Source organism: Rhodnius prolixus, unplaced genomic scaffold, assembly GCF_049639745.1.
Source record: "Rhodnius prolixus isolate KJV_2025 unplaced genomic scaffold, Rpr scaffold_6, whole genome shotgun sequence".
NCBI classification, from domain to species: domain Eukaryota; kingdom Metazoa; phylum Arthropoda; class Insecta; order Hemiptera; family Reduviidae; genus Rhodnius; species Rhodnius prolixus.
The window spans coordinates 2878069-3910186 of record NW_027411634.1 but is presented as its reverse complement, the minus strand read 5'-3'; the positions used below and the strand labels follow the sequence as shown (position 1 = coordinate 3910186).

At 34.4% G+C, this 1032118-nt stretch overlaps 29 protein-coding genes, 15 long non-coding RNA genes and 1 other non-coding gene across 133 annotated transcripts; 29 read left to right on the top strand and 16 right to left on the bottom strand.

The window, feature by feature from the left end:
* The first annotated feature begins 37037 nt into the window (after positions 1–37037).
* LOC141461360 (uncharacterized) lies at positions 37038–41694 on the top strand. 2 transcript variants are annotated; one of them, XR_012462804.1, is made up of 6 exons: positions 37038–37495; positions 39098–39193; positions 39539–39706; positions 40347–40437; positions 40914–41086; positions 41495–41694. It is a non-coding gene; the product is annotated as an uncharacterized lncRNA (long non-coding RNA). The 2 variants fall into 2 exon arrangements; XR_012462803.1 differs by having other exon boundaries at positions 37041–37495; positions 39539–39722.
* An 18378-nt stretch (positions 41695–60072) lies between these two features.
* On the top strand, positions 60073–81603 carry LOC141461357 (uncharacterized). Of its 3 annotated transcripts, XR_012462787.1 has the most exons (4): positions 60073–60443; positions 66130–66261; positions 66354–66466; positions 79495–81603. It is a non-coding gene; the product is annotated as an uncharacterized lncRNA (long non-coding RNA). The 3 variants fall into 3 exon arrangements; XR_012462786.1 differs by lacking the exon at positions 66354–66466 and having other exon boundaries at positions 60146–60443; XR_012462785.1 differs by lacking the exon at positions 66354–66466 and having other exon boundaries at positions 60160–60443; positions 79527–81603.
* A 4452-nt stretch (positions 81604–86055) lies between these two features.
* On the top strand, positions 86056–88778 carry LOC141461361 (uncharacterized). The gene is made up of 2 exons (XR_012462805.1): positions 86056–86557; positions 86687–88778. It is a non-coding gene; the product is annotated as an uncharacterized lncRNA (long non-coding RNA).
* LOC141461352 (CD151 antigen-like) lies at positions 86954–193501 on the bottom strand. Of its 13 annotated transcripts, XM_074142338.1 has the most exons (15): positions 150070–150086; positions 149765–149827; positions 148483–148681; positions 147166–147288; positions 147006–147089; positions 143885–144100; positions 139958–140206; positions 137627–137716; positions 137266–137490; positions 133247–133438; positions 130260–130397; positions 117149–117340; positions 91242–91415; positions 90422–90574; positions 86954–89320 (listed from the first exon to the last, which is right to left on the bottom strand). In XM_074142338.1, the coding sequence occupies exons 11-15, from the start codon at positions 130371–130373 to the stop codon at positions 89177–89179; spliced, it is 777 nt and encodes a 258-aa protein (XP_073998439.1). In that variant the 5' UTR covers positions 130374–130397; positions 133247–133438; positions 137266–137490; positions 137627–137716; positions 139958–140206; positions 143885–144100; positions 147006–147089; positions 147166–147288; positions 148483–148681; positions 149765–149827; positions 150070–150086; the 3' UTR covers positions 86954–89176. The 13 variants fall into 13 exon arrangements, with proteins under 13 accessions (XP_073998439.1, XP_073998440.1, XP_073998443.1 ...); XM_074142339.1 differs by lacking the exons at positions 148483–148681; positions 150070–150086 and adding an exon at positions 193313–193501; XM_074142342.1 differs by lacking the exons at positions 148483–148681; positions 150070–150086 and adding an exon at positions 150331–150382.
* LOC141461358 (uncharacterized) lies at positions 150518–199569 on the top strand. 14 transcript variants are annotated; one of them, XR_012462799.1, is made up of 7 exons: positions 150518–150779; positions 189219–189387; positions 189455–190110; positions 191288–191511; positions 192794–192949; positions 195911–196342; positions 197105–199568. It is a non-coding gene; the product is annotated as an uncharacterized lncRNA (long non-coding RNA). The 14 variants fall into 14 exon arrangements; XR_012462798.1 differs by lacking the exon at positions 150518–150779 and adding an exon at positions 188982–189086; XR_012462801.1 differs by lacking the exon at positions 150518–150779 and adding an exon at positions 188993–189162 and having other exon boundaries at positions 189236–189387.
* Positions 199570–200876: 1307 nt separating this feature from the next.
* Positions 200877–203119, bottom strand: LOC141461342 (uncharacterized). Of its 2 annotated transcripts, XR_012462777.1 has the most exons (3): positions 202247–203115; positions 201893–202045; positions 200877–201158 (listed from the first exon to the last, which is right to left on the bottom strand). It is a non-coding gene; the product is annotated as an uncharacterized lncRNA (long non-coding RNA). The 2 variants fall into 2 exon arrangements; XR_012462776.1 differs by having other exon boundaries at positions 201893–203119.
* A 1006-nt stretch (positions 203120–204125) lies between these two features.
* On the bottom strand, positions 204126–211291 carry LOC141461334 (uncharacterized). Of its 3 annotated transcripts, XM_074142288.1 has the most exons (6): positions 211150–211291; positions 210440–210629; positions 210059–210175; positions 209514–209574; positions 209228–209422; positions 204126–206063 (listed from the first exon to the last, which is right to left on the bottom strand). In XM_074142288.1, the coding sequence occupies exons 1-6, from the start codon at positions 211179–211181 to the stop codon at positions 206053–206055; spliced, it is 606 nt and encodes a 201-aa protein (XP_073998389.1). In that variant the 5' UTR covers positions 211182–211291; the 3' UTR covers positions 204126–206052. The 3 variants fall into 3 exon arrangements, with proteins under 3 accessions (XP_073998389.1, XP_073998387.1, XP_073998388.1); XM_074142286.1 differs by having other exon boundaries at positions 204126–209422; XM_074142287.1 differs by lacking the exon at positions 211150–211291 and adding an exon at positions 210944–211095 and having other exon boundaries at positions 204126–209422.
* Positions 211292–211543: 252 nt separating this feature from the next.
* Positions 211544–215648, top strand: Hap40 (Huntingtin-associated protein 40 kDa). 3 transcript variants are annotated; one of them, XM_074142291.1, is made up of 8 exons: positions 211656–211749; positions 211892–211978; positions 212062–212108; positions 212660–212847; positions 212933–213146; positions 213763–213865; positions 213944–214065; positions 215014–215648. In XM_074142291.1, exons 2-8 carry the CDS (start codon positions 211914–211916, stop codon positions 215187–215189), a joined length of 915 nt encoding a protein of 304 aa, XP_073998392.1. In that variant the 5' UTR covers positions 211656–211749; positions 211892–211913; the 3' UTR covers positions 215190–215648. The 3 variants fall into 3 exon arrangements, with proteins under 3 accessions (XP_073998393.1, XP_073998392.1, XP_073998390.1); XM_074142289.1 differs by having other exon boundaries at positions 211660–211682; XM_074142292.1 differs by lacking the exon at positions 211892–211978 and having other exon boundaries at positions 211544–211682.
* A 5778-nt stretch (positions 215649–221426) lies between these two features.
* On the bottom strand, positions 221427–229839 carry LOC141461339 (uncharacterized). Its single transcript, XR_012462771.1, has 4 exons — positions 229555–229839; positions 227410–227745; positions 222896–223081; positions 221427–222037 (listed from the first exon to the last, which is right to left on the bottom strand). It is a non-coding gene; the product is annotated as an uncharacterized lncRNA (long non-coding RNA).
* LOC141461337 (uncharacterized) lies at positions 225239–444757 on the top strand. Of its 4 annotated transcripts, none has more exons than XM_074142294.1 (5): positions 225239–225844; positions 310568–310648; positions 428463–428653; positions 432023–432126; positions 435892–444757. In XM_074142294.1, the coding sequence occupies exons 2-5, from the start codon at positions 310579–310581 to the stop codon at positions 436172–436174; spliced, it is 648 nt and encodes a 215-aa protein (XP_073998395.1). In that variant the 5' UTR covers positions 225239–225844; positions 310568–310578; the 3' UTR covers positions 436175–444757. The 4 variants fall into 4 exon arrangements, with proteins under 4 accessions (XP_073998395.1, XP_073998396.1, XP_073998398.1 ...); XM_074142295.1 differs by lacking the exon at positions 225239–225844 and adding an exon at positions 371017–371084 and having other exon boundaries at positions 310591–310648; XM_074142297.1 differs by lacking the exons at positions 225239–225844; positions 310568–310648 and adding an exon at positions 427629–427721.
* On the top strand, positions 337498–341480 carry LOC141460494 (uncharacterized). The gene is made up of 4 exons (XR_012462078.1): positions 337498–337653; positions 337858–338097; positions 338193–338380; positions 338911–341480. It is a non-coding gene; the product is annotated as an uncharacterized lncRNA (long non-coding RNA).
* On the top strand, positions 386056–418239 carry LOC141461336 (uncharacterized). The gene is made up of 3 exons (XM_074142293.1): positions 386056–386324; positions 411350–411618; positions 414139–418239. The coding sequence occupies exon 3, from the start codon at positions 414140–414142 to the stop codon at positions 414971–414973; it is 834 nt and encodes a 277-aa protein (XP_073998394.1). The 5' UTR covers positions 386056–386324; positions 411350–411618; position 414139; the 3' UTR covers positions 414974–418239.
* A 2032-nt stretch (positions 444758–446789) lies between the features above and the next one.
* LOC141461332 (spermatogenesis-associated protein 20) lies at positions 446790–462768 on the top strand. Of its 4 annotated transcripts, XM_074142284.1 has the most exons (14): positions 446790–446923; positions 447074–447195; positions 448099–448230; positions 448832–449051; positions 449141–449284; positions 449376–449720; positions 450418–450597; positions 451837–452013; positions 453380–453605; positions 454159–454324; positions 455454–455662; positions 456912–457111; positions 458612–458870; positions 459537–462768. In XM_074142284.1, the coding sequence occupies exons 3-13, from the start codon at positions 448130–448132 to the stop codon at positions 458858–458860; spliced, it is 2217 nt and encodes a 738-aa protein (XP_073998385.1). In that variant the 5' UTR covers positions 446790–446923; positions 447074–447195; positions 448099–448129; the 3' UTR covers positions 458861–458870; positions 459537–462768. The 4 variants fall into 4 exon arrangements, with proteins under 4 accessions (XP_073998385.1, XP_073998384.1, XP_073998383.1 ...); XM_074142283.1 differs by lacking the exons at positions 446790–446923; positions 447074–447195 and adding an exon at positions 447343–447583; XM_074142282.1 differs by lacking the exons at positions 446790–446923; positions 447074–447195 and adding an exon at positions 447672–447959.
* TRNAV-AAC (transfer RNA valine (anticodon AAC)) lies at positions 458201–458273 on the bottom strand. Its single transcript has one exon. It is a non-coding gene; the product is annotated as a tRNA-Val (tRNA).
* A 785-nt stretch (positions 462769–463553) lies between the features above and the next one.
* LOC141461338 (uncharacterized) lies at positions 463554–473373 on the top strand. 4 transcript variants are annotated; one of them, XM_074142302.1, is made up of 8 exons: positions 463554–463901; positions 463982–464095; positions 465008–465320; positions 466373–466480; positions 466718–466962; positions 467655–467890; positions 468454–468535; positions 471766–473373. In XM_074142302.1, the coding sequence occupies exons 6-8, from the start codon at positions 467864–467866 to the stop codon at positions 471969–471971; spliced, it is 315 nt and encodes a 104-aa protein (XP_073998403.1). In that variant the 5' UTR covers positions 463554–463901; positions 463982–464095; positions 465008–465320; positions 466373–466480; positions 466718–466962; positions 467655–467863; the 3' UTR covers positions 471972–473373. The 4 variants fall into 4 exon arrangements, with proteins under 4 accessions (XP_073998403.1, XP_073998402.1, XP_073998399.1 ...); XM_074142301.1 differs by lacking the exon at positions 465008–465320; XM_074142298.1 differs by lacking the exon at positions 465008–465320 and having other exon boundaries at positions 466296–466480.
* Positions 470376–477015, bottom strand: LOC141461340 (uncharacterized). 4 transcript variants are annotated; one of them, XR_012462775.1, is made up of 6 exons: positions 476882–477015; positions 475938–476156; positions 475379–475527; positions 473371–473521; positions 471240–471420; positions 470376–470425 (listed from the first exon to the last, which is right to left on the bottom strand). It is a non-coding gene; the product is annotated as an uncharacterized lncRNA (long non-coding RNA). The 4 variants fall into 4 exon arrangements; XR_012462773.1 differs by having other exon boundaries at positions 473360–473521; positions 475383–475527; positions 476882–477011; XR_012462772.1 differs by having other exon boundaries at positions 475383–475527; positions 476882–477009.
* Positions 477016–480731: 3716 nt separating this feature from the next.
* On the bottom strand, positions 480732–1013324 carry wake (ankyrin repeat and fibronectin type III domain containing protein wide awake). 19 transcript variants are annotated; one of them, XM_074139711.1, is made up of 25 exons: positions 1012990–1013324; positions 989069–989187; positions 872211–872347; positions 840394–840453; positions 834418–834622; positions 817551–817732; positions 505657–505743; positions 498220–498298; positions 496963–497066; positions 496347–496505; positions 495520–495633; positions 494099–494287; positions 492896–493094; positions 492376–492508; positions 492156–492269; positions 491659–491874; positions 491408–491574; positions 490480–490635; positions 490249–490390; positions 489046–489159; positions 488244–488462; positions 487880–488081; positions 487026–487173; positions 485635–485752; positions 480732–485508 (listed from the first exon to the last, which is right to left on the bottom strand). In XM_074139711.1, the coding sequence occupies exons 2-25, from the start codon at positions 989185–989187 to the stop codon at positions 485173–485175; spliced, it is 3699 nt and encodes a 1232-aa protein (XP_073995812.1). In that variant the 5' UTR covers positions 1012990–1013324; the 3' UTR covers positions 480732–485172. The 19 variants fall into 19 exon arrangements, 14 of the variants coding, with proteins under 14 accessions (XP_073995812.1, XP_073995822.1, XP_073995823.1 ...); XR_012461714.1 differs by lacking the exons at positions 817551–817732; positions 834418–834622; positions 840394–840453; ... (1 more) ...; positions 989069–989187; positions 1012990–1013324 and adding an exon at positions 682754–685182 and having other exon boundaries at positions 480732–482408; positions 482519–482638; positions 483152–485508; XR_012461713.1 differs by lacking the exons at positions 817551–817732; positions 834418–834622; positions 840394–840453; ... (1 more) ...; positions 989069–989187; positions 1012990–1013324 and adding an exon at positions 682754–685182 and having other exon boundaries at positions 480732–482638; positions 483152–483228; positions 483317–485508.
* Positions 507814–517070, top strand: LOC141460077 (uncharacterized). Its single transcript, XM_074139742.1, has 8 exons — positions 507814–508078; positions 508182–508383; positions 508653–508894; positions 511393–511564; positions 513353–513503; positions 514116–514382; positions 515719–515910; positions 515991–517070. Exons 7-8 carry the CDS (start codon positions 515832–515834, stop codon positions 516332–516334), a joined length of 423 nt encoding a protein of 140 aa, XP_073995843.1. The 5' UTR covers positions 507814–508078; positions 508182–508383; positions 508653–508894; positions 511393–511564; positions 513353–513503; positions 514116–514382; positions 515719–515831; the 3' UTR covers positions 516335–517070.
* Positions 509708–526648, top strand: LOC141460307 (uncharacterized; the record flags this gene model as incomplete). Its single annotated transcript, XM_074140197.1, has 5 exons — positions 509708–510790; positions 521796–521934; positions 522032–522303; positions 525395–525536; positions 525645–526648. Coding segments are annotated over 5 exons (2373 nt in total), but the record flags the coding sequence as incomplete, so codon positions are not given.
* On the top strand, positions 519942–520774 carry LOC141460074 (uncharacterized). The gene is made up of 2 exons (XM_074139739.1): positions 519942–520103; positions 520186–520774. The coding sequence occupies exons 1-2, from the start codon at positions 520034–520036 to the stop codon at positions 520692–520694; spliced, it is 579 nt and encodes a 192-aa protein (XP_073995840.1). The 5' UTR covers positions 519942–520033; the 3' UTR covers positions 520695–520774.
* On the top strand, positions 531385–533773 carry LOC141460079 (uncharacterized). The gene is made up of 2 exons (XM_074139744.1): positions 531385–531492; positions 533319–533773. Exons 1-2 carry the CDS (start codon positions 531426–531428, stop codon positions 533570–533572), a joined length of 321 nt encoding a protein of 106 aa, XP_073995845.1. The 5' UTR covers positions 531385–531425; the 3' UTR covers positions 533573–533773.
* On the bottom strand, positions 536257–538628 carry LOC141460080 (uncharacterized). Its single transcript, XM_074139746.1, has 2 exons — positions 538470–538628; positions 536257–536852 (listed from the first exon to the last, which is right to left on the bottom strand). Exons 1-2 carry the CDS (start codon positions 538540–538542, stop codon positions 536611–536613), a joined length of 315 nt encoding a protein of 104 aa, XP_073995847.1. The 5' UTR covers positions 538543–538628; the 3' UTR covers positions 536257–536610.
* Positions 538983–540375, top strand: LOC141460072 (uncharacterized). The gene is made up of 2 exons (XM_074139736.1): positions 538983–539216; positions 539368–540375. Exons 1-2 carry the CDS (start codon positions 539147–539149, stop codon positions 539925–539927), a joined length of 630 nt encoding a protein of 209 aa, XP_073995837.1. The 5' UTR covers positions 538983–539146; the 3' UTR covers positions 539928–540375.
* LOC141460073 (uncharacterized) lies at positions 543612–544566 on the top strand. Of its 2 annotated transcripts, none has more exons than XM_074139737.1 (2): positions 543612–543770; positions 543857–544566. In XM_074139737.1, exons 1-2 carry the CDS (start codon positions 543698–543700, stop codon positions 544372–544374), a joined length of 591 nt encoding a protein of 196 aa, XP_073995838.1. In that variant the 5' UTR covers positions 543612–543697; the 3' UTR covers positions 544375–544566. The 2 variants fall into 2 exon arrangements, with proteins under 2 accessions (XP_073995838.1, XP_073995839.1); XM_074139738.1 differs by having other exon boundaries at positions 543613–543770; positions 543878–544566.
* On the top strand, positions 548336–550329 carry LOC141460075 (uncharacterized). Of its 2 annotated transcripts, XM_074139741.1 has the most exons (3): positions 548336–548494; positions 549569–549829; positions 549914–550329. In XM_074139741.1, exons 1-3 carry the CDS (start codon positions 548419–548421, stop codon positions 550030–550032), a joined length of 456 nt encoding a protein of 151 aa, XP_073995842.1. In that variant the 5' UTR covers positions 548336–548418; the 3' UTR covers positions 550033–550329. The 2 variants fall into 2 exon arrangements, with proteins under 2 accessions (XP_073995842.1, XP_073995841.1); XM_074139740.1 differs by having other exon boundaries at positions 549569–550329.
* On the top strand, positions 552496–556480 carry LOC141461326 (uncharacterized). The gene is made up of 4 exons (XM_074142273.1): positions 552496–552520; positions 552596–553190; positions 555319–555410; positions 555503–556480. Exons 1-4 carry the CDS (start codon positions 552496–552498, stop codon positions 556339–556341), a joined length of 1551 nt encoding a protein of 516 aa, XP_073998374.1. The 3' UTR covers positions 556342–556480.
* LOC141460069 (uncharacterized) lies at positions 558281–560082 on the top strand. Of its 9 annotated transcripts, none has more exons than XM_074139730.1 (3): positions 558281–558540; positions 558619–558828; positions 558952–560082. In XM_074139730.1, the coding sequence occupies exons 1-3, from the start codon at positions 558474–558476 to the stop codon at positions 559845–559847; spliced, it is 1173 nt and encodes a 390-aa protein (XP_073995831.1). In that variant the 5' UTR covers positions 558281–558473; the 3' UTR covers positions 559848–560082. The 9 variants fall into 9 exon arrangements, with proteins under 9 accessions (XP_073995831.1, XP_073995832.1, XP_073995834.1 ...); XM_074139731.1 differs by having other exon boundaries at positions 558619–559059; positions 559183–560082; XM_074139733.1 differs by having other exon boundaries at positions 558619–559107; positions 559324–560082.
* LOC141460097 (uncharacterized) lies at positions 562401–563787 on the top strand. Its single transcript, XR_012461727.1, has 2 exons — positions 562401–562552; positions 563561–563787. It is a non-coding gene; the product is annotated as an uncharacterized lncRNA (long non-coding RNA).
* LOC141460078 (uncharacterized) lies at positions 566427–569571 on the top strand. The gene is made up of 2 exons (XM_074139743.1): positions 566427–566768; positions 568566–569571. Exons 1-2 carry the CDS (start codon positions 566672–566674, stop codon positions 568799–568801), a joined length of 333 nt encoding a protein of 110 aa, XP_073995844.1. The 5' UTR covers positions 566427–566671; the 3' UTR covers positions 568802–569571.
* On the top strand, positions 572299–575221 carry LOC141460071 (uncharacterized). Its single transcript, XM_074139735.1, has 2 exons — positions 572299–572442; positions 574531–575221. Exons 1-2 carry the CDS (start codon positions 572358–572360, stop codon positions 575127–575129), a joined length of 684 nt encoding a protein of 227 aa, XP_073995836.1. The 5' UTR covers positions 572299–572357; the 3' UTR covers positions 575130–575221.
* Positions 580153–582377, top strand: LOC141460095 (uncharacterized). Its single transcript, XR_012461725.1, has 2 exons — positions 580153–580283; positions 581605–582377. It is a non-coding gene; the product is annotated as an uncharacterized lncRNA (long non-coding RNA).
* On the bottom strand, positions 616772–619093 carry LOC141460090 (defensin coprisin-like). Its single transcript, XM_074139760.1, has 2 exons — positions 617310–619093; positions 616772–617208 (listed from the first exon to the last, which is right to left on the bottom strand). The coding sequence occupies exons 1-2, from the start codon at positions 617401–617403 to the stop codon at positions 617036–617038; spliced, it is 267 nt and encodes an 88-aa protein (XP_073995861.1). The 5' UTR covers positions 617404–619093; the 3' UTR covers positions 616772–617035.
* On the bottom strand, positions 632760–633484 carry LOC141460084 (defensin-like). Its single transcript, XM_074139755.1, has 2 exons — positions 633313–633484; positions 632760–633219 (listed from the first exon to the last, which is right to left on the bottom strand). Exons 1-2 carry the CDS (start codon positions 633401–633403, stop codon positions 633026–633028), a joined length of 285 nt encoding a protein of 94 aa, XP_073995856.1. The 5' UTR covers positions 633404–633484; the 3' UTR covers positions 632760–633025.
* Positions 635639–636347, bottom strand: LOC141460085 (defensin-like). Its single transcript, XM_074139756.1, has 2 exons — positions 636187–636347; positions 635639–636096 (listed from the first exon to the last, which is right to left on the bottom strand). The coding sequence occupies exons 1-2, from the start codon at positions 636275–636277 to the stop codon at positions 635903–635905; spliced, it is 285 nt and encodes a 94-aa protein (XP_073995857.1). The 5' UTR covers positions 636278–636347; the 3' UTR covers positions 635639–635902.
* LOC141460082 (defensin-like) lies at positions 638654–639219 on the bottom strand. Its single transcript, XM_074139752.1, has 2 exons — positions 639036–639219; positions 638654–638927 (listed from the first exon to the last, which is right to left on the bottom strand). Exons 1-2 carry the CDS (start codon positions 639124–639126, stop codon positions 638734–638736), a joined length of 285 nt encoding a protein of 94 aa, XP_073995853.1. The 5' UTR covers positions 639127–639219; the 3' UTR covers positions 638654–638733.
* Positions 639417–647859, top strand: LOC141460081 (defensin-like). 5 transcript variants are annotated; one of them, XM_074139749.1, is made up of 6 exons: positions 639417–640193; positions 640284–641035; positions 645668–645793; positions 645901–646037; positions 647344–647420; positions 647633–647859. In XM_074139749.1, exons 1-2 carry the CDS (start codon positions 640103–640105, stop codon positions 640475–640477), a joined length of 285 nt encoding a protein of 94 aa, XP_073995850.1. In that variant the 5' UTR covers positions 639417–640102; the 3' UTR covers positions 640478–641035; positions 645668–645793; positions 645901–646037; positions 647344–647420; positions 647633–647859. The 5 variants fall into 5 exon arrangements, with proteins under 5 accessions (XP_073995850.1, XP_073995849.1, XP_073995851.1 ...); XM_074139748.1 differs by lacking the exon at positions 647344–647420; XM_074139747.1 differs by lacking the exons at positions 639417–640193; positions 647344–647420 and having other exon boundaries at positions 640900–641035.
* LOC141460098 (uncharacterized) lies at positions 650060–655371 on the top strand. 3 transcript variants are annotated; one of them, XR_012461730.1, is made up of 5 exons: positions 650060–650126; positions 650236–650480; positions 650591–650785; positions 652514–652645; positions 653227–655371. It is a non-coding gene; the product is annotated as an uncharacterized lncRNA (long non-coding RNA). The 3 variants fall into 3 exon arrangements; XR_012461729.1 differs by having other exon boundaries at positions 650236–650593; positions 650679–650785; XR_012461728.1 differs by having other exon boundaries at positions 650236–650785.
* On the top strand, positions 656489–658206 carry LOC141460088 (defensin-like). The gene is made up of 2 exons (XM_074139759.1): positions 656489–656649; positions 657877–658206. Exons 1-2 carry the CDS (start codon positions 656559–656561, stop codon positions 658068–658070), a joined length of 285 nt encoding a protein of 94 aa, XP_073995860.1. The 5' UTR covers positions 656489–656558; the 3' UTR covers positions 658071–658206.
* LOC141460086 (defensin-like) lies at positions 660791–661361 on the top strand. Its single transcript, XM_074139757.1, has 2 exons — positions 660791–660952; positions 661050–661361. Exons 1-2 carry the CDS (start codon positions 660862–660864, stop codon positions 661241–661243), a joined length of 285 nt encoding a protein of 94 aa, XP_073995858.1. The 5' UTR covers positions 660791–660861; the 3' UTR covers positions 661244–661361.
* Positions 663167–667738, bottom strand: LOC141460099 (uncharacterized). Of its 4 annotated transcripts, none has more exons than XR_012461733.1 (3): positions 665819–667735; positions 664658–665236; positions 663167–664178 (listed from the first exon to the last, which is right to left on the bottom strand). It is a non-coding gene; the product is annotated as an uncharacterized lncRNA (long non-coding RNA). The 4 variants fall into 4 exon arrangements; XR_012461734.1 differs by having other exon boundaries at positions 663167–663944; XR_012461732.1 differs by lacking the exon at positions 663167–664178 and having other exon boundaries at positions 664658–665034; positions 665109–665236; positions 665819–666286.
* Positions 677025–677716, bottom strand: LOC141460087 (defensin-like). The gene is made up of 2 exons (XM_074139758.1): positions 677463–677716; positions 677025–677371 (listed from the first exon to the last, which is right to left on the bottom strand). Exons 1-2 carry the CDS (start codon positions 677551–677553, stop codon positions 677178–677180), a joined length of 285 nt encoding a protein of 94 aa, XP_073995859.1. The 5' UTR covers positions 677554–677716; the 3' UTR covers positions 677025–677177.
* Positions 749104–749720, top strand: LOC141460083 (defensin-like). The gene is made up of 2 exons (XM_074139753.1): positions 749104–749263; positions 749359–749720. The coding sequence occupies exons 1-2, from the start codon at positions 749179–749181 to the stop codon at positions 749556–749558; spliced, it is 285 nt and encodes a 94-aa protein (XP_073995854.1). The 5' UTR covers positions 749104–749178; the 3' UTR covers positions 749559–749720.
* On the top strand, positions 788289–806203 carry LOC141460092 (uncharacterized). Of its 7 annotated transcripts, none has more exons than XR_012461719.1 (11): positions 788289–788397; positions 788535–788750; positions 788861–789012; positions 789106–789287; positions 790228–790314; positions 791046–791221; positions 792147–792364; positions 795183–795342; positions 802538–802734; positions 803961–804174; positions 805972–806203. It is a non-coding gene; the product is annotated as an uncharacterized lncRNA (long non-coding RNA). The 7 variants fall into 7 exon arrangements; XR_012461720.1 differs by having other exon boundaries at positions 788290–788347; XR_012461718.1 differs by having other exon boundaries at positions 788302–788474; positions 788545–788750.
* Positions 807680–810988, bottom strand: LOC141460091 (uncharacterized). Its single transcript, XR_012461715.1, has 3 exons — positions 810615–810988; positions 808364–808513; positions 807680–807830 (listed from the first exon to the last, which is right to left on the bottom strand). It is a non-coding gene; the product is annotated as an uncharacterized lncRNA (long non-coding RNA).
* On the bottom strand, positions 914861–916845 carry LOC141460096 (uncharacterized). The gene is made up of 5 exons (XR_012461726.1): positions 916674–916845; positions 916316–916578; positions 915633–915873; positions 915464–915545; positions 914861–915167 (listed from the first exon to the last, which is right to left on the bottom strand). It is a non-coding gene; the product is annotated as an uncharacterized lncRNA (long non-coding RNA).
* Positions 1013325–1032118: the final 18794 nt, after the last annotated feature.

Genomic DNA, 1032118 nt, shown 5'->3' with positions numbered 1-1032118 from the left:
AACTTTACTGTTACTAGTTTTTGTCCTATTTTCTTTAGTATAAAATGCATTTTTTTGTTTTATTACTTCGCTATAGATTTTAATAATATATCAACAGTTCTTGCGATGGAGATATTTTCTTACTTATTTCCTGGTAAAGGAAATTAAAGTTTTTTTTAACTTGAAAAGAAATGGTGTGACACGCAACTGAGCGAGGCGGCTAGTTCGCGTTAAAAATGAGTTCATTTCATAGAAATCATGAATTCCACTCCAACCATTTACTAAGCAGCGATTAATTCGTTATTCTACAAAGATGGGCTAGCTTTAGTGATTCTTTGACTTTTTATGGAAACAGGAACTGAAGGACATATATTTGGTTGGCCTTTATTATTCCACGAAAGACAAAATAATGCAGTTTTTCTATTTTGTGTTTTTACCGGAGAGCTCTACAATTACCCGTACAGATATTAGAAAAATAAAACATTTGGTTGTCTTCTATGTTCTAAAAAGTGGATTTACAAATTGGTTTGTGTAGCTGTGTAATAGGATATCAACCGCAACTGAAAAGAGAATCGCAGAAAGTTCAAATTTGACCAACAAACCATCCATCCAACAACCAACAACATCACTGTAGTTTCTGATCGAAATTGACAAAAGAATAGATTTTTCAGTATTTTTTTAAAGATTTGTTCAAAAATGTTCATGAACGATATCCTTTAAATTTGGATATACTGATTTGCATCTACGTAGATCTGATTTTCCTTTAAAAAAAACATTTTAAGACAGTTTTGCCTGAGTAATGGCAAAATCTTGAAGAGCAGTAAGCTGAACAGGGAACAAGTCTAGATTCCTCTATTCCCTGCCACTACCGATAAGCACGTTGATTGGTACAATTTCCCTTAGAGCACGATGGTTCTCAGAACTTGTACATCTTAAGAAAGTTCAATTTCAGTATTTGACCTTGTAATATTTTGCTTCTGCAAGCAAGAAAAAGTGAAATAAAAGAAATGTAGGTAATATTTATAAAACTGGCAAGTGTATTTTGACTCATTTAACAACACTAATCGCACTTTCTTCAGAATAACAAGGTTTGGATGATAGCACGCGACTTCTCGATTTGATGTACAACTAACTGGATAAATTACAAACCAATTACGTTTCGCCTATTTTCTTGAGTACTGTTCATTATTTTTTTCCTAAAGAAAATTCGGGAATTATATTTTTATTATTATTATTACCACGCAGTGGAGCAATAAAATATAAATGATGAATCTAACGTAAGGTAAATCACAATAGAGCACAATTTTGTGCTTGATTTACGACTAATTATGTTTTTATTAGTTTGCAAATCGCAAAGCCTGAGAGCTAAACCTGATCTGTACTTCTCGTATCGCCCGAGGAGCTGCTTCTAGGATCAGACTAACAGGAAATCATTTTTATATGAATATTCTTATCTGGAAATATTTATTTTATGATTTTATGTTTTTTTTATGTAAAGGAAGATAAGAAAGAATGAAGAATTGATGGAAGTATTTGGTGAACCAGGTTTAGTCGTCTAAATAAAGAAAGGGAGATTGAGGTCCACGTGGAGAGGAATGCCTGAGGAGAGATTACCTCAAAAATTGATGAATGGTAAACCAGGAGATGCAAAAACTCGAGGACGCCTACGACTTAGATGGTTGAATGACAGAGGAAAATATCTGAAGTGAGAAGATGGCGCTTCGAGAAGAAACCGTAGACGTAACGAACGCGGAAAACTTATTGAGGAGGTCCAGGTGTTACTCTAAGGACTGTTGCTCCATTTAGTAAGTACATATTATAGTGAAGATGCATAATATAGAAGATATCTACCATTTTATACAAATTTTAAGTTTCTTTTGATTGTTCGTATTAAATTTTTGTTTTTTCTAGCTCCACTAAATTTATAATAATAAGAATCAAATGTGAGTCTTAATTTCTAAATTTGCAAAAAAATTGATGACATGAAATGCCACTTTCCTAATAGATTTTCCTGTTTTTTTTTCGAGATTTTCTCGGAAACTCTTCTATGATTTTAATTTACTTTGTGTAGTGGTTAGAGATACATTAAATCTACAATGGATTCTTGATAAAGTTTCCTGAAAATTAGAATAGATAATGAGAGATGGGTGGATAAATTTATTCTTAAATTATGAGATAACTTATTCTTTAAACGTTCTGAGTTAGAAGAAAATTTGCATGATAGAACTTTTAGAATAGTAATCAGAAAAAATCAAGTGCGGGAAACACAAGATTTTCGTTTGAAAATACATACTTTGTATCCCACTTAGATTTTGAATAAAATTATTGCTGAAATTACTGCAAAAGGATTCCATCTGAACTTGTACTCATGTATGGATGAAATCTAATTGTGACCAGATTAAGTTGAGAATCGATCACATCAACTTTTTTTTAATTAAATAATAATAGAAATAATTAGGAAATTGATTGTAAGATAAAATCTTAGTAGTTTTAATATATCGATCTCGAATAAAAGTCCACCAAAAATTGATCTGCAGACTATTTATAATTTCTAAAGGAATTGGAAATCATCCCCAATTTTATTTGATATTTATAACATGATTCATGAACAATAGAGAGTGAGTCACTAAAGCGTTGACCTTGACACGAATATAAAAGCAAATTGAATACTTGAATAGACTTGACTTTTGCTAACAATATTGCAATCAAGGAAAATCGAATAAATGGCTGAAAATGATTGGGTTATTAAAGTTTCAATGCTTTTTCAGTGAATTAGAGACTTTTATTAGACTAGTATTACCATTTTATTGTTGCCGCGAGCAGCACTAACGGTCTGGCAGATATCCCATACTGAGTTATGGTTTAAGGTTTTTTTTTTTTCAATTTCCCCCCAAAAAATGTGGTTTGAACCCCTTTTCATTCTAAATTCACTCGTTAAAACTCTTTGATTTTCTTTTAAATCATATTTTTAAAGCATATTTAATTCTTACTACCATTATAAATTTCTAAAGTCGTGCAACAAACTTGAATATCATTTTTAAGGGAATCCTCTTTCACCATACCCTCCGCAACTGTTCTAGATCGAATCTGCGTAAAAAATTTATTAAAATAAATAAAAGTTATAGGTCTAAAAGTATCAAAAGTTTAGGAGCAAACATTGCAACCATTTTTAAGAAAATTAAAAAAAAAAAATGCATTTAGTAAAGTTTAATGTTCCAGTTGAGTCATTTGCTTTCAACTTTGAATTTTAGCAAAAGAACTTTTACCCTCCCTAATTATTATTTAAGTTACTAGACCATCAATTACATTAATATCAAAATTCATGAAGAAATCCAACACCACACGCGTAAAACATTTTTTTAGGTTGCAGGGCTTTATTTGGTTTCTAAAAAAATGTATTCCCTTTATTTAGGCGTGTTATTGTGAGTTTCCTCTCGTCGGAATTAGGGAAAAAGTAAAATTTATCAATTATTACTGTAATGATAAGGACAAGAAAATTCTGTGAGTGGTCATCACAAGATTTTTGTTTTTAAATTCAAGGCGCTTCAACATCTGAGATCATTGGTGCACTGATAGAAAGAGAAAATCTAAAGATCAGCAGCTGGAGCTCAGATTTGTGTAATAAATAAGTCTGAACTCTCTGGCGCGAACGTTTAGTTTATTCTTTTTTTGTTTTCTTTGAGGAAATATATGTGAAATAACAGATGTAAATCTTAAGTTGATATAATGCGAAAATAACTTAATTTTTCATTGTTCACTATTTTGGCACAGCTCCTATTAAATTCCCATTGGCATAGTTCTAAAAACGCATCTTCCGTTCATAATCTGCATATAAATTCTTTTGTATAATCAATAATTTTCCTTTTTGTACTTTCTGTTATCTCTCATTAGAGCAAATTTTGCTATCTCAAAGATTTTTTAATTTGAATTTTTAGCTTTCCTTTTTGAGGCATTAGAGATATATAAAAAAACTAGTTTATACAAAGTTTTCGGTATGTTTATGTGCACTGTATTTTTCCCTCTCCAAAAATACATCTATCGAAGGAGAATTTATTTTTTCTACTTGCTCCATGATACATGGTACTTGTGTTGCTTACACAATCTATCTACACAGCGCAGGGTTTATTAGTGCAGACTAGTAAGGAGGAGTTATTTCTAGTTCAGGACCCACGTGTTCTTTATTTGTGGAAAAAATGTTATTAATGGTAAAGTATGGTCCGTCCAAGACTCTGAGTTCGATAAGTTGACCTTAAACCTTCATACCAGAAACGCCCCAAATAAGAATTTTCCAGAAAAGTTGTGTATAAATGTTAATAAAATTCATAGGGACTAGTTTCGAGAAAACCATAACAAAATTGGAAGATCCGTTCAATGAATTGCGACTTTCTGTTGAAAATTTTCTTTAAATTCGAAATTTTAACTTCCCCTTTAAGCTTCGATTAGTACCCAAGTGACGAGACTTATGTACATAGCATGTACATACATACATATATAAACCGAAGTGTCACGTTAAAGGAGTACAATTTGATGTATGAAAGTATCATTTTTAAAAATTTGATCTCTCTTGCCATGAAATGTTTTGAAATTTTTTCTCAGGATCTGATAGTTGTATTTCTGCATGGAAAGGCTCCAGGTTAGGTAGGATAGGGTTATCGTAAATATAAAAAAAAAATTGTCCATAGATGGTTAGAAGTCAGACAGGTTATGATAGGGTAGGTTATTCGACCAATTTCACGCAATCTGTACTCAACCAGGAAAGTGACTGCAGCTTCAAGTTGAAAATAGTGGCCTAAAGTATATATATGTGACTAACTATTTATGAACATAGAAACGTAAATTTTAGAGCTAATTCAAAGCAAATATGAAAAGAAAAAATATCCATTATTGCAAGAAGAAATAGTATAACTATTTCAGGATTTTGAAGTTTCTATGAGAAAAAATATTCAGACTTCTTGCGAAATATAAAAAGGTTATCTTTTAGTATATTTTAGTAAGTTTTGCATGAATTTAAGTTTCAATTTCAGCGTGAATTGTTTTATTAGAATACGAAAAATTTGTCGAATGAGATACAGGATAATTAAGAAATCTACATAAAATATATAGCCAATTCTAGAAAAAAAAAAAGTTTTCGACTAGAACGTACGATGTTTTATTAAACATAAATTTAGTTATTAAAAATGTAAAAATTTAAGACATACAATTTGAGTGGAAATATGTTACTGTAACGCACTTAACATAATCTTTAAAAAGAAATAAGAAAGAAAACAAACGTCTCTTTAAATAATAAGTTGGAATAATGTTTGTCTCCATAAATTATTACTGACTGCCCAGTACAAAGAGCAGATGAATAACTTAGATAAATGTTGCCTCAAAGTTGGCATATTTTCATTTGGCTAGTGAATCGTATTTTGTTGATTTCAAGTATAATATTTTGTAGATATGATCTAAAAAATAAATGAGCACAGAAGTTGTAATGTATTGCTAGTAAATTATATTTTTATTTTTTCAGAGAGCTCACAAACGATGCAGAAGATTCATACTCTGAATTTAGAAAAGCAATACCTCCTAATGTTATGCATGTTCAATAACAAAAATGAGAAAATACTGTTCACAAAGAGGAAATTTAACTGAATGGAAGTTAAAACATTCCAGAATATAAAAGTTTTATCCATGTAGAAGAGAAATGAACTCATAAGCGTGAGCATGTAAGCTTTTAATTTCTTTTTCTTTTAATTTTCTTTTGCTACAAGTAATAAAGTAAACAGTTAAATTTTCGAAATAGAGCTTTCACTAAGAATAAATATTTTAAGATCTTGAGAAAACGAAAAAAAAGTTTGGGTTGGAAACATTTCTCAAAAACTAAATATTGCAGAAAGCTCAAACTGTGTAAGGCCCGGTAGTCTAGAAAATGAAAGCTTTTCTTTTTCTTCTTGTGTGCGTGTAATATCAGCTTAACTAAAATCGGAAAATCGGCAGATAGATTGAATATATGGTTCTGGTTCCTGTTTTTCATAACTCTCTTCCCTCACACTCTCTCTCACTTACTTTGCGAGTTTTCAATTTAGAAACCAAATCTCCAAAGATTTATACTGGTTAATAATTACACATTTTTTTTTACATATATGATAATTTGTACGAAAGATTGTTAACCTTACAAGTCAACAAATCTTTCCTTGCTTCTAATGGATAACGTCTTACAAGCAATTATAACAAAGCTTCTCAATTACAGCATTTTCTTTCTCTTTAAAAGCAGTTTTAATCACTTTCCTTCAAGTTCTGTTTAATCCGGTTACCGTGCCAAATAGCAGCTAATACTTATAATAATTTATATGCCTTCTAGTTCAGCTGTAAGCCGCTAATGAGAACAAATGTACAGAATGTTTAATGGTTTGTTATTGTTATATCTTTACGCTTCCGTGAAAAAGCTTACACCCTTTTGGTTGGGAATCGTTGGTTTTGAGTTGTGCAAGTCAATCAATAAAAATGCTACGTTAAAAGAAAGATTTAGTAAGTGGTAGATTTGGTATGCATGATCTTCAGATGCGATGTTATTTTTGCACATCAAAAAGCAAAACAATAGATGTTTAAATAATATGCTTCATTAACCCAAAATTAAATCAATAAAGTCGCCATTTAATAAACGTTAATAACAGTAATGAATTAATCCAAGTTGTAAAATAAAGTTATAGATATTTATAGAGTATTCTAATAAATATTTAGAAATTGAGGTACCGAAATACTTTTAAATTGTTAAATTTACGAAAAAAACATTTTCTGTGCCAAAAAATTAAATTATGCGTTTATGATGGATACATAGGTAGAGGTAATATATTTCGATTAATTAAATTAAGGGAAATGATAATAATAAAGTGAAGCAAGGATATTTTTGTATCAGTCAAGGTAATATGGTACCAGAAATTGGGGCAGATATTTATTATTAATTCTTTATAAATTTTTATTATTAAAAAAGTGATTTTTTACAATTTGGTTTGTGTTAGAATAACTCTAAAATGAAAAATCGTAATGTTCAAATTTTAATACTTCGAATCGGTACCTGCATGCATGACTGATAATATGCTTTTGGTCAAAATTAGTCAAGTGCCACTTTTACGGACTCAGATGACCTCAGATCGTGTACTTCGTGTACAAAATGGTTATAGAAATACTACTCATAGGTATTTACGTCTACGAAATAAGTAAACGGTAGGTTAATAGCTCTCTAGTAAATCTTATCTGTTCCAAGTAATGATTAAAGGAGAAAAAAATCTTATTTTGGCATTAAGCCCAAAATATAAAAAGTAGGAACTAACATGCCAAAAATTATTTAGACACCTGGCTTCAATCATTATCGAAATTATATTTTGTTAAATCAAAATTTTGATCTTAATTTATACTTCAGTGATAGTTAAAAGTTGCTTAAAAAGATTTTTTTTTCTTTTACCTTTACGAATAATCTTTATTCCACTACTTTTATAGAGTCTATCGAACACTGCACTTTTACTAAACTTTCTCCTCATAAGATTTATTAGTTTCGCCCACAAAAAAAAGAAAAATAAAAGAAATATTCTGGGAAAACTTAATATTGAAAATGAAAAAAAAAAAAAAATTGCAAAACAAAATAAAAGGAGATGTTTTCTATGCAAATACTGAACCATGAATAAGTAAGTTAATAAAATAACAGATTTATGTTTTACATTGGTAGTTTTCCTTAGGAATCCAAGTAGAAAAAGAAAAACCATATCACGTTATATTTCTAAACACGCGAGATTGGTTAGGAAAATTTGTTTTTTTCTATGTAAAAAGTATTTTGTAATAATGGACATAACATGTATGTGTATAAATGTAAAAAAAAAACCTTGTGAGAAACCCACTCAGATGACTTGCTCTTACTAAGATCTCATTGTATTCTTAAACTTGGAGTTTTTCTCTAAATGTATGTTGTTTCATTTAGGTTCGTTATAATTCAAGGAACTAAGAGGCATTTGGAGAAAGCGTTCAAGTCCCAGATCCGCTCGATGTAATTAATTTCCCTGAAATGAGGTTTACAAATGCTAAAAACAAGACGTTCAAGAGGGTTTCACTTCCGGCAAGCAATTTACTTCAGACTATGAATTTTACCAACTTTCGTAAGTAATGCTTACTATTATTATACACTATTATTTACATAGATGGTAGCTCAGCATAAATCAGCGAACTGGCCATTTAAATGGGGGAAGCTTACCCTCTGTAGCTTTCCTAGAACTTCGCTAAAAATGATTTACATTGAAAAAAGTTTATAACAATAATTTTAGCTTTTTTTTTATATATAAGACCAGTTGACATACTAAGATTAGAAATCAGCTGAAATGGTTTGGAGAAAATGTTAAAAAACTGAAACATCCACGAAGCTGACAGTAAATCAAAGTAAAGAAGTTGAAAGAAAATATTACAACTATGAAAACTTAAAAACATAAAAGACGATATATCAAGATTTTCTTAAAATTAAAGCACGTAATTACGACCTTATGAAATTATGCTTACTCGAATTTAAAAATAGAGCAACCCTTGTTGTTATATACGCTTTGCTTGACTTTAGAAAGTAGAAAAGGGATTAGAAATTGATGAAAGAAATTGGAAGTACAAAAGAAGAGTATCGAAGTTGGAATTGTCAGCCAAAAATCGTAATAAATTTGAAGTAGTTTTTAAGTAATTTCAATTTTTTTTTCAGGCGTGCTTTACATCCAACTACCGACAAGATGTGGATAAGGCTTGTAGCTAACATAAATTTGTTTTATCACATTAAATAAATTCCAAGGCCAAGAACCCTCGAATCGACCAGTACCACAATACATGTTGGCTTTACGCAATCTTCACTTTCGTATCTAACCGTCCGGATATTGTGGCGTGTCAGTATATTTTTGCACATGGCATTGAGGAATACCGTGAATTTATTAAAATACCAGAGGGAGTAGATATCTTTAGTGGGATTAGAGAAGAAAAGAAGTTTGGAAGTTTAAATGCTCCTAGAAAACCCTGGTGTTTTATCTTATTACTTTTTCATAGTGCATTTTGAGTAAGTTAAGTAATTTCAAAATTCTGCTAAACATCATGTAATTTGGTGGGAGTTTACGCAAAATTATGTATTATTCCGCCCTTAAGGTTTTTGTTTTTCTTCTTCTACCTCCCTTTTTTCGTTTTCAGGATCATATTGACAGAGCATATGAACAGTTTTATACCAACATTTAGCTAGTTTTGAATTATCCATTTAAATCATATGATTTTTATTAAGTTTGTCTCTTTGTAGGTATTGTATATGTGAAATACGGGATGTCACGTGAAAGTGAACTTCCACCTCAGGGCATCTTCATCTGGGCGTTTTTAACAAAGAAGGGGCTATCCCAAAGGCTACACGATACATTTGTGTATTACATAAAGGAAGGAACCATGGACTCCGAGAACTGACAAGGAATGGTTTTGCCCAGCTTCGAAGGGCAATTTTGACATCAATGAGTCTCCACGCTCTGGTAGGCCATCATACATTGATGAGAATTCGATTGAACAATTTGGTGCTGAAGAGAACCTCACCCTAGCAAAGGGGGCAGAGTAGACGACGAAAAAGAAGAAAGGTAATTGTTTAAAAAACTTCTTAAACTGTATTAGAAGTAAACTTTTAAGGTTAATGTCCTGATCTTTTTTTAAATCAATTTCAAACTTTCGCCAATCAAATAAGTTGCCAGTTTACTGAGATTAACTAGACATGTAATTCCCATGAAATTATAAAACTTAAATAATAATGTTATTAGGGTCTTAGTTTCATTTTAATATAATTCAGGCACCAAAGTTTACAGCTTTCCACTTTTTTATTTTCTTTAACTACTATAAGAACTTCTTTCACAACAGCCCGCGTGTGTTGCTGTTGCTTTTTTCCCACTACAAGCGTACACAATCTCAGCGTTTTTATTTTGTATTTGAAAATAAGGCTTTGGTAAAGTCGATAAACTTGGAAGAACCCCTTTACCGTATAGATTTTTCCGTTTACCCTTAAATACGAGATGCTTAAATTTGTATCCAGTGCAGTAATTTATGGCCAGCAGTTGACACAGAATTAAATGACTACGATATCAGCGGTTTCCAAATTGTGGGACTCACAGAGCCTCTTATTTCTTAAGGAAATCTTTTATTGCAAGGCGGTCACCCTAGCAATATCTTGCAATTATCTATGCTATAGTCAGTAATCGAAATTAATGACACTGGTTAATACCGCTAATTTGCTCAAGAAATGTAAGGTTAGTATTTGTAAGGGGAGAAATTAGTTCAGCGGTTAAAGCTCCTGGATACCCATGGGCACGAATCCAGTGGCCTCCTTTCAGATTTTCGCTTCCTGGAAGCCTTTACCTCATTCTTTTGCCTGTAACGAGAGAACACTGGAAGCCAGCTTGTAAAACTGTAAAAAGCTCTAAACGTCAATGACGTTGACTCACTTTACATTAAAAAAAAGAATATTTTTTTAAAAATTAAACTGTTGAAAAATGCGAGGACACAACAATTTATTATAAAGAAGAAGAAAAGTGATGGTACCCAGAAAGTTTGGAAACTAGACCTGCGTGATAGTTAATGATTCTCACTTCCAAGTCATGCCCATTATCTTAAAGAAGTAAGAAAAGCAAAAATAATTTTAAAAATTACCTGAGAGAAAGTAATACGTGATCATCCTAGTTTAATTTCAAGTATACGAGTACATCTTCCGTGTATAGTTGGATGTAAAAGTTAACCATTTTTTTACGATATATATATATATTTTTTTTCTTGAACTCTGCGTCACAGGGTTTGTTTACACTTGTGATACAAATAGTAAATGATTAGAAAACAAAAACTAATCACCCCTACGTAACATATTGCCAACACTAATAAAAATACATCTTTTAAAAGGTATACTAGAGTTACATATGTTTTTTTACAAAATATAATATAATTGATTTTGTTTACACCTAAAAAAATTGAATAATGAATGCATTTCATGTATAATATTAAATATTGTGCTGGAACTTATTATGTTTTTACTTCTCAATATGTTACGATCGTACTAAATTTTTAAAATTGTGTTTTCAGTGGAAACATGCGACAACTGGTCAGAAAAAGTTGTCTGTAAGTTTATTAAAATATCTTAAAAACCAAAAATTTGCTTGAAGTTCAAAAGGTATATTTTGATTTGGCCTCACCAGGAAACCTAACTGTAAGTTGGTAATTCACGAAAACCTATTCATTAAAAATGGTAATTCCGGTTCAGGGTATTTCAACGCCAGTTTAAAGTGTCCAGTCTAAAGATTGAGCATCAGCTTCTATTTATTGAGATATGCATGTTCACATATACATAGACCTACTTTCTACATTAAAAAATTTCATTTTTGGAGTGCGGGGGCCTCAAAACGGATATTTCTAGTGAAAACTCGAGATCATAAATTTGGAATGAAAGCAATACTTTTCTTACTTCGTAAAAGAAAATAAAAAAGTATTTTTTTTAGTAAAAATTTAGAATCTTATTCTGTTCCAATAAGATTCACTGGATATTTTAGTATTTTTTATCTATCTTCTAGTACTTATTTTACCGAAGCATGAAGTGTTCTTCTCTCTGCAATGTTCCTGATAATTAATTGCTATTCGTCTTCCTATTTCCTCCAAATAGATAATTATCTGCAGTAGTCATTCGGATATGACTGTTCTTAAATGAACCAAACTATTTAAAGGTAAAAAAAAAGCTGGCAAACATTTTCTTATCTCCCACTTTTAGTAAACAAAATAGTTCTAATTGATATTTTTTAAAATTGATGTGTTCACGTCTTTAATTCTGTGGAAAATATTTACAGATCGTAGGTTATAGAAATTTAGGTCACTAGAGGTCATTTTCCTTCTTACTACTTGTTAAATATGTTCAGATTTTCAAGGAACCTTTCTTTTAGCCAAATTTGAGTGCTTCTTGCTCATCTTTTTTGGTTTGACTTGATCTCCTTCCTCTTGCGTACGAAGATTGATGTATACTGTGCTTCGCTGTACTTTACTGAATTATTTTAATATAATTATATCTCTTCGAGTTTTCTTGAATGTCTTCGATTATGGGGGTACTATGGGATTGTTAAAAACATATCAGAAATAAGAAATTAAAAAAATAATCATTACGTTTTATATGTTACATTTAAGCCATATATGATTTTTCATACAATGAAAATTGAGTTATAAGACAAATATATTGTTATTTTTGAAAATGTAATAAACTTGCAGTGCAAGATAAATATTTTTGATTTTATCCGTTGCAGTCCGCACTTTTATTGTATTTCTGACCTGTTTCGGACTTTCATCCATCTTTAGGTTAATCAGGTGTATTAATCAGAAAAGAAATTTCGACTTCACTTACGTTATCGTCACGCACCACACTTCAGTGAGGATTTTGTAGTACAATGCAATTCTAGAATAAAAAAAGAAATCGTTGAACTAAATAATCCTCTTGAAAGATGGTGACTCTCTCTGTTGTGGAACAGTTTTCTTTTATCTCATAGTTTTGGCTTATGATGATAAATTGTTTATAAATTTGGAAAAGATAAATGGTTATTATTATTCTCTTAGCTTGCTAACTGTTTTTTAGGGCACAAGTTTTAATCTCATATGACTGGACAACAACTGGCGAAAACTTAAGGCTTAAAGCCATGTTTCATGTTAAGCCTAGCTTAACTGATTTCTCCTGAAAGGCTACGAGTACGCAATCATTCCTAATCTTCAAATTAATATTTAATCACCATTAATCTACATAAAATTCCTCTCTACCATCATGCGGTGTGAGATGCCTGCTGTTTCATTTAAAACAATTTAATTCTCTTCTATACTTTCAATAGTTATAAATTAGAGTTTCAAAGATAAGCCTAGATTAGATCCCAAGAGATATGGCCTATTGTGGCTCAGTTAGCGGAACCACTTCTCTAAAAATTTGTCTAGGCCTCCTGGACGAATTGCGAAGGCATTCTTCTACCTATATTCCTGATTCTTACTAGTACTGCGCACTGGCAAATCGAGTGCAGTGCTGTTTCTTTCAGTGTCAGAACCTTTTACCAAGTCTCTGCCAGACTATGCGATGCATGTGTATCTTTAAATCCACAGTAACCTGTGAAAAGGCTTATGGGCATCTGAATAGCCTCTGCTCTTTGTAAAGTAATGCCACACAGTTTTGGGCAAGTTCCATTAATAAAGTCCTCCGCCTACTTTGGGCCTTTGGTTCTTAAATGTTCAAAATTCCTTCCTTTTAACCTAATGATTATGATTTTTATTAAGACGCGTCAAAAACTGTAATCATTGTCGCCCGGAGCTTTTTCAGTGATTTATCTTTAATCTTAACTTATTACTTTTATTCTAATAATCCCTGAAAAATTGTTTTTTTCTAGGTACTGGAGAAACTGGAGGCTTTAGGAGTACGTACGCTGCAACATAAGAGAAGCAGAGAGATGCTTATAAATTAACCTCCCCGCTTAGCCTAGAGAATATAAAAAGCTTTAGGAGACTGCAGGAAACATCTTAATTTGATTTCGGTTAGTTTTTTTTCCATCTCTGCGCGTACAGGTGAAATGAGAGAGAAAGATGGTGGCTAGCAAATTGAGATTCTACTAAAATAAGTGGCTAGTTGTTAGAACAGATTCTTAAGAGTGCAAATTATCCAAGCAGTTATGTAGATGCTACTAAGTAAAGTTTAAATAGACTTGCCCAATTGGATAAAAGCAGTAGATCATGCGCAAAACAATAGATGAAAGTAGGGCAAATCAAATATAAATAAGTAGAACAAAACAGGAAGTTAAATATTGCCGAGCTAACTGAGAGGAGGTTCATGTATTATCAAATCTAGGATACAAACTAGAAAAATAGTAAAAGAAAACATTTTAGCTTACCTCTGTGGCATATTGGAAATAAAGAAGCTTGTAAATCTCTGACATCAGCCAGAGAGTACATTCCACGTTTCCGGTAAACAGTGTTCGTAAAAAAAAATAAATAAATACTTCCGGTAATATTATAATTCACACAATGCACAAAAATGAAAAATTAGAATAATAATAAACAAAACAAAAAAATGGAAAATAATAAAAATAAGTAGAGAGCGTAAACAAGAAGATTGACTGACAGTCACTATATTTCTTTCTTTAAAAAAAACGAGTCACTCACACTTAGTACAGCTGTTTTATCGATAATTGTTTCTATAGAGCCACATTGGTGTGCGCGCTTTTGTTAATACTTCCACTACTTCTTCTTCTTCGGCTAGGAAATGTGTCTAGAAATAGGGCGGGGCACTTCTAGAAGTGTTATTGTGATTGTCGGGGGCGACCTGGTTACCACGAAAACTTAGGTTTCCATCTTCTACGATTCATGTTAGGAGGAAACAAACCCAGACAGACATGACCAAAATAATATTGGAAATAAAGTAAACTATAGCCTAGGCAAAACGTAATACAACTGTTGGTTGGTTAGGCTAAACCAACCATATCTTTCATCACCGTAATGTCGTCTATCATTGCGCACGATAGTTTAACCTAAAAATATCTTAAATATTATAACAAATAATATTGCGACTCCCCTCCCTTCATGGGCAGATAGTTTAGTTTCAGGGTCGAATATATTTGCCATTTTTATTTCTCTTTCTTTCTGTCTACTTATTTCAAGAAATAAAAGGATTCTTGGTCAAAGAGTTTTGCCCCTTCCCTGCCAAAAAAATTTATAATTTAAATTTTAAATCAGGTGAGGAAACTCACACGACGTTCTCTGGCCTTAATTTAAGTTATTAATTTTTTTGAAATTTACACTGTGTTCTAAAATTAGCTGCCTTCAATTTTATATGTATTCATCTTAAAGGTGCTACTTCCGAATACATTGCTGAAAACCCCGTAAATATTTTCAGCGCAAGCACTTCCAGTTAACCGATGTTCCAAAGATAGAATTTTATGTGGCATCCTTAATTTGTAATAATTTAATTTAATTGATTCGTACATTTCACTGAAATGTACCAAGGACAGTTTAACCGCCGTAACCCCTTACAGTGCCCTCATTCAAATTTACCTGGAAAATGTTTCGAATAAAAGATGTAGAACTATGCTCAATAAATTTACTATCTAGTTAGAGCTAAGAGGCTCTTTCTTTAGCTAATTTGGCCTAAAATCGGAACATGATCTTTCATTCTTAATTCTTTCTACTCGAGGCACTAACTTTTAATAATTATTCAAAACACTGATTCCTCCTAAAATTGTAGAACTGCACGCGTTACACTAAAAATACATTCTCAACTTCATCGCTTCTCAGAATGCCCTAAAATATATTTAAATAATAACATATTATTTATTTATCATAAATTTATTTGGTAGCTACGAAGTTTAAAAAGAAACGAAGGAGCTATTTCAGAAAATCGTCCCAGAAAAGTGAAAAATCTTATTAGTGAAGTGGTTTTTCTTTTGTGGAATTCTAGTCTTAAAGAAGAACTTCTTTGAACCCGGAATTTTAGCCCAACATCTAATCCTCATTTGCAAGATTATAATACATAACACAGGACCGACTAATTAAACTAATTAAATTTGGGGGCTTTCTTATTGTAGGAATTTGACTAGTTTCTTTTTTTCCATAGCACTTGTCATTCCTGCAGATATCCCAGAACATGAACAACAAAAGCACCCATCTTAGGTTGGCTTGCGAGGTCATAGATGTAATTAAATTGTTTATTATTAACATATGTCATTTATATCACATATATCATTTATTTATAATTTCGTGTTACAATTATTTTCATAATGCTTTCTTAATTTAAACATTGTTGTGGAACATTAAAGTGTTACACGTCTGCCAGTCGGGTTGACAATAATTAGTGACCAGGAATTTTGCCAAAACGGTCAGTTCTAAAATAATGTGTGGTATTCTAACGTATAATCGCTACAGCTCGACAACGGAAATCGCATTTCCTGCTATAGTGTTTATAGGATTCTCTACTTTGCTGATTATTCGGGTGGCAATCAAAGTCAGACTGGAGTTTCCAGATAACTCTCCTAAAATAATCATTTCAGAAAGGTTGATTGCCTTTTCAGGTTACCGTGTTTTTTTCTCCATCAATCTTAAATGTTATATGACTGATAGAATCCGAGACCTGCAAAGCTAATATGCATGGTGGTACTGGGTTTAGCTAGTCGCCTCCGTCCACGACACCTAAATGGTAGTTGGACGTTAAGCCCCGCCTGAAAAAATAGGCGATTACTTTACTACTGATAGAATCGTTCATTGTCATGTCAGGGTTACTTTAGAGGATGCTTTTAATTTACTGAAAATTCGTCTCCTAAAATCAAATTGCCTGGGAAAAGCGGCAGTTAGACTAGCTGCTAATTCTTTATGAATCTAGGCTTCCTTGCCCTAGGATATTCAGCCTAACAACACGAACAACTTTTATGTACAAAACTAATATATTTGGAGAAGCATCTCGAATGAATTTAGGAAGATTTGTTTCCCTGCAAAAGGGCAAAAATCCTTTCAGGTACTACATCAGGTCTTATTTCATTAATTTATCAAGCACCAGTTTGATTTGAAAAATAGAACGTTTAGAAAATCATGAAAAAAAGTATATCAAATCATTAGGCATTTCGGCCGGAGTTCATATTACATTCATATTTTATTAAAAAAATTATTTTATTTATTTATAGGTGTTTTATCAAAAGTTCCAACCAGAAAAATTTAATCCGAGTGACATAAACTTCCTGCCAAATTGATCGGTGGAACTGCCATAAAATCTGTTGATCGATCAGCTGTTAGATGTTAGATAACAAGTTTAATGGTAGGTTATTCGAGGAAGGTGATTTTGTTTTGTGTCTATTTTATTTTGGTTACTCAACTTATTTATAATATCATAGAATGCTTATGATCATAATCAAACTTTCATTTCAGCTTAAACAGTTTTCAGTGTTTGTTCTGTGTTTAAAAATTTTCCTTCTTTTTGAGACTTCCGAAACATGACTACTCTTAAATCAGTTTTAGGGTTCGTTTACAACGGAGCTGTGAGCATAGATGATAGCGGAGATGATAGCAGTGATGCATCAGCGCTTATAGAATAACCTAGTACATTCTTATGTGAGCGTGCACAACGAAGCTTCGACTAGTGACTCTATACGCGCTGCTATAAACGAGCATAGATGATAGAATTGAATTTTTCATTTTTCTGCTAGCTGAGCTCCAGTATCGGAGCTTCAAAATGGACGTCGAAAAATTATTTAGTGCTGTCTTTACTCATTATTTTTGGTTATTATTTTATTATTTACTTTTAAACAATATTTTGTTTTTTAAATCGTGTTTACATTTATTTTCATGTGTATTTATTTGTTGTTTTTTTTTTCAAATAAAATCATTACTTACCTAAAGTAATCACTAGTTTTTCTTCTATGGTTATAGGATTTCCATGACAATTTTTCCAAAGTTTTCTTAATTTTGACCTTACTTTTTCTAAAATATAGTCGAATGTGGGTGGACCCATCCTCACATATTCAAAAAAACGATCCGGATAATTTCTAAGTTCCTTATATAAATAGTGAAATTCACCCAAAGTACTTTGTTTTTTATTTATGGGATGTACATGATATTTTCTGAAGCGTTTTTTCTTTAAAATATACCATTTTGTTGCTGGTGAACATAAAAACTCTTCTTCACTACTCGACATGTTGCATGTACCACAGCTCCGTTGTGCACACTAATCAGCGATTATATTTTACTATCATCTCTGCTATCATCTATACTCACAGCTCCGTTGTAGTATATCCCTTATTAATTAAGACATGAACTTCAAGGATAGTTAAAGAAAGCAGTAAGTTTTTTTTTGTTTGCTGTTTGTAAGAACTGTGGTAGTACATCAACTTGCAGACATTATAAACATTGCTCGCTGATAAATAAATTTTATAGTTTTATTCTTAGAAATTTCTTAAGAACATCCATGTTCATATCGTTTGGACAAATGATGAGTATGTGAAAATAATTGTAAGAAGGCGGCAGTCAATTGGACCGATTACTCTAGTAACGCATAATCTACACCTCTGTATATTTTTGTAACCTGTTATAAACACGCAACATTATCATCCATTTCACGGATGGCACGCTTTGTTCAATATTGATTCTTATAAGACAATATGTTGTAATAGGTTACTAAAAAAAACAGTTCAACCAAAATTATATTGAATCGTTTATCACTTTTCAGTATTTAAAATCATTAATCGTGTATTTGTAATTACATATAGATCATGCATCCTTTATCAGTATTTCTTTTTTTTCAGCATTTCTTAAACAGTAAGGACAACTTTGGACGTTGAATTTAAATTTTGTGTCGTAATTTTGGAGACTGATGGATAAAATAAAGTGCAGAAGGGTTTCTAGCTGAAGAAGTAAATTTTCAACTAACCTAATGGTAATTTTTCTGATTTGTTTATACATATGTAAATTTTAATGAATCAGCTTTTAATATTATAAGGAAGAGGACCAATGCTTTGTTGCAATCTATAGATATTTCTTTTTTTTTTGCTTTACCAAGTAAAAAAATGGTATTGTTTTCGTATAGTTTGTTTAGTTCTTTCGGTTTTGTGTTTTAATCGTAAATATCCATATTGAGGCGCTTGTGTCCAAAAAAGTGGACTTTACAAACTGATCCGTCTCTTTCTGCGAGTATGTGTTTGTGTGTGGATGGTGTGTATACGTATTTGTCCACCGTAACTCAAAAATGAAAAAATTGCTGTTAGTTCAAATTTGAGATACAGTTTAGCTGCCAACAGAGATTCGCCACGATAAGGGTTTGGTCACAATCGGTCAACCGGGCGAAGTAACTCATTATTGAACATTGATTTTTCAATATTTTAGGTTTTTCTCAAAAACGTCTTCTACGATTAGCTTTAAACTTACTGTGCTAATAGATCTAGAACTTTTATTTGAAACATTTTACTGAGGAATTCAATTAAGTATATTTCTGTAATCAAGGGAAGGTAGAGATTCTTTTTAAGAAGTACATAAGAATCAATTATGCCACAAACGTTGGGTGTATGAAAAATAAAATTGTTAGTGAAATTTTGAGAATGAGGTCAAGAGAAAATCGAGTCATTGTTCACTTTTCCCCCTTTTTTTTATTTCTTAAGATGGTGATAATTTTTTAAATAATATGTTAGTAATTTTATATCACTAATGGAGTTAATGGCTATATTTGAAATCGAACGAGAAATCATCCTTGATCAGCGATTACCTCGATCTTGGTTTTAACAATTTGAGGTTGAACACTTAGATCTTAGAAAGGAAAACATGATTCATGGCATCCGGTATCGAATCAAATCCAACTAAAAGTAGTTGCCCGGAACTCCAGCTCTAGAACTTGGCAGTGTTAATTGCACATTTAGTAGTGGCTGGCTCTCTTTTGAGGGAAAGATGGACCCGAAGATGTAGGTAGGTAGTAGGTATTCCTCAATCAGCTGCAAGGGGCTTACCTTTCAAATTTTCTTTTTGGAAAAATGTGGTGAGTACACTCTAATAACTTTCTTTTACTGCTGTTTCCATGGTTCTAACTCGACAATTTTCCGACAAACTACGAATATTTGTGTCATGTTTAATTATTACTAACATTATATTATTCGTAACCGTATATTGCACTGAAATGAAATGTTTAGGGGACCATTCTGACCTTTTCCCGAGAATTAATCTCTAAAACGAATTTTTCCGCAAAATGATAAAGAAAAAGTTGTTAAAGAAAATCCTTAATGTACTACTGCTAACACCTCTTTACAGTGCCACTTCAGGACAAGTTTCATTGTCCGCAGAATTTCAAGTAAAGTTCTGCTAGAATTTTTAAATTTGAATAAAATTGGATAGTCGAAATAGAAGAGACTTTATAGTAAAGGTTTCTCTGTTTATTTACTAGGTCGTATGAGTATTCCACTTTTTGGAGTTATCAGGGAATTTTCAACCGAAGGCATTTTTCTTAAAGGTTGTTCAAAGGTTTTTTATGATTCTACTACTTAATCTAATTTTACAGAATTAAGTGATTTGCTAAAAAAAATGTAGAGCTTAAAGAAATTCGGTGAAGTGAAAGTCTATTTTTTCTGTTTTAACGCAATTTCTGTGAATTCTGCTATTTAAGCTGATGTTCTTCTGATAATATTAGTGAGAATGTGGTATATTGCATAAATAATGTAAGTTATAGGTACTAAATACTATCCCGTTGTAAACCTGGCTCTTTTCTGGTTTAGAGAACCTAGCGCATAATAATGTTCCATGAAAACTGCCTTCTACCCAAAAAGGGATGAAAAGAAATCGTGTTAAAGTGCCGTTATATAACTTATATAACTATATAGTAAATTCTTTTGCTTTTTGTGCTTTTTTTACGGTTGTAGGAAAAAGTAGGTAAACATTTTATGTTACTTATGGTGCTTAAGAAATGTTTAAATCTGATTGTAGACTGGAAGAGAAATAAAAACTAAACGATATAAAACGGAAGTGTTTACGTACAGTGCGTGAAATATAACATGCGTGTCGACAATAAACAAGCACTTGCTTTTCCTTTCTCTTATTCTGCCTAATTGGATTTAGATATCCACTCACCTTTCAATTGATTCACTCCAGTCATAGCGAGGTCATAGTAACGAATGGCAGTCTATAGTAAGTAGCAGCGTTCACTTCGACAGATGGTGCAATGGAAATAGCAGCACGGAATCTATAAAGTCAATGGTTCTGTCCAAACCACAAAAAAAAAAAAAAAAAATCGGTAGCATCGATTTCAAGCCAGATGGTCGACTGTATATTTTGTTTTCCTTTTATCAAATGTTATATCAATCAACTGTTTAATTTAACACATAACAGTTTATGTTAGTCATTCTAGAAAAACAGTTTTACTTTATTTCCGTTCCATCAAAATATATTTTCAATTTTCCCAGCTACTATATGCGTTCACAGAATATTGCACGTGTCTGCTATTCCGGTTTGGCCCAAATGCTTTCTATAATCTTGCTGCTTTTTCACCCCCCCTCTGTTTGTTACTGCCGCCTGCTATTGTCATTTCCTTGTACCTCCCTCTATTCAGAGGGCACTTTCCGGCTCTATTCAGCTTGGACACGCAAACCTCTCCTTCCGGATTAGTTTTCTTAACTATTATCATGAATGATACTCTCCAACAGTAGGTTCTTTCCATTTAACTTGAAATTCGTAAATATATCCTTATGTTTAATGAGCAAATCTATTAAAGCAATATATTGTGTTTTATTTAACGAACGTTCTTAATTAATTAATTCAAATATTTTTTTTTGTTTCTCTTTAAATTGTAACATCTTCTAAAGTATAGCAGAAGTAACTTAGATGGTGATGTTCAAAATTTCTGGGCTTGTATTAGAGCAGACTCGCAATTTCTATGTAAAAGGAGTGTGCATCTTTTAGAATAGGCAGGTTGGTTTGAAGGCGCTTTGATAGTTTTTACTTCCAGACTGGTGTTGGAATGTTCTTGGAGTCTGGAATAGCTCGATTCGTTCGAATAGCTATGAAGACAACTTAGGGTTCGGTACTGGACTTTCCGTTCTCTACTCAGCTTGAGTAGGTTTGATGTTTTTCTTTGAGGGTAGCTACATGGGCCCAATCCGCCTTTGGATAGCTTAGATTTCCCTCCTCACTACTTTCTTAACAAACATGGGAAACATACTTATTGCTGAACTCTAATTTTGTGGAATTTGAGATAAAAAAATTTTATACGTTTTAGATTTGAAATTCTGTTGATGGTGAAGTGACTCGCTTCCATCACATGGGTTACATATCTACGAAGATTTGAAAATTTTAAAGACTTCCTAATGTATTATTTTTGTAATGAAAATAGCGACACTTTATTGTCACAAGAGTTGAGTAAAATAACTTCTCGCTTTGCTGGCGGAGAAAATCTGACGTTTCTATGTTAATACATCATGTAGCGAACCCGCTTTCTTGATTACAGTTCCTCCACGCCTTTAAGGTGTTACAAAAAAACTCTAGAGGTACTATTAAAACCTTTAAAGATCTCCGCCCTAAAATTTATTTGGGCTAACTAATTTGTAGTTAGTATTGTGGGTTAAAGTTTCCTCCAGGATAATTTTTATAAAACTTAAAAACTTCTTTTGCTAATTAGCCCTTCCATTTACCCTCTTTTCCAGACTTTTAGGAAAATTTTACTGTGCTTAACGCACCAAAGTGATTCTGTAGTCTTTGATCACACTTTGCTGCTCATATAACATAATATGATTTAATATCTATTTTTTAAAAAAATGCATGAAAACATAACCGTAACGGCATTTACTAAATACATTCAATGATTTTCAATAATGTGAGCTTAGCATGTTAGTTAATAGGAAGGGTTAAGGTTATTGCACCGAGTGACCTAGAAAGGTTTGTTAGCAACCTTCAAACATCAATTTAGCTGGGAACATAATGGAGATCAGTGTATTGTAACAAAAGGTTTCTAAAAGAATATTAAAATAAAGTATGGAAGAGCATTGGGTTCGCCTCTGTGGGCTGGTATTTTTCATTATAGTTGTGTATATTCAGTCTTTGAAAAGAAGATTTATTGTTAAATAAATAATAGATTTTTTTTTTAAATTTCTCATTCTTACATTGCAGAAGCAGAAGACGTCATAGATCTGTTGTGAAACAAGCTTACCGCTGCAATTATATTGCAACATTCCCTTGTAAGATTAATTGACTTAACTAATTGATTGACTAAAATTCGCCACACCCCTCAGACATAAAATTGATATAAAAAAAAAAACGAACGCAATCATGCAAAGATACGACTTCTTCATCTAGTTTTTTTTTTTTCTTACTTCAAATTAGATGGAAAAACTAACTTTTACTAAATTAGTTGGCTACTTTATGTGTTTACAATCTCTCCATGAAGTTGTTTAAAGGTGGTCCTCAGTGTAATTGGCACTGGAAGAAGAGGTATTCTGTTAGTGGTTATCCCTGATATTACGTAGTTATCCAAGTAGTTATAAGAGGACATTCATTTCTCTATAACTTTTCTAGATATCTCAGGTAACTTCACTTCAAGTAGGTATACTGTAGATCGTCTCTTCAACTTCACCATTGGAAGCATTAAAAACACGAGCAATATCAGTTGGAGGTTTTTTTATCGTAAACTATTTTGTTGGATGTGAATTTTTAAAGTGCATTTAAAATTAGATGTAAGTCTATGTATGTATAAAACAATGAAAATTTACGGTAATGTAAAACGTGGCAATATCCCTATAAGCAGATAAATAAATCTATGTATATTACATCTTAGCTTTATGGATCTCCTAACCAACCTCGGCTACTGTGGTAATTGAAATGAATAACTTTAATTTGTTACCCAACTTAAATAAAACGTTATAGACTTATAACGTTTAACTCATATTCATTTGATTTTTTTCATTGATTTTCTATTCTTTAAACATGTATTCTATATTGTCTTAACGTCTCGTTAGATTCGCCGCGATTCCACACAGTTCAAGTAATTCAGCATCCCTTCCCAATGGCTTTATAATATTTCTCCATTGAGAACGATAAGGATAGATAGAGCATATATAGTAGTTGATGAAGAGCTGACTGGGGAATAGGTATTTATCGGAGAGCCACAGTAAGAAACTTGCGCGTGTTCCAAAGACAGTTTAGGACTGACCTGAGTTCTTTTGCTTTTAGGGGACACAAGACATCCATTTTTGAGGGAAAAAATTGATCATAGTTAATAATGCGGAGTAATATTAGATTAGCTTGAAGTTTAGGACACACAGAAAGTCATTGCTTCATGTGGTTGTTGAGCATGATACCAGACGATATTTAATTTCAAATGGGTAAATCTTTTATTTTATTTTTTTATCTCATGGCTAGGTTTAGGAGTACTAAAAAATTCTATGTTTGAAAAAAAAAAATTAATAATTGATGTAAACAAAATAATTTTGTGTGTTCGACACTTAGTTCTTACATACAGTCAAGCTATATCTTTGTAGTCGCCGGAAGCTGCCTTACTTGTTTACAAATAAACACGGAACCCATATAAATAAATCATCTCTTCTAAATAAACTCATCTCTGTCTTTATTTAGTGGTCCGAGTTCAAATTAAAATTATGCAATTTTTTTTTTATAAATTATATTTAGAAACTTTCATGATTACCAGGCCCAACTTTATTAATAAACATGATCATAGTGACAGATTCTTGAGGACATTCAAGTTAAATTATTTTTCTGTTACATCATAGATGACGTCAAATACAACATTAAGACTAAATTTAAAGTAAAAATATAGTTAAAGAAGTTTTTTTTGTATTTTAATATTTGTCCAACTTTTATGATGTTGCTTACAAGGGTAGAGACATTAGTCTCTACAAATTAACTATATTTATACATCAAAATTTGTAGTTATTGGCGAATTTTCCGAACAAAGTTGTTTCAATTAAAATTGTAATACGTAAACTGCGTTAAGCAGAGGCGCACCCAGATTTTTAGTCCGGAGGTTTTGGTTTAAGAAGTCAATTCATAACTTTTTTCATTTTATAACTGCTCTTTCATTTATGGTGCAACACAATCACTTCCTTAATGACCTAGCTACAAAATAATGATAATAATTGTCAATCATTAATAATTGCTAAGTTATTAAGTAATTGCTTTAAACTTGATACGCGGTTCGAGGACAGAAGAGTGAACCGATAAATGTCTCCGTAAACTAGCTTTTCCGACAGTTCTGGTTACAACACATTGGTCTACTGAGATTATAAAAGATTATAAAGAATTCTAGAATCGTAATTGTATAGACTTGCAGACGTAGCTTCTATCTACTTAATTCGTGGAGTGTTAAGACATACTTCAATGGTTTCCAGACTTTAAGGGCATAGCCTGAATGAGAAGGCAGTTTGCCTGGCCTGGATATCCTCCCCATGATATCTTCCAAGAACCTCAGCCATTTAGGGCAAAGGTAAACGTAACAGTTGTACAGCAACGAAGAGTTGAAATAAGACAAACAGTTACAGTATTGGTAGTTCAAAAATCCACAGGCCATAGGCGGAAAAGTTCTTTATTAGTTGCTGAAAAAAATTTTACGGTATTATGTCATTAAAGCCGGCAAAGCATTCGGTTTAAGGACGATCCCGACGGAGGGTTCTTGAATAGGCCACGGCAGACTGCATAAACACATGCATTGCATGAGTCTGTCAACAAATGGTGTTTGTATTGTAGTTGTAGGTACATTTTTATTCTGTATTATTTGCTTTCAATCTGAAGACCGTGAACAGCTAAGAGTTCAGCACTACAAATTCGTCCCTTCAGCTTCTTTAAAAGTCCATTTCTAGACATTTAAGCCTAATCTAATGGACAGGACTGGAGAGGTGTTCCATCTTAAGGGTGCTATAACAAACACCTAGGACGCGATGGAATTTGCTGATCACAAAAAAATGTAATTTAAATATGCGCCCAATTTTATGTTTAAAGAATTATGTGTAACACGTAGACAATAGATAGATTCATGTTTTTATAAAAAATTGGGGAGAGTTAAGCTATATTATCTTGTATCAGAGCTTGAATTTCTTAAATAATGTGTGCAATATAACTTACATTTAATTTTTTTGTGTTAGAAAACTTTCATTTTTTGAGGGATGACCCTTAAAACATCGCGGATGCCGATTTTACACTAGACTTCTAATTTTTTTAGTTAACTGACATTTTGTGTCATGGAAATCCAATTATTTTCACTTTCAATTGTAATTTTTCGTAAAAAAAAAAAAATCCGAAAAATGAAAAATGCATTTAGTAAACAGTGGTACTATTGATTATAGAATTTTCTTCAAAAGTTTTTTAGCAATTCATTTTAACCACCATATTTAAACGTCATCATACTGAACTGGCTCTTTTAAGGGTTAGCCCATTCCATCTTATTCTCCCAGAAGTTCCTCAGTAAAAATGTTTCATAATATGAACAATGGGCGTACGAAGTTTGAAGAAAATTTGAGGGAAATGCAATTAAAAAAAAAAAATCATAAAAAAAGGTGAAAATTCATTCTTCCAGTTACGAAATTTTGATCACGAAGTTAACAGTGGTGTCCTAAAAGCTAAATCGATATTTAAAGTTTCAGCTCCCTGATGTTTTGTTTGTCTTACTCATACATTTCATTTTCTAAAAACTACTACTTCAGATTCAGAGGACCTCAAACTGGATATCGAAAGGAGACATGATCTTAATACTTTATCAAATAACAAGAAAATAAAATTTAAAAAAAAAGTAATTGTAATAATTCAGCTAATAATGTTGTGCTATTTCACATCAAAATTATATAAATGCAACCATAAAACATGCCATCGTAAATTATATAAATCATTAAAAAAAAAAAAATCTTTGGAGTTACTTACCGCTTAACTCCGCAATGTTAAGTTATATAAGTAATAAACTACAATAATGTGATTAGTTAATAGTTGGCACACAGCAGTAATAACCCACTGACAGAGTGACTGGGCTGTAACAGCACTGTACAATCTACCTTAGCCTTCCACCTATTTAACTGTTCAAAACATGCGATATTGCATTCTCATTATCGGCAACATCTCCTCCCTATAACAGCCGACTATTTTTTGATTTAAAAAAAAAAAAAAACCTACAAACAAATGAAACGCTTAAACTTTGTTTACTAATTTTCTTTCTTCACCTATAGTTTACAAAATTTAATCAATATTTTATTACAGAAATAAGACTATGCTGGGAAATGTGAAGTAAATGATAAGATTATGTGGTGGTGAGCCTAAAATCAAATGCCTAAGCACTTCTGTGAATTTTCTGTGCTGAAAAAGTTGCCAGAAGCTACACACCATTCCAAAACCTATTTGAAAGAATTTTATTGCAAGCTACTGCAAGGGAAGTGTTTAAATCAAAAGAAGAATGCTGTTTTAAGGTAGGCTTAAGGTAAAAATCGTTAATTTTTTAATATTGTATTGAAATTAAAGGATATCCTGAAGAAATCCTTCAGTGTTATTGGTACTTTTCCGTTAGCCGAGCGCAAATGTCGCTAATTGTGAACCAAACTTGAGCCAAGTCAACGGAATAAAAGTCGAAAACGTTCAACTATAAACAAATATTAATTAATAGTAAGCAAAACAATCAACTATAAACAAATATTAATGAATTGTAAAGAAACCGGTTTTACCCAAAACTGTTTTTCGCTTGCGACCGGCTAACGGAAAAGTACCGTGTTATTAATTTATGAAATTAGTGGATGCATTTTAATTTGATAAAATCTCAGTTGGAACACCATGCGAGACCCTGGTTTTGATATCCCAGCTTAGCTCTTCATAGGAGCTTCTTACAATTTACTGTCCTGTGATGGAAATTGTACGGAGGCCAGCGGTGCACAGTAAAAGGTTCCGGGCGCCAATGATCTCAGATGTCATCGCATCTTTATTAAAAAAACCCAAACCTTAAGTGAACACTTCGCTTACTTTTTCTTATGTAAGAAAACGCAGTTAATGAAGCATAGAATTTGTATTGAAACCATAGTTGGTTCAGATATTAACCAACTTCACTTCAATAAAATGCTACTTTTAAAAAATAACTATTAAAGCAATGTTCCCTCCCCAGTATCTGTTGACTTAAACAGGCTCTTTAAAGCAGCCTTAGGAGGAGAAAACGTGCTTCGCTGAAGTGTAAACATCGTTTCCATACTAAGTATACCCTGGAGTACATCCTCCTCCATTACCATCTGGTAACTACCCAGGCTAGATTGAAATGGTCCTGAGATTGGGCTAGGGAAGTTAGTTCTAAGAAGCTACCTCTCCTTCCCAATCGTACTTTCTAGATGTTCAGACGATTGGCTCCATTTGCTAAGTTATCCACTAGATGGAAAAGCTGTGAGATTAATGATTATCTCAATGTAGGAGCTGGGAAAAATTCATCTACCATGACTCTTCGGCCTTCTCCTAGGAGCAGTTATCCTGTGGCTCTATGAAGAGGTAGAAATTTCGAATTTGTTTGCCAAAATTTCTCCTTTCAGCAGCAGAGACTAAGTTTTTAATAGTCTGAGATGGGCATCTAGCATTGGCGATCCCATTAATTTGATCCGGAAGCGAAAAAAAAAAACTTCATTCTTCTATTATTGTTTTCATTTATTTATTGGGACAAGGGACGCGTTTTGTCCTCTAAGACTACTCTGTGGCCAAAGAGATAATAGCAATTTGGGTGGATTTAAATAGTTAACGAATTTACAAGAGACCCAATGGAAGTTAGTCATTTTCGTGAAAAATGTAAGTAGGAGATATTCTATTAACAGCCAACCACGATCCGCTTCTTATGCCCCTTAATTGTATGAGAAAGTTTAAAAAAAGAAAAATATAGTTTGAATTAAAACTATAAAGAAGTTGCTAACCGATAAAATGATACTAGATTTATGTCGATTTCTTTTTCAAGTCGATTTTCTTAGGTCATTGAAAATCGAAAAATATGAAAGCTTATAAATATTTATTAAAGAAATTTAATAAATGTAAAAAAAAAAGCACTATCATTTTAGCTAGCATCATTTTAAATTACATACGGAAAAGTAGCTTTGTTGTTAAAAATAAAGTAGACCAATCTAAATCATTAATTAGCCATAAAAAAAAAAACAGTCCAAAGAAAAAAGCACATTAAAATAAGAAGTTAAAAAAAAATATGATGTACGAACTTTCCATATTTTTGTAAAATCTGATGTTTGTATGTAGGTTTGTGGATCTATCGTTTAGAACTGAAGGCTCTGACTAGTTTATATTTACAAACAGGCTAGCGCGAGTTGAGTTTAAATAAAACCGTCCCATCTGTTCTACGATTGGTAGGGGTGGACTGGTAGGGAAGAGTGAGGGGGTGAACGCATGAAGGCAGCAAAAGAAACAAGGAATTAAGAATATAAAAACGTACTGACGGTCAAGTTCAAAACAGATACAAAAACTTTTGCCAATTCTACTCTGCACCGATGTACTTCTTTCTTCTCTACAATTTCAATCAAAATTAAATATATATTACAGCTGTATTATATTGATCTAATAATTTTCATCGAAGCAATGTTAGTAACATGAAAAAAAATTAGCTTTCACTTAAGCTTAAACTTCCAAAGTTAAAGTTTCACATCACAAGTACAAGTTAAAGGAAGGCCAAACACCGAAAAAGTGATTCATTTGACTAGAAGCTCTAGTACGTAACTGGAGATATTTATCTTGTTTCGTTAGTTTTAATATTTTAAACAATTGTTGCCTTTAAGCGATAGTTTTCGAAAAGTTTCTTATATAATACAAGACTGAATCTGAGATTGAATTCTGCTTCTAATTGGCTGGAAACTCTACTCTATTTCGAGATGAAATCCCAAATATTTATCTGTTTCAGTTTCTCTCAATCCTGAAAAAGTACTGCTTGCTGAGCAATCCGATGTTATTTCCTCCTAAGCTGCCTAATAAAGCAAGTAAATGAATAATTTTATATTCTCCAATTTGTAAATGTATAAATTTGTGGGAATTTAAATATGATAAATAAGGTAAGATAAGGTAGATGAATGGTTGTTCAATTGTTAGAACCTTGAGTTAGATTAAAGTAGGTACTAGGATCTGTTTGGTACCTGGCTGGTACTGCCTTCACATACACGCACTTCTAATAGATATTTACCATATTTCCTTGGTTTAACGGAGATCAGAAAATAAATAAATAACATTTAACAATTTATAAGATTGCAATTGTTACATATTTTGTAATGTACTTTAATACTCCGTTCAAAAAAGCTACCGCTATTCTTGTCTTAGGATATTTACTTCCTTTTTATTCCACTTCCTCTTCACACCTAATATAGCGGAAGCATTGTAATTGATCGTGGCGAGTTATTTTAACTTGAATTGTGCGTTCCGACATTTTTGTTGCAATGATGTGACATCTGTGCACCCTTATTAATAATTAACTACAGTTATATATGTGACACAAACCAAAGACTTTCTTGTCTTTATTAAAACATTAAAGAACTCCTTTTGTGCCGAATTCGAACAATAGGATTGAGTACCTGTTTGGGGAAACCTGATCGTATTGTATTTGATTAGTTAAAAGCGAGAAATATAGTAGGGCTCTTTAAATTATTAAGATTCATAATCTTTCATCAAAGACGCATTAATTGTGTAAATAAATAAATAATTTACCTGGGAAACCATAAGTTTTATCCACATTAGGTATTAAACTAATGATTAAAGCATTATTTTTAGTATTTTTTTAATTTGATTTTATACATACGAATATTACAGAAGAGTTAGCTTTATATCAAATATAAAACAAAAATGATACAAAAAATACTTTGGAAATAGAAGTATTGATAGTAAAACCTTATGTCCTGTGTAAAACATAGTAGAATAAACGTTGAGCAGGATTATTGTTCAGAGTTGTATGCATAGAGATCTTTTTTGTTCATTTTTCTTTTAAAGGAGATTATCGCTATCGAAATTATTCAGCATAAATTAGTAAGCACTAACGATAAAATAAAAATTTAAGTGAAGGAATCTAAAAATAGTTTATATCATTTACACAGTCTAATATTGATATTATTCATAATCGTGTAAATTGTTAAAGCAATGAAACATACTTTTGACCATATCAGTTTATTAAAGTTCTTTTTTGGTTAATAAGTTTTATTCAGACCATTTCATCGGCTTCATAAGGTATTTTGCTTATCTTTGTCACTTATCCCTTTTCTCATATTTACTATAATATCCACTAAGCACTCGTTACAATTAAAATTTTAATTTTTCTTACCGATATTAATAACGAAGTGTTACGAACAAATAAATTTAGTTATTCAGTTTTCACGAGACATATTTGTTTTCGATAAATGTTTTTTACGAATCGGCAAGTGTAGTGTGCGATGAAAATCAATAATGAAAATTCATAGAAAGTTCAAATTTGTTTATTTAATAGCGTATTATCATTAAATTATTACATCTTGAGTCTAGAGCTTGTATTGAAATGTTTACCTGCCGCCTTCTGTTCGCTTCCTTAAGCTGAACCTTTGTGATTGCCCTGGATATTACAAAAGTGTCCGGATGTGGAAGGAGTAAGAAATCAGAGTTTGCGAAGTAAGCATCAAGGACAACTTTATCAGTCATGTATTTGCCTAATCCTATACATTCTCTGTACGAGCTGGTGTTCCTCAAGGCTCAGTTCTCGGTCCCCTTCTATTTATTATTATTTCGCAATGCCCTAATATAGGACCGTGTACCTTTGCCAAAAAACGTAACAGCCATACATTTTTTTCCAAATCTTGATCATTTTTGCCGCCCATTGTTCATTTAAGACTCTTCTCAGCGTTATGCTGACTTCGCTTGAGAAGAATATAAAATAAACGCGGGGAAATGCAAGGACATAAAAATTTTCTATGGGTCCGCGAAATTCTCCCACTCCTTCACATAACTGTTTCTCGACTAAAGTTTCACTTCGATCTCTCACACTACACCGAAAAGAAAGGAAACTCTGCATTTAACTTCTTTTAAGCCTTTTCGACAGACGCTAAAAACTCTTTTATCAATAAGAGACTGCTAACAGCTGCTGCTTGAGAAAAATCTGTACTTATGACAGAAATCATAGGGTACTAATTTTCTAATCCTCAGTGAATCAAAAATCTTTAGGATCATAGTAAATGCTCTTCGGTTCGCATTGATCTTACCATTCATAATGACCTCCATATCGCTTTTATCCATTATCTAGCGAAATCCTGTTTTCCCGATTTTATGGTTTCATATTTTATAATACTTAACTTGTATAATAATATTGAAAAACTACTTCATATTGTATTTTAATGAAAATGGTATATTTATAGAAAATTAAATAAATCCATAAGTTGTGACGAGTGAAATTTGTGAATGCTCCCACCAGAATTCGTAGGTGTTTACTTATTAGTGCATCCACTAAACTAAATTTATTTCTGGTTTTTGCATTGTAATCTGGAGCATCTTTATAATTTCGTTGTAAATGCTGTTTTGTTTCAGTAATCCGTTTGCAGTTATTCTAGTCTTCAATAAGAGCAATGCTTCAAGAGCTGAAAAAAACTTGAGACGCTTGGTTCTAGAAAGGATCGCGAAGTCTTCCTGTGGTAATGGTTAGACAAAATTAATAGTAAAACTTAAATTTTCGGTATTGAGCTGAGTGAAGTTTTTAGTAAGTAGTAAGTGATATTGTCATCCGATAAAAGTTTTACAGCAGTGCATTTAAGTACGAAGTCACCTTTGAGCCAATCTATTATCACCTTCAATGTATTTTCATATTATCATAAAGTAATTGCAGAAGATTGAAGTCTTACTGTTGATTGATGGATACAATGGATTAGAATGGCTGAGGAACAACGTTGTCAACCTTTTGCTCCACGTCTTCAACTTCTTATAAAAAAAAGTTAGTTTTTACTTATTTACTTATTGAAATTTACTTACGTTACTTGTAAATAGTGAAATATTAGAACATCTTATGGAGATTTATTAAGAATTTTCCTCGCTTGTTGAACCAATATTATTGTCTCATAATTATTAAAATAGTTTCATAAGATTGGTTGGTTCTATTATACGAGTACGTAGCTTGTGAAGAGAGTGGAATTTATAAATATATTATTTTGGTATTTGCTCTTTTTCAATCAAAGAAAAAAACAGAAATTGAAGTTCTTATATTTAAATTAAAGATATTTTAATGAACCTTATTGGAAATTCTATGCATTATGTTCTTACTTTAAAATTTGAAATGGAAAAAATAGACATTAAGGGCATGCCAATGCTATCTAGCGGCAATAGCTTGAACTAGGAAGATGTAATTACACAGGTACTACTTTCAGTGATCACCGCTAGGTAGCATGAAGATGTACTTTTACACTATTAAAATAAACATTGAATAACCTAATAACTGTCCGGTAATATAGCCGGATAAAAAGTTGAATCAACTGTAATAATTTCCTTTATTTATTAAATGTTCTTCACCCACGTTGATAAACATTTTATGTCGTCAGTATTTTAAAAAGAAGTTTTCCTCTAAACAAAATTTCCTTGTTTAAAATTCCTTATTTACCTCATAATTTGATGTTTTTTAAATTTATTGTTGATAGTTTTAAGTTGATGCTGCTGTAACAAGTCAATGAGAACTTTACATAGCTTAGAAAACTGATTGTATTATCTACTTGCATTAAGCGATAACTTCCTAGGAAATTAAAAAACTTGTTTTTGCACCATTATTACGTTAAGGACTTCTGGCTGGTAAGCAACATTTTTTGTATATACTTTTATTTTTAATTACGAGTTGATGTGATTAGAAGTTTTTATGAAATTGACATGTTTCCAAGAAAGTTGATAGTAGATGCATTTTAAGTGCACGCATGTAATTTTAAAAAGTTGATTTTAGTATTCATTATTTTGTTTCATAAAAATGTTTCAACGGACATAAATAGGTAGATTTAGTTCGTAGCATGTTAATAATTTTTGGTCGTCTTTATTACTGTAAAAGTAAATTGCTAATTACGATTATGTATTTGAGAATTATGAACTTCCACGTAAATATTCATTCACATTTCTCTCATTTAAAGGATAGAGTAATCTCTATGAAGTTCAAATTAATAATGTAAAGTTTAATAACGTCCCAGAATTATGGACCTTGTATTTTGCAAGGTTCGCACTATTAGTTTTAAATTCTAACTTAATGAAAATTGGTTTCTAAATATTTGTGAATTACAATGAAAACAATTGTATAAATAATAGTTTATTTAATTTTGTTCTCAGCGTTCATTCGACATTTTAATGGTAATTCTGAACTAGTTCAATTAAACAAATGGCTGGGTTGATGACATTGATGACATTTTATCCAGTGTAACACATTTTAACTCCTACAGCAACAGTAAGTACATTCTTTCAGCTTACAGCATGTTGTTTCTCAGTTAAGATATTACGTCGTATTATTCAAACTATCCAGAAGGTACATGAACTTAATGCATGTGCTTACACTTTTAATGATTCTCTATCATCTTAGAAATAGAAATAGAAAAGAAATTTATTATTCTGGGACAATTGTCCCCTAAGAATAAATACAGGAACAAATAGAGGCCTTAGCAGTTTGGCCTGTGATTATACAGAAATTAAATAAATATTTACAAAAGTGAAAATATAATAAGTGAAAATGAAAGTAAAAATAAAATAATAAAACAGCAGAAATTAAGGAATTTCTGGTCGACTTTATTACTGTAAAAGTAAATTGCTAATTACGATTATGTATTTGAGAATTATGAACTTCCACGTAAATGTTCATTCACGTTTTTCTCATTTAAAGGAAAGAGTAATCTCCATGAAGTTCAAATTAATAATGTAAAGTTTAATAACGTCCCAGAATTATGGACCTTGTATTTTGCAAGGTTCCCACTAATAATAAAATAAATCTTAGTGCTTTTTAATGATCAAATTGATTTACTGAAGTGAATTAACTCATAAACATTAGTGTTTTACAGATTGTACGTTCAAAATATTTAATTATATAATTTGATTGGACCTTATACTTCTTCAAAACTGAACTTTTTGCAACAATTAAGTCAAGTATTTGAAATAGGCAGATGGAGCGTGTTGTATTTCGCTATTATAATTATAGATCTTTGCTTATAATTATACATAATATGAATAATGAATATACATAATAATATAATAAATGAATAATGAAAGGTATAATGAATGTACATAAAGTCACATAATGTTGGTTGTACAGCCGTTACAGAGTGGGTCAATCAACTCAAATATTTATATTCAAAATAAATAAAAATTATAACCAAAAGGTAAAATAAGTAAATTGTACTAATAAAAAATAAAGACAAAAATAAACCATCTTTAGCATGTTTGTTGTTGTATTGTTCAATCAGAGTGATCTTTTTGATAAATAATAAGTATGTTTTTTGAAAATATATTTCATTTTCTTTGAAAGAAAGGATTAGGTTCTTTAAAAAATGATTTAAACTTTCATATCAATGCTTTAGTTTTATTGCAGTCACATTTATTTAATTTTTATGAATACATAATCAATTATTATAATTTTTTTTTTTTCTTAGGTTCTTAATACAAGCTTAACTCAGTAAAAACTAATTATTTTAAGAACATTAATATTGTGGATTGTACATTATGTTGATTTTCAGATTAAGTACCTCAGATACTGGATTACTGCCTGCAAAACTGTTCACCAATAGAAGCTCAAGTGAAATAGACGAAAATCATCTATCCTAGGAAATTTTTGTGAAGAATCAATTAATAAAACAAGTATTATGTATTTACTATAAATAATATGCACGTTAATTTCCCAATGTAATTGTAGAATTTTTACTTCAAATTGCATGTGCTTTGTTTTTAATAAAATGTTTAATTTGTTTGCTGTGTAAAAAAAAATTATAAATTTTAAAAAAGAATCTTATTTATTATTCTTTTCATCTCAAAAAATAACCGTTAATAAAGGTTAAAAAACCATTGGAAAAAGTGGAAATCGTCTCTTAATTTCACAGTAATGATGCTGCTTCTGCATTTGATTGTTAATAGTAAAGGCAATCCTAGATTGTATATGTTGTTGGGTCGATCTGTTTTGAAAATCAAGAAGTAAAAACCATTGGAAAAAGTGGAAATCGTCTTCTACTTTCGCTCAAACACTCCTGTTTTGTATTTGATAGTCACTATTAAGGCCAAGGGTAAATTGTAGGTAAGACCTTTTTTAAAAAGTAAGAGGTAAAAAGCTATTAAAAAAAGTCAAACTTGTCGTCTAATTTTGCTTATTTGATAGTAGTAAGACGAATGCTAGATTGTAATTGTAATGTCTATCATTTTTCAAACACATAACGTAAAAAGCAATTGGAAACATTGAACTTTTACCCCAAGTTCACTGATATGCTGTGGTTTCTGTATACATTAGTTAATAATAAGGCAATTCTAGTTTTTATAGCAAGGGACGATCTGTTGTGTAAAACAAGAATCAAATACCATTGGAATATGTAGAAATCTTCCTCTAATTTCACTTGAACACTCCTGTTTTGTATTTGATAGTTAATATTAAGGCCGATGTAAGAGTGTTGATGTAGGTGTGTTTTTTTTCAAGTATGAGGAAATAACCATTGGAAAAAGTGGAAATGGTATACTAATTTCACTGAAATGCAGGGATTTCGTATTTGATAGTTAATAATAAAGTCAATGTAATTTTTCCATTCATTCTGGAACGTAACTTCTAATTAAAGGCAGGCAACCCTGTGTGTATTTTCCACATTTGGCTATTTATTCATAGACTTAAGCAGAAATATCAAAGTTTCCAGTCAAACTAGACGAGTAATTCAACGTATAAAGCAGAAATCTTAATATTTGCATTTAAATTATTCAAGAATTTTTTATTTTTCCATTCATTTTACAATCGTAACTTCAAATGTGGGATAGCCTGTGTGAACAATCTACCTGTGGCTTAGTTATTTATTCACCGAAGCCAAAATCTCAATCTTTGCACAAAACTAGAGGATATTTTCTTAATTTTCTATTAATTTTGCAATGGTAATTTAGAATGTGGGCTACTCGGTGTGAACGAACAATACTCCTCGGTCTTAGTTATCAAAAGTATGAGGGAGAACATCGAAGACTTATTGCAGATTACTTATCACAAACATTTCTAGATCAACCGAATAAATAAAATGTAGTATAAGACTTAGAAAGCTCCTTTGGAGAAATCCAATCTGAGCCACTCGTATGTCCTACAAGAACCAATTTCATAAATTTTCTGTTATATAAAAACAGAAGTGTTTCTGCTACGGATAGAAATGTAAGTTATAGTAATGTGCAGACAGAAAGCTATTCACAAAGCTTGAATATGCCAGCATATTTCATGTTCTAAGGTGATTAAAAGTTTTCCTTTAAAGATTTTACTATTTTACTTATTTTTAAAATATTAGAATCACATATTCATTCATATTTTACTTAACAATAATTATTTCGAAGTGGAAATGCAACAATGTCCGAGTTTTGAACTTAAATTCAAAACTCCTTCGTATAAAATACATTTCCAACTTCTCAGTTCTAAAATATTACTCGCTTAGAATTAGAAAAACAAATTATTTTAACATGTACTAGATTTCAATTATTTTAATTCATAATTTTTACAGATGTTTGACAATTCGTTAATATTTTGGATAACACCACGTAACCTCCCTTAATCTGCTCAATTAGTAAGTGTTGTGCGGCCCAAGGAGAGCAGTGAATTCGAAATCCTTATTCTGATCTGGTTATTCTATCTCTGAGATGGTTGAAAGACCAAAAACGATATGGGGTATAACAAAAATACGTCCTACTACGGTCAGAATTACAAATATTATTACGCACTGCGGACGTAACCTCATTTTCATGAGACTAATAAATTCTTAAGCCTTTAAGAAGACCTATAAAAAGTAAGGTTCCAGAAGTGTTAGTTCTATATGGAAGTGAAGTAACGAAAACCACAAGTCAAGATTCTAAGACGAGGAAGATGAGTACGGTAAGCTTAATTCGCTCGTAGAACGAGTATATGAAATTGACTACTTATATTAACAGTATTACTGAGGAGTCATTAAATCAACAGATATAAAAAGGAACCTTATTTAATGATATAAGTAATTGTTTATGTATTTTGGGAGAATCGTTTCATGTTTTTGTTATTGTTGTACTTCGTGTTATATAGCGTGTAAGAAAAAATAACAAGATGACAACGGGTATATGTCATAAATTTTAGGGCTTAAAAATATATCGAAACTTGAGTATTTATACATGATGGTGATTTCGGCAATTCAGATAAAAAATTAATTGGCTTCGTAGATAGGAATGATAAGAAGTTACTAGCTCTGTATTTCGCTGGTAATGGTTTTTGACTATTTCATAACAAGAGTGAAGAGGTAGTAGTGCCTACAAGCAGGTGTAGAATGAGAAGTACTTGCTGGAGCAAGTGTTGAGTGAACAAGACCTTTCCTTTTGTATCGACTTCATAAGGTATTTTGCTTATCTTTGTCACTTGGCCCTTTAATTTTTCATTTTTACTTTAATATCCACCAAGCACTCGTTACAATTCAATTACTTCTTCTTGCCTGTAATAATTACAAGGTGCCTTCAACGGATATATTTGTTTTCGATAAATGTTTTTAGCAATCGTCAAGTTTCGTGTGTGATGAAAATCAGTAATGGAAAATTCAAATTTTGATATTTAGTTTAATGGCTCCTTTTGGCGAAAATCTGTCAATCTTACTACAAATTTACTGAATCTGATTTTTCGTATTTTCTCTTGAACAGCATTTACGATTTCCTATAAACAACGTACTTTCATTATGTCGTTATGATCTAGAGCATTTATTGAAACATTTTCCTCAAAAAATTGATAAAAACTAAAAACTTTCCGTAATAAATAAAAGACTGCTATAGCAGCTGGTATGGAGCAATCTGTACTTTGACAGAAATCATGGGGTACTTAACTACCTTTCCAATTGTCATCGAATTCAGTCTCCCCACTCATAAATCTTTAGAAAAATAGTAAATGCTCTTCGGTTTGCATTGATGTTACCATTCATAATGACCTCAAAATCTTTTATCCTCTATCTAGCGAAATCCTTTCTTTGCAAAATTATTGTTATGTGCTCATCATTGTTTAAGTTTACTTACAGTCACATTTATTTAATTATATGAATAATATTTCATCAGTAGTTATAGATATTAAATGTGTTTCTTAACTTTAATGAATTAAATGAAATAATTTTGAACAAAATTGAACTTGAAAAATTGTTTATTTTGGTTGACAAACCTAATAAACTAATTATTTCAATTTATGGCAGCTTGACTAAAACAAGTTTAGTATAACAGTTTAATTGCAACGTAATTTATGTTATAACAATTTAATGTTTAATGAACGAATACGTTCTAAAAAATTGATCCGTTTAAAAGATTTAAACTAAAATTTCAGCATTCATATTTTATTTATTTTTTAAATTTTTGAAAGATACAAATTTATCTTGAACAAATGGTTGCATTTTAAGTTGTAGTATCATTGAATTGAATGCTTTTACTTTAAGATTGAATCTATAAACTGTTTATTTCATTGAATAACGATTTTCAGATTGGAAACAGCCAATACTGTGAGCCAATAACTGTAAAACCGTTCAACAACTGAAGTGGAAATGTAAAAGACGCTGAGAAAACATCGATCAAATGAGTAAGTACAATCAACTTTTCTTATGAATCAATTACTTAAAAAATGTACATTTAGGTATATGTTGCATGTTTGTATCACAATTTTATTTATTAAATGATTTTTTTACTTAAAGTGAAAATAAAAAGTATTATTTAGTAGGAGAATAAATAAAAACTTATAATTTAAAAGAAAAATATTTATTTGCTTACCTATTTTGTTTTTACATAGACTTCATATATTACATTTGCATATAATTGTTTTAGTTTAATTACAGTCACATTTATTTAATTTTATGAATAATATTTCATCAGTAGTTATAGATAATAAATGTGTTTCTTTACTTTTTTTATACATATGTCTCTTTAGGTCGGATAGTAACTATTCTCTAGGTTAGAGAGGTAAACTGGAGTCACAGTAGAGTAGGTAGTAACCAACGTCGGTTAATAAGTGCGCAGTTATTCTTAACAAACAAACCACCTGAGAGAGAAGAATGAAACTAATATTCTACAAAAATAAGGAAACTTTAAGTGCAAAGTTAGTTGAAAAACATGTAAGATCTTAACCTTACATAAAATTGCATGTGCATGGCAGGAACACCTCCACAAGTTCACTGATTTTCTGTACTCAATATTTCTACGCAATATAAAGTATAAATGATAGATCCCTTTAGCTCCTACTTTTTACTCTTCACTTTGCTCCCCTTCCTCTGCCGTCTTTAAGTTTAATTATTATTTCTCAGAAAAATTAAGATCTTTAAAACAATTTTCTCCCCATAGGTGTTTGATAAATTATCAGATATGCCATTAAAATTATATAAAAGAGATAATATGTTCGGTTTGTCTTATATATGCTCAAGGGAAGTGTGCTAAATTACTTTTGTCCTGGCTCTACATTATGTAATACCTACCTGTAACGTAATATTAATTATGAGTTTGATTATGAAGCTTACTCAGATTACATCTCCTTTACAACATTTCAACTTCTATCTGATAAATATATCTTCCAAATTGGTTATTCGGTTGCAATGTTAATTGTTTATATTGAAGTCTTGGGTCCCATATAGTGGACTGTTTTAGAGGCTATGCCTCAACTTCAACTAATGTTTCAATATCAAAATTGCATTAAAAAAAAAATTATGTGTTTTAAAATGTAGTATGTATTTCTCTCCATCCAGTTTCTTTGCTCAAGGATCCTTTCTTCTCTTCGCTGGCTATTCTTGATCATGGCCCTTCTTTACATCCAGCAGCATTCCTACATAAGTTGAGGTAATTCACATCTAATTTCTACATTTCGTTCATGAAACAAATCAGGAAATCTTCGAAGGTACCTTGTTAATTTGTAGAATTCTACTTCAGATAGTCTTAACTATTATTTATTGCAAATAATTTGAGATAATTCGCAACTATTTCTACATTCAAATAAATCAATGATGAAATCTCCATACTTACCATGTTACCTTATGGAGCTGATCTTTATGTTATCTTATCCATTATTGATAAGCATCTAAAGCATTTTAACATCAATTAAACCTTCATTCCGATAAATTAAATATTTTCCTTTGAATCTGAATAAAAAGTTATTTTGTGCAATAGATGGTTTAAATTAGATTTTCCGAGTTAGTTGCAGAATGGTTTAATTTGTTATAAACAGAATTAACTAAGATTTTGTATGTAAAATGCTACCGTACTAGAATAAGTGTGAATGAAATTCAAATCATTTACTAAGGTATTAATACTTTCAGCCCTTGGCCGACTCACAGCCCAGTAAAGCTGAGACATAATCTAAAATGATTACTTTTGAGGGAATTTCTTTTAATGCTGCAGCACTTCCTTAAATAAGAGGTGATTCCCATCCATGTCTATCCCTGCAATATCCAAATAAGGAAATCTACCTATCTGTGGTGTTATCTTCCAGGTAATCTTATCCATTATTTGTTAAAACTTGAGCATTTTTACGTGATTAAACCTTTTTGTTCATATATTCCTGTAGAATCGGAATGAGTACAGTAAAGATTTTGTGTTAAAGAAAGTATTAATTTGATTGGAAAATTGAAAGGTACAAGAAGAAAAAATGACGAGTGTTTATTTAAAAAATGTTTATTTCACTTAAAAGAGTGCAGTAAACTGCTATTTTGAAAATGAATTAAATTCATATAATTACTAACACTCAGTTTTACTTTCTTGCGTTTTCTTTCTAAAAGATTGATCTATTTTTATTTAAACGTATAGAAAATTAACATTGATTTTCAAGGAAGTTGAGTTTGATTTGTAGGAAGATTCAGTAGACGAACAGTTTATCTCATTGTATAATGTTATTTTTCAGAGTTGAAACAGGCGAAACTGGAATGCTTCCTGCCAAACAGGGTCATCGAATTAAGCCAAAATGAAAAAGACGTTGGAAAACACCTATCCAACTGCAATTCTTTATTATTTAGTCAATTATTTGTAAAAAAAATATATTTGAAGTTTGAAAATGTAATGTAAATTTTAATTTTGTTATGTAGGTAATTTTAAGAATCATTACCTAAAAGATGTAATTGAATTTAAAATGTTTTTGTAAAAGGAAAGAAAAAAATGTATAATTGGTAGCAAAATAAAGAATTATCTATAAATTATTAAAAAAGTCATTATGTATTTTCTCTTTTCCCATAGTCTTGTTATTTTTATTATATTTGCAAAGTTACAACTAAAAAAACAAAGTTAAAAAAGACTAAAAATGATAAGAGGCAAATTAAAGTAATGTAAAACTAAAAATTCCGTTTACATTAAACAAATAAAAAATAAAATAAAGTAATAGTAGTACGAAAAAATGGCGTCAGTGAGCGTTAAAAAGCAGAAAAAGTAAAAAAAAGTTGAAAAAATTGCATGAGAAAGACGTAAAACAAAAAAAAGAAATTTAGTTCACATATTTGCCACCAGGTTGCAGCACTTACTGGACTTGTTTACTATGTAAACAAAATTTAGTTCACATGTTTGCCACCAGGTAGCATTTAAACTGTTTATATACTACTGTCAAACAAGATGTCTCCTCAGTACGACTGCAGAGTCGTACTCGTGAGGAGGGGGCTATGTCGCTCGTCGCTCCAAAAATATCTAATCCAGTCAAAACACCTCTCTTCTACATAAACAATCTTTGATAATATGTCATGGTTAATGGTTAGGGAGATGCGTTCACCTCGACGGTCGGAAGGCAAATAATCGCCCCACCCGGCCCGGCCCGCGCCGCGAACTTTCTTATATACCCTCTAGATGGCGTCCTATCACCATGACAACGGGCTCCCCACCACTAATATTAGTTCCACCAGCTGTCACTAGATCGCTCGTGCTGTCTGTTTTACCTCTCGTAGCCTTCCTTGCACACTCTCAAGACTTTGGCAGCCATTGTTGTAACCTTGGTTAATGCTTCCTACACACTCTCACGACTCTGGCAGCCATTGTTGTAACCTTGCTATCTTCTTACACACTCTCTAGACTTTGGCAGCCATTGTTGTAACCTTCCTTAATGCTTCTCACACACTCTCACGACTCTGGCAGCCATTGTTGTAATCTTGCTATCTTCTTACACACTCTCTAGACTTTAGCAGCCATTGTTGTAACCTTGCTATCTTCTTATACACTCTCTAGACTTCGGCGGCCATTGTTGTAACCTTCCTTAATGCTTCTCACACACTCTCACGACTCTGGCAGCCATTTTTAACACTTTTCTATATTTTCTTTTAGTTTCTACGCAATTTTTTCATTTTTTATTTAATTTTTCATATTACTGAGAGATTAAAAGGGAAAATAAATACAATATTGTTATAAATAAATCGTTTATTATTTATTTTTTAATTATTGATACATTCTTTTACAATAAATTTTATAAAATCTTTACAACCTCATATTTAACTATGAGGCTATCTTACTCACACATTTAACCATGTTTGTGACTCTCAAGACTTATACAGGACCTCTTTAAACTCACATTTAACCATGTTGGTGACTCTCAAGACTTATACAGGGCTATCTTACACACACATTTAACCATGTTTGTGACTCTCAAGACTTATACAGGACCTCCTTTCACTCACATTTAACCATGTAGGTGACTCACAAGACTTACAAAGAACTTCCTTAAACACACTTCTAACCAAGTTGGTGACTCACAAGACTTATATAGGACCACCTTACACACACTTAACCAAGTTGGTGACTCACAAAACTTATATAGGACCACCTTACACACACTTAACCAAGTTGGTGACTCACAAAACTTTAATAAAACCACTTAACACCCACTTTTAACCAAGTTGGTGACTAACAGGACTTATAGAGGACCACATTACAATCATGTTTATCTTATTTTTTACCATGTAACTTGTATCCTATTTGTTAATTTTGTCAATATATATTTAAAAAAATTAAAAATATTTCATCATTAAAGCGAAAACATCGAAAAAAAATATGTAAACTTAGCAAAGGTTTCACTTTTTGTTTTTTATGCATTTTATAAATTCTAAAGGAACAGGTGTGCTTGGAACGTAGAATACTTTTCATTTTTTTTTGTATAATAAATTGACAAAAGTAAACAAATTAATAAATAGGTTACATGTGAAGCGGTAAAAAAATAAGCTAATAGCGAGTATAAGATAGTCCTGTATAAGTCTAGTAAGACGCAAACAGGGCTAAATATGAGGGTAAGTTGAACCTATATAAGTCTAGTAAGACGCAAACAGGGTTAAATATGAGTATAAGTTGAACCTATATAAGTCTAGTAAGATGCAAACAGGGTTAAATATGAGTGTAAGTTGAACCTATATAAGTCTAGTGAGAGTTTCTAACGTGGTTAAATGTGAGTGTAAGATTGTTTAGTGAGTCGTCAACATTCTTAAATGTAAATGTAAATTGTTCTATATAAGCCTAGTGAGTCGTCAACTTGGTTAAATATGAATGTAAAATTGTTCTATATAAGCCTAGTGAGTCGTCAACATGGTTAGATATGAGTATGAGACACTTCTATATAAGTTTAGTTAGTCAGAATTTGCCACCAGGTAGCAGTGCTGCAGCCTTCCTCTAATATATAGCACAAATCCTTCTTCTGGCAACAGCACAAATTCTCGTCAGTACGACTTGAGTAATGCAGGGGGGGTAGGTCGCTCTGTCTCTCCAAACGTGTTATCTAGTCTAGTCTAACATTCATCACCTCTCTCCCAAAGAATCATGAGTGAAGGAGATGTTGTCGCTTCGACGGTTCATATCATTTTTAATAGATTCCTAACCAAATTAGTGGGAATATTCACACTGGATTGATGTTTTACGTCTTTTTCACTTGGGCTTCCATTGATGGACAGTTTTGCAGGCAGTGCTCTGGAATCCCCAGTATTTAATCCTGAAAATTAACATTATAGTAATTAAAATGTAATGAATTTCACCCAGCATAAGAAGCTATAGAAACACATCTGTAACAGTTTATGTATAAAAAAAAATTAAATAAAGACAAATGTAATTAAACTAAAGAATTTATTTATTTTTTAAACCTAAATCTTTCATTCAATGATAATCAAATATATTTCTAAACAAACTCACATTCCTCAGGAAGAAAATTAATTTGATTGAAAAAAATAGAATAACACAATCTACTAGTATTATGAAATTATTTTTTTGAAAATTAATTAAAAAATTATAAGCTTGACTAAAAATAGTTCTATGTGATTGGAAAATTATGCAGAATTCACATGCATGTTTGATGTTGAATTTTTCACTTAAATTACTGCTACCTACAATCAACATAAAATAAAACTTCTTTCAGATACAAAAAAAAGTTTTGGTTCTTGTTGTATCACTCCTAAAATAATAAATAATAAGATAAGACTTTCCTGGATGTGAATAACTTCATACTAATAATGGTCGTGCTGCTGGAAGTACAGAAGGACCCTTAAAAATTCATCTCTGGTAAAAGCTGCAAGTTTACAACAAGCCGATTGATGTTAGCGCCGCATGAACTTTAACAAATATTACATTAAACATGAGTAGGAGCGTTCACGAATTCTCGTCACAACATACGTATTGAAATTTTCTTTAAATAAAAAACTTTTCCTTAAACATAATAATGAAGTAATTCTATATTTTACATGCTAAGTATTATAGAATTGAAGAGCTTCTTCAAAACAATAAAATAAAATCGGGTAAAAAGGATTTTGCTAGATACAGGATAAAAAATTATCAACGCGAATAGAAGAGTATTTACTATTTCCCAAAAGATTTTTGATTGGGGAGAGTGAATTCGTTGACAATTGGAAAGGTAGTAGTACCCCATGATTTCTGCATAACACCTTGTAATTATTATAGGCAACAAAAAGTATTAATGGTGTATCCACCAAGTGCTTGGTGGATATTAAAGTAAAGGTGAAAAATTAAAGGGTCAAGTGACAAAGATAAGCAAAATACCTTATGAAGCCGATAGAAAAGGTCATGTTCACAAAACACTAGCTCCAGCAAGTAATTCTCATTCTCCTCCTGCTTGTATGCACTACTACCCTCTTCACTCTTGTTACGAAATAGTCAAAAATCATTACCTACGTAGGTTACTTAATATCATAAGGTTCCTTTTTATTAAATCTATATCTGTTGAGTTAATGACTCCTCAGTTATACTGCTAATGTAATATAAGTAGTCGATTTCATGTACAGGTCTAACTCGTGCTACAAGCGAATTAGGCTTACCGTAATCTACCTCGTCTTAGAATCTTGACTTGTGGTTTTCGTTACTTCACTTCTATATAGAACTAACACTTCTCGAACCTTACTTTTTATAGGTCTTCGTAAAGGCATAAGAATTTATTAGTCTTATGAAAATGAGGTTACGTCCGCAGTGCGTAATAATATTTGTAATTTTACCGTAGTAGGATGTATTTTTATTATACTTCTTATCGTTTTTGGTCTTTCAACCATCTCAGAGGTAGAATAACCAGATTAGGGAAAGGATTTCGGCTACACTGCTCTCCCCGGCCCGCTCTACTCTTACTAATTGAGCAGACTGAGTAGGGGAGGTTTCGTGCTGTTATCCAAAATATTAACGAATTGTCAAACATTTGTAAAAATTATTAATTAAAATAATTGAATTATAGTACATGTTAAAATAATTTGTTTTTCTAATTCTAAGCGAGTAATATTTTAGAACTGAGCAGTTGGAAATGTACATATTTTATACGAGGGAGGCGCGAGGATTTAAGTTTAAAACACGGATATTGTTGCATTTTCACTTCGAAATAATTATTGTTAAGTAAAATATGAATGAATATGCGATTCTAATCATTTAAAAAAATGCGTAAAATCTTTAAAGGAAAACTTTTAATCAGCATAGAAAATGCAATATGCTGGTATATTCAAGCTTTGTTAATGGCTTTCTGTTTGCATATTTCTAATACTAACATTTCTATCCGTTGCAGAAACACTTGTTTTTATAAAACAGAAACCTTATGAAATTGGTTCATAAAGTATAAGATTTAATTAATTGAGAATGAACGATTCTACATTAAAATAATCAATGCATTATAAGACATACAAGTGGCCCACATTGGATTTCTCCAAAGGAGCTTTATTAGTATTATTCTACATTTTATTTTTCGGTTGATCTAGAAATTTTTTTGATAAGTAATCTGCAATGTCTGCGATTTTCTCCTTCATACTTTTAATAACTAAGACAGAGGAGTATTGTTTATTCACGCCGAGTAGCCTACATTCCAAATTACCATTGCAAAATTAATAGAAAATTGAGAACAACTCTTCTACTTTTGTACAAAAGAATAAGATTTCTGCTTTAGCGTATTAATAACTACGACAGAGGTGGAATGTAAATACAGGGTAGCCCAAATTCGAAGTTACGATTGTAAAATTAATGGAAAATAGGTAATTCTGGCCTAGTTTGACTGGAATGATTAAGGTTTCTGCTTTATCCTATTGATAACGGAAGTTACGATTGCAGAAATTATGAGAAAATGTTTTTCTTAATGATTTTGCTACCTTTCTCATTCTATTGTTCAAAACTAGAAGATAATTTCTTATTTATCCCTCCATTTTTCAGACGTAACTTCAAACTTTGGGCTACCCTGAGTATACATTCCATGTCTGGCATAGTTATTACTTCACTGGAACTGAAAACTTAATCTTTTCAGTGAATTAAGGCGAGAATCCTTCCACACCACCTCTGGCTTATTTTGTAATTCACTGAAATTTAAAATCTCCGTCTTTCCGGTTAACTAGACGAAAATTTCTCATTAATTTATCATTATCTCATTTACTTTTATCTTGCAATCGTACCTTCAGATTCAAAAGCCCCGCTTGAACAATCCACTTCATGCTTGAATTTAGAATTACTATTACAAAGCAATTGGAAAAATAAGTAATTATTGTCTAGTTTTAAAGAAACATATTTTGTTTCAGCTTCAGTGCATTAATAACTAAGGCAAAAATACGTTATACAAACAGGTAAAACCAAATTAAAAGGTACGATGGCAAAATTAATTAAAAAAAAAAAAAAAATTCTCGTCTAGTTTAACTGGAGAAATTGAGATTTCTGCTTTATACATTTCATTACTACGAGTAATGCCAGAGGTGGAATGTTCACAAAGGGTAGACCAGAATTTGAAATTATGATTGCAAAATTAATGGCAAAATAAGGAGTTCTCATCTTGTTTGACTAGAACGATTGAGATTTCTACTTTATTGTATAAATAACAAAACCAAACTTTGGTAGTACACGAAGGGACGGCCGCATTTGAAGTTACGTGTGAATACAAAATAAAAGGAAAAAGAATGAATTCTCGTCTAGTTTGTTTGGATAGATTGAAATTTCTGCTTTATACATTTCATTATTAAGCAAGAGGTGAAATGTACACTCAGGGTAGCCCGAATATGAAGTTACCACTCCAGAATTAATTACAAAATTAGGAATTCTCGTTTAGAGTTACCACAAGTATTAGGATTTCTGCTTCAGTGTGTTAATAGTTAAGCCAAATGTGGAATATATTCTCAGGGTAGTCTGAATTTTTAGTTACGATTGCAATATTAGTGAAAAAATAAGGAAATTTCGTCTATAGTTACTGAAAAGATTGAGATTTTGACTTCGGTGAATAAATAACGAAGCCACAGATAGATGTTCACTCAGTGTAGCTGCATTTGAAGTTACAATTGCAAAATGAATGGAAAAATAAAAAATTCTTGAATAATTTTAATGCAAATATTAAGATTTCTGCTAGTACATTCAATTACAAAGCAAGAAGTGGAATGTTCACACCGGGATATGAAGTTACGTCTGAAAAATGAATGTATTAACATTCCAACATTAATGAAAAAATTAGGAATTCTCGTCTAGTTTGAAAGGAAAGTTTGAGGTAGGTTACCTAATATTATTAAATAAGGTTCCTTTTTGTTAAATCTATATCTGTTGATTTAATGACCTTAGTTATACTGTTAATGTAATATAAGTAGTCAATATTATGTTCAGGTCTAACTCGTTCTACAAGCGAATTAAGCTTATCGTACTCACCTGAGGTTATTGTTACGTCCGCAGTATGTAATACTATTTGTAATTTTCAACCATCTTAGAGGTAGAATAACCAGATTAGTGTAGGCAATTCCACTTCACTAAACACTCCCGTGCCTCACTACACTTACTGCTCAGACAGTGTAAGAGAGGTTACGTGGTATTAGCCAAAATGTTAACGAATTGTCAAACAATTGTAAAATTTATTAATTAAAATAATTGAAATTTAGTACTCGTTAAAATGAATGTTTTTTTGTGTTTCAGTTCTGGTCAAGTAATATTTTAGTACTGAAAAGTTAGAAATGTATTTTGTGCGGAGAAGGGGGAACGAAATTTAAAATATGGCATTTTCACTGCGAAATAATTATTGTTAAATAAAATATGGATGAATATGTCAAATGAGTAATATGATTAATTTTTCTCCTAATTACACTGGAACTGTATTTTTCACCGGTTTCTGTATTTGATAGTAATTATTAAGACCAGGGCTAGATTGTGTAACCTAGGTCGATCTATTGTAAAAACCTGAAGTAAAAATGATTAGAAAAGGTACATTACTCATTACTCATAATTTCACTAGAACACTTATGTTTCCGTATTTAAAAGTTAATTTTAAGACCAAGGGTAGATTATGTAAGCTAGATCAATCAATTTTGGGAAACAAGAAAGAAAAACCATTGGAAACGTGGATCAGCAGTCTTCCTGGAGACAGTTTCTTCTATATCCAATACAATCAAGGATTGACTTTAATATTAACTATCAAATGCAGAAACAGCAGCATTACAATGAAATTAAGAGACTATTTCCACTTTTTCCAATGGTTTTTATCTCTTGTTTTTCAAAGCACAACAATCCAAAATTTACCAACTTGAAATAACTTTATTATTAACAATCAAATACAGAAACAGCAGAATTCAGGGAAATTATGCAAGAACTTCAACTTTGTCCAATAGTTTTAACGCTTTCTTGTTAAAAAAAGATCGAACCTACATCGAAATTAGAAGACCATTTCTACTTTTTCCAATGGTTTTTACTTGTATTTCAAAATAGAACGTCCAACTTGTACTATCTAGCATTACCCTTAATATTAACTAACAAATGCATAAACAGCTGGATTCATGTGAAATAAAGAAATAAATTCAACGTTTTCAAGATAGAGAGACTCAACATATCTAGCATTGACCTTATAATTAACAATCAAATACAGAAACAGCAGTACTCAGGCGAAATTAGAACTTAAACTTTTTCCCAATCGTTTTTACTTTTTACTTTTAAAAAGATCGTACCTACGTGTACATTGTAACATCAGCCTAAATAAATATCTAATACAAACAGGAGTTTTCGTGAGAAATTAGAAGACGATTTCTACATTTTCAATGGCTTTTAGTTCATAATTTTAAAAAACGTTTGAACCTACATGAAAATTCTTACGCCGGTCTTAATATTAACTAACAAATACGAAATAGGAGTGTTCGAGTGAAATTAGAAGGCGATTTCCACTTTTTCCAATGGCTTTTACTTTTTGTTTTTCAAAATAGAACAAGCTAATTTGCACATTCTTGCAATGGCTTATCAAACAAGGAAACAGCTGGATTCATGTGAAATAAAGAAATAAATTAAGCTTTTTCTGATGGATTTTACTTTTTATTTTTCAAAATAGATCGATCCTTCATTTATAATTTAGCATTGACTTTATTATTAACTATCGTATACGAAATCACTGAATTTCAGTGAAATTGCGGACCATTTCCACTTTTTCTAATAGTTTTTACTTCTTGATTAAGAAAAGAGATCGTCCCAATATATATAATGTATCATTAGACTTTATAGTAACTATAAAATGCAGAAACATCAGCATTTCACTGAAATTAGGAGACCATTTCCACTTTTTCCAATGGTTATTTCTTAATACTTAAACGTACCTACATCTACATTCTTACATCGGCCTTAATATTAACTATTAACTACAAAATATATTACCATACATACATCTCAGTGAAATTGGGATAAAAGTTCAATTTTTCCAATTGCTTTTTACTTTATTGTTTTTCAAAAATGATAGACTTTACAATTACAATCTAGCATTGATCATAATACTAATTATCAAATAAGTAAAATTAGACGGAAATTGACTTTTTCTATAGCTTTTTACCTCTTACTTTTAACAAAAGATCGTACCTATATGTACTCGTACATATTACCATTGGCCTCAATACAAAATTCAAATACTAAACAGGAGCGTTCGGTTGAAAGTAGAAGACGAATTCTACTGTTTCCAACGGTTTTTACTTTTTGATTTTCAAAACAGATCGACCTAACATATGCAATCTACGATTGCCTTTAATATTAACAATCAAATGCATAAACAGCACCATTACAGTGAGAAATTATTGTAAGAGACTATCTCCAATGGTTTTTTAAACTTTTTTAAAGGTTTTCTTTTTTATCCCTTCCACTCTCACTGCTACTTCTAACCTTTTTTCAGCTTTTCCTTTTTATTCTTCTTTAATTAAACGCTTTTTAACAATAAATCTGTACAAACATGTTAATAAAACATGTTTAACAGTTTATTTTTATTTTTGAAAATTATTTCTTTCATCCTATTGTCTGTTCGCTATCGAAGTTTTTGGGACATTATAATTTTTTTTTTATTTGAGATGAAAAGGAGAATAAATAAGATTCTTTTTTAAATTTATATATTTTTTTTTTTATACAGCAAACAAATTAAGCATTTTATTAAAAACAAAGAATTTGCAATTTGAAGTAAAAATTCTAGCATTACATTGTGAAATTAACGTGCATATTACATATATTAACTACAAACCCTTATACAACTGTCCTACCGGACTGTTTTAATAACACTTGTTTTATTAATTGATTTTTCACAAAAATCTCCTAGGATAGATGATTCACGTCTATTTCACTTGGGCTTCTATTGATGAACAGTTTTGCAGGCAGTACTCCAGCATCAGAGGTATTTAATCTGAAAATCAACATTATGTACAATCAACAATAAATACTTATGTACTTAAAATAATAAGATTTTACTGAGTTTAGCTTGAATTAAGAACGTAGACAAAAAAAAAATTATAATAATTGATTGCGTTACATAAAAATTAAATAAATGTGACTGCAATAAAACTAAAGCATTGATATGAAAGTTTAAATCATTTTTTAAAGTTCCTAATCCTTTCTTTCAAAGAAAATGAAATATATTTTCAAAAACCATACTTATTTATCAAAAAGATTACTCAGACTGAACAATACAACAACAAACATGCTACTAATATTCTAGTTTTTTGTTGTTTTTTTAAATAATATAACAGAATTTAAATCAAATTAAAACCTTTCAGGAAAATTTAAACTTTTTTTCAGCTACAAAGATAAAAATTTATATGAAAAAAGTATTAGTTTAAGTAGTATTACTCTGAACGTAGTAAATAATGGACAAGAATACTTGAAGAACAGTCCCACAATTAGAGAATCTAGTTTAGTTTATTATCAAAATAGAATGGATGCGAATTACCTCGTAAATAAGGTCGTACTTGCTGAAAGTATAGGATCCTTCAAAATAATGAAATGGGTTATAATAGCGGAAGACAACACGCCAAGCTGCCTATTTGAGATACTTGACTTAATTGATGCAAAAAGTTCAGTTTTGAAGAAGTAAAAAGACCAAATTATATAATTAATATTCTGAATGGGCAATCTGTACAACACTAATGTTTAAGACTTAATAATTCACTTCAGTAAACCAATTTGATCACAAAAAAGCCTTAAGATAATAGAGAATCATTAAAAGTTAAGCAGAAGCACTTTTTTTAAAACTTAAATCTACGTTCCAAGTTCATGTATCTTCTTGATAGTTTAAATTTAAGCAAATCATTGCACTTTCTAGGTATCTAATCTATTACTGTATACTTTATTATTTATCTTTAGATAATACGACATATCTTAACTGAGAAACAACATGCTGTAAGCAGAAAACTTACTATTGCCGTAGGAGTTAAAATGTGTTACACAGCAAAAAATGTCATCAATGTTATCAACCCAGCCATTTTTTTGGATTGAACTAGTTCAGAATTACCATTAGAATGTCGAAAGAACGCTGAGAACAAAAAAAAAACATTATATAAACTATTATTTATACCATTGTTTTCATTGTAATTTACAAACATTTTGATAAAAAACAATTTTCAATAAGTTAAATCTACTGGTGCGAACCTTGCAAAATCCAAGGTCCATAATTATAGGACGTTACTTAACTTTACATTATTAATTTAAATTTCATGGAGATTACTCTTCCCTTTAAATGAGAGAAATTTGAATATTTACGTGGAAGTTCATAATTCCCAAAAAAATAATCGTAATTTGCAATTTACTTTTACAGCAATAAAGACGAAAGGAATAAAGTATTACCATGTTGCGAACTAAATCTACCTACTTATGACCATTTTTATGAAACAAAATAATGAAGTGTAAAATCAACTTTTTAAAATTACTCGCTTACACTTGAGAAATGAATCTACTATAAACTGTCTTGGAAACATGTCAATTTCATAAACACTTCTAATCACATCAACTCGTAATTCGAAATAAAAGTATACTCAAAAAATATTGCTTACCTGCAAGAAGTCATTAACGCAGTAATGAAGCAAAAACAAGTTTTTTAATTTCCTAGGAAGTTATCGCTTAATGCAAATAGATAATACAATCAGTTTTCTAAGCTATGTAAAGTTCTCACTCAGTTACAGCAGCATCAACTTAAAACTATCAGTCCTAAGTAAAAAAACATCAAATTATGAGGTATACAGTGAATTTTAAACCGGAAGTTTTGTTAGAGGAAAACTTCTTTTTAAAATACTAACTTATCATCGGGGATGAAGAACATTTAATAAATAATGCAAATTATTACTGTTGCTACATGATTAAGAGAATATTTGGACAAAACCGAATAACCTATTTACCCTATTGCCGTACCGGACAGTTGTTTGGTCAGGTTATTGAATGTTTATTTTAAGTGTTAAAGTAGAGATCAGCTGGTTCGCCATTGTACGTGTCAGTGTGTTTAAATTTTGCTCTGCAAACTTATTAATTTATTAAGTGTTTCTAGTGACTATTTAATGTTAAATTGTTTCTTATTTTGTTTATTGTTATTGTTTCTTTTTGTTAGACATTGAAGTGCGATGACACATTGACAATTTTTGTAAATAGTTTAATTTGAATAGACTTATTTTTCGTAGGTTAGGTAAGTTATTTGAATTTAAAATTTTTAGTAGTGATTGGACACTTAGTTCCAATAGTAGCCGCATGGCTCAAATGGAACTTACAAATTCACCAGGCATTGAATCACATGGTTCGTGCAGTGCTAGTGGTATTTTCACTAGTAATAATAATACAACTAGTAATGATGTTTTGGATAAAACAAATAAATCAGTGAAAAGGTCAAGCACTAATAAATCTGAAATTCTGAAAAAGAAAAATAAAATAAAAACCAAAAGCACTGATGGGCAAAGAAAGTTGACTCGAACCCAGTCTCTACAGTCAGTTAATTCCGCTGTTTCCACTACCCCTTTCAGTAATACTATCAATTTCTGCACACCTAATCCTTTTGCACCTTTAAGTGTAAAAGATGACGGAGAAATCCCGAACGCTAATGCATCGGCCGGTGAGAAAAAATCACCTAAGCCTCCTCCAATATATATCTCAAACGTGGAAGACTACTTACAATTCTGCACTACACTAACTCAACTTCTTGGACCTTCATCTTTCGATTGTAAATCGAGAGTTGACAAGGTAATGTTATCAACAAAGACCATTGAGGGGTACAGAGCAGCAATTAAGTTCTTACAAGAAAATAAAGCACAATACCACACTTATCAGCTAAAGCAAGAAAAGGCGTTTAGGGTGGTATTAAGAAATCTACACCACACTATTCCAACGGAAGCCATCAAAGAGGATCTGGAAAGATTAGGGCACAAAGTGAGAAATGTCAGCAACGTGAAGCACCCTGCTACTAAAGCATCACTTCCTCTGTTTTTTGTAGACTTGGAACCACAAGAGAATAACCAGGAAATATTCAAGATCACGTCAGTCCTGTACACTCGAGTTAAAGTTGAGGAACCCTACAAAACAGAGGAAATAATTCAATGTAAAAGATGCATGCAGTATGGCCACAGCAAATCTTACTGCAATTATACTCCTAGGTGCAAAAAATGCGCTAAGTATCATTTTTCCTCTGAGTGTCTCCAGCCTAGGGACATCCCACCTACATGTGCGCTGTGCCAAGAAAGGCATTATGCTACCTACAGGGGCTGCACAGTGCATAAAGATCTTCAGCGACTTCGGAGAAAGTCAAGGGACCAAAACGGCCGCAGTCCGCAGTTGCGTTCACAACAGGGAGCTGCTCCACCACCTACTCCAAAAGACTTTCCTCCATTACCTCAGAAGGTCCCTACAACTACAACTTCGCATCCGCATCCATCTCAGCCTCCAACTTATCAAAGGCCTTCTTACGCTGGAGTCGCGGGGTCTCCGACTAACCTTTCATCCGCTTCTACTGACGTTACTATTGTACTGACCTCTTTCATTTCTGAATTCAAATCACTCATCAATCCTCTCATCAGCCTTCTCACTACCTTAGTGACTGATCTCATTCCTCGACTTGTAAAATAAATTCCTCTTCACTTCATTTCCCCCCACACTCACTAGCAATACTTCTTTGGAACGCAAACGGGCTGAATTCCCACAAAGACGAACTAGACATTTTCTTACATGACAAACTAATTGACGTAGCCCTAATTACGGAGACACACTTTACCGGACGATCTTACTGCAACGTAACTGACTACACTACTTATAGAGCAGACCACCCGGACGATACTGCCCATGGTGGCGCAGCCATTCTCATCCGCTCCTCTTTAATTCATAGCCTGCTCCTCACTGAGCAAACTGATGCTCTCCAGTCCGTGGCAGTTACATTGTCTTGCCAGCCATTCTCTCTGAATGTGGCAGCGGTGTACTGTCCGCCTAACAAAGCAATATCATCACAAGAATTTAGTACTTTCTTTGGCAAACTGGGGCCAAAATTCTTGGCAGGTGGGGACTATAACGCTAAACATCCGCAGTGGGGTTGTCGCACAACTAATCCTAGAGGACGCACCCTACTCAATGTTCTTTCTTCCTCTAACTACAATGTATTGTCTCCTGATCAACCAACTTACTGGCCGACAGCTCTCTCTAAACTGCCTGACATCCTAGACATTTTCGTTACCTCTCAGACTTCTTCACAGTGTACAGACATCTACACTCTTACTGATCTTTCTTCTGACCACAGTCCTGTGCTGTTGGTACTAACTGCGACACCTAAGACACTTCCGCCTCGCCCTTCTCTAATTACGGGACCTGTTGACTGGGACAACTTCCAAACTTTACTTGACACTAAACTTAATCTATCTCTCTCTTTAAAAACTGCTGACGAAGTTGATGAAGCAGTTTACACTCTGACCAACGCAATACAGACTTCCATCTGGGAATCGACTACTCACTTACATCGGAAGAATACTAGACAATATAACTTACCTATAGAAACACGAATACTCATAAGAGAAAAAAGGAGAGCTCGAGCCCTCTGGCAACGGACTCGTTATCCTAGTGACAAACGGATATACTTTAGACTCACAAGACAACTGAAAAGAAATTTACAAAAGCTAAAAATTGAAAAATATGACGCCTTCATTACAAACCTGACTACAAACCGTAAATCTCTCTGGACAGCTACACGCAGGCTACTGTCCTACAAACATACTCCTTCTCCACTCAGACGGGAAGACGGGACTTGGGCGAAATCGGACGAGGACAAAGCTACACTGTTTGCTCATCACTTGACAAATGTCTTTACACCTCATCCTGATATGACGGACGACATACACATGGATGAAATACAAACAGACCTGGACGTTCCACTTCCTCTCGCACTACCACCAAAAGCCTTTACTCCTTCTGACGTTAAATACACTATCAAGAATCTTCCATCTAGAAAGTCTCCAGGATATGACCTCATCACCTCTGAAATTCTCCGCCACCTACCTAAAAAAGCTATCATCTTCCTCACCTACATTTACAACTCTGTCCTTCGTACTACATACTTTCCGCTATCCTGGAAGTATTCAGTGGTGCGAATGATTCCAAAACCTGGAAAACCAGCTCACCTACCCTCATCCTACAGACCTATCAGCCTACTGCCGACTCTAGGAAAAGTTCTTGAAAAACTGTTACTTAAGCGTATTAACCCCATATTGTCGGAGTTTGGTGTTATACCAGACCACCAATTTGGTTTCAGGCGTCATCATAGTACTGTTCAACAATGTCACCGGGTTGTTGATGTTATTGCTTCAGCACTGGAGAGAAAACAGTATTGCTCAGGGGCATTCTTAGACGTAAGCCAGGCTTTCGACCGTGTTTGGCATCCTGGATTACTGTTCAAACTAAAAAAGCATCTTCCCTCAACATACTACCTCATTTTGCGCTCCTATCTTTCAGATAGGTTCTTTCAAGTCAGTACTGGCTCAGCAATCTCTTCTTTCTCCACAGTGAGGGCGGGAGTGCCGCAGGGGAGTATACTTGGCCCCGTTCTCTACACAGTATACACATCTGACATACCTGTACAACCCTCTACACTACTCTGTACATATGCAGACGACACAGCCATACTAGCCACAAGTACACATCCTACATCAGCTTCATACAAGTTACAGACACACTTACATAAAATAGAATCCTGGGCAAAGAAGTGGCGGATTAAAATGAACCCACAGAAATGCCAGCACGCCACGTTTACACTCCGGCGGGGCTCCTGTCCACCTGTCCTCTTCAATAGCAATCCTCTTCCTTATACAGATCTGGTGCGCTACCTTGGGCTCTACATAGACAAGCGACTCACGTGGAACCCACACACTAGACTTAAAAGACAAGCATTGACAAAACGTGCGAAACTACTTTACAGACTTCTTGGACGACGCTCCAAATTACCCATTGAACTCAAACGATTAATATATAGTACTATCCTCAAACCTATGTGGACTTACGGACTAGAGCTGTGGGGTTCAGCCAAACCTACAAACATACGGACTGTACAGACATTTCAATCAAAATTACTTAGACAGATAGCTGACGCTCCTTTCTACGTAACTAACCTCACTCTACACAACGACCTCAACATCCCCTTCATACGCCAATTAGCCAAGACTAAATATCAAAAATTCCATACTGCTCTCTCTACTTGCTCCAATCCTCTAGTACAGTCTCTCGCCTCCTCTGACATTTCTGACAATCCTCCTCGCCGACTGAATCGCCAGTGGCCCCGCGACTTCCTCGCAGTCTGAAGGCCTAAAATTAATATCCTCTAGAAAGTGCTGCCGCTGGGCAGTTTCTTTCCTCCTGCCTTTCACGCCTCTATACTTCTACCTCCCTATTTACTTATTGTATAGTGAATTATACAGATTGTAAATAACAAAATAAATTTAAAAAAAAAAAAAAAAAAAAAAAAAGTGTTAAAGTATATGTTCATGCTACCTAGCGGTGATCACTAAAACTAATTCCTATGTAATTACCTCTTTTTAGTTTAAGCAATTGCCGCTAGAAAGCATTGGCATGATTTTAATACGTCAATTTTCTTTCCATTCCTAATTTTAACGTAAGAACAGAATGTACAGAATTTCTAATAAGATTGCCCAGTTTCTTTAATTTAAATATTAGGATTTCAATTTCTGATTTAGTCTTTGATTTAAATAGAGCAAATACCAAAGTAATATATTTATAAATTTCGCTCTCTTCACAAGTATAATAAATAGAACCTATCAATCGTAAGAGAGTATTTTAATAATTATGGAACGATAATTTTGGCATAACAAGCGACGAAACTTTTTAATAAATCTCCTTAAGATGTACTGATATTTCACTCTTTACAAGTAATGCAACTAAAATTTCAATAATTAAATCAATACAAACTATTTTTATAAGAAGTTGAAGATGTGGAGTAAAATGTTATCAACAAATCTAACGTTGTTCCTCAGCCATTCTAATCCATTGTATCCGTCAATCAACAGTAAGACTTCAATCTTTTGCAATTACTTTATACTAATATGAAATACATTGAAGGTGATAATAGATTGGCTCAAAGGTGACTTCGTACTTAAATGCATTGCTGTCAAACTTTTATCGGATGACAATATCGCTTACTACTTACTAAAAACTTCACTCAGCTCGATACCGAAATTTAAATTTTACTATTAATTTTGTCTTACCCTTGCCAAAGGAAGACTTCTCAATCTTTTCTGCAGCCTATCTTTTAGATTATTCAATACAACATTTTTCATTTATTTATATTTCAAATATGTCCAATATTCAATCAAAATAACGAAATTCATGTAAAAGTAATGAAGATTATGCTTTTTTCCTTTCTTTATGAAACTCTACATCCAAAATTGGTTGAACTAATGAGTATAATATGCGTTTGGCATTAATGTACAATGTTAGAAACCGACCACAAGGAAACTATTGCAAAAGTAATAAAAATTATACATTATTCTCTATTTTCAGAATCTGCAAATCCAAGAATAGCCGATCTAATCTGTATAATTTATGATTGGCTAAACAATACAATTAAAGAAACAGAAAACAAAGAAATACCAGTAAAAGTAATGAAAATTATTCAGTTTTCCATTTTCACATCCAAAACTAGCAAGCTTAGTGAGAACAAGTTACAATACAGAGAAAAGTTGAAAAAAATTAAACCCCGCTTGTTATATATTCTACAACCCTTTTAAAACTGTTACAATTTTTAGTTTGTTGTCTTTTCTCTTATCGTTAATGAACACCTTTTGTACTTATAAAGTTTAATTAAATTTGGAAAACATTTTAATGAAAGCTATTTCTGAGCTTTGGAAAGTGTACTGTCTCTGTTAGCCTACTCCCGGGGGGAGTAGTTGCCCGGGGAGCACCTCGAGGAGGTAGAGATCAGATTTCGCTCCCCAAAAATTATCTACCGATTATCGGAATAAGAAGGATATCTTTTCTTATTAATGCAATGTACAAATTTAAAATCTAGATATTGTCTTTAAAAATTGAGACGTTTTAAGATTAGCAGTATCGAAGTGTATTGAAAGAACCTTGACAATTATTATAGTAAAAGAAAATCGCGAGGTAGTTCTCTTGAATTTTTTTCTGTTTATGATTTAGTGATTTAGATAAAAGTCACTGAATCAAACTCAAGTGAATCAAAGTAAATATGTTATCTTGATTCGTTCACAGAAACAGTATAAAGAAATAAGAAATTATTTTAAACATTATTATAACTACTTCTCAGAAGGTTTTATAAAAATGATTTTATATTTAAAATTTAAAAATACTTTCAATTGATTATAACATATTTCATATTGTTAAATATTAAATATATAATTGCTACACTGTCTTTCTGAAAAGTGGAGACACATGATTCTAGAAGTTTCCCTCCATTTGTACTATTTGGTGTATTGTGATTTTTGGTAATAAAGAACAAAAGTGGAATACTTTGGTTTTTAAACAGTGCTTTGGTTTTTTGCAATAAATATATAGAATTTTAACAGAAATGCAGTCAAGAGGTGTACAAGACTGCAGGCTGTTTCATTTGGAAAACGTTGTGAAATATGAGTTTTCTGTTTCCCAGTTTAATCACCTAGCAATCTACATTTTCTTTTTACGACTTTAGGAAAGTAAGTAATAGATATTCTTTAACTTTTTTAGAAAACATTAAGAATTGTAAGTCTAGTTTAACTGCATTTTTTTTTTTTAAATTTGCATTAAAATGAGCCTATTGTTCGTGTTGTTAGGCTAGGGTACCCGCAAGGACGTTAAGGTCTCCAAAGAAGTGGCTAGTCCACTTCCCCCGCACGGGAGGTTTTATCGTCAATAAAAACCTTAGTATTTATAAAGTTAAATTAAATTTGGAAAACATTTTAATGAAAGCTATTTTTGAGCTTTGAAAAGTGTACTGTCTCTGTTAGCCTACTCCCGGGGGGAGTAGTTGCCCGGGGAGCACCTCGAGGAGGTAGAGATCAGTTTTCGCTCCCTAAAGAACGCCTTTCTACGCACATCCGCATTCTAGTTGGTCTTTAAAACAGGCATAGGACGAAGGAGAACTCCAGTCAATGGAGTTTGTAAAAATGGATCAGGAGAAAATTGGAGGATAAGGGGATAGGGTAAATAAATCGTTTAGTGAGTGAGGGATATACAGGGAGATCTGTCTGCATAGACCAATGACTAGAATGACGTAAACCTAGATTTCTAGGTTACGTATAAGATAGGATGATTAGGGAAATAGGGGGTTATAATCAGAAAGGCGTTCGGAAAGAAAAGGGTTTTTGGACTGGTGGGTATTTGGCATTATAAAAAGATACAGACTTGAAGAAAACCAAGTCTGCAAAATCAACAAAGAAAACGAAATTCAAGAAACAATTATTAAGAACTGAAACCCCAGCCTGAAACTAAACAAATCAACCAAGAAACAACAAATTAAAAAAAACTGAAACGCGTAATGGGTAAAATCGGAGCTAGTTTTTTTTCTGTCACGAAGTGTTGTGCAGAAAGTGTATACTTAATGAATCTACTAAAGATCAATAAGTCTGCGTAAATTGATTCACAGTTGCTCTTAAAAATCCGAGTAAAAACATTGTTAGTGGCCACTAAAATGTTTTAAATAATTATAATTCCAAGTATTTATTTAGGTGATTAGTGAACATGCAATTAGTGAAATGATTTAATTATTTCATGCATTATTATCATGCTATTAGTTACACCATATTAATTAAATATGAAAATGTAAAATAAGTGGAATTAATTATTATTAAAAAGCAAGATTGTAATAGAAATTTGTGAAAGTAAGTGAATCAATTATTAAAAATAAAAGTCCCGAAAATTTCCGACAGACTGCAAAGCTATTAACGTAATACTACCAGACTCCTGGGAACTATCTTTTGCTAGGGTAGCTATCAACCTGTTCAACCGTTTTCTTCTTCTAACCGATGCCACTCTTTTACCTAAATACAGCGTTATTTTTAGGATTAAAACAGACATTAATTAATAAATATAAACTAATCCAACATAAAACTAATCTAACTTATAAGCTAATAACTTAAGGCATCTAAAGAGATCCGTAATATGTATATAGTTTCCTCTTATATGACAAGTTCATGTAGTGCATCTAATTACATAAGGCATATCCTAAGATATGGTTTCTTCAGATATTGCAGGGGCTTGTTGCCCAACTTAAACTAAGCCACCTTATAAACTAATTTCTTAGTCATCCATTGAAATTCCTAATATATGGTTTCTTCTTATATAGCAGGGGCACACTTGCCCAACTTACATCTAAGGTTAACCTAACTTACAAACTAGATACTTTAGCCATCCATTGAATTTCCTAAGATATGGTTTCTTCTTATATGGCAGGGTCTCTCTTGCCCAACTTACAACTTAGCTTAACCTAAATTATAAACTAGATAATTTAGTCATCCATTGAAATTCCTTTGATATGGTTTCTTCTTATATGGTAGGGGCACACTTGCTCAAATTACAACTACGTAAGCTTAACCTAACTTAAAAGTAGATACTTTAGCCATCCATTGGAATTCCTAAGATATGGTTTCTTCTGATATGGCAGGGTCTCTCTTGCCCAACTTAACACTAAGCTTAATCTAACTTACAAACTAGATACTTTAGCCATCCATTGAAATTCCTAAGATATGGTTTCTTCTTATATGGCAGGGGCAGTCCTGCCCAACTTACAACTAAGGTTAACCTAACTTACAAACTAGATACTTTAGCCGTCCATTGAAATTCCTTTGATATGGTTTCTTCTGATATGGCAGGGGCTCACTTCTCCAACTTACAACTAAGCTTAATATAACTTACAAACTAGTTACTTTAGCGATCCATTGAAATTTCTAATATATGGTTTCTTCTTATATAGCAGGGGCACACTTGCCCAACTTACAACTAAGCTTAACCTAACTTAAAAACTAGATACTTTAGCCATCCATTGAAATTCCTAATATATGGTTTCTTCTTATATGGCAGGGGCACTCCTGCCCAACTTACAACTAAGCTTAACCTAACTTACAAACTAGATAATTTAGCCATCCATTGAAATTCCTTTGATATGATTTCTTCTTATATGGCAGTGGCACACTTGCCCAACTTACAACTAAGGTTAACGTAACTTACAAACTAGATACTTTAGCCATCCATTGAAATTCCTAATATATGGTTTCTTCTTATATAGCAGGGGCACACTTGCCCAACTTACAACTAAGCTTAACCTAACTTACAAACTAGATAATTTAGCCATCCATAGAAATTCCTAATATATGGTTTCTTCTTATATGGCAGGGGCACTCCTGCCCAACTTACAACTAAGGTTAACCTAACTTACAAACTAGATAATTTAGCCATCCATAGAAATTCCTAATATATGGTTTCTTCTTATATAGCAGGGGCAAACTTGCCCAACTTACAACTAAGCTTAACCTAACTTACAAACTAGATAATTTAGCCATCCATTGAAATTCCTAATATATGGTTTCTTCTTATATGGCAGGGGCACTCCTGCCCAACTTACAACTAGGCTTAACCTAACTTACAAACTAGATAATTTAGCCATCCATAGAAATTCCTAATATATGGTTTCTTCTTATATAGCAGGGGTACACTTGCCCAACTTACAACTAAGCTTAACCTAAATTACAAACTAGATACTTTAGCCATCCATTGAAATTTCTAATATATGGTTTCTTCTCATATGGCTAGACCCACTTGCCCAACTTACAACTAAGGTTAACCTAACTTACAAACTAGGTACTTTAGCCATCCATTGAAATTCCTAAGATATGGTTTCTTCTTATATGGCAGGGTCACTCCTGCCCAACTTACAACTAATGTTAACGTAACTTACAAACTAGATACTTTAGCCATCCATTGAAATTCCTAAGATATGGTTTCTTCTTATATGGCAGGAACACACTTGCCCAACTTACAACTAAGGTTAACCTAACTTACAAACTAGGTACTTTAGCCATCCATTGAAATTCCTAAGATATGGTTTCTTCTTATATAGCAGGGGCACACTTGCCCAACTTACAACTAAGGTTAACCTAACTTACAAACTAGATACTTTAGCCATCCATTGAAATTCCTAAGATATGGTTTCTTCTTTTATAGCAGGGGCAAACTTGCCCAACTTACAACTAAGCTTAACCTAACTTATAAACTAGATACTTTAGCCATCCATTGAAATTCCTAAGATATGGTTTCTTCTTTTATGGCAGGGGCACACTTGCCCAACTTACAACTATGCTTAACCTAAATTACAAACTAGATAATGTAGTCATCCATTGAAATTCCTTTGATATGGTTTCTTCTTATACGGCAGGGGCACACTTGCCCAACTTACAACTAAGCTTAATCTAACTGAAAACCTAGTTACTTTAGCCATCCATTGAAATTTCTAATATATGGTTTCTTCTCATATGGCTAGACCCACTTGCCCAACTTACAACTAAGCTTAACCTAACTTACAAACTGGATACTTTAGCCATCCATTGAAATTCCTTTGATATGGTTCCTTCTTATATGGCAGGGTCTCTCTTGCCCAACTTACAACTAAGGTTAACCCAACTTAAAAGTAGATACTTTAGCTATCCATTGAAATTCCTAATACATGGTTTCTTCTTATATAGCAGGGGCACACTTGCCCAACTTACAACTAAGGTTAACCTAACTTACAAACTAGATACTTTAGCCATCCATTGAAATTCCTAATATATGGTTTCTTCTTATATGGCAGGGGCACTCCTGCCCAACTTACAACTAAGCTTAACCTAACTTATAAACTAGATACTTTAGCCATCCATTGAAATTCCTAAGATATGGTTTCTTCTTTTATGGCAGGGGCACACTTGCCCAACTTACAACTATGCTTAACCTAAATTACAAACTAGATAATGTAGTCATCCATTGAAATTCCTTTGATATGGTTTCTTCTTATACGGCAGGGGCACACTTGCCCAACTTACAACTAAGCTTAATCTAACTTAAAACCTAGTTACTTTAGCCATCCATTGAAATTTCTAATATATAGTTTCTTCTCATATGGCTAGACCCACTTGCCCAACTTACAACTAAGCTTAACCTAACTTATAAACTAGATACTTTAGCCATCCATTGAAATTCCTAAGATATGGTTTCTTCTTTTATGGCAGGGGCACACTTGCCCAACTTACAACTATGCTTAACCTAAATTACAAACTAGATAATATAGTCATCCATTGAAATTCCTTTGATATGGTTTCTTCTTATACGGCAGGGGCACACTTGCCCAACTTACAACTAAGCTTAATCTAACTGAAAACCTAGTTACTTTAGCCATCCATTGAAATTTCTAATATATGGTTTCTTCTCTTATGGCTAGACCCACTTGCCCAACTTACAACTAAGCTTAACCTAACTTACAAACTGGATACTTTAGCCATCCATTGAAATTCCTTTGATATGGTTTCTTCTTATATGGCAGGGTCTCTCTTGCCCAACTTACAACTAAGGTTAACCCAACTTAAAAGTAGATACTTTAGCTATCCATTGAAATTCCTAATACATGGTTTCTTCTTATATGGCAGGGGCACACTTGCCCAACTTACAACTATGCTAACTAAAAACTATTTACTATCTAACTAAACTAACTGCAGATGATGTGAATAAAAAACTGAACTCATTGGGCTAATATCGCTTACTAGACAATAAGCTTAAATCATTCTATTCTCATACAAACTAATCAGGTGTGGCTTTTATTAATATTCTAATGATATGGGTTTTGTCTAACATTGAGGGTGTATTTTGTTCAACTTGCAGCTAAATGAACTTACTAACTAATCACGTTTAACAAACGTTGATATACCTAAGATAAGGGTTTCCTCTGACCTGAAGGAGTATTTTGTCCCACTTACAGCTAACTTAACTTACTAACTACTAATCAATCACCTTTTGCAGCCATTGAGATTCGCAAGATTTCGCTTTCGTTTGAATTTGAGGGTGCATACGGTTTACTTTTAAATTACTAAATTACTTAAAAAGGGATGTGAACACCAATAGGTTAAGTCTTAATATATAAACGCGAACTTTGAAAGCTTAATGTAAACCAAGGTTTGGCAACCTTTGCGATTCTAAGGATATTACATTCATCTGGCATAAAGGGGTCATTTCTCCGGTCTTGTAGCCAAGTTACATTAGAGCTGTTTTCAGTTGGCACCCATTGGAATTCTAATGATTTGTCATAATAGGTAAAATTTCCTTAACTTATAACTATGTAAACTTAACAACTAATGATTATTCTTTTCTAATTTTTGCTAGGCTGGAGTTTCATAAGACGTAGATTTACGTAATGCGGTTGTTTGAATTAGTTCCATGTTCTGGCTGCATAGCAGAAATAACAGCCTACAAAGAATCTATGAACCAAGAACATCAATGAATCATAAAAAAGAGGTATCAGGTTTACTTCCATTTACTATCTACGTTACAAAAGTAACAAACTTTAAATATACAATTAATTTACAATGGACCATTTTTGTCTGAAGAACAGCTATCGAGAATTCACAAAGAACACAAACCAAACAAAACGAAGCTCTGTGTACGCCAATCTACTCAGATTTCGCAGATCAAGGTCAAAGTAAACACAAAAGGAAAAGAAGTACTTGTGCTTCTAAATATTTGATTACTAACACGTTTAAAATTTACATTAACCATAAAAACAAAAATACTTTTATTTAACCTCACACGTTTCGAATCTAAAAAAAGGATTTCATCTATTTAGAGTTTAACCCCTATGGATTGTTAATCTACTGCAGCGAAAACAAGTCCATGAACATTAAACTCTCAACAGAAGGAAAAACTATCCTAAAACATTAAATTCAAAACGTTGAACGTATTAAATAAAAGCACATTTTTTGAACTTTTATAGAATTTAAATTCTACATAAATGTTTAACCAAAATTATAATATACTCATAAAACCGTACAAATAGACTGTTTGAGACTGAAGCACTCAATTCGAAGTAAGACAAGCAATTTCACTAAATTAGAACTACTACATGCTCTGCGCCCAGTTCTGCTTGGCACATTAATAACAGTAACTTGATTGTTCGGCGACGTATGTCGTATATAAATGTTCTAGAGATCACATACTATAGAAATACCGGTAACCGATTTAGTTCCGTTTGCAACACCGAATTACTTCCCGAACACGCTCTGTGCCGAATAATCTTTTAAGGTCTTAAAAATAAAATAGTAACTCGGACGGTGGATATTTAATAGCGAATGTTTTGACGTTTACGGATTACCTAAATACCCGGATATCCGATTTTATCGTTCCATAGAAGACGCGCTAATACAAATCGCACCGTTTTATTTTATATTCGCCCGGATATTAGTAGTATGGTACCATACTTTTAAAAATGTCGTGTCAGTAGTGAACTCTAGAAGAATTAAATCTCACATTTAAGCAAGCAATTATTTTTTTATTAACGTGCAAAAGAGCGTAAGGTGCAGCTAGTTTTAGAGGAATAAAAGAGTGAAATTGCATGTCTGGAAATTAGCTTCAAATTCTCTTATCTTTAATTCGAAGTTGGGGTAAGAGCCAGTTTTATGAAGGTTAGTAACATAATGTAGGAGGAGTAAGAATTTTATACAAATTAGGTTAGTTATGTATTAAAACTGCATCTCTCATCACTTGAACTTTTTCAATGAATATAAACTGATATGATGGCCTTTAAATGTGCTTAAAACTATACCTACTTCTATTACTAATTCGTTAAAACTATACCTACTTCTATGACTAATTCGTTCAAACCATACCTACTTCTATAACTAATTCGTTAAAACTATACCTACTTCTATAACTAATTATAACAGAATTATAACTATTATTTGAAACTAGGGAACTTAATTACTGAACGATGTTTGGTTTCCTCATGACAGCATTAGCGCTAGCGTTTTCTTAAAACTAGCTTATAACTATCTATCGATTAAATTATGAGTTTTTTCCACATCCCAACTTAGGTCTAGCGTTTCTTATAACTAACTTATTAATAATCAGCTTATAAATGGTATTTGGCTTCCTTATCGCAGCTTGGAATTAGCGTTTGTTTAACTAATATCTTATAACTAATTAACAACTAAACAATAATATGTCCCCAGAATAATTTAAGCTTTTTTCTAAAATTAACTTATGTTAACAAAATTTTTTTCTCAAAATTCACATCAATGCATCACAGTTATAGCTACAAAATTACTAAATTAATTAATTTAATACTATGTTTGACTTCCACATCACTGAGTGTCAGGATTTGGCTCACTTCTATAGCTTCTTATTTATTTAATTCGTATTAACCATTTTTGGCTTCCATATCACAGCTAGTTGGTGTTTAATATTAAGCGGATTAGGGAGAAAAATAGTAAGAGATATCTTTTTTCTTCTCTTTTAATACAATGTACAAAATTAAAGTCTCTTAAAACTAACTTAACTAAACGAAGTTTGTTTTCCTCAACCCAGCGTGGGATTAGCGTTACTAAAAACTAACTTATAACTAAGTAGCATTTAAATTTTTTGGTTTCCACATCAAAGCTTGATACAACATCTTCATTATCATTGGATGTTCTTCATTATGCTTGATCTTAATAATTATCTTAACTATACTTAAAACTAATTGTTTGGAACATGAATAGTTTAATTTGTTCGGTAAACTATAAAGTTATTTCAGTGTAACGTCACTAAATAAACTACACTTAAACTAACAAAAGGCTTTCTTTAATTCTGTCAGGTCAGAATGTTTATTCTGCTATGAAGTATCGCTATGTACATATTTTTCTGTTTATCACTTTTACTTGTTTTTGTAATTAAACCATTATTGATTGTAAAAGAACGCTGATTCTTATATTAGTACAGAAATTTTATATTTAGCTGGCAATGAATTCTTCGCTAGTTTTGATCATAAAAGGAAAAAGGCAAATTTAAGTGAAAAGAAGATATCAATACAGAAAAGAGTTGAAAAAAAATTAAACACGCTTCCTGTAGAAATAACTTGACGAAATATTATTAGTTTTATTTTAAGTTCGAGCTGGAGCAGTTGAGGTATATTTTTTTTAAGCAATTTTTCATATATATCTCGAAACTTTCGCGAAACAGCAGGAGATAACACTTTCATATTCTATAACCCTTTTAAAACAGTTCTAATTTATCATATTGCTTATCGTTAATGAATATATTTCTATTTATAAAGTTTAATTAAATTTGGAAAAAATTTAAATTGAAGCTACATTTGAGCATTAAAAAATGTACTGTCTCTGTTAGCCTACTCCCGGGAGTAGTTGTCCAGGGAGCACCTCGAGGAGGTAGAGATCAGTTTTCGCTCCCCAAAGAACGCCTTTCTACCCACATCCGCATTCTAGTTGGTCATTTAAGCAGGCATAGGGATACGTAGAACTCCATACAATGGAGTTTGTAAAAATGGATTGGGATAAAATTGGAGGAAAAGGGAATAGGGTAAGAATATCGTTTAGTGATTGAGGGATATACAGGGAGATCTGTCTGCATAGACCAATGACTAGAATGAGTTAAACCTAGATTTCTAGGTTATGTTTAGGATGAGGCAATTAGGGAAATAGGGGGATTATTAGAAAGGCGTTCGGAAAAAAAGGGTTTTTGGACTGGTGGGTAAGTGGGCTTACAAAAAGATATAGACTTGAAGAAAACAAAGTCGGCAAATCCAACAAAGAAAACGAAATTCAAGAATAAACAAGAAGACGATTAACGACTAAAACCCCAGCCTGAAATTAAACAAATCAAACAAGAAACAAAAGATTTTAAAACAATGAAACGTGTAATGTTTAAAATCGGAGCCAGTGTTTTTTGTCACGAAGTGTTGTGCAGGATGTGTATCCGAGATAAATCTAACACAATAATTAATTAATCGGTATAAATGATTCACATTTAGACTTAAAATACCGAGTAAAAACATTGTTAGTGGCCACTAAAATGTTTTAAATAATTATAATTCCAAGTATTCATTTAGGTGAGTAGTGAACATGCAATTAGTGAAATGATTTAATTTTTTCATGCATTATTATCATGCTATTAGTTACACCATATTAATTGAATATGAAAATGTAAAATAAGTGGAATTATAATTAACATTGAAGCGAAAGATTATACTAGATAATTTTTAAAAGTAAGTGTTTCAATTATTAATAATAGAACTAAAGATTTTCGACTGACTGCAAAGCTATTAATGTAGAGACAATAAGAATGCTTTGGGCAGGCTATCAACAATAACTAGAAAAGATCTCATAACCTTGGACGAATTTGAAATGATACCATCCCGACAAGTTTCTCAGTAACCAGCGTACGCTTACAACGTACAACGTACAACCTGTTTAACCATTTTCTTCTTCTAATCAATGTCACTCTTTTACCTAAATACAACCTTCTTTTTAAGATTAAAACGAAGATTAATTAATAAAAATATATTGCCAGGAAATATATTCTATCTGTTCCAAAAGAAAAAAAGCCACTTAAATGCACCAATAATGCTAAGTATAAAAAAAAATGTAAAAGTGAAATTTAAACATATACCAATACTTCATAAGCACTTCAACAGTCTGCAAAACAAAATTGTGTTCACTTAAATTAGTTTAAGTTGTGCATTTATTAGATGAAGTGCACTGAAATTACTATTATAGTCAGTATGTAACTAAATAAACTATTTGATCCAAACAATTTCCTTAAATACTACTTATCAACTACTTTGAGATCCACTACTGAGGTTCCAAAGATATGGTTTTCTTCTGAGCTAAAGGACGGACACTTAACTAAGTTAAAACTAAGCTACCTACTAAACTAATTACATCAGGCATCCTTGAAATTCCTAAGATATGGTTTCTTCTTATATGGCAAGGGCACACTTGCCTAACTTACAACTAAGCTTAACCTAAGATATAAACTAGATACTTTAGCCATCCTTGAAATTCCTAAGATATGGTTTCTTCTTATATGGCAAGGGCACACTTGCCTAAGTTACAACTAAGCTTAACATAACTTATAAACTAGATACTTTAGCCATCCTTGAAATTCCTAAGATATGGTTTCTTCTTATATGGCAGGGGCTCTCTTGCCCAACTTACAACTAAGCTTAACCTAATTTATAAACTAGATACTTTAGCCATCCTTGAAATTCCTAAGATATGGTTTCTTCTTATATGGCAGGGGCACACTTGCATAACTTACAACTAAGCTTAACCTAACTTATGAACTAGATACTTTAGCCATCCTTGAAATTCCTAAGATATGGTTTCTTCTTATATGGCAGGGGCACACTTGCATAACTTACAACTAAGCTTAACCTAACTTATAAACTAGATACTTTAGCCATCCTTGAAATTCCTAAGATATGGTTTCTTCTTATATGGCAAGGGCACACTTGCCTAAGTTACAACTAAGCTTAACCCAACTTATGAACTCGATACTTTAGCCATCCTTGAAATTCCTAAGATATGGTTTCTTCTTATATGGTAGGGGCAAACTTGCATAACTTACAACTAAGCTTAACCTAACTTATAAACTAGATACTTTAGCCATCCTTGAACTTCCTAAGATATGGTTTCTTCTTATATGGCAAGGGCACACTTGCCTAACTTACAACTAAGCTTAAACTAACTTATAAACTAGATACTTTAGCCATCCTGGAAATTCCTAAGATATGGTTTCTTCTGATATGGCAAGGGCACACTTGCCTAACTTACAACTAAGCTTAACCTAACTTATAAACTAGATACTTTAGCCATCCTGGAAATTTCTAAGATATGGTTTCTTCTTATATGGCAAGGGCACACTTGCCTAACTTACAAATAAGCTTAACCTAATTTATAAACTAGATACTTTAGCCATCCTTGAAATTCCTAAGATATGGTTTCTTCTTATATGGCAGGGGCTCTCTTACCCAACTTACAACTAAGCTTAACCTAACTTATGAACTAGATACTTTAGCCATCCTTAAAATTCCTAAGATATGGTTTCTTCTTATATGGCTGGGGCTCTCTTGCCCAACTTACAAGTAAGCTTAACCTAACTTATAAACTAGATACTTTAGCCATCCTTGAAATTCCTAATGTATGGTTTCTTCTTATATGGCAGGGGCTCTCTTGCCCAACTTACAACTAAGCTTAACCTAACTTATAAACTAGATAATTTAGCCATCCTTGAAATTCCTAACATATGGTTTCTTCTTATATGGCAGGGGCACACTTGCATAACATACAACTAAGCTTAACCTAACTTATAAACTAGATACTTTAGCCATCCTTGAAATTCCTAAGATATGGTTTCTTCTTATATAGCAGGAACTCTTTTGCCCAACTTACAACTAAGTTTAACCTAACTTATAAACTAGATACTTTAGCCATCCTTGAAATTCCTAAGATATAGTTTCTTCTTATAATGCTGGGGCTCTCATGCCCAACTTACAAGTAAGCTTAACCTAACTTATAAACTAGATACTTTTGCTATCCTTGAAATTCCTAAGATATGGTTTCTTCTTATATGGCAAGGGCACACTTGCCTAACTTACAACTAAGCTTAACCTAACCTATGAACTAGATACTTTAGACATCCTTGAAATTCCTAAGATATGGTTTCTTCTTGTATGGCAGGGGCTCTCTTGCCCAACATACAACTAAGCTTAACCTAACTTATAAACTAGATAATTTAGCCATCCTTGAAATTCCTAAGATACGGTTTCTTCTTATATGGCAGGGGCTCTTTTGCCCAACTTACAACTAAGCTTAACCTAACTTATAAACTAGATAATTTAGCCATCCTTGAAATTCCTAACATATGGTTTCTTCTTATATGGCAGGGGCACACTTGCATAACATACAACTAAGCTTAACCTAACTTATAAACTAGATACTTTAGCCATCCTTGAAATTCCTAAGATATGGTTTCTTCTTATATAGCAGGAACTCTTTTGCCCAACTTACAACTAAGTTTAACCTAACTTATAAACTAGATACTTTAGCCATCCTTGAAATTCCTAAGATATGGTTTCTTCTTATATGGTAGGGGCAAACTTGCATAACTTACAACTAAGCTTAACCTAACTTATAAACTAGATACTTTAGCCATCCTTGAACTTCCTAAGATATGGTTTCTTCTTATATGGCAAGGGCACACTTGCCTAACTTACAACTAAGCTTAAACTAACTTATAAACTAAATACTTTAGCCATCCTGGAAATTCCTAAGATATGGTTTCTTCTGATATGGCAAGGGCACACTTGCCTAACTTACAACTAAGCTTAACCTAACTTATAAACTAGATACTTTAGCCATCCTGGAAATTTCTAAGATATGGTTTCTTCTTATATGGCAAGGGCACACTTGCCTAACTTACAAATAAGCTTAACCTAATTTATAAACTAGATACTTTAGCCATCCTTGAAATTCCTAAGATATGGTTTCTTCTTATATGGCAGGGGCTCTCTTGCCCAACATACAACTAAGTTTAACCTAACTTATAAACTAGATACTTTAGCCATCCTTGAAATTCCTAATGTATGGTTTCTTCTTATATGGCAGGGGCTCTCTTGCCCAACTTACAACTAAGCTTAACCTAACTTATAAACTAGATAATTTAGCCATCCTTGAAATTCCTAACATATGGTTTCTTCTTATATGGCAGGGGCACACTTGCATAACATACAACTAAGCTTAACCTAACTTATAATCTAGATACTTTAGCCATCCTTGAAATTCCTAAGATATGGTTTCTTCATATATAGCAGGAACTCTTTTGCCCAACTTACAACTAAGTTTAACCTAACTTATAAACTAGATACTTTAGCCATCCTTGAAATTCCTAAGATATGGTTTCTTCTTATATGGCAAGGGCACACTTGCCTAACTTACAACTAAGCTTAACCTAACCTATGAACTAGATACTTTAGACATCCTTGAAATTCCTAAGATATGGTTTCTTCTTGTATGGCAGGGGCTCTCTTGCCCAACATACAACTAAGCTTAACCTAACTTATAAACTAGATAATTTAGCCATCCTTGAAATTCCTAAGATACGGTTTCTTCTTATATGGCAGGGGCTCTTTTGCCCAACTTACAACTAAGCTTAACCTAACTTATAAACTAGATAATTTAGCCATCCTTGAAATTCCTAACATATGGTTTCTTCTTATATGGCAGGGGCACACTTGCATAACATACAACTAAGCTTAACCTAACTTATAAACTAGATGCTTTAGCCATCCTTGAAATTCCTAAGATATGGTTTCTTCTTATATGGTAGGGGCAAACTTGCATAACTTACAACTAAGCTTAACCTAACTTATAAACTAGATACTTTAGCCATCCTTGAACTTCCTAAGATATGGTTTCTTCTTATATGGCAAGGGCACACTTGCCTAACTTACAACTAAGCTTAAACTAACTTATAAACTAGATACTTTAGCCATCCTGGAAATTCCTAAGATATGGTTTCTTCTGATATGGCAAGGGCACACTTGCCTAACTTACAACTAAGCTTAACCTAACTTATAAACTAGATACTTTAGCCATCCTGGAAATTTCTAAGATATGGTTTCTTCTTATATGGCAAGGGCACACTTGCCTAACTTACAAATAAGCTTAACCTAATTTATAAACTAGATACTTTAGCCATCCTTGAAATTCCTAAGATATGGTTTCTTCTTATATGGCAGGGGCTCTCTTACCCAACTTACAACTAAGCTTCACCTAACTTATGAACTAGATACTTTAGCCATCCTTAAAATTCCTAAGATATGGTTTCTTCTTATATGGCTGGGGCTCTCTTGCCCAACTTACAAGTAAGCTTAACCTAACTTATAAACTAGATACTTTAGCCATCCTTGAAATTCCTAATGTATGGTTTCTTCTTATATGGCAGGGGCTCTCTTGCCCAACTTACAACTAAGCTTAACCTAACTTATAAACTAGATAATTTAGCCATCCTTGAAATTCCTAACATATGGTTTCTTCTTATATGGCAGGGGCACACTTGCATAACATACAACTAAGCTTAACCTAACTTATAAACTAGATACTTTAGCCATCCTTGAAATTCCTAAGATATGGTTTCTTCTTATATAGCAGGAACTCTTTTGCCCAACTTACAACTAAGTTTAACCTAACTTATAAACTAGATACTTTAGCCATCCTTGAAATTCCTAAGATATAGTTTCTTCTTATAATGCTGGGGCTCTCATGCCCAACTTACAAGTAAGCTTAACCTAACTTATAAACTAGATACTTTTGCTATCCTTGAAATTCCTAAGATATGGTTTCTTCTTATATGGCAAGGGCACACTTGCCTAACTTACAACTAAGCTTAACCTAACCTATGAACTAGATACTTTAGACATCCTTGAAATTCCTAAGATATGGTTTCTTCTTGTATGGCAGGGGCTCTCTTGCCCAACATACAACTAAGCTTAACCTAACTTATAAACTAGATAATTTAGCCATCCTTGAAATTCCTAAGATACGGTTTCTTCTTATATGGCAGGGGCTCTTTTGCCCAACTTACAACTAAGCTTAACGTAACTTATGAACTAGATACTTTAGCCATCCTTGAAATTCCTAAGATATGGTTTCTTCTTATATGGCAAGGGCACACTTGCCCAACTTACAACTAAGCTTTACCTAACTTATAAACTAGATACTTTAGCCATCTTTCAAATTCCTAAGATATTTTTTCTTCTTATATGGCAAGGGCACACATGCCTAACTTACAACTAAGCTTAACCTAACTTATGAACTAGATACTTTAGCCATCCTTGAAATTCCTAAGATTTGGTTTCTTCTTATATGGCAGCTGCACACTTGTATAACTTACAACTAAGCTTAACCTAACTTATAAACTAGATAGTTTAGCCATCCTTGAAATTCCTAAGATATAGTTTCTTCTTAAATGACAGCGTTACTCTTGCCCAACTTATAACTATGCTTAACCTAACTTACAAACTAGATACTTTAGTTATCCATTGAAATTATTAAGATATGGTTTCTTCTGATATGGCAGGGTACAGGCTTGCCCAACTTACAACTTAGCTTAACCTAATTTATAAACTAAATCCTTTAGCCATCCTTGCAATTCCTAAGATATGGTTTCTTCCTATATGGCTGGGGCTCTCTTGCCCAACTTACAACTAAGCTTAACCTAACTTATAAACTAGATACATTAGCCATCCTTGAAATTCGTAAGATATGGTTTCTTCATATATGGCAAGGGCACACTTGCCTAACTTAAAACTAAGCTTAACCTAACTTATAAACTAGATACTTTAGCCATCCTTCAAATTCCTAAGATATTTTTTCTTCTTCTATGGCAAGGGCACACATGCCTAACTTACAACTAAGCTTAACCTAACTTATGAACTAGATACTTTAGCCATCCTTGAAATTCCTAAGATATGGTTTGTTCTTATATGGCAGCTGCACACTTGTATAACTTACAACTAAGCTTAACCTAACTTATAAACTAGATACTTTAGCCATCCTTGAAATTCCTAAGATATAGTTTCTTCTTAAATGACAGCGTTTCTCTTGCCCAACTTATAACTATGCTTATCTTAACTTATAAACTAGATAATTTAGCCATCTTTGAAATTCCTTTAGATATGGTTTCTTCTTATATGGCTGGGGCACACTTGCCCAACTTACAACTAAGCTTAACCTAACTTACAAATTAGATATTTTAGTCATCCATTGAAATTCCTTTGATATGGTTACTTCTTATATGGCAGGGGCTCTTTTGCCCAACTTACAACTAAGCTTAACGTAACTTATAAACTAGATACTTCAGCCATCCTTGAAATTCCTAAGATATGGTTTCTTCTTATATGGCAAGGGCACACTTGCACAACTTACAACTAAGCTTAACCTAACTTATAAACTAGATACATTAGCCATCCTTGAAATTCGTAAGATATGGTTTCTTCTTATATGGCAAGGGCACACTTGCCTAACTTAAAACTAAGCTTAACCTAACTTATGAACTAGATACTTTAGCCATCCTTGAAATTCCTAAGATATGGTTTCTTCTTATATGGCAGCTGCACACTTGTATAACTTACAACTAAGCTTAACCTAACTTATAAACTAGATACATTAGCCATCCTTGAAATTCGTAAGATATGGTTTCTTCTTATATGGCAAGGGCACACTTGCACAACTTACAACTAAGCTTAACCTAACTTATAAACTAGATACATTAGCCATCCTTGAAATTCCTAAGATATGGTTTCTTCTTATATGGCAGCTGCACACTTGTATAACTTACAACTAAGCTTAACCTAACTTATAAACTAGATACATTAGCCATCCTTGAAATTCGTAAGATATGGTTTCTTCTTATATGGCAAGGGCACACTTGCCTAACTTACAACTAAGCTTAACCTAACTTATGAACTAGATACTTTAGCCATCCTTGAAATTCCTAAGATATGGTTTCTTCTTATATGGCAGCTGCACACTTGTATAACTTACAACTAAGCTTAACCTAACTTATGAACTAGATACTTTAGCCATCCTTGAAATTCCTAAGATATAGTTTCTTCTTAAATGACAGCGTTTCTCTTGCCCAACTTATAACTATGCTTAACCTAACTTACAAACTAGATACTTTAGTCATCCATTGAAATTCTTAAGATATGGTTTCTTCTGATATGGCAGGGTACAGACTTGCCCAACTTACAACTTAGCTTAACCTAATTTATAAACTAGATCCTTTAGCCATCCTTGCAATTCCTATGATATGGTTTCTTCCTATATGGCTGGGGCTCTCTTGCCCAACTTACAACTAAGCTTAAACTAACTCATAAACTAGATACTTTAGCCATCTTTGAAATTCCTAAGATATGGTTTCTTCTTATATGGCAGGGGCTCTCTTGCCCAACTTACAACTAAGCTTAACCTAACTTATAAACTAGATAATTTAGCCATCCTTGAAATTCCTTTGATATGGTTACTTCTTATATGGCAGGGGCTCACTTGCCCAACTTACAACTAAGCTTAACCTAACTTATAAACTAGATAATTTAGTCATCCATTGAAATTCCTAAGATATGGTTTCTTCTTATATGGCAGGGGCTCTCTTGCCCAACTTACAACTAGGCTTAACCTAACTTACAAACTAGATACTTTAGTCATCCATTGAAATTCCTAAGATATGGTTTCTTCTCATATATGGCAGGGGCATACTGCCCAACTTACAACTAAGCCTAACCTAACTTATCAACTAGATATTTATCTATCCTTTGAAATTTCTAAGTTATGGTTTCTACTTATATAGCAGGGGCTCTGTTGCCCAACTTACAACTAAGCTTAACGTAGCTTACCAACTAGATATTTTAGTCATCCATTGAAATTCCTAAGATATAGTTTCTTCTGATCGGACTGGTGGGTAAGTGGGCTTACAAAAAGATATAGACTTGAAGAAAACAAAGTCGGCAAATCCAACAAAGAAAACGAAATTCAGGAATCAACAAGAAGACCATTAACGACTAAAACCCCTGCCTTAAATTAAACAAATCAAACAAGAAACCAAAGATTTTAAAACAATGAAACGTGTAATGTTTAAAATCGGAGCCAGTGTTTTTTGTCACGAAGTGTTGTGCAGGATGTGTATCCGAGATAAATCTAACACAATAATTAATTAGTCGGTATATTTGATTCACATTTAGTTTAAAAAATCCGAGTAAAAACATTGTTAGTGGCCACTAAAATGTTTTAAATAATTATAATTCCAAGTATTCATTTAGGTGAGTAGTGAACATGCAATTAGTGAAATGATTTAATTTTTTTCATGCATTATTATCATGCTATTAGTTACACCATATTAATTGAATATGAAAATGTAAAATAAGTGGAATTATAATTAACATTGATGCGAAAGATTATACTTGATAATTTTTAAAAGTAAGCGTTAATTGAAGCTACATTTGAGCTTTGAAACGTGTACTGTCTCTGTTAGCCTACTCCCGGGAGTAGTTGCCCAGGGAGCACCTCGAGGAGGTAGAGATCAGATTTCGCTCCCCAAAAGTTACCTACCGATTTTCGCAATAACTACAAGGTTAAGGAATATCTTTCCTTTCTAATGCATTGTACAGACTTAAAATCAAGATATAGTTTTCAATAATTGAGAACGTTTTAAGATTTACTGTATCGACGTTTAATGGAAGACTTATTATAATAAAATTTCTCATAAACCTTGAATAATATTTTAATTTCCTTGAGTCTAGTTTATTATATTTAAGAACATAAGAAATCTTTTTAGGGAAACGAAGTGCCCTCCAATTGTTTTAAATAGAAATTGATGGATCTTTCCATAGCCTTAAATTCACCATTACTCATAAGAATCATATAAATTCACTTAGTGGATTTTAAATCAAAGATATTTATATCTTTCTTTTTATTCAATGCTTAACTCCAAAGTGAAGGTTGCCTTTCTTATTGTGCGCTTTAAAATTATTTCAAAATCGAATCAATTGTAGATTGTAGCATGTTTCATTTGAATCCTTAATTGATTTCATTAATTAATTTTATTTTAAACTATTTGAATTTCTATTATAAAATTTTAATTTGCAGTGTTCTTATTGAATAAAATAATAAATATTATTACTTACTTATTTTTTTCCAGAATTTGCTTAGCTCCTGCTTATTCTGTTCAAGGTTGGTAAAGACTGTTGGGGATGACATACTTCACCAATCGGACTATTGATTGTTTTAGAAAAGTTGTTAAGAAATGTCCCAAGGTCTAAAGCTATCTCAAGAGACAAGTTACTGCAAAAAAATCAATAAATAAATTTAAAATTACAATAAACATATATTTAAAAACAAAATGTAGAAAAGTGAATAAGAAAAATGATTAAAGCAATAAGAATCATTGCTTGTCCAGGCATGCAAGATTCGTTGGTCGACCACATGCTGAATTGTTTAATTTTTTATTAAAAATTATATTTAAAATAATAACAAAAATTAATTTCATGTTAAAATGTAAAAATTAATAAAGTGAAATAGAAATATAATTAAAGAAATACGAATCATTGCTTGTCCAGGCATGCAAGATTCGTTGGTCGACCCATGCTAAATTGTTTAATTTTTTATTAAAAATTATATTTAAAATAATAACAAAAATTAATTTCATGTTAAAATGTAAAAATTAATAAATTGAAATAGAAATATAATTAAAGAAATAAGAATTATTGTGTCCAGACATGCAAGATTCATTGGTAGACCACGTGCTAATTCAATTCTTTTAATTTTTTAGTAAAAAAATATCTAAAACTCTGTAAATTTAATATAGTTGTATCACTTTATTAATTTTTATAAAAATTTGATTGAATTTAATTAACTAAACAATAAAATCTTACTTACGTGAACTGCATAGATGTTCACTGGTCGGGAGCCCAATGGCAACTGACTGCAAAAATCCGTTAGTCGCCATATTTGAACTTGGATTTTTTTTTAAATTAAATTTAAGCATAATTCTGTTTAAAATGGATTAATAGCAAGTTAATTTAGATAAAAGAAATTATTTTCCCACACTATTAATAGTTTTAAAGTCTTTTTTTTAATAATTAATTTGGGACTACTTTATGACGTCACTCAAAAGCACATGGTTTTGCGGAAGAATACAAAAAGTAGTTCCAATTGAAAATTAATAATACTAATACTTTTCTTTTAAAAAATGAAAGAATATTAAATTATCAAGTTGAAATAAGTAGTTAAATAGTTTATTTTCCATTAGAAATAGTTTTTTAAGGCAAAAATGAGCACCTGTACTTCTGACCTTCTTTGGCTAATTCTTGAAAATCTGCTCCATAGATTTTCTTCAAATTTGGAATTTTAATTAAATAATAGGTAAAGTTTAATAAGAAATTAGTGGTAAAACTTAAAATTTTATTTAAACGCTATTTTACGATGTTGACCTAGGGTTGAAGTTTTACTCCAAAAGTGGTCTCAAAATAAGTTTTCAGAGAACGGTTTTCAGTAAAATTTATGTAAAACGGCTTAAATAAAAAGTACACAAAGTTTAAACTAAATCTTTGAAGCTGTTTTTAAGAAAATCCGTAAAAACTACTTAACCTATTATCTATCCTTGTACGTGGCGAATTTCCTCGAACCTACGCGATAATTTTCTCTTTTAGGTTATTATTTTTACAAAATCTTCATTGTCTGTTATTCTATATTAGTAGTAAGATATTAATCTTGTGTTGAAATTGTTCATGTGTAAGCCCTAAAGAGGAAAACCTAGCCACGTTAATATCTTTCACATTGAAAAAAGTTGTTTGTACATACTCATTTGACTGATGTTTTCTCAACGTCTTTTTCATTTCTACTTCAGTTAATGGACGGTTTTGCAGTTATTGACTCACACAATTGGCTGTTTTCAATCTGAAAATCATTATTCAATGAAATAAAAAGTTTATGGATTTAATCTTAAATTAAAAGCATTCAATTCAATGATACTACAACTTAAAACGCAACTATTTATTCAAGATAAATTTGTATCTTTCAAAAATTTAAGAAATAAAAAAAATATGAATGCTGAAATTTTAGTTTAAATCTTTTAAACGGATCAATCTTTTAGAACGTATTTGTGGCATTGTAAAACATTAAATTATTTTAACATAAATTACGTTGCAATTAAACTGTTATACTAAACTTGTTTAAGTCAAGCTGCCATAAATTGAAATCATTACTTTATGAGGTTTGTCAACCAAAATAAACGATTTTGCAAGCTCAATTTTGTTCAAAATTATTTCTTTTAATTCTTAAAAGTAACGAAACACATTTAATATCTATAACTATTGATGAAATATTATTCTTATAATTAAATAAATGTGACTGTAAGTAAACTTAAACAATGATGTGCACATAACAATAATTTTGCAAAGAAAGGATTTCGCTAGATAGAGGATAAAAGATTTTGAGGTCATTATGAATGGTAACATCAATGCAAACCGAAGAGCATTTACTATTTTTCTAAAGATTTTTGAGTGGGGAGACTGAATTCGTTGACAATTGGAAAGGTAGTAAGTACCCCACGATTTCTGTCAAAGTACAGATTGCTCCATACCAGCTGCTAAAGCAGTCTTTTATTTATTACAGAAAGTTTTTAGTTTTTATCAATTTTTCGAGAGAAATGTTTCAATACATGCTCTAGATCATAATGACATAAGTACTTTGCTTACTGGAAATCCTAAATGCTGTTCAAGAGAAAATACGAAAAATCAGATTCAGTAAATTTGTAGTTAGATGGCCAAAAGGAGCCATTTAACTAAATATAAATATTTGAATTTTGCGTTATTGATTTTCATCACACACGAAACTTGAAGATTCGTAAAAACATTTATCGAAAACAAATATATCCGTTTAAAACTGAATAACATTCTACTTGATCGTAACACCTTTTAATTATTATAGTGAAGGTGAAAAATTAAAGGGCCAAGTGACATAAATAAGCAAAATACCTTATGAAGAGGATACAAAAGGAAAGGTTTTGTTCACACAGTTGCTCCAGCAAGTACTTCTCATTCTACTCCTGCTTGTAGGCACTACTACCCTCTTCATTCTTGTTAGGAAGTAGTCAAAAACCATTACCAGCGAAACACTGAGCTAGCAAGTTCTTATCAGTCCTATCTATGAAGCCATTTAAGTTTTCATCTGAATTGCCGAAATCACCATCATGTACAAATACCAAAGTTTCGATATATTTCACACTTTTCTCAAGCCCTAACATTGTTATCTTGTTATTTTTTCTTACACTGGCTATATTCTACGAAGTATAACTATAACAAAAACTTGAAACGATTCTCCCAAAATTCATAAACAACTGTGTGTAATACGTACATAGGTTACTTAATATCATTAAATAAGGTTCCTTTTTATTAAATTTCAGAGGAAGAATAACAAGATTTCAACTTCACTGTTCTCCCCGGGCCACACTACTTTATAATTCTTAAAGCTAATTTGCACAATCTTGGAATGGCTTTTCAAACACGGAAACAGCTATATTCTTGTGAAATTAAGAAATAAATTAAACTTTTTCTAATGGATTATACTTTATAATTTTCAATCGACCCTTCATTTGTAATTTAGCATTTATTATTAACTATAAAATGCAGAAACATCAGCATTCCTGTGAAATTAGGAGAAAATTTCCACTTTTTCCAATGGTTATTTCTTCCTACTTAAATGTACCTACATCTACATTCTTACATCGGCCTTAATATTAACTATTAACCACAAAACAGGAGTGTTCGAGTGAAATTAGAGGACGATTTCTACACATTCCAATAGTATTTGATTCTTGTTTTTCACAACAGATCTTCCCTTGCTGTATAAACTAGAATAGGCTGATTATTAACTAATTTATACAGAAACCACTGCATCTCAGTGAAGCGGTGATAAAAGTTCAATTTGCTTTTTAGTTTCTGTTTTTAAAAATGATAGACCTCACACTTACAATCTTGCATTGGTTTATTATATAAGACTTCCTTTCACTCACATTAAATCATATTGACGACTCCTTTCATTGGTTAAATGTGTGTTTAAGAAGGTCCTGTATAAGTCTTGAGAGTCACCAGTCGATTGAAGTTTTCCCAAACTCTTATTGTAAAAATTAAACTTATTGTAAAATTTTTTTATAAATTATTTTTAAATAATAAAAAAAGTAGTTAATTAATAATATTGTATTTATTTTTCCTTTTAAACTATTAAATAATAAGAAATTAAATATAATGAAAAAAATACATAAAAAGAAAACAGTTAAAAAAGGTCTCAAATGTCCAGAAAGAGAAATCTAATCGTTAAAATAGTGATTTTTCTGTTAGCTAGGAGTGACTGTTAGAACTGCAGTTCATTCGTTATTAACTCCGTGGTTTTTATTCATTATTATGTAGCTCGAGCTTTTTTTTAAAGGGTTTCTTTTTTATTCCTTCCATTGTCGCAGCTATTTCTAATCTCTTTTCTTAATATTCTTTTTTTTTAATAAATGCTTTTTAACAATAAATCTGTACAAACATGTTAATAAAATATCTTTAACAGTTTATTTTTATTTTTGGAAATTATTTCTTCCATCCTGTTGTCTGCTCCTATCGAAGTTTTTTGATCTTTTTCCTTTTTACTGGAGATGAAAAGGAGAATAAGATTCTTTTTTTAAATTTATATATTTTTTTTATACAAATTAAACATTTTATTAAAACAAAGAACATGTAATTTGAAGTAAAAATTCTAGCATTACATTGTGAAATTAACGTGCATATTACATATAGTAACTACATAATACTTGTTTTATTAATTGACTCTTCACAAAAATCTTCTAGGATAGATGATTTACGTCTATTTCAGTTGGGCTTCTATTGATGAACAGTTTTGCAGGCAGTACTCCAAGATCAGAGGTATTTAATCTGAAAATCAACGTCATGTACAATCAACTATATTTATGTACTAAAAATAATTAGTTAAGCTTAAATTAAGAACCTAGAAAAAAAAAATTATAATAATTTATTATGTATTCATAAAAATTAAATAAATGTGATTTCAATAAAAGTAAAGCATTGATATGAAAGTTTAAATCATTTTAATTAATCCAAAGGTTTGCCTACAATGTTATGTGATGTGAATTTGTGAAGAATATATTGGCAAGAAGATATTTTAAGAAATAGCGGCGATTGAAAGACACTAATGGAAGAGAAAAAAAGGTGAAGATCTTTTATTAAAGATGAGTGGGTCGTGCCAAACGCATTGATAAAAGTGTATGAGATTGGAAAAGTAATTCAGCGTGAACTGAAAGTGATAGTTCTGTGTTCAAAAGTAGTGTAGTGGAGCTTTAAGGTCGTCATTAAAAATATATGATGTACTTTAAAGCAGTTGTGAGTTAATTTTATAGTATACCAAATATTTAAGTATCGGTAATTTTTTAAAACTGATTGTGAATTAATTGTAATAACATAATCAAGAGAAGAGGAATTATTTTACTAATTTTGAGCTTTTTTTGACACGCTTTCCATCTACGGATTAAGCTATGTACCTTCAGGGTAGGCATATTGGTTTTGATAACAAATTTAAACTCACTTTTTTTTTAGGTGGTAGCTGGCTAACTTACATATTGAACGGACTAGATTATCTTCAGGGATTACACTTATTAACAATTACGATTTGTTTTACTTAGTTGGCATTAAAGGTAGGAATAACTTTTGTCCTGATTGTATAGGGCATGTCTATACAGTGAGGATGCCATTCCTTAAGAATCTCCCACCCAAAAATTAACTTTTTTGGAAAAAATCTTCAAATCAGTGTAAGAATATTAAGGAAAGTTTAAAGAAAAACATGATGGAGCTATGTTTGGAAACAAAATCTCATAAAAAAATATAAAATCGCAACAGTAAATTCGCATTTCAGCCAAAACAATAACATCGGATGCGTGGAATAAAACGCACCAAAGATCATGCTAACACTTAACTAAATTACGCCCAACTCAGTCTTTGAAAGAACTTTCTTTTTCATCTACGACTTGATTTCAAATTTAGCAAGACCAGCGATAATCAAAATCACGTACTAACAGTGCGATATGGTTATTTCTAGTCAGATTGTGTCTTTTCGTCTGCCAACTTCGTGCATTTTTAAATTACAAAATTACAAAACAAATGCTCATTTTTTTTTAGAAATTAATGAAATAGAAATAAATTGGGAAATTATTAAATTACAGAAGGAAGATCAATTGATGGAACATAGCAAAGAGCTTGGTAATGACAAACGTTTTTGAGTTCTAAGTATTATTTACTGTTATTAATCACAGAAAATTAACTTTGGGCAAGTAATATAATTCCTCTTCAAAAGCACTAATGCCTTAGGATACAAAACATTCACTACTTACATGCTTTTACCTCTACTTCCAGAGTAAAATGATTATTCCATAAAAGAAAACCATGGATAAGAATAAACTGAGTCCAAATTACTCGCCCAAAGAGGACGGTCTGGGCAAATAAGTTTACCATAAATTAAATAAATTCGCAGTAATTCCTCTTTTCAGTTAATCGTATAAGAAGTATTCAATTTATAGTTCAGGATTTACCAAGAGTTGAAAGCAGTTTTTGTAAGACTAACTATGAAAAAGTACTTAAGTAATAAAACACTAGTCCGATTAGATAATTGAAAAAAATGCTATTCCATCTTGCCTGGACTATACGATAAAACAGTCACTAATACCCACGCTGTGCCTTCACTTCGAACAATTAATGAAACAGAAAACTAAATTTACTCTTGAGGTCTGCAATCTGCAATTGATAACTAATGAGGTTATAACCCTTAAATTACCTTCTTGCCCATATGGGTACGATACGCCAATGTAGACGTGATAATTTTTATTCTTTTGGAGGTAATCCTCCGAGAATGAGAAGTACCAATAAATATACTTGAAAAATAAGCCTGGCAAGGATTTTATCAAAAAAACTTGAGAGCTGAAAAAGGCGCTAAATACGAGTGAAATTAGTCGTACTTTTTTTTACGTTTTCATTACACAATGATCAGTTTTTAATTTAAATGATCATCTTTAAACTTTAAATTCTTTCAGATTCAGATATTAGCTGTAAATCATGCATACTAATAAGAGGGACTGCGACCAGCTCTTCTCAGTCTTAGATCAGGATCAGAAATCCAATTAATACCTATCCAAAGCTTACGACTTACAATAAATGGTAAGATTTAGATCTTTCCTTGAAGATAGTGCTATAATTTTCCAGATCAAATTAGGTGTTCTTCGTGCAACTCTAGGCGCTGGGTCACTTTTTTTTAGTAAAATAAGGAAGTACATAATGTCTGCTTAGTTTCCAGAAATCGAAAGACTTCACAGCATTCATACTCAGGCAAAGTGTCCGAATAGAGTTGCTATTAAGAAGAGTTAGATGAAACACCTATTCACCTCAAGAGGGATTTTTTTATTGGTTGTGAAGCTTTGGATCGGAACAGACAGGTGAAAATTTTTCACTATTTCTCCTTAAGAATATTGTCTTACATGTTCGGGCTGCTGAGAACACTCAGGTATGGATCTGGATTTTCGATTAATAAAGAGGTTTGGAAAGAACTTAAAAAGGTAGTTATAAATCTGATTCTTTATTCTTCTACAATATTTACAAATTCATGTATAATAAAAATATAAATATATAATGTGTTGATTTATTTACAATAATTGTACTTTATTGTCAACGCTTATAATAAAAACAAGTAAGAAAAACATGGACAGTGATTTATTTATTATTTTTTAAAAATTTTTAACATTAATTAAAAAAAATTAATTTTTTTAAACTGCCTTCAACCAAAATCAATGTGTTACTACTAAAGGTATACCAAAATTATCGCATCACCTCTTTAGTTAACATCGCCAAACATCAAAACAATTTCATCAATATTTTCTTGGCCTTCCTAGGACAAACTAGAGACTTTCTGGATGGGCGATGTACATCTCTCGGCCATTCTTTTTAGACCTTGTTGAAATAGACAACTATCTAAGCTTTCTAACAAGAATAAGAATATATAGGTTTCGTGACCGTAAATTGTTAAACTTAGGGTTCAAGATTGGCGAGGAATCGATCAAATAAAAAACAAACTCGTATTTTTGGCCAACATTTCGACAAATATATTGTCCTCTTCAGGGCGTGGCTATGCGGGTTGGTTGAGTTACAGAAACCGAACAGAAACTTTCTACCAAGGTGAAGGCAAGCAAAGTTGGAAAGAATATAGAAGCTCATTGTTGCTACATCAATAACTGGGGATTAAGATACGACAAATAAATTTAAAAATATGTCATTATTATTTTGTTCAAAAAGGGATTCTAAACTGTATCTGTTACCATATTTACTGAGGAAGGACAAGCATGTGATCAGTCTGGAGAAGAAACCAGTATTAGTTCTGTTCAAAATAAAAGTTCGGAAAACTAGCCTAAACAGTACCCTGTAGTAGAGGCGGCTTCTGTTACCAAACGCCACCGCTGACAACTGTTGCGCAATGTGTTGATTCCTAAAAAAGCAGAGTTGTAATCTTCCCATTATGCAAATCCAAAATTTTTGCCTATTATCCCAGTGTCAGGAATCTAATGTTGCAAACTAAAGATTGAAACGCAATTAATTTTTTCACTTCTTATCACAGTATACACAGGCAGCACCCTCTCTAGCATCCTGTAGAAAGAGCTAATCTAGCAAGGCCATAAATGGCTAGGAGATGTTTCACTTACTTTTACCAACAAAGGGTAAAGGGAGATGATGGGACTTTTTTGCTACATACGACTATTCTAGCCCTAATCCTCTAAGAGCCTTAGAATTGCCGCCAGGTATTCGACAATAGATTCAAGTGATGGAATCGCACAGGACTTGATACCCATCCAACGGCCAATGGCCAACCCCGTTCCTGATACCTTTTTAGTGACATCACACAGACCAGGAAATAATGAGAGTAACAAATAGTTTGGTTTTTCATTTGCTTCCTCTATCAAGGCTCCAATTCGAAAGTTGACCCGTTAAGGTCACTTTATTGAAAAATTCCTCTTTACTCCTCAATTTGCATAGTTTTCTTTCTATTCTCTCACCCATAATCTCTTCCTATCTATCTAGGAGATAAAAAGGAGTGCACTATTTTGGTATAACGCAGTAACTGAGCGAAATCTTGCTCGTTACTAAACACTTACCTGTCCCTGCCATCATCAGTTCTCATACAAGATTGATAAACTATTCCTCCGGGTAACCTGGATGCCACAAAAGGATGAACTACAAAGTACCAACAGGCGCACAAAGCAATATCACTTAAAACACTATGATCGAGGATCTCCGAAGAAAATTTCATGTCTGGGAGAAATAAGATCCAAAGAGCAAAATACCTCGTACCAAGTTTTACCTAAAATCCTATCGTCCACCGATCAAATTCGAGGGTTTGGCCAAAAAGTGCGACAGAGGAATTCTTGGTGAAAAGATACATATAAACAATTTTTAGAAGAATCACAAATCATGTTCCTGCAACAGTCTTCTCACAGATAGACTGCTGGATTAATGACTCATTGAGAACCAGTAGAAGTGAGATGTCTTACAAGCATCAATGAAGTGCCCAATAGCCCATCACATGAAAGTTTTGCTACAAAATAGTTGGACGGAGCTCTAATTCATAAATACATTTTGCATGTTTGAGCACCAAAATAATAATATTTAATCGATCTTGGTAATGGTGAGCCCAGTTTTTGTTATTTGACGATTTGGTTTGACATTTTCAACATATATTCCAGGTAATGCGAAAATCTCGGCTCAGCGATGCTTAGTACTTACATTATCTGCTCACTCATCATCTCCTTTCAATTTAAAATACAAGAAACAGGATAGTACCATGCCAAATATCTGTATTACACTGAATCCAAGTCCAACGGCGAAAATGATAACCAATTGTTGTTTTAGTTCTTCAGTAAATTTATGTACACAGCCCTGTAAATAAATAAATAAAAAATATATAAGCATATATTTTTACAACTTATTTACCTTACCACTATTACTGTACAATCAACTCCTGTGATTGATAAGACAATATTAAATACTTATTTTTTTAAACTTAATACACAAATAATTTGAGCAAATAATAAAAATTTGGTAAGATAATAGCTAAATGCAACCTCTCTTCTCTAAAAGCAATTTGTTTGAAAAACTCAAAGCTATTCGTTTGAAGATGAAAATAAGGAAATAACTTCACAGACTTGATTTTTATTTTATTTTATTTTTTTGTGGCCTTCTGTACTAAGGCAGATAGCCACAGACTTGATTTACAATAATAAAATGTTAAAATAATTTACAGAAGAAAAAATTGACAACAAAAAAGGACCAGATTCAAAAAAAGAACCTACATTGCGGAGAACTATTCATCTTTATTTTGATGTCTGATTTATCTTATAATGGAGGAGAAATTATTGCCAATTTCAACTTCTTATTTAACTTTACCCTGCTTTCGACGACCGAGGGACTAGGCCATGTTCAGGGATTACACTGATTGCACATTACTTACATAGTAATAATTATAATCACAACAATAATAGACCATCTCTAGATGTAAATGTGGTTAGGTTTACTGTACTGCTGACCGGTTCGGGCTTTCAAACTTTATCTAAGATAGATAAATCAGTTTGGTGTAGAGATTTCGACTTCACTCACTTATCTAAATTATATAGCTCGTGTACATGCTACTTATACTTAGCTTGAAACACTTGTAAATGTTCAATTAAATGCACAGGATGGATAATAAAAACACTAAGAATGATGTAATGGTTGAGTAAGCCACAAATTTCGCCTAATATTCCTCTTGTTACTAAATTGAAGATGGACGCAATTAGCCCGAAACGTTGTAACATTAAACAGTAAACCTAATCTTGAAAATGAATAATCCAACATAGCATGCTTGTTGTTAAACAATAACATAAGTTCATCCATTTTCAGTGACTTGATCACTTTAGATTTAGGTAGAGAATTATAAATTTCACTTCTAGTAAGATAAACCAAGAAACTAAGTCAGATAAAAGTCTTTATCTAGTTACTCACCGTATAAGAGATATTACTCGGATGATTCCTTTGGCCACAACCAAAGTCTATAGTTTTACAACAAGAATCTGGGACTAAATTTGTTGTATTACTCTCTTTTCTCCAACGACTTTTGTCCCAATTTTCAAAACTAGTTGCACCGCAACATTTGTACTGAAACAAAAATTAGTTTAAAGAAGAAATAAGTTATTTTAATTAACATTAAGTAAATCGCAAATTGTTTATGTGAATATTTTCCTAGACATGTTCAGGAAGATTTTTAAGAAAATGGGCTGTTATAAAGTACACAACAAATAATATACAAACACATAAAAGCTTAAAATCTGTATTACATTTTGATTATAAATGAAAAACAACTGTATTATGGCGAACAAATCCCTGTATTTTCAATATGAATTGAGTTTACACTAACGTAAGCAAAAACTTAATAGGTTTTTTTTTTTCACTACTTAAGCACCCATTCCGAATTGGAGCCCAAACTGACAAAAAAAAACTATAAGTATATCAAATTTATTACATGAATGAATCACATTGTATAATAAAATTACTCTCACAATAACGCAAACACATTCAAAATAACACACATTTACCACTTTGTATAACCTACCCTAAAATGATTACTAATATTGCCGCTAGAGTGTGCGGGCATTCACTTTTCGACTATAATCAGCTCGAATTTGTTTACTAGTATTGCCGCTAGAGTGTGCGGGTAATCCCTTTTCGACTATAATCTCTCATATGAACTAATTTTTTAAAATACATTTCAAATATTAATTGTGATTAAATATACCTCAATAAATAATGAATAAAATTCTTATACCTCTTGTTGCATTTTATCTATGGATAACGTTTCACTGAGTGAAATCCCATACTTCTGTATAAATGTATTATCTAAATTGTATTTTAAATCAACTTCAAGTTGATTTCTATAAACGTAGGCTAAAATGCCGATCATCAGTTCAACCAGAAATATTAACAACAGCAGAAACATGTACTGTAACAAAAAAAAAAATGAAAAAAATTAGAATTACTATTAAAGCTTTTATCTTCATAGGTGTTAGGTTTTGAACATTTTAATATTTAGGTGTGTGACCTAAACTTTATCGCTTAAATTAATGTTTACCCTTTGACAACTTTGTTATCTAAAGTACATTACTTTATCAAAGTAACTACAGTAACTGTAATATAGCTTGATGTAAAAAAAATATTTAATAATTTATAACCGACTGGAGCCGTCCAACATTCCAGTTATCTTATTATTATAAATGAATAAATGGCAGAATTATTGTTATACCAAAATATTCCTTTATGACAAATTTTCTTCAGACTTGTAATTTTTACTTGTTTTTCATGTGCTTTCAATATTATTCCCAGGTGAAAGGAACTATAGTGTAAAAAGAACCATGATGAATAAAAAAATAAAAACTCTGCTTGAATTCCTTTCAAGGCTAAGGATGTATTTGGGCTCGTGGACTTTAAAGTCAAACATGTAACGTATTTAAACGTAACATTATATAATCTTCTTAACAAAAACTTACAGTTTTAAAAGTTAAGTATAAGGGTTGATTAAACGCCAAAAAAAATTGTGAATTTTAATTTCATGTTCGGCATTAAGATTAGGAGAAAATACTAATGAACCAGTAAGGTCCAAAACAAAGCTGGAGTATTGTGGCATTGGGTTTGATTTCTGAATCTAGGGTCTTGGATATATTATGTAATGGGTAATATGAGAAACTGAGGGTAAAGCAAGTTGGCTAGTCGTCTCCGTTCAAGACACCTAATATGTGGTAGTTGGACGTAAAGCTCGCCTGAAATAAATAGGCAATTACTTTACTTAGAACAGTTAAGTGTTGCGTCACAATCCACTGAACTCCCATTATACCAAAAACAATAGCTGCAAAAGGGAAGGGATTAGCTATGAGGTTAGCATACTGGACTCCCACGCGGAGGTCCCGGGTTCGAATCCAGCAGCTGACCCTTAGATTTTCTCTTCCTAGGAGCTTCTTACAGCTCACTGTCCGGTGATGGACAGTGTTGTCTGTAACGAGAGAACACTGTCCGGAGGCCGGCAGTGCACTGGAAAAAGCTCCGGGCGCTAATGACCTCAACTGTTGATGCGCAAAAAAAAAAAAAAAAAAAAAAAAATAGCTGCAAAAATTCCCTAAGGAATTTAAGGAGGGCTAGCCTTTTTCTAAGGCTAGAGAGGCTATGATGTTGGGGAAAGCCTTTGCTGTTAGGATAGAGATCAAATTTAAGTAACGCTGCTAGTAGGTTAAACGCTGTAGTGCTATTTGCAAAAGGTTATTCTTCGAACTGTCCAAGCACTCTATTATACATTTAATAGTTCTTAAATATATTACTATTATTTATTTTTCCTTTCCCAAATAAAGTACTGTAACACAGGCTGTACAAAAACCCATGACTTAAGAGGTTTTTGAAGTTGATTATTTTAGGGAACTGTCCCTAAAATATTATACTAATAAGACTCCACCATTTTTGAAGCAAGCTTACCAGTACCTCAGGACAATTTCACATATAATGATGACACATTATTTTTTGTTTTCCAGCAGGAAGTAAATTACTAATGTGATTTAAGACGAATTAATGGGAGCAAAAAAAAACTCACAAGTGCAATTAATTATTAATTAAATCCGTATGAGATTTTAACGCCAAAAACAATAATTTTGTTTTAGTAGAAAATGTTGCCGATTTTTTCCTTCATTATGATTCCACAGGATGTTGAATATGCCAACAAAAGATTGTACATATTGATCTAGAGTTTTCAGGAAATGATGTATGATTCTGGTGTAATAATAATGAAATCAGAGATATTTATCTTTATATATTTTCTATTTATCATTCAGTAATACCAGCACAGCATTTGTGGAAATATGAAACTTAACATTTTTAAAGAATATGTCATAAATATTGATGATGTAATAAAAAAGATCCAAGAAAAGTTATTAAAGCTAATGCCATCAAAAATATTAATTTATTATTTTTATTACTTAATTAAAATTTATTCTCTTCATAGCAATGAACTTTGAAGTTGAAGAGATGACGTTTATCTATAAATAATACGCTTAGACGTAGTTCAATTGAAAGTTACTAGCGGTTAATTATTTTGTTTTATGCTCCACAAGCGGTTTATTATTCTCACTTTATTGTGCTTATTTGAGCATATTATGCAGAGGATAAAATGTTATAATGATAGTTATAAACTACAGAATGAGGTTGATGATATCATCCAGATCTTTCTAAGCAATTGCCCACATATTATTTACTAATCTAGCAATGTTAGGGCGATTTTGTTTTTGGTGAAGAAGCGTTTTTAGGTGAATGACCCTCTATCCTCAATCATAGTACCTCTGTGATCATAAAGTTCTCCACCAAAGTCCAAATCAGAGACTAAATCCAGACCGGGCTTTAAGTCATCTAAGGTTTGAACAAATCGGAAAATAAGTTTTGAAGTGAAAACAGACTCAAAGGGTCATCTTCCATCTTCAGCCTCTTGCCACTACCAGAGATACTGATCTCCTCACAGTCTGCACAAGCCGAGATGAGATGAATACAAGTTTTCATTCCTTTTTTTTTTTTTTAACCACAAATACTACAAAATAGATCTGATCTAAGGAGGCTGCTTAAACCACAACTAATCTAAGTTGCTGAGCAACTTAGAGGCTTAAAGTCCAGTCCGGATTTAGTCTCCATTGGACTTTGGTAACTTTATGATCACAAGGGGGCTACGAATGGGGAAGGTCATCTCTTCGGCTTGAAGTTTCGTCTAAGAACGCCATTGCTAGACTAAATAATGTGTACGCGATTGCTTTTAGATAGATCTGAAAGATGCTGCTGAAAAACAGAAAATGTTTTTAACTACCAGTCCCTGTATGGACAATTTAGACTACCGTCATCCCATGGTTTCTGAGAAGTCATCCATCTATTCCTGGAAGTCAGGCAGTCACGTGTTCCGAGACACCATCAGCAAGATCCGGGACCAATATAGGGGAATTTCACGATTAAAGAGAACTAATCAACATATAAAAGGGACATAAAATCTGAGAAGACTCTAAAATATGACAAATGGTTGCTTAAAACTATTACTCCTATCATCAATCAACCAAGCTACCAAATGTAATCAGATGATTGGAACAATCAATCAACCAATCAGATTGCACATCACTCTATTTGAACAGACGAGAGTATTTCCTGATTGGATAACCACAGAGTACATCAAATTATTGGCCCCAGCTATGATTTATTGGTTATTGTTTTCTTCCGAGTGCCTACGTTTGGCTTACTTCCTTCCTTAAGTGAATAAATATTGTGAATGTATCGTAGCAAGTGGAATTTCCACCGGAAATGAAGTTTATTTAGTGTTTCCTTCTTTTTTTTCTTTTTTTAAGGAAAATTATTACGTTTAAGCGGATTTCCCAGTCAGAGTATTTTGGGAAATTCACATTTTTGAAGACCACACACGTTTAAGTGCTTTCAACAAATTGGTCTGGCCTTTCTGTCAGTCTAATCCCCAAACTTACTCAAAAACCAAAAAAATTTCAGCGAGTTTAAATTTGATATTTAATTTAGAAGCCATCAATAGCCAAACTGTAACTTTTACTTTACAGCATCGAGTTTTTTCGTTTCTTTAAAGTTCTTATTTCGTACTAACTGCATCTCTGCAACTTAAAGTTCAAATATTTTTTTCGTGGATACTTCATTTAAGCACTATACTTAGTTCCGTTTCAGTAAATTGCAAGATTCCCCTAGCACTTTTTTTTCCTTCTTGAGTATGAAATATTGAATTAAAATTTCAAGGTTGCAACAAAGCCAGTCCACCGGAAGTACAACTTTTTTTTTTTTGAGTTTCCTGCAACTCTTTTGCCAGAAACAGGGAGCATAAAATGGGGGTTCCATTTGAATTTTTGTAGTTTCCAGAAGTTTTCCCAAAGGATATTGGGATTTTAATGGAATTCTTGGGTGGGAGCTATGAGTTTTCAGTTTCTTTTCCCATTTTCACTGTAATGTGTAGATCAGTATTGAAGAAGTCTCAAACTATTTTTTTTTTTTAATAATTCCTAGTTTCAATAAAATATTGTACAACATCATTTGCAGTAGGTTCATTCCTAGATAATTACTAGTAGATGGATGGTAGAATCTAGTGCTTTTACTCTGTATTTATGCAGCTTTACCAGCATATGACCCCTCAATATGCTAGCCATATGATTCATAGCTGACACTCTTAGATTCTGAGCAGAGGATCTGTGGCAGTAGCACTGTCGCACAGCTGTTTGTCTAAGAGGAACTAGTAGCAATGTTATTTCAGTAAATGCATGTTTCTTGTACAGCATAAACGATCCTAAACTACAGCGGTTTCAAGCAATCAATGATACGTAGAGGCTTGAAGATTATATGATGGGAAGCCCATCAAACACTGAAACTGCATCCCATAAATGGTAGCAAAAATAAAGAAAAACATGATAATTCAATGAAATATTCGTTCAACGATCTAGGACAATGGCCATAACCAATGAATGTAGTGCTGCAGCAAATACCAAGTCTTTTATGTAGGAATACATATGAATAATGTACACGAGAGAGATAGTACTTGTTTATTTCACTAGAAAAACGTTACATTCATTTATTTATATACATTGCAGTTGTAGCGTACGTATGTAAGTCGCGGGTTTACATCTACGACCACCAACATAGTGTAGAATATTCTCTCTTACTCTACTATACATGCACAACTTGGCAACATTACAAATAATGTCCTATTTTCATGCACATACTAGAGACAACTTAGGTTCCTTTCCTAGAATATGGCACAGTTTTCTATTTTATTTAAATGTAGATTTTAGTTTTCCTCTCTTAACTCGTGTAAACAGGAAATATTATGTTAGGTTTTGAAATTTTCTCTGAGAAATGCCATTTTTTATAAAAGAAAAATACGAAATAAAAATGGTTTTTTAAAAAAGTTTGTCTGTGAGTACTCAAAGTACATTAAAAATCGAAAGATGGCAGTAAAGAATTCTAATTATATAAATTGCGTGTTTAGGTGCTTACCAGAGATCGCGACTATATTTAGTTTAGGTCAAAATCGATCAAAGCGGAAGTACCACTTACTGAACTTCTTTTTTCTTGCCAGTTTGTTGAGATTTTATCACGAATACAGGGGGTTCCATCAAATTTTGGCCTTTTTAAACTTGCTTAAATCTTGTTTTTTTTTTTTGCGCTAAATTAGTTCGATTAAAAAAAATCAATATAAAACTATCGAATGACCAAATAGTTTTATTCGATTAAATAGTAGGTGAAACCAAAATTCTATGGTTCAAGGAAAAATCAACTAACCTGAAGTAAGTACAATTTTACTGAATTGATTGTTTTTGTGGTTTGTTGAAACGCAATTTGGCCACTATTTGGTCCACACAAAATGACTTGGCGGCATTTGTTGAGAACCAAAAAGCCTTCAGAATAGAGAGAGGTTATAGGGAGGTTATACTTTCCTTTGATGTCCAGCTGATTTTTATACATTCTTATACATTATTTTATGCCGCTTTTTATGTCAACGAAATTATTGCTCTTTATTGGCGTGCCATTTAATCAACGACATATATTTTTGTTATAGTTTTCGACTAAATTTTTTTGAAGTCAAATAGCTTATTGGTACGAATTTAAATTTTAAAATCGCAGACAATTAGAATTTGATGTTTGACAATTTACATCTCAATAGACGCGCCTATTCCGAAACGGCACTATCCAATAAAACCCTAAGGTTTATAATATTGGTAGAAAATAAAAGTGCTGGAAAATTTTAACTTCGCGCCATAGAATGGAAATCATTTTACATTGTTCATCATTAAAGGAAAACGGAAGTTGTTCATAAAAGGAGAGGGGAGATGTTATAAATTCATGTTGCAATTAGTCAAATGTTGCTAATACCAGTATTAATGCAGTAGTATCTGTCCTGCAGTAATTTTCCACGGGCTATAATATAAAACACTAATTGTTGCTAAACTACAAATAGTGTTGCCTTAACTGCGTAATTGAATAGTTCCACTTTGTAATTCTTTCGAAAAACAAAAAAAATAATTTAAACAATAATATGCACAAAATACAGCGCTTCCGGTTACGAATTAAAATTAAATTAACAGTTATATTTAAACAGATTTCCTTTCTGTTTTACTACAAGTAACAAAATATTACTACAAAAAATAAAAATAAATAATCTTTACTACTTCCTCAAGAAGTTGACACCCAAAACAAACAGTCGAATGTTACAAGGAAGTGTAAAGACGAAACAAACAGACTGAGTTGAATATTAATAAAACTGACGTCGACTAGAGAAGAGCCGCGGTCAAACGATTCAATTAATTCAATTGAACGATTCACATACAAAGAAATTTTTATTGTTGTTGTAACCATAAATCTATGTAGTTAAAAGGACGGCGAGCTATATCAATTGACTTGATTTGAAATAAGTTAATGTAGGCCAACAAGCAATTTAGTTAAAACATCGTTTACCAGATGATGGGAATGTGTAGAGAGGGGAGGTAAATCTGATGTAAACACGCACATTACTTCCTCTAACTACAACTTATCGAAGTTATAACTAAAGCATTGTGTTCTAACTTCGAAAAAGCTCTTCCAGGTCAATCGATTTACTTCAGATTTGGAATTTGGGTTATTAACCGGTGATTAAGCCCTTTTATTTCAGTGAAATTGCAATTTTGTGGCATCCAACGAACTTGTCGTCTCGTTCATTTCCCTAAGAGAATGTTATAAATCTTACAGTAATACGCACGAATAAGAATGCCAAGCTTAAGAAATCTACGTGATTTCTAAGAAATTCACACAGAAAAAAAAAATAATACTGAACTTGATGACTGAATAACCCAGTATTAATATTCCATCTGATGATGGGTGAAATTCTGAAACAGGACCAGAGAGTTAAAATTAACGTGCGTTCTACGAACTCATAATATCAAAGAGATTAAAAACATGTAGGGGTGAGTGTTGGTCTAGTGGTCAAGAGCTTGGACTAGTGTGTGAGAGATCGGCAGTTCGGATCCCGCGTATGTGACTACTTTTTATTTGTTAGAAAAAAAATTGTTTATAGTAAATTATGTTTGCTAGTCGCTCCCGTCCACGACACCTACTAATTGGTAGTTGGGACGTTAAGCCCCGCCTGAAAATAATAGGTGATTACTTTATAAAAAACATGTTAGTATAAATTTCTATGTTTGAAATAATATTATGGGTTAGAACTTAAGGAATTACAGATGAATGTGTGGGGGTGTTCCCCATCATATTTGTTATATTTTTGAAATAGTACAACAGACTATTCGCTGATTTTTTTTTTTTTAATCCTTTAATTAAACAGAATTCAAAAATTAAATAAAAATAATAATGGTGTAATTATTAGCTTTTCTGCTCTTTATATACCAAACCCTGGTCACGTAAATCTGAAACAAAATCAAGCATGCGCAATCTATGCCTGCAAACTATATTTTTTCCCAGAAAGTTATGACGTGGTGGAGGAAGAGGAAACGTCAGAAGAAGCACGTATTCACGCGTGCTTCATCGCCACTCATGAAGATGATTTTTTTTTTATTTTTCCTACATTCAGCTAAGAATTACCATTTATTTTTATTATTTTTTTTTATATGCGCCATCTTATTTTTAAAAAATTTAACTATCTAAAAAATTCGCGAGCCAACTAGATCGCAGCATCTATAAGTAGATGAAGGAAAACAGCATCATAAAACAAATACAAACACACACATACCTACTATGAAGATAGATCATCAGTAACCCATGTTTGTATTTGAATGCTATTCTCGGCGATGATGACTAACAACCAGCTTTCTTGCAAATGCCAGCGGACTTTTAAAACTAACCCGGAATAGATGTATGACGTCACTGTCTTTTTGTTAGCAACAACCAAAAAATCTGGTGCAAAGTACTCGTATGACTTCCTTTTTATTATAATTCTCAAGGTTTTCAACTAATAAAAAATTAATCTAAATTCATTTTATCTATCCTTAGAATGTCCTGAAAAAAATATAATAATATAAAAAATAAAATGGAATCATTTTATTCTAAACAGTACGCATGTTTCTTGTATCCATAACCGGTTGCGGAATTTAATCCACCATCAGTGGCAGACTAATCAGTTTGGTGTAGAGATTTCGCCATCACTTGACGTCATCACCAGTTCTTCCTATACTTGCTGAATGCTTTGCGAATATATTAGCCCTGTCAGCAAGCACAGTTCTTGATAGAACTAGTAAGGTGTTTGTATAGATCAAAGTTAAGAGCATTTCTCTGATAGTTTCAAGTTAATCGTTTGCCAAGACGGAAGTCAGTAGATAACGGACTTGACTAAAAACAGCTAGGCGGGAAAGTTTTTGACTGAAATATTATTTGGCGCGTATTGAAATTTACTTTCTTTTATTTGAAAATGTATTTTTTTTTCTTCAAAAAAATGAAATTAAATTCGTCAGGGCTTTAGGAGAAAATGTTTGTTTGATTGTGCGGAAGTGCAGAGTCAGAATTTTTTTTTTTCCGTCGCTTTCTTTCACTGTTCCGTGATAAACAGTGCTTGTATTGAACGCGAGAACACTGTCCAGAGGCCAGCAGTGCTCTGATAAGAGGCCAATCACCTCAGATGTTAGTTTTAAAGTATTTTCTCAGTAGTGAGATTTTATATCTTTTTTTTTCAATTTTTCCCAAATAATTTCAGTTTTTGAGTTTCCTTGAGTCCAAAATAATGTTCCGCTTTCACAATTCCAGTTTTGTGTGGTGCATTTTACTCGGAAAATTTGGAAAATCTTGGACTTTGATGTTTAGAATAAGCTTGCTGATATTTATTTTGGGAAATTGCCACTTTACTTATAGATTGTCCAGCATGAGAGGTTATACACGGCTTTGACGACTTTAAACTTAAGTATACTTCCAGGGAAAAATCTTGTTAAAAACAGTTTTTTTTTTAGGTGGGTGGTGTGGCTTAAGTTCACTTTAATCTGACACTTAAACTTGAGGTGTGGCCTCATTAACTGTACTTAATATTAAAGAAATTTGAGAAAATAGCTGAAACTGCCAAATCTGAAGGAAACCAGAATTGCGGAAGTGGACTTTTTCATCTGGCGGAAATAAACACGTGCATTGTGCTACGAGAAAGTCATGTTAGGATTCACTCTAGAGTTTTGTATTTCTAATAAAATGTTAAATAACTGTGAGATAAATGAGTTCATCACGCCCATAATTAGATGCACTTTTGGTAATGATTATTACCAGATGTTCATCATCTGGGTCAAGAAAAAAAAAAGGAGAGGGGAATTGAGAGCAAAGAAAGGAAGGTATTTCTTAAAGTTTATCTCCTGAGGATGGTTTTAGCCACAGGTGAGAGATGATGATGATATATATGCTCATCTATTCTGGAGGGAGGAGAACATTAAACCACATGAAAGGAGCGGAAATTTTAGATTCAAAGAGCGGAGGCTGTAACAGGAATGTTAAAGAAGCGTGGACGGACTTGCCTCTTCATTCTCTAGCTAGCATAACTCTTCCAGATACCGCCTACCTGGTTACCATGACACTATCGTCCTCCACAAAGGGAGAGCACCATCTGAATACTACACGCTCTGTAGTCAAAGTAGCGAACTATTTGTTATTCTATTTTTATTTTTTTTTAAATGTAATTAATGGAGGAAAACAGCTGTGTGATCCCAAGACTATATCCCTCAAGGAACCAATTCCAAAAATTTTCTTCAAACTCAGAACAAATTTTTCCAGAAAAATGAAAAAAAGAAAAGCTGTGTTTTTTTATTTTGAAAACTGCGGAAAAGGTTTTTGAAACTCGGTGTACGCGAACTGTATGTACGTAATTCTGTAAATTTTCCTTTAGAAATGCCTCTAAAGTGCCATTTGCCTGTAATGTACGGTTCTATCTCCATTTACGAACCTTTATCTACTAAGCTCAAATATGGGACGACTTATGGACCTGCAACTAATGCGGGATACTGCCAAATGTACAAACCTGAATCACATTCAATCCTTAGAATCCAAAATCCTACCCAATCATGGTCAAAAAAGCTTCTTTTTACATCGCAAACCTCACCATCCACACCGACTATTCCTCCCTTCGTTTCCACCTCTAATCCAACATTCCTTTACCAGAAATTCCAGCCCAAATTGCACCCCACTTATCCAAAAGGCCCTTTCGACCCCCAACTCTTCGATTGAGGCAACGCTGGACGTTTGACTATCGCCCCCCAAAAAAGACAGTAGCCACTCTCTAACGTCTTAAAAGCCTATTAAGGGCTGTCATCGCTGGATGGCCACCGTTCATGAAATCAAGCCAAAGTGTTAATGTTGTCTGGCGTTAAGCCAACGCACATACTGTAATGTAGATTTCAATTTCATCATTTATTGTACTTGCTGTTACAATTTTAACATTCTAATAAACAAAAGATATTAAATTTTAAAGAAATACGTAGGATCCATTTTAAAAACAATCTAAGGAAAATTCAAAAATCCATGCAAGCAAAGCGTGGTACTTCTGTTTGTGGAATTGTCTTCAAACAGTCACAAATTTGACCCTTCTCACTGAATACTTGGACACAGAACTGTACATTACGTACTGTCACTTGCAGCGAGAAAGGTAATTAAGAAAAGTTAAAGCAATTGCCATTTTTAGAAGTGTAATGAATAAATAAAAAAAAAAAAAACCTCAACATTCATTCAAAGCTAAATGGTAGTTCCGGTAAAGGGATTACTATGCTAGGAGCTCTATATATCAGGCAAACAGAATGATGCGTTAAACACGAACTCAATGGCTGAGTAGTTGCACTTGAAAAATGGGGGGAAAAAATGGCAGTAAAGATACAACTTGTGACGCAACAATATCGGAAATATGTGAACCTGTCATCACCTCAACTCCTAGGTTCACAACTACTGACACCTACAACAACTACTATAGAGTTTAAACAACAAACAACTCCAAAGTAATAGGAGAATAGAAGAAATGAAACTAAAACACACACAACACACACACACACACACACACACACACACACACACACACACACACACACACACACACACACACAGAAAAGATGGTAGGCGAAGTGTACTGTGCCGACGCCAGAGTTCAGCTCGTTCGACACTGAGAACAGTGTGCTGACATACCATGTCCGCCACTAAACATTACGTCATAGTAAGAAGGTTGCTTGCGTAATAAACACAACCCACTATGGTTACACAAATCAACAAACATCTGACGCCTACAAGTGTATTTGATTTTCTCTCTCTCTCTCGATTTATTTTTTTAAAATTATTATTACGTATTAAACAGTTCATTAACGTGGCAAATCCGATTGGTCGAAAACCATGTTTTAAGACTGCACCAAAACCAACTATGAGTTACACCTTTAAACACAATCACACCAATAAAATGATACGTAGAACCTCATTACGCCAAATATTCCGGGAATAAACTTTTCGCAAAAAGGGGCGCCTAACTTACGCGACGTCCAATTACAAACGAAAAAATCCATTAACCAATTACAGTTACCCATTCTATGCATTCCGGTGTGGCTAATATCTTTCTAACTAAAAATTCTGTTTAAATGTTCCTAAACTGGTGTTAGAATGGCTTTATCTCAACAAAACTGGAAATGGGCTAAGTGCAAAATACGTTCACTAATTCGCTGAGGCTCTCTCCTCCACCTTGAACAAATAAAGACTTGAACGCACAGTTGGTACTGAAAAGACGATGTCCTTCATTTATGCACCTATTATTTTACCTTATAATAATCTTGAATGCTGGTTCCACCCCATTATAAGATATCTCCGATTGCAATCTTTTATTTTCCATTCTTCTTTTATTTCTTTTCTTTTCCGAGAACCTCTGGAGCCCCAAGTAATGGCACAACAACCGGTTCTTAATGTTCGGAGTAGCTCCTCCTACTTTCCCCCTTTTTTTTTTTTTTTCTTAAGACTATGAATAACCAAGGTGTGAAGGAAGAACTGGGACAACCCCTTCAAAGAACAGCTGGTCTTGCTAAGGTAGACATTTCTTCCAATGCTAATCAAATAAAATCAGTCTTAATTATATTTATTTATTAAAAATATTTGAGTTTGACAATTTTATTTTTTTATAAAGAGTCTTCGTATTAATTTAAATAAATCTTTATTTTATTTTATTTTTTACTTTATTTTCACAACTGCAGTATATTTCTGCAATAAGTGAAGCTGACACAACATGATACATAGAATAAATACATGAATATCATGAGGGGAGAATTTATCTCATTGGTGAAACTCCCAAAGAGGTTCAGTTCACACTATCGTCCACAGGCACTTACTTCATTTAGAAGATCGCGTAGCCACCTGCTCTTAAACCGTCTTAGAGGGATTTCCTGGTAGAATGGTAAGTTGAGCTACTAGAGGATTGGGATGTGAGGTAATTGAAGTGTGGAATTTAATGTAACGGGATCTTACAGCTTCTGAAACATAGAGGAACAAGGGAAATCTCGGTGCAAAGTAGAGTTTTGGATACAAAGTAAGGAGCATTAGGGATTCTAAGGAGTGTTTTTGTCTGGAAGGATTGGATTTGTTGTAGATATTGGAAGGTCTGGCTGAGCCCCAAAGTTCCATTCTCGTAAGTCCAGGCAGGTTTCAGTATCATGGTGTAGATAAGTTGTTTATTGTGAAGTGAAAGTTTAGATCGTTTGTCAAGAAGTCTAGAGAGAAGTTTAAGTCGTCTGCTTAGTTCTGGATTCCAGGTTTAGACGTTTGTCCATGAAGGCTCCTAGATACTTACCATAATCTGTCGTAGAACTTTAAATTGAACTCATTGATTGATTATTGATCAATTATGGTTGGAAGCTGTGAAAAATGATGGCATTAAAGGAGTTGCGGTCTGCTTGAGATGGGTAAAACTATACTGTTTCTATTTTTAGTTACTGTGATAAGAAAAATATTGAGATATGAGATTATTTATAATTATTATTACTATTATTATTATACTCTGGCCCCTCTAAATTAGGAAGCATCATCATTTCTGCCCAAAGGGCCTACCTTTTCTTGAATAACATCAACTCCACGCCCTAAGAATGGTCTGACGATAAGACTGAATCACAAACTCCAGTTTCTAACACATTTACAATCCAGAAATTGAAAAAAAAAGAAGCGATATCTTCACCAGATAGTCCCTTAAATTCACGAAATATCTCCTCCTCTCCCCGGAACCACACTGGCTAAATAAATAATAATAACAGGAAATGACCCTGAAATGTCAATTATCTCCTGTGCTCTACTAAATTATCATAACATCTGGTTTATTACAAATAATCAGGTTATACAAAACTTTCTACTGCGCCGGTTTCATGCGCATAAATCAACTGTATTCACATTGAATGTATTAATTCCACCCCCTCATCCTCCTCATCATCACAAGGAGTTTTCTATCTGCTTTCTCTTACTGGCAAAAACCGGATGTAGGTCTTTAAGTGATTCCTTTTTTTTTTTTTCCAAACAACAAACAGACGTACATTTGGAACATATTTTCCGGAAAATCTAATATTCTTCTAATAGTAGCAGCAAAACGGAAGTCTTTCCTTTTAAAGATTTCACACCAGAATGTTTTGTTACCACTGCCGCTTAGCACCTGAAAGTATTGGTGATAGCTTCGAAATTTGCTTCAAAACTGCTTCACTTGAAATATACTGCTTCATATCATGTACAGTTATAGGAAGTCATGTGAGTGTTCAGGTCAGATGTTTTCCGCTCTATAGATGTGAACAGTTTCCGGTCTTTACTACGCTCGACCAACAAGTCGTACCCAGACATCATGAACATCAGGAACGAGTACGTTGTTTTCCCTTGTTTAATTTATTAATATGCTCTTATTTCTTATTATGGTAATCTTTAATTTTTTTCTCAAAGATATAACATGGTTGATTACATGGGAAGGAACACGACGGCTATAATGTAATGATGACCGGTCTAATAAAGGTTGTTGAAAAATGGACGGCCCTTCTACAAACTAGCAAGAGATCACATCATTCCAACTAGTTGATCGCCTACAGCGAAATAAACTACAACGGTGCTAGGAGAGCCCTTCATGCCCTTCCAGTTTAAACGTGATAAAGGGCTGCCACCAACAGATCTCTGTGACACCCTTACATTATATTCGGTCTTTTTTTTTTTTTTTTTTTTACTTCAACAAACATCTCCGCTTCTACATCCTTATAAGGATCTCTTCCCCCGTCCCTGGCTTGGATTAGAGGTAGGAAGGAAGGATGAGAAGTGAAGGGCTCGAGATTTAGTTTGTGTTCAACATGATAATGATATGCGCTCAATAAATTTATTCAAACTTTCACTCAGGATGTTAAACAAAAAGGACCAATAAATATCCCAACTAAGTAGAAGACGAAACTCATTATACTTGATTATCATTTTCGATTCACTAATCGATATATATATTCGATTAAGTTCGATGCTTTACAATGTAAGGTAATGGCTATTTTTCCCAAGGCGGGTTAAGCACTCTTTGCTACCAACTAAATCCTCCTCCTTCTGAATAGTCTGAAGCAAAAACTCCACCAAATTAAAGACATAGGATTCCAGCAGATGGGGGTAAGTGCATCCCCCCCCAACCAACGGCCTGGAGAGTCCTGGAATGAGAGAGAGAGTAGCCGGAACAAATGGGGGGCATCCACTCTCTGATTTCCTGAAATTCGCTTGCCCACCCACCATCCAGGAACAATGTAGACTTTGCGGGCTAAGTCGAATGCCTTTACCATCTCACAAGTCCCTACTTGATGGCTTAGAACTGATCATTCTTCAGCAAGAGGGTCTCATGACACCTTGAAATAGCGCTGAACTCAATCGGTGGGCCCACTAAACTCACAATAGTTGCTCTCTCACCAACTTTCTCAGCATGGAAACTGGATATATCAAGAAAACCGTGTCTTGAGACAAGTTACATGATGATCACAAAAACGATCAAGAGATTTTGATTGCTCGCTAGTTAATCTGGAATGCTGCCACTTTTCATCGTACGAGAAATGCGCATAAAGTAGGAATTCGCGGCCTTTACTTTTCGCCTCGCATTGGATAACTCAGCCAGACATGAATTTGGTGTTTGTTTTAACCTTTCTCATGGGAGGCCTCAATTTTTGTTGCTATTTTAGTTTAAGACACGTCAATATCTGAGATCGTCGGCGGCTTCCTTTAAGTGAGCTGTAAGAAGCTACTCGGCCAGAAGCTGGATACGGACCCAGGATATCCGGTTGGGCTAACTCCCACTACCGCATTTTAAGTCAAATTTCGAATATCTGACAAGATTTTTTTTTTCTTGGAGCAATACGAGTCAGCAATAAATGCGTGGGTGTCTAAACCAGATTTTACCACAAACTGGTTGACGTTCTCCTCAGACTCTAACCCACTTAAGGGCTTGGAATTTATATGGCCCATTTTATCTTATAAATACTTGGTAACTTTTTTTCTTTTTTTTTGTAGCTTTTAAGCGTGTACCCAGCTATAAGAGAGTTACAGAAGGGGGAAAAAAAGGACACGTGCGCTCTTAAGTAGAGGTAAGTTTGTGCACGTGGTCAATAGATAGGACCACGTGTGTAAGTCAAGGAGTACGGGGATGATAAAGCATCACTTGAAGTCAAATCAGTGTGCGCCCCCCTTCTCGACTTCCTCAGCATCCATTTATTTTCAATTAATCCAAACACTTTCAACAAAAAACATCATCATTCATTCACCAATTGGCAGCTTTGTCCACTAACAAGTCCATAAATTTCTGCAGCAGAAAAAGTCCCCGAAATATTTTTAGTTAGATCTGGAGCGTTTCCAAGATGGGCCAATTCTTTAAACTGTACCAATCCGCGGTCGTCTAGTTAGTGGAATCCATTTAAAAATGCTTACCCTCCACCGTCCCACAAACAGAAACAGACGGGCAGAGCTATTTCTGTTAGGCTTTGATTAATGATCGCTTAGTGCCCTAATATTAAAATATGAAACTACGGATAACAGTTTAACCAGTGATATTTTAAAATGTACTGGTATTATTTTAATAAATAACGTTTTGCGCTGGATTCCCATGAAGAGATCCCCGGGAGATAGGCGTCCCCTAGAATTTACTATTTGCCCTTTCTTGGAGCTTTATTCAGCTCACTGACCGATGATAGTGAGTTGCCCATTGAATGCTCTGGGCACCAATAAACTTAGATTAATCAATAAACGAAGATAAGTGATTAGCATACTGGATCCACAGAGGTTTTATATGCTCCCAATGTTTTACTAAGAAGCATTGAGTTCTTGATCGATTTTTTGGGTACCCGAAATATCCGTTTAAGGATTCCTTTTCTTTTTTTCAACTAAAAATCACAGAATTTTCACGAGTTATAATTTTCTGGATAAAGAAGTGTGACAGTACTTCTAAACCAGGAGGTGGTTTCGCTTTTCTTTAAAAAAACAATATCGTTGTAAAGTAAAGCCTATTTTTTCAGGAAGCCTTTACGTCCATTAAAGTAGTTGTCGTGGACGGAGGCGACTAGCAAACATACTTTACTATAAGTTTCTCATATTAACCATTAAATAAAATCCAAGACCTAGACCAGGGGAATCGAATCCACTAACCAACAATACATCTTAGCTTTGCGGGTCTAGCCTACAGCCGCCTAACATACTTTACTATAAATTTCTCATATTAACCATTAAATAGAATCCAAGTCCTAGACTGAGGAATCGAAACCACTAACCAACAATACATCTTAGCTTTGCGGGTCTAGCCTATAACCGACTAACATACTTTACTATAAATTTCTCATATTAACCATTAAATAGAATCCAAGACCTAGACCCCGGGAATCGAATCCACTAACCAACAATACATCTTAGCATTGCGGGTTTAGCATATACCCGCTCAGCTACTGGGCCTCAAAAGTCATGTCCAAATTTGAAGAAAAGTGACCAACCGAAAGCATCATTTTACCAACAGATTTTTTAAGTCCAGTAAATTTAATAAAGAGGCACTCAAGTCCAAATTTCATTTACGCAAAACAGTACAAACTATTTTTAAACACCTCTCAACATTTTTTTTTTTGAAAACAAACTCATTTCATAACGGTTCTAATAAAAATAATCACATGAGAAATACAAAATATATATTAAAATAGAATTCTCACCAGAAATAAATATGACGCAAGGAATTAAAAATTATATAAATATCTGAAATAAAAATGAGGCCACACTGTGTAACACATGTGTGTTAGACTAGAGATCTCTGTGTGGAATATAGGGCATACTTTATTAATAATTACGAAAACATCTAGCTAGGCTACCGAAACATGCAAGTTCATATAAATATATTATAATATAAATTGTAGACAGAAACATGAGACAGTGCTTTGGTACGTGAGAATTAGTGAGTGTGGGCAGAGGGCAATTAATTAGATTTGATACTAATCTGCTCACACCAAATTGGTACTTACCTGCTCATAGAGGGGGAATGGACAACAGTAAAACGGAAAAAATACAGGAAGCTCAATTTTAGGGCTCAAGTTTTTGGTACCAACGTCAAAAAGCGGGAAAATGAAAGTGTAACCTCATTGATTTCCGGTTTTTATCCTACTTTCTCTTTTAGCGATTCTCTTGCTCTAAACATTAAACATAACAACTAATAGCACAGGAGCATGTTGTATACAAGTAGCGTAACATTTGTCAGCCAAATGATAATGGAATGCGACCTTGGTAAGTGCCCAAGGTTGTTTCGTAAAAAAACGAAAGAATTCAAAGATACGCTAAGTAACGGAAGCACTTAGTAGCACAGCTTGGCTAAAGACAAAACAAAACGCCCGTAGCGTCGCTTACTTTTCTAAACCTAATTGGGTGAAATGTTACCTTTATTAGCCGCCCAAGTTCGCAACATTTCACAAGGGAAATTATTTATTTATTTTTTAAGAATAGTTATTGGGGTACTGTACAAGCTACAGGTAACAGGAAATGAAACACACGTCCCTAAATTTTAAGTGTTTTCAAAACATTCTATTAGAAAACAGTTGATTTGCTCTACTTTTTATTAGATAAAACCGCAATATTTTCTCTTCACGGGAAATAGAAAAGTGGATCAATCAATTAATTAATGATCGATTCATGAAAACTAATCATTTATCGATGACTATGAATCATATCAATTAACTAAAAACTAGAAATGGAACAAAAAAAAAAAACGCTAAGCCTGAACCTGTTAAAACATGAAGAAACTCATGACGTAGCAAAACTCTGTATTTACAAAAAAAAAACACAGTTCTAACTGAGCCAGCTAGAAATCACTGTACTGAGAAGCACCAACCACGCAATCAACGTGACTCAACAGCCCCCCAACCAAAAAAAATGTCTCTCCATGCCTATTCATTGAAATGTGTAGAGTCATCACAATCTATAGAATACGCCATTCATATAACGTAATAATAACATGAAATGCTGAACTAGTTTTCTAATTTTAAAGGGAAATCATGGACCGGAAATAGAACAACGAGTTTCGAAAACACCTTCAGCGTATTATCATCTCTTTAAACTAGGCGTCATCCCTCTGCTTTAAGGGAATCCTTTATTTTCATTATACTGGGTACAGGAAAGTACGAGAAAAAAACGAAAAATACTCGTATTTTCAAAATTGAGTTTCCCTCTCCTCCGCAAATAAAAAAACAAATTCTAAGGAAATTTAGCGTGAAAAAATTGCAAAAAAAAAAAGAAGATTACGTCGAGAGTTTTCGAACCAAAATAATGACAACTCATTCCATCATACTTATTAAACCACTTACTTCTAGAATTATTACTAACTTAGTAAGTACCCCTTAATTGATGGCCATCAAGTTGGTGTACTGGTAAGGAAAGGTAGCCCATAACTCCCCTTTTTTATGGAGTGGGGGAACCATTTCGCAGGAGCTTTAGAAAGGGGAGGACAAAATTTGCAAGAGCAGACTCTCTGTACCAACCGCTCTCCTGATCTGAGGCAAGCGGCCCTGATCTGAGACGATTTTTTTGTGGACTGACTTAAAAAAAAACTAAAAAAACCTACGAATTTGCTTACGTAATTAATTAAATGAGTCTGCGAATTAATCTCAAATTAAATAAAATATATTAATTAACAATAATAGCGTTACGAAAGTGGGCCACTAAATAGTCCGAGTTTAATTCAAATGAAAGAAATTGATTTACCAACACGTTTCCTAGCAACCATCATGTGACCAATCATTCATTCGCACGTATTTCCTCACTGTTTTAATGAGAAAATTCCACCATTAACTGCAGTGAATACGTGAGAGAATTTTTCCATTCATATTCAATGACTTAAAACAATATTTATCATTGATAATTTATCGTTTTCGCACATTCTTTGGAAGAGGGTTCCACAATTTCCGCTGCCAGAAACGGCAGCACTTCCGGCGCTTAAAGCAATTTAACTGATACGATATTTTAATTTCTTACAAATAAATTGCATTTAGTAGTAATAAAATCAAGAAAAATTGTGTAACTAAAATTAAAAACTCGAAAATATAAAACTATAACGATCATCACGTAATCTCGAAGAATGAAAAAAAAAAAAGTTCGGGAGTAAACAAGGAATGTTTTATTTAAAATCAAAGCCATATGTTTTATATGAAGATATGTAAGTACGATAATTATATTTTAAAACACATTCAAAGTACGATAGTTTTTTTTTGTTTTTTTTTTATCTAAACGTGGCACACTGGGGCACCATTTTATATTGCCACCAAGATACGCTTATCTTATTGGCTGTTCATTTAATGGGCTCCTAGTTACGAACATACAAACTTCTAAAAGATTGTAAGCAGTTCAAAAAAAAAAGCCAACGGCAGCTATCAAATATCGCTAACTAGATAACAAATTATAATTATTTGACAAGCAGATCTAAATAGAGAGTGGGAGAAAGAGAGGGAGAGAGAGAAGGGATGCTTAGTAAGCACAAACTTGGGAGAGGAATCTCTGGCGCCAACCTGCTTACAAGAAATTAGAAAGCCGCTTAGTTAATTTATGTGATGTTTTTTTTTTAAAAATCAGACACAGTCTGCCGCGTTAGTAACATCACACTTAATACCAATCCCGTCAGGTGTACCAACTCACTTTTATAAGAACTAAAAAAAAAAAAAATTATCTTTAACTATTACTGCCATTAAATTTATAAAGAAAAATCGATCATATTTTCTTTAAACAATGTTTTTGTTTTTTTTTACATTAAACTGAAATGGTACTTTAGAGGCATACCTAACCCACCCCCATTTGATCCAAAAATCAATTTTCCATCGGGAAAAACGGAAGGAAATTGATAAATCCATTTATCAAAGTGGAACTTCCGACTTAGAAATCTACTTGGTGGCCAAATTTTGTACTAATTCTTTAACACAGAAAGTATTTTTTTCGCGATAAGAATGGTTCTTAGATAAAATTACGATTTTGGTATCGATTATGGTATTAATGAATATTGATTATTTATCGTCTAGTAATTTTAGGTAACTTCTAGAGGTGATTTTGTTGAATTTTTTTTCTCTTAAGTGTAATTTCATTATTACGTATAGTTTGGTAAACTGTATAAACTAAAAAATTATAGATACTTTGAAAATACAAGTTAATGGAAATTTTGTAGACTCGAACATTTTATGGAAATTTTAATAAGAGAAAATCGTGGGCCGTTTTTTTCGTACCAGATTTTGGTTTGTTTTAACTTCCAAGAGACTCAGAGGCGATATCGCGACATGGTCATGTCCCAAGAGAGAAAAAGCTTCAAATACCATTGGTCATTACAAAAGATACGGACACTCAAGGGAGCCACGATATACGAGTATGTAAGCAATACAGCATCGCACAAGATTTAGGGCTTATGGTTACTTCTGATCCATTGGAAGACCATGGACTATAGGAGAAGCTGAAACACTAAGAGAGAACTACTTAAGTCCGTGAAAAATAAAAACTACTTAATTTTTTGGGGTAAACCTTTTTTATTTTTCAACATAGTCTCCTTTTAGGCTTATACAAATCGTCCAACGCTGCTCTAGTTTGTTGGTCCCTTCCGAATAATAGGATTTGTCCAAGTCTGAAAAATAGCCATTTGTTTCTGCAATCACCTCCTCGTTTGAATAAAATCTTTTTCCCGCCAGCCATTTCTTCATATTGGGGAACAAATGGTAGTCCGAAGGAGCCAAGTCTGGAGAATAGGGGGGATGTGAAACGAGTTGGAACCCTATTTCCATTAATTTTGCGACCACAACTGCTGAGGTGTGAGCTGGTGCGTTGTCGTGATGGAAAAGGACTTTTTTGTGGGCCAATCGTGGGCGTTTTTCTTGCAGCTCGGTTTTCAAACGGTCCAATAACGATGAATAATATGCACCTGTAATAGTTTTACCCTTTTCCAGATAGTCGATGAGGATTATTCCTTGCGAATCCCAAAAGACAGTCGCCATAATCTTTCCGGCCGAAGGAACGGTCTTCGCCTTTTTTGGCGCAGATTCCCCCTTGGTAACCCATTGTTTAGATTGTTCTTTGGTCTCAGGAGTGTAGTGATGTATCCATGTTTCATCCACAGTGACGAAACGACGCTTAAAGTCCTGCGGATTCTTCTGGAACAGCTGCAAACCGTCCTTGCAACACTTCACACGATTTCGTTTTTGGTCAAACGTGAGCAATCGCGGCACCCATCTTGCGGATAGCTTTGTCATGTCCAAATGTTGATGCAAAATATTATGTACCCGTTCATTCGAGATGCCCACAGCACTAGCAATCTCACGCACCTTCACTCTTCTATCATTCATCACCATATCATGGATTTTATCAATGATTTCTGGAGTAGTAACCTCAACAGGGCGTCCAGAACGTTCAGCGTCACTTGTGCCCATATGGCCACTCCGAAAATTTTGAAACCACTTATAAACTGTTCTAATCGAAGGTGCAGAGTCACCATAATGTTTATCAAGCTTCTCTTTAGTCTCCTGAGGCGTTTTGCCTTTCATAAAGTAGTGTTTAATCAACACACGAAATTCTTTTTCGTCCATTTTTTTGAAAATCACTCGACTACCTCGATTCAAACGAATGCCAAACACAAAGAAATAGACCGATCTAGCTGAAACTTGGTGTGTGTTCTTCCAAGAGATGCTACTAACTAAACATAACCTCGATACGCGCCAGTAGTGCTATCTCTCTGACTTTGCACGGACTTTTCAAACGACCCTCGTATTTTATCAATATTTCTGTCCAACCTCTGGCCACGAAGAAGCTCCCAACGTCTTTCAAAGTAAATGACAAAGCACACGACTATAAAATAACCCATCAATTAAGAATTATCACCATTGACCTTCACTAAACTTTACAACTTCTTAGGCATTAAATTTCATTACTTCCAGTAACAGCTTAATATTCTTCTAGTAATCAACTTGTCAACTTCCCTAGTATTCCATTAAAATGAGCGAGGAATGCCAAAGCATTACAGCTATAAAATAATAATTTATTACTCGTTATTCTTTTAATGTCTCAATTATGGACATATCTATTTTAAAAAAAGAAACCATTTCTATCAATACTGGTACAGTGATAGGAACTCACAGTGCATTTAAATGACAATTTAAGAGGGAAGCTAACCACCAAGGCTCGCCCAAAAGTGCCCTAAAAAAAGTGTTCACCTGGAATCTTCCACGAGGGAATGAACCCATTCCAGGGAAGGTTTCCGACCGGAAGTGCAATTATCCCTACTCAATGAATTTATCAACCCAATTATCCCTACTTCCTCCAACAGGAACACTTCAATTTAATTAAGTACAAACTCTTCCAAAAAATAGAGACATCTCTCAATCCTTAGTGAATGCGGTAAAAATACAGCGCATCGTTTTGACCATACAGAACCGAAGTTGGCTTCAGCTAGATTGGCGGTTTAAGGATAGATCCTTCTTTCAGCATCCAATCACAACATAAGATATGGAAAGGATGACCTAAACTTACACTCAAGTCTTGAAAGCTTACACAAAAAAGTGTCGACAACAGTGTGTATTAGGAAAGTTAAATCAAGTACAGTCAACCAATATTGAACACCTCACAACAATGTTCCAGAACCTTTCACACATTGTAACCCTACTAAAACCTTCACTAATGTTGATGATGTTTTGCTGTCTTACTTGGATGATGTAAAGGGCAACAACGTAGATAAATGTACTGTGTATAGGGCGTCTAAGAGAGAGAACCCAATCAATCAGAGCTGTCTTAACGATAGATAGAACCAGTTTCGTTCCCAAAAAAACATGAAATATCGTATAATAAACTGAACGAATCACCACACGTAACTGACACAGTTATATTTTTACAAATAAAGATAGAAAAATTCTATTTTTTTAACTATAAAATAAATTAGAAATAGAACAAGGACCACCAGCTGATATAAATAAATTTTTTAGAGGTCGAATATCGAACAGCTGTTCAGAGCATCTGTAACGAACATGTAAATTGTTTCATAAAAGCATTAACTATTTTTTGACTTATTGTTTTCTTTATTTAACTCCCCCCAGTCCCTGATTTTGGGTTTCAACTGTTTCAGAGGTCCTCTGAATTCGATAAAGGTGGGTTTTTTTTCAACATAATTGTGTCAATGGCTTTTCTATTCAGGGGAAACTCTGTAGCTATTCGGAAGAGCTCTAGACTTTTTTACTTCTTCAGATGATGAATTGGCCAAATGTTTTCTTTATAAGGAACGTTTTTACTTTTACGATCGATTAGAAAATTTTTGAAAAATTCATGCAGTAACTCTTATCAAACTGTACGGCTAGGTAATCAAGCGATAAATTTAAGCAGCAAAAAACTAACTAGAAAATGTATCAAAATCTCTGTACCATATCAAACAGGCACTGTCCAATGAATAGCCAAAGATTCTACCAGAACTGGAGAGGAATAACGGAACAGAGTTATTTATTTATTTTTATTTTTTGCAACGTAATGCGAATATAATGTAACGGAATGACTTTTTTTCAAGTTGATGGAGCATAAAATTTTCTATTTTTCCTTTTTATGCGAGGAAAAATGGATTTATTGAATAAAAAAATATATATTATATGTATAGATACGGAGCCAACCAAGATTGCTATAATGTTTTCCTTTACTTGGCAGCATCAAAGAAACGGGAAAAATCTATAAATTATGAGCGGAAAAACTGCTGATCAGTCTTCCTCCATCAGTTCTACTTTCAAAGTGGCAGAGATTTCCGGTAGAAATTACTTTAAAAAAAATAATAAAGTATTTATCCTTGCAGATCTCTTTAAACCGGATGTTTCCGGTAGTCGAAAAATCTGTGCAATTTTATTGTAATTATTATTTTAAATAATAATTTAAAGTTTAATGAAAACTTTCAAAAATTGTAGCCAGAATTTTGAAACATCTATTTTCGGCGAATACTAAATATTCCTAAAATTTTACGTGATCTCTAAGTAGACATTAGTGAAAGTCTTTGATTAAAGAAATCTAATTACGTAATAAAGGAAAAGTTGGACAATCAAAAAAAGAAAAAACAGAGAGGATGAGGGAAATTAAAGCAACTATCTATTCTCGAGGGAGCAGCGTGACGCGAGTAATATGAAGAATTGTACAGAGAACTGGACACGACATCTACTTAGCAATTGAAGCCGAAGACGGAAATGCCTACCTGAACAGGTAACCTGGTTATATGTTTGTAAGGACGGAGAGGAGCGTAAGGCTAGAACTAGTAATAGAATTAGAAAAGGTAACACACAACATGCACCTTTCACTATGTAAGCTACTCAATTAAAGATTTTAGGCATCACATGTTGCAGAGAGAACAACACGTCACGCTGTTGACGTCACGTACCACTAGCTTTCATTACGTCATTATCTAATATAGCTGTTACTTTTTTTTTTGATAATGTAATCTGCCATTTCTCTGCTAGACAAAAAAGGTTCCTCAGTTTCGGCGTGAGTAAAAAAAAGGTCATTTATTCTCGATTTGAGTTCTGGAATCTCGAAAACTTAAGAGCTGCACTGGAATATGAAATTTAGATATTTGTAAGAAATTATTTGAAAAAAAAAGAGAGCACATTCTGAAGCAACTGAAGCAAACGGAAACGGTAAAAAAAAAGTTAAAGGGGATGATAAAGAATTTAAGGGCTGCAAAGGGATTCATGATTAATAATAACTTGGAAAAGGAAAACTTGGAGGTCATCCTAAACATGCAATTATATACGTCACACGCACAAAAAACAAAGCGACGAAATAAAAGTTAAGAATGAAGAAGACGAAGAAACGCAAAAAGAGTAAACCATGAAAAGGAAGTTAAAGGAACGCACAAAGATCCCACCCTTAAGAAGTCCCTATTCTAGGAGCTTCTTATTTCGACAAAACTGTCTATCGCCGGAAGTGAGTGAACACGCAAAGATGTAGTTAACGGTAGGACACAAAAAAAAGAAGGAGTCTGCGAAGAAGTGGGTAGGATGGGAAGATTAGGTTACAAGAAATATTGAGAGAAAGTCACAGTTTCAGTTAAAACATGCTCTGCTTCTAGATCTAAGAAGCAGAATCGTCTAGAAAACCTACAGTTCGCGTGAGTGTGGTACAATGATGGGTTGTCATGGGAATTATTAAGATTACAGTACTCCTCTCCATTAATAATAAAAGTTAAATTAATAATAATTCACTACTCACCAAAATGATGGAGCACCTATTTTGACGTTGCACCGAATAACAGCCTATGAAGGCGGTGAGGAGAGTAAGGCCTCCGGCTGCTATTAACAGGTATGCCGTCAGCGGATATGTAATATTGGTCAGCAGACTGACATACTGATGTTTTGTTATCACCGTCCATAGTCCCACTCCCAGGACGCTGCAGCCGGCCAGCTGAAATACGAAAAAAATAAATAAATAGAAATCTGTTAGAAATAAAGAATTAAATTTGATTCCAATCAATTTAGAAAATTAATTATCCTGACCAACAGCGCACCTAAGATCACGACCTCAAAAAAGAACCTAGTTTCAAGTGAAAGGTTGCAAATTAAAAATAATACCCACGCGGAGGTCCAGGGTTCGAATCCAGCTGCTGACCCTTAAATTTTTTCTCTTCCTAGGAGCTTCTTACAGCTCACTGTTCGCTGATGGACAGTGTTGTCTGTAACAAGAGAACACTGTCCGGAGGCCGCCAGTGCACTGAAAAAAAGGTCCGGGCACCAATAACCTTAGATGTTGACGCGCCTTAAATCATTAAAAAAAAAAAAAATACGTCTCTTTATGTGTTACTTCCGTTTGTTCTGAAGAGAATCAATTTTTTGGCCAAATCAAAACTCCGACATCTGAAATGATACGATCAGAAGACTTTTCTGTGCTTACGTAGCAAGAGATGGCTGAATCTTCAGTAGAACAACCAGAGCGTAATGCATCATCGAAATACTGAAACATGGATTACGTATGGAAATCAGAAAAACAATTGGCTTATTCAGGGAGTTGCTGTCTTAAGATAACGGAGCATTCTGACATATCTCAAAATGACAAATGATCCATCTGGCATGGACAAATGGACTCCATTTTGTTTACTGGTCTACTGAAACTGCTACAGCAAGGCTGATTCTTTAAGGCACTGAACTTCAGCTAAAAATAGTAATCTAAGATTAGCCCAGTTCTATTTCTAGGACTAGAAATGGGATAACTATGCCGCTACTACAGGAGGTAATTTATGGAAAATATCTCAGCAGTGGAGTCTTCATTTCATGCTACATCTACGCCTCTAAATGAGACGTCTTCAAACTATTTTACTGCAAACTATTTAAAAAGAATTCATGAAGTGGGTTCTAGAGGGATCAATTTCAGGATGTACCTTCCTCTATACCACCATAGTTAAGTACCAAGTTTCCCAGAGGAAAGCCCCCACAAAATCTTTCTGGAGTCAGCATTGAGAACTACCTAGGTCCCAACATACCCCTGCAGCTCCCAAGTGCACCTAGAAGAATCTCGCTCCTCCCACCCTAAAATAACTGAAAATGTTCACTAGGGCAACAAATCTGGGGACACAGAATATGGCATAACCATCCCATATTAGCCAAAGCTCCTACCACAGACGATGTGATATCTATACTTATCTATGATGTAAAATGAATCCTTGTGGCTCGTCTATTATATTTTTTTAATGAAACCAAATTATAGATCTTTTAAGATGCACTGAAATTAACTCTCAGCTCATTTTGCGTCTAAAAATTCCAATTAATTATTCTTAAAAATTTAAAATTATCGCCCTTCTATAAAATGGAATATAAAAAGAACCTATAAATTACGTATACAATATAGTTTGTTGTCCAAACATGTAAAAAAAAGTCTTAACTAACCCAAGGTTATTCGAAAGATACATTTAAATGATAAAATCAGAGAGACAAGCTCCACTTGTTTGCCTTAAAAGTTTCCAACTTTTTTATAAGATGAACAAATAAATAAATAGAAGAGAGAAGAAATAAGAAATGGCTATAAAAGGTAGCACAGTAACTAAATTATGTAAATAATAACATTAAAGTAAATAAATACTTATTCCACAAATAGTAAGAGAAAAACGCCAGGACAGTTGATTACCCTAACTACAAACATTCTCCTAATGTTTACTACACACTGCGCTCTGGCGACACAAACGAACAACTTGTCAAACCGGATATAATAATAATATAAAATCGTATTTACCTTGAATATACTTTCCAAGAGCAATCTATTTTTCAAAATTTCATATTTCACATAATCTCATTTAAAGGGAAATATTTATGGTACTACTTCTCAAGTTTTTGGGATTTTTGGGTTTGTTTTTGTTTTGTTTGATCCCTCTGTTATTCACTTCCTGTTACCTCTACACCGCGGATACGCACAAGTTGAGGTTCTCTTAGTTCGAAAAAGTTTGGGCTTATTAAGTTCAAAAGCTAACATACGGTCTTGGTCTTGTCTAATAGGCAAACCTAATTTTTTTTTTTTTTAATCTTTTATTGAAATTTGCGACTGCAACGGTTGTTGCAACAAGCAAATGTGATGTAATATAGTGTCTTGATTGAAGATTGGAGAAGGCACCCAGTGGCGACACTCCATCAACGTGAACAGATCACTATACTGTTACGAGAAGAGTAGGTCGCGAGGCCATTTTCTCTTCAATCTCCTTGGAGGATTGCCTGGTAATGTGGAAGAAGATAAGTGTTCAATTGAAAGGATTAGGATGAGCTGCTGTAAAGGAATGAAATTTTAAGAAATGAGTTTTAGTAAGGTCCGTTAATGAAAGGGATTTTGAGATCATTATGAATTGTGAGGTTAGAAATGTAGAATGGAGCGTTTTCGTAGTATTTTTGACGATAATTCCTGGAGGCATAGTGAATTGGAACGTTTAGTCGATCCCCATACCAAATAGATCGCAGTAACAACAGGTATAAGAGTCTCTTGTTGTGTAAGTTGAGTTTAGATCGTTTGTCAAGTAGTCTGGCGAGAAGTTTTGTAGCGTTGGTTAGTTTCTTGTCTTTTCAGTCTAGTATAGGGATGATTCCATGTCAACCGTTTGCTTCTAGTTACAGTCCAAGGTAGCGTACTTTGTCCACAGTTGGTGCAGGAGTTTGGTTCAAGATGATGGGAGGTAGGATTTTTCGTCAAGAATAAATACTATATATTTTGATTTGGTAACGTTAGTTTTGATTCGCTACGAGTATTTGATAAGCCAGTCCTGTAAGTGGTTGATGTGTGTTTGTAGAGTTCGTGTAGCAATACTAGGATCGTAATGAGGAGATAAGATAGCAGTATCGTCAGCAAAGGTGGAAAGAATGGTATTTGGATATTGAGGTTGTAATGGGTTCAGATGACTTGAAGAGGAGGTTTATGATGCGGGAATTAGATAGAGATTTGATAGATAGATAGAGTTGATATTCGGAAAATAAATATATATATTTTAACAATAATTTAGAATGATTTAAATTGTAACTAGAATGCACCACTATAACGACGTTGAATACATATATGTTTAAACACTTAGATAGGGACGCGCTCGCGGTGTAACTCGCTGGTAGAATCTTGAGGTTACGGTGGTAAAAATCTGAAGAATAATCATCGACTGATGCCCCACTTCCTGTAGAGAGACCATATATAGCCCTCACCACACATTGACAAGTCTTGTAATTACGGGTCTCACTCAAACATCTCTTGCCGTGTGTTGACCCTAGTCTTGAATAGGCCGGTGAAAGGTGTTGGATGTTGTCAAAGGGCTGTAGCCAGGTAGTCACTGTATACTGACCGTATAATGACCCTTTTGAAAGCGGTGTGTCTTTGGCGGGCGGTCCCTTTTTGCCCGTGCACTGACCGCGGCACTAGCGTCTGACTGGCACCACTAGTTATAATTTTTATAATTAAAAATTATATTTTTTTCTTCTGTTATCACATCACAAGGTATATCTGCTGTATATAAGAAGTAAAGAAGAGGACCTAGGACACTGCCCTGAGGAACACCAGCTCGAACTAGATGGATATTAGAGTCTGCTGCTCCACAGTTGACTCGGAAATATCGATCTTCTAGGTAGGAGGATTTTTATCCTCAAATCTAAAATTTAAATATAAAATTTGAAATGAATCTGTTGGTACGTTTAGTTGCGCTAAACCCTCATTGCAGAGCCTAACACTCGTACACATACAGAGGGCCAATTTAAAAGAGATACCAACTTAAAACCCACTTTTATTTTGTGACCAGCGGATTAAATATTGTTATTTCCGATAAGAACTTAATTTAGATAAATTGTTTTGATCGCTTTACTGCAGAAGAAGGAAGTATAGAATCTGCTAACGTAATTAAAATAAATAAGAAAATGTTTAAGAATAAATTAGGTAAAAGGACCAACCGGAAGATGTACTAAGAAGAGAGAAAAACAACAAACAACCAAAGTCTGAACAACACTTCAGATTTGTTTAGTTACTTTATGAGTTTAAAAACAAAAAAGAAACAAACTTATAATTAAGAACAGTAACTTCCTGTTTAGATGTTTGTAGTTTAGAATGTGTACAGAGAGTAGCATTGCTTGGCTTTAAAAGAGGTGGATTTTTTTTGTAGGAGAATTTAAGGTGTACCACTGAATTCGTAACAACGAAATTGGAAAGAGCATTTGGGAAGCCAAAAAATAATAGTGCGGTAACCTAATGCGGGATGGATGAAATGAGCTAAATCGACGAAAGCGCTGGATGGAAACCTGAGGAACAAGAGAACTTAGGAAGGTGGTACGGTACAGCGATGATAGGAGAAGGTAGCCTGGAGAGTATTGGCAATTTGACTTCCTAGGGACTGGGCAGGACTCAAGACAAGAAGGAGTAGGGAAGACTTCAAAAACTCTTCCCAAAATTACTGAGGGAGAGTAAAAAAAATAAATAAATAAAAATTCGTCAATTAGAGAATCATGATGATTGCAGTACACCTGCAATAACACACCTTGCTGCAGGTCAGAAGATAAGTTGCATTACAGGTAACCGGGAATGCCCATTAATTAATTAGTTTTGCTTTTTTTTTTTTTTTAGTATAAATTCTGAGTTTTAGAAAAAAGTATTTACGTAAACTGAAGTAAAAGAAAGTCGGTCAACGTGTTCACTTTCCCCTTAATATTGTCCAAAGCATAAGACATTTTATAACTGTGGGGGGGGGGGGACCTCTAATAGGGTAATAGATGGGAGAAAGGTTATTTAAGTCCCTTTTGCCTACTCCTTTGACGCCTACACCATTATCCGCCCAAGAAATACTACGCACCCACAAAAAAAAAAAAAAAAAAACACCTGAGTTAACCAGATCTGTAACCTCCTCGCTCCACCCCATAAGTACAACCCTTTACAACACGTAATTCATTCTTTTGGCGCAACTATTGACTAAAGTTACAGATTCAGGATCGGAAATACTACTCTAGTATAAATCATTTTTTTTTTTTTTTTTTACGAAGAATTAAATTAAACCAGAAGGGAATAGTCCATACTTCCGGTTTGAGAATTTTTTGTACAAAAAAACTTTTCTCTCTTTCTTTCTGGGAACTTGTAAATATTTACTTCCGGGTGAAACTCATTTGTAGGTAGCTAGATCGAATGCAACGATTCTTCGGTTATTCGAACGAATCATCGAGGCTCTCACAAGGATCGAATCAGAGCAATGCAATGAAATACAAATATAATTAAAATAAAAAATATTTCTGTTATAAAGTTAGAAATCCTAATAACAGATCATATCTCCCACCATTAATAATAGAACTATCCCACGAATTATAATAATACAGGAATACTTAATTCGACTATTAAATATGTATCATTCTTCGAGAATAACAAAAACAAGGGCTTTTTAATTTACCGCTCTGTAATTAGAGGAAACGATGGAGTAGTGCGTTTTATTTCTCCTTGCTCCATTAATAATAGTCTTATTTCCGATTAGAAATACTTGTAGACCAGATGAAGTTCTGGTGGGGAGCGATGATGAAGGGGTAGGCTTCTCTGAAAGAGATCATTTCCGTTCAAAATATTTGTTATTAATAAATAATAATTAATTCACTTCCTGTTACCTCTACACCGCACAAGTTGAGGTTCTCTTAGTTCGAAAAATTTGGGCTTATTATGTCCAAAAGCTATCATAGGTGTACCAGTGTACCAGAGATAGGTGAGGGAGGGGAAGGAATTAGCTATGCGGTTAGCGTACTGGACTCCCCACGCGGAGGTCCCGAGTTTCAAATCCAGCTGCTGACCCTTAGATTTTTTCTCTTCCTAGGAGCTTCTTACAGCTCACTGTCCGCTGATGGAGAGAACACTGTCCGGAGGCCGGCAGGGCACTAAAAAAAAAGCTCCGGGCGCCAATAACCTTAGATGTTGACGCGCCTTAAATCATTTTTTAAATAATTAATATAAAAACAAAATTCTGATTGCCATTTTTTCCCCTCTATGTTTCTCTTTGTAGAACATGATCGTGAAATAGGAAACTTTCATGATTCCTTCACCAGCATAAGGAATATCCTACAAAAAAAAAAATTTGTAAAATAAAAAAAGAGGCTAAAGAATCGAGAAAACACTGACGGAGACCCCGGCAGTGCACTGAAAAGGCTCTGAGAGTGCTAATAACCTCAAATGTTTACGTGCCCTATAAATTTAGAAATAATAATATCAACAATAAAACAAAATCTTATACGTAAACAGCTTAAAAGAAAACACACTGGTTATATATTTGAATCTGTGACGTGGGCACCGGTCCAACTACCACTGGGGAGCCACATAGCAAATAGCTTGCACAGTTCTCTAACGAGTTTATTGCTATACTTCCTTCCTAAATAAAATATTGATTCCTGATTAACACACTCATAAACCAGAGAAAAGATAACCACCAATTTCACAATCTTTAAAAGAAATAGCGAACAGCGTGTGCATATTTTTAAATATGCAAATCAACTTTACTCCTATTACGTAATTCCTTTCAATCATTATTCCACTGCATCAAGGTTAATTGGTATTCTAACCAGCTAATAACACAGTAAAGTTTTTCTGTTGGACAAAATAACATCAACTAGTTAGATAAAAAAAAATTCTGCTGAAGGTTAATTATATTTTGTTTAGCCAATCGAAAAACTTTATTTTATCTACACACGCTTTCTGATAAACTTGTTTACTGAGAACGTACTATCACTAAAAAGTACAAATTTTAGGAAAACCTGGACCAAAACTGTAAAACATAATCGATCATAATTAATACAGAAGTTTAAAACGAAAAAGCTTGCCCCTCCCCCACCAACGGTTGCATCTGAATGGACCATTTTTGGATTTCTGGCTATTTTCAAAGTTCGAAGAACTCATCTTACATTGACTAATTTGTAAAAAAAAAAACATATTTTATTTCTAACTCGAAAGTATTTCAATACGTAAAACGTGAAAATCCAAATTACCGTATAATCGTAGTATTTCCACTTAAGCTGGGTGAAATTAGTAACTGATGATGGTTTAGGAGTTGCAAAAGAAAATAGAAGTGGGAAATAAGATCAACGCAAATAACAACCTGGATTCTGGCCAAATCAACCGTAAACACTGCATCTTTTGTGAAGGTTTTACTTAAAAATAGAAACGCCTGTTCTGCGTTACACAAAAAAATTAAATAAATAAAAATTAAACAAGACCCGCAAAGCTAAGGTGTAATGTTGGTTAGTGGATTCGATTGCCGGTCTAGGTCTTGTATTCTGTTTAATGGTTAATATGAGAAATTTATAGTAAAGTATGTTAGGCGGTTATAGGCTAGACCCGCAAAGCTAAGATGTATTGTTGGATAGTGGATTCGATTCCTCAGTCTAGGTCTTGGATTTTATTTAATGGTTAATATGAGAAATTTATAGTAAAGTATGTTAGGCGGATAGATACTAGACCCGCAAAGCTAAGATGTATTGTTGGTTAGTGGTTTCAATTGCCGGTCTAGGTCTTGTATGATATTTAATGGTTAATATGAGAAATTTATAGTAAAGTATGTTTGCTAGTCGGCTCAGTCCACGACACCTAATATGGTAGTTGGACGTAAAGCCTGCCTGAAAAAATAGGCAATTACTTTACTTTTTTTCACTTTAAAAGATAGTTAAAAGTTAAAAGAACGTCGTAGGAGCCATTTGCATGAGATACTCAAAACAGTGAACGAATCATTCAATGGTACTTCCGTTTGTAAGTTACAGTACGAATGCTCTCTAGTTTAAACGTGGAGCTTAATGATTAAACGTTCAGCTTCCTGTGAGTTCTGCTGGATATGTTTCCACACATACATACACACACACACGCAGAAAATAGTTATTTATTTAACAAGTGCGGAAAGTAGTACTTTTCCTCACACGAGGCGGGGTTTGCACGCACGAGCGAGCGAAGCAAGTGCAAATTGCCGAGTGTGAGGAAAATACTTTACACTCGAGTTAAATATTATATTTTTTCTGCAACCATTAGGGTTATTAACTAAAAAAAAAAAACTAAACAGGCATCACTAGAATCCATTTTAAATTTCTATAAGGTAACCCTATAACCTTTTTAACTGTTATAATTAAAAATATCTAATTATTTATTAAAATATTATTTTTATTTTATTTTTTTAATATTCGTTTTTTAAGTATTTAGACAACATCAATTTAAATAAGCTTATTAAAGTTTTATAGAAAATATTTAATAACAAAACTTCTTACATCAAGGAAACACAATAAAGTTTTTTCACTCACTAGTGAGGAAAGTGACACTAATGGGAATTTTTCCCCACTAGTGAGGTAAAGTTGGGCATTACACAGCTGATTTTAATTGAGTAATGAGAACATTCCTACATGGTTGCAGAAAAACTTCTTTTTCTCTCACATATTTCTCAAATCACCTATTTTAATTGAAAAAAAAAATATTCAATTTCAAAACATTTTAATACGTAACACTTCTTTTTTTTAGCCATTAGCGGAAGTAATAGAGTGAACAATGCAAACACAGCACTGTTTGCAATTTCAATCATTTCAATTAAACAAAAGCGTGGATGAAAAAAAAAACACAATTTCAGTTAAAAGACATTAAAGTGCATAATAAATATTACAAAAAAATGTGCATAATTGCAAATTAATGCACGTGAGAACTTCTAAGAATGCAGACCAGACGACTAAACAACAAACACTGGTAGTCTCCCCCCCCCCGGAGTATTGCCTGCCCTCTCTGTAATCTGCTGACTGGCTGGGAGTCTGCATCATTGGCGGCCTAGACAGGGGGCGCAGTGGTGGTGGTGGCAGATATAACAGAATCCGGGTCATTAACATTTAGCTTTCATTCAGATCTGATTTGGCTACATATATATACAGAACCACACAAGATGTGCTTCACGATTGAGAAATGCAAAATATGTTGTTAGTTCCGTTATTACTTTATAAATCTTGAAAGGAACGGTTGTTCTCTTCATTGCCGTGATCTTAAGAAGAAGTAGAAGAGACTAAAATTTGGAATCAGGATTCTAGTCTGGGATGCTAGTTGGAAGACTGGTCCAGGTTTGTCCTACTAGAACTGCAAGGAATCGTACAACAATAGGCCTCTTCTCTCGACAGGATCATTAACCCAGAACCATTGCGCAGACTCCGTCAGAAGGGAGAGAAAATAAGATTCTCGTACATACGGCTCCTACAATCAAATTTTACGCCTTTAAACCAATCAGTGACAATGAATTTACCATCTATAATTGGTGATCAGCAGTATAAATGATTGCAAAGGGCATTTTTAATTTCTTTTTCACCGTAACTTCTGAGTCACTGTTTAAAAATAAAAATGTATAAAAGAATTCCAAAGAAAGTTACAATCTTTTTTTATTTCATTGAAGCAATAATTCAACAAAGAATTTCATCATTTTTTAAAAAAAAGGAAATACTGTTAATTATTAGTCATAAATATAGTTAGAACTCTTTGTTCAAACTATTTCTGCATAAAAAAAACCAAAGAAAATAAAATGAATCAGCTAACTCAATATTTTCATTGCGCTATAATGAATTTCCCAAGAAAAACGATTACAATAAAGATGGAAAATCCTTCGTAAACATAGTTCAAGTTTAGGAAAAGCTGAACAGTTCCCTTCTACTTTCCAGTACATTTTAAGTTCATTTAAGTCCGCCCTCATAGTATTATGCAAATGATAGGATTGGAAAATTAAACTGAAATCGTATTTAAAAGGGAATTTTAAATAACGAACCTCTTCTAAAATCGTCTCTTCATTTTGGGTTCACTAGCAATATATTTTTTTAAACAATTTATTTAGTAATTTACTATTATTATAAATATATGCAATAAGTAAGTAAGATGGCGATGATGTAAATAGTTGCGTGAAGAGCAGGAGAGGAGAGAAACTAAAATGCGGTAGCACTTTATGTTACGATGATCTTAAGACGTCAAGGAAGTCCCGGAAATACTGACGATTAAGTCGGCGAGGATTGTTAGGGGTGACAGAGGAGGCGAGAGACAGTACAAGAGGATTAGAGCAAGTGGAGAGAGCAGTATGGAACTTGTGGATATTTAATCTTGGTGAGTTGGTGTACGAATGGGGATGTTGAGGTCGTTTGTGAAGAATAAGAAAGAAGCATCAACTATCTGTCGCGAGTAGCTTTGACTGTCTGTACAGAGTCTTCTCCGTGTGGGACCAGGTGAGAATAGTCCCCACGGTATCCCCTGCCTGTAGTAAGAGGCGACTAATAGGGGACGTCGTGTACGGAAAAACCGTCTCACCTGGAATGGTGTAGTAAGCCAAAGCTGACACCAGGAGGGTGTAGAGAAACCGGTAAGTCATGAGCTGGGCATGGCTGGGCCATTGTGACCATTCTAGGCCTTAAAATAGGAGACAGAGTCTCGAGATCGTGTATCGGCCCGTTGGAGTTCTGTCTTCAGGTTCACAAGTTGGAGAAAGGTTTCGTGGTGGTCGTGGTAAAAGCAGGGACGATGGTAAGAGTTCCCCTTGGTCGTGTGGGGGGGACTTCGGGAATAGTTGCGCCACCTTCTCATTCACCGCAAGAACAAGTCCTGTACAGTCTGTAAGTTTTTTAGGTTTGGCTGAAACCCCATAGCTCTAATCCTAAAGTCCACATAGATTTAAGGATATAGTATTGTACATCAATCGTTTTAGAGTTCTATGGACAATTTTAGAGCGTCATCCAAGTAATCTAATAGTTGCGGACGTTTTGTCAATGGATTGTCTTCTAAGTTGATTGTATTTATAAAAATCCCTTGTTTAAAATAGACGAGGTATTTCCGGTAAAATCTAAATTCGAATTCCTGCGTGATTCCAGTAATTCTTAGTACCAGGAATTAGAGATACTACAGAATTTTTCTCTTTCTTTAAATCCCTTTCACGCAGAACGAAATAAATGATCAACTCCCTATGAACAAAAACACGCTCTTAAGCACGCAGAACAAACCTAGGCAGAGCACTAATTCACCTATTAAAGAAATTAAAGCCAACTAACCTTAATTAAGTAATCATTAACAAAATGAAAACATGAAAACTAATTTAAGAACTCCCCTCTCTGTTCTGTTAATTGGCTGGAAATTAAATTGCCAATTGTTGTGTTCCCGATAATGATAGGCCTTCTTCTTTTCTTTTTTTTAATTTAAAGCGGATAGTGGAGGGGGAACCACCTGTTGTGTGAATATTAAACAGCCTAACAAGCATCGTTGCAGAGTATAACTGCGACCCAGTTATTTTTTTGTTTTTAATTATTCAATAGATACATTATGCATGCCCCTCTATTTAACTTTCTATTAATGTTTAAAAAAAAAAAACGGAAAAAGTGGCGTGTATTTACGTAAAAATTGAACAAATAAAATTTTCACCGGAAATAAGTGATCTGAAGAGGGGAGAGGAATAGGGTTCAATGGATAGCGTATACTGGCTTCCAACGTGGAGAAACCGGATTCAAATTCAGCTTTTTAGAACTTCCTGCGAATATTCGTTATGGACTTATGCGGAAATTATACACAGACTAACATACTATCAGATTAATTCGTAAAAATGACTGTTTTGGATTCAGGACATGGATATTTCCGGATACTGAACTCATAATCGAGCTTATTTGACACGATCACACTACTTCCCTTTACGTAATGCAGAGTGGGCGAGAGAAAGAGAGAGAGAGAGAGAGTTCATTTATTACAAAGAGATAAATTCCATAAACTCTTGAACTTAACACCAAAAAGAACTGAATATAAAGGACAAGCCCATATACGATGTACGTTAATTTACAAGGAGAGAAAGATTGTCTGTTTGTAGCTGTGTCCATTATCCCCGAAGCTTGTTAAAGTTGTGAAATCTCTCACGAACTTGTTAATTAAGGTTAACAAAATAGTTTTGCCAGTAATGGTGTTACAGCTGTGAGGAGAGGGGCGGAGCCTTACTTTAGTCGAACCCATCTCCACTGCCGACCAAATCACCAGCTGTTACTCAGCATAACCAAAAATAAAATTTACTCACAATTGGTTAATGGAAATATTTACTTAAATTTCTTTAAAGATCTTTTTTTTTTTTTAAATTAATTAAGACATCAAAACCAGTACTTCCGGTAAAAAGTTAACTTTGAAAATTACTTTAATCAAAATGAAATTTCTTCGTCACTCCATTAAGAGGAAAGAGTAATGCGTTAATTGGAGATAACAGATAGCGTTATACTCAATGTAAAAACGAAGTAAACATTTAAACTTACAGAAACATTTAAATGTTAAAAACTTACGAAACAAATGATGATAAAAATAAACAAAGAAGAAATAACAGTCATTTATGTTGAAACCTACTCCTTTTGTGTACATATATAGATATATATGTTTACATGATTACAGGTTTTTTTCTGTTTTTACAGTTTTATGGGGTCCATATATACGTATATACGTATATAACTAACTTACGTGGACAACAAAAAAAATGCGTACCATCGTAATGACGTTTGTAATAGAGCCCCTCCATCCACCCCGTTTGAATACGGTTGACAATAATCGTAAAAGGGTATTTTTACTGTTTGGAAAGCTGTGTATGTGTAGGCGGTTCTAAGGCTCGTTCTCACTCACAACACACCCACGCGCATGCGTGCCTGTCCTGTTTACTTAATATGTTTGTCCGTACGTGCGTCCACAGTTTGTAGTATATTTGTTATACTTTTTTTTCCTCCCAGCTGTAGGTTAGGAAAGGCTGGCCATGAACAGTGAGAAAAGACTGTCCAGAGACTATAATCTCAGATTTTGATGCGCCTTTATAAATAAATAAATAATAAATTTAAAAAAAATAAATAAAATAAAGTCTACTCACAAAGAAAATGAAATTGTATACATGGAAGAAATTTTTGGCAAAATTAACAGAGCAACATCCTTCATTATGGCGCCTGTTCTTTACGTTAGGATTCTTTACATTAGAATTCTTCATCGTATCATGTTCCTAACCGCCCATCTGCAAAATACAGAGAAAAAAAAAACGTATTAGAAATTGTTTTGACAACAGGGAATCAGAAAGTATTTAAAATTTCAAAAATACTCATATTCGGAAGCTCGCTACCAAAGAAACACAGTCTAAAATGGGTTCTATAACTCCAGTTCGGTTAACAGAGTTGAATTTATGAGAGATGCCATACTTGTAATTATTATTTGGTTCATTTTTCCACATCCAAAACAGTTCCATCTTCTTCGTCTGAAATTCTAGATTTTGTATTTCCCCCGAAATGAACATACAATATCGCTGGATTCACTACCCAGTCTCCTCCACCCTCGCTAATCATTGCTGGCTTTCTTTTTGAGAGTGGTCCAATAATATCCACTACCTTCACTATCCATTATCCATTTTCGGGATCTGAATAAGGATAATACTTACTAAAAATAACAATGAAACTATTATTAAAAAGTAAAGTAATCGCCTATTTTTTCAGGCGGGGCTTAACGTCCAAATACCAATTAGGTGTCGTGGACGGAGGCGACTAGCAAACATACTTTACTGTAAATTTCTTTTATCATCCATTAAATAAAATCCAAGGCCTAAGACCGGGAACGGAACCCAGTACCACAATACATATTAGCTTTACTGGTCTCGCCTCTAACCGCACGGCTAAAGTAGCGCCTGAAACTATTATTATACTGACCAGGTGTTAATTTATTATACCGTTATAAATCTAAGTATGTACGACTAAATAAAAAAGGCAGTTCTCGTGTAATTGCATTAATTTCACAATTTGAATAACGGTTGTTTAGTTAAGAGTTGAAGTACAGTATTACCAACACGAAAAATAATAAAATGTAGCAAGTAGCACACAGTATCTCAGAAAATTTAGTAGACGTGCGATGCACGTTATTTTTCAGTATAGGAGAAAATTATCAAAGACTTACATTACAAGCCCAAAATAGCGTGCAAGAGATTAAACCAAAACTCCTCAAAAATCGCAGAATATTATGGAAATTTAAATAGAAATTAATCTTCCATAAATTAAATAAACTATAATTGCAGTTAAATGAATTGAAACTCAAGAATATACTAGGTTTGAAGAGAGAGAGGGTGCGGCCTAACTCCAGAAGAGTGGATCTCCTTTACGTACCCTAATTTGATATAAAATACAGGAGGAAAAGGGACAAATGTGGCGAAAAGTCAGAACATGGTGACTCATTCTGGACCCCACCACACATAATGTACATAATAGTCTAGAACGAATCAATAGAAGAACCTATTTGTGCATGCAATGGAGGCCACCAGTTGGGTCTCTCACCAGTTGGAGTACAGCATCACCTTCAGCAAGTAGAAATACTAGAAATCATCGTGTAACCGCGTCAGACTCGAAACTGTTCACATTTCGCACACCTCAAATGTTGTCTGATAAAGTTACATTTATATAATAGAAGAGTAAATCCAAACAGTAGACTGGGAGTGAAAGATTTATGTGCTCAGACAAGACTGGGGGAGAACAATACACTTTCTTCGCTGTTTCTCTCAGTTTTCACTTCCGGTCTCTGCAGTGCAGAGGAAATGGTGATGTCCTTATCCGGTATATAGTTTTGGACGATCTGTGGAAGAAGGGGTGCCAAGCATAAAGAACTTTTACTTCTTTTATTGAACGTTTTTCGTCCAGATATAATCCAGTTATCTGAACCGGGAATAACCAGACAATTTAACCATTTCTTTCGATTATCTGGTGTTATTCCTTCAAAACAAATAAATTCTCTTCTAGTCTTCTACCAAATAGTTTGACTTCCCTATATAGAAACAAGTTATCAAACAATAATCTTGAAAGTAAACGAGATTTCGTTCACAAAGTTTCAGAAAAATTGGAACTATATTTGAATAATTACTACCAGAAAGAAGCATGCAGAGTTCGCCCCGGAAATACTCAGTTTCAGAAGGTATTTTACTGAATCGTACGTAATTTCAGTTATTTGGTAAAAAAACAATCTTCAAAAAAAAGTTGTTGCACTTATTGCACAAAATTACATTTAAAATGGTTTAATTAAGACATTTCCGGCTGACAATTTTGGGAAAATTATTTCCGTCGCTTTGCCAAGAATCCGTAATTGGTTTCGAGAAAATAAGCTACTCCTGTAATACTGCAACGGGTTAGGCAGATGTTTTTTTGTTTTTTCTGTTTGTGCCTATGCAATGCTTGAGCTTGCTTTGTCGAAGCAGCGTTGCCTTGCTGCAGATTAGTATAAGAGTAGGTTGCTCAGGTTGATTATCAGGTCTACTCCCCGAGCTTTACCAGACTTACACACTGCTACCAACAACACAGGCTATGTGCTCACCGTAGTTATTACCACGCAGAACTTTTTCGCCATGAGCATACAGAGTAAAAAAGAGAAGAAGAGCTTTACAGAAAGATTGGGGAATAAGTGAAGTCGAAATTCTCTATACTAGATTGATTAATCACCTCTGATTATGGATGAAAATGCGAAACCAGTCAAGAATACAATAAATATGCGTGTTACGACTGGTAAAATAAAAGATAACCTAAAAGTAGGTTACATAGCGTAAGTATAAGGTCTAAGTTTACGGTTCCCTCTTACCTTTACCACTTCATACGCAATAATAAATTAAGTAAGAATATTACCGGGATTCTTCTTAGATCTAAGGGTGACTCGACTGACGTAATGCTATTAATATAAAAATACTTTTTTTTATAACAGCGCCATTTGCCATTAATAAAATAATAAGAAAATGTAATATTGCTTCAAATTACAGAAAAGTATATATAATGTTCTAAAACCAAATATGGAGGTAAAATACCATGCCTCCTCAATCTTTTTTTTTATTTTTAGTACGCTCACCAGTGCGGTAGAATCTAGGTTAACTTCTTTGCCGTATATAGAATCGGAAACAATATAGCACTGAAGAGGAAAACAGATTAGCTCAATGGTTAGCTGAATACTGGACAGCGACGCGGACATTCTGGGTTCAAATCCAGCTGTTAGGCCCCTTAGATTTTTCTCTTCATTGAACTTCATTGAACCGGATGCTGTCTGTAATAAAAGTGTAAGAATGTTGACGTAAATAAAAATGAATAAATAGAGCCAAAGAAGAGGTTATATCATGGGAACGTGGATTAAATTTGTTTATTACGTAATTAAATGTGCCCATTTAGTGGTCCTGCAGCATAAACAAGTTGTCTATTACAGGTGATATGTCGCAAAATAGAGCAGGCGGAAGTGGTTAGGCAGTATTATAAAGGAAATATAAAAATATTTCCTTTATAATGTTAAAAAATAATTTTTTTTTTTCTTCATTTTAATCCAAATTCTTTGAAAATATGATGAACGAAAGTATGCTGAAGTAGACATGTATTTTTTTCGTAGAAGCCTTATTTTTTAATAAAACTATTTTTATTGCTCATTCCATTAAAGTTATTGATCGCGTTCTGCCAGAAATCATGACTCGTACAAAATAATTCGCCACCATATGGTGAAGGTCTTTTGACCTTCTCTAAAACAGAACTATTAATTATATTTCAAATAGTTTTGTTTTAAACGACAGGTACCGCTGTACCGTTCTTAGAAAAACAATGGACGTAAACGATCACAAACAGTTTCATGTCAAATCAAATGAATGATCGATATCAAGTATAGACGACACAGGTGTGGTGTAACAAATACAAACGATGAGCGGCTCGTTGCACAGAATAAGCTGCACCCACATGCTGCACACTCACACAACAGATAACAAAAAGCCAAAGAAAGAGGCAGATGGGCACGACGACACCCATACATGTATATTGTTCCACGTGCCAATATCTCTCCCTAACTCGTGTCCAATACAGCTGACTCTAGATTTTGCCAGCAGTGCAAATTTTTTTTCACTAAAGGCCCAAATGTCCTTTTGTATGGACAAAAATAATTCCATTCCTGTAATTATTTATGAATTTTAAATCATTAGACGATCTATTATTTAAATTCTACGCAAAACTGATACAACAAATATAAACTTGAAAATTACTAATATTCAATAAATTAAATTTAAATAATAAAAAATATAAATAAATAAGGCTAAACTTATCAGTTACAGCCATCTTTTAACAGCTTCATTAAAATTATAAACATAAAAATCAGATTTAAGTGATGCTATTGTTGTTTTATTGATTAAATATGGAGGTAAAGAGTTCTAAAATAAAGACAATTGAATTAAGAATGAATTTTTGCTCGAAACTGTACTGAATGGTAAAATATAGAATCGAGTATTAACTTCTCTGGTGTTTCTCAAGATCTTATTGGGCCTTACTTGCAGTACATTACGAAATAAAAATATTGCGTCCGATTCTTGAAGGAGCATGAACCGGAAATTGCATAAACAAGAAGAGAGAGAGAGAAAAAACCAATTTATTACTCATCCGTCATAAAATGGGACATTTCCGGGAAAAATTCAAATAGAAAAGCTACCTCGATCGCAGTTCCTTCTCTTTCCGGGCAGAATAAAAATGAGCAAATAAATGGAAAAATATTTGACTAACACTTTAAATTAAGATAATGGCTATACAAGTCAATCTTCTTATCTTTAGATAAGAATCTCAACATAAGAACCAACCAAAAATAACTACGTCTCAAAGCTACAACCATTAAACAAACTGATGTACCCAATTCCAAAGAAGAATTCCAAATTATCAGACATCTGGGCTTGTTTTGATTCAATTAAAAGAAGAGCTATAAAATACGACTCGAATTAAGATAATATTAAAAAGAAACAAAAAATTGTCAAATAAATTTAATTTAAATAAACGAAGAAGTTGGACCAGAAACTTATTAAAAAGAATAAAAAATGTATCCTCTCTCTGCCTCGCACAGACAGACAAACCAAGTTTTATAGTCTGGACAAGGTACTAAACTTGATAGTTACATGTAACTGTGTAACTTCTTACATAGAATAAATTACAAATTACATACCCATGTAACTAATCTATAGTGATTGGTAATTTGAAGTCAATAAAAATGAATACTTAAAATTTTTTAATAAAATAAGAGTTGATAAATATCCAGTTTATCTAAAACTATTTCTTAAAAAAATAAATAAATACTAACTAACACTTTTCGACTTTGAAAACTGCATTTAAAAAAAGCATTCATTCTGCAAGTTTTCTAGACCGGAAATTCGGAAGGAGGCGTCTTTTAGTGGTTATTAGAAAAATACCTGAGAAATAGGTACAAAAGCCCTCTATACTACAAATACGATCTATTGTCAACAAATAAAGGGACCAAAAAAAGGTTTTTACAGGCAGGACAGGACAGAATGGGAAAAATAATATTGGAGAAAAAAATAAAATAAAATGGAATTTACCAGTGAGGGGCCACCCAATCTATTACAGGTACTGTACCTGTGACTCGCATAAGAACGCATATATACACTCGGGACAAAATCAGACCCCACAGCCTACATTGATCCGGTTGTCCTTGAATTACACACGTTTGCCACGTGGGTAAGAATTTAAAATATTTCATGCATTCACTTAAATTAAAGTAAAATTTTTTGTACTAGTCAAGGTGATGGCAGAATTATGGTTCCCCTAAAATGGGTAAGGAAAAATAATGGGATCACTTTTTTTATCTAGGAAATATCCGCTGAGTCAGAAAAAAAAAAGAATTTTGTAAATTGATGTATGAAATTGACTCTCTGATGATGGGCGGAAGTCCGAACTCCATCAGAAATGCAATAAAAAGCAAAGACGAACGAAAACCAGCGATATTATCCGCATTTATCGAGAAAAATTAGTTTTAAATCAATTTCCTGGATATCGATAGGTTTTCCTGTAAAGAATCACTTTATTGTAAAATACGATATTTAAAAAATTTATTATATTGGCAAGCATGAAATATGATTCACGTATTGGGGGGAGTTAGAAGATTATGAATGAGTTAGATGCTAAAGATAGTCGTGAGAGTCAAAATCAAACTGATTTTTTTTTGTTTTTGTTCCAATTCCTTGGTCTAGGAAACCAAAATATAAGGTTTCAATCTTAAAAGGTTATTGTATTCTGGTACAGTGAAGAAAAGCGGTGCAGCTAAAATCAAGAAAATGATAAATGGAAACTCAAAAATATATCTTCTGTGATGTTTGGAAAGAACTCGATTAATTTTGGACCAAAATTATAATCTACTTCCGGATTAGTCAATTTCTGGTAAAAACAATGAATTCCAACATTAAAATTCAAGTAATGAACATTTCTTAGAATTTTCACAAAATTCTGTTTAGCTTATAGCAGTTACAATGGAGATATATGAGCAAAGACCTGCTTGCCCCAATCATAGAAGAGAATAGAGATGGTCAAGCTCCACGATCTGACTACACAGAAAAACCTGGAGTTCAACGACCCACCAAGAAGCAAGGTCTATCTATCGGCCTACACCAGCGAGCTCACAGTCACGGCCCGCCCAACTTAGAATACCGAAAAAAATAAAAATCAACATATTAGATAATGGACTTTAAGTAGTAGTACATACATATAGGGCTTACTAAGTACATCCTTCTAAGCCATAATTACCTAGGGTTTCCACCAATTTCACACAAAGTAAAATAAAAACACTTAATTATAACTAATAATAACGTAACTACCTTAAAACTGTTTTCCCTGGGTTACCCCTTATATTATATAATACTTCTCTTAAAAACTGGTAACCGTTCGCTTTTTTATTTGACTAAACAGCTCGTAATTGTATTCAATTGCTTGCTTACCTAGTGGTCAATCTATCAACCATAATTGAATGTTTACTTTAATAACTCCCCTAGGAACTCTCTCCTAATACCTTCAATTCTTATCCTAGTTTATTTTATTTTATTATTTTTTTTATTAAGAGTAAATCCTTACGAAGAATTGCGATCCATTTTCCGTTTTAGGCGATATAGATAAAGTACAGTTCACTGAACTGAACAGTGAAAATATTATTAGCTCCGCAACGCTGGATAATGTCTTTGATTTTATTTCCGTCGTAGCACGCATGTTTATTGTATCCCTGACCGGTTCCAATCATTCATTCATCATCAGAGGTTGGAATAGAGATTTCTACTTCACTAATGTTCACGTTTCGCAAACCTATAAATTAAGAAAAACAAAAATAAATAAATAAATAAAAAGACACCTTTAATTCAATTTGGAAGTAAATTAATAATGAGATCTTTGGGTCTGATGTTGCGAAATTAAAATTAATTAATTAATTAAAATTAATTACCTCAATAGATGAAAGTTCGAATCCGTTCAGGGATGCAGTAAACATGCTAAGACGGAATAAAATGGAAGAGCAACATTCTGAGCAGAGAGTCTATTAAAATAATGAACTAATTTGAAATAATAGGGTAATTAATTTCTAATAAAAATTATTTAATTTGAAAAAAAAAAATACTTTTAAGCGTTGAAGGCAGGAGAAAGCAACTAGTGCTGTCAAACAATGGTGTTAACAGGTGGGAAGCAGAAGCTTTTTAGATGAGTGATGACTTTGGTAATTTAGTTTTTGTTTGGTTTCAGTATTAAGTGATTAATATGCACGGTAAACAGCTATTAGTTGTGGGTCTGTACACAAGCACGCTTCGAGTAGGGGGGACAAGCTGCACGCCAGGAAAATGTAGGCGCTTCGAAGGGAGATAGGAAGTCTCGACGAAAAGAGTGGCGATGCGACATGCGCACAGAACGCACTGATGTTTGCACATACACCTTAACTGCCCACAGTCCGTTGTTGAACATGCAACAGCAAGACTTCAAAAAAAAACAACAACGGGGCCTAAAATACAGCTGGTTGAACACAAGCACAAAAACTAAACGGAGAATTTCCAAGACACTAGCCCCAGTTAGCCTCATTCCCATGGTACAATGGACCGAGCAGACGAAGAGAGAGAAAGACCCCGTTACTGTACACGGTAGATAGACTTGCTTATTCAAATGTACAATGTACAACAACCTCTGGTTAATGAGATGTAATAATGCTTAAAGGCATGAATAAAAACACCAACCTACCTACCTTGTCTCCACCATGTTCCCGACGATTAAATTTTAACATGATACTGCACGGCACAATAATACGGCGTTAACAACTCCACATTTACGTAGTATTTAATTTGAAAATAACTTCATTTCAAATATTTGTAATAATTATAAAAATAATGAGCCTCCAGGAAATGGATGATCTGAATGGAAAATAGATTTCCTCAGTTGTCTACTACAGGACAAGCACTGTCAAGACCAGTTACCATCGCGTGGGATACAAGGGTGCCACATTTTACGGCTATTTTGCGTATTATTTATTAATTAATTTATTTCATGCAAATGACCCGAAAGGTTAAAATTATTTTCTTTCATTCCTAAAAATGATTGTAATTAAATAACCTGTCAGCAAAATTTTTTTCGGCGAACTACTTTTAAGTGGGGGGGATTATAAGGGAAGAATGAGGTTAAACTATGACCTAAAAGGTCGCCTAATGTACGATTTCAAAATAAATAACATTTGGTGGTTCTATCACACAGGAAATCATCAGAAATTTAAAACAGCAACCTCGTTGTATTGCAGAAAAGGTGGTCTATTAGATAGCCTAGAAGTACAAGAAATTTAGGCCAAACTTTCACACTAAAATTATTAAAGAGCGTCAAAAAGAGAAAGTGAAAAAACATGGAGCTGGAATTAAACGCAATAGAAATAGACTGCTGGGGTTATTAGTGCGGATAAGGATGGCATCTGCTAGTCATAACGTGATACACTGTAATGGTTGGATACTTGGAGAGAATAGGTGAGAGTAGAATCCAGGGTCATCCTGGAGTGAGAAGAGAAACAACGTCATGCAGATGTGTTAACTGGGCAATGCAGAGTTGTAGCAAAACAAAAATTGCAATTGAATAAGCAAAATCGGGTAGCTTAGAATGGAAGAAATGAAAATTATTGAAGAGCTAAACTCATGTTAAGAGTTGCGACTTTCATGAAATCAAAATAAAATCAACCCCGAAACGGTACTTCGCTTTAATATTCAGCAGAACAAAACGAACAAGTAAAAAATACAAACTAAATGAGCATCTATTACTGATGCAACACGATTCAAACTAGCTGAACACTGTTATAGAAACATGAAAGTGGACCTAAACTAAATTACAGTTTTGTTAAAGATAAGAGAACACTTAAAAAAATTATTTCAAACTGCCGCATATATTGTGTGCAAAAAGAAGTCACAAATGGATAACAGTTTTTTTTAAGTATGCACACTACCCAGTTACGAAACAATAAATCTTGTCCAAATTGTAGAACAAAAACTATTTAAAGAAACTAAACATTCGTTAAGGTATTCTATGTTCTATTCACATTATTTTGTTTATCAACTTGTGTTTTGTTACTTCTTTTCTATTCTCAGTAGCTAGTAAACCTTAAATGGGCTAACATTAAAAAGCTATACTTTGTGATAGACTACTACATTATACTATAAAACTAACTTTTAAACAGCATGCATGACCTAATTAAATTGTATAGAACATCTGCATGAGGCAAATACATTGCTGACTAAAATACAAATTTATATGAACTCACCTGTTAAAATAAGAGTTAGTTTAATCTTTCTCCAGTTTTCTTCTGAAAACATTATTTTGAATAATTCCATTGATGTTGAACCCAAGACATTGAATTCCGACTTGTAACGCTAAGAAATAATTTCCAATTTGTTTGATGCACGACTTTGAAATTAATAAAATCCTTGCTGATTGTTTTAAATTTCATAGCTACTTATGTTTGATAAATTATCAACACACCGTAAACTACTTCATTACAATCCAATTTAACCTACAAAACAAAACGTATTGTATAAGATGAGTGACAGCCATTTTATTGCCAATGCCAGCATAATTGCCAACTTATACAAAAAGAATCCCCCTGGTAAAATAGACTAGACTTTTTATTTTTCTTTTATTATTCTCATATTGCGATCTTGTCATTTTTTTATTTTTGTTTCTTGAAATTGTTTACTCACAGAAAGTAAGTTTAGGTCTCCTATCAAATAATAAAATGGTGTTGCCGTAAATTAATATGAATACATCTCAAAAAATTAATACGAACGTTTTGGTCGAAATTCGGCAATCTGAAGTTCGACTTTGCAGAAACTTTTTTTTGTTTTAAGTTTTTTTTTTTTTTTTTTTTTAATGGCATTAACAATGTTTTGGAAACATCTTATCCTGCGGATTCAAATAAAAATCTATCAACTTGTTTAAAACTATTTCGCCGCAAACAAATTAATTTGGAGGTTCTTGTTTAAATACGTTGGAAGCTCAAATTTTACATTATATTTAAGAATACAATTGGGTGTTTGTTAGCAATTTGCAACAAAGTAACCAAAGTACAACTTTTAAGAATAGATTTTATATGCTTTCTAAGTTTTTTTAAGAACGATGTTTTGTTTGAAGTGAACAGATTTTCATGTTGCACAGAATTTAGTCTTATAAAATATTAACTAATTATTGCATTCATTCCACATCAATCTATCACAATAGATCAAACTTAAACATAAATAACTTCTTGCAACCTTCCCTATGAAAAAAGACATTTAAGAACATAAGGAAGCAGTAAAAATAAATTACAATAGATAAATGTTTAGATGTTTTTACAAAAGCCTAAAATAAACTTTACAAAGCAAACCGAGAACGAAGTTACGTTACTTATGATTCTTAGTCATGTCCGCTCAACCATAACGCTGAGTTTATTTATAGAAAGTTTTTTTTTTCCTTTTTTTAAACATAGAAGTGACCGCAACTCAGAAATTAACGTGGAAAACTGAAAATCAAAACCTTACAACACGTTCTCAGAGCAGAGTAAGAGAGAATTCAAAAAAATAAAAAAGTGACCCTTCGTGACTAATGTTAATGGCATCATGGCGGCAACATAAGTGTATTTATATTTATTCAATATATTTTTTATAAACGATAAGCAGTGACTATCAAGAAAGTAGATAACCTTCAAGCTGGGTTATAATATATATACATATGCAAAAGATAATCACACAATGCTGATTCATATAATAAATTAGGTCGATTCTAATATTTGTATTCATTCTACTACTGAGCGTAAAAACAAGGAAAATTGAAATTTTAATTTATCAATGGAATTAGGAGATTTGAAGTCCTTTGAACTCGAAAAAACAATCATTATCCCGAAATATTTTTTCCCTTTATCTATATTTATGTTAGAATAAATATCTCAAATAATCTCTTATAAAGGAGCTGAGAAGATGATAAGGCAATGGTTTCGGCTAAAATCTATCATCCGGAGTACAACTTCAGAATTCTGTGGTACAATAATGAATATCTTTCAACATTTTGGATTATCATCTAAGAATATATTGGTTTCGTGACCGTAAATTGTTAAACTTAGGATGGATGATTTGCGAGGAATCGGTCAAATAAAACAACTCGTCTCTTTGCCAACGTTTCGTCAAATATATTGTCCTCTTCAGGGCGTGGCTATGCGGGTTGGTTGAGTTACAGAAACTGATTTGAGTTACAGTTTCTATAACTCAACCAACCCGCATAGCCACGCCCTGAAGAGGACAATATATTTGTCGAAACGTTGGCAAAGAGACGAGTTGTTTTATTTGACCGATTCCTCGCAAATCATCCCTCCTAAGATTATCATCTAACTTTGGATGTTCAAGAGGTCTTATCAAGCTTTATTCTGCTTGTCTATAAGATTACCTGAAGCAATTTCGAAGTTACTTGATCACTTCCAGGTCATTACTAATGTTTGCAGTGAGTGTTCCATGTTATATAAATTTTTTTAAATATTTTTTTCAATAAAATATCAAGGAGTAAAAAAAAAGGTGGATAATAATGCAGTAAGGATTTGATTGCTATTAGTTCCCAAGTGTATACCTAAGTATACACCTAAAGTTTAAACTTGCTGCAATTTCGTGTTACGAGGAGTTACAGAGTTCCCATGACACACACCCACCCTCACTTTCTAGGATCAAGGAGGGGGAGGGAGGAACCTGTAATAAATTTACGAAGATTCTAGAAGCTTCCTGCTAATAGATAGCCCGGTCACGACTTTGATCCTTATTACATCACTAGTTCACCTTTGTAAGGTTAACCAAGACTAATGCATTTTACCAACCAAAACGAAAATATCATGATTTACAGTTGCTCTAGGGCTACAGAAGAGCACCATTCTAGATAGCAGTTTTAAAGTGGTTATTTACTGCTCACATCAATTGGTTAATATAACCGGAAGATTAGTATAGAAAAAAAAAAAAATAAAAAGGAAATGGATAATAATTATAGACCTCCAGTGAAGATAGGCAAATCAGGATAACTATGTTGTGCAATCTTGGCAGGATATCTAGTAGTAGTATAACGGTTTAGAACTGGAATGTCAAGTATTGAACAATGCCCAACCAATCTATAGGTATCTGTAGTGAATCAGTTTTTAATATGGCACAATCTAATTTTATATTTGACTTTCTTCATTTTAAAATACAATGTCTTAGCATAAATTTAATAAAGAAGGACCATTATGTTTCGCTGTTGATAAAATATTATGGTGATGATGAGCCCGTACTTTTGTACATAATTGATAATTTTGGGCAAAGCTTATTAAAAAAGAGTAAGAATTTTTATTAAAAAATATGATTTATAATTCTATAATAAAATGTTACGGAGGTAGGAAGCATGATATCGTAGCATCCACAAAACCCCGCACGAATCAGTATTCTCTGTGAAGATGTTTTAAATTAGAGTTTCATGCTTAGAACTTGTTTAGAACGAATTCATTTGCGAAGGACTTGGACTTGAAAACCCAAGAAATCCATACTGCTGAAGAGAGGTTAACACCTGTGGTGCACCTTGGGCAGGTATTCTTCGCGCTTGCAACAAGATCAGGAGATCAGGATCATAATTTTTTAAGGCGTCAGAGACCCATCAGCGGATAGTGAGCTATAAGAAGCTCCTAGGAAGAGAAAAATTTAAGGGCCAGCCAGCTGGATTTGAACCTCAGCGTGGGAATCCACCAGTATCAACTACCAACACAGCTAATCCTCTGTTTTTAATCATGGTTATGTCACAAAAAAAGTAGTTTTTTTTTTTTTAAATCCCACGCTCATATCTCTATTTTAAATCTGAGGGCAGCCGGAAACAAAGCCTTCTCACACTAACTCTGGAAGTGACGTTTGACGCGATTTAATATTTTTTAAAGCCATGACTTAGAAATGTTTAAAATCTAGAAAATACAGATCTTTTCATGATAACAGTACTAAGTTTAAGCGCATGTTTCAGAAACAAGCACTATACTCGTAACAGTAGGACAAATTAATTAGTGAACTTATCGCTAAATTAAGCATGAAATTAAAACCGTGCTTTATTAGTTCCTCTGCGGCTTTTAATAATCTTCCTCTTTTAATAAATCCAATAGAAAGTTCCATCAACCAAAATTAAATTTTAATAAGTTATAATTTATCTTCAAAACAATTTTAATTACAAAAAGAGCTGGATGGCCGTGACGAGTCTTGATTTAAAAATCTGATACTTTCTTCCGCCCCCAATGCTAAGCTTCTCGGCTGAGAGATTGTCCGGTATCTTGAGCCCAATAAACTGTAAAATCTTTGCACATCTGAAACTTGGCATTTCCATTTACTTTTCCGGAAGAGAAAGGACCTCTAGCATTACGGTGAAATGTTCGTTTTGGTGTTTTAACCTGAAATGAAGTAAATAAATGTTCAGTGGACTTAAACATGTAATCTAAAAGTGATGGTGCGTGGAAATTTATCTGTCGCATTTCGCGAGCCTAGGAGATGATCCAGCAACTTAAATTTTGGAAAAAAGTGAGAAGAAAAATATGTAACTAATGGTAAGACACAGATTGAGTCAACCCTTGGCATACAATAAAGTAATGCCTACTTTTTGCAGGAGCACTTGTAAGTCCAACTACCAAATTATAGGTGTCATCGATGCAGGTGACAAGCAAGCGTACCTAAGTAAAAAAGTTTTCATATTAAATAGAATCCAAGGCCTTAAAATTGAACCCAGCACCACAATAAATCTTAGCGCTGATGGTCTTGGCCCTTTATACCCTAACCCTCGAAAAAAAAAATTTATAAAAAGCTGGAATCTCGAGATTAACCAATTTACTTTTTGGAAAAGGTGAGATAAACAATAATTAATATGCTATCTATTCTTTTCAGGAGCACTTTACTTCCGACTAACAAATTATAGGTGTCGTTGATGGAAATATGAAAAATAAAAATAAACAGAAAATGTATTCAAACCCTATAACCAAATCTAAAATCTGTATATGACTATCTAATCATCAAATTTGAAGAATTGATGATGTGTCTAATGATGGAGGAAATTTTACAGTAATGGCCATATTTACTCACAGCATAATAACGAGACCCCTGCTAGGCTGACCGTTCACTATTATTGTCACTGCAAAGCCTAGATTATAGTATTCTAGGCTATTGTCAAAAACCGAAACATCAAAGGCTAGTACCGTTTGAAATCAAGACTACAATGAAATCTGGACAATACTCTGCCCAAAGCGTAATTGTAGTTTCCCTAATCCTGGATTTACTTTCTGGCTGGGAGTGCTTCACATTAGTGGCGCATTACTGTAGAGATTTAACCAGTTTATAAATCCAAATAGGGTTTGCGAAAGTCTGCCAATGCCATTGTTATACGATTCTTAAATTTAAAACTCATGTGAAAACTTACGACTTTTACTTCATACGATTCCTACTAAGGTTCTAACCTAATACATTTCCAAACTTAGAATTTTAAACCAATATTATAATCGATTGTCAAACTGCGCATTTCACAGAAATTACAAGAGTAGAGAGAACTACTCCCATCTGTCCTCAAAATGCCTTAAAAAACAATTTCTCCGAGAAAAACTATTCATACAAAAGTTTACAGATCTAAATGGGATGTAAGTTCAAAATTTAGACCAATCGTAGGAGCCATTAAATGAGAAAAATTCATTCAGTAATGCGATACTGCTAGCTACACATTTAACCTTTCTTTCTTTTTTATTGTATACGTAGAATTTTACAATAAATTGAAAACTTAACTAAAAGTAAGTCTACCCACCGCCCTATACAAGAAAAGCTCTTCATTGAATTTTCTTTTAAAAATCTAAGTGGTAAATCACAATGTGTACAAAATTTGAACACATCTCATATTCACAAAGAAATACTTCTTTTTTTTCGAACTCAATAAACATATCTTCATGTAAAAATTCAATTTCCAATATTACACAAGAAGAATATATACATTCTTAGGCTGGAAACATAGTGGAGCGGCGAGCAAAGCGGCGAAAACAAACCCAAGTTAACCGTATGGGACCGCGCATAGTGGAGTGCAAAGCGAAGATAGAGCAAAGCGTTATGACATGTTTAATATCTTCGCTCTCATCGCGCTCAATTTTTAAAGGTTATTGCTCATAGGTTATGAATATTATACATTTATTGGTTTAGTTTGTCTAAAGAAACCTCTGTGGAACCATAATATTAGCGAAGCTACAATAGTTTTTAATAATTAATAGTTAAAATTATTTAACAATTAGTAGTTAATGGAGAATTCAGGTAATTTTTGCTACATTTAATTTGGTTCTCATTCCCTTAATGCTAACTTTCATCTAAATAATAGGCAAAATTAAATTACATTTTCACGTCCTACTACTTCTGATCAGAATGAATTTTCCAATCCTTCTTCTGTAGCGTCGTACTACTCCAGTTTTTCAGCTGAATAACATTAATTTACGACAAATCATGGTGTAGTGATTTAATAAAATTATTGTGTTTTTTTAATTGACTAATTTCTTTTTATCTGCATATATTTCTATTTATTTTTATTTATTTTGAATTTCTTACCTTAAAGTAACTGCTAGGATTAATGGGGTTACACAGATTTGTATTTAGTTAATAATTTAGTTAATTTTTCTATATTGTGCCTAACTCATGTTATGAGTTGTATTACTCAAAAACAATAAAATTTGATTTTGATTAATGGGGTTACACTGGGCTAGTATGTAATCAAATGTTGATATAGATATTCGAAAACACGCATGAAACTTGCCAGGATGCTCCCGAAGTTGTTGGTAAAAGTGATGAAATTCACCAAGTTCATTTCTAAACTTATTTATGTCATGTACACTGCAGCTCCTACTAATAAGCTGCTGCAAATACCAAAGTTTCAAGGAAGAATTTTCATATAAAAATAGTTCCTCCATCTTGTTTTGTCAAAAGGAGAACGCGACTAAACTCGTCACTATGTGCATGCGAATCTTTGCTCACTGCTCGTCGCTCTCTTTGATTTGAAGCAGCTATCATCGCCGCTTTTCTCGCCGCTCCACTATGTTTCCAGCCTTATGCAGCGATGGCGAAGCTACAAATTAACGAAACGACACTCTCGAGATATTAATGTTTATAATTTATTTAACGATATTTACTTTTCAAGCAATAATAAAACCTTGTTTGATTTATAGTGATTTTGATAAAATTACTTGCAGTTTTCATTCATTTCCTTTTCTTTTTAGTTATGGCTAAATAATACGAAAAAATACAAATAAATAAATACAAATTTGTATAAGCAATAAGAAATACCTTGATTTGCTTTTGTGATTTCCCAAAAATGACAATCGATTCATCATATTAGTAATCATTTTATATTTAAATAAATATCCCCGCCTAAAAAAAAAGAACCTACAATAAATTATTCATTCAGTTAAAATAAATTCTAATGCATACAATGAAACGATTTAACCTGTCAACTTATACAAGCGTGATACAAATGATCCCTTCTATTGGCAACACTAGCTGGGAGGAAATCATGGTTATATGCATCTTTAGGTGGTAATGTCTTGCGCCATAATACACAAATAAGTTTCTGTAACAATGAATAAAAAAATAATAATAATAAAAATACTCTGGTCTGTGAAACTCTATATGGTTCCCTCTTAATGCGTTTATGTTTGGTAATCGTGAAGGCTCACTATCAATATACCGTCAAAATCTTCAGGAAGTGATGCTACCGCGTTTAAGCAAGACCCCCCTAAATACAGCATGCTGAAGCTAGATCATGATGTTAGAAAGAACGATCTGTTCATAGAGAGTAGAAATTTAAAATTTAAGTATAAAAGGGGTGCCCCATTTAGCCTAATTTGGGTTTTCAATAAGTTATTATAAAGTGAGAGATAAAAAAAAAACAACAAATTCTGGTTGGCAATAGAACGTATTTGTACCTTACCACCTCCAGCTGCGTGTTGTCTAAGAGTATTTGAAAGAAAAACTGGTGAGGGAAATAAATGAAGATGGCATACAGCTTAAACGAAATCAAACTGGAATTAGGAATATATTGGGAAACTAAGATACAAAAAAGCTGGACATATGGAAAGAATATCAGAATGACGCGCACAGTAAACAATTTTCCAAGGAAGCCTGGACGGAACTAGGATCTAGACGGAGGTAGATCGTGGAAGCATTGGCGAGATGATTTTTAGAGAGATACAGAAAGTTCCGGGAGTGACATGAGATAGGAGCCGATGGTGATCTGTGGTTTGTCAGGCTATATTTTGGGCTGTAGCGCCTGTGGGTAGGAAGGGATAAAAGTGATAAGCCTTTAAGTACCTTTGCAAACCCAGAATTCGATTTATACCCCCTCTCTCAAGCTTACTCTTTCTCACAAGCATATATTTTAAAATTATGGTGACCCACCTTTATGAGAATTATTTAAAGACCATCAAGACCTTGGCATTTGTTTACAAAAAGTTTGAAGGTAAACATTTTATGATCGTAAAAAAAGGAAGCAATCTTGCTGCGACAGACTTCGACACGGGATGTGGTCTGTTAAGCGCACATCTTATTGGCTATAAAATATTGTATTTAAATTAGTTTCACCAAGAGAAAATAATTTTTAAAAATATGACCATATTTATAGCTTTGTGTGGGTGAGAAATTTATATTCTGCGACCACCCATGTTAACTATATGATTCTCTAAGAAATGAATCTTTGCCATAAAATTAAAACAAAAAAAGGAAGGAACACTCTCAAAACCTTACTATTTTCAAATTTATAACTCACATATAATCTTCAAAACCCTGTCGAATTTATCTCTCATTCAGACGTTTCTTCAATTGAATGTTCCGGAAAAATTGTTTTATAAAGATAGACAAATCAACCCACATACAATTAAAAACAACTTTTAGGGTTTCTGCAAATAAAGTCTATCATTTCTTCAGTAATCAACACATTTTTGTAAATTACACACTAGTAAGTCATCCTGCACAAAAGTAAATATCCTAAGATAAAAACAAAAAACAGTTTGTTCAACTTACATACGCTCATGTTTACACAGTTATGACACTAAATTTACACAGGTGTACATTCCATGTAGCTAGTTAATAGACAAATAAGCATATGTTTTAGGTTTTTGTGAGAAAACTTCATAGTATACCTTCTCCAAAGTATAATGTTGAAAAATACAATAAGCATAACTGATAAACTGACTTCGAAATTTTGTAGAACAATTCGTAATTCGCTTTTGATCAAATGTAAAGTTTAACCAACACGTATTCATGATTAGGTGATGGAAGGTTATATTTTATTAGGTTTTAATTATATTTTTGATGAAAGTTGATTACAATGTTGCCCAGAAGAAAGCGCTTTCGAACAATCCCTGATTTATAACAGACCCTCCATCCCCACAAAATTTTTACAAATATTTGTAATAAATCTGGAACTTTTTATGAATTATTTTGCGACAATTAGTCATTGGCGGATCCAGATATATTCTCTCAGTTGCTTAAATTTCATTATGATGAATGTATTTGTTTTCTTTTTTTTACTAAGAGTAGTAATTTTTATATTTAGCCGCAATACTTAACATTACCGCTTTAAAATAAGCTTAAAAATTTGAAAAACGCAACAAGGCTTATTCGGTGATAAACCCAATTCTAAAATATTTAATATTCTCTTTTAGCAGTACGAAAAATAGCAATAAAAAATGCCACAGGAAGTGAGCTATTAAACTTGAATTAGTTTTTCAATCAAGATAAAAAAAAGGAAATAACTAATGTGAACATTTTTTTTATTTACGGCCCAACAACTACAATAACAATAAACTGTAAAAAACATACACGTGGTCTGTTTATAATAAAATCATCCAACCGTAACTATGTACACGTGTCATTGGCCCCAATATATTGCGTTCTATCAACACGTACATTTTTATAAAATAAACTCATTAATCTATAACGTGTAAACAAATTATAAAATATTCTTACATAATTAATTACAATAATGAAAAAAATTATAGCGTGAGAATCAAAATAGTTAAGAACTAAATATGTATGCATGTACTTACTATTTATTTATTAACGTAATCCGATATAATTTCATCACACCATTCTGGAAAGTGATACACGACCTGAGAAAATATAAAAAAACACAAATTAATATCAAGTATCTATTTTCTAAAAAAAATCTGCCTGCAATGATTGCAATTCTACTTTATATATAATTTTTTAAATTAAACGTAAACTTGTACACCTAATAAAAATGGTGGTGATAGCAAATAAAAGAATCTTGCTAATGTGTATTTATAATTGGGCCCACATGTGCATTAATAACCATCTATTATTATTTATTGAATTTAAAGAAAAAACGTACCATATTTATTAAATAAATTTGTCGTAGTAAAAGCAGTTGTAATAAAGAAAGATCATTGAATTTATTACGTTGAATTGTATCTTAATCTTATGGAACAAGTACCAATCGATTACATGCTATGGTATAAAATGACTGAAAAGAATCATATAACTGACATTAAATAACATGGGAAAAGTTCTCTTTTCCAACTATGAGAACAAAGTATTAAATGTAATCATAAAAGAAAAATAATTACAATTAATATCCAAGCTAACAACTTACATGTGAACATAAACTCAGAGCAACTTTACGACCTCAATTCTTATTCTGCCTTCTAGAACTATAATCGATATTATGCAATTAAAAATAAACTTCTCATAATTACTTTTTTAAAAATAGTAAATAATCTACTTATTGTAATAATTATAAACTTTAACAATTATTCTTTGCGCATAAAATGAATTGATGAATTGTTTTTAATGTACAATTTTTTTAAAAATATTTCAATGAGGGCAACTGGCAATAATGTAACCCCAGTGAAAGGTTACATGATTATAGTATAAGTGTAATAAAAAAAAGAAGTTTTTAAGTTAGGCGAGATGTAGTGTTCTATTTTGGTTTTTCTATTGATTTGTAATATTTGATATCTTTGCATTTGACTCTCTCTTCCTTTTAGTCACTGAGATGATCACAGTTTTACAGTGCCAATTTTCAAGCAATCTCAAATTCTGGTAAGTACCAATTTTTGTATAGGTTTATCTAGTTTTCATTAGTTTCAGTGAATATCAGTGATTTCGTCTGTTACAGCATTTAGAGTAGAATAATGTGAAGTTTTTTGTTAAAGTTTCTCTTGTTATTAACATACTATTAAACCCTTTGAACGTTTAGTGCAATCCCAGCTTTCTAATTACCTCGAACAAAACAATCTCCTTAATCCACTCCAATCTGGCTTTCGTCCTTCTTATTCCACTCATTCTGCACTCTTGAAAATTACCCATGACTTGCAGACGGCTATTGACGACCAAAAACTTACCATCCTTATACTCCTAGACTTCTCCAAAGCCTTTGATACCGTTGACCATCATATCCTGCTATCTAAACTACAATCCCTCTCTTTTTCCAATAGCACCCTCCGTTGGTTCCAATCCTTCCTGTCTAATCGTTCCCAATTCGTTGTCACTCCCGATAGTAATCCTTCTTCACTTCTTCCTTTGTCACGCGGTGTACCTCAAGGTTCTTCCCTATCTCCCACCCTCTTCTCAATTTACATCAATGACCTTCCTCTTTCCATCTCTCATTCCCAGTATCACCTCTATGCTGATGATTTTCAGATTTACATATCCTTTTCCCCGTCGGATTTGTTTGAAGCTGTATTTAAACTTCAAGAAGACCTCAATAACATCTCAGCATGGGCCACGAACAATAAGCTTACCCTGAATGTAGAAAAGACCAAAGCTATAGTTATTGGCTCCAACCCACTCCTTAAATCATTGGCTCCTCTTCCTAATCTTTTCCTTTACAATACCCCAATAAAATATTGTTCCTCTGTGAAAAACCTTGGTATCACCAAACCAATGTTAGAATGTACACACAAGGTCGATCTTTTTCGAAATAACAATCGCAAATAGTAGAGGAAAAAGTGGAAATTGGTGCCCAGTTCGTATGATTGTAAGGTAATTTCCATCTCTGAAGTCCCAAACCAAACCAATGTTAGAATGTACACACAGGGTCACTCTTTTTCGAAATAACAATCGCAAATAGTTTAGGAAAAAGTGGGAATTGGAGCCCAGTTCGTATGATTGTAAGGTAATTTCCATCTCTGAAATCGCAAACCAAACCAATGTTAGAATGTACACACAGGGTCACTCTTTTTCGAAATAACAATCGCAAATAGTAGAGGAAAAAGTGGAAATTGGTGCCCAGTTCGTATGATTGTAAGGTAATTTCCATCTCTGAAGTCCCAAACCAAACCAATGTTAGAATGTACACACAGGGTCACTCTTTTTCGAAATAACAATCGCAAATAGTAGAGGAAAAAGTGGAAATTAGTGCCCAGTTCGTATGATTGTAAGGTAATTTCCATCTCTGAAGTCCCAAACCAAACCAATGTTAGAATGTACACACAGGGTCACTCTTTTTCGAAATAACAATCGCAAATAGTAGAGGAAAAAGTGGAAATTGGTGCCCAGTTCGTATGATTGTAAGGTAATTTCCATCTCTGAAGTCCCAAACCTAACCAATGTTAGAATGTACACACAGGGTCACTCTTTTTCGAAATAACAATCGCAAATAGTAGAGGAAAAAGTGGAAATTGGTGCCCAGTTCGTATGATTGTAAGGTAATTTCCATCTCTGAAGTCCCAAACCAAACCAATGTTAGAATGTACACACAGGGTCACTCTTTTTCGAAATAACAATCGCAAATAGTAGAGGAAAAAGTGGAAATTGGTGCCCAGTTCGTATGATTGTAAGGTAATTTCCATCTCTGAAGTCCCAAACCAAACCAATGCTAGAATGTACACACAGGGTCACTCTTTTTCGAAATAACAATCGCAAATAGTAGAGAAAAAAGTGGAAATTGGAGCCCAGTTCGTATGATTGTAAGGTAATTTCCATCTCTGAAGTCCCAAACCAAACCAATGTTAGAATGTACACACAGGGTCACTCTTTTTCGAAATAACAATCGCAAATAGTAGAGGAGAAAGTGGAAATTGGAGCCCAGTTCGTATGATTGTAAGGTAATTTCCATCTCTGAAATCACAAACCAAACCAATGTTAGAATGTACACACAGGGTCACTCTTTTTCGAAATAACAATCGCAAATAGTAGAGGAAAAAGTGGAAATTGGTGCCCAGTTCGTATGATTGTAAGGTAATTTCCATCTCTGAAGTCCCAAACCAAACCAATGTTAGAATGTACACAGGGTCACTCTTTTTCGAAATAACAATCGCAAATAGTAGAGGAAAAAGTGGAAATTGGTGCCCAGTTCGTATGATTGTAAGGTAATTTCCATCTCTGAAGTCCCAAACCAAACCAATGTTAGAATGTACACACAGGGTCACTCTTTTTCGAAATAACAATCGCAAATAGTAGAGGAAAAAGTGGAAATTGGAGCCCAGTTCGTATGATTGTAAGGTAATTTCCATCTCTGAAGTCCCAAACCAAACCAATGTTAGAATGTACACACAGGGTCACTCTTTTTCGAAATAACAATCGCAAATAGTAGAGGAAAAAGTGGAAATTGGAGCCCAGTTCGTATGATTGTAAGGTAATTTCCATCTCTGAAATCACAAACCAAACCAATGTTAGAATGTACACACAGGGTCACTCTTTTTCGAAATAACAATCGCAAATAGTAGAGGAAAAAGTGGAAATTGGTGCCCAGTTCGTATGATTGTAAGGTAATTTCCATCTCTGAAGTCCCAAACCAAACCAATGTTAGAATGTACACAGGGTCACTCTTTTTCGAAATAACAATCGCAAATAGTAGAGGAAAAAGTGGAAATTGGTGCCCAGTTCGTATGATTGTAAGGTAATTTCCATCTCTGAAGTCCCAAACCAAACCAATGTTAGAATGTACACACAGGGTCACTCTTTTTCGAAATAACAATCGCAAATAGTAGAGGAAAAAGTGGAAATTGGAGCCCAGTTCGTATGATTGTAAGGTAATTTCCATCTCTGAAATCCCAAACCAAACCAATGTTAGAATGTACACACAGGGTCACTCTTTTTCGAAATAACAATCGCAAATAGTAGAGGAAAAAGTGGAAATTGGTGCCCAGTTCGTATGATTGTAAGGTAATTTCCATCTCTGAAGTCCCAAACCAAACCAATGTTAGAATGTACACACAGGGTCACTCTTTTTCGAAATAACAATCGCAAATAGTAGAGGAAAAAGTGGAAATTGGTGCCCAGTTCGTATGATTGTAAGGTAATTTCCATCTCTGAAGTCCCAAACCAAACCAATGTTAGAATGTACACACAGGGTCACTCTTTTTCGAAATAACAATCGCAAATAGTAGAGGAAAAAGTGGAAATTGGAGCCCAGTTCGTATGATTGTAAGGTAATTTCCATCTCTGAAGTTCCAAACCAAACCAATGTTAGAATGTACACACAGGGTCACTATTTTTCGAAATAACAATCGCAAATAGTAGAGGAAAAAGTGGAAATTGGTGCCCAGTTCGTATGATTATAAGGTAATTTCCATCTCTGAAGTCCCAAACCAAACCAATGTTAGAATGTACACACAGGGTCACTCTTTTTCGAAATAACAATCGCAAATAGTAGAGGAAAAAGTGGCAATTGGAGCCCAGTTCGTATGATTGTAAGGTAATTTCCATCTCTGAAATCACAAACCAAACCAATGTTAGAATGTACACACAGGGTCACTCTTTTTCGAAATAACAATCGCAAATAGTAGAGGAAAAAGTGGCAATTGGAGCCCAGTTCGTATGATTGTAAGGTAATTTCCATCTCTGAAATCACAAACCAAACCAATGTTAGAATGTACACACAGGGTCACTCTTTTTCGAAATAACAATCGCAAATAGTAGAGGAAAAAGTGGAAATTGGTGCCCAGTTCGTATGATTGTAAGGTAATTTCCATCTCTGAAGTCCCAAACCAAACCAATGTTAGAATGTACACACAGGGTCACTCTTTTTCGAAATAACAATCGCAAATAGTAGAGGAAAAAGTGGAAATTGGTGCCCAGTTCGTATGATTGTAAGGTAATTTCCATCTCTGAAGTCCCAAACCAAACCAATGTTAGAATGTACACAGGGTCACTCTTTTTCGAAATAACAATCGCAAATAGTAGAGGAAAAAGTGGAAATTGGTGCCCAGTTCGTATGATTGTAAGGTAATTTCCATCTCTGAAGTCCCAAACCAAACCAATGTTAGAATGTACACACAGGGTCACTCTTTTTCGAAATAACAATCGCAAATAGTAGAGGAAAAAGTGGAAATTGGAGCCCAGTTCGTATGATTGTAAGGTAATTTCCATCTCTGAAGTTCCAAACCAAACCAATGTTAGAATGTACACACAGGGTCACTCTTTTTCGAAATAACAATCGCAAATAGTAGAGGAAAAAGTGGAAATTGGTGCCCAGTTCGTATGATTGTAAGGTAATTTCCATCTCTGAAGTCCCAAACCAAACCAATGTTAGAATGTACACACAGGGTCACTCTTTTTCGAAATAACAATCGCAAATAGTAGAGGGAAAAGTGGAAATTGGTGCCCAGTTCGTATGATTATAAGGTAATTTCCATCTCTGAAGTCCCAAACCAAACCAATGTTAGAATGTACACACAGGGTCACTCTTTTTCGAAATAACAATCGCAAATAATAGAGGAAAAAGTGGAAATTAAAGCCTAGATAGTGTGATTAACTGTTAACTTCCGCTTCTAAGGTCTCTAAACCAGACCAGTATTAGAATGTATAATCAGGGTCATCCTTTCTTTGAAGGTAGAGGTGCAAATATTTGAGGAAAAGTGGGATATTCAAGCCTGGTTAGTATGATTAATTGGTAACTTCCGTTTCTTTATTCCATTTCTTAGAATGTAAACACATAGTTACACTTTTTTTTGTTGTTGTGGAATGATCACGCTAGGAAGAAGTTGGAAATTCTGGTCTGTTTGTGCATGAAAAATATATCTTCCGTTTCTTGTGTCTTAAAACCGCTTTTATTAAGAGGTAGAAGTTGAAGTTCACGATGAAAAAGTAAAAAATGTAAAATTAAAAACAACTTCGAAGAAATATTTCAAAAAAGTGGGAAGAATTTTATAAAATGGTATTTTTAGCAGAGGTTTTCATTGCTTAATTGTCAGTACCTATAATGGGCTATTGTAGCTTCCGGCGTTTTTTTTTTTTTTTGAGTTACGTTGGGAGAAAGAATGTGATTTTTTTTTTGTTTACAAAGATTTTGAGATTTCGATGGCCCCTCTCCCAACTAGAAAGCAGTCATATGACCCCTAAAGTAGTCTTTAACTGAATAGCGTACATAAATACTTGAACTATAGAGATAAAAGACCAGCACTTTAGTTTACCACACGCAGCTCTCTTTTACAGGCTTATCTGATCAAACCGGAAATACTTTACCTTTTACAACGTAGGTTTACAAGGTATAGTTGAAAATTTCCAAGCACTCGTCGTTTTACTTTTTGTATTATATATTTAATAGTAGATGTTTATCTAAATGGAGGATAATAGACGGTTTTTAGCAGAAACCTGGTGGGCTCAGACTAAGGGGTCTTTCTGATGTTACGGGGACTACAAGAGACCAAGAGAGGATACTGCACTATTTGTTGGTGTGGTGGGGGACTATTTAGGAAGGAGATATAAGGTTAGCGGATGTTTGGAAAAGATAAGATTGCCCATATATCTCGTACAGAATGGTTATGTTGGAGGTGAGGGCAGCAGTCAAGGTCGAGTTTGCCTCTCTACCTGAATCACCTAAGGTGCGTCACCGTTTCTTATTTGAAGTTCTCTGCCACCTACAGTTGGATTTATAACCTGGGCAGTGAAAGAGCCGTTGTTTTAGTGACTCCTATACACTAATCATACTTCTCGTGAGAAGTTCTACCTTTCTACAGTGCTAAGTCTGCCTTTTTGGATAAGTCCCTCCTTCTCCAGCTTAAATCTAAAAACATTCCTTATGAATGAAATAAAATATGATCTGGCAACACTCTAGATTCTGGAGGTACTCAGAAGACAAAATAGTTTTCTTTTCCAATGAAAAAAAAACTTAATTTCAGAAATTTGATATGAATTTTCCTTATAAAAGAAAGAAACTTATTAACCTAATTCCCAGAAAAATGCACATAATAATTTACATGAATAAAACGAATGCAAACTGAAAATAATTAACTTACAAATTAAAAAAGTTATAGAGAACTTTCACATGAAAATAATTGAAGCGTACAGAAACACTTGAATAAAATGGTATAAGGTTAATGTACTTTGGGAATTGCAGAAGTCGTACGTGTTCAATTTTGAGTCAGCTGTAATACAAATTAGTTTTTTTTGGAGGGAAAAATGATAATTTGAGTTGATTCGTTCAAGAAAAAACGAATCAGCTCGAAACGACACATCATTAATACATATTAAAAACTAAAAATGTTCTTTGAATTAATTTTATTGATGAGCACACCTTAGTTTTGCTTTACGAAATGCGAACTGTGATTTCCCTACCGTCTTAGATATTCCCTTTTTTTTTTTAGTGGCCTCCAAAAATAGACTCATATTTCTGTGTATTAAAGGGAGAAAGGGAACAGTTTTAAATCCAATGGGGCATTTAGTTTCAAAATTGATTTAGAAAACATGACTTCAGCATCCCGTTTCATATTTAACTTTAGGAATGAAATTACTCCTACACACTCCAGAGATGCTCGTGAGAAATTCTCTCTTCCTTGGTGTACGTATAAAAGACCACCTCCGTTCTAATCTTAAAACCTATCCTTCATTTAAAAAAAAAAAAAAAGAAGAAAAAAGCCTAAATATTTACATTCAATCGGAAGATTAATGCAACAGGTACGACCTAAACAATACAGTAATTACTCTTTGACAGTATAGACAGCCAAACAACTCTCCCTAAGTGAATCCTTAAGACTCCCTTTCTCCTCAACCATTCTATGGGTGTATGTAATGTATAGTCTTTGTAGAACAAAGAAAGTAAAAAAAAAAGGAAAAAGTTTATGTATTGTTGTTCTCTTTGTTACGGTACAATAGGCTGATTTGTTCCGAACTTTTGTTCCGTTATTTTCTTCCTGAAGCGGCAATACTTCCACATTCCTTTCTAAGAGAGAGCCTAATCAATCATTTTAATTACATTGATTTTAATTAATCATTCACGAGCATAAAATTAATCAGAATTTTTTTTTTTAAAGACCAATCAAAATCATTTTTAGAGATTTAAATAATTTTGTTGATGCTTGAAGTTGAAAGTAATTGGCTATTTTTTCAGGCGAGGCTTAACGTCCCACAACCAATTAGCTGTCGAGGTCAGGAGCGGAAAGCTTATACCTTTTACTGTAAAACATTTTTTTCTAACAAATAAAAAGTAGTCCTATGCAAGATTCGAACTGCCGATCTCTCACACAATAATCCAAACTCTTGACCACTAGACCAACACGCGCCACTGCTTGGTGATTCATTCAAAATTATAAAATACTATAATAAAAGTTAATACAGGTTTTTCGTCATAATTTTTTTTACTAGTTCTGATCATTTGTGAAAATCAGCAATCCGTCGGAAATACGTAATATGAGCAGATAAGATGAAAAGACAACGTTAACATTTTTATTACTTCCTCTGAAAAATTTATAAATTTAGATAGCATTTAGTTCCAGAAACGAAAACGGTAGGTAATGTCGACTTAAAATATTTTATCTTCAAACATAAGAACAACCAATTGTTATAATAATAATAAAAATAAATAAACAGCAGTAAAAAAGATATATACATCAAGTACAAAATAACTATTATTGGTGCCTCAAGATCAATATAAACGTGTGTGGTCCACAAAGCTTGATACTTGAGGTGTAAAACATGTAACCGATGGAGCGTGAATCGATCTCTGATGAAGGGTATTGATACGAGACCTTCTCCAGCATCACATAGTGAGCAGCTGTAGGTGTAGCACTACTGTGAACTACTACAACACTATTTTTTCTAATAGAAAAATTAATTTTATTTTCTACGTTGCTATTGGTATCGAAAGGGAGTTTTTACAAAAATTAATATAATTATGATACATTAAATTGGTAAATAACAATTGCGAAAATGCGAACAATATCACGCATTCACACTTATTTAAAGTACAAATGCACATACATGAGAAAATGTAGAACATAAACCTTAGATAGTGAGATTTAAAGGTACTTAATCTGAACTCCCAATATCAGACTAGTGTTAGAATGCCCACACCTCGTCACCCTATTTTGATTGTGCCATCGCCAATAATCAAGGAAAAAGTGTGAGAGATAGGAAAAAGGAAATAGTGGAAATTGAAGCCCAGTTCGTACGATTCAAAGGTAATTTCCGTCTCTGAAGTCCTCAAACAAAACGAATGTTAGAATATACACACGTGGTCACTCTTTTTTGAAGTTACTAACGCAAATAAGAGTGGAAGAAGGTGAAATTGAAGCCCAGTTCGTACGATTAAAAGGTAATTTCCGTCTTTGAAGTCCTGCAACGGACCAGTGTAGAATGTACACAGCTGGTCACTCTTTATCGAACGTACAATCGCAAATAAACCAGGAAAAATTAGAAATTCAAGCTCAGTTCATATGATTGATAGTAATTTCTGTCTCTGATGTCTCCAAACCAGACCAATGTTAGAATATACTCACGGAGTCACTATTTTTTGAAGGTACCAACGCAAATAATCGAGGAAAAATTAGAAATTCGAGTCTAGTTCTTATGATCAAAAGGTAATTTCCGTCTTTAATATCCCCAAACCAGACCAATGTTAGAATGTACACAAAGCGCCACCATTTTTTGAATGTACTAACGCAAATAATCGAGGATAACTTAGAAATTCAAGCCTAGTTCGTATGAATGAAAGATAATTTCCGTCTCAGAAGCCCAAAAACCAGACCAATGTTAGAGTGTACAAGCAGGGTCACTCTTTTTCGAAAATACAATCGGAAATAATAGAGGAAAAAATGGAAATCAAGCACAGTTCGATTGATTGTAAGGTAATTTCGGTCACAGATGTCCAAAAACTATTCCAGTGTTACAATATATACACCTGGTCGTACTTATTTGAAAGTATAAGTGCAAATAAACTAGGAAATAGTGGAAATTGAAGCCCAGTTCGTACGATTCAAAGGTAATTTCCGTCACTGATGTCTCCAACCAGACCAATGTTAGAATCTACTCACGGAGTCAATATTTTTTGAAGGTACCAACGCAAATAATCGGAGAAAAAGTCTAAATTTAAGCTTAGCTACCGTGATTAAATGTAAACTTCCGTTTCTAAGGCCCTAAAACCGGATCTGTGTAACAATGAATACTACTTGTCGTACTTTTTTGAAATTAGAAGTGCAAAAAAAACGGGAAAAAGTGGAAATTAAAGCCAAGTTCGTACGATTCAAAGGTAATTTCCGTCTCTGAAGTCCTCAAACCAAACGAATGTTAGAATATACACACGTGGTCACTCTTTTTTGAAGTTACTAACACAAATAAGAGTGGAAGAAGGTGAAATTGAAGCCCAGTTCGTACGATTAAAAGGTAATTTCCGTCTTTGAAGTCCTGCAACGGACAAGTGTAGAATGCACACAGCTGGTCACTCTTTATCGAACGTACAATCGCAAATAAACCAGGAAAAATTGGAAATTCAAGCTCAGTTCATATGATTGATAGTAATTTCTGTCTCTGATGTCTCCAAACCAGACCAATGTTAGAATATACTCACGGAGTCACTATTTTTTGAAGGTACCAACGCAAATAATCGAGGAAAAATTAGAAATTCGAGTCTAGTTCTTATGATCAAAAGGTAATTTCCGTCTTTAATATCCCCAAACCAGACCAATGTTAGAATGTACACAAAGCGCCACCATTTTTTGAATGTACTAACGCAAATAATCGAGGATAACTTAGAAATTCAAGCCTAGTTCGTATGAATGAAAGATAATTTCCGTCTCAAAAGCCCAAAAACCAGACCAATGTTAGAGTGTACAAGCAGGGTCACTCTTTTTCGAAAATACAATCGGAAATAATAGAGGAAAAAATGGAAATCAAGCCCAGTTCGATTGATTGTAAGGTAATTTCGGTCACAGATGTCCAAAAACTAGTCCAGTGTTACAATGTATACACCTGGTCGTACTTATTTGAAAGTATAAGTGCAAATAAACTAGGAAATAGTGGAAATTGAAGCCCAGTTCGTACGATTCAAAGGTAATTTCCGTCACTGATGTCTCCAAACCAGACCAATGTTAGAATATACTCACGGAGTCACTATTTTTTGAAGGTACCAACGCAAATAATCGAGGAAAAATTAGAAATTCGAGTCTAGTTCTTATGATCAAAAGATAATTTCCGTCTCTGAAGTCCTCAAACAAAACGAATCTTAGAATATACACACGTGGTCACTCTTTTTTGAAGTTACTAACGCAAATAAGAATGGAAGAAGGTGAAATTGAAGCCCAGTTCTTACGATTAAAAGGTAATTTCCGTCTTTGAAGTCCTGCAACGGACAAGTGTAGAATGTACACAGCTGGTCACTCTTTATCGAACGTACAATCGCAAATAAACCAGGAAAAATTGGAAATTCAAGCTCAGTTCATATGATTGATAGTAATTTCTGTCTGTGATGTCTCCAAACCAGACCAATGTTAGAATATACTCACGGAGTCACTATTTTTTGAAGGTACCATCGCAAATAATCGAGGAAAAATTAGAAATTCGAGTCTAGTTCTTATGATCAAAAGGTAATTTCCGTCTTTAATATCCCCAAACCAGACCAATGTTAGAATGTACACAAAGCGCCACCATTTTTTGAATGTACTAACGCAAATAATCGAGGATAACTTAGAAATTCGAGTCTAGTTCTTATGATCAAAAGGTAATTTCCGTCTTTAATATCCCCAAACCAGACCAATGTTAGAATGTACACAAAGCGCCACCATTTTTTGAATGTACTAACGCAAATAATCGAGGATAACTTAGAAATTCGAGTCTAGTTCTTATGATCAAAAGGTAATTTCCGTCTTTAATATCCCCAAACCAGACCAATGTTAGAATGTACTCAAAGCGCCACCATTTTTTGAATGTACTAACGCAAATAATCGAGGATAACTTAGAAATTCGAGTCTAGTTCTTATGATCAAAAGGTAATTTCCGTCTTTAATATCCCCAAACCAGACCAATGTTAGAATGTACTCAAAGCGCCACCATTTTTTGAATGTACTAACGCAAATAATCGAGGATAACTTAGAAATTCAAGCCTAGTTCGTATGAATGAAAGATAATTTCCGTCTCAGAAGCCCAAAAACCAGACCAATGTTAGAATGTACACAAAGCGCCACCATTTTTTGAATGTACTAACGCAAATAATCGAGGATAACTTAGAAATTCGAGTCTAGTTCTTATGATCAAAAGGTAATTTCCGTCTTTAATATCCCCAAACCAGACCAATGTTAGAATGTACTCAAAGCGCCACCATTTTTTGAAGGTACCAACGCAAATAATCGAGGAAAAATTAGAAATTCGAGTCTAGTTCTTATGATCAAAAGGTAATTTCCGTCTTTAATATCCCCAAACCAGACCAATGTTAGAATGTACACAAAGCACCACCAATTTTTTGAATGTACTAACGCAAATAATCGAGGAGAGAAAGTCTAAATTTAAGCTTAGCTACCGTGATTAAATGTAAACTTCCGTTTCCAAGGCCCTAAAACCGGATCTGTGTAACAATGAATACTACTTGTCGTACTTTTTTGAAATTAGAAGTGCAAAAAAAACGGGAAAAAGTGGAAATTCAAGCCTAGTTCGTATGATTGAAAGGTAATTACCGTCTCAAAAGCCCAAAAACCAGACCAATGTTAGAGTGTATAAGCAGGGTCACTCTTTTTCGAAAATACAATCGGAAATAATAGAGGAAAAAATGAAAATTTAAGCCCAGTTCGATTGATTGTAAGGTAATTTCCGTCTTTGAAGTCCTGCAACGGACAAGTGAAGAATGTACACAGCTGGTCACTCTTTATCGAACGTACAATCGCAAATAAACCAGGAAAAATTGGAAATTCAAGCTCAGTTCATATGATTGATAGTAATTTCTGTCTCTGATGTCTCCAAACCAGACCAATGTTAGAATATACTCACGGAGTCACTATTTTTTGAAGGTACCAACGCAAATAATCGAGGAAAAATTAGAAATTCGAGTCTAGTTCTTATGATCAAAAGGTAATTTCCGTCTTTAATATCCCCAAACCAGACCAATGTTAGTATGTACACAAAGCGCCACCATTTTTTGAATGTACTAACGCAAATAATCGAGGATAACTTAGAAATTCAAGCCTAGTTCGTATGAATGAAAGATAATTTCCGTCTCAGAAGCCCAAAAACCAGACCAATCTTAGAGTGTATAAGCAGGGTCACTCTTTTTCGAAAATACAATCGGAAATAATAGAGGAAAAAATGGAAATCAAGCCCAGTTCGATTGATTGTAAGGTAATTTCGGTCACAGATGTCCAAAAACTATTCCAGTGTTACAATGTATACACATGGTCGTACTTATTTGAAAGTATAAGTGCAAATAAACTAGGAAATAGTGGAAATTGAAGCCCAGTTCGTACGATTCAAAGGTAATTTCCGTCACTGATGTCTCCAACCAGACCAATGTTAGAATCTACTCACGGAGTCAATATTTTTTGAAGGTACCAACGCAAATAATCGAGGAAAAATTAGAAATTCGAGTCTAGTTCTTATGATCAAAAGGTAATTTCCGTCTTTAATATCCCCAAACCAGACCAATGTTAGAATGTACTCAAAGCGCCACCATTTTTTGAATGTACTAACGCAAATAATCGAGGATAACTTAGAAATTCAAGCCTAGTTCGTATGAATGAAAGATAATTTCCGTCTCAGAAGCCCAAAAACCAGACCAATGTTAGAATGTACACAAAGCGCCACCATTTTTTGAATGTACTAACGCAAATAATCGAGGATAACTTAGAAATTCGAGTCTAGTTCTTATGATCAAAAGGTAATTTCCGTCTTTAATATCCCCAAACCAGACCAATGTTAGAATGTACTCAAAGCGCCACCATTTTTTGAAGGTACCAACGCAAATAATCGAGGAAAAATTAGAAATTCGAGTCTAGTTCTTATGATCAAAAGGTAATTTCCGTCTTTAATATCCCCAAACCAGACCAATGTTAGAATGTACACAAAGCGCCACCATTTTTTGAATGTACTAACGCAAATAATCGAGGAGAGAAAGTCTAAATTTAAGCTTAGCTACCGTGATTAAATGTAAACTTCCGTTTCCAAGGCCCTAAAACCGGATCTGTGTAACAATGAATACTACTTGTCGTACTTTTTTGAAATTAGAAGTGCAAAAAAAACGGGAAAAAGTGGAAATTCAAGCCTAGTTCGTATGATTGAAAGGTAATTACCGTCTCAAAAGCCCAAAAACCAGACCAATGTTAGAGTGTATAAGCAGGGTCACTCTTTTTCGAAAATACAATCGGAAATAATAGAGGAAAAAATGAAAATTTAAGCCCAGTTCGATTGATTGTAAGGTAATTTCCGTCTTTGAAGTCCTGCAACGGACAAGTGAAGAATGTACACAGCTGGTCACTCTTTATCGAACGTACAATCGCAAATAAACCAGGAAAAATTGGAAATTCAAGCTCAGTTCATATGATTGATAGTAATTTCTGTCTCTGATGTCTCCAAACCAGACCAATGTTAGAATATACTCACGGAGTCACTATTTTTTGAAGGTACCAACGCAAATAATCGAGGAAAAATTAGAAATTCGAGTCTAGTTCTTATGATCAAAAGGTAATTTCCGTCTTTAATATCCCCAAACCAGACCAATGTTAGTATGTACACAAAGCGCCACCATTTTTTGAATGTACTAACGCAAATAATCGAGGATAACTTAGAAATTCAAGCCTAGTTCGTATGAATGAAAGATAATTTCCGTCTCAGAAGCCCAAAAACCAGACCAATCTTAGAGTGTATAAGCAGGGTCACTCTTTTTCGAAAATACAATCGGAAATAATAGAGGAAAAAATGGAAATCAAGCCCAGTTCGATTGATTGTAAGGTAATTTCGGTCACAGATGTCCAAAAACTATTCCAGTGTTACAATGTATACACATGGTCGTACTTATTTGAAAGTATAAGTGCAAATAAACTAGGAAATAGTGGAAATTGAAGCCCAGTTCGTACGATTCAAAGGTAATTTCCGTCACTGATGTCTCCAACCAGACCAATGTTAGAATCTACTCACGGAGTCAATATTTTTTGAAAGTACCAACGCAAATAATCGGAGAAAAAGTCTAAATTTAAGCTTAGCTACCGTGATTAAATGTAAACTTCCGTTTCTAAGGCCCTAAAACCGGATCTGTGTAACAATGAATACTACTTGTCGTACTTTTTTGAAATTAGAAGTGCAAAAAAAACGGGAAAAAGTGGAAATTCAAGCCAAGTTCGTACGATTCAAAGGTAATTTCCGTCTCTGAAGTCCTCAAACCAAACGAATCTTAGAATATACACACGTGGTCACTCTTTTTTGAAGTTACTAACGCAAATAAGAATAGAAGAAGGTGAAATTGAAGCCCAGTTCGATTGATTGTAAGGTAATTTCCGTCTTTGAAGTCCTGCAACGGACAAGTGAAGAATGTACACAGCTGGTCACTCTTTATCGAACGTACAATCGCAAATAAACCAGGAAAAATTGGAAATTCAAGCTCAGTTGATATGATTGATAGTAATTTCTGTCTCTGATGTCTCCAAACCAGACCAATGTTAGAATATACTCACGGAGTCACTATTTTTTGAAGGTACCAACGCAAATAATCGAGGAAAAATTAGAAATTCGAGTCTAGTTCTTATGATCAAAAGGTAATTTCCGTCTTTAATATCCCCAAACCAGACAAATGTTAGAACATACACAAAGCGCCACCATTTTTTGAATGTACTAACGCAAATAATCGAGGATAACTTAGAAATTCAAGCCTAGTTCGTATGAATGAAAGATAATTTCCGTCTCAAAAGCCCAAAAACCAGACCAATCTTAGAGTGTACAAGCAGGGTCACTCTTTTTCGAAAATACAATCGGAAATAATAGAGGAAAAAATGGAAATCAAGCCCAGTTCGATTGATTGTAAGGTAATTTCGGTCACAGATGTCCAAAAACTAGTCCAGTGTTACAATGTATACACCTGGTCGTACTTATTTGAAAGTATAAGTGCAAATAAACTAGGAAATAGTGGAAATTGAAGCCCAGTTCGTACGATTCAAAGGTAATTTCCGTCACTGATGTCTCCAAACCAGACCAATGTTAGAATATACTCACGGAGTCACTATTTTTTGAAGGTACCAACGCAAATAATCGAGGAAAAATTAGAAATTCGAGTCTAGTTCTTATGATCAAAAGGTAATTTCCGTCTTTAATATCCCCAAACCAGACCAATGTTAGTATGTACACAAAGCGCCACCATTTTTTGAATGTACTAACGCAAATAATCGAGGATAACTTAGAAATTCAAGCCTAGTTCGTATGAATGAAAGATAATTTCCGTCTCAGAAGCCCAAAAACCAGACCAATCTTAGAGTGTATAAGCAGGGTCACTCTTTTTCGAAAATACAATCGGAAATAATAGAGGAAAAAATGGAAATCAAGCCCAGTTCGATTGATTGTAAGGTAATTTCGGTCACAGATGTCCAAAAACTATTCCAGTGTTACAATGTATACACATGGTCGTACTTATTTGAAAGTATAAGTGCAAATAAACTAGGAAATAGTGGAAATTGAAGCCCAGTTCGTACGATTCAAAGGTAATTTCCGTCACTGATGTCTCCAACCAGACCAATGTTAGAATCTACTCACGGAGTCAATATTTTTTGAAAGTACCAACGCAAATAATCGGAGAAAAAGTCTAAATTTAAGCTTAGCTACCGTGATTAAATGTAAACTTCCGTTTCTAAGGCCCTAAAACCGGATCTGTGTAACAATGAATACTACTTGTCGTACTTTTTTGAAATTAGAAGTGCAAAAAAAACGGGAAAAAGTGGAAATTCAAGCCAAGTTCGTACGATTCAAAGGTAATTTCCGTCTCTGAAGTCCTCAAACCAAACGAATCTTAGAATATACACACGTGGTCACTCTTTTTTGAAGTTACTAACGCAAATAAGAATAGAAGAAGGTGAAATTGAAGCCCAGTTCGATTGATTGTAAGGTAATTTCCGTCTTTGAAGTCCTGCAACGGACAAGTGAAGAATGTACACAGCTGGTCACTCTTTATCGAACGTACAATCGCAAATAAACCAGGAAAAATTGGAAATTCAAGCTCAGTTCATATGATTGATAGTAATTTCTGTCTCTGATGTCTCCAAACCAGACCAATGTTAGAATATACTCACGGAGTCACTATTTTTTGAAGGTACCAACGCAAATAATCGAGGAAAAATTAGAAATTCGAGTCTAGTTCTTATGATCAAAAGGTAATTTCCGTCTTTAATATCCCCAAACCAGACAAATGTTAGAACATACACAAAGCGCCACCATTTTTTGAATGTACTAACGCAAATAATCGAGGATAACTTAGAAATTCAAGCCTAGTTCGTATGAATGAAAGATAATTTCCGTCTCAAAAGCCCAAAAACCAGACCAATCTTAGAGTGTACAAGCAGGGTCACTCTTTTTCGAAAATACAATCGGAAATAATAGAGGAAAAAATGGAAATCAAGCCCAGTTCGATTGATTGTAAGGTAATTTCGGTCACAGATGTCCAAAAACTAGTCCAGTGTTACAATGTATACACCTGGTCGTACTTATTTGAAAGTATAAGTGCAAATAAACTAGGAAATAGTGGAAATTGAAGCCCAGTTCGTACGATTCAAAGGTAATTTCCGTCACTGATGTCTCCAAACCAGACCAATGTTAGAATATACTCACGGAGTCACTATTTTTTGAAGGTACCAACGCAAATAATCGAGGAAAAATTAGAAATTCGAGTCTAGTTCTTATGATCAAAAGGTAATTTCCGTCTTTAATATCCCCAAACCAGACCAATGTTAGTATGTACACAAAGCGCCACCATTTTTTGAATGTACTAACGCAAATAATCGAGGATAACTTAGAAATTCAAGCCTAGTTCGTATGAATGAAAGATAATTTCCGTCTCAGAAGCCCAAAAACCAGACCAATCTTAGAGTGTATAAGCAGGGTCACTCTTTTTCGAAAATACAATCGGAAATAATAGAGGAAAAAATGGAAATCAAGCCCAGTTCGATTGATTGTAAGGTAATTTCGGTCACAGATGTCCAAAAACTATTCCAGTGTTACAATGTATACACATGGTCGTACTTATTTGAAAGTATAAGTGCAAATAAACTAGGAAATAGTGGAAATTGAAGCCCAGTTCGTACGATTCAAAGGTAATTTCCGTCACTGATGTCTCCAACCAGACCAATGTTAGAATCTACTCACGGAGTCAATATTTTTTGAAAGTACCAACGCAAATAATCGGAGAAAAAGTCTAAATTTAAGCTTAGCTACCGTGATTAAATGTAAACTTCCGTTTCTAAGGCCCTAAAACCGGATCTGTGTAACAATGAATACTACTTGTCGTACTTTTTTGAAATTAGAAGTGCAAAAAAAACGGGAAAAAGTGGAAATTCAAGCCAAGTTCGTACGATTCAAAGGTAATTTCCGTCTCTGAAGTCCTCAAACCAAACGAATCTTAGAATATACACACGTGGTCACTCTTTTTTGAAGTTACTAACGCAAATAAGAATGGAAGAAGGTGAAATTGAAGCCCAGTTCGATTGATTGTAAGGTAATTTCCGTCTTTGAAGTCCTGCAACGGACAAGTGAAGAATGTACACAGCTGGTCACTCTTTATCGAACGTACAATCGCAAATAAACCAGGAAAAATTGGAAATTCAAGCTCAGTTGATATGATTGATAGTAATTTCTGTCTCTGATGTCTCCAAACCAGACCAATGTTAGAATATACTCACGGAGTCACTATTTTTTGAAGGTACCAACGCAAATAATCGAGGAAAAATTAGAAATTCGAGTCTAGTTCTTATGATCAAAAGGTAATTTCCGTCTTTAATATCCCCAAACCAGACAAATGTTAGAACATACACAAAGCGCCACCATTTTTTGAATGTACTAACGCAAATAATCGAGGATAACTTAGAAATTCAAGCCTAGTTCGTATGAATGAAAGATAATTTCCGTCTCAAAAGCCCAAAAACCAGACCAATCTTAGAGTGTACAAGCAGGGTCACTCTTTTTCGAAAATACAATCGGAAATAATAGAGGAAAAAATGGAAATCAAGCCCAGTTCGATTGATTGTAAGGTAATTTCGGTCACAGATGTCCAAAAACTAGTCCAGTGTTACAATGTATACACCTGGTCGTACTTATTTGAAAGTATAAGTGCAAATAAACTAGGAAATAGTGGAAATTGAAGCCCAGTTCGTACGATTCAAAGGTAATTTCCGTCACTGATGTCTCCAACCAGACCAATGTTAGAATCTACTCACGGAGTCAATATTTTTTGAAAGTACCAACGCAAATAATCGGAGAAAAAGTCTAAATTTAAGCTTAGCTACCGTGATTAAATGTAAACTTCCGTTTCTAAGGCCCTAAAACCGGATCTGTGTAACAATGAATACTACTTGTCGTACTTTTTTGAAATTAGAAGTGCAAAAAAAACGGGAAAAAGTGGAAATTCAAGCCAAGTTCGTACGATTCAAAGGTAATTTCCGTCTCTGAAGTCCTCAAACCAAACGAATCTTAGAATATACACACGTGGTCACTCTTTTTTGAAGTTACTAACGCAAATAAGAATGGAAGAAGGTGAAATTGAAGCCCAGTTCTTACGATTAAAAGGTAATTTCCGTCTTTGAAGTCCTGCAACGGACCAGTGTAGAATGTACACAGCTGGTCACTCTTTATCGAACGTACAATCGCAAATAAACCAGGAAAAATTGGAAATTCAAGCTCAGTTCATATGATTGATAGTAATTTCTGTCTGTGATGTCTCCAAACCAGACCAATGTTAGAATATACTCACGGAGTCACTATTTTTTGAAGGTACCATCGCAAATAATCGAGGAAAAATTAGAAATTCGAGTCTAGTTCTTATGATCAAAAGGTAATTTCCGTCTTTAATATCCCCAAACCAGACCAATGTTAGAATGTACACAAAGCGCCACCATTTTTTGAATGTACTAACGCAAATAATCGAGGAGAGAAAGTCTAAATTTAAGCTTAGCTACCGTGATTAAATGTAAACTTCCGTTTCCAAGGCCCTAAAACCGGATCTGTGTAACAATGAATACTACTTGTCGTACTTTTTTGAAATTAGAAGTGCAAAAAAAACGGGAAAAAGTGGAAATTCAAGCCTAGTTCGTATGATTGAAAGGTAATTACCGTCTCAAAAGCCCAAAAACCAGACCAATGTTAGAGTGTATAAGCAGGGTCACTCTTTTTCGAAAATACAATCGGAAATAATAGAGGAAAAAATGAAAATTTAAGCCCAGTTCGATTGATTGTAAGGTAATTTCCGTCTTTGAAGTCCTGCAACGGACAAGTGAAGAATGTACACAGCTGGTCACCCTTTATTGAACGTACAATCGCAAATAAACCAGGAAAAATTGGAAATTCAAGCTCAGTTCATATGATTGATAGTAATTTCTGTCTCTGATGTCTCCAAACCAGACCAATGTTAGAATATACTCACGGAGTCACTATTTTTTGAAGGTACCAACGCAAATAATCGAGGAAAAATTAGAAATTCGAGTCTAGTTCTTATGATCAAAAGGTAATTTCCGTCTTTAATATCCCCAAACCAGACCAATGTTAGAATATACACAAAGCGCCACCATTTTTTGAATGTACTAACGCAAATAATCGAGGATAACTTAGAAATTCAAGCCTAGTTCGTATGAATGAAAGATAATTTCCTTCTCAAAAGCCCAAAAACCAGACCAATGTTAGAGTGTACAAGCAGGGTCACTCTTTTTCGAAAATACAATCGGAAATAATAGAGGAAAAAATGGAAATCAAGCCCAGTTCGATTGATTGTAAGGTAATTTCGGTCACAGATGTCCAAAAACTAGTCCAGTGTTACAATGTATACACCTGGTCGTACTTATTTGAAAGTATAAGTGCAAATAAACTAGGAAATAGTGGAAATTGAAGCCCAGTTCGTACGATTCAAAGGTAATTTCCGTCACTGATGTCTCCAAACCAGACCAATGTTAGAATATACTCACGGAGTCACTATTTTTTGAAGGTACCAACGCAAATAATCGAGGAAAAATTAGAAATTCGAGTCTAGTTCTTATGATCAAAAGGTAATTTCCGTCTTTAATATCCCCAAACCAGACAAATGTTAGAACATACACAAAGCGCCACCATTTTTTGAATGTACTAACGCAAATAATCGAGGATAACTTAGAAATTCAAGCCAAGTTCGTACGATTCAAAGGTAATTTCCGTCTCTGAAGTCCTCAAACCAAACGAATCTTAGAATATACACACGTGGTCACTCTTTTTTGAAGTTACTAACGCAAATAAGAATGGAAGAAGGTGAAATTGAAGCCCAGTTCGATTGATTGTAAGGTAATTTCCGTCTTTGAAGTCCTGCAACGGACAAGTGAAGAATGTACACAGCTGGTCACTCTTTATCGAACGTACAATCGCAAATAAACCAGGAAAAATTGGAAATTCAAGCTCAGTTCATATGATTGATAGTAATTTCTGTCTCTGATGTCTCCAAACCAGACCAATGTTAGAATATACTCACGGAGTCACTATTTTTTGAAGGTACCAACGCAAATAATCGAGGAAAAATTAGAAATTCGAGTCTAGTTCTTATGATCAAAAGGTAATTTCCGTCTTTAATATCCCCAAACCAGACAAATGTTAGAACATACACAAAGCGCCACCATTTTTTGAATGTACTAACGCAAATAATCGAGGATAACTTAGAAATTCAAGCCTAGTTCGTATGAATGAAAGATAATTTCCGTCTCAAAAGCCCAAAAACCAGACCAATCTTAGAGTGTACAAGCAGGGTCACTCTTTTTCGAAAATACAATCGGAAATAATAGAGGAAAAAATGGAAATCAAGCCCAGTTCGATTGATTGTAAGGTAATTTCGGTCACAGATGTCCAAAAACTAGTCCAGTGTTACAATGTATACACCTGGTCGTACTTATTTGAAAGTATAAGTGCAAATAAACTAGGAAATAGTGGAAATTGAAGCCCAGTTCGTACGATTCAAAGGTAATTTCCGTCACTGATGTCTCCAACCAGACCAATGTTAGAATCTACTCACGGAGTCAATATTTTTTGAAAGTACCAACGCAAATAATCAGAGAAAAAGTCTAAATTTAAGCTTAGCTACCGTGATTAAATGTAAACTTCCGTTTCTAAGGCCCAAAAACCGGATCTGTGTAACAATGAATACTACTTGTCGTACTTTTTTGAAATTAGAAGTGCAAAAAAACGGGAAAAAGTGGAAATTCAAGCCAAGTTCGTACGATTCAAAGGTAATTTCCGTCTCTGAAGTCCTCAAACCAAACGAATCTTAGAATATACACACGTGGTCACTCTTTTTTGAAGTTACTAACGCAAATAAGAATGGAAGAAGGTGAAATTGAAGCCCAGTTCGATTGATTGTAAGGTAATTTCCGTCTTTGAAGTCCTGCAACGGACAAGTGAAGAATGTACACAGCTGGTCACTCTTTATCGAACGTACAATCGCAAATAAACCAGGAAAAATTGGAAATTCAAGCTCAGTTCATATGATTGATAGTAATTTCTGTCTCTGATGTCTCCAAACCAGACCAATGTTAGAATATACTCACGGAGTCACTATTTTTTGAAGGTACCAACGCAAATAATTGAGGAAAAATTAGAAATTCGAGTCTAGTTCTTATGATCAAAAGGTAATTTCCGTCTTTAATATCCCCAAACCAGACAAATGTTAGAACATACACAAAGCGCCACCATTTTTTGAATGTACTAACGCAAATAATCGAGGATAACTTAGAAATTCAAGCCTAGTTCGTATGAATGAAAGATAATTTCCGTCTCAAAAGCCCAAAAACCAGACCAATCTTAGAGTGTACAAGCAGGGTCACTCTTTTTCGAAAATACAATCGGAAATAATAGAGGAAAAAATGGAAATCAAGCCCAGTTCGATTGATTGTAAGGTAATTTCGGTCACAGATGTCCAAAAACTAGTCCAGTGTTACAATGTATACACCTGGTCGTACTTATTTGAAAGTATAAGTGCAAATAAACTAGGAAATAGTGGAAATTGAAGCCCAGTTCGTACGATTCAAAGGTAATTTCCGTCACTGATGTCTCCAAACCAGACCAATGTTAGAATATACTCACGGAGTCACTATTTTTTGAAGGTACCAACGCAAATAATCGAGGAAAAATTAGAAATTCGAGTCTAGTTCTTATGATCAAAAGGTAATTTCCGTCTTTAATATCCCCAAACCAGACCAATGTTAGTATGTACACAAAGCGCCACCATTTTTTGAATGTACTAACGCAAATAATCGAGGATAACTTAGAAATTCAAGCCTAGTTCGTATGAATGAAAGATAATTTCCGTCTCAGAAGCCCAAAAACCAGACCAATCTTAGAGTGTATAAGCAGGGTCACTCTTTTTCGAAAATACAATCGGAAATAATAGAGGAAAAAATGGAAATCAAGCCCAGTTCGATTGATTGTAAGGTAATTTCGGTCACAGATGTCCAAAAACTATTCCAGTGTTACAATGTATACACATGGTCGTACTTATTTGAAAGTATAAGTGCAAATAAACTAGGAAATAGTGGAAATTGAAGCCCAGTTCGTACGATTCAAAGGTAATTTCCGTCACTGATGTCTCCAACCAGACCAATGTTAGAATCTACTCACGGAGTCAATATTTTTTGAAAGTACCAACGCAAATAATCGGAGAAAAAGTCTAAATTTAAGCTTAGCTACCGTGATTAAATGTAAACTTCCGTTTCTAAGGCCCTAAAACCGGATCTGTGTAACAATGAATACTACTTGTCGTACTTTTTTGAAATTAGAAGTGCAAAAAAAACGGGAAAAAGTGGAAATTCAAGCCAAGTTCGTACGATTCAAAGGTAATTTCCGTCTCTGAAGTCCTCAAACCAAACGAATCTTAGAATATACACACGTGGTCACTCTTTTTTGAAGTTACTAACGCAAATAAGAATGGAAGAAGGTGAAATTGAAGCCCAGTTCGATTGATTGTAAGGTAATTTCCGTCTTTGAAGTCCTGCAACGGACAAGTGAAGAATGTACACAGCTGGTCACTCTTTATCGAACGTACAATCGCAAATAAACCAGGAAAAATTGGAAATTCAAGCTCAGTTCATATGATTGATAGTAATTTCTGTCTCTGATGTCTCCAAACCAGACCAATGTTAGAATATACTCACGGAGTCACTATTTTTTGAAGGTACCAACGCAAATAATCGAGGAAAAATTAGAAATTCGAGTCTAGTTCTTATGATCAAAAGGTAATTTCCGTCTTTAATATCCCCAAACCAGACAAATGTTAGAACATACACAAAGCGCCACCATTTTTTGAATGTACTAACGCAAATAATCGAGGATAACTTAGAAATTCAAGCCTAGTTCGTATGAATGAAAGATAATTTCCGTCTCAGAAGCCCAAAAACCAGACCAATCTTAGAGTGTATAAGCAGGGTCACTCTTTTTCGAAAATACAATCGGAAATAATAGAGGAAAAAATGGAAATCAAGCCCAGTTCGATTGATTGTAAGGTAATTTCGGTCACAGATGTCCAAAAACTATTCCAGTGTTACAATGTATACACATGGTCGTACTTATTTGAAAGTATAAGTGCAAATAAACTAGGAAATAGTGGAAATTGAAGCCCAGTTCGTACGATTCAAAGGTAATTTCCGTCACTGATGTCTCCAACCAGACCAATGTTAGAATCTACTCACGGAGTCAATATTTTTTGAAAGTACCAACGCAAATAATCGGAGAAAAAGTCTAAATTTAAGCTTAGCTACCGTGATTAAATGTAAACTTCCGTTTCTAAGGCCCTAAAACCGGATCTGTGTAACAATGAATACTACTTGTCGTACTTTTTTGAAATTAGAAGTGCAAAAAAAACGGGAAAAAGTGGAAATTCAAGCCAAGTTCGTACGATTCAAAGGTAATTTCCGTCTCTGAAGTCCTCAAACCAAACGAATCTTAGAATATACACACGTGGTCACTCTTTTTTGAAGTTACTAACGCAAATAAGAATGGAAGAAGGTGAAATTGAAGCCCAGTTCGATTGATTGTAAGGTAATTTCCGTCTTTGAAGTCCTGCAACGGACAAGTGAAGAATGTACACAGCTGGTCACTCTTTATCGAACGTACAATCGCAAATAAACCAGGAAAAATTGGAAATTCAAGCTCAGTTCATATGATTGATAGTAATTTCTGTCTCTGATGTCTCCAAACCAGACCAATGTTAGAATATACTCACGGAGTCACTATTTTTTGAAGGTACCAACGCAAATAATCGAGGAAAAATTAGAAATTCGAGTCTAGTTCTTATGATCAAAAGGTAATTTCCGTCTTTAATATCCCCAAACCAGACAAATGTTAGAACATACACAAAGCGCCACCATTTTTTGAATGTACTAACGCAAATAATCGAGGATAACTTAGAAATTCAAGCCTAGTTCGTATGAATGAAAGATAATTTCCGTCTCAAAAGCCCAAAAACCAGACCAATCTTAGAGTGTACAAGCAGGGTCACTCTTTTTCGAAAATACAATCGGAAATAATAGAGGAAAAAATGGAAATCAAGCCCAGTTCGATTGATTGTAAGGTAATTTCGGTCACAGATGTCCAAAAACTAGTCCAGTGTTACAATGTATACACCTGGTCGTACTTATTTGAAAGTATAAGTGCAAATAAACTAGGAAATAGTGGAAATTGAAGCCCAGTTCGTACGATTCAAAGGTAATTTCCGTCACTGATGTCTCCAACCAGACCAATGTTAGAATCTACTCACGGAGTCAATATTTTTTGAAAGTACCAACGCAAATAATCGGAGAAAAAGTCTAAATTTAAGCTTAGCTACCGTGATTAAATGTAAACTTCCGTTTCTAAGGCCCTAAAACCGGATCTGTGTAACAATGAATACTACTTGTCGTACTTTTTTGAAATTAGAAGTGCAAAAAAAACGGGAAAAAGTGGAAATTCAAGCCAAGTTCGTACGATTCAAAGGTAATTTCCGTCTCTGAAGTCCTCAAACCAAACGAATCTTAGAATATACACACGTGGTCACTCTTTTTTGAAGTTACTAACGCAAATAAGAATGGAAGAAGGTGAAATTGAAGCCCAGTTCTTACGATTAAAAGGTAATTTCCGTCTTTGAAGTCCTGCAACGGACCAGTGTAGAATGTACACAGCTGGTCACTCTTTATCGAACGTACAATCGCAAATAAACCAGGAAAAATTGGAAATTCAAGCTCAGTTCATATGATTGATAGTAATTTCTGTCTGTGATGTCTCCAAACCAGACCAATGTTAGAATATACTCACGGAGTCACTATTTTTTGAAGGTACCATCGCAAATAATCGAGGAAAAATTAGAAATTCGAGTCTAGTTCTTATGATCAAAAGGTAATTTCCGTCTTTAATATCCCCAAACCAGACCAATGTTAGAATGTACACAAAGCGCCACCATTTTTTGAATGTACTAACGCAAATAATCGAGGAGAGAAAGTCTAAATTTAAGCTTAGCTACCGTGATTAAATGTAAACTTCCGTTTCCAAGGCCCTAAAACCGGATCTGTGTAACAATGAATACTACTTGTCGTACTTTTTTGAAATTAGAAGTGCAAAAAAAACGGGAAAAAGTGGAAATTCAAGCCTAGTTCGTATGATTGAAAGGTAATTACCGTCTCAAAAGCCCAAAAACCAGACCAATGTTAGAGTGTATAAGCAGGGTCACTCTTTTTCGAAAATACAATCGGAAATAATAGAGGAAAAAATGAAAATTTAAGCCCAGTTCGATTGATTGTAAGGTAATTTCCGTCTTTGAAGTCCTGCAACGGACAAGTGAAGAATGTACACAGCTGGTCACCCTTTATTGAACGTACAATCGCAAATAAACCAGGAAAAATTGGAAATTCAAGCTCAGTTCATATGATTGATAGTAATTTCTGTCTCTGATGTCTCCAAACCAGACCAATGTTAGAATATACTCACGGAGTCACTATTTTTTGAAGGTACCAACGCAAATAATCGAGGAAAAATTAGAAATTCGAGTCTAGTTCTTATGATCAAAAGGTAATTTCCGTCTTTAATATCCCCAAACCAGACCAATGTTAGAATATACACAAAGCGCCACCATTTTTTGAATGTACTAACGCAAATAATCGAGGATAACTTAGAAATTCAAGCCTAGTTCGTATGAATGAAAGATAATTTCCTTCTCAAAAGCCCAAAAACCAGACCAATGTTAGAGTGTACAAGCAGGGTCACTCTTTTTCGAAAATACAATCGGAAATAATAGAGGAAAAAATGGAAATCAAGCCCAGTTCGATTGATTGTAAGGTAATTTCGGTCACAGATGTCCAAAAACTAGTCCAGTGTTACAATGTATACACCTGGTCGTACTTATTTGAAAGTATAAGTGCAAATAAACTAGGAAATAGTGGAAATTGAAGCCCAGTTCGTACGATTCAAAGGTAATTTCCGTCACTGATGTCTCCAAACCAGACCAATGTTAGAATATACTCACGGAGTCACTATTTTTTGAAGGTACCAACGCAAATAATCGAGGAAAAATTAGAAATTCGAGTCTAGTTCTTATGATCAAAAGGTAATTTCCGTCTTTAATATCCCCAAACTAGACAAATGTTAGAACATACACAAAGCGCCACCATTTTTTGAATGTACTAACGCAAATAATCGAGGATAACTTAGAAATTCAAGCCAAGTTCGTACGATTCAAAGGTAATTTCCGTCTCTGAAGTCCTCAAACCAAACGAATCTTAGAATATACACACGTGGTCACTCTTTTTTGAAGTTACTAACGCAAATAAGAATGGAAGAAGGTGAAATTGAAGCCCAGTTCGATTGATTGTAAGGTAATTTCCGTCTTTGAAGTCCTGCAACGGACAAGTGAAAAATGTACACAGCTGGTCACTCTTTATCGAACGTACAATCGCAAATAAACCAGGAAAAATTGGAAATTCAAGCTCAGTTCATATGATTGATAGTAATTTCTGTCTCTGATGTCTCCAAACCAGACCAATGTTAGAATATACTCACGGAGTCACTATTTTTTGAAGGTACCAACGCAAATAATCGAGGAAAAATTAGAAATTCGAGTCTAGTTCTTATGATCAAAAGGTAATTTCCGTCTTTAATATCCCCAAACCAGACAAATGTTAGAACATACACAAAGCGCCACCATTTTTTGAATGTACTAACGCAAATAATCGAGGATAACTTAGAAATTCAAGCCTAGTTCGTATGAATGAAAGATAATTTCCGTCTCAAAAGCCCAAAAACCAGACCAATCTTAGAGTGTACAAGCAGGGTCACTCTTTTTCGAAAATACAATCGGAAATAATAGAGGAAAAAATGGAAATCAAGCCCAGTTCGATTGATTGTAAGGTAATTTCGGTCACAGATGTCCAAAAACTAGTCCAGTGTTACAATGTATACACCTGGTCGTACTTATTTGAAAGTATAAGTGCAAATAAACTAGGAAATAGTGGAAATTGAAGCCCAGTTCGTACGATTCAAAGGTAATTTCCGTCACTGATGTCTCCAAACCAGACCAATGTTAGAATATACTCACGGAGTCACTATTTTTTGAAGGTACCAACGCAAATAATCGAGGAAAAATTAGAAATTCGAGTCTAGTTCTTATGATCAAAAGGTAATTTCCGTCTTTAATATCCCCAAACCAGACCAATGTTAGTATGTACACAAAGCGCCACCATTTTTTGAATGTACTAACGCAAATAATCGAGGATAACTTAGAAATTCAAGCCTAGTTCGTATGAATGAAAGATAATTTCCGTCTCAGAAGCCCAAAAACCAGACCAATCTTAGAGTGTATAAGCAGGGTCACTCTTTTTCGAAAATACAATCGGAAATAATAGAGGAAAAAATGGAAATCAAGCCCAGTTCGATTGATTGTAAGGTAATTTCGGTCACAGATGTCCAAAAACTATTCCAGTGTTACAATGTATACACATGGTCGTACTTATTTGAAAGTATAAGTGCAAATAAACTAGGAAATAGTGGAAATTGAAGCCCAGTTCGTACGATTCAAAGGTAATTTCCGTCACTGATGTCTCCAACCAGACCAATGTTAGAATCTACTCACGGAGTCAATATTTTTTGAAAGTACCAACGCAAATAATCGGAGAAAAAGTCTAAATTTAAGCTTAGCTACCGTGATTAAATGTAAACTTCCGTTTCTAAGGCCCTAAAACCGGATCTGTGTAACAATGAATACTACTTGTCGTACTTTTTTGAAATTAGAAGTGCAAAAAAAACGGGAAAAAGTGGAAATTCAAGCCAAGTTCGTACGATTCAAAGGTAATTTCCGTCTCTGAAGTCCTCAAACCAAACGAATCTTAGAATATACACACGTGGTCACTCTTTTTTGAAGTTACTAACGCAAATAAGAATGGAAGAAGGTGAAATTGAAGCCCAGTTCGATTGATTGTAAGGTAATTTCCGTCTTTGAAGTCCTGCAACGGACAAGTGAAGAATGTACACAGCTGGTCACTCTTTATCGAACGTACAATCGCAAATAAACCAGGAAAAATTGGAAATTCAAGCTCAGTTCATATGATTGATAGTAATTTCTGTCTCTGATGTCTCCAAACCAGACCAATGTTAGAATATACTCACGGAGTCACTATTTTTTGAAGGTACCAACGCAAATAATCGAGGAAAAATTAGAAATTCGAGTCTAGTTCTTATGATCAAAAGGTAATTTCCGTCTTTAATATCCCCAAACCAGACAAATGTTAGAACATACACAAAGCGCCACCATTTTTTGAATGTACTAACGCAAATAATCGAGGATAACTTAGAAATTCAAGCCTAGTTCGTATGAATGAAAGATAATTTCCGTCTCAAAAGCCCAAAAACCAGACCAATCTTAGAGTGTACAAGCAGGGTCACTCTTTTTCGAAAATACAATCGGAAATAATAGAGGAAAAAATGGAAATCAAGCCCAGTTCGATTGATTGTAAGGTAATTTCGGTCACAGATGTCCAAAAACTAGTCCAGTGTTACAATGTATACACCTGGTCGTACTTATTTGAAAGTATAAGTGCAAATAAACTAGGAAATAGTGGAAATTGAAGCCCAGTTCGTACGATTCAAAGGTAATTTCCGTCACTGATGTCTCCAACCAGACCAATGTTAGAATCTACTCACGGAGTCAATATTTTTTGAAAGTACCAACGCAAATAATCGGAGAAAAAGTCTAAATTTAAGCTTAGCTACCGTGATTAAATGTAAACTTCCGTTTCTAAGGCCCTAAAACCGGATCTGTGTAACAATGAATACTACTTGTCGTACTTTTTTGAAATTAGAAGTGCAAAAAAAACGGGAAAAAGTGGAAATTCAAGCCAAGTTCGTACGATTCAAAGGTAATTTCCGTCTCTGAAGTCCTCAAACCAAACGAATCTTAGAATATACACACGTGGTCACTCTTTTTTGAAGTTACTAACGCAAATAAGAATGGAAGAAGGTGAAATTGAAGCCCAGTTCTTACGATTAAAAGGTAATTTCCGTCTTTGAAGTCCTGCAACGGACCAGTGTAGAATGTACACAGCTGGTCACTCTTTATCGAACGTACAATCGCAAATAAACCAGGAAAAATTGGAAATTCAAGCTCAGTTCATATGATTGATAGTAATTTCTGTCTGTGATGTCTCCAAACCAGACCAATGTTAGAATATACTCACGGAGTCACTATTTTTTGAAGGTACCATCGCAAATAATCGAGGAAAAATTAGAAATTCGAGTCTAGTTCTTATGATCAAAAGGTAATTTCCGTCTTTAATATCCCCAAACCAGACCAATGTTAGAATGTACACAAAGCGCCACCATTTTTTGAATGTACTAACGCAAATAATCGAGGAGAGAAAGTCTAAATTTAAGCTTAGCTACCGTGATTAAATGTAAACTTCCGTTTCCAAGGCCCTAAAACCGGATCTGTGTAACAATGAATACTACTTGTCGTACTTTTTTGAAATTAGAAGTGCAAAAAAAACGGGAAAAAGTGGAAATTCAAGCCTAGTTCGTATGATTGAAAGGTAATTACCGTCTCAAAAGCCCAAAAACCAGACCAATGTTAGAGTGTATAAGCAGGGTCACTCTTTTTCGAAAATACAATCGGAAATAATAGAGGAAAAAATGAAAATTTAAGCCCAGTTCGATTGATTGTAAGGTAATTTCCGTCTTTGAAGTCCTGCAACGGACAAGTGAAGAATGTACACAGCTGGTCACCCTTTATTGAACGTACAATCGCAAATAAACCAGGAAAAATTGGAAATTCAAGCTCAGTTCATATGATTGATAGTAATTTCTGTCTCTGATGTCTCCAAACCAGACCAATGTTAGAATATACTCACGGAGTCACTATTTTTTGAAGGTACCAACGCAAATAATCGAGGAAAAATTAGAAATTCGAGTCTAGTTCTTATGATCAAAAGGTAATTTCCGTCTTTAATATCCCCAAACCAGACCAATGTTAGAATATACACAAAGCGCCACCATTTTTTGAATGTACTAACGCAAATAATCGAGGATAACTTAGAAATTCAAGCCTAGTTCGTATGAATGAAAGATAATTTCCTTCTCAAAAGCCCAAAAACCAGACCAATGTTAGAGTGTACAAGCAGGGTCACTCTTTTTCGAAAATACAATCGGAAATAATAGAGGAAAAAATGGAAATCAAGCCCAGTTCGATTGATTGTAAGGTAATTTCGGTCACAGATGTCCAAAAACTAGTCCAGTGTTACAATGTATACACCTGGTCGTACTTATTTGAAAGTATAAGTGCAAATAAACTAGGAAATAGTGGAAATTGAAGCCCAGTTCGTACGATTCAAAGGTAATTTCCGTCACTGATGTCTCCAAACCAGACCAATGTTAGAATATACTCACGGAGTCACTATTTTTTGAAGGTACCAACGCAAATAATCGAGGAAAAATTAGAAATTCGAGTCTAGTTCTTATGATCAAAAGGTAATTTCCGTCTTTAATATCCCCAAACCAGACAAATGTTAGAACATACACAAAGCGCCACCATTTTTTGAATGTACTAACGCAAATAATCGAGGATAACTTAGAAATTCAAGCCTAGTTCGTATGAATGAAAGATAATTTCCGTCTCAAAAGCCCAAAAACCAGACCAATCTTAGAGTGTACAAGCAGGGTCACTCTTTTTCGAAAATACAATCGGAAATAATAGAGGAAAAAATGGAAATCAAGCCCAGTTCGATTGATTGTAAGGTAATTTCGGTCACAGATGTCCAAAAACTAGTCCAGTGTTACAATGTATACACCTGGTCGTACTTATTTGAAAGTATAAGTGCAAATAAACTAGGAAATAGTGGAAATTGAAGCCCAGTTCGTACGATTCAAAGGTAATTTCCGTCACTGATGTCTCCAAACCAGACCAATGTTAGAATATACTCACGGAGTCACTATTTTTTGAAGGTACCAACGCAAATAATCGAGGAAAAATTAGAAATTCGAGTCTAGTTCTTATGATCAAAAGGTAATTTCCGTCTTTAATATCCCCAAACCAGACCAATGTTAGAATATACTCACGGAGTCACTATTTTTTGAAGGTACCAACGCAAATAATCGAGGAAAAATTAGAAATTCGAGTCTAGTTCTTATGATCAAAAGGTAATTTCCGTCTTTAATATCCCCAAACCAGACCAATGTTAGTATGTACACAAAGCGCCACCATTTTTTGAATGTACTAACGCAAATAATCGAGGATAACTTAGAAATTCAAGCCTAGTTCGTATGAATGAAAGATAATTTCCGTCTCAGAAGCCCAAAAACCAGACCAATGTTAGAGTGTACAAGCAGGGTCACTCTTTTTCGAAAATACAATCGGAAATAATAGAGGAAAAAATGGAAATCAAGCCCAGTTCGATTGATTGTAAGGTAATTTCGGTCACAGATGTCCAAAAACTATTCCAGTGTTACAATGTATACACATGGTCGTACTTATTTGAAAGTATAAGTGCAAATAAACTAGGAAATAGTGGAAATTGAAGCCCATTTCGTACGATTCAAAGGTAATTTCCGTCACTGATGTCTCCAACCAGACCAATGTTAGAATCTACTCACGGAGTCAATATTTTTTGAAAGTACCAACGCAAATAATCGGAGAAAAAGTCTAAATTTAAGCTTAGCTACCGTGATTAAATGTAAACTTCCGTTTCTAAGGCCCTAAAACCGGATCTGTGTAACAATGAATACTACTTGTCGTACTTTTTTGAAATTAGAAGTGCAAAAAAAACGGGAAAAAGTGGAAATTCAAGCCAAGTTCGTACGATTCAAAGGTAATTTCCGTCTCTGAAGTCCTCAAACCAAACGAATCTTAGAATATACACACGTGGTCACTCTTTTTTGAAGTTACTAACGCAAATAAGAATGGAAGAAGGTGAAATTGAAGCCCAGTTCTTACGATTAAAAGGTAATTTCCGTCTTTGAAGTCCTGCAACGGACCAGTGCAGAATGTACACAGCTGGTCACTCTTTATCGAACGTACAATCGCAAATAAACCAGGAAAAATTGGAAATTCAAGCTCAGTTCATATGATTGATAGTAATTTCTGTCTCTGATGTCTCCAAACCAGACCAATGTTAGAATATACTCACGGAGTCACTATTTTTTGAAGGTACCAACGCAAATAATCGAGGAAAAATTAGAAATTCGAGTCTAGTTCTTATGATCAAAAGGTAATTTCCGTCTTTAATATCCCCAAACCAGACCAATGTTAGAATATACTCACGGAGTCACTATTTTTTGAAGGTACCATCGCAAATAATCGAGGAAAAATTAGAAATTCGAGTCTAGTTCTTATGATCAAAAGGTAATTTTCGTCTTTAATATCCCCAAACCAGACCAATGTTAGAATGTACACAAAGCGCCACCATTTTTTGAATTTACTAACGCAAATAATCGAGGATAACTTAGAAATTCAAGCCTAGTTCGTATGAATGAAAGATAATTTCCGTCTCAGAAGCCCTAAAACCAGACCAATGTTAGGGTGTACAAGCAGGGTCACTCTTTTTCGAAAATACAATCGGAAATAATAGAGGAAAAAATGGAAATCAAGCCCAGTTCGATTGATTGTAAGGTAATTTCGGTCACAGATGTCCAAAAACTATTCCAGTGTTACAATGCATACACCTGGTCGTACTTATTTGAAAGTATAAGTGCAAATAAACTAGGAAAAAATGGAAATTGAAGCCCAGTTCGTACGATTCAAAAGTAATTTCCGTCACTGATGTCTCCAACCAGACCAATGTTAGAATCTACTCACGGAGTCAATATTTTTTGAAGGTACCATCGCAAATAATCGAGGAAAAATTAGAAATTCGAGTCTAGTTCTTATGATCAAAAGGTAATTTCCGTCTTTAATATCCCCAAACCAGACCAATGTTAGAATGTACACAAAGCGCCACCATTTTTTGAATGTACTAACCCAAATAATCGAGGATAACTTAGAAATTCAAGCCTAGTTCGTATGAATGAAAGATAATTTCCGTCTCAGAAGCCCTAAAACCAGACCAATGTTAGGGTGTACAAGCAGGGTCACTCTTTTTCGAAAATACAATCGGAAATAATAGAGGAAAAAATGGAAATCAAGCCCAGTTCGATTGATTGTAAGGTAATTTCGGTCACAGATGTCCAAAAACTATTCCAGTGTTACAATGCATACACCTGGTCGTACTTATTTGAAAGTATAAGTGCAAATAAACTAGGAAAAAATGGAAATTGAAGCCCAGTTCGTACGATTCAAAAGTAATTTCCGTCACTGATGTCTCCAAACCAGACCAATGTTAGAATATACTCACGGAGTCACTATTTTTTGAAGGTACCATCGCAAATAATCGAGGAAAAATTAGAAATTCGAGTCTAGTTCTTATGATCAAAAGGTAATTTTCGTCTTTAATATCCCCAAACCAGACCAATGTTAGAATGTACACAAAGCGCCACCATTTTTTGAATGTACTAACCCAAATAATCGAGGATAACTTAGAAATTCAAGCCTAGTTCGTATGAATGAAAGATAATTTCCGTCTCAGAAGCCCTAAAACCAGACCAATGTTAGGGTGTACAAGCAGGGTCACTCTTTTTCGAAAATACAATCGGAAATAATAGAGGAAAAAATGGAAATCAAGCCCAGTTCGATTGATTGTAAGGTAATTTCGGTCACAGATGTCCAAAAACTATTCCAGTGTTACAATGCATACACCTGGTCGTACTTATTTGAAAGTATAAGTGCAAATAAACTAGGAAAAAATGGAAATTGAAGCCCAGTTCGTACGATTCAAAAGTAATTTCCGTCACTGATGTCTCCAACCAGACCAATGTTAGAATCTACTCACGGAGTCAATATTTTTTGAAGGTACCAACGCAAATAATCGGAGAAAAAGTCTAAATTTAAGCTTAGCTACCGTGATTAAATGTAAACTTCCGTTTCTAAGGTCCTAAAACCGGACCTGTGTAACAATGAATACTACTTGTCGTACTTTTTTGAAATTAGAAGTGCAAAAAACAGGAAAAAGTGGAAATTCAAGCCATGTTCGTACGATTCAAAGGTAATTTCCGTCTCTGCTGTCCCCAAACCAGACAAATGTTAGAATATACACACGTGGGTCACTCTTTTTTGGAGGTATTAACGCAAATAATCGAAGAAAAATTAGAAATTGAAGCCCAGTGCGATTGATTGTAAGGTAATTTGGGTCTCTGATGTCCAAAAACCAGTCCAGTGTTACAATGTATACACCTGGTCGTACTTATTTGAAAGTATAAGTGCAAATAAACTAGGAAATAGTGGAAATTGAAGCCCAGTTCGTACGATTATAAGGTAATTTCCGTTTTTGAAGTCCTGCAACGTGACCAGTATAGAATGTACACACCTAGTCACTCTTTATCGAATGTACAATCGCAAATAAACCAGGAAAAATTGGAAATTCAAGCTCAGTTCATATGATTGACAGTAATTTCTGTCTCTAATATCCCCAAACCTGACCAATGTTAGAATGTACACAAAGGGCCATCCTTTTTTGAATGTACTAACGCAAATAATCGAGGAAAAATTAGAAATTCGAGCCTAGTTCTTATGATCAAAAGGTAAATTCCGTCTCTAATATCCCCAAACCAGACAAATGTTAGAATGTACACACGGGGTCACTCTTTTTTGAAGGTACTAACGCAAATAATCGAAGAAAAATTAGAAATTGAAGCCCAGTGCGATTGATTGTAAGGTAATTTCGATATCTGATGTCTAAAAACCAGTCCAGTGTTACAATGTACAAACCTAATCGTACTTATTTGAAAGTATAAATGTAAAAAAACAGGAAAAATTGGAAATTCAAGCCAAGTTCGTACGATTCAAAGGTAATTTCCGTCTCTGATGTCCCCAAAGCAGACAAATGTTAGAATGTACACACGGGGGTCACTCTTTTTTGAAGGTATTAACGCAAATAATCAAAGAAAAATTAGAAATTGAAGCCCAGTGCGATTGATTGTAAGGTAATTTCGGTGTCTGATGTCCAAAAACCAGTCTGGTGTTACAATGTACACACCTGGTCGTACTTATTTGAAAGTATAAGTGCAAATAAACTAGGAAATAGTGGAAATTGAAGCCAAGTTCTTACGATTAAAAGGTAATTTCCGTTTTTGAAGTCCTGCAACGTGACCAGTGTAGAATGTACACAGCTGGTCACTCTTTATCGAATGTACAATCGCAAATAAACCAGGATAAATTGGAAATTCAAGCTCAGTTCATATGATTGATAGTAATTTCTGTCTCTGATGTCTCCAAACCAGACAAATGTTAGAATATACTCACGGAGTCTCTATTTTTTGAACGTACGGCCGCAAATAATCGAGGAAAAATTAGAAATTCGTGCCTAGTTCTTATGATCAAAAGGTAATTTCCGTCTCTAATATCCCCAAACCAGACAAATGTTAGAATGTACACTCGGGGACACTCTTTTTTGAAGGTACTAACCCAAATAATCGAAGAAAAATTAGAAATTGAAGCCCAGTGCGATTGATTGTAAGGTAATTTTGGTCTCTGATGTCCCAAAACCAGTCCAGTGTTACCATGTATACACCTGGTGGTACTTATTTGAAAGTAGAAGTGCAAATAAACTGGGAAATAGTGGAAATTGAAGCCCAGTTCATATGATTGAAAGGTAATTTCCGTCTTTCAAGTCCTGCATCGTGACCAGTGATAGAATGTACACACGTGGTCACTCTTTATCGAAAGTACAAACGCAAATAATCGAGGAAAAATTGGTAACTGAAGCCTAGTTCTTATGATCAAAAGGTAATTTCCGTCTCTAATATCCCCAAACCAGACCAATGTTAGAATGTACACAAAGGGCCACCCTTTTTTGAATGTACTAACGCAAATAATCGAGGAAAAATTAGAAATTCAAGCCTAGTTCGTATGATTGAAAGGTAATTACCGTCTCAAAAGCCCAAAAACCAGACCAATGTTAGAGTGTATAAGCAGGGTCACTCTTTTTCGAAAATACAATCGGAAATAATAGAGGAAAAAATGAAAATTTAAGCCCAGTTCGATTGATTGTAAGGTAATTTCCGTCTTTGAAGTCCTGCAACGTGACCAGTGATAGAATGTACACACGTGGTCACTCTTTATCGAATGTTCAATCGCAAATAAACCAGGAAAAATTGGTAATTCAAGCCTAGTTCTTATGATCAAAAGGTAATTTCCGTCTCTAATATCCCCAAACCAGACGAATGTTAGAATGTACACAAAGGGCCACCCTTTTTTGAATGTACTAACGCAAATAATCGAGGACAAATTAGAAATTCGAGCCTAGTTCGTACGATTGAAAGGTAATTACCGTCTCAAAAGCCCAAAAACCAGACCAATGTTAGGGTGTACAAGCAGGGTCAGGATTGTATTTCGAAAATACAATCGGAAATAATAGAGGAAAAAATGGAAATTCATGCCCAGTTCGATTGATTGTAAGGTAATTTCCATCTCTGTAGTCCCAAAACCAGACCAGTGTTACAATGTATACACCTGGTCGTACTTATTTGAAAGTAGAAGTGCTAATAAACCAGGAAAAATTGGAAATTCAAGCCCAGTTCGTACGATTTAAAGGTAATTTCCGTCTTTGAAGCCCTGCAACGTGACCAGTGTAGAATGTACACACCTGGTCACTGTTTATCGAATGTTCAATCGCAAATAAACCAGGAAAAATTGGTAATTCAAGCCCAGATAATATGATCGATAGTAATTTCCATCTTTGATGTCTCTAAACCAGACCAATGTTAGAATCTACACACAGGATCACTATTTTTTTGAAGGTACCAACGCAAATAAATGGGGAAAAAGTCTAAATTTAAGCTTAGCTACCGTGGTTAAATCTAAACTTCCGTTTGTAAGGTCCTAAAACCAGATCAGTGTAACAATGAATACACATGGTCGTACTTATTTGAAAGTAGAAGTACCAATAACAAGGAAAAACTGGTAATTAAAACCTAGTTGGTATAATTGAAAGGTAATTTTCGCATCTGATTTTAAAAAAAATGCCCCTCGGTAAGTTAAACAAACCCGGTCGTACTTATGTATTTAAAAGTAAAAGTTCAAATAATCATCGAAAAAGTGGTAAAATTCACGCACAGTTAGTGTGATAAAAGGTAATTTCCGTCTCTGATGTCCCAAAACCAGACCAATGTGAGAATTAATCAGAAGAAAAACTTAGTTGAAAGACGAAAAATTAATTCTATGAAGGTTTATTTGGGAAATAAATATACATACATAAGTCATCCAAATTCAAATCATTTGGTTGGTTTGTATTTACCAAAATGGTTAACCATCACTTAAGGTTTTTAAAATCTAGCCTTAATCGTTTGTGTTCGGTTTCTTTCGGTATTCATCGGCTTATTAACTTTCCACTTGTATGACTCGTTTAATTTCTTATGCATGTTGTTGATTCGTTAGGTTTATCTTAGTAAATTAAAGTAAATTCTTAAAAAAGGTTTTAATGTGTATGTATATTCTGTAATTATAAGTAATTACTATATAACATGAATATACATTATTCTTTGATACAGTGTTTAAAATGTGTGTATATGTAAAGAAGATCAGGTGTGAATTTCTGATGCCATTTTCTCTAACAGCAATCCTTAAGTTGCAGACTTAAAAATGAGAATATTTTAACTTACACTTGTAAAGAAAAGCCTAAAATGAATTTTCCCAAAAAAATTATTCAAATACAAATTTGGACAAATATGTACGAAGTTTTATAGGAAAATTTATAGGAAGCATTTTCGAAACAAATATCATCAGGTATGTGACTTCATTCTTTCTTCTTTTTTTTAAGTATATTTGCTGTGAATTTTCTTTTCTTTTATAGACAATATTTATTATGGATATCATAAAAAATATTATTTTAATATTTCAATCATTTCATTTTGATCTTAACAAGTTACAGTTGTACTAAGTTATTTTCTCGCAAACTGCTTACTAGGATCTTTCAGGGGTAAGTAAATACTTCTAGTTGTTAACCTCATTTTGTTTTTATCAGTGTTTTGTTTGCTACTAACTATACTTGTTCCTCGATTTAAAAGTTTTTTGTTCTTTTTTATCAAACGATTTCGAAATAATTTTTTTATGATCTGTATTTCTGTTGAATAAATTTCATGTAATATTTGTCATCTATACATCCTAGGTAGTGAAATACAGTTCACTGGTTTATAAAGACTAGGTAAATGAATTATCTATTTGCACTGCTTTCTACACAAAAACAATGTCAAGTGAGATTGTTCGTTTGTGATTGTGTTCACAAGTGATTGTTTTTAGGAAATTTTAATTACTAAAGTATAGTAATATGATTTTTTTGTTAGAAAAGTATCCAGGAACGGGCATACATCTTTGAAGTGAAAGCAATTAGGGCCTGAACGTGATTTATGACACCCCAGTCAGGAGAATCTAGGCATTCCTAAAGGATACTTTCACCAGGTGTCATCAAATAAAAGGGGCGCTTGCAGAGGTGTGATCCTTCTTACCCAGGTAAGCAATTATTTATGAAGAGTTTTTAGTTAACTAATAATTTGAAATTTATCAGACTTTAACTTTAGTTCAACTAAACGCTATTTCAATAACTTAGTGAAATTAGTATGAAAAATTACAGATCAAACTATCACTAGATATTTGTTAGTAATTTGTAACTTTGATTGGGCCACCGGCGTCGTTCCAGGCGCGAAGATTTCTGTAAAAATTTATCGTGGAAGTCCAAATTGACTACAAGTTTATTTTTTAAACCTTCTTAAAATAGTTCCAAAGATTTTCTTTAATCCTTTTTTAGAAAGTGCTCTCAAAAGATGTCTTTACTTACATCTCGATGAATTTCTACAAAAAGCATGCCTCCAATGTGCTACGCCATTAGAAATGATGCTTTTTAATACTTATACATTATAATATAGCTTCAAGTGCTTTACAGAATTTTGTCAAGAAAACAGTTTCATCGACTTTTTCACACGTTCGAACGAAAACATTTTAGCCAGGGACTATTTATTTGTCCTGTATGTTTTTTTTCCATGCAATTATTTTAGAAATTAAAACATAAACATTGGCTTAACATTGTTTTTGTACCATGATAATATCTGCTATAAAAACCTGAAAATTCAAGGCTAGCGTCTAATAATTTATTTACTGACGTATTGCTTGTAATTGTAGGATAATAAAATAAACTACAGTATTCACAAATTAATGAGGTCACTAAAAAAAAAATTGATGATAAAGCAGTAATTCCATTTTTACATAAAAACTTTTCTTTCTAGTCAGAAAAATAAACGTTTTCTGACTTTAGAAGCATTGTTGTCAGAGAGCTTTCTGAATTGATATTTCCGGGAATTTCATCATATCTTTGTTTCCCATTTGTTGGGAGTTGGTTAATGCAATTTTTAGCGAACCTCGACAAGGTTTCTTTCTGCTGTCAATGCCATTAATTCCACAACACTTGCGTGGCGGGTACTTCCTCTCATTTAATTCAAGGCCTCCCACATCTTCTGCCAACTCTGGGTTAGATACGGCTCTCTAGGCACATGGACTTGGGTGCATAAGTAACAGGTGTTCCAGCCCAACTCAGCCTGTTTTATTTGTTCTTTTCAATGATTACCTTTACGTTGAGATTTTTCCTACTACACTATGTCTCTAATCTATGTCTCTTACTTTTTACTTTTCTTAGGTTGTTGCCCTTCGAAAGATGAGTTTTCGACAGAGGTCAAGAAAGTAATTAAAAATAATGGACTAAAAATAGATTGGAGTAGAAGGTACATGTCACTTACGCATTTTAGCTTACTTATTTCAAAACGATTTCCGGAGCCACTTTTGTCAGTCCCGAACATCCTACATGCTGCATCTACTCTCTCAGAAATTTCTTGTTCCAAGACTCCTTTCTCTTGCTCTCAGGTACTTGAAGGTTACTTAAACATTTTTTAGCATTATTCAGGAACTCCTTGCCATCATCTGTCCGCCATGCTCCTACCCTATCTATCTTTAAATCCCTCCTACCCTATCTATTCAGTTATCTCCTTTCTATTCAGCTTCCTCCGAAATTCTAATTGTTTTAATTTATTTCCTTAATTTCTGCTGTTATTTTTATTTTCACTTTTTGTAAATACTTATTTATTTATTTTCTGCTTAATCACAGGCCAAACTATTAAGGCCTCTATTTGTACCTGTTTCTAGTCTTAGGGGACAATTGTCCCAGAATAATAAATTTCTTTTCTATTCTATTCTATTCTATAGTTTTCTGCTAATAAAACTGGAAAGTTTGCAAAAGTGAAGATTGGGTATTCCTCAATGGTTTTTAATTTCTGTTAACATATTTAAAAAAAAAGAAAGAGTCAATCATCGCTGCTTCCCCATTCATTTAGGATTTACTACATGTTATTGGTACTGAAAAATCTTTTTATCGTAACTTCCCTCATTTCTTAACATTTCGGGTACTATTTCTTCTATTTTTTATCAATGTAAATTGTGCTCTTTGTCTTCTTGCAGGCGCTTCTCCGTTCTATCGTTATCCTTGCCAATCCTCTCTAAAAATCCCTTAAAATACTCAGCCTAGTGTACCTATTATTCTTTTTTAGTTGACGAAAATGATTCCACTTTAATCCATCTCTTTCTTCCACAATTCAATTCAGTGATTTGGTATTTAGCTCTCTTGTTTACGGTTCCGCAATTTCTCATTACTTTTTGTAATTACTTTTGAATATTCTCTCAGCTGATTGCCCATTTTTCTTTTGCGGGGCAATTTTTCACGTAATCACTGATTCTTTCTGTCTCATTTTCACAGTTTGATGTTGGTGTGATATTCGTTGAAATAGGTTTTAATTTAGTTAAAAATTTTAAAGCTGATGTAACTGTACGTTGCAAGGACTTGGCACATTAGAGATACCTTCCTCCAGATGAGCCCCCCTAAAAAAATCTATAACCAAACCGCTTCTCCAATTTCTTTCCTACCAATTGGATCACTGTTCTACTGGCATATATCTGCATTTCTATAGAATTAATTCAATAAAATGACTTTCATGTTAATTCTCCTAAGTTCTGTTCACATTTTATTCCAATTATACTGATTATATTTATCGTCATTCGTTAGCCGTTCGAGGTCTTTTCTCAAAATCTAAAAATGTTATTATTCACAGTCTTCAAATTTCTAGCATTTTCTAATTCTTACTTTATCTTCTAGGGCCACTTCAAAGCGTGAAGGATTTATGCTGCCTTGCCGCTAACTTTTTCCAATTCCGCACATTGCTGGTGCGGACATCGTGTATGAAAGATATTTAGACTGTTTATGGTCTACTTAAAACTCGAGAACTGAGTCTGAAAGCCAAGGTCGATCAAGGTAAGAGTAATCTCTCGATAATTGCCAGAGTTTTGTCCAAATTTTTTCATCTTTATTCGATCTAACGGAATATTCATTAACGGAAATACAATCAAATTAATTCCTCCTACTTGGAGTCAATTTTTTTAAAAATGTCAAAAATCTCTTAATTAAAAATTTCAAAAATAAAGTGAAAAATGATTAAAATAAGTAACCAAAAGCAATTTTTATATATATATATATATATATATATATATATATATATATATATATATTAAATAATTGAACTGGTTGACATTATCTCTAGTGATACTGATAAGATTATCAGATTGAGTTGGCGATGTTATTTAAAAAATACAAAATAAATTTTTAAAAGACTCTTACCTTCAAAAGCCAAAATTATCAACTCTTTAAGTATTTTATTTCACTAAAACAGATTCACACGCGTAATAATTTCCACAATTTACGAAACTATTCGTAGTTACTAACTGCCTTGGTGAGTTTGTAATCACTGGCGCAAAAACTAGTTAGTGAACAGTTTTGTAGCTATATACCCACTCAACGAAAACCCCGCTCACTTGAGTTGGTCACTCTGGTGGCAGAATGTAGAACCTCCGGGGATGAGTGGGTGATTCTTGTCAGTTGTCCATGTAATGCTATCTATCGGATCTTGGGAATAATATTAATATAATTTTTATACTCGAATTTTTATACTGCTTTTCGCGATATATCTTTGATCTTACTTGCAATACAAATTTTTTTGGAGAATTTTCAAAGATTTAGAGTACAATCTGGCTACATTTAGTCGAATCATAGTCGAAGGAGAAGATCTCCTCTTGTTTACGGCATGATCTCCCTAACGGCTTTACAAATCTTTGCACTATTTTCATATCAAAAGGCTATAAAGATACCTTGGAAAAAATTGAGAAGATTTAGGAACTGGCTCTGTTAGCCTGCTCAGAGGAGCAGTTGCCCGGGGGGCACCTCGTGGAGGTAGAGCTCAGAATTTTGGCCCCCCAAAATAATACCATTCTTGCCTTTAAAAAAACCGCATTCCAGCCAGTTTTGACCCCCTTAAAAAGCAGGCTTATTAGGAAGTGTCAATAGTATTATTGGCATCCATCACCTGCGAAGGCAACGGGGTGAAAACTAGTGATTTTGGAATACGGTTTGCCGCGAAAAAAATTTGGCATGAATGGCGGAAAACAAATTATTCGCGTTTGGGGGAAACAAAGAAATAGAACAAGAAAAACCAACACTACAACCAACAACAAACAACTGAAAATCGAAAAACGAAAAGAATGAAACAACAAAAGAACTGAAACAAAACCAACCAACAAAAACAAAATACAATATAAAAACCTGAAAAACATAGTAAAAATACATAATTTATATAAATACATAATATATAAATAAGATAAATATGAATAAATATTTAAAATAATCTAGAAGAGAAAGAAAACATGCTTAGTAACATGCAGAATTGACTGACCTGCTCTGCTCTACTTGGACTTGAAGTTCCGAAGAAGGATATTAGTAGTGGCCATATAAATGAATAATTATGATTCTATTTATTTATAAAATGACTAGTGTCATTTTGTCATGCATTAATAGTATATCGTGCACGAAAGGTTGGCTGGTTGATGTGTAGCTGAAAACCCTAACTTAAAAGCAAATTCTAAACTTTAATTTTGAAATGACTTTAAATATCTAACTAATATGTTGTTACTTTCCAAAGTAGCTGGTTGATGTGTAGCTGAAAACCTTAACTAAAAAGCAAAATCTAAACTTTAATTTTGAAAATTACTTTAACTATCTAATATGTTGTATTGGTCCACCTGAAAACCTTAACTAAAAAGCAAATTCTAAACTTTAATTTTGAAATTACTTTAACTATATAATATGTTGTGTCATCCTTCTTCTTGAAGTTCCTAACATGCCCTAATAAATTGAATCATAATTATAAATAAATCCCAAGTATTTATCGTTGACTGAAAAGATAGTTCGCAAATAAAATTTGGCCAAGTATAAAAAAAAAAAATTTTGATGTGGAGATTATAGAGTGCCACTCGCAGCAGGCGAGCCTAGAGCGAGTGACACGCTACTAATCGCGCCCGAACGTCATCTACATAACCACTATAATTCCCCAGTCTACCTTTTATGCTGTAGGTTGGGATGTGTAACAATATCTTGCAGTTACATATCCATCGATGTAGTCCTTTGCGTCTTTGTCTTGGCGGTGGGGAAGAGCAGCAGTCCTCGTCAGTCGTCGACTTGGCACTGGGCACTTGACACTATTTAAAAATATATCGCCAACAAATACTTCGCAGGCTTTACTTTAGCGGAATTTGGAAGAACCCGATGCTATTACTTTTAAATGCGCACTGGTTAAATATCAATGATAATAGTAGTTAATAAAAAGTAAAAAAAGTTCCGAAGCAATCATTCCCGGGGATGTTAACACGAACTCGGTTCCTGTAACAATAAGGAAAAAAGATAAGTACATATGTAACTTTAATGAACACATTTTTTTGAACTAAATTTTGACCAAAATATTCAAGTAATAAAACTCATCCTTGTTCGTAAATTCATAACATACTTTTGAAACAATTTAGAGGCATTTGAAATAATTTGTTTCTTCAGCTAAAAGGACCAATATGCCCAAAATTAATTCAGAAAAGTTTCATTCAAACCTCATCAAAACGTTCATACTAGTTGACATAAAAATGTATTTATATTCCAGTCATTTAGTAAAAGAATTTAAAACTTATGTGTACAGGCTTAAATCAAAAAAATTGGACTTAGTCTGAATTCATTCTTACTAATTGTAATGGTATAAATCATTCAAAAGAACAACATTATTTAAATTAATTAATGCTAAAAATTTAACAAAAGTAATTTTCAGTTAATACCTACCACAAATTCATTAACTACCTAATGTCTTAAAGTTCACCTATTTACTTAAAATTAAAAAGTATGCAGTTGCAGTGGGTGTAGCCGCAGTAGCTGTTGTAGTTGAAGCAGATTGCAGTGGCAGTAGTAGAAGTTAGATGAGCTGTAGTAACAATTGCTGTAGCAGCAGTTTCAGTGGGGAGCAGTGGGTGTAGCCGCAGTAGCTGTTGCAGTTGAAGCAGGTTGCAGTGGCAGTAGTAGAAGTTAGATGAGCTGGGGTAACAGTAGCTGTAGCTGTAGCAGCAATTTCAGTGGGGAGCAGTGGGTGTAGCAGCAGTAGCTGTTGCAGTTGAAGCAGGTTGCAGTGGCAGTAGTAGAAGTTAGATGAGCTGTAGTAACAGTAGCTGTAGCAGCAGTTTCAGTGGGGAGCAGTAGCTGTTGCAGTTGAAGCAGGTTGCAGTGACTGTAGTAGAAGTTACATGAGCTGTAGTAACAGTAGCTGTAGCAGCAGCTGCAGTGGCGGTAAGTAACACCTTTAAGTTACGGAAGTTTCAACAGGTGTTGCTTTAAATAAAAGTTCGAGACAAACAGCTGAATTACGTCGAAATTCCCTTATATTGTTGAGAGTCTTTCTTTAGGTATTGTAATAGTTTAAAGGTGTATCTTCAGTTTCACAGTCATTTTTTTTATTAAGTAATTTTAATCCATTAAAATCTTCGACCATATCCATCCGTCAATAGTACACTCAAAATTTACACAGTAACGCAGTTGATGTGTACAACTATTCAATGTTAGCAAGCCTATAGATAAACTGTCATGAACGTCATCCTCTCACAATCAGCCGCATTTACACTTAAACACCTTAATATCACTAGGAAATATGGGCAATCTAAAGAATCAAAGTGGATATTTAGTTTGCAATGGGTTAGGCTTATGGCTTCTCACTCTAATTCTAGAACCTAACCACTAAAACACTAATCTACAAATATAAAACCTTTTTTTCATATTACTGAATATTTTTCATCTTTACTTAGAATGAGATAAGATTTAGTTTTTTTGAAAGTAACTAAAAATGTAATTTGTTATTTAAGTTTTTTTAAATTCTAAACGTTGTACTTGTTTAATTTCATTTTGTACCATTGATAATGAAACAGTCTTTTAGGAATTAAATATTTACAGTTACTTCAATCAAGTTAACTTCATTTAAATCTTAAAAAAGTTCAAGGTACATGTAAAATAGTTTATTTTATCAGAATAAAGCTTACAATAAGTTTTTTTTTCTAGGATTGCAACAATATTAACGTAAGGAGTGTATTAAAAGGAATTTTTGAAGATTTTGCCTTCCGATTTCCCGGAAAACTCCTACACAGGAAAGAAACAGGAATTGTGGACTCATAAATGGGTACATATTCAAATCATGGAGAAAATTATCGCCTAGATTTCCAAACAGTGAGCTTAATATGTGAGTAAACCAAATTTTACATTCAATTTCCTTGAAAAAAAGAATAAAAATTAGTTTTGTCTAAAATTAATTATTTAATATTAAAGTAACTGCAAAACCAAAGTAACTGCTTTGCTGTTTTATTAGATATTTTCCACGTTAAATATCGAAAAATAACTAATAGAAAACGTTATTATTAAAAATAAAATCTTTCTATTGATGAAATAGAATTAAATTTCAGTAAATACAAACGATTAAATTGACAATCTGGTTATTTTGTCTGAAAAAGACAAGTTAAATTATTTATGCATACATAATATTACAATTTTTTAAATAAAATTGAATATTTTTTCCATGGCTTTCCTAAAAGTAAGTTTTGTATGATTGGAAAATTCCTTTATAATTCACTAAAACTATTGAAATCGTATTTTCCTTTTAACAAATTGAAACTTTTCTCATACAGACAATGGAAAAGATGTAGATAATCTGTAAAAATGTTTTATTCTATTAAAATGCAGCCTACTTATAAAATTATAGATGATGATACCTGAAACATAGCTTCGAAAGAATGCTCGGTAGAATTAGTACTTCTTTATAAATGCCTAGAAATGTTTGCTAATCTCTTAAACTTTAAAGTACCAGATATGTTGCTGGATGTTAAGAAGATTCTCAAGGTGGGTACGGTCCATGAGTAAAATTGTTGGAAAAGGAGTAAGAGGAAAGAATGTACGTAAAAAATATAATTTTATGCTAAATAGGATGAAAAAATAATTGCCATTTCAGTCGTGATACATTTATTCTGCCGAGCTTTCGACCTAGGGATTTAGTTCATCTTCAGGGCTGTGGAACATGTTTACAGATAGTTAACAATGATTCTATTAAAATAATAATATAATATGTATAATATATTGAAATTTACAAAAATTATTTACCTAGTTTACTTACATTACCGGGTTGGTGTGTCTTCTGTCTTATCTGTTCATGGACTGAGTGTGACTGAGGGATGACACACAGACCGATCACACTCAGTCCATGAACAGACAAGACAGAAGACACACCAACCCTGTAATGTAAAAATATTACTTTGTAAACTAGGTAAATAATTTTTGTAAATTTCATTATATTATACATATTATATTATTATTTTAATAGAATCATTTGTTAATAATCTGTAAATATATTCCACAGCCCTGAAGATGACCTAGTCCCTAGGTCGAAAGCTCCGGCATAATAAATGTATCACGACTGAAATGGCAATTATTTTTTCATCCTATTGAATCTATGAATCAGTCACCAAAAAGAATGAACTACAATTTATGCAAAATCTATTTTTGCTTCTTAACATTAATATTCAAATAATAATGTTTATGTACATTCTTTCCCCCTTACTCCTTTTCTAATCAGGGATTCTAATCAGATTAGTATTCAGGGACCGTACCCACTCCGAAGATCTTCATCACATCCAACAATATTTCTGCACTTGAAGTTCAAGCATTCATTTCTACATTCTGGGCAATGTAAGGAAGATAGAATACTAATTCTAGCACGCATTCTTATGTAGTAATGTTTCAGATATAGTAGCATTATCTATAATTTTATAAGTTGGTTGTATTAAAAAGAATAAAACATGTTTACAGATTATATACATCTTTTCCTTTGTCTTAATGAGATAAGTTTCAATTTGTTAAGAGGAAAATACAATTTCAATAGTTTTAGTGAAGTACAAATAATTTATAGCTATATGGAGCTATATTTATATTTACGAAAATTTTATTTCTGGTTCATCAATAAAAATATTGTATTCTTAATAAACATTTGGATATCAACGCAATAGTTTTCTTTTAGTTATATTTATTTAATTTGAGTGTAAAATATCTAATGAAATATAGCGTAGCAGTTACAATTGCTTTAATAGTTTTGTTTAATATTAATAAATAATTTTAATCCAAACTAATTTTTATTCTTTTTCAAGGAAATTAAATGCAAAATGTTTAATTTAGTTTAAAAATGACTTATTTTAAATGAAAAAGTATTTACATTTCAAACTAAGTTTGATTTTCTTGGATAATATGTAGAAAAAAGACAAGTTGCTTCAGTATAAACATAAAAATGAATTAAGTTTAAATACTTAATTTAAATTTACTATTGAGTTTTTATTTGTTATTTCATTGAAAAGAACATTTATCCAAGGAAAAATACAAATAAATTTATCATGTATCAATTTTAAAGAATTTAATTGGATTGTAAAGTGTAATTGTACTATTATTTTATATCTTGTTCATTTTATGAATTTATGCTTTAAATTGTTAACATAATAAATAAAACCTATTACTGCAAAAAATGACTATTTATTTGCCTAAGTGGACTTTAAAAATATATTTTTAAGTTGACATTAAAGTAAAAGATGTAAATAGCTTGAAAGTGATAGTTTTTAGTACTGCCTGGTGGCCATATCTTGAATTAACACACATTTCTTTTATTAATCATTGTTTTCTTTAATTATCTAGTATTTTAATTAATTTTATTAATTAAGAAAAATTATAATTAGGTGGTATTATGTCTTTGTTAAAAGATTTAATGAGAATTAATCTGAAATAAATTGTATTCGCTGAGAAAAAAACAATAAATGGATGTTCCTTCCATTGAGGCCATATTGACATTGCTTCTATATAGGTAAGTTAAATTCACATGGGAGGGAGGGTGGGGCGAATAGTTTTTATGGTTTAGTAACGTTCGTTACTAAAAGACACTTTGCCTTCGATTGTTTTGTACTCATAAGGGAAGGAAGAAGCCATCTTTAATTCATTTTTATTTAAATAAATATATTTATTAATTCCTTAAAAACTTTTATCATCAATACTAGAATCTTCTTAACCAACATTTTTGTTCTACTTCATAGAACTCGTTAGACATTTTCAGAGGATCTTATTACCGCACTCTTACATTAATTTATAACCAACATTGAGCCACTTGGAGATTTGTTAGATATATTTCGGGTGACCAACAGAGCAGTGTTCTCTCCTCCATCTTCTAGAATCTTAAAGTAATTTGTTTGTGTGATATTCACAGACAAGACTGACATATTTAGAGAGACCGACGACAGAGTGTCCTCTCCCCTTGAAGTCTTAGATCGTACTGAAGGTAATCTGTTGTTACCATAACTATATATAGAGGTCTAGTTAGTGCTGCTACCTGGTGGTGCTTATTAGAACTATAATAATTAAAGAGACCGACCACAAAAGTTCCTCTTCCTTCGATCTCTTGGATCGTACTGAAGGTAATTTTCTGTTACAGATCCTATATACAGATGTCCAGTTAGTGCTGCTACCTAGTGGCCATTTTAAAAACTATTTAGACACTAAAAATAATTTTTTATTGTAACGATCCAGTAAGTGCTGCTACCTGATGACCATTTTTGCAACTATTAAAATAGATAATATTTAATGTCTCTTTTTTTTCAGCATGTTTCTTGTCTTATACATTTCTTTAAATGTCTTTTTTCAATAGAATTTTCTAATTTATAATTATTTATTTTTAATTTCTATATTTTAAAATATAATATAAAATATTAAGTTTATGTGCAAATTAGGTGAATAAATAAAAACGTTTTTAAAATTAATTGATTTCTATTTCATTTAGTTAGCAATTACACATTTATTTTCACAAAAAAATGTACAAATTATTGTACAAAATGTAAAACTGTAAGAATAATAGATAATAAATTAAAAGTACAAATTACCTTTTACAATTTTATAATACATTTTGTAATAATTGATTTTAATAAAGAAAAAGAGTTTAATATTTTTGAATAGTATAGATATTTCATCGTCTTCCTCACTTTGGCTTAATTTGATGAACAGTTTCGCAGGCAGTACTCCATTATCGTTTATTTTCAGTCTGAAAAATCAAATCCACATCAGTCAATACAATTCTTGTAAACATGTAGCTTTCTTTTAAATGATTCTACAAATTTAAATTCAATTGTAGGTTAAGATAAACTAAGGATAATAGACAATATAAGAAATATTTATCTAATTGTAAGATTGGCTTGATGGCGTGATTGACGCATAAGAACTCTAGTTATTCAAGAAAAATATTGAATGAAAGTAATTTCGTAATAACCAGAACACTAAATTTGTAAGTGAATGTCACTATCTTTACAGAAAGCTAACGCAATCACAATTTGTCTGAAACTGCAGGCAAAATTGCTGGAAGAATATGGGCAAAAAACTGTTTAAAAAACCTGCACATCAATTTCATTATAAAAATATAAAATCTGCAAAGCTCTTGCTGCACATAACTCTAATTACATCAGAAGGAAATATTTTGATTTGACCATTAGGATACTGTCCTGTATTAAGTACAGTTAGGATTAGCAAATAGCACAAATCATTTCATTAACGAAATAAATTTTGAACATTGAATTTAAACTAGTTTCTTTCTATATTCTGAAAGAATTAAACGTTCATGCAAGAAAACAGTGCAGATTTCATTGTAAGCTTGGAAACACTAACGTAGAACATCAAATAAGGCAAACTGAAAGAGGTAATGTCTTTATTTCTTATCTCTAATACTAATAAAATAAAAAGGGCATTCAATGAAAATATGGTGAGCAGTTTTTCAAACCTTACCTCACATTAACAGCTACTGTTCGAGTATATCCTGTAGGTATTTCAGGCACAATTAAAGGTGTATGTGGTGAGTGTTCAAGAAAGGAAGTTACATTCTACAGGTTAAATGTTGTGTCCTGTCACGAAGATGAAGTTGTTGATTCACATTTTGAACTGAAAGCAGGCATGAGAGAATATACTATATCTTTTTGTTAAAAAATTTGCCAAATTTTCCTTCTCTTGATTAAAAAAAATAACATCTATCCAGGCAGCGAGAGCTAAGAAAACATATATTTTTGGGTAATAATAACATACAACAAAAAACAAAGAGAGTACTATAAATAATTCTGGTACAATAATGAATTGTATATTCACTTGAGATGAAGTAAGACGAACTATGAATAACAATTTTGGATCTTACTGCTAAATTCTTACTACACACGGCACTAACCTGATCTCGCTGTTACTGCAACCAAGCAACAGTCCACAAACCTACCTTCATACATTCCCTGCACTCTACCAACAAGCTACAAAGCTGTTTAAATTCAAACTAATTTCGGCCATTCTTGGAAATCTTATTTAATATAATTCATTTTTTTTTACTGATCATTAATATATGATTGAAGGTAAACAAAACGTCTTAGGGTTGCCTTAAAAGAGCTACATTAAAACTCTTTGGGGAGAAAGGCGAATCTAAAATCTAAAAGAACAGCATGCGAAACCATGCACAATATCCATTAATATTGAAGTATTTATGAAATATTCAAGGGTTATCATTATTGTCAGCAGTTTAATCAATACTGTCAGGCGGATATATCGAAAGTATATATTAAAGAGACTGAGGAACATCCTCGTTACAAGTTTGAATGAAATTTTTTTATCAATATTAAGAACTTCGTGAATTTACTGTCTTCACTGAGTGGATCGGTGGTATTACGAACAAGCAAAACGTCTGGTAGTTCGTGAAAATTAAACTCTGACTACATTTCTGCATTACCTGTATATGTTTAATTGATTTGGCCGAAATTTAAGCGGACGCTACTAATCTGATTCATTACCAATATAATTGTTCCCAATTGTATTAAACGGGATCCTCTCTTATAGATACAAGTTGAAAAAAGAATTACAATTACCTAAGTGGTAATTTCCACTTTATTAATCATAAAAATACAATAATTGAAAGAAAAAACCTTAATTTTTTTCTTTCTCCCTCTAGAAACACGCAAATATGTTTTCTCTCAATTTAAGGCTTACCATCATCTGGCCTTCTGGAGCATTCGTAGCCTTCAAAGAATACTGCCGCTCTCCGGACAGTATTTAATTGTCACAGGCAACTATGTTCATCTTCACACAGAGTAACTGTAGAGGTGAGGTGTGCATGTCCAGTACACAGATCTCTAATCATCTCTGCTCAATTGTATTTCTATCCATAAGTAAATGCTGAAACTGTTTCTGAAAGAGAATATTTGTCAGATTTTTTTTTTTTTTTTTTTTTAAGCTACAGCTTTAGCACAGAGAGGACAGAGTTCAAGAAAGGGAGCGAGTGCTTATAGAGTCCAAAACTTCAAGATTATTCTAACATATACTGAAACAAAAAATCTCTTACCTACCAAAATTCCTGTAAAATTTGTTCTTTCCTTAGGATCTAGAAGCTAAAGATACAAAGTAACAGATAGATTCCCATAAATGCTGAGCCAGCTTCAACCCAAATAAGTACCCGCCCATAATAAATTCACTATTATTAAAATATAATTCAACTTTATTAAAATAATACAGTTAATGATTTACATATCAATTAATAAAATACATAAAATTTCCAATTTCTTTTTTATATTAAAGACTGAATCTTGGTTTACAAATTTTGTTATCACATTTACAATATAAGTATATATATTTTCCTTTTAAAGTATCAAAATTCCAAAAAGTCGTCTTATTTTATAAGATTGGAAGAAAGACTTATATAAATTTATTGAGTTAAATTTGTATTTACTCACATTTAAGATAACTATAATATAAGACAAAATATATATTTTTTTGTTTTTAAAGTTAATAATGAATGAATAATTCCAACGTACATATAATTCAACTTCAATAAAAAGTTTTGACAATTAGGTGAGACAAATCTAATGTCTTAATATAAGATGTAAATCAAAAAAGCATTAAAATTCTTTCAATACTTATAATTATAATTCTGATTACTTACTCCGTCGAAGCATTTATTGAACCCCGTTGACCGATTTTGGACTTTCAATCATCATCAGAGATGGACTAATCAGTTTGGTGTAGAGGATTCGACTTCACTTATGTTTCCAACTCACAGTACACTTGCTGACTGGCGATAGATATATCAGTAACAGATAGATATATATATAACAGTGCAGACCTAACCACATTCTCAAGAGTAGTACAGTTGAAGCACCGGGAGCACCACTTTAAGCGCCTAAATTTAACACCTAAATCAACTACTACCTAAAAGATCTACAATGTTTGCTTCAAGTGACATCGATTGTAAGCTGGTGTTTTACCTGAAGTGTCTGCTAAACGCAAATAGTTTCAGTACTGACTCTGCCATACTCAGATCTCTGTTATGTTTAATATTAGTGTATATTTGAACGATAGTTAGTGGGATAAAAAGAAAGGTTGTTGGTGTTTAACAAACTTTTCACAGAAAATAGATCCCTTATGCTGTATTTCCCAAGTGGTGAAGATATCAGTTTTCAAGACCAGGGTGTAGCAACAAATTTATAGTCTGATCGTAGTATATATATCAGCAACCAAGAACAAACGAAAGAATTTCATCCAGGATCTTTGCTTAAGTTAATGGCAGTCCAGTTAATTGAGAGGAGCATCCGCATGGATGTTAACGAGTCATACTGAGTTTTCAGATCGGGCAGTGCAGACTCGAGAAGATAAATCAACCAATAGGGACACGTTAAAAAAAAGATTGTTGCAAATTTTGCTAGGATAAGAGAAAGCGGAACCACTTCCACGTCTTCTACTGTTACAAGGGCGTGGAAAGAGCGAGCTTCCTTCTTTGAGGTTTCAATGCGAAGAGCTCACTTTGAGAATAGCTTCTAAGCCGGAAATTTTGTTAGGCTTGAATACAGCTAGAACAAATACACTTTTCATATTTAAATTTGGATTTTGTAAAAATCAACCCGTTCTAAACAGTTCTTTTTCAACAGTCTTTATTGATTATAGCTATTCTCCAGTAGCAAGCAATTAGGCAGGAGTTTCTGGCGTCCAGATTTCGTTCATTTCTGTTTCGCCAAGTGACAAGTGATCCTCTTGTTTCCGAAAAGACGAGCCTACAAGTTTAAATAATTAAAAAGGTCAAAACTATTCCAGAATTAGTTTAATTCTTCATTAACTTTGAACTCTTCTGCGGAACCTCTTACAGAACCCGCTTTGAGGAAGTGACCCATAAAAAAAAAAGATCCATAACAGGTTAATAATAAGGATCTACAATAGGACAAAACAACTCCAAGGTGTTCCTTGTCAGGCTCAGTGGGCCACCTTCTCTAACAGGAAGAAAAATTCAAAAGAGATAGTATTTTCATAGTTGCAGAGTACATTTCCTCTACAAGATATATTTAGTGCATACTTGTGTTGCAAGTGCATACTTGGTTAAAAACAGAGTCAGAAAAAAAATTACCCTTGCATTATTTTGCCAGTTCAAGGATCCACAGTTTGTGGTGGAAATACAACCGAAATCTCTAACTAGGAATTACGAGAAAAAAAAAAAAATTCTTGCCTAAATTCTGTGCGTTGTGAGACGGAAACCTAAGTGTATCACAGTACCATTGGTATCACAGTGAGCCTCCCCATAGGCCTAAGGCATCAATCTTAAGGGAGGTTCCAGTCCTTTCTAATCAACTACAAAACAAGTTTCAAGCTATTCAGCACTTATCAACAACATCCACCTTTTAATTGGACTTATGTTTAATGAAACTATGTAAATGTTCCTACAATTAAAAAAATTAAACAACAGATACAGTAAAACTTATAGTTTTAAACTTACAATTTAAATAATTTGAAAATTAGAATAACACTTTCTTAACGATTTTATAGAAAAGAAAAATAAATGTAATTCAATATTTAAATTAATAAGTAGTAACCACACACAAAATGAAGTAACTTCAGTATCATCTCCGCATTTCTTAATCCACAGTTTGGATAACTTAAGCCTTTCCTAAATTGATAATTCATGATTAGACAGGCCATAAAATTGCTTTAAGAATAAGATGAACGATAAAAAAAATATTAAATTAATAGATACAGAGCTGACAATTCTCTCTAAGTCATTTAATATTACCGGCAAAGTATGAAATCCTGTCATTTTATGAAATACCTCTTTTATTAACCTCCTCGAGTCTAATGCGAAACAGTAAGTTTAAAAAAAAAATTATCTGATCCATATTTGTTAATCAATTTTACGTTTTCAAATTACAATAATAATTAAAATAAGGTAGAAAAAGCATAAAGAAAAATTGAACTCAATTTTTCAATATTCATTTCAAATAAAAGTTAACCTGAAGCTTCAGTGCTTATCATTTTATGCAAATCTCAATTTAACAATGCCAATAATTTTTTTTTTGTTCCGTACTTTCAATTTATTTATCTGTTATTGAAATTTAACTTTTGGGAGCACAAAAAAAAATGAAAATTTCATGGCCAAAATGTTTTACAAAGTTAACAATTTTCTCTTTCTGACATTTTATAAGAAACCTATATGAAGAATAACCATTACATTAAAAAATAATAATAACCCCGCTTTAAGGTTGAATTTCAATCGGATAACAGACGAAACTGGGTAATTTAGGCAATTTCTTGAATTTTCTAAATTGATTTAGGTTAACTTTCAGAAGATATCTAGCCAAGTATTCAAAGTACTTAAACCTAGTTTCCATCACATAAAATCACACACAATAAGCTAACCAATAGACATTAGAGGAGACCCTCAAAAAGCTGCAGTGGCCAAACACAATCTAGCTATTCCATATGGAATTTAATCTAGGGGCAATTATTCAAGGGTCTATGTTTTGTGGTAATAACAGGTCTATGTTTTGATTTTTACCTATTTTCGCGCTGTACGGGTTGATCACTATGGTCTTAAAAGATTTAAAAGTAATGGCTATTTTATTTTCTCTCACTTGTGAGTAAAAGTACAACTCCACTTTATTATTTTTAATATAATAATGGTTGGCACCAAATAACCTCAGATGTTGACGCGCCTTAAATAAAAATAATAATAGTCATAATAATTGTCGTCATTTCATAATTTTTTTTCACCCTTATTAGGATAGCTTGGAGTTTTTTTTTTTGTATTCAATCAGAGCGGTTTCGAACTTTTATACAAACTACTCATCTAAAATCTTAAAAATAATCTTGCCACTTGGTTAAGTCTAAACTTATAGATAACAAAAAAAAAAGATTAAGATTTCAATCACCACTAAGTTGTGGAAAATGCCTGCAAATGAGCACTCTTTTATAGAATTCAAACTCTAAATCTCTGGGGATATTATTTGTTTCTCCAATAAAAGCAAAAAAATTAGCAAAAATAAAATAGTAATTTGTAAAATATATGATCTAAAACTAATCTTATTGTTTAAAATGGTTAGTTTTTATTTATTTTTATTGGTTAAACCGCAGAACTTATCTATTTCTTATCTTAACTATTTCTGCTATTTTTAGAGCCTTAAGGGTTATCAAATCTATGTATAAAAGAATAGTTATTAAATTTCTGGACGAACAGCGTGAGGGGAACTTAGAAAGATGAGGAGCTAAATTATATTATAGAAAAGAAACAACTGAGGGTTGCTAAGAGAAGAATAGTTAACAATGGGGAGATTTCTCCACTTATAACCATTTTTTATTTTACGAGCTAATTTATTTAAGGGAGCTGGTGAATGAGGTGTTGAAACAAAATGTAATGATTGGGAAGAGAGGTTGTTGAAAGTTGAACTAAAAGAAAAGTTAAGTGTTTGGGCATTAGTAACGAAAACGAAGAAAATTTGTTTGCGTTTGACATACCAAAGAATAATAAAACGTTACGTGAAACAGAGAATAATTACCAATGCTGTGATATACTCTAACTTCCGGGACAAGCTGCCAGAGGGGGGGGGGGAAGATGGAAACCAAATCGAAGTAAATAGACCGCTACAATAATTCATCTTATGATATTGCCAACACCCGATACAAGCAACGAACACTCAACAAAGAAAAATTAAATAATTACAATTGTAATGATAAAATTAATAACTGAAATCAATAATATAGCTCGCAAATAAAATTGGATTAAATTTTTTATAAGTTTGGCAACAAAGGTTAGTTTTATAAAACGCCAAGTCATTTTAGTGAAAGTATACAATAGCGTTTAGGCCGTGTTAAATTCTTTAAAAAAATATAAAATGTGTGAATTTATTTTTTTTAACTTTAGGCGATAATGAAAGTTCACTATGTGAAAAAGATTATTCTTTGAGTGTGGCGCAATACGAGTTAGTTCTCGATAGACGAGCTATCCCATCTGCACTCTAATTGAATAAGAGTTTGAGATGTCTTATACCGAAAAAGTATCCACCTTTTGGCATGATAATACACCATTATCAGATTGTCTACAGAATTAATGCCATAGAGTACGTGAAAATCTTTCTCACGCTGTTGGCTCATCTGGAGCAACAATTATTCTATGAATGGTTAATAATTTTTTGAAGAACAAACTTAATTATCTTCAGTAAAAATTATAACGTCCGAAAAAACAAAAGCAACAACTTTTTGTAAATTCACATTTATATGAGAGAGCATTTATTTTTGAGAGTACCTAAACTCAATACAGATAGGTTTTCAATAAATTTTCTCAATTTCAGGTAGATTTTGCATGTTCAATTTTGTTTCTATTTTGATTAAAAAAAAATTAATGTTAAAGAGCTGGAAAATCATCTTCATCATAAACAAAGGAATCACTATCCACACGACGGTTACTTTTTACTCTTTGTTCGTCTTCTAACCTACTACTATAAGAAAAACTATTATTATGATCGCTAGTGGACACACTATGAACATTGTTACAAGTAGAAAAATTTAGGAAATCACTAGGTGTTTTTAAAACTATTGATTGACTGATTTCTTTTCTTTCTTTATCTAAACGTTCCATCCTATAGATACTGTTCAACAAAGCGTTCCTACACTTTTTCGTAGTAGGACGTAGAAGTGGCAATGGCGATTGTATTGGCAATTTCTCTTCACCAACATCACTCCCAGCTAGTGATGAACTACGTCTTTGTTCGCTATCACTACCAGTACTAAATTCTAACTCGTTTAAACTAGTACCACAATCTAGTGGAATTGTAACAATACCCAGCTGTTGATGAGCTAATGGTGACGATGAATTTGATGTAGATTTTGTAACATCTGCTTCTAATGACAACGGTGGACTACAGCTTCTTATATCAATTTCTTCTTGTAAAAAAAGACTTTGAGGTGCAAATCCTATTTTTGATTCAATTTCAATCAGCTCTTTGAGATCAGCATCCTCGAATTGGTCTTCATCAACTAAATTAAATTTAATAGAAATATAATTAAATTAAATTTACAGTATATATACTATAAACATATAAAGTTTTCTGAAAAATTATACATTTACCTTTATCTCTTGGGCACCAACGTTTTTCAATAACTTCATTTGAAAAACCGTGTGGGAACATCTGTTGAAATAACAGCAATGATCGTTTTAAAAAAAAGATTTTAATTACAAATTTCTGAATTATCAGATCTTATAAATTATGAGGTTAACGTTTCAAAAGATAAGGTTCTTATGGATATATCGGAAATTGTGCTGCATGGTGCAAAGAAAAAGAGCCACAAACTGTTATTCCTAGCACTCACCGTATTCAGTGCTAGGGGGAAACTAAGTAGTTACAAAAGTGAGAAGATCTTGAATGAAGCGAATTAGGAATCTTTGATGCTGGTACAATCATACAAGAATTTGCTTAAAAGTAGTGAATGAATTATGGTTTTAGATCTCATTACTCTTAATTTCGAAATACAGACAGCTAAGGAAGAATCACGACGACAACCTATTTAATTTTCTAACAATGAATCACATGAGCAGAATAACCAAAAAATATTTTTGAGGATTTTGGCTGGTATAAAGTAAAAAATAAACTAAATTTAGCAATATCTAATTACCATGTCTAACTCCGCTTGCAAGGCCATATCCTTATCACAGGGAGCCCTCTGTTTGGTTAATTCTTTAATAAATTTACCTCTTCCCAACATATAACAACCACTTGATATAGACTCCTCCTGGAATAGTTGCAAAATAAGTAAATTAAGTACGTTATTAATTATATAAGAAAAAAAACAATGAGTTTCGATATAAAGATGTTTAAAATTTCAGGTTACTGTGATGGAAACTAAAGGTAAAAAATATTTAACAAAAAAGTAATTCATAACAATGCTTGCAAGGGAATATGTAATGAACATTAGAGATAAAAGTTAAGTATCAAATCTTGGACTTAAACTGAAAAAAAAAAAAATAATAATGATGATTTAAGCAATTCCCTTTACCTCTTTATTGTTACCTTGACCATTATGTGATCTTGCTTCAATAATTGCAGATGTGTCATTTAGATTAGTATTAGTTATGGTATTTAAAACTGCATTTAAGCCAGAACTTGTTGGTTGTCCTCTATTGATTAAAGACAAAGCATCCAATGTGGCATTAACATCGTCAATGGTTTTCCACACTCTATCGCTTCTACAACAATTATATATTTTATTATATATATATATATTTTTTAAAAAAAGGTTAAACACTGGCAAAATATATTGAATGTTCACAATTTTGGAGCAGGTTTATACAACAAATAACTTGTCTTTTTTGCCTCTTGTGCCAAGCGAATCAGCCAAAAACCTTATGTTAAAAGTTTATTTAAAAAAACATTATTTGTATACTTCTTAATTTTTTTTTTATTTGAGACAGAACTCTTTTAAGACGATCAGTGAGTTCAAGGTCTCGGATAGTTCTGCTTTTATAAAATAATATCATCATATACAAAAAACGCTACTCACTTATTTTTTACCATTTCTCTTTCAAATATTCGATTCAACTAAACTTTCACGTAAATTGTTCTCAATTTATCAATTGTTTTAGTTTGAAGTATAAAACAACCCAGCTGATTTCACTGCATGGCTCAACTGAACTCCCCAATTCCCAAAAATCATGAACTCAAAATAATCACGAGATAATTACTTAAACTGAAAAAATAATTACTTACTCGTAATCAATAGGCTGACTGATCTTATTCATTTCTGTATTTAAAAGAATTTGTTCCAAACTATGGTATCTATCACAATACGCACAAAATTTTAATCATAATGATAGAAAATGCAATACATTAATGCGCGACCACTAGCACTGTCCCTTTTTTTGTACGCAGAGTGAGCTTTCATTAAAACAAAAGATTTTATAAATTTATCATTTAAACTGTATACTAAGAATTTGCTGAGGTAATCAATTTCACCCTACTATAGAAATATACACCTAATCCATGGTTGTTGAACACTTGTAAATTAGTTTGGACCAAAAATAGAGACTTAATCACCACATAGTTTCTTTGATAAACTTAATCAAGAATTCTTTACCACATCCTCCACTTCCCTGTACTTTTCTTTCACATATTGATACACTCTAACAATGACTCGAGAGGTTCGTACAAGTTTATCAGACCACTACTCGTCTTACCCGACATCACCTGCTACCTAGCGGCAACTAGATGCAACAGATTATCGGAAGGTTTTAAATGGTTACGTAAGTAAAGTTGTATTCGCACAAACGCAATCCAATATACTTATGCCCTTAAGTTAATGCTAATATGGTAATTTTATCAAGTGTAATGTTTAACACTTAACTTATAATTGATAAATGAACATTTAATTAAATTATACTATCAAATGTAATCTATACAGTTAAAAGTGTTATGGCCAGTTGTAACATGTGATTCATGCATTTTTTTGAAGATTACACCATCCATCATTGGAAATGGGTGAAAGAAGTACATCTGACTTTCTTACACAATACAAATCGATATCAAACAAATTAAAAAAGTTCGTTTATTGTTAATTAGTTCAGTTTCCATCAGTTTATTCCAATATGTTTCAAGTAAATAATCGAATATGTTCAATTTTAGGCGATTTTTGAGGAAACCAAATGCATCCGAACCAAGCGATCAATTTGGTGAGTTTTATTAATTATTTGGTTAATGTAAGAAATTGTGGGAGTTTGCTTTCTGCTGTTGATTCTGTTACAGTCTAATTCTGTGCAGAAACATTCCAAGATTATGTGAGGAGCTATATAGCGAAACCTCAAATTCCCACTTTTTTGTATGTTCATTTTTGGAGTTATTTGGAGCAGTTCAATTGATTTTCATATTGCTGACTTCAAAAAATAATTCTGGGAAGGTAGCTTCTTTTAAGAGTTCATGTTTTCCGTAAGGATAATAGTTTTGTTTAACCTCCTAAAGTAATGTGTTTTACTATCTGACACTAGTCTAGTCAGGGATACCTTCTGTCTTGAGGGAATGGTTATTAAGCAACCAGCACTCGTTGCTGGCGAGGATCAGCACACGACATACAACTTCATCACAATAGCCTTGGTTGGTCAAGGCAAATCCAACGATAACGGTCGCACTATTGCAGTAACTGCTAATTTTGTCACACGAGGCAAACAGAGACTAGAAAACCCATTCGTGATTTATATTTATTTAGATTTAATTTTTTTTTTTGCAGCAACTCTCGCTGCTCAATGTGAGAGATGTGATTTACCTCAATATGCAGGATTAAGTTGGCTAGCGGTAGCCAAATGTGAATCTTCACTAGGTCATGTTAACGAGGAAGCATCCGCACTTGTAAAAGCTGGCAGATTATACATTCAGGCGGAAAACAAAAATGTAATTGGATGTGAAGAACATTTACAGGTTTGTATTTTAATATTGCAGTAATTAATTTGGTTCTGATTTTTGTTTACTGAGAACGTGACATTGTTTTTTTTTTTTTTTTTAGGGAGGAATAAGCTGTTTGAGTCAAGCAGAAAGATTATGGGGAGATGCAAGTCCATTGGCGGCTGCACTTTGTCTAGAAACCGGGAATACTTTGAAACGTATTTCACCACATACTGCGTGCGGACATTTTGCAAAAGCTAGTACACTGTTTTCTGAATCGCCTCAGTTACAGCTGATTGCCTTAGGAAAGCTAGCATCAACTCAAATTTCTATTGGTATGTAGATAGTGTGTATTGTGATATTACAAAATTTTATTAGGAAGGACAGATATAAGGGTAATTTGGTAACAAGTATCGTGTAAGAGAATGTATCAAGGATTTCTTTTAGAAATTCGCTCAATGAAGTAGGTTTAATCTCTGGGCTACATATTTTGAAATAGGTTTGGTTAGATTTGTAAAAAGCAAAGTTATAGAGCCAAATCTACGGCTTCTGTGAAGTGTGCAATGAAACTTTCGAGTATACGTCTCGTATGAGAAACGATGAGCCAAAATCCCCCTGAATTTCGTGAATATTATGTCTTACATAATATTTAAAGCTGAAAGTGTACAGCTGTTCACTCAGAAACGTATCTGTTTCACCGATAATTATTTAGAAAGAAAAAATCGAATACTAAAAAAAAGCAAGCGTAGTGGAGGTGGTTATAATCTTTGTTGGGTAAAGAGAGATCTTCAATATTGAAATGCTAATAGCGCTTTAAAGTATGTTGTTATTATTATAATATAGGTGGTACTCTAAAAGAGCTTAACTCTGCAGACATCTGAGTAAATCGCTTTCTCATAAAAATTTCACTTTAAAAATATTACAGAAAATATTCATGCTTAAAATTTCCAGGTGACTATCATGGAGCATTACAAGTATTCACGGACATGGTGTCGACAGTTAACAAAATTCCCAGTCAACCATTACTTGGTATATATAATGATGTTTTAGTCCGGTAAGAGATTTAAATATTTTTTTCCGTCAAATTTTTTGGATTTAAAGAAATTAAAAATAAATTTTTGTTTTTTTCTAGTTGTGAAATTTCAAGAATATTATTAATTTTATTACTTAGGCCATCTCCGCAGAAAATATCCCCAGATTTAGCTAAATTAATTGAAAAATATACTTGGATTGGTGAGCCTGATAGTAAAACTAGTAAGCAGTTGTTAAATTAATATTATTCATTTGAATGTTCGAAAAGTTTTCGGCCTTGTTTTAGTTGAATGTATTCATATTTCTTCCTAGGCCTATAGTTTTAAAAAAAAAGTACAATACGACCGCCTGTGACCTCATTATTTGATTCGAAACGTTTTCCAGTCCAAAGTTTCTAAATACTTTGGAATCGGAGGAAGTCAGAAGGTGTCAAATCTGGTTAACAACATATATTTCAACTCCCATCCTATTCCTTCATCTAATTAGTCCAGAATCCCTATTTTTGCATCCCAGAGAATGGAGTCCTCTTTTTTATTTATCGCTGTTTCGATTCTAGCTTGTAGTGTTAGTTACATTTGCGGTAAATCAATTACGTTCTTTTTAAAACAATTCAAATATTGCTGGAAAAATAGTTTTCGCATTTGCTATTAGATATATCGTTTAACCAATCTTGTACACATTTTCTCATACTTAATTCTATGATGTAAAATATGCTGCACGCTTTCTTTCGATGTGGCTGACATAATACCGTATCGAACACCTTCTCGATGTTGCAGTTTTTGGGAGCACCATCTTCAAGTAAAGTTTAAACCCAGTCTTTCCCATTTTTCTAAAAAATCCATTCCTTCAATACTGAAAATGAATAAGAGGGGATTCCTTCTTTTTGTAAATCTTCAACTTAGAATTAATTTCTGAGGGCGATAAAACGATCAGAATTCCAGTTTATCCATTTTTTTTTAACGAAATTCACGTAAAACCTATCTTAAAACCACCTTTAAAAATCCATGTAAAGAAAACTATTCAGACAGATCAAGTGGTCCGTTGGGCGTATGTTGTTTGAGTACGCATATCGTCAAAAACAGAAAGAAAATTTCTATACTCGGCCGATTACTTTTCACTTTACTCCCCAAGCAGATGGTTAATTTAATAATATTTTTTTTCTTTTTTTAGTTTCCTGGCTTGGTGAAGAATTATTTTTCCTTTTACAATCACTTGTAATGGCTAGCCAGTGTGAAGAATTAGAAGCAATCAACGAACTTGAAAGTGATTTATGGAAATACTTTAGCAATGAACAGAAAGATCTCTTACTGGCAATTATTGACGATATGAAAAACTCCGAGAGATAGATATGAGTAGAATAGATTAAAAAAAAGAAGAAGTATTATTTAAAAAATAAATACAATAAAAAATAAAGTTAGCCAGATAAATTATAAAGATAAAAAAGTATTTATTTATTGTTATTTTTTAATTATTTGATTGTTATTTTTTTTAATTATTTGTTATTTTTATTTTTTTGATTTGTCGCTCAAAAAGTTTTTTTTTTTTCTTTCATTAAAATTTATGTATTCATCTAAAGGAAAGCGTATGCTTTATTAAATGAATGAAGTTGTAATTTTTTCAGTCAAGTATTGTTTTAATTATGTTTTAAATAAGATGTACAATGAGTAATAACTTATAAATGAGAAATGTATAATAGAATTTGTAAAGTTTTATTTTATTAAACTCAGGTGCTTTATAGGTCACAGCTTAAGACTGTTTGTATCTTATTTTTGATAATCAGTTACGTCAAACTAATTTTTGCATATCCTGAAGTTTGATCTGAACACACAGAAAAAAAAAAAAAAAAAAAAAAAAAAGACCAAGGCGTTGTAGCTGTGATCATTATTTGTTTACAAAATAAATTTGTGGTTAATAATTATTTGATTTAGAATTTGTTTTAATATTTGAAGAGAAAGTATTAAGTAATAGGATCGTTAATCAAAAATTCTGTGAAAACTATTAAACTTTTATGTACAAATAAAAATTTTATACTGATTATAAAAAAAAAAAGAATTGGAATAAAAAAAAATTAAAAACTAAACTATTCTTATTATTTAAATTAAGATTTGCTGTGAATTTATATAACTAAAAATCACACATACTGTAATTAATCCTGACCAAAATATATTTAGATCCTAATAATAGATCGAATTAGTTTTGTTATATTAGGGAGAGAGTAGACAAGGAACAAGGAGGAGACACTACCGTTCAACAGATTATTTTTGTTTAAATTTGGCAATTTCTTTGCACATTAAATTTCTATAAGTATTAAAACTGTCCGGTAGGACAGTTGTATAAGGGTTGACCATCAAAAACTGCACGAAAAAGTGTAACGTTGAAAAACACCCAACTTTGACAATTTTTTTTTTCCTCTTTTTCTATAAAAGATAAAATTCCCAAATTTTCTTTATAATGTAGGGCAAACCCTCCTTTATGACTGTAATTTTTTTGCAACCACCCAGACCTAATAGATTTCGAGAAAAAAGTTGCCGAAAATGAGCAAAAACGGCTTTTTCAAAAAATGTTCTTGTTCTTGTTCTTCTTCTTCTTCTTCTTCTTCTTCTTCTTCTTCTTCTTGTTGTTGTTGTTACCTTTTTTGTAAACAACGTAGCGCCTAAACGCGTGAACCGATTTTCATGAATGAGGTGTCATTCGAGTCGGAATGTTATGTAGATGTGCCTTTTGGGGGTCTCGATGCTGCACATCGAATGGGAGAGGAGTTAGCCCCCTTTATGTAAGGCCCCCTCCAAAATTATTATCATTAATTACTCTGTAAATCTTAGCCCGATTTTGATAAAATTTGGTAGGATGACAGGGTTAGGGCTCCCCTACGTAACATTAAAGCGACGATCTGCTCTTACACTTGTAAAGGGGAAGTATAGCAATCGTTTCAAATTATCGAAACGTGAACCGATTTTCATGAATAAAGTGTCATTCGAATCGAAATTTTGTACAGATTTGCACTTTAAAAGTCTCGACGCTGTGCCTCATAAGGAGGGGAGTTTGCCCCACCCAAGTAAGGCCCTTTCTAAAACTATTATTACCAATATTTCTATAACGGTTAGGCCGATTTTGATAAAATTTAGTAAGAAGAAGTGGTTAAAGCTCCTCTACGTGGCTGTGAAGTGCCATCATGCTCTTACACCTACTAAGAGGAAGTATTGCAATCGTTAAAATTTTCAATGAGTGAACCGATTTTCATCAATGAATTGTAGTTCGATTCAAAATCTTTGCCTCTTTGCCTTTTAGGGAGAAGTACTGTAATCGCAGTTTATTTTTCTTACTCCTCTTAAAGGGAAGTACTGAAATCGCAGTTTAATTTTGCTATTTACGTACAAATTACCTTCCTATTTTATTCAAAACGCTTTCTCAAAAAAATTGTTATTGAGGATGGCTTGGGGACCGCAACTATAATCATTCTTTAAAAAGATCTGTCCAGTGGTAGTAACTCCGACTTAACACCTTTTCAGGTTATAATGATAAAATTAAATTTATTATTCCCAATTTTAATAAAATCTGTAAAGCAGATATGTAACTTTGCAAAACATACAAAAAAGAAAATCTGTCCAAAAGGTACAAAAATCTCTTTAACAAAAACTTACAGTTTAAAATGTTAAGTATAAGGGTTGATTAAACGCCAAAAGGTACACAAATCAGCTAGTACCCAACATTTCATTAATACTTCATTGATATTATTTTAAGTAATTTTACTACATTAATTTTCATTAATATTTTTTTGAATTTATTAGATGTTTCACAGACCCTTATGCTGGCCAGTTCATTCATTTTCTTTTTCTTTTTTTTTATGATTTAAGTCGCTTCAACAACTTCAACAATCTGCGGTTATTGGCGCTCGCAGCTTTTTTCAGTGCACTGCCGGCCTCCGGACAGTGTTCTCTCGTTACAGACAACTCTGTCCATCACCCGGACAGTGAGCTGTAAGAAGCTCTTAGAAAGAGAAAATCTAAGGGTCTGCAGCTGGATTCGAACCCGGAACCTCCACGTGGGAATCCAATATGCTAACCGCATAGCTAATCCCTTCCCTTTGTTCATTCATAATATTTTATTTTTTTGTTATAATTATGATAAAATGTATATTATATTTTCGTAATTAAATAGGTACTTTATTTTAGCTTTATTCCAAATTATTCTTCTGATTTATCTTTATTATGCTCTTTATTCTGAATAGTCACATATATCGTATGTATGTACATGCACGTTAAAGTAAAAAAAGACAAAGGCAGAGTCGGCTACTATTTAAATTTGAATCACGGATTTAAAACAATATTTCAGTCTAGAATTCGTCTTTCCGAAGTATTTGTGAGCACAAATAACGCGTAGGTAATATCAAGTAAATTATTCAGCAATAATTATTCATTTCTCAATTGTAATTTAATTTAGTCCCTCTAATTTTACTTATAGTAAAATACTGGAATAATTATGTTAGCTGTCATAAAAATATGCATATCTTATTTATCTTATTACAGTCAATCTAAGTTAAATGGTGTTCTACTTGAACAAATATTTTGTAGATTAAAATGGCCAGCATAAGGGTCTGTGAAACATCTAATAAATTCAAAAAAATATTAATGAAAATTAATGTAGTAAAATTACTTAAAATAATATCAATGAAGTATTAATGAAATGTTGGGTACTAGCTGATTTGTGTACCTTTTGGCGTTTAATCAACCCTTATACTTAACATTTTAAACTGTAAGTTTTTGTTAAATTAATACAGGTAATGTGACACTAAAGCGAAGTTTAACCGCTCCCCGGACACAGAACTGCCATAAGAAACAATGTGTTCTGTGGGAATGGAAATTGGTTTGCAAAGAAAATGAGCACCATCCAAAATGGCAAATTTTTTATTTATTTATTTTTCATCTCAATGACTTAATGTTAATTTAAAGACTTGTGGAAACTTTTCTCAAAATATGTGTGGGGTCTGAGCTGGGATTGAACCCGGGCATTTTAAATGAATATAATGGAGAAAGAATGAAAATTGAACGAGCATAATAACTGAAAGGATCTTTGCTTGAAAAAAAAAAAAAAAAAAAAAGTCTAGGGAGATTACTTCGTTCGTCTCGAAACCTCAATTGAAAAATTGAGGAGGCATTGGCCCTTCTTAGGATGTAACATCAAGGAACGAAGAAAGAATATGTTTCAAATAAAACATATTTTACACATGTATTATTATAGAAGTTTAACCAATGCTTAAGCCGTTTTCAATTAAATCCTCCTGAAAAAAGACATTTCCAATTGGCTGATTCTTTTTATTTGTAAAATACACTTTTGTTTTTGGACTCAGAGGAAGTCAAAAACGGAGATAATCCGGTAAAGCTCAAAATCGAAAGTTAGCATGATGACAAATAAGAACAAGTAAAAACATGAGTTTGTACTTCCGTATTTTTATTTATGATTTAGATTTAGTTATTAAAAAAAAAGAGATTATTTTAAAGAAATTAAGATGAATTTAGAAGATACAAAATTTTGATGCCAAAAGAGCATTTGTTTTTAAATTCTGCACACTGTTATTGTAACGAATGTAACACCTAAAATATTTTGTCTACAGTTTAGAAATAGTAAAATGGGCATTTGTCCCGTTCTATATAAATATCCAATTTATTAATTATAGCTTAGTTATACTTGGCAGCAGTTTCAACATTGTGTTCACTAATTATTTTTTTAAAAAAAAGACCAATTTCCTTTGTTGCAATGCAACAATAAAAAGGTTAATCATCTTTAAAGTAACATTTTTTTTCCGTTGATTCTCGGGTAGGTGCCAAAACTTGAGCGAAAAATCTTTCTCTTACAATTCCCAAGGTATACAAAACTAATTTTCTTCATACTCCGAATAAATAAAGACATAAATTACAAAGAAAAACACCGTACATTACACTGAAATGTAATCTCACATGGAAGTCTACACCAGTCTTTTCCCGGGAACGGCTCTAAAACGAATTTTTCTGCAATGTATAAATCTGAGTGTGTTTTTATGTATACAGGTAATCCTAGATACCATTTTCGAGTAAATCTCAATCTTGCTGAGCAAAAATAGTTGATACCAAAATTCTCTACATCTACCTGATCAATATGCTAGTGGATGAAAGTACGAAAAAATATAGTCAGGGAAACAATAAACATGCATACTTTGACGGATAAAATCAGTAATATTATCCAGTACTATAGATCTAACCACAATTTTCAATTTACAATTAATAATTGCATTCTTACCTCAAGACTTGTGCAAATTTAATTTTTTTTGTTGGTTTAAAAGAAGCATTAGAATTGGGACGAATCTGGTCCCTGAATGCCACTAAAAAGAAATATTGTGAAAGCTCTGGGATCAGAATTTCAGGACTAAAAATGATACCCTTTATTAACTTAGAGTAAACTTTAGTTTGGCAAGCTAGTATTTCAGCCATATATCTTTGTCCAGCCGAGATCAAAAGAAGAATCATCTAGTTCCAGAATCATCTCAGAATATCCTGACGGCTTTACAGGCTATCAAGTCTTTATAAAGATTGGTAAAGATTAGTAGGAACTGCTTAGAAATTCGGACGAAAAATATGTATTTCACGTATGGATCTCAAACCTTCGTGATACAGTAGGAGCAATGAGGCAGAAGTGCTCTTGGACTACAAATCCACAGTTCTGACGGGATTAAATTTGAAGACGAACTGGCCAAGGCAAATTTTCTACCTCTAAACCTCTGTGAAGAGTTCCCAAGTGTAATCTCGCAAAATTCTTGTTATTATTAACTTTGGGGCAATGACCCAAACCCAATTCCTGTGGCAACCTAGAACAGTCGTCTCTTTTCACAGTCAATCTTTGATTTTTTCGCCATAGACCAAAAGAAAAAGGCATGACCTACAATAGGAAGTTCTTGCTTTATGCATACCGCCGATTCTTCCTATTAGTAGTTGTAATCGCCTATTTTTTCAGGCGGGGCTTAACGTCCAACTACCATTTACTAGGTGTCGTGGACGGAGGCGACTAGCAAACGTACTTTACTATTTCTCATTTAACCATTAAATAAAATCCAAGACCGAGAATCGAACCCAGTACTACAATGATTCTTCCTATTAAAACTTGGGGCAAACTGCGTTTTACTCTGTCTTCTGGCAAAGCAGAAGTTAAATGGTGTATCATCTTATAAAACACTTGATAAGGACCAATTTTTGTATCTAATGAACCATCAAGAAAACTTCCTTTGTTTAATAACGTGACCTTTTTAGTATAATGTCTACACTTCTTTTTTTTAAGCGCATAGACTGCCGCAGTCATCATTAATGGTTCAAGTTAATGTTGTCATTTAACCTCCCATTTATTGAACTAATATCACAGCTAAGGTTAATCTAAATAATTAGTTAGTTTCTAGTCTATGAGGTTATTTTATGTTATTTTTTTGTAGGCCATATTTAAAATTGACCCATTAAATATATCAAAACTACTATTTCCATATCTGTTTTGTGTTCACAACTAATGAGAGATAAATATGGAAATAACTTGGCCATAAATACCATATAAAATTAAAGTCTTGGTAACTTTTGTAATTTCTTACGCTTTATTTTCAACCTTGGCAACAGTTTATAGTTTTGGCAATACAGTAGAATAGAATTTGATAATAGTTTCATCTCTTACCATTGTGAACTATACATATGTATCTTCTGAATTCTATAATAGTATAAAATTCATTAGCTATCTACATAAATGTCTTCAAAAAAAATTATTGAGTTTCATTAGGAATGAACCGGATCCTATGATGGTACCCATATGAAATTTAAGTAACTTGTTAAGTTTTAGTTTTAGAGATATTTAGTCTGGACTGACATATTTGTTGTAAACACATGCTTATCATTTTTGTTTTTTTTTTTAATACTATTTCGACCACAGCGTCATAAATCAAACGCAGTTACTACCAATACCATGGAAATACAAATTTAGTAAATACCAAACCATTAATAATAACAAAAACATTATTGAAGTGAAATTGCGGTAAGTGCAACAAACTCCAGCTGTCGCCCTTAGATTCTTCTCTTTCTAGAATGTGCCTCCTTAAAACTAAATGTCCGGTGATGGACAGTTGTAACGAGAAAACGTTGTCCTTATATTTGCTTAGCTCCGATTAAAACTCCAGGCGTTAAGACGCGCCCTGAATAAAAAAAAATATATATTAATGATTTATTTATTGGTACAAAGGGTCGTCCCTGTTTACCATGGAGACTTATAGTACCTTTCCCTTTGAAAAGTTCTAGTTGATCAAGCTTTCCCTCTTACCGAGATTCACGGTTCCACCTACTAGTTCTATTTGCGACTCGGTCACAGAATCTACAACCTGACAGCAATCTAGCAACCTAACGCCATCAAACAGAAAGGCCACTTCCTCCTTCATTTGCTCACACAATTTAGTCCAGAAGTTCTTACTTAATCAGCCCTTGCTCCGTCAAGGCCGTGGGGCTATAAGGATAATTGTAGGCCTATTAACCGGCCACTGCAGGCTCAGAAAACACATGCATCGTATGGACCTGGCAGATGATAGTCTTTGTAGATTCTGTGAGGAGGAGGAGGAAACGGCACTGCACGTGTTGTGTCAGTGTGAGGGGCTTGCCTGGGCTAAGGATGTTACTACTCGGGGAGGAAAAACCAAGGCCTGCAATCTTTACCCAAGAGTCGCTTTCCAGAATTAAGAGTCTGATTAAACGGACGGGTCTGGAAGGCGATCTCTAGAAATGGGAGCCACAATAGATCCAAAGGAGTCGCAGTGGCTTGGGCCTTAAAGGCTGCCCTATTAGAATCTTAATCTTACTTAATCAGCCCTATCTTATTTTGCAGAAAGACTATTTTTTTTTGTGGTTCAAGTGAAACAAACGTTTTGTACAACTTTTGGATAAAATTGAAATTGCCACTTTGCTAAATCGATTTTTTTTTCCAGTTATTTTGTGCGATTATCGAAAACGGTTTCAATGTATGCTCATAGTATCTTATAAATTTAAGTTTTGGTTGCTAATACCTTCTTAATATTTATGAGCGAAATTTCCAAGGATATTAGTCCACCGGCTGTCTATAGTTTACTGGGCACACGCCAAACAGTTTCATTTTGGAGTTGGACGTAACTTATCTTCATGAACTTTCCTTACTCTTATCATTTTATAGCAGTTCTACCAATTATCTTTCTTCAGATAATAAATATGAACATCTGTAAAAATAAAATAACAAAATGAGTATCAACCAAACAGTAATCACTGATTAAGATACGAAAAATAAATCAGACAAAGAACAATATTCTAAAAAAAAATGTATGAAGTTCGAAAAAATAAACGTTCCTCCTGTTTTTTTAAAGAAAATCTAACTTAAAGTGGGCGAGATTTGAAAAGATTTTGGTCCAGGACAGTCCAAATTGAATGCTCTAACTACCAACCTACCCAAAGTAATTAGATTTTTCGCATAAAAGGGAATGTATAACATATTTTAACTTCAAAGTCTTTTTTTTTCAATTCTTTTTTCTTTTACATTGATTTATTTTACTGAGTTAACTATAAATTATGTCCGCTATGTTTAAGCTAACCTTAAACATAAACTCAAGTAATGCGCACTTTGAAAACAGTTACTGGGCTATTAACAGTTATTTACTTCAGTAAACAAGTTTCTTTTTTCTTTTTTTTTATAAATAATTTCTTTTTTAAATCTCTTCTTATCTAAAGAATGAAATAAACTTTAGTTTTAATCGACCAAGAAGGTCGTGATTTTTCTTTTACACCATTCTGTTGTCCACTAGCCAAACTTGTTCAACATTCCGATGTATGTTTGGAAGTTTTGAGATATGTACACATGGTCAGCAATATATTTAGACAAATATCTAGAAAACAAAATATCTGAGTGAACCCTTAAACGACTTCTACTTTAAATATTTTTTAAACATTTAATTCTTTTTTTATCCATATTTAGTTTGAAAAAACTTGTACACATCGATGAAATGAAGGCTTTCAGGGAAGCCAATTCAAATCCACCATCAAGAATTGTCCAATTTTGCTAAAATTGGTTAAGAGTAAAAGTTACTCAGAATAGTTGATAGTTTACAGAAGAAATGAAGCGCCACGGTCTCCGAGTGGTAAGAAGTCTACAACATCTATGATACATTACGGTACTGGATTTGATTCTTGGTCCTATGCCTTGGATTTTGCTTGCTTTGATGGTTAATAGTAATGAGAATTCAGAATATCCCAATTATCCCTTCAAACAATATCCTAAATAGAATTTTCCTAGAAAAAAATGATTCCCGAAAAAAATTGTTGATCAATATGAGCATAGAGTTTGTATAAAGAAAAATCATTGTACAGTCGAGCCTCCCATAAAGGACACCATTTACGGACAGTTTTTGGATTTCCCCGTTTTACCCCTATACACTTTCTATATAAAAGAACCTCCGTCTAACGGTCACTCTACATAGCGACCGCGGACATGATTTTGGGGAACGAATTATATGTTTCACCTCCCCACCAACGACCATCTTATTATTAAAAGTTCGTTTGACGCGGTGATCCAAATAATTATCCCCTCTCAAGTTTTTGTTTTTTTTTCTGGTTTTTCCTAAAGTTTCCTATATAAGCTACTTACATCTTGTACCATTTTAATCATTTTTCAATATAACTGTGGACGAACAATATTATGTTTTCCGATATGTCTCTCAAACGAAAGTGGTTAAGTCTAGAAGAGAAAATAATTGTGTTGGAAGATTTTGCAAAAACCAATTCGAGCCATCGTCAACTTGCCGAAAGGTTTGTTCTATTTTTCTAGTAATAGATGGTAGTATGATGATAATTTTACCATAAATTATTATTGTTATGAGTAAATGTGATGATTATTATAAAAACTGTTATAAAAATTATTAAAGAAGTCAATAATATGTAGTTTTTTGATAAATATTTTGGATAATTAACAAAAATTAGATGCATATTCTAACGACCACCTCCAAACAGCAACCACTTTGCTTTCCCCCGAAAGTGGCTCGACTGTAGTCAATTTCGAAAGAATCTATTTAAAATCAAAGGAGGAAGAGAGTGAGAGAGGTGACAACAACAACAAAAATTACTCTACGCTAAGACACTTTCCAGTAAAAGCCATTTTCTAATTGTACATCAACAGGTATTTGTTTTTAAAGAAAGGGCAAGCTAGTTGTGTTAGTGTATTTTGGGGGGGGGACGGCAAGGCGCGCACATCCCCCCCATAGCTTGAATCGATGAGGCGCTTTATATCTCTACAAGCCGCCGGCGGGAGGCTCTTGGCATGTCGAATTCCCGCTCAAACCACCTTGTTCACAGTGCGCCCGCCCCCTTCCCAGTTAGCGCGCCACCTATGCGGGGGTGGTCATGTGCTCTACTATCCTCGGCTGGGATAACTACACTGCCCGAGGTTCGGTTCAGTTTCCACTCATCTGAGAGTGCTCCTGGTCGGTCGGTCGGTTGTGTATGAGGAATATACGGCGCATGTCTTGCTTCGCCTAGCGTATGGTTCTCTTTTTGTTGTTGTGTATATTTTGTGTATTTAGTGTAAGTGTGTGTTTCAATGTGAGTGAGTATATGGCGCACCCGAGCGGCATCCTTTGTAACTCAGTAGTAAACAAAATAGACGGGGTTAAGGTAGTACGTTTTTCTAAAAACGGAAAATAGTTTACACTGTATTTTTAGCGATCGTCATATTGTTTTAAACAAAAATTTGTTCCCTAATACTTATTGCTGTTCCATTTTATTTAAAATTTTAAATTTATTTATTTTTTTAAATATATGTAATTTAAATTTTCTGTGAGTTTAAATCGCAAGTTAAACAAATAAGTTACATAAACTTTTTGAGGCATGTGCTTCAATTTTCATCAACAACGTACGCTATATCGTCTTATCAGTGAAACAGTACATCATCAACTTTAATATCGTCAACTTCAGTTACTACAATTGAGATAACATAAGTAAGACATTTTCTTTCACTTTTTTCCCTCCCAAAAAAATATAATACTTTATTTTAAAATTTTATGTATTCTACAAAATAATTTTTTTTTTTTTTAAATTTATTAATTTTTTTTTCAATTTAATTAAAGGATTGTTAAATGAAATTGGTGAAGGCATGCCCATATACCTGGTAAACCTAATTTACGACGTTTAATTAATTATATTGGCTTTTGCCCAAATCTTTTTCTTTTCTTGAAAAGGTTAATTGTAAGTTTTGTAGAAGCTCTTTTACAATTAATTTATTCTTCAAAAATATTATTGTAAGCTTAAACACAACTTAACTTAATCAAATTTCAAATTAAAAGTTTCTTTCCTAAAACTTGGAGTTATAAATAAATTCTAATTACTTTTTTAATATTGTTATAGAACAAAACGATTTAATTTTTAAAAATTCACTACATAAAAGCTTCCCTCCGAAGACCATAAACAAAAAAATATTTTATTTATTTCTTATATTTAAGGCGCGTCATCACCTATGGTCATTAACGTCAGGAGCTTTTTATTTTCAGTACACTGCCGGCCTACGTACACATTTCGTTACTGTCGAGGAAGTGAGCTTAAAGAAGCTGCTAAGCTTAAAGTTGCTGTTTAGAACTCAGAACTCTTTATTTTTATTCTATCTAACTCAGAACTCTTTATTTTTATTCTATCTATTTTAAGTTTCCCTTACTAGATAAGAATGAATGGAAACAACGCGTTTTTTTTTCAATATCGAGGGTACGACAAGATCTCTGAAGAAGTGGATTGTCCACTTCCCTCTGCGGCGAAAACAAGATGATAAAAACAAACATAAGAGGTTACATATTGAAATGACATTTTAGAATTGGGCTCTACTTTTTCCTCCTTGAACCTCCCCAAAAATGGGTTTAATTCCAACATCTGTTTTGAGTTCAGGGAGTCAAAAAAAAAGGGGGTTATGAAAATTCATATTTTAATTTGTTCTCCATAAGGTTTTGGTCTGCAATTTAGGGAACAAAATAACAGGAAATACTACAAATTGAAAACTGGATTCCAACGTTTTTCTTAAAAATTTTTTATACAAATTGTCCTTAGGTTGATCTACATCGTTTATTTCAAATACTTTTCCAGGGCACTTGATGGATAAGTGAGGGATTTTAAAGTTTTGAGTCTTATTGCATTATGAAAGAAGGATAAATGTGAAGCTTTTGAAGAAAATTCAGAAAGCACCCCATTACTGAATGAATTTTTCCACCGTTTTTATAAATATTTAGTAGACAATACCTCCCACAAAGTAAAATTAAATTCCTACGAAGATCCCTACATCATTTTGTAGATACATAGATTTATAAATTTTAATTCAAAAATTTTCCAAGGAAAATTCTTTTTAAGGCGTTTGTGGGAGCGAAAGATTTGGGCCTATTTTAAAATTGATTCGTTGTGAATACTAATTTCCTTCAGTAAAATGAATATTTATTAAAACTAATGTTGCCTAAAAATTAATAAAATATTAAAAACGATTCAAGACTTGCATTTATGCAGGAATTTAAGTGAGTGATCTGCTTACTCTGTCAGAAACTGAACTGGGTATGTCTTAGTTTTCTGTAAATCGGCAGCTTCCCAGCTTTTTTGAACGGGAAGGTGAATTGTCATCAAGGAGCGATGATTCCAGACAGCGTATTACCTGTTTTTTCATTTTTCTAGAATGTCCCCCACCGATGTGGTCTCAAAATATAAAATCGAGTGATATGTGTTGTAGTTGTGGAACAGACTTTGGTCTAGTTAAGGGCTGATGATCCAGGCTTCAGAATCATCATTTTGTTTTTTAGAGCAGTCTTAATCCAGGCTTCAGTATCTTCATATTTTTTTTTTTTTAGAGTAGTCTTTGTTTTTACCTTCACACCTACAATATAATAATAATGCAAATAAGATTTGAACCTAGTACAAGAATGACATCTATTTGACAACATATAAAGCCAAAAAAGAAAAGAAACAATAATATTCAAGAAAAACAAAGAAAATTTCTTGATGTACATATAATAAAAATAGGTTTTTGTATTAGATGTTTGGCCAGAAAATATGTTCTTTGGAACTCAATACTCCGTCCTTCAGTCCTATAGAAGGTACTACGTCACTGAGGGTTAGTGAAATATGGACAGGCTAGGCGATATCCCATGGGATTACCAGGGATATATCTCATGTGCCCCACTATCCCCGTTAGCCGCTAGCATGGGTATGTATGTACTTCACTTCAAGATTCTTATATTGAAAATGACGGCCTTTCACTGTACAAACAACCAGGAAGTAATGGAATTCTAGTGTGAATTTTTCGCCTAGAATTCTCCGTACTGTATAATACTATAATAAAAAAAATTGTCCTTAAAATATCTAATTTTTAATAAACTTTTCTTATCTTAAGGTGGCGTAGTCCAGACAATAAGTAAGCAGTTTTTCTATTGCTAGGTAACATTGGATTTGCCCAGTTTAACTTCGAACATAATGTATAGAAGTATAGGAGTTAGAAGTTAGTGATCCGAGAAACTCGAAGAGTGTAATCTATAAATTGCCAAACTTTTTCACGTGCCATGCTTTTATCCAGAAAAAATTTAGTTACCACAAAAGTATCTTTTATGAGCAAATTAGACGTACCAAGCTACTACACTTCAGTTGAGGCACTTAACATCAATTGAATGTATATTTTGTTGCAATTATGACACCTCAGTTACTTGATAAAGTCAACATAGAATGAAAAACAAAACTAGAATGAGTTCATGAGACAAAATCAAAGTTCCATTGCACATAACATTAGTAAAAACAATATAACAGCGTAACCAGTTTAATGGGAAGCATGAACTTGATGCACTCTATTAATACAATTTTAGAAATGTTTCTGTTATCTTTGATTGAAGTAAGAATGGAAAGCATCCAAATGCTGACAATTTGTGATAACATCTTGTTTTACTACCTTTAATAAATTTGGAATATTTTCTGAGATAATTAAATTAGCTCTTAAAACATTGTCTTTGTTTTCAAAGATCTCTATCCAAAAATCGAAGAGAGTATAAAATCTATTGAAACACCAATTAGCAATAGATTATAGAATTCCATCATTTTAAGAAAATGCTTTTGACTTTCTTTGACTGCTTAAATGATGTATCGTATTGATCTGTTCAGGTAAAAGTAAGAAGAAAAGTTTCAACTTAGTTTTTTTAATGCTTTCACCGCCCCCTTTATTATAAAGAACTCTCCCAAATTGAACCAGAGCCAACCAATGCCCCCTGAGTTAGTTCATCGCCCCACCAAAATGATATCGCCCTGTTTGAAGTCCTATGGTCTAGGACTTTGGCTCTTCTAACACCTTTCAGTTTTCTGCTCATGGCAAATACTACAACAGAACTCTTATCCAGATTCAAGGATAATCTGAGGCCCTTTAGATTCAATACAATGAATATAACTAAATAACAGTCTCTTATGCTTAAGGAACACTTCCCTTAAGTGTTCAAGTTTCAATGATTCAGAAAATGAACTCTAAATCTAACTTAGAAAATCAAAATAAATGAGACGAAAAGGCTACCCGTTCTAGGTTAGGCAGGTGGTTGAATTTAAAATATTTGATTAACTTGACTTTTTAGAAGAGTAGAAACAAAACTTATAAAATGCATTCTAATTTTACTTTTTACAGATTACATTGTTTTTATACAGATTTACTTACAATGTTTTTTTTTAACTGGCGATGTAGGTAATTTGGTGAAGTTTAGCTACTACGTATTATGCTAGTAAGTTACATATTAATTTTCTGCAATGTATTTAAAGTTAGCAAAAGTATTTTCAAGAAAAACATTATTTACTAACACAAGAAGTTATTCACCATATCGCGCTGCTGTAGGTTAGTATTTTCTAGAAAAACATTAATTACTAACACGAGAAGTTATTCACCATTGCACGTGTTGTAGGTTAGTCCAGTCCGAGTCCAGCAAGAACAATAAGGTTTCTCTTAGGTTACAGTTCAGGGATGCCTCAAAGTTTCTAATTTAAATAATAAATTATAAATAAGTATAAAATAAATTTGGAATAATCTGAAAATGAATCTTTCTTATTGAATTAGTTGACAACTTTTGGACAATGATCCCGTAAAACTCCTCTAAATAATCTAAAGTTAATTATCTCACTTAAATTAAAATGTCTTGAACCTCTAGTTAACGTCCTCACAATGACTGTATTATGCCAGTAGGAACCCTTTATTTACAAGTACTTTGGTACTCTCTCGATTTTTGGAAAGTAAGTTGTAAGAATGATGAATAAAAAGAAGTTTTCTGACACTCTGTCAAAAGGAACTCTTGAAATGGAGATATCATTGAAGTATGATGGAATAGAATTTTCATGCTCACCAAAAAAAGATCGCATTGAAGGGCCCCCTCAACATTTGCATATATCCCGTGAAATTTTTAATTTTGAATCACTTTCACACGTTCGCAATGTGGTTCCTTTTTATTCAGCCAATAATACAAATTTAAAAATGGAATATTTTCGTACTAAAGGTTGAAAATCATGTTATGCCCTAGGAGATTTCTATGTTATCCAGTTGTCACAGTGTATTTTCTATGTACCTTAGCATATAGACGTCGGGAAAAATAACACATATTGGAGAAATTGTGGGTTGTGTTGTTTTGTAAGCGCGTTACTTTGCAACATCCGAATATAAAATGACACATTTCACTTATTCGAATGAAATATAGGGCGTTAGTTCATACATGTCCGAAAGTTTGTCTTTTTGTGTTACTGTTTTTACATTATTAACTTTCATAATCCAATGATATTCAGAGATGGACACTGATTAAAAATACAATTAAATCATTAATTTAAATCTAATGGCGTACTGAAGCTTAAATGTCAGTTTGGTTTGTAATATTATCTCAATTAACAGTTTCGTCCAGAGGGTATGTGTCGCATTCTATCAACTTACTTTTGAATGGATATTTTCTCCTATTTGTGCATGCAATTCTATTGCAAGAAAATTCAATGATATTCGTAAATTATGGTAAGAAAAAGTCTTGTGAGTTTTCAGATGAGCTTCTTTTCATGAGAAAGTAAAGTGAAACTGTCGAATATTGGCGAAAACTGTTCGAAAACGATCTTAACTTAATAAAAAATTTCTTGAAAATTGAGAATGATATTTATTCAAATAATTTTTTAGCATTTATTTATTTCACAGTATTCTCGTAAGAATAATCTTATTTCTAAAATCGCAAAAAAGTTATTAAAATATGAGAAAATAATGAAAGTAATATAAAAATGAGTGAAAGGTATTGAAACACTATTGTTAATACGCTTTGATGAGCCCATGACTCGTTTTCATTGTGTGGGGCGTGATTACACTAGAGATGGGCGTGACTACACAGAGGTGGGCGTGATTACTCTAGAGGTGGGCATGACCCGCCCACTCTCTGCATTGTGATTGGCCAATACTTTGAACTCAATAATTTTAATGAAATAATTAATTTAAAAAATTTTTGACAACATTTCTCCCATAGGTATTTGATAAACTTTCGAATAAAGCCAGAAAAAAAAATCCCTTTAAAAATACGATAAATAATATTTCTTTTAGAATAATACTTCATGTTTTACACAATTATAGTTAACAGAATCAAAAAACTTCATAATTTGTATTGTTTAATCGTGAAATGGATAAAAGAAAAATAAGCTTGATAGCCGCCATTAAATAGGAGGTAAGCTTACTTTACACTCTATCCGGTGGAGAACTCTAGCGGCAATTTCTGTAAACATAAATGGAATTTCTACATTCACATTTAAAACCATGTTGACGACTCACTAGACTTATATAGGACTATCTTACATTCATGTTTAACCATGTTGACGACTCACTAGGGACTAGAGTTTTATAGAAGTATCCTACACTCACATTTAACCATTTTGGTGACTCTCAAGACTTATATAGGTCCACCTTCCACGAATATTCAACCATGTCGACGACTCACCAGTCTTATATAGGATTATCTTACACTCACATTTAACCATGTTGGTAACTCTCAAGCCTTATATAGGACTAGGATCTTACACACACATTTAACCATGTTGGTGACTCTCAAGACTTACACAGGTCCACCTTCCACGAATATTCAACCATGTTGACGACTTACCAGTCTTATATAGGATTATCTTACACACACATTTAACCATGTTGGTGACTCTCAAGACTTATATAGGACTAGGATCTTACACACACATTTAACCATGTTGATAACTCTCAAGATTTATATAGGACTAGGATCTTACACTCACATTTAACCATGTTGGCGACTCACTAGACATATGTAGGTCCATTTTAGACTCATATACAACCATGTGTGACTCTCATGACTTATATAGAACTACTTTCCACGAATGTTTAACCATGTTGACGACTCACCAGACTTATATGAGATTACCTTACACGAATATTGAACCCTGTTGGTAACTCTCAAGACTTATATAGGTTTACCTTATTAAACTCATTTTGAACTTATTTTGTATAGCATTAAAGGTAACCTACTGCACATCTTCATGTTGGTGAAGGAAGTAATTTGAGATACTTCTTTTTCACCTTTGCTAATTCCACCTCTGGTAGGACCTTGTTTTGTAGGACGTTGCTGGACTAGTAAGATCCCAAGTAAGGCTATATTGCTCAGTTAATTTGTGAGTAATTATTTCAAACTTATGCACACGTTACAGTAAATCTCCACTTTTACCTTGTATTGTACCAACCTTAGTTTGACTTGTCACTACAATAGGCGAATACTACATTAATTTAACCATCTTTTTTTAACTTTTTGAATCGACTTAGATACTCATTGTGGATAGAGAGGATGTGTTTCATTCCTCATTTATCAGTGTTTCCCGTGAGCTGGTAACACTTTGCAAGTTGAAAAGTATTACTTGTTACTCCTCCGGTAAACTATCTATTATGACTTTACTAATTACAAAGACTAAAATCATGGCGCCCACCCACAAGTTGTATTATAAAAATTTAATTACTTAAATTTGGATTAAATTAAAAAATAGATCTTCACTTAAAAATTCAACGTTGAGTTTTTACTGGATTTATTTAGTGATGGGTGATCAAAATATATTGAAAAGGTTCTAGAAAGACTCGTAGAAAGGTTGTCATTTCATTTTTTACTTTCATTTATTTACAGAAATGCGACGTACTCCTATTTTCAATATCGAATTATCACCGGGAAATAAGTTTTCAGGTCTTGTGAAAAACATACCCACACACAAAAAGGTTTTTAGAAAATTTCCTGAAGAAATTTATGAAGAATATTTAAAAAAGAAAAAATTGGAAAACTTAAGTCTGGTTTTGGGTACCTCTCTGGGAAAGTGAAAATTCAACAGTTCTTGCAACCAAAAGCAGCAATTTTACTAAACAGGTTTTTCACTTTTAAAAAATGTTTTTTCGAAACAATTTTTTTTTTACTTTCTCGTGAGGAAAATATTGGGAGAAAATTTTCGAAACTGAATTTTTTTTTTCGAAATATCTTTTTTTAATTCAAAAATGTGTTCACAATTTTTTTGTCAAAAAATGACAAATAACGAAAATATTTTTACTTTATTTTTTGCGGAGGGGCCTTCTTTTTTTTTATAACGACTCAAAAGATTTAATTTAATCTTGGTATGCACATTGCTAACGTGTCTTTCTAGAACTTCTATTCGAAACATTTCCGCCCTCCTCACAGAGATATTTGATTTAAGGCTGCTCCAAGAAAAATTGTTAGATAAATAATGTTTCCTCTAACGTTCCATTTACGGCATAAACACTTATAATGATGATTAAAAAGGGTTAAATGTATTCGTTAAAAGTGTTAAGAAAATTTCCAAAAACATGAAGGATCTTTGTACTAAATGGGCGTTCCAATTTTTTGCGAGACTTTTTTTGAAAAATCTCATTTAAGACTTCCTGAATACCAAGGTCAGTATTTAAGAATTTTAAAAAAGAGGAAATTGAATCAGTGTTTGCACTTTATATTTTATTTATTTATAGGTAATTTTATTAAACATTTTATTTCTTTAATTCAACTTTAAATCAAACAAAGATTTTTAGGTAATCCAGTCATAATCAGATTTAGCCTGAAATTCTACGCGCTTTGTTATTACGCAATCTATTCGCCATTTTTGTTTTGTTTTGTTTGTTTGTTATCTAATCCAATTTATTTGTTAAAATCAGACCAGCTGGCGGCATTGTATAAGTTGTTACGTCAGAACTGAATACATCGTTTATTGAGTAGGCCCTGTCTCTACGATAAAAAAAATAAAAAATTTGTAAAAAAAATGTAAAGACGTGGTGAAATTTAGAAAAATTTAATTTAATTTAACAAAAGATTCTTCAGAAATTAATTTACCTTAAATAGGGGGGGGGAAGGCACAAGAATTACAGAAAAGAACCATCCAATCCCAAAATTAAGGTCATCTTTTTGGTAAAACTTTGGCAGCAGGCTAGTGCGGGACTGTTTGGAAATACTGAGCAGAATTGGGTGCTAGCCTAAATACTCTTTCTAATGTTGATGTCTGGTCATTAGAATGCTCGTTTGTTCCTTTGAGAGGTTCCTGAACAGTTCCCACAGGACCTAAACCCCCCCCCCCCGCAGGTGTGGTTGAAGGAAAGTCCCAGATTAGAGGATAAAAAGTTTATTAGCGGCTACACGTCTAAACGTATTCGCGGGCATTACTTCCGCGAAGTAACTATTAGGTCGATCGTATGGCATTTCCACTGGCCAATAATAGCTTAAGAAACACATACGCATCGCATGGATCTAGTGAAAGAAAAATTGTACCATATTCTGTCACTGGAAGACAAGGAAACAGGAACTGTGATATAATGGCTGGCCCATCTGAGATCATTGGCGTCCGGAGCTTTTTTTCAGTGCCTAAAAAGGGGCACCGTTCTCCTCTTTATAGTCTACACCAGTCTTTCTCAAAGTGGGAAATTCAAAGTTCGGCTAATTCAGAGTTCCCACGTTATCATACAGTTTCCCAAATTCAGGAATGGTAGCTTAATCTAACCTCTAATGATGGTTGAAAGTCCAAAACTGGAAAAGGTTACAATAAACATGAGTACTACGCTGGAGAAAAAAAAAAAAAAAAATCAAAGATATTCTTCCGTTTTTAGTAAACTAGCTAAAACTAATTAGGATATCAAAACTATTGGATCTTCATAAAAATAATGCATCAATTCGTAACGATATGATTAGTTCAACTAATCAATTAGTGATTCGATTAATTTTAATTCAGAAATCAATTTAAATTGAGGAAAAAAAAAATGTTCTAGAAAGGGTTAATTAATTTAGCCAACAGCCTACTGACACGTGTACGAATAGCAAGGTTTACCAAATGCTCATTAAGAGAAGCAATGGATCAAATTTCCAACAAATGGTTTTGGAATTATACTACAATTATTTAATAATAGAATAAGGAGAAATAATATTTTCAAACAGGGCCGATGTATACGGAATTTATTTTAATGAAACTGAAACCTTAGTACCAACTTCCAATTGGCTTCCCTTTTAATGAATGGTATTTCCTTTAACAAGTAATACCAAATTGAGCACTATTCATCGCTTTTATTTAATAAAAATAAATTTCCCTTTTCAAGCGGAGATAATTGCTTCAAAATGTGGTTAGGTTGGCAGTGCTGGATATTATATTTAATTTGTTATCAAATAATCACGTATTGATTCTTTTTTTGTTCAGACGGGGGCTTAACATCCAACTACCAATTAGTATTCTGTTCAAAGTATCTACAATAAAAATAATATAACTTAATAAGTAATGAACATACTGTGGGGCCGGGGGCACATCGGTGTAAGAAATCAATTCATTTAGTTCAGGAAACAGTACAGGTCGGGTAACCTGGTAACCTGAGGTATTCCCTGCGGGATCGGGAGACCATTCTGTTATAGTCCTTAATAGAATTTCCTGGTCTCTCTCTATATTGTTAAGGATCTTATGTACCCTTTCTCATATCTCCCAAGTATCTTGTGTACTCCACTTACGTGTACATACTTCTACGAACTCATACATATATGGAGGGATCCCTCACATAGAGTGGCTCTTCCTTTTTTGTCCCCTTAATATGAATCTACATCAAGAGAAAATAGCTTATTCCCTTTTTTATTTTTTATTTTTATCATTATAAAGTAATAACATGAATATTATTGTTACTAATATTTTGTTTTATAATTATTTTTAATTTAAGGCGCCTTCCGGCCTAAAGGGCAGCGTTCACTCGTTTTAGTCTACACCAGTCTTTCTCAAAGTGGGCGATAATCTCTGGTAAAAGGCCCAGAGAAAATTAAGAATGTTGAATAGGTTTAGAGGGGTTAATAGCTGATTTGTGTTTTTTTTTATAATATTTTAAAACAAAATTTATTATTATTTCGATTATTTCGTCGTTTTTTTCGATAATTTTGGTTACAAAAAGTCAATCTGGATTCTGGTCGATTTATTCAACGATTTTTTGATAGCATTCCCATCGCCATATTTGTGGTGAACGTGGATTTTAGTGCGCAGTGGCAACGCTGCTAACTAGAAAGAGAAGTCGTTTACATGTTACCGAACGCGATGACTCACCGCTGTTTTTGAGTAAATTCGAGCCTGATATTAACCAAACTTCCAAACTTGTTAAAAATCATCAGATTCATTCTTCACATTAGATTAGTTTTAAAATTTAAATTAAAATGTTTGTTTTAATTTGAATAAAAGTTTTTCTGAATATTATTTATATAGTTGGGTTTTATTGCTCTGATTAGAACAGTCTCATTTAAAATGTAAGTTCGAACTCAAAAACAGGATAAAACTCATATGGCAGGCTATCAATTAAATTAAAGTAATGGTTACGATTGTGATTTTGAAGATGTGGAAAAGTTAACAATTTTAGGGGCGCTAGAAAATAATTCGATCCTCAAAATGGGCGGTAGACGAAATAAGTTCGAGAACCTCAAGTCCGCACAGTCCATTACTGGAAAAAGCTCCTAGGAAGAGACGAGTATCTAAGGGCCATTACCGGGATTCGAACCCGCGATCTCCGCGTAGGCATCCAAGTACACTGAGATTAATCCCTTCTCTGTAAAAAAAACAAGTTATTCTCTAGTTTATTTTACAATTAGCTTTTCCTTTTAGATTTTCCCATTAAACCAGAAAACAATCTATTTCCCAAGCTAAAAAAGAAAAAAATGACTCATCCGGATAAAACTGTATTCACCACAACTCCCTTCGCACTTGAGTTGTATTTCATTGGAAATAGTTTTCATTCTGCAGTTTTACAACTTCCTGCAGGCGAGTAATTTTTCATTTGTTTACTGGTAATAATAATTTAGGAACGCTAATAAAAATGTAACGTGCATTCCTCCCTCTCTATGTAACAGAAGAGCTAAGTTCCTATGTTCACATTTTTAAAATTCTATTTCAGGTTGTTTTTTTTTTAATTTATGAAGGAATAAAACTTTTTTTATGAACATCTTTCCTGTTTATTCTAGAAAAAGAACACTAAAAACTTGGCACGTTAGAGAAATTTATAAAAATAAACTAAGTTTCGATAAAAATGCTCTTAAACAAGACCTAGACCGTGGAAATCGAATCCACTAACCAACAATACATCTTAGCTTTGCGGGTCTAGCCTATAACCGCCTAACATACTTTACTATAAATTTCTCATATTAACCATTAAATAGAATACAAGACCTAGACCGGGAATCGAAACCACTAACCAACAATACATCTTAGCTTTGCGGGTCTAGCCTATAACCGCCTAACATATGTACATTACTATAAATTTCTTATATTAGACCGGGGGAATCGAATCCACTAACCAACAATACATCTTTGCTTTGCTGGCCGCGCCTCTAAATCACTTGGCAATCATGTCACACAGTATGAACCTGTGACTTCATTGAATCTAAATAACGACTACATATAAGAGTTATTCTGGGTTGCCCGCTGTACGCCAAGATCTCTAAAGAAGTGGCTGGTCCACTTCTATCCTACGGTTTACCCAAAGAAAGCGACAACAATACCTTGTGAACTTTAATTCATCTTTCCCTGTACGAAAAGAAATTGGATGAGCTTAGTTTTTTGGGGGGAAACAATCTTGGATTAAATTCAATCCCACAGGACTGTTCCAAATAAGAGTTAAGTTTTCGTGAAGGCATTTTTATGATAAAGAACTTCATGGCGTGAATCGGCGCCTTTGAAAGCTCCCTTAAATGTTTTATGATTTAAAACTTTAAAGTTAGAAGTACGTAAGTTAGAATCTGGAAAATTTAAAGCAGAAAGCTAATCATGTGGGGGTGTTCCTATTAGATTTATTTTTTGCACAACCTATCAGTCATCAGTTCTCGAAAATTATCACTGTCTTGATGAATTCCAATGTTTTCATCATGACCGTTTCATCACAGCACTCAAACCAAAAAAACATTGGTACAGGTAAAAATCATGAAAGTTTAGGTAACTCGCCCTTATGGATTTCAATAAAGAATTTATAATGAACTAAAAGTTCGTTCATGTTGTACATGTATAATTATTATTTTATTTTAAATTTATTTATAAAGTGAGGAAGGGCTGTTAATTTGACTAACAACCTAATTAGGGCTCTTTACCTTTATTATTATTTACTTTAAAAAATTAATTAAATTAAAACATTACTGGGATTCCCATTTTTAAATTTTTAAACACTGACAATTCTAAATTGCAATTTTTTTACATTATTTTATTTTGCAAAACAGGAAAACTTGAAATCGTGTAGATTTTTCACCGGATGTACGTGCTATACCTCTCCGTCTTTCTCCTTTTTTCTGTCCTCTTTTATTGATTGGATGGAAGAGAAAATTTGCAAGTTAATATACAGGACAACTATTGGGCTATATGGCTTTTGAAAAGGTACGTATCTAACTCGTACATGTAGAACAGGTTACATCCAATGGTCGCCATGGTGACGTGTGATGAGAAAGTCCCCGGTCTTTGTTACGTCACTTTCAAGCATATCCAAACGTTGACGTGAGAACACACTCACACACACAAGCATGTTTTCGCTTCTTTATTTTACATTATTATTATTATTATTATTATTATTTATATATATATATATTTACGTACTAGTAAGCAATCTAGATATCCTTTATTCTATTTCAGTACATAATATAAAGAAGAGCTTTTTCAACTTAAGGGGGACATTTTGACAAAAAGTTGTTCAGCTTTTTCTGGTAGAATTACATTCTGTCGCTGCATTAAAATGGTAGTATTTTATATTTATATCCGATTTGTTAAATTAGTTTTCTAGGAAAAATCAATTTAGATATATTTTGATGGGGGCGCCACGGTAGCCGAGCGGTAAGAGTAGAGACCCGCAATGCTAAGATGTATTGTTGGTTAGTGGATTCGATTCCCGGTCTAGGTCTTGGATTCTATTTAATGGTTAATATGAGAAATTTATAGTAAAGTATGTTAGGCGGTTATAGGCTAGACCCGCAAAGCTAAGATGTATTGTTGGTTAGTGGGTTCGATTCCCGGTCTTAGGCCTTGGATTTTATTTAATGGTTAATAAAAATAATTTACAGTAAAGTATGTTTGTTAGTCGCCTCCGTCCACGACATCTAGATGGTAGTTGGACGTTAAGCCCCGCCTGAAAAAATGGGCGATTACTTTACTTATATTTTGGTGGCCTCTAAGTTTAAAAATTTTTGTTGAAAATCAACGTGTATTATTATTTTTAATATTCAAGGGGCGGGTTTATAAAAATAGTTTACTGTAAAGTATGGAGCTTCCGCACCCTTCCACGATACCTAATTGGTAGTTAGACGTTAAGCTCCGCCTCCAAAAAAAAAATGGGCGATTACTTTACTCAAGAAATCTGACAGGAATTAAAGTCATCTAGTGGGACCAGGGCCGGATTTTCCTATAGGCTAACTAGGCTTCAGCCTAGGGCCTCAAGATGAAGAAGGGCCTACATTCAAATTGTTTTTTTTTTTATTTATTATCCATGCCACATTTTTTATAAAGGTTAGTACTACCAATAACAACATGTTTCATTTAACATATTGATATACAGTATATCACAGTAGTGATGTATTTTATTATCTCTCATGTAATTTACAAAACTTAAAAATGGGAGGTGAAAGGGGCTCATAAGTGGGAATAGCCTAGGGCCTTTTTTTCATCTAAATCCGGCCCTGATTGGGACTTGGAAGAAATATGTACAATTTTTAGATTTTCTTTTTCTCAGCGTTTTTTACAGCTCACAGTCCGTTGATATTAAGTGTTTTTTGGTGACGAGAGGTTGCTGTCCGAAGGCAGGCAGTAGAGAAAAAGAGCTCCGAACGCACTCAGATTGGTGGCCAATTGATGGCTGCCATTGAATTGGTGATAACCAACTAAAACAATGTGTCCAGTTAACAAGTGGACTAAACAGTAGATCTGGGAATATTCTAAAAGCCAGAAGGATCGTCCCAGTCAGACTAAGAGCTTGCTTAGGGAAGCTTATGGGCTTTCCATATCTCCTTGAGTCTTATTTTGGATCTATTGCTCCACTTTCTTTCAAAGAATTCGATAGAATTCTGGAAAAGCTGGTTAGGATGTCAAGTTAACCAATCAAGTTCCTTTTCTTGCCTCTTCATCAGTGGAAATGGCCCACAGGACCACACAGGACACAAATCAATACCTGAAGGAAGTTCAATATAATTTTTATAAGTTTAAACGTTGAGTGTTGAATTCAAAGGGTGAGAAAGGACCAGGAATGTTTAATGATAAATTTTCTGAAGAGGCGTCTCTTATATTGGATATCACAAAATTGTGTCGCCCTAAACGGAAGAAACTGTCGGCTATTGAAGAATTTACGACCTTAAGATAAAATTGTCTCACCGGAAGATTGTGACAAGGATTACTTAAAGTGTAGCTCCGTGTGTGCGTGTACTCCTTACACCAGGAGCACAATCCATTCGCCCAAGAAGGAGGACATTAAATTCTATACCAAGTAGTATTCGATTTTTTACAGACAAGTAGAAGACAGGTTTGCTCTGTTTAAATTTTAAATTTATAGCAAGCTTTTTTAAAATAAAAGCACGTATTCTGAACACTTATACTACGTTTTTATAAACTGCAATTTCTAACAATTCTTAAGTAGGAGGGCCTTGACATCTCACGGTTGTTGATAAGCGAATAGTTCAGCGAAATTAATATTAGTATAATGATACAATTTGAACGGAAGTCAGGCAGCCAGAAATTACGACCCTGGAAGAAATTATTCGATTACGCAAGAGTATCTTTTGCTATTACACGAATAATCTTCATGGTGACACCATGTTGATTTCTTTTAAAGTACTGCATGCTTTTAATACTTGTGCACAGGTAAGAGACGTCTCCTAAAATTGTTATCTCACTCAGTACAAAAGTGAACATGCAATCTTAACATGCACGATGAGGATCACCAAGGGTTCGCGTGCGGCTCTCAGAGACTGGGATTTGGAGAGAGAGTATGTAAAGAACTGGGTGATGTGTCATGGGGTTAAACACAACAAGACCAAGATGCCTTGGCTGCGTGAACAAACAACTGGAGAGACTCTGTGCTTGGGTAGGAATCAGATTACTCTGATCACAGGCCTATTCACGGTTCAAGGTGGGGCTTACTAGCTCCGAACCGTTGTCAGGGAGAGGAGGAAATGGCCTCTCACCTGCTGCTCGATGGCGCTATGAAACCTTAGGTACTTTGAGAACCAAAGGAGATAGTAGCGCAAAAAGAACTAGTAGGGAAAGTCCTCAACCGTTTTAGAGGTTTCGACTATTAGTCTCAAAAGCTGACTGCAGAATTAATCCATCAAGGCCGTGGGGCTATAAGGATGATTGCAGGCCTATTAACTGTAGGCCACTGCAGGCTTATAAAACACATGCATCGCATGGGCCTGGCAGATAATAGCCTCTGTAGGTTCTGTCAGGAAGAGGAGGATACGGCACTGCACGTGTTGTGTCAGTGTGAGGGGCTCGTGTTGCTAAGGATGTTAACTTCTCGGGGAGGAAAAACCAAGGCCTGTGAGCTTTACCCAAGAGTCGCTCTCCAGCATTAAGAGTATGATTAAAAGGACAGGTCTGGAGGGTGAGCTTTAGAGTGAGGGGAGCCACAATAGATCCAAAGGGGCCTCAGTGGTGTTAGGCCTTGAGGCCGCCCTAGTTTAATCTATCTATCTATCTATTAGACTCAAAAAGAGGAAGGCACAATAAGCCTCTTGTGGCTGCGGTGCCGTGACGCATAGGTCTCGTCCCGTTTTCTGTTTCTAATGAACGTCGCGAACTCAGGATTTACCCGATACACTAAAAAGACCGCCCTCTATCTATGCCTTCAGCGAGGAGGTGCATAACTGCATTTGGATGCCGTGTTAAATAATGCAAGTGCATAAATTATATTTGTTAGATAAAGTGAAATGAAATTTACGATGTTTTTAAAGGAAGTAAACTTTAAACGAGAAAGATCGTTAGTTCCTTTCAAATTGCCTTAGCCAAGTTTACCATTATTCTGTCTCTCTCAGACACTCTCAGTGTCTCGCTCTTTCGGCTCAATCAACACCTTGTTAATATTAAGCTTCTGAGATAGTACTTTCGCTCCAACTACTCCAAAGTCTGCATCTCTTGTCCCGAATTGTATTATGATATTCAGATCCTGTCTAATCCTGTTTCTATCTTTCACAAATATTACCTTCACTGTAGAATGCTATTTGTACGCTGTGATTCCTTCTTCGTCATGCGCAAGAATACATTTGTTTGAACGCTCGCATGATCTTTATTATTATTATTATTTTTTAATTTAATGTGCGTCAACATTTACGGTTATTTGGGAGCCCTGAGCTTCTTTTTTTTTTTAACTGTGCTCTGTTCTCCTGTTACAGACAACACTGTCCATTTACCGGACAGTAAGCTGTTACAGAACAGAAGCTCCTAAGAGAAGAGAAAATCTAAGGGCCTAGCAGCTGGATTCGAACCCAGAATCTCCGCATTGGAATTCAGTAGTCAGTAGTCTGGAGAATCTGTCATCTATCATGTTCTAGTTCCAGTTTTTTTTGTTTTTTTTTAGGGCGCCCTCAAAGACAATAATGCTCTCCTAGGGGCAGACGTAACCAGATTTGGCATATAAAGGGGAACCTATTGTCACACGCTCGATCTGAATTTCACGAGACTTCAAAATTTATTTCCGTTGTTAATGTATTTTTTTTTCTTTTACTGACATTATTAGTTAATATTGTTACGTTTTGTGAATATCATTTCCTACTGTCGTAGTTCCAATACTAGGAATAATTTTCCATTAATATTGTAATTTGTAATTAATATATTACGGATATTATTAATTTTGTCTTTATACTGTAAACAATTTTAGCTGAGTACATAGAAAGCAATAACAAATGGTAATGATATCGCAAAATAGAGAGAGAGGGAATAATTAATATTGATGAACACATGATTCGTGGAATTTCCATTATCTTGTGTAAATAACAATTATAATGAACTAACTACATTGTGCAGCTATTTAATTCTGTAGCTAATGGGTTTTCGTACTTTATTTAGTAACACTTATAACAATAGAGTAATAAATGATTAGGTAACGAGTGGAGAAGTTACCGCAGTGGTAACACTCCAAAACAATATATGGTTAGTCACTCTCTTCACTTGAGAGGAGATCACGAGGCCACTGTCTTTTAAGACGCCTTGTCCGGGTTATCAGGAAGAGTTCTAGAAGAAAGATTTTTGAGCTAGAGGATTTATATGAGAGATTGCAGGCTGAAGTGGGAGATTTCTGTATCGTGTTTTCAGCGACAAAAGGAATGTTAAGGTCAGTGTGTATAGTCCCAGGATGGGAGACATAAAATGGAGCGTTTACGATGGTTCGAAGTATTTTAAGATTGAAAGAGATTGAATCCTTTCGGAGATTGGAGCGTTTGGTTGAACCCCACAGCTCTATTCCATACGCCCAGATGGGTTTTGTTGTCTAGAGAGTGTTTTGATCTATCGTCTAAGAGTCTTTTAGCGTCTATTTAGTTCAAATGTTAATCAAAATTTCAAATTTGAGTAAAAATCAATTTAAGTAGAAATTTCAAGTTACAAAGAAATTTAATTACCTAAATTTGAGTAAGAGGAAGTCATGTTTGCTCCAAAAAAAATTTTTTCATTCAGAAAACCGGAACTATTTGTTAGCTCTATTCTATATTCAACTTGCATTCGCGTACAATGTCTCTTCTTTCCATGGCTCAAAATATACAAAATAAATAGAGATATTTAAATTCAATGTCAGTTATAATAAAATAATATACAAATACGATTAACTATAAAAAAAAAAAAAACGGAAGTAAGCAAAAGATCGAATCAAGCAATAACAAGCAAACAAGTAGAAAAAGTTGTATAAACTTCTCTTTACATATCTTCAAATATGGAAATTAAAATAAACAAGCAAAACCTAATGCATGTTTTAACAGGCAAAAACACCATAAATCCGCACACATTTGCTTGCGTAAACTCATGACTTTTTTAGATAGTCAATTGAACATGCTTGTGCTTTTCTATTTTCTATGCTAGCATCAAGTCGCTATGTTTGTCCATATGTGTGTATGTGATTCTATTATTATTTTTTTATTATAGTTAGAATATAATATTCATGAAATGCAAAATATAACCCAGTTATGACATGGTCGTTATATGTGCAAACACATAAATATAAACGCATAAATATACACATTCATGTGCACAGACATACATACACATAAATATATCTCATACATTGCGGAAGAAATAAGCGGGGGCTTTTATAGAAACAGGACAGGAAGTAACTAATGTTCATTTATAACTGTGTACAACTTACTTAAGACTTTATTTCCTTTCTGTAGATAACATTTTACTCGTATGATTGTACATGCTCGTTGAAATAGAGGATTTGCATTTTGTTGTTTTTTATTTAGGATTAATTTTGCTTCCTGTCTACAGAGAATATAGAGAGAGAGAAAGAATAGAGAAACACTCGAGCGAATAACGACCAGATTCCTCTTTTGTGTTCATAATAGGAAGTGAATTCGCGATCTGATTAGATCTTTGTTCGTCCATTACATGATGGTTTCAAAGGTCGAAGAAAAGGATGCGGATTCGCTGTAAATGGAAAGTTGATAGAGCAGATCCCCCAGTTTCAAGCACTTTGAGGCAATATTTAGTGAGAGTGGAAGGGTTAAGCAGGATGAAATATGATCAGTTACCTAGCAAAAACCATGGAGAATAGATACTCCAGCAGGAGACCTCCAGGAGGAGAAGAAGAAGGATCAGTTAGAGAGAAATCAACGGTCGAGAAAGGGGCAAAGTCCAGGAATGCTGCCTGTTGGATAAAGATAGGATGGCGCAAATTTCTGTCAAACAACTAGGACCGCAAGGTACATGAGATGAGTACTGAGTAAGTAATTATTCGTCAGTGCCCTACTTAATTGCCTAAACCCTTTGCTATCCCTCCTTCTGGGACCTTCGTAGTCCAGGAAATAAAAACAGTAGCAACACTCGCCTAGCCTAAGACGAGACTAAGTTCCTTAGAAACCAATGCCAAGGTAATATAAAACAGTAGTTCGAACAGACTCGAAGGAAAACCTTAAAGAAAAAAAAAAGGCCTAAGATCCTGGACTCTTAAACTCTGTCTCTCTCAGAAGAAGAAGAATAAATATTTATTATAATAAATATATACATAAAATAAATATAGAAGTATAAATGTACAATACATTTCAACCTTCTGAACTAAGAGAAGTAAGAGAAAAGTTAGGTGAGGAGGATTGGAATGCAGGGAAAAAAGGAGAGGAAAAACCTGCAGCTAGTGTAGAGAGTTAGAGTAGGATATGTTTTAGTCTTCTGTGTCTGTATGTTGTAGAAGGATCTGCAGGAGGCTATGTCGTGGCATAGTGGATTGGGATGGCAGTCTAGGTTGGAAGGGAATTTCAGCAAACGATTTTGGATTTAGGAGTGCACGGGGAATAATGAACGCAGTCTCGTGGAGTGAGTCAATTCTAGTACGTCGTGGAGAGTCTGTTGCGAGTCTGAGAAATTTGTTTTGGGTTATCTGAAGTTGTTTGATGTTGCTACTACAAGTCAGACTCCAGGCGGAGCAGGCGTAGAGCAACATCGGCCTAATGACTACTTTGTAGAGGAGGCGTTTGTTGGTCACAGTCATTTTGGAGTCACGTGAGAGTAGAGGAAATAATAGTCTTGCAGTCCAGTTTGCCTGCGTTTACTTTGTCCTGAACAGGGATAATGAAGAACTTAGATTTTGTGAAGAGGTATATTGGAGTTTCTTCAGTATATCCTCACAGGATCTGCAGGCGCCATTACGTGAGCAAACAATGCCCCCCTTGAGTATCCTATAAAGCTTATTAGATCTGGTAACTACCCGAGGAAAGCGGGAAACTTTAACAAGAGAAAGTCTAGGTGTGCAGATTAAGTCCAGATCTTCCCCCCACTTCTCCATTTTCTTGTCTGTTTAATGATGCAGTTCTATTAATACATCTTTATTTTTTTTTAGATGTGTTTATCAAATAAATTTCATTTTAAGTTTGTTGTTGGCCTCCATTAACATCTGGCTACTTTATCTGATTTATGTTTTCGTATGTTGCTTACTCCCAAATACATGTTTACACACTCATTTGTTCGCAATATATTTATCCTACCAAGATTATTCAAGTGTTCGTTGTTGCAAGCAACTCAGGTTGTTGTTGTTGTTTTAAGGGTAAACATTATTTAGACATTAAGTTAGGCGCTTCAAAAATGGTTTAGATAATAGTTTATTTTATTAACTCGATTCTTACTGTAATGTGCTGGTGTTATGTTTTAGTTGTATATGTGAGGTTGCCAACATCAGAGCTAAGAAAGGAATAATAACCCTTTAATAAGACCGGAACCACCCATTGTATGACGGAAATCATTATGGTTTACCCAATAAGAGTTGACGATTCAGGTGAAATTTCTGAGATCTACTAAGTCTGATAAATCATTATTTTAGTTTCCTTGAACTGTAGTTTTCAGAGTGACTAGTAATTAATTAATTTCCACCACCAACCCCACTTTCTATAATTATGTTAATGACAACTAAACGTTGAATAAAATTTCTTTGTTAAATTAATTTAAATAAAATTGTAATTTTATTACTAAATTGCAATTTAATTTATTGATTTTAATAAAGCTTAGTGGACGGCGAAATGTATAGGCAATGTAGAGAATCGGCTATGTAATGAAGGTTTAGTATAACTTTTCTGTAAATACGTATCATTTCATTGTATAATGCTCGTTAAAAGTAATTTATTAATTTATTAATTTATTAATTTATTTTTATTATTTTTATTTTTATTTTTTTATTTTTTTTATTTATTTTTTTTAAGGGAAGGGATTAGCTATGCGGTTAGCGTACTGGATAGTTGTCTTTGAGGGCACCCTAAAAAAAACTGGGACTAGAACATGCTAGATAACTTGACAGATTCTCCAGACTACTGAATACTGAATTCCAATGCGGAGATTTTCTCTTCCTATGAGCTTCTTACAGCTCACTGTTGTCTGTAACGAGAGAACACTGTCCGGAGGCCGGCAGTGCACTGAAAAAGCTCCGGGCGCCAATAAACTTAGATGTTGACGTGCCTTAAATCATTAAAAAAAAAAGAAAAGTAATTTTCAATTCCGAATTAAAATTGCATTCTCCCTAAGGTGAACTATTCTTCCTCTCGTTTACCTGAACCTCACTCCTCTTCCTCCCACAACCGATTGGGGTAAGTACTTAGGACTCTTCATGGACAAACGGCTAAACCTGGAATCCACGTGCTCAGACTTAAAAGAGAAAGAACTAAACAGACGATTTAAACTTCACCTCTAGACTTCTTGACAAACGATCGAAACTTTCATTAGACGACAAACAACTTATCAACACCATGATACCCACCAAACCTGTCTGGACATGCTGAACAGAACTTTGGGGCTCAGCCAAAAAAAAAGCTTCCAATATCTACAGAATCTATCGCTAATACACCTTTACTTTGTAAGAGCCTAACTCTACCTTGCACCAAGGATCTCCCTTGTTCTGAAGCTGCAAGATCCTCCGCTTTGTCCAAGTTTCAACGCATCAAATTTCCTCACTTCCTAACCCTCTAGTTTCCCCAGCTTAACAGGAAATCTAACAAGAAATCATCAGAATCAAACAATCGTAAACGACCAGATTCCTGTTTTGTGTTCACGTTAGGCGAGTCATTACGTCATGTAATCATTACGTTTCCCTTTTTTGGACAGATCAGCCACCCTTAAAGGATTTCCAATGTTAATATCTACTTTAAATAAAACTATTTCCGGTTTAGTTATTTTTTCGACTAAGTTTTGTTCAGCAAACTGAAGAATCAACTTCTGGTGATGAATGATAACCCAAAACCAATCAGAAATATTAAAAAAAAAAACACTGATACAATATCTTAAATCAATTATTGTTTTAGATTGATAAAGTCTAAGATGTTATATTGATCGAGAACTTGAGCAGAGATCTGCGTATATAATAGGGTTGAATGGGGAGGCGCGGTAAGGGACGTGCTATTATCCAGTTGGTGTAACAAATTGCCCAGAGTTTTGAAGGATATAAGTTAGTTTCAAGAAGTTTACATTGTTACATTCATGTTTAACTTTTGGGCCTCCTTTAAATTATTCACTAAATTGGGACACAACCTGGAATCTCTTTGCTTCCCCCTTTGGAGAATATGTTGCTGAATTTTGGGGGGGGGGTGAGAATTTGGATTGTGCAGCGCTGTTTACTAGAAACCTTGGGCTTAACGCTTGATTAACATTCAGCAGGCTCAGGAACAACAGTCTGAATTTGCAGAATATACAGGAGTCGATAGCGCGAGCACTATCCCAGAAGAATGCCCTTGCTTTGTGCAATACAAGATTTAAGGTCTTTTGGAATGGTGGTGATTCAGAGGGATAACTTCATAAACCTCTCCATAAACGGATTTGTTTCATTGGGTAGGCTAGGAGCCTAGGCCATATGCCTTAAGGCACACATCTAGAACCATATTAATAATCTAAATGGAGTATTTATTATTTGAATAATTCTCTTTTTAGGCATTTTGTTTTAATTACAAAATACAAACAAAAGTTCAAATACTCATATAAACACTACTATAGACAATGGACATTTCTCCGTCTGCCAAGTTAACCTCATAAAAACAACTGAAAATATTTACTTCTAATTTTAGTATTTATTACCTAATTAAATAATAATTCCACCTTTTTTTTAATACAACAAAAAAAACAGTAAAACAAAGATGAAGAACTTAAGGAGTAGAATAATTTGTGCTGAAATAAGCTTACCCTGAATGTAGAAAAGACCAAAGCTATTGTTATTGGCTCCAACCCACTCCTTAAATCATTGGCTCCTCTTCCTAATCTTTTCCTTTACAATACCCCAATAAAATATTGTCCCTCTGTGAAAAACCTTGGTATCACTTTCGATCAAAACCTATCCTGGAAAAACCATGTTTCCCAAATCTCTCGTCGTTCCATCCATATCCTTAAGCAGTTTAATAGTTCCCGTCACCTTTTTCCAATTAAGACTCGGCAACTCCTAGTTTCCTCTCTTATATTCCCCCATTTCGACTATGGTTGTTTAGTGTATGGCGGTCTTTCTGGTGATATTGAAGCTAAGCTTAAGCGCCTCATGAACTGCTTCATAAGATTTATTTTCAGCATTTCCAGAGACTCTCGCATTTCGCACTGCTACGATGAGTTGAAGTGGCTTTTTCCTGTCTATCGCCGCCAATATTTTTTGGCTTCTTTCCTCTTTCAAGTCATCCAGTCTCAAAGGCCTTCCTATATTTTTCAACTCCTTAAGTTTAAATCCTCCATCCATTCCCGTAATACCAGATCTCGCTCATCTGATCTCTATATTCCCTCTCACCGTACCTCATCCTTTGACAAGTCCTTCCTAATACGTGCTACCTCTCTCTCTGGAACTCCTTGCCTTCATCTGTCCGCCATGCTCCTACCCTATCCATCTTTAAATCCCTTCTATTCAGTTATCTCCTTTCTATCCAGCTTCCTCCGAAATTCTAATTGTTTTAATTTATTTCCTTAATTTCTGCTGTTTTATTATTTTATTTTTACTTTCATTTTCACTTATTATATTTTCACTTTTGTAAATACTTATTTATTTATTTAATTTCTGTATAATCACTGGCCCAACTGTTAAGGCCTCTATTTGTTCCTGTATTTATTCTTAGGGGACAATTGTCCCAGAATAATAAATTTCTTTTCTATTCTATTCTAAAATAATTAGGGTGGGCTTTAAGATGCCCAAAATATGTTAAATAAAAACACAAAAAGAATAGAATAAATAAAATTAAACAATTGAAAAATATAATAAAATAATCCATTATATTGTGCGATCAAGAATACCCTGTAAACGGAAGCGGTCTGCAGGAATGTATAAAAAGGGTACCAATCGCCCTTTCCTATTGCGATGGGCAGGACATGTAGCTAGGATGAGTGAAGATGAGATTCCTGAGAAAGTACTGGAAGGAAGGATCCAGGAGAGTGGGCAGGATAGAAATAGAAAATAACTTTATTATTCTGGGACAATTGTCCCCTAAGAATAAACACAGGTACAAATAGAGGCCTTAATAGTTTGGCCTGTGATTAAACAGAAAATATACGTAAATATTTACAAAAATTGAAAATAAAAATAACAATAGAAATTAAGGAAATAAATTAAAACAATTAAAATTCCGGAGGAAGCTGGATAGAAAGGAGATAACTGAATAGAAGGGAATTAAAGATGGAAAGGGTAGGAGCATGATGGCGGACAGATGAAGGTAAGGAGTTCCAGAGAGAGAGGTAGCACGTATTAGGAAGGATTTGTCAAAGGATGAAGTACGGTGTGAGGGAATATAGAGATCAGCTTAACGAGATCTAGTATTAACGGGAATGGATCGAGGATTTGGAAATTGAAGAGTTGAAAAATATAGGATGGACTAGATGACTTGAAAAAGGAAAGAAGCCCAAAAAATACTGGCGGCGATAGACAGGTTAAAGGATGCTGCATCTATGTTAGGATTCCGAAATTGGAGAGCGTCTGCACAGAAAAGAGACGTCTGTCTTGAGGAGGCCCAAGATTCTACATGAGTTGTAGCACCACTTAAGAAGAAGAGAATCCCCCTTTCCGTTTTTAAAATTCTTTGAATAATTCTTTTTTCTTTTTTTTTGGCACTCTAACGTGTCTTTTTCGGCGTTCTTAAGGCGGTTTTTCGCTCTAGATAATGTTAGTCATAATTAGGTATATTTTTAAAATTTGTATTCGGAAAAAGAGGTTTAAAAGTTCAAAACTTGAGAGTGATTGTAAGGGAAAATCGTCACATCAGAGTTTTCTTTTTGGAGATGGCGGAGGAAAGATCATTGTAGGGTCAGAATAGTTGCGTTAAGCCTACGCCCTTTGCGGACCTTTTTTTTCTTTCGAATTTTTAGAAAATATAGTCGAGAAAACCGATTGTAAATAAGGGAAAACCGTAAAAATAGATGATGTAAATTTTCACCCGGAACTTTTTCCACTTTAAGGTTCGCTAAAGGTCATAGAGTGTTTGTCGGAAAATTGTACCAGTGAGAGGAGGGGTGGCGAGATAAGATGTTAACCTTGATATAAAGTGTTATCTCTTCGTTTGAGCAACATCGCTCTAACCTCACCATTAAAAGCGGTTCTACTCCGGAATACAATGTTCCCCCTCACAATCTCTCTCTCTCTCTCAAGTGATTCTAGAAATGTTCTGTATAGAATGGGTTGATGATGATGATGAGGATATTATTGAGTTGTCGCTGGTTCTCCTGCTGTATTACCGTCTCCAAGTCGACGGCCCAGTGAAGCAATATTACTTCTGAATTCCGCCATTACTTCCTACCCTCTACAGCTTTGCACTGCCCTTAATTCTAAAACCAGACTATTCTGCGTTTAACCTTTTCCCTGCTTCATCCTCTTCTTCTGAGGGCAGATTCTCTTTTTAAATCGGCCTATATTTCTCCTCATCCCACGCGTACACTGAAATAATATAGATGATCTATTTTTACTTTAGTCCCTAGTCCCTTTTATTGGCATTCTTCCTTTTCTATTCATCACATCTTGCTGAAAGGGGTCAAAGTAAAGTCCAAAACAAAGAGAAATCTGTTTTTTAACTCACTCACATAACCTTCGCCCAAGGTTACCTTTAAACTTTCAACTTTATGCTATAATCTCTAAAAAAATACCATTTTTAGTAAAGTTTTTCACGAAATCTATTTAATCTATGTTGTAAAAAAATTGCACTTAAAAGACGAGAATTTGCTCTTTATTTTTAAGAAAATTTGGAAATTTTTATACTTTTTTGGGGGGTAAAAAGAAAAAAAGGAATGTTCAAAGTCAACATTACGTTGCTCATTACGATTAACATAAGCACCTAAGCAGTTAAGACAGAAGACAGACCAATTAAAGTAAAGTAATGCCTATTTTTTCAGGCGAGCTTTACGTCCAACTACAAAATAAGGTGTCGTGGATGGAGGCGACTAGCAAACATACTTTACTATAAATTTCTCATATTAACCATTAAATAAAATACAAGACCTAGTCAGGGGAATCGAATCAACTAACCAACAATACACCTTAGTTTTGCGGGTCTAGCCTATAACCGCCTAACATACTTTACTGTAAATTTCTCATATTAACCATTAAATAAAATACAAGACCTAGTCAGGGGAATCGAATCCACTAACCAACAATACATCTTAGCTGTGCGGGTCTAGCCTATAACCGCCTAACATACTTTACTATAAATTTCTCATATTAACCATTAAATAAAATACAAGACCTAGTCAGGGGAATCGAATCCACTAACCAACAATACATCTTAGCTGTGCGGGTCTAGCCTATAACCGCCTAACATACTTTACTATAAATTTCTCATATTAACCATTAAATAAAATACAAGACCTAGTCAGGGGAATCGAATCAACTAACCAACAATACACCTTAGCTTTGCGGGTCTAGCCTATAACCACCTAACATACTTTACTATAAATTTCTCATATTAACCATTAAATAAAATACAAGCCCTAGACCAGGAATCGAATCCACTATCCAACAATACATTTTAGCTTTGCGGGTCTAGCCTCTAACCGCTCAGTTACCGTGGTGTAAAAAATACTATAATCTGAATACTATTATCTATAAACCCTGAAGATGATCTAGAACTCCCTAGATCGTAAACTTTCTTTCCTTTAGAATATCGCTTTGGAACAGAAACTAAGCTAACAGCTGTTTAAGATAAGCTCTTACCCTAAGTGATCATAAGCCCGGTTTATAATAAGTTTTCAAAGTTAAAACTCTAAGCCTAAGTCCACCGAGATAATCTAAGTCATTATAATATTTCAATTACAATGAGATATAAATGATGATAAAAAAAAAAAAAGCGTGGGAAAGAAAAAGAAAACTTATTGTGTAAGTGGAAAAACTGTACCAGCAATTTTCATATTTATTTTCGGAGAGATTTTCCGTCTGTATTAATTTTATTTTTTGCAGCTGGGATTTTTCTTATAGAAATTGAATTTCTATTTTTATTATTAGTATGGGGCTCTTTTAGGAAAACTTATTAAAGTTTTTCGGCTAGTTTTCTCCAAGAAAAAAAAAAGAAGGAAAATTCTTTTATTAGAAGTTTTTCTTTGAGCGAAATGCTATTAAATGACTCATAAGTTATGATTACAGACTGTAAATTTAGGATGGCTGGATGCTGAGTTAAATTTTTTTTTTTTTTTCAGTTTTTTCGATCTTTTTACCCCTAAATTGCTATGCCCCGTTGTAAAGAATCTGAAAGATGGGATTAAAAGATCAGTTTCTGATTCCTGCAAACTTCAGTACTTTCTGCCTTTATTTTTTTTTTTGGTCGACGCGGTGTACTTAAAGTATCAGAGGAGTACTATGTTCGATTTAGTGAGAGTCCAGACCATTCTAGGTTCCATCACCGGATTAAAATATCTAAGAAATCAATAAAATCTGGAAGATTCTAGGTCTTTCCAAATATCATACTCTAGATTGACTTGAATAATATCGCAAAGTTTGGTCGATTTTATTTCCTGTTCAAACTCTGCTCTGCTGTTAATGGAACCCAAATTCCATTCCGTGAATGAAAACACTGTGCAATGTTGTTTCTAGGAATTCCAGGCTGGAAATTTTGACCCTAATATTAACCCACGTACCGGTCGACAATGATCAACCAATACATGTCATTAACTATTGCTTACGTGCAACCAAATATAATACATTTTTGGATAAAAATCATGATTTGTGATGAAAAGCAAGAAACGTTCAGGATAAGGCTGAATTTCCCAAACACTTCTCAAAGTCAAAACAACCTTCAGGAAAATAACATGAGTGTTGGTTCTTCTAAGTATCCTTAACAAAAACTTACAGTTTAAAATGTTAAGTATAAGGGTTGATTAAACGCCAAAAGGTACACAAATCAGCGAGTACCCAACATTTCATTAATACTTCATTAATAGTTAAGTAATTCTACTGCATTAATTTTCATTAATAAGTTATTTTTTAGAATTTATTAGATGTCACAGACCCTTATGCTGGCCATTTTCGTCTACAAAATATATGTTCAAGTAGCACTGTAGATTGACTGTAATATCTAGTTATTTATAATAATGAAACTACTAATTACAGGTTAAAAAGAAAAACGTTACAAAAAATAAAAAAAAGTATGAGGCTAAAAAATTCAAAAACTTTTTTAAAAAATGCTTACACCAACATACATCAATGATTTTGTTTATTTTATTTATTTATTTGTATTTTTAAATAAAAATCGTCGGTTTAAGTTCATTCTTCGATTAAAGCAATTGTTATTTTATGAAGTAGTCAAACGTTTATAATAATACATAATAATTATCTGGCTTTATCGCAAATAGTAATATAGTTTTCTTCAAGTACACTCTCAATGTAGCTGTTCTTCTCACAATGTTGTATATATGTAATATAAAGTAAATAAGATATGCATATTTTTAGGGCAGCTAATTATTCCAGTATTTTCCTATAAGTAAAATTAGGGGGACTAAATTAAATTACAATTGAGAAATGAATAATTGTTGTTGAATAATCTACTTGTTATTAACTGTGTGTTATTTGTGCTCACGAATATTTCGGTAAGACGAATTCTAGACAGTAGCCTACTCTAACTTTGTCTTTTTCTACTTTAACATGCATGTACATATTTATGTGATTTATCATAATTATAACAAAAAAATATTATAAATGAAGTGGCCAGCATAAGGGTCTGTGACATCTAATAAATTCTAAAAAATAACTTATTAATGAAAATTAATGCAGTAGAATTACTTAACTATTAATGAAGTATTAATGAAATGTTGGGTACTCGCTGATTTGTGTACCTTTTGGCGTTTAATCAACCCTTATACTTAACATTTTAAACTGTAAGTTTTTGTTAAGGAGATTTTTGTACCTTTTGGATAGATTTTCCTTTTTGTTTATTTTACAAAGTTACATATCTTCTTTACAGATTTATTTAAAATTTGGAATAAACAATTCTATCATTATAATCTAATAAGGTGTTAAGTCGGAACCGTAACTACCAATGGAGAGATCTTTTTAAAGAATGATTATAGTTGCGTTCCCCCAAACCATCCTCAATAACAATTTTTTTGTAAAAGCGTTTTGAATAACATAGGAAGGTATTTGTACGTAAATAGCAAAATTAAACTGCGATTTCAGTACTTCCTTTTAAGAGGAGTAAGAAAAATAAACTGCGATTGCAGTACTTCTAGGCAAAGAGGCAAAGATGTTTTAATCGAACAACAATTTAATGATTTAAATCGGTTCACTCATTGATAATTTTAACGATTGCAGTACTTCCTCTTAGTAGGTGCAAGAGCATCAGCAACGTAGAGGAGCTTTAACCACTTATTCGAGCTGAATTTTATCAAAATCGGACTAAGCGTTATAGAAATATTGGTAATAATAGTTTTAGAAAGGGCCTTATTTGGGTGGGGCAAACTCCCCTCCTTATGAGGCACGGCGTCGAGACTTTTAAAGTGCAAATCTGTACAAAATTTCGATTCGAATGACCCTTCATTCATGCAAATCGGTTCACGTGTCGATAATTTGCAACGATTGCTATACTTCCCCTTAACAAGTGTAAGAGCAGATCGTCGCTTTAATGTTACGTAGGGGAGCCCTAACCCTATCATCCTACCAAATTTTATCAAAATCGGGCCAAGATTTACAGAGTAATTAGTAATAATAATTTTGGAGGGGGCCTTACATAAAGGGGGCTAACTCCTCTCCCATTCAATGTACAGGATCGAGACCCCCAAAAGGCACATCTACATAAAATTCCGAATCGAATGACACCTCATTCATGAAAATCGGTTCACGCGTTTAGGCGCTACGTTGTTTACAAAAAAGGTAACAAGAAGAAGAAGAAGAACAACAACAAGAACAAGAACATTTTTTGAAAAAGCCGTTTTTGCTCATTTTTGGCAACTTTTTTCTCGAAACCTATTAGATCTGGGTTGTTGCAGAAAAATTACAGTTATAAAGGAGGGTTTGCCCTATAATTTAAAGAAAATTTGGGAATTTTATCTTTTATAGAAAAAGAGAAAAAATTTGTCAAAGTTGGGTGTTTTTCAACGTTACGCTTTTTCGTGCAGTTTTTGATGATCAACCCTTATACAACTGTCCTACCGGACAGTTTTAATGTAGGTGATGCCCAGTTCGAATCCAGTGTTCAGTATCTTTTTATTTATTAGAATTTTTTTTTTTTTAAAGTAGAGTATATACTTCCGCCTCTCCCGTCCATGACACCTAATTGGTAGTTACGACATTAAGCCACGCCTGAAAAAAAAAAATGGGTGATTTTTCTTTACTTTATTGGTGAAAATTTTGAAAATTGACTCTTATCAAACATTTTAGTTCAAAAACCAAGTTTGAAGAAACAATTTAATTGAGAAAATTGCACTAGGAGAAAGTTTTCCGACTTTTCTTATTGATATTTTATGGCTACATTTCCCTATGAATAGTTTTTCCAGTTACGTCTCTCCCAAGTGGTAGAAAAGTAAAGGCTTAAAAATGAAGAGGTTTCCCACTACGAAACGTTTTTTTTTTTTTTTTTTTTTTAATTCAATTTAACCTAAATTACGTAGTAAAATTTCCCGTTGCAATTTTAATAAATTCCTCACTCCACCACCCCCAACGCTTAGGTAATTTGTAAAACCCACATTTTGAGCTCTCCTTCGGGAGTTTGGCTAATCTCGTTTAATTTTCCGGCTGTAAATTCTATTAATTTGGGAAATTGCATTTAAAAGTAATTGTCTACGCTGTAGGGAATGTAGGTCTACAGTTCTAATTTTAGTAAATTGTACGGATTATGCAATTGTGGTGGACATTTAGTCTAAACCCAACTAAATTTTAAGTCTATACTATATAATCTTCATTTTAATTGCAGCCTAATTGTAATTTGCTTGCATTGTAAATGTAAATGTTGTTTTGTAACTTTAATTATCTGAGCCTGTAAAAAGCACACCTTTCAATTACAGAAAATGAGCTGTAATTGCTGTCTATTAGCACGTTTACTACTCACAATGAATTTTTTCTGAACACATAATTTAAGTTAGGACAAAGGGTGAGAACTGTTAAAGAGTGGACGGATATGTAGGCTACATTAAAACCGGGAGATTGGGAAGGCTGTAAACAGAATGAAGGAGATTTGATGCCCGGAAAATTGGTACTGTGTTGGCATCTCCCGTTGGGAAAGATGCCTCTTTTAAGCAGTCCTGGTATGAGATGGACGGCAGGCGTTGAAAGCTTATTCTTAGAAGGCAAGAAATAGGAATGAATGCAGAGGTTATTGTTGTCTGCACTCTGGTCTTCGAAGATCTTCCTGGCCAGGGGAGTAAGTAGTTAATGGGGCTTAGTGATCTATGATTCAAGTCCATTTAGCTCCCACTGGTACCAGCTAAATACTACACCCAGATGAGGACACCTTTCAAGTGAAATTGTCGGAGAAATGGCAGAATCTGGGAGTACTCTAGAGACCTTATATCATCCTCTAAACACCTGGTGGACTAACTCCCAGGCTCTCTAAGGAAGTGCAGGAGGCTGAAGAGGAGCACCCACTTCCTAGATGAGTGGCAAAGACACAATCACTTCAACAGAAATTATATTCTTACAGCGAACAATTTTATATATTCAAAACAACTTTTATTAGTACAAAATTATAAGTTTCAACTAAGATTTAAATGGATGAACGGCGAAAATTGATCTCTCTGTAGAATTTAAGTTCATTAAGTATCTGAGCAATTAAAGAAGTAATTAAAATTAAGCAATTAATGTGTTTTCATTTGAAAATTGTTCGGAAAAATTTATTCCATTTGGTAAAAAAAATTTATGAATCGAATTAAATAGTCAAATAAGCTTTTCTTTTATCTTTTTTTTTTAAAAAAAAGAAAACTAAATTTTGTCGGAAAAGTTCCCTTTTTTATATTCACTTCATTTATTCATTTTCTTTTTACATCTATCTACCTCGAACTAAAGAGACGAATCAATTTTGTATAAAATATAGAAAGGGTGGAGATGCAAATATTGACACACTCTTGGTGCTTATTGATAAAAAGATTACTTAGGGGGGGGCGCGGAAGAAGGGGAGCGGAAGAAGATAAGAAGTAAAATAAAATGGCCAGTTTTTGCTATCTTCCCAACAGTCATATTTATTGACAAGTTGCTTTAATTTATTGTTTTCTCACTCAAATAAATTTCTTATCTTTTCTTCACTGGGTTTAAACTGGGAAAAATCAACTACGGACCATATATTTACGCTCTCAAAAAATTATGGGTTAAGTGTAAAAAGATATTTTTAGATTGGAACAAATGTTTCGTTAAAGACATGGAGCGTTGGCGTAGTATTTGTGACTGTAGGGTCTAGGAGTCCGTAGATGTTGGGCTAACTTGGCTGGAGAACTTTTAAGTGTAAGTCCGTAAGTTCAAAAGTGGTTTCAGTAGCATGTTATATATAAGTTATAGGCTAGACCCTCAAAACTAAGATGTATTGTTGGTTTGTGGATTCAATTCCCCGGGTCTAGGTCTTGTATTTTATTTAATGGTTAATATGAGAAATTTATAGTAAAGTATGTTAAGCGTTTATAGGCTAGACCCGCAATGCTAAGATGTATGGTTGGTTAGTGGATTCGATTCCCCGGATCTAGGTCTTGTATTTTATTTAATGGTTAATATGAGAAATTTATAGTAACGTATGTTAGGCGGTTAGAGACTAGACCCGCAAAGCTTAGATGTATGGTTGGTTAGTGGATTCGATTCCCCGGGTCTAGGTCTTGTATTTTATTTAATGGTTAATGTGGGAAATTTATAGTAAAGTATGTTAGGCGGTTAGAGACTAGACCCGCAAAGCTTAGATGTATGGTTGGTTAGTGGATTCGATTCCCCGGGTCTAGGTCTTGTATTTTATTTAATGGTTAATGTGGGAAATTTATAGTAAAGTATGTTTGCCAGTAGCCTCCGTCCACGACACCTATGGTAATTCGACGTAATGCTCGCCTGTAAAATTAATCATTACTTTACTTTAAGTACTTTGTTGTTGAATGTCAATTTTGATCGCTTGATCGTCCATCAAGGAGTGTCTTGCCAGTAGGTAGTAGTCTTTTTGAAGTTCTTGTCTTTTAAGGCAAGGCGTTTATTCCATGGCAAAAGTTACAGTCCAGATACAGTCCTGTGTTAGTACAAGGAAGTACAGTCTGGCTAAGAAAGTACAGGTTCGTCTAAGAAAGAAGTTTATGTTCTAACACATTTTTATCTTTTATACTTTCAATTTCCCCTACTTAAACCATCCTTTTAGGGAATGTAACTGTCGTTGAAAGTAGCGACTATATTCATAATAGAGTGGGTCCAAGAATGCTGCTTCCCTGTAGGAACTCCTTCCTTCACAGGATGAAATTAAGTATTATTCTGTGCACCTTGCAGAAAACAGGTAAGCTGTGAGAATTTATTAGTGGCTATGAGAGTAGTTTTGTGTTTCCACAGTAACTCCAGATGCTAAACTCAATCCGTATGCTTGCGCAAAATCGAGAAATTCAATCGATCAAGGTAGTGGTGAGAATCCAAATTGATGGGTAAGGAGAGACACTTCGAGAATCGAGAATAGAGGTGGAGGCAGTTTAAGATGAAGCCAAGTATTTTTAAGTTAAATTATTTCAGCCATAAAAAATGAGCGCTGAATATTTTCAGAATTATAAGCGTGAATAAATTGAGTGAAGTGAAGATACAAATTTTTTTTTTTTTCTTAAAGTAAAAACAAGATCGTTACCGTTGAAATGTCTGTCATTCAACAAATCTCTGTGATATTTTTATTACGTTCAATAAAACTCGTCAAACAAGACAGATAAATACACAATCAAAATGCTTTAGAATCTCTGCTAGTTACTGAATTAAACAAATATGACGTGCTATATAAACACAGCATAACGAGAAGCTAACAATAGAAGCATACAGCTTCCTCGTCAATTAGTTTGATTGAATAAGTAGTCAATTTTTTTTTTTATTTTTTTTTTTTAATGACGGTTTTAATGTGATCGTCAATGCTGTTTCGTTTCCTGTAACTACTAGCAATATTGTAATCGTGTCAAAATTTTCCAACTCGAGTTTCCACCGGAAGTACATGTTTTCCAGGTTTTCTTGAATCTAAACACTAAATCTGCAAGTGTGTGCGTACACTGAAAATTAAAAAATTCACCGAGAAAACTCTAACTTGGTTTTCTTTTTTTACATTATCTCTTAATATTAACAGTTTTAATATTTCCAAAACTGGTGAAATTGAAGTTTCAATTCCATTTTATAGATGCAGCATCAGATGTGTGGGTGGGTGAGGCTGTGTAGCCGCAGAACTATTGTTAATCGTATCTGTTTTGGGGGCTGCTTATTTTACCTATGCAGCATCAGATGTGTGGGTGGGTGAGGCTGTGTAGCCACAGAACTATTGTTAATCGTATCTGTTTTGGGGGCTGCTTATTTTACCCCAAGCTTAAGGTTAAGACAAGGTATCAATAATTCCAGGAGAGGTAATTTAAGGTATAATTAGACTATTTTAGGCATCAAATTTAAATCTAATTGCACTTATTAAGTAATAATAAGTATTAAATTTTAATAATAATTATACTTCGCCCTGCAGACTTAATCCATAAAGGCCGTGTGGTTATCACGATAATTGTAGGCCTATTAACTGATTTGTTGGCCTCGTGAAGGCGCTGCGGAGAGTCTTCGTTGGCCCGGAGCCCTATTTTGGGGGTCTCCAAGTGCTTTAAGAGAGTGCGGCCATCAAGCTGGTATCAAGAGAGTGGTGGTTGGCCATCATCACAGGGCAGAGACAGGCGAAGAAGTTCATTATAGACGCTGTATGCCTAGGCTGATTGCAGAATTAATCAGTCAAGGATACCCGTATGCTGTTCATTATTTTTGGTGACTGATTCATAGTTTCAATAGGATGAAAAAATAATTGCCATTTCAGTCGTGATACATTTATTCTGCCGAGCTTTCGACCTAGGGACTAGGTCATCTTCAGGGCTGTGGAACATATTTAGTGATTATTGTTAACAATAATTATTGTTCAGCCCTTCACAGCCCTGAAGATGACCTAGTCCCTAGGTCGAAAGCTCGGCAGAATAAATGTATCACGACTGAAAACTGTCATTTATTTTTTCATCCTATTGATAACCGTATGGTTATCAGGATATTTGTAGGCCTACTGACTAGCCACTGCAGGTTCAGAAAACACACATGCATTGCATGGACCTGGCAGATTGATAGCCTCTGTAGGTTCTATCAGGAGGAAGAGGAGGAAACGGGCACTGCATGTGTTGTGTCAGTGTGAGGGATTTGTCCTAGCTAAGGTTGTTACTTCTCGGGGAGGAAAAACCGTGGCCTTAGCAGCTTTACCCAGGAGCCGCTCTCCAGAATTAAGTGTCTGATTAAAGGGACGAGCTCTAGAGTAGTGGAAACCGCAGTAGATCCAAAGCGGTCGCAATGGCGTAGACCTTTAAGGGCGCCCTACAAGAATCTAATCTACTTCGTCCCAAAAAGGTTAGAAATTACATCAAAAGATAAGACGAATTTTAGAGTAACTAAAATTTAACTGTTTGATTCATAAAAGATAGCCAAAAGCAGAAAAATTTTTGCTAAATTAATTGAAAATTGATTTAACTTTTAATTAATTATTTTGCAGACAATTAATTTACACACACAGAGACAACCAATTAAAGTTGTTTTCTTTTTTTTAATTTGAACCAAAAGGTTAGGTGGATAGCTTTTAGTGTAATCTATATTCTATTTTTAATGAAAGCTCTGTGAGCTTTAAGCTTTAATTAACAAATTTCCTTGGCAGCAGTTCGGGATTCTATTTAATTACAATCCTGTAAATTTTGTTCATGTATGTGTTTAAGAAAGCAACATTTGACCAAAATGTGTATTTAAAGAGGAAGAAGATCAGACTGTTAGTAACTGTTAAGTTGGTTAGACTGTTGTTGTCAGCCCTGCCTCTCTTCCTTAAATCACTTAAAGCACACAGGTTAGTAATGTTGAGTGCTTTGGAGAGCTTTTAAGAATGTTACTAGTTTTTTTTTTTTTTTATACGGTAAAAGTTCCCTTCATTATCGTTCAAGGAGCACTCATCAAATAGGGAATAGTGGGGATAACGTTCAGGGATAAAAAAAAACTGACGTAGAACATTAACCCAACTTTTTTTTTTTTACTTTAATTCTCAAGGTTTTTCTGCCTTTAATCTTCTAATTATTACTAAAGTCCTGTGGGATAAAAGCGGAAATTCTTTCATTTACAATATAAATAACCGATATTCAGGGTGAACCAGTAAGTATTGTCCATAGACCTACTGTGTGTAGTACATCTAAAGTGGAGTTCAATGACGTATTGGCCAACTTCATATTTTCCACTGTTCTTGAGTGACGTCACTTTAAATTTTCTTTTTCTAAAATCATTACTTTTTTCCAATAAAAATGTTATTACCCAGAAAGTTTTAGTCCGAATTTGATTCTGATGCCACGTTTAGAAAGACAGATAAATTTTCTAAAAATTGATACCATTTCGAAGCATAAGTTATTCTCCAAAACAGCCTCAATCTTCCTCCTGGTTACTTGGGAAAAATAAAAGTAATCGAAAATTTTTGAAGAAAACTCATTAGGCCCTTATGGGGATCATTATCAGACCTAGGTGCTGGCCACTTTTTAGTAAAAGATTCCTTGTCTAATGTGGTAGTTTCTAACGCGGTATATCATTTTCCAGGATTCCTTTTACGAGAAATTACGTTTGTTTTTGCAAGAAAACGTGTTCAAGAGCACTCAAACAGTGTTAAGTTTATCAAGTTGTTTAATTCATTGAAAACTCTTTTTAGATGGGCCAGTAGTCCAATTTTTAAAGTAGATTGCCTTAAAATAAGGAAGTCAAAGGTTACTAATTGCACTTTAAAAACAAGAAGAAAAAGGGTTGTTAAGGTTTATTCACATACTTATCTTTTTCGACAGTGTAGTTGTGTGTGAAATTGTAATTTGGAGTAAGTACAAACTAGGTATATGTTGTTTTTTTATATAAAAATAGCACTTGTTTAAAATATTTCCCAACATTTTCTCAAATATTTCAGATAGATCAGATTTTTTTTTTTAAGTGCAATTTGTAACCTTTGACTTCCTTAATTTAAAACAATCTACAATTACTTTAAAAAATGACTACTGGTCCATCTAAAAGAGTTTTCAATGAATTAAACAACTTGAAAAACTAACACTGTTGAGTGCTCGTTAACACGTTTTCTTGTGAAACAAACGTAATTTCTCATACGAAGATAAAAGGAATCCTGGAAAATAATATACCGTTTGAAAGCCCATTAGACAAGGAAACTTTTACTAAAAAGTGGCCAGCACCTAGGTCGGATAATGATCCCCATAAGGGCCTAATGAGTTTTCTTCAAAAATTTCGATAACTTTTATTTTTCCCAGTATCCAGGAGGAAGATTGAGGCTGTTTTGGAGAATAACTTATGCTTCGAAATGGTGTTAAATTTTAGAAAATTTATCTCTGTCTTTCTAACCTCTGTCATCAGAATCGAATTCGGACTAAAACTTTCTGAGTAATAACACTTTTATTGGAAAAAAGTAATGATTTTAGAAAAAAAAACTTTAAAGTGACGTCACTCAAGGACAGTGAAAAATGTGAAGTTGGCCAATACGTCATTGAACTCCACTTTAGATGTACTTCACACAGTAGGTCTATGACATTACTTACTGATTCACCCTGTATATATATATTTTTTTTAATTCAGAAGGCACAAAAAACATGTATTTCCGGTGCAAACTGTTTTGATCTTGAACGATTAAATAATTGCAATTAATACCCCATTCAATAATCATTATCATCAAAAAAATGACTCTTGATATTTTAGAAACAGCATATTTTTCATCCCCTATAACTGGATCATAAAGCATATCGCTGATTGGCCACTCGCCTATTTATAATCAAATAAAAATAACCAATAGAGACCAAAGAACATAAAAAAAAAACATTCCCGAATGGCTAGAATGTGTCGTTAATTTCTCCTCAGGGGGTTAGCCCCGCCCTTTTTTGTTGTTGTTACCACAATTCACAACACAAAGTTTATATTTATGGTTAAGAGTTTAATAGGGCTATAAAAATGTCAACTAGGAATTGTCCACATGTCCCTTATGTGTTCAGGAATTTGGTGGCTATTTGAAGGAGTGAAATAAATAATTCAATATTTTTTTTTTTTTTTATTTACTTCCTTTTTCTGTAAGAGCTAAAAGGAAGTAGTATTGTCAAATTTTGGCTTTTCAACGGAAGTATCCTTTTATGGGGGTCTCCTGATTATTAAAAAAGAAAACGGAAGGAGTGGATTTTACAAATTGGACGGTGCGTGTTTCAGTTCTGTAAACTGTGTGCACAAATACGTAATTATTATATTAACTATATCTCCTATTATTCAGCCAATGGCATGAAAGCATTTTTTTATAGGAGAGTAATGGCATTTAGGTCTTCAGCCTACAAGGAAGCCGCGGGGCCACTGGCGATTCAGTCGGCGAAGAGGAGTATTAGGGATGTCAGAGGAGGCGAGAGATAGTACAAGAGGATTTGAGCAAGTAGAGAGAGTAGTATGGAATTTTTGATATTTACGAGTAGTCTTGGCGAGCTGGTCTATGAAGGGGGATATTGAGGTCGTTGAGAAAGAGTGAGGTTAGTCACCGTGTCAGCTATCTGTCGAAGGAGTTTTGTATTTAAAAAAAAAAAAATAAAAATAAACACACACACTCACAAACATATTAAAAAGAAGCCCTAATCACCAATCCAGGGATACCGGAAGTACGCGTATCTGATTAAGGTTTTCTGTAAAAAAAAAAAAAGGATGGGGTCCTTTCTTCTGAAATAATAAATATCGATAATTCGAGCGGTAATGAAGAGAAAGGCATTCACAGTATCGTGAATTAGCATTCGAGCCTGAATTGTTTTGATTTGCAAATTGGAAGAGTAAATCAACTTTGAATGATTAAAGTACGGAGATGAATAAATTGATTGATTGATTGATTGATTGAATAAATTTGCCAATAGACGCTCATTAATAACAATAAAAAAAAAATGGAAAATGGATTTTATTAAAGAATATTGTTGAAATCGATTGTTCCAGCAATCAACAAAGTTCTTAAATTAAGATTTATAGACCATAGTTTATTAGATGTACTCCTTCTAAATTACCCATTTTGAGTTCCGCTGTTTTGTATGTTTTTTGCACCAGTTATGCGTGCGTATGCAGGGCAAAAGTTTGGGCACTAAAAAGAGAGAGGGAGTGAGAATGAGACGGGTGTTGAATGGTGCGAGGAATAACTATCAGCTATGGATGCCAAGTTTTAGTATTCTTTTTAGTTCTGTTGTCTAGTGAGTTCTAACCAAAACTTTTGTATGTTTTTGTACGTATGTGATTCTATTTTAAGAAACTGTTGTAGTTTAAACGAGTTCTTTCTTTCTTCTCCTTTTTCTTTTAATATATATATATATATATTTCAGCTCCCAAATTCTGCTGCTCTTCCCTGTTAGTACTTTCTAGTTATTGCAGGTACAGGAGGGAGACAATAATCCTAGACTGAGTTGCCAAAACAGAGACTGTCTGGCCAGATGTATTCTATTTAGCCAAAGCTGTTTTATCTTAGCTAATATTTCTGACAGAACTGGCAATAGCTAATTAACCAATGAGATTTTGTTTTAATATTTATATTCTTTCTCTTACTTGTTATGTCGTGAAAAGTTTTCTTCCATTTCCTATTTCGGAAGGAAGTATCTGTTTTGAGAAGTACAGCTCAAAAAGGAAGAAGCTTTAAATTTAGCTTTTTTATTACGGTTCCACTAACAGACTCGATAATAAGCTTTTAAATAAGCTTAGCCAACCAGAAGTTTCATTTTTATGATTTTTTTTTTTTTGGGGGGGGGTTGCTGCTCTCTTAACAAAATACTGCTTTACCATCTACAGTCGAACCTCCCATAAAGGGGCACTCTCACTAGCGACCACCTCCATTTACGAACCAGTTTTTGGATTTCCCCGTTTTACCCCTATACCACTTTCTATATAATAGAACCTCCCGTCTAACGGGCCACTCTACAGAACGACAGCGGACATTGATTTTGGGGAACGGATTAAATGTTTCACCTCCCACCAACGACCACCTTATTATTAAAAGTTCGTTTGACGCGGTGATAAAAATAATTATCCCCTCTCAAGTTTTTGTTTTTTTTTCTGAGTTTTTCCTAAAGTTTCCCATATAAGCTCCATACATTTTGTACCATTTTAATCATTTTTCAATATAACTTTGGAGGAACAATATTATTTTTTCCGATATGTCTCTCAAACGAAAGTGGTTAACTCTAGAAGAGAAAATAAATGTATTGGAAGATTCTGTAAAAACCAAATCGTGTCATCGTCAACTTGCCGAAAGGTTTGTTCTATTTTTCTAATAATAGATAGTACGAGTATGATGATAATTTTACCATAAATTATTATTGTTATGGATAAATGTGATGATTATTATAAAAATTATTAATCAAGTCAATAATATGTAGTTTTTTGATAAATTTATTGGATAATTAAGAAAAATTTGATGCATATCATATAGCTGCAATAATTATGCAATTATGTACGTTATTAAATCTATTAATAATAAACAATTTTTAAATAGATGTTTGGGAAAAAAGCCCATAATTTTTCATTATGAAACTAGCCTACACTCCATTTAACGGCCACCTCCAAACAGCGGCCACTTTGCTTTCCCCCGCCAGTGTCCGTTGTTGAGAGGTTCGACTGTATTACAGTCTTGTGGTTCATCCAAGCGCTCCAACATTCACCGCTTCCGAACTCTTCAATCAAAAATAATACTGATTCCATTATTTTTGCGTATCCAACAAAGACGAAAATTCTTTCCATTCTTTAGAGCCCCAATTTATCAAATCCTTTAATCCATCAACTTTCCTGATACTGAACGACACGCAGAATCGCTGACGTGGATAATATTTATTTTTAAGCTGTAAAAGCTGATTATTATTAGATATCTTTTTAAAAAAAACTTCAACTCTAACAAAAGTTGGAATTAGCAAAAATCACGAGGTTGAACTAGATTATATTTGTAAGTTGAATTAATATTTTAGACTGAAATATTGTTATTTTGAAAGTACTTTTCATGAAAGTTTAAGAAGTATCTGAAGTTTATTTTGTCCCTGAGACTAAAGTTTAAGCTAAAATATGAAGTTTGTTGTGAATAAATAAGTTCTTAAGTTGCTTAAAAATCAATAAGTGGTATAAGAATGGACCTCCATTCATTAATAAAATCCTTTTAAAAAATAAGAATTCCACATCATTAAAGATGATGTATTTTCTAAAATTTCATGATTGAGGAAATTATTGCGAATTCCCAAAGTAGTTCCTTTAAACGCGGTGCACTTCCGTGTGAAAAGAACTACAGTTTTTCGTCTATTAAAATTTTTCCTATTAAGTTTAAAAATATTTAAGGTGGATAAATTTTTTATTTCGTTCTTGGCTTCCCTAAAAAATAATCTATGTTAAATATAAAAAAAAGTGAAGCTCTCATATTAACCATTAAATAAAATACAAAGCCTAGACACTGGGAATCGAATCCACTAACCAACAATACATCTTAGCTTTACGGGTCTAGCCTATAACCGCCTAACATACTTTACTATAAATTTCTCATATTAACCATTAAATAAAATCCAAGACCTAGACCGGGAATCGAATCCACTAACCAACAATACATCTTAGCTTTGCGGGTCTAGCCTCTAACCGCCTAACAAACTTTACTATAAATTCCTTTTATTAACCATTAAATAAAATCCAAGGTCTAGACACTGGGAATCGAATCCACTAACCAACAATACATCTTAGCTTTGCGGGCCTCGCCTAAAATAGCTCGGCTATTGTGTCGCCAGAAACGGAAAGATATAGAGTTTATAGATGAATAAGAAAAAACTGTGATTTCCGCCACTTCTGCTGGATAAGAATATAAGACAATGAAAGCCTCTTGTGGGCAAAGAGAAAAAGTTTGGAATCTGAGAGGCTATGACTACAATAGGATGGTGCTGGGGCTAGATTAGCTGGGTCATACAGTGGTAGCTGAAGCTGGAAACAACCTCTTAAGACTTCGAACTGGAGATCTGAACTGACAGAAAAAAAACCAAATAAGTTTTAAGATAAGTTCAAAGTAGAGGCTATGTTTTAAGGTTTAATTTATTTATACGTCAAGTTCAGCTGGAGGAAGTCGAAATATTGGCACGCTTTTATTGAATACAGCACTTAGAAGTTTCAGCTTTAGTTTTTTTTTTTTTATCTACAAGAAAAATGTAATGAAAATCTTGAAAAGAAGTTTGTTGTTGTTTTTCTTTTTCAGTAATAGAAGAAGTTCCAAAAGTTCTTCGGCGGCTTCTAAGAAGGACAATGTCCTCAAGGGATAACACCGGAATTACTCTAAACCCAACCAATCCAATGATTACTTGGAACTTCCTGTCCAATGTAGGACACAGCTTTCACTCTGGATTACATCTAGTTTTTATTATCAAACACATACACACACACAAATACACATTCATACCAACGAAATTCCAGTGAAACCCAATCCTTATTATCCCTTTACTAAGGGGGACTAGATGGGGTGGAGGTGAAACAAAAGAAAAACCTTCATAGAGAAACACAAACTGAAAACAATAGGAAAAAATTGAAATGAATAGAAGTGTTTTCCTCGTTTTCTAACTGGCTAAATATGAAAAATTTTCAGCTATAAAATCTGCAAGATACTTTTGTGGGAAAATAACTCAGAAAATAACTTGTGGGCGGGAAATGGATTCAGCTACCGTAAAGTAGTATTTCCTGTGGTTTACTGGCGTAGAATCAAATTTGAACATCAACTATTTTCTGGTAATTATTTTTGTTAAATACGCCAATAGGATGCAGAGAGCAAAGCTTTTCTTTAGAGGGCCACAAAAGGCCTTTCCCCCCTCCAGATAAAATTTAAAAAAAATGAAAATCTGTACGATCATAATTTCATTAAAAAAAATTAAAAAAAAATTTAATTGTATTAACTTCCGTTCAAGTTAGTTTTGTCAGGGAGGTTAATTCAACATTTCAACGTTTCGAGTGTTTAGATTAAAGTGAGCTTTGTTTAACTTTAGCTCTACTTGAGCGGGCTAATGGCTTCATCGCCATGTCCACTAAGGTATACATTAGTCACATCTAACCTTTTTAATATGTAAACTACATACAGGAAGCATTCCAAAGGAACTCCATTTAGGCACAATTTCCGGTAGGAAGTTTTTTTTATGCCTAAATTTGTTACGCAATACATCTTAACTGAACCTTACAGTTTAAAAAGTTACATAATAAGGGTTGATTAAATGCTAAAAGGTATAAAAATTAGCAAATACCCAACATTTCATTCATACCGCAGCCTTTTAGAAACGTACGAAAAAGCGTTTGGGTTTAATGCTAATTTTTGTAACAATTGATATCAATTAAATAATTTTACTGCTATAAATTTTCATTAATATTTTTTAGAATTTATTTGATGTCACCAGACCCTTATGCTGGCCATCTTCATTCGTAACAATTCTTTGGTTATAATAATGATAAACTGTATATTACAATCCTATTAAATAAATAGGTACTTTATTTTAACTCTATTCCAAATTATTCTTCTGATTTATCTTTATTATGCCCTTTATTCTGAGTAATCTCATATACGTGCACATTAAAATAGAAAAAAGACAAAAGTTATACCTAGTTGGTTATTATCGAAATTTGAGTTATAATAAAAATTGAGTCTTGAATTCGTCTTACAGAAGTATGAATGCCGATTGAGTCCTGGACAACCAATTGTATTATGAATTGAAAGCTATGAGTCTTTGTGAATGTAATGTTTAAAATAAAATTGCAGAAGTTTTTTCAAGGAATTTAAAATAAGTAGATAGAGACAGTGCAAAAGGCCGGAACCAATGAAATAAATGTACGGAATTTACCTTGTAAGTGGATTGGCCATTTGAACAGAATGATGGATCAGAGAAGCAGATTATGGGTAAGGGCGGCCTTAAAGAGAGATGAATAATATTGAGGACGAGCTCCAGAAGATGATAATGAGTGCAAACTGGGGTTTCGAACTACGGCTGTACACAGCAACTGTAAAAATAGTTACTTCAATGAGGTCTGGTTTCTTGCGGGAGCATAAAGTCTCTGGGATGCTGCACACAGTCAGATTTGTGCAGCATATAGGGTCTAATGGAGGCGAAAAACCCACTTAAAATTGTCCTGTATTAGCTACAACATTGCTTCACTTTCACACTTGGATTGCTATTGACCTGAGTCTTTTACCAAATTGTAGACTCAGGCTTCCTTGAGGGAATGTGGTACTGGCTCTGTTAGCCTGCTCTGGGGAGCAGTTGTCTGGGGGCACCTCGTGGAGATAGAGCTCAGATTTTAGACGCCCCAAAAAAGTACCATCCTGCCTTTACGAGTAATATCGGTATTCCAGCTGGTTTTCATCCTCTATTAAACAGGCTTAGTAGCAAATATCAGTAACTATGGAGATGCATTACCTGCGATGTACAGAGAGGGGAGGGCAGAATAGCAGCAACGGTTCCCGTTAAGGAATACGATGATCTAGTGTTTGGGTGAGGTGATAGTCATATGGCAGGAATGGTGGAAAACAGGTCGCTTATTTTGGTAGACCGCGTTGAGAAAGAAAGATTTCCAGAAAATGGACTAGATCAAGCAATGAACACTTAACCGAAAGATCGACTAAAGGCAGCGAAGACACTGCAAAAGACAAAATGACAGAACACAATCTAGAACTGACTAAAGAACCAAACTTGAACCAAACTGCAGCAAAATTGAATAACAACGCCAACAACAGAAATTAAAAATAACGTAGAATACGAACATGAAGTATTTAGCATCTAACAGACTAAAACGTCCCCAAAACTGCTGAAAATCCCAACAAAGACATACGCATACATTTCGAAATACATAAATGATAAAAGGGAAAAAACCATGCAAAACAGACATGCAGAAACTGACTTACCTGGGCTGCTCAACTCGGTCTAGAAGTTCCGAAGAAGGATATTAACAAGTGGCCATATCATTGCTTAAATAATTATAATTCCGTTTATTTTTCTAAAATGACTAGTGCCATTTTTTTTTCATGCAAGCAAAATAATTGGAACTATAATTATTGCAGATAAAGTTATTATTTAGATGACAGATCTGTCGCAGGAGTTCTGTACCATTCCGAAGAATAACACTTAGAAGAGCTGATCAGAGTCATAAATATGGACCACATAATTAATTCCTCACCCTACCTGGTTTAGCTGTCGGCTGGAATATGCACCAATCACTTGCAGTAACATATCCATCGATGTCTTCTACAGCTCGTCAACACTGGACACTGGACACAGTTTAAAAGATCTTAACGGAAATGAGACTGTTACGTATTTTTACTGTCTGTGACGGAATTTTGGAAATAACCGGAACATTTTTTTTTTTTTTTTAAATTTTTAAGCGCACAGGTTAAAAGCAATCACCTCCATCTTAATAAAAGGTAATAAAGCACTCCCGACACTAGCACTTCCGGGGATTTTAACACTCCCGCACTCCCGGCGATTTGAACACGCGCACTTCCTGCAACAATAGAAACAGAATTACATTTAAGTTTGATAAGTACAATTTATAAGTTAAGAACAAAAGTTGTAATTTTAGAGGAACAAAAGCGGAACCAAGTTAGTAACCGATTTGTAGAGAAACAATCTAAACTAAGTGGCGTGTAAACGGAAATAGAATTGCAGACAACCGACTAAAGATATAGCGTAATGAGTGAGAGATTCGGAAAGAGAAAGACTATTCTAAGATTGTTAGGTAATGTTGGCGAGAACTGCTGAAGAGGCTCGACTAGGACTCAGGTGGTGTTGGCTACTATGTGAACGAACATAGTATTACGTGTTTATGGCACGTCTGTGGAAGGAGGGGACAATCTGACCTAAGCAGGCCTAAGTTCCGATGGAGGGTAAGCTGTCGGACTCAGCTCCCTCAATGCTTCCATTCAGCTCTCAGGAGGAGAGAACTTTCTCAGAGGCGCGTTGAGGAGTTGGTACTGTCTCTGTTAGCCTGCTCCAGGAAGGAGCAGTTGCCCGGGGAGCACCTCGGGGAGGTAGAGCTCAGATTTTTGCTCCCCAAAATTTATTCCTGCCAATTATTTTAACTAGTTATGGAACTCTTATCATACAGGCGTGGTAGCTGCATTCAATATGATTGAAAATGCATTACCTGCGAATTTAAGAGCGGGGAAACTAGCTGAGATGGTCAAAGGGTCATTTGGTCCAACAGAATCGATGATAGTCGCATGAGAAGAGAGAAGATTGCAATGGAGGATTGGCAGGAATAATTGAAAACAGGACCAGGAGGATCATTTGGGAAAATATAGGGGAAAGAAATGTAGATTGAATGTGGAGTGAAGAAATGAAGAGGTACTCTATGATGAGGATGTCTAAAGAATCGCGACCAAGAAGACCTGGATCTTTACAGGATTCCAGAACATTGATTAGTAATTACCCGAACTAACCTATTACTAAACTAGATGACAACCAGCAAAAGAATCAAGTAACAAACCGTGACCATACGACGAAGTGGAAATCGAGGATTTAGTGTAGTGAGATGAACATGATGACTCGTGATGTATGGTACATCGGATAGCTTCACAAATAGCTTGTGAGTGTGTGTTACGACGAGCCGGAATTTGTAAGGCCTGTGGGGTCGCTAAGCCCAAGTAGCTGCACACATCAACTATCTCCGCAGGCCAACGTATATTTGTTTTTGTTTTTTTTGTTATATTTATGTTAATGATGTATGATACATCGTACAGCTTCACAATTTACTTGTGAGTGTGTGTTTCGACGAGCCGGAAATTGTAAGGCCTGTGGGGTCGCTAAGCCCAATTAGCTGCACACATCAACTATTTCCGCAGGCCAACGTATATTTGGTTCTCTAATGCTTTGGTTATATTTATGTTAATGATGTATGGTACATCGGATAGCTTCACAATTTACTTGTGAGTGTGTGATTCGACGAGCCGGAAATTGTAAGGCCTGTGGGGTCGCTAAGCCCAAGTAGCTGCACACATCAACTATCTCCGCAGGCCAACGTATATTTGGTTCTCTAATGCTTTGCTTATATTTATGTTAATGATGTATGGTACATCGGATAGCTTCACAATTTACTTGTGAGTGTGTGATTCGACGAGCCGGAAATTGTAAGGCCTGTGGGGTCGCTAAGCCCAAGTAGCTGCACACATCAACTATCTCCGCAGGCCAACGTATATTTGGTTTTTTATTACTTTGGTTATATTTATGTTAATGATGTATGGTACATCGGAAAGCTTCACAATTTACTTGTGAGTGTGTGTTTCGACGAGCCGGAAATTGTAAGGCCTGTGGGGTCGCTAAGCCCAATTAGCTGCACACATCAACTATTTCCGCAGGCCAACGTATATTTGGTTCTCTAATGCTTTGGTTATATTTATGTTAATGATGTATGGTACATCGGATAGCTTCACAATTTACTTGTGAGTGTGTGATTCGACGAGCCGGAAATTGTAAGGCCTGTGGGGTCGCTAAGCCCAAGTAGCTGCACACATCAACTATCTCCGCAGGCCAACGTATATTTGGTTCTCTAATGCTTTGCTTATATTTATGTTAATGATGTATGGTACATCGGATAGCTTCACAATTTACTTGTGAGTGTGTGATTCGACGAGCCGGAAATTGTAAGGCCTGTGGGGTCGCTAAGCCCAAGTAGCTGCACACATCAACTATCTCCGCAGGCCAACGTATATTTGGTTTTTTATTACTTTGGTTATATTTATGTTAATGATGTATGGTACATCGGAAAGCTTCACAATTTACTTGTGAGTGTGTGTTTCGACGAGCCGGAAATTGTAAGGCCTGTGGGGTCGCTAAGCCCAAGTAGCTGCACACATCAACTATCTCCGCAGGCCAACGTATATTTGGTTCTCTAATGCTTTGGTTATATTTATGTTAATGATGTATGGTACATCGTACAGCTTCACAATTTACTTGTGAGTGTGTGTTTCGACGAGCCGGAAATTGTAAGGCCTGTGGGGTCGCTAAGCCCAATTAGTTGCACACATCAACTATCTCCGCAGGCCAACGAATATTTGGTGAATGAAGTCCGTTTAAGTAGTAGGATTGGGTGAAAAACCGAACCTCTCCTACGTCATCTGATACACTTTCTTTCACAAATCACTTTTTTTGGAAACCACTTCCGCGTTTTATGCAATTAGAACCAGATTACTTTCATGCTGATCCTTCTTTGAACCAAATTGCTCCCAACACCTCTTTTCGGAACACCATCTCCCACTTTGACTCTCCACTGATCAACACTAACCAATTCTTTTTGAACCACTCAAAAAGTTGTCGATCAAACGAATCATCGTAAGAGAGCAGCGAACCAAAACTAACCAATGAGGCAATGAGCATTATGGTTTAAACAAGGACTGGCGCAAATGCAAACCAGCTCGAATTGCTAAAACTAAAAAAGGTTCAGTGCAAGAGAAGGGTGCATCGAATGGCGCCAAAAAGGTATATGTAAAAGGGTTATCGGAAGGAAGTGGACTCCTACTGAGGCAATAATGTAGTTCTAAGACCGGAAATAATGGTTTTTAAATACCTCTCCTACGTCATCTGATACACTTTCTTTCACAAATCACTTTTTTGGAAACCACTTCCGCGTTTTATGCAATTAGAACCAGATTACTTTCATGCTGACCGTTCTTTGAACCAATTTGCTCCCAACACCTCTTTTCGGAACACCATCTCCCACTTTGACTCTCCACTGATCAACACTAACCAATTCTTTTTGAACCACTCAAAAAGTTGTCGATCAAACGAATCATCGTAAGAGAGCAGCGAACCAAAACTAACCAATGAGGCAATGAGCAATATGGTTTAAACAAGGACTGGCGCGAATGCAAACCAGCTCGAACTGCTAAAACTAAAAAAGGTTCAGTGCGAGAGAAGGGTGCATCGAATGGCGCCAAAACCCAATTTCCCCAAACCGTGGCTGCTTTGAAACTACCTGAAGATGTTCAGCGAACGTGAGCATATTTAGGGCAGGGAACAGCTTAAGAACTTTAAGCCTTGACGGGTAATTAGGGATGATTAGGGACTGCAGGGATCAGTCTTCGCTACTGATCCCCCCTAGGCGCCAGAGCCCTTTTAGCCATCTCGCCTTTATTCAAGTGAATCTTTTAATAATGATCTTCACGAAAAGAAAACCCGTATTTTCCCCACTGGATTCACTGCGGAAATTGAAGTAGGCGAGATGCCCAGACCACACCACGAGGAGGTTGGGTTGGCTTGAGGATTAAGTGAAGAAAGGCTAAAAGTGCCTCCACTTCACCATCCCCCTTGTGGTCCACAGGAGTAATCATCGATGACCAATTTCCCCCAACTGTAAACCTCACTGAGATACCAACTGAGATAGAGACAGAGTGACAAACCAATTTATAAAATCCACTTCTCCAGTCTCAAGTTAGATTGAAAGCGGATATTTCCGGCTATCAAATGCATGATGCCAAAAATCTGCATGATTACTATGGCAGAATGAGAGGAAATGAAAATCAGATGGGTACTATTGCGAGGAAAAATCCTGGAAAACAGGTTTTCTTCAGAAAATTCGCGTATTTAGTCATTTGGAGATTGGACCTTTTATTCTAACTATGTACTCCCGTATATATTTTATTATTTATTACGTATTTTTATTTTATATTTACATTTATGTTCGATTTTATTCGTCGTGCCATGCATGTTTACCGGATATCCCTGAAAACCTAAAATTAAAAATCTACGTGATCCCAAGTTATCTCCTCTAAGTAACACATGAAGCTGTAACACGGTTTTCATTAAAGATGTACTAGATTTTCGCGTTAATTTTTTTTTCCTTTTTCTCATTCGTAACGGTGTAATTGTGTTTTCCAAGTAGGAAAAGTTGTTTTCACTTACTTTCCGGTAAGTTCTATGAGTAGTTCTAGTTTAGTGTCCTAGTTTTCTAAACAATTTTCATGTAGTTAATTTGATTTTTTTTGCTTTTCTTTTCAACTTATTGTTTTAAGATGACGTTTAATAGATATTGAACGGAAATCATGTATAAAACTTAAAACAAGTTTTTTTTTTAAGTTTTAATAAGTTATTTGAAAGTGGAGTAATCGCTTATTTTTTTTCCAAGTCGGCGTAAAGTCTAACTTCCGTATTATGGACAGGAGCGGAAGTATTGCAGTTTTTAAGTAAATCAGTTGGGATATACGTTCTTTGTACTCGTACAAAGGAAAGATAGAACAGTACAAGGTAGATCGAAGATTCGTAACTACTTTGGACGATTTTAAAATGAGTTTCCTTTCGGGTACGTAAGAATACAGAATAATTTTTTTAAGGTGCTTAGTAGAACAGCTTCCAGCTTCCAAAAAATGTTTATGTCACACGCTCATTTGAAGGCTCTACGTGTTTGTCCGTAGTAATTATTCTTATACCCCAAGAACTTCTTCTTTTTTTTTTATCCAGCCCAATATAAAATATTATTTTTTTTTGTGTGGGTCCGTGGGCATATTGTCCCGGACATCCTGCAGTTGGGAGCATGCTAGCAGGTGAGGACCATTCATAACATCTCCTCCACAAAGCACACAGATACTGCTGTCCTTAATGCCAATTCGGTGGAGATGCTTCTGAAGGTAATCATGTCCCGTCAATAATCTAAAGCATGCCACAGCTGTTGATCTAGGCAGATCGGTGGGGAGTCTTCCTTTGATATTTCCAAGCACCTCCCACTGCTTCCCTTGTGCTTTTCCCCTTCGTTCTTCGGCCATCTTCGGGCGAAATCGGAGCCGGATCTCTCTCTTAGCAGTTTTAAGCGGCAGCGGAGTCTTGAACTGAACTTGATTTGTCCCCTCTTTTGCCAATCTGTCAGCTGTCCCAAGAACTATTCTTGATTGATGTTCAAAACGCTTTTGATATATGTAGACGAATGGTTATTTCTAGAAATCTGAATTGAATAACCTACTCTTGCAAGTTAGCGTTGCGTTTCTTGACAAAATACTTCCTTTATAGAATTTACACCGGAAATAACAGTTTTAAAACCACTGCCTGAAACGAAAAAAAAATGGATTTTACGAATCGCTCAGTACCGTGTTTATCTGTCTTCCCGTAGAGTATGTAATCTCTATGTATTTAAAAAAAATCACAACAAAAGAAAAACAGACAGTTCAAATTTTAATATCCGGTTTAGATCAAATTCAACCAAACGGAAGTACCACACTTTTTTCTGAATCGATTTTTCAGTTTCATGAAATTTTTCACATAATTAGCTCCTTTTAATTTTAATTCAATTAATTCCCATTGACCTAATTTTTTTAATAATTCCCGTAAAGTGCGTTAAGAGAAAGTGGTGTTCCTTTCCAGAGTTTTCTTGAACTGGTTTTTTTTTTAGGGATAAAAAATATTTTGAAAAAATTTGGGAATTTAAGGCTTAATTTCAGCTTTCAGACAATAATCTGGCCACTTTTTTGTTCGCTCATTAAGATGAGGACTTAAAGTATATTACTTTATATTATTTAGTAAAATTGTGTAAAAAAAAACAAGCATCTCTATCAGCTAAGTACTACATCACTGTCATAATTCTGAACAAGACGAATTGCTAAACAAAAACCCATTGAATGTCAAAAACAAAATTAAAGTAGATTAAGAAATTAAAGAATTTAATTACATTAAAGAAAACTTAATAAAATTCGATTTTTCTGCTGCTTTTCCTTTATAAATTAAAACCGGAAAATTGGGTACGTCACGGGAGATAACAGTATCACGTAATACCGGTACGCCCGTAATTTAATCATACGAAATTGGGGCAGGAAGGAGAGAGGAATAGATATATTTAATTATCTTCTAAGGACATCCCTGAAGAGGAAGGGATAGCCTAAACAAAAGTTGAATTGGTGATAAGAAAGGACCTTGGTACGCTTCTTTGTCCTTTGATAAAAATTGATAACATTTCAGATAACATGCTTTAACTAAATTAATACAACACAGTCTGGGACAGAACATGTAATAATATTTCACGCTAAGTGGCTTTATTGTGTATATTAAGGAGCTAAATGATAACGTCATTCTCTCTGTGAGGAGGGCTAGTAAAGGCGGAAATAATAAATCTTTTACATTTTAATTATTTTATTCGAGGTTACAGGCAACACTGGTCCATCATCCGGACAGAGCTCCGCTAGATACTGTAAACCTGTGGGCACCAGCAGCTGGATTTGAAGCTGCGGAATTTGGGTAGTAGACCCCCCCTCCAAAAAAGAGCCAAGTCCTAAATATAAGTTGATCGCGCGTATAGATTGACCCCCCCCCCCAATTTTGTGGAAGGAAAAACAGGAGAAAACTTCGGCTTATATTCGGGCAAATACGTAAATATGTATTTCCTTTTTCTTATTTTTAAAGTTCCTTATAATTGCCAAGATGTCGACTTAACAAATAGGTCCGTGATTACAAACCTATGGGGCACGTGCCAGCGGTGGGCACGTGAACTCATTTTATGTGGCACGCATTGATAGAGACGAAAAAATAATTATATACTCGTAATATTAAATAATGAGGATTTGTACTTTGAAGGAATTAACATACGGTATTTATTGAGAATAAGGATCTGACAAATTTTTCTCAGATCAATGATCATAAAGTGGGGTCATTTAATAAATGTTTTTTTTTTCTACTAAGGTAGAGAATTTCTATATGTGACACGGCACCAGAGTTAAGGTAAGGATTTTACCAAAATTTGGACAAGCTCAGCTTAAAAGGTTCGCCATCACCATTTTTCAGGCGAGCTTTACGACCAACTACCAATAAGGTGTCGTGGACGGAGGCGACTAGCAAACATACTATACTACAAAATTTCTTATATTAACCATTAAATAAAATCCAAGACCTAGACCGGGAATCGAATCCACTAACCAACAATACATCTTAGCTTTGCGGGTCTAGCCTGTAACCGCCTAAATATACTTTACTATAAATTTCTCATATTAACTATTAAATAGAATCCAAGACCTAGACAGGGGAATCGAATCCACTAACCAACAACACATCTAAGCTTTGCGGTTCTAGTCTATAACCGCCTAACATACTTTACTATAAATTTCTCATATTAACCATTAAATTACATCCAAAACCTAGACTGGGGGAATCGAAACCACTAACCAACAATACATCTTAGCTTTGCGGGTCTCGTCTCTAACCGCTCGGCTACCGTGGCGCCTACTACTGGACTAGGGTTTCACTTCTTCAGGGTTTAACTGAGCTTAATGCTTTCCTTTAAGTTGAAGAAATTACTTTAATTTGTGAATAATTTTGGGAAATTAAGGAAATTTATTTTAGAACATTACTGAGAATACTATCAAGGTGTTATAACACCTATTACAAACTCTGTAATGTTTAAAAACAAAAATGTTAGTATTAAAAAATTTAAAACAATAGTAAGAGAAAGATTTCTGCTATCTTTCATCCTGCGGGAACCCCTTGTAACCAATGAAAAAATGGTCATGTGACGGTCAATAACCCCTTTTTAGTTTCCCAATTTTCCACCAACCAATTATTTTTAGCCATACATAAAACGAGCTAGCCACGAAGTTTTTTTTTTTTTTTTTTTATCAAAATCAGGGAGGTAGCAAGAGGCTACTTCAGAGATGGGAATGAGGGAAGGTCCTCCATCTAATATATTGGTAGTTTATTGATCCCTGATTTATGAATATAATTTAGTTTTTTCAATAAAAGTCCTTTGAAGCTGTGAATTGTAAATATCATGGAAATGTAATCATAGAATTTAATTTCATTCAAGAAATTCTTTCATTGAAAAGTCGATATAAAATAAATAAATAAATAAATAAATAAAGTTGACGTAAAAACCTTTGATAGAATTTGATTTAATAAATTCAGGTCGAACAATTTTTTTCGTTTTTATTAATGCTCCAGAATTGGCAACATATTGAATTATTTGCATATCGATTGGCATAAATTTATTTTCTGTTCTTTATTGTTTTCTGATTTTTTTTTGCGGAGGATTCTTTATTTTTAATAAATTATTGGCGGGAATCCATATCTGTTAGATCAACACATGTCTCTAATTTCTCTTTATTCCTTCCCCAGCTGGTTGATGACGATTGAAAATAGTGTATCTATCGCTAAAATACGTAGCTTTTCACCATTAAACGTGTACGTATGAATCGCTAAAAATAAAGTGGAATGTTTTTAGGAGGGGGGAGAGGAAAGAAAATTTGATGATATCATTTTTCTTTTCTTTTTTATTGAGTACTTTAAATTTTGCGCTTCTTTTATGTTTATGAAAAATAAATATGGCTTCAGTGTCGAAGTAATGGCTTTTCCAAGGAATAACCCCATATTACCCTTGCAGCTGGTGAGGTGGTTAATTGTCAAGGTGTACGTCATCCCCCTCCTAAAATCTAGATGGAAATTGGTCCTAGCCGGCACAGTTTAGAACAGGATGAGACCAAATTAAGATTCCTATTGCGACCGGTTGCTATGGTTACTACTTTCTCTTAGAAAAGTTATAACGATCATGGGGAATTTTCAAATTTGAGTTTTCCACTGTCTGAAAAAAAATTGTGGGATGAATACTTTCCTGACAAAATCTGCACAACAGTTCCGAGATAATAAGCCGCACCTTATTATATGAATAGGCCTGTAATCAGAGTAATCTTATTCCTGCCCAAGCCCCGAGTCGGCTTCGGCTCTTTGTTTACACAACCAAGGTATCATAGTCTTGCTGTGTTTAACCCCAGGAAATATCACCCAGTTCTTTTCGTGTTCTCTCCAGATCCAGCCTCTAGGAGCTTCACGAACTACGAGACATCCTTGGTGGATCCCCAGGACTGGTTCCTGGCCAATGGAGTAATGGAGTGTTAGATCCATTCATTGGCTAGTTGATCGGCTGTTTCATTCCTCTATTAAATTCAAATAAGTAGCATTTGAATTTAATAATTTTAACATCAAAAGCAAAAATAGACTTTAGAAAATGTTACTCGTATTTGGTCCACAGCTGATTTTATCCATCGCATATTTATTTTATCCACCATCAGTGATTTAATCCATCAAGTAAACTAGACTGAGTTTCTGACAGACGTATTCCACAACCGGTCGAATGCTTGGGCAACCTTCTAAGACACGCGAACAATTCTGTTCCCTCTCAAGAGGAGCTTATAAAATACTTCAAAAACATCTGTCTCAAGGTGAAGAAACTTTTTGTTCCAATTTGGCATTTACGAGTTCAAAATTTTCCACTCCAAAGTGTTAAATTTATTTGATTGCCCATAAATAATGATAACCATGATTTTGTGAACAAATTACAGGAAATGATGCTTGCTTTATATCGATGAGCCCAATCGGATATAACACTTTTATTTGCGCACTTCAAACGAGGCTAAAAGAACCTTGGTTTCTCAGAACAGTTCTATTTGGGTTCTTGGCTCTTCCCAAGAACTACTCTTTGTTCTAATCTAACCATTCCATTTGGGTTTTTATCACTTTTAAATAAAATTTAAATTCAGTTCTAAATTTTATGAGCTTTTCTTTTTAGCCAATAGTACACTTTGTTTTAATATTTCCTTATTTTATTGCAACCAATTAAAACACGTCACAAAGTAATAAAATTATATACGCTCTAAAAAGCACGGCAGTTCTTTTTTTTAAAGGATGTCGTGGTTTTTAGTTTAAAAAGAAACCAATTAGGTTGGCCATTATTTTATAATCTTTTAAGCCCTGAATTAAGAATGGTTCACGAAATTTACGTAAACTAAAGTATTTAAATTTGATAGGTTAATTGTAAAGTTCATGAAATAACCTGTTGACCTACTTTTTGGGGGGGGGGGAGGGGGTTTCTTTCTTAAAGCCACCCAATAAAAACCCATCAAAATTGTGACTCACTAAAATTTAGTAGCCTTAGCCTAAAAACGTTTGGCTCATATTGTCTCCAAAAATTCTCGGTAGAAAATTACCAAAGAAATTATGGTAATTACCAAAGGAAGACTTTCTATTTTTTATTCAAGGATATTCATGCTAGCCAATTATTAAAACAGGACTTTCATGATGAGTTATGTTCAGGATGATGATAGTAAACAGCATTTATTCTTGTTGCCCATGAAATGAAAGTTTTTTTTACTATTGTTTACGCAAAAAATAAATTTACGACTGTCTGTCTGTCAGTTAATTATTTACAATTGAATGTATAGAGAGACTGTTTTGTAATGGAGATCGATCTTTATATTGTTCCTTTAATCTATTTCCTATTTGATCATAGCTTTTTGATGGCTTTTCAATAAATGAAATAGGTTTTTCCAATATCGTAACTGTAACTGTATATGGTTCTATTTCCTTTATATGAAATATTTTCCCCGGAAAATAAAGTGGAACTTTTTATGTTTCACTAAGAGCCACATCACGATGCTGTATATTATTAATGAGCATTTACTAAGTGCAGTCGTTAAAAGTATCGCATCAGTAAAGACTCACTTCCGTTTTATCAGATTTTTTTTTGGTTGAAACGTCAATATTACCAAAACCAAGTTAGACTTCCGCATGGAGTTATAAGGCTAATTGTAGGCCTATTAACTGGCCACTGCAGACTCAGAAAACACATGCATCGCATGGGTCTGGCAGATGATAGCCTTTTGTAGGTTCTGTCAGGAAGTGGAGGAGGAAACGGGCACCGCACGTGTTGTGTCAGTGTGAGCGGCTCGTGTGGCTAAGGATGTTACTACTCGTGGAGGAAAAACCAAGGCCTGCTGTGCTTTACACCAGGAGTCTCTCTCCAGCATTAAGATTCAGATTAAAAGGACAGGTCTGGAGGGTGAGCTTCAAAGTGAGGAAAGCCACAATAGATCCAAAGGGGTCGCAGTGGCGTAGGCCTTGAGGCCGCCCTAATGTAATCTAACCTAATCTAAAGACTCACTTCCGTTTAATCAGATTTTTTTAGTTGAAACGTCAATATTACCAATACCAAGTTGGACTTCCGCACTTTTAAGATATTCTGATTTTGTATGTATGCCCGTCATATTCGCACAGCCTATTCGCGAACAAAATAAATTCTCTATTTCCTGTGAATACTGAATTTCCGTTTGACACGATCGCTATACGTAGATATACCACAGAAAGAACATAATTTTGGAGTTGTAAAAAGAAAAAACTAGGAGCATAATAGGAAGTCGTAAGAGTCTTCTGGGCAGATTTTTTGTATTTATTGATTTTATTGAACATAAGTAAAGGGCCGAGCAAAGGAGCAGGTGTTTCCGGTAACTGAATTACCTGGTTAGTCCAATCAGGAGAGTCGTTTGTACCTCCGCTAGAATCCTCACTTCAATTACTCGCTGTTATTAGCCCAGAAGAGACAACCGACTACGCTATTGCCGGCTTGTAATTTATTGTTAAGGTCTCTTTTGGCTGCCGAACAGGAAATAAGATACCTTTAAAGGGAAGATTGTACAATTAATCAAATATTTAGCCCTTTTGTTCATTTTAAAATCTGGGTGGGAGGAAGATTTATAACTCAACTTAAGTTGAGTTCCAATGCTTTTTAACGAACGTACCAACGTTTTAAGTTGCGATCTCACGTTGTACACCTCCAAGAAGATTTATCTCAAAGGAACACGGATTCGTGCAGTCTAAACTAACATAAACTGCATACAGCTCCATTTGCAATACTTTTTCTTGCATCCAGTCAGTGGAATGGCTACGAACGAATCAAATGAAGTTTTGAACACCGGAAGTGCTTGTTTTGAGCTTCCTCTGAAGACGTGTAAAAACCAATGTGATCTGCACGCTCATGGAGGAGGTTCATGGAACTTTTTTATTTTGTATCGCAGAAATCGTATCACTTTATTAAAGGTTATCTGGGACCAGGAAACACAACTATTTTAAACCTTTAAATATAAAACTTCCTTGGTTCAGCGTTTTGGACACCTCGGGTTTCCGTTTTTTTTTGGGGGGGGGAACTGGTTATGAGAACTAGTTGTGGTATTATGGAAGGGTTCTTGGTTTTTATCTCATAACTTCACACGTCTGCTTCCTAAGACAACGTGTTCTGAGGGTATTGTGGAGAAGTGATGGGCGTTACTTCAAAAAGAGGTTACTGCCAAATGGCGGCCACCTTTTGGGTGTTTTTTTACCCCCAATTTGGGGCACTCGTCTTAAGAATATCTTGAATATCAATGGAGTGGTACGTTGGCCCTGCGAGGAGTGACTGGTGAATCGTTTCATCACTTGAGGATGCTAGAAAGAGTCAAGAGAGTTGAGGACTCAATAGATCTAATTTGGTTGTAGCAAACCTCGAACAAAAAAACAAAAAACAAAAAACCCTTTGATTTAGGAATTGATTGATGGAACAAAATTCCGCGATAGCAATTAGTACGTAAAAAAATAGGTACCCAAGATTTCGGTAAAGAAATGCGTATCCCATCCGTTTCCGCTATAAGTGCCCTTAATCGCATTTTTCTGAAAAAAAAAAAAAAAAAAAACTGACGGCAACTTTGCAGAACAACACCATGGACCCATTTTGGAAAATACAAAGACTAAGAAAATCTCTAAAAAGTCGTAACTTCCGGTCCATTAAGGGATTTTTGATTAACTTACACTCTAGTCCACTGGTGATTTCCTAATCGAAGTATTAAAGTACCACTTCCAGCAATTTTTTTTGTACACGTGTCAGACAATTTTCTAATTTTTCTTTTTTGACTCAGAGGACATCAAAACGGTTATTGTCAGAGAATATTCGAAAAGTTTATTGTGACGCAATACTTTCCTCAGCTAGTAAGAGAGACAGTAAAGAGATAAACGTTGAAAGTAATCGTTTCATTACGTAATAAAAACATTAAATATTGACGGGGGGAAAATTGAAGTGGTAAAAGTTATTGTTGGCTAGTGGCTTCAAGTGGCTTTCTAGGGTGAAACGGATGGACGATAGATTAGAAACTGATGTCGGCTGGTGCTTTTGTTTGGTGTGTATGTGTGTATGTCAAAGGAAAAAGAGGAAGTGTATGATAAAGTGGGTGGAGGGGTTTCTGATACTTCTCATATTCCCTTTCCGTTCTCTTCTTCCTCGCATCGATATTTACTGGGTGGTGCCACGGCTCAAAGAGCACCGACAGGGTCAAAAGAGTACAAATGTCAGCAGAACTTAGAAGGAGAAGGAGCGTCTTTGTTTAGGGGACCCCAACTTTTCCTGCTGTTCGTCTATCTTACTTCTACTCCACTTCTCAGTGAACTAGCTTCCCTTCACTCACACTCACTAAGCACAATCTCCTGGAGTTCACTCTTCAGTAGAAATAGAGTTCACAGTACTTTAAAGTATACTCACTTTAGTACTGAGCACCCCCCCCCCCCAAGCCACCAACACTCTCTTACCAGAGAGAATCCGCTTTACACAACAAAACACCAACAGGTTGTTCTTTATTCTTAAACCCTTGCACAATCCCTAGAAGCGACTTGATCCCTTTGTCTGAAGAAAGTAATTCAAAAAAAGGGAAACATTATTAAAAGAAATAATGAGGAAATATGAAGCCCTTCTATCCATTTTAAGCAAAGGGTTCCTCGGAAAATAAAAAATTTCTAGAATTACACTTGCGCGAAATTTTTCTTCTTCAAACGGTTAATTTTTCCAGGACCACGTGACTAACCAGATTTCTTACTAACTTTTTTAAAGCATTATGTTACAAAGAAATTACACTTTTAGGTGAAAATTTACTAACATGGAGCCCCAGCACCCCCCAAAAATAATATTTTCCGAAAAAAATTATTGAAAGAACAGTTATAGATTTATGTACGGAAAATTAGAAAAACTCATTGTGATTATTTTAATGAAAAGTGAAAATTGTATTAAAAAAAAGAAAAGTGATTTTCTTAAAAATGATTTTTGAAATAGTTGGGTCTAGAATTTGATGATGGTACAGGCAGATTATGTGAGGAAATGGAGGAGTACTCCATCTCACCTTCTCATTGACTTCCATGCTGATTCATGCTGAAGAAAGATTCAATCATCTGGTTAAATACCAAGGGTTGGTAGAGAACTAAAACCCTCACTGATTCTGGAATTTACTCATCATTAGGGAGTGAAGGTGATGCTGTTAGCGATTCGTCTGGTGCTGGAAATGGAGGCACAATAGATCTTTGAGGTCACAGTGCACAATCGTACCCCCCTCCAAAACCTTGGAAATTAATTATCAAAACCCGGTCATAAGGGAAACGGAAGCGGCAGATTTTTTTTGGCCTCGTGAAGGCGCTGCGGGGAGACTTAGCTGGCCCGGAGCCCTATTTTTCGGGTCTCCAAGTGCCTTAAGAGAGTGTGGCCATCAAGCTATAGGTGCAGAGGAGGTCACAGGAGTGGCGGTTGACCATCACTGGACCGAGACAGGCGAAGAAGTTCATTATAGGCTGTACGCCCAGGCTGATTCCAGAATTAATCCGTCAAAGATTTCCGAGTAGATATCAGGATAATTGTAGGCCTATTAAACTGGTCACTGCAGGTTCAGAAAACACACATGCATCGCATGGGCCTGGCAGATGATAGCCTTTTGTAGGTTCTGTCAGGAGGAGGAGGAAACGGGCACTGCACGTATTGTGTCAGTATGAGGGGCTTGTCCTAGCTAAGTATGTTACTCCTTGGGGGAGGAAATAGCAAGGCCTGAGAGCTTTACCCGGGGAGCCGCTCTCCAGAATTAAGAGTCTGACCAAAGGGACTAGCTATAGAGTGGTGGAAGCCCCAAAACAGATCCAACGGGTCGCGGTGGCGTAGGCCTTTAAGGGCGCCCTACAAGAATCTAATCTAATCTAACCCCCCAAAAAATTAAAATACATAATTAGTTACTTTGTTAAATCAATGACATTTCGGGCAACTCCGAGCACTTCACCAGATTTTTATGAAAACAAAATTCAGCTTCAAAAATCTGTCACAATTACAGAAAATTAAATTCTTTATAAAAATATAGGATTAAATGTTTCAGAATAATTTAGATTAGGATTTAGATTTTTACTCATATTAGGGATTGCATAAACTTAATTAGTGGTGATAGACTAATATGTAACAAGAAGGCGGGGCAAGAGAAAATCGGAGTATCGCAAAGCTTCGTGCTTTTAGATCAAGTGGAGCTTGTAATGAGAAAGCCGAGAGCTTCACAAAGCTCCTCTGCTAATCAGAAACTACTTGAGTAATTTAATGCGTCAATTACACTAGCATAGAATCAATTGTTTAGTAGAGCCATCAGCAGCTTAGTAGAGCAAATCAGATTGAGCTCGAATCTGAGAATGGTACTCACGGTGTAGAAGTATGTGATTCTTAATTTTTTTATTCATGCAAATTTGGGAACAAATTTGTTAAAGACCGTAGTAAATATTCAACTTTAATTGTAGAGTATTCTTCGTGGTTTTCGATGACTGATTCATTGAACCGATAGGAAGTATTTAATTAACTTCTTCTTTTTTTTTTAAGCTTAAGATAGCTTAAGCCCCAAAAGATGACCTAGCCCGCCCCCAGATCGAAAGCTTGGCAAAAAATAACTAACTAACAGGCTAACAAAATTAGAAATAGAAATAGAAAAGAAATTTATTATTCTGGGACAATTGTCCCCTAAGAATAAATACAGGAACAATTAGAGGCCTTAACAGTTTGGCCTGTGATTAAACAGAAATTAAATAAATAAATGAGTATTTACAAAAAGTGAAAATATAATAAGTGAAAATGAAAGTAAAAATAAAATAATAAAACAGCAGAAATTAAGGAAATAAATTAAAACAATTAGAATTTCGGAGGAAGCTGAATAGAAAGGAGATAACTAGAATAGACGGGATTTAAAGATGGATAGGGTAGGAGCATGGCGGACAGATGAAGGCAAGGAGTTCCAGAGAGAGGTAGCACGTATTAGGAAGGACTTGTCAAAGGATGAGGTTCGGTGAGAGGGAATATAGAGATCAGATGAGCGAGATCTAGTGTTACGGGAATGGATGGAGGATTTAAAATTAAAGAGTTGAAAAATATAGAATTACTGCTCTAAGTGGAGAATTAAAATTAACCACGATTAGACTATCGCTAAACTCTTCACCAAACGCAAGACCCTTCTTTAATCGACAAATTAGACTCTGATCCCGTGGTCTACCCAAGTTAAATACCTGGACCTAACTTTAAACAACAAACTGAGTTTCACTACACACTTGCAGGACAAAGTAAACTCAGGCAAACTGGACAGCACGACTGCTATTCCCTCTACTCTCACGTGACTCCAAAATGACTGTGACCAACAAACTCCTCCTCCTTTACAAAGTGGGTCGATTAGGCCGATGTTACTCAATCGCCTGCTCTGGAGCCTGGAGCCTGGACTAGGTAAGTAGTAACATCAAGAAACTCCACAGGACAACACAGAGCAAATTTCTCTGAGACTTGCGACAGACTTTCCTCGATGCACTTAATCATTGACTCACTCTACGAAGACTGCATCATCCATTATCCCCCGGTACACTCCTATTTCTAAAATCGTCTGCTTTTACACTTCTTTCCATCCTAGATTGTCATCCTAATCCACTCTGCCGCGATATAGCCTCCTACAGATCTTTCTATACCCTACAGACACCTTAGGAATAAAGCAGATCATCCTCTAACTCTCTACACTAGCTGCAGGTTTTTCTTCTCCTTTTTTCCCAGCATTCCTATCCCGCTTATCTTAACCTTACTAAGATTAGCACTAATATGAAGGTTACAATGTTTTGTACATTATAAAAACTTCATTTATTTATTTATTTTATGTATGTATTTTTATTGAAATATTCTATTCTATTCTAGTAGTTACCACTCTCGGCCGGCCGTGCAACATTGGATCTCAGTTCTTCATAATAACAGTTTTCATGAAAACCTCAGTAAAAGAAAATCATTTTGAAAGTTCACATTATTTTGCTGCTGATTATTGGGCCAAGTTATTCATGTTCAGGCTGATCAATTTGCTGAAAATCTTCTTCTTCTTGTTTTCTGTTTTCAGAGAACCAAGAAACCATAAATATACGATACTTTCTCGTAATACTTTCAAAGAGAAAGAGACAGGAAAAGGGAAAAAGAAGAAAATCGCTTCCAAAATGCAATTATCCTCTCAAACCTTCTTTTTGTACCAATAAAAATCGTTCAACCTTAGTTAACAGGTATTGATCTACCGCCACCTATATCTCCTATAGACTAGATACTCAACCTAAAGGAACGAACATCTATCCACAGTTTTTTGCAAAATAATTTTAACCGTTCCCAATTGTGAAAATAAATAATTTAAAACAAAAAAAAAGAGATGTACATTCTTCTTCCCAGTGTAAGAGAAACATTTACGACTGTGAGAAAACAAGACATGTGAGAGAGATGAAATGAGTGATGAACAGGAACACCTTAAAATGCTCAGGAAGAGGGAAATTCAGTTTTCTCATTCTAGAGAATACGTCACTCGATTACTTCCTGTCAGAACTTCGTACTTGCTAATTCATCATGCTTGGCTTCTACCGTAAATTCGTTTTAAAACGAAAAAAATCATTTAAGGTGTATCAACTTCTCAAATTTAAGGCTTGCCTTATGAAAGGCGACTTATAATTTATTGTTTATAAGTTTGTAATTAAATTTTTTTTTTTCTTAGAATCACTTTTGGAAAGACGAAACTAAAGGCATCATACCAAAGTACTATTTACTATTCGACTTATTTGTTCCATGTGTTATTGAGAGATATATCGCTAAAAGCTAAAAAAAATCGCTAGAACGGAAGTAAGAATCTCTTAAACGGTGTTTTTCTTTATTACGCTTTCATTTCTACAGTAAGAGAGAAAATAAAATTTTCTAATCCTAGCCGCCATCAATCCCTCCAATCGATAATCCTTACTCACCGTGGTTAACGCACCCTTTAGCCGCCAAACTCTGACGTAAAAAAGAAAAATCCTTTTTGTACTTGACCTAAATCCGGTAACACCAAATTTTCTACCCGCTCATCCACAGCTTTTGTCCCAAACAACCTTTCCCTCGAATCGTTTTTACAGGATGAAGCATCGATTGAAAAGGCCATCCTTCCGCATTAAATTCATCGGTATCCTGTATTTAGCTAAATCGATAATGATGGTATCGTTGTTTGGCACACATTCATTTCTTTCAATTTACCTTAATTTTTTATGTTTTATACGCAATCGTATTTAATTTTTGCTGACTGAATTTTTTGTAAATTAATTAGAGATTTAAATAAAAAGAAAAACAGTAATCCGCAATACGTGGTGAACAATGGCCGAGAATAGGATACACACCCACCAGTGATGGAATTTAGAACAAGTTTGATAAAGAAGAAGATAGTCTATAGATAATGACGTGAATAACGAGTGAATAAACGGCAATGTAAATAATTTGCAATTAAATGAATTAATTCTGTTTCCGCTGGGATGACTGTGACCATAAATTTTATTACTAAAACAAATGAAGGATTCGATCAAGGCACCATTACTAAGATACTATTACTACTCATAGTGCCATTGCACTCTCATGAGGGAGAGAGACAACGAGGCAGAGAGAGTGAGAGGGCACTAAGTGTAATTACATATTACATGTTATGTGATGACGCTCGGAGGTTCCATTAGTTAGTTGATCAGTATGCAAGAGGCTTGCCAACTAACGTGCTCATGATAATGATGATGATGATGATGATGATGATGTTGCTGATGAAGAAGGTGGTGTGATGATGATGATCATACTCTTGTCAAGATATATTGATCCTCTCAGCATCATTCTTAGTATATACAGACAAGATATTCTTCCGCGCTTTATTGGAAATTGATGATAACGTACAACTTGTCATCTAAACATAAAATATGTTCATTTGTAGATTCTTTGACGTATGCCATCATAAAAAAAAAGAATTTGTCTCTTCAAGACAATAATTTATCATGTCTTCGTTTTTTTTTGTGTTTTATTTATTTTTCTGTGAGTAAAAAGTAAGGTAGAAACTGGTTTAGTAAATAGAATCCAAGACCTAGACTAAGGAATCGAATCCACTAACCAACAATACACCTTAGCTTTGCGGGTCTAGCCTCTAACCGCCTAACATACTTTACTATAAATTTCTCATATTAACCATTAAATAGAATCCAAGACCTAGACTAAGGAATCGAATCCACTAACCAACAATACACCTTAGCTTTGCGGGTCTAGCCTCTAACCGCCTAACATACTTTACTATAAATTTCTCATATTAACCATTAAATAGAATCCAAGACCTAGACTGGGAATCGAATCCACTAACCAGCAATACACCTTAGCTTTGCGGGTCTAGCCTATAACCACCTAACTTACTTTACTATTAATTCTTTCATATTAACCATTAAATAAAATACAAGACATAGACCGGGAATCGAATCTATTAACCAGCAATACATCTTAGCTTTGCGGGTCTAGCCTATAACCACCTAACTTACTTTACTATTAATTCTTTCATATTAACCATTTAATAAAATACAAGACATAGACCGGGAATCAAATCCACTAAACCAGCAATACATCTTAGCTTTGCGGGTCTAGCCTATGACAGCTCGGCTACCGTGGCGCCTGAATTGTATAATTATTTAATGCAGTTATTTAAAGATGATGCCAATTATTGTTGTATTTATTTATATTTAAATTTAATTTAATAATTATTTAAATTTTTAGGATTATATTCATAATGGTTTACCAGTTTTGCACAGTGAGTTTTATCATATTTAATTTTCTCTTTAATGTAAATTATCTTTGAGTTTATGTACGTATGCGCGTGTGATTACAATGTAACTTGAAAACAAAACGAAAATCGCAGAAAATCCAAATTTGTGATTAAATTCTGATGCTACAATAAGCATTTTGGTCAAAATTAATCACCGGATTATTCCAAATTCAATAATTTATGTACCCTAAAAAGTTTTAATTTTAATTTTACTATAAATCAATCCTTATCCGTTATAACTCCGCGCGTAGATCCCCTACATTGTAATATACGAGAAGCCTGAATTGGGACCCCCCCCCAAAAAAAAGCCAAGGAAGATGAATAATTGGCCAGCTGATTTTACAAGAAACTGCGGCTTTGCGGCTAAGTTAGAATGGGCAGAATGCCAACAATATGATATTTGGCCTGAAGATGGCATTAATTTAGTAGTTATATAAATTAAAGAGATAAATTTTTTATTTTTTGTCTTCTCATAGCTGGTTGGCAGGACTGATGTTTTTATATGCATTGTAAAAACTTTACGAACTTATAATAAAGTGTTTTTTTTTAAAACTAAAACTTGTTTTCGAAAACGGTAAGTTTGAGGTAAACGAATTCTAACTGCAGCTTTAATTCCTCCCAATTTATCTTCTTTCTTTGGTTTTTTCTTCTTTTTAATTCAAGAAATTTATGTGAGAAAAACGCTCGCATCTCCTTGAAGCGCCATATTTTCTTGCACAATACTTTGCTGACGGGGCTTATCTCCAGCTAAACACCTGTAGCTGAGCTCTAATTCCTTCCCCACACATGACTGGATGATATATTATTGTATTTCTGCTGCTTCCTCAATGGCAGCCACTATCTTCGCTCTTTCCACCATTTTGTAGGTTAGGCTGTAAGTTGTTTGTTGGTTTTAACAACATTACGCTTTTTCCATGCAGTTTTTGGCAGTCAAACCCTTATACAACTGTCCTACCGGACAATTTTAATTAAACTATGTTCTATTTTATAAAAAAACAGATAACTGAATTTAGATTAATAAGATAAGAAAAAAAAATAGGTAAAATTAATTACGTAATATTGTGGTTTTTTATAGTTTAGCAAGTGAGGAAATCGTGGTTAAAAAATTACCAGCGCGATTGGCCTATTTTAAGCGCTTTTTTGCAAATCAAAGTAAAAGTCAACATAAAAATTTGGACGCTTTATGATTGATAATATAACGAAATACAAAGTTTAGGTGAACTAAATCTTATTGGTCGTTGATTTTATCTGTTAGAGAAATCGACTTCAATCGTGTTTCCCTCTTAAAATCGCTGAATTCAGTCTAGTTTACCTGATTGATTAAATCACTGATGGTGGATGAATACCCGAAAAAAGTAAATATGCGATGGATAAAATTAGCTGTGGGCCAAATAATATTTTCTAAAGTCTATTTGCTTTTGATGTAAATATTAATAAATTCAAATCCTACTTATTTGTGTGTATTATAAACAGCCGAGAAACTGGCCAATGAATGGAGCCAACACTCCATTGGCCAGGAACCTGTCCTTGGGGGATCACCCAAGGGTGTGCAGTTCGTGCTGATCTGGAGAGAGATCATGAAAAGAACTGGGTGATGTGTCCTGCTAGAATTAAACACAGCAAAGACTATGATACCCTTGGCTGTGTAAACTAAGGACCAAAGAGACTCCGTCCTTGGGTAGAATCAGATTACTCTAATCACTGGCCTATTCACGGAAGCATGGACGTAGCCACGCTGAGTATACAAATATATACTCGTATTTGTCGAAAAGTTGGCAAAAAGACGAGTTGTTGTTTTTTATTTGACCGATTCCTCGCCAATCTTGAATCCTTATTTTAAAAAATGTAGTGCAATGTAATGGTTGTGGGTGAATAAGGATAAATTTGTTTTATCATCAAATAAAAGTAACCATCACATCATGTTAATGCACCCAGTATGCAAGAGACTTCTTGACTTCTTGATTACGGTAAGAATATCTTGCCAGGGAGGGGCGCCTGTTGGTCTAGAGCTTGGCTTTGTAAGTGGAAGATCCCTAGTTCGAATCCTAAAAGTATTATGAATGACTGCACCCGCGGGATTTAGTTTTTATAATCATTGTCCAAAACCAGTGATCCTTATGAAATCTCGATCAGGTTTTTGCCCGTAACTCCGCCAAAAATGAAGATACAGCATCTTGGGTGGAAAATTTGAAAACTAGACCAAAAAAACAAACATATTGTTTACTTCGTGGGTTTTTTTTCGAAATTCCGCTTTCTTAAAAAGTTATTAGCGATTGGTACGTTTTAAATCGATCACCCTGTATATCGTCACTCAAAAAAATTATTATTTCCGATAAAAGTGAACGTAAAAAAAATCTTTAATCAATTGATTAATTAACAAATTAACCTCAAGTTTATTATTGAATGATTATTTGCACTTTTTTTGGAAATCACAGCTGCCAAAAGGTCGAACCTGTAAAGCTCAGTATGACCCTATTTCTGGAAACAATAGGGTTCTATACTGGGCGATTGGAGCCGACAGGAGGGAAGGGAATACGGGGGAACATTTCTCCCGTGCAGAATTGTTGGTAACCGCCCATGTTTCTGGTCGCTATTGTTACCAACACCACCTGTTGTTTGTTAACATTCCCACTGAAACTCATTTCATTATATAAAACGCGTCAAGGCTAACCAGCTATTTCTATAAACGTTTACTGGAAACATTTGCATCTGTATTTAACCTCGCTGGAACGAAAACATTATCCCCTCCATAATACCCCTCACAAATACACAACCACTCAAGTAGATTATACGATCCAATCAGATCTATTTGTTCGGTTAAGCATGTATATATATATATATATATATATATATATATATATATATATATATATATATATTTAATTTTCTCCCAGAAAAGCGGAAGTATTGCAAATCGTGCAAATTTTCAATTTTAAGTTTTCCACAGAAATTTCAATTGCTCCAGAATGGGTAGAGGGGGGGAATTTCTACGTCTAAAGGCAGAAAAGCTCTCTTTATCACACAGTTACGAATTTCATTATGCAGTTACTTTACTCACGATAATTAATGTCAAATATACGTAAAATAAGATCACCATGTTGTAATTACAATTATCTAATTATAAATTAGGCTTATTTATAGCGGGACGTGACCCCACTGTACCGCAGCCACAAGAGGCTTATTGTGCCTTCCCCTTTTTGGATCTAGTAAGTGAATCCTTCCCCTCCTAAAGAGGTTGAGGACTTTCCCCTACTAGTTCTTTTTGCGCTACTATCTCCTTTGGTCTCAAAGAGCCAAAGGTTTCATAGCGCTTGAAAGCAACGCAATCGAACAACCAGTGAGAGGCTGTCTCCTCCTCATCCTGGCCACAAAATCTGTGCACAACGGCTCCCCGAGCTAATAAGCCCCCCCCCCCACCTTGTACAGGTGCTTCCTGAACCTTTCTGAAAGAAGCACAGAAGAGTCACTTTGGATCTCTTGTTTACACAGCTAAGGACATCATAGTCTTTGCTGTGTTTAACCCTAGCGACACATCACCCAGTTCTTTTCATGATCCAGATCCAACCACTGAGAGCCATACGAACTTGGCGAATTGCCAGGACAAGTTCCGGGCCAGGTTGGTCGGCTATTTCATTCCTCTAGATCCGGCCACCCATTCCAGTCGAACTCAGTTAGTTATTCCAGGGCAGACAGACAGATAAATTTATTAAAACCACTTTTTTTGTGGGTGGGGGGGACTTAGAGAACCTAAAACAGGTTATTTCCGGGGAAAAACTAAAAATTCAAACAAAAAAAATGAACTCGATCGCGAATACTTCCTTCCCCCGGACTTATTTTAAGGTAAAAGAAAAAATAAAGTAAAAGATATTTGAAGCAGTTTATCTTTTTTAAGAAAAAATAATATTTAAATTCTGAACATGGTTAAAATAAAGAATGCATAATAAAGTGTATAATAATAAATTTATGAAAAAGTGTTCGAACTAATGGAAGTTTAGGAGCCGTTTTTTGGAGGGGGGGGTTGCTCTGAAGAATTACTAAAAGTACAAAAAAAAAAAAATAGAGAAAGTAAAGAATGGCCCCTTAGTTGACAGAGTAGCAAGCACCAAGTATGAAGAAATGCTATTAAGCTTGATGCAGTTCTTACCGCCTCCACCAGTTTTATAAAACGCTCAGAGCATATAAAAAAAAGAACAAGTTTATGCTTGGGTATTCCGTCTTCTACTATTTCTTTTATCTCAAGAGAAAATAACAGCATTTTATTTTATTTAAATTATTAAATGGATATTTTTTATTTCTTTAAAAGATGGTATGACTCGATAAGTTTAGCGAGAAAAATTATGTTCTTCAGCATAAGAAGATAATGGTAAATGTGTTTAGGTTGGCAGTACTGGATAATGTCTTTGATTTTATCCATCATGGCCGGCATGTTTACGGATTTCGTATTTTCATCCATTATCAGAGGTAGATTCAATCAGTTTGTTGTCTCAGAGGTAGATTCAATGGACTTCATTTACGTTAATCTCCTTAACAAAAACTTACAGTTTAAAATTTTAAGTATAAGGGTTGATTAAACGCCAAAAGGAACACAAATCAGCAGTACCCAACATTTCATTAATACTTCATTAATAGTTAAGTAATTCTACTGCATTAATTTTCATTAATAAGTTATTTTTTAGAATTTATTAGATGTCACAGACCCTTATGCTGGCCATTTTCGTCTACAAAATATATGTTCAAGTAGCACTGTAGATTGACTGTAATATCTAGTTATTTATAATAATCAAACTATTAATTACAGGTTAAAAAGAAAAACGTTACAAAAAATAAAAAAAATTATGAGGCTAAAAAATTCAAAACTTTTTTTTATAAAAAACTTACACCAACATTCATCAATGATTTTGTTTATTTTATTTATTTATTTTTATTTTTAAATAAAAATCGTCGGTTTAAGTTCATTCTTCGATTAAAGCAATTGTTATTAAAACTGTCCGGTAGGACAGTTGTATAAGGGTTGACCATCAAAAACTGCACGAAAAAGTGTAACGTTGAAAAACACCCAACTTTGACAATTTTTTTCTATTAAAACTGTCCGGTAGGACAGTTGTATAATAAGGGTTGACCATCAAAAACTGCACGAAAAAGCGTAACGTTGAAAAACACCCAACTTTGACAATTTTTTTCTCTTTTTCTATAAAAGATAAAATTCCCAAATTTTCTTTAAATTAAAGGGCAAATCCTCCTTTATGACTGTAATTTTTTTGCATCAACTCATATCTAATAGGTTTTGAGAAATACGTTGCTGAAAATGAGCAAAAACGGCATTTTCAGAAAATGTTCTTGTTCTTGTTCTTCTTGTTGTTCTTGTTGTTCTTGTTGTTACCTTTTTTGTAAACAACGTAGCGCCTAAACGCGCAAACCGATTTTCATGAATGAGGTGTCATTCGATTTGGAATTTTATGTAGATGTGCCTTTTGGGGGTCTCGACGCTGTACATCGAATGGGAGAGGAGTTAGCCCCATGTATGTGAGACCCCCTCCAAAATTATTATTACTAATAACTCTGTAAATCTTAGCCCGATTTTGATAAAATTTGGTAGGATGATAGGGTGAGGGCTTCCCTACGTAACATTAAAGCGACGATCTGCTCTTACCCTTGTAAGGGGAAGTACAGCAATCGTTTCAAATTATCCACACGTGAACCGATTTTCATGAATGATGTGTCATTCGAATCGAAATTTTGTACAGATTTGCACTTTAAAAGCCTGGACGCTGTGCCTCATAAGGAGGGGAGTTCGCCCCACCCAAATAAGGCCCTTTCTAAAACTATTATTACCAATATTTCTATAACGCTTAGTCCGATTTTGATAAAATTCAGCTCGAATAAGTGGTTAAAGCTCCTCTGCGTGGCTGTGAAGTGCTATCATGCTCTTGCACCTACTAAGAGGAAGTACTGCAATCGTTAAAATTATCAATGAGTGAACCGATTTACATCAATGAATTGTCGTTCGATTCAAAATCTTTGCCTTTTAGAAAGAAGTACTGTAATCGCAGTTTATTTTTCTTGCTCCTCTTAAAAGGAAGTACTGAAATCGCAGTTTAATTTTGCTATTTACGTACAAATACCTTCCTATTTTATATAAAAAGGCTTTCTCAAAAAAATTGTTATTGAGGATGGTTTGGGGACCGCAACTATAATCATTCTTTAAAAAGATCTCTCCAGTGGTAGTTACGGTTCCGATTTAACACCTTATCAGGTTATAATGATAGAATAGCTTATTCCAAATTTTAAAAAAATCCAATCTGTAATGCAGATATGTAACTTTGCTAATAGACAAAAAGGAAAATCTGTCCAAAAGGTACAAAAATCTCCTTAACAAAAACTTACAGTTTAAAAAGTTAAGTATAAGGGTTGATTAAACGCCAAAAGGTACACAAATCAGCAAGTACCCAACATTTCATTAATACTTCATTGATATTATTTAAGTAATTTTACCGCATTAATTTTCATTAAAATTTTTTAAGAATTTATTAGATGTCACATACCCTTATGCTGGCCAGTTCATTCATAATAGTTATAATTGTGATAAAATGTATATTATATCTTCGTATAAATAGGTACTTTATTTTAACTCTATTCCAAATTATTCTTCTGATTCTGAAGTTGTCACATATACATGCATGTTAAATTAGAAAAAGACAAATTTAGAGTCGGCCACTGTTTAAATTTGAATCACGGAGGATTTAAAGCAATATTTCAGTCTTGAATTCGTCTTACCGAGATATTCGTGAGGACAAATAACACACAGTTAATAACAAGTAGATTATTCAACATTATTTATTCATTTCTCAATTGTAATTTAATTTAGTTCCTCTAATTTTACTAATGGTAAAATACTGGAATAATTAGCTGTACTAAAAATATGCATATCTTATTTATTTTATATTACATATACACAACATTGTGGGAAGAACACCTAGATGGAGAATGTAATTGAAGAAAACTATATTATTTGCGATAAAGCCAGATAATTATTACCTATTTTTATAAACGTTTGACTACTTCATACAATAACAATTACTTTAATCGAAGAATGAACTTAAACCGACGATTTTTATTTAAAAATAAAAATAAACTAAATCATTGATGTATGTTGGTGTGAGCAATTTTTAAAAAAGTTTATGAATTTTTTAGCCTCATATTTTTTTATTTTTTATAACGTTTTCTTTTTCACCAGTGGTTAATAGTTTGATTATTATAGATAAATAGATATTACAGTCAATCTAAGTTAAATGGTGTGCTACTTGAACAAATATTTTGTAGATGAAAATGGCCAGCATAAGGGTATGTGACATCTAATAAATTCTTAAAAAATATTAATGAAAATTAATGCGGTAAAATTACTTAAATAATATCAATGAAGTATTAATGAAATGTTGGGTACTTGCTGATTTGTGTACCTTTTGGCGTTTAATCAACCCTTATACTTAACTTTTTAAACTGTAAGTTTTTGTTAAGGAGTTTTATGTAGTAGTCAAACGTTTATAATAATAGGTAATAATTATCTGGCTTTATCGCAAATAATATAGTTTTCTTCAATTACATTCTCAATCTAGGTATAATTAAATTAAATTACAATTGAGAAATGAATAATTGTTGTTGAATAATCTACTTGTTATTAACTGTGTGTTATTTGTGCTCACGAATATTTCGGTAAGACGAATTCAAGACAGTAGCCTACTCTAACTTTGTCTTTTTCTACTTTAACATGCATGTACATATATGTGATTTATCATAATTATAACAAAAAAATATTATAAATGAAGTGGCCAGCATAAGGGTCTGTGACATCTAATAAATTCTAAAAAATAACTTATTAATGAAAATTAATGCAGTAGAATTACTTAACTATTAATGAAGTATTAATGAAATGTTGGGTACTGCTGATTTGTGTACCTTTTGGCGTTTAATCAACCCTTATACTTAACATTTTAAACTGTAAGTTTTTGTTAAGGAGATTTTTGTACCTTTTGGATAGATTTTCCTTTTTGTCTTTACAGATTTTTTCAAAATTTGGAATAAGCTATACTATCATTATAACCTGAAAAAGTGTTAAGTCGGAGTTACTACCACTGGAGAGATCTTTTTAAAGAATGATTATAGTTGCGGTCCCCAAACCATCCTCAATAACAATTTTTTTGAGAAAGCGTTTTGAATAAAATAGGAAGGTATTTGTACGTAAATAGCAAAATTAAACTGCGATTTCAGTACTTCCTTTTAAGAGGAGCAAGAAAAATAAACTGCGATTACAGTACTTCTCCCTAAAAGGCAAAGATTTTGAATCGAATTCATTGATGTAAATCGGTTCACTCATTGATAATTTTAACGATTGCAGTACTTCCTCTTAGTAGGTGTAAGAGCATGATGGCAACTCACAGCCACGTAGACGATTATTAATCACTTCTTCGTGCTAAATTTTATCAAAATCGGACTAAGCTTTGTAGAAATATTGGTAATAATAGTTTTAGAAAGGGCTTTATTTGGGTGGGGCAAACTTCCCTCCTTATGAGGCATAGCGTCGAGACTTTTAAAGTGTAAATCTGTACTAAATTTCGATTCGAATGACACTGCATTCATGAAAATCGGTTCACGTGTCGATAATTTGAAACGATTGCTATACTTCCCCTTAACAAGTGTAAGAGCAGATCGTCGCTTCATTGTTACGTAGGGGAGCCCTAACTCTATCAGCCTACCAAATTCTATCAAAATCGGGCCAAGATTTACAGAGTTATTAGTAATAATAATTTTGGAGGGGGCCTTACATAAAGGGGGCTAACTCCTCTCCCATTCGATGTACAGCGCCGAGACCCCCAAAAGGCACATCTACATAAAATTCCAAATCGAATGACACCTCATTCATGAAAATCGGTTCACGCGTTTAGGCGCTACGTTGTTTACAAAAAAGGTAACAACAAGAAGAACAAGAAGAACAACAAGAAGAACATTTTTTGAAAAAGCCGTTTTTGCTCATTTTCGGCAAAATTTTTCTCGAAACCTATTAGATCTGGGTGGTTGCAAAAAAATTACAGTTATAAAGGAGGGTTTGGAGTAAGATTTAAAGAAAATTTGGGAATTTTATGTTTTATAGAAAAATAGAAAAAAATTGTCAAAGTTGGGTGTTTTTCAACGTTACGCTTTTTCGTGCAGTTTTTGATGGTCAACCCTTATACAACTGTCCTACCGGACAGTTTTAATACCATCGAAATGTGAACGTATACGAGGGGGTACCCAAAAAAAACCGGAATTATTTTTTAAAAGCTATTTATTTACAAATTTTTTACAGAACAACCTTATCCCCTTCAAAATACTCTCCATTACAACTAATACATTTGTCTTCAGTGCTTTTTTGTAGTCATCTTTAGAAATGGCTGACAGCTCCTTCTTCGTTTTTTTCTTGACCTCTTCAATGTTGTCAAATCGGTGACCTTTCATGCCCTTTTTCATGCGTGGAAATAAGAAAAAGTCGCACGGAGCCAGGTCAGGCGAGTAAGGTGCGTGGGGGCAGCGGAACCATGCCATTTTTAGCCAAAAACTGTGTAACAGAGATGGCTGTGTGTGCAGGTGCATTGTCGTGGTGGAAGAACCAGTCTCCTGTTTGCCACAAATCGGGTCTTTTTTGGCGAACACTATTGCGCAATCTTTTCAAAACTTCCAAATACAAGGTTTGATTGACGGTCTGACCTGGGGGGACAAACACTGAATGGACTACGCCTTTGGCATCAAAAAAGCAAATCAGCATTGTTTTGATGTTTGACTTGACTTGACGACATTTTTTTGGTCGGGGTGAAGATGACGTCTTCCATTGGCTCGACTGTTGCTTTGTTTCTGGGTCATAACCATAGCACTATGACTCATCACCAGTAATGACCTTTGACAGAAAGTCTGGATCAGTTTCAAGCACGACATGTTTCAACTCGATGTTCTTTTTGATTGTCAGTCAGAACTCGAGGAACAAACTTGGCAGCAACCCTTTTCATCCCCAAATCTTCCGTTAAAATTCGCTGAACCGAGCTCCAAGATATCCCACTACTCTCTGACAGTTGATCAATTGTCTGTCGACGGTCTGTGAACACCAGCTCTCGAATTTTTTCAACATTTTCGTCGATTCGGTCAGTTGATGGACGTCCAGAACGAGGTTTGTCATCAATCGACATGTCGCCATTTTTAAACCGAGTAAACCACTCGTATACTTGAGTTTTTCCCATAGCGTCATCTTTGTAAGCTGTTTTCAACATTAAAACACTTTCAGCAGCATTTTTGCCGAGTAGAAAACAAAATTTCAGAGCTGCACGTTGTTCACTTAAACTTGCCATCATAAAAAACGAAAAAAGAACAAAACAGCGCTGGTAAAAACAATCACTGCAGATGAACAGAACAAGCCAGGCAGACAACACAGGCAGGACTGAACTGGCAAGGAATTGCGCTATACACGTCTAGCGGCAGAAATGCGTACTACATAAGCTCCATGCGCGGCAACGCAATTCCGGTTATTTTTGGGTACCCCCTCGTATAGTTCATATTTTTATTTCTATGCCGAGCGGTTATAGACTAGACCCGCAAAGCTTAGATGTATTGTTGGTTAGTGTATTCGATTCCCGGTCTAGGTCTGGTATTTCATTTAATGGTTAATATTAGAAATTTATAGTAAAGTATGTTAGGTGGTTATAGGCTAGACCCGCAAAGCTTAGATGTATTGTTGGTTAGTGTATTCGATTCCCGGTCTAGGTCTGGTATTTCATTTAATGGTTAATATTAGAAATTTATAGTAAAATATGTTAGGAGGTTATAGGCTAGACCCGCAAAGCTTAGATGTATTGTTGGATAGTGTATTCGATTCCAGGTCTAGGTCTGGTATTTCATTTAATGGTTAATATTAGAAATTTATAGTAAAATATGTTAGGAGGTTATAGGCTAGACCCGCAAAGCTTAGATGTATTGTTGGATAGTGTATTCGATTCCCGGTCTAGGTCTGGTATTTCATTTAATGGTTAATATTAGAAATTTATAGTAAAATATGTTAGGAGGTTATAGGCTAGACCCGCAAAGCTTAGATGTATTGTTGGATAGTGTATTCGATTCCCGGTCTAGGTCTGGTATTTCATTTAATGGTTAATATTAGAAATTTATAGTAAAATATGTTAGGAGGTTATAGGCTAGACCCGCAAAGCTTAGATGTATTGTTGGATAGTGTATTCGATTCCCGGTCTAGGTCTGGTATTTCATTTAATGGTTAATATTAGAAATTTATAATAAAGTATGTTAGGCGGTTATAGGCTAGACCCGCAAAGCTTAGATGTATTGTTGGATAGTGTATTCGATTCCCGGTCTAGGTCTGGTATTTCATTTAATGGTTAATATTAGAAATTTATAATAAAGTATGTTAGGCGGTTATAGGCTAGACCCGCAAAGCTTAGATGTATTGTTGGATAGTGTATTCGATTCCCGGTCTAGGTCTGGTATTTCATTTAATGGTTAATATTAGAAATTTATAATAAAGTATGTTAGGCGGCTGTAGGCTAGACCCGCAAAGCTTAGATGTATTGTTGGATAGTGTATTCGATTCCCGGTCTAGGTCTGGTATTTCATTTAATGGTTAATATTAGAAATTTATAGTAAAATATGTTAGGAGGTTATAGGCTAGACCCGCAAAGCTTAGATGTATTGTTGGATAGTGTATTCGATTCCCGGTCTAGGTCTGGTATTTCATTTAATGGTTAATATTAGAAATTTATAGTAAAATATGTTAGGAGGTTATAGGCTAGACCCGCAAAGCTTAGATGTATTGTTGGATAGTGTATTCGATTCCCGGTCTAGGTCTGGTATTTCATTTAATGGTTAATATTAGAAATTTATAATAAAGTATGTTAGGCGGTTATAGGCTAGACCCGCAAAGCTTAGATGTATTGTTGGATAGTGTATTCGATTCCCGGTCTAGGTCTGGTATTTCATTGAATGGTTAATATTAGAAATTTATAGTAAAATATGTTAGGAGGTTATAGGCTAGACCCGCAAAGCTTAGATGTATTGTTGGATAGTGTATTCGATTCCCGGTCTAGGTCTGGTATTTCATTTAATGGTTAATATTAGAAATTTATAGTAAAATATGTTAGGAGGTAATAGGCTAGACCCGCAAAGTTTAGATGTATTGTTGGATAGTGTATTCGATTCCCGGTCTAGGTCTGGTATTTCATTTAATGGTTAATATTAGAAATTTATAGTAAAATATGTTAGGAGGTTATAGGCTAGACCCGCAAAGCTTAGATGTATTGTTGGATAGTGTATTCGATTCCCGGTCTAGGTCTGGTATTTCATTTAATGGTTAATATTAGAAATTTATAGTAAAATATGTTAGGAGGTTATAGGCTAGACCCGCAAAGCTTAGATGTATTGTTGGATAGTGTATTCGATTCCCGGTCTAGGTCTGGTATTTCATTTAATGGTTAATATTAGAAATTTATAATAAAGTATGTTAGGCGGTTATAGGCTAGACCCGCAAAGCTTAGATGTATTGTTGGATAGTGTATTCGATTCCCGGTCTAGGTCTGGTATTTCATTTAATGGTTAATATTAGAAATTTATAGTAAAGTATGTTAGGCGGTTATAGGCTAGACCCGCAAAGCTTAGATGTATTGTTGGATAGTGTATTCGATTCCCGGTCTAGGTCTGGTATTTCATTTAATGGTTAATATTAGAAATTTATAGTAAAATATGTTAGGAGGTAATAGGCTAGACCCGCAAAGCTTAGATGTATTGTTGGATAGTGTATTCGATTCCCGGTCTAGGTCTGGTATTTCATTTAATGGTTAATATTAGAAATTTATAGTAAAGTATGTTAGGCGGTTATAGGCTAGACCCGCAAAGCTTAGATGTATTGTTGGATAGTGTATTCGATTCCCGGTCTAGGTCTGGTATTTCATTTAATGGTTAATATTAGAAATTTATAGTAAACTATGTTAGGCGGTTATAGGCTAGACCCGCAAAGCTTAGATGTATTGTTGGATAGTGTATTCGATTCCCGGTCTAGGTCTGGTATTTCATTTAATGGTTAAGATTAGAAATTTATAGTAAAATATGTTAGGAGGTTATAGGCTAGACCCGCTAAGCTTAGATGTATTGTTGGTTAATGGATTCGATTTCTGGTCTAGGTCTTGGATATTATTTAATGGTTAATATGAGAAATTTATAGTAAAGTATGTTTGCTAGTCGCCTCCGTCCACGATACGTAATTGGTAGTTGGACTTAAAGCCTGCCATAAAAAATAGGCATTACTTTACTTTACTCCCAGTCCTAATACATAAATAATGTTGAGATTGATATCACGACTCGTAAGAGGATACCCTTTTTCTGTAGTGGGAATTATCCCTTTTTTTGAATAGCAAATAATAGACAAAGAGGACAGCCTCATTGTTAGTTATGTCAAATGCAGAAATGGTAATCACAATATAGACCCTTCATTCATGCACTTATGGCCGCATAGTTAGGGCTTATCTCTAGAGATCTGTGCTGTGGTGGGGGGTAAGTGGCTCTGAGAGTGAGCACCAGGAAAACCTGTTGGCTGTCCTTGTTCTACGGTAGGGATTTTTTTTTTTTTTTTATCGATAAAATATCCCGCTCCGTCGATATGTCAGTCAGTCCAGTATTTTCTGGCCTGGATGTGTTTATGTGTCCTATAATATAAATTGGATAGTTGCGTAGTTTTGTATAAACACAGAGATGTGAAATCCGGTGGGTTAGAAGTGGGTGTTATGATCAACAGTAAAAGGGGGTAGAGGTGGGTATTTTAAAGGTAACCCACTGGCAAATCACCTCTCTCTCACTTCCATTGACCCAGATCAATAATCTATTAACCATAAACACACCTGTGCTTATCAATACTATGAATACTATGAAATACCTTCTTCACACATGCGTACTTACATAGAAAGATTTATTTTAGATACTTTTATCTTGACTAAACAAAAGAAAAAGAAAAATATTTTAAAATCTAGTACGTCACATCACGCGACTTACTCTCAGTAATAATTCTCAAAATATTTTCTTAAACGGATGCCCTTAAACAAATTTTACTAAATTTCCGGGCCACCCCCAAAAAATAAATGATGACGATCTACGTGTATGCAATTTATATTGTGGGTTATAGAAAAAATGGTATAGGACGTACACTAAAAAAGGAAAAATACATAATAATAAAAATCAGTAAAGGCGAACTATTCATTTAGTGCCACTTCCGGTTTTGAAAGTTTCGAAATTATAGGATAAACAAGTGCCACCGGAAATGTCCACAACCTATTTTTCCTGGGGATAAATTACAAATAACGGTTAAAAAAAAAAATATATATGCACGCTTTAAAGAGAAATTCATCTAAGCCATTTTCTCGTGAAAATCCCCTATGAAAAGTTGGAAAATTCTTGAAATAAAAGTGGCTACTTCCGGTTGAAGAATTAGTGATTTGCTTGTGGAGCAATATCGATAATAATGTTTCATCTACTTGGGTTTTTTTTCCTCTAATCTCTACACTATTTTGTAAATACTATTTTTGTTTTTCCAACAAACTTCGACATGAACGTGATGCTTTTCTTTATCTTACAGAAAAAAAAATAGATTTTCAGTGTACTGTGATTTTCCTTTTTTTTTTGAAAAAACAACATTAAGGCCAATAGGCCTTTACTTCAAGTAGCTTATTAGCTGTGAAAACGCTAATTCGAAAATTTCCACGATTGCAATACTTTATTTTTGAATTACGTAAAACTGGAAAAAGAAAAAAGGGAAAAAAGGAAGAAAAGAAAAACTGAAATTGACAGCGTAGATATCAAAACATTTATTTTTTTTAGTAATAACTCCATGTGGAAAAATTTTTGAAGTTAAAAGCAGTTCAATTTAACATGATTTATGTATGATTGTATTTCAGTTCAGAAAATAGGAATAAATATTTATCTATGTACAAATTTACCTAGCCAACACAGCAGGTTCAGAAAGCACCTGCACAAGGTAGTGCTTATTAGCTCGGAACCGCTGTGCAGATTGTGCCAGGAAGAGGAAGAAACAGCCTCTCACCTATTATTCGATTGCGTTGCAATCGAGAGAGTTCGCTACGATATCTTTGGTACCTTGAGACCAAAGGAGATAATAGCGCAAAAGGAACTGGGTAGGGAAAGTCCTCAACCTTCTTAGAAGAGGAGGTTTCATCTACTAGACTTAAAGGGGAAGGCACAATAAGCCTCTTGGTGGCTGTGGTGCCGTGGGGCATAGGTCCCGTCCCGCCCTTTAAAATCTAAAATCTAATCTACATAGCCCATACCTAGGCCTAGTTAGATGCTTGAATTTTAGGGTATTTTTCTTTTAAATTATTTAAGGCACGTCAACATCTGAGGTTATTGGCGCCCGGAGCTTTTTTCAGTGAACTGCCGGGTTTCGGAAAGTTTTCTCTCATTTTACCGAACAGTAAGCTGTAAGAAGCACCTAGGAAGAGAAAAACCTAAGGGTCAGCAGGTGGATTCGAACTCGGGACCTCCGCGTGGGAATCCCAATACGTTTACTGCACATAGCTAATCCGCTCACTAATATTGGGGTATTGTTTAACGACTAAAAATGTCTCCAGCAAATTTTTTTGCGAAGGATAATTGAGAAGGAAAAGATAGAGGAAGCGGATGCGGAAAGGATGGGGGGAGGGGTAATAACTTTGAGATGATAGAGAAGGCTGTGTATTTACGACACTTCCGGAATTTTTCCCTGCTATCTGTTGATTGTATTTTATTCTTGTTATCCAGAAAGTGAGCAAGATGGAAATCTCTTTCGCTTAAGATTAAAAGAATCCCTAATTTTTTCCAAATTAGGCCGAAATTGGGGACGCAAGATTGGTGGGGGGGGGGGGGGTTATCACATTTGTTTAAAGGCTGAACAAAAGAAAAAAAAAAGAATCCAGATTTGTTTTGGGCGCCAATAAAAACAGGGATCAATTACAAGCATCCGGAAGCCGTACATCAATCAAAGCTTTGGGACATGAAGCCGGTGAACATGAAGCTCTGCATCCCCCCCCCAAAAAAAAAAGATATCATCAATATTATTTTTTAGCGTGAATTTTTTTTTTATTTTTTTTTAGTACGCAGGTCATTAGCGCTTAATATCTTTTTTATTATCTCGCAAAGAGGCTGCAACAACAACTACGAAAAAAACTGACTGACGTATACTGCGCAAGTTTTTTAGGACCATCTGGATGGGGGAAAAAAAAGTGCGCAAGGAAAAGCTTGGCTTGTAAAAGAAAAATTGTAATGTGAAAACTTAACATTAAATCTTTTTTACTTTGAAATTTTATTTTCTGAAAACTGAATTTTTGAAACATTTTTCTCTTTAAAAATTCTAATAAAAGTTTGTAAAACTGTAACATCGATGACGAGATTTTTGCCATTAAAACTTGCGCTGGGGAAAATCTGCGAATGAATCTTAGAAATAGGGAGATTTGCATTTTTTCGGACTGTCAAGCGGCACTGAAGGCCTTCTCTTCCTTCAGAACTACCTCTTCCCTGGTCTGGGAATGTAAAAAGGCCCTAGGTCAACTGGCTCGGCACAATAAAGTTCGGTTGGACTGGGTGCCGGGCCATGTGGGGATTAAGGGGAATGAAATAGCTGATCAGTTGGCCAGGAATGGAGCTAGTACTCCTTTCATTGGCCCGGAACCAGTCCTGGGGATCACTAGGGGTGCAGTTCGTGAGGCTCTCAGAGATTGGATCTGGAGAGAGAACATGAAAAGTACTAGGTGATGCTTCCCGGGGGTCAAACACAGTGAAGAGGGTTACGCCCTTGGCTGTGCAAACAAAGAACCAAAGTGACTCTAGGTTTGGGCAGAAATCAGATCACTCTGATTATAGGCCTATTCACAGGACACGGGAGCACCTGCACAAAGTAGGGCTTATTAGCTCGGAACCGAAGGTAGTGCCAGGAAGAGGAAGAAACGGCCTCTCACCTGTTATTCGATTGCGTTGCAATCGAGAGAGTTCGCTACGATATCTTTGGTACCTTGAGACCAGAGGAGATTATAGCGCAAAAGGAATTGGGTAGGGAAAGCCCTCAACCTTTTTGAGAAGGGTAGGTTTCATCTACTAGACTTAAAGGGGAAGGCACAATAAGCCTCTTAGTGGCTGCGGTGCCGTGCGGCATGGGTGCCGTCCCGCCGTTCAATCTTGTAAAACTGTACAATGCATTGAAATGGCACGTTAGAGAAATCTTAGATTTATTACAGTTTAGAGAAACTCATAGGAGTCAGTTTCTAGGGGGGAAAAACAAAATAATTGAAAACAAAATGCATTTCCTTAAGAGGTATACTTCCGATTGCAGAATTTCCTTCTAACTCCTGAATTTCCGCAAATTCCCTTTACTGCAGAAAGGACTTAGCACCGTAAGTTATATTGGGAAATGCTATTTTTGAGGATGTTCTCCCGCCACCCCATTTTGTAAAGTTTAAAGAAAATTTGTTTGGATATATTTTTGAGAAAATCTAAAAAATAAAAAAGTGAGACTTCCGGTGTGTTTTTTTGATCGTTATGATTCAGCCGATTCCATTCTAAAGAATCAAATTTATAAAATTACAACTTTTCTGCGATTTTTTCGTTTTTAATTAATTTTTTTGAGATAAAAATCCACACACATGGACACCAGGACCAGGATAAATCCAGTTTACCTGTCACAGGAGATCTCATAAGCGGTATTTCCGGTATAGTTTCAATAGTTTCCGCATCTAGTAAAAGTGGAAGACAAAAAAACACAGCTTCTTCACTGCTAAAGCCAAGAACTTAGTCAATCAGTGATAGTCAATCAGTTCTCCATAGCCAAAGCGGAAAAATTCAAGCAATCAGGAAGTAGTCCCAGTTCAATCAATGTCGATATCTCACACAATCGATCGCTAGATCAGATTTTTTTTTATACAAAGAGCGTAGAAGATTTTTCGAGTCACTATGACTTTTCTTTGTACTTACTACTTAAGAAGTAAGTACAAAACATAATTAAGAATAACTCAATAAAACTTAATAAAGGCCACGACAGTACATTACGGTACCAGTCCTCATCATTAAATTCCCAAAATTCCCATCTCTAAGTGCAACAAAATAAGGCGATACTCAATCCAACTGTTTCTACTCTGATTTCAGACGAGCTGTGAATGCTTAAAAGGAGAGCTGGTCTCATCCTACAGGTTGTACTAGCCGGAGGCACTTACAAGGAGGCCCAGAGTAAGCATTTACTTTATTTATTTATTTTTTTTATTAACTTTATTATCTCATTTATTAATTTATTTTTAGAAATATCCCAAATTTCAGTTTACATTATCACTCATATTATTTATTGGCGAATTTCTATTAGTCTAACTCAAACTGTTCTAAAATGTTAGCCGAAAACAGTTTTGACCAAATACTCAAATAAATAAATAAATAAATAAAATAATAACCCATTTCCAAATCGTCCGAACGAGATAGACGATTAATCGAAATAGAAGCTAAGGCTTAAAATAACACATCATTTTTATAAAATCAAGAGTAATACTTCATTAACCACTCGATTCTTCAAAAAGAAAAAAAAAATGCAATTGCTACAAATCGATATATATATATATATATATTTTTTAAATTTATTTTGTAATTTACAATCTGTATAAATATATACAATAAGTAAATAGGAGGTGAATGAGATGAACTGGTGCGGGAAGAGCAGGAGAAGAGAAGCTACCCAGCGGTAGCACTCTCAATCTGAGAGAGGAGAAACGTGAGGAGGAGAATATGATTGGGAGAGAGGAGAGATTTAGGTCTCAGACCTCAAGGAAGTCGCGGGGCCACTGGCGATTCAGTCGTCGAGGAGTATTAGGGATGTCAGAGGAGGCGAGAGACTGTACAAGTGGATTTGAGTTAGTAAAGAGAGCAGTATGGATTTTTTGATATTTAGTCTTGGCTTGTTGGTCTATGAAGGGAATGTTGAGGTCGGTGTGAAGGGTGAGGTTAGTCACCGTAGTAAGGTGCGTCAGCTATTTGTCGTAGGAGTTTTGACTGAAATGTTTGTATAGTCCGTATGTTTGTAGGTTTGGCTGAACCCCACAGCTCTAGTCCGTTAAGTCCACATAGGTTTGAGAATAGTGTTGTATATTAAACGTTTGAGTTCTATGGGTAATTTGGAGCGTCGTCCAAGAAGTCTGTAGAGCAGTTTTGCACGTTTTGTCAACAAATCGATATATTTTGTTTGATAAGTGTTGAGGTTCCTGAATGATTTTTGGATTACAATTTGTCTTTAATCGATAGTTTAGTTCAACATCAAAACTATATTTTTCAAATACATCGATCAAAATTAAAAAAAAAGGTAAGTTATGTTTTTAATAATATTTTTAGTAGCACATTTATATTTTTTAATTTTGACAGGATGTGACGTCAGTCAGTCAATCAGAGAAACTGGCATTCCATTTTTGGGACGGCTTTAGTTGTCTCTAATTGTCTAGTTTCTCTGACTAGGGAAGTATAGTTATAGTATGTCCAATTATCGATATCGATTGTTCGCCGGAAATGTCTGTTTTGAGGGTAACTGAATCCCCCCAAAAAAAAATTATCTTAAAAAACGAATAATACAGGAAACAAACATTTTATTATCGATAGGGAGTGACGTAGCGATCGAAAAAAAAACATTAATACCGGAAACAGCACTTTACTGAAACCATTTTCAATTTTTATGTGTTAGTTTTCCAAAATGCTTTCTTTGATTTTCCTTAAACCTTCATTATATTCATTACGGTTACATATATCAATAACTTATAAAATTTTAATTCTGAATAAGGGCAATTTTAAAATTCTGACTTTAATAAAACGTAATAATTAAGCCTCTAATTCTAAGCTCTTTTTTAAAAAAAGTCCAAAGCTTAGTTTTTTTTTTTAAAAAAAAAGCACCACATTGAATAAATTATTAGACAAATAGAGCCACCATTACAATTAAGCAAAGGAACTAAAGTTTATTTTTCTTATTTCCACGGTAGAGGGTGTTTTACACACGCTATTTCTTGTTGCGGAAGTGCGTCAACAGTTTTTTTTTTTTTTTTTTGGGTGTTGACAAATAATCATTCTTGCAGTCATTGTGCTTTAAAAACTGATGTATTTTTATTGTCTGTGGCCATTTTTAGTTATAGTTCAAATATAGTTGAAACAGTTTTTTTTTTATCTTGGTTTTTAATATTTATAATAATTCATGGTAAAATAGTTTTCAACTAGCAATAATCATAATCTTGACGTGATTAAAATTAATGAATTTGCTCATACAGGCCACGGTAACCGAGCAGTTTTGAGGTTGGTTAAGCCCGCAAAGCTAAGATGTATTGCGGTACTAGTCTATATTCCTAATGGTTAATAAGAGAAATTTTGTAGTGAAGTAAGTTAGGCGGTTAGATGCTAGACCCGCAAAGCTTAGATGTACTGTTGTTTAGTGGATTCGATTCCCCGTCTAGGTCTTGTATTTTATTTAATGGTTAATATGAGAAATTTATAGTAAAGTAAGTTAGGCGGTTATAGAGGCTAGACTCGCAAAGCTAAGATGTGTTGTTGGTTAGTGGATTTGATTCCCCTCTAGGTCTTGTATTTTATTTAATGGTTAATATGAGAAATTTATAGTAAAGTATGTTAGGCGGTTATAGGCTAGACCCGCAATGCTAAGATGTGTTGTTGGTTAGGGGATTTGATTTCCCTGGTCTAGGTCTTGTATTTTATTTAATGGTTAATATGAGAAATTTATAGTAAAGTATGTTAGGCGGTTAGATGCTAGACCCGCAAAGCTAATATGTATTGTTGGTTAGTGGATTCGATTCCCCTGGTCTAGGTCTCGGGGCTTTTATTTGATGGTTAATATGAGAAATTTATAGTAAAGTATGTTTGCTAGTCGCTTCCGTCCACGACACCCAATTTGGTAGTTACTACTTTACTTTTTAGTCCATGGTAAATTTAAATCATATGAACAGTTTAAAAACAAAGTGTTCACACACTATGCGTATGGCACATATCGTACTGTAAGAAAGAGACAACGGTTTTTCTAAAAAACACATTTTTCGACTTCTGGGAACACCAAAACAAATATTTCCATTGAAATTTCGTTTTAATGAATTTGACATGATCATAACACCCATACTAAAGAGGGAAGTAATACGTCAGAAATTACGCCAATTGTATTTTTATCTAGTAACTCTAGCCATGGGTTTATTTTATTTTTTTTATTTTTATTTTTTAGTAACTTGTGTGTGTGTTTTAGCATTGTTTTATAGTTTTAAGTAATCGTCTCTAGTTTCGGCTAGATGCCAGATTAGCTAGTTGGCAAAAGCCGTGCACATACAGCGCAGACGGGCTATTAAGGACAGAGCTCCTGATTTGAAGGCCAACGGACTGGCATCGTATCTACCAACGTGAGTTCATTCACTATAATAAACATTTTAGTGGTAGTTGTGGCTAACATAAATTACACCATAATTAGGTTTTAACATTTTTCTTCATTTAGTTGCGTTTTCTTTTTCTATTTTTCTGTCTTTCTTTTTCTTTTAATCGCCGTAATTTATTCTTAATCTTGCTGTCAGATGGACGAAGGAAGCCATCCCTAGAGAATCTGTGGGAGGGATGGGAGCTAGAAGCGCTAGGGAGCGAGATATTCCTGAATGCTGCTCGCTACTTGACCTAGTATTTTCCTAACTCAGTTCAAAAATTATTATGCGGCCCGCAGTGGGAGAGGTAGAGAGACTGTGACGCGGACGGGACTTCTGGAAAGCCGAGCTTAGTGTGAGCGGGCTTGGAGGAGGGAATTTTGAAATGGATATATCCTACCAAACTTATTGATATCCATAATTGGAATTTAATTTTTTTAATTGTCATCAACCTCCACGATAGACTTTTTCTTTTTGTAATTTACCACTGCAACAGTTGTTGCAACAAGCAAATATGGTAAAAGAAAAAAGAAATAGAAGAAAATCATGAGTGGAGAAGGCACCCAGTGGTAGACTTAAAAGAACTGAACATAACAGACTACTTAAAAAAACTCATAGACGATAGATCAAAACTGTCTTTAGACAACAGAAGACTGGATTTATACTTCTATTTTGAAACCCAACTGGGCGTATGGAATAGAGCTGTGGGGTTCAACCAAACGCTCCAATCTCCAATGGATTCAATCCCCTACAAACTAAAATACTTCGAACTATTTGTAAACGCTCCATTTTATGTCCCCCAACCTGGACTATACACACTGTGACCTTAACATTCCTTTTATCGCACAAGTCGCTAAAACACGATACAGAAAACTCCCACTTCAGCCTACAATCTCATATAAATCCTCTTGCTGGAAATCTTTCTTCTAGAACTCTTCCTGATATCCCGGACAAGGCGTCTTAAAAGACAGTGGCCTCGTGATCTCCTCTCTAGTGAAGAGAGTGACTAACCATAAAATGTTTTGGAGTGTTACCACTGGGTAACTTCTCCACTCGTTACCTTATCATTTATTGCTCTATTGTATCATTGTTACTTATAGCGCTAACGCGCTGATTGTAGCGCTAATAAACGCAAACAAAAAATTGTTATTATTATTATTTAAACATTTAGAATTTTGGTATTTAGTTTTTACTAATGATATCAAACCAGGGAGGGGATTAGCTATGCGGTTAGCGTATTGGATTCCCCCGCGGAGATCCCGGGTTCGAATCCCAGCTGCTGACCCTTAGATTTTCTCTTCCTAGGAGCTTCTTACAGCTCACTGTCCGGTGCTGGAGAGAGAGCACTGTCCGGAGGCCGGCAGTGCACTGAAAAAAACTGTGGGCGCCAATAACCTCAGGACGCGCCTTAAATCTTGAAAAAAAAAAAAATTATATATATATTTACAGACCCTTAGAGAAAAGTACAATCACGACCATAAGAGAGAAGGAATCACGGCCAAAAGAAAGCCAACAGGGGCCGACGAAGGAAGTTAAAGAAGAATGATAAAGCTAACCAAGTGGAAGTGGCCAAGATAGATCGTGAGAGTGGAAAGCAAGTAGGGTGGTCGCTGCCCTAAAGAAAGAGAAGGGTTGAGCCGACAAAGAAAGAGATGGATGGATGGATGGACGACATTACGGGTTGGACCCTCATATGAGATGAGAATTGCGAAGGACAAGAGAAGCGGAGAGAATGGAGGGAGGTCTTTGTCCAGCAGTGGGCCCTTCATGAAAAACAAAACCCTATACAGGGAGAGTGTGAATAAATGAAAGGTTTTCTTTAGTTAAAATTTATAAATTTTCCATTAAATTCCAGCGTTTTTCATTTAATTTTTAAATTTTGTAAAAAATAATTAATTTTGGTTCATTTTACTTTATATCTTTGTAAATATTACGAAAACAAATTTAAATTAAAACTGTCCGGTAGGACCAGTTGTATAAGGGTTGATCGTCAAAAAACTGCACGAAAAAGGGTAACATTGAAAAACACCCAACTTTGACAATTTTTTCCTCTTTTTCATAAAAGATAAAATTCCCAAATTTTCTTTATAATATAAGGCAAACCCTCCTTTATAACTGTAATTTTTTCGCTACAACCCAGATCTAATTGGTTTCGGGAAAAAATTTGCTGAAAATGAGCAAAAACAGCTTTTTCAGAAAATCTTCTTGTTCTTGTTGTTGTTGTTACCTTTTTTTGTAAACAACGTAGCGCCTAAACGCGCGGACCGATTTTCGTGAATGAGGTGTCATTCGAGTCGGAATTTTATGTAGATGTGCCTTTTGGGGGTCTCGACGCTGTACATCGAATGGAAGAGGAGTTAGCCCCCTTTAAGTAAGGCCCCCTCCAAAATTATTATCACTAATTACTCTGTAAATCTTAGCCCGATTTTGATAAAATTAATGTAAACGACTTAAGGGACGGTATTAGATGAATTGTTAGCTATGAATGCTGGACTCCCACGCGGAGGACCCCGGGTTCGAATCCAGCTGCCGGCTTTTAGATTTTCTCTTTCTAGAAGCTCTCTTTCAGCTCACAAGAACGTCAGTATTGCCAACCGTAAGTATAACTACAACCGAAGTACACATTTTAACTGGAATGGACTTTTCTCTTTCTCTGGGTCTTTTTTACGGGAAACGGCTCTTCCGATTTTCTTTTAACTTTGTACGTAGATTCCATCTATAACACTTTTTGCAAAATTCGTGCAAAATATAGAATTTGGAAAGTCCATTTCCTGTCGTCCTGAGATAGGTTCATTTTCGTGTACAATTACACCAATTGGATGTCAGTAAGAAATAAATATGTTTCTAAAATCTGGAGTTTGAAAAAATAAAAATTCAGACACTTCCTGTACCCAAAACTCTTCTGTCAATCTGTCAGTTATAAGAAGACGGAAGTTTATTTTTGTTACGTCATTCTAAGTAGTTTATTTAACTGTTATTTTTTTCTCTCGTACTTTTTTTTGTTGGGTGTTTTTTTATTTTCTTTGTTTTACGTTAAATTTAGAGTGGGAGAAGTAAAAATCAAGAAAATACATTTGCGAGCTCTAATAGAACACATGGCTTAGCATCTATTTCTTCCCTAAATATACACTAAACTACGAAACTTCAGTATTCTCCACCACCACCCTTTGCATATGGGTCCGGGGCCCAAACTTGTATTCTATCGTATCTTTTTGTCTATTCTTAGATACAGATAGAGCAATAAATGTTTGCGTGGTAGTCGTAGTTTGGGATATACATTATGTAATGTATTTGAAGAAGAGTATATATTTATGTGTTAGAAGGAGGAGCGCGCGCCTGCTCCTTACGTTATTTTCCTTATTTTTTTATTTCCTGTTTACCTCCCGTTGTTCCGCTTTTTTATTTTATTTTTATATTCATGTGCATCATATTTTTTTACATAAAATGAAATTTATCGCTCCAAAATGTATCTAGTAAAGGAATATATAAGAGTAATAAATTTACCTCCCCTTATAAGCTATGTGTTTTTGTTAGTATGAGTGTGCCTGTTTAAATAAAAAATTTAAAAAAAAAAACGATAACAAACAGGAAACTATAGCTTAATATCCGGTCATTGCCATAATGCGAATGCAATTTTATTTCATTTTTCTTTATTTAAGGCTCGTCAACATCTGAGGCCATTGGTGCCCGTAAGTTTTTTTCAATGCATTTCCGGGCCACTGGGCAGTATTTTCATGTTACAGACGAACATTTACCTACGATCGGAAAGTGAGCTGTAAAAGAAGCTCCCTGTAACAAAGAGAAAAAAAATCTAAGATCCAGCCGCTGGATTCGAAAAAGCCCGGATCTTTGAGTTGGAATCCAGTACGATTACTTCCGATTTAATTATTGCCCTTGCAATTGCATTATTCACTGAAGATTATCTAGTCCCTAGCGGTCGAAAGTTTGGCAATAATTGAAATTATGACTAAAATTACAAAATTATGAGTAAAATTGGCTTTAAATTTTTCTTCCCTTTGTATTAATGAATTAGTCACCAAAAAGAAAAAGATTAACAATACTCTAGAATGAGGCGCCACGGTAACCGAGCGGTTAGAGGCTAGACCCGCAAAGCTAAGATGTATTGTTGGTTAGTGGATTCGATTCCCGGTCTATGTCTTGGATTTTATTTAATGGTTAATATGAGAAATTTATAGTAAAGTAAGGCGGTTATAGGCTAGACCCGCAAAGCTAAGATGAATTGTTGGTTAGTGGATTCGATTCCCCCAGTCTAGGTCTTGTATTCTATTTAATGGTTAATATGAGAAATTTATAGTAAAGTAAGGCGGTTATAGGCTAGACCCGCAAAGCTAAGATGAATTGTTGGTTAGTGGATTCGATTCCCGGTCTATGTCTTGGATTTTATTTAATGGTTAATATGAGAAATTTATAGTAAAGTAAGGCGGTTATAGGCTAGACCCGCAAAGCTAAGATGAATTGTTGGTTAGTGGATTCGATTCCCCCAGTCTAGGTCTTGTATTCTATTTAATGGTTAATATGAGAAATTTATAGTAAAGTAAGGCGGTTATAGGCTAGACCCGCAAAGCTAAGATGAATTGTTGGTTAGTGGTTTCGATTCCCCAGTCTAGGCTTGGATTTTATTTAGTGGTTAATAAAAGAAATTTACAGTAAAGTATGTTTGCTAGTCGCCTCCGTCCAAGACGCCTAATTGGTAGTTTTGGACGTTAAGCCCCGCCTGAAAAAATAGGCGATTTGAAAAGAAAGGTACTCTGGAATGAGTTTATAAGAGAACGATAGTCATTTGGAGAGAGGTTATGTTCTCCCCCATGCAGTCAACTCTAAAGGCTATCTGGTACAAGTCAACGCATTGGGGGAGTCTGACAATGAAATGGTTATTGGTTAAATATTGCCCGTATTTGGTATACAAACACTAGATGAGAGATAACATCCTGCGTGAACCTAAGAGGTTTCTTATGATATCCTTCAAGCATTTCCAGGAGAATGCCAAACAAAGTGTGGACACACAAACAAAGCCAACAAAGATTAGCCACTCGCCTCAGTTTACTGCGACATTATATCCCAACAATCCACCCTAAATAAAAGGCTACTGTATCCCTGAATAGGATGTTACTTATCGGGGGAGGAAAAAAAAAAGACCAACGTCTGTGAGCTTTAGCCAAGGAATTAAGAGTCTGATTAAAGGGATGAGCTCAAGATTTCTCGTCTTCGGAAGGTCAAAATGTTTCCCTACCGGAGATTGTGGCTGCTGGTAATCTTTACCAGAACTTTCTAGGTTTATTCCAGGGTGCACTGTGGCGATTGAGTCGTCATGCTCCCCTAGTGTCCGGTTGCTACTTTATTAGTTTATTGTATTGGCATCTGGCAACCTTTAGCCGGATGTTTGTTGTTTTAAAGCCCCGATATCTCTGATGTGATGGAAGGGTGGGCGGGGAACAATGGGAACCATTTTGGATTGCCCGCGTTCCTTCCCCTTTTCGGTGGAACCGCCCTTCTAATACAATCTGCAATGGGACGAGTCGTGGGAGCCACAATAGTTCCAAAAAGGTCGCAGTGGCGTGCGTCTTAAGGGCCACCCTATTAAAATCTTGAATCTCTTATCCCTGAATAATCAAATGCATCAGATTGCCCTTTATAAATATTAGGGCTTCATCCCCACCCGAAGAACTTAACAGGATTCCTAAACGGAAATCACTTTCTGCTGATACGTACTTAAAAAATATTGTCAGCATATTAGTAAATAACCCCAGGGGTTATGCAAGCGATGAAAAAAAGAAGTTTTTTACCACTGGGGAGATATGTGTATACAAAAATAAACATATTATATAATAAACTAAGTATATGGCGATATATAGTCGACAATATCCTATCGAAATGAATAATAAGTTACGTAAACAAAATGTTGAAGTAAGCTGTAGTACGATTTTTTTTTTTTTTTTTTTTAACACACATTCTCATACTCTATACGATATAATCGATATTTGTATATAATATTCTGTAGCAATAATAACCTTCTCAAATGTTTACCTCTTTTTTGTTTTTTTATTGCGCTACTATGGGTAAACAAACAATTTTATTACAGTATTATACGATTTTATCTATCTGTGGAATTTATTGGCATTGGAAAAAAAAAGTACTAATCAACATCTTTTGACGTGAATACGTCTTTAAATTTGCTATCATATGGTGGCAATCCAAAAAAACCTAATGATAACAAAATCGGGGGATTCAGTTTGGCCTTATAGTTTCGAATCTATCGTCTACATCCAAAATTAAATTAGACCACTGGATAGCTAAAGGATCAAAGAATTCATTACGATAAGCGAGGAATGTGACGCATCGCGCGCGGTGGAGGGGGAAGCTCTGCCATTTTGAGATCATTTTGCTGCGTATCAAGATTTGCAATTAGTATAACTTTTGACTCGGAGAAGCTACGATGTTCGTTTAAGTTTTAATCGTCAGCTGTCGTCACAATCTATCGATTGTATATAAAACATTAGTGTAAAATAGTGACAGTGAATATAATAAGGAGTTATAATAAAAAAAAATATAATGTCGGCCTATACGCGTCGAAAAGCCAAAACGAAATACAGAGATCATATAAGAGGTTGGAAAGGGCTTCTCAAGAACAATAATGGTAATAATAAAACACCATATGACCGAGTCAAGCTGTGCCTAGGAACTTAAAAGAATGAATGCGGCCGAGCGGATCAACGACGGTGTCAGTACATCTGTGCAGCTGGGGCGGTTGAAATTATGCAAGTCGACGATGATGAAATCGCTTCTACATCGACAACGGACAGTATAGGCATAGATTGTGTTCGATCGTCGATTTGTTTCCTTGATTTCATCCTAAATACATAAATAAAAATATTTTATATAAAAAATATAACACGTTACCTAAACGTATTCACGTACAACACTCGGCCGTGACCATGACGCAGCTACAGTTGTTTTTTTTTCTCACTAAGATGTGCACCATTACTTGATTTTTCCGGAAAAACCAGTTGTAGAACCAGATGTGAGCGATGATTTTGACAAGTTTATTAGAGTTCAATAAATTCGTTTTTTTTTTTGAGGAAATTCTCAATAAAGTTGGAAAAACGATTCTTTGAAGTGGTACTTCCGGTCAAGGGGTTTTCTTTGGCAGACTTTTGGGGGAAAGGAAGTGATTACTCTGAGCTTCTAGCTTTGTGGGGGGGGGGGCGCTTTTGAGGGAAAATAATCATATACATAGAGACCCATTTCTAAAAACTACGTTAATTTTTTAGGGACCTCAAAAAAAACAACGTATATTTCCGGAGAGAACTGTATCTCAAAAAATTTTTGTATGTCCACAATCACTTCCCTTTAACAATAGTAGAAGAAAGAGTAGAAAGGAAATCGTCAAGAATTTGAAACTTCCGGTCTTACAGTTTTCCTTTTAAACTCATGGAATTTTATAGAACATTGGATTCTTTCATAAAATAAATGAGCGCAGACTCTCAATATTTTGACCCTTTTTTTACGATATTACAAGTTTCCGGTAAAAAAAAAAAAAAATGGCACTTCCGCGATATAAATCAAAATATTGGATATAATAAAGGGTAAAAAGGATGGTAAAAAATAAAAGATAAAAATTCTTACAGCCTTATCTTTCCAGAAAATTGATCCCTTCCTTACCAATGTTCTTACAAGAAATACGACAAGCGCCTAAGACCATGCACCATATGGACGTGTGGCCCTACCTAGTACTGTAGATACTGTCAATTCCACCCTTTACTCGCTATAAAACTCCAAGAAATATTGGCGCATTAGTAGGAGAAGGTGTTTTAGCCCCCTGGACAAACCAACTCGAGAATGTACAGGATGGGAAAAAAGATTTCTGTAGCCATGGCTACACGTTCTAGAGGAAAATTGGAAAGGTCCTATAAGGAAAATTACTTATAGAGAATTGGATAAGAAAATAATCCTCTTTGAACCTTATAAATCAATTAATTTTCCTTATTGTTGAATTAAACCCTAATTTTGATTCATCCACTTTCCTGTTTAACTATTTGCGCGAACACTAATAACATTAATTAAGTAACATTTACGGAAGATCTTGATTAAGTTAATTTGCAATCGATTCAATTTAATTAAATTCGTATTAATACGCAACAGGGATTGTTATCAATTATGGGATTACTGACTAAATTGTATTTATTAATTAACGAAAAGAGACGTCATTGACTTGATCGAAATTTATAGTAAAGTATGTTAGGCGGTTATAGTCTAGACCCGCACAGCTAAGGTGTATAGTTGGTTAGTGGATTCGATTCCCTGTATAGGCCTTAGATTTTATTTAATGGTTAATATGAGAAATTTATAGTAAAGTATGTTAGGCGGTTAGAGACTAGACCCGCACAGCTAAGGTGTATTGTTGGTTAGTGGATTCGATTCCCTGTCTAGGCCTTAGATTTTATTTAATGGTTAATATGAGAACTTTATAGTAAAGTATGTTAGGCGGTTATAGGCTAGACCCGCACAGCTAAGGTGTATTGTTGGTTAGTGGATTCGATTCCCTGTCTAGGCCTTAGATTTTATTTAATGGTTAATATGAGAAATTTATAGTAAAGTATGTTAGGCGGTTATAGGCTAGACCCGCAAAGCTAATATGTATTGTTGGTTAGTGGATTCGATTCCCAGTCTAGAGGCCTTGGATTTTATTTAATGGTTAATAAAAAGAAATTTATAGTAAAGCATGTTTGCTAGTCGCCTCCGTCCACGACACCTAATTGGTAGCTGTTTATTATTGAGGAGTTACCACTGGAATAACTTCTCCACACTGAATGTGTAGCAACCATTATACAGGGTGTATACGGAGGAGTGGTCGAAACTTCGAGAAGTGATTCAGCAGCTCAAATGCAACAAAAAATATTCTCTTCACTTTGGCCCAATTCTCAATAGTGTCCAAGATATTTGCATTTTTAACTTTTCCGTCGGTGTTCACTTTTTTCACCATAAAAACGGCCGTAACATTCCTATCCTTTATCCTACAACAAATCTGCTTATTCCAAACGAAAGAGCATTAAATTTCCTATAAATTTGCTCTACACAGAGCCTCAAAACGTTTCTTATAACAATGAAATTTTTACTTGAATGTCTAAAAATTTCGTTTTTGATGATTTTGTTAAAATTTTTAACTGCATTTTTTCAATAGTTAATGAATCAAGGAATCACATAATTTCAGAAAAAGTTGCGCATTTAATGAGCTTCAAGATCATATGGATTTTTTTGGTTTTTAATAAAGCCCTACCCCGAACAGAGGGGTGTAAATGCAGAAAACTGGGATTTTGCGAACTGACTTTTCATTACTAATTTACTCAAATATCAATTTTTACCATTTTAGAAACCATTTTAGTTTAGAACAATTATTATTTTATAAAACGGAAGTAAAAAATAAAGTAGTAATAAAACACAGAAGTGAAAAAGTACAATAGGCAGGTGCCTAGTTAAAATTGTTCCAAAAATCGTTCGCACTATTCAAACAAGGAAGTGGGAAAGAATTGTGGCAAATTTTTAGTTTCTTGACTACAATTGTTTGTGCAACATATTTTAACGACATAATGGAGGTTTTTTTTCATCAAAGTTAATTAATAATAATTCAAAACTAATCGATTTTTGGAGAAGGAACAAAAAGAAAATAACCATTTTATTTTTGAATTATTATTAATTAACTTTGATAAAAGAAAACCTCCATTATGTCGTTAAAATAAGATGCACCAACAATTGTAGTCAACTACTGCGTTTTATTGCTACTTTAATTTTTACTTCCGTTTTATTAAATAATAATTGTTAAAAACTAAAATGGTTACTTTTCTTTTTTGTTCCTTCTCCAAAAATTGACATTTGAGTAAATTAGTAGTGAAAAGTCGGTTACGCAAAATCCCAGTTTTCTGCATTTACACCCCTCTGTTCGGGGTAGGGTTTTATTAAAAACAAAAAATCCATATGATCTTGAAGCTCAATAAATGCGCAACTTTTTCTGAAATTAGGTGACTCCTTGATTCATTAATCATTGAAAATTTTAACAAATATCATCGAGAACGAAATTTTTAGACATTCAAGTAAAACTTTAATTGTTATTAGAATCGTTTTGAGGCTCTGTACCAAGCAAATGTATAGGAAATTTAATGCTCTTTCGTTTGGAATAAGCAGATTTGTTGTAGGATAAAGGATAGAAAAGTTACGGTCGTTTTTATGGCGAAAAACGCGAATATCGACGGAAAAGTTAAAAATGCAAATATCCTGGACACTATTGAGAATCGGGCCAAAGTGAAGAGAATATTTTTTGTTGCATTTGAGCTGCTGAATCACTTCCCGAAGTTTCGCGACCTCTCCTCCGTATACACCCTGTAGATTAGCCTGTTTGCTTTCAGTGCAACAAAAGCGTTAATTGTAGTTACTAAAGAAACTATTAGAAAACAAAGTTTTCTAAAAATATTTTCCGGACAATGAGACTGTATATTGTTCTAAATTAGAGGAAAACCAAACTACATACGCCTTTCCAAAAAAAATGGCTTTCCCATAAATGAATTCTTCCAGGAAATGTTTCAAAAAAATAAGAAAAATCTATTTAGAGAAATTGGTACTGTCTAATTGGTTGATTGTCCCGTTTGTGAGTTCTGCTTTCCATACGTGATTCAGAACAATTTCATAATAACGCTTTCTGATACTTAGAAACTCACTCAAAAAAACGTGAATTTAACGTTTCGAAACGATGAAAACCCTAAACGAAAATATTATCGCGTCAATTTCTCAATAAAATGTCGTAAATAAAGAAATTTAACTAACTAAAAAATAAAAAACCTTTAAATTAATAAAATTTTTGAACTCCATTTAATCAAACAAAAAGTGGCAAAATTAGAGATCAACAAGTTATTTCTGAAGTCTCACTATGTAACAGTTTTACTCCGACGGAGCTCTCTGACTGTTCTAAATAAACATTTACAGGAATATCAATCAATACACAAATCTGTGGTGTGTCCAATCACCGCGGCTAAACAGAGTCTGGACCTATGGACCAGGATGTTATTACTCCCTCTATTTCCGGCGACTAAAGTTCTCACACTATTCTGGCGGGTAAATAAGATTTGCTAGCTCGCTCTCTCTCGCCTTGTATTTATTTCCTATATAACGGAAGGAAGTGCTGCGGTAAATTGTCAATTTTTTTAACTTCCTCTTATTCCTTGTACTAAAGAGAAGGTAAACTGGTGATCGTGCGGTTTATGAAACGGAAATTTCCGTTTTATGTGGCTTGCATTATATAAAAAAAAATAATAACCTGATAAAAATATACATTTGTGCGTCTATCTGGTCATTACAACTTAAGAGAAGGGAAATCACGGAATGTTCAAATATTTTGATTGATTTAGTGCCATCGGCGAATCTATCAATAAGATTTTAAATAGAATCAGGCAACCGGATGTGACATAACACGAAATAGTTTTGATTTCTTTAGTATTTAGAGATTTACCCAAAAATGGGCCCCTCACCCAATGATTTTCTATAAATATAGTACTCTCATTGCACGTTTTCTCATGAAAATGCATTCTGGGTGAAAAAGTTGGGTTAATTTTCCTCTAGGGTCATTTAGGTATAATGTACGTCTTGATTACTAGTGCAAGGAATTAGGTATTTCGTCTGAATTTGGTAAAAAATGTTTGACTTTTTGAGGAGGAAGGGGTAAACTTAGCGGATATCGTATACAGCATTACAAAGCGGAAAGCCCGGGTTCGAATACATCTGCTGGCTCTTAGATAGATAGCGTTGTCTGCAACGAGAGCACACGGAGGCCAGCAGTGCTCCGGAAAAGCTGCAAGAGCCATTGGTCTCAGATATTGACGCGCCTTAAATAAAATTTTAAAAAAAATGCAGTTTAGATTATTATTGGTATTTTCGTCAATTTGAGAGCGATAAATATAACATTTGTAAAATACGTAATTTACAAGAAAAAAGATTATATTAAATAAAATAAAATACTGACTTACCGACTCTCCTCTACTTGGACCGGAAGTTCCGAAGAAGGATATTAATGGTGGCCATATTAATCAATAATTATAATTCCATGGACACACAATATATCATGCAAAAAAAAACTAAGATGGAATCATAATTATTAGTTACTATTGGTTAAAAAAAAGACCCAAAAAAGGTATTGGAGAGAAGCGAGAACGGTTAGCATGGTTCGGAAGCTGGGCTATTTAATATGGACCACACATGAATTCCCCGTCCTACCTGTTTAGCTGTTGGTCGGGATATGGTACCAATCCCTTGCGGGTTACATATCCATCGATGTCTTCTTCGCCTGCATCATCCTCGCGCACTGGACACTGGACACAGTTTAAAGATAATGTAGAATGCAACAAAATGGACTTTAAAACGGAATTTGGATTAGCCGAATTACTTTTGTTTTTATACGCACTATTTAAAAAATCAATTCTTCGTTTTAAAAAAAATAAAAGGGATAAAACTTCCGCTTCCCAAAAAAAAACACTCCCGGAAGTTATACACTTCCGCACTGCCTGGAAAAAATAAAGAAAAATAATATTATAATAAAAAATTTTAAACTTTTTTAAAAAAATAATTAGAACTTATAAATAAATAGAATGAATTTTTCAACTTTTTCATTTCGTAAATGATGAAAATGTGATTAGCTGCGCAGTACGAGATAATATCTTTGATTTTATCTATCACAGTGCGCATGTTTATTGAAAGGTTTCGGATTTTTCAATTCAGCATCAGTGTTAGATTATTGAGCTGCATTTATGTTTTCGTCTCGCACTTATACTTGCTGCTTCTAAGTTGAAACCGGCCAAGGTGTACAAATAAACGTGCGTGTTCCGAACGATAATTCGTAAATGCCTATTGTGGTTTTATCAGAACGTTATATTTACATACATTTATGGATCAATTTGATTTTGTTTGATAAATATTTCAAAGGAAATTCATTTTAGAAGATTCTGGAGGACGGTAATGGTTCTTTAAAGTGTCATTTCCTCTTAATGTGTATTTTTCGATTTTGGATAATGTTAACGGAAATCGTTCCTAAGTGAAAAACGGAAACGTTGATTTCTTTTTCTTAGTTTTAAAAATAGAACGATTTAAAAGTCAAAATATAGGCGTAAGAATTTCTACAGACTGATGTAAGGGTAAATGAAAGATTATTTAAAGTAGAAGACGACCTTTACAAGACGGCCGGGTTTGGTGGTTTGACTTTTATGTCGCTTAGAATTGTCTTTTTTTTTTAGAGAGAGAGAGAGGGGAAAGATAGAGAGAGGAAGAGGTGACCATCCCCCATTTAAAGTTAAGAATTTTCTCCCAATTTTATTATTGATTTTTATTTTTATTTTAATGTAAAGGTCAGCGCCATCTGTAATTGTGTGTGCTGTTGGTAAAACTGCAGGTGGAAAAGGTAAACGGAAGTTCTAGCACTACGTCCGTTCCCTTTAAAAAAAAAATACCCCCTAAGCCATTTATATAAATGTTTGTTGGCGGGAAAAAAAAAAACATTTTGCAGCCGGAAAGCCAACACACAGAATTGTTATACAGACAGACATACATACCGGAGGTTTCTAAAATCGTCACAGGCTGGCAACTTTGTTTTTTTTTATTGTGACAGAAAAGTGGTATTTTATTTTTATTCTTCCTTTTTTATAGAATTTTTTTACTTCCTCTTTTACTGAAAATTTAAAATTTTAAGTGGCTGCGTCAAAAAGTTTTGAAACTATAAAAAAATTAAATAAATGTTTTGAAGTTTATTTTATAGAAAGAGGGCGTTTTTTTTTATCGCCACAGGAACGCGACAGGTTCCGGTCAAAAGCGATATCACCGGAAGTACCACTCTAGTGAATGAATTTTCGTAATTTCTTGTGGAAAATAACTCTACAATTTTCTTTCAACTTTTGCATTCTCATTGTATCCATCTGAAATTTTGTATTTGAAACATTTCCGCTAGAAAATCCATTTTTTCGTAGGAGAGTAGGCAAGGGTTAAGAGTTCCGGTAAAGTTCATTTCAAGCTAATCAGGAGAATAGGAGGATATAATAGTAGCTGACTTCCTTTATTGCACGTCAAAAATTCTGTCCTTAAGTAAAACGTGTAGGAAAGTAGCAGTTTTTCACTTTTGATTATCCGGCTTTTAAAGATTTGAAAACGGAAGCACAAATGATAGGTAAAAGGGAATTGAAGGGAGTAGAAATGGTATACGAGGTGTGTTCAAAAAGTAACGGGAATTTTCGTTTTTTGAAAAAAAATATTTATTTATTCATCTACATTAATATTGTCGCCTTCAAAGTAGTCCCCTTCGCATACAATACACTTGTGCCAGCGCTTTTTCCAATCCTCGAAACACTTCTGAAACTCGATCTTTGTGATAGCTTTCAGCTCTTTCAGCGATTCGCTTTTAATGTCATCTATGCTTGTAAAACGACGGCCTTTTAATGTTCTCTTTATGTTTGGAAATAGAAAAAAGTCCCAAGGGAGCCATGTCTGGCGAATATGGAGGCTGGGGCATCGTTAAAGTTTTGTTTTTGGCCAAAAATTCACGAACAAGCAATGAAGTGTGAGCAGGTGCATTATCGTGGTGCAAAATCCATGAATTGTTTTGCCACAAATCCGGGCGTTTTTTTCGGATTGCTTCACGCAAACGGCGTTGAACTTGTAGGTAGTACTCCTTATTGATTGTTTGACCTTGTGGCAAGAATTCATGATGCACTATGCCATTAAAATCGAAGAACACAGTGAGCATAACCTTCACATTCGATCGCACTTGTCTTGGCGATCCAGAATGCCTCCACTGGGACGATTGAGCCTTAGTTTCGACATCATATCCGTAAACCCATGTTTCGTCACCTGTTATAACACGTTTCAGTAGATCCGCATCGTTGTCGACTTCATTGAGTGACTCTTGAGCAACTTCCATTCTCCGCTGTTTTTGTTCGAAATTCAACAATTTTGGAACAAATTTTGCTGCCACACGTTTCATACCCAAAACATCCGAAAAAATTTCATGGCATGAGCCAATTGATATGGCAACATCATCAGCGACTTCTCTGATTGTGATTCGGCGATCGTTCATAACCATTTCTTTCACTTTTTTCACGTTTTCATCGGTTGTTGATGTGCTTGGACGTCCAGGTCAGGTCGTTCGTCATCTTCAACGTTTTCGCGGCCATCTTGGAAACGCTTATACCACTCGTAAATCCTTGTTTTACTCATAGCAGACTCACCATATGCCTTTATTAACATTTCACACACTTTATTACACTTTATTTCATTTTTTACGCAAAATTTAATACAAATTCTTTGATCCATTTTTTTTAACAAACAAAAATCGCCAAGCTCGAAAAACACGTCTAACCTTAACGGCTGCCACTTAAGAAGTAAACAATGAATATTACTGAAAATTTTATCGTACTTCAGGGGCATGTGTACCAACATAATAAAAAAAAAAAAATTTACAATCAGACTCTCCAAACCCGCGAAATTTAAAAATTTCAGACAGAAAACAGTTTAAATTTCAAAACAGACACGAACAATTTAAACAACATATACGCAAACTTACTACAAAATACTTGACAATTGGCAACACTGACTTCCACACAACCAAACAAACAGACCGATCACACTCAGTCCATGAACAGGCAAGACAGAGGACACACCAACCCTGTAAAGTTAAATATTACTTTGTAAACTAGGTAAATAATTTTTGTAAATTTCGTTACTTTATACATATTCATTTTAATAGAATCATTGTTAACAATCTGTAAATATATTCCACAGCCCTGAAGATGACCTAGTCCCTAGGTCGAAAGCTCCGGCATAATAAATGTATCACAACTGAAATGGCAATTATTTTTTCATCCTATTGGAGTTGAACACGTTAATGGTTTTGCTGAACGGACGCTAAAAAAGGTTAAATGATGAAGTTGAGGCCTGTGACGCTCTGACACTCGTAGACTTAGAGTCCTGGACGAAGATGTAGTGACGCTACAGGGAAGGGATTTGTTAAGTGATTTTAGCGAAGAGGATTCCTAAACAGGAGTTTCCGGGAACAAGTTCCCAGCTGCTGATCCTTTTCTTACTTTTTCTAGGAAGTTTCTTACAGCTCAACGTCCGGTTTTGGACAGTGTGGCATATAACCGGAAGCCGGCACTGCTCTTTAACATGAGATTGGATTCTTTAGGCTAAGTGTCATTTCCATGTTTTCTTTACTTTTTAAACCAAATAATGGTACAGCGAATTTAAAATACTTTAAAATGATTTCCCAGAAATTCAAGGACAATTTGTCACTTCCGTCCATGAGAATTTATTTACAGAACTCTTGTGGGTCTTATTATTTTTAAGCCCTCTGCATGACCCTTTTAAAAAAGAAGCGTAGGTATGAAGTTGTCACTAAAAGGAGTGAACTGTTTGTTGGACAAACAGGCATAAGTGCTATTATCCAGGTCAAGGGAAACAAACCTAGTACTAAAAGGGAATGGTTACTTACCAGGACAGCCCTCTTAAAGGAAGGAATATTATTATATTGGCCCTGTATCCAGGAATTTGTTTGCCCAATTGGGGTCATTTTTCTCATATTGTTTTCCTCCAACTATAAGCAAGGACCTTTTTTGTTTCTACCATTTCTAGGAAAATAAGTTTTTCCAGTACTATAAAGAAAACTATTACATCTTCGCATTTCTCAGCGCTACAACAAAACAACTTTTTTCTTTCTTTTACATCAATTTTGTGATGTTTGTAAGGGACAATGAGAAATTGCCATAGGGCTGAAAAATGCTCCCTAGCAATAGCTTACACTTTAGATACCAAAGCGTGGCTGCTTAGACTCGAAGGGCATATATATATATAAGCCTAATAATGAGTTGGGAAGCAAAAACATGCTTATATAGGGCTTGTCATCACGTAGCATAATAATGGAATACATGCATCTTGTACAAGACGACAGACACTGTAGTAGTAATGGGGAGCATGATTAAAGATAATTAATCTACAAATTATGTAATAATTAATTACTTTGCTGAAAGTGTCATGCTGATAAGATCGCGACTTTTCATGCTGATATGGTAGCATTGACATACTTTGGGGAAGCCTCAAGTTAATTGGAGTTGGAGTCCTTTTTAAACGAACCTCATGTACGCACTTCTTGTTTATAGATGAACATTCATTCTACACTATTAGCCGTTCAAAACGGGTACAAGATCATCAGGGAACCCAGAAAAACTATGTCACCAATCGAACACTCACTCCATCCTTGAAGTCCCGATTCCTAAATTTTCCCCCATAAGCTTGCAGAATCACTCAAACCCTCTTGCCCAATCTTTATCCAAACACTCCCATCCGGATAATCCTCCAGCTCGTTTAAAACGACGTTGGCGACGCGATTTCCTCACTTTTCAATCCCCTCAACCCAGAAAGTGCCAGCGCTGGCTGATTTCTCTCAGTACATCCCCCTGGTTTTGGCGATGAGCTAGCTCAGGGCTACCAACATAAATCATGTATCTTGCATGCATAAATTAGCTGACGTATGTAATTTATGTTGCAAATAAACAAACAATTTTATTATTAGAATTCATCAGCCATTATTCTGAATGAAACTGTTTTACAAATACAATAATGAAATTTGAAATCAATCTATTTTACGAGTACATAATTATAAATCACTTCGAAACTTTGTTAATACAACCGGAACTATTTTCGTATGCATTAAACTATTATTAAATTCAGCAGTTTAATATTGTAAACCCCACTACCGCTTCGGCAATATCGGGCATTATTAGTAAACTGTTATATAGGCAAATACCGGAACGCTTTACAAGAGGGAAGTAAAATCATTTGTTCGCCATTCTATTGTTTAATGTTGGCATCATTCCAGTCAATAAACCGGATATCTCTCCTAGTTTTCTGTCTCCCCCCCCCCCACTTCCATGCTATGCTCGATTAGTTTGGGAAATTACCGGCCGCCTATAAGGGCTACAAGGTCGAATCGCTGATTTCTGTTCTTTACCACTTCTTGTACTGGGGCCCTTCAACTATTCCACAATACCTTCAATTGCTAAGCACCGCCTATTATAGGTTTTGTTTTTCATTGAAAAAAAAAATCAAATTTACCTAAATTTATTGCTAATAACTACCAATTACCATCCGGAAAACAATAATTCAGATCAAACAAAGCCATCACAACCACTCTAAGCCTGCTGGATTTCTTGCATAAAACAATTTGCCCATATCAAGATATGGGTCTCTCTCTAAGAATGTTACTTCTTTGTGTGTAAGACTGTGACTTCTAGCCAGATCTGAAGACCACTTGAGTAAAATGTTTGCAAGATTTAGAAAGAGCGGCGGGTCCGTGACGTTGGTCCTTAGTGTCTGAATTACCAAAAAACTAAAGTCATCACAAATAGCGGTGGTTAGTCGGATAAGAATATACAGCATCCCAGTATTGAAGTTGTTGAAGATGGGTTGTTTATCTGGGTCAAACAGTTTCTTTTCAAAACAGGCTCCCAAAAGAAATTCAGAGGCGCATCGCTCTGTCTTGGAGAAAATATTGGTCCTTGAAGTGCATAATGAAGGCAAACATAGACATTAAATGGAAGAGCAACTGCAATATACTTCCTATCCTGGATGCCAAACTTGATAGACCACAAAAGCAGTAGAGAAGAGAATGGAAATTTGGCAAAGAAGCGTTGAGAGAAGCATGCTAAGCATAAAGAGAAGAGACAGGATCAGAAGCCAAATTATAAGGGAAAGAACTTCAGTCAGAGACGCCGCTCGGTGCTTTAAGAAGTTATAGTGGGAGTGGGCAGGACATTTGGCCAGAACGGATACCCACAGATAGACAAGGATGGTTAAGGAGAAGGAAAAAGGAAAAAAGGTAGACAGCGTAAAAGATGGTCAGACGAGATAAGGGAGGAAGAGGGAGTCAGCTGGATGAGGAAAGCGGAAGACAGAGCCTACTGGAACAAGAAATGTGAGCAGATGAAAAAATCGGGGAACTCTTATTCTTAGGTACGGCTGGTCACCGTCAAAGGACCAAAACTCCCCTATGGGAAGGCCTACATATTTTACAGCAGAATGGATCAATGAACAATGATTTAATCAGCGTAGTTTTATTTTATTTATTTTTTTTAATTTTTGTCTTGTATTTAAACTCAGCGATTGATATTTACTTGTTTTATTATTTTTCTGTAAAATATGTAAATAAAGGCTTATTATTATTATTAAGACTGTGACTTCAGCACTGTTTATCAAGACATCCTGAAAAGAGAGGAAAAAAAACGGAACTCCTGAAATGGCAGACGATGGTCAAAAAATAACCATTCCTAAAATCTATTGAATAAAATAACAATTACCTTGACCGATATTCTCCAAATTTGACTTTCATTGATACGTACGAATGATAATAAGTTTTTTTAATGCCTAATATGGCACAAGTGGCGATAAAGCGTTCATTCTAAAGAAGCATTTAGAGAGAAATTTGGCGAATTGGCGACGTTAAGCGGTTCCATTTCTATTATAGTCCATAGAATGACGCATCAATGGGCACAGTAAGTGCCCTGATTCATATAATTATTTTTTTTTATCATTATTGTGTTAAAGCACGTCATCTGTTGAGAATATTTGCGCCCGAAGCTTTGTTTTTCAATACATTGTCACTCTCCGGGGCAGTTTTCTCTCATTTCAGACAACACTACCCCCACCACCAGAGCTGTAAGAAGTTCCCAGCAATAGAAAATTTTAAAGGCCACCAGCTGAATACGAATCTGAAATCTCTGTGGGAGAATCCAGTACGCTAACCATTGATAACGGAAGTGAAGTCGGAAATCTCTACTACCTCTAATGATGGATGAAAGTCTAAAATCGGCCACGAAATACAATAAATAACCGGTCGACCACGAATAAAATCAAATATATTTTCCATTTTTTAACAGAGCTAACCTTTCCCTAATTGAACAACTAGCCGTACAAATTACTTGTGAACATTTAAAACCGGAAATCAGCATGATCGCATATAAAAGGAAGTTAGAAGACAAAAATATAAATTAAATTAATCGATGCAACAATTTTTTTTTGAAAAATATCGATTAGAAATTTCAGTTGATATTTTTGCAATAATTACTAATTTTTTTTATATTTTTTTTTTATTGGAATTTACAACTACAACGGTTGTTGCAACAAGCAAATGTGGTACCTGATAAAAAAAATACGGTGAAAATCATGAATGGAGAAGGCACCCAGCGGTGTCACTCCAGTAGCGTGCTCTCACGATAAGAGTAGATCACGAGAGGCCATCTTCTCTTCAATCTCCTTAGGAGGATTACCTGGTAATATGGAGGAAGATAGGTGTTCTATGAGAGGGTTAGGGATGAGGGCTGCTGTAGAGGAATGAAATTTGAGGGAAACGAGTGTTAGCAAGAACTTGTAATGAAAGGGATTTTGAGATCATTATGGATGGTGAGGTTAGATACATAGAACGGAGAGTTAAGAAGTTTTCTGAAGTATTTTTGGACTGTAATGTCTGGATGCGTAGATAGTTGGAACCCCATACTTTGATGCTGTCTAAATTCAATATAATATTTTGCTGCAATAAATTTGAATTATAAACACGTAAAGAGGAGGGATTAGCTGTGTGCTTTTCGTGCTAGATGGATACTCCAGGTTCGAATCCAGCTGCTAGCTCTTAGCTTTTCACTTCTTAGGAGCTCCTTACAGCTCACTGTTGATGCACACTGTTCGGAGGCCAGCAGTGAGCTGCGAAAAACAGGTGCGGGCGCTAATGACCTTAAATATTGTCGCGCCTTAAAAAAACACGTAAAGAAATATCCTTTGTTCATTATTTCCTAGAAGTATCATCACTTCCTTGAGAATATCTCCTAATTATTTCTATAACTCCTGTCTTAGTTATCCAAAATTATCTAACAGAGTTCGTATAACTTTCTTTTTAAAATATTACAAGAAGATAAGTTCTTATCCAAATCATTTCTTTTATTAAAAGACGACTCCAGATCTTCCAATTCTAAAATTGAAACTTACAAAACTTTTATACTTAAAACAAAGTTTATCTTCATCCTTTGTAATGTCTTTTACAAAGATAAAGGGGGAGGAGGTATTGCGGTCGTGTCAGATTTTCGATAACGAGTTTTCTCTGGCTTTATCTGGCCGGCAAAATAAAAATTAGAAAGTTTGAAAAAATTGTCAAGTTCGACACCTTGAAAGCTCGTGCCTTACTCCTTGTTTCATGCTCTTCCGTAAGGCAGGACATAAAAAGGAAGTAGAAAGATTGTTGAATAATGTATTCAGACAAAATACACCCATTAAAGTAATTACTTCATTAGAACTATTAACTTTAATAATGGGCGCTCATAAATTTACTCGACAAATTACTGCCCATAGAGAGAGACAGAGAAGGGGAAGAACGCTTAATATCTTTATCATATAATAGAACAGATTATCATTCAAGTTAAGTTAAACATGAACATCCGATTTACAAATTTGAAGTCCAAACAAAAGGAAAGCATTTTAGAGTTTAGCTTATAAGAAAAACGGAAATAACTTCTTTTTTTTTAATATCCGCTCAATTATAAAACATCGAAAAACGTTTTATCCTCAAAAATACCACCGGAAGATGATGCCACTAATTAGTCGCTCCTCACAGAGAATTTTTAAAAAATAATTATCCTGTAAATAAACGTTTGAACAAATCGATTGTTGAGCTAATATTCATCAGTTTACGAGGTTTTTCCTTATGTTGAACATGAACTTGACGGTATTACAATTATTCTTTAGAGGATAGGGAAGCCCTAAGCTATATAAAGAAAAACCACTACAACAACCTAGACCAAGTAAGACTCCCAAAGTAAAGTAATTGTCTATTTTTTCAGGCGTGCTTTACGTCCAACTACCAATTAGGTATCGTGGACGGAGGCGTCTAGCAAACATACTTTACTGTAAATTTCTTTTATAAACCTTTAAATAAAATACAAGACCACACCGGGAATCGAACCCGCAATCGAACCTGGGAACAGCACCACAATGCATATTAACTTTGCAGGTCTCAAGACTCCCAACTCATTGTCCTCGTTACTTGAAATCCACAAATGATCTGTACTAGAAGAATACTCTTAATAGAAGCTTTTGTATTGTCCTAGAGCTGAAGGTGACAACACAAGAGATCAATGCCTTCAACACAGTCTGCCTAATCCGAGAATACAAAAAGAAAATCCACTACAAAATAAAAAATTCCAATAGGAAATGAAAGATCATCGCTGGAAATTTAGCCTGTATCTATGAAGAGAAAATCTAAGATCCAGCACCTGGATTCGAACCCGTTGGAATCCAGTATGCTAATTACCGAGCAAAACTTTTCCATTTTTAAGCTATTATTTTAAATACGAGTAATAACCTAACTTTTAAAAAAATATGTTTATCCAGCCATTAAAAGTGCATAATTAAAATATCCAAAACTTAAAACACATTTTTTGGGGGGGTCGATAATGTGCACACACACTCAGTTATTACTCTCAGTCAATAAAACCACTCAATTGAAGAAATATTTGCATCAATAGACAAACTCTTATCAATTTTCAATGAGCAACAAAAAATAATAAATCTTCAAGGTGAGCAACAGGTCCCACTAAGTTGGGAATCTCTTATCTTAGATTTTAATCTCATTAGATGTTAATGTTTCCTGAAAGTTAACTGTAAAGTGAAATTTACTATGCCCTTAAATTAGCTAAAGAGGTTTCCTTTTCTTGTAATGTTGAATTCTTAAAAATATAGTTCCACTATGAGTGAGATATGTAAAGCATCGTGTGAGGAAACGTTTGTCTACACTCTACAGGTTTGGCAAAACCCAACTAACAGTATAGATAACATCCTCAACAAACCCTCAGTGCAATGGGACAGTGTAATGTCAGTGCAAGTGCTGAGGAAAGCCTGAGTAACGCCCGAAACTGTTGAAGTAATGGCTGGCCCACTTCTAATGAAGAAAGGAACAGATCATTTGAAGATTATAACATTAAAGTGATTATAAAGTCAAAACACCTGCGTTCTAAAAAATTAATTAAAAGCTCCTCTAGAATTCCATGTTTGTTCAGAGACAGTAGCTTTATTAAAAAGTATTTGCAGAAGATAGTGTACATAGTGATAAGAAAGTTTGTCTCCCAGTTAAGCCCAAGATCCAATTACTTGTGGTCGTCATATCTGCAAGCCCTATCTGAGAGAGTGTTATTGGTTCGATATTTAAGATGTGTCAGTTAATATTTAAGATCCCTGAAGAATTGGCTATCCCAGTATCCCACAGGGGGCAAAAGATCTAAGTAATTTCCACAAATATGTCACTATACTAACCGATATTACTGACAAAATACTCGTATTCTTATTCTTTAAATAATTTGTTAGTATTGCCTAATTTTAGGGATAGCAGCGCAGCCGCGACCCCTTCCCGAAGCATCATTTAAATTTCAGTTTCACACTTGATAAGATGTAAATATTTCAATTGTTAAGTGTTAAGAACATTTAATTTTAATTTATTACTGCATTATTGTTTGTAAAATAATTAAAGAAAAAGTAAAGGCATAAAATTTCTAAGCAGCGCAATCTTGGAAATTATAATTGAATTATATCATGGCCTCAGTCTCAGAGTGGTAACAAGTTAGCTGATTGCTAAGATTTGTTTTGTTAACTGTGTTAGGCACTTTACGGTGATGGAGGACATGCCCATTGGGTTCATAATTAATTAATTAGATCTACAATCAAATGATATTAGTTAGTGATCGTATAGTTAACACTAATTTTTGTAAAATACTAAGTTTAACCTTTGTTTTTAATGTTTAAACAACCAAAAAATGGATGCCAGTTAACATCATTGTTTTGCCTTTTTTCATTAAACAGTTTTATTATTTATTGGAATACTGTTTATGTAAGTAAAATCAAGTAATCAACAATTCATAAAATCATTTTAAATTTTAGGTACAAAGATGTTTTTTGGTAAATACCTGTTGACAACTGGTGTAAGGTTAGAAGTGCATCTTTAGCACGTGCATCAAGTAAGTCGTTTCTTGTGTGAGAATACTTGGACGACACAAATACTGCTAGACATTTTCAGATACCTGCAGAATTGAAAATAAAATAAGTATTTCCCAATTTTTTCGTTACAAATTAAGAATTTTGAGCATTGTTCCAGCTTTGATGAAAAAAATAATGGTTTGGGTATGTATTCATGTTGAAAATTGTTTACTTTATCTTTTATTTCCAAGTTGCTACGTTATCAATGAGTTCTTTGTAAAAAATTTTTTTTTTTTTAGAATAACAGAAAAATGGAATTATCTGCCTTAAAATGTATATTCAGCAAGTGTATCTTCTGTAATGGTTAGAGAAAGGTTAACCTAAAAAGAAAAACTCTATAAGAAATGTCCTTGGGCTTCTGCAACTCCAGTGTATAACAATTATGGAGCAAATGAAAAAAGTTGGTTTAAAATGCAGAGACAAAAATGTAAGTTTGTATGAAATAATAACAATAGTAGTTATCCTTCATCAGTGAAACACTAAACTTGAAAGTTTTCTTGTTTTAATCAAGCTAGTTTATAATGAAACTCTTAAAAAAGTTTATCATTGAAAGAAAACCTAACAGATCAGTGTCAAATTATTTTCTTGGTTGAGGAAAATTGTCCTTGCCTTTTTTTTGTAGCTTACTTTCCACAGACATCTAGAACTGTTCAAGTTCATTTTCAATCTAAAATTATGTTTTATTATACCTTGTCCCAGGTTCCTAAGATTTAGATTTAACTTACAGGTTACAGAACAAACATTTGGCTATCAAACAAATTCTTCTTTCCAAAAATCCTAAGGTTAAGATAAACCTTGTCATTAAAAAACCTGTATTTTAAGAATTACTTGATTGATAGTAGTTTAAAACTTCATGATTTTTCTTGAAGATTGGAAGAAATACTTTTGTAACTCCCTCTTTTTAATTTTATAAACTAGAACGGAGAAAGAAAATTGATTCTTTTTGACATTTTTCAGCATGATTGAGCATGAACTTGTGCAGGTCGAAATTTCTTAGAGAAAGGGTGAGTTGTAAAAGAACAGTTCCTAAATGAAGAAAATTATTACGAGACATAGATTTTTATTTCAATTTAGATCATCAAGCTGAATGCTAGTATGAGCTTCATTTTAAAATCATGAGAGATCTTATTGTAAAGGAGTCTGTGCTGTTATTCATTACTAACTATGAAATATGGATGAAAACTACTCCAAAAAAACTGGTATTAGAAAACAAAATTGAACAGATTATCTTTTTTATCTACTTTTTTAAACTTAAATTCAAATATTTTTAAAAATGTATATGAAACCACTTACCTTTTTTAAAAAAACCAATATAATGAACTCCAAGATGTAATTTTTCTTTATCATACTTAAAAGTCACTTTTAAAGAGACCATTTTAAACCTTGTCCAAGTGACCTTGGTCTGAATCAAGAAATCTTTCAGCATCCAGAAAAACTGTAATTAATCCAAGTTATCCATTAATGGATTTTATAAAGTATTAACTAATACCATTTTTAAGATGTATTACATCATTTAATTCACTAAATTTAGTTAAACAAAATGCATTTAAGCTGAAACTTACAAGTCTAAAATATTGCATTTTTTCATCAATTATTTTAAGATTAATTCTTCACTTAGCTTCATAAATTTTGTATACTTTTTGTTCTTACAGTTCTCTTAATAAGTTACCATTTAATTTTGTTTATATTACTTTAATAAATAATCAAAAAAATCTTAAATTAAAATACTTGCACATAGAATTAAGAACTCAGTCCATGATGGCCGTGAATTGTAGGTCAATTAAAGGGCACCTACTAGCTATATCTTCTTAAATTGAAATATACAAATAAAAGTTTTTGTTTTTGTTTAATATTTATTAAGTTCGAAAAAATTATTTTGATTCAAATGATTTTTTAAATGATATTGTTTGTTATTTTGTCAAGTTATTTTGTCGAAAGTCCAAGTCCAAAAATGAAAGTATTTTATTGTAAATTTAAAATTGTATCAATAAATTTAAGTTTTTTTAAGTAGTTTTTTAAAATTATACTGTGTCAATTTAAAAAATAAAAATAAATTAATATATTTTTTTATTAATAAATGAATTTCATTTTGTCACTTCCATGTAGTCGCCATTATCACAAGTGAAATGAATTATATCGGATTTTTTTTGTGTAATTATGTATTCTATTTCATGTCCTTTGTGTAATTTGTGAATAAAATTTGTGTTTCATTAAATTTAAATGATACGAGGGCTTTTAACTGCTATAAAAAGTTTTGGGTGAGTAATCATTTACAATTTTTTGAAATGCATGCTTACTTTTTTTTTTTTTATACGAATTAGCGTTTTGTATTCATTATTTCATCTTCAAGATTTATATTTTCAATACCTGAGAATTCATTTATTAATAATGACGAATCAGTGATTCTTGATGAATATAATGTAATGATCTGAAGTTACATTTGGTCTTTATAATTTAAAAGATGATGGGGAAAGTTTTTGGAATAAATGATCAGCTTTGCATTTCGATTATTTATTGATGATTTTTAAGCTATAAACCAATTAGAATTACAACTTATTCTAATAAAGATATAAACCAATTATATTATAAAAAATTTTAGAGTCGAATTCAGCCAAAATGTTAACACACATAACTCAAATAATTTTATGTTAATATTATTAACAACTAGCTGTACCCGTACACACGTTGCTGTGTTTAACAAAAAGGCAGTTTTGATACCTCAAACATAATTTATTAATGATCAAATGTATACAATACATCGAAATGAAAATTAACAATAAAATTATCCCTACTTCAGAGTATAGTAGTGTCCTTGCAAAGGTATCATTTCTACATAATGTGAAAAATTCAGTTAATGTTGTTGGCGGTGGTGACATTGCTCTTGCACGTACATTTTCTGATGTAAAATACACACGATGTCCATTTTCTGCTAAATGAACAACCGTTGGATATCGCTCATGATTGGAAAATGATAAAATACGCCATACGGCCTCATTGCTACTTATGTAGCGTCCCAGTTGATATTGGGTGACTTCATCGTTAGATGCAGTTGTATTTTCCTCTCCAAACATTGCCATATCGCTTCCTTTGTTCACATATTTGCAAATATACTTTATAGCTTTCACTGAATTGCAGTACTCAGCATTTATGTGTGCGTTATACGTTTTTAGTAGTAATGGAGAATATGGTACTACCCAACGATTATCAACGTCAATAGTATTGTTGAGTACTTTTAGTTTAATGGATTTTCTACCATCTTCGGTATAATTTATTCTCGTATTAATAATTGCAAAAAACTGTTTTTCATGGTTTTCATGGTTACACTTTTAACAAATATTACTAATTAATTGTTATTTTGATATTTTTGGGATATTTGTTCGGGAGCACCTAGAGCCCCAACTCTGATTTTAAAAAAAATTTGCAAAAACCTTCCCGGGGATATACCTAATAATTTCCCAAATTTTCACGGCGATTGGATGTATGGTTTTTGAATCTATCGAGTACAAACAAACGGACACACATTCATTTTTATATATATAGATTAATCAATTATTTGGTCAATTTCACCATATAATAATTAATAACTCAAATCTTGCAAATGTGAATATTGCAAGCCGTACACGGCCAGAAATGTTTCTTTGATCTTATGAAACATTAATAATCGCCATTTTTTAGGAAGTTTTTAAAATTTTATCAGAATTTTGACTCATGGTACATTATGAGCGTTATTCAAAGAGGATACAGATTTATTAAAGTTGTGATTTTAGTCCACAGCCTTGAACACTAAATTATAAGTATTTGACTTTTAATCCAGTTTTTATTTAACAGTTTTAATTAATTCTCTCTTAAAGCTAATAGATTTACATCAAACCATTTCCTAAATCGTTGCAGCAAAATCTTTCACATTTATGCTTTATTTTCTGTATTTTAAAAATTCAAAATAGAAACAGCTTGATAATATTTTAACAGCAAAAATCTTAATAAATGCTTCCTTAGCCAAGAAATTAGCTTTATTTTATTAGGGTATTCTTTGTTCCTGGTACTTTGATGGGAATTGAGTTTCTGGAAAATACTTCAGTGACTCATTTTCAGAAAAATAGTAGTAACTTTAAAAAAAAAAAATGGTAGTTTTTATCAGATTTATTTTATTAGATTTGTGTGCCTTTGATTTCTTTGCGTGTGGCTCAAAGATTTGCTGGAAAAGTGCTTTGTCTTCAGTGTCTTCTTTCTCATTTGATCCCTAACATGTTAATACTTGTCACTAGCCAAAATCGTCAGCAATTGATTCAGATTAGCGTTTGGATACCCGATTCTACTATGTCTAGATTCCTCAAATTGAAAAAAAAAACAAAAGTAAAGTCTACTTTAAAAGAATCTTCATCCATGTTAAGGTGCTTTACGTCTATAAATACAACTTATTTGCTTAAGTTAGGGTTTTTGCCTTCATTTATTTCCATAAAATGGGGTCAGCCAACCTGTAATCGTAGAGCATCTTTTAAAGACGTCGAGTTAGATATGGGAGCCAACTGGATTCGTCTGGACTTATAAGTTATTTAGTAGTTTATTTTAGTTACAATATTCGTGACGGGGTACTTACAGTTTATAACTTTAATGATAACTACCAATAAATGTTTTTAATTTTTCCAGTTACGGTAAACCATGTTTTTTAACATTATTTTCTTCAAATAATAGTTATACATTTACTATTAGGTAGTAAGTAGAAAATAATCTTTTATCTATCTTGATGTAATGCCTCCTACGAGAATTATCCCTCTGACTTATCATCTATAGCATTTACTGTTAAGGGTTAAGAACAGTTAGGATAGACAAGATTAAACAGGGAAAATAATTATTCTTTCCAATAATTATTTTTTCAAAAATTTGAAATATTCTATTATTTGGGAGTTCCTTGCTAGATAGATAACAGTTATTCTATTGTTTGCTTCCAAGATAGATATTGTTAAATAGTATAAATATATAGAGGGGATTTGGTACTAGGAAAAGCACGGATGGGAAACTCTGGGCCCTTATACACGGATGGGATCGAACCTTTTTTTGGCTGCAACGCCTAGGAAGCGGGCTCCATCTTATATTTTATATACTTCGGACCATGATAATTTGCTCCTACGATAATATCACGTGTGGCTCTTAATCACAAAGTACCAAGAGACGCTTGTTTTTGGGAATAACAGCAATAAAACAAACAAAAAAAATCTCTCTAAATCTGTTATAATCACAGAGAATCTTTCTCAAGGCAAGAAATATAATGTTCAAGATGGTTTAATTTATTTATTACATTGAATCCGTGTTAATTACAAACATAACATTTACATCTTAATCAACTACAACAAATTTATATTGGCTTAACTAAGCAAGCAGCACCAGATAGATAGTGAAGGACAAATGCCTGTTAGAACATGCTCGAGGCGACGATTCTGTTTGTGTGCTTATAAATGTAAAGTTCAAGCTAAGGGAAATTAACTTGACACTGTTACTCCCTCTATAGACACACAGATAATTCCACTTAGTTTGAGACACTGGTAAGGCGGTGACGTTAAAACATCTAAACCTAACCTTGGGTTACAGCACAATGGTGGCGTTATTGGCGGTCCTGTAGAAGGACGAAGTGCGGCGGGTGATGTACTTTATCCGTCTGTATTTAAATGTATCAATATCACCTCCCAACCTGTTTATTATCACATTTTCCCTAATTTTCCGCTTGTCACGTAAATATAGTAGATTTATTAATACAAGAATAAGTTGCTATTTGATCAATTAATACTTTGTTTAATTAATGTGGGTATCTACTTTACTAGATTTATGCGTTTCTATTTGATGAAGGAACTTTATTACTTAAAACTTGACATCTGAGAAAAAGAAGGAAAAATGAGTTGATTTGAATTCGCAGATTCTCATTTCCAGGATTATTACTAGTGTAATTGTAACTATTGTGGGATTTTACTACACTTTTAGTTGCCTTCAATGGCGCCAAGGTCCTAGCCCGAGCGGTTAAAGGCTAGACCCGCAAAGCTAAGATGTATTGTTGGCTAGTGGATTCGATTCCCGGTCTAGGTCTTGAATTTTATTATTTAATAGTTAATAGAAGAAATTTACAGTAGAGTATGTTTGCTAATCGCCTCCGTCTGCAACACCTAAATCGGTAGTTGGACGTAAAGCCGGCCTGAAAAAATAGGCAATTACTTTACTTCACTTTTACTTATCGTTACCTAATTGGTGGATAGGACTGTCCAATTAATTACAACTGAAATAAGTAAATGTTACTTTACCCATCAATCATCGTCACATTAGGTAGTACAATTTCCAGCTGCGTCTACCTAAATACATTCTATCTGGAAAAGCATTTTCTAATAAAAGTAGTTGTAAAAAAAAAAAAGAAACAAGTAGATAGCACGCTACGTTTAATGAAAATTATTCGAACCCTTTTCCAGAAAATTTGGAAACATTCAGAAATCTAAGGTTTCCACTTTTCGATCCCATTTTTTTTTTTTTTTAATATGGAAAATTTCTTGGTTTGGAATAGACCGACAAAAACATCCTCCCAAATACTTGCATCCTATTTGTACTTTCAGGTTCATTTAGGGTTCCAACCACTTTTCAATCCAGTCCATAGATGGTAAGAGTTTCTGTGGGTAATGCCTCTACATCCTATCATAGCTCTTTCATCCTATCACAAACCAATTCTCCTATACCTATGATGATACAGCGGATCCGGTTACTCCTAGAAATGCTTTACGAGATCATCTAACTGAAGAATGATTTTAAACAGAAAATAAAACCCACTTTGATCTCTTAAATTGTAGAGGAAAATACTGTAAACCTAAAACATATTTTAAAAAACAAAAAACCGCAATTATTTGATCTGGACTTATGGAGCTTAAATGGGATTCAACTAAGTCTAAGTCAAGTCGTCTCTACTTTCCAAAATCCTCCAGCGAATCCTTTTTCTGCCTTACCCTCCATTATAACCGAATTTCTTTCGTGCCCGATTTAGTTAGCTCCCAGTATAGAAAATTTCAGTCCAGATTTTAGTGAAATATTTCCCAATTTGTTGTAGATTGTGTCTATCCTCCAGAAAGAGGCTACCTCGGAGTTTTCCTCACAGCCCTGCAAGTTGAAATGCAGATTTATGTGAATTAACTTCGTGAGAATGAGGTATAGCCTGCAGTGTCTGAGCGTTTTTGACCGTAACTTCTCAAGAGATCAGAGTGTTTTTGGGAATTCTTCCACTACATTAAGTAAAAAGTAATGGAAGAATAAATTATCAATATTAATAACTTTTAGGTAGTCTTGGAAGGAATTGTAAAATATTGAAAATAATATTGTCACTTGGACAACGAAATTATAATTTTATTTAAATTAACATAGTTTATAACCGAATACTTATTTATAAGCCATGCTAAATCAATTGTTTACTAAGATGAGCAAGTGGTTTACATAATTTTACTAACTTTGAAGCTATTGCGTACGAATTGATATTAATTTCTACCTGATAATTATCACTGACAGTAGGTTTGATAATTAATCAGAAATTAAATTAATTTCTCCGACCTTAATTATACAACTGTCCTACCAGGCAGTTTTAATATAACATTAGCATAAATGAACTCAGATTAATTAACACAAGCACCGTACTCAGCGGAGGCTGATTCAAGATTAATTTATACGTGTAACAAAATTAATTTTAATTTTTGAGAATCGTAATAAATGAGCTATTTGTCCATAGAGATTAACTAAAAATAGAATAATTAGTTTTCTTATATTATATAGCTTATAGCATCAGCGACTTAAGATGCTACTTACTCTAAAATGAATAAGATAATCATTTTGGCCGATTTCCAGTCAGATTTTCCTTTATCTTCACGCCTTTCTTGTTTCAATGTTTTGTTATTTTCACATTAGTTCACATTTATCGTCTTAGAGCTTAAACTGATCTTCATTGTTTTATAATCACCGTTGTATTCGTTCCTCAATGAGCTAGTTACTTCTAACTTAGAGAACTTCACCATCTACCCTTCCAGTGTGCTTTCTGTACTCTACTTATTATCTAAATAAGTCCATGTTTCACACTTTACTGTATATTATAATTTATTGGTACATTGTTTTGATTTGAGAGAATGAATTGTATTTTCAGTTTTTTGAAACCATCTATGTAGGTGAATGTTTGTATTCTTAATATTTATTTACTTAACTTTAAGTAAGTTACTTTGTCCAAACCTTCGCTTCAGAAGTTAGTATAAGTCAAGAAATATAAATTTAAAAAAATAGAATAAATAAATCAGAAATTGTCTTACGTGAGAAATGTATTTATTGATAAAATTATTATTGAACATGATGGTGATGTTGGCCTGATAGACGATTCTATCTAAGGAAGGAAGAAGCAGAGAGAATACTGTCCATTATTCCCTGTCTAACCCTCATCTTCAATAAAAAAGAAAGAAGCCTCCTTTGCCTGAAGACATTCAGTATAAGGATCTCCACCTCTTACAGTGATCTTTAAAACGCTTCTGCGCCATCTACGTTCTGAAAAGGCCGATAGGGTGATAATAGGTTTCAGTGTCATAGTGTAATCGATGAAGCTCCCAAACCGTACTGTCTCATCCGCATACTCGTTCTCTAGAATCCCAGAATGCCTACGGGGATCTGGAAACAAAGACTGATATGATTACCTTATGAGTTATTAGGAAACATTATACATTATCTGTGTCATCATGCTCAGGGTCAAAGGCAAATTAAAATTTGGCTGAGCAATGTACATACATTGTCTTGTAAACTTACCAGAAGGGCGTATTTGTTATGAAGTTCTTTGTTTATCTGGTTCTCAAATAAATAACTTTCTCCTTTGCCTGGAAATTCATCATCACCATCCTGAGCTCCATAACTGGATTCTCGCCACCTCCAAGAATTGCCCACCACTCATCTCCATCCGGAGCGACGACCCACCAATTCCTGATACCCAAAGATCTGACGAGGCCATTCTATACTATCTAGCCATCTCAGATTCTGTCTTCTCACTTTCCTTTTACCGGCAGGTTCTGCGCTAACATTTTTCTTTGGCGGCTAAGATCTTATCCATCCTTAGAAACATCCTCCGCCCGCCCATCTCAAGACTTACTAATCCGAATGTACGTACTTGTACCACATCTGACTCTCATACACGCTGGCCAGTTCATGGTTGTGCCTTATTCTCCATTCATTGTTCTCTTTGACCGCGCCATGTATCTTCCAGAGTACTTTTTCTCTTGAAACCTAATAGTTTTCTTTCTATGGCTTTAGTCATTGACCTTGTTTCTGAACCATATGGCAGAGAACAGGTCGTAGAGAAGCAGCTTTGTAGATTGCGGAAGCTTTTCATGTTTCAGAAGTTCATAGTAACAGTTATTGGCGGCAATAAGCCTATGCTTTATCTCCTGGTGCATTATCTGCCGTTACCACTGATTCTAAACATTTTAGCTTTTTCAAAGTTATATCTAGCGACTTGATTGGTTTGGCCAATCACACGGTTAAGTTGTCATGTACCTAAGTATTAATATGGAAATCACCAACACTAAATTTACCCCAGTTAGGTTCTTCTCAACTTTCTCTAATAGATGCTTATAGTTAACTGTGATCACTCGTAATTACTGCGAGTCCCAGAAATCTTCAGCTGCAGGAGTTAGACCCAATTGTAGGGCATGTCCAGCAGTTCCTTTTGCCCCATAAAAGAGATTATAGGAAACTCTTTTGATCATATTTTTATCTATTCTTAATTAAGCATTTTGTTTGGAGAAATATAAAATTTTATTATCAAATAGTTTACCAATTGGTGAGCACAGTATCAGCCTGATTAGGCCATCGTCACTAAGCTGATGAAAGCCTAATCAGGATGAAACGTTTATTAAAGAGAATCAAAACAAAGAGATGTTTTTTCTACTTATCTATTCGTTGCATTCCTAACTATTTATTGAAAGACTTCTGGAACAAAATCCTGCTCTCCAATAATTCCATTCCATTTTTATAACATCTTGATTCACTAAACAAATTATCAAAACAGTGGAACTAATACCAATCAGTAACCTGGGTACTACGAAATGGGAGGTTATATAAGAATTAATAAAGTCAATTAAAACAGCTGCACTCTGTTGTGAAATATTGTAATCTGCATTTTTGTATTGCATAATTGGGATTGACTTCATTATTTTATTAATTAATGATTGTTTTGTTTCCCATTAATTATTTATTTACTTTTTAAGAGATAATTCTATTTAATGATCTATTAAAGTGTACTTATCAGTTCCTTCTTTCATATCCAGACAACTTTATTAAATTTTTATTTGCTGAGAATTTTTTTTTGCAAATAATGGAGAAACTTTCTCATTTTAAATATAAAATTTGTAATAAAATTCAAAGTTTGAAAGGAATGAAAAATTAGTTAAAGTCTATAGAATTGTAGTTATGGAAAGTGGACAGAAAACCACGGTTTCTAGCCTTGTTTGTGGAGTGTTCTTTTAATAAAAATAGATCTATTGTATACCCCAATGGTGCCAGATGAGACCATGTATTACTACAGCTCCACTAGGTGATAAAACCATCAACTCTGGCTTCCCTAGAGAGGATCTAGGAAAAGTGAACAGCCGGCAGTCAGCAATAAGCTACTTCTTGTGCTAAAACACCTGTCCCCTTCAAAGCCTAGACATCCTGCAGGATGGTTCTTCCACATTTACTAAAAACTGCAAGATATTCTAGGTTCTAGAGATTCTAGGCAAGATATTCTCTCCTCCAACCTCCAATAACTTAACTGCCACTTCAAGAAAGAACCAGAAAAAAACGGGGAATCCAGTGCTAAACCATTCCCTGATGTCAACAACACTCCCTACCACTGACCCCCAAGCCTGACTGGTTATAGTATATCCTATTAAAGGGAACTAGGCTCCCATTTAAAGTTTTTTTTTTTTTTTTAAAAAAAAGGGAAGCCGGCTGTCTAGGATAATCTACCCCAGTGACAAAAAAAAGCTGTGATCCCTAGCGTCTCCAGTGAGGGTATATGCCCTCTAACTTCTAGTAACCATCCAGGTTTTCTAGGGATGCCCCAGAAAGAGCGCGACGTCGTCAGTTAGCCAAGCTCTTTCCCTCTCCCATTCAAAAATCCTTTTTTCAAAGAAGGTTTTTTTTCTCTCTATCCTGGTGGTAGACCTAGGTAGTCAGGCTGTTTGCCTACCTACAAGAAGAACACTTCGGGGAGTAGTTCATCGGTATTAAACCACCTTTTGTTTCCAATTAAATAACTTTAAACCTTAAAAATGTCCAGTTATTTTTCACTATTACAAGAAATTTTGTAAAATTACCCGTTCCTTGATTACCATTCTTTGGAGTATTTTTTAAAAAAATTATTCAGAACCGCAATAAACAATTAAAACTAACAAATTAATTCTTAATTATGTTTTATTAATTGCTTTCCAAATTACAGACCTTAAATTGAATGACAACTTCAGAGATGATCCCTGATTTATAAATAGAATCGTTAATAACATCGGATGTCATTAATCTTTGATGATGTTACAGAAAACGATGACGTCTCAACATATTTATGTTATTATTTCCGCTTCAATAATTTCCGATTGGATTTTATTCTTTAAATAGGATTTTTTTTGGGGGGGGGGGTGCAGCCTTAAATGTTATAGTGTCAATTTCTTTTCACTTTATAAGATACTGGAGTGTTACAAAAATAGGTTTCGATGCTTTTTAAATATTTTCAGAAATGGCTTCAAAGATTTGGCATGCTATTCATTTGATTACTTAATAAAACTAAGAACCTTTAATTGTAATAACTTTCCGGGACAATATATTATTTTTGTGGGTGTATTGCGGAAAGATAGAATTTAAAAACAATCTTCCGGTTTTGACGGTAGAATGATTAGGTTGGTGGGTGATAAGCAGCGTTACTTACTTACTTAATTACTTGCTCAAGGGCTATAACGGTCCATGAAGGACCTGAGCCCTTAGCCACTACAGCTCTCCACCTCTCCCTGTCTCTTGCCGACGTTCTCCATCTCTCTGCAAACCAAGGGCTTCCAAATCGTCCTGTATGTCGTTCAACCATCCTAGTCGAGGCCTACCCCTCGGCCTTTTTCCACCAGGGTGTCCATACAGTGCTTTCCTGGGACCTCTCGTCTCCTCCAAATTCGGTGCAAAAAGCCTTAGCCATCGTAGTCTACCATACTTTATAGTGGCTACATATATCAGGCTCACCAAACAGTGCAACGACTTCTAGATTCGTCCTGATTTTATAGCCATCTTGGAGGTCCGAAAATACTTCTTAATACTTTTCTTTTCCCACATCTGCACAACCTTTGTTTTATACCCATGCTTCCGAACCGTAGGTAACGATTGGACGCAGTATCACCTGGTATATTCTTAACTTTATTGCTCGGGACAAGCAAAAACAAGGCTGCAGCGCCCAGAGAGATCTATTGCCGGCAGCGATTCTCTCGTATAGATCTTCCCTAACACTGTTATTAGAAGTTAATACTGCCCCAAGCATTTAAATTCTTTCACCCCCATCAAAAGAATATTCCCCCACCCGTAGGTTCCGGAATATTCTTCTTCTCCTCGTATTGACCATATACTTGGTTTTTTCGATGTTAACCTCTAAACCAAATTCCTTAGCAACCATTTCCAGCTCCAGAAAAACTTAATTTTAAGCTCCTGCTGCGACCTTGCCCAGTATAGCCACATCATCGGCATAAACTATTCTATTATAAAGATTGCCCACTAAAATTGGTTGTATTGCGGAAAGATAGAATTTAAAAACAATCTTCCGGTTTTGACGGTAGAATAATTAGGTGGGTGGGTGGTAAGCAGCGTTAACTTTGTAATTTATGATTGGCCCAAACAATACTTAAAGGCAACTTAATCCGTCCAATAAACTACAGTATTTTTAAACAAAACAAAAATTATTAGCGCTATCTTTTTATCTATTGGATCTAGTCATTAAATTGGATATTTTTTTTAAAAAAAATCTATCTACACTTTACAACATTTTATATTCTTGATCCAATTCACTTCCGCCACTGGCACAACTTTATGGCATCTGTAGTTGATCAACCGTTTGGCTTTTGTTTTCATTGGCTACATAAATCAGTCCAAACTGAGGAAGAGAGAGAGAGAATATTAAATTGAGCTGTTACTGTGGATGCAAAGCCATTGTTTGCTTGTCAAACATTTGTTTACCTCATCTTAGCAAACTGTTTAAGAAATTATTGTTGATTATTATTTACTTTCTAGCATTTCTAATTTAGATGTAATTTATCTTTATATCCTTTACCCTCAACATCTCAACGTACGTTTAATCAGCTGTTTTTGTACTAGTTCTATTTTAAGTTCGCACCGTCTCCTTAGACATTTGTTTATCAATTCCTTTTTTTTGACTTTGATTTTCTACATTTGGTTAAGAAAAAGTAAATAAAAAGAGAATTTAAATAAATGGATTTCTTATTCCCCTTTATCAAGATTTGTTTTCTTGTTATTGAGCTCATTGAGAGAACATTATTGATCTCATAACTCTCGTCCTGGCCAGCCTCTCTTCAGTACATCCATTTAGGGCAGCCCTTTCTGTGGCCAGCCAGTATTAGGCCTTAACACCCAAGACTGTGAAACACTATTAACTAAGCGATGATAGATGTTTTAATCACAAACTTACTGAGGCTTATTATTGGATTACACCTTTCTTCACACACTTGCACCAAAAATATTTGTTTGGAATAGGCGCCACGGAAGCCGAGCGGGTTAAGAGGCGATACCTGCAAAGCTAATATGCATTGTGGTACTGGGTTCGATTCCTGGTCTTGGCCTTGGATCTTATTTAATGGTTAAATGAGAAATAGTAAACGTACGTATACTATTCGCCTCCGTCCGCGTCACCTAGTAAATGGTAGTTGGACGTTAAGCTCCGCCTGAAAAAATAGGCGATTACTTTACTTTACTTTTAGGCCCATGTGATTCTCCATACCATTTCTCCAGAAGGGGTTCTAGCTAAACTAGCTGAAAGATATTAAACGTTCCCTGTGATTAACCTAGCCTAAATTTACCCAACATTTTGTGCAGTACAGAAGAAGGACTTGCAGAATCATCATCATTAGCTAGCAGACTCTAGCTGATAGATTACTAAACCCTAATATGAACTTGGTGTGCAGTTATTCTGCAAATACGTTTGGCGCTCTATTTTGGTCAGCTAAGATCTGTTTCGCTACGTTTAACTATTTGTAATTTGTTTCTTCTTGTTTCTTTGGCTATCAGAGTTTTTTTTTTTTGGCATTGACTTCCGCCATACAGCCAGCATCGTCTAGGTGCTTATCACTAGAATATCACTCACTCTCCATTCTTACCTACAAATACATTCGCTTCACACATTCATCATTCTACTATATACTGCTATTTACATAAACTACTGCTAATGGATGGAGCAGCACTCTGTGCTCCTGCCATCCTTATAGCTTAACCAAAATTAAAATCACGTAATCCTTCTCTAAGCATTTTCTTCCCATCATTCTAATTCGGCTATAGCTTTTAAATACATTCACATTTCATTGCTAGCTCTGCTATCGACTTAAGCACATAAATGTTGGTGGAGAATATAATGTCTTCGTAGCGAAATGGTGCATCTAAATACCTGTATATATCGTCAAACATTCGTTTCCTTTCTACCACATAACGTGGACATATCATTATTACATGTTTGAAATCCTCCTCCTCATTGCAATCTACGCAAAGAGGAGAGGACCTTTTGTTGATCCTGTGTAGATACGATCCGCACACCGCGTGGTTCGCTCTCAGCCTGCTTATTGTCGTAACAACCCATCTCTCTCGTCGTAACTATCAGAGTTGTGATTGCACTAAATCTCATGCTTCAAACACTTTTAATAACTTATATTACTGCAGCCCTTAAATCAGATTGCCGCTCAGATATCTGCTGCTGTAGCCCCCCCCCCAAAATGTTGTTTATCAGGGTTTTTAAAGTAGCATTTAAGTTTCTCATTTGCTGCCAGTTCTATTAATTCCTCTTGCAATGATTTTATAGGGTTCAGTAAAGAAGCAAAACATCTTGGGATTTTTGCAATTTAAAGATAAATGCTTTTGATATTGATGACCGCTATACTGATGCTGATACTGATGAATGTCTGCTAGTTTTAGAAAATGTAAATTTGGGTTTAAAAAGCGGGGGAAATTCGGATTATGTCATAATGGGAGGTGATTGGAATGCCAGAGTGGGGAATTTAAATCAATTATCGGAAGATATATTCGAGGGCAGCTGTTTGTCAGGGCAGAGAGATTCACTGGATGAAGTCTGTAATGTTAGAGGGCGGAAACTTGTTAACTTTATGGAGGATAGTGGTTATTTTATATTAAATGGTAGATCTATTAGTGACACGCCGGCTAAGTACACAGATTTTACTCCAAGAGGTACTAGTATTGTAGATACAGTGTGGATCTCTCCTCCAGTTTTAGATTTGGTCGCTGATTTCGAAGTTGTGCCACTCCCGGAATTAACTAATCACCTTCCCGTGGCATTGTATTTGTCAAATTGCCATAGTGATACTCTTAATGTAAATAGCACTAAAACTAATCGTTTTATTGATAAAGAAATTTCTGATTTTAATTTAATCAAAGTTCAGAACTATTTATGTTCACTATTATTAACTAATAATATTTATTTTAGTTCTACTGATGTTAATTATCTTTATGAAAATTTATTGAGCTGTTTCAAAGGTTGCGCTTATGCTTCTGGTTTGATAGTAAAAAAGAGAATTCCTATAGGGAATCTAAAATTAAAAAATAAGGTTTGGTTTGATGAGAAATGCCAAAATGCAAAAAGGGAAGTTAGATTTGCATATAGAAATTTAGTAAAACAGAATTTTTCTGATGCTGAATATTCTAATTTTTTAAAGGTTAAGAAGAATTATAAATCTATAGTTAAATTCAGTAAAAAAATATATTATACAGAATGTTTGGATACTCTTAGTAATGTGCGAAATACAAAAGATTTTTGGTTGGCGATTAATAAATTTAGGCGCAAAAACCCACTGAATGATTTTATTTCTACAAATGACTTTGTGGAATATTATTCTAAATTTTATGGCACTCGAAGTAGATATAGTCTTCCATTTGATGTACGGGTCTCAGCACTGGATGGCGATATTTCTTTAGAGGAATTACAGGCAGCTCTAAATTGTTGTAAATCAGGAAAAGCTCCTGGCACTGACGGTTTAAGTTATGAATTTTTTAAAATAATGCCGGCCGATTGGGAGCATTATCTGCTTAATCTTTATAATTCTGTATTAAGTTGTGAAAAGGTCCCGGATAAATGGGCTGAAATTTTTGTCTTCCATCTTTTTAAAAAGGGTGATCCGAGGGACCCAGGTAACTACCGGAGTATTGCCCTAATTAACACCGTTTTAAAGATATTCACCTCAATATTATCTACACGTATCATGGTTTGGGCAAACAATATTAAAGTTATACCGGAAGAACAAAATGGTTTCCGTCCTGGTAGGGGCTGTACAGATAATATCTTTATTTTGTCTTCAGCTATACATATTGGGTTGCGAATGAAAAGGAGGACAGTTTATGTGGCATTTATCGATTTTCAGCGGGCTTTTGATAGTTTGGTTTATGATAAGCTATGGCCCAAATTGCATGAAATTGGTTTGAGTAGTCGGGTATTGAACATATTAATAGATTTATATAATAAGGCAACAATAGTTTTAAAAGACCACTCAGGAGAATACAGGGTAGACGTCACACAGGGTGTACTTCAGGGAGACTCCTTGTCACCCCTGCTTTTCTCTTTATATATTAGTGACCTAATTCTCTTTTTACAAAATAGCGGCTGCAAAGGCATACAAGTTAAAAATGATGAAGATATTTCGGCTTTACTATACGCTGACGATTTGGCTCTAATTGATTATAGTTGGTCTGGGATTAATAGTAAATTAAAGTTTTTATCAAAATACTGTTCTAATAATGCCCTTACGGTTAATATTTCTAAAACTAAAATTGTACCATTTAGAAGAGGCGGTAGAATTAAGGAATCACTAGCTTTTTATTATAATAATGAAAAAATTGAAATTTGCAATAGATTCAATTATCTAGGTGTTACTTTTTCATCTTCAGGGGTTTTTTCGGTGGCAGTAGAAGAGTTTATTAAAAAGTCAAAGATCGCTTCAACCAAAGCTAGAGATATATTAATTAAATCCAAATCGGACGCTTGGGAAACAAAATTTGAACTCTTTAGATCATTAATTAGCTCGACCTTACTCTATTCATCTGAGATTTGGGCACCATTATACTGCAATAGAATTGATATAATAAGTACGCAATTTTTTAAAACAGTTTTCAATTGGCCCCGTAATACTGCCAACTATTTGGTTCGTTTAGAAACAGGCGTTGATCACCTTGAAAATTTGGTTATTAAGAGAATGTGTAATTGGTTTATTAAAGTGAAAAAGATGGAAGATGATAGACTGCCTAGAATGTGTTTGCAAAAGTTGGTTGAATTGGACTCTGCGCCTACAAATAAAATACAATTTAATTGGTTTTCACAATTTAAATCAAAACTAATACCGATTGGAGCTGAAAACATTCTTCACATGACCAATGTAAATTTAATTGAAAAAGAAATTTCTAACATCTCAGAGAAAGTTAAAAATAATAATATTTCAATAGATATCAACTCTGTATTCAATTCAAACAGTAATCCGTTATATAAACATATAAGCAATCTAGGTTTTAGAGAATATTACTTAGAAATCAGATCTCCAATAATAAAACATAGAGTGATAAGCCAGTTAAGGCTTGCTAACCCTTTAAATGCAAAATTATATTATAGAAATCACAGTTACAGTTTTAATGATGAGATTATATGTGATCTATGTAATTTAAAGGAACCTTGTAATGTTTTTCATTTTCTATTAGTCTGCCCTACATTTAAAAACATAAGAAAAAAGTATTTAGACACATATTTGAAATCTAATTTGGAAAAAGAAGAAAATTTACAAAATTTACTTGTTATAAATGATTTAAAACAAATGGATAATTTATTTTATTTTGTGACTTCAGCTTTGAAGTTCAAAGATTTTTCTGATAATTTGTGAGCTGTTTTTTATTATTATTACTGTTATTATTAGTTATAAGTAATTATTTACAAAAGTTTAAACAAGGGTAATTTTTTATTTATTATTGGTTTATATAAACTGTTTGTTTCATATTATTTTAGTTAATGTTGTCTTGTTGGAAGATTTATATTTCTTTTATTTTCCTTTTTGATGTTTTTTATCTTTTACTTTTTGTATTATTATTGTATTATTATTTTTTGTGTTTTGTTTGTTTTTTCTTCTTTTTCTCTATCTCTCTCTCTCTGTCAGATTATACACTCTAATTGTATTGTTTTATTGAGGAGAACCAAACTCCATTTTGTATGGGTCTTCCCAAATACAAATAAAATTATTATTATTATTATTATTTAATAGAAAGAAAGAAGTTGGTATAATCTAACCCAGGAGGGGTCGCCAAACGTTTATGATCATGGACCCTCCCCTATATAATTTTTCGAAATCTCCAACAGACCCCCATAAAAATAATTTTCAGTTAATTAAAATAAAAATATATCGGATAAAAAATTAAAAATTAATGCCAGTTTCAGTCAGTATAAACTTTATTATGCCGAGCTTCTGTCACATTCAGTCCATGAACAGACAAGACAGAAGACACACCAACCCTCTAATGATGTAAAATATTACATTGTAAATTAGCTCTGAAGATCACCTAGTCGCTAGGTCGGAAAGCTCGCGGCTTAATAAAGTTTATAATGACTGAAAGTGGCAGTTATTTGTTTCATCCTATTGATACTATGATTCAGTCACCAAAAATAATGAACAGTAAAACTATATCAATTAGGGTACTGAGTTTTGTACATTTATTTTATGATTTTTAAACATTTATTAAAGTAATTTTACATTTTGTAACAATAGTTTTATAAAAAATATCTTAATGTTGAAATTTAAATACCTTAATATTTATTAAATAATAAGTAATTATAAATAAGACCTCCAATCGACCTCCTGCCACAGATCGACTCCTACTTTTGTTAAATAGACCCCTGGTGGAGTCTATATAGACCACTTTGGCGACCTCTGGTCTAATCCAATAAATTGACATTACATTAAGCTTGGTTTAAAAATCTAATTTTTTTAATAAATAATAATAATTTAGTTAAAACATTTCAGACCAATTCGCCATTTATATCTTTCTCAAGTAAAGAAAATAGGTTCACCTTGTCTTTTCAAAGCTTTTCATTGCATTTTTCTCTGGACGGGAAAAAAACCGACAAAAGGAAAAGTTTTCTATGAACTTCCTGTACAGGAAGATGGTCGGCTACAAAAAAGAGTGTACAGACACTCCTTCCTAATTAATTAACTGGAAAAAGCCTAATGATATAGAGAAGAGGGTTCGCCTGCGTTTCTATTTTTTACCGACTAATGACCTTGATGGTGGTTTTCTTTGCTCGCCATCTCCTCGCAGACCCCTTTGTACTGGTAGTAATAATGGTCAAATCACTTTGAACGGTGTTAAAATATTGATGAGTATTTTATTAGGGTAGTTTTTTCGTCACTAACTTCGGTTAAGTAGCGGAAGTGTTGCGATAATCTTCTCTATATCCAGTTTTTTTTTTTTATCGGAAATATCAAATTTTGCAAAATTGAAAAATTGCAGTAACTTCAAATTTGATACTAAATCGATATATCGGCTTTTAGATAAAAAAAAACAGCTGTAATTAAAAAGGATGGTGAAGTTAAAATTAGTTATAAAATCCAAGACCTAGACCAGGAATCGAATCCACTAACCAACAATACATCTTAGCTTTGCGGGTCTAGCCTATAACCGCCTAACATACTTTACTATAAACTCATATTAACCATTAAATAAAATCCAAGACCTAGACCAGGAATCGAATCCACTAACCAACAATACATCTTAGCTTTGCGGGTCTAGCCTATAACCGCCTAACATACTTTACTATAAACTCATATTAACCATTAAATAAAATCCAAGACCTAGACCAGGAATCGAATCCACTAACCAACAATACATCTTAGCTTTGCGGTGCTACGCAAAAGAAAAATTATGAGCCCCTCCCTTTGGTCACTCCATTTACCGCCAAGCCAGGTTAGTTTTAAGTTAGGTTTAGGTTTAAGTTATGTTAGGTTTAAGTAGAATTAAAGGTTAAGTTTAGGGTTTAGGTAGGTTTAAGCGGCTGTAGAAAATAATTAGATTTAGATTAGTTAGGTAGAATAGGTACTTAGGGTTAGGATATTAGGATAAAATGGATTGCGCGGAGAAATAGAGAGGACTATGGCTGGAGAAGAAGAGGCGGTGTGGAGGAGAAGAAGAGGCGGTGTGGAGGAGAATGAAGAGGAGGAGTGAAGAGGAATGGAGAGGAGTAGATGGTGGAAGGGAGAGCGATCACGCGCAGTAGTGCGAGGAGTCAGTGTGGGTTGGCCAACCGCAGCGACTGATTGGTATCACAGTGGCGATACGATATTTAACCTTCTGCTTCCCGTACGGAAATCCGTAAAACGGCCGAGCCGGACTGAGGGAACAGAAGAGACGGAAATTCTGTTAGGAGAGGAGACTACGACCAACACAGGTGCTCAAAACGGGAAGCTACCCGGTATCCATCTTGGTTTCGTCGGTGTGGGGTTTTTTTTTTAGACACTATTAATTAAGAGGATTATTAGTATTATTATTATGATTTCTATCTTTATTGTGAGTATTATTATTATTAGTTTAAAGTACTAACTGGGCCCTTAATTTATATTTTGGTTAATTAACATATTTTTTTTTTTATCAAGGTGATGTATTTTTAAGTTACATAATTTATTTTTATTTGTGTTTTTTTTATACCTGGTTTAGGGCAAATTAGATTTTGTTGTAAAGAGTATTTCCTTTTTTTTTGTTATATTTTATGTAAATACATGTTTATATATATAGGCTGGAAGTATAGTTTTATTATATAATATTGCCCAATTACTTTGTGAGGAGGTAACTGGAGTGGCCGCAGAAGGTAGGTTTGCAGCAGAGAGCGGTGTGGTCTAGTGGGCTGGATAACTAGCTCACGTCACCAGTATTGCAGGATCGCTGCTCGCTGAGCGTGGAACTCTACCTTTTCTTTTTACCCAGTTAGTTCTTTTATTTATTTATTTCTTTTCTTTTCCCCCTTTCTGCTTTCTTTCTTTTCGGTCGTTTTTTTTTTTATTTGATTTATTTCTAACCCGGTTCCCTGTCCCAGCCTCTTTATTATCGTCTCCTTCCCGAACCTCCCCACCTCCACTAAGCTGGCAGGCACTTAGTTGCCTCTAAACAAGGTTTTCCCGGAGGAAGGAAAATCTCTATTTTAGGTAGGTAACAAATGGCGCCCAACGTGGGGCTCGATAAGATGAAACTTTATAAATAAAATAAAAATTAATAATTTCGAAGTGGACCGGAAGTTGACACTTATTGTGGCGTAATTGGGAAAAATTTAATTTCTTCATAGGTTTGACCTTTTAGGATTTTTTTGATCCATTTAGTGAAATAAAAATAGGATCCGAGAATATTCTCGTAATAAGATAATTTTGATACTTCCTGGAGTGAGGTTCCTGAAAATAGTACTTCGCAATTTTTTTTTTATTCTTTTTTCTTCAATAGTAACAAATTTCAACAAGAACAATTCAAGAACATAACTACAATAAATAGAATATTATAACATACAGATAAAATAGTAAAAGCAATAGATCAACAAATAAATAAATCAGTACTTAATAAATTAATAACAATCTTATTCTATATACACAAACTAAGGTTTAACTCAAACAATTGCTTCCTTGCACGCATGAACAGAAGGTCTCCCCATCCTATAGCATATAATATTGTGTTGTGGCTGAAAATGGATATTTACAGACTCCTGAAAGAGGAAGTACAGTATGAGCTTCGCATTAGAGGACTAGATTTCGAAGGCAATTGCGTTGATCTTCGGAGAAGGCTAAAGTCTGCACTAACTAGAAACATCCCCATTGTTCCGGATATTGTTAGTTCTCTAGACGTCAAAAGTGAGCTCGAAGTAGCTCGCCAAAAATTTGAATTTCTAAGGCAAGCTGTATCAGACCTGGATGAAGATATTGAGGTGTCTTATCTCAAAAGGTTGGACGCACGGTTGTGGCACTTATATGGTAGGCTTAATCGGCTCTCAGGGAATGAAGTCGAGGAAAGGCAGTTGAGTCACTTGATTACTGACGTGAAAGACCTGTGGGACGAAGTACAGGAAATTACTCCCGGGACATCCTCTGGTAGGGAACACCATGTGGCCGGGGACCAAGCGGCTAATATAGAGTCCGCAGAACCGGAAGGTAGAAACACGGCTCGCCCACGCGGTGCAGTACTGGTAGCGGAGCCAACATTGCTTGCGGAGATGGCGGACATGTCCTTAAAATGGCCACCCTTGCAGGAAAGTAATCCTCAGGTAAGACCATCCCCGTATCAGCAGTTAAGGGATCCAAAACTTTATAAATGGGGGATCACGTTTTCGGGGGACGGTGCTGAACATTCCTTAGGCAACTTTCTCGAGGATATCGAGGAAAAAAGGCGCAACCGAGGGGTTACCGAAGAGGAACTGTTTAGGGGAATCTCTGATTTGCTTTCCGGCTCAGCGAAGATCTGGTATAGGGCAAACCGGGATCATTTTCGTTCGTGGGATGACCTGGTAAAACAATTTAAAAGGGCTTTCCAAGACCCAGACTATGATGACCGCCTACTACAGGAAATCAGGCGCAGAACCCAGGGGTCGGATGAGCCTCCCCATATTTACATAGCAAAGATGAACAGCCTTTTCGGTCGGTTAAGCGAACCCCTTCCAGAAACCCAAAAGCTCCGAATGGTAGAGAGAAACGTAAAAAGGGAACATTTGCCATTCCTGGCCCAAGCAAACTACTCTACCGTAAGGGAACTTGAGGAATTTCTCAGTCGCCTCGAGTCATGGACCCAGCTGGCCGAACGATACAGGGAGCCACCAGTTAAAGGACTGTTAGAGCCTGCTTTGAGCCATCGGAGGGGGAAGGGAAACATTTCACTGTCCACTGCCGAGGAGAAACCTGGTATATACCAGAAGAAGGAGGTCTCTAAGCCGGTAACGAGAAGCGGTATGGTATGTTGGAATTGTGATCAAAGAGGTCATGGATTCCGATCATGCCAAGCGCCAAAAACAGTCTTCTGTGAGGGATGTGGGAAGAAAAAGATCCGAAAGAAGGATTGTACCCGTTGCACCCCACCCTCACAGGGAAATGGAGAAGGGGGTCGGGCCTAGGTAAAGAACGGAGGACCCGAACTTCCCCAAAGTTCTTAATGCCAAACGAATGGAAAGAGTGGCTACGATTCGTGGGCAACTTTATGAGAGGGGAAGTTAAAAGCCGAGAGAAGTCACCGGCTCAGGTGGTGGACCAACGGCCCCATATAACGGTAAAGATATTCGGAAAACCCGTAACAGGGCTTTTAGATTCGGGAGCTTCCAGATCGTTCCTTAGCCAGGAGGGCTTGGAAAAAATGTCCCTGTCCAAAGGAGAGGCCATGCGCCCGAGCAGTACAACGGTGGCCACAGCTAGTGGATCACGGATGCCTGTTGAGGGGATAATGGTGCTACCGGTGGAGCTTGAGGGTAGGATGAAGCTCATAGAATTTTTGATTGTTAAGAAGTTAAGTAGCCCTCTCATTTTGGGAGTCGATTTCTGGAAAAAGATGTCCTTACTGCCGGATATTTCCCAGGGCATGTGGAAGTTCTCGCAAGAGGAAGACACCACCTTCCACTCTCTAGCTGCGTTGCGCTGTGGGGAAAGCCTTACTCCTGAAGAGCAAGTCCAGCTTGAACAGTTGATAGAACGGTGGAGAGCGAAACAACCTGCACAATTGGGAGCGACAAGCAAAGTCCAGCATATTATTGACACCGGGGACAGTCGCCCCATTAAGCAGCGTTACTATCCCATCTCTCCCCATAACCAAAAAATCATGGACCGGGAGCTGGAGGATATGCTAGCACAGGGGATTGTGGAACGCTCTAATAGTGCCTGGTCCTCACCGGTGGTGCTGGTTAAGAAACCGGATGGGTCAGTACGCTTCTGCGTGGACTATAGGAAGCTTAACCAGGTAACCAAGAGGGACGCGTATCCACTTCCCTATGTAACAAATATTCTAGATAGGCTGCGCGATGCCCGAGTCCTGTCCACGATTGACATAAAAAGCGCTTATTGGCAGGTAGCGGTAGCGGCAGAATCCAGGGAAAAGACTGCATTCACGGTGCCAAATCGGGGACTATTCCAATTTAAGCGAATGCCATTTGGACTTCACAATGCGCCGGCTACTTGGCAGCGCCTGATCGATGAGGTTCTGGGAGCTGACCTTGAGCCATATGTATTTGTCTATTTAGATGACATAATAGTGGTCTCGTCAGACTTCCGGACCCACATCCAGACGCTGAACTCGGTGTTGGAGCGCTTGTCGAAAGCTAATTTAACGCTGAATTGGGAGAAGTCTCAGTTTTGTCGCCCTGAGTTGCGCTACCTGGGTTATGTGGTGAATCAAAAGGGTCTCTTAGTTGACCCACAGAAAATCGAGGCAATCATGAAATTCCCTACCCCCAAAACAGTGAAGCAGGTTAGGCAGTTCATAGGTTTGGCCTCCTGGTACAGGCGATTTGTACCCCACTTCTCGACTCTGATAGCGCCACTCTCTGCCCTAACGAAGAAAAAACAACGATGGGTTTGGGGAAAAGAACAGGATGAGGCGGTGACCAGCGTCAAGGAGAAGCTTATTGCTGCTCCCGTCTTAAGTTGTCCCGACTTTACCAAACCGTTTTTCCTCCAGACCGACGCGTCTAAAACCGGGTTAGGGGCTATTTTATATCAAGCGTTTGAGGAAGGGGAAAAGCCTGTGGCCTATGCCAGCAGATCTCTGAACTCAGCGGAACGGAAGTATTCCGTCACTGAGCAAGAGTGTCTCGCTGTGCTTTGGGCGGTGCAGAAATTTAGACCTTACCTGGAGGGAACCCGTTTTACGGTAGTGACTGACCATCAAGCACTAAAATGGCTCCATAATTTAAGGGATCCGCAGGGCCGTTTAGCGAGATGGGCTCTCCAATTGCAGGAGTATGACTTCGAAATATTACATAGACCAGGTCGTCAAAACGCGGCAGCTGACGCTCTTTCCCGGGCCCACGAGGAAGAATTGGCCGCGATAGAACTCTCATATGATCAACTGGATCCGTGGTATGAGAAAATGCTGGGTAATGTAGAGAGGGATCCTGGGAATTATCCTAGCTGGAGAAGGGAAGGAAGGAAACTGTGGAAAGAAGTAAGAGCCTTCCGCGGTATGGAAAATCCCGAGGGGCAGTGGAAAATGGTAGTACCAAAGAGCCAGAGGGTGCCCTTGCTAAAAGAGCTGCATGATAGCCCGCTATCTGGTCACTTCGGTACCTACAAAACACTACGCCGAATTCGTGAGCGGTATTATTGGCCCGGAATGGCTTCGGAGGTGGCCAAGTACGTGCGACGCTGTGCGGTATGCTTAGCGGTAAAACCATCCCAGCTGCAACCAGCAGGATTGATGGGCGGGCACCGCGAAGTGTCGAAGCCGTGGCAGTTGGTGGCGTCTGACATAATGGGACCGTTACCTATGTCCAAAGCAAGAAATCGGTTCATCATCACCTTCACGGACTGTTTTACGAAATATGTGGTGATGAAGCCCGTACGCACCGCGACCGCTGGAGCTGTTACGCGAGTATTAGAGGAGGACGTAATTTTGATGTTTGGAGCCCCAAAAGTCATCTTGTGTGATAATGGCCCTCAGTACAAAAGCAAGGAGTTTCGGAAGAAAGCTGAGGAGTACCAGGTCAAAATATGGTATACCCCCTATTACCACCCGCAAGCTAACCCCGCGGAGCGTCCAAATCGGGTGATAAAGACGATGTTGGCCGCGTATGTTAAAGATAATCAAAGGGATTGGGATAAGCAGCTGCCTAAAGTTGCCTTCGCGATGAAGACCGCGGTTCACGAGGTAACCGGATATACCCCCGCGTTTCTAAATTTCGGCCGGGAGCTAGCGAGATCAGGAAGTCAGCACCCTGACGTGGAAGAAACTGAAGGAGTTCCTGAGATGGCCGATAGGAACGAATATGCAGGCTTAATGAGAGATAGAGACGAGCTACATAGGGATGTAGCCAGCCGATTAGCGCAAGCCTATGAGAAATCTAAAAATACGTACAACCTTAGGAGGCGACCTCAAATATTTTCTCCAGGAGATACTGTTTGGAAGCGGAACTTCCAGCAGTCGGACGCAGCAAGCTATTTTGCGCAAAAACTTGCACCAAAATTTATCAAGTGTAGAGTAAAGGAAAAAATAGGAAGGGATACGTACCTGTTAGAGGATTTCAACGGAAGTTCGTTAGGCACTTGGCATACCAAGGACCTGAAACCCAATCCCACCTAACATGTCCCAAGTACAGATCCTCACGTCTCTGTCCTTCTTCCGAGGGAAAGGGGGAGTTGCTACGCAAAAGAAAAATTATGAGCCCCTCCCTTTGGTCACTCCATTTACCGCCAAGCCAGGTTAGTTTTAAGTTAGGTTTAGGTTTAAGTTATGTTAGGTTTAAGTAGAATTAAAGGTTAAGTTTAGGGTTTAGGTAGGTTTAAGCGGCTGTAGAAAATAATTAGATTTAGATTAGTTAGGTAGAATAGGTACTTAGGGTTAGGATATTAGGATAAAATGGATTGCGCGGAGAAATAGAGAGGACTATGGCTGGAGAAGAAGAGGCGGTGTGGAGGAGAAGAAGAGGCGGTGTGGAGGAGAATGAAGAGGAGGAGTGAAGAGGAATGGAGAGGAGTAGATGGTGGAAGGGAGAGCGATCACGCGCAGTAGTGCGAGGAGTCAGTGTGGGTTGGCCAACCGCAGCGACTGATTGGTATCACAGTGGCGATACGATATTTAACCTTCTGCTTCCCGTACGGAAATCCGTAAAACGGCCGAGCCGGACTGAGGGAACAGAAGAGACGGAAATTCTGTTAGGAGAGGAGACTACGACCAACACAGGTGCTCAAAACGGGAAGCTACCCGGTATCCATCTTGGTTTCGTCGGTGTGGGGTTTTTTTTTTAGACACTATTAATTAAGAGGATTATTAGTATTATTATTATGATTTCTATCTTTATTGTGAGTATTATTATTATTAGTTTAAAGTACTAACTGGGCCCTTAATTTATATTTTGGTTAATTAACATATTTTTTTTTTTATCAAGGTGATGTATTTTTAAGTTACATAATTTATTTTTATTTGTGTTTTTTTTATACCTGGTTTAGGGCAAATTAGATTTTGTTGTAAAGAGTATTTCCTTTTTTTTTGTTATATTTTATGTAAATACATGTTTATATATATAGGCTGGAAGTATAGTTTTATTATATAATATTGCCCAATTACTTTGTGAGGAGGTAACTGGAGTGGCCGCAGAAGGTAGGTTTGCGGCAGAGAGCGGTGTGGTCTAGTGGGCTGGATAACTAGCTCACGTCACCAGTATTGCAGGATCGCTGCTCGCTGAGCGTGGAACTCTACCTTTTCTTTTTACCCAGTTAGTTCTTTTATTTATTTATTTCTTTTCTTTTCCCCCTTTCTGCTTTCTTTCTTTTCGGTCGTTTTTTTTTTTATTTGATTTATTTCTAACCCGGTTCCCTGTCCCAGCCTCTTTATTATCGTCTCCTTCCCGAACCTCCCCACCTCCACTAAGCTGGCAGGCACTTAGTTGCCTCTAAACAAGGTTTTCCCGGAGGAAGGAAAATCTCTATTTTAGGTAGGTAACAGCGGGTCTAGCCTATAACCGCCTAACATACTTTACTATAAACTCATATTAACCATTAAATAAAATACAAGACCTAGACCAGGGGAATCAAACCCACTAACCAACAATACATCTTAGCTTTGCGGGTCTAGCCTATAACCGCCTAACATACTTTACTATAAACTCATATTAACCATTAAATAAAATACAAGACCTAGACCAGGAATCGAATCCACTAACCAACAATACATCTTAGCTTTGCGGGTTTAGCCTATAACCGCCTAACATACTTTACTATAAACTCATATTAACCATTAAATAAAATACAAGACCTAGACCAGGGGAATCAAACCCACTAACCAACAATACATCTTAGCTTTGCGGGTCTAGCCTATAACCGCCTAACATTAAAACTGTCCGGTAGGACAGTTGTATAAGGGTTGATCGTCAAAAACTGCACGAAAAATCGTAACGTTGAAAAACACCCAACTTTGACAATTTTTTTCTCTTTTTCTATAAAAGATAAAATTCCCAAATTTTCTTTAAAATATAGGGCAAACCCTCCTTTATAGCTGTAATTTTTTTTCAACAACCCAGATCTAATAGATTTCGAGAAAAAAGTTGCCGAAAATGAGCAAAAACTGCAATTTCAGAAATTGTTGTTGTTCTTCTTCTTCTTGTTGTTGTTGTTGTTGTTTTTACCTTTTTTGTAAACTGCGTAGCGCCTAAACGCGTGAACCGATTTTCATGAATGAGGTGTCATTCGATTCAGAATTTTATGTAGATGTGCCTTTTGGGGGTCTCGACGCTGTACATCGAATAGGAGAGGAGTTAGCCCCCTTTATGTAAGGCCCCCTCCAAAATTATTATTACTAATTACTCTGTAAATCTTAGCCCGATTTTGATATAATTTGGTAGGATGATAGAGTTAAGGCTCCTCTACGTAACATTAAAGCGGCGATCAGCTCTTACACTTGTTAAGGGAAAGTATAGCAATCGTTTCAAATTATCGACACGTGAACCGATTGTCATGAATGAAGTGTCATTCGAATCGAAATTTTGTACAGATTTGCACTTTAAAAGTCTGAACGCTGTGCCTCATAAGGAGGGGAGTTTGCCCCACCCAAGTAAGGCCCTTTCTAAAACTATTATTACCAATATTTCTATAACGCTTAGTCCGATTTTGATAAAATTCAGCTCGAATAAGTTGTTAAAGCTCCTCTACTTGGCTGTGAAGGGCCATCAAGCTCTTGCAAGAGGAAGTACTGCAATCGTTAAAATTATCAATGGGTGAACCTATTTACATTAATGAATTGTAAATCTTTGCCTTTTAGGGAGAAGTACTGTAATCGCAGTTTATTTTTCTTACACCTCTTAAGAGGAAGTACTGAAATCGCAGTTTAATTTTGCTTTTTACGTACAAATACCTTCCTATTTTATTCAAAACGCTTTCTCAAAAAAATTGTTATTGAGGATGGCAACTATAATCATTCTTTAAAAAGATCTCTCCAATGGTAGTTACAGTTCCGACTTAACACCTTATCAGGTTATAATGATAGAATTGCTTATTCTAAATTTTAAAAAAAATCTGTGAAACAGATAAGTAACTTTGTAAAATAGACAAAAATGAAAATCTATCCAAAAGGTACAAAAATCTCTTTAACAAAAACTTACAGTTTAAAATGTTAAGTATAAGGGTTGATTAAACGCCAAAAGGTACACAAATCAGCTAGTACCCAACATTTCATTCATGCTTAGCTGATATAATTTAAGTAATTTTGCTGCATTAACTTTTTCTTCACATTTTTTTAGAAATTATTAGATGTCACAGACCCTTATGCTGGCTAGATCATTCATAATATTATTTTGTTATAATTATGAAAAAATGTATATTATATCTTCGTTTTTAAATAGGTACTTTATTTTAACTCCATTTCAAATTATTCTTTGGATTTTTCTTTAATATGCCCTTTATTTTTAGTAGTCACATATACATTCATGTTAAAGTAGAGAAAAACAAAGTTAGAGTCGGCTACTGTTTAAATTTGAATCACGGATTTAACAGAATATTTCAGTCTTGAATTCGTCTTACCGAAATATTCGTGAGCACAAATAACTCACGGTTAATAACAAGTAGATTATTCAACAATTATTCATTTCTCAATAAATTGTAATTTAATTTAGTCTCCCTAATTTTACTTATAGTAAAATACTGGAATAATTAGCTGTCCTAAAAATATGCATATCTTATTTACTTTATATTACATATATTCAACATTGTGAGAAGAACAGCTACATTGAGAGTGTAATTGAAGAAAACTATATTATTTGCGATAAAGCCAGATAATTATTACCTATTATTACAAACGTTTGACTACTACATAAAATAACAATTACTTTAATCGAAGAATGAACTTAAACCGACGATTTAAAAAAATAAATAAAATAAAATAAACAAAATCATTGATGTATGTTGATATAAGCATTTTTTAAAAAAAGGTTTTGAATTTTTTAGCCTCATAATTTTTTTTTATTTTTTATAACGTTTTTCTTTTTCACCTGTAATTAATAGTTTGATTATTATAAATAACTAGATATTACAGTCAATCTACAGTGCTACTTGAACAAATATTTTGTAGATGAAAATGGCCAGCATAAGGGTCTGTGACATCTAATAATTTCTAAAAAAATGTGAAGAAAAAGTTAATGCAGCAAAATTACTTAAATTATATCAGCTAAGCATGAATGAAATGTTGGGTACTAGCTGATTTGTGTACCTTTTGGCGTTTAATCAACCCTTATACTTAACATTTTAAACTGTAAGTTTTTGTTAAATACTTTACTATAAACTCATATTAACCATTAAATAAAATACAAGGCCTAGACCAGGAATCGAATCCACTAACCAACAATACATCTTAGCTTTGCGGGTCTAGCCTATAACCGCCTAACATACTTTACTATAAACTCATATTAACCATTAAATAAAATACAAGACCTAGACCAGGAATCGAATCCACTAACCAACAATACATCTTAGCTTTGCGGGTCTAGCCTATAACCGCCTAACATACTTTACTATAAACTCATATTAACCATTAAATAAAATACAAGACCTAGACCAGGAATCGAATCCACTAACCAACAATACATCTTAGCTTTGCGGGTCTAGCCTATAACCGCCTAACATACTTTACTATAAACTCATATTAACCATTAAATAAAATACAAGACCTAGACCAGGAATCGAATCCACTAAACAACAATACATCTTAGCTTTGCGGGTCTAGCCTCTAACATAAAATAAAATTTATCAATCTGAAGTAACTAAGTTAATGAATAGTACTCTTGAAAAAATGTGGTTAGGTCCACGAAGTACTGAATGATATCTGTATCTTGTAATTCTGATCGGCTTCTTCGAGCTTTCATTCATCGTCAGTAGCTAGAATAATCAGTTTAGTGTAGAGACATATAATTTTCTAAATTTCAATTTGAACATTTTTTTTTTTTTTCATTTTGTGGTAGTTCTAGCCAATGTTCGTGTAAAAATTACATTTCAGAGTACGGTAAAGTTTTTAAAAAATTGTATTATAACCCAAAAATTTAGAATTTCAAAGGAAAATTTGCAATTTAGAAACTTGGGAATAACCTGAAGAGAAAAATCGTTTGACTGTTCGTTCCAGATTTTTCCTGAAAAGTGAAAACTGGAAACAAGTTCAGGAAAGACGTAATCCAAATGAAAAAGAATTGTAGCATCATTAATTTCCGTGTTATCTAGAAAGCAGAGAGAGAGAGAGAATGGGTTCCTTGTTCCTTGTTCCGAGTTTAACTAGTTGCTAGACATCATTTCTGCTACAGCCTCTACTACCACTGGACCTATAAAACATACGATTCTTTTGCATGTCTGGAGTCAACTTTATTCCTTGTACTGAAGGAGAATTAAGTTTTGTGGAAATTGTGGATAGAATTTTAAATAAGATGGTTGGGAGATAAAGGAAGATTGACTGCAGCAGCAGCATCAGTGGTGGGTTTGACGTTGTGGTCCAGTATTGTTAAGTTCTTTTGAAAGTTTAATCTTGTAATTAGAAATTTCTTTTTTTCATTTTCACTTACTTTAGTGATATTGTGATTGTAATATATATTTTTATTTATTACAAGTGTAATTTCATTTGAATAGCTTTATATAATCTTCCATAACTTGCACCATTATTGATTTTTATGAATTTGTATTAGCTTTTGAATAACGTAAAAATTATATATTAAGGATTCAATTTGGCGAGGAATCGGTCCAGATCAAAAAACAACTCCTTCTTTTTGCCAACGTTTTTCTACAATTCCAATTCCTCGCTAATTGAATCCTTAATATATAATTATTGGTTTTAACCAGTTAAGCGTGGAATTTAATTTTTTTAAAAAAAACCCACAGTGTACGGAATTAAAATCAGACAATGACGTGTATATGACGTCGAACTCAGGGCAAAACAACCATCAGTTTTGCTACGTCATAATAGCCACTGCAAGCGACTTTTTCTGCAATCTCTTTGGGGCTTGAGATTACCAGAGCCCCTCTGTGCTCATTCAAAATCTTGTACCGCTTCACGTATGCATTGCTTTAGTTAACTAGGGACGCAAGAGCTTTTTTACAAAGAAGAAAAGAGCTTTGAATTCTGTGTAAAATGGAAATCAAGCTCGTACTGAGGTCTGAACCTCCTATCTAAGGTAAAAACGGGCATTGCACAAGGTTTGAGAGCTTCTATTTGTGTGCGTAATTCCCCAATCTCTAATGCGGAGACCAAACATGTACCAACCACTTATCATTTGGCTGACTCCCACCAACCCCCTCCGTATAAAATACTTGGCAGTTCTATTGGTAAGATAAAGGAAACATCCCACCAAATAATATTCTTATTGTATTTTATTAAAATTTCTAGAGTTTTTGTAGTTAATGGCAATTTTATATTTTTCACGAGTATACACGTCGAACGCACCGTAATAGAGATTTGGTTTGACCGTGTATATACTGGTTAATCGACCCCTAATGGTTCCATCCCTACCCAATCATGTTGTGTCTTTATATCGTTTTCTTGTATACAAAATAATTATTAAATAAAATGTTATTAATAATATATATATGTATGTATTTCTTATTTAACATATGTTTACAGTTGGAGTAATCGTTGAAAACTACCGTTTAGAAAAATGAATATATTTCACATATCGACGGCCGCTCTAGGTAAAATAAAAACAATCATCTTCATAAGACTAACCCATAGTGTTGTTCCGTCTAACTAGAAAAACTTGTGAAAATGGGAAAAGTGTCAATCATGAAATCCCATGGTTTTTCGTCCCTTTTTTAAATTCACAATACTATAACCACTCTCTTAAAAGAAAATTACTGAGAGTTTTCCCTGCCTCTTTTTTTTTTTGTACCCTTCCATTTTCATCATTAATAAACAAGAAAACTGTTATGAGCACAGTTTTTCTTTATTATTATTAAAAAGGCATGTTTGTGAGTTTGTCTTTTTCTATTCATTACTTCCGTTTTGCAACTTAACGGCTTTCAAAAAAAAAAAAGAACCTCTTCTGTATTATTGCTTAAGTTATTAATGAACGTAACTTGAAAGTTACTTTATAAAAAGTAGTTTAATAAATTAAACTTTTTTAAATGGTTTCATTTTTAATTGAAAAAAATATTTTTTTCAACCCAATTATTTTTTCTAATTACTGCAATTCTTTAAAAACTCTGCTACAGCAGATGTTATTATGATATTATTGTTAAGATATTATATAATAAATTATTATAATATATGATTAGGTACTGCAACAACTTATGCGAGTTTTAAAAAAGACCCTTTATACCCAACTTCAATGGGTTTGAATTTGAACTGAAAGTAAGGATTTGATGCGCGTTTCATTAAAGTTGATATCCAGTTATTTTTTTGCGGGAAATATTTTGCTCCCTTTCCGTGATGAACTCGCAGAATCCAAGAAGATGTTTACAGAGAAAGCATGTTCACCCACCAGCACCTTGTAGGTTCCCTGGTGTCCAGTTTAGGATAATGATATCACAAGTAATTAGGGGACTTATTGGAGTTTCTTTTATCTCCTCACAGATTCTGCCGGTGTCATCATTTCAGATCTTCGCTCTGGCTTAGGAAGAATCCTGTTTCAGAGTAATCTTTTTCCTTCCTCTTCAACTTTTCTCCGAGAAAAAAAAAAAAACCATCGCCCCCATCTCACTGAAAGGTTCGGCGCATTACCCAACCACATGTAAGGCATGCTTGGCATTATCTCTGCCAAGATCATTGAGTTTGCCAACACTTTCCTAGACCATCTTCCAGCTGATAACACAGGCGTTCATAGCTTTTTGGAAAGCCTAGCCTGTGCAGGCTGTCGATTAAGAAATTTGTCCCAAATATACTTGTCGAAGTTAAACTGAATTCACCTTTCTTTTGCGAGAATTTTTTCACCCTACAATGAGTAGGGTAACTTCCTAATGGGTTCCAAGTACCCATTCTTATCGTCCAAACATTCCAGCCAGTTCCCTCAGGAGTCTTGGACCCATCATTGTACCATACAATCGCTGTTCCTGAAAGCCAAAGAAGGCTAATTTTTTGCTTCCTACTTCTGACGACGTTATATCTCTTGATCAAATCCTTTTCTTAGGGAATCTGCTTCAAGGTTAACCACTTCCGGTAGGCTGTGCTCCCTCTTTCCTTAGAAAACGGTTTAACAACCATTTAATCGATACCATGAGGAATGGCAGGTTAAAAAAAACATCGATTTCCAATATCGATCAAAACTTACCATTTAATCGCGTCTGCTATTATACGGACATGGCTATTATAGCATTGATATCAATACTAATTAAATAACATTATAGTGAACAGAGGGCGTGCATGTTGTCCATAATTTATGCTGAAATTATGTTGCAACCATTATACGTCACTATCCAAACGAATTTTCTTATTATCTTTCATGTTACATTGTGCATTAAGAGTCATTTTCGTTGAATTCGAATTCATTACGTTATTAAAATTTATGTTTTTATGATAGCCAATTATAAATTAGGCTTAGTATCAACAATGACGTAACAAAGGTAGTGCCTAGGTGCAACGAAATTGGGACCCATGAGTTTGTGGCAGGATTCCGAAGCTTAGGGTTACATTTTAGTGTAAGGCATGCTTTTAAAAGCTGTATTATGTTCGTAAACACTAAATATGGATGAAATATTGATGTCTCTTTTGACCAGTTTCGGATTTGCATATATCGTCAGACATTGATTCATTGTAAGGAATTTTCAGTTCCGTTTTTAATTATTTTTTTTTTGTGTGTGTGAGTGTCTCACGCGACACTTAACGACTCTTCTAAGCGATGAAAAATTTGCAAAATGCGACTCTTATGAAGTGACGTAAGAGGAAGTCGTGTATGTGATAACAGCAGAGTTTTTCCTTTCAATAGAAAACCTAATTTTCCTTAAACATACACCAATGACCATAAAACTAACAAAATTATTTATAAAGTTGTAAAATTGGAAATCCCTAATAAAACTAAAAGTTGTCAAATGAAAAACCTCCCGTATTATTTGTAAGAATGGTAAGAAAAACCCCACCATTAGTACCAGCTTTTCTACTCTAATCATTTATACCAACATTCACTAGCCAAATACACAAGGCGGAAAAAAGCATTTTCATTCTTCTAAAAAAGCTGTGCTTTTTGGCCAAGAATTTTTTTTTGTTATTTCCTCTTAATGTAAACGTAAAAGAAGGCAATATGAGAACATTGTCCGGAGGCCGGCAGTGCACTGAAAAAAGCTCTGGGCGCCAATAACCTTAGATGTTGACGCGTCTTAAATGATAACAATAATATAAAAAAATAATAATATATGAATACGAGGGTCGTTTGAAAAGTCCGTGCAAAAATAAAAACTACTTAATTTTTTGGGGTAAACCTTTTTTATTTTTCAACATAGTCTCCTTTTAGGCTTATACACTTTGTCCAACGCTGCTCTAGTTTGTTGATCCCTTCCGAATAATAGGATTTGTCCAAGTCTGAAAAATAGCCATTCGTTTCAGCAATCACCTCCTCGTTTGAATAAAATCCTTTTTCCCGCCAGCCATTTCTTCATATTAGGGAACAAATAGTAGTCCGAGGGAGCCAAGTCTGAAGAATAGGGGGGATGTGAAACGAGTTGGAACCCTATTTCCATTAATTTTGCGACCACAACTGCTGAGGTGTGAGCTGGTGCGTTGTCGTGATGGAAAAGGACTTTTTTTGTGGGCCAATCGTGGGCGTTTTTCTTGCAGCTCAGTTTTCAAACGGTCCAATAACGATGAATAATATGCACCTGTAATAGTTTTACCCTTTTCCAGATAGTCGATGAGGATTATTCCTTGCGAATCCCAAAAGACAGTCGTCATAATCTTTCCGGCCGAAGGAACGGTCTTCGCCTTTTTTTTTGGCGCAGATTCCCCCTTGGTTACCCATTGTTTAGATTGTTCTTTGGTCTCAGGAGTGTAGTGATGTATCCATGTTTCATCCACAGTGACGAAACGACGCTTAAAGTCATGCGGATTCTTCTGGAACAGCTGCAAACCGTCCTTGCAACACTTTCACACGATTTCGTTTTTGGTCAAGCGTGAGAAAATCACTCGACTTCCTCGATTCAAACGAATGCCAAACACAAAGAAATAGACCGATCTGGCTGAAACTTGGTGTGTGTTCTTCCAAGAGATGCTACTAACTAAACATAACCTCGATACGCGCCAGTAGTGCTATCTCTTTGACTTTGCACGGACTTTTCAAACGACCCTCGTATAAGTACTTGGGAGAAAAAAAATGGTTAAATGAAATTCTAGGAGCCCTCTTTTCGTGAAAAACTGGAAAATTGGTTTCATTAAAGTGCTACTGTTGATTGGGCGATTTTTTTAAAATGAAAATCGTATTTTCTCAACTCTGGATGGTAACAAACACTTAATTTAATAAAAATCGGTTCACGCGTCTAGGCGCTATGCAGTTTACAAAAAAGGTAACAAGAAGAAAAATTACAGTTTTAAACGAGAATTTTCCCTATATTTTAAAGAAAATTTGGAAATTTTATCTTTTATGGAAAAAGAGAAAAAAAATTGTCAAAGTTAGGTGTTTTTTTGAGCGTTACCCTTTATCCGTGCAGTTTTTGACGATCAACCCTTATACAACTGTCCTACCGGAACAGTTTTAATACAAATTTGAAAATATAGACCAATTTGAAAGAATAAAAATAAATAAATAACAGTTTCGCGTACCCAGATAACCTCTCGTTAGTTCTCAATACGTGAATTTCCTGTTTAAAATTCCCAAAAACGGAAGTCACTTACGTCACAATACTTCCTTTAACTATGGGGTAAGAGAAAATTTAAAAAAAGAAAAAAGAAAAATGCATCATCATTATTCATAGCTAAGTTTTCTTTGCAAAAAAAAGTCGCTTTCCCTTCATTTGCTTTTCCCGATGAAATAATGGTGAAAACTGACTGCACGCTTTCGCCTTGATTTAACTTCCTCCTAACCCAGTTTCCATATTTCCACTCCTTGGAAGTTATTTCTGCCCCTTGCCCCTCACCCCAATAAACTCTTAACATTCCTGGAACTTCATCCCTTCTCCATCAAACATACACACACACACACACACACTGCGACTGGAATTTTACGAGTAGTTGATTGTTGGTAAGCCATAATTCTGCGCCAACACATCTCCTTCTCCACCCCCACCCCCACAAAAAACCCCACCCCGTTGTCAACTTCCCATCCATTAATAAGAAGGAAAAACCACAAGTTTTGTTCAAATTTGTAGCTGCTGGGAAAATTAATTTCCCTACGACGAATCGCTGGAGAATAAGTTTATGTTGGAGTTTTCCATTCATAATAAACCTATAAACAAAAACTTTTATTTTTCCATACTAATGCCTTGTTAACGAAGTATGAAAAACTCAAGTTCTGTGACTTTATTCAGTTAACGAGCTTAATCCTTTTTTTTTTCAAGTTCCTCTTAAATTCTGGGAAGGAAAGTATAATTACGATGATGCTCAATTTTCTAAATTATGTTTTCAGGGGGAAAATCCCTTTTTTGAGGTCCTCCGTGTTTAACACTAAGCATCGGACAGTAAGCTGTAACAAAGCTTGTAGGAAGTTTAAAAAAAAAAAAAAAATCTAATGGCCCCAGCAGCTGGATTTGAACCTATGATCTCCGAGTTGGAATCCACTAACCACTGAGCTCCATTCCCTTCTACTTTGCTGTTATTATTTTTTTACAAAAAAAAAAAAAATAAATAAATAACTGCTGTACACGGGATTCGAACCGGGGGTGATCTTACACTTTTAGATTCTGTAACATCTACACCAACATCATCCTCTTGTGTATGTAATATCTCAATTCAATGGAAGAAAAGTTGCATAAATGAATTTGTCGGAAACTTCTATAGAAATTATTATTTTTATATCTTATTAAATTAACAGTGAAAGGAAACCCAAACATAGTAGCCGCCTCCATCCGCCCCCAAATGCGAACATGTCCATCTTCATTTGGTACTGTACACAGAGAACCCTAGTGGGCGTAACTCCGATTCTATTTTTGTAATCTTTTGGTTTACCAAACTGTATGTTCTTAAAATAGATATGTATATACATATTTCGAGATTCTAATTTTTACTTTCACTTTTAATATTGTCCAATTTTCGAAAAGTTTTTCTCAGAAAATTTTAAGGGGTTCACTGAAAAAAAAAAATGTGGAGTGACTTTTATTTTATTTTTTTTCCAAAGGGTTTTCCACAAATCGTGGTTCCCTTCATCCATCGCGAGTAAAAGCTTTCTTCCAAGCGACACGATCCTCTGCCTGTTCCTCTGTCAGACCATATCCCGGCCATCATCTCCTTCACCTGGTCCCTCCACCACACTTTTGGGTCTTCCACTCTTCCTCCTTAGGCCATCCACCTCGCTCTGTCCATCACCACCTTAGAGGCAATCTCTCTGGACCCATCCTCCTTACATGTCCTTTACCATGTGAGTGCCTTAGTCTCTCTCTCTCTCTCTCTAATTTCTAGGACGTTTCTCTCCACTCCCATTCTTTTCCTGATATCAACATTCCTCACTTTGTCGTGCCTCGAACATCCTGCAAAGTGGAGTGACTTGGGACACGAATTTCTCTAATTACAATTATCTATACTCGTATAATAAGAAGATCTTGATGAAACTGAATACTGCTGAACATTAAGTCTAACTAAACAGGTTTTTTTTTTAAAATTATCAGAATATAAATTATTTCAGTACGAGAAATAAAATAGTTTACACTAAAAATATTGCTAAAAGAAGTTATAACTTATTTACTTTCTTTAAAAATAAATATGTTGTGAAAAAATGTGAAATTTATTAAAATAAGTCCCTTTTTTTTTCTTTTTTTGTTCACTCCCCTTTGGGTAAATAATAGCTCGGTTGAAGTGAGCTGACAGCGAGGGAGTGCCGACCTGGTAATGCCCTTTACCCTTTCAAAGGGACAGAGGAGCACATGTTATTGGTTGGATGCCCCGCCCTGATCGTTATATCTATCATTCCAACATTTCATTGAAATTATTATGCATTTGGGATGGAACCAGATAGAGAGAGAGAGAGAGAGGGATAGAGCAGTCTTTTAATCCCTTAAATAAATTCTAAAAACAGCTGGATTCAATTTATTATTCCCAATCTTTGGGCGCTGAGGGGGGGAGACACTCGCACGACATTATCTTATTAAAAATTTGTATGGTTCTAGTCTGCACTTTTTCTTTTAAAAACATACTTAATACGGAAATGGCACGTTAGAGAGATGCCTATCTCGCGACACTTTTTTTTTTTTGTAAGTATTGACCAAACATGAATATTATCTGTTGCAAAATGATTCAAATAAACAGTTGCAGTTTAAAATATTCCCTAAAATTTTCTCAAATATTTCAGAGATCAGAATTTTTTTTTTTTTTGAAGTGCAATTTTTAATCTTTGACTTCCTTATTTTAAGAAAATCTACTTTAAAAATTTGACTACTGGTCCATCCAAAAAGAGTTTTCAATGAATTAAACAACCTGATAAACTAACACTGTTGAGTGCTCGTAAACAAGTTTTCTTGTAAAAACAAAAGTAATTTCTCGTACGAAGATAAAAGGAATCCTGGAAAATGATATACCGTTAGAAAGCCCATTAGACAAGGAAACTTTTACTAAAAAGTGGCCAGCACTTAGGTCTGATAATGATCCCCATAAGGGCCTAATGAGTTTTCTTCAAAAATTCTCGATTACTTTTATTTTTCTAGCATCCGGTGGAAGATTGAGGCTGTTTGGAGAATAACTTATGCTTCGAAATGGTATCAATTTTTAGAAAATTTATCTCTGTCTTTCTAACCGTGTCAACAAGAATCGAATTTGGACTAAAACTTTCTGAGTAATAACATGTTTATTGTAAAAAAGTAATGATTTTAGAAAAAAAAAAATTAAAGTGACGTCACTCAAGAACAGTGGAAAATATGAAGTTGGCCAATACGTCATTGAAGTCCACTTTAGATGTACTACACACAGTATGCCTATGGACAATACTTACTTGTTCACCCTGTAGAGCGTAAAATTGGGGTACTTCCGGTTTAAAAAAAATTTGTGACCGAACGTTACACTTTAGTGGGGAAGTTTCACCGGAAATATCCGATCTGAAGCCCCCCTCCCCACACGGTCTTCGAAAAAAGTGATTTTTTTACCAAAAGTTTGGGTATCACTTTCACTTTCGGGAGTAATTTTGACGGATGTTCTTGCAAGTTGGTGTTTTGCAGGGGCTTATTTTCGAATCTATAACTTTTATTCGATTCATTTTGGGTTGTGGGGCTGGGAAAGGAAGTTCCATTAAGGGCACTTCCGGGAGAATTAGGTGGTTAGGCTACGCCCTAAAGTACCACATCCGTTGGCTGTTCTATCTTGCCACCTATATAATATTATGACATCATCATTTTACGCCAAATTTAATGTTCTTTTCATACGTATAGTTCTTAATCCCTGAAGAATTTAGACCATTTTAATGGGAAAAAAATTCTTGAGGCTTTTTTTAATTCAAGAATTTTACAATTTATACAAAAAGTATGTGCATTGGCTTAAAGCCAGCCAAGACACGCTGGCTTGAATACGTTAACTACAGGTCTTCTAACGATTTAAGGGGTTACGGAGTGAGAACTGCATTTCTGGCATTCATCTATGATCGCACGGCCAGCGATGATGCCTCAGACGTCTTGGCGCGTTCCTGGATCGAAGAATAGGAATGGAGAGGATTTGGTTAATCGGATTAGGAATTTGAGTAGCCTAGTTTGGATTAGAATGGATACGAAGAAAATTCATAGATCGGTATGAATAGGTTTTGTTAGATACGTAAAATGGAACATTGACCATGGTACATCGGATTTCGGATTAATTCAATGTTTGTTTTCAATTTTGTGTTCAGTTCTTTTTATTTTAAATCTGTCAAGTCCATATGGAAGGAAGCTAGTAGGGTGAACCATAATTGTCGTTTCTTCTGCAAAGTAACTTTGGTGCATTTCGCCTTCCTAGTTTCTTTGGTATTTTGTATCTTTGATTCAGTTCATTCGTTTTAGTGTGTGTGTGTGTGTGTGTGTGTGTGAAGATTCCTTATTAAAATTTTGCTAAGTTGGAGTAGATAATGGTAGTTAAGGTTACCAGATTTTTTTTACCTGAAATCCAGGGGACACCTGGGCAGCTCCATGTTATACAGATGATCGTATAGTTACTGTTGTCATCCACTGATAAGAGTTCAGTTTCCCAAAGTAAATTCAATACTAACTATTATTATACAATATAAATATAGTTATTAATACTTTGATAAAAAATAGTATTCTTGTTCTGACACAATTAAAGTCACAAGTATTTTTGCGATGAATGTATTTTTTTGTAATATGTCATCTCTTGAACTAAGTTTTGTAGCAACTTCTTAGACAAGTCTTAGGAAAGTTAGTTAGATGATAGTTAACGGTGACATTTCAGGAACACTTTTCAATCGGGGCACAGAAGTACGAATTCAGGGGACTTTCCCCCAGGGAAACAGGGACGTCTGGTATCTAGAAGAATGATAAGTTTTTAAAAATGTTTTAAATAAATGACGTAGATCTGTAATTATAATACCAAGTTTAAAAAAAAATCAGTGACGCCGTATTCCTGTAAATCTTCCCCAAAAAAGTGGGATATCGATTCAGAAAACAGACATTTTGCAATATAAATTCCTTTTAGATTAACGAATAAGTCCCCCAAAACTATGAACAATATTCTATAATACGCAAATACAGAATTTTATAATTAAAAAAAAAAAATTAATAGACTGTTAAGCAAGTTTTGGGGGAAAAAATAGAATTTTAAATAAACTAATTTTGAGCTCCTAACAGCTGGGTATGATGTGTGTCAAGATGTCTATTGCTATGAAATAAGGCAGCAAGAGCGCTCTATGAGCAGTTGTAGGTACTAGCTTCTGTTCTCTGCTTGCTTCTCGGTTCTGAATTGGATTTATATTCTTTTTCTTTCTTTTTTATTTACTTAATTATTTAATTTTTGGTTTTTATAATATAATATAATTTAATTACATTATTCTCGTAGTATTATTTTTTTTTTTTTTTTTTTTTTTTTTTTGGCGCATCAACAGCTGAGGTTATTAGCGCCCGGAGCTTTTTCCAGTGCACTGCCGGCCTCTGGACAGTGTTCTCTCGTTACAGACAACACTGTCCATCACCGGACAGTGAGCTGTAAGAAGCTCCTAGGAAGAAAAAATCTAAGGGTCAGCTGCTGGATTCGAACCCGGGACCTCCGCGTGGGAGTCCAGTATGCTAACCTCATAGCTAATCCCTTCCCTTTCTCGTAGTATTATATTCAAATATAATTTTGTTTTTGATTCCCCCTCACTTCCCGCTCTGAGAATCTAATTTCAGGCTAAATTGCCTAATTAGAAGGCTTATTTACTATATAGATTTTTGTAGTACATCAAGATTGTCTGGAAAACGGCTCCTACAATGAAATTTAAACTATTTATCATGATACACGTAATCAAATTTAAATAAATATTACGTAGCTTATAAAAGAACAACTATTTGAAATATTTTTTGCCTGAAAAATCCGAATAATTTTAAATATGAGAAAGAGGATGAATAGATTCTATCTTACGTGTCATTTTAAAATAGTGTACAATGCTATCCATTTTTGTGGCTTGGACTAAGATAGGATACTTAAATCTGTTGCTAGATAAATGGCAGTTTGAGGGAAATTCCTCAACTCGAAACAACTCATTGGATTGTTCCGTTTTTTTTTTGAGATTTTCTCTCGGAAAATGGTTCGTAAAGTTTTCTTTGATTCTCTAGTACGGGGGGGGGTTCGCTTTCCTGTTTAGCATTTCAATGTAATGTACGGGGCTGTTGTAACTTTAAAATATTGTTAATAATTAAATATGTTTAAAAAAGAAAATGATGTTCGTGAGTCAGAACCTTTAGACTAGCCGGAAGTGGAAGTGCCAGCTTTTTTCACTAATCTCCCCCCCACCAAAAGAGAAGATTTTCATTTAAATTTTCCGCTCGTTTTAAAAGTTTTCTATACAATATTAACTGCTGTTATGATTATTACATTAAAAAAACAACAAAAGTAAATATACATATATACACACACGCAAAATAAGCAAAATTATTGTTTACATATTAAATGACCTAGCTGGGTTTCCAATCTTCCTTCTTGCGTAATTCAGGTAGCTTAGGCAGACTTGTTACCATGACAACCTCTCTGATGAAATATCTCTGCTTCACTGCGTAAATCAGTAAAAAAAAATGAAGATAATAATTTTATGTAAGCTCTTCATATAGTTTTAGTTCAAATAAATATTTAATATTTATTTAAATTACGAATACGAACATTTTTTGGGTTTGTCGATTCGTTGGTCAATTACGAATAGTAAAGAGGAGTAAAAAAATTACAGCGAATCTTTTAGTTTCTCTTTGGAATTCAGTATTTAAACGGAAATGCATTTTTTAAAAAATAGGCTAAATACAGTTCAAAGAGGCTAGCGAGCCATTTCACACCACTATTGTCCCTTTATTTTGTACCGCGTAAGAACCACCTAAACTTTTTTGACGTCTTAAGTATTTATTTAAAGCTAACTACCCTCAATAGATGTATTACTGACGTGTTTTCCTCATTGCAGTTAGTTTAAATGTAAATTTATGCATGAACAATAAATGTTATTGGAATATGGCTACTTAAAAAAAAATTAAATTCAATTAGGGCGTTTTACCAACTGAGTTCATTGGCGCCTAGTGCTTATTCCCGTAAACGGTCGACCTGAAGGACAGTGTTCCCCTAGTTACAAGATAACAAGGTCCTGGGATTTGTAAAAAGCCCCTAGAAAGAGAAAATCTAAAGTTCAGCAGATATGGATTTGAAACTGGGATCTTCGCATGGGTATCCAGTACGCTAACCGTGCTGTGCTAATCTCTTCCATCTTAGAAGATAATATTAGATATAGAAAACTAAATTTACTTTTCCAATACTTTGTTTGTTTTTCTTTTTTTTAAATAGATTTACAAAGTTTGGTCGCCATGTTTTTGTTTTGTTTTTTTTGTTAACTAAAAACCGATTTGTTTTCACTAGATAAAACTGCACAGTAGATTTGAGTTTATTGTTCCAAGAGCAATAAATCTGTTCCTCCATTACTGTTTGGACTACACTAATTTAAACGTTCACCCATTTAGGTCAATCATTGGACAGAGTCCAGTGTTAGTGAGTGCTTTTAATGCCTCATACACACTTGCATACGCCCACGCTATGCGGGTAATTATTTATTCACACACACACATATATAGCGTTAAATTGATTCATCGTATATTCTCCCTTTGAACAATACGCTTTTGTAAACATTCACGAAATTAATTAGTTTAGTTAATTAACTACAAATAATAACTACGTATTTAGTTTTTATTCTCAGTTTAAAAACTTGTTAGTGAAGTAATGAAGTCTTTTTGTTTTAAATTTAGACCGAAAAATAAAGTTTTAAGGTTTCTGTGTATGAATACGTGTTTTTATATTTTTATTTTGCCATCATCCAGGCGCCACAATAGCCGACCGGTGGTAGGCAAGGCCAGCAAAGCTAAGGTGTATTGCGGTACTAGTCTATATTCCCAAAGGTTAATATAAGTTTGCAGTAAAGTATGTTAGGCGGTTAAGAGACTAGACCCGCAAAGCTTAGATGTATTGTTGGTTAGTGGATTCGATTCCCGGTCTAGACCTTGCATTTTATTTAATGTTTAATATGAGAAATTTATAGTAAAGTATGTTAGGCGGTTAGAGGCTAACCCGCAAAGCTAAGGTGTATTGTTGGTTAGTGGATTTGATCCCCGGTCTAGATCTTGTATTTTATTTAATGGTTAATAAAAGAAATTTATAGTAAAGTATGTTAGGCGGTTATAGGCTAGACCCGCAAAGCTAAGGTGTATTGTTGGTTAGTGGATTTGATTCCCGGTCTAGACCTTGCATTTTATTTAGTGGTTAGTATGAGAAATTTATAGTAAAGTATGTTAGGCGGTTATAGGCTAGACCCGCAAAGCTAAGGTGTATTGTTGGTTAGTGGATTTGATTCCCGGTCTAGATCTTGTATTTTATTTAATGGTTAATAAAAGAAATTTATAGTAAAGTATTTTAGTTAGTCGCCTCCATTCCGAACATAGTTCTACAAATGAATGGTTCTAGTTACAGTAAGTCGAGTGTATGTAGTCATGAGATTATTATTTTTTGTTCTTTAAGAAAAAATCGGAACAAAATGTGCATTATTTACAAGTTATTCAATTTTAATATTAATAGAACTTATTAACGTTCCCAAATTCGTTATCTCTTTTCACTTGAATGATCCTTTCGTAGATCTGTATAAACTCCATTAGGGAAATCTGTGGGACTTTTAAAAAAAAGAGAAAAGTTTCAGCCAGTAAAGAAACTAGAAAGAAAAGCATTTAACTTTTCCATTCAGGATAAAGTAAATAGTTTAGTATGCTTGGGAAAACTGTTTTAGTTTCATTGTTATAGTTAATTCTGTTTTTTTTTCTTCCGGCAACCGGAAGTGCCAGTTTGGAAGTCGATTTTTTTAGTTTTTACTTCCTCTTAGTGAGTAGATTTTTTTTGTTTTGGTTTTTGTAGTGTGTGTGTTGTGTGGTGGTTTTATGGTACTTTGTGTGTGTATATACAGGGTGTACACGGAGGAGAGGTCGAAACTTCGGGAGGTGATTCAACCGCTCAAATGCAACAAAATATATTCTCTTCACTTTGGCCCGATTCTCAATAGTGTCCAGGATATTTGCATTTTTAACTTTTCCGTCGATATTCGCGTTTTTCGCCATAAAAACGGCCGTAACTTTTCTATCCTTTATCCTACAACAAATCTGCTTATTCCAAACGAAAGAGTATTAAATTTCCTATAAATTTGCTTGGTATAGAGCCTCAATACGATTCTTATAACAATGAAATTTTTACTTGAATGTCTAAAAATTTCGTTCTCGATGATTTCTGTTAAAATTTTCAACTGCATTTTTTCAATGGTTAATGAATCAAGGAATCACATAATTTCAGAAAGAGTTGCGCATTTATTGAGCTTCAAGATCATATGGATTTTTTTGGTTTTTAATAAAACCCTACCCCGAACAGAGGAGGTGTAAATGCAGAAAACTGGGATTTTGCGAACTGAATTTCATTACTAATTTATTAAAATGTCAACTTTTGGAGAAGGAACAAAAAGAAAAGTAACCATTTTAGGTTTTAGCAATTATTATTTAATAAAACGGAAGTAAAAATTAAAGTAGCAATAAAACGCAGTAGTTGACTACAATTGTTGGTGCAACCTATTTTAATGACATAATGGAGGTTTTCTTTTATCAAAGTTAATTAATAATAATTCAAAAATAAAATGGTTATTTTCTTTTTGTTCCTTCTCCAAAAATCGATTAGTTTTGAATTATTATTAATTAACTTTGATGAAAAAAAACCTCCATTATGTCGTTAAAATATGTTGCACAAACAATTGTAGTCAAGAAACTAAAAATTTGCCACAATTCTTTCCCACTTCCTTGTTTGAATAGTGCGAACGATTTTTGGAACAATTTTAACTAGGCACCTGCCTATTGTACTTTTTCACTTCTGTGTTTTATTGCTACTTTATTTTTTACTTCCGTTTTATAAAATAATAATTGTTCTAAACTAAAATGGTAAAAATTGATATTTGAGTAAATTAGTAATGAAAAGTCGGTTCGCAAAATCCCAGTTTTCTGCATTTACACCCCTCTGTTCGGGGTAGGGTTTTATTAAAAACCAAAAAAAATCCATATGATCTTGAAGCTCAATAAATGCGCAACTTTTTCTGAAATTATGTGATTCCTTGATTCATTAACCATTGAAAAAATGCAGTTGAAAATTTTAACAAAAATCATCGAGAACGAAATTTTTAGACATTCAAGTAAAAATTTCATTGTTATAAGAATCGTATTGAGGCTTTGTGCCAAGCAAATTTATAGGAAATTTAATACTCTTTCGTTTGGAATAAGCAGATTTGTTGTAGGATAAAGGATAGAAAAGTTACGGCCGTTTTTATGGCGAAAACGCGAATATCGACGGAAAAGTTAAAAATGCAAATATCTTGGACACTATTGAGAATCGGGCCAAAGTGAAGAGAATATTTTTTGTTGCATTTAAGCTGCTGAATCACCTCCCGAAGTTTCGACCACTCCTCCGTATACAGGGTAATAAATACTCAATATAGTGAGAGAAAGTTGTAAACAGAAAAAGGGAAGAAAATTAGGTCAATTGAGTTCATCACATGTGTCACACCTGGGTTACCCTACTCGACGGCTCCTCCCTCAGGCACCCTGTACCCCACACACATCTCGAAGTTAATACAGTGGCGCTCTCTGAAAGAGAGAGAGCGAGTGAAAAAAAGATGAAGAAAAATGCACATCATCAAACAGAGGAAATAAAAAATAAATAAATAAAATAGTAACAAATAGTATATACAGTTGAAGGGACCAAGGAGCCGAAGCACAAAAAAGCGCATGCTCTATTTGTGGAATTGGTTCAACCAAAAAGCTGATGGTGCGCCCCAATCAATAAGCTTTGAGGTCGGACTAGCAGCAAGCTTCTTAGTATATACGAGTTCAGTGTTGTTACAGTATTCAGTCTGTTCAAGACATAGTAAACAGTTTCTTATCATCTGATAGTGGTGCAGTTTTCTGTCATTTTCTCTACCTCCCCCTAAGGGCACTTTGAGGGTACCATCAAAAGAGCTTCAAAAAAAAAAAGAAAGGGAAAATCACTTTGAAGAATTTGGTCCTTTTGATTTGCAATTTTTGAAGATACAATTTCTGCGTCACAGAAAGTGAAAACTGGCGCTACATTAGAATGATTTTCAAATTCATCAGGTTCTATATTTTAATATTATTATTAATAATAATTAACATTGTTCTTATTATTATAAGAATAATTAATATTAACATTTTTGTTTAAACATTATATTTAAAATTGATTAAGTGTTTTACATAGTTATAAATTCAAATTTGTTGTGCCAAATTCAGAGTTCTATTTATCTAATTTATCTTTCTTGATTCAAGAATTCTTTAATTCAAGAACACTTGATTAAATTTAAACATTTAATTAATATTTAATGTTAATTCATTATGAAACAATATTTCCAAATATAAGTTATTTCATTTTACTTTTTTTTTAATCAGGACTAAAATAATCTTGCACAAAAAAGCAATAAAAATTCCCATTTTCAAACAAAGTAAACACCCCCCCATACCTTCATCAAGTTGTGGGGGGTGTGTGGTATGTTAGTTCTGCCAGGGTGGGCCAACAAAACTACAGGGTATATCGTTGTAGAAGGGAAAGAATCTATGGAATTTCTCTGCTATGGATTAAGGATGATTTCTCTATTTGTGGGAATGTGTGCATGAATTTTCTTTTTTTGGGGGTGGGGGGTGGAGGAGAGTTGCTTATTTTTCATCCCTGGATTGTTTTTTCTTGCTTTCCCTAACACATGTTGTTAAAAAAAATGTCCTGTAGGGTTGATCGTCAAAAAAGGGCACGAAAAAGCGTAACGTTTGAAAAACACCCAACTTTGATAATTTTTTTCTCTTTTTCTATAAAAGATAAAATTTCCAAATTTTCTTTAAAATATAGGAAAAAATCCTTCTTTATAACTGTAATTTTTTTGGCAACAACCCAGATCTAATAGATTTCGGGATATTCAGAAAATTGTTCTTGTTTTTGTTCTTCTTCTTCTTCTTGTTCTTGTTACCTTATTTGTAAAACAACGTAGCGCTTAAACTCGTGAACCGATTTTCATGATTGAGGTGTCATTCGATTTGGAATTTTGTGAAAATGTGCTTTTTGGGGGTCTCCACATTGTACATCGAATGGGAGAGGAGTTAGTCTCATTTATGTGAAGCCCCTTCCAAAATTATTATTACTAAATAACTGTGTAAATCTTAGCCCGATATTTTATTAAAATTAGGCAGATTGTATGGATTAGGGCTCCCCCTACGTAACATTACGTTCTGCTCTTACAGCTATTAAGAGAAAGTATGGCAATCGCTATCAAATTATCGACGAGTGTACCAAATTTTCACCCTCTCAAATTTAATAAATATGCCAAATTTAAAAAAAGAAATCGTAACGGGAAATTTTCATGAAAATCTAAAAAAAAAACAAACGGAAAAATAGATGGAAATCATTTAAATGAGATTTCCGGTAACTGCTTTGCACCGAAAGCTTATTGCCTCGGTCTATAGCCTAAACTACGAATTGAACTCTTTGTGATTTTGAATTCTGCTAACCACACATTTCACAAAAAGACAGATAAAACATTGGGATCAATGTGTAAAAACCACTTTTTTGAAGGGATTCAGGTACCGGTGGAAAGTCGAATTCAAAAATTTGACAAGATTTGAGAAAAAAATAATAAATGAAAAAAGTTGTCAACGTAATTAGCTATAATTATTTAATTATTTTATTGATTCATACTGTTAACATTTTTAATTAATTTGAATTAATATTCTATCAAAAAACGTGCACCGTTTTTCCTTTAAAACTAAAATAAATAGAAATAAAGAACGATCTAAAATTCCCAGTTACTACGTCAGATACTAGCAAACAGGTTATCCCCAGGTTCCGATCAATGGGATACCTTTTTTCTCCCTGTATTCCTCTCCCTTCCCAGAGTCATAAAACTGCAGACTTTTTTTTTTTAACGACATTTCTCAAGTGTACGGATCAATGTGTTTTATTACCTCTGACTGGCCGCCATAACTTGAGATAGTTTTTCCATTTAAAGTGTCAGTGTGTGTGTGTACATTACTCTGTACCGGAGCACAGGGGGGAACAGCTCTTTGTTTTTCTTAATGAGGGTCTTTTGCTTGTTTCCCATTTCTAGAATGTTTACATATCATTAAAAACGTTATACCAATGTTAAAGAAAATTTTAATGAGTTTTTCTATTGAATACCGCAGTTGTTAGCGAGGAGGTTTTCTATTTTTTTTTTATTCCAGATATTTTCCCTGGAAAGCTTGTTTGACATGAATAAAAGGGATAGAGTTATGCAAATGTAAGGTATCGTGAGGTTTAATTAAGGTAAACCAATGAAACACTAGATTCTATATTCTCAACTTAATTTCACCAGCTGATAAAAGTATAACGATGAAATATAACTACAACACATCGAAATTTCAATTTGAAATTATGTAGACGTACTAGTAGTGCTTTTTTTCTTGGAGCATTCCTTAGATGACAGGGTAGATTCCTCCTAAATGGTCATTTTGGAGTAATGCAGAGTAAGTTAAGTAAGTGTGAAAATATAGGCACAATAAGTAAATATTTTGGCGAAGAGCAGGAGGAGAGAAAGTACCCCGTAGTAGCAATCCCTATAGGATATCGGTGATGACGATGAACTCAAGGTAGTCCCGGATCCACTGGCGGATCCTGCCGACCTGGTGGATGGTCAGGAATGACAGAAGAGGAGAGAGTCTGAGCGAAAGGATTAGAGCAAGTGGAGAGAGCAGTGTGGAACTTGATTTTTTATTTTTGGCGAGTTATTTGTACGAATGGGGATGTTGAGGTCGTTGTGAAGAGGGAGGTTAGTCACCGTAGAAAGGAGCGTCAGCTATCTGTCGGCAGGAGTTTTGACTGAAATGTCCTATACAGAAAGTATGTTTGTAGGTTTGGCTGAACCCCACAGCTCTAGTACCTTAAGCCCACATAGGTTTGAGAATAGTGTTGCATATTAAGCGTTTGAGTTCTAAGGGCAATTTGGAGCGTCGTCCAAGTAGTCTTTAAAGCAGTTTCGCACGTTACGTCATTGCTTGTCTTTTAAGTGTATTGTGAGGGTTCCGCATTCATGGGAGGAAATGTAAACGCTCTTCAAAAAGTCAGAAAGACAGGAGCCTCGCCGGAGAGGAAACGTGTTGCATCCTGGCCTACCTATGGGTTCACTTTAATACGCCACTTCTTTACCCAGGATTCTATTCTATGTAAGTGCATCTGTTAGTTGTATGAAGCTGATAAAGGATGTGCACTTGTAGCTAAGGCATGGCTGTGCCACCTGCATATGTACAGATATTAGTGTAGACGGATGTCTGCTGTGTATACTGCGTAACAGGACGGAACCAAGTATTCTTCCGTGAGACGTCCCATTCCCACTGAATAGAAAAGAGAACAATAATTTTTTCAAATTCGGAATTTAAAACCAAAAGACGAGTTATTGGTTAGAATATCGATAATCGAAATTAGAGAAAGCCTGTATTCACACCGAATTCTTATAATTTATTTATTTAAGAAAATTAATAATAAAAGATACACATCTTTATATGTTAAATGTACACTTGTACATACTTCTGTATAAATCATAGAACAATTTTATAAAAAGACGAATTATTTACAATCATTTTTTAAACGTGTATGCAACCTGTTATATTATTGGTTATTGATTCAAATTTATTGACAATATCTGGTTGCTATTAGAGAAATCCAATATTTGTCTTCTTGTTTCTATTTATTTACATCAACCTCGGGTCGGCGCTGTCTTTATTAAGCCAGTGAGCTTATTACTTTTATTTACTTTATGAGCTTGTTTATTCTTTAAAAAAATTGATTTACATATCTTTCGCTTAAAGTTGATAACAATTATTTTTTTTTTATAGCTTATTCTTCTTTTAAAATGATTTCTCAATTGAAATATTAGGAAAATCGTAACAGTACTTGTTATCGAATTATCGATAAGTAACATCTGTTGGAAAACTCATTTTGTCTAAAATTTTGGGTGTGTTTGTGAACAGAAATTAGCAAAAAAAAACCTCAGACTTGGTATTTTTATACTAATCATTTGGAACTACTGGTCTTCCAGTCTGAAGTCTGTGTATTTTTTATTGCATTTCAGATGATTATGGAGCTCAGCTTCTAAAAAAAGTACTAAATTCTTGTATCTTGACCCTTGAATTGGTGTTTAAGAATATTTTTATTATTATTGATTCTCAGGGCGAGTCTGATTCCTCACTCATGGTCTGTTTCAGTCTAAAGGCAACCACCTAGATTAGCCCTAAAAGGTAAATCCTGCTCCTATCTTATAAGGACCATAATCCTACTCACTAGTAACGCAAGGGATTGAATCCTGTTCCCTAAGACAGCGCATCCAAGAGGCTTATTTTATCCATACCCTACAGTAATCTGATAGGTAATCCCACCACTTCTTACTGTGTCCAGGATTAGTCACTCATCCAGGATAATCTCTTACTAATACTGGAGAATTCAAAACTATTATCAGGAGATGACTCTGTTTTGAAAATATGTGACACGATCATCTATGTAGTAGAAAGAGAAAAGACATTGCAATATATTCTGTAATAAGAGTAAATATATTAATTTCGTTTATAAAAAACTCTGGGACTATTTCGTCACTTGGAAAAGCTAGCAGTTTTTCCTTCTTTTGCTCACAATTTGTTGTACGTATACATCAATTTTTCCCTAATTGACTTTTTACCATCTAGTTTTCCTTCAAAGTCGTCACATCCGCTTCTCTTTGACGTCACCACTCACTTACTCAGTTTGTTTCATTATACACTGCATAGTAAAGGGATTTTTCACAAAAGAAAAATATCCCAACCTTCATGAATATTTTATTTTCTTTACCCCTTTTCTTCGTCAAAGAAAATAATTCTGTATAATTAATTAAAAAGGTTAGAGGGGGAAATGCATTAATTACAGTAAATTTTATTTAAAAATAACACTTGCGCAGTGTTGACCTTTATATGAATGATTTATTTAGTAACATGCTTTTTTCTTCTAAATATTTTTTTGCCTTAATGCAAACTTAAAAGCGTACTTGTGGAAAATTTATATAATATATACGACGTTTGCATGTTTTCTAGGCGAATAAAAGAAAATTGGATTATGTATGCAATATATGTTGGCTGTAAATCGTATGTTTGTCAATCTGTAAGCTTACGATATTTAGATTTCTTTTGTACTTCACTAGTATTAAGATCGTGCAGATTTGCTATTTTATAGTTTTCGCGACCTTTTAAGGTCCCCAAAGTAGGCGCCACGGTAGCCAAGCGGTTAGAGGCGAGACCCGCAAAGCTAAGATGTATTGTTGGTTAGTGGATTCGATCCCCGGTCTAGGTCTTGGATTTTATTTAATGTTTAATATGAGAAATGTATAGTAAAGCATGTTAGGTGGTTATAGGCTAGACCCGCAAAGCTTAGATGTATTGTTGGTTAGTGGGTTTCGATTCCCGGTCTAGGTCTTGGATTTTATTTAATGTTTAATATGAGAAATTTATAGTAAAGCATGTTAGGCGATTATAGGCTAGACCTGCAAAGCTAAGATGTATTGTTGGTTAGTGGGTTCGATCCCTCAGTCTAGGTCTTGTATTTCATTTAATGGTTAATATGAGAAATTTATAGTAAAGTATGTTAGGCGATTAGAGGCTAGACCCGCAAAGATATTCCTTCCCTAAATTATTACAATATTTAAGAATTATTTGTTTTTGGAATTAAAATAAATTCCCCATCTATCGCCTGATTGAGTCAATTATTTAGTAAGTGCTCTGTTTTAGTTTGTGTTAGTTACTCTGTTACAAAACCGGAAATCTCAATAGACTGGAAATTACTGTTTATCTTGGTTAAAACTGGTTTTGCATATCAATTGCACTTAATTTTCAGAAAACTGGTAAGCACGCAATGTTTCTCAACTTTCTGGATAGTGGTAAAAGTTTAAATAAAATAAAACAAAAATAGGGATGCTTATCTTTGCAGTAAATGCATTGATTACTTTGCGTAAAAGTTTACTGTCCCTTCCTTTAGTATTGAGATTGTGCCAAAATTTTTTTTTTTTTAGAAATAGGAGTTTTTACTAAAATTACATGTTTTGGAGATCCATGGATTCAATAACCGATGGTGGGGGGGATTGTGAATGAGGGGAGTCTGTGATTGAGCGGTTCGAGATGGAATCATTTTAACATAGAGTCATGGAATCGTTTAGAGGCAGTTTTTAATAAATTGTTCAAAAAAGAATTTGAGGCCAGTATTCAGCGCCACTACTGATTCATAGAACGAGGCGCTGGTGATTTTCCTGAGCACTTTTGACAGAATACGTCAAAACGGAATTGCGATTCTAATTGAATGGAATAATTTTTGGTTTCAAGTCTCCATAATTTTCTTGGAGTTTTTGTTTATTTCTGGGAAATTTCCATGTACACATGTAATTTTTACTTTTCTTTTATTTTTCCTCGGGGAAAAATCATTTAAGGGCACTTTTGGGAGAGGAAATAGGGGAAAGTAGCTCTCTAAAGTACCATTTCCGTGTAAAGTACGATCTCATTCATCTCTTACCTGTTCTATCAACTAATCTCTGTATCCCATTTTTTTCTAAAATGGTTCCAATAGCATTTTTTTACAATTTATAGTGCGGTTTCAGTGAATTGTACGGTTCTAACACTTTGTATTGTCTATCCAAAATTAAGAATTAGGAAAAATATCAGTTCACCACCGGAAGTACGAACTGAATCATAACGTTTTATTTTTAGTATCCTCAAAGTCATAGTCCAAAACGTTCTATTTTAACTAAGAAACAAATAAAACTCCGTATTAGGAACGTATTTTAGAACTATCAACTTTATATGTAGGAAGCAGATGATATCGCGCATCAATCGATACTATCATTTATATCGATGAATCGTAAATATTGAAATTAACTTTTTCAATACAAATTATCAGTTTCAAGAGAATTTAATTGCGTTTAAATTGCACTAAAGAAAAGCTCATGTTCAGACAAGTTTTTCATTCAATTTGGTGGAAATTTTCTGCCTACAAAATTGTCCTTCGTCTTTTTTTTAAAGGGTTTTCTTTCTACCTTATTTTAATCGTTAATTTAAAAAACCCAACGTTAAAAAATGCAATTACTATTACAGAATTAAAAAAAATTAAGTATCTAAAAATATTTTGTCTCTTATCTAATCTTTGAAAATTCTACTTTTCCCAGGTTGCAACAAGTTAAGAAACAAGATTAACAAAATTAGGTTTTTCCAATTTTCTAAAAAAAAAGAGAGAGAGAGAAATTCGAGTAATTTTCTTTTCCACTTTGAAGTTAGCTAGAGGCTAACTAACTACTTAACTTTACCTCCGAACTTTAAACTGAGAAAAAAGTCTAATCAAGTTTGTAATGGCCAGGAAATTGATTGAAAATTGTCTACAACGGAGTTCATTTAACTTGGCCAATTCAGTCTCACCAAGACCATCTCTTAGACCGGATATTAAAGTACAGGCCCGCTTCCCCGTCTACCGCCTAAATTGCACTGTAAAGAAAAAGGAAATTAATAATAAATAAACCGGATATTTTGTGGAAATAAATTATTTAAAAAAAAAAAAGTCTTAATTTAGATGGCAGTGGGCTGGAGCAGTTAAATTTGTTTTTGTTTTATACAAATATATGAGGGTCGTTTGAAAAGTCCGTGCAAAAATAAAAACTACTTAATTTTTTGGGGTAAACCTTTTTTATTTTTCAACATAGTCTCCTTTTAGGCTTATACACTTCGTCCAACGCTGCTCTAGTTTGTTGATCCCTTCCGAATAATAGGATTTGTCCAAGTCTGAAAAATAGCCATTCGTTTCTGCAATCACCTCCTCGTTTGAATAAAATCTTTTTCCCGCCAGCCATTTCTTCATATTGGGGAACAAATAGTAGTCCGAGGGAGCCAAGTCTGGAGAATAGGGGGGATGTGAAACGAGTTGGAACCCTATTTCCATTAATTTTGCGACCACAACTGCTGAGGTGTGAGCTGGTGCGTTGTCGTGATGGAAAAGGACTTTTTTGTGGGCCAATCGTGGGCGTTTTTCTTGCAGCTCGGTTTTCAAACGGTCCAATAACGATGAATAATATGCACCTGTAATAGTTTTACTCTTTTCCAGATAGTCGATGAGGATTATTCCTTGCGAATCCCAAAAGACAGTCGCCATAATCTTTCCGGCCGAAGGAACGGTCTTCGCCTTTTTTGGCGCAGATTCCCCCTTGGTAACCCATTGTTTAGATTGTTCTTTAGTCTCAGGAGTGTAGTGATGTATCCATGTTTCATCCACAGTGACGAAACGACGCTTAAAGTCCTGCGGATTCTTCTGGAACAGCTGCAAACCGTCCTTGCAACACTTCACACGATTTCGTTTTTGGTCAAGCGTGAGCAATCGCGGCACCCATCTTGCGGATAGCTTTGTCATGTCCAAATGTTGATGCAAAATATTATGTACCCGTTCATTCGAGATGCCCACAACACTAGCAATCTCACGCACCTTCACTCTTCTGTCATCCATCACCATATCATGGATTTTATCAATGATTTCTGGAGTAGTAACCTCAACAGGGCGTCCAGAACGTTCAGTGTCACTTGTGCCCATATGGCCACTCCGAAAATTTTGAAACCACTTATAAACTGTTCTAATCGAAGGTGCAGAGTCACCATAATGTTTATCAAGCTTCTCTTTAGTCTCCTGTGGCGTTTTGCCTTTCATAAAGTAGTGTTTAATCAACACACGAAATTCTTTTTCGTCCATTTTTTGAAAATCACTCGACTTCCTCGATTCAAACGAATGCCAAACACAAAGAAATAGACCGATCTGGCTGAAACTTGGTGTGTGTTCTTCCAAGAGATGCTACTAACTAAACATAACCTCGAAACGCGCCAGTGGTGCTATCTCTCTGACTTTCCACGGACTTTTCAAACGACCCTCGTATATTATTTTTAGGCCTAAATAGTTAATTTTGTTTTATTGATTATAAAATTAATTATTCTGGAAATGGTCAGTTGTGGAAACTCATACGTCATTATTTTACTGTAATAATTACGGCTAGTCGGTCACAGAATCTGTGGTCTCAGCTGAGTTACTCTGCTGCCACCAATGCCTGCCTGATAAATAAGTGATAAGTGGCCACTGCCTCTGACGTCTGTCTAAAATGTAATCAGGTGCCACTGAGGGATCCTGAAATACTTTTCTAGTCCATTTATTACATATGAAGGTGTTTGCGTCTTTAGGCATTATTATACCATTGTGTATAAATCGTACCTTCGATTGGTCGCGAGTATTAACCAATTAACTGTTTATGCCGAAGATATTCATCATGAAAAAAGTGTAAAAATCTTGTGTTATGACGAGTATATTCGTCATGCAGTTTTCAGTAGTGACCATCGGCCGTTAATTTTACAATTTTAGTTAAAACTAAAATATATTTTCGTAAATATATTTTTGATGTATTTGGTTTCTATTTATGTTAATATAAATAAATAAATAAATGTACATGAAATAAATAACGAAAAAAAAATATATAAAAGTCATTTCTTTGCAACCCAATTTCATATCAAACATACTCTGAGTTTGATGAAAATATTCGTCATCGCTTAATTTGTATGACGCACGTTGGGGACACATTTTCCAACAACGTGGAAACAGTTAACTGGTTAAGTTAAGCGCCGTCTAATGATTCATCACTACTTTTTGATTGGTCTGTTTATATCTATCTTTTGTAATTTTAGAAATTTCCGCTTTGATATAAGGTTAAGGTTCCAACAGAGAATGCTACAATGAGGTCAAAAACTGACAACCAAAAGTATTACTTGACTCAATAGATTCAGTGTTAATTCTACATAAGGGAAGGGATTAGCATTTTGGATTCCTCACGCAGAGGTCCCGGGTTCGAATCCAGCTTGCTGGCCCTTAGATTTTCTCTTCCTAGGAGCTTCTTACAGCTCACTGCCCGGTGATGGACAGTGTCATCTGTAACGCAAGAACACTGTCCGGAGGCCAGCAGTGCGCTGAAAAAAGCTCCGGGCTTCCAATAATAACCTTAGATGTTGACGCGCCTTATATCATTTAAAAAAAAATTTTTACATAAGTAGATACTTTTCTTCTTCTCCTTATTGTTGTTCTTCTTCTTCTTTATCTGCAAAAATTTTTAAGGAAAATCCTAAGACGCGAAAACTTTACATTTTGATTAGTTCTCATACACCAACATCCCACCTCTATAACTGAGCAAACTAAAAAGATAATGCATTCAATAGTTTAAGACATACAGGAAGTTAAATTTTTTAAAACAGAAATATGGGATTGTACTCCAAATTTTAACAACTCTTAATATCTCACTTTGTCATGTCCGGTTTTCCGTGGAATTTTGGGCCAAACAAAGAGAATGTCTACATCTACTGAGTGAAATTGGAAGATTCTAGGTATTATAGATTAAAAGGAAACTTGATTCATACATAGAGAGAAGTTCGTTTCAGCAAGCATTAAGCTATTAACATTTTGGCTGAAATCTTCTTCATGGGAACTGCATCTTTACTGATACGATTTTTCAGTTTTCCTTAAGAACGGTTCCTTCTAAGTATCCTTATTATCTAAGTATTCTAATTTTTGATAAGTAGTTGTGTAAAATTTTGTAAGCCTTGTGTATGTTTTTGGTAACCCCCAGTTAACTTACTTTCATAACAATACGATGTTATTAATCATTCCCTGAAGTACAAAGTAAATCTTGCAAGAAAGCTTCATGATTGTTTAGGCTGTTCATGAAACTTTAATAGTACCAATTAAACTTTGTTTGATGAACTTTGGCTTATTACTAAAAGTGATAGGGGAGTTCTCCAGTTTACCTAAAGGGTGTTTAAAAATTCAAAGGGTATTTGGTAAAAAGATTAATTATTTCTATTCTAGTAGTTTGTTGGTCACGAGTTTGATGGATTTTTTCATGATCTTTCTAGTTGCTATGGTTGGATCTTATTTGATGAGGTAATTGTTTTTTTTTTCTTTTTAGTCTAGTTTTAACTGCTTTCATACTTTCATCCATCATCAGCCATTGATTAATCAGTTTTGTGTAGGAAATTTGGTTTTCATATTCCAAACATTTCTCGTTAGTCCAATTTAAGAACAAATGTCGTAGAGCACAGTACTGAATATTTTAACATATAATTGCTATATAGAAACCCCTAGACAGCGACTAGGATACAGTACCGCAATACATCTCAGCCTTGCTGGCGGCTCTATAGCATTCTGTAGCGGCGCTTTATAACTGCTTTTAAATGAATGAACAATTAATTTAAATAATAATTACTAATTAATAAATTAATTAATCATTAATTGATTTATTAATTAGTAACTATTAATTAAATTAAATAAAATTAATTAATTATTTTATATTTATGCAGAAAAATTAATAAAATTTGTCCAAAAGGCATTAGAAAAACATGCATGCCTGAATTTGTTGACTAAAATACAATAAGATAATTTACATTCTCAGATGCATTCCTCTCTCTGCTTACTCGCTAGATCTAGAAAAAGAAATATGTAAGAATGGAAATGACAGTTGAATAACAAACTTTAGTATAGGAGCTTTTTAGGGCAAGCTTGTCGAAAGGTATCTATCTTCTAAAGCATCAAGTGATCCAAGTCTGTCTCGGATAGAAGATAGCACTTCTAAAGTGCTATTAAAGTGTGCCGTTGAGTGTAAACACACTTGAGTATGAGCGCTCTACTTTTCCATTTTTGTGCTTGGAGCCTTTCTATCCCTATTCTGCCAGGCTTTTTTTTTCTTTTTTTGTGTCACTTTTGTCGGCAGGAAGTTGACGTCACTTTCACGGTAGGTTCATGGTTTAGTTTTAATTTTAAATAAAACCTATTTAGCAAAAGAGGCTACCATAGTTGTTGGAGTCCATTTCAAATCTCCCATTTTGGATCATCCTTATTAACCAATTGCTTTCAAAGTTATTACCAAATATTTGTATCTCCATCTCTGTTTCTTTTAAGATAAAATACTGTAGACCAATCAAATCTTCGAAATGTTTCTTTCAGTTGACTCCTAAACCAAAGAACAAAAATAATAATAATTGAAGATTTTAAAGAATGTAGTGTGATGTAATGGTTGTGGGTGAATCAGGATAAATTGGTTTTATCATCAAATAAAAGCAATGATCACATCATTTTAAAGCACCCAGTATGCAAGACTTCTTGACCTATGATTTCTGGAAGAATATCTTGCCAGGGATGGGCAGGTATTGGTCTAGTGGTCATGAGCGTGGCTTTGTAAGTGGGAGATCCCTAGTTCGTATCCTGCGTATACAATCATTCTTATTACTTAAAAAATAATAATACTTTTTTAAATAAAATGTAGTCTTAGGCGGGATTCGAATTGAGGATTTCCCACTTACAAAGCCACGGTCTTGACCACCAAACCAACAACCTGGCAAGATATTCTTACCGTAATGTTAGGTCAAGAAGTCTTGCATACTGGGTGCATTAAAATGATGTGATCATTGCTTTTATTTGATGATAAAATCAATTTATCCTCCTGACTCACCCACAACTATTACATTACACTACATGTTTTAAAATCTTTAATTATTATTATTTATTTTATTTGCGTCACAATTAACATTTTTCGCAGTCAGAGGACCTCCCAAAACGTTTATTTCTGGTAGAAAATTAATATTGAAAACCATTCACGAATAGATAAAATTATAAATTTGATCTTAAATAGCTCAACAAAAATTAGGGATATCGAAACGGGGTTAACGCCATTTTTCATAATTTTTTATGTAGTTTTTATAATCATTGTCAAAACCAGTGGTCCCTATAAAACCTTAATTGGGTTTTTGCCCGTAACTTCGCCAAAAATAATGATACAGCATCGGGGTTGGAAAATTTGAAAACTAGACAAAAAAAAACATATAGCTTACTTCGTGGGTTTTTTCGAAATTCCGCTTCCCTAAAAAGTTATTAGCGATTGGTGCGTTTTAAATGGATCACCCTGTATAATCCTTTTTCTAATCATCCTGCCTATCGCCTTCCCTTTCTTAGAGAACGGAAACTAAAAGTTAAGCTAAAAAATTTTTCATAGACGACTTTTCCAACGTTCGATGTTTTTCAGTTGGCTGTGTTCCTTATATCTAAATTTCAAAATTAATTTTGATACCCCCTAATAAAATAAAACTCTATTTCGGAGCGTGAAGGGTTAAAAAAAGTGATGACTCTGATGATGACATTAAAATATTAGGGCTAGATTTGTTGGATATTCTCTTCGGGCAGGGAGATTTGGTTCCAAGAGGTAGTTTATAGAATCAACCCTTCTGGTGAGTGGGTGGTTGACGCAGTGATTGAGGACAGAGAGCCTAAATAGTGCGGGGAGTTCAGTGGACAATTTTGTTTTGGCCAACCTCCAAAATGAAAGATACTGGGTTGTTTCTGCGGCTTTGGCTCTAATGTACGTTGTAATCATCTGCAAACTTTCGCTGTCATTTTTTTTTTTTTTTTTTTTCATTTTACAGACACTTCCGGCCTGCAAGGTAGAAAGAAAAAACATTTTTTTTTTTTTGCTACTTAATCATCAAAACTCCTTTTCGTTCTTTTCTACTCGGATTTGGTGGTCGCCTAGCAACCGAACCTAACCTAACAAGTCTCTTTGTCCCTTGCAACGAACAAACAAAATCACTTTGTAATCCTCGCTACATTTTTACGATTCTTGTATTACTTGTTTTTACATTGAATTACTTAACTTAAATTCAGTTTTGGGACAGTTCGGGAGGGGGAGACTTCCCATTTTTTTTTTTAAGTGTTATTTTATTGTTTGTGTCACATTTTATCGATTATCAAATAATTGGGACCATTCTTGTTTTGGATCCTTATGAAAATAAGTTCGTTCATTAATATTAGTTGTGTAACAGTTGGGAAATTGATTGCAAACCCTCTCTTGGGTTTTTAATTAGTGACCAACAAAACGTAGTTTATGTGGTCTATTGGAGTCACCCAGGGCACTGCACAAACCTTTATTATCCACTGGGTAAAGTTCAACATGTAGGTCATCCATATGACCCCACTTCTCTCTTTATCCTATTTACTGGATAATGGTCATTTTTAATTGAAAATAAATTAATTCTGATTTAATTTAGCTAAATAAAATATATTGAGTCGAATGCGGAAATTGGTTTATTCTTCCTCTTACGGTAAAAAAATGAAGTACTGCTATCGTGCCAAGTTTGCACCTAAAATATCCAATTTTGAGGGCCCCCTAAGCTAGAAAAAAAAAATGTTTTGTTTTTTGTTAAAGAAAATTATGGATATTTGGAGGATTTTAGCCGCGGACCCCGACTATAACTTGGCGATCAAAATTCTTTAACCGCAACTTGTAATCTTGTAACAAGTAATTACGCTACTTGATTACGTAATTTAAGGATAATTGAGCGGAGAAGGCACCCAGTGATGTCGACTCCATTATCGTGAACACTTACTATACGGCTACCCACGTTAAGAGTAGATCGCGAACGGCCATCTTCTCTTCAATCTTCTTGGAGGGATTCTCACCGAAAGCGGAAGAAGTTAGGGTTTTTTTTTTTTTATTAAAGGTTTTGGGAATGAGCTGCAGTAGAGGAAGGAAATTCAAGAAAATGAGTGTGTATGTTCGTATTTGTGGGGGAAAATTTCCAAAAAGCAGAGATTTCAACAGGAAGCTTAAACTTCAAAGTTTGTTTAGTTGCTGACCTTTAAACGGAAGAACCATTTTTTACAGAATATATTTTTCCATATTCTCTGGAAAATTAAAACTGTCCGGTAGGACATTTGTATAAGGGTTGATCGTCAAAAAGTGCACGAAAATAGTGTAACGTTGAAAAACACCCAACTTAGTCAATTTTTTTTTCTCTTTTTCTATAAAAGATAAAATTCCCAAATTTTCTTTAAAATATAGGGAAAATCCTCCTTTATAACTGTAATTTTTTTTTGCAACAACCTAGATCTGATAGATTTTGAGAAGAAAGATGCTGAAAATGAGCAAAAACGGCTATTTCAAAAATTGTTCTTGTTCTTGTTGTTTTTACCTTTTTTGTAAACAGCGTAGCGCCTAAACGCGTGAACCGATTTTCATGAATGTGGTGTCATTCGAGTCGGAATTTGATGTAGATGTGCCTTTTGGGGGTTTTGACGCTGTACATCGAATGGGAGAGGAGTTAGCCCTCTTTATGTAAGGCCCCCTCCAAAATTATTATCACTAATTACTCCTGTAAATCTTATCCCGATTTTGTCAAAAATTTGGTAGAATGATAGGGTTAGGGCTCCCCTACGTAACATTAAAGCGACGATCTGCTCTTACACTTGTTAAGGGGAAGTGTAGCAATCGTTTCAAATTATGGAAATGTGAACCTATTTTCATGAATGAAGTGTTATCATACTATAGTGTGTAGAGGATAATGCAAATAATTTAGATCTATAATTTTGATTTGAATCATTTTCCGAGAAAAAACTTTCCATTAAGGGTATAATTGAAATGACGTCATTCTAAAGGGCTATTACAGTGTAAAAATAATGTACCTTTAACCCTTTTTTCTTGTTATGGTGGGTTAAATATGTTACCATCCGGCGATACAGGAAATGCTTTAATCAGGAAGTACTTTTCATATTTTTCTTTCTGGAAGGATTAGCAGTAGTACAAGGAAGTACTCTCCAGTGTCCTAAAAAATAGATTTTTGGGAATCCATCCTTCTGGTAACCTCTCCATCAGTTGTTCTTTAGTATCTGGAAGGATGGATTTACTGCTCCACTGGTATTAAGCCTTGAGGCAAAGTTGTTTACAAAGTTGTACTTGTTTAATTTCATCCCTGGGGAAATCCATCTCTGCTAATGTAACCATATTTTAGAAAGCTCTCTCTCTGGAGCTCCTCTATTATTCTTTGACCACCTCTTTCTTTTAGAAGTAAGAAATAGCGGGGGGTAAAAAAGGCCGCTTTACTTCAAGTTAAAGTTAATGATATTGTAGACCAAGTAGTTGAGTAGACCAAGCCGCCGCGCTAACGATGTACACGAATTGTGGGTAAAAGTAACGAAGAGAGAGAGAGTGACAGAGAGTGAATGAGGAGAGGGATAAAGTGGTAGGGAGCCAGAAAGGGAAAAAAATAAAGCAGAAAATGTTAAAGTGTCAAGCGGGGATGGCCCTTTATAAATAAAGGGCGACTTAAAGGGCTAACATTACCATCTTTATTACCTTGCTTTCATTTCAACTTTACATCTAGTTACAGCTAATTTTCTTTTTTATTTTAAATTCACCGGAGCTGAGAAAAAGGAAAAAAAAATTTCCCTCTTTTCTTTACTAATAATTGAGAGTTTTTCACATTTTTTCGTACATTAATCTTAGCAGTTTCCGCCATAAAAAAAGAAAGCCGGAAACGATTCCTTCCTTTTTATTTAATCTTCCAAAAACTTTTATGTTTTGCGATCTCCCCAGAGATTTCATCAGTCTTAAAAAAAACTATTCTACAGAAGGGGACGGATTTATATCCTAATTGGATATACCCAATTGGAGAACTTTAAAGGAAAAAAGATTTCCCCAGCTTTAATCTAGGCCATACTTTTAAACCTATTTTCTCTCTCTATTGACTTGTCCCACTTATCCCAAGTTCGATGTTCACTTTTCTCTTTCCCCCCCCCTTAAGAGAGAAGGTCAAAGTTCAAGATTTTTTAACCCTTCCCCTCCAAAAAAAAAAAAAATCTTTTTATCAATCTCCCTATTAAAGTAACCCTATTATTTGCTGGAGCTGAAATAAGAAGTGTGCTAGAGAGAAGGTAGATATAAAAAAGGACAATTTTAGCCCTTTCAGTAAAATCATTGATAAGTGTTAAGATAACCTACACACGCGCGCGCGCACACACACACGTTAATCTAAGATAACTAGTTAAACGTTAGATAAACGTTCTCAGAGAAGCCGTAAACTGTGACAAGTAATGGGCCGTGGAAAGTGGGGTTTTCACTCCCCCCTCAGTCGATTAACCGTAATCGATATTCTATAGTTGTTGTTCAATAGTATAGTCTGGCTTGAAGATTTTTTTTTTTTTTTTACAGAACTATGTTGGCAAAACTGATTTCAGTCAATAAATGAATTAAATGGGACAGGTTTTTTTTTTAAATTAAAACACGTGTAATAACCATTTTAAGGCCCGCTGAGACAGGAAAAATTGGGTTTTTACCAAAATTAAGGATAAATTGTGCATATATTAAACATCGAAATTAAATAAATAATGTTTAAAACATCAAATTTAAATAAATAATGTTTAAAACATCAAATTTAAATATATCTTAGTAATTAAGAATTTATTATTATATTTTTTAACTTTTTCTAAATTAAACGGCGGGGCTTCTGTCCACCTGTCCTCTTCAACAGCAATCCTCTTCCTTGTACAGATCTGGTGCGCTACCTTGGGCTCTTTATAGACAAACGACTCACGTGGAACCCACACACTAGACTTAAAAGACAAGCAATGACGAAACATGCTAAACTACTTTACAGACTACTTGGAGGACGCTCCAAATTACCCAAAGTTACCCATAGAACTGAAACGCTTAATATACAGTATTATCCTCAAATCTAAGTGGACTTTTACGGACTAGAACTGTCTGGGGTTCAGCCAAAACTACAGACTAGATACAAACATTTCAGTCAAAACTACTGCCGACTGATAGCTGACGCTCCTTTCTACGATGTCTAACCTAACTCTTCACAACGACCTCAACATCCCCATTCGTACAAACAACTCCCCAAGCCTAAATATCTTAAATTCCTCAATGCTCTCTCTACTTGCTCTAATCCTTTCGCTCAGACTCTCTCCTCTTCTGTCATACCTGACCATCCACCACCTCGGTAGGATCGCCAGTGGATCCAGGTTCTTCCTTGAGTTCCGATATCCTATAGGGATTGCTACCACAGGGTTGTTTCTCTCCTTCTGCCCAACATCCCATTCGTACAACTCGCCAAGACGAAATATCAAAAGTTCCATACTGCTCTCTCTACTTGCTCAAATCCTCTAGTACAGTCTCTCGCCTCCTCTGACATCCCTAACAATCTGCCTCGCCGACTGAATCGCCAGTACTATACTGCTCCCTCTACTAGCTCTAATCCTCTAGTACAGTCTCTCGCCTCCTCTGACATCCCTAAACAATCCTCCTCGCAGACTGAATCGCCAGTACTATACTGCTCTCTCTACTCGCTCAAATCTTCTAGTACAGTCTCTCAGCCTCCTCTGATATCCCTAACAATCCTCCTCGCACGACTGAATCGCCAATGGCCCCGCGACTTCCTTGAAGAAGATATCGTTAATTTTTAAGCATTATTCTTCTGGATTTTTTGAAATGATTACAGGAAATTATTAAAATATACGAGAAGGGTTCACTTCCTTGGTGGCCGAACGTCATAAAAGAAAACTAAATTTATCTAAATTGTACATAAAAAAAAAACTAATTTTCAATTTTATCTTTTCGACTTTAATGACGTAATCAAATATGAAAATGGGCACTAAAGCTATTGCCCAAATTAAAAATAAAATGAAAAGCTTTAAAAAGAAAACTGTTGCAGAAAAAACAAAGAAAGAAAGAAAAAGACTTTTCCATTAATGACAGTGAAGGGGTCACAGCCTTCCTGTTTGTCATTGTGTGCTGTTTAAGTTTACAGTCATGCAAAACTAGGGCAAATATGCTTCTCTTGAATTGCAATTCTTTTCTGACTTTTTCACTGCTGCAGACAAAAAAACCATTTCCTTGCTGAAAACATGGTTAGGAAGAAAAGTAGGAGAGTGTATTTCCGCTATTGTTTGAAAGGATATTCCTAGTTTCTGTCAGAGTGAGAGGGAAACTCGCTAGTACATCATTTTATCTCTTTTTCAACCATTCTGTTCGTTATTTAGTCATTTTGTCATTATTTATCGTCGTTGATGAAATTAAACTCATTGAGTCTCGCGATTTAGAACCCAACAGTTGTCGATGTAGAAGCGATTTCATCATCCACTTGCATCCAGCTGCAGATGTGACTGACACCGTCGTTGATCCGCTCGGCCGCATTCATTCTTTTACGTTCCCGGCACTGCTTGACTCGGTCATATGGTGTTTTATTATTACCATTCGATTGTACTTGAGAAGCCCTTTCCAACCGTATACAATCTCTGTATTTGGTTTTGGCTTTCCGACGCGTATAGGCCGACATTATACATTTTTGATAATATTTTTTTATTCTAACACCTTATTATATATTCACTGTCACTATTTTAAACTAATGTTTTATATACAATCGATAGATTGTGACGACAGCTGACGATTAAAACTTAAACGAACATCGTAGCTTCTCCGAGTCAAAAGTTATACTAAATTGCAAATCTCGATACGCAGTAAAATGATCTCAAAATGACGGCTCTTCCCCCTTCACCGCGCGCGATGCGTCACAGTCCTCGCTTATCGTAATGAATTCTTTGATCCTTTAGCTATCCAGAGGTTTAATTTAATTTTGGATGTAGACTATAGATTCGAAACTATAATGCCAAACTGTATCCCCCGATTTTGTTATCATTAGGTTTTTTGGATTACCTCCATATGATAGCACATTTAAAGACGTATTCACGTCAAAAAGGTGATACATAAAATTGTAATGTAAATTTAATACTAATTTAAGAAATTTCAACTTTAAGTTAAGGTTAAATACATTGAACTCTGGAACAAATTTGCATAGAAACATGAATGCATCAGTTTATGCATAAATGCTAAACATGAATTCCCTTGAACCAAAAAAAAAAAAAAAATTGGACATAATCTCAGTTCAGTTTCCATGGGATTGGGCCAATCAAATTTTCTGTAGCGGCATCCTCTTTTCGAAAACATCTTTAAAAAAAAAATTATGAATTTAATATTCATTCCCGGAAAAACCTTTCAGAATTTTCCAATTAATTTATTCTTTTAAGGATGCGTGACTTTGTGGAAATTTTTTTGTTAATCTACAAGGATAATTAAATAAATGTTATTTATATATATATATATATAAAGGGCCTGTTAGAAAAGGGGTAGCGGTACGTCCACGCCTCCATTTATATATTAACTAATCCATAATGGTGACCTCATTCTATTGGCGGTTAAACGAAGGCTGTGTTAGTGAGACAAAATGTATACATACACTAAATCTACTAGGGGGACGTATATACATCTGTATTTGTGGTACAATCAGTCATCTATTAAAATGACTGATGGCTTAAAAATGATAAAGTTTCATGATTTGTTGGTAAGTTATGATTTTAAAGGTACATTTGCCGAATGTGGCACTTTAGAGAGATGTCTGTGGTTGCCCTTTCCTAAAAAAAAAGTATAATTTAAAGGTATTACGCCTTTGTGTTAGTCTAATAAAAAAAATTGATTAATCATACATTTAAAATAAATAAATATATAAAGCCATTAAATATTAAATAAATATCAAAACGAAACATATAAGTTGAATACAAAAAAAAGAAGATAAAAACATAACTGCGATAAGCGAACAGAAAATATCGATTTAAAGTAAAAGACCCCGCAGTGCAGGAGCTGTCATTAGGTGCCAACTGGACCGAGCCAAACTTTTCTCTATATCGAGTTTGGGTCCGAGGTTCGATTAATGTCAGAAAACCTGTTTTTTTTTTTGTTTTTTTTTTAAGGTCGCTTTATTTTATTTTTTGCAAATTTATTATTAAATTTTATTTGGTTTTTCCCTTCCCCCACTTTTTCGGTTCTAAAAAGGAAGAACTACTGGGTGGCGGCCGGATGTAGCTAAAACTTGCTTTAGCCGGGGTTCGGCACTTCCAATTTCTGCTCATCCCTGTATCCTACTACAGTCGACTCTCTATAAATCGAAATCCAAGGGACTACAAGAAAAATTCGAATTATCAAGAAGTTTGAATTATCAAGAAGGGGGAAAAAAATTCGAATTATTAAGAGTTTTTATTATGTATATATGTATGTACATACGTATATTGAAAATACGTATGAGCTTACCTAAGTTTTAGACATATATAGCCTCAAGTAAAAAAGTAAAAATAATGAAAACGACAAAAAAGAACAAAAAAATTACATATGTATTAACATTTCAGTAAATAATAATATACATATGTACCTAATTAAAAAAATGAAGAACAGTTTTTTGTTACAATGTGGCTTGACTTAGTCAAGTGACTTAGAATTGTAGAAAGCGTTGATGGTGGAATATTGAAAGTTTTGGCGATATCTTCTTTTTTTCGAACCACTTTTCACGGCCACGATACTGTTTTCTTTGTAGGACACAGTAAGGGAGACGTACTTCCTATCGTGACAAACTAAGAAAGAGAATTGTAAAGTTAAACTGGGCTGAAAGGTGGGAAACATTACGCAGGAAATGAACAATAAGCGGAAAATGAGAAGTAAACATTACTAGGGAAAATTCGAATTATAAAGAGGGGAAGGTGGCCTCGTTCGAGTTATAGAGCCTTCTCTCTCCCTGTTGTTAAGAAAAGGATTTCGAGTTATCGAGCGTATCTAAATACACTGAATTTTTTCGATTTACCGAAGTTAGCAGCTGTAGAGTTCGAATTATCGAAGAATTCGAATTATCGAGTTTCGAATTATCGAGAGTCGATTGTATTTGTTTGACTAGGTGCGCTCCCAAAGTTGGTTGCAAGGTCGAGCTTTTCGAAGCACTTCAAGGTAGTAACTCCAGAGCCCAACCCTTTGTGAACACCAAAATTGTGTACCTCCCATTCTTCGCAAAACTTAACTTACAGCGTGGGGGTCAATCTGACAATATAGTTCTTCCTCAATACACCTCCTATGATAGTTCGTTCGAGAGTCGAATTTTAATTAAAGATTTAATTCAGTAAAGAGGCATTTTTTTTATTTAAAGACAAATTTAATTTTAGTTGTAACAGAAAAGTGTACTTTATTTTATATAACTATATTATAGAAATTTGTGCGAACAGTTGTATAAATAACACCTGAACGTAACATGCAAAGTTCACATTTTATATCTCATGTATTCATCTAGTCAAATAAATCAATATTCATCCAAAAATGGGGGACCCATACTACAATTATGGGGTTTTAAAAAACAGATTTAGAAATTTAGCCTTTTATTAAAATGTAGAATAAACGACAGAAGTTTGGTAACCGGTGATACCTGAACAGTAAAAGCAATACAGGCAAGTAAGGAAGGTTTAGTATAACCTCTCTAATAGCTAAACTGTAACCATTTAAGGGAATTATTTAAATAGAACTCTTCTTTCAATTATGTGAATTACAATTACACGAATCAAAAAAAAAATACGTGAACATAGTCCACCAGTTTTTTGTGATTTCTTTTTTAATTTTGTAATTTAATTTAACCTTTTATTAAAATGTAGAATAAACGACAGAAGTTTGGTATAACCGATGATACCTGAACAGTAAAAGCAATACATGCAAGTAAGGAAGGTTTAGTATAACCTCTCTAATAGCTAAACTGTAACCATTTAAGGGAATTATTTAAATAGAACTCTTCTTTCAATTACGTGAATTACAATTACACGAATAAAAAAAAAACAATACGTGAACATAGTCCACCAGTTTTTGTTGTTTTAATTTGTTACATAAATTACAATTACACGAATCAAAAAAACAATACGTGAACATAGTCCACCAGTTTTTTGTGATTTCTTTTTTAATTTTGTAATTTAATTTAACCTTTTATTAAAATGTAGAATAAACGACAGAAGTTTGGTATAACCGATGATACCTGAACAGTAAAAGCAATACATGCAAGTAAGGAAGGTTTAGTATAACCTCTCTAATAGCTAAACTGTAACCATTTAAGGGAATTATTTAAATAGAACTCTTCTTTCAATTACGTGAATTACAATTACACGAATAAAAAAAAAACAATACGTGAACATAGTCCACCAGTTTTTGTTGTTTTAATTTGTTACATAAATTACAATTACACGAATCAAAAAAACAATACGTGAACATAGTCCACCAGTTTTTTGTGATTTCTTTTTTAATTTTGTAATTTAATTTAACCTTTTATTTAAAAAAAACGAGACTTGAGCCTAAATTTTAGTATTAGTTTCTCATGTCAGTAAGACAAGTGGTTACCCAGCAACTCAGTAGAGCGCCTCACCCCAAACTGAAAGACAGGCCGAGGTCACTACCTGATTTACTTTTGACACGCAACGCTAGTGATAATTAATGTGGAAATATCATTTTTCCTTGGAATGAATGATATTTCCCAATAAAAGTGAAAATGTCTGCATATTTTTAGAAAAAAAAAATAAAATAAAATCCACCCACAGAAGTTGGTATTTCCGGTTGAAGAATTCTGTTACTGTTAGGTTCTAAGTAAACGATCTACCATAAAGTTTGAGCTATATACTTTGGATATGGTAGCATCCGCGGTATCTAAAACAATAACACAATAAATTCTCTAGCTCTTACACAATAATGGTTAAACTACAGTTACAATCAAGATTACTTTTAAACATGTAATGCATTTATTTTACCGGAAATGAAAAAATTATATTATTTTTTATTTAAATAATTTTTTCATTTACAGTCATTTATTTTCTCTTTACTGAAATTGAAGATAAGAAAAGGACTTTATAATTAACAATGATGTAATTATTATTGCACAATTAGTGCAACAAGTTTTACTTTAAGAACTTATCGTGTTAACTTTGAGGGGTAACTTTTTTCCCCCATATCATTTCCTAAATCGAATTTATTGATCGATTACATGTTTACTTTCAACTTATAGTGGTGTGCGAAGTGTTGCAATCGAGTTTGTCAGTGAATTCTCGCTTCATCACTACTCTACATCCGGTATGTGGCTGATCATCTTTTTCATTCCCACAACTTCAATTTATTCGTATTGCGACAATACTGCCTTCCTTTCCCCTAATCAGATCTCTAATTACCATCCAGTCTTATCTTCATATCCTCGAACCCTGGTTTCCGTGACCAGATCATACCCTCAAACATCAGAACCAGATATTTATGCTACCGGCAGATAAAGTGCTCATATCTCGGACTCTACCTCAAACAATCGTCTCAAATGGAAACCCCCGTACCCCCCCCCCAACTAAGGCGACAAGAACTTAAAACTTATTTTACCAAATTATTCGTAAAAGACTAGTCGAAAAATGATCCAAACTTTACAGATCCCTACTAACCATAATCTGAACAAATGAAGTTCAACTTAAGGTACTGCTAAAGGGGCTCAAATCTTAGCCGCATCCAATCGCTCCTTTCAAAACTCTTACGCACCATACTATGTCATAATATTCACTCAGACCTAAAAAAAAAAAAAAAATAAATCCCTTATATCCTTTAGCTAGCCCTAATCCTGTTGCACCAAACTTCATTCCAAACTTTCCTAACAATACGCAACCTGTCCCAAACTACACTTCCCCCTGGAATTCTCGCCACTGTACTCGCAAACGATTCTTTAACCTTTGGCACCCATAATGGCGAAGCCGAACTTCCCAAGTCCGAAGTCGGTTCTAAAAAAACTCTCGATCTTCTGGACCTTTTTTACAGAGCTGAAAGGAGGCTGTTTTCTACGTGGAGGAAGGGTCACAATGGGCCTACGTGTGACCTAAGGGCAAACTTCTCTATGTAGGAACCGATTCTAGACTAGATTAGTGGATGAACTACGAATTAAATGACTTAATGGTGGGCGGGGCAAGAATTGCCTTTTGTTGTTTCAGTCATTTTGAATCAAAACAGAGAGAGAAAGAGTAAACGAGTGGGGGGGGACTGTTTTGAATGATGTTATTGGTCTATGAATAAATTTACACTTCAGAATTGATCAATTAATTTTCTGTTCAGTGAAGCAGAACAATAAATTTGTTCTCTGTTTAATTCATTGTTTCATTTGAAAATAAACCAGAAATTTATTTTTAATTTTTAAAAATATTTATAAAATAAATAAAACTAAAACCAATTTTCTTCTGTTTTAACCAAGGAAATTTTCATAATGGATTAACTAAACTTTTCTTTACATATTTTCCTCATTATTTCTACCATCTGTAAAACAAATTTATTCATGATTTTCTTCTTCTGTTTTCTTTTTTTTCTCTTTCTCAACTTCAGGAAGTAATTTCTTTCATGAAAATTTAAAAAACAAAACTTCAAAAAACAGACAATGAGTTGAACCAAGCTAAAAACTTTTTCATTATGGAAAAATTACTGGAAATATGAATTTTAAAATGAAATAGACCAACTGGAAAAGTTTTCCCATTTAGTTTTACTAGATTATTAAAAATAGAATGTGAAGTTTTAAATTTGTAAAGTCCCAAAAAAGCTCAAGGCAAAAAAAAAAAAATAAACTTGTGTCAGAATCGAAGCATCAATAATATTAGGTAAGTTTATTGATTCATTTTTTTAAAAAATAATTAAATAAGATTTGATTGTAAATTAAGTTTAAGTTAGTAAGCTTAGATTTCTTTTATTTAAGCATCACAACAAGCTTAAAGGAATTAGCTTAAAAGCATCCAATTTTTTTTTTTTCTAATTCTTTTCTTGAAGAAGGCTTCTTAACCAGTTAAGCGGTGGAATTTAGTTTAAAAAAAAAAATCCCTCACAGTGTGCGGAATTAAAATCAGACAATGACGTGTACATACACGTCGAACGCAGCAGGGCAAAACAACCAAAAGTTTAAACAACGTCCGTAATAGTCACTGCAAGCGACTTTTTCTGCAATCTCTCTAGGGCTTACAGATTACCAGAGCATTCTGTGCTCATTCAAAAAAATCTTGCACTGCTTCTTCACGTATGCATTGCTCTAGTTAACTAGGGACACAAGAGCTTTTACAAGGAAGAAAAAGAGCTTTTTGAATTCTGTGCAAAATGAAATCATGCTCGTACTGAGGTCTGAACCTTCTAACTAAGGTAAAAAACGGGCATTGCACAAGGGTTGCGAGCTTCTATTTGTGTGCGTAATTCCCCAATCTCTAATGCGGAGACCAAACATGTACAAACCACTTATCATTTGGCTGACTCTCTCCACCTCTCTCCGTATAAAATACTGGGCAGTTCTATTGGGTAAGATAAAGGAAACATCCCACCAAATAATATTCTTATTGTATTTTATTAAAATTTCGAGTTTTTATAGTTAATGGCAATTTTATATTTTTCACAACGAGTATACACGTCGAACGCACCGTAACAGAGATTTGGCTTGACGTGATTAACTGGTTAAAACGTTTTGATTACTTCATCCTACTTTATCAGGAGAGTAATCTAATTTATTACTTTGTTTCCTGTAACTTTGTTGGGAACAATTTCACTACCTGAATTTGAAATTCGTGGATAAGCTCTAAATAATCTAAAGTAGTTTTTCCAAAAATATCGTGTTATGGGCAGCTCATAAATTATGTTTTGAGCACATCAATTACAATTGTTGAGACATTACGTCACATACTTCAAGTGTCTGCAACGTCTTCAACTTCCCTAATTTGTGGAGACAAAAGCTGTGGCTGAGACCTATGTTTTCAGCCTGGAAGTTAAGTTTCTAAGTCTGGTTACGAATTTGGGCCAATGTGAGGACTTCTTGAGCGATCTTTAGGGCATCTTAACTGTAGGCTTTCCTCTACTCTGATCCATAGGCGAATAGAAGACCAACCGTCCGCCCTAAAAGGTTTTTTAAAGCAGTGCAAATTTGTTTTGGGAATACCTCGAGAATGGGAATCTTGGCGTTCCTGGTTATCCCATTCTTTCATCATTTATCATCCCTAAACCTCCAAATATTTACGCAGATGTCCGCAGCGATAGTTAGTGAGCAACCAATTGGATTTAAGGCACTCAGGGACAAACTCCTTCTCTTCATCTGAGGCGGTCTCTTCACTTATACGTGTGTTAAAACGTAACACCGACGCACGTACATTCTACGGTGCGCAAACACTAACGAATTGGGGTTACAGTAGATCTACGTTTATGCCGCAGTAAATTTGGATTAGTCACTTCCTTGTAATAATCTTATTTGTACACAAGCTTATCAAGTTACCTCTTAAAGGTCGCCGGAAACGATCCAAAACAGCCTGTGCCTGTGCTAATTTAATTTGTGTCTTACGCCTTCTTTTTAAGGTCAAACATAAAGTCTTTGCTTGCACTAAAAGGCTTCTAGTATTTGGATTCCAGACCGCAAAAAACTTGTTAGGAAAACCCTGGTCTATACAGTAAATGGAAAGGTTTTCTGCCACTATAACCCCAAACCTCGATGATTTAATATAGTTCTTCTCATCCAACTGAATCGTCAGTAACTTTTAGATTTCCTGCGGAACTAAAACGGCCAATGTACGAAGTTTCTGTTTCTTGGCATATCCAGAAAACTTGTTCATCACTTTGTACAGACTTGAACCTTTAAAACAACTATAGAGCTGAGTACTTATTTAAAATAACACCTTATGCAGGTACTTATTCAAGAAAAGATTAGAAAAATGCGAGCCTTTGGATGCTGAGTAGCTTTCCCAATCTTTCAATTAACTTTATTAATTAATACAATCTTAATATTGTATTGGTTATATATTATTAAAGCATTTAATTAATGATAGTCCAACTTAGTAAACAAGTTGTTAACAGCTTTGTTTACTTTAGTCGAATTAACTAGGTCAATTAAGTTTATATAAGCTATAAATAACATCATTTCTAACATAATTGAATAAACTCTCTCTAATGTCTTATTGTTCAACCATAATTTCTATGGTTATCCATTTGGATATGGTCAATTATTTATTTAATGGCCATTTGAGAGGGCCAATTAGATTTTTTTTCTGTTAATACGTATCATCATGAGGAGTACTGTGGTCATGTAGATGTTTCTAATAGCAGACGAGAAAATAACTTCTTTATAGTTTCTGGATTTTTTTTGTTCTGTTTTCAAGGATGCACGCCGTTGGTTTACATTCTGCTTTGGCCATAAAACGGCAAAGAAAACGACGCGATGAACAAAAACGAGCACGCGAACGACGCTACAGTTCACAGTCCACTGAATCCGGACTGGGTGAATCGCGTTCATCATGCGCCAGCCCACGCGCCAGTACAGGCAGTCTGGATCGCAGGAGGTTCTCCAGACGTGGATATCGCCGCCCAAAGGCGACTGAAAGTGACAAAGTTGTGTCCAGTGTGGGCATGCTGCACATTGGTGTGGTATTCTTGGTACTCGGCCTTTTTCTTTTCGCTTCCGGTCTTATACCGGACGATCTAGACAATTGGAGTAAAGATTATAAATGGTTCAACGAATTATTCATTTCCGGTGTAGCTATAATGTTGCTAGGTATTTTTTTCATTATTTTAAATAAGATTATTATGAAAAAAGAGGAAGAAGATCTGACCGAGTACGTACAAAGGCAGTTGACCCGTTCAAGATCTGGTCATCGTTTAGTACGCGATCTGGAAACCGGTTGTCTGACCACAAAGTCAGAATCAAAGTTGCGCAACGATGCGGAACGATCAAGCATCATAGAATCACAGATGAATGGTATCATCACGCCAGTACATTTTTCACCAACCGTTAAATCGCCGCCACCGTTGTCCGTGTCCACGCCTAGATCAGATCTAGAGCGTATCCTCGAAGAAGAGATCTCTGTGAAGAGCGAAGAAGATAGATTGGACAGATTCGCCCGGGAGAATGTCGTCAACACTAGTTATTCACCGAGTCCTGAGGGTCGAGAATTGATTACGGCCCGATATTATGATCTGGAGTTTTATGAAAAGTAATGGTAGGAAATCAATCGAGTGTGTGAGGTATTTTTCGAATTAAAAGTACGAGGTTTGCGGAAATAAGATCTTTTAGTTATCCATGATTTTTTTTTTTTAAAGCTTTTCAACCCAATGATTATTGATTAATGATGAAATTGCCTTTAAAATGTTCATTCAATGTCTATAAAAAGTTTTAAGTGAAATTTCTATAGTGAAGGTCTAATCAGGCTTCCGATTTGCGTTCTAAAGCTTTTTCAACTACTTAAATACTCATAAGCAAAGTTTTTGCTTTATAAGAAAGCAGAACCCATGGCAATTGAACTACTGGGGTTTAGTGTGCAATTAAAAAAAAAGCTTTGACTCGAAAATAATTCATGTCCTGTTCAAACATGTTAAACATAAGCATAATTCAAATTAATAATATTACTTTTTTCTAAAAGATAATTCATGGATTCCTAAAAGTAATTGAACAAATTTTGTTCTAATTATTGCATTAAGAAGAAAAACTCTTGTATATCTAGAAAAATTTATTGAAAAATGGTTTTTCTAAAAAAATAAGCACAAAAAGAAATGAAAATGGCTAACACCGCTAATTTATTGTATTTATATTTAACATTTTTTAAAAGTAACTATAAATAAAAAAAATCTGAAAATATATAACTTATTATTATTCAAAGTACTTTTAATATTTCAACTCTTTATTAGAATAATTATGCCAGAGATATTTCGTAGCTTTTTGAAACAGTAAAATAGACAAAAAAAGAAATGTTAGTAAAATAGAAATAGCCTAAAAAAAAATCATTCCCTAATATTTTTTACTAAATTTTCTACCAATTTTACTGCAAACCAATAAAAAGAAAGAAGCAAATTAGCTAGTAAGACTTCAGTTTAAGTTAGAAGTTTTTTTTTGTGAGGTTATTAAAACCTATTTACCAAAAAAGAAAAGGTAAATAATTTGCTTGTTTGAGAAAATATTTCTATATCTTGAAGTTCCTTAAATGTTTAAAGCTTATAAAAACTGTGAAATTCGATTCCTGAACTTAGGAATTGAAAAGGTTGAAAAAAAGAACAGTAAAATAGCTTAAAGTTAGTTGTTATTCGCTTCTAAGAGCTTTGAATTAAATCACAGATCAAAATTCAATTTTATAGAAGTTCAGTTGTTCTCAGTGGCTAAGCATCCAATCATCTTTGGGTTTCTTTCGGTACCCAAAGAGAAAAAAAACCTGTAGATTCAAAGTTGTATTTAGAATTGGATTTGAAGTTGGTTTTATCCCTTGAAGAATTCTTTTTTTTTGGTTAGCTTCTGATTGGGCCATTTTTTTCTGTCTTAAGATCCATTCATCCATGTCTTCAGGTTGTTATAATGAAAAAAAATGCTGTGCCAAGCTCAGCCTTGTTCGTTCATCAACGAATCCATTCTTCATTCCTTTAAGTTCATCCTTAAAGCTCTCACCAGAACTTAGTTATCATTGTCTAACTTTGTGATGGCTTTCCTCTTCTCTGGGCTATCACCAGTACGGCCATTAACATGTTCATTCTTGTCCAACTGGTCTCTCTGCCCTTAGCTTAAGCATTCCTTTCTTCATGTTATAACCTTTATTTTGATGTTTACTTGATGACGTAGCTTAACCACATTCTTTTTTTTTTTTTTTTTGCTGGCATTAAACTCTTTTTAAAAGGAAGTAAAAAAAGTAACAGTACAAAATGGATTTAAAGAAACTTAGTTTTAATCGCTGTGGAGTAGGCAGTTCTGGAGGATCAGGATATTGGTGCGAGTCCAATGTATTCAATTCCCAAACTGAGATCCTCTCCAATTTCTCTTAGAAGTCCTGCAAAGCTGGGTAATCTTCTTTTTTACAACGATTGATTAAGTTTTTGTAGAAGCTTCTACAATTCTGCTCAGGATGAAATCGACTATTTAGTAACTTCATTCCCAGTCCCAGACCCCCCCCTCTTGAGAGGAACTCTTCACAGATTTTCCAGGAGATCTTTTCTCTCCAGGGAGATAATACTCTCCTAGTTTCTTCCAGCTATTCTTGAGCTCCTGCCTGCCGGAACAGGACAGGTCGCGTTCATCTCACAAAATTAATTACAGGCAATTTATATTGCCTGGAATAAGTTATCCTATATAAAAATTTTCTATAAAGATTAAAAAATTATATGTACGCTAAAGAAAAATGTTCATCAATGTTTTCTATTCGATCTTTGTGTGCTTACATCAAGAAAATATCCATCAAGTTTACGAAATCATGAAACAGGAAACTGTTATTATTATAAAGCCTTTAGTGCCCTCATTTTTGTCTGTTTTAAACAACTATATTTTTCTAATTGATCTGGTACTTTATTAGAGAGAGAAATAAAAAAGCTTAGACTATGATGATTGCTTTAAAATAAATAAATAAATAATAAATATTTTAAAAACTCAGCTTGTAAATAGTTTTTTAAACCAATAAAATAATGAATTTGCTTCATCAACTAGAACTTGCTAAAAAAAATGAAAACCAAGTAATTTGGTTTTATTAATTTTTACCTATTTTCTGATGAACATTATTATAGTATTATTATACATTATTATAATTAATTTATTAAGCAAAAAAAAAGGAATGTAGCCCTCCAGAAGAAATAAATCTTGAAAATGAATACAACGCTTCTCTACATATCATACAAAAAAATAATAAATAATCAAAAATCATTAAAAATTTTAAATATAAAATAATTTGTCCAATTGTGTGATAAAATGGCAGCAAATAATGGTTATTTATTATTAAAATTATTAATAAAACAGCATTATATGAGTGTAATGTAATGTTTTATTAATAAAAATTTGAAAAAAAAAAAATCTAATATATTAAACTAGCTTAAAAAATAAAGTACTTTATTAATAAAATAAGAGAGAGAAAGATCTTTTGTCTTCTAAGCAACTTTATTATTTTTTAAAAAATGCTATTGTTTGCAGCTCATAAAAAAATAAATAAATAAATAAATAAAGAATATATTTATACATTTATTACAGCTTTTTAAATAAAGCTAAAATAAAACTTTATTTAGAAAAGCTTTTTTTAAAAAAACAAAAGCTACTTAAAATGTACTAGAATTTAAAATTAGCCTGCCCTTACTGAGAATAATAAAATAAACTATAAAACAAGCCAATGAATGTAAAGAATAATTATTAATGAAGAATTAAACAAAAAACAAAAAAAAAGAATATACGGTTTAGATTTATTCTGAAAGAAATGAATATCGTGAGAAATATTTAATGAAGAAGAATAATTTGTAGAATTAATTTATTTTAAGGGGTCCAATGTGATCATTTATTGAGTAATGAGGAATAAAAAAACCAAAAAAAAAAAGGTTCAACAGGTTTAAACATGATTTAAACAAGCAAATGCTAAGTGTTTGTTGCAAGGGTAAAATTATTACTTGTTTAAAAATTTAAAAGCTAAATGTTTTGTGCACGCAAAAAAGAAAAAAAAAATCAGAGTATAAATAAGATTACATCGTATTAAGGAACATTGGCTGGCTCTTGTTTACCTGTGTGGCGTTGCAGCCAAAAGAGGATTAATGTGGCGTGTCTTTGTTTTTAAGAAACACTCTTCACCCCCCCCCCCCCACCAACATTGTGTATTATGTAACCTCAACAGTAGTTCTTGCGTAATATCTTGTAATGCTTGAAGTCTCTCATATTGCAAAATTAGCGATTGAATAGCAATTTAAGGAGGGGGATGTACGAAGGCCTTTTCACTCTTCTCCTGACACACACACACACACACACACACACACACAGAGTCTGTGGGAAAATCTCCTACCGAAGGAAAAACTATTCTATGTTTTCTGAGAGCTCTGTGGGAGAAGGAGGGAAAGTAAGGATGAAATTTTGAAGTCAGTGTGAGGCATTTAGTATGGTCTGGGTCTACTTCTAAGGGAAGTTATTCGTAGAGTGTTTTGAAACATCTATGGTCTTTAAATAGCCAGGCTTCTGGAATAAACTTCTGGTCCAAACTAACCCAAAAAAACTGGGAGTGTCCTCGGATCAGTCGTCAAGGCTTTTGCCCCCTAATTCCGAAGGCTTGGAATCGCCCAGTATGCCAAATAACCACCAAGAGGTCTATCATTTTGGTCTAATTTAGACAGTTTAACTGGCAACCCCGTTTAGAAGCTCTGCTCTAAAAAAACTGTACCCTACTTTTGCGACAGTCCCTGAATTGAAGACAGAAACTTGGAAGACAGAGTTGCCTACACGCTAACCATCCCCAAAGTTCATTCCCAGAAACTTTATCGGGAATTGTCTTACGCTACACTCAAGTTAGTGTCTCACTGGTTCCTGAAGAATTGGCCAATCTTCTTCCTTCATACGGTACTCCTGAAAGAATCAAGACAAAAGAGATCGAGCAAAAAGCAAAAAAAAAAAAAACACTAGAGAGACTTAAAGGAGATTTCTCCAGTTTCAGGCTGAAAAATCACTCAAGGGGATGAAAATTATTTTCAACCCGGAATAAAGGGAATCCGAGGTTTGAAGTAATAAATCGTCTTTAGAGATTTAATCACTATAAAACTATAGTCTAATAAAACTATAACTATTTTGAGGGGAAAGAATCACTTAAGTTCCTTTATTTCAATAGGATGAAAAAATAGTTTCCAGTTTTTAGTCATGATATATTTTTATTATGCCTAGCTTTCGACTTAGGGACTAGGTCATCTTTTCAGGGCTAATTTACAAAGTAATATTTTACAACATTACAGGGTTGGCGTATCTTCTGTCTTGTCTGTTCATGGACTGAGTGTGAAGTCTCTCTCAGTCAGTCCATGAACAGACAAGACAGAAGACATGCCAACCCTCTGATGATGTAAAACATTATATTGTAAATTAGCTTTGAAAAGATGACCTAGTCCCTAGGTCGGAAAACTCGGCATAATAAAAATATATCATGATTGAAACTGGCAACTATTGAAACTATTCATCCTATTGAAACTATGAATTAGTCACCCAAAAAAAAATGAACAGTAATTTCTTTATTTCGAAAAAGTAGGCCTTGTTGTCGTCGAAGATACTGAAACATTCTTTGGAAGTAGATGTAGCAAGTTTGATGTTTCACTTTGGATTTTTCTCTCTCAAGTTGAAAAGAAATCCTTCAAGTTTAAATCCTCTATAGCTCTAGCTTCTCCTCTCAGTCAAAAGATCAACGGAACACGGAGAAGTCAAAAAAGAGTCTGGATAAAACTAAAGCTACTACATAGGTTTCACCAAACCAACTAAATCTTTTGGTTCCATGTGAATCGCATGGGTTTGCGAGGTATTCCCCATTGTATCGTTAACAATAAAATAGCTGAAAAAAATCAGCAGATCTGGATCCTCCCTGGAGAGGTTTTGATTTATGGTTCATAAGTATCATTTGGCTTTATGGATTTTTTTTTAATTATAATTATTTATACCGCGAAAATTTGGCACATAAGAAGCTTTAGTTTTCCCATAAATGTACAAAAATTATTTATTTATAACCATCAGTCTTAAACTGTACTTAAATTATATCCTAATTTTTTATAACCCTTTTTTTTGTGTGATAATTTTATCCCTGCAAGAAAATCAATTCGAAGATTTTGATTAGAAAGAGAAATAAAAATAGAAATAAAAAAGGACGGAAAAATTAAAAAAATAGGTAAACTACAAAATACCTAAAATAAAATCGTAACAATCCTAATACCAAGTTTAGTAAAAATGTAGCCAATTGTTTTTCTTCTTCTATTATTTTGTGGAAAATTTTATGCATGTTGTCCATTTTCATAATGAACAATTTTTCTAATGAAGAATTTGCTCAATTTTTTGAGAAAATTATTAATGAAAAACAAAAAAAAAAAGAATCTATCTTAAATATAAAATTATTATTAATAATTCATATTTATATAAATAAAAATTTGATGGCGTACCTCGTAAAATTTCAAAAAAATAATTAGGTCTAAAATTTGATAAATTATTCATTGATTACATGTTCATTCTTCCCCAATTTCCCTTAGGACAAAAAAAGAGTAAGGTTTTTGTTGACCCTCAAACTGTAATTGACCTCAAAATGAACTTAAACCTAAATATCTGTAATCTTAAATTACACTTTGAACCCTGATGACCTCATTAGAAGAAGTATCTACCAAGTTTAATTTCAGTTTGTTTCATTAACCAGGCCGGTCTCTCTCTCTGGTGTGATATGAATAACTATTTCAGGAAGTAATACAGAATGCAAGGAACAGCTGTTCAATGTTTTGCGTTTTGGAGGACACTTGGTTATAACACTTGTTAAACGGACAACTCTATTCCATTGTTGAGTTCTACGCTATTTTCTTGTTGTATTTTTTATGAGTGGGACACAACTTCTAAATAGATTAGTACCCACTCAGTTAGACAGGTTGCGCTGAAAGCAACAAAGTCTCATGTATTTATCCCGAAATTGGTGCTGGATGATCTTCTACCAAGCGTGTTTTTTTCTGAATTGGGAGCCAACAATATATGGAATGTTTCCAGGAAATGAGAAGAAGAATTGGTGTATACTCTCTTCCTTGTATTGGATCCTGATGCATCTGGCATGGCTTTGGACACTTATTTGTTTAAGCTACTGGAATGTGGAAGCTTCACAGCTTTTAGTAACCTGTAATGGTCATATTCTCAGAATTGAATGGTTGAATCCTTCATTAGACTTCATAGATTTCAGGGAGTCCTCCACATAATTTACACTTTATGGTACAGAAGAAAGCACCCATTCATCTCATTGCAGATTCTCATAGGAGATGAGAGCAAATAAAGTTTAAAATTTTAGGTGGATATATATATACGTATAAACAAATAAAGAACTTAAGCTGTTTATTAAGTTTACTGTTTCGATTCAGTAAATCTGTTAATCTTTTGGTTGTCCTAAGTCCACGGTCTAGAGCTTTATTGATTTAGTTTTTGTTTGGGAAAGCTGTACGGGCTTAGAGGGGCTTTAGATAGCATAGTGCTTATTAAGCTCCACCACTCGGACGAATAAAAATAATTCAGTGGCTTTCACGGTAGGGGTTTTTCGTAAATCTAAATTTTGTTTCAGATTCATGAGAAGTGAATGAAAAATCTACACATTGTTGTTGAATTTTCCTTCTTCTGGACAATGCCTCTCTGCGAGGAAATCTTGAAAAAAATCATTAATACCAAAGTAGTTTCCGTTTACAATCGTTGAAAAGTAAAACACTGCCCAATTTTTCCCCAAAGTAATTAATTTTACGATTTTAATTTTATGACTATTATAATTAAAATATTAACTTAAACCTCACAATCGGACCAATAAAATAAAGTAAAAAAAAAAATTGTTTTATCTAAAAAATTAACAACCTAAAAATTTGTAAATACATTTCTTTTTGTTTAAATAATTTATGTAAATACAAATAAATAATAATAATAATGTAGCGGGCAGAAATTATAGCACAAATTAAAGAACAAATAAACAGATAAAATCTTAATCTAGCTTTACTTCTTAAACTTATTCATCAAAATTTCTAATTTTGTCTTAGGCAATTAAAAAGAAAAAACTTCAATTTTAATTTTAACTTGGTATTAGGTAATTTTACTAAACTGGAATTACAGAGAATTAAAAGAAAAAAATCTTATTGCATAAAAAATGCATTTCTGCTAAAAGAAATATTTAATTTACAAACATTTTAGAATTTTAAAATAGATTAGAAATAAAATAAAATTGTATGCTAATAAAGCTAAGCATAATGATTGAGAATAACAATATTAATCTAAAAAAACAAAAAGTGATGTGCCCAAATTTCTGTGAAAATAAATTAATGAAGTACCTCAAATATTTTTTTAGAATTGTAATCAAAGATGACATTCAGATATTGTCTTCAAAAAAAATGTTTAAATTTTGAAGACAAATTGTGTTGTCATTTTGCCAGAAATTTTCTTGAAAGTTATGTCATGCTGGAAATTAAACAGTCGAAGAAAGAAGAACATTTGAACATTAAGGGGTCCATATTTTAATTTTCATTAAAGGTAGCTTTATTTTATTTATGGATATGATGCCCTGGAATACTGGAAATATGCCTCTCTGCTGAAGCTGTTAAAATGGACAAGAATAGGAACAATTTAAAAGGGAGGCTCTCCTGGTTCTGGGAGTATTGAAAAGATTTTTCCGCCTGAGGCGTTTAAAAAGGGATCCCTGATTGATAGAGAATCTTTAATGGTTCAGTTCAGGGATAGAATTTTTTTTTTTACAGAAGCTGTTATTGTAGTCCTTCAGGATAACTGTCCTGCATGGGTGCCCAAAATAGCTTTGAAAAAAAATCGTAGACATTTTTTTTTGCTTCAGCCAAATAATAATATTCCTTCTTCGTAGGAGTCACGTTAAGTTCTCTTCGTAGGAGTTACGTTAAGTTCTCTTATACCTGAAGAGAACACTGAAGATACATTGGGCAATAACGGTACTAACGTTGTTCTTCAATTTATACTCTCAACTCATTTTGTATTCTTAGAATTAGTCTAGAAGTATCAACAAATGTAGAAGATACATTTTCCAGCCTCAGAAATCATTCTGAGCCCCAATAATGCATGAGAAGAACAAACAATACTTAGTGCATTTAAGTCGTACCCTAAAACTATCCAGACACAAATATAAACCATTTTTAATGGCTGACTACAACGATTGAATACATCACTGATTGAATACATACATGAAATATGAATATATTTCTTACAGTCATTTCAAAAAAAACTTTGAAACAATTCTAAAATCATCTGGTGTAGCTTCATAAAAATCACATCAACATTTTTCCAAAAATAAAAATCTAAATCAATCAAATAAATATGCTCACATTAAATTTTTTTTCTTATTGTGTTTATAATTAACAAATTTTATGAATGACATAGATTTATTCTCATTAATCAATAGAATAATTCATTGATGAATATATTGAACATAATTATTTTATTATTTATTTATTTTTTCAAATTAATAATACTCAAATATGTGATTAATATGTGTCTATATCTGTAATAATCATTTAAACTAAAGAAAAAACACTTTATTTTCCTTACCTTGTAAAAGAAAATTTTTTTTTATAATGAAATAATTTTCATTTTCAAGGAATTCTTGAACTTGTTCCTGTTTTTCTTTTCATTTACTTTTTAAGGATTGAAATTATACGAAAATGGAAGTCAATTATTGTTGGAAACGTTAATGATTATTAAGAAATGAAACAATATTAATGATATTCAATGTAAGGAGATCTAAATGTGTTTTATTAAAATTTATTTTACAGATTTTTGTGTAATATTGTCCATAAAAAATGTTAAAACATGTATAAAAAACATTTTCCCTTTATTCTCCTTCTCAAAATAAATTAATAAGAAAAGATAATCTATAAATTTCATAAAAATTATTTGTGTAAATATGATTAAAAAAAAAAAAATTGCCTTTTATTATCACAAAGAAAAAGTTAATTATGTAATTAATAAAAAATCAATCATTAATTACTTTCTATAAGTGGTGTAATAAATTAATGTAAAACAAAAAATTTTTTAAAACTATTTATTATTGGTAGTGTTTCCAGAATTCATACTTTAGCAAACTCATTGACCAAAACGAAGTAAATAAATAACAATTCTTGCTTTATAAAAATGTTTTTCTCCCTTATAAAATTAATAAAAACTAAACACTCAAGATTAATATTAAAATATTAGTACCTAAATGTTTCTTTTTTTTTTTTCAATGTTTATAAAAATTCAAAACTATTTGATGAACTAGCCTAGCACAAGCCGTATGTTTTTTCACATAAAGTAGATTTGTTTAATGATTTAGTTTTTTTTTTTTGTATTTATAAAAATAAATTTTGTACCAAAATTTTTATACTTTATTATAATGATTATTATTTATTAATATCCTCGGCAGCTCTTCTTGAACCTCGAGTTATTTTAAGACAAGGGAAGTATTTGGTTCTGTATGGTTAGAAGGAAAAATTAAAAGTTTGAATTTTTTTTAGAAGTTATTACTTACAAGTAAAGATTATGGTTCAAGCCATCCTTGCAAGGCTCCAAAATTACTGGGACATTCAACAGCCTAGCCCAGAGGAGTAATGGGTAGTTCCTGAAGATTACCAGGATGGAAGGCAATGAAAGCCACTGTTCTGCATTGGAGGAGGGTAAAAATAAATGGTTGTTTTCTTCAAGAACTTTTTTTTTTATCATTGATTCGGATGCAATAGAAAATTTAGTTAGGATTGCAAATTGGGTTAGCTTGGCTGTCAGCTACCCAAGATACGCAGTAAGGTCAGTCAGAATTGCCAGATTTGTGGACCTCTTTTTAGTTTAGGGTCAGTCCGCCGTCTGTTTCACCAATACTACATTTACAAAGCGTACATTGCGTACCCAGGGATATCTTACAATAGTAGGGTAGACTGGTATGGTTTTTTTTTTTTTGTCTGTGAAAGGTTTCTTGGAGTCTTTTGTCCCGAGGGAAGCGATTAGGTGATCACGCTTCATGGTCGAGAGAGACAAGGCATATCCTGTTGCTAGTTTTACTTAATTGGGGAGGAAAGATTGTAAAGAATACTATGATCAACGTAGATCTAAGGCGTCCCTGCCATTAATCCACAATCCAACTGTATACTCTCCAAAATAAGATATTCTGAGCAACACCAGAATCTAGGTAATGCCTCCATCTAGGCCAGCAAATCCCCTTTGGATGTCGCATAGATACCTAAATATCCTCAAGATACGCTGTTCAGATCTCTTCTTTCCAATCAACGGTAGACTGAATACAATCTTTCTGTTGTATTAATTTTTCGCCTAGAATATGGAAAATTTTGCCCACAGAACGTACTCGAATCAAGCGCTAATACGCTCGATGGTTATAGCCAATAGAACTCAAATCCGGTGGGTACATTTTCTGCTTCAGAGTTTTGTGAAGGATCTTCGTCCTTGCCCTTGTACTTTTCGAGGTATCATCTTTGTTTGCCAGCTGTGGACAAGCAAAGAATAAGTGGTTAACCATCTCTGGTTCGTAATTATTATTATCATTATCAATATTAATTAATATATATTACTTTATCATATGTGATACTGTATTTGCTTCACGCTAATACTTGCTTACCCAAAAAAAAATTAAAAGACTGACAATTCCTGTCGTTAAATATTTTTCATTTTATGTATTTATTAATAAATATAAATTATATAAATATTAAGAATTATTCCTCAAATAACCTCTCGAAAAACAAGAAAGTGTTTTTTTCTCTTTCTTTTTTCTTATTTTGTAAATAACTATTATCAGATATAACAAAAATCAGTTTTCTGAAATCATTTTGATTAACATTTATTTCGAAATAACAAAAAGAAATCATATGTACCTGCACAAGATATTGTTTTTATTTTAAATAATTTTTTAATTTATTGTATAATATTTTATTACTGTATAAACACAAAAAAAGTACATTGAATTTGTTCAAAATTGTGGAATTATAGCTTGAACAAGTTTTGTTTATAAAAATTCCATCATTTCTTTGTTTAAATGAAAATGAACTATTTATTGTGCACAACTTTAATTTTTGTACAGTTTTTTATAAGCTTAAAATATAACTTTGAAAAAATATTTGAAAATACAAAAATTTTTATGTTATTCCTGTAGCAAACATTACGCGGATCTTATGTTTAAAGAACCAGAGAACGTTTTAGACAAGTAATGTCCTCCAACTTCTATTACGAACTTACGACTTTATAATCTTTACTGAATGATTGTTCCTCAGCTTTCAGGAAAAGTTTTACAGTTTCCAGCCATCTTATTATCACGACCCTTGCAGTATTCTTTGAGAAAATCCTCAGAATACGTAGTATAATTTTTTGTTTAGAAAAATGCCTCATTCCGTACTTAGCCTACCTCAGTCTGTTGGCTTCAAGAAATTCATCTTTTTCTGGGCATTCTGCTTGTGTTTTTTTAGTTTTTCTTCTTCTGGAAATTGAGCATGCTTGAATTTTGTGTACTGTGCCTAGATTTTTTTTTTTTACCAATTCCGGGATTAATACCTGTAACAAAAAAAATTGCATTTGTTACTAGCCTTCTTTTGTTGCTGCGGATCCTTCAGGACTTTTAATTAAAACAAATTCAGTTTCTCTAGAGTAAAAGTTTTGTTAATTTCAAGCAAAGCGTTGCTAGAGGATATCTACCATCTTCGCAAGGTGATAAGTGCTAAGGAATCCCATCCTTACACGCTGTTAAAGAGGTTAAGAGACGTTAAGTACCATAAACTCCAAGACGTGCTTAATAAACGTCTTCTTTCTACACTAATGACCTAGAATGGATACAGGTACGACCTGAATTCACTTAGCTCGATAATCTGACAAAGGTGACACGTTGTTGCACTGGAGGTTTCTTTTTTTAACACACACTCTCTTAGCGATCGATTCTGTAAGTTTTAGGTGATACAATTTCTTTTTTTTTTAAAAAAAAACTTTTCTTACTGGCTGTAATCATTCTTAGTTAAAACTAACATAAATCTGGAATCTTATTGGTGAAATTAGTTCCAATTGCAATTAAACTAAATCACGTTCACTTAAAATTACGTAGTTTAATGGAGAGGTACTTTTCTATCTTATTTAAACGTACATTTAATATATGCGTTTGTATTTTTTATTTTGCAATGTAACTAACCACAAATTACCTCCTTGAGGAAGGTTATATGCGATAAGAAAAACCACCTGTAAAGGTAGTGTAAGGGTTCTTCTACCCAGCTACGAACTGCGTACTTCTTCCAACCGGTTAGTGTGCACTTTTGTAAATTTATAATGTTTCTTTATTTTACTATTCTAAAAGATTTTGCTGCAGTTCCATTTTTGTTGGAATTAAAAGAGAAAATATAAGGCTACTCAGGAAGATTTATAGAAGTTAAGTCGTAAAAGATATTAAATGAAATCAGTCGCAAGGAAAAATGTTCTCAGTAACCAGCAAAAATATTGTTTTGACTGAAGAAAAAAAACATTTATATAATGGATTACTAGTCTGCCAGCAGCTTCGTCTTTTGTGGAAGATAATAAAGTATGGGCATCGGCAATAAGGTAAGTTTACAATTACTGAATTAAAAAAAATTTGTAACAGAAGTTTGCTGCCTGTTAACAATTAAATAACTTGAATTCTTATACTGATTTTTATAATTGGCAATTAACTATTGCCTGGGCTAACCTAAACATTTTTCTCGTAGCATTGGCTAATGATTTGTCTTGAATTATTTTATTAGTTAAAGATAAGTAATTCAAAAGTCTATGGAAGCAACACTGTGCAGTGATTTCACAAATTAGCCTAGAATAAATATCTTCTCTTGCGTCCGTGGTTAATGTACATTTTCCACTCTAAATTAAAAAAGAAAGAGTTTTGGTCAAAACTTTAAAGCAAAATTTGTAATTATCAATCGTTATGTGTTTAAAAGATTTTTCAATGTATGGTTTTTAAAAAAGAGATCCAATAAATTCAGCCGTTTTTTTTTGCATTTTTTGTTTTTATAGACGAAGCGGCCATGATCGGGGCAATGCCAGCGGTTGCCGTTCGGCACGAACGACGAAGACAGGAGAAAAGGAATAAACGACCCAGCCTGCTGTATCTACAATCGCCACACAGTAGGTCGGCCACACCAAGTCCATTACAAAGTCCTCCGGCTTCACATCATTTTCCGCCTGAATTGTATGTTTGTGGGAAGGTAAGTGATTCTTTTTTTTTTACAACTTAAGAGTCTGCAGTAAAAGTTTTCCTGTGAATCTGTTGTACAGAATGTAATAAACTTAAAGGCCTACGTACACGTTAAGATTTATTATGCAATTTAAGTTCAGTTATACAAGAGTCGCCCAATTGTGCTCGAGCGAGTCTTGTTGCAAAGATCTGGTTGTTCAACTCGATTCGAAAAAAAAAAGCAAATCGAAATAGATTTTTGTGTTCTACGAATAAGTTTGTCTTGGGTGGATGCGCTGTACAACAAGGTTGTAAGAAGAGTTCGCATTTAAATTTTTATTAAATTCATTATTTGATTAGAAACTAATAAGTTAAGTAATCGCCAATGTACTTAGGCGGGGCTTAACGTGTAACTACCAATTAGGTGTCGTGGAAGCGCTCATACTTTACTATAAATAATTTTTGTTTCTAACAAATATAAAGTAGATGCATACGCGAGTTATATGTTTGTACTTTGTAATTTTGTAAATAAAAACACTATCTATGTAGTCATAAGCAGGATTCGAACTGGGGATCTCCCAATTACTTTACCAACGCTCTTGACCACTAATATTTAATTGTTCTAAATTCGTGGATTTCAGTAAAAAAAAAGTTCGTAATTGCAGTTTAAACACATCGCCTAGATAGACTTGAAACCGCTATATTGTTTGAAAGCGTTCCTTTACAGTTTATTGCATTCCTCTTCTAAGCTTATTTCTTCTATAATAGAAAACGTAAATATTTCCAGAAGTTCCTAACAAAAAATGCCATTTTATAATCTTTCGGTAAAGTTATCTTCAGTTCAAACAGCTGATTTTGTTGAAGGAAATTTGCCATTTTTCTTTTGTTTTTTGTCTTTAAGACGAATCTTTGATCTATTTTTTCTCATCTTGCGAGTTCTACTTCCTTCTGTGCACGCAACTATAATCATTTTACATATAATTATTGCTTCAGTTAATCCTGGCAGTATTTAGAAAAAAATATATAGCAAAAATATAGTAAAAATTTAGATTTTAAATTTAGCCTGACTCATGTTTGAGACGACTAGCATTATAAGACTTCATTGGACGACCAATCTTAACGTGTATGGGCTGTTTAAAAATTTTCTAAGAGAAAACCCAGCTGAGAAGACTTCAATTATCAAACCATGATATTTAGTTCTTCTTTTGAGTTGAGAAATACCGCAAACACACAGAGACTTACTAAAGTAAGTACTTTTTCGTACTAAAGAGACCTAAGTTCGTGTATTTCTTGTAGCCAATGTCAAAAAGCAAAAAGCCGAAATTTGCACGATCTTAATTATTAGTGATGGCAGGTAAAAAAGTCTAAGTCTGATTAGGGAATCAGGTAATAAGATAGATATTTTAAGTTCCCCATTATACTGTGAAGTATACCAGTATACTGTTTTATTGAAGTATCATAAATTAATAAAATATTTAAATCGGTTATTAACTGGTTTCATGAATTGTTCTTATCGGCCACACTGTTTATGTATCACTGGCTTTATATGCAAATTTTTAGAAATAAAACCTAAATTAAAACTTTCATTGGTGGGTTCTTTTATTACGCTGGCTTCGAGATGCTAATCACTTTGGCATTGGACGAACTGTTGGGCACTGGGAACAGCAATAATCAGTTCAGTTAATTATTTCCAATTTAGATTTTTAACGAGATCTCTGAGGTACAATTATTATGAAAATCTAAAGGAAAGAAAAAAAACAAACTGTGATACGTTTTTTGATTGGTACTTTTCCAGTTAATAGGGTTTTTCTTCTTTAAGTAATATACAGGGTGAACCAGGAAGTCAAAGGTTACAAATTGCACTTTAAAAAAAAAAAAAAAGGTTAAAGTTTATTCACATTCTTTTCTTTTTCAACAGTTTAGTTGTTTGTGAAATTGTAATTTGGAGTAAATACAAACTATATGAATTTTTGTTTATAAAAATAGTACTTGTTTAAAATATTTCCTAACATTTTCTCAAATATTTCATAGAGAGGTCAGAAGTAACTCTTTTTTTTTTAAGTGCAAATTGTAGCCTTTGACTTCCTTATTTTAAGACAATCTACTTTAAAAATTGACTACTGGTCCATCTAAAAGAGTTTTCAATGAATTAAACAACTTGATAACTAACACTGTTGAGTGCTCGTGAACACGTTTTCTCGTAAAACAAACATAATTTCTCATACGAAGATAAAAGGAATCCTGGAAAATGATATACCGTTTGAAAGCCCATTAAACAAGGAAACGTTTATAAATAGTGCCAACACCTAATGATGATCACGTAAGGGCCTAATGAGTTTTCTTAAAAATTTCGATTACTTTTATTTTTCCCAGTATCCAGGAGGAAGATTAAGACTGTTTTGGAGAATAACTTATGCTTTGAAATGGTGTCAATTTTTAGAAAATTTATCTGTCTTTCTAACCGTGACATCAGAATCGAATTCGGACTAAAACTTTCTGAGTAATAACACTTTTATTGGAACAAAAGTAATGTTTTTAGCCAAAAAAACTTTAAAGTGACTTCACTCAAGAACAGTGGAAAATATGGAGTTGGCCAATACGTCATTGGACTCCACTTTAGATGTACTGCACACAGTAGGTCTATGGACAATACTTACTGGTTCACCCTGTATACTTTAGCATTAAATAATGCCTATTTTTACCAAGCCGGTCGCAATAGTATTGGGTGTTCTTAATCAGGGGAGAGACGAAAACTCAATAACTTTTTTCTAACAAAAAACAAGTTGCAGTATAGATCAATTTTTTGCCTTTTTTCTTAGACGAATTATGAAAGAACTTATATTACAGAAGAAATATTATAACGTAAATTCCTTTAATTGACAAATAAGTGAAATATTGTGAAATATAACTGTATGGGACATTATTTACAATATCTATAACTTGTCATTCTATTCTTGTAAACCAAAACACGTATGTGGAAATGAACAATTATTCAATAATTAGACAAAGAGAGTCCAAATAGAGAGTGAGGGAGAAAAGAAATGTCAAATAATTAGTTTTTGTCATGCTACCGGATATATTTTTTCCAATAATAGTAACAATAATTTCATACTTTGCCTTCCTGTTATAAACACAAACAATTCATGTGTTATTTTTATTGGTAGAATGGCTAGTGTAACAAATACATGTCTTATTTTATGTGAAATTGTTATTTTAAATTATGTTAGAAAACATAATTTAGAACCTGGTTTTACTTCAGAATTTGAAAGAAATATTAATGATCAATTGAAAAAGGAATGTTGCGCTCATTTTAATTTAAAAAAAATTAATAAACTATTGTGTAATTCAAAAATTTTGTACTTTTGAAAGTTGAGTGTTTAATTTACCAATTTTTTTGCAGGTTTCTGTATTACATGTTGTCGTGGTATCATTACTTTTGGGTGCTGTTTTACTGATTGTTGGATTAGTGCAGCTGAAACCAGGTGCTGATGCTTCACAGCATAGGTGAGTAATTTTGTATAGTTAGATAGATAATTCATCAATTTATCATTTTTAATGCCATTATTAAAAAACACGCAATGGATAACGACTGCCTATGGCAGAGTGATCGTTATCTATCGCATCCATGTTACAAATATATTCCATTATTATCTTTTTTTCTATTCAATATATTTTTGTTATTTATTTCATTTGAAAGCTTGATTTTTATTAAATTCTGACATTATTAAGCTTTCCATAAAATTACTGAAGAGAGACGAAAATCCGAAACAAATCATAATTAAACAGCGTGTACAGAATGAAAAAATCAATCGATCCAACTTTGCGAGTCGCAACACCACGTAATGAAATTTTTGATTACTTGATTAAAATTTTTGCCAATGGGTTTATTAAACCTAAGTCCGGTCCCCCCCTACCCATCACTTGTTTGTGTAGGTTTGACTGCCCGTTATTGTTCCAAAACCCTAGTGTTTCGTAGGAACTGGGTACTTGCTATGAAATGTGAATTTATTTTTAAATCCGTACAGTCCGTGCATCAGACATTTAGATTATGTGTATATGTAGGCATCCCTGGGCATAATTGCTGAATTTTTGCCAGCTTTTAATTATAATTTACATTTTTATTGGTTTTCTGTCATTATTATTTACTTATTGTTTCGTATATATATATTTTTTTTATTGCAATACGTATATTTAAGAACCATCAAGTTTCGAAACCAGTTATACATTAATTAGAGCATAAAATTGCAATTAATTAAAACTGCCTGTTAGGATAGTTGTGTAAGGGCTGATCGTTAAAAACTGCGCGAAAATGCAAGATGTTGAAAAACATTAGATTTTGGCTATTTTTTTCTCTAATGTATGTTTACATATTTATAAAGCTTAAGATGAAACTGTTAAGGTTTTCCTAAGTAACTTTAAAGGGCTATTCTCCTGTTACTGTTACTAAGCTTAAGTACTACAGTCGTTTCAATTAGTGATGCGTTTCATGAATAAAGTGTCGAAACTGTTCAAAATTGTTCGTAAATGTGACTTTTAGGAGTCAATACGCCTGTATATCTTACTTTCAGAGTGAAGTTTGCCACACATTTTAATTGTGGGCTTAATAAACCCTAAACTTTGTTTTATTATGCCTACAAAAGTATTTTGGCTAAGAAGGCGTTTTTGTTTTCAACCCCTTACTTAACGTCAGCCTAAACATTAACATGCATTCCTGTAATTTCTTGTTTAATATGGCTTGGCCACGCCCTCGGCTCGGGAGATCAATTGTGTTTGCATGCATGAGATATTTGCAATGTTTTTACCATAAGCGTTCGTATAGCGTGCCGCTGATCCTCCACGACACCACAATGGTGTGTTCAACATCATTGAGCTCACTAAGCTCTGTCATTATCGCTCTTTAAGGAGCCTTTTTAGAGAAAAAATGTTTAATTTGAATTTTTAATTATAGGCGGCGCCTCAACCACTGGTAGTCCTTATTGTCTGAAACTTTTTGATCTCTGGTCAGTGTTCTCACAATTATTCACAGATTGCACTGCCCATCAATGAATCTGCGATCTGGGAGTAGAGGAAATTTACAGACAATTAACTGGAATGGAATTAAGAAGTTCCGTGGTAATTGCACTGGAATTAATTCACCTTCCTAGAGCAGTTTCAGTTTGGGATTTAAAAAAAAAAATCCAGGGTATTTTTTCTTATTTTTTATTTTCAAATTATAAATCAATTCAAATCTTTTTCATTCATTGAAATTTTCTCGTAGAAAATAAGTTTAAATCTTAAAACTAATTCCGAACATTTTTTTTCCTAACATATTTTAAAATGTTTAATGTCACAATTTCTTGCGCAAATGTGTGAGAGATTAATTTACAGGTCACCGAGCTGCTAAATATAGAGCAAGTTTTTTTTTTTTTTTAAATTATTATAAAGCTGCAATTTTTCTTTCATGTGAAGCTTTATTTCTTATATAACAATTTTCTAAACTCTTCGCTTTAAATATATGTATGTAAGTACGCGTAATTGAATCCACACACTCCGAACTTTTGATGAACAAATTAAGGAATACAAAGTTTAAAGTAAATCGTGAGAGCTTTTTTTGAGACAATTTGGAAAAAATTATTTAGTCATTTAAGACTTCCGGTTGAAGTAGGGTTTGATGCAGAATTATTAATTTGTGAAGCCAAGCGGTCATACTATGGGTACAGTGCATTATACTGCAATGCATTGTATTGCTCCGTATTCCTAGCAGCATTAAATTACAATCTTTGTTTGAATTTATATTTAAAAAAATAACTATTTTATTAAAATGAAACTTGAACATAATATTACAAACAGCTGATGCGAGTAAAAAAAACGCTATACAAACACAGAAGATTATAAATCAAACACCTAAAGATTAACTACTTGACATTTATTTTTAATCTTGAGAATGTCGTAACACGAAAGCGGAAACGCAAAGAGGACAGACAAGAAGAAAGAGGCTCATATGGCAGTGGACAAATCGTACAAATCTGTACAGGCTTTTGCTTAATTTGCAGTAGTTACAATAGAATTCAATTGCATTGTTATAGGTTTTGATTGAATAAGGGTTCAATGAAATCGATCCGTACTCTAGTAAAGGAGTCACCTAAAGTACGGCCCACGGGCCGGATCCAGCCCGTGACGTCAGTTTATCAGGTCCCGCCGACGGTTTTTGAATCTGCTTTTTTAAAGGAAATAAATGTGTAGGTTATCCGGGTTTTTTGTACTTGGTTTTTCGTCTTTACCTCAGTGCTTTCTTTCTGGTTTGCAAGTTTTGTACATAATGATTATGAAATTTAATTATAATATAATAAAAACTCTTACTGAACAGTCATGTGACACTGCTTATCTAAATTTTATGTACAGATAATTTTTCCTTCAAGTCTAGAAAATATATATTCTTTTTTATATGCGTTAAATCCACTCTGCTGAATCTCTGCGAGATTCAGCCTAACTGCGAAAACTATTTTTACGCCAGTCATTGTGGGATTAAAGGCTATCCTACTGTTGCTCTTACTAAGTTAAGGAACTACAGCGTTTCAATTATTGATCCGTCCGAAGTGTCAAACGGTTTAAAATTGTTTGTAAATGTAACTTTTAGGAGTGACGACACCTGTGACTTTAAGAGTGAAATTCGCCACACACTTTAATTATGGGCTTAGTAAGTCCTAAACTTTATTTATTTTAATATACATACAATTTTATTGAGGCTAAGAAGGCGTTTTCCTTCTACTGAAAAAGTACCCTTACTTAACACTACTATTAGGATCTGATGCTTTATTTTGAGCTAGGCAAAAGTTTGCGAATTAGTAGTAAGTACTTCGTTGAAAAGTTGTCGAATGTCTGATTTCTCTGTCACTTCTAGAGTAGATGAAAATGTTAAATCATTCGTGGATGCGATATCCTACGATTCATCGATTGTTATTCGACGATCAGACGAAAAGAGTCGCGCTTATCATTTTGTCAATATTATTTTTGAAATAATAATGGTAAAGTAAAGTATTTGCCTATTTTTTCAGGCTGGTTTTACGTCCAACTACCAATTAGGTGTCGTAGACAGAGGCGTTTGGCAAACATACTTGACTGTAAATCTCTTTTATAAACCTTTATATAAAATCCAATGCCTAAGACCCGGGAATCGAACCCAGTACCACAATGCATATATTAGCTTTGCAGGTCTCGCCTCTTAACCGTGGCGCCTGGAATAATAATCGTAATTATTAATTAATTTTTTCAATATTTTTTCTTTCTCAGGTACGTCCTATTGGGAAGTGGAGCATTTTTACTGGTACTAGGCGTAATAATGGCCATAGTAAGATGTTGTTTATTACCTTGGAAACAAAGGCACGATCTAGCATTAGAAGCGGGACATCATTCATCCGTACGAAGGGATAGTGTAGCGCATGCAAAAAGGGACTCAATTATACAAGCCAAAACAAATGTGTCAACAAATAATGATGTAAGTACAGCGGCAACTACACAAACAGAAGTTAAATTACACGATGAACAAGTTGCTAAAGAAAAAAGACCAACCTAAATTTTTGCTTTTAATATAAAAAATTTTAAAAAAAAAATTAAAATATGGAAAAACGTGGGAAAGTGTCGTCTTTTTTTTAAAAAAAATAAATAAATAAAGCCGACAGTTTGATGAAAACAGATTTTTCCGAGTTAAAGTAATGTGATAACACAAGCATACATTTGAGTTGTGTTATTCATACTTTATATCAATTGATGAATTATTTAGTAATCTAAAGTTTATATATAGATAAAAATAAATTGCGCTAATTACAACAAAAACAACAAAATGCATTAAATGTTTGAAAATATTGGAAAACAAAAGCAAAAAGTTATTTTACCCAATTTGTATAAGCATTTATTACTAATCAGTGTTAATATTGGCACCTTATTATATAAAATAAATCTTAAGATATTACATAATATATTATTATATTATAAAAAAAAAAAAAAAAAAAAAAATTAACTCATATTTTATATTTGTACGGCAAGAAATGTATAAAAAATTATTAATCATACATTGTATATTTTGACGTTTTGTTTAAAAAAAGAAAAATACATACAAAAAACTTACAAGAAAAGTAGTGTTATAGAGGGAGAATAATTGATCAAAATAAGAAGGTAATTATAAAAGTAAAAACGCACAATCTAAAAATATTGTATTACTTTCTATTTGATTTATTTGTAATAACAAAAATAGTAATTTATTTCTAATCAAATTTATAAAATACAAAAATTTTGTAATACAAAAAAATATTTTTAATAGTGATGAAGACAAAACACTTCATAAAAGACATAAATATTTTACTAATATTTTAGTTTTTTAATAAAAGAAAAATGCTAATGCAAAAAAAAAATTATTATATTCCAATTTTTACGTTTTTATACATAGTTATGTATTTATTTTATAAAATTTAGTAATGGATTTATATGAACACTTATTTATTCTTTATCTTGTAGTAAATTCAATAATTTTATTGCATTTAAAAATTACTATACTGGTTCAAAATTTATTATTGATATTAGATTGAATTTATCATGAATAGTATTTCTAAACAATCTAAATATATCTAAAAAAAATTTGCTATTAATTTCTGTAAGAAAATCAAAGTAAGTTTTTCTTGTAAATTTCGAACATCACATTGTGTATGAACCAGTTGAAGCATACGAAGTCTATTCAGAAAGTTTGTTAACTTCATTTTTGTTACAAGCATTATTTACTTTCTTTCTACCAACGAAAGCTAGTTGTCTCAACGATGTTGATTCCATGGGTAGAGAATCAGTCGTTTGGTAGAGGCTTTATATTGGAATCGTATTCAATTCGTTTTGTAATTTTGCTTTTATGGGGTTTTTGAAGTTTCCCCACACTCTAATTGGTGTTTTGAGTTATAGGGAAGAAGACTAATGACCTTTCCTTAAGGTTTTGGGGGGGGAGAAGCTAATTGAAGACGTTGGAATAAGCTGGGATGTGTTTCGGAATGATGATTTTTTTTTTTTAAATCCAAACTTTAGGTCATTTGGTGAGATTTTGTGTAACGAACTAATTGAGATGCTGCAATTTCTGTAAGCGATGAAAACAATTTGTAAGCCTAAAAGTTGTTTTTTTTTTTTTACATTAGGTAAAGTTCCAAGAAATCATTGGATACTTTTTCTTTTCCGTAAAACACTCTTGAAAAGAAAAACGCGAAGGGCCATAAAGGAAAATCGCTAAAGAGTACTAAAAACGATTGCAGAAGAAGCTTCCTGGAATGCTTCCAGAATGTTATCGTTTAGAAAGGACATTCGTTGAGCTGGATAATCCTTTCTGTAGGTTCAAGGGGGTAAAGTGTAGATTGTTGAATGCCAGTGTAATGTTTAGAAAATTTCTGGTACTTTTTTTTGAATGGACTTTGTGTACTGTCTACAGCTGGCACAAAGTGACGTGGTGATTTGTTATTTTGACTTTACCGATAGGTTACGCAAAACCCGTGGTTTAGATTTCAAAGGACAAAAAATTATTTTAGTGTTCAATTATCCTCTGTACTAAACATAGTGCAACGGTTTGTTACAAATTACTTGTAAACTTGTATATAACTTTTCCTGATTTATCCAAAACGTTTTGTATTTATATAGTTTAATATACATTTTTCATGATTCCAAACATCATCTAAAACTTCAACCTTGATCTGAGGCTTGAGATTAGAGATAAATACCTTTATTACTCGAAAGAGCCGAAGGTCATCATGGAGCCTGTGATTTAATTCTTCCTCTACTCTGGTTCTTCCACTTAAAAACTTGCATTCAATGCACAACTTTCTTCCACAATTTCTTTATGTAATAATCTTTTAACTACTCTTTCATTAAACGTCTGTTTCAACAACCGCTGTCTCACACTACACAGTGTTGTAGAAGATACTATCACAGCCAATAGTTCACCGTTTAGCTGTTTTCTTTCTAAGGCTTGGCCGGCTACGTTGCGCCTTTCTTATTAAGTCTTTAGGACTTTTCTTAAAGTTGAACAACTTATGTGGGTGGCTTACTTAGTTCTCTTAAAGGTTAGCGTGTTGCCTGACTATCCGAATACATTCTTCTCTTGCTCCCATTGTTCTCATTTTCCAAATAGGCTACATCATCTTGAAGCTAAGGATTTTTAATTTTGTACTATTTTTATGTTTTTCCCCTCCCTTACCAGTAATAGTTAGGACTGATCAAAAACTTTAAAACAGCGAATGTAAAAACTGATTTTTTTCGAAATTTCATTTCTTTTTAATTTTTTGGACCAATAAAAAAAATTATTCGTCAATTGATAATATTATTGCAAATTAAAATGCTTTTTTAATATTTTTGGATTTATAAGTTTGGGCAATATGTGTTATATATTCTGAATAGCTTTCACATGTTTTGGTTTTAGTTGCTTTAAGAACATCCGTCGTGTATGGTACAAGTTAATTTTTTTTTTTTCTATCTCTGAATATGAGAGGTGAACTTGTTTTCTTCAGTCATTCTCTAAAAATTAAAGGTAAAAATTTATCTAGATTTGATTGGGGCCTATATATATATATAAAAAAAAATGCTGTCGGGTATTCATTATTAAAAGAATTTAAACAGAAAAAAAAATAAAAACATTACTGCCTCATCTTTTCTAAAAAAAAAAAAAAAAATGTCCAAATTAACTAAAATTGACGTAAAAGTCAATCAATAATACGAAATGTGGGTAATAAAAATATTTTAAGAGGATCTCCCCTGTCTCCTGGTGAAAACGTATCTACACAATTTCCTATGTTGAAAACCTTCACCCACTCCACCATACCCGTCATCAACTATCCCGGAAACCCTAACCTTCCCGTGCCCTTCGTGGCTATTTTTTCCCCCTCGCAAACAAACAAGCCACCGTCAAAACTATTTAGAATGTTCTCTAAATCACTATTTCTGTGTTTTTCTCAGTTTTCATTTTTCCAAATCCCTCCCCAAAAAATCTTGAAACTAATTGAAGTTTATTATAAAAGTTTATAGTTTCATAAAATATTTACAATCCTTATCTTTAAAAAAATACGTTCAGCCATAGTGTAGTGCTAGCAGGAGGTACCCTCTCTAAAACTTTATCCAGAAAGGTTTTTAAAAATGCAAAAACTTAATCATAAATTATATTTCATTGTTAAATTTCAAAATAAACTAAACCATTAAACAGCAGTGTAATCTAGATATAAGATGTAAACTATATAAATTAATGGACACAAGAAAAAAATGCATTTTTATTTTGGTTTGGATATTCGAGGCAAAGAGTAAACTAGAATTTAAATAGAATTGAAAGAAATGAAAAAAAAGAGAATTATTTAGAAAGTCAATAGCCTTTTATAGAATATCTGTGATATACTTTTTCTATACTTGAAGAAAAACTATTTTCCCCGTGTTTTCGAATTAAAAGAAACATAATAGTATATAATGATAATAGTTACGTACAATTGGTCTTAATTCGTTTATTTCACTTTCAATTATTTTGTACAACATGAGCTTAAATATTTCTGAAATCTTAATAGTTGACAAAATTAACTTATTGTACTTTTTCTCTTGATGCCTTGAAGTAGAAGATTAAAACAAATTTATTGTAAATAGTTGACATCTGTCATTTTATTTTTTAAAAAAGAATTATTTATATCTTTCGATCTGGTAATTATACAGATGTACAAAAGAAATACAGATTCGAATTTAGATGGAAGGGTGCATTGAAGTTACATTTTTTTTTTTTTTTTTTTTGTAAAAGGTATTTTAAAAAATTGTTGAGAAAATCTCTTGTGCCTAGAATTTATTTTTCGAGCTCAAATAGCAGAACTTCAGCCATATCAAAAGTAAAAACACAAAATTTTAAAATAGAAAACTAAGATAATCTCTGAAAAAAAAAGTCGATAATGAAAATAGATAAACTTTTTTTTAAAAAAAATGTTTTTAGAATGATACTAGATTCTGTTTTTATTTTTAGTATTTGGATTATTACAAAAATGTTTGAAAAAAAATATAAAATTATTGTTATAACATTTCAAATATTATAAAATATTGTTTGGGATCATACTCTTTTGAAGATCCCATTGTAAATAAATTTTTAATGCACTGATTTCAAATTTAGAATTATTAAAATTGTTAAAATGAAAAGCTGTAATTCAAAATTTATTTCTTATTGAAAACATTTATTAATAATATTTTGAAAATCTTCGCGTACGTTGAACATCATCAATGTAAAAGAGATGATAATTTATTGTCAATTAATTTACAGTACAGACACAAATATTAAACCAAATATATCCATAAACAATATTCAGAACCTCCTACCTAGAAGGCAATAGTTTTACCAGAACATTGTTCTCTATTTTTTGTGAAGCACACTTTAATTGTGCCCGTCACCTTGTGATGAGAGCACCCAAACGTTTATAACATTTATAACAGTTTATAACATGAGAGATTAGTTTATAACAGTTAGCTTCACTGAATAAACCTAATTTTAAGCAGGGCATAAAGAAAATGATCAGGAAGTAAGCATTATATATTTTTTTATGATTGCCTGATAATTAGGCAATTTCAAGCTTAGAATTCAGAACTTTATCAGAAATATCTGCAAGGGATTATGCAGGAATTATTATTATTTTTTGGATTACAGCTTTTATTTAAGATTTCTCTTGTTAGTTTTTTTTCATCATCTATATTCATAGTTTCATCTTTGGTTTTCTGCTTCTCCTTCAATGTCAACTTTATTTTATTTTTTGAAAAACCGTTGTTATTAAGGTCGTTTCTAAAATTATTAAATCCAAGGAGGTAATTCATTCCGTAAGATATTTGTGGGATACCAGAAGGCATACTGATTAATTTAAAAGAAAAAATAAAACAAAACAAGTTATTAAGCAAAAATCAAATTGAAAATATGGGGACATCATTTTAAAAAATAATTTCACTTCTTTTGTTTTTTAAAAAAGGCATTTTTTTTTTGAAAATTGTTCATAATTTTTGTTTTTTTCTTATGCCAAATTTGTTTGCCAGATAATAAAAGCTTAAAAATTACATTATTAAGGGGAAAATGTACTTGAAACATTTAAAAATGTCCGGTTTATTGTTTGATATACTTTCAAAAGTACTCGTATTCCTGAATAGTAAGAGACTTTGTAAATGGTGGTAACTTTGTGACACAACTCGAAATGAGTACAGACTTTAGAAATCTCTGAGATCACTTAGGTTTTTTTTCCTAATTCTTAATTACCTTTTTTGCTTCATATTGTCTCGAACGCTTTCTTTCCCTTCTGTTATTGTTTATTACAAAATACATTTTTAACAGGTTCTTGTAGTAACATTTCCTTACAGCTGAATTTTTTTTTGTTTTTTTTTTTTCACAACGTTTGAAATCTTGCAGCGCAGTAACCTTTAGATCATCATCACTCTCCGTTGTAGAAATGAACACTAGGGTCCCTCAAAGCAGAGTACGCACCAAGATGTCCCACCAGCATAGAATGCAGAGGTGTATTAGTACGTTTTATCACATTCTGCTGCCGTCGATAGCTAGCTTGGAATTCTTTTTCAAAAGTACATGCTACAGATTGAAATTTGCAGATAAAGACTCGACAAATTTTAAACATTTCAATTTTTCTCTTTGATATTTTAATCTCCCGTCATTTTAACTTCCAGGTAAATTTAGAACATTTTCATATATTCGCATCAGCGTTTATTTAGCAATCGGTATTAACGTTATGCCATTCCTTCCTCCATTATGTCGTGTACCTTCTATTTATGTTTTCCAACGCGAATGTTCTCATTCTGCTCTTAGGAATTTCTTCTGATTAAAAAAAAAGATACTAAAATGTATCTGAAGCTCTTGTAGCTGCTTACTTTCAATCTAGGAAACTATACTTGCTCAGGGATAAGAGGAAGTTGGAATACAAATAGAATGAAGTGAAACCTAACTCTGGCCTAGCTGTAATTCTAGGTCTGTTCGGTTGTTATTGCCCAAACAGATCTTTGCTCGCTTCAGACCAGTATCTAGTCCAGAGCGTCCCTCTGCAGACCTCTTTCTTCCTTCTTCAACTCTTCCCGGAAAATACCATCGCCTATCCCGCTGAAGGATTTACGCCCCATGTAAGAAGGTAAAGCCGCCTTAGCTCTCGAAGGCGTCGCCCATTACCGTTCCCACTGGCATGTCTTGCACTCACTATTAGGGTAGCCATTTCGGTCCAGGTCATTTCTGTTTATCATCGAGCTGATAACATTACTGTTTGGTGGATAGCGTTGCAAAATTCTGCATTTACTCTCACTAATACGTGCTACTCTCCTAAACTAATTCACTTTTATACAAGCTGCCATCATTTGCAACGTCAAAATTCTCTAATATTTTTTATTTTTATTTTGTAAAATTATAAAAAGAATTTTCTAAATTTTTAAGCGCATCCCCCCGTAAAATTATCAAATTGATTAATTTTTAAACTGAAAGCAAAAATCATAAACCAAATAAAAAAATATTCACGTGCCAAAAATAATATAATTTTTTTTTCCATGAAATACCTTTTGAACTTAACTTAATTCTTAACTGAAGTTAAATTGGATAGTTTATACTTATAAATGTTTAAACAAGTTAACTGTATACAATTTTAAGTCTCATTATTAAGTTACATGTAAGAAATTAAATTATAATAATATATAAATTAAATTATTAGAGGTTAAATTCTGAAATATAATCGAGGCATGCTATTAGGTCTGAAAAGGGACCAAAACAAAAAAATTAATTACTGCTAATATTTTATAGTTATTTACTCCCATTTATTTTAATAATATTATTTATTTATTTTAAGGGGAAAAAATGATATTGTCGCCACTCCCAAATATTTGTAAAAATTACAATATATTGATAACATGATAAAATCTATCTTTTCTTTGTGATAATTTTATGTGCGTGATTATTCTCTTGTGATTTAATTGTTTAATTTTAGTTTATCATTTTGTATTATTTGGTATAAAAAGTAAAAAAAAGAGAAGGAATTCTCAATATTATTTATTATTCTATTATACAAAGTTCATAATTATCATATATTTAAATTATTTAAGCTTCTACTGTTATAATATTTAGCTAAATAAGATGAATAGTTATCTTGGAAGAGCCTGCCGAAGTTTGGATCTGTTTGTTATTTAAATTTGGACTTTGTCCCATCGGTCCGTAAACAGGCAAAAAAGCATAGGTAAAACCATTGAGAAGAAAAGTTACAGAACGAACTTAGTACCATATATTTTCTTGCTCTACCAATCGTAATGTATTTGGGAGATCAGATGCCTTGACCAACAGAAGGTTGTACTATTATGCCTCTTGTTGGCTTAGAGTGAGTATCCGCCAAGTCCAAAACTCCCAAGTACCGCGTAATTGGTAGAGAAATCTCCCTAAAAGATGCCGGTTCTTTCGGATGTAGGCGTTCGTCTTGTCGCCAGAACTGGGTGTAATGGGAGGATTCCAGCCTGCTAATCCTACGGAAAATTTTTTTTTTTTTAATTTTAATTTTCTTGTGAACGTAATTATTTACACTACACCAAAAAATAGTCCTGGCATTCCCAGGCTTCATTGACATCATATTTTAGCTTAAGTTCTTAATTCTGTACCGGCCAATACACACTAAGGCTGGAAACATAGTGGAGCGGCGAGCAAAGCGGCGCTGATAGCGAAGAGCGAAGCGGCAAAAACAAAAACTAGAAATAGATAGAGTTGCTCTATCTTCGCTTTGCTCGCCACTATGCGCGGTCCCATATGTTTACTTGTGTTTGATTTCGCCGCTTCGCTCTTCGCTATCAGCGCCGCTTTGCTCGCCGCTCCACTATGTTTCCAGCCTAAGGATAAAAAGAAATTGGGCCTCGCTCTATAAACACAAACGAAGTCACGATCGTGTAGTTTTCGAGCTGCATCCAGCTGTTTCGATAATTATATTATTTGATAATTTTTACCACCTGGGAAGTCTCCTTTAAAATAATTATTCTTTGTTGCCATTCAAACGTATCTTCCTCTTCAACTGAACTCTTTTAAAACTTTTCTGTGTGAGAAATAATCTCAAAACAATAAGATATCTGTTGATTATTTTCAAGAAAACTACCGCTAACCAAAAAAAAAAGAGAATTCTCATTACTGAAACAGATTTTAACATCTCTATTGATAAGTTTTCGATCTATCTTAGCATTTCCCGAATTCAGTCTATCTGTTACAGAGATGGGTTCATCTGGTTTTATCCTAAGTTTCATTCTCAGTATTTAAATTTGTCCTCTATTTCTTCCAAGATAGCAATTTAAACTTTATTAATATTATTAATAGACGATTTAGGTTTTAATTTATTTTTACAAAATCTAAAAATTTATAAATACTTTTGGAAAAAAATGCTGTAATGTAATGTTTTGTATAAATTAAAAATCTAGCACAAAATAGATTTTCTATCTTATATATACAGATATATATATATATATAAAAAAAAAATGCTTGTAATTATAAAATTGATTTGTAAATATCACAAAATATTGGAATAAAATAAAATTATGAGAGAGAGAGAGAAAATCGCATATTGCCACGTTTTAATTTAATATTTGTGGCAATGCCTATTCATTTTCCAATTTCGGTTATGCAATTGTTTTTGGTTTTATTAACCACCGCCCGCAGGGATACTTTTCATTTTGTGCCGGGTAGCTAATATGTTAGGCTTTATAAGCCCAATAGTTCCCTCATTTTCCGTTTTTCCTTAAAGCAAGATGTATACGTACATCGAGAGACTTGGGAGTTCTTTACTTTTGAGCAAAAGGTGCAAATTTCGCGTGCGTGGCGCACATTCCAGAAAAAGTCCTGTAGGTAATCATGTCAAGTCATGTTTCCCTTTAAAGTTAGCCAATATGTGAGCCCATGGCTACTTTTACTCCTGCGACTGAATGGACTGAATTCTGTTTCCAGTAAGCCGCAACAGTATGCTCACCTAGTTTTTTGGCAAATCAGCCAAGTGGCAGGAAAACTGATCGTGCTCTCATTTCTTTACAAAATACTCGACCATTTCATTCTCGGAAAGACCTATGTGCCGAATATTCTTTGTAACCAACAACTTAACAGATTTTATTGGTTATCACTGACAGATGAGTTTCTTACTAAGCGTTCAGCTGGTTTTGTTGGAGGCAAGATTAGCGCTAATATTGTCGCTTGGGAAATATACAGTTTTTGTTTTTTTTTGCAGCCTGCTGTAAAACTCCATCAAAATTTCAATGTTCCTTGCTCCTAGAATTAAACTTCTCTACCATTAACGTGCTTCGACCAAAGATACTGAGGTACATTGATAAAAGAAAAAAAAAGGTGGGGATTATTTGAGCAGGTACGATTTAAGAAAACCACCAAGCCACTTGGAATTTTCACCTTAACCTTTGAATTATCAAGCTTAGAAGTGGAAGGACCATACATTTCTCTGAAATTGCTCTTTAAGAGAGAAAGTGCTCCCCTTCAATGTGTGTTTAGTAATGTACGAAAACCCAGTTGAGTTTTCTGGTTTCAAAATCAATAATAGATGTATTTTTGATACGCAATTTTGCTATAGAAGTTATTTCAGCCTCATCACGCAAGAAGTCGTAAGGTAGTCTTAAAGTAATCTTTCCACCAAAAATAAGTTCTAATTGAATACGTTTAGATTCTATGAGGATTGATAAGAATGCCTTCGCCACCGCGTCGTCCCAGAAGGATCATTTGCCTCTTCCTGAGTAAGTTGGAGATCAAAGGTAAATGTATGAAGTCGTCCCACTTAACTTCACTCAATTCGGCAATGTTGAAAAAGCCAAACTTTCCAGGAGTTAAAAGTGAAAGCCAACACGAGTTAAACAAAAATTTGGTAATCAATGAGAATTACTTTTGTAAATTATTAGATTTTTACATTTGTATTAGTAAGTGTACTATAAATAAGCAATAAATTCGCTGTACAAGGCTGAGCGAATTATTATTTTCATTACAAATAAACCAGGATCCGTAAGTAACTATTCTGAGAACATAGTTTTTTAATGCCCTAATACGTTTAATCTTGTGAATGCTGCTCCTCTCATGTATGTTAACATTATCCCGGATCAGCGAGATGTGTAGTAACTATTGAATTTTTGTTTGTATTTTATGTAAAAAAATGGTACAGTCACGCAGCTAGGCGTAGACTAGATTCAACTTGCTGTTAATGTGTTGATGCCAAGAGAGAATTTGTTATAAACGCTGCTTTTCTCGTCTTTCGCTTTTCATGGTAACATTTTCGGAACTGTCCCATGATGGAGTGTAGAGTAAGTAAGTAGACTTCTTAGCGTAGATAACATGAACTCGCATTTACTTGGGTTTAGCTGTAGCTTCCATCTATTCATCCATGAGATTATATATGTGCAATTGCTTGTTGGTCCCTAATGCAATTTTTAATATGTTCTTTATTGACGAATAAAGCTGACATCAACTAACAAGGCAGGTCCAGATACTTGTGGAATGTCATATAAGAGGATGAGAGGAATTAGCCCAAGTACTGGACGGAGGAAAGGGAAATAAAAAAAGGGACTTTATTAAACAAGGTAAAATAACTACTTTTATTTACTTTATTGACATAATTTTTATGGATTATGAATAGTAAACTAACAATTACATAAATTACGTAAACAAGAAAATACCTTAAAAACTTTATTTTCAAATTTCATGGTTGGAGATCAACGTTAATTTCCATCAAAATTATGCTCTTAAAGTCTGTATCCTAACAATTATAATTGTACTTTTATAAACAGAAGTATTGTTGAAAACTGCTGAGAATTTAAATATTTCATTTAAAGATTATTCCATTTGAATATAACATTACTTTTAGTCAGCAGTAAATGAAGTTAGAAAAACTTAAAACTTCTAATCACGTTATTGGAAAAATACTAACTCATTAATTGTTGTTATCAAGGTTGTAAAAATTAATTTAAGGTAATTTGTTTTTTAAATTTAAATGAGCGTATTACAAAGATAGGGTATTCTTAATAATGAAAAAAATCTACAGTTAACAGATGATGTCTACTAGTAGTTTACACCACTGTACTAAGTAAGGTTAGGTAATATATGGCAGAATTCAAGTATTAGGTATATTTTCCAGTGTAGTTTACTTTTATACAATGTGTTGACAGTTGGGTTTCACACTTTTTTTCTGGCATATCTGTGCTATGTTTTTAAATAGGACAGCTAGGAACATCAAAAGTTTAAAATTAATTCGAGATGTCTCTAGTGGATTACCTAGAAAACTGGCACAATGCACTACATTTAACATTTTACCTTCCATTCAAATGCAAAACAATTTTTTCAGAAGGTATTTTTCAAATAATACAGTTTATATTGCCCATAATTTAGTGTTTCTAAGATAAAAATCTGTGTTTATAATTAAAAAAAAGCTAATTTGAATTTTGAAACTCATTTGTTTTTACGGTTGTTGTTATTTTACTCCATAGATCAAAGGAAACTTTACAACAAATAAACAGAATGGCTACTGCACAAATTCCAGATAAGGAGAAGAATCGTAATCGTTTAAGTAAGGAAAAATCTCCTTATCTTCTTCAGCATGCCAGTAACCCAGTAAACTGGTGAGTTTTTTTTAACTCTGTCAGCTTAGTTTTATAGTGATTAGGTCAGGTGTCCAACCTTTTGGGGTTTCTGGGCCAACATGAGAAGAAAAAAACTAATTCTATTGGGCTATGTGTAGAAGAGAACAAAATAAAGAGGATTGTTTCGAATTTTCAAAGTATCCGACGATAAAATCGTATGTGTATTGGTACTATACACTGTAGCAGAAGTTGGGTTCTTGGGAAGTTGAAGATCATAATATCCTTCTATGATCCAATTTGAAAGGTACTCTAGACATTTAAACACTAGTTTTCATACTCAAACATGAGCACAAACGTTTCGAGTAATGCCATGATTGCCTTAATTTTCTGCAGAAATGTTTTAATAGATTAATGCAATAGATTTCTGTTGCATTTTTCTCCATGCCAGTTACTTCTGGCATTGTTTTTACTGTTACATTTATAATTTTTGGAATGTAATGATCAATGTTTTTAAAAGAATTGCAAAGATTATGTTTTTTTTCTCTTTAATATGAATCATAGAAATGAATAGGTTTGCTGGTTGGATACCTCTCTTTTAATAAGAAAAGACAGCATATTTTGTTGGTTTTTATGTTCACAGGTACCCATGGGGTGAGGAAGCTTTCAAAAAAGCAAGAGAAGAAGATAAGTTAATATTTCTTTCAGTAGGCTATTCAACATGTCATTGGTGTCACGTCATGGAACGTGAATCATTTGAAAATCCAGCTGTTGCTGGTATCATGAATGAATATTTTGTAAATATTAAAGTTGACAGAGAAGAAAGGCCAGATATTGATAGAATTTACATGCACTTCGTACAGGTAAAATCTTTACCTAGTTCATTGCTTAATCGTTTGAAAAAAGTTTTTTTTTAATGAAAGAAAAATCCTAAAAAAATAAAATTTATCAGGCAACTACGAAAGCAGGAGGTTGGCCGATGAGTGTTTTTCTCACTCCAGATCTTAAACCGATTTCTGGAGGAACATATTTTCCACCTGAAGATAAGTACAACTTGCCCGGTTTTGTTTCAGTTCTTCTTACAATGGCACAGCAAGTACACATATCCTACTCCTATTAATGCCTTAAACTTACCACGAACCATTTAACGTTTTATCTATAAACATTTAATTTTTCTTTTTTTCCAGTGGGCTGAACAACGAAGTAAAATGTCAGTTTCTGCGAAGAAAATTTCTGATTTATTAGAAAAAAGTTGTGCATTTGATATTGAAATGGCTGGTCGTTTAATCAATGGAAAAGTACCCGGCAGTGAAGTCTGGAATAAATGTCAGAATCAGATCTATGATCATTATGAACCACTGTTTGGTGGGTTTTCACAACCACCGAAATTTCCCAGGCCTTGCATGCTGAAGTTGTTGTTCCATAGGCATGCACGCGTTCCAGAAGATTTAGATGGGATGAGATCCAAGGCTATGTCACTGCATACCCTTGATTGTATGGCTTTGGGTGGAATACATGACCATATTGGACAAGTTGGTATTTTAGCTTTTATTTAATCTTTTTTTTTTGTTTTTCTATATTGATTCTGAGTTCATTAAAAGTTAGATTTTATTTTTCACAAGCTTTGATATAACTTATAATTTTATTTTAACTTTAATGAAGTTTTTATTGAACTTGAACTTTTACGTTGTTAAAAAAAAATGGATATCCGAAGAGCTTTATCCGTAAAGTTCAATACAAATGTTTATTATAAAACTTGTTAATTAAAAGTTATTAAGGGGGAAATCAAGAAATGTAAATATTAAGAAGTAAGATAAAAAAGTAAGGTAAGGTGCATATTTAATGTCTCGTGCTTCGGCTTCGAACTTTCTATTATAAACGATAAGAACTATTCGCACGCTGAGATCCAGTGTTCGAATACAGCTGCCTACTCTTAGATACGATTCCTAGATTAGGCGTGTCTCTTCCTTTTAATGACTGTGTTGGCTGTCGAATCTGAGATGAATCTGAGATGATCGGCTCATCACCGATTCTGGATTGGTAACTCTGGTTTTTTTAAATTTTATTTAGAGGTAGTTATCAGGCTTTTGATAACTTAATGCTCAATCCCTCTCTACAGAATAAAAATAACTAAAATTCCGATTTATGTACATGTTACTATTTTTAGTTATGCCTTATTATTTATGAATGAACATTTATATTTCTCTAAATATTTTTATTAATTTCCAGGGATTTGCCAGGTATTCAGTTGATACTAAATGGCGTGTGCCTCATTTTGAAAAAATGCTTTATGACCAAGCTCAACTGGCAATGGTATATACGATGGCATATCGGCTTACCCGAGAACAAAATTACGAGTACATTGCACGAGGAATACTCACCTATGTCTCTCGAGATCTTAGTCATCCGGTAAGTTTTACGTTTTTATGTTATTAAATATTTTGTCCACTTAATCAACGAAAATAATATTTTCTGGATAATTTGTTTCTAATGAAACTGATTAAAAAGAAAAAAGTTATTCTGTAAAGTCGCTAACAAAAAATGAATTACTGGCAATACTTTGAAAACAACTTTGTATTCTATGAGCGGCAGAATTCTGTAACTTATCCAGAAATGTTTTGGTGGGGTACAATTAGAATGAGAATTAGAAAAGGGACGGTACGGGACCCACGGCACCGCAGCCACAAGAGACTTATTGTGCCTTTCCCTTTTTTAGATCTAGCAGACGAAACCTCCCCTACTAAAGAGGTTGAGGACTTTCCCTACTAGTTCTTTTTCCGCTACTATCAAAGTTCCAAAGGTTTCATAGCGCAACCGCTTGATTGTAGGGCAATCGAACAGCAGGTGAGAGACCATTTCCTCCTCTTTCTGATACAATCTGCATAACGGATTCTAGCTAATAAGCCCCACTTTGTGCAGATATTTTGGTGGGGTAAATTTCTAACTTTCTGAAAACCCGTGCAAAAAAAAAAATTAAGTTTTCCGGGAAAACTTATCAGTTAAAAGTGATAGGTAATGATAGGGTACTTCAAAGTTTAAAAACAAAATCATTTTCGTCTCCTCCAATCAACGGAATTCAGCCAAACCTGTTTTACTATAGCGATATTTGTACCAAAACGGAAGTTTGAGTAACATGCAACTTCTTTTAAAGTTATTCTTTGATTCAAACACGCGCTGAAAATATTTTTATTTTTTGCATAAATCGGACTTCAAAACTTTTTTTTTTCCAGTGAAAGCTTAATTTTGATGAAAATTGTACACGATTGCAATACGTTTTCGCCATATTCAGCTACTTTGATTGTATAAGAACAATATACAAATTTTTCAGTTCGGGAAATATTTAATTTTTAAAAAAGTTAATTTCATCCGAAAAATAGTTAAATATTATGACTTATTAATTGATTAAATTTCTTTTTTCTTTTTACTGAAATTAGTCTCTAAGATATTTTTAAGGTCTTGGTTTTTATCAGCATGTTTCAATTTGAATCAGCTGGCCGATATCAATCAGTCAGTTGTATTAGAGCGAGAAAGGACTACACAATTTATTTGACTTGTTGAATTTTTTTAAATTATGCAATTTGGGGATGAAAGTTGGAAGAGAATTCATTTATTAAAAATTATTGATAAAATATTCCATAAATTTTGAAGGAAGGTGGATTCTACAGTGCTGAAGATGCTGATTCCCAAGTATCACTCTCTAATCCTGAAAAAAGGGAAGGTGCTTTCTATACGTGGGAGTATGATGAAGTACTTCAATTGCTTAAAAAGCCACTGGAAGGTAGACCGCGCTATAGCCAGGGGGAACTGATCTGTTTTCATTATGGGGTAAGTCTTGCCTTTTATCATTTTCTATTCTTAATTTGTTGGAGTTTTTTTTTTTGTTATTACTATGTAATATTCAAAGCTTATCGGGCGAAAATGGTAAAAAGTTTTTTTCAGACGATTCTATTTACTATTAATGTCCATCTATTGTTTTGAACTATTAGATGACTAAATACTGTGGAACTTAAACACGAGTGTAACCTTTCTCTTGCCACGCTAGTGCTGTTGCCGTTTAGTTTTGATCTTAGATGGGAATAATCTATAATTTTGTGTAAGTAAATTGTTATTAATGATTGTACTGTGGTACCAAATTGATAGGGTTAGGCAAAGTGCTAAAATTGATAGTGGTAAGGCATCAAGTTGGTTAAGTCAAGATGTAATGTTTGAAAAAAAGGCTAAATTTCATGGTTTTGGGGGTAACAAGTATAGCAATAGGGTCACCTATTTTTGGCTCTACTTAAATAAATGCTTACCGTCCTATATTGCTCTCTAAATTCAAAATGTAAAAGTGTTATAGTTATAATTACAGTTATCTACTATAAACGGGAAATAAACAGGTATTGCTTTGTAAGACGATTACCAACTAACGGAAAAGAAAACATCATCTGCAGCGATGTTGATTCCAATCACTGTAGTCGATCATGCCCTACTCTGATTTTGATGTTTGAATCCAGTTTTATTAAAGCCATTACCTTTTTTTATTTCAACTTTTTTAATGGCTTCTCTGTCAGAAGTCGTATATATTATTTGTATGGTTATATGTTAGTTTTCGTTTTTAGAAAGAACTTTTACACCAGTTACTTCATAGTTGCTGGTCAATAAATAAGATTACTTCCGCAGTATTCTCTGCTTGAGTTGGCTAAAAGAAATTCTGCCATTAAAGCAAGCATCCCTGTAAAATTTAGCCGTAGTAGCGTGACCGCCTGAAGGATGAATATGCGCAGAACATTAGTAGAAATCGTACAATTCATTTGGGGCGAATTAGCCATACCAATTCAATGGTATATGATGCTGGAGAAAGTCATAGCCAGAGTTGAGCCTACTTCAGGTTCATCAGAAAAAGTTAATGCAAAATAAGTATTTATGAAATCAAAATGTTAAAAAAAATTACAAAGGGAACTTTAAATATTATTATAAATAAGAAGGGCATTGCATTAGACTGTTTATGGACTTAACAATGATTATTAAGCATGGATGGACACTTAATTTTTGAGAATTGCAATTAATGAGAGTTCGTTGGATCCACTTGAGATTTGCTCCTTCAGTTCTAATTAATTAATAATAATTTGTCCATTCAACAATAGTACAAATATTCTACAAATAAATAATAAATTTATTATTATGTATAATTTTTAATTCAATGTTTCAGATAAAGCCGACTGGTAATGTTAAACCAGATTCGGATCCTAGAGGCGAATTACTTGGTAAAAATGTGCTTTTCATTAAACGAAAACCATACGAAACTTGTGATAAATTTGGTATTAAATTTGATGAATTAAGAAAAGTGATTGGTGAATGTAAAGAAATATTATACAGGGAAAGGTTAAAAAGGCCAAGACCACAACTTGATGATAAAATCATTACATGCTGGAATGGTAAGTTGTTTTTTATTGTTTTAATTTAAATTTTTTACTCAAACCCAGTCATTCCCTTTTATATTGGCCAAAATAAGTCTTTCTGTCTCAGACTTGGGAGTTTGTACCGTAGCGAAGCTGTAAAACTTCGTCTTTTTTCTTAAGCTTTACCTGGTGAGGCAGTTTGTCTAAAAAAAAATATGACCATGTGTACGAATACCTCTTAGGTGACTGGAAATGGAAGTGGAATTTTGGATCTAGGATGTAAGGGAATCTTCTGTCGAGGTTAAAACTAGCCGTTAATTTTCGCCTGAGAGATTCGTATAGGAAACGTATTTATAGAGTCACAGAAGTGTGCCATCAGTTAACGCACAGTCGCATGTTCTTTGAAGTCCATTACGGGCGAATTCATTGAATATAATCTAAGGCCTTTGAGTAAGGGTAACAACCTCTAACAAATGACCTCCAATATATCATCATTTTTAAATGCCTTGCCTTAACCAGGGCAGTTTAAAATACGGTACAATAAATATTAAATAAAATCTTTTCAATTTTTATTTGTAATTTAATTTAGGTCTAATGATATCTGGTTTCGCTAAGGCTGCGTTTGTATTTAACGATGAAAGTTACAAGAAACGAGCCATTGCTGCTGTGGAATTCGTTAAGAAGTATTTGTACAATCCAATCAACAAAAGATTGTTAAGAAGTTGTTACACTCAAGGAGGAACTGTATCTCAGTTGTAAGTTACTTTCTGTTTCCTAACTACCAATTATTTCAACTCACCAACAATAGTACAAATATTCTACAAATAAATAATAAATTTATTATTATGTATAATTTTTAATTCAATGTACTTTGTACATTGGGTTGTAAATATATGTGTACGTTACTCCTTCAACTGATAATAAGACTGTGGGAGGACCCAGTCAGGAATCCATAACTTGCAGGTAGAAGTACCATTTAAAAAAATACATAACATTTCTTTCAGCAAGTATAAAAAGTATGTCTTGAGTCAAGCGTGGTTTTAATAGAGTTAGATCGGATGGCCTATCTAAAGTTGAAGTTGAGTTCCGATTACACATTCTATGCGGCCATGGAAATGTTTTATTTTTTGTTGAATAAATACTTTTAAAAAGAAGTGTTTGATATTCAAAAGAGATCAGATGTTTTAGGAGCTGATCATCCCGATACTTTAAGAACTCGTCCATACTATGGCAGTAGTGCTTTCCAAACAAGGTTATTACAGTAAGACTCTGGACAAATACCAGGAAAGTGTTTGATATTCAAAAGAGACTAGATGTTTTAGGGTCTGGCCATCGAATCTTGAGCGTTCCTTATAAATTATTGAGCGTCCAAGGCAATTGTGAACACGTTATTTGGAACATGTTTTCTTGATTTTCTATGTTCTTACATCTCATTTCCTTTGTATTTCATCTGACGCCTGAGAATTCTTATTTATTAGCTTACACAATATTCTGCCTTTAACCAATCGTTCTAAGTGAGCAACCTTGCAAGGGCTTCGTTCAACTTCTTTTTTTTTTTATATGCATTTTCCAGGTTATTCGATCTAAGTGGATACCTAGATACCTTACTGCTTCGTCTAGGGATTCTGTGCTATAAGTTCATCTTTAATCTAAGCTGTTCAGGATCTTTGACTCTCTTTACAGTTAATACTTTTGAAGTTGTCTTTTGTAGATTTTTAGTAATTTTCCAAAACTGAAGCTATTTACCAAGATAGTTGAAATAATGTTGAAGTATATTTCGGGCTAAGATTACGATTTCCTGTTGTGAGAATAGTTATTTTCATATTTTGGATTTTCCATTTTTTTGGTGAATTTTTTGCTAATCATTTCCTGTTTTATTTGTAGAGACCATCCAATAGAAGCTTTTCAATGTGATTATGCTTGTATGATACAAGCTCTATTGGATCTGTATGAGTGCACGTTCGACCAAAAATATCTAATTTGGGCTGATGAACTACAAACTGTTCAAGATCAACTGTTCTGGGATCACGGATATGCTGGATATTTTAGCACTAGCTCTTCTAATGAACATAATATCTTCAGATTTAAAGATGGTAAGAAAATATTGTTGAAATTAAAAAGTGTAAGAGTATTGTTTTTGGTTTCTAAATTTTTTTTTAATCTATAAGAAAGAAAGAAAGTAACATGTCTGAGACCGGCATTGCGTTGAACAAAAACAATCTACGGTCCTCAAAAACCATCAAGATGTAGCATTAATTTCCAGCATATGTATCGCCGAAGCGTGTGTACAAGAGATCTTGGGCTCGAATCCAGCTGCTGGCACTTAGATTTTCTCTTCCTAGTAGCTTTTTATTGCTCAATGTCCGTTGGCGAACAATGTTGTCTGTAACGAGAGGACACTATCAAAAGACTGGTAGTGAACTGTATAAAGTTCTGGGCGCCAGTGACCCAAGATGTTGACGCGCTTAAAATTAAGAATAAAACAAATACATAAGTGTAATGGATTATGTAATAATTATGTAGATAATTAATAACTTAAGTATATGGTAATCACTCAATAACAGGTGGATATAATCTAAGACGAACTTGTACTATTCAATATTGAACCATCTAATCAGGATTTGAAGAATTTTTTATTAGTGACCATTTCCATTCGATTTTCTATTCCCCTCGCCCAATTTCACCACCATTTTGAAAAGCTATTACTTTAGATTTACGAAAGTTGACAACAGACAAGTTCCAAAGGCTGCATTAATCAGTCCACCATTCAATTGATCATTAATTTGAAGGATTTTACGTGATAAATGAAGGATCAGATGTATTCAAAAACAGCACCTTCCATCGTGGAAACCCTTTTGGTCTAGGGATAGTCGTAGTAAGAAAATATAAAGAGAAAACATGAACTTAGAACAGGAATTATTATACGTACACCGTGCTCAATGAAAATGGAATTTTATTTTATTGCAGTTCTGTTAGAAAGATGAAAAAAAAAAAAAAAGAAGTTTCTAAAGGGTCATTTCACTGAATTAAACAGTATTTCCAGGTTTGTAATATTAGGGAAAATTAATATGTGTGCCGAAGTGTTCAATATTTGAAGAAAATCAATTTAAAAGTATGTGTACATTTCTTGAACGACCTCTTTGTTTGCATTCGCAATACAAATCGTCTAATTAGAAAATTTAAAATTTGGAAGCCCTACTAACATTTAGTAAACTTTTGAAGTTTGGAGAAAAACTTTTAGAATTTCAGTAATAGTAAATCGAGTGAGTATTTAAAACAGATTTTTTAAAAAATAATTAAATTTGCATTTATTAAACTTAATTTTCTCTCTTATTGTTACAGATCAAGATGGTGCCGAACCGAGTGGTAATTCTGTGGCAGCACATAATCTTCTACGACTTGGTATGATGTTGGATAGCGAAGAAATGAAAGATAAAGCCTCACAGCTTCTTGCCTCATTCACTAGCCGCCTCACAGAATTACCGATAGCTCTACCTGAACTGGTTTCCGCTTTACTTCTTTACCACGACTCACCTGTACAGGTAAGAGTTTTTATATTTTTATAATTAAAAGTTAATAAAGAAAAAAACTGTTTGACTCTCTGGTGAGAAATACATTGATGTATTGTTCACTATTATGGGCACTCAGACATTTAGAGGACTTGGAAAGGGTGCAGTTAAATTTTTATAAAAGACTATTCCAAATTCCTCGTAACACACCAGGTTATCTTGTACGATTGGAGACTGGACGGTTAAGGATTCATTATGCTATAGTTAAAAATTGTAAACCTTAATTCTAAGAACTATTCTAAATTGTGTCTTTCTCAGTTAGTTTTATATAATGATAAATTTAATAATAAACTAAAGTATAATTGATATTCGCAACTGTCTTAATTTATTTCTGAATGTAAATCTAGAAAATGTAAACGATTTGGTATCCTTTATAAAAAAATAAGTCCCATGTTCGCACGCTGTTAGAGAAGTATAAAGAAGGTTTAATTTCCATGGATTATAACAAAATGATAAATTCTAGTTTTCTTACTTTTACCAAAAACTCTTATCTTAATAAACAAATAATACAACCATATCTTATTAACAAATTATCATTTCATATTATTAGATTATTCTTTCAATTCAGAATGTCAGGGACCTTATGTACTGAAGTTTACTGCTAAAAATATTATATATAAAATATATTCAAATAAATTTTGTATGGTTTGTAATGGAGGTCAGCGAGAGAATATCGCTCATTCGTATTTAGAATGTCCTGCACATATCATTTATAGGCAAAGTTTAAACCTTGACAACAACAATTTAGCGAAAGAAATGGAAATATTAGCGAATGATTACTCTAATAGAAATATTCTCAGAGTGTACAAATATGTTGAAAATATACTAATGTTACGGTCATTTCTGTTAAATGGGTAATGTTTGAATTTAACTAAACGTTAGATCTTGATTATTTTGTTTGTATTTTTTGTACCAAGTTGTATGTATTGTTGTTGTGAATATATATTTGATAAGGATAACACCAACTCATTTTGTTACAGGTTTAGAACCTATACAACAAATAAAATTTAATTTAATTTTTTTTCTCTATCAAATTTTTAGTAAAAAAAAAAAAAAAAAAAATGTTTCCGCCCAGGATCGAACTGGGGACCTTCTGCGTGTTAGGCAGATGTGATAACCGCTACACCACGGAAACTTATTGGTGGTGGATGTCTAGTTTCTTTCACTTAAAGTTACAATTGGTAGTTCAAATTCAAATTAAATTTTAAATTTTTTATTCTCTCACTATTGTAAGAGAAATCGAATCGTAATTTTAATAATTTTTTTTTTTAATAAAATCTAATTTTAAGAAATTTTTAATAACTAAAAAAATAATATTTTTAGTGAATATTTGCAGTTAAAAATGCTATTAGTACTTATATAAAGAAAATTAATTTTTTTTAATCATTTAAAATTTCCAAAATCATTAATAATTTTATTACAGTTTAAATTTGTTGACATGAACAATTTTATACTGTGAATTTATTTTTTTAGGTTATAATAACTGGTAATATGCAGAATTCAGAAACTTCCGAACTAGTTTCCGTACTGCGGAAAGGTTTGGTGCCTGGTCTTATTGTAATGTTAACTGGAGATCCGGACAGTTTCATTTGCCACAAGAATACTGCTATCAATAAAATGAAACCTTTGAATGGTCGACAAGCGGCTTATGTCTGCCGGGGACATACTTGTACTCTGCCAATTACTTCGCCTTCAGATCTGGCCATACAGTTGAACATTTAAATTTTTTGAGGTTTGTAAATCAATAATCGTTGTGTTTTTAAATTAGTAGTAGTTGTTTTGTGATTCACATTATAACTGCATTAGGAACCACAAATAGTTTTGTTTCTCAGAATTGCTTTATTGAAGCATGAGCTTGTAAGGGGCCTAAAGATACTAAATTAAAGTTTTTTCTACAAGACTGACTACGTTCTTACTCAGTTGAAATTCCATGTGTACTTTGGAGATCAACTGCAAAAGAAGTAGTTTACAAGAAAATTTCTTCTTATTTATTTATTTTACTCTTTCTTGTATAGCGCTTCAGCAGTGTGAGGAACTACAACCATGTTTATCTTTTGAACATGCTGTCTTCTTCTCTGCTAGTCTAGACATAATCCCACTACTTTCACTGTCTTCATTTTGAAAATGGCCATTCTTAATACCATTTCAGCCAGTTATACACAACACCATCTTCGAATGGTTTCATTTCCAGATTTGATTGGCTCTTCGAGTGAAAAAAAAAGTGTTTCTATGAACATCTTCTTCACAATATTTGTTTTTTTTCTTCTTCGAAAGAACTCATTCTTTTGAGAAAATTCATCAATTGTGTTTAAAGTTAGAGAAAGTGTGTTTCTTTATCTCAGATTTGTTTTTGGTATAATTTAAACAATAATTGTGTATTTTTATTTGTTTTTTCCAGGTTACATTCACTCTGAAAATGGCATATTTGAAAAAGATCGTGCTAAAGATTAGTGCAGTTTAGTTGATTACCTTGTAATAAAACACAATCACCTTATATTCTTATTAATAGTTTTACTTAGTTTTCGTAACAAGAGATGTAACTGCTAATATTGATATTTTCTTTTAGATCTGAAATTGTGTGGACTCTTCATAGTTCTAATTTTTGAAAAACTTTACATTAAAAAAAAAAAAAATCGCTAATCCTTAGAATAAATATATGAATATTTATTCATAATAAAAGAATCGTTTTGCATGTTCTGCAAATTAGTATTCTTACAAAAGTTGTTATAAGGCTAACCAAGATTGTAGGATCTTTTTATGTATTTAAGGTTTTCGATAGTACAATTCTTTAATTTTCAAATGATTTTATTTCGTTTTTCTTCGGCAGCAATTTTTTTTATAGTGGACTCTCTTGATTTGTTTGGCACACTGGTAGCGTTGAAAGTTTAGGCGTTTGGAGCAAATTGCCCTTCTCTCATTCATAGAAAAAGTAAACGCATAGAATAGGTATTGTATTTTATTTTTTACTATCTCTTACTAAAACGTATCGAGATATTTTCGAATTTTTATTTTCATGAATTAATCTTGAAAATGTGTCAGTTCTCTTTCTACGGGTGATTCAAATAGATCAACTATTTTCCGTAATCAAACGACATAAATCTAGTAACTATTATTTGAAACAACTTTTCTACCAAACAAAACATAATTTTAGGGACAGTTCTTTGGATTCAGGGTGAAGTGGGTTTTTTTCCGATATCATTTTAACATGTATTATGGTCCTAAATAAGCTAAGTTCAAAGAAATCGCTTAATAGGAAGTACGAAGCATCGTTTCTCAGTTTTATGCGTTTTATCTCTAAAACCATTTCATTCGTTTGAAACTTTTCCTCGTTTCTCAGAAAATTCTTCTGTAGGATGTCCTTTTTTAGTCTACGTTGGGTTTGGACTTCTCTGGAAAGTACTCACTGAAAATCTGCAGCTTCTTTGATTCTAACCTTGGATTTGGTTTAACTTAGGTATTTTTATCATTTACGTGTTTTCTTTTTAATTGAAGTCATTTCTGACAGGAAGAAACAAATTCAATACTTTAAGTAGCTCCTATTTATTAATGTCCTATATTTTTAGTTCTTATTTCTATTTTGTCTACATTTTTTTAATTAAAAAATAAAAATAAATAAATAAACTTTGGAAAATTGATGGTACTGCTTAGAAAACTGGGCCTTGCAAGGGAGAACTAAATATTGTTAACTCTCAGAGTTTAGGGGGGGCGCTGGATCGGAAACTGCTTGAACGATCTTTTCTTTTATAGCTCCCTTAATCTACTATTTTTTTTTTTTTTAAATAATTTTTATTGCAATCTAAAAAGGAGAAAAAAAAGTTGATTGAATTGATTGTGCAGCCATTACTTTGAGTAACCTCCAATCTTCAGCTGGTTCCATACTCTGTTATGTCTCATTTATTTAAGCTATACCCTTTTCCCTTCATGGACCTAACTCCCTGTTAATACTTTACCTGTATCAGTCTTAGAAGGTTTATTTTATAAGATTTCTACTTCTGGAAAGCCTTATTATAGCTTATTTTCTCCAAAAGTAAATCAAATCTTAGTCTCAAATAGAATAAGATAAAAATTAGAAAATCGTTGAGAAAACAAACTCTTTATTCATTATTTAACATCATCGTATATGTAGTACAATTCCACTGCAACTATAAATTTTACGAACGGTTAGGTGTTTTTTTTTAATATAATAATTTTTTGATTTATAAGACATAAATTTAAATCAATTTTTATTGCAATAAAATTAGGATTTAGATGTATTTTTTGTTATAGTTTCTAAATTGAGAAATCAAATTTTAAGCTCCTTAAGAGATAATGAGGAAAAAATGTCTGTGTTTTAACTTAATTGGAAGGAACGTGGAAAAAAAGAAAAATGCTAGTACAAGTTAATATTTTAAAAAATATTTATTTCTTGTTATTATTTTTACAATGAATAGTTTATTTTTTTAAATTGTAAATTGATTAAGATTGATATGTATCAATGGTGGCTGGTTCCACTTTTTTCGTTTCAGGCATTTTATATATTTTCTTGTCTTAGCTGTTAACTTTGCAAGAATAGCTTGACAACTTTCTGGGTACCTTCCCCCGGGAGCATCATAGTAAAGGATAACAACCACTAACTATATGGCATTCCAAGTCTGGGACATAATTTCCATACCATAGGTGTTCTTGTTTTAACCTAAGATTTTTCACATTAGTCTGCAAGAAACAGCTCTGGGTAACAGCTCAAGCCTTTCTCTTGAAAGCCTAAACTTAACTTAAAACTGCTGCAACTTTCTGTCCTCACAAAACTTGGGTACCTAACTCCAAAGAAAGATGGTTATGAGAGTACTTTTTCAATGTCAGAAACTGTACTAAAAAAAAGAAAAAAAAGTGTCTTTTGACGATTCATTAACATTTTGAATTACTCACACATACACATCAGTGAACAACCAACGTATGTGAAGTAGAAATCTCTACACAAAACTGATTAATCTAACTTCTAATTTTGGGTGAAAGTACGGAAGTGTTAGGGGTACTATAAACGTTGCCTACGACAGTTAAAATCAAAGATGGTATCAAGCAATGTGGACCCCAACTACATTTTCTTATCACTATAAACCTGATAGTTTGTTTTTCCTACATATAAATTCCGCGATTAAGGACTCGAGCTGGTTGGGTTATGAGCCTTCATGGTTTTTTGCGTTTCTTCTATAGACGCTCTATATTCTTAGAGTACGTGCTACTTTCTGGATCAATGGTTACATTGTATGAGTATTGGTTATAATCAGATTTTTTGCAGTACTTCCATCTTCTACCCTTTAGTAGAAAAATGGTTGATCCATCTTAAATGTTTTAATTTGGTTCATTAAAGCAGTAGTACGATGTCAAGAAATGTGTGTGAACTCTTGTTTCACGTTTCATTTTAAGAGGTAAAACCCTATGGATTATTGGGATTCAATTAATAAGAAAGTACTCCAATCGTTTTTATCAAGATATATTATTTTAAAAAAGTACATTAGAAAGCTTTTGCCCCTCCATTTTTAACTTCAAAGTTCTGTTCTGACGATTGTCTACTATAGATTTGCAAAGTTCCACAAGTTCCCACATAGTGTTCGGCAGCCTTGCTTTTTTATTAAGGATGAGAGGACTTGGCCTGGAAGTAGTGACTCAGGTGAGCTCCTAAAGTAATACATTTTCAAAATGCTCTAAAGTTGTCGACCTAATCCTGCTTTTCAATTATAATCATTAACAATATATGCTTTTGTGGAAATTGAAGGTGTTTAAAAAATATGTGATATTGGAATGGTGCCTGAAATGACTATATTTCAAAAAATAAAAAAGACATTATTGATTACAATAAAAGGGAATCAAAGTTGGGAAAGTGGATTTGCTGTGAAGTAAAGGAAGATTTTTTCAAAAAAGTTCTTTTAGGATCCAGTCAATTACGAAAGGAATTCAGTTTTTAAAAAACGCTTTAATTGATAATTTTAAAAGAAATGATAACTTTGAAATTTCTTTTAAATTTTACTTTAAACATAATTAATAATCATACAATATTTTATCCAAATTTTAAAAGATTCATTTTTCATTTTTTTGGGAAAAACGTATTTTTAGATATCTTTTATTAAACATATTTAAAAGTTATTTATTGAATATTTATTTTTAGATCAGTACTTTGTTTTAGTGATTATTTGTTTGGCGATAAATTTGAATAACAATCATTTGTTTACATGTTTAATTCAAACTTAAGTTGTTTATTGAAACATTTGAGATTTTCATTTTCATTTTTTTTTTTTATTAATAAATATATTTTTTTTCAATATATACAAAAAATTAGTAACTTTATTAATATCCTTTCTAATTTCTTGCGCACAATTTTAAACAGTTCTTTTTTTTAGGTCTTCTTTTTATGGCTTCAGCTTTTATTAGTAAACAGCTGTTTTTTTCATATGTTTTTCTCTTACTTAAGGAGTCCTTCTATTTACGTTTATTCCTTGGATTTTAAAGCTAGGGTTTGGACATAATTGGAAAACATCACGGTGTATTCGCTCACCAATGTTTTGAAAACATCTACATAATATGTCCTATTGCCCTCGAAAGTTAAAATTGTGTCACGTCATTTCCACTCTATTTAGTGACTTTTTTGAGCTCTAAAGTTAATATTTGCCTCTTACTTATTCTAGTTTATTTGACCTAATTCACGTATGTAAGAAGTATGTGAACAATGAACAAAGCATTAAATGTCTAGATTCAATAGTGACGCATTGTTTGGTCAACTGACAAGCAGGTAATTTGTGGGTTATATTCTCTGTTGAATACGTGGTAGAGCCTAATGTTCAGTTATATTTTTTTTATTATATTAACTAGACAAGAGGATCTTTAGGGATAGACTTAGTATTAGCGATGGGGTTATCTTGTTGCCCAGTAAGGTGTAATCAAATTGAATCCAAGCAACACTTATCAGGATAACTCTTGTACTACGTAAGTATCCTTTCACAATAAAATTTTGTCAGTTTTTATAAAGATTGCTTTATCAATAGTAATATACAGTGCCGAACAAAAGTCTGCATACACCCTGAAAATTTGTTTTTTATCTCGGTCGGAAAGGATATCTCGCGTGGCTTCTTTGAATAATGTTTGCAATGTTACGATATGAAAATCCTTGATTTATTTAATTTAACTATTAATCTGCGTTCTGACACAGGAATTTCCTTTCTTTTGTGAACCATTTTAAATAATAATAAATTCTTAACTAACTCAGATCCGCCTAAATTCACGTTTCAACTAAAACTAATAAATTTGTAAATATTAAGATTTACTCCAACTAGTAAGTATTATTATAATATTGAATTTATCAATTGTGTATGTGGACTTATGTTCAGGCATGAACTCCGATCTTTTTATTTATATGCAATGGGAGATGGCAGAGGTCTTTTCATCCCTCATATAAATATTTAGTAACAATAGTTACAAATGTTTAAATCACATTTTTCACTCTAATAATTCTTTATTTTGAAAATTCCCGAAATATTGTGGTGAATGTAGACTTTTGTTCGACACTGTATATTTACCAGTGAGACTTTCTCTTGGTAAACACAGAACTAAGAAATAAATTAGTTTCTAGTTACGTGAATAACTGATAAAAGAAAATAACGGAAAACAGTAGATAGCACGAGAATGCTCATTTTTAATTTTTTGGCCTCTTAAAAGAATCTTCTAAGATAATGTATCTTATTAAACAAATACCAGTCTAGTATTACATTTAGATGTAAATCTTAAGCAGTGTAGTAATCGTAATACTAATGTACACTAAAAAAAGTAAATAAAAATACCAAGGTTGATACATCAGTAACTACTTTTTTTTTTTCTTTTTTTTTTTTGGCGCATCAACAGCTGAGGTCATTAGCGCCCGGAGCTTTTTCCAGTGCACTGCCGGCCTCCGGACAGTGTTCTCTCGTTACAGACAACACTGTCCATCACCGGACAGTGAGCTGTAAGAAGCTCCCTAGGAAGAGAAAATCTAAGGGCCAGCTGCTGGATTCGAACCCTTCGCCCTTCGGCTCTTTCAATCATTCGCCGGTTCGTACTTACCCTTGGAGTATCCTTCTTTACATCTTGCAGACTTTCGCACTTGATATGATGCGATTCTATTTCCACATTCAAAGAAAATCTACACACGCGCTACCTTGTGAGGTTGTTCTTTCAGGTAATTATCTCTTCTTATACGTGAAGCATTAAAACACTAAAGTCAGATTTAATTAGTCATATCGTTTGAATATGAAATAGAAACAATTTTCATCTGTTTCAAAAATAGTTTCAAGATATAAGTAAAGCCGTATTTATTTATTGTATGGTTTTACATAGTGGTGACGCACTTAAAGTGTGCAACCATTTGGTCTTAGATAACCACTGGCAGACTAAAAACAAATCGTAATTGTTAATAACTATAAGCCCTGAAGATGACCTAGTACGTAGGTCGAAAGCTTGGCAAAAAAAAAATTAATCTATCACCAAAAAATATGAACAATAGGCATTGTACATACGTTTAAATTCAATATCTAAGTTAGCCAGCTACCACCATAAAAAAAAAGGCTTCACTATACTACTTTTGAACATAGAACTATCAGTTTCAGAACACGCTGAATTACTTTTCCAATCTCATACACTTTTATCACTGTGCGTACGGGCACGAACCACTCATCTTAAATAAAAGATCTTCCCCTTTTTTTTCTCTTCCATTAGTGTCCTTCGGTCGCCGCTATTTCTTAAAATATCTTCTTGCTTCACAAATTCACATCACATAACATTGTAGGCAAACCTTTGGATTAAGTCGCCTCACTAACAATTTCTAGAGCTCATCCTCATTTAGACACAGTCTACACTTTACTGGGTCTTTCATCTATGCATAAACATTGAAACTTCTAGGAAATCACAATAGATATTTTGGTTTGCTGTGGATTTGGATTATTATAGCCACTTATTCCCTTGACATTTTACAGTGTATACTATACATAGCCCTTCCAAAATAATAATAATAATGTTCATGTTTTGTATTTCTTTAATTATTCTTAAAACTGTAATTCTTTCTGCTAAAAACTATTTAATTAATTTTTATTACTTTGTTATTAATGTAACTTTGTCGATATTAATTTTAAACGTTTCTTTTTTATGTATTGTGTAGTGGCTAAATTGCTAAATTCCTAAGTGTCATACACTTTTGATGAAAAAAGAAAATAAATAATGAAAATTTAAATATAGGCGTATTAAAGACAATAGCAGCCAAACCAGCAGTTAAGAGCGCTCTATCGGCTAGCTTGACAACTATTAGATACTAATAGTTCTTACAACTTCCACTAGATCGCATAGGTATGTAGAATTAATGTCTTTAATTTCATTTACATTTAATAAGCCATTTTAATTTTCATCCAACTATTGATGTAATCAATTGAATTCAAAAGTGGTGAACGTTATTTGAATCACTTTTGGATAATTTAGGGTTATCATTTCTTTATGAGTTAGACTTCGATAAAATAAAGTAGATAATATTTTAAATTCTTAAGTTAATTATATTTTAGCAGTATAAAACCTCTTTTTTTTTTACAGATGAAGTAACTCTTTTTCTTCTAATTTGGATAAGTAAAGTTTTAATTTGTTAAGAGTTTTAATCATTATATTAATTTCGGCCCATTCGGTAATTCGCCAGCCAGCTGTTATCCTTGAGGACTCCTCTTTGCATCTAGCAGCACTTCTGCAGGTGAAAATAAGATCATTCGCTTTCTTTTCTATAATCTGGATAATGTAAGGAACTTAAAACATCTATCACCTATTCTTGCGTAGATGTATTTCAGGTAATCTTATCAATTTTTAGTTAATACGACCTTTGCATTTTAACAAACTTTTTCCATATAACTAAATCTCTCTCTTCTAATTCAAATAAGAGAAAAATTGCAATTTGATTGAAAGAAAGTTTTAATTGGATTGAATAAATATAAGCTAAACTTTCATGTGAATGATTTTCATCTTCCAATCGACTGTAACTATTTTTCAGTCATTTTGACTCTTTAACAAATTTTCATGAGAAAAAGGTTAAATTAGAATTAATGAGAATAACAAACTGCATAAACATGTAATTATATTTTTCATAAAAACTAACATAAATTTCAGTAGTTACAATGTATTCTTGTAAGTTTAATTCATTGTCATTGACATATACAACGATTTAAATGTTTAAAAAAACAGTGATTTAAAAGTAAATATCTTTGATGTAGCTTTATTTATATTTTTTTTTTAAAAAAAGACCAATCAAGTTTAGTTAGTTCCGCGTAATTGCTACAGCTTTATGTCCCTATAGCAAACAATTTGGAATTGAATTAAAATTTTGTACAATAAGTGGATTGTAAAATGGTTTATTTTAGTTGAAACAAATTTAGTAATTTGATTGAATAAAGATTTTAATATTGCTTTTTAAAGAACTTATTTTCGGCTATTAAATTAATAAAGCTCACAGTATGATTATAATTAATTAATTTTATTTTTTTAGGATTTTTGGAGAAATGGCCTTCCAGCTTTCAAGATAGCGTCTACACTCGAATGAAAGTCGAATTGTGGGCTTCGTCTCTTTCACCATTTCACCGGCTCGCCATTACCCTTGAGAACCCTTCTTCAAATCCAGCAGCACTTCTGCATTTAAGTAGTGGTTTCACATCCATTTCTACATTCCGGACTATTTAAAGGATTAGAAATTCTACCATGCATTCTTCTGGAGCTGTATTGCAGGTAATCTTATCCACACGTAAAAAAGTTTAGAGAATTTTGTCAAAAAGTAAACTCTTTTTTCATATAACTAAATATTTTTCTTTGAATTCGAATGTGAGAAAAGTAATTCTGTTGAAAGAAGGTTTTAATTAGATAGAAAAATACAATTTCGAACATCACGTAAATGATGCTGTATTTTACAATCCAATAAGTCGAGCTAAATCTTGTTGATTAATTTTTATTAAAATTAGAATTCAACTCTAGAATTCTGACTTAAATAAAATATTACACATACAGAATCCTGAAATAAGTACTCGGTTTCATTCGTTTTATTTGAATATTTTGACTACATGTTTGACGATTTAGTTAACATTTGGTATAACACACCACGTAACCTTCCTTATTTAGTGAGCAAATGTAGGGCAAGTTGGGAACGTGACTGAAGCAGAAGTACTGCTTGAAGAAAATGAATACAGAATGGTTTAATTCCCCGATTTCTACAATCTTGACACAAGCTGTGAATTTAAAGTTAAAATTATTAATGAAGCATTCATTATAAATTTCCATTGCTTTAATCTCCTCAGATGGTTCTCATCCATTCCATTTTGAAGAATGAGGAAGTCAAGGAAATCTACCGACCACTTCGCCTGTGGAAATGTTTTTCAGGTAATGTTATCCATTATTTACTGCATCCAATGTGTTACAGCATGAACTAAAAACTTTTTTATGTTAAATCATTACCTTTGTATGGGAATAAGTTTAGTTTCCACTTTCAAAGTTTAATTTAAACGTACATCTAAAAAGTATAAAATGTGAGTTTAAAGAGGTCCTGTGTAAGTCTTGAGAACATGGTTAAATATGGGTGAAAGGAAGTCCTATATTAGTCTAAAGAGTCACCAACTTGGTTATATATGAGGTTGTAAAGATTTTATAAAATTTATTGTAAAAAAATGTATCAATAATTAAAAAATAAATAATAAACGATTTCTTTATAACAATATTGTATTTACTTTCCCTTTTAATCTCTCAATAATATGAAAAATTAAATGAAAAATGAAAAAATTGCGTAGAAATGAAAAGAAAATATAAAAAATGGTTAAAAATGGCCGCCGAAGTCTAGAGAGTGTGTAAGAAGATAGCAAGGTTACAACAATGGCTGCTAAAGTCTAGAGAGTGTGTGAGAAGATAGCAAGATTACAACAATGGCTGCTAAAGTCTAGAGAGTGTGTGAGAAGATAGCAAGATTACAACAATGGCTGCCAGAGTCGTGAGAGTGTGTAAGAAGCATTTAGCAAGGTTACAACAATGGCTGCCAAAGTCTAGAGAGTGTGTAAGAAGATAGCAAGGTTACAACAATGGCTGCCAAAGTTTAGAGAGTGTGTAAGAAGATAGCAAGTTACAACAATGGCTGCCAAAGTCTAGAGAGTGTGTGAGAAGATAGCAAGATTACAACAATGGCTGCCAGAGTCGTGAGAGTGTGTAAGAAGCATTTAGCAAGGTTACAACAATGGCTGCCAAAGTCTAGAGAGTGTGCAAGGAAGGCTACGAGAGGTAAAACAGACAGCACGAGCGATCTAGTGACAGCTGGTGGAACTAATATTAGTGGTGGGGAGCCCGTTGTCATGGTGATATGACGCCATCTAGAGGGTATATAAGAAAGTTCGCGGCGCGGGCCGGGCCGGGTGGGGCGATTATTTGCCTTCCGACCGTCGAGGTGAACGCATCTCCCTAACCATTAACCATGAACATATCAAAGATTGTTTATGTAGATGAGAGGTGTTTTGACTAGATTAGATATTTTTGGAGCGACGAGCGACATAGCCCCCTCCACACGAGTACGACTCTGCAGTCGTACTGAGGAGACATCTTGTTTGACAGTTGTATATATTTAAATGCTACCTGGTGGCAAACATGTGAACTAAATTTTGTTTACATAGTAAACAAGTCCAGTAAGTGCTGCAACCTGGTGGCAAATATGTGAACTAAATCTCCTTTTTTTTGTTTTACGTCTTTCTGATGCAATTTTTTCAACTTTTTTTTTCTTTTACTGCTTTTTAACGCTCTCTGACGCCATTTTTTCGTACTACTATTACTTTATTTTATTTTTTTGTTTAATGTAAACGGAATTTTTAGTTTTACATTACTTTAATTTGCCTCTTATCATTTTTAGTCTTTTTTGACTTTGTTTTTAATTGTAACTTTGCAAATATAATAAAAATAACAAGACTATGGGAAAAGAGAAAATACATAATGGCTTTTTTAATAATTTATAGATAATTCTTTATTTTGCTACCAATTATACATTTTTTTTCTTTCCTTTTACAAAAACATTTTAAATTCAATTACATCTTTTAGGTAATGAGTCTCAAAATTACCTACATAACAAAATTAAAATTTACATTACATTTTCAAACTTCAAATATATTTTTTTTACAAATAATCGACTAAATAATAAGGAATCGCAGTTGGATAGGTGTTCTCCAACGTCTTTTTCATTTTGGCTTAATTCGATGACCCTGTTTGGCAGGAAGCACTCCAGTTTCGCCTGTTTCAACTCTGAAAAATAACATTATACAATGAGATAGACTGTTCGTCTACTGAATCTTCCTACAAATCAAACTCAACTTCCTCGAAAATCAATGTTAATTTTTTATACGTTTAAATAAAAATAGATCAATCTTTTAGAAAGAAAACGCAAGAAAGTAAAACTGAGTGTTAGTAATTATATGAATTTAATTCATTTTCAAAATAGCAGTTTACTGCACTCTTTTAAGTGAAATAAACATTTTTTAAATAAACACTCGTAACAACTAGAACCTTTGTCGAGTGCACATCTCTCTGCATGCAGGAAGGTACAATAAAGGTTAAATTATTAAATACGAGGTTAAATAAATGTTATATCTATGTAAAAACATATATAATAAATAAAGATAGTTACTAAAAGATTTTTCTTTATTCTGGCAACATCGTCTTACTCGTATTAATGAAAATTTCAGCAAGCAAATTAACAAGCAATCCTGAGGTAATGTTATAGCATTTTATTGTTGAACTAAACCTTTTTTAAAGCAAACTTACATTAACTTACTTTAATTTAAAACTTTTAACTTAGGATTTATAGAACTGAAATCTGATAATTTATCAAATACCTATGGGGAAAAATTGTTTTAAACATCTTAATTTTTCTGTGAAATAATAATTAAACTTAAAGACGGCAGAGGAAGGGGAGCAAAGTGAAGAGTAAAAAGTAGGAGCTAAAAGGGATTCATCATTTATACTTTACATTGCAAAGAAATATTGAGTGCTGTAAACCAGTGAACTTGGAGGTGTTCCGGCCATGCACATGCAATTTTATGCAAAATTAAGAACTTACTTTGGAAGTTGAGAATAACTGCGTATTTCTTGACGTTGGTTACTACTTATCTCACTGTGACTCCAGTTTACCTCTCTAACCTAGAGAATAGTTCTTCTCCCATCGTCCAAGCGACATCTCCCTTACTATTATCCAAACATCATGATTCTTTGGGAGAGGTGATGAATGCTGCTAGACTAGACTAGAAATAATATCAATGGCCATGGAAATAGCTAATTCTTACCAACCCGATGATAATATCACTTAAACTAATCACCTTAAGGACAACTTTTCTATATAAATATGGTTAAGAACATGTAAGAAGGAGTCAGTAACTGATACGTAAGGTAAAATGAAGTTCCTCCACTGTCTGTTACTCTGTACTTCTACTATAATGGTCATTTATGGTCACCAGCGCCAAAAAAGATCAATTCCTGATTGTAGTAGTAATTATACTTTACTTAACTCATAAATATCTCATGCATTGATGTAATAATTACAATATATGATGTATGTTTATGATATAATATGTATGTTATATTATTAGGTTTATCTTCCCAACTACCTTGGTCATCAGGCCTATACGGTCGACCTACCAGTTGGCCTGAACAATATGGATACTGGCCTGCTGAACAAACAAGGAGCCTGAACTCTCCAGTTTACAAAATAATTAAACCAAGATTTTCCTACGAAGAGAGCTTTTCCCAGCCGGGCGAAGAAAATGGAAATGGACGCAGTCCAGGCAGATACTAATATAATATTATAACCTTATACTCCTTGATATTCTACTCCAGACACTTTGAAACAGTTTTCAATGTCTAAAACTAGGCTGGTCTTTTTGTCACCAATATATTTGCAATATTAGCATTTAGAAGCTAACAGTAATAGTAAATGTAAATATGTTGGTTTTTGCAGCCTCCAAATAAATTATTGTTTTAATGTTAGCGTTTAAAAAAAACTATTATTATAATTAAATAGTTGAAAATCAAATGCATATGTATTTTTTTTTACACAAAACCAGAACAGTACCTTCATCCTTAATTTATTCTCTATAGATTTTTAGGAAAAAATATTCTCGAAAGTTTTGAGCAAAATCATTAAGAAAATAATGAATAGAACCAAGATTTTAGGCAAATTCACGATTAACAAACACAATACCTACGTTTGGTGAAATTAGAGTCGTGTGTGGGGTGAAACAAGAACATACTTATTCATCAACTCTCTTCAACAATGCCTTGAAATAACAATGAGTCACATTCATGCTAAATATGAAATCAGATTTACAAGAGAACAGCACAATGACAGTATGCTGTCGCATCTTTATGAAAGTACTCACAATCATAAACCTTGCACTATAATGGTCATTCATTGTCACCAGTGCCAAAAAAGATCAATTCCTTATTGTAATGGTAATTGTACTTTACTTAATTCATAAATATCTGATGCAATGATGTAATCTGATGCAAGAACAAGAAGCGAAAGGAAAAAAGTAAAGTTATGCCTATTTTTACATTCAGGCCTTCACGCCCAACTATTGATAACGTTTTGCAGTTGGAAACTGATTGCTAATATATTTCCCCGAACTAACTCACATTATAACACAAATGAAAAACTAAGGCCTAGACAGGGTATCGAATTCAGTGGCATTAGTCAGCAAGCCAGACCATTAAACCGTATAAACTATAGACGCGCTCATTAAACAGCTATATGAAAAAATACAAAAAAAAATACAGGCCTAAAGAATAAAATTCTTAGAAACAGTTTGGAAACGTTGCAAGAATAAAGCCGATAATAGACGTCTGTTTGCTTTAGAAGATCATCAGGAAAGTGATCATTATAGATGGATCCATACAAATGTTAAACTGTAGTGATGTACGATTACTTAATAACGTTCTTATTATAAGAGAATTTAGGCCATGTAGAAAGGATGAAACGATAGATTTTTCCATGAAAGGTATAGAAGCAGGTGCTAAAAGTCCTTAAGCTTCAAGTCGAAGACGATCTTGAATAGAATATGAGAAAGATATGAGTGAGAAGATGGAGGAGGGCATTGGCTGATTAGGAGAATACGGATTGCTAAAAAGGCCTAGGGGCCTTTCACGATATAAAGAAGTACATTATCTTTCTTTCGATATCTATACCTGTAACTTACTCTTTCCTCAACAACGAAAGATGTGAAGTTCAATAGGGTGCTCTCTGAATTTGGCTCTTAAATAAGTCGGTACTGCAATCACTCTACTATTAACGGCCAGTTTGTCTTTTGATTTAGAAGGATCCAATCTTGGCTGTTCCAGTTTTGATGGCTGAAAGAATAGAAATATATTATTCTTGAAAGGTGATAATTTCTTGGAGAAAAAATTACCATTTTATGAAATTTGATTTCTGAATTACTAGCGATCCTCTGGCGGAACGCAATGGGAAAATGACTTTTAGGTTCCTGCGATTTTTTCGCTGAAGAGAAACACACATTGATCAGAATATCATAAAATAATAATTTGAGAATACAAATGATCTTCAGAGGTTTTTACACCATCATCCTTGCGGCTCTTGGTAAGATTTATTAAAATTATTTAAGGAAGAAATGGCTCTCTACTTAAAATAGGTTGCCGACCCCTGGACTAGACTGTTTGGAAACAAATGATCTGAACAAGAGATGAGAAAAAAGACGAAGTGAAGCTACGCATGTACTAAGATTATACAGGAGATGTTAGTTGAAGAATAATCTTTGAGTAGAAAAAGAAAAATCTGTCCAGGAAAGTGATAGTTCCAGTTAAGGAATTTTCTTTATTATCGGAATTCCAGCAAGACATTCTGCACTTCGTAATGGTCTGTAAATGGTTTATTATTCAACAAAAATCAATAAATTATTTACAAAAAGAATTACGTACTCTCTATTCAGAAATATGTACACAAATCTTTCGAAAAAATTGAAAAAGTTGTGTATTGAATAAACAACATTTTTTAATATAATATTGTCGGATCTCTTTCGACAAAATCTCATAAAAATTTGAACGAACATCTTCTATGAACACTATCTTAACAAACATTAATCTTGAACATGAAATATAAATATTGAAAAAGAAAGGAAAAATTTCAAGAAATAATCATCTAAAAGTGTGGACAATTAGGTTTTATCTGTGGCCATGGAAATTAGCTAATTCTTACCAACTCGATGATAGCATTCTAGGTAATATCACTTAAACTAATCATCTTAAGGACAACTTTTCTTTATATAAATATAGTAAAGAACATGTAAGAAGGAGTCAGTAACTGATACGTAAGGTAAAATGAAGTTCTTCCACTTTCTGTTACTCTGTACTTCCACTATGATGGTCATTAATGGTCACCAGCGCCAAAAAAGGTCAATTCTTGATTGTAGTGGTAATTATACTTTACTTAATTCATAAATATCTGATGCAATGATGTAATAATTATATTATGTATGTTTATGATTATAATATGTATGCTATATTATTAGGTATATCTTCCCGACTACCTTGGTCATCAGGCCTATACGGTGGACCTACCAGTTGGCCTGAATATGGATACTGGCCTACTGAACAAACAAATGGCCTGAACGCTCCAGTTTACAGAATAATCAAACCAAGATCTTCCTACGAAGAGAGCTTTTCCCAGCCGGGCGGTGGAAGTGGGTTTGGAGGCAGTCCAGATAGATATTGATATAATATTATAATCTTCTACTCCTTGATATTATATTCATCCACTCCAAAACTGACTAGCAATAACAACTACACTATGCATTTCAAGTTTCAATAGTTTAGAATTTTCAACTATAACTTTACGCTTCGAACCAGTTTTTCAATGGCTAAAACTTGGCTGGTTTTTTTCCACCAATATATTTGCAATATTAGCATTTAGAAGCTAAAGGTAACAGTCAATGTAAATATGTTGGTTTTTTCCAGCCTTCAAATAAATTATTGTTTTAATGTTAACGTTCCAATTATTATTAATATAAATAAAAGGTTAAAAACATATTTGTAGTTTTTTTGCTCAAACCTATAAGAATAGTACCTTCATCCTTAATTTATCCTCTATAGATTTTTGGGAAAAAATATTCTTGAGAGCTTTGAGAGAAATCATTAAGAAAATAATAATAGAACTAAGATTTTAGCCACATTAACAATTAACAAGTACAATACCTACGTTTGGAGAAATTATAGTCGTGTGTGGGGTGAAACAAGAAGACCCACTTTCACTAGATGTCTTGGAACGGCTCCTTCACATTAATCGCAGAGGTATACTCACTACAGAACTGCACGATGATCGTAATCAGGCGTATGTTGATGATCTGAAACAGTGCAGGTAATGAGAACCTCTGTGATTTATAGCCAGAGCTTATAGCAGAAGCGAAAAAGTTACGCAATTAATAATACGAAAAAATAAAGAAATGTCTACTTTTTCATGCGTCCAATTACCCGTATTGAACACTATTTAAAAACTAAGGCCTTAATCGGGAATCGAACCCAGTATCACTATATTATCTTGGCTATGCAGGCCGCACCGCAAACTTTTGACTGCTGTGACGCTTATTAAATTAGAATAAACAACTTTACAAAAACAAAGGAATACTGGCTTCAAAAATATAATTTTCAGTAACATAAAATTTAGTAAAGGTCATTCAATGTATTAAGAAAAATTCAAAGATCAAAGTTTACTTAATTCATAAATCTTATATTGATATAGTAATCATTACATTACCTCAATTAACCAGGGCTTGAACCTATTCGGCGGACCTGCTAGATAGCCCGTACCATCTGCTTACTGGACTGCAGACAAACAAGAGGCCTCTATTTCCAATTTACAAAATAATTGATCATGTTGGAGAGGATGGGAATTGGAAACAATCCATTGAGAGTCCAAAATATCCAAAAGTAGGCCCTTTCCAGTCCATATTCACCATGTGCATAATAAATATTCCTGCAAAATGCTTTTATATAACCAGAACAATATTCATTATATTCATCTCCTCCAAAACATAGCATAAGAACTACACTATGGCATGAAACTTCATTGTAGCGTAAATTCTTAAGATTGTAACAAGTCGAACACAAAGATGGTGAGGTTAACATCAGAATTGATCAAAATTACAGAACATACCAGTTGCTCCCTTATAAAACTGAACCATTACAGTAACAATGTGTCGTAGGATATTTAAATGAAATTGTAACTATGACCAAACTCTTCTACATAATGTCTTGAATTACATAGTTTAACACAGTTTCTGCCTGAATCATTTTTGTGGAATAAATCTAGAATATCCTCCCACGAAAACTCGTTGATTCCAACGAAGCAGGCAAATTTGGGCCTATTGGAATATTAATTTAAATTCTTGCAGAACACAACCTTCAAAGAATATGCAGGCCAAAGGCGCAATGAATAAACTCCATTTAATTATTAAAAAAAAAATTATTCTCCTTGCTTCCATCTACAGAAACAAATCAAACATTCTCATTATACAAACGACCACTAAACATAAATCTATAATAAGCTTCTAGTTATTTGGCCAAAAGTTTCTAGATGTATTAACATCCTATCCGGCTTAAACTCGAAATCATACGATTAATAAGTTCCTTGGATATCCAGTAACTGGATAATTTTAGAAAATTAACAATAAGTGATTTAACCACAAGAGTTCCACTTACATCGTATTCAAAGATTATCTCTCATCTTAGAATAAAGCTCGTACATTGTCTTCACAGTAACTTCTCAGATCATATGCCGAGTGCAGTACATTTCTTAATAACCTGAACTTAACCTTAAGGGTAGTTACTAGTTGCCACTGCTCTCTTAATCGAGGATCAACGTTAATGTAACTGTACAAAATTAATTTAAGAAAATCTTTAATTAATAACATAGAATATGAAACAGATATTCTTGATGAATTACAAAATAATAACATTTCTATTTAAATTTAATTATTATTGGATGAATTAATTTAAATAGGATATTTGTAAAAGGGAGTGTTATAATTAAAAATAATCTTTGAATTAATATTTTTACTATGAATCAATTGTTTAAAAAAGTATAATTGTTAATAAAATAAAGAAAAACTTATAAATTTGAAAAATGTCTCAATTATTTACCTTTATTTTACATTGATTTGATATTTTTTTAATTAGTTTTGTAATAAAATACGTGAAAAAAAAACAACTTGTCATAAAATCTCAAAAGTAAAACTTTTTTTAAATAGGTGCTGCTTCCTGGTAGCTATTTCACAAAGTAGCAAACACTTTTTTGTTTTTTATTGTTATCATTAATTAATCTAGTATTCTAATTACTTTTTTAATTAGAAAAAAATATAATTAGGAGGTATTTTGTCATTGTTAACAGATTTAATAAGAATTAATCTGAAATAAATTATATTCGTTGAGGAAAAAGTAAAAAATGAATGTTCCTTCCATAGAGGCCATATTGACATTGCTTCTATATAGGTAAGTTAAATTCGCTGGGTGGGAGGGTGGGGCGAATATCCGAATGAATTTTTATTAACCGAAATAACAAGCACTTCCATTACCTTTGTATTCGTGCATATTATCCTCTGGAAGCCATCTAACATTCGTTCTATTTAAATAATCATATTTATTATTTTTATTAATTCCTATAAAAACTTTTGCATGAAACTTTGTTGTTGGTTAGAACCTTCTTAACCAACAATTGTTTAACTTTATGACTCGTTAGACATTTTTAGAGGTTCTTATTACCGCACTCTTACATTAATTTATAACTTTCTTTAACCAACATTTATAACTTTCTTTAACCAACATTGAGACACTTGGAGATTTGTTAGATATATTTCGGGTGACCAACAACAGAGCAGTGTTCTCTCATCCATCTTCTAGAATCTAAAAGGTAATCTGTTTGTGTGATATTTTGAGACAAGACTGACATATTTAGAGAGACCGACGACAGAGTGTTCTCTCCCCTTGAAGTCTTAGATCGTACTGAAGGTAATCTGTTGTTACAGTTCTATAGATAAAAGTCCAGTTAGTGTTGCACTCTAGTGGCTCTTATTGGAACTACTATTTTTAAAGACTGACAACAAGAGATCCTCTCCCCTTAAAGTCTTAGATCGTACTGAAGGTAATTTGTTGTTAAAGTTCTATATATAGAGGTCCAGTTAGTGCTGCAGTCTGGTGGCGCTTATTGGAACTACTATTTTTAAAGACTCAATAATATATCCTCCCCCCTTGAAGTCTTAGATCGTACTGAAGTGTTGTTACAGTTCTATATATAAAGGTCCAGCTAGTGCTGCACTCTGGTGGCGCTTATTGGAACTACTATTTTTAAAGACACAATATTAACCCTCTCCCATTGATGTCTTAAATCGTACTGAAGGTAATCTGTTGTTACAGTTCTATAGAGGTCCAGTTAGTGCTGCACTCTAGCGGCGCTTATTGAAACTATTTTTGGAAAACTTATTGGATTTTTATTTTACTCAATAGAAATGCAGTTCTATAATACAGTTTGATTACATTAGAATAACGAATAGTATTGCTGCTTACCTTATGATATTTCCACGTTAACAGAACATACGCATACATGTCTGCCTCTCTTCATGCAACATTAAAAAAGAAAGAAGCAAAGGCGAGCCACCATGAAAACAATAATTTGGGAAATATTTTGAATCTTTTATGTGTTTAATATTTGTGATAAGATGGGAATTTATTTCATTTTCCTTGAGCATTATTGAATTTCAGTAGTAGATGTTCCCTAAATATTGGAATAGGTAGCCTAATCGAATGGATAGAAACTTGTCTCTAGTACCAATCAGATGGAGTAATGGAAACCAGATTAGTTACACAATGATTCTACTTTTAGTTTGATCAGAACGGAAGTAATTTCATTCCGCAATTATTCTATTTTACTCTCATTATAGTTAACTTTTTTTCTTTTCTTCAAGGTTACTAATTATTAGGTGCCTCAGTTTACAATTACTATTTTACACAAATAGAATCACGCATTATGTTAGTAGTAAGTCCATAATTGCGTGAATACTCTTAATGCTAAAAATGGTGATAATGCTTGCATTTAATGTTCAATGTCACTTTCAGTAGTCAACTGCTCGCTAAGCTTATTATCAATAACAGAAATAGATTATTCAATGAATAAGGAAACAAAAAGTATTCAATTTTCAAAGTGATAGGGAGTCCCCTATGGCTATCTAAATGTTCAGGGCTTTTTACAGCTGGAATTACGCTGGGATATAATTAGCGACATTGATTCCCTGAATATTTTTATAAAATAAAAAAAAGAACATTGAATGGAACAAACAATAATAGAGAAAGAGTACACAGCTTTGGTTAGTACTTTATACTTAGTTATTTATAAACGGCATGCAAATACAGCTTTATTATTTCCATAAACTGTATTTTATATGTACTATGACACAGATACGTCAGATATAAGGAAGTGTTCGCTAGAAGCTTTATTAGATAAAACTGAAGATTCAACCCTGCTAGTCTACACAGATAAAATATTCACTCCCCTACAGAAATCTATCAGAAAACATAAATCCCCTTTTTTTTACGTGTAAAATAATTTTCATTTAAAGAAAAGCTGTTGGTGGTAGCGAGAAAAACTGGTGATATTTCTCTTTCTTCAAGGAAAATAAAAAACTAATTGATTTGTTCATAAACAAATTAAATGAGTGCATGAATACTTAATGCGCTTAATTAGATTTATATACAAATAAGCTGTTCCATTTACCCAAAATGAAGAACAGTACTTGAGCAGAAGGCTGAAGCAAACATGCAGTCTTCGGTGTAGATTCAAAAACGTTTGGGCTTCTTTGCTAGTAATGCAAATTGATCAAGGAGAAACTGTAATTGGGTGCTAAAAAATAGTTATAACTACAACTTATAAAAGCAATGTTTGCAATTACTAAAAAAATAAGTAGTCGTAAGAGTGTAAAGTAAGAGCTCGCTCAAAACTACTGACTGTACCCCGATCCTCTTTTAGTATTGTCGAATAAACTCTAAATAACATTTTTTTTTATTATTATTTATTGAAAAATTTACAACTGCAAAATTAGCATCTAGTAAATATGGTGAAGTGAAAAGATGAGCACAAGAGAGGAGAAGTTGTCCAGTGACAACCTTCCGAGATAGTGAGGAATGAGAAATATACAGGCGATAGATTGTGAATGTGATAGGGGAATAGTGAAGAACTTGAGATGAGCGAGATGCGAGTAATTAGCAATAGTAATGGCGCTGAGTGAGAATGGTGACTGAATGAGAAGGGAGAGGGATATTAACATATTTACAAAGAAAACATTGTACATCAATTTTACTCCATCAGTAGATCTCTTGGCCACCGTCGTCTCAGTCTGCTATGGGGATTCCCAGGAATGGAGTGGGAAAAAAGTTCTTGGATTAAAGGATTGTAGTGAGGGGTCAGAGAGAGTTATGAAATTTATTGTACCGAGAAGTGATGAGGTCGCGTACAAAAGGAACATTGAGATCTTCTAAATAACAAAAGAAATAATAACATTAGTTTATTATAAATAACATTTATTGTTCATTATTTTATTTACAACAGTTTATTCATTTTGAGAATTTAGGATGTTTTTTACCAATACTTTTTCTCAATTAAATCAAATCAAATAATTTATAAATATTCTTTTTTTTTACCAATTGCATTTTCTTTCGGGTATTTTGATTATTTCTTTTCCTCCGTCATTTTTTTTGGTTATGTAATTCGTTTTCGTGGTTTAATTCAAAATTAGAATACGACAAAAAGGAGTAGATGAAAGATGTCCAAAATTAAGAGAGGGCACAATAGATTTTTTTTCCATCAAACTATGAATCACACAGTTTGGACCCATTTTAATGAAAATATATATATTTATATATATATTTATTTTTGTTTAACTTTACTGTACACAATATACTTGAAATTTTAAAACTAAAATCTATATAGATATGTACAAATAGACTTTACTCTTTCAATTATCCAGTATCAATTTTAATTACAGTTTTTTAATAGCAATTATTTTCATTATTTTTATCTTTACCTATATCATTTATTTACTTATTTTTTTTTACTAAAGAAAATATTTTTCTTATATACATAAAGTTTTTCAAAAATAATTACAATACGGCAAATACATTGCACAATGATTACCTCTTTACTTATTTTTGAGAAATTTTTTCAGTTATTACAAGATGTCTCTGTGATGTTCTGTAAATATATATATATTTTTTTAAATATGAAGTATTTTAACTTTCTTTTTGTATAAATACAAAAACTACTGAATATAACAGCCAATGTGGAAATCTATCTATGTATTAAATATTAAGTCTAGTTCGTTTTACAATAGTAGCTAAATATCATTATTTTCTTAGTAAAATAGTTTATCAATTAATTTTGTTTTTAAATTTAAAAACTTAATACACTAAGTTAAATTATTATTAAAGTTAGAGATCTTACCTTCTTTTTTTTTTTTTTTAATTTAATTTCAAATTATTTCTCTTTTTTGAAGGACATTAATTAAAGACTGAACGAGTATTTTAAGTGAAGGGCATTTGTAAACGCTGGACGGGTTTTTGAAAACTTGTATTATGAATCGTTCAGAAAGAATTTCGAAAAATATTAGCAGAATCAGAAATACAAAATAATAATAATATACTTTTTGAAATGTATAATGTACTTGTTTCCAATACTAATCATTATTACAGTCTTATAAAAAATTAAACTTAACGACAGTCTTACATACATTTAAAATTAGTGATTTCTTGAAAGGAATAAGAAGCGAGAGTTAAATAAGGAAGGGTATGAACTAATTAATTAAAGGTATAGATATTTTCCAAAATAATAATTCTATAAGTTTACGATAATTTTCAAAAATTTTACAAGTAGCTTTTGTTATAAATTCGAGTCACATTTGTGTTTATTTTTAATGGGTCATTGGAAAGTTTTCTATACTACTATTCCTGAACTAAATCAAAAACTTTATGAGATGGATGAACATAAAGAAAACTGATAAATTTTAGTCATAAAAAGAAAAATTAATTTGTCCACTCAAGTTCATGTCAGATCAGATTGCTTACCAACACTGAAAAAATATGGTCTATGAAATCAAATTAATTATTGGATTAGAAGAAGTTTGAATAATCACCATCTAGTGTATTCCCAATCATTGTGGTTACTGAAAGAAACTAGAATACGTGGCTAAAAAAAAAATTCAAAATGGAACTGATTTAGATGAGTAAACAAGGAAGGCAATTCATTAAGAACAGGTAATCTGTCTTGACAAGAAATGGTTGCAGTATTTAAGTTACCATTCAAGATTTCAGTGAGCCATATAACATTAGGACGCTACGCACAGAATCACATTTATAGGCAGAACAAGATCCACATCTCCATTAAGCTAAATTACAACCGTTTCTCCTTTTCAAACACTGAAAACAAATTATAAAGATTTGATTACGAAATATCAAGTATTTCTTAACGAATCTCATCTGATTATTATAATTAATAATTAGGCATAACCTCGTTAAGGAATTGGAAGTATCAATGAATGAGTTCCGAATGGCGAAGAAGAGGCCTACGAGTATAACCGACATAAATCTATTCAGGATTTCTCGCCACACTTAAGCATTTCAAATCTTTTAATCAGAAGGGCTAAAAATTACATTTCTTACTTCATCAGACTTTTTTTTTTGTTGTTTTGGTGCACAGAAATCTTTGTAGGTTCTTAAAATTGATATAGTAATAAAAAAAAAAACTTACAGGCAGAAACCCAATAAAACAACTATTTTAAAGTTGTTTCATAGTTTTCAGAGCTAGGTCTTGAATTATGGCTAACTCACCAATGTTCGAACATTTTTGAAACACTTTTAGGCCAAACGAGTTTATTATACACAAAAGGTTTAGTGATAATATGATCACTTTTGAAAGAAAACAAAAATTACCTGAAACACCTCCAGTTTTGTATAATGTCACAAATATATTTTTGTTCAGTGCACTGTTTAACTATTCACTTCAAATTCTGTGAACCAAGATAGAAAAGTTTAATTATTTTTGTTCCTTTCACACGTATAATACTTAAGCATATGACTGTATAAAAAACTAATTACCCATTAAAATCCATTTGTAGGATACAATTGTAATAAATACAGAATAAAAATTGGTTACTACATCAGACAAGCGGACGCTACAAGTAGGCAGGTAACATATTTTAACCTGCACCTTCAAAACCTTATTTAAATAAAGTTTTAATTACCTTAAATATAACGGTTAATACTTTTTCTTACTATTATTTTGAAAATATATTTTACGTGAAATGTAGATTTAATTTCTGTGCAAATTTTGCTAATAATTTTTTGTTATCTTCTTGGAAGAATTGGATTAAAATATTTTTACAATTATCTAATCAAAAGTCACTATTGCTTTAAGCATAATGAGGAGTCTATGACTGAAAGCAAAAATCTATGAAAAAACAAAAATAATGATTTTGTCTTTGATCATATATTGATCCCATTTTATATCTATTTAATGTTAAGTTTTTGCTAGAAGACTGGCTACTGGTGTACTTTTATCTTGAATAAATTACATTTTTGGAGGTGGGAGCAAATACAAGACTTAGAGCAAGGCCCTTTTTGTGGGAGAATGATTTTCTAAAAGACTGGACAATACAATCATAACTATTCTAATCTAGAATTCTGCTATTATGAAAAAAGTTTTCAAATTTATCATCAAGAAGTTACGAAAATAAAATTTAAATACCTTTTTAAATAACTTCATTTTTCTTCTGCATGTTATTTATCAATAAAGCACTTCACCAAAAAAAAAGTGTTTTACAAAGTACAAATGAGTTATTAAACTTTATCGTTATCCTAACGGTCAGCTCACAGTAGTGCCATAGAAATCTGAAACTATGTAAGTTACCATTTTTGCCCAAAAGAGATATACTCTTATTTGACCTAATCGCTACCTTTTACTTTTAATAAGGTTTTTCCCCCACCAAATTCGGTTCATGTGTGGTCGGTTTCAGTTCTTTACTACTTTTACGCTAGTAATTGATAAAGCAAAAAGGATCAATGCAGTTTGTATATACATGAGACTAATTAGTACCGTGATTGGAATACTGTAATATTTTAATAAAGAATTTATCAATGATTTCATCATTCATGTCATGTTTTCTTTCATTCTGATCGTTTTCGAATTTTCCTCCACCTTTAGATACATTATATTTGTATAGAGCAATTTGCTTTCCACAATCTCTTTGTCTCCAGACTATCCTCAGATCCCAATGAGCTAGCGTGGTGAAGAAATTACAGACGCTTTATAAACGGAAGTGAAATTTTCTCTACACAAGCATAACATCTATTACATTCTACGAAATTTATACAAAATACAACTGAAAATACATTAAATTATCTAAAATTCGTTCTCATGTTTAGTTAAAGGCCGTTAATCATTACTGAATGAACTACTTGCAACTGAATGTGTCAAGAGCCAGACTCTGCAAGTGACGAGTCAGTCATAAAAGAGGGTAAGAAGCCTGAAACCGGTACACACAAAGCCTTCCATTTTATATAAAGAATTTTGCTTATTTTTCAAAAATTTTACCTTCAAATGTACTTTATATTAAAATATCAATATTTCTAAAACTATAAGAAAATTCTGATAATACCTTTAATGATTAAAATTATTATTTTAATTGTTGGAACTTAATTGAATTTAAAACTTGCAATATTCTTATCCTTAAATATTTTTTCAGCACTAATAATAATACTAAATAAATAAAAAATTAAAATTATAAACTTTCCATCTCTTAACTGCCTGAGTAAATTAGCGAAAACAGACTTTACATCCTGCCTAACAATTCCAGTGCATTTTTTTTTTTTTTTTTGAGATCTAGCATATATAATATCTTATAATAAACTACTTATAATAATACACTGTGCTTATACAACCAAACAAAAATAATTTAAAGATAAGCGGAATGCCTAGAACTCTGTTCCAGTGCGGCTAATACATCATGCTTTTGCCTAACATAAAGACGTCCTTTTTTCCAAGGATTCTGCAACTGTAAAGGTTTGAAATCATCGCGTAGACATCGTTCACGTGCACCAATTACAGCTACTAGACAGAAATTACGAAGCTGATCCGCTGGATATATAGGGCCATCACGTCCTTTCAATACAACTGCCATATTCAACTGTTTGACTACGAGATCCACAACTTCACGCGCTGTTGTACGCGGACTTACATGGAGTTTTAAACTTGTCCCTGAAGCTAGGCCAGTCTCATAGGCTGCGTAGACCTACAAATTAAAAAAAAAAAAATATTTTAAGTAAAATTTGGTAATGCTTTATATTCAAAAAAGTAATAATTCTATTACAATTTCCATATTATTTTTCCCCTATGGAAAGTAATTCAGAAACTTGACCTGCAGTATGCCAGGAGAGGGTGCAGGAACCGTGGCGCCTTCTTCACCTTCACTTTTACTCTTTCCAACTACTCCAGAATCATCTGAAGATAAAGAGTATAAACTTCCGCTGCCATATCTACACAGAAAGAAAAGAAAAAATCTAATATGGAAAACCATTGCTACAACTTTCTATTATTGCAATTACTACTGCAGTGTTATATCTTTTTTCAAAGCTTCAGATATTAAATAAACAGTTAACAATCATTTTCCTGGAGTACTTGATTTTCAGAAAGTTTTTGGGAAATCATAGAATTTTAGTTAAAGTCTTATTGCGAAACAAATTCAAAAAAAGGTAAGAAGACACAACGCTGCTACCTGATAATGTAAACCCAATCTTAGCTTTGATTATCTTTTATCTAAGTTTTTATTTTCATACTTATTTTTAATAGTAAGTGCATGAAAAAAGATTAATAGTAAATTATAACAAAAGTCTTTATTGATCTAGCAGGACGGGAAACTTCGTTATTAGGTAAACACACAAAATATATACCTATTTGTATTTTGTAGAAGTTAGGGCCTCGACAAAAAGTTTTGATAAAGCATCAGCGCCCCCTAGGATTCAACACTTCTGAACGCAGCTGTAGTAGCACCATCACCAAATAACTCTCAGGTGAATAAGGCAATGCCTACTCAATCATAAACTATAATATGGACCAGCAGCAGAAACTGCCAAAGCATTTCAATTTCCCATAGAAAATAAGTTTCACTTTAACTACTGGATTATTCAATAAATAGGTGCTTTAGAAACAAAATTAGGAAATGTATATGATAACGTTCTATACGATCTCACATACGAGTACTTTATAATTTGTAAAATTCAACTTCATTTTTTCGTTCGGAAAAATTTAAAAAAAAGAAGGAAAAATATAAATGTTCTTGACTTAACATAGTTAATTGAAAAGATAGAAAAATTAGCATAAAAATAAATAATTTTGAGTTTTCTAAACAATGTATGGAAAAACTTGAAATATCCAAGCATTAAATACATAAAAGTAGGTATAGTTCAGAATACTTGGCAATTATTGGCGTTGATAGTCCACTTATCTGGTCTTTACATCTGGCATCTTAACAGATTTCAACAGAAATTCATTTTGTAACAATTTCCAATAACTCTCCATTTTATTCAAATACACAAGCGTACATGACTAATCGCTTAAAACAATAAAGGGTTCTCAATATAAAATTCTGAAAACTTCAATTCTTATATGTGATAAATGCAAAACTTCTTCTTACCAGATAATACTATGTGTACGTAAAACAAGTATTTAAAACGTTAAACAAGTATTTATATTTGAGAACGAACGAAGCCCAGAGAACTAAAGAGTAAACTTAAAAAAGACTTTACTTACCCTTGTCTAATCGACAAGAGAGGCGATGTAGAAGCGGACGCACTCGATCTGGTTCTTGAATGAGACGATGAAGGCATTACTCTGGTATGTACGGCAAGCGTGTCTTCAGATTTAGAAGGAGGCAATCTTGGTTGTTCCAGAAGGACGGCTGAAAGAGAAGATTTGTTATAATGTAAGTTGGTGTTCATAAAAAAAAAAATTGCATTTCTGCTACACTCGGGGATAGATAATTATTAATGGGAGAAGGGGCGGTCCTATTCCCCTAAAGCACCGCAGTCAAGAGGCTTTTCGGAAGATTATTCTAGCAGGAAAATCACCTGAAAATATTTATACGATATCTTAAAAGGGGCAAGGTACAGCTACAGAGTAAGCTGCTGAATCAGGCGCTGTTTTCGGAAAAATCTACAACAATTCAAAAACTAATAAAAGATTAAAAACAAAAAAGTACCACCGGCCGACCGATTCTGACCAAAACATTATTGTGGCATCCTCTGTCGAAACCTAAGCGAAATATCAAACTTCAACTTCAAGGAACATACTACTGGAAGATGTTTGTAGTATTTGAGCTACAGAGGATACAAAAACGCTGACTTTTTTTTTTAAATTTGTAAAAACCCCTTTTACGGGCTCTAGGGTCCTCAAAATGGGTATTTCTAGTAAAAATTCTAAATAGAAAATATTCAATATTACAGTACTTTCCTTACCTTGTAAGAGAAATTGAAAGTGTTACAGTGTATCTATTACTTAGTTGTCATAGGCTCCTTTTTTGTTTACATTGTACAATATAATTATAAACTTTTTATTTCCACGTTAAACGCAAAAACACGTCTAAAGATAAACCCAAAATTATTTACCTGGTGGTGAGACTGGTTTATTCTGTTGAGGAGCAGGCGGAGGAGGTCTAGATGTAAGTGGAGGCGTACTGGAGCCGGCAGTGCTCAAATGGTGTTCACTTCTGGAAAGTTCAGTGGTCGCCGCTCCTAATAGCCTAGTAACACCTGGACCTGGCCAAGATCCTCGAGATTTCACACCTTTTGCCTCAGGAGGTAGTAAGAGCTGTAAAGATTACAAAATCCAACTATATTTTTATAATATGATTGATTTTTTTTATCATGTAACTTAATCAAGTAGGAGATACGGACGGAATAGTCCTATTTAATGTTGATTAATTGAATGGTTTGTTCTCAAAAGAAAAATAAACAATTCTATCCAACTTACCCCATTGTGCGAACTGATACTCTCCCTAGATCGTCTTGGATGTAAGGCCAACAAATGTCGCATTATATTTGTTGGCGTTTGACTAACTTTATCCCTAGCAAATGTAAGCACATCCAGCAGCCAGCGTGCCTGTTTCCAAGCTGAGTTTAACTGTGTCTGCAATGCTTCTAATCTAGACAGCCTTTCCTTGGCTGCACTTACTTCACAACTCGAAAAAGCCTTTGTAAGAAATCCGAAAACACAATATAAGTAAACAAAATCAACAACCAAGAAAAAATAAGCGGAGATAAAACTTTTCTACGCACTAAAAACCTTCTTTTTCTTTAAATAAACATTCTCTTAAGTTTTAAGGCCCTTCGATGAACCCACAAGATATTGGTAGTACTTCTGCGTCCTTATGTTGTTGTAAAACAGAAGTACTGGAAATACTGAAAAATCTTCGTTTTTTTCTTTTATTGAGTGAACTTTAATGATTACTTTTCAGTATGTAACAGTATTTTTCCAGTATAGATCGTTAAATGAGTGAATTACAATTTGAAATTCGTGCCACATAGAAATTTAGTTAAATAAAAGGCTTTTGTAAGACTTTTGTTTACAATTAAGTAAACAAACCAAGCAGGCAGGAACTATTTCCCTAGCTGAATAGATTCTGTTTCGTAATTTAGCACTTTAACATTACCATAGAACTTAATTACGTGTACTTTTAATCAGATAGCTATAATTCTAGGCATGAACTATTTTCTTAAAATAACCATTTCTCTCTGACCCATTCAAAATGAAATAATTGAAAATAAGTATTTACCTCACGATGACTATGCTGAGCTAAAGCAGTGTCCAGTTCAATGATACAACTCAGCCTGGAGTATCGAGCTACTAGTTGCTTGTGGTAGGTTCCAAGATGCACCATTTCAAATACCTGAGAATTATTAGAAAGTTGTTAACAATCTGATGAATATATTTTTACATCTTCTTAGTAGGTAGGTAGCTTTATAAAGAGTTCTAATTAGATACTATTACACCAAGAGAAAGGGGTACTTTTCTAAGAGAAAGAGTGAAAAAGAAACATTTATTATACTTTGGGACTTAGGCCTCTAAAGAGTAACAAAAGGAATGAACACTTTTTATATATATAAAACCATAAACTCTCCGATTTCAAAGGAAATAAAATTAAATGTATAACGATAAATAAAAGAAATTTCAACTATTTACATTGTACAGCAATTAAATCTAATAAAAAAGTTAAAATTTACAAATTATACAATGCAACGTATACAATAATAGTAATCATAACTATTAATATTAATAAAGAGGAAAAATAAGGTATACTTTGGTTGAAACTTAAATAAATGTCCAAAGAAAAGTTTGAAACTAAACAGAGATTTAGTCAATAGAAATTAGGTAAGTCATCACACGGTCTAATAGTACCTAACAGTTTAAGAATTTTGATTTTTGACCGTTTTATGAGCCGGTCTAGAATCGTCAGTCCAAGTAGTTTCTTAAGCTCAGTGAAGTTTGAAACTTTAAACATGTCAAGCAGATATTTTGCAAGTTTTAGAGTCAAATAACTGATAAATGAAATTGGTAGTAAAGTACGTTCGTCGGTACTAAATATTGAGCCACTTTAAAATGTAATAGTTTGGGGCTAGAGGTTAGACTCTATTTATGTTTACAATGAACTGAATTCAGCCATTAAGTTTTGTATTCTGTTTAGATGTTAAGTCAGCGTTATTCAGGTAACAGTCACAGCAAAAAAGTGATAGTTGTTTACAGCGTGATACAGATCTATACAAAGCTTAATTGCTATAACGATTTGTTAATGCTATTAGATATCTTGCTAACGTGGCTATTCCAGAACAGATATGGTCACTTCTAAACATTTGGCAGACTAAGTTTTACTGACGATTTTCGTGAATTTTAGAGATACAATCTAAATTTATTGTAGTTACTTAGCTGTTACTGCCATTATGAGGAAGGGCAACAAGCGGAAAGAGGGGGAATAACTTACCTGAACTGGTAAGGGAATAAGATCTGGTCTCTGCAACAATACTTCTCCCTGACCAGGCGCTGAACAGGCAGATTCTGGAGGCGGCACAACTATCAGCAGGCTGACATCATTACTGACTTCAACAACTTCTGCATCGTATAATCTAAAAAATTGATTAAAATAAAATTATTATATAAATAATAAACAGGAGTTAATATTAATGAAAATCAATTAATTAATTTAAAGATTTACCTATGATTCTGACTTTGTTCATCTGACACCTGCATATAAGTCAGTAATCGGTTTGCAGTAGCCGCAACTTGTTCTACAAATGTACGTTGTTGTTCATTTTCCGAGAGTAGTTTTTCAGAGGATCCACATTTGTTTGTTAAACATTCCCATTCTTCACTAGATTAAAAAAAAACAAGTTTTTAATTCAATTATTTAGAAGAATATTTAAAATAAAATTATCTATTCAATTTCAGACTAAATTAAAGATTCAGAGTGTTACGATTTCAAGAAAATTGTAATTTCAACACACTATCAGAAAATCAAACAGAATCCCTGCTTTTTCGCAGCTGGCAGAAAATATGAAACTGTTACAGACCTCTTTTTTTCTTTTGATCGCAATCAAAATTGATGATTTAGGGGGATTTCTGCTTGGAGCCTTATAATTTTGGTGCACAAAATTGATTGAAACATAATACTTGTGATACTTGAAGGTACTTTAACCTGTATAGTCTGTTTGAAAAAGCATCATGATCAGTGGCAGTTCATCAAGAATCTATAAAGAGACGATGACTTTCATAATATTGCTTTTATTACGCTTAATGTCTGTGACACTGTGTATCAACTGTCGGCCAAATATTACTCCTCTGAACTGGCCGTGCATGCTGACTCCTTAAGAAATAGACTCCAAGACAGAGAAAGAAGTGATTATGAAGTGACCATGGCCCTTAGTCCATCAATGACTCTCCTTATCACTCCTATTATTGAATCTCCAAATACTTCCAAGATTCTACCCAGTTATTTAGATTATTTCTAGTGAGTATACTGGTTGTCGATGGGAAATTCTCGTTTATTATCAGCATCTTGTATCTTGTTGAAGTATATTTGGAAAATTTTTGTCAAAAATATAAAATGGAGCTATTTAACAATTATTTATACATGTTCAACTTACGCCGTAACATGGGGATTATCTCTTATCTTACAATGAGGCGGTACATTTGGTGCCTTCGCAGGAACTAATACTTGTAACAGATCTACAGAACTTCTCATTTTTAGGTAACCTAAATATAATCCTCTAGGTAGACGTATACTGCTCACCTGATGATAAGTGATCTGGTCCTACAAAAAAAGAGTCCAAAATTAATTTAAGAAAATAATAATATGATAAACCCAGAAAAAATAAAATAAATACGCCAAACTTACAGAAATGGATCCCATTAAAATATCACTAAGTGTTGCATCCGTGGCCATATTGTAAGCTCGTTTAGTTAGTTTTACCAAAGGTACCCAACGTGAATTGAGTACTGATACAGTTTTAGGAGAGCGTACATAATTGACAGTTGATATAACTATGGTGCCTTCAGCATCTCTTAATGGTTTATGATATAGTTGACCCAAGTCTTGAACACTTAAGGCTGTCTAAAAAAATAGGAAAACACAAAAAAAAACTTGAAAATTTGGTATTTTTATTTAAACTTTAGCTGTCGTAGCACGCATGTTTTTTAATATCCTGGTTCTGGTACGGTGGAAGCTATAACAGATCTTTTGGGACGCAACGTATTTGGCTTTTAGCCATTCCCGGGATTATATAATATACAAAATGTACGGTGTAAAAATAAAAAGTCTTTTGATTCATTAATGCAAAAAAAATGAGAGAAAATATCAATCTTTTCTGCCAATCATTTCCACGGACTACATACCTGCATTTGCGCAGCTGCTTGTAAAAGTTTTATCCTAAAGTGAATTGCTGGAGAACTAAGTGATTTTTCCATATCTTGTCTTAACCATTTAACATCATCCCAAGTACACGCAACCTGGATATTGTTTACAGAATTTAATTAAGAAGCTGTATAAAAAAAAAAAAAACAAGCCAAAAACAAAAGTTTATAGAATAATTAACACAAATAATTAAACACAAACCTTCAACAGCCAATGAAAATCGTGGTAAATAGAGCCTGGATAGGTTTCATCAACTTCTATTACAGGTAAAAAGTCTTCATTGGTTAACAATACTTTGTCTTCATTGTACAGCAAACAGGATAAATACACACCTCTGTAGATTTACAATAAAAATAATAATATTGTAATGAAAATATAAGTGAAATATTGAAGATATCAAAATATCAAAATGAAAAACAAATCTGGTGTGTACATCACGTGACCATCTCTTACTACTAATCGCGATATGTTAACCAGTTAAGCGTAAAATTTAGTTTTAAAAAACACCAGATCATTTTTCTCAAAAATCACTTATTATCGACTAAGGTGACCTCAAAACGGATATTTCTGGTAAAAACATCAAATTGGAATGCCATCATCGTAATAACTTTCTTAATTAATAAGAGTGAGTAAAAATTAATGTAAATAAAATTAGATTATAACCAAGAAAAGTTCAAAATAATTATTTTTATCCCAACCGTAAGCTTAATGCTTATTTTACCTTCTTAAATTTTTCTGAAACTTAGAAGCAGCTGTGAACAATTGTTTAATAGTAGTTTTCTTACGCCGTTCTGCTACAAAACTTTCTTGAATTGCTTTTATATCCGGTCGTCCGGTTCTTACTTCGCTAAACAACTTATCTAATTGTGCAATTCCTTCATTGCAAACTCTATCTTCTTTTTTGACAATATCTCTCCAACCTAGTGTAAAAATACAGAAAGGAGAAAATATTAATAAAATATATTAATTTTATAGAACAATTGGCGAATTTTTAAGAAATCTACACTTAAAAACAAAAAGAAAACAATTTAATAATCAATTGATATGATTCGATTAAGCACTATCGAGAGTTTAGAAAAATACCTTTGAAATCGAAACCTCCCGGGAACAAAGGTAGATTACAATCTACCAAAGATATTTACGTGTTTAATTGAAAACATTGAACCCATATTAATAATAATGAGGTATTGGAATTCTTGAGTTAAATCCACAACTACTCACATGGTCCAGAATCTTTCCGACCAGTCTTTGTTGTAATATGATCAGCTTTGCCCGCAAAGTATCTTATTTATTACGCAATAAGGGATGTTAACGAAATCAAATAGAATATAAAAAGTCTTCATCTACCTTCTGACAGAAATCTACAGAGAAGTTCCAGGTTACATATCTCCATGATGAGTTTTTTTCCTAAACCTATTTGTATTTTTAAGGAGGCCAACCGACAGAAAAATCAAATTTCTATCTCCTCCTCAGTTTTGTTTTCACACAAATTGGGCTTTCACAAAGTCTTTTACTATGTTTGATTCTTGGAGCAAGCAGCCTTTCTAGGGTAAATGCCAAATCTCTCTCCAAAGCACGTCCAGTGCTGTTGTTGGTTATTCCCGGGCAGATCTGAATGTGATAGATGCTCTTTTTTCTGGTCAGCTTATCAGTAACTAACTTGGTTACCCTAGATGACAGCATGACCCCGGCAATCACTCAAAGACTATTTTGATTAGAAAAAGTCGCCGTAGGAACTACCTACATTCCCTCCAAAAAAGAGGTTGTTTTACAAGCTACATGCACTTTTGACCTGTCTACACAAGAAAAGGTTAATCTCCATATCTACAATTTAAAGTAAGCGTACGTTGAACTCTGAGTTCATAGTTTAATGTCAAGATATTAATTGGGTACTTTAAAATAAATAAAAATAATAATAACTTACTTGAAGGAACAACAGAATGTGGAGTCGACGGTCTCGGAAGTCCCCAACCTCGAATATTTCCACAGCACACTCTAAAATAATATCTCTGGCCGTGTGTCAGTTCATCAATTTGGCACTCTTGCTGTTTTGGATCTAAAACTATTCGATAGCCACAAAGAGTGTGGAAATCACTTTCCGTACTCCATTCAACTGAAAAAATTTGAAAAAAATACATAATTAAATAAATTTTTGGGTCAATGTTAATATTAAGGAAATTTCTAACTTAACTTCCAAGTTTCTTGCTTTAAATACTTCGCATGTACATACATCGTTTGTTTAAAGAGTTTGAGGACTTCATTTTTTTAAAAAAAAGAAGAGCGGCTTCAATTGCAAGCTACTGACTGCTCATTATACCCATAGATGTCCTGCTTCCGTAGCTGGAAGTAACTCTAGAAGACTTTTCAAGAATCGCTATCAGTACCCATAGCGGTTTTCTTTTATTGTTTCAAATAGTTTTCTCGTTTCGTAGGTGATTTTTGAATATTTGTGTTCATGTCAAATACGCTTCCGCTGTTGTTCACACATACAAAACCCAAATTACATATCGTATATATTTATTCGTAAAATGCTCACTTAGATGCAAGTACATGTGAACAACTTAGTTCAGTAGATAAGTTTTTGACAGTTTCAAAAGTAGATTAAAATGTAAAATATCAGTATTGAGTAGAGAACAGTGTTATTAAACGTAAAGTCTAATCATAATTTAAATGCATAATTTAAATAACTTTCAAGAACCACGTTACCAAGGTTCTAATCTTGGCGTAGGCCAACCTCTTTTTGATTTAAGTGACTCCTGGATTATGTACAACAGTAAAATCTTCGAGTCAAGAAAGTTTTGCAAAAATAAATACATAAATAAAAAGAAAGCAAACAAACAGAAACTTCCGAAATGAAAACGTGGAATGATACGTTATTTTGAAGCCGCATCAGGGATTTTTCCGAATTTTCTTTCTGAAGCTATTTCAGAGAAATCTTATTTGCGTTATTTCAAAAGATCTCTGAAAGTGAGACGATGTTTTTCACATACCAAGAATGGAAATGGAAACCATCAGTTAATTTGGAACGTTCACGATATTAATTGTCTTACGCCCACTTTTGAAGCAATTTATACCACTTGTTGTACCTGGAATCATTGCCATGAGCGTTTGCAGACTCTCTGCTTTATCCCAAAACTCAAAATACATAGAAAGGAAACATTAAAACCATAAAATAAAAATCGCAGAGGGAACTGAAAGCGATTCCAGTCTTTCACAACTACTTCCGGCACATTCGTTATAGGATAGAGACTACTTTGAAGAGAATAATTATCAGAATCATTATCTTGATCAGACCTCCTAAATACATGTTATTTTGACTCAGAAAAAAACCAAAGTACTACTTACTTTTATACTTTGTACACGCAGCAGAATCTTGACTCTCTGGTTCTTGATATCTGACATTTACAGTATGACTTCCTGTAACATCTACTGCAACAAGAGATGGAGTATCGGGTGGTCCTAAAACAAGCACATAAAATACCTTCTTATAGAGAGCAGAAAACAAATAAAAATAAAAATTTATCATTGATTTTTAACAATAACTCATTTTCATCCATCTTCAGTTAGAGGAACAGTTTCAATAAGGTTTGAGTAGAGAATTTGACTTCCATTTACAGCTTCTCGCACACACTGGGATAAATGGGCTTTATAAAGAAGGTTAAATTATGTTTGGATGTATGACAGAACTTCAGAAGTGAAATTAAGATTACCTAATAACTTTTTTTTTTAGTGTAGTTAGACTTTCTTTTATTTTAACGATGATGTTAATTACTAATTACTGGGCCATTCTGTTGAAGAATGACTCACTGGATTCAATCTTATGTCTGCCACGACCATTTCCAGGTACTAATTGAATTCTACAGGAAACAGCGGATCATTTTGTCTCAAACATCTTTTCTGGGTAAGAGACGAAGTTTTGCACTTAAAAGTTTGTACTTGTCCAGGTTAAATTCTCCAATCGGACTAATTTTCTCGGCATCTATAAGGCTTTAAAGGACTAAGATCTAACTAATAGTCGTAAATCTTCACGCACGTTACCCATAACGCAGGTTACACGTAACGTGATCTAGTACAGCACATCTTGACCTTTCTTTACGCGCACTGATATTCCCACAATAAACATTTAGTTAAATAAAATTTATAAGATATTTGAAAGTATAAATTAAACTTACTCGCTTGAGTGAATCCTAATATCATATTTGAAAGTCCTTTGGACCTTCGTTGCCAAAGGCTGAAATTTCTAGAATCCTGTCCAGCTAGTTCACATATCCTTTGTTCAGCTTCACAACTTAATTTCCTTAGATGACTTAGTAAATTATCACCGCTGGAAACTGCAATAAACGATAAACATTAATATCTAATATTATTAATTGGGGAGGCGAAAAAATAAGTTACTTTCTCCAAGACGAAACTTGATTTTTTGTGACTTAATGTGAACAATGATTTGGTAAGGGATAAATCTTCCTTTAAGTAAGCTTGATAGAGGAAATTTACAAGCTGTTTTCGGCTATAGATTTTCCAAGGATTTTATCCAGAACTTATTTAGTTATTTAGATTGAGAGCTTATGATAGAACAAGTTTTACAGTATAATTAGAAAATCACTACGAACAAAACCTATTCAGAAAAGAATATAATCTTCCTACGCTACTTGTATTAGACTTTAGGTCAGTAAAAATGTTTCAATTTTGTTCTTTACAAGGGATTATGTTCTATAGAATGTCCTTACTCTGGCCTTTTCCTGATGAATTTTATGGATAGAAAATTCTTCTACAAGATATAATACTTACACTCATTTCCTTCCTGAGCTCCGAATGAAATCAACATTTTGATTAAAGACTTATTATTGCTCAAAACAGCAACGTCTAGAGGTGATAGCCCATCGCTGTTCACTCTGTAAACAAGTAAAATACAAACCATCTTAGATAGTCATAAAACAACAATAAATATAGCAAACATTCAGATTTAAATGTCTGTTTTGAATAAAATTTATGCAGAATTATAATGCAAAGACTCTCTAGCCGACAGATAAACAAACAAGACCCGTTTGGATTAATTTAAACAGCCTAACTTAACTATTTAAATCCACTGCAACTTAATTTCCGTTGAATATGGATGTTGAATTTGTGTGCTTCCACAACTAAGCACAGCTCTGAATTTTAAGTGAGGTGAGTTTGTCGCTTTTTCATTTCAGTCTTAGAATTTTTAATTTCCAAGAGACAAACTTACAGATAATTTTCTTCGTTCATTTAGCATTTAACTAAAGCTACATGTATTTACAAAAAAAAAAAAAAACCAAGAAGATAGAGAAAATATGTTGGCTAGCACTCAATTCACGATCTAGATTTTCTCTCCTCAGAAAATTCGATTAAAAGAAATGCAACTTAGGGCCAGCTCTGTATCTTTGTACAGGGAACAAAGAATTAGCCAAATTTAACTGTTCACATAAACTAACCCTAATTAGAAATAGAAAGACAGTTATTAAAGCAGATCTTCTAGAATGGTTTAACTCCAGGGGGGCGCATCAATTCTTAAAAGTATTCACTTCATTTAAGGATACAAAAGAAACGATGTATGGGATAAGATTAAACTTCCCTTCATGCAATATTAAATTAATCCGTACTGAGATTTCCGTTCGTAGTTTTAGTAAGTCAGGAAGGTGGTTTGAAGAGAATGTACATTAAAATAAATGTTCAATTAATACCTAATCGAAGTATTACAAAATAAAAGAAACGCAAAAGAGCTAAAACTGTATTAGCAAGAACTATGTTAAATATAAGATTGAAAAGATTGGATGTCAATCAAGTTTTATCACTAAAGACGTAAACGTATTAAAAGGCACATTAATGAAACTTTATCATGATAAATAGTTTTGCTAAAAACCAGTTATTAAATATCTTACGTTCGAAAATTGGTTTAAGATTGCGGTATTCGTACCACTTCAGAAAATGTTAACAGCAACTCTCACCGTTCAAGACAAAAAAAAAATGTAAAGGAAAAAGTTCATTCTTAAATTTACATAATGTTATTCATTGTTATTTGCTTACCCATTTACGTCAACATCTGTAGATTCTAAAATAGTCTTGGCTTTATCAGCATGGCCATGTTCAACAGCAGCAAATAATGCTGCAACAAATAAAAGAACATAATGAACTTATGGTCTTAACTAAACATTTTATGCACTTAGTACAAGTTGTATATGTCATGATCAATTTTCTACTATATAAATAAAATGTATAGACGTTCTGAAGCAGCCAAGGTACTTAAGTATTGGAATAAAGTCTTTCTTCATCTCTAGTGGTCTATCAAAAGACTTTTTGTTCCTCTTAATCATACTCTGCACCAAACTTTCACACGAGGTACTTATTTTTCTCAAGGTCCTAACAATTTTTTTTAAAATTCCTAACATTTCAATAATATTTACTTCTTATCATCACTATACTGTTTGTGAAACCTTCCATTATGGTAAAATTTAACCTTAAAGGAAAGCCTACATTAACAACTTCCCGAAAATGCCCCGAATACGAATGTTTATTTAAAAATAATAAAAAGTAAAAGCTATAATACTATAGTATACTTAATGCACGAAGTTTACTAAAAATCCTAGGGGGTATTATTACTTTTAAAATTCTTTAAAAAGTGAATGAGTGACACCGTTAATGAAAAATTAATGAGATATACGAGTATGTATTTTTATTTACTCTGTTTTATGACTGGGAGAGCTAATTTTAGACTGACATGCCCAGTAGTGTGAACATCGATAATTTGTTTTTTTATCTTGTTTTGTATTACTTTATGAACTTGATAACTTCTGTAATTGTTGATTTAGTAGGTGCAATGACTATCAACAAGTTGGAGATAGTACAGATCCCCATGTAAGTCCCTAGCTTCTTCTATGGGAAAGGAGATACACTGCTTTTATAAGAAATAAACCTTTGCGATAAAAGAGAACAAATAGCCAAAAAAAAAACTTGTTACCAACTCTAAATGCCAAATGTTTTGATAGTTACACCTAACTCAATCAAAAGCTTGTTTAAAATAATTTTTTTTTATCTCAAATGAATTTAAAACAAACCAAACATGAACGGAATTGAATCTAGTTTCATTCGATCAACTTCCACCATATCCCTTTTCTATCAGATTTCCTTTATTTGGATCATGCTGGTACTTTTCTTGCCAAAAAAAAAGGCTATGTAAGGAGATCCAATTTTCATGTTTAACCTTCAGCTTATTTACATGCGATAAGGGGCGCATATACCACTAGGTTTGTTTCTCGCTTGAGTGGTCGCAAGTTTTCTCATTGTTTACTATCTCAAAGTACTGTAAACAATGTTTTATTTGTTCTTTCCACAGCACATCTAAAAGAAAAGACGATTTTTTTTTTCTTCATTTAATAAGAATATTTCCGATAAAACGTGTTTATTTACAGAGAAGTTGACTTAGATATGTTTCTAGGAAGATTGGTGAGAAAGCTTTTGTTCACCGCGACCCAGTAGGTCTATTTAGTAGACTCAGGAGTCTGGTGATAGGCAAAGTATGAAGTGAGATTTTCCTTCTTCGAAGAGTCGTTTCATGATTTGTAAAACCGTTCACACTAATACTAAGCGTGCAGTGCGTTTCATCTTTCTTCCTGACAGTACCTACACCTATAATTGTAACGCAAATCGTTGAAAATGTGCAAAATCAAAAAAGCCGATTATAGGGCTAAACGGCCTACAAGTCTTAAAGTCTAGAGATAAATGCAATTTATGATTTAAAGTGAGTGAATTTAAGAAAGGCACTTTAAAGACAATATTTTCTTCTTAAAATTGTTTCTCAAATAACTGTCTAATATAATGTCTTCTTTATCCATTATTTACCAAAAATTGGACATGATCAATACTGTCTATAAATAAAGCACCAACCGCATTATGTAAATTCACAAAACTTTATCTCACTAAGTACAGAGAAAAAGAACGAAACAAAAAACCGTTGACAACAAATTAAGGAGATACAAGATTAATATAAAAATAATAACAATAACAAAAAAACTTCAGTTTTTTTAGTTTGTACAAAAGTCAAAAAGACTTCTCAAGTAGTGCTGTTTCCTATCCTTAAGAACAGTAGTAGCCATAAATTTGAAACATGATCCTGCATGCGATTTTTCCAATCGCATGCATTCAACCAATTTTCCAGAGCATTTAGCTTTCCTTCATTGAATGGTTGACGACACCGCAACTCTACAATGATACTGAATGTCGATGTTATGAGCTTAGGTTTAAATAAAGCTTCTTGTCGAAAGTGTTTTTCTCCTTTTTAATTGTGAAGTTGCTTATTGATTTGTGTCTGGAAATAATGGTAAGTTTTTTCCGAAAGTAATAAAATATAAATACCCCTATTCTGATGCCATCATGACGTGAAAGGTTTTAAAAAGTATATTTAATGAAACATCATAAAATAACTGAGTTTCCCTAAAATTTTATTTAAAAAAGGCAATCCCAGATAATTTTTTTTTTTAAAGACCAAACCAAAGCTAAGTTCAGTTACGGTCAAGGGCTAAAGCCGTACTCGTTAATTAACGAAAAAAATACACACTAATTTTCAGAATTTTCAATAATGTGAAGCAGCTGTTTAAAAAAAGTAGAAACATGTAATTAGCTAAGAAAACCTAACGATTAAAGTACTACAATCAATAAGTTGTTGAGCAGACAGACTTGCTGAAATATATATATATATATTTCTGCATTTTTAACGATTCTTCAAATAACTTGAGCAGAAATTATATAAAAATCTTAAAACGAAAAACAATTCTTAGAAATAATTAAAAGGCTACCAAGCGTTGAAAATATGAGCTCTACTTGTTAGAAGTACTCTGTCCAGTTTTTTCATTATTGCCAACTCAATTTATAGACGTACAATAATTTCAAATATGAAACAATCTGGGGATGAATGGAAGGGCCCGGCCATTAGAGTTGTATAAAAGTAGAGTGATTATGTCAGAACTAATTAACAAGTTCGTTTACTGTTCTAATCTAATCTTATGCTGTTTTACAGATTAAATCTAACAACTTCTTTGCTATTCCCAATGACTAATTGTTATTGCTCTAACAAAATGAACAACGCTGGTCTTAATCATTTTCCTATTTGGGCCGAGAGTATATTTGCCAAAGAACTTATTCATATATATTCGTTTATCTAAAGAATAAACAAGTAATTTTCATTTATCGTTCGATTTCAATCCATCGCAAGCACGCATGTTTATTGGATCCTTGCCCAGTTCCAGGTTTTCATCTAACATCAAAGGTAGATTCATCCGTTTGGTGTAGAGAATTCGACTTTACTTCCGTCTCAGTCTCGTACTACAATATAGTTCATAAAATTAACAATAATACACCCTTTTAAATATGCACAAGGAAAACAAGTAATCTAAAATGTGGAATATTTAAAAATAAAAAGCATGGAATTAGAGAGAAATAAAGGAAAATAAAGCGTTTTTGTTTTTTTATATCAGCTTGATTTGCTTTCAAGTCACGGACACAAAAAATATTCAATGTTAAAATTTACTACCATTACGTGAGATTAATGGTATATAATATACACTATACATGTACATTAAAACTTGCATAGTGCTTTTTATTTTTATTTTTTTAAATTTTTTAGATTTCATTAAAAACCTTTTTAAATATAATTACTGAATTTTAAAGTAAATGTATACTTTTTTCATTTATTTATTGTTGCGAGTAGTAAAAAAAAACAAGTAAAAAAGTTTACGTGAATTTAAAAAATGTTATAGATAATACAAAAAACTGGTTCGGGAAACCAAGGGAAGTTTTCTGCAAGGCGGAAAACCATACAACAGAACAGATACTATGGAGACTAGGCGTCAGTGAATTAATTGATTAAAAGACTGTCATGTTTTATCGAGGATTGTTGGGAATGCCCTGGCCATCTTAAGGACCTGGGCAGTATGCAGTTCCCTATTTTGGGTACATGTCGAGGCATGTAAGGACAGAAAGGGTGGATGCCCTTTATTGCAAGGCACTTTTTTTCTGGAACACTGCAGGTGATTTATCAGATCTGAGGCGATATTATGGTCCACTACAAACAAGTAAAAGTAAAACCACTAACGATGTATTATTAAAACTATATAATCCTACCGGTCAGTTGTATTTAGATGATAATGGTATTGCCAAACACAACTACGAGGGGGTACCCAAAAATAACCGGAATCGCGTTGCCACGCATGGAGCTTATGTAGTACGCATTTCTGCCGCTAGACGTGTATAGCGCAATTCCTTGCCAGTTCAGTCCTGCCTGTGTTGTCTGCCTGGCTTGTTCTGTTCATCTGCAGTGATTGTTTTTACCAGCGCTGTTTTGTTCTTTTTTCGTTTTTTATGATGGCAAGTTTAAGTGAACAACGTGCAGCTCTGAAATTTTGTTTTCTACTCGGCAAAAATGCTGCTGAAAGTGTTTTAATGTTGAAAACAGCTTACAAAGATGATGCTATGGGAAAAACTCAAGTATACGAGTGGTTTACTCGGTTTGAAAATGGCGACATGTCGATTGATGACAAACCTCGTTCTGGACGTCCATCAAACGAAAATGTTGAAAAAATTCGAGAGCTGGTGTTCACAGACCGTCGACAGACAATTGATCAACTGTCAGAGAGTAGTGGGTTATCTTGGAGCTCGGTTCAGCGAATTTTAACGGAAGATTTGGGGATGAAAAGGGTTGCTGCCAAGTTTGTTCCTCGAGTTCTGACTGACAATCAAAAAGAACATCGAGTTGAAACATGTCGTGCTTTGAAACAACAGCTTGAAACTGATCCAGACTTTCTGTCAAAGGTCATTACTGGTGATGAGTCATGGTGCTATGGTTATGACCCAGAAACAAAGCAACAGTCGAGCCAATGGAAGACGTCATCTTCACCCCGACCAAAAAAATGTCGTCAAGTCAAGTCAAACATCAAAACAATGCTGATTTGCTTTTTTGATGCCAAAGGCGTAGTCCATTCAGAGTTTGTCCCCCCAGGTCAGACCGTCAATCAAACCTTGTATTTGGAAGTTTTGAAAAGATTGCGCAATAGTGTTCGCCAAAAAAGACCCGATTTGTGGCAAACAGGAGACTGGTTCTTCCACCACGACAATGCACCTGCACACACAGCCATCTCTGTTACACAGTTTTTGGCTAAAAATGGCATGGTTCCGCTGCCCCACGCACCTTACTCGCCTGACCTGGCTCCGTGCGACTTTTTCTTATTTCCACGCATGAAAAAGGGCATGAAAGGTCACTGATTTGACAACATTGAAGAGGTCAAGAAAAAAACGAAGAAGGAGCTGTCAGCCATTTCTAAAGATGACTACAAAAAATGTTTCGAACAGTGGAAGCACCGGTGGGACAAATGAATTAGTTGTAATGGAGAGTATTTTGAAGGGGATAAGGTTGTTCTGTAAAAAATTTGTAAATAAATAGCTTTTAAAAAATAATTCCGTTTTTTTTTGGGTACCCCCTCGTATAGTGCAACTTTCAATATCTAGCAATGATAACGGCAGAAGATAAACTGTAATGAAGAAGATAATGGCAGCTAAACTGCTCACATTAATCTAAATTTCAGGGAAGGGATTAGCTATGAGGTTAGCATACTGGACTCCCACGCGGAGGCCCCGGGTTCGAATCCAGCAGCTGACCCTTAGATTTTCTCTTCCTAGGAGCTTCTTACAGCTCACTGTCCGGTGATGGACAGTGTTGTCTGAAACGAGAGAACACTGTCCGGAAGCCGGCAGTGCACTGGAAAAAGCTCCGGGCGCTAATAACCTCAGCTGTTGATGCGCCAAAAAAAAAAAAAAAAAAAATAAAATAAAAAATAATCTGAATTCAACTTTCAATAACTCCATCAACATTCGTATGATTATTATGAAATCATTATTAAAACTATATAATCCTACCGGCCAATTGTATAAGGGTTGATCGTCAAAAAATGCACAAAAAAGCGTAACGTTGAAAAATACCTAACTTTGACAATTTGTTTTATCTTTTTTCTACAGACTATAGATCATATCAGTCTCTTTGTACATTAAACTAACGATTTATTAATTTAGGAGATAATGGTATTGCCAAACACAACTATAGTGCAACTTTCAATATCTAGCAATGATAACGGCAGAAGATAAACTGTAATGAAGAAGATAATGGCAGCTAAACTGCTCACATTAATCTGAATTCAACTTTCAATAACTCCATCAACATTCTTATGATTATTATGAAATCATTATTAAAACTATATAATCCTACCGGTCAGTTGTATAAGGGTTGATCGTCAAAAAATGCCCGAAAAAGCGTAACACTGAAAAACACCCAACTTTGACAATTTGTTTTATCTTTTTTCTACAGACTATAGATCATATCAGTCTCTTTGTACATTAAACTAACGATTTATTAATTTAGGAGATAATGGCAGCTAAGTTTTTCACTTTTCTGAACATTATATTCTCCTAACATAGGTAAAAAAAAATACACTTTCATTAAAATACTTTAAATAAAAGAGCTAAGATAAATGAAATTCTGTGAATACATTATCTCTCATTATGTGGGGGTAAGATAAATTATACTGAGCATACTTTACTTCCAATTAAGGAGTGTAATTAAAAAATTTGGAAATTTTGAATCGAATGACAACAAATTCATAAAAATAGGTTCATTCATTTAGGCGCTACGTTGTTTTTACAAAACAATGTAACAACAACCATAAGAACGACTTTTGAAAATATCTTTTTAGCCCACTTTTGGCAACGTTATTCTCGAAATTTGGTTTGACCCGCGATTGTGAAAAAATTACTTTTATAAACGTGGAGAAGCTCTTTATTTTAAAGTAAATTTGGGAATTTATAGCGAAAGAAGAAAACAATTTTCAAGTTGGTTGTTAATGAAACATTAGGCTTTGTCATGCAATGTTTGACAATCAACTGTCCTATGCCAGCAAGTTTGAAATCATGTTGAAGGGGCTCGACTGGCACTAGTAAGAGGGTACAATATATCTTGAAAGGTCACAATGCACTATCGTATCCCGAAAAAAAAATTCTAAACTTCACTTTGCATATTCTACGCCAGCAGTTCACAACCAGCATATCACAACCCAGCAAAAATTACACTACTTTAAATTCTTTTGCAGATAATACCTGTGCCAAACGTTTCCTTCTGTGAACATGATCACACGTTTCTTCGAAAGTTACCTCTTCTATTTATACGAATACAAGGCATACAATGCAGTAGTCCTTAGGTCTTACCGACAAATTTCGTCCAAAATGATTTCAAATTTTAGCAGAAATAGCAGTCTCGTTTATAATAATTAGCTATGAAGGCAGGTAAAACTGGCTAGCTACTCCTGTCTTGCATTATCCAACATACATCTAGTCAGTTGATGAGATGGGGGTTGAGATAACCAGCATTTGAAAATTTATATAAAATCCACAACCGTTTTAAATAATAAATACAATCAGAAAACTTACCAGTAAGATGTATATCAATTGGTGGTAATTTTTTATTTCTATCCAGTCGACCTACTTCCATAGCACCATTGTTTTCGACCGTACTCTCTGATAGAAACAAAAAAAATAAATAAATAAATAAAATGAAAATAAATAAAAAAAAGCAAACACAAAAATAAATAAATGAAATAAAAATAAAATAAATGCATCATTGACTCTTTGATCGTATCCTTAACAGCGTGAAATAATAATAATAGTTCTCACTCTTAGCTCACTCAAGTGAAATTCTAACCAGGGACGGGTGGCGTTGGTTAGCACACATTTCTTAGCTATACTTATTTAGGATCTAAGCGAAATTGAGGGAGTTCCGCAGCGCCAATAGACAAACAGGTCATAACAGTATATTGAGGGTACACTTTCGACGTCACGCACCTCTTTAGCCACGTATTTCCCCCATTTAAAAGAGCTTTTAAACTACGAAGCTGTACATTTATCATGTACCTAAAATTTAAATGACTTGCATTTGAAACAATAATGCGATGGTTTCCACTATTACCTCCTACAACGCAGTTCTGCAGCCGCCACAGGAAATAGTCTTATTTGCATCAACATCTCCCCTATTTGCCACCTAGGTATCTGCTCCCAAGAGTTCCCAAAAGTCTCTTCCTTAGACAAAACAAAATCTACATTAGCTAAACTTAATAAATTTACTTACTTACTTACTTAGCCTAAAACGTCCTACAATGACTATATAAACGAACTTAATGAACCAAATTCTAACTATGTAGGATAATTCGAAAAAGGAATTATCAAAATTTAAGGAAAAGAAAAGAGACCAAGTTATATTTCCGTTCACAAGTTCTAACACAAACATTTTAAGATGAACTTAGTTCAGTAGATCTAGAGATTATTATGAATCAGATGAAATTAATTACTCGCTTGTCTTTGGTCAGTATAATTTTCAACTAGATTTTCTCAAGGCTCAAGATGCGAATACTTAATAATAAGTTTTACTTAATTTTTCGGCAAAAAAAATAGGTTACCTCACTCTGACTTTCATTATTACTATACTTCTACAGTGAATTGGATAAACTTCGAAGACTTCAATTTTCAATCAATACTTCAATAGCACAATTAAATTTATGGTAAGCATGTACATGGAATTTTCTGAAAAACAACATATATCAACCATTAAAACGAAAGAAAAGTTGATTAGAACCCATTAATACTTTATCAATTATTAATCAATCCAATCAATTATCTTCTTTATCAATTATTTTATTAATCCAAGCTACAAAAAATACCTAGTGAATTCCATATTTTTTTTGTACTTTGTGCGGTATAGAATTTCACAAAAAACTGTTTTAACAGTACAACAAAGTATGCTTCTTATTTGTTATTATATTAATTTTTTAAAATGATTGATTAAACTTATTTCAAACTGTGGGGCAATGTTATGTCACAATTTGTTGAGCTAACAAACATAGATTGAGACTTAAAAGTGAAGTCTCAATAACAAGCTTTAATAAGGGACTCTGATCATTGTTAAAACTAATAAATGAACAAAAATTACCAGTTAATCCATCAGTACAACTTAGGCATATCTCATACCTTCATTTGTCCTGAAAAGTGGAATAATATTTTCTTGGTAAATTCTTATGACTTAGACTTGGCATGACGTTCTTGCTTCCACGTAAGCATTTGAAAGTTCTGTTGCTTATTATCCGGAGTACTTATACTATCACCATTAGATGATTCCTTATATCAATTAAAAGGCAGACTATTTCCTATAACGTCAGTATTGCTAACAATGCCTGCAAGTTTTGAAATTTCATTTTTATAATGTTTTTTTTCTTCTACTAATTATCTTTTAAAACTTCGCCACGAATTTATTTGATTAAATAACTTTTCTTGTAAAACCAAGTTAAACAATCTATTTCCATTAATTGAAGTTTTTTCCCCAAAGAAGTTCGTGATCGCTTTACTAATAATAATTCCCATTTTGTACTCTTAGTAGAAATAAAACACAATGTGGTAGTTCCTCTTAAAGTTGAAGTACCAAGTTAATAACCCTTTACTGTCTCTACTTTGCTGATGCTACCTTACTTTAGTGGTTATAAAACTTAACCTGCCAAAGAGATTAATTAATAATAACCTACTCCACTGTTTACTAATCTGAAATTTATTTTTTTTTAAATTAAAATTACGAGTTTAATTAAAATCCAAGCTACAAAAAATACCTAGTGAATTCCATATTTTTTTTGTACTTTGTGCGGTATAGAATTTCACAAAAAACTGTTTTAAACAGTACAACAAAGTATGCTTCTTATTTGTTATTATATTAATTTTTTAAAATGATTGATTACACTTATTTCAAACTGTGGGGCAATGTTATGTCACAATTTGTAGAGCTAACAAACATAGATTGAGACTTAAAAGTGAAGTACGTTTTTTAAAGTAAGGCGTGAGAGGTAGAGTTGTCAAATAATAATGTAATCTTGTACTTAGGTATTTCTAATACCGGTGATCTTGTATTGTTGTTCCAGGGTCCTTTATCAAGAATCGTTCCTTGTGAGATGAGCCTCCAGCAGTATTGTTTGATAACACAGCGCGTTCAGAACTTCACAAGCCTTATATCGCCTAAGTTGCAGCGGCTGTTCTACTGGACTTAGCACATTAGGCTAGATTTCGGCCTTTATCTAGCTCTTTCAGCTAGCAGTGTAATAGATCTTGCTGGCATATTCCATGGTAAGTCATTCATAAATCATTGAAACGGATATCACCAGTTAGTCTACTTTTGAGTAAATAAGCTGAGAGCAGTTTAAAGGCGGAGACCATGCTTTTTGGTTGAACAGCTGATGCTTTGCCTTTTCCGCGCTTACTGTCAGCTATTTCTCCACGCCATGACTGAGATATTATTTGTTAAAACCTTGTTTAAGTGAATCTCTATTTCATGGAAAGCTCCACAGGATTGCAGATAATTCCATCATTCTCAAAGAGTATGCAATTTATTTCAGATGTTCGAGCAATGACTTCTGAGGGATCATTAATGAATATGCTAATCACCGTGTTGCTACGAATTGTACCTTGGTGTCAGCCAAGACGTTGCTGTTTGAAAACTGAAATATCATCTCTAAAACGCTTTGAAGGAAAAATTTAACCCAATTTAAAAGTCGTACATATGTAAAAATATTTAAATGCAAAATATTTGTGAAGTAATGGCCCTAGGCCGGCAAGATCATAAACTGCCTTGAAATCTGTAAGTACACCTTTATTTTTTAAGTAACTGCGTGAATTCGGCCTTATAATCCTCGATTTCATGATGAACATATTAATTATATCAGTTCATATAGCAATCTGCCGCTAGATATTAGAAGTTTTACTCTTTACTTTTAATTAATAATTTTTCTATAAATATAAGGTGTGTATTTATTTTTCCTGCATAAAAAATGCGTAAAACGTCATCTTTACTTAACGGGTCAAAGTAAGACTTAACAAAAGTGTTATCGAAGGGTAATTGCTTATTTGAGGAAAATGCTTTTAATATTTTTTGTTACCTATTTTCGTAAGCTAGTAATTAAGTAAATGTATTATTTTTGTTACTCGTGACATTGTAATAAACAAAATTTAACAAAATTTAATTCCGCAAAAATCCCCTACCAATTCACGTAAACATAATTTTCTTGTATAAATACGGGAACTATCAGAGCTTGAAAAGTACATTACTTCGGTCCTAAGTGGCAACACAATAGTAGAGTATTATAGCACTTCAATACAATTACTTTAAAGCTCAAAATGAAGTTTCTATACGTACTAGTTCTGTGTGTGGCCATTGTAGGAATTTATGGTGCACCATATCCAAGTGGTAAGTGTAATTTATTTTATTGATTATTACAGATTATATATGAATGATAGAATCATTAGAATTTAATTTATGTACAATGTTGCAGGTGAATCAGAATCCTCAAGCCCATCTGAAGAATCATCTGAACCATCTGAGGGATCTTCTGAAGAGTCAGGAGAATCATCCGAGCCATCTGGAGAATCATCTGGAGGATCTTCTGATCAATGAGCCACATCGTCCAACTGTGTATCAAATCCTTCCGACCAAGTTACCGTACAATCCAGCGAAGGGCAATCAAATCAAACATCTGCTGAAACAAATAATGCAACCAACCCCACTAACCAATCTTCTTCAGCAGAAAATTCATCATCTGAGCCATCTGAAGAATCATCTGACTCAACTGAGGACTCGTCTGAAGAATCAGGAGAATCATCTGAACCATCTGAAGAATCATCTGAACCATCTGAGGAATCGTCTGAACCATCAGGAGAATCATCTGAACCATCTGAGGGATCATCTGAAGAATCAGGAGAATCATCTGACCCATCTGAAGAATCATCTGAACCATCTGAGGGATCATCTGAAGAATCAGGAGAATCATCTGAACCATCTGAGGGATCATCTGAAGAATCAGGAGAATCATCTGAACCATCTGAGGGATCATCTGAAGAATCAGGAGAATCATCTGAACCATCTGAAGGATCAGGAGAATCATCTGAACCATCTGAGGGATCAGGAGAATCATCTGAACCATCTGAGGGATCATCTGAAGAATCAGGAGAATCATCTGAACCATCTGAGGGATCATCTGAAGGATCAGGAGAATCATCTGAACCATCTGAGGGATCATCTGAAGAATCAGGAGAATCATCTGAACCATCTGAGGGATCATCTGAAGAATCAGGAGAATCATCTGAACCATCTGAAGGATCAGGAGAATCATCTGAACCATCTGAAGGATCAGGAGAATCATCTGAACCATCTGAGGGATCATCTGAAGAATCAGGAGAATCATCTGAACCATCTGAGGGATCATCTGAAGGATCAGAAGAATCATCTGAACCATCTGAGGGATCATCTGAAGATTCAGGAGAATCATCTGAACCATCTGAGGGATCATCTGAAGGATCAGGAGAATCATCTGGAGGATCTTCTGATCAATCAGCCATATCGTCCAACAGTGTGTCAAATCCTTCCGACCAAGTTACTGTACAATCCAGCGAAGGACCAGAATCAAATCAAAGTTCTAGTGAAACAAATAATGCATCCAATCCCACTAACCAAACTTCTTCAGCAGAGAATTCATCTAGCTAAAAGAGTGATCTTTTTTCAACTAATCAACCATCAAAGAAATCATTACAAATTAAATTATGAGTTTATCCAATCATTTTCTAGTTTAAACATTTATTTGTACTTGTTTATCACATTTAGGGTTAGTACTTCAATGATTATATTATTTGTATCTGTTTAATTATTGAATTTCAATTTCTTGATAATAAATTATAGAAATATTTGGTTAAAAATATAATAAATTTAGTAAAAATTAACGATTGATTATTACTGATTACAAAATTCCTAATAAGAAGTTGCGAACCCGAGCTAGAATCTGAAGAAAGTAAACTATCGCCCTTAAAATTGGGTTTTCAAGAACCTAATTTGAATTGTATTGAAAAAGTTTATTTACAGTTTAAAATAGAAATAGAAATACAAATTTTACAAAAGGAGGTTTCAGGCTGCAGGGCCTATATACACTTAATTTGGATTTCACAATTAAAAAGGTTAACCAATTTTAAATAAACAGAAATTAAAATTTTTAATTTTTAGTTCTAATTTAATATTTTTGTACTCAAATATTTTATTTAATACTTTAATATTTGTATACCTAATTTTTATTTTTGTTCTTTTATGCCTAGAAGAAGTATATTTGTTGCTCTCTACGGGGGACATATCTCACTCATCCTGAAGCCTATTTAAAACCTTAAGATCTGGTAAAAATCTACGAAGAAATTTCTTCCTTCAACACCAAGTAATAGCTCGTCTCTAACTTAGGCGTGGAGATGAACATGAATGTCTGCTTATTATTAGGTAATTCAAATGTATCATTAAAAGAATAATCAGGGAAGCGCTTTAAATCAGATACTGAATTGAAGAAATATTTCCGATGTTAAAACCTATTTGATGGTGTGTTATTGATTATAGAAGACTGATTCTACTGTGATCCATAATTAAAACTGGGTCTAGCATCCTATTATGGTTTTAAAAAAAACTGTAATTTAATGAGGGTTGATTCAATTCTGCCCTGTGATAAGTGCTCGAAGTCACTGGAATTTCAGAATACACTGGAAAAAAAATGCTATTACTGTGCTCTCTCTAAAACATTGTAGTATTCGGAAAGCCCATATGTACAGCGTTTACTTATAGAAGCACATTTTCAGTCATAGTCTAGTTTGAACCCTCTCATCAGTGAGCAGAAAAAACGTTTTTGGTTGAGCTAATTCTTCGACATAGAGAGTAACTGGCGATAATTGTCGCCCTTTATCGTTTACTGCAATACCATCTTGCAAGGTGAGGCTGTACGTACTCCACAAATGAGCATAATTATTTGCTGTAAACATGTCGTATTTGGACAAACTCAGGTTTTGAGTTGATTTTTTTACTTCAATAAAATACTGTTCTTTGAATTTTCGCCAAACTTCCACTTTAAATACGAGGGTCGTTTGAAAAGTCCGTGCAAAGTCAGAGAGATAGCACTACTGGCGCGTATCGAGGTTATGTTTAGTTAGTAGCATCTCTTGGAAGAACACACACCAAGTTTCAGCCAGATCGGTCTATTTCTTTGTGTTTGGCAATCGTTTGAATCGAGGAAGTCGAGTGATTTTCAAAAAATGGACGAAAGAGAATTTCGTGTGTTGATTAAACACTACTTTATGAAAGGCAAAACGCCTCAGGAGACTAAAGAGAAGCTTGATAAACATTATGGTGACTCTGCACCTTCGATTAGAACAGTTTATAAGTGGTTTCAAAATTTTCGGAGTGGCCATATGGGAGAAGACCGTTCCTTCGGCCGGAAAGATTATGGCGACTGTCTTTTGGGATTCGCAAGGAATAATCCTCGTCGACTATCTGGAAAAGGGTAAAACTGTTACAGGTGCATATTATTCATCGTTATTGGACCGTTTGAAAACCGAGCTGCTAGAAAAACGCCCACGATTGGCCCACAAAAAAAAGTCCTTTTCCATCACGACAACTCACACCTCAGCAGTTGTGGTCGCAAAATTAATGGAAATAGGGTTCCAACTCGTTTCACATCCCCCCTATTCTCCAGACTTGGCTCCCTCGGACTACTATTTGTTCCCCAATATGAAGAAATGGCTGGCGGGAAAAAGATTTTATTCAAACGAGGAGGTGATTGCAGAAACGAATGGCTATTTTTCAGACTTGGACAAATCCTATTATTCGGAAGGGATCAACAAACTAGAGCAGCGTTGGACGAAGTGTATAAGCCTAAAAGGAGACTATGTTGAAAAATAAAAAAGGTTTACCCCAAAAAATTAAGTAGTTTTTATTTTTGTACGGTCTTTTCAAACGACCCTCGTAGGTATTAAAATTGCAAAAAATCGGAAGCAACAAACTTTCAATTACTAGAATTTCCCGTGTTATGCGTGCATTTTGTTTTGTTTGTTTGTTTGTTTGTTGTTTTTTTAAGGGCAAACTTTGTTTATTTTTGCGTCTAAAAATAACTTTGTAAATAAATAAATTAAATACAACAATTCAAAAATAATATTTTAAAAGTTTTGAAATTAAAGTTAAGTTACCTTAATATTTCTTATCTTATCAATTCACTTATAATAATGTATTTATGTGCACAAATAGGGCTCAAATGGACTAGATATAAGGACAACAGTAGTTCCTTCGGAGCTATTAGCTGACCTTGCAATTATTAAGAAAAACACTTTGTACATGCAAAGTTAAAAATGAAGTTTCATGAAGAATTAATCTGCATCATGCACATACAAGGGATATGGTGAGTGTTTGCATTAATTTGTAATTTAATATCTTCTTCTTTTTTTTTACATTAATAGACAAACACATAATTATTTAAGTATAGTACTTTATTCTAAGTGATTAATCTGAAGGCTGTGATCATTAAGACACAATTAATCTATCATCATGGAGACACGTTAGATTCACCTGTTATTCTCCCCAAGATCAAAAGCCTTATCTGCCATTTCAATGCCTAAAAGTATTTTAGTATTCCATTATAAGGAATGCTTCAAACTAGCCTTGTTATATTGCACTAATATAGAATTTTATAGATTATCCAAATTCAATTGTATGTTTTAACAGAGAACATCACTTTACTTCTTTCTTTTGGTGTTCTAAACATTTTTTAATACTGCACATGTAATTTTCGCATGATCTTTACTCGAAAGAGAAATATAGTGAGAATTTATGAAAAATGTATTAGTATTTTTATTCGAATATTTTCTTTTTCATTATTTCTTGATTCCTTGACATGATTTCGGATAAAATAATGATAGCCATTCAAGGAAGCCAAGTAATTTAGATTAGCCACGCAATTGGGCAGAATTATTATTGAATAATGATCAGTAAAATATTTTTTTATTTATTTTAGGATCGTCAAGCAACAATCAGTCAACGTGTGTTCCAAAAATTAAGTGGCTGGAAAGTTTGAAATCTTATACGGGAAGAAATAGGGATCAGTATTCATTAAAAGCCACCGACAGCGGACTCCATGGTTAATTTTGGATTGAGTGGGATAAGAAACCTTCTCAGGTTGTAGCGCTAGAAGAAGAAGAAGAAAATAAACGGTGACTTTTTCAACAACCTGAGGTCTTGATTGCTAGATCTTCAAAAGAATAAGGAGACCATGCTCAAAGATGTTGGTAGAAATCATGATTCCTGTATATTGGTTGTGATTACTCTATCCTTCATTACAACCGGGAAGCAAATAAGATCTATTACTTGATGGTGCGCAAAGTTAAAGTGGTTTCCTGAGACAGCTGATCCCGTGATCTCCGTGTTGGACTCTATTATTCGCTAACAGCTAATCCCCTCCCTTTATTTATTTAAGATTTTATTATTATTATTTATTTATAGTTCCCATATTTCTCTTACGACAGAGTGGTAAAATAAAGTATTAAAAAAAGTAAAGGGGCAGAATTTAAGCAAAATAAATTTTTATGTAATGGAATATACTTAATAATAAAAAACTATCGCCATTTTTAAAGAGAAGGGAGTCTGCATTAATTTTTTGTGGGTAAGGGGTCATTGTGGTATAAAAGAGAATGAAATTGTTGATACACTTGCAAAGGAAGCCACAAATAGTGGGGAAATGGCTAATTATAAATTACCACACACCGATATCAAGGGTATAATTGCAAAAGCAGCACTACAAAAATGGCAGACAGATTACAATAATGGTGATAAAGGTAGATTCTATAAAACTATGGCAGATCAGTTGCCTAGACAACCATGGTTTAAGGGAACTGTCACTAATAAATGGGTTGTTACGACAATAAGCAGGCCGAGAGCGAACCACGCGGTGTGCGGATCGTATCTACACAGGATCAACAAAATGTCCTCTCCTCTTTGCGTAGATTGCAATGAGGAGGAGGATTTCAAACATGTAATAATGATATGTCCACGTTATGTGGTAGAAAGGAAACGAATGTTTGACGATATATACAGGTATTTAGATGCACCATTTCGCTACGAAGACATTATATTCTCCACCAACATTTATGTGCTTAAGTCGATAACAGAGCTAGCAATGAAATATGAATGTATTTAAAAGCTATAGCCGAATTAGAATGAATGGAAGAAAATGCTTAGAGAAGGATTACGTGATTTTAATTTTGGTTAAGCTATAAGGATGGCAGGAGCACAGAGTGCTGCTCCATCCATTAGCAGTAGTTTATGTAAATAGCAGTATATAGTAGAATGATGAATGTGTGAAGCGAATGTATTTGTAGGTAAGAATGGAGAGTCAATGATATTCTAGTGATAAGCACCTAGACGATGCTGGCTGTATGGCGGAAGCCAATGCCAAAAAAAAAAAAAAAAAATTAGTAATTATTAATTACAAAAGTAATTATATTGATATTGCAATCAAATGAAATAAAAAAACACAATGCCACATGTCACCTATTAGTAGATACAGCAATAAAAAAAAAAAAAATATAATAAAAAATAATAAAAAAGTCCTATAAATACAGATATCAAATGGCGAGCTAGAAACAGTCAATAAGAACGAGAAGTGTTGTGCTTTGCTTTGATTCTAAGTGCCTATTTTAAAGCTCAGTAATATAAACAAAAAAATAAGTTCAAAATGAGCTTTCTGTATGCAGTAGTAATCTATGGAGCTCTAGTACAAATTTATGGTGCAAAACTTCCAATTTATAGAACTTGTAAGTATTATTTCTTTAAATTAAACTTAAGATCTGATAATGGATGTGATAAGTTCTAATGTGTGTGTACTATATTTTAGGTGGATATTCTAGTCCGTCAATAGATTCTTCTGGGTCAACTGACGAATTGTCGAGCGCTCCAGAGGCAATTGAACAAGCGTTAAATCCTTCAAAAACTAATGGAGAATCGTCAAGTCTTTCAGAATTAACTGGAGAACCATCGAGCTCCTCGGGATCAATTGGAGAACTGCCATGTTCTTCAGAGTTAACTGACGAATTGTCGCGCGCTCCGGCAGCAATTGAACAAGCATTAAATCCTTCAGAAACAAATGGAGAATCATCAAGTCCTTCAGAATTAATTGAGGAGCCGACAAGCTCCTCGGAATCAATTGGAAAACTGCCATGTTGTTCAGAGAAAAACTGAACAATTATCAAGCACTCCAGAAGCAATTAAACAAGCGTTAAATGCTTCAGAAATAAATGGTGAACTATCACTATTGAATCAAATGAAGATTCGTCAAATCCTTCTGAGATAATTGAGCAATCATCAAACCGTTCAATTGCCAGATTTCTCAGAGTTTTTGAAATAAATTTACTGCACCTCTACTATTTATACCTGATAAACCAATTAATGGTGCTCATTGTTTCATGCAATCTTTACTTAAAACTTTATCAGTTAGCAAAAACAAATGTAAGAGTTAAATTAAGTATTTTTAGACATTTAATATAATGTAAAGGTTTCAATTATTAATAAATTAGAAGCCTGGTTATATTAGACTTAAGTTGGGTCCAGGGCTGTTGTTGAGAATCGGACACGGGACCTGTTTCGATAGAATTATTTTTCATTGAATAAAGTGAATAAAGATAAATTTACTAAGATGTTAAATTACAGTAATGCTGTTAATTTGAATGTTTGGTGCAACAGCCTCAAACTCGATTACAAAATACATTGCAAATCAATTTAAAGGAGCAATATGTTTACATTATTTTAAATTTTATTTCGTCTGTTGCAAATGTTAGAATGTTGCCATTTAATTTAAAGAATAATAATTATTTAAACGTTAATAAAATACCCATTTAATAACTATCATTTGGGTTATCAAGTGTAGAGGGGATTTACTGAATTTGTATCATAAACATTTTAAAATGCGATCTGTATTGGGAGGCCATGTGAATTGAAGAGCCAAGTTAGTCCTGAAATGTTATTAGAATTTATTATGATTTATATTCACTTATTTTATGCATTAACTAGACTCCCATCTGACGGTCTATGACCAAGATGGTTGCCTTAAGCTCCTGATAAAATTTATTTTAAAACGTTATGCTATCAAGTATTATATGAAAATTATTTTAAGTGAATGTATGTTTACATGTAGAAAAATAAATTAAATAAAGACTATTATTATTATCGTTATATTATTTTTATTAATAAATATTTGGTTTTTTATTTTTCCTTCTCTACTAGAGTATAAAGTATAATTTTATTTTTTAATAATTATATAATTATATTTTTCAAACGAACGCTAAGTGCAGAAGTATTTGGCAAGGAATATATATAAATATACGCTACAACTTTTGTAAATGCAAATCGTTTTAACAAAGCATTCTGAAGGTAAGTGAATTTAAACACGTTAATGAAATCGTGGACTTTGAGGTTCAAATTAGAGGCCCTCATTTTGAAGGGATTTGTTCCCTTTTTTTTTTTCACTTCCTCTTACATTTTAAAAGAGAGGTATTGCAATCATATGAAATTTTCAAACAAAAAGAATTTGACCGGAAATAATCTATTTTTAATAGTTTAATAACAGTTTAATAGTTCCCGTCACCTTTTTCCAATTAAGACCCGGCAACTCCTAGTTTCCTCTCTTATATTCCCCCATTTCGACTATGGTTGTTTAGTGTACGGCCGGTCTTTCTGGTGATATTGAAGCTAAGCTGAAGCGCCTCCATGAACTGCTTCATAAGATTTATTTTCAGCATCCCCCAGAGACTCTCGCATTTCGCACTGCTACGATGAGTGCTTTTTCCTGTCTATCGCCGCCAATATTTTTTGGGCTTCTTTCCTTTTTCAAGTCATCCAGTCTCAAAGGCCTTCCTATATTTTTCAACTCCTTAAGTTTAAATCCTCCATCCATTCCCGTAACACTAGATCTCGCTCATCCGATCTCTATATTACCTCTCACCGTACCTCATCCTTTGACAAGTCCTTCCTAATACGTGCTACCTCTCTCTGGAACTCCTTGCCTTCATCTGTCCGCCATGCTCCTACCCTATCCATCTTTAAATCCCGTCTATTCAGTTATCTACTTTCTATTCAGCTTCCTCCGAAATTCTAATTGTTTTAATTTATTTCCTTAATTCCTGCTGTTTTATTATTTTATTTTTCCTTTCATTTTCACTTATTATATTTTCACTTTTGTAAATACTTATTTATTTATTTAATTTCTGTATAATCACTGGCCCAACTGTTAAGGCCTCTATTTGTTCCTGTATTTATTCTTAGAGGACAATTGTCCCAGAATAATAAATTTCTTTTCTATTTCTATTTCTATTTAGTGCTTTCTTGGGGGTTCAGATGAGTGGTTTTTTTAAAGAAAAATGGAATGTGTTTATGTTGGTAAAAATGTTTTTTTTAAATAAATGAAAATCACAGGAAGTTGAAACGTTTATTTTGATTTCTTCCCCTAACTGAAACTTCCGAAATCGGTAGATCGATTGTGATTCCCTAAGCATATTCTGGATTCATCTTTTTCCCAAGATATTTTTAGGTTGATAAGAAAATCATTGGCGATTGAAGGAATTTCACAATTTCTGAGTTTAGATATCTAGTCTAGGATAATTCTTCTAGCTAAGTTTGAGCTGATGTGCGAAGGGATGCTCTTGAACGCTAAGTTGGACTTAATAGACAATCTGTGTCTCATCTTAAGACAAAGACCCGCGACTATCCCGTCATCAATGGCCCTTCGAGTGATCTGGAGAGGTATTCCCTTAAAAAATCAGCAAATATTGAAGATAGATCACGCGTGTCTTTTCTTACGTCGAGCGGATTTTGACCCTAAACTGACCAGACTTGCACTTGGCGATTTTTTTTTTCTGCCCTTAGTGGCTTTTTATAGTGAAAATAGGTACAGAAAAACTCTCCGTAGGTTGCCCACAGGAGAAGTGGATTGTATAATATGCTTTTTACTGCCCTTCTGAATAAATGAATGGAGGAAGAGGAAACGGCCCTTTACATCCTCTTGATTGCGTTAGCCCTAGTAGTTCGTGATATGAGATCCTTAGCTCTTGAAGACCAAAGTAGTAAAACACATTAATGGGGAAAACCTAGGGCCTAAAGAACTAAAGAGGTCTTTCACCTACTACAACAAAAAAATGGCGTCGAAACAAGTTTGAACAGGCCCTTTTATCTAATCTAACTAGTCTAGGAGAAACTATGCATGTGAACACTAACTTCAAGCTCACTTGTTGTAGAAGTTAAGGAAAGAATTTGAATGGCTGTGGTTTTTCAAAAAAGGAAGAAATATAACTCCAGAGACTTCCGAAACTAGAGTCCACCAAGTAAATTCAAAATTAAGGAAATGGTATGTCATTTCGTAGCTGAAAGCCCAGTTCTCCAGTAATTTCCAGGATACTGCAATGTTAAACGCCAAGATTCATGAATTAATTTCTCCAAATGCGAATCACACAAAAATACACTTCCTTTTCAATCCTGAAGTTTCGTAAAACTAATGAAAAATAGTTTCAATAATTTTCTCTCCATAAAATAATTAAAATCATAAACAAAAACGTCATTCATTACGTTAGATATTTAATGGACTTATGTTATCATACGCAATGTTTCAAAACATTAATGTTATCTACAGGTAACTTTATTTATTGAGGGAATTTTGAATTTTCGAAAAATTTCTGCTAGCTTCTAATTACTATTCAATTAAATACGTCATTACTTTGTAAACTGCGATCATACTTTTAGAATAAAAAAACTATGACGTTGTCCCCTACCAGTTCACGAAATTATTTTAACATAAATAAAGGAAATAGTACAACTAGAATTAGAGTGACCTAAGTAAGTAGCTACACAGCAGTAGAGTATTATAGCATTTCAATACTTAGTAAGTTCAAAATGAAGTTTCTGTACGTACTAGTTCTGTGTGTGGCCATTGTAGGAATTTATGGTGCACCATATCCAGATGGTGAGTAAATTTCCAGGATTGTTAATTTAAATATATGTTCAACTAACTTAAGATCTAATAGATGTACAAACTATTGTCCTAGACGAGTCTTCTAGCCCAGCTGATTCATCTGAACAGCAATCAAATCCTGCACAATCGTCTGAAGAATCATCCGATGCGTCTGAATCATCTGAACAATCGCCAGACTCTTCAGATACATCTGAACAACCATCCAGCCCATCTGAATCGTCTGAACAATCGCCAGACTCTTCAGAATCGTCTGAACAATCGCCAGACTCTTCAGAATCGTCTGAACAACCATCCAGCCCATCTGAATCGTCTGAACAATCGCCAGACTCTTCAGAATCATCTGAACAACCATCTAGCCCATCTGAATCATCTGAACAACCTTCAGATTCTTCTCAATCATCGGAGCAAACTCCAAGCATATTTGATCAATCACCTACATCAATAAACAGTGCTTCCAATCCATCTGGTCAATTCAGTATACTATCAAGCAAAGGACCTGGGGGCCAGTATTCCTATCAATATAATACTCCATTTAATAGGATGAATCAGATATCTTATGGAATAGCTGATGGCACCAATTAAAGTCCATCATACAAGTGTTTAACAATATTTTTTTTCCCCAAGTGTGATAATTTAAAATGTTACTTTAATTTTGAAATAAACATATTACTATTAGAGAAGTAAAGGTACGATATTTTTTTTTATCCTTCAAAGAAAGTATTATATCGAATTCTCGAACTTTGAAAAGATCGAGATTTTCAACATAATTACAGTATTAGGCCCCATTGGCGTCTTTCTCACTCACAGGTAAAAGACGCAGGAAGGTCTTAGACTTGGTGTTCCGGTTCCGGTTCTTCTTGGCTTTCCTTTAAAGTACTACTTAAATACAAGTTAACGAACAGAATAACAAATAACGTTAAAACGATGGCAGGAATTTTGAATTTGAAGTAAATATTTCAACTGACAGTTTATTCCATATTTTTACCGAACAGAATTTCGAAGTTTTTTGGAATTAGGTAAGTAACATAAGTAGTAAAGTAATCGCCCATTTTTTCAGGTGGGGCTTAACGTCCAACTACCATTTACTAGGTGTCGTGGACGGAGGCGACTGGCAAACGTACTTTACTATTTCTCATTTAACCATTAAATAAAATCCAAGACCAAGACCGGGAATCGAGCCCAGTACGACAATGCATATTAGCTTTGCAGGTCTCGCCTCTTAACCCGCTCGGCTATCGTGGCGCCTTTTTTGGAATTAGGTTGAAAAGGGCTCTAGCGATTTACTTTGATCTTACTGCTCTTAATTACAACCCTTAATTTTACTTAGTACTTAATTCTCTCTTTTCTTTACTTACCATTACTGCCCTATCCTATCTTATTAGTAGCCTATCCTGCAGAAAATGAATTTTATGGGGAAAGTTGGGTGGGTAAATAAATAAAAAACTATTTATGATTTACCTACGATTTAACACGAATTACGATAAAACGATTTATTGAGGAAAATTTTGAGTTTACAGCAGATTCGAAACATTTCTGCTAGCTTCTAATTACTATTCAATTAAATACGTCATTACTTTGTAAACTGCGATCATACTTTTAGAATAAAAAAACTATGACGTTGTCCCCTACCAGTTCACGAAATTATTTTAACATAAATAAAGGAAATAGTACAACTAGAATTAGAGTGCTTCAAACCTAAGTGGCTACACAACAGTAGAGTATTATAGCATTTCAATACTTAGTAAGTTCAAAATGAAATTTCTGTACGTACTAGTTCTGTTTGTGGCCATTATAGGAATTTATGGGACACCACATCCAGATGGTGAGTATTATTTATTTAATTGCATTTCATGTTTGTTGATTTAAATATACTGTTCAACTAACTTAAGATTTAATTGATGTACAAAATATTGTCCTAGACGAGTCCTCTAGCCCAGCTGATTCATCTGAACAGCCATCAAGTCCTGCACAATCGTCTACAGAATCATCCGATCCGTCTGAATCATCTGAACAATCGCCAAGCTCTTCAAAATCATCTGAACAATCGCCAAGCTCTTCAGAATCATCGGAGCAATCTCCAAGCATTTCAGATTTATTTGATCAATCATCTATATCAATAAACAGTGCTACCAATCCTTCTGGACAATTCACTATACTAATAAGCAGAGGACCTGGGAGCCAGTATTCCTCTTAAATGAATATACCATTGAACAGGATGAATCAGATATTTTACTAGTTTAGCTGATGGAATCTATCGAAGTCCATCATACAACTGATTAACAATATTTTTTCCCCCCACGTGTGATAATTTAAAATGTTACTTTAATTTTGAAATAAACATATTACTATAGAGAAGTAAAGGTTCGATTTTTTTTTTATCCTTCAAAGAAAGTATTACTATCGAATTATCGAACTTAGAAAAGATCGAATTTTCAACATAATTACAGTGTTAGGCCCCATTGGAGTCTGACTCACAGGTAAAAGGCGCAGGAAGCTGTTAGACTTGGTGTTCCGGTCTCGGTTTCTTTAAAATGATTTCCAACAATTTCCCTTAACTTCAGACATACATGAAATCCTGTTTCAAGTTTACTTGAAACAATTTCCCGTGGAAAAATTAACGTTTCCATAGTTACTCAGAGAACTGCCACGTTTAGCTTTTCCTTTTAAAGTACTACTACAAAAACAAGTTATCGAATAGAAATATCAAATAAAGTTAAAACGATGGCTGGAATTTTGAATTTGAAGTAAATATTTTAAGTGACAGTTATTCCATATTTTTACCGAACAGAATTTCGAAGTTTTTTTGGAATTAGGTTGAAAAGGGCTCTAGCGATTTACTTTGACCTTACTGCTTTTAATTACAACCCTTAATTTTACTTAGTACTTAATTCTCTCTTTATTTATTAGGTGAAAATATATACATATGTACATTGGAGTGCCAATAAGTTGCAGAATATTACAATATACGAAAGTGTACAATAAGGAGAAAAACAAATGAAAAACCCTTCTTTCCTTACCAATACTGTCCTTATCCAACCTTGTTAGTAGCCTATCCTGTAGAAAATGAATTTTATAGGGAACGTTAGGAGTGTAAATAATTTAAAAAAAACCCTATCAAACAGTATGTTAGTAACAACAGGAGTGGGTATCTGCTCAAGTCCAGGAAGCTCCAGGATAATTCTTGAACACTTCTAAGGATTTCTTTTTTGTTCGTAGTGCACAGAATTCAAAATGACTTTTTATCTAGGATGCATTGGTATGCTTGAAATGGAGTAAGTTCTAAAAGTAAGTTCTTTCATTTTTCCGAAAAATACTTCAGGTGAACAAAGCCATTGATCAATTGTCGCCTAATATTTTCAATAACTAATTGGTCCTTTTCGGAGGAAGCAGCGTGCTACAAATGGATGTTACGAGAAGGACGAAGAAGTGTGCGCGAATGGGTTTAGAGATGGTATTTTCAATAACTAATTGGTCCTTTCCGGAAGCAGCGTGCACAAATGGGTGTTACAGATGGGAAGAGGAAAAAATAATGGACTTCTGACCTGAAAAAACTGCCAGGTTTCTGGGTTAAGTATCAATGTCTAATGAGGGGATAAGATAACAAGGAACGAGATCAGGAAAACATTTTATTTTTTACAAGAAGTAGAAGAAGACGATTGAAAAGTGCTTGGCTTTAGAGGGCGTTAAGGTAAGGAGCTTTACGAAAGTTCAGTAGGGTAATGGTTTGAGTTTACAGAGTCATCTGAAGAATAAACATTTGAGAAGGTTTCTTTTTGGTTACAGGAAAGGGTTCAGTTATTCAGAATTTAACTATCGACTGGGTCTTATGGACAGACACTAAAAGCCTTTCCTATTTTTCTAGATCATGTCCACGAATTTGAACCCAGTACTACAGTACATCTTACAATTTTTAAATTATAAATATCTTAAAAAAAAAATTTACTCTGAAAAGGAAGTCTCGCTAAAAAGAAAGCAATGAGATACTATGCTTCATGCAGCTGATTTTAATAGTTATTTGAACGGAAGTAATTGCATAAACGTTTTAATGAAGTAGAAGAATGTTTAAGGAGAATTAGATCAGCTGGACGATTGTTTAGATCAGGAGTCCCCAAACTTTTTACCCAGGGGGCCAGTTCACTGTCCCTCAGACCGTTGAAGGGCCGGACTATAAAACAAACTACTTTAAGGTAAAAAAAAACGGGAACAAATATTTCAAATAAAGAACAAGTAAATTTAAGTCGAACAAACTGCCCAGTATTTCTGTGGGAACTATGGACCTGCTTTTGGCTAATGAGATGGTCACAATGTCCGTTTTAGTTATAGTGCTTTGCCTTTCTTCCTACTTCTGGCTGTTATTTTACACTGTTTTCGGAGCCGGTGACGCGTGCATCCCGCATGAGCGACGCAGCGCTTTGCGGCGGCACCGCCACATACAGTGCTCCGCTCACTGGCCCTTCCGGAAGTGCGGCAGGGGCCGGATAAATGTTTTCAGAGAGCCGCATGTGGCCAGCGGGCCATTAAATAAACAATACTCATCAGTCAGATGTTGGAGAGGCTCTTAAATTCCTACTATGGCCACACAGAGAACTATGCCTATGAAGGCATATTCCACGTTCAGATAGCTGAAGTTGGAGGATGCCAAAATTATTACACTCATTGTGCATTAAATTCGAAGAGGGCACCTTTGGAGAAGTGAACTTTTAGTAAAATGTACGGTCGTATCATCTATATAGCCCAACAAGGAGTAGATGTATTGCTGGAATTCTAAGTCTGTAGCAAATAGTGAAACTGGAAGTAAGAATTTTCCAAAGCGTTCCTTTCCATTTTCCAGCATTTTCACGAAAAACTGATTTCTTAAAAACTATTACTAATAATGTTCGCGATGACTTCTAGGACAAAAGAAAACCACCTTGACCCAACAGTGAAAGAATTAAGGACAGTTTAAGTTGACATTGCTGTAAAAGCGGAAGACTTGCACAACCTAGACAATAGATAAAATCGAGGTTACACAAAAAAAAGAAAAATCAATTAAAATTAGGGAAAAGTGGTTTACTACGTCATCATTTTGTAACATATCAAATGGACTAGTGCTTAACAAATAATTAGCTTATCAACAAATAATTGATTTTTCAGGAAATGAGAAAGCTTTTAAAAATGGAAATTAAATAAACTTAATGAAAATTTAAAATGCCGAAGGAAACTTAATTATGAACTATGCCGTAATATTCCCGCCATCGATAGCAATTTTTTGGTATATATATGGCAATTTTCATACCTAAAAGCACAGTAAATCTAAGCTAAGTAGCTACACAGTAGTAGAGTATTATAGCACTTCAATACTTAGTAAATTCAAAATGAAGTTTCTGTACGTACTAGTGCTCTGTGTGGCCATTGTAGGACTTTATGCTGCACCACATTCAAGTAGTAAGTATTATTTTTATTTCCTCGATTGTTAATTTAAATATATGATTAACAGAACTTAGATATAGAACTTATATAGAACTTCGTATATATATTGGTTGAATATTGCAGGTCAATCCTCTTGCCCATCATCATCTAGCTCATCAGAGTCGCCAGAACAATCTGGAGAATCATCAACCCCGTCAGAATCATCTGAAGGTTCAGATGAATCATCAGATTCATCTGAAGGTTCTGAAGAATCATCAGATTCATCTGAGGAACCTGAAGAATCATCAGATTCATCTGAAGGTTCTGAAGAATCATCAGACTCATCAGAAGAACCAGAAGAATCATCAGACTCATCTGAAGAACCAGAAGAATCATCAGAAGAACCAGAAGAATCATCAGACTCATCTGAAGAACCAGAAGAATCATCAGACTCATCTGAAGAACCAGAAGAATCATCAGATTCATCTGAAGAACCAGAAGAATCATCAGATTCTTCTGAAGGTTCTGAAGAACCTGAAGAATCCTCAGACTCATCTGAAGGTTCTGAAGAATCATCAGATTCGTCTGAAGAACCTGAAGAATCATCAGATTCATCTGAAGGTTCTGAAGAATCATCAGACTCATCTGAAGAACCAGAAGAATCATCAGACTCGTCTGAAGAACCAGAAGAATCATCAGGATCATCTGAAGAACCAGAAGAATCATCAGGCTCGTCCAATTCATCTGAATCATCAAATAGTGCATCCATTCCCTCCAATCAAACAACTGTACAATCAAGTGAAGGACCTTCGAATCAAACTTCTAATCAAATTAACAACGCATCAAATTCCATCAATCAGACATCTTCCAGCAGCAGATAAATTTTCTGGACAAAGTGGGCGATTCAATCCATCACAACACTCCGCCATGTTGCTACTGTTTCAGACGAACATTTAACGCAAGAAATAATAACAATATTAATATTGTTTTTAATCAATCAAAACAATATTTTAAAAAAAATTCTTTTTGTTCAATTTTAGTGCTTAGTTAAGTGGCTTAACATGTAATTGTGTTCAATTTCAACAATGCTTGGTTATCAATTTTACATATATATTTGATTTTAGAAATAAAATAATGAAATTTCAATATTCTGCTTTTTCCATTTTCTAAATGAAACCCAAGGATCATTAAATTTTCCAATAACACCCTTCCATACTAAAGAAAACTTCTATAAAAAAGGAAATCTAACTTCCGTTAAATCCATATTGATCGAAATCTGGTTAATACGATCACTGATTCTGATATTTTTCTCGCTTTTATGATGGTCAAAATTTAAATCAGGATCTTTGTAAAATTTATTTCTTCCTTTAATGAGTGGTCCCATTCTCCCACCAGATTAGCAAAAGACTTCCGGGAATGAATACTCCTAAGACTTTCTCATAAATACGATTATACTCCAGCTTGTAGTTTATAATTTTTTTCAAATTCTGAATTTTATTTTTAAAAAAATATTTACTTCATTAATATTGCCCACAAAGTAAGGTACATTAAACGGAAATGACTTTTCCAATCTTTTCCAATCCCTCCAAAGATAGCCTTAAAAAAGGAATTTCCCTAAACTATAAAGTTTATTGCGGAATTTCCTTCAAACAAAGACTTTTCAAGACACATTTAACCCACCATTATAATATTTTAAGACATACATTTAAGACGTATGGCTTTACTCAAATAGTACTTTAGAGCGATGCCTAACCCAACAACCCTTCTCTCCCAAAGTTTTTTCTAAATAGAATTTTCTTAAAAAAGAAAATGTCCAAAACTAAAGATTTCAAATTAGAATGAACGTTGAAAATGTGGTTACTTCAGGAATAAAAAATACGTGATACGACGGATGAGAAGTGCTGTGACCTTTGGCACGTAAACTAAAGGAAATCGTTTTAAAAAAAAAAATATCCCGGAAATGACTCCAAAGATTTATTTTAAACATATTACATCGGCTCAGTCTTATCTGCATTACTATTCTGGATGCTATCAACTTTAAAGTTCCATTTCCAGCGTTTTGTACACTCCTAAGTTTATCTACTATTAGCAAGGATTAAATGAGTTGTCCAACATTTCCAAAAGTAAACTCTTGAACCGGAAATGCCATTTTATTTTATATAAAGTTTACTGAAAATCCTAGGAGCCATTTTTTTTTTTTTTTTTTTAGGAAGAAGTGGAAAATCTGTTTGAGTAATGAGGTACTTCCGGCTAAAGGTTTTTATAAATATATAAAAAAAATGATTTGACTCGCCTTACGCTAGATAGGACCGTAAATTTAAGAAAAAATTGCACTTTAAGACGGAATTTACCCAACCCCATTTCCGCCATTTCCCAAATTTACAAATGAAAGTTATAGATCTGCATAAATGCAATAGAGCTGTTCCGGAGCTTTTTCTTGTTTTGTTTTTTAAAGAAAAAAATCAACGCAATAAGGACGCTAACGGAAGTTTACTCACCAGTAAAACGAAAAGGAACGAGAGGGGAAAGAATATTCCCAGTGAATAATCAATTTAAAAAGAAATTTGGCCCACATCGCAGTTCTACTTTCTGCAATCAGAAGAGTGTAAAAAAGACATCCTATTCCAGTACTTCCGGATTCTGAACACTATCCCTGTGTAAGGAGCAACATTGTAAAAACAGTTAATTCCTTAAAACTGGTGACTGTGAATCATTATACAAACATGCTGATGATTTTCAGATTTACATATCCTTTTCCCCGTCGGATTTGGTTGAAGCTGTATTGAAACTTCAAGAAGACCTCAATAATATCTCAGCATGGGCCACGAATAATAAGCTTACCCTGAATGTAGAAAAGACCAAAGCTATTGTTATTGGCTCCAACCCACTCCTTAAATCATTGGCTCCTCTTCCTAATCTTTTCCTTTACAATATCCCAATAAAATATTGTTCCTCTGTGAAAAACCTTGGTATCACTTTTGATCAAAACCTATCCTGGAAAAATCATGTTTCCCAAATCTCTCGTCGTTCCATCGATATCCTGAAGCAGTTTAATAGTTCCCGTCACCTTTATCCAATTAAGGCCCGGCAACTCCTTGTTTCCTCTCTTATATTCCCCAATTTCGACTATGGTTGTTTAGTGTACGGCCGGTCTTTCTGGTGATATTGAAGCTAAGCTGAAACGCCTCCATGAACTGCTTCATAAGATTTATTTTCAGCATTTCCAGAGACTCTCGCATTTCGCACTGCTACGATGATTTGAAGTGGCTTTTTCCTGTCTATCGCCGCCAATATTTTTTGGCTTCTTTCCTTTTTCAAGTCATCCAGTCTCAAAGGCCTTCCTATACTTTTTCAACTCCTTAAGTTCCAAATGCTCGATCCATTCCCGTAATACCAGATCTCGCTCATCCGATCTCTATATTCCCTCTCACCGTACCTCATCCTTTGACAAATCCTTCCTAATACGTGCTACCTCTCTCTGGAACTCCTTGCCTTCATCTGTCCGCCATGCTCCTACCCTATCCATCTTTAAATCCCTTCTATTCAGTTATCTCCTTTCTATTCAGCTTCCTCCGAAATTCTAATTGTTTTAATTTATTTCCTTAATTTCTGCTGTTATTTTTATTTTCACTTTTTGTAAATACTTATTTATTTATTTATTTTCTGTTTAATCACAGGCCAAACTGTTAAGGCCTCTATTTGTACCTGTATTTATTCTTAGGGGACAATTGTCCCAGAATAATAAATTTCTTTTCTATTTCTATTCTATTCTATTAAGACTTCCTGTAAAAGTTGAGGGTAGCTTAGATCACCGGATTATACGATAGTTCTTATGTCGAAGCGATATTATAGTTTCATTCTTTCTAAATTTTCGAAGCCAAACAAAATTTTCTAAGTACCGATTGTAAATTGAATGACATAAACCAAAGTTTAGGGTACACCACTTTTGTGCAATAACACGCTCAGGAAGTGATAAGTGATATGCTTAACAAAAAAAAAAAAAAAACCTGATAAAACAGGAAATGAATAATTTTTAGTATTAGGAAAATGAACTTCAAAATGGCATTCATTACGTAACAGTTAAATTGGACATTACATTAAACCCAGCTAATTGCTATCACCAAAGTACATAATTGATTTCTTTGAAAATTCAAAACTATTTGCCCTTAGTATTGGTAATAACATAAAGTTAATGTATATTTAAAATTGTGGCCAAATAATTATTAAAAACTATACTTTAATATCCCCGCCAGCAATAGCATTTGTTTTTGGTATATAAATATGGCAACCATCAGGGCTAAAAGCATAGTAAATCAGAGCTAAGTGGCTACACAGTAGAGTAACTATATATTATAGCATTTCAATGCTTAGTAAATAAAGAATGAAGATTCTGTACGTACTAGTGCTCTATGTGGCCATTGTAGGAATTTATGGTGCACCATATCCAAGTGGTAAGTATTATTTATTACCTTGATTGTTAATTTAAATATAGGATTAATTTATTTTCTAATAAATTGACCAATATTGTAGACGAATCCTCTAGCCCAAATGATTCATCTGAAGGAGAAACATCAAGCCCATCAGAATCGTCTGAAGATACTGAAGAATTATCAAACCCATCTTCCACCATATTAGAAATACTTGACGAAGCTACTACATCTTCGGACTTATTATATAATCCTTCTTCACCGACAACTGAACAATCTAGTGCTGGACCAGCGAATTAATCCTCTACTGAAACTAATAACGCACCAAAATCCCACAGAACAAACTTCTTCAGCATCAAACTAGTCTACTCGTATCAGTCTAACTAAATGGTTCATAATTAAAACTTTAGGATTATTTGAGTTAAAAAAACTTAAATCTAATAAAATTAGCCTTCAAATCATCAAATGTATCATTTATTTTGTATTCTATTCAATTTTTGATTGCCATCTGTTTTTCGAATATAATTTTTAGATATAACCCTCTAAAATTTGGTTTCCAAAAATCTTGACCATCATTAAATATACCAGTTTCAAACATTTTTGGTTTTTTTGATTGCTTTTATTCTTTCGAATCCTGGCGTGCTGCTACTTTTTTTTATTCATTAAGAAATTATGTTAATTTTTAAGTAATTACTTCCGCCTCGGTACATGACATTTAATTTGGTAGTTGGGCATTAAGCAACTCCCAATGAAAAGTAGGCGATTTAACATTTAGTTGAGCTAGAATTATTATTATAATTATTATTGCTACTCTTTACAATATCACACTTTGAACTAAAGTGCTGACCTAAACTGCAGACTTAGGTACAGTACCTAAACAGTCAGAAGAGAAGGCAAATCAACCTTTATTGTTAACAATTTAAAACAAGTTATCATTGTTAATAAGCGTAAGCCCTAGATTTAAGCCATTAAATCGAAAGAATGGACAAACACATGAATAAAAGAAAAATTATGAATGAAATTGACAATAACTTTTCTTCCTTTTGTCCAGCCTTAATCAATAAAAAAAAGATGAACATCTTTCTAGAAGTGGAAAAAAGTTTTCCTCCTAGAGGAATTAGGAAAACCGACATAAACACACGTCATTCAATAAAATTTGCCGACGTAAGCTGTCTTATTGTTACATAAAACTTTATAATACTATGCCAACTATATTTTATTTTTGGCTTTTCTTTCCTCCAAAAGGAAAAACTATATAGTTTTAAGAGGTATAATTATTTATTTATACTATTTTTTTGGGGGGGGAATTTTCGCAAAATTTTGGGCACTTAAGCAATTAAAGCCACAAAAAACTGTTGTTTACGAACATAAAAACAAATAACTAAATAAACAGGAAATACGTATCCCCTACCAAATTTGGGTTAAAGAAAAAAAAATAAAAAATTTATTATATAAAGAAGTAAACTTATACTTTGTCTTTGATACTAAGAAGTTCACCATGAAGGTTCTGTATGTTCTGGTTATAAGTGCCACCATGATATGTATTCATGCATCAGGTGGTGATGGTGAGTAGCATTTTTTAATTATTATTTATATACGAGTATATATTTTTTTTCATTCTTCATTTTGACCGTCTGTTAGTCCAAATACATAACAGCTGATTCCAGTAGGGAAAGTATTATGTACGCAGGAATATTTCGAACCATGAGGCCGTGGGTTCAAACTCAGGTGGGTGGAAATTCTATTCCCAAGAAACCTTTCCAGTAAATATTAATAAGAAAGATGGATTTAATGTGAAATTGAAAATTCTAAATTTGAAGTACATCAGCTGACCGAAAGTGCCACTTTCTTTTGTAAAGAAAATGCATAATATTGAGGTACAAGTACTTTTTTTTTTCAGGACAAATTGTAAGCTTCAAGAAAATTTAATGACGTAAACTCCACAGCTGATTTACTCCATAGCTGTTTTACACCACAACTGTTTTACTCACCAGCTGATTTACTCCACAGCTGATTTTTTATTAATTTTATTTGTATTTTTATTTATTTGTATATTCCCTTATTCGTCGTAAGAGAAAGGATTGTGCCTAATTTCTATTTTGAGTTTTAATCTACACGATTTTGAGTCCCTTTGATTGGAGGAAAAATGTGCTTTGTCACATATTTGTGGTTACAGTCGGTTTGCCTGTCTGTAAAGTTGGTCATCATAATTCAAAAAAATTCTTTGAGTGTTGAAATATATGTATTTCGTGTAAGTGCCAAATTTGCTGCATCCCGTAATAAATTCATTTATGGACCCTTTTGTGAATTAGCGGTTGGCTTTCCTTCTAAATTGTTATTCCTGTGTAATTCATAGCCTCATTATGAGGCGCCACGGTAGCCGAGCGGTTATAGGCTAGACCCGCAAAGCTAAGATGTATTGTAGGTTTAGTGGGTTCGATTCCTCCGGTCTAGGTCTTGGATTTTATTCAATGGTTAATATGAGAAATTTATAGTAAAGTATGTTAGCCGGTTATAGGCTAGACCCGCAAAGCTAAGGTGCATTATTGGTTAGTAGATTCGATTCCTTCGGTCTAGGTCTTGGATTCTATTTAATAGTTAATAAAAGAAATTTATAGTAGAGTATGTTAGGCGGTCATAAGCTAGACCCGCAAAGCTTAGATGTATTGTTGGTTTAGGGGGCTCGATTCCCAGACACTAGATCTTGTATTTTATTTAATGGTTAATATGAGAAATTTATAGTAAAGTATGTTAGGCGATAATAGACTAGACCCGCAAAGCTAAGATGTATTGTTGGTTAGTGGATTCGATTCCCCTAGTCTAGGCCTTGAATTTTATTTAATGGTTAATAAAAGAAATTTACAGTAAAGTATGTTTGCTAGTCGCCACCGTCCACAACACCTAATTGGTAGTTGGACTTAAAGTCCGACTGAAAAAATAAGCATTACTTTTTTTAATTTTATTATATTATAGTCTCAAAATAAATTTTTATGATATTCTATTTACAATTGAGGATCCCAATCCCTAACTTATGTATCTGCTGTTTAAGTAACAATAAACTTAGACTTAAACCGGAATCAATCCTTCCTTCACCGACAATCCCCAGAACTTCCAATTGTTCTGTGAGATCGCAGCTTCCCTCTACAGTCTGGTACTCACATAATGGAAACAAACAATGACGTCCTCACTTCTCTATTCACTTCTTGAGGGTACCCTTTACTCAGCCTAAACTTTATAATGTATATCTCAAATCGCTTCGTCCACCTCCCCCCTCAATCAATTCTAAAGACTAGAAATCCCTTTCCACCCCTTTACAAAACCTCATTTTTATTTTATAAATCTTGAAGTTCTGCTAGATCAATATCTAAAGTAATTGTATTCAATATTACAGAAGGAGAAGAAGAATCAAGTTCCCCGCCTGAATCATCCGAATCATCAGAACCTTCTGAAACTGCAACAATCAATGCAACACAAGACGCCTTATCATCAAATAGTGTATCCAATCCTTCCGTTCAAACCACATTACAATATGGTGGAAAATCAGACGGACAAAATTCAGATCAAGAAAATAACGCATCAAATCCTACGCAACAATCATCAGAAGCCACTAATATTTTATCCAGTGAAACAGGTGGAAGTGAATGAGGATTTATGGATTTATCAAGATTAAAGAAATAGAAAGTGGTGGGGATAAAAATGAATATATTATTTTGTAACAATCTTTATAATACAGTAGTATTTAATAAAAATGATTCTTTTGATTCTAACATGATGATTAAATGATGATTGTAACTTATTTTATTTGTTGAATTATTTCAGGATATTTATGACCCGTTTTGGTTTTAATTCTCCGATGTATTAAATATAAAATTTAATGACAATTTTTGATTAATTATTAGTTAATGAATTAAGAGTGCCAACTAATATTTTTTTTTTTTATTATTTGTTTATTTATTTTGCAACTGAATGTAGAACAACAAGCAAAAGAGATGAATGATAAGGATAGCACAAATACACATGCACGCATAAACGATATACTTACATCCACACGCGACATGCATGTGCGCCAAGGGCGTGATTGGAGTGAACGACGACCATCCAGTGTTGGAAGCCGTTAGTTCGCCAGATTGGCAAGCTTACGCAACCATCCTAGGAGGTCAGCGTTGTGTTGAGATGGTCGCGTGGCCACCGCCGCTTTAGTCTGCGTTGAGGATTAGAAGGAGGTGTTGTAGTAGACATGTTGTGGATCAGAGGGTTGAAGTGATCGTATAGATTTGAATGGAGTTTTGTGTATTGAGTTTGGGCTATTTCAAAAACGAGAGGAATATTGAGATCAGAGTGTATAGTATGATGGGAGACGTAGAAGGGAGCCGTTAACTATTTTTCTTAGAATTTTTGATTGTAAGGTCTGAAGTCGGTTGATGTTCGATTTTTTGGCACTTCCGTAAAGTTGTATTCCGTACGTCCATATTGGGGCAAGTAGAGCGGTATATAGTGATCGTTTGTTCGTCAGGGTCAGTTTTGATCGTTTGTCGAGTAATCTTTTCAACATTTTATACCACAGATTGAGGTCAGTTCGTTTGAGTCTCGTGTGAGGGTTCCACGTTAGTCGTTTGTCAAGATCTAGTCCGATCCAACTGATATAAAATAAAATAAAAATACACATTCTTACTTCCTGTTTGCGGTAAGAGCAACCATTGCGTTTCCGTTTTTTGAGTTTTCACAGGAAATATTCGTTTTTGAAGTTTCTGTTTATGAAAAAAAGTGGTCTCAGAAAAACAAAAGAAAAACCTCAAAAAGCTGGGAGCAATAACTTGAGGTTTCAATTTGGTTTCACCAAGAGTTCCGTTAGTAACTTCTGCAGCGATCAATTTTGAGATCTTTTTAAAAAGGAACCCATTTTTGTATTCATGTTGATTCATGAGTACGAGTATGTACTCAATAAGTTCCATCACCCATATTTTCATTAAAGTGCTTCATTAACGGCGTATTTTCCTCAAGGTCTTTTCCACTTCGGAAAACCGTCATTAAATGGCCATTTCCGGTAAAAAAAGAATACGCATTATTTTCATTGTTGACGTAGTAACTATTTATTTTTAGTCAAAGAGGCTTATTTTTGCTAACCGCTTGGAATTTCTATTTGACGAAGGCCTTATCTTTGCAAAGACCATGTGGACATGATCTCTTTTGGTCTCCAGCAAAAGCAGCATGGCTATTTTTCCTGACAGAGTCTGCTCAGTAGCTCTAGGGGTCAATCAATCAATCCTACTTCTTCTGAAGGTACGAGGCTTGTTGTGAATCCTGGTTCCAGTAAGAAAAAAAACCTTGCCTCATATGGTTTTCAATTGCCAGAGACTTCTTAATGGCGATATGATCCACCATAGTTTGGAATTTCATCTTGAGCTTGCTGAAGAATATATTGTGTTTATTTCTTGTAAATTTTAGAATCTCTACTTGTTACCTACTGCCAAATTTTGTACTTCTTGGTAAATTTCTTGCTTCCAAGTCCCCCAAAGTAAACGGTTAACTGAAGCAAAAGGTCAGAGAGGGCGAACTGATGATGGAACTTGAAACGCCAACTAGCAAATGTACTGCAATCTGACCGGATGTGAGAAACTACACTCTCATCCTGTCATGTGCACATAATAATTCAAAGGGAGGTGAAGCCTCTAAGCGGGAGAACTACCAGATCAAGCTGGCATGGGCACTAAATATAGTACGGATTAAGGGTTAGGGTGTTGATATAGTGGTTAAGATCGTGGCTTTGTAAGTGGGAGATCTCCAGTTCGAATCCCGCGCATGACTACTTTTTATTTGTTAGTAAAAAAAATTGTTTATAGTAAAGTATGAGCTTCCACGCCTTCAACCACGACCACCTAATTGGTAGTTGGACGCTAAAGCCCCGCCTGAAAAAAAAAATGGGCGATTATTTTACTTCATAGTCCGGTTTAAGGCCCCGTGACACTAGTGGTCTGAACTTGTATGATGCTGACCCTGAGAAAATTACCTCTCCAGTTAATAAGCTTCAAAAAGGCCGCAGGTGAAAAGAAGACGTACAGTTTGTAACATCTGCTAGGTCTTCGCGACTAGGCCCTTGCAGGATGCCAGCTTACCTTCAAAGAGACCTACTACATCAACCTAAAATTAGGTGCATCATTGACCAGTAACCTAATTCTTCTAATAGTCCCTACAAGTACTTGGTTACAATCAGCGAAGTCGAGGAAATCGAACTTAGGGCCATTTCCTTCTCAATTAGTCCTCAATTAATCACAGTGCCCTAAAGAACTAACCGTCAAAGAGGAAATCGAGCAAAGAAAAGTTAACTCTGATTAATATTCATCCCTTTTATATGCATACATTGAAAATTATATATATTTGTAATTGATTTTAGATGAAAACATTAACATTGCAGTTTTAAAATGACACTATAATCAAATACCAAACATGATAGACTACGAGTTTTTTCTTTGACAAAAAGCAGTTATTGCAAATCAATAAAAATAAATCACAGTACTTACTTAAATAGAAAGTAAAATTATAAATATTAAAGGTTAAAGCTACATTTCTTTCTAGCTTATCCCTAAGCTTAAAACTGAAAATTTAAGCAATTTAACTCCGGAACAATATTTAGCATAAGTTAGCCCTAAAACTATTATTATTAAATTTTTCTTTAAAATGGAAGCTCAATATGCTAAAATGTCATCAAGTAAATAAGCAGGAGTTATTAATACTGCAGCGTATGTATCATTAAGTGACTCATCGGCCGTATCGCCTGCTGTTTGCTCAGATGACTCAGATGATTCGCTAGATGAATCTGATTCTTCTGCCGGTTCCTCAGTTGAGTCCACTTCTTCTGCTGGTTCCTCAGTTGAGTCTGCTTCTTCTGCCGGTTGCTCAGTTGAGTCTGATTCTTCTGCTGCTTGATCTGTGATTTAATGATTTAAGATATTTTATATTCCTTTTAGATTTAAAAAAAAAAAAGTAAAAAAAAAAAGAAAAAGCCCGCATTTTTTTACATAAGTTAAAAACAAAGGATAGAAATTTTGTTCTAAAACATTCACTTGACGTTCTCGGCCCGCAATTCACGTACAATTTGTCCCGCAACCTTTTTTTTGGCATTGGCTTTCGCCATACAGCCTAGACATCGTCTAGGTGCTTATTACTAGAATATCACTCACTCTCCATTCTTACTTATAAATACATTCGCTTCACACATTCATCCCTCTACTATATACAACTATTTACATACAAACTTACCAACTAATGGTTGGATCAGTACTCTATATTTCTGCCATCCTTATAGCTTAACCGAAATTAAAATCACTGTAATCCTTCTCTAATCATTTTCTTCCATTCATTCTAATCGGCTATAACTTTTAAATACATTCATGTTTCTTTGGCTAGCTCTGCTATAGATTTAAGCACATACGAGGGTCGTTTGAAAAGTCCGTGCAAAGTCAGAGAGATAGCACTACTGGCGCGTATCGAGGTTATGTTTAGTTAGTAGCATCTCTTGGAAGAACACACACCAAGTTTCAGCCAGATCGGTCTATTTCTTTGTGTTTGGCATTCGTTTGAATCGAGGAAGTCGAGTGATTTTCAAAAAATGGACGAAAAAGAATTTGTGTATTGATTAAACACTACTTTATGAAAGGCAAAACGCCTCAGGAGACTAAAGAGAAGCTTGATAAACATTATGGTGACTCTGCACCTTCGATTAGAACAGTTTATAAGTGGTTTCAAAATTTTCGGAGTGGCCATATGGGCACAAGTGACGCTGAACGTTCTGGACGCCCTGTTGAGGTTACTACTCCAGAAATCATTGATAAAATCCATGATATGGTGATGGATGACAGAAGAGTGAAGGTGCGTGAGATTGCTAGTGCTGTGGGCATCTCGAATGAACGGGTCCCATATGTTGGGTGGAGAATATTATGTCTTTGTAGCGAAATGGTGCATCTAAATACCCATATATGTAGTCAAACATTCGTTTCCTTTCTACCACATAACGTGGGACATATCATTATTATATGTTTGAAATCCTCCTCCTCATTGCAATCTACAAACATTACACTTTTGTAACCCTTATACGATTGTTGCACCGAATAGTTTTAAGTTATTAATTTTACTTATAGATTATAAGACTTTCTAATACTTAAGTTTATTAGGGGGGGGAAGCTTAACCCCTATTTCTCGGCCCCCCACAAAACTTACTTGAAAAGTATTATTCTAGAAAAATGTCTTAGATAAAAGTTATAGATCCATATGTATGCAATGAGCTTACGAAGTTGAAAGAAAAAACTAACTGAAACCCATTTTTTTTGGGAGGGGGGAATGCCCCAAAAAAACTTGAAAAAACAATTCAATAAATTAACAATTTCCGGTTTTTTTAAGCTGATTTCATTCAAAAAGTTATCTTTGATTTACTATAGATATACAAACAAACACACACGCCATTTCAGACTTTTAAAAGATCACACAAAACAAGTTCATTTCCGGTCATAATTAAATATCGAAAAAAAATTATAAATTTATTACTCACCATCCGGTTGTGGTGCACAATAAATGTGCATTATAACAACACCGATTACTACTAGCAAGTACAGTGACTTCATTTTGGTGCTTAGTAAGTGTTCAGCTCGTTTAGGCTATTAATGGTAGCAGAGTACGCGCTATATATACTTTTATGTCTTAAGATATCATAAATGATGCTACTACATTTTTTTTTTTACTTAATCATTATTAAAATATTCAATAAATAGCGATTACGAAACCAAAAAATAAAGAACATGAAAACTAATTTAAATGTCTGAAGTTTTCATTTAAAAATATGATGACGTCAAGCATGATAAAAAAGATAAGTCTAATGGACTGGTCAGGTCGCAAAAACGTGAAAAAAAAATAGTTAAAATAAAACTATAATCGATTAAGGAAAATTGTCTAAATAACTATTTTTGAAAATTTAAAAATAGTTAATATTAATTTTATATATATATGAACTTGGAAAAAAAATATATGCAAAATTCAATGAAATCGTAAAGTAATTGAAACCAAAAATATTTATGGTTTGCGCTACTAATTAGGCAGCGATAATGTACTATTATTATATCACCAAAATAACCATAACGAAGTAAAGGGGAAAAAGTAAATTAAAAATATAAATGCGACAAAGTGCGAAAAATAAATAGTATCGAAACCACCTGTGTACTAAGTAGTAAAATGAAGTTTCTATTCCTGACAGTCATCAGCATTAGCTTGACTTATATTTACTGTGCGCCATGTCTAAACAGTAAGTAATAATTATTTAATTTCATTTCTTTCAAAAAGCAAGTTCGTTATTAGATAGAAAGATCGTAATCGTGTAGACTTCCGGTTTAGAATTTAAGGCGTAAAAAAGCTAGTGCTTAACTATATAATATATTTTCCCCCCCCCCAAACAGGTAGGCCCATCTTTCTGATAACAAAGGAATTAGAGGTGATTGAACTTATAATAGATGTATCTAGTTTGTTGGATCAAATATCTATCGAGCCAGAAACAGCTATAGAATCACCCGAAGAAGCGGAAACAACAGAAGAACCATCTAAAGAGATAGAAACAGCTGAGGAATCACCTGAAGAAGTAGATGCAACAGAGGAATCACCTGAAGAAGCAGATGCAACAGAGGAACCACCTGAAGAAGCAGATGCAACAGAGGAACCACCTGAAGAAGCAGATGCAACAGAGGAATCACCTGAAGAAGCAGATGCAACAGAGGAATCACCTGAAGAAGTAGATGCAACAGAGGAATCACCTGAAGAAGTAGATGCAACAGAGGAATCACCTGAAGAAGTAGATGCAACAGAGGAATCACCTGAAGAAGTAGATGCAACAGAGGAATCACCTGAAGAAGTAGATGCAACAGAGGAATCACCTGAAGAAGTAGATGCAACAGAGGAATCACCTGAAGTAACAGCACCAGCAGAAGAATCACCTCAAGAAATAGAATCATCTAAGGAATGAGAAACAGCAGAGCAATCGTCCGACTAATCATAATCTACAAATCTATTATCAAAATTCAAGAAAGTGTTTTGGGAAATAAATCGAAGAATCGATTTTTCAGGGTGTATTTTTGGCGAGAGGGGGTGAGGAATTTCCTCTAAAAAAAACGGCTCAAAGAATTTTATTTTTCAATTTCATATGCCCAGCACAAACAAGCAGATCTGTAAATTTTACTTAAAAAATTTCCCAAAAGAAAAACGTTTTTTGTAAGCCAGTTTAGGAGGAGCTTTGGGTCAAGTTTCCCTCCCAAGTAAGTGTAACGAAAGGTCTAATTAACTGCGTAATATTACTTGAAATAAAATGTATAAGCTAAATTTTAAATTTAAATGAAATCGGTTGAAGCGAATGCGCGTTATTTTTGCTAAAAATAAATTTTGTTGTAAATTTTATTACGTAAATTGCAATGTAACCGGAAGTCGGGCGAGTATTTTTCGAGGATGTGCTGTTTTGAACTTTTGTACCAATTATATTTTAAATATTCAATATATATATAATTTGTAAATAAATTATCTACTTCTATTTGTGAGTACAAGAAACAAATGATAGCTTTATTAATTTCGTTTTCAAATTGTCCAATATATATGTATTGAAACATAATGTATGTTTCAAAATGGCCAAATTTACATCTTGACCAAATAAGAGCTTATTTTGTTTGACAAAATTTACACTTGTATAACCTAATAAAATACAAAGTTTTCTTTAAATTTATTCAACTAAGAAAAGCTTATTTCCTTTCAGTTTTTCCTTCATTTCACAGAGATTTTCTTCAAGAAATTAAAACATAATTAGGTTTACATTTAAAAAAAAAAAAAAACTTTACAAATGACTTATACTCGTATAAGTCCATCTTAAAAGTTCAACGAATAAGTGAGAATTTCCCTAAAATGTTTTAAGTCTAAAGATGATATTTACGCAACAAAACATCGTACCATAAATACTGTGGAAGTTGTACTAATTTAAAGGGAATCGAGGAACCGGAAGTGTAATTAATACCGGAAGGAAGAAAAATATTTTCAGGAAAATTTGATGTTAATTTTTTTTTTTTGTTTTTTAACTTTTATTTAACATCATTTATTTTGCTGTGATTTAACATCAAGGATTGCCGAGGATGATGTAAAGAACATCCAAGATCTGCAGCCTCTCTTAGCCATTGAAGGCCTGGTCCATCTACACACACCCAACACTCTCAGGTTCTCTCTTCTTCCAGCCTTCCTCTATTTCGTCTCTCTCTCTCAACCCGAATCGCTGGTGAAAAGCTTCTTAGGTATTCTGTTTTCCTCAAATTCTTTGTAAGTGACTCAGCCAGCTCACCACTATGCCTCTGCTCTACATAAAGCTCTTTCAGTTCTTGGTGTTTGAACCTCATGCACCATGAGTTTACCATGGAAAACCATTCAGATGCATCAGAGACTGTATAGTCCGTCCTTACGTAAAAGTTATGTTTCGATTTTTAATTTTTATTCGACCATTTTCTTGAATTAGATTTCGGTAAGAGGTTTTGAAGACTTCAAAAAGACGAGGAAGGAATCGTTTTGTCTTAAGACTATTAAGTTATCGTCAGCGAAGGTAGAAATTAGTGTAGATGATAAATCAGCTGTATAAACTTTCTTTTCAGACATCAAAAATAATAGGAGAAATAAAGATGTAAACATCTAGAGAGAGGCACCGGATCTACCAGAGGTAAGCAACAGGAATTCACTCCCACTTGACTTAGGCGATCCATTAAGACGATAAAAACATCCTTCTGTTCCGTGACAATGATATTTCTAGATCACATAGCACCTACTGTTAGGAATTATAGTCAACAAAAGTGGATATAAGGAATCAGTTCCCTTCAGGAAGAAAGGGAACAAATCTGGAGTGACCTCTCACGGCTTTCTCTCTCTCTCTCTCAAGAAAATACTCAAAATCCAGAATTTCAGCCCCATATTTAATTTTTCTCAATAGAGAAAAGCGAAGTTTTTCAATTAGGAGTCTAATTTTCTCAATTGAATTGCCACAGGAATTAATTCATTTTAAGATATTATGAGTGCAAAACACTTTTGTAAAAATAATCTTTTATTTATTTATTTGCAACTTTAGAAAATAAGTATACATCTAGCAAAAGGGTTGTACAAAGAAACATTTGATTGTGCTACAGAGCTGGCTCAGGGCCACAACCAGGATGACGGGATGAGAGGAAACCAGCCAGCGCTGGAACTCTCTAGGAACTTATTGGGGTTTAGGAAGCAATGAGGTCACGTGGCCAATGCTGTTTTAAGAGTGACGTGGAGAATTATCAGGATCGGGACGATGTGGATAATGAGGATTTGGGTGATCACAGAGAGTTTGCTGTGGAAATTTCAGGAATCGGGTGTGGATTAACTTTATTTACATACGAAATATTGAGATCATGATGGAGGGTGCGGTTGGAGACTGAACAGACGCTATCGACCACTTAAAAGACTCTTAGACGACAGATCAAAACCCTCTCTGGACAACAAAACACTTAAATTATACTTCTATTTTGAAACCCATCTGGGCGTATGGAATAAATCTGTGGGGTTCAACCAAACGCTCCAATCTCCGAAAGGAATCAATCTCTTCAATCTAAAATACTTCGAACTATTTGTAAATGCTCCATTTTATGTCTCTTAACCTGGACTATACACACTGTGACCTTAACATTCCTTTTGTCACAACAAGTCGCTGAAAACACGATACAGAAAACTCCACTTCAACCTGCAATCTCATATAAATCCTCTAGCTAAAAATCTTTCTTCTAGAACTCTTCCTGACAACCCGGACAAGACGTCTTAAAAGACAGTTGCCTCGTGTTCTCCTCTCCAGTGAAGAGAATGACTAACCATTTAATGTTTTGGAGCGTTACCACTGCGGTAACTTCTCCACTCGTTACCTTATCATTTACTACTCAATTGTATCATTGTTACTAGTCTTTTCCAGCTGGCGGAAGCTGAATGAATTCTTCTCCCGTTTAAATGATCATCCCGACTATGTCGACATGATCAGCATACCCGAGCAACTGGATGGATCTATTGAATATACTGCCGACAGCCTATTGGCCCGTCTTTCTTGCTACTTATCCAGGACCAAATTGAATAAGAGGTAGGCTAGAAGTATCACCCTGCTTCACTCCCCCTCTTAATAGGAAATCTCTTCATACAGTCCCGTCCGTATTTGGACAGAACTCCAAACTTTGTGTTATAATTTTATTTTTTATTTCTTCCGTTTGTTACTGGAACTTAAAACTAAGGACTAAAGGACACCAGAGACTAAAAACCCTCTCTAAAATTCCCTATTTCCAGCAACTCGGTGTAGGCGGCGCCTTAGCGCGGTTACTAATACTTCCCAATATCATGACTGTCCTTTTTTTATATTATTCGTCACAATTACTTAAAATATGATAAAAATAAATTTAAAATTCCCAGAAATTTAAAGCGATAAGTTCGCTTTTATTTTAAACAAAATGCGTCACAGTTTTTGTTAAGAAATTTAATGGCTATTCCCCCCCTCCCAACCCCGAAAATAGCATATCAATAAGTTTTGCTTTTTAAAGGAGATAATTTCCCAAATTTTCTAAAATAACAACTAAAGTTAATGGATTCAATAAATAACATCTACTAAAATATATTTAGTTTATCATTTCAAAGTAAATAATAATAAAAAAAAATATAGTATAAATATGGGTAAACATTAGCTCTTAAAGTGTAGTTACTTACTGTAGCATCAAAATGAAGTTACTATTTATGTTGGTAATCTGCATCACTATGATGCACATTTATTGTGCTCCCAACCCAAATGCAAGTGAGTATTGCATACATATGTTCAATTGCCTAAATTTACAGTTTTCATGAGAATTCAAATGTAATTTAATAATAATTATATTTAAGATCTAATGCGGTTACTATTAGGTCCAACTGGTTCTTCGGAAGGCGGAGAGTCCGGTTCATCCGAAGGTGGTGAGTCTGAAGGAGGCGGTGAGTCCGAAGGAGGTGAATCTGAAGGAGGCGGTGAGTCCGAAGGAGGTGAATCTGAAGGAGGCGAGTCTGAAGGTGGTGAGTCTGAAGGAGGTGAATCTGATGAGTCCGAAGGGGGTGATTCCGAAGGAGGCGGTGAGTCCGAAGGAGGTATGTCTGAAGGAGGCGGTGAGTCCGAAGATGGTGAATCTGAAGGAGGTGGTGAGTCCGAAGGTGGTGAATCTGAAGGAGGCGGTGAGTCTGAAGGGGGTGATTCTGAAGGAGGCGGTGAGTCCGAAGGGGGTGATTCTGAAGGAGGCGGTGAGTCCGGTTCATCCGAAGGTGGTGAGTCTGAAGGTGGAGAATCAGGATCGTCTGGAGGTGGTGAGTCAGGTTCATCAGGAGGCGGTGAATCTAACGAGTCATCAGAAGAATCTGATTCTTCTTGTTAACAAATCATCTAGAGAAGTCAATTCGAATCATCCGATTAATCAGTCCTTAAACTTCATGATTCTAATCAGTGAACTTCGAATCTTAATTATAATTTACTAGTCTGAAACTAGTCACAATAGAAATAATTTTCTATTTAGATTTATTGCGCACATTATAGATTTTATTAATAAAGTGTGATGTCCTTACTAGAAGTTTTCCTTTTTTCATTGTAATCCTCTAAATCAAGCCCTGAAAGATTTTCCAAGTTTCAAACACTGTGAAACCCTTTTAAGCGTAAGTTTAAACGCCGGAAGCTTTAATCATTGTGATATTTGTATCCAGCAGGGTGGGCATTCCTTCCTGTTTTAGGTGTACAAAATTTATTTAATACATTCTACACGTTTTCAGCAGTCAACAACTAATAAAATTCGGCTTCGAACTCGAAAATTTCTAAATTGGAGTAAAGGATTTTGTGTTGGGAATTCAAACTTCGAAATTGGTTCAGCCAATTTTTCAGATAATGAGGTCACAGATTTGATGAATTGAATTCTAAATTTTTGCTTATTTATGCTTAATGTAAACAGCTTCTAATCCACAAAACAAGAACAGGAAATAAGACAAGAAATAGGCAACCCGCAGGAAATAAAAGCAAACCAAAACATGAAGTATAATTAAAGCAAAAATATTGTTAACAATAAATTCAATTTTCTATTTAACCCTCAAGTCTCAAGTGGTATTTAAATTTATTAAGTTCTGATTCATTAAGACTAGCTGTTTTATATCGATTGATTGTTTAAGTCATTTAAATAAATAAGTATATTAAAAAGAGCAAAATATTATAATTTGGGTTACTTTTCTTTGCTTCGAGAAAATCTAACAGCTAACAGCTGTATTCGTTGGAACCCAGAGTATTCGCTAACCAATCAGCTTAGTCCCTTATGTGATATAATTCTGTTAAACAAAACAGTGGCAAAGTTTTAAAACTTTCTCAGATTAAAGTAACTTTCTCAGACGAACAAAGAAATAGCAAGTGTAGTGCGAGACGTTAACGTAAATGAAGTCGAAACCAAACCGATTAATCTAACTCTGATGATACATTAAAGTATGAAACCTGACTGCAATAAACATGCATGCTACGACAGGATAAAATCGAAGATATTATACAGTCCTGTAGACCATTAACCATACCATTAATTTGGTATCGACTATTAAAAGAAAGGTAGTTAAAGTGAAAATTAGTAGGAAAGACTATTCTGAAGTACTCTTAAAATTATACTTAAGCCATTTTGAGTAGAAAATCGTCAAGATTTAGAAAAATAACCAACGGATAAAAGCCTAAACAAAGCATCAAATCTGCACTTTAAAATTAGACAGTAGAACAACCTCCTTTCCATAAAATCGCAGTAAATATTCCCTGAAATATTCTGAAGAAAGCTTTCCAAAGAGGATTGTATTTAGGATTTGGAGCGCTTTATTAAGGAATTATAAAACCACAACAAGAGCGACCTAGGCTTTGTTTTCCTGCCAGAATCCTCTCATGCAATTTCTAACCTTTGTAGTAAAGTAAATTTGCAGTAAAGTATGTTAGGCGGTTAAGAGACTAGACCCGCAAAGCTAAGATGTATTGTTGGTTAGTGGATTCGATTTCCCCGGTCTAGGTCTTGTATTTTATTTAATAGTTAATATGAGAAATTTGCAGTAAAGTATGTTAGGCGGTTATAGACTAGACCCGCAATGCTAAGGTGTATTGTTGGTTAGTGGATTCGATTTCCAGTCTAGGTCTTGGATTTTATTTAATGGTTAATATGAGAAATTTGTAAAGTATATTTGCTAGTCGCCTCCATCCACTACACCTAATTTGGTAGTTGGAGCCTGCCTGAAAAAAATGGGCATTACTTTACTTTTACTTTAAAATGACGTTGACTGCGGACAGGGCAATCTTCTTCGAAAAACAAGAACTTTTTCTCCTCTATGATGCTCCGTAGTCAGCTGTCGACCATATCGACTGCATGGACGAGTATCTATACTATTTTATTATAAATAATTATAGAATAGTTCAAACCAGGCCCAACATCCACAGCAAAAAGAGCAACATTAAGATGATGATGGAACAGAGATTGGTAATCACTTCCGCAAGCAATATTAATGCAACCAACTGGTAACAAACAGAAAAATAGAAACTAGTGGATATTTTCTGATCGAGATCTGTGCATTATAAACATTGAAAGTAACGAGACCAAATTGGGCATGATCCATGAGATCCATTTTGGAAAATGAACTTAAGAGGCTGAACAAAGATTGCTTTGGTGTAAAAGCGGTTAGCCAGAATCACGTAAAAGTAATCACTGAGAAACCAGAGACAGCTAATTATTTCTTACATCAAAGTATTAATTTGAAAAACATCAGCTGCCAAATTAAAAACCTCAGAATAGCGAAACCTTTTTTCTTCAATGAAGTGTTACCTTCCTGTTTTGGATGCTGCTGTCTGGACCACGGTTTGGGGATCAAATCAGAAATATTCTGTGTTTTATCTTACTGTGATTTTAATGTTTAATATTAATTTACGTCGGATTTTCTTCCATCATCAGAGGTATAATAATCAGGTTGGTGTAAGAGGTGTGGCTATTAAATAACGAGACTATTGCTGTAAAAGATTTTATTTTAAATTTATGCATATTTAGTTATTATCACCTTCAATATACACCCCTCTCCTATCCCTACAACGCTCCATACGAATTTACCATTGTTCGAAACAGTGCTGGAAGTCTTTTTCTGTCAGCTCCTGCATGACGCGTGCCGCTTTTCTCTTTCACAGCTTCAACGGACTGAAATCGTGTTCGTTTTAATGCGAATTTGACATTAGGGAACAGATAAAAGTCACATGGGGCCAGGTCAGGCGAATAAGGCGGATGGTCTTATAAACTGGGATGTTGTACTTGGCTAGAAAAGTCTTGCGACAGACAATGCAGTGTGAGTCGGGCGCGTTGTCTTGATGGAGAACCCACTTGACTTGTTCTTCCACAAATCTTACTCTTTCACGGAGTTGAGCAAGCACTTCATGGTAGTAATGTTGATTAATTACAATCGATTTTTTTAACAGTTTTGGACGTGGAATGGCGACCCGGGTGGTCATCATCTCCGTCGTCTTCTCAGCCATCTTGGAACCGCTTGAACCACTCAAAAACTCGCGCACACATGGTTAACATTCATCGGCCATAAACTTCTTTTAATAAAAGATAAGTTTCAGTAGCGGTTTAACCAAGTATCATGTGAAATTTCACGACAATTCGTTGCTCTACTACATGTGTAGTAACATGTTTTTTCGGCAAAACGAAACTAACACCTCTAGTACACAAACGACGGTTCCGTTCAGACAGATTTCTCTACAAACACGTGAGACGCTGCACAATCGAAAGAAAACGCTTTACGCTGCACAGCAGTCGCGGTCGTTAGGATTTGCCGCATGCATAGTTCTTCTGCAGCAGCATCAGTCTCGTTATTTTAATAGCCACACCTCATAGAGTTTTCGACTTTAATTGTTTTGTGTGAAACGGAAATCTAATTGAAGTAGAATTCTGTACAGCAAACTGATCATTATACTTCTGACGGTGGATTAAATGTCCAAAACCACAATATTATAAAATCAACGATATTATCCAGTACTGTGGAACCTAACCAATTTTTTTTTAAGTTATCCATGATAAAGCGTCCTTCATGGAACTTTTAAACGTAACGACGTCGGAATTTTCTAATAGCAAATATTAAAGAAAGAATAAAAAAAAAAGAAGATAAGTAACCATTTATTTTTGGGAGCAAAAAATGTGGAATCAAATAATACGAGTATAGTTTAGATAAAATTTGTTATTTATTTATAAATTTAATTTATTAAAAACCTCAAAAAAGCATTAAATAAATTGCTGATAATAATTAAAAAAATAAATAAATAAGCGATTTCTGATAATTTGGATATCCTAGTAAACAACTTTTGTATATAAATACGATCAACTTAAGTTGCTAGGTATAAGTTCTCTGTACTCAACTAAACTTACAGTTACGGTAGCACCATGAAGTTACTACTTGTTTTCGTAATATGCATCACCATAATACACATTTATGGTGCACCACAACCACAACCAGGTGGTGAGTATGGTACATTTAAATTTTAGTAGACCAATTTTCTATCATTAAGACTTATCAGACCGATAAGTGTGCGAGTAGAATAGATTAGGTTTTTAAGCTGTTTGTAAATGCGGTTCCATACAAAGTGTAGACAGAAACAGAAGTTTTTATAGGACTAGAACGACCTTAGGGACCTTCTCGAAAGTCGAAGGGTTAACCACTCAAGCAAACTAAAAGATTTGCAACTCATTTACACAGAAGGAGACATCATTTCTTCTTTAGGTCAGTGTCTAGATGGAATAATTTAAAAAAAAAAAAAACTGACTGTCGCTGTTGTGACCTCAAAAAACAGGTAGTCTAAGTCGGCCTAGACACCCAACAAGGTTTGGATGAAGATTCTCGGCAAGCCAGTAACCTGGCAGAACTCTGGAATAAGGGTACCATTTGTTTGTCCAGCAAGAGGATGTAATCTCGCACCCACCAGCTGGAAGCTCAACGACTGCCAAATAAACCTCCCAATCCATACACACTCCACAACTCAGACTTAGGCACACTCACTCAAGCTAGAAACTTAGCTCTAAATCCATACACCCTAGTACCTCTTCGTGTATATATATATATATACACACATATATATATATATCACTGCAGTCGCACTATATGGTCTTGGTAGCCCTCCACTATTTTAGAAGTCCTCAGCTTTCTCAGGAAAGTCAGTTAAGGGTGGCAGCATTGGATTTGCTAATTGTATGACAGGATGAATATACAAGCCAGGATATATTGCTCTATAGCAGGAGAATGTGTTAATCCTTGAAATAATTTGAAGACATGTCCAGAACTTTTTTCAATCAAAGGCCCATCCTGGTCAAATGGTTTCTTTGGAACCCAGATCCAAATAGTTTTAATGCCATTTTCTAAACGAAATTATCCTCGATTCTATCATGGAATCGCGCTGGAATTGAGGGACTCATTGTTAATTTTTACGATTAGCGAAGAATGACTCATACAAACATACTTTGGTTGGCCTTCCTTGTCATTATTAACGATAGACTAGTAGTTTGGATATGTTATAACATCAACTTAATTATGAAACAGGTTCATCTAGTAGTTCGGAAGGATCAAAAGGCAGTTCAGGTTCATCAGGTGGCGAATCAGAAGGTTCATCAGGTGGTGAATCAGGTGGCGAATCAGGTGGCGAATCAGGTGGCGAATCAGGTGATGAATCAGGTGGTTCATCAGGTGGCGATTCAGGAGGCGAATCAGGAGGGGAATCAGGTGGTGAATCAGGTTCATCAGAAGGCGGATCAAATTGCGGATCAAGTGAATCAGAAGGTGGTGAATCTGGTGGTTCATCAGGTGGTGAATCTGGTGGTTCATCAGGTGGTGAATCTGGTGGTTCATCAGGTGGTGAATCAGGAGGCGAATCAGGTGGTTCATCAGGTGGTGAATCAGGTGGTGAATCAGGTGGTGAATCAGGAGGCGAATCAGGTGATTCATCAGGTGGTGAATCTGGTGGTTCATCAGGTGGTTCATCAGGTGGTGAATCAAGTAGCGAATAAGAGTAAGATTCATCAGGATGTTCAAATTCGTCTCCTTAATCTTCCAGATTTATTGTTATATAGAGAAAGAGTGGTAAATCAATCAAATCCATATCAGCTGCATTATCAAAATCTATTCAAGCAAGTCAATCAAAGAAAAACACAACCTTTCCAGCCTTACCGTTTTTAATGGTTCATCACTCGATAGATGTAGTTATTAGAGAGAGTAGTTTTATGCTATTTTATTATCTAATTACTTTCTTGGTAGATTTATTGCACAATAAATATTTATATAATAAAAGAAAGCAATGCACTTGACATACGTCATGGTTTATTTATTTCATCCTAAATCCAGAATGGCAACCGGTGCCAACAAATCAGGCATTACCTAACTAAAGAATTTTTTTTTTTTTAAATTTCTCTTGAAAATAATGTTTAAAATTGGTTTTAACCAATCAGCTGGCGAGAGGTAAGATCAAAGTAAAAATAAAAATTAAATATATTTGTAATAGTTATGTAAGAAAACAAAGATAAAACAAAAACTAAAAATACAATGATAAATGCAAACTAATCGCAAGTTGCAGCTTAACTACAAGTAGTGAAGTACGAAAAATAAGTATGACGACGGGTGGCCCAGGTCAGAGGGCAGTTAAGTTTTTTGCGGAAGCCAAAAGCTCATTAAGGCTTCAAAAAGGTTATAGTGCCAACCAAGAAGAAGAAGAAGAAGAAATTAAGAAGTTTTTTAGATCAAAATTCTACTTCGTTAATCCCTTCAATAATAAAATTAACAATTGCAATAATTAACATCTTCCAAAAGGGATGAGCACCTAATTAAAACTGTCCTGTAGGACATCTGTTTAAAGAGTTGATAGTAAAAAACTGTACGAAAAAGTATAATGTTGAAAAAATACCCCAAATTTGACAATTTTTTGTACTTATTTTTTTCTATAAAATTTAAAAGATAAAATTTCTAAATTTTCTTTGAAATATAATGGCATTAACCAAGTTAGCATGTATGATTTTATTGCACAAATCACACTAATCACATAGATTTCGAGAGCAAAGTTGAACAAAAATGTTGAAAAAAAAAGGCATTTTCAGAAATTGTTCTTATTCTTGTTCTTCTTCTTCTTGTTACAATAATTTAACACCAAAATTCAAAGTTAATATCTAATAGGAGTTAATCATTCATCAAATCACTGAATGACGATTGAGAGATCTCTATAATTAATTAGTGAATCGACGAAAGAGCTGTAGCACATGATGTACTGAGGAGATTGGGTGCAGAACATAGTGATATTTTATATGTAAAATATTTTCTTTCTTTATTTTGCAACTTTAATTAATTTTACAATTAGCAAAAGAGATGAGAGATAAGGAAATGCACGCATATATGTACGTATGTATATGCACTTACATACACGAGCGCACACATGCATGTGCTCCAAGAGACATGAGTGGAGTGAACGACGACCATCCCAGTAATGGAAGCCGTTAGTTCCCCCAGATTGGCAAGCTTACACAGCAACCATCCTAGGAGGTCGGGCGTTATGTGTTGAGATGTTCGCTACCTTTGCTTTAATCTGCGATGTGGATTTGAAGGAAGTGTTCTGGTGGACATATTGTGTGGATCAGAGGGTTGTAATGACTGCCTAGATTGGAGTTTCATGTATCAAGATTGGGCTATTTCCAGAGACGAGAGGAATATTTAGATCAGAGTGTAATAGTGTGATTGGAGACGTAGAAGGGAGCGTTAACTATTGTTCTTAGAATTTTAGGACTGTAAAGTTTGAAGTCTGTTGTTGTTCGATTTTTTGGCACTTCCGTAGAGCTGTATTCTGTAAGTCCATATTGGGGCAAGTAGGACGGTATATAGTTCTCTTTGGTTCATCAGGGTCAGTTTTGAACGTTTGTCGAGTAGTCTTTTTAACATTTTATATCACAGATTGAGGTCAGTTCGTTTGAGTCTCGTGTGGGGGTTCTAAGTTGTCAAGATGTAGTGTTTTCTTGTTTAGAGTGAATACTATGTATTTAGATTTCAATTCATTCACTTTAATTCCTCACTTTTGCAGCCAAGGCTCGAGAAGATTTAGGTGTGATTGGAGTGCACGGCATGCTGTTACAGGATCTAGATGAGGAGAAAGAATTGCAGTGTCGTCCGTGAAAGTGAAAGTAATTGTAGTCGGGTGAGTTGGTAAGTCGGCAGTGCAGAGAATATAAAGTAAGGGGGCTAGAATGCTTCCTTGAGGAACTCCAGCGAGTATTGGAAGGATAAGAGGACAAGGTTTTTGACTTGACTTTTTAGCCTTTAAGTTCAAATCAGTTTCACTACTTCGTTTTAAATTAGTAGATCATAATTAAGAACTTAATTAACTTCATATTACTTTATTAAAAATAAAATGCTGCACCATAAATCTATAAAGAAAATATAATTACTTTGAACCAAAAAAACAGGAATGTGTTAATTAAAATAGCAGCATTAGGATGATAGATCAACAGCACGATGCCGGTAATTTGAGGATTCTTGATTTACACTTGATGCCTGCTCAATTTAAAGATTACCAGGATGATTAAGATTCTTCTTGATCTCCACCACAGGATGATTCAGATTCTTCTTCTTCATCACCACCACTGGATGATTCAGAACCTTCTTCTTCATCCCCAACACTAGATGATTCAGAACCTTCTTCTCCATCACCACCACTGGATGATTCAGAACCTTCTTCTTCATCACCACCACTGGATGATTCAGAACCTTCTTCTTCATCACCACCACTGGATGATTCAGAACCTTCTTCTTCATCACCACCACTGGATGATTCAGAACCTTCTTCTTTATCACCACCACTGGATGATTCAGAACCTTCTTCTTCATCACCACCACTGGATGATTCAGAACCTTCTTCTTCATCCCCACCACTAGATGATTCAGAACCTTCTTCTTCATCCCCACCACTAGATGATTCAGAACCTTGTTCTCCATCACCACCACTGGATGATTCAGAACCTTCTTCTTCATCACCACCACTGGATGATTCAGAACCTTCTTCTTCATCACCACCACTGGATGATTCAGAACCTTCTTCTCCATCACCACCACTGGATGATTCAGAACCATCTTCTTCATCACCACCACTGGATGATTCAGAATCTTCTTCTTCATCACCACCACTGGATGAGTCAGATTCTTTTTCTCCATCACCACCACTGGATGATTCAGAACCTTCTTCTTCATCATCACCACTGGATGATTCATCAGACGAACCCTCAGAATCTGATTCACCGGATTTTCCAGATGACTTTCCAGAATGACCTATTATTATTACACATGTAGAGATATTTATTATATTTATAATTCTAACTAAATCTGACTCAAATAAAAATCTTGAAATATTTATTTATATTGAACGCATACGCACTAGAATGTGTTGGTTTCGGTTCGCAGATAACCGTGTATATAATTGTGACGCAAATTACCAACAAAAGAAGTACCTTCATGGTGCTGAGCTCAGTAAAGTAACTGTACCCTTAGCTCAGAGTTTAACCCTATTTATTCCCAAATATTGTTTGTACAATCCCAGGAAGTAACAATATTGGTTATTACCCAACTCTACACCAGTCATGTATATTTAATGTAATGTTATCGTTGGTGACACCGTTAAATAACGGTTTACATAAATTTAATTTAACGGTTTACATAAATTTAATGACAACAAAAATTATTTTAATTTCAAAAATATAATGCTAAGGAACTGATAAGCTGCTGGCCTCTAAACCATCTTCCATTAAGAGGGAACCTTAATTAAAACCCATCGCCTGGAAGTGCCCTAATCAAGTTTTCCGAGAAAAACCAAATAACACAGATTTTTCCGTTCAACTGAAGGAAGTGTGTCCATGTTTAAAAAATTCGCCTAAATCAGAAGTACCACAATCGAAAAATGTTCTTTTTGATTTTTCCGGAAAATAGCTGCTATGAATTTTTTGTTTTAGAGGAAGTCGTATGAGGTTTCTTACGTCATGAATGGTATTTCTTATGCCATGAGGAATGGTGTATTTCTATTCAGAATACAATTCCAGAAATTCGAACATAAATTTTAATCTACTTGCCGGAAGTGGAAAATGAAAATATAGAAATGTCAAGAAAATCTAAAAGAGAAAGAGAAAGTCTTATGAGGCTTGTCATTATTAATATTAATTTTTATATTGAATATCTATTTTTATAGATATATTAGAGATTAGATTATCGGGGTAGGACCTGTGCCCCACGGCACCGCAGCCAAAAGAGGCTTATTGTGCCTTACCCTTTTTGGATCTAGTAGATGAAACCTCTCCTACTAAGAAGGTTGAGGACTTTCCCGTACTAGTTCTTTTTTGGGCTACTATATCCTTTGGTCTCAAAGAGCCAAAGGTTTCATAGCGCAATCGAACAGTCAGTGAGAGGCAGTGTCCTCCTCTTCCAGACACAATCTGCACAACAGATCCGAGCTAATAAGCCCCCCTCCTTGTACAGATGACTATGCCCTATGTGTACTTTGTAACAGTATATGTTGCTCATGTTCATGTTGTTAGGCTGGGATACCCGCAGGGACGCCAAGTACCCGGAAGAAGTGGCTACTCCACTTCCCCCCTACGGAGATATAGATATATAATATATATTTCATTTAAATTAATAATTAATTAATAGATAGCAACTTGAAGGCTTATTGGCCATTGTCTAAGATGGTCCAGTAGATAAATGATCCTTTTCTTGCAAGGTCCAGAACTTGGCCACAAGTCTAAGATGGACTTCTCTGGCCGCAATGTCTTGCAAACGTATCGATAGAAACCCAATCAAATCAGGATGTGAGAAATCGTTTATCCTCCTTAATCTGACAAAGGATACCATAGGTTCCAGGTTGAATAAGAACCCCCCACCCACCTACCCGCCCGCCCTGTGAAGTTGTTTCCTGAACCTGTCGTGTGCCCTGAAGGGCGACCATCCAACAAATTATATTATTCTCCAACTTAACTTCAGGAACTCCTGAGTTTCCGATAATAATTTTAGATCGAGCATAATTTTTTTTTTTTTTACCGGATTTGTTATCTGGAATAGCCTTGGGATTAAATGTTCCCCCCAAAAAATCCATTAGACTAATAACTCACTTAAAAAGAAAAATCTATTTTTATGGACTCCTGATAAGCACTATGATAAGAGTTCATTAAATATAAATCACGGTAGAGTGGTAACTCCGAACTTACTTCCTAGAGCAACATTTTGGTATAAATAGTGTTAACACAGAGCTTCGAAATTATAGTTAACTGAACTAGCAACATGAAGATACTATTTCTGTTCATCTTCTGCTTCACCATAGCACAAATTTATGGTAGACCACAACCAACACACCACCACAGTCATTCTAGTGAGTATGCTTAGTACATTAAGTTCGATTTTATGAAAATCATATTTTTATTTTTATGCCAAAGCCTAATATAAAAACATTTGCAAAAACAGGTCATTCAGCAAAGTCATCCGACAGTTCATCTGATGAGTCAGGATCATCTAAACAATCATCAAGTCAATCAGATTCTAATGATTCATCCGACGATGGAGGTGGCGAAGAAGAAGCATCTGAGTCATCTAGTGATGATGGTCAGGAAGAAGAAGGAGAAGGTTCTGAATCATCCAGTAGTGATGAAGGAGAAGAAGGTTCTGAATCTTCCAGTGATAGTAGTGGAGAAGAAGGTTCTGAATCTTCCAGTGGTGATGAAGGAGAAGAAGGTTCTGAATCATCCAGTGGTGATGAAGGAGAAGAAGGTTCTGAATCATCCAGTGGTGATGAAGAAGAAGAAGGTTCTGAATCTTCCAGTGATGATGGTGGGGAAGAAGAAGGATCTGAATCATCCACTGGTGATGATGGTGAAGGAGCAGAAGGTTCTGAATCTTCCAGTGGTGATGAAGGAGAAGAAGGTTCTGAATCATCCAGTGGTGATGAAGGAGAAGAAGGTTCTGAATCATCCAGTGGTGATGAAGGAGAAGAAGGTTCTGAATCTTCCAGTGATAGTAGTGGAGAAGAAGGTTCTGAATCTTCTAGTGGTGATGAAGGAGAAGAAGGTTCTGAATCTTCCAGTGGTGATGATGGAGAAGAAGGTTCTGATTCTTCCAGTGACAGTAGTGGAGAAGAAGGTTCTGAATCTTCCAGTGGTGATGAAGGAGAAGAAGGTTCTGAATCTTCCAGTGATAGTAGTGGAGAAGAAGGTTCTGAATCTTCCAGTGATAGTAGTGGAGAAGAAGGTTCTGAATCTTCCAGTGATGATGGTGGAGAAGAAGAAGGATCTGAATGCGCGAAGTGATTCTACTTATAAAGCAATCACGGCCAGTGGTTGTCGCACTGATGTTCCTCGTCTAATACTCCCACTTACACTAATAGTATAATTCATGTTGATTATGTTCAAAGTAGCATTTTTATGGTGCAGCGTTAATTGTAATGTTTATAAAAGGTTATAAAGCATTAAGTTCTTGGTTACTTAGCTACCAATAGCAAGGTTTTGACAACGATTTGGACTTAGGACCTGAATTGGCACAGAGAAGTTAAGGTTCAAGAAGTCCCTTTACACTTGAAGAAAAAAGAAGGAAGTTCACGTTTTTTTCCCCCTTACGATGAGTGATTACACTACATTTGGTGACAAATTATTTGTGATTTTTTTTCTTTTTGGAAAAATCGAGGAAAATTAAGAAGAAAACCTCGGAATAACATTTGCCTTACCTGTAATATACACAAACTAATTGTAAAATACAATAATTAATCGGGTGCAATCGAATATGGAATTTATTTTAATAATTAACTTTTTTTTAGTCTAATAGAATCATAAATAATTAGAGAAATATAATGGATTCGTATGTTAGGCGCCATGAAATAGGCTAGACCCGCAAAGCTAAGATGTATTGTTGGTTTAGTGGGTTCAATTCCCTATCTGTAAGTCTTGGATTTCATTTAATGGTTAATATTAAATTTATCGTAAAGTGTGTTAGGCGGTTATAGGCTAGACCCGCAAAGCTTAGATGTATTGCTGGTTAGTGGATTCGATTCCTGGTCTAGGTTTTGGATTTTATTTAATGGTTAATATGAGAAATTTATAGTAAAGTATGTTATGCAATTATAGGCTAGACCCGCAAAGCTTAGATGTATTGCTGGTTAGTGGATTCGATTCCTGGTCTAGGTTTTGGATTTTATTTAATGTTCAATGTGAGAAATTTATAGTAAAGTATGTTAGGCAATTATAGGCTAGACCCGCAAAGCTTAGATGTATTGTTGGTTAGTGGATTCGATTCCTGGTCTAGGTTTTGGATTTTATTTAATGTTCAATGTGAGAAATTTATAGTAAAGTATGTTAGGCAATTATAGGCTAGACCCGCAAAGCTTAGATGTATTGTTGGTTAGTGGATTCGATTCCTCAGTCTAGGCTTTGGATTTTATTTAATGGTTAATATGAGAAATTTATAGTAAAGTATGTTAGGCGGTTAGAGACGAGACCCGCGAAGCTTAGATGTACTGTTGGTTGATTCCCGATCTAACCTCCGTCCACGGAGGACCCTCTAATGTAAAGCCCATTAATGAAAAATTTAAGAAATTTATTAGCAGAGGGCATCAAGTTCATCAGATTAGATTAGAGGGTGAGAATCATCAGCGACAAGGTTTATCGAAAGGACGTATCCAGATAATATACCATAGATGAATCGACCGTTACATCAAGTGACTTGATTCTTGATTTCTGCTTACAATAATTAGCATAATTATTGACTAAAAATAGTTAAATTTTTCTTTATAGTTTTATGTTGCTCCTTTGATTGTATGCAAAAAATAAAGAAAATAATAATGGTTTCATCCAGAAAAGTTTTCCCCAAGTATCCAGAGATTTCCTTCGTAAAATGAATGATCTTGGAAGTTTCAGTAAATTCCTATACAGCTTCCGCAACTTGTTTTGGCCACTATAACCTAAAATATACTAGCAAAGAATATTTGAGGTAAATTATCATTTTTTTTTTTGTAATAACGTGACGTCAATAATTTAGAAATAAAATAAAATTGATAAAAATTGTCATTTCTTGAAATTTGACGCCAAATTATGATGCATAACTTTTTCTATTTTTTCTACTTTTTATTTTTTAATACTGACGTTATTTTTAACATATTTTATATCAATCGAATGTAATAAGAACTTCATAATAGATAATAATGCCCAAAATAAAGTTTTATTGAAGTGCTATTTATATCACCGTTTCGCACGTGTATTCACAACGAGACACAAACACACAGCACAAATTATATACACAAAAAAAATTGATATACACATATTGTAAGACGTCCAATATATATCCCCTACCAATTTCATATAAGATATCTAAATTCATATATAAATAGACAAAATACTAGGCTAGTGACAGTTGTCCTGAATTTACTTCTTGTTTTTTATTACGCAAAAGGATGAAGCTCTTGTTTGTTTTAGTGTTTTGTGCCACCATTTTGCAAAACTATTGCGCAAATATAAGAAGTGAGTATTATTAAATATTTAATTTTATCAAAACAAAAATTGCTTTATGAAATCTTTTAAATTATTATTTGGAAATAGGTTATAATCGAGAATGTATGGGATCTGGTGAAGAAGGTTCAGAATCCTCTGGAGGTTCATCAGCTGGTGGTTCGGAAGATTCAACAGAAGGTGGTTCAGAAGGTTCTTCAGAAGCAGGCGGAGAAGAAAGTGAAAGTCGTGCAGAAAGATCAGCAGGTGGTTCGGAAGGTTCATCAGAAGAAGAAGGTTCATCAGGTGGTGGTTCAGAAGGTTCATCAGAAAGTGAGGGTCCATCAGAAGAAGAAGGTTCATCAGAAGGTGGTTCAGAAGGTCCGTCAGAAAGTGAGGGTCCATCAGAAGAAGAAGAAGGTTCATCAGAAGGAAGTTCAGAAGGTTCTTCAAAAGGAGGCGGAGAAGAAAGTGAAAGTCGTGCAGAAAGATCAGCAGGTGGTTCGGAAGGTTCATCAGAAGAAGAAGGTTCATCAGGTGGTGGTTCAGAAGGTTCATCAGAAAGTGAGGGTCCATCAGAAGAAGAAGGTTCATCAGAAGGTGGTTCAGAAGGTCCGTCAGAAAGTGAGGGTCCATCAGAAGAAGAAGAAGGTTCATCAGAAGGAAGTTCAGAAGGTTCTTCAAAAGGAGGCGGAGAAGAAAGTGAAAGTCGTGCAGAAAGATCAGCCGGTGGTTCGGAAGGTTCATCAGAAGAAGAAGGTTCATCAGGTGGTGGTTCAGAAGGTTCATCAGAAAGTGAGGGTCCATCAGAAGAAGATGGTTCAGAAGGTTCATCAGAAAGTGAGGGTCCATCAGAAGAAGAAGGTTCTTCAGAAGGAGGCGGAGAAGAAAGTGAAAGTCGTGCAGAAAGATCAGCAGGTGGTTCGGAAGGTTCATCAGAAGAAGAAGATTCATCAGGTGGTGGTTCAGAAGGTTCATCAGAAAGTGAGGGTCCATCAGAAGAAGAAAGTTCATCAGAAGGTGGTTCAGAAGGTTTATCAGAAAGAGAGGGTCCATCAGAAGAAGAAGGTTCATCAGAAAGTGAGGGTCCATCAGAAGAAGAAGGTTCATCAGAAAGCGAGGGTCCATCAGAAGAAGAAGGTTCTTCAGAAAGTGAGGGTCCATTAGAAGAAGAAGGTTCATCGGAAGGTGGTTCAGAAGGTTTATCAGAAAATGAGGGTCCATCAGAAGCAGAAGGTTTATCAGGCGCTGTATTGCAAGGTCCATCAGAAAGTGAGGCTTCTTCAGAAAGTGGAACGAGAGGTTCAATAAACAGAGCATCATCTGCTTTAAGAGGATGACTATAAACTTCAATTCAATCCTTAGCTCGTAGTCAAGAAGTTGCTAATCAACAGAAAATATCATTGCTCGATGGAAAACATACCTCAATATGGTTGGCATCAAAATCTTTTTCTTTTTTATTTTGTACACTTTTCCACTTTTTAGGCATTTTCTATTTTATTTGTTTGTACATACATGTATATTTTTGTTTGCACTAACTTTGTAAATAATTAAATAAAAGATGGAAACGCTATAATCCAGTTTCTTTTCTTTCGAATTCTACAAAATATACCATAAAATAAAATAAAAACATCTTTTTAAAGCCATCATCGAGATATCGCGAACAAAAAAAGGTTGCACTTCCTGTTGGAAGATTTTGACCGGAACCCAAGTATTAGAGGAAAAGACGATGATGATATTCAAGCAGAAATTTTTGTTTAAGCCATTTTATTCCGTGTTATTTGGATACGTACCATATCAGGTACCAACTACCATATCAGGATTATTTATTATATTTCCAGCAGTAAACCAAATATTTTGTGAAGATTTCACGCAAGTTTGTTATTTTTATTTTATTTTTTTCTGGCTGTACTCGGGAAACGGGAATATTTCGTCAAAATCAGCTGGCGATCAAGACTTTAATAAATCGATTTTCCATATATAAATATATATACATATTACAAATCACAGGAAAATTCGTTCAAAACTCCTTTTGGACGCTAAGAATTCAGCCATTCCTTTAGAGTGTTGCGTATGCACACTGTAATATTCCAACTTATAATAATAGAAATTTTATGATATATTTTATTACATTATATTTTATAATTATCAGAACCCGTACAATAAAAAAAAAAGAAAGTAAAGTAATCGCCTATTTTTTCAGGCGGGGCTTAACGTCCAACTGCCAATTAGGTGTCGGTGGACGGAGGCGACTAGCAAACATACTTTATTGTATATCTCTTTTATTAACCATTAAATAAAATCAAAACACTAGACTGTGAATCGAACCCACTAACCAACAATACATCTTAGCTTTGCAGGTCTAGCCTATAACCGCCTAACATACTTTACTATAAATTTCTCATATTAACAATTAAATAAAACCTAAGGCATAAGGCACCGACCGGGAATCAAAATCACTAACAACATCTAAGCATTGTAGGTCTAGCCTCTAACCGCCTAGCATATTTTACTATAAATTTCTCATATTAACCCTTAAATAAAACCTAAGGCACAGACCGGGAATCGAACCCACTAACCAACAATACATCTAAACTTTGCGGGTCTAGTCTCTAAACGCCCAACATACTTTACTATAAATTTCTCATATTAACCATTAAATAAAATCCAAGTCCAAGACCGGGGAAATCGAAACCACTAACCAACAATACATCTTAGCTTTGCGGGTCTCGTCTCTAACCGCCTAACATACTTTACTATAAATTTCTCATATTAACCATTAAATAGAATACAAGTCCTAGACCGGGGAAATCGAAACCACTAACCAGCAATACATCTAAGCTTTGCGGGTCTAGTCTCTAAACGGGTAACATACCTTACTATAAATTTCTCATATTAACCATTAAATAAAATCCAAGTCCTAGACCGGGGAAATCGAATCCACTAACCAACAATACACCTTAGCTTTGCAGGTCTAGCCTATAACCGCCTAACATACTTTACTATAAATTTCTCATATTAACCACTAAATAAAATACAAGTCCTAGACCGGGGAAATCGAATCCACTAACCAACAATACATCTTAGCTTTGCAGGTCTAGCCTATAACCGCCTAACATACTTTACTATAAATTTCTCATATTAACCACTAAATAAAATACAAGTCCTAGACCGGGGAAATCGAATCCACTAACCAACAATACATCTTAGCTTTGCAGGTCTAGCCTATAACCGCCTAACATACTTTACTATAAATTTCTCATATTAACCACTAAATAAAATACAAGTCCTAGACCGGGGAAATCGAATCCACTAACCAACAATACACCTTAGCTTTGCAGGTCTAGCCTATAACCGCCTAACATACTTTACTATAAATTTCTCATATTAACCACTAAATAAAATACAAGTCCTAGACCGGGGAAATCGAATCCACTAACCAACAATACATCTTAGCTTTACAGGTCTTTCTAGGATTTAGGTTTATAACATTGGTTTAATCACTATTTGAACTAACGATTTTTTTGGGGGGAAGTCGCCGCTTCCAACAACAGAAATATATATATATATATATATATAATTAATAAGCCCACGATCTCAAATTTGACAAGAATGCATATAACTTCCGATTTCCAGCAATCAGTAATAGTTGGCAACAATGAAGGATTTGCGAAGATTATTTTTTTTGGTATCTAATTTCTATTTTATATATAACAATAGAAGTTCTAAATTACAAATGGCGAAGAAACAAATAATGTTTATTACAATGCTGTTATAAAAAATTTTATTACAGTATTGTTTGGCAAAACTGTAATAAACGAAAATAATATTATAATAATAGTAATAAATCTACAAATAAAATTTTTATCACCCAAGAGAAATTATTACTTATATGTTTGATCAGTCAGTTCAAAACAATTATTTATTAGAAAATTTCAATTGAATCAGTTTGAAAACATGAAACTAGTAATTCAACTTTTGTTCATCTTTTGTGCAATAAGTACGAGATATCATTTAGTAGATTCACAAGGCGGTTCAGCCTATGGTATTGTCATATTTATATTTCAATGTTTCATTTCTAACTAGGTTTTCACTAGGTAATTTGGCAATCGTGACAAAATTTTGGATGTTCAGATATTCCATGGAAATGTCCGGTTTTTTTTTTTTAATGCCGTCTGGAAAAGTTGGTTTTTAACACCGGAAGCTAAACTTTTTTTGGTATTATGTCGTTGGTTTTTTTTTTTATTTTTTTTTTTTCAGAATGCAAAGTGTACGTAATTTAACAGTCAATATCTCACTACCGGAAATAACACTGTATAGTTTTATTTTTAATACAAAAATTTCGAAACTTAAACTAACTCTTTTTTTTTTCAAGCTTTCCAATTGGTAGAAGTTGAGAGGCCATTAGTATGGGATTAGAATGAAAAGGAAAAACGGTATTTGGAAAAGTCGGATACGAAGGTAAAAGTTCTTAAGGGATAGGTATGAATGGTTAGGTTAGTCACGTATAAAAGGGAGACTAAGGATGCGTTAGATTTTGGACTGTAAGTGACTGAAATGCGATTTTCGACTGTTTTTGTCAGCCAGTACCGGATACTGTCGAAGTTTGTATGTCCATATGGTGGCCTGTAATGGAATATATACGGTTGTCTTTTTTTAATTAAGCAATATAAGTTTGAAACGTTTGCTTAAAAGTTTGTTTTTTTTCAATATCCTGTAACAGTAATTTATTTCACTTCCTTTAAGTCAAGGATGACGATTCCATATTAATCGTTTGCCAAGATGGAGTAAGTCCTAAGTAACGGACTTAAGTGATTCAATGTAAAAACGAATATGGCTGAAAAATATGCAGCGGGAAGTATTTTAGAATAAAATTAAAAGTTTTAAATAAACCAATCGAAAACCAGTGAGCAAATTTAATTAATTAGACGAAATAAACTGACCGGAAATACTGATTTGTTGTTGTTGTTGTTCTTTTCGATAATTGGTAACTTTCAAGAGAATAAGTAGAATAAATAATTAATTTTTACAACTTTGATTCTATATTTTACAGATAGAGTGCCAGGTCTCTGTGTACAATATTCCCTGATAGTATTGGGTGCGGATGATAGCTGTCTCAGCTACTGTGCTACTACCTACAATGCGTTTGGCGATTGTGAAGGAGAAATATGTGTTTGTAGGTAGAAACTGGAAATCCTGTTATTATTTGTAACGGAAACAATTTACTTATTATTTGCGTACGATTTATAAAATAATGCATTAAATTTTATGATTTTTTCATTTTTCTTTTTTTTTTTTTAATTAATCCCTGCATATTTCTCTCCTCAAACCCTTTCAACTAAAAATCTTGAGATCACTCCCTAGTCCAGAGAGATTCTCCCTTTATTCTGGTGACTAAATCGAATTTTTGCACAAATAATTCCTTTTTGACGTGAATACGTCTTTAAATTTGCTATCATATGGAGGCAATCCAAAAAAACCTAATGATAACAAAATCAGGGGATACAGTTTGGCATTATAGTTTCGAATCTATCGTGCCTACATCCAAAATTAAATTAGACCACTGGATAGCTAAAGGATCAAAGAATTCATTACCATAAGCGAGGGCTGTGACGCATCGCGCGCGCGGTGGAGGGGGAAGCGCTGCCATTTTGAGATCATTTTGTTGCGTATCGATATTTGCAATTAGCATAACTTTTGACTCGGAGAAGCTATGATGTTCGTTTAAGTTTTAATCAGTCAGCTGTAGTCACAATCTATCGATTTTTTTATAAAACATTAGTGTAAAATAGTGACAGTGAATATAATAAGGTGTTAGAATAAAAAAATATTATCCAAAAATATATAATGTCGGCCTATACGCGTCGAAAAGCCAAAAATCCAAATACAGAGATCGTATACGGTTGGAAAGGGCTTCTCAAGAACAATCGAATGGTTAATAATAAAACACCATATGATCGAGTCAAGCTGTTGCCGGAAACGTAAAAGAATGAATGCGGCCGAGCGGATCAACGACGGTGTCAGTACATCTGTGCAGCGGGGGCGGTTGAAATTATGCAAGTCGATGATGAAATCGCTTCTACATCGACAACGGACTGTATAGGCATAGATTGTGTTCGATCGTCGATTTGTTTCCTTGATTTCATCCTAAATACATGAATAAAAATATTTTATATAAAAAATATAACACGTTACCTAAACGTATTTACGTACAATACACGGCCGTGTCCATGACGCAGCCACACGTTAACTTTATTGGTGGTGGAGAGGGGTGAAAAGACAGAAGTATGCAAAATACCTGTTACTGAACTTCTTATTACAGGAAATGTTCCATTTAATGAAACAGGATTATTTGTGTACGTACCTGTAACAGAAGAAAAATGAAAGAACGCTATCAGTCACATGTTATCAAAAATTATCATTATTTTTTATAAAAAATTAAAATAAAATCTTAGAAATTATTATAGAGAAAATATGGAAGTGCAGGAAAAATCATTTCAGGAAAAGTGTCATTTCCGTTGGGCCAATTTTTTTTCTCCCTTAATTTATTCCATAAACATCGCTAGTCGTAAAGCAATTTGCAGATACGAGAGGCACTATTTATATTTTGAGCCTAATAATGAAAAAACAGTAATTTGTCATTGAAAATGACTTTATTGTTTTTCAAAAATATACAGCTCCAAAACATAGGTTTTTGTATGCATCAACGGCTTCTTCTGCCGACGAAAATCGTTGTCCACGTAATTTATTCTTGACGTTCGGAAACAAAAAGAACTCATTTGGTGCCAAATCAGGACTGTACGGCGGATGACCCATTAATTCGATTTTATGAGTGCACAAATAGTCGGTTGTTAGGCGAGATGTGTGACAGCTGGCATTGTCTTGATGAAGAATGATCCGACGGTGCTTGTTTGTTTTCCTTATTTCATCGAAGACTTTCGGCAAACAAATGGTTGTGTACCATTCAGAATTGACCGTTCTCTGTTTCCTCTAAAGGCACTGTTGCCACATGACCAGTTTTTCCGAAAAAAAACAGGCGACCATTTGTTTCGAAGTGCTTCGAGCGCGAACAACTTTTGTTGGATTTGGTTCATCTTGAAACACCCCATACAGCTGACTGCTTTTTAGTTTCCGGCTCCATACGCATATATCCATGATTCGTCACCTGTTACAATCTTATACACGTCTTTTGAAGCATGTATTTCTTAAGCATTTGTTTGCACCAATCGACACGAGCATCTTTTTGAGATTTTGTCAGATTATGTGGGATCCAACGAGAACAGACCTTTTTCACGGCTAAATGATCATGCAATATTTTATATATACTGGTGGAACTAATGCCTAAGGTTACCTCAATCTCACAGTATGTCACATGACGATCTTGCATTATTAGTTTTTGCACAGCATCAATGTTTTCTGACACAACAACTGATTTTTTAGGCAAACTTCACAACTTTCTTCGGTGAACGAACGACGACCACGATTGAATTCGTTATACCAGCGTTTCATAGTGGCAAAGGATGGGGCTTTATCGCCAAAAGTGGAAGTAAGTTGATCGATGCACTCCTGGTCTTGATAATCCACGTCGAAAGTCGTTGCAATAAATCATTGCACGAAAATTTTCACGAGTTAATTCCATTTTTTTCGCTGGGACACAATTTTTCAAGTGACTGTAAACAACACAAATCGCGCTCAAATAACAAAACGTTCTGAAGAAGGTTATGGTCAAAAATGTCAAACTTTCAAGTGGAAACGTCAGATAGCACCTGACAACACTCAGTGTTGCCAAGGCTCAAAATAAAAGTAGTGCCCCTACGTAATGTACAAAAGCTTTCAGTGTTTACGAAAAAAACAGTGGAAAAGCTTTAACAAAAAATTAAATAATTGGAAAAAGGAAAAAAAGAAAATTTAAGGTATATCTCAGTAACTTTTCATTAAAAATTATATAATTTTGTAAAAAAAATTTAAATTGGCAGAACATGTAATACCCCCCACTTTCAACTGTCTCCATCAATAAAAAATAAGTAAACATTTTGTTTTGAAAAAAAAAAAAAATAAATAAATAATATTTACTAAGTAAAATATCTTAAAATTTATCGTAATATACTTAAAAGCGCTGATAAAGTATTTCCACTTATAGTTTCCCGTAGGGATAACTTGGAAAATGAATGAGAAAATGAAAATTTTATTAATAATAGCAATAATGTCTAGTTTAATAATTTGGCAGATATATTTCATGATTAAAACACAATTTTATGAAGGTAAGTGCCACAATTTATTGATTTTTTTTGGGGCGGGGGGAATCGTACTTTAAAAAATACGGGGGTTTTCAGCCGGAAGTAGTATAATAATTTTGAGGTGTTTTAAGATTGACAGAGTTTTAGAAGTTTTTCTGTTTCTCTTTTACACATAGACACACTATACAAAATTCGAACCGGATATCTCAGGGGTCGGCAACCCGTGGCTCGCGAGCCGCATGCGGCTCTTTTATCCCAATTCTGTGGCTCTTCAGCCTGCCCAAAACATAATGTATATTTTAATTTTATTTAAACGAATGAAAACTCCATTTATTACACGCATTTTTAAAAAAAATAAGATCAAAACTGTTAGAAGTACTGAGCAAGAACAAAGTGTGGGAGACCTTCTGCCAGATTTCTGATATTATCAGTGGAACAGAAGTCACCTCAGAACATCGTGTACCCTTTACAACCAACGAGATAACTTCTTTCAGCAAGGCACCTATAACATCTGTAGATGTTGAATGATCTTTTAGTCGTTACAAGTCCATCTTACGCCCAGATCGTCGTCACTTTACGTTCCAACATTTGAAATTTCATGTGGTTGCAAACTATTTCGAAGAGTGAAGTTTTCAAAATTGAAAATTTAACACATCTTTTTATAAATAGTAAAAATGTTCTTTGTTGTATAAATAATTATAACTTGTAAAAACAAATTATTTTGTTCCTAATAAATTATTATAAATTGTAAAAATGTTCTTTTCTTGTATAAATAATTATAACTTGTCCCCCCCCACAAAAAAAATCCATTTTAATAAAAAAAATGTCCATTTTACTTAAATATTCCAGAAAATATTTTAAGAAAATCACATATTTTCCACATAATTGACGAAAATAAATGCATATTTTAATTAAATATTTGGCATTTTTAAATACATAAAAATCCGTTCCTTAGTGATTACAAATGATCTTCAGAGTTGTTTACACTCTATCACCCTTGCGGCTCTTGGTAAGAATTATTAAAATTTTTTAAGGAGAAATGGCTCTCTACTTAAAATAGGTTGCCGACCCCTGGGATATCTCATTTAAATACCATTCAGAAAAACCCCTACAAGGTTTCGGTTCTAAAAAAACAGGAATATTCCTCACGTTTTCTTAGTTTGGTTTTACAACTCTTTTGTTTTTGGGGTTGTTTTCTTTGAAAATTTCTAAGGATTTTAACGAGAGAAAACACTTTATACAAGATCGGCAATGTACTAAGCATGTTTAGTGGCGCTAAAACGAAAAGTACCCTATAAATGGTTTTCTCCTACTGGATTTATCTGACAGTTTAATCCTATATTATACTATCCTAAGATTATTTCAACAAAATAGCCAGTATTATCCGTCTCAAAAAAAGGAAACATCATGGCGATTATTGAATATTGTCTGGACAATCCGCAGACAATTTTTTACAGTGTACTGCACGGGCACGGTTACTTCCGGTTCTGCAGCGTTACGTTTGCGTTTATTTTGATCCCATTCGAGTACTCAGGTTTGTCAATCAAATATCTCTCGTCGTTGTATATTTTGTAAGTCAGCTTCACACTTAGATCGGCTTATGCCCCAAAACCGGTAGTTGATTTAGGAAAAAAAAAAAATATGCGTACCAAAAATGTTTTGAATCAATAAATATAATTTCAACGAAATGGGCTCCCCTCAAATTTCTATAATCACAAGACAACAAATGATATATTTTTATTGATTAATTTTACTTAGTAACAGACTAACCCCCCTCCCCCCTTAAAAACCCACTTAAATCCATCATTTTTTCTTTTCCAGAATATTATTATGATTATAATGGAGATAATCAAAATCAAACATCCACAGAAATTGGCCAAAAATCATCAAATTCCAGTAGTAAAGATGATGCTAGTACTGCTGGCCAAAAATCACAATCAATTGAAGGCAGTACTGAGTACTATAAAATTTCAGATGATGATGTTGCTGATGTGGAAAATTCAGATGAATCTACATCATTCTTTGACTTTGATTTTATTGATGGGTTATTGGATTAGTAATCAAATAATGTTAACTATTGAGTTAATTATGGTTCTGTTAATGTTAACTGGAGAGTTAGTGAATAATAATACTTCAGCTATTTATCCCAGCTAATGGGATTGGGTAATCTACATTGAAGGTACACCGTCCTAGGGACGCATAAAATACTTAAGGGGACGAATGATTATAGATTACAAGTTGATGCTTCCAAAACCTTTATTGGCACAGTTAGATGGATAATAAATGGACAGCTTGTAGGGTGGTGATGAACGGTGTACGATTCTCGTCTAGGAAAGAGCCAAGTTACCACTTTTTGAGAGCGGTTTTCCAATCTATCTGTCTGCCCTCTTTACCATCTAGAACACTCTCAGATTGTACTTCGGATATCTTGAACTCAAGGGAGTACTGTAGGTTTGAAATTTCTTTGTGTATTTCTCTTATAACTATTTAGATGTTCTGAAGAAGACTAGACTAAATTTAGAAGACTACGCTCTTAAGGGAAGTACTAGCAAGTGTGGTGGAGCTGGACATCTGGAACCACCACTTCAAAGAGGTTCCAAACCTCTTTCTCAGCCTTCTCCCCCGGGAAGAACTATCTCTAGGAGCAGAAGAAGAAGAAAATCTAAATTACGATCTCTAAACGAATTCAGTGATGATTCAAAAAAACACAAACAAAATAAAAAATACTAAAGCAAAATAAACGAAACACAAAATGTAAATTTCGACATTTGAGTATCCGTTGTTGACCTTGACAAAATGTCACGACTATCACCAATAACAATAACAATCCAAATGGATAAGCATAAAGACGCAAATAAGACTTTTTTCGTTAAGAAACCATTTTTTTTTTCTGGAGCCAATTAAAAGTTTTGGTTTTTATAGCTCTGTGCACATACTTTAGATAAAGAAGGATATCATCAATGAGCTAAAAGCACCGGAAATCTATCCCTCTCCTCCCCACAAAAAAAAAATAAACTAACATCCGGTTGACAAGGACAAGCTCTACTAGAATAAAATTTTTTTTTTTTTTTTTTTTTAGATCTTTTATTGCAATTTACCACTGCAACAGTTGTTGCAACAAGCAAATACGGTGAAAGGGAAAAGAAATAACGGGAAATCATGATTGGAGAAGGCACCCAGTGGTGCCACTCCAGTAACGTGCTTAAGATAAGAGAAGATCACGAGGCCATCTTCTCTTCAATCTCCTTAGAGGATTACCTGGTAATGTGGAGGAAGATAGGTGATCTATGAGAGGGTTAGGATGAGCTGCTGTAGAGGAATGAAATTTGAAGAAACGAGTGTTAGCAAGATCTGTAATGAAAGGAATTTTGAGGTCATTATGGATAGTGAGGTTAGATACATAGAACGGAGCGTTAAGAAGTTTTCGAAGTATTTTTGACTGTAATGTCTGGAGGCGTAGTGAGTTGGAACGCTTAGTCGATCCCCATACTTCGATGCCGTATGACCAAATGGGTCGCAGTAACATTAGATATAAGAGTCTTTTGTTATGTAGGTTAAGTTTCGAACGTTTGTCAAGTAGTCTGGCGAGAAGTTTGTAGCGTTGGTTAGTTTCTTGTCTTTTCAGTCTAGTATGGGGATTCCATGTCAACCGTTTGTCTAGGTGCAGTCCAAGGTAACGTACTTTGTCCACAGCTGGTATAGGAGTTTGGTTCAAGATGACAGGAGGTAGGATTTTCCGTCTGAGAGTAAATACTATAAACTTAGACTTCGTAACGTTGGTTTTGATTCTCCATTTGAAAAGCCAGTCCTGTAAGTGGTTGATGTGTGTTTGTAGAGTTCGTGTAGCGATAAGGGGATCGGAATGTGGAGATAAGATAGCAGTATCGTCAGCAAAGGTGGAGAGGATAGTATTTGGATGTTGAGGTATGTCTGCTGTATACAAGGAGTAAAGAATAGGACCTAGGACACTGCCCTGAGGAACACCAGCTCGAGCTAGACGGATATCAGAGTCTGCTGCTCCACAGTTGACTCTGAAATATCGATCTTTTAGGTAAGATTTGAGGATGAGGTAGTAAGTATGAGGAAGAATCTCCCTCAGCTTAAACAGTAGTCCCTCGTGCCACACCCTGTCGAACGCCTGAGCGACGTCAAGGAAAACACTCGGGCAATACTGCTTTCGCTCGAGGGAGGTAGCAATAGTGTCTACAACGCGAAGCACCTGGTGAGAAGTTGAGTGATGTCTCCGAAATCCGAATTGATGATCCGGAATCATATTTTGTTCTGACACTAGAGGATAAAGTCTTTTAAGAAGTAGCTTTTCGAGGATTTTGGAAAGAAGTGGTAGTAAGCAGATTGGTCGGTAGGAAGTAATACTAGTGATGGGTTTCGTCGGTTTTGGTATCATTTTGATGATTGAGAATTTCCACAGAGTAGGAAAGTGCGTCGTTCTGAGGACAGAATAAAAATAGAATTGAAAATTAAAGTGCATTGTGCATCATTATTATTTCCTAGTTTCGTAACAGTGCATTATTCACTAAAATTATGTAAATTGTAATCTGTAACTGGTAAAATAATTTCCACAGCCCTGAAGATGATGACCTAGTCCTTTAGGTCGAAAGGTCCGGCATAATAAAAACAAATCATGATTGAAATTGGCAACAATCTTTCTTCTCATTCTATTTTTTAACATTTTTTATATTTATTAAAGTTGGAAATAAAATGATATGTGATCATATCCTAATTTAAAGCTTTGTATTGGCCTGTGATGAAGACGTAAGGCGTTAAGACGATGTAAAAAAGGAGATAATAAAAGAAATGAGACAAGTACATGCGTTTATTAATTCGACCCTCGCCAAAAATAAGAAATAAAAAAAATTTAAATATTTCAAAATATAGAGCAGGAAATTGCGTCCAATTTAAATGACCTTCGTTTCCGTCTTATGGACTGTGGTAGTAGAAATGGGTGTTTTTTTATTTTTGTTTCTGTGTTTTTTTTTTTTTTTAACCGGAAGAAGGATGTAAGCCACACTGACGGAAGTGTGGCTTACGTCAGAGCAAAGGGATTTTGTACTTCAAAGTCTTCATAAGCAGGAACTGAAATTGAAAAGGTTGTGGTAGTATTAAAACTGTCTGGTAAGATTTTTTTAAAAAAATATTTAGACGAACTCATTTACCTAAACTTCTAAGCAAACCAAAATTCCTTGTCCCCCAAATACAACTCAAGGCTATTAACATAAGTTTACTCTAGTTTGCGTAACTCCAATTTCGATAATGAATTTAGATTTTAACAAAAAATAAAATAAAAAAACTATAATGAGTTCTACACCTCATTCATTTCCTGTGAATGTAGTAAAATAAATAAACCAATCAAAATAAATTAAGTGAATAAACGTGTAAAAAATAAAAGTTACGATCGTAACGAATTTATAATAATTTCCTTGAAGGGGTTCAAAACCGGAAAAAGTATTTTTCTTGTTGTAAATAACGAGTTTCCCCTACCAATAATAAAGAAACAAATTAATGCATATAAAATAGCCAGGGACAAAAAAAGAAAATTCATTTAGTATTTCCATTCAAGTTGAAAACTACAAAAAAAAAATATCTAAATTCAAAATGAAAACTCTAATCGCTCTACTTTTCGTCAGCGTTATCATGGCACAGGCTTATTTAGTTTCCTGTCATCCTGAGGGAGAAGAAGGTAAGTGGAAAATTTTTAAAGTAGCTTTTTTTTAGTAAAAAAAAAAAAACTTTCGGGGTGAAAAATTCAGTCGTCGGCAAGTTTTCTTGTTGCTAAATTTGTTAAAATTATCTTTAAAAATAAATCTCCATTAAAAAATAAAATAAAAAATAAATTTTGAGTAAAATAAAGTAATCGCCTATTTTTTCGGGCGAGCTTTACGTCCAACTACCAAATTAGGTGTCGTGGACGGAGGCGACTAGCAAATATACTTTACTATAAATTTCTCAAATTAACCATTAAATAAAATACAAGACCTAGACCCGGTAATAGAATCCACTAACCAACAATACATCTTAGCTTTGCGGGTCTAGTCTATAACCGCCTAAATATACTTTACTATAAATTTCTCATATTAACCATTAAATAAAATACAAGACCTAGACCCGGTAATAGAATCCACTAACCAACAATACATCTTAGCTTTGCGGGACTAGTCTATAACCGCCTAAATATACTTTACTATAAATTTCTCATATTAACCATTAAATAAAATACAAAATACTAGACCGGGAGTATCGAACCTACTAAACCAACAATACATCCTAGCTTTGCGGGTCTAGCCTATAACCGCCTAACATACTTTACTATAAATTTCTCATATTAACCATTAAATAAAATCCAAGACCTAGACCAGGAGAATCGAATCCACTAACCAACAATACATCTTAGCTTTGCGGGACTAGTCTATAACCGCCTAAATATACTTTACTATAAATTTCTCATATTAACCATTAAATAAAATACAAAATACTAGACCGGGAGTATCGAACCTACTAAACCAACAATACATCCTAGCTTTGCGGGTCTAGCCTATAACCGCCTAACATACTTTACTATACCTTTCTCATATTAACCATTAAATAAAATACAAGACCTAGACCCGGGAATCGAATCTACTAACCAACAATACATCTTAGCTTTGCGGGTCTAGTCTATAACCGCCTAAATATACTTTACTATAAATTTCTCATATTAACCATTAAATAAAATACAAAATACTAGACCGGGAGTATCGAACCTACTAAACCAACAATACATCCTAGCTTTGCGGGTCTAGCCTATAACCACCTAACATACTTTACTATACCTTTCTCATATTAACCATTAAATTAAATACAAGACCTAGACCCGGGAATCGAATCTACTAACCAACAATACATCTTAGCTTTGCGGGTCTAGTCTATAACCGCCTAAATATACTTTACTATAAATTTCTCATATTAACCATTAAATAAAATACAAAATACTAGACCGGGAGTATCGAACCTACAAAACCAACAATACATCCTAGCTTTGCGGGTCTAGCCTATAACCGCCTAACATACTTTACTATACCTTTCTCATATTAACCATTAAATAAAATACAAGACCTAGACCCGGGAATCGAATCTACTAACCAACAATACATCTTAGCTTTGCAGGTCTAGCCTCCTAACCGCTCGGCTACCGTGGCGCCTATAAATTTTGAGTATTTAGGTATACAAACTATTTCCCTTTCATTGGTTTTACTTCGTTTTATGGCAATTTTTGGGGAAAAGAGAGGGTTCATTTCATCTCTAAAGTGTTATTTTTGGGCAATATATGGTTCTATCACTAATTAGTATTAAGTGAGTCACTATATTATGGAGTTTAAAGAAAATCAAGTAACTGGAAAAGCAACTATACAGCTCAGTTTTCACGTTTTCCGATTTCCATTAAACTTTCTTAATTGTGTACTAGAACTTACCCATTTTTTTTTAAAGCGTAAAAACATAGTGAAATCAAGACAATATTAATCAAGACAACTTTGATTTAATAAAAACTGCATGTTTTTTTGTGGCAAATTATATATTACAATTACAATACTTGAAGCAATAGCAATGATTGTATCATTTATTTGATAATTTCATACGTTAAAAAGGACTGAATATGTATTATATAAAAATACAAAATATATATATATAAAAGTTGTATTTGCTACGTTCGAAATCATCGTACTTGAAAAAAAGTTTGCTCATATATATTTGTATTATACCTAATGAATAAAAAACAAAACATTTATTTCAGAAGAAGAAACTGGAGGCGAAGGAGAATCCGGAGGCGAAGGCGAATCCGGAGGCGAAGGCGAATCCGGAGGCGAAGGAGAATCCGGAGGCGAAGAAGAAGAATCTGGAGGCGAAGAAGAAGAATCTGGTGGCGAAGAAGAATCTGGTGGCGAAGGCGAAGAATCTGGAGGCGAAGGCGAATCCGGAGGCGAAGGAGAATCCGGAGGCGAAGAAGAATCTGGAGGCGAAGGAGAATCCGGAGGCAAAGGAGAATCTGGAGGCGAAGAAGAAGAATCTGGAGGCGAAGGAGAATCTGGAGACGAAGAAGAAGAATCTGGAGGCGAAGGCGAATCCGGAGGCGAAGGAGAATCCGGAGGCGAAGGAGAATCCGGAGGCAAAGGAGAATCCGGAGGCAAAGGAGAATCCGGAGGCGAAGAAGAAGAATCTGGAGGCGAAGGAGAAAGCAAAAGCGAAGGAAAAGGTGGAGACAAAGAAAAAGAACAGTCATCCAAATTTTTTAATCCAATAGAAATACTAACAAAGGGTTTGTCTGATATTACGAAACCCATACGACAAATGTTGAATATAGGGAGTTCCAAAGTTTCTGGAAAAGAGAAATAGTAAACTTTGAATGTTCTTTGGCTATAGAACTATTTGTACATAATGGATACATAATGTATTTACAATTAGCAAGACTTTATATGTATGTGTTACTGGCAAATTAAGTATACTTATTTATTTATTTTAATGATTTTTATTAAAAATATCAAATTATTGTATAAAAATTTATGCTTCGTAATAAATATATTTTGTTGAAATAAATATTGTTTAAACTCATTGAATGTTCGTCATTTCCGTTTTACGTTTAAAAATAGAAATACCAAAACAATTAATTATTAAATAAAAGAGTATTTTATTATTTTGAAAGTGTAATAAATTATTCCTGGGCAATCCCATTAAAAAAACACTTTTGAAAAAGGAAGTTGCTATTCTTTCCTGTAAAGAACTATTTCCGGATAACGTACGACTCTGTTTGTTTTATACTATAAAAGGCGGTTAAATGTCTTAATTGATTTCCGTAGAAAATTTCGAAATAAACGGAAGTACTACATTAGTCAATGGATTTTTCAGATTTCACAGATTTTTTGTTTCATGACTGAAATTGTCAAACCAATAATAATCCTGGATATAGCTGACTGGCTAGCGTATTCTGGATTCCCACTCAAAAATCCCAGGTTCGAATCCAGCTGCTGGCCCTTAGTTTTTCAGTTTCGAGGAGGTTCTTGCAGCTCACTTGTTGCACGCAACTAGAGATCACTGGTCCAACGGCCAGTAGTGCACTGGTTAAGAGCTCCGGGCGCCAAGGACCTCAGATATTCATTAAATAAATTGAAAAACAAAAAAAAATTATCCTGGGCAAGAGTAAAGTTTAAATGGCGCTAAGATGGACTGGGTCATCCTGGAATGAACGAAACACGAACTGTAGATCAGGAAGAATCAAATAAGCTTAAGTAACCATCTGACTTCCTGTGGGGACTTCCCGACAAGGAACCCAAAAATTTTTAGTTGCAGTTTCTGGTCTAAGTTTACCACTGATCTTTACAACAAGACTTTCGGGTGTCTGTAAGCCTCCTCTTTAATATAGATTAAGTTAATGTTACAGTAAGTTCATCGCTATGCCCTTGCCGCCCAGAGAGCCAATATGGTTTTTTATTTTTTCAGGAAGAGGATGGTAATCGTAGCATTCATAATAGGTCAGTGCCTTGTTAATGCATTATTGGCAGCACAGCCCAGGCCTTTAGCCTATTTGTCTTTCCAAAATCGACTGTAAAGCGTGATCTTCCTATAAGGGCTAGAACAGGGTAGAAAGAAATCAAAGGTCAAGATCCCTTCTCCTTTTTTCAACGTATTTCCTAAAAGGAAGTCACTAGTACAAGGTAACCAAACGTTCCTATATTGGACGTCATTTTCACAGCGCTGAAATAATCGATCACTGGCTGATATTAAAGGAAGTAAAGAGTGCAAGGCTCCTTGAATTCACTATTAAATTTTCTTTCTGCGACAACATATATCCGCTTTTCAAAATATTCTGCGACTGAAAACAATTCCACAAACTATAAAAAACTAAATTTTGCAGACATGAAACTTGTTATAGTTCACTTGAATTAACTGAATTACATACTAGATTATTTCAGTTCAGGAGGGGGGGAAAAAAATGACAGCATGGGTTTTTATAGTAAAACGGTCGTATTTCGTGAAAATTATATTTTTGCGAAGATTTTTCATCTAGTCGCAAGTTTTTCACGAGAAACTAGAGTTTCCAGCTTCCGCTATGCGGTGAAAGGTTAAACGTTTCTCGGAGTTTCTCGAAATTTCAAAACGGAAATACAATTGTCAGTTTGCGTGTAGCAGATGTTTTTTTTTTCTTCCCAGAGATCGTGCATCGTCAGAAACCAATTTTTTGCTAAACATCAAGTATTGAGCTTCTAGTCTGAGGAAGCATTGACTTTAATAGACCGCCCAAGTTAATTGACTATGCCCTTCGTAATTTGAGGTACTATACCGGCCTGACTGTCCCGATCAATTAGGCGAATATAAAGGACTATTAACGTGGTAAGTTATGATTTTAATTATTTTTCAAATAACTTAATATTCGTTAAATAATTTAAATTTATTAAAAAATAATTATTATACAATATTTTATTATTATTATTATTAAATCAACATCGACGTTAACAGTTCTGCTGAAAAACCAAAAAAAAAAAAAATAGTTCAAAACAAAATTAAGTAAAATCATGACGTGTACTTAAAGTGCAAAATCATGTAAACAATTTTATGGACGTAACCAATTTTTCCAAAACTTCCTTGAAGCCTATGATAACAATAGCAAAAGGAAAAAAAATTTTTTTTTTCTAATAGATAACAATAACACATAATATAAATATAGTTTTCACCAACCCAAAAATAGAAAAGAAAAATTTGTTATGCTAAAACGCTGAAGGAAAAGCCTCCAGTGAAAAGTTTTTAAGTTTTCTACAAGCAAGAAAAATGAAAATTCTGTTCGCTTTATTTTTCATCAGTCTCATCATCGCGCAATTCTATTTTGTGACAACTCATCCTGAAGGTGAAGCAGGTAAGTAGAAAAAACTACTGGAAGTTATTGTTCAAGAATAATTTTCTGGTGTGAAAATTCAGGTATCAAATTATTTCAAAAAAGAAAGTTCATTATGAGCACGTCATAACTTTAGCAAGTTAATTTTCTAGCTAGATGTGTTTCGAAGTCCCCTATTTACGAGTATATTTGTAAAACTCGCAATATCGTAAGCGTGAAGTAAGATTTTTGATCAAGATTATTGGTCCAAAGATAAGAAAGATTTTTGTCAATCTCAGTCACTCAATTTTTTTGAATAATTTATTTTTTTTGCTAAGCCAGAACCAGGACAACTTCAGGACTTATACTTTGTTTTACATTGTTAACCATAAAGAGTTGAAAAGTCAGCAAAGTACATACATCTTTCAAACTAAAAGGTTAAATGTAAAAATAATTTATAATAACTATAAAGCTCTGAAGATGTTCTAGTCTCGAAACTTGGCAAAAATAAATAAATAAATAAGTAACGGCTGAAATTGTTAATAAAGCTTTCTTCCCTCTGAAAATTTATGAGTTAGAACTTGGAGAATAATGTATGAGAAGTTTGCTCACGAGATTATATATGGTCACTCCCTTATAATATCCCCTCATTTATATAATCTTCATCACGACTAAATAGTTCCTAAAAATTTAAAAAGTTTAAAATAATTCTACCACAATTATAGCCGTTAATAATTTAAGGAAAGTTAAATATGTTGAAAAAAAAAGAAGTGTCAAATTAATCAAAGTAGTGCCTAATTTTTTTGGCAGGCTTTACGTCCAACTACCAAAATTAGGTGTCGGGAACGGAGGCGATTAACAAACATACTTTACTATAAAATTCTCTTATTAACCACTAAATAAAATACAAGACCTAGACCGGGAGAATCGAATCCACTAACCAACAATACATCTTTGCTTTGCGGGTCTAGCCTATAGCCGCCTAACAAACTTTACTATTTTCTCATATTAACCATTAAATAAACTCCAAGACCTAGACCCGGGGAATGGAATCCACTAACCAACAATACATCTTAGCTTTGCGGGTCTAGCCTATGACCGCTTAACATACTTTACTACAAATTTATCGCATTAACTATTAAATAAAATCTAACGCCTAGGCCGGTAGTGGAACCCTCAACCAACAATACATCTTAGCTTTGCGGGTCTTGCCTATAACCATTAGACTATCGTGGCGCCTCTCAAATTAATTAATATTTTGGTTTTTTTTTTTTTTAATTTTCTTAATGAAACTACAATACAGCTTTGTTTTCCAGCTGAAGGAGGTGGTGAAGGAGAAGGTGGTGGGGATGGAGGGGAAGGAGGTGGCGATGGAGGAGAAGGTGGGGAAGAAGAAGAAGGTGGTGATGAAGATGACATGCCCTTCAATCCTATATCACTGGCCATGAAAGGTATTAACTCAGCCATGAAACCTATTGGTGAACTCATGAACATGATCAATCCTGGTAAAAAATGATCCCCCCTCCAATAAAAATTATCTTCATAATTTAAAAGCGAAACGTAGCTACGCTTGTTAATTTTTTGAACTGAAAATGTACAAAGCACGCTACAAAAAGCGAGCATTGAACAATTCAAGCATTTATTTAAAGAATAAATTATTATTATTTCTCTTCCGCTCATGATGCTTTTAAAGATTAAATATTTGATCGTTATTTATTATTTAATATTTTATTATTAAAAAATAATAATAATAAAAATAAAATTGTTAACTAAATTTTTATGTTTTAAGTTTTTAAATATAAATTTAGGAATAAATAAAAATATATTAAATAAAGTATGTATTAAATATTAAAAGATTTTCTTAAAACCATTTATATCCCATTTATGAAAATTTATTAAAGAAAATATTTTATCTATCTATCTAAAATTTGAAAAAGAAAATCTGGATGAAAAACTCTCAAGACTTCCTCTGATCATTCTGGATTATTCCTGTTTGGAGTGTTCTATCGGCGGAAGTAGTAATCGTTTGGCTTAGCCTAAACCAGAGATGGTACTGGACTCGATCATCTTCAACCCTTTCTGATTTTCGCGAACAGTGCGTTTAGGCACTGCGTTGTTTTTTTTTTTTTTTTAAAGGTAACAACTACAACAACAAGAAACAACAACCACAACAAGAACTTTTTCCTCAAAATCTATTAAATTTGGAATGTTGTTGCAAAAAAATTACAGTTATAAAGGAGGATTTGCTTAATATTATATAAAGAAAATTTGGGAATTTTATCTTATATAGAAAAAGAGAAAAAACTTGTCAAAGTTGGGTGTTTTTCAAACGTTACACTTTTACCGTGCAGTTTTTGACAATCACCCTTATACAACTGGTCCAACCGGAACAGTTTTAATTTTAAAATAATCAATTTTTAAGCGCGTTAAAACATGTGACGTAATCAAGTGTTTACGCTATTAAAATTACCTAATGCTTTAATGGAGGTAATTATCCCCACCCTTAACAAAACGATGACATAAATAATATTTACGTATAAATAACAAAAAATTTGGCTCGGAAAATTCATTAGGTGGTTCATAAGGATTGGGTAAGTTTCCATAACCTGCCCTTATGAAAACTGTATTCCTAGTTGTAGTAAGTGCCTTATTGTATTGCGCATCATGCCTCAATCCTAAAGGAAGTAAGTACCACGACTTTTTCTGCAATCTCTCTGGGGCTTGAGCTTACCAGCAGTATTCTGTGCTCATTCTAAAATCTTGCAAAGCTTCACGGTATGCATTGCTCTTAGTTAACTAGGGACGCAAGAGTATTTTACAAGGAAGAAAAAGAGCTTTGAATTCATTGTGCAAAATGAAATCATGCTCTTACTGAGGTCTGAACATCTATCTAAGGTTAAATGCGGGCATTGCACATGGGTTGAGAGCTTCTTATTTGTGTGCGTAATTCCCCAATATCTAATGCGGAGACCAAACATGTACCAACCACTTATCATTTGGCTGGCTCCTACCGCAGTTCTATTGGTAAGATAAAGGAAACATCCCACCAAATAATATTCTCTTATTGTATTTTATTAAAATTTCTAGTTTTTATAGTTAATGGCAATTTTATATTTTTCACGAGTATACAGGACGAACTGTTACACCGTAACAGAGATTTAGTTTGATGTGTATACACGTCAAACGCGCTTAAATGGTTCAGGCCATACTTAATATTTAATTTTTAATACGGAATAGAGATATAGACACTATTTAGGTGATACAGATACATCTAACAATACATAAATCAGTTTAATTATTAAATTCCTTCACCAGATCGGATCTAAATGCCCATGCCGCTTTACAATAGCTTACCAAGCTTTTCCAATTAAATAATCCACAAATTCCACTTAATTTAAACAATCTTTCTTAAGATATAGCGGACCTAAATTCTCTTAATATTGGGCATACCGCTCTAAAATGAAATACACTTTCTTCTCGACTTTCTTAGTTACACAGCGAACACAACTTAACTTCCTTGTTAATTACGTATTTATTTAAGATACAGTGATTCACCCTTAAACTTTAATTATCCCACCCAATTGCTAAATTGGGATAGAAGGTCTCGCGTTCCATATAGAATATGATGCTGACTGTATTTACGCAGAAATATGATTATTTAGATGTTTAGTATAGTTTTGAGATACCAGTTCAAAGCTATTAAATAAAGATAAGGATAGGAAATGTTGATATTACATTGTGAATAAATTTAGTACATTATCACTATAACTTGGTTTATTTTTGTTTTTATTGTTTATTATACTATTTATTTATTTTATTTTTTTAATTTTTTTTTAATTCTATTTATTTAATTTGTATATGAGTTCATTTACCCACTCTATAACGATTGTGCAACCAACATTGTGACTCTACGTACATTCCTTTATACTAAGAAGCAATTTATTTTCTCTTTTAAAATTTATGTATTTATAAATAAGGATTTACATTGCCGCTTTCTGATTCCAGATATATTTAATGTAGACGAATTTAAAAAAGGTGTCATGGAACGAGTGAATAAGGAGGTAGAAGAGGCGAAATCTAAAGGAAACACTACTGGAGCCAATCAAATAGGAATCTCCTTATCTGTTGGAATTTAACCTGCTCTCTCTAATGTAGTTACATCCGGCCAGTTTCTTTCTTTCTTTTTTTTTTTTTTGAGGAGAAAATTTTGGAGTTTTGCAGAAGAAGCTAACATTTCCTGCAAGATGGAGAAGAAATTATAAGCCGCCCCCAAAAAAAATTGATTATTAATCACCCAAAATCATTTTATTGAACTCACCATAAATCTCTTATACCCCTGAGGAACACTAAACATAAGCTACCAATAAATAATTAATCAGGAAATACTATAAAAATGCAACTCAGCAAAATTTTACTTCCGATTCTGTTCTATTCAATTAAATGCTGCATATACAGGGTGAATCAGTAAGTAATGACCATAGGGCCTGCAGTGTGTAGTACATCTAAAGTGGAGTTCAATGACGTATTGGCCAACTTCATATTTTCCACTGTTCTTGAGTGACGTCACTTTAAATTTTCTTTTTCTAAAATCATTACTTTTTTTCCAATAAAATTGTTATTACTCAGAAAGTTTTAGTCCGAATTCGACAGAGATAAATTTTCTAAAAATTGATACCATTTCGAAGCATAAGTTATTCTCCAAAACAGTCTCAATCTTCCTCCTCTGGATACTGGGAAAAATAAAAGTAATCGAAAATTTTTGAAGAAAACTCATTAGTCCCTTATGGGGATCATTATCACAGACCTAGGTGCTGGCACTTTTTAGCAAAAGTAATGAGAAATAACGTTCGTTTTTACAAGAAAACTTGTTTACGAGCACTCAAACAGTGTTAGTTTAATTCAAGTTGTTTAATTCATTGAAAACTCTTTTTGGATGGACCAGTAGTCAAATTTTTAAAGTAGGCTGTCTTAAAATAAGGAAGTCAAAGATTACAAATTGCACTTTAAACATTTACTTCTCAAAGTTTGACTTAAAATAACAGAAGACAACGATCTATTTGGTCATACAGCATCATAACTACAAAGTGTTTTCACGATGATTGACGGACACTAATGGTTCATTTAAATATGCTGATATGTAATAATTGACCACATTTACAAGTTGCAACAATTATTGCATACGTAAACTTCAATAAAATATTAAAAAAATAAGAATATCTCTTTTGCTTATTTGAACCAAGCAGTAAATTGGAACTAATTCTAATTTCAGGTATACTATACCGCAATACATGCATGTGTTAAGTTTTATCTAACCCTAATTTATACTTTCCTATTTAATGTTGCAATTTGTATTGACTCAAAACAAAAGGACCAAAAATTAATTTAAAAAATGACAAATTTTGGAATCAACCCAATTTGAGTCTAAAAGTAAAAATATATAATTAATTAAAACTTTTTGTTTTAAAGATAATATTGTAATTAATAAGGAACGGATTTTTATGTATTTAAAAAATGCCAAATATTTAATTAAAATATGCATTTATTTTCGTCAATTATGTGGAAAATATGTGATTTTCTTAAAATATTTTCTGGAATATTTAAGTAAAATGGACATTTTTTTTTATGAAAATGGATTTTTTTTGGAGGGGGCAAGTTATAATTATTTATACAAGAAAAGAACATTTTTACAATTTATAATAATTTATTAGGAACAAAATAATTTGTTTTTACAAGTTATAATGATTTATACAACAAATAACATTTTTACTATTTATAAAAAGATGTGTTACATTTTCAATTTTGAAAACTTCACTCTTCGAAATAGTTTGCAACCACATGAAATTTCAAATGTTGGAACGTAAAGTGACGACGATCTGGGCGTAAGATCGACTTGTAACGACTAAAAGATCGTTCAACATCTACAGATGTTATAGGTGCCTTGCTGAAAGAAGTTATCTCGTTGGTTGTAAAGGGTACACGATGTTCTGAGGTGACTTCTGTTCCACTGATAATATCAGAAATCTGGCAGATGGTCTCCCACCCTTTGTTCTTGCTCAGTACTTCTAACAGTTTTGATCTGATCAGATCTCCCTTATTCCCAGGTATTCCTTCCACCTTTTCGATGTCTTTTTTAACGTTAGACACGTTTTCTGTCAGTCGAACATTTTGGGACTCAAGTTGGGTAATGGCTTGTGCAAGAAATACGCAATTGTCAGAAAAGAATACACTAAGTGACCGAACGAAATGAATTGGACACTTCAACGAACGAGCTGAAAGAACAGACAACTTCAAAGAACTAACAAGTGCCCGTCACTGTTTAGCAGCATTCTGTGTAAATTACAATAACCATTGTACCCACTGTGATTCACAGCCCTACAGTCTGTGGTTCACAGTTCCTGTCAACCACCTCCCAATTATGAAAATATGCCCAAAATGAAAAATATGAAAAAATATGTACATATTTTGATTAAATATGTAGAAATATTTATTTATTTTAATCAAATATGTATAAATATGCGATAACATCCAAATATGTGGAAATATGTGAAATAAAAGTAGACTCAAACGGCTTAAAAAGTGTCAGTATGAATACTTCTAGTTGAAAAACGTCTGTAAATTGCCTAGAAAAAAATATGTAAATACATACGAATCCGTTCCCTAGTAATTAATTTGTCAATTATGAAACTGTCAATAATGTTCAATTAATCAAATGCAATTATGCAATTATTTAACCTCAATATATGTAGTTTTAATTAAGTTTAAATGTAAAGAATTAATTACAAATGTACAACCAAATTAATGAGGTTTAGCATTGGTTGAATTGAGAGTAAATGAGTGGTTTGAGATGATCAATAAATCTTTTATTCAATTTAATATTTTTTCTTTTTTTTTTGCGAGGATATTCTAAATGAGGACGGAAATAGGAAGCGAGGTATAGTGAGAAGTAGATAAATGGGAGTGCTGCCCTCAATGGATCTGAAGATGAAATGATTACAGTTTTATTGTGAGCAAGGTGGTTTGGAGGCGGTATTGGAGCCCATTCTTTTATTTGGATTTTTCTATTTAAATAATTTATTTTTAAATTATTATTCATTTTATTTAAATAGGAAATAAATGTCTAAAAACAAAAAACTATGTCTTCATTTTGTGGCATAATATCGTCATTTTTGTTACGAAGTTTTCAAAATGAAACCCAAATCCAGATTTTTTTTTATTATATTGCTTTTTCTAAAATTTTCCAATGATTTTTCTTTTATCTACAGACATACATAGTCTAAGCTTTAATTTGATACTTTTTGCCGGAAAAAAAGAAATTGGTTTTCGAGGATGAACAGAGGGGGGAAGCCATGTTCGTCTTCCCACTAAAGTGCCCTATCAATATAAGTTCCTGTTCCAAAGCTTATAATAATTATAGTTTCGTAAAGTTTCGAATTCACTATTGGGCATAACGTACTCTTAACAATTAGTTACTGACAAAGCGAGCAATTGCAGTCTGACAATTGCAGTAATGGTTCCCAAGGAAATGATGAAAATCGAGAAAAACTACGGAAACTCTTTACTCAATTAAGTGGTATTTCCGGTTCGATAATTTTTTTTTTTTTTAGGTAGCCCCAAATTGAAATATCAATTTTGAAACTTTCAACGATTTCCTGTTTTTGAATTACGCAAACTATACATAAACACAGATCTAGGTGCCACGGTAAGCGTGCGGTTTGTAGACTAGACCCGCAAAGCTAAGATTTTTTTTTTTTTTTTTTTTTTTTTTTTTTTATTATGGCTTCCTGCTGACACAGATTAGCCAGAGGCTACCCATGCTCTAATGGACAACTCCTATTCCTACCGTTCTGGTGTCCTTATTGTTATCTTTGTAATTATTATTAGATCAATTGTTGGGATTGCCTCTCTTGAGCTCTTAAACAGGTATGTCATTTTTGATTATGAAATCATAAATAGCCAGATACAGGTCTTGGTTTGGTGTAGTGAGGATAGTGTGTAGGTTGGCCGGTAGTGGACATTTTGCTCTAATTATTGCATTCCATAATTTATTTCTATCTTTTTGGTGGCTCTTGCAGTCCAGGATAAGATGGTTGGCATCAACTACTGATTCAGAAGAACATGAACAGTTACTATGTGCAGAAATACCAATACGTGACAAGTGATGAGGGGAGAAGTTGTGATTGAATCGGAGTCTGAACATTGTTGTAAAAAATCTTCTATTTTCGCAGTATTCTTTAAACCATGGTATTTTTGGTATTGTTGGTTGGAGGGAGGTGTAAAATTTTCCTTTGAGGACTTTAGAACTCTCGTATTCTAAGGACCATTCCTTATAATGGGAGATCTTTGCAAAAATTTTTATGTCTGAGGGTAACAGATTTTCAGATTGGAGGCACTGCAGGTTTATCGCCTCCTTTGCTCTAGAATCTGCGATCTCATTGCCGGGAATTCCTGAATGACCCTTTATCCAGATCAACCGAACCATTTTACCATCACGGATCGCCATATGTACTAGGTGTACGGTTTCGAGCATAATGAACGCGGAGTTGAGGCCGGGGTTTTTTAGTTTGGTCAGGACACTTTTGCTGTCAGAGAGTATTATTATAGATTGAGCTGCTATTGACGGAAGTGAGTGTAGGCATTTGTTTATGGCAGTGAGTTCTGCAGTGAAAACTGAGGCATTACAGTGGAGCTTATACAACATGCTGGAATTGCTTTGCGGATCATAGACAGAGCAACCAACCCCCTCCGAGGATTTTGACCCATCAGTATATAAATAGTAAGCACCAGGGAAACATAGCTGCAATTTTAACATTAAGCTTTCATTATTGGCCGACTCAGGAATTTCTTTGTTGTAACGGTAAAAATTAGTGAGAACATATTCCGGTATACCCAGAGTACATTCCAACTCGAAAGAAAAGGTAGGAAGGTTTTCAGTCCTGTGGAGGGATACCATGAAGTGCGACAGTGTACAGAATCGATCTACTAGGATTGGTGTTCTCTTTCTTTTCCAATAACTTTCAATAAGGATTCTGGGAGCGAGTCTACTTATCCTTTCGATGACGGGTTGATTTATCAAGAACAATCTATCAGCTAGGAATCGGGAGGCTAACAAATTCCTTCTAACTTTCAATGGAGCCTCTTTCGCCTCCGTTAACAGCGCGTTTGTGGGAGTAGAGTTCAGAGCGCCCAGGCATGTTCGCAGGGCTCTGTATTGTATGCGGTCTACTTTTTTGAGGTGTGTAGGTGAGGAGTCCCCATAAAGGAAACAACCGTAATCGATTTTCGAGAGTATCAACTGGCGATAAATCATCAGAGACGTCTTTATGTCTGCTCCATACTTTTTATGATTTATAAATCTTAAAAAATTAAGATTCTGTTCACACTTAGCAACTAGAGATTCTATGTGTGACCTCCAAAGGAGTTTTCCATCCATAAACACTCCCAACGTCCTCATCACCGGTTCTATGCGAAGGCTGAATTTTCCCAGCACCACAGGGGATGTCAGGTTGTACTTTCTACGTCTTGTGAAGACTGTTACGCTGCTCTTGCTATCGGAGACAGTCATGCCCACATTGTTGCACCAGTCACTAAATGACTGCATAGCTGTATCAAGCGCTTCGATGGCTGCTTCAAGCGATTTCGTCTGACTATATAGAATTATGTCGTCGGCAAACTGAGAAATTTTGACATCAGCTCTTGGAATGGTACTCAGATCCGCCGTGTACAAGTTGAATAAAATAGGGCTGAGCACTGCTCCCTGCGGTAGTCCTATATGTGTGTAACGTGGTCCATGTACTTTTCCTTTATAACGAACTGATATCAGTCGTTCATGGAACAGGTTGTATATATGGGATGTTATGCGGGATGGAGCTCCCATACTTATTAATTTTTTGATCAGTAAGGTTATGCTGACGTTGTTATATGCACTCGTCAGATCGATATTGGCCGCAACAGTAAACTTATTATCTGAGAATGCGTGGTGAATGTCCATTACGAAGTTAGATAGTGCATCCTGTGTACTACGTTTTTTCCGAAATCCATTTTGGAAACTCGGAAGTTTGCATTCCGCTTCTATCCACCACTCAAGACGAGTTTTTATGAGGCGTTCATAAGTCTTACAGACACACGATGAGAGAGCTATAGGCCTGTATGACTGGAAATCAGCAGGATCTTTCTTTGGTTTGAGCAACGGTATCACAATTTGTTTTCTCCAGTCCTCAATGTCTGTGTGGTTGATCCATATGTCATTAAACAGGCGTAGCAGTGCTCTTTTTCCCCGTTCCGATAGATGAAAGAGCATCGGGTAATGTATGGTGTCAACTCCCGGTGAGGTGTTGGTATTCGTTTTGAGAGCATGGAGCAGTTCTGCATAACTAAAAGGGTCAGTTACTTTATGGGGACATAGGGGAATTTCAGGTACTATTTCAGGAACTATTTCTGGTGTGAGAGAGTCTAGGAAATCGGGAATCCACTTGCCATCAGTTTGAGGGGAAGGGGTATGCCCGCGGCTGAGAGCCCGCACCCCATCCCACACTTGTTTTATAGTTGTCTGCGAATTAAATGAATTACAAAATTCGACCCACTTAGTTTGTTTTTTGGCCTTATATGTTTTCCGACAAAGCGCAGTGCATCTTTTGCTATTTATGAAGTTTGATAGTGTAGGAGAGTTTTTGAATTGTTTAAATGCTTCAATGTTAGCTCTTCTGACCCTGTCGCACTCATCGTCCCACCACGGCTTTCTCGGGACAGTAGCCTTATGGCCCTTATAGGGTTTTGATTGTGGTATAGTTTTCTCAGAGGCTCTGAGAATAGAACTGACAAATCTATTGTAATTAGTTTGGATATCAGAGGTAAATTCTAATTTAGAAAATAGCTGGTCGGCCTCCAATGAAAACTCCTCCCAGTTTGCAGATTTCAATTTCCATTTTTTAAATTGGGAATTTGTGTTGGTTGGAGTTTGGAATCTATTTTTGTCTATGTCAATATGGATGCCCAAGTGATCTGATCCAAGGGGTTCTTTTATTACCTTCCACTCGCATCTTGCTAATAGAGAGGGTGAGCAAAGAGATATATCGATTGCAGATGGTCGACAATCGAATCTACTGAATAAAGTGGGAGACCCATCGTTCATTACGCATAAGTTTTCTGAATTAATCGCGTCTATTAATTGTCTGCCTTCGTAGTCGTCAAATGCGCATCCGTAACTCCTATGGTGGGCATTAAGGTCACCACATATGAGGACTGGTTGTTTAACTGATCTCATTAGCGATACCCAAAAGTTAGAGGAGATTTTATGTTTTGGTGAGCAATAGATGGAGAGAATTTGTAATTCTATGTTACGAATGTTCAGAGAAATTCCGGATATTTGAGTGGAATGATTGTTAAAGTTGTCACTAATTTTAAGCTCAGAAAAATACAAGTTATTTTTAATTAGAATGCAGGAACCACCGTATCCATCTTCCCGATCCGCTCGAACTATAGAGTAGCCAGAAATACGAAATGTTCTATTACGCTTGAGCCAAGTCTCAGATAATATAGCGACATCTATATTATTTATCTTTAAGTAAGCCTCTAAATAGTTTCTACTGCTTGAAATACTGCAAATATTTACCTGAAGTATTGAAATCGTCATTTGACGTTGAAAAAGTTGTTAACAGATGTGTTAAACGATTGTAGAATGTTTAGTACTAGTTTGAGAGGACTTGATATTAGTTTTATATTGTTTGATATGAGAAATATTTTTAAATCATTACCATTAATTTGAATTATCATTCTAATAGTTAACTGCATAGTATATTAATAATTTAAAAAAAAAAAAAAAAAAAAAATTATATTTGAAAAGCCCGCCATCGAATCTTATAGATTACAGAAAAAATTTCCTGTTGTACGCATTGTAATAGTATAAATGGAATATAGTAAAGAAATGTTGAGTTAGAATTAGTAATGTTATGGTTTGTGTTGTGCAGATTGGTGCGCACTTTGTAATTCACCTTTATCAGTAGTATTGTTTATGGGAGGTATTTGTTTAGAGTCTGTATTTATTCTGGAACTATTGTTAAACTTAGAAAGAATTTCTTCCAAGTTATAAGTTATGAATTTAAAAATCTCGCTTTTATTGGAATGTACATTTGTGATTTTGTGAATTAGATGCAAAATATATTCTAAATTACTATCTTGAGAATCATCTGTGATAGGTGTATCGATCTGTGGATTCTGTTGTATTAAGTTGGTAGTTTGTTTGTCTGTCAGTCTGTTCTGACGTATAACTTCTGTAGTTTGTCTGTATATCTTATTTGTTGATTGGTTTGTATTCTGCTCACTGTTATTATAAGCTGTTAGATTGTCATTACTGAGTTTATTTGATTTCATAGAATCACGATACTGTTTGGACAAAATTTCTCTATTGGCGGGTTTAACTTTATATGCATTTTTTACAATTTTTCTTTGTGTTAGTATTGTGGAGCTAGTTTCAGGTAAAACAGGAAATTCATCATCGCTAAGGATGTCAAATTTATTTTTTGTGATGGTGGCGAATGTGTTTTTGGTTATAATTTTATTTTTTATAGCATTATTTTGTGCTATTTTGACCGGGCAGTCTCTAAATGTAGATCGGTGCTCTCCATTGCAGTGCACACACACCGGCATTATAGCCTCGGCCACGGGACAATCGCTGATACTGTGATTTTCTGCGCAATGTTCACACCTAGTTTTGCTTCGGCACTGGTCTTCCGAGTGCCTGAACCGCAGACAGTTTTTACACTGCCTTATAGAGGGAATATAGGGTTCTACTTTGCATTTTGCACCATATAGTGATACAAACTGTGGCAGAGTTTGGCTGTCAAAATCGATAAAACATACTGGTAGTTTTTCAGTTAGAAGTTTGTTATTAATATATTTTTTACGAGTAAGTCGTCTAATGCTAATAGCAGAGAAGGGGGAGATGAGTTCAGCTAAAATCTCTTTTTCCTCCAAATCAACATCAACATCTCTGATGACACCCGTACATTGGACTCGAAAATTAGGAATGTATGCCGTGATTTCTCGTTCTTTGAAGATTTCGAGATTTAACAATTCGTTAGCGGCCTGTGAGGTTCGTGTAGTTACTTTCATCCTGTTCTGACCACTGACTGAAATATCGACTATGTCGTCTTTATGTGCGCTAGCTGATTTAAACAGCCACTTACCTAAAGCCATTCTATGTACTTTACCTAGATTTCCCTTATTACCTTCTAAATTGACTACATATGGTCCTTTATCAGTATTCCTATAGCGATTTTTAACGGCTTTCGTAATATAATCCGTTTTGTTAGAAAGTTGGTTTTTATTATGAATAGCTTTGATTTCATGTACATGAACTTTACTAATATTACTTAAGACAATGTCACCAGATCTTTTATGTCCTCGCACCACAGATTCATCACACATAGTTGGGGTTAATGTAGGGTTAACAGATGGGCTGGAGATGGAATGTTCCACTTCCATATTATTAGTAGAATTCTCACATTTATTTAAATTAGTATTAGTAATATTAATAGTATTATCGGTACTCCCGTTACCAACACACAACTTATCTGAATTTGTATTCGTGGGCGGGGGCCCTGGGCCCCCGCTGTTCGCTGACATTTTCACCAGAAGAGGATGTTAATTGTTGCTTGAGGAGCAGAAATGATTTGAAAAACGAGGAAAGATTGAGGGAAAAATAGAATAATAATCAGTAACAAAAAAAAAAAAAATTCAGGAATAAGTAAATAAAGAAAAGAGAAAGAAAGATGAAAATTAGTAGAAATTACTTGAGAAAAAAGGAAAAGTAAAATGAAGTTAAAATAATTATATAGTTGAGAATAGAACACAGTGCAGTAGACACTTTTTACCGATGTTGACTGTACGAAGTTCAGACAACGACTGCAAAGCTAAGATGTATTGTTGGTTAGTGGATTCGAATGGTTAATATGAGAAATTTATAGTTAAGTATGTAAGGCGGTTATAGACTAGACCTGCAATGCTAAGATATATTGCTGGTTAGTGGATTCGATTCCCTGGTGATATTAAAGTATGTAAGGCGGTTATAGACTAGACCTGCAATGCTAAGATATATTGCTGGTTAGTGGATTCGATTCCCTGGTGATATTAAAGTATGTAAGGCGGTTATAGACTAGACCTGCAATGCTAAGATATATTGCTGGTTAGTGGATTCAAAGTTTTTGCTAGTCACCTTTGTCCCACGACACCTAATTGGTAGTTGGACGTTAAGCCCTGTCTGAAAAAATAGGCGATTACTTTACTTTTTTTTTTCTTTTTTTTTTAACAGATCAATTTCTATTAACCTCTTCATTCTGACTAAGCGTGTCTTAAAACGGATATTTTACCGGTGAAGCCGTATAATAACATCTAAGATATTTAACACGATAATTTTCAAGGTTACGTCATTTAAAAAAAAAAAAAATTAAAATGTAGCTAAGAAGAAACTGTATGATTCATAGATATTATCTTGAAAAAGTATGAGTCACGACTGATCAGATAAGTAACTGAGCATTCAAAATACAGGTAATGCAGCATGAGAATTTGAATCAATCAGAAATCGCTAAAATACAACCGCAAATCATCAATGCAAAGCGTGTGATATGTTGTAAACATGTTTTTTCCCTAAGGGTGCATGATCAAACGATTTGGCCTCAATCGAATTAAATACGATTTAAAATAAAATCGATTGAAAATGAAACTTGCACACGATTCCCTCATTCTAAATAAATGTATCAATCAATCAATTGACAGAACTCTCATAAATCAATTTTCTATAAAAAAGAAAAAAAGAGATTGGTCAGTTGTAAAGGAAAATAGTATTCCAGGAAATTGAATCATTTCCCACTAATTTTTTTTTTTTTTTTTTAATCTTTTATGGGAATTTACCACTTCAACGATTGTTGCAACAAGAAAATATGGTACCTGATGACAAAAAAAATACGTGAAAATCACGAATGGAGAAGGCACCCAGCGGTGTCACTCTAGTAACGTGCTTTGCTAATTCCTCGTCTTCGGTAGGTTAAAAGTTTCCCTGCCGGAGATTGTGGCATCTGGTAATCTTTATCAGAACATTCTAGGTTTATTCAGTGCACTGGGCGATTGAGTTCCCTTGCTCCCTAGTGTCCTGTTACTACTTTATTAGTTTATTATATTGGCATCTGGCAAACTTTAGCCGGATTTGTTGTTTTAAAGCCCCGGTATCTCTTATGAGATGAGGGGTGAGCGGGGAACAATGGGAACCATTTCGGATTGCCTGTCTTCCTTCCCCTTTCTGGTGGAACCGCCCTTTTAATACAATCTAATCTAACGTGCTCTTGCTATACAGCTCTCACGATAAGAGTAGATCACTAGAGGCCATCTTCTCTTCAAATCTCCTTAGAGGATTACCTGGTAATGGTAGAGGAAGACAGGTGTTCTATGAGAGGGTTAGGGATGAGCTGCTGTAGAGTGGAATGAAATTTGAGTGTTAGCAAGATCTTGAATGAAAGGGATTTTGAGGTAATTATGGATGGTGAGGTTAGATACAATAGAACGGAGAGTTAAGAAGTTTTCTGAAGTATTTTTGGCCTGTAATGTCTGGAGGCGTAGTGAGTTGGAACGCTTAGACGATTCCCTTACTTCGATACAGTAGTTATAATAGTCTTTTGTTAAGTAGGTTAAGTTTCGAACGTTTTTCTAGTTTATTCCACAAATTTAAAATGTTTAATAAAATTTTAGAATTTTAAATTCAGTAACCTATTTTGCAAAACAGGCATTTTCTATTACCTAACTTTTCTTGAAAATACGATATTTTTTTTTTTTAAGAGTAAATACTTTTAGTTTAGATTAAACAGATTTGTACATTGTAATTGACGTCAAACTGTATGACGGAAATGTTAATGAACTATAACAGAAAATATGCATCTGAGTAATTTCTGAGAGATACTTAAGATATTTTGTTAGCTTGATAATAATATGAACTAATTTGCTTCTTAGGGACGTAAAAATGAAGGCATTTCCGATCTTAGGACAAGGCGGGGCGCCATTAAATAGGGGGAAAAACATAGAATAATAGAGTAAACTACGCTTTAAACTTGTTATCGTATTTGCGATAAATAGTGACTCCCCTTTAAAAAAAAAAAAAACGCATAATTTGATAATGACCTAAAATTGATAAGAAATTTCTAGTTTAGTTGCCAATGATTCCCTGTCATTCTTCAGATTTAGTTTTTTCAGAATAATGTAAATTACGCTGAGAAAATAGTATAAAAGTAGTTTTGTTAAAGTGAGAACTGAACATAGATCTTTTACAAGTTCTTAAGTGCAAACAAACGAAATCATTAATTTATTCAAAATGAACTGCATAATTGCATTGAGTGTTGCAGTAATGTTGTTCGCAGTAGTGCAATCTTATCCAACAGTAGAGGATGTACAACCAATAGGTAATTTTATAATTACTATAATTTTTTTTTGTTTTTTTTTTTAATCGATTAAAAGTACTCTTTTTATGCACGATTCAACGATGACGATTTTTTGTGTTTTTCTGCTTTTTTTTTTTAGACGATTCACTGCCCATGTATGGTTCCCATAGTGCAGAATTCCATCATCGTCAAAAACGTGCACTATGCATACCATTCGGATTTTCTACCAGTTCTTGTAAATCTCACTGTGTGCACGTTGCCAAGGAAAAGGGCGGAAGATGTTTCCGGAATAAGTGCGTCTGCTTACCAAGTCATACGCCAGTCACCCAGTTTTAAGTGAGGGAAGAAAAAAAAATTGTCCTATTAATATGTATTTAAATAATTTATTTTATTTTTTAAATTACTTATTTATTTACGATTTTTATTACATGTAATTAAAAAAATAATAAAATTATTATTATAAATATAATAAACAGAGAAGTTTTCACATTATAGTTTCATTAAATTTATTTCTACATTACAATTACTACAAAGAAAAATATGGTGTAAGCACTCTTACGATTACTCTTACTACAATTCTTAAATTGATCGATAAATATTTATGAAATTTAAATAAAACATAGGAGACCCCCCCCCCCCAAATATCGGAAAAGTACATTAGTAATGTACTTCCGGTTTGAGGGAGGGACCAATTTGGGTTCGATTCCCAGTCTAGAGCTTGGATTTTATTTAATGGTTAATATGAGAAATTTATAGTAAAGTATGTTAGGCGGTTATAGGCTAGACCCGCAAAGCTAAGATGAATTGTTGGTTAGTGGATTCGATTCCCCCGGTCTAGGGCTTGGATTTTATTTAATGGTCAATATGAGAAATTTATAGTAAAGTATGTTAGGCGGTTATAGGCTAGACCCGCAAAGCTAAGATGTATTGTTGGTTAGTGGATTCGATTCCCTGGTGATATTAAAGTGTGTTAGGCGGTTATAGGCTAGACCCGCAAAGCTAAGATGTATTGTTGGTTTAGTAGTTTTGATTCCCAGTCTAGGTCTTGGATTTTATTTAATAGTTAATATGAGAAATTTATAGTAAAGTATGTTTACTAGTCGCCTCCGTCCACGATACCTAATTTGGATAGTTGGACGTAAAGCTCGCCTGAAAAAATAGGCAATTACTTTACTTTTTACTTTACTATACTTTGTGCTGATCTTCAAATAATTGCAAAACTCTGTTCTCTTCCATTCTGCGCCAACTTTACTCGCTGTTCTAGGAACTTTTCAACAGCACAAATCATACTGATCAGACAATTCCAGCCACATGCGATACCAATATAATTTTGTATTAACTATTTATTGAGTCATAATTTTGGGCAGTTAAAGAACTTTTCTTATAACATATTGGATATGCATCCTTTAATATTTTTGTAAAATACAAAGATTTTAGGCCTGTCTCTATAAACAGTATAATCCTCCTATTGAAAGGATTTTAAAATGTCCCGATCCTCTTAGTAGGCTTGTGTCCTGGACACGTCATTCTAGCTTCTTCCAGGAAGGTGCGGAGTCATAGCATTCAAAGCTAGGAGGATATCGGTCGTCCGAGATGATAATCAAGAGTCCCACCAGTCGGAGAAGTGCTAACGCTGGAGTTAAAATGTTATATTCACTGCCATCTCCCAGATTTCTGATTGGTCCCTTATTGGGTACTGCATTGCTCACAGTAGGTACAAAAAGTTAAGGTAACTTCTCATGCCAAACATATCATTATAAATTATTTTTTGAATTAATTATTCAAAACAATTTCTTTATTTCTGGGTAGATATAGGGAAAAGTGAGATTTCTCAATAATGAGACTTCACTGTAATTGCAACTTTACAAAATGTGTAATTTGAGTAAGAGTTAAATAATTTTAGATAGATAGCTAAAAGAATTACAGTAAAAGGAAATCGTGTGAGTGGTCACACCGTATTATATTTAATCTAAGATATTTACAAATAAATACTTAGTGCATTAAAGAGAATTAAAAATTAACGTAAACGAAATACCGTTCTTGCAGTATTACTTCTTGAAGTAGTTCTTCAAACGTTAGTTAAGAATGTGGAACCGTTATTTCCTACAAACACATATAGCACTTTTGTTGCAATAACCACCTTTACATCCCAAGAGTATGCAATAAACGGCGCAAGCTGAATGTTTAGGCGAATACCATTGAGACTGGAAGCTGAGCACATCACAGGCGACTCTCTTCCTTCGCTTTAAATGTACTTCCGTTTCCCAGCTGACTGGCTCACTTCGAGCGTCATCTAATTTGGTCCGAACAGTTTTGTAAATCGTTAGCTCACAATAATTAGTGATTGATTACTATTATCAATATTTAGTTAATTCATTTTTAAGCAAAAATTTAGGCCAAAGGCATACTTTTTACCTAATTGATGTAGAAAATCCAATTCTGACGGATATGGGTAGGCCAGGGCGACCACCAAAAACAGAGTAATCATAAAGAATATGCACTTCATAATGGCAAGTCGCGGTAAAATGCAGCAGCACTTGGGTTACTGCACTATATCGAACTGCACTTTGACTGCACAGAACTTAATTTTGTTGCACCTTATATATATATATATAAGCGGAATTTCCTGTTTCCCTCGTTGACCATGATTTTTTTTTTTTTTTTTTAAGGTTAATGTGGTGTCATAAATTTAATGATAAATACTTTATTTAATAATTAAACTTAGTTTTTTTAATGATAAATAATTATCAAGTTTTTTTTATTAGAAACATATTTCTCAATTAATTACCATTTGCATGCCAAGAAAACCTTCATTACATAATTTTTAATGCAAGTGATAGTCTGTTCATTTTTTTTTTTTTTTTTTTTTCATTGAGAATAAGGCAAAGCGGAAGTAAAGCGTCACTTTCTCACACAGTAAAACTTCTTGGTTTTAAAATTTTGCCAAAAAATAAAAATAAAAAGAAATAGCCTATTTTTTCAAGCAGGCTTTACGTCTGACTACCAAATTAGGTGTCGTGGACGGTGGTGACTAACAAACATACTTTATAATAAATTTCTCAAATTAACGATTAAATATAAAAGGAGAACTAGACTGAGGAATAGAATCCACTAACCAACAATACATCTTAGCTGTACGGGTCTAGTCTATAACCGCCTAACTTACTTTACTATAAATTTCTCATATTAACCATTAAATAAAATCCAAGACCTTGACCAGGGGAATCGAACCCACTAACCAACAGTACATCTTAGCTGTACGGGTCTGCCTATAACCGCCTAACTTACTTTACTATAAATTTCTCATATTAACCATTAAATAAAATCCAAGACCTTGACCAGTGGAATCGAACCCACTAACCAACAGTACATCAGCTGTGCGGGTCTAGCCTATAACCGCCTAACTTACTTTACTATAAATTTCTCATATTAACCATTAAATAAAATCCAAGACCTAGACCACGGGAATTGAATCCACTAGCCAACAATACATCTAAGCTTTGCGGGTCTAGCCTATAACCGCCTAACTTACTTTACTATAAATTTCTCATATTAACCATTAAATAAAATCCAAGACCTTGACCAGTGGAATCGAACCCACTAACCAACAGTACATCTAAGCTTTGCTGGTCTAGCCTATAACCGCCTAACTTACTTTACTATAAATTTCTCATATTAACCATTAAATAGAATCCAAGACCTAGACCACGGGAATTGAATCCACTAGCCAACAATACATCTTAGCTGTACGGGTCTAGTCTATAACCGCCTAACTTACTTTACTATAAATTTCTCATATTAACCATTAAATAAAATCCAAGACCTAGACCACGGGAATTGAATCCACTAGCCAACAATACATCTTAGCTTTGCGGGTCTCGCTAATTTCCTAACTTAAACTTTAGCTCTTCGTTTTCCGCCAAGAACATTAACAACGTTAACATTTTTGCGATAAATAGTAACTGCTCTAAAAAAAATAACTGCATTATATTATAATGACCTGAATATGATAAGAAATTTCTAGTTCAGTTGCCAATTATTTCCGGCTATTGTGAAGATGTAGTTTTATCTAATATCGTAAATTATGCAGAGAGAGAGAGAGAACATTTATATATGTTATATAAAAAAAAATGCGCACCTTGAAGTCACACTATTGTCTTTAAGCTCAAAACTTTTAACTGCTTAACCCTTTTGCTGAAATTTGAACATTTCAGATGATGCTGTAGGTCAGCCGACTTTTCCAAACAGACTCTAAAATTAATTTCCCTGAGAAAATGATTTTCAAATAAGATTTACTAGTTTTCCATTTTCCTAACAATGTTACTCAAACCCTTAAAAAGGGAAATTATTAACCAAATAGAAACCGGTGAAGTTTTAATAAATAATAAATACGTTTGAATATATAAAAAAATAAATAAAGAAAAATATATTATTTATTATTTTAACGATTTTTGGAGTCCTTTGTTGAAATACGAGTATGAATGGTAGAGCTCATTTAGATTGAGTTATTTTAGAAAGAAGGAAGATAATGCACGATTAATAACACAATAACAGTAACATTGTTTTCCGAAAAGTAAAAGAAACTAGCGTTTAATTTTTGAAGCAAAATCTCCAAACTTTTCAGAATTAAAAACGTTTAGTAAATCGGAGATATTTGAGTCTTGAGGAAGAACACAAGCAACAAATAAAGTTTCGGTTTCCGGCAATCTCCTCCCAAATTAGAGATATTTCAAGTACAAGTACAGAGTAACAAACAAAAATTTTTTAATAATCACTTATTGGGGATGGGATTTGCTCTAATGGGTAGCGTACTGGATTCCCACACGGTGATCTCTTCGACTATGAATACGGCTAGTGGCTCTTGGATTTTCTCTTTCTAGAAACTATTCACAGTCCTGTGATGGACAGTGTCGCCAGTGACGAGAGAACACTGTCTGAAGATTGGCAGTGCACTGGATCAAAGTATCGGGCGTAAATGAACTCAAATGTTCATGACGTGCCTTGAATTTTTATTAAAAATAATAAAAAACGATAAAAATTCAATGTGAGGATTTTAAAACGTTTCGAATCTATTAGTTGGCGCGTAGGCCGTGGATAAGTCTTTCTAACCTCATCCAAGGAATGTGCGGAGTTATGGCATCCAGAGGATATCGTCCGTCCGAGATGATAATAAGAGTCCCACCATTCGGACAAGTACAGTACACTGATGATTAAACGTTTTCTTCACTGCCATCTCCCAGATTCCTGATTAGTCCTTTATTGGATATTAAATCACCCTGAGTAGGTACTAACAGTTTAGTTAACTGTTTATAAATAGAGACTCATTACAAACATTTCACTCTAAAAGTTTTATTTCAAAATAATTATTTTAAACAATTTCTTTTTTGGGTAGTTCCCGAGGAAAAGCGGGAAATAAAGACCCTCCTCAATAATGACAATTCACTGTAATTGCAATTTTACCGGAAGTGGATTTTCACTTAAAAGTTTTTCAGTCCAAGGATAAACAATGAGCAGATTAGATAATAAATCCTCAATGCTATTTTCGATCTCAGGCACTCCTCTCTTCACACGGTCTAAGTGAACTTCCGTTATCTCGCCGGCTGGCTTCTCCCGTAGAGCGTCACCTAATTTGGTCCAAACAGTTTCGAAATAATGAACATTATTTTATTGATTTCTATTATCAATATGTATTTAATACTTCTTAAGAAAACTTTTCCACTAGGCATATTTTACCTAATTCTTGTTGAAGATTAAATTTTGCCGGATTAGAGTATGCCATGGCGGCCACCAAGAACAGAGTAACCAAAGAGAGTATGTACTTCATGATGTTAAGTTTGCCCATAAAATGCGAGTACGTATTTTAGGTTACTGCACTAGATCGAACAGCACTGTGACTGCATAGAAATTAATATTCTTGCACTTTATATACATTAGCTCCCCACAAAATTTTCATTATACCATTTAAAAACCCGAACAAGAAATGTTGACCATGATTGTTTGAAAGGTTAATGCGGTATCATAAATTTAAAGTATAAATAATGCAATAATAAATTATTATTATCAAATTTTCACGAGTAAAATATTTTCACTTAAATAACATACGCATGCCGGAAAAACCTTGATTAAATCATTGTTAATTTAAGTTTTAGTCATTTTATTTCTCTTATTAAGATTAAGGAAAAGCGGAAGTAAAGCGCCACTTTCTCTTACAGTAAAATATCTTAGTTTTTAAAATTTTTTCATAGATACTGAGGTAGGTACGATTTTTCAGATGGAGACACAAGATTGCAAGCACAACCTTCAATTCCCTAAATTAAACATTAACTCTTCGTTTTCCCAAAAACGGCACAGAGAGTCGTTAACGTTATTTTTGTTATTTTTTAACGTTATTACCGTTATTTTCTAACGATAATTTCTAGTTTTTAGTTGTCAATGACAACCGGCCATTGTGAAAATGTAGTTTTATTTAATAATGTAAATTACGCAAATGTATGCAAATATTAATAAATAAATGAATGAAGAAAAATATAGTATTTAATATATATATTATTTTAACGATTTCTGGAGTCATTTTCTTTTGTTGAAATATGATTGGCTGAGATCATTTCAATTGAGATATTGCATGATAGATCCTTTATTGGGTATTGCATTGCCCTCAGTAGTTCAGGTAACTTCTTTATAAATAGGGACTCATGCCAAAAATTTTCATTCTAAATTTTTTTATATGAACCAAATTTTCCAAACAATTTTGTTTTTCGGTAGTGCCGGCGGGAAAAGCGGGAAATAATGACGCTCCACAATATTAATACTTCAAATGTAATTTCAATTTTACAAAATGTACAATTTCAGTTAGAGATCATAAAAAGTTTTGTACCCAAGGATAAACAATGAGCCGCCTAGCAATTGTGTCAACAGAGCTATTTCCGCTCTCAGGCACTCTCTTCTTGCGGACTAAGTGTACTTCCGTTATCTCGCCGGCTGGCTCCCGTAGAGCGTCACCTAATTTGGTCCAATCAGTTTCGAAATAATTAACATTATATTATTGATTTCTATTATCAATATGTTCTTAATTCACGTTAAAAAAAAAAGAAGGTATATTTTACCTAAATGTTGTTGAAGTATCAATTCTGCGGGATAAGAGTAGACCATGGCGGCGACCAAGAACAGAGTAACCAAAGAGAGTATGCACTTCATGTTGCGAAGTCGCGGTAGAACGGAGTATCTTAGGTTACTGTACTATGACTGCATAGAATATAATATTGTTCCGCCTTATATACTTAAATAGAACTTCCTGTTTCCACCTCTAAATTTTCATTGTACTATTTACATATAATAGGCAGTGTTTTTATTTACAAAATTAAAAAATACAATATTGACACTATAGCAAATTTACAAAAAGTGAATTTTGACACAGAATTAAATAAGTTTAGATGGATAGCTAACGGAATTACAACTAAAGGAACTCGTGTGAGTGGTCACCACATTTTATTTAATCTAAGATATTTACAATTAAATACTTAGTGAATTAAAGAGAATTAAAAATTAACGTAAATGAAATATCCTTCTTGCAGTATACTTCTTTGATGCAGTTCTTCAAACGGAAGTTGGTGAAATAGTACCGTTTAGGGCAGTACAAGTACAGTAATTTTCTCGTGGTTGGCACTTAACTCGTTTATATCCCATAGCAAAACAAAGAGCGTAGCATTCTGAATTAAGACGAATGATCAAATGAGTTACTTCGTCTACCGTGTAACATCTGTAACTCCGCTTTTTAGTTAAACGTTGATGCGTTATCTCGGGGGCTGCATCTATATTAGTCCAAATAGTTTTGAAAATCTTTAGCTCTCAAAGTTGTTGATTACTATTATCAATATTTAGTTAATTCATTATTAAGAAAATTTAGGCCAGTGGCGTATTTTTTACCTGATGGTTGTTGAAGATTTTCTGCCGGATAAGAGTAGGCTGTGGCGGCCACCAAGAACAGAGTAACCAAAGAGAGTATGCAGTTCATGATGATAAGTCGCGGTAGAATAGAGAGTATCTTAGGTTATTGCACTATGGCTGCACATAAATATTGTTGCACTTTATATACATAAGCGCCATTTCCTGTTTCCCCCCTCTAAATTTTGATGACACCATTTAGAAAACCAAGCAAAAAATGTTGGCCATGATTTTTTTAAGGTTAATGGTGGTATCATAAATTTATTGCATATTTACTTAATTCAGTGATAAATTATTTTTATGACACTTTCACTAGAAAAATATTTTCAAGTAATTAATATTTGCATGCCGGGAAAACCTTGATTACATAATTTTTAATATAAGTGATATTCAGTTCATTTCTTTTTAATGAGAATAAAGAAAAGCGGAAGTAAAGGGCTACTTTCTCTTACAGTAAAACATCCTAGTTTTAACGTTTTTTGCGATAAATAGTAACTCGTTTAAAAAAATAACTGCATAATTTTATAACGTCCTGAATATGATAAGAAATTTCTAGTTCAGTTGCCAATGATTTCAGGCGATTGTCCAGATCTAGTTTTATCTAGTATCGGAAATTATGCAAAGAAAAAAAAAGAAAAACGGAAATATACAAATGCGCTCCTCAAAGTCACACTATTGTCTTTAAGCTCAAAACTTTTTAACTACTTAACCCTTTCGCTGAAATTTGAACATTTCAGATGATGCTGTAGGACCGCCGACTTTTCCAAATAGACCTTAAAATTAATTTCCCTTTAGAAAATATTTCAAATAAGATTTAATAGTTTTCCATTTTCCTAACAGTGTTGCTCAAACCCTTCAAAAGCGATACTAAATAAACTGGGTGATTCATTTTTTATAAAAAATAAATATGTTTGAATATATTAAAATAAATAAATAAATAAATAATATAGCATTTAATATTATTCATTATTTTAACGATATTTGGAGTCATTTGCTTAAATATGAGTGACTGAGGAGGGATTGACGCCTCGTTACTTAAATTGAATTATGTAGAAAGAAGGAAGGTAAAGCACGATTAATAACTTAATAACCTAAAGATTGTTAGCTCAAAATAATAAGAGTTTAGTAAATCGGAGATTTTTGGGTCTATCGGGTCTTGAGGAAGAACCAAGCGATAGATAAAGCTTCGATTTCCGGCAATCACCCCAACCACCCAATTAGAGATATTTCAACTATACGCACAGAAAAATAAACAAAATTTTCCGATAATCACTTATTAGGAAAGGCTCAATGGTTGACGTTCTGGATTCCACGCTCGGGCTACGAATACGGATTGTGGCTCTAGGATTTTCTCTTTCTAGAAACTACTCACTGCCTTGTGATGTATAGTGTAGCCAGTGCCGAGAGAACACTGTTCGAGGATTAGCGGTGCACTCAATAGAAGAAGCTCTGGGCGCTAATGAGCTTAAATGATGACGTGTCTTAAATTTAATTAAAAAATAAAATAACGATAAGAACTGATTGATGGGATTTTAAAACGTTCCGAACGTCTTTAGGATTCTTTCAGGAAAGTGTGGAGTCTCAGCTCCAGAACTAGGCCGTCCGAGATGATCATTCAGAGTCCGTTCATTCGAAGAAGTGCTGACGCTGGTGTTAAAATGTTTTTTTTTCCACTGCCATCTCACTGATTGGTCCTTTATTGGGTATCATATCGCCAATAGTAGGCACTAATAGTTTAGGTGACATTTTTACAAAATAGGAAAAGCGGGAAATAATGTCACTCCTCAATATTGACACTTCACTGTAATTGCAATTTTTTCAAAATGTGCAATTTCAGTCAGACTTCTTAAAACATACTCTGTCCAAGGAAAAATAATGTGCGACCAAGATTGTGCAAAATCAGCGACATCAATCAAAGACTCTTTCTTCATACGGATTAAGTGAACTTCCGTTATTTCGCCGGATGGCTCCTGTAGAGCGTCACCTAATTTGGTCCTAAGTAGTTTCGAAATAATTAACATTATACTCGTTTTATTGATTTATATTATCAATATCTACTTAATTCTCCTTAAGCAAAATTTACTCCAAGGCGTATTTACCTATATTTTGTTAAAGATTCAATTCTGCAGGATAAGAGTAGTTCATGGCGGCCACCAAGAACAGAGTAACCAAAGAGAGTATGCACTTCATGTTGCGAAGTCGCGGTAGAACGGAGTATCTTAGGTTACTGCACTAGATTAAACTGCACTATGACTGCATAGAACTTAATATTGTTCCACCTTATATACCGCCTTAAATAGAACTTCCTGTTTCCCCCCTCTAAATTTTCATTATACTATTTAGAAAAAAATTAAAAATTACAATATTGACACTTCACTGTAATTGCAAATATACAAAATGTGTAATTTGAGTCAGAGGTAAATAAGTTTAGATGGATAGCTAAAGGAATTACAGCAAAAGGAAGTAATGTGAGTGGTCACACCGAATTCTATTTAATCTAAGATATTTCAAAAAAATACTTAATAAATTAAGGGAACTTAAAATTAACTTAAATGAAATATCCTTCTTGTTGCGTACTTCTTGATGTGTCTTCAAACGGAAGTTGGGGAAATTAGAACCATTTAGTTCCTACAATGGCAGATACTATCCTTGCAATGACCTCCTTTATATCTCAGAACCAAACAATGAGCGATGCAAACATTTTGAATACGTGCGAACCATTGATACTCGAAGCTGAACACTTCACAGATCGCTCTCTTCCTTCGGGTTAAATGTACTTCCGTTATCTCGCCGGTTGGCTCCCTTAAAGCGTCATCTAATTTGGTCCGAAAAGTTTGGAAATCATTAGCTCACAAGTTATTTGTACTTATGTTTAAAACAAAAAACTACGCAAAGGTATTTTAGCTAATTGTTGTAGGAGATTTAATTCTGCCGGATAAGAGTATGCAATGGCGGCCACCAAGAACAGAGTAACCAAAGAGAGTATGCACTTCATGTTGTCAAGTCGCGGTAGAATGCAGTATCTGTTTTCCTGAACCAAATCAAAATGCACTGTGATTGGACAGAACTATCGTCACAACTTATATATTTACGTCGAATTTCCTGTTCCCCCCCTCTCAATTTTCAGAATATTTAGAAAAACAGAACAAAAAATCCATCATCATTTAGTAAAGGTTACTAAAAGGGTATCATGATGTAAAAGTGCAAATTGCATAATTTAGTGATAACATTTATATATTTACTGATAAAGTATCATTCATCTTATTTTATTATGTCCAATTGGTTACCAATCGCCAGGAAGGAAAACCATGATTTGGATGAAAATTATGATAAGGGATAGTATGATCATTTCTCTTATTGAGAATAAGGAGAAGCGGAAGTAAAGCTTCAAAGGTGCCTCCTTCGAAACAGAGAGCAGTTGATAACCTCCTGGTTAACCTTTTAAGGCACAGTACTGCTGCACAAGCTGCGTAAAGTGCATTATTTGATAAATTAAGGAATACCTTATATGAAAGATATTGATCACTTAAATATGTGGCAGGAGGTTTCCAATTTTTTTGGTAATTAAACGCAACTCTCCCAAAATTACCAAATAATTATTAAACCTTCTTGTTTGTAACAGATGTAAAAATTAATTTTTAGCCATTTTGTGTATGCTTGAGAAAATCTAAAGCTCTTAACATTTGATTTTTTCTTAGAAAAATCACTCGGAAAACGACTTATTTCCCGATATTAAGAAAAATACTAGCTTTACTTCCTTGGCAATATTTTCAGAAGAAAGAGGATGGAAAAATACATAAAAATGACCTATCGCCTGCTCTTCTTTCTCTTTGATAACAAGTTAAAAAAATTGAAATATGATTAATAAATACCAGATTTTGAATTAGCCTAGCACCTTTAATTTTGAAGATATCGAATTGCGGATTCCGGTTTCCTTCATAACTTTTTATACTCTTTAAAACTGTTTATATGAAAATAGGGGTCAACTGCAAACCCTCACTTTTGGTCGCGCGTCAGCAGCGTATGCGGGCAGGAATCTAAAATCAAGTCACATATTCTGCAACAAATTTTTCCTCTACCATTTTTTGCTCATATTGACCGTTTAAGCATGAAATGCATTTGAGCCGTCTTAAAATGAACACCCTGAATTTGAGAACTTTCCGCTTATTGTTTGTTTCAGCTTAAGACAAACTTTCAACTTCCAACTTCCGTTTGAAGACGCATCAAGAAGTACACTCCAAGAAGTATATTTCATTTACTTTAATTTTAAGTTCCTCTAATTCACTAAGTATTCAATTCTAAATAACTTATATTAAATAAAATATGGTGACCACTCACATGACTTCCTTTACTTCTATTCCTTTAGCTTTTCAACTGTACTTACTTAACTATGTCCCAAATAACACATTTTGTAAAATGCAATTACAGTAAAGTGTCAATATCGAATTTTTACTTCAAATTTATGATACCACATTAACCTTTAATAAAATCATGGACACCATTTATTCTTTGGTTTTTTAAATGGTATAATGCAAATTTAGAGAGGGGGAAATAGGAAATGCCGCTTATGTATATAAATTGCAACAATAGTTGTGTGCAGTCATAGTGCAGTTTGATCTAGTGCAGTAACCTAAGATACACCATTCTATCGCGACTTCGCAAAATGAAGTGCATACTCTCTTTGGTTACTCTGTTCTTGGTGGCCGCCATGGCCTACCCTTATTCGGCAGAATTGAATTATCAACAACAATTAGGTAAAATACACCTTGATGTAAATTTTTTTAACGTGAATTAAGAACATATTGATAATAGAAATCAATAATATAATCAATAATATATCAATAAGGGAAGGGATTAGCTATGAGGTTAGCATACTGGACTCCCACGCGGAGGTCCCGGGTTCGAATCCAGCAGCTGACCCTTAGATTTTCTCTTCCTAGGAGCTTCTTACAGCTCACTGTTCGGTGATGGACAGTGTTGTCTGTAACGAGAGAACACTGTCCGGAGGCCGGCAGTGCACTGAAAAAAGCTCCGGGCGCCAATAACCTTAGATGTTGACGCGCCTTAAATCATAAAAAAAAAAAAAAAAAAAAAAAAAAAAAAAAAAAAAAAAAAATAATATAATGTTAATTATTTCGAAACTGATTGGACCAAATTAGGTGACGCTCTACGGGAGCCAGCCGGCGAGATAACGGAAGTTCACTTAGTCCGCATGAAGAGAGTGCCTGAGAGCGGAAATAGCTCTGTTGACGCAATAGCTAGGCTGCTGATTGTTTATTCTTGGGTACAAAAATTTTTGACTGAAATTACACATTATTGTAAAATTGTAACTACAGTAAGGTGTCAATATTGAGGTGTGTCATTATTTCCAGCAGTTCCCTTGAAAAATGAAATGGTTTTATAATTATTCAATGTTTTATAATGAACTGTTTGATATGAGGCCCTATTTATAAAGTAGTTACGTAAACTTTTATCACATACTTAAGGCAAAGTGATAACCAAAAAAGGACCAATCAGGAATCTGTGAGATAACAGTGAAGAAAAAAACATTTTAACACCAGCGTCAGCTCTTCTCTGTATGGTGGGATTCTTAATTATGATTTCGGACGGCCGATATCCTTTTATGCTCTGAATGCTATTCCTGGAAGAAGCTACAAAGACGTATCCACGGCCTACTCCAACTAAGAGGTTCTGGACGTTTTAAAATTCTCTAAATATATGAGATATTATTATTTTATTTTTAAATAAATTTAAGGCGCATCAACATTTTGGTTCACTAGCGCCCAGAGCTTTTTCCAAACGCACCGCCAATCTCCAGCCAGTGTTCTGAAAATTACCCACAGCACTATCCAATCACCGGACTGTGAGCAGTTTCTAGAAAAGAGGAAATCCTAGTGCCACTAGCCGGATTCAAAGTCCGTGAGATCACCGAGTGGTGTATCCAGTACGCCAACTATTGAGCTCAATTCCTTTCCTAATTAGTGGTTATTAGAAGATTGTTAGTGTTTACATATCTGCAGGTAAATTTCTCTAACTTGAAAAAGTAAAATCCTGAAACGGATGCTTTAAATATTATTTGGGTTCTTCTTCAAGACCCAAAAGAGAGTTACCTAAATACTATCTGTCATTGTAGGGACTAAACGGTTCTATTTTTCCAACTTCCGTTTGAAGACGCATCAAGAAGTTTACTGCAAGAACGATATTTCATTCAAGTTAATTTTAAGTTCCTTTAATTTACTAAGTATTTAATGTAAATATCTTAGATTAAATAGAATTCGGAGTGACCACTCACACGACTTCCTTTACTCCTATTCCGTTTGTTATCTAATTGAACTTATTTAATTCTGACTGTGTCAATATCGTATTTATATTTTAAATTTATGATACCACATTAACCTTTAAAACCATCATGGTCAACATTTTTTGTTTGATTTTCTAAATGGTATAATGAAAAGTGGGGGGAAACAGGAAATGCCGCTTATGTATAAAGGGTGCTACAATATTTGTGTGCATCCATAGTGTAGTTTGAACTAGTCCAGTAACCTAATAGAATACTCTATTCTACCGCGACTTGACAACATGAAGTGCTGCGTACTCTATTTGGTTACTCTGTTCTTGGTGGCCGTCAATGCCTTACTTCATCCTTTAAATTTAACTCGTCAACAAATAAGGGGTAAATAAGGCTCGGCGTAAAATTTTTTTACTTAAGTTAATTAAGTGCATATTAATAATAGAAATTAATAACATAGTGCTAATTATTTCAAAACTGTTTGGACAAAATTAGATGCCTTTCTAGTAGACCTGTACTCCGATTCAGACGAAGACCCTCAGTACTCATGAAAAGAGAGTTTGGATCAGGAATTATCTGTCCAGAAATAGTTGCCAACCTGCTCTTTGCTGCTCTTTGGACACAACAATTTTTGGACCTCTTACTGAAATTTTACATTTTGTAAAATCGCAATTAAAGTGATGTGTTAATATTGAGGAGTATCATTAAGTTACCTGAATTAACCCTTTAACGCCCAAAATGAAACTAATGCTGTTTTTTGAAATTTATTGCTATTAATTATTACAATATGGACAAAATTAAACATTTTTTATAGAATATTAAAAAATATATATATAATTTTGATTCAAAGTCCGTGAGATCACCGAGTGGGGTATCCAGTACGCCAACTATTGAGCTCAATTCCTTACCTAATTAGTGGTTATTAGAAGATTGTGAGTGTTTATCTGCAGGTAAATATCTCTGACTTGGGTATTATATGGCCCTCAGTAGGTACTAACAGATTAGGTAACATCTTTATAAATACGGTCTCACAACAACACTTCCTTCTAAATCTTTTATTTCAAAATAATTATGCTAAACCATTTCTTTTTGGGTACTTCCGTGGAAAAACAGAAAATAATGACACTCCACAATACTGGTACTTCATTGTAATTACAATTTTACAAAATGTGTAATTAGGGTCAGAGTTAAATAAGTTTAGATGGATAGCTAAAGGAATAGTACTAAAAGGAAGTCATGTGAGATGGTCACATTTTATTTAATCTAAGATATTTACAATTAAATACTTAGTGAATTAAAGGATTAGAAATTAACATAAATGAAATATCCTTCTTGGTGTGTACTTCTTTCATGTAGTTCTTCAAACGGAAGTTGGAAAAGTACAACCGTTTAGTTCATGTACATACACAGGAAGTTTCTTCCCAATAACTTCCTTTATATCCTACAGTTGAACAATGACCGGCGGAGGATGAATTACTAAAAATGATCAAATTAATTTGGAAGCTGTACAACTTAGTTAATTCATTTTAAGAAAAATGTAGGCAAAGTCACATTTTACCTATTTCTGGCGGATAAGAGTAGACCATGGCGGCGGCCACCAAGAACAGAGTAACCAAATAGAGTATGCACTTCATGTTGCGAAGTCGCGGTAGAATAGAGTATGGTACGCTACTGCACTAGATCAAATTGCACTGTGACTGCACACAACTAATGTTGCTCCTTATATAGAAAAGCGGAATTTCCTGTTTCCCCCCTCTAAATTTTCATTACACCATTTAGATAAACAAACAAGAAATGTTGGCCATGATTTTTTTAAGGTTAATGTGGTATCATAAATTTAATGCATATTTACTTAAATCAGTGATAAATTATTTTTATGACACTTTCACTAGAAAAATATTTTCAAGTAATTAATATTTGCATGCCGGGAAAACCTTGATTACATAATTTTTAATATAAGTGATATTCAGTTCATTTCTTTTAATGAGAATAAAGAAAAGCGGAAGTAAAGGGCTATTATCTCTCGCAGTAAAACATCCTAGTTTTAACATTTTTACCTAAATACTGAGATAGGAATTTCAGATAGAGTCACAAGTTAGTAACTTAAACTTTAGCTTTCAGTTTTCAGCCAAAACGCCCCCAAGAGGCGTTAACGTTTTTTGCGATAAATAGTAACTCGTTTAAAAAAAATAACTGCATAATTTTATAACGTCCTGAATATGATAAGAAATTTCTAGTTCAGTTGCCAATGATTGCCGGCGATTGTCCAGATCTAGTTTTATCTAGTATCGGAAATTATGCAAAGAAAAAAAAAAGAAAAACGGAAATATACAAATGCGCTCCTCAAAGTCACACTATTGTCTTTAAGCTCAAAACTTGAACTGCTTAAAACTTTAGAAGAAATTGAACATTTCAGATGATGCTGTAGGACAGCCGACTTTTCCAAACAGACCTTAAAATTAATTTCCATTTAGAAAATATTTCAAATAAGATTTACTAGTTTTCCAATTTTTGTAACAGTGTTGCTCAAGCCCTTAAAAAACGATATTAACCAAATAGAACGGGTTGATTCAATTTTAATAAAAAAATATATATGTTTGAATATATCAAAAAAATTAAGTAAATAAATATATTGTATTTAATGTTATTCAATACCTTAACGATTTCTGGAGTCATTAGTTGAAATTAGCTCGAATTACCTCGTCAATGAAGGAATGGAGAATCAACAAAGATACAGCACGATTAGTAGCAGAATAACCGAAAAGCCCAGATAAATATATAACATATATAATAATAAAAACTATAAAAAATTAACTGTTTCAGTATAAGACCGATTTTCAGAATAAAAACGTTCAGTGAACTGTTGATATTCTGGTCACTCTCACTTGGGTCTTGAAGAAGAACCCAAGTTTATATTTAAAGTATTCGTTTCAGGATTTTACTTTTTCTAAGTCAGAGATATTTACCCACAGATAAACACTCACAATCTTCTAATAACCACTAATTAAGAAAGGAATTAAGCTCAATAGTTGGCGCAATGGTTTCACACTCGGTGATCTCACGGACTTAGAATCCGGCTAGTTGCACTAGGATTTCCTCTTTTCTAGAAACTGCTCACAGTTCGGTGATTGGATAGTGCTGTGGGTAATTTTCAGAACACTGGCTGGAGATTGGCGGTGCATTTGGAAACAACTCTGGGCGCTAGTGAACCAAAATGTTGATGCGCCTTAAATTTATTTAAAAATAAAATAATAATATCTCATATATTTAGAGAATTTTAAAACGTCCAGAATCTCTTAGTTGGAGTAGGCTGTGGATACGTCTTTGTAGCTTCTTCCAGGAATAGCATTCACAGGATAAAAGGAAATCGGCCGTCCGAAATCATAATTAAGAATCCCACCATACAGAGAAGAGCTGACGCTGGTGTTAAAATGTTTTTTTCTTCACTGTTATCTCACAGATTCCTGATTGGTCCTTTATTGGTTATCACTTTGCCTTAAGTAGGTGATAAAAATTTACGTAACTTCTTTATAAACAGGGCCTCATATCAAACAGTTCATTATAAAACATTGAATAATTATAAAACCATTTCATTTTTCAAGGGAACTGCTGGAAATAATGACACACCTCAATATTGACACCTTACTGTAATTACAATTTTACAATAATGTGTAAATTCAGTCAAAAAATGTTTGTGCAGAAGGATGAGCCATGCGCAGATTTTTTATAGTTTTTATTATTATATATGTTATATATTTATCTGGACTTTTCGGTTATTCTGCTACTAATCGTGCTTTATCTTCGTTGTTTCTCCATTACTTCATTGACGAGGTAATCCGAGCTAATTTCAACTAATGTCTCCAGAAATCGTTAAAGTAATGAATATTATTAAACACTATATACTTATTTACTTAATTTCTTGATATATTCAAACATATATATTTATCACAATCACCGGACTGTGAGCAGTTTCTAGAAAAGAGGAAATCCTAGTGCCACTAGCCGGATTCAAAGTCCGTGAGATCACCGAGTGGTGTATCCGATACGCCAACTATTGAGCTCAATTCCTTTCCTAATTAGTGGTTATTAGAAGATTGTTAGTGTTTACATATCTGCAGGTAAATTTCTCTAACTTGAAAAAGTAAAATCCTGAAACGGATGCTTTAAATATTATTTGGGTTCTTCTTCAAGACCCATAAGAGAGTTACCTAAATACTATCTGTCATTGTAGGGACTAAACGGTTCTATTTTTCCAACTTCCGTTTGAAGACGCATCAAGAAGTTTACTGCAAGAACGATATTTCATTCAAGTTAATTTTAAGTTCCTTTAATTTACTAAGTATTTAATGTAAATATCTTAGATTAAATAGAATTCGGAGTGACCACTCACACGACTTCCTTTACTCCTATTCCGTTTGTTATCTAATTGAACTTATTTAATTCTGACTGTGTCAATATCGTATTTATATTTTAAATTTATGATACCACATTAACCTTTAAAACCATCATGGTCAACATTTTTTGTTTGATTTTCTAAATGGTATAATGAAAAGTGGGGGGAAACAGGAAATGCCGCTTATGTATAAAGGGTGCTACAATATTTGTGTGCATCCATAGTGTAGTTTGAACTAGTCCAGTAACCTAATAGAATACTCTATTCTACCGCGACTTGACAACATGAAGTGCTGCGTACTCTATTTGGTTACTCTGTTCTTGGTGGCCGTCAATGCCTTACTTCATCCTTTAAATTTAACTCGTCAACAAATAAGGGGTAAATAAGGCTCGGCGTAAAATTTTTTTACTTAAGTTAATTAAGTGCATATTAATAATAGAAATTAATAACATAGTGCTAATTTTTTCAAAACTGTTTGGACAAAATTAGATGCCTTTCTAGTAGACCTGTACTCCGATTCAGACGAAGACCCTCAGTACTCATGAAAAGAGAGTTTGGATCAGGAATTATCTGTCCAGAAATAGTTGCCAACCTGCTCTTTGCTGCTCTTTGGACACAACAATTTTTGGACCTCTTACTGAAATTTTACATTTTGTAAAATCGCAATTAAAGTGAAGTGTTAATATTGAGGAGTATCATTAAGTTACCTGAATTAACCCTTTAACGCCCAAAATGAAACTAATGCTATTTTTTGAAATTTATTGCTATTAATTATTACAATATGGACAAAATTAAACATTTTTTATAGAATATTAAAAAATATATATATAATTTTGATTCAAAGTCCGTGAGATCACCGAGTGGGGTATCCAGTACGCCAACTCAGACTCTCTCTTCATGCGGACTAAGTGTACTTCCGTTATCTCGCCGTCTGGCTTCCGTAGAGCGTCACCTAATTTGGTCTAAGCAGTTTCGAAATAATTAACATAATATTATTGATTTCTATTATCAATAAGTTCTTAATTCACATTAAAAAAATTGACATCAAGGTGTATTTTACCTAATTGTTGTTGATAATTCAATTCTGCCGAATAAGGGTAGGCCATGGTGGCCACCAAGAACAGAGTAACCAAAGAGAGTATGCACTTCATGTTGCGAAGTCGCGGTAGAATAGAGTATGGTAGGTTACTGCACTAGATCAAACTGCACTATGGCTGCACACAACTATTGTTGCACTATTATACATAAGCGGCATTTCCCGCTTCCCCCTCTCTAAATATGCATTATACCATTTAGAAAACCAAAGAAAAAAATTGTGACCATGATTTTATTAAAGGTTAATGAGGTATCATAAATTTAAAGTAAAAATTCGATATTGACACTTTACTGTACTTGCATTTTACAAAATGTGTTATTTGGGACATAGTTAAGTAAGTATAGTTGGATAACAAACGGAATAGTACTAAAAGGAAGTCGTGTGAGTGGTCACCATATTTTATTTAATATAAGTTATTTACAATTGAATACTTATCGAATATAATAGGAACTTAAAATTAACGAAAATGAAATATCCTTCTTGGAGTCTACTTCTTGATGTATCTTCAAACGGAAGTTGTGGAAATTAGAACCGTTTAGTTCCTACAATGGCAGATAGTATCCTGGCAATAACCTCCTTTATATCCCATAGTTAGACAATGAGCAGCGCAAACAGAATGATTAGGTGTGAACCATTTAGACTCGAAACTGAATAGATCACAGGAGACTCTCTTCCTTCGGGTTAAAGGTTCTTCCGTTGTCTCGCCGGCTGGCTCCAGTAGAGCGTCATCTAATTTGGTCCGAACAGTTTTGGAAATCTTTAGCACTGAACCCTTCTGCTATCAATTTGTACTTGTTTAAATCAAAAACTATGAAAAGGTATTTACCTAATTGTTGAAAATTGAATAGCGCGGGATAAGAGTAGACCATGGCGGCCACCAAGAACAGATTAACTAAAGAGAGTATGGATTTCATGTTGTCAAGTCGCGGTATCTTAGGTTACTGCACTAGATCGAATTGTACTGCGATTGGACGTAACTATCCACCCATCTTATACAATTAAGCCGAATTGCCAGTTCCCCCTCTAAATTTAAATTATATTTAGTAAATCAAACAAAACATCCGCCATGATTTAGTAAAGGTTACTAAAGGGTATCATGAACTAAATGATGTAAATTCTTAATTTAAAGATAACATTCAGTCATTTATTAAGAAATTATTATTAATAGTTTTTATAAGGAAAATATGCCAAATTTGTTACCCATTCGTAAGCAAAGAAAACTTTGTTAAGATCAAAAATCATTGTACTAAGTGGCAGTAGAATGCAGTATCTTCGGTTACTGCACTACGACTGCACAAAAATATTGTTGCACCTTATATAAATAAGCCGGAATTTCCTGTTTCCCCCTCGAAATTTTCATTATACCATTTAGAAAACCAAAAATGAAATGTTGGCCATGATTGTTTTAAGGCTTAATGTGGTATCATAAATTTAAAATATAATAGCAACTTTACAAAATGTGTAATTTGAGTAAGAGTTAAATAAGTTCAATTGGATAACAAACGGAATAGTAGTAAAGGAAGTCCTGTGAGTGGTCACCACATTTTATTTAATCTAAGATATTTACAATTAAATACTTAGTGAATTAAAGAGAATTAAAAATTAACGTAAATAAAATATCCTTCTTGCAGTATACTTCTTTGATGTAGTTCTTCAAACGGAAGTTGAGAAAATATGTTAGATCCGTTTATTTCCTACAATGACACATAATTTTCTGGCAATAACCTCCTTTATACCCCTTAAATATACAATGAGCGGCGCAAGCTACCTGATTAGGTTTGAACCATTTAGACTCGAACCTGAAAAGATCACAGGTGACTCTCTTCCTTCGGGTTAAATGTATTTCCGTTTTCTCGCCGGCTGGCTCCAGTAGAGCGTCATCTAATTTTGGTCCGAACAGTTTTGGAAATCATTAGCACTCATGTTATTGTTAAAACAAAAAAGAAAGCTATGGAAAGCCATTTACCTAATTGTTGTTGAAGATTCAATTCTGCGAGATAAGAGTATGCAATGGCGGCCACCAAGAACAGAGTAACCAAAGAGAGTATGCACTTCATGTTGTCAAGTCGCGGTAGAATAGAGTATCTTTGGTTACTGCACTAGATCAAATTGTACTGCGATTGGACGTAACTATTCACCCATCTTATATAATTAAGCCGGATTTCCTGTTCCCCCCTTCTAAATGTTCATTATATTTAGATAACCAAACCGAAAATGTTGGCCATGATTTAGTAAAGGTTACTAGAGGGTATCATGAACTAAATGGTTTAAGTTCTTAATTTTTTTTTTTATTTATCCTTTTATTGAGATTTACACCTGTACCTAAAGGGTACAATAGGTAAACGTGATGAATGAATAAATAAATAATGTGTCAGACGTGAATGACGGTCATCCAGTGATGGGGTTAGTCACCCAGTTGGTCATGGGGCCTCAGCCGTCTTCGAGGATTGGAGGGTAGTGTAGTTGAAGACAAGTTTGCAGCTAAAGGGTTGGGATGAAGTGACAGTTTTTGGTGAAAATTTTTATATCGGATTTTGGCAAGTTCTTCGGAGATGAATGGAATTTGGAGATCTGTATGGATTGTGTGGTTACTAACATAGAATGGAGCGTCTACTATGCGGCGGATTATTTTGGATTGGAGTGTTAATTTAAGGATAATATTCAGTCATTTATTAATAAATTATTATTATTTATTAATTATTATTAATAAATTATTATTATTTATTAATTATTATTAATAAATTATTATTATTTATTAATTATTATTAATAAATTATTATTATTTTAGAAAATATGCCAAATTGGTTACCATTTGCTAGAAAGGGAAACTTTGTCAAAATCAAAAATCATGATGTTAAGTCGCGGTAGAATAGAGTAAGTTTGGTTACTGCACTATGGCTGCATAGAACTATTGTTGCACCTTATACACATAAGCGGAATTTCCTGTTTCCCCTCCGCTATTACAAAACCAAACAAATAATGTTGACCATGATTGTTTTAAAGGTTAATGAGGTATCATAAATTTAAAGAATAAATACGATATTGACACTTCACTGTAATTGCAAATATACAAAATGTGTAATTTGAGTCAGAGGTAAATAAGTTTAGATGGATAGCTAAAGGAATTACAGCAAAAGGATGTAATGTGAGTGGTCACACCGAATTCTATTTAATCTAAGATATTTCAATAAAATACTTATTAAATTAAGGGAACTTAAAATTAACTTAAATGAAATATCCTTCTTGTTGCGTACTTCTTGATGTGTCTTCAAACGGAAGTTGGGGGAAATTAGAACCATTTAGTTCGTACAATGGCAGATACTATCCTTGCAATGACCTCCATTATATCCCAGAACTAAACAATGAGCGATGCACCATTGATACTCAAAGGTGAACTCTTCACAGAGGGCTCTCTTCCTTCGGGTTAAATGTACTTCCGTTATCTCGCCGGCTGGCTTCCGTAGAGCGTCATCTAATTTGGTCCGAAAAAGTTTGGAAATCATTAGCACTCAACTTCCTGCTATCAATTTGTACTTATGTTTAAAACCAAAAAACTACGCAAAGGTATTTTACCTAAATGTTGTTGAAGTATCAATTCTGCGGGATAAGAGTAGACCATGGCGGCCACCAAGAACCACAGAGTAACCAAAGAGAGTATGCACTTCATGTTGTGAAGTCGCGGTAGACTGGAGTATCTTAGGTTACTGTACTATGACTGCATAGAACTTAATATTGTTCCGCCTTATATTCTTAAATAGAACTTCCTGTTTCCCCCTCTAAATTTTCATTGTACTATTTACATATAATAGACAGTGTTTTTTATTTACAAAATTAAAAAATACAATATTGACACTATAGCAAATTTACAAAAAGTGAATTTTGACACAGAATTAAATAAGTTTAGATGGATAGCTAAAGGAATTACAACTAAAGGAACTCGTGTGAGTGGTCACAATATTTTATTTAATCTAAGTAATTTACAACACTTAGTGAATTAAAGGAACTTAAAATTAAAGTAAATGAAATATCCTTCTTGCAGTATACTTCTTTGATGTAGTTCTTCAAACGGAAGTTGGTGAAATAGTACCGTTTAGTTCATCTACATACACAGGAAGTTTCTACGCAATTACCTCCCTTATATCCCATATTTACACAATAAAGGTTGCAGTCCCAATTACTAAGTATGACCAAATACTCTCGGGATGGATACTCCTTACATTCGTATCTCCGGGTATAATTACAGATCGGTTTGGGAGTTGCATGGGTTGGAGCGTCATCTAATTCGGTTCAAACAGTTTTTTGGAAATCGTTAGCCCTCAAATAATTGATTATTATTATCAATATTTAGTTTTAATTGATTTTTAAGAAAAATTTAGACTAAAGGCGTATTTTACCATCAGGTTGTTGAAGATTCAATTCTGCCGGAAGAGTAGGCTATGGCGGCCACCAAGAACCACAGAGTAACCAAAGAGAGTATGCACTTCATGTTGTCAAGTCGCGGTAGAATATAGAGTATCTTAGGTTTGCTGAACTAGATCAAATTGTACTGCAATTGGACGTAACTATCCACCCATCTTATATAATTAAGCCGAATTTCCTGTTCCCCCCTCTAAATGTTCAATATATTTAGAAAAATCAAACTAAATGATTTTTTAAAGGTTACTAAAAGGGTATCATGATGTAAACGTGTAAATTCCTCAATTTAATGATAACATTTAGATATTTAGTGATAATATCATTCATTTTATTACCATTCGCAAATAAGGAAAACCATGATTTGATGAAACGTTTGATAAGTGACAGACGATCATTTCTCTTAATGAGAACTAGGGAAAAGCGGAAGTACATTAACTGCACAGTCAATTTCTCACACAGTAAAACATCCTAGTTTGAAAATTTGACATAAATACTGTGGTAGGAATTTTAGGTAGGGTCACCAGTTCGAAAATGTAACCCTATGTTCTCTCTAACAGAAACTAGTACTGGAGTCCTAACAGAACGAGCGCTCTGTTTCCGTCCAAAACTCCCTCCCCCCCACAACAAAAAAAATCTGGCATTACCACTCACACGACTTCCTGTTTTTCTACAAAATTTTGTGAGGTTCTAACTCATAAATATTTTTTACCAATCTCAGAAGTTTTTAGAATAATAATAAAATATTATTCCAAGTGTCAGGGTTGAAATCGCCTGATTTTTAGAGCTGAATACGATTTATATCGATAATCACCATGAATGTAATCGATTCAATTGTAGAGACTTTTTTTTTTAAAGAGTTAAAAAAACACAGCATTCATGCTTAGACTTTTGTCTGCCATTTCTGCCTTATCTATTCAACTAATTCTGCATCTCCATATATTTTAAATTATTAATCGAGGCAAAGAATGATGTTTTGAAGCACTATTACGAATCTGATTCATTTCATTTAGATGATCAGTGAATTGTTCTCTGAAAAACCTCTGATCAATAAAGACAGGATGCTGGTCGTATCAATGTAATTTATAGTTCACTAATAAAATTAAATATTTTATTACTTTTATTGTACATCAATATTGACACATCACTATAATTTTACAAAATGTATTTCAGTCTGAGGTCGAAAACTTATTGTGTCCAAGGAAACACAATGAGCAGCACAGATATTTCATCAACCGAGCCTATTTCCGGTCCTAGACTCTCTTTTCATGCGGACTAAGTGAACTTCCGTCATCACGCCGGTTAGTTCCTCTTGAGCGTCATCTAATTTGGTCCAAGCAGTTTCGAAATAATTAACATTATATTATTGTTTTCTATTATCAATATGTTCCTAATTCTCCTTAAGAAAATTTATGCCAAGACGAATGTGCCTAAATGTTGTCTAAGATTCAATACTAAGAGCAGGCCATAGAGCCCACCAAGAACAGAATAACCAAAGAGAGTATGCACTTCATGTTGTCAAGTCGCGGTAGAATAGAGTATCTTAGGTTACTGCACTAGATCAAACTGCACTATGACTGCAAACAACTATTGTTGCACCTCATATACAGAAGCGGAATTTCCTGTTTCTCCTCTAAATTTTGATGACACCATTTAGAAAAACAAATAAGAAATGTTGACCATGATTCTTTTTAAAGATTATTGTGGTATCATAAATTCAAAGTATAAATACTCGTATGATATTGACACTTTACTATAATTGCATTTTACAAAATGTGTTATTTGGGACATAGTTAAGTAAGTATAGTTGGATAGCTAAAGGAATAGTACTAAAAGGAAGTCGCGTGAGTGGTCTCCATATTTTATTTAATATAAGTTATTTACAATTGAATACTTAGTGAATTAGAGGAACTTAAAATTAAAGTGAATGAAATATCCTTCTTGCAGTATACTTCTTTGATGTAGTTCTTCAAACGGAAGTTGGTGAAATAGTACCGTTTAGGGCAGTACAAGTACAGTAATTTTCTCGTGGTTGGCACTTAACTCGTTTATATCCCATAGCAAAACAAAGAGCGTAGCATTCTGAATTAAGACGAATGATCAAATGAGTTACTTTGTCTACCGTGTAACACCTGTAACTCCGCTTTTTAGTTAAACGTTGATCCGTTATCTCGGGGGCTGCATCTATATTGGTCAAAACAGTTTTGAAAATCTTTAGCTCTCAAAGTTGTTGATTACTATTATCAATATTTAGTTAATTCATTATTAAGAAAATTTAGGCCAATGGCGTATTTTTACCTGATGGTTATTGAAGATTACATAAGCGGAATTTCCTGTTTCCCCCCTCTAAATTTTGATGACACCATTTAGAAAACCAAGCAAAAAATGTTGGCCATGATTTTTTTTAAGGTTAATGGTGGTATCATAAATTTAATGCATATTTACTTAATCCAGTGATAAATTATTTTTATGACACTTTCACTAGAAAAATATTTTCAAGTAATTAATATTTGCATGCCGGGAAAACCTTGATTACATAATTTTTAATATAAGTGATATTCAGTTCATTTCTTTTAATGAGAATAAAGAAAAGCGGAAGTAAAGGGCTACTTTCTCTTACAGTAAAACATCCTAGTTTTAACGTTTTTACCTAAATACTGAGATAGGAATTTCAGTCAGAGTCACAAGTTTGTAACTTAAACTTTAGCTTTCAGTTTTCAGCCAAAACGCTCCCAAGAGGCGTTAACGTTTTTTGCGATAAATAGTAACTCGTTTAAAAAAATAACTGCATAATTTTATAACGTCCTGAATGTGATAAGAAATTTCTAGTTCAGTTGCCAATGATTTCAGGCGATTGTCCAGATCTAGTTTTATCTAGTATCGGAAATTATGCAAAGAAAAAAAAAAGAAAAACGGAAATATACAAATGCGCTCCTCAAAGTCACACTATTGTCTTTAAGCTCAAAACTTTTTAACTACTTAACCCTTTCGCTGAAATTTGAACATTTCAGATGATGCTGTAGGACAGCCGACTTTCCCAAATAGACCTTAAAATTAATTTCCCTTTAGAAAATATTTCAAATAAGATTTAATAGTTTTCCATTTTCCTAACAGTGTTGCTCAAACCCTTCAAAAGCGATACTAAATAAACTGGGTGATTCATTTTTTATAAAAAAATAAATATGTTTGAATATATTAAAATAAATAAATAAATAAATAATATAGCATTTAATATTATTCATTATTTTAACGATATTTGGAGTCATTTGCTTAAATATGAGTGACTGAGGAGGGATTGACGCCTCGTTACTTAAATTGAATTATGTAGAAAGAAGGAAGGTAAAGCACGATTAATAACTTAATAACCTAAAGATTGTTAGCTCAAAATAATAAGAGTTTAGTAAATCGGAGATTTTTGGGTCTGTCGGGTCTTGAGGAAGAACCAAGCGATAGATAAAGCTTCGATTTCCGGCAATCACCCCAACCACCCAATTAGAGATATTTCAACTATACGCACAGAAAAATAAACAAAATTTTCCGATAATCACTTATTAGGAAAGGCTCAATGGTTGACGTACTGGATTCCCCACTCGAAGATCTCGGGCTACGAATACGGATTGTGGCTCTAGGATTTTCTCTTTCTAGAAACTACTCACAGTCCTGTGATGGACAATATTGCCAGTGCCGAGAGAACACTGTTTGAAGATTGGCAGTGCACTCAATAGAAAAAGCTGTGGGCGCTAATGAGCTTAAATGATGACGTGTCTTAAATTTAATTAAAAAATAAAATAACAATAAGAACTGATTGATGGGATTTTAAAACGTTACGAACGTCTTTCTAGATTCTTCCAGGAATGTGTGGAGTCATAGCTCCAGAACTAGGAGGATATCGGCCGTCCGAGATGATAATTAAGAGTCCCTCCATTCGGAGCAGTGCTGACGCTGGTGATAAAAAATTTTTTTTTTCTTCACTGCCATCTCCCAGATTCCTGATTGGCCCTTTATTCGGTATTACATCGCCAATAGTAGGCACTAATAGTTTAGGTAACATCTTTACAAATAGGAAAAGCGGGAAATAATGTCACTCCTCAATATTGACACTTCACTGTAATTGCGATTTTTTCAAAATGTGCAATTTCCGTCAGACTTCTTAAAACATACTCTGTCCAAGGAAAAATAATGTGCAACCAAGATTGTGCAAAATCAGCGACATCAATCAAAGACGGATTAAGTGAACTTCCGTTATCTCGCCGGATGGCTCCTGTAGAGCGTCACCTAATTTGGTCCTAAGTAGTTTCGAAATAATTAACATTATACTCGTTTTATTGATTTATATTATCAATATCTACTTAATTCTCCTTAAGCAAAATTTACGCCAAGGCGTATTTACCTATATGTTGTTAAAGATTCAATTCTGCAGGATAAGAGTAGGCCATGGCGGCCACCAAGAACAGAGTTACCAAAGAGAGTATGGACTTCATGTTGTCAAGTCGCGGTATCTTAGGTTACTGCACTAGATCGAATTGTACTGCGATTGGACGTAACTATTCACCCATCTTATACAATTAAGCCGAATTTCCAGTTCCCCCTTTAAATTTAAATTATATTTAGAAAATTAAACAATTGAATCTTCAACAACATACAGGTAAAATATACCTTGGGGTAAATTTGTTAACGTGAATTAAGAACATATTGATAATAGAAATCAATAATATAATATTCATTATTTCGAAACTGTTTGGACCAAATTAGGTGACGCTCTACGGTAGCAGCCAGCCGGCGATATAACGGAAGTACACTTAGTCCGCATGAAGAGAGAGTCTGAGACCGGAAATAGCTTGATGCAATATCTAGACTGCGCGTTGTTTATCCTTCTTCACAAAAATTTTTTAACTGAAATTACACATCTTGTAAAATTGCAATTACAGTGAAGTGTAAATATTGAGGTGTGTCATTATTTCCAGTTGTTCCCTTGAAAATGAAATGGTTTTATAATTATTTAATGTTTTATAATGAACTGTTTGATATGAGGCCCTATTTATAAAGAAGTTACGTAAACTTTTATCACCTACTTAAGGCAAAGTAATAACCAATAAAGGACCAATCAGGAATCTGGGAGATAACAATGAAGAAAAAAACATTTTAACACTAAGATACTCTATTAAAAATTATGATTTCGGACGGCCGATATCCGCCTAGCTTTTGAATGCTATTCCTGGAAGAAGCTACAAAGACGTATCCACGGCATACTCCAACTAAGAGGTTCTGGACGTTTTAAAATCCTCTAAATATCTGGGATATTATTGTTTTATTTTTAAATAAATTTAAGGCGCATCAACATTTAAGTTCACTAGCGCCCGGAGATTTTTCCAAATGCCCTGCCAATCTCCAGCCAGTGTTCTGAAAATTACCTACAGCACTATCCAATCACCGAACTGTGAGAAGTTTCTAGAAAAGAGGAAATCCTAGGCCACTAGCCGGATTTAAAGTCCGTGAGATCACCGAGTGGGGTATCCAGTACGCCAACTATTGAGCTCAATTCATTTCCTAATTAGTGGTTATTAGAAGATTGTTAGTGTTTACATATCTGCAGGTAAATTTCTCTAACTTGAAAAAGTAAAATCCTGAAACGGATGCTTTAAATATTATTTGGGTTCTTCTTCAAGACCCAAAAGAGAGTTACCTAAATGCTATCTGTCATTGTAGGGACTAAACGGTCCTATTTTTCCAACTTCCGTTTGAAGACGCATCAAGAAGTTTACTGCAAGAACGATATTTCATTCAAGTTAATTTTAAGTTCCTTTAATTTACTAAGTATTTAATTGTAAATATCTTAGATTAAATAGAATTCGGAGTGACCACTCACACGACTTCCTTTACTCCTATTCCGTTTGTTATCTAATTGAACTTATTTAATTCTGACTGTCAATATCGTATTTATATTTTAAATTTATGATACCACATTAACCTTTAAAACCATCATGGTCAACATTTTTTGTTTGATTTTCTAAATGGTATAATGAAAAGTGGGGGGAAACAGGAAATGCCGCTTATGTATAAAGAGTGCTACAATATTTGTGTGCATCCATAGTGTAGTTTGAACTAGTCCAGTAACCTAATAGAATACTCTATTCTACCGCGACTTGACAACATGAAGTGCTGCGTACTCTATTTGGTTACTCTGTTCTTGGTGGCTGTCAATGCCTTACTTCATCCTTTAAATTTAACTCGTCAACAAATAAGGGGTAAATAAGGCTCGGCGTAAAATTTTTTTACTTAAGTTAATTAAGTGCATATTAATAATAGAAATTAATAACATAGTGCTAATTATTTGAAAACTGTTTGGACAAAATTAGATGCCTTTCGAGTAGACCTGTACTCCGATTCAGACGAAGACCCTCAGTACTCATGAAAAGAGAGTTTGGGTCAGGAATCATCTGTCCAGAAATAGTTGCCAACCTGCTCTTTGCTGCTCTTTGGACACAACAATTTTTGGACCTCTTACTGAAATTTTACATTTTGTAAAATCGCAATTAAAGTGAAGTGTTAATATTGAGGAGTATCATTAAGTTACCTGAATTAACCCTTTAACGCCCAAAATGAAACTAATGCTATTTTTTGAAATTTATTGCTATTAATTATTACAATATGGACAAAATTAAACATTTTTTATAGAATATTAAAAAATATATATATAATTTTGAAGTTATAGAGCTGTACACAGCTGTGTACAATGGGCGGATTCAGGAATGAAATTCTCCGAAGCAAGGTCGCTCAACGCATAGTGTTTTCACTAAATTACCACATTTATTAAGTTAAACATTAGAATAAGATATTATTATACTTTGTAATAAAAAGAAGTCCATATAATGTATTATTTGTACAAATAATAAAAGCAAATAGCTTACCTCAGTAATCTTGCTTGGACTGCGAGTGACAATGTATAAAATATGACATTAGTTTTCGCGCCACCGGCAAAATTGACTTTTGCATAGATTACTAGAGTCATCTATCGTCACTTTATGAAACTACTTTCTCAAAAGTAAACATTACAATACATCAAATTGCACTTTTATTAGATGTACCTGAGCAGGTACAGAGGGCGTTAATGGGAAGTGGCGCTACTTCCAAAGTACTATTTAAGTAGAAGTACGGTCATACCTTGTAGTGCCACTAGAATAGACTACTGAATAGATTCTCAAATACTTTTTGCAAATATCAACTACAATATTTTCTCAACATCGTATAGGGTAAAGTCGGGTGAGATGGCCAATCGGGAGAGATGGCCAACAGACGAAATTTGACCGAAATGTCGTCCGACGGCGCTGCGTGACCTCTCAAGTGATGAACCTTCATGTCTGACTACAGTAAGTTCATTTTGGTCTGTGTCAAAGTGTTATTAATTAACTCTGAGAATAAAATCGTTATCGTTTCAACACAAAAATGTTATGATAGTTGCATATTGCGTGCTGCAGTGAATGTATGTGTCGAAATTTTAGTGTTGTTTTTTACATATTAGGTAAGTAAAATATACATTAATGAATCCTAACTTCTAAAACTGTCAAAAAGTACGCGTTGAGTTATGTTTATCATATTTCTCGCTCTAGCATTCGGGACAGATGGCCATACCAACAGTAGGGATAGATGGCCAATTATTATTACTTTTTTTTGAATATATTGGTTTCGTGACCGTAAATTACTAAATTAAGGATTTAGAATTGGCGAAGAATCGGTCAAATAAAAACAAGAACTCATCTTTTTGGGCCAACGTTTCGACAAATATATTCCCTTCTTCAGGGCCTGGATATTACAAATACAAAAATACAAACAATTTAGAGAATGAGTAATGTAGAAAATCAGTTAACAAACATCAGTTAAACACAAAACATCGGAAAAACCAAACTTTTGTAGCGGTATCTGTGTGTATTGTTTAATAGTGTTCCATTTATGGGGCAATTACTAATGTTGACTACTAATTCTGTATCTATACAAATAAGGGTTCGTAAGGGTTTTTGGTTTTTCCGATGTTTTGTGTTTAACGTTTTTGTATTAAAAGAAATTTCCCGATATCTACTGTATTTACTCTTGTCAAAGTTTAACATTGTAATTAGTCTATTGTATCTGTCCCATCTCTTTATAGTCATTACCGAAATACCGAAAAAATTACTAAAATAAAATAAAAAATATATTATACAGGGTGACCATGGTTACAGGCTCCACCCACTTTTTTTTTAACGGCGGGAAATTTCGAAAAAATAAAAAACACGTATTTAATCATTTTTAGTCTAGTTTATTTTCAGTGATTGGCCCATTTTTTTAAACCCTTTTATCTCGAGATACAGCATCCAACTTTTGTTTTTCAAATGGAACGTTATATTTTTTGTTGCATATTTTTGTAGTATTTGAGCTCCTAAAAACAATAAAAAAAAATTTTTGAAATCGGTTAGGTTTTTCAAAAGTTATGGTAATTTAAAATATGAAAAACAAATTTTAGTTTATTGTATAGTTTATTTAGTTTATAAAAAAAATCCGTTCAAAATGGGCACAATCAACGGATAGACAAGCCAAAACTCTGGACTCCCACGCTTTGCTTGTAGCAGCACTTATGGTGGCGGAGTCAAGATCTAGGCAGGCTAGAGTAATTCGACGTTTCAGATCATCGATTGAAGCCACGGGATTAAGGCTACTTTACACTTTATTTTTTAGGTATCCTCACAAAAAATAGTCCATTTGGGTTAAGTCCGGAAATCGAGGTGGCCATTGGATGGGACAATGAGTCCCTAAGCACTTTTCATGGAAATTTCGGTCTCGGTAACCTCGAACCACTCTCGCATTATGTGCCGGGCAACCATCTTGGTGAAAATACATATCTAGCCGACGTTGTAGAGGAACAATCTTCAAGCAGAACTGGCAAAATGTTTCTTTAAAAAAAGTTGGATACCTTTCACCAGTTAAGTTCTCTCTGTAGAAGTATGGGCCGATTGGTTGATTTCCTAAAACTCCACACCAAAAGTTTGTAGAAAAAACAACCTGAACGTCAAATAACTCTAGCCTGCCTAGATCTTGGACTTCGCCACCATAAGTGCTGCTACAAGCAAAGCGTGGGAGTCCCAGAGTTTTGGCTTGCCTATCCGTTGATTGTTCCCTGTTTGAACAGATTCTTTAAAAAAAATAACGTAATTTTGACAGTAAACTGAATTTTGTTTTTCATATTTTAAATTACCATAACTTTTGAAAAACCTAACCTATTTCAAAAATTTTTTTTTAGGAGCCCAAATACTATAAAAATATGCAACAAAAAATATAACGTTCCATTTGAAAAACAAAAGTTGGATACTGTATCTCGAGATACCGGGGTTTAAAAAAATGGGTCAATCACTGAAAATAAACTAGACTAAAAATGATTAAATACGTGTTTTTTATTTTTTCGAAATTTCCCGCCGTTTAAAAAAAAAGTGGGTGGAGCCTGTAACCATGGTCACCCTGTATAATATATAATATTGAAAATATTATATATTAAGTAACCATTCATTTTTTTCCGTTATTTTTACGTTTTACTAGTGCAATTTCATTTACAATTTGTGGCCATCTCTCCCAAGTTCAATGAGTGGCCAACTCACCCAACCCAGTGGGGTTAGATGGCAACTGCTACTTTTTTGTTGTAAGAATAAAAAAATGTTTCTCTTAGCATTTTTTCTGAAATTTTCACCTTATCTTATGTTTGTGAGCGTATGAGGTTTCCAAAATTAATAATAAAGTAAGCCTAGCCCTTACCAAAAATTTGCAGGCACCCACCAAATAAAATGGTGGTGGCCATCTCACCCAACTTTACCCTATCTAACAGGGTGTCCGGGCTAAATTGCCCAAACCCCCCCCCCCCTTTTTCTCGGTAATTATTGATGATGGAAAAAAAGTTCAAATCGTAACTTCCTTTATTTATTAAGTAGTAACTAATGATATAAAAAACGAAATTCTACTGCTGATATGTAGATTAGAGATTTTTTTCAAATGAAAACCCAAATTTTTTGGTGAGAAAAACAGTTTTTTGAAAAATTAAAACGGAAGTTTAAGGAAGCCTGAAAGTAATTTTATAAACTAGGTATTGTTTACAACTTATGGGATTAAAACAGTAAACAAGAGAGGATTTGTGTAAACATTCATCGTGCATTTTCGTTTTTCTTCTTTGGAGAGATCCTTTTACTTTATCCATAATCATTTATTGTTTTTTAATGAAATGCCAGCAGATAGCGGTAAAAATAATTTGTTTTTTTCCTTTTAGTTCAAAAATGCATAACTTGGGAACAAGAAAAGCAATTTTCATTTTTCATAAAACATTTTACTTAAAAATGGTATAATGATGTACTAATATGAATGATTGCTCCCACAGGATTCGAACTAGGGATCTCCCATTTACAAAGCCACGCTCTTGACCACTAGACCAACACCAGCCCATTCCTGGCAAGATATTCTCATCTTAATCAAAGGTCAAGAAGTCTTGCATACTGGGTGCATTAAAATGTTGTGATGATTGCTTTTATTTGATGATAAAACAAATTTATCCTGTTTCACCCACAATCATTACATAAATGTTTTAAAATCTTCAATTATTATTATTTTTCCACTTTGCGTCACCAATAACATTTTATTGCAGCCAGAGGATCTCCCCAAAACTGGTGTATTTCTGGTGGAAAATTTATACTGAAAACCGTTCACGAATAAGATAAAATTGTAACTTTGATCTTAAATATCTCAACAAATATTTGGGATATCGAAACAGAGTTAACGTCATTTTTTACAGTTTTTAATGTAGTATTCATAATTGTAGTCAAAACCAGTGGTCCTTATGTAACCCCAATCGGGTTTTTGGCCGTAACTCCGCCAAAAATAAAGATACAGCATCGGGAGTGGAAAATTTGAAAACTAGACAAAAAAGAAAACATAGTGTTTACTTCGTGGGTTTTTTTCGAAATTCCGCTTTTCTAAAAAGTTATTAGCGATTGGTGCGTTTTAAATGGATCACCCTGTACATTCCTCCGGAGATGGGCAGAGCATTGAAAAAAGCTCTAGGCGCTAATGAGCTTAAATATTGACGCGCCTAAAATTTATTTTTTTTTAAAAAAAAAAAACAATAATATCCACTTATTTAGAGAATTTTCTAGCTTCATCCAGGAATGTGCGGAGTCATAGCGTTCAGAACTAGTAGTTCTACTTATAAAACTACTTATTCCGCTTCCATAAAAAATTATTAGCGATTGGTGCGTTTTAAATGGATCACCCTGTATATTTATTTACTTATTTTTTTGATATATTCAAACATATATATTTTTTTATTAAAATTGAATCACCCGGTCTATTTGGTTAATATCATTTTCAAGGGCTTGAGCAACACTGTTACAAAAATTGGAAAACTAGTAAATCTTATTTGAAATATTTTCTAAATGGAAATTAATTTTATGGTCTGTTTGGAAAAGTCGGCTGTCCTACAGCATCATCTGAAATGTTCAAATTTCAGCGAAAGGGTTAAGTAGTTAAAAAGTTTTGAGCTTAAAGACAATAGTGTGACTTTGAGGAGCGCATTTGTATATTTCCGTTTTTCTTTTTTTTTTTCTTTGCATAATTTCCGATACTAGATAAAACTAGATCTGGACAATCGCCAGAAATCGTTGGCAACTGAACTAGAAATTTCTTATCACATTCAGGACGTTATAAAATTATGCAGTTATTTATTTAAGCGAGTTACTATTTATCGCGAAAACGTTAACGACTATTGGGAGCGTTTTGGCTGAAAACTGAAAGCTAAAGTTTAAGTTACAAACTTGTGCCTCTACCTGAAATTCCTATCTCAGTACTTAGGTAAAAATGTTAAAACTAGGATGTTTTACTGTAAGATAAAGTGGCCCTTTACTTCCGCTTTTCCTAATTCTCATAAAGAGAAATAAACTGAATATTACTTATATTAAAAATTATGTAATCAAGGTTTTCCCGGCATGTAAATATTAATTACTTGAAAATATTTTTCTAGTGAAAGTGTCATAAAAATAATTTATCACTGAATTAAGTATATGTGCATTAAATTTATGATACCACATTAACCTTAAAAAAATTATGTTCAACATTTCTTGTTTGTTTATCTAAATGGTGTAATGAAAATTTAGAGGGGGGTAACAGGAAACTCCGCTTTTGTATATAAGGGGTAATTTGATCTAGTGCAGTAGCGTACCATACTCTATTCTACCTCGACTTAGCAACATGAAGTGCATACTCTCTTTGGTTACTCTGTTCTTGGTGGCCGCCATGGCCTACTAAAAATAGGTAAAATATGACTTTGCCTTCATTTTACTTAAAATGAATTAACTAAGTTGTACAGCTTCCAAATTAATTTGATCATTCTTAGTAATTCATCCTCCGCCGGTCATTGTTCAACTGTAGGATATAAAGGAAGTTATCGCGACGAAACTTCCTGTGTATGTACATGAACTAAACGGTTCTACTTTTCCAACTTCCGTTCGAAGCAACATCAAGAAGTACACACCAAGAAGGATATTTCATTTACGTTAATTTCTAATCCTTTGATTCACTAAGTAATTTATTGTAAATTTCCTAGATTAAATAAAATATGGTGACCACTCACATGACTTCCTTTTCTTGTAATTCCTTTTGCTATCCATCTAAAATTATTCAATTCTGTGTCAAAAATCACTTTTTGTAAAATTGTAATTACAGTGAAGTATCAGTATTGTGGAGTGTCATTATTTCCTGTTTTTCCACCGAAGTACCCAAAAAGAAATGGTTTAGCATAATTATTTTGAAATAAAACTTTAAGAACGAAATGTTTGGTATGAGACCCTATCTGTAAAGATGTTACCTAAACTGTTAGTACCTTCTGAGGGCCATATAATACCCAAGTCAGAGATATTTACCTGCAGATAAACACTCACAATCTTCTAATAACCACTAATTAGGTAAGGAATTTATTGAGTTCAATAGTTAGCGTAATGGTTTTACACTCAGTGATCTCAGGGACTTTGAATCCGGCTAGTGGCACTAGGATTTCCTCTTTTCTAGAAACAATTTTACAATAATGTGTAATTTCAGTCAAAAAATATTTGTGCTCAAGATCAAGCAAAATTTCGAGCCCAAGGATAAACAATGAGCAGCCTAGCTATTGCGTCAACAGAGCTATTTCCGCTCTCAGGCACTCTCTCTTCATGCGGACTAAGTGTACTTCCGTTATCTCGCCGGCTGGCTTCTCCCGTAGAGCGTCACCTAAATTGGTCCAAGCAGTTTCGAAATACTGAACATTATATAATTGATTATATTGATCAATATGTTCTTAATTCACGCTAAAAAAAAATAAAAATTACCCCTAGGTATATTTTACCTATATGTTGTTGAAGATTCAATTCTGCCGGATAAGAGTAGGCCATGGCGGCCACAAAGAAGGGAGTAACCAAAGAGAGTATGCGCTTCATGTTGCAAAGTCGCGGTAGTCCGGTGATTGGATAGTGCCGGCGGTAATTTTCAGAACACTGGCTGGAGATTAGCGGTGCATTTGGAAAAAGCTCCGGGCGCTAGTGAACCAAAATGTTGATGCGCCTTAAATTTATTTAAAAATAAAATTATAATATCTCATATATTTAGAGAATTTTAAAACGTCCAGAACCTCTTAGTTGGAGTAGGCCGTGGATACGTCTTTGTAGCTTCTTCCAGGAATAGCATTCAGAGGATAAAAGGATATCGGCCGTCCGAAATCATAATTAAGAATCCCACCATACAGAGAAGTGCTGACGCTGGTGTTAAAATGTTTTTTCTTTTCTTCACTGCCATCTCACAGATTCCTGATTGGTCCCTTATTGGTTATCACTTTGCCTTAAGTAGGTGATAAAAATTTACGTAACTTCTTTATAAACAGGGCCTCATATCAAACAGTTCATTATAAAACATTGAATAATTATAAAACCATTACATTTTTCAAGGGAACAGCTGGAAATAATGACACACCTCAATATTGACACCTTACTGTAATTGCAATTTTACAATAACGTGTAATTTTAGTCAAAAAATGTTTGTGCAGAAGGATAAGCCATGCGCAGCCTAGAAATTTCATCATAAGAGCTATTTCCGCTCTCAGGCACTCTCTTCTTGCGGACTAAGTGTACTTCCGTTATCTCGCCGGCTGGCTTCTCCCGTAGAGCGTCACCTAATTTGGTCCAATCAGTTTCGAAATAATTAACGTTATATTATTGATTTCTATTATCAATATCTGCTTAATTCACGTTAAAAAAATTTACATCAAGGTGTATTTTACCTAATTGTTGTTGATAATTCAATTCTGCCGAATAAGGGTAGGCCATGGTGGCCACCAAGAACAGAGTAACCAAAGAGAGTATGCACTTCATGTTGCGAAGTCGCGGTAGAATAGAGTATGGTAGGTTACTGCACTAGATCAAACTGCACTATGACTGCACACAACTATTGTTGCACTTTATATACATAAGCGGCATTTCCTATTTCCCCCTCTCTAAATTTGCATTATACCATTTAAAAAACCAAAGAATAAATGGTGTCCATGATTTTATTAAAGGTTAATGTGATATTATAAATTTGAAGTAAAAATTCGATATTGACACTTTACTGTAATTGCATTTTACAAAATGTGTTATTTGGGACATAGTTAAGTAAGTATAGTTGGATAACTAAAGGAATAGCACTAAGAGGAAGTCGAGTGAGTGGTCACCATATTTTATTTTATATAAGTTATTAGAATTGAATACTTATCGAATTAAAGGAACTTAAAATTAACGAAAACGAAATATCCTTCTTGGAGTCTACTTCTTGATGTATCTTCAAACGGAAGTTGTGGAAATTAGAACCATTTAGTTCCTACAATGGCAGATAGTATCCTGGCAATAACCTCCTTTATAACCCATAGTTAAACAATGAGCAGCGCAAACAGAATGATTAGGTGTGAACCATTGAGACTCGAAACTGAACAGATCACAGGTGACTCTCTTCCTTCGGGTTAAATGTACTTCCGTTTTCTTGCCGGTTGGCTCCCTTAAAGCGTCATCTAATTTGATCCGAACAATTTTGGAAATCATTAGCTCACAAGTTATTTGTACTTATGTTTGAAAGAAAAAACAACTACGCAAAGGTATTTTACCTAATTGTTGTTGAAGATTCAATTCTGCAGGATAAGAGTATGCAATGGCGGCCACCAAGAATAGTGTAATCAAAGAGAGTATGCACTTCATGATGTCACGTCGCGGTAGAATGCAGTATCTGTTTTCGTGAAGCAGACCAAAATGCACTGTGATTGGACAGAACTATCGTCCTAACTTATATATTTATATCAAATTTCCTGTTCCCCCCCTCTCAATTTTCAGAATATTTAGAAAAAACGAACATAAAATCCATCATCATTTAGTAAAGGTTACTAAAAGGGTATCATGATGTAAAAGTGCAAATTCCTCAATTTAATGATAACATTTAGTTATTTACTGATAAATTATCATTCATTTTATTTTATTATGTCCAATTTGGTTACCATTCGCCGGAAATGAAAAGCATGATTTGATGAACATTACGATAAGAGATAGTATGATCATTTCCCTTATTGAGAATAAGGAAAAGCGGAAGTAAAGCGCCACTTTCTCACACAATAAAACGTCGTAGTTTTAACATTTTAAATAAATACTGTGGTAGGGAATTTCCGATAGAGACACAAGTTTGCAAGCACAACCCCAAAATTCCCTAACTTAAACTTCCGCTCTCAGTTTTTCCGCCAAAACGGTAACAAGAATCGTTAACGTTTTTGTGATTGTTGTAGTAACTTCTTCTTTTTTTAAAAAACTGCATTATTTTATAATGACCCAAATGTGATAAGAAATTTCTAGTAAAGTTTTCAATCTTATCTACTATATTAATGTAAATTGTGCAAAAAAAAATATAAAAAAAATCGCCTGAAAGTCTCACTAATTACTTTTTTAACTGCTTAACCCTTTTGCTGAAATTGAACATTTCAGAAGATGCTGTAGGACAGCCGACTTTTCCGAACAGATCTTAAAATTAATTTCCCTGAGAAAGTGTTTTTCAAATAAGATTTATTAATTTTCCATTTTTGTAACAGTGTTGCTCGAACCCTGAAAAACCAATATTAACCAAATAGACCCGGGGATTCAGTTTTAATAAATAATAAATATGTTTGAAAATATAAAATAAATAAATATTATAATATTTATTATTATTCAGTATTTTAACGAATTTTGGAGTCATTATGTGAGACTTTGTAGGGATTGACACCTCGTCAACAAAGTAATGCAGAAAGAACGAAGATAAAGCAACGATTAGTAGCAGAATAACCGAAAAGTTCTTAAATGTATAATAACTAATAGTTTTTATATAATAATTATATAAAAACTACAAAATAAATGTTTTAGTTTATGATAAATTTTCACAATACAAAGTTTTGTAGAACAAGATATTTAGGTCGCTATACTTTATTCGGTCTTGAGGAAGAATCTCTAGTGTTATAAAGAAAGCTTCCGTTTACAGATTCAAGTCTGAGATATTTATGCACAGATAAACACACACAATTTTTTAATAACCAGTAGGTAAATGGGGAAAGGATTGAGCTCAAAAGTTAACTTATAATGGCTTCTCTACCCAATGGCAATCTCGGACTTTAAATCCGGCCAGTGGCTCTTGATTGGATTTTCTCTTTCTAGAAGCTCCACACAGTCCGGAGATAGACAGTGCACTAAAAAATAAGAAACCTCCGGGCGTTAATGAGCTTAAATGTGGACGCTCCTTAAATTTATTTAAAAATAAGAATAATTACAAAACCATTTCTTTTAGGTAATTCCGTGGAAAAGCGAGGAAATAATGACACTTCTCGATATTGACTCTTCACTATAATTGCGATTTTATAAAATCTGTAATTTGACTCAAGTATCGCTAGGATTTTGTGTCCAAGGATAAATAATGAGCAAGCCAGATAGTGCATCAGCAGCGACATTTCCGATCTCAGTCAATCTCTTCATACGAACTAATTGTTCTTCCGTCATCACGCCGGCTAGCTCCTCTTGAGCGTCATCCAATTTGGTCCAAGCAGATTGGAAATAATGAATATTATATTATTGATTTCTATTATCAATATCTACTTAATTCTCAATAAGAAAATTTACGCCAAGGCTTATTTACCTAAATGTTCTAGAAGATTCAATTTTGCGGGATAAGAGCAGACCATGGCGGCCACCAAGTACAGAGTAACCAAAGAGAGTATGCAGTTCATGATGTTAAGTCGCCGTAGAACAGAGTATTTTAGGTTACTGTCCTTGATCAAACTGCAGTATAACTGCACCTTATATACATAAGCGGCATTTCCTGTTTCCTCTCCACTTTTCCTTATACAATTTAGAAAATCAATGAAAAAATGTTGACCATGATTGTTTTAAAAGTTAATGTGGTATCATAAATTTAAAATATAATTACGATATTGACACTTCACTGTAATTGCAATTTTACAATATGTGGAAATAGAGTCAGAATTAAATAAGCTTAGATGGATAACAAACGGAATAGTAGTAAAGGAAGTCGTGTGAGTGGTCACACCGAATTCTATTTAATCTAAGATATTTACAATTAAATACTTAGTGAATTAAAGATAATTAAAAATTAACGTAAATGAAATATCCTTCTTGCAATATACTTCTTGATGTGTCTTCAAACGGAAGTTGGTGAAATAGTACCGTTTAGTCCCTACAATGACAGATAGTATCCTGGCAATTGCCTCCTTTATATCCTAAGAATATACAATGAGCGGCACAGGCTGCATGATTAGTTGTGAACCATTTAGACTCAAAGCTGAACAGATCACAGGTGGCTCTCTTAATTCGGGCTAAATGTTCTTCCGTTATCTCGCCGGATGGCTTCCTTAAAGCGTCATCTAATTTGGTCCGAACAGTTTGGAAATCGTTAGCTCTCAAGTTATTTGTACTTATGTTTAAAACCAAAAAACTATTCAAAGGTATTTTACCTAATTGTTGTTGTAGATTGAATACCGTAGGATAAGAGTAGACCAGGGTGGCCACCAAGAACAGTGTGACCAAAGAGAGTATGCACTTCATGATGTGAGGAGTGGCTAGGTATTAGGACTGTACTGCACCTGAATGTCTGGATAGATCTTTGTCTGGACCTTTTATATCTGTCAGAAGTGCCTCTTAATCCTCAAGTAAGCTCCCAGTAAGATAACAAAAACCCTTCATAGAGGAATTCTTAGAAAATCATTTTTTGACAATGATATTTATTTTTGCTGAACGTATTTGAGTGAGTGCTGTCATGACGTCAAATTATTGATAAGATTTTACATATTTGTGCATTATTTTGTGTACATATTTGTATTAGTCTTTGACGTACATAACTCTTGCATCACATTCAAAATTTCAACTTCTTTACTTTTTTTCTTAAGTATGAAAATATTGCGACCATGTCAAACTATCGATTTGGTGTTTTCATCAAAAAATAATGCATTTGATTTCCCCCTGAGTTTGAAAATGTGGTTTTTAGAAAATAAAATTTGGGTTTGGGTGTGGTGTGTATTTGACTCGAAAAAGGAAATATCTAGGAAGTGGAAACTTGATATTTTGATCTAGTCCTTTTCAGAGGACCCGGATGTTAATTAGCGATCAAATCCTCTATCCGGTTTTACCACTTGACGGAATCGATTTTTAATAAATTGCTCGAAAATGGTTGAAATGATTCTTTTTAAACATTTTACACACTTCGTACTCAAAAAACGTTTCTATCAATCATTTATCCTGGAAGATTTGAATTAAGGCATTTCCGGTAAGTGGTGGTGCTTCCAAAGTGCAGTTTCAGTACAAGTACGGTCTACCCTTCCAGTGGCACTCGAATAGATTATACTGAATAGATTCTCAAATACTTTTTTTGAAAATACCAACTACAATTATTTCACAACTTCTTATATCTACGAGGGTCGTTTGAAAAGTCCGTGCAAAAATAAAAACTACTTAATTTTTTGGGGTAAACCTTTTTTATTTTTCAACATAGTCTCCTTTTAGGCTTATACACTTCGTCCAACGCTGCTCTAGTTTGTTGATCCCTTCCGAATAATAGGATTTGTCCAAGTCTGAAAAATAGCCATTCGTTTCTGCAATCACCTCCAGGTTTGAATAAAATCTTTTTCCCGCCAGCCATTTCTTCATATTGGGGAGTCCGAGGAAGCCAAGTCTGGAGAATAGGGGGGATGTTTGGAACCCTATTTCCATTAATTTTGCGACCACAAATGCTGAGGTGTGAGCTGGTGCGTTGTCGTGATGGAAAAGGACTTTTTTGTGGGCCAATCGTGGGCGTTTTTCTTGCAGCTCGGTTTTCAAACGGTCCAATAACGATGAATAATATGCACCTGCGGCCGAAGGAACGGTCTTCGCCTTTTTTGGCGCAGATTCCCCCTTGGTAACCCATTGTTTAGATTGTTCTTTGGTCTCAGGAGTGTAGTGATGTATCCATGTTTCATCCACAGTGACGAAACGACGCTTAAAGTCCTGCGGATTCTTCTGGAACAGCTGCAAACCGTCCTTGCAACAACACTTCACACGATTTCGTTTTTGGTCAAGCGTGAGCAATCGCGGCACCCATCTTGCGGATAGCTTTGTCATGTCCAAATGTTGATGCAAAATATTATGTACCCGTTCATTCGAGATGCCCACAGCACTAGCAATCTCACGCACTTTCACTCTTCTGTCATCCATCACCATATCATGGATTTTATCAATGATTTCTGGAGTAGTAACCTCAACAGGGCGTCCAGAACGTTCAGCGTCACTTGTGCCCATATGGCCACTCCGAAAATTTTGAAACCACTTATAAACTGTTCTAATCGAAGGTGCAGAGTCACCATAATGTTTATCAAGCTTCTCTTTAGTCTCCTGAGGCGTTTTGCCTTTCATAAAGTAGTGTTTAATCAACACACGAAATTCTTTTTCGTCCATTTTTTGAAAATCACTCGACTTCGTCGATTGAAACTAATGCCAAACACAAAGAAATAGACCGATCTGGCTGAAACTTGGTTTGTGTTCTTCCAAGAGATGCTACTAACTAAACATAACCTCGATACGCGCCAGTAGTGCTATCTCTCTGACTTTTCACGGACTTTTCAAACGACCTTCGTATTATAGCAGCATTTTAAATACTTATTAAAAAAATAAAAAATAGTAATACTTAGTATTAAGTATTTACTGAACAAAGCATTCTGCTAAATTTTGTACCAGATTCATAATTTTGAAAATATTAACATTTATTCAAATTTTATACAACAATTTTAATATTTGCAACAAATCCAATGTGCCTTAGTACGTAGATAATAAATTCGATTTTGGCCATTTTTCCAGTTAAAATTTTGTAATTTTATCTTGAGTTTAATATTTAAGATTTCAAAATAATGATTAAGGAAGTTAAAACTAATTATAAATAAAAATAAATAGTTTAATTTTTGAGTTCAAATAGTTTTTATTTCTTAATTAAGGGTACAAAACTCAAACGTCAGTTGGGAAGATAGAAACGTTTAGTTCCTGCAATGGCAGATAGTACCCTGGCAATTACCTCCTTTATATCCTAAGAATAGACAATGAGCAGCACAGGCTGCATGATTAGGTGTGAACCATTGAGACTGGAAACTGAGCAGATCACAGGTGGCTCTCTTCATACGGGCTAAATGTTCTTCCGTTATCTCGCCGGCTGGCTCCCATCGAGCGTCATCTAATTTGGTCCGAATAGTTAGGAAATCATTAGCACTCAACTTTCTGCTATCAATTTGTACTTATGTTTAAAAGAAAAAAAAAAAACTATGAAAAAGCCATAATTTACCTAATTGCTGTAGAAGAATCAATTCTGTAGGATAAGTGTAGACCATGGCGGCCACCAAGAACAGAGTAACCAAAGAGAGTATGCACTTCATGTTGTCAAGTGACGCGGTAGAATAGAGAGTATCTTAGGTTTGCTGAACTAGATCAAATTGCACTGTGACTGGACACTGCACTGGATGGGTCGATACATCTTATATACTTGCGTCGAATTTTCTGTACTTCCCTCGAAATGTTCGTTATATTTTGAAAAACGAAACAAAATTATTTACTAAAGGTTATTAAAAAGGGTATCATGAAGTAAAAATGTGAATCCCTCAATTTAATGATAACATTTAATTATTTAGTGATAAAGGATCAATCATTTTATTTTATTATTTGTGTCCAATTGGTTGGTTTGGTACCATTCGCAAATAAGGAAAACCATGATTTGATGAACAGTTTGATAAGTGAGAGCACGATCATTTCTCTTAATGAGAACAAGGGAAATGCGGAAGTAAATAAACTGCAGAGTCAATTTCTCACACAGTAAAGCATCCTAGTTTGATAATTTGACATAAATACTGTGGTAGGGTCACAAGTTCAAAAGTGCAACCCTAAATTCTCCCTAACAGAAACTAGTACTGGAGTATAAAACAATGAGAGCTCTGTATAATAGTAGGTAATCAACAACTTGAGAGCTAAAGATTTTCAAAACTGTTTGGACCAAATTAGATGACGCTCAAAGGCTTGCAGCCCCCGCAGATAACGGATCAACATTTAACTCAAAACCAGAGTTAAAGATGTGAGAAGTTCAGCAACCTAAATTATTTGATCATTCTTGGTAATTGCAGTAAAATCTTAACAATAATTTGACGTCATGACAGCACTCACTCAAATAGGTTCAGCAAAAATAAATATCATTGTCAAAAAATGATTTTCTAAGAATTCCTCTATGAAGGGTTTTTTTATCTTACTGGGAGCTTACTTGAGGATTAAGAGGCACTTCTGACAGATATAAAAGGTCCAGACAAAGTTCTATCCAGACATTCAGGTGCAGTACAGTCCTAATACCTAGCCACTCCTCACATCATGAAGTGCATACTCTCTTTGGTCACACTGTTCTTGGTGGCCACCCTGGTCTACTCTTATCCTACGGTATTCAATCTACAACAACAATTAGGTAAAATACCTTTGAATAGTTTTTTGGTTTTAAACATAAGTACAAATAACTTGAGAGCTAACGATTTCCAAACTGTTCGGACCAAATTAGATGACGCTTTAAGGAAGCCAACCGGCGAGAAAACGGAAGAACATTTAGCCCGAATGAAGAGAGCCACCTGTGATCTGTTCAGCTTTGAGTCTAAATGGTTCACACCTAATCATGCAGCCTGTGCTGCTCATTGTATATTCTTGGGATATAATGGAGGTTATTGCCAAGATACTATCTGTCATTGTAGGGACTAAACGGTTCTATTTCACCAAATTCCGTTTGAAGACACATCAAGAAGTATATTGCAAAAAGGATATTTCATTTACGTTAATTTTTAATTATCTTTAATTCACTAAGTATTTAATTGTAAATATCTTAGATAAAATAGAATTCGGTGTGACCACTCACACGACTTCCTTTACTACCATTCCGTTTGTTATCCATCTAAGCTTATTTAACTCTGACTCTATTTCCACATATTGTAAAATTGCAATTACAGTGAAGTGTCAATATCGTATTTATATTTTAAATTTATGATACCTCATTAACCTTTAAAACAATCATGGTCAACATTTTTTTCTTTGGTTTTCTAAATGAAAATTTAGAGGGGGAACAGGAAATTCCGTTTCTGTATATAAAGTGCAACAATATTTGTGTGCATCCATTGTGCAGTTTGATTTAGCGCAGTAACCTAAGATACTGCATTCTACGGCGACTTAACATCATGAAGTGCATACTCTCTTTGGTTACTCTGTTCTTGGTGGCCACCATGGTCTACTCTTATCCGGCAGAAAATCTTCAACAACCATCAGGTAAAATAAGCCTTGGCGTAAATTTTCTTAAGGAGAATTAAGTAGATATTGATAATAGAAATCAATAATATAATATTCATTATTTCCAATCTGCTTGGACCAAATTGGATGACGCTCAAGAGGAGGTAGCCGGCGAGATGACGGAAGAACAATTAGTTCGTATGAAGAGAGTGACTGAGATTGGAAATATCGCTGCTGATGCACTATCTGGCTTGCTCATTATTTATCCTTGGACACAAAATCCTAGCGATATCTGAGTCAAATTACAGATTTTGTAAAATCGCAATTATAGTGAAGAGTCAATATCGAGAAGTGTCATTATTTCCTCGCTTTTCCTCGGAATTACCTAAAAGAAATGGTTTTGTAATTATTCAATGTTTTAGAAAGAAATGTTTGTTATGAGCCACCCCATTTGTGTAGAAGTTCCCTTAACTGTTAGTATCTAGTGGGGGCTAAGTAATACCCAATAACAGACTAATCAGAAATCTGGAAGATGACAGTGAATATAGCATTTTAATACTAGCGTCAGCACTTCTCCGTATGGTGGGACTCAGAATTATCATCTCGGACGGCCGCCATCCTCCTAGTTCTGGAGCTATGACTCCACACATTCCTGGAAGTATCTAGAAAGACGTTTTAAAATGCCATCAATGTGTTCTTATCGTTATTTTATTTTTTAATTAAATTTAAGACACGTCATCATTTAAGCTCATTAGCGCCCAGAGCTTTTTCTATTGAGTGCACTGCCAATCTTCAAACAGTGTTCTCTCGGCACTGGCGACACTGTCCATCACAGGACTGTGAGTAGTTTCTAGAAAGAGAAAATCCTAGAGCCACTATCCGTATTCGTAGTCCGAGATCTTCGAGCGTGGAATCCAGAACGTCAACCATTGAGCCTTTCCTAATAAGTGATTATCGGAAAATTTTGTTTATTTTTCTGTGCGTATAGTTGAAATATCTCTAATTGGGTGGTTGGGGTGATTGCCGGAAATCGAAGCTTTATCTATCGCTTGGTTCTTCCTCAAGACCCAACAGACCCAGAAATCTCCGATTTACTAAACTCTTATTATTATTATTTTGAGCTTACAATCTTTAGGTTATTAAGTTATTTTTTTTTAATTTATTTTTTATTTGGACAGTGTTCTCTCATTATAGACAACACTGACCATCATCGGACATCACCGAACTATTACACTGAAACGATCAGCATCCTGTCTTTATTGATCAGAGGTTTTCAGAGAGCAATTCACTGATCATCTAAATGAATTGAATCAGATTCGTAATAGTGGTTCCAAAACATCATTCTTTGTATCGATTAATAATTTAAAATAAATGGAGATGCAGAATTAGTTGAATAGATGAGGCAGAAAAGGCAGGCAAAGTCTAAGCAAGAATGCTGTAACTCTTTAATTGAATCGATTACATTCATCCTCAATTATCGATATAATCGTATTCAGCTCTGAAAATCAGGCGATTTCAAGCATTGTGATCATAAACGGACCATACTATTTCCGTCTCAGATGACCTCCGAAGACCCCAGTTGAATTCTCGAAATCAATAATTAATAAAACAAGGAAAACTTTTTAAAAAATTCTATGCCATATCGAAATGATATCTATATGACATTGAATTTTATTTTTATTAATTAAAGTTTAATAAATCTGATTTAGGGTCATCGTTTAGATATAATAATAATATCTGATACATAATAAAATATTTACAATTGAAAAAAATTAACGATATGAAAATAAACGATTAGTCTACGCCACTTTTTTTTACGTTTATTTTAGATTTACATTTTATAAAAAATAAACAATGTAATTGACAGAATACGCAATATTATATATGCTATACAAGTTCCTTCCTTGTTTATTTTAAATAATATATAATATATTTTGAACATCAATCAATTATTTAAATTCACTTCACTTTCATACAGGAACACACCAACTGTTCGAACAGAAAATTTGTTTTGTAGTACAGCGAAACGTACACACATTTTATTTCCGGTTATTCGATAAAACAGTAGAATGGCCGACCCACACATTCAAAGATGGTAATTAAGTAGATTTTTTTTTTTAAATCGGTAATAAATCTAATTAAATCGTGAAGAACACGATAATCGTTCGATCCTTAAATTCGAATTGTACGATGTACTTAACATAAGGAGTTATAATTGGAGGTGTGCTTATATTAGAAAAATAAATAAAATAAGCATGCAAATACCTATTTAATGACCGTTCTAATTGAAGTGAAAGCTAATTGAGTACATACCTGGAACAGAGAAAAAAAGACAGAATTAAAATAAATGTCAAAGAAGAGATAATAACAAATAAGGTAAAAATAAAATTAAAAATGGTAGAGTTTAGGTTGCGTGAGGTTTTTGGAGTACTATTAAAATCTTGTTATTCAAAAGTTTCCCAAGCAAATCGAAACAAGAAAATAAGTCAATCAGTGGAAATAGGGGAGAAAACGCTACACTCCATTTTTCTTGGGTGTACCGTCTGAGAGGCGGCGAAGGAAAGACCAAAATTGGGTGAGAAATTTTCTGGCCAGTCCAAGTTAAGGTTCAGGAAGGGCCTGTAATTTTTTTTTTTTTTCTTTTGAGCGAACCGGATACAAAAGCCTACGATCTTGTACATCCGGTTTTTCTGAGCAGAAACGGTACTAGGACTATTCGGGCATCCTCCCAGACTTCCTGTATCCGGTGGGATATTTGTAGAGACTAACTGTGATCATGTGGTTCACGGATGGCTCCAAGATGGCCTGTGGGACCACCAGAGCTGGAGTGTTTGGGAGATAAGCCACCGGTCTTTCTTTCAGACCGAGGTCTTGCCGCCAAAACTTGCGCTGAGGAAAATCTGCGTATATATCTTAGAAATAGGGAGATTTGCTTCTTTTCGGACAGCCAAACTGCACTGAAGGCCCTTAATATCTTCAGAACGACCTCTCCCCTGGTTTGGGAAAGTAAAAAGGCCCTAGATCGGGTCGGCACAATAAAGTTCGACTGGAATGGGTGCCAGGCCATGTGGGGATCAAGGGGAATGGATTAGCAGATCAACTGGTTAGGAATGGAGCTAGTATTCCTTTCATTGGCTTGGAACCAGTCCTGGGGATCACTAGAGGTGCAGTTCGTGAGGCTCTCAGAGATTGGATCTCAGGAGAGAACATGAAAAGAACTGGGTGATGCTTCCTGAGGTTAAACACAGCAAAGAGGGTTACGCCCTTGCTGTGTAACCAAAGAGACTATGGGTTTGGGCAGAAATCAGATTACTTCGATTACCAGCCTTTTCACAGGGCACGGCAGGTTCAAAAAGTACCTGCAAAAGGTGGGGGCTTATCAGCTTGGGAAAACGTTGTGCAGATTGTGCCAGGAAGAGGAGGAAACGGCCTCACACGTTTTTTTGAGTCAGGCTAACGATAGACTCACACCTGAACTATTTCCTGTTCAGTGAAACCTCAATAACGTATCACTTCCTGTCAAAACTCAAAATTTCGTAAATTTTCCACGATTAGTATACTTCCTGTTTAGCTAAAATATAGTGAGAGGAAGTAGATAATTTTCAATGAAAATTCAATAAAGCGAATGAAAAACGATTCAGCTTCAACTTCAATTCATCTGAATAAATACTGACTGAATAAGCGGACTTAAAATCAGTATTTAGAGTGAAGTACGATATAATTAAATTTAATTACTTTACACCTCAATTATTACTGCAGTAATAAAGTGTAATAACTTTTAAACAAATTAAAGTACATCTATAATTAAATTACAGTTAAAATATCAAGCTCTTTTAATTAATTCACCATTTTACATTCTAAAGAATAATTGGTTTATTACGTTTAAATTTAGTTTGTTCATTAAATGAATTAATTATTTCAATTTTACATAATTATCAGCTGAATCAGCTGTGCTTCTCAGTGCAAAGCATTATAATTGCGTGTCATAAGTGATATAAAGTTTCATTTCCTTTTAACACATTCCGAAAAACCGGACGCTGGCGCACATCAGATAGATTTGAACAGTTCAACGTGAAACAAATCTCAGATAACCGCAATAGAAATTGAGTCATTCATAGCTTTAGCCCTTTGAACCGCCTGCCAACTCTGGATGTTTAATCTGATAACTTGCTTAGAACTGACATTCAATTCGTAGTGCTAAGTACTTCCCAGTGAAGAACATTCCAAGCTATCCTATCTGGCTAGAGCAGGAGAACCAGACTATCCAGAACTCCGTTGAATTGTGCTCTTTATGTGACAAAAAAAAAAAAAAAGTTTGTACATCACTGATACTATATCCTTAAGACTGCTGAGTGGTAATTCAGCCAGTTGCACAGCCACTTCCGTTTTGTATAGAAATCGCTAGTTAATACAAAACCGATACAAAATTTTTTTGGCGATTCCAGACTAGAGGAGCTCGTATCGCAAAGAGAAAGAAGCAGATAATGGAATAAGGTTCCCCAAATTTTAATTTTAACTTGACACTTTCAACGAGAAATCGTATTAGCCCAATTTTTTTTGTAATCACACAGATTTGTTACGTAACACATGTTTCAAAACAGCTGTTTAACACATGTAATTAATCCAGAAAGAACCTATCTCGTTTATTTATTAACAATTAAAATTTCTTAGTTTTAGATTAATCCAAAAAAAAATTTCCATTTCCCACAGAAAAGAAGTGGAAAATTGAGTACATTCAGTGTAATAACATCAATTAAAATTGATAAAGGTTCCAAATTGACTTTTTCAACTGACTTAGTAAGTCCATAACATCTAACCATACACATATCTTAAGTAGTCGTACAAAAATACATAGATATACAAAAAAAATGGAAGAATAATTTATATTTTTCAATATTTTAAAGGAAAATGGAAGAAAAACTGTGGAAAAAACTTTTTTCCCCGATGAAAATGAGGTTGTTAGAGTTGTTGGCTTTAATTGCACTGATTTTGACGACCACTTTGCTACCTACACTTTGGGAGAAACCCTATAAGCAAGCAGGTTGTATTTAGGCTAATTTACATCCAAAAAAAATTAGCCTAAAGAAGTACGAAAATTAGGCTAATGCCATGAATAGGTGTACTGCCCGGAGGTGTGGCCTATTTATTTTGCAGTGCATGCGCAGTACAGTACAGTTACTGTTTTTACTTTTGTAACTATTTCCCGCCAATGTGCAGTACAATTCATTATCATTCTGTTTAAAAAACTTTATTTATAAAAGTTGTCTGTAGGCAACAGTAAATGGGATAATAAATAAATTGGGTCGAACATTAGGTAGGCTGTGAGAAATAAACAGGGCGTATAAATACACAAATAGTAAAAAATAATAAAAAATGAACATTTTTTATATTTAAATATGGCGGGTTACTGGTAACAGCGAATCAAAATCACTTCGATATTAGGCCACACCTCCGGGCCACTGTTCTAGACATTTTCCTTAGGGAAGGTATTAGCTGGCAGGTTAGTGTACTAGATTATCATGTGGAGAAACCGGATGCAAATTCTGCGGCTTGTCCTTAAGATTTTCTCTTCCCATGAGCTCTGTCTAGAAGATGGGCATCTGTTAACTGGACTTCATTTCTGGAGATCTTTCGGTTAATCTTTACAATAGCTCCCCAGAGGCGTGGCCTGTTTTTTTTAGGGTGTGGGTAGTGCAGAGCACCTACCGGGGAAAATAAAAACTACTTCCCGTCAATGTGCGGATGGTGCGAATTTCGTAGCGCTTATGTTTAGCGCGCATGCGCAGTACACATACTGCAAAGCAACTGCTTCCTGATTAATGTATTAATAGTTCCCGCGAGTGTTCTGTATGTGACCGGAGGTGCCGTTTTTTTGTAACTTTATGAGTATGAGCGTTTTAAATTTGCGGGTTTTTTTAAATTAAAGCATGATTGTAGTGTGAGTAAGAATGGAGTTCGACAAGTATACCCTCCTCAGGAAAAGGACTCCACAGAATAAGGTAGTTTCTTTTGTGTTGTTCTGTGTAATTATTGTAATGAATGTTGTGACAAAAATTAAAAAATTGAGGGTGATTAGGTAGGTTAGGAGGGGGTATGGGGGGAAGAAAAAATCAGGGGGTGTGGGGGGCGAAGCCCCCCATTAAGAAATAAATAAAGAATTCGAAGTTATTCTGATTCGGTGCTACCATATAACCCGCTAGATTTAAGTGTGAATATAAAATAAATAAATAGTTTTATATTTATATTTGAATATGGCGGGTTCTATAGTAACAGCGAATCAGAATCACTTCGAATTAGGCCACGCCTCTGGGGAGCTATTGTAAAGATTTACCGATCTTTCTTTCAAGGTTCTTTTAAATGATACTTCCTTGAAGATGGAATTCGAGCATCCAGTTGAAGCTATTTTGGTCTGAGCCTTACCTAGGTATGCTAGCATGAGCCAATACAAAATACTCTTTATTTAACCTTCTTATAAAGTACATTTTCTAACCAATCATTCATTAATTTTCAACTATGCCCATATCTCGAAGTAAATTGTTAATCCCTATAAAAATGATCGATTGTAAAATTTCATTCACACAATTTACAATAGGGAACTTTTATCTTACGATAAAAGAATTCTTAATTTTTTTACAGAAGAATTAAACAATCAACCATGGCATAATACGACTATCTCCGTTGTCTACTGCGGGAACATAAGTGCAGAAAATGTGATGGATCTTATTGTAGAAGCAGTCAATGATTTCCTGGTACAAAATCAAAAACTTGAAAAAGAATACGGTCAAGAAGTTTGTCTTATGTGCTGCTGATGTCTTTTTGTTCATATTGTACATGGAAAACCAAATAAATGGTATTTAAGAAGAGATGCTGCAAGTTTATTTGTTCATTGTCCGTAAATTTTGAACTTAAATGCCCTTAGATGTCAAATTTTTGCAGATCAACATCTTTATTCGAAATTGTTTTTTTTAAATTATCCATAAAAAGGTTTACTAAATGCCAGGCTTATTAGGTAGAACATGCCGGTCGCTTATTGTCGGTAAATTACTCTATGCATGTAACCCCACAAATGTAAACAGTGTGAAATAAGAGTTCTGTGATTCCCTGGCATGTTTGCTAGAATCCCATAAAAGAGGAATTTTCGCAATAAAAGTTTTTATTTATTTAGCAAACTTCTACCATCTAAAATCATCATGAAATATTGTTTCTTAGTCACTTTAATTACATTTGTTTTCACTGAATGCTGCTAAAACAGATGGTAAAAATTGTTTGTACATTGATATCTATTATTTTCTACTTCCTCAAATTATGAACAATTTTCTCTCAGAAAGTTAATTAACTACACGGTAAATACCTGATTTTGAGACTTCGCTGAAAGCTCAAAAATTGAAGAAAAAAATAATAATCCCAGGAATTTGTAAACATTTTAATACTTGCAAAAAAACCGGTGTGAATTCACACATGACCAATTCTCAAAGCTCATAACTTCACAAATTTCCACCAAACTTCAAACATTTTGATCTAATTTATAATCTAAACAACATTATAGTGTTCAACCGTAATATAACCTTACAGGGAAGTCTATTTCAACCCCTATCCGTGAACTGCTCTAAATGATTTTTTCTTAAAATAAATAATAATAATACAAAGAAAATGTCCAAGTTAACTTTATAAAAAAAAAAATCTGCATCCATTTTCGTGAAAATCAACAACACTCGATTAACAATCAATCGAGTTAGACCTGTACACTAAACAAAAAATGGAACTTTAAACTACCAACTCCTATTCCAAAAAGTACTCTTAATTAAATAACACCAAGTTGAAAGAAAATCATCGGAGCGAATTTTGTTCAACAAAATTTTTCTAAATTTATAAAATTAAGTTTCAAATTTGATTCTAAACAGACATATAAAAATGGCACTTAGAAGAAAGCCTATCTAACCCCCCCTCAATCAAAGAATTTTCCTGAAAAACCATGCGTAAAAACAAAATTTGTTTTTAGCTTTCATCCTTGATTTACTTTGTGTTATTAATAAATATTTATTTTAAAATGTTACTTTTCTTTCCGTTTGGCAATAAAATAGGTGAACTGACAAGGACGCCTTGCGATTATTTTCCGATAAACGTGAAAATAGCCGCTCCGAATCACGCTGCTTGCAGGCAACATTGTATTGAACAAGGCCAATTTAGAGGAGGATATTGTATTTATAGAAAATGTATTTGCGTTTATTCAATTTAATTATATGATATTTAAAATAATAAAGGTTTTATAAAGTAAATATGCTTATTTTTCCTTTAAGAGTGACATCCTATGCGATGATATAAAGCCATTTCAAACAGAAAAAGCCACGTCAAGGAAGAAAATCCAGTCCCGGTCCATGAACTACCCTTAGATTAACAGCTATCTGAATAAATCAAGCAACAACTTTTGTGGGAGATAGCCTAAGCTCCACCTATCCTGATCGAAATCCAGAGTAAAGGTGTATCAGGTCAAAGAGTAAAACAAGATTTACTGGGTCCGAAAGGTTACCATGGTGTCCTCGGAAATACACAGACCATTTAAGGTAAAGCAAAATGAAGCAGTGGTTGCACGAATAGTCTTAGCAATAGTGCGGGTGAAAGGCTTCTGGCCAGGGGAAGGTGAAAACATTTGTTATTAGCCATTCGTGTAAGTTTACCGTTACTGCAATAAGGTCGGGAGCTATTCTAACGATCGTAGGCCTCTTGATGAGCTACTGTAGTCCTGCAGTAGAGGGAAATAAACACATTCATAGTGCAGAAATGTCAAGGGATAGTCTGTGCAGGTTTGACAGAAAGTTGAAGAAACGGCACTGTAAGTATAGATATTTCCTGGAAGAAGGACAAGTATGGCTAGAAGTTTGGGCACAAAACTAAAAATTGATGCATCAATTGATTTGCATTAATGCAAATTACCTGAGGCTGAAATATTGACCTTCAGACGACCTCTTGACAATAAAAAAATAAATACGTTAATTGAATCTAATGCAATAATTCTTTCAAAACTGAAGTGTTGGTCAAAAACGAAAAATCCACAGATGTTTGAAACTTAATTAAAAAAATAATAACAAGAGCAATTACTCTTCCAAAATATATAACAGCAAAAATCAATAAAGTAAAAATTGCATTAATATTAATTACTTTAAATTGTTATCCAAGTACGAGTACGATACTGTTATCTGAGTCTACGTAATCACTCCAACCCTGTTATCTCTCTGTTTTAGGCAATTAACATGAAGACTAACCGTCCTTTACAGCCCAATTTTGGACCTGCAGCCTCCCTTAAGGGTTTACAATTACCTAATTTGGAAATTTCATTGGAACAATAGTACTTAATCTTTTAACAGGAATAAAGAACAATCGAAAAGAGAGCAGAAGATATTCAACGAAAGTCGATAAGCAAGGTGTAATCGACTTTTGGTGAGGTTGTCATCTGCTGAAGGTTGTAGGTTATCTTAATACAAGCCTTGTAAGGGTTGATTAATTTACAACCAAGTGAACAGTATAACGAATATTGTTGGTAACACAACAATCTGTGTTTACAAATTATAATTGAACGTTTTTATTTTTTTTTTTTAGCATGTGAGAACGTTAATCCTCTTATGTTATTCTGGTATGTAAATCTATGATGACATTTTTATCTTAATCAGGATCACTCGGTCCACAGTTGCTGACAATACGGCCCACCGATATGAGGAAAATGAAAAAAGGTTTTATTTATTACAATCTTTTTATAAGTTCATGGAAAAACTTGTTCACGTTTGTATTAGTAAGGTATTTTTTTGTGTTTTTTTTTGTTTAATTAAATAACCAAATTTTGATGTCGATTTAATATCTTTGTGATAACAGTTCTAAAGTACTGAAAATTAATTTTGTATTTGTTTGTTTTGAAAAATTGCAATATTAATTGAATACATGCGTAGTAATTACAATGGCCACATCAAACAAAGCAATAATATTGCTACCAAAGCAAAGATTAATCATAGCTTTAAAGTGAAATTAATTCTGTAAAGCCATTTTAAAACGAAAACGTGATGAAATAGTATATTTTCTCCTACAATACTGTAGTAAGAGAAGGTATTGAAATGTGCAGATTTTAGTTACTAAGTTTTTACTAGTATTAACCCTTTTAAGGTCCTCCCAGTCCGAAAAAAGTGTTTTTTTTCTAATTCTACTTCGTGTGGATGTTGATTTTTTTTGCATCTGTCTGTGTCCAGCATAAATTCAAGAAAGGTACACAGCAGAAAACCGTTTTTACGAGAGGTAGTGGTTAGTTAGTGTGGTCTCTAAAGTGCTATTACGTTTTATGGTAATGTCTTGTTGTCTATAACGAGTTATGATATGGATCAAATGTGAAAAATTTCCAACTTTGTTGTTGACCGACTGTTGACACTTTAAAGAATAGATTTTTTTTTTTTTTTAGTAAATTACATATAGTGATTACAAACATAGAAATCTACAACTTAAAAACGAGTTTGAAGAATATTTATGAGGTAGAGAATACCTTAAGAATAATAATACTAACAGATAGTTACGAGGTCTGAAAATTAAGCAATGAGACTGATTTTTTTAAATTTTTTTATTCAAAAAGAATTACAATTCTATATTGTCACCTTCAAAATAACTTCCTTCTGAAGTCACACAGCGCTGGAGACGTTTCTTCCACTCCTCATAGCAGTGCTCGAACTCCGAAACTGGAATAGCCTTCAGCTGGTCGGTTACAGCCGTTTGAATGTTTTCGACTGTCCCAAAATGAGTTCCCTTGCGATGATTTTTCAACTTCGGGAAGAGAAAAAAGTCACAAGGACTCGAAGTCAGGCGAATAAGGGAGGCTGAAGAGCCACAAGAATGTTTTTACTGGCCAAAAACTCGTTTATTGAAATTGCAAGGATGGCGAAGTCGAAGATCTTCAATGCATGCTGATTTGTTTTTTCGATATCCAACGGAATCGTCCACAAAGAGTTTCTACCTCAAGGTCAAACGGTCAATCAACACTTTTGTCAACCGTAACCTCTCGAGGTTCTTGAAAAACATCGAAAAAGGGTCATTCGTGTGAGACCAAACATCAAGAACAAGTGGGTGTTGTATCACGATAATGCTACTTGTCACACAGCAATTTCAATAAACGAGTTTTTGGACAGTAAAAACATTCCTGTGACTCCTCACCCTCCTTATTCGCCTGACTTGAGTCCTTGTGACTTTTTTCTCTTCCCGAAGTTGAAAAATTACCTCAAGGGAACTCATTTTGGGACAATCGAAAACATTCAAAAGGCTGTAACCTACCAGCTGAAGGCTATTCCAGTATCGGAGTTAGAGCATTGCTATGAGGAGTGGAAGAAACGTCTCCAGCGCTGTGTGGCTTCAGAAGGAAGTTATTTTGAAGGTGTCAATATGGAATTATAATTCTTTTTGAATAAAAAAATTTAAAAAAATCAGTCTCATTACTTAATTTACAGACCTCGTATGTGCATGATCATTCCTGATTTTGATTCTTTCTTTCAGATCTCAAACTGGTTCCCACGTCACTGAAGGAGTTCATTAAAAAATATAATGAAATCAGAGCCCTTTTTTTCCCCACTTCTATTAAGAAAATTCTTGCCTTAAAAAGAAAACCTTCTTGGACTATTCATTTAGGTAACGTGCACAATTTTTTATTTTTTGTTTTTATTTTACTTTATTATTATTTTCAACGAGGGGGGCCTATTCAGCTAGAGTCATTAACAATTTTTAGAATAGTTTATAAAAATGAACTCCTTTTCATGGAGCTGAATTCAATGAAAAACTTTTGTAAACCAAAAAAATTAAGACCAATGAAAAGGCTCCTTTTAAAGTAGGAAAAAAAGAAATGTGGATCCTGGAATTTAATTATCAATTAATTTAATAAATCTTTTACGTAGCCTAAATAATAAGCCTTGAGAGGTAAGGGATAGGCTCAGAGATTAGCGCACTGGATTCACACCCGAAGATCCCAGTATTTTCTCTTCCTAGGGGAGCTTCTTTCAGCCTCACTATCCGGTGAGGAACAGTAACGCGAGAACGCTTGTTCTGGAACACTGTCCGAAGGAACTGAAAAAATGCTTAAGAAGATATTTTGCTAAAAGAGCAATGAATTCTTCAAATTATTTTATTTAAGGAAAATCCCTAGAATTAATTATTTATATCCCAATTACAATTTTTTGTATCCTGCTCATTGAATGTTCTATCAAATGTTACAGGTTTAAATTCGACTAGTTTCCTAAAACTATACTGAGAGACTGCAACTGAAATCTATTTCCTGTGGGGATACCCTTCTAGTAAAACCGGGATGAGTGTCAAGCGGCTTTCACCATGTCTTCTACTAAGCAAAAACATTTTTTTCTTTTACTTTTTCTGTCTTCACACTTATAAGTATAAGAAGGTACTTCAAGTCATTAAGATTTTATATTTTGGGGTTTTCACTGAAAATGTCCGATTTTGAGGTCCCCAGAGTTCGAAGAAGTGGTTTTTATTTTTATAAGAATAATAATAATAAGGGAAAATGATTTGTGTGTGTTCACAATAGATTTTATTTGTTAATTTTGCCATCAATTTAAATTTTATTCTAAAAATTCAGTTGTCAGAAGCAAAGTTTTCAGACTTTTTTTTAGGAACTGCTTCACATTTCATTGTCGTACAGATCTACTAAAAACTTGGTCTTACAAAACTGAGGTATTAAATAAAATTAAACTGAAAAGACATTTAAGAATTTTTCGTTAAGCCAAAATATTGAAAGAATTTTGTTCTTTTAATTAATTATTTTTTGTTCCCTTAATTAAGAAATTAAGACTACAACTTAAGTTCACTCAGTTATAAAAAAAAAAATATAAGCGTAAAAGGTTTGAGCATTTCTTGCTTTAATTAACTGTAAGGTTTTTTTTTCTAAGTTTTGTTTGCCTTAGTATTAAGTTCGACTTATTAACCAAAGTAAAAATCATGGTTGTGGAGAGTATATAGGCACTGCAGCCTGAAACCTCCTTGTGTATATATATATTTATAAAACTGTTTTTAAATTGTAAATAAACTTTTCAATTTTAAAATTTCAATAATTTAGAAATAAAAAATATTTTAGCCCAAAAATTATACACTGCTTTTATTTAGAATTAGTTTTCCTAACCCTCTGATAGAACCCGTATCTTCTTCCACATTACCAAAGTAATCCTCCAAGGAGATTGAAGAGAAGATGGCCTCCCACGATCTACTCTCTTCATAAGAGCGGTGTAGTACTACTATTCACGATAATGGAGTGACACTACTGGTTGCACAGTATTTACTGATGGCAGCAAAGATGACATCCATGTTGGTGCTGCTGTTGTAATTTATTTGGATGACCAAGTTATCAGTACCGAACAATTTCGTTTAGAGGATTGCTGCAGTAATAACCAAGCCGAGGCCCTAGCGGTTTTGAAGGCTCTGGAAAATTTTATTCAGTTCGACTTGCCTAATGACCTGGCCGCCAGAACTGTGGCAATTAAAACTGACAGTATGGTGACATTGGATTGTTTAAGGAATGCAGGTAACCATCATACACTCTATGAAAGTGCGCGAAAGGTCTTATCAGCGCTTCTTCTTCGGGGATGGATTATTCACTTTTGCTGGGTTGCTGCACATAAAGGCACAGTTGGAAATGAGATGGCCGACAAATTAGCGAAGGCTGCCTCCAGGAACATGGATTTGGATTGTACCTATATTAAAATTCCGCGCTCAACTATAATCTCAAATTTAAGATCTGAAAGTATTAGTGAGTGGAATGAATGGTGGCAAGCGAGCGAGAAGGGAAGCACCACTAAACTCTTCTTCCCTACCATCTATGACCGACTGAAAGTGAGCCAGCTTCCGCTCGGCTTTAAGTTAACCCAGGTGCTGAGTGGCCATGGCAAGTTCCGGCAATACCTTCATCGCTTCCGCATTATTAGTGACCCCAACTGCCAGTGTGGAGATTTATCGAGTCAGACGGTCACCCATATTATTTTTGATTGCAGGCTGCTTGAAAATTTTCGCCTTCATTTAATTCAGGCTATTTTGGTAAATAACTTGGAATTGAGTCACTTGTCACTGCTGCATAACGAAATCCTACCGTTATTTGTGAAATTTGTAAATAACATCAATTTTGATAAATTGTAATTAAGTCAATCGACCCAAAAGTGATCTTTCTTTATTTAATTATCTTTCTTTTCTCTGTTTCTTTCTGTTTATCTTTCTTATAATTATCTTTCTTTCTGTTTTGATTATTATGATTTTAATATTCTTTATTATTTTATTATATCATTTAATTTAATATTATTATTTTGTTAGTATTATCAACTATTATTGTCGTTAAATGTTGTATACCAGCATGTATTATACATTGTATGGAGCATGCAGAAATAAAAAAATAAAAAATAAAAAAATAACTACTGGTTGCTTTCTCCGATCCGTATTCATGTTATTTTTTTTTATCTTTATCACATTTCCTTGTTGCAACAGTTGTTGCAGTTGTGGATAAATAAATATAAAATTTCAAAAGTTGAACAATGATCAAAATTTAATTTATTTACTAAGGCGCATTGGATTCTTTGTAAATTTCAAAAATTATTGCGTAAAACTGAATAAATGTTGATTTTTTTTTTTTCAAATATATGAATCTGGTACGAAATTTACCATAATTAGTTATTCTTTTTAGTAGCATAGCCTCATTATGAGACTACTTCATGCTCTCAGAAATTAAGAAACAATCACAGTTAGTATTTTCAGGCAATCTATTCAGTAATGGTAGTGATACTTGGAGGGTTGACTGAAACTTTGGAAGTACTGTTACTTCCCAGAAGTGCCTTAAATCGATTATTTCTCGAAAAATGTTTCATATAAACGTATACGATGACGTTTACGACGAAACGTAAACGAGTGACGAAGTGTGTAAAATGTTTAAAGAGAATCATTTCAACCATTTTCGAGCAAATAAGAAAAAACGATTCCGCCAAGTGGTAAAACTGGATGGAGGATTTGATTGCTAATTAACAATCGTGTCCTCTGAAAAGGACTAGGTCAAAATATCAAGTTTCCGCTTCCTGGATATTTCCTTTTTCGAGTCACATACACACCCACACCCAAATTTTATTTTCTAAAAACCACATTTTCGAACTCCGGGGAAAATCAAATGCAATATTTTTTGATGAAAACACCAAAAATCAATAGTTTGACCTGGTCGCAATATTTTCCAACTAAGGAAAAAAGGAAGAGAATTTGAATGTGATGCAAGAGTTATGTAGGTCAAAAACTAATACAAATACACAAAACAATGCACAAATATGTAAAATCTTATCAAAAAACTTTACGTCATTACAGCACAAATATGATCCAACAAAAATCAATATCATTGTCAAAAAAAAAAAATGATTTTCTAAGAATCCTTCCATAAAGAGTATTTCTTATCTAACTAGGAGCTTTCTTGAAGAATAAGAGGTACTTCTGACAGATATAAAAGGTAGCAGACAAAGATCTATCTAGATATTCAGGTGCAGTACAGTCCTAATACCTAGCCACTCCTCACATCATGAAGTGCATACTCTCTTTGTTCACACTGTTCCTGGTGGCTACCCTGGTCTATTCCTATCCAGCTGAATGGAATTCTCAACATCAATTAGGTAATTATTCAATAACTAGTTAGCGTTGCAACTACCCATGGGAAAACGGACAATGGCCCCAGGCTTTGTGCTTAAACAATGTTTTAAGTCAGTAATTTTGGATAATATATTCTTATTAGCCTATACGAAAATTGCTCCAAGTAAGAGTTAACTGTAGTAAGAAAATCCGGTTTTCAAATTTTCTTGTCTATTATGAAAATATTTTAATTTTTCTATTTATTTTGTTCTTCCAAGTTCCTCGGACAATACTATTTTCTCAATCATTTAGATTATCTTTCGAATCACATTCTCAAGTAAATGGCACCACGATCCTTTCCAACACTTTTGGATCTACAGCCCACCTAGAATATTTATTTTTATTGGTTGCCCATTAAAATTGATTAGAATTTATCTGTTGGTGACAAACGCTTCTTTGGGGGGAGCCGAGTTATTGATTGAGAGTAAATAATGATGTATACATGATTGAAAAACAAGAAAAGAATTAAATCTCATAATGTACAAGTAGGCTTTTAAATTGCACTACGATTTTAATTATTATATTTATTGTAAGATTAGTTTTATGGTAGAAGTATGCTCTTGTATTTGCAATTAATGAGTTTTCTCATTTAATTTTTGGGGAAAAAATGTAGTTTGTTTCATAACAAATAGGGTCAGTTGAATTTTTACAAACATCTAATCTAATCCAAATATTTTTTTAAATAATTCTTTGTTGTAAATTTGAATCTGATGTTCCCCATTGATCAATTTAAAGCTGTACATCACCGTGACTTCTCAACCTATTACCCCTCGGCACTATAGAACACATGTGGAGCAGTACGACTTAAAATAACACCGGAAGAGAGTTGGAAGGTCCCGTACTGACTATTATCAGCCTTAGAACCCTTTAGGCCTAACAAGGACAAGCTGTGCTTAAATTAAGCAATTCTAGAATCCACCTAGGCAAAGATCTGGTGATCTGAGCAGTCATGACCATGACAGAAAGAAACAAAACTACAATGTTTTTGATTTTGGTGGAGTTTCTTTTCTTTTTTTAACGACGTAATACAGTTCTTTAAGAAAAAAGTAAGCACCAATGAACATTCATGTCCCAAGGAAAATTTTATGTATTTTCTGTTAGGGAAGAAATTGATTTTAATTCTTTCTGTTCTGGAAAAGAAAGAAGTTTAAATTAAGCTTTGAATTCCTGCTAATTCTAATTATTTCTCTTTTCTTTGTTGTCTTCACTAGATGATGCCCAATGGGAGCCAGCCGGTGAGTTAACCGAAGAACACCTATCACGTATGAAGAGAGCCACCTGTGATCTGCTAAGCTTTACCTCTAAATGGTTCACACCTAACCATGCTGGCTGTGCAGCGCATTGTATATTCTTGGGAAATAGAGGAGGCCGTTGCGTAGGAACTGTCTGCCATTGTAGGAAATGAAGATATAAAAATCCAAAATTGAAACTTTTATGAACGAACCAAATCAAAAAAAATACTCAATATTCAAGTCATTTACGCATGAAAATGCATTTTATATTTTTACTGCTAATAAATATGCGCTTTACTATTAAAATAATTATTTTCTTTTTAAAGCTTATTATAAAAACCTGAGTAAGCACCCACACGACTTTGACTAAGCACTATTCTAAAGCTCTAGCTCACTGATTTTCTTAAAACTCAAAAGCTTTGAGTTATACACTTAATTTCCACCAACATCATACACTTTGCAGCCGTACAACTGTAACTTAACATGTTAGCATACCTCAAATCTCTCTCCGAGAACTACCATAAAACGATAAAAATTATAAAAGAAAACATAGCAACGCTACAAGAAGAAAATAGAAAAGCCTAGGGAGTCATTTTCTGGAAAGTAAATAATCTTTTGAGTAGAAAAGATTACTTCCGATGGAGCAAATTGGCTTTCCAACTTGATTTTAGCAACAAGTTTTTCACTTGCCTAAAAAATTACACAAGAGTACATTTCAGGAAAATGGCAATTTAGAGGAAATCTGCTTAAAACTGCCTTCCCAGAAGTACTCTTCAATCGAACATTCCGGAAAAAATGTTAAAAATAAAAATTATGAATCTAAATAAATATAATTATTACAATAACTGAAAAGAAAATCTTAGTTTTCCATTTTTGAGAATATCTCAAAAGCAGTGTTCCCTCTAAGCTGTGCGCGTGAACGCGCGCACATAAATTTTAAACAAAGCGCACATGAAAAATATTCGCGCGCACAAAATTTTTGTAAATTTCAGTAAATTTATGCAGAATGGTAAAAACCAAAAGAGAGGAGAGAGAAGTTATAAAATAAATGCCATTAATAAAAATGTAATCCCTAATTCTAAAATTGTTCAATAATAAGTAATTGCGAATTGTTCTTGTCTGTTTGTTTTGACAAATGTTTTAATTGAAAAAATTAGAAGCAGACAACGTTTTCACCATTCTTTCTGTTCTGGAGAAGAAAGAAGTTTAAATTAAGCTCCAATTCCTGCTAATTCTAATTATTTTTCTTTTCTTTGTTGTCTTCACTAGATGATGCCCAATGGGAGCCAGCCGGTGAGATAACCGAAGAACACCTATCACGTATGAAGAGAGCCACCTGTGATCTGTTGTTTTAATAATTGTATTTAAATTTTCTTATTTTCAATTTAAATGGAAAAGGGGAGCCACAGTAATCAGCTAAATTCTGTCTCCACGAACTAATGCTTTGACTTGATTTTTGGATAGTTTTTTCCCTGTTTTCCGTTATAATGTGTGGTATGCTGTAAGATCGAGTCAATGCGTGTAAGTAGGTACAAAATTTGGCTGAATATTAATACTATTATTGTATTGTCTTTTTTGCGCTTTCTTAAATTGCCGCACAAAAATTGTTTATTTTGGAAAAAACTGCACACACTTAAAAATGTGCGCACACAGGTCACAAAAAATTAGAGGGAACACTGCGTCAAAAGGTCAAAATACTGAAAAGTTCACTATTAATTCGGGTAGCATATTTCAGTTTATTAAATTATTTTAAGTTAATTAAACGTAATTAAATTACGTTTAAATTAAAATTAAATTAAATTTAGTTCTATATTTGATTCTAATTATTACGAATATTCAGGTTTCAAGACACCACAATTACCAAAAAATAAACTTTTGAGTTTATTCCTCCGATTCCTCACAAGAAAAGCCCATGTTTGAATTTTCCTTATATGAGAAGTGATTTTTTAAGTTTGGTTTTCTGGAAATTCGCATCTTTCGTAAAACTATTTTCTTCTAACTCATAAAAAGAAAGAAAAATTCTCACAGTGAAAACCCAATACAGAAAATTCGATAAAAATCACAATACTCTACACTACATTAGAGAACAAGAGAGTGGGTACATATGAAGTTAATAATGGGCTTTATCAATAACGGAAAGTGATTTGGAGCGACTACCGTTTCCTCTTGTTACAACAACAATGTTTGTACGATTGTAAAAAGAAGGTCAATTGTTGCAGTTGGTATACTTCAGAATAAACATGTAAATATTTGAGTCGATTAAAAAAAAACAGTATGCTAAAGGCAGAGAGCGATAAGATATAGAAAACGATGTTACTAATCATTACTACAGTTAAAATTGCTTTGTTTTTTTTTATTTTTTTTCAACGGCGAACTACTGAGTTAATTTAACAAGATAAACAGTATGTACTGTTTCAGATTAATGATTTGGCTATAAATCTTTAGATCCACAGCAATACTCTAAAGAAATTTATGCCATATTTTTTTCTTTCTCTAATTGTAGAACTTAGAAGAATTGGAAAAATGCAACTTTTCCGTATTTCAAGAGTTTCTTCTGCGAATTGCAAAATTATTGTAATACAAATCTAAAAAAGAAAGTCCTTGTAAGAACGAAAACTAACATTAAAAGCACTTAGCTTTGGAAAGATTTTCAAAGAAACGCTGTGAAAGTAAAAAACTGTTTTAGAACTATAAACAAGTGAGATCATTTCATCAAAATTCAAAGAAAAGACGTTTAACCATTGAACATAAAAAACAAAACAAAAAACAAAGAAATAAAAAAATATGTTTTCTAATAAACTAGGGATTCCCCCAGAGAGGGTTATGTCTTGCTGGAAGACACTGTGAAGAACAGAATCTACATCTAGTGGGTATAAAAGTCCCGGAAAGATTTCTGTTCAGACACAGTAAAACTTGCATCTAGCACAGAACCTAGAATACACCACTCAACCGCAACCAGACATCATGAAGTGCATACTCTCTTTGGTTACTCTGTTCTTGGTGGCCGTCCTGGTTCACTCTCATCCAGCTGAATGGAACACTCAACAACAACTAGGTAAATATCCATTAAATTACTTTGTCTACACTTTTTGAATACAAAAAGAAAAAAGAAGCTAGATCTAATTCAGCCCAATTTCTTCTGACTTCACTAGATGATGCCCTATGGGAGCCAGCCGGTGAGGTAACCGAACAACATGTCGCCCGTTTGAAGAGAGCCACCTGTGATCTGTTCAGCTTCCAGTCTAAATGGGTCACACCTAATCATGCTGCCTGCGCCGCACATTGTCTACTCAGAGGAAATAGAGGTGGCCGATGTAAAGGAACTATCTGCCATTGTAGGAAGTGAAGTGAACATTCTCCTTAGAATTTACATCTTTAAAGCAATATACCAAATAAAATCATCTTTCCGGAACAGTATTAAATAAAAATGTATCTATTATAAATAAACGAATGGTTTAATGATATTCTGTATTTGATTTTTCAAATTTTATTCATTTATTTCACGAGTATTATTCTCGCTTTTTTTGAAAGTGAATATTAAGCAAACTATAGGGCAGAATAAATGATGAAATACAAGATCAGTTATCCAGAATAACTGTTTTATCAGTACTATTTTAATTCCAGAAATCATCTATTTTGTAAGCTCCATATTAGATGAACCGAAGGAAAATAAATGATTATTTACATGTTGTCTAGTTGCCAAATGAGATCTCCAGCACTTGCGAGATCAAAGAGGGTAATTCGCAAAAACAAACTGGAGAAAACCCATCGATCTTAGAAAAAAGGCTAGATTTCTCCAAGTAGGCCTCAAAGGGTTTACTCAAAATAAATAATCTCTAATCTCTAAAGGGAAAAAAGATTATTGCAAATTTCAGTCATTATTTTACTTCTTTTCCAGCAAAGTGTTCGTCTTAAGTCATCTTCAGAGCTTAAACTTATTAACAATGTAAAAAAAAAATTATAATTGTTGATAAGAATAAGCACTGAGATGACGTAGTCTCTAGGTCGAAGTAACCAATTCCAAAAAAAATACAGTCGGTGAAGCAGAAGGAAAGAACAGGATGATGTATGAACTCTTCATCGAAGCAGATGTTGTCAGGTTCATCAGACTGTGAAGACTGAGATGGGCATGCCATCTGGCAAGAATTACGAGAGACTGAGATCCTGAGGAAGGGTTTTTAACCATAGTTGAGATGGGAAAATGATATGCCGATACAAGAAGCTTGTAGGGAGTTATAAATTTGAAAGCTGCAGCACAGAACATGGCTGAATGGCTCATTGGTAGAGGCCTCCATTGCGGGATGTAGAGCCAATTAGATACAACAGATAAATCAAGTTCTACTCTATACAAGGCCCTAAAAAGAGTGCATGCAGCTAACTTGCAGGAAAAAAACAGAAAGTCTAGAAACAAAATTCTATTCCAGATTCAACTACCAAAGATTTGCTGCAGTCCTAAAAACTTTCTACAATAATTTCAAAAAGAAAATTCAGGAAAAAAGCGTGTAGCAATGAAATTTCCTCTTGTTCGACTCTGTTTTAAGATGATTTTCATTCACCATTACTAGTTTAACACAATGCTGGCAGTGTTGGAAAGCAAATAGTTACCATTTCAAATCAAATTGAAATATTAGTTGGAGGTTATTGTTTCAATTACTTATTTGTCATTACACTGAATTGGTTTCGATTGTTCCCCAGTTTGTAGTTTTTTGTTTCTTCTTCTTTAATTTTAAAGATTTCTAATTAATTAATTAAATTTAATCTGTGTATTTCTTGGTTATCTAATAAGGTCAACGATTGCTAAGAGTTTAGCAATTTGTAAATAATTCATTTAAGCTTATTTGTAGTGAGTTATTTTCCTCATTTGTAGTTATGAAAATTCAGCTGAAGTGAACTCAATAATGTATGAGGAAACACTTAAAATTTACTAGATAATATAAGAAGAATAATTAAAGCTAAATTTGAACAGTCTAAAATGTGTATAATATCTATCAATTTAAATTTCTAAATTGAGAATCATTTTTAAATGTAGAAATCAATTTAGAATTAATATTTTTTAAAAAAAAATGTAATGCAACCAAAAATTTACAAGAAATTTAACCAAATATGTTACTATACATCAGTGCACTCTGGCGAAGAATAAAAGAAATACAATTAAGAAGACTGAGGAAATAAGAATGGAAATTTTCTAGAAAATTTTCTCTTTTATTTCGAGAAAAATAACTTAAAAATTATTAAAACTTCATTTTATTAATTACTTTATTGAAGTTCACTGTATCTAAATTCAATAAATGAAAATGGCTATTGGGGGCATCGTTTGCTCCATCAGTTGAGATCTATTTAAAGATAGTTTTTACTCAATTAATTTATAAAAAAAAGAGCAATTTACAGATGTAGAAAATCATTTTCAAAATGATTTAAAGTAATTTACTCCATGGATGTAAAGAAATATTGGGGAAAAAAACTGCTAAAAAGATGCAAATCTACATACCCCAAAAAGAAATTTGGTCAGTTCCAACAGCCAAATTGAAATCCAGAATTTTTAACACTATTTAAATGAAAAATGTTTCAAGTTTTTTATTAACTGAACTTATACACAAACTTTAAACACTTTTTTACAATAAATTACACACTTTTTTACATAACATTGTACACGATTAAATAAAGTTTAACACAATTAAAATCACAAGCTCGACGGACATTACGAGTGACGTCACCACAAAATTAAGTCAAGTTAATATAATTGCAATTACATGTACATTTAAAACATTATTAAAAAGAATCTTTAAAAAATACTTTAAAAAAATATTACTCTTTTTTGAGGGTTATTAATTAAATAAAACAAAAATATTTTTTTATTAATTGTACTTACGAGACGAGTTGACATCTTTTACAAATTAAGCTTCAGAAACAATTTATATTTAAGATTACAGAAGAAAAATAATTAAAAAATACTTTATAAAAAATAATTAACTTTTTTACAGTTAATAATTAAATAAACTAAAATAATTTTTATATGAGCTATGTTGACGTCACACAAACTAAATTGTCTGAAACAATATCATAAAATTAAAAATTTTACTTCATAAAACATAAAATGATTAAAAAATACTTTATAAAAAATAATTTTAATTCTTTTTCTGAGTTATTAATTAAATAAATAAAAAAAAAAATTAAGTACATTAGTCCAATCTAGGTGATCAGTTCGTCTTAAGTGGAAGCTGTATCTCAAACCAAGGGGCCTTTTTTTTCTTGTAAGTACAATTTAAATTAATATAGAATTACTAAATTAACAAATAAGAAAGAAGAAAACAATAAAATATAAGCTTTAAATAATGGAAATCCATTTTGTAAAACGAAAGATTATTCATTTAACAAAGATTAAATTATAAAATGTGAACTGAGACCAAGATGGCGTAAGAAAATTTCCTATTTAAATATAGTAACATTTTATAACTAACATTTCTTATTCCTTAATCTTTATTATTGAGATCGTTTAATAATGATTAAACTAGATTTATCAGAATATTTATCTTAATTAAGAAACATGCAAATTCAATACTTTTTTAACAAATTATAAAGCTACATATAATTGAAGAGAACAAGTTCTTCAAACATTAAATTCATTATTGAGATTATACTTTATGATATAATCATTTAAATCAATAACAATTACACTTTTTTTCAAGAAATAATTGAAATCTTACAATAAGGTAAGTGTATTTAATTAGATTTAGTTTCGAAAAATTGTTGCAGGTCTTACCTAGCTTATGACCTTGAATGTTACAATCTTCATTTTTTAAAGTTTTCTTTTGTTCCAAGCAGAAATCATGAATTGTATTTTCTTTATTATATGATTAATTCTACCTATTTTCTCATTTAATACAGATTAAACTTTAAAATGACCCTTTAATGAATAATTTCAGCCTATAAAACAATGGCAAAATACAAATTCTTAAAGAAAGACAGAATTTAAACTTATTACATACCTTGTCATTACATTACTAGCTCGGCAGTTATATATTTTCTTTTTTTAAGTAAATTACTATCTTTTAATTTCTTAAAACCTTATTAAACTTCATGGCTAAGTAATTATTACAAATTCTACATTGAACTGAAACTTCGTTCAACTAAAATAGCCTAAAAATAAGAATAACTCAGCAATAGTTACAATTTACTTTAATCAAAAGCTAAAATATAATGTAAATACATACACTATCATTAGATTAATACCGTAGATTTCTGCTTCAATTAGTAAGTGTAAAAATTTAAAATAGATTTAAATTTTGCAGATGCAGATGCAGTTCAGTAAGTGCGAATGTATGGGAATGTTTCATCCAAGCTGCGATCAAATTTTCAAAAACAAAAGAAGGAATGATTAGTAAGTAATCAATTTTCCATTACTAAATCAAAACTATTCTTTCAACTTTCATTAGAAAAACTAAAAATCTATGAAAACTGATGGTTGACGAAATGTTGTTCATTGTTACAACCATGAGGTATAATTGATGTTTAAAAGCAATCTGATTAATATAATAAATTTTGTCTTTCATAATCATTTTACATACTTTCAATTCTAACTGGTTTAAGATTTCAGTCCATCTTTAAAGAAATTGATTCATCAGATTTGTGTTCAGAATTTTTATTTCTACTTACAAAGCTTTATTCGATTACACTTTCACATCACGATTTGTTCTTACATGAATCAGATGAATTAATTTATGAAGATTCGATGAAAAATAGAACATGAAATAATAAAAGACTAAGTGCACTACGATTGTTAAAATCACTGATATTGTCAAGCATGATGAAATCAATCGGATTTCAACTAGAAAAAGGCTTTTCATCTTTAGTAAAAGTTAGAATAGTAAGAATATTTTACCGAATGCATAACTTTTCTGAAATAAATATCGTTTACACTTACAATTATTAAGGTTATCCAGAATTAATAGAAACAACACTTTTTAACATTGCTGAATCTAAATGCAGAAAAATTGGGAAGAACACTGATAAATCACCAGTAATAATCACTTTTCAAGTTCATTTAAGAAATCACATTATTCGCCACAGTTACATTTTTACAAGCTAGCATATTTTTTATCCTAAAAGGTTAATGGTAAGAATCGTTAGAAGAACCAACTAGGTTAGGTAAGAAAATAAACACATGGTTGCTTGGGTTCTAGGAAGGTTAGACCTGGGTGAATCCCCTTTCAAATATAATTTCTTGTCTTTCAAGTAAATAAAATGATTCTACAATATTCTGTTCTTGCAAATAAGTTGAGATTTATATGAATGGACATTGCTTTGAATTTTGTAGATTTGTAAATTTAAAATAAGTTACTGTACAATTAGCTTTTTCTTTACAGTTTGTTTTCTTTGAAAGTAGGCATAGTTTCTTTTGAACATGAAGGATGATTTATTATAAATTTGTATTTAATAAAAATGTATGTAGTGGAAAAATCTTGAAATTCTATTACATACATAATGCTCCTTTTGTAGAATTTTCTCTGTTATATTTCCTTGATGGAGTAAATATGAACTTTTTCAAACACTTTTGTTTATTTTCTTTTACGTTATAGTTTTAGCAGAGTATTGTGATTTGTAATTTGGATAATTAAAGGCAAAAGTAGTATATTTCATTCATTATAATCAAGAACACAAACAATAATGGTAATAATGAAATCAAATCAATTTAATATAAAGTGGAATTCTGCAAGGTTGGGGCAACCTAAGATTTACATCGTCTTTTCATGCTTCTAACAAGGGTGACAGTGTAAGTGTTAGATTTGTCAATTTTTCTACCAAGTTCTTCGTATCTCCGGTTTCAGAACCTTCGGACATAAATATGCATGTACTTTTACAGTGATTTAAATCTGGAGAATGGGATGCTCCGAGCATTTTTGTCCATGTTAAAATGTCACTTTGCCCAATTTCGTGAGCTTAAAGTAACTAAGATAGACCAAGAGAACATTACAGATATTGTGAGTTAAGTAAAACTGAACACATAATTTTAGGAATTATGTCCGTAGTTCTTTTGTCAACAAAATTGCTCTAATTTGATAGGGCATACTTTCTACAAACTTCAGGCAAAAAAAATCAAGGTTTATTTGGTACCAGTTTTCTTGAACTCTACACCCACATGTTGTGCGCCGATGAGGGGCTTGGTATTGCATAATCATTCTATAACATCATTCTGAGAAAAGTTTGCAAATTCTAGATTAGATTAAGATCAATTTTTTGGGTATGTGATCGCCATACCAAAACCGTGAAACTATGACTACTTAGCACTGCCGATTTAGCCTGGGGTTTGTGGGGTACAAGTTGGAAAATGACCTTTTTTTTTTGTGATAACATGGCATTTCATAACGTTGTTTCAAGTAGACGCAGAATTGTTCAGTAAATATGCTGATCCATCCATCATCCCTCGTGCATTGTGCATGACTGGAGGTCAGTAAATTGTTATGCGGCCTTTTAATGTAATGGTCCATCCCCCATCTTTTGCACGATGAGGCTGTTAACTTTCGTTTCCCAATTTTAAATTACAGCATCTTCTATTAAGTTAAAATGCTATTACTTTTTATCCCATCTGACCAAAATAGTTTCCTTGCCCATTCCTATACACTTCATACATCATTGGAAATTCTTTTATACATACGAGGGTCGTTTGAAAAGTCCGTGCAAAGTCAGAGAGATAGCACCACTGGCGCGTATCGAGGTTATGTTTAGTTAGTAGCATCTCTTGGAAGAACACACACACCAAGTTTCAGCCAGATCGGTCTATTTCTTTGTGTTTGGCATTCGTTTGAATCGAGGAAGTCGAGTGATTTTCAAAAAATGGATGAAAAAGAATTTCGTGTGTTGATTAAACACTACTTTATGAAAGGCAAAACGCCTCAGGAGACTAAAGAGAAGCTTGATAAACATTATGGTGACTCTGCACCTTCGATTAGAACAGTTTATAAGTGGTTTCAAAATTTTCGGAGTGGCCATATGGGCACAAGTGACGCTGAACGTTCTGGACGCCCTGTTGAGGTTACTACTCCAGAAATCATTGATAAAATCCATGATATAGTGATGGATGACAGAAGAGTGAAGGTGCGTGAGATTGCTAGTGCTGTGGGCATCTCGAATGAACGGGTACATAATATTTTGCATCAACATTTGGACATGACAAAGCTATCCACAAGATGGGTGCCGCGATTGCTCACGCTTGACCAAAAACGAAATCGTGTGAAGTGTTGCAAGGACGGTTTGCAGCTGTTCCAGAAGAATCCGCAGGACTTTAAACGTAGTTTCGTCACTGTGGATGAAACATGGATACATCACTACACTCCTGAGACCAAAGAACAATCTAAACAATGGGTTACCAAGGGGGAATCTGCGCCAAAAAAGGCGAAGACCGTTCCTTCGGCCGGAAAGATTATGGCGACTGTCTTTTGGGATTCGCAAGGAATAATCCTCATCGACTATCTGGAAAAGGGTAAAACTATTACAAATGCATATTATTCATCGTTATTGGACCGTTTGAAAACCGAGCTGCAAGAAAAACGACCACGATTGGCCCACAAAAAAGTCCTTTTCCATCACGACAACGCACCAGCTCACACCTCAGCAGTTGTGGTAGCAAAATTAATGGAAATAGGGTTCCAACTCGTTTCACATCCCCCCCTATTCTCCAGACTTGGCTCCCTCGGACTACTATTTGTTCCCCAATATGAAGAAATGGCTGGCGGGAAAAAGATTTTATTCAAACGAGGAGGTGATTGCAGAAACGAATGGCTATTTTTCAGACTTGGACAAATCCTATTTATTCGGAAGGGATCAACAAACTAGAGCAGCGTTGGACGAAGTGTATAAGCCTAAAAGGAGACTATGTTGAAAAATAAAAAAGGTTTACCCCAAAAAATTAAGTAGTTTTTATTTTTGCACGCACTTTTCAAACGACCCTCGTATACCTTTATAATTTGATTGAGCTTCAATTTATTAATTTTTTTGTTTTGTCTTTACATATTGTTTCCTATTTTCAGGCAACTATAGTGGACTGTCCATCTGCTAATTCTTTTACTTATTGCATAGTAACTTTTCTAGCCATTGATATAAATCTTCACCTAGCATATTAATCCCTAATAATCTTAAGTCCTAAGGGAATCGTTTTCTTTAGTCTTTAAGAACTTAAATCTTTTTATAAAATTAATTGGCGTTTTAGGGTAAACACAAATTATTTTTAAAAACAGTATTAACTTTTTTTTTGTTTAGTTTTTAGTTTCTCCCAACATTTCTACTGAGTTTGTCTGTTATCTTTAGAGTATTTTATGATTCCTTACAATATTCTTATGACTTTATCACAACCCTTCTATTCTTACATTACAACACAAGCTAAATGAAAACCAAAGGAATTCTTCCAGAATCCATGGTTAATCCCAATCCGATTATCCATTAAAAAAAGAAATTATTTCTGCTCTTTAATTGAACATCATCCACTTCTTGAAATAAGCTTATCTGCCTAACCGATTCTTTTTTGGAAATTAATATATATGTTTTTATTTCAAACTTAAATGCACTCCAAACAAATATACTTAACCTAGGTTTTCCTAAACGTCCCTCTTTTTCTACCTTTCTTGCCCAAATAACGGTATACCCTACCTCCAACCATTTATCCTCTTACACAGGTAGTACCTAGGCAATTTAAGAAACCATATTAACTTTAAATTTTTTTTTCTTTCCAGCTTCTATAATTTATTTACTTTTTACACCAATTTCCTAGTCACCCTCTTGAAGGGTTGAACAAAATAAAGAACGAAAAACACCCTATCTTTACATTGTATATCCTAAAACAGTCGATAGCCAATCAATTTTCGAGATCAAAAGATTTTTTTATCCTTATTTATTTTTTGAACGACTGTCCTCTTTCTTCCCAAAACAAGTTTGGCTCCCTTTTGATCAGTACTTTCAGGAGATGACGTTTTAACGTGTTAGAAGCTGGAGATTACGGGCGGAGCTGCGCAGGGTTCGATCCTTGGCCCAGACCTCTGGAATGTGGCTTATGATGGAATTTTGCGTATGGAAATGCCAAATGACACCTTTCTAGTTGGATATGCGGACGACATTGTAGCTGTTATCTCGGCTAGAGACATAGATGATGCTCAACTAAGGCTTAACCAGGTAATGCGCCGTACACAATCCTGGTTAGAGGATCATGGTATGGAATTGGCATCACAAAAGACGGAAGTCCTCCTCATTACAAGACGGCACATTGATACCAGAATCCAGATGCAAGTGGGAGGGGTTGCAATGGGAACCAAGAGCGCGTTAAAATATCTAGGAGTATTCCTAGATACAAAACTAACTTTTGGGGAACATTTAAAACATGTATCTCTTAAAGCTGAAAAAACCACATCGGCACTAAGCAGGCTAATGGCAAACGTTGGAGGACCTTTGCCTAGCAAGAGACGGCTCCTGATGTCCGCGGCAAATGCTGCCATGTTATATGGCAGCGAAATTTGGGCGGAAGCCCTAAAAAAAAGGAAAACATAAGAAGTGGCTGGCGGCAGTCCAAAGAAAAGGGGCACTGAGAATTATCAGTGCTTATAGGACGGTTTCGAGGTCGGCTGCCCTGGTAATAGCAGGTGTTCCCCCCCATTGACTTGGTGGCAATGGCCAGAAGAAGGACCTACCTGCTGAGGGAGTCTCTAGGTAGTACCGACGCCAAAAAAAAGAGCGACTGCTCGGCTGGCACAAGATTGGAGAGCCTGCTGGGCCAATGACCGCCATGGGCGATGGACGGCAAAATTAATTGTTGACCCGGTGATCTGGGCAGAAAGGAAACATGGGGAGGTGGATTATTACCTCACACAATTCCTTACTGGCCACAGGTATTTCGCAGGATTCCTTAAAAAAAATAGGGAAAAGGCCGTCTGGGGCGTGTATTTACGGGGACTCGGACTTGGATGACGCCCTGCACACCTTTTTTGAGTGTACACGATGGGTACAAGAAAGAAGAAGCTTGCAGGAAGTCACCGGTCCGATAGCTCCGGACAGCATCGTCGGACGGATGCTGGAAGACGAGGAAGCCTGGGCAAAAGTATCTTCCATTGCTAAAAAAATATTAATAAGGAAAAAGAAGGACCTCGAATTATTGTAGGTAAGGTGGAAGAGCAATAAAAAGAAGGAAAGCCAAGTAACGAGGCGCCATCCCGAAGTAATGCTGTTTGGCGGTTCCGGGATGGATATTTACGCCTGAAGGGGAGGGGTTTTTTTAGTGGGTTGAGCCCCACACACCCGACAGATCGTTGGAAGGTGCCTTTGGCATTTTCCCCCTCGCAAAAAAAAAAAAAAAAAAAAAAAAAACGTGTTAGAAGGGAGTATAGTATTCCCTATAATATTCCTCACCGTAGATCTTTCTTCAAAAGATTTTGGACGAACATGTGAACTTCCCTAGGTACCTGTGTGAGTTGTTCTATCATTTGGGTTTGGACTAGCCGCAGAATAGATCTAATGAAAGATCTTACTACAGAATCCATCGAAGAAATAGAACATTTTTTTCTTAGTAATCGACAGGCCGCCGATGTACCTGAAAAAATGGCATATTCTAAGGCAGTAAGACTTCCTAGAGATTTGTTTTAACCACTTTTAAAATAATGATAAAACTATTTAATAAATTCAATAGGAAAATTATAGAACTAAATTAATTTTAATTTCTTTTGATTTTCAGGGTAGTGCGGGAGTGTTTAAAAAAAAACGGAAGTGCTTTATTTTCACTTTATTAATGAGAAAAAATTATATTTTTTTAACCAGTGCGTTTACCAAGTAATTCGGGTTTTCCAAAATTTAATTTACAAGAATCAGGTACCGAATGTATTTTTTTCTGGACGTTACCAAATCTATTTAAATTGTGTCAAGTGTCAAGTGAGGAGTTATTGAGGATCTTTAAACTGGCGGTCCATCGATGGATGTGTAACTGTGCAAGAGATGGTTACATTTTTCCAGCCCGCAGCATAAATAAATAAATGGTAGGTTTGAGGAATAGTGATGGTCTATATTTAGGGTTATGTGTCGCTAGATGGCACTATTGTTCCTAAATGTCTATTCTGGAATGAATTTAAAGATAATGTTAATTATAATTCCAACTTATTTTTAAGTGTAGTTATTGGTTTTTATGAATTTTAATGCATTGTCTATATTTTAAGCAATTAAAACCATAGTTATTTCAACTACTTTTAGCAGCATCTTCCCTTATAATAAGGGGTTACCATCAGAGCCCGTCTGGGTCGTCTTTCTTGCTCTATCACCCTGGTGAAAATTCCATTTCCATTATCTTGCTCTCCATCATCTCCTTAACTCTAATCTCTCTCTCTCCTCAATCAACGAGTGTATCCTTGAGTTTCATGACACAACGTCTCATGAAATACATTTCTATTGGTTTATAACAAGTACATATTATTAATTAAAAATGGAATTATAATTACAATTAAAAAATGAATAAAACCTTTAAATGGCCACTATAAATTCCTCCATCGGAACTTCCAGTCCAAGTAAAGCAGAAATGGTTAGTAAACATTTATTTTTATTTATTATAAATGCAACAACTTTGCGGTTATCTTTTTCAGATAAAAACGCGAATCAAATTTACACAAATTTTTAACAGGATCTGCACATTTTTTTGTTACAAAAGATGTTCCTTTAAATTGTTAGCATTTACATACTAATTGCCACCACTTCTGGATAAAAAAAACTTATTTCATTTAGACATTAATGAGCAATAAACATAGTATCGTAAGGGAATCTATTGTTAGTTAGTGAAATATCCGAGAATGTTAGGGGTGACGTCTAACAGTAGAGGAACTTTTAAGTAAATCTTCAATTTATCTATTGATTTGAGGTGTTCCTTGAAGATAGTCCAGTCACGATGTCGAGGATTGCTTGGGAGATTGTGATTGTAAAGAAAGTCTGCGAATGAGTGGGTTGGCATGGTTGGAACTTAATTTTTTAAACCAATGGAGAACTGGGAGTTTCAGCATTTTTTTTCTGCTAGGATTGATTTGAAAAGAAGTTGAAGATAATGCTTGGTTGAAGTCTAAACAAGGTTTTAAGTCCAAAAGAGGTTTTTTTACTCAAGACTTTATTTTCGAAACGTCTGTCTTCAAGTCTAGAAAGAACTTTTTACCGTCTTATAAGTTCCAGTTTTTTCTAATTTTGTACATAGATCCCAAGTGAGTGTTTTGCCTAGATAAATCCTTGGACAAAGATGCTTGTTAGGCTATGTAATACTTCTACGGAAGGTGATAATTTTGTTTTTCAGTAAGTTTGACTCTTTCTTCGCTCTGACTAGCCAGTCTTGCTACTAATGTGATTTTGTAGGGCACGGATTGGAAATAAAAGGTCCAGAGTGTGGAGTCAGCTTAAAATTATCAAACCCTTTATTAACATCCCATCGCTTTATTTAATTTTAAAACGTGGCTTAAATCATTAGCTTTTACCATGAAACGTTTTCTTGTAATAATTGATATTATTGAAAAGTATTGGCTATTTAGTAATGATTTATAAATTGAATATTTAGAAATGATTATATTATTTTACTCCCTGAATTCACTAAAAAGGTCCTCCAGTGTAAACAGGAATGAGAAAATGTTGGAAAATACAATTACCAATCTAAACATTTAACTGAATAGTTGTGTTTAAAACGTAGCTGAATAGAAATTCAACATTTTGTGTACAATTCATGATTTCTCACCTGGAAATAATACCTTTTATGTGCATTGAATTTTCATGAAATTCAAGTAAATCAAGCTAATATGAAATAATTTAAATACTATGAATTGAATTTTCTATTTTCTTTCTTATTAATATGTTATAATTATTTGAATTGAATTCTTATTTTAATTTAATTTTTAATTTTTTAAAAAAAAGTAAATGGAACCCCCCACACGAGACTGAAACGAATTGAAACCCAATCTCAGTTACAAAATGTTAAAATGACTACTCGACAAACGTTCAAAACTGATCCTGACCAATAAAAGAAGACTGTATATCGCCCTAGTAGAAGACATACCGGAATACAACTCTACGGAAGTGCCAAAAAATCGAACATCAACCGACTTCAAACCTTACAATCTAAAATTCTAAGAACAATAGTTAACGCTCCTTTCTACGTCTCCAATCATACTATACACTCTGATCTAAATATTCGTCTCGCTTCTGAAATCTCGCTACACAAAACTCCACTACAAATCTACACAGTCATTACAATTCTCTGATCCACAACTTGTCTACTACAACACTTCCTTTAAATCCACAGCGCAGACTAAACCTTACTAATGGTAGTGACCATTTCAACACATAACGCCCGACCTCCTAGGATGGCTGCTGTGTAAGCTTGCCAACCTAGGCGAACTAACGGCTTCCATCACTGGATGGTCGTCGTTCATCCCACTCATGTCTCTTGATGCTCATGCATGTAAATGCATATATATGCGTGCATATGTATTTACACCATTTCCTTACCCTCATCTCTTTTGCTTACTGAAACTTTTATTTACAGTTTCACCTAGTAAATAAAAGTTGAATTTATTACGCAACTTTACCTTGAGTTTTGAAAGTAAACAAAAAATCTAGTATCTCACACTCACACGACTTTTTATTTATCTAAATTCTGTAGGTTTTCTTCAAACATTGCATTTTTACTAAATGTTAGTTGGCTAAAAAATTTAAATGCAATATAATGAAAGGGTTCTCCAGCAATCAATTGTCACACTATCGATTAATTCGCTTTCCTTCGAACTCAAAAATGTTAGGTACATATTTAAACCATTGTTTTTTTTTTCTGGCGCCGACGTCTATGGCCACTAGCGCCTACTACACATTTTCTCTTTTCTCACATAAAGGCCACTAGAGCTGGGATTGGTACCCTATTGTCCTATGGGCTGCCACACACACATATCTTGCCTTAGCAAGGCAAGGTTAGCCTAGGCTAACGGAAGCAAAGAAAGAAAGAAACCATTGTTAGTATTTCATAAATGGTGATTCAATACAACCCCAAGAAAAAATGACCTTTTTATGGACTTTCCCTTATAGCTGTTTAAATGAATTTTCTTAAAACTTGGCTGTAATGAGCGGGCCCATTCTTTGGAGAGTTTTCCGGTTTTCCGGATGCATGGGGATCGTTTTCTTCCCTCCCAAGAAGGAGATGTCACTGTCACTCGTCTAGGTTGATCTGCAAGACCCGTTGGAAGTAGAAACGCTTTAAGACGTAACCAAAGGTTTGACCCATTTAACTGGCAGACTGAACTCGTACGACCAGCGTGTGATTTGGAGGAACCATTAAGTTATACTACCAAACTGAAATGGGGAGGCACACCTTAACTAAGCTTGGGACCGCGCTGAACTAGTCTAATGAAACTAATCTATCGATTGGTTTTCCATTGCCGGAAGGAAAGAGTTTCAATAATCCGGTATACTTACTGGCGACTGGGCAAGGGGATGGGAGAGAGTAGGATGAACCCAAAACTTGGAAAGCCATCGCTGACAAAAAGTTAAGAGAAACGAAACAGCGACGCCAACAGATGGAGTCACTTCACTTTTCCATTTAAATGTCCAGAAGAGGTGATACTCTGAGCCGCTTCCGGACATGCAGGACTGTCATATGGACATATGTTGACACCCCCAACCAACCTCAAACTATTAAACCCATTTACACTGTTAGCCTGACTTACAACTCACTCAGGACTTCATACAATCTATCCTACAACATGACCAAACTTCTTACACGATGACTCCAGCCCCATAGAAAACAAACTTGATTTCTTGAAATACCAATCAACCTCTCTACAAATTGATTTGAACAGACAAACTGGCATTACTTAGTATAGGCCAGCGTTTCCCAACCTTTATTTGGCTCGCGTACCACTTGGAGTACATCATGCTAAATTCTACCACTTCGTAAAAATGATTGTGTTTCGTGAAATTTGTTATTCCGAATGTATTATTTTACTATTATTATCTTTATTTGTTCAGAGATACAATGTATCTGTTACAAAGGAGTTCAAGTTCATGTTCACTTTATAAACTTTGTAAAGTGTATGATCTTAGTTTTAAAACGTGTTTTAAATAATTAAAAATTGCGTACATATTTTTCTCTTCAAAAATTATTAATTAATTTACAAAGTTCTTCTTTCGGATTATTATATTTGTGCCCAAATCTTCTAAAATTATTTCTCTTAAGCATTCAACTACCTGTAAGTACCAATTAAATTTAATGTTGCTTGGATAAGAGCTTACTCCATTACAATCCAGTCTCTTTAAGCAGATTTTTACATAGTTATAATTTAGGTTCTGTCACATGATAATTCTATTTAAATTTTCTTTATCTTTTATTGGATAATAATGTAGCTTTTCCTAAATTTTTCTTTATAGAAGGGGGTTTCAATTCCAATTATCATTTGTGTTTTTGGGTTTTGGAAAATTCTCCATGAAAGACAATTTTAATCCTTGATAAATGTGCTATTTAATATTTTCTCGTACATCTTGAGACAGACTAACCTTATTATTGTGTACATATTAACAACTTTACTGTTTAATATTATTAATTAAAATAATTTTGATGTATTATAGGAAAAAAAACGTATCTATATTTTTATACTTTAATTTTTTTTAAATTTTTTAATGTCCGCCATTATTGATTATTTTTCGTGTACCACCAACCAGCAACTCGCGTACCACAGGTTGGGAAACGCTGGTATAGACCATACAGATCTAGTAGGCCATTTGATCCTCGAGATTGAAACGTTAAATTTCGATTGCTCGTTCTACGTATGTAGTTCTGTAACTTCTATTTTAAACATTTACCCAGGGAAATGCTTCTTAAAGAAGTTGTGGAGGATAGGTGCGGTTCAGCATCCCTCTAATGTGTCATTCAAGTATAGTGTACGGACTCACTCTTCTTCCCTTCCTCCGTACTAATAGTAATAAATATATAAATAAAACTATCTGAAAGAAGGAACTATTTTAATGGAAAGTATTTATCATTTTTAGTGATTATTTTTTTTTACAAATTACTTTAAAACAAATAAGCGTTAGTCGTATATGTAACTAATGAATTTTTTTTCAAATTTTAGGAACAAATTAAAACTTAAAAATAATTTTATAAAAAATCCCATTTATTTTGCATTAAAAACAAAACAATAGTCATTTATTTACAAAATAATTTAATGCTGGTGTGGTGTCATTTTTGTCAGTGGAAATTGATTGATAGACTGCTCGATGTTCTCTCTCTCTCTCTCTAAATCTCTTCACTTCCTGCAATGGCAGATAGTTCCTTTACAATGGCCGCCTCTATTTCCTCTGAGTAGACAATGAGCGGCGCAGGCTGCATGATTAGGTGTGACCCATTGAGACTGGAAGCTGAACAGATCACAGGTGGCTCTCTTCAGACGGGCAACATGTTCTTCGGTTACCTCACCGGCTGGCTCCCACAGAGCATCATCTAGTGAAGTCAGAAGAAATTGGGCTGAATTAGATCTAGCTTCTTTTTTTTTTATTCTAAGTGTAGACAAAGTAATTTATAGGATATTTACCTAGCTGTTGTTGAGTGTTCCATTCAGCTGGATGAGAGTGAACCAGGACGGCCACCAAGAACAGAGTAACCAAAGAGAGTACACACTTCATGATGTCTGGTTGTGGTTGAGTGGAGTATCTTAGGTTCTGTAGTAGTTCAAGTTTTACTGTGTCTGGACAGAACTCTGTCAAGATCTTATATACTGAGCCAGAAGTAGATCCTGTACTTTACAGTACATCTTCCAGCCAGGTTCAACCCTCTCCTGGGGGATTCCATTCAACGAGGAAACTATAGCCTCATGTGTAATTTACAGCTGTTTAGTTGCTAATAATAAGAATTCAGTTCCTAATATACAACTGTTTAGTTGCTAATAATAAGAATTCAGTTCCTAATATACAACTGTTGATAACCCCTCATTAACGAGATCAAACTGCAATCGAATATTATTGCTATTAAATTCTGAATTATCTTTATTCTCAGAAAAATCTATTCTATGTTTATTACAGCATAAAAAAAAAAATTATTCTTATACTTAATAGCCAATAAAATTAATTTTCACAACTTTTCAAGCCAAACTTGATAAGTCCTTATTTTATTGTAGTAGTTTAATACGAGTTTTAAGCTCGGTTAAATTAAAGAAAATCGCGAAAAACTAAAATAAATGAATAAACAGGAAATGCGCACTTCCAGCAAATTTATTTTTCCTCAAACTCGTAGATCTCATTCCCGCCCGGAAGAGTCCTTAATTTTAAATTTTGACTAGGGGGAACACAACTTTTTATTTTAAGGGTCTATTTTTTGGGAGGGAAAAAAAAATCTGGTATAAGTCAAGTTTCCTTCGATTTGTTGATTTTATTTTTGTGACATTTTGTTCACACTGACAGACCCAGACATAGGTAGACTTATTTAATTTTTACTCAGGATTATCCCGAATGTTAACAGCATGGATTTATCCTTCCAGATTTTTCTGTCCAGGCGTTCTATAGTCTACCTCTGATTCTTTTAAAGTATGGTAGCCACCTCAATCATCTCCTGGGCCATCCTGTTGTCTCCCATTTTCAGATAGTGTCCGTACTATGTTAAGACTCTTTGGCTCATTCTGACCATTATATCGTCCTTTACTTCCATGAGCCTTCTTATTCTTTCAGATCTTAGCCATTGTGTTCTTGAGTTGCGCACACCTTCACACCGGAAATTCATTTCGACATGTTTCACTCCCTTACAGCAATACACTCTCCACGAAGGAGTATAAATGTATTTATTTTTATTGATGCCAAGAATCTGTGAATTCCACGATATGAAATTCAGCATTCCAATGTCTTTTCGTCCATTTTGTGGCATAGGCTTCTATATTTTTATTTGTAAAACCATTTTTATGATACATAGATCCCAAATACTTAATGTTTTTCTTCATCTTTTTCTTCTTTCTTGGCAGCGTACAGCCCATGAAGGGCTCTAGGTTTCGAGGCGTATTAAGGTTTTGCTGGGTAGGGTTGTTGGCCCTACGTCCAACCCCTGACACAATGGAAGGGACCTTTGATTTTAAAGGGTCTACACCCTTTGCCGAAACTGTCTCCAAGGGAAGAGGTATCCCTTGGGCGTGTAGTGTATTTACTAGGTTGGTGTGCTTGTTTAGGTGAATGTATTGTGTTTCCCCCATAGTACAGTGCAAGTGCATGGGAGTACTGTGCTAGGAATCCGTGGGATTGCAACATCCAGGAAGCTGCAAGCAACAGTCACTCCCTGCGGGACTTTAATGCTTTTCGTTCTCCTAATTGTGGTTCCATCTACAAGTCCTTGTTACCTGGCATACGTAGACAATTTAATAGAAATAAGAAAACCCTTTTTCGAACTTAAAAAAATACTCGAAACGAATATAAGTCTTGTTAAAACGGGAGTTCGAAAACTATCCATATGGTTACTAATACTTTTTCTTATCAGCATAATATAAACGGAGAAATTAAAGTGGTGGGAGCGAAGTAGTTACATCCAGCTGTCCGATGACAGCTAATCTCTTATTGTGGCATCCTTAGATGGCAATTTAACGAAACATTAAATTGGCTCCTTCTCCACTACACACTACACGATAACAATAACTTATTTTCTTAACAGAAAAGAGTAAATAAATTCTTGTTCAATCCAAAAATTAAATGAATTAACAACTCTTAAGTTGAAAAAAAAAATGTATGAACACAGAACTCAGAGCATATTTTTTTTTTCAATTAAAACTGTCCGGTAGGACAGCTGCATTAAGGGTTGATCGTCAAAAAGTGCACGAAAAAGCGTAACGTTGAATAACGCCCAACTTTGACAATTTTTTTCTCTTTTTCTATAAATATAAATATAGGGCAAATCCTCCTTTATAACTGTAACTTTTTTGCAACAACCCAGAACTAATAGATTTTATAGAAAGACGTTGCCAAAAATGAGCAAAAACGGCTTTTCAAAAAATGTTCTTGTTCTTCTTGTTGTTACCTTTTTTGTAATTAACGTAGCGCCTAAACGCGTGAACCGATTTTCATGAATGAGGTGTCATTTGATTCGGAATTTCTTGTAGATGTGCTTTCTAGGGGTCACAACGCTGTAAATTGCATGGGAGAGGAGTTAGCCCCATTTATGTGAGGCCCCCTCCAAAATTACAAAATTACTAATAACTCTGTAAATCTTGACCCAATTTTGGATTAAAATTTGGCAGTATGTTCTTTATTATATATTATTAAAGGCAGAATTTTAAAACCTCTCCAAACTGTTAGGTTAGGTTGTATAAAAAAGTTTTCTCGCCAACAGTTTTATGGTTATGGTTATTTTTAGGTTATCTTATTTAAAACATAAACAAAAAAGATCAAGTCACTGCTTATATCATTTTTCGCGTATACAATTTCATTGCCAGATGAAAAGACGGTTAACAATTAAGTATTTATGCGTTCGGTGCCAGAAGTTAGAAGTGTGTATATCTATAGCAGATGGTAGTGGTGAAGTGAGGGGTAATAACAATCTCTGGAGTGAGAGTGAGAAAAGGACAGAGAACGCTATAGTATATTTATTTTGTCTGAAAGAGAAGTACTATTACTCCCACCACGTGTGGTTGTCCCAAGGTCGGATATCTTCCCCTACTCAATGTCTGGACGGTTGTTACATTCCACTGGGTTATTGTCATCATCCGTAGTAACCGTTAAAAAAAAAAGTCGTTATACTTTTAATCATTTTTTTTTTTAAATTATTATTTTAATATTTCAATTTTAATTAAACGCAAAAATCTTTTGTGAATAATCAGATGATTTCCTCTAACAATTATTTACTATTCTTACGTTCATTACATTTCTTTCCTTTGTTTTACTGGGCTAAACTGTAGGTAAGCAAACTGTTAGTTACACTAACTTCCACCAAACTGCGCCACCGTCAAATTCGAAAGTTCGTTTTTTTCAACTTAGAACTATCGATCACCAAAAACTTAATAATAATTTGCTCCAGAAAATTATTACAAATAAATAAAATTATATCTTACATGATAACTAAATAGTATTTTCAAGATAAATCATTGTCGACAAAGAAATTTTTTTAAACAATATAAAGGGTAAACCCCTTTACCGATAATTCAGACTTTTTTTTTGTATTATTTGAATTTGCAATTTAAGCAATTCTGTTACTTTAATTTGGGTATTAAAAAATAATAAAATAAAAAACAATAAATCGATAAAATCAATTAATAAAAAACTAACTAAAAATCGTTTGCATTAAGTTGCCCTTAGTTTGCCCAATTTTGGTGTTAGGCTAGAACCGCAACACTCCGGTGTATTGCGGTACTGAGTTAGATTCACTTTTAATGTTGTTTTAATTAAATAACAATTTATTATAACTGAATTTTTTAATATTCAATTAACTTAAGCGTAATTAATAATTAAACTAACTAAAATCACTTAATTAATTTTTTTTTTTTTAATATTGATGGTATTGCACTTGAACTTGTTTTCTGAAATGGCAATAATCTTGATTAGTGGCTACTATTTTATTAGTTAATTTTAAATGATTAGTTTTCTGTAATTTGTTTTAGTTTTATGATTAATATTTTGAGGCGAATCGGGTTTAAATTAGTGCACATTATTGTAATGATGTATCGAGTTTTTCTCTTAGATTAATGATGTCTAAAATTTGGTCAAACAGATATTGCTGACTAATAATTTTAAATTTAAATTTATTAATGCAGAAGTTTTTAAAACAATTACATTTTTTAATATTACATTAATAATCTCATAGGATTAATGTAAAAAATGAAAACTTTATTGATTACAATAAAAGGTAAAAATATGATTGCCTGTTATATTCATAATTTTTTATTCATTATTTTACTAAGCTTTTGATCTAGGAATTAGGTCATCTTCTGGGCTTTATACTTATTAACAATTACAATTGGTTTTTTCCCTGGTAACATTACAGATTGGCTAGTGTTCTGTGCTCACTATTTAGGTACTCACGGACACCTATCTTTAATATTAACAATGTATGGTAAAACAAATTATAATTGTTAATAAGTATAAGCCCTAAAAAATTATGACTGAAATTGGTGAATAACCTTTCTTCCCTTTTTTGTTTAATGAATCAGTCACCAAAAAACGATGAACAATAATTTCACTAAATGCACAAAATTGTGCACATAAAAAAGGGCGACTTAAAGCAAATTTTCTTTAAACAAAAAACTTTTTGTTTACAGAAATTAAAAGAAACATTTGGGGGGGGGGGAGCATTTTCATGAAAATCGGGGGTGGTAAAATCTGATAAATGCGATCACTGGGGATGGCACTTAAAAGGATTATCACAGAATTTCCCTGCAGGACAGAAAAGAAAAATCACCGATTTTTGCAAAACTTCTTTTTCGTACTCGGGAGAGTTCTTAAAATGTTTATATCCGGCGATAACACAATAAATGTCCATGTTCCTGCAGTTACAGTTAAGCGATAAATGGTTATTTAGCATTATTAACATTTATCTCCATAAAAATTTCAATCAAGGCGAAGTGGAGGGGGGTCAGTTGATAGATACTACGAAGTGGGGAAAAATACGGCTTCAATACTAGGACAGCGTTTAAATCTAACGTATGAGTTTTTTTTGGAAATGAATTTTGATGACTTAACTCCGGAAATTGAGTAATTTTTAAATTTGTAATAAATCGTAAGGAAATAGACAAAAAAGAAAATAAATAATCGATAACTTTTACTGAAAAAGAAAAATAGAGTGGGAAAAGTGGAAGCTAGAAAACAGGCGTTAAGGCTTAATTTTTGAAAACTTGGCAATTTCTAAGTAATTAAGACTTACTTGGTCGTCTTCCTTCGTCCATTATATGGCCGAATGATCGTCGTTTCATTGGTTCAGTCTGAGGTACTTGATATTTTGGACTTGGTATCTTATAATTACGCCGGAAATCCTTCACTTCATCACTGTTACACTTAATTTTCACAGCACTCTGTTGTTGATTTTGATTAGTCGGTGGTTTATTAAATACTGCTGACGTTTGTAATACTTCCGGACCGAATTTTCTCACTAAACGATCAACACGCATTCTAGAATTCGGTGATAAAACATCTAGACGATTATCGCGCGCGATTCTTCTCAACGAATGTTGTACATTATGTTCTTCACCACGTATTGAAGGTTTTCTTCTCACAAAACGCATTTCCACATTTTCTTTGTACTGTCTTGTTGAATAGAAACTAACAACTGGTAGGAAAGTTTGGGATTTTCCCGCGGAGTTATTATTTCCTGCGGTTGTTCTATTGTTGTTTGTAGTTTGGTATAGTAGTTGTGTGGAACTGGTTGCTCGAGGCTGTTCATCTACTTGAGTACTACTAATACTACTGGCCAGTCTTGTTGTTTCTGTTGTTACTACAGCCGTTGGTGTTGTTAATGTTGACGCCGGCCTAGAATACACCTGCTGGCTACAAAATGGCGCCGGCCGCTTCTCGTGATGATCAGCTGTTTGCCAAGGCCAAGTCTGATGATAATGATGATGATGATGACCATGATGATGATGTTGTACACCACCGCCGGTAAGACGTGTACCCATACGTCTTAACGATGCACGAAACGATGAACGTCTTTGTAGTTTTCGAAAATTTTCTGGCGATCCTGGGCTTAATAGTTTGTCCGTACTTCTGTTCATCTTTGCCATGGTTTTTTTTTGTTTTTTCCCCCCCCCCTTCTACTTTGCTGTTAAAATAATGATTTTTGTCTGTCTGTCTCTATTTCCTGGAGTAAACGTAAGGTTAAGTCGGAAAAGCTTTAAACGATTGAATAGAAATAATCATTGTAAGTTCTACCTTGATTTTCTGCAAGTTTTAGACTTTTCTTTAAGAATAGGAAGTTACCAAAATCGTTTACCGGAAACGCCATTTCAACTGACCCATTTAAGATTTCCTTTTTTTTTTGACAAAAACGATATTTCCTCGATTAGCATAAATTTTTCTTTAAAAACTTCTCAATAACTTTATTTTAAAATACGTTTTGAATTATGTTAATTTTTTTATACTTAAACTGAAAGAGCTTTTTATAGCTTTATTTAAAAAAACAAGACGCACTAAAAGCTTAAATAAAGACACAACATTGAAATTTTGAAAAACAACCTGAAAACAGAAAACCGGAAATAAGATTTATTTATTGGCAATTATTCCTGTATTTTTACGATTATCTGTGAATGTTATTCCAATGATTTATTTATTTATTTTTTAAAATACATTTTTATTTATTTTTTGATTTTGATTTAAAGAGAGAAAAGAATTCTTTTGATTCTAAATTCACTTGAACAGCGGACTCAATGTATTTTATTTTTTTCCTTTTGCCTGAAGCACTACTTGATGTTCACATTAAAGTCGCCCACAAGATCTACTCAGATAACGCTGCCTTTTAATGAGAACACGACAAAGAACAAACCTGTACTCACTTCCGGCACTCGAATTCTTTTTTTAAAGAAAAGAATTCTCAACTTTTTCTTCTATACAAATAAATATCTTCCTTTTTTTTTGAGTGAAACTCTTTTTATAAGACCGAAACACTTTTCACATTACGTCACTTCTTCAACCAAGTACAAGGACATAAACTAAACTGATCCCGTCATCGTATGGATCCATATGAGATGATGAAGATGATGATGATGTCACTAGTATGTTTGAAGTAGAAACGTCCGTTACACTATACACACACGAAACATATCCAGACAATCTTAGTGTAATCTCTTACTAGTTTTGTGTATGTGTGCGTAAAAATAAAAAGGGGAAGGTTACCGCCCTTTTTTTCATCATTCAATGGTTACAGCCCCAGGTTCTGGAGGGGCAGAGAAAGGAGAGATTGTGAGGTGGAGGGGGGGGTATTAGAAGAACACATTGCCTATATAACTTTGTAGGGGTGACAGAACAATGTGTGCGCTTGTATGTTTGTACCATAGTAGCATACTAATTCAGTAGGCTGTGCCTACCTAAAGTTACTTTTACTATGCCATATTCGGTATTCTATGCTCAGTTTATTTATTTTTTTTTTTTAAGCTAATCGTTATTTTAGACTCTTTTTTATTATGATTATTATTTCCCCTTAGCCAAAAAGTATGGCTAAATCATGCGTTATCACCGAAAATAACAATTTTAGGGGCCCCCAGCGTACGAGAAACAAAAAAAATCGTTCTGAAACTTCGCATTTTGAATTAGTCTTGATCAAATCTCTTAACCGGAAGTATAATTTCCTCGAAACTGTTTCCAACTGGTTTCTTTCGTTTTTTTTTTTAGAGGAAACAGGAAGTGATTAGTCTATCCTCTAAAGTGCCTTTACTGTTTATTGAACAAAAATTTGAAAAAAAAATTCAGCTAACCGGAAGTACGTAATTTCATCTTTTCGAACTTCTCTTTTCGATTTATTATATTATTATTTTTATTTTTTCGAACAGCTTCCCCAATTTTATCTTGTACAGTGTTTAACAAACTATATAACCTTTGTTGTTCATTCTTTTTGGTGACTGATTCATAGTTGATTCATAGGATGAAACAAATAACTGCCAGTTTCAGTCATTATAAACTTTATTATGCCGAGCTTTCGACCCTAGGGACTAGGTCATCTTCAGGGCTGTGAAAATGATATACATATCTAAGACAGAAAACAGTTTAAATTTCAAAACAGACACAAACAATTTAAACAATATACGCAAACTTACTACAAAATACTTGTGACAATTGGCAACACTGACTTCCACACAATCTAACACATATCACACACAGACCGATCACACTCAGTACATGAACAGACAAGACAGAAGACACACCAACCCTGTAATGTAAAAATATTACTTTGTAAACTAGCCCTGAAGATGGGCCTAGTCCCTAGGGTCGAAAGCTCGGCAAAATAAATGTATCACGACTGAAATGGCAATTATTTTTCCATCCTATATAATCTACTAGAAAAATTATTTCTGAAAATTTGATTTAGAATTTCCCCTAAAAGAGGGGCTGGGCGGATCCCTTTTCAAAATAAATTTAAATCTAACGTTAGGAGTTAAGAAAGAAACAAACTAAAAAAAATTGAGTTATAACTTTAAGAAATGTAGTAAGAAAAAAGTAGTTTTTTTTTTAGTTTTTCACACCAGATTTTGAGTTAGAAATGGAAAACGGGACGGGGCCTATGCCTCACGGGACCCCTCAGCCACAACAGGCTTATTGTGCCTTCCCCTTTTTTGAGTCTAATAGTCTTTCCCTACCCAGTTCCTTTTGCGCTACAATCTCCTTTGGTCTCGAAAGTTCCAAAGATATAGCACAACCGCTCGAATAGCAACGCAATCAAACAACAAGTGAGAATCCGTTTCCTCCTCTTCCTCACACAATCTGCACAACGGTTTCCCGATCTGATAAATCCCCCCCACCTTGTACAGGTGCTTTCCTTTCAAGCTGCCGTGGCCCCGTGAATATAGTTAGGCCTGTAAGGCGCCACGGTAGCCGACGAGCGGGTTAAGAGGTGAGACCCGCAAAGCTAAGATGTATTGTTGGTAAGTGGGTTCGATTCCCCTGGTCTAGGTCTTGTATTCTATTAAATGGTTAATATGAGAAATTTATAGTAAAGTATGTTAGGCGGTTATAGACTATAACCGCAAAGCTAAGATGTATTGTTGGTAAGTGGGTTCGATTCCCCTGGTCTAGGTCTTGTATTCTATTAAATGATTAATATGAGAAATTTATAGTAAAGTATGTTAGGCGGTTATAGACTATAACCGCAAAGCTAAGATGTATTGTTGGTAAGTGGGTTCGATTCCCCTGGTCTAGGTCTTGTATTCTATTAAATGATTAATATGAGAAATTTATAGTAAAGTATGTTAGGCGGTTATAGACTATAACCGCAAAGCTAAGATGTATTGTTGGTAAGTGGGTTCGATTCCCCTGGTCTAGGTCTTGTATTCTATTAAATGATTAATATGAGAAATTTATAGTAAAGTATGTTAGGCGGTTGTAGGCTAGACCCGGAAAGCTAAGATGTATTGTTGGTTAGTGGGTTCGATTCCCCTGGTCTAGGTCTTGTATTCTATTAAATGATTAATATGAGAAATTTATAGTAAAGTATGTTAGGCGGTTGTAGGCTAGACCCGGAAAGCTAAGATGTATTGTTGGTTAGTGGGTTCGATTCCCCTGGTCTAGGCCTTGGATTCTATTTGATGGCTAAATGAGAAATAGTAAAGTACGTTTACTATTCGCCTCCGTCAACGACACCTAGTAAATGGTAGTTGGACGTTAAGCCCCGCCTGAAAAAATAGGCGATTACTTTACTTTACTTATAGGCCTGTAATCAGAGTAATCTGATTTCTGTCCATGCCCAGAATCTCTTTGGCTCTCTTGTTTACACAGCAAGGGCGTAACACTCTTGCCGTGTTTAACCCCAGCAAGCGTTACCCAGTACTTTTCATGCTCTCTCTCCAGATCCAATCTCTGAGAGCATGAACTGCACCCTTGGTGATCCCCAGGACTGGTTCCAGGCCAATGAAAGGAGTGTTAGCTCCATTCCTGGCTAGTTGATCAGCTAATTCATTCCCCTTAATCCCCACATGACCTGCGCACCCATTCCAGCCGAACCTTATTGTGCCAAGCCAATTGTTCTAGGCCTTTTTTTTTCACATTCCCAAACCAGGGAAGAGGTAGTTCTAAAGGAAGTAGGGGGTCTTCAGTGCAGCTGGCTGTCCAAATCACCTCTATTTCTAAGATCCATTCGCAGTTTTTCCTCTGCAAAAGTTTTGATGTCACAAGATTTTGAGTTAAGCTGACTGATAAACAGAACTAGCTGTTAAGAAAAATATTTTTTTAGTTCAGGGGACCTCAAAACGAGAGCATTTCCGGTGGAAAATTTAATTTAAAAAAGGCACGATCGCAATATTTCATCAAACAAACTACTGCATGACCAAAAAAAAAAAATTGATGTGGAATGGAAATATGGCTGGTTATTTCCTACCAATCCAAACAGTCGTTCTTGAGTACTTCCGTTTTAAAACCAACAAAGAGATATTTGTTTTCTTTCCTTTATCTCTCTCTCTCTCTCTCTCTCTCTCTCAGAGCCACTTTCTGTTTGACGGTGAATACAGCAAGAGAGAACCTAAACTTTACTTTTAATGGGGGCGTGGCCGAGCTTTCAGTGCTTTGTTTTAAACGTTTCCTTTTTTCTCCTCCCCCCCCCTCCACCAGCTCTCTAGAAGTTAAAAGTCGACTGATGTTGTCGTTTCTTCTTTCTCTCTCAGCTCATTTTCCACTAGCCTAAATAAGGGGGAAAACAGAACAATTTCCACGACGGCAGCAAGTCAAAAACGATCTTGGATCTTCTCTAACTGTAGGAAAATTCTTTTAAGTTTATTGCAATGTTGTCGGGAAAAAAATGGCTTTCCACTTTCACTCATGCTAATAATTTGCATTACGATCACATCAACTTTATCGATGTCGAGTTTTCGCCAGGCCCATACACAGTTATCGAGTTCTTCGGAGTCCAATAAAAAAAAAGAAAAAAGACGAAGTTGTTTTAGAAGATGATCTTTGGGTATAAACAAATTATTAGTTTTTTTTAATTAATTTTATTGTGTTTCATAAATGATTTTTTAGTTTGAAGGGAAACCATGATTAGAAACTTAAGATACGCCTGTTTCGCCAGGAGCCTGACTCCTATTAGTAACATCAGGAGACTCCAGACAATACAAACTTCTCAGACTCTACTCGCGACATACTAGAATCGATTCATTCCATGAGATAGGTTCCAATAATCCCCCTTGTACACTCCTCTATCCAAAACCTAAACTTTGATCTTAGCTAAAAGGCCGAGAAGGTTGCACAGTATATATAGAAAGGCGCCACGTTAGACGAGCGGTTGGAGGTTAGAACCCGCAAAGCTAAGATGTATTGTTGGTTTAGTGGGTTCGATTCACAGTATTAGGTCTTGTATTTTATTTAATGGATAATATGAGAATTTTATAGTAAATTAAGATAGACTAGACCCGCAAAGCTAAGATGTATTGTTGGTTAGTGGTTTCGTTTCCCGGTCTAGATCTTGTATTTTATTTAATGGTTAATTTGAGAATTTTATAGTAAATTAAGATAGACTAGACCCGCAAAGCTTAGATGTATTGTTGGTTAGTGGTTTCGATTACCCTGGTCTAGGTTTTGTATTTTATTTAATGGTTAATATGAGAAACTTAAAGTATGTTAGGCGGTTATAGGCTAGACCCGCAAAGCTAAGATGTATTGTTGGTTAGTGGATTCGATTCCCGGTCTAGGTCTTGTATTTTATTTAATGGTTAATTTGAGAATTTTATAGTAAATTAAGATAGACTAGACCCGCAAAGCTTAGATGTATTGTTGGTTAGTGGTTTCGATTACCCTGGTCTAGGTTTTGTATTTTATTTAATGGTTAATATGAGAAACTTAAAGTATGTTAGGCGGTTATAGGCTAGACCCGCAAATCTATGATGTATTGTTGGTTAGTGGATTCGATTCCCGGTCTAGGTCTTGTATTTTATTTAATGGTTAATATGAGAAATTTATAGTAAAGTACGTTTGCTAGTCGCCTCCGTCCACGACACCTAATGTGGTATTTGGACTGGACGTAAAGCCCACCTGAAAAAATAGGCATTACTTTAGTGTACTTTACTTATCCAAAACCTGCAAAACTTCTTTACACTATTAGATTAGACCGTTGATAATAGGGAATTTCGAGGTGCGGTCATTAAAAATTTTTTTAAGACAAATTTCTCGGTTTCCCTCACCGACGTTTCGGTAAATTTTTATTTTACCTTCTTCACGGTTTGGGAAAAATTTGTAGTTATATGTTAAGCTGTATCATCATAACTGTTTTTTAACCATACCGTGAAGAAGGTTAAATAAATTCACCGAAACGTCGGTGAGGAGAAAAAAAGAAGAAATTTGTCTTTTATCGCTGCATTTTTTTTTTTTATCCTTGTCTCAATCCTAAGCGTTCCCTAAACTGTAATGAAGATTGGGACTTCAATTTTTTTTTGGGGGGGGGGGAATTAATCCCAAATATTTAATGATTAAGTTTAAACTTTATCCATCTATCTAGGAACTTATGGGTGCAAATAACAAAGAGTCGTGAGAGTTGTTCTAAATTTTAAGCATTCGAAAGCTGTCTAGTCAGAAGAAGAAAGACCTTCTACTTTTTAAAAATTATTTTTTCCAGAAATTTATGTTGAAGGTTGGGGCTTTGGGACGACATGCTACATTCCAAAATTCCTTAGCTTTAATATAATTTAAAGTAACTAATATTTAGTAAATATTCAAAAATTTGCTGGAAAATTTAGAGTCAAAATTAGCCTCATATTTGCTTGTAATACAATTTACGAATTGAATTATGGGTAAACCAGAATGGATACGATGGTAGTTCTTCTGTATAGTGGTGGTGAATGGCAGGTCAAATACAGGTCGTTGTCACAGAGGCCTGGCCCAGGCATGCCCGTATGTCATTCCTGAAATTCCTTTGTCAGGCTGTTCACCCCCCTTCTCTTGCACCACATCTTTGCAATATTCATAACTCTAGGGGGGGTACTTATTCCCCCCTTTTTCGTGCTCCTTCCCAGTTATTTCTTGGTCCAAGGAATCTTGCAACGCATTAAGAACGAATCCAGATGGTAAAATAACAAATTGTCTGGAACATTCTTCATAAATTTTTTTTTTAAAGGTATTTTCTCTAACTCCTGCTAGAGTAAGTATTTTGTGCAGCCCAAATTTTCGAAACTATCACCATAAATGCAATTTTCTTCCTACCAATTGAGAGGCAGGAGTTAGTCATGTCAAATTAATGTGTACCTTTCGAACCCAGGGGACTAGTTCATTTTCAGGATTTATGTTCTTGAACATATGATTATACTATGCGGGTTTAGCTTAGCTTACATTAGATTCTAGCAGGGCGGCCTTAAAGACCTACGCCACCGCGATCCCGTTGGATCTATTTGGGGCTCCCTCCCCCCCACTCTAGAGCTCGTCCGTTTAATCAGACTCTTAAAATTCTGGAGAACGGCTCCTGGGTAAAGCTCACAGGCCTTGGTTTTTCCCTCCCCGAATAGTAAACATTCTTAGCTAGCACAAGCCCCTCACACTGACATAGATATTTAAGAAATTACTGTTGAGATATTGTTAGGAGCCTCTTGATCGTCTTTTTTTTTGGTGTAGAGCGGAAGCAGTTGGTCCCGCTTGGGAGTATTCTAGATAGATAGATTAGATTAGGGCGACCTCAAGGCCTACGCCACTGCGACCCCTTTGGTTCTATTGTGGCTCCCTTCACTCTAAAGCTCACCCTCCAGACCTGTCCTTTTAATCAGACTCTTGATGCTGGATAGCGACTCCTGGTGTAAAGCTCTCCAGGCCTTGGTTTTTTTCCTCCCCCGAGAAGTAACATCCTTAGCTAGGACAAGCCCCTCACACTGACGAGCCTCTCGTTAATATTTAAGAAATTACTGTCCGGGGTATTGTTAGGAGCCTCTTGATCGTCTTTTTTATTGGCAGAACGGAAGCAGGTGGTCCCGCTTGGGAGAATTCTAGATAGATAGATTAGACTAGGGCGGCCCTCAAGGTCTACACCACCGCGACCCCTTTTTCTATTTGTGGCTCCTCTTTCTCTAGAGAACTCGCCCTCCAGACCTGTCCCTTTTATTCAGACTCTTAATTCTGGAGAGCGACTCCCTGGCTAAAGCTCTCAGGCCTTGTTTTTTCCTCCCCGAGAAGTAAACATCCTTAGCCCAGACAAGCCCCTCAAACTGACATAACACATGCAGTGCCGTTTCCTCCTCTTCCTCCTCCTACTGACAGAACCTACAAAAGACTATCATCTGTCAAGCCATTGCGATGCATGTGTTCCTGAGCCTGCAGTGGCCGGTCTTAATAGGCTTACAATTATCCTGATTGCCGTACGGCCTTGGACAGATTAAATCTGCAGTCAGCCTGCAGTGTAGTTGGCTTAAAGGTTCTTTTTTTTTTAAAGTCCCGATCGTTTAAGATACTGAGTGTAATCGATATTAAAATGTTCTTGTTTCTGACAAATAAAAAAAAACAACAATTGGGAACACTGGCTTGCTACTTTCAGACTTTTTTATATATGCGGAATAGGTCTGTACATTATACTGAAAGAGAACATTAGAGGGAAAACTTCCCACCATTAAGTAAGTGTCCACATTTCGTACTGTCCTGAAAAAAAATATTCTAAAAATCATTTCACCTTACGCATTTACAAAAAACTTTAATTAAATAAATAAAGCAATAATTACTTTGACCGGATATTAATGGTTTATCCACCCCCCAACTGTATGCGTATCGAATACATTAACAGGAAATCTCGCTGCTCCAATATGTAACAATAGCAATTAGCAAAGCTTAGAATAACCAAGATAGTACGTATGTACGTACAAAATCCGTGTGCCACTAATTTGGCTTTATGTATTATACGTTTATGTGTTTGTGTTTATGTTTCCTCTCATTAAAATGATCTTAATATTAGTGCATCGTATTAAACAAACCATATTAAACAATAATCTAATATAATGCCACAGATTTTCCTATTACGTATATGTGCGCGCCATATTTAAAATTGTTTGAAATTAGGATTATAGTGAACGTGTTCCGAGTTTTTGGCACTTTTTTAAAGTCGCATTTCCGGTTGTTGTTCTTTTTTTTTGGGGGGGGGGGAGCCAAAACTTTAGTACCAGAAGGCGAAAATAGTGCCAAACCGGAATACCAACTGAATGGGTCATCGAGACTTCCGGTTTTGAGTTATTCTGTTAACACACAGAATGACACACAGAATTCTTGTTCAGGAAACTTGAATAGATTTACTTCCGGTAAAAAGATGGCTCGATTGCCACACTTTCTTCAACCGAAACCGAAGTTCAGCGAAGATAAAATATATGAAACTGAAAACGATAAAAAATGTTATTATGTAATTAAAAAAAATCTTTATCTTCATTTTGATCTTAAATCTTAATATACAGGAAGTTAAAAAATGAAGACAGAAATTAGTAAACCACGTAAATAAAGCTACTAAGTAAAAGAACATAATAATTAATAATATATTAATTACGCTTTCGAATAATTTTCTTTATATTAATTAAAACATTACGAAAAAATGAAAAACTAAAAGAAAGCAATTAAGGATGTGATGAATAGTATAAAAAAATCGAAACGCGATTTTTGTCCCGACCAAGAAAATACGTATCCTAAAAGAAGAGAAAGCAGCACTGCGACAGTACATTGAGCACTATCTAGCGGATCTACTAGTTACTAGAGCCACCGTCGTCTATGATAAATATCTGATTTTAATTAATGGTAGCCAACCTACATTTTCATGGCTTACTAGATTAATTTTTCTTTCTTTTTTTCCTGTGTTTTATATTCTCTAGCACCGGAAATAACTGTTTTAAAATGGTGGGTCCATTTTTTTTGTAACGATTTTAGGTAGGCACCTATATATTGTAATTTTATTACTACTGCGTTTTATTGCTACTGCATTTTTTTTACTTCCGTTTTATTAAACCAAAACTAAAATGGTTACCTTTTTGTTCTTTCACCCTAAATTGACGTACGAGTAAATTATTAATTTGATATCAGTGAAAAGGTCGGTTACGCAAAAGCCCAGTTTCCTGCATTTACACCCCTCTGTTCGGGGTAGGGTTTTATTAAAAACCAAAAAAATCCATATGGTCTTGAAGCTCAATAAATGGCGCAACTTTTCCTTGCAATTGGGTGACTCCTTGATTCATTAATCATTGGAAAAATACAGTTGAAAATTTTAACCGAAATCATCGAGAACGAATTTTTTTAGACATTAAAGTAAAAATTTCATTGTTTATAAGAAACGTTTTGAGGCTTAGTATTGTCCATATTTACAGGAAACTTTCGTTTGGAATAAGCAGATTTGTTGTAGGATAAAGGATAGAAAAGTTACGGCCAGTTTTTTGTGGTGAAAAACGCGAATATCGACCGGAAAAGTTAAAAAATGCAATTATCTTGGACACTATTGAGAATCGGGCTATAGTGAATAGAATATTTTTTTGTTGCATTTTGAGCTGCTGAATCATCTCCCGAAATTTGGACCACTCCTCCGTTATACACCCTGTATTCATCACAATTTTTTCCCCCACAAATCTCAATACTTAAGAGATTAGATTCTAGCAGGGCGGCCTTAAAGACCTACGCCACCGTGACCCCTTTGGATCTATTTGGGGCTCCCACCACTCTAGAGCTCGCCCTCCTGACCTGTCCTTTTTGATCATACTCTTAGTTCTGGGTAAACCTCTCAGGCCTTGGTTTTCTCCCCGTGAAGTAACCTCCTTGGCCCCAGACAAGTCCCTCACACTGACACAACACGTGCAGTGCCTTTTCCTCCTCCACCTCCTGACAGAACCTACAAAAAAGCTATCATCTGCCAGGCCCATGCGATGCATCAGTTTTCTGAGCCTACAGTGGCCCAGCCAATAGTCCTACAATTATCCTTATAGCCCCACACGGTCTTGACAAATTAATTCTGCAGTCAGCCTTGGCAAATAGCCTGTTATGAACTCCTTCGCCTGTGTCTGCCCCGTGGTAGCAAGCCACCACTCCTGAGACCATCGCAATACTTTTAGAGAACTCAAAATAAAAAGAAAACTGAGTTTCAAAATGACGTAATTAAAAGTACAACTTTATAAAATCGATTTTTTCATTAAGATTTCCTTGAAAATGGCTCAATCGATTTTCTTTAAATCGATAGCGTAATCATCATGTTTACCTACAACTTTTCTTTGTACCATTTTTCCAGGGAAATTCGATTAAGGGCACATCTACGAGAGGAAGTGGAAGTTGGCGTTTTTCTTTTAAGTACCATTTTCAGTAGAAGTTCAGTCCTCTCTCTATAACTTCTATTTGATATTTTCTCCTCGGAAAAAAGTTCCTACCAATTTGCCCGAACTCCGTATTAAATTACGTACTTATTTTTTTTGCTGATTAATTTTGGGGCAGTTCTGGGTTGGGTAGGGAGTTTGACTTCTCTTTAGGGACCTCAGAAATTTTTTATTATTATCGTTTACTTCTGCAGATGACAGATTCTTTGACAGATCATGTCAAACTTTTCTCGAGTATTCGCTGAAGATGAACATATTTCAAGGTCTCTTGAATAAAAAAAATAAATAAATACGATTCTAAATATTTTATTTTTTTAAACTTGGAATTTATAGTAATATTAAAAAAAAAAAAAATCAAAATGCAATAAAAGGATAATTCATTTTCAGTTCCAATGTGTTGGCTAATAACTATCAAATTTGAACTATTATAGTACAACAAGGTGATCCATATAAAACGCACCAATCGCTAATAACGTTTTAGGAAAGCGGAAATCCGAAAAAAAAAACATTAAATAAACTATACGTTTTTTAAAGTCTAGTTTTCAAATTTTTCACCCCCGATGCTGTATATTCATTTTTGGTGGAGTTACGAGCAAAAACCAGATCAAGATTTCATAAGGATCACTAATTTTGACAATGATTATGAAAACTACATAAAAAATTGTGAAAAATGACGTTAACGCCGTTTTGATATCCCTAATATTTCTTGAGATATTTAAGATCAAAGTTACAATTTTATCTTATTCGTGATCGGTTTTCAATATTATGAATTTTCCACCGGAAATACACCAGTTTTGGGAGGTCCTCTGACTGCAAAAATTTTTTTTTTTTTGTGGCGCAAAGAAACAAAAATAATAATATTTGAAGATTTTACAAAAATTTAGTATAGTGTAATGGCTGTGGGTGAATCAGGATAAATTTGTTTTATCATCAAATAAAAGCAAATCATTTTAATGTACCACGTATACAACACTTCTTGACCTATGATTACGGTAAGAATATCTTGCCAGGGAGGAGTGAGTGTTGGTCTAGTGGTCATGAGCGTGGTTTTGTAAGTGGGAGATCCCCAATTCGAATCCCGCGTATGGCCACATTTAATTTAAAAAAGTATTATGATGTATTAAGTATTGTGACTGGCTGCATACGCGGGATTCGAACTGGGGATCTCCGACTTACAAAGCCACACTCTCGACCACTAGACCAACACCCAGGCAAGATATTCTAACCCTAATCATATGGAAAATTAAATACTGAAAACCGATCACGAATAAGATAAAATTGTAACTTTGATCTTGAATATTAGAGATATCGAAACGCGGGGATCAACGTCATTTTTCACAGTTGTTTTTTTTTAATGTAGTTTTCATAATCATTGCACAAAACCAGTGGTCCTTGTGAAACCCTGATCAGGTTTTTGGCCGTAACTCCGCTAAAAATAAAGATAAAACAGCATCAGGGGTGGAAAATTTGAAAACTAGACAAAAAAAACATATAGTTTACTTCGTGGGTTTTTTTCCGGATTTCCGTTTTCCTACAAAAGTTATTAACGATTGGTGCGTTTTAAATGAATATATACGAGAGTCGTTTGAAAAGTCCGTGCAAAGTCAGAGAGATAGCACTACTGGCGCGTATCGAGGTTATGTTTAGTTAGTAGCATCTCTTGGAAGAACACACACCAAGTTTCAGCCAGATCGGTCTATTTCTTTGTGTTTGGCATTCGTTTGAATCGAGGAAGTCGAGTGATTTTCAAAAAATGGACGAAAAAGAATTTCGTGTGTTGATTAAACACTACTTTATGAAAGGCAAAACGCCTCAGGAGACTAAAGAGAAGCTTGATAAACATTATGGTGACTCTGCACCTTCGATTAGAACAGTTTATAAGTGGTTTCAAAATTTTCGAAGTGGCCATATGGGCACAAGTGACGCTGAACGTTCTGGACGCCCTGTTGAGGTTACTACTCCAGAAATCATTGATAAAATCCATGATATGGTGATGGATGACAGAAGAGTGAAGGTGCGTGAGATTGCTAGTGCTGTGGGCATCTCGAATGAACGGGTACATAATATTTTGCATCAACATTTGGACATGACAAAGCTATCCGCAAGATGGGTGCCGCGATTGCTCACGCTTGACCATAAACGAAATCGTGTAAGGACGGTTTGCAGCTGTTCCAGAAGAATCCGCAGGACTTTAAGCGTCGTTTCGTCACTGTGGATGAAACATGGGTACATCATTACACTCCTGAGACCAAAGAACAATCTAAACAATGGGTTACCAAGGGGGAATCTGCGCCAAAAAAGGCGAGGACCGTTCCTTCGGCCGGAAAGATTATGGCGACTGTCTTTTGGGATTCGCAAGGAATAATCCTCATCGACTATCTGGAAAAGGGTAAAACTATTACAGGTGCATATTATTCATCGTTATTGGACCGTTTGAAAACCGAGCTGCAAGAAAAACGCCCACGATTGGCCCACAAAAAAGTCCTTTTCCATCACGACAACGCACCAGCTCACACCTCAGCAGTTGTGGTCGCAAAATTAATGGAAATAGGGTTCCAACTCGTTTCACATCCCCCCTATTCTCCAGACTTGGCTCCCTCGGACTACTATTTGTTCCCCAATATGAAGAAATGGCTGGCGGGAAAAAGATTTTATTCAAACGAGGAGGTGATTGCAGAAACGAATGGCTATTTTTCAGACTTGGACAAGTTCTATTATTCGGAAGGGATCAACAAACTAGAGCAGCGTTGGACGAAGTGTATAAGCCCAAAAGGAGACTATGTTGAAAAATAAAAAAGGTTTACCCCAAAAAATTAAGTAGTTTTTATTTTTGCACGCACTTTTCAAACGACCCTCGTATATATTTTTTTTCTTAAATATTCTGATCGCTCACATTTTACTGACGAAATTCATATTTTTGGTGTAAAAAACTGAATTTAAAAAAGCACTAATTCGATTTAAAAAAAAAAAAATCTTTATTGCATTTTAAGGGAGCTAATATTTACTAATTAACCTGCAAATTAAACAAATAATATAATAGTTCTTGTAATAAATAATACCTGGCAATTATCGTCCTGATATATACGAATATAATATATAATAATTTGACATAATTGTAAAGCCATTTAGAACTGAACCTTTCTAATCTAAGTTGCATGATAAATAGTCGAACATTTATTTAAGTACACTGAACCTTCAATACCTGTACGATTAGGCAATATAATAGGCAATTATTAACCTAATTAAAACCAGAATCTAATCGAAAAGAAAGCAGAATTTAAAATTTATTTGTTACAATATTTTAAAAAGCTCCTTTTTTTGGGTGATATTTGACGTAGTGCTGCACGAGAAACGAGACAAATCTCGGTTACCGAGACCGAGACCGAGACGAGACTTGAGCAACCGAGACCGAGACGAGACTTGAGTAACCGAAACCGAGACGAGACTTGAGCAACCGAAACCGAGACGAGACTTGAGCAACCGAGACCGAGACGAGACTTGAGCAACCGAGACCGAGACGAGACTTGAGCAACCGAGACCGAGATCGAGACATGATATATATCTCGTCGAGAAATCTCGGTCTCGTATCAGTTTTTCAAATATTAATTTTTAGCTATAAACTTATAAAATTGTGTTCTTTATTAATAAATAATCATTACGGGTATTGAATTAATTATTAAAAGATACGATTTTATTATATATGTTCAATATTACTACATCTATTTGACTTCGAATTACATAAGTAAAGTAAGCAAAGTAATCGCCTATTTTTTCAGGCGGGGCTTTACGTCAAACTACCAATTAGGTGTCGCGGACGGAGGCGACTAGCAAACATACTTTACTGTAAATTTCTCATATTAACCATTAAATAAAATCCAAGGCCTAAGACCGGGAATCGAACCCAGTACCACAATACACATTAGCTTCGCAGGTCTCGCACCGCTCGGCTACCGTGGCGGCCCCCTTCGAATTACCTAATTTTTACATAAATTCACTAAATTTCACTATTCATATCATTCATTTATTCAATTTCATAAATTTCACTATTAATAATCTAATACTTTGAACTTAGATATTATTTGAATTATATTTTAGAATTAGTGAATTAATGAATTTGAAAAAAAAACTATCTATGCACCTAAAAAATATTGCCACAAATTTTCGTTTTTAAGATACACTTTGCCCAAGCATTGATACATAAAAGAGCTTTTACTGAGTCAGAAGTTAGAGAAGATCTTCTATTCGTCATTATCATCGCAGCTTGCGAAAATAATCTTTCCGATGGCACTGAAGTTGCACAGATACTAAAAATTTCTTTTGCCATTCTAGACAAATTTTTGAAGGAATTCTTAAGTGTTTTCCACCATTCTAAAATGTCAACGTCTACTGGTGCTTGGTCTAATTTGGTATAATTAATTATTTCTGTCTTCTATGCTTCGGTGATATTTGCTGATTTTTGAGCAAATGGTGCAAAAATATTGATGCAGTCGTCGTCGTCGTCGTCAAAAGGTGAATCATCAGATTCTTTATCTTCACCAACAGCCGTAACTAATGGAGCGGGAAGTTTGTTGGGAGGTGTATTTTTTATTTCACGAATCGACTTGTTATAGCAGGCAGATATGTTATTTGGGTCTTTCATTTGGCGCGTTTTTAACATCTTTTTGAAATTATATAAAGATATATAACAGTAATAGTAACATATGATGCATTGAAGTGTAAGTAGTTGTCTTCTTTTACACACATTTTCATTACCAATATATAAATTAAAATAATTATTAGAAAATAATAACCTTTTTTGAAAAGATTATTAATATCAAACCGCTTTTAATACTTAAACAAAAATTCAAAAAAACCGAGACCGAGATATCTCGACGAGACCGAGACCGAGACCGAGATCGAGACTGCATAAAGTCTCGCCTCGTCTCGGTCTCGTGCAGCACTAATTTGACGAACTAAATTTGTAGCTTTGAAATTTGCACGATTATATCACATATTGTTTCTCTTTACGTGAATTTTTGCTTACACAAATATTTCTTGAAATTCGTAAAAGGGCACTTCTAGGGTGGGGTGAAGTGATGGGCGTGACCCTTAAGATCCATTTCAGTGAAATATAATGATCGTATTATTTTCATCAAAATGGTTTTTATGAGGGGGCTTTGCCGGTTAGTCTAGTGTAGTTTAGTACAAAGCGTGGTTTTTATTGGAGATGCCCAGTAATGTACTCTCGTCCTCGACACCCTCATTGGTTGTTTGGGATGTTAAGCCCCCCCCCCACCAATGGCTTGAAATAATTCTGTTCAAATAAGTACATAAATGTGTTCAAAACAAATTGAATTTCATCAGAAAAATGTAAGTTATGTTCGAGAAAGTTGAGAAAAATGTTCAAAATTAGAAGATTTCGAGAAAAAAAGAGAGAATACAAGAAATTGGTTTCCGGTGAAAATTCGAAAATGCTTTTTTTTACCAACAGGAAGAGGAAGTGAAAAAAAAAAAACCATGCTAATGGATAAACTAATGGTGGGTTCCACGGTTTGAGTTTGTGTCTATTTTCTTGTTCATGTTTATTCAAGTAAGATTGCGGTTCTTCTGGTAGCGTCAGTGGGTGGGCGTGTTTGGTTCTGCGTATTTTCCTTCCTAGAATGGATCATTAATATTAAGAGATTTTTCTCTCTCTCTCTCTCTCTCTCGAACTCAATGAAAGAAAACTTAATTTTGTCATGAAAAGAAAATAAGTTTATTTAAATTAATGTTCATCTCCTGGAAAAAAAAGGAAACTGTTTTTGCCCTTACTACGGTTTTACAAAGTTCTAAACTATACTTTTTTCATTCGGAAAAGTGGAAAAGAAATTCCTCTCAATTTTTGGTAGAAAGCTTTTCTTTATATTTGGTACTTTACTAAGATATTTTCCATATACTCAACCTTGAATTTTGCATTATTAAATAAATTAATTTTATTTATTTACTTAAGTATATAACTTAAACTTATAACTTATTTATGTAAATAGTTGTATATAGTAGAGGGATGAATGAGTGAAGCGAATGTATTTATAAGTAAGAATGGAGAGTGAGTGATATTCTAGTGATAAGCACCTAGACTAGTGGTTCTTAACCGGTGTTCCGCGGAACACTGGTGTTCCGCGAATATGGTCCAAGTGTTCCGCGAAATTTCAATTTTAAATGTATTGAAAACAAAAAATCGTTCCTTTTTTTTAAAATTTGAATTTCTACTACCAAAGCTGGCCTATCTTTTTAAGTCATAGTCTTTTACAGCATTTTTCCAGTGGAAGTGAATTAGTGATGGGCAAAATCGTTATTATTCAATAATTTTAAGTTCTTGCTAAATACCGAATTTCAAATTTTTTAATATTAGTGTTCCGCGAGAAAAATATATACATAATTGCGTTCCGGAAAAGTTAAGAACCACTGACCTAGAAGATGTCTAGGCTGTATGGCGAAAGCCAATGCCCAAAAAAAGGCAAAAAAAAGAGTATATAACGGAAAAGTTTTAATTTTTAAAAAATGCGTTTTCATAAACTAAATAAGATCTGGGTTGTTGCAAAAAATTACAGTTATAAAGAAGGATTTGTCCCATAATTTAAAGAAAATTTGAGACTTTTATCTTTTATAGAAAAAGAGAAAAAAATTGACAAAGTTGGGTGCTTTTTCGTGCAGTTTTTAACGATCAACCCTTATACAACTGTCCTAACCAGACAGTTTTAATATACTATTATATATATAATATATGCTTTGAATTTCAAATTTTTGAGATTTTAGAGTGATTACACAATTCTGAATAGTATTTGAAAAACTATTTTTCCTCATATTTAAGATACTTAAAAATGTTCTTTTCGCTGAAAACTAGTTATAAGCACTGATTAGTTTGAATTCAAATTGACAAATTGAGCGCCACGGTAGCCATAGTGTCAAATCTTGGAAACTTCTTAAAAATAAAATAAAATTACAAAACTCGACATTATTTTATATTTATGAGGTTTTCAGGAAAATTAAAAAATATTTTATTATCAACACGTGAAAAAAATAAACACCAAGGACATGGCCCGGCGGATTTATATCTGCTATCACTCAATACAGCCCCGTTTGGCAGGATAGTAAAGCTAATTTACTGCACCTCTTATAGTTTAGTAGCTGTAAAACTTAAAGTCGGACCTGAACTTGTACGGCAAAACTAACCAAGACAATAATAATAATACTTAGAAGAGACATTGTTGTCTATCTGTCTGTATATACGTCTGTGGACGTGACGTGTCACAAAACATCCTGTCTGACTACCAGAGGATATGAGTAGAAGAGAGACAGAGAGAGACAAACTTATATAGACTCCTTACTGACGACAATACCAAAGCATGTAGTAATGTTACTAGAATGGTTATTAAATCTTATGTGTTTGTACGTATGTACGTACGGACGTACAGACGTACAGTTCTGAGGTTAGCTAGTTTGTGAGCACAATCTGACAACATTGGATACATAATGCTCGCTTCAAACTATTATTATATACTACATACATGTATACATATATTTATGCCCAAAAACTAACTCAAGTTAACACCATCTGTAATGCGCAAAGATTATTACCATGTGCACAAATTTCCTGTACGCTTAGCGTACCAATCCATTATAAAGATTAAATTAAATCTATTTTCGTCCATAATGAACGCTAAAGATAATACCGGAAGGATGCTCCACTGAGATGTAAAACTAAACTACTATTTCCTTCGTCTAATCTATATTTTCAATTAAATGAGTATATAAACATTACTTCCATCACTTCCGGTTTTCTTTAAGCTTAGTAATTAGTTCAACAATTGAATACTAATTAATATTGTCTACGTGGCAAGCCAGTACCTAAACAGTATTGGTACTTTAGGGGGAATCCTAATCTAAAAAGTAAAGTAAAGTAATTACCTATTTTTTCAGAAGGCTTTACGTCCAACTACCAAATTAGGTGTCGTGGACGGAGACGGCTAGCAAACATACGTACTTTACTGTAAATTTCTCATATTAACCATTAAATAAAATCCAAGACCTACACCAGGAGAATCGAATCCACTAACCAACAATACACCTTAGCTTTGCGGGTCTAGTCTATAACCGCCTAACATACTTTACTATAAATTTCTCATATTAACCATTAAATAAAATACAAGGTCTAGACTGGGAATCGAAACCACTAACCAACAATACATCTTAGCTTTGCGGGTCTAGTCTATAACCGCCTAACATACTTTACTACAAATTTCTCATACGAGTATTAACCATTAAATAAAATCCAAGACCTACACCAGGAGAATCGAATCCACTAACCAACAATACACCTTAGCTTTGCGGGTCTAGTCTATAACCGCCTAACATACTTTACTATAAATTTCTCATATTAACAATTAAATAAAATACAAGGTCTAGACTGGGAATCGAAACCACTAACCAACAATACACCTTAGCTTTGCGGGTCTAGCCTATAACCGCCTGACATACTTTACTATAAATTTCTCATATTAACCATTAAATAAAATACAAGGTCTAGACTGGGAATCGAAACCACTAACCAACAATACACCTTAGCTTTGCGGGTCTAGCCTATAACCGCCTAACACACTTGACTATAAATTTCTCATATTAACCATTAAATAAAATCCAAGACCTAGACTGAGGGATCGAATCCACTAAACCAGCAATACATCTTAGCTTTGCGGGTCTTGCCTATAACCGCCTGACATACTTTACTATAAATTTCTCATATTAACCATTAAATAAAATACAAGGTCTAGACTGGGAATCGAAACCACTAACCAACAATACACCTTAGCTTTGCGGGTCTAGCCTATAACCGCCTAACACACTTGACTATAAATTTCTCATATTAACCATTAAATAAAATCCAAGACCTAGACAGGGAATCGAAACCACTAACCAACAATACATCTTAGCTTTGCGGGTCTTGCCTATAACCGCCTGACATACTTTACTATAAATTTCTCATATTAACCATTAAATAGCCTTAATCCTAAACTATTTTCCCTTAATCGATTTTTTCCGAGACATATGTTATAGCTCTACATTCTCGGGACCCCCCAAAATATTCACGGTGAAAAATAAAAAAAAATCGGCCCAACCACACAAAAATAAATAAATACTTGATATAATCAAATAAAAGCTTCCAATAGAAGATAAAATAAGAGAAACTATTTAATTTACATCTAATTAAAATAGAATTTTTAAAAGAAGAATAGAAAAGAAAAATGAACTACTCTAAAAGCAAAGTGGGAGCTGAAGAAGTTCCTCTGAACAAGTCGTTGAGAAATTGGGGTTTCCATCTTGTTGTTCAGAAGATGAAAGTATTCTGGAAAAGTTATATATTTAAACAAGAAGAAGAAAAAGAAGAAAAAAAAGCTACACTTTGACTGGGAAATGAAGATGGGAAACCCCCAGTCAAACAAATGGAAACCAGGCATAAAAGGCCGATGTAGTTACTTTTTTTGTTTTACCGGAAAATGCGTTGGTTGGCCAATAGGAAAGCCCAGTTAACTCTGAATCTAATAGCTGGGCATTATTTTCTAATACAAGCCAATTAAACTGGGTCTTTATTTTCTCAATAATAATTTGAAAGAACTTCATTTTTTTAAAAGTTGAATATAATTTTTTTTAATTTGTTTTTAAGCAGTATGAACGGGCCAATATTCAATTATTCAATTATTGAACTTAATATTATGATTAAATTTTTTTAAAGAGCGAGTGGGTAGCAATTCTACTTTTACAGTATATTTACAGTAGGTATATTTAAAAAAATTAAATAAACTCTTGTCTGATCCTCAAACGACTTTCTCTTACTTCCTTTCTCTTCTTTCTAATTTATAGATTTTCTCTTCAAATTCCTAATTTTGAAACATCTCTTATTCACAATAACATTATCCAGATTTTAAAACTGTTCGTTACATCAAAATATTTTGAGGAAACCTAATCCTTTCTTAGGTTGCTGTAAAAAAAAAGTTTTTTAGAAGAAATATTCGAATAATTTATTGATCTACTACATTCGTTCATTAAAGAGGGGACTTTAGGATTTAGCTACACATTTATTCATTTTCTTTTTCTTTTTTTAATAAATAACTCATAAAATGGTGCTTTATACTGAAGTGTTAGTTCAATTTGAGTACAATGCGTAAGCAGTGTTCAGAGAGAATCGTTGGAGTTAGTTTCGAACTGCAACTTCAAAAAGTGATAAATAAAATAACTTCATGAAGTGAGGACTTTTAGTTGAGAATCTCGTTCAAAACATTTGAGCCACTCATTTAACCGTCATTTAGGCGCCACGATAGGCCGAGCGGAAATATGCTAGACCAGCAAAGCTAAGGTGTATTGCGGGACTAGTCTAGGTCTTGCATTTTATTTAATAGTTAATATGAGAAATTTACAGTAAAGTATGTTAGGCGGTTATAGACTAGACCCGCAAAGCTTAGATGTATTGTTGGTTAGTGGATTTGGATTCTACTAAATGGTTAAAATGAGAAATTTATAGTAAAGAATGTTAGGCGGTTATAGGCTAGACCCACAAAGCTGAGATGTATTGTTGGTTAGTAGATTCGATACCCAGTCTAGGCCTTGTATTTTATTTAATGGTTAATATGAGAAATTTAGTAGTAATATTAGTTAGGAGGTTATAGGCTAGACCCGCAAAGCTAAGATGTATTGTTGGTTAGTGTATTCGATTCCCCTGTCTATGTCTTGTATTCTATTTAATGGTTAATATGAGAAATTTAGTAGTAATATTAGTTAGGAGGTTATAGGCTAGACCCGCAAAGCTAAGATGTATTGTTGGTTAGTGGATTCGATTCCCGGTCTTATATATTAGTATTATATACATATATAAAATGTTATATTATATATATGTGTGTGTATGTTATATATTAGGTCTTAATATACTTAGATTTTCTACTTTCTAATACTATTTTCTTTTTTTATAATTCATATTTATAAGTCATAATACGAGTATTTTATTCGGATTCATTTTTAGTATCCTCAGATTCTTAGTTTCACCAATCCTCTATCCAATCTTCGCACTATTGGATTTACCCTCTCTCCTGGCAAGGCTAGGACAACAACGAAGACTTTCCTTCCAACTGGAATTTTGCAAGAGATTGAGGAGGCCGATAATATAAAGTGATTAAAAGAACAATACTTGCTTTTTGGTTTAAATATCCACTCGCCGGTTGTACGGTAACTTAGACGATTTAATGTAGCCGTACAGAAATTCACTTCCATTTTTTATGACGTATATAAAAAAAAACTAAAAAAAAACACTATTAAATGTAAATAATTTTGCAATAACAAGATAATCCATTAATAAATTGGTAACACTAGTCCACTTCTTTAATAACTAAACTTGGAGTCTAAAAAAAAACTAGATTTGACGCGGCTACCAAAGTGAAAGGTTAGTTTACTACTTTTGTTTTGCTAGAGGAGGATCATGGGTAATTAAAGTTCTCTATATTAATTATTAATTAATTAACTACTGATTACGTGTGCATTATACTCGATCCTTTAGAGAATAGTCAGACCAGCTCCTCCTACAAGTAGTGCCAATTATAGAATCGGAAAAATAGTTCAAATGAATGTTATAGCTAAACTAATGCTAACTAAATAGTAATTTTAAATAGTTTAAAGGAAAATTCTGGAAAATATAAAAAAAAATTGGGAAAAATTGTACTTTGGGTTGAGGGGTTTTGTTCACTATGTTATCAGTCGGGTCTCTTGATGAATCACAATCTAATTATGACGTTTCAGTTTCCTACTACTCTTAGTTCATTAGATATTAACATACATACACACGGAGAGCCTTTTATAACTACTACTTTTTGGACCCAGGGGACCCCCTCAAATCGGATGTTTCCAGCGAAGACTCTACAAAGAAAATTACTCTTTTTCTTTAAGTAGTAAGTAAGAAGGAAGTGAAACGGGTGAAGTCCAGTTTTCTACCTTGATTCCCATGACTATGATGATGGCCTCTTTTGATTTCTAGTTTGGGATGTTTGCTTCCGGTTTAGGCCGATGTTGGCAGGGGGAGAGAGCAACGCTTGCCTCATTCTGGGTACATTTGGACCGAACGGCTGTTCTGGGTGATTATCCTGACCTTGCGTCCGTTAAAGCTTTTGTACTGGAGAGATATTTGCTCTAAGTCTAGCTAGGTACATCAACTGCCGGTCGTAGAACAGAGAACGCACAGCTTCTCGAGTAACTGTCGATTAATTGCGGGTTCCCAGATCCTGTCCCAGTCTGTGTGCATATGCTGGACACAATCCAGTTTGACCACCATGGGGGGGGGGGGGGGTGAGGCTTCCAAGGACTTCTCTTACTCATTGGTAAGAGGAAATAATTGTTTATGCCAAATTCCTGAAAGTAAGTTCTCTCCGGAAGTACCCACGTCTTCTAAGTCGAAAAAAAATTCTCTAGTTAAACACATACTGGTCTGTAAGTGAAGATTTTCAAGGTTCTGAAAGTATTTCTCCAAAACTTGGAATGTTTCGAGTCATATTTAATTATTACAAAACATGGTATAGTTTCTATTACACTGAAATAATGTAAAAGCAAACTTACTTTCAATCTCTCCTTGAGAACGGCTTTCATTAACCTCGATTTTAGAAACATATTTACCTTCTTAATCAGTACGCACAAGACATTTTGTGTTGTAAACTTATTTTTATATATATTTTATTTCAACGAAATTTTGAAGATATTATATTTAATTAAAAATAAAGAGAATTTAAAACAGCTTCTGTTTCTTCGTCGAATAGTTATTGAACATATCTTAAAGAACATCATTCAAAAAAAGATCTGGCATTAGTGAAAAACTTATGGTTGCATTTTTCCTTAAAAAGAAAAAAGAAAAATCAAATTTCCTGGAAAAATATTTCAGACTTTATGCATGAAAAGAAAAAGATTTTCTCACTCTATTTTTATTGTCCTACTTTCTCAAAGAGCGGAAGAGTAAAAGAGGAGAAAACCGCGAACAGTCAAGTTATATCAGAAATTGCTTTTTCCTTATAATATATTCAAATCTGATTTACTATGGATATTACATTGAGTCGCATAATGTATCTTATGGTCGTACGATATCTCCAGATTGGGCAAGAAGTGAGTAGCTATGGATGGGGAGAGGTGGTAGTGAAAATATAACTTCATGATAAACTTTTGCATAAATAATCTGGTTAGACTGGCAAGACTTCCTCTTACTCAAGATTTTTCTTAGTAAATGTTAAATGAAAATTATTTAAATACAAAGTAAATCGATCAAGAGATTCACACATGGGTTTTAGCAACTTTAAATTTATGCAACGTTTTCGTAATAAAGTAAATTAAAGCCTATTTTTGCAGGCAGGCTCTACGTCCAACTACCAAATTAGATGTAGTGGACGGAAGCGACTAACACACATACTTTACTACTATATAAATTTCTCACATTAATCATTAAATAAAATTCAAAGCCTAGACCGGGGAATCGAATCCACTAACCAACAATACATCTTAGCTTTGCGGGTCTAGCCTATAACCGCCTAACATACTTTACTGTAAACTCATATTAACCATTAAATAAAATTCAAGACCTAGACCGGGGGAATCGAATCCACTAACCAACAATACACCTTAGCTTTGCGTGTCTAGCCTATAACCGCCTAACATACTTAATTATAAATTTCTCATATTAGTCATTAAATAAAATCCAAGACCTACCACGTGTGGACCACCTGTTCTGCTGTTATGGCCTACCCAATTAGATTTCAGTAAATAATAGTTATACCCGTTTACCTTCTTTAAGATGAGGCCTCAGACTCTCTCACCGGGTGATTTGAGCTAATTACTTTTTTACGATTGTATTGTTTATTGTTAAATTGATACATTTTCGTAGAGCACAATAAATGGCTTATTTATTTAAGGTGGAAATTTCTGGAATGAAGTGAAAACAATTGAGAATAAAATGAAACATTTTGATATACATACATGTTCTGACATGTCTCTCCCAAACTAACCGAAAGAAAAGTACTAACAGAATTTCCCAGAGCCATTATTTTATGTTATTCTATCATTCAGCAATCTTGTCATTATTTTTCTTTTTCTTCTTCTTTTGTACATAATTCATTTTTATTTGATTTGAAAGGTATCATTATTTCAATAGAAAGCGGAATAAGTAGAGAGAGAAAATTAGATTATTCTATAAAATGAAAATTCCATTTCCTGTTAAATTGTGAGGAAGAAAACGTGAGAACATGCTATATATTTAAGAATAATGGAGTCTAAAATGGGTTTTTCTTTTCAGTTTGAATTAAATAATAACTATGCCAGAGATATGTCTGTCTATTTTGTTTTATTCATTTCGTAATGAGAATAAACGTGACACAGAATAAACGAAATATATTCTTTCTCTGTATTTGTAAAGTTTAATTATCTCATTCTAATTATACCAAAGTTTTCTTGTGACTTTGGTCGTAGAAAGTTTCGTTTTGTATAAATGCAGATATTTAAGGGAGGGGATTCCTGTCCTGGAATGGAAAATATTGGCCTAAATATCGTGGATTTTTTATCCATTATTAATCAGTTCATCAATAATCCATCATTAATCACATTGGTGTCGGCTTCAGATATGCTTCCGTCTTGCACTGCTGAACTGAATGAAGGTGGGTAACACTGATTGTGTTTTGTGGGTTAATTAAATTGGTTATGAAACGTAAAACGTTTTCGTGAAAATTAATGGTAAACCTGGTACTTGTTTAAGGGTATCGTATGTTTTGTGTAAAGGTGAAGGGCACGTATAGTTTCAGACAGAAACGGAAGTGACTAATCCACTTCTGATGATGGATGAATGATTGAAACCGGAAGAGGGATACAATACGCATGCGCGCTATGATTAGTAAATTTATTTCGAGCGGAAAAACCATGAAATTAATTGAAGGGACACTACTCTCCTGACTTTCTGTCTTCTCTAATAACAATCCTCTTCCCTGTACAGTTCTGGTGCGCTATCTTGGGCACTTTCTAGACAAGCAGCGAATATGGAACCCTACCCTCACGAAGACTTAAAAGTTCCCTGTCCTGGTGCGCTATCTTGGGCACTTTCTAGACAAGCAGCGAATATGGAACCCTACCCTCACGAAGACTTAAAAGTTCCCTGTCCTGGTGCGCTATCTTGGGCACTTTCTAGACAAGCAGCGAATATGGAACCCTAAACACTTAAGACTTAAAAGTTTCCTGCCCTGGTGCGCTATCTTGGGCACTTTCTAGACAAGCAGCGAATATGGAACCCTACCCACTTAAGACTTAAAAGTTCCCTGTCCTGGTGCGCTATCTTGGGCACTTTCTAGACAAGCAGCGAATATGGAACCCTACACACTTAAGACTTAAAAGTTCCCTGACCTGGTGCGCTATCTTGGGCACTTTCTAGACAAGCAGCGAATATGGAACCCTACACACTTAAGACTTAAAAGTTTCCTGTCCTGGTGCGCTATCTTGGGCACTTTCTAGACAAGCAGCGAATATGGAACCCTACCCACTTAAGACTTAAAAGTTCCCTGTCCTGGTGCGCTATCTTGGGCACTTTCTAGACAAGCAGCGAATATGGAACCCTACACACTTTAAAAGTTCCCTGTCCTGGTGCGCTATCTTGGGCACTTTCTAGACACGCAGCGTACATGGAACCTTACACACTTAAGACTTAAAAGATAAGCTGAGTCAAAATATGCCAAACTTCTTTAACGCTAACTTAGAAGATGGCCATACCGATGGAACTAAAAAAGATAAATATACAACTCTGTAATCAAATCTACGTGAACTCATGAACTCCCCCCAAATTGACAAACATACCGACAAAATACAGACATCTCAATCTGGTGTACTACGACAAATACTCGTAGTTGGAATCCATTTCTACGTCACAAACATGGCGCTAAACAGACGATCTCGACATTTCTTACGTAAAACAAGATACCTAAAGAAAAATATCAGAAATACCACCCAGACTTATTGCTTTTCGTTTAGTCTCTCATTTCTGAATATCCTCCACGATGACTAAAGCGCCATGGATACGAGATCTCCTTCGAGACTGATCTCCGTCGAGAGTGCTGCCATTAGACAGTTTCTCTCCTCCAGCTACTCCCATCTAAAACAGTTTCCACAGTTCACTGTTTTTCTTCTTGCGTTCTTTGCTGCCCAGATTCTAATAAAATACTTTTTTAAAAAATATTCTAGGAGCACCATATTAATAAACAATAATTTCATTTTTTCTTTTTTTTTAACAACTAAATTTATCAACATTTATCACCCTGAACAATGTTGTTACAAAAAAAAAAAAAAACCATCACAATAAATGATAAGTGAACAAAAGAAATGGCCAAGGGATGAAGCAATCAATTCAGTAGAAGAACAGAATTGAAGATAAAAACGAATTACTAGCGTCTTCGTACTTGCAGGTTGGTTGTTGTTGATTAGTGGTACCAGGATTGATGGATTCTTGATCCTGACTTTGAGGCGGAGTAGGGAGGTTCCTCGGCATGAAGAAGAAGGATGAAGGGTGAAGAACACCACTAAGAACATAGGCGCCATTAGTTTTAGCGACCAATTGGAATTAAACCCACAAACACTAGACACCATATTTAAACCCTGAAATTGCAACAGCCATATTTAAAAGTTGCTTCTAACCTAGATAATTTAGTAAATTACTAACAACAAAGTAATTTAGTAAAAAAAAAAAAAATAGTAATTTTACTAATTCTGACGCGATCAATTAGGAGGATTTATTGAAGTATCAGTCTTATTTTAGGCACCCAAATTTAAAATGTAATACTAAAAAATAACACTAAATTTTTAAAACCTTTATAGAATAAAAAGTAAAAGTAAAGTAAAGTAATCAACTATTTTTTCAGGCGGGGCTTAACGTCCAACTACCAATTAGGTGTCATGGACGGAGGCAACTAGCAAACACACTTTACTAAAATTTCTCATATTAACCATTAAATAAAATCCAAGACCTAGACCGGGAATCGAATCCACTAACCAACAATACACCTTAGCATTGCGGGTCTAGCCTATAACCGCCTAACATACTTTACTGTAAAATTCTCATATTAACCATTAAATAAAATCCAAGACATAGACCGGGAATCGAATCCACTAACCAACAATACACCTTAGCATTGCGGGTCTAGCCTCTAACCGCCTAACAAAATTTTACTGTAAATTTCTTTTATTAACCATTAAATAAAATACAAGGCCTAGACTGGGAATCGAATCCACTAACCAACAATACACCTTAGCATTGCGGGTCTAGCCTCTAACCGCCTAACAAAATTTTACTGTAAATTTCTTTTATTAACCATTAAATAAATCCAAGACCTAAAGACCGGGAATCGAACCCAGTATCACATATTAGCTTCGCAGGTCTCGCCTCTAACCGCTCGGCTACCGTGGCGCCCCTCACAAACTATTTAACTACCAATTAACCAATTTTGGCTCAAAAATTTTGTTCAATCATTCAAAATAAATATTCTATTTATTTTCCGTTTTTTTAGTGTGTGTGTGTGTTATACTAATACACACAAACCCATTTTTTCCCGCTCTAAAAACATCTACTTCCGGTGAATGAAACTTTATTTTGAAAAAAAAATCGATCACGATCAGTGAGGAGAAACTAGTTCTTGAATTAGGGCATAAAAATTGATGATTACAACTTCTCTCTAAACTTGTGATTTATATAAAGGAAACATTGTTATAAATTATCCTGTTCGCATGACTTTATTGTGAATAAATAACTAAAATTATCCTTATAATTCATACTTTTATTACAAGTTGCATGCAGAATTAATAATAGTAATGGTTTGCTTTCAAAATTGTCAAGATAATAAATTTTCTCCTTTAAGTATATACTTGTACAGTATAAATCCGACCGTCCTTAACTGTTATTGTTTTCTAGGGTAGAGTTTTCATTTAAACCTCCAGGAGCGGCAGGGAGAGACCTAGTTCCCAAACTATTTTAATTATACTCACAATAGATCTGTCCTATTCATTATTATTCCCCCATTCACCACCGAGTTTACATTTCGACCTTTTCGTGACCCTATAAAGGGATTTCTTAACTAAGGGGCTATTGAAAAGCGGTTCAATTCTCTTGGCTAGCGAAATTATGTTCTTTTTTTTTGTTCTTAGTATCGATTAATCGAGACAAATTATATTCTCACAGACAATAGCCATCACAAAGGCCGGAAAAGCAGAGCCTTTTTTCAACGGTTCTGTGCGTTGTACAACATTATTCAACATCAGCTTGAAATAATAAAACATAAGCACACTCACTCGACTTCCGGTTCTAGTTATTAAAATTATCGAATCGAGTAGTTCATAGGCATGACCACAAATACTTAAACTCAACGTCACAAACTTCTAGAATCATTTTTTATTCAATTCCAAGTTAGCTTCAATTCGAAAAAAAAAATTTAGACACGAACAGATATACAAAAATATAAAAAATACTTTTACGTATTCGAAAATGAACGTTCCAAAAAAAAAAATGGGCCGCAGAAGGTGGAGGAAAAGAAACTTAAATGGTAAAGGCCATATAAAAAAGAATGGAAGATGGATGATTGGCTGATGACATCCTAGATTGGGAAGCCGAAGGAAGAAGAAGAAGAAGAAGAAGAAGGAGAAGAAGGAAGTTGGGATATATGGCGTGCGAGAAAACCTCCACGGTTATGGACTAAGAAAAGGAGATATCCAGGATAGAGCTAATTGGAAGCTGAAATGTAAAAGAAATATGTGGTTAACGATAAAATATTCTTAACGATAACAATGAAAACAATAGTTATCAAAAATAGCGGTTATTGGCAAGGCCAGCAAAGCTAAGGTATATTGCGGTACTAGTCCAGGTCTTGGATTTTATTTAATGGTTAATATGAAAAATTTATAGTTAAGTATGTTAGGCGGTTATAGGCTAGACCCGCAATGCTAAGATGTATTGTTGGTTAGTGGATTCGATTCCTCAGTCTAGGTCTAGTATTTTATTTAATGGTTAATATGAGAAAATTACAGTAAAGGATGTTAGGCGGTTATAGAGGCTAGACCCGCACAGCTAAGGTGTATTGTTGGTTAGTGGATTCGATTCCTCAGTCTAGGCCGTGTATTTTATTTAATGGTTAATATGAGAAAATTACAGTAAAGGATGTTAGGCTAGTCGCCTCCGTCCATCACACCTAATTGGTAGTTCTGAAAAAATAAGCAATTACTTTACTTACTAGTATTGCCTCACCACCTAAAATTTTTAAATTTGTCAGGAAAAACATAAATTGATTTGATTCCACTCTTAAATTTATGTTAACCAAAGAAAATATGTAACTAATCAAAAAAGAAGTAATAATAAATTACTAGTGACATTACTTTATATTTCATCGATGTATTTTTCCATCAAATCACCAAACTTGAATACATATTGTAAAAATAAATCACGTCAACATACAATCAGCTGTTTACCCAAACAAAATCACGAGTGAACTAAGTAAGTCAGAGAGATAGCACTACTAGCGCGTATCGAGGTTATGTTAGTAGCATCTCTTGGAAGAACACACACCAAGTTTCAGCCAGATCGGTCTATTTCTTTGTGTTTGGCATTCGTTTGAATCGAGGAAGTCGAGTGATTTTCAAAAAATGGACGACAAAGAATTTCGTGTGTTGATTAAACACTACTTTATGAAAGGCAAAACGCCTCAGGAGACTAAAGAGAAGCTTGAGAAACATTATGGTGACTCTGCACCTTCGATTAGAACAGTTTATAAGTGGTTTCAAAATTTTCGGAGTGGCCATATGGGCACAAGTGACGCTGAACGTTCTGGACGCCCTGTTGAGGTTACTACTCCAGAAATCATTGATAAAATCCATGATATGGTGATGGATGACAGAAGAGTGAAGGTGCGTGAGATTGCTAGTGCTGTGGGCATCTCAAATGAACGGGTACATAATATTTTGCATCAACATTTGGACATGACAAAGCTATCCGCAAGATGGGTGCCGCGATTGCTCACGCTTGGCCAAAAACGAAATCGTATGAAGTGTTGCAAGGGCGGTTTGCAGCTGTTCCAGAAGAATCCGCAGAACTTTAAGCGTCGTTTCGTCACTGTGGATGAAACATGGGTACATCATTACACTCCTGAGACTAAAGAACAATCTAAACAATGGATTACCAAGAGGGAATCTGCGCCAAAAAAGGCGAAGACCGTTCCTTCGGCCGGAAAGATTATGGCGACTGTCTTTTGGGATTCGCAAGGAATAATCCTCATCGACTATCTGGAAAAGGGTAAGACTATTACAGGTGCATATTATTCATCGTTATTGGACCGTTTGAAAACCGAGCTGCAAGAAAAACGCCTACGATTGGCCCACAAAAAAGTCCTTTTCCATCACGACAACGGACCAGCTCACACCTCAGCAGTTGTGGTCGCAAAATTAATGGAAATAGGGTTCCAACTCGTTTCACATCCCCCCTATTCTCCAGACTTGGCTCCCTCGGACTACTATTTGTTCCCCAATATGAAGAAATGGCTGGCGGGAAAAAGATTTTATTCAAACGAGGAGGTGATTGCAGAAACGAATGGCTATTTTTCAGACTTGGACAAATCCTATTATTCGGAAGGGATCAACAAACTAGAGCAGCGTTGGACGAAGTGTATAAGCCTAAAAGGAGACTATGTTGAAAAATAAAAAAGGTTTATCCCAAAAAATTATGTAGTTTTTATTTTTGCACGGACTTTTCAAACGACCCTCGTAATAATAACTATAACAATAAAAAAAAAAAGAAATTGTGGGAATTCTGATTAGATCTAGATAGCATAGTTTTCATAAATAGGTCAACATACATATATCTACATAATTCTCATCCGGATAAGAAATAAATACATATCATTTATTTTCACTTTATTGTGCTCTTCTTCCATTATTTATTTACATTTATATTAATATTAATTAAGGATCTCGTAAATAAAATCAAGGGAATTATCAAGGGCAAAAAAATCTGGCTTGGATATTTTTACTGAAAAATTTGTTGGGGGGCCTATCATGAAAGAAATAATTATGGGGGATATTGAAAAAAAATCTCAGATATGTGAGAAATCTATGAAATGATACAGCCGGTATTAAAACCGTATTTAAAAAAATAAAGCACGTAAAACCGAACTTTGTACTTAAATGGGATACTTTAAAAAGAGAAGAATAGCCCACGTCTTCCTTTCAAAAGTACACTTAAAATAAAAGGACCCCAATCTCAAAATGACTAAATACGCGAATTTTCTAAAGAAAAACCTCAATTTTTCAGAATTTTTCCTCGCAATCCTGCCCATCTGATTTTCATTTCCTCTCATTCTGCCAATAGTAATCATGCAGATTTTTGGAATCATGCATTTGATCACCAGAAATATCCCCTTTCAATCTAACCTGAGACTGGAGAAGTGGATTTTATAAATTGGTTTGTCACTCTGTCTCTATCTCAGTTGGTATCTCAGTGAGGTTTACAGTTGGGGGAAATTGGTCATCGATGATTACTCATATGGACCACAAGGGGGATGGTGAAGTGGAGGCACTTTTAGCCTTTCTTCACTCAATCCTCAAGCCAACCCAACCTCCTCGTGGTGTGGTCTGGGCATCTCGCCTACTTCAATTTCCACAGTGAATCCCTTCTCGGAAAAAATTCGGGATTTGTTTTCGCGAAGATCATTATTAATAGATTCACTGGAATAAAGGCGAGATGGCTAAAAGGGCTCTGGCGCCTAGGGGGGTATCACTAGCCAAAAAAAAAAAAAACTTATCCCTGCAATCCCTAATCATCCCTAATTACCAGTCAAGGCTTAAAGTTCTTAAGCTGCTCTCCGCCCCTAAATATGCTCACGTTCGCCGAACATCTTAAGGAAGTTTCAAAGCTGCCTCGGATTGGGGAAATTGGGTTTTGGCGCCATTCGATGCAACCTTCTCTTGCACTGAACCTTTTTTTGGTTTTAGCAATTCGAGCTGGTTTTCATTCGCGCCAGTCCTTGTTTAAACCATAATGCTCATTGCCTCATTGGTTAGTTTTGGTTCGCTGCTCTCTTACGATGATTCGTTTGATCGACAACTTTTTGAGTGGTTCAAAAAGAATTGGTTAGTGTTGATCAGTGGAGAGTCAAAGTGGGAGATGGTGTTCCGAAAAGAGGTGTTGGGAGCAATTTGGTTCAAAGAAGGGTCAGCATGAAAGTAATCTGGTTCTAATTGCATAAAACGCGGAAGTGGTTTCCAAAAAAAGTGATTTGTGAAAGAAAGTGTATCAGATGACGTAGGAGAGATATTTGGGAACCATTATTTCCGGTCTTAGAACTACATTATTGCCTCAATAGGAGTCCATTTCCTGCCGATAACCCTTTTTCATATACCTTTTTGGCGGCATTCGATGCACCCTTCTCTTGCACTGAACCTTTTTAGTTTTAGCAATTCGAGCTGGTTTTCATTCGCGCCAGTCCTTGTTTAAACCATAATGCTCATTGCCTCATTGGTTAGTTTTGGTTCGCTGCTCTCTTACGATGATTCGTTTGATCGACAACTTTTTGAGTGGTTCAAAAAGAATTGGTTAGTGTTGATCAGTGGAGAGTCAAAGTGGGAGATGGTGTTCCGAAAAGAGGTGTTGGGAGCAATTTGGTTCAAAGAAGGGTCAGTGTGAAAGTAATCTGGTTCTAATTGTATAAAACGCGGAAGTGGTTTCCAAAAAAAGTGATTTGTGAAAGAAAGTGTATCAGATGACGTAGGAGAGATATTTGGGAACCATTATTTCCGGTCTTAGAACTACATTATTGCCTCAATAGGAGTCCATTTCCTGCCGATAACCCTTTTTCATATACCTTTTTGGCGGCATTCGATGCACCCTTCTCTTGCACTGAACCTTTTTAGTTTTAGCAATTCGAGCTGGTTTTCATTCGCGCCAGTCCTTGTTTAAACCATAATGCTCATTGCCTCATTGGTTAGTTTTGGTTCGCTGCTCTCTTACGATGATTCGTTTGATCGACAACTTTTTGAGTGGTTCAAAAAGAATTGGTTAGTGTTGATCAGTGGAGAGTCAAAGTGGGAGATGGTGTTCCGAAAAGAGGTGTTGGGAGCAATTTGGTTCAAAGAAGGGTCAGTGTGAAAGTAATCTGGTTCTAATTGTATAAAACGCGGAAGTGGTTTCCAAAAAAGGCGCATTGTGAAAGAAAGTGTATCAGATGACGAAGGAGGGATATTTAGGAACCATTATTTCCGGTCTTAGAACTACATTATTGCCTCAATAGGAGTCCATTTCCTGCCGATAACCCTTTTTCATATACCTTTTTGGCGGCATTCGATGCACCCTTCTCTTGCACTGAACCTTTTTTAGTTTTAGCAATTCGAGCTGGTTTTCATTCGCGCCAGTCCTTGTTTAAACCATAATGCTCATTGCCTCATTGGTTAGTTTTGGTTCGCTGCTCTCTTACGATGATTCATTTGATCGACAACTTTTTGAGTGGTTCAAAAAGAATTGGTTAGTGTTGATCAGTGGAGAGTCAAAGTGGGAGATGGTGTTCCGAAAAGAGGTGTTGGGAGCAATTTGGTTCAAAGAAGGGTCAGTGTGAAAGTAATCTGGTTCTAATTGTATAAAACGCGGAAGTGGTTTCCAAAAAAGGCGCTTTGTGAAAGAAAGTGTATCAGATGATGTAGGAGGGATATTTGGGAACCATTATTTCCGGCCTTAGAACTACATTATTGCCTCAATAGGAGTCCATTTCCTGCCGATAACCCTTTTTCATATACCTTTTTGGCGGCATTCGATGCACCCTTCTCTTGCACTGAACCTTTTTTAGTTTTAGCAATTCGAGCTGGTTTTCATTCGCGCCAGTCCTTGTTTAAACCATATTGCTCATTGCCTCATTGGTTAGTTTTGGTTCGCTTTTCTCTTACGATGATTCGTTTGATCGACAACTTTTTGAGTGGTTCAAAAAGAATTGGTTGATCAGTGGAGAGTCAAAGTGGGAGATGGTGTTCCGAAAAGAGGTGTTGGGAGCAATTTGGTTCAAAGAAGGGTCAGCATGAAAGTAATCTGGTTCTAATTGTATAAAACGCGGAAGTGGTTTCCAAAAAAAGTGATTTGTGAAAGAAAGTGTATCAGATGACGTAGGAGAGATATTTGGGAACCATTATTTCCGGTCTTAGAACTACATTATTGCCTCAATAGGAGTCCATTTCCTGCCGATAACCCTTTTTCATATACCTTTTTGGCGGCATTCGATGCACCCTTCTCTTGCACTGAACCTTTTTTAGTTTTAGCAATTCGAGCTAGTTTTCATTCGCGCCAGTCCTTGTTTAAACCATAATGCTCATTGCCTCATCGGTTAGTTTTGGTTCGCTGCTCTCTTACGATGATTCGTTTGATCGACAACTTTTTGAGTGGTTCAAAAAGAATTGGTTAGTGTTGATCAGTGGAGAGTCAAAGTGGGAGATGGTGTTCCGAAAAGAGGTGTTGGGTGCAATTTGGTTCAAAGAAGGGTCAGCATGAAAGTAATCTGGTTCTAATTGTATACAACGCGGAAGTGGTTTCCAAAAAAGGCGATTTGTGAAAGTAAGTGTATCAGATGACGTAGGAGAGGTTCGGTTTTTCACCCAATCCTACTACTTAAACGGACTTCATTCACCAAATATTCGTTGGCCTGCGGAGATAGTTGATGTGTGCAGCTACCTGGGCTTAGCGACCCCACAGGCCTTACAATTTCCGGCTCGTCGAATCACACACTCACAAGTAAATTGTGAAGCTGTACGATGTACCATACATCATTAACATAAATATAACCAAAGTAATAAAAAACCAAATATACGTTGGCCTGCGGAGATAGTTGATGTGTGCAGCTACTTGGGCTTAGCGACCCCACAGGCCTTACAATTTCCGGCTCGTCGAATCACACACTCACAAGCTATTTGTGAAGCTGTCCGATGTACCATACATCATTAACATAAATATAACCAAAGTAATAAAAAACCAAATATACGTTGGCCTGCGGAAATAGTTGATGTGTGCAGCTACTTGGGCTTAGCGACCCCACAGGCCTTACAATTTCCGGCTCGTCGAATCACACACTCACAAGCAAATTGTGAAGCTGTACGATGTACCATACATCATTAACATAAATATAACCAAAGTAATAAAAAACCAAATATACGTTGGCCTGCGGAAATAGTTGATGTGTGCAGCTACTTGGGCTTAGCGACCCCACAGGCCTTACAATTTCCGGCTCGTCGAATCACACACTCACAAGCAAATTGTGAAGCTGTCCGATGTACCATACATCATTAACATAAATATAACCAAAGCATTAGAGAACCAAATATTCGTTGGCCTGCGGAAATAGTTGATGTGTGCAGCTACTTGGGCTTTGCGACCCCACAGGCCTTACAATTTCCGGCTCGTCGAAACACACACTCGCAAGCTATTTGTGAAGCTATCCGATGTACCATACATCACGAGTCATCATGTTCATCTCACTACATTAAATCCTCGATTTCCACTTCGTCCTATGGTCATGCTTTGTTATTTGATTTGTCATCAAGTTTAGTAATAGGTTAGTTCGTGTAATTACTAAATAATGTTCTGGACTCCTGTAAAGATCCAGGTCTTCTTGGTCGCGATTCTTTAGACATCTTCATCTTAGAGTACCTCTTCATTTCCTCACTCCACATTCGGTCTATATTTCTTTCCCCTATATTACCCCTAATGATCCTCCTGATAAGCGTCCTGTTTTCAATTATTTCTGCCAATCCTCCATTACAATCTTCTCTCTTCTCATGCTACCATCATCATTTCTGTTGGACCAAATGACTCCTTGACGGCTAGTTTCCCCGCTCTTAATTTCGCAGGTAATGCATTTTCAATCATATTGAATGCAGCTACCACGCCTGCATGATAAGAGTTCCATAACTAGTTAAAATAATTGGCAGGAATAGATTTTGGGGAGCAAAAATCTGAGCTCTACCTCCCCGAGGTGCTCCCCGGGCAACTGCTCCTTCCTGGAGCAGGCTAACAGAGACAGTACCAACTTCTCAAGGCTCCTGAGAACGTTCTCTCCCTGTTCTGAGAGCTGCATGGAAGCATAGATGGAGCTGAGTCCGACAGCTTTAAGGGGGTTACCCTCCATCGGAACTTAGGCCTGCTTAGGTCACATTGTCCCCTCCTTCCTCAGACGCCATAAACACGTAATACCATGTTCTCTACATACGTAGACAACATCACCTGAGTCCTAGTCGAGCCTCTTCATCAGTTCTTACCAACATTACCAAACAATCTTAGACTAGTCTTTCTCTTTCCTAATTTCTCACTCATGGCGCTAAATCTTTAGTCTGCAATTCTATTTCCGTTTCCTCGCCACTCATTTTAGATTGTTTCTCTACAAATAGGTTATTTGCCTTGTTCCATTTTTGTTCCTCTAAACTTACAAATTTTGTTCTTAACTTATAAATTGTAAACTAAGCCTGCTGGTTGTGAATCATATTTTCTTTTTGAATGACGTAATTTAACTTGAAAAATTTTAAGTTGACCATTTTTCCGGAAATACTAGACTGGATGTCTCTTAGAAAATTTACAGAATGGCGTGAGTACCATTCTGTAAAGCACAGAGAAGAGAAATTCTTCATATTAAGGTGGACTTAAGAATGCTGACTTAAAGAAGATGAAGGCTGAAATTGAAGAGCAGAAGGACTTCGAACTGAAGGCGCTGTAGGGCTCTTCTTATTTTCTTATAATCTATCTCTTATTATACAGCATACATAGTCAGGTGACTATGCACCTTCTAAATCAAAAAAATCTTGGGTCCTCGAGGAATCGTACACCAAACACTTCGAGCTTTCTATTCCTGAACTCTACTCCAAATTTCTTCTGAACAAAGCTGAATTATATCTCTTGGATCGATTATCTTTTCGATGTTCAGTACAATCATGATTACAACTAATATCGTTTTTTTTTAATCTACTAAATAATGGCCAAATAAATAGTTTATTTGTACACCAACAGACAGACATATTTAATAAATTAAAATTAATCATTTTCATAATTTATACAATAATTTACTGTAAAAATATTACTGCCTACATTTGGACGAGTATGTTGTCCTTTTCAAATCGGTGACAGATTTTTCTTTTTCGTTGAGGAAAACTAGTACGTAGAGTTTTCCGTTAATGGTATCGCGGAACCTTCGACAAAACAAAGGAACTTTACTCGCTTGAGAAACTTAGAAAACTGATGATGTAATTTAATTAAACTTCATAATTTTCTTATTACCATCAATGCAATATAATAATTACTTGCATGTAACCATGTAATTGCATTATTGCATTTATTGAAAAATTGCATAAATTCTAAAATAAAAACCTGTAACTGCCTAGAAATAGGGAAATGCAGGCTACCGTGTATCGTATTTGCAGAACTCAATTCATTAAAAAGGGAATATTATTTCACAGTACTTATCAAACTTAAATGTAATTCTGTTTCTATTGTTGCAGGAAGTACGCGTGTTCAAATCGCCGGGAGTGCGGGAGTGTTAAAATCCCTGGAAGTGCTAGTGTCGGGAGTGCTTTATTACCTTTTATTAAGATGGAGTTGATTGCTTTTAACCTGTGCGCTTAAAAAATTAAAAAAAAAAAGAGAAAGTTCCGGTTATTTCCGAAATTCCGTCACAGACAGTAAATACGTCACAGTCTCATTTCCGTTAAGATCTTTTAAACTGTGTCCAGTGTCCAGTGTTGACGAGCTGTAGAAGATATCGATGGGTTACTGCAAGTGATTGGTGCATATCCCAGCCGACAGCTAAATCAGGTAGGGCGAGGAATTAATTATGTGGTCCATATTTATGACTCTCATCAACTCTTCTAAGAGTCATTCTTTGGAATGGCACAGAACTCCTGCGACAGATCTGTCGTCTAATAATAATTATAGTTCCAATTATTTTGCTTGCATGAAAAAAAATGGCACTAGTCATTTTAGAAAAATAAACGGAATTATAATTATTTAAAACATTTATATGGCCACTGTTAATATCCTTCTTCGGAACTTCTAGACCAAGTTGAGCAGTTCAGGTTAGTCAATTTCTGCATTTTTACTGCATGTCTACTTTGCATGTTATTAGTGCATGATCATTTCTAGAAATTACAGAGGCAGTTTTTCCTCAGAAGATAGGAAAGAAATAGAATAGGTTTTATTTTTTAAAACATTCAAATTTTGCCGCATATTTTCAAGTAGTTTTTAAAATTTGAAATTCTAGTTTCATTAAATTTAAATTAAATTAAAATTAAAGTTTCAAGTGAATTAAATTTTTCAATTTTTAAATTAAATTAAAATTAAAGTTTCAAGTGAATTAAATTTTTCAATTTTTAAATTAAATTAAAATTAAAGTTTCAAGTGAATTAAATTTTTCAATTTTTAAATTAAATTAAAATTAAAGTTTCAAGTGAATTAAATTTTTCAATTTTTAAATTAAATTAAAATTAAAGTTTCAAGTGAATTAAATTTTTCAATTTTTAAATTAAATTAAAATTAAAGTTTCAAGTGAATTAAATTTTTCAATTTTTAAATTAAATTAAAATTAAAGTTTCAAGTGAATTAAATTTTTCAATTTTTAAATTAAATTTATCTTTTGTTTTCAAAATTAATAACCTGACAATTTTAAAATTAATTGATTGGTTAAATATATTGGCGACATTATTTAATTCTACCTGCTTTAAGTTTTAATAAGCAGGAGTAAATAAAGCGCGTATTATTGTCTTAGAATTAAAGTTTGAAAAAGTAAAAGTTTAGAGCTGTAGATGCCTTAAGGCGAAGATTCTAGGTGAAAATGGACCAGCCACTTCTTCAGGGATTCCCACATCATCACAGCACAGTATTTTACACCAACATTTCACCAACACTGACACAGAACCGTAGCTTTCTAACTAGCCACCGGTTTTCACAGCCTCCTGCTCATGCGTAGGTCTCCATCCTAGTTAGATTTTTATTTAAGAGTCTCGAGATCAGGACGCTAAACTGCGGAAATCTTCGGTAAGGCGAAGCGCGCAGCGAGAATCATCTCACGGCTATTTTTGACTGAATAACTTCACCAAATGTTCTGTCCTCTTTTTGAGGCAGATAATTCGTTGTATCATTTCCTGACAAACGTATTAGTGCTTCCTTGCAGAGTAAATAGTGTAGTACTTACAGACTTATGGAAAATATTCAGTTACGCTACTGCACTGCTTAAACTTCTCATAAATTTTACCCTCTCCGGACAGCTGTAATCCTTTGTGGAGAGAGACTTCCCGTTCGGAAAGAGGGAGTAAGTAACAGAGGGGCTGAACTCTCTCTGTTCCCTTCACGCCCTTTTTCGGAAACGGTTCTAATCTGAGGAAAGTCACTTCTCCGATGTGGCTCTCTACAAAAGGGCAAACTCGGATCATGTTCGATACTGCATGAGAAGTTCAATATAAGTCCCTTGAGGACCTCAGCTTCGTTTTACCATCTTCTTACTGTGCATTTGCTTACAAGAACTCCATGAATCTGGTGAAGAAGCTGAACTGATCTTGTAGCGCTTTAAAAGCTATCTTGATGCATTCCCAGCACTAAGAAACCGCATATATATATCGGTAAATTCCGCCTTTCCACAACAATATCCCGCTTGAACTCACTCTTCAGGATTACCGTTTCAAAAAGGCCTTTTTTTCATTGAGAATTCCTTATATGGATCTTTGGACTCCCACGTTTTTAGTAATTATTTTAATATTAACATTTCCATGAGCTCTGAAAGTCCGAATGTACAGCTTCTGCGGATTTCTTCTTCTGAATTTCCATTGTCCATTGCTGGACACTTAATTAACTCTTCTTAAGATTAACTCAGCTTGAAGCCTCAAGCAGAAAGGGTGGGCTTTTTATCCCATTATTACTGATTGAAGCGCAGAAACCACTAGTAGGGCGAATTGGTTGTGCTAGTTATCCTGCGCGTTAAATGGGCTAGAGTCCTACCCGTTGGGCTGATGGTACGAGGTGGGAAGACGCTGCCTATGGCCCAATCTCAGTTCAGTACACCAATCACATTACCTCACACTGTACATTGACATGGACACTTGTTCCCCCTCCAGGAGGGGGAGCAAGATACCTTTTTATTTGTATTTACAGGTAGACCGGGAGTGTTACAGTCCGGGAGTGATAAATTTCGGGAGTGTTACAGTCCGGGAGTGAGTGCTTCCTTTAAAAGGAGTGAATATTTTTCAAAGTGCATATAAAGTGTTGACCAGTGCATCCAATAAGATTCAGGAGAAATCCGCCATCCTGACATTGAGCGTTGTTAGTTTTTGCGTTCTAATTTTTTGCGTCAAAATCCAATCACCTGGTGAAGACATCGATGGATATGTACTGCAAGTGTGATTGGTGCATATCCCACCCTACAGCTGATCAGGTAGGGTGAGGAATTAATTAAAGTGGTCCATATCTACGACGAACCTCCGAGTGTCACTCTTCGGAGTGGCATCCTACTTCAGCCACCGAGGCCTATTTAAATAACAATTTATTAATAATAATTATAATTCCAATTATTTTGTCTATTTGTTTTGTTTTTATTAGTGTGTATATATGTGTATGCACAAAATACGCACCAACCCAAATCTTTGACTTTATCCTCGTAGCTCGGATGTTTTTATTATTTCCGACTGGATTAGATTTTCATCTATCATCAGAGGTTTGTTCAACAGTTTCGTATAGAGGATTTGACTTCCACTATGTTTCTGTTGTAAAATATAGTCAGCTGGCTTTTTGGAAGTTAAATTCTCTTCAACTAACTGATGAATCAACCCTTGATTATGGATGAATATCTGACATCGATCAGGAACAATAAAATATGCGATCTACTGCAGATAAAATCAATGATACAATCCAGCGCTGCAGATCTAACCACATCTGTCACCGTCACCATCATCATTTGCATGTAATTAGGTATATTTGCATGATATTGTAATGCGTGAAACAAATGACAATATTTGCATGATATTTTAATGCATGATACAAATGGCACTAGTCATTTTAGAAAAATAAACGGAATTATAATTATTTAAGCAATGATATGGCCACTTGTTAATATCCTTCTTCGGAACTTCTAGACCGAGTTGAGCAGCCCAGGTAAGTCAGTTTCTGCATGTCTGTTTTGCATGTTTTTTTCTCTTTTATCATTTATGTATTTCGAAATGTATGCGTATGTCTTTGTTGGGATTTTCAGCAGTTTTGGGGACGTTTTAGTCTGTAGATGCTAGATACTTCTTGTTCGTTTTCAATGTTGTTTCTAATTTCTATTGTTGGTGTTGTTATTCATTTCTGCTGCTGTCTCTTCTAGTTTGGTTCTTAAGTCAGTTCTAGATTGTGTTCTGTGATTTGGTTTTTTGCACCGTGTCTTCACTATCTTTCGGTTAAGTGTTCTTTGCTTGATCTAATCCATTTTCTTCCTGAACGCGGTCTACAGAAGAAATAAGCGACCTGCTTTCCGCCATTCCTGCCATATGACCATAAACCAAACACTAGATGATCGTATTCCTTAACGGGAACCGTTGCTGGTATTCTGCCCTCCCCTCTCTGTACATCGCAGGTAATGCATCTCCATAATTACTGAGATTTGCTACTAAGCCTGTTTCATAGAGATTGAAAACCAGCTGAAATACGATATTAAAGGCAGGATGGCATTTTTTTTGGGGGGGGGGGGCAAAAATCTGAGCTCTACCTCCACGAGGTGCCCCCCGGACAACTGCTCCCCGGGAGCAGGCTAACAGAGCCAGTACCACATTCCCTCAAGGAAGCCTGAGTCTACAATTTTGTAAAAGACTCAGGTCAATAGCAATCCAATAGAAAGTGAAGCAATGTTGTAGCTAATATAGGATAATTTTAAGTGGGTTTTACGCCTCCATTGGACCCTATAAGCTGCGCAGATCTGACTGTGTGCAGCATCCCAGAGTCTTTAGGGTCCCGCAAGAAGACAGACCGCATTGAAGCAGCTATCTCTACAGTTTTTTATGTACAGCCGTAGTTCGAAACCCCAGTTTGCACTCATTATCATCTTCTGGAGCTTGTCCTCAACATTGTACATCTCTCTTTAAGCTCGCTCTTTCCCAATATCTGCTTTTCTGATCCACCATTCTGTTCAAATAGCCAATCCACTTACAAGGTAAATTCCGTACATTTGCACTGTCCCATCTAAATATTTTAGATTAAAATTTGAATATTTTTCATTGAAAAAAACTTCTACGATTTTATTCTAAGCATTACATAGAAATAAGAAAGCTGTACCAGGAGCAGGATTTGGTAGGTTTCATTAAGAGGGGAAGATTGAGATGGCTAGGCCATTTGGTAAGAATGGAAGATTCCCGAATTCCCAGGAAGATAATGAATGGACACCCAGGGAGGGGGGGCGAGAAAAAGAGGAAGGCCGAGGATTAGGTGGCTGGATGATGTAGAGGAAGATGTTCGGAGTTTGGGAGTGAGAACATGGAGGAGAGTTGCCTTAGTAAGAGAGGAGTGGGGAAAGGTGTTAGAGGAGGCCAAGGTCCTTCGAGGACCGTAGAGCCAGAGGAAGAAGAAGAAGAAGATTACATTCACAAAGACTCATAGCTTTCAATTCATAATACAATTGGTTGTTCAGGACTCAATCGGTATTCGTCAGTGTTTGATTTGTGCCCTCGAATTCATCTGTAAGACGAATCGAAGATTCAAATTTCGACAATAACCAACTATAACTTTGTCTTTTTTCTATTTTAATGTGCATGTATATGAGATTACTCAGAATAAAGGGCATAATAAAGATAAATCAGAAGAATAATATGGAATAGAGTTAAAATAAAGTACCTATTTATTTAAAAGGATTGTAATATACAGTTTATCATTATTATAACCAAAGAGTTGTTACGAATGAAGATGGCCAGCGAAAATGTTTGTGACATCAAATAAATTCTAAAAAATATTAATGAAAATTTATAGCAGTAAAATTACTTAATTGATATCAACGAAGTATTAATGAAATGTTGATCTGTTTCTGATCTGTGTAACTTTTTTGCTTTTAATCAACCCTAAATTACGTAACTATTTTAAGCTATAAGTTTTTGTTAAGATCTCCTTACTTATTATCAAAATTAGTCGACTAAATGATATTGAGCCATAAAAACTGAAGAAATTGTTAAATTATTGGAAAATTCCAGGATAAAAGTTATCTAACTGGAAAAATTTAATAAGTTTTTAACTGAAGCAGTCTTTATAAAGAAATGATAGACACCTGTTGATTGAGCTTTTCCTTTTAAAACTGTCTTAATTAAGAGGAAAGGGAGAGGAACTGGGAAATTCTCTGTGAGAGAGAAGAGCTTGAAAGAGAAGAGGGAAACGGAAGTGGTTTCAGGTAGGAGGGAGGGGGTGGATGCAAGAGACCAAATCTTGGGGCTCTCAGGGGGTGGCTCTTTTGATCTAGATGGTGACGTAGAAGAGCGATCCATGTCGTTAGTTACATTTGTAGCAGAGAGTAGGCAAACATTTTAATCATTTAAAATTCCAATTGTATTCAAACCAAAATTTAATTTTAATCACGATTAAAATTTAAAAAAAAAATTAATCAGCCAAAATTAGTCGATTGAATTAATTAATTTCGTCGATTGGATTCTGATTAAAATTTAAAAAAAAAATTAATCAGCCAAAATTAGTCGATTGAATTAATTAATTTCGTCGATTGGATTCTGATTAAAATTTAAAAAAAAAATTAATCAGCCAAAATTAGTCGATTGAATTAATTAATTTCGTCGATTGGATTCTGATTAAAATTTTAAATTAATTAAATTTATGATTAAATTGTACTTTTAATCAGTGCCCTTTATCCTATCCTTGCTGGTGTTCCACAAGGAAGCATCCTCGCCCCATTCCTCTACACCATTTACACGGCTGACCTACCAACTCATCCTTCTACTTCCTTGTACACCTTTGCCGATGATACGGCAATTCTATCCTCTGGTACTGATCCTGTCTTCACTACCCGTACACTTCAAACCCATCTCAATTCCATAGAAACATGGTTAACCGACTGGAGAATTAAAATAAATCCCTCTAAATCCAAAAACATAGTCTTCACACTTAACCGCAAAATCCCTCCTCCTGTTTATATGTATAACACCCCTATACCACCTGCAGATCACGTGAGATACCTCGGACTATTTCTCGACAAAAGACTTACTTGGAATCCTCATACTCGACTAAAAAGAAAAGACCTCAACACCAGATATCGACTTCTCGCCAGACTACTTGACAAACGATCGAAAATTACTTTACGAAACAAAAGAAGACTATACATCTCTCTCCTCATGCCAATATGGACTTACGGACTGGAACTCTATGGCGCTGCCAAAAAATCCAACCTTAACCGCATACAAATCCTTCAGTCTAAAATCCTCCGCCGTATTACGAACGCTCCTTTCTATGTGTCAAACCTCACCCTTCATACCGACCTCAATATTCCATTTGTAACCAACCTCGCTAAATCCCGCTACACTAAATTCCATAAACTCCTCAGATCCCATCCCAACCCACTCGCACAACTCCTTTCATCCCAATCACTTCCCGGAAACCCCGTACGACGGCTCAGGCGTCGCTGGCCCCGAGATCACCTGAGGAGCTAACGATGGTCACCACTGGGTGACTGTCATTCACGACAATCTATACTTATTTAGCACATTTACTTGTTGCATATATATTTGTGCAGTTGTAAAATTCTAATAAAAAATAAAAAAAAAAAAAAAAAATCAGTGCCCATCTTTGCAACGGTGGGTTTCCTGCGGGCGGATCTTATATCTCGTCTCGAACACACGAATAATAAGTAAACAGTTTCAAAAAAAATAGAAAAATTGAAAAATTATTTAATATTTCGTGTGTTTGTACATATTTTCTTCATTTTCTGTCGTTATTGTTCACCAATATTTTTAATTTTGGAGTTAAATAAGAGAATATAAACTGGGCAACTATTATTCTATAACCTAGTATCTATTTTAGTAAAATACGAGTATTATTTCCGGTTAGTTACAAAACGTTAACGATTTGGCAATGTGAGAAAAAAAAACGGTAAAAATAATTTCCTAACGATTCACTCATCAACTTCAGTTTTTTTGTGAAAAAAAAAAAATTGAAATATGCCCTAAAGGAAAAGTTCAATTATGTCGATAATATATAAAGATCGATAATCGTCTGCTCCAATTTATTGCAAAGACTATAATTTAATACTGAAGGTTAGTTTTAAAGATTGTGCTTTTTATTACAAAAAATATACAAATATATTACTTTAATCATAAGTTTTTAATATTTTTCGTATTAAAAAATAAATAAATAAGCGTAATAAATTAGACTTTATAATATAATTATAAGCTTTGTTACTTTATTATCAAAGAATCGCTGTAAGGATCAGAAGCTGGGATTAGTTAAGTCCATGGATTTAACTGATTTAGTTCTGTTTTTGAAATGGTTGCCTTCAGGCAGTGAATGGATATTAATCCATTCGTCTGTCCTGCTTAAAGCGCGGGGGGGTTTCTGAATGGTGAACTACATTTAGAGCTATTGTAGCCCCCCCCCCGAATCAGAGTGATGTTTAGTGAGGTCATTCAGATCTTAGGGAGGGCATTAGATGACACCCTTAAAGGGTCCAGAAAATGTTTCTCAAAAAAGAAAAAAAGTCTTCCAGACCTGTAAGAAAAACTGCAATTTTACTTAATTACAGTATAAATGAAACTAAAATGCTAAATACACGGTTTTTCTCCTACCTTAGAAAAATTATTCAATATTATTTTCTCACAGGTAACCGGGAAAAACCTGGTGAGAGAACAAAATAAAATTAACAGAACAAATACCAAGAAAAAAAAAATTTTTCCACTTGTGAAAATAATAATTGGAAATTTAAATAAAAATAAATAATAATAATGGCAGTAAAAGGAAGCGAGAAAAGTTTTTAATAACCTTTTCCGCTTGAACTTTTTAATGGGCAGGAAAATTCTTGATGAGTAAGAAAATTATTTTCACTCCAAGTAGTCAATTATGTTCATTTTAAGGTAGTAGTTATAAGAGGCGAGGAAAAATCTGGTTTCGAACTTTATTTAGACTATTTTCCGGTTTCATTTATAGTGTAATAAAGAATTTATTATTTTTTTTAATTAGTATTATTATTAAACTTGTAAGTTTACAGATTCTGTTTACGGTGACGACGTAAAAGGAAGACGACCAGTAAAACGAAACAAAAAACGATGAAATGAATTTTTTAAAAATGATTCAGAAAAAAACTAGTGCCTATTTTGTACAAGTTTTTGCTTCCGGCTAATTACAAAAACGTTAAAAATTCTGGCAATAATACAAAATTTTCTCTTAACTTCCTGTTTTAACTGTTAAAAATGCGATTAACTTCCAGCAGTGCTGGATAATATCTTTGATTTTATTCGTCGTAGCGGTGCATGTTTATTCGATTCCTGACAAATTTCGAACTTTCAATCGATCATCAAAGGTAGGCTAATGAGTTTCGTGTAGAGATTTCTGCTTTACTTATGTCGCACCATACTTCAACTTCATTTATGAAAATTATGAATGTAAATTTTAAAATAAAATAAGTCAGAAATTTGTCTCATACGTATTTTCAACTCACTCAGTCAAATAAGTATGACTGCGAGACGGAAGTAAGATTAAGATTCCTTTAGACGGGCGGCTTCACCAGAGAGGGGAAGGAATGCAGACAATCCAAAATGTCCATTGTTCCCCGCCCACCCATCATCTCATGAGAGATACCGGGGCTTTAAAACAATTAATCCGGCTAAAAGTTGCCAGATGCCAATGCAATAAACTAATAAAGTAGCAAAAGGACACTAGGGAGCATGGCGACTCAATCGCCCAGTGCACTGAATAAACCTAGAAAGTTCTCGTAAAGATTACCAGATGCCACAATCTCCGGTAGGGAAACACATTTAACCTCCCCGAAGACGAGGAATCCTAGTTTTAGAATAAACGGAGCACACCTCTACAAAGTGTCGCACAGTCTCATTGGGGACTCACTATATCCAGCACAATTTGGCCGCGACTGGATAAGGCTGCTTTTGAAAAGATGGTACCCTAAATTCGCATGTCCACTCAACAAAACCTGAACCAACTGGCGGATCCCGGGGACCTGCTAAAACCGACTATATCCGTTTTTGACAGGCCAAGGATTTCCTTAGCCTAGCGGCCGTCAGCTCGGGGGATCTCCACCTTTTCCAATGTTCCTTCAAAATCCACTGCTCCACCTCTGTTCTACAACATCGATAGGGATACAGGGATAATGGGGCTGAGGAGTCATTGTTATCAACGCAGCTCCTTCCTTTGCTGTTTCATCAGCAAGTTCGTTACCCGGAATCCCAGCATGACCAGGGAACCAAGCAACCGAAACAGTATTCAGAGCTCCCAACAAATTGAGAGCAACAATGACAAGAATTGACCGAGATTTGGTTCTTACTAGGAGAGGCCAGAGCTTTAATTGCAGCCGAGACGGAAGTAGAGCTGAAGTCAAATTCTCTGCAACAATCTAGATTAATCTAGATTATGGTTGAAAAGCCCAAAAACGGGTTAGGGAAGCAATCAATATCCTAAGCTAAGACGGATGAGAAATTTTTTTTTCTAGGCGAATTTCGTGGCGTGTTAAAATGCTTTCCTGTAAAGTCTCAATAACACGAGAATCCGTAGTAAGAGCAAGTCTTGTGAGTGTCCCCAACGAATTTTATCGTGTTCAAAAACATTGTACTTCCGGTAGAATTACTGTTCCATAATTTTGAAACGATCTTTCAATAGTAAGCACAGAATGATTAGAGGTAAGGGATATCCTCTATTATTTGTTTAATTAACGGGCCCGGGCCCTTCTTAAAGTGGCCCACAGGAAAGGGAGTTCGTTGACCTTTCCCCGAGCCAGAATGCAACATATTATTTAGGGCGACACAGGAGATAAAGTGAAAACCACATGGGGTTCATTATTTAGAATATATGTATATACAAAAGGGTTTGGGAGGGGGGTTAGGTAGATATCCTTTAATAGAGTAAACAAGTTAGAAAGCAACTATGGATGACGTAAGTTGATAATATTGCCTCCTGTGGCGATCAAGGAATTAGCCTTTGTTTAGGTAACCAGCCGTACATACGACAGGTTTATCCCTGTTTTAACAACAACTGAACTGACGTCACTGACAAAGGCTATGACTTAAACAGGAAGGAAGTAAATTCCAAAATTTTGAATATTCACTACTTTTTCTTTCCGCTGTTGACGCAAGGAAATTTTATTTCAACTTAAAATGGCACTTAATCATTAATTTAGTAAAGAGGTAACTTCCGTTTAGACTTTTCTCTTCTAAGTTGGGATTTTCATTTGTTATTATTATCCCAGTGCATTCCGATCCGGGATGCAATAAACGTGCACGCAACGACGGACAAAATCTATGATATTACCCAATAAGGCGCCGGATCTAACCACAATTTCAAATATATTCGATTATACGAGGTGTGGCTATTAAATAACGAGACTATTACTATAAAACATTTTATTTTAAATTTATACATATTTAGTTATTACCACCTTCAATATACACCCCTCCCCTATCCCTACAACTCTCCATGCGAATATACCATTGTTTTGAAACAGTGCTGGAAGTCTTTTTCTGTGAGCTGCTGCATGACGCGTGCCCCGCTTTTTCTTTCACAGCTTCAAAGGACTCAAAATCGTGTTCCTTTTAATGTAGATTTGACTTTGGGGAACAGATAAAAGTCGTATGGGGTCTGGTGAGGCGAATAAGGCGGATGGCCTTATAAACTGGGATGTTGTACTTGGCTAGAGACGTCTTGCGACAGACAATGCAGTGTGAGCCGGCGCGTTGTCTTGATGGAGAACCCCGTTCTTCCACAAATCGGGTCGTTTGTTTTTTCCTTACTCTTTCACGGAGTTGAGCAAGCACCTCACGGTTGTAATGTTGATTAAAGTAAAGTAATCGCCTATTTTTTCAGGCGGGGCTTAATTTCCAACTACCAATTAGGTGTCGTGGACGGAGGCGACTAGCAAACATACTTTACTGTTAATTCCTTTTATTAACCATTAAACAAAATCCAAGGCCTAAGACCGGGAATCGAACCCTGTACCACAATACATATTAGCTTCGCAGGTCTCGCCTCTAACCGCTCGGATACCGTGGCGCCCTAGTAATGTTGAATAATTATAATCGATATTTTCATCCGTTTTGGATGTGGAAGGGCGACCCAGGCGGTCATCATCTCCGACGTCTTCTCGGCCGTCTTGGAAACGCTTGAACCTCTCAAAAACTTGCGCACGTGATTCATCATTCAACGCCATAAACTTATTTTAATTAAAAAGATAAGTTTCAGTAGCGGTTTTACCCAGTTTCATGTGAAATTTCACGACAATTCGTTGCTCTACTACATGTGTAGTATGTCATGTTTTCGGCAAAACGAAACTAACACCTCTAGTACAGAAACGACGGTTCCGGTCAGACAGATTTCTCTACAAAACACGTGAGACACTGCACAATTGAAAGAGAAGTCTTTACGCTGCACAGCTGTCGCGGTCGTTAGGATTTGGCGCATGCATAGTTCTTCTGTAGCAGCATCAGTCAATGTTATTTAATTGCCACACCTCGTGTACACAAAATTAAAGATACTACCTCAACTTATTTCAAAATAGATTCAAATATCTTAAACATAAAACCGTTTCAAGAAGGCCGCTCCAAAAAAAGGGCTGACCATTCAATCACCTGATAGAGTAGCCATGCAGGCCTTTACACAAGTAGCTTTTAAATCTCTTACAAAATACATCCCAAGACCACTTATGTTTTAGATTAAACCATGAAATAAATTTTAATTTTTTTGGCCTTTTTTTGGCATTGGCTTCCGCCATACAGCCAGCATCGTCTAGGTGCTTATCACTAGAATATCACTCACTCTCCATTCTTACTTATAAATACATTCGCTTCACTCATTCATCCCTCTATTATATACAACTATTTACATAAACTACAGCTAATGGATGGATCAGTACTCTATATTCCTGCCATCCTTATAGCTTAACCGAAATTAAAATCACCGTAATCCTTCTCTAATCATTTTCTTGCATTCATTCTAATCGGCTATAACTTTTAAATACATTCATATTTCATTGCTAGCTCTGCTATAGATTTAAGCACATAGATGTTTTAGATTGTTCGTTAAATCTAAAAAAATTATTTAAAAAAGAGAAAAATACATAAATTTTCCTCAATTTTCACTTTAAAAAAATTAAAAAAAAAAAAATTCTATCACTTACCTTCAGACTTAAGTCCTAGTTTTTCAATCACTTGAATCCTGGGCATGTAGCAAATCATACCTTCTAACCTCTAGTGATCCCGTACGGCCCTGATTTCCCAAGAAAATTTTATTTTAACTAAGTAAACATCAAACCGCCGCAGCAGCTCTAAAAAAAAAAAAGAGTGGAAAATGGAAAACTTTCACAAAAAGAAAAAAAATGAAATAAAAGAAAACAAAATAAATATATAAAAAATAAAAATAATTATAAAATCAGCTGTTAACATCACACGACTTCCTGTAAATCTAATTCATGTAATAAAAGTTAACCGATTTTGCTTCAAGTTTGATATTTTACTAACATATTTAATTTCAAAACTTCATCTCATTTTGGTTACCCAAACTAGAAGCGAGGTTTTACTAATTTAATAAAAACATTATTGTTACAATAAATGTAACAATTAGTGTTATAAAAAATAATAAAATAATAGTTAAAAATAAAGTATAATAAAAACTTAAAATTATTTTAGCTCCATGCTTTACGTAATCACATTTAATTATACACGGATCTAGTATCAATTAAGTAAATCCCACTTAATTGGAAAATGATTACATTACAATATCTTGCAGGCTCTATCCAACCAAACGGTTAACAATGCTGGCTAATTTCAGTCGACAATCGATTGGCCTTTACAGGATCATCAATCTATTCACATTAAAGTTGGTAAACGTTTTAATTGATGTACAAGTTGAAAAAATTACCTCGAAGATTTAATCGAGTTTGGTGAAGAGATTTTTCAACTTCACTCATGTTACCATCTTGTACTACAAACGTCGCGCTTAAAGTCGACGGATGCGTGCTAAGTTAAAGGCAATGAAGTATATGAAATTGTTTGGAAAATATTTCGCGATGATGAAAATTTAATCATAAGAGATATACGATTACGTCACTTCCTCTATTAGTACGATAAAATCCAAAGAAACACTGTTACAAAAAAATAAACAAAAATAAAATCAATATTTTAACAATAAAACAGGATAAAATGTACAATTAAGTTACAATTTTCCAGGCTTTTATTAATGTGGGAAATTAGTTTACTGTCGAGAGAATAAAATCAAGTGAAATAATTGGTGTCTAAATACGTATTAGAAGGAAAAGTTATCGCAGACAAGTTACAATTAAATCATTTCCAACTAAGATCACCTGTGCAGCGTAGCATGTAATTATTTATCCAACTATTTATAGTATTAAAGGAATAAACAATCCCAGGTGTGAACTGTTTAGATCATTGTTTCACACACTATATTTAATAGAAACAAATTTAAACCAAATCTTAGACTGTGTGGTTTAACCAAACTTTCAAATTCAATATCAAAAAGACTTGGCCAGATAACAGATGCTCCATCTTTAAGGCTACCCCTTCCACAATGATCTTATGATCTTACATCAGTAACTGGAACATCAAAATCCAAATAGCGTATATTCCTTGACTCTACAAACCCTGCAGTGCAGACATCTTGCCTCTACGTTGCTTCCAGGACTCCATGATTACTGTAAAGTGACAAACTCCAGCGAGAGTGTTGCCATTATGCAGCAGCTTCTCTCCTCCAGTTGATCCAGAATTTCTTATATCAGATTCACTGATAACGTTTTCGGCAGATTGTGGGCGGAAAATAAATGGTAGAAAAAAATGCCGGATACAAATGTTTAGTGAAGATTAGAACGGGGAAAAGTCCCGTGGGACAGAAATTTTACCCCTCCGAACCTCCAATAACTCTATGGGGAAGTAAAATCAACTTTTCCAACTTTTATACCCTTAGCTGAATGTTAGAGTACAACGATATAAATATCTACTTAAGTATCGCTCTCTTCTTGAGAAGCTTTTACATGTAACAGTAAGAACTGAACGATGTGAGATCTCTCTAGAGAGATAATGTTACCAGAATATGCATGGCTAAAAGACAAGAGAATCACTAGAGTGAAAAAGTATTCCACTCAAGAAAATATAACAAGAGAAAACTTCCCCTTAAATATGTACAATTTTTTTGTTCTTAAGAAGAATTATCCTTAAATACATGACGTCACTTCCTGGCTGTGGGTCATCTCTGAGAAAAAAAACTATTACACCACTTACTCCAAAAATAATTCGCGGGGTGGGGGGTGACTTATACGGGACATTTTCTCTGGAAAAAAAAAAAACTGGTCAAATAAAATCTTTTGATCTGACATTCAAGTAAAAGGAAAATCGTAATGGGCATGTCTGGAAAAAAGAAAACTGACAAAAATATAAAATACCTAGTCAGTAATGTGGTATTTTCAGGTTTTGGAATTTTCCTACACTCTCAAAAAGATTTAATCCAGCTGTCAAGGTAGCAGAGCGGTTAGAGGCTAGACCCGCAAAACTGAGATGTATTGCGATACTAGTCTAAGTCTTGTATTTTATTTAATGGTTAATATGAGAAATTTATAGTAAAGTTAGGCGGTTAAGTGACAAAGCTAAGATGTATTGTTGGTTAGTGGATTCGGTTCCCGGTCTAGGTCTTGTATTCTATTTAATGGTTAATATGAGAAATTTATAGTAAAGTATGTTAGGCGGTTAACAGGCTAGACCTGCAAAGCTAAGATGTATTGTTGATTAGTGGATTCAATTCCCCCCTGTCTAGGCCTTTGATTTTATTTAATGGTTAATATGAAAAATTTATAGTAAAGTATGTTTGCTAGTCGCCTCCGTTCGCGATACCTAATTCGGGAGTTGGACTTAAAGCAAGCATGAAAAATAGGTATTACTTTACTGGCGTTTAATCCATCTTTATAGTAACATAAAACAAAGTGTAAGAGATTGTCTTTCGAGTTATTCGAATCAGATTTTTAAGTAGTGAAACGTTAAAAAAATAAAAAATAAAAATAGCTTATAGATACAATCAATCAAAAAATGGTTAAGAGCAGAACGATAAATAATGTAGTAGAAGTAAGAAAAAAGAAATAGAAGCCGAAGAAGCGATGGTATAACGGAAATAGATTGGAACTTGACGTCAGTTTATTAACTTGGGAAGCCTTGATGGGTAGTGCAAGGAACGGCTTGGGGGAGCCACACAATACAGTACGGAGAAAATGTGTAGAAATGACATCATTAACTTCCAGTGAGCTCAGGTCGTTTTCAGGCCTGATTGGCTTAAACTCAAGTATTACTTGATACCGCCTGCTATACTTACAGAAAGCCTATGAGTCTGTTGATCTTCTCTTTCGAAATTGTACATCCTTCTTAAGGGATTATCTATTTAATTACTTTCTAGGACTTTTGGAAAGAGATGGTATTATTGTTTTGACGTATTTCGTGGTATGCGTATTCACCATTTTTCAGCGATTAGGACGAAAAAACTGGTTTTTACAAGTTTGGTCTGTCTGTCTGTCTATAAGTAAGGATTCTCTGAAATGTATTTAAGCAACTTTGATATTTAGTACTGGCCATTTGACTTGCCAATAACCTTCTAATCGGTTCAGGCAACTTGAGTCAGTCGACTTTCAATTGATATTGAGCATTATCTAGAAAACAATTCCAGTCATTTTCTTTAAACGGGGGAAAACTAGTTGTAGTTAGTTACCTAGCTTAAATTTCAAACGTTTGTTCTGGAAAATTCTAATAAGAAAAGAGAGAAAAACGAGTGTTGGTTTTTTTCTGAAATTCCATTTCAGTGAAATGAACAGTTTCGTCCCTCACATAATATTAATACAATTGAATATTCTTTCAAAAAAAGTTCAGAATTTTTATTCTACGTTGACTCAATAGATATACTCAAAAAACTCAAAGGCTTTGCAGTTTTTAATTCTGGCAGAATCGTGTAGTTAGCTGTAGATGAGATTGATGTCGATGTCGATGAGAATAGACACGAAAAGGAGACTTAATTAGAACAGAGCGGAATACTGTGATTTGTTCGGAAAGTGCTGGAGGAGTGAAATAGAATTAAAGATAAAATGAGCTATTTCTAAAAGGATTGGCCTAAACTGGATGAGGAGTAGAGTGACGTCATGAAGAGAGAGTAAGAATGAATCCTCAGTGAGTGAATGCAATGCCCTGAATGCGACTGAGTGTCCCGAGCGGTGGCCTGGCGTCCTTATACACTCTGATTGCTTTGGGCAGCTTCTAATGTTCTTGGTCTACCTGGCCATAGCCCTACTAAAAGAATTGGCTTAACTGAATGACGAGTAGAGTACCGTCGTGAAGAATGAATCCTCAGTGAGTAAATGCAATGCCCTGAATGCGATTTGAGTGCCCCAAGCGGTGGTCTGGCTTCTTTAAATACTTCTGATGCTTGGGGCAGCTTCTATTGTTCTGAGCCGTACCTGGCTTTAACCCTTTAAGTCCTGCACAGCCAGTTTTCCGTATTTCCCAATTCTATAACACTACAATTGCGAAATTCCTCGAACAGGTGGAAAGCCGATACCAGGGTAACGCGTCTATCTTGCCGAAAAATCGACTGTGAAAAACAACAACAGGATATTGCACGAGTGTAGTTAGTCGCAGGACAAGCCCAACTTTCTAGACTAGCCTTCTAAATGTCACGGGCAAGAATCGAAATTCAATTAATCAAGTCACCATAAACGTAATATCCTTCACTTCATTTCAGCGACAAAATGCGCGTCCTCGTACATTGCAGTGTATTGCGTTTTATTGGCCTGAAATATAAACGATCTAAAGTTTGTCGGTACTAGAGTTAGTTATGTGAAATTTTTTTTTTGTCATTCTTAAAAAAACATTATGTGTAATTAATTTCAATTAATGTAATTGTTAATCAATTTACGTGATAATTAGTTTTGTTAGTTTTAGTTATATTTGTGAAATGTTTACTTTCCACCATGTTGATAAAGCATTAGCTGAAATTATTGGTAGCTAAGTAATAAGTTTTGATATAAATTATGAGATATCCGTTAATATATCTCGCTGGCGTTTGCAAGTTTCGACAGGAAAAAATTCAAACTAACACAAAAGCATTTTACCGGATATTTCCGTCCACAACTTAAAATAGAAAAATCTATACGATGCACACTACAGCTTCTCTCTCTGGTACTAGGAGTAAGGAGATGGTAAGAAAGCGTGCGCGTTCCTGTCAGGAACCGGTTTTTATCACATCCGGAACGGAAAAAAGTACTAATGGAGCAAAAGCTACTACGGATAGTAACTTTCGAGTCACGTTTCACACAAAGCACACAAAGCTTCTTTTGAAAAAGTTGGAAAAGTTTCCAGCTGCAACACAGAACCTTTTTAGGTTCAAAAAAAAAAACCTATTGGAGTAAAAGAGGCCTAAGAAGGGAGAATTTTGTTTACAAAAATGTCTCGTTACAAATAATTGTAGAATATACAATATATTGATATTATAATGTATGCGCATATTATAGTATAAATTATAAATACATCATTGCATTGTTCGCGTATTGTAAATACATCGAAACATGTACTTTAATATACATATACATATATAAGATAGCACTAATGTATTCCATATTATATGACTGGGTTAACACCCACTAGACCTCTATGAATCACCGAAGGTCATTTTTTTATTTTTATAATAAATAAGTACAACATTATACTTTATGTAGGACATTTATCAGTAATTTTATGGGATAGCAAACAGGGACATAAAAGTCCAAAATCTGCTCTCCCGACTTTCACATTAATAAAAACTCCCAAGTTTTTAGATTTAAACCCTGAATTTTCGAAAAAAATTAATTTTGTTAATCGGACTCATTTCGAATATTTTTCTTACTTAATGAATGGAAGGCGCCATGACAGCCGACCCGCAAAGCTAAGATGTATTGTTGGTTAGTGGATTCCATTCCCCGTTTAGGTCTTGCATTTTATTTAATGGTTAATATGAGAAATTTATAGTAAAGTATGTCAGGCGGTTATAGGCTAGACCCGCAAAGCTAAGATGTATTGTTGGTTAGTGGATTCCATTCCCCGGGTCTAGGTCTTGGAGTTTATTTAATGGTTAATATGAGAAAATAGTAAAGTTTGTTAGGCGGCTATAGGCTAGACCCGCAAAGCAAAGATGTATTGTTGGTTAGTGGATTCGATTCTCCCGGTCTAGGTCTTGTATTTTATTTAGTGGTTAATAAGAGAAATTTACAATAAAGTATGTTTGCTTGTCACCTCCGTTCACACCTAATTTGGTAGCTGGACGTTAAGCCCCGGCTGAAAAAATAAGCTTTAATTTATTACGAAAATGTTGCTTATTGCATATTAGATTTAAATAATAATTATTACAGAGATGTTAGTAACATAAAATCTACTAAAGCGGCACTTTAGAGAGAAGCATAAGATTTTTCACAAGAATATGCCACTTAAATAATGTTTTCCGGGAAAATATTTTCAAATAAAACTGATACGAGTAGATGAACGGAGCATGCTTTCAAAGTATCCAGACCCTTGTACGCAGTGGAGTTTATTGGAAGATTTAGCGCGTGCGTTGGTTTTTCATTGTGGCGTATTGAAAGTTTTGAAACAATACTAGGATCAGTAGAATATGAGAGGAGCTTGAAAAAAAAAAAAACTTTGATTGTTTCAAATACTTTAACCAGAGAGAGAGAGATGCGAGCTCTTCACAACGTACGCCTAGAATTTAAAAAATATTCTAAGCCCCAATATATTATATAAGCCTAAAATACTGCAGCCTATAAAAATCCTGATATTTAAGCGAAGCGTAAGGAAACCTATTTGTTAATCAAAAAATGGTAATTCAACAAAAAAGTAAATGACATTGGGAGAAAACAAAATTGTCAAACGAACTGAATTTTTTGCTTGGCTGAATCTATTGATTTTCAGTTTAAACTTTTGTTTTGAATCTGGATGATTTTTAGTTGGTTTGTTAACCTATTCAGTATTGTTTGTTGCTAGGAGAGAAATATCAGCCTCATTTTGGTGATCTTGAAATTTTAATTTAAAATAATATTAATGAAATAAATATAATTTTTTAATGTACTTTTTTTAATTTTCGGCAAAGTGTCATGCAAGATGGTTACGAAAGTGGGAATCCAGTAAGCTAACCATTGAGCTAATTATTTCCCTTATATTTACTAAGACGATCATTTTAATGTTTTGCTGATAATATAATTTTTAGAGATATCTGGTGATCAACTTACCTAAACCTTTCTTTAATTAAGGCGCCGAGCGGTTATAGGCTAAACCCGCAAAGCTAAGATGTGTTGTTGGTTAGTGGATTCGATTCCCCGGTCTAGGCCTTTGATTTTATTTAATGGTTAATATGGGAAATTTATAGTAAAGTATGTTAGGCGGTTATAGGCTAGACCCGCAAAGCTAAGATGTATTGTTGGTTAGTGGATTCCATTCCCCTGTCTAAATCTTTGTATTATTTAATGGTTAAAATGAGAAATTTAAAATAAAGTCTGTCTGTTATAGACTAAACCCGCAAAGCTAAGATGTATTGTTGGTTAGTGGATTCAATTGCCCTGTTCTAGGTCTTGTATTTTATTTAATGGTTAATATGACAAATTTATAGTAAATTATGTTTGTAAGTCGCCTCCGTCCGCGACACTTATTTTGGTAATTGGACGTGAAGCTCATATGAAATAGCAGTAATTACTTTATTTTATCTTTCCTTAATTTAAGAATTAATCAAACTTAAATGTTTATTAAACTAACTGTAGTCAAATAATATATAACCTAAACTAATCCTAAAATATGCTACCAATTTACTGGCAATGTGTTTCCCAACTTCAGTGCTGCCCCCTAGCAGCGAGAAATAGCAAAAATTGATTAAGTAGGCCCCCATTTTCATTTTTTTTAACCTTATTAAGTAGAATACTCGTTTCCAGATACTCGTTTCATGTGATTTATTTCTAAGTGACCATAGTCTGGACAAAGTGACAGTAATTTACAACAGACCAGTTGGTACTTAGCTTTTTAATGTAAAGTACATTAAAAAGCAATTTGAACTATGATCTTTAATTTTACTTTTTAATCCACTTACTCTACATTTTAATGCAGTAACATTATTTTGTTAAGTCTGATTACAATCTGAATGCAATAATTCTGTTTAAATGCAATCTGCTCTGGTATTTAAATGCAACTATATATTCTGTAAAGTGCCCATATAGTGCAATCGGACATGGTTTGACCACTCCCAAGACTTCCTCTTATACATTCTCGACGATCACGGTATAGTTTTTTTTACCCCCCAAATTACGAGTTTCGAAACAATTTCCCTTAAAACTATCACGTGAAGTTTCATTTAGGTACCTCCTTGTCTAGGTACTATGTTTCATATCTGAAACATAATACTATCTTAAAGGCCGTGTGATTTCAGTCAATTTTGTCCAAGGTTAAGTCTTTTGAAAGTTAGCCACTCGGTGAACACTGAACTTGCATTCTATCTAGCGTTTTTAATGACTAGGAGTCATTTATTATTATTATTTATTTTTTTGGACAAAATGTTTCTTAATTATGGCAATTTTTTTTTAATTAAAGTAACAAAAACCGGCCAATTAAATTAATATTAAAAAGTAATTAAAATTCCACGTAGAGTAATTACTCAACAAATATGTACACTGTTTAAATATTTACCTATTTATTTAGGTCACACATATATGTACCATTTGAACTTTGGATTAGTTTATGTTACTTAAGTAATGTAGTGTATTTTTCCTTTTTATATGGGCTCTTATTTAGTGCTAGTTAAAATAGAAGGGTCTAGGCGTCCTTCAACTATCAAATTTATTTATTGTTCATCTAAGGGCCCCCAATGTGTAATAAAAGGTTACGCTACTGGTTAAGTAAGGTTTTTTTTTATCACTTACTCTAATTTTTGGTATAAAGGAAGTCTTGGTAAATGTTCAAAATGTTCGTTCGGCTTTTGTTATTTCACCGAAAATAACAGTTTTTATTGTCCCCTGAGTACGAAAAAGTGATTTTTTTTTAACGAATTAGTGAATCTGTTTGGTTTAAAAACATATTAAAGATTTTGTCAAAATCTCTCAACCGGAAATACAACTAGGTTGGGAAATCCAACGTAATAATTAATCCTAAACAAAGGCTCCACGTTAGCCAAGCGGTTAGAGGCTAGAACCCGCAAAGCTAAGATGTATTGTTGGTTCGTGGATTCGGTTCCCGGTCTAGGTCTTGGATTTTATTTATGGTTAATATGAGAAATTTATATTGAAGTATGTTAGGCGGTTATAGGCTAGACCCGCAAAGCTAAGATGTATTGTTGATTAGTGGATTCGATTCCCGGTCTAGGTCTTGTATTCTACTTAATGGTTAATATGAGAAATTTACAGTAAAGTATGTTTATTAGTCGCCTCCGTGCATGACACCTAATTGGTAGTTGGACGTAAAGCCTGCCTGAAAAAAATAGGCAGTTACTTTACTTACTTAATCCTAAACAATCCCTCCTTAGACATTACTTAAACTTTTTATGGTGATTGCCAACATATGAGAGTTAACCTCATTTGGTTAAGAATGTAATACAAATTATAACTATTAACCAGTTAAGCGTGTTTGACGTGTATACACGACAAACCAAATCTCTGTTACGGTGCGTGCGACGTGTATATTCGTTGTGAAACAATATAAAATTGCCATTAACTACAAAAACTCTAGAAATTTTAATAAAATACAATAAGAATATTATTTGGTGGGGATGTTTCCTTTATCTTACCAATAGAACTCCCAAGTATTTTATACGGAGAGGGGATGGAGGGAGCCAGCCAAATGATAAGTGGTTGGTACATGTTTGGTCTCCGCATTAGAGATTGGGAATTACCTCACATAAATAGAAGCTCTCAACCCTTGTGCAATGCCGTTTTTTGCCTTAGATAGAGGTTCAGACCTCAGTACGAGCATGATTTCATTTTGCACAGAGTTCAAAGCTCTGTTTCTTCCTTGTAAAAGCTCTTGCGTCTCTAGTTAACTAGGAGCAATGCGTACGTGAAGCGGTGCAAGATTTTTGAAAGAGCACAGAATGCTGCTGGTAATCTCATGACCCCAGAGATTGCAGTGACTATTACGACTATTGTAAACTTTTGGTTATTTTGCCCTGCGTTTGACGGTGTATGTACACGTCATTGTCTGATTTTAATTTCGCACTCTGTGGGAGGGTTTTTAAAATTAAATTCCGCGCTTAACTGGTAAATAAGTATTACCCCTGAAGATCGACTTGGTCGAAAGCTTTGAAAATATAAATATAATTAAAAACAAATATTAGTGAAATTGGTAATAACGTTACATGCTTTTCGGATTAATGAATCAGTCACCAAAAAATATTATCAAGACTCTAGAATAAATTTACAATTTTTACTTGACTCATTTTTTCTTGAAAACGGTACTTTGATGACAGGGAAAAATGGGTAGGATTTCTTTTATAAGAGATAATAAATGAAGGAAACTTGAAACTTTCTTAGTTGGAAGAAAAATTTATAAGTTTGAACTTAGACAAAGTCGTGTGAGTGTTCAGAACAGATTAAAGTTTAATATTGATATCGTCTACGTGAAAATTCTAGGTTTTTCATTGAAGAAAACAGGAAGTCTTTAGCGTCCATAGCAGGTGATGCCCAATTTTCTTTGAACAATTAGTAGAGGACGTATAATGAAAAATCATTTGAATTTTCTTTGATAACTTAGTAGGATAACCCTTTGAATTTTTTATTATTCTATTTTTTTAAATCTTGTTCGTTTGATTCTCTTTTTATTCCTCCATTAAAATTACTAGCGCGTGAAGAAGGAGATAAACTAAGAATGATATTAAAAGAAATGTATTTATCGATTTTGGATTAGTTTAAGTGTCGGATATTTCGCTGGTGATCATTTATCTGTCTGGAGGGTCTCTTCCTTGTTCTCCTTCCTTTATTTTGTACCATCTGTAAGCCTTGGAAGCTTTAAGGAAGACAGGAAATGAGATTGCTTTTCCTAGATTTGGTCTGTAGATGGATGCAATAAACGAATGCATCTAAATAAAATGACACATATCATTTATTTCCTTATGACTTTTAGTCTACTGACTGATCTTAAGTATGATAAAATAAGAATTTGACAGCCAGATATAGTATAAAATAAAATTAAAAAAAACTACCATTTCTCATAAGTTTTGGCCCAACCCAGCATCCATCTTAAGCCAATAAAGTCCAAAAACCTGACTTGGTTAAAACTTTTTTAAGTCATAAAAAGGTTACCATTAAGGTTATCTAAAACTATAGCTACAAACTTGATTTTTAAAGTTGTATATATTTTAGAATGACTCTCAAAATATTTTCGAAGGCATATTTACTATTTTTTTTTACACACAGTCCATGTAAATATACAGGATGTCCCAAGCTATATGGATAACAACTTTTTCTCGCAAACTAAGATAGCTAGAAAAAAAAAACTAGAAAATACGCGTTCCCTTAGTTGTTAGAAATCCAAATTTAATTTGTAATATTTTTTCAGTGCTTCCAGAAGCGAGATACAGGCACCAACTTCATTTTTTCCAAATAGGGAGGTGCGGTTCTTATTTAAGAAATAGATTCCTCCATTTTTTTTTATAAGAAAAATTTACTTGACTCGCCCATCAGATTGCCTATCGAGATATATCTTTACATGCCTGAAAATTAATCTTTCCGGTAGAAAGTTGATGCGGAAAATTGTACACGGTCTCAATACTGAACTTCCAGCAATAAAAGATTTCTTTATTAAGAAGAAAATAATAAAGGAAAAAGTCCTAAATTATAAGAAATTTACTATTTAGGAGGCAGGATAATACTTGAGTAATGCTTTGAATTTCAAAAAAGTTTCCTTTTTTGGGGGGGGGGGCCGGGGACTTTACCAGGGGCTTAGTTCTTTTAAAGCTCTCTTAAATGTAGACTTCTCGTCCAGCTTCTCTGTCTATACTGTCTTGTTATCTCCTTTCTCTCTGGTTCCTTTCTTTCTCTCTCTCTATCGTCATCCTTTAGAATTAATAATAGACCTCCACTTCCGCTCTAAACTCAGACAGAATACACTCTCACAACTACAAACAAAAAAACAAAAAAGACGAGGTTTCCCACTGATCAAACTGGGAGGTGTTCATTGTGTTAGTAATCAGATAGAAATGGGGGGGGGGGGGTAGCAACAAACGGAAGAGAACGCGGGTGAAGCAGCAATGAAAGCAGAGGAAGGAAATAAATGGTATTGAGCGAAATGGGAGAGAATTTATGCAGAGCGTATCGCCTGAAGGACTGAAGAAAATAAAAGGGTAAAACTTGCTAGCTTGGAGATAACGCTGGTAGATTGCGGTGGCGCTTGCAGGTGGGTACGGGGTCCCCTTATTACGATGTAGGATATCTGAAGGAAAAAGAAGATAAAGTGGAGAGGGGATAGAATTATTTATTGGCTGAAGAAGTACTCTATACAACCGGTTTCAGCCTGGGGGATGATTATGTCAGTCCAGAACAGTAAATAAACGTGAGTAGTATATATGTGGGGATTCTGGCACACTTTTGCTATAATGTACCTTGCTTGCTGGCCTCACCACCAGCGCAATCTACTTCTAATTGTTTTTCCTAAGAAGCTGACTTAAGGATTATCCTTAGACGGGAGATAGACATGGGACTCGTGGTGATGGTAGAAACCCATAATTTTGACGATGACACGAGAAGACTAGAAATACCTTATTTCCGCCAAATGCCTTGAAATATAGGATATTAAATTTTTATTTTTCCTTTATTACTTTCTGTCTCTATTAATTCTCTATAGTTAAAAAAACGAAAATACTGTGATCTTATACAGCAAACTTTTCTCAACAATTCGGTAAGAAATTCATTAAAATCTGATAAAAACGTTTGAAATTTGAACGAATTCGTGACATCCAAACTTTAATCTTCTTTCACTCAATATCTATTATCACTAAAACATTGCGATTTATATCAGTTATAGAGTAAACATTTATCTACAATTGGGTAAAGAAATCATTAAATTCTGAACAATACGAAGTGAGATATAAAAATTTGAAATTTAAAAGTATTTGAAAACATCCAAAATTTAACCTTCTATGTTATATCTTACCAACTATTAGGACTAAAACAATGAAATTTATACCAGTTATAGAGCAAACGTTTCTCTACATTTCGGTAAAGAAATCATTGAAATGTGATAAATACGAAAAGAGAAATAAACGTTTGAAATTTGAACGAATTTGAAAACCTACAAAATTTAACCTTCAATATCTCGTTAACTATTATCTCTAGAACATTCTATAAACCAACTTTTAATCGTAGGTATATTTCAATTTTGAGAAATATCTTGAAACGTAGTAATGCGAAACCTTATGCTTTAGATTAGCTCCTAGATGCTTTAGACTAGCTCATATTTAACAAAAAGTTTGCAACCGAAAGTGCCTTTTTATGCAATAGATTGCTCAGTTTTTCAAAAATGGCTCCTAAGGCTGTTCTCTAAACTGCATAGATAAATTACATGCACATAATTTTGTAAATTTTACTTTAATAATTGTTTGAGGAAAACTTCTAAACTTTTAGAACAGTTCCCCTAAGGGGGAGTAACAATCTCAGTACAGTACAACGTTGGTAAGAATAAAGTACGGTCTAAACGTTCGAAGTTTAAAAAAAATTTAAGTTAGCCCCTTGAGAATAATAGAATAAAGTAACAGATAGTCGAGTCAGTGTTCACACCAAATTTTCTGGAATAGATAATTGCACAATATATTCTAATCAGTGCAATATTCTGTAGGTTATTGAATTACATTCGTCAGTCAATTCCGAATAAATTAATACAATGTTTTTTGTCATTCTCCCTAAGAAGCTGTGAATAACATGAGGTTATAGTTTCCTTGTTGTATGGAATCCCCCAGAAAAGGGTTGAACCTGGCTGGAAGGATATACTGTGAAGTACAGAATCTACTTTCTAGCCGGTATAAAAGGTACTGGCAGAGTTTTGTCCAGTCACAGTAAAACTTGCTCTAGCACAGTACCTAGGATATTCCACTCAACCGCAACCAGACATCATGAAGTGCATACTCTCTTTGGTTACTCTGTTCTTGGTGGCCGTCCTGGTTCACTCTCATCCAGCTGAATGGAACACTCAACAAGGTAAATATCTTGAATTTTTTCTTTTTTTTTTACTTTTAAATTATTTATTAACATCAAAATACTGGAGCTAATCCTTTTGTTACTTCTTGGACCAGAATTAGACGATGCTCTATGGGAGCCAGCCGGTGAAGTAACCGAAGAACATGTCGCCCGTCTGAAGAGAGCCACCTGTGATCTGCTCAGTTTCTCCTCTAAATGGGTCACACCTAATCATGCAGGCTGTGCCGCACATTGTCTACTCAGAGGAAATAGAGGCGGCCATTGTAAAGGAACTATCTGCCATTGCAGGAAGTGAAGTGGACAATTTCTAACTTAATTTTGTTATTTTTTGTTTCTTGTTATTGAACTTCGACAGATTGAAGATTTCTTACCTCCGCAGCATTATTACAATTATTTGTTTGTAACATGATTATTTTGTAATTAAATTTTGAAAATAAAATTTACGTGATATTAAAAATCAGGTGTAAAACTTTCTTTTATTGTTAGAACAGCCGTTGAATAAAAATAATAAGAACGGGACTTCCCAAACTTCTTACGATCGTAAGGAAAAGTTTAATTTTCTATTTTATTTTGATAAGAAAAACTTCATTAACAATATTCCTCAATATATGACGTCGTTGATTGGTTAACCATAAAAATTTATTGAAATTTTGCCATCTATCTTTATTAAGAAGATAACATCTTGAACTATTCTTATCAATGCACGATTCTGATAAGTTATCGATATTATTGTACACTCATTTGAGATTCTTTAAATAAATACATGTGTACATATCCGGGCGTTACAGCCCAGCTCGAAGTCTTGGCCTCCTTCAGGAACTAGTTCCCCATTGCTTATTGTTCATCGCCACCATTGTGGCGCTTCCATTCCTGCAGCTGACTTTCACTGTTCGTAGATCCATTTCGTTTTGGCCACTTATTCTTTTTTGTTTTTCCCAACTAAATTGAAAATCAATTTTCTTGGACATGTCATCTACCATACACAGCAGTTATACTGGATAGATGACTTTTCAAGGGATTCCAAGATCTTCTATCACCTCGTACAGGTGCAATCTGTCCACCTTATCGTAAGCCACTTAACAATCAATAGAAATGTGGTATATTTTTATTTCATATTCTTGCTAAAGTGTAGTGCGAGAAGGAAATGTAAGTGAAGTCGAAATCTCAACAGCAACCTGATGAATCAGCAGCTAATGATGGATTTGAAAATCCGAAACCGATCAGGGAAACAATAAACGTGCGTGGTGTTACCCAGCTTTGAGGATCTAACCATATTTTAGTAACATTTTTGGGTCTAAGAACAGTTATAGACTATACCCGCAAAGCTAAGATGTATTGCTGGTTTAGTGGATTCGATCCCTCAGTCTAGGTCTTGGATTTTATTTAATGGTTAATATGAGAAATTTATAGTAAAGTATGTTAGGTGGTTATAGGCTAGACCCGCAAAGCTAGGATTTATTGTTGGTTAGTGGATTCGATTCCCCCGGTCTAGGCGTTGTATTTTATTTAATAGTTAATTTGAAAAGTTTATAGTAAAGTACTTATACTGCACACCTCCGTCCACGACACCTAATTTGACAGCTGGACGTAAAGCCCACCTGGGAAAATAGGCAGTTACTTTACTTTATTTCACTTTATATATAATTGTATATAAATATATAATTGATAGGTAAAATAAAATATATAATACATAATATAAGCCCTGTATTAAATACGAAAAAAACTGGTTCAATTCACTCTCATTCTTGTTTATTATAGTGTACAGTTTACTATATACAAGAAGTGCAGCCAACCTACTTGCATAAATGTGAAATGTCTTCATTTTATTTTTATTAATTGTGAGAAAAAGATGTAGCTAGTTTAATTGCTGTAGTTCTTTTAATGATGAAGAAGAAAAGAGGCAGACAGGTGTGGGTTGAGGATAATGTGACTTGTCACGTAATGGGAAACGGTTGATGGAATTCATCCCATGGACGTGTAAAGTCACGTAATTCTTGTTGCCAAAAAAAAAAATGATTTTTTTTTGTCACAATTTTGGATTAATGAAATCAGCTGTGAAATATAGTGATGAATGGTAAAATGTAACAAAAACATTGGTCAAGGCTATGGTCGTTTAAAATTTGTAAAAGGATGCCTCTGGTCTTGTATAATATATAAATGTATACACATGTATATGGCGGACTTAAAACAGAAGAACCAAAGAAAGGCAATAAACGTAGGAATCATGAAACAGACTAATTTAAAACAGAAGATTAAGAAGACAACAACGACTGTTTAACCTTATATACTGGACAGATGCCCTAACATTTAGAGCAGGACAAAGATAACAAAAAGGAAATTACATCATGAACCAATTACACGCTAAAACGCCCATCCATCCACCAGGTTATAACTCCAAAAAAAACCCTAACTCAATAACAGAACAAAAAACGAAAGAAATAGATTCAATATTTCGGCCAGAGGATCTGTATCTCAATTAATAACAGAACTGAGACACCAAACTTAAACCAAATTTTGTACCCACCCTCATAATCAAAACTCAATCAAAAAGGCATGAGGCAACAATCATCTGATTGTAACCATAGTATAAACTCCTCTTTGTACGTAACACATCTGTCTACTTTATCAACCACTGTTAAGGGCGCAAATTCATGACAAAACCTTTTTAACATATAATGTGAGACTGGCTTTTCAAGACTTAAAACCTTCCAATCAGATTTCAGAGTTTAAGCCAATGATTTGTCACTGTTATTGTTAAGCTTATCGTATCACTGTTACATATGATTTCAACATAAGTGGTTACATTAAGGTCATATTACAAATTGTTTTGTAACTTTGAACTGTATCAGAATAGAAATAGATATTATTTATTCTATGTTTTCTAAAAGGCTGTTATAATAACTAAAATTTGAGGGTAAAAAAAGATTTTTTATAAAAATAACAACATCTATCTATAAATTGACCAACGAAGCTAATATGTATTGTTGGTTAGTGGATTCGATTTCCCCGGTCTAGGTCTTGGATTTTATTTAATGGTTAAAATGAGAAATTTACAGTAAAGTATGTTAGGCGGTTATAGGCTAGACCCGCAAAGCTTAGATGTATTGTTGGTTAGTGGATTCGATTCCTCTGGTCTAGGTCTTAGATTTTATTTAATGGTTAATATGAGAAATTTACAGTAAAGTATGTTAGGCGGTTATAGGCTAGACCCGCAATGCTTAGATGTATTGTTGGTTAGTGGATTCGATTTCCCCGGTCTAGGTCTTGGATTTTATTTAATGGTTAATATGAGAAATTTACAGTAAAGTATGTTAGGCGGTTATAGGCTAGACCCGCAATGCTAAGATGTTTTGTTGGTTAGTGGATTCGATTCCCCTGTTTTAGATCTTGGATTTTATTTAATGGTTAATATGAGAAATTTACAGTAAAGTACGAGGGTCGTTTGAAAAGCAAAAATAAAAACTACTTAATTTCTTGGGGTAAACCTTTTTTATTTTTCAACATAGTCTCCTTTTAGGCTTATACACTTCGTCCAACGCTGCTCTAGTTTGTTGATCCCTTCCGAATAATAGGATTTGTCCAAGTCTGAAAAATAGCCATTCGTTTCTACAATCACCTTCTCGTTTGAATAAAATCTTTTTCCCGCCAGCCATTTCTTCATATTGGGGGACAAATAGTAGTCCGAGGGAGCCAAGTCTGGAGAATAGGGGGGATGTGAAACGAGTTGGAACCCTATTTCCATTAATTTTGCGACCACAACTGCTGAGGTGTGAGCTGGTGCGTTGTCGTGATGGAAAAGGACTTTTTTGAGGGCCAATCGTGGGCGTTTTTCTTGCAGCTCGGTTTTCAAACGGTCCAATAACGATGAATAATATGCACCTGTAATAGTTTTACCCTTTTCCAGATAGTCGATGAGGATTATTCCTTGAGAATCCCAAAAGACAGTCGCCATAATCTTTCCGGCCGAAGGAACGGTCTTCGCCTTTTTTGGCGCAGATTCCCCCTTGGTAACCCATTGTTTAGATTGTTCTTTGGTCTCAGGAGTGTAGTGATGTATCCATGTTTCATCCACAGTGACGAAACGACGCTTAAAGTCCTGCGGATTCTTCTGGAACAGCTGCAAACCGTCCTTGCAACACTTCACACGATTTCGTTTTTGGTCAAGCGTGAGCAATCGCAGCACCCATCTTGCGGATAGCTTTGTCATGTCCAAATGTTGATGCAAAATATTATGTACCCATTCATTCGAGATGCCCACAGCACTAGCAATCTCACGCACCTTCACTCTTCTGTCATCCATCACCATATCATGGATTTTATCAATGATTTCTGGAGTAGTAACCTCAACAGGGCGTCCAGAACGTTCAGCGTCACTTGTGCCCATATGGCCACTCCGAAAATTTTGAAACCACTTATAAACTGTTCTAATCGAAGGTGCAGAGTCACCATAATGTTTATCAAGCTTCTCTTTAGTCTCCTGAGGCGTTTTGCCTTTCATAAAGTAGTGTTTAATCAACACACGAAATTCTTTTTCGTCCATTTTTTGAAAATCACTCGACTTCCTCGATTCAAATGAATGCTAAACACAAAGAAATAGACCGATCTGGCTGAAACTTGGTGTGTGTTCTTCCAAGAGATGCTACTAACTAAACATAACCTCGATACGCGCCAGTGGTGCTATCTCTCTGACTCTGCACGGACTTTTCAAACGACCCTCGTATGTTAGGCGGTTAGAGGCTAGACCTGCAATGCTAAGATGTATTGTTGGTTAGTAGATTCGATTCCCCTGGTCTAGGCCTTGGATTTTATTTAATGGTTAATAAAAGAAATTTACATTAAAGTATGTTAGGCGGTTATAGGCTAGACCCGCAATGCTAAGATGTATTGTTGGTTAGTTGATTCGATTCCCCTGGTCTAGGCCTTGGATTTTATTTAATGGTTAATAAAAGAAATTTACAGTAAAGTAAGTTTGCTAGTCGCCTCCGTCCACCGACACCTAATTGTAGTTGGAGGTTAAGCCCCGCCTGAAAAAATAGGCGATTACTTTTACTTTCTATAAATTGAGCTGAAATTTTTAAAAGACAGAAGAATAAACATTTTTATGGTCATGGTCACACCTAAAATAACTGGACAAATCTATCTTTTTATTGGTGCAAAGTGTTTCAATAATTGCATCCCATTCTTCTTTGGCATGGGGATGCACTTTTTAAACGGTTAGGCATTGATTGATTGATCAGATTTATTGGTAAAAGTGGTGGTTATTTTTACAAAAAAGATCTTTGATAGCAGTTTTTATAGTTAAATTCTTTTTAATTGGTCTTTTCCACAACTGAACTTTTAAATGAAGCCAGATGTGTTCTATTGGATTCAAATCGGGTACTGAGCCTTGGTATTTGTACCATTTTTTTTGGAGGACTGTTAGAGTAAACATCTCTTTATTAGCAATGCTGTGTTTCGAATCACTAACTTGATAAAATGTAAAATTTAATACGTTTGAAATTTTTCCTTTTCAAATTGCCTTAAAATTTCTTTACAGATTGTATGAGCCATTAGAGGCTCCTATAAAGAGAAAATTTATTCTATCAAAACTTTAACTTAATGAAGTTTAGGTTATAGAAACGTACGTAAATATATTTGGTACTAAAGTGTTAATTTTCTAGGTATCCATTAATTTGAGAAATCTCCCCCAAAATCAAATAAATTTTTCTAAGAAAAATGGCCGAAATTACAGATCTTATTCTTGAAGATCGTCCCGGGTATGACGTTAAACTGCGCCCTGGAGCCTCTTTTTGCCATGATGACGAAGGCAACCCATCTAGGGAGTGACTTCTGTTACAAATTAAGAGAATACATCACTCCTGGGGTATTTCTGAGGTTCCACGATAGGCGAGCTCTTCCCTCTGAGATAAGGAAAAAAAAGGAGGTCATAAAAAAGGAATACTGGATTATTTAATGGAAAACTTTTAAGGAATACGATGAAGGACACTAACTTTTAGAACTTAGAAATGTGTTTGGAGAATCAAAGAAAAGATAGTTAGTAAAAGAGATTCAAATGTGCTGGTGTTGAAGGAAACGAAGAGCTAAGAAACTGGAAATGATAAAGAGGAGGCTGAGGGAGTCTTTTACATCATTTAGGGAATGAGGAATAATTACAGAGGAAGATGAAAATCCATTCATCGAGCAGAAAAGAGGCTATCCTTTACATTTGGAAGAAGCAAGGGAATGCGAAGAAAAAGAGCTGAGGATGTTCACCAAGAGTTGAAGAATAAGACCTAATCTAAGGAGTATAAGAGAAGAATTCTGTATTCTATCGCCAAAGATATCCTCGCGCGCAGAAATATGGATTAACACTGTGTGCAAGAAGTTGAAGTTGTGGAAATGGAATACTGAAGAAGATTACTGATAAAAGACTAGTATGGTTAAAGTTACAAGGAGAGGGAAGTAAAGGAAGCTGTGTGGAGTGGCTAAGAAGGAACTGACCAAGATATGGACACTTCAGCAGAAGAGAGCAAGGATGCTTTACGGATACAGGAATAAGGAAGTGAGCAATGGAGAGGAGGAGCAGAGAGCTAGAGGGTGACTGGCCAGACAGGAATGATTGGAGGCAAAGAGTAATCTGACGGATAGTGCGAACACTGGGCCAAGAAAAAAGTAAGTAGCCACATAAAGTATGTACTTAAATACTTAGAAGTTTGAAAGTAAATGGTTGGAACTGTGTTCCAGAAAAACCGCGCTAGCTAAAAGACGATAAGCGGCGGAAGTGTCAAGTCTAACCGGGAATCACACCAAGTTTGAAACTCCCAATACTTTATCTTTTTTAATTTCTGAGATATCCTTTTAACCAAGTTATAACACAAATCACGCATTCTTGTTGCCAGTATTATCCCGGTAGGGAGAAATGGAATTGCTACTAAACAAAACAGTTTTTGGAATCTGTAGCTGTATCCCAGCCTAACAACATTAGCAACTGTAAAAGTAATTGATACTTTGAGCTTAACTACACAAACTTATCAATTAACACTACTAGAACTTAAACGTAGTATTCAGGGACTTTAAGTTACGTAATACTAAATTGTTTCAAATTTCGTTACAATTAATCTATTAAATAACCAGCATAAATATTTACAAATATCCGAATATTGGATGACGTCATTAGTTAATAATTATGTTCCCACCAATTTTCTATACGTAAACAAAGTGTTTTGGAAAGTTAAATCAAAAATAAAATAATAAAACCTGTTTCGTTGGGCCCCCCACCCCCAAAAATATTAATTTTTTTTTTTTCAGATTGTTATCATCTTCGGCGAAACTGTATCAAGGGCAACACTGCCTTTACTTTCACTCCCGCGGGCAACTCCCGCTCTGAGTAAAAACTTGCCGGGCAATTTTTTAAATTTTTAAATTTTGGGGCTACGTTAAAAGAGTATTGATTAAAAAAATAAAATAAAAAACTTTTTTGTTCTCACTCACACGACTTCCTTTCAATTCCTATTCTCAAGTTTCGAACTCATTAATATTTTTTTTAAGCTTCGAAAGTTTTTGAATCATTATTCAATTCTTATAACTTCAGGCGAAATGTGCCAATGTCCCTTTCACCACAGAAGTACCGGTAGTTGTACGATTTTTTTTGGAATTGAAATCACTCGTACAATAGTTTAAATAAAATTGTAGAAGCCTTTTTTTAAATCGGCACTTCCGGTCAGTTAAATTCCATCAAAAAAGGTGGTAAGTTAGTACTATAAACAATAATAGCACTTTAGAGGAAAGCCTGACTGCTTTCCTCAATAAATTTGCATGAAAAATTATTTCACGTAAAACTTATAGATTTAGGTATGAGAAACTAGCTAGTTTTTTTTTTTTTTAAAGTAGTTATTTTTGAGACTAACTAAAAAATATATCCAGTACAGTTACTTCCGGTTTGAAAAAAAAACCTTATTGCGGCTCTATTTTTGTTGCATAGGTACTAGCAACGAACGGCATCCAGTATTAAGGGTTTTAGTCCAGAACCGGAAACGTACTTTTTGTAGAGAATGTTATTCAGTTTTTTAAAAAAGATTTCCAGCGGAAATGATGTTAGTAATTCTTTTTGTAATTACGTACAGGTACTAAGTGCAGCAATATTAGTTTTTGACAAGTGCAACAACAGGTATATCGTATACCTTACATATTTATATTGTAACTGTGTACAATGTATAGCGAGCAAAATAGAAATGGAACAGGGCAATTATTGTATGAAGATAGTTTAGATATATACGAACCCCATGTATGCAGCAGGGAAAGCTAAGTAATTATGGTCGCCATAATGGCTAGCTTATGTTATATACTGCCCAATACCCTAGGTGATTGTCGTTATGATTGGGAGCTTTAGTTTGTATGATGAGGATTTAAGCGAAATGTACTGGGCCAGGGATATGTTACATATCTCAGTGGGTTGTAATGATTGACACCAGATGTTACAGCATCTATAGAATAGAATAGAATAGAAAATAAATTTATTATCCTGGGACAATTGACCCCTAAGAATAAATACAGGTACAAATAGAGGCCTTAACAGTTTGGCCTGTGATTAAACAGAAAATATACGTAAGTATTTACAAAAAGTGAAAATAAAAATAACAGCAGAAATTAAGGAAATAAATTAAAGGAATTAAAATTTCGGAGGAAGCTGGATAGAAAGGAGATAACTGAATAGACGGGATTTAAAGATGGATAGGGTAGGAGCATGGCGGACAGATGATGGCAAGGAGTTCCAGAGAGAGGTAGCACGTATCAGGAAGGACTTGTCAAAGGATGAGGTACGGTGAGAGTGAATATAGAGATCGGATGAGCGAGATCTGGTATTACGGGAATGGATGGAGGATTTAAACTTAAGGAGTTGAAAAATATAGGAAGGCCTTTGAGACTGGATGACTTGAAAAAGGAAAGAAGCCAAAAAATATTGGCGGCGATAGATCTATAATGATCCAAGGAATACCCCATATACGGGTTGTAATCCATTATTTGCTCTCGCTCACGCCTTCCTTAAAGGGAGCTAGTTACTTTCGCTCTTTCTCTGATGAAACTGCCGCTTTTCTTTCGAAAATTCTATTAAGATCTAAAAAAAAGTCGAAGTATGAAGCAAACGTAAAGAATAATAAAAGTCGAATGTGCTTACCAACCTTAAACGTGTACTTCCGGTGTAAAGCCGAATTCCCAAAAAAACGCACGCGTAATTCCTTTTACATAGCAATTAAGTAGTAGTTAAATAATACAATTTTTACTGACAATACGCGGAAATAATAAAATAATTGCAGTTAATTATTATAATATAACAAATTAATAAATACATAAAAATAAATACATAAATAATAATGTATTTGTGAGAGCAGAGTGGCATTATTTCAAAACTTAGACAAAAAAGAAAAAAAAACCAGTTGGAATAATATATTGACTCAGGAGTAACGTCGTCCAGAACCGGTTTCCAACGGCGAAGACGATCGGCCTGACTTCGACCCAGGCCACTAAACGTTCAAGATTATAGTATACTTTAATATCTAATTGTATTTTTTATTTTCTTATTTCTGTTTTTCTCTGACCGCGGTAAGAGAAAAACTACTATAATCGTGCTAATTTTCAATTTTTAGTTCTCTCAAATTTAGAACGTCAAGGAAGTCGTGAGATTTTTCACAGTGGACTATTTTAGAGACCTCAAAATGAATACTTCCGGTGATAATACAAAAAATAGGATATCTGCAGTTTCTCATAAGTTTTGAGGTTATCTTTAACTGGAAAAAAGGTATTTTACTTAATGATTTGTCAGTACTTATAAGTTTCCTTATGTATCCATCGTAATATATAATAATATATCGTAATATAATGAATAAATATAATAAATGTAGAAAATTAAAATTTGTATCATTTAGGTATTCAGGTAGTTTAGCTTAGGTACAGAGCTTTTTATCAGTTCAGGTTTGATTAATTATTACTCTCTTGGGGGGGTCATGCATTTAAGTACTTGGTACTCCTTGCATTTATCCGTCTCTGGTATCTTGAGTATACAATATACTTTTCGATAATATAATACAACAAACTGAATTACGTAATTATTTAAGGTTGTAAAGCCTGCCTTTCCACCAGGACCTAACTTAGGTATAATAATACGTCTATTAAATCAAAAAAAGGAAGTTTATTAGACTGGAAATGCCTCGACAAGAAGTACCATTTTTTAAAAAAAATAGATTTTTCACTTATTTAAAGTTTCCCACAAAAGAAAACTGTGTGTGTTTTTTTTAAAATAATATTTAATGCAAACACAGTTTAGACGATCATTCTACAGGACGATCATTGGAAACGTTTTTCTTCCCCCAGGGAAATCCCATTAAAGGGCCTTGTGTAGGACAGTAAGGGCGCAGGCTAGGCTGTTCTAAATACTATTTCAGTACTATGTACGGTCCGGCGCCACGGTAACCGAGCGGTTAGAGGCGAGACCTGCGAAGTTAATATGTATTGTTGGTTAGTGGATTCGATTCCTCAGTCTAGGCCTTAACCATTTCATTTAATGGTTAATATGAGAAATTTACAGTAAAGTATGTTAGGCGGTTATAGGCTAGACCCGCAAAGCTAAGATGTATTGTTGGTTAGTGGGTTCGATTTCCGGTCTTAGACCTTGGATTTTATTTAATGGTTAATATGAGAAATTTACAGTAAAGTATGTTAGGCGGTTAAATGCTAGACCCGCAAAGCTAAGATGTATTGTTGGTTAGTGGATTCGATTCCCTGGTCTAGGACGTGGATTTTATTTAATGGTTAATATGAGAAATTTATAGTAAAGTATGTTAGGCGGTTATAGGCTAGACCTGCAAAGCTAAGATGTATTGTTGATTAGTGGATTCGATTCCCTGGTCTAGGACGTGGATTTTATTTAATGGCTAATATGAGAAATTTATAGTAACGTTTGTTTGCTAGTCGACGACCTCTAATTAGGTAGATGGACGTTAAGCCCCGCCTGAAAAAGTAGGCGATTGCTTTACTTTACTTCACTTCTTTTTACTATGTACGGTGCTGTTTCTTAGGTATTATACTTTTAAGAGTTATATGATTTTCTAAAAATACAGAGTTAAAAATGGGAATTCCATTTTCCTGAATGTTCTTCTTTTTGGGGGGGGGGGTTGTGTTTTTACAAGCTAAATAATTACGTGAATTTTCGCCCCCAATTTTCTAAATTTTCATTTTATTTAAAACTTGTAACTCCATAATTATTCAATGTTACGTATCAATTAACCTCAATGAAACAAATAATTGCAAACTTTTGATTAATATTAAAGAAACGATACAAAAAAGTTCCCCATCTATTCCCATCAAACCAACCAACAAGGCTAAAAATCGAAAGGTTTATATCGATTGATCGTTTATTGACAGGAAAGAATCACGTCATCAAATACACAGATAGGTACCATGCGCATATAAATTACAGGTTACGAACTTGGAATTTTAATAACGCTTTAAATATTTATGGACATTTTTTTCCTTTAAAGGAATTAGTCGGCTTCCTTTCGTTGTAGAATCGATTGTTTTATTCAGTAAAAAAAAAAAAAAAAAAAAAAAAAAATGAAGTAACCTCGATACAAAACAAATCTGGTAATCCAGTGTTAAGCGTAATGGATTTAACCAAGGGGAAGATCCCCAGGTTTGAATCCAGGTTAGGCTGTGGTCCCTTAAAATGTTCTCTTACTAGGGGAGGAACTTCCTGTCCGATGATAGACAGTGTTGTCTCTAATGATAGCAGAAAAAGAAAACATTTTAAATAAAAGTTACTGATCCACATTGCGTGGTACTGTAAACACGAAAGTTAGAAAAGTATTACTTCCGTTCAAAGAGTTTTTTTGATTACTATGACACAGTTAGGGTTTTCTCTGGTAGAAAAATCAATAAGTAACCTGTGATTTTTCCTTTTCTGGCAGATTTGGTTCGCTCGCCCACTTTCTGTCTCTCTTACACACACACTCAAAGTACCATTAATTTGTTTCGTACTCAAGGGACTTCCGGTATATAGATCTCAATTGCTGCAAAAAAAAACATTTGTTTGCATATAAAACCGGAATTTCCGTTTAAACCATTATATAACTGCGCCTCCCGCTGGATAGGCAATTCTATTTAAAGCCATTCTATTGGGTTTGTATTGCTTTGTGGTAGTGTACTCGTACTTGTGAAAACAATATGCTGGCGCTACCACACTTAACTTGATATAGCCGTAATATTATCAAAACACTACTTCTATTAATTCGTATTTGGAAAAGCTTACATATAATCTATTTCCTCTTTGGACACGATTCAATGGGAATAATTGGCAAAATACTCGCACTATTTCGTGCGAGACGTTCGCAGGCTATTCTGAGGCAAAAAGAAATGTGTACTTTGAATATAAAATTTAGAACGTCAAGGAAATCGTGGGATTTTTCACAGTAGACTATTTCAGAGACCTCAAAATGAATACTTCCGGTGATAATACAAAAAATAGGATATCTGCAGTTTGCTATAACTTCCTCCTTTGGGCGGAAAACAAGAAAATGTATTAAAAGAAAAGAAAATTAGAGCTGCTATCACGTAAAAAAAAAACTCTTTGTTTTCGAACACTACAACGAACTGGACACACATCCACTGACAATGAATGAAGATAACAATTCTTAGAAAAATCAACATTTTATAGCCCACTTTCTCATCGTATTCCATAAGATAAGGGAGAAACGACTTACTAAGAAAATACTTTTATAGCATCCTGATAAGCTCGACTGAAGTGTTGGGTAAGTTGTTTACAACTATCTTGGGAGGAGCAGCTAAATAAATAAGCCGGCTTTTTTTACTGTGGGATCCCAGCTGCCGGACCACCTGCAGCATTCACTCAACTCTCAGAGAGTCTGCAAAAGAAGCTACATAATATAGGGCAACAATTTGCAAAATTAGTGTACCCAAACTTCTTAGCTCCACAATAATTATAAAAGGCGCCTTTTTTCTGAAGAACAAAGAGTGTACACCTTAGGGAGCCACAATAGATCTTTTAGAGAGCAATGATTTATTCTTGCAGATGATCATTGATGTCACGAAGAGCTTGCTGGAGTTCAGCATTCTTGTCTGAGGGGGGATTGTCTGCTATTGTTTGAGCGTCTAACTCTAGTGCAGAGTGATCTCTAAAATGATTCAGTGGCTGTTGCACGGGCCTACGCTCAACCTGGCAAAAAAAGGGAGAGTTTTCTGCTTGTAAGGGCTAACCCTTTCCGATCTAATTTTATCTAATCTACTCCCTCTACAGAATCTATTTTGCTTATATCTTATCAATTAGCATTTATTTGCTAACCTAACAATCTTTTATTTGACTTAATACAAACCTTTGGAGCGTTTACTGCAGTTTATTAATCAATAATTCCAGATAAAAGTTTGGAAAAAGACCAATTTCAGTGGCACTTTATCACCATTACACTTTGGATTAAATTTTCCCACAAAAGCTGGTATTCACTTTTTTTTAAAGAACGAAAGATAAACAAACAATACAAACATAAAAGAACGCGACAATAAAATGGAGGAGAACTTAATCACAGAATTATCAATTAAAATAAAAAGAAACAGTAAGAAAAAATTCACCACTATGAAACTGATAACAAGAAAGCGAACTGATAAACTAGATGAAAACAGAGAATAAATAAATCAGAGAATAAAATTAGCTGCATTATTATAAATCGAAGGCGTACCTTAGACTGTTCACTGATGACAAAACAGTGCTACCTCTACTAGTCTCTAACGGTTTTAACTCCCTCCCACTTCAACTCCTTAGTTGATCCTTTTTTTTTCCTTTTTATTATTATTTATTTCTTACCTCGAGTCCCCGGACAGACTCACCTTCATATAGTTATCTCTGTCGCTCGTTCTATGGGAGTTAAAGTCGCGGCAAGCGCGTGTTTTGTTTATATTCTCGCTCTACAAAGTAAGCTTTTACACTTCTCTGAACAACTGTACCAATCTCACGATCTATTTATTAAAGTTTTCGATTTTTACTATGAAGTAAAGTAAAACCTATTTTTTTCAGGCGAGCTTTACGTCCAACTACCAAATTAGGTGCCGTGGACGGAGGCGACTAGCAAACATACGTACTTTACTGTAAATTTCTTTTATTAACCATTAAATAAAATCCAAGACCTAGACCCGGGAATCGAATCCACTAACCAACAATACATCTTAGCATTGCGGGTCTAGCCTATAACCGCCAAACATACTTTACTATAAATTTCTCATATACCGTTAAATAAAATGTAAGGCCTTTAGACCAGGGATCGAACCCACTAAACCAGCAATGCATCTTAGCATTGCGGGTCTCGCTTCTAACCGCTCGGCTATCTCGGCGCCTACTATGATGTAAACAAAACAAAAAAAAAATTAAAATATAGTATAGAGCAGAACCGAAAATAACCGTTCGTAAGTCAACAGAATTCGAAAACATGTTTTACTTATATACCTAAACTTAAAAACGGAAAAGCTGCTATATGCGACGTCTTTACTGAATAGATTTTTCCATATTTCAAGTTTTTCTCGCAAACACCTATCTACAACTTGACCGGAAATCAGTTTTTTCCTCCCTGGAAATACTATTATGGATATTCATTTTGGTCAAAAAACAAAATCCAACCAATCAATCTGCTCTGGAATTATGCTCACCTGATTTAAAAACTGCTAATATTTGATTGATTGATGTGATAAATATATAAATATATATCAAACACAACAAATTGATTAATACCAATCCGTCCTTGTAAACACGAAATAATGACAGTCAATTCTAACCTTGAATTGTATTATACTTAAACACTATGCGAACACGTAATCTATTGGGCAGTTTTAATTACCTAGTATATTTTTTTATTATTTTCATTTTAATCAATTCTGATTGTGATATTGTTAGGATTAATAGTTATATAACCTACACTTGTTTAGGTTATACGAAGGTTATTTTATTATTATAATTTTATTTTAAAATATTAACTCATAACGCAATTACAAGATCAGCTTTTATTTTAAGAAAAATAAAAAACTAATTACAAATATCTACCTAGTATGAATATTGGCTCGATTTGCTCACAACGTAATTTAAATGATGCATTTTTTTTTTCTTTAAATTACAATGTTAGAAAGATAGTTGATTAGTATAAAATTTTATATTGTTATACTATCTTATTATGCCTCTTTATTTTAGGATAGCTTGTACATCCAACAAGCAAATTAGGCAGTAGAAGACAAAGGCGACTAACAAACTTACTTTTCTATTAAATTCTTATATTAAACATTAAATAAACTCCAAGACCTAAACCGGCAATCGAATCCACTAACCAACAATACATCTGAGCTTTGCGGGTCTAGCCTATAACCACCTAACATACTTTACTATAAATTTCTCATATTAACCATTCAATGGAATATAAGACCTAGACCAGGGGAATCGAATCTACTAACCAACAATACATCTTAGCTTTGCGGGTCTAGCCTATAACCACCTAACATACTCTACTATAAATTTCTCATATTAACCATTCAATGGAATATAAGACCTAGACCAGGGGAATCGAATCTACTAACCAACAATACATCTTAGCTTTGCGGGTCTAGCCTGTAACCACCTAACACATACTTTACTGTAAACTCATATTAAACATTAAATAAAATCCAAGGGCTAGACTAGTACCGCAATACACCTCAGCTTTGCAGGTCTTGCCTATAACCTCTTGACAAGCTTTCAATTGTCATGTTTACACTCTGAAAGCGAAGCTTCCCCATCTCTATCCCAAAAGTGCCTATATATGTATTTTTCTTGGTGAACGTTACTAATAAAAAAATTTCCCCTACATGCAAGCTAATTATTAAACCAAGTTTTATTGAAAAATCATGCTTTCAAGACCGGAAATCAAACCCAACACATCTTAGCGAGCCACTAACCTAAACCTGCAAAGTTTAAAGACAATTTGTGAGTTCGAATCCTGAGAATAGTAGTTATGCGAGGAATCACACCAGATTTCTTAGCTGTGAACGTCCGGCTTGCTCTAGGTTTTGTGCAGAATTGGATTTTGCTGGAGTTCCAGAATTACTAATGAGCCTATATTTGGCTAATAGGGGTCAAAGACAGTTAAATACATTGCAATAATATAAAAAGAAATTCTGCAATTAAATAGCTATTATTTTAATTAATAATTACCATTTTTTTTACTCTTAAAGAATTATTATTTTAATTTTTTGTTTATTAACATTTGTGATTTTATCATTTCTTAATTTAAAATATAATTATTTTAATGTTTCAATTTCCATACATTTTAGAAGTTATAATTCTCATTTTCACATTACTAATTCCAATTCATTTATCTCTAGTCTCCTTAGTCTCCTCTAATTATGCATTCTTCCATTCTCTTGTGTTTGATAAGAAGCAGTATGTTATGTGGAGTTCGTATCATAATTTCTTTTACCTTCTTTTTTATTCTGTTTTCTTTAGCTTTATTCACAATTTAAGAATACATTTGAATACAATTTAAGAAATATATTCTTGGGAAAATGTCTAAAAGTCTGAGAATGTTCACAAAGGAAAAAATAAACAAAAAATAGTTAGAATTATTGTATTCAATATTTTGCCTCCATTTTACAGCTACTTCCCCGCTATGGGGGGGGGTGTCATTGAGTGGGGGCATACATAAGTGATGAGCTGGAGGCGGCTTTCGGTTTATGAGTCTCTCTCTGTCCTCTGAAGGGAGAAAACCTTTCAAGGTGGTTGCTGCTTTTCAACGTGTTTTTACACTTTCTCTCTTGTTTTATTGGTTTACCCATTCATTCTTGCTGGGCAAGGATGCGTGGGTGAAAATCATGCAGGATAATACATGCTACTCCAAGCTAGAAAGCGCTATAGGTTGGATTAAGACGGGCATCGATGAGCTTTGCGGTTGATACGCTCCCAAAATTTTATTTACCTGTATTTTTTGACAGGACGATTATTTTGATTTTTTTTTTTTGCCGCCTCCAAATCTTGTTAGCTAGACGATTCTAGACCACCTTTATCACTTTATCAAGCTCCAAATGGTGTAGTCACCATGGTAACCTTCCTTGTCCGGAGGCAACTCTCAAGAATTTGATTGGATTTAGCACCTAGGTCGGCTGTAGAAACCCAAATTGGCACCATTCCTTCCACTTATGACTTCTTCTTCTTCTTCTTTCAATGTGTTTCCCTATCCAGGGTTCCTTGCGCCAAGTATCCGTCCTTCTCTATCCTGAGCATCGCTTTCGCATAGACCTCGCGCTATCATTAGTTCCTTTACCTGCGCGAGCCAGCTATTCATAGGCCTTCCACTTCTTTGTCTTGCAACCAGCAGGTTGCCATCAGAGAGTCTTTTTTGGGAGGCGCGTATCGCTCATGCGAAGGACATGTCCAAACCAAAACAGCCTTCTTTCGTCCACCCTATCCAGTATGGTTTTAACCATACTGGATAGGGTGGACTTATGACTTTGATCCTCAAATCATACCTTGCTGATCACTCTATGGAAGTACAACGAATCCCTTTTTCTCCTTTATTGATATATATATATATATCCCTACCCAGACAGGCGGCTCCCCAAAGGAAGTATCCTGACTCCTCTCCTTTACATGATTAACACGATTGACTTCCCACAAAACCCAAACACCTTCATTTCTCGCCAATCTAATCCTGTAGGATAACAGGAACGACCTTTGTAGTATCATTTCAATGTCAAATGCCAACCCTTGGATAGAATAAATAAACACATTGTAATAAAATGTTTAAAACGTGTTTTTACTACAAAAAAAAGAAGCCATTATTCATAGGGAAACATAAAAAGAAGAAGAAGAGAGAGAGAGAGAGAAAACCCAAAGAAGTAATAACAAATTTTCTTCCCCCAACTTAATGTCATGGCGGCGAAATAATAAAAATACATGAAAAAGGAGACAAGAAGTAGCAAGGAACAATAAAAGTTGTTTAAAAAGGTCACAAAAAATGTAGTTCTGTCTGTCTGTCTATACCTGAACTATCTCAACACAAGACATTGTTCTCCGTCTTTTATGATACTTCGTAAAACACTTTGTTTTAAACTTCCTCTTTTTTTTTAGCAAATTACTCCTTTTGTTATCGTCTTATTGCGGTCTTTCTTAAGATTGAGCCAATCCCAGTTGTCTGCTAGACATGAAGCGGATACAATGAAAGCTTTATTTCTTTGATGTTACAGGGCAATCGGCCAGCTTTAAACCAGTTCAAGTAATGTTAAACCATTTTCAATTTTAAATGAATATGAGTTCAAATTAGCCAATGAAACTTAAAATATGGCTGCGAATACGATTTAAGAACGAAAATTTGACGGCATCAAACTGAGATTGATATCTCCTTAATCACTGCTCCTAGGAGTAGATGAAAAGAGATTTGGTATAAGAACGTGCCCTATTGCCAGGATTGGGGTAATACTCAAATTCCACACATCTTCATCTTGCTATAACATAGGCAAAGGAAGTCATCCTCAGAACATCTGGGTAAAATATTCAGGAGGATAGAAGAGTCCAAGGCGTCCTGCGTGCTGTGCAACTTGATGGTGCAGGTTTAACTAACCTTCCAAGAATTGGGCACCCTTTTTTAGAGTAAGGAGTTTTTTGCTGTTGAAGATGCTTTCTTTTATCGGCTGTTGGAGCAGGATAAACCCTCACTTTAGGGAGTATGTGCGTTAAAGCTGTAGGAAAATGGTCTTCTGACGGTTTCTCCTGTTTCCTGCAGGTTTCTAGGAGACTAAGGTTTATCTCCAGACTTAAAGGGTGTTTTAGAATATCTAGGAAAGGCTCGCCAGAAAGATTATCAATGGCTGCTGGCTCCTCTCTCTTTTTAGAAGGTCTCACGCTTATATAATTTTATTTTTATTATCTGAGAACGTCATCATTAGATCATCTAAAAAGAGTTGGGAGGCGCCGGATGCTCGGTGCCCCATGATTCCTCGAGATAGATATCTGGAACTTGAAGGGAAAGTACCCTCTAGCGGACTACCTGCAGAAAGTTTACAGAGCGATGTGTTCGCTACAGGAAGTAGTTATCCCTAACTGTTGACTTCCACTTCTCCCTACTCAAACTTAGAATCCCTATTGGGAGTTGTTTTATCACTTGAGATGTTGCAGGGCACTAGAGATGTACTTAATGGTTTTAATCAAAGGTCGTAGTGCAATGTGCCCGATAATGGAAAGTTAAAAACCTAGGGAGAACGTAATGTTATACTATGAAGTTGTAAATGACGTTTGTTTGTTCAAAACTTACTGAAGAAATTTGACGACATTAATGCAATATAAGCAAGAGTCATTTTTGCAATTCATTTAATTAGTTTCAGAGTGAGATGAAAAAGGGGAGATTCATGATTGAAGACGTCATTTCTCCGCAAACATTCTGAACATTCATGACTTCATTTAATTTATAATTAATTTGTATGAGAATTAGCCAATAATTTCAATTAAATCATTTTTCAAGTTATGCGTCATTACCTTTACGAATTTAAATTATGTAAATCATTTTCTGTTATTACTGAATAAAATTGCAATAATCTGAGCAATGCGCCGACTACGACAATGAAATAATTTTGAATGGAAATATTAAATTATAATAATATATAGAAATCTGATGCGAACACTCTCACGACTTCCAGTCACTCCCATCCTCAATGTTTCTAACTCACAAATTGCCTTTAAACTGAGAATATTCGATTCAAATTTAATTCTTACAATTAGTAAAACCGTACATAATACTGAACTGTAACATTAGAGAGAACTTTACTCTAACTTCTCCCCCGAGAATAGCCATGAATAACGAATTTTAAAAGAACAACAATTGCAGTAAAGCTGCCCAGATTCTAACTCAATATATATTCTATGTTAGTGCAGAATTTCAGGGTTCAATCTTTACATTGAATTGGCATCTTAGAGGTAATCAAGTCTCCTAGGAGATGCTCTTAAATTCACCAGAATGATTCAAGAAAAATGTTGAAGATATCTTCATCATTTTTGATGAATGTTGACATCATTATATCTTGTACAGAAAGCATACTACTACTACTACTTGGCCATCCCAGCCCATGAAGGACCTGGACCTCAGCCACAACAGCTTTCCACCGTTCACGGTACGTAGCAGCCGTTCTCCAACCTTGCAGGCCAATCGCCTCAATATCACCCTCCACGTCCCTTAGCCATCTCTGCCTCGGGGCCTTCTCTCGCGAGAATTGCTCATACAATGCTCTCTTTGGAGCCCTTATATCGTCCATTCGGTGTATGTGTCCCAACCATCGCAGTCTTCCTACTTTTATGCAAGACACAATATCAGGCTCACCAAACAGTTCACAGAAAGCATGGATTTTTATAAATCAACCATTATTATCCAGCTATGGAGAACTAACCAAAATTTTCAAAATTTATGGACTTTAGATTAGATTAGATTATCGGGGTGGGACCTATGGCTCAAGGCAGCCAAAAGAGGCTTATTGTGCCCTCCCCTTTGGATCTAGTAGACGAAACCTGCCCTACTAAAGAGGTTGAAGGCTTTCCCTACTAGTTCTTTTTGCGCTACTATCTCTATTGGTCTCAAAGATCCAATGGTTTTATAGCGCAACCGCTCGACGTGCAACGCAATCAGAACAGCCAGTGAGAGGCCGTTTCCTCCACATCCTGACCCAATCTGCACAACGGTTCCCCGAGCTACTAAGCCCCCACCTTGTACAGATGACTATGTGCCCTATGTGTACTTTGGACTGGTTACAGTATATATTGCTCATGTTCATGTTGTTAGGCTGGGATACCCGCAGGGACGCCAAGTTCCCTGAAGAAGTGACTTATCCACTTCCCCTACGAGGACTTTTATTAATTGTTGCTTCTTTTTTTTGTAGTATATGTTGAAAAGTTTAAGTCTAATAATTAACAGTTTTACGACTTGATAAACTTTAAAAGAAAATCGTTGAACGCCATTTCCGTGAAAATCTTTTTTCCAAAAAAAAAAAAAAAATGGTGACGAAAATCCGTTCAGTTTAGTGTACCATTTTCCAATTTTTGGATAGGAATTTTGAACGCTAAGTTCTTGACAAGTTCCATGGGGAATAATAATGTTTAAGCAGCATGTTTTCAAAATTTAAGCTACAATACATACTCTTTAGTTAACAGACAACAATGTCCATCACAGTGTAAGAAGCTCCTGCTGGGAAATGCAAGGGGTCATCAGCAGCTGGTTTCGAAACCTGCGATCGGTAACCACTGAGAGAGCAAATTCCATCCCTAACACCATGCTAATCTCTAAATAACATTATTTCCGGTTCAGGGGATCTTAAAAAAAGGATATATCCGGTGAGAACTCAATTTAGAAAATTGAACACGATCACATTACTTCCCCTTACTGTTTGCACTTCCTTTACAAATATTTCCTTCTACTAGAAAGTAAAAAAATGTCGTACTATTGAAGTAAATACCTATATATATTTTTGTTTTTCCCTTAACCATTGAAGTAGACTAAAATGAAAAGTAAGGAGGAAGTAAGGTACGATTGGAAGATGGATGGCGGAAGTTGGATAAGCCCAGTTGGTTGGTATAGGAGCCTCTTGGCCGTGAAGATGATAAGTGAGTGGGCCCACTCCGAAGTCCTTGGGCAATCCCACTCGGACCCGGGCTCTCTCTAAACATGGGGCCATTCTCTCCCTATCCCCACCTACCTGGGTTTTTATTTCTTCATCCCATCATATTCCCTCTTTTCTGCTGATTCTATTTCCTAAACTTCTATTCTCTTATATTTCTTGTATTTATTATCATACTTTAAAGATACTTCAGGTAATGTCTGACGTTCTTCTATTGTAATATTTATTCATTTATTACGACAATAAACTATACTTTGAGACCAAAAGCGATTGAACTTCCTGGTAAAGACAATAATAAAAATTGATAAACTTTGTACAGACTTGGAATTTTTACTACATATACAGGGTGACCAGAGTTATATGTTCCACCCACTTTTTTTTTAACGGCGGGATATTTCGAAAAAATAAAAAACACGTATTTAATCATTTTTGGTCTAGGTTTATTTTCAGTGATTGACCCATTTTTTTAAAGCCCTGTGTCTCGAGATACAGCATCCAACTTTTGTTTTTCAAATGGAACGTTATATTTTTTGTTGCATATTTTTATAGTATTTGAGCTCCTAAGAAGAACAAAAAAACATTTTTAGAAATCGGTTAGGTTTTTCAAAAGTTATGGTAATTTAAAATATGAAAAACAAATTTCAGTTTATTGTCAAAATTGCGCTATTTTTTTTTAAAGATTCTATTCAAACTGGGCACAATCAACGGATAGGCAAGCCAAAACTCTGGACTTCCACGCTTTGATTGTAGCAGCACTTATGGTGGCGAAGTCAAGATCTAGGCAGGCTAGAGTTATTCAACGTTTCAGATCATCGACTGAAGCCACGAGATTAAGGTTACTGAACACTTTATTTTTTAGATATCCCCACAAAAAATAGTCCATTGGGGTTAAGTCCGGAGATCGAGGTGGCCATTGGATGGGACAATGGGTCTCTAAGCACTTTTCCTGGAAATTTCTGTCCAGGTAACCTGGAACCACTCTCGCATTATGTGCCGGGCAACCATCTTTTTGAAAATACATATCTAGCCGACGTTGTATGTAAACGAACATCTACAAGCAGAACTGGCAAAATGTCTCTTAAAAAATCAATCAATCAATCAATGTATTTATTGCTTTTTAAATACAAAACTTATAAGCAAGGAGTGGGATTTCAAACAAAATACAGGTTTACAAAAGCTACAAGATTGGGTAATTAAATATAAAGAAAAAACACGTTAGTTCAAAATTAAATTACAACCAAAAAATTAAAAAGAAAAACTTGGAAATAAAAGATCATCCTACTAAAAATAAATAAATAAGCAAATAAATAAATAAACAAAATAAAATAAATAAATACAAAATAATAATAAAAACCAAAATATCAAATAAAGAATACATTAATCAATTAAATAAAGCAGAATACTTTCCAGTAATATTAATATTTATCTACATTAATCCCTTCTTTCTCTTTTTTCCTTTTCCCCTCACTTCCTCCCCTCTCTTTTTCCTTTTTTCTCCCTTTCTTCCCTTTTTCTTCTTCACTCTCATTTATTCTTTTATTTATTCCCTCCTTCTATTCAAATTATGTTATTCCTTTAATTATCCATTCTTTGTTTTTCATAATTTGTTATTTAAAGATTTATTGGAATACTTGATCCGCCCTTTATTTTTAAACCGTTATTGAAGTACCAATATATATTATTTATCTTTTCTAAATTCATCTCAGAAATAAGATTTTCCAAATTTTCACCCTCAGTGAAAAAAATTAGGTAATTAGAAATAAACCTTTTTCTAATATCAGTCAAAGCGGAGCATTTAAAAAGAAAGTGGAGCAGAGTATCTGATTGCTGGGATCGGCATAACGTGCAGATATTATCATGCGAGAACGAATATCGCATGTCTCCACAAACAACTACACAGTGTTTATAATGGGTTAACCTGATCTGGCTTATCAGTCTGATTTTGTTTATATGACATTTAAGACCTAAATAATTTTCACGATTGCCCCAAGAAGAGATATTTCTGTACCACCAATTATAAGATGAGTGCAAAACAAAGTCTATATCTTCGCTGACTAAATGGTTTGCTAACTTAGACAAGATATCATTTTTCGAGCTTTTGAAGACGTCAGGATCTTGTTTCGCCCAAATGTCGTCAGCGCCAAGTAAACAAAAGTATTTGTTAAGTTCTGAGGTCCAGTTAAAGGGCATTGAGGAATCATTAATAAAATCTAATAACCGCAGATAACACATTCGCGGAAGTCTGTTGCCAGGCATCGACAAAAGCTTGCACCACCAATTAACCATTTTTTTAAATACTTTATATTGTAGTTTTAGCCGTCCAGTTTCTAATCTTATGAACGCATTTGGAGTACTAACTGGGAGTCTCAGAAGTTTCTTGAAAAACCCCGTCTGGCATCGTTCCACTACCGCCAGACACTGGCCACCCCAGATCTCTGACTGGTATAAGAGAACACTTTCAGCCAGGGTATCAAATAAATACTCTTTACTGGACCATTCATCCGATTTAGAAACCCTCAACAATTTTAGCACCGTAGAATTAGCAGCAGTACTTTTAGCCAAAAAATTATTCCCAGCATTAGAAAACTTTCCAGAAGAGAAAAAAGGCACCCCAAGGTAATTAACTGAGTTAACCACATTAATTTTATTATTTTTATAATAAAAAGACGGAAACTTGGAGATCCTACCTCCTTTATGAAATGGAACAATTACGGTTTTTTCAGGATTGACAGCAAGTGATTTCGATGTACAATATTTTTCCAAAATGCGTAAACATGACTGGGCTTCATGCCAAGAAGAAGCTAAGACTGTCATGTCATCCGCATATAAGATCATAATCAGATCTTTGAACTTATTAATATTGACACCGCGAGCCCCATTGTCAGTAAAATAATCAATTATATCCGAGATAAAAAGTGTAAATAAAAGTGGACTCAAGATTTCACCCTGCAGGACCCCTTGGGTAACGGGAATTTCATTAGAAGAAGCAGAGGTCTCTCCGGAAATAACAAAGGAAGCCATTGAGTACATATTGGAGAGTATTCTTATTACTTTTGCGCTGACACCAATCTGAGCTAATCTTAACCAGAGCTTGGTATGATCTACAGAATCAAAAGCACGCTTCAGATCAATAAATATACCAAACACTTTCCTTTTCTTCAATCTCAATTGTATATTTACAGCTGCCATTAGACAGAAAACAGCATCTGTACAACCTCTGCCTTTTCGGAAACCCATTTGTTCCTCCGGAACGAGACCACTAGCTTCTGCCCAACTCAAAAGCCTATTATAAATTATAGATGTAAATATTTTAGTGATGGTATTAAATATTGCAATTCCTCGGTAGTTGTTAGGATCTGAACGAACACCTTTTTTAAAAAGTAACTGCAGTTTAATTTTACCCCAGGAGGGTGGCATAGTTTCATGTGTCCAAATACTATTAAACAAATTTAGTAAATAGGCCGTCCAATTGGGGGGTAAGGCTTTAAAGCATTCGTTAGGGATCATGTCCGTGCCAGAGGCTTTATTTAGTTTAGAATTACTAATACTAGAAAGTAACTCCTCGAGAGTAATATCACCATCTAACTCATAAACAAAATTACTAATGAAAACAAAGTCATTGTGTACTGGTGGTGGGAGAATTTTGCGATAAAAATCTTCCCAATCTGCAACAGAGATAGGACATTTCTGTTGAGGTTTGAACTGAAGGCGCCTTATACAATCCCAGAACTGCGACGGATTTTTAACATTACCAATAGATTCCTTTATATGATTATAATAAGCGTCTTTACTAAATTTAACCAAAGCCTTGTACTCCTTTTTCCTAATAATGTACTTATTTAACGAATCCTGCCGAAAGTTGTCTTTTCTACACACGTTAAAAGAACTACGTACTTCGCGTTTTAATACAACACAGTCCTTAGAAAACCATGGTTTGTGCATTTTTCTCGGCCCGCCGGAATATTTTTGTTTCAATAAGTTGATATTAACTAGACTATTTCGGACTGTAGAAATAAAATTATCATTAAGAATTATCGGAGATTCGTTAGAGAGATAAACATTTTCTGATAATTCAATAAAAGAACCGAAAGATGAACTATTAAAAACCTTTTTATTGAAAAGCCAACGACATCTGGGATTCTGAACAACTAACAAGGGAGCAAGATGGCCAATGTCAGACAGCGACAGGGTGATGGAGCAAGAAAGGTGGTCGGATAAATCAGAAATGTTTTTAATTTGGAAATTACTTACCGGAAAAGAAAAGCCAAAAGAAAGCCAGACCAGGTCAACGGTGCTACATCCCTGTTCCCCAATGAAAGTGAAACTTCCAGGAAAATCTAAACACGCTCTGCCATTACACACCAACATACCCAGGGACTCCATAAGCTCCACCAACTTTTTCCCTCTGTTGTTAACTGTTTGGTCTAAAGAAACTCTATGGCCCCACAACTCATCGCCTAAAGGAATACAATTATCTAATTGATTTAAGGCCCCGATTCGAGAGTTGAAATCACCCCCAATTATTACATCAACATCACTATACATAGAGATTACATTAAACAACTCTTTATAAAACAGCTCACATATCACATCTTTTTCACTACCAGGTTGCCAGTAAACTAGACCGACGATTAGTTGAGAATGTTGAAACTTGAGTAACAAACAGAGGAACCAGCTCTTAGAGACCAATACCTCTATAAGTGACGTGACGCCCTTCCTGACGAACACCGCCAGACCACCGCTAGCTCTCCCTAAACTGTGAATTTTGACGGCCTCCCTGTGATGGCAGACATAATTTTCCAGGAAAGTCGGTGGACAAAGAGTACTATTTGTATGGATCCATGTTTCATTTAGACAAATAATTTCATGATTCACCAGTTCATCAATATCTTTTGGGCATAGACTAAACAGAGTGCTAAAGCCGTGCACATTCCAGAAGACAATCTTAATTTTATTTTTAGAAACTATGTTATCAGAGCGAACAGAGGATAAAAGGTTTGAAGAATTCGCAGTGGTCGGAGGGGATGAATTTGGTAAGTGAGACGAAATTAACTGCTATTCCGGACTAGACTCCACTTTCTTCTTTTTTGACGGGTGTGTGTTTGTCTTACTGCAGGTCGGAGTTTGAATGAGCCATTTTCTCAGCGATTCAGTGTCCTTATCCGGTTTTTTTTCTTCGTTCTTTCCTTTCGTCTTTCCAACTTCATCTCGTTTTTTCATCTTCTTAACTTTCCGTCCAGGATTTCTTCTTAACTTCCCACGCTCCTCTGACTCACTTCCGCTAGATGAAAGCTTTAATTTTTTGAGATTTTTCAACTGGTCCAATGTAAACTCTTTGCCACCAATAACCAATTTGTCGAACTTGAAAGTGCATTTCAGACCAGACTCAATGGCGTCTTTCCTATATGGTAATAACTGTTTTCTAATGCTTCTAATTTCCGGTGAAAAATCGTCAGAAAGGCTTAATACAGTACCGGTTAATTTTTTCGAGGCCTTTAAAACTTCTCTCTTTCTCGAGAAAGAATTTAATGTTATCAGAATCGGTCGAGAACTATGCGGGGCACGAGAACCGAGGCGTTTCAACCATTTAATCTCTGATTTTGCTATATCTGTCCCTAAGTTGTTACGGAACACGTCCATAACTTACTTTTCAAGTTCTTCATAATATTCATTTACTATTTCAGGGACATTATATAGTAATACATTGTTCCTACGTTGCACCTGAGAGGGGATTTTATTCTCTACCTTAGTCATGCGATCCTCCAAATTGATCACTTTTTCCTCCACAAGTTGAAGCTTATTAGTTAAAGGCAAAAGAGAAGAATTTACCACCTCAACAACCTCAGCTTTTGTACTATCTATTTTTTGTTCCAGAGTAGCGAATCGACAGTCCATTACCTCTAACTTTGCCATAATTTTCTCTAATTTCTCGGCCATACCATCCTTTAAATCAGTCATAATTACTAATTATACTTCCAAAGAGTTAGAGATTCGAAATAGAACTAAGTGCAAAATAAAAACAATGTAAAAATAAGCAGTCTTTCTTGTAGTATTGAGAGAAGCTTATGTTTAAAGTCCGAGCCAGTTCAAAGCCCGGTAAACACGGTGACGTAGAGGGACGAGCCCCTGTTCAGCTGATTGACAACAAGAATCTCTCTTATCTTCGATGACGTTCGTCTCCCACTCAGCTATGAGTCATACAAACTTACCTAGACTTGTGAATACCGGACTGTGCACCTTTAACTTTAGGAATTCTTTTCACAGTTACTGCTCGATGAAAAATTTTAAAATTTTTCACAAAAACTGACAACACAACGAACACAAAATATGACAATTTGTAGCACAAAAAACTGTCTAGAACTCGATAAACTGGTCACTTTATACGGACACGAAGTGAACAGGTAAATAGTGCAATCCCCACTCATGTCTCTTAAAAAAAAGTTGGATACCTTTCACCAGATATGTTCTCTCTGTAGAAGTATGGGCCGATTGGTTGATTTCCTAAAACTCCACACCAAACGTTTGTAGAAAAAACAACTTGAACGTCGAATAACTCTAGCCTGCCTAGATCTTGACTTCGCCTTGTAATTTGAAAAAATTATCAAGATTGTTTTGATTAAAAAAGATCAAAAAATCGGAAGCTGTAGATAGCTACTTTAGCAACATTTTCTTCTATATTTAACTGCCAATACTTTAAACCGGAAATAAACTTACAGAGCTATAAATTGGTTGACGAAAGATGTAGGAAAAAGCAATGCTATCAAAAAGAATTCTGAGATATGAACATTTACGTAGATAGAAAAAAGAAAAGAAAAAGATTTCAGAATGAGAACATCTGTTTGGGTGCTCATAAAAGCCGATGGTGGAGGGGGCAAACCACCAGGAACTGAGAAGATCAGAGGGAACAAACCTGGAGGCACCTGGAGCCATTGCTTGCTAATAAACATATCACTCCAGTCCCGGATAACCTGTCCGACCACTTTGCTACCTTCTCCAGCCAGCCACTCCAGTTGGATTATTGCTGCTCTTACGAAACCGTTCTGATCCTGGCCTTTATGTACATAATCCCTTATCAATATTTACATCAATATTACATTATTACAGCTGCTTTCCTTTTTTGTTCAACTCCTCCATTAAATTCCTTTATTAAAATAACCGGATGTATACTATTTTTACAACTTCATTAATTTTTTTTGTTTTTGTTTTTTGTATTATTGATTTAATATTATCTTTATCCCCGGGATTAATGCCTTCATTTAACGTGAACACTAAAAAGATTTCCTGCAATCCTGCGTAATCAATTCTTTTTGAAACTTGGAACTTTTACTAAACAGCTGTTAACTTCAATATTCTGTCAGGAAGAAGATGAACAACAGTACTTTTGCATCGTATTGTGCCGATTTAACCAGTTAAGCGTGGAATTTAGTTTTTAAAAAAAAAACCACAGTGTGCGTAATTAAATTCAGACAATGACATGTATACATGTCGAACGTAGCAGGGCAAAAACAACCAAAAGTTTACAACGTCATAATAGACATAATAGCAATCTCTCTATGGCTTGAGATTACCAGCAGCATTCTGAGCTCATTCAAAATCTTGCACCACTTCACGGTAAGCATTGCTCTTAGTTAACTAGAGACGACGCAAGAGCTTTAAGAAGGAAGAAAAGAGCTTTGAATCCTGTGCAAAATGAAATCATGCTCGTACTGAGGTCTGAACCTCCTATCTAAGGTAAAAAACGGCATTGCACAAGGGTTGAGAGCTTCTATTTGTGTGCGTAATTCCCCACTCTCTAATGCGAAGACCAAACATGTACCAAGCACTTATCCTTTGGCTGACTCCCACCAACCCACTCCGTATAAAATACTTGGCAGTTCTATTGGATAAGATAAAGGAAACATCCCCACCAAATAATATTCTTATTGTATTTTATTAACATTTCTAGAGTTTTTTAAAGTTAATGGCAATTTTATATTTTTTCACAACGAGTATACCACCGTGACAGAGATTTGGTTTGACGTGTATTCACGTTAAACGCGCTTAATTGGCTAAAGGACTTGGTAAGGCTCAGGCAATTAGTGGGTGGCTTAATAGACCATCTGGGATGGTCGCGTTGGCATCGGAATTATGGTCAAACTTCGTAGAATCTAATCCAATCTACATGCACATAGATCTGGTGCTTATATTTGGAACATTTACCCATGGAACAAGATTTCAGAGCGGTTCTTAGGGAGTGGTGAAGTTAAGCACTCCTTTTAAGTCCTGTTTCAATATATTTTACGTTTCTAACACCTGTTCAATATTTACAATGATAGAGAGGCCAATCAAAGTAACAGGAATTGGAAGAGGTATATTTATTAAAAGTGCTGCCCACTAAATCACCGCCAATACTCGGGAACACTTCTCACTTTGTACACCTCTCAGTCAGCGTAATATAAGACGAAAACATAAGTGAAATTGAAAACTCTGCACTAAACTGATTGATCTAACTCTGATTATTTAGGAAATAGATCAATAACAATAAATCCACTAGATCGCAAATGGCCAAGACTTTCTGGGCAAATCTTTGCAGAATCTTTGTAACTTCAATATCGTCAACTCAAGTTCACCATTTAAATTATCGATTTCACATAATGTTTCCCTTTCACGCTACACTTACTGGCTCTCAAATTGCCGAACAATTCTTCCATAAACGGCACAAAAATTACAATTCAAGACATGATAGTATCTTTGACAATTACAGAGAACAATATACATAAAAATAGACAGCTGGACAAATTAGGCGATTAATATCTTTTAATTAAACGATGCAAGAGCTTTAAATTGCGCATTATGCACACTAGGATGTACGTCAACACAATAAAACTAACATTAATTTCCACCAAGATAGGTTATTGTTTATCTTCTTTTTTTTCCTTTACACTCTACGCGTACATGAAGTTCATTCATTAATTATGCATGAATTTGATGAATTGATTTTCCATTCATGAATTTTTATTAATATTACAGTAATTTGTGTGAATGAATGTAAAATTATTGAATAAATTGGAATATAAATAGATTTTTTTTTTTTTTTTGTAATCGTTATGAATTGGGCCAGTTGAATCGATTAACTCCAATGAGACAAAAAGTTGAGAAAAACGAGAAACTAGTATATATTGTTTTTTAGGCGCCACGGTAGCCGAGAGGTTAGCGGCTAGACCCGCAAAGCTAAGATGTATTGTTGGTTTAGTAGGTTCGATTCCTCAGTCAAGGTCTTGTATTTTATTTAATGGTTAATAAAATAAATTTACAGTAAAGTATGTTAGGTGGTTATAGGCTAGACCCACAAAGCTAAGATGTATTGTTGGTTAGTGGATTCGATTCCCGGTCTAGGTCTTGTATTTTATTTAGTGGTTAATACGAGAAATTTATAGTAAAGTATATTAGGCGGTTATAGGCTGGACCCGCAAAGCTAAGATGTATTGTTGGTTTAGTGGGTTCGATTTCCGGTCTTAGACCTTGGATTTTATTTAATGGTTAATATGAGAAATTTACAGTAAAGTATGTTAGGCGGTTAAATGCTAGACCCGCAAAGCTAACATGTATTGTTGGTTAGTGGATTCGATTCCCGGTCTAGGTCTTGTATTTTATTTAGTGGTTAATACGAGAAATTTATGCTAAAGTATGTTAGGCGGTAATAGGCTAGACCTGCAATGCTGAGATGTATTGTTGGTTAGTGGAATCGATTCCTAGTCTAGGTCTTGGATTTTATTTAATGGTTAATATGAGAAATTTATAGTAAAGTATGTTAGGCGTTTATAGGCTAGACCCGCAAAGCTAAGATGTATTGTTGGTTTAGTAGGTTCGATTCCTCAGTCTAGGTCTTGGATTCTATTTAATGGTTAATATGAGAAATTTATGCTAAAGTATGTTAGGCGGTAATAGGCTAGACCTGCAATGCTGAGGTGTATTGTTGGTTAGTGGGTTCGATTCCCGGTCTAGATCTTGGATTTTATTTAATGGTTAATAAAATAAATTTACAGTAAAGTATGTTTGCTAGTCGCCTCCGTCCACGGCACCTAATTAGTAGTTGGACGTTAAGCCCCGCCTGAAAAAACTGGCGATTACTTTACTTACTTTTATATGGTTTTTTAAAATTCCTGTGAATCAATAGATTCATATAAACGACGTAGACTGCATTACTGCAGATGTATCTTTTATCTAACGCCATATTAAAAGTATAAGATGGAATATATCGTTATTATTACGACAACTTTTACGTGATTAAGGAAGTTAATCGATTTGGCAAGTGAAAGAAGATGATTAATTCAAATTCAGTCGTAAATTTATATTTCTATTACAGGAAAACCCCCATTATATACATTTTTTATTAAAGATCTTAGCAAAAATTAGTAATAACTGTTCTGTTACCAATACTACAAGTATTATTACTTAGTTTGAATTGATTCTTCAGCAATATAAATGATCGTCTTCTTCGTTAGGTGTATTGGAGCTCCCGTCATGTCGATTTTTGTAATAATCATGTATAATAGATGTTTAAGAAGTCGATTGCGTTCTATAAAGTGATTTAACTAAATTTCTATTACAATTTACATTAGAGTTAATCAGATTGGCTTATGATTGATTCAATGGTTAAAAACTTTTTCTTTTTTTTTTGCAATTGAGTAGTGTTAATACTTATTATCAGCGAAATTTGTTTTGACTATTGTACAGTTAGGGAGTCAATTAAGTGTTCAGACAGTTAATTGATTCGGCAAGTGAAGCATTCAGTTATTGCTGAATTAATGAACTTTTAAATAATGCAATAACTACTTAATCAAATTTAAGTTAATTTTTTGAACCTTATTTTTAAATTAATTAGGAAATTAATAAACCGGGTTTACTTTAGCCCACTGTTTTCCATGGTTTCTCTTTGAATCAAGGAATCGGATCGATTCGAAGGAGTTACAGATCTTGGCGGAGCCGAAAAAAAAGAATTTATTCCAATCGTTGCTTACACTTGTTGAGAGTTAAGGAGATTTTCTTGAGGCAAAGAATGAGCACCCCTGTTTGACTTTTCCGCTCCCTTACGTAAAGGACTGTTTAAAGATCAGTTAAAATTCCTTTAGAACAGTTTCCTTTGAACAGGACCTTTACACAGTTTTCAAGATAAACTTAATAAAAACTTAAGATGTTCATAACAAAGTCCTTTTGTGTGCGCCAAGTTGTTGATCTTCCAAGACAAAAATCAACGAGAGAAGAATTTAAAAATAGCATTGTGCTATTTTGGTATTTGCTTTTATTTCAGGCTGACCAACACACTTTTAGATGCAATCAATCAATCTCCTGTTAGCACACAGCCCGGTCAATCTTAGCTTGTTGCCACTATATATGTATATACTATAAAATCCATTCATAAAATTGCCTCTTTGAACATTGAATGGACTAAAGGAGTGGGGGAACTACGTATTTGAAGTTTTATTAGAACTTTTAGAGGCTTGAAGTCCATTAACAAGAGCTTTTTGTGATCTAGCGGATGATGGTGATGCAGTCACTTTTAAGGAAGAGGTGAAGGGGGGAAAAAATTGGTTGAGAGCTGTGGCGAAAAGTGATGTAATTTCCGTTCGCTACAGGATGTTAGCTTGGCAAAGACGATCAAATTCATTCAAGTGTTTTGTTTGACTTTTTTTTTTTCTTAATACTTAATACTAGCTTTTTACTGAATTTAAGCTCGCTTATTGCTCTCAAATTTTAGACTTGTCACTTTTTAAGACTGGTTATTAGCAGACTTCAGCATTAAGCTGGGCAAGTGGTAACCCTTATGCCCTAATGCTTAAGGGAAAGAAGATACTTTTCACTGCAACGTAGGTACTTCTAAAATGCGAACTTATTTTGGGGAGAACTTATCGTGTCCTAACTTAGTGTATAATCCGTACGGCTCTTCCGAAATATTATGCAACCAGTAATCGGGCTGATACGAACATGGAAATACTGAGAGAAGTGTTTTATATAAGAAAACGAATCCTAGATTTCAAAGATACATTAAGGAGTGGGATTCTGTTGGCTGGGAGTACGAGATTTCTCTGTAAATTTATTTAAAAACAAATAAAATTTAAATAAGTCAACGAACGATAAACGATTACGCATGATACCGTTTTTTTTAAAAAACTAACTGAACGTACCTTCCAAGCTCTCCACAGAATAAATCCCTTCAACCCCAAAATCCTACCTTTCCAGTTTTCAAATCCTTCAAATACCTTTTCTTCTCTCAAATCCCTTTTGGTTCGCCATCACTCATCTCGCACCATTCCAGAAAACAACCCCTTTTTAAAGTTTAAAATGCCAGTGTAGCCTCGCTATTATTCTCACCGAGTAGGCGAGTGCAATTTAACTCCGTAAATTGGGAGTGTTACCCCGGTGTTACCCAGAATAGGCTCCTTTCTCTTCTCGCAATGAACGAGAGCGCATGTGTCTGTATTGTTTGTCAGCAGGGCCGGATTTTCCTATAGGCTAACTAGGCTTCAGCCTAGGGCCTCAAGATCAAGAGGGGCTTACATTCAAATTGTTTTTTTTGCCTTTTTTTTGGCATTGGCTTTCGCCATACAGCATCGTGTAGGTGCTTATCACTAGAATATCACTCACTCTCCATTCTGAAATACATTATATAATATATTCGCTTCACCCATTCATCCCTCTACTACATACAACTATTGTATTTACATACAAACTTACAACTAATGGATGGATCAGTACTCTATATTCCTGCCATCCTTATAGCTTAACCGAAATTAAAATCACGTAATCCTTCTCTAATCATTTTCTTCCATTCATTCTAATCGGCTATAACTTTTTAATACACATACATATTGATATACATCTCACAGTAGTGATGTATTTTATTATCTCTCTTGTAATTTACAAACTTAAAAATGGGAGATGAAAGGGCCTCATAAGTGGGAATAGCCTAGGGCCTCTGTTACATCTAAATCCGGCCTTGCTTGTCAGTAAAAGCAAATAATTTGGCTCGCATAACACGTAGGGACAAAAAAGCGGAAATACAATTTTTCGGCGAAAATACCGTAAATAAATTTTCAGAGTTAAAAATTGAATGATATAAAAAAGAAAAAAAATCGGGCGGTATGAGATCATCATGTCTTTTCTGGAAAACAGACAGATCATTGGCATTTTCTCTGGAATTATATCTCTCGTATATTGAAAAATCTCAGAATAATTCATGAAAAATTTATCACGTTTTCCCCCCGTAAGTCGACCAATACAGTTTATTTAAACAAAAAACGAAGAGATAGAAAAGTAAGAAACGATCTTATCTAAGTTGAAGAGTCTCGGAATAGTTATTAGGTGAAGTACGATACCCAAACTAGACTACTTGAGTCACCCAAAGACCTGACGTCATCGTTCCAATATAAAACGCAATCTCACTACTTCAATATTTCTGTATTGTGCAAATAAATTAGCACACAAAAATAAAAAAAAAATCATTGCCTTCGTAATTTGCAAATCAAAGCAGGTTTTTTTAATTTATCAGCCAATTAAAACTGGCGAGAATTTTTATCAATATTTTTTAATTGGCTCATTAAAAGACAACAAAACTCTTAAAAAAATGCATAAAAGAAATTTAACTTCCTGTTAAATTGATGGAAGATTTTGCAGAATATTTTTTTTATCCCCACTTCCGCTCACTATAGTTAGTACAGAGATATTGCATCCATGCAGATTTTAACCGGAAACATGCATTTTAAGGTCCGTTGAGTACGCTGAGAATGGTTTTTACAATATGATCTCTGTCGGTCTGTCAGTTTACGTGTTTTATATATATACACCCACTTAACGTAAAAACGACGAATTAAAAAAAATTAAAAAAAGTTAAAATTTAAATATTTTTACTGAACATACCACCAGAGAGGGTGCGACAATGTTTTATTCCAAGACCAGCCTACCGTAAATGAAAATCACTTTATGGAATCGATTTTTTTTTTCATTTTTCCCAGAAACTTTTCATTTAAATTCATTTTCGTAACTTTTTCTTTCATCAATTTACTAGGAAAATTTTTGCTTTAGGGGCAGTTCAAAGGTTGTGAGAAAGGGTTAGGCTACCCTGGTAAGGTTATTTTTCTGTTATAATGTAGGGTTACAAAAACTGCAATATTGTTGACGAGAAGAATTAATTATTAACGCAAATGTTCGCGAGTTTGAAGAATATTAATGAGTTAGACGCAGAGGTCGCCAAAGTGGTCTGTTATAGACCCCCCAGGGGTCTATTTAACAAAAGTAGGGGGTCGATCTGAGCCTGGGGGGGTCTTATTTATAGTTACTTATTTATTTAATAAATATTAAGGTATTTCAATTTCAACGTGTAACGCACGAGGGACTACTGTTTAAGCTGAGGGAGATTCTTCCTCAAATCCTACCTACAAGATCGATATTTCAGAGTGATCTGCGGAGCAGCAGACTCTGATATCCATCTAGCCAGAGCTGGCGTTCCTCAGGGCAGTGTCCTAGGTCCTCTTCTTTACTCCTTATATGCAGCAGATGTCCTCAACATCCAAATACCATTCTTTCCACCTTTGCTGACGATACTGCAATCTTATCTCCTCATTACGATCCTCTTATCGCTACATGAACTCTACAAACACACATCAACCACTTACAGGACTGGCTTTTCAAATGGAGAATCAAAACTAACGTTACGAAATCAAAATTTATAGTATTTACTCTCAGACGGAAAATCCTACCTCCCATCATCTTGAACCCAACTCCTGTACCAACTGTGGACAAAGTACGCTACCTTGGCTGGACATAGACCAAACGGTTGACATGGAATCATCCCCATACTAGACTGAAAAGACAAGAAACTAACCAACGCTACAAAACTTCTCGCCAGACTACTTGACAAACGTTCGAAACTTAACCTACATAACAAAAGACTCTTATATCTCTACTGTTACTGCGACCTATTTGGTCATACGGCATCGAAGTATGGGGATCGACTAAGCGTTCCAACTCACTACGCCTCCAGACTTTACAATCAAAAATACTTCGAAAACTTCTTAACGCTCCGTTCTATGTATCTAACCTCACACTATCCATAATGGCCTCAAAATCCCTTTCATTACAGATCTTGCTAACACTCGTTTCCCTCAAATTTCATTCCTCTACAGCAGCTCAATCCTAACCCTCTCATAGAACACCTATCTTCCTCCACATTACCAGGTAACCCTCTAAGGAGATTTGAAGAGAAGATGGCCTCGTGATCTACTCTTATCGTGAGAGCTAAGCACGTTACTGGAGTGACACCACTGGGTGCCTTCTCCACACATGATTTGCTTTTATTTGTTTGCTATCAGGTACCATATTTACTTGTTGCAACAACCGTTGCAGTGGTAAATTCCAATAAAAGATTTTAAAAAAAAAAACATTAAGATATTTTTCATTAAACTATTTGTTACACAATGTAAAATTACTTTAATAAATGTTTAAAAATCATAAAATAAATGTACAAACACAGTACCCTAATAGATAGTTTTATTTTAATTAACTGAAAATTACTTTTATAGAGGGGAGGTCGATGGAGATTTCGAAAAATTATATAGGGAGGTCCATGATCAAAAAAAAGTTTGGCGATCCCTGAGTTAAAGCCTCGAGAATATTAAGAAACAGGAAGTCGTGTGGGTGTACAGCAAAGATTTCTCTTACTTTTATTACTAATTTTCATTGAAAAGGCTCACAATGATTTGCATTAAACTTTGAATACTAACTACTAATTGAATCAACTTCCGGAAAAGTAGATTTTAAGAGGATTTCCAGGAGAATCAGCTTAATCCGCGCCCCCACCCCACCAGGATGTGAACCTTCAAACTTTTGTTGCAAGTTCTGTGCTGAACTGTTCATTCCACTCTCTGAACTAACTACTTATACACAATTCCGGGGCTCTTCTATCACCACCATTACTAGCTACGACCAAAATAATGCTCAATGTGCCACCATGATATATTAAAATGAAAATTCCAGCCCACCTTGTAGGGCTAGTAATAATAGAAAAGTCGTGTGAGTGTGCTTTCACCTGAGTTTTTTTTTTGGTAAATACACCTTCACTGCAAAAAAAAAAGTACCTCCTCCTGTTCTATTAACATCCTGGTATGTCCATAAATCTGGCATTGTAACAACCCAGTAACCTTCTGACCTCTCTCTATCTCGCTAGATTCCAGCAGTCTGACAGGAAATTCCAAACATGTCTGGTGATAAATTCACCATTTTGTTGTTATACAGAAGAATATGTTTTCTATGTGGGCGAGTTATTGTAAATCCATAAGTACAGTTTATTTTGTATTCCACAAACTACAAAAATAAAACTACAGCTTCAAAAATTACAGCTGAGTTATTTTTGATACAAAATTACATTTAATTCTCTTAAAATATATTTATATTTATCTATTTTTTTGATAATTTGCGAGAAAATGTAACATTTAAATGTGCAAATGGGGAGGCGAATGGGATTTTTGGTTAACCTTCATTTCTTTTATTTTTTTAAAAAAAATAATTATTACAAGGCGTTTAAAAACAAAATAATAATAAATCAATGTGTTTAATACTTCGCTAGAAGATGCCACTTTAATTAATATAAGACGGAAGTAGTGTAAAAGTTGATGGTAGCCTGCGTAAACTGTACAAAGCCTAACTTATAAAGCCACAGCTTCTTCTATAAACAACTTTATATAGTTGTTCTATCTTCATTCCAGTGATTCTATTCTTGGATACAACACGTCTCCTGGGAGGTAGCAAGTTGAAAGGGGGTAGGCACGTTGAGGGATCAGTTCTGACAAGACTATGAAATATCGTAGGTATAACATCCTCCAAACAGACACCCACGTCGTGCGTTCTAACTCGTACGCATGTTTCTTCAACTTTATTGAGCTACAAGTAACTAAAAATGTAAAGCTACTAGTATTATTATAAGATGTTCTTGTCGGGTGAAAATGGACTTGTACATTTCATTTTCCAAAATTTGATTTTCACTTACTTTAATGGAAAATGATAAAAACAATGAGATGAGCTCACTAGAAATAGTATTTTTGAGTTTATCTGCGGATGGAAACGCATTTTATTTAAATTCAGTTTTTTTATTATTAATAATAAAGACAATCATTGATACGGGGAGCTAAAACACAAACTTTTTAATTGCTGCTCACTGGGTGGGGCCACCTAAAAAAAAATCTTGTAATTTAATTTTGTCATTTTTCCTTATCATTGTGTGTTCTACAAAATTTTTAGGGATTTTTAACAATATCCTCTTATTTTCTTAAATCTGTTTATAATCTAAAAGAGCTTTTAATTGGGAAGGCAGTGCAGATTATAGATAACTAACCTTATCTTTATCAGTCAACCAGCTAGAACACCACGTGCTCGTCCTTCGAATTGACCTTTTCATTCGAAAGGGTATTTACTTTTACTCTTAGTTCTGTTTCATCAGTGATCATCTGTAATTAGTTCAGTAATCTTTTATTAACATTCATTTGAATAGAACAAGAACATGTTTCTCGTGTTTCTCAGATTCCAATTTTTGGCAAGTATCAACCAATGATCTAAATTATTTAAGAAGCTTAACGTTCTACTACATTTGAAGTTTCAGATAGTCTGGTTTTCTGCAATTTCTGGAGAAGATAGTTCAGCATGTCAATTTCCATCACGAGTTTGCTTGGAAATCTGGAAGCTGTAAGTGGTTTAATCTCTTATCAAAGCCACTCAGTTACTGATGGATTTATGCGATTTCTGAAGAAGTTCAGCTCGTCGAACACCACAATCAACTGCCACCACGAGTTTACTTGGAAATCTGGAAGCTGTAAGTGGTTAAATCTGTTCTCAAAGCCACTCCGTTACTGATGGATTTATATAATTTCTGAAGAAGATAGTGCAGCATGTATTAATAATCAATTCCCATCACGAGTTTAGGTACTTGGAAATCTGGAAGCTGCAAGGGGTTTAATCTCTTATCAAAGCCACTCAGTTTCTGATGGATTTATGCAGCTTCTGAAGAAGATAGTTGAGTATGTCGAACACTATAATCAGTTTCCATCACGAGTTTGCTTGGAAATCTGGAAGCTGTAAGTGGTTTAATCTCTTATCAAAGCCACTCAGTTACTTTTTTCATCTCTTATGTTTTCTCACTTATGTGAAAAGTCAAATTTAATTCACAGGTAACTGTTCTTCAATAAAATTTCATCAATCATTTGAGATTAAATAAATTTTTGATGGTCCATGAACACTTCTAAGGCCTACAGATTATGAGATAGTTGCCTCCGTGTAAACCAACGAGTTCTGTGTTTTAAGTGTTGTTGAGATCAATCAGAATTCTCAGAAGAAGGAATACAGAATGAAAGTGAGTTCTTTTCTCTATTTTGCAATCAATATCGTTCAGTGTCAGCATCTCTCTTCATTTTTTCTCTATTTTCTATGAGAAGGTGATTCCCTTATTGCGAGAAATACTCATACAGTAATTGTCATTGGAGACCCTCTCTCATATTATTCTTAAACAAAGGTTTGGTTGTGTTTTCTTAAAACATTCTGTACCATCTGATGTCAAATTCAGAACGAGCTATCCTTAATAGCTAATCTTCTGAAAATGGTAATTTCAGTTGATTGATTTAGATCCAAATCTTATTTCTGACGTCCTCTAATCGAACTTCCTGCGATTCTTCGTTTTTCATTTACGGTGGAAATGTCTATATCAGTCTATTTGTACGATTACAAATTGAAAAATCCCTAATTACTCTCTTTGAGGATTAAATTACTTTCCTCCCCTCTATTGAAGGGACACGGTGAATAGAGGGAACGAGAGAGAGAGAGAGAGAATAGATCCGCCATCTAAATGAAATTGAATTCCTTTTAATGGGACTTTGAAAAGAGATGACAAACAATAACATCAATTAAGTAGCAAAGTTGTGCGGTTTACAAGTTGTAAACTTAGTTCATCTAGACTTATTTTCTAAGTCACTTTTATTTTATTTTTTTAACCATTAATTTGATTACGCGAGACTTTAATTTTCTTTTTCTATTGATACTGATTTCTGAAAATGAAGGTTTACTATTGTAATTTAAGGGAGAGTTAATATTCTGTTACGCAGGTGAGGGCTTGGAAAAACCAAAAACAATTTTATAAACCAATCAAAATGTAAAAAGAAATTCAATAATAAGGGCTTAATTAATAAGTTTTGATTTTGAAATTAATCCAACAAACAAAATAATATCATTTAAATTAATTTTTATTGATTATTAAATACAATTTTAAATTCTGTCTTTAAAAACATATGATATTTCAGGTAAACCTGTTCTGTAACCTAAAAGAATCTTGCTTCCATACTATCTGCTAACATCGTGATGAGGTGATGTCACTTTAAGAGATAGTGGTGAATATTTTTCTAAATATTAATTAGTTAGTTGGATGGAACACTAATTAGTATCTTAATTAAAACTATCTAATAAAATAGTCGCAACTAATCAACAGAAAGATTACCTATTAGCGCCAGACAAGGAAATAATAGTATGAAAATTAAGATACAATAATTAATTAATATAGTAATACTACTATAATTACTATATTATTAATTTATGTAGTAAATAATTATAGTAATTAAAAACTAATAAGTGGAAAATTAATTTAAAGTGTATCTTAGCAATTTTATAATTTGTTTCTTAATTTATTACGCATAAGTTAATTGAATATTCTAAATTCAATAACCTAACCTAACCTTCAGTTAGTGGCGTTTCCATCTAAGTTTAGAGCTTTCCTTCTAAATTATTGAGGCGATTACAGAAAAAAAAAAAAAATTGTATCTTATAATCCCTGATAAAATTGGGTCACACACTTTCTGGCAGATTCGTAGTCTTCGCTTTTCTTATTTTGGTCACCGATTTACAACCATAGTTTTGATCAGTATCGTTTTTATCGAGTATTGGCAAAATTATTGATAATGAGGACTAGTTTAGAAAGTCACAGATAATAAAAATTAGTTTCATTGATTCCTGCAACAAATATGTATTTGAAACGTTGAACTAATAAAGTTTTCTCTTACAAGAAAATTGGGTTTTTCTGAAAAGTATGAGTACTACAAGAAATAAGCTAATTTAATCGTTTCAGCCTGGCTTAATCATCAAGCTGCTAATCAAATGAGGGATCACTTCAGGGTCACCACAAATCAAACCCACTACATCTTAGCTTTACGGCTAGCGCCTTCAACTGTCAATGTTATGACGCATCAGCACTTATAGGTATAGCTGGCAGAGTATAAGGCTGACTTTGCAGGCGTTAAAAGAGTAAGTAAACTCAGTATGCTGCAACATTTTCTAAGTCCATTTAACTTTTATTTTTTGTCTTTCTTTTATTATTTATTTATTGCTACCTGTATGAAATATACTTACATCTGGCAAAGTGTGAATACAACAATTACATGATGCGAAAGGTGCCCAGCATAGCCGACGCGTAACCGTAACCGGTAGGGACACAGGAAGAGAGAAATCAGCCAGTGCTGACACTCTCGGGAATTTTAGTGACTGGATAGGAGATCACGAGACCAACGTCGTTTTAGATGTGGTGGATTATCAGGATGGGTTAATGAGAAAAGAGTTTTGAGCTGTTTAATTAGGATGGCAGTATTAGGCTTCTGTGGAAATAGATTCGGTGACAAAGGGGAATATTTAGATCTTTGTGTAGGATAAGGTTAGTGACATAATAGGGAGCATTAACAATACGGTGGAGGACTTTTAATTGGAAGGATTGGATGTGGGAAATATAGGAGGGTTTAGTTGAGCCCTACAGCTATGAACCGTAAGTCCAGATGGGTTTTAGAGGGTTAGTTTCTTGGGTATGCTTAATTTTAGATTTAGATCCGATCTTGCGTAACAGTTGTCCGTACCTTTTGTTTATTTGTTGTATTTTAAGTCTAGTGTCGATGGGAGTCCACTGTCCAAGTAGAAACTCAAGGTAGCGTACTACGTTCGAGGTAGTGAAGTTGTAAATGGAAAGGAAATATAGGTCTACAGGACTTAAGGTAATTGGGAGTTGTTGGGTTCAGGAATCATGATTTAAACTGGAGAATTGGGTAGGGAAACGGGTAGTCCGGAGTATTGAATTATATATCTAGGTAATTTACATTATGGTCTTCTGAGGTAGATGACGAAGTAAATCTTGAAATATCTTTTCTTAAAAATAAAGTAATTTATATATATATATTTTTTTTAGCCCGGCTTAACCACCAAGCTGCCAATCAGATGAGGGAAGCCTAAAAGTTACCTTTATTATCACTTATCACATTAAAGAAGTTCAAAGGTCAGCACGAATCAAACCCACTACATCCTTAGCTTTGCGGCTAGCGCCTCCAGCTGCAGCTGTAGTGACTCATCAACACCTGTATGTCTAGCTGGCAGAGTATAAGGCTGACTATTGCAGGCGTAAAACAAGTAAGTTTACTTTAATTTTTCTGCTTTATTTGTAGATCCATTTATTCTTGAAAATTCCCTCAAAATTATCTGTTATAAAGTTGTATAGCCTTTAGGGAACTGTCAGATTTATGCCAGACATCATTTTAACTTTAGCCTAGATTCTTCTACAGACAATTTCCCTATGCCTCTTCCTTCTTATTTCAAATGGTTTTTACTGGGAGCAAAGTTGTTTTTTTTTTTTTTATTACTGCCTATAAAGTGGTTTTAATTTCTTCCTTTCTGGGCGAGGAGGAATAATTTTTGAATTTGTTGAGCCCAACCGAAAAACATTATCCGTTTGTCTGTAAATTGAGTTAAAATCTTGGAAAGGAAGAATAAAGACTTATATTAATGCCTTCAATTATTAAGATTCTAGTTCTCTCTTAATAGAAAGTGTCGTAATACTAGTACTAAGTTTCCATGAAGCACGACTATTTTTAAAAATGTTTTGTACGTGGTACGTAAGATTACGTTTTACGAGGGTCGTTTGAAAAGTCCGTGCAAAAATAAAAACTACTTATTTTTTGGGGTAAACCTTTTTTATTTTTTAACATAGTCTCCTTTTAGGCTTATACACTTCGTCCAACGCTGCTCTAGTTTGTTGATCCCTTCCGAATAATAGGATTTGTCCAAGTCTGAAAAATAGCCATTCGTTTCTGCAATCACCTCCTCGTTTGAATAAAATCTTTTTCCCGCCAGCCATTTCTTCATATTGGGGAACAAATAGTAGTCCGAGGGAGACAAGTCTGGAGAATAGGGGGGGATGTGAAACGAGTTGGAACCCTATTTCCATTAATTTTGCGACCACAACTGCTGAGGTGTGAGCTGGTGCGTTGTCGTGATGGAAAAGGACTTTTTTGTGGGCCAATCGTGGGCGTTTTTCTTGCAGCTCGGTTTTCAAACGGTCCAATAACGATGAATAATATGCACCTGTAATAGTTTTACCCTTTTCCAGATAGTCGATGAGTATTATTCCTTGCGAATCCCAAAAGACAGTCGCCATAATCTTTCCGGCCGAAGGAACGGTCTTCGCCTTTTTTTGGCGCAGATTCCCCCTTGGTAACCCATTGTTTAGATTGTTCTTTGGTCTCAGGAGTGTAGTGATGTATCCATGTTTCATCCACAGTGACGGAAACGACGCTTAAAGTCCTGCGGATTCTACTGGAACAGCTGCAAACCGTCCTTGCAACACTTCACACGATTTCGTTTTTGGTCAAGCGTGAGCAATCGCGGCACCCATCTTGCGGATAGCTTTGTCATGTCCAAATGTTGATGCAAAATATTATGTACCCGTTCATTCGAGATGCCCACAGCACTAGCAATCTCACGCACCTTCACTCTTCTGTCATCCATCACCATATCATGGATTTTATCAATGATTTCTGGAGTAGTAACCTCAACAGGGCGTCTAGAACGTTCAGCGTCACTTGTGCCCATATGGCCACTCCGAAAATTTTGAAACCACTTATAAACTGTTCTAATCGAAGGTGCAGAGTCACCATAATGTTTATCAAGCTTCTCTTTAGTCTCCTGAGGCGTTTTGCCTTTCATAAAGTAGTGTTTAATCAACACACGAAATTCTTTTTCGTCCATTTTTTGAAAATCACTCGACTTCCTCGATTCAAATGAATGCCAAACACAAAGAAATAGACCGATCTGGTTGAAACTTGGTGTGTGTTCTTCCAAGAGATGCTACTAACTAAACATAACCTCGATACGCGCCAGTACTGCTATCTCTCTGACTTTGCACGCACTTTTCAAACGACCCTCGTATTTAGTTCTTAAATGTGATGTTATTACTTTTACCTCTAAATGAAAATTACTGATAAGCCCATCTTTCTTTAACGATAACTCTAAAATTGATAATCTTAAGACATTTTACTTTCGATATTTCATGGCAATGCCATTTATGAGTCGATTTTTCTCTTCCTTTGTTGGAGGGGGGCCGTTTTTCTCAAAAATAGCTCTTATATTTCCACTTTTCCTGTAACTTGTTAGTTTTGGAGCAAGTATTTCGATCTTGTCAACATGCTCCCTCTCACGCTCTCGGATATTCTTAATTACACTTTATGCTTTGTCTACGGTGTGTTCTGAGTGTATTTATGGTAAACGTTTTAAGCTAAAAACGAAAACTCTCAGGGAGCTCAAAGTTTGTTACTTCCTTTGAGTACTCCTCTATAAGGCTCCATTTAGTGGAGTGGTATTTCCGCTTTAGTGATAGTACTCAATACGAAACTGTTGCCAATATTATACGTAATATCTTAGCGGTTTAATTAAGTGAATGTTGTTGGCTCTAGTTTGAATATATATGTATATATAATGACAAATTTTTCTTATTATAAAGCAGAATACAAAAGAAATATCCACAAAAGAAAACTCTACAAAAGAAAATTTTATATAAAGAAAATCATAACCGTGGATTTGGATAAAATGACTAAATAAAAGGAAAAAGTAACGAAGTTCACAATGATGCTTTTGATTGAGAATTCCACGTCAAAGCTGCGACAAGATAAATGTATAATGTCCTTCTTTTTTGTCCCCACATTCACCAAGTCCTACTTCCGGTTTTTTTTTTTTTTGTATAAAAATGTATTTACATTTAATTTAAAGATTCTTTTCATCAAGCGAACATTATCTTGCTTCTCTGTATACATTAGATTAGACGCTTGGTTGTCTCCATTACCCAGCAAGCACTTTGTTACCCAAAAAGATTGTGTCTGTTCCTCTATTCCAGGTTTACTGCCAAGTCCCAGGGATTCACAATCCTTAATAGTAATTTTTTGTTTTCTGATTTTAGGGTGCCAAATTTCCTGAAATGGCCAATTAATTATTGCAACCGCAGTCAGCTATATGGGGCTCATTACTGTGCTTCCTCTGTCATAGGAGTGGACTTCCGAGAAGGACATGGATAATAAGGATGGGATAGCTGCGAAAGATTGGGGCAGCAAGGAACAGTGGTGAGTGTAAAGTTTGGTAATATTTTAGTAATGGGCATAAAATAGCTTGTGTCAAAAGCTTTCCCCACCAAAAAGACGTGAAATTTAGATAGATCTAAGTAGGGGATACATGTTTAGTCCTGGTTCTGCTGCATCCAAAAGAGTATTTTTGCTCCAACCCCTTTGCAGGTCATACGAGGAATAAATCTCTTCTTTTTTTACAACGTACAGGCTTTTCAACCAGTCCGACCCCCAAGTGCTGCTTGCAAACTATCAATTAGAATGCATTCCTTGTTTTGGTTAAATGGCGATGGATGTTAGGTTATGCAACAGAGTGTGAGTTGTAATTAATGTTAGGTACAAATTAATTTGTAGATATATGCGCGTGTTCAATTTATAAATGAAGTGAATAGGTTCACTTCCAATATCGGATAAGAGAATCTTATGGGTAATCGCAGCTAAGGATTGGGTTACAATTCTTCAGCCATCTTAAGTTTTTGTAGGTCTCCATTACCTTTCTTTTTACCTCATCTTCTTCCGCCCTGGTTATCACATTATTTCCATCAAGTGTATAGTGTCTGGTGTAGTAGATATGTTTAATTTACTACAATCTCACGCAATAAGTTAGTTGTTGTTTATATACCGAGCGTATTTGTTATAATAAGATCATTGATTGAAAGGGATTACAGGAATTAAGTACAGAATTACTATGTTCAATGAACTAGCGTTGAAACTAAACGATAAAGGGAGATTTACAGTAATTAAACAGGAGATAAACTAATTGTGTAATAACTATTCCTTTTTTTGAGAGGGGATATTGATTACCACTTCTTGCTGGTCTCGTATATTTTTATTTCCTTCATTTTTACCTTACTTTGAGACCATTCAGGGATGTCTTTTGAGGGAAATACTGAGTTAAATAATTAGAATTTTTTATTGTAACAATTTATAATTAATTTAAATTAACAACATTATAATAAAATAACATTTTTTTTGTCGTCAGTTACTTTTTATTGAAAATATTATGTTAAAAGTTTTTCTTTATTATCTTCGAGAATCATCATTCTATTTTATTATATTTTTAGCCAAGATGTATCTTGTTGTTTACCATTATCTCTTAAAGATTATAAAAAGATGACTGGGAACAAGATTTGATACGAAGATGATTCTTGGAGATAAAAAAAAATACAAAAAACTTTAAATATCATGAATTTCAATAAAAAGATGTGCCGAAGATAAATAATTATTAATTATTTAAATTTCGTTAATTGTAAAATATTTTATATTAAAACGTCCTAATTATACGAGTATATAATATAACGCAGTGTACTCTAAAGATGGCCCAAATAGGCCGAAACGTATCTTGTTTGAGGCACTTTATTGTAACAGATCTTTTGTCAAAGTCCTTTGCTTCCGAGCCGACAATCTTGCCCAAATATTATACTTCGTGTCTTGTCAGTTTTTCTTTTTAAGTTAATGTAAAACAACATAAAACATTCTATTGGATAAATAAACAGTTTGATGAGATGGGAAATTAGGATATAAATGTAAAAGTAAGTCACTAAAAGTTTCTCATTTGATGGTTAACACTTAGGGGATTGGATTGGACAAAATGAGTGTTTGTGTTTTTGTAGGGTCTCTTATTGTTTACTTTAATCAAGTATTGTTAAAAAAAGAAAAGTGGTTGTGAGGAGTCTTTTTAAAAAAGGGGTAAATAGTGGGAAAAGTGGAGACTATTAAAGGTGTACTTGAAGGGATCGGTGGGTTGATTGCTGTTACAGTCGGTAGGAGGTGCGCTTGTACCAAGTTAATATAACTTGGGCTTTGCAGTGTATTGTGCATTTTATATAATATAATTTGAATTTTACACATCTCATTTTTTTGTTCTATTTTTCTTTTTTTTTAATTTTGTTATTCTTTTATAACTGTATAATCCACTGATGTCGACCCTGTAGATTATTATAGCAAAGGGCACTCAAATGGAAGCCCTACTTCTCCTAGCTCCTTAGTCACAATCGTTAACTCTCCTATCATCCAATTTTAGGTCTCCTTCTCCTACCTTCATCCTCTCTGTTCCTTTAGCGTGCCCAGAATACATTTTTTAATCATTTTTTTGAGGGGGTAATCGTGCAGACTTGAGCTGCAACACTTCAGACATCCACAGTTTGTGAACTCATCTTGAGTCTGGCGTGTGTTGGCGAAAAAAAAAAAACTGCTCTAAGGATTGTCAGTATTATCTACCCTCCCCCCCACCATGGTTAAATGATCTTATGCAGACGTTGACTTCATCTAGAGATTGCCATGTACTCATTGCATCATTCATGCTACCATATTTTTCCCGTTATTCTCATATACTTATATATTTAAATCGTTGTTTAGTTAACAATCAACACTTGTACAAGGTAGGGCTCTTCAGCTCGGAACCGTTGTACAGATCGTGTCAGTAAGAGGAGGAAACGGCCTCTTACCTGTTGTTCGATTGCGTTGCAATCAAGCGGTTGCGCTATGATATCTTTGGATCTTTGAAAGATTAAAGGAGATAGTAGCGCAAAAAGGAACTGGTAGGGAAAGTCCTCAACCTTTTTAGAAGGGGAGTTTTCGACTATTAGACGCAAAAAGGGGAAGGCACAACAAGCCTCTGCAGCACAATAAGGCTGCGGAGTCGTTGGGTTCCGTCCCGTTTTCTTTTCTATTCTATTCTAGTTACAATCAACGTATTTATTGCGTTATAAAGCAACAAGGACAACAATATACAATGTCCACAAACACTCTCTAAAGAGATAAGTTACCCATGTTATTTTCTATTGACTCTCGTCATCAGAGAGGAGAGCGCGAGGCCACTGTTTTTTTTTTTTTTTTTTTTAGGCCTTCTAGGAGTATTATCTGGAAGTTTTCTGGAAGTAGGAGTTATTATCAATGGATTTTGATGAGATTGTAAGTTAAGATGGAATTTTCTTGTGGCGTAAGGAATGTTTAAGTTTGTATCAATGGTTTTTCATTGGTGACGTAGAAAGGAGCGTCAACTATAGAGCGAAGAAGTTTAGACTACAAGGACTGGATCCTTTGGAGGTTTAAGCGTTTGGTTGAACCGTACAGCTTGGTACCATAGGCTTAGATCATCTTATATTTAAAATATTTTATATAAATATATGTATTTTTTAAAAATAATTACAGAAAATTCTTGTACTTCGGTTTTTATAATCTGCCTTATTTAATTAGGGAATTGGGTATGGTCTGTCACCTTATGTAATATTCTAAATCTTCTGCAAATTTTTAATCTATCATAATAGATACTTTTTTTGCCTATGAGATGAACATAAACATCATTGTTAAGTAATCGCCTATTTTTTCAGGCGGGGCTTAACGTCCAACTATCAATTAGGTGTCGAAACGGAGGTGGCTAGCAAACATACTTTACAGTAGATTTCTTTTATTAACCATTAAATAAAATCCAAGGCCTAAGACCGGGAATCGAACCCAGTACCACAATACATATTAGCTTTGCAGGTCTCGCCTCTAACCGCTCGTAAACATCATTGTTGTTTCAGATATTTTTTATGTTTGACAAAATTTATAAATTCAACTCGGATAAGTCAAATGGGTTTTCCACTGATTGTGGATTTATAGCCGCCAAAGTTTTTCCCAAAATAAATTGCTTTTCGAACCCACACACTCACACTTAGAAGCTTAAATAAGTATGAAATCGACTGAGAGAGAGAGAGAGAAGGACAGAATGATGGGCGGTGACGAGGAATGCGGGTGTGGGGGTCAGAAGAACAAACTTCATAAAAAGCAATCTAGAGTTCCTTTAGCCGCCTCCACTGTGTCCGGGGGTCTTGTCCAGTCTCCCTCTAGGACACTTCAGTTTTTCCAGCCGTGTCAAATAGTGTCCTCCCTTCGTTCTATTGATTCCCTAAGGTTTATTTATTTTATCTTATTTTTCTTTCTTTATTTTTGTTTGATCGTCTTGACAAAGATCTGATTACAATTTTTTGTTTATGTTTCTAGTCATATTGGTTTTAGTCTTTTGGATGGAAAGATATCAGAAATTTTTCCCTTGAAAGCCCTACCTCATTTTTAGCAGGGTCGACTACCTGCAGGGTGTTTTGGAAAAACAGTGACAACTCACCAGTTAAACGTGTCTTAAATTCTGACCAGACAATAGACTTGGATTTTAAATTTTTCCCGTTTTTCCAACTTGCCCATTTGTTAGAGCCCCGCAAATATTTGAAGTGGGTGATTTTTCTATTGAATATTTATAATTTTCCATTATTACGTAGGCTTTAACTTCAGTTGAGCTTTTTTCCTTCGCTAGGAGGAAGTTCACATTGAACTCCTGATGCTCCAACTTCCATGCTTCTTTGTGAGTTTAGCTGGTTGACGTTAATCAACTCTCTAGTATTTGTTTAAGTACCTAAATGTTTCTAAACCCTTTTTTTCCAACTGAATTTTCTCTTAACTAAGTAATTGATCTTTCTGTTAAATGTTATTCTGATGGTAAGTAAAGGGTCCATTTGGAACCATAAAAAGAAGAGATCAAAGGTACAACAAACATTTGAAATTATTACCATTAAGTGACAAGGTCATAAAACCTTTTTATTTTTTATTCTGACATAAATGTCATTAATGTTGTTTCCCTAATATGTAATTAAAACTGTCCGGTAGGACAGTTGTATAAGGATTGATCGTCAAAAAGTGCACGAAAAAGCGTAACGTTAAAAAACACCCAACTTTGACAATTTTTTTCTCTTTTTCTGTAAAAGATAAAATTCCCAAATTTTCTTTAAAATATAGGGCAAACCCTCCTTTATAACTGTAATTTTTTTTGCAACCCCCCAGACCTAATAGATTTTGAGAAAAAAGTTGCCGAAAATGAGCAAAAACGGCATTTTCAGAAATTGTTGTTGTTCTTCTTCTTCTTCTTCTTGTTGTTGTTGTTACCTTTTTTGTAAACTACGTAGCGCCTAAACGCGAGAACCGATTTTCATGAATGAGGTGACATTCGATTCGGAATTTTATGTAGATGTGCCTTTTGGGGGTCTCGACGCTGTACACCGAATTAGAGAGGAGTTAGCCCCCTTTATGTAAGGCCCCCTTCAAAATTATTATTACTAATTACTCTGTAAATCTTAGCCCGATTTTGATAAAATTTGGTAGGATGATAGAGTTAGGGCTCCCCTACGTAACGTTAAAGCGGCGATCTGCTCTTACACTAGTTAAGGGGAAGTATAGCAATCGTTTCAAATTATCGACAAGTGAACTGATTTTCATGAATGAAGTGTCATTCGAATCGAAATTTTGTACAGATTTGCACTTTAAAAGTCTCGTCGCTACGCCTCATATGGAGGGGAGTTTGCCCCACCCAAGTAAGGCCGTTTCTAAAACTATTATTACCAATATTTCTATAACGCTTTGTCCGATTTTGATAAAATTTAGCACGAAGAAGTGATTAAAGCTCCTCTACATGGCTGTGAAGTGCCATCATGCTCTTACACCTACTAAGAGGAAGTACTGAAATCGTTAAAATTATCAATGGGTGAACCTATTTACATTAATGAATTGTCGTTCGATTCAAAATCTTTGCCTCTTTGCCTTTTAGGGAGAAGTACTGTAATCGCCCGTTTATTTTTCTTACTCCTCTTAAAAGGAAGGTCTGAAATCGCAGTTTAAATTTGCTTTTTACGTACAAATACCTTCCTATTTTATATAAAAAGGCTTTCTCAAAAAAATTGTTATTGAGGATGGTTTGGGGACCGCAACTATAATCATTCTTTAAAAAGATCTCTCCAGTGGTAGTTACGGTTCCTACTTAACACCTTATCAGGTTATAATGTTAGAATTGCTTATTCCAAATTTAAAAAAAACAGTAAAGCAGATATGTAACTTAGCAAAATAGACAAAAATGAAAATCTATCCAAAAGGTACAAAAATCTCCTTAACAAAAACTTACAGTTTAAAAAGTTAAGTATAAGGGTTGATTAAACGCCAAAAGGTACACAAATCAGCAAGTATCCAACATTTCATTCAAGCTTAGTTGATATAATTTAAGTAATTTTGCTGCATTAACTTTTCCTTCACATTTTTTAGAATTTATTAGATGTCACAGAACCTTATGCTGGCCATTTTCATCTACAAAAAATTTGTTCAAGTAGCACTGTAGATTGACTGTAATATCTATTAATCTATAATAATCAAACTATTAATTACAGGTTAAAAAGAAAACGTTATAAAAAATAAAAAAAATTACGAGGCTACAAAATTTAAAAACTTTTTAAAAAAAATGCTTACACCAACATACATCAATGATTTCGATTATTTTATTTTTAATAAAAATCGTCTGTTTAAGTTCATTCTTCGATTAAAGTAATTGTTATTTTATGTAGTAGTCAAACGTTTATAATAATAGGTAATAATTATCTGGCTTTATAGAAAATAATATAGTTTTCTTCAATCACACTCTCAATGTAGCTGTTCTTCTCACAATGTTATATATATGTTATGTAATATAAAATAAATAAGTATTGCATACTTTTAGGACAGCTAATTATTCCAGTATTTTACTGTAAGTAAAATTAAATTACAATAGAGAAATGAATAATTGTTGAATAATCTACTTGTTATTAACTGTGTGTTATTTGTTCTCACGAATATTTCGGTTAGACGAATTCAAGTCTGAAATATTGTTTTAAATCCTCCGTGATTCAAATTTAAACAGTAGCCGACTCTAACTTTGTCTTTTTCTACTTTAACATGCATGTATAAGATGTGACAACTTCAGAATAAAGGGCATATTAAAGATAAATCAGAAGAATAATAATTATTTGGAATAGAGTTAAAATAAAGTACCTATTTAAAAACGAAGATATAATATACATTTTATCATAATTATAACCAAATAATATTATGAACGAACAGGCCAGCATAAGGGTCTGTGACATCTAATAAATTCTAAAAAATGTGAAGGAAAAGTTAATGCAGCAAAATTACTTAAATTATATCAACTAAGCTTGAATGAAATGTTGGGTACATGCTGATTTGTGTACCTTTTGGCGTTTAATCAACCCTTATACTTAACTTTTTAAACTGTAAGTTTTTGTTAAGGAGATTACGTAATGGAGTTGTAATTACTTTTGATTGCAGCCACCAATTCTCCTTAATTCCATAAAATGTATTCAATGTGTATTTACAATATATATAATATATGTTTTACTTTAAGGTACGTCAACATCTGAGGTCATAGCCCTTTCGGAGCTATTTCAGTACAGTGCCGCCCTCCAGACATATACAGACAACAATGTCCATCAACGGACAGTAGGCTCTAAGAAGCACCTAGGAAGAGAAATTATAAGGGCCAGCAGCAGGATTCGAACTTGGGATCTCCGCGTGGGAATCCAATAAGCTAATCACTTCCTTGTGAGTTAAATACAATGCGTTTTTATATTATATTTACCATTTTTATATTGTATTTGGTCTTTGATTTGAAGAGACATCCCCCACAGAAAGGGATAATCAATACTAGATCTCTTTTCTGGTGTTTGTGAGACAAAAATCCTTTTATTGATCTCATGATTGATTGGTTGTAAAGAGATAGATTCAATATATTAGCTTGGAAATGGTTGAAGGTGATAAAAGAGCTGAGACTCTTTCTTCTTAGTTTGTATCGATCAAATCTATGCCTGGATTTTTTGTTCCTGATATTGATCCCTTGAATTCTGCTTTTATTTGCGATAGTTACATGGATCTAGAGAAGATTTGTATTGTCTTGGGTTTTGTAACTTAAATTCTGTGCATTTTTCTTTATATATTGCTTGGGCTTTGTTCAACCATCTCTACGTGTGAAACACAGAATCCGTTTTTAGTGTTGGGGAAAAAGGAATTCAAAGTTAAGGATAATTTCTATGTGGTCAGTAGAGGGTCCAACGAAGTTACTTTAAAATGGTGAAGGGCAAAGTGGGGGGGGGGATTGAAGGTTGAGAAGATGGAGCTACTAGAAAGGGAATATCATCTCCACCAGACTCTCAGGGAGGTCGAGCGTGGGTGGAGGAGGTCTCTCTAACGACGGCTCAGCCGGCTGTCCTAGACACTCCCATCGATTTTACACCATCCGCATGTGTGTGTGTTGGTCGGCTGTAAGGGAACAAGGTGAACACCAACTTTGTGGATGTACGAAATGTTCCAATCAACTAACCCACAAAGTAACCTCTACTTCGTTAGACGTTAGACAGGCTATTTCAGACTAGTTTATTTGATTCCATGGTAGAAAACTTCTTAAGAATTAAACAATTCTATCATTATTTTTGCCAGTAGCTATTCTGATAGGTATTTAGGCATTAACTAAATGGGACTTGATTACTTTATACTTATTATTAGATAGCACAAATAATTTTCAGACTTCTAGATCGTCTTCCCTTCTGCCCCCGCACGACCAAGAACTTTCTAGAATCAGATTGATTAACACAAACGATCTAGACTCACATGACTTTCTCTTAGCTATTTTTTAATTAATTATTTATTGTGTCCAACCTACAATCAACAATAAAAACTTTTAACATAGAAATTAAAGTCATTTAGTACATAACAATTAAAAAAAAACAACAATTTGGTGAACATGATCTTTCCGCAATTACTTCTTGTTGCAGGTGGACAATGTTGTTTCGCTTTCCTGAAAGATAACTTCACAAGTATTTATCCGCTTCTGGGATCCAAGACAACGGACATCTTACTGTGAAAGCAGAGAGTCCTATAACAAAGAATAAGTCTGAAGTTTATCAGTCAACATTGTGTCCTTTGTGAAGGCGATTGATTGTGGAATTTGCAAGAGCTTCTTTTTTTTCAAGGACCTTATTTCAAGAAGTAAGTAATATTAGATTAAGATTCTGATCTTAACCTGTGGTTAAGTTCGCAGTGTTAGATAATTTCTTTGACTATTCATCGTAGGCACGCATTTTTATTGCACCCCTGACCAGTTTCAGGCATTCTACCACCATTCGACTTCAATTATGTTTCGATCTCGCATTAAACTTGCTGTGAGTAAACAGGATCAGTTAGTGTTATTCTAAAATGTTATTGAATCGTAAAATATCTTATAAAAATTTAAGAAATAAAGATTAATGAAGTCTTGTAATTGTTTTTAGGATTCTGTATCTTTAATGCATGTATAGTGTTTTAGAAAAGTAAAGTTGGAGTTGTAAAGATTCCAAATAATTTCATAAAAATGAAATAATTATAATTACCTGTGTTCTGCTTCAATCCACGGGGCTCCCCTCTTATAAAAATACAACTCACACTTTACAATTCTAAATTATAACGCATGAACTAAACGTACAGAACCTTAATAAGGTTAATTTAATTTTATTATTTTTACAAAAATGTTTTACAATTCATTACAGATATTATTGAATGACACACATATGTTCACACCATGTATGCTCCCTCAACTCAGCTAACAAGACGGAAACATAAGTGAAATCGAAATCTCTTCACCATAGAGATTAGTATACCTCTGATAATGGATGGAAATCTAAAACTAGTCAAGGATGCAATAAATATGCGCGCTATGATGGATAAAATCAAAAATATTATCCAACATTGTGATCTTAACCACAATTTCAGTACTATTCAGTCGTTTATCTAATTCTTATTTTCTATTAGACCTTTATTACACCTGTACTTTTATTGTTCTTCGTACTGTTTGGACAAAGACATCAGTATCCAAAGTAAATTTATCGCTTCAGATTAAATTGTTTGGAATACTTACTTTAGAGCTTTATCCTACTCTTTGAAAGTTGATGTAGCACACTTAGAATATACTTATATTTGTGTCCACACAAGTTAGTTGAGCACATAAAAGTACAAGCTTAATTCTTGATTGCAACAAGCCCTTTTATTAACGAGGTACTAGAAGGTAAACTAAGGTTTGCAGAAGAAAATTGTACAAAAGATTTGTAGCTTTAGGTATAAGGAAACTGAAAACTTTGTCCAAATGAATTATGGGAGAAAAATTGATACTGATTTGGATAAAAGGTTGATTTATTTAATTTGCTATCGTTTAAAAGATGTATTAAGGTAAAAAGAGTGGCGTAAAAATGATAAAGGTGTCCCTCGGCCCTTTCAGCTTATCGCCGGCTCACCAGTTATCCACATGGATCCTGCTTTACACCCCAAGGAGCTACTTCTCCACTTAAGTTATGGTTATCGCATCCATTTCTATATTCTAGTTAATAAACGATTAGAACATCTACCACGCATTCTTGCGGAGCTGTATTTCAGGTAGTTTTATCTGTTAGTAAAGAATTGTTCATCTCCTATTGTGATAGATTTCTTAATCCAACTAGGAGATAAGTTATTCCCAATTTCAGTCATAATTTTGTATTTATTTTAGCCAAGCTTTCGAACTAGAGACTAGATCATCTTCAGGGCTTATACATATTAAAAATAATAATATTTTTTTAAATGTGATAGGTACTGGCTTAGTTTAGGTACAGGAGTTTTAGGAATTAGATGCTGTTTATGATTAATTCATTTATTAATAAAAGTTTATTATTTAGTAGAGTTGTTTTTTAAATTGTAGTGTAATCTTAAAGAAAGCTTCTTAAAGCTAGAATTATCTCATTAAATACTTTTTTTTCATTGAATAATTTTGATTTTCAGAATTAAAACAGCAAATACTGAAGTAGTGCCTGCAAAACGTCTCGTCAAATTTTTGCAGAATTCAAAATACATCGGAGTACATCTATTCAATGGAAAAGTACAACTAATTAAAAATGTAATTGTTGTATTGTAATTTTGAATATCAGTAATAGTTGTTTATTTTATTTATTTATTATATATAATATAAATGTATTCATGTAACAGCTATGCAATAAAGTAAAAACTCATTATTTAAAAAGTCTTCATTTACCTATTTTTTTAATTTAAACTTATTATTTTAATTTAAATTTGCAAAAAACTAAATTAAAAATATTAAATAATTTGTATATGTAAAAATAGTTAAAAACCAAATCCAATGGGAAGCAACATTAATAAAACTGGTAACAAAACAGAAAAAAAGTTAAGTATTTTCCCTTAAATAACTAAAAAAGTTTATAATACCTAACTAATAATAATTAAAAAAACAATTCATTAATAAGGTTGTAAAGTAATAGGAATGGAAAAAGGGAAAGAAATTAAAAATATTTCTAGAAATGACCACCAGGTAGCAGCACCTACTAGACCTATATATATAGAACTGTAATTAAAATTTTTATTCAGTACGATCTAGGAGATCGAAGGGAGGGGATTCACTGTAATGTCTCTTCAAAAATAGTGGTTCCTATAAGCGCCGCCAGAGTGCAACACTAACTGGACCTCTATATATAGAACTGTAACAATAAATTACCTTCAGTACGAACTAAGACTTCAAGAGGAGAGGATCTCTTGTTGTCAGTCTCTTCAGTAGTTCCTACAAGCGCCACCAGAGTGCAACACTAACTGGACTTTTATATATAGAACTGTAACAACAGATTACCTTCAGTACGATCTAAGACTTCAAGAGGGGAGGACACTCTATCGTCGGTCTCTCTAAATATGTCTGACTTGTCTCAAAATAACACACAAACAAATTATTTTTAGATTCTAGAAGATGGATGAGAGAACACTGCTCTGTTGTTGGTCACCCGAAATATATCTAACAAATCTCCAAGTGTCTCAATGTTATAAATTAATGTAAGAATGTGGTAATAAGAACCTCTAAAAAATGTCTGAGTCATAAAGTATGTTGTTGGTTATAAATTAATGTAAGAATGTGGTAATAAGAACCTCTAAAAAATGTCTAACGAGTCACAAAGTACAACAAATGTAATAAATATATTTATTTAAATAAAAATGAATTAAAGATGGCTCTTCTCTTATGACTAATAAAAAGAGTCGAAGGTAAAGTGTCTTTAATAAAGAATTTTAATAAAAATGTCCTAAAAACATTCGCCCCACCCTCCCTCCCTGCGAATTTAACTTACCTATATAGAAGCAATGTCAATATGGCCTCTATGGAAGGAACATTCAATAATTCCTTTTTTCTCAGCAAATAAAATTTATTTCAGATTAATTCTAATTAAATCTATTAACAAAAACATAATACCACCTAATTATAATTTTTCCTAATTAAAAAAATAATTAGCACACTGGATTAATTAAAGAAAACAATGAAAAACAAAAAAAGTGTTCGCTACTTTGTGAAATAGCTACCAGAAAGCAGCACCTACTCTAGAAAAAGTTTAACTTTTCATATTTTATAACATGTTGTTTTTTTTTCACGTTTTTTATTACAAAACTAATATTGAAATATCAAATTAATGTAAAATAAAGGTAAATAAATGAGAAATTTTTCAAATTTATAAGTTTTTCTGTATTTTATTACCAATTATTATACTTTTTTAAACAATTGATTCATAGTAAATGTGTCGGTTTAATACCACTGGACTGAATGTTCTTTTCTTAAGTCTTTAAATTTCTAGTACTCCAATGTTTTTAATCTGAAAAACAAACAATATTCAATAAAATAGTTTATTGAGTTTTGTATTGTAATTAGAAGTTTTTTTTTTAATAATACAAATTAAAACCCAAACGAAGTTGAAAATATATTTTCATTCATAGTTTCATGACTTAATCTTTAAACTTTTTAAACAGAACAAATCTTTACCTTTTTTATCAATGACATTGCATTAACTTTTCAAAATTAAATGAATTGAATTAAATTTTGTAATTATTTGCAGTGTCACTTTTATTTGGTCTTCAAATAATAACATCTTTCCATCAAACTAAACTTTTTTCCATGCCATTTAATTAAAAAAAACGTTTCGAATGAAAATTAGCTTTATTTGATAGAAAAATGTTATAGAATTCAGATGAATGAATGGCACGATATCTTTCAATCAGATAGAAAACTCTCTTTAAACAATATTGAAACTTTTCTCATTCATATTCAAAGGGAAAGATTTATTGAATCTAAAAAAATAAAGGGAGTTTATAACCGGTTAAAATTTTGTACGAATTAATAGATAACTACCTGCAAAAAAGACACAGCCCACAAGGTCTGTGAATTTCGTAGAATGCATAAACTGGATGACCCTAAAAGGCAGCTGCAGTTGGTGAAGGGCTGGAAGGGTACGACGACGAAAGTAAAACCTCAGAACATTTTTTGAACTTAATTTCACACCTATGTCAAGGAAAAAAGAAAACTCATGTTTAAAAAAAGCTAAAACTTTGTTCATGTAATGTATGTTTCAACCAAATTAAATAATTTTTCCTTTAATTACCTTGAAAAAAAGATAAAATTTGATTTAAACGTTTAAAATTGTATTGTAAAATGTTATACAATATAATTTTTCTAAAAATAACATAACTTAAACATATTTATGAATAAAAAAAAAGTTGTACAATAAATGAAAAAACAAATATAAAGAAAAAAAGTAAAAGTTGCTTCAGAAACAGCTGCAAGATAACTGCTGAGAGTTAACTTAAACTTACAAAGGAAGTTTTTTGAGATTGGAAACTTTCCCAGCAATTTGTACTGTTTGATTTCCAGTAAGAGTGGCAAGGTAACATTACTTAAATCAGAGTAAAATCCAGTATTACAGTATAGACGTGTCCTAGAATATAATGTTAAAAAGGCAGAGTGATCCAATCAACAGTCGACGGGGACTGTAGGTTCTTAAGGTTCCAATATAACTTGAGTCGCTTAAAAAAAAAAGATCCAAAGATCGTAGATAGAAATAGGTGTCACAAAAAAACGCCAACACGATCTTTGTTACCGTAGTCATGGCAAAAAAGAAAAGAGGCTAGAAAACAAGACAGTGCATAATCCAAGCAATAGAGAGATGATGAAAACTTAAGAGAAGATCAAGAGTTCGAATCCTGGGAGAGGGATTTTTCTTTCAGAAAAAAGTTTCTGGAAATAATGAATGGGGAGAGAGAAAAACACAAAATGTGAAGATGGAAAACCAAACCTTATCCAAGGATAAGTGTAACAATAGCAAAAAGATACATAAACCTATACATGTGGAGAAAGAAAAATGTATGGCGGAAAAATAAATGTATTTATTATATTTTCCCATTGCCACTCTTTTCCTCTTTCAACTCGCTTTCGGCTGGCACCGTCCATCATAGAATGCTAGTGAAAAGTTTTGTGCAACCTAAGGGAAAGAAAAGGATTACCTCCCGAGGGGAATATAGTTTGCATATCTTATAAATATATTACAAACTTATGTATTTACATGTATACAAATACATATATAATGTAGAGAAATTGCTCGTAGAAGTTTTCCTTTTTCATTGGCAGTTATAGTACTTTCTTTTTCTTTTTTTTAAGTTTAACACACTCATTGAGGCAATTATTACACTTTGTAATTTTAAAGTAGGTTTTTTTAAGAACACTCAGAGGGCCTTTCTTCAGATTTCCCCAGTGAGCACCACAATTTTGAGGTACTAGCTCTCATTTTAGAGCCAATCATATATGACTGCTATTTTCAGTATTGTTTTGTACATACAATGTAGATTCTTTCCTGGTTTTACTTCTAAATACCGGTAGGAACTTGCAACACCATAATATCCGAATTCTAATCGTTATAGCTAGATTCAATTGGGTTTTATTTGTTCCAATATTTGCCACAACCTATAAAATAATGCATCAAGTTACTAAAACTTCAAAGACGAAGAGAAGGAAGAGAAATGCCGCTAGTGCCTCGAGCGTCACGTTATTATTTGAAGTAAGATATACACAGAAAGGAAAAAAATAAAAAGGAAAAGATATTCATAAATTAGTAAGTAACAACCCAGAAACATAATACAACAAGCGAAAACCCTTAATTCCAAAATTTGCCCAAATGTAAGAGAAAAGAAAAATAATTATTATATTACCCTAATTATAAAATAATAATGTTCAACAAAGAAAAAAGCTAGAGAAAGTGAGAGCAGTAATTAAGGGCAAAAGGTGAATCAATATTTCTCTGAAGGTCCTAAGCAAAGTAGCAAGTCTCTTGGCCCTGTTTAATTTCCAGGGCAGTCCCAAATTCAATGCACCACTTAAGACTAATAGATTATGTTTACAACTATAACAAACCAAATGGTTTGTACAAAGAAAAGATGAAAATGCACGATTCCCAAATGAATGAATACAAAAAGAAAGATAAAACCCTAAACAAATCAATTAAATAAATGGAATCTCTTCTGTGGTTAATAAATCAAACAGCCAAAATTAAATGGGTGGAAATAGGAGATGAAAACCTCCAACAGAAAAGAATAAATGAATTCTTACTTACACTATATAAAAATGCAGTATATAATCTATGACACATAACCACTGGATGTTTAAATCTAATTTTGGTTAACACTTTTCCTTCGCCTAAGCTTTTCTCTTGCTTTAACTTTTTTTTCTTTTCCGCAAAATCACACACCAGCGCTGGGGTTAGCACGACACAGAGTTACCTTGTCTTAAAATACTTGTCTTTCTTTACTTTTTTTGGCCTCAGCTATCTCCACAGTACAACCCCCTTGCAAGTACTTTTTCACCGCATTGTAGAAAATTCTAAAAATTATCCGTTTAGAAAGTTTAGACGAGTTCCTATCACGTGGTCACCAACAACATTTGAGAGAACCGACGCGAACCTTTTCTAGTGGTTATCCCGCAACATTCTGCAGTGTTGATTCTTCTTTTTTTTCTTTTCTCTTTTATTTGTATTCGAAATTTATTTTAGACTACTTGTAAGCTTAATTTTAGTATAAAATAAACATAAAACCTATCCCATACAGTGGTTTTAAACTTTACTGGTTCCCCAACATAAAATAATTAGTTATTTTGCCTATTAATTATGACTGAAGTTCTCTCTAATCTCCCTCTTCCACCCATTTGGCCAAACTACCTTTTATTTTCTATTCAGCACGGCAACTTACATTATAGCTTATAAATTTCAATCATTTTAATTTAAATTAACTTTCAGTGAATAAACTACGAATATTAATGATTCAAACTAGCGAGGATTCGGGCAAAAATTGACCGAATCCTCGCTAATTTGAATCCAAAATCATCCAAAAACTTCAAAAATAAAATAAAATATTAAAATTAAAAGGAAAATATAATTAATAAAAAGGATTTAAAATAGGTAAAGCAATAAAATAACGAAAAAAAAAGATTTCCAAGTTATTATCGTTATTTTTTCGTTTTAATTACTCAATTTTAATTATTTCAAGTACATTTCCGAAATTTAAAATATTATGAAAAATGTATTTTTTTAAATAAAAAGATAAAAATTAAATAAATTGAAGCAATTAATGAAAAAAAGCAATAAATAATGGAAATAACCGAAAATGTTATAAAATTTCCAACAAAAAGTTGGTAAAAAAAAAAAAATATTTTGTATCTGGGGTACATAATACGGTAGGAGCTCAATGCAAAAGCATGTACAATAGAAGAGGTGTGGCAGTTAGAGAGAACATACCAGCCAATGAGAAAGCAGTAGGGCAATTCCTGTCATTTTAAACAGACACAAGATGGAGGTCTGACACGCCTATTCTAATCTGATTGGCTAATGCCCCCCCCCCTACTAATCCATACTTTTAAAAATGTAGCTCCTAAACCATCATGTTCTACTGATACAAAAATCGAATTTTACCTTTCTTTTAGTGTAGGATTTTTTCTACACATTTCACAATTTGTTTGGATTTATTGCTTTTTAAGCATTAATTCTTCTCATAGTTGCAGGTTTTATTTGTATACTTTGTACGTTTTAAAAATATTTGTTATTAAGTTATAAATTTCAAAACTTTTACTAATTTAAGTAGTACTTTCGTTTAGATGGTTTTGAACACTTAGTTATAATCGAATACCCTAGTGGGATCAATTCTAAATTATTATTTTTCATCTACTTCCGTTTTTTCGATTTGGAAGGAATTTTTTTTTATAAACTAAGATCCTGACCGGCAATTTTTTATTTTTTTATTTTTAAAACAGTTCGTATTTAACGCGAAGGACATTCCTTTAATACTTTTCTATGTAAAAGAATGCAAAAAATCAGCATCAATGGCGACAATGGGTCTCCTTATATTAAATAATGGCAATAAAAATATTGAACGTCCTTCAAATTGTTTAGACAATAACTAGAATAGTGGAATTATTTTTCTTATTCACATCATCATTATCAACGCTCCAGTTGGTAATTAATTCTCTCTTTGTCTTACACTCGCATCCTCTCTCTCACACTCTCTTCTCTCTCCAGCGCCCCCAACGAGGGTGGCCAGACTTGTTTACATCAGTCTGGGCGACATAAATGACTTCTTGATGAAGTGGCACTCCTTCTCCAGACCATTCTTTTCATTTCGTATTGATCAATAAATAAATAAGTTACCATCTGAACGAAAACAAAGTACTCCTACCAAGGACTTTTTTTTATACCACACATGAGTGAGAACGTTGTATACAGCCTCATTTTGAATACCGTATCATCATAGCCCATAATTTTCTAATTAGGATGTTATTACCTTTAATGATGATTCATTAATGTACAATTGTGAAAATCATCAGTGGATGATTATAAATTATTATGGAATAATCAAATGAAAACAATCTCATACAAATTGGGTCATTTTTGAATGTGGGGTCCAGTTCTTCTAATTTTCTCTTTTTAGTTATGCTACATATGGACCCACGCCCAAATACCCACACTGACAAATTTGTAAAAATCATATTTTTTTTTAGATTCAAGGGCCCTCAAATTTATGGGGGGGAATCTTACAGTAGAAATTCTTCCCGATTATAGCACTCTTTTTTATAATTTATCGCCCCCACTAGATTGTGGACAGCTTGTTGTATTGTAACAGTGAAAAACTTAGTAATACACGTACTTTCCTCTTTAAGAGGAAATGAATAATTTATCTAAACTGCCCAAAATGTGGAAAGCTTATCAACTTGATTATGCAATAAAAACCAATGCAAGCAAAATACTTTAAAGTGTTTTATAAAACCAACTTTCAAAAGATTTCACTTGAACCAGATTTTAAATTAATCAAACTACTATAAAATTGGGAAACTTTTAGGTTTCTTAGCCTGATAGAATAAGTTTTGGGTAGTAGTTGGCCGTGCTTTTGGGAGACTAAAATCTGGCTGGGTTGAAATAGAATAAAGCTTTGCAATAAGATTATATACATATACATGAACACATTCTATAATCTTAACTCTTGAACAAAACATGAAACAGTGAATAACAAGAGTTTTAAACTGGATCAAAACTTAAACTAACTCAAAACTTAAATTTTCAATTAGAGTATCCGCGCAAAAAGGAAGGAGTTTAAATGTTGGAGTCAACTTCTAGTTTTCATTTAATGGAACTTTAACTAACTTTGTAAACTATATATTCTTAGTTTGAGAATAAAACTAAAATTCACGCTTGAATACTATTTATTTAGCAGTTATTTTACACAAAATTTCAATAGGAAAAGGGTTTGTTGGTTTTAAGGAGTGGTTACCCTTAGTTGACGGTTTCCATTATTACGGGGGATTGCCTTGAAAAGCCGAGGTAGTGACAGAAATTTGGAGCTAACAAGAAGAAGAAATTCTGTGATAGCAACTAGCACTTCCAGTCTTTCGAACACCAAAGTGAGGAAGTGAAAACACAAGAGTTCAACGCAGTGGAGCTTGACTTTCCAAACCAGAAGCGATCTCCTTTGCCCCCCAAGGAGCTGCGAATCCGATCCTCCAAAAAGTATCGGTCTGGAATTAAGTAGTCCAGTATCCAAAGAACTCTAAGTGATCCCACAATCTGAAAGTCCGACCTCCAGAGCTCCCGTCTATCCAGAGACACATACGCGTCTAGGCAGGACTTATCGTTAACGAATTCCACGCCTTCAAATGTGTCACAGCCAGGTTAGCCCGGAGGTTATCTATCAACTGCTCTCTGTTCTGAGGAGGCACCTTTGAAGGCACACTACATGCTGCACAAGTTGAGTGCATTATTTGATAAATTAAGGAATAAGTTTGATTCTTTACATGAAAGATATTGATCACTTAAATATGTTGCGGGAGGTTTCCATTTTTTTTTTTTTGGTAATTAAACGCAACTCTCCCAAAATTACCAAATAATTATTAAACCTTCTTGTTTGTAACAGATGTAAAATTAATTTTTAGCCATTTTGTGTATGCTTGAGAACATCTAAAGCTCCTAAACATTTTATTTTTCTTATAAAAATCACTTGGAAAACTACTTATTTCCCGATATTAAGGAAAATACTAGCTTTACTGCCTTGGCAATATTTTCAGTAGAAAGGGGATGAAAAAATACATAAAAATGACCTATCGCGTGCTCTTCTTTCTCTTTGATAACAAGTTAAAAAAATTGAAATATGATTAATAAATACCAGATTTTGAAATAGCCTAGCACCTTTAATTTTGAAGATATCGAATTGCGGTTTCCGGTTTCTTTCATAACTTTTTATACTCTTTAAAACTGTTTATATAAAAATGGGGGTCAACTGCAAACCCTCACTTTTGGTCGCGTGTCAGCTGCGTTTGAGGGCAGGAATCTAAAATCAAGTCACATATTCTGAAACTAGAGGTGACGGGCAACAAATTTTTCCTCTACCATTTTTCGCTCAGATTAACCGTTTAAGCATGAAATGCATTTGAGCCGTCTTAAAATAAAACACCCTGTATATTACGAGTAGAATATCTGGGAAGCCGTTGATAAGGGCAGCGATGTGTTAACACTGGGAGGAAGTTGTTATTCCTAACTGCTAGTCTCCTCTCTTTCTGGAGGCTTCATTGGTGAGCGAGCGTAGGGGAGTTATCAGAAGTCACCAGAGAATGTCCATAAACTTCAGCTAGAACCACACCCAGTTTCAAGTCACCAGAGAATGTATTTACATAAACATCCAGTTTCTTTAATTTTGGGGGAGAAGCTTTGTTTTGCAATAACTGGCTAGAGTGGTAGATCTAGCGCCAATAGTGTTAACTATCGCGCTGAAAGGTCATTATAGTGTATAGTTCCAAACTTAGTTTCCTATCTAAGAATATCGCAACGTAAAGGTACGCCATTGTTATTTTGATTATTCGTACCATAATAATTGAATAAAAAAAAAGGGCCTTGAATAGATAAAAAGTTAAGAAGTACCACCTAACAGTAACGTTTGTTCCTTTAAAATTCCAATTTTATTAGAAAATAAATGAAAATAAGAAAAGTTCAGACTATAGAAAACTAAAATAAACGAGAAAATATGGAAATCCTAATGTATTCACAGAGTGAAGTGAACTTGTAGAGCACCAATATTGTATGCAGAATAGAATAAGCTCCAAACAGGAGGCTGTGGGTTTCTGGCATTGGACTTTGAATAAAGCTCTAGGAAATGGCTTCCTTACAACTTCAAGTTTGCCTCAAGTACTCAAGCAGTCTTGTATGACATTGCTGCTGATATGGGAGGCATAATAGTTTGGATTTCTTGGCATTAAAAGCTACAGCTATTGTTTGCTATTTTGTTTGAATATTATTGGATGTTTAATTAACTTGAAAATTACTACAACAAGCCATATTAACGTTATACGAGTAGTGTAGGCCATTACAGCTTTCTTTACAGATATTAGCAAAGCTTAAACGTTATTGTCCAACATTCAATGTTAATTTAGAAAAAAAAAAAAAATATTTTATAATAATTCTCATTTAAAATCTTATAGAGAGCATATCCGGCGTGGTTCACTCACACGACTTCCTGTTTCAAGCAGTCTCAAAGTTCAACAATGTTCTTCAAAACTCCAAAAGTTTTGAGCCATATTTAATTACGTATTATATAACTTTAGAAAGAATCTAACCACATCCTCTCCACTGAAATACTCGTAAACGAATTTCCGGTCAAAAATGTTTTCGGTAAAAATTTTTTTTGTAGATTTAATGTGCTTGAAATCCACAATACAAAGTTCAAGTAAATTTGTGTGGGGGCATTTTTGCGAGGGGGGAATATAGGAAAATTCTATTTGGTTAAGAGACATTTCCGGTCAGTATGGATTTCGTCAAATTTGGAAATTCAATCATACATTTTATTTTTCTTATTTTATTTTATTTTTAAATGATTTAAGGCGCGTCAATATCTGCGATTATTGGCGCCCGGAGCTTTTTCCAGCACACTGACGGCCTTCTCCGGACAGAGTTCTTTCTCGTTACAAGCAGCAGCGTCCAATACTGGACAGTGAGCTGTAAAAAGCTCCTAGAAAGAGAAAAAAAAAATCTAAAGGGCCAGCAGCTGGATTCGAACCCGAGATCTCCGCGTGAGAATCTAATACGCCAGCCGTACAGCTAATCCCTTCTCTATGATTCTTATTAATATTATACAGCTGGCAATCTAGTATAATAGCCCTTAATTGTTTGTTTTTTCTCCTGTAAAAGCGATACTTTTGATTGAAAGATTTAGACTAAAACCATATATTGTGGCTTCCTCTTTTTGGCATCTAATCCAAATATTAAATACAAATCGTTCTACTATTTTCACGTTTTGGAGTTATGGTGAATCCAGATGGACTGACAGACAGAGACCATTTTGTACAAATCACCTTTTCGTATTCAAAGAACTTTAAAGCTGCCATTTCCGTGAAACCACCAAACAGGAAATCAGCACGATTACTATACCTCCTCTTATTAGAGTAAGGAGAAAGTAATAACTGTAATGGTTTATTTTAATAACAAAAAAAAAATATATTAAAATTAAATTCCCTATCGAATGGACACCCCTTTCATGAAAATCGATCGATTTAGGCGTTTTGGCGTTACGTTGTTTTATATAAACAGTTATCACGAACAACAATTTCTTGAAAACGCAGTTTTTGCACATTTTTGGCATCATTTTTTCTCATAAACTAATTAACCTGGGTTGTTGCAAAAAATTACAGTTGTAAAGTAGGATTCGCCTTATATTTTAAAGAAAATTTGGGAATTTTATCTTTTATAGAAAAAGAGAAAAAAATTGTCAAAGTTGGGTGTTTTTCAACGTTACGCTTTTGTCGTGCACTTTTTTGACGATCAACCCTCATTCAACTGTCCTACCGGACAGTTTTGATTAAAATAATAAAGACATGTGGTATTTACAAAATATTAAATTGGTGCAATAAGCTTGGTATCCACGTAAAAATCATTTTAGTCAAATTCATACACTGAAATTCATTAACAAAAATTGAAAAATTACAGTAATAATAATTGAAAAGATAAATATAATTTAGGACTTACCGTTAGCTGCTCGCTGACCTTTCATTCTTCGAGCTACGGACGGGCTGAGCGGCACCTGGGGTATCCTGGATGATAACAATGGTGATGGAAGACGCCTGCTGAGAGGGTTACACGCACGATTCTCGACCATACTATCGATTGAAGAGGATCTCGGTATCGTACTGTCTTCTTCTGGGTATCGGCTGTAAACATAAATAATAATTATTAGGTGACTAGTTTTTATTATGCTAAGTATAATATTTCGATTTTGAATTATATGAAAATTCCATCAACGAAAGTACCATTTTATTGGACTATTTACTTCGTTGAGATTGGGGAGGGTGTTGGTCTAGTGGTCAAGAGAGTGGTTTTGTGTGTGGGAGATCGCCGGTTCGAATCCCGCGTTTGGCTACTTTTTATTTATTAGCAAAAATCGTTTATAGTAAAGTATGAGCTTCCGCCCCCGTCTACGACACCTAAATGGTAGTTGGACGTTAAGCCACGCCTGAAAACATTGGCGATTTACTTCGTTGAGATCATTTTCTTCAAATCAGAGATTAGAAGAGCAATTTAGTTCATAAATATTCAGAGGATGTGTTATTTTGTAAAGAATAAAAGTAATTTACAGACAATTACTATAATTTAATATTATTATCTTCCAAGGCGCCACGGTAGCCGAGCGATTAGACCTGCAAAGCTAATATGCATTGTGGTACTGGGTTCGATTTCCGGTCTTAAGCCTTGGATTTTATTTAATGGTTAATAAAAGAAATTTACAGTAAAGTATGTTTGCTAGTCGCCTCCGTCCACGACACCTAATTTGGTAGTCGGTCGTTAAGCCCCACCTGAAAAAAATAGGCGATTACTTTACTTTACTTATTATCTTCCACGTAAGATATCTTTGTCTTAATTTTAGAAGTTACACTTCCGCTTCATTATGCGAAAGATTACTGTGTGGTTTAGGATTAGAAGAGAGAGAGAATAGTGATGTCATAATACTTGGAGAGGATAGTTTTAAAGATCAAATGGGAGTCTTAAGATTGGTGGAGGGAGTCAATTTTTATGGATCATGAACAGCCGATAAGCTCATAATTTTGCTCATGACTAAATCCGCTAAACTCTTTCAACATTTGATTACTACCCGCATTAGCTCAATTCTTGGGGGAGTCAAACCATACATTTACTCAAGTTTTATTTTTATTCTGTCTTTACCAAAAAGGCGTACAGAAGGAGTTGCATTCACAAATAATATAAGATAAAAATTAAACATAATTTAAATAAAGAAAAATAAAAAATTACTTAATATAAAATAATCATAACAAATGGAAATTGACCTTCTAAATTAAATTGTAACTTAAATATTTTAGTACTACATTATAACTTATATCAGTCGTTAAGCATTGATGAGCGCAACATAACTACATTTACAATATAATTATAAATGTTTAAACAGTCGGATTTCGATTGCAGCGACAGTAAATGAAATAATTGTTCCTCTCTGCTAATAGTGGTTGGGATTGATAATTGAGGAAGATACTTTATTCTCATCCATTCATAAAGTGGACAGGTAATGAATAAATGGAATAAAACTTCATTTTGATGGAGATTACAAAGTGTACAGATCTGGTTAGGATTTATTAAATAGGCTATTGCTTTGTGGACGATTTTAATGGAGAAATTACTGCAAGTTCTGAGTTGGAACAATATACTAGTTACCAGGAAATGGTAGAGAGAGTAGAAAATAGTTTTGATCATCCGAGATATTTAAAGGAATAGATGCTATTCTGTAATAAATGCTATAATTTGAGGAGTATAGTCTGGCTATATCAGTATTGTGTAAATTGGTTTCATATGTTGACAAAATTGCATTTAGATTTTTAAGGATTACATATGGATCCTGCATTTCCCAAAGATGGTTGTAACCAACATTTATAAAAAAAAATCCTTTATTTGGGTTACCCAATTGAACTTAATATTATTGGACGGTAAAGAGTCGAGATGTAATAGTCTGTCATAACAGATACGTGGTAATCTGGATCGATCCATTTCCAATACTTTGCAAAACCATTTCAGCGCAAGCTTAAAAACAGAGGTGGCTATATGAGGTAATCCAGTTTCCAACAGTATTATATAGTACGGAGTAGATTTTAATAGATGAAAAAGACGTTTATAAAAATTTGTTTGGGCATATTCTAAACGGTCTAAATACCTCAGTCCCCAGATTTGTACTGAATAGAGCAATGTGGAACGGGCAATTGAATTAAACAGAGCTACATTACTGGACCATGAGTTACAAGTTTTATTAAGGAGAAAACTTAAATTTACACACACAGAGATACAGACAGAAAGATATAGAAAGAGAGCCTAATTTGTTGAAAATCTTAGATTGTAAAAACCTTTTTCGCTCTCCCGGGTAGCTCAAAACGGATATTAACCTCAAAATTGAATGTCAATTTACTTTCTCTTAGTGTAGAAGGAGATCCTAAAATGAAAAAAAAAAAAAGCGGAAGTGAAAAATACAAAACTGCGACTTAACTATTGAAAGCTCACGCAAGTGAAACGGAGCTCCTAACTTTAGATGTTTAAAGCAAAGTTTAGCATAAAATTGAAGTAGATTTTCCAGTTGAACTATTATTCAATGGTGTGTAGCGTCAATAATTTGCTGGTATTCACTTCTTCAAAGTGAATATTATACTCTCCATAGTTTTAGTACCTAATACTTGGCTCTGGAGAGTATAGAGGCTGTGCCTACTCAGAGCACCGTATACAATGAGCTAGTTATAATGTTCAAACAATAATGTTCACTCGGCGAGAGGGTAATTTATTACCAATAAACAGCCAATCACTGTAGCTAAGCTGTTAAACATTATTTTGCACCCTTTAATGTTAAATAATATTACTTTCTTTCACTGTCAGTAGTTTAGATTAGATTAAATTAGGGTGGCCTCAAGGCCTGCGCCACCGCGACCCCTATGGATCTATTGTGGCTCCCCGGCTTTAGAGCTCACCCTCCAGACCCGTCCGTTTAATCAGACTCTTAATTCTGGAGAGTGGCTCCTGGGTAAAGCTCTCAGGCCTTGGTTTTTCCTCCCCGAGAAGTAACATCCTTAGCCATACGAGCCCCTCACACTGACACAACACGTGCAGTGCCGTTTCTTCCTCTTCCTGACAGAACCTACAAAGGCTATCATCTGCCAGGCCCATGCGATGCATGTGTTTTCTGAGCCTGCAGTGGCCCGTTAATCAATTACCTTATACAATTATCCTTATAGCCCCACGGCCTTGACGGATTAATTGTGCGGTCAGCCTCTGATGAACTCCTTCGCCTGTCGTAGCCCAGTGGTGGCAAGCCACCACTCCTGAGCCTTACTCTGCACCCATGCATTGATGGCCGCAGACTTAACACATTTCGAAACCCCAAAGCAGGGCTCCGGGCCAACGAAGTGTCCCGCAGAGCCTTCCCGGGCCAATAAATCTGCGACTTCGTTCCCCTTGTGTCCTGAATGAACAGGTACCCAAACTAGAAAAACCATATTCTGGTCACTAATTTCCTTCAGGGCACCTAGACAGTCCCAAACTAGCCTTGAATTGACCTGGTAGGAACTAATTGCCCGTAGAGCAGCCTGACTATCCGAGAAAATTACGACCTTAGAGTTAATAATTCTTCGCCCTTTAATCTCGGTAGCACAGAACCTAATTGCAGCTAGCTCAGCTGTCAGTAGTTATTCTAGTGATTTGTTTTTCATCCTCAAATGGACAAAAACATTATGACATTTTGAGCTGTAGCAAATTGAAAGTGCTACCAATATTATGAACACATATTTTTAATTTAAGACCCCCATGGGCAGTGATCACTCGTCACATAAATAACACTGACTATCACCAAGAAGCTCCTGGGGGGAAAAAAAGTCCAAGAACTAGCAGCTGGATTCGAACCTGGAATCTTCGCGTGGAAAATCCAGTGTACGCTAACCACTAAACTAATTTCTTCCCTTTAACAATAAATGTTGAAATTTTCTCAATAGTCCTTACAAATATACAAAAATACTCGTATTTATTTACTTATTTTTTATTTCAAATAATTGTGATTTTTCTTACTCCTACCTATTGCTATCGATTAGATTACCCCTTGGTCTAGGTCTTGTATTTTATTTAATGGTTAATGTGTAAAGTTTATAGCAGAGTATATTAGGCGGTTATAGGCTAGACCCGCAAAGCTTAGGTGTATTGTTGGTTAGTGGATTCGATTCCCAGTCTAGGTCTTGTATTTTATTTAATGGTTAATATGATAAATTTATAGTAAAGTATGTTAGGCAGTTAGAGGCTAGATGTGGTACTGGGTTCGATTCCCGGTCTTGGCCTCGGATTTTATTTAATGGTTAAATGAGAATAGTACAGTACGTTAGCTAGTCGCCTCCGTCCACGAGTAAATGGTAGTTGGACGTTAAGCCCCGTCAGAAAAAATAGGCGATTACTTTTTATCGATTAAATTTTCCACTATCGAGTTTTCTGTTTTAAGAGTTCTCAAAGGGTTAAAAAAAAAAATCAAAGAAAAAGAAAAGGGTGGTATTTACTAATCGTATACTAATCGTTCGGCAATAAGCTTCTGTGCATCACCAGCAAAACCGATTTTTCCCGTTTTTCTTCAGGCTTTCTTTAAAAAAAAATAAGCGGCCTCATCTCCTGCCTTTTAATACCCATTCGAATTCAACGTGTAAATCAAAATTTCAAATTTAAAGAAAATAAATTGAACAGAGTTGCAAAACTATGATTGGCCAAACCAGATTTACTTTAAAAAACATTTTACCTGAATGAGGCACAACTATAGAGCTTAATTAAAAAATATCTTTTGAAATATGAATATGAAAGCAATTAATGGGAAAATCAAAGCAATAATGGATATAAATGATAAAGTGGTCGATGTTGGCCCTATTCCTCTAAAAAAAACATACGAGTAAAATGTATTACATCACATACGATTCAATAAACCTGTCTGATCAACAGCAACATATGATATAAACCAATTTCATTTAGGCAGATTAACGAAAAACTACTGAAAATAAATAATAATAGCTACTAATAAATAGATAAATAAATAAATAATAATAATAGTAATAGGCGCTAATAACCTCAGCAGTCGATGCGCCAAAAAAAAAAAAAATAATAATATATAATACCAATAATAATAATACTGCCAATAATAAAATACTAATCCTAATACTAATACTAATAATAATAATAATAAAGGGAGAGGGAAGGGATTAGCTATGCGGTTAGCGTACTGGACTACCACGCGGAGGTCCCGGGTTCGAATCCGGCTGCTGACTCTTAGATTTTCTCTTCCTAGGAGCTTCTTATAGCTTGTCTGAAACGCGAGAACACTGTCCGGAGGCCGGCAGAGCACTGAAAAAAGCTCCGGGCGCCAATAACCTTAGATGTTGACGCGCCTTAAATCATAATTAAAAAAAATACCACTACTTAAAAAATAAGTAAAAGAAAACAAACAAATGTTTCCAAAAATCTATCTTAAGCCACTCTATGCACTATGATGACATCACTAATTTCTATGGCCTGCTTCTTTAAGTATAAATTCCAGACATAGCATACGTTCGCCAAAGAGAAGATTACATTAAATTTTGTCCGAAAAATGTAGATTCTAATTTATCTAGAGGGAAGGTTAAGGTGACATTGTTTGCTGGGGATGCAGAAAGCCGTCTCTTTTTTTTTTTTTATTGATTTTTACCTGGCTAAGGGTGCGTAGAAGAGAAAACTTCTGGACCAACTGGATGCGAAAGAAAAAAAAAAAAATGGTAACAGTCTTGGATTACCATCCTAAAATGGTACTTTGAGAAAACTGGGAGTTGAGAAATACGAAGTATAAATTGTTGGTAAATTCATCCCATTTGCAAAAATATAACAGGTCCCATTAATCCTAGGAGGCCATTCAAATCCCGTGGGAACATGAAGGACCCAACGTAGTCCAGATTTATACGTCACAATTACTCAAAGCAGTGGCCTCAGCTGGATAAATGGAGCAAAAAAAGGAAAAGCCAAAAAGAAAATAGAAAATAGAACCATTTCTTTTCCAAACTGGATAAAACCACCCTGTTCTAAATTTTTGTTGTTTTTTTGCCGTAATTAAAGATAACGACCTTTTATTAAAAATAAAGAACTAAAATCGGATTAAAGGTTTATGATGTCAGTGTTTAATCGATTGTAGAACATCATTAAATTATTATGCACGCCTTAATAAAGTTTACCCGGCTGAAACTTATTTACATATTTTCTTTTCTTTAAAAATTTAGTAATTAACATATTATTTATTAGTGATTTAAAAAATTTGGTGCGAATATTTTCCTCGAAGTTACGTAAATGGAGAATAGATTAGATTAGATTCGACTTTATGGTTGAGGGCGGCCTCGAGGCCTACGCCACTGCAACTATTGTGGGTCCTACTACTCTAGAAGCTTACCCCACCAGACAAGTCCTTTTAATCAGACTCTTAATTCTGGAGAGTGGCTCCTGGGTAAAGCTCACCAGGCCTTGGTTTTTCCTTCCCGAGTAGTAACATCCTTAGCCAGACAAGCCCCTTAACACAGATACAACACGTGCAGTGCCCGTTTCCTCCTCTTCCTGACACAATCTACAAAGGCTATCATCTGCCAGGCCCATACGATGCCATAAATGGAGAAATAAAGGTCAACGAGACCAAATCATACTACCCATAACTTTTATCCTAAACCCATTCCTGATCTATCAGAACCAAGTTCCTATCCTTCCGGCAGATTAAGTGCGATATCTCTGAATTCCTCCATATCCGACGAAGGCAAACATGAAATTACGTTACAGCCCTACTAACCCCTAGTCTGAGACACATGGACTTGAACTGTACGCTACAGCTACTCGTTCCAATCCTAACCGCATCCAATTCCTCCAATCGACCATCCTACGCAACATCGCCACGATAACAATCGAGACTATTCACGTTCTTTTTAAAAAAAATTCAGAATAAATTTAAAGCTCACTTACTTTTAAATTCCGGCCCGAAAATGGTGGAAGTCGCTTTCAACTACCGAAGAAGGTCAGTATTTGCTAGGGCTCCTAAAATGGATCCCATTACAGTGAAAGGTTAGGAAAACCTTTCTCTTAAGGTAACTCCCCTTCTCCTAGTTACCTTGAAGTAGCTAGGAATAAACTGGAGAAGTAAATAAATGTCTTAAAATGGAATCTTCCAGCCCCCATATATTACCCAGTCCGTACATTCCATCAGGTAGGAATATTAACTTATTCAAAGACTGGAGGAGATAGTACATCACACATAATATACTTTGCAATGGATATGAGAAGAAATGGAATATTTATATTAAGTACGGCTTAGAAACTTAATACTTCCAACAATAAAGCATCATTTCCACATTTACTTTCTCATTTATTATCTCTACCAAAAATTAAATGAACAAAGTAACTTTTTGGTATTATTTAACCAGCTAACAGGAAACGGATACATGTAGGCACTTGGACGGGAATTTATGCGGCTTATTATGTCAATGATATTATGATAATTTTAAATTAAGGCATGGCCTCAACATTTGAGGTCTTTGGCGCCCGGAGCTACTTTTCCATTCAGTGCCAGCCTCCGGAGAGGGTTCTCTCGTTATGGTGAGCTGTAAGAAGCTTCTAGTGGCTAGACAGTCAGTACTGAAGACTCACCAACCCTTGATGTTAAAGAATGTAAAAAAATATCATAACTTGTCAGCAAATATAAGCCCTGAAGATGGATCTAGTATCCTAGGTGGAAAGCTTGGTTAAAAACAAAACAATTAGGACTGAAAATGGTAATTTTTCTTCCTATTGGATCAATGATTAAGTCACCAAAAATTATGAACAATAATCTACGTCAACAGCGGTAAGAATTAGTCGTGTGAGTGTTCACAAAAAAACCATCGAACATTAATAAATAACGTCTTTATACAAAAAAAATCTCTATTTCGCTCTCAGTGAACCTCCAGACATGTTTTACTTTCCTGGTAGAAAAAAAAAAAAAAACAGAAATCAATCCTGATAGGAGTTCAAAAAAAAAATGAAAAATAAATAAAGAAAATAATGTCATGTAATATTCCTTTGTGAGCAATGTACACGGAGCCATCTTTTATTTGATAGAAGAGTAAAACCACAGAAGGGTGAGTTGGAAGTTTGGTTTATCACATGAACTTTAAATGTCGATAGCTTCATCAATATGGCACTTTGATGTATTCATTACTTTCATCAAAGTGTACTGGATATTTAATATTTATGTAACAAAATACACTTTTTATGTACACGGGAATAAGTTGATTTTTTTTTTTTTTTGACTTTTTAAAGTTTATCAAATAACAAAGTAATAAAGTTTACAAATAACTGTCTAAATATCAGATAGTTATATAAATGTATAGTACGTAGATACTTCTTTAGATTAAAATAAAAATATATCTAGACATAAGCTCAGCTTTGGAAGAATTAACTTTGAGCACAAAGTAAGCCGAAAGAATCATTAAAACTCAAAAAAAGAAATAGGGTTTTCTAACGGACGGCGTAAGGGCCCATCTGTGTGAGAGATAGGGTTTTCTAACGGGTACAGTAGGAGCCCGTCTTCATGAGAATTAGTTGCGAGATAAGGTATTTTATCGGGTACAGTAGAAGCCCATCTTTTATGAGAGTTGGGTGCGAATTAGGGTTTTCTATTGAATAGAGTAGGAGCCCGCTTTAAGAGAGTTGGGTTGAGAGTTAGGGTTTTCTAACGGGTACAGTAGGAGCCCGTCTTCATGAGAATTAGTTGCGAGATAAGGTATTTTATCGGGTACAGTAGAAGCCCATCTTTTATGAGAGTTGGGTGCGAATTAGGGTTTTCTATTGAATAGAGTAGGAGCCCGCTTTAAGAGAGTTGGGTTGAGAGATAGGGTTTTCTAACGGGTACAGTAGGAGCCCGTCTTCATGAGAATTAGTTGCGAGATAAGGTATTTTATCGGGTACAGTAGAAGCCCATCTTTTATGAGAGTTGGGTGCGAATTAGGGTTTTCTATTGAATAGAGTAGGAGCCCGCTTTAAGAGAGTTGGGTTGAGAGTTAGGGTTTTCTAACGGGTACAGTAGGAGCCCGTCTTTTGTGAGAATCAGATGCGAGTTAAGGTATTTTATCGGGTACAGTTGAAGCCCTAACGGGTACAGTAGGAGCCCATCTTTTATGAGAGTTGGATGCGAATTAGGGTTTTCTATTGAATGGAGTAGGAGCCCGCTTTAAGAGAGTTGGGTTGAGAGTTAGGGTTTCTATCGGGTACAGTAGGAGCCCGTCTTCATGAGAATTAGTTGCGAGATAAGGTATTTTATCGGGTACAGTAGAAGCCCATCTTTTATGAGAGTTGGGTGCGAATTAGGGTTTTCTATTGAATAGAGTAGGAGCCCGCTTTAAGAGAGTTGGGTTGAGAGTTAGGGTTTTCTAACGGGTACAGTAGGAGCCCGTCTTTTGTGAGAATCAGATGCGAGTTAAGGTATTTTATCGGGTACAGTTGAAGCCCTAACGGGTACAGTAGGAGCCCATCTTTTATGAGAGTTGGATGCGAATTAGGGTTTTCTATTGAATGGAGTAGGAGCCCGCTTTAAGAGAGTTGGGTTGAGAGTTAGGGTTTCTATCGGGTACAGTAGGAGCCCGTCTTCATGAGAATTAGTTGCGAGATAAGGTATTTTATCGGGTACAGTAGAAGCCCATCTTTTATGAGAGTTGGGTGCGAATTAGGGTTTTCTATTGAATAGAGTAGGAGCCCGTCTTTATGAGAGTTGGGTTTTCTATCGCGTAGGTCTAGTAATCTAGGACAGTCTCCATGAATACTGCCCGTTCACTTATAGTATGCTCTGCAAATCATTGCCATTTGCAGGCCTAACATTTACGTCACTTCCAAGTAAAAATAAGAATCTACCAGAACGCATCACGTAAAGGCACAACCAGCCAGGTGTTAATCTACTACAAATGTTAATTATAGAATTAAGTAGTGAGTAATTACCAGACATTTGTCCAAGATCATCAAATTAATGTCCTCTGTATTCTATTCAATCAGTAATCGATTTCAATCAATTGTATTCAATAACAACGTCGACAGACGAGTACTATTGAATCTGGACACAATCCCACTGTAGACGGTTTAATTGAAATTAACATTTTCTTTGGCTCTTTAATTAACCGTAATCAATTCAAAATCTTTTATCACTATTTTAATCAACATTTACTTAACTTTTATTTGAAATTTAATTATTATTGATGCACTAAATAAACTGTGATTCTATTGGCTAGGAAATGTGCGGAGCGTCGATTGTGTTTGATAATGGAGATCTGGTCGTATATTTAGGAACATTATGGTACAATAAAAAAGAGGGAATTCAACATGAAAATTATTGGAAAAGATTTTTCTTTGTGAAAAATTTACTTTAATATCGCGCAGTTCATGGAGGCTACCATGCTGAGACAATTAAGTGTAAGCACGAGGCGGTAACGTATGCGAAGACGAAATCACTTCAATAAACTCGTGAATCCACCCCTGATGATGGAAGAAATTCAGAAATACAATAAATAAATTCGTATTATGACGAATAAAATCAAAAGATATTACCCAGCACTGCGGTGGGGGGGCCCTAACTACATTTTCAACTGCACTACTTATTTAAATTTTATAAACAGAAAATTATTTTAAAGATGCCTTCATTTAATGTTCGCACTAATTTTCTTTGTTGAATGTGAGAGGAAAATACTATCGCTATTTGTATTAAGTTTTCCACTAACTTAATCTCACTGTGGCCGTTCCCTAGGGAAGAGTGATGGAGTTCATTATATATAGAAATCCCGACGGTACTCTCTGGAGTGAGCAAAGTGGAACAATGTTCTCTCTTTAATTCTCTTGGACCCTCAGTGTAGTAATTAAAGGTAAATGTCTGGTGGGAAGAAATAGGGAGAAGCTCTAGAGTGAGAATATTGCTCATCCAAAATGATGATCTTTTAAAACATCCGCTCTCCTAAATTAATACTAAAAGATTCACCAGTATCTCGTTCTATAATTTTAAGCTTTTTTAGTAACTCGAGGAAATTCATGAAAATCTAAGATTGAAATAATACGAAATTTGGAGAAGAATCACTCTCAAGACTTCCTTTCGTTGCAACGCCTGCAAGTGATGAGAATTGGTTGGGTAATATATCCAAAGGAAGAGGTAATATCAGTGATGATGGAAGGTGGTTCTCCAGGAAAATAGTAGTTTGTAATAGTAAAATAATTATAGGCGCCACGGTAGCCGAGCGGTTTTAGGCAGGGCGGTTAAAGGCTAGACCCGCAAAGCTAAGATGTATTGTTGGTTTAGTGGGTTCTATTCCCCAGGTCTAGGTTTTGGATTTTATTTAATGGTTAATATGAGAAATTTATAGTAAAGTATGTTAGGCGGTTATAGGCTAGACCCGCAAAGCTAAGATGATGTATTGTTGGTTAGTGGGTTCGGTTCTCCTGGTCTAGGTCTTGTATTCTATTTAATGGTAATATGAGAAATTTATAGTAAAGTATGTTAGGCGGTTATAGGCTAGACCCGCAAAGCTAAGATGTATTGTTGGTTAGTGGATTCGATTCCTCAGTCTAGGTCTTGTATTCTATTTAATGGTTAATATGAGAAATTTTCAGTAAAGTATGTTTGCTAATCGCCTCTGTCCACGACACCTAATTGGTAGTTGGAAGAACCAACCAAGCTCGTCTGAATAAATAGACATCTACTTTACAATCTTCCTAGAACTAGCTTGCTTTGCAAAATAGTTTTTGAAATCAAGATTAGACCTTCATGGGTTCGTTGGACTGTCAGTGTACAGTCTCTTACAATAGTCAGGAAGTGGCTGCGTCTTGCAAGCATATCTCTCTCAGATTATTGGTTGATTCCTCCTTACTGGGCATTACTAAGCCATCTCTCACATAAAGAGACTCTTACTGTAGCTCTTTTTTTTCTTAGAGTTTCTGAGGAGGAATTGGTTACCTCACTAAACCTCTGACGGGACGCGAATCAGGTTCACTTGTAGGGCAAAGAGGAAGAAATGAGGTTGTTAATGAAGTTACTATTCGAATCGTATATTATTATGTAAGGACTTAATCACATCCGTTGGAGCAGTTAGATCTGGATTTATTACGTAACGGGATAATTGTACCAGAAAATTCACACCGAGTTCAACCAGCCGTTCACTGCACAATTCGATTAACTCTATATTAACAAAAAAAATTGTGAAATGCAATGAGATACAACATATTGTTATACACTTATTGTTGTACAAGTACTTATTGTTTTTTTTAAAATCCCGTTTACAATATAAATTCAAATAATTTTACATTTATCATTCAGCGCCTGCTACTGAATTTGAGTTGAATTATTGCAACGATTTACATTAGAGCATTGGTGTTGAATCAAAATGGCTTCTGAAATAAACGATTTATTATTCAATAGCCCTCAGAATTTTTGGTCCGTTTAATGGTGTTAATCTTTTATTATTTGGTGAAATTTATTACAAAATATAAAAAAAATGTATAACTGAACCAAGTGCTTTGGACAATTTAAATTTAAGATATTTATTTTCAAAACAGCGGGAGTTAATCGATTCGTTCGGTGAACGGTTCAGTTTAAGCTCCTGCTGACTCAATAGCAGCTAAAACTGAACACACTTGTGTCATGCAGGTTAGTATAATCCTTATACATTTTTGGAAAATCTGGATGTGTAGACTCACTCGACTTGCTCGGGGTCTAATTATTCTTAACAATGTATTTATTATTTTCTTTTAAGCTTGTAATTTTTTTTTTTCTCTATTTCTGTATTTTTTGAATTTTTCTTAAAAAAAGAAAATAAAAATATGTATAATATTATAAACTATAAACTACAAGGGAACGGAAGCTTAAATGTGAATTTAAACAATGCTTCGTTACGTAAATTGAATTTATTGTTCTAATAAACATTTTTTGCATTTATATTTATTTTTTTAAATGTTTAATGAAAATTTAAATAAAATAATTATTGTTATTTTAAAATAATAAAAAAAATATGTCTGTAATTAAATAAAAGGTGGACTAATTAATGAGTAAATAATTATTAAAGAAGGTTTCCCTCTGTTATTTATTCTCTAAAGTACACAGTTCTAATTAAGAAAAGCCATGCTGCGAAATTTTAAATGAAATATCACATTTTCTGAGGGTTTTTTTTTTAAATTTTTATTCTCTCTTATATTCGTCACCGGAAGTACTGCGGTAGTCAAAGAAAATTTTATTAAATTGAAGGTAAACAGTTCTTAAATCGAAAGAAGAATATGAATACGTTGGTCCCCCCCTAAGAATCGTTTTTTAATGAAAAAAAAAAAATCAAGCAAGTTTCATAACATTTTTCTTATTTCTATCATTTGACAATTTGGAAGGGTGTTGTTGACAGATATGTGATGCTGTTGACATGTTTAGAAAAGTTGTAACGAAACAATACATTGGTCTAACAGATTTTAAAGTAAATCTAATTTGTTTAAATTTTTATTTTAATTTAAAATACATACGAGGGTCGTTTGAAAAGTCCGTGCAAAGTCAGAGAGATAGCACCACTGGCGCGTATCGAGGTTATGTTTAGTTAGTAGCATCTCTTGGAAGAACACACACCAAGTTTCAACCAGATCGGTCTATTTCTTTGTGTTTGGCATTCGTTTGAATCGAGGAAGTCGAGTGATTTTCAAAAAAATGGACGAAAAAGAATTTCGTGTGTTGATTAAACACTACTTTATGAAAAGCAAAACGCCTCAGGAGACTAAAGAGAAGCTTGATAAACATTATGGTGACTCTGCACCTTCGATTAGAACAGTTTATAAGTGGTTTCAAAATTTTCGGAGTGGCCATATGGCGCACAAGTGACGCTGAACGTTCTGGACGCCCTGTTGAGGTTACTACTCCAGAAATCATTGATAAAATCCATGATATGGTGATGGATGACAGAAGAGTGAAGGTGCGTGAGATTGCTAGTGCTGTGGGGCATCTCGAATGAACGGGTACATAATATTTTGCATCAACATTTGGACATGACAAAGCTATCCGCAAGATGGGTGCCGCGATTGCTCACGCTTGACCAATAACGAAATCGTGTGAAGTGTTGCAAGGACGGTTTGCAGCTGTTCCAGAAGAATTTGCAGGACTTTAAGCGTCGTTTCCGTCACTGTGGATGAAACATGGATACATCACTACACTCCTGAAACCAAAGAACAATCTAAACAATGGGTTATTAAGGGGGAATCTGCGCCAAAAAAGGCGAAGACCATTCCTTCGGCCGGAAAGATTATGGCGACTGTCTTTTGGGATTCGCAAGGAATAATCCTCATCGACTATCTGGAAAAGGGTAAAACTATTACAGGTGCATATTATTCATCGTTATTGGACCGTTTGAAAACCGAGCTGCAAGAAAAACGCCCACGATTGGCCCACAAAAAAGTCCTTTTCCATCACGACAACGCACCAGCTCACACCTCAGCAGTTGTGGTCGCAAAATTAATGGAAATAGGGTTCCAACTCGTTTCACATCCCCCCTATTCTCCAGACTTGGCTCCCTCGGACTACTATTTGTTCCCCAATATGAAGAAATGGCTGGCGGGAAAAAGATTTTATTCAAACGAGAAGGTGATAGTAGAAACGAATGGCTATTTTTCAGACTTGGACAAATCCTATTATTCGGAAGGGATCAACAAACTAGAGTAGCGTTGGACGAAGTGTATAAGCCTAAAAGGAGACTATGTTAAAAAGTAAAAAAGGTTTACCCCAAAAAATTAAGTAGTTTTTATTTTTGCACGGACTTTTCAAACGACCCTCGTATTGTTACATTTTACATTTTTTCTCTAACAAGCATCTCATCTCATAAAACGGATGTCAGTAATGTAGTGGGATTGTAGTAGATCTTTTCATTTTGCTAAACATTTCTGAACGGAAGTGTGCCTTTAACTTATACGTCTAAAAAGTGAGAAGTGTTACGGGGTATGTCATGTGTTGAGGTTATACTCTGTTGTGGTTACAATCAGGTGACTTGTATTGGCGGTGATTTAGGTGGGCAGCACTTTTAATAAATATATCTTCCAACTCCTGTTACTTTGATTGGCCATTCTATCATCGTAAATATTGAACAGGTGTTAGCAACGTAAAATATACTGAAAAAAGACTTAAAAGGAGAGCTTAACTTCACCACTCCCTAAGAACCGCTCTGAAATCTAGTTCCCTAGGTAAATGTTCCAAACATAAGCTCCTGATCTAAGTGCATGTAGATTAGATTAGATTCTACGAAGGTTGACCAGAAAGCGTACGCGCCACTGCGACCCAAATGGTTTATTGAGGCACCAATCAGGGTTCTCCAGTCCTATTATGTTTTAGTAGACTTAAAAGTGTAGTGAGAGGTTTTAGGCCAAACTACTATGACATAAACTAGCACTTCACTATGACACAAACTAGCACTTCACTATGACACAAACTAGCTCTTCACTATGACACACACTAGCTTTTCACTATGACACACACTAGCCCTTTCACTATGGCACAAACTAGCCCTTCACTATGACCCAAAACTAGCCCTTCATTATGACACAAACTAGCCCTTCACTATGGCACAAACTAGCCCTTCACTATGGCACAAACTAGCCCTTCACTATGACACAAAAGGGAGTTAGTAAGAAAAAAATGGTTTGGAGTGTAATTTAAATTATAGAAATCCTATAAGGATTAATTATAATCCCAATCCTTTGTAAGGGAAATTTGAAAATTCGATTTTCCTTAAAAGAAATACACACACACACACACACACACACAGAGCGATAGAAACTGTCTTAGAGTTCTTTTAAAACGAATTATACAAATAAATGAACCATCAAAGATTTTAATTGGTTAGGAAAAATCTCATTGATTCCTCAGTAGGCTGAGCTAGAGGATTCAGGGAAATCTTTTGTGAAAAAGGATGATTGAACGATGAAGGATGATTTTCTGGTGGTGGGGGAGGGGTGTAAGAAGGAAATCCTTCACTTGCACTTCCCCTTCATCTCATTCTCCGCGTTGATGCTCAACATCAAAATATTTCCATCAGAATTACAAAAAGAAAAATGAAGAAAAAATAAAAAAAATTCAAATAGAGCTCTTGTTAGTCATAAATCTTGGGATTTCCCATAAATAAAACCCTAATAAATATGTAAATCAGTGCCACTAAGTTATAAAACTCTAAAAGAAAATTTATAGTGGAAAAAAGAAAATTTAAAATTAAATCACTACACCATGACCTTTATTTTTGAATAAGTTTTCTTTTTATTCTAGACCCGGGGGTTTTTAATTTGCAAAATTGTTTTTAATAATAGACCCCCCCCCCCCCCTAAAATTTATCTAAATTTTTTCCTTTTTTGACTTCATTAGAATTTATTTTGTTGGGTTGGTAATATGGTAAATAATTGAAGAAAAATCCGGTGTGAAATTTCACCTAAATTGAGGCAATTAATTTTGGATAAAAATATGGAATTCAATACTTAAATGCTCGCTACAATAAAATGGTACTTTTAAAGAATGCGTACTTTGCAGCTCCCCACTTAATCTTACTACTTAGTTTTTATCTTTCCTCTCCTCGTATTCGCTACTACGTATTACACTGACAAGCGAATATGATGAATGTCCAACTACAGCAAGAAAATCAGGTAGAATAAACGAAACTAAATCATCTAAAGGCTTTGCTAATTGTCGTAAATTTCCAGCAAATTTTCTATGGCCGAACTGACATAACGTTAATTAAATTACGGACCTGTCTAAACATGTTCATCAAATATAAAAAAAAAAGAAAAAAAAACACACAAACAAACCACCTACCTTTCCCATGACAGTCTCCTTCCGCCGGAATCAGTTTGTGGAGATTGGTTTAGAAATTTGGCCAATTTGTGTAAAGCCGGCGTGGAAAGACGTCCCTGGGGCAGCAAACTACCGCCGCCTCCAGCGCCACCGCTCTCTTTTACATGTCCGCCGCCTCCGGTTTCCGGTGAGCTTAGCCTGTGATGGGCTAGGTGGCGTCTTGGATCTGTTTGCAAAAAATATTTTTATAATTTTTTTAGTTTGACGTAAAACAAAAATAATAATTTAAAAAGTGGATACGGAAGTGATTAACTCGCAAATGAAAGGAACAGATTCAAAAATTAGATTGCTTCCCTTGCTATGAGCAGTTTAGACCCGGCGACGAACAATATTTTCCGAGAGGATACTGTCCGGAAGTTGGTTAACGCACTTCAGTGTACGCATGTAAATGAGTACGAGGAGAAACGTAGTAAATGGGTCTTCAACCTTTCTACACTTTTAGGAACCCTTGGAGCTCATGGTCTTTCTTGGAAAGAACCTCATGTCTAAGTAGCAGATAAAATAGTTTATCAAAGCTTTTTTTCTCGTCTCAAATTCGCAAAATTATTCTTGTATCTTTATTTTATCTTAAAAGAAACATCTTAATTGTATAAATGGTTTCCATTTTACGAGCGTTTTGGCTGAGCAAATTGTGATCACTTGCGGAACCCCTGTCAACGTTCCAGGGAACCCTAGGGTACCGCGGAACCCTAGGTTTGAAAACCCCAGGCCTAGTAGATTTGAACGCAGAGATCCAGGGTTCGAATCCTGCTACAGGCCCTTAGTTTTTTTTTTGTTCTCTTCCTAGGAGCTTTTTACAGCTCTACTGTCCGGTAGTAGAAATACTGTCTAATACAATAGTCTATAACGAGAGGAAACACTGTCTTGGAAGCCGGCAGTGCACTGAAAATGGCCTCAGATGTTGACGCGCCTTAAACAAACATTTAACCCTCATTTACAGCGCCTAGAACGCAGGATTAAGCTAGTTCCAAATAATTATTATTATGCCAAGTTTATTTTTTCTTATTAGCAGATTAAGAGAAAGTAAAAATTCCTAGTTGAAGAAAAAAGATTAATTAAAGAAAGTTTAAACTTTTCAAACAACCGACCATGAGTAGAACATTTTCAAACTGTTAGCAGATAAATAGTTTGGACATGGGAAATAGAACCTTATTAAAATTTATCTGAGTGAATTCAATTATAGAGATGTTAGTGCTCTAGCAAAGGTTCACCTATTTGCTTGTAAATGTCCTCTAGGAGGCTGTGGCAAAGTGAACTTGCAAATTCCACCAGCAGATGTCACTTTGAATAAAATTTAAAATAGAAAACCCAGTTTTTGCCCATTCAGTTGTGTCTATTCCATGAATGTCTGTTTCCACTTAAAGGTGTTTTAGATAATTCAAGTGGGATTCGATTTAATCGATGTGAATTGGTTTTTACTAATTTGTAATTTGACCCCGCCCGCCCACCGTTTTCTCCTTCCTTTAGAATAAAGACATGCAGTAAATTAAATTGGAAAAGTTATATACCCACATATTTCAGGGAAACGGAAAGGGGTACTTCCGGTTTTGAAGGCCGATTTAGCCGAGCCACTGGTAGCACCTAATCGAAATATCGAATTTGAATTTCCTGCATACTCGAACTAGGAGGATTCAAGCCAAGCATTCCATTATCTACGGATTCCAGATACTGCAGTCACAAATTCTATACCGTATTTGCTCTATTCTACGTCTCTAACAGAGCTCCATTCTCTCCTATATCTAAAAAAAAATATCTCTTTTTTTTCAAGACCGGAAACAAGAAATTTCATCCTCGCCTTTCCGCACATTCTAAACCCTCTCATTGGACCAGCTTTCATCTTTGACTTTTCCTGACAATCCCAACTAATTCCACTGAATTGGCGCTAGCCCTGCGATTTTACTCAGCAATGAGGGGCGGACGTTGGTCTAGTGGTCAAGAGCGTGGCTTTGTACTTACAAGAGATCCCCAGTTCGAATCCCGTATATGGCTACATGAACAAATTTTGTATAGTAAAGTACGAGCTTCCGCCTCCGTCCACAACACCTAATTTGGTAGCTGGACATTAAGCTACTTGCCTGAATAATTAGCAATTAAAATTACTCGCTATTAGTTACTGCTTAGCCATAATATAGTCAACTTCCTACCAACAAACAGAACAGACAGACTATGTTCCTCTTAGCAGCCTTAATTCACGAGTTAAAAGTTTCCATCGGAAGTAAGGAGTGGGAGAAAAAAAGGACGCCTTCAGGTTACCATTGGCAAAACTATCGTTTCTTAACAACCATAGTTGTTTATTCGATGTTTTCGTTGCTTACAACTATAGCTAGTTGTTCAACTCCAGCTACCCCGCTGTTAGCCCAACTAATGAACTACATTATCCTAGTTTATATGGTATATCTAGGTCAGCCAGTTAATGATATCTACATCAAGTATTGATTAAATTATTTAGCAACGAAAAATGGTTGTTTTTGTTTTAGTATAATTTTTTTTTATCTACATCATTTCTTTTAAGATTTACATATCGTAATGCAGCAAATAGAATCTAAAAATTCAATATTATTATTATTATTTTTATATATCCTTTTATTGAAATTTACACCTGTACCTACAGGGTACAATAAGTAAATGTGATAAGTGTATATGAATAGCGTGTCAGACATGAATGACAGTCATCCAGTGATGGCCGCCATTAGTCACCCAGTTGGTCACGGGGCCAACGGCGCCTCAGCCGCCTTTGAGGAAGATTGGAGGGTAGTGTAGTTGAAGACAAGTTTGCAGCTAAATGGTTGGGATGAAATGAGAGTTTTTGGTGAAAATTTTTATATCAGAATTTGGGCTTGTTCGGAGATGAGTGGAATTTGGAGATCTGTATGTATTGTGTGTGGTTGCTATAACATAGAATGGAGCGTCTACTATTTTAGATTGGAGTGTTTGCACAGTCTATTGATGTTGGATTTTTTTAGCTGTTCCGTAAAGTTGCGAGTCCGTAAGTTGGTGTGAGAAGAGCTGTATAGAGTCGTCGTTTGTTCTGTAGTGAGAGTTTTGAGCGTTTGTCGAGTAGTATGGCTAGAAGTTTTGTATCGTTTGTTTAGTTCGGTACGTTTAAGTCTCGTATGGGGGTTACAGGTAAGTCTCTTGTGTAGGTACATTCCAAGGTACCCTGGTGGGATAAATATTATTTAATGCAGATGAATCTGTTCAAGAAATGTTGTTGGTTCAAACTACTGGGATTAGGAATTGAAGGGATTTCGACACCCTTTACATTCAATAAGGTTCTTGATACCGTTTGTTTTATCTCAATTAATTGAATTCTAATAAAGTATTAACCCGCATTTTCCGCCAAATAATCATAATAATTGATTTTTCTTTTAAATAATTAAAAAGAAAAGCGAGGAAAGTCGTACATTTCTCTGCGCTCTCTTTTCATCATTTATAAAACAAGTTTAATAATGAACAAGTTAGAGAAAGAGAGAGAAGGAAGATTGTGGCCGGTGATTAGCATTAGAACTTGTCAGTTCACTTGTTATTACGTTTTTAGTCCTTCCATAATACATTCCTGGAGGTGTGGGGGGTGTAGCCGAGAGTTTAGCGAGTCCTTAGTTTCCTCTTTGGTAAAGTCGTATAATAATTAATGAATTCCAGCAGTAGTAATTACGGGAGAGAGATGAGAGAGATATAGAGATAGCTCCAGCCCTTATTCCAGCTCTCCAGAATCCATGGCCTGGAGGTTAAAAAGTGCTGCTGGGGGATCTGAAATGATTTTCAGCCCCCACCTCTTTCTTCTTCTTTCAAAGCCTCCATCCCCCCCACCCAAACTGAGGGGAGAAGAAAGAAAAAGATAAGTGTTCGGAGATGAAAAGGTTGTTGAGGTTTTTTCTTTTCACTTACTTTTCTTCCTTCTTTTATTGATCCTTTAATAAGCAATATTCAAAGGAGAGAAGAGAAAACGCAATGGAAATTAAAGTTTGCAATAACTTTGCCAGAATAAAAAGTCTTATGTTTTATGCATATTAATCAGCTGTTATTTTAAGGTTGATTGCCAGGATGAATTCTTGATATTTTGGTAACCATATCAGGTTTAATTTTCTATTACAAGTAATATTACTGTTATTTGGTTGGAATTAGATCTCAATGAGCTTTATAGGTTATAGGTTATAGGCGCTCGGAGCTTTTTTTCAATGCTCTGCCAGTTTTCGGCAAGTGATCTCTCGTTACAGGCAATACTATCCGTCAAGCTCCTAGGAAGAGAAAATCTAAACAGCTGGATTTGAACTCAGAATCTCCGCGTTGGAATCCAATATAACCACTATGCTAATCGCTTCCTTGATTTGTATTATTTACTATTTCTTAGTAGGAGAGAGATAAAAGCCCTTCGTGGACCATATGAAAACCAGAATCAAAAAAATCAACCATATGGTAATCTGCATCAAATATTAACCATATGATAATCTGTAACAAAACATAAGGGATATGGAAACCTGAATGGTATATGAGCCATATGGTAACCTGTGTAAAATATCAACCATATAATAACCTTTATCAAATATCAACTATAAGACAACCTGATTTAAGAAATGAAAACTATAAGAAATTAAATTTTCAAAACCAAATTCTAGCAAAGGCCCGACAATATGATTTTAAAAATTTATAAATTTACAGTTTTTTTCCCCCCACTTTATTTGTATATTTAAAACTGCAACAATGCATCAAGTAAATTTGATCTTACTAGTTCAGTTCACTTGTAACGTCATGGTTGGAGCAATCACCCATTGATGGAACTCTTTCACAATGATTTAATCACAGCAATAGATCTCTAGGCCACTTCCGCTTCAAACGTCGAGAAGGATTGTCGGTAAGGTAAGGAGAGGAGAGTTGTTGGACAAGAGGATTAGGATGGAGAGCTATAGGAGGCTGTGAGATTAGCGGTAGCAAGACTTTATTTGGTCAGTGACAAAAAAAAGGATGTGGTCAGTATGTATGGTAAGGTTAGAAATGTAGTATGGAGCATTCAGGATTTTCCTGTAGGATTTTAGACAAAGATTTAAATTTTAATATTTACAAACTCCTATACCAAATGTGAACAAAGTACGCTACCTTGGACTGTACCTGGGACAAACGTTTGACATGGAATCCCCCCCCCCCAGACTAGACTCGAAAAGACAAGAAACTAAACAACGCTACAAAACTTCTCGCAAGACTACTTGAGACAAACGATCTAAACTCAACCTACAAAACAAAAGACTCCTTATACCTGTTGTTACTGCGACCTATTTGGGGTCATACGGCATCGATGTGTACGGGAATCGACTAAACGTATCCAACTCTCTACGCCTCCCCAGACTTTACAGTCCAAAAAAAAAAAAAATACTACAAAAACTACTTAACGCTCCATTCTACGTTTTTCTAACCTCACCATCCATAATGATCTCCCAAATCCCTTTTGTTAAAGATCTTGCTGAAAGCTGTTTTCCCAAATTTCTCTACAGCAGCTCATTCTAACCCCTCTAATCGTCACCTACCGTCTTCCGCTATAGCAGGTGATCCTCCAAGAAGGACTGAAGAGAAGATGGCCACAGAGATCTACTCTCATCATAAGAGCAAATTAACATATGTCCAAGATAATGGAGTGACACTACAGCAGCTCATCCTAACCCTCTCATAGAACAACTATCTTCTTCCGGCAATACCAGGTAAATCCTCCAAGAAGGATTGAAGAGAAGATGGCCACAACGATCTACTCTCATCATAAGAGCAGACTAACATATGTCCAAGATAATGGAGTGACACTACTGGGTGTCTTCTCCACTCGTGTATCATGATATTTGTTTTTATCATGTACCACATTTACACGTTGCAACAATCGTTGCAACGTGTAAATTTCAATAAAAGATTTTTAAAAAATTTTAACAAAAAATAATAAAAAATGAATAAACTCACCTAAAGTATTTGAATCCACGAAGGACAGCCTTGGTAAGGGGGAACTTCCGTCTTTGGACCCTGCACAAAAAATAATGATGACGTTTAAAAAGTGATGACGTGTAAACAAAACAAAAAAAAACTAGGGGTCAATATTTCTGTCAAATATTACCTTACGTTAAGATAACCATAGAGTAACAGGATGTACTGAAATCGTGTCAAATGTTCTGTATCCTGATTTCATTGTAAATATCCGTTCTGAGGCCTCCCCCCACCCAAAAAAGGAGTTTTATTAAACATTAGATTTTGTGTGTGTGTGTGTGTGTGTGTGTGTGATATGTAATACAAAACAACAAAAATATCCAAAACGGAAGCTTTATATTAGTATGTTTCAGTTCTACATCACCCGACTGCAATTTAGCGATCATAATTCATCAAACGGAAGCATCCAAATTTTAATGAAAGCATTATTCAATTTTTTTGAACTTTAAATAAAAGAGATAAACGCTGACGATTCTGAACAACAATTTATTTAAGTAAAGTAAGTAAAGTAAAGTAATCGCCTATTTTTTCAGGCGAGGCTTAACGTCCAACTACCAATTAGGTGTCGTGGACGGAGGCGACTAGCAAACATACTTTACTATAAATTTCTCATATTAACCATTAAATAAAATCCACGGCCTAGACCAGGGGAATCGAACCCACTAACCAACAATACATCTTAGCTTTGCGGGTCTAGCCTCTAACCGCTCGGCTACCGTGGCGCCTACAATTTATTTATATTTGCCTATTGAGCAGTTCGAAGATGAATTCTGTTTCACTCTCTCTCTCTCTCCCTCTCTCTTTCAATTAATGGTAGATGAGAGAACCTTAGAGAGTGCTACAGCCCAAAGTTTTTGATTTTAGAAAGTTGATAAAGCAAACATTATAACTTTTTAGATATGCTTGACAAGTATAACAACACAGCTAGATCTACATATAATAGATAAAGTAATGAAGAAGAGAAAGCAATAGGACATTCAAGTAACCCTAGAACCCAACATCAGCTCTTTGTTACCCTCCTAGAGTGGAGGAAGGGTCTACAGCTTCCCTTCACTTCATCAATCCCTTCACCACTCTCACACAAAGACAGATACCATCTAATGTGTTGTTGATTATATACTGAGTGTCCCTTTTCCTACTAACATATATTTGCGCAAATGTTTTGTTTTCTAACTTTTGCCCTTTGTCCCTTAGCTTGTGACCTTTTTATTTGCTGGGACTATGTAAGGTTTCAAGCACTTTAATTTTATTGATTTCTCTTTATTGGCGATCAATACAAATTTTCCAAATCAATATCAACTTTTCTCCAAATAAAAATGACCATTTTGAAGTCACCTAAATCCAAAAAAGTAGTTTTTTTTTGTTTTTTTTAATGGTCCAGGAAGTCCAACTTCATTCCACACGTAACTGATCTAAGTTAGCGATCTAAACCGGAACTGGCAACTTGCTTTAAAAACTTTTAACTGGAATCCACGTGCTCAGACTTAAAAGGGAAAGAACTGAACAGATGATTCAAACTTCACCACTAGACTTCTCGACTAAAGATCGAAACTTTGCATTAGACAACAAACAACTTATCCATGATATAAACAAACCTGTATGGACATGCAAAATGGAACTTTGGGGCTCAGCCAAAAAAAAGCCTCCAATATCTACAGAATCTATCGCTAATCCTTTACTTTGTACCTATCTCTACCTTGCACCGAGATCTCCCTTGTTCTGAAGCAGCAAGATCCTCCGCTTTGCCTCAATTTCCCCACTAGACTAACCCTCCAGATTCCCTAACATTTACTGCATTGCCAGGTAAATCCTCTGAAGTAGGTTAAAGCGTAGGTACTTCACCGGAAGTGAATGCCGATGTCCAGTAGTATCATTTGCATCACACCTTCTCTTCTTGCAACAAATGTACTACAGTTGAGGAAATGAAGTTAACAAAAGAGATAGACTAAAGATATACATACACATAAACAAAGAAAATTTTCTTTAAAAAAAACCACTTAGAAGACTTCAGAACTTTTATTTCCGGTAGAAACGCAATTTTAGAAACTCTGTGTCTCCTTCCCCCCTCCTAAAATAGTGGGAAAACACTAAGAGAAAATGAAAGAAAAACCCTGAATAGAAGGAATTTAATAAATACTTATGTATTATTCCCAACGTAATAATACTAGGGTTTCCTTCAAGGAATTATTTATGGACAATTTCCCAGAAGGGGGAAAATCCCTGAGAGGTATATTGTTTTCCAAGGAATTTCCTTAAGTAGAACCTTTCTTGTAATATAGTTCAGGCGTGTTTTATTATAAAAATTCTCCCTTTTTGAAAATTAAAAAAAGGTCACATAGGAAAACTTTCATTAAATTAAACTTATATATATATATATATATATATATATATATATATATATATATATATATGATACGTCATTCACACGACTTTTCTTAATATTAAACACAGGCTTTTCTTTTTCTTTTCAACTTGGAATTTTCACTAAAAACATCTAACAAGATCAACAGATTCCCCTAACTCTGGTTAATGCTCTGGGTCCAACAACAGCTTTCAAACCTAACTTTACTTCCTTTAGGAAGGCTGCAGTACCAGGGGGGCACTAATTCTGACGTCATAATGTGATACCCACTTGGTATCTTCTTCAAATGTCGTTGATGTCATTTTATTCAAGATACAGATTTGCATAATACGAATTACGCCCACTTTATAATTTAGAAAGAGAAGTTAAAAACAAGAATAGATCAGGTTAGCCAACTTTCATTTTTATAATAATTATTACATTAACTTGAGTGATTTTTCACAACCCCATCTCTTGTGATAGCCGGAAATACTGTCCGTGCCAACAAAAAGGAAATTAAGGAAGTGCTACTGTCAGGATGAAATAAATAAACCACTGCCATAGATAGCGCAAGCTGGAGTTAAAAATAGTTATAAGGATTCCCGAAGGAATTTAATTATATTGTATATATAAAATGGCGCATTTCTCACCCGCTCTCTCTCTCTTCTTTATGGAAACTATCTCTTATCCGCCCTATTCCCAAAATTAAATTACCTTCCTCTCTAGATGATTATCGTCCAATTTCCATCCTGTGCGTTACATCCAAGCCTTTAGAAAGAATAGTTTCCAATCAGATTTCTAACTATCTTAAAACTTACAATTTATTAGATCCTTATCAATCAGGATATCGGAACAACTACAGTACTCAGACTGCTTTAATAAAACTAACTGATGACATACGCCTTGCAATTGACAAACGAATGGTTACTGTTTTGGTTTTCTTTGACTTTTCTAAGGCCTTTGATTCTGTCTGTCACTCTGAACTCCTCTTTGTTCTTAAAAGCTTGAATTTTTCTTGCAGTGCTCTCAAATGGGTTGAGTCTTACCTTTCGTCTCGGCGACAATGTGTCGTTGGAATGAATGGTGCTCGCTCAAGATGGGAAAATGTTGCTTCTGGTGTGCCGCAGGGCTCTGTTTTGGGTCCGTTATTGTTCTCTATCTATGTTAGTGATATTTCTAGAGTTATCTCAAACTGTTTGCATCTCATTTACGCTGATGATTTAATTCTCTATTTTCATATTCCTTTTGATCAATTGGAGAATGGAATCAGATGTGTAAATGATGACGTCGCTTCTATTTTTAATTGGGCAAAAGATAAAAATTTATCTTTTAATGCCGGTAAAATGAAGGCGATGGTGGTTGGTAGCTCTAGATTTGTTAATGGCATCGATTTTAACAATATTTCTAGGATAAAAATTGGTAACATTGATCTACCTTATGTGGATTCTGCTAAGTTTTTGGGAGTTACCTTCAATAGCACCTTAACTTGGCATAATCATGTGGGTGATGTTGTCAATAGAATGAACAAAGCTCTGTATCAACTGAAGTACCATAAAGAAATCTTGCCTGTGTCACTAAGAAAGCAGTTGGTTCAAACACTCATCCTCCCGCATGTAGATTATTGCTGTCTTGTTTATTTGGACCTGACTTCAGAACTGAATACAAGGATACAAAGAGCTCTAAACTCGGGTGTTCGTTTCATTTTTGATGTCAGGAGAGATGAACATATTACTCCTTATTACCATCGTCTGAACTGGCTAAATGTTGAATACAGAAGGCAATATTTTTTAGGTGCCTTTATTTATTTTCTGTTCAAAAATAGAGCACCAGATTATCTGTATTCACTATTTAGTAGCAAAGAACAGTTACACTTGAGGACCACTCGACAAGTGGATACAAAGTTGTACACGCCCACACCTAGGACTGCAACCTATCAAAATTCTTTTTATTTAAAAGCTTGTAGGTTATGGAACTCACTTCCGATTGGTTTGCGTGCAAAGTCTGTCAATACGTTTAAACCTCATTTATACGAACATTTTATCAAAAGTTATCTAAATCAGTGATTTATTATTAAAGTTATTATTATCATTACTATTATTACTTCTTTGTTCCAATTATTATCTTTATTTCGTCATGTTTTCCTCTACTTATTATCACTATCACTATTACTATTATTATTGATATTATTGTTATTAATGTTATTATTATCATTATATAATTATTATATTGTAAGCAGTAGACCTATTCTTTTCTTTTATGTTAACATTTTTATTTATGTATTTATTTGTGTATATATTTAAAACGGAAATGGAATTTTAGTTTTATTTTTTATCTTTTTGTTTTACTCTGTATATATTGTAAATATTAATTTGGCAGCAACTCAGAAGAGAAATTTTAGTTTATTAAATTTATGTATATACTTTTTGTTGTCCTTAAGGGACTAATGTCCCAGGACATTAATAAACGTATTTCTTTCTTTCTTTCTTTCTCTCACACACACATTCTATCGCTATCTCTTTCTCGCTAGGGGAGCGCCTGTGAGACCAGAAAGTTGGTAGGTTTGTCTCTCTGTCGTCTAATTACATTTTCTTGATTGATGGTGGTAATTTTCTGATCCGCTGTTTCCGTCTCTTTTTCATGGAATTTCCCTCCGTAGAAGATAGTGTGTAGGAGGACTAGAAGATTTTCCGGGGGAGCGGGGATAGTGGGATTTTCCCCCAAAGCAGATTTCCACGTGGGGGAGCCCACGCAACAATTCTATAAACATTCCCTGATTAGGTAATGTTTGAATCTAAAATTTGTCGTGTTTTCTGTCTCTATCTCTCCTCAGAGAATGGCAATTCTATGCTTTTCTCCGAAAATGCATAGACTAGCCGTTACAGCATCAAACAGCCGTAACACATTGCCGATCGCACGAGTTGCAACTGAATATATTGTAACTGAAGGGAACTATATCGTAATATTGGAGTTGATTATAATCATCGAAGTGAGAAGTTAATTGCGAGAAACTCTCTCTTGCAAAGTGAGCTTACAATGCTCAGGGTATTCCCTTGATTTAATGCTCTGATTTTGATCCTTTTATAATTGTAAAGTAAAAGTAAAGTAATCGCCTATTTTTTCAGGCGGGGCTTAACGTCCAACTACCATTTACTAGGTGTCGTGGACGGAGGCGACTTGCAATCGTACTTTACTATTTCTTATTTAACCATTAAATAAAATCCAAGACCTAGTCTGGGAATCGAATCCACTAACCAACAATACATCTTAGCTAGCCTATAGCCGCTCGGCTACCGTGGCGCCTTGATCCTTTTATAATTGTAAATAGTTAAGAGCAAAAGGTGTAAACAGTTACTCCAGACGAAAAAAATGTATATTTGTACAGATATTTGAACAGAATGTACTATTCAAATAATTTGGCAGATCATTTGCACATTTACATTTGCATTATCTTGCGAAGACCTAAAATAACGAAGAAAAAGAAAATAAAAAATATATCCACTGTTATTGTAGATTGTATTAGAAGGGCGGTTCCTCCAAAAAAAAGTTGAAGGAACGCAGGCAATCCAAAATGGTTCCCATTGTTCCCCGCCCACTCATCATCTCATGAGAGATACCGGGGCTTTAGAACAACAAACATCCGGCTAAAGGTTGCCAGATGCTAATATAATAAACTAATAAAGTAGTGACAGGACACTAGGGAGCATGGCGACTCAATAGCCACAGTGAACTGGAATAAACCTAGAAAGTTCTGGTAAAAATTACCAGATGCCACAATCTCCGGTAGGGAAACATTTTGACCTTCCGAAGACGAGGAATCTAGTTCTTAGAATAAACGGGGCACACCTCTACAAAGTGCCGCACAATCTCATTGGGCTACTGAATGGGCTGGTCACCACAGCTAGTGCAAATTCGCATGTCCATCCACTGTTATAGGCAGAACATTTGTGCTGCAACTCCTAGCTACATTTCTTGACGACAAATCTTCATGAATTGTTATTCATGTTCGTACAACTTAGTCCCGACAGCTGGAACTATATTTTCTCATTAGTTTGATAAATGCTACTAGATAGCATAGTCCTGCATATACTTAAAACCATGTATTCAGTACTCCCCATTGGATTGCATTGTCAAACGGGGAGATTTCCCCCGATCGGTCATGCACGGGGAGATTTTCCCGAGTGGACAGCAATGTGTTTTTTTAGTACAACATCTTTAGGAAGAACGTTATGATCTAGAAATGATACAACAAAACAAAAATTGTCTAGGAATCATGTTTATTGTAAACGTTCATGAATCGATGAAGCTTTTATACAGAGAACTTTTATGCAATACGTAGAGCCATTTATTACATTCTGCTGTACACCTGAATACACCTGAATGCACTTCTATGCAATAGCCATTCTTTTGAACAAAATATTACGACATACAGATAAATATGGTGCAATAAACAACAACACTAACTGAGATGCACTCAGTATATGAAACAACATCTGCTACTCTTTAATCGCAAACATATGACGTAGACGGTTAGATGCATTTAAGCGAGCCGGGTCGGCTGTTAGCCGGAACTATTGTGTTAAAATATTACGCTAATACTAATGGGCAATTCATTTTCGGGCAATTTATTATTTTCTCGCTCTCTCTCTCTTTTTTAGCAGTAGTAGATGAGTGTCTACATTTTTTTGCAATCATGGAGTTCCCACCGAGAATATCCGTTTCGGGGGTCCTGTGAGACTGAAAAGCAGGATTTTGATTAGGATCCACCTGTAAGCTTTAAGATAGCTTAAAAGATGAACATATTTTTTAATTAAATAAGCACCATTTTACTGAATCTGGATTTTTTCTGTTAGTAGGAGTTGAGAGTGGGCATGGGATTGAGAGAGCGCGGATCCAGGATGAGGAGCTAGTTTGGAAGAATGGAATTTCAGGTTACAGGATTTTTGGCTAAGTCGGATATCCTTATGGGTGATTGGTCAAGTTAGATACGTAAAAGGGGAGCATTGGTGCGTAAGATTTTGAATGCGGTATATATTTTTCCGTTTTAGCGGTACCGCATAACCAAAATTAACCTCAGAGGCAACTTCAGCGATTTAAATCTGTCGGACAGTACGGGCTCGAACTATACTGGGACTCCCAATCGTATAAATATATATCGTATTCCATCCCTAAAAATCCAAAATCCAATTCACTTCAGTCACTGTTCCCCTCTCATGGATCTAACCCAGTGGTTCCCAAACTTTTTTGACCCATGGACCCCTTTTTATAGTCAAAACTTGCCTATGGACCCCTTTTGATAGTCAAAACTTGCCCATGGACCCCTTTTTATAGTCAAAACTTGCCTATGGACCACTTTTTATAGTCAAAACTTGCCTATGGACCCCCTTTTATAGTCAAAACTTGCCCCTTTTATAGTCAAAACTTGCCCCTTTTATAGTCAAAACTTGCCCCTTTTATAGTCAAAACTTGCCCTCAGACCCCAAGTGAAAAAGCTACATAAATGCATAGTATAAAAATTACAAATTTAAAAAAGCATTTTGTTGAAGAAGTATTTATTGAAATTATAACTTTTGTTTAAAATAAAAATTAATAATTTGGATGAACGTGATGAGATGTTATGAGTGTATTTATATCCGGCTCAATGTGTGTGAGTAGCAACCGCAAATCCCCACGAGTAATCTTTGTTTCAGGTCTGCATGAAGAGCCGTTAAGTGTTCGACAGTGAGCTACCCAAATCATCTCAATTTTGCAATTTCGAAAGATTTGGAAACTGAGAACGTTCTCCTCTTCCCAAGTTTTGTTGTTACGGAAAACGTTTTGCAACAAAACACAGATATTACTCTTTTAATTTGATTAAATTTAATTGGTCACCTGGTTAGTTTCTAATTTCCATTATAATAAAAATGGATCACAGTTTTATTATTTTTTATTGAACCTTGCGCGGACCCCCTGACGATGTTCAGGGACCCCCAAATCAATTTTAATTTTCCACGGACCCCCTGAATGATACCGGGGACCCCTGGGGGTCCGTAGGGACCACTTTGGGAACCACTGGACTAACCTAACCATTCACACCAACCGGCGCGACTATCCCCCTTGAATCTTGACTTAGCCGTAACCCTGTTTGCCTGCAATTTCATTCCAAACTAGCTGCACATCCTGGATTCGCTCATCAACTCCCACTTTAACCCGCCAAGATGTGTGCGACCTCATTGGCCGTATCTGGAAGCCTAACCAGGGAGGCTATAACGTTTTTTAATGGCCTCTCACGGCTGTCATCGCTGGATGGGCGTCGTTGACGTGTCCAAGTCATAGTGTGGGCGCTGGTCTTAAGTCAGCGCACATACTTTAGGTGCTCATCCATCTCTTTTACTTGTAGTACCATCTGGTACTGTTGCGAAATTCTTTAAAAAAAAACAAAAAAATTGAAATCTCACTAAGGCCAAGGCAATGGCAGCAGGTAGAGGAACCTGGCATCTCTTATAGCAGATCTTCTACACGGTGAGGTAGAAGAAGATTTTGAATGAACGAAGTAATGTCTCAAACTGTGGTAAGTAATGTAATGTAGAATATATTTATGTACTCTTCTAGTAAATAATCTCTAGGATTTTGGATATATATTTTAGAAACTAGTTAAGTGACAATATTATATCTAGTGGCAGCCATCCAAAGCATTCCGCCGGTAAAACATCATTCCAACATTGTGACAATTTGTAACCACCAACGTGACAGACCGTCGACCGCATAACTTGCCCGGCCCCCCCACAGCTGAATGGATGGGTATTTCCACTGGGTTATCTACCCTCAGCATCATACTATACAGCCTCCTCGTCTATGTCTATGACAGTGCTCCGCCTCTTTTACAAGCCTCTACTTCTCTAATTCAATCTCCTAAGCCCCCCCCCCTCTAAAACAATGACAAAATCCAACCAGCGCAATGCCTACAAATCTGCATAGTTCTCAATTTACAAACCCTTTGCGGTAATATAACTAGCCTAAGGTTTCAATTTTCTAGTGGGTATTCATTCTCTCTCTCTCTCTCTCTCTGGATTCTGGAAATAATAGACTTAATAGTTAGCAGATAACAGAGGCCCTAAGACTGTTATTTGATAGATTAGTGGAAATATGGAAAAGAAATATCATTAAGAAGTAGTGCTTTTTAAGGGAAATCTTGGGAAATTGTTTTTTCCGGTGCTTCTAAAGATAAAGTATCCTTTCTCCTACAGGCGAAGGAGTTCATCAAGGGCTATTTGCCAAAGCTAACTGCAGAATTATTCCGTCAAGGCCGTGGGGCTATAAGGATAATTGTAGACGCCTATTAACTGGCCACTGCAGGCTCAGAAAACACATGCATCACATGGGTCTGGCAGATGATAGCCTTTTGTAGGTTCTGTCAGCAGGAGGAGGAGGAAACGGCCACTGCACGTGTTATGTCAGTGTGAGGGGCTTGTCTCTGGCTAAGGATGTTACTTCTCAGGGAAGGAAAAACCAAGGCCTGAGGAGCTTTACACCAGGAGTCGCTCTCCAGAATTAAGAGTCCGATTAAACGGACGGGTCTGGAGGGCGAGCTTTAGAGTGAGGGAAGCCACAATAGATCCAAAAGGGTCGCAGTGACGTAGGCCTTAAAAGCCGCCCTATTAGAATCTTAATCTAATCCTTTCTCCTTACGAATTTATATATCTCCAAATAGTTTAAATAAATTTCAATTTTACTAAGCGGTAGCTGTAAGGGACAAGCCGGGAGCTAGAACTACACCTTCTCGTGGCGCTCCCTAGGCAACTCTTCCTAGAAGCACACCACTAGAGACGAAATGTCAACCGTTAGTTACCGCAGCTGGAATTGAGGTAATACCTGAATGTTTACACTATGGTTTCCTTATTGTGGTTAAAAGAGGAGTAGGTGACGCGTGCCGACCCAGCTCGAGTGGATAAAAGATGAGAGAAGATTAAAATGATTAGGGGCGCTAATGACCTCAGCAGTCGATGCACCAAAAAAAAAAAAAAAGAAAAAAAAAGAGGAGCAAAGGAAGCGCTTACCAGCAAAGTGGTGAGAATATTTGGGGCAGGGTAAGGCACTGGGGATTACCAGAATTGTGGGAACCCCTGGAATGCTCCAAATTTCCTAATTGAGGAACCATTTTTGGAATATACAGAGGGAGAGTTGGCAGGTTTTTTTTTTTTAAATGACAAAGTTCAAAGTACGTGATTCTGGAATGTCGAGTATAGTTCATCAAGAAGCTTCACGTAAGTTCACTCCTGAGATATCACATCCATCAACTACGTTCTCATTAAGGCATCACAATAGCCGAGCAGTTAGAGGCGAAGCCCGCAAAGCTAAGATTTACGAGGTGTGGCCATTAAATAACGACTATTACTGTAAAACATTTTATTTTAAATTTATACACATTTAGTTATTATCACCTTCAATATACACCCCTCCCCTATCTCTACAACGCTCCATGCGGATTTACCATTGTTCGAAACCGTGCTGGAAGTCTTTTTCTGTGAGCTCCTGCATGACGCGTGCCGCTTTTCTCTTTCACAGCTTCAAAGGACTGAAATCGTGTTCCTTTTAATGCAGATTAGACTTTAGGGAACAGATAAAAGTCAACTGGGGGCCAGGTCAGGCGAATAAGGCGGATGGCCTTATAAACTGGGATGTTGTACTTGGCTAGAAACGTCTTGCGACAGACAATGCAGTGTAAGCCGGCGCGTTGTCTTGATGGAGAACCCTGTGAATTGTTCTTCCACAAATCGGGTCTTTTTTTATCCTTACTCTTTCACCAGAGTTGAGCAAGCACCTCACCGGCAGTAATGTTGATTAATTATAATCGATATTTTCATCCGTTTTCGATGTGGAAGGGCGACCCGAGCGGTTATCATCACCGACGTCTTTTCGGCTATCTTGGAAACGCTTGAACCACTCAAAAATTCGAGCACGTGATAAACATTCATCGCCATAGACTTCTTTTAATAAAAGATAAGTTCCAGTAGCGGTTTTACCAAGTTTTGATGTGAAATTTCACGACGACAATACTTTGCTCTACTACATGTATAGTATCAGGTTTTCGGCAAAACGGAAACTAACACCTCTAGTACACAAACGACGGTTCCGGTCAGATAGATTTCTCTACAAACACGTGAGACGCTGCACAATCGAAAGAGAAAGCTTTACGCTGCACACCTGTCGCGGTGGTTAGGATTTGGCGCATGCATAGTTCTTCTGTAACAGCATCAGTCTCAGTTATTTAATAGCCACACCTCGCATGGTGCTACTGAGTACGATTCTCGGTCTACGTTTGCTAGTCGTCTCCGTCCATGGCACCTAATAGATAATTTAGACATAAAGTCCGTCCCGAAAAAATGGACACTACTTTTACTTTCTTTATTTGCAAGTGCCGCAACATTGTCTCTAATGTCTTGCCGAGGAGACATTCCTACCTACCCTCTTTAGATCTTGTAGATAAACGTTAAAAATCTAATCTAATAAATGGATAACACTTGCAGAAGGAAGTAGGGCGTCTAACCACAACCAATTTCCTGTTGGTGTCAATGTGTACACTTTACTTCCGGTAAAAACTCAATTTCCAGAAAATTTTTCTAAATTGCAGTACTTCCGTTTTGCAGTTGAATAGAAAAAAATACGTAAAAAGACACCATGACCGGAAGCCGCTATTTAATTTAACCCGCAAGGAATACCTCTTGATCCGCTGTTAACTTGACACTGACCTTCGCCTGATACAGTTTCATTACAAAACTTTCTCTAATTTGCGGGCTAATCTGTTTCTAAATTAATTAATTTATTACCAGTAACCATTAAACTAGTTTCGATTAAGCAACTCACTCTGGCATGATAAGCAATAAACTACGATTTAATCGATAGTTACTAGAACAGATGACGTCGCTTTCTCTCTCTAATCTCTAAAAAGAATCAAACACTGATTGACCAAAAATGTTCAAGACTGATTATTGATGACTCAGATTGACTTCATTTTTCTTTCTAGGTAATCTGAAATTTCTAATATCAATCACGCCGAAGAGAGATGAGACTGTCATTTAGAATGAATCGTATAGTGAGCAACTGACAACAGATTTGGCTCGAGTTTAGCTCAGTATTTCTTTTTTATTTTTTGTAACCAAGGCCCCCTCACTTTTAATTGAAGATTATCTGGTGGCTCCCCCTGGAAGCCTTCTAGAAAATGATAGCAATATTTTCCTGGACAACTGAAAGTTGTACATAGTGTAAATAAATAAAAACATATACAGGGTGCCCCAAGCTATATGGATAACGACTTTTTCTCGGAAACTAAGATAGCTAGAAAAAAACTAAAAAATACGTGTTCCCTTAGTTTTTTGTTAGAAATCCAAATTTACTTTGTAAATTTTTTTCGGTGCTTCCAGAAGCGAGATACAGGCACCAACTTCATTTTTTCAAACGGGAAGGTGCGGTTTTTATTTAAGAAATAGATTCCTCTATTTTTTTTAAGAAAAATTTACTTGAATGGTTTTTTCCTGTGAGCGATATTTTACAAGTTATGAATGAAAACATGATTCTTATAAGAAATTTCAAAATGATAATATTATAACGGTTTTTTGATTGAATAAGAAGAAAAGTACTATTTTATTATAAATTTTATTCCTCATTAATATTACAGATCATGCTCGAAATGGCGTCCACCACTAGAGATGCATAGACATGCTCTTTCCTGCCAATTTTCCCTTACTGCCAAAGAAATAGATTCGGCTTTAACCGAGTTACAGACATCGACACCCTGTATATAATTTACAACCAAAAATATCATTGAGCTTTTGGCTCCCAAAATATCAAAATTGTTTCCCCAGGGATCTCTCACTGATCAAGAGACTTTAAATTTGAATGAAAGATACCAAAAGTAAGTAAGTTACCTGGACCTACTAAGAAGGGAAGGAATTACCTACTACATTACCTAGCCGCAGGGGTCGGCAACCCGCGGCTCGCGAGTCTGTCCAAAATAAATTGTATATTTCAATTTTATTGAAACAAGTGAAAATTTCATTTATTGAAGTAAAGATATTTTTTCAAAAAGAATTTTAAATTGAGATTTGGTTTGAAATTGAATAGAATTATATTAAAATGAAGTACGTAATTATATAATACTTTCATTCAAACACAGGTTTAGTTATTATTTTATTTGTTTATTTACTTTGCAATATGTGAAAATAAATATATAAAACATTTATATGTTATTGAATATCATAAAATCATAATTTGTAAAAATACAAATGATCTACAGAGTTGTTTACACTATCATCCCTTGCGGCTCTTGGTAAGGATTTATTAAAATTATTTAAGGAGAAATGGCTCTCTACTTGAAATAGGTTGCCGACCCATGACCTAGGGGATGATAGCCACTTGGCTGATGTGCCCAGGGGAACAGTATCCACCACTTGTTCCCAATAAAATTAAGAGTAGTTAATATAGATCAACTGAGATTTTGGGGGGTTTCGAGAAGGACGAAGATAGTGCTTGAGTCATATTAGTTACACCTCCAAAAATGCGATGCGATGTTTAACAGGATGTACTAAGGTAAGTTATAAATTCAAAACAGACCATCCTGGTTTGAGCAGAATGGGAGAATGGAAGGACTCCGGAGAGTGGGAGAAGGAGGAGATGCTGTAGCAGAAGAGTATAACGATTCGAGAGAATACTTTAATGAAGGTGGTCATGGCAAAAGCCAAGAACTCTACTCTTGAAGGAGGTCTGGAGAAGAAGATCAGAGAGGCTGACCCAGGTGCACACAGCAATTTTCTCCTCCCGACGGTATTGCAGACTCTCTCTCCCTGTCTGTTACAATGTTCTTGGCGCAGTCGGCCCAGAGTGTTACACAAAGGAATTCCTGCGTCACTTGGGGGAGTCCCTAACCCTCTATCTCCTGGTGCTGTAGCCCAGACCCACCAACTCCAGCAAGCCCCTTACCCCCGTATAAACTCTCCACTATTGTTCCTCTTCTCGCCACCATTTCCTTTCATATCTAGTCATTCCCTTTTATTTTCAACGTTTTCCAAAGGCTTTTCCCATTAATACTAGCCCCTATGAAACTTCTCTGACTGCTAGAACTTTTAAATTCACCTACATTCCACTTAATTAGTGCCTTTTACCTTTGTATTTTCCCTTTGTTAGACAAATTTTTGCATTTATGCAGTTTTCTATTTTGAGTTTAGACCATATGATATTCATTTTCTGGTGCTCTGTATAAAAAAATCTTGAATGAACACCCAGAAATTTCTCAAATCACTATTTCTAAAATTCTAACCAGTACATTTTTTATCAAACTCATAATTCCATTCTACATCGAGCAAAAATAAAACTGGTTGAATAACAAGAGTATGGCAGCACACCTAGGGTTCCATACTCCCCACTCTTATCAACTGAACGACTTGGTTTTCATCGGGAGGTGTTGGAAGAGAAAGAGGTGGTCTGCAGAGAGCTAAGGGATACGCTCCAGAGCAACCAGTCAGGTCAGAAGTGTAGGCGAAGTGCTTTGTTGGTAATTACAACCGGAACAAATCAGAGGCGTGCCTTGGTTTCAAGCTGACCAGGTTTCGCCGCAGTCAAAGAGAATCGACTTAGAGGGCAACTGAAAAAGAACTAGGTGGTCTAGAACACAATGGCACCCAGGAGATTCCGTGGAAAGATGGAGAAAACTCTGCATCCTAACTGATTGCGACGCCATTATCCAACACAATACACACCTAGGAGGTTACCCACAGCTGGAGAGGTTATCGCCAGAACCCAGTCCGGATCCTATTGTACTCATGTTGATCTAAAACTTTTATACGAAAAATTTTCCTCTTCAGAATTAAACTAAGAGGATCGTGTGATTTTCGATTTTCACCACAGTTTTCCTTTTTTCTTCTTTTTTTTAAATAATGTAAACTGGAAAAATTAAGCCAGCCGACCAAAAGTGTAGTTAGATTTTACTGTAATTGGAAACACCTCCTATTTTTATTCGCTCCTCTAGTTCACAACTTTTTCGTTTTTGTAATCAAAACTTATTTGCATATAAATTATACTGAACGCTGGGATGAAAACTTTAATACACTTCCCCAGAATTGTTAAGGAGCTGAAGCATTCCTCCAGGTGGGCGAGGAAATTATTTATGATTACAATTTTTTTGTTATTTTCTAGTAAAAATCCTTTAAGCCCGGAAAACTCTACCTTAGCGCTTCGTGGTCTTGGTATGAAGTTATTAATTTTCTTTTTTTATCTTCAGAATTAAATGTTCTCGGCCATTAATTCAACATCAAAGTTAATTTTTCTCGTAGTAGGAGAAAAATGAAAATTCTGCGTAAACTATTGAAAAGGAAGTTCACGACAGAAATATAAATTGGACTGGCTTCCGGAGGACAACGGAAAAAAAAAATTGATGTGACACAATCAAACGAATTTCTTGACGTGAGAGATCTCGGAGGAGCTAGTAAGGTATCTTGCATTGAGCAAGGATTTTCTTGATCCAGTTACGAACACCTCCGGTACCTCCAACTTGCCAGTAACTGATCGTAGTTCTTGTCCCATGCTAGGCCGAGTTGTCCCAGGCAAGACTTATGCCCTTTATATATATATATATATATATATATAGGGTAATATATATATATATATATATAGGGTACAATATGTTAGAAAACCACTTATAAAAGTTTTACGATGCAGTTGGGCCCAATTTCTGTTGAGACTATGACAAAAGGAGAAGGAAACTTCAATGTCTGGTAGGCCAACTCCGAGGACCTTGTAAAAAGGTGAGGTATTTTTGTTTTTCTTAAAAGAACTTGGGTCATCCCAATAGAGTTAAGAGACCCTGGTGACGGTAAACTGAAGAAATCTTTGGCATGTTGAAATCAGAGGAGATAAAGTCGTTAAACCCCTGGAGCTTGAAAAACTGGATGAGCTTAATCCATTAGAAACTGGAGCTTCCAAGGGAAAACAGTACACGAATCAGGTCTCCGAATCAACAACCATCTATAGAAACTCCTTTTCACTCTAGATTGTCATCCTAGCTCACTCTGCAGCGAAATGGCCACCCAGGATCCCTCTATTGCCTAGACTGAGGAATCGAATCCACTAACCAACAATACATCTTAGCTTTGCAGGTCTAGCCTCTAACCACCTAACATACTTAACTATAAATTTTTGAAATTAACCATTAAATAAAATACAAGCCCTAGAACGGCGGAATCGAATCCACTAACCAACAATACATCTTAGCTTTGCGGGTCTAGTCTATAACCGCCTAACATACTTAACTATAAAATTCCTCATATTAACCATTAAATAAAATACAAGACCTAGACCGAGAATCGAATCCACTAAACCAACAATACACCTTAGCTTTGCGGGTCTAGCTTCTAACCGCCTAACATACTTAACTATAAAATTCATCATATTAACCATTAAATAAAATCCAAGACCTAGACCGAGAATCGAATCCACTAAACCAACAATACACCTTAGCTTTGCGGGCCTAGCCTATAACCGCTCGGCTACCGTGACGCCTCTATCTAACTAGAGGGTGCCATAAAAAATAAAAATAATTCTGCTGGCTTTTCAAAATTTATTTAAAAAGATCTATGTAAGACGAATTTATTATAATTTAAAAAATAAAATTAGCGCGAACGTTACTTTAATATTTATATCTTTTAAGTGAGATGGTTTATAATAAATACCACTAAAGGCGGAAAAGTTAAGTAAAGAGGAGAAGATATATAAAGTAAAGAGGAGGCTTTCAAGTCCATCTAAGTTGATGGCTACACGTGTGCGTTAGGTGGTGTGTTAAGTGTTAAGTAAGTAGCTGAGATTAAGTAAGCTTTAATGGAACTTATTATAAATGGTCTTACGTGCAAAAGCAGAGATAGATGAGTTGTACATTTTGATGCTATTTACTCACATATGTATGTACTCACACACTTGCATGCTCATATGTATGAAGACGGAGTAAATGCATTCAGTTTGTGGATTCCCGCACTCTTCTCTTGGTTCCCGCATTTCTCTCTTTCAAACCTCCTTGCGGGTTGTTTAGCGCTCGTTTATTTTAAGCAGAATCTCCCATTTTAATATTAATATAATTCACTTACTAATGCACTAATTAAAAATAGTGAAAACCCAACAGGACCTGTTATTATTCTCAAGATTGTAACTAAACCATTCTCAGAAACACATAATTTCGAAACATAGCCAATAGTATTACAATCAATGTTCCCAACTTACCTAACCAATCACGCCTATCTCAAATTCCATTTCAAACTATACCACCCAATCAAATTCACCACATCTAAGAACTCTCAACTACCACTAACTCGCCAAGACGTACGAGAATCTCTATCTGGAAGCTTAGCGACAGCTGTCCAGTAGGACAGTAGCATTCCATTAACGCGTTAATGGCTGTCATTGTTGGTTGGCTACCGTTTACGAGTCCAAGCCATTGTGTGGGCTTTTGATAGCCAATCCACACACACACTGTATTTACATACACAGCCATCTGTTTTACTTGTTTTACTATGTAGTATTGGTGAGGGGGGGCACCTTTGAACAGTTTTAATTTCTCGCCAAATATTTAAAACATTTATGATTGGTAATTTTCTCCATATTCTGTGGTAGACCTGTTATATAAGTGACAGAGTTTCCCTTCCGTTTTCATTGTTTGTAGAAGTCAGAATTGAGGAATATTATATTTTATAAGGTGGAAGTAAAATTTTTGTTGCATCTTTGGAAGTGTATCGTGAAGATTGTAGTGGACAAGGTCTAAGTATTGTTAGTCCCCATATCCACATTAGGAATTCGTATTCTTAAATCTAGTATTTACAAAAGTCTATTTGCTTGCAAAAAGTGTTGGATATTATATTTTCTTTTATGGAAGGAGAGGGGGCACATTTCAACATCACCAGTTAAAATGTGCCGCCCTACCGACCTGCAAGTTTGTGACTTTTTTTTTCTGGTTTAATCGCAGAGAAGGGGAAAGTGGTCCGAACCTACATTAAGAAGCGCAACAAACCGAATATTTTGTTCCTAAACTTCCCTAAACCCATCACACTTCGGGTACAACATCCTGGAATTAAGTCATTCTTGATTTTATGGAACTAGATTTCAAGTGGTTTTAAAGAGGAAGTAATGTAGTAGTCGAGAGAAATAATTGATAGAAGGTAGATTCAGAGTAAAGTAATATCATTTCTTTCTATTTTATATTGTGTTCAAAGCTACCCCCACTAGTGGGGCAGCTATATTAACATTTGGCATAAAATTTTTAAATTAAAAAATATAGATATGTATGTAAAGTACCAACTGTTTATTGATATAGATCTGTTAAGAAGACTTGAAAGTTTGAAGAAAACAAAAAATAAAAAGGTTCAAAATACGATTCTGTGCGCACTCTGTAAACAGAAAATGTAAATTCTGTTCAAATGTGCTCCCCTCAGTTAAGAACAAATTCGTAAAAAAAATATAAGCGCTTTAAAGTTGTCGGAAGTTACGGAAGTGATCATGCTACATTCTTTTTTTTTTTTTTTTTTTACATACTCGTATATTGTAAAAGATGTATTTCCGGCCGAATATCCAATTTTCGAGTAATACGCTCATATTTTAGCGAACTTATGAGAATTACAATCAATCAATATTACTAGTACGTCAGCTGATGCTGCTGCAAAAACAAAGAGATTGATTTCTTCCCCTCTCTCTTTTTAAACTTTATTCAAGAATGTAATCCATCAATCAAGAGTTCAGAATGTGTTAAAAAGGAGCAAAAAGAAAAAAACGTAAAATTTGTATAATTAATCAATCTAAGTTTTACTTGAATACTTCACTCGAACCAGCTGTTTTTATAATTTTTTTTTTTTATTTATCCTTTTATTGTAATTTACACCTGTACCCACAGGGTACAATAGGTAAATGCGATAAATGTATAAATAAATAGCGTGGCAGACGTGAATGACGGTCATCCAGTGATGGCCGCCATTAGTCACCCAGTTGGTCACGGGGCCAACGGCGCCTCAGCCGTCTTCGAGGATTGGAGGGTAGCGTAGTTGTAGACAGGTTTGCAGCTAAAGGGTTGGGATGAAATGAGAGATTTTGATGAAAATTTTTATATCGGATTTTGGCAAGTTCAGAGATGAGTGGAATTTGGAGATCTGTATGGATTGTGTGGTTACTAACATAGAATGGAGCTACTATGTGGCGGAGAATTTTAGATTGGAGTGTTTGCAGTCTATTGATGTTTGATTTTTTAGCTGTTCGAGTCCGTAAGTCCATATTGTTGTGAGAAGAGCTGTATAGAGTCGTCGTTTGTTCTGCAGTGAGAGTTTTGAGCGTTTGTCGAGTAGTCTGGCTAGAAGTTTGTATCGTTTGTTTAGTTCGGTACGTTTAAGTCTCGTATGGGGGTTCCAGGTAAGTCTCTTGTCTAGGTACATTCCAAGGTACCGCACATGGTCGGCTGGTGGGATAGGTGTATGATGTAAGAAGACAGGTGGTGGAGTTTGACGTCTGAGTGTGAAGACTATGTATTTAGACTTAGTTGAGTTAATTTTTATACGCCAGTTTTCTAACCAAGGTTCTGTTGAGTGAAGGTGAGACTGTAGAGAGCGTACTGCGAGGATAGAGTCAGAGTGTGTGGAGAGAATGGCAGTGTCATCAGCGAAGGTGTAAATAGAGGTCTTAAGGTTAGAAGGTAAGTCGGCAGTGTAGATTGTGTAAAGTAGAGGAGCTAAGACACTTCCCTGTGGCACACCAGCAAGGACAGGATAGATGGAAGAGTGAGTAGTGCCTTGAAGAACTTGGAAGAATCTGTCAGAGAGATAAGAGCTGAGTATGAGGTAATAAGTGCTAGGAAGGATGCGTTTGAGTTTCCATAGTAGACCTTCGTGCCAGACTCGGTCGAAGGCTTGCGATACGTCAAGGAATACTCCAGCGCAGTATTGTTTTCGCTCGAGTGAAGAAGCGATGGTGTCTACAACACGATGGGTCTGCTGGATCGTCGAGTGGCAGCTTCTGAACCCAAACTGATGGTCCGGTATAATTCCGAGAGATTCTGTAATTTCGTGGAGGCGTGATAACAGAAGTCTCTCGAATATTTTGCTCAAGAGAGGCAGTAGGCTTATCGGTCGATAAGAAGAAGGTAGTTGAGTCGGTTTGTTGGGCTTAGGTATCATTCGAACTGTAGAAAATTTCCAGAGTATAGGGTAGTAAGTAGTTCTGAGAATAAAGTTGTAAATGGTAGTGAGGAAGACTATTGCTTTTTTGGGTAGTTGGAGTAGGATGTTGGCAGTAATTAGATCGTAACCAGGGCTCTTTTTTTTGTTGAGATTAGTAATGACTTGCTTGACTTGGGTGGGTGTGAATGGTTTTGGAGGCATAGAAAGAGGTAGAGGTATGTCTAAGTCCCTAATAACGTCTTGAGTCTGTTGTGAGTTTAGAACGTCAGGATGCGGAATGAAGACAGTGGAAAGGTGCGTTGCAAGTAGTTCAGCTTTCTCCGAGTCACATTTAGCCCAGGAACCGTCAGTAGTACGAAGAGGAGAGGAGGTATTTTATAATTTAAACTATTTTTCACTCCTAGAAAGCGGAAGGAATAAAACAAAAAAACGATTGTGGCAATATTCAAAGGCACGAAGTTCCTGTAATTTTCTAGCCGGCTTTATCGAACTTAATCAACGAACTAACACGATACGTTTCCCAACTTTTTAGGACAGCCCTATTGTCTTAGGAAATCGGAAGGGAGCAGGGCATTAAAAGTAATATTTTAGCCGAAAACAGTGCATTTAGCCCTTAATTTGACAAAATTTTAATTCCATTGCAAGTACTTCCTGTTTTGTTTTTTTGTCACAGTTAGAGAAAAAACAAAAACAACAGACAAACTAAATAGAAATTTAGCTCAAAGTATAAAACAAGGTTTAAGGCGTAACTTTTGATTTTAATATAAAACCATGTAATTTAGATTTTATAGGATCCAGCAATTAGGAGCAAAGGGATCCTGTAGTTCCCTCATTTTATGGCACAAACTTTATATTTGAGATGGGGGTACCTTCATTAACCGGGACTTCAAAACTAATAAAATGCAAGGTATTAATACAAAACTGCAATAAAGACTGTTATTTATTTATTTATATTATGTTTACATAAAATCTTTTAATTGCACATTCACTTTGATCTTTACAGCATCCAATCCTCTGGTAATAATATTTGCACTATACTTAGTAAGAGTAATAAAGATGTTTTTTTTTTTTTATTTGCAAGAAATGTTCGATTATAAATTTCGATTAATTAATTGCTTTAACATTTAAGAAAAGTGTTCAAATCTTTATTAACCTAAGTAACATTTTAATAATCCACTTTAAAATCAAATGATATCAAAATATTAAAGGTTACAAGATGCCCACAGCTTCACGAAGTTATATATATATATATATATATATAAATTCTTATTTTTTAGGTCGCGTCTTATTATATATATATAGAAAAAACATAATTTTCTGCTGAGTTCATGCTGAATTGAATTATATGCCATTAATTATAATAACAGACATTAGACAGACAAGACATACGTGATATCCTGCACAGAAAGGAAGTGTAAAAACTAATCAAACCTTCAACATCCATTGCGGATATTAACCAAGTAAGTGACCTAGGTAGAAAGTTTGAAGCGCATCAATAAAAACTACATCTTACATTCCATTGGATCATTTCAGCAAATAGAAAAAAAGATATTGTTATTGAGAGAAAGGCTTAAAGAATTCAGTTGGTTGTCTCTGGTGGGGAGGTGGGGTCAACGAGACGGAATTAAGCCAATTAATTCACGCCCTGGCAAGAAGACAAGAGAAAGTACGCGTGATAGTGGCTACAAGGATCCCTGAATGCTGGGAGTCCTGCTGCTCCTTGTTTTCTATTATTTATCAAAGATCCTGATATTGGAAAATATGATTTAGGTTCACACTGTTTGGATACAGCATCCATCGAGGCGCACATATTTTATGGAACCCGTTGACCGACATTGGGCTACCATCAATTGTCGGAGGTAAATAAATCAGTTTGGTGAGTAGAGATTTCGACTTCCTGTTTGTTTTTGTCTCAATTTACGATGTTTAAGGTGTAAAATATTTCGCTACAATGAGTCAAAATTTAGACTAAAAAATCGATTACTCAGTTTTTTAAAAGTCAATTCGTTTAGGGGGCATTTCTGAGAAAAAGGTGTGGTTAGACATCCCTCTAAAGTTCCATTTTCAGTATATTGTGCAGTTTTGAAACCTTTATAATAATAATAAGAATCAAATTTGGAATTAAATTACCAAATTCAAAGAAAAACGGCAGAGACACAGAGCACTTAATGGATAGGGTTTTTTTCCCCAGTATTTTGAGATTTTCACGAAAATGGGTTCCATTTGATACAATTTCCCTGGGTAAAATTCGATTAAGGGTATTTTTAAGAAAAGCGATGCTAGGTGGGGCACAGATTCTCCCTAAAGTGCAATTTTTATCCAATATTTGGGTCCTAATTCTTCTGTAAACTGTTCAGGAGGGCTGAATGTGTGGCTAAAATGGAGTTTAAAGAAAATTCCTAAACCGGAAATGCCTCTTTTAATTCAATAGTTTGTTCACTTCCTCTTTAAATGGCTCCTATGGCTTTTCTGTTAACTTCATATTAACATTCCAATTTTGTTAGAAAACACACAAACCCAGAAATAGACAATTTTCTAAAAAATTAAAGAAAACCTTTTTCCGGTCTTCAGGGTCCTCAAAATGGCTACTTCTGGTGAAAACTTGAAATTGGAAAAATTTGACATGATCGCATTATTCAGTAAGTGAAAGGAAAACATGAAACGGAAAATCTAAGAGAAAGATAGAAATTGTGCTGGACGAAGTTTTTAATATACGTTTAAAGTACAAGAAGGGCTGTTAGGGTGATAAAGAGGGTTGAAAGGAGAAAGGCAGGAAATATATGTTGTTACATGTGTCGCCCAGATGATGTAAGTGGTACTACCTAAGTTAAAAATACAGCTGGTGAACACTTGTACCGACCTCTCCAGGTGATCTGGATCTAGGAAATAGGGTTCCTTCACAATATAAGGTCTGGGGAAATGTTCTTAAGGGAAACTGGGGGAAAACCCTCTTTATTTGGTGACTAGTACAATCGGTTTGTACAATTGTTCAAGGAAAATTTGGGTGTCGCTTTTTAAGGAAATCTCCATAATAATAATAAAGTGTATATTTTTCATTTATAATAAACATAGCAATGAAAAACAAAAATGACAATATAGAACACAAATGCATGGACATCGTTTATCGACAGAGTTGCACCTGTGATTAAAAAATCCAACTTGATGCAGAACAAACAAATAAATAAATTTTAAAGGAAGAAACTAGGTAATAATCAAATTCATCAACCATAACAACTTCCTGTATCTACCTTAATCCAATCCCTACCATTCAGATACTCAAAAGGGTACACTCAACTGTTTCGCCCCAAAAGATTCTAATTCTAAACTCTCCTAAAACTGGAAAAATGGCCAATATAATGGATAAACACCCCCTCTACTTGACCCAGATTGCAACAAACTGCAAAAAAATGCACTCGCTCATTTCTCTCAAACTTTAAAATTCAATCCTAAGAGCTGGTCCCCTAACCTTGAATACATTTTTCATCCAGATAAAGTTATTATTATCGGATATACAGTGGAGCCTCCCATAAAGGACTCTCTCACTAGCGACCACCTCCATTTACGGACAGTTTTTGGATTATATCCCCGTTTTACCCCTAAAATACACTTTCTGTATAAAAGAACCTCCGTCTAACGGACACTCTACTACATAACGACCGCGGACATTGATTTTGGGGAACGGATTAAATGTTTCACACCTCCTACCAACGACCACCTTATTATTAAAAGTTCGTTTGACGCGGTGATAAAAGGAATTATCCCCTCTCAAGTTTTTCTTTTTTTCTGGGTTTTTCCTAAAGTTTCCTATATAAGCTCCATACATCTTGTACAATTTTAATCATTTTTCAATATAACTTTGGGCGAACAATATTATGTTTTCCGATATGTCTCTCAAACGAAAGTGGTTAACTTTAGAAGAGAAAATAAATGTGTTGGAAGATTTTGCAAAAACCAAATCGAGCCATCGTCAACTTGCCGAAAGGTTTGTTCTATTTTTCTAGTAATAGATGGTAGTATGATGATAATTTTACCATAAATTATTATTGTTATGAATAAATGTGATGATTATTATAAAAATTATTAATCAAGTCAATAATATGTAGTTTTTTGATAAATTTTTTGAATAATTTAGAAACATTTGATGCATATCATATAGCTAAATAATTTATGCAATTATGTACGTTTTTGAATCTATTAATAATAAACAATTTTTAAATTGATGTTTGGGAAAACCCCCATATTTTTTTCATTATGAAATTTGCCAACCTCCTTCTAACGGCCACCTCCAAACAGCGGCCACTTTGCTTTCCCCCGCCAGTGTCCGTTATTGAGAGGTTCGGCTGTATAAGGATTTTGTAAGTAGGAAATTGCCATAATCTAGACAGTATAGTCACATTTCCGGTAAAAAAAAAGGTTTTCTTCTTACTTCTATGAGCGTCATCCACTAATTAAACAGACCGGAACATCCAAAATGGTTGATTAAATCAACTCAATTTTCCGTTTAATTTTCCCCAAGTAATCGCGACCAACTTCCCTGCTCTTGCGCCCCTCTTCTTACGAGTTTTCTTATCCCCTTCAGCGAAGAGTTCTTTACCTAAATATCGAAGCCCCGAAGCAGTGCTCATCACTTACGCTTTTGCGGCTACTTTTAATCTATTCCCAACCCCCGATTCAAACAACTATACTTCCGTATAGTTTATTCATCCGAGAGAATATCGTAAAATTTCCGAAAGTAAAAAAAAAATCGTATCACAGAACGATGTTCTTCAAAAAATACTTTCTTCGAGCAAACACGCTCTCGTAACTAAGACCTTACACGCGATGTTTACGTAAAATATTAATAGAACAGCTGACTAAAACTCTTCACAAGGTTGCCAACTAACATTTACAAAACTTTAAATTCCCTGCATAAAAAAAAAAAAAAAACATTCGCCTTCACTAAATATGTTTATCTATTAATTCATTGAAAAACCCTTGTACTTACATATACCTAAATGCTACTAATATTACACCTTCGGTATCCCTTGGGAGAAAAAAAAAAATCGAACCCTAAGTTAATCCAAAGTTTGAACTAAGTGTGATTTTTTTTCCATTTTCCGCTTGTTCAGACTACAATGAACATTTTACAATAGAGAGCAATAGCATCTCATTTCCAGATACAATATTGGTTGCTGGATTTTGTAGTATTCTAGTGAAAGCGGAAGTCCTAATATCACTCGCTCCATAATCTTACTGTAATTATTTCAATCCTTAAAGCCTAATTCAAGGGCAATAAACTGTGTGTAATGAAATAAAGATTGTAATTTAAAAAATAAAAAATAAAAGAACAGCAAACAAATTTACGACCAATTAGATTCTTTCTTAAAAAATGAGTAATAATTTTAACACCAATTAAAATTAAAAACAATTAACCACATTTTAATGGTCACTTAAAGCTAAAAGGTAATAAAATCTTACACGGGAAAACATAATATGTCGGTTGACGGTCGTAATTAAAAAGAATTTTTCAATTAAAAGCAAAAAAATGAATTAAATGAATTAGTGGTTTTTAAAGTGTCTTATTGGCTTTTTAGTAAAATGGCGTAATTAGGAAAAATTTTAGTAATTTAGAGAATGACGTCAAAATAAAAAAAAAAAATCAGCTGGTTGAAATTGCATTAAAATCTTTTAAAGTCAGCGCTTCCTGAACGGGGAGCAATTTTAGCGTATTTTTTTTAAAAATACAATTTCCGTTTTAACTCTCTCATAGAAATTATTGAGAATATGTAATGTTTTGCCCGAATTTGAAGCATTTGATGGAAGTTTATCCCAGATTCAAATCCAGCTGCGGGTTCTTAGATTTATTTTCCCTTCTTAGGATGTTCTTATACGAGGGTCGTTTGAAAAGTCCGTGCAAAGTCAGAGAGATAGCACCACTGGCGCGTATCGAGGTTATGTTTAGTTAGTAGCATCTCTTGGAAGAACACACACCAAGTTTCAGCCAGATCGGTCTATTTCTTTGTGTTTGGCATTCGTTTGAATCGAGGAAGTCGAGTGATTTTCAAAAAATGGACGAAAAAGAATTTCGTGTGTTGATTAAACACTACTTTATGAAAAGCAAAACGCCTCCGGAGACTAAAGAGAAACTTGATAAACATTATGGTGACTCTGCACCTTCGATTAGAACAGTTTATAAGTGGTTTCAAAATTTTCAGAGTGGCCATATGGGCACAAGTGACGCTGAACGTTCTGGACGCCCTGTTGAGGTTACTACTCCAGAAATCATTGATAAAATCCATGATATGGTGATGGATGACATAAGAGTGAAGGTGCGTGAGATTGCTAGTGCTGTGGGGCATCTCGAATGAACGGGTACATAAAATTTTGCATCAACATTTGGACATGACAAAGCTATCCGCAAGATGGGTGCCACGATTGCTCACGCTTGACCAAAAACGAAATCGTGTGAAGTGTTGCAAGGAAGGTTTACAGCTGTTCCAGAAGAATCCGCAGGACTTTAAGCGTCGTTTCGTCACTGTGGATGAAACATGGATACATCACTACACTTCTGAGACCAAAGAACAATCTAAACAATGGGTTACCAAGGGGGAATCTGAGCCAAAAAAAGGCGAAGACCGTTCCTTCGGCCGGAAAGATTATGGCGACTGTCTTTTGGGATTCGCTAGGAATAATCCTCATCGACTATCTGGAAAAGGGTAAAACTATTTCTGGTGCATATTATTCATCGTTATTGGACCGTTTGAAAACCGAGCTGCAAGAAAAACGCCCACGATTGGCTCACAAAAAAGTCCTTTTCCATTACGACAACGCACCAGCTCACACCTCAGCAGTTGTGGTCGCAAAATTAATGGAAATAGGGTTCCAACTCGTTTCACATCCCCCCTATTCTCCAGACTTGGCTCCCTCGGACTACTATTTGTTCCCCAATATGAAGAAATGGCTGACGGGAAAAAGATTTTATTCAAACGAGGAGGTGATTGCAGAAACGAATGGCTATTTTTCAGACTTGGACAAATCCTATTATTCGGAAGGGATCAACAAACTAGAGCAGCGTTGGACGAAGTGTATAAGCCTAAAAGGAGACTATGTTGAAAAATAAAAAAGGTTTACCCCAAAAAATTAAGTAGTTTTTATTTTTGCACGGACTTTTCAAACGAACCTCGTAGTTCAATATCCGGCGACGGAGACGGAGAACTTAAATGTTAGTTTGGCTGGTAATTTTTTCTCAATTAATAGTTTTGTTCAAAGGGATTGTGTCGCATTCTATCAACATTATTATTAAATTGATCTTCTTTTTTTTTTAATGCAATTCTAAGTTACAATATTCCAATTACATTAAAAATTAATTTATATGGATTATTTAATTAATTTATATGGATTATTTAATTAATTTATATGGATTCCTGGCCATTCAGGAATACAAGGCAATATTGACGTGGATTTAGCAGCAAAAGAGGCCGCTAGCATGACAGCAAACATAGAAAGGAACATACCAGTTGATATAAGTCGTATGGCAAAAGGGCATGTAAAAGCGTAGCTGGCAGCGCGAGTGAATGTCAGTAACGGACAACAAACTAAGGGGTAATTAAGGAACCTGTGCACGCCTGGGACTCAGCATACTCAGGTCAATTAGAAGAGAGGAAGTGTAGTAGTGGCTCGACTGCGAATTGGCCATACCCGGCTAAAGCATGGTTACCTGATGTGTGGCGAGCCTACCCTACGTTGTGCAACGCTTGTAACAGCTGTCGCTCCGTGCAGCATATCATTGCTGAATGTCCGTCCTATGAACAGGCTCGACGGAGTAGCAGTATTCAAAACAACATTGGCGGAGGCCCTTGGAAATGATTCAGCCCAAATAAATAAGGTGATCAAGTTTTTTTGAAACAAATCAAGCTGTTTGATCAAATATAACTCGGAAAGTGGATCTACACTCTGAATAGTCCGTGAAGAGATGAGGAAGGAAGTAAGATGAAGAGCATACATAATAACCGGAAGGTTCATTGCTCAAAAAAAAAAAAATAATAATAATAATTCAGTGAACTACGAAATTTTAACCAATTAAATTTTTAATTTAATATATTTTAATTATGATTAAAATTAAATTTTGTTATAAGGGAAGGGATTAGCTATGAGGTTAGCATACTGGACTCCCACGCGGAGGTCCCGGGTTCGAATCCAGCAGCTGACCCTTAGATTTTCTCTTCCTAGGAGCTTCTTACAGCTCACTGTCCGGTGATGTACAGTGTTGTCTGTAACGAGAGAACACAGTCCGGAGGCCGGCAGTGCAATGGAAAAAGCTCCGGGCGCTAATGACCTCAGCTGTTGATGCGCCAAAAAAAAAAAGAAAAAAAAAATTGTTATAATTTTATTGATTAATTTTTTTCCCAACTATGTAATATATCAATCAATAATAATGATAAATGCAAATGGAAAATGCATTTATATATTTATTAAGTAAGAACCATTTAGGTTGCCTGACATGACCTAGTTGAATTGAACTCCAAACTTCAATCTCTATTGACAGCTCTGGGAAATTCTATAAATCCTATTTTCCTCTCTACAAAGATCGATATCCATTCATATGTACATATGGGCGACACAAGAGTAAAGTATGGAATGTGTGGAGGGGGGAAAAACTGCATTTTCCAACTTCTTTCGGAGATTACTTTAGGGGATGTGCGTACGCAGATTGTCCTGTCTGGATCCAAATTGAATTCAGAAGGGAAGAAAAAAAAAAAGGAACAGCGAAGTCGATGGCGTTGAACGTTTGCAAAACTTGAATAGGAAATCATTAGGGGCATTTCCTTTATACCAGCAATTAGATTGAATAATAATGATAGCACTTTATAGAGGGGGAAAATAGCAATGCGACAAAACTGCAAAAGCGTATTTTACATCCGGATATCCGTCTAGAGATTGATGTTAAATCAATCAATCTACAAGAAAAAATCAATTTAATGCAAACATAAATTGGCCAGCGAAATTTACACCTTAAATTAAGATCAAAATTAGAAGTTAAACTCTTCAATGAACCATTGGCGGTTCATCTGCACGCAGGGCAAGCATACTTAACAATTTGCTAGACAAGTGGAATGCAGCAGGCTGAGCTTTTGTCGGCGGAAGAATGACCAAGATAAGAGCTAAGGATTCTCTTGTAAGAGAGTACAAACAAGGAACCCATAACATTCTCAGTACCCAAGACTGGAGAGAAAAATTGTGGTGAACCCATCTTTACTTTAAAGAGTAACCTAGCAACCATTATCTCACAGAAATCTCCTTAAGTGAATTTTTATATCCAGAAAAATGTTTTACAAATTAAGATTATAGATATGCATGTAAAATAAGTATGCAAAGCTTAAGACAAATTATTAGAGTGAGATTTGCGTAAAAATACAAAAATCCATTTTTTATATGATACTTCCTCCAGTTTAGGGATTTTGATGAAGAGCTAAAGTTCTGGCATCCTGTTTGTTCTTGAGATATTTTGTTCACACACACAAAGCTCCCTAACTCTAGGGGGGATTCTTAAACAGTGTCATTCTCCCCACTGATATAACTCAGGATTTCCGAAAAAAAAGAAACGTGAAAGCACATTAACCACGACCAGGCCTTCAAATATTTCCCAAAATTTCCAAAAAAGCTAGCACATCCAGATCAAAAAACAAGAGAGAGAGAGAGAGAGAATCAATCCCTCCTTGGAAGTTCTCAAAAAAGAGCGAGGTAAATTTCCTGTTTCCCCATGCATCTTCAAAAAAAACCTTCCCCAGATATTCAAAAAATTGGGCCCCAAATTAAAAGGTTAGAAGAGTTCTAAGCAGAGAGAATATCGCTCCTAGTATCCTGGTATCCATCAGGATTCAAGTTATAGACCTACAATTTAAACCTCAAGAAAAACACCAAAAAAAAAAGCGATCCATTAAATTAGCAATCCCGTTTAATTAATTACCTAATATTTTAGTTTATTCTTAGTTTAAAGATTATGGGGAGTCATTTGTCGAAATATGCGAGTCTGAGCTGGGATTGACAGCCCGGCATATAAATGAAAGAAATGGAAAAAGAAGGAAGATAAAGTGTGTGATTAAAAGTGTAATAACCTGAAGGTTCCGAAAAGGTTTGCTCAATAAATAAAGGGCAACTATTAGTTAGCCCTTTATTAAACCTAGCCTAAGCAAGAAAATTCTCATTAAGCACACAGTAATTGTGTTAGGCAACAGTTTTACCACTGTTGAAGCCTAAGTGCCTCGCTTTTACAAGAAGCAAATTGAGGTTGTGGATGGCACATATATATATATATACATATAATTTAAAGCGATGTCACAACTTTGGAAAGCTTGTAAATGCTTTCATACTTGCAAGTAAAACAAAGCACACCCTAAAGCTTCTCTTAGCGTCAAGTACGATAAAGTGTAGGAACTATTATATAGACACAACGTGGCATTCCTCCAACAGCAATATCCTGTTCTACTACGTTAAAACCGCACATGCGCACTTTCATAGAAAACTACGTAATAAAGTAAACTATGTAATCTTGATAAACTAATTTTTAGTAAAAGATTTTTTTTTTTTTATTTGTAAAAACCATCACTTATATCACTTACACACTAGCAAACAATTTGTAACACTTCTTCGATGGTAAAGTTCTAGTTTGTAAACACAATTAATGATGGATGCTGTGGATAGTCTCACTAATTAAGCTGGGTTGGGAGGGGGGGTTTAAGAGAGGGGCAGCAACATTATGGGTTAATGGGTTTATAAGTAATAAAATTTTATTAATAAAGCTATAACGGAGACGAAAGCTTTAATTGAAGAAAAGGGAATCTAACCAGGGACTCAAAGCTACTTAGTAAATTGAAGCTTTTAGAGCTTATTTTATCTTTCGAGTTGCAAAATTTGATTAAAACTCTTTTTAGTTAGGAAAACCCAACAATTTTTATTTAATTTGAAATTCTCAGAGAAAAGGACATTCAGCATCAAACTGCAAAATAAATTCTTCTTTGTTTTCTTCAGTAATTAGCCAAACTTAATTTAATTTCTAAATGTTTATTAAAATGTGAAGTTACAATCTAAATTGCTCGCTAGAAACTAATTCCGGTTCTGTAAACAGACTCAAAGCTCGAAAGAATGTAACTTCCGTTTGTTATCTGTGAGAAAACAATGTCTTAGATAATCCTTAAAAGACTCGATGAACGGAACAAGTGATTCTAAGAACGATTGTAAGATTCATCAATGATTAAAAAAAAATAAAGCAAAAATTAAGAACATAAAGAAAAAACATCTCAACTTACCTTCCTTGAATTTGGAATCAATTTGCGCCTGTAGGATACTAATTCCAGGCACAACGATGGCCGGCAAAGTTCTAGATCTGAGTAGAGGCGGTGGTGCTCTAGGCTTTTCACCGTTATTCTCCAGGACTGCGCCCATCCTGTAACAGAGACCAGTTAATGAAGTTAATAAAGGGACTTCATCATTAGAAAATAAAAGTAATGCCTATTTTTTCAGGCAGGCTCTACGTCCAACTACCCAAATTAGGGGCCGTAGACGGAGGCGAATAGCAAACCTACTTTACTGTAAATTTCTCATATTAACCATTAAATAAAATACAAGACCTAGACCAGGGGAATCGAATCCACTAACCAACAATACATCTTAGTTTTGCGGGTCTAGTCTATAACCGCCTAACATACTTTATTATAAATTTCTCACATTAACTATTAAATAAAATGCAAGGCCTAGACACAGGGAATCGAATTCACTAACCAACAATACATCTTAGCTTTGCGGGTCTAGCCTATAACCGCCTAACATACTTTACTATAAATTTCTCATATTAACCATTAAATAAAATCCAAGACCTAGACTGGGGGAATCGAATCTACTAACCAACAATACATCTTAGCTTTGCGGGTCTAGTCTCTTACCGCCTAACATACTCGTACTTTACTATAAATTTATCATTGGGAATATAGACTAGTACCGCAATACATCTAAGCTTTGCTGGTTTAGCCTCTAACCGCTCGGCTACTGCTCTCCTTTATGGTTTATTTTTTATAAGGATTATATTAAGAGTATATTTGGTGGTTTTGAGCATGTAGTCCTAATAAGTTCTTAGCGGTTTGGGGGGGGGGGGGGGTTCCCCAAAAAGATGCTGGAGAAATTCAACATTTCGAAGTTAAGGATGAATTGTTAAGCGATCTGAGCGATGTCTTTCTGCCAGGCGATTTGCCCATGAATATTCATTCACAGTCAAGGATTCTAACGGTAGGTACAAAGTGGGCAGAAAGATATTTAAGAATAAGGCCATGTAAGGACTTAATCCAGGATGTGACAATGACAATTGCGTAAGAGAATTAATGATTTTTGAAATTTTGAAGTTGACGCCGTCTTGACTGCATAACTGTCGTATGTTCACTCCTGGTAGAGGATTAACTACACAACATTCTGTTGCGAGAATCGCATTTACTGATGTGCAACTAATCGTATCTAGAATTTATCGCTTACAAATGTAAACATTGGAGAAAGAGAATCTATTTTAGGCATCCAAAACGATAATTTCCATAAATTATATATATATATATATATATATATATATATATATATATATATATATTATTTATTTTATTTATATTTATTGGCTTCAAATCAAATTATAAAATGTACATATTTACAGGAATAAAGAGGTTTCAGGCGATAGTGCCTATATACACTCAACAGAGCTTAAAATAACACAAAGTAAGAAAAATTAATATTAAATACTAAGGAAAAAAGAAGAAGGAAGAAGAATATATAAATGGAAATTCTCGTTATATGTATATATACTCGTATATATACTTATATATCTGCTAATGCGGGCAATTACTTGAGAACTTTGAAACTTATATTTCTTAAGCCACATACTTATTTCAATGATAAGTGGAAAATTACTTTAAACATAGCTTAACTTCACGTCAATAACAACTATCGTGATTATCCATTCGTTAAGTTCTGTCATTCACGATAATTTAATACTAACGGCAACGATTGATCAATAATTCATTGCATATTCATCAGTTGATTTAAAAGAGTTAACCTAAATAATGGCTCTCGCTCAACTGATGATTTATTCATGCAGTATGGAAATTTGAATTAAATTCTGTTTAAGGTTGTTGTTGCAGTTTCGTGTGCAAGCTGTACGAACTACTGCATCTGCCTTGTCTAATTTTAAATGTACTAGTTAGTTGGAGATAACTTGTATGATGATTCCACGCAGATCTAGCGAATTGCGGAAGTTCAGCACAATAGTACCAACTTCGTACAAGATATAGCAGGAAGTAAAAACGCTTGAGAATGTAAAAAAAGAAAGAAAAAAAAAAGTAAAGCCTATTTTTTCAGACAGGCTCTACGTCCAATGATCAAATTAGGTGTAGTGGACGGAGGCGACTAACAAACATACTTTACTGTAAATATCTAATATTAACCATTAAATAAAATACAAGACCTAGACCGAGAATCGAATCTACTAACCAACAATACATCTTAGCTTCGCGGGTCTAGCCTAACATACTTTACTATAAATATCTAATATTAACCATTAAATAGAATACAAGTCCTAGAACGGGGCAATTGAACCTACTAAACCAACAATACATCTTAGCTTTGCAGGTCTAGTCTCTAACCGCCTAACATACTTTACTATAAATATCTAATATTAACCATTAAATAGAATACAAGTCCTAGAACGGGGCAATTGAACCTACTAAACCAACAATACATCTTAGCTTTGCAGGTTTTACTCTTTAACAACTCTGAATCTTTAAGAATAGTTCTCCAAAAGTATAAAAATAAATAAATAAAAGAACAATTAAAAACTGTTTAAAAGAAAAAAAAAATTAATGGAGAACTATTTGTAAACAATTATGTTTACTGCATAAATACAAATTTTGTTTGTTTGTTTGTAGAAATACGTACAAACAAATAGTTTAAACAACAATGAATACGTGAACTAACAATTTCTCGAAAATAAATGAAGAGCGTTATTATTGTTTTTTTTTCTTCACTTCTTTCTCAAGTGAGCATTGTGAATGTTTATTTTAAATAAAATAAACTTTTAAGCACCAACAAGTGAATGTAATGATAGCGAAAAGAGAAGATACGAAGAGAATTATAAGAAAGAAACAGAAAGAACTTTGCTCTTACACTATTTATATGTTCTTCTCTGTTAGAACTTTCTCTTGAATGCTCTTTATTAATTCTCTCCGTCTATTCAACTCATTCACAAGCGCACACACACACATAAAAAACTTATTCTCTGTTTTTAGTCAAAACTTATTCTTTATTTTTTTCTTTTCAACTTTAATAATGGTATGTTTTACGATTCAAAATGTGAATAAAGGAAGTTAATAAAGAGCAAAGGATGTGTGCTGGTTAATAAATCATTGGTATTCTTTAGCCGGAAGAAGTTTTTAATTTTTGTTTTTTTCTTTGTACAAAAAGTTTAACAGGAAAGCCTAGAAGCCATTTTACTTCCGGTTCAAGAATTGTTTTTCTGCTAACTCGATTTTTAACAATACGTTTAACATTGCTGCTTAACAGTAGACAAGAAATAAGACCTTATATTAAGCCATTAGTGGGAAATTATGTATCCCCCATTTATTTTATATTTTATTTATTTATTTATTTTTTTTTTTTGAAGTGGGCCCTTAATTTTCTGAGGAAAAACGTTTTTAAATTATGTCGTAGATTACAGTGATGGCGAACCTTATTGAGACGCAGATCAAATTTTGTTCATTTTTTTTTTTTTTTAGTACTAGCTCTTGGGTCACTAATGCCCAATTGCACAAGAGTTAAGTTTAAAAATTGTAAACTGAATATTTTCAAAGCTAAACATCTTTAAAATTCAGTTGGCTTAACTGGGTAAAACGGGACGAAACAAGTGCTATGGAAGTCTTTTTTTACAAACATACAAAAACTTACAAAAGTCTAAAGAAAAATCTAAATAAGGTTACGTATTTGCTATGGGTCGACAATTTTTTTTTGTAACAACCAAAATATGAGTAAAATTATACATTTTATTTGATATTTTGTAAACACTTTTTGCTTTATTTCAAATACTACAAAAGCATTTGTCATCATTTGCGTTTTAGAACTGTAATGATCAAACTAAAGATTACAGATAGCATTTTAAATTGCTTTTGTGTCAATGCGTGATTGAAAAAAATACAGATAGAATATAAATTATCCACACAATTAGAAGATCTAAATCAACCCGCGTAAACAAACTAGCAATTGTGGTCCAGTGAAAAAGCTTGCGCGGGTCAGTGTCTGACCCGCGGGTCATAGGTTCGCCCTGACTGTCGTAGATTAACCAGTTAAACGTGGAATTTAGTTTAAAGTACCCCCCCTCACAGTGTGCGGAATTAAAATCAAACAATGACGTGTATACACGTCAAACGCAGGGCTAAACAACCAAAAGTTTACAACGTCATAATAGTCACTGCAAGCACTTTTTCTGCAATCTTTCTGTGGCTTCTTGAGATTACAGAGCATTCTGTGCTCATTCAAAATCTTGCATCGTTTCACGTATGCATTGCTCTAGTTAACTAGGGACGCAAGAGCTTTGAATTCTGTACAAAATGAAATCATGCTCGTACTGAGGTCTGAACCTCCTATCTAAGGTAAAAAACGGCATTGCACAAGGGTTGAGAGCTTCTATTTGTGTGAGGTAATTCCCAATCTCTAATGCGGAGACCAAACATGTACAAACCACTTATCATTTGGCTGACTCCCACCAACCCCCTCCGTATAAAATACTTGGCAGTTCTATTGGGTAAGATAAAGGAAACATCCCCACCAAATAATATTCTTATTGTATTTTATTAAAATTTCTAGAGTTTTTATAGTTAATGGCAATATTATATTTTTTCACAACGAGTATACACGTCGAACGCGCACCGTAATAGAGATTTGGTTTGGCGTGTATAGTACACGTCAAACACGCTTAACTGGTTATTATGTTTGCAATTACTATAAAAGATGGTTTAAGTAAAATCGTAGAAGCCATTTTTTTCTAAGGGTTCTCCAGAACTCGTGGTTCCCATCAGCCATCGCGAGTAAAATGCCTTCAACCAAGCGACACGATCCTCTGCCTGTTCCTCTGTCAGACCATATTCCGGCCATCATCTCCTTCACCTGGTCCCTGCACCCACTCCTGGGGTCTTCCACTCTTCCTCCTTAGGCCATCCACCTCGCTGTACATCACCACCTTAGAGGCAACCTCTCTGGACCCATCCTCCTTACATGTCCTTTACCATGTGAGTGCCTTAGTCTCTCTCTCTCTCTCTAATCTCCAAGACGTTTCTCTCCTCTCCCATCCTTTCCCAGATATCAACATTCCTAACTTCCTGCCGAACTCCTCCAGGAATCCACTTCTACTGCTAGGAGTTTCTCGCGCTGTCTTCTGTTCAAGACCCATGTTTCTGCGGCATACAATCGATGTAAAGATCAGCCTCTTGGTTCTGGGTAGCGAATTTCCTTAGCTCCCTAGCACTGGGTTCAATAGGCCTATTACTTTTTCCCCTCCTTGATTCTCCTCTCTACTAATTTTCTTCAAATATGAAAATTTCATTAGTAGGTGCAGTGGTTACGAACGTGGTTTTCTAAGAGAGACGTCCCCCAATTCAAAATCCAGCGTGTAGCTACTTTTTATTAAATATAAAAATAAATAATAATATAAAATAAATAATTCAGCCGTAAAGTATGAGCTTCCACCCTCGTCCATGACATCTTATCGATACGTTAAGCCCCGCCTACAAAAAAAAATAGCCAATTACTTTACTTTTATTTATTACGTTAAGTGGTAAGGCGGTGTAATAAATCAAAATAACACTTTACTGGAAGATTTCTCCTTCTCCAGAAGTGCACCGAAACCGAAACTACGATTCGAGGATGAAAAAAAAAGCCACGCCCACTTAATGGCGGATAAAAAAATAATTAGTTTTAAACTCTTTCCCTAATTTAATTAATAAATACACCAAACTGAGTTAATTAAAACAGCTGATTAAATTTCCACCTTTTAATTATTTACTAAAGAATAGCATGCAATAATTATAGCATATAAATTGCAAATTAGTTAAAATATAGTAATGAATGGAACGAGCGAGCCCCAGCGTGTTAATAACAGTGTTCATAGAATAATGCAATATACACGTCGCACAAAAATCACCAATGTTCATTCAAAATCCTTGTTCAAAGCTGCGCTTTCTCCTCCACCCCATTCAAAGTCAAATATGATGAGAAGGCGGGAGGGAGCTTGTGCTTACTAAGCTCTGTCTCAATTCTCACAAAGTGCTTACTCACTCTGTCCGTTGTAGTCAGTCCATGGTGGCAATTATTTAATTTTTTTCTGTACTAATTAAATTATTTTTTGTATAAACATGTGCTCCACCACTCTTTGTAAATTTTTGTTAACAAACAACGCTTTGTTATTGTTAAAAATAAAAATTACGTCAGCAAAATTTAGTATTTTTTGGGAGGGGTTCTTTATTTAGAACGATCATAGTTTCATACGATTTCCGTTAGGGCAGCTTACGTAAATAATTATTGTTGAATTTACTTTGCAATTTGATGAAAGTAGTTGACTACGTATGTCAAAAATGCACTTTAAAAGTACCATTTACGAAAAAAAAAACAAAAAAAAAATCTGTTGAAAATTATAAACATCCGTTCAGTGAAATATCACTTCCGGTTACCCAAATTTCTTGAAATTTTGGAATTTTAGTTAGATATTTAATCCTTACTAATATTTAGTGGGTGATAAGTCCCGTACATTCCACATAAATGGCACGTTAGAGGAAAAGCCAATTTCCCATTTCCTTAATAGAGATTTGCCCGGAAAATTGTTACCAAATAAAAGAAGTTTGTACAACTAGATTTTGGGCAATAAAAATAACTAAATTTAAAGAAAAACTTAAAAGCAGTAAAAAATGAATTTAGCCTGGTGGCTCAGGGATTGGATATAATTTCCCTAGATTGGATATTATCTGTTATATAGGGAAGGGATTAGGGCAGGGTCCCCCAAACTTTTTACACAGGGGGCCAGGTTCACTGTCGCTCAGACCGTTGGAGGGCCGGACTATAAAACAAACTATTTTAAAGTAAAAAAACAAAACGGGAACAAATAGAATATTTCAAATGAAGAACAAGTAAATTTAAATCAACAAACTGCCCAGTATTTCTGTGGAAACTATGGACCTGCTTTTGGCTAATGAGATGGTCAATGTCCGGTTTAGTTATAGTGCTTTGCCTTTCTTCCTACTTCTGGCTGTTATTTTACACTTGTTTTTCGGAGCCGGTGACGCGTGCATCCCGCGTCATCGAAAGTAGTACTGTACATGAGCGACGCCACATATAGTGCTCCTCTCACTGACCACCAATGAAAGAGATGAAATGTCCACAGGGGGCCGCATGTGGCCGGCGGGCCGTAGTTTGAGGACCCCTGGATTAGGGAATACTGGATTCCAAAACGCGGAGATCATGGGTTCAAATCCAGCTGCTGGCCCCCTTTTTTTTTTTGCTCTTCCTAGGAGCTTCTTAGAATCTGGTGATGGATAGTATTGCTTGAAACGAGAGAATATTGTCCGGAGGCTGGGCATCAATTAATCACAGATGTTGATGAGCCTTCAAATAAAAAAAAAAAAAGCAGTAATAAATGGTCGTGTGAGAGAACCACTCCTGAATTCCCACCTAAAGTCTTAATTAAATGAACATCCACCAGAATACGCTTTTAATTCCATTAAAGTAATCTTAAAACCGGAATCTAATAACTCAACTTCCGTTAGAAAGAAACTACAAGGAGTCTCCTAGATTATCATTCACATTTTACGTGTTTCTTATCTCGTTTTTATCTTTATTTATGTCTACATCCATTTCTCATATCCCCCAACCCCACTCTATACGTATTTCCTAGCTCACAATTTATGATCTGTGACTTTTGCTAAAAGGTTTTTTTTAGAAAGTATCGCTACCTCATCCGCAGCCATCATCCTCACACTAACTTCATCTCGATAGACTTTTCAAATGATGATTTTTTAAAGTACATTTTATGAGTTTTCCCCATCAATAACCTACTTTTTCCTATATTATATATTTCCTTAACCATTTTTTTCCTCATCGTGAAAATTCTTGGTAATTAATATTAAATCGCTGAACTCGGTTTCAGTTAATCAGTTTCTATTAATTTAATACAAGGCACGTTAACATCTTCCATTTCATCGAGTATCATCTTTAGGTATTTCCCGTTTACCGATTTCACCAAAACCTTATTGGGCCAACCTACCAACAGACAGACCAAAACACAACAACTACAAACTGAAACTATAACTGCTGAAAAACCGGTTTATAAAATCAGCAGACCACAAAACGAATACTTCCGGTTGAAACCAACAAAAAAATAAAATAAAAAATCGGTACCATGGTAATACTTCCTCTTACTAAAGGAAGTTACAATATCAAAAAATTTATGACTAAAAATATTACGTCAATTTTTATGCCAAAGTTAACCAGTTGGTTAGCTACACCAGACGCATTCAATCTATGAAATCTGCATTATTATTACAAAAGTTTATTGGAGCATCAAAATTGCATAACAGCCTTGGGATGCATTCATTAATATAGAATGCATATTACGCTGAATAATTTGTATTAGGTATATTAAAATTAATCTTATTGGTTTATTGCTTAAATAAATATTTTTTTATAAATTTTTAATTTATTTTAAAAATCAGATTTTAATTTAGTAATTAGTTAGTCGAATTAATTGCAAATTAATAAAGATTTTTGGAACAATCCAAATAAAAGGACCTACCGGAGGATCTCCCCCACAAAAAAAAAAAATTATAAAAATAAATAAAATAGTTTTTATTTTTTTAAATTTATTTTGTAATTTACAATCTGTATACAGCTGTATACAATCAGTAAATATTAAGAGTATGATGAACTGGTGCGGGAGGAGAGCAGGAGGAGAGAAACTACCCAGCGGTAGCACTCTCTATAGGAGAGAGGAGAATGTGTGAAGAGAGGAGAGATAGGAGAATAATGGCGTTTAGGCCTTCAGACTACAAGGAAGTCGCGGGGCCACTGGCGATTCAGTCGGGCGAGGAGTATTAGGGATGTCAGAAGAAATGAGAGACAGTACAAGAGGATTAAAGTTAGCCGAGAGAGCAGTATGGAATTTTTTGTATTTCGTCTTGGCGAGTTGGTCTATGAAGGGAATGTTAAGGTCGTTGTGAGGTTAGTCACCGTAGAGAGGAGCGTCAGCTATCTGTCGGAGGAGTTTCGACTGAAATGTTTTGTACTGTCCGTAAGTTTGTTGGTTTGGCTGAACCCCAGACAGCTCTAGTACCTTAAGTCCACATAGTTTTGAGGATAGTATTGTATGTTAAACGTTTGAGTTCTAAGGGCGATTTGGAGCGTCGTCCCAAGTAGTCTGTAAAGTAGTTTCGCACGTTTTGTCATTGCTTGTCTTTGCAAGTCTAGTGTGTGGGTTCTCCACGTGAGTCGTTTGTCTATGTAGAGCCCCAAGGTAGCTAGCACCAGATCTGTATACAAGGAAGAGGATTGCTGTTGAAGAGGACCAAGTGGACAGGAGCCGCGCCGGAGAGTAAACGTGGCATGCTATGGCATTTTTGTGGGTTCATTTTAATCCGCCACTTCTTTGCCCAGGATTCTATTTTATGTAAATGTGTCCTGTAACTTGTATGAAGCTGATGTAGGATGTGTACTAGGGGCTAATATGGCTGTGTCGTCTGCATATGTACAGAGTAGTATAGAGGGTTGTACAGGTATGTCTGATGTGTATACTGTGTAGGATAGCTGAGTGGTTTAAAACTGTGGCCTCTCAGCGATGTACATTTATGAAATAAAATAAATATTTTCAAGAAATTTGAAAACCTCCACTATCCCAAAAGGAAACTCAAATTTATGAGTTGAAGCTATTCACACGACCAATAAAAAAAAACACCTCTTTTTTCCGCATTAAATGACTTCAAAACGTTGTACTTCCGGTGTGAACTAAATTTCGAACAAAATTGACGTAACAGTATTAAGAGAGAGATACATAAAAAAAGGAACTAATGTAGATATTAAAAAATCTCTCACTCCAAAATATGGCACATTATTGTTCGCGATAAATATTTATTAATGGTCTGTTAGTAAACCGGGAACGATCAAGCAAACCTCTGGAATTACCTAGGGTGATGGTAGCAATGGGAGAGAAAAAAAGGAAGTGAAAACGGAGATTGAAAGATAACATGTCATCCCATATCCGTTTGGCTAATGGAACAGGAAACAGGCGTCGAACCATTTTTATACTCACTAAAGCTCACACCACGTCACCTGAATATCGACTGATGTTTTATCTCCAACGTAATTGGCTCCTAGAAAAACAGGAAGGGGAGAAAAAAGAGAAAGAAGAAGAAGAAGAAGAAGAAGAGGAAGAGGAAATTGAAAAGAGTTTTTTGAAATATGAGTCAGTGAGATTCAGTTAGGATTAAAAATGACACTTAATATTTCTCTTTTTTACTTCCTACAAAGAGGTAAGTACTGAAATCGTGTCTAATTTTTGGAATTGTGTTTTTATCTGTTCTGACAACTCCAGAATCTCAAAAAAGTGTTTTCTTCCGCAAATTGAACAACCCAAAAAATTAAAATTCGCAAATTTGATATTCAGTTTAGGTTCCACAATAAATGTTTCGGATAAGATCACTCCACCGGAAGTAATCAGTTCACAGAAACCGTTTTTAGGGGGGTTTCCTCTTAAAAAAAGACCAATATGATTTAATTTAAATGACGTATACTTATTTCCTTACACATAAATCTATACGTTATCCAAGGTAACTATTTCGCACGGAAATTGATGTAAAAGAATTAAGGATGGAAAATACGTACATCCCTCTAACATGTTATTTTCGTGTAATGTACAGGCTACATCACTCGTAAAATATTAATACGAATTTTTAGTTACTTTATTGTCCAGTAGGACCAGTTGTATAAGGATTGATCGTCAAAAAACTGCACGAAAAAAGTGTAACGTTGAAAAACACCCAAATTTGACAATAATTTTTCCTCTTTTTCTATAAAAAATAAAAAATTTCCAAATTTTCTCTTAAAATATATGGGAAATCCTTGGTTATAGTTGTAATTTTTTTTTTGCAATTACGAAGATCAAATAGATTTGATTATTTAATAAGTGATAATTTTATATTAAACTGAAACAAAAAACCGCTTTCAAAAAGGAAAAACCCATAAACTCCTTTCCCCCCCTAGAATTTTCCCGGGAAAATGTTTCAAATTAAAATTTTAGAACAAGTTATGGGCCTTAAGTACGAAGGTCGTTTGAAAAGTCCGTGCAAAGTCAGAGAGATAGTACCACTGGCGCGTATCGAGGTTATGTTTAGTTAGTAGCATCTCTTGGAAGAACACACACCAAGTTTCAGCCAGATCGGTCTATTTCTTTGTGTTTGGCGTTCGTTTGAATCGAGGAAGTCGAGTGATTTTCAAAAAATGGACGAAAAAGAATTTCGTGTGTTGATTAAACAAAACTTTATGAAAGGCAAAACGCCTCAGGAGACTAAAGAGAAGCTTGATAAACATTATGGTGACTCTGCACCTTCGATTAGAACAGTTTATAAGTGGTTTCAAAATTTTCGGAGTGGCCATATGGGCACAAGTGAGGCTGAACGTTCTGGACGCCCTGTTGAGGTTACTACTCCAGAAATCATTGATAAAATCCATGATATGGTGATGGATGACAGAAGAGTGAAGGTGCGTGAGATTGCTAGTGCTGTGGGCATCTCGAATGAACGGGTACATAATATTTTGCAACAACATTTGGACATGACAAAGCTATCCGCAAGATGGGTGCCGCGATTGCTCACGCTTGACCAAAAACGAAATCGTGTGAAGTGTTGCAAGGACGGTTTGCAGCTGTTCCAGAAGAATCCGCAGGACTTTAAGCGTCGTTTCGTCACTGTGGATGAAACATGGATACATCACTACACTCCTGAGACCAAAGAACAATCTAAACAATGGGTTACCAAGGGGGAATCTGCGCCAAAAAAGACGAAGACCGTTCCTTCGGCCGGAAAGATTATGGCGACTGTCTTTTGGGATTCGCTAGGAATAATCCTCATCGACTATCTGGAAAAGGGTAAAACTATTACAGGTGCATATTATTCATCGTTATTGGACCGTTTGAAAACCGAGCTGCAAGAAAATCGCCCACGATTGGCCCACAAAAAAGTCCTTTTCCATCACGACAACGCACCAGCTCACACCTCAGCAGTTGTGGTCGCAAAATTAATGGAAATAGGGTTCCAACTCGTTTCACATCCCCCCTATTCTCCAGACTTGGCTCCCTCGGACTACTATTTGTTCCCCAATATGAAGAAATGGCTGTCGGGAAAAAGATTTTATTCAAACGAGGAGGTGATTGCAGAAACGAATGGCTATTTTTCAGACTTGGGCAAATCCTATTATTCGGAAGGGATCAACAAACTAGAGCAGCGTTGGAGGAAGTGTATAAGCCTAAAAGGAGACAATGTTGAAAAATAAAAAAGGTTTACCCCAAAAAATTAAGTAGTTTTTATTTTTGCACGGACTTTTCAAACGACTCTCGTATAACAATAAAATCGTAGGAGTGGTTTTTTTTAAGTAAAGCTTGCAAAATACGTAAAATCGATTCATTGAAGTGGCACCAAATCGATTATTTAGAATGTTAGCTCGGTTTGTTCAGATAGCTATGATTCTTAGGGGGTGCTCATGCCTGGGACTGGATTTACATCCCTAGATCGGATGTTGTCTGTTTTTCTTCTGAGATAGCTTACACTGGCCCAGAGAGATTTAGGGTTTTGAATGTGTGGGGTTTCCCTTCTTACTGACGATTAAACGGTCACTTCCGGTTAGTTTATTTGGTCCTAAATGTTGTTTGCCCCCTCCCTCCAAACGGCGTTACATAAACTAGAAATCAAATTTGAAGTATGTATCTCAAATCATTCTACAAACAAACGTACTTAAATAAAAACCTTTTTTGGACTCACGTAAAACGGATATTTCCGGCAAACATTCGATATCGCAAATATCGAATCAATGTTTATTACCTAATATGGTAAAAGAAAGTAAAAAGTCGCCGAAATTTCAAATTTGACGTGTACCACCTTTGGGGGGCCTGTCAAGTAATATAAGCGAAATCACATTGGGGTTATTCACCCCCAGATTTTTATTCTATTAAATCGAAATAAGAGAGAGTACTTTCTTGGTTACTTAATATTATAATGTAGTAATCGATATTCTACATCGATATTTATATATAGATTTCTAAGGAGAATAACTTGATGTGCGATTTAATGAAATGCAATTATTTCCAGGAAGGAAACGTTGAAAAGTAACTTTGAATATACGTCATGGAAGAAGAGTAGGAAGAGAGGGTGAGTGACTTCGAAGGGGTTCTTGCAGCTCTCCCGCGGCGGCAGAAGGAACCAGGATCGATAGGAAGGGGAATCCCATTTACCCAGATAGAACGACCTGCAGGAGTGTTCACCTATTGCATTTCTAATTGTGTCAGAAAATCTCTTTCAATTTAATTACACAATTTCTTCTATCTTCTTCTTTAATTAGTATTTCTTATTTAATGCCTTTTAAGAATCATAAAATGAAGTATTATTATAAGTGAACAGACTTTTACGACTTAAGACTCATCACCGGATATTGTAGCTTTTTTGTCGTCAACAGTCACGTAACCGGAAACCATGTTAACTTCAAAGAGTGAATATTACAGTTTTAGTAGGCCACATCAAAGTCAAAGTTGGTGGTGAAGACAGGTCCAGGGAATGGTTTCTACCCTGATATTTCCCACTTCCCACTCTAACTAGAGCTTCCTAGAGGGTTTGAACACTTCTCCAGATAGTGATAATGGGGGAATATACGATGTCTAGGCACCCACTTTACAGGGGGCTTCCTTCCAAATATTGTTTGAGAAGGAATGAATCGGCTCTGGTAACCCCTAACTGACGGTCCCTACTTCTCCACCCAGAACTTTTCATAGAAAAACCTAAATGGGTTGTTTCATTATCTAGGGATTGGTGTGGTGCAAGTGATCCCCATCTTGACTCAACAGCGGAAACAGTAGATCTCAATAATGAACATCCTCTTAAGAAAAGGTTCTATTCGAACTTGCAATATAACAAACCTAAAAGTTTGGTTTTGTATTGAAGGCCTTTACTTCCTACAGAACTACATCTTCCCTGGTTTTGGAATGTAAAAAGTCCCTGGAAAAACTGGTTTGGCACAATAAAGATCGGCTAGAATGGGTGCACAGGAGCATGTGGTGGTCAAGGGGGAATGAAACAGGCGACCTACTGGGCAGGAATGGAGCTAACACTCCTTTCATTGGCCAGGAACCAGTTCTGGGGATCCACCGTAGGTGCGGTTCACGTACGGCTCTCAGAGATTGGATATAGAGAGAACGTGCAAAGATACAAATGGAATGAGTGAGCCGGGGTCATGTGGTGGTCAAGGGGAATGAAACAGACGGCCTACTGGGCAGGAATGGAGCTAACACTCCGGAACTTGTCCTGGGGATCCACCAAGGGTGCGGTTCATGTGCGGCTCTCAGAGATTGGATTTAAAGGTAACATGAAAAGAACTGGGTTAAGTGTCCTGGGGTCAAACACAGCAAAGACTATGATGCCTTGGCTGTATAAAGAAAGAGCCAAAGTGACTCTGTGCTTGGGCAGAAATCTAGATTACTCTGATTACAGGCCTATTCACGGGGCATGGGTAGGTTCAGGTACAACGTGGGGGCTTTTCAGTTCGGAACTGTTTTGCAGATTATGTCAGGAAGCAGAGGAAACGGCCTCTCACCTGCTGTTCGATTGCGCCTGCAATTATAACCAAACTTTTGAGACCAAAAAGGAGATAGTAGCGCAAAAAGAACTAGTACGGGAAAGTCCTCAACCTCTTTAGTAGAGGGGGTTTCGCCTAACAGATCTAAAGGTTTGGGGGCTGATGTACACTAGGGCATAGGTCCCGTCCCGCTTCTTAATCTTAACCCTTTGGTTTTTAAAACTTTTCTCAGAAAGAAACCTTCTGTTTTTTTGTAAAGCATTAAAAAAAGAAACCTCCTAACTTATCAGGTTCTTCTTCTAAGTTACAATGAAAATGCAATTAAGTAGATTGCAGTAAATGATTCATGTGTAGCCACTAAAAATTATTTGCAAGATAAAAGCAGAATCCGAAAAAAAACAGCATCTTAGTCCAGACCATTTGCCTTTGTTCCTACTCGTTTTTCCAAAGAAGCGAAACAAAGATAAGTAGACACAAAGGAATCCTGAGTACAAAATAAAACTTGCCATAATTTAAAAAAAAATAAAAAATAATAATAATAAATAAAATAAAACTAAAATAACAAAAGAGATGGGTAAAAAAATATATATCTCCAAAGAAAATCTATTGATACAAGAAGAAAAAATTGAAAGACGTACTTCGTACAAAGAACTTTGTTGTTCCTGCAACATGTTTTTCCTTTAAGTCTCTAATGGATAGTTGTCAATGGAAAATAGTTTCCCCAAACAGAGGCACAATAGATGCCCGTTAAGTTTGATTTATTTATTCGGGTGGGGAGAAAAAATAAATAAAAAATAAAGTTGACATCGTTTAATGTGGAAACCACATGAAAAGATTCTAGGGGGGGGGGAAGGCAGGGAGGGAAACTTTATCCTACTCTAGAAAATGCTAAAATAATTTTCCTTATTTTGTATCCCACAAGATTTTCAATCAAGTTATCCAGATTATTATTTTTTTGTAAAACACGTTTTCTTTTACTACTAATAATAATTTTATTAATACGAGGACACTTTGCTTCAATTCATTTTTTTATTCCCCAACTATGAAACCATTTCCTCCGGTGACATTTATGGTGATGCTGCACATGAGAGATTACAGAGAAAATGAGGATCAGATCTAAATAGGGCAGCAATGTGATAGGTGATATCTACACTGTGCACTGTATAGATGTACAGGATCTAGAATACTCCCAAGCGAGACCACCTGTTTCCGCTCTGCACAAAAAAAAAAAAAGACGATCAAGAGGCTCCTAACAATACCCCGAACAGTAATTTCTTAAATATCTATGTCAGTGCGAAGGGCTTGTCCTAGCTTAGGATGTTACTTCTCGGGGGAGGAAAAAAAACCTATTCACGGGGCATGGTGGGTTCAGGAAGCACCTGTACAAGCTCGGAACCGTTGTGCACAGATTGTGTCAGGAAGAGGAGGAGACGGCCTCTCACCTGCTGTTCCATTGCGCTGCAATTAGAACCAAACTTTGAGACCAAGGAGGAGATAGTAGCGCAAAAAGAACTAGTACGGGAAAGTCCTCAACCTCTTTAGTTGGGGGAGGTTTCGTCTACTAGATCTTTGGGCTGTGAGCTTTACACCAGCCTCAAGGCCTGCGAGCTTTACACCAGGAGCCGCTCTCCAGCATCAAGAGTCTGATTAAAAGGACAGGTCTGGAGGGTGAGCTTCTAGAGTGGTGGGGGAGCCACAATAGATCCAAAGGGGTCGCAGTGGCGTAGGCCTTGAGGCAGCCCTAGTCTAATCCATCTATCTAGAATACTCCCAAGCGGGACCACCTGTTTCCGCTCTACACAAAAAGACGATCAAGAGGCTCCTAACAATATCAGTAATTTCTTAAATATCTTCCCTGTCTCCTGTGGGAACATGAAAACTTTCTGGCGGGAGGGGAGGGCCGAGCAAAACCCAGTTTGAACACAAAGTTTTCTTCTAATTAGCTTGAAGAATAAGTTGTTCTTAAGCTTTGCACCCCCTCACCACCAATGTAAGGTATAAGTTTAAATTTCGCTACAAGCTATTACAATGAAGAATAATTACAACAATACACCATGAAGGAATTTAAGCTTATTTCTTTCTTTTTTTTACCAAGGAATAAAAGATAATGCATGCGGATAGAGTAGAGGAATGGTAGTAGACATTCCCATTTGGAATAAAGGGAGAATACAAGGAGCTATGGGGAGTGTTCATTATTCAGAACAGAGAATAGTCATTCTGTGTTCCTTGTGTTCCTTCGCTCACTCACACTAGCTTTTACACGATTAGACCAACAATATATCCCGATCACCCACACAATTCGTTGCACAAAGTACATACACCCACACAACAGACTCCCAAAAAAAAAGAAGCAATACAAAAGAATTTTTAAAGCTTTTACATAAATGAAGTCTCATTAAAGTTTTTCTACAGTATAATTTAGGTGGCCATCTTCTTTCTGAAACATGGAATTTTTTACCCAGTGGTTAGATTAGAGCCTAAAGAAGGTTCATGTACTCCAAAGGTACCAAAAACAGAAGATCTTGTTAATTCCACCCATTCTTGTAAGTTAACCCAGCATTTTCTTGTATTATCTTCATCATGTCATCAAACTAGCGGATTGCAAACAGACCAGCGCTTTTGGCTGATCGTTCATGGCAATAGCTTTGCCCAAATTCCTAGCTTAACAACTCCTCGGAGCCAGCGAGTTGATGAAAATTTATTAACCATTTCTCCAGTTTTCTTTACTTTTCTTTTAAGGTGGAAAATCATCAAATGTTTTCCGAGCTCTTCGAGATGTTTTTTCCATTAAATAATTTTATACGAAGCTAATGATTTTGAAAGCGAATATGAAAATATTATCTGACAGATCACAGTCTTACAAACTAAGTTCACCCATTTAGTTACAATAATGGAAAGCTGGTGATCCAAATATCCCGACCCGAAAGTACCACGTAATTGTTGTTTTCCACAAAACTTTCTCCCAATAGAATAAATTAGATTAGACTAAGGCGGCCTCAAGGCCTACGCCACTGCGACCCCTTTGGATCTATTGTGGCTCCCCTCACTCTAAAGCTCGCCCTCCAGACCCCTTCCGTTTAGGTTAGATTAGATTAAGCTAGGACGGCCTCAAGGCGTAGGCCACTGCGACCCCTTTGGATCTATTGTGGCTCCTCCACCACTCTAAAGCTTCCCCTCCACACCTGTCCTTTTAATCAGACTCTTAATTCTGAAGAGTGACTTCTGGGTAAAGCTCACCAGGCCAAAGGTTTTTCCTCCCCGAGAAGTAACATCCTTAGCCAGAGACAAGCCCCTCACGCTGACACAACACGTGCAGTGCCGTTTCCTCCTCCTTCTCCAGACAGAACCTACAAAAAGCTATCACCCGCCAGGCCCATGCGATGCATGTGTTTTCTCAGCCTGCAGTGGCCAGTTAATAAGCCTACAATTATCCTTATAGCCCCACACGGCCTTGACGGATTAATTCTGCGGTCAGCCTATCTCCCAAATGATTTCCTTTTAAAACTCGGCACCCATACGCTGCACTTCAAGGTCTATAACTTCCTTTTTGAAACATTTTTCCCGAAAAATTCCTATAAAGGGTATTTCCGATTTAGGACATGTGCAAGCTTCCCTCTAATATTCCAATACAGTGAATTTTCTTTCATTCTAAGGTTTTTTGTATTTTTTTTAATATGTTAATTGTGATTGAATGTTGTATGTTGAATTGTAAATTGACGTTGTACTTGGCTAGAAACGTCTTGCGACAGACAATGCAGTGTGAGCCGGCGCATTGTCTTAATGGAGAACCCATGACTTGTTCTTCCACAAATCGGGGCGTTTTTCTCCTTACTCTTTCACCAGAGTTGAGCAAGCACCCACGGTAGTAATGTTGATTAATTATAATCAATATTTTCATCCGTTTTGGACGTGGAAGGGCGACTCGGGCAGGGCCACACACTTATATAGATCTAGGTATAGCTTAGATCTAGGCTATAGCTTATATTTTATCTATGAAAACTGGTTCTTAGGACTTTATTGGGATTAATCCTAACAGATAAACATTCTAAAAGGATGAACGACGTATGCGAAAGATCATGCACAGCAAAAACACTCTAAGATCAACTATAGAAGTACCGTTTACACAAACCCGAACACACGAAACTAAGTTCTTGCTCTAGTTCGTTTGGTGTAAGCTCAGCTTTAAAGCTGGCCCAGATAATCTATCTATTTGATAATATTAATTTTAATAATTAACCCATTCTCCTTATTTACAAGAATTATAAAAGGGCCACCAGCTTTTACGTGATTAATTTTGATAAATTAATTTGATTTCGTAATTAATTTTATACAAAAAAAAAATAACGAAAGCTCTTAAAACTTTAATACAAGGTAAACCACTCATTAATTAATTAACTTTAATAAAAGCTTTACAACATAAAAGCTATTAAGTTAATAAACTTTACGTAAATTAATATAAAATTTAATGAAATTTCAAGCATAATATATTGTGTTTAAAATTTTTAAGTAGAGTTGTACTGTTCGCTAATTTTACCTGTCAGGTAACAGTGCCCCATTTTGGGAGGGTGGTTATTTTGGAGGAGCTTTTACCACTAATGATCGTAATGAGGTTAATGTACGGATAAGACGCGTGGGTGTGTCTGTGAATGATTTATCAATAATTTGTGCATTAAATCATCCGTAAACAAAAAATATAATATTGATGTATTTTTAATGTGGTCCATTTTGTGGATGGTAGTTAAATTAAAGATTATCAGTCTCTATCAGTGGTCAAATTCAGGTTTTCTTTTTTTTTTTAATCAATTCAATATTTTTGCAATTATTTGTTTAACCCGAAATAGATTCATGACATAAGGGAAACGAAGCGGCAGATTTATTGGCCCGGGAAGGCTCTACAAGGGCACTTTGTTGGCCCGGAACCCTGTTTTGGGGTTCCGAAGTGTGTTAAGGGTGCGACTTATGGGTGCAGAGTAGGTCTCATGAGTGTGGCTCAACACCACTGGGCAGAGACAGGCGAAGACGTTTATTAAAGGCTATTCGCCGAAGCTGACTGCAGAATTAATCCGTCAAGGCCGTGTGGTGCTATAAGGATAATTGTAGGCCTATTAACTGGCCACTTCAGGCTCAGAAAACACATGCATCGCATGGGCCTGGCAGATGATAGCCTCCGAAGGTGCTGTCAGGGGGAGGAGGAGGAAACGGGCACTGCACGTGTTGTGTCAGTGAGAGGGGCTCGTGTGGCTAAGGATGTTACTTCTCGGGGAGGAAAAACCAAGGCCCGTGAGCTTTACTCAAGAGTCGATCTCCAGCATTAAGAGTCTGATTAAAAGGACAGGTCTGGAGGGCGAGCTTTAGAGTGGTGGGGGAGCCATAAAAGATCCAAAGGGGTCGCAGTGGCGAAGGCCTTAAGGGCCACCCTCGTCTAATCTAATCTAACCGGAAATAGATGTTTCGAGATCGTTGAATACGAGAGGAAATGGAAAATCGGCTACTAATAAATGAAATGTTTTTATTGGTAACATTTTTAGGTGCGCAAGATTGAGCTCATTTATTTAAATAGTGAAAATTTTTGATTATCCTGCAGCTTCTGTTTTCTGTCTCTCTCTAATTCTTAAGAAATTGACGTCATCTACAATTTTAAATCATTTTTCCCGATAACCGGAAACACCAATTTAGTGATAGATTTTTTTAAGAATTAGAAGAAAGTAGCTTATATGATTGCAAAAAAAATGGATCCTACTACTATATTAAAACATTGTACGATGTTTGTAAACTTTAAATTAAAAAATATATATATATAATATATTAATTAAAAGTTTGTTCCAGAAAATTCAATTAGGGGTACTTCTGAAAGAAAAAAAAAAATGGGATGAGTAGGTTTTCCTCTAAAGTGCTAATTTTGTATAAGTTACGGTGCTATTTCTAGCGTACTTTTTAAAGTAAGGGTTAAAAGTGTGGCTAAAATCAAGTTTGAATTAAATTCCATAACCGGAAATTGGCTTTGTATGTAAGTAAAGTACTGCCCATTGTTTCAGGCGGGCTTTACGACCTGCTACTAAATTAGGTGTCATGGACTAACAAACATACTTAACTATAAATTATTCTTATTAAACGTTAAATAAAATATGTTACAAGACCTAGACAAGGAATCGAATCTACTAACCAACAATACATATTAGCTTAGCGGGTCTAGCCTATAACCGCCTAACATACTTTAAGTTTCTCATATTAACCATTAAATAAAATACAAGACCTAGACCAGGGAATTGAATCCACTAACCAACAATACATCTTAGCATTGCAGGTCTAGCCTATAACCGCTCGTCTTCCCCGGGCTCCCAAGACCGTAAAATAATAGCATATACTATTTAATTTTATTATATTTGATAATGTGACATCTTTATTATTGGGCCTAAATTCTGAATTTTATTAAATTGAATTGACGCTATGGCATGTTAATGAATAACGAAAAATTTAAATATCACTTTCCCCCACTCTGTTCGCCTGACTGATTAATTATCATTCGTAAAATATTCAGGTGATGTTGCTGCCGACACAGCCAAGACTGATTTGCATATACTGCCGTTGTAACAATGTGTATTTGAATAAATTAATTAATGTTTCTAACCATTTAAAAAAAGAAAAGGGTGAAAAATGTGGTGAGAAGACTCACATGACTATTCTTCAGGTTCGAACTCATTCAAGTCAATTCAATTCGTCCATCTCCGAACCTTTGCGTCATATTAAATTATTACCACCTTATATATTATGTGAAAACTTTCAACAGTCTTAAATAGAAGGGAAGTCTAACCTAAACCCTTCTCCAAAACTGGCCCGAAAAGAGAATTTTTAAAAATTTATAATAAAAGTAAAAGCAATACATAAATCTATGTGTACGTAATGCTTATTTTATCTAATGGTTAATATGAGAAATTTATAGTAAAATATGTCAGGCGGTTAGAGACTAGACCCGCAATGCTAAGATGTATTGTTGGTTAGTGGATTCGATTCCCCTGTGTAGGTCTTGGATTTTATTTAATGGTTAATATGAGAAATTTATAGTAAAATATGTCAGGCGGTTAGAGACTAGACCCGCAATGCTAAGATGTATTGTTGGTTAGTGGATTCGATTCCCCTGTGTAGGTCTTGTATTTATTTAATGGTTAATACGAGAAATTTATATAGTAAAGTATGTTTGTCTAGAGTCGCCTCCGTTCACGACACCTAATTTGGTAGTTGCAGGTAAAACCAGCCAGAAAAAAGTAGATATTAGTTTCCCTTTTTAATTTTTATTTAATTGTACAATTATTGTGCTTACTCAATGTGGAGGCTGTTTTTCATGATTGCAAAAAACAATCTGGTGTGTAAATTTAAAAAAAGTTGATCAAGGCAATTGTAAGAACGACTAGATTTCTTAATAACTTAAATATTAAAAAGTTATGGTTGCTAAAGTTAGTACAATGATGATATCTCGAGATAAAAAGTTGGATCTTTCTGTGATTCTTTGTTTTTAAGATGAAATCTCCAAAAATTTAACTAATTTCCTTTTTCTCGAAGAGAAATTAAAGAAAATTTTCTTACATGTTGGCAATGAGAAAAAAGAAAACATCAACTCCAAAGTGTAATCACAATGATTTACTAGGCTGCATAAGCATTAACCATGCAAAAGGTTTCCCTTACATCAACAGATCGAACGGGTGTCTGCGATGCACTTTAGCAGATGAGTAATTGTAAAGATGTGTTGGTTTCCATGGTAACCAGCACAGTCTGTCTCACGTTTTAAGATGAAGAATTTTAAACGAGAGTCAGACATTTTGTAGTAGTATAACTCCTCTTGACTATTTGTTTTCAATTTTCACTTTCTTTCCTGCTGTAAGAGGAAGTATTGCAATCGTGCTTAGTTTCTGTCTTTTTTTGTTGCCAGTTTGTAGAATTTTGCACACTGAGTTAGCACCGTAAAAAAAAAACTGTTTCGAAAGATTCTGAATCAGCATCAACGTTTTCTCTCTCTCTTTCTTTCTTTCTCATCAGCACGTTGGTAACAATGATATCAGGATCTGTAGTGAATACCCGCTTTTTGGAGAAGTTACCCAGTGTTGACACGCCAAAAAACACTGAGCTATTTAGTCACTCTCTTCACTGGAGAGGAGATCACAAGGCCCACTGTCTATTAGGACGTCTCGTTTGATTGTCCAGGGAGTGTTCTAGAAGAAAGATTTTGAGCTAGAGGATTTGCGTGTAATTGCATGTTGAAGTGGAGTTTGCTGTATCAGATTTTTTGGGCGACTTGGGTGACAAAAAGGAATGTTAAGATCTGTATGTATTGTCCGGAGAAAATGAGCGTTTACTATGGATGGAAGTATTTTGAATTGTACAGATTCAAATACTCTGGAGATTGAAGATTAGAGATTGCGTCCAAAAATCAAGAAAAAAGTAAAGAAAACAAAAGTATAAGTGAATTAACAAAAAAAAAAAAAGGAAAATTGAGGTCAAAGGTTACTACGTGGTACACAGGTGTTAAGCTGCCGACAGCTAGTTAAGGAAGTTATGGTGAAATAGTGAAGCAATAAGAGGCAAAAGGTCAGAGGCAAGATGGGGAGCCGCAGCGGGATGCCTGAGGTCGTCTATCAGGTGGGGAGAATACGTGATCTTTGTTCTCTTCGGATAGAAAAAGAAAAAAAAACAGAAGTTGTATTTCAAGTTGAACATGAACAACGGTATTCAAGACATCTCTTCAGGGATCTTGCAGCCTAACAACCACAACACACTGTTACTGACAAACCCAACTAGTTTAACAATAGGTGATGAAAGAAAATCAGCTAACGATAGCTTCCCTCATGCAGTAGACCTACTGAAATTAAACTAAAGATAAAAAAATAAATATCTATAAAAAAAATAATTGCGAATTTTAAGAAAAAGAAAGGAAAATGACAGCGTAAATTAGTGCAGTCCAACAGTTTATGACAGACTAAAAATTAAATAAAATATAAGGCCTAGAGACTAGGGAATCGAGAACCAAGTACAACTTAGCTTTGCAGACTCCGCTTTGAACCGATCGGCCTACCGTCGCGCCTTAGAGAGCCCCCACGAGCATATATTTTACGAGAAGGCGCCACGATAGGTCGAGCGAGTTAGAGGCTGGAACCGCAAAGCTAAGATGTATTGTTGGTTTAGTGGGTTCGATTCCCCGGTCTAGGTCTTGTATTTTATTTAATGGTTAATATGAAGAATTTGTAGTAAAGTATGTTAGGCGGTTATAGACTAGACCCGCAAAGCTAAGGTGTATTATTGGTTAGTGGATTCGATTCCCAGTCTAGGTCTTATATTTTATTTAATGGTTAATATGAAGAATTTATAGTAAAGTATGTTAGGAGGTTATAGGCTAGACCCGCAAAGCTAAGATGCATTGCTGGTTAGTGGGTTCGATTCTCCTGGTCTAGGCCTTGTATTCTATTTAATGGTTAATGTAAGAAATTTATAGTAAAGTATGTTAGGCGGTTATAGGCTAGACCCGCAAAGCTAAGATGTATTGTTGGTTAGTGGATTCGATTCCCCTAGATTAGGTCTTGGATTTTATTTAATGGTTAATAAAAGAAATTTATAGTAAAGTATGTTAGGCGGTTATAGACTAGACCCGCAAAGCTAAGGTGTATTGTTGGTTAGTGTTTCGATTCTCCTGGTCTAGGTCTTGTATTCTATTTAATGGTTAATAAAAGAAATTTATAGTAAAGTATGTTAGGCGGTTATAGGCTAGACCCGCAAAGCTAAGATGTATTGTTGGTTAGTGGATTCGATTCCCCTAGATTAGGTCTTGGATTTTATTTAATGGTTAATGTAAGAAATTTATAGTAAAGTATGTTAGGCGGTTATAGGCTAGACCCGCAAAGCTAAGATGCATTGCTGGTTAGTGGATTCGATTCCCCTAGATTAGGTCTTGGATTTTATTTAATGGTTAATGTAAGAAATTTATAGTAAAGTATGTTAGGCGGTTATAGGCTAGACCCGCAAAGCTAAGATGCATTGCTGGTTAGTGGGTTCGATTCTCCTGGTCTAGGTCTTGTATTCTATTTAATGGTTAATAAAAGAAATTTATAGTAAAGTATGTTAGGAGGTTATAGGCTAGACCCGCAAAGCTAAGATGCATTGCTGGTTAGTGGGTTCGATTCTCCTGGTCTAGGCCTTGTATTCTATTTAATGGTTAATGTAAGAAACTTATAGTAAAGTATGTTAGGCGGTTATAGGCTAGACCCGCAAAGCTAAGATGTATTGTTGGTTAGTGGATTCGATTCCCCTAGATTAGGTCTTGGATTTTATTTAATGGTTAATGTAAGAAATTTATAGTAAAGTATGTTAGGCGGTTATAGGCTAGACCCGCAAAGCTAAGATGCATTGCTGGTTAGTGGGTTCGATTCTCCTGGTCTAGGCCTTGTATTCTATTTAATGGTTAATGTAAGAAATTTATAGTAAAGTATGTTAGGCGGTTATAGACTAGACCCGCAAAGCTAAGGTGTATTGTTGGTTAGTGTTTCGATTCTCCTGGTCTAGGTCTTGTATTCTATTTAATGGTTAATAAAAGAAATTTATAGTAAAGTATGTTAGGAGGTTATAGGCTAGACCCGCAAAGCTAAGATGCATTGCTGGTTAGTGGGTTCGATTCCCGGTCTTATCGTAGAGCTTAGGTATTATTTTATATTGTTCGAAAGAGAAAATTGCAATAAGGCCATTTTATAAAAACTACTTTTTCATCAGACGATCCTAAAATAAATATTTCCTGTGGCAACTCAAATAATCTTACATAAGAAAAAGTAATCAACTATCTAAAAAAGTGAGAAAATTTTATTATTTTTTTTACTTTCACTCTAAAGTTATTAATAATAGGTTTGAATTTTCCATTCACGCCATGAGTTTCACGCCCACCACAGATTTAAAGTTCTGCAGTGTAAAAGTGTTGTACAAGAAAAGCGAGTGGCAGTGTTGACTACTGATTTTCTTCTATCAATTGGAAAAACAACGGGCGCGAAGGGAAAGTGAGGAATCAAGATTGTGCAGTTGAAACAAATTTATTCTGAATATTCCTGGCTTTCCCGGCGGCAGTTCTATCGTTATTTTAATAAGTTTCTGAGCATGGTGGTAGGGTTGAATGAAGAAAATCATTCATTCAAGCATGGAAAAATTTTGAATCGTAATAGAAAAAGAAAAGCTAAGTACCACGGACTGGAGGAGGAGGAAATTAAGGAAAGAAAGAAAAAAAAACTTTAGCAAATTATAAATTATGAATAAGAAAATTGTTTTGATACCATTTTCGAACAATGAAATACCCCCTGCTATTGGCTATTTCCATGCTGTTACAATTTTCTTGAATTGGAAATTTTTTTTCTCTCTGCTCCTAATGCATTGCTTTCCACGCTTGAGAAAATGCTTTCAGAATTTTTTTTTTGCTTTATTTTTTTTTTAACACAGTAATTAAAACGTAAAATTCACAGGAAGTTGCAGCAAATGAAGAGGTAAAACAACTAAAAAAGTATAGTAATCGCCTATTTTTTCAGGCGGGGCTTAACGTCTAACTACCATTTACTAGGTGTCGTGGACGGAGGCGACTAGCAAACATACTTTACTGTAAATTTCTTTTATTAATCATTAAATAAAATCCAAGGACTAAGACCGGGAATCGAACCCAGTACCACAATGCATATTACCTTTGCAGGTCTCGCCTCTAACCGCTCGGCTACCGTGGCGCCTTAGGTAAAACAACTATTGTGGTGGCATTTTTTTTTTTCTTTTCTTGTTTTAATTTAAGACTGGATTAACTTCTAAAACCTGGAGTTTTTCTTAGTGAACTGCCTTAAAATTTTTTCCTCAAGAGTATCATTTCAGAATAATGTACGAGTACGGGGTCCTTGTGTACTTTAACACTAATAAAGCGAGGGTAAAAATTGCGTAATTATTTAAAAAGAATTCCTGTACCGGAAACAGCCACTATATTAATTGAATTTTTGTTTTCCATTTTTCCGGGAGTTTCCCCCCTCCCAAAAAAAGAAAATTCCTGTTACAAATTTTCTTTAAACTTTCTTTAAGTACTTGATGCTTTAAGGTCTATCACTTTTACTTGAAATACTTCATTGAAACTTTTAACTTTATTGAAGTGAAGTTTATGGTTAGAAAGTTGAATTTAAGCTCTTCTATAAAAGTGCTGCGTGTTAGGGTTCTAACATCTGTGTCATACCGTAGGTCGTAGTGGCCAATGTAGATGTATTGTTGGTTAGCGGATTCGATTCCTCAGTCTAGGCCTTGCATTCTATTTAATGTGTTAATAAAAGGGAATTTATAGTAAAGTATGTTAGGCAGTTATAGACCAGACCCGCAAAGCTAAGGTGTATTGTTGGTTAGTGGATTCGATTCTTCTGGTCTAGGTCTTGGATTTTATTTAATGGTTAATATGAGAAATTTATAGTAAAGTATGTTAGGCGGTTATAGTCTAGAGCCGCAAAGCTAAGATGTATTGTTGGTTAGCGGATTCGATTCCTCAGTCTAGGCCTTGCATTCTATTTAATGTGTTAATATGAGAAATTTATAGTAAAGTATGTTAGGCTATATTAGACCCGGAAAGCTAAGGTGTATTGTTGGTTAGTGGATTCGATTCTTCTGGTCTAGGTCTTGTATTCTATTTAATGGTTAATATGAGAAATTAATAGTAAAGTATGTTAGTAAAATATGTTTAATGTCGTAAACAATAAAAAAAATTATATGCTTTATCCACTTGTGTTATAATAATTTATTGCTCTATAGTGGAATAAATGACACAAATTTTTCTCATGAATCTTTTAATAATTTTGGGGAAAAAATACTTTAATATTTAAAATTCTTTTCATGCCCCCCACTCTTTTAAAAATAAAAAAAAATGGCGACAGGAAACTTTTAATTAGGGAAGGATATGGTTACATTTCTACCGGTAAAAATACGTCATGTGTTTTTGCATGGAATATATACGGGGCGGTGTTTTTTTTTTTTTTAACCGTACAGGAAGTATTAAATTTAATTCCACGGAAGTGTAATTTAATTTTATATTATTCAAACGGAAAAGCTAGCTAGTAAGTGCTTTGGTTATTTTTTTCTTTTTTTTATGGTTTCGTAAATTGGCTATTTTATTAAATAAAAGAATAGGAAGAGGAAGCGAGTGAGTTAGTAGAGCACTTACTCAAAGAGCGACGTTAAATTACTCCGAAATGTGGTCGTATTTTGTTAAAATAATTAGAAGCGGTATATTCTTTCATTCAAAAATTACTTTTTGTCACTTTACACAAAAATATAAATAAAATAAAATAAAGTGGGAATCTTCCGGTAAAGATATTTCTGGTCGCTAAGTTACGGTTTGAGTCACATGGTGGGGATCAAAATGAAGTATAAAGGCTGAAAATGTGGTTACTTCCGTAGTGTTAAACAATATCTTTGATTTTATGCACGTTTATTGGTACACCTGACAGATTTTGGACTTCCATACATCATGAGAGGTTGATTAATGAGTTTGATGTAGAGATTTCGACTTTTAACTATGTTTTAATTTTATATAGTATACATGGTGTTCATTTTAAGACGGCTCAAATGCATTTCATGCTTAAACGGATGATCTGACCAAAAAATGGTAGAGGTAAAATTTGTTGCCCGTCACCTCTAGTTTCAGAATATGTAACTTGATTTTAGATTTCTGCCCGCATACGCGGCTGACGCGCGACCAAAAGTGAGGGTTTTTCAGTTGGCCCCCATTTTCATATACACCGTTTTAAAAAGTAAAAAAAGTTATGAAAGAAACCGGAAATGGCAATTCGATATCATTAAAATTAAAGGCGCTAGGCCATTTCAAAATATGGTATTTATTAATCATATTTCAATTTTTTAACTTGTTATCAAAGAGAAATAAGAGCACGCGATAGGTCATTTTTATGTATTTTTTCATCTCCTGTCTACTAAAAATATTGCGAAGGCAGTATTGCTAGTATTTTTCTTAATATCGGGAAATAAGTCGTTTTCCGAGTGATTTTTCTAAGAAAAATCAAGTATAAAGAGCTTTAGATGTTCTCAAGCATACACAAAATGGCTAAAAATTAATTTTACATCTGTTACAAACAAGAAGGTTTAATATTGAATTGCGGTTTTTGGTTTCTTTCATAACTTTTTTTACTCTTTAAAACTGTGTATATGAAACTGGGGGATCAACTGCAAACCCTCACTTTTGGTCGCGCGTCAGCCGCGTATGCGGGCAGGAATCTAAAATCAAGTCACATATTCTGAAACTAGAGGCAACGGGCAACAAATTTTTCCTCAACCATTTTTTTGCTCAGATTAACCGTTTAAGCATGAAATGCATTTAAGCCGTCTTAAAATGAACACCCTGTATATATTTCATATAATTTTAAATTCCTCTGATCTTCAAACTGCAATATCTCTCTTCCTGTTTCTCACATTTCAATAATATCTTTACCGTATTTTAGAGAAAACTATCATCTATAAATAGTATAAGTTTCAATGTTCTATCTAAAATAGTTATTGAGATATGGAAGGTTATAAAAAAAAACTATGTTTCCATCTCAAACTACACTTGCTGACTGCTCACGAAACTGTTTACCTCTGTTGATGGATGGAAATTCGAAACCGGTCAGAGAAATAAAAAAACATGCGCACTACGACCGATAAAAACAAGGATAAAAAAAAAGAAAAAAAGACAAAAAAAAGCAGTGCCTTAAAATTTAGATTCATTAAAATCAAAGTGAGCATGCGCAGTAACAGTATTTTTTTTTGTTCAATCAGAATTGAAAAACTAAAACTAAGTAATCAACCAAAGTAGTCAAGAGAAAACACTACGAGTACATGTAGGTACAAACCAAACTTGGAACATGCGCAGTAGGTCGTACTTTTTTAGCCCAGCTGTAGGTGAGGTTATAAAAAACAAGTGTTTCAAAAATTTTTTTCACGCATGCGCAAAGTACTCTATTAGAAACGAACATTCAAATCAAAACAGTTTGTTTCATAACAGACTGTCCTGCCTAAGAGTGGTGGCTAGGCTGCGTATAGTTTTACTTCCGGTAAAGACTGAGTCTTAGTAAATTGGGCACGATCTTTTCATACTTGGTAATAAATAGAAGAATTAAAAAAAAAAAAATATATGTTTACGGTTAAAGTAGTAAATAATGGCAATATTATGTGGCCAAGTAATCTTAACATAATATAATACGCCATTTGTTATGTAAATTTATTACATGTAAAAGTTATATAAGGATTTAGCTTTCTTATATAGGAGAACTTTCACAAATTAATTGAAACTCACAGACCTTCTTACCCAGTGGCCGGCAATCTATTCCTCTCTAGTCTTAACGCTATCATTAACTTCCGCCCTAAATTTTTAGCCATTTTAGTTTTTTTTTTCTTTTCTACGTCATTATTGTCGTCGTTAATTATACGTCATTAAATTATTCTTCTTTTTTTTTTCTTTTTTTTTACATTTTAAGAAGAAAGTAGGTAGATATAATCGTGCAGTTTTTGAGTTTAGAGTTCATTTTGAGGTGCCCTAAAGTTCGAAAAAGTGATACTAGAAAGCTCAAATTTGATATTTTGCTTTGGTCCCACTATAGGAGACGTATTAATGAGCTTTTGGTCAAAATCGATTAGTCGAAAGTACTTACTTCTTTATTAAATTGATTTTTAAAATGAATTGAAATAAGAAAAAAAAAAACAAATTTTCCGAGCCATTTTCCAGGATACCGAGAGAAAAATGTGAAAAATCCATTCAGCAATGTAGAGCTTCCGGTAGAGGAATTTAAATCGCTAAATTCCTAACTTCCGGTCGAGTTTTTTTTTCAGTTGGAACCAAATTGAAATATCGATTTTCATCTTTCTACGACTTTTTAGGTCTTTTTCTTTCTTTTTTGGATCGATATTTTGGGTGAAATCTCCAATTAGGAAATGAGCAAGATCGCATTATCCTCTACTACTCCTAGTTAAATAAAAAGGGTTTTTTCCGCATAATTGGAAATCATCGGAAATCCCTGTGGAAATGAATTACACTTAAGCCCGTAACGTTCTGCACATATGTATGCATGTAATTCAGTATGTATAAACGTGCATGTTATGCAATTACACGCATGCCTATATACACTTAGCGTAACAGCTGTGTTTCATTAACATTCATGCTCATTAGGTGATGATGCTGTTTGGTTACCATGGCAAACTGTTTTAACAATATATTATGAAGATCACTCAGAATAATTATAATTAGAATAACAGAGAAAAACTTATTAGAATAGTTTTTCTAACTTTTTATATTAAAACGATAAAAATGAGTTATTAAAAATTATTATTGTTTTTATTGTTCCGGTATTTCTCGTAACTTTTCAAGATTTTTCTCATGCGACTTCCTGTTCTTCGTAGGAATGCCCTGGATAGTGTGGATAGTAATCACGCTTATGAGCGGAATCTACTCAAGCTCTCTAAGTCCCTACCCGAATGTTTAACTATTGTGGCGATAACTTTGGATTATCTGAGGAGTTTATTAGGAGCGCTGACTATTGGGACGCTTTCTAGATATAGAAAGAGCTTAAAAAAGCTCTGGACGTTGCGGACAAGACTTCTAATTCTGAAGCGGGCGAAAATAACTTTTCTTGAAGGTAAATATTATAGACCAGGGATGGCGAACCTTTTTGAGACGTGGGTCAAATTTTGTTCATTGTTTTTTAGTACTAGCTCTTGGGTCACTAATGCCACCATTTGCACAAGAGTTAAGTTTAAAAATTTTAAACTGAATATTTTCAAAACTAAACATCTTTAAAATTCAGTTGGCTTAACGGGGGGTAAAACAGACGAAAAAAGTGGCTATGGAAGTCTCTTTTTACAAACAACTGAACAAAACCTGAACACAAGTGTGTTTTATCTGAAGAAAAATCTAAATATGGTCATTTGCTTTGGGTTGTCGATTTTTTTAACAAACAAAATATGAGTAAAATTATACATTTTATTTGATATTTTGTAAAGACTTTTGCTTTATTTCAAATACTACAAAAGCATTTGTCGTCATTGGTGTTTTAGAACAGTAATGATCAAACTATAGGTTATAGATAGCATTTAGATTGCTTTTGTGTCAATGCGTGATTAAAAAATCTAGAAAATCTAAATCAACCCGCTTAAACAAACAAATGGTTGCCTAGCAATTGTGGGTCAGTGAAAAAGCTTGCGCGGGTCAGTGTTGTACTTAAATTGGTGTAACCAAAAAAAGGGACGAACGCTATAGCGAGATCTCACGAAGGTAGAAATGATCGAGTAATCCCTGCTTTACAAGGGCAGAATACATCCTGCGCTTTAATAGGTTTAGGATGAGTACTTGTAGTCGCAAGTAGGAGTTGTGTAAGATGGTATTGTTCCATGAAATTAGTATTCATTGATAAAGGTATTGTCGCTGGCAAAATACTAAAAATATCGATGCAAAAAAAAAAAAAATTGTCGATTAGGCTTGGTCGATTAGGACGACACTTGAAGAAGCAGCGTCTGAAACGTGATACACCCCAGCAGAGTACACCTCTTAAGCGACCTCAAGCGACCGATGCCGAACTAAGCACTTCATCTGATTCTAATCCTATCGACATATCTATAAATCCACTTCCATTTCCTCAGCACATAAATCACCTCCAGGAGCGTTCTCCAGTTCATTTATTTGTAATGTAATTCCCACGCTCTTCTCTCTTTTCACCCGCCTCCTAGAAGCATCTGACGAAAATTCCTCCACCCCCCCTAAAATCTAGACGGAACGTTAAGCACGGCTGTGTCAGTACAGGAATGGAAATGAATACATAATACCCAGATACATAATCCAGATACAAGCCTAAACCAAGATAGATCATTTATCATGTCTAGACAAGACTAGCACCAAAGTGGTTGAGTGTAACATCCAGTTTCACCCGGTAGAAATAGCAAAATCCACTATGTAGATGAATTAAATGCTTAGACTAAACCATACTGTACTTAAAAGTACTTCAAGAAACACTTAATGTTCTTTTTCTACTTAACAATGCAGTCTTGGTACTTAATGGTACTTAACATCTCAAAGTTAAGTGGTTATTACTTTGAAAGTTGATTGTAAATGGTAAAAAATTGCAATATTTTAAGACAATGTTAAAATTTCCAACATTGTTCTACATTTTATAAAATTTAGGTACTTATTTTAGTCCTTTAAAGGGATTAATTCACATTAAAGAGTAATTTAGGGATCAAATAATGCGATTGTGAATTCTGACTGCCTCACATAGTCACGAATTTTATTTTATTGTATTTATTTATTTATTGAGTGACTTTTTCTTTTATAGGCCACAATAATTGAATTGTAACTTTTTTCCTCTCCCCCCTCCCCGCCTGAGTCCTTTTACTAGTCACACCCAGGCTATTAAACTGGCAACTTGTAAATTATTTGTGTCACTACATGGTGACGTCATAACATGTATGTGAAAAAGTTCGAGTACAAACTCTAATTAGATTTTTTTTTTTTTGTTCGCCTTTCCGCTCATTCAAGTGATAGAAATTGCGTTGAATTCTTGGCGAGGGTTTCCCTCTTCTTATTTACAGTGCAGGTTATTAAAATTTCCGGTGGAAATTACAACATAAGAAAAAATTGTCTGATTGCGGAATTCCTTCTTGAAAGGGATAAGAGAAATTAGAAGAAACCATTCTGTCAAACCAATAATAATTCAGTCATTCTAATCTAACGTAGGCCTAATATTTAATCACGTAAAGAATCTAAAGCACTTACAAAATAAAGAAAAGGAAATCTAATTTACATATGTTAAGGCCAAGTTAAGGCATGTGTATAAAGAACTAGTAGTAATCCTGTTTCTTGCAGATCATCATAGTTCGTTTAACGGCTAGAAGACATGCACAAGAAAGCTTGCCACGCACTCTTCTTATAAAAAAAATAAACACGCAGCAAAAAAAAAAAAATATCAGAGTCAAAAAGTACTCTGTTCTAATCAGTCAACGAGAACAAAGTCAAGTGATGTAAAAGTAGAATAAACAAAAATGCCGACAGAGCTTCAAAAAGGCACAGCCGTCATTTGTCTGCTGATTTCTTTTCCGCCTGAGGAAGTTTCATCAACATCAAGAACTAAAGGCCTATTTATAATACACTCGTCAACACTCAGCCTCCTTAGTTAGCTCTTCTTAGTGAGCCCATAAAAAATTCACCAACTTTCTCTACCCGCCAGTTAACAATAATTGCCAACATCACATTCTAGAATCTGTAATGTTAGATTAAAATCTAGGCCAGGCCAATTTTTTTTTGTGTATACTCAAAAGTCTCTAGAGTTGAAAGAAGTAAGTACAGTAAGTAATTAAGTAAATTAAGAGAATAGGTTGAGTGCTAAGTACCCAAGTTAGAAAGTGCTAGGGATATTGAGGTACCAATATTGAAGTTGGTGAGATGAAGGTTGCTATTAATGAGAAAAGTGCTAATATAGATAGTAGTAGGGTTCCAAGTTAAGTAGTGAGAAAAATTGATGACAATTGGGGTACCCAAGTTGATGGGCTAAAGGTGCAGTGTTGAGAAAAGTGCTAAAATAGATAGTAGTTGGGTTCCAAGTTAAGTAGTGAGAAAAATTGATGACAATTGGGATACCCAAGTTGATGGGCTAAAGGTGCAGTGTTGAGAAAAGTGCTAAAATAGATAGTAGTTGGGTTCCAAGTTAAGTAGTGAGAAAAATTGATGACAATTGGGATACCCAAGTTGATGGGCTAAAGGTGCAGTGTTGAGAAAAGTGCTAATATAGATAGTAGTAGGGTTCCAAGTTGAGTAGTGAGAAAAATTAGGGTACCAAGTTGATGGGCTAAAGGTGCAGTGTTGAGAAAAGTGCTAATATAGATAGTAGTAGGGTTCCAAGTTGAGTAGTGAGAAAAATTAGGGTACCAAGTTGATGGGCTAAAGGTGCAGTGTTGAGAAAAGTGCTAATATAGATAGTAGTAGGGTTCCAAGTTGAGTAGTGAGAAAAATTAGGGTACCAAGTTGATGGGCTAAAGGTGCAGTGTTGAGAAAAGTGCTAATATAGATAGTAGTAGGGTTCCAAGTTGAGTAGTGAGAAAAATTAGGGTACCAAGTTGATGGGCTAAAGGTGCAGTGTTGAGAAAAGTGCTAATATAGATAGTAGTAGGGTTCCAAGTTGAGTAGTGAGAAAAATTAGGGTACCAAGTTGATGGGCTAAAGGTGCAGTGTTGAGAAAAGTGCTAATATAGATAGTAGTAGGGTTCCAAGTTGAGTAGTGAGAAAAATTAGGGTACCAAGTTGATGGGCTAAAGGTGCAGTGTTGAGTAAAGTGCTAATATAGATAGTAGTAGGGTTCCAAGTTGAGTAGTGAGAAAAATTAGGGTACCAAGTTGATGGGCTAAAGGTGCAGTGTTGAGTAAAGTGCTAATATAGATAGTAGTAGCTTTCCAAGTTGAGTAGTGAGAAAAATTAGGGTACCAAGTTGATGGGCTAAAGGTGCAGTGTTGAGTAAAGTGCTAATATAGATAGTAGTAGGGTTCCAAGTTGAGTAGTGAGAAAAATTAGGGTACCAAGTTGATGGGCTAAAGGTGCAGTGTTGAGTAAAGTGCTAATATAGATAGTAGTAGGGTTCCAAGTTGAGTAGTGAGAAAAATTAGGGTACCAAGTTGATGGGCTAAAGGTGCAGTGTTGAGTAAAGTGCTAATATAGATAGTAGTAGCTTTCCAAGTTGAGTAGTGAGAAAAATTAGGGTACCAAGTTGATGGGCTAAAGGTGCAGTGTTGAGTAAAGTGCTAATATAGATAGTAGTAGCTTTCCAAGTTGAGTAGTGAGAAAAATTAGGGTACCAAGTTGATGGGCTAAAGGTGCAGTGTTGAGTAAAGTGCTAATATAGATAGTAGTAGGGTTCCAAGTTGAGTAGTGAGAAAAATTAGGGTACCAAGTTGATGGGCTAAAGGTGCAGTGTTGAGTAAAGTGCTAATATAGATAGTAGTAGCTTTCCAAGTTGAGTAGTGAGAAAAATTAGGGTACCAAGTTGATGGGCTAAAGGTGCAGTGTTGAGTAAAGTGCTAATATAGATAGTAGTAGGGTTCCAAGTTGAGTAGTGAGAAAAATTAGGGTACCAAGTTGATGGGCTAAAGGTGCAGTGTTGAGTAAAGTGCTAATATAGATAGTAGTAGGGTTCCAAGTTGAGTAGTGAGAAAAATTAGGGTACCAAGTTGATGGGCTAAAGGTGCAGTGTTGAGTAAAGTGCTAATATAGATAGTAGTAGCTTTCCAAGTTGAGTAGTGAGAAAAATTAGGGTAACAAGTTGATGGGCTAAAGGTGCAGTGTTGAGTAAAGTGCTAATATAGATAGTAGTAGGGTTCCAAGTTGAGTAGTGAGAAAAATTAGGGTACCAAGTTGATGGGCTAAAGGTGCAGTGTTGAGTAAAGTGCTAATATAGATAGTAGTAGGGTTCCAAGTTGAGTAGTGAGAAAAATTAGGGTACCAAGTTGATGGGCTAAAGGTGCAGTGTTGAGTAAAGTGCTAATATAGATAGTAGTAGCTTTCCAAGTTGAGTAGTGAGAAAAATTAGGGTACCAAGTTGATGGGCTAAAGGTGCAGTGTTGAGAAAAGTGCTAATATAGATAGTAGTAGGGTTCCAAGTTGAGTAGTGAGAAAAATTAGGGTACCAAGTTGATGGGCTAAAGGTGCAGTGTTGAGTAAAGTGCTAATATAGATAGTAGTAGCTTTCCAAGTTGAGTAGTGAGAAAAATTAGGGTACCAAGTTGATGGGCTAAAGGTGCAGTGTTGAGAAAAGTGCTAATATAGATAGTAGTAGCTTTCCAAGTTGAGTAGTGAGAAAAATTAGGGTACCAAGTTGATGGGCTAAAGGTGCAGTGTTGAGTAAAGTGCTAATATAGATAGTAGTAGCTTTCCAAGTTGAGTAGTGAGAAAAATTAGGGTACCAAGTTGATGGGCTAAAGGTGCAGTGTTGAGTAAAGTGCTAATATAGATAGTAGTAGCTTTCCAAGTTGAGTAGTGAGAAAAATTAGGGTACCAAGTTGATGGGCTAAAGGTGCAGTGTTGAGAAAAGTGCTAATATAGATAGTAGTAGCTTTCCAAGTTGAGTAGTGAGAAAAATTAGGGTACCAAGTTGATGGGCTAAAGGTGCAGTGTTGAGTAAAGTGCTAATATAGATAGTAGTAGCTTTCCAAGTTGAGTAGTGAGAAAAATTAGGGTACCAAGTTGATGGGCTAAAGGTGCAGTGTTGAGTAAAGTGCTAATATAGATAGTAGTAGCTTTCCAAGTTTAGTAGTGAGAAAAATTGATGACAATGGGGTACCAAATTGATTTCCTAATGGTGCAGTGTTGAGAAAAGTGATGAAAGGCAGTGATTGACTGATAGATCACTGAAACTAAAAATTATGGAGGAGCTCAGCAGGATGCGCGAAACGAGAGAGAGAGAGAGAGAGAGTTAGTAAAATCGAGTTAAGAAAGATCCTGGAATCCCTAGTATTAAAGCTCCTAGCGTGGTTCAGTTGGAGTTTTAAGAAGGAGGAAACCAGAGCGAGAAATATGAGGAAACAGATGCAGGGGATGTGGGCTTAATACAGCATGGAAATCTATCCGTCAGCAGGAGGGTACGTCTGATATGAAAAGAACTTAAAAAATGGTTAAATAAAAAGAAAACGTAACCGATAATTAATGGAGAAAACATCTAAAAGTAGCAAGATAACGTAATATGCTAACCATAAATGCGAAGGAAAATTCCAAATCCAGAAAAGTAAAAAAGATGGCAAAAGAGTCTAGCTATCTAAGCTAGACAAATTACCACTAAAAAGAAATATGAGCCACCATCAGACCTAGATCAACGGTGAATCGGAGTTCCAGGTGATAGAGTAAAAATAAATAAAAATTAACACGATCTACTTACAAATTTTAAACGTAAATTATGAGTATTTACTTAAACAAATAATTGATTATAATAAAACAATTCAACACCACAAAGTAGGTGCTCAAAATAAATTTAATCTCACAATCAAAATTGAAAATATTTGCTTGTTAACAAATCACTTTTTCCAAATATCCCAAATAAGGCTTGTAAAGGAACTAAAGTGTTCAAGCACAAGAAAATTAGAAAGATGTTAAAAAAGCCATCCTCATAATTGCTTTTTGGACACTGCTTTTAAATTCTTAATTGATTCTCCATTGTCTTATTTTCTATTTATTTCTCAACTTTTCGACCACCAGTGGATTTTCTTTGTTTTCCACTTATTATTAAAGTAATTACTGCTCTGGTTATTTTCTAAAGTAATTATTTGTATCAAAATTACTTTCAAAAAAACCTTTGCTTTCAAAAGAATCAAGAAGCACAGATTCATCGAATCACTGAAATTTATTGCAAACAAAATGATGACTTAAAAGAAAAATTCAACAGCATCCAGGCTAGAAGTAGTAAAGATCTTAACGATCAGCCCATTTACAGAACTGGAACAATGCACATTAAATTATATCGATCAAATAGGATGAAAGACTAGGCAAACCACAGTTTTTGCATTCTCTACCTTTTACTCCCCAATACAAGGAAACTGGCATTTGATTTGAAGCCTAAGGTAAACTATTTAATCAATGGAATGGCCCTTACCTAACAGAAGATTGATTACAAAGATTAGAAGTGGTTCAACCACCAGGTTGACACTGAAGGGTAAACTATTTTCACTTCTTGTCACTAATCCAAATAGAATGTCCATTCGCAGCTAATGTCTGGTAAGATTACTGATAGTCTTAGCATTAATTTAATGGTCAACTTGTGTCAAGCTCTTGTCGATCAATTGCAGTAAAACAAGGCAGTACATTCATGCAGAGATTATTCAAAATCATGACGAACAGATGGAGCGGATAGTAGACTGTTATAGAGGGGAACATATCCTATCTAGAATCTTGAGATGAGTATTCTTTAGAATATTTTGGCAGCACAGTTTAAGAAAAAGGCTTAGATGACTCTAGGGTATAGTTATTTCTTATTGCCATTTATCCTCTACTCGTACATACCTGTGAGTACCTAGACGAGTTGTTTTATTACTCTCGGGTTGCTGTAGAGTGTCTCACCTGGCTAGCCAGGAAGACACAATACATCTAATGAAGTTCACACAAAATAAAATGCAATTGCAGTAAAACAAGGCAGTACATTCATGCAGAGATTATTCAAAATCATGACGAACAGATGGAGCGGATAGTAGATTGTTATAGAGGGTAACACATCCTATCTAGAATCTTGAGATGAGTATTCTTTAGAATATTTTGGCAGCACAGTTTAAGAAAAAGGTTTAGATGACTCTAGGGTATAGTTATTTCTTATTGCCATTTATCCTCTACTCGTACATACCTGTGAGTACCTAGACGAGTTGTTTTATTACTCTCGGGATGCTGTAGAGTGTCTCACCTGGCTAGCCAGGAAGACACAATACATCTAATGAAGTTCACACAAAATAAAATGCAATTGCAGTAAAACAAGGCAGTACATTCATGCAGAGATTATTCAAAATCATGACGAACAGATGGAGCGGATAGTAGATTGTTATAGAGGGGAACATATCCAATCTAGAATCTTGAGATGAGTATTCTTTAGAATATTTTGGCAGCACAGTTTAAGAAAAAGGCTTAGATGGCTCTAGGGTATAGTTATTTCTTATTGCCATTTATCCTCTACTCGTACATACCTGTGAGTACCTAGACGAGTTGTTTTATTACTCTCGGAATGCTGTAGAGTGTCTCACCTGGCTAGCCAGGAAGACACAATACATCTAATGAAGTTCACACAAAATAAAATGCAATTGCAGTAAAACAAGGCAGTACATTCATGCAGAGATTATTCAAAATCATGACGAACAGATGGAGCGGATAGTAGATTGTTATAGAGGGGAACATATCCAATCTAGAATCTTGAGATGAGTATTCTTTAGAATATTTTGGCAGCACAGTTTAAGAAAAAGGCTTAGATGACTCTAGGGTATAGTTATTTCTTATTGCCATTTATCCTCTACTCGTACATACCTGTGAGTACCTAGACGAGTTGTTTTATTACTCTCGGGTTGCTGTAGAGTGTCTCACCTGGCTAGCCAGGAAGACACAATACATCTAATGAAGTTCACACAAAATAAAATGCAATTGCAGTAAAACAAGGCAGTACATTCATGCAGAGATTATTCAAAATCATGACGAACAGATGGAGAGGATAGCAGATTGTTATAGAGGGGAACATATTCTATCTAGAATCTTGAGAGGTGTATTCTTTAGAATATTTTGGCAGCACAGTTTAAGAAAAAGGCTTAGATGACTCTAGGGTATAGTTATTTCTTATTGCCATTTATCCTCTACTCGTACATACCTGTGAGTACCTAGACGAGTTGTTTTATTACTCTCGGGATGCTGTAGAGTGTCTCACCTGGCTAGCCAGGAAGACACAATACATCTAATGAAGTTCACACAAAATAAAATGCAATTGCAGTAAAACAAGGCAGTACATTCATGCAGAGATTATTCAAAATCATGACGAACAGATGGAGCGGATAGTAGATTGTTATAGAGGGGAACATATCCAATCTAGAATCTTGAGATGAGTATTCTTTAGAATATTTTGGCAGCACAGTTTAAGAAAAAGGCTTAGATGACTCTAGGGTATAGTTATTTCTTATTGCCATTTATCCTCTACTCGTACATACCTGTGAGTACCTAGACGAGTTGTTTTATTACTCTCGGGTTGCTGTAGTGTCTCACCTGGCTAGCCAGGAAGACACAATACATCTAATGAAGTTCACACAAAATAAAATGCAATTGCAGTAAAACAAGGCAGTACATTCATGCAGAGATTATTCAAAATCATGACAAACAGATGGAGAGGATAGCAGATTGTTATAGAGGGGAACATATTCTATCTAGAATCTTGAGAGGTGTATTCTTTAGAATATTTTGGCAGCACAGTTTAAGAAAAAGGCTTAGATGACTCTAGGGTATAGTTATTTCTTATTGCCATTTATCCTCTACTCGTACATACCTGTGAGTACCTAGACGAGTTGTTTTATTACTCTCGGGTTGCTGTAGAGTGTCTCACCTGGCTAGCCAGGAAGACACAATACATCTAATGAAGTTCACACAAAATAAAATGCAATTGCAGTAAAACAAGGCAGTACATTCATGCAGAGATTATTCAAAATCATGACGAACAGATGGAGCGGATAGTAGATTGTTATAGAGGGGAACATATCCTATCTAGAATCTTGAGATTAGTATTCTTTAGAATATTTTGGCAGCACAGTTTAAGAAAAAGGCTTAGATGACTCTAGGGTATAGTTATTTCTTATTGCTATTTATCCTCTACTCGTACATACCTGTGAGTACCTAGACGAGTTGTTTTATTACTCTCGGGATGCTGTAGTGTCTCACCTGGCTAGCCAGGAAGACACAATACATCTAATGAAGTTCACACAAAATAAAATGCAATTGCAGTAAAACAAGGCGTACATTCATGCAGAGATTATTCAAAATCATGACGAACAGATGGAGAGGATAGCAGATTGTTATAGAGGGGAACATATCCTATCTAGAATCTTGAGAGGTGTATTCTTTAGAATATTTTGGCAGCACAGTTTAAGAAAAAGGCTTAGATGACTCTAGGGTATAGTTATTTCTTATTGCCATTTATCCTCTACTCGTACATACCTGTGAGTACCTAGACGAGTTGTTTTATTACTCTCGGAATGCTGTAGAGTGTCTCACCTGGCTAGCCAGGAAGACACAATACATCTAATGAAGTTCACACAAAATAAAATGCAATTGCAGTAAAACAAGGCAGTACATTCATGCAGAGATTATTCAAAATCATGACGAACAGATGGAGAGGATAGCAGATTGTTATAGAGGGGAACATATTCTATCTAGAATCTTGAGAGGTGTATTCTTTAGAATATTTTGGCAGCACAGTTTAAGAAAAAGGCTTAGATGACTCTAGGGTATAGTTATTTCTTATTGCCATTTATCCTCTACTCGTACATACCTGTGAGTACCTAGACGAGTTGTTTTATTACTCTCGGGATGCTGTAGAGTGTCTCACCTGGCTAGCCAGGAAGACACAATACATCTAATGAAGTTCACACAAAATAAAATGCAATTGCAGTAAAACAAGGCAGTACATTCATGCAGAGATTATTCAAAATCATGACGAACAGATGGAGCGGATAGTAGATTGTTATAGAGGGTAACATATCCTATCTAGAATCTTGAGATGAGTATTCTTTAGAATATTTTGGCAGCACAGTTTAAGAAAAAGGCTTAGATGACTCTAGGGTATAGTTATTTCTTATTGCCATTTATCCTCTACTCGTACATACCTGTGAGTACCTAGACGAGTTGTTTTATTACTCTCGGGTTGCTGTAGAGTGTCTCACCTGGCTAGCCAGGAAGACACAATACATCTAATGAAGTTCACACAAAATAAAATGCAATTATGCAATTTTTAATAGAAAATTCAATGAAATGTGATTCTCTAAGTCTTTGTGCTGTGATTTATTTGTGTTTGTTCTGAAGAGTAAATTTTGAACTCTAGACAATAATTAAATATCTTCAGAGACTACTAGCACTAAATGAATCGATCAAAGATGTTAAATATAAGAAATCTTTAAACAAAACTTTCTTAATTAATTCTCTTTAATTTTAAAACAACTAAACTAATCTAAGACTTCTATTTCAGTTAAAATAAATCTTTGCAAAGCTTTAAAGGTAAGTTATTTCTAAACATTTCCTAAAGTAGTTGTTTTAATGAGAAAATAAATTTTAAAAAAATGTAATAATTTATGAAGCCCCCCACTATATAAATTGATTCAAAATTAGTTCAAAAAACTCGAAACAGATGAACATGAAAGCTGCTATGAATTCTAGTTTCAAAAAAAAAACTTCACCAAAATTCAAGAACTTAGTGAAAATTGGTGTACAACTCAAAAAAAATATGGTTGTCCTAAAAAGTTTTTAAAATAACGTAGTATTAAACCCAAAAAAAACAAAAACTTAAAACCCAAGTTGAAAATTTCAAGCTTAATACTTAGTTTTATTAAAAATATTAACAGTTTAATTTTTAAAATTTTACTCACCCAATCACAGAAATGGGCTTTTAAGTTCAGTGTTCATTTTTTAGTTTTCATTATACACTACACTAAAACTAGTTTCAATTTAACAAAAAAAAAAATATTTTATTTCAATTTAACAATTATATAATCAAACTTTACAATCAATAAGAACATTTAAATTCAATATTAAATCAATTAGATTCACGACACTTGGAATAGAACCGTAATGGCGACTTAAGGCTGAACAGGATACATCCACTCTGGTAACAAATAAATTTTATATGTATATATACTTATTTCTGTAAAAATAAATAATTGTAACAATATAAAATAATCTAAAACAACAATTTTAAATTGAAATAATTATAAAACGTCATTATGAAGCTTTTTATTATATATATATACTACCACTTAAGTCTTATATTAAAACTTTCAACTAAATTTAAGATTTATAATTGTGTAAATAAGTTACTTAATAAAAAAAATAAAATGTTTATAAATAATATTTAAACAAGAAAGTACAAGAAATAAGTTTTGTATAGTATACTCGAATTACCTCAACCACCCAGATTTAAGCCCCCTCTCCACCACTAATCGGCCAGCTAATCTTGTGACGTGTCGGGGGGCTCAACTTTAATCTGATTTTTGTAAGTAATTAAAAAATAATGTTAAATACAAAAAAAAAAATTAATATAAGAAATAGCTTTTAGAGAGTGTTAACTTACTTAAGATTTATGATAATCTTCACTAGGATTACAGTTTGCTTGCCAAAAAAGGGTTTAGGTTGTTTTTTTTTGCCAGAGTTAATCTACTTTTTCCAATCCAATATGGCAGGACTTATAAAATGACTTGCCTATTTTAACCATAATCTTATTTAAAGTGATGATAATTAATGATTCAAGACAATTAATGATCTAACACAATCTACCGCTATCCATTTATGTAGGCAGCTGCTCATTAATAAATCTGCAAAACATTTATTTTTTTTAGATATTTGTAAGTTATTTTTTTTTTTTTGATCAAGAATAAGATGTAATTTAAAAAGTTTACTAAATCAATTTGGAGGAATTTGGAGTCTCAATTGAAAATGAAGATTTTCTTCATTGTGTAAGAAAGAAACATTTTTAGGTTGCCAAAGTTTCTATGATTGATTTCATTAACATCTTCAAGGTTACGGAGTAAGAATACAAGAAGTTATTGCTCTTGAAGTGTGAATTAGTAAACTTTTTTACATTAGACATTTACCTAACTAAAGAATAATGCTATTACTTAATTCTAGTAAGCTTTAAGTAACTGCAAAGCTCTTGAAACAATCAAAACTTTGTTTAGCTATGTCCCTATTGATAAAACAAAACTAATTCACATTTTATTTTAAGTCCTATACATTATTTTTTAATTTTTAACATACCTTGTCATTTCTTTAAGATATTTCCAGATTTAAGATGTTCTCCTTTTCTTTCAAGAATTATTTTTACTTTTATTTCTTCAATTAACAAAAATTTTGAACCAGCTGGTAACACGTTTTTTTTTTTAGGTTAACACTTGTCCAAGTAAAGTTTCACTTTTAGGTTTTTTTTAACATTCTCAAGTAATTACAGGCATAGATTATGTTAAACGATCTTTGTCATGTATAATTTCCATAATTGTGTAGATATTAAGGTTATGCCCATCCTACAAAAAAATTAACATTAGAAAGGTTAGCAAAAGTTTTAAGTGGGTCCCATGACTTCAGTTTAAAAAACATAAAAAAAGTATTTTGTACTTACAATTGGGGGCTTCCTGAATCAATTTCTTTGTTCATGATGTCTTCTATAACTACATATGTATGAATTACATGATGTAATTAAATTACATTTCTAATTACAGGCATGTAAATGAAGTGTTCAGTGTTTGTGATGCGGTTAAAGAAATACTGTGCATCGTTCCATCAACTCCTACATTCTAACCTTCATAACCCTGCTATGAGGTGAGAACATATGATTTTTAATTCTACCATTAAACGAGGTTTTCTGCTAGTAGGTTATTAATTGGAAGAATTGTCGAAATTTTTCGAATTAAAATACTTTTTTTTATTCAACATCTTATTAGCTGCCAAAGTTGTTATGCTGTAAAACCTTTGAAAGTATTCTAATATTGTTTAAATACCTAGTGACACTATTACAATTAGCCAAGACTATGGATTTTCAGTTCAAAATGTTGAATTCAGACTACAGGAGTAAGTTAAGATTCGTAAGAGTTTTATAATTTTTAAATGATAAGCTAATTTTGGACCAACCTTAAACGGGTTTGATTTAGAATGTTTAATTTTCTGTTTAGAAGAGATAAAATATTATAAAATGTGTAGGAATACTACTTTATATCTATGTTTTGGTTAAAGGCAGAGAGATGATGAAATACTGCTTTGAATATTTAACCTTAAATTTAGTGTTCATTCTGAGGATATACTCGCTTCGAGTATCTTGTAAGAGTTTGAAGATCTATTAAGTAACTCGCTGCTTATAGCCGATGAACCTTTCAGTCTAAGGAGCATTTTTTTTTACTGACTGCATTCCTATTTAAGTGGAAATGTGCCCTAGGTTCGTCCCGTATCCCATTTTAAAGGTTAGTCTTTATTGTCTTCCAGCTAATGCTTTTTCTGGGTTCGCTCCCCATTTTTCCTTTATTAAAGCTTATTTTAGCTCAGAGCGACACAGTTCACAGAACTTTTCAGATCATAGATGGTCTTTATTAAACGAATGATTACTATTTTGGTTTTCTTTGACTTTTCTAGTGCCTTTGATTCTGTCTGTCACTCTGAACTCCTTTTTGTTCTTAAAAGCTTGAATTTTTCTTGCAGTGCTCTCAAATGGGTTGGAGTCCTTATCTTTCGTCTCGGCGACAATGTGTCGTTGGAATGAATGGTGCACGCTCAAGATGGGAAAATATTGCTTCTGGTGTGCCGCAGGGCTCTGTTTTGGGTCCGTTATTGTGCTCTATCTATGTTAGTGATATTTCTAGAGCTATCTCAAACTGTTTGCATCTTATTTACGCTGATGATTTAATTCTCTATTTGCATATTCCTTTTGATCAATTGGAGAATGGAATCAGACGTGTAAATGATGATGTCGCTTCTGTTTTTAGTTGAACAACAGATAAAAATTTGTCTTTTAATGCCGGTAAAATGAAGGCGATGGTGGTTGGTAGCTCTAGGTTTGTTAATGGCAACGATTTTAACAATATTTCTAGGATCAAAATTGGTAACATTGATCTACCTTATGTGGATTCTGCTAAGTTTTTGGGGTTTACCTTCAATAGCACCTTAACTTGGCATAATCATGTGGGTGATGTTGTCTATAGAATGAACTTTGTATACTGGTACTCCATAAAGAAATCTTGTCTGTATCATTAAGAAAGCAGTTGGTTCAAACACTCATCCTCCCGCATGTAGATTATTGCTGTCTTGTTTATTTGGACCTGACTTCGGAACTGAATACACAAAGAGCTCTAAACTCGGGTGTTCGTTTCATTTTTGATGTCTGGAGAGATGAACATATTACTTCTTATTACCGCCGTGAGCAACTCACATATTTGATTTTTTAAATATTTATGTCTGTACTTTTTGTTGTCCTTAAGGGATTAACGTCCCTGGACATTAATAAACGTATTTCTATTTCTATTTTCTATCTGAGTCTGAGAGCTTAAGGGTGTTGCTGAGATTAAAAGGGCCTATCTTAATGACAGCTAACCAGCTGAAAACCAATTTATTTCAGCGGTGTTTTTTTTTTCTTAAGGATATTCTTGTATAAGTATAACAAGTATTATTTTTAACTTGCAGTATTTTATGAAATCTAGACATTTTATGAAACGTTATTAAGACAAAGTTTGGTCCTTAATTGTTCACCTTAGCTTGCTTGCCCCAGCCTTGAGACACTTCGTCTTTTGGTTCTTTGTTTGTAGACAGAAATCAGCTTCTATTCCTCTATGTTCTTCATTACTATAACATGGAATTTATTACTACATAAATTCAATTATAAACTTAGGGCTTCATTTTACCTTCTCGGGGAGGTGTTAACCCCATTTTCTTGCTATAACCCCATATTGTGTACTTCTGCAGGCATTGTTTAAGGATCATTTTTTTCAAATAGTTGGAAAGTTAGGACATCTATAAAGATGTTCAGCATCCATTTACCTCTCCTGTGTCACTCAGGTGGATAATTGGGTTAATTTTTTAATTCCTATTCTGAACAAGTGATTGTTAACTCTTTAGCAACGTTACCTTACCATTGGTTGTCTCTGCATGAGATTCTAAAATACAATTTTCAATTAAAGGAGCTCAAAAACCTGCTTTACAATGTTTAGGCTACTGTTTTAGTGATTGTAGTGCAGTATACTCAAATGTTATTATTTTATGTAGTGAGTAGTGTACCAAAATTTTACTTTATTTTTATTTGTAGCGTTGAATGCCAATATTTTTTTTGGCAGCTAGCTTTTTTTTTTAGATTCATCAGCTGTTTTGAAATTATTATTTCTTCTTCCAATAACTACTTATTGTTCCTAGAGTTTATTGCTGCTATATTCTCATATCTGTTTAAGCAGCCATCTATCTATCCTCCATGTACTGTCTCAACTATTGGTGGTAGCAGCACTTGAGTTATTCGTTGACAACTTTAGAAAGAAGTATGTAGTACTTCTTTTAAGGGAAATTTTCCCTGTTTTTCCTGTCATAACCGTGCTCTTAGTTCCGAGTTATTTTGGAAAGGAAAATGATCTGGTCTGGTTGTGGATCTTCCTGTGATTAACTTTGATTTAATTCGTCATAGCGCTCATGTTTCTTGTACACCTGACTGGGATTTCGCTCTTTCCTCAACAATCAGAGGTAGATTTCCTTCTCTTATGTATCCGTTTTCGTAATAAACGTTGCTGTTGCATGATGTAACTGGCAATCTCTATCAATTTTTCAGAGATGTTCAGCTTTTCCCAATTTCTTCCCAAATTTGAAGGGCTTTATCCCTGTTGGAATTCCTATTGTTGGTAATTGGTGAGTTGATTTTTTGGGGTCCTGCTTTGTGAGGGACGGCTGAATGAATACTTCAGCATTCCGAGTTCATTTCTTCTAAAGAACTCACTTTGCTGTTAATCTTCTCACTTCTACAAGAGTTCCTGAGGGATTAGGTCATTAGATTTTCTTTTTTTTTTCTTTTACGGAATGATTACTAGTCCTGTAACAGATTTCTCACTCAGCTTGCTTGTTTCGTTCAGTCATTACACAGTCATCCCTTCTCTCTATATTGCACTTGGAATCTCTTGCCTACATTACCTTCCGCTTGAACCAACTCCTGTCTTCATTTCAAAGCCATCTTATTCTCACTCATCTCAACTGTGGCACTACGGCCCGTGTAGGACCTTGGCCTCCGCCAATACCTGACCCCAAGCCCCCTCTATCCAAAGCCTTCCTTCTCCACTGTCTCACATTTAGTTCCCGGAGATCCTCTTCCACATCACACATCCAACGCAGCCTAGGTCTCCCTCTCGGTCTACTGCCTCCAGGGTGACCCTCCAGCGCTCTTTGTGGTGCTCTCTCACTCTCCATCCTCTCTGCACATGTCCCACCCAACGCAACCTTCCTTGCTTGACGACGGACACTAAATCCTCTTCCCCGTACAACTCTCTTAACTCCGCGTTTTTTCAGCACCTCCAGACTTGGGCAGTCCATAAGACCGCCCTTAATACCTTTCTTTCCGCTGAGGTTCAATTTCGATTCGTCTGCGTGCCTCAACGTCCACGATTCCGAGCCGTACGTTACAAACGGAGCTAAGGACTGACTTGTAGATCGTTAATTTGGACTTTCTTGAAAGGGATCTATTATAGAATGTCCGCCTTAGCGCTCCCAGACACCTATTTCTGGCCACTATTCTACTTTCTAAATCTCGGCTTACCACATTTTTGTTAGTGAGAACAGCTCAATTCACTAACGCCCTCAAACCGGTGCTGGTCCGCGATCAATTCTCTGAAAGCCATCTTACATTTATTGTAAAAACTTAGCAGGGTTACCAAAAAAGGAAGTGTAACTTAATTATTTGGTTTTTTAAGTTCTCGAAATAGGTATGGGGGTACACTAAACTTTCAAATGTTGTTCTGAATGTTAATTTTCTTCCCAAACTCTATCCTTACAATTTCGATGGCCCCCCCCTATCAGAATTGACAATTATATAAACACTCAATCTGCTGAGTACAAAACACAAATACACAAACATACATACAAACACAACTTTAGACGAACCTGGTTTACCTGGTTAAAGTGGAAATGGTTCGTTACATTTAGTACACATAGCTTTCCCCGTCGGTGTGGTTAAGTTTGCTTGTATAGAAGTTGGGAGCTTTCCGCATCTTCCGAGCGCGCTCGCTTCATTTAAGCGTTAAAGCTTGTTGGCAATTTAAACGCTCCAGTTTTCTAAAAAGCTCTAAACCCCGTCCCCCGCCACGTGCAGTGTACTCTACTAGCTAACAATCAAGTCAAACAAGAGGCTGTTGTTTGTTGTTGATGTTGGTTACACTGAGAGAATTTAGAAATGATGGGTATGGGTGGGTTTAGCTGGCATCAGCTTCCCGTTCCACTGCTTACTAAAAACCCACCGCCATCAGTAGTACTCCTTAGTAATCCTTAGGAGCCACGCTATTAGTATTCATGTGGGTTTTCTTTTTATCCTTTGCTGTAACCTGTGCTTAACTTTGTATTCCTTACTTCTTTCTCTTTGTTTTTGAAATTCACTGAATGGTTCCCAAGAGATATCCACTGTACAGTTCTTCTATTTCTTATCAAATTCCTGTCCAGCATTTATCTATCTCTCGTAAAACTAGTTCCTGGTCTATTTCGTAATATCATTTGATTACTACCATTTCCGCTTGCCAAACTATGCTAGTTAAGAAAAGAATGACGTTCGTTTCTTAATTTTTAAATTTATTTCTTAATTGAATCCCCCTGGAAATATAAATGTATTACCGGAAATATAAACAACAGGTAAATGCATAACTTTTTCTTTTAAATTATTTTCAAATTAGCGAATCAATTAAGTGCTTAATGAAATCGTTTCTCAGTTTATGTTTACAAAATAATTAAACAAACAAAACATGATCTATTTATACAGTAAAATTAAAATTAATTAATGTTAGTCATTAATAATTCAGTAATTAATATAAAATGTTGAATATGTGGTTAGGTCCACATAGTTTTGGATAATATATTTGATTTTATACGTCGTGGGGCGCATATTTATTTTGTATCCCTGACCTTCATTACATCCCAGCAAAGATCCCGGATTCTAATCCATCTGCTTGTCCTTAGATTTACTCCTTTCTTGGACAGTGTTGTCTGTAAAGAGAGAGCACTGCTACTGAGGACTGGAAGTGTAATTGTAAAAGATTCAGGTGCCAATTCTGGTGGCCTAAGATGTTGATGCTTCGCGGACGGTTCCAACTCAGAAATAGTTGATGCCGAAGTTGACGGCGTTTATCCAAAAGCATAATCTGAGGTGTGGCTATTAAATAACGAGACTATTGCTATAAAAACATTTTATTTTAAATTTATACATATTTATTGCGAATTTACCATTGTTCGAAACCGTGCTGGAAGTCTTTTTTCTGTGAGCCACCTGCATGACGCGTGCCGCTTTTCTCTTTCACAGCTTCAACCGACTGAAATCGTGTTCCTTTAAATGCAGATTTGGACTTTGGGGACCAGAATAAAAGTCACATGGGGCAGCCAGGTCAGGCGAATAAGGCGGATGGCTTTAAAACTGGGATGTTGTACTTGGCTAGAAACGTCTTGCGACAGACAATGCAGTGTGGGCTGGCGCGTTGTCTTGATGGAGAACCCCCATGACTTGTTCTTCCACAAATCGGGTCGTTTTTTCTCCTTACTCTTTCAAGGGAGTTGAACAAGCACCTCACGGTAATAATGTTGATTAATTATAATCGATATTTTCATCCGTTTTGGTCGTGAAAGGGGGACGCAGGGCGTTCATCATCTCCGACGTCTTCTCGGCCATCTTGGAAACGCTTGAACCACTTAAAAACTTGTGCACGTGATTAACATTCATCGCCATAAACTTATCTTTTAATAAAAGATGAGTTTCAGTAGCGGTTTTACCCAGTTTCATGTGAAATTTTCACGACGATTCGTTGCTCTACTACATGGGTAGTATCATGTCATTCGGCAAAACGAAACTAACACCTCTAGTACACAAAAGACGGTTCCAGTCAGACAGATTTCTCTACAAACACGTGAGACGCTGCTGCAATCGGAAGAGAAGGCTTTACGCTGCACAGCTGTCGCGGTCGTTAGAATTTGGCGCATGCATAGTTCTTCTACAGTAGCATCTGTCTCGTTATTTAATAGCCACACCTCGTATATTCTTGGTAAGCCTAGGGTAACAGGCCAAAGTCTTTTTTCCATATTTCTGCTGCTAAGATCTTGAGATTTCGATTTCAAGCAATAATTTCCTAATCGAATTATTGCGATTTATTTTATTGATTTTTTTAAAACTTAACTGAGAATTCTAGAAATGCAATTTGTGGTATTGTTATTACCACAGAAATACATCTGACTGTAATTATATATATATTAGTAAATATATATATATATATATATATATATATTATACATAATACTGGCTGTACAAAGATAGAAGAACGAACGAATTCGTTACAGATCATAAAGTGGATATATTGCTTGACGTAGGCGGAAATATTTCTCCAGAAAGTATGATTGTTTTTACAATTATTATTAACGGAAGTTATTATAAAAGAAAGTTTATGCCTTCTATATTATATAGAATGAAGTACAAGTGTATATATTACGAGAGTCCGTTATAATATTAGAAATCTCTAATAATCGACTTAGTTTCAGCCTAGTGATTCCAAAATATAATGTGTGTATAGCACACACGATTTTCTGTTAATGTAACGATCATGATAATAATCGATACTTTCATAAAAAGAAATTCATTTTGCTAGCGCAACATTCTTAAATTGGTACATTCATTATCGTAGGCGTGCCAACCAACATATCGAAGTCAATAGCGCCCGATGCTTTTTTTCGGTGCTCAGCCGACTTTCTGTCGGTGTTCTCTCATAATAGACAACACTGTGGCATCAATGGATAAATGAGCTATCAGTAACTCCTAAGGAAGAGAAAAAAAAATCTAAGCATGAGCAACTGGATTCTAACCTAGGATCTCCCCCAGGTTCTACTATTACTAACTAACGTTTTTAGAATGTTAATGTGTGGGGGGGAGTGTTCTGGGACAAATAGAATTCTTGAACTTCCGTCTAATGTACTATTTTATTGAATTTTCCTCAAGTTTTTCATTCAATTTTATTGCTCGTTCAATGAAGGCTGATTGAATTTCTTTTTAAAAATAAAATTGCGGCCACCAAAAAATACTTGGTAGTCACGTATTGCTAGCAACGGCAAGAAAACCAGTAATAAGTAACAGACCCAGAGATGTGTGTACGTGTTGTTCAACAATTTGGCAACACAGTAGAAGGGCCTATAGGGCCGCACCCAGTACTCTATCCTCGTTTTGCTGGACCGGGTGTGCTCGACCCCAAGGACATTGCCTGCTCCTTGAAATTAGAGTGAACACGTGCTTTGTATATAGAGATCTGGGTATTGTTTCTGTTGTTACAATTATTATTTTTCTTCTTCAATTACTACCTTTCTTTTTGGAGGGGGGGCAGAAAAGCTGGATCACTAAATATAATACAATCTAGAAATAGGAATTAAAGGAAATTTAGGGCCTCTAAGGCGAGGCCCAGCATAGCTAAGGTGTATTACTGTACAGTAGGTTGGATGCTGGGTGTAAGTATTAGATTCTATTTAATGGTTAATATGAGAAATTTATAGTATAGTATGTTAGGCGGTTTTAGGCTAGACCCGCAAAGCTAAGATGTATTGTTGGTTAGTGGATTCGATTCCCGGTCTAGGTCTTGTATTCTATTTATTGATTAATATGAGAAATTTATAGTAAAGTATGTTAGGCGGTTTTAGGCTAGACCCGCAAAGCTAAGATGTATTGTTGGTTAGTGGATTCGATTCCCGGTCTGTCTTAGGTTTTATTTAATGGTTAATATGAGAAATTTAGAGTAAAGTATGTTAGGGTGTTATAGACTAGACCCGCAATGCTAAGATGTTTTGTTGGTTAGTGGATTCGATTCCCGGTCTAAGTCTTGTATTTTATTTAATGGTTAATATGAGAAATTTATAGTAAAGTTTGCTTGGGCGGTTATAGACTAGACCCGCAATGCTAAGATTAAGTTGGTAAGTGGATTCGATTCCCGGTCTAGGTCTTGTATTTTATTTAATGGTTAATAAAAGAAATTTACAGTAAAGTATGTTTGCTAGCCGCCTCCGTCCGCTACATCTAATTTGGTAGTTGGACGTTAAGCCCGCCTGAAACAGTAGGCATTACTTTACTTCTACATAATTAACGAAGCAAGAAAATCTCATCTTCCTTTTACTCGTACAACAGAGTTTAAAGTTTTTTTCCTTTCGGTACCTATTAACATATTATCGGTGAAAGGGAAAAGACAATAATGTAGGATAATTGAGCTCTCACAAGAAGGGATTAAACATTTTCTTAAGATTAGTAAAAGGTCGTCCAAAGGGTCAACGTCTTTTCCATAGAACTAGTGAATTTTTAGGATTGTTGTTGTAATATAGGAGAGGATTAATATCCTGTAACTGAAAGGGCTGCAGGATAATCCTGTTACTGTAATTTTGTTAGTGAAGAATGGAAGGATTGGATTTAGATGACGTCTGACAACAGGGGAAGGGCGTATTAAAGACCCTCAGGGCGTATGTTATTACTTTCTGATTAAATGGAGGCAGATGTTCTCTCAAGTTATGCGTACTTCGCTTGGTAACTCATTATCAGGTGACTACCATATTATGTCGGTGTAGCTATTTGATTTTGGAATAGGGAGACGGTAAAGATAAGCCTCTCATGTCTTATCACCGTACCGTGAGCTATAAGAAAGCTCCTAGCTAGAGAAACTCTAAGAATCATTACTGAAATTGAAATGATTCTGCTGTTGAATTAAATTCAAAGGCAATAATTGGTTACAACAAGGAATCGCAAATCGTCTTACGAAATTTTTTTAGTGGCAAAGTTTAATTATTATTATAATTTGCACTTTCTGCACCAGATTTCTCTGCAGTCTTCATTTTTTTTTTTTTACATTCCAATTTTCTATTGGAGATTCTTCTTAGATCGACTATTTGTATTTTTCTTGCTGCATAATTTGTAAGTTGTAATTTTGTGTTTATTAGTGTTTATATTATTTCTTATTGTTTGGTTTTGTGGTTTATTGTTTCTTATTCCAAAATGGCAGCCATAATTTCCTGACAGACGATTGTTTAATCATGTCCCATATCATACTGTTTCCATTTTTAACTATTATATTTTTAAAAATATGTTTACAATAAAGTATGTTATCTGGGCGCCACGGTAGCCGAGCGGTTAGAGGCTAAACCCGCAAAGCTAAGATGTATTGTTGGTTAGTGGATTCGATTCCCGGTGTAAGTCTTAGATTCTATTTAATGGTTAATATGTGAAATTTATAGTAAAGTATGTCAGGTGGTTATAGGCTAGACCCGCAAAGCTAAGATGTATTGTTGGTTAGTGGATTCGACTCTCCCGGTCTAGGTCTTGGATTTTATTTAGTGGTTAATAAGAGAAATTTATAGTAAAGTATGTTAGGCGGTTATAAGCTAGGCCCGCAAAGCTAAGATGTATTGTTGGTTAGTGGATTCGATTCCCGGTCTCTGCCTTAGGTTTTATTTAATGGTTAATATGAGAAATTTATAGTAAAGTATGTTAGGCGGTTATAAGCTAGGCCCGCAAAGCTAAGATGTATTGTTGGTTAATGGATTCGATTCCCCAGTCCAGGTCTTGTATTTTATTTAATGGTTAATATGAGAAATTTATAGTAAAGTATGTTAGGCGGTTATAAGCTAGGCCCGCAAAGCTAAGATGTATTGTTGGTTAGTGGATTCGATTCCCGGTCTCTGCCTTAGGTTTTATTTAATGGTTAATATGAGAAATTTATAGTAAAGTATGTTAGGCGGTTATAAGCTAGGCCCGCAAAGCTAAGATGTATTGTTGGTTAATGGATTCGATTCCCCAGTCTAGGTCTTGTATTTTATTTAATGGTTAATATGAGAAATTTATAGTAAAGTATGTTAGGCGGTTATAAGCTAGGCCCGCAAAGCTAAGATGTATTGTTGGTTAGTGGATTCGATTCCCGGTCTCTGCCTTAGGTTTTATTTAATGGTTAATATGAGAAATTTATAGTAAAGTATGTTAGGCGGTTATAAGCTAGGCCCGCAAAGCTAAGATGTATTGTTGGTTAATGGATTCGATTCCCCAGTCTAGGTCTTGTATTTTATTTAATGGTTAATATGAGAAATTTATAGTAAAGTATGTTAGGCGGTTATAAGCTAGGCCCGCAAAGCTAAGATGTATTGTTGGTTAGTGGATTCGATTCCCGGTCTGTGCCTTAGGTTTTATTTAATGGTTAATATGAGAAATTTATAGTAAAGTATGTTAGGCGGTTATAAGCTAGGCCCGCAAAGCTAAGATGTATTGTTGGTTAATGGATTCGATTCCCGGTCTGTGCCTTAGGTTTTATTTAATGGTTAATATGAGAAATTTATAGTAAAGTATGTTAGGCGGTTATAAGCTAGACCCGCAAAGCTAAGAAGTATTGCTGGTTAGTGGATTCGATTCCCCAGTCTAGGTCTTGTACTTTATTTAATGGTATAATATGAGAACTTTGCAGTAAAGTATGTTTGCTAGTCGCCTCCATCCATGACTTCTGTGATAGACGTAAAGCTCGCCTGACAAAATGGGCGTTACTGAGTTGAGTAACTTATTGCTATGACCTCCTAACGCCAGTCACTTCTGTGTAATTTACTATTTTACTGTAAGCGGTAGGAAGTGAAATCCTAAATTGATTCGAACCCGAAATCTACGCTTCGCCATCCAATATGATAACCACTGAGCTAATACCTGGTTTCAAACTGTATGTTTGACAAAAATTAAATCTCTTTCAGGAACAGCTAGTTTCGAGTAATTGTGTAAAATTTCAAACTTTAGAATTATTCTAAATTTTCAATCAATTTGTGGAAAAATCCATTAAATTTTTACTGAAAACAGAGAAACACACATTTCACGTCATGGAATTCACATGAGTTAAAATTTAACTGCTCTTACACGAGTTTTGGCATCTTTTTGCCAACAATGTTAGGACATTAGGTGTTGTTGTAGTTTGGGGCAAAATGTCGTGACAGTCGATCGTAATAGAAACCTCCCCCCCACCACCACCACTTGAAGTATCCACCGTCTCCATTAGCAAGTACAAATACAAACGGTAACAAGGTGTGGGGGATAATAATTGAACGAGATCAATTCGAATTAAACACTTAATTCGGTAAACATGTAGCTCAGTATACTGTAACTCGAAATAGATTCCAGCCTACAGCTGTGTTGGGGTGGTTCCGAATTTCACTCCCAGATAGCTCTGTAATTTGATTTTTGTTTACTTTTGTAGGTTGATAGTGAATAACCATTTGCTGATCCATGACTTATTCTTCCTTGATTTTCAAGTTTAGAATTGGTACTATAGTAAGGGTTAGTGTAGAGCAGTGGTTCCCAAACTTTTTTTGATCCATGGACTCCTTTTTATAGTCAAAACTTGCCCACGGACCCCCAATTGAAAAAGCTACATAAATGCATAGTATAAAAATAACAAAAAAATTAAAAAAAAAAAAACATTTTGTTGAAGAAGTATTTATTGAAATTATAACTTTTGTTTAAAATAAAATTTAAAAAAATTAATAATTTGGATGAATGTGATGAGATGTATTTATATCCGGCTCAATGTTTGTTAGTAGCAACCGCAAATCCCCTCGAGTACTAATCTTCTAGTCAATTTCTTCTTTTTTTTTGGGGATAAGGTTCAGTTTCATAACGGCTCTGAATCCACGTTCTACCAAACAGGAAGACGGAAAAGCAGTCAACAACTTCTTTACAATAACCCATAATGCAGGATATAAAATTGGGATCTGTTTTTGTAACCAGAATTTGTGGTATCCTTGTTCCAAACATTGGTTTAGGTTCCTCATTTTTTGGATATTTCAATAAGCTGCTCCTGTATTAGTATGGATCCATCTGTGTTTAGGATCTGAGTTTGTCCACGCACAAAAGGGGCTCAACACCCAATCGGGAATGTCCAAGTGAAGAATGTCTTCAAATCTTTGGTTCAGGTCTGCATGAAGAGCCGTTAACTGTTCCGACAGTGAGCAAGCAAATCTTCATCTCTATTTTCGCAATTTCGAAAGATTTGGAAACTGAGAACGTTCTCCTCTTTCCAAGTTTTGTTTTTACAGAAAAAGGTTCGCAACAAACGCAGATATTACGCTTTTAGTTTTGATTAAATTTAATTGGTCACCTTGTTAGTTTCTAATTTCCATAATAATAAAAATGGATCACAGTTTTATTATTTTATATTGAACCTCGCGCGGACCCCCTGACGATGTTCAGGGACCCTCAAATCAATTTTAATTTTCCATGGATCCCCTGAATGATACCGGGGACCCCTGGTGGTCCGTAGGGACCACTTTGGGAACCACTGACTGTAGAGTTTGGCAATGCCAGACAGTGGAGAACCTCTATTCTAATTCTGCAGAAATCTCTCCCTTTACAATAAATCTTATCTCTAAATTTATAAATCTGTCAGCTGTTTGGGAGGTAAAAGCTACTAGGTGAGCTGAATTCACAATCTCCAGTACAGTCACCACGTCCGCTTTTATTACACACAAATCAGCCAAAAAGCTGAACTCCACGGAGGAGCTTTACCACTCTTTTTGAAATTGTGCTTTGGCCAGTTGGCCAGTAAGTTACATTGTGGTTACTTGGCTGTATTCCAGTGAGTGACCCATCTTCCCTTTTTTGTGGACCACCCTAAAACTTTAGCTCACCACTTTAACTTTCGACTTGGTTACATTAATCCCCTAAATTAGGCCAGTGAGTTGGTCACTCTCTCATTCTAATGGTGGGGGTCAATAGAAAGAGAAGAAAACATATTTACTTGCCGCAAAATGCAGGAAAAGTGCAACTTATGGAGGGTGACAGTAAATCTCTCTGTTTCAGTAGAGCAAGAACTATTTCCGCTCTTAACCTATTTTTAAGAAAACCGTTATGTAGTGCTCTGGGTGAATGGCTTCATCTTCCAGAAGCCAGAGGTGGCTGATCTTGTTCTCAGTTTCCCCCCACCCCAAAAAAAAAACTGTGGTCCATAGTTATCTTCACCATTAAGGCGAGTGTACTCACTGGAGCACCAGAAAAGGTCTATTTGGTCGCTGGGCAGATTTATTGCAATGGTTACGAGCGACGACTAGTAAATAAAATTTTACTGATTTGAGTACTGAAACACATGTGAATAATTCTTCGTTGATTTTTTTTATCTATCAATGCGTACATATTTTTTATTTTGGTTCTTCATCCATCATCAGAGTTTGTTTAAAAGATACAGTGGTACCTCGGTTCTCGACCGCACTTCCGGAACGAATTGTGAAACAATTTTTTTCCCATAAGAAATAATGTAAACTATGTAGTTTATTTCGTTTCTAAGCCCCAGAAATATTGGGCCGTTTTACTGGCCTAATTTCTTATATTTTATGTAAAAACAAGGTATCTAAACAAGAAATAAGATCTAAAAGTGTAAATATAAAAAAACAACTCGGCTCATCTCGGTGTTGTTCCGAGTTCCAAATGTTTTGTTCGGATTTCAGGACAATATTTTCTCGAATTTCTTGGTCGAATACCGATTTGTCGAAAGTCAAGTCGTTCGAAAAAGCGAGGTACCACTGTATATGCATGGTTTCTGAACACGCCTTACACTTCCTGTCGGCAAATTGTGTGCAGTCATTTACTAGTCTGAGTAATTAACATCAGTTAAAAGAAAGAAAAAATCATAAAAAAGCTTTCCCGAATAAAAAAAAAAGAAAAATTATAACTGTAATAACTTAATTGAAAGTTATTACTACCACTACGTACTATAGCTCTTGGCACAAATACACCATAATTCATTGGTTAAACGATTTAATGGCGTAAAAGAAATTACCACCATATTTATGACTCACCAGTAAATATTAAATTATTTTTTTAAAATCACAGTTTTTTTTTACAATTATAATAAAATTTTAAGTCCCGCAATTTAACAGATTATTAAAAATTACGAAATCTGTCAAGAAATCTTAAAAAATTTCTTTGTTTTATGTTTTTATTGGTTTTTATTGGTTTTTAATGGTCTTTTATTGTTTTAGAAAGTGCAGTATTTTAGTTTAATTTTGTTTTTTACTTAAAACTGTTTAAAACTTTCTTTGCTAGGAGTTGCAAATGTATTCTCGCTTAGCGGTGACCTAGAAAGACCAGTTTATTTGATATTTGAAACTAGATCACCGAGTGGTTTTTGAGGCGGAGCCTACAGTAAGGCTAACTGTTTTTGCAATGTTCATTTTTCTAGCATGGTCAGTTGAAAATGAGGGTCACTCTAATGACGTTTACGATCTGTCTGAATTACTGGAGGCAAAATGACATGTGCCTGTAGCGTAGGACTGGTTTTTTTTGGCGGGTGGGTGTGGGGAGGAGGCCCTTTTTTTTTATGAATAGATGAATACAGTAATTTATTGTGCAAAATTAATTTTAGGGCTCTTTAGTGATGGAAAAAGGATTGTTTTTTGCCACGCACTAAAGGGTTATTTAGTATAAGTAAAGGTCCTAGGCATGGGGCAACACAATCAGGGCTCCTCCTTCAATGCAGTGCTAGAAACGATAATGTCGGTAGTAATGGGATGACACAATATTGCTTAAAATCCCTCAGGAATATGAAGAAAGAGCTCCTTAGGGTTATTCAAGTAGCCCGGGACGTAGATAGGCTCTGTAATTCAATAAAATCAACCCCCTCCTATCTTACCAAAAATTCCATATTTTTTAGGAAATCCCATAACCGGATGTAGAGCACTTGACTAAAATGGATTTTTCACTTCCCTTTTTTTCTTTCTTCTATAGACTGGCCCTGACAGGTTTTTCTCTAATCTTGTTTTCAGATTATATTTATAATTTAGGCAACACGGTGGCCGGAGCGGTTATAGGCTAGACCCACAAAGCTAAGATGTATTGTTGGTTAGTGGATTCGATTCCCGGTCTTAGGCCTTGGATTTTATTTAATGGTTAATATGAAAAATTTACAGTAAAGTATGTTAGGCGGTTAAAGGCTAGACCCGCAAAGCTAAGGTGTATTGTTGGTTAGTGGATTCGATTCCCGGTCTTAGGCCTTGGATTTTATTTAATGGTTAATATGAGAAATTTACAGTAAAGTATGTTAGGCGGTTAAAGGCTAGACCCGCAAAGCTAAGATGTATTGTTGGTTAGTGGATTCGATTCTCGGTCTAGGTCTAGTATTTTATTTAATGGTTAATATGAGAAATTTATAGTAAAGAATGTTGGGCGGTTATAGACTAGACCCGCAAAGCTAAGATGTATTGTTGGTTAGTGGGTTCGATTCCCGGTCTAGGTCTTGTATTCTATTTAATGATTAATATGAGAAATTTATAGTAATGTATGTTAGGCGGTTATAGGCTAGACCCGCAAAGCTAAGATGTATTGTTGGTTAGTGGATTCGATCCCCGGTCTTAGGCCTTGGAGTTTATTTAATGGTTAATATGAGAAATTTATAGTAAAGAATGTTGGGCGGTTATAGACTAGACCCGCAAAGCTAAGATGTATTGTTGGTTAGTGGGTTCGATTCCCGGTCTAGGTCTTGTATTCTATTTAATGATTAATATGAGAAATTTATAGTAATGTATGTTAGGCGGTTATAGGCTAGACCCGCAAAGCTAAGATGTATTGTTGGTTAGTGGATTCGATCCCCGGTCTTAGGCCTTGGAGTTTATTTAATGGTTAATATGAGAAATTTATAGTAAAGAATGTTGGGCGGTTATAGACTAGACCCGCAAAGCTAAGATGTATTGTTGGTTAGTGGATTCGATCCCCGGTCTAGGGCTTGTAATTTATTTAATGGTTAATATGAGAGATTTATAGTAAAGTATGTTTGCTAGTCGCCTCCGTCTAAGACACCTAATTTCGTAGTTTGGACGTAGAGCCTGCTTTACTTTTTTTTTCTTTTTATATTAATAATTTTTCATTTTTCAAAGAAAAATTCTTTCTCCACCATTTTTGATGGGCGATAGTGTCGTTTTCCTGTGAAGGGTCATTGCTGGAAAATAGTCAGATTACGAACTGTGTTATGTTAGCCAAAAGAAAATATGTTTTTCGTCTTTAAAAATAAATAAAAAACTAATCAAGTTAGAACCTCGACAATTATTACATTATAAGATGGTCGGATTTAGTGGTTTTCTTTGTATTACTGAAAAACTAAATAGTGTTGGAAAAATAAATTTTAAAATTTCCAAAATGTAAAGTGTGCGCATCTACTGGAAAATAAAAGAATTTATCAACAGTTCAAAATGCTGTCAAAAAAGAGTGGTGACAAAAAAAAAGCAATGCTGTCTAAATTTTTTTATTGTTGAAATGTTGGCAGTGGTTTACCACAATGTTATATATATATATAGTTATCTCTATAATGAGGCATTGAATTCTGACATGACAGCTGGTTAATAGAGTTTGGCGCCAGATTTTTCTTGTTTTCCCTCATTTTTTTTTTTTTCAACAGAAATTTATTTTCTCTAAATTGTCAAGTTTTTCATATCTGATTCTAATATCATTTTTTATCTCTCTTTTTTTTAAAGAAAAAAGATGATGCCGGAAGGAAGTGAAAACGAATTAATAAAGATTTTCTTTTTTATTTTTTCATATTATCACGAAATTGTGGCAGAATAGCTAAACAGAAAGTGTAAAAATTGTAACTCTCTTTGAAAGTATTGTGTAGCATGTAACTACTATCTTTTTACTCTACTACGTAAGAGTAAGGCTGGAAACATAGTGGAGCGGCGAGCAAAGCGGCGATGATAGCTGCTTCAAATCAAAGAGAGCGACGAGCAGCGAGCAAAGATTCGCATGCACATAGTGACCAGTTTAGTCGCGTTTCTCCTTTCGACGAAACAAGATGGAGGAACTATTTTTATATGAAAATTCTTCGTTGAAACTTTGGTACTTGCAGCAGCTTAGTAGTAGGAACTGCAGTGTACATGACATAAATAAGTCTAGAAATGAACTTGGTAAATTTCATCACTTGTACCAACAACTTCGGGAACATCCTGGCAAGTTTCATGCGTATTTTCGAATGTCTATTTCAACATTTGATTACATACTAGCCCAGTGTTACCCCATTAATCAAAATCAAATTTTATTGTTTTTGAGTAATACAACTCACAACAAAAGTTAGGCACAATATAGAAAAATTAACTAAATACAAATCTGTGTAACCCCATTAATCCTAGCAGTTACTTTAAGGTAAGAAATTCAAAATAAATAAAAATAAATAGAAATATATGCAGATAAAAAGAAATTAGTCAATTAAAAAAACACAATAATTTTATTAAATCACTACACCATGATTTGTCGTAAATTAATGTTGTTCATCTGAAAAACTGGAGTAGTACGACGCTACAGAAGAAGGATTGGAGAATTCGTCCTGATCAGAAGTAGTAGGACGTGAAAATGTAATTTAATTTTGCCTAGTATTTAGATGAAAGTTAGCATTAAGGGATTGAGAACCAAATTAAATGTAGCAAAAATTACCTGAATTCTCCATTAACTACTAATTGTTAATTAATTTTAACTATTAATTATTAATTGTTAAAAACTATTGAAGCTTCGCGAATATTATGGCCCCACAGAGGCTTCTTTAAACAAACTAAACCAATAAATGTATCAATTTCCATAACCTATGAGCAATAACCTTTACAAATTGAGCGCGATAAGAGCGAAGAAATCAAACATGTCATAACGCTTTGCTCTACTCTCTATAGATAGCGTTGCCTCTATCTTCGCTTTGCTCGCCACTATGCGCGGTCCCATATGTTTACTTGTGTTTGATTTCGCCGCTTTGCTCTTTGCTATCATCGCCGTTTTGCTCGCCACTCCACTATGTTTCCAGCCTAAGAGAACTGTAATCGTGCTGGAGTTTTGATTTTCATTTTTTCTATGAGTGCTCTGCTCTACGTATATTTGTATATATAATTTAAGTTTAGAGAAAATTTGTGAATAAAAGACCTTGAAAATAAAAAGGAAGTCGTATGAGTGTCCACATCGGATGTTTTAGTGCAAAACAAGAAAAGTGCGTCTGTCTGTTTGTTCCACTTCAAAATACTCAGGAAAATTTCTAATGGGTCAGATTTGATATTTAGTTGAGACGTCATCGTGCAATAAGGTTTAGGTCAAAATTGATCCACCACCGGAAGTGCCACTTTGCTAAATTGATTCATTAAAAATTTATGTTATTTCCTTGGAAACGGCTCCTATAATTATCTGACCTGATTATGAGAGTGTAGATTTAATGTAATTTAAATAATTTTTGAATATAAATTTACATTGAATTCATCACTAATTTTTGTAAAAAAAATTTTCTGTTACAGGTAAGAAATTATGGAGCTAAGTTTTACCACATATTTATTCTGATTTTTCATTGGAAGTTGGTGCTTAAAAGTTTTACGTACGTAACTCTGTAAGTCCTTTTTATCTATATCTCTCTACAGATTACTTCCCATTTTATCTTAAGGGATTCATTTAAGAGTAAAACTTTATATGTACTTTGAAACTAATATTAAAACTGTTCCGGTCAAAAAAGTGCACGAAAAAGCGTAACGTTGAAAAACACCTAACTTTGACAATTTTTTTTCTCTTTTTCTGTAAAGGAGGTAAAATTCCCAAATTTCCTGTATAATATAGGGCATATCCTCTTTTATGGGTATTATTCAATAAACAAACAGCTACACATCAAGATTTGTTAATCAAATTACTTCGATTTTCCTTCTATTTTTCCTTGTAATCTCTTACCAACTCTTCTAGGTATTTGTGCCATCTTTTTTACGAGTTTTTCTTATTCCTTCTGCGTAGAATTCTTTACCTTGATCTTGAAGCCGGAAGCTTGTACTTTGCATATTTGCCGTTAAACTTGATGCCATGGAAAGCTATTTTTTTCAACGAACTAAACAGATAAAAGTTCGACAGAGTAATTTGGCAGGGCTGTATGCAGGAGGATAAGGTAGGAGCTGCCAATTTGCCAATAATTTCCAGCGTCCGTTGTGCCGTATCGTGCGTTGTCTTGAAGAAAAAGAAGAATAAGCACGCCTTTCCTCTGCCATCCTGGGCCATTTCCACATCAGCGCGGGCTTGACATTGTTCTCAATATCATAATCCCTGAGTAGTAGAAGCTTTTAATGGTGAGTTGGTCCTCCAAACTGGAATACGGGCACTCGTCGCTTTTCCGACCACTTTTACCCTTTTCCATGCGCGAAAACTCGCTTAATTTTACTACAAAAACTACTGCCATATTGTTTTTTTTCCATCCAAGAGAATATTTTTAACGATTGTATACTGTCCTAATTATTTCTTTTGTAAGTATCATTTATCGCTCTCTTGTGTGGTCCTAAAATTTACTTTTCGCACATGCTTCCACCTTCATTTCTTGTGCAGCTTTAAGCTTTATTTTGCAAACCATTCCTAAGAAGAAGACCCTGAAGAGTCCCGGGTTTAATTCCATTTTCTTTTCCCAGTTGCTTTGTTTTCATTTCTTTGTTATTTTCCGTTAATAAAAGTGTAGGTTTTAGTTTCATTTCAACTTAAGGGGCTTTCCTTCGTCTACATTTTTCACTTATAGGATTCCACAGTTTTTACCGTAGAGATATCCCTTCGTAGGCATATAATAAGGGTACTTTCCCATTCTTGAATATCTTCAGCTGTCCTGCTACCCGAGATAGGTTTCGTTCCTCGGCAGCGGAGCCAAATGGTCTTCCTTGTCTCTATTAGCGAGTGATACAGTACTAAGAGTTGTGTAACTTTTAATTATCGCTTCTTTTCCAAAAAGAAAATTCGTTTTACGGCAATTTTCCTGGGAGGAGTTGGGTAGCCTTCCTTTTTTCTTGTAAGTATTAAATTTAACTCAAATTTAGCTCGAAGTTAGTAGAGGAAATGAATGAGTTAGAACTTTCGAGTAAATTGATCAAAGGAAGTCGTGTCAATTTTCACGCCAGAGTAATTTTAGTTACATCCGGCCGGCTTCAACTACATTTAAAAAGAAGAAAGCAACATTCTTGCTTTTTCATGCTTTTTAAAGATTTCATTTTTCTCTTTATTGAGAGAGAGGGAGAATAACTTCAACTAATTTTCTCTCGACAGCATACGATTCATTTAAATGACAAAACACTTTCGAAGTGTATGCAAATAAATAGTTATAAAAATAAAACTTTTCAAAATATAATTTGAATAGTAATATTATTCATTCAGAATAAATAATAATAATAAATAATTCATAAATTGGCTATATTCACGTATTTCAATAACAAGTATGCATTGAATTTGTAATAATCAAAGTTATTGTTCTGTTTAATGAAGAAATTTAAAACAGATACAAGAAGTACCTTGGAATTTTATACAATTATTACAGGTGCTGCAATTTAATATATTGACGCGTGTACACTTCTGTAACAGCTGGTAACTTCCCAGCTGCCTAAATTTGATAATGACGTCGCACTAGGTAACCAGGAGATGAAAACGCATCAGCGTTTTCCCGGTTGATCTCAAAAATGCTGAGAAATCTCTTCATTACTTTGGGGTCAGCCGAAGATTTTTTTTTTTGAGTGAACACTTTTTTAACGTCCATTCTCTCGTGCTGCTGCTGTTGAACAAATATTCAATATTTTTTCGTATTCAGAGTAACCACAGAAAGGGTACTTCCGGTTTCTCTTTCTCTTACTAGAGTAAGAGAAATCAAAAAACAGATCACTGATAGAGTTAAAAATTAAAATTAAGATAAATTAGCAAGGATGACACGGAGTTTGGTATCAAAATCAGAACTAAAATTTATGAACTACGAAATAGTTTGGTCTCACGCGATTTCTATTTGCATATTTAACAAAAAAAAAGAAAAAGAAAACTATCATCGCGTGATGATAAATGGTTCTCCAGAGATGGCGGGCCGTAAAATATATCCTGAATACATGAATATTAAATATTCTAAGATAGATATTCTTAATAATGAAGGCTATGTTAATGGAAAATATTCTGGTATGGTGACTCTAACGACTTCCTCTTACTCAAATCCTCTCAAACTTCTGCTCTCAAAGTTCGCGAGTTTAAAGGAAATCGTAGGAGTCGTTTTTTAGACGAAAACTTGAGCGGTACTTCCGGCTGATCGATTTCAACCTAAACCTTTATTGTGGGCATCCTTTTTTTTGAGTGATTGATTCAACAACAAAAAGTTTTGTTCAATTTTCGTGTTCAATTCAAATGTCGTCTTTCAAGTTTTTACTGACTCAAACCTGGAAAAACCGGAAATAAACGTGTACATAACTTTTACCGACAGTAAGGAAAATTTAAACCATTAAATAAAATCAATTAAAACAAGAAGAAGGAAACCTGCAATTAATTAAAATTATTATTGTATAATTTGTCCATAACATTATTATTGTATAATTTGTCCATAACATTATTATTGTATAATTTGTCCATAACATTATTATTGATAATTTGTCCATAACATTATTATTGATAATAAATCTATTATTTTGCTATTTGCATATAAATTAGATAATTATGTAACAGTTAATTGGTAATAAATCCCACGGTCAACTATTTTAGGAAATCTTATTATAAAAGGAAATATCCACGTGTTTATCAATTTTCCAACTTTTCCTAGACACTTTACAGTCATAGTGCACATGCCGAAAATTGGGTTTTCTCTAAGAAAATTATGATCACTTAAACTTATACTGTTTTAATCAACTTCCGAATCTTTGCAGCTTTCTTACTAACTGAATGTACTGTTTAAAGCCGTACATTGAAGCTGAATTGTACTTTCGAAAGAAAGCTAGTCTCATCTCCTTAGATCTGCTGTAAAACAAGCTTTCTTTCTAGTAAACTTAAACATTTTATATTTTAAACGTGCGTAAAGTATGTACTTTAAGTAATATAAACTCTATAGAGCTATTTAAATAAAAATATGGAGTCCAATATACAGTAGATTTCTTAAAATAGGGAATTTTAGAAATTTAACCCTTCTAAAAATTTTTTATAAGTAGAGCCAGGAAGGGCTCAGAATAGAAGCTGCTCTAGCATCAGGGTGAATAAGGATCACCAGACCAACGCTAGGGACCCTCAATTGCATTCAGGGCATTGCATTCATTCACATTAGAATTCATTCTTCTCATTCATTGTATTAAAAGGGCGGTTCCACCAAAAAGGGGAAGGAACGCAGGCAATCCAAAATGGTTCCCATTGTTCCCAGTCCACCACTCATCTCATCAGAGATACCGGGGCTTTAGAACAACAAATCCGGCTAAAAGTTGCCAGATGCTAATATAATAAACTAATAAAATAGCAACAGGACACTAGGGAGCATGACCTGTGCACTGAATAAACCTAGAAAGTTCGTTAAGATTACCAGATGCCACAATTTCCGGTAGGGAAACGAGGTTTCATTCTTACTCTCTCTTCACGACGTCACTCTACTCGTCATCCTGTTTAGGCCAATCCTTTTAGAAATAGTTTATATTTAGTTCAGAACAATAGAAGCTACCAAAGCAATCAGAGTACAAAAAGGACGCCAGACCACCGCTCGGGACACTCAATCGCATTCAGGGCATTGCATTCACTCCCTGAGGATTCATTCTTACACTCTCTTCACGACGTCACTCTACTCGCCATTCAGTTTAGGCCAATCCTAGTAATAATAGTTTATATTTAGTTCAGAACAATAGAAGCTACCCAAGGATCAGAGTATATAAGGACGCCAGACCACCGCTCGGGACATTCAATCGCATTCAGGGCATTGCATTCACTCCCTGAGGATTCATTCTTACACTCTCTTCACGACGTCACTCTACTCGACATTCAGTTTAGGCCAATCCTAGTAATAATAGTTTATATTTAGTTCAGAACAATAGAAGCTACCCAAGGATCAGAGTATATAAGGACGCCAGACCACCGCTCGGGACATTCAATCGCATTCAGGGCATTGCATTCACTCACTTAGGATTCATTCTTACTCTTCTCTTCACGACGTCACTCTACTCGCCATCCTGTTTAGGCCAATCCTTTTAGTAATAGTTTATATTTAGTTTACCCCAGTTAGTTATTGCAATTTACCGCTCGTTTCCTAAGTTAGTGTTGCAGCCCTTCAACACTTAGTCAGCAATTTATCCTTTATTCTATTCAGCCCTTCAGCCTCCCTGAATCTGATCACAATATTCCGCTCCTGCCATTAAATTAATAGCTACTTAAATCTTCTTTCCCTGTTTGTTCTCGTCGACATCAACTTCATCTACAGCTGACAACACAGTTGAAGAGAACGTAACGAATATCAATGACAGACATGCATACACTTACACTTATATTGTTACCAGTTTTTTCAAAATCAAAGAAGGAGCTCAAGACTCAGGGCAGGAGCTCAAGAGGCAGAGAGGAGCTCAAAACTTCGGGAGGATAATTTGAAAGAAATAGGCAATACTAGATAACTGCACGATCGCAATACTTCCGCATACTAAACCGAAGAGAAACTGAAATGTGGCTAAAAATTAAATTCAATAAAGTTCCGGTCCAATAAATCTTTTCAAAAGAGTGAATTTCCCAACCAAACACTAAAAATATCATTAAATTAAATTTTCTTTTACCAAATTCTTCAGATTTTCTTTTTCTTTTTTTTTTTGTTAGTCCTTTTTCCCAAACTTTTCTTTTTATACTGTTTTTTTTTGTTTTTTCCTTTAATCTTCTTTTACAATGTTTACATGGGAAATTTTTTTGGTTTTTCTCGTTTTAAAAGACCAACAGATAAATAGCTTTTAGTATCAAACGAATTAAAAAATAAAATAAAATTCTTTTTGTTAAATTTTCTTACTGTTCTTTTACTTCGGGAAAATCACATTCTAATATTTGTTTTTCCAGGGAAATTCCCACTTAATTAAAAAAAAAAAATTAATTACATAATATGGTTCAAAGAAAATGACATTTTGGCCCTAAATGATTTTTAGTATGGGGGAGTTCTGCTGCATTCTTGCCGACTTCCGTTTATTTTTATTTTTTCTATTTCCACCGGAAATACATGTTTTGAAGTGTAGTGAGCGGGAAAATTGGCTTTATAAATTTTGGTATGTGTTAGAGGGTTTCAAATTGTATTATATTATGCAGGTGCCTCTCTAGGACAATAAAATAAGCTAAAGGACGTTGGGGAAATGTTCTGAGAAAATCGCATTGACTGAATTTTCCTGTTATTGGTTTATGATCCTTTATCATAATTGTTGTTTTTCTCATCTGCGATAATTAAGGCATTTGTGCCCTTATAGTGTTCAATTCCATTCTAATATTTAGCTGCCACTAGCAACATCTACTTATAGAGATTTCCTGCCGTCTTATTCACTCTACGGGCATTTGAGCTGCACCAGTTCTTTGGAAATGATGCTGGATAAAGTTATGACCAGAGATGAGCGAGCCTAAAGTATGCAACAGCACAGTGTAGCTCTAGGCAGATTGAATGCGAGTCAGTCGTTTCTTTGACTTCAAGATCCAAGTCCAAGTCTGCTTTCTCAGTTTTCTTAAACTAAAAAAGGCTCCACTAAATAGCAAGCGCTGTTTAGTGATTCAAGCTGAACTTGGGGGGGCACAGCCGGTCCAGTGAGCTAGAGAACCTTTCAGAATAATAGTAAAAAGAAAGCTGCGCGTGGGTAATGTTCAAGTTCAAAAGGTTAATGTTAGACACTTTGTGATTATAGGCTCGTAAAAAAAAAAAAAAAAAAAACTTAGTGCTTGAATTAAGTGTTATTGTGTTAAAGTTATTTCTTTGTGAAACTTAACGGCAAACCTTTAGGCCGTATTAGATTACCGTGAAAACGTGCCTACAGGGTACCATATATAAATATTACTAGTCAGCTAGTGTGACCTAGAATGCACACCTGTAATTAAACCTTTGGTTGGTGTGAAAAAAAAACATCTAAAGCAAAATGTCGTTAATTAAAAAATAAATAAAATTAAAAAAAGAAATGTGGCCTAGTTCAGAGAACTGTTTCTCTTTCTTTTTTTTTGTTTAACAGCCAATTAGCTTCTAGAACTCCTAAATCCTAACCTGATTATCCCCCTCCCCCAAAAAAACCTTCTTTCATGGTTACATTTTCTTACTCTCACTGCTCGTGAATAGTGGATTTGTTGAGAGTGTGCAGATTTTCTGTTTTGGCCGGAAATAGACATTTTGAGAACTTCTAAACACTTCTTTTTTTTTAAATAATAATTTGGTCGGTGTTTTTTTTTAGATTAAAACTGGGAGAGCTAAGTCGATCATAAATCTAAAACGTAAAATCGTAGAGCTAATTTGGTATTTTAGGTATCAAAGAAGTAGAGATCACTACGTAGGGTTTTGGTCCAGATCAAAATCTTTGAACCACAAGTCCCCCACACCTCAACTGAGTGAATTTTTCGGATTTTTATATTTTTTAAAACGATTTTCTTTAAATTTGGAATTTTGCAGTTGTAAATCCTGGAGAAATCCATTATTTCTAACCACTGAGCTATAATCCTTTCCCTACCGGATGTTGAGTTCTTCAATAATTTTTGTAAGATACAGCTACAGACAAGGCGCCACGGTAGCCGAGCGGTTAGAGGCGAGACCTGCAATGCTAAGATGTATTGTTGGTTAGTGGATTCGATTTCAGAGGTCTAGGTCTTGGATTTTATTTAATGGTTAATAAAAGAAATTTACAGTAAAGTATGTTAGGCGGTTATAGGCTAGACCCGCAAAGCTAAGATGTATTGTTGGTTAGTGGATTCGATTTCAGAGGTCTAGGTCTTGGATTTTATTTAATGGTTAATAAAAGAAATTTACAGTAAAGTATGTTAGGCGGTTATAGGCTAGACCCGCAAAACTAAGATGTATTGTTGGTTTAGTGGATTCGATTCCCCCGGTCTTGGATTTTAATGGTTAATAAAAGAAATTTACAGTAAAGCATGTTAGGCGGTTATAGGCTAGACCCGCAAAGCTAAGATGTATTGCTGGTTAGTGGATTCGATTCCCGTTGTCTAGGTCTTGTATTTTATTTAATGGTTAATAAAAGAAATTTACAGTAAAGTATGTTTGCTAATCGCCTCCGTCCTCGACACCTAACAATTGGTAGTTGGACGTAAAGCCCGCCTAAAAAAATAGGCGATTACTTTTATAGCTACTGACATACAAACAGCCGGGGTGGGGTGGGGTACAGAATTAAAGATCAGATTGAGAAAACAAAGAGTTCAACATCCTTCTAAAATATCATTGTTTATCTGCAACCATTATTACTTACTTACACGAGTTAGAAGTACATAAATAACAATTAGTTATATTAGCTTTGAAGAAGGGTTTAATAAAAGTGGCAGTGAATAATCAATTTCCAAAAGGAAATGAAAATAACCTTGGGAAAGGGCAGACAAACGGACGAAAGACAGAAAGGGTGGTGGCCTCTGAAGGGAGAGCTGTCTATACCCCGGTATCTTGTAATTGTAAAATCCATAATGACCCTTTTCTGGCGATTTGAACCCCTACCCACCCAACTAAGGGCACCAGAAGTTGATGGTAGTGATTTCTAATCTTATTTATTTTAACCACTTCAAAAAATTATACTTTATAGATGCAATATTTTATGTTAACTTTAAAAATATATAAGTATATTGGTGGTTTTTATTCTGATTTGTTCAGTAACTTTGTCTAATGTGATTTCCGTTTTGAAACTTACACGTATTTAAAAAATATTACACCCATTTCGGTGGGGGTAATATACCAACTTTGTGATGATAAGTAACAAAATTTTAGCAAAAAAGAATCTGTGGCGAACACCCGAATTTTTTCGGATCACAATACTCTAGGAAGGCGCCACGGTAGCCGAGCGGTTATAGACTAGACCCGCAAAGCTAAGATGTATTGTTGGTTTAGTGGATTCGATTCCCGAGGTCTAGGGCTTGTATTTTATTCAATGGTTAATATGAGTTTATAGTAAAGTATGTCAGGTGGTTATAGGCTAAACCCGCAAAGCTAAGATGTATTGTTGGTTAGTGGATTCGATTCCCTTGGTCTAGGTCTTGTATTTTATTTAATGTTTAATATGAGAAATTAATAGTAAAGTATGTTAGGCCTTTATAGACTAGACCCACAAAGCTAAGATGTATTGTTGGTTTAGTGGGTTCGATTTGTCGAGAAATCTCAAGAATATGAATGCACAATTACCATTCAGTAACATGATACTTCCGATTTAAGACTTGAGATTGTAAAGTTTTAGTCAGCTGTACTGATGATAGTCCAATCAAAACTTAACTTTTCAGTACCGTTGTTTTTTGACTCAACGTAGCACGCTGGTTTATTTAGATCCCTGACTGGTTTTGGCACACCCAAAAGCTTATTGATAATATTTGTTCTAAAGTGATTACCTGTTCAGGCTCACTATAGAGATCCAGAGTGCATTGTTTTTACCCAAAGCAGGTTGCCTAACACACACACACACACACACACATTAACTCCAAATTTAGATAGCAACCATCCAACACTAGAAACCTAACTCCAAATACTAGCTCTTACTATCTTTTCGTGACCCCACTGAACACACGGAAATACCGGAAGAAACCTTGAAACAGACAGGATAGGTTAGCCATTTCCTGTTTGCTTTCAGAACGTAACTTCAAATCTTTTGTTTCCGTTTCTCTTGTTTGCAAAAAAAACAAAAAAAAACACATATCTGCTAAAAACATGTCGATCATAACTAGAATACCTTTAAAAAATTATGTATACATACATATTTCCTGCGTAAATTCTGTACCTAAAAATATGACGTAAACAAGGTAACAACTTCCTGATAGATTAATAACCAAATCTAAGCAATAAACACCTCACTATTTTGGGTTACACAATACACACAAAAATGGTTTGGCCCAAAATTATTCCTTATACTAATTACGAGGAGTCCATTTCTAAGACACTTACGCAATCCAAAAAAAGATCTTTACTTTAAGAAAGTGGTTAGATAATTAGAAAACAGATTAATTCCACCGGAAGTAATTAATATTAAATTAATATCCCAGAGAAACAATATTATTTTGTCCAAAATTTTAAGTACGTTAGTTGCCATTTATTTTTATTTTTATTTTTGGTATTTTCTCTCGTAGATTTCACTGGATTACGAGGGTCGTTTGAAAAGTCCGTGCAAAAATAAAAACTACTTAATTTTTTGGGGTAAACCTTTTTTATTTTTCAACATAGTCTCCTTTTAGGCTTATACACTTCGTCCCACGCTGCTCTAGTTTGTTGATCCCTTCCGAATAATAGGATTTGTCCAAGTCTGAAAAATAGCCATTCGCTTCTGCAATCACCTCCTCGTTTGAATAAAATCTTTTTCCCGCCAGCCATTTCTTCATATTGGGGAACATATAGTAGTCCGAGGGAGCCAAGTCTGGAGAATAGGGGGGATGTGAAACGAGTTGGAACCCTATTTCCATTAATTTTGCGACCACAACTGCTGAGGTGTGAGCTGGTCCGTTGTCGTGATGGAAAAGGACTTTTTTGTGGGCCAATCGTGGGCGTTTTTCTTGCAGCTCGGTTTTCAAACGGTCCAATAACGATGGATAATATGCATTTGTAATAGTTTTACCCTTTACCAGATAGTCGATGAGGATTATTCCTTGCGAATCCCAAAAGACAGTCGCCATAATCTTTCCAGCCGAAGGAACGGTCTTCGCCTTTTTTGGCACAGATTCCCCCTTGGTAACACATTGTTTAGATTGTTCTTTGGTCTCAGGAGTGTAGTGATGTATCCATGTTTCATCCACAGTGACGAAACGACGCTTAAAGTCCTGCGGATTCTTCTGGAACAGCTGTAAACCGTCCTTGCAACACTTCACACGATTTCGTTTTTGGTCAAGCGTGAGCAATCGCGGCACCCATCTTGCGGATAGCTTTGTCATGTCCAAATGTTGATGCAAAATATTATATACCCGTTCATTCGAGATGCCCACAGCACTAGCAATCTCACGCACCTTCACTCTTCTGTCATCCATCACCATATCATGGATTTTTATCAATGATTTCTGGAGTAGTAACCTCCAAAACGTTCAGCGTCACTTGTGCCCATATGGCCACTACGAAAATTTTGAATTCACTTATAAACTGTTCTAATCGTAGGTGCAGAGTCACCATAATATTTATCAAGCTTCTCTTTAGTCTCCTGAGGCGTTTTGCCTTTCATAAAGTAGTGTTTAATCAACACACGAAATTCTTTTTCGTCCATTTTTTTGAAAATCACTCGACTTCCTCGATTCAAACGAATGCCAAACACAAAGAAATAGTCCGATCTGGCTGAAACTTGGTGTGTGTTCTTCCAAGAGATGCTACTAACTAAACATAACCTCGATACGCGCCAGTAGTGCTAACTCTCTGACTTTGCACGGACTTTTCAAACGACCCTCGTATATACCTATCTAATATTCCGCGTTTATAGGAACCCTTGTGGTTTTTGCCAATTGGGTCTGTCGTCTGAGCGTTTGTATTATATTCACCCTTAACTAATAAACTAAAAAATCGCTGAAATTTCAAATTTGGGCATTTCAATGGATCGAAATCGATTAACCAGAAGTACCACCATTACTAAATCGATTTTTATTATTTATTTTTTTAAAAAGATTTGATTAAAAGTAGAAGTGGTAATTTTATTGATGTAGATCTTTAGAAAAAGTTTTCTTTAACTGTACAATACTAACAAGAATATACAATTAAATGTGGTGAAGACGATCGTTTTAAGCTGAAATGCCATTTTACAGATTGTTTTTCTTTAAACCACATTTTGACATTTTTAGTCGTTTAAATGTTTGCAAAAGAATTTCCCTGACTTGGCCATTTTTATTTTTTGTTTTTATTTGAGAAAAATAACTTATTATTTCTGTAATGGAGTTTATAACAAAAGAATATAAGAAAAACCAATTAGTAAATTACGGTTGTAAAAAAAAAGCACGTTATTCATTTCCATTTGCCTGACTGTTTCACGTTAATTTGTGGAAAACTTTACACTATGTTTGTAGTTATTATGTTGTATTGTAAGGTGGTTATATGTGAATTGTTCTGGACGGATGTTTACCAAGAGAATGTGAGGATAAATTACACAGGAAGTGGGAACAGTTTGAGCTTTAATTAGTGGACGACAGACTTTCTGGATATCATCTAACCTGTCTTAATAATACTGAAATGGTGGGCACTATTAAATTTAGACATTCATATCATTTTACTAGACTAACAAAAATTAACAGAAAATTAATGACGTCAGGGCTTTTTAAACAATCGATATTGTTGCTTAGTTATTACATTCATTTCCCTAACAAAATATATTATATATATATTTTTTCACTTTATTTGTATATTTACTTGATCTTACTAGTTCAGTTCACTTGTAATGTCATGGTTAGAGCAATCACCCACTGGTGAAACTCTTTCACAGTGATTTAATCACAGTAGATCTCTAGGCCACTTCCGCTTCAAACGACGAGTAGGATTGTCGGGAAGGTGAGGAGAGGAGAGTTGTTGGACAAGAGGATTAGCTGGAGAGCTAGGAGGCTGTGAAATTTGTGGCAGCGAGACTTTATTAGGTCAGTGACGAAAGGGATGTGAAGGTCCGGTGTGAATGGTAAGGTTAGAAATGTAGAATGGAGCATTCAGGATTTTCCTTAGGATTTTAGACTGTAGTGTCTGCAGGCGTTTCTGAAGTTAGAGGGTTTGGTTGAGCCCCACACTTCTGCTTCGTGTGTCCATATGGGTCTTAACAGTGTCTTGTAAATAGTCAGTTTGTGATTCAAGTCGAGTTTGGATCTGCGGTCAAGTAGTCTAGTAAATAGCTTGTAGCGTCATTTCACGTCTTGTCGTTTCAGTCGAGTATGTGGGTTCCACGTGAGTCTCTTGTCTATGTACAGTCTTGACAATGTACAGTTTTTTGTTTTTTTAAAATCTTTTATTGGAATTTTCCACTGCAACGATTGTTGGAACAAGAAAATGTGGTACCTGATAAGAAAAATACGTGAAAATCACGAGTGGAGAAGGCACCCAGTGGTGCCACTCCAGTATCTTGCTCTTGCTATACTGGCTCTCACGATAAGAGTAGATCACGAGAGGCCATCTTCTCTTCAAATCTCCTTAGAGGATTACCTGGTAATGTGGAGGAAGATAGGTGTTCTATGAGAGGGTTAGGGATGAACTGCTGTAGAGAGGAATGAAATTTGAGGGAAACGAGTATTAGCAAGATCCTGTAATGAAAGAGATTTTGAGGTCATTATGGACGGTGAGGTTAGATACATAGAACGGAGCGTTAAGAACTTGACGAAGTATTTTTGACTGTAATGTCTGGAGGCGTAGTAAGTTGTAAAAGGAAGTTGAAAGGGCTGAAGTACCGAAAACAAGAAGCTTGCTGTTATCATTAACAGTCGTAAAAAAAAAAAAAAGATCATTAATTTCCTGAAGAGCAGAATGTGATCTTCGCTGTCTAAGAAGAAGCACTGTCTTGAAGATAAATCTGATCTTTGAATTGATAGAGTATTGTTAGTAAAATACGAACTACTTCTTCAACATTTCCGCCACCATTCATTTGTTTACTGTTCAGCGGTTGATTAATGATTTTATTTTTTTAGTAAAAGGTCTGCTTACTGGGCTATGGCAATGGTAATGCTTAGTCCATTAGTTAATTTGATCTTTTCCTGACAAGAGTTTATGATGCAGGTTGTAAGAGTGACGTAAGAAGATGGAGTAGAAGTGGGGGATTATTGTGAGAATAGCTCGTTAATGTTATTTTTAAAAGATCTTTTAATGTTAAAGAATAAAAAAAAAGTAAAGTAATCGCCTAATTTTTCAGGCGGGCTTTACGTCCAACTACCAATTAGATGTCATGGATGGAGGCGACTAGCAAACATACTTTATTATAAATTTCTCACATTAACTATTAAATAAAATGCAAGGCCTAGACACAGGGAATCGAATTCACTAACCAACAATACATCTTAGCTTTGCGGTTCTAGTCTATAACCGCCTAACATACTTTACTATAAATTTCTCATATTAACCATTAAATAGAATACATGACTTAGACCGGGGGAATCGAATCCACTAACCAACAATACATCTTAGCTTTGCGGGTCTAGTCTATAACCGCCTAATATACTTTACTATAAATTTCTCATATTAACCATTAAATAAAATCCAAAACCTAGACCACGGGAATCGAATCCACTAACCAACAATACAAGAACAAGAACAATTTTTTAAAATGCCGTTTTTGCTTATTTTCAGCATTTTTTTTTTCTCGAAATCTATTAGGGTTGTTTCAACAAAATTACAGTTATAAAGAAGTATTTGCCCTATATTATAAAGAAAGTTTGGGAATTTTATCTTTTTTTTTTCCTTTTTGTTATTGGCCTCTTGTGCTAGCAAATCAGCCATTTACATTCTTCTTTCGAAGCTTCTTTAATATATTGAATATTTACAGAGTTATCTTGTCGTTTTGTTATGAACTCAAAGAGCTCTGTGTAAATGCTGCCATCATCAGCTGCCAGAATGGTATTTAAATTGGCAGGTAACGGACATCCAATCGCTAACACAGCCCTCCACAATCGTTCTCATCCTTCAGTGTTGTTAGCACATTCCAGGATTAGATGGTTTTGGCGTCTGCTATTATTCCAGAAGTACAGGAACACTGGTGAGATGATTCCACCACAATCCCCTGGCTAGATGGTGCGGCGAATAATTGTGATTAAACCGCATTCTAATGGCTGTGCTAACAAACTTCCTGTTGTTGTTCTTATATCTATACGTAAAATCAAGGTCTTTTGAGGACACTAGATTGTATGGCTGTGTAAAATTAGCCTTTTCTCGCCTTTGACAATTCGTATATCCACTGCCATTCTGTAGCACTCCACTTTTATAGAAAAAGAGTAAAAACAATTGTCAAATTTGGGTGTTTTTCAAACGTTACACTTTTTCCTGCACCTATTGACGTTCAACCCTCATACAACTGGTCCTACCGAACGTATTTTTAATCCAAAGTGCCATTACTGTTCAGTGTACCGCCTTATTACCTATAATAATAAATCAAATCAAATTTAAAGAAAATAGGCTGACCGGTAGTGCCTATTTCATTGAATCAATCTTTTCAAATTTGGTAACTTTAAAGAGAAAATCTTCTAAATTTTAGTACAAATTCCAAGTTTCAAGAAAATCTAATTACGTAAATTAACAGGAAGTCGTGTGAGTCTTCCCACCAGATTTTGTCCTGCGCAGTTCCCCCCCCCCCGCCGTGAATTATTTTACTGCAGTCACATAACAATGGCGGAAGTCACACGTATTTTTTTATTAGATACGCTACAGAAGGATTACGTGCTTTGAACATATAATGAATTTGATCTCATCTAAAGCCGTATTACTCCATGAAAAAAATCTTTTTCCAAAATTTGGAAAAATTTTTAGAGTTCAAACAGTGATGGATTGTTTTCCCGCAAAAAAAAATCATTTTAATTTTCACATGACGTAAATATGTGGCAGATTTTAAGGTATTATTAATTATTATTAGTTGGGCAAACAATGTTGGGGCCAGATTTAATTAAATTGGCTGCTGTGAGTGATAAAGAGCGATGTGTCTAGTGAGGGATGATCACAGTGTGAGCCTGCACCGAATGGGACCATCTCCGTTATTATTATTGGCTATATAATACTGAGAGATTATTGGCCACAATATCTGCCTTTATAATATAGCACATATTTTTTTTTTTTCTTTGTGAATTTATATTTAATTAATTATCCGTCAGGTTGAAATTTTAATTAGTTTTGTTTGTTCTCCGAAAGTCGAAGTTTAAAATCGATAAACTAAATCGATAAAATCAGCGACATTAATGCTGCGGACTTCAAACACAATTTCAACCCCTTTAATTGATTTGAATAACACCAATTTCCAAGGTACCATAAATGCAAGGTTTTGTCCTCAAATACGATCTGATAGGATCACCAATAAAATTAGTGGGGGTTAATGGGTGGTTGAGGGAAGCTTTGTAAGAAAAGGAAATGAACGGAGAAGAATTTGTAGTTATTGTGACTTAATTCACCACAATTATCAATCCTTTCTGCGTGAATTAAACACAAGTATCAGGAGATATGATTTTTCTAAATTTCAATAAAATTAAAAACAGCTGTTACTGTTTTAATGGTGTTCTAATTATGGCGTGAACAGGAATTCATAGTTTAAGAGCTCACAAGTGGATATTAAAATATTGTCTTGTTTCCAGAAAAAAGTATTTCCAAAAAAAAACAACAAAAAACCTTAGATTAGATTCTGGCAGGGCGGCCTTAAAGGCCTACGTCATTGCGACTCCTTTGGATCTATTGTGGTACCCACCACTCTAGAGCTCGCCCTCCAGATTCGCCCGTTTAATCAGACTCTTGGCTCCTGGGTAAAGCCCCTCAGGCCTTGGTTTTTTCCAGCCCGAGAAGTAACATCCTTAGCCAGGATAAGCCTCTCACAATGACACAACACGTGCAGTGGCCGTTTCCTCCTCCTCCTCCTGACAGCACCTACAGAGGCTATCATCTGCCAGGTCTATGCGATGCATGTGCTTCCCGAGCGTGCAGTGGCCAGTGAAGAAGAAAAAAATAAAAAGAAATCTTTAATTACAATTGAGCTTAGTTATGGTTTATCTTTAAATGAGGCAACATAGTTGTCTAAAAACAGTTTATCAAAGGCCCGGTAATCGCTTTAATAGTATTATTTACAGAGAGCTGAGACATTCGACCGGCTGTGAACTCTTCGACCTCTTCCCTCCGCCCCCACCCGCCTCCTTTAGGGGATTAGGGTCAATATAAAGTGTGTGGACAGATGAAATGTTTTAGGATTAATGGACGTCACTAGTCTGGAATTTCTATGGCCCATGGGATAGTGCACTATAATATACTACAAGGAATGTTGTTTATATGGTCTACGCTAGAAAATATAAGAACCTATATCTTTAAGTGGACGTACCTTTAAGAACGTAATTTTTATTCCTGTCACGTGATCGATTTCCAGATTTCATTCCAGACCAAAAAAAAAAAACTCGCCGGAAGGTTAAATTCCTGTTATAGTTCGTATAAGGACTCCCAACAATTTTCTTTAAAGTTGGCACTCACCCATTTTCCCCACTTGTCTACGTTTGTTTGAAAAATTTTCCTAGGAGAATTCGATTAACGTCATTTTTGGAAGAGATTTTCCTTCTATAGTGCCAATTTTCCGTAATTTATGGTTCTATAAATTGAGGAAGAAAATAAATTTATAATTAAAATTACGAGCACAAAGAAAATTTTTCAGCCGGAAGTAACTGGTTCCGAAAATTATAGGAAGTGGAATGTTTTAATTGTAAAGAAAAGTAATTGCCTATTTTTTTTTCAGGCGGGGCTTAACGTCCAACTACCAATTAGGTGTCGTGGACGGGGGAAGGGGAAGCTCATACTTTATTATAAACAATGTTTTCTGAACCAATAAAAAGCAGTCATACGCGGGATTCGAACTAGGGGATCTCTCACTTACAAAACCATGCTCTGGTGCCACTAGACGCAGGGGTCGCCAAACGTTTTTGGATCATGGACTCCCCCCCTATATAATTTTTCGAAATCTCCATCGACCCCACCCCCCCTAAAAGTAATTTTCAGTTAATTAAAAATAAAACTATCTATTAGGTGCTGGGTTTGTACAATTATTTTATGATTTTTAAACATTTATTAAAGTAATTTTACATTATGTAACAATAGTTTTATGGAAAATATATACACTTATATTTTTTTTGCGTTTATTGTGCTACAATCAGCGCGTTAGCACTATAAGTAACAATGATACAATAGAGTAGTAGATGATAAGGTAACGAGTGGAGAAGTTACCCAGTGGTAACACTCCCAAACATTATATGATTAGTCACTCTCTTCACTTGAGAGGAGATCACGAGGCGAACTGTCTTTTAAGACGTCTTGTCGGGTTGTCAGTAAGAGTTCTAGAAGAAAGATTTTTTAACTGGAGGATTTATATGAGATAGCAGGCTGAAGTGGAGTTTTCTGTATCTTGTTTTTAGCAACTTGGGTGACAAAAGGAATGTTAAGGTCAGTGTGTGTACGTAGTCAAGGTTGGGAGACATAAACTGTAGCATTTACAAATAGTTCGAAGTATTTTAGATTGAAGAGATTGGAGCGTTTGGCTGAACCCCACAGCTCTATTCCATACGACCAGATGGGTTTCAAAATAGAAGTACAAATCCAGTCTTTTGTTGTCTAGAGGGAGTTTTGATCTATCGTCTAAGAGTCTTTTAAGTAGTCGATAGTAGTCTGTTTAGTTCCGTTCTTTTAAGTCTAGTGTGGGGTGAAAAATATCTTAATGTTGAAATTTAAATATCATAATATTTATTAAATAATACGTAAAATTATAAATAAGTAAAGTAACTACAGTATTGGCTTCTTAATTAATGAGATGGGTGTGCAATGGTGTTTCTTTGCAAGGTTCCCTGTATTGGGTTCGAAATTGTTTTTCCATCGCCCCCCTGGCACAGATCGACCCCTACTTTTTGTTAAATAGATCCCTAGGGGTCCTATACAGGGTGAACCAGTAAGTATTGTCCATAGGCCTACTGTGTGTAGTACATCTAAAGTGGAGTTCAAAGAGGTATTGGACAACTTCATATTTTCCACTGTTCTTGAGTGACGTCACTTTAAAGTTTTTTTCTAAAATCATTACTTTTTTTTCCAATAAAAATGTTATTACTCAGAAAGTTTTAGTCCGAATTCGATTCTTGTTGACACGGTTAGAAAGACAGATAAATTTTCTAAAAATTGATACCATTTTGAAGCGTAAGTTATTCTCCAAACAGCCTCAATCTTCCTCCGAATGCTGGAAAAATAAAAGTAATCGAAATTTTTGTAGAAAACTCAGGCTCTTATGTGATCATTATCAGACCTAGGTGCTGGCTTTTTAGTAAAAGTTTCCTTGTCTAATGGGCTTTCAAACGGTATATCATTTCTTAGGATTCCTTTTATCTTCGTATGAGAAATTACGTTTGTTTTGCAAGAAAACGTGTCCACAAGCACTCAACAGTGTTAGTTATCAAGTTGTTTAATTCATTGAAATCTCTTTTAGATGGGCCAGAAGTCAATTTTAAAGTAGATTGTCTTAAAATAAGGAAGTCAAAGGTTACAAATTGCACTAAAAAAAAAAAAAAAATTGAGAAAATGTTAGGAAATATTTAAAATAAGTGCTATTTTTATAAAAAAAAAAAATGCATATAGTTTGCATTTACTCCAAATTACAATTTCACACACAACTACCTGTTGAAAAAGAAATGACTAAATAAACCTTAACAACCCTTTTTTTTTTCTTTTTTTTAAGGGCAATTTGTAACCTTTGACTTCCTTATTTTAAGACAATCTACTTTAAAATTGACTATTGGTCCATCTAAAAGAGTTTTCAATGAATTAAACAACTTGATAAACTAACACTGTAGAGTGCTCGTGACCACGTTTTATCTTGTAACAACAAACGTAATTTCTCATACGAAGATAAAAGGAATTCTGGAAAATGATATACCGTTTGAAAGCCCATTAAACAAGGAAACTTTTACTAAAAAGTGGTCAGCACCTAGGGTCGGATAATGATCACATAAGAGCCTAATGAGTTTTCTACAAAAATTTCGGTTAATTTTATTTTTCCAGCATCCGGAGGAAGATTGAGGCTGTTTGGAGAATAACTTACGCTTCGAAATGGTATCAATTTTTAGAAAATTTATCTCTGTCTTTCTAACCTCTGTCATCAGAATCGAATTCGGACTAAAACTTTCTGAGTAATAACATTTTTATTGGAAAAAAAGTAATGATTTTAGAAAAAAAAACTTTAAAGTGACGTCACTCAAGAACAGTGGAAAATATGAAGTTGGCCAATACGTCTTTGAACTCCACTTTAGATGTACTACACACAGTAGGCCTATTGGACAATACTTACTGGTTCACCCTGTATAGACCACTTTGGCGACCTCTGCACTAGACCAACACCCTCCTCTTGTGATTGTAGTCTGGTTATTGTTAGTAAGGAAGAATTGAAAGGGTGTTTTGATATTCAAAAATTTGGGAGATGAAAAAACAAAACAAATACTGAAAAAATTGAAACTTAATAAAATGAATTCAAATAAGCAAATTTCAGTTTTACAGCTTCCATAAATGGAATCGTTCAATTAACACAATTTGAACAACAACCTTTTAAACTTTGTAAATAAATAAAACCATTTTCGTTCCAATCAATTTTATGACTTGGTTAAGGGTTTTATTAGAGGATTTTTTTAGTTTTGTTTTTATGGCCAGTTAAAAAAAAAACACGCACAATTTATTCATTGTAAATAACAATAATTGTGAAAATGTGGTAATAAAAAATGGCTGAAATTATAAATAGTTTGTTTTTAAACCAATTAAAGTTTAAAAATCTACAAACTTTCTAGCGTTTATTCTTAATAAAGAATATTACGAAAAATCACGCATGCGTGTTTTTAGTAATTGCTATTTATTACTCTGTTTTTTTTAAGACTTTATTTAATGTTAATTGTCAATAAATAAATAAATTGATCACAGCTGATTTTCACCAGCTGGTTAATGCATGCAAAAAAAAAAAATAAGTAATCAGTTAAAGAGAAAGTACCATTTTCTATGTTTCAATTAATGGCCGCCTACGAGAGCTATATTATAATCTAGACAGGTGAATGTTATATTGCTGTTTTCTTTACGTGATTTAATATTCTGTGGCATTTCGAATGACCGCAAAAACTTGACCGGTTATGGGCTGGCCTATTTCTATAGCTTTATCTCAATCTCTCTTTCTTTCTTCCATTAACTCTTATTCACAAAGTAAGACGTACCTCTTTCTTACTCACAATAGTAAGAAGTCTCTTTATTGCTCACAATAGTAAGAAGTATCTCTTTCTTACTCACAATAGTAGGAAGTATCTCTCTGTATTTCTCTCACTCTCACTTCTTTCTCACAATAGTAAGAATTATCTCTCTCGTACTCAAAATAGTAAGAAGTATCTCTGTCTCTTGCTCTCAATAGTGAGAAGTATGCCTCTGTATCACTCTCACTCTCTCTCTCTCTCTTGCTCTCAATAGTAAGAAGTATCTCACTCCTACTCACAATAGTAAGAAGTCTCTTTGTTGCTCACAGTAGTAAGAAGTATGTCTCTGTATCTCTCTCTCTCTTGCTCACAATATTAAGAAGTAACTCTCTCCTACTCACAATAGTAAGAAGTATCTCTCTCTTACTCACAATAGTAAGAAGTATCTCTGTCTCTTGCGCTCAATAGTAAGAAGTATCTGTCTTTATGGCTCTTATAGGATTCCATTATATTTAAGAATTCATACCATCTAAGCAGTTATCTGAATGAGAGGTGGCTTTTTGTTCCTGGCTTGTTACGTCTTTCCTGTCTTTCTTTCTCATTCGTCCTATTTTGCTTGAGGAACCTCATTTCCATAGCCTGGAGGCGACTTCCATTGAATCGCTTCTAGGCTCAGGTTTTGCTTCCATCGGAATAGTAGGTACAGAGACGGAAAATCGACCACTAAAAAAACAGAGCTACCATTTCCGTTTCTTTGGCCCACTGCTCTTTTGTTTAAAAAATGTTTGCATTAATTTCCCGCTATCACTTATTTCCGCTCCATGCTGATCCTTGAAGAAGTACTGAGATCCATATCAAATTGTGGGTTTTAAGTTTCCGCCGGAAATAAACGCTGTGATAAACTTACCTCATCCGGTGTCTGATTAGATACGTCATATGACGTATTAGAAAATTATGTGTAAAAAAAAAAATTCTAAATTGATGAACCTCAAATTTCTTTTCGTTCTATCTCAAGTCTTTAGCGGAACTAAATCGCTGATCCGGAAGTGCGATTCAACTTTTTTGTTCGTTTTTCTATTTCCTTTTTCTCTTTCCTCCCACCAAAAATCTCTTTATTTTGTAAATATGTATATTTAATAAAGAAAACTTTCATAAGAGGGTGCTTTGAAAGAGATGTTGCATTAAGCACTTCCTTTGAAGTACTAATTCAGGATAATATTTGGGCTTCATCCCTTTTTTTCCCTGTTTGAATTAAATTAGTAGACTGAAAATTTGTCAGTATGTTTGTACATCTTAACTCGAAAAGGGAAAAAAACTTGCTGTAGTGGTTGCTATAGGAATTCGCTTGGCATCAGCAAAAGAAGCACAGTAGATCTATGAGGTCACAGTGCCCAGCCAGCCATATTTCCCGCTTTTCCAGAAAGAATACATTTCAGTAAGATGTACGGTTTTAAAAACCCTGTGATGATGGTGAGGATTAAACATGGCTCAAATGTTTATAGTCTTAAGGATATTTAATGGAGTTCGAAGCTTGGTAATAGTGTGGTAAGTGAGAGCGGTGTCAATGTACAAAAAAAAAAAAAGTAGGATATCTTGGACAGGAAGAAGCCGAGAGAAAGAAGAACATGGAATATCCAGGTGAGAGTGTCATTCGGGCAGTGTGTTGAAGGTCAGATGTCCAGGACGGCACTGTGTGGCGACTTTCCTGGGAACATACCTTCTGGCTAGGGTGAACTTTCTTAAGGCAAGGTTCAGGCCAATCTGTGGTGACCTCTCGTTGACTACCAGCATTCAATTCTCCGACCTACTTCCGATCCCCTCCAGTTGCCACAGAGATCTCTTGTTACTATTTATAGTGAATTACACCTTAAGATAAGTTTCATGTTACACTGTAAAATCGAGTGAAAGGAATCTGTGGATGCAGATCTACTAAACTACTTATTGTTTCAACTAAAATCTTTCATGTCACACTCTCACGACTCTTCCTTATGCTACACCCAAGGCTGTTAGCTTAACGAACCGAGCATTGTGCTTATAACCACACCAATATATATGAGGTCTGTAAATTAAGTAATGAGACTGATTTTTTTTATTCAAAAAGAATTACAATTCTATATTGTCACCTTCAAAACAACATCCTTCTGAAGCCATACAGCGCTGGAGACGTTTCTTCCACTCCTCATAGCAGTGCTCGAACTCCGATACTGGAATAGCCTTCAGCTGGTCCGGGTACAGCCGTTTGAATGTTTTTGACTGTCCCAAAATGTGTTCCCTCGAGGTGATTTTCCAACTTCGGGAAGAGAAAAAAAGTCACAAGGACTCGAAGTCAGGCGAATGAGGAGGCATAATCCATTCATTTTAACTCAAAAACTAATTATTACAGAATATTTCTATATAATTACTTGGATTTTTCACTATTTTGGAGATTGTCTGAAAATCCACTCCTACGATTTCATTTATACCATACATATGGTGATTACAAACATATAAAATCTATTCAATAAGGAAGCCCCAATAAGGATTTGGTAACCGGAAATACTTCTTTACTCACTATATTTTTGCCCCACACCCACGATTACCTCCCCAAACGATTTTCTTTCGTGAACTAATTGCACAAATCTAGATCAAAAATGTTTGCATTAATGCTTCTAATCTAAAGATTCTAATATAATTATCATCATTATAAATCTCGAATTAATAATAATAATAAAAAAATGAAGTAAACTTGTTAGTCACATACTTTAATTAGGATTAAGTGGGTCACAATAATTTACTAAAATCTAAGTCATTGCAGTCAATTAAAAAAAAAGCAAAAACAAAATGGCGTCACAATTTCTTTTTTTTTGATCAGCTGGTATATTTTTTGTATGTAAGTCAGTCAAGGTTAATTTTGGAAGGTTTCAAATGTTTAATTACTTGGTAATAACAAAATTTATTTAATACTGCGAATACCTTATTTTGTGGTTTTGAGGATTCAGTTATTTTATTTATTTTTGATAATTTTAAAAGATTTTGGGACGAAATTGTCAATTTTTCCAGGGTTTTTTAATTGCTTCCTTTCGCCACTGCGTATCGTCCCATAATGTTGAGGAAATCTTCAATAGTATCTAGTCCATAAACATCGCAGCTCCCTTTTTTTTTTTTAGAATCACTGATGAAGGACGCTCAAGGGATTCAAAACGTTGAACTAAAATAAACTTTACTGGCTAACAACGGCCAAATTTATCTAATTTGGCAATTTGCCTTTATTATCGAAAGTATTTAAGGACTTCAAAAAAATTGAAAGTAAATAAATGAAGGAGCAAATCATTTTTGAGTGCAGTTTTAATTAATACGTATCCTCATTTATTTACTTCCTCTAATTCTATTAGTAGTTTTTCACCGGAAGTATCTGTTTTTGAGGTTGCCTGAGTTTCGAAAAAAGTAATTTTTAACAAAATAATGTGTATGTGGATGATCATACAGCATTGTCCATGTCCGCCGGAACTTTAAAAAAATGAACATTGGAAAAGAATTTTAATGCTTGATATTTCCACTAAAGGAGCTAATAGAGGACTCCGCCAAAAAAAAGAAAAAAGGCTTTCGTCAAGATCAGTCAACCGGAAGTACCTATTTATTCAGTGGACAATGGTTCACTTTCTCGAAAAAATGGCTCCTCTTTAAGGTTCGTCAAGATCAGTCAACCGGAAGTACCTATTTATTCAATGGACAGTTCACATTCTCGAAAACGGCTCCTCTTTAAGGTTCGTCAAGTTCAGTCAACCGGAAGTACCTATTTATTCAATGGACAGTTCACATTCTCGAAAACGGCTCCTCTTTAAGGTTCGTCAAGTTCAGTCAACCGGAAGTACCTATTTATTCAATGGACAGTTCACATTCTCGAAAACGGCTCCTCTTTAAGGTTCGTCAAGTTCAGTCAACCGGAAGTACCTATTTATTCAATGGACAGTTCACATTCTCGAAAACGGCTCCTCTTTAAGGTTCGTCAAGATCAGTCAACCGGAAGTACCTATTTATTCAATGGACAGTTCACATTCTCGAAAACGGCTCCTCTTTAAGGTTCGTCAAGATCAGTCAACCGGAAGTACCTATTTATTCAATGGACAGTTCACATTCTCGAAAACGGCTCCTCTTTAAGGTTCGTCAAGTTCAGTCAACCGGAAGTACCTATTTATTCAATGGACAGTTCACATTCTCGAAAACGGCTCCTCTTTAAGGTTCGTCAAGTTCAGTCAACCGGAAGTACCTATTTATTCAATGGACAGTTCACATTCTCGAAAACGGCTCCTCTTTAAGGTTCGTCAAGTTCAGTCAACCGGAAGTACCTATTTATTCAATGGACAGTTCACATTCTCGAAAACGGCTCCTCTTTAAGGTTCGTCAAGTTCAGTCAACCGGAAGTACCTATTTATTCAATGGACAGTTCACATTCTCGAAAACGGCTCCTCTTTAAGGTTCGTCAAGTTCAGTCAACCGGAAGTACCTATTTATTCAATGGACAGTTCACATTCTCGAAAACGGCTCCTCTTTAAGGTTCGTCAAGTTCAGTCAACCGGAAGTACCTATTTATTCAATGGACAGTTCACATTCTCGAAAATGACTTTAAAGTTCGTATTGGTTTCGGTAGGGCTTTCTCTTCTTTAAGGTTTATATTTAAGTATAATGTGACGGTTTTTACCAACTGTTAATGTTAATGAGAATTAATATGGGTCAAATATTCCCAGTTTGTAAAATATTAATGAATTAAAACCTTTAGCAAGAAAGAGTAAATTGTGTCATCTTTAACAGAATTTTTTTTTTTTTTTTCATTCCATTTAATTTAAAAAAAAAATGGTAGCTTGGCTAACCAAGCTATAATTTAAAATATGAACTTTGTAAAGTAATATTTCTTTTCAAATAATTTTCTAAAGAATTTTCTTTGGTAAGGAAAACTAAAAAGAAAACGTTTTGTAATATACGTTCTTTTTTTTAATAGTGAAAAATTTTTATTCGTCCTTCACTGAAAATGAGGTCATTAATTTGTTTTTAATGACAATTAAAAATGATGAAAACTGACAAAATAACAACTGTTGAAATGTCAAAGACGGAGATTATGATCTGAGAATGGCAAATATACATAAGTATATATATGTTGCTTAAGAACGTTCCAAGGTTTACAATTTCCATGATTGCTATGTAGCCAAATCCAGAGTCTATGATTATTTTCAATTCTCTAACTACCAATCAACATATTTTGTTTTTTGAATCCATCTAAAAATTCTTGTGTGTCTTGTTAATGCTGGAGTTTGCGTAATTAACGAACAAAAATTTGTTCTAAAAACAAAAAAGATGACGCCAATGTTATTTTACGTATCTACTGTAATTTACTGGAGACGGATGTGACGTCATAGCTCCCTTAGAAGCAAACTATATTTTTCTGAGTGAAAATATCAAACCAATCAGATGAGACAGTCCTAAACTACAGGTTTCGTTAAAATTATTCCTTTTTTGACAACTGCCTGGAAAATTGTAGGAGGAATCACGAAGCAGTATGTGAAGTCGTATTTCCGGTTAGCGAAGCATATTAGATTAGAACTGTATACTGTATATATCTCTCTCCAATTACTTCCAATTTGGAAAAATTTATTAGCCCCCTAATGATGACGTACATAGCTTAGAAAAGCTTGACGAAACAAAAGAAAAGCTGTTGTGTAGACTTCCTCTTAGTGTTATTTCTCGAAGTTCTAACTTCACAAAGTTTCTAGAATTTCGAAACTTTGTGGAGTTATATTTTTAATTCTTATCACCTTAAAAGAAATCTATCCATCCTTCTCTTCCTTCAGGGACTTGAAAGTCCAACTACAATTAGGTGTCTTGGTCAGTGAGGGGGGATGGAAGCACATAATTTACTGTAAAACATTTTTCCTACCAAATACAGTCGACTCTCGATAAATCGAAATCCAAGGGACTACAAGAAAAATTCGAATTATCGATAGTTCGAATTATCAAGAAGTTTGAATTATCAAGAAGGGGGAAAAAAAATTCGAATTATTAAGAGTTTTTATTATGTATATATGTATGTACATAACGTATATTGAAAATACGTATGAGCTTACCTAAGTTTTAGACATATATAGCCTCAAGTAAAAAAGTAAAAATAATGAAAACGACAAAAAAGAACAAAAAAATTACATATGTATATACATTTCAGTAAATAATAATATACATATGTACCTAATTTAAAAAATGAAGAACAGTTTTTTGTTACAATGTGGCTTGACTAAGTCAAGTGACTTAGAATCGTAGAAAGCGTTGATGGTGGAATATTGAAAGTTTTGGCGATATCTTTTGTTTCGAACCACGGCCGCGATAATGTTTTCTTTGTGGGACACAGTAAGGGAGACGTACTTCCCATCGTGACAAACTAAGAAAGAGAACTGGAAAGTTAAACTGGGCTGAGAGGAGGGAAACATTACGCAGGAAATGAACAATAAGCGGAAAATGAGAAGTAAACATTACTAGGGAAGAGTTCGAATTATAGAGCCTTCTCTCCCCCTGTTGTTAAGAAAAGGATTTCGAATTATCGAGCGTATCTAAATACACTGCATTTTTTCGATTTACCGAAGTTAGCAGCTGTAGAGTTCGAATTATCGAAAAATTCGAATTATCGAGAGTCGACTGTAGCAGGATTCGATCTACGGATCTCCCACTTACAAATTGTAATAAGACGTGTGAGTTTTATTACAAAAAAAAAATAAAATTTTTGTAATAAAAAAATCGAACAGGAAGTCCTCAGAAAATAGAAGTAACAGGAAACAAGAAACAAGAAACAAGAACACCGGACGTTGAGAAAGCTTTTATATTTGCTTCGTTCTTTTATCACTTAGGAAGAATTTAATCAAGAATATAGTGTGGGGGTCAGTATTGATGCGGCCAGAGATCTTCTGCCCCCACGGTTGGAGGCGGTTGTCTAGATAATTCAACTTTTTTCTTCTTTTCGTTCTCATTCTACTCTTTTCTCTTTTACAGCCTTTCATTATTATTATGTGATATTTATCTGTTTTTGGTATTTGTTTTTGTTTTGTTGGCAGCATCATATTTTTTCTATTTTTATTAGGTTTTAATATTCTAGATTCATATTATAACTGATTATTGTTTTGTTTCCAATGCGGGCGTTTTTTTTATTGTACAATATCTATGCTTAATCGTGATTATTGTGGAGTATTGTTCATCGTGTTTGGTGATAGATTCATTAATGCAAAAGGGAGAAAGATTATTGCCAATAAAAGATTATTCCAACTACCAAATTGGTAACGCCTTGTCGTGGACGAAGGCGACGAGCAAACATACTTTACTATAAAGTTCTTATATTAAACATTGAATAAAATCCAAGACCTAACACCAGGGGAATCAAATCCACTAACCATCAATACACCTTAGCTTTGCGGGCCTAGTCTATCATAATTTACTATAAATTTCTCATATTAACCATTAAATAAAATTCAAGACCTAGGACTAGTACCGCAATACATCTTAGCTTTGCGGGTCTAGTCTATCATAATTTTCTATAAAGTTGTCATACTAACCATTAAATAGAATACAAGACCTAGGACTAGTACCGCAATACATCTTAGCTTTGCGGGTCTAGCCTATAAACCGCTCGTTCACCCTGAGAAAGCCTTGTGGCGTAGAATTTCCGACGGTAGATGTTAGGAATGCTTGGCTGAACACACCATAGTTTGATTACCAAGTCGAAATAGGTTTCAGTAAAGCTGCTGGCCCTTAGTTTTTTTTTCTCTCTCTCTCTCTTCCTAGGAGCTTCGTACAGCTCACTGTCCCCGGGTGATGGACAGAGAGAACACTGTTCGGTGGCCGGCAGTGCACTGAAAAAAAGCTCCAATAACCGCAGATGTTGATGTGCCTTAAATCATTTTTTTAAAAAACAAAGATTATTGCCAATTTCAGACACAATTTTTTTATTTTTTTGCCCTGGCCATCTTCAGGGCTTATACTCGGTTGACATTTTTAATATTTTTAAAATTAGAAGTGCCTAAACAGTCATGGCAGAAGACTCACCAACCTTTAATGAATAACAATGGAAAACAAAATTATATTGTGTTAAGAAGTATAAGCCCTAGAATCGAAAGCTTGGCAAAAAAAAAAATACAAAGTTATGCCGGAAATTGGCAATTAATCTTACTTCCTCTTAGTCTACTACAAATATGAGGAAGTATAGCAATCGTGCACTTTACAAATTTGTGTGTTTTTAACCGGAAATAAAACGTAGAATTTGCCATGAAAAAGCAATATTGATAATTTGACAGTGTCGTAATAATTGATATTACCACATTGTCATGAAATTTAGGTCAGATGAGGTCACCATGGTTTCAACTTCTCGCCAGTATACTATCCTTTGTAGGGCTCACATTTTATTTTTCAAAAATTTGTTTATCTTTTAGATGAATCTTTTTGGTGATTAATTAAATTTTTAAATATTTTGAAACGAACGCGACACTGCCTGTTTCGTGCATTAAGTAAAATTAAGATTATTACCATTATTGGCGCTGGAGTAAACAGAAGTTTATGGATTGTTTTTATTTAGGGTGGGAAGATAAGATTGGCCTTTTGAAGTAATTATCAGCCCTTTTTATATTTCTCTCCCTAGTTTCATTAGGGAATTGATGTTTTGAAGATTATATGTGGATGGTACATTAGGTCATGACCCCCCAGCTCAGTTGTGGCTTCCCTTTAGTTAATTATCGCTAGAGAGCACTGGCTACATCTGTTCAGTTTATCCCAAGATATTGCTAGCAAAATAAATACTTATTACGCTTCCAAAACAATTCAATTTACTGAATCACTTTATCTCTTGCCCATGAAACGCCTTTAATTGTTGCGATACAAATTAATTATTTAGAAAGGGATTACATCTTAAATTGTAAAGGAAGCGATAAAGGTCAGAGGTTAGCGTATACTGGATTCCAGTGCAGAGATCCCGGGTTCGAATTCAGCTTCTGACCTCCTTAGATTTTCTCTTCCTAGGAGCTTTTTAAACCTCCCTGTCCGATGAAGACTTTCCGGAAGCTGGAAGTTCACAGAAAAAGCTCCAAGCGCCAAAGATCAAATTAAAAAACAAAAAAACGAGCCTTTAAAAAAATAAATAAAACCATTTCCTTGTAATGAAACGTTGGACGAAATTTGGTTTTGATCAAATTAGTCTTTCTAATCACGATTAACGTTATTGATACCACTCAATGGTTCAATTTGAGGGCGGTGAAAGCATGTATAAGCTCAAAAAAAGATGAACTAATTGAAACCTCTAAAATTTCGTGTGTTGCACATTTTCTTTGTCTTTTGTTAAACATTGAACTATTTAGTCTACTCTCTTCACTAGACAGAAGATCAAGAGGCCACTATCTCTTAAGAACTCTTGTTGAGTTGCCCGGTAAAGTTCTAGAAGAAAGATTTTGCCACTGTGTTTTTTGTAAGGACGTCTTGTTGGGTTGCCCAGAAGAGTTCTAGAAGATATTGAACTAGAAGATTTGCGTGTGATTGCAGATTGAAGTGGAGGAGTATCTTGTATTAGATTTTTGGCGACTTGGCTGTTGAAAGGAATGTCAATATCTGTGATTATAGACGTAAAAATGGAGCATTTTCTATGGATCGAAGTATTTTCAAAAAGTAAAGTAATCGCCTATTCTTTTTTCTGGCGGGGCTTAACGTCCAAATTAGGTGTCGAGGTCGAAGGCGACTAACAAACATACTTTAAAACTTTACTATGAATTTCTAATATTAACTATTAAATAAAATACATAGACCGGGAATCGAATCCACTAACCAACAATACATCTTAGCTTTGCGGGTCTAGTCTATAGCCGCCTAACATACTTTACTATAAATTTCTCATATTAACCATTAAATAAAATACAAGACCTAGACCGGGAATCGAATCCACTAACCAACAATACATCTTAGCTTTGCGGGTCTAGTCTATAACCGCCTAACATACTTTACTATAAATTTCTCATATTAACCATTAAATAAAATCCAAGACCTAGACGGGGAATCGAATCCACTCACCAACAATACATCTTAGCTTTGCGGGTCTAGTCTATAACCGCCTAACATACTTTACTATAAATTTCTCATATTAACCATTGAATAAAATCCAAGACCTAGACGGGGAATCGAATCCACTCACCAACAATACATCTTAGCTTTGCGGGTCTAGCCTCTAACCGCCTAACATACTTTACTATAAATTTCTCATATTAACCATTAAATAGAATACAATACCTAGACCGGGAATCGAATCCACTAACCAACAATACATCTTAGCTTTGCGGGTCTAGCCTCTAACCGCCTAACATACTTTACTATAAATTTCTCATATTAACCATTAAATAGAATACAATACCTAGACCGGGAATCGAATCCACTAACCAACAATACATCTTAGCTTTGCGGGTCTTGCCTCTAACCGCTCGGCTACCTTGGCGCCTAAATATTTTAGATTGTAGAGATTGATTTCATCGGAGATTGGTGCGTTTGGTTGAACCCAACAGCTCTATTTCGTACGCCCAGATGGGTATTTTGAAAATAGAAGTATAAATTAAGTCTTTTGTTGTCTAGAGACAGTTTAGATTTACCGTCAACTTAAAGTCTTTTTAAGTTGTCGATAGCGGCTGTTTAGTTCTGTTCTTTTTAGTGTGGGGGTTCCAAGAAAGACTTACTTTGGTCTAAGTAAAGCCCAAGGTAGCGGGCGAAGATCACCACTGGATAGTACATATTAGACCTTTTTTTTTCTCTCTTAATGGTCGCCATTGTCACTTTTTATTGGCTGCTAGTGACTTATTTTCGGAGCAGACTCCTGAAACTGTGGCCTGGGATTCAGAATACCCAATAGTTTCTTTTAAAAAAAATCCCATTCTTGGGAATCCTTCAACATAGAGATAGTGAACTGAAGTTATTACAGCAGTTACAGTGTTTTCTGTTTTCTTGTTACAGGTAAGTGCGAGTTAATTTCCAAGAACTTCCTGTCAAATAACGCTCTTCAGGTTTGTGCATTTTGATCCTTTAACTTATTATCCTATTGTATTCATAAATTTATTATCGTGAATTAAAAAAAGGGAGATATCTCGATGGGCTGTTGATGATTCGTTGACATTATAATTAACAATAATTTAAATACGAGAAAAGTTACAATTACTATACTTAAGTGAGATTAAGTACACTTAAGTTTAAGTAAAAAATAATGGCATTTGTACTGTTCACGTGATCTTCCAGACTTCCTGTATAAAAAGTTCAAATTCTCGATCCATTCTCGTAATACTAGATCTCGTTCTTTCGAGATCTCTATATTCCCTCACACCGTACTTCATCCTTTGACAAATCCTTCCTAATACGTGCTACCTCTCTCTCTGGAACTCCTTGCCATCATCTGTCCGCCATGCTCCTACCCTTTCCATCTTTAAATCCCTTCTGTTCAATTATCTCCTTGCTATCCAGCTTCCTCCGAAATGAATTCATTTATTTCTTTAATTTTAAATCTTATTTTTGTAAACACTTACCTATTTTCTAAATATAAAATACAGGACAAAATTGTATACGTATTTATTCTAAGGGGACAATAGCCCCAGAATAATAAAATTTATTTTCATTCAATCATTTATTCATTCAAATACAGTTTTACGAAAATTGAAGAAAATTACAAGTTTAGCGGTTTAACGGAAGTGGCAAATTTACTTATTTCCTGTGATCGAAATAAAAAAAATAGTTTTCATAGCTTTTGAAATTTTATTCAACATAATATAACAATGGTTCCATTGTCTAAAACTATTCTCAAGAATATTGGTCTAAGCATTTCCCTTGTTTCTCCTTACTTCCTGCGTGAATAAACTCAAAATGATATTAAAACCAATCGTGTTGAAATTAATTGTTTTTTAATAAAAAACAAAAGTCAAATTAATAACATCGTCATAATATTTAATGATGTCATTTTTTTTTTCTGACCATAAAATTGTGTCATTAAAATTTTTATTACTTTTGGTTAGTAAATACTATTAAACCATGTTTATTACTATTTTTATTATTTTTTAATATATTATATATTGCTTTAATAGAAATAAATAAATAAAAAGAATAATATGTGTTTACCGTTTTAAATATAATTTACAAGGATACAAACAGAAATGTTTCAAGTGAAAGAAGAGATAAGTGGCGAGAATATTTTTTACAAAAACGGATATCCGTTTTGTTCTAGATTCTGAGAGACTTTTAGTCTTTCCCCCCTACCCTTGCACCAAATTGACCAGTTGCGCTTGGCCGAGATACATATATAATTTTTTTTTTTTTTGTACAAAAATATAGCTTTTAAGTACGGTACGTCATTTATTTATTTAAATAAATTTATGTAGGTGAAATAAATATTTTTTTATTTGCAATTCATCTTCCATTTTGACTTCATTTTATTGGACCAGTAAATAATAAAAAAACATGATCATGCTTGATTTTCGAAAATGGGTGTGGGCAACAGAAATCTGGTCCATGATGCTGCTAGATTCTTCTTTTTTCCTTTTTTTTTTTAATTGGCCTAAAATTGTTTGGAGAATTTTGAATATTTATTTTATTTTTTTTTATACCACTGCAACAGCTGTTGTAAAAAGCAAATATGGTAAAAGAAAAAAGAAATAAAAGAAAATCATGAGTGGAGAAGGCACCCAGTGGTGCCACTCCAGTAACGTGCTTTGCTCTCACGATAAGAGAAGATCACGAGGCCATCTTCTCTTCAATCTCCTTAGAGGATTACCTGGTAATGTGGAGGAAGATAGGTGTTCTATGAGAGGGTTAGGGATGAGCTGCTGTAGAGTGGAATGAAATTTGTGGGAAACGAGTGTTAGCAAGATCCTGTAATGAAACGGATTTTGAGGTAATTATGGATGGTGAGGTTAGATACATAGAACGGAGAGTTAAGTAGTTTTCGAAGTATTTTTGACTGTAATGCCTGGAGGCGTAGTGAGTTGGAACGCTTAGTCGATCCCTTATGACCAAATAGGTCGCAGAAACAGTATAATATACTGTAATAATATATTATATAAGAGTCTTTTGTTATGTAGGTTAAGTTTCGAACGTTTTTCAAGTAGTCTGGCGAGAAGTTTGTAGCAATGGTTAGTTTCTTGTCTTTTCAGTCTAGTGTCGGGGGATTCCATGTGAACCGTTTGTCTAGGTGCAGTCCAAGGTAGCGTACTTTGTCCACAGTTGGTATAAGAGTTTGGTTCAAGAAGATAGGAGGTAGGATTTTCCGTCTTAGAGTAAATACTATAAACTTAGACTTCGTAACGTTGGTTTTGATTCTCCATTTGAAAAGACAGTCCTGTAAGTGGTTGATGTGTGTTGAATATTTAAATTATAAATCTTAAAAAAGGTTACTAGCCTGTCTCTGGTTATGTACTAATCTTTAGGGCTGCCACCTTGCGTCCTACCTTTTCATCAACACACCTGGTAGTACAAAATCCCAGACCAGACAGACTTCCCTCTTGGTCCACGAAATCCATTATTAGGTACATCCTGGGATATTGGGCCCTTCTCCTAGTCGCTAAATTCTGGATATTAGATATCCATTCTTTTCCGTTTATATTTTTTAAAATGTCCATGTTCTAAAACATTTCTGGTTACACCTAGAATTGCTCTTGAAAGCTAGCTAATCATCCTGGTTACCTGGCGACACATTTCGGCCTAAAATCTTTAGTAACCGAAGCGAAAAAAATAAATAAGATTGCTCTTTATGTGTCACACGTAATATTTCCAGTAAAAGCGCACAGTTTGGAGAATTAAAACGATTGCCAGTTACCACTTATTTTAAGGAGTAAGAAATTTTTTTGTTTTCATCTTCATCTTCTTATTCTAAAAGAAGCCATTAGCGCCTGTAGCTTTTTGTTTTCATTGTATTAACCAGCTTCCGCAAGAGTTTTCTGAGAGCCAACAGACTTCGCGTGGGTTCCCAGTATCCGGTAAACTCTCAGCTAATCCCTTCCCTCAAGACTTCTTAGGGATCATTTTTGAATAAAATCTCCCCCCAAAAAAAGAAGTTTAGAAAGTTATTTTTAATAATAAAATGAATATCCTACGATTGGCCATGCGCTGAAAAAAGCTCCGGGCGCCAACGACCCCCTCGGATCTTGACGCGCCTTTGTAAAGTAAAGTTTACTTAAAAAAAATATACAGGGTGAACCAGTAAGTATTGTCCATAGGCCTGCAGTGTGTAGTACATCTAAAGTGGAGTTCAATGACGTATTGGCCAACTTCATATTTTCCTCTGTTCTTGAGTGACGTTACTTTAAATTTTTTTTCTAAAATCATTACTTTTTTGCAATAAAAATGTTATTACTCAGAAAGTTTTAGTCCGAATTCGATTCTGATGACAGAGGTCAGAAAGACAGAGATAAATTGGCTCCATTTTGAAGCATAAATTATTCTCCAAAACAGTCTCAATCTTCCTCCTGGATACTGGGAAAAAATAAAAGTAATCGAAAATTTTTGAATAAAACTCATTAGGCCCTTATGGGGATCATTATGAGACGTAGATGCTGGCACATTTTAGTAAAAGTTTCCTTGTCTAATGTGGTACTTTCAACCAGTATATATCATTTTCCAGGATTCCTTTTATCTTCGTATGAGAAATTACATACATAAGGGCCTAATGAGTTTTCTTCAAAAATTTTCGATTACTTTTATTTTTTCCCAGTATCCAGGAGGAAGATTGAGGCTGTTTTGGAGAATAACTTATGCTTCGAAATGGTGTCAATTTTTAGAAAAGTTATCTCTGTCTTTCTGACCTCTGTCATCAGAATCGAATTCGGACTGAAACTTTCTGAGTAATAACATTTTTATTGGAAAAAAAAAGTAATGATTTTAGAAAAAAAACTTTAAAGTGACGTCACTCAAGAACAGTGGAAAATATGAAGTTGGCCAATACGTCATTGAACTCCACTTTAGATGTACTACACACTGTAGGCCTATGGACAATACTTACTGGTTCACCCTGTATATATATATATATATAATAACCAAGCACTAAGGATATATATCATCTAGTTAGGTAATTCTATTTGTCATATACTTCAATTATCATTATGGCATCGCTTGATTGCGCTATCATTATGTATACACATACATTTACGTATGATATAACAGTTTGAATCAGGATGTAGTACACAGTGAGAAAGAATCGAAATTATGGTAATCACGTGAACAAGATTTGTAAAATGTTAATATTATGTACGCATTTGTTCACGATACATTTCGTAATTTATTCAATTGAAAATTACAACTACACCCAGCTGGGTTACCAAATTATAATGGAACATTCTGAGTTCTTTTTATTATCTAATATTAATACAAAAATGAAAAAATAGTTATAATATTTTGTAGCTAAAAGAAAAAAAAAATAGCAAATCTGTTTTATAGACACTTCCGGTCAACTAGAGTAGACTTAGACAACTTAGAGCAAGTCCCACTTTTTAAAGTGCCTGGGAACATTATTGGTTTAACTTCTAGAAATGGTATTTCCGGTTTGAGAATATTAGTGACACATTTACTTCCTTCTTACTTTTCATATATGTGTATTTATATAGTACATAAAAACAGGATCGTATATTATGCTGAAATTAAACTTTAGAGGGATGCCTGCCTACCTTCTTCTTTTAGTAGTAACAGAATTTTCGGAAAAAGTCGTTTCGAAAAGAAATTTCCCCCCCAAAAAAAGTGAAAATTGTAATCAGTAAAGGGAAGTTACTTTTTAAGGGATTTTGGGGGATCCACAGTTGGAAAAAAAGAAATCAATTTCCTGTGATTTAGTAAGGAGATAATAAAAACCGGGAAATCTTTGTACAAGCCATTGTAGAGGAGTCAAAAAGCCGGGGGGGGGGGAAAAGAATTTTCCGGCAGTCACCCTCGTCCAGATCAGGCTAGCCAAAACACGATACCAATAATAATCAAATGGAATACATAAATAATAATAAAACTGATAAATAAATAAAAAAAAAAAAAAAAACCTTACATTTTTCTCTACCCAGGAGCTTCTTACAGTTCACTTGTCCCCCGGTGATGGACAGTGTTGTCTTTAAAGAGAGAACACTGTCCAAAGGCTGGCAGTGCTCTGGAAAAAGCTCCGGGCACCAATAACCTTTAGTTGTTGACACGCCTTAAATCATTAAATTAAAAAAATAAAACTGTAAAATTATAATGAATTATTTATTATTAAAAATTTTTTTGGTAACTGGACATTTCTTAAAACTTCTGAATTTTTACTATAAAAAAAAGAAAAGAAAAGCGATTTTAAATGAGAATAAAATTTTTTTTTTAGACATTATTTTTGATTCTTTCTATAAAAAAATGAACAATTTTTAATTCTCACACAAATGCACATATTGTTTTATATTGTTTATTCACTTATTTATTCATTTTTTAATATTAAATTCTTCACCTCGTAGGTAACATAATATTCTGTTCAGCCAGAAATATTCTCACAAATACTGCTTCAATTGTACACAGAATAAACAATACAGCCACCAATGATATATTATTTGGTGCTGGATTGGTTGATATAAAATCAGCCAATCCAGATTCAGTTATGGTCGTTGTATGCATGAATACTGGTAATAACATGTTCTTTGTTCAATTTTATTTTAATTTTTTTTCTGGTCACCTTTTCAATTGTTTAACATTTTGTTGCTGTTGTTGAGGTTGAGGTTGAGGTTGATAATTTTCCACTGATGAAGTTGAAGTCAATGGTTTGTAAGCGTGCGATGTGCCAGCGATTGTTGATGAAGAGTTACCCGTGTAACGGCGATAATTACGACTACTCAATAACCCTCTTTTTTTGCTGTTATTTATGGTTGATGTTGTTCTGTTATTGTCGCTATTGTTGATGCGATTTCTTGTGCAGATAGAGCGTATCACCTCTACCAGCCTTGTGGTTACGTCTTCTAGTATCATGTGTAATTTTAAGACAAAAACAAAATATTTGTGAGAGTTACTTTTTTTTCTTTTTTGATCTTTCTTTCTTTTATCAAAAGATAATCCACTTAATGATTTGGTCCTTCACTGATATTTTGATGCCAAAAATCCAAAATCACACAACACGTAAAAAAAAGTTATAATAAAACCATAGAAATCCCTGAAAAACAATGGAGATTTCAATGCCAGAACAATATCCTTGTACTCCTCCCGCAAGGAGACGTTCCCTCCTGCGAACCGAGTCTTACAACTGTTACTTCTACACTGAACTTGAACACTACGTTCGGTTACACCAGCGTTCACCAAGACTATCGGATCTCCCCCTCTTTCTTCTGCAGCCGCCTTTACACCACTACTATAGTACGCAACTTCTTGTGTAACATTGCACAACCAGGTTGAATAATGTCCCCCACTCCACACCCAAACACTTATCTCATTTTTTCTTTATTCCTTACTTCTTTCAAGAACATCTTTTACTAAATATGCACCTGAGCGTACATAAAAACGTACTCCGTTTGTTTCCACTACTTCTTTCCCCTCCTTTATCCGCAACTACGTATTACACTGACAAGCGAATATGATAAATGTACAACTACAGCTTGAAGATCAAATAGAAAAAACAAAAACAAAGTTATTTGTGAAGATCATTCAACGATGAGCACCTTAATTCGTGGGTTAGGGCAAAGTACCGGATTAATTGAATTCCAAGGATGCACTTGTTTGCCTTAAGCTGGAAACATAGTGAAGCGGCGAGCAAAGCGGCGATGATAGCGAAGAGCAAAGCGGCGAAAACAAACACAAGTTAACGTATGGGACCGCGCATAGTGGAGAGCAAAGCGAAGATAGGGTAACGCTACCAAGAGAGAGAGTAGAGCAACGTGTTGTGACATGTTTGATTTCTTCGCTCTCATCGCGCTCAATTTTCTAGGTTAAAATGGTGTTATTGCTGCATTTATTGGTGTAGTTTTTTTTTTAAAGAAACCTCTGTGGGACCAAAAGGATCTTCTACATCACAACCGATTTGTGTTGGACAAGGAATGGGACAGGATTAATGGGGCTAACATTGAAATTCGCCCTTTTCTTGATTAGCATGCCTTCAACACTGATTAGTATGTAATCAAATGTTGAAACAGACATTCGAAAATACGCATGAAACTTGCCAGGATGCTCCCGAAGTTTTTGGTACAAGTGATGGAATTCACCAAGTTCATGTTTAGTCCTGTTTATATCATGTACACTGCAGCTCCTGCTACTGCTGCTGTAAATACCAAATTCTCATATAGAAATAATTCCTCCATCTTGTCTCGTCGAAAGGAGAAACGCGACTAAACTCGTCACTATGTGCACAGCGACTCTCTTTGCTCGCTGCTCGTCGCTCTCTTTGATCTGAAGCAGCTATCATCGCCGCTTTGCTCGCCGATCCACTATGTTTCCAGCCTAAGTCTAGTATGGAGGTTAAAGCGAGACAGGTTACGGATCCTAAGGATTATGATTTAAGGAGAGTTTAGAGGGTGGAAATTGGTATAGCAGGGACTGGGTAAGGGTTAAAAACCAAATGGGATTCGCAGGTCGATGTGGATGCTGCTCAGATTAAAAGGGAGCATCAATGGATGGTTTATAATGTCTGGTATGTTTGAATCCTGTTTAGATTTGAACGCTTTGCTGTTCCGTACAGTTCAAGTCCCGATAGGAGCAACTAAGGCCATGCTTACCAACAGTCTTTTCTTGTTTGTGGTAAGAGACAGTGTTGATTTTTTGTCAAGTAGTCTCTTATAAGCTTTCAGTATCTTTGGTTGTGTTCAAGTAGTTCGAGTCAAGTCGATGGATTCCACGAGAGTCGCTAGTGACGAGCAGCATCTGCTACAGGTGTAGCAGAAATGTGTTTCAGTTACTCACGAGGGAGTAAAGGCCATGCTGTAGGGGTTCGTTTCCATTGACCTTCGTTCACCCCCCACCACTAACTGGACTTGGCGTCGAGACTGGTTCTAATCTTCGTACCTAGGACGGTACCCTAGTCAATTAGCGATCTAAATTTCTATTTCGATTATTTTACCGGAAACATCCGGTGTTCAGAGGTGCCTGGAGTCCAAAAAAGTGTTAATTTTTTTTGGAAAACACTATTGGGATGGACATTACTAGCATGCTCCATATTACATAGTGTGTGTGTGTGTCTCTCTAACGTGTCAATGCAACACTTAGTACAGGAATACAAAAATGCAAACTAAAGAATAAATAACTGCATAATAGATTCTTAAAGTAATTACAAATTCAATTAATTATTCTTGAAGAATAAACGAACTGTGAATAGATTGTAGAATAACTGATAGGACTGAAGTTCTACCGTCTAAGAAAGCTCCAGCAATTTTCATTCTGCCCCATGTTAAGCCGTGGGATTTAGTTGAAATTGAATGGATTTTCCTCACCCAAAGAAAATAAACTCTTCAACCCTAAGACTGCTTTTCTCAAGCTTCTAACATTTTCATCAAATTTTGTAAACCTAAAGTTAATTGTTAACCAACATTGCACACCTTATAGCACTGTAAGGTCCACAAAAAACGTCCCTTTAAAGGTAGAACACTCCTGACTTAAAAAAGAATTTGCCCTAGAAATAAATTATAAAAATTTGATTGGATGAAACAACCGGTTACCGGAAGAATAGATAAAATAAAAGTGGTCGGAAACCAAAAGAATTTAAAGGGGTATCGATCTGGAGGTGTGTGGCCCCAATTACCAGCGGGAAATGTTGGAGGATTTGCCGCCCCCATAGTCGCTGGAGACAATAGACGCTGGAGATCCTCGCTACAAAACAAAAGACTCCCTCTATAACACTGTTATAAAACCTTTTTTTGGACATTTGGATGCAAGAATTGGAGGTCTAATCAATTCCAACGTCTGTTGTACCCAATCTTTTCTGTCAATAGTACTTTTGTACAGAGTATTATGGGAATCATGTTGCTAAAGAGGCTGGAGGATTCAGTCTGATCTCTGAAAAGTTGGTTGCCACTCAACAGGCACACTTAGTTGGCTTATTATTCTAGAAAAGAAAGACATACTAGGGTAGCTTGTCGTGTTATCCGTCAGTCAAATAGTTCTGGAAATGCTTTAGAATTTTAAGAATGTAATTCTTTTTTGCTATTCTTTATTAGTGTTCTTTTGATGCTCATATAAAAGGCCCCAATTGGTGCTGATTACCTGGCTAAGATAGCGCATCCATAAACTTCGATCTCGATGAATCATATAACAAAACTTTCAGCTGAGAAAACATTAAGCAGGAAATATCAGAACACGTGGCAGTCTTCCTGTAAACATGAAACGATTAGACAAATATGTACTTCCTTCAAGTCTCCAAAAACTCCCTTTTTTTAAAAAAAAATTACTGGAACCCTAGCTCATTGACAAGAAAGTCAAGAGGCCTACTTGTCAGTGGTTCTATCTAACGGCGGAGTTGACAAGACTGTTCTTGTGGTAATGGAGAAGATCATACTAATGGATCATATACTCGTAATCTTCCAATGTCACACTTTTGGAAAACCATTACGGTGTCGCTGGTGAGGGTAACTAATATTTCGAGCTACGGATGACCCTTACACAGAAAGAACTTACGGAAGAACAATATTTGTGAAGAATCCGCATAGAAGGCTTAAGAATAGATATAGAAGAACTAGATAATTTGAAATAAAATAAATAAATAGTAAAAGAAATATAGAAGTGTCTGAGATATGAGATTAGAAACTGGACTCTAGCCAGTACAACGACCCGCAATCTTTGAAATCTGGACCAACTAGCCTGACGAAATGCCGTGAAAGTGGTGAATTAGCTGGTAGGCGATTATGTCTGTAGCAGATATCACTTGTATATATATCTGTGTCAAACTGGTTTGTGTTTGTCTGTCTTGTAGCATGTACCATTTTTGGTGAATATCTTTTTATGAAATTCTACTTCACGTACACGTTCTACTCAGCTTAGTTAATAATTTAAATTAAGAAATAAAATTAATTTTAATAGCATACATTTTTCATGACATTTTCTTTTTTTTTTCTTATCCCTTTTTCTGTTTTTTATGGAATATAAATTTTTTTTGGGAACTATTTCGTGCAGAGCAAAGCGCTTTTAGGTTTTCCCGTTTCCGGTGTAAATGAAAGGGGTCTCGTACTGCAATTGTCTGACTCGTTTAGAATATTAATGATAGCTTAATTAAATTCAAAAGTTCAATTCAATTAGCCTAAATATTTTGGGGTTGTAGATTGCTTCATCATTCATGAAATTTATAGTGAAGTATATTAGACAGTTATAGGCTAGACCCGCAAAGCTAAGATGTATTGTTGGTTAGTGGATTCGATTCCCAGGTCTAGGTCTTGTATTTTATTTAATGGTTAATATGAGAAATTTATAGTAAAGTATGTTAGGCGGTTATAAGCTAGACCCGCAAAGCTAAGTTGTATAGTTGGTTAGTGGATTCGATTCCCGGGTCTAGGTCTAGTATTTTATTTCATGGTTAATAAAAGAAATTTATGGTAAAGTGTATTAGGCAGTTATAGGCTAGACCCGCAAAGCTAAGATGTATTGTTGGTTAGTGGATTCGATTCCCCCAGTCTAGGTCTTGGATTTTATTTAATGGTTAATATGAGAAATTTATAGTAAAGTATATTAGCCAGTTATAGGCTAGACCCGCAAAGCTAAGATGTATTGTTGGTTAGTGGATTCGATTCCCCCAGTCTAGGTCTTGGATTTTATTTAATGGTTAATATGAGAAATTTATAGTAAAGTATATTAGCCAGTTATAGGCTAGACCCGCAAAGCTAAGATGTATTGTTGGTTAGTGGATTCGATTCCCCCAGTCTAGGTCATGGATTTTATTTAATGGTTAATATGAGAAATTTATAGTAAAGTATATTAGCCAGTTATAGGCTAGACCCGCAAAGCTAAGATGTATTGTTGGTTAGTGGATTCGATTCCCCCAGTCTAGGTCTTGTATTTTATTTAATGGTTAATATGAGAAATTTATAGTAAAGTATGTTAGGCGGTTATAAGCTAGACCCGCAAAGCTAAGTTGTATAGTTGGTTATTGGATTCGATTCCCGGGTCTAGGTCTGGTACTTTATTTAATGGTTAATAAAAGAAATTTACAGTAAAGTATGTTTGCTAATCGCCTCCGTCCACGTCGTGAGTTTTGATCTATTATTTTTGAGCAGGTTTTGAGCAAATAAATTTACGTGAATGACAGAATCTAACTCAGATGGTGATAAGATTTGAAAAATTGTAAAATAAATTTTATTTTCACATTAATTTATTTTAAAGATTTTCCAAAAAGGCTACGATCAAACTTAGAATTACTGGGCATTTCCTCTTCCGTGTTTATTGGCTCCAGTTCGGGTACATAGTTGCCCAAGCATACCAACTTTACAAATAGATATAATAAGCCGATTTGTTCATCGAAATTATTTCTAATAGGCAATTTCACACGACGTACTACGCTAGTTTTTTGAGCGGAAGTGGCCGCCATTACAATGGCGTCGATAAACTGTTGTCCAAATTTTAGTCTTGACGTGCCAATCAATACCATTGGCGATATCATTCTTTCAATCAATATACTAATTATTAAAGGTTCTCTGGTAATATTATTAACCAATTCACTTGGTGCAGAGATCACAATCTCTCGTCTTAAGGACAACACTCTCAGTGCTTCGATGTTTACAGGTTTGTTGGGCAGTTTGTGCAGATCAATGGTACCAGCATCGGAAGTGCTCAGATCTGTGCAGAATTTCACGATATCCTCTCCAGTTGGATCTTTTAGTTCTTGCCTTCTTGATTCTCTGTCCAATTCGTCATATTTTATAAGGCCTTGTTTCTGATATTCTGCAATTAATTCGTTAACATTATCAATGAAATGTTCTTGATATATTTCCACATTACAATTGGCTTCGTACAATGGGATAACCACTTTTAATCTACTGCCTAATTCTTCAAAACTTTTTTCAACGAATTTTAGAACATCCAATGATACTGCACTGCTTACTGTATCACTTTTATCCAAATCTGAATCACTTTCGAATTCACCAGTAATATCTGCCGTAGCAAAGGCTTCTGTTAACGAATCAAATGGTTCTTTCTGCAACAAATCTGGGCCTTCTTTTTGAAATCTATCGCAATCTTCCACATTCTCTATGTAATCTTTTAACTTTTGTTCGACCTCATTTCCTGGCGCTTCACTTTCTTCGGATTCTGTTTTCGGTTTTCCTTCGCTAGCCTCATCTTGATCCCCCTCTTTTTTCTCGGCTCCCTCCTCTTTCTGAGTTACTCCAGCTGATTGTTCTTTACCTTCATCAGCTTCTTGGACTTCTTCTTTTGCTTTATTTACTTTTCCACGTTCAATATCATTCAACGCCTTCAGTTTGGTCATCAGTACACTATCGAACAAGTTTACACGTTTAACGCGCATCTCGAACGCATAGATATTCTTATTCTCCACTTCTTCTGAAAAATCTAACGATTTTAAAGAACACATTTTTTACTAAATAACTTACTATTTATGTTATTATTTTCTTTAATTTAAATCATCTTGATTATAGATTTTTTTGCATTTAGATTCTTTTAAAAATTAATTATTATTAAAGAACAAATTTTTAGAGGAATAACATTTTGGAATAATTTATTACAAAAATGAATAACAAATTTAATAAATCTGCCTTTACATATGGTATAAAATAAAGATATAAAAATAAAGGAATAAAATAAATCATCTGTGCAATTCTTAGGGAAGATAGATAAAGTTTAAATTCTTTTTGTACTTCGTTTATTTATTTCTATCAGTACAAAACTAAATACAACAGCAAATGGTGTCTACTATTACACGAACTATGCCAACGAGTTGTGCTCAGTGACACAACTGAGACACACGATGAGAGAAACTAGACAGCGCTGGCATTCCCCAGGATCGGGTAGAAAAAAAAAATGGGAGATCAAGTGGTCAGGATTGTCAGGATCTTCATCCTGTGCTGAGAGATATTCCTGTACACAGCGGCAGTAACTCGCTCAGTATTCTTTGGAACAGATTTTAAGAATTAGTTCAATAAAAGTCCTACTTTTCAAGTGTATAATTACAAAAGCAGCACTACAAAAATGGCAGACAGATTACAGTAATGGTAATAAAGGAAGATTCTATAAAACTATGGCAGATCAGTTACCTAGACAACCATGGTTTAAGGGAACTTTCACTGAATAAATGGGTTGTTACGACAATAAGCAGGCTGAGAGAGCGAACTACGCGGTGTGTGTGGATCGTATCTTCACAGGATCAACAAAAAGGTCCTCTCTCTCCTCTTTGCGTAGATTGCCATGAGGAGGAGGATTTCAAACATATAATAATGGATATGTCCACGTTATGTGGTAGAAAGGAAACGAATGTTTGACGACTTATACAGGTATTTAGATGCACCATTTCGCCACGAAGACATTATATTCTCCACCAACATACGTATATGTGCTTAAGTTTATAGCAGAGCTAGCAATGAAATATGAATGTATTTAAAAGTTATAGAATGAATTTAAGAAAATGATTAGAGAAGGATTACGGTGATTTTAATTTCGGTTAAGCTAGAAGGATGGCAGGAATATAGAGTACTGACCCATCCATTAGCTGTAGTTTATGTAAATAGTTGTATATAGTAGAGGGATGAATGAGTGAAGCGAATGTATTTATAAGTTAGAATGGAGAGTGAATGATATTCTAGTGATAAGCACCTGGACGATGCTGGCTGTATGGCGAAAGCCAATGCCAAAAAACGAAAAAAAAAGAAAAAAAGTCCTACTTTTTTAAATCAACAATTTTAGGAGAGATTTCAATCCCAGTGTTGACTATACTAGGAAATTTAGAAAACAAGAACAGTGTGGTGACAAATGGGAACATTGTTGACTTGATGACGGTTGGAAACTATTCGGCGAGAAAAAAAAAGGGGACTCTGGATTGGAAGGGTTGTATGGGATTCATCGGATTGGAGGGTTCATGGTGGAGCCACACAATTCCTAGGGAGAGACAGTCTAAAAGAACGAGCAGCTGGTATCTCCAAACCCGGCATCTTCAGTTGGGAATCTAGAAGGTTAACCACGGGGAGCTAATGCCAAGTTTACCGTTCCATTGTTCACCATAATTTTTGGTTTTCCTTCCAAGGGGAAGTGGCAGCTGCCCCCCTCACATCAAAACGGATATCTCCGCTGAAATCCCCTCCCCCCAAAATACGATCATCGTCATACTTCCGTTCACTAGCAAAGGGAATTTTTTTTTTTCTCTCTCTCTCTCTGTCAAGATAAACACCAGATTGTGCTGAATTGAGGGAAATCACATACAGCAATGTGTACACTGTTACCAGCTAGAGCAATAAAGGGCGCAAAAATGGGCTCTTGAATTTGTTTTTCCGGTAGTGTGTGTAAATAGAAACTTGTAGAGTGATGTTATATTTGCTTCTCGCTTAAAGTAAAAGCTCTGCCAGCTTTTTTTCCTCCCCCTGGAGTGGGGAGGAGTTCCCAAATATAATTCTTCTAGATAGAAGATTTCTGGACAAAAGAAGATAAATAATTCTGGTGTGCGTAATCTGAGGTTTTTCTCTTAATGCAGTTTACGTCATTAAATTTACTTGAAACTGCATTTTTACTAAAAATTAGTTTACTTTAACGTTACACACAATCACTTAATACGTACTATTTCTTTTTTTTAATTTATTTGCTATTCACAATCTACAAAGAATAAAATGTAATGAGTGAACACGATAAACGAACACTTCATGACAGGATCAGCTTGAGGAGAGAAGCTGCCCACTGGCAACACTCTCGCAGGAGTTTCTTGTACTATTGAAGCTGGTCACGAGGCCAACAGCGTTTCAATCGTCGTGGAGGACGATCTGGAATCGTTTTAGAGGCGAGCTTTCGAACAAGAGGATTGGTACAGAATGGAAGAGAGTCAAAGAATTTTCTATATTTAGATTTAGATTCGTCAGTTACGGATGAGATTTTGTGGTCGTATGGAGGGTGGAATTAGAGACATAAAATGGAGAATTCGTAATCTGACGGAGTATTTTTTTGGGATTGGAAGGACTGGGATCTTTTGTGAATTAGAAAGTTTGGCTGAACCCCACAGTTCGTGTCCGTAAATCCAGATCGGTTTGAGTACGCAGTTGTATATTAGTCTTTTATGTTCCAGTGGCAGCTTAGATTGTCTTAGTAATTTGTTTCGTCGGTTGAGTTCAAGTCTTTTCAGTTTAGTGTGCGGATTCCTCGTTAATCTTTTGTCGATGTACATCCCAAGGTAGCGAACTAAATTAGCAGAAGGAAGAGGAATTGAGTTGAAACTTATAGAGGGACGTACTATTTCTAAAAAAAAAAAGAAAATAAAATCTTCAGAATTCAGCATTTCAACCATTTTTTTACAAATTAGGAAGTTTAAGTACATTTTCTGGGTTTTAAGTACATTCGTTTCACTAAATACGGAACTTTACGAGTTCAATCACCTTCCACTTTAATAGAAGTGCTTTAAATCAAATTGTACTTTAGCTGTGAAATCTCTGGACGATGAAACTATAAAGCACCTCTCCAAGCTACACAATCTATCGTGCTTCCCCCAAGCATCCGGTGGACGAAACAATAAGTATTAATTAAAATAAAACATTGATCAGGTCAACAGTGAATAACTTCCTGTAAAAATGGTGGTTAAAATCCTGTAAAACTGGTTAAATAATTAGGGGTTAGTAAAATACCAGTTGACTGGGCTGACTTTACTTTTGGACATCTAACCAGAAGTTTAGTGGGCATGTGCTTGATGTTCCGGGAAGTACGCACTTCCTGTCTGTAACAAACTTCTTTTAACTTAGTACGCATACAACGGTAATTACGTTGTGTACCGTAGTTTGGACCTGACTTTACAGTAGATTCAAAAATAACTTTTGATTTAACAGTTGCTCGTAATTGTGCGTACAATTTAAAAAATAAAATAATGCAAAATTAATCATTTGAGTAAAAGATATCGATTAATATCGATTAATCATCACAGTAGAGATTAGCTTTGCGGGCCTCCCCACCTTTAATCGCTCGGCTATTTGTTGGCACCTTCGTCTTGGGCGAATTTTGAAAGTGTTCCTGTAAAGCATCTCAAGAAAGTTTAGCGAGAGTAAAGTAGTGTTTGTTCTTGCTGTAGACTTTGGAGAGCTGACACCAGGAGCTAGCGGAGAAACCGTAAGTCATGGCTGGGCCCAGTGACCATTCTAGGCCTTAAGTAGGAGACAAGAGTCTCTATGAAATGGTACCACAGGGTCAGTGAGTCAGCCCGTTGGAGTTCTGTCTCCAGCCTCACGAGTTGAGAAAAAGGTTTCGTGGTGGTCGAGGTATTGCAATGATGATGGTAGAGTCTCCATGATCTATTGTGTGGGAGGAGGATGGTTGACTTGTCTCTTCGGGAATAGATACGCCACCTTCTAAGTCTCCACAAGAACATGTAGACATTGGAGGTTTTTTTACCGGGTTGAACTCTGTATCGTATATTTTCCAAATCGTAATACGTCATTAAAGAAAATTGCGCAAGTTCATCTTTTAACCAGTTAAGCGTGGAATTTAGTTAAACCCACAGTGTACGGAATTAAAATCAGACAATGACGTGTACATACACGTCGAACGCAAGGCAAAACAACCAAAAGTTTACAACATCATAATAGTCACTGCAAGCGACTTTTTCTGCAATCTCTCTGGAGCTTGAGATTATTCTGTGCTCATTCAAAAATCTTGCACCGCTTCACGTTATGCATTGCTCTAGTTAACTAAGGATGACGCAAGAGGCTTTTACAAGGAAGAAAAAGAGCTTTGAATTCTGTGCAAAATGAAATCATGCTCGAACTGAGGTCTGATTTAAGGTAAAAACAGCATTGCACAAGGGTTGAGAGTTTCTATTTGTGTGAGGTAATTCCCAATCTCTAATGCGGAGACCAAACATGTACCAACCACTTATCATTTGGCTGGCTCCCACCGCAGTTCTATTGGTAAGATAAAGAAAACATCCGTAACAAATAATATTCTTATTGTATTTTATTAACATTTCTAGGGTTTTTATAGTTAATGGCAATTTTATATTTTTCACACGTCGAACGCAAAGTAATAGAGATTTGGTTTGACGTGTATAGACGTCAAACACGTTTAATTGGTTAATTAGAAAATTTAGTCATCGTTAAAAGGAAAACTGTTGGCAAACTTTTCTGGATAATTCGGTCGGCAGTTTTAGGAAAAATGACAGTGACGTAGAATATTGTTGATAATTTATGTTATATTGATTTTTCCTCTATTTGTGTGCTTACAATCTATTGGTAAGGCAGTTAACAAGGCATGATTGTACGAATATTTATAGACTGTACATGATTAATGATGTCTTAGTTCAAGGTTAAAAATCAATCATCTTTGGTTAAAGATGATTTGAATAAGCTTTTTTTTTTAATAGAGTGCGCTACTATAGATATTCTAAAAGATTACTGTATAAACTTTAATGTTCTTTTAAAATTCAATATTTAAGCAATTATAGTTTCTCTTACTTCCTTGGCAATACGATCGTGTCTTATATTCAAATTTGAGATTTGGCCGAAAATAAATTTGAGACCTTGCTGAAACCAATTTTCGTACAGCTCTAACCGGAAATAACCGTTTTCAGATCTTCTGACTCCACAAAATTGCTTTTTACGGAGTATTTTTGGATTGGAAGGACTGGGATCTTTTGTGAATTAGAAAGTTTGGCTGAACCCCACAGTTCGTGTCCATAAATCCAGATCGGTTTGAGTACGCAGTTGTATATTAGTCTTTTATGTTCCAGTGGCAGCTTAGATTGTCTTAGTAATTTGTTTACTGTGAGGCAAAAAAAAAGTGGCCACCCTTCAGTAAGTGTACTGATTTCCAATCAATTTCTTATTGACGTCTCCTCATACTTTTAGAATAAATAACTGGCCACATAACAGTAACATACTTAGGAATATTAATGCTCGTAAATAATAACAAGTGGTATTTTAAAAAAAAGAAAAATTATTAAGTAATTGGAAAATTAACAAAATGTTAATGTTAATTATTTAACCATTTTTACAGGAAGTTATTCACTGTTGACCTGATCAATGTTTTATTTTAATTAATACTTATTGTTTCGTCCACCGGATGCTTGGGGGAAGCACGATAGGTTGTGTAGCTTGGAGAGGTGCTTTATAGTTTCATCGTCCAGAGATTTCACAGCTAGAGTACCATTTGATTTAAAGCACTTCTTTAAAGTGGAAGGTGATTGAACTCGTAAAGTTCCGTATTTAGTGAAACGAATGTACTTAAAACCCAGAAAATGTACTTAAACTTCCTAATTTGTAGAAAAATGGTTGAAATGCTGAATTCTGAAGATTTTATTTTCTTTTTTTTTTCAGAAATAGTACGTCCCTCTATAAGTTTCAACTCAATTCCTCTTCCTTCTGCTAATTTAGTTCGCTACCTTGGGATGTACATCGACAAAAGATTAACGAGGAATCCGCACACTAAACTGAAAAGACTTGTACTCAACAAAATGTTAATAGGGTGTGTTTCCGCCTCTCGCGTTTATTAGTGCTTGCATTCGATGGGGCACTGACCTATAATAAGATTTTGAATAATTTCCTAAGAGATATTTTCATATTCTTCCGCTAGTGCAATCCTTAACATCTGAAGCGAATCTGCTAAGCGTTGGACATCTCTTAATTCGTCTTGACAAACTCACCCCAAAGATTTAGATCTGGACTACATGCTGGGCCCACTCTAAACATCGGATTGAAGCGTTTTTCCAGGTAGCGGGTAACAATCTTTGCTGTAGGGGAGGGGGGGCCGTGCATCATCGTGCGTAAACGGAAATTCCTCGCCAAAGTATGGTACGAATGGGTTCAAACAGCCTCCAAAAGGATGTCGGTCTATGTAGCCAGCAGCCTGTTATAGAGAACCCCCTTTATAAAAATTAATTCAGTCCGAGCTTCCAAATTAATCCTAGCCCAAACCACATCACAGTGAATTTTAAGGATTAGAGATCAAAGTTTACATAAACAAACGGTGCACTAGTGATTTGTTTGTGTTATTTTTTTGGTTTTTCCATATTTCTTTATTTCCCTATTTTGAATTTCCTTATCATTTCTTTAAGCTACCGTACGTTTATCAACAATGCGTGCTAAAAATATTTTATTTTTGCAAATGACCAATGGTTAAATACACTTTTTTAAGGGTGGCCACTTTTTTTGCCTCTCAGTGTATTATAATAGAAAGACCGAAGCCACACCAATCTTTAAAGCGAACCCTATTTAGATAAAATAAATGTATAATTGTCCATAAAGGCCAAAAGCTTGGCCTAGAAAAAAATAAGTCTAATTGAAATAATAGGCTGTAATAATTGAGATAATAGGCAATAATCTTTCTTCTTCCTTTAGAATTAATGAATCAATTACCCTAAAAAAAAAATGTGGACAGCCTATTTGCCTAGATTTCAGGCGGCTAGCTTTACGTCTAACTAGCTAATTAGGTAGGCGTGGACGAAGGAGTTCCGCAAACTATATTCTCACAATGAATCATTAAGGAAAAACAAGTACTACAATAGATATCTTTTATTGGAGTTTCCTGTATCCGGTTTTTGGGCGTCTTGGGTATTTTTTAGCCTGTATGGATTGAAGTATTTTAGATTGTATCGATTGAATTCTTTGGAGTTGAATACCCCCGCCCACCACAGTTCAGCTCCATACAGCTCTGATGGGACTCCTGAAATCCATATTTAAATATGGATTTCGTAAAAACATTTTTGCCAATAAAATATGTATCTAATAAAATATAATAAAAATAATAAAATATTGTTCCTCTATGAAAAACCTTGGTATCACTTTTGACCAAAACCTATCCTGGAAAAACCATGTTTCCCAAATCTCTCGTCGTTCCATCCATATCCTAAAACAGTTTAATTGTTCCCTGACACCTTTTTCCCATTTAAAGACCCGGCAACTCCTAGTTTCCTCTCTTATTTCCCCCCATTTTGACTAGGGTTGCTCAGTGTACGGCCGGTCTTTCTGGTGTTATTAGAAGCTAAGCTCAAACGCCTCTCATGAACTCGCTTCATACGATTTATTTTCAGCATTTCCAGAGACTCTCGCATTTCGCACTGCTATGGATGAGTTGAAATGGCTTTTCTCGTGTCTATCGCCGCCAGTATTTTTTAGCTTCTTTCCTTTTCCAAGTCATCCAGTCTCAAAGGCCATTCCTATATTTTCCAACCTCTTCAAGTTCCAAATCCTCGATACATTCCCGTTAATACCAGATCTCGCTCGTCCGATCTCTACATTCCCTCACAACGTACCTCATCCTTTGACAAATCTTTCCTAATACGTGCTACCTCTCTCTGGAACTCCTTGCCTTCATCTGTCCGCCATGCTCCTACCCTTTCTATCTTTAAATCTCGTCTATTCAGTTATCTCCTTTCTATCCAGCTTCCTCCGAAATTCTAATTGTTTTAATTTATTTCCCTAATTTCTGCTGTTATTTTTATTTTCACTTTTTGTAAATATTTATTTATTTATTTATTTCCTGTTTAATCACAGGCCAAACTATTAAGGTCTCTATTTGTACCTGTGTTTATTCTTAGGGGACAATTGTCCCAGAATAATAAATAACTTTTCTATTCTATTCTATTCTATCTTATCTTGGGGGTGGAGAAAAAATAAATTAATCTATCAAGAAATTAATGAGTCGACGATATTTTCTTGTCTTAAAAGTTTTCCATTGAAAGAGGAAGTTACTACCTAAATGGATGGGGGCTTTTTTTACGCGGAGGCGGCCAGACCAGGCCAGAGGGGCGGCGACGGCGGCGGCAACTTTGAAGTTTAGCTTTTTAACTTTTTTTTAATAATTAATTAAAGAATTTATAATATTTCCTCGGCACCTCTTTCCGGCAGGATGGTGAAGGCATATTCAAATTTCGAATTATCTTTTTTCAAAGAAATGATTAAAGGGAAAAATCGCTTTTCTTTTTTACTTCCTCTATCTGCTGATTAAGTAAGGTTAATTCTTTTTACAAGTACGAAAAATGATCTTCCTAAAATTACCTAGATAAACATAAAATTTAGGGGAGGCCCAATAATCTGCCAAGTCGTACACAATGAATATCTAAATGGCAATAAAAGAAGTTTGAAGGAAAAACTCGTGAGTGAGTAAAAGAAAAGAAAAACTCGAATTTTCTATACGCATCCCATACAATACTGTTGTACACATGCCTGTACACAATATATAAATTTTCCTGCTTTTCAATTCGAAGATTAGCTTTTCCCAAGAAGTTTTTCTTTTTTTGTGTGTGTGTTTGTGGGCGGAGCTTGAAACACATTCATTTTTCAGCTCTTCCCCCTGCCAATAACTTTCAATATTTTTTGTATTTGTATTTGTGGTTCTACAATATTAATACTTATTCAAGGGTGCTTGATTTGAGTGAAGTTCTGACTTTTATAAACTTATTTCCAAAAAAAAAGTATGAACTTTAAAAGTTTGATTAATTTCTTCTTTTTTTGTTAACCCTAAGTTAGCCAGTTTTTTGTTTTCCCAATAAATAAGGGAACGTGAAAATTCTAATTCCTTCTTAATTTCCATTTTTAAAAGTTATTAATAATAACTTTAATATTTAATATTAACTAATTGTTATTCCAAAAATTAATGTGCTCATATTTTTACTTTTTTCCTTTTACAAAGTACAAAAGGCGTGGCTAACGCCGTCTGCCAAAGTTTGGTCATGAAAACCAAAACGAAAGACTTAATAAATTATAGGAAAAATGAATATGAAAATAATCTGCATTCTTAAATTATAATGCAAAGAAAAAAATCTTTAAAACTCTTAATTAGGCCTACACCTGTACTTCCTGTCTGACAAAAATTACAAATAATAAAAATTTCCACAAATATCCCGACTACCCAAAGCGACTACAAACAAACTGTGCTTATTACAAATTTCACTCCCAAAGACATCTCAGTAGAAATTCAGTGAATTTACTTACGCTTTCTCTTTTCGTTGTTGCTTTTTCTTGCGAAACACTCTCCTGACCCGCAGTAGTAGAAATGCTGCCCGATCTATGCTTAGTCCAGTCACAGAATCTTTGCGTTCTTCGCCACTCATCTGTGGTGGGAAAAAATAAAATAAAATGAATTAAAAAATAATTATTTAAAAACCATAAGACTATAGATTCTAATTTTTATTAATTGCAGCTTTTGGTCTAATGGTTACAAAGGTTATATGTAGGTAGCAGGCTTTTGTATGTTGAATTTCCACAGTTCTAGCCCCGCGTTTCAGACCAATCCCAAGGTCCACCTTCAGTGTTAGAAAAGTTTAAATGTCTTACACAAATATAGTGTAACATGTAATTAATCTGAATTTATTTATTTATTTTTTTAATGCAAAGAAAACCGTTCACTTAAAGGCTCCTTGATAGCCTAGCGGATAAGAGACTAGACCCGCAAAGCTCAGATGTATTGTTGGTTTTTAGTGGGTTCGATTCCCCCTGTCTAGGTCTTGAATTTTATTTAATGGTTAATATGAGAAATTTATAGTAAAGTATGTTAGGCGGTTATAGACTATACCCGCAAAGCTAAGATGTATTGTTGGTTAGTGGATTCGATTCCCCGGTCTAGGTCTTGTATTAAAACTGTCCGGTAGGACAGTTGTATAAGGGTTGATCATCAAAAACTGCACGAAAAAGCGTAACGTTGAAAAACACCCAACTTTGACAATTTTTTTCTCTTTTTCTATAAAAGATAAAATTCCCAAATTTTCTTTATAATGTAGGGCAAATCCTCCTTTATAACTGTAATTTTTTTGCAACCACCCAGATCTAATAGATTTCGATAAAAAAGTTGCCGAAAATGAGCAAAAACGGCATTTTCAAAAATTGTTGTTGTTCTTCTTGTTGTTGTTGTTGTTGTTGTTGTTGTTGTTGTTGTTGTTGTTGTTACCTTTTTTGTAAACTGCGTAGCGCCTAAACGCGCGAACCGATTTTCATGAATGGGATGTCATTCAATTCGGAATTTTATGTAGATGTGCCTTTTGGGGGTCTCGACGCTGTACCTCGAATGGGAGAGGAGTTAGCCCCCTTAATGTAAGGCCCCCTCCAAAATTATTATTTCTAATTACTCTGTAAATCTTGGCCCGATTTTGAAAAAATTTGGTAGGATGATAGAGTTAGGGCTCTCCTACGTAACATTAAAGCGGCGATCAGCTCTTACTCTTGTTAAGGGAAAGTATAGCAATCGTTTCAAATTATCGACACGTGAACCGATTTTCATGAATGAAGTGTCATTCGAATCGAAATTTTGTACAGATTTGCACTTTAAAAGCCTCGAGGCTGTGCCTCATAAGGAGGGGAGTTTGCCCCACCCAAGTAAGGCCCTTTCTAAAACTATTATTACCAATATTTCTATAACGCTTATTCCGATTTTGATAAAATTCAGCCCGAATAAGTGGTTAAAGCTCCTCTACGTGGCTGTGAAGTGCTATCACGCTCTTGCACCTACTAAGAGGAAGTACTGCAATCGTTTAAATTATCAATGAGTGAACCGATTTAAATCAATGAATTGTCGTTCGATTAAAAAATCTTTGCCTCTTTGCTCTGGAAGTACTGCAATCGCAGTTTATTATTCTTACTCCTCTTAAAAGGAAGTACTGAAATCGCAGTTTAATATTGCTATTTAAGTACAAATACCTTCCTATGGTATTCAAAACGCTTTTTCAAAAAAATTGTTATTGAGCATGGTTTGGGGGACCGCAACTATAATAATTCTTTAAAAAGATCTCTCCAGTGGTAGTTACGGTTCCGACTTAACACCTTTTCAGGTTATAATGATAGAATTGCTCATTCCAAATTTAAAAAAATCTGTAAAGCAGATATGTAACTTTGCAAAATAGACGAAAAGGAAAACCTATCCAAAAGGTACAAAAATCTCCTTAACAAAAACTTACAGTTTAAAATGTTAAGTATAAGGGTTGATTAAACGCCAAAAGGTACACAAATCAGCAAGCACCCAAAATTTCATTAATTCTTCATTAATATTTAAGTAATTTTACTGCATTAATATTCATTAATATTTTTTAGAATTTATTAGATGTCACAGACCCTTATGCTGGCCACTTCATTTATAATATTTATTTGTTATAATTATGATCAATCACATATACGTACATGCATGTTAAAGTAGAAAAAGACAAAGTTAGAATAGGCTACTGTCTTGAATTCGTCTTACCGAAATATTCGTGAGCACAAATAACACACAGTTAATAACAAGTAGATTATTCAACAATTATTGTTTCTCAATTGTAATTTAATTTAGTCCCCCTAATTTTACTTATAGTAAAATACTGGAATAATTAGCTGTACTAAAAATATGCATATCTTATTTATTTTATATTACATATATACAACATTGTGGGATGAATATCTAGATTGAGAATATAATTGAAGAAAACAATATTATTTGCGATAAAGCCAGATAATTATTACCTATTATTATAAACGTTTGACTACTACATAAAATAACAATTACTTTAATCGAAGAATGAACTTAAACCGACGATTTTTATTTAAAAATAAAAATAAATAAATAAAATCATTGATGTAAGTTGATGTAAGAATTTTTTAAAAAAGGTTTTGAATTTTTTAGCCTCATAATTTTTTTTTATTCTTTATAACGTTTTTCTTTTTAACCTGTAATTAACAGTTTAATTATTATAAATAACTAGATATTACAGTCAATCTACAGTGCTACTTGAACATATATTTTGTAGACGAAAATGGCCAGCATAAGGGTCTGTGACATCTAATAAATTCTAAAAAATATTAATGAATATTAATGCAGTAAAATTACTTAAATATTAATGAAGAATTAATGAAATTTTGGGTGCTTGCTGATTTGTGTACCTTTTGGCGTTTAATCAACCCTTATACTTAACATTTTAAACTGTAAGTTTTTGTTAAGGAGATTTTATTTAATGGTTAATATGAGAAATTTATAGTAAAGTATGTTTGCTAATCGCCTCCGTCCAAGACCGTTCACTTAAAGGCTCCTTGATAGCCTAGCGGATAAGAGACTAGACCCGCAAAGCTCAGATGTATTGTTGGTTTTTAGTGGGTTCGATTCCCCCTGTCTAGGTCTTGAATTTTATTTAATGGTTAATATGAGAGATTTATAGTAAAGTATGTTAGGCGGTTATAGACTATACCCGCAAAGCTAAGATGTATTGTTGGTTAGTGGATTCGATTCCCCGGTCTAGGTCTTGTATTTTATTTAATGGTTAATATGAGAAATTTATAGTAAAGTATGTTAGGCGGTTATAGACTATACCCGCAAAGCTAAGATGTATTGTTGGTTAGTGGATTCGATTCCCCGGTCTAGGTCTTGTATTTTATTTAAATGGTTAATATGAGAAATTTGTAGTAAAGTATGTTTGCTAATCGCCTCCGTCCAAGACCGTTCACTTAAAGGCTCCTTGATAGCCTAGCGGATAAGAGACTAGACCCGCAAAGCTCAGATGTATTGTTGGTTTTTAGTGGGTTCGATTCCCCCTGTCTAGGTCTTGAATTTTATTTAATGGTTAATATGAGAGATTTATAGTAAAGTATGATAGGCGATTATAGACTAGACCCGCAAAGCTAAGGTGTATTGTTGGTTAGTGGATTCGATTCCCCCCCGGTCTAGGTCTTGTATTTTATTTAAATGGTTAATATGAGAAATTTGTAGTAAAGTATGTTTGCTAATCGCCTCCGTCCAAGACAACAGTTAGACGAAAAGCGCGCTTGAACAAATAGGCTTTACTTTACTTTAGGCTGTACTCAGACCTAGCACTATCTGTCAAATGTACACGGCTACCAAGTAAGTTTAACATACCACATTAATAGCAAAGTATAAGCTACCGATCAAGAGCATGCACAGCTAGAACGATCTAAGAACAACTGTTAGGAATACAGTTTACACCAAACGAACGCGATCTTGCTTTAAGCACTAGTTCCTTTACTGTTAAGTTAGCTTTACAAGAATGCCACGTTTATAAATTGGGAAAGCACGGGGTGGGGGCTTTGGATGTAAAGTGGGATGAGCTTATTTTCATTTACCAGGACGATAACAGCACGAAGTTATAATACTCGCAAGTTTATCGACCTGACATCGTATTTCAGTCACATAAATCGACCTGATTTGATGGACAACATTTCCTGGATTTCCAGGTAATCCATATTGTTTATCCTTGAATTTGCAAATTAGGATTTATATTATGTAACAGAGAAGGATTGTAATGCTAGAAAGGTCAGGGTGTACTATATCTAGGAATATATCTCTATTAAATGGAGAACTAAAACTATCCAATTTGTTGGGCTAAAATTGTAGTTACAAATTTCCACGGGAAGTTCCGCTTTATGATTGCCAATTTATCTGAACTGGAATTGACGGTGTCAGCGTATTAAACTGGAACTATTAAAGTTACAGAGTTAGGAATGAATGCTTTTGATATTTATGCTGTTAAAATTAGTTAGATAGAACTAATATACGGTTCTACTTCAATCGTATTTTCACTTACTCTTTGATACGACGAAGTTTTGTAGTCGTGCAAATTATCAATTTACAGTTTCAATCGGAAATGCGCTTTCTCGAGTTTGCTGGAAATATTGTATTAATAAATTGTTTATTTAAATATAAGTTTTGGATCTACGTATTTACAATTCGTAAACCCAGTTTGAAGAAAATTAAGATCGTTTTCGAGAATTCTTCTCCACACATGATTGTGGCGTCATCAGTTTTGGCTCGTTCTTCTTTTTTTTTTGGATTCGTTTTTGAATTACGTTGGATACACACACACACACACCCCAAGAGCAATGCAACAGGAAGTGTGTACGTCATGAGTGGAAGAGTGGAGAGAAACGGAAAACGGAAGTACCACGAAGAAATTCCCTTCAAAAAATGCTACAGCAAGCTTGATGTGGAGCGCACAGGAAGAACCAGAGAGTATCTTTTCAGACGGAAGTGCTTCCTGTTGTTGTGAAGAAAGTTTCCCCGAGACAAACCTGGAACACCATATAATTTACAACTTCGAAAGCGAGAGAAATTATGTTAATATGGTCGGCGCTGACGAAAAACTTGAGTTAATTTCTCCCTCCGAATTCTTTGAACTATTTATTAACTTCCTGAATTAAATAAATGTATTATTTCAATTCGTAATGCTAAAAGGTTCTCGGTTATTGCTTATTTGGGAGGGGGATTTCTTTTAATTTGAATAGAATTTATTCTTTCATAAATTATTAAAAGAAAATACCAATTTGTAAAAACCCACTTTTTTCGGGTTTCAAGGGTCCTGAAAAAAAAGGGATACATCCGGTGAAAAAAAAACAACTAAGAATCGAAAATCAGCATGATTACAGTTCCGGCTCTAATTTAGTAGAGAGTAAAAACGAATAAAAAAAAGGTTAAAAAGCAAACCAAGTCTGAGATTGCAGGATAAAGGTCACAGCTGTGATTTGGCCCCCTGGTTATTACCTTGTTCAAAGGAAAACTCTTTTAACACGTCGCCAAAGTATACTCTGTTCGTGAAAATATATTTCATCTAATTGGCCAGTCTAGTTTAGTGTACAAGGTGTGACCTTTTGGGTTAACTTGCGACTCCAGAATAACAGTATAAATGTCCCAGGTTATAATATGAAAATATGAACAACAAGCTGTAAATCCCCTTGTAAAAGGATTATTTCCCCCCCCCTTATTCCTTTTTTTAAAGGAAGAAAGAAAATTTTCACAGGAAACTAGGATTCATGATTCTGTAAAAACAGGAACAAATGGTCTCTACGTATGATTATATTATATATCTTTAAAAAATCACAGAGTAAACTTTTCATTGCTGGCTATATCGAAAAAGTGGAGAAATGCGATGAAATAATGTACATCGATTTTTAAAATCCCATTTATAATATAAATTCGAATAAATTTACCATTATCATTCAGAATTTGAGGTGGAATTATTGCAACGATTTACGAGTACATTAGAGGATTGGAGTTGAATCAAAATGGCTTCTAAAATAAATTATCTATTATTCAATAGCCCACAAAGTTACCTGCAAAGCTAATATGTATTGTGGTACTGGGTTCGATTCCCCGGTCTTAGGCCTTGGATTTTATTTAATAGTTAATATGAGAAATTTATAGTAAAGTAAGGCGGTTATAGACTAGACCCGCACAGCTAAGATGTATTGTTGGTTAGTGGATTCGATTCCCCTGGTCTAGGTGTACATTTTATTTAATGGTTAATATGAGAAATTTATAGTAAAGTATGTTAGGCGGTTATAAGCTAGACCCGCACAGCTAAGATGTATTGTTGGTTAGTGGATTCGATTCCCCTGGTCTAGGTGTACATTTTATTTAATGGTTAATATGAGAAATTTATAGTAAAGTAAGGCGGTTATAGACTAGACCCGCACAGCTAAGATGTATTGTTGGTTAGTGGATTCGATTCCCAGTTTAGGTCTTGTATTTTATTTAATGGTTAATAAAAGAAATTTACAGTAAAGTATGTTTGCTAGTCGCCTCCGTCCACGACACCTAATTTGGTAGTTGGACGTTAAGCCCCGCCTGAAAAAATAGGCGAATAGTCCACAGAATTTTTAGTCCGTTTAATGGTGTTAATCTTTTATAATTTGGTGAAATTTTTTTACAAAACATAAAAAAAAATCTATAACTGAACCAATTGCTTTGGATACTTTAAATTTAAGATATTTCTAAAAAAAAAAAAAAAAAAAAAAGTGGGAGTTAATCGATTCTTGTAGTGAACAGGCTCATGTATATCGATAAAGGAGTAACATGATTTTACATGAAAAAAAAATGTAGTTAGATCCACAATGAAGGGTAATTTTTTTTTTTTTTTTTTTTTTTTTTTTTTTTTTTTTTTTTTTGGCGCATCGACTGCTGAGGTCATTAGCGCCCCTAATCATTTTAGTCTTATCTCTTCTTTTATCCACTAGAGCTGGGTCGGCACGCGGTACCTTCGGGCTTCCACATACTGCACCTTGCTCAGCAAGGTAGGGTGGAGCCCAGGTATGTTGGAGAATATATCCCACTCATCCCCTCTTAACCATCGATCCAGTCGACGAGGGGGAGAGTGGAATATATTTGTGCCTTCCCCTATCTACATCAACTAAAGGTAACAAAGCAAGACCAAAAGTGTTATTATTAATATAACTAAGTACTAAACCTAACCTACCATAAGGAGGCTATTTCCTTAGAACTATGGTAATGTGCAGTACTTTAAACAAATTTTCCTGCACATTCTAAAATAAACTTAGTCTAAAAATTAACCTAGAGGGGTTGAAATACTTTTATAAAATTTCTTTCAACCCCGGACTATGATCTATCCTAAACATTCATACACCATTCTTGCTGATAAATACTTTTACTCAAATAAATACATTCACGCCAATAAATACATTCACGCTAATAAATACATTCACGCCAATAAATACATTCACGCCAATAAATACATTCACGCTAATAAATACATTCACGCCAATAAATACATTCACGCCAATAAATACATTCACGCTAATAAATACACTCACACCACTTTTCACACAAGGGGAAAGTACTCGATATTCCTTTCCCCTTTAAAAGAACTAAACTATAACTAACCTAATTCTTAACCTAGATTTTACAATATAAATTAATATGTTTTAAATATGTAAATAGCCTCCTTATGTAGGGAGAACCCTCTTCAAGAATCGCGCGCTTGTCATGTGGCAGGCCTGCTCTTTCTCTTTGGCTGCGCAGTGCCTGACACCCTTCCAACACGTGCGACACTGTCAGCCTTTCTCGGCATCGCGGGCACCTCGGCCTTCTTTCGGCAATGAGGAGGTACCCATGTGTCACACGTGTATGTCCAATCCTTAGCCTTGTCAAAATCACAGATTCGTGCCGCGGGTAGTTCTCGACTGTAGCGTTCCAAACACGTGGTTTGATTTCTTTTAATTTTTCGTTTGTGCGATCCCACTGCCCTTGCCATTTATTTCTTATTAGAAGTTTCATATACACTTTTAGGTCAGTGGGACGCACAGGGATGATTTCATCAGTAGTTGTAGAGGCGGCACGTTTGGCCGCCTCGTCCGCGTGTTCATTACCGGACACACCAATGTGGCCCGGGACCCAAGCGAACGTCACCCTTTGTCCACGTGAACGCAATTCAGATAAATAATAAAATATTTTGGAGACCAACGGGTCGGTCAAGAACTTATCCCGGAGAGCCATGACTGCACTTAGTGAGTCAGTTAACACCAACGCTTTATTGTGATTTTTTTCCATTATTAGCTTTAGGGCCTGGCATATAGCATACAACTCGGCCGTGTACACCGATGCATAATGAGGGAGTGTCCAACTAAGGGTAACTCCCTCTGTGTACACAGCGCTACCCACACCGTTGCCCATCTTCGACCCGTCCGTAAAGACAGGTCGGGAGTCATAGTAAAAATTCATAATTTCTAATAACATTTGTCTATAGACAACGGGGGGAGTTTCTTCTTTTTTGTGGATTGCCAGGTCCATGCGGACATTTGCAGAGGGCAATAGCCAGGGAGGGTGAGGAGCAAAACCCCAATTCAAAACCTCTCCTAACTCGATGCCCTCCGCTGCTAAAATTTCCTTTGTCCGGACCCCGAGGGGCCTCGTCCGCGTGCGTTGGTGTCGAAATTCCATATCATGTGGGCTCTCAAATATGGCGGGGTACAAGGTATGAGACCGTTTCCCCCATATTCCGGCTGCGTAGGCCAGGGTGAGTTGTTCTCTCCTGAGCTGGGGTGGCAACATCCCTGACTCTACGTAGAGGCTTTGTAATGGACTGGTTCGGAAGGCGCCTGTAAATAATCTAATTCCTTCATTATAAATTCTATCTAGTAGTTTCAGGCGTGACTTGCGCGCAGAGCTATAAACCGGGGCTCCATATTCTAATTTTGAACGGGTGAGCGTAATGAAAATACGTTTTAAAATTTCCCGCTCCGTCCCCCACTTATAGCTTCCTAAAAATTTTATTATGTCGAGGGTTCTTCTTGATTTTTTACTAGCGTAGTCAATGTGATCCTGCCAGGATAACTTAGTATCGAAAATGAGGCCCAGGAAACGAACGTTGGGTTTGTAATGAATGGGTGTGCCTTCCAAGTATAACGTTGGAGCATTATGCTCATGTCTTAAGCGACAAAAGTGTAGGCACACCGTTTTAGTTCTAGAGAACTTAAACCCGTTCCTTTTGGCCTCATCAGCCACTCTGTCTGTCGCCTGTTGTAGGAGTACATTAACCTCGTGTAAGTCCTTGCCTGCTAAATAAATGGCAAGGTCATCAACATACAATGATACTTTTAGGGGATCTCCTACAACTTCGGCTAAACAGTTGACCGCTATCGTGAAGAGTGTGACACTTAGAACCGATCCCTGTGGTATTCCATTTTCCAGATGGTACTGGTCTGAGAGTATTGACCCCAGACGCACTCGAAACCTTCGTGACTCCAAAAATCCGCGAAGGAATTTTGGTAATTTCCCTCTCAGACCCCATTCGTGACACTTCCGCAGAATCGCATACCTCCACGTTGTATCATAAGCCTTCTCGAGGTCAAAAAACACGGCCAGCACGTGCTCTCTACGCATAAATGCGTTTTGCATATAGACCTCTAGGTGGCTCACTTGATCCAACGTGGAACGATGTCTGCGAAATCCCGCTTGATGCTGGCTATAAAGTCCTCTGGTTTCTAATACATAGGCTAATCTATAATTGATTATAGATTCGAGGACCTTACTCAAGCAAGAGGTCAACGAAATGGGTCTGTAACTGGAGGGATCGCTGGGGTCTTTTCCTTCTTTAGGGATCGGTATGACAATTGCTTCCCGCCAACCATCAGGATATTGGCCGGTCTCCCATATGGTATTATATAACTGGAGAAGGCCTTCTTTCGCAATTGCATTCAAATTTCGAATCATAGCATATGGGATTCCGTCCACACCTGGGGCAGAATCTCTACATTTATTTAAGGTATTTTCTAATTCATGTATGGTTAGCGGTTCATTATAAGTTTCATTGATAGCGGTTTCAAAGTCGAGTGGCTGTTGCTCCACGTTACCTTTTCGCCGGAGGAATTCTGCCGAGTAATTTTGTGAACTGGAAACTTGTGCAAAGTAACCAGCCAAGGACTCAGCTACCTCTCGCGGCTCGGTAACGACGACATCATTGACTTTTAATATTGGTATCGACGGGGTTTTGCGTCCGCCAGAGAGAGTCTTTATTTTGCTCCACACCTCCTTCAAGGTCGTTGACGTGGAAATCTTCGACACGTAGGAGGTGAGACTTGCCCTTTTTGATTCATTAATTATACGCCTCTCTCTGGCTCTCAGTCTTTTAAAGTTTATTAGATTTTCATCCGTCGGATACCTCTTAAATCTATTTAAGGCCTGCTTTGTAGCTGCTATGGCGCTTCTACATTCTGGGGTCCACCATGGGACGGGGGTTCGTGGGACTCTCCCGCCAGCTCTCGGAATAGAACCACCAGATGCCTCCTCCAGGGCCTTGACAAACAGCTCGCTATCCAGAGTGGTATTTCCTGTAGGAGGTGGTATAGCCACTCTGGCGGCATAAGCAGGCCAATTCGCCTTGTTGATGTCGTATCTCCGTGGAATTACAAAGTCGGATCTGGAGATGGAGCTCGATACTAGGATTGGGAAGTGGTCACTATTATATAAATGGTCTAGTGTGGTCCATTCTAGACGTACTGCTATGGTGGGAGTTGCAACACTCAGGTCAATTGCACTAAAGCCTCCCGAGTGTGCATTGAAGTGTGTTGCTTCACCACTATTGAGGAGCATCAGGTTGCTATTATCTATAATCTCCTCAAGAGCTCTGCCTCGAGCATCAGTCCCAGCCGAACCCCACCAGGTGTTGTGACAGTTGAAATCTCCCATCAACAACACCGGGGCAGGGAGCTGCGAGAGCAGATTCTCCAGATCACTTCTACGCCAATAGATGTCTGGCAGATATATGCTAGCTAACGTGATCTGTAGTGGTGTAGTTAGACGCACGGCAACAGCTTGTATATTAGTTTGTAGGTTAAGCCGCCTGCTAGGGATATTATCCCGTACACAGACGACTACACCACCGTGCGCCCTCCCACCTGGGGCAGGTTGTACCTCATGACTGTATATTTTGTACCCAGGTATGTGAATGATATGACCTGGGCGTATCTTCGTTTCCTGGAGGCACAACCCAAAAGGACGATATTCCGCCACCATTCGGCGTAGTCCTTCTTTATTACTAGTATAGCCCCGCATGTTCCATTGTATAATGGACTCAAACATCATGATTTTTCCCAAACATAAAACCTGGCAGGATCTTTTTAATATCTATTGCATTTAAAATATTTAATAAAGGTAACCTACTATCCATTATGTTATAAAATAAATTCAAAATATGGAAATAGCTGCTAAAATACATGGATGCTGTGATATAGTTTAACATTACAATGCATTTACTCAGTGGCACACTTATCCTTGGGTTTGCCTTTGGGCCAACCCTTTTTTCTTCGTCTGGGAGGATTGTCAGAGGCATTTCCCCCCTCCGATTCTGAGGCTTCAATGTCCGTCCCCATAAGAAGCCACTGCTTCCTGGGGGAGCGAACACTGGATTTGGAGGACGTTTGTCCTTCCATTAAAGATTTTTTCCCCCTAGTCCTAGTAGGGTAGGGGGGAGGCAGAACCGGCTTTACTTTCCGCCTCAGGGAGCGTTTAGGTGGACTGACCACTTTCCACTCCCCTTTAGAGGCGGTTGCATTTTGAGGCGGGTTTAACCCCACCTTTATGTCGCTCCCACTAGTAGTGGGAGCAGTTGATTGTAGCCTTGAGGCTACTGGCTCCCTGTGAAGGGAGCTTAGTTTTGATGGTGGGGTCGAGCCCACCTTCGGAACTACTCCCCTTAAAATAGGGGAGGTGGTTGATGGTGGGATTTCTCCCACTTTTACAATTGTCCCCTTTAAGGCAGGGGAGGGGCCTTTTATTAAGTGCCCTTGAATTTGGGCGGAGCTTGTTGAGTGTGCCACTGGTATGGGTGCCCTCAATTTTTCTGCAAAAGTTATTGCACTCGAAGCGTACGCAGCACTTTCTACTATTGCCCTAGCCTCATGGTAGGGCAACTGCTGCAATGTCTTAACTTTCTGAATTTCCTTTTCTTTTACTAATGTAGGACACCCAGAGGATCTGGCAGAGTGCTCTCCGCCACAGTTTACACAGGTTATTGGAGGTGTGCATTCACCATCATGCGTTGGCTTTCCACATGTGCACACTGCTTCTGGAGCCTTGCAACGCGTTGAGGTGTGCCCGAATCTTTGACACTTATAACATCTCATTGGAGATGGTATGTACGGGCGCACCTTTAGTTTATAAAACGCTGCATCTATTGACTGTGGCGGTTTCGGTCGATTGAAGGTGAGAACAAGAGAAGCGGTGTCCACTAAGGACCCATCTTGCCTTCTCTTAATCCTCCTCACCTCTACTACTCCTTGATCTGCCAAACCCTCTTTTATATCTTCGACCGTGCTATTTAAGAAATCCCTACAAGTAATTACCCCCTGCGAACTATTTAGTCGCTTATGGGGACCAGCCTCAAGTTCAGCATCCATGTATTTTTGCAAATTTAAGATTGCTGCTGCTTGCATACGGTTCTCCGCTTCTATACAAATAGAACCATCGTTGAGTTTTTTAACACTTTTGGTCTTGCCCACTATACTTTTAATAAATTTATGCAATTTAAAGGAACACTCGTTTAAGAATGTACCCTCCTTCTTTTTAACTACAAAGAATCTTCCCCAGTTGTCCTCTTCAAAATCTATAAATTTATTACTCGTACTTACCTGACTCTTGTTGCCGCCCTTGGCTTTCTTCCTTGGCGGGGAAGAAGGGCCGAATGGTTGCAAGGTGAACTGCAAACCAGATACCGTTTTTCCGTTAGAGATGTCCATGTCCTCGCCTTGTCGTTGCCTTGTATTAATGGTCGTTGTTGGGAGATTAGAAGGATGGGAAGTGGGGAACGTATGGTCAGGAAGTTGCTGGTTAGGAGCTGAGAGAGGTATAGGGAGAGGATTATTTGGAAGAGGTAAGGGATTGGGGATTTGGATAGGGAGAATGGGTGGGCTAGGCCCTAATGGGTTAATTTGATTATCCATAATAATCAAAAGGGGGTTCATCAAGGTTCGTGGGCCCGCCTCCACGGACGCTCAAATGGACCCGGTTACTGTCCGGGTGGACCATCAAACCTTGATATAGTCAGGTGCCACGGAAGACAACGTTCCGGTACCAGGTACCGACCCGTGCCCCCGTGACCCCCTTCCTACCCCTAGGAACCTGTCTGAGACAGTATTCCCTAGCCGATTTCCTGAAGTAGGGGTATCCTCCAGGTGGAGCTCTTGGGTGAAGCCGAGGCCAAAGACATGTGTTGGGATAAGCTGCCCGCAGGTCAACGTCTCCCTCAATGCCCAGGATCCTCTTTTCCACCCTAGCCCCAAAGCCTCGCCACGGCCCGCGAGGGAGAGATATTTATACTCTGACTCTCGACGAGTGCGTGTCCTTGTTCGTGCAGTGTGTGTAGTCGTCTGTATAGTGTGAATGTTAAGGTGTAAATGAGTGTGTGTGGTGGGGAGCTCGAGTTTACCTGTGGGTTCGCTAAACCCAAGTAGCTGCACACATCAACTACCTCTGCAGGTCCTAAGTGTAGTGTGTGAGTGATAAGGGGTGTCAGTGTGAGTGTTGAAGTGTTGTTAGACTGGGATACCCGCAGGGACGCCAAGCTCCCTGAAGAAGTGGCTAGTCCACTTCCCCCTACGGGTATGAAGGGTAATATATTGGATTATCAAGATAGCGAGCATGTTTTATTGTATCTCTGACCGGTTGCGGACCTTCATCCATCATGTAGTCCGCAGAGTCAAAAAGTGTAGAAAAAGTCGTGTGGGTGTTCACAGCAGATTTTTTCATATTTAGAAAACCTTAAAATGTTTACATCCTGTGGAAATTACGTTTTACTTTCGGTAATTAAAAAAAAAATGGAGGGGAAAAATTGAGTTTAATTAAAAGAATCAGTTTAAGTATAACATGATGGTAATCATATATTATAATATATATAATAAAAAATCCTCACCTCATGGAATATTCGCATTGCTTTTTAATTTTTATATTTTATGATTAATTTATAACAGTCATTATCTAAGGATCAACAATACGGCCATCGTAAGGGATAAACCAGTGCGTGCGCCAAGTTATTACAGGAAGTTAGTTTACCATCAGAAAATCAAGTTTGATATGATCGCGTGATCATCTCTTCGTGGCAATTGCTAGATACATGTTCGATCGAACAGCTGCAGAGGCAGATGGCGGGAGGCCGCCGGTGGCGGAGGCGGCAAGGTTTAAACAAAAACAAAAAAAAAGACACAGGACAGACTGTAGTTGATTTATAATGGGGGCGGATGTCTAAAGGGTTTTGCTGGCTTGTTCCTTAGAACATCTTCGTGACGTATAGAAACAAGTCATGTTAAATGATATGTAATTTATATCCTGTCCTCTGTGCCACCAACTCTTCCGTTTATGGGTGGCTCTCCACTGTATTACAAACCTTATTCTACCTCCGTGACCTAGCCACCGATATGGCTAGGTAATCTGATCGTTTAGATTTATCTAATACACGTCATTTCCTGGGTAGAAAGCTCATTAAGAAGACCTTCTTTTTTTTAATTTCCCTTAATAGTATTGCGTCCAATAAAATTTTCCAAAATTTCATTTTCACTAGAAATATGGGGATATTGAGTCTTTAGAAAAATTGTTGGTTTTCAAAATATCTCAAAAAAAATGAAAAATTGCCTAAAATAGTTCCAATAGAATAATATCGTCTCTCTCTAAAAAATGGTTTACCTTTAAACCATAAATTTATTATATTTTTAGATTGTAGATTGTATTAGAAGGGCAGTTCCACCAAAAAAAGTGGAAGGAACGCAGGCAATCCAAAATGGTTCCCATTGTTCCCCGCCCACCCCTCATCTCATCAGAGATACCGGGGTTTTAAAACAACAAACATCCGGCTAAAGTTTGCCAGATGCCAATACAATAAACTAATAAAGTAGTAACAGGACACTAGGGGAGCATGGCGACTCAATCGCCACAGTGAACTGGAATAAACCTAGAAAGTTCTGGTAAAGATTACCAGATGCCACAATCTCCGGTAGGGAGACACATTTAACCTCCCCGAAGACGAGAAATCCTAGTTTTAGTAGAATAAACGGGACACACCTCCCACAAAGTGCCGCACAGACTCATTGGGGACTCACCACAGCCAGCGCAAATTGGCAGCGACTGGATAAGGCCGCATTTGAAAAGATGGTACGCTAAATTCCCTATGTCCACTCAACACCTGTACCAACTGGCCGGATCCGGGGGACCTGCTAAAACCAACTGTAACCGTTTTTGATAGGCTAAGAATTTCCTTAGCCTGACGGCAGTCAGCCCGAAGGATCTCCACCGTTTCCGGTGTTCCTTCAAAAATCCACTGCTCCACCTCTGTTCTACAACGTCGATAGGATACAGGGATAAAATATATTTAAATTTATTACAAGAATTGTGAGCGTCAAAACAACAATGAATCCCATAAAATGCAGCAAATACAGTGTTCAAACCCTGATATTTTTTCAGGAAAAACGATGGATTTCCTGGTGAAAATTCCGTTTACGAACGCAATTCTTCCCGTTTATTTGGAATTAAAGAAAGTGGAAGAAAAACAGGTTATCAACTAGCTTTATTGGTCCTTTTACAGCCATTTTCTCCCAACTTAAACTGCTCGTTACTCACTTATTTATTTATTCTTTGACACCATTTATTTTGGTCCATTGAGCCTAGACGTAATAAAGATTTTATATTCCACTAAAGATGCTCATTTTGTTAAATATTCACCGCGTATATTTCATGTTTCAGAAATAATCGTAATAAACCATGTAAGCTAGCAAATGGAGTACCTACTTCTAGCCATTACTTAACAGTTCATTTTCTTTTTATTATTACTATACTCCACTTCAATAAAATATAATACCAACTATAAAAAGTAAAATGGAAATTTTATTACTAAATTTATTACTGTTAATAATATAGTAATGTTATTTACTAGAATTTTATAGTTAGCTTGATTGTGAGGCTGGCCAATATGTTGTTGCCGTAGTTTAGAATTCTAAAAGTCAGTGGGGATTGCAGAGGGAATCGTTTGCTGCATAGAATATTTTCCCCACATTTATAGTTAATTATTGTTTAATTTATTTAAGTATTACTTGCAACTATTAGTATTTACTTGAAGTAGTAATTATGGGGAAAGTAAGTAGTTACTTAGAAAATCGTGTACATCAATTTTCCTGGACGAATTTTCCAAGTAATTCACTTATTTTACAAGTGAAGTAAGCTTACTTTCACGTACTGAGTTCAAGTAATGCCCTGTAAGAGCGAAACGGTTTCAGGCACCACTGCTGGACAGGAGTTCTTGGTCTTTATTCTTGTTTTACCAGTATAGCGGTGTTGAAGGCCTGCAGAGCTTCGTCCCTATCCTGTGCCCATCTCTTTCCTTCTCCTCACTGTTCTCAGCCTCTGTTCCCTAAATACTGTTCCCCTAAATTCTCCTTAGTCTTCCTGTCTTCCTGGAATCTGTCGCTCGCTAGACTTCCCACTTCTCCATTCTCATAACTTGGCCAAGCCAACGCAGCTGCATTGCTACAATCTCTGCTGCGGGCTTTAATTTTTAAATTCCTCCTAATATGCACATTCCTTTTGACTTTATACCTTCTTGTTTTCTCCTCAAATTTTTCTCAAATATCGCATAGCTTGGATAGCGCTTTTATGCCGTTTTGTCATGGTCCAGAACTCAATGGAGTATTCAAGTATTCGGCAGGAACATAGTCTTCATTATAGACGGCTATTTTTGGGAGACTTCTGGGCTTTACTGAGAAAGCTTGCATCATCAAAGCCTGGAAGACTTTTCCTGCGGTAACCACTCTTTCCATTTATCTCTTCATCCAGAGTACCTTTTTTTTTTGAGTGGGGGGAACAGATGGGCGCCCAGATACTTAAAGGTTTCTTCCTGCTCTATCTCTGTCCCATTAACCTTGATCTCCTCTTTCCTTGGCTAGCACCATGATCTTAGTTTTCTCTGGATTCAGCTGTAGCTTTACTTTTCCTAGCTGGGACAGGTATTCTCTTGAATTTAGACGAACAGTGCCCATCACTGGACCCTGTAGGAGCTCCTAGCAAGAGATAATTTAAGGTCCAGCTGCTGGATTCGAACAGATTTTTTGTTTTTTTTCTTTCCTTACTGATCCTCCCGATTAGTAACTAGCCAACAGTTAGATCCCAGTTAAAATATCCTGATAGAGAGAGAGAGAGAGAGAGAGAAAAGTCTGTTTATTCCAGAACAATTGTATTTTATTTTTCCTAATTTAAGTAGCCCCAAAAAACCGGAAGAAATTCCATTGTGGACGGAAGTTTTGTTGTTGGTTGGTAAAAGTGAGTTTTGCTAACTCTATTCCCAGCAAACTGAGCAACATTTTTATAGCCACTTTACAGCATGGTGGATGAGAATAAAGGCGTCTTTTCTTAGAAAGAGCCATTATGGTTTTCTTTTACCTTTTACCACTTTTTAACACAGTCTATCTATCCTCCCTTACCCCTCAACCACTCAGGCCCCTCACTCGCTCTGTCTCTCTCACAGCTATTTGTTTGTCAAGAAAACGTTACTCTGCTTTAGCTTGTAAATCCAAGCCGAAGTTTTACACCATCCAAGTGACAGTATAATCTTTTTCTTTCTGGGAATACGAAATAAAAAGGAAGTCGAAGATTTTATCTTTTAAAAGAACCAACTGGAAATTAAATTTGTTTTAACCAACAAGTTAAATTTGATTTCCTCTTATAATTAGTAAGGGAAAATTATAGCGACCTAAATTTGACGATATTAAGATCAACGGAATAGGGAAAATAAGATGTTTTATTTTTTAGAAAATGATCTTTAATTGTCAATGGACAAAATATCAAAATCTGTATAATACAAATTTTTAAAAAAATCATAAATTTTATGTGCAAATCAAAAATCTTCCCGCATCATTCTCGCGAGCAGTAAGAGAAAGTGGAAAAAATCAGGTGAGAAAACCGTCTTTCTCTGTTACCATGGCTACTGCACTTTAAAGAAAAAAAAATTAAAAGCTTAAAACTAGTACACAAGTTTAAACCTCCGGCAATAATTCGTTTTCTTTTCCGGATATTGGCTTAGATATCCTCACGAAAATAACTACAAACCATACAGATAAAGGAGTTAAAAGTAAAGTAATCGCCTATTTTTTCAGGCGGGCTTTACATTAACCTACCAAATTAGGTGTCGTTGATGAAGGCGATTAGCAAACATACTTTACTGTAAATTTGTTTCATTAACCATTAAATAAAATGCAAGGCCTAGACCAGGGAATCGAACCCATTAAACCAACAATACATATTAGCTTCGCAGGACTCAGATAAAGGAGTTTGTAAAATAAAAATAAAAAAAAAAGAAAGGAGAAGAAAGAAATGTATCCTTCAGGACATCTAACCATCTCCAGAGACTTTGGGTCTAGTTTTCCGCCCTAGGGGGACACATTAGTACAGAAATACAAGTAATAATTCCTGGATACCCTTAATTTATATATAGAAAGGCCCAACAACTTGTAGTGTGGAACCATAACTATACGGATATAGATCTTTTCTTTTTTTTTTTTAGAAGTAGTTCCACCAATGAGTATTTATTGTTAAGTAAGAAAAAATTAATGGCTAGAAAAAAAAGAAAATGGCCTTGGAAAATTATGGGTGTTAAAGAAAATAGAAAAAGGAAAATGAATAGTCCCTTCGGGATAGAAATAGTTCCTTACTTTATTATGGATTGGCCTAACCAAAATTTTGACCCTATGCATGCAATTATGAAGATTAAAAAAAATCATGGCCTACTTAGGTTGGGGAAAATTTCACAGACAGGGGCATTAAGAAATTGGGATGGTTCTATGATGTCTTTACACCCATCCAACCTATGAAATCCTAGCTAGCGTTTAGGAGATAACCTTTTCCAGGTGTTAAAGTGCTCCTTTTTTTTTTTACATCACATTCCAAAAGAAAGGGAGTCTGTCTATATTCTCTGGTAACCATCTAGAAAGCATCACAACAATTTTTACTCCTAGAGTACTGCGGTCGCTTCAGTTTTTACAAGCCGATAAGCTCCCTTACATTACCGCTTCCTTCCGGGGGTTGTGACAGGGAGCGTTGTGACTTTTAAGGGACCATAATCCCTTCTTACAGGTTCTCTGCAAGCCAATTACAACTCCCATGACTTGAGAGGGTTCCATGGAGTACACATATTTTATTCCAGCATCTGCGAAACGATGGCACCCGCAGATGTTTCGTTTGAGATGGCCGAAACTCCATTTCACTTCCTAACTGACGGCGTTACGCAATTAAAAAAAAGAAAACAAAAAACAAAAATCAAACTGATGCTGGAATAAAATATGTGTACTCCCTGGAACCATCTCCTAGGGTAGTTGTAATAACTCGCAGAGAAGCTGTAAGAAGGGATTATGGTCCCTTAAAAGTCACAACCCCCGGAAGGAAGCGGTAATGTAAGGAATCTTATCGGCCTGTAAAAGCTGGAGCGTCCGCAGTACTCTAGGAGTAACGAGTCCAACCTGACTGACTAAGGGTACGTTCACAACGGAGCTGTGAGCATAGATGATAGCGGAGATGATAGCAGTGATGCATCAGCGCTTATAGAATAACCTAGTACATTCTTATGTGAGCGTGCACAACGAAGCTGCGACTAGTGACTCATACGCGCTGGTATAAACGAGCATAGATGATAGAATTGAATTTTTCATTTTTCTGCTAGCTGAACTCCAGTATTGGAGCTTCAAAATGGACGTAGAAAAATTAATTAGTGCTGTCTTTACTCATTATTTTTGGTTATAATTTTATTATTTACTTTTAAACAATATTTTGTTTTTTTAAATCGTGCTTACATTTATTTTCATGTGTATTTATTTGTTTTTTCAATAAAACCGTTACTTACCTAGGGTAATCACTAGTTTTTCTTCTATGGTTGTAGGATTTCCATGACAATTTTTCCGTTTTCTTAATTTTGACCTTATTTTTTCTAAAATATCGTCGAATGTGGGTGGACCAATCCTCACATATTCAAAAAAAAAAACGATCCGGATAATTTCTAAGTTCCTTGAGTATACGAGGGGGTACCCAAAAAAAACCGGAATTATTTTTTAAAAGCTATTTATTTACAAATTTTTTACAGAACAACCTTATCCCCTTCAAAATACTCTCCATTACAACTAATGCATTTGTCCCACCGGTGCTTCCACTGTTCGAAACATTTTTTGTAGTCATCTTTAGAAATGGCTGACAGCTCCTTCTTCGTTTTTTTTTTTGACCTCTTCAATGTTGTCAAATCGGTGACCTTTCATGCCCTTTTTCATGCGTGGAAATAAGAAAAAGTCGCACGGAGCCAGGTCAGGCGAGTAAGGTGTGTGGGGCAGCGGAACCATGCCATTTTTAGCCAAAAACTGAGTAACAGAGATGGCTGTGTATGCAGATGCATTGTCGTGGTGGAAGAACCAGTCTCCTGTTTGCCACAAATCGGGTCTTTTTTGGCGAACACTATTGCGCAATCTTTTCAAAACTTCCAAATACAAGGTTTGATTGACGGTCTGACCTGGGGGGACAAACTCTGAATGGACTACGCCTTTGGCATCAAAAAAGCAAATCAGCATTGTTTTGATGTTTGACTTGACTTGACGACATTTTTTTGGTCGGGGTGAAGATGACGTCTTCCATTGGCTCGACTGTTGCTTTGTTTCTGGGTCATAACCATAGCACCATGACTCATCACCAGTAATGACCTTTGACAGAAAGTCTGGATCAGTTTCAAGCTGTTGTTTCAAAGCACGACATCTTTCAACTCGATGTTCTTTTTGATTGTCAGTCAGAACTCGAGGAACAAACTTGGCAGCAACCCTTTTCATCCCCAAATCTTCCGTTAAAATTCGCTGAACCGAGCTCCAAGATAACCCACTACTCTCTGACAGTTGATCAATTGTCTGTCGACGGTCTGTGAACACCAGCTCTCGAATTTTTTCAACATTTTCGTCGATTCGGGCAGTTGATGGACGTCCAGAACGAGGTTTGTCATCAATCGACATGTCGCCATTTTTAAACCGAGTAAACCACTCGTATACTTGAGTTTTTCCCATAGCGTCATCTTTGTAAGCTGTTTTCAACATTAAAACACTTTCAGCAGCATTTTTGCCGAGTAGAAAACAAAATTTCAGAGCTGCACGTTGTTCACTTAAACTTGCCATCATAAAAAACGAAAAAAGAACAAAACAGCGCTGGTAAAAACAATCACTGCAGATGAACAGTACAAGCCAGGCAGACAACACAGGCAGGACTGAACTGGCAAGGAATTGCGCTATACACGTCTAGCGGCAGAAATACGTACTACATAAGCTCCATGCGCGGCAACGCAATTCCGGTTATTTTTGGGTACCCCCTCGTAAATGGTGAAAGTCACCCAAAGTACTTCGTTTTTTATTTATGGGATGTACATGATATTTTCTAAAGCGTTTTTTCTTTAAAATATACCATTTCGTTACTGCTGAACATAAAAACTCTTCTTCACTACTCGACATATTGCATGTATCACAGCTCCGCACACTAATCAGCGATTACATTTTACTCTATCAGTTACCATCTCTGCTATCATCTATACTCACAGTTCCGTTGTGAATGTACCCTAAGACGGGCTGGAGATATTGTTGTGAAGCTTCTAAGAAGCTTAGATGGTTATCAGAGACTCCCTTTCTTTTGGAATTTGATGGAAAGGAGCACATTTTAACACCTGGAAAAGGTTATCTCCTAAATGCCAGTTAGGATTTCATAGTTTGGAAGGGTGTATACTCATCATTGAACCATCCCAATTTCTTAACTAGAAGTACAATCTTGAAAATAACCGCGCACAAGTTAAGGTAAGGCTACTTTGGTCACATTGGGGGGTGACTTTATCCAAAAATTACCCCTCCTCGCAGCCTCTCACTTGAGCTAGAATTTCCTTTTTAAAGACTAGTTTCTTTGAATTAGCGGAAGTCACTATCGTCAATTAAAATATGGAAAGCTTGGAGTACTCTCCAGGTGATTTTACCGGATATTCGCTTTGCCAACTATGAACTGATACTGATAAAAACAGATTTCCAAGTGTGCGGGCAGTAACATTAAATAATCACGTATATGGCCAGTGATAAAATGTAAATATATTTTTTTTTATAATTTCAAATTAAATGCCTATAAAAATGCATAATACGTAGTAAAAATGCAATAAAACCAAAAGCTTTCATTAGACAAAATGAAAAAAAGCTAACATTTAATCGGTTTTAACTTTGTTCGGATGAGCTTGATATACTGCAGAAATGCATTTTGACCTTTACCCTCTGAAACCTCTCTTCTGTACTCCTTACAATGTTAGGTAATTAAAAACTTTAATTGCTGCCATAAACTTTGGAAGTTTTATTTATAAAAGGAGAAAATTATAATAATAAAATATGATACTTTGTGGACTTGAATGGGTTTTGTGGAAAGTTTAACTGCTGCTTTTTCATAAATGGGGGTAAACTTAAGTACGCAAACAGCTGATCGGCGTTTTCAATTTTAATTTTTCTCCCTCTCTGTCTCTGTTAGTATGGAGAACTTCGACCTCCTCATTCAAGAGGGGAAGTTATCATGGACTAGGGAATTATCACGATCATATCAATACCTTTTTTTAGGATACCGGAAATATTAGTTTTAAGGATCCCCCCACAAAAAACCAGAACAGTGGCTGTAGTAGAAATCTAAGTCTGTCTTGGTGAACCATATGGGGGGGTCAGCCTAATTCAGGCTAAACATTTTCAGGAAGATCCAAATTTGTATATCCTAATTTACGTAGATGCTTACATCGTATCCGATTTCTAAACTTTTGGCGAGTAAAGTCGAGAATTTTTACCTGCCACTTTGCTGTATCGATTTATTTTATTTTTTTTTTTTTGTTTTCAGTTGGTCGAAAAAACTGCTGTGGTCGAAATAACTATTTGCTACATTTTATTGTATCCTGGGGGAAAAAAAAGTCGATTCAGGGCACTTTTCTGGGGGTAGAGTTAGTACCATTTTCTCCAGTATTATATACGGTCCTAAGTTTTATACAAAAGTTCAGAAAAAATTATTTACGAAAATTCAGAATTTCATAGGGAATTCCAAAACCGGAAATACCACCTTTAAAGAATTGATTTTCCATTTTTTCTGTGATTTTCTTTTGGAAAATACCCCCTACGAAGTATTTATATTTATAGATTTTTTTTTTTTTTAAATTTCATTACATAAATTTAGATCAATAAATTTTATTTCAATGATTTCACACACACACACACCCTCCCCAAAATGTGGGCCATTTTGAGATCGAATTTTGAGTTCCGTCTAAAGTGTCATTTCAGTTTTTAGGTTCTCTTTTAGAATCTATAGATAATTTCATTAATAAGTTTTAAAACTTGTAGATTGATTTTTTTTTTTTTCAAGTTAAGAATCTTTAAGTAAGCAAAAGTCGTGTGAGTTACCAGATTTTTGTTCGATTGGTTCAGACGAATGGGACAAACGGGACAATTGGAATAACAGTAATTCATCTAAAAAAAGATCTACAATATTCGGTCTTTTGCTAAATATTATTTAATAAAAATTATCGCTTCCGGAAGTGGAAATTCGTTTAATGAACTTAAGGAATTAATTAAAATAATTAATTTATAATCTGAAATTTTGTACTTACTTTTTTATTGAATAGTGTTCGACAACAATTGAAACTAAATAATTATAAAAATTTTCTCCACAAACTCAATATAAAATTTTAATTCATTTTTAGAAAAGATTTTATAAACAACAGATTATATTTTAAAAAAACACGAATCAAACTAAGAAATAATGTTACGGGCACGATTATAAAATACGAACCGGAAATAATATTTTTTTTTTCATTTAATAAATCGTTCATCTACTTCTTCTTCTTTTTTGTTTTTTTTTTTTGGTTCTCCCCTCGCCGTTGGTTAGCGGTAAGAAGAATTAGTTCCGAACTAACGGGAGACTCACGATCTACTACCGGGATGGGGGTTTGAAGCGCGGTGCCACCATCGACCACCCCCTTGGGCGGTAAGTAAGGGAGAAGTGGTTGATTTAGGGGGCGGGTACAATGTGGCGGCAGCGACTTGTACTTTTGGTCTTTGTGTGTCTGTCTGCGAGTCTAGGCGGTTCGTAGACATTCTACTCCTCTGCTTGGGTTGGGTAGGTAGGTGAGTATCTCAGACAAGACAGTTGAGACTAATGGAAACGACAAGGACATTAGAAGCGTCTAAAGCTTCCATCGACAATATTAACAAAAAAAAAAAATCCGGTGAAAAAACACGTTCTTCATGTACAGTTTTCCAGGTTCCGTTACGAAGAGGAAGCATTGCGTACTCAGATCCCATGAAATACAGAAAAAGAGGTTTGCCAGAAATTTTTTTTTTTAAAAAAAAAAAAAGCTGCAACCAATTTTAAATTGCGCCTCACCAAAGAAACCAGACTTTAATTTAGATCAAAACCTTCCATCAGAAGTAACTAGTAAATTAAATGGATTAGGCTGGAAACATAGTGGAGCGACGAGCAAAGCGGCGATGATAGCGAAGAGCAAAGCGGCAAAAACAAAAACTAGAAATAGATAGAGTTGCTCTATCTTCGCTTTGCTCGCCACTATGCGCGGTCCCATATGGTAACTTGTGTTTGATTTCGCCGCTTCGCTCTTCGCTATCATCGCCGCTTTGCTCGCCGCTCCACTATGTTTCCAGCCTTAGGCGCCACGGTAGCCGAGCGGTTATAGGGGCTAGACCCGCAAAGCTAAGATGTATTGTTGGTTAGTGGATTCGATTCCCCTGGTCTAGGCCTTGTATTTTATTTAATGGTTAATATGAGAAATTTATAGTAAAGTATGTTAGGCGGTTATAGGCTAGACCCGCAAAGCTAAGGTGTATTGTTGGTTAGTGGATTCAATTCCCCTGGTCTAGGTCTTGTATTTTATTTAATGGTTAATATGAGAAATTTATAGTAAAGTAAGTTAGGCGGTTATAGGCTAATCCCGCAAAGCTATGATGTATTGTTGGTTAGTGGATTCAATTCCCCTGGTCTAGGTCTTGGATTTTATTTAATGGTTAATACGAGAAATTTACAGTAAAGTATGTTTGCTAGTCGCGTCCGTCCACGACACCTAATTTGGTGGTTGGACGTTAAGCCCCACCTGAAATGGATTCAACACTTTGTTTTGAGATAAATCTCCAAAATGTTCCTATTTTCAGTAAATTCTGTTCACACATTTTACTTAGAGTTGCTCTATAGCATAAAATAAAGTGACAGATTTAGTATGGGTTCCGCGAGTCACTAAGAAAGGATTGTGGCAGTTGAGGCGCAAGTTTTCTAAACTAGACTAAGGGAAATAGTTGCCGTTAGGGAGAGAGATGCTTATCTTCCAATCTGGACTTAAGGAGACAGTTACAGTTAACTTCTTTCAGCCCATTTTAAGTAGATTTTCCCTTTTTAGAAAAATCTTTTTAAAAAAATGAGAATGTTTTTCTCTTTAAAAATGTACAAAGATTTAAGAGGATGCATTTTTTTTCTTTTTAATATGACACTTGAAAGAAAACGTTCGTATGATATAGTCACTCATACCAGTTAGGTAAAGAATCAATCGCCGTTAAGGAGTGCCTACGATTTACGATAGATTTTGAAATTGAGCCGTGGTCAGAGTGACTAGTATCGCTTTTCCACATTGTTAGCTGGCCAGGTTTGAAAAGCTAGAATCAGTCGAGCTTTTCGAAGTTTCTAAGCACATCTTTATTGACCAGATTTGTCTCTGAGTTTTCGGCAACAGAGAGTAATCATACAGTTTCCAAACTTTACTTAGTTAGCCGAAATAAGATGAATCATGTTCGTAGAAGCATCCAGATAAACATCCCCACTTCCCTTTTCCTCTTGTACCTCTCCTGATCATATGTTTTACAAATATTTCCGTCTTGTCTGCTTCTAACAAGTATTAGTTTTTGCTTAATATTGATCACAATTTTTTTTGGCAATCCTTACAGAATCTCAGTAGCGTTGTTTTTAGGAAAATGCATAAATTAAAGCAGCATTTTACTGAAGAGTAGATGAGAAAATCACTTTATCGATAACACTAGATCCAGATTTCAGTGTACTGATAGCGCCCCCTTAAGCGAAATCAGACTTTTAAGAATTCAAAAAATCTTTGGATTTACATTCAATCTCTTTCAACTCTACTTAGTTCGTACCTTATTTTAACAAATAGTAATGCAAAAAGTTGTATTTGCCCATTTGCAGATTTTTATTTAGATACAGAGTAGCCATGTGGCAACACTGACTAAGTAGAAGGAAGGTAGCACAAGGTTACTGTAATTTAACTTCAGTCCTGTGCTAGAGCATAGTTATAGATAACAATGTTCATATTTTCTGTGTAATAGAATTAACTGTGAACCATTTCTACGTGAATATTCATGGACCTCGTACAACTCTTTCTGTGTAATCTGAAAATTGCATCTTAAATCTCATAATTGGAATATGGCAGGTTTTTTTTTGGCGCCCAACTACCATTTATAACGCTTGCTAATTTCTCCAGTTAAAAGTTACAGTTAAGATTAAGTGGTGATTATCACTTAATAAAGTCTTAAAGTGAATAGTTATTTTTAACTTCGAATTCACGACGAATGAGAGAGAATATTAAAGATAGTATCTTAAAATTTGGGCGAAAGTCAAGATTAGTTGTGGCCTAATATCGAAGTGATTTTGATTCGAGAGTACCATGTAATGTAAGTTACGAGTGAGTGACCATTTTATTGTATACATTCATTACTGATGACTCAGTAATAATCATTTTAAATAATCTGAAAACTTTACATTCTAAGTTAGAAGCTCCTAGTATCTTAACTGCATTTCTAACCTTAAAGTTTGTATTAATGTTCATATTCTCTTATCAATAATACCTTAAGCAGCTATCAAGAGTTTTTTTTTTATTGTGTTTAGAGGTATCGATGTAAAGGACGATTGTGTACTAAACGTTCAGTATGGGGAAAAAAACTTCGCCAGAACCAGTAGAAGGTGGTGGTGATTCTCCTCAAGGAAGAATACTGAGGTGGTTCTCCATGAAGAAACAAACTTTCATGGAACAACAAGAACCTCGAAGGAAGATGCCACTATTAAGAGAGGTTAGTTTTATTTATTCTAAAGCATGTAAACACTGAATGCTCAGTTTCTCCAATTTAATATTTAAAAATATACATTCACCTTGTTCTTAAAAATTGGATTGGTGCAGTACATATAATAACTCATCTACATCTGCAAGTCTTCTATAACATACGAGAATGTGCAACGTAATAATCTTACAAAAATTGAGGTATAAATAAATGCATAATCCATCTCTAGTGTATTTCGGCAAAAAATAGACAAGCTTAATAGTGGATGACATTAAAATGCAAAGAGTTAAACTCTCAAATATTTGTGCTTCACTTAAATAGTACCCTAAAAGAAGTTACTTCAAGTTCTTTTTCTTTTTTTTTTTGTCCAGGATCTGCTGCAGAACGGTGATGGACATCCGGAAAGAATGGCCCTTAGCAGTTGGAACTTACCCAGCTAGAAACTTTAGCGGAATTATTGAGTGAAATAGCAGAGAACAGACACAAACGTTTAGACCTGTATTCAATTTCCTCAAGGATGTCTTCTCCAGAAGATAAATACATACTTTTTATAAGACATGATGCCACACAACTTGTAAGTGGTTTTTAATGCTTATATTTTATTAACGAGCCATTTTTTGATGTTGTCGTTGTTTTTTGTTGTAAACCAAAAGTTTATACAATATTGAATTGGTTTGCAATTCAGTTGAGCTAATATTTAAATTAGAGATCAAATTAAAAAAAAATTAGAAACTTTTAATGCAAAAAGTTACTTTCTAAGTTGAAAAAAAAAAAAACTGAAAAATTCAAGTCTGAAACAACATAGGGTGAAGGGACCAGTAATTGACTGGGCACCAGTAATTGACATACCAGAAATAAACTGGTATTATAAGGGATATGAGCCGTTTTTAGTGGTGATTCTTTCAATTTCGATATTGAGAAGTCTTTGGGTAGGAGTTCCAGAAAAATATTAATTATTGGAAGGTTCCTTGGTATCAGTGGAAGGTTATTTGTGTTAAAAGTTCAAAATCAAGGAAAAAACAAGCCGTTGCTAAGGAGGATTGATAAGAAAATAATTTTTCTTTTTTCTTATTTTTCGTTTATTTGTTCATATATTCGTGTGGTTATCAATGTTCTGTTATAATTAGTATTACTTGTAGATTTCATTTATGTAGTTTTTTTTTTAATTATAAGAAGCATTGAGGATTAAAATGGGGCTGTCAATCACTGGTCCTTGAAACGGCAATCTGCCCAGTAATTGACATGTATGTCAATTACTAGTCCTACAGCTTTTTTGTTTGAGACCAGTGATTGACTTCCTGGGAAAATGATAAGATAGGTTGATAAATTTTATTATAATTAAAAATTCAATACATTGTAAAATAAAATCATTGATAAAAATCGGCATCATAAAATAAATAGTAAAACTTCCAACAAAATGTGTTTAAATTAATGAATTAGCAAATGTACGCCTTATTTCAAGAGGGCATGCAGAATGATTATTCTGTACAGAACAACAATGTATGAACAACAAACTGGAATAATCGTGATCGCCGAACAGCTTCCGAGGCCTACGTGATTGATAAAAACGACGCCCACTTATCGGAGTTGGAAAATCTCTCTTTCTCCCTCAGTTTTGGGTCCTAGCCACATGACAAAGAAGAAATGGTTGAACCATAGAATTCCATCAAATAAAACGGCCAGGGGAAAAATGAAGCTCCCTCAAGAGAAGTACGAGGTGCGAAATCAAACATACGTGGAGAGTTGGTGACTTAGTGATGTTACACATTAATAACATAAAAAAGATTGTAAGATATATTGTATTTACCAATTGACAGACATGTTGACGGAAGACGAATATATAGCATCCCATAGGCTAATCTGTATTTAAAAAAAAATGAAATCGGTATGAAAACCATTTTTAATTCCCAAAGACGTGAAGGTTGGATCGCCCTATACTACTTTATGGAGAACGTTACCAATTTAATAAAACCGTTGATGTGTGAGGTTTTCAAATGGCTTGTGATTTCAAGTGGCTAATTATCAATTACATAAGATATATTATGATGTTCATTTCCTATGGATTCCGAAAGAATATTTTGTTTTTCATTCATTTTTTCTTTTATGGTGTGCCTATTTTAATAACACATATTTTTGTCAATTGGTTACCTAGTTATGTGAATATCAGTGGTTTATTTGTAGGTATGTGTATATTAATACCTATCTTTTCCAAGTTAAAGAGTCAATAACAGATATATATTTTTTAATCTAGTTTTTTTTTCATTGACGATTCATTTATTTATTACTGTTATAAGTGCGAATGCTTACAACCTGTGGCGGGACGCGATGAACGTGCACACAATGTATATATACATGTGCCCAAGAGGTAACTCAGTAATAATAAACAATAAAATACTGAATAGATGCAGAAAGTAAGAATGAATTACATTCAGATATTTTGGTTTCGAAGCAAATGACACTGGCAGCACAGATTGTGGAAAATATTAGCGAAGCGCTCCAAAAGAAAGGAAGTGTAGGAGAAATTTGGTTCACTAGAAAGCACCAACAACTCGAACCCAAAGACACGTAGATGCCATCGGTAGCAGCGTTATAGGCGGATTGAATGAAACAAGGATGTGGCCACATAGTCTAATCGGAAGTAGAGAGGGTAGTTTGGTAAAGTGAGAACCAAAAAAGTTCCCAAAAAAAGGTTTAAGTAACAAAATATTTAGCGGTAACTTGAAAGTATAAGAGAGCGGAAGAATTAAGAGAAAAAGATAATGGCGAGCCGACAGACATTGTGTACGATCTAACAAGCATGTTAGCTAATATCTCCTTGGTACTATTGAAAGTAAGGGCTGTTCTTCAAATTACCTGTCTTGGTAGGACAGTTGTGTAAGAATTGATCGTCAAAAACTGCATAAAAAAGGGTAAAGTTGAAAAAATATGAGATTATTTAGGTTTGCCTATTTAAAAACTGATTGTAATTAATTATGAATAAGACTAATTTTTGTTATAAATCCAATTGAAAAAGTGATTTAGGTGATATAAGTGATTTATTTAGATTTAAAAGTGATTTTGAATGCATACCTTATGTCGTTTCATGAATATATTTGTATGTCAATTACTGGTCCCACCCCATGTCAAACACTGGTTCCACCGAAAATTCGGTATGTCAATTACTGAGTCATTGACATATTTCCAAAAAAAATCATTTTTGGTTGACATAAAGATCGAATTTACTGCTTTTAAAATATTAATAAAATAGAATACATCCTACTGGAGCGGTACAACTTTACAGCCTACACCTGGAGCCAAAATAACGAAAGTTATTCTATCTTAAACTCGAATTTTTTCTTAAGCAGTCAATTACTGGTCCCTTCACCCTACTAGATGAAGATTTGTTACCTGGAATACTTAAAATAATAAGATATAAAATAGGAAACAAAGATAATTAACTATGAACCTATCCAAATTTATATTATCAGAGGGAGATAACTCTAATCTCCCTCTTAAAGCAATTTTTCACCTTTTCCAAGTCTTCCTCAGTCCTTTAAACATCTTGAAACTCAAAAATAGTTTTTCAAGATGAAAGTTAAGACCTATTTATTTATTAGTAAGTGTTACATGGTTTTAATTTAGTTTTATGTTTATGCAGAATATTGTTCATAGTTTCTTGGTAATTGAATCATTGATCCAAAGGATGAAAAACTATTATGATTATTAACTAATTGTGATTGAAATAGGCAATAGTTTTCCTTCTTAGTATAATTGATATCAATTTCTGTCATTATAAAATATAATAATTTCTATTATATAAAAGGTTAAGTGCTGAATAATGCCGTAATTAATGCTTTTCATGAAATTTTAAATTGCTGGCATATTAAAATGCTGAGAATTCTAAGTGTTAAGAAAGCATCAAAAACTGCAGTTAGGAGCGCTCTAGCGACAAGGTCGATAACTACTCAGTCATCTGTATTCTTCTAAAGGTATGTAGTAGAATTCCTGTATTTTATTTTATGCATGATATTTACTTTGATTTTGATATCTTTTAATATTACCTGAATTAATTTACATGAATATGCGGACAAATTAAACTTTAATAATTGGGCAGAAATAAAGTGTTAACGTGATTAATCAGTTATTGCTAACAATTATAACGTTTATTTATAAACTGAGCTTAAATTTTGTTTAAGTCCAGAGTCACCTAAATTTTCGAATAAGCCTATCTTTTTCAACATAGGTACAGTTCTTTTATATTAAGTTTGCTGATATTGTTGCCTAATTGCACTTCTTAAACTGTTAGAATTTAATTAAACCATTTTGTTTTCATTTTTCACGGTTTTCAAAGTTTTCCTGCTTTTATTAACCTTATCCATGACTTAGCTTTTATATAAAGCTGTAATGTTTCAATTGTGAAGTTAAAATTTAGTGGCTGCATGAATCACTTCATTACAACTGTTCAGCCAACATTCCTTTAATAAACAATACAGTAGACTTAGAATCAATGTTCCGTTATAAAATTTGAAATTCTCAAGATTTCCAGTTGTTTCACTCTTAGCTTTAAATTAATTATTAAAAAAATAATAAATTTCTCTTAATATGTGATTAGATCGTTAAGTAACAACACTGTCCAATTTTTATTCAGGGAACCGATCTTAATAAGTTTGATCTGTAAGTGCTTAGTTTGTCTGGATATTTTTTTTAACTGAAACAGTTATACAAAAGTATAATTATCATAATGTGCTACTAGGTTTTCAAATTATGGTAAAAATAAATTTTTAGTCTGTTCGAATAATAAAGTTCTTCTTTAAGAAGCACATTGGACTGTTTTTGAGGGTAAGCCTCAACTTTATTGAATTCTTAACTACCACGTCCCTTACATCATGCATCCAACAATAGTTTTAAGATTTATTTGTAAGTGTACAATAAATTATAATGCAGTTTTTTTTTGTTCTGTTATAGAGGTACCTTCGTCCCTAGGCCCTTTCAGCCATTCACCGGTTCGTAAAATTACCCTTGGAGGATCCATCTTCATATCCATCAGCTCTTCTGCAACTTAAATTGAGATGAATTCCATCCATACCTTCATTCCAGACGATGTGAGAAAATTTAAAACATCTACCATACTTTCTTGCGAAGCTGTATTTTAGGTAGTGTTGATCATTTTATTATGCTTGCAAACCATTTTTACAAAAAGTATTACTTTTTTGCAGTTTGCCTGATGTTTTTCTTTGAAATTTTTTTAATATTTTATTGAAAGGTTATAAGTAGATAGAAAAAAGTGCAACGTCAAACGTTCATGCTAATGCTGTAGGGATTTTCTGTCTAATATAAACTTTTTAATAGTAGAAATAAACTTTTATGGTTAATTTTAACTGAAAGAAAAGTTCAATTGATTGAAAAATGGTAATATAAAAATCAGTACTAAAACTGGGAATTCAGTTTTTTCCCCAGATAAAGTTAAATTCTAAAAAACGTAATTTGAACGTGCATATGGATGCTTAATTTCAGTTGATTAAATTGACAGAAAAATACTTTTTCAAACGTACTAAATGTAAAACTATAGCTATTTGCAATGAAATTAAATTATTTTAAACTTTTACCAAAAGAACTGGATGATAATTGATTTAATTTGCAATTGCTACTTCTGTGACACAAAGAAGTAATTAAAATTCAAATAATGGTTAATTATTAACAAATAATTACGGTTTATCTAATCATAGTAATATATCACTTATATATATTTATTTTTTCATTAACCATTGCCTTTGCGCTTGGACTTTTCCAGTTTAAGTTATCAATGTTAAAATAATATATGCCCATCTTTATAAGTAACTGCATTTAGTTATTGTCATCTTCTACGAAATAGAAGTAAAAAAAAATGATTCGAATTAGGAATAAGTTTGTTTTCATTATCCTTACTTGATTAGTAAATGATTTTTTTTTTAATTTGTTTATTTATTTTGCAACTGTATCTAGTACAACATGCAAAAGAGATGAGGGAAAGGATAGCGCTAATACACATGCACGTATATATGTGTGTATATGTTACGGTAAATGTACACTCTTGGGAAATGTACACTTTTACCGTAAAATGTGTACATTTCCTAAAAAGTTAGGTATATGTGAACTGAATATAATGTATATGTACATTTCCCGGCAAATGTGTACTCTTGCCTTCACGTTTTGGTAAATGTATACTCTTACCTTCATGTTTTAAGAAAAGTTGGAATGCAAATAAATTAAAAATGTTGTTGCAGTAAAAAAATATTTATTTAAATAAACATAATAAAAAAGGCTTTAATAACGAAAATTATTTTAATTAAAAAATGTAAATGACAAACAAAACATACTTTTCTTTGCATATTATATAATATGTCGTAGGTTATGATCCCAATATTCATAAATACAATTTTCGTCCTAGTTTTTCAGGACCAATACGATGGGAATCAAACAAATAATAATAATAACATACTTTTCTGTATTATAACTGTGCAAATATTTATCGGGAGTATAACAAAATTTTGTTAAATATTTGCCAGGGGTAAAAGTTTATAAGTTTTTTGAAAATTCCCCTTAAGAAAGTAGAGATGAAGAAAGAAGTGAAGAGCAAAACATTAAATAAATAATGTAAAACAAGATCATTTTATTGTAAGTTCCTGAAGTATGGCTTGCTGCCTACTTCTCTGGACAATAACAGTTAAATTTTATAAAACTATAAAGTAACATAAGAAATTTCATAATGAAAAAAGTTTCACTTGCGATTTCGTATTTTGTATGCTCACATTTACCAAAACGACATGGTCATTGTGAATTCAATGTACATTTCCCTTCTTTGAAATTGTAAATGTTAGTTGAATGCACATTACCCAAACGAGGAGGAAAATGTGCACTTTTACCGGAAAATATGTACATTTGCCGCAGTATCTACTTCTACCGTAACATATATACATACACGAGCACATGCTTGTGCGCCAAGGGCGTGAGTGGAGTAAACGACGACCATCCAGTGATGGAAGCCATTTAGTTCGCCAGATTGGCAAGCTTACACAGCATCCATCCTAGGAGGTCGAACGTTATGTGTTGAGATGATCGCGGGCCATCGCCGCTTCAGTCTGCGCTGTGGATTTGAAGGTAAATGGATTTAAATGTTTTTTCATTAAAAACTATCTTTAAATATAAATTAATGGAACCTCTACGAATTAATCAGGAGTTTGACTTGCATTCGTAAACTTTATTTACGATAGTGAGTAGCACTCAGCACTGAATGTAATACATGATTGTGTATTGCATACAGTTCTGCTTATGATTATATGAAAAATTATTTGACTGAATTTAAACTAAGATGATTCAAATTTTCCAAGGTCCCATCTTCAATTATATATTTTGGTATTATTTGTTACTTTTTTTACATAAAAATAATTTATGTAACTGATATTCTATGACAAAAAGTATTTCTTGTCAAATTTTTCTTAACAGCAGGTATTTTAATTGCATTTTTAAGGCTTAATATTATTTTTTTTAGAACTTATGCCCAACATTACTTTGAATTATTTTTAGAGAGGTAACTTCTTGATATCATCCGCTTACATCTCAGTAAAAAAATTGCGTACTGAAATAGTTTCAGGACAAATGTTAAGACCTATTTTTAATCATGAGTTAGTGTACTGTTTTTTTTTTTGTTTCTGTTATCCAAGTGCCTTCGTCCGTCGGCCCTTCCAGTCAATCTCCAGCTCGCAGTTACACTTGAAGATTCTTCTTTATATCTAGCAGCACTTCTGAGGTGATTTGCACGCAATTCTACATTCCGGAAAAGTATCAAGAATTTAGGAAATCTACCTAAAATCTGATTTTGGCGGACTTGTATTTCAGGTAATCTTTATCCATTTTTAATTCTTAACAGAGTAGAAAACTTTTTTTTAAGGTAATTAAATCATTCTCCTAGATCTTTTTGTGAAATAAGTTACATTTTTGTTGATAGAGGGTTATTATTAAATTGGAAAATACATCGACAAACGTTCATGTGAATTGTGTTAGATTTTCAGTTTTAAAACCATTTAAACGTATGGGCTAAAACATTTATGGTTAATTTTAATTTTAAAAATAGTTCAATTTTGTTGAAAAATGGTAATATCAAATCAACATAAAAATAACCCTTTTTATCTTCTGATAAATCAGCCGCCATATCAATGAAATTGATGTTTATATTTGGAAATTTATTTCAATTTTATTGTTGGAAGGGTTAAAATGTTTAAAAATTATTAATAGAAGCTTCATTTCAATCACATTATTTAATTTGAAAATTCTTCAACATACATATGTATTATAAAGTAATACTACACATTTTTTTTGTATAAAATTGAAACTTTTTAACTATATTAAACCTTTTGATGAATGAAATTGTTAGAATAATCGTTTAATATGTTTGAAACAGTCTTACTTTATTTGGTTAATGGTGTAGTTAGAAAAAAAGTGAAGTTATAATTGCTACTCTATTGACTTTTAAGTAATTTAAGTTCAAATAATATATTGAGGTTTTAATGTATTATTTTTTTACTTTATCTAGTATCTTCTTCCCTGGGCTTTCAGCCCTTTGCTGACATGCTGTCGCCTTCGAGGGACTTCTTTAAATCCAGCTTCACTCATTCAAGCCACCTACTTTACCTTGTATGGCTGTTCTTTCAGGTAGTTATTCCCTAATAATTTGCAAAGCATATAATGAATGTGAATGAGAAAACTTTCAATTTGTTGAAAATGTTTGTCGTATTCCCCTTTTTACTTTATTTCGCGGATTATTTATTTCTTCAAGTTTTTCATTCTTTCTTTAATGAACTTTCTTCATTTTTTCCTTGTTTATTCTTTGTTTGATCTTAAATTCTACCATTAATTTTGTTTATATTTATTTATTTTATATAGAAATGAACAAAAAAGAAAGTTGTACAACTTATGAAACTTTTCATTAATTGCAGGAATATTATAAAATATTCCAAGTTGTAAGAAAGCATCAAAAACTGCAGTTAGGAGCGCTCTAGCGGCAAGGACGATAACTACTCAGCCATCACCTTTGCCATTAGATTTGTGTTTAAGTCAGGCAAGTCATTTAATTTTATTTGACTGTTTACTTATTCAAAGTTTCGTATATTTCCTCGGATGATCTGATCTTTTTTTTTTGTATTAAAGCAAAGTTTATTTTTTAAAATTTCTCCCCTAAACCTTTGTGTATTAACTATTATCTCTCTTAAACCAAAACATAATTGTGACAGCAAAAGCTGAAAACAATTATTGCTACGTTCTGTCAGGTAACGTACTTTATCTTATGAAGCTATTCTTTCAGTTAATTATCCCCATGATTCGTAAAGCATGAATTTGAATGAGAAAACATTCAATTTAATAAAAGAACTCTGTAATTTGAATGAAAATACAGTATCAATCAATAACTGTACTTGTGAATTCTGTAGCATCATTCAATTAAACGAAACTAAATTTTAATCGATCTAAACATTTTTAATTTAGTATAAAAATGTTTAGTTCGATTTAAACAGTAATATTAAAAGTATATAAAAATGATCCTGTATTTTTCTTACAAATTAACTGGAATCTCAGTTAAATCTTAGATGTATCTTTTGATATTTTTTTCAATTTCATTGTTCAAAAGATAATTTGAATTATCATTTATACAGAATATTGTTCATAGTTTTTTAGTGATTGAATTATTGATCCAAAGGAAGAAAAACTAATGAGTTTAGAAAAAGTAAATAGTAATTGTGACTGAAATAGGCAATAGTTTTCTTTCTTATTATAATTGATATTAATTTCTGACATTATAAAAAATAATAGTTCCTATTATAAAAAAGGTTAGGTGCTGAATAATGCTGTAATTAATGCTTTTCATGAAAATTTAAATTGCAGGCATATTAAAATGAGAAGAATTCTAAGTGTTAAGAAAGCATCAAAAACTGCAGTTAGGAGCGATCTAGCGGCAAGGACGATAACTACTCAGTCATCTGTAGTATTTTTATAATTTTTTGGTAGTGATTCAGCGTTACCTAATTTCTTGGATAATCCTGTAAATATATAGTATTCATAAATATTTTTGTCGATCAACCCTTATATTTGATTTGATTTTTATTTATATTTGTCAAAAAATTGTATCAACCAGCATTGTATTGTTCATGAACTTTGTATGTGGTTAATTTACTAACTGTCCTAGCAAGTTGTGTTATAACAACCATTTGAAAAGTTATTTTAAAAGTGTCCTAGACAGAAATTAGCGTAACTGGTAGAGATTTGAATGACAGATAATTTTTTACCCTTTATTTGTTATCAGTACTTAAATGGAAAATGGTTTTAATTCATATTCTTTTGCTTGCAGTTTCCCTTTGGACTATTCTTTGCATCTAGTAGCGCTTCTGCTCTTAGGTTGAAGATGATTCGCTACCTTTCTGTATTACGGACAATATAAGTAATGTAGAGAAAATCTACCTGGTTTTAATTCGCAACTGTATTACAGGTAATGTTATCCATTTGTTTATTCTTCCAAAGCAGTGTAATACAAAAATATTACCTTTAATCTGACATCTAAACTATTTTTTGAATTCTATTCAAACTAGGTGACTGTACCTGCATTTTCCAGTATATTTTTATTTGTTATTGACCAAAATAGATCGACATGGGATGCACATTCTAACATTGGCCTTATTATTAACGTTAAAAAGGCAGAAAAAAAAGAATTCCATTCATACAAGGTGATAATTTCTACATTTTCTAGTGCTTATTTACTTCTCATTTTCAAAACAGATCGGTCTAAGTTGCACAATCTAGTATTGGCCTTATTATTAACGTTAAAAAGGCCGAAAAAAAGAATTCCATTCATACAAGGTGATAATTTCTGCATTTTCCATTGCTTTTTAACTTCTTCTTTTCCAAAATAGATCGGTCTAAGTTGCACAATCTAGTATTGGCCTTATTATTAACGTTAAAAAGGCCGAAAAAAAGAATTCCATTCATACAAGGTGATAATTTCTGCATTTTCCATTGCTTTTTAACTTCTTCTTTTCCAAAATAGATCGGTCTAAGTTGCACAATCTAGTATTGGCCTTATTATTAACGTTAAAAAGGCCGAAAAAAAGAATTCCATTCATACAAGGTGATAATTTCTGCATTTTCCATTGCTTTTTAACTTCTTCTTTTCCAAAATAGATCGGTCTAAGTTGCACAATCTAGTATTGGCCTTATTATTAACGTTAAAAAGGCCGAAAAAAAGAATTCCATTCATACAAGGTGATAATTTCTGCATTTTCCATTGCTTTTTAACTTCTTCTTTTCCAAAATAGATCGGTCTAAGTTGCACAATCTAGTATTGGCCTTATTATTAACGTTAAAAAGGCCGAAAAAAAGAATTCCATTCATACAAGGTGATAATTTCTGCATTTTCCATTGCTTTTTAACTTCTTCTTTTCCAAAATAGATCGGTCTAAGTTGCACAATCTAGTATTGGCCTTATTATTAACGTTAAAAAGGCCGAAAAAAAGAATTCCATTCATACAAGGTGATAATTTCTGCATTTTCCATTGCTTTTTAACTTCTTCTTTTCCAAAATAGATCGGTCTAAGTTGCACAATCTAGTATTGGCCTTATTATTAACGTTAAAAAGGCCGAAAAAAAGAATTCCATTCATACAAGGTGATAATTTCTGCATTTTCCATTGCTTTTTAACTTCTTCTTTTCCAAAATAGATCGGTCTAAGTTGCACAATCTAGTATTGGCCTTATTATTAACGTTAAAAAGGCCGAAAAAAAGAATTCCATTCATACAAGGTGATAATTTCTGCATTTTCCATTGCTTTTTAACTTCTTCTTTTCCAAAATAGATCGGTCTAAGTTGCACAATCTAGTATTGGCCTTATTATTAACGTTAAAAAGGCCGAAAAAAAGAATTCCATTCATACAAGGTGATAATTTCTGCATTTTCCATTGCTTTTTAACTTCTTCTTTTCCAAAATAGATCGGTCTAAGTTGCACAATCTAGTATTGGCCTTATTATTAACGTTAAAAAGGCCGAAAAAAAGAATTCCATTCATACAAGGTGATAATTTCTGCATTTTCCATTGCTTTTTAACTTCTTCTTTTCCAAAATAGATCGGTCTAAGTTGCACAATCTGGCAATGGCCTTATTATTAACGTTTAAAGGCAGAAAAAATAGAATTATATTCAAACTAGGGGACTATTTCTGCATTTTCCAGAGCTTTTTTACTACTTCTTTTCCAAATTTGATCGACCTAAAGAGCACAATCTAGCATTGGCGTCATTATTAACATTCAAAGACAGAAAACAAAGAATTCCATTCATACAAGGTGATAATTTCTGCATTTTCCATTGCTTTTTAACTTCTTCTTTTCCAAAATAGATCGGTCTAAGTTGCACAATCTAGTATTGGCCTTATTATTAACGTTAAAAAGGCCGAAAAAAAGAATTCCATTCATACAAGGTGATAATTTCTGCATTTTCCATTGCTTTTTAACTTCTTCTTTTCCAAAATAGATCGGTCTAAGTTGCACAATCTAGTATTGGCCTTATTATTAACGTTAAAAAGGCCGAAAAAAAGAATTCCATTCATACAAGGTGATAATTTCTGCATTTTCCATTGCTTTTTAACTTCTTCTTTTCCAAAATAGATCGGTCTAAGTTGCACAATCTAGTATTGGCCTTATTATTAACGTTAAAAAGGCCGAAAAAAAGAATTCCATTCATACAAGGTGATAATTTCTGCATTTTCCATTGCTTTTTAACTTCTTCTTTTCCAAAATAGATCGGTCTAAGTTGCACAATCTGGCAATGGCCTTATTATTAACGTTTAAAGGCAGAAAAAATAGAATTATATTCAAACTAGGGGACTATTTCTGCATTTTCCAGAGCTTTTTTACTACTTCTTTTCCAAATTTGATCGACCTAAAGAGCACAATCTAGCATTGGCGTCATTATTAACATTCAAAGACAGAAAACAAAGAATTCCATTCATACAAGGTGATAATTTCTACATTTTCTAGTGCATTTTGATTTCTTATTGTCCAAAATAGATCGACCTAAGTTGCACAATCTAGCAATGGCCATAAGGCTAGAAACGTTTAAATTAACGTTTAAAGGCTGGAAAAGTAGTATTTTATTCAAACTAGGGGACTATTTCTGCATTTTCCATTGATTTTTAACTTCTTATTTTCCAAAATAGATCGACCTAAGGTGCACAATCTAGCATTGACATAATTATTAACGTTCAAAGGCAGATAAAGAAGAATTCTATTCAAACTAGGTGACTGTACCTGCATTTTCCAGTGCATTTTTATTTGTTATTGACCAAAATAGATCGACATGGGATGCACATTCTAACATTGGCCTTATTATTAACGTTTAAAGGCAGAAAAAGAAGTATTATATACAAACTAGGTGACTACTTTTGTGTACCTTTTGGCGTTCAATCAACCCTTATACTTAACTTTTTAAACTATGTTTTTGTTAAGGATTACTATAAGTAATAATAATTACTATATGTAATAAGCATGTTAGTTTCACAATGTAATGTTAGAATTTTTACTTCTTATTACATGTTCTTTGTTTTAATAAAATGTTTAATTTGTTTGCTGTATATAAAAAAATATATAAATTTAAAAAAAAGAATCTTTTTTATTCTCCTTTTCATCTAAAAGGAAAAAAAAGGAAAAAGTTCAAAAAACTTCGATAGGAGCAGACAACAGGATGGAAGAAATAATTTCCAAAAATAAAAATAAACTGTTTATTTTATTAACATGTTTGTACAGATTTATTGTTAAAAAGCATTTATTAAAAAAAAAAAAAAAAGAATATTAAGAAAAGAGATTAGAAATAGCTGCGACAATGGAAGGAATAAAAAAGAAACCCTTTAAAAAAAAGGATAAAAAAAACCATTGGAAATAGTCTCTTAATTTCGATGTAATGTTTCTGCATTTAATAGTTAATATTAAAGGCATCCTGGAATGTATATGTTAGGTCGATCAATTTTGAAAATCAAGAAGTAAAAATCATTGTAAAAAGTAAAAAAGAAAAATTAGTTTCGAAAATGGCTACAAGTTAGTATCACTTACTGGACCTGTCAATTATATAAACTCTTTAGTTTACTTATTTGCCACCAGGTAGCACTAACACTCTGTATATACAACTGTTATGATTTCTCTTCAGTACGACTTGAGCATTGAAGGGAAGAAGGTCGCACTGTCGCTCGTCACGTCAAACATAATCTACTCTTGTGCCACATCTCAATCACCAAATATGAAAAAGGTATGATAGCATGTGTTTGTCTAGTCTAAAAATCACTGTCGTAAACTTTTACACATTAAAGTTCTTCTTTAAGAATTATAAAAAAAAAATAATCATAATCATCAAATATAGGTACCATTACATATGTCTGTCTAGTATAAAAGTAAGAATTATTCTGTAAAATATTAATTTATTAAATAGCCCACCCTCCGCCCAGCAAAATCACTCATCTATATAGTATGGCAATCATCAAATATAGGTACCATTACATATGTCTGTCTAGTATAAAAGTAAGAATTATTCTGTAAAATATTAATTTATTAAATAGCCCACCCTCCGCCCAGCAAAATCACTCATCTATATAGTATGGCAGTACTACTGCACATTCGAGAAGCAAGAAACATTTTATGCATTTTTCTCAGCATAAAACAATTTATTTTATCTTACTTCCGGTATCATTAATTACCACATACCTAATGCCATCCAAATATAATGTTGCCTAATTAAAAAAAAGCTCGAGCTACATAATAATGAATAAAAACCACGGAGTTAATAACGAATGAACTGCAGTTCTAACAGTCACTCCTAGCTAACAGAAAAATCACTATTTTAACGATTAGATTTCTCTTTCTAGACATTTGAGACCTTTTTTAACTGTTTTCTTTTTACGTATTTTTTTCATTATTTTTAATTTCTTATTATTTAAGAGTTTGAAAGGAAAAATAAATACAATATTATTAATTAACTACTTTTTTTATTATTTAAAAATAATTTATAAAAAAATTTTACAATATGTTTAATAAAATCTTTACAGAGTTTGGGAAAACTTCAATCGACTGGTACAAGACTTATACAGGACCTTCTTAAACACACATTTAACCAATGAAAGGAGTCGTCAATATGATTTAATGTGAGTGAAAGGAAGTCCTATATAATAAACCAATGCTAGATTGTAATTGTGAGGTCTATCATTTTTAAAAACAGAAACTAAAAAGCAAATTGAACTTTTATCACCGTTTCACTGAGATGCAGTGGTTTCTGTATAAATTAGTTAATAATAAGGCTATTCTAGTGTATACAGCAAGGGAAGATCTGTTGTGAAAAACAAGAATCAAATACTATTGGAATGTGTAGAAATCGTCCTCTAATTTCACTCGAACACTCCTGTTTTGTGGTTAATAGTTAATATTAAGGCCGATGTAAGAATGTAGATGTAGACAGTTACTATAAAGGCTAATGATACATTATATGTAATGGAACGATCTCTTTTCTTAATGAAGAAGTAAAAGGTATGGACAAAAGTGGAAAGGGTCTCCTAATTTCACTGAAATGCAGCAATTTCGTACTTGATAGTTAATAATAAATGTTAAATTACAAATGAAGGGTCGTTCTATTTTGAAAA

Bases quoted from the DNA above. Each gene is read 5' to 3' on its own strand.
- LOC141461352 (XM_074142339.1), bottom strand. From the start codon at position 130,373: ATGAAGAATTCTAATGTAAAGAATCCTAACGTAAAGAACAGGCGCCAT. The intron at 90,575-91,241 runs GTATAAGAATTT...TTTTTGTTTCAG, and splicing joins TAGATAAAATGCAACAAGAG to TACAAATGTTGCGGTGCAAC. The intron at 89,321-90,421 runs GTGAGTAACTAG...ATTTATTTACAG, and splicing joins CGAGTAATATCTCTTATACG to GGCTGTGTACATAAATTTAC.
- LOC141461334 (XM_074142286.1), bottom strand. From the start codon at position 211,181: ATGAATAAGATCAGTCAGCCTATTGATTACGA. The intron at 210,630-211,149 runs GTAAGTAATTAT...TAATTGTTGTAG, and splicing joins AGTCAGCCTATTGATTACGA to AAGCGATAGAGTGTGGAAAA. The intron at 210,176-210,439 runs GTAAAGGGAATT...CAACTATTCCAG, and splicing joins GTCAAGGTAACAATAAAGAG to GAGGAGTCTATATCAAGTGG.
- Hap40 (XM_074142289.1), top strand. The intron at 213,147-213,762 runs GTATGTAGATAG...TAAAATTTCCAG, and splicing joins ATCAACTCAAATTTCTATTG to GTGACTATCATGGAGCATTA. The intron at 214,066-215,013 runs GTAAGCAGTTGT...TTCTTTTTTTAG, and splicing joins TGAGCCTGATAGTAAAACTA to TTTCCTGGCTTGGTGAAGAA.
- LOC141461337 (XM_074142294.1), top strand. From the start codon at position 310,579: ATGCTTAAAAGGAGAGCTGGTCTCATCCTACAGGTTGTACTAGCCGGA. The intron at 310,649-428,462 runs GTAAGCATTTAC...TTGTTTTTATAG, and splicing joins CACTTACAAGGAGGCCCAGA to ACGAAGCGGCCATGATCGGG. The intron at 432,127-435,891 runs GTGAGTAATTTT...TTTCTTTCTCAG, and splicing joins GCTGATGCTTCACAGCATAG to GTACGTCCTATTGGGAAGTG.
- LOC141461336 (XM_074142293.1), top strand. From the start codon at position 414,140: ATGCACGCCGTTGGTTTACATTCTGCTTTGGCCATAAAACGGCAAAGA.
- LOC141461332 (XM_074142282.1), top strand. From the start codon at position 447,817: ATGTTTTTAAATAGGACAGCTAGGAACATCAAAAGTTTAAAATTAATT. The intron at 449,285-449,375 runs GTACACATATCC...CTTTTTTTCCAG, and splicing joins TTCTTACAATGGCACAGCAA to TGGGCTGAACAACGAAGTAA. The intron at 455,663-456,911 runs GTAAGAAAATAT...TTATTGTTACAG, and splicing joins TATCTTCAGATTTAAAGATG to ATCAAGATGGTGCCGAACCG.
- LOC141461338 (XM_074142301.1), top strand. From the start codon at position 467,864: ATGCATTCTTCTGGAGCTGTATTGCAG. The intron at 467,891-468,453 runs GTAATCTTATCC...TAATCTCCTCAG, and splicing joins CTTCTGGAGCTGTATTGCAG to ATGGTTCTCATCCATTCCAT. The intron at 468,536-471,765 runs GTAATGTTATCC...TTATATTATTAG, and splicing joins CCTGTGGAAATGTTTTTCAG to GTTTATCTTCCCAACTACCT.
- LOC141460077 (XM_074139742.1), top strand. From the start codon at position 515,832: ATGAGCTTTCTGTATGCAGTAGTAATCTATGGAGCTCTAGTACAAATT. The intron at 515,911-515,990 runs GTAAGTATTATT...ACTATATTTTAG, and splicing joins ACTTCCAATTTATAGAACTT to GTGGATATTCTAGTCCGTCA.
- LOC141460074 (XM_074139739.1), top strand. From the start codon at position 520,034: ATGAAGTTTCTGTACGTACTAGTTCTGTGTGTGGCCATTGTAGGAATT. The intron at 520,104-520,185 runs GTGAGTAAATTT...CTATTGTCCTAG, and splicing joins TGGTGCACCATATCCAGATG to ACGAGTCTTCTAGCCCAGCT.
- LOC141460079 (XM_074139744.1), top strand. From the start codon at position 531,426: ATGAAGGTTCTGTATGTTCTGGTTATAAGTGCCACCATGATATGTATT. The intron at 531,493-533,318 runs GTGAGTAGCATT...TCAATATTACAG, and splicing joins TCATGCATCAGGTGGTGATG to AAGGAGAAGAAGAATCAAGT.
- LOC141460080 (XM_074139746.1), bottom strand. From the start codon at position 538,542: ATGAAGTCACTGTACTTGCTAGTAGTAATCGGTGTTGTTATAATGCAC. The intron at 536,853-538,469 runs GTGAGTAATAAA...ATTAAATCACAG, and splicing joins TTGTGCACCACAACCGGATG to ATCAAGCAGCAGAAGAATCA.
- LOC141460072 (XM_074139736.1), top strand. From the start codon at position 539,147: ATGAAGTTTCTATTCCTGACAGTCATCAGCATTAGCTTGACTTATATT. The intron at 539,217-539,367 runs GTAAGTAATAAT...CCCCCCAAACAG, and splicing joins CTGTGCGCCATGTCTAAACA to GTAGGCCCATCTTTCTGATA.
- LOC141460073 (XM_074139737.1), top strand. From the start codon at position 543,698: ATGAAGTTACTATTTATGTTGGTAATCTGCATCACTATGATGCACATT. The intron at 543,771-543,856 runs GTGAGTATTGCA...ATTATATTTAAG, and splicing joins TGCTCCCAACCCAAATGCAA to ATCTAATGCGGTTACTATTA.
- LOC141460075 (XM_074139740.1), top strand. From the start codon at position 548,419: ATGAAGTTACTACTTGTTTTCGTAATATGCATCACCATAATACACATT. The intron at 548,495-549,568 runs GTGAGTATGGTA...ATTATGAAACAG, and splicing joins ACCACAACCACAACCAGGTG to GTTCATCTAGTAGTTCGGAA.
- LOC141461326 (XM_074142273.1), top strand. From the start codon at position 552,496: ATGATAGATCAACAGCACGATGCCG. The intron at 553,191-555,318 runs GTCAGATTCTTT...TAACTGAACTAG, and splicing joins TCATCACCACCACTGGATGA to CAACATGAAGATACTATTTC. The intron at 555,411-555,502 runs GTGAGTATGCTT...TTGCAAAAACAG, and splicing joins ACACCACCACAGTCATTCTA to GTCATTCAGCAAAGTCATCC.
- LOC141460069 (XM_074139725.1), top strand. From the start codon at position 558,474: ATGAAGCTCTTGTTTGTTTTAGTGTTTTGTGCCACCATTTTGCAAAAC. The intron at 558,541-558,618 runs GTGAGTATTATT...ATTTGGAAATAG, and splicing joins CTATTGCGCAAATATAAGAA to GTTATAATCGAGAATGTATG.
- LOC141460078 (XM_074139743.1), top strand. From the start codon at position 566,672: ATGAATGAGAAAATGAAAATTTTATTAATAATAGCAATAATGTCTAGT. The intron at 566,769-568,565 runs GTAAGTGCCACA...TTTCTTTTCCAG, and splicing joins TAAAACACAATTTTATGAAG to AATATTATTATGATTATAAT.
- LOC141460071 (XM_074139735.1), top strand. From the start codon at position 572,358: ATGAAAACTCTAATCGCTCTACTTTTCGTCAGCGTTATCATGGCACAG. The intron at 572,443-574,530 runs GTAAGTGGAAAA...CATTTATTTCAG, and splicing joins TCATCCTGAGGGAGAAGAAG to AAGAAGAAACTGGAGGCGAA.
- LOC141460090 (XM_074139760.1), bottom strand. From the start codon at position 617,403: ATGAAGTGCATACTCTCTTTGGTTACTCTGTGGTTCTTGGTGGCCGCC. The intron at 617,209-617,309 runs GTAAAATACCTT...GGACCAAATTAG, and splicing joins GATACTTCAACAACATTTAG to ATGACGCTCTACGGAAGCCA.
- LOC141460084 (XM_074139755.1), bottom strand. From the start codon at position 633,403: ATGAAGTGCATACTCTCTTTGATTACACTATTCTTGGTGGCCGCCATT. The intron at 633,220-633,312 runs GTAAAATACCTT...GGATCAAATTAG, and splicing joins GAATCTTCAACAACAATTAG to ATGACGCTTTAAGGGAGCCA.
- LOC141460085 (XM_074139756.1), bottom strand. From the start codon at position 636,277: ATGAAGTGCATACTCTCTTTGGTCACACTGTTCTTGGTGGCCACCCTG. The intron at 636,097-636,186 runs GTAAAATACCTT...GGACCAAATTAG, and splicing joins CAATCTACAACAACAATTAG to ATGACGCTTTAAGGAAGCCA.
- LOC141460082 (XM_074139752.1), bottom strand. From the start codon at position 639,126: ATGAAGTGCATACTCTCTTTGGTTACTCTGTTCTTGGTGGCCGCCATG. The intron at 638,928-639,035 runs GTAAATTATGGC...GGACCAAATTAG, and splicing joins GATTCTTCTACAGCAATTAG to ATGACGCTCGATGGGAGCCA.
- LOC141460081 (XM_074139747.1), top strand. From the start codon at position 645,905: ATGGAAGAAAAACTGTGGAAAAAACTTTTTTCCCCGATGAAAATGAGG. The intron at 646,038-647,632 runs GTTGTATTTAGG...ATTTTTTTACAG, and splicing joins GAAACCCTATAAGCAAGCAG to AAGAATTAAACAATCAACCA.
- LOC141460088 (XM_074139759.1), top strand. From the start codon at position 656,559: ATGAAGTGCATACTCTCTTTGTTCACACTGTTCCTGGTGGCTACCCTG. The intron at 656,650-657,876 runs GTAATTATTCAA...TGTCTTCACTAG, and splicing joins GAATTCTCAACATCAATTAG to ATGATGCCCAATGGGAGCCA.
- LOC141460086 (XM_074139757.1), top strand. From the start codon at position 660,862: ATGAAGTGCATACTCTCTTTGGTTACTCTGTTCTTGGTGGCCGTCCTG. The intron at 660,953-661,049 runs GTAAATATCCAT...TGACTTCACTAG, and splicing joins GAACACTCAACAACAACTAG to ATGATGCCCTATGGGAGCCA.
- LOC141460087 (XM_074139758.1), bottom strand. From the start codon at position 677,553: ATGAAGTGTGTACTCTCTTTGGTTACTCTGTTCTTGGTGGCCGTCCTG. The intron at 677,372-677,462 runs GTAAATATCCTA...TGACTTCACTAG, and splicing joins GAACACTCAACAACAGCTAG to ATGATGCTCTGTGGGAGCCA.
- wake (XM_074139710.1), bottom strand. From the start codon at position 683,606: ATGGCAAAGATGAACAGAAGTACGGACAAACTATTAAGCCCAGGATCG. The intron at 496,506-496,962 runs GTAAGTATTATA...CGTTTATTGCAG, and splicing joins AGCTCAGGAAGGAAATGAGT to TTTCCAGCGGTGATAATTTA. The intron at 492,509-492,895 runs GTAAAATAAGCA...GTAAATCTACAG, and splicing joins TTTCAGAAAAATTTAAGAAG to AGGTGTGTATTTATCCTGTT.
- LOC141460083 (XM_074139753.1), top strand. From the start codon at position 749,179: ATGAAGTGCATACTCTCTTTGGTTACTCTGTTCTTGGTGGCCGTCCTG. The intron at 749,264-749,358 runs GTAAATATCTTG...TTCTTGGACCAG, and splicing joins TGAATGGAACACTCAACAAG to AATTAGACGATGCTCTATGG.